The sequence below is a fragment of the Bos grunniens genome, chromosome 5, assembly GCF_055505025.1.
Source record: "Bos grunniens cultivar Pamir isolate PY7600 chromosome 5, Bosgru_T2T1.0, whole genome shotgun sequence".
In the NCBI taxonomy this organism is placed as follows: domain Eukaryota; kingdom Metazoa; phylum Chordata; class Mammalia; order Artiodactyla; family Bovidae; genus Bos; species Bos grunniens.
The window spans coordinates 105,287,271-106,440,703 of record NC_141169.1 but is presented as its reverse complement, the minus strand read 5'-3'; the positions used below and the strand labels follow the sequence as shown (position 1 = coordinate 106,440,703).

General features: G+C 48.0%; 8 protein-coding genes, 8 long non-coding RNA genes, 1 other non-coding gene and 1 pseudogene across 55 annotated transcripts; 8 read left to right on the top strand and 10 right to left on the bottom strand.

Moving 5' to 3' along the window:
* Positions 1-36,215: 36,215 nt before the first annotated feature.
* Positions 36,216-36,289, top strand: TRNAK-UUU (transfer RNA lysine (anticodon UUU)). The gene has a single exon. It is a non-coding gene; the product is annotated as a tRNA-Lys (tRNA).
* A 213,226-nt stretch (positions 36,290-249,515) lies between these two features.
* On the bottom strand, positions 249,516-263,250 carry LOC147372924 (uncharacterized). Its single transcript, XR_015164918.1, has 3 exons — positions 262,681-263,250; positions 262,098-262,264; positions 249,516-249,727 (listed from the first exon to the last, which is right to left on the bottom strand). It is a non-coding gene; the product is annotated as an uncharacterized LOC147372924 (long non-coding RNA).
* Positions 263,251-290,940: 27,690 nt separating this feature from the next.
* NTF3 (neurotrophin 3) lies at positions 290,941-367,810 on the top strand. Of its 3 annotated transcripts, none has more exons than XM_086404257.1 (3): positions 290,941-291,338; positions 360,667-360,806; positions 366,713-367,810. In XM_086404257.1, exon 3 carries the CDS (start codon positions 366,734-366,736, stop codon positions 367,493-367,495), a length of 762 nt encoding a protein of 253 aa, XP_086260383.1. In that variant the 5' UTR covers positions 290,941-291,338; positions 360,667-360,806; positions 366,713-366,733; the 3' UTR covers positions 367,496-367,810. The 3 variants fall into 3 exon arrangements, with proteins under 3 accessions (XP_086260383.1, XP_086260382.1, XP_086260381.1); XM_086404256.1 differs by lacking the exon at positions 360,667-360,806 and adding an exon at positions 294,782-294,858; XM_086404255.1 differs by lacking the exon at positions 360,667-360,806 and having other exon boundaries at positions 290,981-291,338.
* Positions 321,814-326,310, bottom strand: LOC147372923 (uncharacterized). The gene is made up of 3 exons (XR_015164917.1): positions 326,182-326,310; positions 322,311-322,421; positions 321,814-321,949 (listed from the first exon to the last, which is right to left on the bottom strand). It is a non-coding gene; the product is annotated as an uncharacterized LOC147372923 (long non-coding RNA).
* A 51,008-nt stretch (positions 367,811-418,818) lies between the features above and the next one.
* Positions 418,819-754,603, bottom strand: ANO2 (anoctamin 2). The gene is made up of 25 exons (XM_086404358.1): positions 754,599-754,603; positions 753,996-754,209; positions 752,569-752,895; positions 684,969-685,067; positions 664,869-665,020; positions 663,711-663,765; positions 659,939-659,990; positions 648,027-648,082; positions 646,322-646,363; positions 639,520-639,584; positions 598,583-598,717; positions 589,346-589,506; positions 579,858-579,940; positions 572,413-572,523; positions 499,259-499,333; positions 488,357-488,552; positions 477,483-477,594; positions 474,323-474,380; positions 474,069-474,169; positions 461,532-461,677; positions 436,822-436,974; positions 436,374-436,426; positions 433,314-433,495; positions 421,739-421,844; positions 418,819-419,708 (listed from the first exon to the last, which is right to left on the bottom strand). The coding sequence occupies exons 1-25, from the start codon at positions 754,601-754,603 to the stop codon at positions 419,436-419,438; spliced, it is 3,012 nt and encodes a 1,003-aa protein (XP_086260484.1). The 3' UTR covers positions 418,819-419,435.
* LOC147372920 (mitochondrial import inner membrane translocase subunit TIM14 pseudogene) lies at positions 754,578-755,116 on the bottom strand (annotated as a pseudogene). The gene has a single exon (XR_015164391.1). The product of XR_015164391.1 is annotated as a mitochondrial import inner membrane translocase subunit TIM14 pseudogene (transcript).
* A 13,269-nt stretch (positions 755,117-768,385) lies between these two features.
* VWF (von Willebrand factor) lies at positions 768,386-893,849 on the bottom strand. Of its 2 annotated transcripts, XM_086402347.1 has the most exons (53): positions 893,657-893,849; positions 892,597-892,660; positions 891,763-891,817; positions 890,106-890,270; positions 883,170-883,272; positions 882,690-882,898; positions 881,447-881,568; positions 863,080-863,296; positions 861,273-861,395; positions 860,310-860,421; positions 859,315-859,361; positions 854,895-855,031; positions 854,438-854,576; positions 853,385-853,485; positions 848,495-848,690; positions 847,663-847,878; positions 841,410-841,650; positions 839,786-839,880; positions 836,918-837,078; positions 832,638-832,741; positions 831,457-831,595; positions 828,128-828,262; positions 826,649-826,795; positions 823,272-823,412; positions 823,024-823,137; positions 821,289-821,445; positions 820,387-820,545; positions 819,591-819,726; positions 816,262-817,640; positions 814,631-814,747; positions 814,408-814,548; positions 813,978-814,121; positions 813,535-813,699; positions 811,958-812,001; positions 811,137-811,314; positions 807,594-807,814; positions 805,479-805,671; positions 804,951-805,292; positions 800,050-800,249; positions 792,324-792,426; positions 791,893-791,967; positions 789,690-789,794; positions 788,106-788,311; positions 786,561-786,710; positions 783,211-783,321; positions 781,021-781,201; positions 779,619-779,659; positions 779,025-779,141; positions 773,738-773,836; positions 772,941-773,069; positions 772,396-772,435; positions 769,180-769,277; positions 768,386-768,704 (listed from the first exon to the last, which is right to left on the bottom strand). In XM_086402347.1, the coding sequence occupies exons 3-53, from the start codon at positions 891,815-891,817 to the stop codon at positions 768,516-768,518; spliced, it is 8,439 nt and encodes a 2,812-aa protein (XP_086258473.1). In that variant the 5' UTR covers positions 892,597-892,660; positions 893,657-893,849; the 3' UTR covers positions 768,386-768,515. The 2 variants fall into 2 exon arrangements, with proteins under 2 accessions (XP_086258473.1, XP_086258472.1); XM_086402346.1 differs by lacking the exon at positions 892,597-892,660 and having other exon boundaries at positions 893,657-893,835.
* On the top strand, positions 850,145-857,937 carry LOC147372919 (uncharacterized). The gene is made up of 2 exons (XR_015164392.1): positions 850,145-850,280; positions 857,502-857,937. It is a non-coding gene; the product is annotated as an uncharacterized LOC147372919 (long non-coding RNA).
* A 54,765-nt stretch (positions 893,850-948,614) lies between the features above and the next one.
* On the bottom strand, positions 948,615-951,322 carry LOC147372917 (uncharacterized). Of its 2 annotated transcripts, none has more exons than XR_015164390.1 (2): positions 951,036-951,158; positions 948,615-948,823 (listed from the first exon to the last, which is right to left on the bottom strand). It is a non-coding gene; the product is annotated as an uncharacterized LOC147372917 (long non-coding RNA). The 2 variants fall into 2 exon arrangements; XR_015164389.1 differs by lacking the exon at positions 948,615-948,823 and adding an exon at positions 950,357-950,788 and having other exon boundaries at positions 951,036-951,322.
* Positions 951,323-955,114: 3,792 nt separating this feature from the next.
* Positions 955,115-991,628, top strand: CD9 (CD9 molecule). The gene is made up of 8 exons (XM_086402345.1): positions 955,115-955,311; positions 978,558-978,660; positions 986,492-986,589; positions 987,353-987,427; positions 988,713-988,811; positions 988,920-989,009; positions 989,843-989,926; positions 991,104-991,628. The coding sequence occupies exons 1-8, from the start codon at positions 955,246-955,248 to the stop codon at positions 991,167-991,169; spliced, it is 681 nt and encodes a 226-aa protein (XP_086258471.1). The 5' UTR covers positions 955,115-955,245; the 3' UTR covers positions 991,170-991,628.
* Positions 980,764-981,825, bottom strand: LOC147372916 (uncharacterized). Its single transcript, XR_015164388.1, has 2 exons — positions 981,682-981,825; positions 980,764-981,356 (listed from the first exon to the last, which is right to left on the bottom strand). It is a non-coding gene; the product is annotated as an uncharacterized LOC147372916 (long non-coding RNA).
* A 47,784-nt stretch (positions 991,629-1,039,412) lies between the features above and the next one.
* PLEKHG6 (pleckstrin homology and RhoGEF domain containing G6) lies at positions 1,039,413-1,074,576 on the top strand. 17 transcript variants are annotated; one of them, XR_015164357.1, is made up of 17 exons: positions 1,057,270-1,057,424; positions 1,058,719-1,058,924; positions 1,060,084-1,060,239; positions 1,061,477-1,061,641; positions 1,062,921-1,063,016; positions 1,063,259-1,063,309; positions 1,063,571-1,063,720; positions 1,064,566-1,064,676; positions 1,064,776-1,064,925; positions 1,065,102-1,065,261; positions 1,065,552-1,065,671; positions 1,067,008-1,067,140; positions 1,067,250-1,067,365; positions 1,070,339-1,070,432; positions 1,072,415-1,072,560; positions 1,073,218-1,073,913; positions 1,074,361-1,074,576. XR_015164357.1 is itself a non-coding variant. In XM_086402300.1 (16 exons), exons 2-16 carry the CDS (start codon positions 1,058,787-1,058,789, stop codon positions 1,074,368-1,074,370), a joined length of 2,376 nt encoding a protein of 791 aa, XP_086258426.1. In that variant the 5' UTR covers positions 1,057,129-1,057,424; positions 1,058,719-1,058,786; the 3' UTR covers positions 1,074,371-1,074,576. The 17 variants fall into 17 exon arrangements, 7 of the variants coding, with proteins under 7 accessions (XP_086258423.1, XP_086258424.1, XP_086258426.1 ...); XM_086402300.1 differs by lacking the exon at positions 1,070,339-1,070,432 and having other exon boundaries at positions 1,057,129-1,057,424; positions 1,065,124-1,065,261; XR_015164354.1 differs by lacking the exon at positions 1,070,339-1,070,432 and having other exon boundaries at positions 1,065,124-1,065,261; positions 1,067,285-1,067,365.
* A 169-nt stretch (positions 1,074,577-1,074,745) lies between these two features.
* On the bottom strand, positions 1,074,746-1,087,372 carry TNFRSF1A (TNF receptor superfamily member 1A). 4 transcript variants are annotated; one of them, XM_086402325.1, is made up of 11 exons: positions 1,087,243-1,087,372; positions 1,080,169-1,080,322; positions 1,079,816-1,079,944; positions 1,079,442-1,079,591; positions 1,079,212-1,079,290; positions 1,076,970-1,077,040; positions 1,076,740-1,076,853; positions 1,076,439-1,076,467; positions 1,076,025-1,076,237; positions 1,075,895-1,075,991; positions 1,074,746-1,075,755 (listed from the first exon to the last, which is right to left on the bottom strand). In XM_086402325.1, exons 1-11 carry the CDS (start codon positions 1,087,279-1,087,281, stop codon positions 1,075,448-1,075,450), a joined length of 1,383 nt encoding a protein of 460 aa, XP_086258451.1. In that variant the 5' UTR covers positions 1,087,282-1,087,372; the 3' UTR covers positions 1,074,746-1,075,447. The 4 variants fall into 4 exon arrangements, with proteins under 4 accessions (XP_086258451.1, XP_086258450.1, XP_086258454.1 ...); XM_086402324.1 differs by having other exon boundaries at positions 1,075,895-1,076,237; XM_086402328.1 differs by lacking the exon at positions 1,087,243-1,087,372 and adding an exon at positions 1,087,022-1,087,210 and having other exon boundaries at positions 1,075,895-1,076,237.
* LOC147372913 (uncharacterized) lies at positions 1,077,035-1,079,125 on the top strand. The gene is made up of 2 exons (XR_015164384.1): positions 1,077,035-1,078,070; positions 1,078,284-1,079,125. It is a non-coding gene; the product is annotated as an uncharacterized LOC147372913 (long non-coding RNA).
* LOC147372911 (uncharacterized) lies at positions 1,086,026-1,091,470 on the top strand. 7 transcript variants are annotated; one of them, XR_015164378.1, is made up of 4 exons: positions 1,086,026-1,086,098; positions 1,087,840-1,087,904; positions 1,088,079-1,088,237; positions 1,088,971-1,089,900. It is a non-coding gene; the product is annotated as an uncharacterized LOC147372911 (long non-coding RNA). The 7 variants fall into 7 exon arrangements; XR_015164377.1 differs by having other exon boundaries at positions 1,086,029-1,086,098; positions 1,088,104-1,088,237; positions 1,088,971-1,091,470; XR_015164379.1 differs by lacking the exon at positions 1,086,026-1,086,098 and adding an exon at positions 1,087,379-1,087,515 and having other exon boundaries at positions 1,088,104-1,088,237; positions 1,089,034-1,091,470.
* A 1,181-nt stretch (positions 1,091,471-1,092,651) lies between these two features.
* Positions 1,092,652-1,117,319, bottom strand: SCNN1A (sodium channel epithelial 1 subunit alpha). 8 transcript variants are annotated; one of them, XR_015164365.1, is made up of 14 exons: positions 1,117,111-1,117,319; positions 1,116,212-1,116,572; positions 1,107,914-1,108,181; positions 1,106,179-1,106,372; positions 1,100,931-1,101,034; positions 1,100,155-1,100,318; positions 1,099,638-1,099,736; positions 1,099,321-1,099,438; positions 1,095,689-1,095,756; positions 1,095,285-1,095,363; positions 1,095,103-1,095,160; positions 1,094,919-1,094,974; positions 1,094,473-1,094,548; positions 1,092,652-1,094,060 (listed from the first exon to the last, which is right to left on the bottom strand). XR_015164365.1 is itself a non-coding variant. In XM_086402312.1 (13 exons), the coding sequence occupies exons 2-13, from the start codon at positions 1,116,565-1,116,567 to the stop codon at positions 1,093,680-1,093,682; spliced, it is 1,953 nt and encodes a 650-aa protein (XP_086258438.1). In that variant the 5' UTR covers positions 1,116,568-1,116,572; positions 1,117,111-1,117,319; the 3' UTR covers positions 1,092,652-1,093,679. The 8 variants fall into 8 exon arrangements, 5 of the variants coding, with proteins under 5 accessions (XP_086258438.1, XP_086258437.1, XP_086258440.1 ...); XR_015164364.1 differs by having other exon boundaries at positions 1,117,264-1,117,319; XR_015164363.1 differs by lacking the exon at positions 1,117,111-1,117,319 and having other exon boundaries at positions 1,116,212-1,116,809.
* A 1,398-nt stretch (positions 1,117,320-1,118,717) lies between these two features.
* Positions 1,118,718-1,129,740, bottom strand: LOC147372909 (uncharacterized). 2 transcript variants are annotated; one of them, XR_015164386.1, is made up of 2 exons: positions 1,129,607-1,129,740; positions 1,118,718-1,118,932 (listed from the first exon to the last, which is right to left on the bottom strand). It is a non-coding gene; the product is annotated as an uncharacterized LOC147372909 (long non-coding RNA). The 2 variants fall into 2 exon arrangements; XR_015164385.1 differs by lacking the exon at positions 1,129,607-1,129,740 and adding an exon at positions 1,119,198-1,119,335.
* A 1,674-nt stretch (positions 1,129,741-1,131,414) lies between these two features.
* On the top strand, positions 1,131,415-1,139,208 carry LTBR (lymphotoxin beta receptor). The gene is made up of 10 exons (XM_086402333.1): positions 1,131,415-1,131,709; positions 1,131,829-1,131,925; positions 1,132,179-1,132,304; positions 1,132,394-1,132,546; positions 1,132,916-1,133,012; positions 1,133,145-1,133,236; positions 1,136,393-1,136,500; positions 1,136,812-1,136,837; positions 1,137,795-1,138,023; positions 1,138,317-1,139,208. Exons 1-10 carry the CDS (start codon positions 1,131,593-1,131,595, stop codon positions 1,138,556-1,138,558), a joined length of 1,287 nt encoding a protein of 428 aa, XP_086258459.1. The 5' UTR covers positions 1,131,415-1,131,592; the 3' UTR covers positions 1,138,559-1,139,208.
* The last annotated feature ends 14,225 nt before the right edge of the window (positions 1,139,209-1,153,433 follow it).

Genomic DNA, 1,153,433 nt, shown 5'->3' with positions numbered 1-1,153,433 from the left:
TGAAGCATATCTCTGTCTCACGATCGAAGGATCTGTACAGTTTTTAGATCCTCGTCTCCTTTCTTGAGGGCGTGACACAATGATCTGTATATTGCACGCCCCCCAGAAATATTGGTTGACAAAGGGATGGAGGCCTGAATGAAGAGCTCCGAAAGCGCTCTGTGCCACCTGAGAGCCAGGGGCAGTTAAAAGTAGAAAACCAGGGCTGGAGCTGGGAACACAACCCAGGCACTGGTTCCCGGTGCCCTGGCCACTCAACGTGCTGTCCGGGCTCCCAGACGGCCTGGGCCTGAGCCAGGAGCTGGCTTGGAGCAAGGCCCGGAGGGAAAGCCATCCATCACAGGAGGTAATGGTGCGTGGAAGCATTTATCTCCCCTCCCCCCATCATAATCGCCCTCAGACGGCCGGTTGTGGGGAAAGAATCTGACTTTCCCAAGAGAAGAAAGGCCAATTTTAGAAACTACTTTCTTTCCTTTTTTTCCGAAGCAAGCTGATGGTAGGACAGGACATTCTACCCCAGTCGCAGGCTAGGTACTCCTGAGCCTTCTTGAGCCTGGATCACAGTCTCTGCCCTTGGCCATTTCTCCCATCCCAGTTGTGATTTCCAAATCACACTGTCTGTTCCTTCTCCCAGCATCACCAGGCCTGGGGTCCTTAATGCCCACAGGACTATTCACAGGAACTCTTAGCCCCCAGGGCTGGTGGGTTGGGCTCCTTACAGACATGCTCAGCATCCTTGTGAGCGACCCAGGCTGCCTAGACAGCTTCTCTGCAGGAAAACAGACACAAAGATGAACTCTAGTAGTTCCTTTCTCTCTTTCTCTCTCTCTACCATCTGTCTATGATAGGTGTAGGTGACAGGTAGCAGGTTACAGAAATATAACTTCTCAAGGCTTGGTGCTGAATGTGAGGTCCCAGGACCAGCAGTGTTGGCATCCCCTGGGTACCTGCTGGACAGGTAAACCTCAAGCACCATTTCAGAGCTACTGAGTCAGAATCAGAAGTGAAATAAGATACTCCGGTGACTTTACACCCATGAAAGTTTGACAAGTACTGCTGCAGCTCAGTTCAGTTCAGTCACTCAGTCGTGTCCAACTCCTTGCGACCCCATGAACCGCAGCATGCCAGGCCTCCCTATCTGTCACCAACTCCCGGAGTTTACCCAAACTCACGTCCATTGAGTCGGTGATGCCATCCAACCATCTCATCCTCTGTCATCCACTTCTCCTCCCTCCTTCAATCTTTCCCAGCATCAGGGTCTTTTCAAATGAGTCAGCTCTTTGCATCAGGTGGCCAAAGTATTGGAGTTTCAGCTTCAACATCAGTCCTTCCAATGAACACCCAGGACTGATCTCCTTTAGGATGGACTGGTTGGATCTCTTTGCAGTCCAAGGGACTCTCAAGAGTCTTCTCCAACACCACAGTTCAAAAGCATCAATTCTTTGGTGCTCAGCTTTCTTTATAGTCCAACTCTCACATCCATACATGACTACTGGAAAAACCACAGCCTTGACTAGACGGATATTTGTTGACAAAGTAATGGCTCTGCTTTTTAATATACTGTCTGCTGCTGCTGCTGCTAAGTCGCTTCATTCGTGTCCGACTCTGTGCGACCCCATAGACGTGAAAGTGAGGTCACTTAGTCGTGTCCGACTCTTAGCGACCCCATGGACTGCAGCCTAGCAGGCTCCTCCATCCATGGGATTTTCCAGGCAAGAGTACTGGGGTGGGGTGCCATATACTGTCTAGGTTGGTTATAATTTTCCTTCCAAGGAGTAAGTGTCTTTTAATTTCATGGCTGCAGTCACCATCTGCAGTGATTATGGAGCCCAGAAAAATAAAGTCAGCCACTATTTCTCCATCTATTTGCCATGAAGTGATGGGACCGGATGCCATGATCTTTGTTTTCTGAATGTTGAGCTTTAAGTCAACGTTTTCACTCTCCTCTTTCACTTTCATCAAGAGGCTCTTTAGTTCTTCTTCACTTTCTGCCATAAAGATTTCTGCTGCAGCTCAGTGGTTCTCAAAGTGTGGTCCCTGGACTAGCAGTGAGCATCAATATCACTTGGGAACTTGTTATAAGTGCAAATTCTTGGGCTCAGACCTCCTGACTTGGAAACTCCAGGGCGAGGATTCAGCCCTCGGGGTGTCAGTAAGTCTTCCATAAGATTCAAAACCACAAGAGAGCTTGGGAACCCCCTGATGTAGAGCAAGCTTCCACTTTAAGATCCCTTAATGAGCGACTTCACTTTCACTTTTCACTTTCATGCATTGGAGAAGGAAATGGCAACCCATTCCAGTGTTCTTGCCTGGAGAATCCCAGGGATGGGGGAGCCTGGTGGGCTGCCATCTATGGGGTCACACAGAGTCGGACACGACTGAAGTGACTTAGCAGCAGCAGCAGCAGCAGCAATGAGTAAGGAGGAAGGCGCTGACTCGCCAGGGCCTGTGCAGCCAGAATAATACCCGTGGTCCTCCTCGTGTGTGTGTGTGTGTGTGTGTGTGTGTGTGCATGTGTGTGTGTGACATGTGCACATGCTCAGTCATGTCCGACTCTTTGTGACCCCATGGACTGTAGCCCATCAGGCTCTTCTGTCCATGGGATTCTCCAGGGAAGACTACTGGAGTGGGTTGCCATGCCCTCCTCCAGGGGATCTTCCCCACCCAGGGATCGAACCTGAGTTTCTTTTATCACCTGCATTGGCAGCCATAGGTGATGTTTATCTTAGTGTTCTATGATATTAGCAGATAGATTCAGAAGTTTTAGTTGTTATCAGTTAATCGAGGGGAGAGATAGAGATGCTAAAGGAAAGAAAGGAGGGAAGCAGCCTGTTTGGGGGATTTTTCTTTGTAAAATTGTTATTAATGTGATCCACCCTTATTTATACTGAAGATGAGAAACTGATCTTGTGAGTACAGCAGTGAGCAGTGGCTTGAAGCAAGTGCGATCTTAGTACCCCTGCCCAGGAATTGAACCTGGGGAGCCTGGGTGAAGGAAAGCCACGAATCCTAACCACTAGACACGCCAGCAAGGGCTAGAGGCTAGAAGCAAACTTCCCGTAGCCTTTGCCCGGTTTGAAATTGCATTTCTCAAGAGGCAAAAACCATAAAACCAGGTACAAAGTTTATTATTATAGGCAGCCTAAGGGGAAGAGTTCACAGAGAAACAGTTTGTTTAGTTAAGACAGAAGCAAGGCAGAGATGCACACACAGAGAGAAAGGGTGTGGGCATCCCTACAGTGAGGAGGAGCGGTAAAGAAGCAGTTACGTCATTTATATAGGACAGTTCTTCCTCGTCTTTGTTTACCCTTGACCAATTATCTGGTTTCTTTTTCCACACCTGACCTGCCCTAGAACCCTCCCCAATATGCGTGCACAACTTTTTTCTAACATGGATTCCAGTCCAGAGGACTATGGAGGGGGGTCTTGGCATCACATATTATGGGGTGGCACCTCCTCCTTTTTGACCCCCAAGGAGCCTTTCTGCAGAAGTGCAGGGTCCCCTTTGCCCCAAGGATGGGAAATATGTGACCTCTTGATCTTTTACTCAAGGGGCTTGGCCTGTTTCTCTCTCTCCACCATGACTCTTATCTTAAAGTGTCCTCAGGAGACCAAGTCCAGATATTGACCTTGTTCCTGTGGTTATTTCCATCTCTAAGTGCAAACAGGAGGTCAGGTGTAAATGCCTCGCCTGAAGACCACCTATCTCTGGGCTTAAAACCAGGGTTTTACTCATAGTCAGATCTCAGATAGATGGCATGGACTACAAGTGCCATTCTCTGAATGTGGAAAGAACAATAATACAAGAAATTAAGATTTCAAAGGATGGAGGAAAGGTGGAAAGAACCTAAATGCATTGTACTCCTCATGTTTCCTAAAGAGACCTAAACAGATACTGTCTAAATAATAAAATTCTAATTATAGGCATACTTGCAGTAAAGGTTTATCTTAAAATAATGCTTCTAAGTATACTTGAAAGTATCTTAAATGTGAAATTATTTTAAGCATGGGGTTTAACGTCACAAAGATAACTACCAGGAAAAAATTTTAAATAGCATAACTAATAAAAACTGAGAGATGGCTGGGGAGGGGAAGCATTGTGGTTTAGAATTCACCCAGTTCCTCATCTGTGACAGTGGGGACAAAGCTTTTGGTCAAATTTTGATAAATCGAGAAATAGAGGCATAAATGTTTTATTTTATGCTGCGATGTCATCCACAAGAGGGTGAAACCCAGAAACCAGAGTTAGTGGTGGTTTCCAGGAGGCAGGGGAGGCAAAATGCCCTCATTTTGAGTCTTTCTGTAATCTATTAATAGCTATTCTTAAGATCCTGGGCATGCAATTATTTCTACAGTAATAACAATCATTTTTAACATGGCTGGTGGGTCAGTGATAATTGGGTTCTGGTCAGCAAGATCCAGCCAGAGAGATGTTTTGATTTCTAGCACTGCCATATCTATCTTTTCAAGCAAGATAAAGCTGATGGGGCCCTGAAGGATCAGCTCCCCCTGAAATTACAGCTGGAGAAGAGGCGGCTGATAAGACTCCTCCTTCTGATGCGGGGAGTCAGGGGTGGGGAGGTGAAGGAAGAAGGTCAAGGGGTCAGGCTGCTGGGGACACCACTTGCTCGTTTCAGGGTCATTCATATCACGTCCAAGACAACTATTTAAGGAATAAGAATTTTCCACCTGAAGAACAGGGACAGGAGATGAGATGCATTTTCCTTAAGGCTCACTGGTCCCCACATCCAGGATGTGGCTCTTCTGTCCACTTTCTGCCCAGCTCCTAGGTTGGAGTGTTTTGTTTTGAGGATCAGTAGACTTCAATTTGATTTCTTTGATGATATAAAAAATGGTATTTTTTATGTTCATAGAAGAGGAAGACACAAACAAAATTATGATAGAAAAGGGGTCTTTACTAACATATATTTGGGGTTTTACTAATGAGAGGAATAGCTCTTCCCTGGTGGCTCAGAGGTTAAAGCGTCCGCCTGCAATGCAGGAGACCAGAATTCGATCCCTGGGTAGGGAAGATTGCCCTGGAGAAGGAAATGGCAACCCACTCCAGTATTCTTGCCTGGAGAATCCCATGGACAGAGGAGCCTGGAGGGCTACAGACCATAGGATCACAGTCAAACTTCAAAATAACTTAGCAAACAAAACCAGACAGCCCAAGCTAAGGAATTTGGTGCTTTTCTTTGTATGGAAAGACGCAAGAGATGCCTCAAAGAAATCATTCCTTTCATACACACCTCAGCGATCTGGGGCCAGGATCCAGTTTTCACATCCTCAGCTTCCTCAGAGCTCAGCGGCGGGCAGCGGCTGCAGTCTGACGGCTGCCTGATGGCAGGTATTCTTTGTTTTCTCCCTGAGCTCCCTCGGGCCTCGCCAGCTTACGCTGGAGGGCTGCAGCTGCTAATGACTGTGCCATCCTTCGTTTACTGTTATTGCAGAAAATACTTTCTCATTCCAGTCTCGTTTCCATCCATCACAAGGATGCCATTTGGACCCCGGTCCCTAGTCCTATCTAGGGTGATGTCCCACTGCTCACCAAGGCCTGCAGTGTCTTCCCTGGACAGAGCTCTGAGCGAGAAGTTTCCAGCAAACGCGAGAAGCTGGTGTAGTCTTAGACAAGGGCCTTGGTTGCCACCTGGTGGTCATATGCTATATTGCATATAACATATAACATTGCATATGACATATTCTCCTTTCTGTCTAACATTTATATTTAACATTTAAAGTCACTCAGTCATGTCCGACACTTTGCGACCCCATGGACTATACAGTCCATGGAATTCTCCAGGCCAGAATACTGGAGTGGGTAGCCTTTTCCTTCTCCAGGGGATCTTCCCAACCCAGGGATCGAACCCAGGTCTCCTGCACTGGGGGCGGATTCTTTACCAGCTGAGCCACAAGGGAAGCCCAAGAAAACTCAAGTGGGTAGCCTATCCCTTCTCCAGGGGATCTTCCCAACCCAGAAATCGAACCAGGGTCTCCTGCATTGGAGGGGGATTCTTTAACAACTGAGCTGTCAGGGAAGCCAAAAATCTGACGCTTGTAATTTGTTTCCGCCTGCCACTTTAAGAGAGAGATAAAAAAAATGTCTGACACTTGCAGCCTATTTCCTCCATTTGGAGACTCCTAGCCTTCCCACCTGTTACCCTCTCATTTGCCCCTTTTCTTTTAGGAAAATTATGTTGCCTAGGGAAAGGGGCGTCATTCCTAAATTGGTGAGGCAACATATTCTTCTAACCCTCACATTGAGGGTCTCTGATCCAGGGGTCCCAAATGGTAATTTGAAGAAGCTGCCTCTGTGGCAGGAGTTTGAGCAAACATTTGTAAACTTAAAAGCCTTCATGGGGCTAGAAACAAATCTAGTCACACAGTTACAGATGCAGGGAGCAAACAGCAAAAGCAGAACAATCGGTAAAGTTAAAAGTCACATTATGTCCACAGTTAAGGTACAGGGTATTGTCTCAGTCCATTTTAGGATTGTTCAGTTCAGTTCAGTTCAGTCGCTCAGTTGTGTCCGACTCTTTGTGACCCCATGAATCGCAGCACGTCAGGCCTCCCTGTCCATCACCAACTCCGGGAGTTCACTCAGACTCACGCCCATCGAGTCAGTGATGCCATCCAACCATCTCATCCTCTGTCATCCCCTCCTCCTCCTGCCCCCAATATTTCCCAGCATCAGGGTTTTTTCCAATGAGTCAACTCTTCGCATCAGGTGGCCAAAGTATTGGAGTTTCAGCTTCAATATAAGTCCTTCCAATGAACCCCCAGGACTGATGTCCTTTAGGATGGACTGGTTGGATCTCCTTGCAGTCCAAGGGACTCTCAAGAGTCTTCAACACCACAGTTCAAAAGCATCAATTCTTTGGCGCTCAGCTTTCTTCATAGTCCAACTCTCACATCCGTTACTGTTGATGTAATCTTGATCATTGCCTGAAGGTGATGTTTACAGAGTTTCTTCTCTCTAATGTGAATATTTTCCCTTTGTAATTGGTGATTTTTACTTTGACATCATCCAAGTGACATTTTTTCTACATTTATTTTAGCATGCCTCATAAATCAACTCTTTAAAGCAGAATTAAATGAACTCTTGAAGAAAAATGCACAAATGCAGAGGGCTGACTTTTCTTTTTCTCTTTAGATCTGCTTTATTCCTCTCTCTCTGCATGACTGTCTCTGCTCTCCAGGTTTTGAGGTGAAGAACATGGCTGCCATTGGCACCTCTTGTCAGTTTAAGAAGGCAGTCTAAGGGCGATGGACCTTCTAAATGCCAAGCTCAAGTTTCTGAGGAAAGTACTCTGACTGGTCCAGTCTTGGTCAGGCATCAGACCCTGATCCATCTATTTGAACCCAGGTATGCAAAATTGAGTTCTTACATATGTCTGCATGGTGGTGGTGGTTTAGTCTCTAAGTCCTGTTTGACTCTTGCAACCCCATGGGCTGTAGCCTGCCAGGCTCCTCTGTCCTGCAATTTCCCAGGCAAGGGTACTGGAGTGGGTTGCTATTTCCTCTTGCGGAGGATCTTTCTGACACAGGAACTGAACCCAGGTTTCCTGCATTGCAGGTGGATTCTTTACTGACTGAGTCACCAGGGAAGCCCTGTGGAACCCACCTGGTATTGGCATGGGATGAAAAATCTTTGTGAGATGAGCAACCAGTGGCTCCCAGCTCACTTAGCAAGTCTAGACACACAGGACTAGAACACAGGACTCAGGATTCCCAAGCAGTGTGAATTTCTCTTCAACACTCCACCTATGTTAATCTGAGACAAATTCACTTCCTGTCCTGATCAGTCTCAAGCTAGAGTGGCATCTTATCCCAATGCTTGGAAAAAAAATATGAAATTACGCTTGGGTGGGAGAGGAAGTGGGCTTTCCAGGTGGCACTAGAGGTAAAGAACTCATCTACCAATGCAGGAGACATAAAGAGACACAGATTCAATCCCTGGGTCTGAAAGATCCCCTGGAAGAGAGCATGGAAACCTACTCCAGTATTCTTGTCTGGAGAATCCCTTGGACAGAGGAGCCTGGCGGGCTACAGTCCATAGGCTCACAGAGTCGGACATGACTGTAGTGACTTAGCACACACACAAGCAGCACAGAAGAGGAACTGAGTGACTGAAGGTCCCTCATAATTCCCAGGACCTAAGGTTCTCCTTAGTAGATCTGCGGAGCTAAGTCATCCATCCAGCTGTGTTACTCTAATTCTCTAGTGACATGGAACTTAAACCCCAAAAGCTGATCTCTTAATGGGATTGACCCAAAAATGCAGCAGATTTTCAGAAATGGCTGGAAAATCTTTTCTGAAAGGAGAGATGCCTGGATCACATTCTCCAGGGAAAGCAAACAAAGTCTGCCTCCCTGGTTCCATGGGAGGGGAGGGAGTGGGGAGGGGGTGGTGGTGGTGCACGTTTGGGGAGAAAACACAATTGCTTCACAGCATTTCCTGGATTCCCGATTCATATTTTCCCCCTGATGTCAGGAATGGAGCATCCTTTTCTCCTCCGGCAGCTTGGATACGGCACTAAGAAATCCAAGATAAATGGGATGCTCTGTGAAGAGAGCCTGGAACAGCTGGACCTTGCTGGACATAATGGCAATGGCTGGTCCAGTGGGGACATCTGGTTCCCTTCCCCAGAGGCTTAACAATGGCGGGGAGGCCAATAAAGATAATCCCATCGGCCACTGCCAGGCCGAGGCTCCCAGGACCCCAAACACTGGGCGGGGGAGATTGGATTTCTCTTCCATGGGAGTGGTGGAGGGAGGGTGGCAGGAACACCAGCTGTGCTCCTGGGCTTTTCAGTCCTGAAATCTTGGGTCCTGGTGACCATGGGGGACAGATTCTCAGGCGAGTTGGGGGTGGGGGTTGCCTGAAAGAGTTTGGAAGACTTTGTAATTGAGGGGCATACCAATGGCTCCCCACCAGAAACTCTAGCTACTCATCCTCCTGAGAATTTCCTCGCCCACAGGTGCCTGTTCCACGGTGACTGGGTGGAAGGACTTTCACCCGAGCTTAGCAGACCTGGGATTAAGGCTGCTCCGTGTCATGTAAAAACCCGGTGGAAAAAAGTGTTAGTCACTCAGCTGTGTCTGTCTCTTTGTGACCCCATGGACTGTGGCCCGCTAGGCTCCTCTGTCCAAGGGATATGCCAGGCAAGAATACTGGACTGGATTGCCATTCATTTCTCCAGGGGATCTTCCCAACCCGAGGACTGAGCCTGGGTCTCCTGCATTGCAGGCAGAGTCCTTACGCAATAAGTCATCGGGAAAGCCCAAGAGCCCAGTGGTCTTGGTCAAAAGATTCAGCCTCTTCTGAAACTCAGTTTGCTCATCTGTAAAATGAGCACAGTAACACCTGCTCCCAGGATTGGTATGAACGTTGTATGAACTCACTGACATGTATGAGTTTGCTAGAAAAACAGGAGCCATTTTGGTGGCAAATGCGATCATTTCAAATAGAGCTTGGGGTGCTTACTACGAATGTGTTCTCCACAGTGACAGAGGATGTGGAGGACAGAAACCCACAGAAGGTTCAGGTGTCTAGTATCAAACTTTAAAAAATCACCTAGTCCCTTTTCTAGAACATGAATAGTGGGTAACCAGACATGGTGACGGGCTTCCGAGGTCGCACTAGTGTTAAAGAATCTACTGCCGATTCGAGAGACATGCGGGATGTGAGTTTGATCCCTTTTTTGGGAAGATCCCCTGGAGGAAGGCATGGCAACCCACTCCAGTGTCTCATGGACAGAGGAGCCTGGTGGGTTGCAGTTCATGGGGTCACAAAGAGTTAGACATGACTGAAGAGGCTTAGCACACACACACACAGACATGATGGCTCTCCATGCCTTCATGTCCACTCGCTACAGAGGGACCAGTGAGTCACATACAAACAAGAAAACTCACAGAGGACAGGTGTGGGGATAGCGGACCTAAGGATTGGATTGGATCTAAGGATTGGATTTGGCCGAGGTCCAGGAGAGGGACCAGAGATAGCCAGAATCTTGGTTTAGAGCAGGGCGTGCCCTCTGGGTCTCATGAACAAGTGAGGTTTGGTTCCAGCACAGTTTGTAAACTCCCTGGGCTATGACAATATTAAGAGACTAGTGACGAAATCAGTAATTTTCCAGCAACTCACCTTGGCTTCCTGTCCTCTTTATAGTCCTAATCTCCATCCATGGGGTACTCTAAGTCAAAGGAGCAGAACAGCCAGCAACATCATCTAAGAAATGAATGGATATGCTGAAGCGGGTGTTGAGGGTGAGCAGGGTGGGGCTGGGGTGGGGGGCAGTGGGAGGGTAACTCTTAACTCAAGTTCCTGTGCCCAATGCATAGTGAAGTCCAACCAACTGAAACGTGGAAGACTGGAGAAGAGACAGGTTTACTGCAGGGCCATGGAAGGAGACGGGTGGCTCTTGACCTGAAAATCCACAAAGGGTTTCAGGAAAGCCTTTAGTACAGCCTGGTGAGGGAGGGGGTGTCACAGGGTCTGGGATGAGCTTGCACAATTCTCTGATGGGCCGATGGTGAGGCAGCAGATGGTGTCCCAGGGGTGAACTTGACCAGTCTTTAAGCTCCAGGAGGCCTGGGGCTATGTGCTCATGACCATCAAGTAGCCAGCATCTTCCATTTGGTGGTGATTTTTACTGTCATCAACAACAACTGTTATCTGGGTATTTCAGAGAGGAGCTAAAGTAGAGGATTTGGGGGAAGGCCTGTCCCAGGAAGGTCCCATGGGGTCCTGCTTGGTCACATAAAGAGGATTATGTGGGCTTGCTGCCCTGGTCTGCAGAACTGCCTGTAGGGCAAAGGCAGGGCGGGGAAGGATGCAGCCACAAGGGCCTCTTTGATAAGAGAAATGGCACGAGGAATGACCCTTGCATTTAGCTTCTCCATTCAGAGTGTTTTTGTCAGCAGGCCCGTGAGTCAGAAGGAAAAGGGTCTTTTCTTACCTAAAAATAACTCCGAGGGTACTGAGCAGTGGGTCAGGATTTGCGGCTTGACCTTTTCCATTTCTGAATGTGTGTGACATGCGAGCGTGTCGTGGGGACAGGAAGCGGGATGAATGTAAAGGAGGAGCTCTGAGTCTCCGGACTGATTCTAAGAAGCTGCGCTGGTGACATGGACACTTGGCCACGTGGGTTAGTGGTGATGCTGCAGCTGAAAGCCACAATTCCAGTCCGAGCCAGCGCTGGGTGGCTAAGGACTCAGCATCCTTTAACCCAAACCAGTCAGTCCTAAAGGAAAGCAGCCCTGAATATTCATCGAAAGGACTGATGCTGAAGCTGAAGCTCCAATACTTTGGCCACCTGATGCGAAGAGCTGACTCATTTGAAAAGACCCTGATGCTGGTAAAGATTGAGGGCAGGAGGAAAAGGGGACAACAGAGGATGAGATGGTTGGATGGCACCACCGACTCGATGGACATGAGTTTGGGTAAACTCTGGGAGATATTGAAGGTTAGAGGAGCCTGGTGTGCTACAGTCCTGGGGTCACAAATGTTGGGGCCTGTGTGAGGAAAGCAGGAGAGACTCCATCTTGAAGCCTGTCATCCTTCTTCTTTAAGAACTGGGCCTGAACCCTGCCCAAGAGTGAGGAAACTGTTGCTAGTGAAAACCAGGTTCTCCTGGAGACTTCCCTCCCTGCAGACAAACGGAGACTGTAGTTGAGGTCAGGCTGCCCCTGTGAGATTAACCGTGGAGACATCCCCCCTTGATGTATCATCATTGTTCCCCGCCTTTAACCTAAATTGCTTCTTTTCCTAGCACCTACTTGTTGTGAAACTCAATCATATACAGCAAAGAGGTTGCTAACATGTAACCAGGCACATAGTGGGGGGTATAAAACTGGGCCTTTCAGAAACATCAGGGTCCCTGTTGGAAACTGATTCCCCTGGGACCCACTGGCGTAATAAACTGTACTCCACTGTCTTGAGTGTCCTCCGAGGCGTGTTTTGCAACTCCGGATTCCACAACATTTCTGGTGCATTGGCCAGGAAGCCTTTGGAGAGACAGGCCCATCGAGCCTCCGCCTGCGGCTAGGGTCTCCAGGGGGGGAAGGCGCCTCCCCTTCTGGATCAGCTGTTGTTTCAGTAACTCACCCTTCCAGGAGGACTTCATAAGACTGTGGACGACCGAAGGGGAGCACGCAGGTCGGTCCCGCTGTAACAGTGGAAGAAGGGGCCCGATCAAGCCCTGGGGCTGGATGAGTCTACGGGCCCGATCAAGCCCTGGGGCTGGATGAGTCTACGGGCCCAATCAAGCCCTGGGGCTGGATGAGTCTACGGGCCCGATCAAGCCCTGGGGCTGGATGAGTCTACGTGGCCCGATCAACCCCTGGGGCTGGATGAGTCTACGTGGCCCGATCAACCCCTGGGGCTGGATGAGTCTACGGGCCCGATCAAGCCCTGGGGCTGGATGAGTCTACGTGGCCCGATCAACCCCTGGGGCTGGATGAGTCTACGGGCCCGATCAACCCCTGGGGCTGGATGAGTCTACGTGGCTAAGTCCTCATCGGCTCGGTGGGGAATCCTTTACTGAAATTAGTGGTACGCTGCTAACTAGGCCTGTACTGATTGTTTGTCAACGTATCTTTTGGTTTCCAAGGGACTGTCCCCTTTGCCGTGACACCCTCCCGTTCTCCTTGGGGACTCAGGGATCTCCGAGCATTGCTTGGGGTCGGATTGGGAACTGTGGCTTTGGACGCACATTTGCCTGCACCAGCCAGTGATGAGACGGTCTTGGATTCTGCAAGGATCTGACATGTGCAGAGAAGAGTACATGGAAGCCTTAATCGACTGGATCTGGCAGGCTGCCGAGAGCAAGAGAGCATGAGGGGTATTATGAAAGGGAAGTGAAAGCGGGATGGGCGGATGAGGGTCCAGGCCGGCCATTCTCGGATGCGTGGTTAAAAACGTCACGAAGGGCTTTGGAGGAGACTCTGGCGTAAAGTTAGCCCCAAGCAAGCTGGGAAACCTTTTGTGAGATAGACTGGCCATCCTTTGGGGGTAGGATGGCCCTCAGAGGGAACCCTAAAACTGGACCAAGTTCGGGCTGTGTACTCTGTGGTAACCGGGCAGCCAGGCCACCCAGATCAGTTTCCATACATTGACTCGGGGCTACTAATTGTGCAAAACCCACATCCTTGGGGCCCAGGGTTGTTACCTTAAAAAAGAGGAAAGCAAGATTTTGCTGGCTTAGGCAGAACCCAGGAAAGAAAAACTGAAAAAGAAAAGGAAAAAAAAAAAAAAATATATATATATATATATATAATGATCCAGAGGAAAAGGAGCTCCCATCTCCTCTCCTACACTGGAGAACACAACAGCAACTCCCAGAGCAGAAGGAGGAAGTAAGAAAAGAGGGAGATTTTCCTCCCCCACCTCCTCTGGTGGAGGAGGCTCCTTGAGTTGATGGGAGGGACTGCGCCAGCATTATATCCCTCCCTCCCCAGTTCAGAGGAAGGAAAAAAGAGAGAGCGGAGTGTTCAGAGGCAGCTGAGGTCTACAAAAAAACCTTGAGAGAGAGGTTTTGCAGATGCCTCTTAGGGAAGTCCAGGTGGAACCGCAGGTAGGGTCAGACGGGCACATTCATCCTGGTCCCACTGCTCTTTATGACCAGCCGTTCTCCGAATATAAGGAAAGGGGGCTCTTAACTGCAACTGACAAAGAGATTAAAAAAAATAAATAAAGAGAAAATTCTGCTGCTGTTGGAAACAGTGTGGGAACCCGCTGCAGTGGCCGGAATGCACTGTAGGGGCCACCAGTGATCGGACACACCTCAGGCGAAAGGGAACTGTCTGGCCAACCCAGTGGCCAAAGCAAGCAGCCGTGCAGGACACTGTAGCAACCAAACTTATGGTGACGCCTGTGGTGTCTAGCCTATTAACCGCCCAAGCGGCCCCAGTCTATGACAAGGAAAAAAAAAACACCACCTGGGCACGAACTGAGCAAGGTTTTAGCTCGCCATTTTGTCATGCTGTGTCTAATAGCCTTGTGTGCAGATGCAAGCCACTGTGCCAAGAATAACCCGTCTCCCAAGGAGACCGTGCCTCCCGGAATACAATTAAAGGGGCCACTCCGTTTAAACTTCTAGAAGTGGACTTCACTGAGGTAAAGCCATGCCGAGGATACAAATATTTGCTGGTGATGGGATGCACTTTTACGGGATGGGTAGACACTGACCCCACCAAGACTGAAAAAGCGAAGGAAGTGGCCCGGTTCTTGCTGAGAGACATTATTCCCAAGTTTGGGTTCCTTCTGAGTATAGACTCAGATAATAGGCCCGCATCTGTGGCTGAATTACTCCAACTAGTCTGCAAAGCAGTAAATATTAAATGGAAACTACTTACAGCATACAGGCCACGAAGCTCAAGACTGGTTGAGAGAACGAACCAGACCATCGAGGTGACTTTGGCAAAATGAGTGCAAGAAACTGGTGACCCCCTGGATGGACCCCCTGGATGGATGTGCTGCCATTAGCGTTAATGAGGATCAGAATGACCACCGCAAGGTTACTCCCCTATGAAATAATGTCCGGGAGGCCTCCCCCACTTATTCAGGAAGTAAAGGGAAATTTATTACAAAGAGGACGGATGGAGGTGTTGGCGGCAACTGGAACAGTTGGGAAAGGTGATCCATGACATCACCCCTTATGTTCAAAAAAACTGCATTTTCTTTAGATACTACAGTACACCCATACTCACTGGGTAGGTAGTATGGGTAAAGGATTGGAAGCAACAGATGCTGTCCATGCACCACCCCCCACCTCACCCCTGGAAAGGGCCATACACAATTGTACTGACCACTCCCACTGCAGTTAAAGTTGCAAGTTGCAGGTATTACTCCCTAGATTCACCACATCCAGCTCAAGACAGCACCAGAGGAAAAGGGACTTTGGACCACCCATCCTAACCCAGGGGAAACTTTGAAGACCCAACTCATCTTCCATTGGCGACCACAGATTCAGAATGGAGCCACTGTGAACAATTCTGCTATTCCCGATTGGTACAATGACCCTACTGGGACTGCAAACTCAGGATAATGTGTTTCTGTCCTGGGCCCACTTCTATACAAACTTTCATAATACTTCTAACTGTTAGGTTTGTGGGGCCATGACTTTCTCAGTGATGGATGGACTTCCTTGGTGGGTGTCTCCCCTATGCAGAGGGGACTTCAGCTCCTTCTGCTCGTTTTTGAGACAGCAATCAGAGGCATTTGCTTCCTTGGTAACTCACAACCTGTCACTTCTTACTTGGTGTAACCTGGACTTTAACCAAATTGATGAAGGCCATGGGGTAACATTTGAGGTAAACGTAAGCCTTACAAAAGTGGCCAAAGCCTATACCTTTTACTTTAAAAAAATAAAAAGAATGAGAACTCAGTGGCTGGTAAGAAGGGCCAATCCATCAGGTAATTTGAACAATTTTAGCAGACACGGGATGAATATTTTTGAATGACCCCAGAAAAAGGTCAACCTGTTGTCCCTGCCCCTATCTGTTGGGGAACAAAAGGAACAAGAAGTTGAATTTGGTGACTGTCCCATAGATCCAAAAGAATTAAAATATATGAGATACTTGTCCTCTGAGCAATGTGAACAAGTAGTAGAGGTCACTTATTGCCCAGATTTACCAGCTCGCTGGCCTGGCTCAGACTGAAAGTGCAACCCTGGAATCCAATGGGTGGCCCCTAATGGCACCCAATGGCTGTGTGGATCGCATTTATGGCCTTGGCTTCCAGTCAGTTGGGTCAGCTGCTGCACTTTAGGATTTGCCTTTGCTCATGGAAACATTAAGCCATCCTTGCAACAAGCCCCAGTAAATTTGCCTTATTTACATGTGCAGTGGGCAAGGCCTGTGATGATTAAAATACAAGCTCTAAGTAACTTCATGAAATAGGCCCTCCTGGACAACACAAAGGCATTCCAAGCTTTAAACGAAGAACAAATACAAAGGAAAAAGGCAGTGATTCAAAATCGGATGGCTTTAGATACTTACAGCCACGCAAGGAGGGACCTGTGCCAATTAAAACTGAGTGTTGTGTTTATATCCCTGATTTATCTGGCAATATATCAGCCACTCTAGAGGACATGAAAAGCCAGGTAAAAGCTATGTCTCCTCCCTTTTAGATGTCAGTATTTTCTTGGATCAAAGGTGATTGGTGGAAAATATTTTTGTAATTATTTTGTTAATCATATTATTAATTTGGGGGCCTTGTATTCTCCAGTGTATAACTCGATGTGTGACCTCTAGACTGACAGCCCTGCTGCAGTTACATAGTCCCAGTGTACAACACCTACCCATGACTGATGCCCATCGTTAAGGATGAGATGAACATCAAGAAGGGGGAATGCTGGGGCCAGTGTGAGGAAAGCAGGAGAGACTCCATCCTGAAGCCTGTCATCCGTCTTAAAGACAGGATGTGAACTGGGCCTGAACCCTGCCCAAGAGTGACGAAACTGTTGCTAGTAGAAACCAGGTCTCCTGGAGACTTCCCTCCCTGCAGGTGACAAACGGAGATTGTAGTTGAGGTCAGGCTGCCCCTGTTAGGTTAACCATGGAGCCATCCCCCCTTGATGTATCATCATTGTTCCCCCCCTTTAGCCTAAATTGCTTGTTCTCCTAGCACCTACTTGTTGTAAAACTCAGTCATATACAGCGCAGTGGTTGTTAACATGTAACCAGTCACACAGTGGTAAGTGAAGTCGCTCAGTCGTGTGCAATTCTTTGCGACCCCATGGACTGTAGCCTACCAGGCTCCTCTGTCCATGGGGTTATCTAGGCAATAATACTGGAGTGGGTTGCCATTTCCTTCTCCAGGGAATCTTCCTGACCCAGGGATTGAACTCGGGTCTTCCACATTGCAGGCAGACGCTTAACCCTCTGAGCCACCAGGGAAGCCTGGTCGGGGGGGGGGGGTGCAGGGTGGGTGGTGGTATGAAACTGGGCCTCTCAGAAACATCAGGATCCTTGTTGAGAACTGATTCCCCTTGGACCCGCTGGCATAATAAACTGTACTCCACTGTCTTGAGTATCCCCGGAGGTGTGTTTTGCGACTCCGGATTCCACAACATAAAGCATCAAACACGACTGAGCAACTGAACAACAACCAATCTACTCACTCTGGTCCTCACCGGTGGGACTCTGGTTTCTCAGACACGCTGGAGGCACGGCTCTCATCCTCAGCCATAGTGCCCAGGTGCACCCCAGCCTTTACCCGGGTGTGCTGCCCGAAGTTTGAACAGCATATGCCACTAGCATTGTGCTCCTTGAGGATGCATCCTGTCCAGGTGGTGCCCAGGTGACCTGAGACACGACATAGACGGGAGGCACAGCGAGAGGACGAGCCCGCGTGAGAACACATGGGAATTCCGCTGTGTGTGTCTGGGAGCAAACCAGGGCTGCAAAGTCACCGGGAGACAAGTGCAGTCTCTGGGGGTGCCGCTTAGTCCCTTCACATCTACAAATCCCCCAAATCCAGGGTCTGAAAAGATGGTTGAAAACCACAGTAGAACGACCTGGCAGGTAAGTACAGAGCATCCTCGGGTCCTATCGCCTTTACCTTCCTGTCTCCCACTGGCGTCAGGAGGCAGGCTTTTGCCTATGACCCCTTCAGAGGGTAGCATCTCCCAGGGATTCAGAAGCATCTGGAAGTCAAGCCATGCAGACACTGTGTAGAAGGAGTGAGAATGAAACGTCCCCCACCTTCTCTTCAGGTGCTCCTATGCCACGCCCCCTCACACTCTTGTTCTTCCTGTTCATACCCGCCTCCCGGCTTCATCTGGATAAATCTCACTGTCTTGGAGGCACAGCCCACACCGCAACCCTCCCCAGGGGACCTTCATGAAAGATCCATCCTACACCGCTCTCTCCTTCCTCCCAACCCCACACACGTGCTGTGAGATTAATTCCAGCACTTACTGATAAGTCTTTCTGTGGTCTGCCCTGGTTTTGTGCACCACAGGGTGACTTATTACCTCATTAAAGCTGGGGTTCAGTGGACCAGAGGGAGGCCTCAGACCCGGTCCAAATCCGGGCAAGCAGCTTACTCACTTTAAGGCACAGCTTTCTCGTCTGTGGGGCTTCCCTGGTGGCTCAGATGGTAAAGAATCTGCCTGCAATGTGGGAGACCTGGGTTCGATCCCTGAGTCTGGAAGTTCCCTTGGAGGAGGAAATGGCAACCCACTCCAGTAGTCTTGCCTGGAAAACTCCATGGACAAAGGAGCCTGGTGGGCTAGAGTCCACGGGGTTGCAAAGAGTCAGACATGACTGAGCAACTAACACTTTGTCTGAAAAATGGGGTCCATCCTACCCACTCAGGGGATGACTGTAGGGAGCAAAGGGGTATGTAAAGCACACAGAATAAAAGCTGGTGTAGAATAACTGCTTAAACCAGTGTCTGTTGGTATAAAGAAGGTGTCATTTCTGTGAATTCAAGGCTCTCTTCCTCCCCACACTCAGAGTGGAACTGGTGGTCTCCTGATGGAGGTGACATACAAATATCATCTACGTGTCATGCAGGGGTCGGTTCCACCAGTGATGCGAAGCTGCTGAGCGGCTGGTTAAACAGCCTGCCCCTCGGCATTGAAAGAGAGATGAGAACTTGACACTGACCTGCTTGGCCAGTGTGTCTTGGGAAGCGGCCCACGGTCAGAACAGAGCTCCCAGAGGCCTGTGGACCATGTGTCCCCCGACCTCCCAGGGGCCTCTTCCAGCCTCACACTTCATAAATCTGCATTTGATGAGGACGGGCAGTGACTTGGAGAAGCTCCCCAGCGGGGCGGTGCCAGGAGCCCTGCCCAGGAGGCTCTGTCAGCGCCTGGGATGAAATGAGCGTAAGGGGGACAATTGCCTCTGTCTTGGACATGGATGCACTCAGTCCACACCCTTGGCCGGCGAGGGAGGGGAGCTGCTCATGAGGCTGCCTTGCTCTCGGGCCAGTACGTGACGCAGGAGAAAAACCAGCTCCTCGCAGCCCATGTGGGACCCCGAAGCCTGAACCTCTGGTCTCAGACCTGGAATGGTTGTCTCTGGATCTCCTTCCACTGCTAGGGTGAGATCGCTCGGGACAGCAGAGACCCCGGGTTGGGAGGAGCCCCAGCCATCTTGGCAAAGTTCCTCAAAGCTCCCTGCTGCCCTGAAAAGGGGGCTGGATGCGGGTGACACGGTGGGTGCGTCTGCTATTTGGACTGGTCCATTTGTATCTTGCTTGAGGTTGCTGGCTCTTTCTGAGTCTTTCTTGTTCCTCTGATGAGTGCAGGGAATAGTTTGGCCCCATTGGAGCCGAGAGTGTTGTTGTTGTTGTTGTTTTTAATCACTGAATTCCTTAGTTTCTAGTAGGAATCCTTCCATTTCTAATGAATATATATGCTTGCATGCTCAGTCGTGTCCAACTCTTTGCAACCCCATGGACTGCAGCCCACCGGACTCCTCTGTCCATGGAATTCTCGAGGCAAGAATACTGGAGGGGACTGCCATTTCCTCCTCCAGGGGATCTTTTTGACTCAGGGATTGAACCCGCATCTCTTAAGTCTCCTGCATTGGCAGGTGGGTTCTTTACCACTAGCACCACCTGGGAAGCCCTGGCTGTTCTTTCAGAGGGAACCACGTAAGCTGATCCTTGCAGTGGACTGCCTTTCCCCAGGTCATTCAGAAGGGTTCAGGGCTTCTGGGAGACAGCCCCAGCCCCTCCCCCCAGCTACCACAGGGCCAGGCAGTGCCCAGCTGTCTGATGTCTGCTCCACCCGTAGGGTCTGCTCTGCAGAACTCCTGGCTGCATCTGGTGGTGCTGGTCCCCACCAGGGGGAGGTGCTGGAGTGCTCCATCCGTGGCAAGGAAGTGCCATGCTGCCTGCCTGGCCCTCTCTGCTCTGACTGCCTTTTCTCCTGGAGGTCCCGCATATCAGTTTGGAAGACACTGATGGGGACAGACTGCTGGGAGCTGGATGCTTCTTCCTCCAGCCCTTCCTCCCTCACCTCCTCCCGCTCTTTCTCCCCACCCCTTCCTCCGTTCCCCACTAACGTGAACATTTTAATCAATATGGTGCCTCTCCAGGGTCTCCATGCTGTGACTGCAATTTGCCGTGGTTCCGCTGGTGAATTTTCTTTTCCCTTCTAATGGGAAACAGAATCGTTTCCATGATAGAAGCCGACTGGTCCAGAGAGGCGTCCGCATGGAGAGCGCTCTGAAGAAAGGAGACAGCTGGCTGAAAAGAGAGAAGGGATTTGGGGAACTGAAATTCCTTCTGATATTGGACTTCAATGTGGAAAATTCACTACCCTGCATTGCTCAAATGCCTTTGAGTCAGAACAGAAGGGATATCAGTTCGTTTGTTAGCTCTGGGTAGGGATTTGCGGCTCTGGGTTTTACAGGATTTTCTTCTCTGGATGGAGAGATGCCTGTTATGCTGGAGCTGGGTCTATACTCCTCTCTTACCTTACAGTTGGGCTGATCTCAGTGATTCCTCAGTGATCCGTCCCTCTGTCTTCTAGCAGGAAGGCATTCAAACTGTCCCAGAGAGAACTCTGCCTTTAGTCACGCTCACCCATCTTCAGATGTAAGAGCGGGATGTCCTTGTGAGGTGTATTGGCAGGAGCATAGGACCAAGGCTGGAAGACCCAATTCTGGTCCCACCCTTCTCATTCACCTGCCATTGGCCCAGGAGCAACCAGGCTTGTGAAAATCAATAAACGAACCTCACGAAAGTGGAGTCAGTGTGGAGGCAGTCCAAGCGTGAGTTGGAAAAAATTTCCAGACACAGAGTATTTTAGAAGTGAGAGAATTTGTTAAGAACAAAGGGCAGAGGTAGTGAGGGGTGCTTCAAAGACAGAGGGCTGACTCCCTGACTTCCTATACAGTCCATGGAATTCTCCAGGTCAGAATACTAGAGTGTGTAGCCATTCCCTTCTCCAGGGGATTGTCCCAACCCAGGGATTGAACCCAGGTCTCCTGCATTGCAGATGAGCCACAAAGGAAGCCCCAGAATACTGGAGTGGGTAGCCTATCCCTTTTTCAATGGATCTTCCCAAACCAGGAATCAAACCAGGGTCTCTTGCATTGTAGGCAGATTCTTTACCAACTGAGCTATCAGGGAAGCCCAACAGACTGGGGAGATCCGACTCCTATAGTGGGCTTGTGGCCAAACTTTATAGTATCAGGACAAATAAAATTCCTATGGGAAGGGGTAGCATTAAGTCATTGGTCTTTTGGTGCCCACCTTGCCCAATATGGAGATGGGAGCTGTCCGCTTAGGGGCAGGATGGCTCATGACAAACAGGATGGCTCACGCAATACTTGCCATGGAGCATCTGTAATTCTGGAAATTTTGCCCTATGACCTCAGCATGGGGCTCCACAGTTGGGAAGCCAGGAGACTGGCCTCAACTACTGATGTCAATTACAGAAGACCCCTTGACAGAAGAACCATCCATTGGAAAGAATCATCGCTTACAGAAAAAGATGGTTGTTGTAGCTCCTGTAAGAAATTGACTTCCCAGCAACTCAGTGAAGGAGAAACAGCCCCACCCTGAACTCTGACTTTTCTCCAGCAGACTTTCATTTCAGACAATACCTCATAATGTCTTCCTTTTCTCTATAAAATTATGTTCTTCTCTTTTGTTTGTTAGACTTGCCTGTGGTTTTTGCCATGGCTTGCTGACCCTGTATTGCAATTCTCTGCTGCTCTTGATTTTTGCTGGTAAAATATTCAACCTTAAAAACGAAGGAAATCCTTACACAGGCTGCAACAAGGATAAACCCCGAGAACACTATGCTAAGTGAAATAAGCCAGTCTCAAAGAGAAAAATACTGCATGATGCCACTTATATGAGTCTCATAGAATATTCAAATTCACAGAGACAGAAAGTAGAGTGGCGATTGCCAAGGGCTGGGGACTGGGGGGAAAGAGCGTTGTTGTTTAATGGGTACAGACTTTCCATTTTGCAAGATGGAAAGAGTTCTGAAAACTGATTGCACAATATGGATTGAATGTATGTAACAGTACTGCCAGGCAAGATGGTTAACAGGTTAAGAATAAAAGCAGTGGTAGCTGTGATGGAGATAAGAACTATAGACTTATTCCGTAGGGGACATCAGTTTAGGATGCGTTCCTGGGAATAGAAGGTAGAAAAGACAGGAAGTTCCTGGGCTCCGAGGGCAGTCAGATGAGGCGCCACTGGGCAGGAGAGCAGATGCTCCTTGTCAGTCTCATTGGCTTCACTATCCAGCCTGCAGCATTCACATCCTTAGAGGGAGCTGAAGATAACTGAATTTCCATGTGAGTGATGGAAGTGTGGTCCTGGAGACAAGGGTATGAGCGAGATGAAGCTTGGACAGAGTAGCCCTTAATCTCTCTTAATCTTACTTAGCATTTCAAGAAAGTGAAAGTGAAGTCACTCAGTCATGTCCGACTCTTTGCGACCCCATGGACTGTAGCCCACCAGGCTCCTCTGTCCATAGGATTTTCCAGGCAAGAGTACTGGAGTGGGTTGCCATTTCCTTCCCCAAGCATTTCAAGAGCGTGGATCTTATTTTTCTAGCTTGAGCCAGTAGAGGACAAGCATTGAGCTTGATGTCTCCTTATACCTCTTTTAGCCCTTTTATTCTGACTAGGGCATTTTGATAGGCTGCCTAACACTGAGTTCAAGCATACAGTGGGCTTTGGGCTTTACAGTCCAGAAGCTCTTGCATGTGTGTTAAGTCACGAGTCATGTCTGACTCTTTTGCCATGGATTATAGCCTGACAGTCTCCTTTGTCCATGGGATTCTCCAGGCAAGAATACTGGAGTGAATTGCCATGTCCTCCTCCAGTGGATCTTCCAGACTCAGGGATCGAACCCACATCTCTCAGGTCTCCTGCATTGGTAGGTGGGTTCTTTACCACTAACACCACCTTCTAAGCCCAGAAGCCCCTTAGACAACATCTTAACCCTGATTTCCTAGAGAGAAGAGCCTGAATCAAAAAGAAATCAAGCTAATCTAGTTGGGAGGCATGAATGATAGAAAGGGTTGTAAGATAGTGATGGAGGTCCGAGAAAATATGAGGGTGTGGTATCATGCTGGCCATGACTGGGAACCCAGAACAGTTCATCCAGAAGAAGGAAAGAGGGAAAGGCATTCACCAGCTCCTAGGTCCCCCTGGTCAAAGGTTCATCCAATGTGCATTGGCTCCCTTGAGCTTTCAGGTTGACTCTGGGTGGTTTCCTGTCAGATTCTTCCTGTTTCAGTGGGAAACCCTAAGGTGGGAGCAGAGAAGACAGAACAGGGGCGTGAGGTCAGGGCTGTTGTGTTGTTTGCAGGGAATCAGCTGCATTTTCAGCAGAAGAAGCAGATGAGGGATAGAGACACAGGTGATACTGGGAGGATCTGGATGGCTCAACAAATAAAAGTGGCTGATTCTATAGAGGAAAACTGAGACATTTCATTGTGACATCTCTTTCTTGTTTGTTTGTTTGTTTGTTTGTTTTTAATGTAACCCTATCGGCTTCCCTGATGGCTCAGCAGGTAAAGAATCTGCCTGCAATGCAGCAGACACAGGAGACATGGGTTTGATTCCTGGGTCAGGAAGATCTCCTGGGGGAAGTACAGCAACCTACTCCAGTATTCTTGCCTGGAGAATCCCATGGACTGAGGAGCCTGGTGGGCTGGGTCACAAAGAGTAGGACACATCTGAGCGCATGCATATGCAACCCTATTTATCAGAATATATAAACTGCATTCTGCAACTCAGCTGCCCCAACATTTTAATAATTAAAATTTTTTTCATTTATTTCTGGTCATGCTGGGTCTTCATCATTGCATGCAGGCTTTTTCTGGTTGTGGTAAGTGGGGCCTGCTCTGTAGTTGTGGTGCTCAGGTTTCTCACTGCAGTGGCTTCTCTTGTTGCAGAGCATGGGCTCTAATGCACAGGCTCGGTACTTGTAGCAAATGGGCTTAGTTCTTCTGTGGCATGTGGGATCTTCTTGGACTAGGGATTGAACCTGTGTCTCCCGCATTGGCAGGCAGATTTTTAATCACTGAGCCACTAGGGAAGCCCTTAGTTCAGTTCAGTTCAGTCACTCAGTCATGTCCAACTCTTTGTGATCCCATGAAAAGCAGCATGCCAGGCCTCCCTGTCCATCACCAACTCCCAGAGTTCACCCAAACCCATGTCCATCGAGTCAGTGATGCCATCCAACCATCTCGTCCTCTGTCGTCCCCTTCTCCTCCTGCCCTCAATCTTTCCCTGCATCAGGGTCTTTTCAAATGAGTCAGCTCTTTGCATCAGGTGGCCAAAGTATTGGAGTTTCAGCTTTAACATCAGTTCTTCCAATGAACACCCAGGACTGATCTCCTTTAGGATGTACTGGTTGGATCTCCTTGCAGTCCAAGGAACTCTCCAGATTCTTCTCCAACACCACAGTTCAAAAGCATCAATTCTTCTGAGCTCAGCTTTCTTTATAGTCCAACTCTTACATCCATACATGACCACAGGAAAAACCATAGCCTTGACTAGACGGACCTTTGTTGGTAAAGTAACGTCTCTGCTTTTGAATATGCTGTTTAGGTTGGTCATAACTTTCCTTCCAAGGAGTAAGTGTCTTTTAATTTCATGGCTGCAGTCACCATCTGCAATGATTTTGGAGCCCAGAAAAATAAAGTCTGACACTCTTTCCACTGTTTCTCCATCTATTTCCCATGAAGTGATAGGACCAGATGCCATGATCTTCATTTTCTAAATGTTGAGCTTTAAGCCAACTTTTTCACTCTCCACTTTCACTTTCATCAAGAGGCTTTTTAATTCCTCTTCACTTTCTGCCATAAGGGTGGTGTCATCTGCATATCAGAGGTTATTGATATTTCTCCTGGCAATCTTGATTCCAGCTTGTGCTTCTTCCAGCCCAGCGTTTCTCATGAGGTCCTCTGCATATAAGTTAAATAGGCAGGGTGACAATATACAGCCTTGACGTACTCCTTTTCCTATTTGGAACCAGTCTGTTGTTCCATGTCCAGTTCTAACTGTTGCTTCCTGACCTGCATATAGGTTTCTCAAGAGGCAGGTCAGGTGGTCTGGTATTCCCATCTCTTTCAGAATTTCCACAGTTTATTGTGATCCACATAGTCAAAGGTTTTGGCATAGTCAATAAAGCAGAAATAGATGTTTTTCTGGAACTCTCTTGCTTTTTCCATGATCCAGTGGATGTTGGCAATTTGATCTCTGGTTCCTCTGCATTTTCTAAAACCAGTGCGAACATCTGGAAGTTCATGGTTCACATATTGCTGAAGCCTGGCTTGGAGAATTTTAAGTGTTACTTTACTAGCATGTGGGATGATGCTGTGAAAGTGCTGCGCTCAATATGCCAGCAAATTTGGAAAACTCAGCAGTGGCCACAAGACTGGAAAAGGTCAGTTTTCATTCCAATCCCAAAGAAAGGCAATGCCAAAGAATGCTCGAACTACCACACAATTGCACTCATCTCACATGCTAATAAAGTAATTATTACTTTATTACTCAAAATTCTCCAAGCCAGGCTTCAGCAATATGTGAACCATGAACTTCCTGATGGTCAAGCTGGTTTTAGAAAAAGTAGAGGCACCAAAGATCAAATTGCCAACATCCACTGGATCATGGAAAAAGCAAGAGAGTTCCAGAAAAACATCTATTTCTGCTTTATCGACTATGCCAAAGCCTTTGACTGTGTGGATCACAATAAACTGTGGAAAATTCTGGAAGAGATGGGAATACCAGACCACCTGACCTGCCTCTTGAGAAATCTCTATGCAGGTCAGGAAGAACAGTTAGAACTGGACATGGAACAACAGACTGGTTCCAAATAGGAAAAGGAGTACGTCAAGGTTGTATATTGTCACCCTGCCTATTTAACTTATATGCAGAGGACCTCATGAGAAACGCTGGGCTGGAAGAAGCACAAGCTAGAATCAAGATTGCCAGGAGAAATATCAATAACCTCAGATATGCAGATGATACCACCCTTATGGCAGAAAGTGAAGAGGAACTAAAAAGCCTCTTGATGAAAGTGAAAGTGGAGAGTGAAAAAGTTGGCTTAAAGCTCAACATTCAGAAAACTAAGATCATGGCATCCGGTCCCATCACTTCATGGGAAATAGATAGGGAAACAGTGGAAACAGTGGCTGACTTTATTTTTCTGGGCTCCAAAATCACTGCAGATGGTGACTGCAGCCATGAAATTAAAAGATGCTTACTCCTTGGAAGGAAAGTTATGACCAACCTAGATAGCATATTCAAAAGCAGAGACATTACTTTGCCATCAAAGGTTCATCTAGTCAAGGCTATAGTTTTTCCTGTGGTCATGTATGGACGTGAGAGTTAGACTATGAAGAAGGCTGAGCTCAGAAGAATTGATGCTTTTGAACTGTGGTGTTGGAGAAGACTCTTGAGAGTCCCTTGGAGTACAAGGAGACCCAACCAGTCCATTCTGAAGGAGATCAGCCCTGAGATTTCTTTGGAAGGAATGATGCTGAAGCTGAAACTCTAGTACTTTGGCCACCTCATGCGAAGAGTGACTCATTGGAAAAGACTGATGCTGGGAGGGATTGGGGGCAGGAGGAAAAGGGGACGACAGAGGATGAGATGGCTGGATGGCATCACTGACTCAATGGATGTGAGACTGAGCGAACTCTGGGAGTTGGTTATGGACGTGGAGGCCTGGTGTGCTGCGATTCATGAGGTCGCAAAGAGTCGGACATGACTGAGCGACTGAACTGAACTGAACTGAGATGAGTGCAATTGTGCAGTAGTTTGAGCATTCTTTGGCATTGCCTTTTCTTGTGATTAGAATGAAAACTGACCTTTTCCAGTCCTGTGGCCACTCTGAGTTTTCCATATTTGCTGGCATATTGAGTGCAGCACTTTTACAGCGTCATCTTTCAGGATTTGGAATAGCTCAACTGGAATTCCATCACCTCCGATAGCTTTGTCCATAGTGATGCTTCCTAAGGCCCACTTGATTTCACCTTCCAGGATGTCTGGCTCTAGGTGAGTGATCACACCATTGTGATTATCTGGGTCGTGAAGATCTTTTTTGTACAGATCTTCTGTGTATTCTTGCCGCCTCTTCTTAATATCTTCTGCTTCTGTTAGGTCCCTACCATTTCTGCCCTTTATTGTGCCCATCTTTGCATGAAATATTCCCTTGGTATCTCTAATTTTCTTGAAGAGATCTCTAGTCTTTCCCATTCTATTGTTTTCCTCTATTTGTTTGCATTCATCACTGAGGAAGTCTTTCTTATCTCTCCTTGCTATTCTTTGGAACTCTGCATTCAAATGGATATATCTTTCCTTTTCTCCTTTGCTTTTCACTTCCCTTCTTTTCACAGCTATTTGTAAAGCCTCCTCAGACAGCCATTTTGCTTTTTTGCATTTCTTTTTCTTGGAGATGATCTTGATTCCTGTCTCCTCTACAATGTCACGAACCTCCATCCATAGTTCATCAGGCACTCTGTCTATGAGATCTAGTCCCTTAAATCTATTTCTCACTTTCACTGTATAGTCATAAGGGATTTGATTTAGGTCATACCTGAATGGTCTAGTGGTTTTCTCCACTTTCTTCAATTTAAGTCTGAAGTTGGCAATAAGGAGTTCATGATCCAAGCCACAGTCAGCTCCTGGTCTTGTTTTTGCTGACTGTATAGAGCTTCTCCACCTTCTGCTGCAAAGAATATAATCAATCTGATTTCAGTTTTGACCATCTGGTGATGTCCGTGTGTAGAGTCTTCTCTTGTGTTATTGGAAGAGGGTGTTTGTTATGACCAGTGCATTCTCTCAGCAGAACTCTATTAGCCTTTGCCCTGCTTCATTCTGTACTCCAAGGCCAAATTTGCCTGTTACTCCAGGTGTTTCTTGACTTCCTACTTTTGCATTCCACTCCCCTATAATGAAAAGGACATCTTTTTGGGGTGTTAGTTCTAGAACCCTGCCCTTACTTAAAAAAACAAAAAACAAAAAACTTCTTAATTATCTTTTGTTGTTTTTGTTGAGTTGCCCAGTCTGTCCACCTCTTTGTGACCCCATGGACTGTAGCACGCCAGGCGTCTCTGTCCCTCCCATCTTCCAAGCTTTGTCCAAGTTCATGTTCATTGCATTGGTGATGCCATCCATCTATCTCAACCTCTGATGCCCTCTTCTCCTTTTGCCCTCGATCTTTCCCAGCATCAGAGTTTTTTCCAATGAGTTACCTGTTTGCATCAGAGGAGCAAAATACTGAAACTACAGCTTCAGCATCAGTCATTCCAGTGAATACTCAGGGTTGATCTCCCTTAAGATTGACTGCTTGGATCTCCTTGCTGTCCAAGGGACTTTCAGGAGTCCTCTCCAGCACCACAGTTCGAAGGCATCAATTCTTTGGCTTTCTGCCTTCTTTATGGTCCAGCTCTCACAACCATGTGTGACCTCTGGGAAGACCATAGCCTTGACTATACAGACCTAATTATCTTTATTTAGGAGCTTTCCCTCTGTCTCTTAGAGCTGTCAAGTGTTTATGATATCCCTACATTATCTACCTTCTAACTCTAATTTTGTTGTGAACCCTCCATCCAGTTGAGTAGAGTCTGGATTGGAAACGCTCTGAATCTTTGTTTCTAAGGTAAACCTATGTTCTCACAACCTTTTTCTGATACTTGCTCCACTGTGAGCCTCCTGTCACTGAATTTGGGCTCCAGAATTCCTCGTGTCTGTTACGGATGAACCCAATACAAGACCACCTCTGCTATTTTTATTCCCTGTTCTGCTTGAATTTGAGCTGTTTTCAGAGTTTCCACTCTCTAATAGATTGGTTTTAGGAAATTTTGTTTTCCAATTCTTAAGATGTTTGGAGAGATTGCTCTTCAAACACCCCCGGCAACCTACCTTTTCCCCTGATGGTTCAAGCATGTCAGCCCTACTTTCTCACACACTTAACCATCCTTCCAACGGTTGTCCTTGATAACTGTTTTTCTTTTATCATGTTCCCTTCCTAGCACGTGGGTGCCCCAAAGATGGTAGGAGCTGTTGGCATTGCTCACTCACTATTTCTTATTTGCAGTATTCAGAGGACCTATACCCAGTTGCTCATGTGTTTTGAGCATTTTCCAGAGGACTGAACTGGGAATCATGCCCAGGTCAATCAAAAGTGTTCAAGAACGTGTACGTGTAAGTGTGCATGTACATGTGTAGTGGGTAGTGCATTCTGTATATGTCTGTGTGTTGTAGTGCATGCCTGGATGCCAAAACTATGTGCGAATGGCTCTGGGATTATCAATTTAGCCTGAAAATGAAGACTGTCTAACCCTGGGTTCCATTTGTTTAGTACAGTCATCTCTCAGTACCTGCAGGGGGCTACTTGCAGGTACTGCAACAGGGACCCCCACGGATCCCCAAGTCCGTGGATGCTCAAGTCCGAATGTAAAATGGCTTCAGTTCAGTTCAGTTCAGTAGCTCAGTCATGTCTGACTCTTTGCGACCCCATGAATCGCAGCACTCCAGGCCTCCCTGTCCATCACCAACTCCCAGAGTTCACTCAAACTCACGTCCATCGAGTCGGTGATGCCATCCAGTCATCTCATCCTCTGTCGTCCCCTTTTCCTCCTGCCCCCAATCCCTCCCAGCATCAGAGTCTTTTCCAATGAGTCAACTCTTCGCATGAGGTGGCCAAAGTACTGGAGTTTCAGCGTCAGCATCATTCCTTCCAAAGAACACCCAGGACTGATCTCCTTTAGAATGGACTGGTTGGATCTCCTTGCAGTCCAAGGGACTCTCAAGAGTCTTCTCCAATACCATAGTTCAAAAGCATCAATTCTTCGGCACTCAGCTTTCTTCACAGTCCAACTCTCACATCCACACATGACCACTGGAAAAACCATAGCCTTGGCTTAGTATTTGTATATAACAGACGCACATCCTCCTGTGCACCTTAAATCATCTCCAGATTTCTTATAGTAACTAACGCAATGCTAATACAGTGTAAATGTTATGTGGATAGTTGCCAGTGCATGACACATTCAAATTTTTGCTTTTTGGAACTTTCTGGAGTTTTTTAAAAAGATTTTTTTATCTGCAGCTGGCTGAATTCATGAATGTGGAGGCTTTGGACATGGAAACCTAACTATAATTGCAATACTGTTGTTTAGTGGCTCAGTTCTGTCTGACTCTTTGCAACCCTGTGGACTGTATCCCACCAGGCTCCTCTGTCTATGGGGATTCTCCAGGCAAGAATACTGGAGTGAGTTTCCATGCCTTCCTCCAGGGGATCTTCCTGACACAGGGATCAAACCTGCATCCATGTGGAAGCTGGAGCTGAAGTACCAGTCCCATCCCCCAGCCAAAGTGAAATGAATTAAGCCATTTTTATCTGCTGGTCTGTGCCCAGCACTGGCTCCACCTCACATCTGGACAGTGTCCATCTCCCTGCTGGCCAGAGCAGGAGAGTTCTTCCAGCTTATAAGGATCAAGACAGCCTAGGGTAGGACATTAAATTTCCAGACTGAGGCCTCTGAAATCTCCCCTGCAGACCATTCTCTGAATAGAACCATTTCATTGGCAGGAAACAAGAGAGCAGCCAGGGGTTACTTGTTGGAAGCCTCTTGGTGATGCCAAAGGTCCCAACCTTCAGATGAATTTCTGACAGTGTCCTAAGAGTCCACTCCCGCCATCTCTGAAATTTGGGACTTGGAAGGGGTCCCCAGGGTCATCTGCCCCCTCATTCCTTCTCCAACCTGCCTCAGAGGGACACTAGTTGTTTAGTATTAGCCGCTCAGTAGTGTCCCAGTCTTAGCGACCTCATGGACTGTAGCTGGCCAGGTTCCTTGTCCATGGAATTCTCCAGGCAAGAATACTGGAGTGGGTAGCCATTTCCTCCCCCAGGGGGTCTTCCTGACCCAGGGATAGAACCCGAGTCTCCTGCATTGCAGGCAGATTCTTTACCGTCTGAGCCACCAGGCATATCAGAGGGCTGAGTATCTCTTATTCCCCTTGATATTCTGAGAAGATGTTCTAAACTTCTCTCCTAATCCATTTTTGGCCTTTTCCATTAGGCAATTCTTTTTCACGTCAAACTGGTTTTTAGCAGTCATGTGATTTTAAAGCATGTGGTTACATTCATGCAACCTATCAGAGACAAGATCAGGGAAGCTTCCAGGAAGATACATTTCCTCCTGCCCCATTTAGCAGGGCTATTCTGGTCTGGGAGTTGGGGGAGGTGAGGATTCTATCATTGAACCACCAATGTCTTGAAGGCTATTCTAGTCTGAGCTGGTAATTGCAAAGCAATGAACTCTGAAAGTAAATAGCCAAAGTCCTCATTGGATGAAGATGTTTTTCCTTTAAGTTACTCCAAAAACCACTACAATACTGTAAAGTAATTAGCCTCCAATTAAAATAAATAAATTGATTAAAAACAGTTACTCCTTAAGGGCTTCCCCAGTGGCTCAGATGGTAAAGAATTTGCCTACAATGCAGGAAACCTGGGTTTGATCCCTGGATTAGGAAGATCCCTGGAAGAAGGCATGGTAACCCATTTCTGTATTCTTGCCTAGAGAATTCTATGGACGGAGGAGCCTGGTGGGCTCTAGTCCATGGAGTCGCAAAGACTTGGACATGACTGAAGTGACTGACTTAGCACACACACATGCATGACCAAGCAGGGTCTTCCCCAATGGCTCACAGGTAAAAACCCACCTGCAATGCAGGAGACAGAGGAGACGTGTGTTCGATTCCTGGGTGGGGAAGATCCCCTGGAGAAGGAAATGACAACCCACCCCAGTATTCTTGCCCGGAGAATCCCATTGACAGAGGAGCCTGGTGGGCTATAAACCAAAGGTCTCAAAGAATCGAACACGACTGAGCGACTGAGCACACACATACATGACCAAGCTTGCCTCCCAAGCATAAAGACCAGTCAAGTGAGACTTGGCTCCAAACCCTGTGGGTCTGAGCCTTTTTCCCATCACAATAGGATTAGAACATGCTTAACTCCTCACCACTATTGGAACCAGATTTGCTTTCTCACCACTGAAATCCCTTTTAAGAATGTCCAAGGGGCTGTGGGATTTATCATTTATCACTTCTTTCAAGGGTTTTGACTCTGATCTGGGGATAATTCAGTGTGTTTGAAAGAGGAATAAGCCTTTTGTCTAATCCAGGGAACAAAGTACAGAATCCAGCAGCCGGAAGTCCAGGGTTTATTTTTCTTAGGCAAACCCGTGAATTTATCATCACTTCAAGGGAGAAACAAAGACGGGGATTCAGGAAGCTGGTCCCAGCTGTCAGCCACTCATTTTTAAGAATTGAAAAAGACGAACAAACGACCACCAGGCTGATGAAGTCCTAGTGAGCCAGATCCTGTCCCAGGAGACAAGGGGAGACAGGCATCCTTCATCATGGGCTTGGGTTGTGAGAACCTTCCTGCCCGGGTCCCAGCTCCCAGACCCATGGCCTGGACTGGACCTCCTACCTTAATAAGCTCTTGATGTTCTGCAAGGACTTAATGTAGCACCAGAAAGGGAGGACAGGCTGTCAGACATCTGATTGCCCTTCTGAGGAGGTTTGAGGAGCTTAAGACGAATCATTGAAAAATATGTGCATTTCAGCTCCACTCAGAAGGTGTGTGGATTTACCCCCAGACAAAAAACTATGGACTTTTCTTGAACTTTAACGGGTAGACACCACTCTTATGGCAGAAAGTGAAGAGGAACTAAAAAGCCTCTTGATGAAAATGAAAGTGGAGAGTGAAAAAGTTGGCTTAAAGCTCAGCATTCTGAAAACAAAGATCATGGCGTCCAGTCCCATCACTTCATGGGAAATATATGGGGAAACAGTGGAAACAGTGTCAGACTTTATTTTTTGGGGCTCCAAAATCACTGCAGATGGTGATTGCAGCCATGAAATTAAAAGATGCTTACTCCTTGGAAGGAAAGTTATGACCAACCTAAACAGCATATTCAAAAGCAGAGACATTACTTTGCCAACAAAGGTCCATCTAGTCAAGGCTATGGTTTTTCCTGTGGTCATGTATGGATGTGAGAGTTGGACTGTGAAGAAGGCTGAGCGCCGAAGAATTGATGCTTTTGAACTGTGGTGTTGGAGAAGACTCTTGAGAGTCCCTTGGACTGCAAGGAGATCCAACCAGTCCATTCTGGAGATCAGCCCTGGGATTTCTTTGGAGGGAATGATGCTGAAGCTGAAACTCCAGTACTTTGGCCACCTCACGCAAAGAGTTGACTCATTGGAAAAGACTCTGATGCTGGGAGGGATTGGGGGCAGGAGGAGAAGGGGACAACAGAGGATGAGATGGCTGGATGGCATCACTGACTCAATGGACGTGAGTCTGAGTGAACTCCGGGAGTTGGTGATGGACAGGGAGGCCTGGCGTGCTGCAATTCATGGGGTCGCAAAGAGTCAGACACGACTGAGCGACTGAACTGAACTGAACTGAACGGATAGATGGCAGTATCTGAAGTTGAGCTCTAGCCAGGATGATATTTTATCATTTCTATGATTATAGATTTTCATAAATGTAATTCCCCTTATGTGTTTCTGGCTTATGCTAATGACATAATGTGCCAAAGTGCTATGCATTTTAACCCATTGTTTCAAATGCTGCTGCTACTGCTAAGTGACTTCAGTCGTGTCCAACTCTGTGCGACCCCAATAGACGGCAGCCCACCAGGCTCCTCCGTCCCTGGGATTCTCCAGGCAAGAACACTGGAGTGGGTTGCCATTGCCTTCTCTGATTGTTTCAAATATTATTGGTTTAAAATACCTATTCTAGGGCTTCCCAGGTGGTACAGTGTTAACGAATCCACCTGTCAATGCAGGAGACACAAGAAACATGGGTTCAATCCCTGGGAGGATCCCCTGGAGGGAGGAAATGACAACCCACTCCAGTATTCTTGCCTGCAGAATCCCATGGACAGAGGAACCTGGTAGGCTACAGTTCATGGGGTCTCAAAAGAGTCAGATATGACTGAAGCGACTAAACACACATGCATATATAGAGCAACCCCTGAAGAAGTTATTAACTTGGCAGCTTCCAGGTTGGACAGGCAGGGAAAATCCTTAAGACTCTTTGAGTCTATCAAGAAAGCTTCTTGGAGTACCATTGCATTGCACACCTCAGGGACACCATGCAGATAGAATGAAGTTGTGCAACATGGTAGCCTTGGCCTCCCAGTATGTGCGGGACTTCAAAAGCCACTTGAGCATTGGAAGAGAGAGAGGAAAAAAAAGATGGAAAGAAAGTGAGATTGTCTGGGGTATGTATACTTGTGCAGGTAACTCACAAATGAATGAGGGAAGGTTGTCTATTGATAAAGGAAAAAGTACCTTCTCTCAACTCACTTTGGTCAGAACTTTTGCAGAGTTCCAGGACCAGATTTCTGTGAAACTATTTCAGTCTGCAACTGGGACCAAAGAGGAGAAGGTAAAGAAACGGGAACTGCTTTCCTCGGAGTAACAGAGGCCAAAAGTATGACTCAACAACGTGATCAAACCCAGGAAAGGTCATTTTCCAGACTCTGGTGACCAGCTGTCCTTTAACTCCCATGACTACCAAACAAGTTTTTAACTCATGGCAATTTGTGACTCATTTTAGAAAGCTGTTCTGCCTGGTTGACCCCATACCAGTGTATTTATACCCAAGTTAGCTCCTTAAAAGGATTGGAGGAGGCAGCATTTGAACTTTTTCAACAAGCAAGCAGCTAAAGAACACTGAATCCAGACCACTGGATTGCTGACCGTAGATTTGTTGAAGAGGAAGGAGCTTTGGGTAGCAGGTATGTCCTATCTATTCACTGTATAGATGCAAACTCAGAGCTTAAGAGGTGAAATAACCACACTGAAATCACATAACTAAGTGGCTTTACTTTGTTTTCTTCCCAGAAAGAAAGCCCAAATCATTCCAGGATTCTTTATTTGATATCCATGAACCCCTAAGAGGTCCCCAAATCCCCTTGAATATGTGTGTAAAATTTCATGTGTCTCTGCAAGTCTGCTACTAAGTGGTTTACACCAGGGCATCTGTACTGGGTATTAACATATCCCAACGCCTCCATGCTGGTTCCAAATCCTACTAATGCCCCACAATCCCAGCTGTTCTGGCCTCTCTCTAGGAACCCTCCAGATGTCTGCGTAATGTGGCAAAAAGCAAGTGTCTGGCTCCACCGGGGTCCTTTAGGACACTTTCCTCTGCACAAGTGGGACCTTACTCCATGTTTAGCATTTAAAAAATGACCATGGTGTGTGTGCTCATGTGTGTGTGCCCACGTTTGCACTTTTCTGCAATGGGGCCATATAGAAGCTTCAATTAGTTTTCTCAAGAGGTCTTTGAACCCCCAAAGACGGGGACCCATGGTGCTAAGACTATAATTTCATTATGATTCTGGCTCTGTTCCCAATGCCTAATAGCAGACTCAGGTCTCTGAATTCGCATGTAGCATGCCTTGCTAAAGTTTCCAGAAAGGGTCTGGCAAGTCAAGAGTTCAAAAACAGTTGTATGTACACAAGTTGCTATTCCTGTGGTCTTCTCCCACTGGGACTGATGGGGAAGTGTAAGGAGTCCCGGGTTATCAGCGAAACGTATTTGATCATATGTTTTTCCAGTAAACATTTATTTGCAGCTGAGAGACCTTTTAGGCTATAGAAAGACCATGTGCCTGTCAGGGAAATGGTCACAGACAGGGTATCATGGCAAATATTCTGCATCAGAGGCCTGTCTCCTATTTGGAAAAACATCAGGGCAATCAGGAGCCCAGTTGAACACAACTAAATATATATTTAGCACATTGTTTGAGTGTCAGAATGGAGAAGTTTGAAGAATCAATAGTCATAGACATGTATCATTCTCCTGTGGTGTCAAGTCTTTGGTTAGACTTTAAGAATGAGCTCTGGAATCAGAACTGAACAGATTTAAAATGCATCTGGGCTGAACTCCTTATTTAAGAACAGGGAAACTGAGTAGGCTTCCTTGGTGACTCAGACAGTAAAGAATCTGCCTGCAATGCAGGAGATGCAGGTTTGATCCCTGGGTCAGAAAGATCCTCTAGAGAAGGAAATGGCAACCCACTCTAGTATTCTTGCCTGGAGAATTCCATGGACAGAGGAGCCTGGCGGACTTCAGTCCATGGGGTTGCAAAAAGTAGGACATGACTGAGTGACAAACACATGCAGACTGTCTAGTGTTCTTTGTCTGGAATTTTGGGACATTAAAGAGACTTAGAGGTGAGTTCCCTGGAAGTCCAGTGGTTAGGACTTGGTGTTTTTGCTGCCAAGGGCCCAGGGTTCAATCCCTGGTCAGGGAACTAAGATCCTGCAAGCTGAGTGGCATGGTCAAAAAAAAAAAAAAAAGAGAGAGAGAGAGGGAGAGAGACTTAGAGATTATCTGGTCCCAACTTCTCCTTATATAGATGAGAAAACACATTTGCCAAGGCAAGTATGGCATATCAGGTGAAAAATCAAAGGAAGAATTGGAGCTTAGTTCTTCTGATTCTCTGAGTAGTTCTCTTTGTCACACCCTCATGGGATCTTTTCCTGCTTTGCAGGTAATGGAGCCAGAAAGGGAAGAGTCATGGATACCCAGAGATAAGGACAGAGAAAGGACTGAAAACAGTACATTTCCTTGATCTGTCTCAAAGTTTTGCCCAAGACTGGACCCATCTGAGTCCCAACCCAACGGATAACAAACTTGGGTAGACACCTGAGTTTCAATGAATCCCAGGGCTCTTCTTGATCCTAGACTAATACTTACCTCTCAAGTTGTCATAATAGGAAATGGAATTCTTTGTAAAGCATCTCCCCTTATGCCTGGTATGGAGTACGGGCTCAGCTAACCTTTGTCCCCATGATCTTGCATGCTCCCTTTCCTCTTTTTATTTTTCGAATATTAGTTTGTAGACCAGGGGTGGAGCCCATGCCCCTTGCATTGGGAATGCAGAGTCTTAACCACTGGACCACCAGAAAAGCCCCTCCCTTCCTTCTTAATGTGTCAAAGTTAAGTCTATTTCTTCAACAAATAGAAGCTGAGGAGTACACTTTAGCGAGGACATCTCTAGAAAATTGAAATTGTTGGCTTTGAACTCAGCAAAGGTTTGCAAAAAACGTTGTCAGAGTAGTTAAACTTCCCAAAATAAAATCCTAGGAAGAGAAGCATTTTGAAGTCACTTTATCATTCCCCAACAAAATGTATTTCCCTTTCATTTACAAATTTCATTTCTAGGAAAGTATCCTGAGGAAAGGGCTTCCCCAGTGGCTCAGCAGGCAAAGAATGGGCCTATAACGCAGGAGACCCAGGAGATACGCGTTCGATCCCTGGAAGATCCCCTGGAAGAGGAAATGGCAACCCCTCCAGTATTCTAGTGTGGGAAATCCCGTGGATGGAAGAGCCCGGCAGGCTACACACAGTGCATGGGGTCCCAAGAGTCAGACACAACTGCGCACGAGCACGGGTGGATCCTGAGCAAATAACCATTATCCTTTATGAAAGAAAACCAAAACTATCCAGCAATTGGACTGGCACCAATTTCACAACAGATTGGTGACATGGTGAAATAATAGGATGGGAAAGACTAGAGATTTCTTCAGGAAAATTAGAGATATCAAGGGAACATTTCAAGCAAAGATGGGCTCAATAAAGGATAGAAATGGTAGGGATCTAACAGAAGCAGAAGATATTAAGAAGAGGTGGCAAGAATTCACAGAAGAACTGTACAAAAAAGATCTTCACGACTCAGATAATTACGACGGTGTAATCACTCACCTAGAGCCAGACATCATGGAGGGTGATGTCAAGTGGGCCTTAGGAAGCATCACTACAAACAAAGCTAGTGGAGGTGATGGAACTCCAGATGACCTATTTCAAATCCTAAAAGATGATGCTGTGAAAGTGCTGCACTCAATATGCCAGTAAATTTGGAAAACTCAGCAGTGGCCACAGGACTGGAAAAGGTCTGTTTTCATTCCAATCCTAAAGAAGGGCAATGCCAAAGAATGCTCAAACTACTGCACAATTACACTCATCTCACACGCTAGTAAAATAATGCTTAAAATTCTCCAAGCCAGGCTTCAGCAATATGTGAACCATGAACTTCCAGATGTTCAAGCTGGTTTTAGAAAAGGCAGAGGAACCAGAGATCAAATTGCCAACAGCTGCTGGATCATGGAAAAAGCAAGAGAGTTCCAGAAAAACATCTATTTCTGCTTTATTGACTATGCCAAAGCCTTTGATTGTGTGGATCACAATAAACTGTGGAAAATTCTGAAAGAGATGGGATACCAGACCACCTGACCTGCCTCTTGAGAAACCTATATGCAGGTCAGGAAGCAACAGTTAGAACTGGACATGGAACAACAGACTAGTTTCAAATAGGAAAAGGAGTACATCAAGGCTGTATATTGTCACCCTGCTTATTTAACTTATATGCAGAGTACATCATGAGAAATGCTGGGCTGGAGGAAGCACAAGCTGGAATCAAGATTGCCAGGAGAAATATCAATAACCTCAGATATGCAGATGACACCATCCTTATGGCAGAAAGTGAAGAAGAACTAAAGAGCCTCTTGATGAAAGTGAAAGTGGAGAGTGAAAAAGTTGGCTTAAAGCTCAACATTCAGAAAACGAAGATCATGGCATCTGGTCCCATCACTTCATGGTGAATAGATGGGGAGACATTGGAAACAGTGTCAGACTTTATTTTGGGGGGCTCCAAAATCACTGCAGATGGTGACTGCAGCCATGAAATTAAAAGACACTCCTTGGAAGGAAAGTTATGACCAACCTAGATAGCATATTCAAAAGCAGAGACATTACTTTGTCAACAAAGGTCCATCTAGTCAAGGCTATGGTTCTTCTAGTAGTCATGTATGGATGTGAGAACTGGGCTGTAAAGAAAGCTGAGTGCAAAAGAATTGATGCTTTTGAACTGTGGTGTTGGAGAAGACTCTTGAGAGTCCCTTGAACTGCAAGGAGATCCAACCAGTCCATCCTAAAGGAAATCAGTCCTGGGTGTTCATTGGAAGGACTGACATTGAAGCTGAAACTCCAATACTTTGGCCACCTGATGCGAAAAACTGACTCATTTGAAAAGACCCCGATTCTGGGAATGATTGAGGGCAGGAGGAGAAGGGGATGACAGAGGACGAGATGGTTGGATTGCATCACTGACTTGATGGACATGAGTCTGGGTGGACTCTGGGAGTTGGTGATGGACAGGGAGGCCTAGAGTGCTGCAGTCCATGGGGTTGCAAAGAGTGACTGAGCGACTGAACTGAATTGAACTGAAATATGGTAACTTATATGCAGAGTACATCATGAGAAACACTGAACTGGAAGAAACACAAGCTGGAACCAAGATTGCCGGGAGAAATATCAATAACCTCAGATATGCAGATGACACCACCCTTATGGCAGAAAGTGAAGAGGAACTAAAAAGCCTCTTGATGAAAGTGAAAGTGGAGAGTGAAAAAGCTGGCTTAAAGCTCAACATTCAGAAAATGAAGATCATGGCATCCGGTCCCATCACGTCATGGGAAATAGACGGGGAAACAGTGGAAACGGTGTCAGACTTTATTTTGGGGGGCTCCAAAATCACTGCAGATGGTGATTGCAGCCATGAAATTAAAAGACGCTTACTCCTTGGAAGGAAAGTTATGACCAACCTAGGTAGCATATTCAAAAGCAGAGACATTACTTTGCCAACAAAGGTCCGTCTAGTCAAGGCTATGGTTTTTCCTGTGGTCATGTATGGATGTGAGAGTTGGACTGTGAAAAAGGCTGAGCGCCGAAGAATTGATGCTTTTGAACTGTGGTGTTGGAGAAGACTCTTGAGAGTCCCTTGGACTGCAAGGAGATCCAACCAGTCCATTCTGAAGGAGATCAGTCCTGGGATTTCTTTGGAAGGAATGATGCTAAAGCTGAAACTCCAGTACTTTGGCCACCTCATGCGAAGAGTTGACTCATTGGAAAAGACTCTGATGCTGGGAGGGATTGGGGGCAGGAGGAGAAGGGGAGGACAGAGGATTAGATGGCTGGATGGCATCACTGACTCAATGGACATGAGTCTGAGTGAACTCTGGGAGTTGGTGATGGACACGGAGGCCTGGCATGCTACGATTCATGGGGTCGCAAAGAGTCGGACATGACTGAGTGACTGAACTGAACTGAACTGAACTGAATCCATATACAGAAATACTGTACAGCCTCTTCAAACTGAGTTACTGAGAAATGCTTATAGTTAAGTTGCAATAATTAAAAGAATGTTTGCTATAAAACAGTATATGTTGTATGATGCCATAAAATATTTTATATATACTTGCAAAATGGCATCAATGCATAGATTGAAGTCACATGCAATACAAGTCATATCGTCAACAGCAAACTATCTTGGGTTCTGTGGATTGTAGGTCATCAGATGTCCCCTGTGTGCTGTTAGGTGTGTGGCAGAGGCTAAGCTCTGGTTAGTCACACTATGTCATTTTATTCATAAGTATATTAAAAAGCAGAGACATCACTTTGCCAACAAAAGTCTGCATAGTCAAAGTTATGATTTTTCCAGCAGTCATATACAGATGTGATCATAAAGAAGACCATATAGATGTTGGACCATAAAGAAGGCTGAGTGTCAAAAATTGCTGCTTTCGAACTGTGGTGCTGGAGAAAACTCTTGAGAGTCCCTTGGACTGCAAGGAAATCAAACCAGTCAGTTCTAAAGGAAATCAACCCTGAATATTCATCAGAAGGACTTATGCCAAACCTGAAGCTCCAATACTTTGGCCACCTGATGTGAGGAGCTGATTCATTGGAAAAGACCCTGATGCTGGGAAAGATTGAAGGGCAAGAGGAGAAGGAGGCGACAGAGGATGAGATGGTTAGATAGCATCACCGACTCAATGGATATGAGCTTGAGCAAACTCTGGGAGATAGTGAAGGACAGGGAAGCCTGGCGTGCTGGAGTCCATGGGGTCACAAACAGTCGGACATGACTTAGCGATTGAACAGCAGCAGCAACACAGGAAAATGATATTTCCCAGCCTCCTTGCTTATAGGTTAGCCATGAGATTAACTCTGGCCAATGGAATGTAGGAAAAATGATGTACTTGTAGACCTGGCTTTAGAAAACCCCTCCCCATCCAACCCAGCTTGTTGACTGGTCAATGATGCAAAAGATCCAGCTAAACACTTGGGGGCCCTGGGAACAGCATCACAGTAAGATGGGAGCATCCTGGGTCCCTGAGTCACTGCTTGAAGGGAAGTCACCAAAGAAAGCCATCCAGCTAGTCTTTGTTCAACTTGGTGTGGATGAGAAATACAGTTTTACTCTGTTAATCCACTGTGATTTTGAGGTTGTTACAGGGGCTAATGACTTAACACATGTTTTTTTTTTTTTACTTTTCTATATTAAATATGTATGTCTTTTGAAATTAGCCAAAGAAGCTATTAAAAGAATATAACTGCCCATCCCTCTCTTTGTGCATGGCACCTACTGCTTTAAAGCATTCAGGAAAATCTGCATCTTTTTTTTTTTTTAATATTGGCTGTGCTGGGTCTTTGTTGTGGCATGCAGGCTTTTCATTGTGGTGCCTGGGGGGCTTCTTCTCTAGTTACAGCACACAGGCTTCTCCAGTTGTGGAGCACAGGCTCCAGAGCACGCAGGCTGCAGAGCACGCAGGCTCGGTAGCTGTGGTGCAGTTGGGCTTAGTTGCCCTTTGACATGTGGAATTTTACTTCCTTGACCAGGGCTCGAACCTGTGTCCCCTTCATTGGAAAGCCAATTCTTAACCACAGGATCACCAGCAAAGTCCCAAGATCTGCCTCTTTAGAAGGGATAACCAACTTCTCACCCCCTCATGCCCCACTCAAACACACTGCCCTGGGAATATTTTGGCAAACTGGTCATTCCTTTGCATTTTACAGTCATGCCTTATTTGAAGACTTAAACAGTTTTTACCAGAAACTTGGGTGAAGGACATGACCGCAAAGCCCCTGACAGCCTATTCAAGGAAATCAGACACAGGCTTGGGTCCTGTGTTTGCCCGGGGGCCTGGCATATGGTTTTGGAAAAGAGGTATTTGCTGTGGTTGGTTCTCAACCTGCAATTCAGTCAAGCTTCATGAGTTGCTTGATGTGAACATGAAAGTGGTCACTGTGGAACAACTGGGCCAGTAAGAGGTGATGATGGGGTGGGGGGCAGGTGGACCTCACCTGTGCCTGACCTGCCTGTCCTCTGGGAAGAGTCACAGTCTCCAGGCTTTCCCTTTGCCATTTGCAATGCACACACCTGAGAACCGGACTTGGGTTCATTGAGATCAAAGTCTTGTTTCAGAGTCAGGGCAAGGTGCTGGCTGCCCCATTCATGCCCTGGAGTCAGTACAGACCCCACCTCTCAAATGGACATTGTTGCTTGAGGACCCCAATCTCCTCGACTCCCCACTGCTTTGCTTCACCCTTCTGCCTTCAAGGGTCCCAGAGGCCATGCCAAATCTGGTTGATCCTGCTTTTCTCTCTCTCTTCTTTCTATGCACACACACACACACACACACACACACACAGAGTTTAAGCCTCCACTTAAAATCACCAGTCCATCAGAAGAAGTTCTTATTTTAAGTGTACACTTGTTACTCCCTCTGTCTCTTGTAACTGTACCTGTGGTTGCTTTTTCATAAATTCTGCCTGTGTTCATGACCGAGTGACTTCAAAGATGCTGGGGAGTTTGGCGACAAGTCCTTTTGTGTGGCTTCCACCAGGTAAGACTTTATCTGAAGAGACTTTTCACCAAAGACTCCCATTCAAAGGGGCAGAAGACAGCCAGTGTGGTGTAGACACTATCCGAGTTTGGGTGGATGAGAGATGGAAAAGTGGTCGTGTGTCCGAGCAGTGAGTTCCTTGGTGAGCCATGCTGGCTACTAGTTTCTACTCTTGGGAACAGGGAGATCCCTTCTCTTCCATGGACCCACCTTAGGAGGTTAAGGGGAAAGGCGTCCCTTTTGGGGTCCACACCACTTCAGCAGCCTCTTTCTTGGTGGTGCTAGTCACTCAAGGGTTTCTGTTGGTGGGCTGTCATCAGAGCTGAGTCTCTCCAGGTCTTGAATTGGCTTCCTTTCTTCTTCATCCTCTTCATTCTCAGCAGGCAGCCACCATCCAGTGGCAAAGACAACTCCAAGCCTCTCCAGGAACTCTGGTCCTCAGATTTCATGACCCCAGAGAAGACTGTTTGCTGCTCTTTCCCCAAAGTCTATCCACCCAAACACAGAGAAGTTTCTGATTGTCCCTCCTTGAGTCATGTGCCCATTTCTGAGTAGTTCACTCTGGCCCGTGGGCTGAAGTATTGCAACAGGCAGGTCTGGGTCACCAAGCACCCCTTTGGCAGAGGGCAGGATGGGCTTCCCAGGTGGCTCGGTAGTAAAGAAACCTCCTGCCAGTGTAGGAGACATGGGTTCAATCCCTGGGTTGGGAGATCCCCTGGAGAAGGGAATGGCTACCCAGTCCAGTATTCTTGCCTGGAAAATCCCAGGACAAAGCAGCCTGGTGGGCTATAGTCCATGGGGTCGCAAAGAGTCGGACCTGTCTTAACGACTTAATAACAACAATGGATGGGTGGATGGGTGTTGGGCCACCCTACCTGAACCACTTATAATAGATTCTCACAGAAAAGAAGGTTTCTGTCACAGGAGAGCAATGAAAGAGGTCTGGGAAGGCAACCACAAGACTCACATTTTGTAAGTGTTAAGCACAAGTAAACAGTGTGGTTCCTCGAGGACGTGGACATTTCAGAAAATTCTGTGACATGTGGGATTGCCATTTGAGTTACAGATCTATGGAAAATACTTATTATTTTTATGAAACTACTCTTTCAAATGCTGTAGGTCTTAATCTCACTTTCTTCTTTGTTCCTCCCCTTAGCAAAAATTCCACAGATGTTTGCATTCAGGCTTAAATTTCATCATTCTGATGTGCTCCGTCATGCCGCCTGGGAACGAGACTCTCCTTCTTATGTGTTTTCTGTGATTTGGCAAAATCCAGGAATGTGTCTTGCTTTTCTCTTTCTTGCTATGGGAGAGTTGAAAGCGGTAGCCTTTGTCCAAAACGTTATTTTTTCTCTTTTATTTTTATAAAGGACATAAAAGAACGTCAACTTGGGCCAAGAATCCAGTCATCTCTGCTCCCTTTTCTTATTGCTTCCTTTCTCTCCCTCGTATTTCCAAATCTAATTGTTTTCTGGTGCCATTTTCCACTATTTCCTCCTGTTCCTGTTCTTCCTGGCTTCAGAGAAGACCAAAGCCTAGGTCAAGAGCAAGGAAAATCAGAGCTCTCCACTCACATCCTCATCCTCCCAACACCAAGACCCTTCTTATTCTCTGTACAGTTAACTCAGGACCCCAGTAGGACTGTTCTCAGGTGGAATTGCCACCTATGGAATGCCCAACATCACGGGCATCATAAGAAGGCATGTGTAAGCTAGAATATAGTGTATGTATATGTGTGTGGTGGGGGGAATCACTTCTGTTGGAAAAAGAGAATAAAACTAGAAAATGCCAGGACACTCCATCTGTGCAAGGCACTAGCGACCCCAAGGAAATGCCACAAACTACCAGCAAAGAGTTTATCCCCAAGGCTCCTGGTTTTGTGCTCGACTAGCCCTTGGGAACACCTAGTTTTGGCAAACTTTTCCCTTCTTTATGATCAGAGATTCTAGACCAATGCTTGCTTAATTACTATCCATTTAGAGTGCTAAATATCCCACAAATGGCCTCACTGAAGCCTTTTAAGCATCTAATGGATTACATGTTACCTTCATTTTATCAGAATGTAGAATGAGGCTTAAAAGAAGTTGTGTTACTTAAGCCCATACATCTAGTACATTGCAAAGCTAGGTTTATTCCCCTAGAGAGACAGGCAGAGACAGAAATACAGAGAGACTGGAAGAAATTGGCTCACACAGTTGTGGGATCAGCAAGTTTGAAATTTCACTCTTCATTTTTATGGCCTTCATATGATTTAAAATACTCATCACATCGGTAAGATACCTTCATGGCAACATCTACTGTTTGACCAAACAGCTGAGCAATACAGCCCAGCCAAGTTGACCCATAAAATCACACCCTTCTTCCCAACACACTCTTCTCCCTTAGAGGGGATATGTCCTAGGTAGCACAACTACAAAATGCATGCATATTATTTAGCCTGTTTTGAATTTAAAAGATGAAAAATAAACTTTAAGGTGTGTTAAGCCTCTGAAATGTTGACTTTTTGTTACTATGGCATAGCTTCTTCTATACTGAACAACTCTTGGTTACAAGTAACAGAATATTCTTATTGTTTAAAAAAACTTGAAAGTCCACATGAGGCATCAGTGATAATTTCAGGGACCTGGGTTTTCTCTTACTTCCGGCAGAGCAGTGTAGTAACTGCTGAGAAACCATTCATACTCTCAGCTTTGTGTGCTTCTCTTTGTGGGTATGAGGTGGCTGACAGCGGCAATCAGCACTGTGGGCAGAAAAATATTCCCTGCAGACTGACTTAATCATTCTCAAGCCTGAATACATATTACAATCACCCAGAGGTATTTGGAAACATGACCAATGTCCGAGATGTAGCCTGGAGTGATTAAATCAGAATCTCTGGGGGATGCAATGGCACCCCACTCCAGTACTCTTGCCTGGAAGATCCCATGGACGGAGGAGCCTGGTAGGCTGTAGTCCGTGGGGTCTCGAAGAGTCGGACACGACTGAGCGACTTCACTTTCACTTTTCACTTTCATGCATTGGAGAAGGAAATGGCAACCCACTCCAGTGTTCTTGCCTGGAGAATCCCAGGGACAGGGGAGCCAGGTGGGCTGCCGTCTATGGGGTCGCACAGAGTCGGACACGACTGAAGTGACTTAGCAGTAGCTGGGGGATGGGAACAAGCATCGTCAAGCTTCCCAGGTGAGTCTGATGAATGGCCAGTAGGAAGAACCACAGGCGTAAGCAGACCAATCAGAACCTCCCTCTGGAATCTTGCTGAGAAGGAAAAGGGGAAACGAAAAAGAATCATTATATAGGATACAGAGTATCTCTTTCTACTGTAAATTTGAGGTTCAAATTGCAATGCTCCTGGCGCAGAACACTTGGTGATTTAAATATTTGTGCTGGACCAAGAAGGGTCGGATCGGGTGGGAGTGGGGGTTAGGTTTAAGAGAGAGGGGATATATATGTACTTACAGTTAATTCACTTTGTTGCACAGCAGAAACTAGCACAACATTGTAAAGAACGATGGGTCTGTCTGGCTACAGGTTTTATCTTCTTGAAAGCAATGATGATACCATTCAACTATATATCCCCAACTCCTGTTAAGTGTCTGGAACATAATTAATGCTTAAAAAATATTTTCTTGAATGAATGAATAGCAACGAGTTAATCAGCCATTCAACTATGTGTATACAAACTCTGTGTTGGCAAAATAACCTGATGAATGTTGTATAATCTTGAAAAAATCATTTTCTTAACTTCAAACATCACTTGTTTCCCAATCTAAGAATCTCATACTGCAGGGATGCTCCACTTTTTACTCAGGGGATCCTGGGAAACCTTGTAACAAATGTATTAATATAAAGCATACCCGGCTTTTCCCTTCTGAAAAATGTTGCAATTTAGGAGATTACATTCCCAACTAAATACTGGGCTTTAGATCAGAGCTAATGATTGACCACATGTCTTATAAGACGTCATACAGTGAGAGCAAATGAACAGAATGATTGGAAACAGCAAAGGTATGTTTTCAATTGTATTGAATGGGTTTAAACTATGCTACAGAGAGTCATGTTTTTATAAAGGGTATGGTCATGTTATTTATTTTATTAGAACACAGGGAACTTGTTTGAAGATGGTTGACAATGGTCCAGCTCGATTCATCTAGAATGTTTTGGCCAATGTCTTTCACTCCCCGTATAATTTTGTCTGAAGTCAGCAGATGCATTCAAAACTCTTCCACTGACTTTATAGCTGCTTCAAGCTTTGCAAAGGTTTTCAATGTGTAAACTTGCTACTGCTGAAGTTGCTGGTGATGATGATGGTGGTGATGGGAAAGATTTCTTTTCTCACTGAAAATAACTTTCAAAATTAGAGGGGTGGGCTAGGGGAGGGGAGGGAGGCTCAAGAGGGAGGGAATATATGTATAATTATGACTGACTCAAGTTGCATATGGCAGAAATCCAACACAACATTGTAAAGTAATTTTCCTCCAATTAAAAAAAAAAAAAGACACAAAAAACTAAGGGTTAACTAACTCCCTCCCTGCCACTCTCTCTGACCTCCCCTGTTATAAAATCTCTGCTTTGGAGCAGCTAGAGGGGGTGGCAAGCCCCTGACTGCTGTTGTCATTGAAATCCCTTTGGGATAGGGAATTTCAACTGAAATCCCTTTGGGAACAATTACAGGTCATTTGCAGAGATTTTCAAAGAGGAACTTCAAAAAACACTCCATGAGAATTGTCAGGACCCATGCAGGCTGCTAGCCAGGTCTGATCCCCCATGACAACCTTCCTTTAGGTACGGACAGTAGGCAACTCTTTTTTTCCTCAAGGAAAGGCATTTCATTTTATTTTATTTTTTTGTGTGTGACTCCTTTTATTTATTTATTTATTTTTAACTTTACAATATTGTATTGGTTTTGCCATACATCAACATGAATCCACCATTGATGTACTTGTGTTCCCCATCCTGAACCCCCTCCCACCTCCCTCCCTGTACCATCCGTCTGAGTCATCCCACTGCACCAGCCCCAAGCATCCTGTATCCTGCATCGAACCTGGACTGACAATTTATTTCATGTATGATATTATACATGTTTCAACACCATTCTCCCAAATCATCCCACCTTCTCCCTCTCTCACAGAGTCCAGAAGACTGTTCTATACATCTGTGTCTCTTTTACTGTCTCACATACAGGGTTATCGTTACCATCTTTCTAAATTCCATATATATGTGTTAGTATACTGTATTGGTGTTTTTCTTTCTGGCTTACTTCACTCTGTATAATAGGCTCCAGTTTCATCCACCTCATTAGAACTGATTCAAATGTATTCTTTTTAATGGCTGAGTAATACTCCATTGTGTATATGTACCACAGTTTTCTTACCCATTCATCTGCTGATGGACATCTAGGTTGCTTCCATGTCCTGGCTATTATAAACAGTGCTGCGATGAACACTGGGGTACACGTGTCTCTTTCAATTCTGGTTTCCTCGGTGTGTATGCCCAGCAGTGGGATTGCTGGGTCATAAGGCAGTTCTATTTCCAGTTTTTTAAGGAATCTCCACACTGTTCTCCATAGTGGCTGTACTAGTTTGTATTCCCATGGCATTTTATTTTAAATATAGCAGTGTGTGCATGTCAATCACAACTCCCAAGGATATTGAGTAGTTTTGAATGGGTGGACCAGAGCATTCTTAGGGTGTATGGAAAGATTACTGAGGGTAGAAGAATGAGAAAGTGGGGTTGTCCATTACCCACCCCCTTTTTATAGCTCCATAATCAAAATTTACATGCCTCAGTATTCAGACAGGTCAATGATACACTCCCCTTTCCCATCTCTCTGTCCCTAGACACAGAAAGTATAGGAAGTACTCAGCGTCCATCCATCGATCTAACAGCTAATGAGTTATTGGCTTAGCCTATTCCTTATACTTCTGTTAAAAAATTCAATTGAGTACATTTTAAAGATCTCATTGGCTTTATTCAACAATTCATTAATCAGATAGCATCCAATCAAGCTAAAAGGAGCTTGATAAAAGGATAAAAAGGAGCTCCAAGAAAATGAAAGATGTTTGTAAGCAGAAATAAGTAGGAACAAGGGTATTCGAGGCAAAACAGTAGGTTGGTCATTGCCAGGTTTCTTTCCTTGAGTGGATGGGAGGAGGAGTCAGTCCAACAGATTATCTAACTAGTAATGCTGATCAGGGCTTCGCTGGCGGCTCAGTGGTAAAGAATCCACCTGCCAAAGCAGGAATCACAGTTTCAATACCTGAGTGGGGAAGATCCCCTGGAGGAGGAAATGGCAACCCACTCCAGTATTCTTGCCTGGAGCATCCCATGGACAGAGGATCCTAGCAGGCTACAGTCCATGAGGTCACAAAAGAGTTGGACACAACTGAATGACTAAACAACAACCAGCCTATACAATAATTGGACAAGAATTATTATAACTCACTTTTCAGATGAGGGACTGCAGAGGTTATATGCCCTGTCTGGCATAATATGAATAAAAAATAGACCTTCTGAGGAAAATTCCTTCTTTTTCTACCACCCCACCACACCCTTCACACAACACTATATCCCTACTATACTTCAAAGTACCTCTTGAAAAATCAAAGTTAATTCAATTAAGTTCAAGACAATTTTAGACTGAAGGACATTTTGTTTGAATATGCCAATAATTTGCAAATGGATATTTAGTTGTGGTTTGTAGGTTAACTCTTCTTTTAATTATATTACTCAATTGATTTTTAAAATTATTGCCAGGGTAAAATATAGTAGTATCCATTTTCTGAAGAAAGAAAAGAAGCTAGCATTTATTAAATACCTGCAATGTGGCAGGTCTTTTTAGCCTATCTATTTCACTTAACCTTCAAAGGGCTAAGAGGAGCTACTCCACGTTCAGAGTCAGGAGGAGTGACCTCCTTCAAGGTAAGGAGCAGCAGCTGTGCTTTGCTGGAGCACCCATGAAGAGATACCCCACATCCAAGGTAAGAGAAACCCAAGTAAGATGGTAGGTGTTGCGAGAGGGCATCAGAGGGCAGACACACTGAAACCATAATCACAGAAAACTAGCCAGTCTGAGCACACGGACCACAGCCTTGTCTAACTCAATGAAACTAATCCATGCCGTGTGGGGCCACCCAAGTTGGATGAGTCGTGGTGGAGAGGTCTGACAGAATGTGGTCCACTGGAGAAGGGAATGGCAAACCACTTCAGTATTCTTGCCTTGAGAACCCCATGAACAGTATGAAAAGACAAAATGATAAGATACTGAAAGAGGAACTCCTCAGGTCCGTAGGTGCCCAATATGCTACTGGAGATCAGTGGAGAAATAGCTCCAGAAAGAATGAAGGGATGGAGCCAAAGCAAAAACAATACCCAGCTGTGGATGTGACTGGTGATAGAAGCAAGGTCCAATGCTGTAAATAGCAATATTGCATAAGAACCTGGAGTGTTAGGTCCATGAATCAAGGCAAATTGGAAGTGGTCAAACAGGAGATGGCAAAAGTGAATGTCGACATTCTAGAAATCAGCAAACTAAAATGGACTGGAATGGGTGAATTTAACTCAGATGAACATTATATCTACTACTGTGGGCAGGAAGAAATGGAGTAGCCATCATGGTCAACAAAAGAGTCTGAAATGCAGTACTTGGATGCAATCTCAAAAACGACAGAATGATCTCTGTTCGTTTCCAAGGCAAACCATTCAGTATCACAGTGATCCAAGCCTATGCCCCAACCAGCAATGCTGAAGAAGCTGAATGGTTCTATGAAGACCTACAAGACCTTTTAGAACTAACACCCAAAAAAGATGTCCTTTTCATAATAGGGGACTGGAATGCAAAAGTAGGAAGTCAAGAAACACCTGGGGTAACAGGCAAATTTGGCCTTGGAATACAGAATGAACCAGGACAAAGGCTAATAGAGTTTTGCCAAGAGAACTCACTGGTCATAGCAAACACCCTCTTTCAACAACACAAGAGAAGACTCTACACATGGGCATCACCAGATGGTCAACACTGAAATCAGCTTAATTATATTCTTTGCAGCCAAAGGTGGAGAAGCTCTATACAGTCAGCAAAAACAAGACCAGGAGCTGACTGTGGCTCAGATCATGAACTCCTTATTGCCAAATTCAGACTTAAATTGAAGAAAGTGGGAAAATACTAGACCATTCAGGTATGACCTAAATCAAATCCCTTATGATTGTACAGTGGAAGTGAGAAATAGATTTAAGGGACTAGATCTGATAGAGTACCTGATGAACTATGGATAGAGGTTCGTGCCATTGTACAGGAGACAGGAATAAAGACCATCCCCATGGAAAATAAATGCAAAAAAGCAAAATGGCTGTCTGAGGAGGATTTGGCAAAACTAATACAATTATGTAAAGTTTAAAAATAAAATAAAATTTAAAAAAAATCAAAGGAGAAAAGGAAAGATATTCCCATTTGAATGCAAAGTTCCAAAGAATAGCAAGGAGAGATAAGAAAGCCTTCCTCAGCAATCAATGCAAAGAAATAGAGGAAAACAACAGAATGGGAAAGACTAGAGATCTCTTCAAGAAAATTAGAGATACCAAGGGAATATTTCATGCAAAGATGGGCTTGATAAAGGACAGAAATAGTAGGAACCTAACAGAACCAGAAGATATTAAGAAGAGTTGACAAGAATACACAGAAGAACTGTACAAAAAAGATCTTCATGACCCAGATAATCACGACGGTGTGATTACTCACCTAGAGCCAGACATCCTGGAATGTGAAGTCAAGTGGGCCTTAGGAAGCATCACTATGAACAAAGCTAGTGGAGGTGATGGAATTCCAGTTGAGCTATTTCAAATCCTTAAAGATGATGCTGTGAAAGTGCTGCACTCAATATGTCAGTAAATTTGGAAAACTCAGCAGTGGTCACAGGACTGGAAAAGGTCAGTTTTCATTCCAATCCCAAAGAAAGGCAATGCCAAAGAATGCTCAAACTACTGCACATTTGCACTCATCTCACACGCTAGTAAAGTAATGCTCAAAATTCTCCAAGCCAGGCTTCAGCAATATGTGAACTGTGAACTTCCAGATGTTCAAGCTGGTTTAGGAAAGGCAGAGGAACCAGAGATCAAATTGCCAACAGCTGCTGGATCATGGAAAAAGCAAGAGAGTTCCAGAAAACATCTATTTCTGCTTTATTGACTATGCCAAAACCTTTGACTGTGTGGATCACAATAAACTGTGGAAAATTCTGAAAGAGATGGGAATACCAGATCACCTGACCTGCCTCTTGAGAAACCTATATGCAGGTCAGGAAGCAACAGTTAGAATTGGACATGGAACAACAGACTGGTTCCAGATAGGAAAAGGAGTACAACAAGGCTGTATATTGTCACCCTGCTTATTTAATTTATATGCAGAGTACATCATGAGAAATGCTGGGCTGGAGGAAGCACAAGCTGGAATTAAGATTGCTGGGAGGCAGGGGGCGGGGGCGAAAAGATTGCCAGGGGAGATATCAATAACCTCAGATATGCAGATGACACCACCCTTATGGTAGAAAGTGAAGAAGAACTAAAGAGCCTCTTGATGAAAGTGAAAGAGGAGACTGAAAAAGTTGGCTTAAAGCTCAACATTCAGAAAACTAAGGTCATGGCATCTGGTCCCATCACTTCGTGGCAAATAGATGGGGAGACATTGGAAACAGTGGCTGACTTTATTTTGGGGGGCTCCAAAATGACTGCAGATGGTGATTGCAGCCATGAAATTAAAAGACGCTTACTCCTTGGAAGGAAAGTTGTGACCAACCTAGATAGCATATTGAAAAGCAGAGATATTACTTTGCCAACAAAGGTCCATCTAGTTAAGGCTATGGTTTTTCCTGTGGTCATGTATGGATGTGAGAGTTGGACTGTGAACAAAGCTGTGTGCCAAAGAATTGATGCTTTTGAACTGTGGTGTTTGACAAGACCCTTGCAAGTCCCTTGGACTACAAGGAGATCCAACCAGTCCATCCTAAAGGAGACCAGTCCTGAGTGTTCATTGGAAGGAATGATGCTGAGGCTGAAATTCCAGTACTTTGGCCACCTCATTCGAATCGTTGACTCCTTGGAAAAGACTCTGATGCTGGGAGGGATTGAGGGCAGGAGGAGAAGGGGATGACAGAGGATGAGATGGCTGGATGGTATCACCGACTCGATGCACATGAGTTTGGGTGAATTCTGGGAGTTGGTGATGCACAGAGGGGCCTGGTGTGCTGAGATTCACGGGGTCGCAAAGAGTCGGACACGACTGAGCGACTGAACTGAACTGAACTGAACTGAAATAATATAAATTATCAGTATCATTTATTGACCATTCATATATCACCTGATGTATTCATTATAACAATCCTATCAGGTTGGTTGCATAAGTAAAAATTAAACCATAGGAGCATTAAAAAACATTCCCAAGGTCATAGCATTAGGATTTGAACTTATTTTCAAAGGTCATATTCTTAACAACTTCTTGTGGTTCAGAGTGGCCAAGACGATTGTTTATTGGTCAAAATGATGGTGTCCATTGTGTGTGGGACTTTGTACTCAGGATGGGGAAGAATGAAAAATCTCTGATCTTGGGTGTCTTACTGTCTAATAGTGACAAAGGGTCCAGGGGACAGGTGCCAGTTGAGTCTGGAGAACAAGGACAAGGAGATCTTGGCAATGGTTGGCAATGTAAGAAGAAACTCTTTCGTATGGACCTAGTGGAGCGAGGATAAGAAGTTGTGAAGGTGAGATTCCTGTTCACCCACAACCCCCTAATTTATCTCCACTCTTCCAATCAGGGTAAACTTGCCATTTTGAAGAAAAGAAGAAGAAAAAAAAAAGAGTTTCCTCTAGCATCTGTATAAGTTGTTCCAAAATGAACTCTTGTCAAGGCTTTGAGAAGTTAAGGATGATGACATGTATAACAACCCAAAGGGCTTTTCAGCTACACTTGGAGCTGAGTCAGGAAATCAACCCCTAATATTCATTGGAACGTCTGATGCTGAAACTGAAGATCCAATACTTTGGCCACCTGACGCGAAGAAGAGCCAACTCATTGGGAAAGACCCTGATGCTGGGAAAGATTGAAGGCAAAAGGAGAAGGAAGCGGGTGCAGAGAATGAGATGGTTGGATGGCATCACGGTCTCAACGGACATGACTCTGAACAAGCTAGATAGTGAAGGACAGGGAAGCCTGGCGTGCTGCAGTCCATGGGGTTGCAAAGAGTCAGACACAACTTAGTGACTGAACAACCAGAACAAGGCTCATTAGATCAAGAGGAAATAGAAACATGTGATGCTCCTTCACTCCTCTCCTGCGTCCTTGACCACGAGAATGACCTTCCTATCGGAATGGGCAGGATGGGAGGACGTGGAAGCTTCAGTAGATGTGAGGATCCAAAGAGGACAGGAGGTGGGGTGGACCTCAACCTCCAAGTCAATATTGATTGACTTGGTTGTCAAAAGTGAAAGAAGGTGGAGGCCTGGGAGTCAGGGAAGATTCCAGAAGGGATTTTTGGAAGACAGTCTGTGAATTTCAAAAAGGGAGTGACCTGATCACTTAGGAACTCTCTGAGTACACAAAGGATGGACTGTGGAGTGTGTCCAATGAGAAGCATTTCTTGCTGGCAAGTCAGGCAAATGAGATACAAACAGAATGCTTGGATTTCAGACATTCATGTGTCAAATGTGCAGATGCTGCAAGAAGAAATTAGAGTTTCTCCTGGAAGATTACACTTTGCAGTCTGATAAGGTCTGAAAGTCTAAAATTCTAGTGTGTATGGTTAGATGACAATCCCAATATTCGTGGTTTGTAGAAAACACTGATGTACAAAATGACTAGTGTAGATGCTATTGTTTTTTCAGGCCGTGACGAAGTATGGTACTGGGTTTCCCCGGTAGCTCAGCTGGTAAAGAATCCACCTGCAGTGCAGGTAGATTGATTCCTGGGTTGGGAAGTTCTCCTGGAGAAGAGATAGCTTACCCACTCCAGTTTTCTCGAGCTTCCCTAGTGGCTCAGACGATAAAGAATCTGCCTGCAGTGTGGGAGATCTGGGCTTGACCCCTGAGCTGGGAAGATCCCCTGAAGGAGGGCATGGCAACCTGCTCCAGTATTCTTGCCTGGGAAATCCCATGGACAGAGGAGCCTGGTGGGCTACAGTCCATGGGGTCACAAACAGTTGGACACGACTGAACAACTAAGTACAGCACAGCATAAAGTATGGTAATATGCCGGAACACAGAAAGTGTCACAAATGAAATACTTTTTGAGCACTGACATCTTCTATCCATGTATCTTAACCATATCCTTTACAAGAATCAAAATATAAACCCTCACAACCCATCTTCACCCTGTGCTTCCTTCCTCTGCTAAACCATGATAAGCCTTTCTTTTTCTTTTGTAACGCATGAGCACACACACTCCCCAACCTGGAGTTGCATTATGTATTCCGTTTGTGTGTGTGTGTGTGTGCGTGTGCTTCTCTTGTATGACTTAAAAAAATTTGTTTTAATTAATTTATTTTTATTTGGAGTATGATTGCTTTACAATATTGTGTTGGTTTCTGCTATGCATCAATGAGTTTTCCAATTATTGATAAAGGAAGCAAAGTCTCCCCTTTTCATCACTCCTCAAGGCTTCTCTTTCCAGGAAGGCATGGGTAGGGTTTGACCAGAGGGACCCTTAAACTGTTGACCACTGTTCCCCTTTTGGCAGTGGGATGCTTTCTGTTGCCCAAACTTTCTTCGCTGGCCACACATGACATAGTCTTGCATCAGGCTGAGAAGATATTTTTTCTCCAGTGGTAGACGATACCAGTCTTGTTTATAAATGCGGGTTTTCAAGTTTTATGGGGGAAATAATTTTTAACTTTTGTTTTTCTCTGGAATTGAGCAAATCTCCACCTCTCTTATGAAAGTTTACATAAACAAGTGGGACTGGAGGATGGTTTTTCTTCTTCAAACACAAGGGAAAATGGACCATTTGCCTCTTCCAAGAATGGCTGTAAGTTTTCTCATGAAAAACCTCAAATAAACTGTTTCCCACTCGAGCATGTACCTATGACCGGGAATGGATCGAGAACAACTTCTTACTGGATCAGTTATTTTGAAACTGTAAACAACAGTTTAATCAATCATCCTCAAGCTTACAGTTCACCAGAGGTAGGGGATTTTTAAATTGGTATGTGCTCAGTTGCTAAGTCATATCCAACTGTTTGCAACCCCATGGACTGTAATCTCCTCTGTCCATGGGATTTCCCAGGCAAGAATACTGGAGTGGGTTGCCATTTCCTCCTCCATTAGATTGGTACAGACTATCCTATTTACAAAGAAGAAATAGAGACACAGACATGGAGAACAAATGAATGAACACCAAGGGAGGAAAGGGGAGTGGGATGAATTGGGAGATTGGGATTGATATATATACACTGTTGATACTGTGTATAAAATAGATTGCTAGTGAGAACCTACTGTGTAGCTCAGGGAACCCTACTCAGTGCTCTGTGGTGACCTAAATGGGAAGGAAATCCAAACAAGAGGGGATATATGGTACACATACAGCTGATTCACTTTGCTGTTCAGAAGAAGCTAACAAGACATTATAAAACAACTATACTCCTCAATAAACATTTTTAAAAATAAATAAGCCACAAAACAAACACAAAACCCCCAAACCATAGCCACTGATTCCCAAGGGAGAGGGGGATAATTAAGGGCACATAGGCCACAGCAAAACTAAGAAAAAGGTCTTTTCATCTCCTTTGGAAATTATTATTTTTACTATTTAGCAAAGAAATTGAATTGCAACTGTCTTATATAGTATGCCTGGTTAGGAAACAAGGATATAGAAGAGGAAAGGGGAAGAGAGAAATAGGAAAGGAGATGTGAGGGATGTTGCAGAATAAAAACAGAAAACTGGATCTGTGATCCAGTTATAAACAAAGAGATAGAGAAATAGATCCAGATAAGCCGGACAGAAACATAGAAACTCCTTCATGTAGAGACACACACACATGTACACACAAACCATCCAAGAGAAATAGAGAAATAAACACACACATGCACACACACACAAGGCTTACAAACAAGAAACCCAGTGAACAGAAGCCCACACACTTTAGAGACTCACACATTGAGAGGAAGGGAGAGAAACTAACGCATGAGGACGCTTGTTGACCGAGCACGTGACTCCCTTCTGAGGACTCCCACAGAAATTGATCTGTTCGTTGACCATGACTTTTATCTTTTCCTTCCATGTTTATACTCATGCCATGCCTCAAGAGTCGGTCCTGTGCTTACTCATCTCTCTCCCTGCTTCCTGCCTGAGATGCTGTCCTGAAGGCCAGAGGTGGGCAGTAGGTATTTTTTGTTTCCTGTGTTTAATAGGCAATAGATGTTCTCCTACGCTTTCTTCTTAACTTGACCAGAATTGTGAGAAAAAAGCTCTTCAAAAATTGCTTTTTATCTTCCCTTAGAAACATTGACTTCCCTTCTGGAAAGGGGCTCAAGGCAGTTTCTCCTTCTCTGGCCTTGTTCCCAGTAAATGATGATCCAGGACCATCCAATCATGCCACCTGAAGGCTGAGCATGGTCCAATTGTCACTGAGAGCTGAGCCAGAAGCGAATAAAGACTTCAGACGTCCTTTTCCACTGCTATGTCAAAACTGTCAATTTTACTCCCAACCTAAAATCTGCCTCCTTGCCCCATTTCTCTCCCTGGTCTGTCTCTGCTGGTTGAATTGCTCTGGATCATGTGTTTCCTGATGAGCGTCTCTGGGCTGAGTCGCCTGTGTGCGTCCTGTCCCCGAGGGGCAGGTCCATGGCCCCTTCTATCACATGGAAGAGCCACATACAAGGGTCAGGTGTTGCTGTGTGTTAGTGTCTCCACGTGTGGGCTTTGCTTGCTCACTCGAGGCATGGCTGTTTGGCATTGGTCTGACATCCTTCCTCTGTGAAGGGAGAACAAGGAGGAGAGGGTGGTCTTTCCCTGGGAACTGATAAAAGAAATGTTCACATCCCGACATGTAGGAGAGTCATTCTGGCTTATCCGTGAGTTACCTTGAACCTGATGCTAACTAAGACAGCCCATTTATGGCCTATCATACCTACAGGGTATGTCTGCTTTAAATATTAGAGAAAAGAACACATTGACCAAAAGTAAACAAAGTCCACGTTGAAAACCAAGGTTAAATGCCTCCCTTCCTAGGATGCTGGTCCTCCTTTGATAAGACACCCTTCCCAGGTGTCAAGGCCATACTGACTCACTGTATGTGTTGGCCTGTTTTTTTTTAACCTTAAAGAAATGTAACCCTGACTTGTTTAATGTCCTTTGTTAAGATATAAAAAAGATATAAAACTGTCTTGGAAACCCTGCTTCTCCAGAGCACTTTCTCAGAGTCATCAAGGAAGCAGGCTTCCAGGCTAGTCCTCCGTTTGGCTCAAACAAAACTGTTTTATATTCTTATTATTGGTGATTTGTTGATGATTTTTCAACAACAGAAGAGTGTCCCACGGGCAGATGCCAGGCCCTTCTCCCACTTGCTCAGGTTGGCAGAGTGAGGATGTACTGGCTCTAGGTGGACCATGCTTTGAGAAATGGAGTATTTCCTGCCATAATAGTACACAAGGATGTCATGGTCATCGGCAACTCCAGCCTTCCAAATGTTAATTCCTGAACCCTAAGGGCACTCAGAAAGGAGAATACCTGCGGAATCTGGTAGCCATCAGACTGCAGGTGCTCCCTACGGTGAGCAATGAGGAACTTTCAGTTCAGTTCAGTTGCTCAGCTGTGTCCGACTCTTTGTGACCCCATGGACTGCAGCATCCAGGCCTCCCTGTCCATCACCAACTCCCGGAGTTTATTCAAACTCATGTCCATTGAGTCAGTGATGCCATCCAACCATCTCATCCTTTGTCCTCCTCTTCTCCTCCCACCGTCAATCATTCCCCAACATCAGAATGTGAAAATACAGGACTCTGGCCCCAGATGGCGGAGATGAGTGATTTCAGGATGCCTAGGCTCTTGCATCTTCCCATACACAGAAAAGCACTAAATTCCTTAACTTTCGGTGTCTGGTTTTGTTTAATTCACAAAAATACTTTTGATGGTCAGACTACCTGTCTTTTGCTGCAAACCTCTGCACAACCCGGCTCCTTCCCTTGCCTCCTCGGAGTGCTTCTCTCAGGGATGCTTGAGATGCTGCCTCCTGGGCTTAAGTCCTAAAAATTTCTGCCAAACAGAACATAGCTCCCAACTTTCAGGTTGTGACTATTTTTAAGCTAGCACCCTTTGACTTGCATCCCCACCGGGTAAAACAAATATCCAGAGGGGAGCTTAAAGGCCCCTCCTGGAAGCAAGATGTGGAGGGGCAGGCTCCGGGTTCAATAGCAGGAGAGTCATACATGCGGCCTCGTGAACTTCATCACAGCCGACTCCATCAGCAGAGAGAGGTGGGGCGGAGAGGATTCAGAGGAAGTGAGAGAAGAGAGGTCAGGGAAAGAGGTATAAATAAACCGGCCATAGAGAGTGGTGAGGGAGTGGGCATCTTGCCTGGGGAGGCTTCATGGGGATGGGATGGAAGTCCAGGGTCGCTGGCTCGAAATCATAATTGCTTTCAAGACTTTCCAGTTGTTTTATGGTCCCTCTGAAATATCACCTTCCATTTGATCCGAGCCCAGCTGATACATCAGAACGTGTCTGTGATGGACAGAGGCATAAATACATACCCGCTACCCAAATTCCCTGAATTTTTGCTGGATTATTAAGAGGCATATTCGGTGGGTGGTGCAGTCACGTGCCATGTGTGCAAGTGGCCATTTCTCTGCCAGGTGTGTGTAAAGATACACACAGGGAAGTGCATGGAAATACCATTTTTTGGCACATGAACCTCAAGTGCGTGGATCTCTATACATGAGGACATGGGCCCAGAGAGGTGACGTGAACTTGAACATATGTCCCTCTGTTCCTCTTTCACAGAAAAGCTGTCTGCAGCAATCCTGAGCCAGCCTGTGGATCAAGGTGTGCACAAAAACACACACAGACATTCTCCTTTTTATTCTTACAAACAGTCTTTTAGTAAAACTTATTTTAGAGCACAGCATGATAATAATCAAAAGGAAGACCCATCCTACCAAGGTCATTTTTATATCCTAGACCAGTGTGTATATCCACTGACTGGCATACTTAAATAGACAGGAATGATGCTAACAACAGTAGTACGAGTACAAACCCTCCTTCTTCAAGGCCTGCTACCTTACGGCACAGCCGTCTCATTGTCCTATGGAACAGTCTTGTGAAAGACATTTTTATCCCATGTTGTACGTGAGGAAAGTGAAGCTTAGGGTGGCTAAGCAACAGGGGTAGGGTTCCCCAGCTGGGCAGTGTGGACTCCTGATTCAAACATGGGTTTTCCTGACCCCAAAACCCAGATCTGCACCCCAGTTCCTGACTCATCGCTTTTTCTCGCGTTTCATCGGAACACAGTTCTGTCTACTTTCCTGTGCGTATTTCCCTCCCAGGTCCCTAAATAGCAGAGCCTGGATGCCCTCTTAGGGGCTTCAGCCTTCTGCCATTCTCCTTCCAGGCTCATGTCTAATAATTTTTCCTTCGTACTTTGCCTGGAGGTACTGGGCCGGCTACTCGTTGCCCTTCTCTGAGGGCTGCCTACGGTAGCATCCTTCTTCTCCTAAATCTGGCCTCTTTAGGGAAATTTTTATACTTTTTTCTTTCCCTTGTGGTTTCTTTGTTTGGTTGCTTGGTTTACTGATCTTTCCTCTTCTGATTTTAAGAAGACATTTGAACCACACTGAGACTCCCTAGGGATGGAGCGTTCTGCTATCAGTCACTCTCACCTCCGGTAGGTTCTCGAGTGGCTATATTTGTTATGTCCTTCTTTCGCTGGACTGGTTTATATTTTTAGCTTACTTCTTTTTCCTCTCCTTTCTACCTTTTAAACAAATTTTATTAGGCCTCTAAAATCTTTATAGAACCACCATTCCCAAAGCTTCGGCCAAGCTTCCTTTTTAAAGTCAGACAAACACTTCGAGTGGTTTTTAAAGTTTACAAAAATCGGGGTTTTGTTACTGTTCAATTAAACATTTCAACATAAAATATCTCAGACTTTAGTAAGGTTTAGAGAATAGCATAAACATTCGGATACTTGGCACCTAGCTTTATAAAATCTTAACATTTAGCCTTTTCAGATTTTTTTTTTTCAAGAGAGAAAAGCAACTTCTAATTCTGAAAGCTGGTTGTTAAAAGGAAATAATTAAGTGGGATTTCTGTGTTAACTGTATTTCAGGATAACTAAACAGCCCCTGAAAATGAAAGGTGTTTTGTTTTGGTTTGGTTTACAAAGTAACTCAGTCTAATAAAGTTAAAGAAATGATGGAACTGGAAAATTGTCATTTTGTAAAGTCTAATGAAATCAGCAATCCAGGCAATGGTCATCAAAGGAAGATGAAAGGCTGATGAGGAGCTCTGCAGTGGAGGGATTGCTCTCCACCATCTTTGTCACCATTATCAACTTCACCATCACTGAATCAGGACTCGTTTCCTGTGATAGTGCAATGAAGTTATTCAACGTAACCTAAGACATTTTCTTGCCAAAAATTCAGTTGAACTTGAATTTAACCAAAACTTTAGAGAAAACTTCCATGTATGGATGATATAGGGGAGAAAGACTCAGGTTTTAAATGGCACCAGAAGATAGCAAAGATTAATCTAGAATGTGGGATAGTCTAAAAGGCTGATTCCAACACTTTAACAACAAGTATGAAAAAGGTGGGTTTTGGAAGGGGAGGGGAAAAGAGACTGCTCTTGATTTAAAGCAATTTTTCCTTGGGGGCTTGGAAGGTAAAGAGTCTGCCTGCAATGCAGGAGATCTGGGTTCAGTCCCTGGGTTGGGAAGATGCCCTGGAGAAGGAAATGGCAACCCATTCCAGTATTCTTGCCTGGAGAATTCCATAGACAGAGGAACCTGTGGGCTACAGTCCATGGGGTTGCAAAGAGTTCAATACAACTAAGCAGCTAACACACAACACACAAAACAAAAGCAGTGTGTGATCCTTGTTGGGGTCCTGACTTGTACAAGACTACTGTAAAAATCAATAACAAACCTAGACAGTGTGTTGAAAAGCAGAGACATTACTCTACCAACAAAGGTCTGTATAGTCAGGGCTGTGGTCTTCCCAGTGGTCACATACGATTGTGAGAGCTGGACTATAAAGAAGGCAGAACACCAAAGAATTGATGCCTTTGAACTGTGGTGCTGGAGAAGACTCCTGAAAGTCTCCTGGACAGCAAGGAGATGGAATCAGTCAATTTTAAGGGAGATCAACCCTGAATATTCACTCGAAGGACTGGCACTGAAGCTGAAGCTCCAGTATTTTGGTCATCTGATATGAACAGATGACTCATTGGAAAAATCCCTGATGCTGGGAAAGATCGAGGGCAAAAGGAGAAGAGGGCGTCAGAGGATGAGATGGCTGGACAGCATCACTGATGCAATGAACATGAACTTGGACTAACTCTGAGAGATGGTGACAGACAGGGAGGCCTGGCATGCTGCAGTGTGTGGGGGTTGCCGAGTTGGACATGACTGGGTGACTGAACAACAACAAAGTGTAGAAAAGGGGCTTTCCCGATGGCTCAGCAGGTAAAAATCCACCTGCAGTGCAGAAGACACAGGAGATGCGGGTTAGAGCCCTGCGAAGGGAAGATTCCCTGGAGGAGGAAATGGCAACCCACTCTAGTATTCTAAACTGAAAAATCCCACGGACAGAGGAGCCTGGCAGGCTATAGTTCATGGGATCACAAAGGAATTGGACATAACTTAGTGACTAAGAAAGCAAATCATGGAAATTTAATATAAATGACACAGTTTAGATGATAACAGTTTTGATTATTTTGTTAGATTTGATAACAGCATTAGGGTTTTAAAAGGAAGTATTCAGTTTTAGCGGAGAAGGCAATGGCACCCCACTCCAGTACTCTTGCCTGGAAAATCCCATGGATGGAGGAGCCTGGAAGGCTGCAGTTCATGGGGTCGCTGAGCGTTGAACATGACTGAGCGACTTCACTTTCACTTTTCACTTTCATCCATTGGAGAAGGAAATGGCAACCCACTCCAGTGTTCTTGCCTGGAGAATCCCAGGGACGGGGAAGCCTGGTGGGCTGCTGTCTATGGGGTCGCACAGAGTCGGACACGACTGAAGCGACTTAGTAGTAGTAGTAGGAGTAGGAGTAGTATTCAGTTTTAGAGATGATTACTGAATTAAGGCATTTGCTTTAAAACAGTAGCAGCAACACATCACAGATTCATTTGAGGTCCCTGAGCAAACCCTCCTATGATCTCACGTTTTTCTTTCCCTCATCATCTGAATTCAATCTTTACTATTTCCACTCATTCTCATTTCTATTACTTTATGAAGATGTATCCATCAGTGATCCACAGTATTCATTTTCATTTCTTTGAAACTTTCCCAAACTGCATTCTTCCTCATGTATCATTCCATAATTTATTTTTATATAACATTACCATTATGAGATACTTATTCCAAATATGTAGATGTGGCCATTCATTTCATTGCCTTATTATTTTCCATTATAAAAATATTCCACAATTTATTTATGGATTCAACTGTTGACTGATACTGGGCTGTTTTCAATTTGCCATGATAACTAGCAATGCAGCAGTCAGCATTCTTGTATATGCTCCATTGTTCACATTAGCTAGAATCTTCCTGGAAATAGATTTGATGAGTTGAAAGGCATCTGTGTTTTCACCTTTACCAGAAATCAATAGGTTATTCTGGAAAGATATTATAACAATTTATATGCCCAACACAGCTTGTAAAAATCTGTGCAACTTTACACGTTTGCCAGCACTTGGGATGATCAGGTGTTGATAGAAAAACTTCGAACTTTGAATCACAATTGTTTGGAGATTTTCTCACATAGAGTGCATGTGTGTGTGTGTGTGTGTGTGTGTGCTTTCTCACTTAGTTGTGTCCAACTCTTTGTGACCCCGTGGACTGTAGACCCCCAGGCTCCTCTACCCATGGGCTTCTCTAGGAAAGAATACTGGAGTGGCTTGCCATGTCTTGTCCAATCCATGGCTTTCAAATGCAATTCTCCAAAGGGAAGCATGTTGAAGACTGGAAGAAAGATACAAATTTATAAAACAAAATAAACCAACCAAGCTGACATATCCTAACTCCCGTGCATCATGGCATCATTGGACCATAGAGTCATTTTAATCCCAGCGCCTTTTCAACTGCTCAGCCTACACTGAAATCAGGCTGCAGTCAGGACCTAAAGAGCCCTTAGAGGCAGAGCACCGGTGACCCAGGAGGGAAGCACAGGGGTCATGGAGAGGCAGGTGGACCCAGGGCCACATGTCAAGAAGAAGGGCACAGCTTCCCAGATTACAAACCCTCTGCTGGTCTCTCTCCACAGCCATGGAGCCTGGATGAGAGAAAGCCTGGGGCAGATGCAGGTGTGATTGCTGCCTTCCCGGGCATGAATAACTATTAACCTAAGCTGCTTCGTGTTTGACAAGACGGGCCTAGACTCATCTTATGGAGCAACAAAGGAAGCAATGAAAAGCAAACAGCTTAGAGCCCTCATTTTGAAAAAACAAACCATGAAACAGTGTTGATGTACAAAAAGTACAAAGAATAATACAAGTATCCACGATAGAAATGAATAAATGAAATGTTATCAACATGGTTGAAATGCCTTTATCTTGAATATGGTGTTGATAATTCCCACGCATGTCATTTTATCCCTCCTTACAGGCATATGCTTCTCAGACACATAAAACAGATGCTTACACACTAAATAAACCACCGTTTACTCTGCAAATTATGCTCCAACATATTTTTCTCTGAACATTGTTTGTGAAAATCATCCATACCTCTAACTCTAGCTCATTCGTTTTTGCTGCTGTGTAGAATTGTACTGCATGGTAATATCACAATTCAGGTGGTGCAGTGGTAAAGAATCCACCTGCCAATACAGGAGACACAAGATATGTGGCTTCAATCTCTGGCTTGGGAAGAGCCCCTGGAGTAGGAAATGGCACCCCCACTCCAGTATTCTTGTCTGGAAAATTCCGTGGACAGAGGAGCCTGATGGGTTATAGTCCATGGGGTCACAAAGAGCTGTACACGGCTGAGCAACTGTGCACACATATCAGAATTTATAATTTACTTGCACGTTCACTAGTTAAAGGGCGTTAAGATTGTTCTGTTTTTTGCTGTGATGATGCTGTACACATCTTCTCATGCACGTGTACCAGTGTCTACCCTGGGGTATAAACCTAGGAGTGGGCTTTCTGTGTGTTAGTGTATGAGACTCTTCAGCTTTCCCAAACTGCTCTTTAAATTGGTTTTCCCAGTTTGCGTCCAGCAAAGTATATGACTTCTAGTGTTCTATGTCTTAGCCAACACTTGGTGCTGTCCAATTTAAATTTTTCTCCCCAGTTTACTGAGCGTGAGGTGGTCTTAAGTATGTATTTCCAGTTTACATGTCCCAATTATTAGCAGAAATTCATGCTACTGGTTACTTGGAGTACTTGTTAAGTATCTTGCCCACTGTCTTTCTCTTGGATTCTCTCTTTGGAGTACATGGGTGTGAGTATGTGTGTAATTTGCAGGAATTCCTTACAACTGTGGGAAAACAAGCTCTATTCAGCCCGGAAATTGTCTGGGTCTCTGTTAAGGCTGAGGAAGCTATAAATAATCTCACTTTTGTTTCTCTCCCAGCCCACCATGAGGGGAAAAAAAGAAAGGCAGAAGGCATTTCAAAGCAGACTGTGAGGCAGTAAGAAACAGTGAGGGTGGGACGTCCCTCGTGGTCCAGGGTAAAGAAACTGCCTCCAATGCAGGAGACACAGGTTCGACCCTGGATCAGGAAGATCCCCTGAAGAAGGGAATGGCAACCCGCTCCAGTATTCTTGCCCGGAGAATCTCATGGACAGGGGAGCCTGGCGGGCTATAGCCCACAGGGGTCACAAAGACTCAGACATGACTGAGCAACTAACATAACATATGTACTCTGTGCCAGGAATTTAGCTAGCGCTTTGGGGAGAAAGATGAATATAAGACATACTTTCGATTCTCGAGATATTTCTAATCTAATATATTCTGTACCTTTAGTTCCTAAGGCCTCTTAAAAAGTCTAAGGATCAATATCACCCAGGTTTTAGAAACTAGATGTGCATTTTCTCTCCAGATAAGATGACTGCCATCCCGAAGAGGAATCAGAGACACTTTCTGAATCATTTCTAATTTGAGAATCATGGGATTTAGTTGGCAAAGACAAGCTCTGAGAAGGGATAAAGCATCTAGACAGGACCAGATGTCCAAATATAAAGGAGTCGCCTAGGGTCAGAGAATGTGTCTCAGGAGGGAGGAAGGGGAGTGAAGGGGTGGAAAATCATCTTCTCCTTTTTACTGGGAAGTGTGCGTACAGGGAAGAATAGGTGAAATGGAATGTGAGCCCCAGGGATCAAAGTTCTGCCGGTGTCACCTTCCCTGCAGCAAGGGGTCACCGAGGCTGGGACAGTCCAGACACGTCCCTGAGAAGGGAAATGAATCAACGTGAGAAGTGCCAGGATGCTGTCCTCTGTGATGGATGCAGGCTTTGCACGCATCATGAACAAGCGTGCCTCGAAGGGCACAGAGGCCAGGTGTCTGCAACTGAAGCAGATCTCGAAAAGCTATTGTGCAGCCAAGGTGCATCTCAGGAGTGAGAACGGGGAGCAAAAGGGGCAGCAAGCAGCCTCTGGTCTTAGCCAGGGAAGTCGAAGGCGTCCCATGCCTTTCTTCAGGACAGTTCAAGTGCTCCCCACTTGGGGATACAGAGGAGTCAGGGGTTGGCATTGGGCTTCCATGAATACTGAGCTCTGGAAATTTAGCTGCAGCTGAAGAAGGTGTCCAAGGCACAGACTAAGCAGGGTTGAGTGTGGTGGGAGTCCAAGACTTAAATTTTCTTCCCAGAGGGAAGCGAGTGATGCAGGGCCACCAAGAGGGTAGAGTAAGTAGCCCTGACTGAACATATGGACTCAGTCAACTACAGTTAATGTGATGAGATTCCAAGAACCCAAGGAAGTCTTCCTGCCTGAAATAATATCTCCCTTCCCTCAACGAGAACCTGGCATTCCTTTAAAGTGAGGCATAGATTTTAATCCATAATTCAAGCCAAGCCTTATAATTAAAGTATCCCTGGGAGAGTTAAATTCACATAGGGGTAAACTAGAATTTTTTTTTTTTTTTTTTGACCATGCCATGCAGCTTGCAGGATCTGAGTTTCCAGATGAGGAATGGAACAGTGAAAACGCTGGCAGTGAAAGCAGGGAGTCCTAACCACTGGTGAATTTCCATTTTTTTTTAAAGAGTAGAGTTGGAAGAAGGCACAATTACAAGAGTCTGGTGAAAGGGGAGAAGTTCACGTAAAAATGGAGATGGGGTTCTGGAAGGCAGTTTCTGCTGTTCTTGGTGGGGAGCCTGATGTTGTGGCCCAAGGGCTGCCAAATTTGGCAAAAATCAGGACAGAGGTGCCAAGAAGCTCAGCTAGGTTGATCTGAAATTCACGTTTAAGAGAGGGTCATGTGTTTCATCCGCAACCCTGGCCAGTGGGGTGAGGGTGGTGGTTCTCTCTTATGGCCCCCCTCACACGTTGCCACTGAACATGCCTTATAGATCTTGGAGCCTTCCTTTGCCTGGATGAGGACAGCAGGGGAGGGAGTGTGGTGTGGAGAAACCAGAACCATCACACGCAGTGAGGAAGGTATGTTGTTGAGGAGTAGAAACTTAAATCCCCGGAGGACTCAGACTACATCCCTTCTTTCTGCATCCTTGGTGACAGCAGAATGAATAGGGGTAGGTGGGAGGGAGAGAAGACCACAGGCAAACGCCCAGCTGCAGGTGAACTGGGAGATTCGGCTCTGAGTCGAGTCCTTCCACCTTCTGTCTTCAAAAGCATCGCACAGATGAACATATCAGGTCTTGTCCGAGGAGCAGCCCAGACCCACAGCAGAGCTTCTCAGGATCTGAGCTGCTCAGATCCAGACACCCTGCTCAACTTACTTCAAAGACTAGTAGAAAAATCTATCCAAGGTCAAATCACTTGCTTTTCCAGAACAGCCTCTGATGCTAACAGGGAACAGAGCCCAGCTTCTCCCTTCCCAGGTCTGGCGGGAAGGCTTCCCCTTGCTTCCCTGCCCTGTCCCTAGATCCAGCCAGGCTCCTGGAAAGCGGATGGACTGCTCATCCCTCAACTTCTCATTTCACCTGTCACAATGGGGAGATGAACGGGGCTGACAGGGGTCCCCCAAGGAGCTCCTGCTCTTGGGGCCAGGCCCAGGTCTTGCACAAACAGGTTGCAACCTAGGCTTTGGATTTCAGGATGGGGAGATTACTGAGGGTCCGGGACCAGGCAGCCCCCAGACTCTCCCTTCCCCTCTCTGGTTGCTCATCTTCAGAATCAAGTGGCTGCATCTCCTGGGATGCTTGGGGCTGCTCTTGACCTACCTCATGGAACCAGTGGGCAGTGAGAGAGGGGCCACTGCAGACAGAATTGCTACTGAATTGGCATTGCACTGGGGCTCAATCCACAGAGCAATCAGAGAGCGCTCCCCTCTGCTAATTCCAGAGATGACACGCAGAAGAACGCCACCTCCTTTCACTGTTCTGTTTCTCCTCTGCTCTCTTCTTTTCATCCCACATAAATAATAGTGCATCACAGAATTTCAGGACTGGCCTATGCTGCAGAAGCCTTTAGACAACTGACTGCCTTCGTGTTACACAGGAGAAAACAGTCATGGCCAGGGTCACCATGGCTCGTCCAAGGCCATACACTGGGAAGTTTCTGGATGAGGCTGGTAACCGGGCACTTCTCACCTTTTTTCTCCTTTTCTGAATTTCAGGGGTTCCCAACTTCCATCATTTTTGTTGTGGCTGCAAACACCTGTGCTATCACTTAATGCTTTCTCTCTAGCCAGATCCATTTTGTTCTGAAGGGTAGTAAGTTTAAAAGGAAGATTTATCACTGATGCCAATGGAAAAGCAGCATCATTTGCTTTAAATATCGGAGACCAAAGGGCAAATGCTGGGAAACTACCCAGATACTGTGGTCTGCGAGACTCTCACTCCAAGACCTAGTTATTTGGGGTTAAAATGGGAGCTAAGGGTTTGAGAGGAGTTCAGGTGAGCCTAGCACCTGGCTGAGACATTCTCCTTGAAGCAAAGACGGAAGCTGGATGGGGGCAACCTTCCTGAGGACCACCCATGCCTCTCCACACACCAGCGGTGTGTTCCTCCAACTCCTGCACTGTGCGCGCCCCACTTAAAGCCACTGTGCTGGATGGAACCAATTTCAGAAGTGGGAGGGCCCTTGCCTGACTGTCTTCCCCCCTGGCTGGGGCTCCAAGATGCAGAAATTGTTGTTTAGTCACTAAGCTGTGTCTGACTCTCTCTGACCCCATGGAGTATAGCCCACCAGGCTCCTCTGTCCATGGGATTCTCCAGGCAAGAATACTGCAGTGGGGCGCCATTTCCTTCTCCAGGGGATCTTCCCGACCCAGGGATTGAACCCACATCTCCTGCATTGGTAGGCAGATTCTGCACTGCTGAGTCACCAGAGAAGCCCATGATGCAGAAGACAGATACAATATTCCTCGCACTTTTCAGAAAGTATGGACAGTGATCCCTGTAGAGGAAGAGATTTTTTATTACTATTAATTTCCCTGGAGTATAGTTACCTTACAACGTGGTGTTCGTGTCTGCTGTACAACAAAGTGAATCAGTTATACATGAATGTGTATCTCCTCTTTTCTGGATTTCCTTCCCATTTAGGTCACCACAGAGCCTTGAGTAGAGTTTCCTGTGCTACACATTAGGTCCTTGGGGCTTATCTATTTTATACATAGGGATGAGTATGTGTTAATCCCAAACTCCTAGTTTATCTCCCCACCAATCCATCCCCTTCGGTAACCCTAAGTTTGTTCTCTGTGTCTGGCAAATGATTTTTAATCCCCTGCTGCCACTGAGCCAGGTGTGGGGTCACAGAAATAAATAATGCATCACAAGACACCTTGTCAGCACTTAGGGCAGCTTTGTGCAGCGGAGACAAATGTCATTCGTAGAAAAAGCTAATAGGGACATACATGCTGTGTACACACTGATGGCTAGTCTGCTGAATGTTCTGGAAGTCTGGCGGAGAGACTGAGGCCGAGGGTGCAAGGGGCACCAGGGGAAGCTGAGTGGAGGAGGTGCGACTTTTTTACTGGACTTCCTTCTCCCTATTGTCTTCTGGTCTTCTCCCTCCCCCTTTCTGGTCCTCTTCCAAGAAGGACACAAAGTCTGCACTGGCGGAGGCTGGGGGTTGGCTCTCACCCCTTCGCGTGGGCTGCACAGGCATCCCGGAAGCCTGTGGAGGTGGGAGGCTGACCAGGTGGACAGCGCCCCCGCGGCTGCCCCTGAGATCCTCGAAGACAGATTTACCAGTTGCCAAATTCTCCTTCTAGCCCACTCTTCTCCGCAGGGCCCTGCCCCGCAGTCCTGAGGACTGGTGGTGGGAGGAGAGGACTCAGAAGGGACTGTAGGGTGCCCGGGGTACATCCCCACCTCCCAGTCTCTGAGCCCAGATTCTACATCTGCCTCCACAGAGCTGCCAGCTCTGGGGTGGTTTTCACTCCCGGAAGAGTGCTCTGCTGGTCTCCTGCCTGCGGCCCCTGCCAGGCTGGCTGAGAATCAGCCGTGGGTACCAGCTCCACCACTGAACCCCGACTTCCTCCTCAGCATCCTTCTCTACCTTTTTATGAAGATCTCCATACTAGAGATGGAAGGAAAATGAGAGCAGGATGCAAGAGGAAGGAGGGAGAGATATAGAGACAGAGATGGACAGAAGCAGAAGGGTAGAAAATAGTGGTAAAGTGCTGGTGTGATTGTGGAGATGGGAAAGTGGAAAGTCAGAGGAAGGGCAGGCAGGTTTGTGTGCTGAATGTTAAGGAAGTCTCAAGACGGTCACTTTCGCCTCCAAGTCTTTCAGTGGGCCTGCAGCCGCCCTATTCAAGCTTGATGCCATCCATTCTGATCAATAAAAATTAACCAAGGAAATGTCTCTGTGCCCAGCACTGTGTCTGGGAAACACAGGAGGTAGAGGAGTGTATCTGGACTGAGACAGGCATTGTTGGGGCTGTTCAGTCTCTCAGTCGTGCCCAACTCTGTGCAACCCCATGGACTGCAGCACATCAGACATCCCTGTCCTTTGCTATCTCCCAGAGTTCACTCAGATTTGTGTCCATTGAGTCGGTGATGCTATCTAACCATCTCATCCTCTGCCGCCCTCTTCTCCTTTTGCCTTCAATCTTTCCCAGCATCATAGGGTCTTTTCCTATGAATCAGCTTTGCACATCAGGTGGCCAAAGTACTGGAACTTTAGCTTCAGCATCAATCCTTCCAATGAATATTCAGGATTGATCTCCTTTAGGATTGACTTGTTTGATCTCCCTGCTGTCCAAGGGACTCTCAAGAGTCTTCCCCAGCACCACAATTTGAAAGCATCAGTTCCTCAGTGCTCAGCCTTCTTTATGGTCCAGCTCTCACATCCATACATGACTACGGGAAAAATCAAAGCTTTAATTATATGGGCCTTTGTGGGCAAACTCATTTCTTTGCTTTTTAATATGTTGTCTAGATTTGTCATAGCTTGCATAAACTCACACAATTTTAGGAAAAGAATGTAAAAATCAGACATACAGAACAAAGCAGAAGTATTTGTTTAGAGTGAGGAAATAAATCACAACAAATTAAGTGTATTAAAAAAAACTGGCATCTATAATAAACCTTCTGCAATCCAGAAATTAACAGTATTTATATGAGCATTTTCCCCTATGTTCACTTCTGACATGTCTTCATATGGCTACAACTTTGTGAAATCATTTTCTGTGGAGAGAAAGGAAAGAGAATTCAGTCTTCTTCTAGTATGGCTGATTGAAAATTAAAAAAAAAAAAAAACTTTAATGTGCATTCAATCTCAGACTTCGCTTAGCTTCGCCTCTCACGTTACTGAAGCCCCAATGTCAAGCCCTCACGTTACTGAAACCCCAATGTCAAGCCCTCAGTTTCCACTCTGTCTCTGTCCTTCTGCCCACTTTACAAGCCACAGAGGCGGGTGAGACAGGACACACTCAGCATCTGACAGGGGCATCGCTCTTACATGAATAAGACTTTTTTCCTTGCCCACCTTGAGTGGCTCTGAAGATAGGAGAAAGGGTGGGCTCACCCTTGCGCTCCTGAGTGAGCCCCAGTGCAAGGAGGCGTAACTGGAGTTTGAGGTCCCAAGTGAAGGTAGGGTGGGTGCTAATGAACGCCTGATTTTTCTACCATCTTCAGCCTTTCAGCACATGTTCATTAATTACAAAATAGTCCCAGAGCCCCTGTCCTATGTCAGGCACTGTGCTTGGCTCTGGGAAACCGCAGACAACACAGGAAAGACCCTCCATCCTGGGGGTCCCCATTTTGCTCTTTATGGGTCAGATGATGGGTGCGTGATGGTTTTGTCCCCCGAGCACCCCAATAGCAAGGTCCTCACAGTCACTACCATCCTGGCAAGTGGACATGGTAGGGGGGACCTTCCTTCTGTCCTCATTAAGCTCCCCACCTTCCCCCACCCACACCCCATAGCTCCAGTGCCCTGCAGAGCAAATGAAAAAAATTCCAGGATATTTAGCCAAGTTTTCTGTCCCAGAATGGGCAGTCACCCACTGCTAACAATCATTCATTTTGGAGATCTCACATAGGTGGATCTTTTCTATTAATATTGGGGAAACGGCACAAATTTGAATGGACCAAAGCCTAGACACATGAAGCGATAGATTGAACAGTAAGCTAAATGAATCCTAGCCTGTATGATAGAGGATGGGAAATTAGGGTTCCACAAGTCCTCACTTTATCGTGTGAGACTTAAATTGGTGCCACAATGTAAGCTTCAGCAGAAGTTTGCGTAATTCATCATCTGTGAGTGCTGGTCGCTGGGTTGTGTCAGACCCTCTGCAGCCCCGTGGATTTTTACCATTAGCACCACCTGAAAGTGAAAGTAAGAGCGTTAGCCACTCATAACTGAGTGATGGAGCACACCTATGTACTGATTCACGAGTGTTTTCCCACTTCTACCTCCCCAACATTAACATTTTGCGTGACTATGTGCTGTGCTAAGTCGCTTCAGTTGGGTCTGACTCTTTGCGACCCTGTGGACTGTAGGCCACCAAGCTCCTTTGTCCCTGGGATTTCCCAGGCAAGGATACTGGAGTGGATTGCCATTCCCTTCTCCACGGGAACTTCAGGGCCCAGAGATCGAACCTTCATCTCCTGCATTGCAGGCAGACTCTTTACCATCTGAGCCGCCAGGAAAGCCCTTATACAACTATAGTACAATGTCAAAACTAGGTGACTGACATTGGTACAATCCACAGAACTTATTTGAATTTTATCAGCCAAAGATATACATTTGGGTATATGTGTATCATTGTATGCTATTTTATCATCTTAAGCTCAGATAACTGTCATCACAGTCCAGGTATAAAACTGTACCATTGCCACAACACTCTCTTGACCTCTCCCTTTGCACTCACCCCCCTCCATCCCTAACCCTCTGAAACCATTCATCTGTTGCTCATCTGTATAATTTTATTTCAGAAATAAATTGTTGTAGAAATGGAATCATGCAATATTTACATGCCCGAGACTGCCTTTTTCCACTCACCAACATTTTCTTAACATCTACCCAAGTTGCTCCATGTATCAATTGTTGTTGTTGTTTTGCTGAGTAGTATTCCACAGCATGGTTCTTCCACAATTTGTTTACTCATTCACTCATTTATCCACTGGAGGATATCAGGGTAGTCTTTGGGGCCACTACAAATAAAGCTGCTATGAAGCATTTGTGTGGACTTCCCCTGTGGCGCGAGTAGTAAAGATCCCACCTGCCAGTGCAGGACGCTTAAGAGACTCAGGTTTGATCCCTGGGTCTGGAGGAGGGCATGGCAATTCACTCCAGTATTCTTGCTTGGAGAATCCCATGGAGAGAGGAGCCTGGGGGGTTATAGTCCATAGGGTCACAAAGAGGCAGACATGACTGAAGCGACTGAAAACACACACACACACACACACATCCACAATCATTTGTGTATGAGTTTTTGCATGAACATAAGTGTTCATTTCTCTGGGATAAATCCCTGAGAGTACAATATCTGGATGTCATGGTAAGTCCATTTCTAGTTTTCAGGTGAACTGGGGAGGCCCTATTTGAGAGGGACAGTGATACCAGGACAGCTCTGGACATCCGAGGCGGAGGCTGGGGGCAGAGCAGCACTGGTGATGACAGGCATTTCCTACCAGGTGGCCAGTGCCAAAGAGGGCCCCGAGCTTACTGGGAAGGTGGGGCAGAGAAGAAGCTCAGCAGAGTTCGCCAGTCAACCCCTCAAGTATGGGAGGTGGGTGGGTAATAACACGAGCCTTAGAGCTCAGACATTCTGAGAACTGGGAGCTTCCCGGCTCTGAGCTTGAAGCACCAGCATAAGTGAGCAGGACCTTGGAAAATATGGCCTGAAGGTGTCCTCACACACATCGCCACTGCCAATCCTATTGTTCAGAGCTTCAGAGAGACTCTCCCCTGGTCCCTAGAGGCCAGAGGATCTCAGTCTTCTCCCAGAGCTCTGTCTTCTCTCTTGTGCCCCCGCTCCCTGTGTGTACTCCAGGGATCAACGCTCTCAGCTTTCAAGCTGTTCTTGTATCTCCTTGATTCACGGATCCAACAAGTGTCAGACAGGCTCTACAGTGTGCCAGGCACTGTGCAAGGTCCGAAGGTTGGCAAGATGAATAAGACACACCCGTGCCCACTCTTTTGAGAGATATCGGCAGGTTCACTGATTTGCAGATCATGAAAATATTTTTGGCAATTTCTGCTTCTTTCACTCACATATTCTCAGAGTAACGTGTGGCAAAATGCTGGGACTTGAAAATATTTGATGAATGAATGCGTGCATGCTAAGCTGCTCAGTCGTGTCTAGCTCTTTGTGACCCCACGGACTGTAGCCCGCCAGACACTTCTGCCCATGGGGATTCTCCAGGCAAGAATACTGGAGTGGGTTGCCATGGGACTCTTCAGGGAATCTTCCCAACCCAGGGACTGAACCCGGGTTCTTTACCACTAGCACCACTGGGAAGCCCTGATGAATGAATACTTAAATGAATAGCATTTAAAAGGTAGAAATATATGCTCTAAGTACAGATCACTGAGGTGTACTCTTTTTTTAAGTTTTCTTTTGAGGGACTTCCGTGGTGATCCAGTGGCTAGGTCTCTGAGCTCCCATTGCTGGGGACCTGGGTTTGATCCCTGGTCGGGGAACTAGATGCTACAGCTAAGAGTTCACATGCTGTAACTAAGACCCGGCTCAGCCAAATAAACAAATATTAATTAAGCTTTATTTTGAAATATTTATATGTTGTAAGAATGTACTGGTGCTTAGTGTACAATTCAATACTTTTTAGTGTATTCACAAAGCTGTGTAGCCATCACCACCACCTAATTTTAGCACGTTTCCATCACTCCCAAAAGAGACCTTTTGCTCATTTGCAGGCAACCCCAGTTTCCCAATCTTCCCAGCCCCCAGTCCTAGGTAACTGCTAATTGACTTTCTATGTCTATAGAGTTGCTCATCCTGGATATTTCATCCGAATGGAACAGGCAATGTGTAGAGTTTGTGTCTGACATTTTTCACTGAGCTTAATGCTTTGGAAGTTCATCTATGTTGTCGCATGGATCAATACTTTATTCCCTTTAATTGCAGAGTAATGTCCCACTGTGTGTATAGACCGTGCTTTGTTCATCAGCTGATACTCACTGCAGTTGCTTCTACTCTCTGGCTATTCTGATGGGCTGCGCAGGTTAGTGTGCAGTCTCTGTGTGGAAGGTTGTTTTCATTGCTCTTGGGTAGGACTGGCATTGCTCGGTCACACAGGGTCTTTGTGAGCAAGGCTTTAAGGCAGTATCTATAGGATGGAGACGAAGCTCAGATAGATGCAGCCAGGGTCTGTCTGAGGCTTACAAGCAGATACTCAAGTGTGGCTCTCTGGCCCCTTCCTAAAGGAAGCAAAGCCTAGTGTTCTTGCCTTTTTTCCAGAATTTTCCTTAATCTCCATGTTTCACTTCAGTTAATTTCTCTTTTCAAGGCAGATCTTGGCTTTTCTTTTTTTATAGAGTCAGAGTGGTGGAGAGTTTTCCCATACTTTTCTGTACTTAAGAAAAGTATGCGGGATCATGTTTCTCTCATGAGTTCCCTGCATTGGCAGCATGGAGTCTTAGCCACTGGACCACCAGAGAAACCCCCTCCTTTTCTCTTCTTAAAATAATATTATTGTGTTTCCTTAATACTAATGGAATTTATGTTTATTGTATCTAGCTTTTAAGCAGAAAAGTAAAATGATCTAAAGTATCACCACCCAGATATAATAACAATTAATATTTTGGTGCATATATCCTTTTATAGATAGATCTATATAGATCACTCCCTACACAGACAGATATACGTATAAATTAGGTAATACTATCAAATGTATAGATTTACGTTCCATATGCTATTTTGACACCTAGTTTTTAACCTCATACATCCCAGTTTTTTCTTTATATATTTTATATATAACAATTGTATTCTTTTCCTCAGTCACAGTCAGAATTAATTTAACTAAATCCTTATCATTGAATGTGTAATTTGTTCCAAAAATTCTTTGCAGTTAAAGAATATTGCAGTGAATTCAACACAATTAATTCTATACATATTAATCAGTTTTTTACAGGACGTATGAAAATGTTACCGGAAAGAGTGCTTTGAGGCATTTGGTTGGTATTGACAGTTGCTCCCAGAATGTTTAATCCACCAGTCATGTATGAGAGAGTGTAGCCCCTCCATTTCCACTAAAAACTGTCACCATGAAAAACAAACCCAACATTCACCAATAGGCAGAAAATGGCATCTTTGGAGTGTTCAATAACTAATGAGGCTGATAACTTTTCACATATTCACAGGCTATTTAAATTTCCTCTCTGGAGCCCCCGCCCCTTCTACAGAAGCATCACAGGTCTTCCTTCCCACAGCCCTGCCTGCCGCTTGCCCAGCAGATACTCTCAGAATTCCTTCCCCTCCCTTGCACCTTGGGCAGCAAGGGAAGTGGTGCCAGGTGGGCCCTGCTCCACCTGCCACCACAGTAAGACCCCCAAAGCCCACTCCCATAGTGTAGGAAGTATCTCCCGTTGCCCACTGGCTGGCTGGTACCCAGAAATGCTGACTCCACTGACATCTAACCCACAAAGCTGTAGGATTGAGTTTTACGACAGGATGAAAGGGCAGGCTTCTGGAACCCCGTATTTTGGCATCAGTATCCTTTATCGGAAGGGCCGGGCCGTGGGCGGTGAGGCCCAGCTGTTCTTCTTTCCCCTTGGAGTCAGAGCAAAGGAAGTGAGATCAAATGATAACAGAAGGGGTGCCAGTTAGACAAAAGGAGAGACTGATTGCCAAGGAAGCCTGCTGTGGAGCGATGCACCTAAGGAAATCTTTGATGAGGGTGAGTTATCTGTGGGTTAATTGGATTCCTGCCTGGTGGTAGAGGATGGGCCTGAGCCTGAGCCTAAGGTGATAAGCTCTGGCTTAGCTCATGACCACCCCGGCTTCCTGCATGCTGGCTGCCACCTGCCAGCTTGTGCATCTTTCTTGGGACATTGACTGTAGAGTTGTAGCCCCGTTGGGTCTCTCCAGCCCATCTTAGAATAAACAATATATTTGGAGGTTTAGGTTTCTAGAATCTAAGAAACCAAACCAAAGGGAAGATATAGCTTTAAAGGCAAACGCTTCATGAGATTCTAGGCTTAGGTGCTTTAAAAGCGATCTAAAAACCTTTAACGGATGTTCCGGGTGGCTCAGTGGTAAAGAATCCACCTGTGAATGCAGGAGACACAGAGGATGTGAGTTCCATCCCTGGGTCGGGAAGGTCCCCTGGAGGAGGGAATGACAACCCACTCCAGTATTTTTGCCTGAAAAATCTTATAGACAAAGGATAGGCCACAGTCCATGGGGTCTCAAAGACTGAGGGATTGAACACGCACATAAATCCTTAATAGCAGATATGGAGACTGAGGCAGAGAGACAACCAACCAGGGTTGCATGTTAACTGGCAGAGCTGGACCCACACCCAGACATGTTTTGGCCTCAACATTCCTTTCTGTTGAGCTGTATCACTGAGGAAGTAAACTTACTGCTAGAAGTGAGGGTATTTGAGTATGCATGCACGCATGCTAAGTCGCTTCAGTTGTGTCTGACTCTATGCAACCCCATGGACTGTAGCCCACCAGGCTCCTCTGTCCATGGGATTATCCCGGCAAGAATACTGGAGTGAGTAGCCTATCCTTCTCCAGTGGATCTTCCCGACTCAGGGGTGGAACCCGTATCTCTGAGTCTCCTGCCTAGCAGGCAAGTTCTTTACAACTACTGCCACCTAGGAAACCCATTTAAAAGCATAAACTCCATTTACACTGGACAGCTCGCAGACCCCCACCTTGACCATCTCAGTCTTCCTAGTGTTTAAGTATATTTCTGACCCAGGTGGGGCAGGCCTGGCATGGGTCTCCTGAGGTTGGACATCTCCCTGGTCTCCTGGACCTTTGGTTTCTTAGTCCTAACTACCTTCTACGTCTATTCTTTTATTCACATTAACATGATAGTAGGTACTACGCTAGGATGGGAAACACAGATGGGGAATAAAAGGCCGGAAGCCAACCCCCAAGTCTACCGCTCACTAGCTGTGTGACTTGGGGCTGGTTAGTAAATATCTCTGTGCCTCTATTTCTTCATCTGTAAAATAGGGGCAAAAGCTGTATCTCTCTTCTGTATGGGAAAAGGGGTGTGAACCTAGATAGTCTCAACCTAGTGCTAGGAAGAAAAAAAATAGCATCGTTCCTACACCATGGGTATAAATATCAAATAATTAATAGATTTAGGTATTTGGAATAAGACTAGGAATAATAAGTATAAAGTAATACTAGCTTTCATTATTCAGGTGGAAATCAAGACTTGTATGTATGGGTTTCCCAGGTGGTGCTAGTGGTAAAGAACCCACCTCCCAGTGCTGGGGATGCTGGAGACAAGAGTTCAATCCCCGCTTCAGGAAGATCCCCTGAAGGAGGGCATGGCAACCCACTCCAGTGTTCTTGCCTGGAGAACCCCATGGACAGAGGAGCCTGGCAAGGTACCATTCATAGGACTGCAAAGAGTCAGACACAACCTAAGTGACTTAGCATGCACATATGCAAGACCTGCATAAATGGGAAAAAACAAGATGTCCCCCTTCCCTCCCTGTCCTCCTTCTTCCCTTCATCCGTCCCTCCCTCCCCACTTCCTTCCTTCCCTCTTTTCTTCTTTTTTCCCCTCAAAAAACATTTATCAAAAGCTCAGTACATGCCAGATTTTATGGTGGGCATTGCAATACACTCACCGACTTCATTATATTCTAACCTTGGTGACATCTGTTCTTTCCTGCTGGAGACAGACAGGACTAGTGGACTGGCGTGAATCCCTAGCAGCTCTTTGCTAAAATCTGAAGGCATTAAGAGAGAGGAATTAACTGGAATGCCATAAAATATAAGGGATCTGGGGCATTATCTAATCTGAGCATCTTACATCCTCACAGGTCAGGAAACTCAGCGGTGAGATGATACCTGACTTCAGGGTGCCACGTAGCCAGTTAACCTGAGACTCAGGACTCAACCTGCAGTTTCAAGTACTTCATCATCTCTTTCAATAGATGCTCCTGCTTTTTCTGATCGATACCTGGACTGATGCCACAGGGAGCGAGGTTTCGACGGACTACCAGTCTGTGTTTGCTCCATCACATGCCAGCCTTGTTTCTGCTCAGCCTTTCTTCCCTTCTCACAAAACTGTGCTCACTAATCATGTCGCCCTGGTGGGAGAGGGGGGTCTCGTACCTGGTACGCACAAAACCCAGCCCCCAGCCACCACACCTGGCTTTCAGGTGTCCCCGTGGGCTTGGAGGGCCTGCCTTGCCTGGGAGTGGACACCTCTGTCGAGCGGCCCATGTGTCCTCTGAGATGCCGGGCATCTAGGACTAACGAGAAAGGCTGGTCTCCAACCTCTGTCCACCCCACCTGCCACGTGCTTTCCCCATGCTGCTCACTCTCTGGGGTCTGCTGACTCACAGACACACCCAGAGCCATTCTCCTGGAAACCTTCCCAGCTCTGATGTTTGTTAGTTGAGCAACTTCAGCAGTCTGGGCCTCTCTGGAACTTTGTGCTCATTTGTCGTAACTGCTAGATGTGTCCCCATCACGCCCAGCTTTGGGATAATGAATGGACTATTTGGGAATATAATCTTAAAAAAAAAAAGACTGGATAACTGATTCACTTTGTTGTACCGCAGAAACTAATACAACCGTGCAAATCATCTATGTTGCAATAATTTTTTTTTTAAGGAAATAACACACAGGGAAAAGCTAATGCTAAGGTAAACAGGCAGCTATGAAAGACCATGGAAACACCAGGTCCCCAGGACACATCCTTAGTCGTTCTGCGGGAGTAGCACATGTCCACGTGGGGCTGAGAGAAGCAGGGACTGTGAGGCGAGGGAGGGGGAGGTTGAGCACACGCAGCCCCTTCACATCTCTATTCCATAAACAAAACCAGATTCCCTGGGGACTGCTTCTTTGCTTGAGTGGCTTCGGCCCAGCAGGGAATCCTGTGGTTTTCTTGATGATGTCCTGCTCCGGCCACTGGCTCTGCTGAGGGTCCAGGGTTTCAATCCCCACCCACACTCCAGAAACCTGATCGCTGACCCTGACCTCAAGGGAGACTGTGTTGGGCAGCACTTAGAGGCCTGGTGTTCTCAGGTGGTTCAGGGGAACCAGCAGGTAGATGAAAGAGGAGCTTTTTGTTATTATTGTTCAGTCACTCAGTCGTGTCTGACTCTGAGACCCCAGGACTGCAGCATGCCAGGCTTCCCTGTCCTTCACTATCCCCTGGAGTTTGCTCAGACTCATCCTTGGAGTCAGTGATGTCATCCAACCATCTTATCCTCTGACATCCCCTTCTCCTCCTGCCCTCAAATCTTTCCCAGCATCAGGGTCTTTTCCCATGAGTCAGCCCTTCACACCAGGTGGCCAAAGTATTAGAGCTTCAGCTTCAGCCATCAGTCCTTCCAGTGAATATTCAGGACTGATTTCCTTTAGGATGGACTGGTTGGATCTCCTAGAAGTCCAAGGGATTCTCAAGAGTCTTCTCCAGCACCACAGTTCAATAGCATCAATTCTTTGGCGCTCAGCCTTCTTTATGGTCTTCAAGAGCTTTTTACTTGAGTACAGTTTAGAACTTTATTCTCCTATGAGTTTTTGCTTCTGTTCCTTTCTTCTTTGGCTTCAGGCTGCAATAAAACACAAGATTAGCTGGGATGAGTACCAGACTGGCTGTAAGTTCAGTGGGAACCGGAGATGGTAATTTAAAGCCAAGACTGAGAGGCGGAGCATGAGAAAGAGGCGTCTGCTGGCCTCACAGGCTAGCTCCTCCCTCACTCATCTGAACTGGCCTTACATCCATCTCCCCCTGCTCCTCCTGCATCAGTGATGAAGGATGCACCACCCCTAAGGATGCTGTGGTCCACAGGACAGGACAGGACAGGACTCGGTTCATTGCTCTTTCCAAACCACCCATCAAAGTCATCATGACTGTGCCCCAACTGAACCTTTTCCAGGGACCCAGGGAAGGACTCCAAGGATGATCTGTATTGAGAAGGGCTTGACTTCGCTTGGCTTCCTGAGAACCTACAGAAGCTATGGGAAGATCTAATTGAAATGGGGCTGGGAAAAGTGGCAGAAGGACAGTGGGTTTCCCGAAGGATGAGAGGAGAGGGGAATATTGGAGGTTTAGTAGCTGTTAGATGTTCTCCCTTCCAGCTCTTGAAAGGTTGTTGTTGAATCACGCAAATACACCGGGATTCTTGGTCCCCGGAGGAGAAGAATTCAATCCGGGGCCAGAGACGAGGCTTGATCGATCAGAGCTTTTGTGTAATAAAGTTTTATTAAAGTATAAAGGAGATAGAGAAAGCTTCTGACATAGGCATCAGAAGGGGCAGAAAGAGTACCCACTTGCTAGTGTTAACAATGAAGTAATATACTCTCCAATGAATCCAAAGAATGTCTGGAGGTTATAAAGACCTCATCAGACCTACTCCCATAATTTACATTTTAAGATAACAGAAGGTTTAATCCAGAGACTGTCCTTAGACAAGATACATTATTGTTATATAATCCTAAGAAATGTGGATAAAGAAAAAAAGTTTGTCCTTTCTTCCTCCTTGAGAATTCCAGACCCCTCTCTCCTTGGGGACCCCTAGACTCCCTATCAACCTGCCTAGGAACTGACTCTCTCACTCTCATCCTTCCTCACAACTGTGAGGAATCAGTATCATTATCCCCATTTTACAGATGAAGAAACCAAGGCTCAGAGAAGTCAGTGGACCTACCCAGGACTTCACAGCTGTCAGTGGCAGAGTTTTGCCTCCAGGACTGTCTGCGGCCAAAGCATCTCTTCTTTCTGCTGTCCTGGGAGAAGGGCAGGCAGGGGTCCAGGGCTCACAGCTATCCTGGTGCCATATATAGTACCCCGAGGTGACACCCCAACATATGGGGTGGGGCTCGGGTTATCACCCCATGTACTCAAGGAATGGTCTTCAGCCAAAGCCAGAGTCACACTAAGATTCTGAACCCTTCGCCCTCAAGGAAAGCACAGAATCCTAATGACTTTTCCAAGGAGAATTCTCATAATAATGGTGAAAAGATCAGTACAAATGAAAACTGAAAGCCCAAAGGAAATAATGTGGAAATGATGGTTGAGAAAATGGACTTGATGCCGATACACAGCCTGTGAGCTTTCAAAGGACCCTTGGAGCAGAGCAAACAGTTCATGGTGTCTATCAGAAGCGAGCCAAGGGTGTGAAATGCCAATTCAGGGTGGTGGTGGGGCGGAGGGGGGAAAGGGGGGATTTCTCCTGTCCTGAGAAGTCTGAGAAGTTTAATAGTTCAGTTTCAGGGAATCCAGCAAATAGTTAGGGAATCTAGCTGGAGGCAGTGAATGTATTTAAGAAAGGACTTCTTTTCAAGCCTGGAGTTGTGGAATTCTGAGAAGCACATTCGAGAGCAGATGGGGGCCGGGGGAAGATGGAATTAGCTGCCGGTTCGTATGGAATGAGGTTGCTGTGTGTTCGTCTAATGACATCAGGTGCCCAGACATGACAGCAATAAACGGAGAGGGGTATTTATGTAAACAAAAGGCTTATAAATAGAAGGGAGAGAGTAACCTAAATATAAACTGTCAGTTCAAAGTCACAGGGAGAGCAGCCAGTGCTATTTTCAGCGGAGGGGTGTGTAAGTGCACGCGGGCGCTATTTATAGACCGAAGGTGGTATGTAAACTCTGGTGGTGGCCAGCTGCTTTCGATGGTGGGCTGACCAACTCAAGCTCAAGCAGCCTATTGTTTGCACATCCCCACAGGGAAGAGAGCAAGAGAGAAAGAAAGAAACAAGGCCATTTTCCTCTCCTGCACACACGCCTGTCTGTAGCTTCCCATCCTCGCGTCTCTGCCTCTCGCCTTCCGCCCCATCACCCCCTGCATCCCGTGCATTCTTTAAGGCTCAGCTGGGCTGTCTTCTGCACCAGGACATCTTCAGGACCTGATGACCACCTTGGTTTCCTCTGCTCTTTAAGACAATGGACACATACACACTCTACATATTTCTCTTTGGCCACTTTCTTGTCTTTCTGACTTCGCTGTGGGTGTGCTGAGAGCAAGGTTGGACGTATGTTAGTAAGCTAAGTACATGGTAGGTGCTCCAATTTGACTTGTCCAGTCAATCACTGACCCAAAGGACGTGCGAACTCGAATTCACACGCAGGAAAGGGATTTGGCGGATGCAGGGCAATGGGGCTGAGTCTGAGGTCTTGTTCAGAGGCAGGGGGATGACGGCAATCACCTGAAATCCCAACCCATCCTCTCAGGACACTGCCCCTTTTTCAGGGAAGGTTTCAGTAATGATCGGAGCGTGAAATAGGCCCAGGGTTCTCTGCTTCTGGGGCATTCCACCCAGGGCATCGTTTTCTAGTTATCCTCAGAATGCTGAGCTGTGCATTTTCTCCTGCAAGAATTACAGACAAGGAGGAAATTGCGGCTGTTTGGGGTCTTTGTGGTGTGTGTTTCCCAGAAGAGGGCAGCATCTCCCTAAGGTTTCTCTCCTCAGGTGGTCCAGCCCTTTCCAGCAATCTTAGAAGAAAGAGTGGATGCAGAGAATTGTCTGGGTCCTTCCATTCAGATTCACGGAGGCAGGGGGATAGACATGGTCTTTAAAGAGCCGGGTGTGTGTGTGTGTGGTGGGGGGTGGTGTTTGGGGGGAAGCTGGCTTTCTCACTAGAGATCAAGCTTTTCAGAACGTCACTTGTCCCCAGTGCCCTGAGAACACGGTCTGATCAGAAGTCGTCGGAGGGCGTTTGGAAACCTGGCAGAGCCTGGGGGTGCTGGGTGAGAGTTCAAGGTTTCGGGGAAATGGCAGTGTGGCTGAAACATTCTGCCAAGCCTGCCCTCACTTGTTTGTGCACCAGTAGAGCACACACTTGCTTCTGAGGCAGAGCCTTGAAGGGCAGGAGGGTGACTCAGTCTCTAAGTCTGAGAAAGCTAGTCAGAGCTAGGATGAGCCCGGGGTTCTGCCGATATCTGGCCACTGCCCTTCCCCCATCGTCGGATGTTCAGAGTTAGTGTCGGAATGTCATTCCCACCAACACCCCGTTCTCACCAGTTAGAGAGCGTGTAGGGTCTCAGGCCATGGGCTTGTCTTCATTTTTCAGTGAAACAACCTGGAGGGCAGATGGGCGAGACCTCGTCGGTGGAAATCGATGCTTGCGGACAGCTGCCTGACGCTCTGGGCAGGGGTCATCGAGGCAGAGGGGTCAGCAGCCCAGGAAGGGACCCCAGGGCAGGTTCCTGGGACTGTCTTCCTCTGCTTTATTTTTTCTAAAGTGAAAGTAAAAGTGAAAGTGTTCGTTGCTCAGTCGTGTCCAACTCTATGCGACCCCATGGACTTAGCCCACCAGGCTCCTCTGTCCGTGGGATTCCCCAGGCAAGAATACTCGAGTGGGTAGCCATTCCCTTCTTCAAGGGATCTTCCTGACCCAGGGATCAAACCCCTATCTCTTGTATTGGGAGGCAGATTCTTTACCACCAAGCCACCAGGGAAGTCCTATTCTTTCTCTAACTCTCTCCTGAATGTCATTGGCTGCAGGTGGCATGTTTGCTGGAAACAAAAGATCAGGCAGATTAAAAAGGCCTTTCAAGCTTGGGCTCTGTTTTTACTTTTTTTTTTTTTTTTGATGTGGACCGTTTTTAGTGTTAGTCACTCAGTCTTGTCTAACTCTTTGGCACCCAATGAATGGACTGTAGCCCACCAGGTTCCTCTGTCCATAGGATTTTCCAGGAAATAATACTGAAGTGGGTTGCCATTGCCTTCTCCAGGGGTTCTTCCTGACCCAGGGATTGAAACCAGGCCTCCTGCAATGCAGGTAGATCCTTTATTGTTGTTACAATATTGTTTCTGTTTTATGAGGCACGTGGGATCTTAGTTCCCCTACCAGGTATCAAATTCGCATCCTCTGCATGGAGGGTAAAATCTTAACCAGTGGACCACCGGGGAAGTCCCCAGGCTCTGTTGTTCTTACCCAAAGACTCTGAAGTTAGTGAAGGGAAAGGCGTCAGGCAGGTGTGAGGGTGAAGGAGGGCTGGGTGACATGGTCCCTTGCGACTAATGACTCCAGCCAGTGACATCCTCTAAATGAACCCAGATTCCTTAACTCTGCTCCTCCTCCCAGGGAGTTGGGGGCTGGTTTAAGACAGCCTTCAGTGTGGGAAGCATCATTCTCCCTTGGTGAAGCCCTGCCTTTGCTTCAGCATGAGGCCAGCCTTACTGGACGCGACACCTGGGTAGCACTTCTGCCCGGTGTGCTGGGCAAGTGGACGATGGCAGACCTCTGCTGCCCTTCCTCCCTTGGCACCTTCGGGCGGCCTCCGTGAGTGCTGGGTGATCAACACAGTCGCGTTCGAACCTCACAAGGCTAGCCTGTGCTCCCAGACTGTGGCCTGATGTGCATTCGCCTTCTCTTTTTCTGATCGGCATTCACTCTGCTCTTCCTGGTCTCTGTGGTTTGTCAGCCCTTTAACATTGCTTTAGCCCCGCTGGCGTGTGTGTGCGTGAGGATGAATTATGACAGTGCAAAGCCTCTCAGCTTCTGGCACGCTGGAACCATTCCCCGAATGTGGCTCCATTTCGAGCCGCTGTCATCACAACTCATACCAAAAGCATCTCTTGCCCCGGGGACATAGCTGTGTTTTGGAAGCACTTCTGTCCTATATAGCTTGTTCAGATATTTGGGAGAGAGCTTCTTCCATTTCTGGTCAGCTTTTGAAGAGGGTTTTTAGCAATGCCTCTGTCCGTACGGTCTTCAGGAGCCCCCCACCCCCAGCCTGTGTGACTATGAGAGAAGCTCTTAATGGCTAGACCCTGGTCCCAAGTTCTGCTGCCAATCTGTCAGGCAACCTTGGCCAAGCCACTGCTGATTTTTTTTTAACACCTCCTCTCACCAGCTTCGTATTTTATCTCTGGAAGCGGAGGGAAAATGAATGTTTTCTGCCAGTAGGCTGAGAAAAGTCGTTCTAAGTACCAACTGAATAGGATGGGAGAATCAAGGAAGCCAGCTCTCGTGGAGGTTAGTGAGTCAACAGAAAAATATTGCCATTTCGGACGTCCATCTGCCTGTGTTTAACTCTTCGTCTGAGAAAGGGGTGAAGCATGGGGAAGCGTCTAATATTGGCTAAGATGGGAAAGGAGATAAAAGCCTGGGACACTGAGGACAGGACATGCCTCTGTTTGCCCTTGTGAAGACAGACAGCTGCTGTCACAGCTGTGCCCTCCAGAGTATGCTGTGGGCATCGGCCTGGCAGCAGGGTCCCTGGCCGTGCCTGATATCCAATAGGGATGCTGTAAATATTTGGAAGTGACTGACCCTGGTTTGGGCGGGTGCCACTTAGAGGGCATCTAGAGTGTAGTGGAAGGAGGGGCTTGGGTGAGAGGGACATGCCTGTGTCTGGGTCATGGTGACGGTGGCACTTCTCGAGAGCCCAATCCTTTGGAAAGCCCCATGCTTAAGTCCTGCGGTGACATCCCAACTCATGATGGAGTGCCAGCTCCAATGGCTTGGAGAGATGTGTGGACTCAGAGGCAACCAGAGAAATGGAAGGGGCATAGCCTCACAGGCTGGAGCTGAACAAGCTGCAAGACTCACGTTCAAGTCAGCCCATAAGCCAAGTGCCAAAGAAAATTCTGCTTCTTTCTCTTTCTCTCCCATTGGACCTGCCTGGGGGCTTCCCAGGTGGTACAGTCATTAAAGAATCTGCCTGGCAGTGCAGGAGACTCAAATTTGATCCCTGGGTGGGAAAGATCCCCTGGAGGAGGAAATGACAACCCACTCCAGTATTCTTGCTTTGAAAATCTCATGGACAGAGAAGCCTGGCGGGATACAGTCCATGGGGTGGCAAAGAGTTGAACATGGCTAAGTGACTGAGCCCTCGCAGTAAATTTCATGTAAATGAAATCACACAGGGTACAACTTTCTGAAATGAGCTTCTTTCACTCACTCATCTTCAAGATCCACCCCGTTTGTTGTCTGTATCCACACTTCGTTGTTATTTTTATAACTGAGTAGCATTCCGTTACATGAATGGGCCACTGTTTATCCATTCACCTGTTGAAGGGCTTTGGGGTTGCTTTCTGTTTTGAGTGATTGCAATTGGGAGTGGGATTGCTAAATTATAAGATAAGTATAAGTTTAACTCTATAGGAAACTGCTGACCTGTTTTCAAGGAAGGCTGTGCTTCTTTGTATTACCACCAGCAGAGTATGAAAGCTCCAGTTCCTCTGGATTCTTGTCAGCACTTAATATTGTCAGCATATTTTATTGAGCCATTCTAATAGGTGAGCAGGGATAGCACATGTTTTAAAAATTTCCCTTAATGGATATGATATTGAACATCTTTTCATGCACCTAGCTTCCGTTCATATTTCCCTGCGGTGAAGTATTTGTTCAAACCTTCCCCCCTTTTTAAGTTGTTTTTTTTTTTTTCCTTTTTACTGAACGTTGAGAGTTCTTTCCATATTCTGAATATAAGTCCTTTATCAGATCTATGATTTGAAAGTTGTTTCTCTTAACATTTCATTCTTTTAACAGTGTCTTTCAAAGAGAAGAAGTACTTAATTTGGATCAAATCCAGTTCCACAATGTTTTATTTTAGGGCTTGCTTTGTTGTTATATCTCAGAAATTCACGTGCAGTTGAGGGGTTGAGCTCATGCTGGCTACATGTGATATTATAACTTCAACTTCCAGCTGAATTGATGATAAATGAAGGAAGAAAATGGCTCCATGATGACACAAGAAAGACCTATTTGTATGTTTTCTCTCCTCTTACAGAATGTCTTCATTTGAGAGGATGCTCTAGAAATAAGAAAACCAGGCATGTTGACAAACTGCAAGAAATGTTGAGGGGAGAAGTGGGGGAGAAGTAAAGGAAGTTTTCAGGCTAACTGGACTTTTTCTCCCCCTTGCTCATACTAGAACTTCAAGCTGCCAAATGAAGGCAAAAAGTGGGAGAACAGTGAGGCAGAACATTGAGTGAAATGTAAATTGGGAAAGGAGGATTGCTGATGTATACCTGGCATTCAACACAAAACTGAGACTCAGCTAAGTTACCAAAGTCTTTAGGTAGAAGGGTCTGTAAGCATCCACGGAGGCAGTAGACATCTTAGTTCTTGGGACTGGAAGCATTCCTAGAGATCTACTGGTTCAACCCCCTGATTTAAAAAAAAAAAAAATTAGGAAATTGAAACTCAAAGAGGAAAGTAGCTTTACCTTAGAGTTGTCTAGCAGGATAGTAGCTGAAGTGGCTCTGAGACTCAGGACTGGGACTCCCAGAATGATCTTTCATCTCTACCTCCTATTGATGGAGCTGCTGCTGCTGCTAAGTCGATTCAGTCGTGTCCGACTCTTTGTGACCTCATAGACTGCAGCCCACCAGGCTCCCTGGTCCCTGGGATTCTCCAGGAAAGAACACTGGAGTGGGTTGCCATTTCCTTCTCTAATGCATGAAAGTGAAAAGTGAAAGTGAAGTCGCTCAGTCATGTCCGACTCTAAGCGACCCCATGGACTGCAGCCTACCAGGCTCCTCGTCCATGGGATTTTCCAGGCAAGAGTACTGGAGTGGGGTGCCATTGATGGAGACTGAGACCCAAATCAGGGACAGGAACACAGAATCACAGCAGCACCATGATCTCTGGACCCAGATGGAGAAAGGAGAAAGCTGGTAAACATAGCCATTCCTAATCTAAAGCTGGAAAGTTCAAATTACTTATTGATAATATAATGATTATAACCAGCATTAACTGAGTACTAACGTGCCTGGCTCTGTTCTCCACGCTCGACTGCTTTAATCCCTTCACCAATGCTATGAAGTAGGTGCCAGTGTTATTTCTAGTTTATAGATGTGAAAACCAAGGCAAAAGCAGTTGAAGTAAGCTGCCTAAGGTTGCACAATCAATAAACCTAGGTGATCTAAGTTCAGAGCCAGCCACATACCCCTGCACTAGAATGTTCCGATACAAACTGAATATCAATTAGGCGCCCCCGTCCTAACTTCTCATGCAAAGAATTCCAGAATTGCTAGAACCAGAGTGATTGCCACCTCCAGCCACCCGGTACCCCCGCATCAGAAAACCTGAGCATCCTGTCTTTGACGTGGGCTTCAGAACACAAAGCCTGTGTGCTGTCTTTGAAAGGAAAAATTCTAGCGGGTCTAGAAACCACTCGTGCTGAAAAGAAAGCTGACCGCTGACCCCAATCACCAGTGCTCCTTTCTCCCACTTACTCTACTGCTGCTGGCAGTGTGCCCGGGGCTCTAAAGCACGCTCGCTCTCCATTCCTTTATACTTCTGTTCTGCTGCCGTTAGTCTTCTGGGTATTACCCGGTGCCCATAAAGCATGTGAAATTAATTTCTGCTGCCTCACTTGACGTTTATATTTGAGAAGCAGCTCTAGGATGGGGCAGGGAGGTTGACTGCATAAATGTTAAGTTAATATCCAGTGAGGAGACGGGTACCAGCGTCTTTTGATTACATAGGATTTGTGCTTCTTCAATTATCTGATCATAAGTGCCTGCCGTCAGTTGGGACCGAGGCTAACTGCCCTCTCTAGGAATCAGATGGTCTGATCAGAATCAAAGGCTTTCTTCAATGGGGTTAGACTTGGTGGGTTTTACTCCTGCTTTCTATGCCCACATCCCTGTTGAATTCTGATCAAAACGGTGAGGGAGACTCCTTCACATTCCCTCCAGCAAGACTGATGGTAAGTAAGAAGGATGGTGGTCCGAGAGAGCCATGAATTATGTCAGTTTGCTGTGTATTACGTTGTGTTTCTCAAGCCACTGGCTTGATTTCATTTTGCAGAGATCAGTTTTGCTAGTGTGTCCTTTTGAGCTCATCCTGACTGCTTGGAATGGCCACGAGATGGTGTGGGGGCAGACACACTGAAACAGTCTCCCCAGAGAATCACTCATAGCCATGAGACGTCAGTTCCCATCGTTTCCTTACATTTGAAAGTATTTTTCCATGTGCTATTTACGTAAAGAAGGCTGAGTGCCAAAGACTTGATGCTTTTGAACTGTGGTGCTGGAGAAGACTCTTAAGAGTCCCTTGCACTGCAAGGAGATCAAACCAGTCAATCCTAAAGGAAATCAACCCTGAATATTCACTGAAAGGACTGATGCTGAAGCTGAAGCTCCAATACTTTGGTCCCCTGATATGAAGAGCTGACTCATTGGAAGAGACTGATGCTAAGACAGATTGAATGCAAAAGGAGAAGGGGGCAACAGAGGATGAGATGACTAGATAGCATTACTGACTCAATGGACATGAATTTGAGCAAACTCCAGGAGATAGTGGAGGACAGAGAATCTGGCATGCTGCAATCCATGAGGTCACAAAGAGTTTGGCCCCACTTAGGGACTGAACAACAGCAAATTTACATATATATTCACCAAACATTCATTGAGTGTCTTCTGAGTACCATGTCCATAGCCCAAGGCAGACAGTGGGATACAGAAGTAACAAAAACAAACAAGAGAAGTTTTCCTTCATGAACTTACATAGATCGGGAGTTATCTTTAATGTGTCTCATGGTGCTCTGTCAAGGAGTTAGACCAATGAGTTCCACTTATAATTAAGATAAGGAAACCAAAGCTCAGAGAAGTTCAGTGCCCTACCTGGGCACACAGCAGCCTGTTTGCAGACTTCTCTCCTATCTTCCACCTCCAGCGTGCCAGAATGGGTTGCCTGTGTTTCGTCCTTTTTCCTCCCTCATGTGGCAATGACACCTGGCCCATCTCTCACGCAGGAAGGCATTAAGGCTCTAGCAGGTATCTCCATGACACTGTTTTGTCTCCCCTGTGTCCTCAGTACTGGCAAGTCTCTTTCTTATAGCAGGCTCCCAATAATATGTACGGAAAGGATGAATATGTCAGAACTGGCCTCAAGACCTATGAGAGAAAGAGATCAGGAAGCAAATGCAACCATTGAGCCTTTGAATGAGGGAGAACTTTGATGCTCCTGAATATCAAATGTTTGATACAAAGGAATATCAAATTAGACTGTTGATACAAATGTTACAGGAGACAAGGAAGGCTTTGCCCAGGCAGGTGGATATATGGTTTTTGCTCAAAGGCACAAAACCTGGGCTGTTTACAAATCTCAGTGTCCCTCTCTGTACCAGGATTGTCCTGCAAACTGAACATCCATGGTCTTACAGATTCTAGCATGCAGAGCTCTTGTCCTGCAACCTGATGTTTTGCCCAGAGTTTTCCCTTTTGTCTCAGGTTCAAAGGTTTTGTTAACAAAATAAGCCACTCATTACATACAAAGAATAAAACAAATATTTATCAGGGGATCATCTAGCTTACTCTCAATATACTAACATTAGAAGAAAAGAGAAATAGAAAGAGCAGAGGATACATCACCAAATCGGGTTTTGACCAACATCCAGACTCAAACAGCTCTGGGAAGTCCGGAGTCCTAGTCGGGAAAAGGTTCGGTCCACTCCACGGGTGAGACTTCAAAGACAGCAGTTGGGGGTTCCTGTTTATAATCCCAGGATGCAAACTGATATGATCATCAATCTGTGACCAGATTACAGCTCTAGTCTCATGTTAATGCTGTTCGTTTTGTTGTGTAAAACTTGCAATGTAGTTAAACCTGGGGCTTGGTTGGCCAGACTCCCTCCAGGGGCTCAACAATCTCAGATTTCTCCCCCATTTTATCTATGGTGCTGCAAGTCTTGCACTCACAGCAGACAGTCACTCAGAGTCACTCCTGGCTAGGGCAGTGTCCAGGCAGGTTAGAAGCAAGGTCAGAGGCCTGCTTTGCATTGTCACTGAAGCCTAAACTAGACTACTTAATTTCCCTAACACCTGACTTACTTTGGTTTGTATGATCAGAGAGCTGAGGTCAAGAGTGTCACCCAGAAGCAGAGCAGAAACTGGAACCAAGACCTCTAGATTTTTAGTGAAAGGCCCCTTTTCCTTCCAGAGAAAACATTCTAGCATTTAAAAATTAATGCTGATTGTTTGCTTGCTATTTTGTCTTAACTTTGCCTTGTTCAAGTGCACAGAGAAAAACAGATTTCTTTCAAAACGTAGTGGTGGTCTTGATTATAAAGGAATGCTCTATAGTTTAAAGAGTTTTCCCCAGAAATTACTGAGTTTCCTAATGATTTGTTGTTGTTTAGCCACTCAGTGGTGTCTGACTCTTTTGTGACCCCACTAACGGTAGCCCGCCAGGATCCTCTGTCCATGGGATTTCCCAGACAAACATACTGGAGTAGGTTGCCATTTTCTTTGCCAAGGGATCTTCCCAAACCCATGTCTCCTGCATTGGCAGGTGGATTCTTCACCACTGAGCCACCAGGGGAGCCCTTCCTAACCATACCTAGGGAAAAAAAATACTACCGGGACCATCTCTTCATCCAGCTCGTGTGTGTTTTTCCTTCCCTCTTGAAATTGTCAAACTGACATAATTAACTAAGCTGTTAGCTAAATAAATCATTGGATCCCAGTGGGAATTTTTACTGAGACATCATTGCCCCCGCACCACACTGCATGAGGGACTGTCAACGCCGCATGATAGATGCATGGCAAACGATCCTGCTTAAGAGATATCTCTCTCCTTCTTCCTGAGTATCGAACACGGCTGGCAGCCTACAGAGCAGATGTCATGGAGCGTATGTGAGAAACCCACCAATTCCTCAGCGTATTTTGATCCCATGAGGTTCAAGGAGCCTGAAGGTACACAAAATGCAGGTGAGAGGATGGACTCAGGCCATGGTGGTCTTGAGCAGAAGTTGCTGCTATTCTCTAGCTCTTAAAAATTTTTTTTAAAAAACTATTTGGTTGTGTGGGGTTTTAGTTGCAGCCTATGGGATCTAACTTCCTGACCAGGGATTGAGCTTGGGTCCCCTGCATTATAAGCACAGGGTCTTAACCTCTGGACCCCCAGGGAAGTCCCTGTAATTCTTTTTTGTAAAGAACTGTCCTCTGAGTTGGGGGATACACTTACTAACCTCCAGAAGCCTCTGGCATCCTTTCGTAGTCTGAGGTAGATGAATACATGGGCTTCCCAGATGGCTCAGTGGCAAAGAATCAACCTGCCAATGCAAAAGAGGTGAGTTCAATCCCTGCGTTGGGAAGATCCCCTAGAATAGGAAATGGCAGCTCACTTCAGTATTCTTGCCTGGGAAATCCCATGGACAGAGGAGCCTGGTGGGCTAGAGTCCATGGGGTCACGAAGAGTCAGACTTGACTTAGTGACTAAACAACAGCAACAAGGGTGAATACACTGTTATTGCTTTATTTTTATTTTCAGGGATATTCATTTGTTAGCTGTACTTGCTCCATCTTCTGATCTGTGTGGCTTGTGGCAGAGTCATCTGGTAAATATATGTCGTGTTCATCTTCTCTTTCCATCCCAGCTTCTCTGTTTTCCTGCAGAGTGAGGGATGACCAAATGACTGAGGGTGTTTTGAAGAGTCTTGTTGACAAATGAAACTTTATTTGAATTTTGACAGATAAAAAAATACAAGCTGAAACATCATGGCTGGAGTGGTCTGTCTGTCGAGGAATTCAGAACACAAGTGCACCAGCTCCTCGGGTGATGAAAGGTTCGTCCCACACTCTGTTTAATTAGAAGCATGGCTAACAGCCAGAGACTTGGAAGAGAGATTATAGACTCATTAATTAGGGTCATGTTTACACCTCGATTGTCAACTGTAATCATTTGTTTAACCCGAGGTCTCCTTGGTTTACTATGATCATTATTGCTTGGCTGGAGTTTACAGTTAGGAAAGAGGAATGCCTATGTTAGCCTATATATTCCAGCAGGAACTCAGCCTGACAGTGTATTTAACAATTGTAAAGGAAGTTGCCTTTAAATCTTTGTGTTACTCCTTACTCATCTTTTATTTCAGAACTATAAACCAGGCCAAGTGAACGGATGCATTAGTATTCAGTTGCCCCAGAAGACTGATATCATCCACTTTGACTTTTTTTTATGAGTTTGTCATTGTGTTTGTTCATTTTTTAAAAACTTCTTATTTCATATTGGAGTACAATTGATTAACAGTGTTGTGGTAGTTTCAGGTGAACAGCCATGCATATACATGTGTCCATTCTCCCCCAAACTCCCCTCCCATCCAGGCTGCCACATAACATTGAGCAGACTTCCCTGTGCTATATAATAGATCCTTGTTGGTTATCCATTTTAAATGTAACAGAGTACGTGTGTTGATCCCAAACTCTCTAACCATCCCTTCCCCTCAGCCTTCCCCCACGGCAACCTTACATCCGTTCTCTAAGTCTGTGAGTTGTTTCTGTAAATAAGTTCTTTTATATTATTTCTTCTTAGATTCTGCAGATAGGCGATGTCGTATGATAGCTGTCCTTCTCTGTCTGACTTACTTCACTCCACCTTGAGAATATCAGCAACTATCTCATACTCATAAAAATTTTTCCAATTTTCCAAGGGTTTCGGGGATCATCAATATATATGAGAGGATGCTATGAAATCTCATTTGGCCATCTACAGGAAGTCATTTGGCAGCCCTTAGCGATGCAGTGATGAGATCTGAGCAGGGGTGGTGGGCAGCATGTCTGTCTTGCTCTGCTTCCTCTAGTTATCCTCCAGGCTTCTCTGCAGACGTGGTGGGTGAGAGAGAAAGAGAGAAGGTCAACCCTTGTCTGGCTTAGGGAGATCTTGTTCCCTGGTCTTGTGATGGGTGTTGTCATGTCACAGGGGACATTACTGAGGGGGGATTAGAGTAAAGCTGTGTGAAGGCCACAGTAGAGGTTGAGCTTAGGGCACTAAGGAACTCCATGCATACGTGCTCAGTTGCTTCAGTTGTGTCCTACTCTTTGCGATCCCATGATCTGCAGCCCTCCAAGCTCTTCAGTCCATGGGGATTCTCCAGGCAAGAATACTGGAGTGGGTTGTCATGCCTTCCTCCAGGGGATCTTCCTTACCCAGGGGTCGAACCCCTGTGTCTTGTCTCCTGCCTTAGCAGGCAGGTTTTTCACCAGTGGTGCGATCTGGGAATCAAGGAATTCCACAGACCACTTCTAAGGTCTAAGAAGCTTTGGTGCCAGGATCCAGGGGTTTACCTCTTTGTCTTCCCTGCTCTAAAGAAGTAAAATTTGATAGTTTTCTTCCTGGGAGAATTTTCTTTTCCCACCAGCAACGTGGATGGACCTAGAAATTGTCATACTAAGCGAAGTCAGAAAGAGAAAGACAAATATGACATCACTTATATGTGAACCTAAAATACAGCGCAAATGGACTGATCGACAAAACGGAAGCAGACTCTCAGACACAGAGAAGAGACTTGTTGTTGCCAGAGACAAGAGGGCAGTGGATAGAGAGTTTGTGATCAGCAGATTTATACGTAGGATGGATAGAAGACAAGACCCTACTGTATAGCACAGGGAATCACACTCAGTATCCTGTGATTGAGCATCATAGAAAAGAATGTGAAAAAGAATATATATATATATATATACACTCTTGCTTCTGCTTAGTCACCCAGCTGTGTCTGACTATTTTTGAAGCCATGGACTGCAGCCCTCCAGGCTCCTCTGGCCATGGAATTTTTCAGGCAAGAATATAGGAGTGGGTTGTCAATTCTCCCTCCATGGAGAAAATATTAATATATTAATAAGTTTTGTGGTTGCTGCTGTGATCAGTCACTAAGTCATGTCTGGCTCTGTGACCCAACAAACTACAGCACGCCAAGCTTCCCTGTTCTTTACTATCTCCCAGAGTTTGCTCAAATTCAGTGATGCTATCTAACCTTCTCATCCTCTGCCACCCTCTTCTCCTTTTGCCTTCAATCTTTCCCAGTATCAGGGTCTTTTCATATACATATATATAGAATATGTATATTATATATATATAGATATATTTAACTGAGTGATTTTGCTGTACAACAGAAATTAAAACAACATTATAAATCAACTACACTTCAATAAAATTAAGAAAAAAGAATTTGTTATTGAACATGTTAACTATGAGTCATATGTGCAAAGCCAAGAGGAGATGTCAAGAATACAGTTGGAAATACAGCTCTGGAAGTGAAGGAGTGAGCTGGGCAGGACCTGGGAAGGGGTCCCCAGCATACCAACGATATTTAAAGCCAGACATGGATGATATGGCCCAGGAGTAAGCATGCAGAGTTAGCAGAGAAGAAGATCCAAGCCTAACTTGTAACAACTCCAATCTTTAAGTCAAGAGAGGAAAATACACAGTACAGGACTTTCATTTCCTCTCCCTCAACTAGACAAACATTTATCATCAATCATGGCCTTCTTTCCTACTGAGCCAACATTCAGAATTTGATTTGTTCTCCACACAACACTATAGAAATCTCTGCCAAGAGATTAGTGCTGGCAAAAGACAGAAAACCTGATTGACTTTCTGGCTTTTGTTCAACGGTTACTAAATTTTTGGAGTGAGAATTTCTTTTTGACATCAAAATATTTAAACAAGCCCACATAATGGTAGTTTTGCTCTTGTTTATTCAGTCAATAGACTATACTAACTGCTCATAAAGTGTCATGGTAAGCCTGGGGGCTGTAGGTCCACTGGTTGGGAATCGTTCCTCTGGAGCAGCCGTTCTCAAAGTGTGGGCCCTGACCCAGCAGCGTTAGCATCACCTGGGAACTTCTTAAAAATGAAAATTCAGGGACTTCCTTGGCAGCCCAGTGGTTAAGACTCTACAGGTCCACTGCAGGATACATAGATTCGATCCCTGGTCGGGGAGCTAAGATTCTGCATGCCACACAGTGTGGCCAAAAAAAAAAAATGGCGGGGGGTGCTTCTCTGGTGGCTAAGTGGAGAAGAATCCCCCTGCCAATTCAGGAGACACAGGTTCAGTCCTTGATCTGGAAAGATCCCACGTGCCACGGAGGAACAAAACCTGTGAGCCACAACTACTGAGCCAGTGCTCTGGAGCTCAGGAGCCGCAACCACATGCCTTGAGCCTGTGGCGACAAGAGAAGCCCGAGCATCACACCTAGAGAGTAGTGCTCTCTAGCTGCAATTAGAGAAAATCCCTCACAGCAATGAAGACCCAGCATAGCAAAAAATAACTAAATAGAGTTATTTTTCAACAAGGGAAAAAAAGAGAAAATTCTCAGACCCCAGGCCACAATTGAATAAGAAACTCTGTATCATAATAAGTCCTCTGGGTGATTCTGATGCAAGCTGAAGTTTGGGAATCACAGTTCCAAAGTTTTCTAGAATTAAATGATTGGTACTGCTAACAGAGAAAGTGGGCTGACGGCTTCAATCTGATCTTCTTAATTTCCACCAGGAACTAGGTTTAAGCTTTCAAAAATTCAACAGTAGTCTTAGCTACTATTACAGCTCTTAAAAAAATCAAAGTGAAGTGAAAGTTGCTCAGTCGTGTCTGACTCTTTGGGACCCCATGGACTATACAGTCCATGGATTTCTCCAGGCCAGAATCCTGGAGTGGGTAGCCATTCCCTTCTGCAGGGCATATTCCTAACTCAGGGATTGAACCCAGGTCTCCCACATTGCAAGTAAATTCTTTACCAGCTGAGCCACCAGGGAAGCCCAGAAAACTCAAAGGGACTTAATAAATATGTGGTGAAAGAATGAGTGAATGAATGAATGAAGGAATTCTCACTGTGATAGTGCTAGAGACTGAAAATAGGGACCTAACAAGGTAAACCCCACCCTACAGAAGACTGGCCACTTCTACAAAGACCTTCTTGATAACCGCAAGGTCAAAAACCACTTTTCTTTATGCAAACCGTATTGTACTTTCATTTGAGCGTTAGCTGTTCCTTGATACCAGAATTGTAAAGATGAAAGAGACACTGAGTTAGCCATCCATTTCTTTTAGTTATCTACATTTTAAGTTTTCTAATTTCTTTTCTCCTTTTCAAAAAAGTTTATTCTTAATTAAAGTATAGTTGATTTACAATGTTTCAGGTGTACAGCAAAGTGATTTAGTTATGTATATGTATAAAAGGATTTCCCAGGTGGCTCAAAGGTAAAGATTCTGCCTCCCAGTGTAGGAGACCCAGGAGATGCAAGCTCAATCCCTGGGTTGGAAAGATCCCCTGGAGAAGGAAATGGCAACCCATTCCAGTATTCTTGCCTGGAGAATCCCATGGACAGAAGAGCCTGGCAGGGTATAGTCCATGGGATAGCAAAGAGTTAGACATGACTTAGCAACTAAACAATAACAACAGCATAAATAAGAGTACTCAACTGACAGATAGTTTTAGAATTAAAATGAGTTACTGTATGCCATGCAAAATTGATTTTAGTTTTCTCCCCTACTGTGGTAGGCTGGAAATGGCTTCCCAGAAGATATTCATGGCAAATTCCCAGAATCTGTGAATGTTACCTTATTTAGAATGAGTTAAGAGTCTTTAAAAAGGGAATGTATTAACATATTGGATTGTCCAAGTGGGCCCTGAATACAATCATACGTGTACTTTAAAAGGGGGCTTCCAGTGTAGTGCTAGTGGTGAAGAGCCCACCCGCCAATGAAGGAGATAAGAGAGACGCAGGTTTGATCCCTGGATGGAGAAGATGCCCTGGAGGAAGCCAGGGCAACCCACTCCAGTATTCTTGCCTGGAGAATCCCATGGACAGAGGAGCTTGGCGACCATGGGGTCGCAAAGAGTCAGATGCGACTGAAGCGATTTGAGCATTCACTCATACTTTAAAAGACACACAGGGAAGACAGACACATGAGGAGAACGGGACATGAAGATGGAATCAGAGTTTGAAGTGATGTCGTGACTCATCAGGAAAGCGGAGGGAGCCGCTGGTACTAGAAGAGGCAGGACGCCTTCTCCCCTGGAGCACCTGATGGGAACACAGCTCTGAGACATTTTGGACTTCCAGCCTCTAGAACTGTGAGTGACTGCGTTTCTGTTATTATTATTTTAAGCCGCTGAGTGTGCAGCGATTTGCTCCTGCATCTTCAGGAAATGAACGCAGCACACTTAGTGCTCAGAGCTCTCTCGGCCCGCCTGTCTCTTACCCCAGCATGTAGGGGCTGCTGTGGTCTCAGGGACCACAGAAATCCACCTCGAGGACAAACAGAGCCAAGGGTAGTTTGTAGACCACATACTTGCCATCCTAACTTTGACGCTTTTTCAACTAAATTATCTGGAAGCCCCCATAACCTATCTCTTGGGTCTTCCCATGCTAAGAGAAAGCAGGTACTCAATAAATACCTACTTATTGATCGTCTAGTTTACATTTTTATGTCTGTGACCATCATCAGTTAATGTCTTCAAGAAAATATGGCCCGCGCTGAGTGACAGTGGGGTGCTCTGCCAAACTTTCATATCTCCATGGAGAAGGGGGGAGGCGGCCGATGGCAAATCCATCTCACCCTCTGCTGGAAGCGCATTTGAACCACTCACGGGCTCCATCGTTCCCTTCCCAGATTTCTTGCATTTGTTTGCTACATTTTTATTCCTTGGCCTAATTTCAGAGCCAAGTTGTTGTAAAAGCGCAAGCTATCCAAATAACATTTCATAAGGCTGTGTATCAAATGCTTAAGTTGTCGTCAACATAAACACGGCATCGTTAGAAATTCTCCCTGAACCATCGCTCTCCATCAAGAGTTTGCTTAAATTCTCCTCGCTTTCTCCTTTCCTCTTTCTGTGACTCTAAGAAACTTCCACTTACTCTTTTCCCTCACTGAGCAACTCATCGTGACCTCCTTCCTCTCAACATTATCATCAATCCAGGACAAGGATTCATCAATACAATCCTATTTCCAAACCTCTCTTTAGCATTTTCACAGACTGAAGTAACAGCTGAGGGTTAGGCAGGACAGCGCAGTTAGCAAGATGGCAGGAGCTAAGAGTTCATTGTTGGTCAAATTCCCTAAGTGAGTAAATGAGTCAACACTATTTGGTGTCCAATTCTGTGTTGAAGGAAATGGAAATTAAAAAAGAAAAGAAAAGCTGACTTCTACCCTTCAGAAAAATATCAATCTAATCAGAATCATAGGAGAGGCAGAGATAGTTACCTTCAGAGTTACCGTTAAAATTTCTTTCTTTTTTTTTTGGCCATGTGGCATATGGGATCTTAGTTCCCTGAGCAGGGATCAAACCTGTACCCCCTGCATTGGAAGTGTGGCGTCTTAATCACTGGACCAGGGAAGACCCTATTGTTACAGTTTCTAACTGGCAAATGTGAGAGTAACTTTAAGTTTAGGAAGCAAACACTGGCCTGGAATCACATTGCCTGGGTTTAAACCGAACTATGTTAGAGCTTGGTAAATTACTTAACCCCTTGAAGCCCCAGTTAGGAAATGAAAGTATTAGGACCTACCTTATAGAGATACTGTGAGAATAAAATGAGATGATGCAAGCAGAATATATTGTCTTATAATGGTATATATAAATACTCAGTGTGCATGCACACTTAGTCACTCAGTCGTGTCTGACTCTGCAACCCTATGGACCGTAGCATGCCAGGCTTCTCTGTCCATGGGATTTTTCAGGCAAGAACACTGGTGTGGGTGCCATTTCCTTTTCCAATAAACACTCAATAAACACTACTAGTGGTTAACCAATCTCCTTGTCAACCCAAATGAGTTGCAAATCTACGGAGTCAAATATCATTGATAGTAGCAATGAAGGTTGATATTAACCAACCAAATACAGATGGGATGTGAGAGTTGGACTATGGAGAAAGCTGAGCACTGAAGAGTTGATGCTTTTGAACTGTGGTGTCAAAAGAGAAGACTCTTGAGAGCCCCTTGGACTTCAAGGAGATCAAACCAGTCAATCCTAAAGGAAATCAGTCCTGATTCTTCATTGGAAGGACTGATGCTAAAGCTGAAGCTCCAATACTTTGGCCACCTGATGTGAAGAACTGACTCACTGGAAAAGACCCTGATGCTGGGAAAGATTGAAGGCAGGAGGAGAAGGGGATGACAGAGGAGGAGATGGTTGGATGGCATCACCGACTCGATGGACATGAGTTTAAGTAAGCTCCAGGAGTTCGTGATGGACAGGGAAGCTTGGTGGCTGCAGTCCATGGGGTTGCAAAGAGTCGGACACGACTGAGTGACTGAACTGAACTGAACTGAATCTATCCCATATGGGGATCTAACTAAATAAGAATCCTGTCAACTACAGCTTATCATCAGTCATAGGTTTAGTTCGGAATTTACCCAGAACCTGTTCTTCCAAAAGAGACCTCAACACACTTAAGAGTAGAGCTCAGGGACTTCCCCAGGGGTCCAGCGGTTAAGACTCTACACTCGCAAAGCAGGGGGCCTCAGTCTGGTCCCTGGTCAGGGAGCTAGGTCCCACATGCTGCAACTAAGATCCGGCACAGCCAAATAAATATGCACCACAACTTCCTTATCCATTCATGTGCTGATGGACATCTATACACATGGAATATTATTCAACTACATAAAGGAACACATTTGAGTGAGTTCTAATGAGGTGGATGAACCTACAGCCTGTTATACTGAGCTAAGTCAGAAAGAGAAAGACAAATATCATATATTAATGCATATACATGGAATCTAGAAAGATGGTACTGATGATCTTCCACTCAGGGCAGCAAAGGAAACACAGGCATAAAGAACAGACTTCTAGACTCAGTGGGAGGAGAGGGTGGGATGATTTGAGAGAATAGCATTGAGACATATCTATTATCATATGTAAAATAGACAGCCAGGGGGAGTCTGATATACGACAGGAACGAAGCAGGTGCTCTGTGACAGCCTGGAGGGATGAGGTGGGGAGGGAGGCGGGAGGGGCCACTCATATATCTGTGGCCGAGTCACATTCATGTGTGGCAAAAACCACCACAATATTATAAAAAAATTGCCCTCCAATTTAAATAAATGAATGAATTAAAAGCAAAATAGAAGTAGAGTTCAGCCTGGGGCTTCCCTGGTGGCTCAGCTGGTAAAGAATCTGCCTGCAATGCAGGAGACCTGGGTTTGATCCCTGAGTTGGGCAGATCCCCGGAGGAGGGCATGGCAACCCACTCCAGTATTCTTGCCTGGAAAATCCCTCTGGACAGAGGAGCCTGGTGGACTATGGTGCATAGGTTCGCAAAGGGCCAGGCATGGCTGAGCAACTAAGCACAGCAGAGTTCAGCCTGCGGTACCCATCTTCACCTTTCCACAGACACTCCCCCCCAGCCCCGCCTCTCTGTTTCCACTCTAATGCACCCTCTCATGGGTCCTTTAAATCAAGCATCAGGGTGCCCAGGGAGAGGCTTTGCTCCTGAATCTGACTTGGAGAACTGGCGCTGCCATGGAAGTTCTTGGATGAGATGTGTGGGTTTGGATGACTGTACTTCCCCGGAGCGACAGAATTTGTAACTCTCATTTTTTTTTTTTCCTGAATCGACGTGGTGTCTCCACATTTTTAAGCCAATGGAAGTTGTGACACTGCCAAGTAACTCTCAAACTTCTCTCCCCTTGAAAGGATGCACTGCCCCAAAGGGAAGGAAGGAATTAGTCAGAAGAAACCACAGAGCAATTAATGGCCGAATCAAACCAAATGAAATATTGCTTTGTGGACAATCCCCCATCCTGGCTCAGCTGGATATGCCCAAAGATGGGGCACATTGCAGCTTTCTCTTTTGGCCAGAATGAACCAAAATCCAATACTTGAGTGTGTGTGTGTGTGTGTGTGTGTAAAAGAGAGAGAGAGAATATGAGCTTTTCATTTGCATATGCATTGATTTTTTTCTCCGGTGGGGAAAGCACTATGCAAAACCCTCAAGTAACTAACAAAGACTATCTTCATACCAAAAAAGAAAAGGCTAGATAAATATTCGCCAACTGTAACTGGTCTAAATCTCTACCTGCCTGAAGACAAAGGGTCAGAGAACAATGCCCCCTTCAGCTGGGGGTCGTTGACCCCCTCACACATACCATGCTTGTTTACACTACCCAAAAGGAATCTGCTCACGGGATCCCTTGGAATCCTTGGAGTCCCCTCCTGTGAAGTCTTTTCCCTCCCTCTAGGCAGAAGAGACTGTTTGAGGAAAGATGCAGGAAAGCACACGCCGCAAGAATGTGTCTTCCTCCAGGCAAATAGCTCGGGCAAACCCCAAACAACAGGCTCTGGAGTTTGTATTCTGCTTCTGGGGGTCACGCCTCTCCACCCCCGTCTCCAGACCCCACTCCTCCTGTCTCAGTTCCCGGGATGACCCTCAGGGTAGCGTCTGCTCTGATTTGGATTTGCTGGGCTCCACCAAGCAGGAGACACTCCTGTAACTATGACAACAAAGGCTTTGACTCATTCCAGCCCTACGTGTGTCTATGGGCATGCTCACCTGTGTGTGAGTCAAGGAGGTATATTTACATCTCACTGAAGGAACTTTCAAGATGCTGTCACCAAGCCACAGTCTTCAACTCCAAAATCTCTGTTACTAGGGAAACGCCGTGTGATAAGGCCACCCACCTCCTTTGCCTTTTACTTATTCCTCAATGGGCCAGAACAAGGAGGCTTGGCTTCTACTTTCTCAACCACAAACCCTGCAGGTTGAAAATATTTGCCAGGCTCTGTCACAAGTCAAAATCATGAGGTTTCTTCCAGGGAAGGAGATCAGTTTCCTTCCATCAGTACCTAAACCTCTCCTATAGCATCCCAAAGCTGTCGTTAAGAAACCGATGGTAAGATCCTTAAACAGAAAGTCTTTTCCCTACTGTGGGAGGGACTCAATGAAAGTCAAGCCCACCACTCAGCCTGGTGTTTTTTTCAACCACGAAGTAGCTTTTTGGTGAATCTACTGAGTAACTTAATGTGGCTGCTTTATTCTTGATTTAAAACAATTAAAAAAAAATTTATTTGACCATGCTGAGTCTTAGCTGAAGCATGCCGGATCTAGTTCCCTAAAGAGGGATCCAACCCTGGCCTCCCTGCTTTGGGAGCATGGAATCATAATCACTAGACCACCAGAGAGGTCCCAACATGGACACTTTCCACTGTGTGTGCCCCTGGCTTGTTAGGGGCTTCCTTCATAGCTCAGTTGGTAAAAAAATCCACCTGCAATGCAGGAGACCCCAGTTTGATTTCTGGGTTGGGAAGATCTGCTGAAGAAGGGATAGGCTACCCACTCCAGTATTCTTGGGCTTCCCTTGTGGCTCAGCTGGTAAAGAATCCACCTGCAATGCAAGAAAGCAGGGTTCGATCCCTGGCTTGGGAAGATCCCCTGGAGAAGGAAAAGGCTCCAGTATTCTGGCTTGGAGAATTACACGGGCTCTATGGTCCATGGGGTTGCAACGAGTAAGACATGATTGAGTGACTTTCACTTTCACTGGCTTATTAGATTCCATAAAAAGGAGAATTAAATGCTATTCACTGGGGTTCACTCAGCTGGCTGGAGTGCTGGCCAGGAAGGACCAGCTTGATTAAAGCCATTTCCTGGTGGCCACGATGTAATGCTAAGTTCAGCCTCTGCCTTTCTTGTTGTTGTTGCTCAGTCGTGCCTGATTCTTTGGGACCTCATGGACTGTAGCACGCCAGGCTCCTCTGTCCTCCACTTTCTCCCAGATTTTGCTCAAGTTCATGTTCATTGAGTTGGTGATGTATCTAACCAGCTCATCCTCTGTCGCCTCTTCTCCTTCTGCCTTCAATCATTCCCAGCATCAGGGTCTTTTCCAATGAGTTGATTCTTCGCATCAAGTGGCCAAAGGATGGGAGCTTCAGTGTCAGTCCTTTCCAGCAAATATTCAGGGGTGATTTCCTTTAGGATTGATCTGTTTGCTGTCCAAGGGACTTTCAAGAGTCTTCTCCAGCACCACAGTTCAAAAGTCCTTGCCTTAATAATTAAAAAATAGAGTAACTGGGACTCAGAAAGTCAGTACAGATCATTCCTAGAAATGTGTCATTCCAGTTCATTAATCACACATCACACATGTTTTTCCCTCTGTGTTCATCTGGAAGGGAAGTTCCCACCCTTCCCTCTTCTGTTCTCACAGAAGAGCAGGGCCTGAGGTGTATCCTGATCTCTCATATTTATTGATCAATTACATTCTCCAGATAAACCTTTGCCCAAATGCCAAGAGAAAAGAGCTTCTGAGAACAGAATATTCTTAGGTAAAAATCTCCAAAAAAAAAAAAAAGTCTGAGGACTTCACTGGTGGCTCAGTGGTAAAGAATCCACCTGCCAATGCAGGAGATCCCTGGGTCAGGAATCTCCCCTGGAGAAGGAAATAGCAACCCACTCCAGTATTCTTGCCTGGAGAATCCCATGGACAGGAGCCTGGTGGGCTACAGTCCATGGGGTCGCAAAGAGTCGGACACGACTGAGTGACTAATAGGTTCTACTGGAGTACAACCTATTAACAATGCTGTGATAGCTTCAGGTGAACAGTGAAGGGACTCAGCCGTACATATACATGCATCCATCTTCCCACAAACTCCCTCCCATCCCTTAGGAAACTTCTCGCAGTCCTGTGCAAGCCAGGAAGAGAAGACAGTGGAGCTGGACAAGGCGAGAGGGCTGGCTCTTCCCACAGGTGCGGGGCTAGGGGTGGGGCCACACTGAAGCTTCACTCTAGAGGGGGTGGGAAAGCCTGAAAAGGAAATCCCCCCAAATCTGGGCCTGCTTATGACCCCCCACACCCAGCAGGAATTCAGGTTACTTTTTACCCACCTGGTTAGAACCTAGGAGCAGGGGCGGGAGAGGTTGTGGTGGGGTGTAATTTTACCATTCAGCATACAGAAAACTTCCTTAAATGTCCTCAAGATTCTCCATCTCCCAGCCCACTGGGTCTGATGGGGAACAGGTCAAGAAAGTGGTCAAGAAAGGAGTGAACACTTGAGACCTCAGAATTTTGCCCCTATGGCAGAAGAGCTTTCAGCAGAGGGTGAGATTTCTGTTCTGTAGATGACAGGGTTGTCTCCATGGAGACGGGACTGGAAACCATCAAGGAGAAATTAGAGCGACAGCACCTACAGGGCAGCCACCCCAGGTAATGGCTCAAGAAGGACTATTTTTCCCGTAGGGACAGTGGGGATAGAGGCCCAGAGAAAGGGTTAATCAGCCATGTCTCTGCCTTCTGGTGTTGACCCAATGCTAGGGATGGGGGGCGGTGGAAGGAGAGCAGGGGGCAGGGAAGCTTCTTTGCTGGAGTGACCCCAGGACATTCTTTGCATTGGGTAGAGAAAGTTTTGTGTTTTAAAAGCCCAAAGGAAGTGCTCTTTTTCCTTTAGATTCTGGGCCTGGGTTAATGTCAAAGCAATTTGGAGTGCCCCCATGGCACCCCACTCCAGTACTCTTGCCTGGAAAATCCCATGGACGGAGGAGCCTGGTAGGCTGTAGTCCATGGGGTTGCTAAGAGTCGGACACGACTGAGCGACTTCACTTTCACTTTTCACTTTTCTGCATTGGAGAAGGAAATGGCAACCCACTCCAGTGTTCTTGCCTGGAGAATCCCAGGGACAGGGGAGCCTGGTGGGCTGCTGTCTATGGGATCGCACAGAGTCAGACATGACTGAAGTGACTTAGCAGCATCCGCCCCCAACAGCCCCTGATGGCCAGCAGGGACCTGGAGGTACCGGCCACTAGAGGGCGAGCTGCCCCCGCGGAGGTGGGTGGCGGGGTGGGATGCTGGTGGGGATGAGGAGGTGGGTGGGACGTCTGTCGGGAAACACGCGGGAGACAGAGGAGGTGGTTGCATCCAAGGTTTTCTGAACGAGGCATTAAGTCTCACAGGATGGATTTATGGCCCAGGAGGGGAGTGGGCGTGCAGGCATTGGGTAAGGGGAGAGAGAGAGCACAGAATTCAGGCACCCCTGGAGAACTCGCAAGGGAAGGCCTGGTATACCAGTCAGAAAGTCCCCTGAAGCCCCAGAATGTATGTCTTCAGCAGGATGACCTGCAGAGGCCCTTGGGGCTGCTCTTTTAATGGACCCTTCTAGAACAAGTGCGAGTCAGATCACATCTGCTGCTGGCAGCCGCCTGTGTCCCACAAGGAAATCTGGTCCCTTCACCCACCTGGCTAGGACCTTGGAGCTGGGCAGGGGGGCGGGAAGGTTGTGAGTGTCCCACCTATGCACCGAGTCTGAGATGGAGAGCATGGGTTTGGAGAGCCGGCTGGTGGCTACAAGGAGAGAAGAAAGCAGAGAAGGGTCTAAGCTGGGGCTGCCTGGCCGGCTTGTGGGGTTTGTGGGGGGGAGCGGGGGTGGGAGGTGGCTGAGCTGGTGCTTCTCCCAGGCTGACAGCAGCCTGCTGGCCCCAGACCACCAGGAAAAGCAATATCCCTCCAATTTCTGAGACCCCTTCTAAGTTACATCTCAGCTAGAACACAACAAGATGACTGAAGTGGGTGGAAGGGGTGGAGGAGAGAGAAATTAGGAGTTTGGGGTTAACATTATATATAAAATAGGTAAGCAACAAGACAAAGAACTGACTCATTGGAAAAGACCCTGATGATGGGGAAGATTAAGGGCAGGAGGAGAAGGAGACAGAGGATGAGATGGTTGGATGGCATCACCAACTCAATGGACATGAGTCTGAGCAAACTCTGGGAGATGAAGGACAGGGTAGCCTGGTGTGCTGCAGTCCATGAGGTCTCAAAGAGTCAGCCACGACTTAGCAACTGAGCAGCAATAAGCAACAAGGATCAAATGTATAGCACAGGGAACTCTACTCAGTATATTATAGTAAGCTATAATGGAAATGAAACTTAAGAAGAATATGTGTGTGTTTTTTATATATATATATATATATATATATATATATGTATGTATGCATGGTCAGTCACTCAGTTGTGTCCGACTCTTTGTGACCCTATGGACTGTAACCTACCAGGCTCCTCTGTCCATGGAAATTTTCAGGCAAGAATACTGGAGTGGGTTGCCATATCCTACTCCAGGGGATCTTCCCAACCTGGGGATCGAACCTGAGTCTCTTGCATCTCCTGCATTGGAGGCAGATTCATTACCACTGAACCTCAAATTAATGATACATCAATTTTTTAAAAAAAAAGAGACAAATTTGGGGCTCACTCCCACCCCACACTACCTTCACTTCAAACTATCTTTGCTGTTCATTGGAGAAGATGGAGCGGGGGCCTAGACACTGGTTCCCCACCGTGCCTCTGCTCTGCACCCCTGAGTTCACATGCACTTCTAGGAAACGGCTAAGGGCTAAGGGCTGGTCTTCAGTGAGACCCTCTGCGGTTGCGTGGTCTCTCTGCTGCGACAGAGGCAATGAGATTGAGTGTGTGTCGCTCGCAGGAGAAGAGCCGTCTTGTTGACAGAACCGTCGAGCTCAGGATGAATTGCCTCTCCTCGAGGGTGCCACACATGTGGTTTCCACTTCGGCCCCTAGGTTCATCCCTGGGTCTCCTGGCACTTTAGGAAATGAACTGCTATAATTCCCCGCTGATCAGGCAGCCTTCCACAGCCAGTCCCTGCGGCTGCTGGCTTGTCACTCAGAGGCCAACCACGGGCCACCGCGGGGGGCGCCTCCCCTCAGAGGCAAGGGAAGGGCTTCCGGTTGGCTGTGTCTTCAAGAAGGAAGGCCGGGAGCCTGATGCCCTGGGGACTTAGGGGCTGGAAAGCCACAGGGCCCAGTGACTGTGGCTGAAGATGCAGCTGCCTGCAGCCACAGAGGGCTCGCGGAGCAGCCCTGGGGCTGTTCTTGGGTTTGTATTTCTTGTTGGATGCCTAAGTGCAGTGCTCAGTCACTAAGTCATGTCCGACTCTTTGTGACCCCATAGACTGTAGTCTGCTAGGCTCCTCTGTCCATGGAATTCTCCAGGCAAGTATACTGGACTGGGTTGTTTTTTCCTACTCCAGGAGATCTTCCCTACCCAGGGATCGAACCCGCTTCTCCTGTGTCTCCTGCGTTGGCAGGAGGTTTCTTTACCCACTGAGCCACTGGGGAAGCCCTTGTCTTGGTTAATTATAGAAACTTATTTCAGTTTTATGGGCTTCCCAGGTGGTTCAGTGGTAAGGAACTCGCCTGCCAGTGCAGAATGCAGGAGATGAAGATCCCGGGGAAGGAGGAAATGGCAACCCACTGCAGTTTTCTTGCCTGGGAAATCCCATGGACAGAGGAGCCTGGAGGGCTAGAGTCCATGGGGTCAGAAAAGTCAGACACAGCTGAACACAGCACAATATTTCAGTTTTACGGCTGCTGCTGCTGCTGCTGCTAAGTCGCTTCAGTCATGTCCAACTCTGTGTGATCCCATAGACGGCAGCCCACCAGGCTCCGCCGCCCTGTTTTATGGCTATCAAGTCATAGATTGGATTTGGTAATGATAAATGTTATTGCCTTCATATACTTAGGATGTAGAATCGTTATGTGGACTATTCTGTGAAGCTTGCACCAATCCAGAGACTATTCTGGAAACTGGATTCTCTGCCATTCCTTCCACTCACTCAGCAGATGCTGACACGCTGGGGGATGGTGATCATTATGGTTGTGAAATTTTGCAGGCTTACCCTAATATCTCTCAGGGCTTCCACCACAGGGTGACTGTAGGTGGGCCGAGAAAACCAGTACGGGGAGGGAATGTGTGTACAGTGCCCTGGGCCTGGGACCCTACAAGCTGTTTGGTAAAAATGTGAATCTTGGCATCTAAACCACCTTGCCCATGGTAGGAAGAGGTTCTGGCTCATAATTCAAGCCCCAGAAAGTACTCTAGATTCTAGACCAGGTGCACCGGGAGTAAGTTTCTGACAAGTGTACCTGACTGGCCACTGGAACATAGAGACCCTTCTCTAACACGCAGGCTTCCCAGGTGGCTCAGTTGGTAAAGAATCTGCCTCCAATGTGGGAGACCGCTTCAATCCCTGGGTCAGAAAGATCCCCTAGAGAAGGGATAGGGTACCCACTCTGGTATTCTTGGGCTTCCCTAGTGGCTCAGCTGGTAAAGAATCCGCCTGCAATGCGGGAGACCTGGGTTCGATTTCTGGCTTGGGAAGATCCCCTGGAGAAGGGAACGGCTACACACTCCAGTATTCTTGCCTGGAGAATCACATGGACAGAGGAGCCTGGTGGGCTATAGTCCACGGTATCACCAAGAGTCGGACACGACTGAACAACTGACTCTCTACACACAGGGGACTGTCTCCAGCACGTGGGCTGGTTTCAAGCTGTCGGGTGACCCGGGCCATGGGTCCCCGTGGCAGTTTCACGCGAAGTAATTCCAAAGTTCTCTGACAAGGCTGCAAACTCCCCATCCCACCCAAGATCCTTGTACATTATTTAAATAGGATGCAAATGCGTGGTCTGCTCTGAGCCCTGGCAGCTTTCAGTTCTCATATTTTAGGAATGGTGAGGCCTGCCATCAGTTCATTTGAAGTTCAGTCCAAGATGCGCCTGTCCCTGACATTTGTTCATTTTTTATGCAGGTAACATTTCGGAGAATTTAAAAAGAAGGCATGGTTGTATTCCATTCCCTACCACCCTCCAAAACAATTGGAAAAAAAAATTCAGACATTTGTTGCATGCAGAAGAGCTGGGACATAACCAACTTCTTCCTACCCGCCTGAATCTCCAAGTTGGATTCTTTAAGCCCTCTCATTGGCAATCCATCATCTATTTCCTTTCTGATATTTCGGGGGGTGGGAACTGCCTCTTTGAGGAGTTAGGCTCCTAAGAACACAAGCACATCCCACCAGAGGGTGGGGCCCTGAAGTTATTGGGGTGAAGAGCAGGGAGGTGGAGCCTGGCTGCTGACAAAGGGAAGGGGGTACCATTCATTTATTTCCCCCTTTTGCAGTGAAGGCTGAGCCCATCCACTCCCAAGCTGAGCACGTAGCGGACAGAAGCCCCACCTTTGCACTGGGATCTTGGCAGGCGGGGTGGGGTTGGGAGCTACTTGAAAGACAAAACCACAGGAGAGGACACAGAAAAAATGAAGCCAAGGTGGTGTGTGCTGTGTGGGTGGAACGGTGGCTACACAGACTCATCACACCCCCCACCTCAGATTCAGCCCAGCCTGCATGTGTGTGTACATGTACACGCACACATGTACACACAGACACAATTACACACTTCCCGTCACTTTATGCCTAGTTCAGAATGAAAGAAAGGACAAGGATAAAGGGGCTAAGGGAAGAAGAGAGGAAAGGAAAAGACAGAGGGTGTGGCCCATGTGGAAAGCTGGTCATTGTCCCTCTAGAGCCCCAAGTCCCCTTATTCTCCCTTCCTGGGCACATGTCACTAGAAAGTTACAGTCCCCAGCCTCACGCTTCCCAGCTCCCTGGCCCCAGTGCAGGGACTGGTGACTCAATTCTTGCCACTGGAATGTGGGTGGAATTAGCACTTGCTTCCTTGTGCTCATTCTCAAACTCCCTGTGTCCCAGGAGGCTGAGCAAGTGGCTACTAGGCTTCAGCCTCTCAGAGCTGCAGGAGAGAAGGGCCAGAGCCCCGAGTGAGCTTGTGGTGCAAGGGAGCTGTGTTACCCACGAGGTGGTGGGTGTGAGAAACAAATGATCCCATTTCAGTTCCACGTGGTTCAGTTTCTCTGTTGTAGGGTGCAGAGCTACATACAGTCTGTAAAGAAGGGCAGGTGAGAGAACAACTGAGCAACTGGGGAAGAAAGAAAGACACCGAAAACATGTGATCGGTGGGAGGAATCAGCTTCTGGAAGGGTACAGAAAAGTTGTCCTATTTCCACAAAACTCTCGGTCCCCCAGACCATCAGGCCATCTACAGAGATGCAAAATGATTATGAAAGCTGTCCCATTTACCTTGAAAGGTGAGGGTGTCTCAAAACAGTAAGGGTGACCACATTAGAGGTCTGGGTACTGGCCCCTAGCAAGGGTTTAATTAATCAATCATCACTGGAGATGATTCTCCAGTGGAGTGAAGACCCATTTCTGGGTGTGGCCAAGAAAGGTGAAAGGACCTCCTTCTCATGACCTTGGAAAGGGGACTCCCATGCCTGCTGATCGAGCATTTGACCAGGTAACTTCTGAGGTCTCATCGAACATCAGTATTCTCCAGAAAAGGTTTAAGTAAGAAAAGGTGAGTTGCTTTTTCCGTGCTTTGTGAATTATTTGCATTTCACCTCACTCTTCACTTGTGCAGTGAATTCTGAATACTTATCAGCTCTTAAACCTGCTCTTTGCAAATCCCTAAGGTCTGGTTTCCACTTTCTCACCTGGTAAGTCAGGAGCTCCCCGTGAATTGTCTGTTTCCTATGAACTGTAACAAAACACTTTTCATGGCTTTGTCTTCCATGGAAACCTCAGGTATGCCACTTGACAGGTCAAGGCTAGCTGCCTCGCCTAGGCAATCTGCTTTCAGACTTGTTGGGAGGTCCTCAGTCAGGAAAATATATTCCTTCCTGAAATAATCACAGAAGCCTGAAATTCAGCTACTTGTGTTCATTCCTTTGTATACTCTTTAGTCCTTTCTGTGCAGTTCTTTCTAAAAATGCAACCATCCATTGACAGGTAACAAATTAAACACGTGTCTAAGAAGCACAGGGTAAGGGGAAATGTTGACTGAGGAAGTTGCCTCTGGAAAAAAAAAAAACTGCTTTATTCACGGCTGTCCGTCACACAACTTCTTTGCGTCTGCTGCTAAAACGATAGAGAAATGCGAGGTAAATGCGAGGTGGCCCCTTGAGGTCTTTATTCTCCTCACTCTTGTGCCCTCCAAGTATGTTTGTACTCCAGACCCATGCATGATAGAGGGCTGACAGTGACTTACAGCCAAGAGAGCCAGCTGGCTACTTGGCTGGGCCAGACCTCCCTCTCCCGACCGAAACCAGCCCTGGCCTCTAGGATCCCACAAGTAATCTTGTGCCTCTCGGTGTTTGGCCAGTTGGCCTGGTCACCGCTTTTGGTTGCTTTTGAGCAGGTCATCTGAGGAGAAAGGGGACGCAGGGCAGGTCATGTTTATTGGATGGAAGGGGAGGGTTGGGTGTGAAATAAGAGCCCGCCTGGACGGTGCAGACATAGATGGAGAGCCTGAGTAACTCGCAGTGACAGAAGGTCACCAGACCATTGGCAGAGAGTGAGAAAGGGAGGCCAAGTGAAGAATAAAAGAGAAGGATGGGGGAAAAAAGCTTCTGTACTTAGCCGTTATGCCAGGTGCATCAGTGCAGAGAACAGGATTCAAAGTGAGAATGTGGTTATTTATACACTTTTTCTGTGGAGCATTTGACCTACTGCCTGGTATATTTCTGAGTCTCCAAAGCTCAAGTTTCCCTGATAGGAGAGGGGAATTTGGTTTTATTCTCAGCTTCATGAGATCATATGAAACTTTGGCTTCACATTAGGCTGCCAGCTTCCTTGAGCAGAGAAGGAGGCAGGATGTCAACTCCCAAGAAAACGAAGCACAGCTTGCCTGGTGAAGAACGGAATGCAGGAGGGGGCATGGAAATCAGAACAGAGACCTTATCCAAAAGGAGGAAAAGAGGCTGAGGACCTCTCTGCATCTAGGCTGGCCGTAAGGAAAGAGCAACCCCTGGTGAAAGTGAGCCTGAAGGATGATGACCCAGATGTGGGTGGTGATTAATCCCATGGACTCACGAGCTTGGCTCCCTGTTCAGGGCTCATTCCTGAGAGGGTCAGTGTAGTTGAGAAACCCGGCAGCACATTCTTCCTTCTCATTTTTTATGCTCATATCTACTGTCTTATCATCTGTCTGATGGTGTACTCCTCGGGGGATGTTTATATGGTCCTCAGCACTTAGTTCAATGTCTTGGATGTGGTTCATGCTCATGGCAGCACGAATGTCACCTACCAGGCATTGGCTTTAGCTCTCACATCTCCCAGCCTTTGTGCTGTGGGGAGTGCCCTGTGGCTAACCTGCTTAGTGATCTGGGGAGCAGGAGGGACAGAGCTAGTGTGTGACTCGCCGCTAGCTCTTCCCTTGCACCCAAGAACCATGTCTCCCCAACAGTGAAGCTGTAAGGTGGAGTCTTACTCAGAAGGTGTGGAATTTCATTCATCCACTGACCCACACTGGCGATGTCACCCTAGTGACAAATAAACTTTTGTTGTTTATAATGACTGGGATTTGGGAGTTCTTTGTTTCTGCAGTGTGACCTAACTGATCCTGACTGATGCAAATTGAATAAATCGCAACGTGAAAGTGAAAGTCAATGTGTAAGTGTCGTGCCTAACTCTTTGCAGCCCCATGGACTATACAGTCCATGGAATTCTCCAGGCCAGAATACTGCAGTGGGCAGCCTTTCCCTTCTCCAGGGGATCTTCCCAACCCAGGGATCAAACCCACGTCTCCCACATTGCAGGTGGATTCTTTACCAGCTGAGCCACCAGGGAAGCCTCATAAATCGTAGTAAAAGTCAATAAATTTTGTTCATGAATGAATGAATGAATGAAATGGCTAAGCTGAATGACAATATGGGGATTGAGGATTGCTAATGGGGTTCCCTGCTTGGATTAACCTCTTCACAGCCCACATCTTTTTTTTTTTTTTGCTGTCAAAGTCTTTTTTAAAATTAATTTTTTTTTTGAGTATAGTTAGTTTCTGTGGTATGGCAAAGTGAATCAACTATATATATCCCCTCTTTTTGGGATTTCCTTCCCATTTAGGTTGCCACAGAGCACTGAGTAGGGTTCCCTGAGCTTTATAGTAGGTTCTCATTAGTTATCTATTTTATGCACAGTATCAACAGTATATATAAGCCAATCCCAATCTACCAATTCATCCCACTCTCCTTCCCTCCTTGGTATCCATACATTTGTTCTCCATGTCTGTGTCTGTCTTTCAGCTTTGCAAATAAGATCATCTATACCATTTTTTCTGGATTCTGTATATATGCTTCATATACGATATTTTTCTCTTTCTGACTTGTTGTTCAGTTGCCACGTTACGTCTGACTCTCAGCGACCCCATGGGCTGCTGCATGCCAGGCTTCCCTGTCCTTCACTATCTCCCAGAGTTTGCTCAGACTCACATCCATTGAGTCAGTGATGCCATAAAACCATCTCATCCTCTGTCACCCCCCTCCTCTTGCCCTCAATCTTTCCCAGCATCAGGGTCTTTTCCAATGAGTCGGCTCTGTGCTTCACTCTTTCTTCACTTACTTCAGTATTCTGTCTTCCTTAACTATACAGTACAGACCATAAGGTCTTCCAGGGAAAGGGCTAAATATTGGACACAATAAACTAGGGTAAAGTATATTGCACAACTGCTGTGCTTCAGACACTGCACTAGAACTAGGAATATAAAATGGGCTAAACATGCTCTCCACCCTTGGCAGGTTCCCTTCTTAACAGGGGAAGTAAAGACAGCCAACATTGCAATACCTGTAGCGTAGTTGCTAAGACCAGACTGCTACTGCTACAAAAGCAGAGGGATGGAGCACCTCATTCAGGCTGGGAATTCCAGCCGGAGGAAGTGGGTAAGACAAAGACAGAGAGTGGACATATTCAAGAAACTAAAAGTGAGTTGGCACAATTGGAGACTAGGATACAGGAGAGTAGTGGTCAAAGATGATTCTGGAAGCACGAGAAGGGGCATATGGTGTTTTACTGCGCTTGACCTGAATCAGGTAGTTAAGGGTCATAAAGTGTGTAAGGACAGGCCCCACTAATCAGAGTGCTCTATAATCTTCTGTCACCCTTGTGTGGGTGATAGCCATCAAAACATTTGATCCAATATGACTTCCCTATCAGAAAGTTCACACCAATGGTGATGTGGAGGATGGGGTGAGAGGGAGGTGGTGGGAGCCACCACTGGTGGGCAGACTTTCATGAGGCCCAGGTCAGTGTTGGTGGCCTGCCCCCTAACCAGCCTCCTGAGGTTCCACACCAACAGAGGGTTCGCTTCCAAATGGCCACACTGACGTCACAGGAGCAGAATCAGCACCATATACATATACCATATACAGAATCTGGATTCTGTATATATGCAATTGTTGCTGTTCAGTCGCTCAGGTATGTCCGACTCTTTGCGACCCCATGGACTACAGCACATCAGGCTTCCTTGTCCCTCACCATCTTCTGGAGTTTGCTCAAACTCATGTCCATTGAGTCGGTGATGCCATCCAACCATCTCATCCTCTGTCATCCCCTTCTCCTTCTGCCCTCAATTTTTCCCAGCATCAGGGTCTTTTCTAATGAGTCAACTCTTTGCATCACGTGGCCAAAGTATTGGAGCTTCAGCTTCAGCATCAGTTCTTCCAATGAATATTCAGAGTTGATTTCCTTTAGGATTAACAGGTTTGATGTCCTACTGGTTTGATGCATATTGTATATATGCATTAATATGCAGTGTGTGTTCCTCTAGTTCTCCAGTTCTCCGATTCTCACACTCCCAGAGCTCCTTGGTATTTCTGTCTGGGGCTAACAGAGGTCTTTTAGTGGGGCCTTGGAGGGTTCCAAGACCTTTAGGCTGCCTGCTTCATACCAGACCCTCAAAGAATTTCAGTACGTTCTGGTATTTTCCAAACTGCTTCTTCTTTCCTCTGTGCACAAGATAAAACTCACCATTGTCTTCATAGAAGGCAGAATCATGTTACTGATAGAGTATTGAATTTTTCTTGCAAATATTTTACCAAGATTTTAAAACTTATGCCTCTTGGGAACATAAAATAGTGTTTTTCTTTTTGTTTTATATCAGGGTAAAAGTTATTCCTTATAGAAAATTGGGTATTTTTCCATATTTTCTCTATTTTTACTGCAGAGTGAAAATAAAAATAAACCCCAGATGGATTAAATAATTAAATTACTGCATTTTTCAGATAAATCTGCTGAACTGGATTCTTCTTTTAATCTGTTTCATGCCCAAATTAGATTTCTGAGTGAGTAAGGAGATTCTCTCATGGAACCGGTGAAGTTTAGGGTATGTAAGTGTGTGTGTGTGTGTGTGTGTGTGTGTGTGTAGGTGGAGTGTAGAGAGGAGGGTATCAGGGTCATGAGATAAAGGTCTGGATTTGTGCAGAGCTTCAGTGGGCATTTCAGGGACAGGAAATAAAATTAGAGCCAATCAGACCAGATCAGACCTCTCTCCAAACAGGCACACACTCAGACCTGTCTCCTGATGCTTGGGGGAGGCTGAGGGTGGCTTTCCTCTGCTTCACAAACTTGTCTGTAGGAGAAAATTCCAGGGGAGAAAAGCTTGCATCCAGTCCCTCTGGTCAACCCCATGGCTGGGCATTGAACAGGCCTGAACACCCTCTCCTTCCCCAAAATAGACCAATGTGACTGCCTTCAGAGTTCAGTTTGGCAAATCCCCTCCTTTTCGCAGCATCACGCCCTGGCAGCCTGGCTCTGTTCTCCAGCCCTTGCCAGGGGGAGACATGGATCAAGCCCTTTGGAGAGGGAAGGCATGGGGCCAAGGCATTTACGCCCCCCAGGGCTCCCTTCTGTCACCCCTCCTGTTTTGCACAGCAACCTGGGCTCAGTGCCCGCTGCCCATGGGCACGGCCTCAGAATGTGATAAGGAGGGGAGATGTCACTCCTTGTTGGTTTACACAAAGGCTGGAGGCTGGCGGCCCATGGTGTCTGGGGGAGGGTACTTGATGCTGCCGGGCTGGAGGGTTGCAAGGGGTGGCGTGTGGTTTGCAGTCTCTTCCAGAAGCCCAGCCAGCAGGTCTGTGGTTCAGCCAGCAGCTACGTGCGGGCAAGAACCAGCAGAGAGGCAGGCGGAAGGGGGATGGGGGGGTGCGAGGGAGAGGCTTACAAGTCACAACCGCTGACACTGGTGAGCCCTGCACATTTTTCCAAGCATGCCCGCATTTGTCATCTAATCATGTCCCCATAGCAACCTGGGAGGCAGGCCAACGAGGTAGACATAATTCATCTCCTTTATGGATGCTCAAAGAAACCTCAGCTGAATAAGAGGCAGAGCTGGGAGTTGAACCCTAATCTCCTGGCTCAAATTTTCATGCTCCATTATGCTAAGCTTCTGCCATCATTGCTCTGCCTCGTCCTCCCATTCTCTCCCCTGCAGCCTCCATCTTCCCTGAAATATACACTCCCCCAAGCCCCAGGATCCAGGGCTCTCGCGCCTTCACTGTCCCCTGTAAATACCTAATTGCGGGACCCACTAGAAAATCAGTCAGACTAAGCTGAGGATGGTTTGGTTCTGTTCCCCTGCTCAGAAAGATTTCCATTTTTTAACTAGCGGAGCGAAAACTACATGAGAAGGATGAAATGGGAATGAGAAGCTTTCACTTTGAAACACTATGCTTTTGAGGGAATGGAGACTTCTGGGTCCTCCCAGACCATACCTAGGTCAATTGCTTCCCTGCCAGGCCTCAGGCTGACCCAGAGGCTGGTTACAGGACAGAAGGACGTTGGGGAACAGTTCTTCTCCTGCCCCGTCAGGGTTGGAGCCAAAACGCTTGGACAGGAAAGAAACGTTCCCATTGACACGCAAATTGGCTGGGACCTGGAAAGGATTGTAGCATTCCCCCATGGCTGCTGAGACATTTCTGGAAGCTTCAGTGGGTGCCTGAATCCGGAATTCCTGGCCAGGGGTACATCATGCATCCTTCGCCCTGCCCTTGGCCCTGTCTCCTTGCATCAAAGCCAGGTCCCAGAGAGCGCATTCCCAGAACCCACGGCAGACAGCAGGCATGCTTCATCCCTAGGGTTGAGCTCAGCTCTGCTCAGCAGTGGGGGGGTGGGGTGTTGACCCTACCCTGCAGTCCAGTCACTACCCATTCCCTAGCCCTTCATTCCCTGCCCATGGCTTCCCGCCCCCACCCCACCACCCCAGAGATTGGAGAGGCTGTGCTACAGGCAGCCCAGGGCCCTTGCCCACCCCGGGGGATGACTGTGGGCTGGCTTTGTGCAAGTTGCCCCCTCTGGTGTTACGTTGGTGTTGGGTCCGACTCTTTGTAACCCCATGGACTGTAGCCTGCCAGACTCCTCTATCCACCACTATCTCCCAGAGTTTGCTCAAACTCATGTCCATTGAGTCAGTGATGCCATCCAACTACCTCATCCTTTGCTATTCCTTTTTACTCCTGTCCTCAATCTTTCCCAGCATCAGGGTCTTTTCCAATGAGTTGGCTCTTCCCATCAGGTGGCCAAAGTACTAGAGTTTCAGCTTCAGCATCAGACCTTCCAATGAATATTCAGGGTTGATTTCCTTTAGGATTGACTGGTTTGATCTCCTTGCTGTCCAAGGGTCTCTTAAAGGCCTTCTCCAGTGACACAGTTCGAAAGCATCAATTCTTCTTCTGGTTTTATGCCACATTTTAAAATGCATGGACTTCAGCTTCTCATCAAAAGGTGCCGAACGTGAGATGAAGGAAAAACACCAATGCGGAGCTGTCAGCCTGTGAGTGAGGGGCTGGTCCTGCCAGGCTGTAGATTGTCCTGCTGAAGCAGGGGAGGAGCAGTAAGACACCAAATATATTCTGGGCAGCAGCTTGCAAATGCCTCAGCATTTCCAAATGTAAGCTCTGTGGAGGGCTTGTGTTTTATGACATGAGGCTATTTATTATAGGCTTGTGTGATGGGTCAGTAATTTCCTGCTCCAAAATAACAGAGGAGGCTTGATCCAGAACCCAGGACTGAAGCCAGAAAAAGAGTAAACAAGACTTCGGCGGGGCTACCAGCAGAGGGCTCGGTGGATATGCAGCGGTCTTCTAGGGCCACCCCAACTCTTCAGTGTTTATTCTTCTCAAACCTTCACCTGCCTCATCTCTCAATCTTTGGCTCCTTTTAAAAAAGGAAATTGTTAACCAGCTTGAACAACAGCAATTTCCTTCTTTTATTCCAAGTCCAAATCTACAGTTGAGTGAGCTAGACAGAAAGGTATCACCTGGCAGGTCCTGGCTTAGATGTCGCCACAGCAGCTGTTTTTGGTTCTTATCAGGGATTCCACCAGTTGGGGGGAAGTAGCCTTAAGAAAAAGGTTGTTGTCCAGTCATTCAGTCATGTCCAACTCTTTGCAACCTCATGGACTGCAGCTCGCCACGCTTCCCAGTCCTTCACTATCTCCTGGAGTTTGCTCAGATTCATGTCCATTGAGTCCATGATACCATCCAACCATCTCATCCTCTGTTGCCCCCTTCTCCTCCTGCCTCCAATCTTTCCCAGCATCAGGGTCTTTTCCAATGAGTTGGCTCTTCACATCAGGTGGTCAAAGTATTGGAACTTCAGCTTTAGCATCCGTCCTTCCAATGAATATTCAAGGTTGATTTCCTTTAGGACTGATTGGTTTGATCTCCTTGCTGTCCAAGGGATTCTCAAAAGTCTTTTCCAGCACCACAGTTCAAAAGCACCAGTTCTTTGGCAGTCAGCCTTCTTTATGGTCCAACTCTCACATTTGTACATGACTACTGGAAAACCATAGCTTTGACGAAGGTTAAGGATAAAGGTAACTGGCATTCAGTGACACTTTGCAGTGTGTGAAGCCCTGCCGTATATCTTATCCTGGAGGAATGGTCAGGACAATGTTTTAGGTCAACTTATCGACAAGAAAATGAAAGTCCAGAGAGGCTAAGTGAACTGTCCTTAATCACACAGCCTGGAGGAGTCTAGCTTCCCTCCTTACACATTGTGAGCAGGTGGGAGACTCCAAAACTGGTCTGGAGACCAGCACCAAGTGCGCAGTGAGGATGAGAAGATGGGTAGAGGTGAGTGGTCCAGGCACTTGTGTCTCTGATGTTTTCTCCTGAGGCAGGTTTAGGTCATTTGACATCAGCACTGGGTCTGGGTGAGAGGCCTGTTTTGTTGTTTACACATGAATAAAAATGATGTGTGTGGCTGAGCTGGAAGATCCTGGGACACAAGTCAAGTCAGAAAGTCTGGATTGGGGCGGGCCCTGGGGATGAGTTACCCAAGGACCCCTCTGTTACCTCTATTGGAGTATCTGGAGATCCCTAAGCTTTTTGAAGAAGAACATTTTGGGAGTGGTCACTGGCTCATCAGTCAAACCAGTCAATCCTAAGGGAAACCAATCCTGAATATTCATTGGAAGGATTGATAATGAAGCTGAAGCTCCAATACTCTGGTCACCTGATGTGAAGAGCTGACTCATTAGAAAAGACCCTGATGCTGGGAAAGATTGAGGGCAGGAGGAGAAACGGGTAGCAGAGGATGAGATGGTTGGATGGCATCACCAACTCGATGGATATGAGTGTGAGTAAACTCTGGAAGATAGTGGATAGGGAAGCCTGGCGAGTTGTAGTCCATGGGGTTCCAAAGAGTTGGACATGACTGAGTGACTGAACAACAACAGCACTGGCTCATTACCTCTAAAGGGGACAGAGAAAGGCAGCCACCAGGGCTCCTCCGTTGCTTTGATACACGAGTCCTGGCGGGAGGAGGAACCGGAGAGCTGGAAATAGCCCCGTGGGTCTCGAGGGATCAGGGGCTCCCCCGCAGGATCTCTAAATTGAGCAGCTGTGGGAGGCACAGCCTTAGGTCCGGCTGGCAGGATGAGGGCCTGGGGCTGAAGGTCGGGGAGGCCCTGTTTCATTGACCGGGAGGGTCATGCTCGCTTGCATTTTTCTACAGCCCTCTGATCACCTTCTTCCCTCTAATCTTCATATCACCGGCCCTGGAGGAGAGGAGGCTGGTGACTTTCTCTAGTCTATGATAAAGTGACTGCAGGGACAAGAGATGGTGATGGTGACCCACTAACCTGGCCAGGATGCCTCTCTCACTCCCCGACACACCTGCACGCATACACATTGGGTAAGACTGAGAAAAAGGCAAGAGAGAGCCCCCTCTTTTTCCCCTGGGGTCTCAGTGGGTTCTCAGCCTGATGTGAACATCAGGCTGGCAGATACCTTCATCTCTCACAACTCAGCTAAGAAAGACACGTTGGCACATCTAAGGACTTGGTAACAGTCCAGGTGGAGATGTACACACACTTCCGTTTGTTGGCTCTGGACCATAGAGGAAACCACCCCATGTGCAATTTAGTTGTGTGTAGGACTCCAGAAGAGTTTGCTGAGGGACTGTGGAACAAACTGTCCCCAGCCTGTCTTCTGATTTATTCCTCCTCCTCTTGGCTGGACTGTCCATCTCTGGAACTATTTCCCCAGAGAAACGTGTCAACCCAAGAACTTGGGACTGAAGAAATGTGAATGTCAGGCTCCTGGAACAGAGTGAGGAGTTTCTGTGATTTAATCCCTAGGGTTTCCCTGGTGGCTTAGTGGTAAAGAATCCACCTGCCAATGCAGGAGATTCAGGAAAGGTGAGTTTGATCCCTGGGTCGGGAAGATCCCCTGGAGAGGAAAATGGTAACCTACTCTGGTATTCTTGCCTGGAAAATTCCATGGACAGAGGAGCCTGATGGGCTACAGTCCATGGGATCGCAAAGAGTCAGACACGACTAGAGCAACTTAGCACACATGCACAGGGTAAAGTGTCAACCCAGGAAGGCTTCTCAGAAGACTGGGCCTTCAGACCTCATTTAAAGGATGAGCAGGACTACACATCTGTCATAGGGATGGGTATGGGAAGTTGGGTTAGGATCTAGGGAGTTGGATGTGAAGTGGGAAGTCAAAGCTGTGAGGACAGAGGGGAGGTGCAGGGAGAGTTAGGTTAGAGTCAGGCTTAGTGGACCACATGGGGAGAGTTGCATGTTCTCAGGGGCAGATCCTGAGAGCAGGGAGGTTGAGGATGCATTCTGTCCAAAAGAATGTGCAACAGAGAGCTTCGCTTTGAAAATGGGGCTCCTGAAAGGCTGAGGCTTTTGCTCCGTGTGGCTGAAGGTGAGCCCACGGCGCCTGCTATGACATCCACAGTCCTCTCAACCAGCCCTGTGTCCTTTACCGGACCATGCAGTTGGTTTCCTTTTGTTCCCACCTCACCAACGTGAAGGCAGCATTTCCTGTGGGCTTCCCTAGTGGCTCAGATGGTAAAGAGTTTGCCTGCAATGCAGGAGACTCAGGTTCCATCCTTGGGTTGGGAAGGTCCCCTAGAGGAGGAAATGGCAACCCACTCCAGTATTCTGGCCTGGAAAATTCCACGGACAGAGGAGTCAGGCAGGCTATAGTCCATGGAGTCGAAAAGAGTCAGACATGACTGAATGACTAACAGGTCCAGTCTAGACCTGAAGGTGAGTTTTGGTTCAGTCCAAGTCTTCTCCTTCCGATGAATCTAAACAGAATCTAACAGTGTCCTTGTCAGAATCAGGTCCCTCCAGCCCTCATCAACACCCTCTGGTTCTGCCCACTTGGGTGGGGTTGACCAGCTGGCTTCATGTCAGCAGTTGATGCCACTCACTGAGAAGGGAGGGCCCTCCTGCTGGTACCCCACCCCTGACAGCTGGGCAGACCTCAGTGGCCCAACCAGTCCCTCCCCCAGCACATGCCTCCTGGAGAGACCCATCTTGCCATTCTGGGCCCCCAACCAGCTCACCACCCCCTGTGAGCCTCCAGGCCCCTGTTAGGACATTTGGCTCTTTACCTTGGAATCAGCTCAAGAGTCCACTGTGATTTTGACTACTAGGGCAGTGCTCTCTTTGTATTTCGGTGGTCTTCCCCCAGATCTCTAAGCACTTTACCGACTCTCCTAACACATTTTCTGAAAGTGCACCTCTACAATGGAGGAGGGCAGCTCTTCCTGAAGTGGACAGAAGTAGGGCCTGGAGTTTGAGTATCTTGATGACCTTGTTGATACCATAAAATATGTCAGCTTGGAGTCAGACTCATGAACCCCATCTCTTCCCTGAACTCCATCTATGGAATTCAGATCTCCACTGAGAAAGAAGCAGGACCAGGTTGAGAATGGTCTCCAACTCTGGGATTTGCAGAGCTGCAAATCAACAGGTCATATGCTGGTGGTTGAGTTCAGACTGTAGATTCTTCAGCATAGAACCCACAGTTCCCCTGTCTGCATGAGAGCAGACAAATCCTTCAGTGCTTTGGTGTAAGTGAGAGAATGAAGTCAGACGAGAGAGATGGAGAGCTTCCTTCCCACCATATGTTTTATCCTTTCTCAGCCTCCTTGCTTATTCTCCCTCCCCCTGTCAATAACTAGCCTAGACATAAAACCAGATCTCAGCACAAACTGTACCTTTGCTCATCAAGGGTGTCTTGCCAGACACCAGCCTAATGATTTTTGGACAGTTAGTGACTACTGACGCCGACAGTGACTTGCCACAGACTCTGGTCCTGTCTTGCCCACTGTCTCTATGGATCAAGGAGCATCATCCCAGCCTCAGGAAGTGTCTTTGCCAACCACCCAGTGTGAACAATCTGAGCTCCGCCCTCCCCTTGCTCCTTGTACCTCTCGACAACCACTGGCCTTGTCAGGCATGCTGAGCGGAGCCTCAGGAGCTGCCAAATGGCCTTGGCCCTGGGCCACTGATGCTCCCTGATGCAGAGGAGACGGGATTCGCAAATGTACTGAACTCAGGAGAGGGAAAAGGCTGGTCTTCTTTCAGAGCTATAGCTGACCCGGAAGTGGATCCATAAATTGTATAGTTATTATTCAGTTACTAAGTCATGTCCAACTCTTTGTGACCCCATGGACTGTATGTAGCAGGCCAGGCTCCCCTGTCCTTCACTATCTTCTGGAGTTTGCTCAAATTCATGTCCATTGAGTCAGTGATGCTATCTAACCATCTCATCCTTTGTCATCCCCTTCTCTTCCTGCCCTCAATCTGTCCCAACATCAGGGTCTTTTCCAATGAGTTGGCTCTTTGCATCAAATGGTCAAAGTATCAAAAATCTAAAAATATAGAGTTACCATATGACCCTGCAGTCCCACTCCTGGGCATATATCTAGAGAAAATCAAAATTCAAAAAGATACATGCACCCCAGAGTTCGTTTCAACACTATTTACAATAACCAAGACATGGAAGAAAGCTAAGTGTCCATCAACAGTGAAATGGATAAAGAAGATGTGGTATAATTGTACAATGGAATACTACTCAGCCTTATCAAAGAAAGAGAATGTCACTTGAAACAACGTGGATGGACCTAAAGCGTATCATACGAAGTGAACTAAGCCAAAGAAAGACAAATATCAAATGACATCACTTATATGTGTCATCCAAAAAAAACCGATATAAATGAACTTATTTACAAAACAGAAATAGACTCACAGACATAGAAAACTAGCTTATGGTTATCAAAGGGGAAGAGGAGAAGGGATATTAGGTGTTTGCGATTAAAATATACACACAACTATACATGAAGTAGATAACAAACAAGGACCTACTGTGTAACACAGGCAATTATACTCAACTATACTCTTGTAATAACATATGCTGCTTTTTAAATTTTATTTTTAATTGAAGGGTGATTGCTTTATAATATTATGTTGGTTTCTGCCATACACCAACATGAATCAGCCATAGGTGTACATATGTCCCCTCCCTCTAGAACCTCCCTCCCACCTCCCACCTCCCACCCCATACCACCCCTCTAGGTTGTCACAGAGCTCAGTCATATAGCAAATTCCCACTGTCTATTTTACATATGGTAGTGTGTCTTGTTTCCATGAAACTCTCTCCATTCGATGTATGTTGTTTCGCTGTTCAGTTGCTAAGTTGTGTCCAACTCTTTGCAACCCTATGGACTGGCCTGTCAGGCTCCTCTGTCTGTAGGATTTCCCAGGCAAGAATACTGGAGTGGGTTGCCATTTCCTTCTCCAATAATAGCATAAGATGGATGAGAACATAAAAAAGAACATAAAAAAGAATATATTTTTTTTAATGTTTTGTCCCCAAATATACATAAAACTGGATCACTTCACGGTACACCTAAAACTAACACAATATTGTAAATCAACTGTATTTCTATAAAAATTAAAAAAAAAAAAAGAAATTTGCAAAGTAGAGCCCAGGCACTCCATCCGTAAATGGGTCCATTGGTCATATACTCAGACATGACCTTGTTGGGTTCCTCCGACAGGATGTGTACATGTTGATGAGGAAGAACCACCCTTGGCATCATTGGTTGGTGCTGGAGGAGGGCTGGTGACTTGTGAGCGAGCTGCAGCGGACGGCTTGGGCCCAAGGCAGCTTCCTCAAACTGTTGTTCTTCCATGTCCACGTGGCTGGGATGGAGAAAAAGAGAGGTGTAGCTGAACACCCTTGTGGATTCTCAACCACTCAGACAACGCTTGTACTGTAGATTCTGTGTCACTGCCCAAGTTGCGGGAGGAGATAACCCCTGCGCCTTTGCGTGCTGCACCCTTGCTGGGGCATCTAGTGAAGGCTACGGAGCTTGAGTAAGGGCTGAAAGGACCCTGGAGAAAGGGGGTCCTCGTCCTGCCGCCCTCTGTCTCCTTCTCAACTTCAGCAATCGCTGGTGAGCTCAGCTGAGACGATAGGAATCAAAACTATCTCAGCAACAAAGAGAGGGAGAGAAGAAAGTACTGGTCTGTGTAACCGCACAGACTAATCTCGAAAACATGTTAAAGGCAAGGAGCCAGACACAAAAGGTTCAGCAGCTTTCCTTTATGTTAAGTTCAAGAACAGACTAAACTAATCCATGGTGACAGAAATCAGAACGGTGGGTGTCTCTGGGGGAACAGCGATTGTCCGGAAGGAGGAGAGAGGGCACTCTGTGGAGTGATGGAAACGTTCCTTCTGTTGGCCTGGGTGGTAGTCACGGGTGGGCCTTAAGCTGTACCCTTAGCATTTGACCATTTTAAAGTTTGTTAATTGTCCCCAAATAAAGTACTGTTTGTTAGCATTACTATAGAAAGAGAGGACGAGATAAGGAAATGCAGAATACAAGAGAAGCTCTCTTAGCCAATCTTACCCTCAGGAGTCCCTGGCTGCCCAGAGGTATTCTCCTCCATGCTCGGTGATCCAGGGCCGCGGGCTACTTTCCCACACACCTGCACACCTCTGCTGCCTCCAGGTAAACAGCTGGCCCACTAAGTGTCAGTCATGTTTGCTATCACACTGGCTCAGGAGGTTGTACTTGTTTTTACATTGAAGTAATCTAATTGTGTGTGAGTGCTCAGTCATATCTGACTCTTTGTGACCCCATGAACTGCGGCCTGCCAGCCTCCCCTGGGAACCACCTGGGAAACCCCAAATAATTTGAATTCTCTTTACATAATAGTATGAAAAGAACCAGCAGGTCTGTGAAAATGAAGTTGGATGCTCTGAAATGTCTCAATACAGGTGCGTTACTAAAAGAGTTGATGCCAATCAGATGTGAATAAGCCAAGTATAAAAGTGAAACCAAAGTTATAAAAACCTAGGTTTCTGGAATCAGACTCTTCATGCATGTAAACTCTTCTTCTATTAATACTTTGAGCAAATTGAAACTGGAAATTGTTGAGAAGGCACTAAGAGTTTGGTTTTTGCAAATAACAAAAAAGAAAGGTTGGTGTGGTCATCTTCAGATCTCTATCCCCAGGCCTATGACCTGGGTCCTTCATGTAAAAGTTGTACAATAAACACACATGTATATTTTGAATTAAAATAGAAGGTTTATCACTTGGGTGTTTTATGTTTAATGAGTGCCCTTTTGAAGGAACAGTTTTGATCATGTGACCCAACGGCCTGGTCATGGATCGAGAACAAGGAGGCGTCCATCCTGGGAGGTGGGGACTCGAGAGAGCAAATGCAGAGTTTTATTGAATGCTGGACACCCTTAATGTTCTTTGTGCATTCAGAGGATAAGCTGATGTAGATCAGGGGAATTCATCCGTGTGAATGAGTTCGCTCTGTACCACTTTGTACAACCTTATTTCTGCTTAGTGTCTTTTAAAATTTATTTTATTTTTGGGGGGCACAGCTTATGGGATGTTAGTTTCCTGGCCAGAGATTGAACCCAGGCCCTCAGCAGTGAAAACTCGGAGTCCTAACCACTGGACCACCAGGGAATTCCCCTGTGCTCGATGTTTGACTGTGATGTGCAGACATCACTCTGTGTGCCTATGCTGCATTTGTGTTCTGTTACACCCGATGCCCTATTTTGCCTCCTTCCCTGTGAGTCCCATGTTCAGGGCACACAAGGACCAAGGGGACTCATCTGTCACCCGTTCAGCTCTTACCCGTGAGCAGCCTGCTTGTATTCTGGAGGGGAGATGCGTCAGTGACCTAGATCTGCTAATTTTTTCAAAAGACACTTTTTCCCATTACACTGTTGATACCAAAACTTGCCCCCAAGGTCTCTCACTATTATATTTAAAAGCCAGATTGAGCTAACAGAGAACCGCCATTCACACAGTCAACACTCACAGTCCAGGTTAGAATTTCCTGACAACTAAAATTCTTTGTTTGGACCGTGGAGATGAATCAGTAGTAAGTTTTACTGAGAAGGATGGTGCTTTCATTTTACAAGTCAGTGTGAATTGCAAAGGCTTTCATTGGACTTATCGTCATAGTATTTGTTTTCCCCAGAGAGCTGCTGTTGTTGTTCAGCTGCTCAGTCATGTCTGCCTCTTTGCCACCCCAAGGACTGCAGCATACCAGGCTTCCCTGTCCTTCACTGTCTCCTGGAGCTTGCTCAACCTCATGTCCATCGAGTCGGTGATGCCACCCAACCATCTCATCCTCTGTCATCCCCTTCTCCTCCTGCCCCCAATCCTTCTCAGCATCAGGGTCTTTTCCTGTGAGTTAGCTCTTCGTGTCATGTGGCCAAAGTATTGGAACTTCAACCTCAGCATCAATACTTCCAATGAATTCGTGGACCTTACCATATGAATTTTCTGTTTGTCCACTACAGTTAGAGCATATACCCTTTGCCATCGTTCTTCCCCTGGCTCTTCACCCCTCTTTGATGGATTCACTAACAATTCTAACCTCTTCAGTATTCATTCATTCAGACTCAGATGTGTGCTCCAGGGCCCATTCTGTTTCACTCAGGCTCATTCATCAAGGGGCTGGAGACTGGACCAAGGATCTAAGTCTAAAGCTCAAGAAAAACAACCACAACAACTTATTGCTGGTCAGATTTTGGCTCAGGACCAGAACTTTCTGATGGATCCTGTTGGGGCTGTTGTAGGTGACTAAGAGCATGTAGCCTGGGTGGAAAGGGTGGGGGATGGGGCAGGAAGTGTGCACACAGCTTGGCCGAGGGATCCTGGGTGGACGGCCATGCAGTCCAGGTGGTGGAGAACAGGATGCAGGTAGGGAATGGTGGGGAGGAGGAAGGAAGGGCTGGATCTCACATGGCCGGCAGGTGGAAAAACTGGTGCTGGAACACAGACCCTTGGAGCATGCATCCTGTATTCTTTCCACTCTATCACGTGGCCAAGGAGCGAGATGAAACAGAAGAGACACTCCGAGAAGAGGAGCAGTAGGAGCTGGTGATTGGCCTTGGGACATGAGGAGGGAGAGACAGCAAAGCTGACTCTGAGAGGATGCGTTTCAGGAAAGAGATCGGGAGGGTAGAGGATAAAGCACCAGGTGGACCCACTGTAACTTCGGCAGAACTGAGATTGGGCACAAGTGTCTTTGTTCAGGGCGTTTCCTGGTCTTGGTCCTGGAGGAAGGAGGCGCTTGATGTAGACTAATGATGCCAGGACGGGCGCCCACGGCAGCTGTCGAGCTGCCAGGCCCCTGCTGGGAGCTAAAGCTGTCAGGTAGAGGGGGCAGATTGGCCCTCATTCAGAGGGCTTGTAATCCGCCCCCCACCGCCCCAGGATTCCTCCCTTCTCCTCTCTCTGGGTCACAGACCCTCCCTACCAGCCTTTGTTCAGGTCTAACTTCTGCCCATCCTCTCCCTGTTCACGGGAGCCACCTGCCTGCCCCTGTTCCCAGCTCCTTGTCTCTTAGGAGCAGAGAGTATGTGGGGTTGGCTAAGGATATAGACCTCTCCTTACCTCCTCTGCAAGGCTGGCACCCTGTTCCTGACCCTTCCTTGTCCCCATGAGAACAGTGAGATCTCTGGACCAGTGAGAAAAACAGTCTGCTCCCCCTTGGAATGAAGGATGGGCTGTTGCTCAGGCTGGGATTCCGTTAGGACATGTCATCTATGGATTTCTGAAGGCACTTTAGGCCTCCAAAGAGTCAGTTAGTGACTGAGTCATCAAATCGTGATTTCTACTATTAAAAAAAATTGGCTCCCTTTACCCCTTCCAAGTCAATGGAACATCCCTGTGCCAAGCTCCTCCTCCTTCATCCTTCTGTAGTGGACTCTGGATATTGATGACAGGAGCCTCACCCACACCCAGACTCACAAATAAGGTACAGCACGCGGTACTGGGCCTCTCCTGTGCCCACCACATAGCCCCTGACCAATACTGTGTGCCAGCCTTGGCAATGGCGGCTGGCTTCCTGCAGGTATAGACGGATGTCCCGCATTGAGCTGCACTGGGACTCAGTGTCCAGCCCCACGGCTGACTCCTTCACTACAGAGCTCCACGCAAGACTTTCAAACCAGGCTCTGAAGTTCACTGAGCATGACTGTAGCCACCACTTCTTGTCTGTGGACCATCCCCCGGTTTGAGTGCTTTGCTGCAAATGGCCTGCAGCTGTGCCCTCTTCAGAGGAGTGTCCTTGGGCCATTGGTGAGGCTGCTACTAAGGCACGCGTTGGAAAGTCCCAGACGTTTGCCACCTGTCCCAGGCCCTCCTTCCAGGGTGGCTAGTAGCTCCCTGGCCTCCAGGAGGGACGCGTTCTGAATTGCAACTTACACACCAGAGATGGCTGCAGGTTTGGACTGAAATCAAAGCTCTACCTGCAATCTACCTGCAAGAAAAACCCACTTGGCTTTTTCTCCTCTGTCCTGCTTGTTCCACTCCCTTCTCGGTACCTCCTGGGAGCCCTTCCTTAAAGCATTTGCACACAGATTCTCCATGCAGGGTCTGCTTCAGCAGAACCTGGTGTAGGGAGCAATCTTGTTGAGCACTGAGGATACAGTCATTGCAGGAGGCACAGTGTGTGGCCAGGAATACACCATTCTAGAAAAGTCCATGGGATGCTGGAATGGAGCTTCAAGCTTCGAGCCTGTCTCAGTGTAGTCCCAAATACTGCATCAAGAGGCTTTGGGATCAGAAACTCCTGTATTGGTTTTTTGCTTTGTTTGGTTTTGAATTCTACCTTTGCCTCTTAAAAAGTTGGCTGTCCTTAGGCAAACTTGGCATCTCTGATCCTCAGTTTCTTCACCTGTAAAATGGATATAATACCTGGCTCACAGTTATGAGGATGATCTCATTTCTGGGACAATAAATGTTAAGTTCTTGGGCTGATAGCAAGCCCATGTGCATGCATGCATGCTTGCTAAGTAGCTTCAGTCATGTCCAACTCCATGCGACCCCATGGACCACAGCCTGCCAGGCTCCTCTGTCCATGGGATTCTCCAGGCAAGAATACTGGAGTGGGCTGCCATTTCCTCCTCTAGGGGATCTTCCCGACCTGCATCTCTTATACCTCCTGCATTGACAGGTGTGTTCTTTACCATTAGTGCCACTGGGAGGCCCACACCTAGCCCACAATGAGTGTTTAATAAAGGAAACTGTTTTCAGTGGGTATAGTGAGCCTGCACTGTGACTGGGCTGCATCAGTGTCACCTAGGTGATTGTAATGTCACATGGGTCATTTGTGTGTTCCTGCAGGTCCCCTCACATACAAGCCTGGTGCCACTCCATTGGTTCTCATGCTATGAAATGATCAGACTGACCCCAGGAAAGGGTCTTTCTTTTCTTCTGTTTATCCTTTACTTCAAAATATTGGAGTCCACATCCATTAACCCCAGGTTACCCTGGAAATGATTTTCCATTTGCTATTCTTAACTGAGTTTTCTTCTCTAGTTGAATTTTTTCCCTGTGAAAGAAAAACATTCCAGAGCCCCCCACCCCCACTCCCCATATCTTCATTGCCTCAGGCTCATGAAAACCCAAATCCAGCCTTGGCTCTCTGAAAGAGTATCAATCCCAACCAGCTCCCCCAAAGAAGTGACCGTCATACTTGCATTCTCTTTGGAAGTAATTTGACTTAATCACATTAGAGCTAGATTGCACAATTCCCTTGGCCAAAGTTGATTCCAAATTGGCTTTGCTATTTCCCTCTTGTCCATAGATTCCTCTCTTTCTCTTCTTTTTTTTTTTTTGATGGTGGTATTTGCATGGAAAATATCTGGACATTGGTCCAACTGAATGCCACAGGGTGACACTGACACCTTCTGCCAGAAAAGCAGGTGGCTGAGTAAGAGCTCACCTGTCAGTCCCAAGGGGGTCATGTTGGCCTTGAGAGTGCGCGGGGGTCAAGGCATTTGAGGCGTGGGAAGGAGAGATGCCCTCTTGTCAAATCTTCCAGGGAGAGAGATGAGCGTTGAAGTTAGACAGTTGTGATGCAGTTAGATTACAAAGGGCTTTGAAAGCCGAGGGAAGGACTCATTGTGAGTTGCAAGTCAATTTTGGAAAAAAATCCAGGGCTTTATTAAGCAAGAAGAGTTTTGTTCATGGGTTTCCCTGATTCTCACACCCCATTACTAGAGGAATGGAAAAGCTCAGGAAGCCTGGAGCCTGGGTAGTGAGATAGCAACTCGAATTGGGGACGGGGTAGGACCTCCCTTCATAACTGACGGGAATTCTTGAGCAGGGAGGAACCAGACGGAGTGTTGAAACTGGCAAGAACATGTAGAATGGGGGAGATTTCAGTATTTCTGGCTGACATGCTCTGAAATGTCCCAACAGGTCTCGCCATGCCTGGAATCCTCTGCGGGTACGCAGAGCAAGTCCCCCGGACCTTCGACTACAGGCTGACAGAGGCATCCTCCCCACTAAGCACCAGCAGGGCAGGCTTTCTACCACCTTCCTCCTTTCCTCCTCCTGCTTCTTCTGCTAAGGGTCTGATCTGGAGAGCTGACACCATCCTTTTCAGCAACAGACAATTTCCACCCTAGAGAAGCCCTTCTTCATGCCTTCCTTTAATTCATTGACTCATTAAGAGAGATTTATTGAAAGTCCACCACACGTAGGGCAGTCTCCCCATGGCCTGTGCCTTTCAGACCACAGAAAGCAACTTGATTCTCAGGTGGGAAAATATCTCCATCATGGCCCACAGGCAGAGTCTAGCCCTGCCCTGTGAGGAGGGCACAGGAGGGAACGGGGCCAGGTGGGGCCTGGAAGGGTTTGGAAGTGGTTATTACTGGAGGACAGAGCAGTGCTCATGCGCAAGGCGAGCGGAATGTGCTGAGGCTGCCAAAATGGAAAGTGCCTGTTAATAGCACGAGTGACGCGCCACAGCTCACGCACTGACACGCGGAACCCTGGCTTCCTGCAGAACACAGCCTGAACGCTAACGCTGCCAGAAGCCTCTTGCCCAGCCCTGTGCGTCCACCTCTCCTGGCTGCTTGCTCGTGTGATCCTGCAAAGATCTCGACCCCAGATCTTCCACCCATCCCCAAGCACTGGCATGGAATGTGAGATGTCGAGAAAAAGTCACCTGTCTAAGCATCCTTCTTTAGTTTTTTTTTTTTTTTTAATTGGAGGATAATTGCTTTACAATATTGTGTTGGTCTCTACCATACACCAGCATGAATCAGCCATAGATATATATGTGCCAGGCTTCCCAGGTGGTGCTAGCGGTGAAGAAACTGCCCACCAGTGCAGGAGATGTAAGAGACAAGGGTTTGACCCCTGGTTTGGGAAGATCCCCTGGAGAAGGGCATGGCAACTCACTCCAGGATTCTTGCCTGGAGAATCCCATGCACAGAGGAGCCTGGTGGGCTATACAGTCCATGGGGTCGCAAAGAGGCGGACTTGACTGAATCAGCTTAGTACACACACACACTAGTTCTAAAGACTGCTTGTCCATTTACTTGGCAGGGACTGTCCTGGGACACTGTCATCTTAAGAGGGTTGAGGAGTGTCCAAGTATGTGCTCCCAGCAAAGTCAACATCTGAACCTGAAGATCAAATCTTAAGGAGGAATTGCAGCCTGGAGTTTAAGGAAATACTGAGCAAGTGTGGTAGCCTGGCTGGTCCCCCTGAGGAAAACTTGTAGGAAATTTCCTGCAACCTGCTAAGGATGATACAGCAACCACCATGATAACAGCCACAGATCCCCGCCATCCCTGTCTCTGATCTCAGAGATTTGTCTCAGAACTCTTTTACTCATGTCTCCTGTGCTTGTCATCCCAGGTCCTAACAATGGACCATAGAGAGAAGGATACAGGGGTGGGATGGAGTGGGAGGCAGGAAGAGGTTCAAGAGGGAGGGGACACATGTCTACCTATGGCTGGTTCATGTTGATGGATGGCAGAAACCGACACAAGATTATGAAGCAAGCATCCTCCAATTAAAAATAAATAAATTTATCACTCAGAGTTTAAAATGAAGAAAACAGAGGGGATCAAATTTTTTTTTCTCTACCCATGCAGAGCTGAGCAAGCAGCCAAGCTGAGGTTCAAATTTTATCCCTTTGCCTCCACTGACCCTGCTTCTGCTGAAGCCCTCGAAGGGCTTCGTCACCAGCCCCCACCATGCCCTCGGGGCCTGCTGCCCTGCCCACTGGGGCTCACTCTCTCCCCAAGCTGCACTGAGAGCAGGGCCAATGTCAAGGCTCAGGGGACATTTAGCAGGAAGCGTGTTTGGAAGAAGCTACGAACAGCCTCTTGGCTGCCCAGAGACGAGACCTAAATGAGAAGTTGGCGCAGACTCCCCTTTCAGCCATTCCTCAGGAAACTCTATCTCAGATAGATGAGATGGGCTTGCTAGCTCCCTAAAGACACGGGTGCCAAGGACCGGCTCTAGACAGGAAGCTTCGTGGATGTGAAGGGCAGGGACTCGGAAACCAGGTGGATAAGAAGAGGCGCCAGGAAGGGATTTTGTGAGCAACTGAGTCAAGGAATAAGGAAGGGATGAGCAGACATCCATTATGTACTTAGGATTTGTCAGACGTGGCGGTGGTGCTGCAGGTGTACATATTATCTTCATCCTGACAACCGCGTACTGGGAAGTCAGTACCATCATGCCCATTTCTCAAAGGAGGAAGTGGGGGTCCGCAGACTTAAGGTCGGTCAGCAAGTCAGCAGCAGCCCTCCCAGGACCTCGCTCTCTATTCCTCCCACCCTGTCGTACTCTTGGAAGGATCCTGGCCCCTGGTTCCCCAGAGGTACCGCCCAGCTCTGGCGCACCTAAGTGGAGGTCAGCCCCTCCCATGTTATTTCCTGGCACTGTGTACAAGGCTTAGTGTGAGTGGCTTGGTCATACTCACTCCAGCGGGCAGTTTGGGCAGGAGAGGGAGAGGGCGTGGAGCCTCCCTGGACTCTTAAGGCAGAAGGCATTGAGAAAAGAGAAGCTGGGTATTGTGGGCCAATTCTGGGGTTCTCTAGTCCAGGCTTCTGTGCCCTGCCTTCCTCCTTGGTTGGAGCGGAGTTGCTTGCCCTCGCTCAGGTTTTTGCATCTATTTATTCAGAGGGTGTTGTTTCTGTGGGCTGTGGCCAGGGCGGTTCTTCCAGGGGTCACAGGGTCCTTAGAGACAGGGCAGCGTGGTGACGAGAACTCCCCAAACCGGTGGCCCTGGATGTCTCCCTAATCCCTGGTCCTCACGGTGTTCCCAGGCCCTGCCCAGTTGTCGCGTGTGGATAGATGTGGGCTACTTGATGGCAAGCTGCTTCTGCGTGTCTCCGGGGGACTGGCTGGTGAGGTGCTCTGGGCAACTCAACTGCTCAGGGGTTTAGACCTTGCTCCATAGGGACGAGGCCTGCTGGACCACACAGAAAGCCTCATGTGCAGAGCTGCCCTGCCCTGCCCTTTCAAGATGCAGCTAAGCCCAAGAGGCGGGAGTCAGCTCGTCAGGTCAGGGGTGATGCTGATGCCCTAGGGCAGACTAAGAATGTGCTGCCTGCACCCAGGTGATAGGGGCAAGTGGCAACATGCCTCTAGAGAGAGTGGCCCTTCCCGGGCTGGGCAGATGCTTTGCTGAAATTCTTAATCATATCTTTAAAAAAAAAAAAAAGAAAAACAAAACACTTTGCAGCCAGGAGAAGGTCAAGTTCAGCATCCTCTTTTAAGGGTTTGGTTAGGGCTGGGCACTTCCCAGGTGTCTCAGATGGTGAAGTGTCTGCCTGCAATGTGGGGGACCAGGGTTCAATCCCTGGGTCAGGAAGATCCCCTGGAGAAGGAAATGGCAACCCACTCTAGTACTGTAGCCTGGACAATTCCATGGACAGAGGAGCCTGGTAGGCTACAGTCCATGGGGCCGCAAAGAGTTGGACACGACTGAGTGACTTCACTTTCTTTCTTTCTTTCTTTCTTTAGGGCTGGGCATTGTTCCTTTTTAATGGCGTGGGCTCTTATCCAGGCAAGAATCAAGTGAAAGGAAAGCATTAGTCACTCAGTTATGTCCAACTCTTTGCGACCCTATCGACTGCAGCCCTCCAGGCTCCTCTGTCCATGGGATTCTCCAGGCAAGAATACTGGAGTGGGTTGCCATTTCCTTCTCCAGGGGAATCCTCCCAACCCAGGGATCTAACCCGGGTCTCTTGCATTGCAGGCAGATTCTTTACTGTCTGAGCTACCAGGGAAGGCCAAGTGAAAGGAAGGGAGTGTCATTTCAGTGAAACAGCTTTCCCAAATGTTTGGGGAGATGCAGACACTGGGTGGGATGGCCCTGGTGCCATCCCAGGTGTTCAGACAAGGCAGGCATGTCGGTCCCATCACAGCAATGGGGATTGTCCGTGCTGGGCCATAACTCCTACTACCTTCTAGAAAGCAGAGAGCTGTGGACTAGAGCACAAATTCATTCCCTGACTCCACCTCTAACATCCAGGTGGCCTGTGGAGGCCCTCTCTCTAAGCCTCAGTTTCCTCCTCTGCATGGTGGAAGCAGGGAGCCATCCTGGTTGGGGACATCACTGGGAGCCAGGAATGTGTCCATGGCAGAAGGCTACAGACCCAGGCTGGCTGCCCGGGGCTGGGCTGGCTGTCTGTGATGCCTGTTTTACTGAAATGACGCTCCTTCCTTTCACTTGGGCTTCCCTGGTAGTTCAGACAGTAAAGAATCTGCCTTCCAATAACACTCTCCCTTGGGCACCTGCCCTGCAAGCCTCTGTCCTTTCTGGTTTCCATGTTCCCTGAACAATGAAGAAGATGCTGCCTGTCTCCTCCGTGGAAGTCCACTGCTTCCTTCTCCAGTCACTTCGCCGTCACAGGGCTTCATTCCTGCCGAGCTAGTCTGCTAACCCCTCCCTGATCCTGAGCCTCAGGGTCCCATCATGGGGCCACACTGTCTGCAGACCTGAGTGCAGACGCCGGGTGTGGCCGCACTCGGGCCATAGACCTGGCCGTCCTGTTCTCCCTGTCGCTGCTCAGGTCAAGACGCGCTGCTCCCCACCCCTCCCCTCCCCATCTCCAGGCTTTTGTGTCTGTCACCTCTGCCTGCAGTGACCTGTCCTCGTGGCCCCCAGACTTCACCTCCCCCTCCATCCGTGCCCTCCCTCAAGTCCCATCTCAGATGCTGTCTCCACCCTGGAACTTTCTCCCTGAGCTTCCGGCAAGATAGAACCCCGCTTCTCTGAGCCCCTGTTTCTCCCTGGGTCCATGGATGTTCTTACGATCTGGAGTGAATCAGGGCCAGTTTCTTTGTGGGCTCTGAGCACAGTGAGGATGCGTCTGCTGGGGGTCTTTTCTCTCCAGTGTTTGGCGCAGAGCTGGCCAAGAGTGCAGGCAAGTGTTTGTGGAAGTAATGAGTAGCTGGGTGATGGGAGCAGATAGAAGTCCTGTGCGTCTAAGGCTACAAAGGTTTGGCACCGTCTCCAAGGAAGAGAGGGCTTCCCTTGTAGCTCAGCTGGTAGCAAATCCACCTGCAATGCGGGAGACCTGGGTTCGATTCCTGGGTTGGGAAGATCCCCTTGAGAAGGGAAAGGCTACCCACTCCAGTATTCTGGACTGGAGAATTTCATGGACTGTATAGTCCGTGGGGGTCACAAAGAGTCGGATATGACTGAGCGACTTTCACTTTCCAAGAAAGAGAACAGGACATTTTGAGTTCAGAGTTAGTGACATGGCCCGAGAAAGGTCTGGGAGGCCGAGGGGCCTGAAGAGGAAGCCTCCCCAGCTCCAGGGTCACGTCCCCTCTGAGTGTGGGTGGGGGTCACAAGGGCCAGACCCCCTGCCCTTCAGACAACACAGAGGCAGTACCGAGGGAGGTCCTTGGAGACTGGCAAGTAGGGATGGAGTAGGGGTGGAGTGGGGACACCCAGGTGGAAATGGGACAGAACCCAGAGGCTGGATCCTCAAGGGAGAACCCCTTTCCTCTCTAATCCTTCCTTCATCCGTCTACCCCCAGAGTGTCTGCCTAAGTGTCTTCATCAAAGCTTGTAAATTCCACCCTCTGTTTGGCAAGTCCTCTCCCCACCCCCTGCTCCGTAGCCCCTTCCCCTGCCCCCCCCCTCCTTCCCTTGCCGCCTCCAAAATCAATTTTCAGCGCGAGCAGCAGGTACCGCGCCATCTGGGGCCGCTGGCAGCCTCCGTAGGCTGTAAGCAGCTCAGTCTGCTTCCTTTAAACCCGCCCCTGAATTTCTCTGCCATCCCCAGCCTGGTCTTCCCTCCTCTTTCCTCCCTCAAGAAGGAGGGGAGGGTGAGATCCAGACCCTCACGCTCTTCTTCTGAGGGGTCCCCCTCCCCCGCTCCATCCATCCCCGCAGTGAGCCCCTACATGGGGTTTCAGGGTCCCAGCCGCTCTGGCCCGGCCGTCAGATAGAAGCCACGGCCACTTCCCTACCTGCGGGGAAGGAAGGATGCGTTAATTGGCAGGAAGAGCAAGGAATGGGGGCCGGTGGAGCCGCGCCAGGTTCGCGGAGGGGCACGGGCCTCACCTCGGCCACGGGGGAAGCTGCGAGACGTCAGCCTGGTGACCGCGCCTGAGAGGCTCGGTGCGGTGACCTCTCTGTTTGGGGGTGAGGAGGGGAAAGTAGAAACCTCCTTCTCTTCCTCCCGCTTTATGGAAGGCCCTGGCCGGCCAAAGGCCCCGGGCAGGACTACTCTGCGGAGCCAGGAGTAGGGCTGGAGTATTTTCCATGTGTTTGCTTTGGAGATGGGGACGAAGCCAGGACAGGACCTGAAGCAACCACCCTCATCCACATCTCAGCTCTACCACCAGGGTACGTTTTAACCCTTCACCTGCTTTCCTGAAGCATTTCTTCACCTTCTGGTTAGAAAAGAGCCTTTTTGCTTGCAGACACCACACACATACACACACACACACCCCCATCCCTTTACAGAGCCTCTCCTATTGTTCTTTATCTCCGGTATCCTTAGCCTGCCAGGCACCACCTGTTTCCCTACGGCCACCAGTTGACTCCAAAAACACCCAGGAGAAAGAGGATCTCGAGAAAGCAGAGGTAAAAGAATCTTAAGTACACAGTATTAGCTTCTGGAACATTCCCCAAGTGACTGAAAGAGTCAAGACCTGAGCTCAGATCTCCTGATGGATGGATTGACACCTTCCCGCATCCTGGGGTGGCCAGGAGCCTGCTCCAGGAGAGCCTGGACGGAGCAACAGGGCCGTGAATGAGCCCCTGGCCCCCTGGCCTCCTCCCTCGTCTCTATGACCTTGGGTGATGACACGCCCTGGATGCTCTGGCAGCCTCCCCCTATGCAGGACGGTTTGGCCTTGACAGTTAAGTTGTCTTCGTGTCCTCAGCCTGGAGCAGAGTGCCAGCCCCAACACAGGAGCCCCCAAATATCTGATAAAGGAGGCACTTTTGGTTGGAGGCTCTGGGAAGGTAGATACACCTCCCCCAGCACCTGCCAAGTAGTAGGGGGTCAGTACAGATGAATTTGCACAAGTTACTTAAGTTACTTCTCATGTGGTTACAGAAAACCAGTGGGATGCATTTGGAGCAGTGACGTATTTCACAAATCACCACCAGGTACTATGGGGGCATGCAGGGGGCGACTGAATCCCGGGCAGCCTCAGAGTATCTGTGCTGAGGCTGCAGGGGTGGGGACCATCGGGCTGGTTCCCTCCTACCCCCCTCTGCTCCCCACCCTCGTGTATGTCTCTGCAGGAGACACTGAGCAGAGGGTTCTGAGCTCTTCCCCACGTGGCCCTGAGCACCAGGACTTGGAGCATCTAGCCTGGGGTGGGAATTCCTTTTTAGGGGAACAGTCCTCCATCTCTGGGCAGCACTGCAAAGGGATGGTGGAGTGAGTGACCTCCGGATGTCCCTTAGCTTGTCAGGACGATCCTGACATTCCTGCAGGGCAAGGTGGGCTGGATTAGGAATCGACACCAGTGACAGCCAAAAATTCCTAGGACGACTGAAAGAACGGTCACAGAGGTCAGTCCAGGGAAGCCCAGGGGTCTTTTGAGCAGGTTTTTGTGGGGGCAGCACCTCCCCCCTGGGAGAGGGAGGGAGGCAGGGATGGGTTCACAGGGTCCAGGCTCCAGGCAATGAGAGTACCCAGAACTTTTCACGGGTCCTGTGGTTTCTCCTGTGTTAGCGTCTGTTCTCTTCTTATTGAATCAGTTGAGCTACTTTCTACTCAGCACAACGCTTCTCCTAAAGGGGAATTGGACACTTTACCTAATGGTTGCTGAAGAACCTGCCCCAGGAAGATGCATTCATCATGTCCTGGGGCCTTGGAGGCCCCCCCGCAGAGAGTCCTGCAGTCCTGGGGGTATGACTGCCTCAGGCCAAGCAGCCATGGATCCCAGCGCCAATGCCCTTTTAACATCCCACCCTGAGTGTCAGAGGCATCTCGAAAGAATTTCTAGGCTGGCAGATGGCCCTTGGACATACAGCGGCCACGTGCTGGTCCCAGAGAAGTCAGTGGTGACTGTAAGCCCTCATCCACCCTAGTACCCTGCCTGCTAAGGCTAATAGTTGAGCTGATGTGACTTCATGTCCTCTGGATGCCTTGACCAAAGCCACCTGGAACTCAAGAAGGGCAAGAGGGAGTCAGAGCGAAAGAGGGCTCCAAGCCCACAGTCCAATGCAGGGATGGGATGTGATGGTGAAGATTCAGCAGCCTCAAGAGGCTGAGCCTGGCAAGCCCCTAGGGGATGACAGGTGCAATGGGAGCACTGGGTCAGACAAGTTCCAGAGGCCATGCACGTGGCATCTGGAGTCAGAGAAAGCTGGCCATGGATTCCTGCTCTTCCGCATATGCATTGTATGATCCTGGGCGGGCTGTTTTAGCTTCCCAGAGCATCCATGGGGCCTGCCTTGTGGGAAGACAGTGGGTATTACCTATCATGTTTGTAAGCACTCAGAAAAGCTAGCTAGCTATTATCATTTTTATCCTATTCCATGTGTAGAGATAAATATGGTCCAAATAGAGCAGGAATTGCAAAGGCAGTTTTTGGCCTAGCAGGATTTTCTGAAGAAAATCTTGTGTGTATGCATGTATTTGCCTATGTGTGTGTGTGCGTGTGTGTATGCTTCCCTAGTGGCTCAGTGGTAAAGAAGCTGCCTGCTAAAGCAGGAGACGGAGACGCGGGAGATGTGGGTTCCATCCCTGGGTCGGGAAGATCCCCTGGAGGAGGAAATGGCAACCCACTCCAATATTCTTGCCTGGGAAATCCCATGGACAGAAGAGCCTGGCAGGCTACAGTCCATGGGGTTGCAGAGTCCATGGGGTTGCAGAGTCCATGGCGTCGCAAAGAGTCAGACATAACAACTAAATGAAAACAACTTGGTGTATATATATATATATAAATATATATATATATACACATACACACATACATACATACATATAGAGACAAAATAAATACATATATTTTGTGTATATAGTGTTTGTAAGTGTCTGTATAGAGAGAGCAGTAGTATAGGGGGAAATATTACATGGCAAAAATCAAGAAGGTAAGGAATTCCCAGGTGCTCCAGTGGTTAAGGCTCTATCCTTCCACTGCAAGGGGGTATGGGTTTGATCCCTGGTCTGAGAACTAAGATTCCACATGCTGCACAACACAGCCAAAATTTAACAAAAGATTTACAAAAATCAAGAAGATAAAAAGGCTGGAAGAAAAGTCTCCTGCCTGTGCTTCCACACCGCCTCTCTGGAGAACCACTAGCTAACCACTTTGTCTTTCTCAGTTCCCCATTCTATTCAATAAAGATAATAGTATACCCCCCCCCCCCCGTCTATTGTGCAGAGAAATTTTTGTGAAGGGTGAACACCATCCTGTAAGTCAAAGTGCTCTAAAAAACAAAGTGCTATACAAATATTAATACAAGGGAATGTGATTTGTTTGCACCTAAATAAAGCTCTGGAAACAGAGATTCCCTGCAAGGTGGGGACCAGAGGAATGCTGTAGTTTGGTTTCTGTTCCTCTCTCTCCACTCTCGGTAGCCCATCATTCCGACCCCCTCTGCCTTCGCTCCTGCTGGAGTCCCCACAGTTGTATGGGTGTCTCAGTAGTGTGACTACACAAGCCACAAGCTTTGGGGGAAATTAGAAGGCAACAAACATTGGGAAAGCATCTTGAAAACCTGTGTTAAACATGGGGCTTCCCTGGTAGCTCAGAGGATAAGGAATCCGCCTGTAATGCAGGAGATCTGAGTCTGATCCCTGGGTGGGGAAGATCCCCTGCAGATGGGAATGGCAACCCATTCCAGTACTCTTGCCTGGAGAATCCCATGGACGAGGGGATGGTGGGCTACAGTCCATAGGGTCACAGAGTCAGACACGACTCAGCGACTGAACAACAGCAACAACAGAAGACACAAATGTAGTAATCATTTGGGGGAAAAAGTGGAATGGCGATTTGGTATGTTTCCCCTGGAAGTTACAGGGCAGAGAGGCACTCTGGCCTTGAACTCAACCCACAGGGAAGTAGCCGTTGAGAGTGGGATGAGACAGTTGAATGAATTCTGTACACAGAGGATCCCGCAAAGTTAAAGAATCTCACCGAACAAACGAAAAGGTGGCGGGTTCAGATGGTATGGCGTGGGAACAGCAAGAGAAGAGCAAGAAACATCTTCCCCGTAAACAATGCAAGCTTTTGACGTCTTGGCTGTTAATTACACGAAGAGACCAAGAGACTTGTAAGCCCATCTGCTGCCTGGGGAGGATTCCATACGGCTGAAATCTGATTCTCGATCTTGGAGAGTGGGTTAAGTAGATGCAGCCAGGCAGGAGCGCGGGGAACAAGACAATAGGAAGGTGCATTTGTATCGTTAGTAACCATTTGCAGAGCACTTATTGCATACATTACCCTGCATCATCCTTATACCCGTGTGAAGCAGATATCGGGTTCTTATTTTTCAAATGACGAAACTGAAACTTGGGGAGGTTGAGTAATTCATGCAAACTCACACAGTTCATAAACAACTGCTCCCCGCCCCCACCCCCTTAAGGTTTTCTGACCGCAAATTCTTTGTTCCTTCCAAATTTGGAGAAAATCTCATGTTATAAAACTTATTGGATTTATTGGGGGGAAATCAAGCCCTCTTAGCTTCTTGGGAAAGAGGGATTGCTATTGTACCGCCAATCAGCTTTATTGTCTACAAGTGTGAAAAACCTCTGACAATATTTTTAAATGGGAATGCTCATGATCTAAGAAGATTGTAATACAAATTACAAAGATGCATAGAATTAGCCAGGGCTTCCCTGGTGGCTCAACAGTAAAGAATCCGCCTGCAATGCAGAAGATGCAGGTTATATCCCTGGGTCAGGAAGAGCTCCCTGAAGAAGGAACTGGCAGCCTTCTCCAGTATTCTTGCCTGGGAAATCCCATGGACAGAGGACCCTGGAGGGCTACAGTCCATGGGGTTGCAAAAGAGTTGAACGTGACTTAGTGATTAAACAACAAACAAACAGCAATAGAATTAGCCCATGAATTTAAAGTCGCAGGAGCATTCTTGTCTTTGATCCTCAGGGTGTACCACCAGGGCCGTCTAGATAAGTGGATGTGCTTATTTCTCTGTGCACTCTGGCCATGCGCATAGTTTGACCAGAATCTTGGAGTTTTAGAGGAAACCTGAAACTCATGTGCAAATGCAGTGTCTGTCTCAGGGTAGGGACATTGGCCCAGAGCAAGTCCCCAATCACTGTCCAAGATGTCTAAACAGGATATTGTCTGCTGACGCGACTTCACAGCTCCTCACCACTGATGTGTGTTTGAAGGAAGGCAGGCATGGCCTCTGCTGGAGGGAGACCCTCTGTGTCCTGGGAAATCTGGAGGAGGAGAGGTTTAGCTGAATGTCAAGTGCAAGTCGGGAGGACAAGGCCAACCCCAGCCTTCTTCTCTCCTGTTCCTCCTCCATACAGCTTCATGGACCAATCTTGGGAAGAGTTGATTATGGTTTGTCCCTTTAAGCAAAACAAATGGCCTAAAATACTCCAGTGTTATGGGATTTTCTTATACCTGTTTCTCCCTAGACATAGGGGACACCATTGTGAAATGAATTCAGGCAATGAGGATGTTTCCTTCTAGAAACCTCTAGCATATTGACTGTATTCAGTGGACTTACTCTGTCCCTGTGACTCTTTTCTTCCCTAACTGAGGGGTTTTATCTTTGACTTCTTGGGAGACATCTGAAAAATCACTCAAACCCTTTGGGCTTGATTCCAAAAGGTCTAGTGAATGACAGGGGCTTCCCAGGGGGCGCTAGTGGTAAGAATCTGCCTGCTAATGCAGGAGACACAAGAGACACGGGTTTGATCCCTGGGTCAGGAAGATCCCCTAGAGTAGGGAATGGCAACCCACTCCAGTATTCTTGCTTGGGAAATTCCATGGACAGAGGAGCCTGGTTGTCTACAGTCCATAGGGCTGCAAAAGAGTCAGACACAGCTGAGTGACTGAGCACTGAGAGAATGAGAGTCATCGCTACTTCTTCACTCAGCTTCCATGAGGACTAACAAAACATTGAGCAACTAGTTTAAACTGGGTCTTCTAATTAATGGAAAAGATCGGTGAGGTGTATCATCCAAAAAATGTCTCCTCTAGGAGCAATTAAAGAGACAGCAAGTCAACAAGGCATGTGCACTTTTTGGAGCTGGAAATAGTGTGGGACCCAAAAGATATAGAGACATAGTTTTTGTCCCAAAAGTTTACAATCAAGCTGTGAAGATAATCACTCAAGTGCCATCTACAAAGACCAGAACTCATTGTATTCCATGTTTTCTTTTTTAAAAAAGAAAATAAACATAAATTTATTTTCTCATGGTGTGGAAAATGGAGTGTTGATTTCTATTGAGGTCTCTCTTCTTATAGGTGGCAGTCATCTCCTTGTGTCTTCACATGGCCTTTTTTCTGTGCATGTGTGTCTTAAACTCTTTTTTAAAAATTTTATTTTTTATTTTTATTTTTTTATATTTAGATCATATTTTTTTTAGATTCTTTTCTCAATTTTTTAAGTGAATGAAAATTATTTATTTTTAATTAATTTTACTTTTACAATATTGTATTGGTTTTGCCATACATTGACTTGAATCTGCCACGAATGTACATGTGTTCCCTATCCTGAACCCCCCTCCCACCTTCCTCCCCATCCCATCCCTCTGGGTCATCCCAGTGCACCAGCCGTGAGCACCCTGTATCATGCATCAAACCTGGACTGGCGATTCATTTCACATATGATATTTTACATGTTTCAATGCCATTCTCCCACATCATCCCACCCTCACCCTCTCCCACAGAGTCCAGAAGACTGTTCAATACATCTGTGTCTCTTTTGCTGTCTCGCATACAGGGTTATTGTTGCCTTCTTTCTAAATTCCATATATATGCATTAGTATACTGTATTGGTGTTTTTCTTTCTGGCTTACTTCACTCTGTAATAGGCTCCAGTGTCATCCACCTCATTAGAACTGATTCAAATGTAAAAAAAAAATTTTTTTTTAATTTCTTTGCTTTTAATTGGAGGATATAGTTGCTTTATAATATTATGTTAGTTTCTGCCATGCATCAACATGAATCAGCCATAGGTGTACATATGTTCCCTCCCTCTTGAACCTCCCTCCTGCCTCCCACCCCATCCCATCCCTCTAGATTGTCACAGAGCACCTGATTTGAGCTCCCTGCATCATGCAGCAAATTCCTACAGGCTATCTGTTTTACACATGGTAATGTACATGTTTCCATGCTGCTCTCTCAGTTTGTCCCCTCCGTCACTGTCCCCCACTGAGTCTGCAAGTCTGTTCTCTGTGTCAGCATGGCCATTGCTGCCCTGCTATAGGTCCATGAGTCTGAGCGAGCTCCCGGAGTTGGTGATGGACAGGGAAGCCTGCCGTGCTGCAGTCCATGGGGTCACAAAGAGTCAGACACGACTGGGCGACTAAACCGAACTGAATTAAATTCATCAGTACCATCTTTCTAGATTCCGCATATATTTGTTAATGTATGATATTTGCTTTTCTCTGACTTACTTCATTCTGATTTCTTTTTAACCGAACATTTACACATCAAGTAAAATGTTATCTTGAAATAAATGTCTCATATAGTTATTTACTCAAACCAGTGGTGCTTCTGTGGCTCTAAACATTTCTGGTGTTCCCTTTATTTAGCTCATGAATGAGTTTGAAAGGGAGAGTGGGCATCCAGCTCTCTGTGAAAAGACTCTTTGCCCCAAGTCTTCCACTGCATGGAACATGGACTGGGGGTGGGGGTGAGATCCTTGAGCCCAGGTTATCAACTTCTGGCTTCTGAAAGAAACACCTGGTTGCTTGGAGGTATCAGGTGATCTGGGGAGAGGAAATACAAAATGGGAAGGATTGGTTACAGGAGACAATGCGAGCAGAGGATCAAAGGGTCTGGGAGGCACCAGCAAGCCTGGGAGCAGGTGACACTCAGTGACACACACCGGGTGTCGCTTTCTAGCGCAGATTCCCGATTAGCGGAAGGAGGCAGAAAACATTTGGTAAAAGGTGAGGCTCGCTTTCTGTGAGACCTCTGAACCCATCAGCTCTGCGATTTGTGCTTTCAAAAGGTGTGGTGCCAGAGCTTTGTACAGATGGACAAATCCCCAGCTAAGATCTAAAAAAACGGGGGCCACTGTTTATTTTTCTGGTGATTTGCCCTCCCTTCCCCTTTATTTTTCCAAGAAAGGCTGATCTTGAAAAATTTATCTGGTCACATTTCAAGAAGGTCCAGGCAACTCTTAATTCTCACTTTGGATAAAATCCTGGTTGAATATTAAGGCTAGGCTGATTCACTTGCCTTTTATTCCATTCAATGCTATGTGTATTTATTGAACAACCACCCTGCCAAGGGGCAGGTATGCACCATGTAGGAAGCCATCAGGAATCACGTGAGACCCCCTGCTCACAAAGATCTCACTCTCTAACGGTGGAGACAAAACCAACAGCCCTGCGATAATCATTTCCTAAGGTAGAATGGGTTGAACGTAGGTGGGAGGTTCACAGATCTGTGGTGTCTGAGACTGGGAAGGACCATATACACATGGGGGCCACCAGGAGCATCGAAGTTGCCAAGTGGGTAGAGTTTGAAAGGTGGGCAGAATTTTCCTGGTCACGGAGGGCCATGGTGGCATCTCAGGAGGTGGTGGGTAGGCTTTGAGTGAAGCTGACATGGGCAATCTGAAAGTCTGGGAAGAACAGTAGGAAAGAATGGGCTTGGAAGGGTAGAGTGGGTATGGATTTTGGAGCCTTTAAATGCCAGTTTTCGGTCTTATTAACAGGCAGTAGGAGATCATGGGAAGCTTCTGAGCAGAAGAGTGATATGACCATTGATATGTTTGGGGAGGGTGTTCTGCAAGCAGCAAGTAGGATGAGCTGGAGGATAAGTAGAAGCAAACAAAGAAGGTCATTGCCATACCCTGGAGAGGGGAGGGGTGAATGAGATGGCTGCATGCTTAGAGGGGAGGTGATATGATGAGGGGGTGTGGCAGAGAAGTGATGCCTCCTCTGTGCATCGCCTTCAGTGCAGTCCCTGGGCTTCAGCAGCTCCTGATGCTGCGCTTTGCAGAGCCACTTAGAATGGACTCTGCAGTTGCCTTCTGTTTCTGATTTTCTGCCTCAGTGACTGAGCTGATAAAAAGACACACAATGCCTGAGTCTAGGAGACCCTTAAGCTTCCCCAGCTGGGCTCCTCTCAGATCAGACCTGTCTGATTACTTAAAGTGAGTGTCATGCCAGTCTGAAAGCTGGGAGTCCTGTTTTCTAAAATATCAAAGGTACCCTTTCCTTGAGAGCACATGACTATATGCCAGGAAAGATGTCAGAGATCTGAGCTCAGAGGCTAGAGCCAGAGGTTTAGATGGAAGGAAGGGAGGGGGAGGTAAGGAAAAATAGAAGAATTTCTAGAAGAAACACCTGTCATGGCTTAAAAAGATGGTCACATCCTTCAAAAACTAGGTTCTGGACCACTGAGAAATATGGAAACAATCTAGGACCCATTGCAACCGAGATTACTGCACATACCAACCAATTTCCTCTGTCAGATAACTCCCATGGACACACATGGTGAGACTATTCCACGTGGGAAACGGTGTGTGTCTGTGTGTGTGTCTGTGTGTGTGTGTGCTTTTAATTGTCTCTCCAGAGTGCACGGGCTCAATAATTTCAGGGCATGGGCTTAGTTGCCCCATACCATGAGAAATCTTAGTTCCCCAACCAGGGATCAGCTCAGCATCCCCTGCATTGGCAAGCAGATTCTTAGCCACTGGACCACCAAGGAAGTCCCGAATGTGCCATGACTAAGATCCGATGGAGCCAAATAAATAAAATAAATTGTCTCCCCAGTTTGTTGTGACTTCATTCCCCAGTCCTGATTACACAGGGTCAAGGAAGCCTGTTGGAGTCTGTCCCAGGAAAGGCTCCTTCCAGCTATTCCTGGGAGAGTAAAACTGCTCCAGCTCCAAGTCGGTGACACAGGGTCTGCCCATCTCCAGGGACTTATTCACTATAACTGGGGCTCCCCTGGTGTCTTATGCCCCCAGGTTTGATCCCTGGGTCAGGAAGATCCCCTGGAGAAAGGAATGGCTATCCACTCCAGTGTTCTTGTCTGGAGAATCCCATGGTCAGAGGAGCCTGATGGGCTAAAGTCCATGGGGTCGTAAAGAGTCAGCGACTAACACTTTTCTCCTCCAACCCGCAGATCAAGGATTATTCTAAAGTGTGAAACATACGATCATGGAAAAGATAGATTTATTTAATGCACTGGATTTTTTTCTCTTTGTGAGAAATGAACATCTCTGTGCCTAATGCCTGGGCTTTAAGAGTTTAGAAAAAATGGTGCTAACTGCTACATCAGCCAAGCCTGTCATCTGAGGCTTATCACTCTTAAGAACATTTATTTCTCACTTATGTCACAGTCTGATAACTGGTGGGTCAAGAGGCTTCTCCATCTTGTAGCTACTCCATCTGGAACGTGTGACATCTAAAGCACACACACACAAAAGAAAAAGTAAGAAAAGCAAAAAAAAAAAAAGATATCTTCTATGGAAGTGGGAGCGAGAGGATTTGTTGGACGTTTCTAAGGGTCATTCTCAAGTGGCTTGTATCACTGCCCACATTTCATCAGCCAGAAGCCGGTTGTCCAAGGCATCAACCCAACACCACGGAGCCTGGGAGATATGGAGGAATACACGGACCTCTGTTGCTACAGAGCTTTTGCTCAAGGCCTTCTCAGTGGGGAGATGATACCCAGGTGAGGAAAAGCTTGTCGGGACTGCCTTTGGAGTCCTCACGTTCATTCTCATCGTCCTGAGTTAAGAGAATGAATGTGAGCGCCTTATTCATTGAATGGAGCAAATTCCCTGGTGGTCCAGTGGTTAGGACTCTGCTTTCACTGCCAAGGGCAAGAGAAAAAAAACCTGAATGTGACTTCTCCGGCGGTCCAGTGGTTAAGGATCCACCTGTCAATGCAGGTCCAGGAAGGTTCCACATGCCTCGGGGCAACTAAGCCCACGAGCCACGATGACTGAGCCAGCACCCCAGAGCCCATCTCTGCAACAAGAGAAGCCATCGCAGCGAGAAGCCCTCATTCGCCGCAACTAGAAAAAAGCCCGTGCTAACAGCGAAGACCCAGCGCAGCCAAAAATTAATTAATTAATTTAAAAAAGGCTGAATGGAAGAAAGATATTTGCTAGCCCTGGATGTGGAATGAAGCTTAGAATTCTCACCAGGGATCTGTGCTCTTGACTTTGGCCAGGGGGCTGGGGAAGCCGAGAGAGAGCCTGGAACAATGGGAGGTGAGGAATGTTGGGGCAGCTGAAACATTGCCTCATGGGCTCCCCAGATACCAGGGCTACATCACTGGCTTCCAGAACACCCTGTGACCTCACTGGATTCCAGGCTCTATATTTGGTCACCACCAGTGCCTATGACTGTGAATAATTGAAAGCAATATAATAGGGTGAGAATTAGCGTTGCCTCCCTTTTCGCCTTTCATAAAATCTTTTTATATCGAAGGGGTCTGGCCCCAGCCACTCCTTGCTCTATAATTAGTCCTGGGAGTTGTGAGGGCTGTGATTCTGTTAATGACATTTCATGGTTCAGTCTTGGGGTCCCTCAGGCATTTTCATCTTTGCTGGAGCAGGTGAACCAGAGTAATTTGCATTAATGACATGTAGGTCTGTCAGTGAGTCCCTAAATGTTACAGATGAGCAAGGGAGAACCCCCCAAGCCCGGTGTGCCAATTAGAGGGTCCCACCTAGCCTCCAAGCTCCCCAAACAGATGAGAATGGTCTGGGTATCATTGGTCATGACTGGTAGGTTTCCAGTGCCCTGTCATTTCACCCTTCCACCCCTGCAGACTTGGCCAGCATTCTGCTCCAGGTCTCTGGACACAAAGTATTCTCTGCTTGAGAATCCACCACAATTCCTTTTATTTATTTATTAATTTATCCCAGGCGGCACGTGGGATCTTAGTTCTCTGACCAAGTATTGAACCTGAACCTCCTGCATTGGAAGCACAGAGTCTTAACCACTGCACTATCAGGGATAAGCAGCATAGCATGCGGGAAATGTTCAGAGGTACATATGAAGGCTTTGAAGCTCGTGGCATGAGCTATGGGTACACAGTTAGATGTGCAGTAGGCAACATCACTAGTGAAAATGAGTTGGAGTGGTTTTCCAGAACCCCTTTGGAAACTAAGGTCCAAAGACATTATGCTGTTGCTGTTGTTTGGTGGCTAAGCTGTGTCTGACTCTTTTGCAGTCCCATGGACTGTAGCCCACCAGACTCCTCTGTCCATGGGATTTCCCAGGCAAGAATACTGGAGTGGGTTGCCATTTCCTACTCTGGGGGATCTTCTCAACCCAGGGATCTAACCGTGTCTCCTGCCTTGGTGAATGGCAGATTCTTTATTGCTGAGCCACCCAGGCAGTACATTAAGTGATTTTCAAAACTGCTCTTTCCTGTTCATCTTCGTACCCGACCACGCTTGCCCCTCCCTCCCTGGGATTTAGATCCTTTATCTTGAGTGCCACACTGGTGCTTAGCTCCCTGGCTTTCCACTTTCTCTTCCCTTTGATGGAACATCCTTCCAAGACTTGTCCCACAGAATGCCTACTCACCCCTAAGACCCCGTGCAATTATTTCTCGTCTTTGAAGTCTCCTTGACCACTGTCTCTTCTAGCCTGAGTCGACTAATGCTTCCTTTATGCTAGTATTGCTTCTTCTGCTTAGCCCTGCTACAGCAACCATTACAGCAAGATCTAACAATGATTAAACTCTCTTTCTCCCCCAAGCCATGAGCTTGAGCGAATGAAAGCTGCCTTCTTCATCTCTGTATCAGCAGAGCACAGATGCTTTAGGCTCATGGTAAAGACTTAACACATGTTTTCTGAGTGAATAAATGCATTAAAAATGTTTATCCTTTCCCTGGGCACAAAGATAACTATAAGACTGAGAAAGACAACAAATGCAGAATGCCTGGGATGCTTTAAAATCCCACAGGGGCACTAATCAAATAGTATTTTGAGACTTCAAGCCTCCATTTGTCTTGATCTCCCAGGAAAGATGATGAGGACAGGCACTTGCAGCTCTGTGCAAGGCCTTCTCCGTTGTCTTCTGCTGTCTGCCCTGGATCAGAAGACGGGGCAAGAGTCGTATTGCCAGGGTATTAGCAGGCATGCTGTAAAGTAATACCATCTCCACGGCTGAGAAGTCCTGCGGCCAGAGTGAGCCACACTCCACCTCGTCATTCAGTTATTGTGCTTGGATATTAATAGCCCTGGGCAGTGTAGTCTGTGTGGGCAAGTGCTGCTTTTTCTGAGCTGTGTAAGCCCCCATCTCCCAGAGACAAAGTGCTCCACAAATAACCACAGCGTGTTCTGAATTCCTCTGGGCAGGGAGCCCCGGGGATCACTACCCAGGGCAAGAGGAGCTGGGCTCGCAGCAGAGCCCCCAACCCCAACAGCTCCTGGCAGCCCAGAGCCCAGGGTTGGGGGTTGGAGTAGAAAGAACCTGGGTAGGCAGAGAAGGTCAGCACTCCTGGATTTAAGTTCTGGTTCTCAAGGGAATCAGAAGACCTTCAACAAATCGCTGAGATTTCGTGAGGTTCCATTTCTTCATCTGTTCTACAGTTCTGCCTGTTTCATGACATCCTGATGAACACAAGGAGGGATACTTGTGAAGGGTATTTACTGCTTATGAAATAATGCAACAACATGAGGGAAAGGAATGGTGATGAGGAAGAGGAGGATGGCGGTGACAGCAACCACCTATTAAGAGAGCACATCCTAGGGAAAGTCAGTGGGGTCATCTCCATGGTGATGACCTCTGGACATGACGAATAAGGGCCAAGGAGCCAGGTCTGCACCCTTGGCTCTCTCCCACCCGCTAAGCAACCAAACATCAGGCTTCCCTGAGCTCTCTGGACCCGCATACCTTTGGCATATTTACCTTTTCTGGCAAATCCTTCTCAGCCTCTGTGCACAGCAATTTTAACTAGAAAATTCCTTCTTTTTTTCCAACAACTAATTCAAAAGAAATTTAGGAAAAATATTTTGATTAAATAGGCTTCCCAAGTGGCTCTGTGGTAAAGAATCCATCTACCAATGCAGGAAACATGGGTTCAATCCCTGAATCAGGGAGATCACCTAGTGAAGGAAATGACAACCCACTCCAATATTCTCACCTGGGAAATCCCATGGACAGAGGATCCTTGCCGGGGTCCAGCCCTGGTGGATCCAGGGAATTCGAAGAGGGGACGGCGTCAGCGAGGATCAGGAAACAACTGCTTAATTAAACTTTAATTAAGGATATAAAGAGTAATAGAATAAGGATAGCTCAGTGAGGAAATTCAGTGGAGAAAAGAGGCTGAATAATTCAGCCAGTAGGTGAGAGAAAGAACGACATGGGGAGACCAAGCATCGGTGAACAAGGCCCGCACTTTATTTTCCAAAGTAGTTTTTATACCTTAAGTTATGCATAGAGGATAATGGGGGGAAGGGGTAGAGTCATGCAGTAAGCCAGGCTTTCTTCCTGCAAACTTATCATATGCAAAAGTTTAGGTGATTTGCATCATCTTCTGGCCCGGAGGCCTGTTAACATTTTAAGACCCTTTCTTCAGAAAACTTATTTTTCTCTAAAGGTGATTAGTCAAACGCCACCCTCCAAAAGCATTAAAGTTGCATTCCTATAGGGCAAAGGTGTGGTGGGCTATAACAAGAAAAAGAATTAACTCAAGGGTCCCAGGTTACAAACATTAAAGCTACTACTTACACCAATTATATTAATCAATACACTGCCAGGGACACAGCAGGTAAGGGATATGGAGACTTAGCAGCAAACATTGGCCCAACAAGTGAAAAACCCTTCACCAATACAATTTCTAATCAATCTTTTAACTGCTCAAAGGAATCTGTATTTAGACAGTTTAGAACATCTCATGCCTCTCACAGTTGGGAGGCTCTGAGCAATCACATGTGGCCGGAAAAACCTATTCAGGCAGGCTAGAGGACTTCCAAAGGAGTTTGTAGGTTGAAACACTATCACACCCAGGAACTTTATTAACTGGAGCTGTAAGTTAACTCTTTTTTCAGAGAGAGGTAGTGGGGGACAGCCCCCTGTGAAGTCAGAGGTGTAGGTGAGAGCACAAAGCGGAAAGTAGGCAGACTCTGGTTTTGGGGGTAGATGCTTGAGAATTTCCAGGGGGACTCCTGAGGCTCGATCCCGCCTTTGGGTATGCCGAGCCTCCTTCCTCACAACCTTTGCCACGGGCAGAGTTCCTCACGCTGGCTCCTGGCAGTGATAGACTTCCAGTTGAGCTATTCCACATCCTGAAAGATGATGCTGTGGAAAGTGCTGCACTCAATATGCAATATGCACTCAATGTGCAATATGCCAGGAGATGGCTCCCGGCAGATCCTGGTGGGCTACAGTCCATGGGATAGCAAAAAGTCAGACAAGACTTAGCAATTAATCAATAACAACAACAGTTTTGATTAAATGGATCACTCATGCTCCCTGTTACTCTCTCTGTGCCTAATGGACCAGCTGACATTTGTCCTACTTTGCGGGTGCATGACCTTGGGCAAGAGGCTTCATCTCCAAGCTCCTCAGTCTCCTCATCTGTGAAAGAAGTGAGTGTTAGTTGTTCAGTCATGTCTGACTCTTTGTGACCACATGGACTATAGCCCACCAGGTTCCTCTGTCCACGGGATTCTCCAGGCAAGAATACTGGAGTGAGTTGCCATTTCCTCCTCCAGAGATCTTCCCAACCCCGGGATCAAACTCCCATCTCCTGCATCAGCAGGTAGGTTCTTTACCACTGAGCCACCAGGGAAGCCCCACCCTTCATGTTACTACAAGCCAAATGGGAATGAAAATGAGGAAGAATCAATCCAAGTGAATCGTCCTGTGAAACACAGCTAAAGGTACTCACTCCTGCTCGGATGTCTGTGTCAGCAAAGTAAGTAGTGAGGATAACTATTTGAGTCTAGACAAAACAAAACAAGGGCTAGCTTATCCTGATTCTCCAGGATATTCAACTCTAAAGCAAGAAAGCATCTTTGGGGGACCACCCCCTCCGCAGGCTTTTATGGCGAGGCTTTCCTATTTCAGGATCAAAGCAAGAGTCCAGTGCAGGAGAGAATGAGCCGATGCATTTAACAATGCAGTAGTTCTCTTCAGTCATTGTAGACGCTCCCAATTCCCATAGAGGGGTGAGCTCCACTCCACTGAGAAAACAATCTGATAAGTGTGCAGGGCAAATAGCAGGACATTCCCTCTGCTGATAGAATCAGGTGGACTCTTCAGAACTTCCTTTTCAAAAGTTGCTTCTTGATGTGGGTAATGTGAGACAAAGGATAAACCAAAGACAAATTGTATCAGCTTTGGGAAGCTGTATTCTTTTTGCTTTTTTTGTGTGTATCTGCTTGCTCCTTTTATTTTGGGAGGAATGATTTAAAATTTCTTTTTTTTTTCCTTGTATGTTTATCTGTGGTTTTTCAATGCAGAATTAGGAGCAGGTAACACAGGTGGGGCTCAAAGCTTCTTTGGAGGAGCGACAGATGGATTACCTGTGCATGAGTGGTGAGGGGGAGCTGACAGCCTCTGTGCCAGGCTGGGCTGCAGTGGGTACAGAGCCATGCCAGCATCTCTAGAGGAATGGCTTCCCCATATCATCTCTGGATTCAACTGTTTGACGATACCAGACCCTTGCCATGTTTTTCGTGGTTAAAGGAACAGAGGGTGACATAGTAATAACCATGGCTGCATGGGGTCATTTTTGTTTACATTGGAAGCGGCTATTCGTGTCCTAACGCCCAGAATCATAAGCGATTTTTTGACAAATACCAGAAGAAATCCCAGAATGATCTCTGATTTTTGTACGCAGAGCAGTGTTCTCAAAAACACACCATGGATTTACCATACAATTTCCACCTTAACAAAACAAAAGCAAAGGGCATAAGTAGTCTTATCTCTATTTTGAAGGCAGGCAAATCAAAGTCCCTAAGAACTAGAACTGTATTCTCTACCATCTGTGTCCACCCTTTCAGGTCCTAGGTTCCAGTTAAAGGATAAACTGTAACAAGGAGGTAAGCCCCATCACCCAGAAGACTAAAGAAAGGTTATTTTTTTGTTGTTGCTATTGTTACTTTAAGGTAAAGAATCTGTCTGCAATGCAGGAGGCCCCAGTTTGATCCCTGGGTGGGGAAGATTCTCTGCAGATAGGAATGGCTACCCACTCCAGTATTCTTGTCTGGAGAATTCCATGGACAGAGGAGCCTGGCGGGTTACAGTCCATGGGGTTGCAAAGAGTCAGACATGACTGAGAGACTGACACTTTTTCACTTTCTGTTGTTACTTTAAATAATGTGACTGTCAGGAGAGAGAATGCCCATCTCTCCAAGTTAGGTAAGGTTGTGTCCAGTGGTGGGCAACGATGCAGTTGGATGACCTCTGCAAACCCTGGGATTCTGTTATGCCACTATTCAGAATACAGAGTCATACAAACCTCATGATCACAGCCCCTCAGAACACTGACCATTATTGTGATGAATCTGTGGTCATGCCTGTAGTCTTGTTAGAAGGGGGCCAAGCAAAGTGATGGATTGTTATCATTATCAGTAGCACTATTTGCAATTAGTAGTAATTGCATACTCATCTTTGGAGATCCTTTGGAGGTAATTCAATCACACCACTTAAGAATTCATCCCTTCTGTTCTCCTCTCTCTTTTCCCCCTCCATCCTCACCTCATGCTTGGAAAGGAAAGAGAAGGCAATTAATATTCATCAGGTCATTATGTTTCATTGAGATTTATGAAATGAATTGTTCAATGATACAGTTACATGTTATCCCTTCAGCATTTTTGAGATTCAGTGGTAGGCAGATGTTTAACTCTTAGGGTTCCAGAGTAATTCTCGGGCATCAGTATCCTATTTCTTGGACTATATACACTAGGTCTTTAATCAGGAACCATTAGCTGGGAGGACATGCAGATCCTTTATTCCAGAAGGGTGAAATGAAACTCACCTAGGCTCATAGGATGCATAGGATGGACCAGATCTCAAATCCTGAACTCTGAGTCCCTAAACCAATGTTTTTCCTGGAAAATCTGACTGCTTTTGCAAGACAATTTTCAAAGTCATCCTCAGCACATCAGCAGAATCCTTCAAATTGTCCCCTTCTGTCATCAGCATTCCAGAAGTTGCAGCAGAATGTATATATATAACGACAGAGGATGAGCTGGTTGGATGACATCATCAACTCGATGGACATGAGCTTGAGCAAACTCCAGGAGATAGTGAAGGACAAGGAAGCCTGGCGTGCTGCAGTCCACGGGGTTGCAGAGTCAACATGACTTAGCAACTGAACAACAACAACAAATACATTATTCAGTTCACTTCAGTCGCCCAGTCGTGTCCAACTCTTTGCAACCCCATGGACTGCAGCACGCCAGGCCTCCTTGTCCAACACCAACTCCTGGAGTTTACTCAAGCTCATGTCCATTGAGTCAGTGATGCCATCCAACCATCTCATCCTCTGTCGTCTCCTTCTCCTCCTGCCTTCAATCTTTCCCAGCATCAGGGTCTTTTCCAATGAGTCAGCTCAGGTGGCCAAAGTATTGGAGTTTCAATTTCAGCATCAGTCCTTCCAATGAATATTCAGGACTGATTTCCTTTAGGATGGACTTGTTGGATCTCTTTGCTGTCCAAGGGACTCTCCAGATTCTTCTCCAACACCACAGTTTAAAAGCATCAATTATTCTAAGCTCAGCTTTCTTTATAGTCCAACTCTCACATCCATACATGACTACTGGAAAAACCATAGGTTTGAAATGTTCCTATTAGTCAATATTCCCATTAGAGATGTTCTACTTTGAGGAGCAAGTTCTCCCTTACTTACTCATTAATGAGTACCTATTGAGCACTTTCTGTTTGCATCATTCTGGAAACACCTCTGGCATGCACCTGAAGCATTAGTCATTATGCTGGATCCTAGGACTCTGAAGGCAATAAGTCCCTACTAATGTCAAAAATCCAAGAAGAAGTCCAAGACAATCACACAGGTATGAACAAAGTCAAGTGCAGTAAGTGTGGATGTTCCTGAAGATATTTTTTGTTGTTTAGTCACTAAGTCCTGTCCAACTCTTTTGCAACCCCGTGAACTGCAGCCCACCAGGCTCATCTACAGGATTTCCCAGGCAAGAATCCTGGAGTGGGTTGCCATTTCCTCCTCCATGCTATCTTCCCAACACAGAGCTCAAACCCACGTCTCCTGCAGGTCCCACTTTTGCAGACAGATTCTTTACCACTCTGCTTCTAAAAAGGTGACATGGGGGACAGCTGAATGTTCCTAAGAAGACGGTTCACATCATTCAAGTCACAAACATTCATGAACACCAGCTATGTTCTAGGAACAGTGCTTACAGGCATGATGATAAAGACAGTCTTTGTTCTTACCCACACATCTGTACCTGCTTGGAAAGCAGACAGATCAAGTGGGAGGGTGATATAAGATTCATTTGTACATCCAACTACAAATGAAAGTCATGGTCCCTATTCGCAGGCAGTCTATAACCTGGTCAGAGAGGTGTATAAACAAACAAACAAAAAAGATGTAAGAAAAGGATAAAATCATCATTGTGTGTGTACATGCTAAGCCGCTTCAGTTGTGTCCAACTCTTTGCAACCTCAAGGACTATAGCCCACCAGGCTCATCTGTCCATGGGATTCTCCAGGCAAGAATACTGGAGTGGTTTCCGTGGCCTCCTCCAAGGGATCTTTCCCATCCAGGGATCAAACCCATGTCTCCTATGTCTCCTGCATTGGCAGCTGGGTTCTCTACCACTAGCTCCACCTGGGAAGCCCCTAAATCAAGTTGATAATGCAGGGACCTAATGAGTAAATTTCTCTTCTGCCAAATTGACTCCTAATCTGACACTTTTTGTGACAAAGGTTGTAGACTTTGTGAAGGGAGGGCAAGGACGCACTGGTGCTGCCAGCTTGTGCTGGTCCGTGAGAGCCAATGGTTTGCATCTGTCCCAAAGTCTGCATTCAGTGACTTGAAACTCTTCCTCCAGACGCTGCATTCAGTGGTGGTTCAAGATCGCCCATGGTAGGAGCATTGACACTACAGAAATTGGCAAATGCTATACATCAGAGTTACCCCCAAACTGCCCCCCCAACCCCCACAATGAGTCAGTTGTTAAAATTTATTGGCACATCCATTCAGTAAAGTGTAACTGGGAATTGGGGTTCTTCCCAGTGGTTCCAAACTGATCTATGTCTAGTGTGATATATTTGTGAAAAAACTGTTTGTTAAGAAATTCAAAACACCCCAGGACGTTCCTGGTGGTTCAGTGGCTAAGATTCTACCCTCCCAATACAGGGGGCCCAGGTTCCATCCCTGATGAGGGAACTAGATCGCACATACCCCAACTGAAGATCCCACGTGCCACAACGAAGACCTGGCACAGCAAAATAAATATTTTTTAAAAAGAAACTCAAACACCTGGATTTAATGTGCCCATTAACCAGCCCTCAAAACACTCACACTCATTTGTTGGTAATTACATTAGAAGACAAGGGTGTGATGATTGCCATTAATATTGTGCCATAAAGACAAGCTCTTCACTAGCTGAAGATGCTCTCCAGATGTTCTGCAGGCAGTTAGGGTAATTGCCTAACTTGTTATGGGCTGCAGAAGCTAGCCCTTTATAACTGCTGGAAAATGAACACCTACCTAATGACTCAATTACTTAAGCAGCAGCTATAAAAATAAAAACATAACAATAAACCTGTTTAATCCTCACTGTTCACTAGGCATTCAAGTGATTGTAAATCAAAGTAAAATGATCTAACATTTAAATAGATGTGAACATCAAGGTGCAAGCTGTATTTTTCCCGACTTAATATTATCTATGAATAACTAATAACTATGAATAACTAATCCTATTTACTAATATTACTGAATATTTATTGGGTCAAGCAATCTTGTGAGTATTTTAGGTGTATGAACTAATCTAGTCTTGAAAAACAACCTTAGGAAGAAATTACTATTATTTTTATTCCAATTGTGCCAAGAAAAGAACTGAGGTCCCAAGAGATCAAGTAATTGACCCAGGACCTCCAGATAGTAGGTCTGGGGTCTTCCCTGGTGGTTCAGATGGTAAAGAATCTGCCTGCAAAGTGGGAGGTATGGGTTCAGTCCCTGCATTGGGAAGATTGCCTGAAGAAGGGAATGGCTATCCACTCCAGGATTCTCATCTGGAGAATTCCATGAATAGAGAAGCCTGGCAGGCTATATAGTCCATGGGATCACAAAGAGTTGGACACGACTGAATGACTAACACTTTTACTTTCTCCAGATAGTCAATGTCAGAACCAGGACAGAAGCCAGGGTGTCTGGTCCCAAAATGTGTACCAGACAACTCCACTTCTCAGATGCTTTTCCCCAAAGCAGACAAGAGACCAAATATCATCTCTATTATCGTGACACAGTGGATACTGAAGAAATTACATCTGCAGGCGAGAGTACTTCTTAACAGTAGAAGAGAGGATAAGCCCTGTTACCCAGACACAGGCAGGGCTGGAACCACTCAAGGGACATTTGCCCGTGGGGTCATGCCAGCCCAGAGCTGGCCCTGAGAATGGACCCTTCCTCATATCTTGTACCCTGATCCTGGCTCCAACTCTAAGCCACCATTGGGCTGTAGCCCTCTTTGTTTTCATACCAGAAGTGCTGAAAAAGAAGTTTTCAGAAGTGAAAGGGAACCATAAGTTTGTTTTCTATGCCTGTGAGTCTGCTTCCGTTTTGTAAATAAGTTCATTTGTATCAGATTCCACATATATGTGATATCATATATTTGTCTTTCTCTGTCCAACTTACTTCACTTAGTATGATCATCTCTAGGTTGGTTACTTCCAGGTCTTGACTATTGTGAATAGTGTTGTGATGCATGGTTTTGTGAACAGAACTGGGAAGCATGTATTTTACCTGGAGAAAAATTAGAGTTTTCTCCAGGTAAATGCCAGGAGTGGGATTGCTGGATCCTATGGTTACCAAAAGGGAAGGGGATAGGGAGGGAAAAATTTGGAGCTGGGATTAGCAGATTAACATTATATAAAATAGATAAGCAACAAGGTCCTACTGTGTAGCACAGGGAACTATATTCAATATCTTGTAATAATCCATAATGGAAAGGAATATAAAAAATAATATATATATATACATATATAAAATGTTTGTATATATAATTGAATCAATTTGCTGTACATCTGAAGCCAACAAGACGTTATAAACCAGCTACACTTCAGTTTTAATAGAAGCCAGAGGGAGAAAGAAGCAGTAACCAATGGTCTGGAAAATCCACAGGCCACACCTTTGTGGGCCAGCTTTATCCACAGATCCTAGGGACAGACAGTAGGTTGGTAAGGATTCTATTGCTCCTGCTACCAAGCTCTTCAGCAACTCAGGCTATTTTTTTTTCTCTAATTTTTCCAAATTTATTGAGATGTAATTTACATATAACATGGCATTAATTTAAAGCATACAACACAGTGATTTGATATATGTGTATATTACAAAACACCTACTCCCATAAATTTAGTTAACATTCATCACCACACAGAGTTACGATTTTTTTCTTGTGATGAGAACTTTTAAGATTTAATTTCTTGGGACTTGCCTGGCTGTTCAGTGGTTAAGACTTTGCCTTCCAAAGCAGGGAGTGCAGGTTTGATCACTGGTTGGGGAGCTAAGATCTCATGTGCTTTGAGGGCAAAACAAAAAGAAAACATAAAACAGAAGCAATATTGTAATAAATTCAATAAAGACTTCAAAAATGGTCCACATTGAAAAAAATCTTAAAAAAAATTACCAAGAAAAGGATTTAGTTTCTTACAGCTTTCAAACACACAATATTAACCATAGTCCCCATGCTGTCAAAAAAAAAAAAAAAAAAATTCCAACAAAGGTCCATCTAGTCAAAGTTGTGGTTTTTCCAGCAGTAATGTACAGATTTGAGGGTTGGACCATAAAGAAGGCTGGGCACTGAAGAATTGATGCTTTCAAATTGTGTTGCTGGACAAGACTCTTGAGAGTCCCTTGGACAGCAGGAGATCCAATAAGTCAATCCTAAAGGAAATCAAGCCTGAATATTCATTGGAAGGACTGATGCTGAAGCTGAAGTTCCAATACATTGGCCACCTGATATGAAGAAACTGGCTCATTAGAAAAGACCCTGATGCTGGGAAATATTGAAGGCAGGAGAAGAAGGGGACAAGAGAGGATGAGATGGTTGAATGGCATCACCAACTCAATGGACATGAAATTGAATGAACTCTGGGAGATAGTGGAGGACAGAGGAGCCTGGTGTGCTACAGTCTATGGGGTTGCAAAGAGTCGGACATGACTGAGTAACTGAACAACATCAACCATACTGTACATCACATCTCCAGGACTTACTCATCTTCTAACTGGAAGTTTGCACCTTTTGGCCCCCTGCACCCGTTTCCCCCCATCCCTCACTCTCCACCTCTTGTAACTGTCAATCTGTCCTGTTATTCTATGAGTTTGTTTGGTTTTTAGATTCCATGTATAAATGTGATCAGATAGTGTTTGTCTTTTCCTTTCTAGTTCATTTCACTTAGCGTAATGCCCTCAAGTCCCACCCCTACTAATGTCTCCTGTTGCCAACCCAAGAGCTTCTTTCCCTCATTTCAACTCCAACAACACCTTGACCAGTCTTGTTCCCATGGACCTAAAGTGGAGCTACTTCTTGGCCTCCTCCCACTTCAGTTCAGTTCAGTCGCTCAGTCGTGTCCGACTCCTTGTGACCCCATGAACTGCAGCACGCCAGGCCTCCCTGTCCATCACCAATGCCCAGAGTCCACCCAAACCCATGTCCATCGAGTCGGTGATGCCATCCAACCATCTTGTCCTCTGTCATCCCTTTTCCTCCTGCCCTCAGTCTTTCCCAGAATCAGGGTCTTTTCAAATGAGTGAGCTCTTCACATCAGGTGGCCAAAGTATTGGAGTTTCAGCTTCAACATCAGTCCTTCCAATGAACACCAGGACTGATCTCCTTTAGAATGGACCAGTTGGATCTCCTTGCAGTTCAAGGAACTCTCAAGAGTCTTCTCCAACACCGCAGTTCAAAAGCATCAATTCTTTGGCACTCAGCTTTCTTTATAGTCCAATTCTCACATCCATACATGACCACTGGAAAAACCATAGCCTTGACTAGACAGACCTTTGTTAACAAAGTAATGTCCTCCCACTCAGGTCTTTACAAAGAGTTTCTATGACTTTTCTCAATATTCCTCATTTCCCATCCCTACAAAGAAATCCTCTGTATGCTGCTCTGACGATAAGTGAAATGAAGACACCTACTAACCCAGATGGCTTTAGGATCAGGAGCCATTTGAGATGCACAGCATCCATCATAGGGCTTCAAACCCCAACTCATATCCTGCCCTTCAGAGAGACTGACTATCTGAATTCAAAAATCTCCTCGGGCCATTTTCAGTGGGTCAGAGAAGAATTTGAAATCAAGCTCTGTGAGGACTGGGCCCCTTTTGAACACTCTGAGTCTGTCCCTCATCTCTCTCCTGGCTTCTGGTTCTTGATGGTCATCCTTGGTGTTCCTGGGCCCAGGGGAGACCAGCTGATGGCAATGGGTGCTGATGATGGGATCCGGACAAACCAAAGACATAGAGAGATACAGGGATGAACAAGACGAGAGAAGCTTGTCTAATGATCTCACAGAGAAAGAATAAAAAAGAACACAGTCATTCTTAAAATTTTTATTTATTTTTTAATCGAAGGATAATTGCTTTACAGAATTTTGTTGTTCTCTGTCAAACCTAAACATGAATCACCCATAGATATACATAAATCCTCTCCCTTTTGAGCCTACCTCCCCTCTCCCTTCCCATCCCACCCCTCTAGGTTGATACAGAGCCCCTGTTTGAGTTTCCTGAGACATACAGCAAATTCCCGTTGGCTATCTATTTTACACATGGTAATATAAGTTTCCATGTTACTCTGTCCATACATCCCACCCTGTCCTCCCCTCTCCCCATGTCCATAAGTCTATTCTGTGTCTGTTTCTCCATTGCTGCCCTGCAAACAAATTCTTCAGTACCATGTTTTCTAGATTCTGTATATATGCGTTAGTATACAATTTTAATTTTTCTCTTTCTAACTTACTTCACCATGTATACTAGGTTCTAGGTTCTCTATCTCATTAGAACTGACTGAAATGTGTTCCTTTTTATGGCTGAGTAATATTCCATTGAAACACAGGCATTTTGAAGACTCAGTTTCACTCTATATACCTCTCAGAGAAGCCTTGCATTTGTAAGGATGATGGGGGAGTTCTCAGCTTTAGAAAGCATCTGAATCCCAACCCCCGTGCTCTTCCTTCAGTCTTAATGGTCAGGCTGGATGCCTGCTGTCCCACATCACAGGTCTCCATTTCCATTTTTCTTTAAGGATGCTGTGAAGTGCTGCTTCACCTTGGTAGGGCTACATTTCAGAGCGTCCCTCTCTCCACCACACACCAAGCTACCTCCCTCCACTCCATCGCTGCTCCTCAAACCCTGACCAGTGGGCCGCAGCCTCCATGTGACTCATGAAGGAGATTACTCCTTCATGTCTGGTCTTTGTCCTACCCCAAGCCAAGCAGGCAGAGTGACTAAATCCAGCAGATTTTCCCGAGACAGTAATGCTTTAAGGTGACTTCTTCATGCCCTTGCCTTTGCATTTTAATCGGCACTCTAATGTTGAATTAAAATGGAATTCCTATGGAAATGTACAATGTCTAAATCAATACTTGCTGATTAGTGTCAGTGGGATGAATCTCAAAAGATGTAATAGCAATGGTGGGGCCCCAACCAGAGTGGAGGAAGCAGCCTGTGTCCATTAACTCAAGCCTGACTCATGCTAAACGACAATAAAATATCTAGGAAATTCTGGCCAGAGCCACTTTAAAGCCCACAAAATGTGGCTTAATTAGCACTATGATGACAAATGCAGGAAGAATTCATTATGCCTGAAGACGCCCCACAGAGTCCAATTGTACAAACTCTTCCTTTGTCATCCATTCAGTGCCTCGAAGGCCACGGGTAGATGCCTCGGCCCTTCTGCTTATCACATGCTGAGCTCAGGCAGATGTCACGTGGGCATGCGGGCATCAGAGGATGAGTTGCACCCTTCCTCCTGTCTCTGTTCCTCCACGCAGTGTTCATTTCCCTCTTCTCCCTTCTGCATGCCTCTCCATCAGTGTATCATCAGTGTATCTCTCTATCCCGTTGTTTTGTCTGTGTATCCTAAGTATCATGGTTGTAAGCACACGCTCTTATGTCAGGTGCTGAGTTTCATGCTATTGCAGTCTCTTTCTCCCCATGTGACTTTGGGAAGGTTACTCTGTATCTCAGTTTCCCCACATGAAAATCAGGTAATAATGCCCACTCATGGGGTAGGAATACATATCAAAAGAAATTATTAAAGAGCCTTCAAGGGTGTCTGCACCAAGGAACATGAAGTAAATGTGAGCTATTATTATTTTGTTCTTTTTATTTTTTAAAATAGACTCCAGCAACAATACAATGGAAAAAAAAAAAACAGACATGTGGACAACCCTGCCCTGTCAACACCTCCTTGCTCAGAAGCAAGCAAAGCACAGGGAGTTACAGAGGGAATGACCTTTAATAGAGAACATTTCATTCACCCCTCCTGCCCCCGCTCACTGATAGATGAAGGATTCAAGGTCCAGAGAGAGAAAGTGACTTCCCTAAGGTCAACCAGGTGGTTCTGTTCCATTCAAACATTTATTAAGTGCCTACTGTGTCCAGACTGTGTGTCAGTTACTAGACTCCAATGATGAATTAGTTCCTGTTCTTAAGGAATCTACCATATTGTACAGGAGCAAACACATCCAACAAACACGTAGATATAATTTGGCAACGGAAGTGATGAGAGAGAGAAAGCGAGAGATGCAGATTTTAAGAGGTTATGGGAACCGAGGGAGAACACTGGGTCCTCCTGCAGTTAGAGGAGGCTTCTCAGAAGAACTGATGCTTGAATTTGGTTCTGAAGGAGAATGAGTTAGCCAGGCAGTGAAGGAAAGGCAGGACATTCTGTGCATGTGCAGAAGCACAGGTGTGCAAGAACACGGAGTGGATGGGGACTGTAGCAGTGGGTCAATACGGGAACACAGAGCGCAAAAACAGGGAGTTGCCTTGGTAAAGAGACTGGAATGATTTCTGCAAGATAATAGAGAGCTTCTGAAGGATTAAGCAGGGGAATAATATGTTTACACGTAGATGGAACATTCTGTTTTCATTTGGAGAGTGGATTCTGATGGACTAATATAGAAGCAAGGATTTCAAAAGGCTGAGCAAGAGCTAATAGGATCTGAACTAGGGCAGCAGAAGTAGAGAGGGGAGGGACAGATTGGAAAAGGAATTTAAGAGGTCAGCTGAACTTGGTGACTGGTCAGATGTGGGGGATGAGACAGAAAGGCAAGTATAGAATGATGGCAGTTTTTCACTTGGCTGTCAAGATGGTTGACAGATTATGAAATGAGAAAGCGAGACTATATGAAGAAGGAGAAATAGGATGAGAAAGGATAATTGGCCCAGACTTGTAGGCAGTTGGAGGGCAAGCATGGCTCTCAAGGAAGAGAGTGGGGCTGGAGATAGGATTGTGGTGGTCCTCAAGCCACAGAGAGTGCTTAAAACAATGAGCTACAGGACCATTCAAAGAGCATTTATTGGAAGAACAGGAGTGGGTCAAGGTCTTATTCTTGAGAACAGCGGATTTAAGGGGAAGGCTGAGGTGTCTTCCCTGAGGAAGACAAGGAGAGATCATTGAGGAGGTGCAAGCTGAAACAAAAGAGGCACCAAGGGAGTTGGGAGTTCATGACCACAGTGTTAGAGGAGAAGGGACGTCTGATGACATAGAGCTAGAAAGCATTTGTGGATATGACATCAACCCTCCATGAGGCTGACCTTGGCTAGAGTGGTCAGAAGCAGAGCAGAGAGGGAGCCCAGACAGAAAGGGGCTGAGGAGTGATGGCTTTGTGAAGCGGTACAGGCAATCAGTGTAGACATCTATTTCAAGAGCACAAGATTTTTTCAGGAAAATGAAAGACAGGTTGGCTGGAGGAGGATTTAGAGTCAGGAGAGAGGTTTTATGGGGAAAAGAAAGACTTGGGCATGTCTATCAGCAGACGGCCAAGAGCCAGAAAACAAAAGAGGTTAAAGATGTAACAGAGAAGGAGGCAGTTGTTGATGCAAAGTCTTAGGAAAGCGAGAGGGGGTGATCAGGGACCACAAGGAACTGGAGACACCTTGTCCTCTGACCTGGGAGGAAAGGAGTTGACAAGGAAAGAAAAGCTGACAAGCTGACAAGTTTGCCTTCATGATGGTAGAGAAGGTCGGAAGTTGGAGTACTTCATTCTTCATGGTCTTGTTTTTTGTCGACGATGAATCAAGTTTGGGGTGCTGTGAGTATGGGGTGGGGCTCAGTGATGGGTGTGAAGAGAGAATATGCCAGGTAGAAAAGGACTTTCAAGCAGCGCAGTTCAGCTGAGATTAGCGGCTGAGCAGGGATTCAAGTTCGGGTCTATAGATTCTTGTGGGATGATAGCTCTCTTGGAACTTTATCTAGAGTCTTGGTAACATTTTCATGCTGCTGGTCTCCAGTTCCTGTTCCCAAACAAGTCATTCTGCATCTGCATAGCTTAGGACAAGTTCCCAGAATTAGTGCTGCTTGGTTCCTTGTTTGGACTTGTGTCTACGTTAAGAAAAGATATTAACAGTCCTGTTTATAATATAGATATTGAGTCTGAGAGACAGGAGTCCTCTGTAGCCTCTGTGTCCAAAGCCAAAAGAATCAGATCACTTAACATAGCTGCTGCTCTTAATCCCATAATAAATCCAAACTTCTTCACATCTTCCTCCTTTCCCTCCCTTGCCACAGAATAGACACCACCATGGAAAACCAGGGGCCTTGTTTTGGTTCTCAGTAATCTGGAAGAATAGTGCGCTTCAGGGACCAAAGCCTAACAGCTGACTTCTTAGAAGTAACCGCAAAGGGTAAGGACAAGCCAGAATTCATCTGTAAGCAGAGAGCTGTAATTGGTGACCTTTCCCAAAGCCAAGAGTCAGCTGGTGGTCTGCTTTCTTTCTGTGTGTTGTGACCCTGGGACACTGATAATTCCCGTCCCATCCAGGCTACACACAGCACTGACAGTTTCAGGTGATAAAAGCTATCATTGCTGCCATGTCCTACTATTAACAAGAAACGTTTTGCTCATTATTGATCATTTGTGAGTATTTCTTAAATTTAAATGATTTCTGTGTCACTTTTACTTTTCAACTAACTATACTTGTATATTTTATACACTACTATACAATAACAAATTGCTTGCCCTAAATTTATATTTAAATGTTTTTCTTAGTAAAATCAAAGAATTTTGCATCATGTCTTTGTAATTCCTAAACACAGGGCATGTTTTTGCCTAACTGTGGAGATGATATTTACCATACTGACTTCAAACACAGCAGTGTTTTTGAACATCAAATCGTGGGTCCTTTAAAAACAAAAAAAATATAATAACTTCCCTGGTGGTCCAACGGTTAAGAATGTGCTTTCCAATGCAGGGAACTTGGGTTCGATTCCTGGCCGGGAACTAAGATCACACATATCATGGGGCAACTAAGCCCATGAGCCACAACTAGAGAAAGCCCACACGACAAAGACCCAGTGCAGCACTCTCCCCCTACCCGAAAAAAAAACCCAACCTAGCCATCTCCTTCAATGTGGAATGACCCAGCAACTAGGGAATTGTCAGGCTTTATGGAGGACATTGCTGCATGGAGATAGTCTGGAGGTGGTTGTTTTATTAGCGGCCTTGGGAAGATGCTGACAGGAGTGTTCTGTATCTTTGGGAGGTGTCCTAGGAAGCCCAAGCTCTCAGATTCCCTGATGGGAGAGGGCGTGAGGAGTGACTAAGCATGGCTAAGAGGCGATGCCATAGAAATTCTAAAGGACTCAAGGGCCCTTTAGATCAGATGAGAACCCGAAATCCCATCTTACCTCCCCTTCTATATCTAGGCAAGATCTAACAAAGGCATCCTACAGATGTTATACCAACTTTCCAAAACGCAGGACAACACTGCTTGGCAACCCCTCTAGGCAATCAAAATTTCACTTGCTTTTCCTTCTCATCTCTTCCAAAACAATAAACAGGCATTTTGTATCAGCTCCCATTTATCTGTGCTATAGCAAAGACTGGTACATATAATCCCAAAGAGCTAAGACCCAAGAATTATTTCTGTCTGGCTCAGGAATGCATCCATGCTACAGTGAATGGGGCCTTGTAGAGCCAGATGACTTAGGGCTGTCATGGTTAGTCGCTGAGTGGGGCTATAGTGTTAGTCACTCAGTCATGTCTGACTCTTTGTGATCCATGAACTGTAGCCCACCAGGCTTCCCTGTTCATGGAGTTCTCCAGGCAAGAATACTGGAGTGGGTAGCTGTTCTCTTCTCCAGGGGATCTTCCAACTCAGGGATAGAACCCAGGTCTCCTGCATTTCAGGCAGATTCTTTAACTTCTGAGCCACCAGGGAAGCCTTGAGTAAGCCCATAACCACTGGAAAATCATTTCCACTTTTCTGAATTTAGTTCCTTTGTCTTTAACATAAGAATAATAATGTCTTGTCTCTGGGGGTTCCACAGTTCCAATCAGATAATACAAAAAAAGGCTTTATAAGCTATGAAATACTCATCAAACATACAAGTTTGCATTTGAAAGCTGGACATCAGGTGGGTGTAGAATCGAACACTGAGTGGAAGAGCCCAGGAAAGTCTTCCCTCAGCTCTTCAGTCAGAACCCACCAGTGAGCCCCTAGACCAGCCCCACTGGACAAGAAGCAGGACTTACCCCACCCCACCCCCTCCCTTGTCATTAACACACTGTCTGGTGGGCTCTGACATCAAAACCACACTTCAGAGGAGCTTGGGGTGTTCCTAACTAAGGGGAAAAAGAAGGCCCTAAGACTTCTCTTGTCTCCACTCTGGGCCACAAGCTGCAGCTTCTAAGAGGAGTAAACAAGCAAACCAGGGTTCCTCCCACCCCTCAGGCTGGAAGTAAGATTTCCAGGAGATAAGCTGTAAAGTGAGTAATGAAAGGCCCACTGTTTCCCTGGGAACTGGGGGATCTCTTTGTTTCCTGCACTCAGTGGAGACAGAGACCTGATTTTAGCCCCCTGGAGCCACATAATGTAAATAAAGTATTACAATGTTTGGGATTATAGGGCCCTGCATGATATTTTTTATTGGAGTAGAACAGCTTTACAATGTTGTGTTGGTGTCCGCTGTCTGACAACACCAATCAGCTAAAAGTATACACATATCCCCTCCTTCTTGAGCCCCCGCTCCCCAACCCACCCTCCAGGTCATCACAGAGCACCCAGCTGAGCTCCCAATATTACACAGCAGCTTCCTACTACCTACCTATTTTATGGCTGTGTTTCCCGATGGCTCAGCAGGTAAAGAATCTGCCTGCAATGCAGGATACACAGGAGATGGGGGTTCGATCCCTGGGTCGGGAAGATCCCCTGGAGGAGGACTGGCAACCCACTGCAGTATTCTTGCTTGGAGAATCCCATGGACAGAGGAGCCTGGTGGGCTACAGTCTAAAGGGGTCACAAAGAGTCGGACATGACTGAATGCCTAAGCACAGAACAGCGATCTCTCAGTTTGTCCCACTCTATCCTTCCCCTGCTGTGTCCACATTACCATTTCCTTAGCAGCCAAATCAGCTCACACAATTTGGTTTTTCATGACTCAGAATCAGCTGGTGATCCTAGGTTGATCATCTGGCGATCATCTTCCATGATGCCCCCAAGTAGAGCGCAGCAAGCCGGACCTCCCCACCCCATCCAACCCCCACCCCATCCCCACCCGACCCAAGTCAGTCTCAGAACAAACATCCTAGATGGCCATACTTAAGTGACCAGAGATGACATGGGAAGAGAAGTGTCCTCACACCTCAGACTTAGGTGGACCCTCTGCACTCCAGCAGAACACCAGGGTGGAGCTGTGGACCCACAGGAGGCCTGGGTCTACCGTGACTGCTTCCGCGACTCTGGGTCTGTATATATTTGCCATCCATCAACCATGCAAGGGCCATCATGAGATTCTCCGACACAGAGGTACAAAAGGCATGGCTCTGTGTCTTTCATTATTGCATAATTTCCATGCCAACAAGGAGGGATAACAAGCATATCTTTTCAAAAGTGTGATGAAGTGTGATCCACCAAGTCACACCCTCTCCCATGGGCACCATGTACACACTCAAGCATCTTAAATGCGTGTGTGCATATGCATGTGTGTATGTGTGCATGTGAGCATCCAGGCACATGAGCAAATGTGTGTTTGGGCTACAGCTTTCTCAGCCAATAGAAAGAGAGTGCACATTTTGGGAAAGTCGAATCAAATAATCAAATAAAACTATTAAGCTGATCCTGACCAGACTTTCAGAATTAAATAAGAGTAGACACATGCCAGTTGGCTTCAGTTTCATGATGGAAAGAAGCCAATTAGGGAAACAGATTTGCTAATGACAACAAGATGGTGTGTGCTATCAGACAACTGTACTGAATGCTTCTCAGATCTCTGCTTCTCCTTCATTTATTTGGCTGCCCCAGATCTTAACTATGGCACGTGGGACCTTTGATCTTTATTTCAGCATGCAGGATCTTTTTTTAGGTGTGGTGTATAGAATCTAGTTGCAGCATGTGTATCTAGTTCCTTGACCAGGGATCGAACCCAGGCCCCCTGCATTGGGAGTGTGAAATCTTAGCCACAGGGCCACCAGGGAAGTTCTTCTGCTTCTAAAGGGAAAAAGGGTCACCTTCTCTTGGGCAGTAGCTGAAGGAAGTTGAGTTCAGTTCAGTTGCTCAATTGTGTCCAACTCTTTGTGATCCCATGAATCGCAGCACGCCAGGCCTCCCTGTCCATCACCAACTCCCAGAGTTCACCCAAACCCATGTCCATCGAGTCAGTGATGCCATCCAACCATCTCATCCTCTGTTGTCCCCTTCTCCTCCTGCCCTCAATCTTTCCCAGCATCAGGGTCTTTTCCAATGAGTCAGCTCAGGTGGCCAAAGTATTGGAGTTTCAGCTTCAACATCAGTCCTTCCAATGAACACCTGGGACTGATCTCCTTTAGGATGGACCGGTTGGATCTCCTTGCAAGGGATTCTCAAGTGTCTTCTCCAACACCACAGTTCAAAAGCATCAATTCTTCAGTGCTCAGCTTTCTTTATAGTCCAACTCTCACATCCATACATGACCACTGTAAAAACCATAGCCTTGAGACAAGTAGAAAGAGGCAATTCTGGTTTCCAGAGAAACACTCTCCGCTACCAAGTATCTGTGTTAATTTAGGCAAGTCACCTTCCCTTCTCTGGGCTTAAATAAAGCTGGGGCATAGAACTGAACGACAGCAAAAGTCTTCCTCCTCTCCTCTTACATTCTATCCTCCTCTATGTGGACCTCTTGCTTCTAATTGAGGAGTCCATCCAAGACAGCATGTGTTTTGATGTAGCTCCTCCTTCAAATGCTTAGTCCCTGACTTTGTAACTCTCTCAGCTTTCCCAAGCCCTCCTCACTAAGAGAAGTCCTTGCTTCTTGGTTCTTGAAGAAGGGTGCTGGGGATCCACAAGGCACAGAGGTGAACTGGTCCGGGCGACTTTTCCTATAGCCAATGGGAGAATCTACTTTCCACCTACCCACCTTTTTAAGAGGTTATCAGAAATGGGTGCGGAGTGTAGACCTGGGAAACTAAATGATACCCAGGACTTTTTCATTTTCATTAATAATAATGCACCTTAGTACTTGGGTCAATTGGCTAGATATTATGTTTTTTGGTCAGCAGACAGAAACAAACAGTTCAACAACAGGGCATTTCAGCATCAGAGACCTTACAGACCTCTTATTACAACCCCTTTTACAGAGGAGGAAATTTCAGCTCAAGACAAGGGAAATGATTTTCTGAAGGCTACATGTATCTGTGGAGTGAACTCAATTAGAACCCAGGGATGAATGGCAATAGGAGCCTGTAAGTGTGCCTGGGTGGAGGGTAGGTGTTTGCTTCTCTTTCTAAATGCCTCTGGTGGCCTGGGTTATACCAACAGCCAGAGTGTTGAAAAAAGTTTTGATAAAAGAAGCAAATACTTGGGCTTGGTCTCTTGGAGCTTGTTAATCTTCTTTACGCTCGAGATGACAGAAAGCTATTCATCACTCTATCCCGACCAGGAACTTAAATGCACAAAGACAGAAGGGCATATGCCAGGTCAGGACAATGGCACCTTGCAGTGATTTGTTGCTGTTGTTCAGTCACTAAGTCAGGTCCAACTCTCTGAGACCCCATGGACTGTAGCACACCAGGCTTCCCTGTCCTTCACTATCTCCCAGAATTTGCTCAAACTCATGTCCATGGAGTCAGTGATGCCATCCAACCATCTCATCCTCTGTCACCCAGTCCTTCCAATGAATATTCAGGGTTGATTTCCTTTACAATTGACTGGTTTGACCTCTTTGAAGTCCAAGGGACTCTTTGAGAGTCTTCTTCAGCACCACAATTCAAAACCATCAATTCTTCAGCCTTCTTTACAATCCAACTTTCACATCCATACATGACTACTGGAAAAAAATCATAGCTTTGACTATATGGATCTTTGTTGGCAAAGTAATGTCTCTGCTTTTTAATATGCTGTCTAGGTTTGTTATAGCTTTTCTTCCAAGGAGCAAGTGTCTTTTAATTTCATGGCTGCAGTCATGCAGTGATTGTTACCTGACTCTACAAAACCCATCCATGATCCACCACCTTGAGGAATGGGTAATGTGATCTGACTTTGCCCACAGGGAAACTAAGGCTTAAAGGGCTTTGGTGATCTGAACAGTAGGTCTCACATCACCCAGCTGGTCAGTAGCAGACATGGAAAGAGACCAGCTCATCTACCTGAGGGAGAAGGAATCTGCCAATGGAAACACACCTCTAGGGTAAGCCCAGCAATCAGTTCAGTTCAGTCGGTCAGTCGTGTCCAACTGTTTATGACCCCATGGGCCGCACCATGCCAGGCTTCCCTGTCCATCACCAACTCCTGGAGCTTGCTCAAACCCATGTCCATCAAATCGGTGATGCCATCCAACCATCTCATCCTCTGTCATCCCCTTCTCCTGCCTTCAATGTTTCCCAGTGTCAGAGTCTCTTTCAATGAGTCAGTTCTTTGCATTGGGTGGCCAAAGTATTGGAGTTTCAGCTTCAACATCAGTCCTTCCAATGAATATTCAGGACTGATCTCCTTTAGGATTGACTGGTTGGATCTCCTTGCAGTCCAATGGACTCTCAAGAGTCTTCTCCAACACTACAGTTCAAAAGCATCAATTCTTTGGTGCTCAGCTTTCTTTATAGTCCAACTCTCACATCCATACATGACTACTGGAAAAATCATAGCTTAGACTAGACGGACCTTTATCAGATAGCAAAGTAATGTCTCTGCTTTTTAACATGCTGTCGAGGTTGGTCATAGCTTTTCTTCCTAGGAGCAACTGTCTTTTAATTTCATGGCTGCGGTCACCATCTGTGGTGATTCTAGAGCCCAGAACAATAAAGTCAGTCACTGTTTCCATTGTTTCCCCATCTATTTGCCATGAAGTGATGGGACTGGATGCTATGATCTTATTTTTCTGAATGTTGAGTTTTAAGCCAGTTTTTCCCTCTCCTCTTTCACTTTCATTAAGAGGTTCTTTAGTTTTTCTTCACTTTCTGCCATAAGGGTGGTGTCATCTGCATATCTGAAGTTATTGATATTTCTTCTGGCAGTCTTGATTCCAGCTTGCACTTCATCTAGCCTGGCATTTAGCAAGATGTACTCTGCCTATAAGTTAACTAAGCAGGGTGACAATATACAGCTTTGATGTACTCCTTTTCCGATTTGGAACCAGTCTGTTATTCCATGTTCAGTTCTGACTGTTGCTTCTTGACCTTGCTCTAGGGTGGGTTTGGCCCACCACTGGGAGGGCTTGTTTAAGGGAGGCTGAGGGTAGCTGAGGATACATTTTTGAGTGGAACAGAGGGGCAGCGGCATCCCGGAGCCTTGCCTTCGAGCCGGGCCATGAATGTCTGTCTGGATTAGGGATTAATCTGGCCTTTGGACACATAGTTGGCAACCACTGAGGACTGTCTTAGCAAACAGCTTGACCTGATGTTTCAGTGTTCTCATTAGTATAAATCTCAGGTCACTCAGATATTTCTCCCGTCTTTTTAAAATGCATGCTGACACAGGCCCATGTATCTTCTGTGCTCAGTCTGCAGATACCATCTGCAGATCTCAGCTCACAACACACCCAGACCTCCCAGGAGACCCGAAGCCTGACTTCAGGTCAATCACAGCCCCTGGACACAGGGAAGAGATGATGGACTTTGAACTAAGAAAACTCAAGGATGAAAACAACAACTCAAATCACCTGGAGGCATTTTTTTTTCTTTCTGTTGAAGAATTATTGGCAAAATTTTTCTGAATATCGAGATGAGTTAATATATGTCAGGCAGTGAAGTGAAGTGAAAATTGTTCAGTTGTGTCTGATTCTTTGCAACCCCATGGACTGCAACCTTCCAGGCTCCTCTGTCCATGGAATTCTACAGGCGAGAATACTGGAGTGGGTTGACATTTCCTTCTCCAATATGTCAGGCAAGTTTTCATTAAAAAAAAAAAAAGTTTAATGTTTTTAATCAATCTCAGCACTTATGTGTAACAGTGTAGAAAGAGGATGGGCTTAGGAACATCATAAATTCAAGACAAGTGTAAAAACATGAAGCCATATGTTTAAAGAGCATTTTGAAGCACTTATCAGTATTCTTCACACAGTTATAACAGCTCACGTTTTCGAGAACCTACCACGTGTGAGACTCTTAATTTAAACATTTCTACTCACACTGCTTCTTACAGCAGCCCTATGAGGTAGGTGTGTGTTATAACTTCTGCTGTAAAATGTGGACACTGAGGACTTCCCTGGCAGTCCTGGTTAAGACTCTGTGTTTCCACTGCAGGGTGTGTGGGTTCAATCCGTGATGGGGAAACTAAGATCCTACATGCTATGGTCAGTAAATTAAAAAACAAAGTTGAAAACAATAAAACATGGACACCAAGGCACCGAAATTTTAAGGAACGTATGCAAGAATTCACAAGTGAAAGTCACTCAGTTTCACTTGTGACTGTATGCAACCCCATGGACTGTAGCCCACCAGGATCCTCTGTCCATGGGATTCCCCTGGCAAGAATACTGGAGGGGGTTGCCATTTCCATCTCCAAGGGATCTTCCTGGCCCAGGAGTGAAACCTGGGTTTCCCGCATTGCAGGTGGCTCTTTACCATCTGAGGCACCAGGAAAGTCCAACACGATACATTGGCCAGTAATCAAACCCAGGACAACTGCTTGGAAGGCAGCAATGCTCACCACTATACCACCAACACGACTCTGCAAGAATTCACGAGAAAGTCCAAATTCAAACCCATAGCCAAGGGCGTGGATGCCAGAACAACAACTCTGGGAAAAGCGTGATATAATTTCCATTCTACGGAGAAGAAAAATGAGCCCAAGAAGGCACAGCAGCTTTACCAGCAGCTGCCTATCCAGTTAGTGGGGTTGAAGCAATATTCTTTTCCAAGAGTTGGGTTTTGGGGGAAGGATTGCAGAAGGGTGGCAGGAGCCAGCCCTCGTTCTGCGCAGAGGGTTGTGAAATCAGCCAGCAGCAAGGCGTCTCGGGTGCGATTGTCCTTCGCCCCCGCCATGGGGAGCTGACCTCAGGCGGTTGGGTTGAGGTAGACAAGCAAGAAACAAAGAGCATCAAGGGGGAAAATCAGGCTGCTTTTGTCTCCAGCTGGCAGCTGGCAGAGCCCTGACCTTTAAGACTTCAAAGGAAGCGCCTGCCCCCGTCATCACCCACAGACTGCGTTTTGGAGGCTGGAAAATGTTGATCGCCACTCTTGGGCTCTGCCCTGGTCCTGTAGGAATAACAACCTCGACCATTGTTTACTGAGTCCAGGTATGTGCCAGATGCTGCGCTCACCCTTATGGGACTCTGAGTCCTGTATTGCTTCTCTGAAGTGGGCAGCACTGGTGCTATCTCCCTTTAGCTGATCAAGAGATGGAGAATCAGAGAGGTGAGGTGACTTGCCCAGGGTCATCCAGCTAGTAAGCTCGGAGCCAGAATATTCTCACTGTGCCATCTTGCCTCTCAGAAATCAAGTCTGATATGGAGTTTCCATTCTGCCTCCCTAGCTGGTCTACTCATGGTCTTCCTGATTCCAGGGTGGCAATTCCTTTCTTCCAGTACTCAGGATAAAAACCATGGGATGACCTTGACCTCTCTCTCTGTCTCTCACACTCTCTGCATCCAATCCCATTGGCTCCACCTTCCAAACAGACTCAGATCATGACATGCCTCACCTCTCCCACTGCCACCAACCTGATCAAAGCCAGCCTCATCCTGGAAGTCCTGAAAAAGTTTCTATCCAGTCTCCACGCATCTACCATTGCTCCCAAGAGCCCATTCCCAATGCTGCCCTCAGCACAACACTGTTAACACAGATGCCTGGTCAGAAGGCCACCTCCCATGATGTCAGGTTTCTCTGGAAGGAAAATCAAGGTCCTTGCAATGGTCCACACAGCCCATGAAGAGTCTGCATTCCCTAAGACCCCAGTTGTCATCTACTTCATTGGTTACTACACTTCCCTCTTGGGACCTGTCTCCAGCTGTCCCCTCTGCCCCTAGTTCTTCTTGCCTAGATGGCTATAAACATCACTCCCCAATCCGCTCAGTAAATTGTGTTTGAGGTTATTATTCCTACAGGATCAGGACACAGCCAAAGAGTAGCAATTAACATTTTCCAGTCTCCAATGTTTTTACTCAAAGGCCACCCTCTTGGTAAGGACTTCTGATTCCTTCCACTTGGAATTAAGCATCCGCTCTGAAAGTCCCAGTATCCCCAAGCGGCTGTGGTCTCCCACTGTTCAGCACTTATCATCAGGTAACGTATTGTATATTTCATTATCTGTCTTACTTGGTCTGTAGACAGGAAATACTCCACAAAAGCCTCTCCCGGTTGAATGTCAGTGTCACAAGGGAAGTTTTTGTCTGTTTTGATTTACTATTGTATTCCCAGCATGGAGAACAATTCCTGGTACTTTGTAGGCACTCAAAAAATAGGAGGTATGAATGAATGAATGAATGAAAAAAAAAAAAAGACCTTTTTCTACCTTAAGAGGAGAAGAGACTGAAGGGAGAAAAAAAAAAAAAAAAAGCCTATATATGAAGGGCTGTCCTAAGATGGCTTCTCAGGTGGCACAGTGGTTAAAAACCTGCCTGACAATTCAGGAGCTGCTGCTGCTGCTAAGTCACTTCAGTCGTGTCTGACTCTGTGCGATCCCATAGACGGCAGCCCACCAGGCTCCCCCGTCCCTGGGATTCTCCAGGCAAGAACATTGGAGTGGGTTGCCATTTCCTTCTCCAATGCATGAAAGTGAAAAGTGAAAGTGAAGTCGCTCAGTCGTGTCCGACTCTTAGCTACCCCATGGAGTGCAGCCTACCAGGCTCCTCCATCCATGGGATTTTCCAGACAAGAGTACTGGAGTGGGGTGCCATTGCCTTCTCTGGCCAATGCAGGAGACACTGGTTCAATCTTTGGGTCAAGAAGGTCCCCTGGAGAAGGACATAGCAACCCACTCCAGTATTCTTGCCTGGGAAATCCCATGGACAGAGGAGCCTGGTGGGCTACATTCCATAGGGTCACAAAGAGTCAGACATGACTGAGTGACTAAACACACACATCCTTAGACAGGGCCTCCCAAGCCTGATTACACAGATTCCCCTCTGACTTCTTGACTAGCTTCTGAGACTTCTTGACTAGGCCTGAGACAGAGGGCAAGCTGGAGGTTCTGAGACTTACATATAGATTCCATACATGGGCAAGAGGGAGGATGCCTTCACACAGGTGTCAGCAGAGGCCAGGCCTGTTGATCTGAAAACCCTTCCCCTGTTCCCTGGTGGCAGATCGGAAGGAACAAGGTACAAGAAAGCACAGCAACAAGATTGTTTCTTCCTGGGACTAGCCAGTTGCAGGTCCTGAAACTGTAGCCAGGAGACCTGCATTTGTGTCTGGGTACTTCAACCCCTTGGACTGCAAGTGTTGCAGGAAGCAGGACCCCTTCCAGGGCCCGAAACTGGGCTTTTGTCTAACACTCGGAAATTAATTGTCCAAGGAGACACATGTGCCAACAAAGCAAGAGATTTTATTGGGAAATCTCTGGCACCTGGCTGGAGAGCAGTAGGGTAAGGGAACCCAGGAGAACAGTTCTGCCACATGGCTTGCAGTCTCAGGTTTTATGGTGATGGGATTAGTTTCCGGGTTGTCTTTAGCCAATCATTCTGACTCAGAGTCCTTCCTGGTGGTGCATGCCTTGTTCAGCCAAGATGGATGCCAGAGAGAAGGATTCTGGGAGGTGGTCAGACATGTGGTGTCTCCTTGGACCTTCCTGATCTCTTCCGGTTGGTGGTGGCCTATTAGTTCCCTGTTCCTTAGCAGGACCTCCTATTGTAAAACAACTCATGCAAATGGTTACTATGGTGCCTGGCCAGGGTTGGCGGTTTCAGTCAGTGTGCTTCCCCCAACAACTGGCCATCCAACCAGTCCATCCTAAAGGAAAGCAGTCCTGAATATTCATTGGAAGAACTAATGCTGAAGCTGAAACTCCAATACCTTGGCCACCTGATGGGAAGAACTGTCTCATTGGAAAAGACCCTCATGCTGGGAAAGACTGAAGGCAGGAGGAAAAGGGGGTGACAGAGGATGAGATAGTTGGATGCCATTACCTACTCAATGGACATGAGTTTGAGCAAGCTCCAGGAGTTGGTGATGGACAGGGAAGCCTGGCATGTGCAGCCCACGGGGTCACAAAGAGTTGGACACGACTGAGTGACTGAACTGAACTGAACTTGCTGGGTGTCTTTAGGGAGAGCATCACTCCTCTCTGAGTCTTGATTAACTGCTTGAGACAGGAGGCTCACTATACATGCCCTCATCAGCTGGCTCACAAATTCTTTGTAAACTATCAAGTTATATTTAAACACAAGGGACTTTTAGATTCTTTTTTTTTTTTTGATGTGCCCGGCAGTTCTTGGGACCTTAGTTCCCCAACCAGGGACCGAACTCGTGCCCCAGAAGTGGAAGCATGGTCTCCTAATTGCTGGATCGCCAGGGAATTCCCTAGGTTTCTAACAAAAGATCTTGCTGCCTAGATTGTTGCAAGGATGATACTGTGACGTTTCAGAGGGGAAGGAATGAGCAGTGACCTGGCGCCAGGTGTGGGGGCGGGGCGGGGCGGAAGGATGAATACAGGATGAGTACAGCTACAGGAAAATAGCTGGGTTTGGGGCCCGCTTTCCCTCCCACCCTGGCACGGAGTCACTGAATACACAGTGGAGACGGTAATGATCTCCGGTTCATCATAAAGGTCGTAAAATAGATTCACAGCCCTTAACAATTCAGCTGGAATCACCAGGCGCAGCCCTAGGCAGGGCTGCTTTTGTGTGAATGACATCTCTCATTTATTCATCAGCTCCCCTAGGGAAGGCGCGCTGACTGGATGTTTGGCCCTGATGGGGGACAATGAAGCAAGTATTTATAGCTCTGCCTTCACACCTGCAGGGCTGGAGCCTGGAGCCGGGTTCTGCGCATGTGCAGAACGTGGACCGGCTTCAAGCCGTCTTCCCTCCTCCCCTCAGTTAAGGGGAAGGATGCGTATTGAGCTTTGGACAGAGGTTGCTGTGAGGATGGGTGGAAGGGCTGGCTCCAGAAGGTTAAGCCCTGTCCAGCCCTCAAAGAGTGAAAAAGGGGACAGGGGCTTGGCTTATGCTGGTCGGAATTCTTAGTCACATGACCTTCAGCAAGCCTATGAAACTCAATTTCTCCCCCAGAAAAGCTGAGATGATAATAATAATACCTACTACGCAGGGCTTTTGTGAGTCTTAAATATGAAAACTATGTGAAAGCGGCTGGCACACGTTAAGTCGATATACAGTCACTGTTGTTGTTGAGTCTTGTTGCAGTGAAAACACACCCCCACGGGGAACAGCAAGACCGTCTGTGATACGGCACTGAATTAAACATCACCAGGTGCCAACCTGAGCGCATGACAGGCGCCCGTCACCCCCAGCGGCTCGAGGGGCGCGGGGCGGGGGGCGGTGCAGGACAATAGGATGTCTGTCTGATTTCACAGGAGCCCCACCCCAACCCCGCCACCCACTGCGGAGCCGCTCTGTCTGAGCAACGGAAAGCTCCATCTCTGCATGTGCCTGCCCATTTCTGCATCCTCTCAGCCTATTTAGGGATTGGAGATTTCCCCTACAATTTAATTCACATTTATTATGTCCTTAGGAGGTAGGCCTGTATAGTAGGCTTATGAAGATACGAAATAGGTAAAACCTAGGTCTGCCCTAAAAAAGCAATAGGATGACTATGTGTGTGTGTGTAGATATAAATTCATATATATATATATATATATATATATATATATATATATATATATGTTTAGGGCTTCCCTGGTGGCTCAGACCAGAAAGAATCTGCCTGCAGTGCAGAAGACTCAGGTTCGATCCCTGGGTTGGGAAGATCCCCTGGAAAAGGAATGGCTACCCACTCCAGTATTCTTGCCTGGAGAATTCCATGGACAGAGGAGCCTGATGGGCCACAGTCCAGGGGGTTGCAAAGAGTTGGACACAACTGAACAACTAACACACATACGTGTGTAAACTCAGTGTTTTAAAGCAGCATGAAATTTAGGAAATCAGGTCTCCCTGGAGGAGAGGGCATTTGCAGATGGCCTTGGGGCGGGCAGCTCTGACTTGCACACGGGATGAACACAGACTCCCTCTGGCTAACAGAGGCAGGACCCTCAGCTTTTCCCACAACATGTGTGTTGTGTTCAGGCCCTCAGTTGTGCCTGACTCTTGTGACTCCATGGACTATAACATGCCAGGCTCCTCTATCCATTGGGTTTTCCAGGCAAGAATGCTGGAATGGGTTGCCATGCTGTCTTCCAGGGAATCTTCTCAATGCAGGGATCGAACCCGCATTTCTTGCTATGTCTCCTGTATTAGCAGGTAGATTCTTTACCACTAGTGCCACCTGGGAAACCCCTCCTCCCCTGGCAAAACAGAAATGCCTCCTCTGAAAAAGAAATAAAGATGATGTCTCTTGAAGGAAGACAATTCTGGAAGATTAGTTTCCAGCCCAAGAGATAAAGGAAATGTGTGAATAAAAGAAATAAGACAGTGACTTTGGAGATGGTTGGATGGAGGTGATGGAGGCAGGGAGCTGGAAGGTCTTACTGGGTTCAGGGGGTGGGAAGCCTGTGCATTGGGGGTGCCCACAGGGGCTGGGGTATAGGCTGGGGCTCTGGGGACTGCAAGGGAGGGGATTCTATAAAGAGGTCAAGGTCCAAGCTTGGAGAATCTGATGCAGCTGGATGAAGTACCAGGCTTCATTTCATCTTTGATCCTAAGAGAAACAGGACCAGAAAAATGCTTGGAGAAGACTTAGCCCCCAGCGTGGAGGAAGCCATGGAGTGAAGAGAAATGGGAAGAGCAAAACCTGCAGGTTGTTCTCAAAACCAGGCCAGAGGGGATGGCTGCAGGAATGGAGAAGATGAGGGGACAGTCGGACACAGTTTGGAGCTAGACCCGATGCAAACAACACATCCCCGCCCTTCCCAGCCTCTCCCTCCCCGCTGCCAAATCTCCTGGAGACCCGGCAGCACCTGCCCCCTCCGCTTCCTCCCTCCCACCTTGTCCCTCACATCCGGCAGCGTCCCCGCCCCCTCCTCTGCTCAGGAAAGGGCTCTTGTGAAGGTCACCAAGGTCCTCCCATGGCCTCTTCTTCAGCCCCATCTTCTGTGTAGAACTTGATATCGTTGACTTTTCACTGTCAGGAATTCTTCCCTCTTAGCTTCTGCCCCCAGACAACCTCCTGGTCCATGCCCACTTTCTGGCCCTTTCTCTTTCCTCCTCTTCCTCCTCGGTGTCCTGATTTTCTTCCTTTTGTGTCTCCAGCAGAGCATTTTCCCAGAGTATGTTTTTCTCCGCTCCCTGTCCTCACACCCATAGTGATACCTCCAGTCTCTCAACACACAGTCAGCAGTTACGTCTCCCTGGTCTGTGTTACATCTCCGTTCCCAACACTGGACTCACACTGGAAGGACCTTGCAACTGTACAGTCCTAGAGGACATCAAAGCCAAGGTGGCTTTTCCTCAAGGTCACCTCCTCCTTCCTTCCCTGTTTCTGTTAATAGACCACCATCCCCCTAAGCACCTACCCTCAGAATACCAGAGCCTTGTAGATGCTCCTCCCTTACCGTACCCATCCTGAAAGGTGAATGGCAAACCCTATCACAGAGTAAGTGACCCCAGCCTCAAAGTGAAGTAGGATGGCAGGGACTTTCTGTAGACTCCTGTCTTGGAGTCCAGGAGAGGAGGGAAGTTGAGGAGGCTTGTCCTAGGGTCAAGGTCAGGGGCATTGGGCATTCTGCACAGAGATAACTGAATGAATCTGAATATTCTTTAGCAGTCCACACGTCATAGTGACTGCCAATGTATATCACCTCTTGTCACTTCTTTGCTCAAAATGCTCTAAAAATACCCATTTTCTTAGAAAGGTTACCAAAATGTGAAGATTTTAGCACTTAAAACCAAATTAACATTAATTTTCATAGCCAGCAACTTTATTGATTCATTTCTTTTGATGCTTCTGATAAAATCAAGGAGACACTATTCAATTCTAATCTGTATGCCATCTTTTAACGCTTGATAAATCTCATTCTAACAACAGTAGACAAGCCACATTTCCCCATTAAGCCTCTAAAATATCTTTTAAGCATTTCAGACTTGATCTTTTTATTTGTCAGAGAACTTGGGAAAGTAAGAAAGGTATTTGCTGCTGTTCCCACTCTTCATTCAATAGACAGTCCTGGCCAATGAATAAGTGATAAAAAAAAGAAAGAAGAGGCATAAGAGGTAGAAAAAGAAGATCATAATATATAAAATATGGATAGAGGTTCGTGACATTGTACAGGAGACAGGGATCAAGACCATCCTCATGGAAAAGAAATGCAAAAAGCAAAATGGCTGTCTCAGGAGGCCTTACAAATAGCTGTGAAAAGAAGAGAAGTGAAAAGCAAAGGAGAAAAGGAAAGATATAAACATCTGAATGCGTAGTTCCAAAGAATAGCAAGGAGAGATAAGAAAGCCTTCTTCAGCGATCAATGCAAAGAAATAGAGGAAAACAACAGAATGGGAAAGACTAGAGATCTCTTCAAGAAAATCAAAGATACCAAGGGAACATTTCATGCAAAGATGGGCTTGATAAAGGACAGAAATGGTATGGACCTAACAGAAGCAGAAGATATTAAGAAGAGGTGGCAAGAATACACAGAAGAACTGTACAAAAAAGATCTTCATGACCAAGATAATCAGGATGGTATGATCACTCACCTAGAGCCAGACATCCTGGAATGTGAAGTGAAGTGGGCCTTAGAAAGCATCACTATGAACAAAGCTAGTGGAGGTGATGGAATTCCAGTTGAGCTATTTCAAATCCTGAAAGATGATGCTGTGAAAGTGCTGCACTCAATATGCCAGCAAATTTGGAAAACTCAGCAGTGGCCACAGGACTGGAAAAGATCAGTTTTCATTCCAATCCCAGAGAAAGGCAATACCAAAAAATGCTCAAACTACCACACAATTGTACTCATCTCACACACTGGTAAAGTAATGCTCAAAATTCTCCAAGCCAGGCTTCAGCAATATGTGAACCGTGAACTTCCAGATGTTCAAGCTGGTTTTAGAAAAGGCAGAGGAACCAGAGATCAAATTGCCAACATCTGCTGGATCATCAAAAAAGCAAGAGAGTTCCAGAAAAACATCTATTTCTGCTTTATTGACTCAGCCAAAGCCTTTGACTGTGTAGATCACAATAAACTGTGGAAAATTCTTCAGGAGATGGGAATACCAGACCACCTGACCTGCCTGTTGAGAAATCTGTATGCAGGTCAGGAAGCAACAGTTAGAACTGGACATGGAACAACAGACTGGTTCCAAATAGGAAAAGGAGTACATCAAGGCTATATATTGTCACCCTGCTTATTTAACTTATATGCAGAGTACATCATGAGAAATGCTGGGCTGGAAGAAGCACAAGCTGGAATCAAGATTGCCAGGAGAAATATCAATAACCTCAGATATGCAGACGACACAACCCTTATGGCAGAAAGTGAAGAGGAACTAAAAAACCTCTTGATGAAAGTGAAAGAGGAGAGTGAAAAAGTTGGCTTAAAGCTCAACATTCAGAAAACGAAGATCATGGCATCCGGTCCCATCACTTCATGGACAATAGATGGGGAAACAGTGGAAACAGTGTCAGACTTTATTTTTCTGGGCTCCAAAATCACTGCAGATGGTGACTGCAGCCATGAAATTAAAAGACGCTTACTCCTTGGAAGGAAAGTCATGACCAACCTAGATAGCATATTCAAAAGCAGAGACATTACTTTGCCAACAAAGGTCTGTCTAGTCAAGGGTATGGTTTTTCCAGTGGTCATGTATGGATGTGAGAGTTGGACTGTGAAGAAAGCTGAGCACCGAAGAATTGATGCTTTTGAACTGTGGTGTTGGAGAAGACTCTTGAGAGTCTCTTGGACTGCAAGGAAATCCAACCAGTCCATTCTGAAGGAGATCAGCCCTGGGATTTCTTTGGAAGGAATGATGCTAAAGCTGAAACTGCAGTACTTTGGCCATCTCATGCGAAGAGCTGACTCATTGGAAAAGACTCTGATGCTGGGAGGGATTGGGGGCAGAAGGAGAAGGGGACGACAGAGGATGAGATGGCTAGATGGCATCACCTACTAGATGGACATGAGTTTGAGTGAACTCCAGGAGTTGGTGATGGACAGGGAGGCCTGGTGCGCTGCGAGTCATGGCATTGCAAAGAGTCAGACACGACTGAGCAACTGAACTGAACTGAACTGAGTATATGAAATAATGATTTACGTAGCCCAAGAAAATGAACAAACTACTGTAACAGCAATAAGTGGCCATAAATGTCTTTGAAAGTAAGTAACATTTATAATAAGATAATAAACTCACGAAGACTCCACAAATAAAAATGCCATTTAAAATAGGAACTAAAAACTTTAAAGAAACTGCAAATGAATGAAAATGCACAAACGCTATTGATAAAATAGCCAGTAGGTCATTAAAACAATTAGCTAAATGGATATCTATACCACTGCCATGTGAAGAAACACATAAAAATTCCAATTCTCCCTCATATCACATATAAATTTACATAATTTCAATCTATCCTGAAGAAGATAACACTAAAATGTGTAGGAATAGTAAGTCTATGGAGAATTCAGAAACAGAACCCACATATAAAAAGGAACTTGGTTTATCATAGAAGAGGCTTCACAAATCAATAATAAAAGGATCGATTATTTAATAGATGGTGATAGCGAATTTGAAAAACATAGAGACAAGTCAAATTAGAACTCAAATTCAAGCTGCTTTGCAAAAATAACTTCCAGGTAGATTCAAAGTCTACAGGTGAGAGACACAACTGTGAAACTATTAGAAGAAAGCTCGGGGGCTAGCTCTGTGTTCTTTAATTGAATGAAGCTTTGTTAGGCAAGATGCATATGCATATAGCATAAGGGGAAACACTTTGGATTTGACCACGTAAAAGAGGAAATATTTTGTTCTGAGAAAGTCTCTCTACACAAATCTGACAGTTGCCAGACAGGGAAAGTATGTTGTAAAACGCATGACTGATTGTAATGCAGAATGTATAAGAAACTTATGTAAATCTGCAAGAAGCAGCCAGGAAATCCACGAGAAAATGGGTCAAGAAAACATAGAGACAATTTCTAGAAAGTAAAAGCTGACAAGATAATGCACCTGTGAACAAGTGTTCAACTCGATCACTGATCAGGAAACTATGAAATCAAATAATAATTTGAGATACCACGTATACTTATGATATTGGCAAAAACAGGAAGGCACGTCAAGTATTGGGATAATATCAAATACTGGGAAAATGGAATCTCACACACTTGGGAGATAGGCATGTGAGCTGGTGTAGCCATTTTAATGTAAAATGTACAGGATTTGGTCAAGTGTGCAGGTACCCAGAAATTTTACTCTTTACAGCTTCATTCAGACATACAGAGAAACATGTGCACAAACATTTTTATAGCAAAGTGTTAGAAACAACTTTTGGAATCCAAACCAGAGAGTTAATCTCAAAATTCAACCTGGTGCAAATTAGGGGGAAAATAAAAATACATTCTAAAGATGAACACAAATGGTTTCTTGAATCCTCTGAGCTTCGGATTTCTAAAATGAAGGATGGTGAATTGAGCCTAGGTGGCTTTGAAACTAAGCCTTTCATTGCCATGTATATTTTATTCCAAAAACTGGATTTGAAGACTATTATGGACTGAATTGTGTTTCCCAAAAATTCATAGGTGGAAGCTCTAACCAACTGTGTGACATTATTTGGAGATAGGGCCCTTACGGAGGTAATTAAGGTTAAATCAGGGCTTCCCTGGTGGCTCAGACAGTAAAGAATCTATCTGCCTGCAATGCAGGAGACCCAGGTTCGATCCCTGGGTCGGGAAGAGCCCCTGGAGAAGGGAATGACAACCCACTCCAGTATTTTCATCTGGAGAATTCCATAGACAGAGGACCCTGGTGGGCTGCAGTCCATGGTGTCACAAAGAGTCTGACATGACTGAGCGACGTTCACTACTACTACTAAGGTTACACTGGGTCATAAGGATGAAACCCTAATCCAGTAAGACTGGTGTCCTCATGAGAAAAAGGAAGCAACACCAGGAGTAAGAACACGCAGAAGAAGGCCACGTGAGGACATGGAGAACGTGGCTGTCTGTAAGCTAAGGGAAGAGGTCTCACCAGGAATCAACACTGTGGCCTACTTGATCTTGATTTTCAGCCTCCTTAACTGTAAGAAAATAAATTTCTGTCAAGCCACTATGATATTCTGCATGACAACCCAAGCAGAGTAATAAAGAGTATCTATAACTGATAGAAAATGACCAAGTATGGGTCTAAAAATTTTTAAATGTAATTTTCAATTCATTTTAGTAAAGACCACCCTACCAAAATATGAGGCTCCAGTGCAAATTTTAATCTGAAAAAAACTGCTTCACTGCATCCTGCTCTACACAAATCTGCACCCATCTTTCTATTTAACATGTATTGTTGTTATTTATAATTAATCATTCAGCACTTCTTATGTGTTTTTATGGGCCACTGATTCTTTTTATATGATGTCAAGCAAAGCATTTTGTTTCTTCCAATACAAAGCCTTTTGATAGAGCAGGAAAGGTAATTTGGAGACAGGATATAAAGTGGGATTCCAAAGTAAGAGATGATAATATTTTCCACAAAGAACATTCCACAGATTAGTTAGTGGCAGAAAGAAGCAAACATATATGCAAACTAGATCCTGACAAAGACCTTTATGGACATGTGCAGGCTTACCTGTCCCTCCACCCACGGCCTCTCACCTCCTAATAAAATCCAAAGAAGATAAGATGTGAGTTGGATTGTCTAAAACCCATCTAGAAGGGTTGGGCAGAAAGCTGAACTCAAAAGGCCACGAGGGGACTTCCTTGGTGGTCAAGTGGTTAAGAATCCACTTTGCAATCCAGGAGACATGAGTTCAAACCCTGGTTGGAGAGCTAAGATCCCACATGCCCTGAGGCAACTAAGCCTGTGGCCCACAACTACTGAGCTGCAAGCTGCAGGTAGAGAAGCCTGAGTGCCACAAATGAACGGCTAGTGTAGTCAAAATTTTTTTAAGAAAGGAAAAAAAAAAAAAAAACACAAAACCACCACTGAGTGTTATGAATAGTGTATTTTGCTTCAGCATCTGAAAAGATGGACATTTTGCACTAAGGCCAAATAGATCTTGTGTGGATAATTACCTCACATCTGGTTTCAGGCTTCCAGGAGAAACTAACTTGGCCACCACCATGCTGGGTGGGGTAAATGCCAATAATTCGAATTCATTCAGTTGAGAATCTAGAAAATCATGAAGAGTCACTGGAAAGAATACGTGATGGGGCAGGAGGGGATAGCAACACTTTATTGATGAGGAACCTGAAGTCCACAGAAAATAAGGGCTGGAGGAAGCTTGTGATCACCTGCAGGGGCGGGGCTCTGTGATCACATGTGGGGGCGGGGCTCTGTGATCACCTGCAGGGGCGGGGCTCTGTGATCATATGTGGGGGCGGGGCTCTGCGATCACATGTGGGGGTGGGGCTCTGTAATCACATGTCCGGGCGGGGCTCCACCATCACCTAAAGGGAGCAGAGACTGTACTCTGGCAACCACATCCTCTGTCACACCTCAGTGCTCACCATCAGACCCCTGACAATTCCACTTGGTGAGGACATTGAATGCTCAGTGGTGCTTCCCGATGGCTCAGCAGTAAAGAATTCGCCTGCAATGCAAGAGATGGGGGTTCAATCCCTGGGTCAGGAAGATCACCTGGAGAAGGGCACGGCAACCAACTCTACTATTCTTGCCTGGAGACTCCCATGGACAGAGGAGCCTGATGGGCTGTGGTCTATAGGGTGGCAAAAAGTTAGACTACAATGATTAGCTGAAATGATTGAGCATGCACACGCATGCTAGTTAGGGAGAAATTTTTCTTGAGAGTTATGTGTTCAGTCACTTCAGTCATGGCCGTCTCTGTGACCTATGGACTATAGCCTGCCAGCCTCCTCTGTCCATGGGATTCTCCAGGCAAGAATACTGAAGTGGGTTGCCATGCCCTTCTTCAGGAGATCTTCCCAACCCAGGAATAGAAACCATGTCTGGGGTCTCCTGCATTGTAGGCAGTTTCTTTACCCACTGAGCCACCTGGGAAGCCCATTAGCACACTAAGACCCCCTAAACCTTGTTCCCTTGAGAATGATAAACTCTAGTTAAACTCTATAAAATTAGAGTTTAATTATAAACTCTGTAAACTCTAACTCTAGTGCCTACTAGTGCAGTAAGTATTGTGTAAGTTGTATTTAGTGAGTACCAAATATGTGCATATCAGAAGTGGTAGGTGGGAAGGAGCAAAGATTGGATACTAAGATGATTAATGCGGCTCCTGCCCTCCAAGGGACACCCAGGCTGACTGTGAAGTCAGATTCACACATAGTATAAGGAGTGTCCAAAAGAAAGAACTACAGGCCAATTATGAGAAAAGCCTTAAATACAGTAGAATGAAACTTTCAAGGTGGAGAATTGGAGGTAAGATGGATGGACAGCTTTAAAAATCTCATGCCATTTATTTGTTACATGACAATTTAGAGTCCTTCTAAGGCATATCCAAATTATACACATAACAGCTGATCACCCATAATTAATTCTGATGTTATAGATTCAGGTAGGGAGAGGGGTTGAAGGAGAGGAGAGAATATGGTAACGGTGATTTACTGAGTCAGAAACTTTGTGAATGGTTTACAAAATGGGTAGAGTTGAGACAGGAAGGCTTCCCGGAGAAAGGCTGTCATTTGCCGAAATTCCAAGAGAGATGAAGCGATGCAGTTGGCAGTGTAAAGAGTCCACCTTAATTGTGTGGCTTCCAGGAATCTGGTCCAGCCAGCATAAGCATGATAGACAGCTTCTGTATTTTTCCTGTCCTCAGGAAAGGCCATGAACCTGGTATGAGAGGAGCAGCCTGCTGTGAATGGCCTGGCAGGAGGGACCCAAGTCAAGGTGCCCTTCCTTCCGTCCTGTCTCCAAGCTCTCAATTCAGCTCCGCTTAGAACTTGTGGAAGACAAATAGAAAGGGATAGCCTGGCTCAGGGAGACAGGCTGGATTCCAAGATGTTAGGTACAGCAGTAAGAAGTACTCATATAACCCAGTCTGACCTTTTGCCAAGAGTCAGAGTTGGTGAGACTGAATCTTACAAACAAGTTTTCCAGGAGGGAGGGAAAACAGTTTTCCGGTTTTCTCACCAGAGGTAAGACCTGGTTGACTGAGGTCAGAAATCCCCAACAATCGTTAGGATGTGTCAGTGACTCTTAAGATGGGCTGAGCGACGAGCAGAGTATTGGTGGAGAGAAGGAAGGGGTGGGAAAAGGGAAGGCGACTGGAGGTAAAGGTGCCCTGTGGAACTAAAGGACTCATGGATCACGTGGTTCCTCTGGTGGTCCAGTGACGAAGGCTCTGGGCTCCCAATTCAGGGGGCCCGGGTTTGGTGTTCGGTCAGGAAACTAGACCCTACATGCCACAACTGAAGATCCCACACGCAGCAACACAGATCCAGGATCCCCTATGCCGCAGTTAAGGCCCAGCAGAGACAACTAAACAAATTAATTAATAAAAAGTACTCATGAATCAGAGAGCCCCCTTCAATGACACTGCTTACCCAAAGAAGGTTAGTTACTGCATTCTTCACCTCATACAGTTATCATTCTGTTGTGATGGTAGTGGTGAAAGCATAAAAGTTCTACACTCATAGCTGCCTTCAAGTATGATACAATTATTAACAGTATTGTTAACAGTAGTCAGCATGCAATGTGTTCGGTCCCCAGAACTTATTCATCCATGGATGCAGTTTTAACATACTGCCAGAGGGCTGGGATCGGGGTGGAGGTTCACAAAAAAATAATGTAAACTAGGAATCAACCAGTTTGGTTGTAGGAAATAAACGCCATTGTGGAGAGAGACTTTCAGGATTTGCTCAGACTTCAGTTAAAGTAGAGGAAGTTCATCCAACTTTTCTACCAGGTCAGCAGGGGGCGGGGGCGGGTGGAGAGAGGTGAAAAGGGAAGCATTCCCAGTTGGCAAAAGGAGACATATTTCTTTAGTTGAAGGGGATTTTTTCAAGTTTTTATATGAATTTGTGTGTTAGCACTTAGGAACAGAAGTAGCCCAAAGTATCAACATATGGTCGTTGAAGACTGTAGACAAAAGACTAATACTAGGATATGCAGAACAAGAGAGGTGCTGAGAGCTCTCTGTATTTAGGAAGGTAGCTCTGAGCAAGAAGACAACCACACTGACCAGCCTCAATATGCACTAATGTGAGATGGAGAAACAGATTAAAGGAGGCGCAGAACTAAGCACTCATACAAGAAGTCATGACTGGAGCCAGGACCTCACTTGTCTTAACTAGACCTAAAGAGCAAATTTGATATGTATTATCATAGCTTGCTGCATTTAAAATTAGACATTATTGTATATAAGCATGTACCCTCTATTAAAAGTGCTTTGATTTATGTCTGTATCTAGGACCTATGGACATAGTGGGGGGAAGGAGAGGGTGGGACAAGTTGAGAGAGGAACATTAACATATACACAGTATCATGTGTAACATAGATAGCTAGTGGAAACCCTGTTATATAACACAGGGATCTCAGCTCGGTGCTCTGTGATGACCTAGACGGGTGGGATGAGGGGGTGGGAGGTGGGCTCAAGAGGGAGGGGATATATGTATACGTATAACAGATTCACATTGTTGTACAGCAGAGACTAACAACACTGGAAAGCAATTATCCTCCAATTTAAAAAATTAAAAATTTTTTTTACTTTTTAAAAAGGTACCTTGCAAAGAGGCAAACATAATAGAAATTACATAACACCGTCTCTCCTCTTCCTTATGCCCTTCCTGGCTTTGAAATTGGAAAATGTCGAAAGAAAATTCCTGCGAGTTGGAGGAGACCCAGTGCTGAAGTGGGTTCTGATCCAGTGATTGGCTCAAAATCAGAGATGAGTTAGTCAACATGCCAGTTTTTTTCTCTGTACAAATAATGTAGCTGGAAATATGTGTTTGAAGCCTCTGCATGCCTTCAAAAACCAGGGTCTGGAAATGAGTGAGCTTGAAGAGTAGCCTTTATACAGAATGACTGTGCTTTGTTCTCCTTCCATGTTTTTCATCTAATTCATCTATCAGAACAAGCTATGCAAATGAAGGCTGATGGGAATGCTAATTTGCTTGCCATCGCCAAGGCACAGAATGTGATTTTCCATTTAGGTGCTCTGGCAGTGGCTCTGAGAAGATGCTGCCTGACCTGTTATCTCCTGGAGTAGAGATCCCAGGCCATCAACACTGCTATGGGGGCACAAAGAGGCCCTATACACCGTAGGCATGCGTGTGAACTGGGAAACTTACTTTGACAACCACAGGTTTACAAACATCAATTTAATTTGTTGCAAATTATTCCACAATTAATTTGCTGTAAAATATATCAAAGCCACTTCCCTGGTGATTTAGACAGTGAAGAATCTGCCTGTAATACAGATTCGATCCCTGGGTGGGGAAGATCCGCCAGAGAAGGGAATGGCAACCCACTCCAGTATTCTTGCCTGGGAAATCCCCTGGACAGAGGAGCCTGGTGGGCGATAGTCCATGGAGTCGCAAATAATCAGAGACAACTGAGCGACTAACAGGAACAGGACATCAAAGCCATTCCTTAAGTTGTGGGAGAGCTGTTTGTCAACATGAACAGAGACTCTGTGGTAGTCTATCAATTGTCTTTTCCATTCCAATTCTACGAAGTCTACAGTAACCACCACCACAACAATGACAATGATGATGGTAATATCAGACGCAGAAAGACACAGTCAGCTTGGGGCTGATCAAAGCCAAAAACCAAGTTCCACACTTTCAGATAAAGAGAAGGCAATGATGAAGAGATGTCTGTAATGAACCAGGAGCTTTTCACATGTATTGTTTTCATAAATATCCCTAAAGCCCAGTGAGGTGTCTAATGTTATTCTCATGTTACAGTGGAGGAAAAAGAAGGAAAGGGTTAGATAAATTAACACAGACGTCAGTTAGTGAGCAGCATAGGAAGAACTCGGATACAGTCCGTCAATATTCATCTTCTTCACCTATACACCACTTTTGCCATCTTGTCCATCTGCCTCCTGATGTAACTGTTGTGTAGACTGCAGCTATGCCTTGTGTTTGACTTTTCCTTCCCAGGAAGCAGAGCCAGTTATGAGTCACAAACTGGGGGCTGGGACTTATTTGGTTATTGTCAGGATCCCTTTAACGCCACTTCCAGAAGTGACTGACCTGGACATCTGAGTATCACCCACCCGAGTCTCTCTGATTGCCAGAGACTACATCTCATGATTCACTGAATACATACTGCCTAGATTGCAGATGGACTTCCCTGGTGGCTCAGGGGTAAAAGAATCCGCCTTCCAGTGCAGGAGACGGGGGTTCAATCCCTGGGACAAGAAGATCCCCTGAAGAAGGAAATGGCAACCCACTCTGGTATTCTTGCCTGGAGAATCCTGTGAACAGAGGTACAGTCCATGGGGTCGCAAAAGAGTAAAACATGACTTAGCAACTAAATAAAGATTTCAGACATTTGATATATAATATATATATATGTATGTATATTATATATATATATATACTGTCAATATCACAAATGAAAAATAATCAACACTGAATATACTAGAGACAGTTAAAGGACAATAAGGCACATTTACAAATAATTTTATGCTGATAAAATTGACAACTTAAATGAAATGGGCAAAATCATTTAAAAGCACAATTTGCCAAAACTACCTTGGGAGGAAATTGAAAACTCTGAATAGCCCTGTATCTATTTTTTTTAATTAAATCTATAATCAAAAACCTTCCCGCAAGATGAACTCCAGGCCAAAATGGTGAACCTAATGAAATGTCTACAGATTACATAATACCAGTTATACAAAGTCTTTCAGAAAGCAGTCTGAGAAATATCCCTTTCCAATTCATGTATATGAGACCAGAATAACCCAGAAGCTAAAACCTGAAAAATACTTTTCTATAAATACAAGTGAAAATTCCTTAAAAAAATAATAGCCATCAGGGTTGATATTTTAAACTAAATCAATGTAATTCAGGGTGTTAACAGAATACAGGAGAAAATTATATAACAACTTCACACATGCCAGAAACACATCTGATAAAATTCAACTCTGATGTGTGACTAAAAATCCTCGGTGATGGTCTAGGATTAGAAACAAAATTGTGGTTCCATTTGTTTGAAGTCTCTGCTGCGCTATGCTAAGTCAGTTCAGTCATGTCCGAGTCTTTGTGACCCAATGAACCGTAGCCCACCAGACTCCTCTGTCGATGGGATTCTCCAGGCAAGAATACTGGAGTGGGTTGCCGTGCTCTCCTCCAGGGGATCTTCTCAACCCAGGAATCAAACCCATGTCTCTTATGTCTCCTGCTTTGGCAGGCAGGTTCTTTACCACTAGCGCCACCTGGGAAGCTCTGTATGAAGTCTGCTGCTGCTGCTAAATTGCTTCAGTAGTGTCCAACTCTGTGCAACCCCATAGACGGCAGCCCACCAGGCTCCCCCATCCCTGGGATTCTCTAGGCAAGAACACTGGAGTGGGTTGCCATTTCCTTCTCCAATGCAGGAAAGTGAAAAGTGAAAGTGAAGTCACTCAGTCATGTCCAACTCTTCTCGACCCCATGGACTGCAGCCTACCAGGCTCCTCCATCCATGGGATTTTCCAGTCAAGAGTACTGGAGTGGGGTGCCATTGCCTTCTCCGTATGAAGTCTGCTGCTGCTGCTGCTAAGTCACTTCAGTCGTGTCCGACTCTGTGCGACCCCATAGACTAAGAACAGGTAAAAATTCACCTGGTTTATAAAATTGGAAAGCGGTTGCCTCTGGTGGAAGGAGGGGTTAGGCAGTGTGACCAGCTAAAAAGGGATGTGAAGAGACTTATCCACTGTTCTATGTGGATGGAACTTTGGGTAGTGGTCATAGGAGTGCGTATAATTCTCAAACTCATCAAACTGGAGATGTAAAGCCTGTACATGATATTTTACCTACATTAAATGTATATTTTATATAAATTACTTTTAATTAAACAAGTCCACATGCAGTGCACACACAGAAATGCATATGCACTGACTTTTCTTGCAATAAGAGATAAACTGTTGAAAGAAGGAAGTGGCAAGAGCAGCATATTGTGGGGAGGTTTTAAAAACTATATATTAAAAAGAGGTAAAATCGGGACTTCCCTCGTGGTCCAGTGGCTAAGACTCCATACTCACTATGCAGGGGCTCCGGATTCAGTCCTTGGCCAGGGAACTAGATGCCGCAACTAAGCGGTCACATGCCAGAACTAAAAGGCCCTGCACACTGAGACAAAGATTGAAGATCCTGTGTGCCTCAACTAAGACCCAGCACAGCCAAATAAATAACAGATAAATGTTTTTCTTAAATTAAAAGAATTAAAAAAAATTAAAACGGGTAAAGTAAGCAGACGACAAGACCAAAGCCCAAGGACAGCATCAATAGCAAAGCTAGTTGGTGATGTACAAGTGGATGAGGGGCAAACCACCAACAGCCTAGAGATTTGCAAGTGATCAGCACCAGCAAAACCATATGCCTGCCAGGCCGGAAACCAGGAGAATCCCAGTCACCAGTGTGTGGTCACTGCGGAGGGTGGTAAGCACAGCTGAGAACTGCAGTGCAGAGCGGCAGCCCTCTTACTCGCTTCAATGGCAGGTGCAGGCACGTGTCTTGCTGTCAGGTCCGAGACAAATAAAAGTCCGGCTCCAGGATTTTCTTACAGAACAGGGTTCTATCCTGAGGATAAGTTCATAGGGGAGAAATTAAAACGAAACAAATAACAAAAAAATAGAGAAAAAGAAGACATAAGGTACAAATAAAAAAGACAGAGAGGGGGACTTCCCTGGTGGCCCAGTGGGTAAGACTCAGCACTTTCATTGCTGGGGCCTGGTTCCAATTCTTAGCTTGGAACCAAGATCTTGCAAGATTAATGGCCAAAAAAAGAAAAGGAAACAAACAAAAATCAACCAAAAAAACACAAACAAAACCCCACAAATGTGTGTGTCTGTGTCTTGTGTCTATATACTTGTGTATTCATATATGTGTGTGTGTCTGTCTGTATGTGTGTGTATCTATTCTTTCTATCCAGTGGGCTTTCTATTGACCTATCTGTCATCTATCCATCTATAATTTTTAAAAAAATTTTATTGGAGTATAGTTGCTTTACAATGTCGTGTTAGTTTCTCCTATACATCAAAGTGAATCAGCTATATATATATATATATATATTCCCTTTTTTTTGGATTTCCTTCCCATTTAGGTCACCACAGAACACTGAGTAGGGTTCCCTGAGCTACACAGTAGGTTCTCATTAGTTATCTATGTTATACATAGTACTGATAGTGTATATATATCAATCCTAATTTCCCAATTCAACCCAGCCTCTCTTTCCTCCCTTGGTGTCCATATGTGTGTTTTCTACGTCTGTGTCTCTCTTGCTGCTTTGCAAAGAGGTTCACCTCTACCATTTTTAAACTATTTCAAATGAGACGTCTTTCAAGAAAAATATCTCCGCCATCAGGAAAGACTTACAAATGATCAGAATCAAGTTTTGCATGCTAGGGTAAAATAGTAGCACTCAGTCTCAACAACAATAAAATGAGAATTAAAAGCAAGTCAATCTGGAAGCTTAGGCCAGCCTCTTACTAGCAATGTATAAACAATTGAAGCTACCCCTTGCTTCGGGGACTCCTCCCTGGAACACGCTCCACTGGGGCCTGGCTCTCCCTTTGTCCCCAGCAATTAGCACAGTTTACACTTGAGTGATCATCGTTTTGACCTGCCCTAAGTCTCGGCATCCGGACTCCATCACCCACCATCTGTGCTCGGGCCAGGAGGACCTCTCAGCATCTCTCCAGCAAGCCCCGGAAGTGGGTCTTGGCCACAGGCCTGCACTGCGACATGCAGCCAATGGACAGGGACTCCTGTCATTCATGGTCTTGAGGAACAGAGCCCATCAAAACCAGCTCCATGCAGATTCAGCTGCCCAGAAAGCACTCTGCTTTGCAGTGAGAGAAGAAGCAACAGGGAAAAGAGGTGCCAAGGGAATGCACAGGAGAAAGAACATGTAGAGAAAAGAACCAAGAGAAAAAGAAGAGAAACTAGACAAATCGGAGAAGAGAGAGAAAAGAAGTTAGGATATCACACAGTCAAAGAGAAGCAACTTGCCTTCTGAAAAGAGCTGGTGACTGCCAGCAAAGCTTCCCTTTGCACTGGCCTCAAATTCTTTCAGCATTAAATAAAAATACATACTCTTTAAGGGGGTTTGTTCCTCATCCTTATCCAAATATTTATTTGTGGAAGGGGTTTCCATAGTAACTTGGGCACAATAATGATCCTCACCAGTTCTACAAGAGGCCAGAACAACTCCATGTTATCATATTGAGATTCTGGGGAGCTGGCAGTCAGACTGGAGCAGTGATGATGGCAAGATGCTGAGGCTGCAGCCCCAAACTTGGACAGAGGAGCCCTTGGTCAGTGCTGGGCAGATGCACTAGCCTTGGCCTCTCAGCACAGGCACTGGCCACAGGGGACAGAAGCTGTGGAATCGCTAGTGATACCTGACCATGTCACAGAGAAGGGATAACTCCATCCTCCACGAGACTTCATGGTCCTTAACTGTTCTCAAGGCTAAGTGCACACTTTTCCCCACCTGGCTTTAGCCTGATGGGGTTTATAATCTTTCAGAATCTGCCAAGAGTAGCAAGAAGCTACAACAGAGGACTCTGTGTCCAAACACAGCTCTGGTAGGAAAAGATCAGTGATCAAGTGTGAGCATAAAGATGATGTGGCATATATGTATGTGTGTGTGTGCACTCAAGTTACTCAGTTGGGTCCAACTCTTTATGGCCCCATGGACTATGGCCCACCAGGCTCCTCGGCCCATGGAATTTTCCAAGCAAAAATACTGGAGTAGATTGCCATTTCCTTCTCCAGGGGATTTTCCCAACCCAGGGTTGATCCCATGTTTCTTGTGTCTCCTGCATTGGCAGGTGGATTCTTTACTGCTGGGTTACCTGGGAATCCACCTGATGTGAGGAGCTGACTCATTGGAAAAAACCCTGATCCTGGGAAAGACTGAGGTCAGGAGGAGAAGGGGATGACAGATGATGAGATAGTGGATGGCATCATCACCAATTCAGTGGACATGAACTTGGGCAAATTCAGGGAGATGGTGAAGGACAGGGAAGCCTAGTGTGGTGCAGTCCATAGGGTTGCAAGAGTCGGACTGAGCAACTGAACAACAACAGAGTATTACTCAGCCATAAAAAAGAATGAAACAATGCTGTCTGCAGTGACACGGATGGACCTAGAGATGTCATACGGAGTGAAGTAAGTCAGAGAAACGCCGTGTGATACAGAGTCGGGCACGACTGAGCGACTTCACTTCCACTTTTCACTTTCATGCATTGGAGAAGGAAATGGCAACCCACTCCAGTGTTCTTGCCTGGAGAATCCCAGCGACGGGGCAGCCTGGTGGGCTGCCGTCTATGGGGTCGCACAGAGTCAGACACGACTGAAGCGACTTAGCAGCAGCAGCAGTGTATGTGAAATCTTAAAAATGAATTTATTTACAAAACAGAAATAGAGCTACAGATGTAGTAAGCAAACTTATGGTTACCAAGAGGGAAGGGGGGATAAGTTGGGAGATAGGGGTTGACATGTACAGACTACTATACATAAAAATAGGTAACTAAGAAGGACCTACTTTATAGCCCAGGGAACTCTATTTGTTATTCTGTAATGACCTATATAGGGAATAGAATCTATTAATAAAAAAGTGGATATATGTGTATGTATAAGTGATTCACTTTGCTGTACACCTGAATTTAACACAACATTGTAAACCAACTATACTTCAATAAAAATTAAAAGAAAAAAGGAACCAACTTTTGCAAGCAAATTGTTTATTTTAGCTATAAATTGGAGAAGACCCACGGTGGCCTCTACAATGATGTGCTGTTCCAGTATTTAATCTTCAGTTGGATGAAAAGGAACAGAATACTCAGGATGGAGTGTAGTGGTTGGCAGTAACATAAATGCACAACTACTGCCTTTTTCCTGGCATACAGCTCTTAATCGGGTGAATCATTTTATGAGCTTTTTGTTTTCTCATCCATAAAACAAGTCATTTACACTGAATAGTCTCCCAGATCCCATGACACTTAAAACTAAAATGATACCTTTTTAAATCTGTGTCACGACCCAGCCAGCCTATTATTCTGCTATAAATATGTCACGATGGAGTACGCTAGAGTGGTTACCAATTCATGACATGGACCCTAAAAAGAAAGTACCATGACATGGAATCTTGCCCTGTTTGTCTAGAGGGGTTTGGCCACTGACCAGCATCTGACAGACGCGAGCAGACAGATTCAGTAGGGTGTTCCTGTTGCCTGTTCAGTCCTGGATTAGTAGATGGTTTCTTTAGCCCCTGACTGCTTCCGTTTTCATGTGTCTTAGCACATCCAGTTGTTAATCCTGACCTACTAGCTGACGTTTCCTTATTGCCAAGGTTGAAACATGTAGGGTTGTGGTGACAGAAGAGAGAGATGATGATTCCCTAGGATTTCCTATATGTAGTAAACTCTGGAAGGAGGGAGGTGGTTTCTTATAGTGAAGTTCTGACATTGGTCAGTATTTCCAATTGAAATCTATCATGTGAGTTTCTGCTGAGTGACGGGTCGATGGGCAACGTCCAATGGGGACTCACTGACATTCCAGGTAAAATAACTCCAGCCTCAGCCAAAGAGGAGGAGTTAGGAAAAGTGACCCTCTTGTATCTAGATCTGGCTTCCCAAGTGGCACTAGTGGTAAAGAATCTGCCTGCCAATGCAGGAGACACAGGTTTAATCCCTGGGATGGAGGACAGGGTGGCACCTCACTCCAGTATTCTTGCTGGGAAAATCCCATGGACAGAGGAGCCTGGCAGGCTATAGTCTATAGGGTGGCAAAGAGTCAGATACAACTGAGCCACTGAGCAGTCTCCAGACCTGGTACGAGTTTGACCCAAGTCCCTGCCATTTAATCCTCCTGGCTCCTTGCAGCGTTCTGAGTCCATGACTGGTGGCTTTCTCCATAGTGGTGGTTGGTGATTTAGTCACTAAGTCATGTCCAACTCTTACAACCCCTTGATTTGTAGCTTGCCAGGCTCCTCTGTCCATGGGATTCTCCAGGCCATTTTTGCCATTTTCTTCTCCAGGACATCTACCCAACCCAGGGATCAAAAGCATGTCTCCTGTAATACAGATGGTCTTCTGCATTGCAGGCAGATTCTCTAACGACTGAGCCACCAGGGAAGACAAGCCATCTCCATGCAAGGTGCCAAAAGCATCCTTCAAAGTCATGGATTAAGAAAGAGAGCACCTTCGGCCTCCTGCTCAGGCCTCATGGGCCTTTGCCATGGCCATGTCTCTGCACTGCAAACAAATATCAGGCAGTTGAGCAGGAGAGAGTGGTGCTGAGCCTGCCAGCACTCGGGGCGGTGCATCTTTGGCCTGGTGTTTGCCATAGTATAATGGATGAATTATTAATTATGATGTTTCACCAGGATAAAGGAAACTCGTAGGCGGATCCCTCCAAAGACAAGAGTACAAAAGACGGTGCCTGGGGCCCAGGCTTTTATTACTGGCAGATGAACATTTGGAAGAGAAGAATATAGATGACTGATATTTTTCATCTTACCTTTCAGACAAGCTCTTAATAAACACTAATTCATTAAGTTTCAAAATAGCCTTGTGAAAAAGGAAATACCATTTCTACATTTTTCTCCACAGATTTTTAAAGGTTGAAAAATTAAGTCATCTATTCTTGCTTCTAAAAAGCAGTTCTAAATAAAATGTGTGTTCTTTCAAAGCACTATATAAGTGCAGCTTCACAACTCAAACTATTTCTTCTTCTAAATAAAGGGAAATGTTCATCATACCAGGAAATGTTTAAAACATTTGTTGGAGGCATTTGTTTTGATTCTGACTGTCAGACCAAGAATGTTTGGGGACACTGAGGAGCTCCATGGCTTCCCTGATAGCTCAGTTGGTAAAGAATTTGCCTGCAATGCAGGAGACCCCAATTCGATTCCTGGGTTTGGAAGATCTGCTGGAGAAGGAATAGGCTACCTACTCCAGTATTCTGGCCTGGAGAGATCCATGGACTATCACAAAGAGTCGGACATGAACAAGCAACTTTCACTTTCAGGAGCTCAATAAATATCCCTGCAGCTTTCCATTCAGTTCAGTCGCTCAGTCATGTCCAACTCTGCAACCTCATGGACTGCAGCACGCCATGCCTCCCTGTCCATCACCAACTCCCAGAGTTTACTCAAACTCATGTCCATTGAGTCAGGGATGCCATCCAACCATCTCATCGTCTGTTGTCCCCTTCTCCTCCCACCTTCAATCTTTCCTAGCATCAGGGTCTTTTCAAATGAGTCAGCTCTTTGCACCAGGTGGCCAAAGTATTGGAGTTTCAGCTTCAACATCAGTCCTTCCAATGAATATTCGGGACATTTCCTTTAGGACTGACTGGTTTGCTCTCCTTGTAGTCCAAGGGACTCTCAAGAGTCTTCTCCAACACCACAGTTCAAAAGCATCAATTCTTCGGTGCTCAGCTTTCTTTATACTCCAGCTCTCACATCCATACATGACTATTGGAAAAACCATAGCCTTTGACTAGATGGACCTTTGTTGACAAAGTAATGTCTCTGCTTTTGAATATGGTCTCTAAGTTAGTCATAACTTTCCTCCAAGGAGTAAGCGTCTTTTAATTTCATGGCTGCAGTCACAATCTTCAGTGATTTTGGAGCCCCAAAAAATAAAGTCTGAGACTGTTTCCACTGTTTCTACATCTATTTGCCGTAAAGTGATGGGACCGGATGCCATGATGTTCGTTTTCTGAATGTTGAGCTTTAAGCCAACTTTTTCACTCTCCCCTTTTACTTTCATCAAGAGACTCTTTAGCTCTTCTTCACTTTCTGCCATAGAGGTGCTGTCATCTGCATATCTGAGGTTATTGATATTTCTCCTGGCAATCTTGATTCCAGCCTGTGCTTCATCCAGTCCAGCGTTTCTCATGATGTAATCTGCATATAAGTTAAATAAGCAGGGTGACAATATACAGCTTTGATGTACTCCTTTTCCTATTTGGAACCAGACTGTTGTTCCATGTCCAGTTCTAACTGTTGCTTCCTGACCTGCATACAGATTTCTCAGGAAGCAGATCAGGTGGTCTGGTATTCCCATCTCTTTTAGAATTTTCCACAGTTTATTGTGATCTACACAGTCAAAAGCTTTGGCATAGTCAATAAAGCAGAAATAGATGTTTTTCTGGAACTCTCTTGCTTTTTCAATGATCCAGTAGATGTTGGCAATTTGATCTCTGGTTCCTCTGCCTTTTCTAAAACCAACTTGAACATCTGGAAGTTCACGGTTCACATATTGCTGAAGCCTGGCTTGGAGAATTTTGAGCATGACTTTACTAGCATGTGAGATGAGTGCAATTGTGTGGTAGTTTGAGCATTCTTTGGCATTGCCTTTCTTTGGGATTGGAATGAGAACTGACCTTTTCCAGTCCTGTGGCCACTGCTGAGTTTTCCAAATTTGCTGGCATATTGAGTGCAGCACTTTCACAGCATCATCTTTCAGGATTTGAAATAGCTCAACTGGAATTCTATCACCTCCACTAGCTTTGTTTGTCGGAGAAGGCAATGGCACCCCACTCCAGCACTCTTGCCTGGAAAATCCCATGGATGGAGGAGCCTGGTGGGCTGCAGTCCATGGGGTTGCTAAGAGTCGGACACGACTGAGCGACTTCACTTTCACTTTTCACTTTCCTGCATTGGAGAAGGAAATGGCAACCCACTCCAGTGCTCTTGCCTGGAGAATCCCAGGGACAGGGGAGCCTGGTGGGCTGCTGTCTATGTGGTCGCACAGAATCGGACTGGATTGAAGCAACTTAGCAGCAGCAGCTTTGTTTGTAGTGCTGCTTCCTAAGGCCCACTTGACTTCACATTCCAGGATGTCTGGCTCTAGGTGAGTGATCACACCATCATGATTATCTGAGTCATGAAGATCTTTCTTATACAGTTCTTCTGTGTATTCTTGCCACCTCTTCTTAATATCTTCTGCTTCTTTTAGGTCCATACCATTCTGTCCTTTATTGAGCCCATCTTTGCATGAAATGTTCCCTTGCTATCTCTAATTTTCTTGAAGAGATCTCTAGTCTTTCCTATTCTGTTGTTTTCCTCTATTTCTTTGCACTGATCACTGAGGAAGGCTTTCTTATCTCTCCTTGCTATTCTGTGGAACTCTGTATTCAAATGGGTATATCTTTCCTTTTCTCCTTTGCTTTTCGCTTCCCTTCTTTTCACAGCTATTTGTAAGGCCTCTTCAGACAGCCATTTTGTTTTTTTGCATTTCTTTTTCTTTGATCCCTGTCTCCTGTACAATGTCACGAACCTCATTCCATAGTTCATCAGGCACTCTATCAGATCTAGTCCCTTAAATCTATTTCTCACTTCCACCATATAATCATAAGGGATTTGATTTAGGTCATACCTGAATGGTCTAGTGGTTTTCCCTACTTTCATCAGTTTAAGTCTGAATTTGGCAATAAGGAGTTCATAATCTGAGCCACAGTCAGCTTCTGGTCTTGTTTTTGCTGACTGTATAGAGCTTCTCCATCTTTGGCTGCAATGAATGGAATCAATCTGATTTCGGTGTTGACCATCTGGTGATATCCATGTGTAGAGTCTTCCCTTGTGTTGTTGGAAGAGGGTGTTTGCTATGACCAATGTGTTCTCTTGGAAAACTCTGTTAGCCTTTGCCCTGCTTCATTCTGTACTCCAAGGCCAAATTTGCCTGTTACTCTAGGTGTTTCTTGACTTTCTACTTTGAATTCCGTTCAGTACTTGCCTAAAAATCTGATGTTAGAAAAAATGTTATCACCTTCACTGCCCCAAATGCTGTAAGTAAATGCTACCAAATTGTTTCCTTTGTAAGTACATTTCCTAGAATTGAATCCCTGTGCTCATGCTCAGTCACCCAGTCATGTCCAACTCTTTGCAACCCCATGGACTGTAGCCTGCCAGGCTCCTCTGTCCATGGGATTCTCCAGGCAAGAAAACTGGAGTGGGTTGCCATTTCCTCCTCCATAATGAAAAACGATCCCACTCAAAAGGGGAGCAGTGCCCCTGCTAGGTGGGGCTCTCCAGGTGGTGCCAGTGGTAAAGAATTTGCCTGCCAATGTAGAGGATACAGGAGATGCAGGTTCGATCCCTGGGTCAGGAAGATCCCCTGGAGAAGGAAATGGCAAGGCATTCCAGTATTCTTGCCTGGAAAACCCCATGGCCAGAGGAGCTTGGTGGACTCCAGTCCATGGGGTCACAAAGAATTGGACATGACTTAGGGACTAAGCTACCACCACATACCAACTTATATCTTTCCCTCCCACCAAATTTCCCTTGGGGGAGAAATCTCCAAACCTACAGTAACTCCTGGTCTTACTGGTAAGAGTCAAGGCTGCACACCTTCAAGAGGCATTGCATTTTAAAAGACTTTAATGGACCACCTGACCTGCCTTCTGAGAAATCTGCATGCAGGTCAAGAAGCAACAGTTAGAACCAAACATGAAACAACAGACTGGTTCCAAATTGGGAAAGGAATACATCAAGGTTGTATATTGTCACCCTGCTTATTTAACTTATATGCAGAGTACATCATGTGAAATGCCAGGCTGGATGAAGCACAAACTGAAATCAAGATTGCTGGGAGAAATATCAATAACATTTGCATTATTGTTGATGACACCACCCTTAAGGCAGAAAGTGAAGAGGAACTGAAGAGCCTCTTGATGACAATGAAAGAGGAGAGTGAAAAAGTTGGCTTAAAGCTCAACATTCAAAAAACTGAGATTGTGGCATCCAGTCCCATCATTTCATGGCAAATAGATGGGCAAACAATGGAAACAGTGACAGACTTTATTTTCTTGGGCTCCAAAATCACTGCAGATGGTGACTGCAGCCACGAAATTAAAAGACGCTTGCTCCTTGGAAGAAAAAGCTACAACCAACCTCGACAGCATATTAAAAAGCAGAGACATTGCCGACAAAGGTCCATCTAGTCAGAGCTATGGTTTTTTCAGTAGTCATGTATGAATGTGAGAGTTGGACTGTAAAGAAAGCTGAGCACTGAAGAATTGATGCTTTTGAACTGTAGTGTTGGAGAAGACTCTTGAGAGTCCCTTGGACTGCACAGAGATCCAGCCACTCAATCCTAAAGGAAATCCTAAAGGACTGATGCTGAAGCTGAAGCTCCAGTATTTTGGCCACCTGATGCAAAGAACTGACTCATTTGAAAAGACCCTGATGCTGGGAAAGACTGAAGGTGGGAGAAGGGGATGACAGAGGATGAGATGGTTGGATGTCATCACTAACTTGATGGACATGAGTTTGAGCAAGCTCCGGGAGTTGGTGATGGACAGGGAAGCCTGGCATGCTGCAGTCCATAGGGTCGCAAAGAGTCGGACACAACTGAGCGACTGAACTGAATGCAACACAAAGCAAACTCTGTTGATGGAGCTCTCTTGCCTGTGCAGAGTCCTGAACAAAGAACTGCCCCTCTTGCTTTTAAGGGATTCAAAGATGGATAAGGCTGGAATTTTGCCCTGCAGAAGCATAAAACCGACTGGCTTCAGTCCAAAAAAATGAGTCTGCAACTGTGAGAAGGGAGGTTTGGAGAAAGGAAGTGGCCTTGAAGGAAGGGCTGACTCGTCAAACCACACTGGATGACTGGTCATCTCACCTGCCAGGTCCTCTTGGCTTTTCCCCGATGCAGAAGAAGAGGTTATCCATGATCACAACAAGCTCAAAAGATGACCTTACAGTTAGAGACATGGGTAAAACAAGCACATATAGTTAGACCCTGGAAAACAAAGGAATACGAGCCAATGAAATAAATCTTTTAGCCAGGACCTCTTGGGAAATGTTCCCTTTGGGGCCATCTGAGTCCACGTCATGGAACATTCCATGGTAAAGGACTTGTCTCCATGGGGTGCCTGCCAGGATATGTTTCAGGCATTTGCATCCTCTAGGAAGGCACAGGAAAGTGGGGGAGTAAGTCTTCATTCTCATTAGATCTATGACAGCGCTACAGTAGAGGCAGGAGCCAGTTGGCTGTCACTAATCAGCTTTGCCTTTCACTGTATCCCGATCTCTGCCCTCTCTCTCTCTTTTCTCCTGATAATGTTCACCCCGTAAGATTCTTCAGGTCATCTGTAGAAGCATCCTTTCTGGGCTTGTTCAGCTAAGATAGGACCATAATTTGGACACTTTGATGCTTTCTCATTTCCCTCCATAAAAATGCATTGGTTCAGCTTGAGTGGTCTACCTCCAAGAAAGTGACCTACTCAGAAATGTCCAGTACTGACACTCACAGCTCTTTTGGGTTTTACAGTGTTTCCTACTTGGACAAATGCCCAAACACAACTTTACATGTGGTCACCACAACAGAGAGGGAGGGAGATACTGGGGGCAAAGGGTAGGGGCTTTTCATGGTGTGTTTCAGAACATATATGGGCAACTGCTACTTTGCTTCTATGAAGAGACATTGCTGCCTACTATCTTGGTGACTAGGGAAGTCTTGAGAGGGTCTGTGGCCTTGCAGGAATTGAAAAGAGTAAGAGAATCAATCACGTTTTGTTCAGGCTTAAAAGTCAATAAGTTCATCTCCACACTTTTGAAGATTTGAAGCAAATATATTTCAGGATTCTCCCATCCACACTCTAATACATTTATAATTAATTAAAAATTCTTAAAAGCTACTTTACAATTTAATTTCATTGTGATTAAAATCATGTTGTGTACTATTTTAACCTTCCTAAGTATGTTGAGACTTGTCATATGGGCCAGAATATGATTTATTTTGGTGAATGTTTATGTGTACTGAATGTGTATTCTGCTATTATTGGGCAAAGTGTTTTAGAAATTTTAATTAGGTCAAATTGGTTAATAGTGTTATTTCATCAATGTTTTATTTTTTTTTCCTACTCATTATATCAATTGCTGAGAGAAGAGCATTGACATATCTAGTTACAGTTGTGGGTTGTTCTGTCTCTCTTTTAAGATCTATTAGTTTTTGCTTCCTACATTTTGAAACCCTGTTATTGGGTACATACATTTTCAGGGTTACTACGACTTCTTAAGGAATTTATTCATTTATTATTATTAAATGTCCCTTGTCTTGGTTGTGATCCTTTTAATGAAGTCTAATTTCTGTTCTTTGGAAGGAATGATGCTAAAGCTGAAACTCCAGTACTTTGGCCACCTCATGTGAAGAGTTGACTCATTGGAAAAGACTCTGATGCTGGGAGGGATTGGGGGCAGGAGGAGAAGGAGACGACAGAGGATGAGATGGCTGGATGGCATCACTGACGTGATGGACATGAGTCTGAGTGAACTCTGCGAGTTGGTGATGGACAGAGAGGCCTGGCATGCTGCAATTCATGGGGTCGCAAAGAGTTGGACATGACTGAGCGACTGAACTGAACATAGCTACTCTATCTTTCTGATGATTAGTAAGAAAAAATATATTGGCATATATTTTCTGTCCTTTTAATTTATCTTTATCATTATATTTGAATTTCTTAAATAGTATATTTATCTGAGTCTTGTGTTCTTTTCTATGTCTGTTTTATAATTGGAATATTAACTGTGGAAAATTCTGAAAGAGATGGGAATACCAGACCACCTGACCTGCCTCTTGAGAAACCTGTATGCAGGTCAGGAAGCAACAGTTAGAACTGGACATGGAACAACGGACTGGTTCCAAATAGGAAAAGGAGTACAAGCCTGTACATTGTCACCCTGCTTATTTAACTTATATGCAGAGTACATCATGAGAAACGCTGGACTGATGAAGCACAAGCTGGAATCAAGATTGCCAGGAGAAATATCAATAACCTCAGATATGCAGATGACACCACCCTTATGGCAGAAAGTGAAGAAGAACTAAAGAGCCTCTTGATGAAAGTGAAAGGGGAAAGTGAAAAAGTTGGCTTAAAGCTCAACATTCAGAAAACGAAGATCATGTCATCTGGTCCCATCACTTCATGGGAAATAGATGGGGAAACAGTGGAAACAGAGGCAGACTTTATTTTTTTGGGCTCCAAAATCACTGCAGATGGTGACTGCAGCCATGAAATTAAAAGACGCTTACTCCTTGGAAGGAAAGTTATGACCAACCTAGATAGCATATTCAAAAGCAGAGACATTACTTTGCCAAAGGTCCGTCTAGTCAAGGCTATGGTTTTTCCAGTGGTCATGTATGGATGTGAGAGTTGGATTATAAAGAAAGCTGAGTGCCGAAGAATTGATGCTTTTGGAACTGTGGTGTTGGAGAAGACTCTTGAGAGTCCCTTGGACTGCAAGGAGATCCAACCAGTCCATCCTAAAGGAGATCAGTCCTGGGTCTTCATTGGAAGGATTGATGTTGAAGCTGAAACTCCAATACTTTGGCCACCTGATTCAAAGAGCTAACTCACTGGAAAAGACCCTGATGCTGGGAAAGATTGAGGGCAGGAGGAGAAGGGGACGACAGAGGATGAGATGGTTGGATGGCATCACCGACTCAATGGACATGGGTTTGGGTGAACTCCAGGAGTTGGTGGTGGATAGGGAGGCCTGGCGTGCTGCAGTTCACAGGGTTGCAAGAGAGTCGGACATGACTGAGCGACTGAACTGAATTGAACTGATACCTTCTATGTTTAATGTATTTAATATTTGGATATAAATTGATTATCTTGCTATTGTTTTTAATTTATGCCATCTATCCTTTGTCCCTTTTCTCTTCTGTCTTTGGTCTTCTTTAGGGTTCATTGGGTATCTTTCTTATTCCTATAATAAATTATTAAAATTTATTATTTCAATTACAATGTTGGCTTATTAGCTACCCCTTTTTGCTTTAATTTTTTAAGAGATGAACTTTAAGGAGTTCACAATAATGATCTTTAAATTGTCAGAGCCTATCTTCAAATAACATTATACCATTTAATGTGTACTCTCAGAATATTTTAACATTATGTTTCCATTTTGCCCCCTCAACCTTTTGTGCAATTGTTGTTACATATTTTATTTCTATGCATGTTTTATACACAGTAAATTATCAGCTTAGATTTAAAAGCCATTTTGTTTTTTGGCCCCACATGTCTTATAGCATCTTAGTTCCCAGAACAGGGATTGAACCTTTGCCCCCTGCACTGGAAGCTTGGAGTCCTAACCGCTAGCCCACCAGGGAATTCTCAAAAGCCAATTTTCGTTTAAAGAATAAATCTGTATTTTAATGTAAAACTTCTCAATTTAGAATATGAGTCACCAATTCAGAAAGATCAAAGGCAAAGTGCAAGGCCCATTATATACAGGTCAAGCAACATAGTTGAATATTATGTTGAATATTATGAATATTAAAATAATTGAATATTATATTGGATATATTATCTGCAACTTATTTTGTTTTCACTCACTAGAATGAGTCATACAATTCTTCATTCATCAGTCCCCTCTCTTTAGCTGCTCAACAGTGTTCCTTAGGGCTTCCCTGGTGGCCGAGTGCTAAAGAACCCACCTGCCAATGCAGGAGATGCAGGTTCGATCCCTGGTCTGGGAAGATCCCCTGGAGGAGGAAATGGAATCCACTCCAGTGTTCTTGCTGAGAGAATCCCACGGACAGAGGAGCATGGTGGGCAATAGCCCATGGGGTCACAAGGAATCAAACATGACTTAGTGATCAAACACAAGCACAGTCTTCCTTGGATGAATGCCCAATGTCTTGGTTAGCCTTTCCTGTGTTCAGGAGCAATCAGATGTCCTCAGGCTTTTGCTGTTATGAATAGATGTACAATGACCACCCATACACAGCCCTCTTTGCACATGTGAGTATATTTCTGTAGGGTTGAACTAAGAAAAGGAATCACTGGTCAGGGAGTAAGACAGTTGTAAACTTTAATAGAAACATTTAATCATTCTTTGAAGTGGTTGTGGGTAGGTAGGTCTCTACCAGCTGGGACCAAAGGCATCTCTATAGTGCTTATGAGGCTTGGTGTCAAGAGTTTTATAGCCTTTTAGTGTTGCAATGCTATAGAAAAGCACTGAATAGTTCCTATGGGCATAAGAGAATTTCATTTTTGGAAAAAAGCCCTGTAGCCACCATCACTAAAAAATACCCATTTGCAGAAATTTATGGACTACCTTCTTAGACATCCTCTGACAGAGGGTGGGAAAAGGGGAATTAAAGGTGAACTGATTTCTTTAAGCAGATCTTGAAATATTCATTTTGCAAGATAAGTTTTCCAAGAGTCTGTTCTACCTAGTTAGTGATCACTTCTCTAACTCAGTAATCTTTGCCATTTAAAAAATATAATGAAACTCAACTCAAAAAACTAAGATCATGGCATCTAGTCCCATCACTTCACAGCAAATAGATGGAGAAAAAGTGGAAGCAGTGACAGATTTTCTTTTACTTGGACTCCAAAATCACTGCGGATGGTGACTGCAGCCATGAAATTAAAAGATGTTTGCTCCTTGAAAGAAAAGCTATGACAAACCCAGACAGCATCTTAAATAGCAAGGACATCATTTTGCAAACTAAGGTCCATATAATCAAAGCTCTGGTTTTTCCAGTAGTCATGTACAAATGTGAGAGTTGGACCATGAAGAAGGCAAGTGCCAAAGAACTGATGCTTTCACCATGTGGAATTGGCAAAGACTGCTGTGAGTCCTTTGGACTGCAAGATCAAATCAGTCACTCCTAAAGGAAATCAACCCTGACTATTCATTGGAAGGACTGATACTGAAGCTGAAACTCCAATACTTTGACAAAGAGATGACTCATTGGAAAATATCCTTATGCTGGGAAAGGCTGAAGGCAAAAGGAGAAGAGGGTGGCAGAGGATGAGATGCTTAGATAGCATCACTGACTCAATGGACATGAACTAGAGCTAACTCCGGGAGATAATGGAGGACAGGGGAGCCTGGCATGCTGTAGTACATGGGGTCACAAAGAGTCAGACACGACTTAGTAACTGAACAACAGCAAAAAAATCTTTATAATTTAAAAAATGTAATAAATTGAATATTTTTCCCAAGAGTGACCTTAGAAATCATGTAATTTATTCCTCCTACTTTTCAAATTAAAAAAAAAAAAATGAAACCTAGAGAGAAGTTACTTGCCCAGCTGGGTCTTATCAAAATTGTATTTGAAAACCAAATCTCAAGGTTCCCAATCCAGGGTGCTGATGTGGTGAAAAAACTAGGCCAAATACAGAATCTTTGAGTTGAAAATAGTCTTAGAAAGGACCTAGAATCATATTCACACTAAAGAGACATCCTTCCAACAAAATATCAGATGTATCAGGACTTCCCTGGTGATCAAGTGACTAAGACTCCACATTCCCAATGCAAAGGGGTGGGGGCCCAATGCAAAGGGGCGGGGGGGGGGGGGGGAGGGGCGGGGGGGGGAGGGGCGGGGGGGGAGGGGCGGGGGGGGTGGTCCGAGGTTTGGCTCCTGGTCAGGGAACTAGACTCTCCGTTCTACAACTAAGACCTGGCACTGCCAGATATATATCTATATCTATATAAATGTATATATATCTATATCTATATATTTATATAGATACATATATATGTAAAAGAATATAAGATGTATCTTACAAGATGAGTTGAAGCATTCTGTATGAAAAGCAGTTCATTAATTTGGGAGAAAAAGACCATTACTGAGTAGCTTTGATTATTAGAAAATCTTCCTTTCAGAAGTCGTGCCGAAATCTGCCTTTTTATAACTTCCGGAGCCTCTTGAACTTGCCCATGTCTTGGCGCATCGGTGAATCAGGTCGCAGGCGGTGCGCAGTCCTGCTTCTGGCCCTCCGCATAGCCTCCTATCCGTCAGTGGCCCTCCAGAGTGTACATAAGAGGATGAGGCAGGAGTCCAGCTGCGCTCTGTCCCGTGCAGGGCGAGGTGGGGCCATCGTCTCCTTTGATCTGCTGCATATGCTTCTATTAATAAAACCCCGAAGTGTCTGGCTTTCTTGGCAGCTGCGTGTCAGAGCTTAAGTTGAATGGGACCACTAAGTCGTTGTTTGTTTTTTTGCTTGCTTTAACCAATGACAATTATGCCTGTGTGGTTGTCCTCATTTTCTTTTTATGTAATTAATTTCAGGATATGGGATTAAGAATTCTACTTTTTTGGCTTTTAGTTATACACTCTTATCTTTTGAGAATGTTTGAATCCTCATCTTGTTATCCAAAGCATCCATCTTTCTCTGTGATATACCTTACATAAATTTGATAAACAGCCCTTCTCCGCTTTTGTAGAAATTACTGAAGACAAGCCAAGGCATGTGGGGGTGGGCAGAGGTCAGGGCACAAAGGACCTTCATCCAAATTGAATGATGACCACTGTGAATTCGTATGCAGTACTTGGATATAATCTTTATTTTTGTTTTTTATTTATTTGTTTTAACATGGCTACCATGAAAGACCATTAAATACCCTTCTGAAATGAAGATACTCTACGTAAGGATAGCATTCTTCTGCCTTGCTGCCTGGTAACCATTTTAAAAAAAGAGGAAATGGGGTTAGTTCCACATGGCCAGTTCTCAGTGAACCCTTACTGGCTTTTAGTGATCATTTCTTTGCAGATATTAACTTACAGATCTCCTGAAGGCAAAGAACTAGGGTACCCAATGCCAAAAACTTAATGCCAAAGCTAGGGGGAAAAAAAAGAAATTTTTGGAAGGAGAAGGAACCAGTGTTCTTCCAACAATTTACTGTTTCAACCTCTTTTGATAGAGGAATGCACAGCACTGTGTTTAGGGGAGAGGAGATGGGCAGATTGTATAAGTCAAGGCTTTTGAAGGTCTTGGGAAGAGAGTGAGTGGAGGCTTCGTGAGCGATGCAGGAAAGCCTGAGACAAGCTGGGATTTGCACCAGCCCTGTCCTTCCCAAAGCACCCAACTCCCCCCAGATCCCCCATGCCCCCCTACCCCTGCCTTCACTTGTCACCATTCTGCCTACAGCACTTGGAGTCAACTCTACCCTTTTTAATAAGATGGTTTGGAAGAGAGACAAGGCTTCTCAGTCTGAGAGATAAAAATAAAAATGTCAGTGATCAGAATTTCCACATATGGTCTCAAATGATAGATGAAATTTAAAGCTGGCAATGGTCCTGAGTTGGAAGGACATAGGCAGCAGAGGCTGGAAAGGAGGTTTAGGGTTTTGTTTTGTTTTGTTTTGCCCAAGTGATAATGGACCAGCCCCAAACACAGCCAGTTCTTTCCTTTTTAAGGGCAGTGAAGGTTGCCAGGCCTTGTGCATTCGCAGCCGACCTGTTGGGAAATATTTTGCAGCCCCTCCCCCACCCCTGTGAATAGGTTTTCCCAAAATTCCAGGAGGGAGTCCTCTATAGGCTACCCATCTGTTCTCAGGCACGCAGGGAATCTGGGTGACAATTTCATTGGGGAATCACCTGTCGGAGCTCCGGAAGGCAGGCCACACTTCTGCACCAAGACTTTGGAGGTTTTTTTTTTTTTCTCGTGCAGGACGGTTCTGCTTTGGGGTGTGGTTAGAGATTGCGTGCATGCTTGCGTGCTCAGTCGCTTCAGTCCTGTCCGACTCTTTACAATCCTATGTACTGTAGCCCGCCAAGCTCCTCTATCCATGGGATTCTCCAGGCAAGAATACTGGGGTGAGTTGCCATGCCCTCCTCCAGGAGATCTTCCTGACCCAGGGATCAAACCCATCTATTATGTCTCCTGCATTGGCAGGTAGGTTCTTTACCACTAGCACCACCTGGAAGCCCTTTAGAAATTAGGAGGAAAGAGTAAAAGAGGGAGGGAGGGGTTTGTATCTCAGCCCAGAAGGTCAAAGCCCAAGAAATGTCAATTTCTGCCCTGACAGGAGAGAAATGAACACATTTCCAAGACCAAACCTTCCGGGAACACTCTGATCTGTGCTCTTTGAATTCAGAATATGAACCCAGGAGACCCAGGGTCTGTGAGGAGCTTACCACGTCTTTGGACAAATTGTTCCAGCCTCAACTGACCCACCTGAAAAATGAGGTGGGTGGACAATATTTATTTTAGAAGACTTCCTGTTTTATAATTCCATTCCAAGTTCTAATCTGGAGAATATTGAGGCTAAAATATGGTCTAAAATACTGACCAGTGGTTCTCAACTTGAGATCAGCTGGAATGTGAATTAACTGGAGAGTTTGTTAAAACTTAAATTTGGGGGCCCCAATACATTGATCTATGGACTTCCCAGGTGAGAATCTGCCTCCAGTGCAAGAGATGCAGGTTTGATCTCTGGGTCAGGAAGATCCCTAGGAGGAGGAAATGGCAACCCACTCCAGTATCCTAGCCTGGGAAATCCCATGGACAGAGGAGCCTGGCAGACTATGAGGTCACAAAGACTTGGACATGACTGAGCGACTGAGCTCGCATGCACATTGATCTGTGGTGGACCCTCAGAATTTACATTTCTTAAACCACTAGACCATTCAGGTATGACCTAAATCAAATCCCTTATGATTATACAGTGGAAGTGAGAAATAGATTTAAGGGCCTAGATCTGATAGATAGAGTGCCTGATGAACTATGGAATGAGGTTCGTGACATTGTACAGGAGACAGGGATCAAGACCATTCCCATAGAAAAGAAATGCAAAAAAGCAAAATGGCTGTCTTGGGAGGCCTTACAAATAGCTGTGAAAAGAAGAGAAGTGAAAAGCACAGGAGAAAAGGAAAGATATAAGCATCTGAATGCAGAGTTCCAAAGAATAGCAAGAAGAAATAAGAAAGCCTTCTTCAGTGATCAGTGCAAATAGAGGAAAACAACAGAATGGGAAAGACTAGGGATCTCTTCAAGAAAATCAGAGATACCAAAGGAACATTTCATGCAAAGATGGGCTTGATAAAGGACAGAAATGGTATGGACCTAAGAGAAGCAGAAGATATTAAGAAGAGATGGCAAGAATACACAGAAGAACTGTACAAAAAAGAGCTTCACGACCCAGATAATCACAATGGTGTGATCACTGACCTAGAGCCAGACATCCTGGAATGTGAAGTGAAGTGGGCCTTAGAAAGCATCACTACGAACAAAGCTAGTGGAGGTGATGGAATTCCAGTTGAGCTATTCCAAATCCTGAAAGATGATGCTGTGAAAGTGCTGCACTCAATATGCCAGCAAATTTGGAACACTCAGCAGTGGCCACAGGACTGGAAAAGGTCAGTTCTCATTCCAATCCCAAAGAAAGGCAATGCCAAAGAATGCTCAAACTACCACACAATTGCACTCATCTCACACGCTAGTAAAGTCATGCTCAAAATTCTCCAAGCCAGGCTTCAGCAATATGTGAACCATGAACTTCCAGATGTTCAAGTTGGTTTTAGAAAAGGCAGAGGAACCAGAGATCAAATTGCCAACATCTACTGGATCATTGAAAAAGCAAGAGAGTTCCAGAAAAACATCTATTTCTGCTTTATTGACTATGCCAAAGCCTTTGACTGTGTGGATCACAATAAACTGTGGAAAATTCTGAAAGAGATGGGAATACCAGACCACCTGATCTGCCTCTTGAGAAATTTGTATGCAGGTCAGGAAGCAACAGTTAGAACTGGACATGGAACAACAGACTGGTTCCAAATAGGAAAAGGAGTTTGTCAAGGCTGTATGTTGTCACCCTGTTTATTTAACTTATATGCAGAGTACATCATGAGAAACGCTGGACTGGAAGAAACACAAGCTGGAATCAAGATTGCCGGGAGAAATATCAATAACCTCAGATATGAAGATGACACCACCCTTATGGCAGAAAGTGAAGAGGAACTCAAAAGCCTCTTGATGAAAGTGAAAGCAGAGAGTGAAAAAGTTGGCTTAAAGCTCAACATTCAGAAAACGAAGATCATGGCATCTGGTCCCACCACTTCATGGGAAATAGATGGGGAAACAGTGGAAACAGTGTCAGACTTTATTTTTCTGGGCTCCAAAATCACTGCAGATGGTGATTGCAGCCATGAAATTAAAAGATGCTTACTCCTTGGAAGGAAAGTTATGACCAACCTAGATAGCATATTCAAAAGCAGAGACATTCCTTTGCCAACAAAGGTTCGTCTAGTCAAGGCTATGGTTTTTCCTGTGGTCATGTATGGATGTGAGAGTTGGCCTGTGAAGAAGGCTGAGTGCCAAAGAATTGATGCTTTTGAACTGTGGTGCACTGACTTGATGGACGTGAGTCTTAGTGAACTCCGGGAGTTGGTGATGGACAGGGAGGCCTGGCGTGCTGCGATTCATGGGGTTGCAAAGAGTTGGACACGACTGAGCGACTGATCTGATCTGATCTGAACACATTCCTGGGTGATACTGCTGCTATTGCTGATTTATAGACCATAATTTGAGAACCTCTGTCCAAACCAGATGAACCCCAGCAGGTTAATGCTCATGCTTAGGAAATAGTTATCTACAGGTCTGACTTAAGGACTGATTAACAAGGGAATTCCCTAGTGGTCTGGTGGCTAAGACTCAGTGTTTCCCCTACCGGGGGTCCAAGTTCAGTCTCTGTTTGGAGAACTAAGATCTCAAGATCCTGCAAGCCATGTGGTGTGGCCAAAAAAAAAAAAAAAAGTCGGGGTGTTAGTGAGCAAGAGAAAACCTGGGGACTGCACCCAGATTTAGATGTGCCCCATGCAGGAGTTGGGGATTGGGAAGAGGAGCAGTCAGAGGTCTATAACTGCACCTTGAAAAATGTCATCAGAATTTAAGAAAATGCCACAGCATAGCAGCAGTATAGAATGTCTATAACCCCATCCCGGCCATTCAGATCCACTGTGCTCAAGAAAACCTGGTTATAGAGAGGGACTTAGCTGGAGAAGCCCAGTTCTGCTATTGAGAAAACACCTTTCAGCCCCTGCCCTGTTGAAAGTAGATCAGTATAACGCAAACTACTATAGCAGATACACACTAGTATGTAAAATAGATAACCAACAAGTTAATGGTCATGCCTACTGTATGTAGAACACAGGGAACTCTCCTCAACACTCTGTAATAACCTACATGGAAAAGAATCTAAAAAACAGTAGTTATCTGTATATGTATATTTACACCTCTATCAGATTGTTGTATCAATTTAAAAAAATAAAGTAGATCAGTATCATCATCTCTCTACATAAAGACAGCTAGCCATGGTGCCTTTTCCTGTTAAAGGACTTCCATAGCCTTTATCTCAACACCTTGAGACAGTCCTGGAGCAGATGACACTTACCCTGCCTTAGAGAGGGATGGGGAATCACTTGCCTTTGTTGACCTATCAAAGATAAGAGGTATTTTCAGCAAGGTGGATAGATATGTGTACAGCCACATGTACAGTCTCTTCCCAGAAGCCTTGAATAACCCAGAAATTGATGAAGTTCAAGTTCAAGTGTTAGTCCCTCAGTTGTGTCCGACTCTTTGCAACCCCATGGACTGTAGCTCTCCAGGCTTCTCTGGCCATGGGATTCTCCAGGCAAGAATACGGGAGTGGGTTGCCATTTCCTTCTTCAGGGGATCTTCCTAACCCAAGGATTGAACCCAGGTTTCCTGCACTGCAGGCAGATTCTTTACCCGCTGAGCCACCAAGGAAGCCCAGGGTTCAAGACATAGTTCTATTCCCCTATTCAGCTTCATTCTAACCACAGCCTCCTTAATAACCTGGTCTAAGCAGCTAAGCTAATTAGGTCACAAAAAGTGTTAACAACTTGATTAAAGGTCATGGTGGGGTCTTACTTTCTTGAATTGGGCTTAGCAACTGGATTCTCCAATGGAATTACTTTAGAACCAAGAAGAAGACGCTGTCAAAGGATTTGTGCTTTTAGACCCCTCTGCTTCCTGATTAAATAGCACTCCAATGCCATTAAGTTCAGGTTACTATACTATAGGAAGAAAAACAAGTGAAAATTCAAAATAGGGGAAGAAGTTCTAGTTTGTTGAGAAAGATCTTAAGGTCATTTCATAAGTATTTACTTAGCAACCATGATTTGCCAGGGCTTCCCAGGTGACTTAGTGGTTAAGAACCACTTGCCAATGCAGGAGACACAAGAGACATGGGTTTGATCCTGGGTCGGGAAGATCCCCTGGAGTAGGAAATGGCAACCCACTCCAGTATTCTTGCCTGGTAAATCCCATGAATAGAGGAGCTCGGTGAGCTACAGTCCATGGAGTTGCACAGAGTTGGACACAACTTAGCAACTAAACAGCAACAACAATGTAGTGTCAACTGGCTCCCAAAATTCCTAGAAATGAACAATTTACTGGCATTTGCTGCTGGGTGAGTGTGGGCTTGCTGTGGGTCCCCATGGGTAGGTGGAGAGGCACCGAACAGGGAGACAGGAGGTCCCCAAAAGTAGACCCGGCCCATGGCGCTGGTCTGAAGCGCTCCCAGACTATGTGGGGCTTCTCCTCCAGCGCTGAGAGCAGGAGGTGTCGTGGGGCCTGGGTGGCCCAGGCAAACATGGGTGGGACTGAAACTGCAGGCAGGTGAAACGTCTGATGGGCCCCTAATGAGACCAAATCTCCCCAACTGCCTTTTGTAAGCATCACGTAGACAGACAATCCCAGAACAATAGCATTCAAGAAATTATCAAATGATTGCTGCTAATACCCTTCATGCATGCTTCTCAGAGTGGGGACACCCATTTGAAGACAATGTCCTGGAATCACAGAGGACAAGTGACAATGAAAAGAAGGGAGGGTGAGGCCAGCTGTTCCCCTTTGTGGGGGAGGCCGGCAAGGCAGGGTTATTAAAAGCTCCATGACATACTTTGGCTTTGGGGGTGAGGTTATGTCTCAGCCCGAGGATCCCTCCCTTCAAACAGATCAGGAAGATATCGGGGCCAGCCTGCTGGAGTTATTCGTGTCCCCGGGCCCTAATCCCACTACATGTGTTCACTCTTTGATAAGGGTCTGCCTCCTGTCTCCACACTTGACTTCTCCATTCCAGACGGGGCAGAAAGAATGATGTGGCAAAATCTTGGCAGAACTGTGAAGTGGGTGAAAGCTCGGTCCCTGCTCCCCCGCCTCCCTCCCAATAGATGAAGTCAACCTCTTCTCATTGCCCAGGGCTCCACACGCCAGAGTGAAGTCATTGGCTGCCTCTCAACCATTTGTCTTTCTACTCAATGCTTCTATTTCTTGTAGTCTCATAATATTTTCTTGCCACGATGAGTGAAATCACTGTGAACAACTTACATCAAGAAGATAATGACTGGGCTTCCCTGGTGGCTCAGTGGTAGAGAATCCACCTGCCGCTGCAGGAGATTCGGGTTCGATCCCTGGTCCAGAAAGATGCCACATGCCACGGAGCAACTAAGCCAGTGCACCACATCTACTGAGACTCTGCTCTAGGGCCTGAAAGCCACGACTACTGAAGCCTGCATGCCCTAGAGCCAGTACTCCGCAACAAGAGAAGCCGGCACATGGCAGCTAGAGAGTAGACCTCGCTCACCCCAGGTAGAGAAAAACCACACAGCAACGAAGGTGCAGCACAGCCAAAAATAAATAAATAAAATTATATTTAAAAAGAAGATAATGATTGTGTTTGACCTAAGGAATCACCCCACTCCCAGAGAGGTATTTTTAGCCTTACAAAGCAATCATGCCAAATGAGGATTCTAGTAGGGTGGAACTTCTGCCTCTAGAGTAGGTGAGTGACATGATGTTTTGGATAAGGCTTGTGGTGCTCTTGGGCTTCCCTGGTGGCTCAGACAGTAAAGAATCCACCTGCAGTGCAGGAGACCCAGGTTTGATCCCTGTGTTGAGAAGATCCCTTGGAAAAGGGAATGGCTTCGCACTCCAGTATTCTTGCCTGGGAAATCCCATGGACAGAGGAACCTGGCAGACTACAGTCCATGGGGTCACAAAAAGTCGGACACAACTGAGGGACTCTTTGTGGTGCTCTCACAGGTCAGACCCGATGGATGGGTGAACACAGAACATTCTATGCTCGTCCAACCCTGATCCACCTGACAAGGAATGGCATCTGGTCATTTACCAGGAGGTCCAAGTAAGTATGTCAAGCATAGGTTATGTTCATCTCTTTTAAGTGATAAAGCAAGGTCCCTGAAGTGGCCCCAGCTCTTCCATTGAGCCTATAGATTGAGAAGAGACTAAGAGAAAGAGAGATGTAGGAAATTAAGGGTGTGTGGCTGCTAAATCCTTTCCCGTGGGAACAGTCCAGTAGGAAGAATTGGGAAACAGGCTTTGCCCAGGACCTGAGCATCTCACGTGGCTCAGACTTGTGATGTGTCTTTGTCAGAGATTCTCCAACCTGAATTGGTCTGAGACACACCCATGATATTGTCATGATCTTGGGGCACACCTAGTCTTCTTGACCAACACACAAACCAGCCACACTCAGACCCATTGCTTCTCGTCTGCTCTATCCAATCCCAAGCAGGACTGAGCAGGGGAGGATGTCTTGAGTGATGCACTGAGGAATAATAACTATAATAGCTATCACTTAGCAAGTCCTTGGGCTTCCCAGGTGACTCTGTGGTAAAGAATCTGTCTGTCAGTGAAAGAGATGTGGGTTGATCCCTGGGTCAGGAAGATCTCCTGGAGAAGGCAATGGTAACCCACTCCAGTATTCTTGCCTGGAAAATCCCATGGACAGAGGAACCTGGTGAGCTACAGTTCATGGGATCTTAAAGAACTGGACACAACTTAGTGACTAAACAACAAGCAACCAAGTCCTGACTCTGCCCAGCTGTCGTGCACAAGGCTTCGTGTACATGTGGTCTCATCTCATCCTTGCAACCACCCATTCAGCTTGGCTTTTGTTATTATTTGCATTTTACAGATGAGGAAACTGAGACTCAGACTAACTAATTTGCCCAAGGGCACACACCTAACAAATGGCACAGTGAGGGTGGAACCCAACAAGCTGTACATCCAAAGCAGTTTGGTTTCCCTTAAACTCCTCTCCCTGGGAGCTCATTCTTCTCCATCTTGGCTGAGCTGGGCCACCACCAGTGCTTCCAGGTGCTCCCACTAGTGCTCCTAGGTGCTCCCACCAGTGCTCCCAGGTGCTTCCACCAGTGCTCCCAGGTGCTCCCACCAGTGCTCCTAGGTACTCCCACCAGTGCTCCCAGGTGCTCCCACCAGTGCTCCTAGGTGCTCCCACCAGTGCTCCTAGGTGCTCCCAGCAGTGCTCCCAGGGTCTACTTGGCCACAGGGATCTGCAACCAGGCTCACAGTAGGGCCAAAGAGTTCTCAAATCCAGAAGAGCAATAAGGACCAGCAGATAATGTTGATCGGCTTTATTATAGGATTCCAGATGTTTTCACTTCTAGAGGCAAATGCATTTAATTTCTGGGTGCCTTCTCACCAAGTCTGGGCTTCCCTGGTGGCTCAGAGGTTAAAGCGTCTGCCCGCAATGCGGGAGACCTGGCTTCCATCCCTGGGTTGGGAAGATGCCCTGGAGAAGGAAATGCCCTGGAGAAGGCAACCCACTCCAGTATTCTTGCCTGGAGAATCCCATGGATGGGGGAGCCTGGTAGGCTACAGTCCATGGGGTCACAAAGAGTTGGAGACGACTGAGTGACTTCACTTCTTCTCACCAAGACGTTTGATTTGCAAAGGAGAGAAGACCATCAGGGTAGATGTGATGGGGGCAATCTCAGTACTTCCTACATGGCTCCAAAGGGGAGGTCCTTTTGGATACTAATGTTCTATACTAATTCTCTTGAGTTCCTTGGACTGCAAGATCAAACCAGTCAATCCTAAAATAAATCAACCCTGAATATTCATTGGAAGGACTGGTGGAGCTGAAGCTCTGATACTTTGGCCACCTGATGCGAAGAGCCGACTCACTGGAGAAGACCCTAATGCTGGGAAAGATTGAAGGCGAAAGGAGAAGAGGGCAGCAGAGGATGAGATGTTTACATGGCATCACCAACTCAATGGACATGAAGTTGAGCAAATTCCAGGAGGTAGTGGAGGACAGGAGCCTGGCATGCTGCAGTCCATGGGGTGTCAAAGAGTCGGACACGACTTAGTGACTGAACAACAACAATTCTGTACCACTTGCCCTATTCATTCAAGACTTGTCATCTTCATGAAGCAATGTTAGTAGACAGTGGGAGAAATAGGGGTCCTTCCTTCCAATTTTCATGTAAATGTTCTCTTGCTTCCTGACTTCTTGTTGAGTGCACCTAATTTATACTCAAGGTCTGGATTCTAGAACTGGGATTAGTCACTACCTAAGTGGAGCTGAGATGGGTGTCACCACCACAGAAAGAGAAGCACAGTTCAGGGGCCTGTGTCTCCAACTCCTCTTTTACCCTCCTACCACCTGATGTCAACACTCAGCAAAGCCTTGGGATGAAGAATTAAGAATGCAAGAGACAGCAGCTCTCAGAAGGCTAGAGCCAGAAATGATACCCAGATTCCACCTCATCCATTTATTTATTCTAAGAACTTAAAATTCAACTTTCTGCATTGAGTCCTGGGTGAATGCCAAAACATTCTGGACGTAAGCCTTATTCTCAAGGCACTACTCTCCTATTGCAAAGATAAAAATGTTAAATGACCTAGACATTGTTAAGACCAGGCTATTAAAACATACAAGAGGGATGAGAGTATTGCAGGAATTCAGAGAGTTCTAGTGTTAGGAGGGGTTTAGTGGAAGAGCTGAGATAGAGCACGATCAAAGAGGAGGGAGATGAGAAAGGTGGTCTTCAACCAAGCTCACTTCCTCATGCCAAGGGGGTTAATCATTGTTTTGGGCTTATACTGAAGCCTCTCCCAATGCACTTTCTCCCTCCTGCCTTCCTTCCCTCTTTTCTATCTCTTCTTATCTTCCTATCATGAGAGGTATTGAAATCCTTTTCATACTTCCATACGTCAGCTCAAGTTCAAACTTGTTCTTGAAGCCTTTCCCAGCAATTCCAGACCGTGCTGACTTTTCCTTTACTGAGTTCTTGTAATGGGTAGATCCGTACCACGCCTTGGGAAAATTAATCATTTGCTGCCTTATATTGTTTGCTTCTTATGGGCAGGGTTGTTTAAGGTGTTCAGAAGAGGTGTTGAGTGTCTCACCATCCAGGGTCACGGGTTTCTAGTCTCATTTGAAGTTCCCAGGGGGAGTTGCTGCAGACGGTTCAGACATTCGATGACCTGAGCAGTAACATTCATGTCCTCCTTCCAGAATTCCTTCTGTTTCAGTTAAAGCAACTGCTCCATATATGCTTCATAAAATCATTCACATCTTCACAAATACCACTAGCCCTCACATCTCTCTGCTTAACCAATTTGGATTCCCTTGCCCATTCTTTATGGCCCTGGGGCAAGTTAAAAGCTCATTGTTGTTGTATGTCAGAAACCAAAACAGCATTGCAAAAAAATTTATAAAAAAATAGGAAAAAAGAGAAAAGGATAAAGTTTTACAAAAGGAAAATAAATGAAAAACACTTAAAAAAACTCATTGTTTACTCAGTGACTGTAGTATAGCTTCAAATAAATGATTGAACCTCTGCTGGCCTCAGTATCCACTTTTATTCAGCTCATTAGCATTATTTTGGCTCTGTTCTTAGATTATCTAGGATTGGAAGGACTGTTTCAAGGAAAAAAAAAACACACTGATCTAGCATAAGCAAAAAATAAATTTAAAAAAAGAACAAAGAAACAAAATAGAACTATAGTCAGCGCTCCATATTCACTGATTCCCCAGCCACAGATTCAACCATCTGAGAATCAAAAATACCAAAAAAAAAAAAAAAATCCAAAAAGCGAAATTGAATTTGTTGCATGTTGCCAACTAGGGAGACTCATGTTTGATCCCTGGGTCGGGAAGATCTCCTAGAGAAGGGAATGGATACCCACTCTGGTATTCTTGCCTGGAGACTTCCATAGACAGAGGAGCCTAGCAGGTTACATGGAGTTGCAAAGAATCAGTCATGACTGAGAGACTAATACTTTCACTTTACATTGTATTTACAACTATTTACATAACATTTATGTATTAGGAGTTCTTAGTAATCTAGAGATGATTTAAAGTACAAGGAAGGATATGCAGCTTTTCTGAGCTATAACTCACACACCATAAAATGCACATGGAAGTGTAGCGTTCAGTGACTTAGCACATCCAGAGTCCTGCAGGCATCACCTCTGCTAATTCCAGAATATCTTTATAACCTCAAAAGGAAACCCCTATCCATGAGTAGTCTTCCCTTTGCCCCATTCCTCCCAGCCATGGGCAACCACTAATCTGCTATGGTCTCTGGATTTGCCTATTCTGGACATTTCACGCAAATGGAATTATTTGTACAAGATATGGGGCTTTCCAGGGGGCGCTAGTGGTAAAGAATCTGCCAGTAATGCAGAAGACACAAGAGATTCAGATTCAGCTGGTGGGTCAGGAACATCTCCTGGAGTAGGAAATGGCAACCCCCTCCAGTATTCTTGCCTGGAAAATCCCTTGGACAGAGGAGCCTGGAGAGTTGTAGTCTATGAGGTCACAAAGAGTTGGACATGACTGAGTGCATGCCTGTGCGTGCACACACACACACACACATTCAAGATATAGTCTTTTGTGACAAGCTCACCTAGATGAATGCTTTCAAGTTTCACCTATGTTATAGCATGTGTTAGCACTGAATTCCTTTTTATGACCAAATAATATTCCATTGTATGCTTATATGACGCTATGTTTGATTTATCCATTCATCAATTGATGGACGTTCGAGTTGTGCCCACTTTTTGTTTATTATGTTTATTATGTTAAATGGCATACACCATTTAAAATACTCTCAGTCATGTGTGAAAGTACGCATCTTCACCAAGACTGTTACTTTCTTTTTGACTATGAACAGATGAACATCTTAGTGGGTGTGAAGTGGTTCTCTTTGTGGTTTTGATTACATTTCCTTGCAGACTAAGGATGTTGAGCCTCTTCTCATGTGCTATTGACCATTTGTATATCTTCTTTGGAGAGCCGTTTAATCAAATCCTTTGCTCACTTCTTAACTGGGTTGTCTTTTTATTCAGTGTTTTTAAAATCAAACTCCATTGACCAAAAGCCTTTATGGGAACGGATCCATTAGGACAACACCAGTCTCAGATCCAGGCACATCTGAATTGTGAAAAGGATGATGGCTGGGGACACTGTAGCCTTGCCTGGAGATAGGAGAATAGACTGTAGGTAAGATCGTTACTGTCTTTTCAGTCTAAGGGGACAATAATATTTATTTGCCTTTGGAGACAAGAAAGTGTTTATTGTGACTCAGATGGTAAATAATCTTCCTGCAATGCAGGAGACCCAGGTTCGATCCCTGGGTGGGGAAGATCCCCTGGAGAAGGGAATGGCTACCCACTTCAGTATTCTTGCCTGAAGAATTCCATGGACAGAGGAGACTGGTGGGCTACAAGTCCATGGGGCCACAAAAAGTTGGACATGTTTGAGTGATTAATACACATGGTGAAAGCATTAGAACACCTGAGAACACTGTCTGGATGGTGGGACACTGAGGTGGGCGTGGCTTACATTAGGCTCTAAGATGCTGTAATCCTACAGCAGTCTCCCGGACAGCCATGGGACAGTAATGCCCTCATGCTCAGTCACTAAGTCCTATCCAACTCTTTGTGACCCCATGGACTATACCCTGCCAGTCTCCTCTGTCCATGGGATTTTCCAGGCAAGAATACTGGAACGGGTTGCCATTTCCTCCTGCAGGGGATCTTCCCGACCCAGGGATTGAACCCACATCTCCTGTGTCTTCTGCATTGGCAGGTGGATTCTTTACCACTGAGCCACCCAGGGACCAGCAGTCCATTAGCAGAAGAAGGAATGAGACCTTGTAGCCACAGGTGCCAATACTCAGCTCTTGTTTACTCATTCATTCATTCCTTTAGCAAATATTTAGCAAGCACTAACATACTTCCAGGCATTAGAGAGCTTTTCTTACTAACTTCACTCTCTCCTAGGATTAAATATCAATTGCTTTCTCTTCTTAGGGTCAGAATACGGAGAGTGTGCTAGGAAAATACAACAAAAAGCAGAGTGGAACGGGCCCTTTATGCGTGCCTTAAGGAGTTCATCTGTCACTTGTCCTCAGCTTTCAATTTGGAGAATGTTTGGGGAACAGATGCTGTACCAGTTTCTAGCTTTGGTTTCATCACTGATAACCTTTGCTAGAATGCACTGTGCCATTTTATAAAAGGCAGACTTCACTGTCAACTTCACAGCGTCCAATGATAAGGACACTGAGGTGGTTGAAAATGAGGAAAAAGTGCAACCAGCAATAAATGAATCAACACATGGATTCTATGAGAGGATAGGGTCCTTTCCTTAGGTAGGAGGACATGCAGAGAGAGTGCATCGGTTAATTAAAACATCGTGAAGGGGCTGCAAAAACATGAGGAAGGAATTGAGAAATAGGAAATCACTGTGGTCAGAGGTGATTAGAAAAATATTCATAAAACCTGGGCTTGAGGGTGAGCAAGATTTTTCCAAAGTGAGTGGAGAAGATGAAAGGATGGGAACAACACGTGTGGATGAGAAAGCCCACAGCAAGTGCAAGGGACTAGAGAGGGAATACGGAGTCGCAGAACAAGAGAGGGTTGGAGAAGAGCACTGGGGCTAAAGTTCCAATTTTAGACGTTTGAGTGTTAGCATTAGACCCAGGAAAATGCTATGTATCATATCTGAGGTTTCCCTTAGGCAAAGCTGGGCCTTCTGCTCTTTCATTGTCAACCCCATCAGGCTCCACTCAAGGGCTTTTCTGCCAGCATCTCCTATGCTAACAATAGCAACCATAAGTCCTTGTAATTGTAGGTTAGTGCTTTTAGGTCGGAGAAGGCAATGGCACCCCACTCCAATACTCTTGTCTGGAAAATCCCATGGACGGAGGAGCCTGGTAGGCTGCAGTCCATGGGGTCGCTAAGAGTCGGACACGACTGAGCAACTTCACTTTCACTTTTCACTTTCATGCATTGGAGAAGGAAATGGCAACCCACTCCAGTGCTCTTGCCTGGAGAATCCCAGGGACGGGGGAGCCTGGTGGGCTGCAGTCTATGGGGTTGCACAGAGTCGGACACGACTGAAGCGACTTAGCAGCAGCAGCAGCAGCAGCTTTTAGGTCACTATGTCATGCCAAACTCTTTGGAACCCCATGGACTGTAGCCCACCAGGCTCCTCTGTCCATGGAACTCTCCAAATAAGAATACTGGAGAGTGTTGCCATGTCCTTCACCAGGGGATCTTTCGACCCAGGGATCAAACCTTGGTCTCTTGCATTGGCATGTGGACTATTTACTACTGGGTCATGGGGGAAGCCCCTGTAATTGTACAGACCTTGGCAAAATGCTATAGTTGAAAATTCACAAAGGTAGGGGCCTTCGCTGTCTCCGTTCATCTCCTTGAACCTGACACAGTGCTCACCACATAAGAGACACTCAGTAAACTTTAGCCAATTGATGAAAAAAGAAGAGACGCAACTATACTATCTAATTTGAGCCTCTTAATAACCTTCTGGGGCAGGGAAACCAAATAGTCTCACCCTGATTTCACAGTGGAGAGAAGTGAAGCCCAGAGTACCATATGATTTGCCCCAGTTCCCTTAAATGCTATGTTACAGACTTTGTATTCAACATTGCAGCGAGCTGATAAGACCAGGAGCCAATGAACTAGAAGCCTAGCTTTGCCATTTAATTTCTCTGGACCCTAGTTTTTCTTGCCTGTTAAATAGGTGTGGAACTAAATTTCAGTGATTCCGATAGCACATGGAACTCTGGCCAATGTTATGTGGCAGCCTGGATGGGAGGGGAGTTTGGGGGAGAACGGGTCCATGTATATGTACAACTGAGTCCCTTTGCTGTTCACCTGAGACTATCACAACATTGTTAATTGGCTATACCCCAATACAAAATGGTTTTGGTGCTAAAAAATAAAAATTAAATTAAAAATAATAAATTTCAATGATTCTGGGACAGCGGTCCCCAACCCTTTTGGCACCAGGGACCAGTTTTGTGGAAGACAATTTTTTATTGGGCCAGAGGGTGTCGGGGGATGGTTTTGGAATGATTCAAGGGCATTGCATTTATTGTGCACTTTATTCTTCTTATTATTACATCAGCTCCACCTCAGATAGTCAGGCATTAGATCCCAGAGGTTGGAGACTCCTGTTCTAAGATATACATGTACACACATAAACACACACATATTTATTTAATCACATTTTAATGTCTCTGAGGTTGGAATATATCTTATCACCCACAATGTGCCGTAGCATTTTTCTTCCTTGGTTTCTAGGAAACTTGGTAACCTCTGACCTGTCCTCCTGCTGAAATGTGAATATAAAAGAGCTTGCAAACTGGGAGTGTGTACAAAAGCAGTCACTAGTAAAACAGAGGTTGCTGCTGGCCTCCCTCAGTCCCTGGTCCCAGGGCATCTGAACTGCTCTGGAGAAGCCAGCCCCCTGGTGGGTTCTACTTGGGTGGGGGTGGGGTGGGGTGGGGTGGTGGTTCTACTTGGGGTCCCCGAGCAGGCTCTGCAAGACAGGGGATTAAGTGGAATTAACCCAACAAGTGAATGCCGGCATCTCTGAGGCACCTGGTCCAAATCTTCGCTATTGATTAAAGGAATTAGTGGTCTGAGAGTCTATGAATAGACAAAAGGAAAGGAAATGCAATCGTTTTCCACAAGCCCAAACACAGACCAGGCATTCATTGATTTCTTTTTTCCCTGTTTGTGCATACCTGTGGTTCCATAGTGCTGAATTCCCAGAAGGAGCCCCTTTGACACAGGGACTCTGCTCCAACAGAACCCCCTCCCAGCATAACCTCCTCCCCCTGCCACTCCACACCCTCCTTTGTTTGCAGCAGCCACTGGCCCAGGCTGGTGGGCAGGCAGTGCACTAGGGATGGTTAGAGGGCGGGCGATGTCTCCTAGGAACCCACAGCAGGCACGTGGCATTGAGAGCCACTGAACTGCTTCAGTCATTTACATTTGGCCACTATCACCCACACTCGTGAAAAACAAAGAAAATAAAAAAGTGTTGGCATTCAAGGAGGGGGTTGGGGAGGATGAACTCTGGTTCGATCCCTAGGTTGGGAATATCCCCTGGAGGAGGACATGGCAACCTACTCCAGCATGCTTCTCTGGAGAATCCCATGGACAGAGGAGCCTGATGTGCTATGATCTGTGGATTGCAAAGAATCGGACATGACTGAATGACTTAGAACACCCGCACGTACAGGGGAGGATGAAATGAGCAGCAAAGTTGAGATTAGGGTGAGTTAAGTGAGATGTTTTGGGAGCAAGATCTCAGGAGGAATTCACTCTCATTGTTGAGCTTGTGAGTAGCCATCTATAAAGACATTTTTAAAATATTATTTATAGCTTTTCTTCTCTTATCTGATTTAAAAGCCAATTGCAAAAACAACTATTTTTAATCAGTGCTGATGGACACCCACTGCATAAAGATGTCATGCCATCAAGTCAACATATAAGGAGAGGATGGACGAAAGAAGCCAAGTCTTTGTGAACTATTAAAATTAGGTTGGGACTTCCCTCATGGTCCAGCGGTTAGGAATCTGCCTTCCGATGCAGAGGATACGAGTTTGATCCCTGGTTGGGAAATTAAGAGCCCACATACCTCGGACCATCCAGTTGCGGTGCCCCTCAAGCTCAGGAATTGTGGAAATTAGCCCTCATGCCACTACTACACAGGGCACCGCACCTAGAGAAGCCTATGCCTCAGCTAAGACCCAGGGCAGCCAAAAATATTTTTTTTAATTAAAAGAAATAAAATTAGGTTGACTGAAAAATGCAAAAATATTGCTGAAAGAAACTAAAGAAAACTGAGATAAATAGGAAGACATCCAATGTCCACAGATGAGAAAACTTAATATTGTTAAGGTGGCAATATTCCCCCAAGGTGATCTACAGATCCAGCACGATCCCAATCAAAATACCACTGCTTTTTTTTTTTTTTGCAGAAATTAACAGGCAGATCCTAAAATTCCTATGAAAATTCAAGGGAGCTTGAGTAACCAAAACAATCTTAAAACAGAAAAAATCAAAAAGACTCAGGGTGCTCAATTTAAACACTTACTTCAAAGCGATGGTACTGGTACCAACATAAGAACAGACATATATGTCAATGGAATAGAATTGAAATCCTGAAAATAAACTCACGTATCTATGGTCAACTGATATTCAACAAAAGTGCCAAGAGGACTCAATAGGGAAATAAGAGTCTTTTCGACACATGGTGCCGGGATATCTAGCACATGCAAAATAATGTATTTGGATCCCTTCCTTGCATCATATACAAAAATTAACTTGAAGTGGATCATTGGTATAAATGTAAGAACTACAACATTAAAACTCTAGAAAGAAAACAATGCAATTTATCTTTATGACCTTGAATTAGTCCTTGAATGATATCTTAGTTGTTACGCCAAAAGTACAAGCAACAAAAGGAAAAATAGATATATTAGTTTTCTTCAAAATGAAAAAATTGTCCTTTAAAGGACACTATCAAAAAGTGAAAAGATAACAACAGACTGAGAGAAAATATTTTTGAATCATATGTATCCTGGCGACAGACAGATAGATATATAGGTCTTACAAATCAATAATAAAAGGGCAAATAACCTACGCTTTAAACAGACAAAGGATTTGAATATTTCTACACAAAAGAAATGCACATGACCAAAAAGAACATGCAAAAATCAACATCTTTAACCATTACAGAAATGCAAATGACAAGCACAATGAGATGGCATTTCACACTCTCTAGAATGGCTATAACAAAAAGATGTACAACAGCAAGTGCTGATGAGGATGTAGAACGGAAACCTCATACATTTTTGGCACAATGGTAATATGGGGCAGCCAGCTTTAAAAATTGTTTGTCAGTTCCTCAAAAAGATAAACACAAATTTACCATATGATCCAAAAATTCCACTCCTGGAGAAATGAAAACATATGCCCACACAAAAACTTGTATACAAATGTTTATAGCAGTATTACTCATAATTGACAAAAAATGGAAATGGAGACACTCAAATGTCAATCAATCAAAGAATGGATAAACAAAATGTAATATATCCATACAGTGGAATATTTTTCAGTTAGGAACAGGAATGCAGTACTGATACACGATACATAGAGGAACTTTGAAAGTGTGATTCTGAGTCAAAGAACTAGACACACAATACCACATATTGTATGATTCCATTTGTCCACAGCGTCTAGAATAGGCAGCTTTATAGAGACAGAAAGCAGATAATTGATCACCAGGGTCTAGGAGAAGAGGTGAGTGAGGAGTAACTGATAGCGAGCACAGGATTTTGCTTTGGGGTGATGAAAACAAACTAGAATCAGATAGTGGTGATGGTTGCACAACTGTGTACACTAAAAACCCCTTTATTGTACAAATTCACTCTTCAAATATCCTATGTATTTAAAATACCTTCTTTCTATTTCAAAAGAATGTTATATCAATGAAGTAGGACTCTTGATTACAAGTAACAGAAAATCCATTAATTTACTTAACCAACACAAGGTCCATAATTTGTCAGCTCATAGGACAAAGGGCTAGGGCTTCAAGAGTGACTTATCTCGATGATTCTGGCAGGCCTTCTGCTCCCATTCTGTTGGTTTCATTCTTAAACCTTGATAGCAACAGCCTTGGGTTCCAGTCTCTAGGGGAAATTTCCCTGCCTCTCTCACAAATCCTAGAAAAGGAACTTCCCTGGCTGTCCAGTGGCCAGGAATTTGCTTTCCAATGCAGAGGACGGATCCCTGGTGGGGTAAGCAAGATCCCACATGCCTCGGGGCAACTATGCCTGTGTGTCACATTGCAAGATCCCTCACGCCACAACTAAAAACTGACACAGGCAAAAATAAATAAATAGATTTTTAAAGTCCTAGCAAAAATCTCACATGACTGATTGAGTCATATGTTCATTTCTAGTCCAATCACTTTAGCCAGTGAAACACGTGGTTGGCCAGCCTATGTCATAAGAGTCACCCATGTACCAAGGAGGGGGCCCCACTAGGAGTTCCCCAACTGAGAGAGGAGATTCCGCATACCATTACAAAATGGAAGAGAAGAGATGAAATGGATACTGAGGAACCATACAATAAGGATCTACTATGAACAGTAGTTGGCAATGGGCAGGGAGGCCTGGCGTGCTGCGATTCATGGGGTCGCAAAGAGTCGGACACGACTGAACTGAACTGATGAACAGTTAGAAAAAAAAAAATTTGCCAAAATAGGAAATCAGTCTGAGGGCAGCTCATAATCTCAGTGGGAGAGATCCCCTGGAGGAAATGGGAACCCACTCCAGTATTCTTGCCTGGGAAATCTCATGGACCAAGGAGCCTGGTGGGCTATAGTCCATGGGGTCACAAAGAGTATGACACAATTCAGTGGTTGAACAGCAACAACTATAATCTTCATAGAGCAAATATTCCAAAACACATACCCTTTCTGTTTCAGCTCTTTATCCTTAGAATCCAAATCCTGTTTAAGTTACCATCTACATTCAATGCTTATATTCACTATTCAAAACATGAAGATTAATCCTTTACTATAACATTCTATTAGCTCACCCTCAGTGCCGTGGATATTAAATTAAATAAAAACAATAGTCCTGTAAATTCTTATTTAAAAATTTTTAAGGCAGAGCACCTGAGTTAAATTTCCTTTGGGTGACTTTAGTTTCTGACAATCCCATTCCCAAACATGTATAGAGTAGATCATAAAGTATAGGGTTTTAGCTTTGGAATAAGAATCCTATGTGTTAAGGCTTCAAGTATTTTCTCTTAAAAAAAAAAAAAACTCTTTTTTGAAAAAAAAAAAAAAAGTCTGACAGTAATTCCAAGTGACAATGAGATTCAGGATGAGGTCTGGATGTACAAGGCTGAAGCAGAGTGGACCCAGTGGGTCACGGTTTCTCAGCCCACCTTTAAAAGTCACTGAAGGGCCAAAGAAGTGTGTAGTTGCTGCAGATTGAGATTCCCGGAGTACCAGGTCAGGGGCTCTGGGGTCCCACAGGGGTAGGCAGGCCAAAGCTGAGGGTTATTCCAGGAGAGGTGTGGGAGACCATGTCCCGGGATCCTCTCACCTGGGACTCACCTATGGCACCTCCCTGCTCGGCAGTCAAGCTGTGAATTCCATCAGAGGAAATCCTCCCATCTGAGCACAAGGCAACAGAACCATTTTATCTCAACCCATCCCTGTTGAGGGAAAAACATGTTCATTTCCTGAATATGCTCCCCAGACCCATCTCAAGGACTTCTGTGTCCCGTTCCAGTCACTGACAGAGCCAGGATTTCAACTCAGATCCCTTTGACTCAAAGAGATGACTTCCAAGCAGCTGAAAAGATGGGCAACAAGGAAGCATACAACTTAGATAGCTTAGGATCCTTCCGGGGATAGGTTCAAGAGCTGGGAGGAGGCTTGTAAGAAAGAACAAACACTTCTTCCAGGAAAATCTCAGAGTTGAAGGCTTGTCAAACAGGCTAAGTGGCCAAGTAATCACCACTTTCTTAGAACTTTCCTTAGGAATCCCAGTAGGGGAAGGGGCCACAATTTCCAAGATTATAAAATGCAGTTCTTACCGAGTCCAAGCTTGCTCTGCTTGCCACTTGTCGCATAACAGGCAAATGAATCTGATAGACCAGGTGTTGAGGCAAGGAACACAACTTTATTCAGAAAGTTGAATAAATAACCATTTTGTTGGGGTCTGGATGCCAGGAGCTCTTTTGGATCAGAGATGGAGGTAGGGAAGTGAGGAAATAAAATAAAAAGGCTATTTACTCTTGCAAGTATCTCTTAGAATGGCAAGCCTCAGGCAGAGGGATGTGTTAATTTCTTCTTTCCTGCTATCCTCAGGTGGACAGGGTTCTTAACAAAGGCACTTTAACAGTCAGGCAGAGGGGCAAGATTCTCTGAGGCAGGCCATCAAGTGTGATGCCCTGATGGCTCAGCAGTGAAGAATCCACGTGCAACGCTGGAGACGCAGGGGATGCAAGTTCAATCCCTGGCTCAGGAAGATCCCTTAGAGTAGGAAACGGCAACCCACTCCAGTATGCTTGCCTGGGAAATGCCATGGACAGAGGAGCCTGGCATGCTACAGTCCATGGGGCTGCAAAGAGTTGGACATGACTGAGCACAAACAGGCAATAATAACAAAAGCAACGTCAAAGCAACAGTTTAACATGGAGTCAGCATTGACTTCTCCTTGCAACAGTTTCAGTAAAAGAAACAGAAAACTCCTTCTAAGGTAACTATAGTTGCTCAGTTCTGCCTGACAGGAAGGTAACTGGCTAAACCTGGATAGTTTTACCGGTGATCAAGAAAATCGGGAAAACCCAGAACCTAGATGGCTCTATCCCACCCGATAGATGCTCCCAGAGCCCTCCTCTCCCTCATCTGCACACAAAGGCACCTGCAAGAGATCCTCTACAGGGCCAGGAGTCCACAGAGACCCAGGCAGAGTTCTTGCCAATGACTTGCAAACCTGTTCTCTGAAGCAGGATCATTTTCAGGAGCCAGAATAAATCCTTCCCATGACAATGAGTAATTTTTATGGTCTTTCTACAGCCATCTAACTAATTGCGTATCTCACATTTCATCATTTTGCCTTCCCCGTTGGTACAAGAGTAGTAGTTAATGATGACCTTGGCCTCTTCTTCCTCAAAACCTATTCAAAATTGTTAGAAGGGGGGAAATGTAGCTGGAGGTTACAGAGTGCTTTCTCCTGCTTTTTCCCCCCTGTTCTCTGTGGTTTAATCAGCCAGTGTGGGTTAAGACTATACACATTCTCTGAAATGGAGAAGGGAATGGCTACCACCCACTTCAGTATTCTTGCCTGGTGAATCCCAATGGACCAAAGAGCCTGGCAGGCGACAGTCCATAAGGTCACAAACAGCTGGACATGACGGAGATCCCTGGGCTCTATCAGAGGCACAGTTAGCCTTTCCCCACCCTCAACTCTGAGGTTGCCCTTTTCAAAATTCATTTCAGCAAATTTCCATAAGCAGACCAGATTTTTTTAACTTTTTATTTTATAGTGGAGTGTAACTGATTGACAATGTTGTGATAGTTTCAGGTGGACAATGAAGGGTCTCAGCCACACGTATACATGCATCCATTCTCCCCCAAACTCTATTGCTCTCCACACTGGCACATAAAATTGAGCAGAGTTCCCTGTGCTATACAGTAGGTCCTTGTTGGTTATCCATTTAAATATAAGAGTGTGTAAATGTCCATCCCAAGCTCCCTAATTATCCCTTCCACCTTGGTGACCATAAGTTCCTTCTCTAAATCTGTTTCTGTTCTGTAAATACGTTCTTTTGTATTCTTTCTTTTTAGATTCTGCATATAAGGGATGTCACACTAAGTGGGCCAGGTTTGAAGGATGTAGAAATTCACAGCCTTGGAGTGAGAGGGGAAGACACACTCATAAACAAATAAACGCCTATTGGTGAGGTGAATATAACTCAGAGACCATAGGGGTCAGCGGGGACCAAAAAGAGAAGGACCTCTTTACCCTCCCAGTGGTCAAGGGGGATGATTTTGAGTTGAGTCATGAAATTGAGTAGAAATTCTCCAGGGGGAAAAAGCCATGGAACAGAGTATGCAGTGGTTTTCAACAGTTCTGAGAGTTTAGGGGACCACGAACACTGAAAATGGTACTGCCAGTTGACAGGGAGCTGGGGTGGGCAGTTAGCAGAGCACAGTTCCTGAAGACCTTATAGTCCATCCAGGGCAGTTGGGAGTTTGACCTGAAGTCAATGGGAGAATTTCAAGTTTTGATTTTTTTTTTTTTTTTGTAATGAGGAAGCAACATGGTATTTTGGAAGACAACTGCCTGCAGTGTGAAGGAGAGGCAAACCAGAAGGAGCTTGTTTCATAGATAAAGGCTGAAAGGATAGAGAAGAGGAACAAATCTCAGAGAGCTGCCAAGTGTGAGAGTCAACTGAACTTAGCAGCTAATTCATTTGCGTGAAAGAGCGAAGACGACACGCATGAGTACCCGGGTGAAGAGTGGGGCCATTCACCAAGAAAAGGAGGTCGGAAGAAGGTGATATGAAAAATAAGTTCAGAAGGGGGAAGTGTTGCTAAGACAACTTGCTTATTAAAAAAGGAATTGATTAAATGAGTTCACCTCCATTCATTGCTGGTAGGAATGGAAAACAGTAGAACTGCTTGGAAGATTGTTTGGCGGTTTCTTACAAAGCTTAACATGCTCTTAAGAATGTGCTTCAGCTCATTTGGTGTTTACCCAAATGAGATGAGAACTTAGGTCCACACCAAAAACCAGTACTGCTACTGAAACCATGTACCATTTCCCATGTCCTCACCTTTCAAAGTAAAACGCTGATCCAAGACGTAATGATCGGGAAAGATGAAGAGGTAGAAACACGAATAGATGCTGGGCTGTGAAACTGTTAACAGTTTAGCCTGTAACTCTGCCACACAGCAGAATCACTGATCTCCCAGTTCCCTGAAAGATACAGATACAAGCCTGATACACCCCTCCAGATGAAAACTGCTGACTGCAAGAAGGTAGACCCTAGGCTGGCTAAAACCAGAAGGCTGATGATGCTTGCAACTTCACCTTGATGCCAACCAATCCGAGTATTGTCCATGAGCAGATCACACCTTGTTCCTTGAATGCTGTAAAACTCCTCACTGCCCCCTCCAGGGTGGGTCACAAAGTCTTGAGGGCATTAGCCCACTGTGGCCCCCTTTACCTGGAAGTGTAATAAAAGCCACTCTTCACCCAAAACCCTGTCTTCACATTTCTATTCAGCACTGGTGAACAAAGACCGTGTTTTGGCAACAGTACTAATCAGGGCTTGGTTTATCATATTATTGACTATCTAGACTTAACAAAGTGATGGAGAAAATGTTATTAATGAAAGCTAAATTAGGAGTGTATGGTGTGTGTAACTGTTACCTTGTGACTCACACACACAGAGATACAAACCCTGAGTATTTGAAAATTGTTTTCCAACTCAGCAAAGAAGCCTCTCGTGTCATGGATGAACACGTGAGACTGTGGCATGTCTTTGTTGTTTCACTTTCATTTTATTCATTTAAAGATCGACCAGAATTCCTATCAGAACAACACGTTTGTCAGCTGCAATCGTAGTTTGTCTACAGATTCAAGAGTCTGGCGAACGTCAATGAAAGCATTTCATGATCATCAGCTACGTAAAACTCACAGTTCAGTTCAGTTCAGTCCCTCAGTCCAACTCTTTGTGACTTCATGAACCACAGCATGCCAGGCCTCCCTGTCTGTCACCAACTCCTGGAGTTCACCCAAACCCATGTCCATTGAATCGGTGATGCCATCCAACCATCTCATCCTCTGCCGTCCCCTTCTCCTCCTGCCCTCAATCTTTCCAAGCATCAGGGTCTTTTCAAATGAGTCAGCTCTTCACATCAGGTGGCCAAAGTATTGGAGTTTCAGCTTCAACATCAGTCCTTCCAATGAATATTCAGGACTGATCTCCTTTAGGATGGACTGGTTGGATCTCCTTGCAGTCCAAGGACTCTCAAGAGTCTTCTCCAACACCACAGTTCAAAAGCATCAATTCTTTGGCACTCAGCCTTCTTTATAGTCCAACTCTCACATCCATACATCACCACTGGAAAAACCATAGCCTTGACTAGACAGATCTTTGTTGACAAAGTAATGTCTCTGCTTTTCAATATGCTGTCTAGGTTGGTCATAAAAAGAGTATTATATATTTTATTATTACATGTAAATTGTGGACTACCCATTCTTCATATCAGTAAAAAGTATAATAAGCTCATGTATGTGGTGAGAGTCCTCAGTTCCCACCCCTGGAGAACTTGTTCCTAAATGTCTACCGTCCTATCACTGGATTCAGAGAAGGGAGACTTTAGAAGAACTGGAATAGGGACTTCCCTGGAGGTCCCATGATTAAGAATCTGCCTTGCAGTGCAGGGAATGCAGGGTCGATCCCTGGTCAGGGAACTAAGAACTCACATGCCGTGGGGCAGCTAAGCACACACACCATGTACCACAACTAGAGAGTCTGTACACCCCAGTGAAAGATCCCACATATGGCAACTAAGACCCAACACAGCCAAATAAACAAATAATTTTATAAAAAGGAAAGAAAGGACCAGAGTGGTCAGGAAGGGCACATTTATGGCGGAGGTGGGACTTTGATGGGAGGGGAGATAGCATTATATTGCTGTTTTCAGTCAAGGCTCTACCCCTGAGCTGCACCTCGTCACCCTATGATATAACAGCAGGAGTAAAGGCACAGAAGTAGGGAAGACTGGGTCTGTGCAGGAAGCAGTGAGGAGGCTGGGCTGCTGGAAGGAACGAGATGATGCTGGAGCGGATGAGAAGGACTGAGTTCTGAGAGTCGATGCAAGTGAGGCAGAGAAGCCGGCTTTGATTTAGCAGGCAATAGGGTGTCCCCTCTGACTCCTTAGAAGGGGAGTGATGAGAAGTGAGCCGTGATTTAGGAGGACGGATGGGACCATGGTGCTCAGGACGGATGGGAAGAGGGAAAACCTGGCCCCATCCCTCTGGAAAGCAGAACAGAGACTGTAAAGGAATTCAGGACCACAGGGATGAGGTAATGTAGCCCTCAGCCTCCTTCTCCACCTACTTTCTCTCCTCCTTTCTCCCTGCCAAGCTTAGCCACATCTCCCTCCCCCAGGCTTCCCTTCCAGACTCCCGTTTTCTCTGGGGTCTATGATTAATTCTCTCTTAAAAGTATCTGGTGATAGATCCAAGGGGGGCATTTCATAAATTCTGCTTCATTATGTGAAGCCTAGTTTAAAAACTTCCTTTTGTCTGGATCAATTATGAGATCATAAAATCTGACCCGAACCTAAGCTTGCATCTTTTCTTTCTCAGAGAAAAGGGTTCAGCAATGATCAAAAAATCCAAAGAAGGAGAAAATTTGATCCTGTAATTATGAGAGCCCAAGAAGTTAAGTAGCTTGATCAGCATTATTGAACGTTCTTCAAAATCAATTGTAGGGATTTCTTCTCTATTCAGTGTCCATGTTTGTATGTTCCACTGTCACACATACACAAGATGACACATGCTTACAGACTCCTGGTGTTTTAGACAACTGGCTGTCTAGAGTGTTACCATTTCTATAAGCTTGGACCACTGAAAAGAAGAATGCTCTAAAAGGGTGATAAAACAGAAAAATCAAATATCTACCATATATAATCTTCTGAAGGATGCTATTGTAATTGTTCATTCACTAAGTCGTGTTTGACTCTTTGTGAACCATGGACTGCAGCATGCCAGGCTCCCCTGTCCTTCACTGTCTCCTGAAATTTGCTCAAATTCACATCCACTGAGTTGGTGATATTATCCAATCATCTTATCCTCTGCCACTCCTTCTCCTTTTGCCATCAATCTTTCCCAACATCAGGGTCTTTTCCAATGAGTCAGCTCTTCACATCAGGTGGCCAAAGTATTGGAGCTTCAGCTTCAACATCAGTCTTTCCTATAAAAGATGCTAGTTGGTTTTAAGAACATGGTGTGGTGTCTACTGTGTGATCTTGTTCAGGAATTTTATTTGCTCTGCTTGCTTAGATGGTCCAATACCAACCATCATGCCATTTGAGGTGAGAGAAACATTTGGCTAGTAATTCCATGGTGCCATGTTGGACCAAGCTTTAACTGAATGGTCTTTGGATCTTGAGGTTGGAGTGCTGGTGGTGGTGTCAGTGAAGTACCCAAGTCTACTTGGTGGTCTCCTCTCTGAATATTGACATGCCTGTTGCCTAAGAACATGGTTGCTGCTAAGCTGCTAAGTCGCTTCAGTCGTGTCCTACTCTGTGCGACTCCATAGACAGCAGCCCACCAGGCTCCCTGGAATTCCATCCTTGGAATTCTCTAGGCAAGAATACTGGAGTGGGTTGCCAGTTAGGCAGGGGCAAAAAAGATGCTCTGACTACTGAAAAAGAAAAACTGTCCAAAGCGAGTAGAATTCTCATATCTTTTTCCTTTAAAAATATGACATTGCAAAAAAGTTATATGCTCCAAGGTTTTATTTTCTTTCCACATTTTTTTTAAATCTGGAAGTCACCAGCATAGGCCCCTAAACACATTTTTTGTTGTTGTTGTTGATGCCTACAGGTACACACAATATTTCTATCCTTTCTTCAAAATACCAACCCTACAAAGATGTCTACCCAAATTCCTCCAACACTTATAACTTCTGCTTTCATGTCGCATTCCCCCGAGCTCCTGTTGACAACCCAATGGGCTTGCCTCCATAGAATTTCTCCTTACCAAGGACAAAAATAAAAAGTCATAAATGCCAGAAATTTCTAGGAGCTAAGTCAACTCCTTCTCATAAGTGATATTTATGCTGAGTCCTGCCTGCATCTAATAATTGCATAGTACCACATCTAGTGAGTGAAAAATTTGTCAATCCATGGGAATTGGTAAGCCCTTCTCTTTTTCTCTGAGCTAGGCATTTGAGAGATTCAAAAGAATGAGGTGTGCTTCCTGCTTTCGAAGGGAAAGGAACCAGTGTGCAAAAGCATTCAAGCATCACCCAGTGCTAAGCTGGGTGGCCCTGACTGCAGCAGACAGTGCAGACTGTCAACAAGTGCTAAATTCAGAGTCAGAAACTGGGCTCTTTCCACCATCTCCCTTGTCCCTTCAACACACAGACCCCCAGACACTCCTTCAGAACTCCAGTGCAGTTCACTCCTTGGACCACACTAGAATTTCCTGAATTGGGAATTCAGTAAGATTCAACATTTGGGTGGGAATAAAGGAACGAGGGGCTGATGGCTCGATGGTGGGCATCCTGTTCGCATCCCGAGTTCCATCGGGGCTCACCATCAGGTCAGCTGAAATGTGATGGCTTAATGGGTGCAACACCCTTTGTTTACTGACATGGCAGCAGCATCCCTCACTCACGGAGCTCATGTGAGAATGGTCATTCCTAGAATCTTAGTATTTTGGTTTATTCTCTCTATATATTCATATTGCACTTACTGAGTGCTAGGTGGCACTTTACAACCAGGGGACATAGTCGCCACCCCTAGGGAGCCACAGGTCAATTTCTCCAAAACTACACATTACAAAGGAGGAAACTAAAGGCCAGAGAGGATAAGTATTATAACATAACCAAGGCCATGACGCTAATCGCTGGCAGCGTTAGAACCAGAATGACTATCACATCTATACTCCGGGGCTCTGAATAGACCGTGAACTTGGGTTCATTAGATTTGGGCTCCCCTCCTGGGTGCCCACACACGTCCACCTTCTCAAAGCCTGTGCTTTGTGTCTGCCTCCAGGAGTGAACCAGGTGAGCCCGCTGCCCCTGTGGACATCTGCTTTGTGAGTGCAAGAATATTTCATGGAGATGTTTCCCCTGACAGGTTTATGGTGGGTGTTGGCTCAGTGCCTTGAAAACACTCATCATGTGATGAAACAAGAATGTCATCCTGCCGACTATGGATAAACCCCACCATGCTTCCCCTCCCCCCACCCCACTCTCCCTGCCACATCCCCTCACATCCCCAGATCATCTTGTTAGGAAGTGACGCCCAGCACGATTCATTGCTCCTGATCAGAAACATGGCCAGAGCTTGTCTTACAGATGCTGAGGCTTTGTGTTAAAAGCTAGAATTTGGAAATGGTAGGATACACATCTAAAGGGAAACCCAAGAGCATGTTTGAGTTCAGGCTAGAAAACCCACAGAACGGCCATTAGAGAATCGTAACAGGCCCTAGAACAACAGATCTCATGTCTTGCCTGAAAATGTAGATCATTAACTTGAAAGAGGCCTGGTCTCTGTATTCCAACCCAGGTGACTCATCCTGCGACTTCCCTACATGGCAGCAGAGTGGGTTTCCCTGAAGAAACTGCATGTGGGCTTGAGGTCCTGGGATGCTGAGTGAAGTGACTGCCCCGGGGCTGAATTCTAACTGTAATCCCAAGAGATACTGGACAGGAGCTAAAGATTCCACAGAGGCATCCAGGAGTGTATGTGAATACTGTTCCAGCCCCTCCATAAATGTCATGTCCACCCCTTCCCACCCACTCACCTATTCCCCTTGTCCAGGACAGTGGCCCTTCTAGAGAGGGAGAGAAGTGTAATTCTTGAGGAAGCAGGAAAAGGATAAAGCAGGAAGGTATTAAAAGGATAAAATACAAAGTGGGAGAAGGGAGTTGAAACAAATTTCCAGTTTAGTTTAAGTAAGCGATGGGGATGTATGCACAGCATGGCGACTGTATTATACATTTGTACCTCGTTAAGCAGGGCAAAGACTAACAGAGTTTTGCCAAGAAAATGCACTGATCATAACGAACATCCGCTTCCAACAACACAAGAGAAGACTCTACACATGGACATCACCAGATGGTCAACACTGAAATCAGATTGATTATATCCTTTGCAGCCAAAGATGGAGAAGCTCTATACGGTCAGCAAAAACAAGACAGGGAGCTGACTGTGGCTCAGATCATGAACTCCTTATTGCCAAATTCAGACTTAAATTGAAGAAAGTAGGGAAAACCACTAGACCATTCAGGTATGACCTAAATCAAATCCCTTATGACTATACAGTGGAAGTGAGAAATAGATTGAAGGGTCTATATCTGATAGATAGAGTGCCTGATGAACTATGGACTGAGGTTCGTGACATTGTACAGGAGACAGGGATCAAGACCATCCCTATGGAAAAGAAATGCAAAAAAGCAAAATGGCTGTCTTGGGAGGCCTTACAAATAGCTGTGAAAAGAAGAGAAGTGAAAAGCACAGGAGAAAAGGAAAGATATAAGCATCTGAATGCAGAGTTCCAAAGAATAGCAAGAAGAGATAAGAAAGCCTTCTTCAGCGATCAATGCAAAGAAATAGAGGAAAACAACAGAATGGGAAAGACTAGAGATCTCTTCAAGAAAACTAGAGATACAAAGGGAACATTTCATGCAAAGATGGGCTCGATAAAGGACAGAAATGGTATGGACCTAACAGAAGCAGAAGATATTAAGAAGAGGTGGCAAGAATACACAGAAGAACTGTACAAAAAAGATCTTCACGACCCAGATAATCACGATGGTGTGATCACTGACCTAGAGCCAGACATCCTGGAATGCGAAGTCAAGTGGGCCTTAGAAAGCATCACTACAAACAAAGCTAGTGGAGGTGATGGTAGTGGAGGTGATGGAATTCCAGTTGAGCTATTCCAAATCCTGAAAGATGATGCTGTGAAAGTGCTGCACTCAATATGCCAGCAAATTTGGAAAACTCAGCAGTGGCCACAGGACTGGAAAAGGTCAATTTTCATTCCAATCCCAAAGAAAGGCAATGCCAAAGAATGCTCAATCTACCACACAATTGCACTCATCTCACACGCTAGTAAAGTCATGCTCAAAATTCTCCAAGCCAGGCTTCAGCAATATGTGAACCATGAACTTCCTGATGTTCAAGCTGGTTTTAGAAAAGGCAGAAGAACCAGAGATCAAATTGCCAACATCCACTGGATCATGGAAAAAGCAAGAGAGTTCCAGAAAAACATTTATTTCTGCTTTATTGACTATGCCAAAGCCTTTGACTGTGTAGATCACAATAAACTGTGGAAAATTCTGAAAGAGATGGGAATACCAGACCACCTGATCTGCCTTTTGAAAAATCTATATGCAGGTCAGGAAGCAACAGTTAGAACTGGACATGGAACAACAGACTGGTTCCAAATTGGGAAAGGAATACGTCAAGGCTGTATATTGTCACCCTGCTTCTTTAACTTCTATGCAGAGTACATCATGAGAAACACTGGACTGGAAGAAACACAAGCTGGAATCAAGATTGCTGGGAGAAATATCAATAACCTCAGATATGCAGATGACACCACCCTTATGGCAGAAAGTGAAGAGGAACTCAAAAGCCTCTTGATGAAAGTGAAAGTGGAGAGTGAAAAAGTTGGCTTTAAGCTCAACATTCAGAAAACGAAGATCATGGCATCTGGTCCCATCATTTCTTGGGAAATAGATGGGGAAACAGTGGAAACAGTGTCAGACTTTATTTTTTTAGGCTCCAAAATCACTGCAGATGGTGACTACAGCCATGAAATTAAAAGACGCTTACTCCTTGGAAGGAAAGTTATGACCAACCTAGATAGCATATTCAAAAGCAGAGACGTTACTTTGCCAACAAAGGTTCATCTAGTCAAGGGTATGGTTTTTCCTGTGGTCATGTATGGATGTGAGAGTTGGATTGTGAAGAAGGCTGAGCGCCGAAGAATTGATGCTTTTGAACTGTGGTGTTGGAGAAGACTCTTGAGAGTCCCTTGGACTGCAAGGAGATCCAACCAGTCCATTCTGAAGGAGATCAGCCCTGGGATTTCTTTGGAAGGAATAATGCTAAAGCTGAAACTCCAGTACTTTGGCCACCTCATACAAAGAGTTGACTCATTGGAAAAGACTCTGATGCTGGGAGGGATTGGGGGCAGGAGGAGAAGGGGATGACAGAGGATGAGATGGCTGGATGGCATCACTGACTCAATGGACGTGAGTCTGGGTGAACTCCGGGAGTTGGTGATGGACAGGGAGGCCTGGCATGCTGTGATTCATGGGGTCGCAAAGAGTCAGACACGACTGAGCGACTGAACTGAACTGAACTGAACTGAACTGAAGAGTGTAGATTCTAAAAGTCCCCGACACAGGAAAAAAAAGGGGGAACTACATATGGTGATGGATGTTAACTAGACCTGTTGTGGTAATCACTTTGTAAATAAAAGCAGATATTGAATCATTATTGTACACCTGAAACTAATACAATGTTATGTTACATGTCAGTGAAAGTGTTACTTGCTCAGTCGTGTTCGACTCTTTGTCACCCCATAGACTATAGCCCGCCAGGCTCCTCTGTCCATTGGATTCTCCAGGCAAGACTACTGGAGTGGGTAGCCATTACCTCCACCAGGGGATCTTCCCAATCCAGGGATCTAATCCCAGGCTCCTGCAGTGCAAGTGGTCTCCTGCACTGCAAGCAGATTCTTTACCATCTGAGCCACCAGGGAAGCCCCATTATGTCAATCATATCTCAGCAGGGACTTCCCCGGTGGTCCAATGGCTGACTCCATCCTCCCAATGAGGGGGACCCAGGTTCCATCCCTGGTCAGAGAACTAGATCCCACATGCCACGACAAAGTGTTCCCATGTCACGACTAAGACCTGGCAAAACAAATAAATAAATTAAAATATTTAAAAAATCATACCTCAATAAAAAATGAGACAAAAATTTTAAAAGTTAAAAAAATATAAGCATGAAGACCTCTTGGAAAATCATTGTATACAAATATTGTTGTTAAACCACATGCTGTTACATGTGATAATCACTGTGCTTTTTATTTTCTAATTATTGGGTAGCTGTAATAAGAAAGGATACTACTGTATATCTACATTTGTCTATTACCTGTCTGCATTAGAGTTACTAAGTAATCAAATGTATTCCCACCTTTACCTTTTTATTAGTAGAGATATTCTATGATACCAAAGCAATAAAACTATATGGATATATAGCACAGGGAACTATATTCTATATCTTGCAATAACCTATAATGGAAAAGAATCAATATATATAATATATGCTATATATTATACAAACAATATAATATATTATTATATTGGGGCTTCCACAATGACTCAGTGAGTAAAGAATCCACCTTCAATGCAGAAGACACAGGAGATGTGAGTTTGATCCCTAGGTTGGGAAGATACCCTGGAAAAGGAAATGACAACCCCCCCCACCCCCCGAGTATTCTTGCTTGGGAAATCCGATGGATAGAGAAGCCTGGTGGGCTATAGTCCAAAAAGTCACAAAGAATTGGACATGACTAAGCAACTAAGCATATTATTATATTAATAACATATCATTTATTATTATAAATGATATATTATTTATAATATAAATATATAACATGTCATATACTATATAAATATAATAAAATCATAGTAATATGTATAGTATATACTATATATAATATATATAACTGAACCACTTTGCTGTACATCTGAAACATTGTAAATCAACTCTACTTCAATAAAATAAAAAGACAACAAAGCACATTCACACCCAGGAAAGAAAAAAGACAACGGTATCTTTCAGACAGGGAGCAGTGAAATGTCAACTGGTTGACAGAGGCTTGAAGAACAGCAAAGCCAGGAGACAGCAAGATCATGAAATTGCCAATACTGTTCTGAGCTACAACTCAAGCCACACTCCGTCCTCACGGAGCAAATGAGAAGGTTTCCCATTTTATGGGAAATGAGGTTTCCCGTTCTAAAAATCCCAACCTAATGGTCAAAACAGCAATGGCAGAATGGTATGAAAAAGACTCTGAACTGGGAAGTAAAGGAGAAGGTCTGGATGCCCAGCTCCCCACTCTGTTTCCTTGGGCAACTTGCTTCACCTCTCAGGGTGTTGATCCGACACCTGGGGATAACAACACAACTCCCGTGATGAGTTTGAAGCAAATAAAATGATAGATTTGGGAGGAGCATCATTCCCCGTAGAACACTCCAAGTTGCCGTCACTGGTTATTTCCTGCCCTTTTCCATCTATTTGATCTCATTGCTGTAACTGTGGTTGTTCAGATTCCACGCTGTTTGCAGGAGCCAGGGGGGCTTGCACTTCCCTTTGTCTACTGGGTGCTCACTGGAAGTTTCTGAATGAAGGAGTAGCAAATGAGCGATGGGCAGTCACTGATTCCTGTCCCCTGCCTGCCATCACCAGGACCCGGGAGCCTGTGTCAGCTCAGATCTGGCTGACCGATCGGATGGGGTCATGCCGGGCTAGAGTCCAGCAGAATGTCTTTGCTCTGACTGTCCATCTGTTCTGTCACTGGAGCCAGCACTAAACTTAGCCGAAGTGACTCATGAACACAGAGCTGTCCCAGGCCCCACAAGTCATCTCAACAAGGCACATGACTGCAGTCAGTATCTCTCTCTATCCCCTCATCCCTTCAGCAAGCTCGCTGGGCCAGTCCCTGGGATGCAGCTGAGAGACAGAGAGCCCACAAGGGTGGCCTTCCATGTGGACACTCCCCTCTCCCAATCCATGGTGCCCCAAGCAGAGGCTATTTTAAAACTCATTGAGCAAATGTTCAGTGGCTCCCTTGGAGAGCCATTCCTTAGGCGAATGGCATCCTTAGGGGGATCGCGGTGCTGATTCAGCCACAATGAGATGGGCAGGGGGTGGGAATCTGGAATACAGTGGAAACCGCTTAACACACTCGCCCATTTGTCCATTCAGTGGTTCAGTCCTGTGATCAGCACGTCTTCTCAATGCTCCTCAGTGCCTGCAGGGCTTCAGGGCAAAATCTCAAATAAAGCGAGGCTGTGACTTAAGTGGGCAACCAGAGATGTCCAGGCACATTCGTTCTGACTTGATTCATTGTGCAGTAAATCAGAGCTTCAGCACTTCGTAGGTTTGCATGAAGCATGAAGAAAGGGCTGGAGGTAGTGGTCTGTCCTGGTTGCGGGCAGTAAGGGGACACACTGCAGGCAGAGGATTTAAAATTAATCATAAAATGGATCAAAAGTCAATCTGCTTTTTATTATTGCCATGAACTAAGCAATCAAAAAAGCTCAGTGATACCCTCTGCTATGTTTAAAATGGATAACCAGCAAGGACCTACTCTATAGCACAGGGTACTCTGCTCAATATTATGTAATAACCTAAATGGGAAAAGAATTTGAAACAGAATAGATACAAGTATATGCATAACTGAATCACTTTGCTGTACACCTGAAACCAACACATTGTTAGTCAATTATACTCCAGGATAAAATTAAAAGATTAAAAAGAAAAAAGGGGAATTTCCCTGGCAGTCCAGTGGTTAAGACTCCAGGTTTCCATTGCAAGAGGCAAGGGTTCAATTCCTAGTCTGGGAACTAAGATCCCACATGCTTTGAAGCCTGGCCAAAAGAACAAAATAAATGAATGAAAGGAGATTAAAAAAAAAAAAAAGGTTCAGTGATAAGACAATCCTTCTTGCTGGAGTGGGTGTCTTCCTCCACTCCCCACCTCACCTCAAGACGTCTCTGAACCACATTCTTTAAGAATTCATCCTTTTATCAGAGCGCTCAGCCAGTCAGTGACTAATACAAACACTTTAGGAGCATCTACAGGAGAAAGACATGGTGCTTGATGCTGCGGACACAGAAATGGCTGGGACACAGCACTGGTTCTTGGTGGGCTCACAGGATGGGGGAGATGGTCAAGGCTATCAACGGCTATGACAGAAAACACCCAGGTCCCTGGACCCACCAGCCTTGGAGGGGAGAGTCACTCTTCAGTTCAATATTGAAGTACCGTATTTCATCAACTCTGAGTGACACATTTATTCACACGTTTAAGATGTCTGCAATCAGAATCCACCATGCAGTTGATGTCTCACCACTGTAATCGGCAGCACTTTTCTTTCCTAGTGGTGCACAGAGCTGTGGTCCTCTTGCAATCATTCGGCTTTTTATAGTTAAGGTAGGATGGTAACAGGCTTCCCAGGTGGCACAGAGGTACACAATCTACCTGTCAATCCAAGAGAAGCAGGTTCAATTAAACTATCCTCCTGTCAATGCAAGAGATGCAGGTTCGATCCTTGGGTTGGGAAGATCCCCTGGAGAAGGAAATGACAACCCACTCCAGTATTCTTGCCTGGAGAATCCCATGGCCAGAGAAGCCTGGAGAGTTACAGTCCATGGGCTCACAGGACTGAGCATGCGTTCACTAGGATGGTAACACAGCCCAGCCCCAGGCTACGTGTCTGTGGGAATCCAGGCTTTGTCAGGTCTCTTCCTGAGGGTTTTTGGAAGGCCCCAGGGATCAGGCAACCAGCTTGCCACCTGTCTGGGCTCTCTCTGCCCACTGGGGGCTCAGTGCTGCTTCTCAGCTTGCTACTCCTTCCTCCCCACTTTGCTCTTCATGTCCCAAGTGAGATCTGACTTGGGGGGTTACCAGACATGTCCAGAGGGCGGAGCACAAATGGACAGCATGACGTCGATAGCGGTGAGCACACCCGCTCAAGTGTATCCACCGTCCCCTCCAGTCCTAGGCTGTGACTTCCCACCTTGGTCACCCCTTTTCTGCCCTCACTCCCCAGCCCGGGACCCTAAATCCCCAGAGAAGCAACACTTCAATGGTATGATCATGTCTGTGCCTCAGGACAATCCATGCTAAACAGTTCAGCTCACGGACATCGTTTTTCCATTCCCGAATAGGATCTGACCTATAACCAGAGATGTGTTAAGGAGTTTTTCTTAACAGAATTGCAGTCTTCCAGGACTTCCCTGGACCCCGTCCCAGGAGTTCTGTTATAGCCTAGGGAGTTGTCGCTGTCTAGTCGAAAAGTCGTGTCCGACTCTCAGGTTCCTTTGTCCATGGGGATTCTCCAGGCAAGAATACTGGAGTGGATTGCCACGCCCTCCCCCAGGGGATCTTCCTGACTCTGGGACTTAACCTGTGCCTCCTGTTGGCAGGCAGGTTCTTTACCACTAGTGCCACCTGTGAAGCCTCTTACAACTTCATTTAACCTTAATTACCTCCTAGATGCCATGTCTCCAAACACAGCCCCATTGATGATTAAGACTGGAGATTCCTAAAACTTATTTGTGACATAGACCCCTCTGGGAGTTTGATGAACCTCTGAACTCAGAAAAAAACTTTAAATGCATATATTACATGGGATTTAACATTTCTAAGTGCATACAACACATGGGTTTTATTGAGATACAGTTGTCAAAATAATTTTAAAAAACCAAATGTGTGATACAATAATAGATGTGCTTTTTTTTTTTTAAATAACACATTAAATAACATGATCTACAGCCAGGTCTAAAAATTACTACAATTTTGAAGTAGTGAAGAATGTAAAGCATCTTTCCAGATATCTGCAAAATGTGTAATATACATAAAAATATCTTATGGATGGCAATGTCAGTTACTGCTAATTCTACCTTGGCTTTTTGCCTATTTCATAATTGAAGGAAATGCTAAATTTCAATTAGAGTTTAGTGAAAGCAAAGAAAGTCATTTTTTACCAACTCAAGTTCACTGATCCCCTGAATTCCATCAGGGAAGATTATTAACTTCTAGCCTAGAGGAGCAGACACTAAATACTGGTAGGTGGACTTCCCTGGTGACGCAGTGGATAAGAATCCGCCTGCCAGTGCAGGGTACACAGGTTCGATCCCTGGTCTGGGAAGATTTCACATGCAATTAAGCCCATCTGCCACAACTACTGAGCCTGCACTCTAGAGCCTGTGCTCCGCAACAAGAGAAGCCCCTGCTCACCACAACTAGAGAAAGCCTGCACACAGCAACGAAGACGCAGCACAGCCAAAAGTTGATTAATTAATTAAAAAAAAAACCCTGGCAGCTTGAGGATGCCATTTCTCAGTGCAAACTGCTACCTGTATATGTGCAATGATGGAAGTAAACATGAGTTGCCTGGTGTGCTATGGAGCCTCTCTTTGTCCCTCCAGATCCACTCTCTGCCCCTCATTGTCGCATCACCTCTATAGCTTCTCAGGTGGCGCTAGTGGTAACGAATCTGCCTGCCAATGCGGGCGCCACGGAAGATGTGGGTTCCCCCTGGCTCAGTAAGATTCCCTGGAGAAGGAAATGGCAACCCATTCCAACATCCGTGCCAGGAGAATTCCAAGGACAAAGGAGCCTGGCGGGTGACAGTCCATGAGGTCACAAAGAGTTGGACACGACTGAGTGACTAAACCACCACCATCAGTGGATAGAGGTGGCAAACTCAGGGGAGGCTGCAGGCCCTCGTGCAGGAGAGGAGCCAAGAGGCCCAGAGAGGGCAGAACTGTCCCCTCTCCCCTCCTTATCTCTTGAAGCTGCCTGTGTGCTTGAGAAATGAGTCTAGGGGTGAACTATGGCCCATTCTTCTTGCTGATGGCAGTGACCTGCTTCTGCCCAGTGCTCTAACTGGCTGTTGCTGAACAAGAGGGGAAGATAGCAGACTGACTCTACTACCTCTGAGAGCCTGTCCTGCAGCTGTCCAGGTGAAGTTATGCTAAAACTGTTGGGGGGGGGGGGGACCAAGGGAAAACTCCACCGGTGAGCCAGCCTTACCGTTGACTTGAAATTCCTAGTAGCGGAGGGAGGGGACAGAGAGAGAAGGATGGAGAGACAACATCTCTTGCTACAGGCCCAGGGATCGGTACCAAACGGAAGCACCCTGGCATCCTGAAATAACTTCTCGGGGATTCCCTGCATCTCACACTTCCTCTGGGCCATCTTTTCTACCAGTTCAGACAAATCTTCCCTAAAAACCCTTCCAACACCCCACTGAATGGTTTAGATGCCTCCTCTCTGTCTTTATGAGACGAGGCTTCTAATCTAACCTCTCCTTTTACAGAGGAAACTGAGGTTGAGAGATGGACAACATTGGTTCAAGGTCGTGTGGGTGGTTAGGACAGAGGAAGTCCAGACTCTTTGGCCTAAGATACCAAATCTTTGAACTATTTCTGGCTTTCCATCCACCTCTCACTGTGTTCCAGCACACTGGGCTCTTTACTGTCCTGCTCACAACACGACACTGTCATTCTATAGGTCTTCTCTTTTTCATCCCCTCATAGGCTGGTTAGCTAGACTGAAGTACAACTCCCTGGATAGATATTTCTACAATGGGAATAGAAGAAGCAGTGGAAATTGCCACCCCTGGGAATGGTCTGCACAGGCCCTCAGTGACATGGGACCATCTCACCACATTTTGAACGTGTATGAACAGTGTCTTGGAGGCGTTCAGGATGGCCTCAGGGAAGAAAATGTCAAAATATAGGGGCAGAAAATGCATTTGACCAAAGACCATAGGGAGTTGCTTGATAACAGCCAGCAACAGGCATAGGAACAAATATTTCCTTTCTAAGTCAAAGAAAAATTTTATGGGGTAACTGGGTTTAATAACAATGGTGTGTTTCAGCCTCTTGATGGGATTGGGGTTTTAGACTTTTTTAATGATCTCCAGTTGTTTTACACACAGAGAGAGGACCAAAACAATAGTTATGATTCAGGGTTAACGCTTGGTGCAAATCTAGAGTAAGCACGAAATGGAATATACTGAATATTGAGCAAATATTCAATATTCTGAATACTCAAGACACTGCTATCTGTGCATTCATTGGCTGCAGCAGGACGGTCAGCAACTGAGGCACAGGCTTCTGCGCATGCTCAGTCGCTCCAGTCGTGTCTGACTCTTTGCCACCCCATGGACTGTAGCCCACCAGGCTCCTATGTCTATGGGATTCTCCAGGCAAGAATACTGGAGTGGGTTGCCATGCCCTCCTCCAGGGGATCTTCCCATCCAGGGATCAAACCCACGTCTCCTTCATTGGCAGGCGGATTCTTCATGGACTGAGCCACTTGGGAGGCCTTTACAGGGATTATTGATTGACAATAGAAAAGAGGAAGATTTTCTGTAATACAGAGATAAATTCATGCCTACCCTTGAAAGACTTCATACCTAGGACAGAAGTCAATTGACAGAGTGAATCCTGGATCCTATCTCGCCAGGAAGAATTGGCCTTTGTGCCCCCAAGGAAGCTTGCATCCACGTCACCCTTGCAGCTCTCGATGGTGTGTGTTTCTCTGACCCGTCTTCCCCCTCTACAGAGCACACGTGCGCTCTTGGAGAGTGGATACTGGTCTCCTTGGCCTTGACCCCATCCTCGGTGCCATGCTTGATGTAGTAGAAACTTAGAAACTCCTTAAATAAATGAATGAATGAATGAGAATAAACTTCAGTAACTCTTCTGGTTATTTGATAGGAAGATTATCTGGAACTGTGGTCTTTCTTACCTGAGTTTCTAACCATCTTTGAGATCATTTGCTTATTTATTTTTCTCTCTGTAATGGAATGGGAACTGAGAAAACCTGTAACCAGTCTGTGTCCATCTGTTCACAGCTCACTGAAGCTACAGGGAGAGGTAAGTGCCCATGGTCATATCATCTTACGCTGATGAGACTACTGGGGAGTTTTGGGTTTGCAATATGCCTTTTCCCTTCCTCCATTTATTTACTTATTATTATCATTGGCCTTGCTGTAGAGCATGTGGGATCTTAGTTCCTTGACCAGGGACTGTACCCACGTCCCTGCAGTAGAAGCACAGAGTCTTAACCATTATTAGACCAACAAGGAGCTCCCCTCTTCCTTAATTTAGTAGCAAATAATTATGTTTTCTGTTGGGAACCATCTGACACTGTACACATGACCAGATATTCAAGTAGGTTCATTTTGTCAATATTCTATCTAAAATTTCAGATACACAGAATGGTCACAGCCAGGTTTTTGCTTAGTCCTGTGAAATAAGAAGCAATATTCAGAAGAATATCTTTAGGGTTATAGTAAGGCCTTTTTCACTCATCAAATAAACTTTTAATTATTTTAGTGTAATTTTAAGTTTTATTATTTTCTCTCATGGTCTGTTAAATAATATAATCTAACTAAAGGACAACTTCCAGATGTTCAAGCTGGTTTTAGAAAAGGCAGAGGAACCAGAGATCAAATCGCCAACATCTGCTGGATCATCGAAAAAAACAAGAGAGTTCCAGAAAAACATCTATTTCTGCTTTACCGACTATGCCAAAGCCTTTGACTGTGTAGATCACAATAAACTGTGGAAAATTCTGAAAGAGATGGGAATACCAGACCACCTGACCTGCCTCTTGAGAAACCTATATGCAGGTCAGGAAGCAACAGTTAGAACTGGACATGGAACAACAGACTGGTTCCAAATTGGGAAAGGAATACATCAAGGCTGTATATTGTCACCCTGCTTCTTTAACTTCTATGCAGAGTACATCATGAGAAACGCTGGACTGGAAGAAGCACAAGCTGGAATCAAGATTGCCAGGAGAAATATCAATAACCTCAGATATGCAGATGACACCACCCTTATGGCAGAAAGTGAAGAGGAACTCAAAAGCCTCTTGATGAAAGTGAAAGTGGAGAGTGAAAAATTTGGCTTAAAGCTCAACATTCAGAAAACGATCATGGCATCTGGTCCCATCACTTCATGGGAAATAGATGGGGAAACAGTGGAAACAGTGTCAGACTTTATTTTCTGAGGCTCCAAAATCACTGTAGATGGTGATTGCAGCCATGAAATTAAAAGACGCTTACTCCTTGGAAGGAAAGTTATGACCAACCTAGATAGCATATTCAAAAGCAGAGACGTTACTTTGCCAACAAAGGTCCGTCTAGTCAAGGGTATGGTTTTTCCAGTGTTCATGTATGGATGTGAGAGTTGGACTGTGAAGAAAGCTGAGCTCCGAAGAATTGATGCTTTTGAACTGTGGTGTTGGAGAAGACTCTTGAGAGTCCCTTGGACTGCAAGGAGATCCAACCAGTCCATTCTAAGAGGAGATCAGTCCTGGGTATTCTTTGGAAGGACTGATGCTAAAGCTGAAACTCCAATACTTTGGCCACCTGATGCGAAGAGTTGACTCACTGGAAAAGACTCTGATGCTGGGAGGGATTGGGGGCAGGAGAAGAAGGGGACAACAGAGGATGAGATGGCTGGATGGCATCACCGACTCGATGGACATGAGTTTGAGTGAACTCCGGGAGTTGGTGATGGGCAGGGAGGCCTGGCGTGCTGCGATTCATGGGGTTGCAAAGAGTCGGACACGACTGAGCAACTGAACTGAACTGAACTGAACTGAAAGGAACCCAACACTGTGCCTGACACATGATAATTGCTCAAACAATGATTATTGAAGCAAACAATGTGGCATAAATGGCAGCATTTAAACCTATAGATTAATGGATTTCAAATTAAGGAGCATCAGAATCACCTGGAGGGATTATTAAGAAGCCAGGCCAACTGCTTGTTGATTAATTATGAAGCACTGATGCTGAAGCTAAAGCTCCAATACTTTGGCCACCTGATGGGAAGAGCCAACTCATTGAAAAAGACCTTGATAATGGGAAAGATTGAAGGCAAAAGAAGAGGGTGGCAGAGGATGAGATATTTAGATAGCATCACCTATTCAGTGGACATGAATGTGGGCAAACTCTGGGAAATAGTGAAGGATAGTGAAGGGGAGTCTGGCGTGCTGCAGTCCATGGGTCACAAAGAGCCGGACACAATTGAGTGACTGAACAACAACAAAACTATCCCCAGAGTTTCTGATTTGGGAGGTTGAAGGCAGAGCCCAAGAGCTTGCATTTCCAACAAGTTCACAAGTGATGTTGAAGCTACTGGTTTGGTGATCACACTTTTAAATCCAATGCTATTGACTCTTCTGGACTATATGAAAGACTGTCTACATTTGGCTTCTATGGTAGACACTCCGGATTGCTTATTCAGTATCCATTTCCTCTTTTACTTACAAACAGACTCTGATTTTATTCCAGGCAGCAATGCAAATGCTATCTTTCCCAGGTTCACTGCTGCTAAATGCAGCTAATAATATGGAAGCAGAAGTTGTCTGAATGGACTTGTAGGAGTATATTTAAAAGCACTCCAATGTCTAAAAGCAGTGTCATCTAAAAGATGACACAAGCATTCTTGCCCTTCCCTCTTTCTTTCTTTAATGCAATGTGGACGTGACAGCTGGTGCTCCAGCAGTCATCTTGGACCATGAGGCGAACTTTAACAGGGAAGCCATGTAGTACAAACATCTATGGAACAGATAATATAAACATTATGGAACAGGGCTTCCCTGATAGCTCAGCTGGTAAAAAAAATCTGCCTGCAATGCGGGAGACCTGGATTCAATCCCTAGGTTGGGAAGATCCCCTGGAGAAGGGAAAGGCTACCCACTCCAGTATTGTGGCCTGGAGAATTCCATGAACTCTATAGTCCACGGGGGTGCAAAAGAGTTGGACATGACTGAGCGACTTTCACTTTCACTTATGGAACAGAAGCACAGAGTGAGCCAGAGTCTTGATGAAAACACGGAGCAGCCACATCAGTGGATTGTTTATCTCAGATTTCTTCTCTATGAAAGGAAAACATCTCTAAAATGTTAAACCATTGTTATTCTGGCTTTCCATTTTAGCCAGCAAACCTAATCATATCATGTCTGATTCAACTTCCAATGAACTGTAGTGCTCTTTGTCCTCAAGCTTCTCAAATTACCCCCTTTTGATCCCTCCTCCTCCTTCTCCTCACTCTTATCTTCTCCAATTTCTCTTCTCTTTAACTTCCTTTTTTTTTTTTGCCTTTAAACCATAGCTTATCTAAAGATCTGACCTCCCCATTCCTTTCTTTTCTATTCCATTCTTCTCCTCTTCTTTCCCTAGACTTGTTTTTGACAAACTAGCCAGGTTGATTGCTCTAATTAGAATCTCTTCTGAAGACTCTTGGTTCTGAAACTTCAACCTTGCAATTACAGAAAAAAGAGCTGCTATACATCCCCGCTTCCATGGGCTTCCCTGGTGGCTCATAGGTTAAAGGGTCTGCCTGCAATGAGGGAGAGCTGTGTTAAATCCCTGGGTCGGAAAGATCCCCTGGAAAAGGAAATGGCAACCCACTCCAGTATTCTTGCCTGGAGAATCCTACGGATGGAGGAGCCTGATGGGCTACAGTCCACGGGGTCGCAAAGGGTCTGACACGACTGAGCGACTTCAAAAAAAAAAAAAATACATCCCCGCTTCCATAGCCCAGTGGGCTGACGAAGTCACTATTTCCAAGACTGAACATCTGATCTTGCCTCCAAAATCACTGCTCCATTGCAACCCAACTGTCCTTCAGGGAGGCACTTGTCTGCTCTGAAATGATCGATGTCTTTGAAAGACTTCCGGATGCTTACTGGAGAGCAAACCTCCTCTTAGTTTCACTGAAACAGGGAAGGGAGAAGTTAAGAGCAATGAATCACAAGCTAGGATGCAGGAACTGTATCGTACAGAGTGGGAGGTCACATCCTCTTCTTTGGCTTCATGGACCAGCGGGCTTCCTAGGTGGCACAGTGGTAAAGAATCCGCCTGCCAATGCAGGAGATGCAAGAGACGTGGGTACAATCCCTGGGTCAGAAGATCCTGGAGTAGGAAATGGCATCCCACTCCAGTATTCTTGCTTGAGAATCCCATGGATGAAGCCTGGTGGGCTAGAGCCCATGGAGTCACAAAGAGTCGGCCAGAATTGAGAGACTGAGTACACACACCCCTTGCTTGGCACCCACTGCCAACCCCCAGAGACCATACAGGTGGATCTCCTCTCTCCTCCCAGGAGCACAGAGACAGTCCTGTATAGGGAGGAGCACACACTTACTGTTCTGGATCCAAAATTCTATTTTACCATGATGCTATTAGTAGAACTTTTGGGTCTTAGTTTTCTTATCTGAATATAATCTGCACGGAAGACCCTAGTTTATTTTCTCACAGAGAGTGATGCCACTTAAGGACTATTTTATTTATGTTTTTTCCAGTTGGTTCAACAGTCTGCGGGCAAATACTTCTTGCCACCCAATAATCCATGAAGAGGGTGCAGTTTATACCTGTTAGATGATCAGAGGATGGGGGTGGGGAGGGGAGGAAGTTCTGGACAACGCTTGAGGGCAGAGGGAGAAAAATGAGGGCAAAAGGCAGTTCTCTGCACTCTGACGATTCTTCCCTAGAAAGGATCTGAAAGTAGTGTGTCATCCCATGAAGATTAATGTTGTTTGCAAGACTCTCATCGGCTCTTCGTGAGAAATCTGTGTTCGTTTCATGTTGCTAGCAAGATACCAGTCTTCACCTTCTTTGGAGGAGCCCCTTCCCGAACCTGTGTTTTACTATGTGACTTCATCATATTCAGTGACAAGGAAGAGTGTCTTGCCCAGATCACTTCTCTTGAATGCTCCAGCTCCATTTGTGATCGTGGTAGGTGGAGGGGAGACCCTCTTCATCCATCCACATAGATACACAGCTCTGGGCTTTAGATGGTGGATTACAAGCCTGTGAAGTAGCCTCCTGCATTGTTAATGAGCTTCCAGGTGACATGGAAGAGGCCCACCTCTGGTCAGTGCTCAGAGAGCATGGATAGAATGGGTTCCTCCACCATCTGATGGGGACCAGAGGCTGGAAGTTCTGCGTGGGCCATTCCAAGTTTCAATGGGTGTGTATTTTCCCATGGTCCCTATTACAGATCAGACTCTGTTCATACTCAGGGTAGTCTACAGAAAGCTGTTAAGCTGATCGGGCTTCCCTGTGGCTCAGATGGTAAAGAATCTGCCTGCAAAACAGGAAACCCAGGTTCGATCTCTGGGTCGGAAAGATCCCCTGGAGAAAGGAATGGCAACCCACTCCAGTATTCTTGCCTGTAGAAGCTCACAGACAGAGGAACCTGGGGCCTGGTGGGCTACAGCCCATGGGGTCACAAAGAGTCAGACACGACTGAGTGACTAACACACACACACATTAAACTGATCATCATTCAGACATTTTCCAAGCATCTCCTAAGGGCCTACCATGTGCCAGAATATTTAAACTGACTTCTCGAGCAGTGTAGGCAGTGAGGGTCATTCATGATGAGACAGGCAGTGTGGACTAGAGTGTTTAGGGAAGTCTTCCTAACACAGTGGGAACTGAGAGTCTGTCCAGAGAGGGGTAAACTTCATTTCCGCAAAGTCCTCAAAAGCCTGAGCACTGAAGGCCCAGGCATATTTATCTTTTGTCAGTTTCAGTCCTGAAAACACCCTGTTGGATGTTTTTCTGGCTTCAGACTATGAAGGAGAGACAGCTGGACTATGATGATGACAGTCTGTCCTAGCTGTGGACCCGGCTCTGCACTGGCCAGGCACGTCACTACCAGGCAGATGCTTACACTCCTCCAGCACACGTTGAGCGTCAAACCCAGGGCTTCCCTGGTGGCTCAGTGGTAAAGAATCCGCCTGCCACTGCAGGAGACACAGGTTCCATCCCTGATACGGGAAGAACCCACACGCTGCGGGGCAACAGCCTGTGGGCCAGGACTACTGAGCCTGTGCTCTAGGCCCTGGGAACCACAACTACTGAAGCCCAAGTGCCTAGAGAGAAGCCACCGCAATGAGAAGCCCGCATACAGCAACTGGAGATTAGTCCCTGTTCACCTCAACTAGAGAAAGACTGAGCAGAGCAATGACAACCCACATAGCCAAAAATGAAAAAAATAAATTTTTTTTTTTTTAAAGCCAAACCCAAGGACATGTTGATTCCATCCCAAGATTTTATCCTAAGGCATGTTTTTCCAGTCACATCACTATTGACATTTTGGACCAGAAAGCATTAGCTGTGGAAAGATACCCCGTAAGTAGGACGTTTAGCAGTATCCCTAGCCTCTAGCTGATAGTAACACACCTCCCAACAACTGATTGTTAAAGTCTTCAGACCTTGCCGAATGTCTCACCCCAGGTTGAGAATTACTGTTACCGCAGTGAAAAGGAAAAAAGAGGAATGAGGGATTTTATTTTTCTTTCCTGAGAACAAAGAAGATGACAGTAAGAAAGGCTGATCACTCCTAGCTTTTATGGAAACCTGGCATGCTGCAGTCCATAGGAAGGCAAAGAGTCGGACATGACTGAACAACTGAACAACAATCGATGAAAGTGTTAGTTGGTCAGTCATGTTCGACTGTTTGCAACCCCACGGACCATAGCCTGCCGGGCTCCTCTGTCCATGGGATTCTCTGGGCAAGAGTACTGGAGTAGGTTACCATTCCCTCCTCCAGGGGATCTTTCCAACTCAGGGATCCATGGAACCCAGATCTCCCGCACTTCTGGCAGATTCTTTACTATCTGAGCCACCAGGTAAAACATCTTGTAGCCTGTAACTAAGTTTGTGTTTCTGCCCCTAACACTGCAGGAGCTACATTCTGCACCTATAATCCTTTGACTCTATGTTCATCACATCCTGTGTCTGGTGTTCACCTTTACTGCACTCTCTTTGCACACCAGCCCTTGTAACTTTTTTCTTTTTTTTGCATTATAGAAAGAAGGCCACAATACAATACATGGAAGAAACGGACCCAACTATGGGCTACCAGACTTCCAGAGCCAGTTTACCCGGCTACCTGATGCCAGCCTAGACTGTTTTTGAAACAATGTAAGAGGAAGAGGAATACAAGATCCCGAAACCTTTGTTCCTCATCGCCGACCCCTGATTGAGCCTTCATCTTGCAGAAGCCCTTAGACTCCGCATGGGAGGGGTCACAGTTCTGGAGGCATTAGCCTACTGTGTTTCTCCCCTCCGGTAGCTGAGGATTAAAGCCACCTTTCTGTTTCCTCCAAACTCTGTCTCTGTGTTTTTTTATTCAGCTTCAGTGGGCAGAGAAAGCCAAGGTTTTGGCCGCAACACTGTCAAAGGACATCAAGTGAAAAATAGTTGCCTGACTAGGGAGGTCTGCAGTGGCATTATTTATAATAGTAAAAAATATTTAAATCATTTTTAATATTTAAATATATTTTAAAATATTTAAATCATCATCCATATGAAATGTTAGGAAATGGTGATACTTTCTTTTGATGGCATATTAAGTAGTCATTACAGACAAATAAGTGAAACTGTATATGTAGCCTATAAAATTATATTAAATATAAAAGCAGAACATTAAATTATAAGCACATATTGCAGTTGAGTAAAAACCCTCTGAGTTATAAAACCCGAGGATTAGAAAGAACCCTGAACACAGCCAAATGACCCGCTTATGTATTTTTATTTTTTTTTGCCCATGTGACATGTGGGATATTAGTTTCCAAATTAGGGATCGAACCCTTGCCCCCTGCATTGGAAACCTGGAGTCTTAACCACTGGACTGCCAGAGAAGTCCATGACCTCCTTTTCTGATTCTCAGATTCCTTTGGAGACACCCTTACTAGTGGGGCACAATGCCCTGCTTGAACACCCTGTGTTAGTTTCCTATAGCTGCTGCAAGAAGTCACCACAATCTCAGAAATTTTAAACAACAGAAATGTGTACACTCACAGCCTGGACCCAGAAGTCTGAAATCGAGGTCTTGGCCAGCAGATCCTCTCTCCCTCAGAGGTTACATCCTTGTGAAGATGGAGGCAGAGATCCCAGGGATGCTGCATGAGCCATGGAATTTCTGGAGCTACAGGAAGCCAGGAGATGCAAGGAAGATTCTCCACTTCCTGCAGAGAGAAAGTGTACTTCTAACCTCCAGAGCCATAAGAGAATCTATTGACTCTGTGGTCATACATATGATGGCCCTTAGGTTCCCTGGTGGCTCAGATTGTAAAGAATCTGCCTTCAATGTGGGAAACCCGGGTTTGATTCATGGGTCAGGAAGATCCCCTGGAGAAGAAAACGGCAACCTACTGCAGTATTTTTGCTTGGAGAATTCCATGGACAGAGGAGCCTGGAGGGATACAGTCCCTGGAGTTGCAGAGTTGACACCACTGAGACTGACACTTTCACTTTTACTTTCAAGATGCTCACTTAGAAAACCTAGCATGTTGGAGAATTTAAGTCTCACGAAAACTCATCAATGTGTTGTCATAGAAAGGCACAGATTTGGGTTTCAGACAGACCCGAATTCGAATCTCACCCCTCCTGCTTTGCAGCTTGTCTTGGGCAGGTATACAGCCTCTGAAGTCACAAGGTACTTAGCAGCAGAAAGCAGATGGTAAGACCTCCCCTCGGGGGTGTATGTGCACGCATGCTCAGTCGCTTCCGTCGTGTCCGACTCTTTGCAACCCTCTGGACTGTAGCCCTCCAGGCTCCTCTGTCCATGGGATTCTCCAGGCGCGAATACTGGAGTGGGTTGCGATGCCCTCCTCCAAGGAATCTTCCAGGAGCAGCAAGTGAGCTCAGGCCCCTGGGCTAGTTTTCTTCACCCTCCCCTTCAGCCACTTCTCCTTCCCCTGCTCAGAAAGCACTGGTGGTTGTTTCCAGTGGTCTGTAGAATCAAGCCCAAACTCCGTGGTATATGTTGAAAATCTTTCCTCTTTTGACTACTTCTCACCCATCTGCTAAATCAACTTCTCCCTAAAAACCTCCACTCTTGGCATTAACTTGTCCCTAAACGAGTCTCCTTGTAACCAGGCAAGACCCTATGAAGGCTTCTTGGGAGAGAACTTTCCCCACAACCTCTGTTTTAACTCCTCTCTGAAGTGTTTGATGCAAATTTCCTGAGTTGTTTCGCAGATGTGAAAACCCCCCACCAAATGGATCATATTAACTACTTGATGACCTAGAGCACACAGCTCCAGGCCTTCTGGAGCCTAAGGACTGATAATGTTAGCCCCTGTGACACCATCCTGCTCCCTCACCATCAGCCCATCAGAGAGATCTGTGCAGGAGCTGATCACAGACCCTGCGGACCCCAACTGTCTCACCTGGCTTTTAAAAAATGCTTTGCCAAAGACTTTCGGGAACTTTGATGCTTTTCAGGGCGTGAAACACCTGTCTCTTTGCGCGATGTTCTTGTTTGGTCACTCAGTCGTGTCCAACTCTTTTGAGACTCCATGGACTGTAATTCACCAAGTTCCTCTGTCCACGGGATTTCCCAGGTTGACATTTTCTTCTCCAGGGGATCTTCGCAATCCAGAGATCGAACCCTCATCTCCTGTACTGCAGGTGGGTTCTTTACCATTGAGTCACTGGGTAAGGACAGGGAAGTCTGGCTTGCAGAAGTTCATGGGGTCGCAAAGAGCTGGACATGACTTAGTGACTGAACAACACTGGGTAAACCTCTCTCTGCTCCAAACTGTCAAGTTTTGTGTGTTTGGCCTCACTGTGAGTCAGGCACACAAACTTGCGTTACCGTTTACCTAGCTCCCCAAATCCTCCCATGCTCTCCACCATGTCCCCCACCTCCACCCACGCTCTGCCTTCCTCAAGCATCCTTCCTGCACCCCTTCCTGTGTTTCTGGGGCAGGACCCTGAACCCCCCAGATTCAGCCACAGAGCACTAAGCTAGGAGTGATAGAGAAGACCAGAGTGATCTTTTTCTGGGTCCTCAACCCTATTTCACTCCTTCTCAGCCTCCTCTCATAGCCCCTACCTTGCTTTCTCCAGGTGTGAATTCCCCCCCTCCCCACCTCACCATCTCACTGAGGTGTCAAACAGTGACCACAGCTTAAATTATTGCCTCCCATGGAGGGACTCAAAATCCTAAACCTAAGTAACGAATTTCATGCATCATCAAACATGGGGATGCAAGATCCAAGGGGAGAGAGGAAGGCGTTTCTTAAATCACACTGCCTGCCTCCGCCCTGGGCTGGACCTGGTGCTGGGGTGTGCGGGCTGCCGGGATGCCCCCCAACCCCACCCCACCTCCATCTCTGCTGCTCCGTGTATCTGCCTTATTCTGAGACCTGAACATCATCAGCGCTTTCTCTCCATGATTCCCTTTCTTCATCCCCACCCAGGCTTTTCCTTCCTCTTTCTTCCTGCTACTTCAAGTTCTAATTGCTCCCTGGGTGGAGGCGGCGGTGGGGGCGGGGAGTGGACCATCCATCTTGTTCACAAGGTATTCAATTAGAGCAGACCTCAGCCGCCCATCTCCCTCCCCCATTCCCCACCCACTCCCTCCCACCCTGCCCGCCCCCAGTGTCACCCTGCAGGAAGCAATATATAACACTCTCCATCCACTACTGGCTCTCCGCCATCTCAGCCTGCGTCCCCATTAACTCCGCCAAGGCAAATGAATAAATAAATCTCTAAAGGGAAAGGGAGAGGAGGAAGAGCTTGGTTCAGAGCTAATGAAGGTCATTCCCAGCCAAGTCTCTCACTCCCACTTCTGTGAAGGGAGCCCTGGACTGGGGATGGACGGGAGCTGCCTGCCCAGACAGAAGCCGGCGTGGTGTACGTGCCCTGGCTCAATTCCAGGAGCTCAGGGTACCATCGGAGCTCTGCTGTCCCTGTGCACCTGACTCTTGGTCTTCAGACACCTCAAGAGCTTGGGGACAGAAAGGTACAGTGCCTCCCGTCCAGCTCAGCTGATGAGTGAAACGACTCCTGTGTACTTGACACAAGGTTGGCCTCTACACAGTGGGCGGATAGACAGTATTACCATCGTTTGAGGGATGGGAACCATCTCGCCCAAGACCGGAGATCCACTGGCTCCTATTCTGATTTTTATTCATGGACAGTCATATTTCTCAGAACGGGAGACACATACCTCTGAAACTGCCTGGCTGTATGCCAGGCGGTCCATGAAACCAACATATAAATGAGACACTTTTTCCTGGATGGTCAATTTCACTTGATTGTGGGTTATTCGAGGCATCATTTAATATTAATAATATTAATCTCATTACATATACACATACATGTATATTATACATAAATACAAGTACATATTAATATTACTGAATAAAAAAATATTCACATTTGCTTTCCTGAGACAACAAAAGACAATGTAATTTCAAGACTGTTTTCCCCATTGCATGGGCCCCCTGGGATACCCTATCAATCTCCCGGGACTTAGGGTGGTCCTGACCAGCATAGCCTGAGCATCTCTGGATTGATCTGGTGAAATGACTTTCGTCCCAAAGAACCCCTCATTGAGGAATTCGCAAGGTGCATGTGTAACCTGCAAGCAGAAAGCCCACTCAGAGTGGGTCTGACCTCATTTTGTTGCCTTGCAGCCGCTACCCTTGTTTCAAAATCTTTGCAAAGCCCACTCTGCTAATCACCTTAATTCATCGTCTTCAGTTGGTCCTTCTTTCCGTCCCAGCAGCATGTACCATCATCCGCCAAGTCCTTCAGCCAGAAACCAGGGAGAGCCACTCCTTCTTAAATCAGGACCCCATCCACCCTGCCATCTGCAATCCAATCCGTCACTCAACCCCAAATGGGCCCCAGTCCACACCTTCCACCCTCAATCCCCACTCCCTCACCCAAACCACCATCCTTTCCCACTGGAACCACTGCAAACAGTTTCTTTAAAGTTGATTTTTGGTTGTGCTGAGTCTTCCATGATGCTTTTTTTCTCTGGTTGCTGCGAGTGAAAGCTATTCTTTGCTGCTGTGCATGAGCTTCTCATTGTGGTGGCTTTCCTGACCGAGGAGCATGGGCTATAGATGCATGGGCTTCGGTAGTTGTGGCTCCTGGACTCTAGAGCACAGGCTCAATAGTTGTCGAGCATGGGTTTGGTGGTTTTGCAGCATGTGGGATCTTCCCAGGTCAGCAACCAAACCTGTGTCTCCTGCATTGGCAGGCGGATTCTTTACCACTGAGCCACCAAGGAAGGCATGCAATAGCTTCGAAACCGTCCTTCTTTTTTTTCTCTTATCATCCCCTCTCTGTTTTCCAGACATCAGCAACAGGGTCTTGGTAATAAATAAGTAGATCATTTCTCTCCTGCCAGTGTTCTGGGTAAGCAAGACAAAGCTCAAATCTCCTTAACACAGCCTCCAAAGCTCTCCCTGGCCTGCCCTGGGCCACCTAGAACATCCTCATCTCCTGTGGGTTTTCCCTACTTGTCAAGCTCCAACTACGCCTTGATCATGCCAAGTTTCCTCCTGCCTCAAGCCTTTGCCCAGGCTGGTCCCTCTCCCTGGAGACTTCACATTCTCATCATGCTCCTGCTCATGTTTCATAGCGCAGCTGAGATGATGCTTCTTCAGAGAAGTCTTCCCAGGGCACTCAGTCTAAAGTAAGTGCCTTTTCCCAATGTTTTCTCCTGTGGCATTTTCTAGGTAGTATATACATGTGTGTGTGCCTGCTAAGGCGCTTCAATCATGTCCAACTCTTTGCAACGCCTGCCAGGCTCCTTTGTCCATGGGATTCTCCAGGCAAGAATACTGGAGTGGGTCGCCATGCCCTCCTCCAGGGGATCCTCCCAACCCAGGGACTGAACTTGCATCTTTTATGTCTCTTGCATGGGCAGGCAGGTTCTTTACCATGAGTGCCACCTGGGAAGCCTGGCGCTGACAGTACATGGGAGCATCTCTGTGGCTCTAGCATTCAGGGTTTCTTTGATTTTCTAAGTTCTCTGTTGACTGCTGAGTCTTGAAGTTACACATTCAAGCAAGTCAGTTCCCTTTAGCCGCAGGCAACAGCCAATCAACCAACACGATCTGTGTGTGTGTGTGTGTACGTGTGTGTATAGGCATAAGATGGAAGTAGGAAAAACTATGTCATCTCATTCATTAATCCATACAAGCATTTGCGGGGCATTTGCAAGCATCAGATGCTAAGTCAGGCAGTTCCACCTTGAAACAAAACCTTTGTGAACTTGGTCAGAATGTATATATACTAACAAATATAAGTTGAAGGCCCTCACAAGACTATACAAGTGAATGTGTTGTGAGGATACAGATAGAAGAATGTCACCAGAGGTGGGAAAGACTGAAGGCAAAAAGAGAAAGGGGCCGCAGAGGATGAGATAGATAGCATCATCAACTCTACGGACATGAAGTTGAGCAAACTCCAGGAGATAGTGGAGGACGGAGGAGCCTGGCATGCTGCAGTCCATGGGGTCACAAAGAGTCGGACACCACTTAGTGAGTGAATAACGAAAACAACAAGAGGATGAAACAGGAACGTTAACCCCAGAAGACAGTCTGGAAATGTTGTCATTTGAGGAGGAAGAAAAGGAAAAGGTCAGGCTGGGTATAACTTGGCTCCAACATCAGTTTTCCCTCAAGTAGAAAAGCAGTTGGCTCAGTAAGAAGCAGAGTCCGCACTCTTCCCCTATAAATGGGCTACGATCTTTCGCCAAAGCGCAATTATGCATCGGACATTCTCTTACTATATTTATATGGGAAAGAAAGAAAGCAGTTCATAGCCTCCCGGGTTCTCTTTCTTGCTGCTCTCCATTTGTCTTTGTTGCTGGCATGTTATTTCACTGAGGAGGAATGTCCTATTTTTAAGAGGTGGAAGGCAGTATGTGGGGTGGAGGTTATACTAATAAATTTTGACATGGAAGAAAGAAAGGAGACCTCTTGTTATCTTATAATAAAGGGAAAACCAAGACAACAATCTGGCAACTCACCGTCATCCCCAAGGGATAGGAAGGTCTTCAGGAGGGAAGCAATGTATTCAGAGGGTCCCTGAGCATGCGCCTGGCTGGTGAGGTGAAGTGATCAGCAATGCCCTGAACCCTTCTCATGTTCCTTACGGCCCTGCGCTCCTGGGAACGCCCCATTCTCTCTGCCGCTGAATATGCCCACTCCCCCAGAATGTGGGGCTTCCATCCAAGCCCTGCAGGACGATGCCACTCGCAGACGCTTTTTGCCCTTTGATATACCTTAATTGATTACCTGCTGTGTTCCAAGAAGCTCTAAGTACTCAGAATTTAAAGCATTCCTAGATGACTAAGAACAATTTGCTTGTTATAAGTGTATATTTTTGCTAGGACTCACACCACAAAATGCCACGAGCTGGGGGTTTCAAACAACAGACATTTGTTTTCTCACTGTTTTGGAGGCTAGAAGTCCAAGATCAGGGTGTCAGCAAAGTTGTTTTATGTTTTCTTGTCTTTTTTTCACTGAGTCAAGTCCCCTCGGCTTGCAGACTGCCGTCTTCTCGTCGTGTCCTCGCATGGCCTCTCCTCTGTGTGCATGCACTCCCGGTATCTGTCTGTGTGCCCAAATTTCCTCTTCTTATAAGGACACTTGCCTTGTTTTTAATTTAACCGTCACTTTAAAGGTCCTATCTTTAAATACAGTCACATTCTGAAGTCTTGGGAGTTGGGGCTTCAATGTATGAATCTGGTTCATAATAGCAATTGTTGCTGTTGTTTAGTTGCTAACTCATGTCCAGCTCTTTGCAATCCCATGGACTTCAGCACGCCAGGCTTTCCTGTCCTACACTATCTCCCAGTGTGTGCAACCTCATGTCCACTGAGTCAGTGATGCTATCCAACCATCTCATCCTCTGCCGCCTGCTTCTCCTTTAGTTCCTTCAGTCTTTCCCAGCATCAGGGTCTTTTCCAGTGAGTCAGCTCTTCAGATCAAGTGACCAAAGTATTGGAGCTTCAGCTTCAGCATCAGTCTTTCCAATGAATAGTCACGGTTGACCTCCCTTAGGGCTGACTGGTTGGATCTCCTTGTAGTCCAAAGGACTCTCAAGAGTCTTCTCCAGCACCATAGTTCAAATATATATAATGTATACCTTATCTGAACTGTGAGCTAAGAGGATCACAGAAGAAGAGCCACACCCAAGAGATGGCCACCCTCAGGTGAAGCATCCCAAGTTGTTCACGGTGTGATGATTTACTAGGATGCTGGGGCCAGGTATATGGTTCATTGGCCTATATGGGTACCAGGAATTCCCACATTAATTAATTAATTATTTGGATTAAGGCCTATTTACATCTTAGAATGTTTTTGCTCTAATGATATCCTAATATTTCAGCTCAATCACTTAAAATAACTGTTTATGCAAATGAGATGGAAAGACCTATGACTGAGAGTCCATTAGTCGTTCAGACATTTACCACCACCGCTTACCTAACATGTACTAGATCTGGGTACCACAGGGGGATGCAGAAGCACAGAAAGGGGAGAGAGGGAAGCGAGTGGGGGAGTTCACCTCTGTTGACTGCCAGGCCTTACCCTGGTAATTCGGTGTGTACTCCATTATTTATTTTTGAAACAAAGATGTCATTATTATCTCTATTGTACAGGTCAAAGTATGGGTGACGTGAATTGCTCAAGTTGACACAGACTGCCATGAACATTGTCATTGTCAGTGTCATTCTGAAACAGGAGGGAATCGGGCAGGACACAATCTTAAAAAAAAAAAAAATGACATAGCCTAAGGACACAGCATAGACTGACTAGAACCAACAAGGCCCAAGATGGTGCAGTGTCTGACTTCCAGTGGGCCTTGAGCCTCATCGTATGCTCTCATCATAAGCTCCGTGACACATTCACAAGCACCATCACAATTCCAAATGTGTGTGTGCTTAGTCGTTCGGTCGTGGCCAACTTTTTGTGACTCCGTGGACTGTAGCCCACCAGGCTCCTCTGATCATGGGGGTTCTCCAGGCAAGAACACTGGAGTATGTTGCCATTACCTCCTCCAGGGGATCTTCCCAACCCACAGATTGAACCCAGGTCTCCTGCATTGCAGGCAGGTTCTTTACCATCTGAGCCACCAGGGAAGCCCAATTTCAAAGCCAACCATCAAAGGCCAAAAAGAAGGCAGTGGCCCAATTCTTGGAAATCTTGGCCTTTTACCCCAAAATAGTTGGAATAGTCTTCCCACTCATTAGCCTATGAAATTACCCAGCCCATAAAAATTAACTTTGCCATATTCTGAGGCCACTCTAACCTTCTGAGATGACACCTGCTCTGTCTGTGGAGTGTGTTTCTCTCTAAATAAATCCACTTTTTATCTATCACTTTCTTTTTCACTGCCTTCTTTCTGTGATGAGACATCAAGAATCTGAGGTTCGTTAAGTCCTGAGACCAGGTGTGATCTCAGTTAAAAGACCATGGATTTAGAGTTAGAATCTGGCTTTTGGTTTTTTCCTTGAGTCCCAACTGCATGGATTCAAGTCTCGATCAGAGGTACAGTTTCAGTTCTAAAGCCCATGTCCAATGCATCACTCCTAGGTATTCTAGCAACAGTGCCAGGGGTATATTTCATAAGAAGAGGAAAGGGGAGAGGGAAAAATCCTGGCGTGAAATGAAGCAGCAGCCCGGGTATCCGAGTGGGAGGGGACACTCATTGCAAATCTCATCATGGCCTGATTTTTCCAGTGCAGAGCTCAAAGCACACACAGAAATATGCTGAACCCTGCTGCCTCTGTGGTCTTCCTAGGTCAGTATTACCAGCTGCTGCACACACATATATTTTGCACATGTCTGCCACTATTTTTCAGAGGGATGTGCATGTTAAGATTATCAAAAATAAACATCCCTTTGAAAGAATGGTTGAATTTATGTCTTTCTGTCATCATGAATATTCTCAGTTAATGGATCCTAGACGAGCAGGCACTGTTCTGTGTAGGGTATGATGACATTTGTGTTTCTTGGCATCAGACCAGGGTCCTCATTTTAGAACAGGTTATATGTCAAAGAACTAGAGAAACTGTACGTTTCCCTCTGGTGAAGATCTATCAAGGTCAGAGATCCTACAAGCTGCCAGACACTATGATAAGAACTCTGTACTTCGTCTTACTTGAGCTTCACGGCAGCTCTGTCAGTTGCTCAGTCATGTCCGACTCTTTGTGACCCCATGGACTGCACCCCGGCAGGTTCCTCTGTCTGTGGGATTCTCTGGGCAAGAATATTGGAGTAGGTTGCCATTGCCTGCCTCCAGGGGATCTTTCTGACCCAAAGATCAAAACTGCATCTCCTGCGGCTCCTGCATTGCAGGCAGATTCTTTACCCAGTGACCCACCTGGGAAGCCCAGTATTGTCATCCCTATTTAACATATGAGAATGTCAAAGCTCAGAGATTTCAAGGTCACAAATCTGTTAAGTTCTTTTTTTAAGCTTTTTAAAAAAATACCTACTTATTTTTGGCTGCACTGAATGTTTGCTGCTGCATGCAGGTGGGCTCTAGAGCACAGGCGGAGTTGTGCATGGACTTAGGTGCCCCACGGCATGTAGAATCTTCTCAAATCATGGATCAAACCTGTGTCCCCTGCATTGGCAGGTGGATTGTTAACCACTGGACCACCAGGGAAGTCCACAGCTGTTAAGTTCTTGAACTGTGGTTTGGCCGTTACTGAACTTGACCAGCAGAGCCCAGCCCTTAACCACTGGCCTCTCGCCCCTGTTTGATAATCCAGGATTCTTCCTTCCTTCTTGCTGTGATCTCAGACTCCAGACCAAGACTGCCTGCCGGAATTCAGCGTCATCTCCTGGGTGTGAAATAGACCCTCGAGCACATTCTCCGAGTGATAAAGCACTTTGCCTCTAAAAGCTCTTTTGAGCTGCTGCTAGAATGCTTTTAAACGGAACTATTCAATAAATTGGGAAATTTCAGGGGAGTTTATTTGTCATCCTAATGGGCTGGTGCTCTGGACATAATCATGTACAAGATAAACTATCCAGTGGAGAGAAAAGGAAATTCCTTGCACTCAGAGCCAGAAGGCACCAAGATGAAATGCTGCACAGAGACTCACGGGATGCTTTGCTATCAGCTGCGAGGGACTTTGGACCCTGAGCATGTCTGCCAATTCCATCTCCTCTCTACCTCCAACTTGTCTGACCAGTTTCCCTGGGATTGTTGTTTAGTCACTAAGTCATGTCCAATTCTTTTGCCCCATGAACTATAACCAGGCTTCTATGTCCATGGGATTTCCTGGGCAAGAATACTGGAGTGGATTTTCATTTTCTTCTCTAGGGAATCTGCCTGACCCAGGGATGGAACCTGTGTCTCCTGCATTGCCAGGTGGATTCTTTACACACGTAGCCACCAGAGAAGCCCTTTCGCTGGGCTCAGCTCCCTTGAAACGGAGCTAAATTCATTTGATGCAACCCGTGGTTGCATCACCATCTTGGTCCTGCGTTCTTCTGGCCCTCTCACTCTCGTCATCATGAACCACTCACTGTCAAGCCCATCACTGAACTCCTATGTCCTTGCATCGAAATGCAGGACTTGATATTTTGTCCTTTCCCTTCCTTTTACATTTGATATTGCTAGTTTTCACTCAGCATTAGAGGTCTCAAACTTTTTTGAATATTATTTTTGCCATTGAAAATGTTAGCAAATATTTCCAAGACTGGAGTAACCCATAAATTTGGAAAGCTTGAAGACTTATCTTCTTCCCGGTCATTGATGGAAAGTATGGAACACGGACACAGGCCTCTGTTTCTGTCTCCTAGGACTTAACTGCAGGTTGATCTCAAGGACTTCCCTAGTGGCTCAGTGGTAAAGAATCTGCCTGCCAGGGCAGGAGACATGGGTTCGAACCCTGGATTGGGAAGATCCCCTGGAGAAGAAAATGGCAACCCACTCCAGTATTCTTGCCTGGAAAATCCCATAGGCAGAGGAGCCTGACGGTTACAGTTGATGGGATTGCAAAGAGTCAGACATGACTCTGAGACTAAACAACAGCTCAACCCATGGAGACAGCCTAATTCCTTGATGACCAGCCCAGCTTCTGTGCCACTCTTTCAGTGAATCTCTCTTAGATCCTGGAGACTGTCTCCTTCCAGTCTAAGAACTGGGAGCCATCAATTTAATAATCTTTTCTAGAATGTTCAGTTGCATCTGTAGAGTCCTGAATCCTCTTTCTCACCTATTTTGAAAATAAAGACATTTGTCCATTTCAGTATCTAGTCCCTTTTTCCATGAATCTCTAATGTTATAAACAACTGCCTGAGATCATAAATGCTAATTCACTTCATATGTTAATATGTAGTTTACCGAAGCCAGATTTGAATTCAAAGTGACTGAGTGTCCTCTTTGTCTCTTTCCCCATGAGGGTTGCAAATAGATTTGGAATCTATTTATTTCCCTTGTATACACACACACAAACACCTCTCCTGTTATCTGTTTATTAAGGAGAAGAGAAAACTCTAGTTATTCACCCTAGACCCAAGATGAGAAATGGAAAAGATGCCCCATGAGGTCGGCTGGCCACACCATCAGATCATGACATGTTCCAAACACATCCATCATCTCAGAGTTTGAAACTGATCAGTAAATTGAAAGGGACGCTCAGGTCACTCAGTGGTAAAGAACTCGCCTGCCAATGCAGGAGATGAGAGAGACGTGGGTTTAATTCCTGGGTTGGGAAGATCCCCTGGGGAAAGAAATGGAGACCCACTTCAGTATTCTTGCCTGGAGAATCCCATGCACAGAGAAACCTGGTGGGCTACAGTCCATGAGGTTGCAAAAAAGTTGGTAAAACTTTAGAACCCAGAGGAAATTTGAGCACCATCTAACACAGCCCCTCATCTTGCAGATAAAAGTGACCCTCACAGTGGGTGGGGTGGATGAGGGAATGGCCTATTGAGTATGCTCCTGGTGGAGATAAGCTTAAAATTTCTATCTTCTGACCTCTAATCGGAAGTTCTTTCCATGACACAGGATCACTTGTCTAAGTGGCTTTTCAGAGGAGACAGTTATCAATGGGGCAACTGATAGTGGCAAGCAAGTTTACAAAAGGACCCTGTGAGTAGGGTACCAGAAATAGAGGCAGACATGACTCTTGCAGAAATTCCTTATAATGGTCCTTACACCTCCTCCTGTCATCCTTTATAAGCCACCCCCCCAGACCATCTCCCTTTCATAAAACGGAGGCACGGGGAAAGTTCAATAATTTTTTTAAACCTGCAGAACAGCTAAGAGATTTGAATATAAACAGAGGGGCTCTAGAATTACTGTTCTTAACCATTAGACAAAGCTCTCTCTCCTACTCACTGATGGTTCCTAGGGGTACACCAACCATGCTGTCCCCCTAAGAGGGGTAACTGTTCCTTTCAGGCAGAAAGTACCTTCCTTACCTGACCCAGCTGATCTGATGCCCTGATAAATGCCAATTAGCCCAAATGAGCACAAATGGTCCCTCTCAATTTGTACTTTGTAATGGAGATCTCTTGGAGATGATGTCTTTGCATGAACTTACCTCAGCAAATACTTTTGGAGTATGGGCCCCAGAAGGGGATCTATGAAAGATTTTCTCAGGAGAGTTTACTTGCCCTGGTCCTCATCAGCTGGGTGTGTGATGAATAATAATGCCCTGTGCCTGAGATGCAGAACACGAGATCACTTCCTCCCGCTTCATCCCTGACTGATGCATCGGATGCTGAGTGAGGCAAAACCCCTTAATTCTGCGGTGCCTGCATCCTAGGCGCTGCGCCAGGGGCCTCACATACGTTATCCTGCTTAATCGTCATCGCAGATGAGGAAACGCTGGCTCGGAGAAGCAATTACACGTTAATGATCCTGTCCAGGTTCTCCAGCTAGAAAGTCGCTAAAAAAGCTGGGATTCAAAACAAGTTTGGTTCTAAAGCCCTCGCTTTGCTTTTCCTTTTCTTTCTTCTTTTCTTTCTTCTCCTTCCTTCCTCCTGCTCTCTCTTTACTTCCTTTATTCGTTCTTTTCTTCCTCTCTTCCTTCCTTTCTTTCTCCCTTGAATTATCCCATGGTCTCTCACATGTATTAGCCCTTTTAGGATGGAGATCATCCAGAATGGACTGATGAAGGGATGTCACAGAAGGAGGATGGAGGCACATGTCAAATTCACCAAACGTCATTGAAATTTGAGCAGAATGCAGGCTGGACTAGCAACTGGAGATGTCACATAGTTCAAAACATCCCCAGTTGCGTAATACCTCTGTTCATAAAGTTAGGGGAATCAGACAAGGCGATCACTCAAGTGTGATGTGGCCGTGAGGGCAGCAGAAGAGTGAGGGGTTGGAAATACCTAGAGTCAGGACAGTCTGTCTTTTTGTCCTCAGTCTAATCAGGCACTCAGAGAAGGCAATGGCAACCCACTCCAGTACTCTTGCCTGGAAAATCCCATTGATGGAGGAGCCTGGTAGGCTGCAGTCCATGGGGTCGCTAAGAGTCCGACACGACTGAGTGACTTCACTTTCACTTTTCACTTTCATGTATTGGAGAAGGAGATGGCAACCCACTCCAGTGTTCTTGCCTGGAGAATCCCAGGGACAGGGGAGCCTTGTGGCCTGCCGTCTATGGGGTCGCACAGAGTCAGACTCGACTGAAGCGACTTAGCAGCAGCAGCAGCAGCAATTAGGTACTAAAAAAAAAAAGATGAGAAATGCAGAATGTAAGTTGCCACAAGTTCAGTATTTCCCAAATGTCTGTCTTTTGCAAGCCACATAATGATTTTCCCATATATGTATATCACTAAAGCTATTAGAAACTTATTTTTTCTTTAATTAATTAGTGTGTTTTACTTAAAGAGAGGGATTCCTTGATAGCTCAGTTGGTAAAGAGCCCGCCTGCAATGCAGGAGACCCTGGTTTGATTCCTGGGTCAGGAATATCCAGTGGAGAAGGGATAGGCTACACACTCCAGTATTCTTGGGCTTCCTTGGTGGCTCAGCTGGTAAAGAAAGTGAAAGTGAAAGTTGCTCAGTCGTGTCTGACTCTTTGCGACCCCATGGACTTTACAGGTCATGGAATTCTCCGGGCCAGAATGCTGGAGTGGGTAGCCTTTCCCTTCTCCAGGGATCTTCCCAACCCAGGGATAGAACCCAGGTCTCCCGCATTGCGGGCGGATTCTTTACCAGCTGAGCCACAAGGGAAGCCCAAGAATACTGGAGTGGGTAGCCTATCCCTTCTCTAGAGGATCTTCCTGACCCAGGAATCAAACCGGAGTCTCCTGCATTGCAGGCGGATTCTTTACCAACTGAGCTATTAGGGAAGCCAGCTGGTAAAGAATCCGCCTGCAATGCAGGAGACCTGGGTTCGATTCCTGGGTTGGGAATATCCCCTGAAGAAGGGAAAGGCTACCCACTCCAGTATTCTTGGGCTTCCCTTGTGGTTCAGCTGGTAAAGAATCCGCCCGCAATGCGGGAGACCTGGGTTCTATCCCTAGGTTGGGAAGATCCCTGGAGAAGGGAAAGGCTACCCACTCCAGCATTCTGGCCCGGAGAATTCCATGACCTGTAAAGTCCATGGGGTCGCAAAGAGTCAGACACGACTGAGCAACTTTCACTTCACTTAAAGAGAATTTTTTTTTTCTTCAAAATAGTACTGAACTATAATAGTTAGCTCAGACGGTAAAGCGTCTGCGTACAATGCTGGAGACCAGGGTTCAATCCCTGGATCGGGAAGATCCCCTGGAGAAGGAAATGGCAACCCACTCCAGTACTCTTGCCTGGAAAATCCCATGGACAGAGGAGCCTGGCAGGTTACAGTCCATGGGGTCGCAAAGAGTTAGACACGACTGAGCGACTTCACTTCACTTCATAATAGTCATGCAGAACCGCCCCGATGATAAATACATGACTTGATAAATTTTGAAAAGGGCTTCCCTCGTAGCTCAGTTGGTAAAGAATCTGCCTGCAGTGCAGGAGACCCCAGTTCGATTCCTGGGTTGGGAAGATCCCCTGGAGGAGGAAATGGCAACCCACTCCAGTATTCTTGCCTGGAGAATCCTATGGACAGAGGAGCCTGGCAGGTTACAGTCCAAGAGATCGCAAGAGTCGGACATGACCTAGCAACTAAACCACCGAAACCACCACCAAACAGTCGTGTAATTATCATCCAAAGCAAGAGATGATCAGCAATGCTCCAGAAATCGTCATTCTGCCTCTTTCTAAGCACTACACTTTTTTTTTTTTCCTTCTTAAAGGCAATCACTATCCTAACTTCAAAATCCACAAATTAGTCTGGCTTCCTTCAAAAACTTACTGAAGATGCAATTAGATACTATGTAATCTTACATGTATTTTGCTTGTTTGTTCAACATTTTGGCAGATTTATCTGTTTGTTGCATGCAGCAGTAATTCATCAAATTTCATTTTCTATGGAGTATTTCATTGTACAAGTACACTACGGTTGGTTTATTCCTACATTTGAGGGGCATTTAGGTTGTTTCTAAAATATTGCTGCTACATTTTTACACATGTTTTGGGGGCCGTATTGCAACAAGTTTCTGAGGAGTTTATACTTTAGAGTGAAATTGCTGGGCCAAAGATAATTATGTGTTCAACTTCTATAAATATTTACATGATAGTTTTTTAAAATGATTATATCTACTTATGTTACATAGATTTTATTAGCATTATTTTTGGATATAAATGTTTTTATTCTATTGAAACGGTATTTTTTTAGATTTCATTTTCTAATCATTTGCTGCTAATAAATGAATGGATTTGTGTGTGTGTGTGTGTGTGTGTGTGTGTGGCATCCTTGTAACTACTGATCTTACTAAACTTACTTTTGAATATAAATTATCTAGAGTTTCTTCTGAAATTTATACATGCACAATAATGTTGTCCATGAATAATGACAAGTTTATTTCTTCCTTTTCAACTCTTATATTTTATTTATTTGTTTGCTTACCATCCTGAGTAGGATTTCCAACTAAGCAGACAACGTTGTCCTGTTTATGGTTTCAAAGTGAAAATCTTTCCATTTTTCACCATTAAATATGTTGTTTGCTGTAGGTTTGTAGGGGTGTGTGTGTGTATGTATGTATGTATGCCTTTTTATCTTAGTCAAGAGATTTCCTGCTATTCTTAGCTTTCTGGGCTGTAGTCAGAGAAAATACTCTGGATAATTTTAAACCTCACAAAGTTTTTGAGACTTACTTTATGAATCAGCATGTTGTTAATGCTGTTTATTACTACACGTGTGCTGTGCTTAGGAAAAATTGTAGGGTGCAGAGTTTTAATTATTTGTTGTCAATAAGTTTGAGTTTGTTTAACATGTTACACAAATATTGATTTTTTTGTCTATTTGATCTACCAACTATGGAGATAGATGTATTAAAATCTCTCACTAAGATTGTGGTTATGTCTATTTCTCCATTGTGTGTGTGCGTGTGTGTGTGTGTTATATTGTATATATAATACATACATGGTACTAAGTGCATGGAATTTTAGTGTATGGAAACTTAATGTTATAAAATGTCCCTCTTTATTTTCAATAACGAGTCTTGACTTAATCTTTTTTACCTTATATTAATACAGTTACATCAGTTCATTTTGAAACTATTTTCATGGTCTTGCTTTCCCTGGTGGCTCAGACAGTAAAGAATCTGCCTGCAATGCAGGAGACCTGAGTTCAATATCTGCCTGGGTCAGGAAGATTCCCCTACAGACAGGAATTGGCTACCCACTCCAATATTCTTATCTGGAGAACTCCATGGACAGAGGAGTCTGGCAGGCTCCAATCCACGAGGTCACAAAGAGTCGGACACAACTGAACAACTAATACTTTCATGTAATTGCAATGCAATGTTTTTTAATATAAAAATTCAGTTATTCTTTAATTGAGGTAGTTGCTTTCTTTCAATGTATTCATCCATAAATACATATATTTGGGTTTAATTCCCTATTGTTGTTTAGTTGCTAAGTCATGTCTGACTCTTTTGCGACCCCACAGACTATAGCCCACCAAGCTCCTCTGTACATGGAATTTTCCAGACAAGAATATTGGAATGGGTTACCATTTCCTTCTCCAGGGGATCTTTCCGACCCTGAGATCAAACCTATATCTCCTGCTTGGCAGGCAAATTCTTTACCACTGAGCCACCTGGGAAGCCCACTGAAAAATAGAATTGGTCTAATTAATCCTGTATGTTCGGGAAGAATTGATCTTATTGTCATCAAAATAGGAAAGTATCCATTTCACTTTTTTTAAAGACTTTTTTTTTTTTTTTTGGACCATTTTTAAAGTCTTCATTGAATTTACTACAGTATTTCTTCTGTTTTACACTTTCGTTCCTTGATCCCGGGGCATGTGGGATCTTAGTTCCCTGACCAGGAATCAAACCTGCACCCCCCTGCATAGGAAATGTGAAGACTGGATCAACAGGGAAGTTCCCTCCATTTCACTTTTGAAGCTGTCCTTTAACCTCTCCGTGATTAAAACTCTTTTCCATGTCCTTCTGAAAACTTGCCTTCTGCATGTTAAGTTAATTTTCTCTTGTCTTGCCAATAGTGCACAATGGGAACAAAATTAAGATAATGAAATATTAGAATAAGTCGAAGTAAATAAAAAAGAAAAGATTGGGAATTAAAGGGGGAAAATGGGGACATTTCCAGAAGGAAAGCAGTAATTGTGTCTATTTCTTGGGGGTTGTATAGACAGAGCAGGCAAAGAGCCATGTCCTAGGAGTCAGGAGCGTGGGGTCCACACTCCCACTGACAAGTCTCATTTTTTGTGTGCTCCTTGGCTGGTCCCCTCATTATTCTGAGTCTTAATAACCTTCTCTGTAAAACGAGTGATTTCACTAGAGGAATCTCAGACACCTTCCAACTCTGAAAGAATTTAAGTCAGTCATGCATTGATTCCACATTGCAGCCAGTCTGTTTTCCAGTTTGAGATACACAGTATGGACCAGTGATTCTAAATCTATCAGTAAACCTCTTACCAGTAATGGTTCCATTTCGATCTTGAACATGGACTCCCTGCTAAACCCTGAGAAGATATACAGGGTTTGGGATTTATCAATATCCATGTATCGGTTATTTCCAACTTTGTTGTGTATCTCTTTTATTAACCTTATTTTGAAGATGTCCGTAAAGTCAGCAGGGCGAGATGGATACAGGTGGAAAGATAATCACTGTCATCATTTGCAAAGTTATTCTTTCTCTCTGCACCACAGGGGCTTATGTCTAACTTTGGGACTCATTGTTGAAAACTGTTGGCAACAGACCTTGGAAGCAGTGGGAGAAGAACCAGTGGAATTCTCTTATCCTTGTTTGGAGGCAGAGAGGCTGGACGTGGTGGAACAGTAAAATAGAAATCTGAAGCCTCGTGGTGACTATCTTGGCAGCAGCTCCGGATTTGAAAGCTCATTCAAAGGCAGGTTTGAACTGCTGGCTGGCCCGCTGTGTCTGAGTGCTCAGTGGCATTCAAGTCTCAGTCTAAGCTAAAGGAGGAGACATGTGCATGAGTGTGCATTTGTGACTGGGTGGGATTCAAAAGAAACAGGTAACAATACGTCAGCTGTCCACAATGTTCTAAACCAGCGTTCCACGGTTTTGGGGTAAGCGTTTACAGACCAAAGACTCAGTAGGGATTCAAGGCTCAACTTTTGTCTCTGTATGTCTTGATGCTGCCAACGCTAGTAGTTTGGATTAGAGGCCTTTTCTAAATCTTTGGAGCAAAGCCAACGGCCTGCCCCCTTGGAAGAATTTCTTAGCGATCCGGCACTGCATGGTTTTGTCCTGCCTGCTTGTGGGACTTCTCTTAACCAGGACTGGTATGTTGTTATCTAGGCTGTGTCCTGGCAAAGCGACCTGCTGAGGAGCTGGGAGGGTGCTGAAATCGGTCTTTCTTCCATGTACCATGTCCTTGCTCTGGAAGGAGGGTCCTCCGTCTACAAAGGCTCTACAAAAGACTTGACCCTACTCTACCCCATCCTCCATCTCCTTTCTTCTCTCATTGCCCTAGGATGACCTTGAGGCAGGAGAATTGACGCTATGAATATTATAACCCACTACTGCTGGTCTTAGCCCTGAACCAGAGGCAAGAGACCTCATTCCCATCTGAGCTCCTCTGGGTGATCTTAAACAATCTGCTTGTCCCCTCCTAGGCCTGCTTCCTCACCTGTAAAAACAGCACCCTCTCAAGGCTGGATGGAGTAGAGCTAATATGTGGTGAGGGTCCAGACCTCTATTTTGCAACTCTTTCACTGCCTAGGTATCTTTGGGAAAGTTATTCCCTATACCTAGACACTTGAAATCAATAAAGTGGAGATGATAGCCATACCTACCTATACATTATTTAATTGTCAGAAAATCCTACAAGTTGGTGCTATTATTATCTCTACTTACCAGATTTTTTAAAAAATGAAGATCAGAAAGGGATAAATAACTTGCCTAAGTTCACACAGGAGCTCAGACATGACCCAGGCTTTCTGTGTCCAGTTCTGGGAGATATATATAGTGTGTGTGTGTGTATATATATATATATATATATAACTATATATATGAATATATAACATATATAACATATGAATATATAGTAGAACATGTGCACATACATATATATATACGTATATATGTTATATATAACATATATATACACATATATTATATATATAACTTATATATCTATGTATATATAGATTATTATATATATATAATGTATATATCTATGTATATATATAATATATACATTGTATATATATGTATGTGCACATGTTCTACCATATATTCATGTTATATATTCATATATATAGTTTTATATATATATATATATACACACACACATACATACACACACTATATATATATCTCCCAGAACTGGATGCAGAAAGCCTGGGTCATGTCTGAGCTCCTGTGTGAACTTAGGCAAGTTATTTATCCCTTTCTAATCTTCATTTAAAAAAAAAAAAGTAGAGATAAAGGCAATGGCACCCCACTCCAGTACTCTTGCCTGGAAAACCCCATGCACGGAGGAGCCTGGTAGGCTGCAGTCCATGGGGTCGCTAAGAGTCAGACACGACTGAGCGACTTCACTTTCACTTTTCACTTTCATGCATTGGAGAAGGAAATGGCAACCCACTCCAGTGTTCTTGCCTGGAGAATCCCAGGGACGGGGGAGCCTGATGGGCTGCCGTCTGTGGGGTCGCACAGAGTCAGACTCGACTGAAGCGACTTAGCAGCAGCAGCAGCATCTACGTATACAGATATATACACACATACAAATACACACCCATGGTGCTTCAAAAAGTACCTGGCATATAATGCTAATATTATTAATGATACCTGGCACCCATTAAGTGCTCAATAAATGTTATCTATTATTAATATGGACTTCCCAGGTGGCACTAGTGGTAAAAAAATCCACCTGCCAATGCAGGAGATGTAAGAGCCACAGTTTCTATCCCCGGGTGGGGAAGGTCCTCTGGAGGAGGAAGTGGCAACCCACTCCAACATTCTTGCCTGGGGAATCCCATTGACAGAGAAGCCTGGTGGACTGCAGTCCACAGGGTTGTAGAGAGTCAGACACAACTGGGTGACTAACACACACACACACACACACACACACACACTGTTAATATGATTAAGATGAAAATCTGTAAAGAAGTCTCCCACCTGCTGCATTTAGGGTTCTCCAGGACCCCAGTTGGGGTCCTTTTTGTGGCTGGAGTATTACTTGCATTCTGAATGGGGTCCTGAGGACAGCCTGCTCTCAGAGTGGGGACAGGGACAGATCTGCCCATGAATGGACTGGTAAATATAGCCAAGCTTCAGAGGGTGGCCTCATGGATGCATCTGTATATATTTGCGTGCTTGGGGAGAGAAATGGTGCCTAGTTTAACCTGAACTCAGCTTTCCTTGGCCCCCAGGAACTGCTAACATCTCTTTTGAGTGCTTTGTGGGGAGTTCAAGCACAAGATCTTTAAAGGGAAGAACTTGGTGGTTACTTCCCTATCTTTAGTGTTTTTAGACTGCTGGTAGCCTTCCCAGGTGGCTCAGTGGGTAAAGAATCTGCCTGCAATGCAGGAGACACAGGAGACGCAGATTCAATCCCTAGGTCAGGAAGATCCCCTAAAGAAGGATACAACAACCCACTCCAGTATTCTTGCCTGGAGAATCCCCATGGACAGAGGAAACTGCTGGGCTACGGTCCATAGTGTTGCAAAGAGTCAGACATGACCGAAGCAACTGAGCATGCACACATGGAGGAAAGAAAATTTTTAAGGAGAGGTGGACAATGGGAGGAACCTTCTTGGCTCCCCACCCCACACACCCTGCACAATTAAAGCAGGTCTTTTGGGTGGTGAGTAAGGATTGGTATTGGGGGCAGAAGAACAGATTAGGTGGCCTTTGTCAGTGCCCTTAGTCTGGAATTCTGAGGAGGACTGTAGCAAAGGAAAGTACTCATGAGACATTTTACTGTGTGTTTCTGTCATACTCATGGCTGGACTGGATGGGGCTCTTCATTAAGAGTAAGGAGACCTGAGATCCTGCCCTACTTTTCCTTAAGTCCCTGGGAAAGCTGCACCTTTGGATTGCTACAGATTCACCTTCTAGACTTTCCCCGCCCCTGACTACGCAGTAAGGGCAGTGAATAAAGGGAAGGGTGTAGTCAGAGACTTGTCTAATCCTGAATCCATCCCAAGTCCCTAGACAGAGGTAAATCCCCAAATGACTTCAAAAGCCCAGTGGAAAGGATTGAGCCATGGAAAGGGTTCTGGTTTTCTAGCTGACTTTTTCGCCAAGAACTTGCATTTTGGGATTTCCCTGGTGGTCCAGCAGTTAAGACTCCAAGTTCCCAGTGCAGGGGATGGGGGTTCAGTCCATGGTGGGGGAACTAAGATCCCCATGGTGCAACCAAAAGTGAAGAAAAAAAAAAAAAAAGAATGACCTTGCATCTTGTGCCCTTTTGCCAGCAAGCCACAGAAAACGCAAAGGTCAAGCTTTATCCTAAGCTGTAGTAATGGGTAGGAACTCTCCAAACCATGGGGAATGAACAACTCACTGAGTTGCACAGAGAAGTCACGTGGCTGTGGCTTGGAAAGAGCCTCAGTCTCACTGTCTCTCGAATTCCTGAAGATGGAGGAGAGCACATGATATAAAACTCCCAAGTGTACCCCAATCAGCGTGTTTCTTTATTTTCTTATTTATATTCCCCAGGATACAAGAAAATGAGGCCAAGTCCCTTTTATATGAGGTAAAACCAAGGAGCTGAAAAGTTCAGTACATTCTCTGGGCTCACAAAGCCGGTGATGAGGCTGTTTTCTCTCCAGTATTTCTGTTCTCTGAGTCTCCTTCTCACGGTTTCCTGGATTGCACTGCTTTTTAGGACGGCCCAACATTCTTCCAGTGGTCGTATATGGATGGTTTTTCCAGTAGTCAGGTATGGATGTGAGAGTTGGACCATAAAAAAGGCTGAGCGCTGAAGAACTGATACTTTCGAACTGTGGTGCTAGAGAACTCTTGAGACTCCCTTGGACTGCAAGGAGATCAAACCAATCAATCCTAAAGGAAATCAGCCCTGAATATTCACTGGAAGGACTGATGCTGAAGCTGAAGCTCCAATACTTTGGCCACCGGAGGCAAAGAGTCAACTCACTGGAAAAGACCCTGATGTTGGGAAAGATTGGAGGCAAAAGGAGAAGTGGGCAGCAGAGGATGAGATGGTTGGATAGCATCATTGACTCAATGGACATGAGTTTGAGCCAACTCTGGGAGACAGTGAGAGACAGGGAGGCCTGGCATGCTGCAGTCCGTGGAGTCACAAAGAGTCAGACATGACTGAGCGACTGAACACCAATGTTCTTAAAGCATACATAAGTGGAAACCTAAGCTCCTCCTACAACCTTCCATGTCCTCCTAAGCAGTCATGGGCTCTTTAGCATCCAGACCCTTCCCCAGATGATGGTAGCCACAGTGAAAATACCACTAGACTGGAGATTTGGAAATTGGACATGGATCCTGTCTGTTCAACCCCAACCCAGGGAATGTTCCCCTGAAGCTCACAGCCCTGCTCCAACGAGCTCAGAGTTTATACGATCGCATGCATCTGCATCTCTTGAACCATCCAGATGGACAGTTTTCACTCTCAACATTTGGTGTTGTCTAAATATCCCTTGGAGGCCTCAAGAAACAGCTGGTTGGTGAGTGGACACAGCTCAGCAGATGAACAGTTACTCTCAACATCTGTAACTCTGAGCCTGGACCAAGAGATGCTGGCACACATGATTGGTGAGGTGGAGGGGTAGGGGGAGCTTAGCAAGTCTTTTATTGTCCGAAGATGGAATTAATGGCGGTGCCACAGCTATGTCGAACCCAGCTAATAAAACTTTATGAGTCTTACCCATGAAATATTTTGTTTATGTCACATGGGTCTAATCGAATGTGTTTTTTTTCCCCTCTTTCTTCACTTCCCCACCCCCACCCTCTTCCTTACCCCCTTTGTCTCCTGAGGCCTATGCCCTCTGGAAATGCATTAGTTACCTAGGAAACCTTAATGTCATTTTTTTATGAGTGGAGTTTGGTGCAAGTAAAGCTAATTTATAGGGTGGTGAGGAATTCATGTCATGACTGGTGAAATAGGAGACTTTATTATGATTTCTATATCCACCTGTGTGGTAGGAATACATACCTTCCCTCTATTATTCTGGGTATTTTCTTGAAACTTAATTATGAATCTGTATGCTATTTCACAAAATGAGTTGATCCATCTTTGTTCAGTGTAACTCTATATTGTTCAACGTAAGCTCTAGAACATAATTAGCAACAACAACAAACGGAGAATATACTAGGCAAGTTGCTAAGAGTTAAAGGACACGATGGAATTTCCTTTAAACAATGAGGTGGTTTTGCCTTAGAGAACAAATGAAAGAATGAATAAGACGCGATTTTGAAATCCTTCAACTATGTCTTCCAGGCTCATTGAGGTCCATATTAGGAAGCTCTAAAGATTCTAAATATGTCCACTACTTCATCCTGCTGATTTCTTTCCGTCTTTGTCCAACGAAGAAAATAAACCCATGGAGTTACGTTAATGAAATGTTTAAGACTGCTTACAAAGAACAGACAGGACAGTCTTTCTAAAGGCTGATCCCCTACCAGTGGAATGGCAGGATTTCACTACAAGTGCCTTTAGATTGGGAGTCAAGGCTTCGTGGTGCCAGGCACTGTGCTGAGTGTTCTAAATAAATAAATTCATTTGATCTTCATAACAATTCTATGGACTTCTTTGGTGGCTCAGTTGGTAAGAACCCGCCTGCAATGCAGGAAATTGCCTGTAATGCAGGACACTCAGGTTTGATCCCTGGGTCGGGAAGATCCTCTAGAGAAGGGAATGGCGATCCACTCCAGCTTTCTCGCCTGGGAAAGCGCACGGACTGAGAAGCCTGGCGGGCTACAGTCCATGGGTTCTCAAAGACTCAGACATGAGTGACAGACTAAACCACCACCACCAACACTCCTATGAGGCTGGCATTGAGAAGCTCAGAGTCTGTCCAAAGGCACACAGCTTCGAAGTGATGAAGGTCGCATGAAACCTGGGTTGGGATGACTCCAGAAGTCTCTCTTTCAATGAGCCCTACCTCCCGATCTGTTACCAGGCTTTTTCTGTTTCCCTGGGGAAAGTCACTGTCCAGTTGGAACCTCAGTTTCATCAACTATTCAATGCAGAGTGAGGTCACAGAGGCTCCGAGAACTTGACTTCTGGGATCCCTGCTCGGTCAGAGACCAGTGCTGATAAAGATGACAGAAATTTTAGGAAAGACCTGGGGACACAGTCTCTGTGGACATTGCACCCATCTTGGGGAAAAAAAAAAAAAAAGAGTAATGCCTCACACAAGAGTCCCTAGGGCCTTTGGGTGGGGCTGCTAATGGGCGTGATATTCAAGTGACTGTTGGTTAATAACTCTTTTGGACCTGTGCAGTGATAGATGGGCAGTCAGTAATCTCTTGAACACCAGGAGCCACGGGAGTGCATGGTCTTCCCCTTACCCCTAAATTCCCAGTCCCTGGGCAAACACCTCTTGCCTTCACTTCATTGTGTCAGAAACATAGAGTTTCAGGCTCCATTGGCAGAGCAGCAGTCTGAATGAGTGGGGGTGGGGAGACACAGGCTAGGGCCCAAGAAAGGAACTGTGGCCACTCTGCCAAACTTCTCCACCATGCTTTCCAGCCGCGGAAGATGCAACATGCAAATATTTGAGGATCAGCTAAGATGCAGAGGAGCAACCTCTGAGCAGAAGGAAAAGCAAACAAATGAAACAAAACCAAAAAATGAGAGAAGGCAAATGTTCAAGACTAGCTAACTTTTCATGGGGGAAATCTCCTCGCTTGTCTTTGCCACGTTTGGCCACAGAGGAAAGGGTCCTCCGAGACCACTCAGCCCACCTCTCTCATTTCCTGGGTCAATATGTCACAATGAATTAACCGCAGGCAGCTAGAACACGGGACCACACGCTGAGCATCACTTTCCCCCCTACCACCACCAACCCACAGTCCACTGAATTCAAACATCAACCCCAGAAATGCTGCTTTTTACAAGGGAAAGGCAAGCTTTAGGCCAACCTTTCCATTCTGTTTCTGTTCAGTGTTTCAACCACAGAGTGGTGCTATTGCAAAAGACAAGGGTGGGCGGCAGGCTAGCTCCAGAAATTTGCTTTAGGGACGAGTTTTCAAACAAGTCTCCAAACACCAGATCCAGTCCCCCGCTCACACAAACCCACAAGCCACTTTCAGGAGGAGGGTCTTCCAGATGCAGCCAGGAGTAAAAGAAAGTTCAGCAACCTAAAAATACAGCCAACAGATGGACACCAAGGTCAAGACCGCGACAGGGGCTCCACTTGGAGAAAGCAATCCAAAAAGATCTAGTCTGAATGGACTCCAGCAGGACCCAGCGCTGCCTTGGGGCAGGAACTGCCCAGCTTACTTCCCCACTCTGTTCTTTGCTGTAGCAATCTGCAACCACTCAGATCAGTCTCTATTTCGAAACATGGATTTGCTCAGAAGTCACAATGTACCACAGTTCTGAGTCCATAAGATATGTGACAGTCTTTTAGCTTATCTTTAAAGAAATACACCTTTGTACTTCTTTTTCTGGCCACACTGTTTCCTGGTTACCTTGTCCCTCTCTTGGGAGTCAGAAGGAAGACTCCAGCACCGGTATTTGGAGGGGAAAAGAGACCAAATAGCTCTCAAGTGGAAAGAACAGCAGTCAAGGAAAAGGCAGCTTGCTGGCTCAGGGAAGATTGTCTGAAAGGGGCCTTCCGCAAAGGAAAGGGCCAGGGGTCCTCCATTTGGGAGACAGTAAGCAGTGGCTCAGTGGTAAAGAATCCCGCCTGCCAATGCAGGAGAGGTAGATTCAATGCCTGGATGGGGAAGATCCCTTGGAGAAGGAAATGACAACCCACTCCACTACTCTTGCCTGGAGAATCCCATGGACAGAGCAGCCTGGTGGGCTACATACAGTCCATGGGGTAGCAGAGAGAGTGAGACTCGACTTAGGGACTAAAGAGCAGCAGCAAAGGGCATCCTTCTTACCCAGCCTCTGCCTGGTTCCGTCCTCTTCCTCTCTCCTCCCTCAGTCCCTCCCTCCCTTCCTGCCCCCTCCTCCCCAAGGCACCACGCATATTTGGCAAGATTAAGGTGTCACCTCTCATATTACAAGGCGTGTTGATTGCACGTAAAGACAGACCCACCAGGTCAGGACAAAACCCCCCTCGAGTTGGGAAAAGGCACAGACTTTTCCCGAGGTCGCCTAGGTCCTGGCAAAACGAGGCAGTCAGCCAGCGCCGGGCATCTGCAGAACAAATCGGTTTTAAACTCACGCTGCCTCGTCTTTTTCTTTTTTTTTCTTCTGCTTTTCTTTTTTTTCTTCAAATTTAAGTTTGCCCCCTTCTCCCATCCCCTCCTCCCTCCAGACTGCGGGTGACCGAGGAGCGGCAGGCAGAACAGCCAGGACTTGTTTTTAACCCATTCCTCGCTGCAGCGGGAGCCAATCACCTCTCTTCTGGCCATCTTCGGGGTCACGGACGACCTGGAGCTCCAGCAAGAGCCCATAGAACTTGGCCAGTGGAACTGGATCTGGGACCCGAATCCCACCTTTGACTGCTCGGCAGCCGAGGTGGGGGTGGGGTGGGGGGTGCAAGTGCGGGAAGTGGGGGAGGGCAGGGGGGCGGGCCAGAGCCGAGCGAGAAAACCAGGACCCAGCAGCGCCCGCCCAGTCCAAACCTTCATGGTGCCGCGCGCCGGCTGGAGGGGACAGCTCGGCAGCCTAGTCTGGCCCGGAGGAGGACCCGATCCTATTGGCGCGAGGGAGGCACTGAAGCGAGACCCTCCCTTCCCCAGGGACCGCGCGAGGTGACGCCCCTGGGCCTCAGTGGGCGCTTCCGGCCGTTTTCGATGTGGCAGCCAGCAGCCAGCAAAATGATGAGGCAGGTACAATCTATCTAGTACGCAGACCCCAAGCTCCCCATCCCTTCCACCTCCCCTCGGACCGGCGGCTCACTCCGCGGCGGGTTCGGCCTGATCTGGTAGGTGTAGCCCTTCGTACTTCTTGGTGTCTGACCAAATGCTCCAACAAGTCAAAGGAATTTGGAGATATATATATATATATATATATATATATATATATATATATAGGAACCTGGACCCCAGCGGAAACATAGAGTGTGCTGCTTAAGGCAGGGCGCGGGGAGAAGTGACACCTACTGACTCCCCTCCCCCAATGGCGCGCGAGTCCAGAGGTCCTGGCAAGAGATGGCGTGAGGGGTCGCGGAGATGGCACGGAAGAAGAAGTTGGGGGGGGGACATGGAGATAAGGATCCCCACACCACAACCCGGGGACTGGAGGGCGAAACACTGAGACTCTGAGTTAACTCATTGACCCCTAAGTGACATTTCCCCGCCCCCCACCACTTCTCTTGATGGCAAATGGGCCAAAGCAAGATGACTTAAGTTGGTAAATTTAGAGACCGAGCTCGCCGCAAGAGGGGTCTAATGGGCAGCTAAAATTATCTCGAAATAAGAGATTTTTACCCCCTGTCCTTCCATTCCTCGAATAATCGCCTGGTGGGGAAGTGGACGTCACTGCTTTCGGAGCGCTTAGAAAAGTCGGTCTGTCGCCGGCCTTCCCGCGCGGTTCCCGCCTGCAGACGGGTGGGTGCTGGAAGGGCGCAAGGCTGCAGGGGCAGACCCTCGTTTGGATGGAAGGGGCTTAAGAGGAGCTGAAGGTTTCGTGGAGTGGGAGCCTCCAATTCATCACCCCATCCCTTCCAAGCTCAGGCTCACACAAACATACACGGGCGCACACACAACCGCGGGTCCCTGGGTGCCATGACTCCCACCCCACACCTCTCTGGCTTGATCCCCCTGCACCGCCGGCTGCGCCCTAGGAGCTGGTCCCTGAGCGGCGAGCACCCTGGGGAGCGGTACCCGGGGCACGCTCGGGTGGCGGGGAGAGGGTAGGACCCTCCTTGGGCTTGGTAGCGGGTGGGAAGAGGTCTGGAGCGGGAAGGTTCTGAGGTGTTTGCATATTAGACTCCCAGCCGCCTTGGGGAAGGGGGCAAGAAAGATCCTTCCGCTTTGTAAAGAAAAACCTTAAATAAAAAGCAAAAAGAAGATCAAAAAGAATTTTTTCAAGAAAAGGAACAAATAAGACAAGCTGAAGGCATGAACGTGTGAAGTGTAGTGAAAAGTTGAATATCTCGTTTTTGTTTTTTCCTGGATATCTAAAAGGGAGATCGAGGGGGCAAACCTAAGCATACATTCCTTGAAAGTTGGGGGTATTTTTCTTTAAGAGCGGCTATGGGAAATGACCCAGTCCTCTCACTGGCCCCGGACCCCAGCTGGAGGGGCGCTGGGGCGCAGGCGTGCGCGGCGGGCGGCGCGCGGGGGCGGGCGGCGCGGCGCCGAAGGGGTTAAGGCGCTGAGCGCGGAGCCATCTGGCCGGGTTGGCTGGTTATAACCGCGCAGATTATGTTCGCGGGACTCAGAGTTGAAGGCTCCTCTCCCTACCGAGCAGCTCCGCGCGCGGCCCCCGAGTGAGCCCGGCGCAACTACTTTCTTCCCTCGCCTTTCTTTCTCCTGGTCTTTTTGTCCCCTGCTGGGGGGTGGCGGCAGCGGAGTGGGGGAGACTTTGGATGACCGAGCTCGCGTCCACCTTTCTCTTCATGTCGACGTCCCTGGAAACAGTCACACGGATGCCATGGTTACTTCTGCCACGGTAAGGGGAGGCGGGCGCGCTGGGTGGGCAGGTTCAGGGGCCCGGGGGCCCGGTAGGGGGATGGACTGGGGGACCCGCGCGGGGCCCCGGCTCCGCACCCCGCCCCCACCCCATTGCGCTGCGCTCCCGCACTTTCCCTTGCTCTGGTCTTCCCGAAGTTTACGCCGGGATCTGCCCAGGCCATGGCGAGATCACAGCTACCCTTGCGCGCACACACACATACACACACTCAAACACACACACACACACACACACACACACATACACACTCACACACACTCACTCTTCCCCACCTCCTCTCTCCCGTCCCTCGGCTGCCGCCGGAGAAACCGCCCAATATCTGGGAAAGTGATCAGGTTTAAGGGACCAGGATTGGAAATGGGGGGCGGAGGCGAGGGGAAAGGGAGACGACGGAAGGGCAAGGAAGGGCTTCGGCAGAACCGCCAGCCCCTCATCATCACACCCGTCTGTTCGCGCAGAGGAGCTCCCCGCGCACCCCGTAACAAAGGGGGTGGCAGGCGGATCCAGGGAGGCTAGGGAGCAGCCGCCGTTCCCCGCACGTGCCCCCGGCGCCGGGTTTGCCGCGGCGCAGGGCTCTCGACTCTCCTCCCTCTCTGGGCCCCGGCGGGGCTGGGGGAGGGGATGTGGAGCTCCGGACCTGGAGAGACGCTTCTCAGTTTGGGGAGTTGAGACTCCTCGAGGCGCGGCTACCTGCAGGAGTCCCCCTACCTCCGCTCAGAGCTTCCTGGGAAACAAGCCTGCACCCCGGGGCTCGTGCAGGCCGGTGGCCACCCCACCCTGGGTCTCTGCGCCGCCGATGTCGGAGTTGCGCGCGCGGCCCGCGCCTCTGGGTCCCCGCCGGGGAGCGGAGGGCGCGGGGGGCCTGGCGATCCTTGGGGAGTCCGTCCGGTTCCTCCCGGCCAGCTCTAGGAATCGGAGGTGCTGGGAGGCTGGGGGGCCCGGGGCGCGACGCATCTAGGTCGGACTTCAGAACTCCCCCACCCCCACCCCTACCAAGGACCAAAGCGCTCCGTGGCCCCAGAGCTCCAAGTCACACTCCGAAGGAAATTTGGGAGGTTTGGGAGTTGAAGGTTCGGGAAAGGAGGGGCTGGGTGGGGGAGGGGACAGTCCTGGTGGCTTTCGGGCGCGAGTGGGTGCGCGGAGGAGACCCTGCTTCTTTGGGGGAGTTGGGCGGCTGCGTTCCTCAAAGGCACGGAGACCCGTGCGCCGAACTGGGCGGGGGCTGTTGACTAGTTAGGATCCCTCTCGCTGGATCCCTGGCAGGGAGCTTCCAGGTGCAGGAAACTCCGAACTAGGCCTCCTGGTCTCGACCTCTGGCGGCAGGGTCAGAGGTCTGAGTGCAGGCAGCTGCCGGGAGGCATCCGGAGCGCAGAGCTCCGAGCTGGAGAGCTGGCGACTGCGCGCCTTGGACTTGTTTATGTGCGCGACGAGCAGGGGGCGGGGGCTCAGGGGTGGGGTGGGGTGGGGTGGGGTGGGGTGGGGGCGGGCTAAAAGGGGGTGGGTGTCACCCCAGGACTCAGCCGCTTACCGACTGTGCTGGGAGACCTGCTTTTTACTAAAAAGATACCCCCTTCCACCCTGCAGAACCTAGAGCCTATCTCAACCCACCGTTCCAAACGTCAGGATGCAGAAAGTTGTAACGCGAGGGAACTTTGCCGTTGGTTCCGTTTTCCCAGCGCTCAGAAATTCACCGATGTCCTCAGCCTGCCCACACTTAACCCCCCTCCCCCCCACCCCCTTACACAAAGAAGGTGGAGGGGTAGGATTCAGGGGAGAAAATCCAACAGCTTCTGCGTTGGCCTTTAACGCTCAGGACTGAGTATGGCTTTAGAAGAGGGGGAGATGGTAAGAAAGGGGACTCTGAATAGTGTTGGGGGACAGAAGGAAGTCTGCGGGGCTGCAGTAGGAGCGCGCACGGGTTTGTGCAGCTGTGGACTGTTTTGTAGCTGGAAGTGGAGGGTTTGGCTCTGGGCTAACAGGATCTGGGTCCTATGGAGGGCCATCGGGGAACCCTGGGCGCTGTTTGGTCAGGGAAGGAGGTTGTTTGGAAAATCAGAGTGCTGGCGCTCCCTCTACTCAGTGTGCAGGTGGAGATATTTGTTTCTGAGGGTCTCTTTCACTGGCACACGGCTGCCAAGCAGCAGGTGAGAGCATGTGAGCACATAGGTGTACTAATGAGAAATCTGTGCCCGCTAAGAGTGTCAGAGCAGAAAGAGAGGTACGGTGTGTTACAGCAGATGGCTTGTGCGTGCCTGCGCAGACACACGGAGTGGGTGTGGTATGGGAGGGCGGCCGGGGTTGGGGGGAGATGCGACGTGTGTGGAAGGTTGGGCTAGGCGCTTTCCGGTTACCAAAGGGATGGGGAGTGGGGTATTATCTGCGAAGATCAGAGTATGAACTTGGTGAATGAGTCCTGGGGAATTTGGCTGGAATGGCACTGGGGTCTGTGGGGAACAGGAAAGTGTGGGCTCAAACACTTATTCTAGAGAGATGGGGCATCTGCAGAAAAAATGCCTGGAGTGGTTTTCGCTTTCTCCTCGTCTGCATCCCTCACCCCAGACTGGAGGGGACTGGAGAAGGCTTAGGGTGAGGGATGCACATTTAAGGGGAAAAGTCTTCTGTGTGTTGGCACAAGGTGGGGACGTGCGTGCAAGATTGGAGTGAGCAGAGAAATGTGCTTTGCATGCCTAGTGGTGGGGATGCATGTTGTATGATGGTTATAATGGGTTTTTCAATTTAATAAAGGAATTCACCATCACCAATTATTATTGATCATCAATTAAAATGTATGAAATGTCCGCTGGAGGCTCAGCCCATTCCTGGGCTCTGGGGCATGGCATGGTGCCCCAGAGCCATGAAAAATTCTTCCCAGGGCTCAGCCAACTCCTGAAGTTTTGCCAGGAGGAACCAGGAGAGCTCGGTGCTAGAGGTTTCTTCAAGAACTGTAATTCAGTTTTGAGCGATGTTTATGGATCTCGGAGGTCTGAGAAGGGAAGCTGACTTGAAATATAATCTGTGGTTTTGTAGAAAGATAGGGATGATGGATAGTTTTGTGTGTTGAGAAGGCAGCTGAGGGCTGTTACCGTTTCTTGCAGGGAGTGTGGGCTGGGAATGGGAGAGGGTAGCAAGCTCTGTCAGAATGCAGGTCCTAATACACCTGAGGGTGGAGTCTCTGAGAGCACAGCAGGGATGAGGCTTCCTGTGTATGGCTGCATAAGGGTGAGGCAGTGATCAGGAGGAAGATGCAAGGAAGATGCAGCTTGGGAGTGTTAGTCTCGGCTGACTTCTGAGCTGAGTGGAAAGCTGACGGTGCACACACACTGCAGGGCTGGAGTGAAGAACCTGGGAGGAGCCTAGCCTGGAGGACCAGAAGGGTGTATGTTCTGGCTCTGCTGAGGGTGGTGGGATGTATGTTTTTGCAGGAATTCTTTGGGTCCGAGGAAGGATGCAAATCATCTCAGACGTTCAGATGTGTATCGTGTGGATCAAAGTTTGAAAGGTACAGTTAAAAGAAGGGTTGCATCCATCCGAGGAAGGATGCAAATCATCTCGGACGTTCAGATGTGTATCGTGTGGATAAAAGTTTGAAAGGTACAGTTAAAAGGAGGGTTTGGAAGCATTTGGGGAGGGCAGGGAGTGTGATGTTGGTTGGGTTCATACCAGCAGGAGCTGGGGAGGTAACTGGGATGGAGCAGGGTGAGGGGTGTGCTCTAGCTGCACACCTGCTGACCTAGAACCTCCTTTTTAAAGTCTGTTGCTGAAAGGGCATAAACAAACCTCTTGTATTAGACTCAAGACATTTTTGAATTCCTGAAATGACAGGTGTGCCATTTTGAGGTTCTACCTTATCTGTAGAGGAAATTACTCTTTGGAAGAGGATTGATACAGAGTCTGAGCCTTGGGCAAAGGCTCTCGCAGCGGTGAGAGGATGGTGTGGTGGAGATGGAAGGCTTCCCATTGGGAATGCCTCGGTTCCAATCCAGTTCTGCCACTTTGGAGCAGGGTGATTTCAGGAAAGTTCTCTAATCTCTCTGATCCTTTCTTATTTCTCTTTGTGTAAAATGATATTGTCTGCTATGACTCAATGAGAGGAAAGTTCACTCTGCTCCCACCCGCCCCGCCCCCGCCGGCCACCGCCCGCCACGTCAAACCTTGGTGTGTTTAGCGGTACAGAGCCTTACTTGGAAATGACACTGATTTGAATACAGGCGCGAGCATGGATGTGAACCATTGCAAAGACGGGTCCTGAACCTCTTTCTCTTTACAGTACATGTTATGTCCACTGAGTGTCTGCTGTTCATCCACTGTGCAAACAGAACTTTCTGTGGCCGCCTCAGTTTACTCATCCGTAAAATGGAGATAGCCAAGCCTAGAAGATTATTGATGGTGAGCTGTATTCCTAAAAGGTCTTTGGAGGATTCAGAAGAAAGGTGGTCCACAAATCAACGTTAGTAATGATCTGAGACAGACGTTTTCCTTTGCTGCGGACCATGACGCCAAAAGAAATGTGATTTTGAGAACATAGAAAGTAGTCGTTGTTTTTTAGCATGTTAGAATTAAAGAGGAGCAAAGTCCAGGCGTCCTGGGTTGCCGTGAAGGGCGGTTTTTCTCTGGGCTGTGGATCCTGGGGGGCATGGGCTGTGGATCTGCAATACGGCAGACACCCAGTTCAGCAAGTTGGCGTGGCCCACTTTCCCCAGAGACAAAAATGGAGACCAGAGAAAGAGGGGCCAGAAAACCCACTCAAGCCTCCGAGTCCTCCCAGAAGTCAGCACACGCTGTCAACTGCTGGCGCAGAGTCAGGCTCCCATCCTTGAGTTCAGTGGCCATAAATAGTCAGGAGCTAAGCTATTTCCATGAGGCACTAAACCAATTCCGTTGCTTTTCTTGGCGAGATTGGGCCAATTAAGTTGATTGGAAGAGGTCACTGCTGATGGTGCTCACATTCCCCAGGCGGGACAGGCCAGCAGAGTTTAATTACATAACATTTCCCATCTCCGCAGCTCCCCGCCCCAATGGATCAGATGTGCAGGCCTCCCCCTCGGCCCCTCCATCCAGGAGAGCTAATGGAGCAGGCGGTTTCTGCTCCAGGCTTCTCCAGACCCTTCCCAGAGCAGTTACAGCACTCCCTCCCTAACTGCGAGGAATGTAAATCCACGTGTTGGCTGGAATGAGCCCACCACCCTGCTTCCCAACCTTCCCCAGCTGCTGTTTTACTCTTTAATGAGGCAGGCAGTTTCTGGCGGTGGGGACATTGAGCTAGTGATCGTTGCTAGGGTTTTTGATTTAGCTTTCTTTAAAATTGGGTCTGTTGGAGAAGGATCAGATCAACTGGAGACCAGCCTAAGACCCAGGGGCGCTGATGATAAGGGCTCTGGATGTACTTTGTACGTGGATAGGCATGAGCAAAAAGAGAGGAGGATAGGGCTGTGCATGGGGTGGGGGCATGGGGGCATAGGAGGGGCCCTGGGTGGGCAGGAAGCATTCCTAGAGCTTGTGATGTGGGTGGCAGGCATGTGGGTGCCTGGCTCAGATTGAATGGGGATCGTATTGTGTCTTGCAGAAGAGCCAGCTTGTGGAAGAAGCTGGGAGCAGCTTTATTTTTTTTTTTCCAGATCATTTGTATCTGGGGATGGAGGATGTGTGAGCTTTTAGGAAGTATGAGGTCGGTACAGATGGAGCCTCATTCTTGCCTGAACAGATTTCTATTAAGATCGAGGCTGGACAAAGGAAATCTTCCAGAAGACTCGCTTTAGAACCTATGAAAGCATATGTAGATGGACCAAGATCTTAAAAGTCTTTTCTTGTTGTTGCTGATAGTTTTCCATACATCAGCCTTTCCTTCTACCTAAAAACACCAAGGGACTAAGTGTGCACCCACTCCTGGGTGGTGAAAACGCATGGGCTGTTTTGTGTCCACATCTGTGTCATGGTCCTTTTCAAGCAGTCTTAACTGGAAACCCCCAAAGGCTGTCTGTCTCTGGGTATCCTCCCAGGACTGACCTCTGGCTGGCTGTATGGTTTCCCTGAAGAAGGATCTTGAAGTGAAACTTGGTGTGGTCTGTTGTGATGGCTCACTTTTCAGCAGCATCTCCAGAAAAGGTGTCTGTTGAATCCCAGACCTCCTGCGGGTTTGTTTGGTCGGGGATTTTTGTAAGGATTGAGATTCTTGCTTATCCAAGACCATACTGATCTCAAAGACTCCCAGGCCAAGGTCATCTTAAGCAGCCCAGGGTAGCAGAAAGCCTGCTGACTTGGAGGTAGGGGACCAGCTTGCTGCCAGTCACTAGTCAGCTGTTGCTTTGTGACCCAGGCCTGGATGTACCCATCTGTCAATGGAGAGCTTGAACTAGAGGATCGCAAAGTCCATCCCAGCTGCACCATCGGAGGATTTTACAGTAGCTTCAAGCTCTTCCTTCATCGGCACTACTGTGCTTTGGTTGGAGTGCATCTTGGCGAATCCTCAATGAGCTCCCATTTTTTTTTTTTTTAATCTTTGGGAAATGGCTGAGTCAAAGGCAGAAAAGCTTGCGGAGAATTTGTCATAGCATCTTGTTTTGGCCAAGAACGTTCTTGAAGTTGGCTCTGCATGCACAGTGTGTACAGAGCTGGAAGGGGTGGGGTTTGGCTTTCTGGTAGACCGGATGCTACTCGTCCAGCATCCATGTGAATGCCTGTTAGAATCAGTGATTTTGCCTATGAGAAGTACCCACTTTGAGAATGATTGATGAGGGCGATAGTTAATGTTTAAGTACTTGCTGGACACCAGGCATCACTGCAAATATCGCATGGTGTTATCTCAGAGCCCAAAATAATCTCTTTTGCAGCTAGGGAGACTGAGGTTATGTGAGGTTAAGGGGTCTGCTTAAGATCTCCATGTGCTGACTTTGTAGCCTGAAACCAGTGGCCATTTCAAGTCCGTCACCTGCCACTCAGATTCTGTTTCTGCATTCCATGATGTCATCCAGGTGGGGGTTGCTTGATATCCCCTGCAAAGCCTGTCACCCCACAGGGTAGCCTGATCCACAGGAAGGTTCATTTTCACCTGCAAGACAAATGTTGAGGCTTTCTGGCCACCTGCTGGAAAGCGTGTTGGGTCTGTCTGAGCTCCTTTCGCCCTCTCCCTGCACTTTCCATCCTGCTGACAAGGGAATCTGCCCTTCCAGAATGGGGGTATTGATTTAAGCCACAATTGCCTCCTTGCAAACTCTATAAGATTGGAGTCAGACATCTGGTTTTGATCTACTCTCCCATGAGAGGTGGTGGGTCCCAGCGTCCTTGAGACCTGTGATGAGGGTTACACAAAGTCAGAGTGAAAGAGGATAAAGAACAACATGAGGGCTCTTCAGAATTTGGAGACCCCGCAGTCCCTGAAGGGCTGGGGAATTCCCTCCATGTATACTGGGACCAAACATAGATTTCTTGCTGAGAGGTTGAAGGCAGAAGTTGCTGCCAAAGACTGGGGTCCCCAGGCTCTGCTTGATGCAAAGCAGAGCAGTTGTAGGGTCCCCCATCCCTGGCACTTGCTTGCTGCATGCCCTTCTCTGGGCAGTCACAAAAGTAGGGGAGCCAAAGAGGTTCTCAGGGTACATATGGCCATCCCTGGAGGGTGTGACTTCAGGCTCTTGTCTTTTCTCCCTCCACTGACTTTCCCATCACGATTACCATACACACGTTTTCAAAGTGATGAATGAGAATGACTTTGTTCTGTTGCTGAAAGGTGTTTACAATGTGCTTGTAAATATACAGCATTCACCTAATGCCTGTGCAATTGTGGGTGCTCAAAAGATTCGTGTTCGCTTTGTTTAAAACGATGTTCCATGTGTAGGGGGATGCTTTCTTCTTTGTAATAGCCCTATTATTATCATTTTTATGACAGAGAGCTGGGTCTTGCGCCCCCTCCCCCGCTCTGTGTTCTCTCTGTTTTTAGGCCTGAACCCCTGGCATTTAAAAATATCCTCCCCCTCTGGCTCCAGATCGTCCCTTAGGGAATAAAGTTCAAGTTCTTAGTCTGGGATTATTTCCATTCTGTGTCTAGTGGACCTCCTCCTGATGGGGCTCATCCATCCCGTGCTTTCACTGGGTCCAGGAGGGAAAATACAGCTCTGGGAACCACTTGTTTCCCAACACGTGTGTCCCAGGATAGGAAGGACCCCAGCCCTCCTGATACCCACCTTGTTCCTCCTTGAACAGCTCATCTCATCTCTTATTGCATGCAGCTCCATCACATCTGACTCTCACATCTGACTCTCTCTGACTGCATGGACTGTAGCCCATCAGGCTCCTCTGTCTGTGGGATTTCCCAGGCTAGAATACTCAAGTAGAGTGCCATTTCCTCCTCCAGGGCACCTCTCCTTGAGAAGGGCTCAAACTAGCCGTGCAACCTTGAGCAAACCATCCTCCCTCCATGGGCCTCTGTTTCCTCTTGCAGAAAAAGAAGGAGTTGGATTCATTGGAAGGTCAAAAGGCCCCTGCCAATCGTGACAGTTCACACGTTCCGTGACTCTGCTGCTCCCCAAGCCTCCCCGTGGCCTCTGCCTGGGGATTTCTGGGTATCCCTGGTGCTCTTGGAGGACTTATGTGCAGAGATGCGGAGGGGGTGGAGGAGGAAATGAAGTTATGTGACGCCAGATAAGTTCTTGAACATATGGAGGAGAGCATGTTTATAAAGTGCTGAAGAGCAAGCTTGCCAGATTTGTGGCAGGTCTTGGATTGGAAGTTGGAAGCATCAGGAGAGGTTTATGTGGGATAAAATGGGCAGCTGATTTAGGTGAGCAAAATCAGAAAGATCCTGAACCATGAGCAGGGACCCCAGACTCTGCCTCTGACAGTTTGGGGAGTCTCTGCTCTACATCAGGTCCCACTTTCCTCCTGTGCTCCGTGGAGACTGAAGGGCCCGGAGGCTTCGATGATCCTCTAAACCTTTCCTGGCACGTCACTAATGATGGGAACTGAGGTTTACTAGAAAGGCCTGGATGGATGGATTAATGAGTATGGCTTCAGTGTAGAATGAAACGTCCTCAGATCACAAGAGGATATCGGTGGCAGAAATATACCTCTGTTCTTGAATTTGCGATGGCTGTGGAGGGTAATTCTGTGTGTGTGTTGGACTTAAAAGGCTCTCCCTTCCCCACCAGGGATATTGAAAGCATTCTTCAACCTTTCATTTTTCGAACAACTAACACTTTCATTCTGGGGCTTCCCTGGTGGCTCAGACCATGTAAAGAATCTGCCAGCAATGCAGGAGACCTGGGTTCAATCCCTGGGTTGGGAAGATCCCCTGGAGAAGGGAATGGTAACCCTCTCCAGTATTCTTGCTTGGAGAATACTATGGAGCCTGGTGGGCTACAGTCCATGGGGTTTCGAAGAGTCAGACATGACTGAAATACTAACACTAACACTTTTCACATCTTTGATTCACCATTCCTTTCTCCTGGCATCCTTCCTACACCCCTGTCTTCTCGCTAGAAGATGAACGCTGCAAAGTAAGGGATCTGATCTTTTCATCTCTGTGTCCCCAACCCCTTGACATGTGTTGGGTGAGTGAATGCACAACAGGTCATCGGGGAGTCCAGCGGTGAGAGGCCAGGCTCTGAGAGGTGACGTGCCTTTCCATGGGTCCAGAGTCATGTCCTGTGTCCCATTTTGGCCTGTCCCGAGGCTGAGATTGGGAAGCTTACTCCCTACTCACCAGGAAGGGCTGTTCTTGCTCTCTTTAGAGACCCCCTCTGCCCTCCCCTGTCTTAGTCTGCCAAGTCCTTCTGCAAATATGGGTTTTCATGACAGAAGAATTGGGTGTCACTGCACATGAGTTAAGGGGCTTCCCAGGTGGCTCAGCCATAAAGAACCCGCCTGCCAATGCAGGAGACTCAGGTTCAGTTCTTGCGTTGAGAAGATCCCCTGGAGAAGGAAATGGCAACCCACTCCAGTATTCTTTCCTAGAGAATGCCATGGACAGAGGAGCCTGGTGGGCTACAATCCCTGGGATCACAAAGAGTAGGAATTCGCGACTAAACAACAACAACGTCTCTAGACTTAATGAAAACACGTTCAAAGATTATGCATGGCAGAAGCCAATGCAGCCAATCCGTGTGCTCAATGCTGGAGAAGCTGCAGAGATGCAACACTGCAGCTCTGAGCTCCAGGGTCTGGGAGCTGCTGAGGGCAATGGACCACATGCCATATACTAAACATATTTTGGCTCATATCACTGGGCTCCAGGGAGGGGCGGGCTGAGCTTGGACATTCAAACGCAGGGCTCCTGGCTGGAGTGTTGTTTGTTGATGCGAGTAATGATAGGGAATCCTCTTGAGCAGCAGCAGGCTGGAGGATCCATGAGGGTCTTCTCTTCTGTTGTAGGACAGTGGTCTTCTCCTCCCTGAATTCCCTGGGCCAGGCCAAGCCTCAGGTGAGGGATGCTTAGAGCCAGTTGTGATGGGCTCTTGGTTCTTCCCGGGGAGAGCTTGCGGAAGGTGCATGTTGTACAGGCGTTGGGTCTGGGCGGATGTATAGGTGTGCATGCTCACGAGTGTGCTTTCCAGCAGTCACCCTGCTCTTGGCTCTTGTTGGCTCAGGCAGGGGAACTGCGTCCGCCTGAAGCTCTTCAGAGCCTCTTCTCAAGGCTGCACTGTGTCCTGTCTGTGACCACTGTTGACACAGGGACAGACTGCCACCTACTGTCCACTCCTGTCCTCTAGGAGTCCCTCCTGCTCAATGAGCTCCTCGGCACTTTTTTTTTTTTTCTTCACATCCTGTTTTTAATCGGTCCAGATACCAGCAGAAAGAGAACAGACATCAGGTCCTTATTAAGTGACTTCTTTTGGAATTTAGAAGGGGGGTTTTAAAAAACATAACACATCTGTTGGATATTTTTCTTGTCTGCTTAACAAAAATGTAATTTGAAGGGGGCCTCCTGCCTCTCCTTAATGACCCTGTTGGGTACCTGGGTGCCCTGTAGATTCCCAAGAGGAGGAAGGCTAGGTAGTGCCTTCAAGAGCCTTGCAGTCTAGCTGGGAGTCAGGACAGACCTGCGAAGAAACGGGCCACAGGGTGGGGCAAGCTGTGTTGGTACTTGGCACATGAGTGGCCAGGACCTCGGAGGCTTTGGGGGTTTGGGGGAATGAGGAGTCCTTGTAGGCAGGGTGATGGGGGGAAAACAAGTGTAGACAGCTTGAGCAGGTCTGCTTTTAGCAAGCCCAGGGTTTGGTGAGTGACTCCTGAGATTGCTGCCAACAGGCTCTGAGCCAGGATCCGGGATCTGGCAGCTCCCTGTGACTCGGGTTGTCAGTTTTGATGACACGCGGCATCGCATCCCACGTTTACACGCAGTGGGAGATGGCGCCTCGTCTCCACCTTGTCAAGGACCAGTAGAGCCAGAGTGCCTCTTGCATCCGCTGCAGGGAGGACCTCTCAAGGTGTGGTCCTGTCCTGACAGCCCCACACACAGCGAGAGGGGAAGAACTGCCCCAGAGTCACCATGGGTGCTGTACAGTACAAGGAGGTGGTCAGCTTTCAGGAGGCTTCTGCCTGCTGCTTCTCTCCTGGACCATCCTTCCAAAAACACATCTGCATAGTGCTTGAGTCAAGGAGTTTTTCCAAAAGAAACTACATTAGTTTTCTCGTGTAGGTCATAGCTCAGATCTAAGATTCTTTCATGTTAGAATTCATTTTACCATTGCCTTTATGGAGTTGTTTTTAAAGTATCTAAGACTTTTTTTTCCCCTTCTTTTTTCTTTCTATTTTCAATTTTATTTATTTACACATTCTATCACATAAAAGGATACAGAAATCCATTAGTTTTTAGCCAAATAAAAATTACAGTTTTTCAGATTTTAAAAGGTCACCCATTTGTATAGTGGAGAAGGCACTGGCAACCCACTCCAGTACTCTTGCCTGGAAAATCCCATGGACAGAGGAGCCTGGTAGGCTGAAGTCCATGGGGTTGCTAAGAGTCAGACACTACTGAGCGACTTCACTTTCACTTTTCACTTTCATGCATTGGAGAAGGAAATGGCAACCCACTCCGGTGTTCTTGCCTGGAGAATCCCAGGGATGGGGGAGCCTGGTGGGCTGCCGTCTATGGGGTTGCACAGAGTTGGACATGGCTGATGTGACTTAGCAGCAGCAGCAGCATTTGTATGGATTTATAGAGAAACAATAATTGTGACTTTCTTTGAATTACTCAGCTGACAATTTACATAGTCATCACATTTTAGCAAATAGAAAATATTCAGACTTGGTAGTAATTTAAAAAATTTCTAACAAGATTAACTAGTAATATGTCTAGTTGGGGACAGTCCAGTGAAAAAAACCCTGGCACAATATAAAGTATCTAAGGCTTTTGATGGCTGTAGATTAAAATGGGGGAAAAGTTGCTTTTCGTAACTCACTCTCCCATTTTTTCTTTTTCTCTTTCTTTCTTAGCATGCCAGTGATCATCCAGGAAAACTTCAGTGTATTTATTCCATGTTCTTGTCTCCCGGTGTGTGTGAGAGAGAGAACAGAGAGAAAGATATTTTAGATTGTGGTCTAATAGCAAGTCTAGGAAATCAAGTTGGATTGGGGTTGAGTTACTGGTAGGGAGACCTCAGCTTGTCACTCTAATCCTCTGGCGTTTCCCGCTAACGTTTTGGCTCTCTATGAATCGGGACTCTCTCTTCCCAGCCCCCCAGCAGTGTTTACATCTGCTTTTGGGACTGCTGTATTACGTTACCGTCTGTCTACAGAAAGTCTGAGTTCTTGGGGGACCTCTCGACAGAGGCACAGTCAAGGATGGAGCCTTAGCGTGGGTCTGAGTTTTGACTGCGAAGGGAAAAAGGGGGGCTTTAGCAGTTGGAGAAGAATTCCCATTGTTTATCATATGTTTTCTGTGGCACAGCGGTGTCTGTGACTCTTACTTGAAGAGAGAGAGTGAGCAGAGACTGAGATAGAAGTTGAAAGGGAGATTCTTCCAAGAGCAGCCAATAGGGAGGCTGAGGCTTGCTCGGGCCCAGCCATGAGCGTGGGAGGTTTTCTGATGGTCTGTGGTGTGATTTGTAGTCGTGAGTAAAAGGAGGAGGAGACGGGGGAGGGGAGAGTTTCAGGTGAGGAGGCAGGTGAAAAGAGGCCCCAGGTGAGGGAAAAAAGTGAAAGTGAGGGTGCTCAGTCATGTCCAACTCTTTGCAACCCCATGGACTGTAGCCCGCCAGGCTCCTCAGTCCATGGGATTCTCCAGGCAAGAATACTGGAATGGATTGCCATTCCCTTCTCTAGGGGATCTTCCCATCCCAGGGATCGAGCCTGGGTCTCCTGCATTGCAAGTGGATTCTTTACCATCTGAGCCACAGGTGAGGGAAACCAGGGACTAAAAAAGCTGAAAGCAGTCAAGGTCCTAGGGCACACCAGAGCAGCATGGGGTGATGTGTCAAGGGAGGGAGCGGGTAGGATGGAGTGCCAGCACTGAGCTTCCTCCTGACCCCAAGGGCGATGGAGCCAGTGGAGGTGGCCCAAGGGATGGTAGAGTTAGCCTTTTGTTTTTAAAAAAGATCGCTCTGGTGCAATATGGGAGATGGCTCTTCATAAAGGGTTGTTCAGGGGAAGAAGACTGTTGGTTGGATTGATGGAAGCATGAATGAATGAGTGAATAAATGAATGAAAGGCAGAGGGAGCATCAAGCCAGACTTGACTACTGGTCACTCTGACCACTTCTGGCTCCTGGGGAGATGAAGGGCTGGGAGGAGAGGGGACAGGTCATGGATCAGCGTGGCTCTGACTCTGGGGAAATGAGGACCAGTATGGTAACAATGCTGAGAGGTCAGTGGGCCATGGGAGGTTCTCCCGACCTTTTTGGTTTTCTTACATTTCTGTCCTAATTGATTTCATTCCAGATCAGGAAAGAAAGTGGCTTTTTGAGTGGTACCCCAGAAAATCTGAAACTGTAATAGTGACTTTCTCTGGAGGGGATTGCTGGCCCTGCAGACCTTTTCATAGGCTTGGAGGAGCAGGTGGACATATGGTGCAGTTTCTGGGATGTCTAAGGAGTCCTAGATTCTGGACATCAGATCCATCTATTGATGTTTCCTATGGATTAGTGTGTGTGTGTGTGTGTGTGTATGTGTTTGTGTATTTCAAGCTCCTAAATACCCAATTCCACAAAGCCTCTTTTGCTTACAGTGGATCCATATAGAGAATCACTTGCAATCATGTTGGTTACCACAGAGAAGGAAAGTATTTATGACAGTGGCCTAGACAGACACTCGCATGCCATCCAGTGACTTGGCCTGCAATTATTCAGGAATGCCCCTTGGTGAAGGTGAGGGAACCAAAGAGACTCTCCTGTGTTACCTTGAAGACTCTCCCTTGTGCTTACTGTCCTATTCTTACCTCACACTTTGCTGTTTTATAACTTTGGCCAACTCAAGTTGAATGTCTAGGAACAGGACAGAGGCATCTGTATTTTTAAAAGCTGATCAAGAGAACCAACTCATTGGAAAAGACCCTCATGCTGGGAAGGATTGAAGGCAGGAGGAGAAGGGGACAACACGGGGTGAGATGGTTGGATGGCATCACCAACTTGATGGACATGAGTTTGAGCAAGCTCCAGGAGTTGGTGATGGGCAGGAAAGCCTGGTGTGCTGTAGTCTATGGGGTTGCAAAGAGTTGGACATGACTGAGTGAACTGAACTGAACTGGAAGGTTTCAATGTGCAGCCAAGGTTGAGAACCACTAGCTCAGAGTAGGACTCCCTCTGCCCCTCTGAAGCTTCACTGTGGCATTTGTCCCATTCATTGAGGTCCCCATGAATCCATTATAAGTAGAAAATATAGTAGTTTGAAAATGCACTGAATAATACACCTCAACTATCAAACATGACAACTTAGCCCCGTCTACCTGAAGTGTGCTCAAAACACTTCCATCAGCTTGTATGCATGCGTGTGTGTTCATTCGCTCAGTCATGTCCAACTGTTTATGACCCCATGGACTGTAGGCGTCTCTGTCCATGGGATTTTCCAGGCAAGAATACTGGAGTGGGTTGCCATGCCCTTCTCCAGGGGATCTTCCTGACCCACGGATCGAACCTGGGTCTTCTGTCTTACAGGTGGATTCTTTACCCTGAGCCACCAGGGAAACCCCATTGAATACTGCACTGCAAGTGAAAAGTTGGATAGATAGCTGGGTAGAGAATGGCTGAAAGTATATCGTGATCGAGGGGTAGCATGAGAGAGGATCTATGCATACTGCCAACCTGGGAAAAAGAGATCAAAATTCAAAAGTACGGTTTCTACTGAATGCACATCACTTTCACGTCCTCTTAAAGTCCAAAAATTCTAAGTCGAACTGCCTTAAGTCAGCAGTTTGTTGTCTCATTGAGCGATGTTCAGCTCATTTAAGTTGAGCTCTCCTGCTCCCTGCTCATCCGACATCCGCCTCAGAAAGTGGAGCTCAGAAGGGCAGATCGCAGGGGCCCAGCCAATTCCAAAGTGACCCCAACCCTATCTTCTGAAGGAGATGTTGGGGGTGAGGCTGGGGAGCAGAGAGAGAGAGAAGAGACTGGCATTCCTAGCACCTAAGAGTTGTGCAGGTACCTTGGTGCTCACCGTCTGGTTAATCCCCCCGGCTGCCCCTCAGAGGCAGCTCTCACCCCACACTGGAGGGCGCGTGGTGTCCACAGTGCTTTCAGAGCGCAGAATGGTTTGTGGTCACTGAATGGTCAGATTTCCTGCCCTGCTTCTCCCTGGGAACTTGCACACCAGTCAGAAGCCCCACTCTTGGTATAATTACGGAGCAGGGCTGGCGATTCCGGCATCAGTGGCTCAGCGAGAAAGTTAGCACCTCTCTCCCCTCTCGGGTCTGTGGGATCCACCCACATGCCAGGCTTAGGATGCTGGTGCTCCCAAGAGGTCCACCCTTAGGACTGGCTTTAACCCACGGGCCTCCTGGTCAGAAGGCAATAGTTGTCTTGCCATTTTCCCATGAGGAAAGATGTGCGGAGGGCAAGGGAGTGGAGGGTCCGAGAAGGAAGCTAAAATTCAAGGTCTGAAATGCCAAATGAGGTTACAGTTCCAAAGACATGTTCCTGAGTTGTAAGGTGCACCCTGTGGAGTGGTAGCCATCCTGACGTTTCTAGTTTGCAAGAAGCGCTACCTGTGTCTGCTGGCAGGCAAGGTGGGGCTGGATGTCCAGTGCCCACGGCTAAGTGCATGCTTCTCTAAGCCTCTGGCTTTGGAATTCTCCAGTCCAGACTGTTAAGCTCTGGGTTGTAAAATCACTGTGGATGGTGACTGCAGCCATGAAATTTGAAAGCTATGACAAACCTAGACAGAACATTGAAAAGCAATGGCATCACTTTGCCAACAAGGGTCCGTCTAGTCAAAGCTTTGGTTTTTCCAGTAGTCATGTACAGATTTGAGAGTTGGACCATAAAGAAGGCTGAGTGCTGAAGGACTGATGCTTTTGAACTGTGCTGGAGAAGACTGTTGAGAATCTCTCGGACAGCAAGGAGGTCAAGCCAGTCAGTCCTATAGGAAATCCGTCCTAAATATTAATTGGAAGGACTGATGCTCAAGCTGAAGCTGCAATACATTGACCACCTGATGCAAAGAGCTGACTCATTGGGAAAGACCCTGATGCTGGGAAAGACTGAAGGCGGAAGAAGAGGGCGGCAGAGGGTGAGACAGTTGGATGGCATCACCGATTCAGTGGACATGAAGTTGGGCAAACTCCAGGAGATAGTGGAGGACAGAGGAGCCTGGCGTGCTGCAGTCCATGGGGTCACAAAGAGCCGGACACAACTTAGCAACCGAACAACAACAACAGATTGCTGAGTGAGCCTGAGTGTAGTCGGGACCTTTGATGGAGTGAGCTGCACCAACCAGATGTTGGGCCCGGGGAGGTGGTTCCTGGGGGGATGCTAGATGGCGGTGGTGGGGTCGAGATCTGCAGCAGAGGGTGAAGAAGGTGTAGGCAGGTGAGGGATCACGTTCTACATGAGGCACTGCTAGGGAATTGCCCATCAGAGACAGAGACGAGCCCTGCAAAAAAAAATAAACAATGGAAGCAGAAACCCACAGGGCTCTCTGTGTCTATCCTGCGGGTGGAACTGAAGTCATTCTTGGCAATGGGTAGCTTCCACTGCCACCGCCGCCCCCAACCCCAACACACACACCCCACCCCGCATCACACAACCATCACCTTCGGCAATGGTTTCTGTTTTTAAATCCAGGGACAGTAATGTTTCAAAGAGGAGGCAAGATATGAGCTGAAACATTTATATCTGGGTTCTTTTTAAGAACTTGTATTGAAATACAGTTGATTTCTAATGCTGTTAGTTTCGGGTGTACAGCAAAGGGATTCAGATGTACATATGGTACCTTGTTGTTGTAGTTGATAAGTTGTGTCCGACTCTGCGACCCTATGAACTACAGTTCGCCAGGCTCCTCTGTCCATGGAATTCTCCAGGTAAGAATACTGGAGTGAGTTGTCATTTCCTTCTTCAGGGAATCTCCCCAACCCAGGGATCGAACCCATGTCTCCTGCATTGGCAGGCAGATTCATTCTTTACCACTGAGCCACCTGGGAAGCCCCAGAGATCATGATGAAGAAATGCAGACTTCAGGACAGTGAACTATATGGAGAACTGATACTTAAGCAAGAGAATCCAGGTTCTAGTCACCAATAGTCACAATCTCTTGGAGCCTTGGTATCCTCTTTTGTAAACTAGGATTATAAACCCTAGGGATTTAGCATATTAGGGTAAAGTTTCAGATGAGATAATGCATAGGAAAGTGCTTTGCAAGCTGTAAATTCCTTTACAAATACATGTTGTGGTTGAAACTGGTGTATTCTGATGTTAATAACATATTGTTCTTTTTGGTAGGCAGCTTTCCTCCAAGTCAGCCTGGGAAAATATTTCTTAAAAGAGATGCTGAAGCACTGAAAGTTGGGGAGAGAGCCTTCAGGGGGCACCATAAGAAATGGGAAGAAACATTACCACTGTGTCTTGGAAGCATCAATGTTATTCCTTGACAATTTTCTGATGATGTCATTTGGGGTGTAAGTTCAGTGAAAGTGGACATGTTAGACACTCAGTTGTGTCTGACTCTGCGATCCCACCAGGCTCCTCTGGACATGGAATCTCCAGAATACTAGAGTGGGTTTCGATTCCATTCTCCAGGGGATCTTCCCCACCCAGGGATTGAACCCAGGTCTCCTGCCTTGCGGGCAAATCCTTTACCATCTGAGCCACCAGGGAAGCCTGTAATCTCAGCGCGCTGACATTCGGAAGGGACGGATGGAACTTCCCATTGGACGCGGACAAGCATGTGGCAGTCGAGATGTGGTCCAGGAAACTTGAGTTCGTGTCAGTGTGGGTTCTTCTTCCCTTCTGCAAGGCCATTCCCTGAGTCTGTCCCCAGCTGCTGCTTCTTGTCATCCTCTCTCTGCACTGTTACCTCTGCATTCTTGAGACAACTTCCATTCCAGCAGCATCATGGGTCTGGTCTCAAAGTTCATAGATGACTTACCCTGCCTTTTTGTTGATTATTTCATCATTATGAAAACCCCCTCGAGACATCCCTGTTCTCGCATTGTGGAGGCACTGCCTTGTATCTGTGAGATTATGAAATATTCAAGGTCCTTTTGTCTTTGCTCTTTTAGCTGCCTCCAGGGGGCTGAGTTTTTCCGGTGGTAGAGTTTGCTGTTTCTTTTCATGGTGCTGGCTTTCCTCGGAGAGTGATTGGTTACTCTTATCGCCGGGCTATCTTATATGGCAGGTTCTTCTACATTCATTGCATGTGGATTCAGTCCTTGGCATCAGCTTCTAGATTCTCTGTGGCTTTCTGAACGTGTGCCTTCTTTTAGAGATTCCTTAACAGTTCCTGGTCAATGAAAATTTCCCTTCTTGTTTCCAAGCCTAGACAGTTATAAATGTATTTTTAATGTGTTTTCTGTTATTGTATGGACTTGATACAGTAATACCTGGACCACACCTCAACTGCCCCATGCTTGTCCACTTCCAACAGGCAGTTCCATCCACCCCTCCCGAATGGCAGAATGCTGAGATTACAGGCTCAGATGGTAAAGAATCTGCCCGCAAGACAGGAGGATTGCAGTGGGTATGCAATCTGCCATCTTGAAATAGGAATCCCTTCAAAGTTCTTAAGAATCTTAAGTGGAATGTTTAAGCCAAGGTGGAGATAACAGTGATAAAACTTCGACTGCTTCACACAGAGCATATTGTAGATAGACAAAGCTGTTGTGTTAGCTGTGCATTATTATAATTAAAATAGAACATCAGCTGGAACTTTCCTGGTGGTCCAGTGGTTAAGAATCCCACCTTCCAATGCAGGGGATGTGGGTGTGATCACATGGGTTTGATCCCTGATTGGGGAACTAAGATCCCACATGCTGCAGGGCAACTGAGTCAGTGTGCCCCAATCAGAGAGAAGCACGTAAGCTGCGACTAAGACCCAATACAGCCAAAAATAAATAAATGAATAAATTTTAAAAAATAAAATAGAGCATCAGCCTGCTTTTAAAACCCATCTCCAATTCTTAGCTATGAGTTCTTGACAGTATTGCTAATGTTGCCAGTTTCCTTAAGTGTAAAAGGATATTACTTTCTTGAAAAGACTAAATAAGTTCTAGCAGGTAGACTCAGGAAGTCTGGAACATAGTCAGGGTTCAATACATGCTGCTGCTGCTGCTGCTGCTAAGTCGCTTCAGTCGTGTCCGACTCTGTGCGACCCCATAGACGGCAGCCCACCAGGCTCCCCTGTCCCTGGGATTTTCCAGGCAAGAACACTGGAGTGGGTTGCCATTTCCTTCTCCAGTGCATGAAAGTGAAAAGTGAAAGTGAAGTCACTCAGTCGTGTCCGACTCAGCGACCCCATGGACTGCAGCCTACAAGGCTCCTCTGTCCATGGGATTTTCCAGGCAAGAGTACTGGAGCAATACATGCTAGCTATTTTTATCATGATGTTATTAATTAACCCAAAGGGGGAAATAACCAAATACATTGCTATCTTAGGGAATCCATGAGCAGGAAACTACACACCTTTCTGCAAGAAACACAATTTCACTGGTGAAATTCTTCTCTTATTTTCCTTTCATCTAATTGTTAGATTCATTTTTGAGTTAACTTTACATATTTAACTCCTTTTCATGAACAACTCTGATTTTTAAGAATATTTTCTTTATTATCACACAAAATGAAAGTTGGAAATTCCAAAACAGTGTAGAAACTGGGTTGCCTCTTACTCTTGTCTTTGTCTCCTACATTATCTGGGATTTTTGTGGATGAACAATTTTGTGGCTCATAGAAATCCACACTACCCAACAGGTGTAGGATTGAATAAGGTTTGCGGGAGACTCTCTGTCCCCCATCAAGTACAGTCCATGATACACTTGACCCCATGACCCACTCTCCCTTCCCCCCATGTTAGGCTTGAGTATCCTGCCTCCATTCGTGTTATTCTCAAAGCTCAGGACTTCTCTCCTGACTCTGTCTGCCTGGTTGACCGTTACACCTGCTCACTCAGGAAACCTTCCTGAAGGCCAGAAACACACCTCTAGTACATCATTTGCTACATTATTGATGCTCTTGGGTCTGTCTCCCCCATGAGTCTGTCCACCCTTTGTAGGTTGCTGCTGCCACTGCTAAGTCGCTTCAGTCGTGTCCGACTCTGTGCGACCCCATAGACGGCAGCCCATCAGGCTCCCCGGTCCCTGGGATTCTCCAGGCAAGAACACTGGAGTGGGTTGCCATTTCCTTCTCCAATGCATGAAAGTGAAAAGTGAAAGAGAAGTCGCTTAGTCGTGTCCGACTCTTAAAGACCCCATGGACTGCAGCCTACCAGGCTCCTCCGTTCATGGGATTTGCCAGGCAAGAGTACTGGAGTGGGGTGCCCTTGCCTTCTTCGCTTTGTAGGTTAGGGCCTTATTATAATTATGTGTGTGTGCTTGCTAAATCACTTCAGTCATGTCTGACCCTTTGTGACACTATGGACTGTAGCCTGCCAAGCTCCTCTGTCCATGGGATTCTCCAGGAGTGGGTTGCCATGCCCTCCTCCAGGGAAATTTCCTGACCCAGGGAATGAACACACATCTCTTATGTCTCCTACATTGGCAGGCAGGTTCTTTACCACTGAAACCACCTGGGAAGCCCATTATAATTATATCCGCCAGCAATTAATACAGCTCATAATAAATGTTGGTTACACTGAACTGAACTACAGCATCACAAGGGGATCCCAGAAATTGGCAAGACTTCTCCAGCACTGATGAATCTGTCTTGGTTGAGTGTATGTTTGTGGTTGTCTTAAAAGCTCTCTTTTTTCCATGGGAAATTTAAACTAGATAACTTAGAAAAAGCAACTGCTTCATTCCTGGCCAGGGCTAAATAAAGTCTTGGCTCTGCTGGCAGGTGATTCCTACGTTAGTGTCCAAAAAAGAGTCTTCTATCCAGAAATATTTATTAACCTCCTGCTATGTGCTGGGACACGGTTCTAGGTGCAGGAGACAGAGCATAGAGTGAGAAAAGCCAATCTTCTGTTCTCAAAGAGCTTAGATTCCAGTGCAGACAATCTTTGAACGCAGAAATGAATAAGCAGATAGATGAAAAGGAAGGAAGGAAGGAAGGAGGAAAGAAAGAAAGGGAGAAAGAAAGAATTTCCCTATGGGGATTAGCATCAGGATGGATAATAAAGCCAAGTGACGTGATACACAGTGGGAGAGGGTATTTTATTTTATTTTACTTTCCAGGCTGTGAGCCATGCTTCTTGACCAGGAATTGAACCTATGCCCTTTGCGGTGGAAGCATGGAGTCCTAACCACTGGACCACTAGAGAATTCGCAGAATATATTTTAGATCTCTATGTTCGAGACACAGCAGCAGGCTCGAGCAGCTGGGACAGATTGTGAGAGAGGCCGGCTGGATCCTGTAGGGTTTCATGGGCCAGTACAGAGTTTATTTGTGTCACGAGCGGAGGTGTGTAGTTAGAAACCACACCCCCTCCAAATATGGTGGGAAGCCAGAGTCTTTTGCAAAAATGTTGGGAAGTCACTGGAGGCTTTGGAGCAGGAAATAACATCATCTGCTTAATATTTGTAGACAGTCGCTTGACCTGCTTTGTGGGGGACAGGCCTCAGAGGCAGTGTGACAGTGGGCGAGTGAGGATGGTGGCCTGACTTGGGTGGTCTCGAGAGGCATGTTCAGGAACCAGAAGACTTGGGATCTGATTTGGAAGTAAGACTGGAAGGACCCAATGGCCCAGTAAGAGAAGAGAATATGAGAGAAAGAAACTTGTCAGTGGAAGAAGGAACAAGTCCAAGTTTGGGCGTGGAGATGCACCACCGACTGTGGTGGTTCCTAAAATCCCCAGATAAGCAGACTTTCCAACCTGAGCGTTGTATGTGTGTTATGGCAAGGTGCATGAGAGAGAGAAAAATGGAACATTCACTATGCTTCGTTTATTTAATCTGGAAGACAAACTCTGCTGGGTGATCTGTTGGGCATAAACTCTGGTGCGGAGAAGCCCACTCATCCAGCCACTAGCTCCTGAGTGCCTGGTGTGGTGAGATGTTGTGTCCTTGCTGGTGGGAAGTAACAAAAAATGCCTGGCTCCTCACCTCCGTGAACTCACAGTGTAGCTGGGGAAGTGTGAGACATCCTTGGATAAACATACCTCATGCTAGAAACGATTAAGGTCATGGGACTGTTACCCATGGAAAGCAGTTGGAGTTCCAAAGAGACTGCTGGTGGGTGATGAGGAGACCCCTGGATCAGGCAAGAGAACTAGGGGGGTAGCTCTGGATGGGGTTTCCCAGGTGGCTCAGTGGTGAAGAATCTGCCTGCCGATGCAGGAGATGCCAGATATGCAGGTTCGATCCCTGGGTTGGGAAGATCCTCTGGAGTAGGACATGGTAACCCACTCCGGTATTCTTGCCTGGAAAATCCTATGGACAGAAGAGCCTAGAGGGCTACAGTCCATGGGGTCGCAAAGAGTTGGACATGACTGAGCACGCACACGTGCTGGATGGTGCAGATGGAGGCATAGAGGTGGGAGAGGCACGGAGTGTTTGGGGCTTGACTGATGCTTGGAAGGTAGGCTATCTATGCAGTACTGAAGCTGCATCTCAGAGCAGCATCCTCATTCCCTTCCCCCACTGCCCACGGCATCGTGGTTTGGGGAAAAGGCCCTGTTATGTCCCCACGTGACTCCTCTTCCCCTTTGACGTTTTTGGTTTGCATTATTTCCCCCTTGGAGTGTTCTTTGAACTTTCTGGAAGCCCCTCTTGGGGGTCTCCACATCTGTTCCTGGTTTAACCCTTTGCTCCATCTCCTGGGTTCTGCTCTGGAGGTTGTAGCATTTGAGATGCTGCCTTTCAGAAGTGTTTCTGTGAATTTGCATCGGGTACCTGTTTCAGTGTTTTGTTGCTTTCCCATTACTGGGGAAAAGAAGGACTCCTTTGGGTGTAGGAGCGGAGCTTAGGAGGAAAAACAAATACTCCCAACTCCTGAACTTACAGGACTCTGCCAAACCTGGCTTTACACAGACGAGGAAAAGCCTCTCAAGTGATCTTCTCTGGTGTCAAGTGCAGACAAACCCTTGAGCCCCTCTGCGGGGTGCCTTGAATAAACCACTGGTTTGTGGAACCCTGGGATAGTCTGTCTGATTAAAGCCCTGAAACCCGTTACTTAAAACATGCTTGCATATGCGTTGGTGGGTACGTGCTCATACAAACTCACAAGTCTATCTCTTCATGCCCTTTTCTAGCCTCCAATGACCTCTCCTCTCCAGGGGGCTGGAGCCCAAGGCTTATAAAGTGTGATTTCTGGAAAGCTATTCTTTTTGCCTGCCAAGATGTCATCTCTTTCCATCTTCCCTTGGGGGATCATTGGCCATTGGACTGTGGTTGGGGCATGGATCAGACATGCCCTTGACTGGTAGGGTTTTATCCCAGAAGCCTGTGTGGGAGGTTGTGCTGTAGTCTGTAACCTGGCTTTGGGAGAACCGTATTTTATTTGAGTCTTTAATTTTCCCACAGCTCCCAAATGGCTCTGGGAATTGTGGGCTTAGAGGAGCAGCCAAGCACCTTCCAAAGACAATTTGCTATGGCAGTACTTTGGCCACCTGATGCAAAGAGCTGACTCATTGGAAAAGACCCTGATGCTGGAGAAGACTGAAGGCAAAAGTAGAAGAGGGCATCAGAGGATGAAATGGTTAGATATCATCACTGACTCCATGGACATGAATTTGAGCAAACTCCTGGAGATAGTGGAGGACAGAAGAGCCTGGCCTGCTGCAGTCTGTGGGGTCACAAAGAGTCAGACATGACTTAGCTACTGAACCACAGCAACAACAATCCTTAGGAGATATGAGAGCAGGGGAAACTGCCCAGTTCTTGTGTCTTTCTTAAACTCCATCCTAAAGTAAGAGAAAATCAAAGAGCAGATGTTAACCTTATCAAAAGAAATGAGCAGGGATTCTTCTGATTTCTAAATGAGGCTGGATGCACCAGAAGATGAGGAAAATTTTTGCTCTTTGTTTTTAGCCACGAGGAAACCCAAGACCACAGTGTTGTTGGTTTGATTTTCCCTCATCACATGGAGTTGAACTCTCTTCAACTCTGCAATTTCTGAATGGTCGCAACCCCTTCTCATAATATCCTTGTGTCGTCACTCAGAGTATGAGAGTAACCCTGACTCTTTTAATCTCAAAAGAATGCTGACTGTTAATATTTACTGAAGTGGGAACCATGCTCAGTACTATACGTGTAATCTCAGGACATCTCCCAACTATTTGAGGAAATAGCTATTTTATTCCCATTTTGCAGACAAGGCAACTGAGGCTTGGATGAGTTTTTCTACATTGCTTCTAAGATCAATTGAGAAAGTGTATATTTCAGGTGTTTTTCTATTGTATGTTCTTATTCTCCTGCTTATAAGCAAATTATGTTGGCGGGGGGCTGGAAGGCTTTTTTGTATCCTGGCTGTGTTGCTATAACTCTGGCACCTGAGATGCCCTGTGGCACGTGGTACTTGCCCAAGTTAATATCTGGAGAATGACCATGTAAGTTATGTAAGGTTGAAGGGTTAAGGAAGTGTGGTGGCCAAGCTTGGAATCACTCTTTGCTGATTACAGAGTCTGTGTCCCTCACCACTGCCCCACACTGCCCTCTTGTTTATTTATAAATGATTCCCCTTCTCCCACTCTATGCCTCTTTTCAGTGCTTCTCACCCTTCTTGCTGGAATTGAAGGGCACGGTTGTCATTTACGACACACACTCTGCCTGGTATCCTCCCACGCCTCCCCCAAACATGGTGCTACCTCATCCCCTCTTAGTTCAGCAGACTTAGTTCACTTATCTGGTCATTTTGTCTAACCCGAAATGAAAAAATGTTTGCCTCCTTAATCCAAGAGTTTGGGCTTTTCCTAGGTTAAGATCAGCGCCAAAGAAGCACCATGTGACTGGCTGGGGTTACCCAAAGGCTCCCCTTTCCTGCATCTGGTCACTGGGAAATGGAAAAGATGACTGCTGAAACTTTGGGGGTCCTTCCAGAAGTAGTTATAACATACAGCATGGCTGTACAATCATGAAATAAATAGCTGTTCTAAGTGTGTCCATCGTGGAGAATTAGCAAAATACCAGAATCAATAGAAGACAGTTACCAGAAATCCCATCAGTATTTTAGAGAATAGCCCCTGATGTTCTTTCTCTCTTTGTGTGTGTTTGCACATGTACATGTGTGTGCTTCCGTTTTTATTTATTTATTTCGTCTGTGCTGGGTCTTTGTTGCGGTGCATGGACTCTCTACTTGTGTCACAGGCGCTCAATAGTTGCAGCATGTGGGCTTGGTTGCCCCGTGGCATGGCATCTTAGTTCCCCGACCAGGGATCGAACCTGCATACCCTGGATTGCAAGGCAGATTCTTATCCACTGGACCACCAGGGAAGTCTCTGTTTCCTATTTTAAAATAAGGGGACTAAGCACAGCACATCATATTGATGAATAATTTTTAACTGAAATTTTCCACATAGTATTGCTTCGTATATCTGGCTCCATGTCTTTAAATTTTCTTGCATATGATCACTTTCACTGCATAATATTCCATCATGCCGCCACTGCTGCTAAGTCGTTTCAGTCGTGTCCAACTCTGTGCGACCCCATAGATGGCCGCCCGCCAGGCTCCCCCATCCCTGGGATTCTCCAGGCAAGAACACTGGAGTGGGTTGCCATTTCCTTCTCCAATTCGTGAAAGTGAAAAGTGAAAGGGAAGTCACTCAGTCGTGTCCGACTCTTAGCGACCCCATGGACAGCAGCCCACCAGGCTCCTCTGCCCATGGGATTTTCCAGGCAAGAGTACTGGAGTGGGGTGCCATTGCCTTCTCCAACTCCATCATGTGCCACCCTTTAACTGTGTCTTGATTGTGGAGTGCTTGCATTGTGGCCACTGTCTTTGTACTACAGTTAACCATCCTTTTATATCAATGTTTATGCACAGATGTGGTTACTTTCTTAGAGGAGATTTCTAGAAGGTGGCTTTCAGCAAGTGCATGTCTAATATGTTCAGTGGGAAAGCTCTAGGGTATGGGAGCCAGGCCAGCTTGGCTTTGAATCCCAGTTCCTCAACTTACTAGTGGGATGACCTTGAGTCGATTATCTAGGATGCTCAGACCCCTGCGCTAGTGCTAGTGGTGTCGCTCAGTCGTGTCCGACTCCTTGTGACCGCCTGGATTGTGGCCCGCCAGGCTCCTCTGTCCATGGGATTCTCCAGGCAAGAATACTGGAATGGGTGGCCATTTCCTCCTCCAGGGGATCTTCCCAACCCAGGGATCGAACGAACCCGTGTCTCCTGCATCTGCAGATGGATTCTTTACCGCCAAGTCACTGGGAAGCCCAGATTCCTGTGACATGGGAATAAAAATCTAACTCATAAACTGTATGGGAATGAAATGATCAAACCGTGCAGAATGCTTTAAACAGTGCATGGCACGTGGGAAACTTTTAATAAAAGGCAGCTTTAAGGAAATACATTTTCAAGTGGATAAATCAATAACAGATTATTATGATTCTTATCTGTATTCGTATTTTTTTGACGTCTAAGGTCTGCTACATGGGTGGCTGCGCTCTGGTGTGTGTGGACTTTCTGGCCGGATGTTTCCTCCAGTCCAGGACCAGCTCTCTCCCCCTCTCCTGTCCTGCTGAACCTCCCCTCTCCCCTTCCCTGGGACATTGCTGTTTTATAGAGTGTGGCTTTTGCTCAGGCTCCTTGCTCTTCCCACGTGCGCGCGCTTTGCTCTCCTCCCTCTCAGACTTTCCCTCCTTGTCAGTTTATTAATTCCATTCAGGAGGACTTGGAGCACGGCCTCAGCTTTTCCATTTGGTTTGATCCATTTGCTGCAGCATCAGACTGTTCTCTCTTTGACTTCGAAATGTCTTTAATCCATGTCAAGCTGGTATTTGTGCTCCTAACAGATGTTTGGGGTGGTTGCAGGATTTCTATCCCATTGCCCTGGCCTCCTGCCCCTTCAAGCTGCCCTATTTGCTTGGGATCTTCACTTGGCTGACCACAGACCAGGGCCATCTATCCAGAAGGTCTCCTTTGCCGGGCAACACTGGGAGTAGCATGATGACTGAGACTCACTGGGGTGCCTGCTTAACGGGGAGGAAGTGGGGTCCTGCGGGGTATGGTTTGAGTTTCTAGACGTGGTCCAGGAGCTTGTGGATCTTTGATCCCCAAGATACCTGACACATAACAAGCTCCATGGCTTGTTAACAAAACTCATCCTTCCATCATTGCAGTAGACATTGAGTGAGACCTAGGGTGCGTGTGGCAGATAGCCTAGAGAAGACCATGAGGGTGGGGAAGCCTGTGAATTCCCTGGGGTTTCCGCCACAACCTGGATGCGTGAAAACAACAGGAATTTGTTGTCTCACCTTTCAGGACACCAGAGGTCCAAGATCGAGGTGTTGGCAGGGCTGAGCTCCATCAGAGCACTCTAGGGAAGAAGTCAGCCCATGCCTTTCTCCTGGCTGCTGGTAGCCTGAGGTGTTACTTGGCTTGTAGACGAATCTCTGTAACCTGTTATAACCTGTTATAACCTTGTAACGAATCTCTATAACCTTCACACAGCACCCTCCCCAAGTGCTTTCACATCGTCTTCCCTCTACGCCTGTCTGTCTTGGCCTACATTTCCCCTTTTCGTAAGGACACCACTCATACAGGATTGGGACTCACCCTTGTTTTAACTTGATCATCTCTGTAAAGATTCGACGTCCAAGTCAGATCACGTTCTGAGGTCCTAGAGGCATTAGAACATCAACATACCTTTTTTGGGGAGACGTGATTCAACCCAGGACAGGAAGGAAAGACATGGGGGTCTGTTACCCCTCCCCACCCAACCCAGGACAATTCAGGCTGTGTGTCGATACTCGGTCACCTCATTTCAGGGTTGAGCTGAGCAGGGCCAAGATGTCTCCGCCCCAGGAGGATGGTGTCCTGCCCGCTCGCTTCAGCTCTGCCTGCCTCTCTCTCCCAACACAGTGGGAGTTTCCAGGATCCTGGGATCCAGAGAGAAAGCAGCGCAGCCAGAGGCCAGCTGATTGGGAAGGGAGGGAAGATTGGCTGATTGGCCGTCTGGGAGGGCGGAGAGTGGAAGGGGTGGCGGGATCAGGAAGAGACATGCTGGAGCCTCAGGGTGGCAGGAGGCTGCAGAGGTCTCCTCAGCCCCCACCCTGCCCCTGGCTGTGCACCGGTGGCTGGGAACTTAGCCGCTCCAAACCTCAGCTCCTCCGTGGGTGAGGCTGCGAGGCTGATGGCTGCTCTTTAGGACCCCTTTCCCAGCAGAAGAGAATTAAGAGAGCTCCCGATGTGTGGAGCACAGAGGAGCTCAGGGGCCCAGCCCCTTGTAGGGAGCGCAGCCCCTCTTCCTGTGGAAACATCTTCCTCGGGGCCGCCCTGCCCAGGGTCACCCAGCACACATCTGGCGCCCCTCCTGCCCAGCTTTAAAGGACTCCCGCCTCCACCTCCCGACTCCCATCTCTTCCCACGTGGGAGCCGGCTACTCCTTTTCATGATCCCCATTATTCTAGCTGCACACATCTGTCTTCCGTCGTTGTCAGCCCAGGAGGCTATGCCAAACTTCTTGAACACAACCCAAGCCTGCCCAGGCTGGACCTGCGGTGGAGTCAGGCTCGGACACTTGGAGTGCTGCCCTCCCAGTGACATGACCTTTGGGTTGTGATCACTCACAATCACCTTAACACCACACACACACACACACACAGACTCACAAAACGCAGACATACACACTCCCCCATGTTTAAAGGAGCCCCAAGCCTTGTTCATGCCATCTGGTTTAGCCTGCCTGCCTGCTTGTGCCCTGGACAGTGGAGGCCCAAGTCTACATTTAAGGGGATGATGAGGAAGGGGAGGGTGGGTGTGGCTCAGAGAAGGGAAGTCTCCCTCAGAGCAAGCCCCAGCTAATTTGGGAGCACTCTGCTGACAGAGATGTGGACAGGCAAGAGGCTGGAGATCAGGGGTCAGGTGTGAAGCTGGAGATCACAGTGACCCACCCCAGGCCGGATAAGGCTCATTGTTGCGGAGGTCAGTGGAGGAAAAGAGGGTGTCGGAGGGCAGACAAGCTATTAGCTTATCAGTGATCAATGATAACTTCCTTCAAGCACCTTGCGAATTCCACAGTCACTGGGTGGGCTCAGGTCTTCAGGTAGAGCTGCCTTTTTCTTAGCAGGGCAGCTGTGATCATTTGCACAGGAAGGTTCTCAAGAGGGTGAAATGCACTGCAGGCATTGTAACTGCCAATCGCCTCTTCCGGGTCAGTCACCATGACAACCAGGAATACCTGCCCCCCTTTCACGATGGCCTTTAGAGGGGCAGTGCATGTGTGCATGCATGCTGTCGCTTCAGTTGTGTCAGACTCTTTGCCACCCCGTGGACTGTAGCCCACCAAGCTCCTCTGTTCATGGGGTTCTCCAGGCAAGAATACTGGAGTGGGTTGCCATGCCCTCCTCCAGGGGATCTTCCCAGGGATCAAACCTGCATCTCTTAAGTCTCCTGCATTGGCAGGTGGGTTCTTTACCACCACTTGGGAAGCCCTTTAGAGGGGCAGTACCAGCCCTTTTTGAGAATCCCCTAGACCCACATTGATTAAACAAGTCAAGAACGAATGAAGATATTCTCCTTTTGTGATGTTGCAACAAACTCATTCTAGAAATGTACAGGGAACCTTGACCTCTCCAGCCCCGGGTGGAGCCTGGCCAGCATTATTGAATCCACATCTCCCTGCTGCGGGGATGAAGGGCACCCAGCTGCCCCAGGCGGGGTTGTGCATACTGTTCAGAGAGCTCGAATGCTGAGCAGATGTGGTCCTTCTGCTTTGGTGTTGGTCTGGAAGCTCTGGGAGCCCATCCCCACCCCTCCCTCTTGGAGTGGTGATTCAGGGTCCGAGCCCCAGCATTGTTGTGCTAATTAAGCGTCTGGCTGTCGGAGGAGAGGACTGTGTGTGATTCCCTTTCAGCAGCTCCACACAGATGGGTTGATGGGGACCAGATTCAGTTTCTGACATTCACCAGGAGTTTTACCAGGCTTCCTGGAACAGACCGGGAAACAGAGTGAGTTCCTTTAGGTCAAGTGACTTGAGCCCAAGTTCCCCCCGAGTCCTCAGATGACTCTGTTAGTAGCTGAATGTTTCGGGCATCCCTGAGGCTGCTGATCTGAGGGATGGGTGTAGGGGGGAGGCTAGGGGGCGGGGGCAGCGGAACGGAGCTGCCTTCCAGCCCTGCCACCCACAGGTCTCCACTGCCTGGGTATGTTGCTGTTTAATCGCTAAAAGGTGTCCAATTCTTTTGCTACCCCATGGGCTGTCCATAGGATTTCCCAAGCAAGAATATTGGAGTGGGTTAGCCATTTCCTTCTCCAGGGGATCTTCCCAACCCAAGAATCGAACCCACCGTTCCTGCCACATCTCTTGCATTGCAGGCTGGTTCTTTACCGCTGAAGCCCAGAAAGTTGTTTGTTGTTTAGTCGCCGAGTGGTGTCCAGCTCTGCCTGGGTTTGCTCACCTGCAAGATGGGAAGAGTGATCATCTTGCTGCCTTAGCTCCAATGGCATGGAATGGGAGCCAGGAGGCAGTATTAATAATGAGAACGTGTTCTGAACTCCAGCGAGGACAGGTGCTGCGCACATCCGTGGCATAATAGGATGTGACGTAGGCACAGTCAGAAGATGGAAACTGACCTAATCCAGCCGTGAGTGTCATTGTCAGGAAGACCCAGGGGTGTGTGATCCAGAGGCTAAGTGGTGTCCCTCTCGCCATGCTGGGAGGCCTCCCTTTCTTGACCCTCTGTCTTCCTCATGACCAAACTTCTCTCATGAGACACCATCTCTGCAGTGTCCCTGCAAGGCTCAGGCACCTTGCAGCCCAGCCTCCCCCGCCAACATGCCCCAGAGCCTCCTCCACCCATGGCCTCGTCACTGAAGCCATTGAGGCCAGCCTCCTGCTCAGCTTCTGAGCACCCTTACCTCATTGCCATCTTCCTGAAATGCTCTCTTGCCTGGGTTTCCCACATGGTCCTGCTCTCTGCCCTGCCTCTGACAATCTGTTCCCACTATTTTTAGCTGGCTTCTCCTCTGCCTTGGACTCTGCCACCTCTACTCTCTCCTTTCCAATGTCAGGTATTCCAGTGGTGTCGTATCTGTGTGGGGCTGACTGCCGAGCATACAGGGACTGTATCATGAGCTGCAGACCCATCTGCCCTGCTGCCCAGTAGATACCCCACCCAGATGTCTTGTGGGCACCAAAAGCTCAGTGTGTCCCGACTCCACACGGGGTTCACTCTGGGCCACAAACTGCTCTCCTGCCAGGGAGTGTGCCCCGTGGTTCCCCACCTTAGTCAGTGAAACCACCCGCTGCCCTGTTTGGCCACACAGAACCTGGGTGCCATCCTCAGCTCGCCCCACTGCTGGTCCCCACAATCAGGCAGCCTCCACATCATCAGAATTCTAACCTCAGAGGTGGCTCTTGAGTTCAACTAAACCCTTTATCTCTACCGCCACTACCCTGATCAAAACCACCTTCATCTCTCACCCCCACTCAGGTCATTTTTCCTACCTGAAATATTATCACATTTTCCTTTGACATAACCTGCATCCTCTCTGTACTTCCTTCTCTCCTGCTCCGATCCTCTCCCCTCCCCGCCTCCCTTGCCACCTCTCTCTCCTCCAGCCTTCCTGGATTGTACAATGGTTTCTGAGGACATGCCACACACCATCTTGCCTCTGAGCCTCGGGACTTGAGCTTTGGTTCCTGCCACCTGGAATAGTCTCTCCACCTGCCGCCCCCATTGCTCTTGCTCTGCTGTTGGCTTCAGCATCCCATCCTCTGGGAGGTTGTCCCTAATCGCCAGTTTTTCACAAGGGCTCCCTGCTCCCAAAGCACCCTTGACTTTCCCTAACACCCCAGGTTTCTTATTCTGACTCCTGGTTCCACACTTTTCTTCCTAGACTACAGACTCCCCGAGGGCAGGAAATCTTCATAGCATCATTTCCATCCATGCCAAACCCAGGGCCTGGCTTCAAATGAACACTCAATATACAGTTGTCAAAAGATGGATGAGTGAATGAAGGGTGTTTGCCCGGCAGAAACTGGAAAGGGATCAGAGAGCAGGCCTGGGATTTAGGCACCAACTTCCTCAGGCTGGCATTAGGAATTCCCAGCACAGGGGACTAAGGCCATTCACTCTGGGAACAGTGCCTCCATGCACACAGCCAGGTGAAAAACTGAATGAGGTTTAATCCCTTCCCACAAGGAGCTTATTCCTTTTTGTGAAAGACTTAAGCTCTGAAATGATTTTGGCAGTAGACAGAGTGGTTCCTTCTTTCTCTGTGGCCAATGATGTAGCAAAAGGAACGTACACACATATACACACACAGGTACATACAGGTGTTGTGCCCGCACACGTGGACATGCCCAAACCCTTCCTCTCTTTGGTGAAACGGTGCTCATTTTTCTGATTGGGCTCTTGGCATTCTCAGAATATCCCATCAGCCTGAGAGCTGGGAAGTAGGTGTGGCCTGTAAGGCTCTTGCTTGGGTTTTCTGGTTCGATTTATGCCCCCCACTCCTCATCTGGTGAGCACTGCTCTTACAGTGTCTTTCTCCCTGAAATTAGCACTTGATTTAGTACCTCCTAGGTGGCACAGTGGTAAAGAATCCACCTGCCAATGCAGGAGACACGGGTTCAATTCCCGAGTCAGGAAGATCTCCTGGAGAAGGAAATGGCAACCCACTCCAGTATTCTTGCCTGGGAAATCCCATGGACAGAGGAGCCTGGCGGGCTCTAGGCCATGGGGTCCCAAAGAGATGGACATGACTGAGTACATAATCACATTTGCTCCCTTCTAAATTGGCTTTATCCTTTCTGTGCTTAGAATTCATCTTCGCTTCCTCTTCTGGATTCTCAATTGGGATGAAGTCAGAGGATGGAGACTGACCACGCCCTTCCTCCTTGACCCCTGTAAAATTTCTTGGAGGCTCCCCAGAGGCAGCCAGTTCCTGCTGGTGGAGGAGCATCTGACTAGAGGCCCTGGGAATCCCCCAGGCCTGTTCAGGATGCGCCTTTTCTTCACTCTCCAAGACTTTTGCCGTTATCCCCTGGCTTGAGTGACACCAGGCTCTGGTTCCTGCCTTTCACACCCCAGCAAGCGGCTATTTCCCAGAGGTCTTAGAAGTGATTCCATCCTCTTTGGGGCTGTTTCGTATTTCAGTTATCTTCAGGAAGGAGCATATGTCTGGGATCTTTGCCTGGCTGTGAAATTTCATTTCCATTTCTTTACACCTGCAGTTGCAGCGTGAGTGGAAGACAGAGCCCTGCTGATGTCCCAGACCCAGGTTATCAAGATGCTTTAGCTGTTGTTTCCCAGAAGGGGCTGGGGCCCTAGAGCAGATTTCATCAGCTAAGGCTTTGTGGGGCCATCTTTTTTTTTTCTCTCTCTCTCTCTCTTTTATGTGTGTGTATGGTAAATCGCTCAGTCATGTCCATCTCTTTGCAATCCTGTGAATTGTAGCCCGACAGGCACCTCTATCCAAGGGATTTTCCAGTCAAGAATACTGGAGTGGGTTGCCATGCCCTCTTCCAGGGGATCTTCCTGACCCAAGGATTGAACCAGAGTCTCTTTACGTCTCCTGCATTGGCCAGCAGATTCTTTACCACTAGCACCACCTGGGAAGCCCCCTCTCTTTTGTTTCTCAGCCTCTAATTCTTTCTCCTTTGCAGGCATGAGCTCTTGGTTTCCGTCTTTAAGGCTGACATTGAAAGATATTTGTTGTTCCAGATGCTCATTTCAATTTGCAGTTTGTCCTGAGGGGCCAGCTTATCCTCTGACTTTTTCCCTTTTCCTGATCCCACCTGTCAGTCCCCCCTTGGGACCTCCCAAAAGCAAGAGCTTGTCTCCATTGTGTTCTTTTGTCACCACAAAGCCAATGATCCAAGGGATTTCTCCAGCTTTCTGTGTTCCTTTCTCCCTCCCCGTGGGCCAGGGCCTGGCACAAAGCAGATGCACATTTAGTGGTCACGACCTGGGCCCCCTTCACAGGGACGACAAGAGAGGGCAAGGTGGATTCCAGTGCCCCAGTTCGGGTTTAACCTCATTCTCCCCTCTTTCTACAGTAAACTGGATCAGAACCAACAGCCCTGTAGTAGTACATTTCTTTGCCTCAAAAGCAGGCCCTGGAGACCATTTGAATCTTTGGCAGAGAGGCATAGGCTTAATTAATTTTTCTCTTTCTCCCTTTGAACCTCTTGGAATACACACACATACTCACATTCATGCACAATTGGGTGTAGAAGAATTTTAATGGCAGGTGGTGTTAGCAGTTCTTTTCCTCCTGATGCAGACCAGGGTTTTTCCATCTGGACTTTTTAGCAAGACCTAAGAATATTGACTTTCTAACCACTTGGATTTGGGTGGAGTGAGCAGAAGGGGAATGGGGGAGAAGGTTCAAGTTTATATATAAATCACATGTGAAGGCAGTTTGAAGTCATTATTGCTTCAGGATGTGTGAACCGTAATTATTTTTTAAGGTCTTGATTTGCCCAATGAGCATTTCCCAGGGTTGCCGCTCCAAGCATGACGTCTTTGCTGTCAGGGGGTCCGGCTGGGTCTGATAGGAGTTTAATCGCTTTAAAAGGGGCCCCTGGTGGGATCTGGTTTCTCCCGGTTCTCAGCTGCAGTCAGTTCTGCCCGCGGCGTGATGTCCACGTGACTTCAGCGATTAAGACAATGGCGTTAAAATGAAGAAGAGCCGTTTCCCCCTTCTCTTTTCCTCCTGATGTTTTTTAATGGTTAGCTGCACCAGGCAGTAAGTCATCCTAGGCTGTGTGGCTATTGGTTGTTAAACTTGCCCTCTGCCCTCATCAGCTCCCTGCTCAAAACAGACCCTGCTGTTTCGCCTAAACTCTGAAAGCCACTTTTCCACTGGCCACGTTCAGCCTTTTGGCCCCTGAGGCTGATCCTACCTTCTCACCACCCCCTCCCCCTTCTCCATCTGCACACCCACTTTTCAGCCTCCATCCCTCGTGTCCTGGCAGCTGCAGCCCTGCATTGGTAACAGTCGTCCTGGGGAATAGTTGTCAAGGGTCATGTAAAACATCCCCCCTCTGTGAGTTGAGAATGTTTTCCATCCCCAAAGGGCCTTTCTGGATAATGAGGAAGGTTGAACTGGGGCAGCATACAGGAAGAAGCCCGGGAAAGGGAAATCTGTGTCCATAAGCCATGCTGATCCAAGACTTATCTGGGGGGCTGGTCATGTAAAGAGAAATGTGGAGACCTGGGAAAAGAAAATTGAGAGAATGGTGGAAATGTTTGAGGGGTATGTGTGCAGAAACATTTTAAAGGCTATGGTGGAGAATTAGATTTATGACAAAACTTTGTAACAGGGTAACCTGTTCTTTCACTGAAGTGTTCTTTAGTGCGATGGTGACAAATTCAGCACATGTGCTACCATTCTCTGCTTTGCCCATAGCAGGCATCACTAATCAACCACAGCACTCCTTCCCACTGTCATTTCTTTATACATAGTAGACATCATTAATCAATCATAACACTCCTTCCCACTGTCACTTCTTTGCACATAGTAGACATCATTAATCAATCATAACACTCATTCCCACTGTCACTTCTTTGCTCACAGCAGACATCACTAATCAAGACATCACTAATCAATCACAGCACTCCTTCTCCCTGTCACTTCTTTGCACATAGTAGACATCATTATCAATCATAACACTCATTCTCACTGTCACTTCTTTGCTCACAGCAGACACCACTAATCAATCACAGCACTCCTTTCCACTGTCACATCTTGGCACATAGTAGACATCCCTAATCAATTATAACACTCATTCCCACTGAGCTTCACAAGGCCCTCTAATCCTCAGCACAGGTCTCCAGGGAGCCATATATCAATCAATTGGATTTGGAACTTAGATTGAAACCCATTTGGCATCTCTATTTTGTTGGAAAGAATAGTAGGCTTAGAGTCAGAATGCCTGAATTCTAGTCTCCAACCTACTAGTCATTGATGCCTAATTATTCGTAATGATTATCTAATTTCAATTTCTTCCTCTCTAGTAAGAGAACAATGGTTATCACAGAGGTTTGAGGTAAGGGATAAGTGAAGTGAAAGTGTTAGTCACTCAGTCGAATCTGACTCTTTGCAATACCATGGACTATAACCTGCCTGTTACAGTCCATGGAATTTTCCAGGCAGGAATACTGGAGTGGGTAGCCATTCTCTTCTCCAGGGGATCTTCCCCACCCAGGGATTGAATCTGGGTCTCCTGCATTGCAGGCAGATTCTTTACCATCTGAGCCACCAGGGAAACCACGGGTTATAAGTAAGGTAACACATGACGTAGCATTTGTGGTCATCTAGGACAGAGCCTGGTGCATTGTAGCAGCTCAGCAAGGGGTGACCAAATCCACATTTGCAGTGGCACACCCCGCCCACGTGGATAACAGTAGATAGTTCTTCTCTCACCCTTGCTGCTACTTTTAATGTCCTCAGCGAAGGCAGATGGAGACCAGCTGGGGCTGTGTCTGCCTCATTTTAACTTCACGGTGTTAAGACTCTTATTAAATCTCCCTTTCACAAACTAAAAAAATGGTCCCTTGCTACCCTGGGAAGACAGAGTCCACACCCACATGTTGGGACCTGACATACTGCATGTATAGCCATGTGTGGATACCAGGCCTGCATTAGACCTTAGCTGTGCAGGGCAACTTCACCATGACTAAGGGAAGCCCTGCGAGGGATCTTGGTTGAGATGTTTGTGCAGCTCATTGTCCTAGTGGTCCGGCTGGTGGTGGTAACAGAGAACTGGGGGCCCATGGAGGCGGGGGGACAGGCTTTTTTGGAAGAGGTTTTACTGTACTTCACCCATTCCAAGGTCAGAAGACTGAGGAGGGGTGTGTGGGGTGTCCCGCGGGCCACTTTCTCCAACGTGTCGTCACACTGGCACTGGACACTACCTTCAGACTGGGGAGGCGTTCTTTTCAGAGCAGCAGCCTCAGGGGACATTCTTTGAGCAAACCAAACCCCTGGGGTCATAAATTCACACATCTTGAGATGTCAATGACTTCCAAATGCCTTTCTCATTATATACATATTACACATAGTGCGTTTTACTTCCTGTTCTACTGATCTGCAGTGAAAATAGATCTCTTCCATGTGGCTTCAAATTCTCTTCGGACTTTTCCTTGTTTATCTTTCCACTCAAATGTGGGCAGTTCATACCAAAAATTAATCAAGGCCTTTATGTCCTTTTTTTTTTTTTTTTTTTTTGCCTGAAATGAAAGGGGCAGAACCCAGATCAATGCCTCAGGGAAAGATTCATTGTAATTCAACAAATAGGTATTGACTACCTGCCTGTGTGCAAGGCAATATGGGAGGCATTGAAAAGGGTAAAACATGGTCTTTGCCTTTATACAACTTAAAAACTCAATGACACAAAGGATATGGCAAAATAGAAAATCGTGAAAATGCCCTGGGAGTGCAAAGGAGGCAGATCCCCAAAGACTTCGTGGAGGAGGTGGCAAATGTAGCCCCTTGAGATCAGTCCTGCATCAGCTGTAGATGGATGGGCTGGGATGGGGCAAGGGTGGGGCAGTAGAAGTGAGGAGCCACCAGAGTGAGGATGTGGAGATAAGAGCCCTAAAGGGTGCAGGCTGTAGTGAGGATAGCTTTATGTAAGAAGCATGGCCTGAGAAACAAGACTCTATCTTGCGGAGGTTGGGTTTCAGAAGCAGAAATCTTGTGCGTTCCTAAGGCATTAGGACAAGTCCCATGTGGGATCTTGGCAGGTCTGTGGGTACTTGAATAATCGCAGTCCTGGCTCAGTCCACTTTCCATTATGCCACACTGCTACCAAAGCTGAAGCTCCAATACTTTGGCCACCTGATGCAAAGAGCCAACTCATTGGAAAAGACCCTGATGCTGGGAAAGACTGAAGGCAGAAGAGGGTGACAGAGGAGGAGATGGTTAGATAGTATCACCAACTCAGTGGACTTGAATTTGAGCAAACTCTACAAGACAGCAGAGGACAGAGGAGCCTGGCGTGCTATAGTCCATAGGGTTGCAAAGAGTTGGACACGATTGAATGACTGAATAACAACAGTAACAACACCTGCTATGAGGACTTGTCAGGCCACTGCCTTTCTCTGGGCTTCAGTTTCTACACTCAAAATCAGGAAGGTTTTTGCTTGTGTTATTGTTTGCCTACAGAAGCATTTTTTAATTTGATGTAAGTTTGAATAAGAAGATATGTCCAGTGGATTTCATTAAGGAAAAACAGAAGATTGCAATGAATTCCTGAGAGACATGGCACATTGATTTCTTTGGGTCATCCACTTTTCAGGGGGAAAAGGGAAATTTATACGTTAAGTGACCAGATTTTGTATCCAAAAAAAAATTATTATATTGTTTCTTCAGTACTATTTTACACATTTTTATTGGAGTATAGTTGGTTTGCAATGTTGTGTTAGTTTCTACTGTACAACATAGTGAATCAGCTGTGTGTGTGTGTTAGTTGCTCAATCATGTCTGAGTCTTTGCAACCCCATGGACTATAACCTGCCAAGCTCCTCTGTGCATGGAATATTCCAGGTAAGAATACTGGAGTGAGTTGCTATTTCCTTCTCCAGGGAATGTTCCCAACCCAGGGCTCAAACCCAAGTCTCTTCCATTGCAGGCAGATTCTTTACTGTCTGAGCTATACGTATACATATATTCCCTCTTTTTTAGATTTCCTTCCAGTTTAGGTCACCACAAAGCACTGAGTAGAGTTCCCTGTGCTTTACAGTAAGTTTTCATTAGTCATCTATTTTATGAATTAACCAATTCTAGGTCTGACATCTATGATTTTGTGATGATAATGGAAAGGCTCTGGGAGTATCTTTCCTTTCTTCGTTCCTTCCTTCGCTCCTTCATCTACCTTTCCTCTTTTAGATGGGGGTAGAAACAAAGTGCGGAGAAGGCAATGGCAAGCCACTCCAGTACTCTTGCCTGGAAAATCCCATGGATGGAGGAGCCTGGTGGGCTGCAGTCCATGGGGTCGCTAGGAGTCGGACACGACTGAAGTGACTTAGCAGCAGCAGCAGCAGAAACAAAGTGACATCCATTTCTGCAAGGAAGTCAGGAGTCCAGTTCTGGGTTTGGTCTGTTTTCTGCTCTGACGCAGGTAATCAGCATGAATGCTCCTTCCCAACATGAGATCCCAACAGGCTCCTTATTGCAGACCCATCAATCTGGAACTTCTGCTTAGTTCAGCAGACTCTGACCACTTCCCCAGCTCAGCGTTTTGTGGGGTTGAGTAGGGTAGAGCCTCCTGCTGCTCTCGAGGCAGACACATCAACCTGGAGGGAACAGCAGGCCAGACCTCGTGCTTATCAGAGCCATCGTGGAGGAGTCTTTTTTTAAGTGGAAATTCTTGGGTACATTCATTAATGATGTTGCCTCGGCAAGCCTGGAGTAGATTAACTGCTCCTAGATGACTTTGACCCTGGCCCATGTTTAGGGAGCTCCAATCAAAGGAAGGTGCTCAGCCATCACTACTCAGAGTGACTATTGTTGGCCAGTCGCCTTGTGTCCGACTCTGTGTTGCATGGACTGCAACACGCCAGGCCTCCCTGTCCCTTACCATCTCCCAGAGTTTGCCCAAATTCATGTCCTTTGAATCGGTTATGCCATCCAGCCATCTCATCCTCTGTCACCCTCTTCTCCTTCTGCCTTCAATCTTTCCCATCAGCAGGGTCTTTTCTAATGAGTTGGCTTTTCTCATCAGGTGGCCAAAGAATTGGAGCTTCAGCATCAGTCCTTCCAATGAATAGTCAGGGTTGATTTTCTTTAGGATTGACTGGTTTGATCTCCTTGCCGTCTAGTGCTGCAGTTGCTGCTGCTGCTAAGTCGCTTCAGTCGTGTCCGACTCTGTGTGACCCCATAGATGGCAGCTCACCAGGCTCCCCCGTCCCTGGGATTCTCCAGGGAAGGACACTGGAGTGGGTTGCCATTGCCTTCTCCAACACATGAAAGTGAAAAGTGAAAGTGAAGTCACTCAGTCGTTTCCGACTCTTAGCGACCCCACTGGACTGCAGCCTACCAGGCTCCTCCGTAGCTGGGATCTTCCAGGCAAGAGTACTGGAGTGGGGTGCCATTGCCTTCTCCGGTGCTACAGTTAGAAAGCATCAATTCTTCAGCACTCAGCCTTCTTTATGGTCCAACTCTCACATACATGCATGACTACTGGAAAGACCATAGCTTTGACTAGACGGACCTTTGTCGGCAAAGTGATATCTTTGCTTTTTAATACACTGTCTAGATTTGTCATAGCTTTCCTTTCGAGAAGCAGTCGTCTTCCAATTCCATGGCTGCAGTCACCATCCGCAGTGATTTTGGAGCCTAAGAAGAGGAAATCTGTCGCTACTGTAATTGTATTTATTTGGACGTATTGAGTATTTGTTGGTTTTTTTTCTCTATGTGCTTGATATAGACCTCTATATCCCAGAGGTGGGGGATCTAGGAGGACCCCCTAAGCTGTAATATTATGAGACTTCGACTTCTGAGCACGTGCACAGTGGGCGATCTCATTAGCAGGCAGGTCATCCACATGAAGTGATGTCCTCATTCATGATTCCTACCCGCACCGTTCTCTTAGGTTTTCATTTAAAATTCGCATTGTATCAGCTGAGATTGGAAAGAGCTCCCTAAGATGGACAGGTCAGGTGTTTATCTCTCTTTTCTTTTGGATATGGAGACCAAGGCTCTGAGAGAGGAATCCATATTTTCAAACTCACAGAAGTAGCAAGTGGAAGACCCAAGACGCAAAGCTCAACTCCTCTGTGAGTTCATTCCCACTCCCCCGTCCCCACCGAGAAGCATCCTCGTCCCCCGGAGCCCTGGGACCTTGGAGCTGGGGGAGGCCAACATGGGCTGGGAAGGCTGGGGAGAGCTTCATGGAGAGCTGATTCAAGGTGGCAGAGGACCGCAGCTGGAGCCCGTCCCAGGAGCAGGACGGCTGCCACCACTTTGATCTGGGATAATCCTGTCTGCTGAGAATGACAGCTCCTTACATCTGCCTTGTAAGGCAGTAACACCATGACAACCTGTGTTTATGTTATTTAATCTGCATGGAATTCACGTGAGGCAGAAAGAAGGCAAAGCTGATCACCCCGTTTACCAGTGGGGGAATTTAAGTTGAAGGTAGGAATTTTCCTCAGTGAACGGAAAGACTCTATCCCACGCCTGCCATGTGCCAGGCAGCGTGCCCTCGGCAAGTATGTCATGCAATGCCTCATTGATTCCCCTAACTGCTCTGTGGGGTAGGCGTCGTCAGCCTGATTTTACGGTTGGAAAAACTGAGGCTTACGAAAGTGTGATTTACTCACAGACAGGCGGGGGAAATGGCAGAGCTAGACTCTGAGTGTGGGTCTATCTGAACTCCCAGACCACTCTCTTGCCCCAAAGCCCACTCTGCACTGATCACCAAGTGGAACTGCTATGAGTCCCCGGTCAGTGGCCCCAGTAAGTGCTCCATCAAGCAAACCCTCAAGAGAGCAGCTTCATCAAATGCCCGCTATGTCATTCACACTGGCGTTCCTGCTTATCTATACATTAGGAACTGTGCCTCAGGTGGGGCTGCTCAAGAAGCCTTGTCCCAAGAAACTTAACTCCCTATTGAGATGACTCAAGTTGCTCAAGACCATCTAACTTATAAGTGGCAGGGCTGGGACTAAAAGGCAGGTCCCTGACTCAACCGTCTGTCCACCGAGTGTGGCTCAGTCTCCCTGAAGGATGTTGAGCATCCCAGGCTATCTTCCAGCCAGGGTAGCCAGAAGCAGGGTCTGGCAGGGATCTGTGGGTGTCATCCCAGGTCATGCCCCAGTCTCCAGACTGAGCTGCCTCTAGCCCACTCCAGGCAGGGGTCGATACTAGAGCTTTTATGTATGTTCTTCTGACTGTCTAGCCCAGCTCTGTCCTGCTGTGGCCAGAGGTGAGATGCATATGGTAAGGCCAGCTCCAGGTATTCTTCCCTGCGGCCCCTTCTGTGCCTCAGAACCCACCCTGCAAGGATGACACCCGAAGAATGCACTGCCAGCCCCAGGGGTGTCTTTGCAACAACTTCTGATTCCCTCGTAATTCTTCTGACAAATTCTCCTTTTGATCAGGACGTTCTTAGCCATCCGTTCATTCCAGAAGTGATGTGTGTGCACACATACGTGCTCAAGGGGGATCTGGGAGAGGGGATGAGAGGAGAAACAGGAGCTCTAAGTCCACTCAGATGCGGTGGAGAGACCTATCCACAGAGCGCTGACTGCTCATCGGAATGTTATTTGCCTTTTTTTTGTTTCCTTTGTAGAATCGCTTGTTCAAACTTGTCCATGGAAATTCCTCCACTTCAAAATGAACAGAGGAGAATGGCTGCAGGTTGGGATTTCCCGGGAGGACTGGCAGCCTTCTGTCTGCCCTCGGATAGAACAGGGGAACTTGAACTCTCTGTACTTGTTCAAGTCCATGGGAAGAGTGGGGACAGGGAAGGAGCAGCAGGACCAGACCACCCCTGCACTTTTCCTCTGTGTCCTTGAGCGGGGCTGCAGGAGCAGGGGGAACCAGCTCCTCTTTATGGAGCATTGGGAAGGGCTAGCCTGGATTTGGGTTCTGTGATCGGCATCAGACCTTGTCTTCTGTGCTTCCCGGTGTTGGGTATAGCAGCATCACAGCCAAAGAGAAAACTGTTGTTCTACAAATGTCAGCATCCTAATGCTTGGGAAGAAGCAGCCTTTCATGTGCTGGTGGGTCTCCTCCGCATTTAACTCGTCTATTCTTATGCTGTATTCCCTTGAGTGTCTTTTATGATTTAATCGATCTATAGAGGGTTGGATCTTCCCTGGTGGCTCAGACACTAAAGCGTCTGCCTACAATGCGGGAGACCTGGGTTCAATCCCTGGATTGGGAAGATCTCCTGGAGAAGAAATAGCAACGCACTCCAGTATTCGTGCCCAGAAAATCCCATGGACAGAGGAACCTGGTTAGGCTACAGTCCATGGGGTCTCAAAGAGTCGGACACGACTGAGCGACTTCACTCACTCACTCATAGAGGGTTGCAAAGTTGTCACAAGAGCAGCACAAAATTTGGGGAAAAAACTAAAAAAAAAAAAAAAAGCGTAGAAACATCTAAGTGGGGTCATAGACCCCAACTTATACTCCACCGTAAACTTGGGCAGCTGGCAACGCCTTGACTTTGGTTTTTTCATCTGTAAAATGGTCTTTTTTTTAATCCGTCTGTAAAATGAAGTCTGGGGGCTTAAATGATTTCCAAGTTCCTCTGAGAGCTGAAATCTTCCTCATAAGGATTTTTTCTTAAATGTCACCATCCCATTTTAAGTCATGTATTTGGGGCAGTACCCCAGGTGAGCATGGCCCTGTGTTGTATCTGAGGGAGTCTGTCCTCCGGTCTGACTGTGGTCACCTGTCATGACTGACTAGGGCCTTGCCTCCTTTGGAAGGTAGAATTTTGAATTCTCCAAGGGACTGGCCCAATGCCAGACCCTTACCTCCTCCTCACTCTTACCCCCTCCCCCAAATGTTCTGTCGAAAAAAATTCTTTTGAAGCTTCCTGCTAGACCTGTCCATTAATCTTGCTTCTTTCAAACCTCCACGTGATGAATGTCCATCCTTGAATTCCGACAGTTCGGGATGAGGTATGTTTCACTGTTCAATCACCAAATTGGAGTGAATTTATTTGCCAGCGCACGAGGCCATGGAGGGACAGACGGCTGGTCCTAATTGTCTGCATTTCCAGCCTTCCCCCTCCCACACCGCCCAGACTTCCTTTGTCCACCACCCTCTCTGCAGCCTCCATCATGCCAGGTACCCCATACCCCGTGAAAGTGGAGAAAATGCCTCTTCGCTTCCCACTCTTCCAAAATCTGCCCCCTCCTTCTACCCCTGCCCACCTCCCCCACCGCCCCCCCCACCAAGATTTTCCTCTGATGAGATTTCCTCTCAGAGGGAATATTTTGGTCCTGTTCTCTGTTCCCAAACAAATTCCCCTGGTTCTTTCAATCTGGTTTCAATCAACATAATCACAGTCTGTTCAGTGATATCAACTCTGCCTTGATTTGTTCATGTAATTCACGCTCTGGCCTCCACCCCTCGGGCTGTTTTATATACACACACTCAAATGCCTATATGTGTGTATATATTACATGTAATGTATGGATACCGTGTATTGAGAGAAGGATACGCTTTCCATCATGCCTGTAATTTCTTTTCATCTTCCTCCAAGTCAGTATCTTAACGCACGTCACCTCCACTGGGCGCATTGTGAGAACCTTGGGGCTCTCTTTATTTTTTTAAGAACAGTTATGTAAATCTGGGTCACAAAGGAGTTATAAACTGCGGGCAGACTTCTTTTATCTCCCAGTGTAAATCCCATGCACCTAATGGAGTTGTGCAGAGTGAGGTGGCGATTTGTCTGTTTGACACACGCCTTACCCACACTGCGGAGCATTTTCTCCTTGGTCTTTGTTCATTTTCTAAGTCCTTTGTTTTATCTGGAGGAAGAGAGATGAGGCAGCCCTGGGAAGCCCACAGGTAGGAGGCCAGGGTTGGCAGATCAGTGGCAGAATCTCAGTAACCCCCACACACGGAAGACTATTGTTGTTTAATTGCTCAGTCCTGTCTTGACTCTTTGCAACTCCATGGACTGTAGCCCGCCAGGCTCCTCTGTTCGTGGAATTCTCCAGGCAAGAATATTGGAGTGTGTTGCCATTTCCTATTCCAGGGGATCTTCCCGACCCAGGGATCGAACCTGCTTCTCCTGCATTGATAGGTGGATTCTTTACTTGAGCCACCGGAGAAGCCCACACTGAATTCTACTAGCCAGTAATTACACTGCCCTGTTTATGCCAGGATACAGCAAAGCAGAGGACTTGTTCAGGTCATGGTGAAGCCCTTCCCCCCACCCAAAACAAAACCTATTGAGTCATTAACACTCATCACCTTAGAGAAGAAGGTGGAGGTCCCCTAGAAAAGAGAAGTCAGCTGAACTACTAAATTGATGTTGTAAATCCGTAACAGACAGTTCCGGCAAGTCATAGATTTCCTGGCCAGAGCAGGCACTTAAGAGAGAAATATTTTCTTGAATTCTGAAAATTTCACTTTACCCTTTCAGAGCCACAGTTCGGAGGACTCGGAGCACAAGGACCTCAGAGTTGCCTTCTCAGACAGCAGGCTGGGAGGAGAGGGACCCAGTTTAGGAGGGGAAGGGCTGGAGGGGACAGAGTCCTGGGGAGAGAGGAAGGATTCACCATGGTGGGGTCAGCAATGTTCCCGAGTGCAGTGGTTCTCTTACAGTGCACAGGACAAGGAGAACCTCGTGCCTGTTCACTGGGTTATGCAAGAACCTAGAATTAGATGGAGTTTTACAACTAGTCTAGAACTAACCCTGACCAGCAAGGCAAAATGTAGAAACACTGGCCGCCCTACCTTGATGGTCACAAATCTTATTGAATGCATGCCTCTTTCACATTCCAGAATAATGTAAAAATAATTTTGGCACCTTGCATTTAATTTTTCTCTCAATTTTGAGATAATTTTAGACCCGAGTCATCCATTATGTTTTTAATTATCCCTGTCTTTGATTTAGTGAGATCCTCGGCAGTTAAAGGGCTTCCCAGATGGCGCTAGTGGTAAAGAACCTGCCTGCCAATGCAGAAGATGCAAGAGATGACCATTCAGTCCCTGAGTTGGAAAGATCCACTGGGGGAGGACATGGCAACCCACTCCAGTATTCTTGCCTGAAAAATCCCGTGGACAGAGGAGCCTGGCAGGGTGTGATCCATAGCATTGCAAAGAGTCAGACACAACTGAAGTGACTTAGCACCCATGCTTGCCAGTATTTAAAAACCAGAATTTAAAAACCTCATTTCCCTTTGGCATTGTCACTGATTCACAAGTTCGTTTTAAGGGAGACTTGAGTCATAGAGTTTTCACAGGAAGAATCATAGGGTTGGGATGGTGCCCCTCCTCTGAACTGGGGACAGGTCAGTTCAGTTCAGTTCATTCGCTTAGTCATGTCTCACTCTTTGTGAACCCATAGACTGCAGCACATCAGACCTCCCTATCCATCACCAACTCCCAGGGTTTACTTAAACTCATGTCCACTCAGTCAGTGATGCCATCCAACCATCTCATCCTCTGACGTCCCCTTCTCCTCCCGCCTTCAATCTTTCCCAGCATCAGGGTCTTTTCACATAAGTCTGCTCTTCGCATCAGGTGGCCAAAATATTGGAGTTTCAGCATCAGTCTTTCCCATGAATATTCAGGATTGATTTCCTTTAGGATGAACTGATTGGATCTCCTTACGGTCCAAGGGACTCTCAAGGGTCTTCTCCAACACCACAGTTCAAAAGCATCACTTCTTTGGCACTCAGCTTTCTTTATAGTCCAACTCTCACATCCATACATGATTCCTCATTGGGGACAGGACCTCTGTCTTATTTCTGCTGAGAGTGGGGAGCTGGATGAAGGGCCACAGGCTCCAAGCAGATGTGACAGCATGCCCAGCTTCTAAGTCTAGCGCATTCTAGTTTTGCGGCAGGAAAACACACCCTCAGCCTGAAGTTTAATTCCTAAGTCCTCTGCCACAGTCTGGATGCCGAGGTGGAAGTGAGGACATCTGTGTTTCCCAGGCATTCTTCTTGGTGCCCGAGTGACCACTTGTGCAGGTGGTAAACCTCCTTCACCCACCCACCCTCCCTTGGCTGCAGGGCAGGGGCTATGCCCTCCTCTTTCCCTCCCTCCCTTGAGAACATGCCTTGCCTTCCCCAGGGTCCCCGATACGATGGCTGGAGAAGGGGAACCCAGGACCAGAGATGCCGTTTCAACACCATCCTACCTTCTGCCTCTGCCCACCCCGCCTGGTCCAGCAGGGCTGTGCCATCAGAAGCCTTGTCTTCCCTTCCCATGCAAAGCCCCGAGCACCCTGTGGGCATGCCACCCAGCCCGGAGGCTTCTTCCCCAGCAGGCCTGGCTGTGAGATGAGCGTGTCACCCAGATGACTTCCGATAAAGACTATTATTTTGAAATGCACGGTGTCTGTCTCCCAATGCTGGTGTTCACAGAAGCTGGGCATGTTGTCAACACCTGCTCCGAGCCGCTTCCCGTCCCCACTCTTCCTTCTGGCAATGCAGACTGAAGTTCGTTTCCTCCATCACGGGCTCCTCTCCTCCCCGTGACTATGCAGTGGATATTTAAATAGTTGTTCCGTCCGTCCACCAGTGTAGTCTGTGTGAAGACTCACAGACTTGAAAGCACTAAAACTCCCTCTGGTTTTTATAGACTGTTTCACGGGCTATTAATGTGGAGCAGACGGCCTCTGCAAACAGCCATTCTCGAGGGTTCGGGACACCTGGATTCACCCACCAGGGAGTGAACTTGAATGAGTCGCCTTTCTCTTTGGGTCTCCTCATCCATCACACTGTGTGAGTTTGGGAAACTTGTGCAATAGTGTATGGAAATTAGTCGGTCATCCTGAACCACAGAGGCGTGATCTTGTGGGAGCTCTGTACCCACCAAGAACATGCCCAGGGACTTCCCTGGTGGTCCTGTGGTTAAGAATCCGCCTCTCAATGCGGGGGACAAGAGTTCCATCCCTGATCAGAGAACTAAGATCCCACATGCCAGGGGTCAACTATACCCTCTCATCTCAATTAGAGAAAGCCCGCATACTCCAACAAAGACCCAGCACAGCCCCCCCAAAACAAACAAACAAAAAAGACCCAAATAAACAAAAAGAAAGAGAAATAAAAGAGATTGAAAGTCATAGTTATGAAGATTTGGGGAAGACAGCAGGGGATGGGTATGGTGTATGGGGTGCAGACAGCTAATGAGAGCTGTCGCCCTTCCCAGACGCCTTTCAGAAAGGTCAGCTTTGGTATCAGCTGCTTATTACATGCTCTTCTTCTGTGGCTGAACTGCTCAGGAGCTCTTCTTGGGGACATGGAAGGGGGTCTGGTGGGGGCCAGTGAAAAAGAGCGGGAAGTCTGCATAAAGAGGCATTGGAGAGAAGGGGAGAACTTTGCATGAGACTTGGATTTGTTCCTCTAGAGCAGGGGTCCCCGACCTCTGGGATCTGATGCCTAATGATCTGAGGTACATGCAGGCGTGCTCAGTCGCTTACGTCGTGTCCAACTCTTTGTGACCCCATGGACTGTAGCCCGCCAGGCTCCTCTGTCCATGGGATTCTCCAGGCAAGAATACTGGAGTGGGTTGCCATTCCCTTCTCCAGTGGACCTCCCCAACCCAGGGATCCAACTCAGGTCTCCTGCACTGCAGGCAGATTCTTTACCATCTGAGCCATCAGGGAAGCCACCGATCTGAGGTGGAGCTGATGAAATAATAATAGAAATAAAGCGCACGATAAAGGCAATGTGCTTGGTTCATCCTGAAACCGTCCCTTCTCCTCCTGGTCCCTAGAAACATTGTCTTCCATGAAACCAGTGCCTGGTGCCAAAAACCTTGGGGACTGCTGCTCTATAGAATTAAAAATTGGACCTCTTGGTGGGAAAGGCTCTGCTTTCTAGGGGAAGGAAAAAGTGGGTGTTAGCATTCTGTGGGTTGTGTCTTGGTTAGTGGTAGGAAGCTCAAGAGAAATGAGGGACCTCACTCCCCAATGTGGTGCATGGATCCCGCAAATCTGGTACAGGAATGCGTTGTGTACAAGACGGAAAACCGAGTTGGGGGCCTGGACCTCTGTCTGCGTATTGTCAGTGTTCACCTGGTTTCATTTTGATAAATGTGATCTCTGAGATCTGGTCCAGAAAGCATCACCTGGCAGGAGGGATGTGATTTAGCTAAGAGTCAGGGTGCCATCTATATGGAATCAGGCACTAAAGAGGGAATAACTTGAAATTAGTTTTTAATATCATGTAATAGGTTAGAATCCCAGGACTATGTGGATGAAAAGAGGGCTCGGGATTGGTGTGGTGGGGAAGAGAGGATCAGGCGTGGAGTGTGGGTAAGTACTGCCATTGTCATTCAGTCGCTAAGTTGTGTCTGACTCTTTGCAACCCCGTGGACTATATAGCCCTCCAGGCTCCTCTGTCCATGGGGTTTTCCAGGCAAGAATACTGGAGTGAGTTGCCATTTCCTTCTCTAGGAGATCTTCCTGACCTAGGGATCAAACCCACGTCTCCTGCATTGGCAGGTGTGTTCTTTACCACTGAGCCACCAGGGAAGCCCAGGCATGAGCATTGAATTGGCCAAAAAGTTCATTCAGATGTTTTCCATAGCATCTTACAGAAAAATCCAAAGGAACTTTTTGGCCGATGGAATATTTAGGAAAAAGATTAAGCGTCAGTGGGTGGAGATGGAGGTCTGTCACTGAGTGGCTTTTTGCCACTGGACAAATCGTTTCGTCTTCCCAAGATTCTGTTTTCTTAAACATAAATATTGATCCTCATATCTCATGGAGCCACCATAACAATCAATTCAAAACTATACTGAACAGTGTATATGTTAGGAACTGTTATGGTGACACTGGGAGCCGCAACTGCCACCACCCTCACTTTTCTGCTTCATGGTTACTTATTTTCTGTCCTTTCTGATCAGTTCATCTGCCCCTGTTGTTTGAACCTGCCTGGGATGGGGGAGGGGAGGTGCTGATCTTCCATGATGCCCAGCAACTGGGCAGGTTTTCAAGGCTTCACCCTCATTGCTGGTCTGTTTTCTCATCTGCACCTGTCTTTTCCCTGCTGGTCCCCGGTTCCTGGAATGCTGAGGGGGAAAGCCACGGCAGTGGGAAGTGGCGGGATCAGAGACCAGGAGCTGGGCTCAGAAGTAGGCTTTTTGTTATATGGAGTAAAGTAAGTCAGAAAGAGAAAAACAAGTATCATATATTAATGCATATATATATAGAGAGAGAATCTAGAACAATGGTACTGATGAAGCTATTTCAGGGGAGGAATGGAGACATGGATATAGAGAACAGGCTTGTGGACACAGTGGAGGAAGGAGGGGGCAGGGTGAACTGAGAAAATGGCGTTGACACACATGCAGTAAGGTGAGTCAAACAGACAGCTAGTGGGAGGCTGCTGCATAGCACAGGGAGCCCAGCCTGGTGCTCTGTGCTGACCGCCAGGGCTGGGGTGGTGGAGGCTCGAGAGGGAGGTGACCGATGTTTAATTATGGCTGATTTGCGTTGTTGTACAGCAGAAGCCAACACGACATTGTAAAGCAATTTTCCTCCAATTAAAAAATGAAAAAATGTAAAGTGAGAGTGATTAAAAAAAAAGAAGTAGCCTTTTGCTTTCTGTTCTAGAAGATCAGGGATCAGTGACCTCAGATTTCCATGCTAACGGCTGTGTTAATTTACCCCCAGACCTGTTATACAGTGAACTTTTTAAGGGTAAAAAAAATTCTCCAGTGTTACTTGTCTTTGGGTGGGGCGAGCGCTGTGTCTGAGGTCCACTTGTCAGCTGTGTGTATTCCTGGGAGGATCCAGCAGAGATCCTGGCCCATTTGATTCAAATATAGCCTCCTCTCCCCCTCAGAGCTCTTGTGAAGACATGACCCCAAACCTTCTTTCTGTCACTGAGTTAAGGCTTCTTCCTCTTTACCTTTTACCTGCTCAGCTCTTCCCAGATGCTTGTCCGTCTCCTGCCTGGGAGTAAGTTCTTTCTGATCCACACAAGGCACCCTGCAGCCCACGTTGTTCCAGACTCTGTGTTAGGCACTGAGGCTGCAGGGCTGAGGGAGACGGGCCTTGCCCTCTGACACATGCAAGCCAGTGGTCATCTAGAGCCACTCAGGGCCCCTGGCCTGACAGGAGGGTTCCATGCCCAGCCTAGGAAGAGTCCACGTGCTGCGAGGCAACTAAGCTTGTACGCCATGACTACTGAGCCCACAAGCCTAGAGCCCGTGCTCTGCAGAAAGAGAAGCCACTACAATGAGAAGGCCGCACACCACACCTAGAGAAAGCCCGTGCATAGCAATGAAGACCCAGCACATTCAAAAATAATAAATATATTTTTTTAAAAAAACAATGTGCTGAAAGGCAGTTTAAGGAGATGGTGTACGATCAAGGTCAGAGGACCAGCTAGTTAAAGGGCAGGGGAGGGATACTGTGCCAGGGAGTCATCAGGGACCCTTGAAGAGGTGAGAGCACTTGGTGGGTTTGTAGAATCTCAGCCCCTGCTGTTGAGAGTGGTACCCAAGGCGGGACCAGGAAGGGCCTCGTGCCAGGTGGAGGAGGTTGGGCTTCACCGTGAAGGCTTTATTAATAGAAGAGAACAGAAATTTCATTTCTCCATCTTGGGAGTGACCCAGTAAGCCTCCACTTTAGAAAGATTCTTCAGTTTCAGTGTGGAAAGGAAATGAGAAGGAGTCTGGGAAAGGGTGGAAGCAGGATCTCAGAAACCAACTAAGAACCCACGGGAATAACTCCGGCAGGAGAGAGAGCGTGGACTGTAGGGAAAAGAGGTGTGGATTGTCATGAGGCAGAATCAACTGAAATGGAAGAGTAGTGTGTTACGAGTCAGGAAGCTCCCCTGGAGGAGGGCACGGCAACTCACTCCAGGATTCCTGCCTGGAGAATCCCATGGACAGAAGAGCCTGGCGGCTGCAGTCCCCGGGGTCACAAAAAGTCAGACACGGCTGAAAGGACCTTGCACGCGTGCACGTGCTATGGTGGGTGGTGTAGGGAAGACAAGGGACTCAAGCATCATCTCTGGTGAATGCTGATCCCCTTACTTACCCTAGAGCATGCAGAGGCGCTGGAAGAGGAAGAGGAGCGGTGGGGGTGGGGTGATGGTGACTTCAGCTTGGGATACATTGCCCTTCAGATGCCCCTGAAACAGTCAAGTAGGGATGTCCAAGAGGAGATTGGATCTACGGGTTTGGAGTTTAGGAGGGAGGTCTGTGCTGGGGCTGTGAACGTGCACGTGACCGCCACATGAGCAGGGGCACAGCCCGAGGTACATAGGCGAGCCAGAGACAGGATTTGAGGAAACAGCACTGAAAGAGTGCAAAGGTGAACGAACACTGGTAACGATTGGAAACCATGGGAGACTCACAGAGGCTGGAGGAGGTGGGCCGGGAGGCCAAAGAAGGAGGAGCTGCAAGACTTCTGCCTGATTGTCAAGTGAGGTGCCCAGGGCTGTTCTGGGAGGGCCCTGGAGGTGAGCATGGATGGAGGGGACCCTGCCCGAGGCCATGGCAGGTGAAGGGGGTGGAGGTAACTGGCGCAGGTGCTTCTAGATGGATCTGGGCTGGGGCCAGCTTAGGGGAGAACTGTGTTCGTTTCCTTGTTTAAGTTGGCAACACATGAGCGTTATGGGCACACCTCGTTTTATGGTGCTGTACCTTAGCACCCTTCCCAGACCTTTTTTCTTTTTAACAAATTGGAGGTTTGTGGCCTTCAGTTTGTAGGCGACCCTACTTCGAGCAAATCCATCAGTGCCATTTTTTCCAATTGCATTTGCTCACTTCATGTCGCTGTGTCACGTTTGGGTCATTCTGTCTTCTTACTATATTTGTGATGGTGATCTGTGGCCAGTGATCTTTGCTGTGACTAAAGGCTCGGATGGTAGCATTTTTTAGCAATAAGGTATTTTCTAATTCCGGAGAAGGCAATGGCACCCCACTCTGGTCCTCTTGCCTGGAAAATCCCATGGACGGAGGAGCCTGGTAGGCTGCAGTCCGTGGGGTCGCAAAGGGTTGGACACGACTGAGCGACTTCCCTTTCACTTTTCACTTTTCTAATTAAAGCATGTACAATTTTTGCTGTTTGAATTTTTTAATTGGGGTATAGTTAGTTGCTTTACAGTGTTGTACAACAAAGTGAATCAGCTACATGGAAACATATATCCCCTCCCTCTTGAGCCTCCCTGCCCATCCCCCCATCCCACCCTCCTCCGTCATTACAGAGCACCAAGCTGAGCGCCCTGTGCTATACATCGGCTTCCCACTAGCTTTCTAATTGATACATGGTGGTGTACATACGTCAATGCTGCTCTCTCAGTTCATCCCACTCTCCCCTTTCACCTCTGTGTCCACAAGTCTCTTCTCTACATCTGTGTCTTTATTCCTGCCCTGCAAATAGGTTCATCTGTACCTTTTTTTAGATTGTATGTAAGTCTGCTTCATCTAGATTTTCTAGATGAAATAGGCAGTAACATTGTGTCTAGAATGTGTTTTTTTTTTTTTCATAGACACAATACTACTGCCTACTATGTGGACTTAACAGTACAGTGTAAACATAAGTTTTATATGCACTGGGTATGCAAAAAATTAGTGTGACTTCCTTCACTGTCATATTTGCTTTGTTGCAAATGATCTGGAACTGAACAGACAGTGTCTCTGTGCTCGGCCTTTGTCTTCCGAGGAGAGGAAATCTGCAGAGAGAGGCTGGCTGATGATAAGACTGGGAAGGAGGCCCTGATGCAAGGAGGATTCTGAGGGAAACAGAGAGAGTGGGACCAATGATGTCACTGAAGATGCCGTTAGAGAGGAAATGTGACAAGGAGCACTCAGACACCCAGAGGAAATTGTAGCTGGACTCAGGGTGAGCACGGGTCCTGGTTGACCCAGGGAAGGCCTGCAGAGCCACAATTACTCCAAGAAAATGATGAATAGTGTCCCTTTTCACTGGAGAAAGTTGACTGGTCACTTCAGCTGTGTGCATTCAGGGAGATGAAAAGTGAAAGTGAAAGTCGCTCAGTCACGTCGGACTCTTTGTGACCCCGTGGACTCTACAGTCCGTGGAATTCTCCAGGCAAGAATACAGGGAGACCTGGGGGGTGCAGAGTGAGGGGTTCCTATCCGAAGCTTTCCTGTGCTCAAGACTTCAAAACATAAATTCGCTTTTTTCAGTTAATTTTTTTGGAGGTACAGTTGCTTTGCAGTGCTGTGTCAGTGTCTGCTGTGCAGCAAAGTGAATCAGTCGTATATATACACGTATCCCCTCTTTTTTGGATTTCCTTTCCATTTAGGTCACCACAGAGCACCGAGTAGGGTTCCCTGAGCTACACAGTAGGTTCTCATTAGGTATCTCTTTTATACACAGTATCAACAATGTATCTATGTCAATCCAGATCTCCGGATTCATCCTATCCCACCTTCCCCCCTTGGTATCCATATGTTTGTTCTCTACGTCTGTGTCTCTATTTCTGCTCTGCAGATAAGTTCATCTGTACATTCTTCCAGATTCCACATATAAATGGTATTATACAATATTTGTCTTTCTCTTTCCGGCTTTCTTCACTCTGTGTAATAGGCTCGAGGTTCATCTACCTCATTAGAACTGACTCAGATGTGTTCCTTTTTATGGCTGAGTAATACTCCCTTGCGTGTATGCACAGCATCTTCTTTGTCCATTCCTCTGCCGATGGACATTTAGGTTGCTTCCTAACTATTGTCAGTAGTGCTGCAATGAGCATTGGGGCTCATGCATCCTTTCAAATTCTGGTATATCTGGATAAATGCAGTTTTGAAAGAGCTGTTGTGAGGAACAGAAGAAGACCTGATGCAGGAAGAATAGCAACAAACCTGATCTATAGCAAGGGCTAAGCTAAACCTGAGAACATAAATTTGCTCAGCACCAAAGAGTGCCCAAGCCACCCTTCCCCTTTCCCCCCAGCCTAAATGACGGCTGGAGAAATAGATGCTTGATTGACCTGAGGTTGAGGATGTGCAGGGCAGATGTTACCAGAGAGGGAGTAGGAGAGGGATTGAAGCAGAGAAACATGGGAAAAGTCAGACCCAAGGTCAGCCCTATGCAGGAAGACGTATATTGAAGCATTATTTATGAGAGGGCGTGTGTGTGTGCTAAGTTGCTTCAGTTGTGTCCTGGCAACCCCACAGACCGTAGCCCTCCAGGCTTCTCTGTCCATGGGATTCTCCAGGCAAGAATACTGGGGTGGGTTGCCATGCCCTCCTCCAGGGGAATCTTCCCGACACAGAGATCGAACCCAAGTCTCTTATAACTGCCTGCGTGGCAGGCAGTTTCTTCACCACTAATGCCACCTGGGAATTCCCATTTATGAGAATGCATGCATCCTTAGTTGATTCAATCATGTCCAGCTCTTTGCGACCCTATAGACTGTAGCCCAGCAGACTCCACTGTCCATGGAATTTCCCAGGCAAGAATACTGGAGTGGGTCGCCATTTCCTTCTCCATGGATGTATGAGAATGGAGACTTGGAGATTATAAACTTCCTACAAAGAAGATATAATCCAGTGAATTGTGTCACATTCCTAGAATGGAATATTATGCAGCCATCAAAACTTTGTTTAGGTAGAATTTTAATATGATGATAGAATGCTTAGATTATAAGATTAAGAAAGCCGAAGAACAATGTACTTTCAATACTCTCAACTTTGTGATGCATAGAAAAATTTTGCATGTTTTTAGAAGAGAGTGGTTTGAATATTCTATCATGATATTTGTGGGAAGTGATAAGTTTCTGTATGTATTTTTGTATTTTTAGAATGTTCTCTAATATGCTCTTAGGACTTTTATAACATGGGAAAAGAATCTCTCTAGGGAAATTTATTCAAGGAAAAAATTCTTTAAACATAGAAAGAGTGTATGCAATCATGGATTAATTTGGTCTCTGCTTTCTCTTGGTCTCTTTGATGGGAAACATCACCCAGAAGATCATGTGGTGTTTGAGAAGTGGGTTGTGGTGTCAGACACACCTGGCTTTAAATCCCAGCTCTAGTATGTCTATGGTATGATCTCAGGCAAGTTGTTTTCTCTGGGGCCCTGTTTCTTTATTTAGGGCTTCCCAGGTGGCTCAGTGGTAGAGAATCTGCCTGCCACTGAAGGAAACGCAAGAGATAGAGGTTCGATCTTTGGGTCAGGAAGATCCCCTGAAGGAGAGCATGGCAAAAAACCTATTCCAGTATTTTTGCCTGGAAAATTCCATGGACTAGGAGCCTGCTGGGCTGCAGTCCATGGGATCACAAAGAGTCAGACATGAATGAGCCCAGCACAGTATCTTTATTTACCAAATAGGGAGAATAATGCATGCCCTCAGTCTCTTTACATTTCCCAAACCCACCAAGCTCTGAAAACCCAGAGTCCTTTCTTAAGGTTTCAGCAGATTCATTTGGCTGCAAAATATGACCTGAGTTGACATCATCTTTATTTCCTTTAAGTGAGTATTTATAATTTTGCAACAGAAATACCACCTTGTTTAATCACGGGTACTGTCACAGACCCATTGAGAGTGTTAGGTAATATGGAGTAATATACAAGGTTCCAAATAAACACTGTTGACTATGGGACCTGCCTGGGTTATCGCAGAATTAAATCAGATTGTACAGAATCCAGTCTCAGCGCAGTTTGAGGCAGGAGCCAATGCTCAGTGAGGCTAGCTATCATCCTTATTGATATAATTATTCTTGAGCCTTCAGTGTGTACATAGTGTGTGATTTCTGCTTGCTTTCTTTTCCTTGCATTCCTTTCATTATTGGGATCTTTGAGAAGAAGACAGAAGTGTCATTTATTTTGGGCAATTGTTCAGTCACTAAGTTGTGTCTAACTCTTTGTGACCCGATAGACTGAAGCACGCCAGGCTTCCCTGTCCTTCATCATCTCCCAGAGTTTGCTCAAACTCACCCCCATTAAGTCAGTGATGCCATCCAACCATCTCATCCTCTGTCACCCCCTTTTCCTCCTGCCCTCAGTCTTTCCCACCATCAGGGTCTTTTCCAATGTGTTAGCTCTTCACATCAGGTGGCCAAAGTACTGGGGCTTCAGCTTCAGCATCAGTCCTTCCAGTGAATATTCAGGGTTGATTTTCTTTAGGATTGACTGGTTTGATCTCGTTGCTATCCAAGGGATTCTCAAGAGTCTTCTCCCAACACCACAGTTCGAAAGCATCAATTCTTCAGCACTCAGCCTTCTTTATGGTCCAACTCTCACATCCATGCGTGACTACTGGAAAAACCATGGCTTTGACTAGACACACCTTTGTCAGCAAAGTGATGGCTCTGCTTTTTAACACACTGTCTAGGTTTGTCATAGTTTTTCTTAGGGGCACTTAGGTTGATATTGTTTAAAGCACAAGAGTGGAAAATATGGGAAGTTCCAGCAGAAAATTCTCCTGCCTCTTTTCTTCCCAGTTTCTAGTTTCCTAAAGAATAAGCCATAGGGAATCGTGCATGTTAACAGGGCACCCAGATAATTGAAGATCTAATCAAAGAATAAGTCTTATTCCCTTGGTGAAGAATTATATTTCAAAGCACACGTGTTCATTGTGGAATTGTAGCATATTTACAGCATATTTGCTCTACATTTAAAGATGCACTTTGCTTCAAGCTAAAAGTAGTGAAATATATGTGTGTGTATGTATACATATTTGATGAGAAAGTAGTTATTTACTGCTTTCCATAGGAATTCACAATATGATTTTTTTGTTGCAAACCCTCCTAGTATCTTTAACATATAATTCAATTCACAGAAATGTGATTTACACTCAGCCTTTTCAGAGGCGCAAGTAGGGTACAAACTGAGGTCATTCCTTCCTGTTCTTGGATGAGTCCTTGCTTCATAAATTCTGTCAGTGTGGCACTAGCCAACTGTGTTATTAACATCACCAAGGGGAATTCAAACGTATCATGTTGTAGGATCAAAAGTTCCACGTTCTGAATCAGCGCCAGTGTATTTCCAGACCCTTCAGTTTGACCAGAGTCTGCAGCCATTTCCCTCTCCCCACCATATGACTCACCGACTTCAGGGTGGAGGTCACTCTCTGCTCCCACACATCACCATGGCCCCACCAGTGTCCCCAACAGTTGTGGAGTGTTTTGCCTTCCAGAGCCTCAGGTCTGGAAAGAACTGTTTTGCAATCCTCTCTATGAAATCCAGTTAAGCTAGTCATTTCTATTGCATGCCTGGAAACTCACTAGAACATTCTTTCTAGTAAACCAAAATAGATCTCCCCAAAGTAGAAGGCCTGTAATGCTTTGCAGATTGATCCAGAGGCAGAAGAGCTGATGCCTTGGCCAGGAATGACCTCCTGTCATAAAGCCCTAACGTTCTCCCAGCTCATCAGGTCCTCGGTGGCCCTTCTACTGTATGCCCAGCACAGGGTTAGGACTCACATTCCTACACATTCTTGGGTTCCAACTTCCCCTCTCTGTTAATCCATTCATTAGCACCAAATTGCAGGGTTCCTTGCCAAGCCCATCAAGCATAATTGGAGCTTCTGAAGTCAGATCCTCCAATTACGTTCGTTCGGGTGTCTCATTAGCCTCGTGTATCATCCAAGCCCATCTTCAGACATGTTTTCCTTCTTGATTCTTGTCATTTTCTTATTGCAGGTATTGTTGAGAAAGATTGTTTTTAACAAACACTTTTGCTTAGCCAGTTGTTTAATCTCCAGAGTACAATAAATCCTCATGAAACGGAGCCGGGAATGGGGGAAGAGGGAGATTGAGGGAGGCTTAGAGAAACGTAGATGGAGAACTTGAGCCAAGGACCAGCCCAGCCCCTCTCCCCCCACACAATGATGCTCCTGCACTTAGAAATGGCCCCACTTGGGAAATAATCCACTTTGTGTGAATGGGTGCCTCAGAGGCAGCAAAGTACAGTGAGCATTTTGTAGGTATAGGGATTCTCTTCAAGTTTGCTGAGAAATGGAGGAGCTCGGACTTCCCTGATGGTCCAGTGGTTAAGAATCCTCCTGCCAGTGCAGGGGCCATGAGTTCGGTCCCTGATCCGAGAAGATTCTACATGCCGCAGAGCGGCTAAGCCCGTGAGCCACAGCCACTGAGCCTGCACTCTAGAGCCTGTGCTCCGAAACCAGAGAAGCCTGCACACAGCAACCAGAGAGTAACCCCTGCTGGCTGCAACCAGAGAAAGCCTGGTGTGCAGCGACAAAGACCCAGCACAGCCAAAAATAACGTTCATTTTTTTTTAAAGAAATGGAGGTTTTCTACTTCCTGGACAACTATAGGCATGTGCTCTGTCTTCTGGATTCTTCAAGACTTTGAGAATAGAGAGGGTTATCTTTTCGAGACTGTAGGATCAGGAGTCAGAGAGCAGGTTTCTGGTTCCGGCTCTGATAGCTTAGAACCCATTGCTTACCTCCTCTTATGCCCTCAATTTCTCAGCTTTAAAATAGCAATGTGTGCTAAGTCGCTTCAGTCCTGTCTGATTCTTTGCAATCACACGGACTGTAGCCCACCAGGCTCCTCTGTCCATGGGATTCTCCAAGAAAAGAGGTTGCCATGCCCTCTCCCAGGGGATCTTCCCCACCCAGAGATTGCATCCTCCTCTCTCATGTCTCCTGCCTTGGCAGGAGGCTTCTTTACCACTGGCACCACCTGGGAACCCCATTAAAACAGCAATACCCTCTCTTTATAATTTTCCTAACTTCACCTCTACTCAAAAAGCTACAAATGGTAGGATGTAAGTTCTGAACTGCAGTCCTTGGCGTATATAGTCCGTACTCCATGTAGCATCCTTCCTTCTTTAACAGAATGACGGCTCTGCCATGTCCCCAGTTTCTCTGCCTGCCACCTGTGTCTGTCTTGAAACACCTTCAGCTTCTTGATGGACGCTTTGCCCACTTCTCCTGTCTGTGTTGGCTGGATTAAAGGGCTGCCTCACTGCCTGCCTCACGGCAGCCTCTGTTTGCTCTCTTGAGCACCCATGGACACCTGGAGCCTTTAAGTATAATTGTGCTTTTGAGGAAGAGGCGCTCCACACAGTTCTGTCCCTGGACCTATTCATGGTCATCTTCAGTCGTTCCAACTCAACCCCTCCAGAGCAGCAAAAACCTATCTTCTTGGGTCTTTTGGGAAATCCAGCAAAACTAGTGTGAAGCTGTGCATTGCATTTTTCAAGCTCAGTCCACATAAGATGCAGAGGAGGGGGACGGGGGCGTGGGGTAGAGGTCAAGGGAGGAGAGATGGAAGGTCTGCTCTTGCATCCCTGACCAAAGCATTGGAAGTTGTGTTGGAAAAATCTTCAGCCTTCACCATGGTGGGTAGCCACAGGAGGAGGGGCGGGTGGGTGAGAGAGGAGAACAATAGGGGCTGTGTGCCTTGTGCTCAGCCAGTAACGTGGTGAGCTGGGTCAGCGCAGTTCAGTTGGCCCTGGCGCTTTAAAGAAGGGTCTCCTGCAGCTGTCGGTGGTGGTGGGCTGGGGCCAAGGCAGGCGCTCCCCGGGCACTGGGAGGCAAAGTGGCAGGAACGCCCTGATTCCACGGGCTCCAATCCGATGGAAACCCTCACTGCTTCTTGTGCTATTGAGGGAGAGACTTGAGGGGGGACCACAGAGGAGGTGACCGGGAAAGGGAGCGTGCGTCTCCTGCGGAGAGTGACCGACATATGGAACGTGTTATCCAGAAGGGTTACAGGCTGGGGGAAAGCTCCTAGGCTTTTCCAGGGTGGGATGGGGGAGGGGCCGCCTTCCGAAACTCAAGGAGGTTTCTAAACAAAAGGAATTTGAGAAGGGTTGGAGGAATAATGAGAAATGCAAACTTGACCCAGAGTTTCTCTTTTCTGTCTCCCGGGCTCCCTGGCCTGTCCTTACATGTTTCTAATTCCTGGGGACCCCAGAGAGCCCCTGGGGCCATATGCCTTCCTCCCTACGTGCAGGGGGTCAGTAGGACCCCAGAGCCATCTCCCACCCTCTGTGTCCACGGGGACCAGACAGAGAGCAGGGAGCCCAGAGCCTTGTCTCAGCCCCCAAGGGTGGGCAGAGCACAGGCCCTGCCAAGATTTATCCTGATTCCCTCACTTTATGGAAGAGCCCGCTAGCTCTGCATCGCCCCTTTGCAGTCAGAGCCTCAGCTGCCTGACCGCTCGCCTGTTTGGTGGGGATTGCCCTGTTCTTCGTGGTTCAGGTTATGATCCTAGAGCTCCGGTTTAGATCTGTCCTCCAGGAATGTTCTCAGATGCTTCTGAGCAAACAATGAAGTGTCATCAGTGACACTAAAAGGTGACACCTCTTGTCCTCTGTACTTTTCCCATCATCTTTCACTGTGTAACAACCCACCCTAAGCCTGACAGCATTAAAAAAAAAAAAAAAACTCACCATGTATCATTTCTTATGATGTCATGGGTCAGGGATTTGATTAGAGCTGGGTTGGGAGAATCTTCTGTGTCAGGTGGCCTTGACAGGTTGACTGATGGCTTGGCATGGACCACCAAGGACAGTCCACCTGCAAGATGACTGAGTGCCTCGGCGAGACTGGCTGGAAGACCATGGTAGGGGAGGGTGGGTCTCTAGCATGGGTGGGTCTCCTTGACGGTCAGTGACCCCCATGGTGGCTTGGAGCCCCAAGAGCAGACAGAAGCCACTTGGCCACTTACAGCCTAACCTTGGAAATCAGGAAACCAGAAGGATAGAAAAGGACAGAAGAGCCATCAGGTTGGAGGTGAAGTCATCCAGAGTGCTGGCAGGCTCAGAGATGGAAGGGAAGCAGCATGAAATCCCAAAGCTCTTGAGGCATGCGGATGTCACTAGACAATCGTGCTGATGCTACGTAGATCTGTGTAAGAAAGGGGGAAGGGTTCTACATTATGGGCTACCTCTTGGGCTCAGTCAGGCTGCAAGGGCTCCAGCCATCTCACAGTGTGGCATTTCATATGTTGCACTGATCCCGATTCCCCTGTGCCTCCCAGAGGAAGTCCTGCTGGTGCTCACACCTTGTTGGCAGTTTTCCCTCTGAGTATCCTTATATTTACTTTTCTGGTTTGTTCCAGACAGGCAGCACGGCTCTGGGCCTCTAGAGAGTTGGCTCTGGTTCTGACTCCTTCACTAATTTATCACTGCATATGGGGCAGGTTGTTTTCCTGCTATAACCTTCACATTATGTGAGATGCTGGTAAATGAGGATGCCAGTGCTTGGCTCGGTAGCTTTAAAAGGACACAGAGAAACAGGAAGGACCAGAAAATGAGACCAGTACTGAGGATGCTTAGTCAAAGCAGGTGAAGAAATGGCTCAGGGCTGGCAGAAGGACCAAGAAGCACAGGGTATTAGAAGCTTTGAAAAACTCTTTAGTTCAAGAATTCTTCACCTAGGATCTGTGGGTCTCTGGATTAGCTTTGCGGAGCCTGTCAACTGCCTGGAATTTTTTATGCAAACTGTCTCCTGTTTGTGCACATGTATTTTTTTAGGGGACAGTTTCTTTCATTTTTTATCACATTCTAAAAAGGTCAAAAATGGCTGAGGACCACTTTAGTCCACCAGCATTCTGTTATGTGATTCTTAACCAGGAGGGATAAGGCCTCCCCAGATGGTATTTGGGAAAGTGTGAGAGCTTTTTTTTTGGGTTGTCACCACGTCTGGGGGACATGATTGACATTTAGTAGGTGGGGGGCAGAGCTTCATGGGTGAGAGACAGAACCGAACAATGAAGAACTAACTGTCCTGCCCAAAATACCAGCATCAGCCCTATGGAAAAAGCATGTTAGGAATTGAGACCCTGGGATGAGCAGTGACTATGGGCTCCTCAGTAGCCACAAAGCTGGTCAGGGCAGAGTTGTTTTTTATTCATAAAGAGTGCCAAGCAAGGGTCCATATTTTTTTTTAGATTTTTTTTGATGCGGTCCATTTTTAAAATCTTGATTGAATTTGTTACAATATTGCTTCTGCATTATGGTTTGGTTTTCCGGCCTCAAGGCATGTGGGATCTTAGCTTCCCAGCCAGGGATCGAACTCATACCCCCTACACTGGAAGGTGACGTCTTCACCACTGGACCAGCAGGGAAGTCCTGAGTCCACAATATTTCACTTCTCCTTGTCAATACACTAAAATCTATGAAAACCAAATAATCAGAAATCTGTCTTGTCTTCCAAAATCCAGCAAATTAAAAAAAAAAATCCCTGGGTTCTTGGTTTTCTTTACCGTCCAGTAAGGATGGAGGAAAGGAATATATAATATTTGGGGAAACTAAAAGCACAAATAAGTGAGCCCACCAGCCTGGCATTGTACAGATATGCTTCTTGCAATGGCACCCCACTCCAGTACTCTTGCCTGGCAAATCCCATGGACGGAGGAGCCTAGTAGGCTGCAGTTCATGGGGTCACTAAGAATTGGACACGACTGAGCGACTTCACTTTCACTTTTCACTTTCATGCATTGGAGAAGGAAATGGCAACCCACTCCAGTGTTCTTGCCTGGGGAATCCCAGGGATGGGGGAGCCTGGTGGGCTGCTGTCTATGGGGTCACACAGAGTCAGACACAACTGAAGTGACTTAGCAGCAGCAGCAGCCTTAGACGGGGTAATGACCCCTTGCATTTCAGAGGACCTATCTTGGAGGTCTCTTTCTCTGAATAAGGAAAGAAGCATTAGGGTACCAGCATGGGGCTCCCCACCTTGCTCCCTGCAAGCAAGTGGCAGGTGCCTTAGCCTCTGTGGAACGAGTTTGGAGGTGGTCTGCAGTACTGGCTAAAAATACAGCATGAGGGTCGCCCAGGGCTCTGCATTCTGGCTCCACCTCTCGGTTGATATGTGATCTCAGAAACAACAACTTAATCTGTCTGAACCTCAGTTTCCTGACCTGACAATTGAGGTTGATCATTGTATCTGTGAAGATGAATTAAGATAATCCATGTAGTGTCTCTCAAAGTCCCCAGCATATGGTGGGGCTCAGTAAATACTAGCTGTTTATGAGCAATTATGAGGACTCTGTTCGTGTTGAAAGACAGCGTTGGGTCCAAAGTGTTGGTGCCAAAATTGCTTTCAGAGGTCAAGCTCTGGATTGGCTTCTGGTCTTGACCAGCTGCCCAGAACCTGAGTTGGTCGACAGTTTGGGACTGGATCATAACGTTCGTGAAGTGCCTGCCACACACCTGGGTTTGGGTGAAGGATTTTCTTCTGTGTGTTCATCCCAGCCTCCCTTAACAAGTGGGCACAGAGAGCCTCACGAAACCTCCATGCACGCACCTCTCCTGTCCTGGTTTCTGGACCTGGCAGGAAATTCAGGTGAATGATGGTGGCCGGGCGAGCCGTGGAAGGGACGCCCAGCAGCGTGGAAGGAGGCCTTGGCCCTCCAAGTCCCCAGACAGCGAGGTTTCCTAGAATAGGCATCCAGACCAAAGACAGACAAGGATCATGTGCAAGTCCTTCATCCTCCTGAATGGAGATTGGCTGTGGGCCGGGCGTTATATTTGACACGAGCCCCATTGCCAAGCCTGGAGGAAACAGTCTACCCTCTGACCACACTCACTGTGGCCAAGTCCTCATGGGGCCAAACCATGATGGTTTGGGTTGACCCCGGCCTTGCTGCCGCTGCTCTTGCAGTGTGGTCATAGGTCTGGGCCTTCCAAGCCAGCTGTGGTCTTGGTTTGGAAGAGGCATCCCGAGGGCGAAGGGGAGTCCTGCCTCAGGATCTCCCTTCCTTCCCAGCTCTCCGGATGAAGCCAACTTCCTTAATCCTGCCATTCTGAGACCCATCCATGGCTGGTTAGACAAAGTAGATAATTGATCATCATCATGATTATAATGATTAAAGACTGATAGTCAGAAGCCTTCCAATACAGTTAACTTACAGCTGGGTGTGTTATGCGTATGCTTGACACAGAAACCCAGCTCAGACACAAGGCGAATGTCTAGAACAGGAAGTTTCACTTGCTTGGGGTGATTACTCTCTGATGCTAAGAGTTTCACGCCAGCCGTACCCCCAACTGTCTGTGTAACGGAAGCAACCTCCCCTTGTGTATTTCCTCACTTGGAAAAATGGAGTTAACCCAGATGCAGAAAATGAAACTGAAATCAAGATGTCTCAGCATATGAAAGGATACAGGAATTTGGAAATAACTCGACTGTAACTTACCCTATCTTGGGAAGCTACAGTATGTGTGGTGTGTGTGTGTGTGTGTGTGTGCGCGTGTGCGTGTGCACACACACACAAGCCCATGCACACACATTTCTGAGCACAGTGGCAGATGAGTATTAATGCCCAGAACAAAGAGAACAAAATTTACTATAATCACCATTATGGCCAGTAGCTGGATTGATTCAGACGTTCTCTGCACATCTTTCCATGCTCACCCTCCGGCCATGACATGAGAGGTGGTAGAACGTAAAGGATAAAGTGAATCTAGGCTTCCTGGGGCTTGTGTCGGCATCCCAGGCTCCTTTCAGATTTCTCTGCCAAGACGGGGCCAAGCCAGAGGGTTCCCTGCCCGGGGAGTAACCATGCTACCTTCCTCTCAGCGCGGCAGCGTGCTTTGTTATGACATGTGCCATACCTTCCATCTCTCATGGCCTTGGGGCCCAAGGAGGGAGTGCTTTGAATGATGTATAATTCCTCTTCCAGTAGCTGTGCCAAAGCAATTCCCAGCTCTCGACTGACTTCCAGCTCAGGGTGTTTAGCTTGCTTTTGGGGGAGGTTGGTTCCTCATCCCATTCAGGGGTCTCCAGTCTTCACTTACAGGCTTCCCTGGTGGCTCAGTTGGTGAAGAATCTGCCTGCAATGCAGGAGACCCAGGTTCAGTCCCTGGGTGTGGAAGATCCCCTGGAGAAGGAAACCGAAACCCACTCCAGTATTCTTGCCTGCAAAATCCCATGGATAGAGGAGCCTGGCAGGCTACAGTCCATGGGGGTGCAAAGAGTCAGACACGACTTAGCAACTAAACCACCACAAGTCCTCACTTTCTGGCCTCCAAGAGGGACTGGTTTCAGCAATTCCTTTCTGAGGGAGGTGTCACCCTTCTCAGGTCTCTATTTCATCTTCCCTCATCCTAGAACACTCCTTTCCCTGCTGATCGCATGTCTCATTTCCACCAGGAAGCCAGTATCCCTTGCAATCTGAAGACCTTGTCTTCCTTTAAATACTGGCCAAGGGTTGTCTGTGCCAATGGGTTTCAGGACCTGGGTTCAGGATGTTTCAATAAGAGGAGCTATGCAGACTGCATGCTCAAAGTCACTCAACAACCCCACAGACTGTAGCCCACCCTGCTCCTCTGTTCATGATATTCTCCAGGCAAGAATATAGGAGCAGGTTGGCATTTCTGCCTCCAGGTATGCAGAATGAGCCGCTTTTAAAGAACTGGGTAGGAATCCATCTCCCTGCCTCTGCTGTCACACTGTATTGAGACTGTGTGATGCACACCTAGCCAGGTATCAGGGGTGTCACATGTAGTCTCACCAAATATAGCAGAGAGGTGAGTCTTTTTGGTTTGGGGGGAATTTAGACCATGCTCGCCAGCATCTTCGCTGAGAGTCGTGAACTAGTTCTCTGACCTCAGCTCCGTTTCTTACCCTCTCTAGAGCTAGATTTATGTATTTTTGCCCAATGGCTCACAGGCAAAGAATCTGCCTGCAATGCAGGAGACACAGGATATGCGGTTCGATCCCTGGGTCAGGAAAATGCCCTGGAGGAGGGTACAGCAACCCACTCCAATATTCTTGCCTGGAGAATCCCATGGACAGAGAAGCCTAGTAGGCTGCAGTCCGTAGAGTCGCAAGGAGTTGAACATGACTGAAAACGCACACACATGCTTCCTAAGACAGGGAGTGGTCAGAGTGGCCACCCTCGGAGATGTGCTAAGAGTAATCGAGGTGGGTCTGAGGGACACATGTGGAGCCATCGGGGAAATGGGGCCCCAGACACCCGCCCGGCCTGTACTCATGAGTTCATTTCTCATCCAATCCTTCCAGCCACCCTAAGTCGCTCCTTGCCTCCATCCTTCCACAAGTGTTTCCCTCTCTGTTGGTTTTGGATTCATCTCGCCCCCAGCGAGTTAACCTAAGCGTTTCCAGGCTAATCTCATCCCGCTCCTTCCAGGTCGCCAGCCCCTCGGGGAACTGGGGAGTAATGGGTTTGTCCTCACCCGTGTTTGTAGCGCCTTCCCCCTACGCGTCATCTGTGCTTTTTAATTAATCTGCCACTTTTTCCTCTCTCCTGCTTCCGGATCATTAATAAAGAGATTAAGCCAAACCAGACTGATCCCCAGCGGAGGCTCCGCTGGGACCTCTCTCTCCCAGCTCCCAGCCTTGTCAGGGGTCAGAACACCTTCATGTGGTCCCAGCCGACTCATTTTGAGGCCTTGGGACCCGTGTTCAGAACAAAGCCAATTTGAATTAATTTTGCAATTAAGATAGGGGAATGAGCCTAGCCGGTCCTTTTATAGAAAGGCCTTAGTTTAATATTTCCACCACATTCCTTTCCCTTTTGTCATTCGGCTTTAAATTTCTCGCCTTCCCACCTCTCTCCTCTTCCACTCGCTGAACAAGATATAAGGATTATCTGGCAGGATGTGGTCTTTGGAGCCCTTGGCATTCGTCAGAGACTGGGTCATCGCTGCAGCAAGTCTCCAGGGAATGAGATCCTTCTGGCCGCAGCTGGCCAGTGAGCTGGTTCACCCCAGCCAGAAAGCACTCTCATCCCAGACAGATGTGGCTACCCTGGATGTAATGAAACCTCTTGAATTCGCATATTCAATACTTGGCACATTAAAAAGCATTTCCACCTTTGATCTCATGCCTCCTGCCCAAGGAAAGCCAGAACAGAGCCTCTGGGCCTTCTGTGTAAGTCACACCCGGAGTTCCAGCAGTGGGACCAAACCCAGGGTCTGAGGTGGTACATTCACGCCCCACGATGCAAAGCATGCACAGGCACCTGCAGGAGAGATGGGAGGAGGCCGGGTTTTGTTTCGTTCCCTGGGGAACGCTTTGCTAGGGAGTCTGGCAGGAGGAAACAGGAGCGGTGGCCTCAAACCCCTGGAAACTCTGCGGAGAGCTGCCTGGAAGCTTCTTGGAGAGGTGATCAGCTGGCCAGATTGAGTTGTCCTGACTCCAGACTTGGAACCTGAGCATCCTCTGGAAGGTGTGAGAGCCAGGACAGACAGACAGACAGACAGCACAGGGCCTCTGCTGCAGAGCCAGACAGCCATCCCATCTGAGCTCTGCTGCTTGTTAGCTAATTATTAAACCTCTGCATGCCTCGTTTTTTCCCCATCATTAGTACCTACCTCCGAGGGGTTATTACCAAGATGATAGATGCAGTGTCAGTACCCGACCCGGGGCATTTTTGTGTTTGGTGCTCCCAGTGCCCAGGCTACAAATTCACTCACTATAGTTGCAACACGTGGCACTAGTGGTAAGGAACCCACCTGCCAACGCAGGAGTTCGTAAGAGACACGGGTTCAGTCCCTGGGTTGGGAAGATCCCTTGGAAGAAGGCATGGCAACCCACTCCAGTCTTCTTGCCTGGAAAGTCCCATGGACAGAGGAGTCTGGTGAGCTACGGTCTATGAGAGCACAAAGAGTCAGACATGACTGAAGTGACTGAGCACGCATACACAGGTGCAAAAAGCAAGGTCTCCAGGTTTGTGACCAGGAGGTGGCTCGCCATGCCAGGGAGCTAGTCGTGGAGTGGTGACATGGAACCCAGCAGCGACGGCCACCGTCTGCCGCGTGTGGCCCGACAGACCCGGGTTTCAGTAACCTCAGACCCTGTACCTCTGTCCTCACCAGCTTCTTTTGCATTTCAGCTGCTTCTTGCAGACCCCAAACCCTCTGTGTGTGTTGTACACTGAGCCAGAAAGGAGGAATCAGAAATTGCTCTCTTTTGAGTATTTTGAGGGATGGTGAAACCTTGTAGGAATGTTGCTCTGGGGACTGGGAAAACACCATATGTGGGAAAGCATTTCTGAGCGAGGAAAATAGCATCTGCGAGTTGGTTGGGATCTTGGAAAAGTCTGAGCGGGGGAAAGGGGCACTGGGGAGAGTGCAGGAAGGGGGCTTGCCGGGGTCTTTAACAGGTCTTTTTCCAATTATAGCCGAGAAGAGCCTGGGGACCCTGGCCTGCTGCAGAGCCAGGCCCGTATTTTCTTTGGGAGAAGAAGGCAGAGCTGATTGGCTTCCAAACCAGGCTTGGCAGAAGCCCAAACAGCATCCCAGGCCAGGAAGCTGTGTCTTGGTAGGTCTTGCCTGCTGTAGATGCTCATTCAGTAAACAGACCTGGAGACTCCATGACAGTGCAGCCCTGGGCCGGACAACAGGGACTGGGGTATGAGAAGGGTGTGGCCATGCCATCCAAGAGGTGACATACAGACGAGGATAACACAGTAGGACCATTGCTTGGAAGGGGGTCTCTGTACCCTGCAGTCACCACTCACCAAGGAGCACAGAAGTCTCTCTGAATCGAAACCTTCACTGATGTGCCTTGCCGAGCACTGTCTTTCCTTCTCCACTCCCCACGCCAGGGAGCTAGACCTCTGGTGCCCAGTGTGTGCGCGTGGAGGGCAAGGATGCAGCATCTCTGCTGCCACTGATAACTCAGGTTCATATTGATCCAGCACGTCCAGTGGATCACTCTGTGCCGGGCACGGTGCTGAGAGCTTTCCTAGCAATGTCGTGATCCACCCCGACAGTGACCTTGACCATGCTTGAGCCTTGTGATCTCTGTTGCACTTAAGAACCAAGTCTCAAGCTTCCCTAAGTGGTCCAGTGGTTAAGAATCTGCCTGCCAACGCAGGGAACACGGGTTCGATCCCTCGTCCGGGAAGATCCCACAAGCTTTGCGGCAGCTAAGCCCATGTGCCACAACAACTGAGCCTGTGCTCCACACCAAGAGAAACCACTGCAATGAGAAGCCGGAGCATCTTAACAAAGAGTAGCCTCAGCTCACTTCAACTAGGGAAAGCCTGAGCAGCAATGAAGGCCCAGCATAGCCAAAAATAAATTAAATTAAATTTTCAAATAATTTTTTTTTAAAAGAGCCAAATCTCCCCTGTCCATCTCTGCGTCATATAGCTGTGTGACCCTTACGCAACTCACTTTACACCATACCCGGTCTCAGCATCCTTAATGGTAAACATGAGATGGTTATCTACAGCCCCTTCCGGCTTCAACATCTGTGTTAGGGCGCATTTTATTAGCAACATTCTTGGGCTTGCTCTGTGCGAAAAAGCTGAAAGCAGATTATCCAAGTGAAGTCTGCAGAAAGCCTTCTGGGTTTTAATGCAGCCTTGCAAATAATCTAGAAACACTTACCAACCTGCAGCTGATTCCAAAGTATCATGACAAGGTTTTTGGACTTGATGGCAAGAGACAGTCTAGATCCAGAAACGAGTAGGACCTGTGCCTAGAGGCATTTGGGAGTTTTTATGTCATTCATTTTGTTCATCTGTCCATCCCCCCACCTTCACCAGTGCTGGCCAGATGTTTCTGCAGAATTTGTGTGCCTGGAACCCGAGGGGGTGGCAGGGTTTGCCCTGGGGCTCCCAGAGGTAGATGGAATGGTAGAAACATGCAGCCTCCATAAGTCTCTGTAGAAAATTGAAAAGCAATAAATCAGCTACAAGTCGGTCTGCTTTGTACGATCTGACCACGGGGTTGGGTGGTTGTTTGCAGTATTGGTGGTGAAATCTTCCTCCCTGATGACCCTGACCTCTCCCCCTACGCCTGTTGCCAAGGAGAGCAAAGAAGATGGTCTCACAGGCCTTTCTCATGGTCCACAACCCCAGGCCCTCCCAGCCAGGTTGCACTAAAGTCGCGGCTCCTGTCCACAGCCCTGCTCGTGTCACCCTGCCTCATGATACCCTGTGGCCTTCGAGCGTCTCTCTTGACGAACACTGACTTTCTACTCCTTTGTTGTTGTTCAGTAGTTAAGTCGTGTCTGACTCTTTGTGACCCCATTGACTGCAGCACGCCAAGCTTCCCTGTCCTTCATTGTCTCCCAGAGTCTGCTCAAATTCATGTCCATCGAGTCGGTGATGCCATCCAGCCATCTCATCCTCTGTCGTCCCCTTCTCCTCCTGTCTTCAATCTTTCCCAGCGTCAGGGTCTTTTCCAATGAGTCAGCTCTTCACATCAGGTGGCCAAAGTATTGGAGCTTCAGCATCAGTCCTTCCAATGAATATTCAGGGTTGACTTCCCTTAGGATTGACTGGTTTGATCTCCTTGCAGTCCAAGGGACTCTCAAGAGTCTTCTCCAACCCCACTGTTCGAAAGCATCAGTTCTCTGGCACTCAGCATTCTTTATGATCCACCTCTCGCATCTGTACATGACTACTGGAAAAACCATAGCTTTGACTATATGGATCTTTGGCAGCAAAGTCTCTGCTTTTTAATACACTGTCTAGTTTTGCCCTAGTTTTTCTTCCAAGGAGCAAGCATCTTTTAATTCCATGGCTGCTGTCGCCGTCCACAGTGATTTTGGAGCCTAAGAAAATAAAGTCTGTCATTGTTTCCATTTTCCCACTATCTATTACCTTCATACAATTTCATCAAGACAAACCATCTTAGTTCCTACAGCCAGGGCATCGCACAGGGGCCCACACCCAGAAAGGGGACCTTGAACTCAAGTGTAACACTCTGTGGTTACCATCTTGAAATTCTGCAGAATTTTATCTTTGTGGGTTTTGTAAGTGAAGCCACATGGGACCATGGAACATGCGCCTGGGGGTTTGGAGCATGGCTTCTAACATGGTCACACCTCCTGCCACCTCCCTGCCTCTGAGAAATGTTTGCTATTGGCCCTGCAGCCTCGGGAGCTGGTTCTGCCTTCAGCCACCCTCGGTCCATCTCTGACTCACTGCACCTACTTTGTATTCGCTGTGGTGTGGACTCAGGGGAGAGGCAGACACACACAAGAAGGAGGGGGCCCCTGGCCTTGGAGGACAGAGTCTAGTGAGTAAACTGCATCGTGCCAAGAGGGCTGTGACACGTGCCACCACGACGTGGGCATGCAGAGGGGGTTGGGCTGCTGTTATCAGGGGAGCGTGATGGAAAATTAGCTTCTGAACTGGGTGCTGAAGAGTGAGCAACATTTCAGCAGAAGAAGAGGCGATGAGAATGTGCAAGGGGAAGGGTCACACGGGTCATAAAGCTTATTTAAGTGGCTGCTGAACAGTGAGCCAGGCTGCAGATGGGGCATGGGAGCCCAGTCATGATGTGATGAAAAGAAGCACTGGTCTTGAACTGCAGAGACCCCCCTTCTCTGCTTCCTGTGTCTCTCCTCTTCTTTAAACTGCAGTTTGAGGTTTCCTCATCTATAAAATGAAGTGAAAAGTGAAAGTGTTAGTCGCTCAGTCTTGTCTGACTCTTTGCAACCCCATGGACTGTAGCCGCCAGGCTCCTCTGTCCATGGGATTCTCCAGGCCGGAATGCTAGAATAGGTTGCCATGCCCTTCTTCAGGGGATCTTCCTGATCTGGGGATTGAACCCCAGTTTCATGCTTTACAGGTGGATTCTTTACCATCTGAGCTACCAGAGAAACCCATATAAAATAAAGGAGTTGGAGTAAATGCCTTTCTGCTTCTAACACCCTTTGGTTCCATACACAGACCACTCCCCATAAAGCAGCCCAATCCATCAAGGCTCTTCCTTCCCACTCACCCTTGCAGTGACCTTCCCAATCTAGACATGGACTCTTATCCCACCTGGGACCTCCATCCACTCACCTCACTTGTTCAGTTTCCCTATGAGCAGGTAGCCTGCATATTCTTAGTTGATGGTGATGGGGCTTGGGCGGGGTGGGTAGGGGCAGTTCATAAATTGTTTTTTGATAGCCTCTCCATCCCAAATTACTTCATGGCATCTGTCTTCTTTTTTGGAAGGGAGAAGGCGGTATAATTCTAGTTGCACGGACGCCATATTTTTGTGTTGTTCAAGTTTCATTTTCTTGGGCCTGCAAGATTGAAGGGAAAAATCACTTTTATGTGGAGTTGGAGTGGGGAGATTAATTATTCCATGGGAACCATTTTCCCAGGATCATGCCATTCCTGGGGGGTATGCATCTCTAGATGGGGGCGGCAAAGCTAGAATCCTTCGCTTAGCCTTGACCTTGAAAGAATCAGCTGTCCAGAGAGTGGTTCCCATGGAAGGAAGATGCTCCCCTTATCAGAGAAACAGGCCGGGAGCCAGGAGGAGGAAGCTGGAGGAAAGTGACAGCAATGTTGCTGGCCTTTGGGGACACCAGAGCAGCTCTTCAGGCAAGATGTGGGAAGAGGCCACATCTGTGAGTCCTGGGAGCCAGTTAGCTTGGGCGGGCTCAGACACAGACAGGTTCTGAGCCATGGGTAAGCAGGACGGCTTTTCTCCTCTTTTTTTTAACTGCTATTTATTTTCATTTATTTATTTGGCTGGGCAGGGTTATAGCACACAGGGTCTTCTGGTTACGGCATGCAGAATCTTTAGTTGTGACATGTAAACTTTTAGCCGTGACATGTGGGATCTAGTTCCCTGACCAGGGATCGAACCCGGGCCCCCTGCGTCAGGAGTGCAGAACCTTAGCCACTGGACCAGCAGGGAAATCCCAGGACTGATTTTCTGTGTCTCGTGCCACCTTTGTTTATTTCCCTTCTCTTCTTCCCCTGGGTTTTGTAGTCTTTCTGGAAATACCCAAGGTGAGCCAAGGGAAGGATTTGATTTTCCACGCTTAGAGCTTTAGAGAGGAAACGACAGAGCCCCGGAGACGGTGAGGCGGCTGCAGTGGTGGTAACAGAATGAGCACCCGTGGCGGGTGGGGCGAAGTGCAGGGCACTGGGGAGGGTCTAACCAGTGGCCACCCCTCCCGCACCAGAACCCTCTCCTTCCAGGGCTGTGCTTCCAGGGCTGTGCTCTAGGGAGGGAGTGACCAACATGAAGGTATGTGGAGATCAGCCCTCTAATTCCACACGGACTCGGCAGAAACCCCAAGTGGAGGCTCTACTATGGCAACAGGACGAAAGCGTTGATGGGTTAAGATGCCACTGAACCAAGGAGATGGCAGAGTTAGAAATAGAGCCATTAAAAAAGGAGCGTTTCATAGTGGGAAACAAAACATCAGACAAGAGAAATCGACAGGGAATCTTGCGCTTCAGGGCAAGTGCAGCCCATTCATTTGAGCTGAGTCTCCACCTTCTGCAGGGAGTGCTTCGGGGGGTCTGCTGTCTTGGGAAGGGGGTGTCTGGGGATCAGGTGGGCACATTGGCAAGCATGTCCATCAGCGAGCTCAGCAGAGAACCCTGACACTCAGGCCGTCTCACAGTGGGTAGTTACAGGGGCAGGAGGACTGCTCTGCCAGACTGGCCAGTGACGACCCCTCTCTGATGCTGCAGATTGAGGGGAAGCTGGCCCACCCCCCAGCCTCAGGGTATTCACTCCTTCCAGAGACCCCAGGGGCCGCAGCGAAGTGGGCAAGAGAACTCTGATTCTTGACACAATTGCAAGGCTGCCGCTGCTGCTATGTTTTAACTAGAAACGTAGTGTATGTACCTTTAGAATTTTCAGGTTCCGTTTCTTTGTAGTTTCATGAGGTGGTGCGAGAGGTGGTCTTTTCAGGCTCAAGAGACATTTAAAGAAACAGCAGGATGTCAGGCTCACCCAGCAGAAGGCTACAGACAGTGGACTCGGGTGCTCAGGTGACAGGTGCTGTCCATCCGAGAAAGATCCAGGCTGAATGCCCAGAAGTGACCTCCCCCGCCGCTTTAGGTCCTCGGGAGAGACCTGACTCTTCCAGGCTGTGGCCCTGCAGTGATATTCTTTGTCTTTGTGAGACAGATTATTTTGCCTTCTCTCTCTTACACACAACACACACACACACACACACACACACACACACACACAGACATCTCTTTCCCTCTCACCCAGCCACACTGCTGGAAGAAGGATTGTTGGGGTGAAGGCACCTGGATGTCTAGGAGAGTAAGAGGGGAAGGCGAGAGGAATAGACAGCCTCTGTCTCTGGCCATCACAGGGGCGTTCTGATGTTCTCCTTGGATGGTGGTACTCAGCTCTCCATCCTGCCTCACAGGGATCCCCAGGCTCAGGTATCCAGTCCAGGAATGACACGGACGCAGCCGCCACCACCTGCTAGTAACACACGTGTTTCCTTTTCAGATCTTACAGGTGAACAAGGTGATGTCCATCTTGTTTTATGTGATGTTTCTCGCTTATCTCCGTGGCGTCCAAGGGAACAGCATGGATCAAAGGAGTCTGCCGGAAGACTCACTCAATTCCCTGATTATCAAGCTGATCCAGGCAGATATTTTAAAAAACAAGCTCTCCAAACAGATGGTGGACCTTAAGGAGAACTACCAGAGCACCCTGCCCAAAGCAGAGGCCCCGCCCCGAGAGCCGGCCAAGTCGGAATTCCAGCCGGTGACGGCCATGGGCCCCGAGCTGCTGCGGCAGCAGAGACGCTACAGCTCGCCGCGGGTCCTGCTGAGTGACAGCACCCCCCTGGAGCCCCCTCCCCTGTACCTCATGGAGGATTACGTGGGCAGCCCCGTGGCGGCCAACAGAACGTCGCGGAGGAAGAGGTACGCGGAGCACAAGAGCCACCGGGGCGAGTACTCCGTGTGCGACAGCGAGAGCCTGTGGGTGACCGACAAGTCGTCGGCCATTGACATCCGGGGACACCAGGTCACGGTGCTGGGGGAGATCAAGACCGGCAACTCCCCCGTCAAACAATATTTTTATGAGACGAGGTGTAAGGAGGCCAGGCCTGTCAAGAACGGTTGCAGAGGAATTGATGACAAACACTGGAACTCGCAGTGCAAAACCTCCCAAACCTACGTCCGCGCGCTGACGTCAGAAAACAACAAACTGGTCGGCTGGCGGTGGATCCGGATAGACACGTCTTGTGTGTGTGCCTTGTCCAGGAAGATCGGAAGAACATGACTTGGCGTCTCTCCCCATATATAAATTATTACTTTAAATTATATGATATGCATGTAGCATATAAATGTTTATATTGTTTTTATATATTATAAGTTGACCTTTATTTATTAAACTTCAGCAACCCTTACAGTATATAAGCTTTTTTCTCAATAAAATCCGTGTGCTTGGCTTCCCTCAGGCCTTCTCCCATCTGTTTAACCTGATTCTGTAACCCAGCTCCGTGGAGCTGCCCTGTAAAGTCTGTGTACACCACTATTTTACTTTCAGTATTGTCAAAGGCCGTGACTGTCGTTTTAGTAAACTTGTTGAAATCGGCTGATGTCAGAGTTGTGTGTAGACAGTTCCGTACCCCCTTTCAGGATGCATCATGATTGATTCATTAATCGAAAGAACTGGTACCACTTCTGCCGCAGGGATGCTCAGCGGCTCTTAATTCTGGCCGGCAAGCTCACTGTCCGAGAACCTCCTCACCTTCCTCTGCTGTCAGTTTTTGCCAATTGAATTATGATCTACTCCGATGTTATAGTCCCAGAACAATAACAACGAATCTGACAGTTTTCATTTTGGAAGTTTCTTTTCAGCTCGTTTGTTGTTTGGGGGTTTGAGATGGTTAAGGGTTGAATTTCTTTTTTTTCTTTTCTTGGCTTCGGTTTTTGTTTTGCTCTGTGTAAAAGTGGTTTTCATCTTCCGAGGCACATAGGAAAATGTTTTTTTAACTATTTGCAACAGAAATAATTGTAGAGTTACCCAGGAGCAGAAGTGGATGGTGAGTCATCTGTGCACAGAAGAGAAATGTGGTCCTGATAGATTCTCCAGGAGTTTCTTCTCCCTCCCCATCCTCTGCTGACTCTTCCTGCAGCCCCAGGGGGAACTGATGATAAAGGCCTGTGCTGCAGGAGGGAGTCAGACCTTGGTGCAAATTCCAGCTCCTCCCTGTGACTGTGGGCAGGGCTTTGAAGGCACCCTGAGCCCAGATTGCCTGGAGTCAGAGAGTCAGATATGGGGCTTGCCTACCCCACAGGCTGCCATGGTTAGGCCCCATAATCATGATAGGCATCTCAGAGTCCCAGCATGGTGTAGATATTCAAGAACAAAAGTTCCTTACCCCTCCCTCCTCTCCTTCTCCTTACTTAGGTATTGTGCTCCTCTCTATGGTTTTTGTTTTAGGGTTTCATTTTGTTCTCCCCACACCTAGCTCGATTGAGATGTAATTGACATGTAACGCTATGTAAGTTCAAAATGTGCAATGTGATGATTTGACACATGTACATATTGTGAAATGTTTACCACCGTAAGGTTACTTAGCACATCCTTCACCTCATGTAATTGCCATTGTTGTTACTGTGAAAACATTTTAAATCTACTCATTGCTACTTTCAAGTATACAGTACAGTATTGTCGTCATGGTCACCAGGCCGTGCAGGGTCCATTCAACCCCCCAAAACGTCTTCCTCTTAAAATTTGAAATTTCTGCTCTCCTCTTCTTCCCCATCCCCAAACCCTGGCAACCGAAATTCTGCTCTGTTGCTTCTATGAGTTCAACTTTATTGTTGTTTAGTTCAGTTGTGTCTAACTCATTTTCGACCCCTGGATTGTAGCCCACCAGGCTCCTCTGCTCGTGGGACTCCCCAGGCCACAGTACCAGAATGGGTTGCCTTTCCCTTCTCCAGGGGTTCTTCCTGACCTAGGGATGGAACCCAGGTCCTCTGCCTTGCAGGTGGATTCTTTACCACTGAGCTACCCACTCTTTTAGTCTGCTGTACTTGAGCTCTGTATCATTTTTGGTTGACTTGTCACTTTGCATGTGAAAACCCCAACTGGAGGGAATCTTCCAGGTGCCTGCTAATCCTAGGAGTGTCCACAATAACCCACGGGGTCATTTGGTGGTGGTCACACCTGTCCTGCCAAGACAGACACTAGTGATGCCTTTCAGGCACTTTTCCCCTGGGAAAACTGGGACACCTACCCACCCACCCCTCCCACTGCAGAGGATGAACTGGGCAGCAGTTTGTCCCCTGGGGTCTGGAGCCTAAGGACTCCAGTCTCCAATCTGGGCAGAGGCATAGGGTACCCACTAACCCACTATGGACCCTGCATTCCTGTCCTGAAACCCTGTCTGGTCACTTCCCTGGTTTGGCCTGCCTTCCACTAAGGCCTGTGTGTACCCTCTACCTGAAGCAGCCTGCACACATACCAAACAGAGTCTGTGTCCTTTATGGAACATGAACCTCTTGCAACAGGCTCAGCAAACAGCAGTGGCTTTGATGAACAGCATAGTCAGCCCACACTCAATTCTGGATGCTCAAAACTTGAGGGCAGGAAGTGAAGAACTGACTATGTGCCCGCCACAGACTGACACTGTCAGACTCTGCCACCCCCGTGAATTGTCACAAATGTGTGGAGGTGGCGATTGTCATCTTGTGTTTACAGGTGATGAAACCGAGGCCTGAGGATTTAACCTGCCCGATGATTTAATTTAACCTGAGCAGGTAAGTGGCAGAGGGAAGACGAAGTCCCTGTTTGAGAGATGACAGGACTGTTTCCTCATCACTGGTCCCCCCACCCAATGCAGCCTTGCATCTTGGAATGAACAGCACAGTCCTAGGGAACTGGAAAGCTTGTTCTCTGCATGGAAACCTGCGGAAGCTCTTGCTTCAGGAGCCTATATCAAGAACACAGTATGCTTGCCCATAGGATTATTATTATTGCTATTTAGAGGCTGTCATGTCCAACTCTTTGCAACCCCATGGACTGCAGCCCACCAGGCTCCTTTGTCCACGAGATTTCCCATGCAAGAACACTGAAGTGGGTTGCCATTTCCTTCTCTAGGAGATCTTCCTGACCCAGGGATTGATCCTGCATCTCTTGCATTTCCTGCATTGGCAGTTGGAGTCTTTACCACTGGGCCACCAGGGAAGCTCACCAATAGGATCCTGCAAGACTTGTAATTGGCCCATCTTGATTCTCAGGTTGGAGTTAAGGAGCCCTTAGGTTCCTGTTCTGTAATGTCTACTGCACATTGGTTTAGGGCCTGTCTGACTGCCTGGGAAGACAGGCTTGGGTGACAGAGCCCCAGAGTCCAGCCTGGGAAGGCACAGTCCCTAAATAACAGGGCTGAGTTCCCCTGGCCCTGCCTTGAAGGGAAGGAGTTTGCCTCAATGTCAAGAGCGTGTCTGGAGCAGCCTGCTTCCAGATTGAGTGTACTTATGGGCGAGAGTGAAGCTGGGGCTGATGAAAGCCAGCCTCGGAAAAATTCCAGCTTCAGGCCATGCCAAGCTCTGCCCTCCTCATGCTGGGGGGCACAGTTCCCTCTCAGCAACTTTCCTGGCATCAGAGGACATCCAAGTCAGCCAAGGCCAATATGTTAGGTTCACGGGCCTGGGCAGATTCCTCCAAAAGGTCTGCAGCAGACCTTGTGCGTCTGGCGCACACCTCTGCCATTGTGAAGGCTGATGGCTAAACTCGTCTCTGAGACAGGAGGGCCATGGAGGGCAGGGGTCTGGCTCCTGGAGATGCCCTTGGTGTCCATCATCCTCCCCGGCACCTGATTTCTGGCTGGAACTTTGTTAAGCAGAGAGGTGTGTTGCAGGGTGAGGAGCCTGGCTGGATGACAGGCAGGTTCTAGCCTGGCTTTGTTGTCAGTGGCTGGCTGCATGACCTTGGCTAACTCACCCATCCCAAGGGGATTTCAGCATCTTGAGCTCTTACTGCAGAGAGGGCCAGTGTCCAAGCTGTCAGTCTTCTTTTCCTTGATGGATGCTCAAAAGCTCTGTTGGCCACTGGTGGAGGCTTCTTTGTATACTTGAATAAGGTGCCTCCCCCCATGCTGTGTGAACTTGACCAAGTTACTTAACCTCTCTGAGCCTTTGTTCCCTTGTCTTAAAAATGAGGGGAGTGCCCAAATCATTAGATCATTTTGCAACGTCATGAAAACAGCCCGTTCCTGGCCTGTCAGAAGCCCCCTAAGAGTGACCCCCTGGTGAGGCTTGGGGAGACTTTTAGGAGCCCTCACTCTGGAAGTCTAGGAGGAATTGCCCAACTTCACAGTGGACAATTTGTCTTAATTAAGAGTCTAAATCACCCACCCCCTTGGAGGCACTCCCCAAGTTCGTGTTCACCCACTTCTCTTCCATGGGTCCCTTGAACTCTTTTCAGCAGAAACACAAGCAGCACAAGTGATTTTCTGAAGAGTCAGGGAGGTTGGGGCTTGGAGGGGGGGTGTTCCTTCTTGAAAATTTATGGGACAGCTTTGTTTTCGTCTTGTGTGTCTGTCTGTCTGTCTCACGTCCAGCAATGTTTTCTCCACGTTGGTGATCAGGGTTTGGCGTTTTTTAAGAACTTGGTTGTTTTTCTCTCCCCCATCCATGAGTGAATGAGCCTGTATGTCTGTTTACATCTGCTTTTTAGTTCACTGAGTCTGTGTGGAAACCTTCCACTGAGGCTCAGAAAAACCATCTGCGTGGTATGTTTATCACCTCCGAACACGTGTGTGGGAATGAGTCCGTGTCCTCAGTTCCCGGCTACCTGGAGATTTGTCTGACTTCACCAGGAAGACGGCTCCCTGGGCTTCCAGCTCGGATGGCCCCGGCCATGCAGAGCCTCCTGGGTTGCCCTACCAACAGCCTCAGCAGGCATCTTTGGAGGCCTGATGGGCAGCCGATTATCTGGAGCCCCCTGCCCACCCCCACGACATGGCTTGAGGGTCCTAAAAGTGCTCTTTGCGCAAAACCCAGATGGAACCACAACCCTGAAGACTGGTTCTCTGCCCTAGAACCTTCATCAGCCTAACCCCTGCCTCCAAGTTCCCACCCCCAGATCTAAGGAGACCCAGACCCTTTATACACATCTTCTCAAGTTACTCCTCCACAGGCTGCTCATGAGGCACCCGTGTTTTCATGACAGGCTGAAAGGCAAGTGCCTCTGGGTTGACCAGAAACCCCGGGCTTTTGTCTAGTTCCAGATGAAGGATGGCCTGGCTTGGACAAGCCAGGGAGGTCACAGGCACTCTCAAGGGCCGTGGGTTTGTTTCCTTCCACCCTTGGCCTTGTATATATGGTACAAAAGGCCAGTAGACCAAGCACAGATGGTCTGAGCTGGGGGCCAGGGGAAGGGAGGGCCCAGGAGATGGAGAGGCAAAGACACACACATATCAAGAGAATTTTCTAGAAGCTGGCTACCGCTGAGGCGTCTGGCTGAGTTGAATTAATGCAGGGCTCAGTAATGACATTGCGTGTACAGTTACAGAAACCTCAGTGGCAAGAAAACATAAAAGTTTATTAGGAAATGGTGAAGCACAGTTTACTGGGTTAGATGGCTTTTCACATGGAGATACAGGGAGGTGGGTTGACGTGCATGCGTGTGTTTGCATGTATCCATGTTTGTGTGTGTGTGTGTAGCTGCTTTGATTTCTCAACCATTGATGTATTGCATTTTTTTAAGGAAAGGTAATGCTTGAAAAGAATGTTCCGGAACATGAGTCTAACCTTTAGGAGACTGAGCTGGTAGCCAGCTGGGGAGCATATGGAACAAACATTCTTGGGACTAGAAAACAGGCGGGTTGGGATTGAGGATTTACAGGCAGAAAAGGCATCAGGCAGTTTCCAGCAGCCTAAACAGAAGGGGCTGAAGCTGTGTGCTTTCTGATTGGGCAGGGAAGTGCTGGAGACTGGTGCTGGGGTGAAGGGCTGAAAGGGAAGGTCAGCCTGAAGAATAAATAATCACAGTAGTGGTTATCACGTACTGGCTGCTTCTTCCCTGTAAGGCTCTGTGTGTACACTCCAGGAGTTTTAACTCTTTTGTGCCATTGAGGACACAGGTTAAGGAAATTTAGGTAACTTAACCAGAGATGGTACGGCTGGTAAGGGGACATGCCCAGAGGAGAGCCTGAGAGGTCTGGAAGCAGTTGCTCTGAAGACCACGATGGGGAGGATGCTGAGTGCCTTAGGAGACCTTGACCTGAATTTCGATGAGAGTGAGATGAGTGGCAGGCATGTGGCACAAGGAAAAATTAACAGATCAACACGACAGGGATTTCCAGCAATTGTTCTACCCAAGGGAGACGCCAGACTCACCAGCACTGTGGCTCACAGCAGAGGGGACTTGAACTGGATCTAGAATCTTCATGCCCAACCCCCACAAACCCCACCTGGTAACTAATCAATCACCATACTAGCTGGAAAGTGATTGTACCTTTTCCCTGAAGGATAAAAAGCAGCATGGCTGAAATATTTGGATCTTTTGCAAAAGAATAAAAGACAGGAATTTCAAATTGGGACAGAATTTTTTATCCTCCCTTACAACAAAGGTTCGTCTAGTCAAGGCTATGATTTTTCCTGTGGTCATGTATGGATGTGAGAGTTGGACTGTGAAGGAGGCTGAGTGCCGAAGAATTGATGCTTTTGAACTGTGGTGTTGGAGAAGACTCTTGAGAGTCCCTTGGACTGCAAGGAGATCCAACCAGTCCATTCTGAAGGAGATCAGCCCTGGGATTTCCTTGGAAAGAATGATGCTAAAGCTGAAACTCCAGTACTTTGGCCACCTCATGCGAAGAGTTGACTCATTGGAAAAGACTCTGATGCTGGGAGGGATTGGGGGCAGGAGGAGAAGGGGACGACAGAGGATGAGATGGCTGGATGGCATCACTGACTCAATGGACGTGAGTCTGGGTGAACTCTGGGAGTTGGTGATGGACAGGGAGGCCTGGCGTGCTGCGATTCATGGGGTCGCAAAGAGTCAGACACAACTGAGCAACTGAACTGAACTGAACTGACAATCTTTTATCCATTCAATGCATTTCTAAAATCCTTTTGAACACATATTAGGCAGCAGGAAGCTTCCCTGATAGCTCAGTTGGTAAAGAATCCATCTGCAATGCAGGAGACCCCGGTTCAGTTCCTGGGTCAGGAAAGATCCATTGGAGAAGTGATAGGCTACCCACTCCAGTATTCTTGGGCTTCCCTGAAGGCTCAGCTGGTAAAGAATCAGCCTGCAATTCAGGAGACCTGGGTTCAATCCCTGGGTTGGGAAGATCCCCTGGAGAAGGGAAAGGCTACCCACCCCAGTATTCTGGCCTGGAGAAAAGAGTCGGACACAGCTGAGTGACTTTCACTTCACTCACTAGGCGGCAGGCACCCTGTTCAACTGTATGGATTCGGCAAAAGAGATGTCATCTTTCCTGAAAGAACAGTGAATAAAAAGGATGGGACCTTCAAGTATAACCACTGCAAGTATCCTTGATAACACTCACATCTTCTCCATGAGCACCTGCCCACAAAGAGTTGGTGCTATTTGGGGGGCTTCCCTGGTGGCTCAGATGGTAAAGACTCTGCCTGCAGTGCAGAGACCCAGGGCCAATCCCTGGATCTCTGGAGATCCCCAAGATCCCCTGGAGGAGGGAATGGCAACCCACTCCAGTATTCTTTTTTTTTTTTTTTCTAATTTTATTTTATTTTTAAACTTTACATAATTGTATTAGTTTTGCCAACTATCAAAATGAATCCGCCACAGGTATACATGTGTTCCCCATCCCGAACCCTCCTCCCTCCTCCCTCCCCATACCATCCCTCTGGGCCGTCCAGTGCACCAGCCCCAAGCATCCAGCATCGTGCATCGAACCTGGACTGGCAACTCGTTTCCTACATGATATTTTACATGTTTCAATGCCATTCTCCCAAATCTTCCCACCCTCTCCCTCTCCCACAGAGTCCATAAGACTGTTCTATACATCAGTGTCTCTTTTGCTGTCTCGTATACAGAGTTATTGTTACCATCTTTCTAAATTCCATATATATGCGTTAGTATACTGTATTTATGTTTTTCCTTCTGGCTTACTTCACTCTGTATAATAGGCTCCAGTTTCATCCACTCCAGTATTCTTGCCTGGAGATGGACAGAGGAGCCATTCATGTCCTTTCCATGAGCACCTGCTCACAAGGAGTTAGTACTGTTTTAAAAAAACTAATTATCTGATAGAAATCCACTCCCTACATTGAAGTCAAATCTACGATAAAACAACTGTAACAAGATTGTCAACAAAAGGGTCTCCAGGAACCCAGAAAATGAGCAACTAAATGCTGCTGGGAACAGTGAGGGAAGGCTTCCCTGAGGAGGCAACTCTGAGCTGTCTCTTAGGGATGAGTAAGAGTTTGACAAAGAAGAATGTTTGTCACCTGAAGGGCCTGTCACCTGAGTCTCTGACTGATTAGGTCTGAGTGGGACCTGGGAATCTGCATTTCTAACAAGTTCCCAGAAGATGCTGCTGCACACTTTGAGAATCACTGGTTTATTACACAATAAGGAATCAACAAGGGTGTTTTTTTTCTCTAATTTTTAAGGATATGATTTTGGTGGTAGGATAACTGATGGGTGGACCTGAGGCAAATTGAGGGAGAGCTGGAAAATCAGCAATAAATTGCACACAGGAGAACCCAGACTAGGATGAGGCAGAGGGAGCAAGCAGGAACTTGGGATGGGAGGAGCATTTTCAGGTGGCATCGATTGGATTTGGTACCCAGTTGGATGTGGAAGATGAGAGAGGAAGGCATACAGAAATGATCACTACATTCTGGAGGCACAATGATTCTAGATCCAATTTGAAGACTGCAAGATGTGTGGGTTTGAAGACAGTGATGATTGATAAGGAGTTTGAGGTTGAGATAGCCAATAAACAACTCATTGTCAAGACAGAAGCACGCTTGAAAAGATCAAAGCACAGCTGTTATTCATCTAGAAATAATCCAGCACAGGTAAGCCTCTCAGTTTACAAGCGGGTCTAGCCAAAGCCCCATAGAAGCAAATTAGGGTGTGGAATTTGTACCCCTGTAGGGATCTGTGGTCAGACCTCCACTTCAGATGACCCAAAGTATGGTAACAGTATGCTGAGGTCCAGGGCATCTGTGTCTTCACACCAGCATGACTTCGCAGGAGTGTGGTTTAGCTGTAAGCTTGCAGTGCACCTGTATATATGTTAGGTTACATTTAAATGACAAATCAGATGTTAGGAAGCCAAGCTCTAAAGATTCTGTTACAAAAAGACATAGTGTGGTTCTGTTTTCCGGGCTAGAACCTTTCCTTGTTGTTGCCTCAGCTCCTTGAAACTTTGTCAATCAGGAAAATCAAAGATCGTTCTCTCTTAGGAAAATCCTGGAAGGAGCCAATCTATATTCTGCTCCTGGGCTTCCATGGGTGTCATTCCCTCTGCCTGGGAGCTGGTGTTCTGTCCCCTGCTCCCTTCATCTGATTGTCTCCTCCTTGGTTTACAAATTCCTCTGTTTATAAATCCATACCCCAGGTCATCCATCTTTCCTTGGGGGGACCTTTCCTGACACCTCCTCCTGAGTTCATTAGAGTCTAGCCTTCCCCATCTTTTCATGTGGTCCTGCCACCCGGCATTTATACCACATGACACAGCTGAAGTGGCAGCTGTCTGGGTGTTGGTGTGAGTCTTTGTTTGGTACATCGCCCCATTTGACTTTGATCTCCCTAGGGAGCAATCATGCTGATTTTGTCAGAATCATATCCCTAATGCTGGGCACTGAGCTCACAGTAGGCAGTCAGAGAATATTTTTACACAATTGGATAATGAATCGCTGTAATAAACTGGGACTGCAACAGGAAGGATTTGGGTCAAACCTAAGGGAGAAGGATGCTTTTGAACTGTGGTGTTGGAGAAGACTCTTGAGAACCCCTTGGACTACAAGGAGATCAAGCCAGTCAATCCTAAAGGAAATCAGTCCCGAACATTCATTGAAAGGACTGATGCTGAAGCTGAAGCTCCAATATTTTGGCCACCTGATGCAAAGGATTGACTCATTGGAAAAGACCCTGATGCTGGGAAAGATTGAAGGCGGGAAGAGAAGGGGACGACAGAAGTTGAGATGGTTGGATGGCATCACCGACTTGGACGTGAGTTTGAGCAAGCTCCAAGAGTTGGTGATGGACAGGGAAGCCTGGTGTGCTGCAGTCCTTGGGGTTGCAAAGAGCCGGACACAACTGAGTGACTGAACTGAACTGAAGAGAGAATGGATCAGGATGGAAGGCTCTGTTGCTGTTTAGTTATATAGATGGCTATGATGAGGTGGCGAATATTTCTGGGAGACGAGAAACTGAACAGTATAGAATCATAATGTCCTTTTCAGTGAAAGTTTCAGAGGCTCAGACAGTAAAAAAAATTGCTTGCAATGCAGGAAACCTGGGTTGGATCCCTGGGTCAGGAAGATCCCCTGGAAAAGGGAATGGCAACCCACTCCAGTATTCTTGCCTGGAGAATTCATCAACTCAATGGACAAGAGTTTGAGCAAATTCCAGGAGGTAGTGAAGGACAGGGAAGCCTGACCTGCTGCAGTCCACGGGGTCGCAAAGAGTTGGACACGACTGAGCGACTGAACAACAACATTGTTCTTTTCAGTGCAAAGCTTTGCAATGCCATTATTGCATTGATAAAATGTCGGTGGGAGGACTTGAGTTGGAAGAAAACAGTATTTACATATAAATAAAGAGAAAACACAAGGCCAGGAGCCAGGCTGTGTTTACACTTCTTAGGGAAAGAACACCTTGTACTGTAGCGCATCTATCCATCCATTCAAGTTCATGTTCATTCAACCAATGTTGATAGAGACCTACGATGTGCCCACTCTCCTCCTAGACATGGACCAGTGTAGTGATAAAGGGAAAGGGGAGGTTCACACCTTAATGGAGCTTCTTGTCTAGAGGATGTAACAGAAAAAACTAAGAAAGAGATAAGCAAATCTGCATGTATAATAATTTCAGGGAGCATTAACCACTCAGAAGAAATCCATAGAAGACAGTGAAAGGATAGAGAAGGAATACATAGGGTAAACAGGAGGTTGAGAGCCGGGTGGTGGGGGATGAGATACTATATATTTTCATGATTAAAATGCTTGCTGCTTATGAAATTCAAGACGTGAAATGTCAGCATTCCTAAGGAAAGTAAGACACATGTCCGTATACCCTGAGAGATGAATGGCCTAATTACCGCAGAGGATCTTAAAGCAACAATCTGATGTCAAGCTTTGGCAATAGAAGCACAAACACGGCCCAGTCCGTGCACCGTCCCCGCGCTTTGTGAAGCTTTCTCTCGGGACCTCAGGCCCCCTGCTCCCCTAAGAGGCCAGCATTTTGCAGTGTTGCTTCAGCAGCCTCCCCTCTCTCAGAGGGACCTTTCTCCTTGTCAGACCTGTTTCATTCCTGAGAAACCAGACTCCTCCCTCCTTCTGCCCCAGTCCCCCTCCAGGTGCTAGAAGGCCTTGAGGGGGCAGCAGTGGGCAGGGCCACTGCCCAGAATTCCTGGCTGGGACTTCAACTTTCAATTCAGGGGGTGTGAGTTCGATCCCTGGTTGCGGAACTAAGATCCCACATGCCCCGCGGCCCCAAATACCCCAAAACATAAAAGAGGCAATATTGTAATAAATTCAAAAAAGACTTTTAAAATGGTAGATGTAAAAAAAAAATCTTAAAAAATTCCCTATACCTAGGAGCAGACCCAGCCTATCTTACAGATATGACAGAGGGTTCAGCCTTGAGATAGTATGGAAGGAGAGGCAAGTAGGGTGGTCTCTGAGAAGCTCCAGGAGGCTATTAGAACTGCTTCCCACTCTGATGTACTAAAGTCAGCTAAACTCAGAGAGGTTAAGCAAACTAGCCAACATCACACAGCTAACATCACACATCACACATCATACACCTGAGCTAACATGTAGGACAGAATGGGAGTGAGGACCAGATCTTCTCTCATCCAGTCCAGAGCATCTTCCCTGACTCCACACCACCTTCATAATCTCGTGACCTGGCATCACGTGGGCAAGTTCCCTAAGTTCATTTGGTCCTGAGTTTCCTAAGAGCTTCCCTGGTGACTCAGACAGTAAAGAATCTATCTAAACTGCTGGAGACTTGGGTTCAGTCTCTGGATCAGGATGATTCCCCTGAAGAAGGGGATGGCAACCGACTCCATTACTTTTGCCTGGAGAATTCCATGGACAGAGGAGATTGGCGGGTTACTGTCCATGGAGTCAAAGAGACATATATGACTGAGCGACTAACACACACTTGAATTTCCTATAAAATGAAGCTGATATTAGGACCTACCTCTTGGGGTGATAGTGAAAATGTATGTAGCTGAAACAGGGAGCATGGACCAGGGGAGAGTGGTCGGCTGACACAGGGTTATGGGGGGCTCCTCTGAGCCTTAAGAGTCTGAGCATACAGACTCCTGTGGACCCCCAGAAAAGGGGATGGCAGTGGGACATCCCTCCGGGGCTTCAGACCACCGCAGTCATTAGTAACTGGCACAGCCATCGCCTGATATTTTAGCAAGAGTTCCGAGCCTGCCACCTGATCTGCCCAACTCACTGGGTGTCGTCAGGATGGAAGGCTGTCGTGAAAGGTCCCAGGCAGTGCAGCTGACATCCCAAAAGCAGTCCTAAAACTGGCTCGTCTCCCCTGGGGCCCAGTGATCTGGCCCCACCACACAGATGCACACACCTGGCTGTTCATCTTGACCCTCATTCAAGGAAAGAGTCTCTTTTTCTTGCCCAAATCCCTCATGCTGCAGCCCAAGTCAGTCTCCTAGCGCTTTTGATTTTTAAGTGCAGACCAAATCTGGAAGCTTTCTAAAAATCCTAGGCTCCAAAAGCACAGTCCAGTGGAATGGGAAAGGAGGTCGTGAAGTGGAGGAGTCCTGAGGCATCGCCCTTCCTCAGTAGATGCTCCAATAGACAGCACCTCCGCTAGGCTCACTCCTGCCCCAGCTGCTGGTGAGCCACCGCCCATCATGATCCTTTTCACTTTAGTAAAAGGCGAGAGAGATGGAGAGCAGAGAAGCAGAACCCAGGTGCCTGCCAGGACCTGCAGTAGGAACCCCGGAATCCTGGTCCCCACTGTGCAGCTCAGAAGGGCCATGTCCACTTCCCTCCTATCCTTTGCACCAGCTCCACATTAGACCCCTGCCTGCAGATACAGACTCAGCACAGTGTCCTGGAGAGATGAACCCAGACAGCTATGATGCATGTAACCAGGGTTCAAGCAGCTTCCGTGGCAGCTTATCATAGAACACAGATAGAGGGCTCTTTGGGCTTCCCCAGTAGGTCAGCCGGTAAAGAATCTGCCTGCAAAGCAAGACTCTGATTTGATTTCTGGGTCTGGAGGTTCCCCTGGAGAAGGGATAGGTTACCCACTCCAGTATTTTTGGGCTTCTCTGGTAGCTCAGACAGTAAAGAATCTGTATGCAATTCATAAGACCTGGGTTCTATCCCTGGGTTGGGAAGATCCCCTGGAGGAGGGCATGGCAACCCACTCCAGTATTCTTGACTGGAGAATCCCCATGGACAGAGGAGCCTGGCAGACTCTAGTCCATGTGGTCTCAGAGTTGGACACAACTGAGTGACTAAGCACAGCACAGCACAGGGGGCTCTTTGCCTCAGGCCAACTAATAGGTTTGTGCTGTTGGGATATAAAGATTGAGGACAGCAAGGGCAAATCATGGCAGCTCACCCCAGCATACTCAGGAGCTTGACTTAGCCTTACAGAAGAGGGGAGCCTGTGTCCTGCGGGAGTTAGTCAGGAGAATGACCTCCACACTTGGGTTACCATGGGCCCCAATGCTTCATCTGTCAAGAAGGACTCTGAGCATTGTCTCTGTCCATCCACCCTCTGGTGCCCTGCTCCCCTGGACCACTTGCACTAGCTGCCCACTGCATCTGGGCAGACCCAGGTCTGCCTGAAGTGGGAGGAATGATGTGGCCATCCCTTCCGTGGCCTCAGTGTAGACCCCAGGATGCTCTGTTACATCCTCTCTGGAGGATGGATTTAACTGTGAGTCAGGCTGACAGGAAGACCTGAGGTTCAGGACATCCAGGCAGGTTGGGAGAAAGCAGATTTGAGACTCAGAACTCGGTGGGGCCACTTAATCACTCATCTGGGCTTGACCCGTCCTTTGGCAGCACCCTGCCCACTCCCTGGTCCCCTTGGCCTGGTGAGAGGGAGGACCAACTCTGGTCACTGCCCCTCTGGTTTCCTGCAGCTTGGAAGTCCAGATGCCGGGTCTCGGGCCAGATCATGACGCTGTCTGCATGGCTTCCTCTCCTCTTCATCCTGTCATCCTTCTTCCTGAACTTTTGACGCAACCCTGCTTCATGTCAGTGTGATTGTCAGCCCGGAGGTGTAAGCCTGCTTGGGGTGGGCTCTGCAACCTTGTTCCTTCTCTGGAACCTGCATACAGGCCCTGTTGCTGACTGGAGACCCCAGCTTCCCTTCTTACCCCAGGATAGTTAGGCTGCAGAGCAGGGGGAGGAAGAAAGAGAACAGCTCCGGTGGCCTTGGGAGCATGAGGCTCCTGGCGGCCCCGTGGCATGCCCTATGCTACAGGACAGACAAGGCAGGGTCTCACCCCAGCCTGAGGAGCAGAACTGACTCTCCTCTGGGATCCAGCCTTGAAAGGAGCTGTCTGGGAGTATTCCCAGACAGGAATTGTCATCAAATGCCACTTTCCTCTGACCCCACCCAGATGATTCCAGGATTCCCCATCATCCAGAGTCCAAGCCCTTCTGTGTTTGGAAATAGGATCTTTAATCCAATCTGACCAGTATCCTTAAAAGAAGAGGAGGTTAGGAGAAAGGGGTGGGGGAGAGAAAGAGAGAGAATGGACCACATGAAGACACAGGAGAAGACAGCCATCTACAAGCCAAGGAGAAAGGCCTGCAACAGATCATTCCCTCATGGCCCTTAGAAGAAATTAACCCAGCCAAGACCTTGATCTTGGCCATCTAGACTTCAGGATTGCAAAACAATATATAAATTTACAATATACAATAATAAAACAATATTCCTTAGGTTAAATCCTCTAGTCTAGCCCTTCCTTATGGCAGCTCTAGCAAATGAATACAGATACTTTAAAAAGGAAAATGTGTGCTGCGTGCTAAGTCACTAGTCGTGTCTGACTCTTTGCGACCTCATGAACTGCAGCCCGCCAGGCTCCTCTGTCCATGGGATTCTCCAGGCAAGAATACTGGAGTGGGTTGCCATGCCCTTCTCCAGGGGATCTTTCCAACCCAGGGATTGAACCCATGTCTCTTATGGGTTCTTATGTCTGCATTGGCAAATGGGTTCTTTACCACTGGTGCCACCTGGAAATCACAGCAAATTATAAATGTTAAAAGCTTACAGTTACCGTTTAAAAAAATCAGAAAATACAGAACACCGAATACCAAGTTTCATGAAGTGCCTGGCATGCCTTTATAATACTTTCCCATAATTTTTGTCTACATATTCTTCATATCGAACAATGGTTTTATCAAATCATCTTCTATAGAGAGAATAGCAATAGAATTCAGTTTCTCCTGAAACATGACTGATCACATTTTGTTTTTTAATATTAATATTTCAGAAAAGTTCTTTGCAGGTTGTATCCTTGGTAATGACATGCACACTGTCAGAACTGTTGCCAAATTTAGGAAAACCTCTAGTAGTTTCTTTTACGAATCAGCTGAAAAATATCAGAATGTGTCCATTTTTTATAATGTTATGATTCATCTTAAATGCTTCGTTAACCAGCCTGCCATCATTGTTCTCACCGTAAGATTACGTTATCTTTATCAATGATAGCAGTTTCTGTTGATTCAGCAAAAGAAGGAAAATCCTTTTTCCAATATGAACCTGTAATTCATCTCTTTCCTTTAACTGGATTATATAACCATCTAAGAGCCTACACATCACTTCTATTGGAAATGTATCATTTCTATTGGAAATTTCTCTCTTCCTCTTAACAAATTAACACTTTAGTGTGATCTGAAAATTTTTCTTACAATTTGTTTCTAAAGATCAGAATAATTTTAATCTTACTTTTACAAGATTTTTGAAACCATGTAACACAGGAATATGTTGCTAAGTCTCCTCCCAGCCTTTGGAAGGGGCTGGAACAAACCAGAGAATTTGAAGCTTTTTAGCTTCCTGGTGGCTCAGAATTAAAAAAGATTCTGCCTGCCAATTCAGGAGACACAGGAGTCACAGGTTTGATCCCTGGGTCAGGAAGATCCCCTGCAGAAGGAAATGGCAACCACTCCAGTATTCTTGCCTGGGAAATCCCATTGTCAGAGGAGTCTGGCAGGCTACAGTCCACGAGGTCACAAAGAGTCGGACACGACTTAGTGACAACAGCAGCTTCCCGGTGAGTCAGCCCTGACCAAGGCTGAAGATGCGTCTCAGGACAACTGAACCATATACCTGTACTTCCAACCCCATTGGCCCATCTCACCTGCCCCAGCCAGCAACAATTGTCTTCAGACCTGTGGTTTCAGGCTGGAACAAATGTCTGTGAGCTTAGGATGAATTTATGCCCATTTTCAGTGTCTGTGAATAGAGAAACAAACAGTTTGCTAAACCCCAAATGAAGGTGGACTTTGTCTACTCTGGTCATCTGGTCTACACAAACAAGATTTTCTCTGGTTTTACATGTGAGGTTTTTTCCTCTCTGTCATTTTCAGCAGGCTTAAAGGGTTTGCTTTTTGTTATCCCTTCCAGGCAGAACCTCAGCATTTCCTGGGGGTGAGAGAGTTGTTAGAGGTGGGTGCGTGGCCCATGGCCTTTGTGGCCATCACAGGGGTTAGGTGTGGGCTCTGGAGCCAGGCAGCTGGCACTCTGACGTGAACTCCATCCTACAGTTGCCGTGTAACTTGGGGAAAACTAGCCCCTCCAGTCGTGCCCTTGTCATCTATAAAGTGGGGGAAACAGTACCCAGTAATACGGGGATTGGTGTTACAGTGAGAGGTGAGAGGTGTCGCAGGTCAAGCACTTAACTCGGGACTGAGCACTTTCCAGGTGCTCACTGTGGGGTAATCAGTGTTCTGATTAGAGGCGTGACCTGGAGAATCGCAGGGAAATGGCAGTGGGAATGGGACAGTCCCTGTTCCAGACAGGTTCAGCCTGCCGTGCCCAGGCCATTTGTGTTCAGCAAAGCCCTGCTACAAATCCCAGCCCAGTGCATGCTGGACATCAGCCACCAGCAGGGCAGGTCACACTGCTACTTTCGAGAGGTCTTTCCAGATTGCGTGCTCCTGCTGTGAACTCTGCCCGTAACCTGTACCTGCTCTGAGTCTGGGCTCAGCTTGTTCCAGCGCCACCCCTACGGTCACATCTAGTGTGGCTCTGAACTTGTGCACTGGAATCAAATATTCAAAAGCATAATCACAGACTTGTGTGGCATAGAGGTATACACGTATGTATACTATTTATGTTTACTGCTTAAGTCTATGCTTTGGTTTACTGCTAAGATGTAGTAAATCACTACATCTTACCTTTCAGGCAATAGGCTTCCTGTAAAGGAGGGTCTGCTGTGGCTGCTTCACCCTTCCCAGGGCTCACCTGCGGACACCAGTCTTCACCCCATTTATAGTGTTTTATGCTTTTTATCCCTGCTTCCCACTGCTTTGCTTTTATAAAGCAGTACAGACAAAATTCCTTGGAAAAGAACATGGCAATCCACTCCAGTATTCTTGCCTGGAGAGGAGCTTGGTGGGCTACAGTCCGTGGGGTCACAAAGAGTTGGACACAACTGAAGTGACTGAACACGCATGCATGCATGGACACAATTACAGTACATGGGTAAAATAACCACACAAGCTCTGTGCCCATGCCCAGGGCAGGGGAGTCAGCTGTCACTGCACTACTGCCTGTAGTCCCCACGTGGGAGCGTGTAACGTGTGGCCCCCGGCGAATGTTTCAGTCGGCACTTGAAAGGGAGTCTGGGGATATTCAGCACACCTCGTCCAACGTGCATCTTTTTAAAATACCAATCTAATTCTTTTACTTGCTCTGTTGTATTTTTTTAAGATTGTTTTTTAAGTGGGCCATTGTTTTCAAGTCCATTTTGAATTTATTACAATATGGCTTCTGTTTTATTTAATTTTTTGGCCTCGAGGCATGTGGGATCCCCAGTCAGCGATCAAACCCTCACTCCCTGCATTGGAAGGCGAAGTCTTAGCCACTGGACAGCCAGGGAAGTCCCGCATGTGCATGTCAATTCCAAGGGAAGTTGATGAAAGCCCAGGACTTGCCCAGGTTAGAGGCCGGAAGGGTGGGAGAATGTGGTTCCCTCCCCTTCTGGGAGCCAGTGAGGGCTTTCCTGTCCTCGACCCAGAGAGCAGAAAGACTCCCGGGGCAGCTGTGAGTGGTGGGGACTCTGGGTGAGGTGCAGGGCCAAAGTGGGTGCCCTGCTGGAAGCCTTCTTGTCTTCTTGGCAAAGGTCCTCCTCCCGGTCCCTGGATCTGCATATGTTTTCCCTCCGCCAGCGTGCTCTGGGTTCGGACCATCTGAGGCACCCATGCTGCAGTTCCCAGAGGCTTAAGAGCAGGCTGGGGGACATGTGGGCGTCTGGGCTGGCGAGCCTGGGAATCGGGGAGGGGGTGTCTGCACAGGGAAGCTGGCCCACCCCAGTCATAAATGCCATCCTCTTAGGGACCTGCAGGAGTATTTTATGGTTTCATTGAAAGCTGAGCCCCCCGCGCAGCTGTTCTGCCCAAGAATTCCAGGGGGCAGGGACGACGGGGCGGGAAGTGGGGAGAGGACCCCTTGTCAAGGAGCTGAGATCTTGTTACTGGGGTTGAGGGGAAATTGGATGCAGTCCCAGGGCCCAACCCTTTCTTGCCCCACACCCCAGGGCGCTGGCTCTGCTCACAGCCATCAGGACATGGGGCCCAGTGTTTAATCCCCGTCAGCCAGGGAAATGGTGTCAGGGCCAGCTCTGACAGTCTGTTTTCAAATGGGACAAAGTTTAAAAAAAATCTTCTTAAAGCTCTTTGGAAAGCAAAGCCTGTTCCGTGTTAGAGGTGACAGGTTAGGCTCTGCTGCGGAAGGGAACGTCCCCTCCCGCGTGTTAGGCATGCTCTCGCTGGCTGGCTGGTCTGCCCACCTGGGACCTCTCTCCGCGGGTTTTCACGGGGCCATCTCTCTCCTGTCATTCAGATTGCAGCTTTCAAGGTCGCCTCCCCGAGGGGGCTTCCCCAACCACGCAGGTTCACTGCCACCCCTCTGCTAGTTCCCCGATACCTTCTGCCGGTGACAAGGCAGGCACTTTGTGAACAAGGATGGTTTCTGTTCTCTTGGCTGCATTGTTAGAGCATCTTGAAGACTGCCCAGCACATCACAGGTGTTGACTTAAAAAAATATTCCCAACCTAAAAGTTGAGAGTTCTGTTCTAGGGTTTTTTAGGACTTCAAGTCCAGGACACAGCATCTGAAGTGACCCTGAGAAAACTACTCTGAGGAGGCAAGAGGAGGAGCTAGGTTATACAGAAGTTTTCCAACAAAGGGGAGCATCAAAAGATTATTGTTAATTAAAGAAAGCCAAGTATCCCAAGTTAAGGAATGTAGTGCTTTTCTATGTATGGGAAGGTACAAGAGTCTGGGCTCACTGAAATCATTCCTTTCATATATGCTTCTCAGCTATCCTGGGCACAGTATATTTTTTCACATCCTGAGCTCCCTTCGGGTTCAGCATAGGGAGTGGCTGTAGTCTGATGGCTGCTAGACAACAGGTATTCCTCTCTTCCCTGTGTATCCTTAGGGCTCATCAGCTCACGATGCAGGGTTGCAATCATTGATAACTATGACATCCTTGTCTACTGATATGGCAGGAAATGTTCAATTTCTCACAGGCATTCAATAAATACATTTTATTATGCTGAACAAATGAGTGGTGCCTAACACCTAGGCTGTTCGTTTTCTTTACTGAAGAGATGGAGAGAATATAACAAGGGCAGCAGAGTGGGGATTAAGGAGATGGACCTGAATCAGGAAAGAAAAATCATGCCATTTTTTTCTTCCAGAATAACCTGCTCATACACAAGCACTTTTTAAAAGTTAATTTCTATCGGCGTATACTTGCTTTGCAATGTTGTCAGTTTCTGCTGTACAGCAAAGTGAATCAGCTGGAAGTATACATATATTCCCACTTTTTTTGGATTTCCTTCCCATCTAGGTCACCACATAGCACTGAGTAGAGCACCCTGTGCTCTACAGTACTTCTCATCAATTATCTATTTTGTACATAGTATCAATAGTGTGTATAAAAATCACCACATAGCACTGAGTAGAGCACCCTGTGCTCTACAGTACTTCTCATCAATTATCTATTTTGTACATAGTAGCAATAGTGTGTATAAAACAGTTCCAATCCCCCAGTTCCTCCCACCCACCCCTTTCCCCCTTGGTGTCCATACATTTGTTCTCTAGGTCTGTGTTTCTGTTTGGCAAATCAGATCATCTATACCATTTTTCTAGATTCCACACATATGCATTCATATACAGTATTTGTTTTTCTCTTTCTGACTTACTTCACTTTGCATGTTAGGCTCTACATCCATCCACATCTCTGCAAATGGCACAATTTTGTTTCTTTTTATGGCAAAGTAATATTCCATCGTATATATGTAGCACATCTAAAGAATCACTTTTTGAATTGCGATACATATTATACACACCACGCAGATGAGCAGACATCCCCTCACAGTCTCAGGGGCAGGAGCTAATAGATGAAGGGGAAATCGGATACTCTTATGCTTGGGAAAAGACCCCTCCAGGGGTGCAGATTTGCCAGGGGCCCCAGTAGAGGTCTCTGTGGGGTCTCTGGAATTAAGCAGGCCAAGGAAGGAAGAGCCCTAAAGCAAGTCCTCACCCACAGTTTTGCTGAGGACCAACTCTGTTTTTTGTGCAATTATTCCATTCCCCTGGTCTTTTCAATCCACATTGGTCAGAAGCCTATTATAAATGAGGCAGAGTCCCTGCCCTCAAGGAACTTACAAGTTCATGATCCCAAAGGTGCAGAAAACCCTTAGGAGTGTATTTCACTCATCATTAGGTTCAGATTTAGTTATTCCTTCTCAAAGTTTGCTGCTGCTGCTGCTAAATCGCTTCAGTCGTGTCCGACTCTGTGCAACCCCATAAACAGCAGCCCACCAGACTCCCCCGTCCCTGGGATTCTCCAGGCAAGAACACTGAAGTGGATTGCCATTTCCTTCTCCAATGCATGAAAGTGAAAAGTGAAAGTGAAGTCACTCAGTCGTGTCCGACTCTTCGTGACCCCATGGACTGCAGCCTACCAGGCTCCTCCGTCCATGGGATTTTCCAGGCAAGAGTACTGGAGTGGGGTGCCATCGCCTTCTCCACTCAAAGTTTGCAGATAAAGCTAAAATCAATGATCATCAGTTAAAGATCTCAATCAGAAAGATATTTACATTACGGAGGCGTTTACAGTTCTCCAAATCTTACTCAAATTGCATTTCTCTTTGCAAATACCATTACTATTCAAAGGCAAGCTTTTGATTCACAGTCATGTCCTCAAACCCATCTCCCACCTCTGTAAATGATTCCTTGGTTCATGTAATGGCTCAGGTCAAAAGCACAGGCATATTGTGTAAAAATAAACTAGAGAGGGAGACACTTGGTGGCCCAGTAGCTAAGACTCCATGTTCCCAATGAAAGGGGGGCCCAGGTTGCACCCCTGATGGAAGGACTAGATCCTGTGTGCTGCAACTGAAGCTTCACGTGCTGCAGCTAAAGACTCCTCGTCTGCTAAGGAACATCAAAGGTCCTGCGTGCCACGACTAAAGCCTGGTACAGCCAAATTAATAGATAAACTAAAAGTATATTTTAAAAGAATGCCTTTAATTATTTACAAAATGAACTATATACTTATATGTAAAATGTATTATTATTCTTTTCTATACTATATCTATTACCTATGTAACTCTATCTCTACAATATATACAGAATCCAACCACTCTCCCCACCTCCATTACCGCCATCCTCACACAAGCCACCCATACCTCTCACCTGGATTTTTCACAAAAAACATCTCATGACTGGTCATCCTACTCACATCCTTCTCCCGTATAAGCTTTTCTAACCAGTGAGCAGAAAGATCCTGATGAAGCATAAGTCTGATTACGTTCATCCTCAGCTCAAAATCCTCCAATGACTTCCCAACTAACCCATAATAAACCCCAAACTTCTTATCAGAGCCCGCCCAGATGGCCTGGCCCTGACCACCTCCCTAACTGAATCTCCCATCCCTTGCCCTTGCCCCCTTGGTAACCTGCTCCGGTCATAGGCACTATTGCCTTTCCTTAATCTGCCAAACCTCCCTACCTCAGGGCCTTTGTACTTGCCACTTGCCTGGGACCCTCCTGACCCAGACCTTCTCATGGACCATTTTTCATGACTTTTCAACCTCTATTCAAATTCCACCTATTCAGAAAGACCTTTCTTGGTCATCAGAGCTAAAATGAGCACTATCACCACCATCCTTTCTCCCCCACAGCATCCTCTGCTCTCTCTGTTCTTGAACCTTGCTCATCACCACCTTCTATTTTATTAAACATTTGTTTCTTTGCTGATCTGTTGCTGAATCTGAGATGCCTAAGTGCAGAGGTCTCAGATACCCTGGCTGCCCACAGAGTCCTAGAATCTAGGTCAGTAACCTTGCTCTTCCCAATCATGAAACAGACTTTTGTGGAATGAATGCTTGCGTGTTCACAATAATTCTCCTAATCGTTCTAAATGTTTCATTTTTAGATAGCTAATAAGGACCTACTGTATAACACTCTGTGCTCTACTCAATGCTCTGTAATAACCTATGTGGGAATAGAATCTAAAAAAGAGTGAATACCTATATATGTATAACTGATTTCACTTTGCTGTATGCCAGAACCTAACACAACCTTACAAATAGAAGATGAACTTACGGTTGCTGATGGGGGTGGGGGAAGGATGGGAGGAAGGGATATTTAGGGAGTTTGGGGTGGACATGTACACACTGCTATATTTAAAATGGATAAGCAGCAAGGACCTGCTATAAAACAGATGGGACTCTGCTCAATGTTATGTGGCAGCCTGGATGGGAAGGGAGTTTGGATGAGAATAGATGCAAATATGTGTATGGCTGAGTCCCTTTTCTGTCCACCTGGAACTATCACAACATTGTTAATCGGCTATATCCCAATACCAAATAAAAAGTTTCTTTTAAAAAAGAAAGTATTGGAAAAGACCCTGATGCTGAGAAAGATTGAAGGTAAGAGGAGAAGGGGAGACAGAGAAGAAGATGTTTGGATTTTATCACTGACTCAATGGACATGGGTTTATGCAAACTCTGGGAGATGGTGAAGGACAGAAAAGTCTGGTGTGCTGCAGTCCATAGGGTCGCAAAGAGTCAGACATGACTTACCAACCGAATGATAATAACCACTGCTAGAAGCAGAGCAAGGGGCTTCCAGGTCAGAAGCAGGTAGGTGGGGTCCTGAGGCTGCATGAGACCAACATGGCAGGACTGACCCCAGGAGGAATGCCTCTAACTTCAGAGAAAGAGCAGGGGGACCAAATGACCTCTATCCCCTTAAACCCAGCCTCAATTCCCCTGTCTGCACAGAGTCTGATGGTGATAGAATGGTGCCTATCTCGTGGGATTTTGAGGGCAGAGAGAGAGATAGTGCATGTGAAAGTATTTTGTGAACTATGAAATGAGTTAATTTTCTACTTGGGGTGGGAGGGTTGGTACGCATTTCATCCTCAAAACAGAAAACCACATGAAAGCTACAGGGACATATTGTCTTCTTTACTCTGAAATTGGATGCAGAAAATATTTTTCCTTATTTTAGGATGCCATGGAAATCATTCTTGTTGGACAGAATATTACCATCCAGAAGTAAGGAATTAAGAACTCTAGTAACCAACTTTCTCCTATTTTGTAGAGATATTTGAGATCTGTGTCCCCCTTTATCTCTTTAACCTCCTTGCAGGCGTAGCAGGGAATGTAATATTCAATAAAGTGCTTTACACTGGGGGGAAAAGAGATGGTTACCTGGACAGTTCAAGATTTTGTCAGCCTGAATGACCTGTCCCAAGAAGAATATGCCCTCTATGGAAAAGTTTCCAAGTAGAGAAGGATGTAGACACATTGAAGGGCTTCCCAGGTGGCTCAGTGGTAAAGAATCCACATGCCAATGCAGGAGACACAGGTTTGATCCCTGGGTCAGGAAGATCTCCTGGAGAAGGTAATCGCAACCCACTCCAGTACTCTTGCCTGGGAAATCCCATGGAAAGAAGAGCCTGATAGGCTGCAGTCCATGGGGTTGCAAGGTATCAGACACGACTGAATGACTGAGCAAATGCTCACACGCGCGCGCACACACACACACACACACAGATACATCTAAAATGTTCAAAACATTGGAATGACACAGAGGACTATTTCCAATGGCCTATTCTCCTGGAGGCAATATTAGTTGGAAAGATCCCATCATTGGACTCTCTGGGCAGAGTCCAGTCCCAGGCCATTTGGGCAGAATCAGTGGAAAGCAGAAACTGTATGGCCACCCCCATACAGTCTTTCATTACAGATGAAAGACACTTGGAGCTGCAACGTGACCTCAGGGCCCTAGCACTGGAGGCCACAGACACCCCTGTAAGAAAGCACAGGGCAACCTGGACCCGCCTTGGGGGTCTACCCAGTCCTGCTGTGCTGGGCTCTGAACTTGAGCCAGCCACCCCCACCTCAGCCTCCCCTCTCCCCTAACCTGGTTACCACCAGGGGGCTGGACCAGGCCAATGATTTCACAGCCTGGGTGTTTCGGAGAAAAACCCAGAAGTTTTGGTTTTTTTCAAATCTAGTTTCTTGGACTTTTACCCTTAGACGTTCCAAGTCAGTGGGCTTGGAGCACAACCCTGGAATCTGTATGTTTCACAAGCACCTGCTGTGATTTTGAGGGGAAGCCATGCTTAGGAGCCAGGAGTCTAGGTTTCTCCTGATTCCTCTCCTGTGGAGAAGGAAATGGCACCCCACTCCAGTACTCTTGCCTAGAAAATTCCAAGGATAGAGGAACCTGGTGGGCTATAGTCCATGGGGTCACAAAGAGTCAGACACGACTGAGTGACTTCACTTTCACTTTCTTGGGTCCTCTCAGCCCTGGCTCCAGCTCCCTCCTACTCTGTGGGGACATGCTCTAGAGACTGCAGATTTGGAAGAGGATTTCATAGACAGGCAGAGAGGGAGGGAGCCTTTCCAGGACAGGCGTAGATGGTGTAGGAACAGCTGTGGTAGCTGCAAAGAACTGAATTTTCTGTTTTGAGCCTCTTCAGAGTCCTGGCTGGTTTTTATTTCTACCACCATCAAATTTCTGCACCATCTTGACTGTTGCCATGCCTGAGATTCCATCATTTCTCATCTAACAGTGTAAAAACCCAATTGTAATTGATCCAAAAGTTGTCATAATAACAACCAAAACATCGCGTGCGCCCTCTCCATCTGCTGAGAATCCCACGGGGGCCTGGAAGCAGCCAGGAGCCACTTGTGTGCAGCTGTGGCTTCTTGCTCAGATCGCTGTTTTGTAGAAACAAAGCAGGTGTCCCCAGGGCCTTCCCTGGTGGCTCAGATGGTAAAGAATCCACCTGCCAATGCAGGAGACACGGGTTTGATCCCTGGGTCAGGAAGATCTCCTGGAGGAGGAAATGACAACCCACTCCAGTATTCTCGCCTGGAGATTCCCATGAACAAAGGAGCCTTTTAGGTTACAGTCCATGGGGTCAGTGAGCATCAGACACGCCTGAGTGAATACACAACAACAGCAACAGCAAAGGTGCCCCCAAGGGTTGCATCTTTCCCCAAGGGGTGGTCACCTGGCTGAGGGCAGGCTGTCGGAGCTGGGATAAGAGGTACCAACAGGATCTGGGGCAAAGGGACAAGCAGAAGCCAAAGGGGTAGACGTGGATGTTGAGGGTGTGGCTTGGCCCTACCAGGCAGGGCAGGTCAAGGACCAAAGCCAGGATGGGACAGGATCCTGCAAAGGGACTAGGATGAGAAGCATGAGGCCTGAGGCACATACGGTAGTTGGCTCCATCCTAAAGAGAGGCCGGTGGACAGGGTCCAACAGCAGGCAGTGCCAGGGGGTCAGCACTCCTGAGAGTTCTACTCAGAGCCTCAGGCCAAAGCTGAACACCAGGGACAAGGCCTGACATACCCCAGGCTCTAGGTTTGGGTGAGAGGATGGGAGAGGCAGTAAGAGAAGCACCGTTAATCAGTCCTTTCTCGTGAGCTGTGATGCTGGGCCCCTTCACTCCTTATGATGCCCTGAAGCCCAGTGATGCCCACTTAGAGGAGAAGAAGTCGAGGCATAGAGGGGCACCAGCACGGGACTGCTGGGCAGCAGAGCTGGTGTTCAAACCCCCAGTCTCTGTGAGCTCCTGTGTTTTGTCAAGGGTGGGAGGCTGGGCAGAAATCATTCTACATGATGTGCCCCAAGACTGGAGTTGGTGTGGGAGGCGAGATTCCCCCAGCCTTCTAGACCCCCAGACCCCGGGTCATGCTGGTAGCAGTGAGGCCCACGAGGCTAGGGGGGAGGGCAGAGGAGGTCCCCAGCTCTCCCATTCTCTCTCCAGCAGGCTTGGTGGGTGGGGCTGGCGGTGGGGGCTGGAGGTGGTCAGGGCAGTGGTGGGGACCACAGGATGACAGATTTGTCCAGCTCCCACAGGTCAGAAAGCCAAGGCCGAGACTCGGCCGGGATCCCACCGGCATCGGTCACCATTCATCCAGTGTCCACAGGGACTTTACACTGAGGACAGGTGAAGCTGGAAAGAAGCTAAAAAGAGCCAGGAGGCTATTGAAAAGCATGGTCAGGATGATGCTGATGAGAGATCATTCAGGCTTGAAAGGTGGAGAAGGAAATGTCTGGCAAAGGGGGTTGGGTAGGACCACTCGGGGACCAGCTCAGAGGTGGAGGCAGGGGGAAAGGCCCAGCCTGGAGTCAGGCCAAGTGATGTTCACATCCCAGGCTGGTGACCACAGGCCTATCCACAACTTATTCGAGCCTCTCTTTAAAAAAAGAAAAATGAAGGTGTTAGTTGCCCAGACGTGTCCAACTCTTTGCAACCCCATGGGCTGTAGCCTACCAGACTCCTCTGTCCATGGGATTTCCCAGGCAAGAATATTTAGCCATTCCCTTCTCCAGGGATCAAACTCAGGTCTCCTGCATTGCAGGTGGATTCTTTACCACTGAGCCACTGGGAAAGCCCAAGCCTCTGTTCTTCACGTGTATAGAAGGCAGGAGTAATGCAAACCTATTGGGTTTTGTTTGAGGAATAATTGGAAAGCACGTGTACTCCAGACACAGAGCTGTGATTGAATAATGGCTGATGGTGCTAAGGGTCCCAGTGGCCAAGGTAGGGGGCAGAGAAGAGACCCAGAGACGCGGGTGGGAGTTGATACAAGGTCACGGTGCAGGAGACCCTACGTGATGTCACTGGAGCAGCGAGGGAGCAGAGCCCGGGGCCTGCAGCCAGCTCTAAAATCCCGGAGTGAGGGGCTGACAGTACTGCCTGGGGTGGTGGCTGCTCCGCGCCGAGGCTTTGGGGTACCACCAGCCTGGGCTCCTTGGACAGTCTCCAGGATGCCAGCCAGCCAGACGTGAGGTCATGCATTTATGAGAGGAAGCCGTGCAGCTGGGGTGTCGGGGAGGGGGCGGCTGAGGAGGGGCTGAGCCACATCTCGCGGCTCCAAGGGGCTCCCAGGCAGCCCAGGGGGACTTGACCAAGGGCCCCAAGCTGCCTTGGGTTTGGGTGAGAGGAAAGGTCCTACACACCTGCCTTCCTGTCTCTGCCCTTGTCTCCTCCTCACTGTCCTGGACTGGGCACTCCCCCCGCCCCCACTCCACTGCCAACAACCTTCCCGGAGAAAAGCTCCTGAGCTGGGGGGCAGGTGTCTGAGCGGGGGGCTGACAGGTCTGACAGGCACCAGGTGAGAGCATGGGCCTCTCAGGGTTTCAGTCCCCACACGACACCTCGGGCCATTGAGGCACAGCCGCGGGAGGGGGAGGTGCCCCACCTGCAGACACGGCCTCCGGGACCCAGGGGAGAGGCAGGGGGACAAGGGAAAGGCCACCCAGGGGACGCGGTTACGGAGGGAGGTGAACGAAGTGCTCCAGAGGCTGCATTTCACAAACGAGGAAACTGAGACCAGAGACCGGAAGTACGCTTCTCGGCCGACAGGCGAGGAGTTAGTGGATGTAGAGGCTGAAAATGCCCGTCCCCTGGCGTGGGTAGCATTTCCATCGTTATCTCTAATGCTTATTTTTCTTGTCTATTGTATCCTCAGTATGTCAGTGCTGCGTTGAAGAGAAGTAGACACCAGGATTGTTTCTTGTACTGAACCCCAGCTTAAATAGAATGAGTCTAAAATTTCTTTGTTGGGAATAATGTTCACTGTAGGAATCTGGTATCTATTCTTAATCAAATAGACTTCTATTCTTGGTTTTGTGAGAATTATTACTATTTTTACTATTCTTCTAAAAAGGTGTTGAGATTTATTTAATGCCCTTTTCATATCTATCAAGATAATCAGGTTATTTAATTCTCCTTTAGCCCTTTATTTTAGTGAATTATTTTGAAAGAATTTTTATATTGTGACTCCCTGAAAATATTCACTTTGATCATGATGTATTATTTTAAGTACACAGTTGGATCCAATTAGCAAATACTCCTTTTTCTTTGTTTGAAGAGTCATGTATATGTCCAGAAATAAAAATGAGTCTTTTGAATTGACATTTGCTGGCTTTGTAATCAAGGTTACAGCAGCCTCGTAAAAAGTTGGACAGTTTTTTTTTTCCTCTCTCTGTCTCTCTGAAATAGTATGCATCAGACAGATTTTATATATATATATATATATATAATACATATATATATATGTGTATATATATATATATATATATATAGCTTCAGAGCTTAATAGCACTCTCCTATAAAACTATTTGAGTTTAGGGCTTTGTTGGCACACATATGAATGGGGGGTGGGGGAGAACATTTGATATTTAAACATTTAAAACAGCAATCAGTTTGTTCAAATTTCTTCTGCTGCTGCTGCTGCTGCTGCTACTGCTAAGTTGCTTCAGTCGTGCCCGACTCTGTGTGACCCCATAGATGACAGCCCACCAGGCTTCCCCGTCCCTGGGATTCTCCAGGCAAGAACACTGGAGTGGGTTGCCATTTCCTTCTCCAGTGCATGAAAGTGAAAAGTGAAAGGGAAGTCGCTCAGTTGTGTCCGACTCTTAGTGACCCCATGGACTGCTGCTGGTGTTGGCTTTTTCAGAATTTCATTCATTATCCTACTTCATGGTAGTTCTTTTATGTTTTAGAATCTCAGTTGTGTCTATTTTTTCACTCATTCTATATTCTAAATTTTGTATCTTATCTCCACTCTTTTTTTTTTTTGGCTGCACCACGTGGCTTGCAGGATCCCTGACCAGAGATTGAACCTGGACTGGGCAGTGGAAGCACTGAGGGGACGGGCCTTGGACAGCCAGGGAATTCCCTTGCCTCCTTTCGTAGAATTTTGATGTCTTTTCAGAAACATAAGAAGTAAAAACTTTTTCACAAAACCAGCCTTTAGTTTGGTTAATTTTTCTGCTTTTTTTCCGGTTCACCATTTTGCTGATTTCTGCCTTCATTTTAATTTTCTGTGTCCTATGTAGTTCTTTGGGCTTACACAATTGCTCATTTTCTAACTTCTTGAGTTGGAAGCTTAGCTCATTTGTTTTTGTTCTTTCTGGCTTTGTGATAGATGTATTTAAAGCTGTAAATTTCCCTCAAAGAAGTTGTGCCCCACATATTCTGACATGTGGTGCTTTCGTTTTGTGCGGTCGAGGTACTTCATAATTTTCCCCACGATTTCCTCTCTAACCAGAGTGTTATTGGTAGTAAGCTTTTCAGTTTCCAGGCATATGGGGTTTTTAAAAACTATTCTTTTGTTATTGAGTCCCAAATTTACTGCATGATGGTCAGGCTGTAGTTTGTGCGATGTGGGTTTCTTGGAATTTATTGAGGCTTCCTTTGTCACTCAAGTTTAATATTGGCTTTTGTGAATGTTCCAAGTGTTCTTGAAAAGATATGCATTCTATATTTATTAGGTGTGAAATACATATGTATTAGCTCAGGCTTATTAATTGCATAGTTGTATAATTCAAATCTACCGTATCTTTCCCTTTTTCTAAAATTTTGGTCAGCTTGATTGGTTAGTTTCATGGAGGAATGTGTTAAAATTACCAACTACAATAAGTGATTTATCTGTTCAACAGTTATGTCTTAGTTTTTTAACTTATATACTTCAAAGTCTTATATTTTTTATATATTTATAAGAAATATATTTATATATTTCAAACCAGTCAATCCTAAAGGAAATCAACCCTGAATATTCATTGGAAGGACTGATGCTGAAGCTGAAACTCCAATACTTTGGCCACCTGATGTGAAGAGCTGACTCACTGCAAAAGACCCTGATGCTGGGAATGATTGAGAGAAAAAGGAGAAGAGGGCAGCAGAGGATCTGGTTGGATGGCATCTCTGACTCAATGGACATGAATTTGAGCAGACTCCAGGGGATGGTGAAGGACAGCGAAGCCTGGTGTGCTGCAGTCCGTGGGGTCACAAAGAGTTGAACATGACTGAGGGGCTGAACAACACTAAAGGTGCTTCACATGACTAAGTCTGTCTTTTCATTTGAATCTGGAATTAAATATCACCTTTTTTGAAAGCTCAAGCCCAAGTTGCCCACCAAGCCTTTGTATTTCATCAAACTGCTTCATTTTCTTTGCGATTCTTAACATGATCTGATTCTTTTGCTTATTGTTTTTAATATTTATTTTATTTGGCTGTGCCGGGTCTTAGTTGCAGGACACAGCATCCTCGGTTTTCATTGCAGCATGCAGAATCTTTACCTGCCTGACCAGGGATGGAACCCGGGTCACCTGCATTGGAAGCCCAGAGTCTTGGCCACTGGACTGCTGGGGAGTCCCTGCTTGTTGTTCATTGGCCTCTTTTACATCATCTCACAAAGCCTGCCATCAGGAAGAATTCAGTAACTTTGTGAAAGCAGGGAACTTATTTGTATTTTTCACTGCCGTTTCCCCGGTGCCTAGAACTGTGCCTTCCACAAAACAGATGCTTAATACCTGTTCATCATGAGAGAAGATAGTATTCTTTAAAATGTGTGTTGCCCTTCAGGGTTGGGCCCTTTCTGACTGGTCTTCATGAGGCTCCTTCTTGTAGGAAGAGGATAGGTCTCCCCACCACGGACACCAGCTTGGACTGTCTGACTCTTTTGACCGCTGAGGGTATTTGACCTATGCAAGCTGAAGCCATCCATGCTGCTATGGGTCAGAAGCTTGAAGAATGAATGTCTGATTTCACTGTTGCTTTGTTCCTCTTCCGCAAGACCCAGAAAAACCACTCTCTCAGTCTCATCCAGTAAGAAAAGTCTGGGTCCTTCTCACTCTATTGAAGGACATATAACCTGGTTGAGCAATAAACCTTTGCAAACGGAAGAGGCTGAGATTTGGGGAGTGATTGTTACTGCAGCAAAATCTACGGAAAGCTAACACATTTCCCTAAATTCATTGATAAGCCAAGAAATAATGTTTTTGAACCAGTTTGAATTAGGTTTCTGTCTTTTGCAACCTAAAAGGTTATCATTAACATGCCCCTTTATGTTGTTCTCTCCTCATTGGTTACATTTCATCTTCCCCTCCAGAGGAGGAGAGTCATTCTCTTATTTATCATTGTATCCTCAGGGCCAAGGAGAGTATCTGATCATTGTTGTTCTTGTTTAATCACTAAGTGGTGGTCCAATTCTTTTGTGACTCCATGGACTGTAGCCCGCCAGGCTCCTCTGTCCATGGGATTTTCCAGGCAAGAATACTGGATTGTTTTGCCATTTCCTTCTCCAAAGAATCTTCTTGATCCAGGGATCGAACCCATGTCCCCTACATTGATTGGCAGGTGGATTCTTCACCCCTGAGCCATCTGCTCATTATACCTCTGAATTTTTATTTCTCCGTCCCTCTGTCTAGAGCCAAGACAGAAAAGGAGGGAAGGGAAATTCTTGGCCTTCAGTAGCTCCAAATTTGGAGTATTCTTGATCAATTATGAACATCCCACGCTGCCATCTTTGTCTCCTATCTTCACTGACCTTTTACCTGTCTCATTAAAATGAACAAACAGCAGAGACATCCTTGGTGGTCCGGTGGTTAAGACACTGAACTTCCAATTCAGAGGGCATGGGTTCAATTCCTGCTTGGGGAACTAAGATTCAGCACACCATAGGATGCAGCCAAAAATATATGTATATTAACAAACAGCAAAGATAGCTTCTCAGATCAAAGAGACTTGCCAGCGTCACTAGAGAAGTGTTGGTGGAGACAGAGGACCTGGACGCTGACATCAGCAGTTTCCTGAGCCCTTCTGAAGCCCCCATCTCTTTACATGAGGACCTGGCAACTCACTAGTTCTCAGTCGAGGGCACCAGGTCCTGTTTTTCTTAGTAGAATGAAGTTTTGGGATCTAAAAAGAAGTTCAGACCTCCTGGGAATAACAGATGGGGAAAGAGGAAACAATTCAGGATGACTGTCAGTGCCGGTGGGGTCCTGGATGGATGGATGACGGCAGGGAAATGGGGCTCAGGAATAAGCTGTCCATTGACCCAGACAGTCACCTTCAAGAGAAGGTGGCTCCATGGTGACGGTAGAAGACTAGGTAGCTGTTCTCCAGGAGGGCTGACTCCCGGCAACCCGGTTTTGGAACAGGAGGAAAGGATCCAAGTTTGACCTGAAGGAGGGAGTTCCTGAAATTACATTGATGGTTTATTCTGAGTTAGGAATGCTAACACATCCTTGTGTGAACATGTTCCATGGACACACACACACACACGAGACAGGGCACAATGCTCATCTGTCTCTTCCAGATGGTTTAGAGAGGGGTTCTGAGCCATAGATCACTCTGGCAGTCTATTGAAATCCATAGACACTAATCAGAGTGATGCTTTTAAAAAGCAAAGAATATAATGAAACACGTAGGATTACAAATGAAACCAAAGATATTGAAACACAGTTATCAAGAGAGGATGAAAAATAAGATAAACAAGGTCTTTAGTAAAGCATTCAATAGCAGTTCTAAAAACTACCATTGTTTCAAAGTCATGATGAGTATGTTGATATTTTGTGACATTTGCAACAACTAGAGTGTGACATGAAACTGTGAACTCTGTTGGAGACAAAGTCACCGGTACAGACTCACCACCAACAGTAATGTGGATTGTTGCCTGGACCTAAAATAGAAGAATGTGCTCCAATTCAGTTAGCAGTTAGGAAAAGAAAGATGCAGTTTCCCCTTCCAAGCTCTTGGGTGAATTCTAGCCAAACATACCTTGGGAGTCAGAGAATCTTGGATGAACCCTTCATTTAGAGACAGTCCACCTGAATTCCAAGAAAAGATGTAGTGTTTGGGATCCCACCCTGCTCCCTCGGTTCAGACCTGAACGACCCAGTTACTCCGTGCTTGACTCAAGAAGGCAAGCTGTTACCTGCTGGGTTGTTCTGCCCATTGTGCCAGAGAACCAGACTGGGCTTTGAATATGCATGATCTGGGTTCGTGCTTGTCACTTCTCCCAGATCATCACAGAAGGCCTGGCGGCACAGATGGGGCCTGCTCTGTGCCCTCAACTCTGCAAGCCTGGTTCCCACCCCTGCTCCCACCCCCATCTCCAGCCCCAGCCTGATTCCACACCCAACCCACCTACCCTTGCATCCTTGAATCTATTTGTCCGACCAAGGACCGCCACGGGACTTCCCCAATAGCTCAGCTGGTAAAGAATCTACCTGCAATGCAGGAGACTCAGGAGATGTGGGTTCAATCCCTAGGTCAGGAAGATCCCCGGGAGGAGGGCATGGCAACCCACTCCAGTATTCTTTGCCTGAAAAATTCCATGGACAGGGCCTTCCCTGGTGGCTCAGTGATAAAGAATCCATCTTCCAATGCAGGAGACACAGGTTTGATCTCTGGTCCAGGAAGATCCCATATGCTGTGGAGCACCTAAGCTTGTGTGCCACAACTATTGAGCCTGGAGCTCTTGAGCAAGAGCCCTGGAGCCGCAACTACTGAAGTCTGCGCACCCTAGAGCCTGTGCTCCACGACAGGAGAAGCCGCAGCAATGAGAAATCTGTGCACTGCAACTAGAGAAAAGCCCCCACAGCAGCAAAGACCCAACACAGCCAAAAATAAATAAAATCACTAAAAACATTCCATGGACAGAGGAGCCTGGTAGGCTACAGTCTATGGGGTCACAAAGAATCAGACATGACTGAGAGACTAAGCACGCACGAGGACCACTGCACTCTTGGAAGGATGAGAAGGAAGACAAGGGAACCAGCCCTATACACCTAACATATGTGGGATGTTATGATACGGACTTAGCACACTCTGTCACCACAACCCTTTGTCATGGGTTATCACCCCATCTTGCGGATGGGAACACAGAGGCCCTAAGAGGTTAAGCTGCATCACTTGAACCCCAGCTGGATGGAGCCCAGATTTCCCAGCATAATGTACACATTCCCCAAACGGGAAGCACTCCATAGCTTTGAAACTGCTCTCTCCTCCGGTGGGTAGCTCCAACTCTCAAAAAGCTCTTTCTTATCCCGAGTTTAGCCTGGCATGAGGGATGGTTGGTACTGATGATTAGGTTTATTTAGTGACAGAGTGATCCTTTATTCGTTCATTCAACAATTTCACTGAACACCTCCTCTGGAGCAGGCACTGGACCTGCAGCAGAGGGAAAGACAAAGCGCCTTCCCCCAGAAACCAGATTCCAGTATAGAAGAGAGAAAATTAAAATTAAGCAAGCAGACAGAAAAGGCAGAGAAGGTTATTGAGACAGCTCTGGAAAGTGATACTGACCAGAGACATGGAGGGGATGGGAATGCTCTGGTGGATATGACAGGCTTCTCTGAGAAGTTGACATTTTAAAAAAAGTGTATTCGTGTCTTTATTTATTTGGCTGTGCTGGGACTTCACTGTTGCATGGTCTTCTCTCTAGCTGCACTGAGTGAGGCTATTCTCTAGTTGCGATGCACGGATTTCTCATTGAGGTGGCTTCTCTTGTTGCGGAGCACAGGCTCTAGAGCATTCAGGCTTTAGTAGCTGTGGCGTGTGGGCTCAGTAACTGTGGCTCCCAGGCTCTAGAGCACAGCCTCAGTGGTTGTGGTGTACGGGCTTAATTTCCCCTCAGCAGGTGTGATCGACCAGGGATTGAACCCATGTCCCCTGAATTGGCAGGTGGATTCTTTACCACTGAGCCACCAGGGAAGCCCAGAAGTTGACATCTGAGCAGAGGTCTGCAAGACTCGGGAGAGAACCCAGTGGAGAGGAGCATCCCACACGTGGATGCTGGGCATGTGGCAAAAAGGAGGCCAGTGAAAGAAAAAATGGGAACAGCAACGCTAATATTCAGCCCAACACAGGCTATATATGGGAGTACTGATCATTAAAACACTAAAACCTCCCAAACTGGTTGGTAAAGGGCCACTTTTCCAAGCTCTCCAATGCCACCCACCACGACCTCGTTACAAAGCCCTCCCCCACTTGGAATGTCCATATCCAGCTGCTACTGAGGAATTCCTGGCAGAGTAGGACACCTTCAGTTCTGAAGCCTGGTAGGCTGTTGTCATAATCCTGCAAGGGTGGCAGTGGTTTAAAAGTTTCAGAGCTGGCCAGCAGGTTCTGGAAAGCAGAGCTGACAGTATTTGCTGATGGTGCAAATATGGGTCTTGAGAGAAAGAACGAAGGTAAGAACGAGGCCAGAGTCTTTGATCTGAGCGACTGGCAAGGTGGAGTTTCCATCAACAGGGATGAAGAAGGCTGTGGGTGGCCGTTGAGTCTTCGCCTGGCATTTGGATGAAAGACAGACTCTTTGGACTGAAAAAGGCACTAGAGGGTTGAGACGAGGAAAGGCTTTTTTACCCAAGCGATTGGAGAGCAAGGTCACTGTATGCTGTGATCAGAAGCCAGCAAGAGGAATCTGCTTTAGGAGATATGAAATTTGAGATAAAATTAGGTATTCATACCATGCCCAGTGGGCAGTTAAGATATAAATGTTTGGAGTTTGTATTTAAAAACCCTGACACTGGTTGAGAAATAATGCAGTAAGGGGAGGGAGAGAAAAGAAAAAATTCAGGACTTCTCTGGTGGTCCAGGGTTAAGACTCTGCCTTCCTATGCTGGGGAGGTGACTTTTATTCCTGGTCGGGGAACTAAGATCTCACATGCTGCGGGGTAACTAAGCCGTGTGCACCGCAGCTGGAGGGGCCAGGCGCTGCAACCAAGACTCAGCACAGCCAAGAAATATTAATACGGAAAAGAAAAGATCCAAGGAATAACCTGTGGCGAATGTAAACAAAACACCCCAAACAAAAATGGAGGAAAGGAGATGAAGCAAGAGTCATCAGTGAAGAAGGGGGAAATTAAGAGAGAAGAATGCTCTGCACCCAGATAAAGAACACACAATAAGGAGGAGGAAGGGACGAGCCACTGATGTGGCTGTTTATGAACTAAGGGGAAGACTGAGAACCGTCCTTGGATGCAGTGACCATGTCAGGAAGTGAGGATAAGGGCCAGAGGCTGAGGGCTCAAGAGAGAATGGGGGGGAACTCTTCCCAGTGGACACAAGTAAGATTTACAAATCCTTGGAGGGCTTTTACTCTAAAGGTGTTAGGCACTCACTCCTGCTCGACTGTTTGAGACCTCGTGGGCTGTAGCCCCCCAGGCTCCTCTGTCCATGGGATTTCCCAGGCAAGAATACTGGAGTGGGTTACCATTCCCTTCTCCAGGAGATCTTCCCGACCCAGGGATGGAAACTAAATGAACAACAGTTGGAGGGAGGAGTTTTTATTTTAAGATGGGAGAGGTTACACCTTGCTTGTGTGCTGATAGGAATGACTCAAGAGAGGAAAACTGGTGATACAGGAGGGGCCGGCTGCCCACTTGAGCAGAGGAGAGGCTGGCGTCTGGAGGGAAGGGTATGGCCACCTGGGAGAGCGCTGGAGGCTGGGGGGTGTGGGGTGGGTGCAGGGTAGAGGCTGACTTCCTATGGCTCCTGCCTTCTCAGTAAAGGAGAGTGAGGATGAGGCAGCAGCCATTGAAGATTTGAGAGGAGAAAAGAGATAAGGAAACATTTACTTGGCAAAGTGGGAGAGTGGATGGACCAGAGGAGTACGCCAGGCAGATAGCACTGCTTCTCTGCCCAGAATGGGGTGGTCCGAGCTTTAATACCTCTGGTTCCTTTGGAGATGCAGTCAGTTCTCATACAGAAGGAATAGGAGGTGAAGAGCAGGGCTTCCCGTGCGGTGTCCAAAGCTTCCTGAAGTCTACTATGATGGAGCCTCCAGCCTCTCCACAGGGCTCAGTGCAAGCCAGTGTCTGCTGTTCCGCTGATGACTGCTAGGCCTAAAGTTCCTCAGTCGCCCCCTGCCATTGAGTCTACAATCCTACCATCAAAGCTCCCTTTTATCTTTTTAAAAACATTTATTTATTTGATGGCACTGGGTCTTGGTTTCGGCATTTGGGATCTAGACCCCTGACCAAGGATTGAACCTAGGCCCCTGCATTGGGAGCATGGAGTCTTGGCCACCAGACCACTAGGGAAGCCCCAAAGCTTCCTTTCACCTTATTGAAAAAGTATAGTACATTCAGTGTTTATACAATAATCCACCAAGGAAGCCCGATACATACAATAAGATACATAAACCTAAAGCACATGAAACCATCCCCAAGTCAGGGGCACAGAACATTCTGGACCCCAAGGAGATGCCTTCGTGCTCTCAGAAGCATTCCTCCTGCTCTCCCAGCCAGTGATTTCCAAAAGCAGCCAGTACTCTTTGTTTTTCATAAAATACTTTTTTTTAAACCATCTTTAAGATCTTTATAAATGAAATTATACTGTAAATATCTTGCATCTCTGGCTAGTTTTGTTCAGTGTCACACCCAAGAGATTCGTCCTCGTTGTTGGATGCAGCAAAGTTTGTATTTTTCTTGGCCATATAGTATTCCATCAATGAATTGACCACAGTTTATTTATACACGTACTGACGATAGACATGAACTTGTTTCCAGCTCAGGGTTATTATGAATCATGCTTGTACAAGCATTTTTTATCTGTCTTTTGTTGCACAAATATATGCATATCTGTTTAGTGTATTCTGAAGAGTGGACTCTTAGGAGTGACCCCCAGGGAATGTGTACTTTAGCTTTTGGACAAACAGCACACAATTCTCTAAAGTGATTACACCATTTTATGTCGTATTACCTTACATTGTTGAATTATACAGTAGTTCCTTCTTTGGAGCCTTAATTATTTTTTCAGAATTCAGAAGACCCTTTATACATAAAGCTTTTCATCTTGAGAAGTAATTTAAGCCTGGAACAGTTGGCATCATCACCTGGGACCTGGAAGAGGATATTCTGGGCTCCAGGCAGCAGTGGTGAGGAACCGGATCAGGGTGTGGGGACCCAGGAGAGGGTGTCTGGGTTGCAGAAAGGAAGGGTGTCGAAGCCGTGCTGCCCGCTCCACCAAGGCTGTCCACAGAGGGAGGCCCACAGACCTTCTGCCTCTGGGGTCTGGAGGGTCCTTCAAACCTGAGCACACCCACTCCCTACTTACTCACCCGCTGGAACCCTTTATTTCCCCTCTCCTCGTGGTCCACTTCTGATTCATTAATTATGAATAATTAGTAATAATTAATAATCATCTCCCATTCATTATGCCCTTCTGGGGAAATGACGCAAATGGTTTTTGGAAAGCTGTGTGGTACAAGTAGCATCTTAAATTATAAAATTCAATGTATTGATGACGCAGTGGCAAATGTATATACATAATCTAGGATCTTCTAAATAGTCAACAGGCAGCAAAGAAAAGATCAGAGACCGTTCTGTAATCGATCAGATTCTCCCATGACAGGGTCTATGGGAAACAGAATGGGGAATGTGTCATCTGTCTGGGTTATTCTGAGCTTTGAGGGAAAAGAAGTGGGCAGGTATAGGGACTGGTGCCCTCCTGGGCACACAAGAGGGAGCAGCAAAGAGTCAGAAAACCCTGAGCAACAGATACAGTCATTTCAACCTAAGCTCTGACTCTTCACGAACTCCTCATGTAAGCCCACGTGTGTGTTCTCAGTCCTAGATCAGGGTCCCAGAAAATGCTGCTGAAAGATTACCTGATCTCATTGTGGGGGGTGCCAAATGCAAAGAGCTAAGAAAGTACTCCCTGCTCTAATAAACCAACTCTTAACACTTTGTAACTGGACACAATAGAAGTGTACCTCTGACTCCCGTCCAGTGAAGGTACTCCTGGTCAGCAAGACTCCAACTCAGGGTCCAGTCTCCTTCTACTGGTCACTCTGCATCCAAGTAGCAGGTGGGCACAGCAGTGGAGAAGTCACACCCTCCTTGTAACACCTTGACCTAGGAGCACTCACATTAACCCACTAAGGAGAATCAGTTATTGATCCACCCCTGACTGCAAGGGGGAGCATGGTCTACCAGAGACATCTCCAGGCCAAGACTCATGGCTTCCCGTTTGATTTATGCAGATTTACTTCATTATGCCAAATGTCTTCTCCAATGATTCTGTTTTTCATGTCAGTGCTCAGCCTGTGGCATATACAGTTCTGCTGTGCTGTGCTCAGTCATGTCTGACTCTTTGCAACTCTATGCACTGTAGCCCTCCAGATTCTCTGTCCATGGGATTCTCCAGGCAAGAATACTGGAGTGGGTTGCCAGTTCCTCCTCCAAAGGATCTTCCCGACCCAGGGATTGAACCCAGGTCTCCTGCATTGGCATACAGGTTCTTTACCACTGCACTTCCTGGGAAGCCCATACATTCTGAACCACCAGTTACTAGACCATGGTGGGAACTCTATAAATGCTTATTGATTTGTTGATTGATTCATAGCCCTTTCTGAGAGGTTTCTAGAATTTTATAAAGCACCATGCCCTAATCCATATTTTATTGATTGTCTATTTACACCACCTTCTCTGCCTCTGCAGTCACCACACCATCTAGCCCAGCAAGCTATTGCCTGGGCAACTGGAAACTTCCCACCACTTGTCCATTGGTAGAAAACCCCGTCACCCGCCTTGGCTCAGTTCAAATGGCAACAGTTACCCCTTCTTTGCCCACTAAGATTTCATTTGTTCACAAAGTTAGCACTGGGTGTTGCTTCCTGAGAATGTTTTCTCAAATACATCAGTCTAATTTCCCATCTGATTACCAGGACCTTCATGCTCTGTATCCCGCTAACACTTTGTTCCAAACCATGCAGAGGGCAGATGCTCAGTGCAGACTTGTCAACTAATAGATTAGAGTCTAACACTCACAAAAAATATCCCCTGGACCAACAATCTCTTACATGACTGCATCAGTAGGTAACTCAACACAAGTGGAATTCTTCTGACACATTCAGACAGCACAGACAATGAGATTAGAAGGTACTTTCCCCTCTATCTCACTCCCTTATCTCGCCCTTGTCATCACATGTATAACTCAGGAAAGAACATCTGAGCAAAGAGAAAATTTGGAAGAAGGCATTTATGGATCCCCATGGCATGAGCTCATGTGCGTGTGTGTGCGTGTGTGTGTGTGAAAATGGGAGAGGTCTGAAGGAATAGCACTCATGCTACACCCAATCTTAAGGGTCACAGAAGGTGGGCTGGCCCCAGGATGAGCGGTGTCTAAGGTTAACAAGAGGGCAAAGAGCACACACCAGGACTGACCCCCCTTCTCCAGGGATCTCCTTAGCCAGTCAGCAAGAGCCCTTTGTTGAATGCTGTAGTGAAAAATCAAAGTGTTAGTCACTTGGTCATGTCTCTTTGCAACCCCATGGACTGTAGCCCACCAGGATTTTCTGTCCATAGGATTCTCCAAGCAAGAATACTGAAGTGGGTTGCCATTCCCTTCTCCAGGGCATCTTCCTGATCCAGGGATCAAACCCAGCTCTCCTGCCTGGTAGGCAGATTCTTTACCATGTAAGCCACCAGGGAAGCCCTGATGCTGTAGCCACCTGGCTAAGAGCATGAGCTGATGTGCCAGAGGGAGGGAACACTGGATGTGGTGGTCTAGGGGGCTAATTTCCCACTTACTAGATGAGGTAAGTCTCTGCACCTCATCTATAAGATAGAGATGATAACTGTCTGCCACCATGGTGTCTGGAGAAGCAGAGAGGACAGCTTCCCGGATGCAATGCTCAGACTTGCCAGCAAGGGGCTTTATACCAATCCTAAGCATGTTCCAAACCAGTACCTGGGATTAGTGTAACCTACTCTCCCCAAGCATCTTCAGCAGCTTGGATGCACAGATTGCGGATGTCAGAGGCAAATGAAAAGTCCATCTGGAACCACCTTCTCATTTTCTAAATGAGACTCGTCTTATTTCGGAGCACATGGGGGAAGAGGGCCATTCTGTGTCACTGCCTGGGAACCTCGGGGCTGTCAGGAAAGACTTCCAGGAACCAAGATAACGTGAGGACCCTCGGGTCACCTGGAAGAGATGGCAAAGCTTGGGGCCCACAAGCTCCTTTCCTGTGTCTGTCCTCCCAACAGGAGGCCACATCACCAGGGTGTGCTCCCGCAACTTCAGAATCACCCCAGGAAGATGATGAGGGAAGGCCATTCTGAGGAAGTAATATTGGAGCTGAGACTCAAATAGAATCAGGGAACTAGTGGTAGGAGAGCTTCAGGCAAAGGAACCTCAAGAACAAAGGCCTCAAGAGAGAAAAGATTGAAGCTGTGGGGCTGTCCCTCACCCCCCAGGAACATGATCCTCAGAATTCCCACAAAGCCACCCCCGTTACTGGACATCCTTCCTAGTAACTGTGCAATTTCACTGCCTACAAGCAACTTGAATCAGATAAATGCTGCATTAATTTCTCTGTAATTAGTCCACTGTTCTCTCACCCATGGTTCCTACACCAATCAACCATGACCAGGGATGTGGGCTGCAGCTGGCCACCTCTGATCACAGGCTATGTGGCGTCAGGAGGCTGGCCTGCATGATCCAGGCCAATGGCCATTCTCTTTTTCCTGGAACATGGTTTCCTCTCATCTCAGACTGATGGATCCCAGGTCCCTGGCTCCTTTGCCCGTTTGGTCGTGGGCATATAGTCTGGGATGAGCTTGATATGGTTCCTGGCCTGGAGGCGGTGGGATGAGTGAGCTGACCTCCAGAGGGACCTGCAAGCCAAGGGGACTATCAGTGTGTCTCTGAGTCACATCACCACCGCCTGGGCCAGAGTTTGGTACATTTTTGCATCTCAAAGTCCTTTTTGAGCAGGAGGGAGAGAGGAGATGGACTTGAATACACATAGGTGGGGAAAATAGTGAGCACTGTCCTCTCTCTCCTGCAAAGGATGTGTCACATGGAAAAGATAGCTTAAGCTATCTTTGGTGCTTAAGCCCATCATATGTTGTTGAGAAAACATAAGGTCCCCAAACACCCCAAACATCAAAGCGATGAACATAACCAAGCCGGTGCAAATGATTTCAACGCTTGATTTGGATGTGTTGAGTACATCGGCTATCTCCGGAGCGGTATAATGTTGATTGTTCTCAGTTAATGTCTCGATTGGATCACTGTCAACTTCAGCGGGTCTATCCAACCGTACAGAGGGCTCTTAGCAAGTGGGTCTTAGCCACCATACTCTGAGTCAATGGGAAAGCCCCAAACTGGCTCAGAGTATATTCACTAAAACATGATAAAGGCAGAGGGTCTCCAGGGCTTTGGGGATGTGGAAAAGGGTCGGCTGTGATTAATACATACCCCCAGGATTAGATTAGGAATGATAATCACCTCTTCCTTCAGGAAGACACTAGGATTGAGGGGGTTGGGGTGGGGGAGGAAGAGGGGAACGCGCACACAGGGAACTGGAGACACGCCCATCTTTGCCTTTCTACAGACTCGCCAGGAAATCTGGAAGGTCCAAACGTTTTTGATAAGATTTCCACAGAGAAGCCAACTTGACAGACGCCAAAGCTTTTCCCATCTTGGATCTGGCTTGTGTTCTGGAATCAAGGCGAAGGTAGGCAGCCACCCAGCTTGTTTCCTTTGGCGTGGAGTCAGCCAATTGCGCTCGGGTTTGTTTACATTGGCCGCCTGCAGTGGCTTAAGAGCCTTGAGACAAGAGGGGGCAACCCCACTCACAGGCCCTGAGCAAATCCAAGGATTCTAAGCTGCCCGAAGGGGAGTCTCTGGGCGGGTAGGGTGGTGGGCAAGCAGGAACTGATGGGACTTCCAGGGTTAGGCATCTGGGAAATGGTGCTTTTATGCAGACTTGGTTAAACACTTTGCACTTGGTACAGCCAGGATGCCTACGGATTCCAGGGTCCCCAGGTCCCCTGCTGTGACAAGCATCCTTCTTTTATTTACTTCCAGGATCATGGTGAAGACCAGGGGGCCTAGAGGAAGTATTGGGGTGGCCTCAGAATACTTTTGGTTGGGAGACTTGGGGGGAACAGTGGTTATTTGTTATCGAGGACAAAATTATTTTAATATTACAGCACAGAGAACTATACTTAGTATTTTGTAATAACCTATAAGGGAAAAGCATCTGAAAAGAATATATATATGTATACATATATATATCATTGAATTACTTTGCTGTACATCTGAAACTAACGTGATATAGTAAATCAACTATAATTCAATTTTTTAGAAAGTATTCAAAAAATAAAGCTGATTGTATCACAGAATAAAAAAGGTTTATGCAACAGTTTTAGCCACATTTTAAAACATTTTGCCCATCTGTACAGCTCCCATGCCCCAAGTTTGTTACGATTACCAGCAAGGGTGAGTTTGTTCCTTTCTATGAATTGCCAGTTTATATCTTTGTCCTCGATAGTTCTCCAGAAGAGAGAAATGCTGCTGTCACTTGAGTTTCTTTTTCATTAAACGAACAAACAATAAAAAGTAATTTTCACTATTTTCGTCCCTGGTCTGGCTTTTTTTTTTTTTTTTTGCCGTACAGCATTGGGGACGATCTTAGTTCCCCAACCAGGGATGGAGCCTGTGCTTCCTGCAATGGGAGCACAGAATCTAACCACTGGACCACCAGAGAAGTCCCAGCTCTGGTTCTCTGTGCTAAAGCTGAGGCACTTGAGGCAATGGGGCCTGGAGAGGGGAGGCCCGTGGCTGGTCACTGCCACTTTCTGATGAAAGCCTCCTTACTGACCCATCTTCTCACTGACCAGTGGGTGCATCAGCCTTCCCTCCCCCAACCCTCATCCCTGGCAGTGATGAGTCTGAGGCAGGGACTGTGTCGGGCTTTGGGTCCTGAGGCTTGGGGACGCATGTCCATTTCCCCTGAAGTCAAGCCCATGAGTGAGTGTGCGTACCTTTCCACGGGCTGAGTGCTGGAACGTTGAGCCTGCTGGTCACAGGCAGAGCTGCAGGGGCTCAGCGATGGAAGAATGAAGACCGGGGTTGGAGAGAGGACTGGATCCGTGAAATACAGTAGAAGGAAAGGCTGGCTAGTCAAGGTGTGCAGCCGTGGGTGGGAACCAGAGGTCAGGTGTAAGACCAAGGGGTTCCTGGCAGCAAATCAGAAATGAGCAACCAGATGTACCAAAAGCCCCAGAAAGGAACACAGAAATACAGAAGAGATGACGATGAATAAGTCTGGCAAAACAGAGAGTTTATATAATTAAATAATTGGTGGGAAGACTTGCAAAAACAATCGATGGCAGCCTGACATAGAAGAAATAGCATGACCTTCTGGTCAGACCAGATTTCACCTTTGGTTCATGAATGTATTCTTTCTGTGTCCTTGAGCACTTGCTGAATGTCTTAGAGCACGAAGTGTCCTGCTGGAACATATCCCCTGGGCATCACATGAAAGACTCCGTCCCCACACGGCTGGCCCCCAAACAGACAGCTGGGGGCTGAACCTTCTCTTTATCCAGTGAGAGGTGGGGGCCTAGGCTCGGGGGCTAGGAGGTGCAGCCTCCACCTCACTGAGCAGAGACAGGGCTTCTCCTAGCCCCACACTCTGTGTGATGGTGTTAGCCCCGCAGCCCCATCCTTCCCACCAGCACTGCCCTCTGTGGATAGAGGCTCTGAGTTCAGGGAAGGCTGCACAGAGCTTTCCTTCTGGGTACCCCAGAGGCTGCCCAGAGCAGAGGGAGTGTGGGAGCTTCTGCAGCTTGAGAGGTGAACGCTTTGGTTCGGTCTGGTTTGGAGGAAGGAAGTGCACTGATTCTCCTTGACACTTAGAGATCTGTCCCCCAACTCATAATCCCAAATCGGTATCATGGACTGTAGCTCGCCAGGCTCCTCTGTCCATGGGATTCTCCAGGCAAAAATACTGGAGTGGGTTGCCATACCCTCCTCCAGGGGATCTTCCCGACCCAGGGATCAAACCCTGGTCTCTTGCATCTCCTATATTGGCAGGCAGATCCTTTACCACTCATGCCCGAAGGAACTGGCTTCATACAAAGACCTGGGAATTCCGAGAAGGGCCTGAGTTTGGTACTTGGGGGTGAGGCAGAGAGCCCTAGGGGATAACTGTGAGATACAACTTTATTAGAGTCAGAAATAGTTCAGGGACTTCCCTAGTGGTCCAGTGGTTGAGAACCTCTCTGCCAATGCAAGGGACACAGGTTCAGTCCCTAGTCTGGGAAGATGCCGTGGAGCAACTGAGCCCATAGACCACAACTGCTGAGTCCTTGAGCTGCAAGTACTGAAGCCCTCGAGCCCTACAGCCCTGCTCCCCAACAAGAGAAGCCGCCGCAATGAGAAGCCTGTGCACTACAATTAGAGTAGTCCTCACTCACCGCAATTAGAGAAAGCCTACTAGAAGACCCAGTGTGTCAAAAATAAATAGGAAGGCACTTCAGCAAGGGCGCTGATGTGCAGCAGCACATAAGACTCTCGTAGCACAGTGTGACACCAGCCAAAGAAGACTGCAAACCCCTGTTTTCTTCTCAGGGGGTCTCCAGAAAGCCCCTTGGGATGAGTAGGCCCTGGGGAACCTGGAGGAATCCAAGGCAGGAGGAGGGGACACCGATGGCCTCTTGGTTTAGCTTTATTAACGGTCATGTGGATGTTCAAGTGACTCACAGGAAAAGGAGGGCTTGCAATCCGAGCTGGTGGTGTGGCTCCCGTGGCTTCTGTGTGAGGTAGTAATAAAGACACTTCCCGGGAGGTTGTGAGGATTAAAGATGGTGAAGGGTGTGCAGTTCTTAGTGGAGGAACTGGCCCCCACTAATTGCTCCGTGAGTGGCAACTATCCTCATGTCATTACATACGAACTTTAAAGTTGTGAACACTTAAAGATGCGAACGTGCGTTCCGTCAGCATCAGAAGTGAGTGAAATGGCAGCTTTCCCTCCGTCACCATCACTGACGATCCTTCAGCTCTACCGTCTCCCGCCTCCTCTCCCTCCTCCAGTCAGTAACTCTTGTTGCCTGGTCACTCGATGCCAGCCCCTGTGTGCCAGCTGTCGTACAGTACAATCATACTTTTCAAGGTACAGTACTGTAAGATTAAAAATGTTTTCTTTATTTTTTGTGTTTTTTTATGTGATAAGTATTGTAACTCTATTACAGTGCAGTGCTATATGGCCAACTGTGTTAGTTGGGTACGTAGGCTAAATTTTTTGGACTTATGAAAAAACTGGACTTATGAACACACTCTTGTTCATAGTAGGGGACTTTCTGTATTATCCGCATCACTGATCTAACTCTATAGGCCTCCAGGAGAGTGCCCAGGGGCAGTAGACCTCTGAGGGAGGTGTCATATCCAAGAAACAGAAGCCTGCACCCCGGCGCTGGAGTCCTAACAGTTGGTGTGAACTCCATGTTTCAGTTGCAATGGATCTCAAAACAGGGCTGATGCTGAGAGGTACATGATGGTGAAGTCAGGGAAGTTTTAGCTCCAAGGCCCCTCCCAAGGGAGCCCAGCACTATAAGGATAGACAGAGCACAGAGGTGGATCTGCTTTCAAAACTTCTGAAACAATTTTTTTCAATCTTCAGTTCAGTTCAGTCTCTCAGTTGTGTCCGACTCTTTGCGACCCCATGGACTGCAGCACGCCAGGCCTCCCTGTCCATCACCAACTCCCAGAGCTTACTCAAACTCATGTCCAATGAGTCAGTGATGCCATCCAACCATCTCATCCTCTGTCGTTCCCTTCTTCTCCCCGATTCAATCTTTGCCAGCATCAAGGTCTTTTCCGAGGAGTCAGTTCTTTGCATCAGGTGGCCAAAGTATTGGAGTTTCAGCTTCAACATCAGCCCTTCCAATGAACACTCAGGACTGATCTCCTTTAGGATGGACCAGTTAGATCTCCTTGCAGTCCAAGGGACTCTCCAGATTCTTCTCCAACACCACAGTTCAAAAGCATCACTTCTTTGGCGCTCAGCTTTCTTTGTAGTCCAACTCTCACATCCATACATGAATATTGGAAAAACCATAGCCTTGACTAGATGGACCTTTGTTGGCAAAGTAATGTCTGTGCTTTTTAATGTGCTGTCTAGTTTGGTCATAACTTTCCTTCCAATCTTAGAGCTTATCTATGTAAAGAACTTAATAGATGCTTTCCCAAATTTGACCATCATCTTAAAATTCACATGAAATGACCAAAAATAAGTTGTGGAACTAAAACAAAATGTTTTAAGTGTCTATCGAAAATAAAATGCAAATGTAGATCAGACTTGCTAGAGGAAAAGGCTGGATTCCTTTCTCTTCTCCTTATTGGAAATATTGGTTGTTGTTCAGTTGCTCAGTCGTGTCTGACTCTTTTTAACCCTATGGACTGCAGCACACCAGGCCTCCCTCTCCTTCACTGTCTCCTGGAGTTTGCTCAAGTTCATGTCCATTGAGTTGGTGATGCTATCCAACCACCTCAACATCTGCCGCCGCCTTCTCCTTTTGCCTTCAACCTATCCCAGCATCAGTCATTCATCAGCCGACTCACTGGAAAAGACCCTGGTGCTGGGAACTATTGATATGAAAAGACACTTAAAGACCCTGAAAGCAACAGTGTGGAGGGGCCAGGACTGTAATAAGGATGAGTGAGTCAATTAATTAATTAAAAAATGAAATTATTTGCTATGGCTTTTGTGGTGTTTCTGGAGTTAGCCTAAAAATGTATATTTTGCTGCGATGTGCCTTTTCATACTGGATAAATATTCACCTTGGTAACTAATTTTATTTCTTAATTTGGAGTATTTTTTTCTTAAAGAGGGTTCCTAAAATCATAGAAGCTTTGGGACCCATGAAGCTAGGATCAGCCAATGTTAATAACACCATCTACTTTTTTAAAAGCTTATTTACTATCATTTCTATTGTTTTATTTTATTTATATTTATTTTTAGCTGCGCTGGGTCTTCTTTGTTGCAAGCAGGCATTCTCTAGTTGTGACTAGCGGGGGCTGTTCTTCTAGTTACAGTGGGCAGGCTTCTCATTGCAGTGGCTTCTCTTGGTACAAAACATGGACTCTAGGGCGTTTGGCTCAGTAGATGCGGTACTCATTTAGTTGCCCTGGGACATGTGGGATCCTCCCAGACCAGGAGTCGAACTCGTGTCCCCTACATTGGCAGGTGGATATTTAACCACTGGACCCACTGCCAGGGAAATCCATCACCATCTACTTTCAACATAATGATCTGGAAAAGTACTCTGCCTATGTTGCCCAGCTATGTGGAGAGGAGCTTCCAGAGGGGTTCTGGAAGGAGACAGGGGCCACTGAGAAGACAGATAAAGCGGGAAAAGTCTCGTGAAAAGACAGTGGGCAAGAGACTGCAGCAAGAAGCAAAGATTGGAAGGATGTAAGCGGAGTCAAGTCTGGGGTTGACAGCTAAGACAACCAAGTTTAAAGCTGAGAGATACACTGAGAAAAATTTCCAAGAGCACTGCAGGAAGGTGGGCCAGGGAAGAGGGTTGATGAGGCCTATGTAGGGGCCTCATCTGTTTCCCAGCGAGCAGTCCCACTCAGACCAGGCAGATGTGGTTCCTGATAGAAGCTGACACACACTTCCTTGAGGAATTTGAGGCAGGCCAACCAGAGCTGGGGGAAACTCAGAGCAGCTTATGATATGGGATCCAAGTCAAAAGCCTGCCTGTTCCCCTTACGGTCTGCGGCTTCACCCCCCTAATTGAGGAAGACATCCGGGCTGGGAAGCCCCTGGCCTCTGTTAGAAAGGGAGATAAAGAAGCTTCATGAAACACGAAGGTCCCTGAACTCATATGTAGAGCTGTCTTTTGGCATCCCCATCTGGCTTTCGCCTTGCACTTCCTTTCTGCAGAGAGAGCTGCAAGAACCGCTGAGGCGGGAAGGGTCGGTGTGATCCACTGGTTCTGGGTGAGAGTCTGTCTTCCTGCCTAGTCCTGAAGGGAGGTGACTCCGGGGGCACTGCCACCCACTGCTGCGCAGTGGACAGGGCAGAGGAGGAAGGGGAGGTGGAGGGGGTGGGTGGGGAGCCAGGAGTGCAGACAGGGCTGCCTGGTGAAGAAACATCTGCTCTGCTTTGCAGAACCTGTGGCTCAACCTTGAAGGGCAGGTTCTGCTCTCTGGCGCCCTCTGCTGTGGTTGAGCAGAGGAGATACCCCCGTGGGAGGGGGCAGGAGTGGAAATTTAGACATCGCTTACCTAGGATGAGGGCTTCCCCAGTGGCTCAGTGGTAAAGAATCTGCCTGCAATGCAGGAGTTGCAGGATTTGCAGGTTCGATCCCAGGGTCGGGAAGATCCCCTGGAGGGGAGTAAGGCAACCCACTCCAATATTCTTGCCTGGGAAATCCCATGGACAGAGCAGCCTGGTGGGCTATGGTCCACAGAGTCGCAACAAGTCGGACATGATGGAAGCAACTTAGCACACACACACGCATGTACCTGGGCTGAGGACTTCCCAGGTGGCTCAGTGCTAAAGAATCTGCCCACAATGCAGATGTGTGTTCGATCCCTGGGTTGGGGAGATCCCCAGCAGCAGAAATTGACAACCCTCTCCAGTAATCTTGCGGGAGATATCCCATGGACAGAGGAGCCTGGAGGGTTGCAATCCTTGGGCTCGCCAAGAGTAGGACACAACTGAACATGCATATACTGTACCTGGGTTTGAGAGAGCTGGGAGACCTGAGATGCGTCTGGCCAGGGCCAGGATGCAAAAGGAGAGTAGACTGGTTTCATGGAAGGTAAGCTGAGTTACCCACACTGGTCCACACTCTTTATGAGTGCCATGGTGTGGGGAGTCCACAGAACTGTACTTGTTAGGGTGGGAACGGACATAAGCAGTACCCAGTTCAACCTCATTAACCGGCAAGACTGTATCGCAGAAAACACACACTTCAGCTCATAGACTTAGGAAACAAACTTATGGTTGCCAGGTGGGGAGGATCGGGGGAAGGCATAGCTAGGGAGTTTAGACAGGACATGTACACACTGCTATATTAAAAATGGATCGTCAGCAAGGACCTACTATACAACACATGGAACTCTGCTCAATGTCATGTGGCAGCCTGGATGGGAGGGGAGTCTGGGGGAGAATGAATACATGCATACAGTCCCTTTGCTGTCCACCTGAAACTATCACAGCATTGTTAATCGGCTATACTCCACTATAAAATTAAAAGTTCAAGAAAAAACACACTGCAGGAAAAGGTCCAGCCTTCAGCGGCACAGGAAATGCGAGAGAGGAAGGTTACAGAGGGCTGGGGAGTTCATCTTCCTTCCAGATTACCCATGATAGATTCAGGTAAGAGTTTAGACGTGGCTAGATTCCTATGTTGTAGTCTATACACAGATGGAAGGGTGTGTGTCAGGGAGAGTAACATTATTCTGGGAAGAACATGTTCCTAAAGTACAGAGGACTCCAACAAGGAGATAAAATGTTGAAAAAAGATGGTGGGCGTGCAAATCAAAGACTGGAAAACCAATCTAAAACTTCAGCCTGTCAAAGTAACCAACACCTGCCAGGAGGGTGCGACCTTCCTGACAGCTCCCACTGTGACTGTCACACTGACCTGCAGGGAACTGGGGCCAGGTCCCCAAGGAGGGACAGCACAACTGGCTGTGGGCAGCTGGTGGGCGGAGGTATGTGAGAGGCCATGGTAAGTGACGTTGGCCTTTGCCTCCAACTGCACTTGAAAATCTCCCGGTAGCGTTAGCTGTGCAAGATGTCATCTCTGGACCCTTGTGGGTTCGTCGTTAATTCATACATAAAATGGCCAACCCCTCCTTCTGTGCCCTCCCTCCCTATTTCCTGTCTCCCTTGTTCTATTTCATGTTTCTTATTAAGTCTGAAATGCTGCACATACATCAGCTCACTGTCTGTCTCTCCCAGAATGTAGCTCCATGCATTCTGTCTCTTCTCCTCTTCTGGATCACTAGTCTGAAAACCATGCTTGCACACAGTAGGGGCTCCATAAATACCAGTGCAGAGTAAGCGAGAGAGAAACGAAGACAAGGCAATGCATCTTTATAAAGAATGTCTCAGTTTATTATTTTAAACCTGAACCTGCCGAAAAGGATGGTTAGTTGCACTGAGCTCAAAGCATCCCCGGGACATGGAGTGGAGACAAGCCCAGGGCTGGACCTTGGCTCCTCAGTTGGGTCCAGAGGTCACAGCCATCAGCCTGGGAGCTTCAGCTGCATCCACTGAGGCTGTGATGGTGACACAGAGGGTTTTCTCGGGGTGATGCCGGGAAGGGAGGTGAGATCACTTATGATGGGGTGGAAACAGGGCCTGGACTGTGCTGCTCATGGCCTGTGGCCACCAAAATGCGGGGAGGGGACCTGGGGAGGGGGCAGAGCAGGGGCAGGCTCAAGGTGCCTGGGACCCTGGGCTGGAGGGACCCAGTGCTTTCACCGATGGATGCAAAAGGGGGTACCAACCCCCCAAGGGATACAGCTCAAGAGGACCTAAAAGAAACCCAAGCGGAAGCTTCTGAGAAGCAGAATCATTCCCTTTCCTCCTGCACACATCCTCCGCCTCCTTTCTCGAATCTCTGTCTTCACGACCCTGTGGAAGGACGGATATCCCGCCGTGTGGGCGCACAGCCCCGTGCTGGTCTCTGCTGCCCCCACGCCCTGGCTCACACGCTGGTGTGCTGGGACCCCGAGGATGCACTGCTGCCCAGCTGGCTCCGGCCCGAGGGCGCCGGGCTGGCTGCTGGGCCCCTCTTGCTGCGGTGGCCGCTGCTCTGGCTCCTCCGGGCCGGCTCCTCCGCCAGCTTGAGTTTCTCGTGCTCCTCTTTCAGGAAGAAGTCCACAAACAGGCTCTTCTCCCTCTTGATCTGCTCGCTGATGTCCGTGGGGATGTCAGGGATCATCCAGTCCACGAGGACACTCAGGAACATCACCAGGTTCTGGGAGGGTGAGGGGAAGGATGAGAAGAGAGGCCCCGGCTGGAGGGTTCCCACCCGGGGTGGGTGAGCGGGGGTGATGACACAGACCCAGAACTGAGGGTAAGGGGCTCTGGGTTCCTCTGGCTCCTCGGCTGATCTCAGCCATCGAACGAGCATCACAGTCCCTCAGGGTCCCCAGGAGAAATTGGAGCAGTGACAGGGTCTGCCTCCCATGCATGGCCTGACAGCATCGTGTGTGCAAAAGTCGCTCAGTCATGTCCGACTCTTTGCAACCCCATGGACTATACCATCCATGGAATTCTCCAGGCCAGCATACTAGAGTGGGTAGCCTTTCCCTTCTTAGCCATGCCTTCTTTGCCTCCTCCACTCCTCCTCTGCCTGCCTCCCACCCCCCATGTCTTGCTTTGCCTCCAGGCCTCCGGTTCCAGAGCTTTAAAAAATTTTTTATTTATTCATTTTAATTGGAGGATAATTACAATATTGTGAAGGCCTCTGCCATACATCAACATGAATCGGCCATAGGCATACACATGACCCCTCCCTCCTGAACTTCTCAGGAAGTGGCCATAAGGCCTGAAGGCCCCTCCGGGTCTCTCCCTGGACCAGCGGCCCCTGTCTGCCTCCCAGCTGGCCCTCTGCCCCCCATATCGCAGGTGGGCCCTGTTCAACCATCACAGCATCTCCAGTCACAGCGCTGCCTGGACCCTGCCTCCCGCCCGCCTTCATGGGTTCTGAGGTTGTGTACACACCTCTAACTTGCTCCTTTCTCCCCCCGGGGGGCTATGTCCCCTCCCCTGAGGTAGGATGAGACCCCCTCCCTCTTCCCGGGAGCATTTTCTACTTAAGAGGGTGACTATTTCCTGCAGGCAGCTGTGGCGTACAGCCCAGTTCAGGGCCACTCCCCGGGTACTCTGGTTCCCAGTCCCCCACCGACCCCCCCAACCTCCAGCTGTGGTCTCCTTCTCCACCTGCCCATCTTCTGCTCACGTGCCCCCTCTCCTTAGAACCAAGGTCGGTGACAGTGCAGGAGACACCAGAGCCCTGCCCTCTGTCTTTCAGGCTCTAAATGTGCCGCCCCCAGCTCGACCTTGAACCCACAGGCCCAGGGGAGACTTGGGAACCAAGGTTGTTCCCAGGGGCCCCTGGGCACCTCAGGGCATCTGGAGCTGCTGAGTCAAGTCCCACACTCGCCTCTTAAACCAAGTCCTCCCAGTGGAGTGGAAGCGACACCTGACACGCGGTGGTAAAGCGAGGTGGCTCCTGAGGGCGGGGGGCAGCAGGGGACAGGTGAGGAATCTCAGCACACGCCGCCCCCCTGCCCCGCCATCCCCCAGAACAAGAATGATGCTTCTCCAGGTGAAGGACTAGCTGGGGATCTTCCCCACTTCCTGTGATGGGGGCCAGGTCAGGATACTTTAGAGCCCTCCAGGGACCCGCCTTTGGGGAATACAAAAGCCTGGGGTGGGGGCAATGGGTAAGCGGTCTGGACTGGTACCCCAGCTCTGCTCCAAGGCCGGCAGTGGGAGTGGGGGCCTCATCTTGGCGACACAACTGTAGGTCCAGCTAGTCTGGGAGATAGGAATAGCCAGCTCGGGTTTGCTATTCAGCAGGGGTGCCTGATGGGGCTCTGGGGGCCTTTCCCACCAGGGGTCTCAAACAACACCACAAAGAGGGGGCTGGTGGGAGCTGGAAGGAAGGGTTAGAACTGGAGCCTTTTCTTGAGCGTGGAGACCGGCCGGGGGCGGTGGGGTGGCCACCTGTCTGCCTTCGGGTTGAGACTCTGCTCCCTCTGCTGTTCCCCACTTTTCAGTCTGAGGTTTACGTGGGAATCCTTCTCCACCCTGCATGTCACTCCATGTCTGCCTCGCAACCTGATTCTGTGCCCTTTTCTGCTTCTGTGCATCCATGCGTTCATGAAAGCCCTCACCCAGCAGAGAGTCACAGAGCACCCTGAAAACCAGAGGCAGGGCTGTCTGGATCCCTGAGCCTGGATCCTAACCAGCTGTTCCTAACTTAGCTGAACAACTCACCTGGAAGATTATGACAAAAGCCAGACGTGCAGACAGAACGGCCCAGTACTGCTTGGAAAACTCGTACGGGTTTGGGGCCCACGGCGGCTCCCGGTAATCCTTAAACCTGTCCAGAAAGGAAGGCAATGTGAAGACTGGGAGGAGATAGAGGGAAGGAGGTACCTCTCTGGCTATCACCTCAAAAGTCAGAGCAGCAGGCAGGGCCTTGGCTCTTAGACCTAGGGAGTAGCAGGCAGAGGTAAGGAACCCAGGGCCCAACCAACAACGTCCAAAAAAGTCCAAACTCCAAAAGAGCCAATGTCAGCCTAGAAGTGTCTTTCTCACTCTCTCCAACATCTCCAGACGTTTCCTTTGGATTCTCCCTCGTGTGTGTGTGTATGTGTGCGCGCGCGTGCATGCACGTGTCTCTGTGTGTGCTCAGTCGTGTCTGACTCTTTTGTGACCCCATGGACTGCAGCTCATTGGGCTCCTCTGTCCACGGAATTTTCCAGGCAAGAATACTGGAATGGGTTGCCATGAGGGGTCCAGGAATCATGAGAGGAACTCAGGACAGGGGATCCACCTGGGGTCCACTAGCCTGTGGGCTCTGAGAGCGGCAGGGGACGCCAGACACCCGGCAGAGTGCTCCGAGGCCCAGGACTCAGTGAAGACACAGATCTCTTGAGAGCTGATTCAGACCAAGCTGAAGGCTGAGTGGATTTGGGGGAGCAGTGGTAACGATCACAGTTGGGCAGTAGCCCCCTCTTTTAACTGCCCGTCTTGATCATCTGCCCATGTTGTTTAAGGCTTCGCCAGTGACTCAGCGGTAAAGAATCTTCCTGCGATGCTGGAGATGCAAGAGACACAGGTTCCATGGCTGAGCTGGGAAGCTCCCCTGGAGGAGGAAATGGTAACCCACTCCAGTACTCTTGCCTGGAAAATTCCATGGACAGAGGAGCCTGGTGGGCTATAGTCCATGGGGTTGCAAAGAGTCAAACACAGCTGAGGAACTGCACGCACACACACACACACACCACAGTTTGAAAAAACAAAATGTGAGTGCCTGCCTCGCGCTCAGACCATGGAGAGGTCTAGGGCTTGTCTGAGCTGTTGCCTTCCCCCCTCCCCCCGCTTCCCATCCTGAGATGACTCATGTTAAAAATGGCTTATTTTCTCAGAATCACTTTTTTTCTAAGCCTGGAAAAATGGCAAGAGCTGGTACAGAAGATTTATGCTCCTTCATGGAACTGTTTTCTCCATGGAATTCAACAAATCTTCGATGTTCAGTGAAAGCAAAACAAGCCCTGGGCTGAAGCATGAGATGGGGTAGCATCAGGCCACCAGAGGGGTGCAGGGACGCCGAGGAAGGCGGGGAGGGTTGGGGGCACCCAGAAGGAAAAAAGCATATACTGAACGTGTCCACCCCCGACAAGGAACTTTTCTGAAGCTGCTTCACTTGAGAACAAGATCCGTGGGCAGGCATGGGTATCCCCGTGTAACCCAGGAGGGAACTGAGTCTCAGAGAAGTTCAATACTCAGCCAGCCAGGGGTGGATTCAAGGTGAGAATCCCAGTCTGCCTGAATCCAGCCTTTCCTCCATTGTCGGGAAGCTTCTGGCCTCCAGCTGCGGTTTGGGGTGGGGGACTCTGCTGTGGGTGCTCTCTGAACCCTTCCCTGTCCTGAATGAACCCACGGCTCTAAAAGATCCACACAGAAGCACGGGGGCTTTCAGTAGTCCAAGAAGATATGGCCCAAGAAGATCCCCTCCCAAGAGGGGAGAAGAGGAAAAAAGGAAGATGAAAAGAGATGCAGGCAAAAAGGCAGAAAAAGTCATAGCGGGAGATTCAGCCCCAGAAAGAGGCAAACGGAGAGGTGGAGGCTGAACGTTTGACTGGGGCTGGGCAAGAGGCCAGGAGCTGCCCCCTCCCACCCGGCTCCCCTCTTCCGACAGCTGATCACAGCTGTTGCAGGCTTGGTTTGACATCCGGATGAGAAGCAAAGCTAACTGCAGCCCAGCAAAGCACCACAGGGTTCATCCTCACCATCCGTGGCTGAGGACAGAAACAAGACCAGCTCCAGACCACGCCCACTTGTGGGAGAGGGCGAGGGTGTGGCCAAGGGAATACGGTCATCTTGAGTGGGGAAAAAATCTCAGGCTTGCCTACCCTCCTGCTCTGCCCCTCAAATCCCAGGCAGACAGGAATCTGTCTTGCTTTTCTCAAGACCCCTGGAAGAGGGGTGCTGTACACCCCTGCCCCCCCGACTTTTGACCATGGGGAAGATACCCCCAGGTCCAGTCTGATCCTGCCACTGCAATCGAAGTCACTCCGCTTGTTTTCTAGCTCCATCGATGAAGGAACAGCTGCTCACTGACCTCAGTAAGACAGCCATCGCTCACCCCTCTCTTTTTCCAGTCTGCAAAGAATCCATAAATAATCTAATTCTGGTCCCACTTCTGCTACTAACTCACCACAGCGTTTGGAAATGTCACTTTACCCTCCCTGAGTGTCCAAAACATGTTTTGAATCTGGCAGGCACATCCATCTCATCAAGGGTCTGGGGAAAGATTAACACAGAGATCCGTCCAGAAAGCTCGACTCGCAGTCCCGCTGTGCCAGTGGACTAAGGGTGCTTTGTCAGGAACTACAGGGCCAGCACTGCCCAGAAAAGAGCAGTGTGCAATTTAATGATTTGTGCATCTGTTCACATTTCTCTTTCCAAAGCTAACTTTAAATAAAAACTGTGACCTGGAGTAAGCAATGCATTTTACATTCATGCACACATGCATATGTATCACAGAAATAAAAATCACACAGAACACATGCATCCTTGCTGTATCCCATGCTCTGATACTCTTTTATTCTCTGCTGTCCTCTCCTTTCCTAGTCTTTAAAATGCTGCTCATGATACACTAAGCCATTTCCCAACTGATGAACCATGATTCACAGTTTGAAGAACACTGATTCCAGTAAGCCTCTGCCACCAGGTAAATGATTGCTCATTTACATTCCAATATAAGTTCAGATTTCATAATTTAAAAATAATTCACCCTAAGAAGTCAAGTGGGTGCTGGAGAAGACTCTTGAGAGTCCCTTGGACTGCAAGGAGATCAAATCAGTCAATCTTAAAGGAAATCAATCCTGAATATTCATTAGAAGGACTGATGCTGAAGCTGAAACCAATACTTTGGCCACATGATGTGAAGAGCCGATTCACTGGAAAAGACCCTGATGCTGGGAAAGATTGAGGGCAAGAGGAGAAGAGGGTAGTAGAGGATGAGATGGTTGGATGGCATCACCGACTCAATGGACATGAGTATGAGCAAACTCTGGGAGATGGTGAAGAACAGGGAAGCCTGGAGTGCTGCAGTCCATGGGGTCACAAAGAGTCAGACACGATTTAGTGACTGAACAACAACAACAAAAGCTCAGATTTCAGAATTAAAAAAAAATTCACCCTAAGAATTCAAGTGTATCAAATGTTTTCACTGAGTAATCAGAAGACACTAATTAAAGACAGAGATCATTAGTTTTAAGACTAGACGTGTCCAGAAAAGACAGAGTGGCTATTGAACTTAATTGTGGCCAAGCCAGTGACAGTGGTCTGTTTCACTTCCAAGCCCAGTGCAGAGAACGGCATTGGCAAAAGCTGGGGAGTCAGCAGACGAAGGCTTGATCCCACCCCCACTGTTTCACTTCTCTGTCCTCTAGCAAGTAACCTAATGACCTGATGGCTGGGGTCCTCGTCCATGAAACATGGGCGTTCCATCTCACAAAGCTGTAACGAGGACCACTCAGCACACTGCCAGACATGTCAGAGGACCCAATACATCGGAGCTGTTCTTTCTCCTTCAACTGAAGGTGACTTAAGAAGTACACCTCTTCTGTTAAAAGAGGACGGAGCAGGTACACCCCTGCCCCCAGTTCCTCCTGGCCTTCCAGGAGCATGGCTTTCTGAGCATGGCTCAGATGCCCTGAGTGTCCCATGATCCTGAGATGAACCAAATAGAGCTGATGCCCAGCTGCAGGCAGCTTCTCTCAGGTTCTCAGTCCAGGTGAAGGCACGAAGCAGGCCAGCGTCAGGCTGATGGGCAGGAGAGCTTCTGTTCCATTCCCATCAGCTCAAATGCTTCCCAAAGCCATCCCCTTTCCCCTGGTTTTGAGAGCTCTGGGTCTCCCAAAGTCCCACTGGGTGGCCCAGCACTGGGAGAACCCCACATGTGCTCACTTCCTGCATCTGCTGGCCGGGGCTGAAGCTCGGGGTTATAATTTTAGGAACAGTTCCCAGATCTCACCCTTGTCCGTTCAGTCTTCCTTTATTTTCTTTGAGCCTTACCATCGACTTTGAGAGTTCCCTGGAGTCTTGTAATAAGGAGAGTCTTCCAATAATGAAACAACTAGAGTGTCTAAAACTGGACTGGAGCGGCTGGGCCCCTTACTATTTGTAAGAACCCGAGAAAGTTATTCCATGTTTCCGAACCTCATCATTCTAACTTCACAGAGCCAACAAAATGTGCATCACTGGGCTGGGTACGTAGAAGGTGTGCACGGGACAGCCTTCTCGACCCGCCACGAACAAAGGAACGTGAGTACACGTGTGTGTGTGTGTGTGTGTGTGTGTATTTACACTGAATGTCGAAGGAAAACACAGTGAGCAGTAAATGAGACGGCTCGTGTAAGCGTGACTTCTGGAGGCAGAAGTGGGCACAACAGTTTCTTCTGGGAGAGAATGACTGGGGTGGGGGCTGAGAAAAGAGTCTTTCCCTTTACATGTACATATACATATACATATATACGCACATACATCTGTAAAGAATGACTTTTAGAACAAAAAAGTTCTTAATTGCAAAAGAAGGATGCATGACTTCCTGGGGAGTCCAGTGGTTAAGAATCCGCCTGCCAATGCAGGGGACACAGCTTCGATCCCTGGACCAGGAAGATTCCACATGCTGTGGGGCAACTGAGCCCATGCACCACAATACTGAGCCTGTGCTCTAGAGCCAGGAGCTGCAATCACTGAGCCCATGTGCCACAACCACTGAAGCCCACATACCCCAGGGCCTGTGCTCCACAACTAGAGAAGCCTCTGCAGCGAGAAGCCTGCACACCACAACCAGAGAGAAGCCCACGCTCACGGCAACTAGAGAGCCTGCACAAACCAGTGAAGACCCAGCACAGCCAAAAATAAGGAAAATATTCTCTAAAAAGATCCAATTAATGGCAATATTCAGTGACCCAAATATATTTTCACATTGAGCTCCCAGGAGCCAAATCACAGGGTTAAGTGAAGCAAACTCACATCCATTAAGTAAAAGAGGTACAAAAATCAACACTAACTCTTAACTTTAAAAATGCATTCGAAAAAATAAATAAATAAAAATAAAAATGAATTCATATTTTATCTAGATTGTTTGAACACTGTGAAATAATCACATTGAATGTATACATGACCTAAAGAAATAAGGTTCCTATTAACTCAAAATATAGTTCATTATTAGAAAGAGAACCTGTGAAGTGTCTTTAAAAGTTCTATAAATTCATTTTTATGTTACTACATGGGAAAATGACTGAGAAAGGGTCGCGCAAACATGCCACCAGGGCTACTACAGTTGGAAAGATGCCCAGAGCTGGGCAGGGCTGTGTGGACGCAGGACCGAGTTGGAGAGGTTGCCTGTAATGTTTAAAACTTCCACAGGAACAAATTCATATATTACACGTGTCACTCACTATTGATGTTTTTGCACGAAGTAGAAAAGAAGGTTTGGAGGTGATTTATTCCAAGTCCCCACTCTTACAGATGGGGAAACTGAGGTGCAGGCAGGGAGGAGAGGCTCCTGGCTCAGATGCCCCCTCCCATGCTCACTTGCAGGATGACCTTGACAGTGACACCTGCCACAGGTCATCATAATACAGAATCACTGCAGCTGCTGACGTAATAAACCAAGGGGTTGGTCCTCGACATTCAGAAATGGCTTTTTTCTCGGGGGCGGGCACTCCCTGTAACATGCAGGCTCTTAGCTTCCTGACCAGGGATGGACACCATTCCCCCTGCAGCACAAGTGCTGAGTCTTAACCATTGGACCACCAGGGACGTCCTGGAAATGGCTTTTTTTTTTTAAACTATTTATTTTTAATGGAAGGCTAATTGCTTTACAATATTGGCTTGATATCTGCCATACATCTACGTGAATCAGCCATAGGTATACCTATGTCCCCTCCCTCTTGGACCTCCCTCCCACCTCCCACCCTATCCCACCTCTCTAGGTTGTTACAGAGCCCTGGTTTGAGTTCTCTGAGTCACACAGTCAATTCCCATTGGCTATCAATTTCCATACCATAGTGTATATGTTTCACACTGCTCTCTCCATTCGTCTCACCCTCTCCTTCCTCCCACTGCCCTCACCCGTAAGTCTGTCCTCCATGTCTGCATCTCCATTGCTGCCCTGCAAAATAGTTTCATCAGTACCATCTTTCTAGATTCCATATATATGTGAAACAGCTTTCTAAAATGATCTTTTACTCATTATAATCAGTAGTAAATGCATTTCTCAACCCCAAACAGTGGTATGTAAAAATAAAATTTAATAGTCCCAGTCCAGTGGAAAGTAATGTCTTAATGCTGAACAAGATGGCACATAATATTTTCATACCACCCAAGCTGCTTACAAATGTCTTTCCAAATTTTCCCTTCAATAAGGGAAAAAAGCCCAGCCCACTAGGAACTAACCAGGCCCGAGTTGATCTAGTGGCTGATACAGATAAGCAGAGGTACCCAGAAAGCTGGCTTTCCCTCTGGTCTCGGCCAGGAGCAGAGGAGATGCAGGCAGGCCCCAGAAGGAACTCGCAGGACCTTGGGACAGGAGAGAACTTGAATCCTACAGACAAGCCCACAGGCACCACCCAAGGATCCTGTTTCGGGATACTTAGCATCTCCAAACAGACCCAGTGGCTTGGCCAAGCCCAGGTGGGTTCCTTGAGCTCTGAAACCCCAGTCCCTGCCCTGCTGACCTCTCTGTTCTCCTCCCACTGAGCCAGAAGCCTGAGCCACCATCCAGCCTATAGGACACAGGGGCACCTCGACCCTGTTAAATGGCCACTAAGTGTGCAACAGGCTGACGTCATGGGGCTGTTTATTGAGCAGCCCTGCGTGGTCAGTTAAATGGCCGAGGCAGACATAGCTCCAAAAATGCTGGGAACGCATCTTGAACAGGCAGTCAGAGACTTGTCTTAACTTTTACTGCTATTTTTAAGATACCTCTATCCTTGGCAAGGCTGGGCTGGAGCCTGAGACCTCAGTTTTATTTGACCACATTTATCTCTGGAGGTCATGAAAAACTAAGAATAAGAAGGGTCATTGAGTTCCCAACACTATTTGCCAGAAAATCAGGGCAAATTTCATTTCCCACCATGGAAGCAGTTCTACACGCTGGCTCTGGGGCTAGCCCTGCTGTTGTCTGTGTGTCTGTGTTTCTCACAATCTCGCCCTCTCTCCATCCGCTTATTTTTTCATTTCTCTTTCTGACAGCCACTGACGAATCCTGGCTTACAAGGACATCAGTAATTTATGTCTTTACTTCCTAAATTTCCAGAGACCTTGGCAAGCCAGCCAGGTCCCCATGGCATGCGGTGAGCAGGACCCACCTGGGGTGGGTACAGATCTCCATCAGTACTGCTCATTCTTCTAGAAAAGGCAACCCACATGGTATACCTGTTTGGGACGGTGTATGTCTAGATGATACGCTGACCCCGCTCTCCAGGCATCTGTTTTACACTTCAGAGCAGGGTGGCCCCTCACTTCCAATGTAACCTGCTGCTCTTCACAGCGCAGTCAGAGATGACACTGGTGAGAAGTCCCTTTGATCCCCGCCGCGGCTCCCAGTGCGGTAAGAGGAGTCCACACACCTCCTGTGCCTGCCTGGTTTCTCTCTCCTAGTTCAACCCCCTTATTCCATCTCCGACCACTGAGCACAATCCAGCCCCTCTGCATGGGACACCCTGTCCTCCCTGGACCCCCCACACCACCTGATAATCCCTTCCTGCCCATCACTGCTCCTCCCACCCTGCTCACCACCCAGGCCGCCTTGGTCCCTCCTGGGAGGGAGCAGATTCAACAGGATTCTCCCTCTGGCCACTCCTGCATTGGACACTGAGGTCCAGGTTAGGGGCATGGCCTCTTCCTTCAGGGATAGGAGAGTGTCCTGCAGTCTCCCAATTGCAATCACAGAAGCTTGATTCTCATTGCTTACTCATCTCATTCATCTAGACTTCTTGAGGGAGGCACCGTCTTGTTCCCTATCATATGACCAATGCCAAGCCTATCATAAAGCCTCAAAAACAGGTGCACGATGAGGGCTTCCCTGGTGGTCTGGTAGTTAAGAATCCACCTGCCAATGCAGGGGACACAGATTTGAGCCCTGGTCCTGGAAGATCCCACATGCTATTCGGCAACTAAGCCCATGTGCCACCATCATTGAGCCCACGTGCCACAGTGACTGAAGTCCGTGTACCTACAGCCTATGCCCCACAATGAAGAGTAGGTAGCACCCACTCCCCACAACTAGAGAAAGCCCATGCACAGCAATGAAGACCCAGCACAGCCAAAAACAAATAAAGTATAAAAAAATAGGTGCACAATGATCCTATGATCCCGGTTGGTATGGAGTAAGATCAAACCAAACTCTTTGAGTTTGATCTATTTTCTGCAGGTACATTTTCTTGACAGAAATATAGAATGCACTTCCTACACACACAGCTAGTTTTAATTCCACCACTCTATGGACCACACACGAGCCATGGTCCCCTCTACTTTCATTGGAGAGAAGAGTTATCAGGGCTTATGGCTGCCTGGAAAGTCCAGTGATCTGACTGGACACAGCAAAGCTCAGTGCCATTCAGGTGTGCTAATAACACCTGGTCTCCTGAGCACCTACTGTTCTGGCTGAGCTGCATCTGTTCATCGTGACTTCAGATCTCAGAGGAGGAGGGAACGACCCCCTACTCTGAGACCATGTGCTTTAGATGGAGATCATTTCACCTCCCACTCCCAAGCCCCACAGTGCCAAAGACCATGGAAAGCATCACATTCTTCTGGCTGCAGTGATTGGTTCTGGGTAGGAAGCACGGCTGATCCCAACCAATGAGCTGCAGCAAGACTTTTGCTGATATGGTTGGGAAAGAGGTGGAAGGCTTGTTTCCCACTGGATTTGGACCCAGTATAATACTGGTCTGTAGTTTCCTTGAAACTACAGTCACCATTGACTACAGTAGAGTGGGAAGATGGAGCAAGATTTGGTTTGGGCAGATTGAATCAAGTCTACTCAACTAGAACTACCCTCAACTTTTAATACAGATGCATTTAAATTCCTTTGTGTTTAAGCGAGTTCAATCCATTGGAAAATATATTCAGAGGGTCACTGGAAGATCTGATCATCAAGAGCAAGGTCCCTATGGATAGACCTTCCAGACCAACTTCTAGAAGGTCTATATGTGCTTCTAGACCAACCAAAGGAACAGTGTTAGCCTTGGCTTCCCCAGGCAACAAGTCACACTTGTGCTGTTCGTGGCTGCGAGCAGGGGTTGAGGCTTGCATTCTTGAACAAATGTCAGTCTTGCTTCAGGATCTGTCACTGGAAACCTCTTAGAAAGCTGAAGACTTTTCCAGGATCACAGAGAAGATCACAGATCTTGGCTCCTCTGGTTGCCAAGCACGCTCTAGGGAGTGTGGGCTCAGTAGCTGTGGTTGTGGCTCACGCGCTCTAGAGCACAGGCTCAGCAGTTGTGGCTTAGATGCCCTGTGGCATGTGGGATCTTAGTTCCTGAACCAGAGATCCAACCTGTGTCCCCCACACTGGCAGGTGGATTCTTAACCACTGGACTACCAGGGAAGTCCCCGTGTTCTATTTGTTTAAACACAAGAGGTATGATCTTGGATCGAATCCTCCAGGGGCCATCACTTAACCAAGGTACAAAAGGGTTAGAGAATTTATTCCCCCTCTGCTTCCTTTTTCTCTTTCTTTGCCCTTCTCAGGTAAATAGTGGACAGTTCTCTGTTTCTCAGCTTCAGTGATCCCTGTGCTGACAGACTACAATCATGACTCTAACCTGGTCCTCTTGGGAATTCCAGCTACTCTCTCCAGGAGTTAGATGGAAATCCCCCCCTTAGATTTCTTACCATTGTTTTACATGCAACATGACTGGGACCAAATTCATCACATGGATGGTAAAATCAGATTCTCTTAGCATCTTCCCCATCCCTGTCAACAGACCCACAATTTCCCAGTCTTCTGACGTCAGCCCAAACTTCAGGATCATCCTAACTCAGGCTCTCTCTCAGGCCTCTGGTCCCCAGCTTTGTAAGGTATGGCATTAAGTAGCTCATCTTCTCCCCAACTCCGAATTTCTTCCACATTTCTGTCCCAGGCCTTCCACGGCTCATGTCTGAATGGTGCAGCACCTCAGCCACTCTCCTTGAGTTCCTTCAATTCTAACCCATCTTCCACTCTGAGACCAAATTAATTTTCCTAAACCTACACTTTATCCTCTAACTACCTGGCCCTATAAAAGTCCATAACTTCCTACTGCGTCACATTAAAATTCCTATAAGATTTCAAGGTTTCTCAGTATCTACTTCATCCTACCTATTCAAGTCCAACGACACTTTGGCTTATACTACCCATGGAGTTGCTCTATACATTCTATTTTCTTTATTATTCCCTATGTTTATCTCCCAAACACTCTCCTCGCAGACTCTACCAGCTAGCCCCTAAGCGTTTATCAAATACCCCAGGTTCATCCCAACCCCCATGACCTGGCTCGTGCTGACTCCATACTATGATATGTTTTTTGCCCGACAACTCTTCACGGCTCCTCCAAGAAGCCTACCCTTTCCATTCCAGCCTCCACCATTCTCCCCCTGCTCCAAACACCCATAAAGCTCATGATCTGTACTAGATATAATCACTGAACAATGTGCAATGTCCCAGAGAGTTCTGTTTTCTTCCCAACCAGACCTTCCCTTGATGGTGAGAATGAACCTATATACCTTTTTGTCTGCTCCAAAATGTCTAGCAAAAGGCACTCAATAAATGTTGGTTGATTCATTTAGAGAACAAGCTTATGGTTCCCAGGGGGAAGGATAGAGGGAAGGAATAGTCAGGGAGTTTGGGATGGACATGGACACACTGTTATATTTAAAACGGATCACCAGCAAGGACCTACAGTATAGCACAAAGAACTCTGCTCAATGTTATATGGCAGCCTGGATGGGAAAAGAGTTTGGGGAGAATGGATATGTGTATATGTATGGCTGAGTCTCTCTGCCGTCCATCTGAAACTATCAAGGCACTGTTAATCATCTATACCCCAAAACAAAATTAAAAGTTAAAAAAAATAAAGTGTTGAAACCTTCCAGTTAAAAAAATATTGGTTGATTCATTGAAATTGATATTGAAATTGAAATTGATTTTGGGATCTGGGCCTGGGGGGTAGGAGACCGAGGCTAAGGAGAAGGATAATGATACAATTCTAGGTCATCTGGAGAGTTACTTGGACTTGCTGCTTCCAGTCCTCCACCGCCCTCCTGCTCCCGATCACCTTACCTGCAGAACTGAACCTCCTGCTCAAACTGGGAGTTCTCGGGCTGCGTTCCCTCCTTCAGCTGGCTGACGTTGAAAAAGGAGAGGGTGTGGTTGACAAAGCCGTGCAGAGTCCCATTGTGACTGTAGGAGTACTGATACACCAGGCGGGGGATGAAGTCGGAGGTGACAGCGATGACAAAAGCCTGGGGGTAGAACCACAAGCACCTGAGGAATGGTCAGGTCGGACGCCATCCAGGTGGCACAGGTCCATCTGGCTAAGAGACGGCCCCCCTCCTGGGCTCCCCATCCAGAGGTGCTGCTCTAATAGAATCCTCATCCTGAGCTCATGTTGCTGACCTGCCTGGCTTTTCCATCTTTGACACATGGAAGGAAACCACGGCTGTCAAGAGAGTGAATTAGGGCCACTGAAGAAAAGAATGCGCAGCCAGTTGGGACCATTTGGAGAGGGAGGGCATAAACATCTCGAGATATTTGACCTGATGCTGGCATTGGCCACACCAAAGAGGAGTGGATGGGGTTTTCCTGGTGGTTCAGTGGAATCTGCCTGCCAATGCAGGAGACATGGGTTCAATTCCTGGTCCAGGAAGATCCCACATGTAGCGGAGCAACTAGGCCCGTGCGCCGCAGCTACTGAGCCCGGGCTATAGAGCCCGGGAGCTGAAACTACGAGCCCACACTGAGAGCTACTGAAGCCTGAGTGCCCTGGAGCCCGTGCTCTGCGACAAGAGAAGTCACTGCAATGAGAAGCCCGTGCACCAAAACTAGAGAGTAGCCAGCACTTGCTGCAACTACAGAAAAGCCCACGCAGAACCAAAGACCCAGCACATTTGGAAATAAATAAATCAATAAAACTATTTTTTAAAAAAAGGAGCAGAAGACTTTCTGAGAAAATTGTCAATAGTAATGCGTGTGTGCACACTAAGTCGCTTCAGTCGTATCTCTTTGCGACCCTATGGACTGTAGCCCACCAGGCTCCTCTGTCCATGGGATTCTCCAGGCAAGAATACTGGAGTGGGTTGCCATGCCCTCCTCCTCCTTCCCAAGCCAGGAATCAAAAGTGCGTCTCTTATATCTCCCCTGCATTGGCAGGTGGGTTCTTTACCACTAGCACCGCCTGGGAAGTCCAGAGGGCCACTTAAATGTGATGGGCAAGGACATCCAGTGGTACACTTGCCCCTGAGTGACACCAGAAAACCAGGCACACTGCGGCTATGGTTCCACAGGGAGCCTACTTCACCACTGTCTCTCAGCGGCTTTTATCCTGTCACATGATGGAAGCCACTCTCACCCATTTTGCTTAGAAAAAGTAAGACACCGAGGGAGAGGAGTAGGTCTTGCTGGATGAAACGCACACACCCGACCTCGCCCCGGGTGTATCCAAGTCCTCTATAAATGTCTGCGGAGCAAGCCAAACGACAGATGAATGATTGCCTGTTTACATGCAGGAGGACTTTCTGCAAAGAAAATCTTAAATCTTTTTGGCGGGTGTTTATACTGTCCCCGGCACCAACAATTAAAGCTCTTTCAAAAAAGGCAGTTTAGGCATTGTTTTCTAAATGTATATGTGAGTGTGCGGGGCCACAGCCATATGTAACAGTGAGAAACGTACTTCTAATAATCACAGCCGCATTTACAGAGCGTGGACCAGGCATACCCTCATCATCTCTTTTAATTTCTAGAATGACATGATTTGGTGAGACTCTCACCCGCCCCCATTTTTTAACAAATAAGAAGTAAGGGCAGGGAAGTAAAGCTTCTACAATTTTGTTGTCTAGCTGAAAAGTGCTTGGTACTCGAGGCTCTTCCCAGAAGCATGTGTGCTCAGTCGCGTCCGACTCTTTGCGACCCCGTGGACTGTAGCCCACAAGGCTCCTCTGTCCATGGAATTCTCCAGGCAAGAATACTGGAGTGGGTTGCCATGCCCTTGTCCAGGGGATCTTTCCAACCCAGGGGTCGAACCTGCATCTCCTGCATCTCCTGCCTTAGCAAGCAGGTTCTTTACCACTGAGCCACCTGGGAAGCCATTAGCACTCGCAATTACTTCTTTTCTAGAAGCTTCAACTCCAAAGCAGCTATTGATCTATTTTCCAAATGGCACCTGATTTCTCAGCCTTGAGACCTGCACTTCCTACATCAAACATCCCACGTGTGACGGGCTGATCCTCTCTGCCTCTCTGCACACCTCATGTCAATTTATGTGTTCTTAGTGGGGAGCCCGGGCAGAGTCAGTGCTTCTCTCCCCAGGGAACAGGGGCCATGACTTTCTTGCTGTGTGCTGAGCTGACTGATCTGGTCTCAGGAGATGGAAGTGGTGACCCTGCCTGGCCACCGTCTGTAAGGAATGCAGACGCCAAAGGAGCTGTTTGTTGGCTTGGGTCCAGCAGGATTTCCTCTGAAACCTGGACACGTCTGGCAAGGCAGTTAAGGAGGTCGGAACAGGCAGGACCCCTCTTCTTCCATGTCCTATCTTAAGCAAGCAGCGCCGGAGTCCACAGGGATAATTAAGACTTCATACTGACAACTCAGAGGAACGGTAATTAGGAACTGCAGCCTGGGCGATGCTCCAGGTATTGTTCAGCTCCGGAGTAGAAAAAGAAAGGGGAGAGATGGATAGATATGGGGAATTCTTTCCTTATGATTCTTGGCTCTGAAGAAAGATCTGATCTGGATTCTTAAGGCCAAGGTACGCATTCTGGTGGGTAATTACCTTTCTTTCTCTTAGCGAAATGAACGACAAAGCTGCAGAGCTCTGGCCACAGCCTGATGTGTAAGAAGGCGTGTACTCGCTATTAACTGGAGAGGCTAAATGGCAGCCCACTTAAGTATTCTTGCCTGGGAAATACCGTGAACAGAGGAGCCTAGCGGGCTACAGTCCACGGAGTCACAAAGAGTCAGACACGACTTAGCGACTAAACAATAAGAACAACAACAACTGTATTAATTAGAGCTCCAAATGGAAGAAGCTGGGAGGCAACAGAACTGGTTTCCTGCCCTGAAGACCTCAGCTCCCCTGGAAAGCCCTTCCCACAGAGAAAAGGTGTCAGGAACGCAAGCACTTACGTTGATGATAACAGAGAATTTGCCGATGCCAGAGAGGATATCAAACCAGATCCCTGTTAAGACAGAAAGAGAAGGGCGTCTGGCTCCCTCCCGCCCCCAGCCCAGTGATGACAAGGCTGCAGCCAGAGTGACGCTTTGCAGGCAAGTTACCAGTGGAGCTCTGCCGGGGCCCCCAGAGATGGGCTTGTCTGGAAAGGCTTAGGGGCAGCCGTGTCTGCAAACCCGGGGGACAGTGTGTGTGTGTGTGTGTGTGTGTGTGTGTGAATCATCTGACCTCCCAGCACCTGAGAAGAAGAGGGTGAGGGGGCTCAGAGGGGCTGATGGAGCAAGAGCTGCCCCAGGATCCTGGATGCCTGACACAGTGGGAGGGAGGCGGCCTGGGAGACAGGGGGAGGGTGGGAGGGAGGGGATGGGGAGGAGCGGCCCGGCCTCCGGGCAGGAGACATACCGATGTCCTTGGTCCTCACAGCGTCCGGCCGTCTCAGCTCCGTAACGAACTTCTTCGCGTCCAGGCGCACCTCAATGACGTTGTTGAGGAGGGCAAACACAGGTGCCAGAGGAAAGGAGGCCACGAAGAGGGTGACAAAGCCAAACTGGATGACTGCGAGAGCAGGGCACGACAGGCAGCGGCTTAGGTGGGCTGTGCCCGGCAGCCCTGGCCCTGTCTCTTCTGACCCGGCTCTCTTGTCCTCCTCGGGCTCAGACTCCCTGTTTGACCTGCCCCACAGCGGGGGTGTCTCTCTCAGCACCTGCAGGCCTAGGGGTCAGTGCTATCACTGGGGTGCAAAGCTCTGTTTAGGTGAGAAGACATGAGAAAAGGAAAAGTCTCAACCCCTTCCTTTCCATCACCTTGTATGTCCAGTCACTAGTTCTGCTCATTGAACTCAGAGGTTAACAAACTTCTTCAGCAAAGGTCTACATAGTCAATTTTTTTTTTAATGGAACTTTAGTTGATTTACAATATTGTGTCAGGTATATAGCACAAGCATTCAGATACACATATATGGTGGTGGCAGTTTAGTAGCTCAGTCGTGTCCGACTCTTGCAACCCCGTGGACTGTAGCCGCCAGGCTCCTCTGTCCATGGGATTCTCCAGGCAAGAATATTGGAGTAGATTGCCATTTCCTTCTCCAGAGGATCTTCCTGACCCAGGAATCAAACCCATGTCTCCTGCACTGCAGGCAGATCCTTTACCAACTGAGCTACAAGGGAAGCCCATACATATGTATGTACATGTGTTTGTGTATATATGCTGCTGCTGCTAAGTCACTTCAGTCGTGTCTGACTCTGTGTGACCCCATAGACGGCAGCCCACCAGGCTCCGCCATCCCTGGGATTCTCCAGGCAAGAACACTGGAGTGGGTTGCCATTTCCTTCTCCAATGCATGAAAGTGAAAAGTGGAAGTGAAGTCGCTCAGTCGTGTCCAGCTCTTTGCGACCCCATGGACTGCAGCCCACCAGGCTCCTCCATCCATGGGATTTTCCAGGCAAGAGTACTGGAGTGGGGTGCCACTGTCTTCTCCGTGTGTGTGTGTGTGTGTGTGTGTGTGTGTGTATAAATTTTTAAGACTCTTTTCCATTATAGGTTACCACAAGGTCTTGAATAGAGTTCCCTGTGCTCTACAGAAGATCTTGTTAGTTATCTATTTTATATATAGCAGTTTGTACCTGCTAATCCCAAACTCCTAATTTACCCCTCCCCTGACAATCTCCCCTTTGATAAGTTTCAATGTCTTAGAGTCTGTTTCTGTTTAGTAAACAAGTTCATATGTATCATTTATTTAAGTGTTTTTTGATGTGGACCATTTAAAAAAAATCTTTGCTGAATTTGTTACAATATTGCTTCTGTTTTATGTTTTGGTTTTTTGGCTGCAAGGCATGTGAGTTTAGCTTCCCCACCAGGGATCAAACCTCCCCCCGACCTGCATTGGAAGGTGAAGTTTTAACCACACTGGACTGCCAGGGGAATCCCTGTATTATTTTTCAGATTTGACATATGAGATACAATATTTGCTTTCTCTGGCTGATTCACTTCACTTAGTATGATCATCTCGAAGTCCGTCTATGGTGCTGCCAATGGCAATATTTCATGGTTTTTTATGGCTGAGCAGATAGTAACTATTTCTGTATGGTCTGGTCATATAACTTAACTCTGCCTTTGCAGAGTGAAAACAGCTGGATCCAAACATGGACCAACAGGCTTGGTTATGTTCCAATAAAACTTTATTTACAAAAGCGGTAAATAAAGTGGGCTGGATTCATTTGCTGACCGTTGATGTAACTTGAAAACAATGTCCTACTGTAGCAGAGGAAACTATATTCAATTTACTGTCATAAGCTATGATGGGAAAATATGAAAAATAATATATATATATATATTATATTTTATTTATATATAAAACTGAATCACTGTGCTGTACAGCCGAAATTAACAAACTTATATGTCAACTACACTTCAATAAAGTAAACTTTTAAAAAATCTCCCAGAGTTGGCCACTTCTTGCCCTATCTGTAGTCACTGCCTTATTTAGAAAGTAGATTCATTCATCACACGTGTACCGAGAGCTCATTAAATGTTAGTCATGGTGCCAAGTATTTAAGGAGGCAAAGGTCTGGACTGCCTTCAAGGAGCTGGGTGTGAAGCAGAAGACAGAAATGTACGAAGATGTGCAAGGAAACCCGATGTGCACCAAGAGAGAAAGAAGAATGTACTAGACACAGTAGAGACCGGAAGGAGAGAGCTCGAGCCTGCTCAGGGTAGGGACCATGGGGAGTCTCCATATGGACACGGAAGCTTAGATTTGACAGATATCCTGTCCCTGCAGGCAGAATGCATTAAAGACAGCATCCCCCCTCCCCTCCCCTCCCCTCCAGAATCAGTGAGGGCAGAGGAGTGGAGGCAGCCTGTGCCAGTCAAATGGCTGTAAGGAGTCCAGGCCCCCATTGCTTCTCCCTGGACAATTGCTTCTCCCTGGACCTCCTCCTACCGGCTTTCCTTGTCACAGGAGACCCCGGTTCAATTCCTGGGTTGGAAAGGTCCCTTGGAGAAGGGAATAGGCTACCCACTCCAGTATTCCTGGGTTTCCCTGGTGGCTCACACAGTAAAGGATCCGCCTGCAATGTGAGAGACCTGGATTCAATCCCTGAGTTGGGAAGATCCCACCGAGGAGGGCATGGCAACCCACTACAGTCTTCTTGCCTGGAGAATCCCCATGGGCAGAGGAGCCTGGTGGCTACAGTCCACCAAGTCTCAAAGACTTGGACACGACTAAGCAACCAAGCGCACACACAACGCATCCATCCAGCCCCAAGTCTCCAGGAATCCAAGACCATTGCCTAACCTACCCACAAACCTTTCTGTTGGCTCCTCTCTGTTACTGGATAGAATCCAGATTCCCTATCTCGGGATATAGGTACTGGATTATCTTACCTCTCTAGCCAGCCTCCCAGCACCTCCCACAGCCGTGATGCTTCTGCCAGAATTCCAGGACCCCGAGCTCCTCACCTCCAGATTTCTCCCTGAACCCCTTAGCATTTCCCTTCACTGGCACACAAGCACTCATTCTCCAGCTAGCAAAAGTCTATGCATCCCCAAGAGCAGTCAAATGCTATCTCCTTGGAGAAGTCCGCCTCCCGCCCCCCAACAAAGTGGTTACTTCATTATAGCTGCCACTGTGCGCTACTGTGATTGATCTACTTGTGATTGATCTCCTGAAGGCAGGGCTCCATCCCTTGGAGTGGTTCAGTATAGATTTGCTGATGCAAAGTTAGACCTGAGTCTCAAGAAAGTCAGTCTAATAAGACTTCCCTAGGGCTTCCCTGGTGGCTCAGTGGTATAGAATCTGCCTGCCAATGCTGAAGACATGGGTTCAAACCCTGGTCTGGGAAGATCCCACATGCCGTGGAGCAACTGAGCTCATGCACAACAGCTACTGAGCCTGTGCTCTAGAGCCCAAGAGCTGCAACTACTGAAGCCTGTGTGCCTAGAGCCTGTGCTCCCCAACCAGAGAAGCCCCAATGAGAAGCCCATATACCGCAACTAGAGAGTAGCCCTTGCTCGCTGCAGCAGAGAAAAACCACACAGCAATGAAGACCCAGCACAGACAAAAATATATAAAATTATTAAAAAAGACCTCCCTACTTAAAAAAATATTTTATTAATTTATTCAGCTTCATCAGGTCTTCATCGCAACATGCAGGATCTTTAATTGAGGCATACAAGCTCTTAGTTGCGGCTTCTGGAATCTCGTTCTCTAACTAGGAGTTGGACCTGGGCATCCTGCATTGGGAATGTGGAGTCTAGTCTTAGCCATTGGACCACCAAGAGTTCCCTAATTATTAAGGCAAGTTATTAAGCAATTACAAATTGAGAATAGTAAAAATACCACCCAGTAGGTTGAAAAAGGGGTAAATAATATTGCATATACAAAGTGCTCACAACAATGTCACTTAATAACTGTTCAGTGATACCTGTCCTGTGTATTTTCATTCTTACTGGAGTACAGATGGCTGCAATGTATCCTGCATGTGTGTACCTTAAACAGACACATATTAAGGTATAAACACTGAATGAGAGGCAGAGGCCTCACTTCCAGCCCTGGATGTGTTTTTCACTAGCCTCAGGTCCTTAGGCAATTCTGTTTCACTGGACTTCTGCATCTTCATGTTCAAATTGAAGAAACCACTTTAAATCCCCTTCACGTCTGATTTGCCGTGGTGCTGTGATTCCCATTCTCTTGGAGAACCTTCAAGATTCTAGGATAGCCATGTAAAGAAAGAAAAACCAGGGGCTTCCCTGGTGACTCAACGGTAAAGAATCCTCCTGCCAGCGCAGGATATGGGTTCGATCCCTGATCCAGGAAGATCTCGCATGCCTCAGAGCAACTAAGCCCATGTGCCACAATTACTGAGCCTGTGCTCCAGAGCCCAGGAGCCGCAGCTACTGAGCCTACCTGCCCAAGAGCCTGCATTCTGCACCTAGAAGCTACCGCAATGAGAAGCCTGAGCACCTCAATGAAGATTTAGCCCTCATTTACTGCACCTAGAGAAAAGCCCACGAAGCAACGAAGACCTGGCACAGCCCAAAATAAATTAATTAATTTTAAAAAAAGGAGAAAAACCAGGATCCAAAGTTAAATTAACAAAATGAAATAAAACTAAAGCAGAAGTTTCGAGACAGAGAGAATGCACAGAACTTCACCAGCACACCTGTTTTGGTCTGGCAGTTTGCTTGGGCCACGGTCAAGAGCTGTGGCTCTCCCTGAACTGGTGTGCTATCCTAGCCATGGTCCATGATGCCCAGGGGATTCCCCAAAGGCCCTAAGAGACCAGCAGCTGCCAGTTGGTGACAAGACATACCAGAAGGCACAGATTTGTCTAGGTCAGGTCCTTGAGATGAACAACTGCCTGGCTAGCTAGCTGGCTGAAAGTGAAAGTAAAGTAGCTCAGTTGTGCCTGACTCTTTGTGACCCCATGGATTGTAGCCTGGCAGGCTCCTCCCTCCATGGGATTTTCCAGGCAAGAGTACTGGAGTGACATGCCATTTCCTTCTCCAGGAGGAGAAATCTTCCAAAGCAAGCTTTGGGAGCCAGCTGCAAATGCAGGGTCTATCACATCCTTTAACTCAGGCTTTGCTGAGGAATTCACTTTAGAGTCTGGGGTGGGGTGAGGGCAAGTAGAGAGTGGAGCGGGGTGGAATTAACAAGGAAAGCAAAACAGATGTCAGACTCGTTTTCCAAAGCCTGTAAAATACATGTTTGTATTTAAGTATATAGATGACTCTGTCCTTATTCCTGGGGCTCTAAGTTGGTCTCTTTGGTTCTAATGAGCTCAGGTCTATAGAGGTGATGTTTGTATGAGTGACTTCCTCCAACAGAACTGTTTAAACTCTACAAAGCCCCGTGGAGGACTTAGGGTGGGGGCTGATGGGGGAGAGACGGGGTGGGTTATGTCTGAGAGACTATAAACTGATACAGCCTGTCCTCTCCACACTCATGCGAACGGCACTCAGAAATCCAATGTCCTTCCTTCCAGGATCTTAGGGAAAGTTAGGGCTCTCCACTTCCTCAGCTTCCTCCCAAGGTAGACTTGAGCTCTCTCCTCTGAGGGGGCTGCCCTGATCTTTGCATCTTCCCTTTCTCCAACTCTCCGTCACCAGGTATCTCAGGCTTCGGTCTTGGGTCTACTCAGTGCTAATATTGCCCAGAAATGGTCCCAGCCCCACACTGGGTCTCTCCTCTTGCCTCTTCCAGGCATGTCTGTGTGTTTTACACCGTACAACCTTAAGAGGGTGAGCTCAGCAAAGGCCAGTGACGCCACCACCCTGTCCCTCCTCTGATACTTCTCCAGGGTGTCCTGGGGCCAAGAGAAACCACCCTCTGAAGACGTTCCACGGCCACAGGTGTTACCGGCTTGGACCGGGTACACAGCACATTTCCAGGAATCCACTTAGAGAGGCAGGAACAAAGAGGAAGCTTTGTTTCATCTTGGGGAAAGAAAAAAAAAGTATAAAACCATAACCCTCTGGCATGCAAATGGCAATTCCAAGACTTGCTCTTTGTTGCCAGAGGTCTACACGCTGTATCAGATGGGCAGCCTTCTGGGGTTGATTCAGAGGACACAGTGATACCAGCCTTCACCAACACCAAGACTGGCTTCTAAAAATAGCCAGCCTCCACGAGGCTCGGAGCAGGGCCGGAAATCCTCAGCACTCAGCATAATAGAAGCCAGGCTGGCTCCACCAATAACAGATTAGACCTGGGCCAAGCCAATTAGGGAGGAATTCATAAGTTGATTTTCAACAAAATCTTTACAAAGCCTGCTGGCAAGTGCTCCAGAGACACCTAGCTGAAAGCACAGAGGCTGGACAGCCTCGTAAGCACAAACCCCGTTGGTTTTCTCTTCTCAATCCCCAGCAACCAGTCTCCTTTGAAAATATGCAGCTACAGCCCTGTGCTGCCTGATGCAATTAAAATCTTGGCCTTGATTACCTGGGCTTAGGTTAAAATAACAAGGAGTGGATTACACTCGACATTGTCCAGGAAGGACATTTCAGGACGATCGGCTTAAGGAAGAAATAGTGTATTGAGTGGGATAGAGTGGACCAGCCAGGACAGGTGGAAAAGCTCTTGATGGAACACAAGTTGTTTTTCATTTACTCAAAATTCTTCAGTGAACATATCTACACTTCCGTCACACACGCACACACATCCTCACACACGATACCGCCCAGATCTTTGGTATGGCATTCAAGACCTTTGAGATATGACCCTGAGTTAGTTTTGCAGACACACATGCTCCCCACCCACACTCTGAGCTGACACTGAGCCATGGCACTTGGAGACCGAATCTGCCAGCTTTCCAAGCCTTTGAAAACCATTCGGACTTCCCTACGTTCACCACATTTCCCATATTCCTGAGCCTTGGTACATGTCACAGCAATCTATCATTTTCCTCCTCTTCTTGTCTGTTGGGTGGATTACTGTTTCTATTCAGGTTCCACTGAACCTCCTCTGTGAAGGGTCTCCCCCACTCTACTCCCCATCCCTCCTCCAGGCAGAACTGGGAGCCCGGGCACCTCTCCTCCCCACTCCCATAATGCCCTGCACACGTTCCTCTCCTTGTTTATCTGACTTGCGCCCTGAACCACAAGCTCCTTTGAGATCATGGACGTTTTTGACTCTTCCGAGGCCCCACCATTTTGTGTGGTGTCCTTCCTGTAGCAGATGTTGAGAGGTTATCTTGTTTCGTGAATATGAACTTAATGTCACCAGCTGTAAATACTAAACAAACACGAAAAGAGGCAGACGACTGAAATGTGTGAATGGAAATCATTGTGCTTAGTGATGGGGAGGGAGGGGAGGCCATGAGGTTCTAACATGCCTCTGACACGTCCACACGGACAGCCTCAGCTCTGTCACGCACACAGAAGGCTTTGGAGAAAGTCGGTTTTAAAAGCCATCAGTTAGGAGAGTCTAACTCTAAAGAAAGTAACTAGCTTTCTAAAATACTTTCCATAATTTAGTAATTGTATAATATAGTCAGTTTAAAGGGATTAAAAGCTGGAGGTTTAAGAATCTTCCCTGTTGAGATTTCCCTGGAGGTCCAATGGTTAAGACTCTGTGCTTCCAATGCAGTGTCTGGTTCCAACCCTGGTGGAGGAACTAAGATCCCACATATGGTGAGGCTGGAAAAAAAAAAAAAATTCTCCCCATCATGAGCCTCTAATAAGCAATGGAAGGGAAGGACTCAGGAATATATTGGCATGAGTCTGTCTCCTCACTCAGGAGGTGGTCACTGAAAAGATTCAGCTAGAAACAGCTCATGAATATAAACACTTAAGTAAAAATAAAGCATGGGAAGGTCCTCACTGTTTCTTTCATCAGCCTGCATTTCCAGACAGTGTCCAGTGATCCCCTTCTCCTAAGGACAAGGAAGACAACTGTGCTCGGCACTCACTGTCTGGTGTGAAAAAGATTTGTAAGTGTTGATGGACCACACAAGCAGGAAGAGTTAGCAGAAGGCACATGAGCAGCTTTCTTGGAATGGACCTCTATCACTTAGGAAAATAGTAAAAGTCTTGACAGTAGAAGCATAAGAAGGCTCTCAATGTCCATCATCCATTACTTATTCATTCATTCACTTGTTCATCAAACAAGCATCTACTGGGCACAGTCTAGATACTGAGCACCATACTCACTGCTAAGGAAGCAAAGATGAACAGATTACTGTGTCATGTCTGATTCTTTGCAACCCCAGGGACTGCAGCACGCCAGGCTACTCTGTCCTTCCAAGAGTTCACAGGATATAGTGGGGAAGACGGACATGTAAGCAAATCCTGGCTATGTCTTGGAGTCAGACTTTCAATGGCAGCATTAACAGAGCACAGTACGAGGGGAGGAGTAACTCAGCCCCCGCCCCCAGCAGGAACGTGGAGAGACTCACAACCATTGGGTTTGACTTGAAGAACAAGCCAAAGAGGCCTCTGAAGGTTTTCTGCATGTTTGGTTGATTAGTTAGTGTTCCTTGCTCAGTCATGTCTGATTCTATGCAACCCCATGGACTGTAGCCTACCAGGTTCTTCTGTCCATGGGATTTTCCAAGCAAGAATACTGGAGTAGATTGTCATTCCCTTCTCCAGGGGACCTTCCAAACTCGGGGGTCAAACCTGGGTATCCTGCATTGCAGGCAGATTCTTTACCATCTGAGCCACCAGGGAAGCCCCTAGTGTGTTTGGTAATTGAGGTCTCTTTTGCCAATCCATTCATCAAATTTACAGACTACTGAGGAAATAAAGACAATAGGTGGAATTCCCTTTCAATCTCCAAAGGATCACCTGGGGTTTATATAAGGCTGTTGCTAAGCAAGTTCAGTTGCTAAGTCATGTCTGACTCTTCAACCCCATGGACTGCAGCATGCCAGGCTACTCTGTCCTTCACAATCTCCTGGAGTTTGCACAAACTCATGTCCATTGAGTCAGTGATGCCATCCAACAGTCTCATCCTCTGCTGCCCCCTTCTACTTTTGCCTTCAGTCTTTCCCAACATCAGTCTTTACCAGTGAATCAGGTCCTCACATCAGGTGACCAAAGTATTGGAGCTTCAGTTTCAGCAACTGTCCTTCCGATGAATATTCAAGGTTGATTTCCTTTAGTACTGACTGGTTTGATCTCTTTGCTGTCCAAGGGACTCTCAAGAGTCTTCTTCACCACAATTCAAAAGCATCAGTTCTTTGGCACTCAGCCTTCTTTATGGTCCACCTCTCATTATATATATATATATATAATTTATATATATATATATATATATATATATATATAATGGATTGGACTCAATTCAGAAACCCTGGAAGTTGTAACAGGAAAGACCAGCCTTGAAGTCGTAGCTTAAGTATTAAGAATTTAAGGCCTACAAATCAACACAGCACCAGGACAGATCAGCAAGGGTGCTTTTTTTCATTTCTTTGTGGTTAAGAGAGACTCAGTTCCCACTGTTCCTCATCCCTTGTGAATTGTGAAATAGTAATTCCTCTGGACGAAGGTGATAGGACCAATGCCTCTCTGAGAGTTCTGCTCCTCATGAACTTAGAGTCTGGCTATTCCAGTCAATCTCAGGTTGACGGTAGACACAGGCCAGTCCATAAGCATCCCTCTTGGCTACCCTGGAAATAGAACTTAGGGTCGTGGGAGTCTTCAGATGTGAACTCCACTGATGGCCACAGAAAAAGGCAGGAAATTTTGGTTCTCAGCCACAGAGGGCTTAAAGGCCTGGAGACTATGGTCTTCTGGAAAAATCTTCCCATTTCTCTTATCTTCTATGAGAAAAATTCCAGACCCTCAGAGGTCATGGAGCTTCAACCAACAATTCCTAAACACCCACCATGTGCAGGCAGCTTGCTTTCCTGTTCATAAAATAATCTCTGGTATTAAGTATTATTATCTCCACTATACAAGTGAGAAAACAGACTCAGACAGGTGAAATAATTTTCCCAAGGCCACACACCTAGAAACTGATGAAGCTGGGAAACAAAGATAGTTTCTGACGCCAAAGGAGTTCCAGGTCCTTTCGCTGCACAGAAATGTAAATATTCAACCCTAAAGTTTCAGCATTCCTCCCCCTGCACCCCCACCTCGGTTACCCTCAAGCATCTAGGTTTCCTTTGGGGGAGCTTCTCCAATCTGATTTCTAATCTTTTTGTCAGAGAATGAACCTTTATGAACACCAGCATCCTCATCAGTCTGTACAGATGTGTTCCCTTCCCAGGTGTCTTCACCACATATGCGCGTCTTCTGTGGGGTTGGGGGCGGGGCACGCTGCAGCTGAACTTGACATTTTCTGTGCCACTGCTCCATCTGCCATGCATTCGTGGCACCTAAAAAATCTTACATCAGCTTCTTAAAATTAGAGAGCATTGAGTTTCCGAGCTCTGTCAATTCACTTCTGATTTTCAGAGAACTACTTGGTGAATTTTCAGCCAATGTTTATTGAGTAAACATATGAAAGGCTTGGCTGACTCGCTCTTGTTTACTTTTTCCACCTCCAAAGTGGTATGTGAAGGCCAGTTACCCATGCACATTCCCTTCCTCCACTCCCCCATCCATTTACCCATCATCTATCTTCACATCTACCCATCCGGGCAGGGGTGATGCAGTCAGTGAGGTGGAAAAGCAATGAAAATAGTCAAGCTTAAGAGAAATTCCCAAGCAACAAATCCCCGAGGACCTTTATTTGCTTTATCCCTTTGTCCTTACATCTTCTTAGAGCGTGAGGACAAAGTCAATGAAAAGAACACATATGTAGGTGTACGGAGTTTTGGGAAAAAGGAAATAAGGAACAGACAAAGGAGGGAGACACAAATACACAACCTCTAAGGACCCACAACTGGGCTGCGAGTACACTCTTAGCTTGGCTGACAGCAAGAAGAGAAATGGGAACACAAGCGAGTTCTCAGTATCTTAACCTAAAATATTGCCTCCATTCACTCTGTCCCTCCATCATTCATTTCCCAAGCATAACTGGGCATCTCCTCTATACCAGGAGCCTTCCAGGCATGGTATCCAAATACACCCTTGCCTTTTCTCTTAAGTCTTTGTGGGGAAAGGGGCTCCGAGCACAGACAATGACGAGCAACGTGGGCTTCAAAAGAAAAGGAGAGACATGACCTGTGATTCACCCTCCTTCCCAGAAATACCACAATGAGACCCTGGATGCTGCCCGAACTGTATTTAAATGGCATTTGAAGAAGATGGTAGGTACCTGATTATCCAGTGGGATGACTCAGTTGTATAAACAGGATGGCTCCAGGAAAGGAATTTCCTGGTTCTCGGAGCCACTGCTTTGCAGTGCACACACTTGGGGCTGTGTGACAAAACATGCAGGCTTCAGCACTGATGTTGGACAGATATTCTGGAAATTCTCATCACTTACAGCTAAGGCAGCCTTGGGACTTGTTTTCTACATCAGTCTTTCTTGGAAACATAGAAATTACCCAGTGTGGTCCCTACTGTCCATGACCAAACAATATGACTGTTGGAAAGAATCTTGGATGCCACCTAAGTCATTGCTCTCTCTGAAGCCTCATTCCCTTCCATGCTTTGTAAGTGGCCACGTTTACTTGATCATTTCCACAGTGGACTACTCTGTGATGCTTGGAGCCAGCTCTTCCCATTGTTCTTTATTCTCTGGCTCATTTGCAAGTCACTGAGACTCTGGGATATTTGTTATGAAGCATAATCATATCAGGAGTTGACTATTACATGGGGTATTTTGCCTGGCCTATCCAGATAATTTTACAAGTTCATCCACTTGTATTGCTGGATAAGACCTGCCCTTAAGGGGATAGAATTCCCCTAATTAAAGACTTCCCTGGTAGCTCCCTGGCAGAAGGAAATGGCAACCCATTCCAGTAATCTTGCCTGGAGAATTCCATAGACAGAGGAGCCTGGCATAGGGTTGCAAAGAGTCAGGCATGACTGAGCAACGATCACTCACTGGTAGCTCAGCAGGTAAAGAATCTGCCTGCTATGTAGAAGACTCAGATTTGATCCCTGTGTAAGGAAGATCCTCTGTAGGATAAAATGGCAACCTCCTCCAGTATTCTTGCCTGGAAAATCCCATGGATGGACGAGCCTAGTAGGCTTCAGACTATGGGGGCACAAAGAGTCAGACATGCCTGAAGTGACTTAGCATGCACAATGATAAGAATAGGCTTCCAGGATTGGAAGAATCAACATAGTGAAAATGAGTATACTACCCAAAGCAATTTATAGCTTCAATGCAATCCCTATCAAGCTACCAAAAGTATTCTTCACAGAGCTAGAACAAGTAATTTCACAATTTGTATGGAAATACAAAAAACCTCAAATAGCCAAAGTGATCTTGAGAAAGAAGAATGGAACTGGAGGAATCAACCTACCTGACTTCAGGCTCTACTACAAAGCCACAGTTATCAAGACAGTATGGTACTGGCACAAAGACAGAAATATAGATCAATGGAACAAAATAGAAAGCCCAGAGATAAATCCACGCACATATGGACACCTTATCTTTGACAAAGGAGGCAAGAATATACAATGGATTAAAGACAATCTCTTTAACAAGTGGTGCTGGGAAATCTGGTCAACCACTTGTAAAAGAATGAAACCAGAACACTTTCTAACACCATACACAAAAATAAACTCAAAATGGATTAAAGATCTCAATGTAAGACCAGAAACTATAAAATTCCTAGAGGAGAACATAGGCAAAACACTCTCTGACATACATCACAGCAGGATCCTCTATGACCCACCTCCAAGAATATTGGAAATAAAAGCAAAAATAAACAAATGGGACCTAATTAACCTTAAAAGCTTCTGCACATCAAAGGAAACTATTAGCAAGGTGAAAAGACAGACTTCAGAATGGGAGAAAATAATAGCAAATGAAGCAACTGACAAACAACTAATCTCAAAAATATACAAGCAACTCCTACAGCTCAACTCCAGAAAAATAAATGACCTAATCAAAAAATGGGCCAAAGAACTAAATAGACATTTCTCCAAAGAAGACATACAGAGGGCTAACCAACACATGAAAAGATGGTCAACATCACTCATTATCAGAGAAATGCAAATCAAAACCACTATGAGGTACCATTTCACACCAGTCAGAATGGCTGCGATCCAAAAGTCTACAAGTAATAAATGCTGGAGAGGGTGTGGAGAAAAGGGAACCCTCTTACACTGTTGGTGGGAATGCAAACTAGTACAGCCACTATGGAGAACAGTGTGGAGATTCCTTAAAAAACTGGAAATAGAACTGCCTTATGATCCAGCAATCCCACTGCTGGGCATACACACTGAGGAAACCAGAAGGGAAAGAGACATGTGTACCCCAATGTTCATCGCAGCACTGTTTATAATAGCCAGGACATGGAAGCAACCTAGATGTCCATCAGCAGATGAATGGATAAGAAAGCTGTGGTACATATACACAATGGAGTATTACTCGGCCATTAAAAAGAATACATTTGAATCAGTCCTAATGAGGTGGATGAAACTGGAGCCTATTATACAGAGTGAAGTAAGCCAGAAGGAAAAACACCAATACAGTATACTAACGCATATATATGGAATTTAGAAAGATGGTAACAATAACCCTGTGTACGAGACAGCAAAAGAGACACTGATGTATAGAACAGTCTTATGGACTCTGTGGGAGAGGGAGAGGATGAGAAGATTTGGGAGAACGGCATTGAAACATGTAAAATATCATGTATGAAATGTATGAGATAAAATATCATGTATGAGATGCCAGTCCAGGTTCAATGCACAATACTGGATTCTTGGGGCTGGTGCACTGGGACAACCCAGAGGGATGGTATGGGGAGGGAGGAGGGAGGAGGGTTCAGGATGGGGAACACATGTATACCTGTGGCGGATTCATTTTGATATTTGGCAAAACTAATACAATTATGTAAAGTTTAAAAATAAAAAAAAAAAAAGAATAGGCTTCCTTGGTGGCTCAGCAGGTAAAGAATCTGCCCGCAGTGCAGGAGATGAAAGAGACCTAAGTTCGATCCCTGGGTCAGGAAGATCCCCTGGAGGAGGAAACGGCAATCCAGTCCAGTATTCCTACTTGAAAAATCTCACGGACAGAGGAGTCTGGGAGCCTACAGTCCAAAGGGTGGCAAAGAGCAGATACGACTGAGCGACTAAGAATGCATGTACGCATCTCCTAATTAAAAGCACCTCAAAATAAGTGAGCTTGGCCCCTGGGGGGAGGGGAAGAGGCAGACTGTTCCAGCTAAATCCATATAGCCAGGGTGTCTGGACAGCTTTGAAAAACGGTGATGTCTGGGAACTTCCCTAGTGGTCCAGTGGTTAAGACTCCACCTTCCAATGCAGGGGGTGCAGCTAAGATCCCACATGCCTCACAGGCCCAAAAGTCAGGACATAAACATCAGGAGCTATATTGTAACAAATTCAATAAAGACTTTAAAAAAAGAAAAATGGTGACGTCTGTAGAATCCAACTGTCACCTTGTCTTCAAGTTCTATTGAAATAGAGGATCATGTTTTTCATTCTTTATTCTTCTTCCTTCATCTTCAGACATTTATTGAGTACCTACTGTATGCCAGGTCCTGGTGACTAAGACACAAGTCTCTCCCTCAAGAAGCTCACATCACAATTTAGTGAATAACATGAAGCTAAGCCATTACCCTTCAGCTGTGTCACTTACAATCCCATGGACAGAGGAGCCTGGCTGGCTACAGTCCACAGGGTCGGAAAGAATCAGACATGACTTAGCGGCGAAACAACAGCAACAATTTGTTTGATAAAACGGTGGTAAGACTTTATCAAGAGGTTCTTTTGGAACGTGTCCCCAAACTCCCCTTAGAGGATTAAATTCCAGTCTAAGTTTTTATGCTAAATGTCCATGCTGTCGAAGTCGAAGGCTGCAAGTGTCCAGAGACTTTCGCTCGCCGCTTTGAAAGCAAAGAAAGGATTTCCTCTCTCGTCAGGGCCCTGAGGAAAGCCCCACAACTGGGCTGGGAGGGGTGTGCGGCCAAGGAGCTTCGAAGCCCACGCCTGGGGTTGGGGACGGGTTGGGGACGCTGATGATTAATGTCACGGCTGCTCCTGGCCCCAGCATTCTAACCTCAGCTCTGAGCCGGGGAGGGGGGATTTACCTTGAAGTCCTTTCTAGTAAGCTCTTCAGGAAAAGGGTTTGATATTGGAGATTCCCTGGAAAGCCCGCTGCTCCCCTCGCAGGTTTCTGCAGCCTAATCCCCCACTCTCGGGTTTCTCTTTGTCTGGAGCCAGCCCATCCCCACCACCAATCCCGTGCCGCCGCCCCCAGACTCCCGGCTTCCCCTTCACCTCGAGGCCCCTCCCCCAGGCCTGCTGGGCCACAGTTCCAGCTCCATTTAGAAAAAAATACAAATATAATACATCTCTGGCAGCAACCTCCCTGGATGATGACCTGCCTCGCCATTACAACCGGCAGGCCCCGAGTGGGCTCAGCGCGCTTCCTGTCGGCATGGGTGGTCCCAGGGATCACTGGGGGAGGAAGCTGACAGCTGAGAGCGGGGCCAGGGATCACCGTGTCGGGCTGCGCCAGAAGCAGCGGGCAGCTTTGGTTTCACGGCTCTCGTTTCTGTTCAAAGCCCAAGTCAAGGGTCTTTCTGGGATTGGGGAGGTCTAGCCCATCAGGAAGGAAAGGGGAAACTCACTCTGCCCGCCACCCCCACTGCACCAGATGCCACGGGTCCTAATGGGACTCTCCTGTGGGATGGTCTGGAGACAGGCTCTAGCCTCAGTGTCACTAATGGGTCTTCAAGGTGACCTGAAGCCACCTGGAGCACTCTCTGGGCCTCTTGGTTTTGAGATGTAGTGTCCAACTGGTCTGAATGGACTAGGATGTCAGCACTAGAAGGGACCTTGGGATGACTGGTCCAGATAAGGGGTCCTGGGGTGACCTGGACCAGGGAAGGGACCCTGGGGATGATCTAGTCCAGGTAAGGGACCCTGGAGGTGACCTGGCCCAAGTAAGGAACCCTGGTAGGGTTACCTGGTACAGATAAAGGACCATGGAGTGACCTCACGCAGGTAAGGTACCCTGGCGGTGACCTGGCTTCAAAGTCTTAATTAACTCATCATGACATTCAATGAAAGACTATTCTGCACATCACCCAGCTCCACTGGGGTAATGAGGTTTTGTGCAGAAACCTCCCTCCTCTCTCACTCAGACCTAATCTAGAAGCATGAGAAGCCGAGGGTGACACTGGTCCTGTTTACCTTATGTTTTAAAAAAACATATTAGTAGTAGGGTGCTGCTGCTGCTGCTAAGTCACTTCAGTCGTGTCCGACTCTGTGCAACCCCAGAGACGGCAGCCCACCAGGCTCCCGCGTCCCTGGGATTCTCCAGGCAAGAACACTGGAGTGGGTTGCCATTGCCTTCTCCAATGCATGAAAGTGAAAAGTGAAAGTGAAGTCATTCAGTCGTGTCCGACTCTTAGCGACCCCATGGACTGCAGCCTACCAGGCTCCTCCGCCCATGGAATTTTCCAGGCAAGAGTACTGGAGTGGGGTGCCACTGCCTTCTCCAGTAGGGTGCTACTGATGACAAATTACACAACTGATTAGGACCACAGGCCAGTGGGTTGCACCTCTGCAAGGGAAAACTCATCTGGTCTAATCCCTCTGATGTCGAGGAGAAAACAAGGCCCACAAAGATGCTGTGACATGTCCAAGGTCACCCTGCTGAAAGCAGGCAGCCAGATTTTCCCTCAAAACCCCTGGGAAGGTGGGAAGGAGAGCTGCTGCTCCCTTACCCTACAGTGACCATCTGAAGAGCAAAGGGCTTTGGGACAGAGTGCAGAGAAAGCGGACATCATGGTGTGAGTCCTGTCATAGAGTCGCTGTTAGTCGCTCAGTCGTGCCTGACTCTTAGCAACCCCATGGACTGTAGCCCGCCAGGTTTCTCCATCCATGGAATTCTCCAGGCAAGAATACTGGAGCAAGTTGCCATTCCCTTCTCCAGGGGATCTTCCTGACCCAGGGACTAAGTCCCTGTCTCCCGCATTGAAGCCAGATTCTTTACCACCTGAGCCACCAGGGAAGCCCAAGGCAGAAACCAGTGCCTCCAACAAGGTTATGACGTGTAGACTTGCATCTTCTCTCCCACCAAGCTCTTTTGCAGTGCTGCTACCTGTGAGCAGCGTAGATGGGCTCGCATTATGCCTTCTCCTCTTTCCTGACTTGCTCCCTGGAAAGGAGCCCATGGGGGAGAGGAGAAGGCAGCCATGAAGGGGAAGGGGAGGGGGAACTATAGGAGGAGGAGGCAAAGAAAGAGAAAGAAGGATAACCACCACTCTTGATAACCCACTCGCTGGATTACCAGCCTGATTATAAATGAAAGTTGATGCCAGCACTACTAGAAGTGAGATTGTTACAGCCTGGATCAGGCAAAGCGAGATAGATGATACCCTCAATGTATTCAGCACCCCTCTGCAGATTTATCTAGTAGGTTCTCAGAGTCCATGCAAGGCCCTGAAATTAATTATCAACAGCCACGGCTGTCTTAGGAGGCAGCTTGTCTGAAACTGTGGGGAAGGGGAGTTAAAATACTGTGTTGGGTGGTGGGGGGCGGGTGGGAGGGCAGGGACCTTTCTAGGAGGAGGTGACATGGAACTCGTGTTGGCTGGCCATGGCAGAAAGAAGGCACAGGGAATTCCAGGGCAAGGACAGCACATACAGTCAGGCATAAAAAAAGTGATGTGTGGGCTGAGGGTGGGGAGACGTCAGTGTTCATCGTGGTCACGCCAAGAGTGTGGACAAGAATCTAAGGGTAAATACAGTGAAAAGATGTCTCCTTGAGGCCTTGCTCAGGATGTGGGAGACCTGGAGGTGTTTGAACAATGGATGATAAGACTGACCCGACCTTAGAAAGAATCCAGAGGGCGGCAGGGAGATGCTGGCCTTTTTGAGAGACGGTGCTGAGGGTGTAGCTGGGGAAGCACCATGTTTGGGGGCCAGGAGGCTGAATCGAATGGAGGGAGCAGCCTCCAGAGATGCTACAGACAATGACCAGCTCCACCAGAGGGGAGGTGCAGAGACAGAGCAGGTACGACTGCACAGAGATGCCTGGAGAGTGGTGAGAGAACCCAGAACAGTCTCAGGACCAAGTCTCCCAGCAGAAGGGCTCAGAAGTGATTCCCCTGGATACAGTCTCTTCCTGGCCTCAAGTGCGTGCATGCTAAGTCGCTTCAGTCCTATCTGACTTTTTACACCCCCATGCACTGTAGCCGGTCAGGCTCTTCTCCCCTCAGAATTTTCCAGGCAGGAATACTGGAGTGGGTTGCCATGCCCTCCGCCAGGGGATCTTCCCAATCCAGGAATCAAACCTGTGTCTCCTGTGACTCCTGCATCGGCGGGTGAATTCTTTACCACTAAGTCACCAGGGAAGCCCGTGTGTGTGTGTGTGTGTGTGTGTGTGTGTATCTGTGTGTATCCCCACTGTGAAAAGGGAGGCCAGTCTAAATACCACAGGATAAAGAGCAGGGAGGCCTCTGTCTCTCTGCTGTGGAAGGAAAGAGTCAGAGGGTCATTCATTCCAGAAGGAGTTTATAGAATCCTTCCTGTGTTCCAGGAACTGGGCTGAGGTTGCCACAAGAGAGGACAAGGACTCACTGTCCATCCCTTAGAGTGCTCCCATTTCCTCCTATGCCAAAGCAGGCATAGGAGAAGGGAGGAAATGAGGATTGGAGAGCTGAGCAATGCCTCTAGGAGATGCATTTGAGCCTGAACAGCTCAGCAAGTACCTGCTGTGGCAGAGAGGCTAGCACGTGCCGCTTTAGACCCACCAGATGAACACATGTGGATACCCTTGGATGCTGCACCAGGGCATCTGAACTTTATCTGAAAGGGAGTTAGTCACTAATGTTGAAGGATTCTAGGTAGAAAAGATAATACAATCTGGATCACTTTTTTTTTCATTTTTATTTTAGAATTAATTTATTTTTAATTGAAGGATGATTGCTCTACAATATTATGTTGATTTCTGCCAAACATCAGCATGAATCAGCCATAGGTTTACCTATGTCCCCTCCCTCCTGAACCTCCCTCCCACCTCCCACCCTTTCCCATCCCTCTAAGTTGTTACAGAGCCCCAGTTTGAGTTCCCTGAATCACACAGCAAATTGCCACTGGCTATTTATGTTACACATGGTAGGGTATATGTATCTATGCCATTCTCTCCATACACTGTGTTTTTAAAAAGCTATTTTAAAAGCTGAGAAGGGGGAGACATGTAAGCCTATGGCTGATTCATGTTGATGTATGGCAAAAACCATCACAATATTGTAAAGTAATTATCTTCCAATTAAAATCAATAACTTTTTTAAAAGCTGAGAAGGGAAAGGGGAAGAATTAGTAGAAAATAAAGCAATTAGCATGTACCTGCTATTGTTCAAAGAGGAAAGGTTGAGGACTTACAAGGCAATCCAAAATTCTTAGTAGAGACTGTGAACCAAGAAATTCACCTGCCAGTCAGCCAACAAAAGATGTTAGGGCCATCAAGCCATCTGCCACTGCAGCCACCCTGACTATGCAGCCTGAAGGATTCAGGATGGTAGCTAAAGTGTTATCAAAGAGATGATTTCAATGACCCCAGACTCTTGCATCTTCCCAGACATTTTGTTTTTATTGTTCAGTCACTAAGTTGTGTCCAACTCTTTGCCACCTCATGGACTACAGCATGCCAGGCTCCTTTGTCTTCCACTATCTCCCAGAGTTGGCTCAAATTCATGTCCACTGTGTTGGTGATGCTATCTAACCATCTCCTCTGTTGCCCTCTTCACTTTCTGCCTTCAGTCTTTTCCAGCATCAGAGTCTTTTCCAATGAATTGGCTCTTCAAATCAGGTAGCCAAAGTATTGGAGTTTTAGCTTCAGCATCAGTCCTTCCAATGAATATTCAGGGTTGATTTCCTTTAGGATTGACTGGCTTGATATCCTTGCAGTCCAAGGGACTCTCAAGAGTCTTCCCCAGTCTTTCCCAGCACATCAATTCTTCGGCACTCAGCCTTCTTTATGGTCCAACTCTCACATCCATACATGACTACCGGAAAAACCATAGCATGGACTATACAGACCTTTGTTGGCAAAGTGATGTCTCTACTTTTTAATATACTGCCTAGGTTTGTCATAGATTTCTTTCCCAGACATAGAAAAGTGCTAAATTAATTAATCTGAGATGTCTGGTTGTTCTTTAATTAACAGTAATCTTTTGATGTTATAACTACCTTTTTGTTTTTTTACGAAAACATGTATTCTGGCTCCTCCCTTACCTCTTTGGAATAGTCTTTCTCATCTATCTGAGAGGCTGTCTCCTAGGCTTAAGTCCTTAGCATGTCTGCCAAATAAAACATAATTCTCAACTTTTGCATGTGCTTGCACAGTCACTTAAGTCGTGTCCAACTCTTTGCAACCCCATGGACCGTAGCCCGCCAGGCTCCTCTGTCCATGGGATTCTCCAGGCAAGAATACTGGAGTGGGTTGCCGTGCCCTCCTCCAGGGAATCTTTCCAACCCAGGGATTGAACTCGTATCTCTTATGTCTCCTGCATTGGCAGGTGGGTTCTTTACCACTAGCACCACCTGGGTGGTGCAATTTTATTTTTCAGTCAACAGGCAAAGTCAGTGAGATACGGAGCCATGGATTAAAAAAAAAAAAAAAGTTCTGGATCATCCTAAGCAGCCCTCTTGCCAGCTAGAGATGAGGCAAAGTCAGAAAGGAATCATGGAGAAGTCATGGCCTACATCAATCCACGTGCCTCCTGCACCCTGAAGTTCCCATCTGCCATTTCATGAGATAACTTGGATGCAGCTTCAAGGCGTGGATGCCCGAGTCTCTTGGTGGTGGAGGGAGGGAAGGTGTCCAGTTTGTTTCCATCAGCTGGGTAATTCTTACATGACTCTGTGTGCGTATCTAGAGAGCAAGGGAGACTGACAGCTCTTGGTCTTTCAAAATAAGGATCTGGCACTTCCTCCAAAATATGCAATCACTCGTGCACCTCCTTTTTGATTTGACAGCATCATAAGCTCGCAAATAAGAAAAATGAGATCTCCGGTAATGGCAATGTCAATGACAAGAAGAAATGCAGCTCGTCACCCACATGAATAGCCTGAGGGCTTCAAAGCCTGGGCTGCACTTAAGAAACTAGAGGAGGCTGCACCGGAGGATAATTGAATTCCTAAGTCAGGAGGACAATAGTGATTATTTTTTGGATGACTAGAGGAACAAAAGTTTGTGTGTTTGAGATCAATAGACACCAAAAAGGAGCCCATGTGAGATGCCAGACTTGACAAGCAAAGCCCTAAGGCCTCCATGTTCTTTGGAAGGACAAGTATCTTAGAATGCTTATATATCAGGTTTCCAGTGTGATTCTTAGATTTGCCTTGGAATCTTGTACCGTCAGTCTTTAAATCAACACCTGATCCTGCGCTGATGGGATGGGGAAAACCTCCAGGGCTCACTGCATTCAGGGCCTCCAGATGGTTTTTAGTCAATTTCTAGATTCAAGAGAAAGAAACTGGACTCTTGACTAACAATGGTGGCTGATATTCATTGAAAGCATAGCGAGATGGTGGACTGTTTCGTTTTATATTTGCTTGGCCATGCCACATGGCATGCAGGGATCTTAATTCCCCAACTAGGAGTCGAACCCACACCCCATGCATTGGCAGTGCAAAGTCTTAGCCACTGGGCCACCAGGGGAGTTTAGCAAGTACTGATTTTTAACTACTCCAGATTCATCTCCTAGTTTTCAGAAGCATCCTACAAAGTAGGTGATATTTTCATCAAAGCTACTTCTCAAATGAGGAAATAGGGCTTGGCTGACTTGAAAGCATTAAGCCATGTAACCAGCCACAGCACGCTTAGGACTGAGCCCCAGAACATCCTCCAACCACATGTAGCCTACACGGCTAGATGAAGTCATCAATGGGTAAAGTTTATCCTGTACCTCATCTGTGATCATACTGGGGGCAAACAGTCACGTAAAGGGTGAAGTGTATAACCCAGAGATACTAGGAATGAAGGACGTCTAAGTCAGAAACACTGTCCTTTCACTTATAATAAAATAATCATGTCTCTAAAACAGCTAATAGCTTAGAAAAATGGCCTCAAGAGTTCTGTGAGTTTCTGTGGAACTCAGCATAGAAAGCCCCTGTGTGGTCCAGGCTTCCTCCCCCACTCAAGGCTGAATCAGTATCAACCTGGATTGTTGGAGAGACTGTCCTGGTCTCCAGACTTGTCTCTCACTCTGCTGTTGTTCAGTCACTCAGTCATGTCTGATTTTCTGCAACCCCATGGACTGCAGCAGGTCAGGCTTCCCTGTCCTTCATCATCTCCTGGAGTTTGCTCAAACTCAGGTCCATAGAGTCGACAATGCCATCCAACCATCTCATCCCCTCTTGCCCCCTTCTCCTTTTGCCTTCAATCTTTTCTAGTATCAGGGTCTTTTCCAGTGAGTCAGCTCTTCACATCAGATGGCCAAAGTATTAGAGCTTCAGCTTCAGCATTAGTCTTTCCAATGAGTATTCAGGGTTGATTTCCTTTAGGATTGACTGGTTTGATCTTTTTGCTGTCCAAGGGACCTTCAGGAGTCTTCTCCAGCACCACAGTTCCTCCCCTTGTGTGCCTTATAAGTGTTTCACGACAACTATCCAGTGAAGTTGGGGTCAGGGTCAGAATTAGAGTGAGGGTCAGGGTCGGGGTCAGGCTCAAGGTTAGGGTTAGCCATTTGCCCAAAGCTGTCCAGCTAACTGGTGACAGAGCCAGGATTTGAACCCAGGGAGTATGGCTCAAGGCTCTCTGCTCTTAATCACTCAAGAGAGGGAGCTTTGAAATAGTCAGCTCTGGAGAGATAGGCAGACAGTTATGTAAACACCTACACAAATAATTGGGTGGTAGGGGAGGGACTTGAGTTGGAAAGTGGAGTTTGAAAGACAGAGCTACAGAGGTTCTGGAGTAAGGAACAAGCCTCTCCCCCAATCTGGCAACAATTTCTTCCTGATAGGATGGCAGACACAGAAGGACATCTGAAATCCAAATGGTTGTGTCTGTGTTAATGCCTGATTCAATGTTGGAGAGGGATGAGAGGTAGAACTTGGTGAGACGTGAAAAGCAGCAGGGGGCCACGTGTTTACACAAACTGGGTCTTGATGTTTTCTGTGTCTATTGCTCCTGAGGCAGGCCTAATGACTGTTTCTTCTTTGGCAAGTTTATTTAGATCTTCTTTGGCAAGTTTATTTAGATGACAAAGCTCAGGATTTGCCTGGAATTTTAAGAGACCCTGGGCTTCCCTGGTGGCTCAGATGGTAAAGAATGCAATACAGGAGACCCACGTTCAATCCCTGGGTGGGGAAGATCCCCAGGAGAAGGAAATGGCAACCCACTCCAGTATTCTAGCCTGAAGAATCCCATGAACAGAGGAGCCTGGTGGGCTGCAGTCCATGGGGTCACAAAGAATTGGACACGACTGAGCAGCTAACATATCTTTTTAGACACCCCAGGGCTAGAACAGAATGTTGTTAGCCATCTGATCTAGACCTTGTCCACTGCTGTACCCTTAACACACATGCATGTGCGCATGCACACACACACACAAACACACACACATACACACTATGAAGAGACAGGATAAATATCAATTAGAAATAACAAGTGAGGTACCTGATACACAGAGGCATGATTGGCCCCCTGTGAGAAGGGATTAACCAAAGGAGGCTGGAACCATTATGCAAACACAATGAGGGTCTATTGATAGAAAGTACTGAGTGATTCTGTCGTGGGATCTCGTTGAAGCTTCTCCACACACTCTAGATTGAGTCAATATTTAGATGGTACATCTGCCCTCTTGGTCCTCTGTTTTTAATTCATTCGTTCCAAGTCTTGGAAACAGGCTTCTCAAATATCCACCCCAGTGAGAGATCAGGATTATTCACAAGTGGCCAAGCATCTGAAGGCAGCTGGTCCAAGCTGGGACACTGCTCAAGATGGAGAACGCATGGCTCCCCAACCACATCTGAGATGACCGTGTCTACCAGCCTGTGCTACACACACTCCCGCTCTCAAGGCTCATCCAAGGGCAATCAAAGATTCTAATTAGAAATACTCCTCTGACCGCCTACCCAAAACATCCTCACCACTTTTAGAGAAAATCTCACATGTTTCGAGCCCTGCCTGATCAGAGGGAGGGACTCTCCTCTGTTCTCCTTGTCAAGATGGATATTCCTTGTCCCAAATGTCAGGGGACTACTTTATTCTTCCTTAATGGAAAGTCCATTCTTAAATTTCAGACTTCTCAATTGCCTCTCATGATGGAAACCATGGAAAGAAACCTAGAGACAAAGCTTCTCATTTGATAGATGAGGAGAGGAGATGCAAAGAGAAGAGGGCTCCATGTGAGTATCAAATGGGTGATAAGGTGCTTCAACTCAAGCCTCCTTATGCCTCTTCCTCCTTAGCTTCCACGTGGCCCTGAAGGCGACATCAGGTAGCCATGAAGCCTTCAAAGGAGTAGACGCTGCCCCAGGGATTTTCCTAATCCTCCCCTCCACCCTAGACCCCTTATCTGAACCCACCTCCAGCAGAAGGAAAGTCCATAGGATCTTACTCATTTCCATATACTCTGGCGTCAGTCCAGTGTACGGTTCCAAGCTGTAGTCTAGGTCCCACTGCTCTGGATGCTTTGAATGGGCAGAGTCAGCTTCTTCAGGCTCTGTCTCATCTTTCAGCTTCCGAAATAGCTTCTTTAGCTTCCTGGAAAAGAAAGGGACCAGTCACCAGAAGCCTCTAGAGGAGAGGGTGCGTTCTGCAGACAGAAAAGAGAAAAATGACTGTCTTGATATAGAAGCCACTCTGATCTAAGGACAAGAGAGAGGAATAACAAGGAGACAATCTGAGGTGGTCCTCTGTTAGGATAATAAAAGGATCCCCCACAAAGGATCACGTTTCTTCAAATCCAAAAAGGAATTCTTTCTGCTGTTGGATAAGCAACAGAGAAGTGGCCCTACCTGTCAGATGCTCAGACAGTCCTATTGTCTAATGGGTGGACTACCCACTCTCTTCATGGGGAACAGGGAGTGTTTAGAGAATACTAGAAATGATGCTCTCTTACCAGCTCAAACATTTTCAGGTCTTAATAATATAAATAGCATATGTCCATTCTGTCAGTTCACTCAGTCACATCTGATGTTTTGTGACCCCATGGATGGCAGCACGCCAGGCTTCCCTGTCCATCACCAACTCCTGGAGCTTGCTCAAACTCATGTCCATCGAGTCAGTGATGCATCCAACCATCTCATCCTCTGTCATCCCCTTCTCCTGCTTTCAATTATGTCCATTAAAGCCAAGCTAAACATTGTCTAACCATGACCACGGGGTAAGCTGCACCCATTCCCCATCCCCCAATTCATATGTGTGAATCTCTAAGTCCCAGTGTGATTGTACATCAAGACAGGGCTTTTAGGAAGTCATTAAAGTTCAATGGGGTCATAAAGGTGGGTCCTCACCTACAGGGTTGTTTGCCTTGTAAGAAAAGGAAGAGAGGGACTTCCCTGGCAGTCCAGTGGCTAAGACTCAGTGCTCCCAATGCAGGTTCAATCCCTGGTCAGGGAACTAGATCTCACGACCCCAACTAAGAGCTCGTATGCTACATCTAAAGATCCCATGTGCTGCAACTAATAAAAGACCCAGCACAGCCAAATAAATAAATACAACTAAAATTCTAATCTCTCTCCACTATATGAGGTTACAGTGAGGACACAGTGATCTGAAAGCCAGGAAGAAGCCCTCACTAGAAACCAAACATGGCCAGTCTTTATCTTGAACTATCAAGCCCCCAGAAGTGTGAGAAAATACACTCCTGTTGTTTAAGCCACCCAGTAGCAGCCCAAGTAGATAAGTCAACTTCATTCAGGATGTTTTTGGTCTAAAATAATAACAAGATAATAATGTCCCAGCCTCTTGGGGTTGGTATGAAGTTGAAGACTCCATAAGCTTTAGTTTTCTTACCTATAAGATGAGAAATAAATATTAACTAGCCCATTGGGTCAAAGTAGAAAATCTATGTAATATGCTTAATTTAAGGCTTGTTATATGCCAAGAGCTCCATAAATATATCTATCACTGTCCTCCTCCTCCTCTTCATCACAGGAGGATGTAAAGAATGGTTGAGATCCATAGATGCAATAATTAGATAAAATATTTCATAATAAGATAGCAAGCAACAATTCTGTGACCACAAAAAATTAAGAGAAGCCAAAAGGAAGCCTAAAGATCCTGAAGTCAAACAGTATGAATTTAGGAACTAGCTGAGACCCTGACTGTGATTCAGGACAGAGGGAAAGGATGAAGGAAAAAAAAAAAAACATAAAGAAGAGAGAGATGAAAAAAGGAAAGAGAAGGAGAGAGGGAAGGAGGAAGGGAAGGTCCAGGACCAGAACTCAAACTGAGACTTTCCCTCCAAGTACCAGTAACCAGAGACTTTACCCAAACTTTAGTAAAGAATAATAAATGGTTAGAATTAATCATGGGAAATTAAACACATGCATATATCCCTATTCAGTTCTGAACTGCTACTATACTACTACACACAGCTGAATCACTTTGCTGTATACCTGAATCTAACATAATATTGTAAATCACTTATATTTTGGTTTAAAAAATGATAGAACAAAACCAAAACTACATAAGAAATGAAAGATATTTGATGGGGAGTTCCCTGAGGTGGTCCAGTGCAATGCAGGGGATGTGGGTTTGATCCCTATCCAGGGATCTAAGACCTTACATGCTGCAGGACAGCTAAGTTCTCTTGCTGCAACTGCTGACCCCACACACCACAATTAGAGAGTCCGTGAGCTGCAATGAAAGATCCCACATGCTGCAACTAAGACTTGATCAGTCAAATAAATAAATATTTTCTTTAAGACACCACCCTTATGGCAGAAAGTGAAGAACTAAAGAACCTCTTGATGAAAGTGAAAGAGGAGAGTGAAAAAGTTGGCTTAAAGCTCAACATTCAAAAAACTAAGACCATGGCATCCAGTCCCATCACTTTATGGCAAATAGATGGGGAAACAGTGGAAACAGTGGCTGACTTTATTTTTCTGGGCTCCAAAATCACTGCAGATGGTGATTGCAGCCATGAAATTAAAAGATGCTCGCTCCTTGGAAGGAAAGTTATGACCAACCTAGATAGCATATTAAAAAGCAGAGACATTATTTTGCCAACAAAGGTCCATCTAGTCAAGGCTATGGTTTTTCCAGTGGTCATGTATGGATGTGAGAGTTGGACTGTGAAGAAGGCTGAGCACCAAAGAATTGATGCTTTTGAACTGTGGTGTTGAGAAGACTCTTGAGAGTCCCTTGGACTGCAAGGAGATCCAACCAGTCCTTCCTAAAGGAGATCAGTCCAGGGTGTTCATTGGAAGGACTGATGCTGAATCTGAAACTCCAATACTTTGGCCACCTGATGCGGAGAGCTGACTCATTTGAAAAGACCCTGATGCTGGGAAAGATTGAGGGCAGGAGGGGAAGGGGATGACAGAGGATGAGACTTTTGGATGACATCACCGACACAATGGACATGGGTTTGGGTGGACTCCAAGAGTTGGTGACGGACAGGGAGGCCTGGCGTGCTGCAGTTCATGAGGTCGCAAAGAATCAGACACGACTGAGCAACTGAACTGAACTGAACTGAAAGGCATTTGATGTGTTTAATGAGGTAATTCAGCTGGGACAGTGGACACTTAAACAAACATCACTCGTCCTGTGTAATGAGTATTAGAAAGGGTAAGATTTAGGAGACGATGGTCAACCCAATCTGCAAGTTTTTCCTGGGGAAGAAATATATAAACGAATCAAATGACAAAAGATGAGCAAAGCAGCAGGAGAGAGAGAGTGCTGTGATGGGGAAAGGTGTGTGTTCTAGACACAGAGAATTATCTGTGCAACAGCCACAGACAGTGTGAGCATGGCTCATTGCAGGACTAAAAGGAATTCAAGATGTTTTGAATGTAGAGTAAGAGACAGAAAGTGATGGAAGATGTCTTGAGAAGTAGCCCAAGCTCATGAAGATGGCCTTTTAAGCCACCTGGATGCTGGCGTGCCAGTGACAGATCAGGGTCACAGAGGCTAGGACGGTTGCCATGGACACAAAGGGAAGCAGAGAGATGGCAACATGCTTCAGAGGTGGGGTTAAGCAAGTGGGGAACTGCAGTTGGGAAGGAAAGAGGGACCAAGGGTGACCTCTGGAGTCCTCAACCAGGTGTGTGGCTTGTTGCAGAGCTGGCTAAGCTGGGGGACACAAGAGAAGAGGGGGAGGACGTGTTGAGACGGAGGGTCTCATGAGACAGTGAAGTAGGGATGCCTGGTAAGCCTTGCTATATGTGGTCTTGTTCTTGTTTAGTTGCTCAGTCGTGTCTAACTCTTTGCAGCCCCATGGGCAATAGCCCGCCAGGCTCCTCTGTCCATGGGATTTCCCAGGCAAAAATACTGGAGTGGGTTGCCATGTCCTTCTCCAATATGTGGCCTGGAGCTCTGCAAACAGATAGAAGTTAGAGCTAGAGACCCAAGAACCATCACAGACAGAACAATAGAAACCCTCACAATAAACATGTCTGTGGGTGGAGTGGAGGGGAAGGAACCTTCCAAGGAGAAAAAACAGAAGGAAAGAGGAGTCACGGGAACAGATGCTCAACCATGAGACCCCACGGCCAACGTGGAGGGCAGATGGAAGAAAGACAGGGTGGTCAGCCGTGCGCTGCGCTGTGGGCAGGTCCCAAAGCCCATAAAGTTCTTACGAACCCTCTCCTTCCCAGGAGCCTCCCTCCAGGAGATCCCAGTCCCCATTAAAAATATGAATAAAGGAAGTCCCTCCAGTGCAGGATTTACCAGGAATCCTGCACATTGTATCATACACAGATGGGCTGTGTGGAAAGCCTCAGATGGTGATTCCGACCGTACGATGCACTCCCTTGTTAAAATAACTCCTTTGATGTTACCCTCGTCTCCTTTTCATCTGCTCTTTCTCTGTCCCTTGTTAATGACAAGTTTCAGAAACTGTGTCCAGAACCCTGAGCCTTCCTCCTGTGTGTGCCCTACAGGCTCACCCTGAGACCACAGTGACCTTCGGTCACACTTTGCCTTCTTCCCTCACCCCCAACCAGAGGAATCCGGGCCCCGGGCAGGCTTCCAATGCCCCTGGCTCCACAGACCTCAAGCCTCGTGAAAGAAGGCAGAACTGAGCCTGGGATGGGGCACAAGAAGAGAAACACATCAACCTCTGAGTTGTGTATTCCTCTTCTTGACATGGGACAGGATTCAAATTTGTTCCTTAAACCTCTGATTCACGGCCAGATTCCACTGTACTGAGGGGAACACACACCTCCCTCTCCTGTGATCGCTTTAAAGAGAGACTGTTTTATGTCCCGAAATATAAGACATCACATTTATCAAAAAAAGAAGAAAGTTTACAAAATCTTCCTGGCTGTGTCCAGGGGTATGTTGCAGCTGTTTGGGGATGTGACCTGGTGCTTCTAGAAAGAATAGGGACCAGGAGACATTTTGACAGTGGACCTATTAATCCATCTGCTCTGTCCATCCCAGACGTTACTTGGGAAAGAATCTGACACCTGAGAAAAACAGCGTTTACCCCTTTTTTCTCTCTCCCTCTCTTTCATACACACACACACACACACACACACACACATTCATCTCCATGAATGATAAAAGCCATTTTCTATTTGCTTCATGGGATACTGGAGATGAGTTCAAGATAAAATTATAGTGAAGCTGGGATGTACTGTGGTGTGTTTCGGGATCTAAAGTCCATTTTGCACAAACACAGGTGGGTGGCATGTGTGGGTGTGTGTGGGGGTGTGTGAGTGTGGTGAGGGAGATGAGGACAGCCCCCATCAAGGGACTCAGGAAATAAGTAGCACAGGATTGGATCCTGCCCTGCCGCCAGCCATATCTGAAGTCATGCCAGAAGGAGCTGCCAATGAGCATTATTCTGAGTCCCGTTGTGTTGAAAACCACCTGCCTCCCCTCTGGAAAGCACGTCACAACGTCAGGCCCAGGCAGCCTGGGGCTGACTGGCCAGACCACACAGCTTCGGCTTCATTCCTCATCATGTCCTCACTGGTTACAGAGTTGCCCCCAGTTTGGCTGCCTTCACTGAAAGCACTTCATTTTTACACCTCCAGGGACACACTTCTGTTTGGATGGTGCCTAGACAGAGCTGGCCTTCCATGGGGGCCCTGACTGGGGGCCCTAGAAAATTTAGGGGTAACAAGGGAGAAATCTGGAAGCTAAAGATCCTTATCTGAGATCCCAAAGGGCAGGTGTACAGTATTCATGGACACACCTGGTATCTGTGCCAGCCTTGGGGAGATCCATGGGGTGAAGAGGCGAGAACATTACTCTAAGCCAATGTCTCCCAAGCAAAGGACAAGCTCCACTTGCAGTTCATGGCATGTTTTTGGAAGGTCTCTAGACTCGGTCTTGGGCTTCACTGGTGGCTCAGATGGTAAAGCGTCTGCCTGCAATGCAGGAGACCCGGGTTTGATCCCTGGGTTGGGAAGATCCCCTGGAAAAGGAAATGGCAACCCACTCCAGTACTCTTGCCTGGAAAATTCCATGGACTGAAGAGCCTGGTAGGCTACAGTCCATGGGGTCACGAAAAGTCGGACACGACTGAGCGACTTCACTTTCACTTTCACTAGACTTGGTCTTACATCTCCTTAGAGGACCTGGGAGAATTATTCCCTTTACTGCTCTCAACCCATCCCTCTGATTGCATGCCTGGAGAAAACCCCAGTCCACCCCTGGTATGCCGTTAATAGCTCCACGGCACTTGCATGACTTCCTTTTCAATAAAGAGAATGCAGATCTTACACTAAGATCAATGATTAATAATGGATCATTTTTATTGTATTTCTTTCTACTGCTATTTGCTATTCAGGGTGACTGATAGGGTTAGTTTTCCATTTTCAGAAATGAGATGGACTTAAAAAGTGAATTGGTTTAGAGAAAATTAATATGCAAATAGCTGTTTAGGTAAATGTGAGTGAAAGTCACTCAGTCATGTTCCACTCTTTGTGTCTAGGTAAATAATGGAAAACAATTTAGAAGTTGCTGACAGTGACTAAAGATTGGGAAACAATCTAATAAAGAAGCCTGCTGGGCTGGTCGACTTGAGAAGCCACCAGAATTGTAGTGGTAGTGCTTTTTACAATACACAAGCATGCACGCATGCACACACAGGGAATCTAAGGAGAACACTGCATTCTCAGAGAGATAGATAAGTTAGAGCCAAGTACCTGGCTTACTAACAAAGGTCAGTTCAATAGTCTTTAACATTTTAAAATTTTCTTTGGACAAATCTAGAAAATTGCTTTCAGAAGTAGACAATGAATGTAAAAGATGATCAATCTTACATGTATAATCATATTTTTTACCAAATATTCTTATTCAGTATGATCACCTACTTAACTCCTCAGACTTGCTTTTGTTTTTTAAAAATCAAGTCTGGCCTCTAAGATTAATATTAATCTCCGTGAAGGAAAAACAAAAATTGGATGCAGGTATCTGAAGGTACCTAAAGAGCCACCATGAGCCACAAGTCTTTGGTCCCAGAACAGAAGAGAAAAAAGTCATCCTGAGTCCTGACAAGGTCTCTTCCCTGGACTTGAAACACTCAGACAGCATGACTTGTAAACACAAAAGCCAATGACACTCGGGAACACCTTGGCTGCCTGTAACGCCCAAGAATGGCTCTTCCTTTCTCAGTTGCCCATGTTTTCTCTTTTCTAGAAAGCCGAGTGTATAAGCAAGATGTATTTTTACATAACCATGTATCTTTCTAGAATAACTTCCCCAAGGTTTTACAGTGAGTATTTTGTAATGCCTAGATTTAAAACCAGATCTGTTGACAAAAATCTCTATCCTACAGAGATGCACTGCCTCCATCAAAGAATTAAAAGCCATTAGATCCAGTTTTTATAATTTATAATATTCCTTCCTCACCATCAGGCTCAGCTGTCATTTCTCTTTTGCCTATTACAGACCCCCATTTTTTTCTTGCTTTACCTTATGTTTCTCAACTTTGTCATATATAAGGATACTGCCAGGTGCATGAACTTTGGGTTGGATGAGTCTAATCCACTGAGAGTGGGCTCTGGGTGGAGCGTGGAAGACCTATTAACCAAAATCACGGTGATTGCAGGTGAACAAATTCAAATCACAATCTGTAGAATTACTGAGAACTTTGCTTCCCTTGTGGCTCAGCTGGTAAAGAATCCGCCTACGATGCAGGGGACCTGCATTCAATCCCTGGGTTGGGAAGATCCCCTGGAGAAGGGAAAGGCTACCCACTCCAGTATTCTGGCCTGGAGAATTCCATGGACTACAGTCCTTGGGGTTGCAGAGTCGGACGCAACTGAGCTACTTTTACTTTCACTTTGAAGATAATAGACTGTAAGGCTTGGTGGAAGAAATTTTGCTCTACATCCCTGAATTCAGCTACCTGATTAGGCTATGCTGCTGCTGCTGCTGCTGCTAAGTCACCTCAGTCGTGTCCGACTCTGTGTGACCCCATAGACGGCAGTCTTCCAGGCTCCTCCACCCCTGGGATTCTCCAGGCAAGAACATTGGAGTGGGTTGCCATTTCCTTCTCCAACTCATAAAAGTGAAAAGTGACTAGGCTATACGTGTCCATTAACATACTAGAGATGATTAGATAGCATCACCGACTCAATAGACATGAATCTGAGCAACTCTGGGAGATAGTGAAGGATGAGGAGCCTGGCGTGCTGCAGTCCATGGGGTCACAAACAGTCAGACACAACTTAGGGACTGAACAGCAACAGACTAAGAACCAAAATGAGGAAAAAAGTCCTTCTGAAATAGAAGTGACTTGTCTTGGAGTCAGCAGTGACCAGTTTCATTGACTAGAGGAGAGGTTCATAGAATGCTAGAGCTGAAATGACAATACCTTAGAGATTATTACATTATTACATACTAAATATATATTACATTATGAATTGTTAAATCCTTTTCATCAAGAGATGAGGACAGTGAGACATAGGAAGTGACTAGCTCACAGCTCTATGAATTACTATGCAAATACCACCAATTAAAGGGTGGCATATTAAACACACATCAAGCATAAGGAAGAAAATTTAGTCTGCAAGGAAAACAGCCGTGTGTAGGTTTCATCTGTCATGGAGCTGATGGAATTGATGGTTGGGGAACATCCAACACATGGCTGATTTCTTTCCTCTCTTACACTCTAAAAGGACTTCCGGATGCAGCGTGGATGGGCTAAGTGGTAGAACAGATGCCCGGGAAAGAAAAAACGGGCATCTCACACCCGCAAGCTGTATCTAATGCCATCCCATGTACTGGAAAGACAGGTGTTTCCCCCAGATGTTTGGAGGGTAGCCGTGGTGGACGGGCTGGTCTCACAGCTTCAAAGGGGCACATCTTTTTCGTCTGCCTATGTCCTGGATGTTGGTCCATAACAAATGTGTTCTCTCTGAGATGCTAAGCTCCTAGAGCACAGGCACCACGTGTCCCACCGGCGTTACTTGATGACTATCACGGAATGACTGTCAGTCAGAAAGCTGAGACCCAGGCATCATTTCAGAGGGCTGAGCTTCTCAAGACTGATGATTTCCTGACTGAGGACCGGAGGCTGGCTGAAGCAGACAGAGATGCCGGTCAATGTTCTCCTCCATCTCCTCCAAGAAAGATCACCTGCCCAAGTGCTCCCTGAGGCTGTCCCAGTGTGGGGACAGAAAAACAGCCGGACTGATGGTGGGTGATGGTGAGACCCATTCTGAGCACTGGGATGGCACAGTGTTCTGAGCGAATATGCAGGATTCTGATTAAAAAGGGTTTTCTTTCCAGATAACTTTGGTTTTCTCCGTTATAATTTTAGCTCTCTGTGTTTCTGAGAAAGACCAAAGAATAGCTTCCTCTGGGAACCTTTCAGGCAGTCACTGCTCCTATAGGAGCAGTGACCAGGGTTGCTTTTCATGGAGAAAGGAGTTGGAACATATATATTTGCTAATTGCCCCAATCAGCTCAAGGAACCTAGGGCTCAGCGACCCTTAAGCAGACTGAGAGAGGTTCTGGGCTCCTGCCATGACCCTGGCATGCCCCAGGTCCCATCATGGGACCACCACAACTTCTCCTTTAAGCCACACGCGAGTTAGGAAGTGTCTGATAAATCTGTATGTTGTTTGTTTAGAGAAGATATCCACACCCAGGGGAAACTGTTTCTTTAAATGGCAGACCAACTGGTTACATGTGACAGTGACAGCCTTCTTTCAAGACACAGACACAGTTGCCTGCTTATGAAGCCTTCCTTGACGGCTCTGAAATGCCTGGCCTTCACTTGTCTGAATTCTGACAGAGTCAAACCACACAGAGAACATGCAGTCACACACAGTCTATTCTGCCTCCCAAACTAAAAACACTCATCTCTGAGAAGGCAAGGACCATTGCATATATATTGCATACAAATCTTTTTTTTTTTAAGACCGTAGATCTTCTTTTTAAAACATTTATTTGGCTGTGCTGGGCTTTAGTTGCAGCAGGCAGGATCTAGTTCCCTGACCAGGGATCAAACCCAGACCCCCTGCATTGGGAGCATGGAGTCCTAGCCACTGGACCACCAGGGAAGTCTCAAGCATTTTGTGTATAGGTTAAACCAAGAGGCCTGTGTTACAGACTGACTGTGTCCCCTCCAAAATCCATATCATGAAGTCCTAACTGGCAACGTGATGGTATTAGGAGGTGGGGCCTCTGAGAGTTCATTCCGTTTAGATGGAGCTTCCCTGGTGGCTCAGAGGTTAAAGCATCTACCTGCAATGCAGGAGACCTGGGTTCGATCCCTGGGTCAGGAAGATCCCCTGGAGAATGGAATGGTTACTCCAGTATTCTTGTCTGGAGAATCCCATGGACAGAGGAGCCTGGTGGACTGCAGTCCATGGGATCACAGAGACAGATAGGACTAACTAACAGCAACTAACACTTTCACTTACTCAGTTTAGATTAGGCCATGAGGGTGGGGTCCCGTTTTGGGATTAGTGCCCTTATATTATAAGAAGAAGGTGCCAGAGCTCTCTTTCTCTCCATATATATACAGAGAATGGGTCACATGAGCTTACATGGGATGGCAGTCCTCATCAGAACCAAACTTGCAGCACCTTAATCTTGAACTTCGTGGCCTCCAGGGCTCTGAGAAATAAATGTCTGCACTAAGCCACCCAGTCAGTGTGATTTTGTTACAGCAACTCAAGCTGATGAAGACAGCTGGGAAGGCTCAGACTGCAGTTTTTGTGGGTTTAGCTCTGTGATATCCAATTCTCATTTTTCACTCTGAGCCATCTGAGCTGAGAGATGGAGGCAGTAGCATTCCCTGCAAGCCCTCCTGCAGTGTGGACAGTGTTGCTCCTGATCCTGTAGCACAGAGCCTGGCTCTCTATCCCTCAAATCTTATTCTGTTCATATTGTTCTCAAATTCCTTTGCTGCTTACACTAGTCAGAGTGGACTCCAAGGTCTGCCACTGAGACCCCAGCTCAATGACATGAACAAATATAGCTGGAAAGAAAGGGATTAAACCAGTTTCTTTACTGCAGGACTTCTCAGAACCATTCAAATAACACGCAGAGTAAATCTCCGAGACGGAGACAGAGCAAGTGGCAGCATCTTCACTTAACCTTAAGGGGACTGTCTGGCAAACACATCCCAGAATGGATGGAACCTTGCAAAGAACTCCAAGTCTGGTACAAACTGTCTGTCCAGTCCTTCCAAACAGGATTGGCTAAGCCTATAAGAGTTACCCTAATTTTCTCTGTCATTCCCTGGCTCTCTGATGCCAGGCTAGCTGAAAATATCCCCTGAAACAGATTTGTTTACACCAAAAAAAAATAAAAATAAAATAAAAAGCCATAAAAACAAAAGGCAGAGAGAGCCACATTTTCTCTGCCTGAAGGTAGATCTTCACCTGTTGCATCCACTTTGGGTCCAGTGGCTGTGTGTCTGTGTTTATTTTCATGACTATCTCAATGCAAAACCTAACGAAAGAAGGACTTGTATGACATCTGTATAAAACCATGTGGGAGGGGAAGGGAGAGAATCCACAGGAAAATCCAGCCTGTGTTTCACCAGCTATGCATCCTTCCCCTCTGAAGACCATGTGTGCTACAGTTCCTTAGAGATTTTTCTAAATGCTTACATTGGGGTTCAATCTTTCATATTCACCCATCTACTATAGTTCTTTTTAATTTGGGGGAACTCAGTTCCCCAACCAGGGATTGAACCTGAGCCTCCTGCAGTGGAAGCGTGGAGTCTTAATCACTGGACCACCGGGGAAGAGGCTCTCTTACTTGCTCACTGGGAGGACACAGCACTGAAAGCATGATGCACTTTGAAGTCAGAGATATCTGACTCTCAGCTCTGTCCTTTACTGTTATGAGTACTAATTGTTGTTGTTTAGTTGCTCAGTCACGTTCAACTCTTTACAATCCCATGGACCGTAGCCAGTTAGGCTCCTCTGATCATGGGATTCTCCAGGCAAGAATACAGGAATGGGTTTCCTTCTCCAGGGCATCTTCCCAACCCAGGGATTGAATCCACGTCTCCTGCATTGCAGGCAGATTCTTTACCACTGAGTCATCAGGGAAGCAAGTGCTTAATCCTGCTGAGGCTCTAACATCCCAAATCAGATTGGCAAACAAAAAATGCAGGAGGGGTACTATGTCATGGGGAAGCTATTGGAGATCGGACAGAGGAGTGCTTCCTAGGTGACTCAGTGGTAAAGAATCTACCCGCCAACGCAGGAGACGCAAGAGACATGGGTTCTAACCTTGGGTCATGAAATGACCTGGAGTGAAAAATGGCAACCAACTCCAGTATTCTTGCCTGGGAAATCCCATGGACAGAGGAGACTGGCGGGACTACAGTCTATGGGGTTGTAAAGAAGTTGGACACAACAGAGTGACCGAGCATGCACAGACAGAGGAGTGAACAGCCACCCTATCTTAGAAGAGCAGAGGCCCTGAGATCTTTCTGGAAGTCTGACTCTGCCAGGCTCAGCCCTAGCAGCCAGGAGAGGGGTGAGCAGAGCTCTTTACTCACGGGACTCCGATCTCAAAGATGTTGTTCTGGATCAACTGCTTCCCCAACATGATGATGCTGAGTTGGATGCACAGCTCCATGAGGCAGCCCCCGGGGGCGCACTGCAGGATGAGAAGATGCCAGAAGGGACATCAGTCAGGCAAGGGCATGAGCTAAGCCAAGCTGCAGTGCAGATATAAGCATGGGTGGGGCCGGGGCAGGAGGGACACCTACGAGCCACCAGCCAGGCAGGAAAAACCAGCAGCTATACTTGCCTCTTCCATGCGGTAACCATCAAACACATAAACGTAGCTTCCGGGTCTACCGACAAACCTGGAAGGGAGAAGTGTGGGAAGAGTTAGGGAAAGAAAGGAAGTCCGGGCTGCCCGAGGGTGTGTCTCCCCAGTGGACCAGTCACTGCCCAATGTCCTCCTAGATAGAACTGGCCAGGGCGATGCTACTCCTCTGGGAAGGAGTTCACACCGGTTATCAGCTATCAATCACCCACCTTTGACTTGGTCACATCCCAGGGCAGAGGAGTTGAGGCCAGGTGTGGTGTGGAGTTGAGGCAGTCATGTGTGTGTGTGTGTGTGAGATCATTTCAGAGCCTAAACACAACAAAGTTCGGCTTGTCTTAGCAGGTACATGTGTGCTAAGTTGCTTCAGTCGTGTCCAACTCTCTGTGACCCTGTGGACCACGGTCCACCAGGTTCCTCTGTTCCTGGGATTTCCCAGCCAAGTGGGCTGCCATGCCCTCTTTGTCTTTCAGTGTACTGTCCTGCAACTTCCTCCGTCAACTGATTTCTATAACTATCCATTGGGATGGACATGTACAGACTGCTATAGTTTAAATGGATAATCAACAGGAACATACTGTATAGCACAGGGAACTCTGCTCAATGCTATGTGGCAGTCTGGAGGGGAGGGGAGTTTGGGGGAGAATGGATACATGCATACATATGGCTGAGTCCCTTCGCTGTTCACCTAAAACTGTCACAACATTGCTCATTAATCAGCTATACTCCAATACAAAATAAAATGTATTTTTTAAAAAAAGAATTGAGTTCTGACTGCAATTCCTCCACAAGGGCTTCTGATTTCCCAGGAAATAAAGGCCAAGATGGACTAAAACTGCAAGTGGAGATTCTTGGGACCAGAAACGAAAAATTCAGACTTCTTACTGAAAATACTAAAAGGAATGGAAGAAGCCTGTCTCATTCCTCTTCTAAGATCTAAGGGTTTAATATTAGGGAATAAGAAGATTGAGCAGGGAGGTGGAGAGGTACCAGCCAACCATGGAACCAGACAGGCCAATAGAAGAATCCTACTTTCTTGAAATGTTATCCGCTCACCCATCTCCCGAAATCTTGCTCATCTATTGGAGGCTCAGCTTGACTTCCCCTCTTGGTGCAGTCTTTCTGTCTCTGTTCATAATTAAGTGTTCCCCTAACACTTTCTTTCCACCTCTTCTTACAGCACTTACTGCAGACTGCAGTGTGCTGTTGCCAAGACTCTCTCTCTCAGTACACTACAAGTTTATCTAAGGGTCAGAGCCCTACGATTTTTTTTCCTGGAATATCATATGTATGCATGTTTCTATTTATATTAAATCTAGACATAAATCACCAAAGAAGTATATAATCATTAACATGGAGAACCTCTCTGCTACTATAATTTCATGAGCCTCAAGTGCAGAGGTCCTGAGAAGGAGTAGTGGTTTGGGTCACAAACACATTTATAGGAAATTATTAAGTGTGCATGATGACAGTCTTGCTATCACTGCCTGCTTGATGAGCTCTCAGTTCTAAGGAAGCTTCCTGACTTAGCTGATGCCTAAGGGGAAATCTTGGAGGTTCCTAGCTGATCTGACCACAAATGATACTTATCAGAAGTGATTTATGCCCAGGATTATTATATAATAAAGAATATGACTGGTCGTTGTCCTTGGTCCCTGGGAAGACTCTCTAAATTCTTGGAATTTCCTGATAAGAGTGTCTTTATTATTCTTGGTGGGCCCCTGGGAATAGACCTAAGTTTACGCTAATGAGGTAATTCTTTTTCTTTTTAAGATTTTTAAAATTGGAGTATAACTGCTTTATAATGTTGTGTTAGTTTCTGCTGTACAACAGCATGAACCAGCTGTATGTATACATATATCCCCTCCCTTTTGAGCCTTCCTCCTACCCCCAACCCCCCCATCCCACCCCTCATCACAGAGCACTGAGCTAAGCTCCCTGTATTACACAGCATCTTCCCACTAACTATTAAAATATATTTACACATGATATTGTATATATGTCAAAGCTACTCTCTCAATTCATGCCCCAGCCTCTTCTTCCCCATCGTGTCAAGTCCTTTGTCTATATCTGCATCTCTATTCCTGACCTGCAAATAAGATCTGTACCATGTTTCTAGATTCCATACATATGCATGAATATATGATATTTGTTTTTCTATTTCTGACTTAACTTCACTCTGTATGACAGACTCTAGGCTCATCCACATCACTACAACTGATCTAATTTTGTTCCTTTTTACGACTATTATTCCACTGTATATATGTACCACAATTCTTCATCCATTCATTCAGGATCATGGAGGCCAATGCCAGAAAGACCAACCACATGATTAATGAGTTGGGGCTTTGAGCCAAGTAAAGGCAGCCTGACCTCAGGTGAGAGAGAGGGACTGAAGACTAAGTTCAATTACATGAGCCATGATTCATTCAATGATGCCTGGATAATGGGATCCCAATAAAAACTCCGGACACTGAAGCCTGGATGAGCGGGTGGTGGTGCACGTCGATGTGCCAGGAAGCGGACATCCTGAGGACATGTAAGCTTCTTTCCAGGATGCTCCTAGGCCTTGCCTTATGTGTCTCCCATTTGCCAGTTCAGACTTGTAACCCTTTGCTGTAATAACACTGTAACTTTAGGGACAGCACATCCCAAGCTCTATTTAGCTGTTCCAGTGAATTATCAAACCCTAGGGGTCAGTGGTTGTAGCCAGTTGGGCAGAACCATCAGTGACCTGAGAGTCCCAGAGCTTGCAGTAGTGTCTGAAGCGAGGGCAGTCTTGTGGGAGACTGTATCCTAATCTATGAAGTCCACATTGGCCTGGGTAGATAGCATCAGACCTGCATTGCAAGACCCAAGAATCACTGGCTGGACATGAAATTTTCTCCTGCCATGTCCTCAACTTGAGAGACACACATTCCTCTAGGATTAACCCTTCAGGGCCAGAGCCAAATAACTGCAGATTTCCCCATGTTATCAGAGTCTGAAGATGCTAATCCAACATGATTAGTGTAGTCAGGTGGCAATGCGAGTGGGACACGGAGCTGAAGATGTAACTGACAACGGGGACAGGCTGGCCCTAGTGGAGGACTGTCTTGGTGACCAATTGCCCTTCTGCATATGACACCAAGGTACTCACCTTCCCTTGAAAAAAGCCACATAGAAGATGGGTGAGTAGGCATTGACAAACTTCAGTAAGAAAGCCTTGAGGATCAGGCGCTCTTCAAATGTCTGCTCTGTTTTTGGAACCTCTGAAAGGGAAGATCAAAGCTGATCAGACAGATTTCTCACCTCCTTAGAGTGGTGACCCTGTGACACGAGCCATTATCTGTCTGTTTACTCCTCCGGAGTAGAAACCCAGAGATCCATTGCTCTGTGACATTAGAACTGACTTCCTCTGTGAGGTCCCAAGTGGTTTACCAGGTACAGAAGGTCAAGAGTATATAGGATCAATACGTGTCTCTTTTCACTTCCCTCCTCTGATCCATGAAAGTGACAATATCGCACAGTGCTCCTCAAAGAGAGTCTAAGCAAGAAGAATATCCGCCCACCACCCCTGCTTCATCAAGAGGAATTCAGCTTTTACCGGCACAATCGTCACTTTCAGAAGATTTTACTAGAACAAACATCCCTGACAAAATGGTTTGTTAACCAGTGAACAGAAGTCAAGAAGCACTGAAGGCTTGGCTTGGGCACCAGGGCATTGCTCCTCTTTCTCTCTTCCTTTGTCTTTAGCAGGAAAGCCCTCCCTGTATGTCCTTGGCACAGGTTGAGACATCTTGAGTCCATTCATTCAAATGATGGAAGCTCATCAGATAAGCAAATAAAACAAACACAACTTGAGTCTAAGGTCTCAGGCTTGGGGGTCATGGCATTCATGGGTTCTATCAGGTCCAAGCAGGGAGTCAACCAATGTTCCCAGGAGACCCTGAGAAACACTGAGCAGAAACCTCATTGGTGCCTTCAGAAGACTCGAGACCCATGGAGCTCCATGGACAGCTGATCAGAGAGCTCAGAGGGGTCTACACAGACTGACAAAGAGCTTCACAAAGAGAAGAGGTTACTGGGCCACGCTCCTCAAGGACAAAGAAAGCACTAACCCTACATCATGTGCGTCAGTGATGACTAGAGCCACCCCGGACTGTGCACCCTGAGAGGACTCAGGATGAAGAACACAGGGTCCTGGCCCCAAGTAGCTGAGGTGCATGTCAAAGGGATGATTTCAATGAGCCCAGACATACGTAGAAAAGCACTAGCTTCATTAACTCGAGGTATCTGTTTTTCTTTAACTGCTGCTGCTGCTGCTGCTGCTGCTGCTAAGTCGCTTCAGTCGTGTCCGACTCTGTGCGACCCCGTAGACAGCCTCCTACCAGGCTCCTCTGTCCCTGGGATTCTCCAGGCAAGAACACTAGAGTGGGTTGCCATTTCCTTCTCCAATGCATGAAAGTGAAAAGTGAAAGTGAAGTCGCTCAGTCGTGTCTGACTCTTAGCGACCCCATGGACTGCAGCCTACCAGGCTCCTCCATCCATGGGAGTTTCTAGGCAAGAGTACGGGAGTGGGGTGCCATTGCCTTCTCAGTTTCTTTAACTAACAGTCATCTTTTGCTGTTCTACTACCTGGTTTTTGTTGCAGAATTTCCTATTTATCCTGGCTCCTCCCTCACCTCTTCAGAGCAATCTCTCAGAGCCATCTGAGAGGCTGCCTCTCGGGCTTAAGTCCTCAGAAAGTCCACCAAATAAAACATAATTCTCAAATTTTACATTTTTTTTCAGTCAACAAAAGGAAGCAAGGAAATAAGGAAGGAGGGAAGGAAGGAGGAAGGGAGGGAGGGGGCATTTTCAACAGGAATTTGAACCTTTGCCCCATGAGCCTGAAGCAATCAATTCAGTAATAACTTAACCACATCTTGTCTCTCACTTTTAAGTATTTTGGGGGTAAGAAAATGAAAACCAATGTCACCTGAAAAGTAATCAGGTGATATTACTTAATCAGGTCTGAGGATCTGAAAATCTGGAAAAGTCACCTTGTAAATGTGGCTAGAAGGGGATTAGGAATGAGGTCCAGAGAGGCACGTGTCTTTGATTTTCTTTTATAATCGCCTTTGAACTCTTGGTACTCAGATCTCCCAATTCACACAGGAATTTCCTCCAAGCTCTCTGGAAGGAGAATCTGCTCCCTTCAGAGCATTTTGCTCCAACTAAAAATGAGTGGCTCCCTTCTTCCATCCTAATAAATCATGGGCCTGGTTATTATTCATTAGGATTATTTCTATAAACAGCCCGTGCCTATGCTTTTAGGGCCATGAGCCATCATAAAAAATGGGCAAGTCCAATAAACCAAATCTACTTGATAGCCCACTAAATCAGCTGGGGGCCCACGGCAGAGAAGCTATGAGGCCTGCTGGGTGCTCTGCTGAGGCTTCTGGGGAAAGGAGGCCCTCGAGGGAACACGTCCCCAGGGGAGGGAGGAAGTTGGGGCCCTGGAGCGCCAACTTTGGGTCTCGCTTTTAAAATTGAAGTACAGTGAGTTGATTTACAACGTCATGCCTATCTTAGAACGGGTCTCTTTCAACAGCCAACATGAGGAGCCTCACCTGCCTGGGGCAGCAAGATGCAACAGGTTTTGCAGGGTCCCCTCAGGGTGGAATGATGTCTACAGGACAACTAGGGCACTTTAGAACACTGGGCACCATCCTGATACAGAATCTGGAGTGGTCCACATCTGAGTCCATGAGAAAACAGCCCAGCCTTGTGTTTCATAAAACTTCAACTAAAGTGCCTTTAGACATCAACTGCTTCCCGGGTGGCTCCATGGTAAAGAACCCATCTGCCAAGCAGGAGATGCGGGCTCCATTCCTGGGTCGGGCAGATCCCCTGGAGGAGGGAATGGCAACCCACTCCAGTATTCCTGCCTGTAGAATCCCATGGACAGAGGAGCCTGGCAGGCTATAGGCCATGGGGTCACAAAGGTTCGGATATGACTGAGCAACTAAACAACAAGACAGATGGAGAGGAGGAGTCAACATGGAGAGAGTGTGAGAAGGCAGAACTCAACCCCTCTCCACCTTCACAGGCTCCTGAAACCTCACCTCCCCCAGGAAGCCACCCCAGGTTGACTGGAGGCCATCTGAATCTCAGCAGCTGGAGTGGATTTTGGACAAAGGGCAGACTTTAGGACCAGGAGGGACCATGAATGAGATAGAATTCCTGTGCAGCACCCTTACCCTTCTCCCTTTCTTTTAAGTGTTAAACCTCTGGTGCATTGTGTCATGAAAAAATACGAGTATAAATGACCCAGCTGTAAACTGCCTTGGAAAATAATTAGTATGAAAGCCCAAGGGAGTCCCAGGGGGCCAGCTCAGAATTCAAAGTCCCTGGAGCGCCATCCTCGTCATATGGAAACAGCATGACGAGCAAGGGGGTGTCGGCTGTGGAATCCGAAGTTTGGAAGAGCAACTCATCCGAACGGGGTGTCCCCAGCGATCCAGCAGATACAGATCCATGGCAGCAACCAGACAAACTGAGGCGACTTCCAGGTGTGAATTTCAGCCACTTCCAGCCCTCACACCACTCTGGGGTGGAATGGAGGCTGAGTCAGAAAGCAAAGGTGCCACACGCTTCCCACTTCTCCCCCAGGGCAGATCCAGCTTTGCAAATAGCAGTGTTTCCTGACAGCCCAGCCATCTGGCCTTCCCTCCATTTGTGTGTGTGCACAGGTTCATGTTTATGTGGGGGGTGTGGGGGTGGGAAAGGGGGCGGCCCCAGCCTCCTGTGTGATGTTGCTGCCTTGTTTATGCCACAGGGAGGGAATCACCCTGGCAGAAGCCAGCGAGCTGGGTAACCAGGCAGCCAGTGCACTGCTCGAGGGCAAGACTATGGATGGGTGTTCCTGAGACACTCCTGGAGCCCTGGAGAGATTCCTGCACACGGGGCCCCACGCTTAGAGTCAGGAAGACGACAGAGACCCCCCAAACAAAGGGACTGGAGACCTACTGTGCACTAGCAGTCCAGCCCAAGTGTCAGCTCCCTAGGACATGTCTTCTCTCTTTTTCTGTTGGAGAATCACTGCTTTACAATGTTGTGTTAGTTTCTTCTGCACAAGGAAGAAAATCAGATATATGTATACATATACATATATGGGTTCAAACCCTGGGTCAGGAAGATCCCTTGGAGGAGGAAATGGCAACCCACTCCAATATTCTTGCCTGGAGAATCCCATGGAGCCTACAGTCCATAGGGTCGCAAAGAGTCGAACACGACTGAGCACACACAGCATATATATATATATATATATCCCCTCCCTCTGGAGCCTCCTCCCACTGTCCCCCATCCCACCCCTCTAGATCAACACAGAGCACCGGGCTGAACTCCCTGTGCTACACAGGTGCAGTCTGAAGCCACAAACACCTGCTGTCAGGCATTCTATTAGACCTTTCACATGTACACGTGTTTCTCTTCTTTGGTGAAACAGGCTCCACCAAGTTACCTCAACATCTCTGATGAGCCCTCTTTCTTAGAAGGCTGGGGTGGCATCACTTAGGGTGATGAGTACCCCTATCTTATAGTCACCGAGGGTCACCTCCCTCAAAGAGAGCTGGGATGAGGGATCATCCAACCTACTGTGTTTTGAAAGTTTATGAGGACAGGCTGTACACAGCTAGGGTGGGATCCAGGGAGCAGGGAGTCCGGGTCTGTGTGACAGATGACAGCATGGGGGTGGGGATACAGGTGTTATATGTCTGAAAGCAGGGCACCCTCATAGCCGTAGACCCTCGATGGGGAGGACCGAGCTTCCTTGAAGGGCCCAGTGGCCAGTCCGGGACCTGCAGTGAGAAAGGACCAGCTCAGCAGTGGTCCCGCCTTCCCTGTCTGATGGGACAGGCCAGCATCCAGCAGCAACATGCTGTAGCAAGGAGACATGGGAGTGAAGGGCTGGTCACACTCCAGGGAATGTCCCTGTTTAAGCATGGATGTTGGCCTGACCTGGTATAAATGATCAGCATCCCAGTGGGAAACAGAATTCACCCCAGAAGGTTCAGAGGAAGGGATGTTAATGAAGGCACAGTTTTGCTAGAGGTGGGGTGAATCAGGGAGAAATGGCCCCAATTCCATCTCCTCTACCCGCTAAGCTCCTTCCACTGCTTCCCATCGGCTGAACCCAGCCCACTGTCAGGCTTGGGGTGCCCATGATACAATCTGCTGGGCCTCAGGTCACAGACCTCAGCAGAGAGGTGGGGAGAAGGGGCCTGGAGGGAAAACCTGGCCAACAGAGCATGATCACTCTCTTTCTTCTCATGGATTAAGGCGTGGGTTCTTAGAAAACTCAAAAAAAGGGAGAGGAACGTATGAGCTTCTTGCTAAAAGGAGAGATAAGTGCTCAGGGATTAACTGAAAAAATGAGAGATAATGTTCGTAGCTACAGCTCAAGTTTGGAAGGAATTCTTGCCAGTTATTTAAAAAAAAAAACTATTATAAGTAGCAGTGTTACTAATAATAGTTCCATGTAACTGGAATGAATTGTTCTACAAACTGGGCTACAGGCATGCTCACGTCGTTTGCATTATGAGCAGCAGCCCCCCACCATCTTTCGGCTTCCCAGACAAAATGTACAGTTCCTGCTCGCCTCACAGAGGGGGCCTCAGACAATGGCAGAATCAACTCTGGCCACACCCTTCCCCTGGCCCCCGACACACGATGGGCCAGAGGCCACCCAGGGAGTCAGGCGATGGTGGCAGAGCAGGAAGACAACCCAGCAGACCTGACTCTCCGGCCAGATTTCAAATTACCAGCACTGTAGTCTCCCCGCCAGGAAGGCCTAGGGCCCAGCCCAGCCCACATGCGGCCACACGCATCCACACACATGCACATGCCTCCACATGTATCCACATGTACCCACCCACATCCTCACATATCCACATGTATCCATGTGTCCACACGCATCCACATGCATACACACCCCCACATACATCTACACATATCCACATGCATCCATACATATCCAGACACACCACCACATCTACATGTAACCACATGTATCCACACACATCCACCTGCCACCCATGTGCATCCACACGCATCCACATGTATTCCCACGTACCCACATGCATATATACACAGCCACACGCACCCACACATGTCCTTGCTCCGAAAGCCCACTCCTGTGCAGACTCCAGCTGCGGGGAAGCTGGCTCCCCTTGCACTGGTGCCTGGAACCCATACAGCAGCCCTCCACCCTGCGCTCTGAAAACACACGTTGTCCACATCTGATGGGAAATTAGATCCATTCCTGTAAACCCAAAACATTCCTCTTTAAAGAATCTGTGCGGTCTGGGCAGCCCCTGGTACTGAGGTTCCCCCCGCCTCTTCCTTTCCTCCCCATCGCCTCTCCTTAACGGTCAGATACAGCCTGTGCAGAGGATGGCTTAGAGCCGATGCACAATTCTAGACTCAGGACTTCCTGGTGGTACTTCAATTCTTCAAAGAAAAAAAAATTTTCATTTAAAAAGCAAGTGGGACCCCAAAGTTGGTGAACCTGCAGAGGTCTGCTCCTGCCTGCGGGCCTGCATGGACCGAGGGGCTTGCTCCCACTGTCTCCTCCCTAATCCCCAGAGACCACCCCCCTCTTGCCCCCCGAACCGTGCCTCGCAACCAGCCATCCTCAAGGGTGGGTGCGTCGATTTTAAAATCTTCTGGAACCTCTGGTGTGTTTTATTCTCCTTTCCCTGCACTTTTAGAATTCCCCAAGGCAAAAGGACAGCTACGTATTACTGGACAGTGGACTGCTATGGTCTCAGCAAGGACACAGAAGCTTCACCGCTCAGTCAGAGGCCCCTGGGCCTGTGGGAGGGTCGAGACCACCGCACCCTCAGGGCTGTTCTGAGGATTCAATATACTAACATACACAGTGTGCTTAAAGCAGAGCTTGGAACAGGGTGTGTGTGTGTGTGTGTGTGTGCGTGCGTGTGTCTATACACACATGCCACTACCAACCATGGGCCTTGGTGGAGTTTCTAAACCTCTTCAGACTCCTCATAAATAAAATGAAAGAAACGACCAGGGGCTATTGTGAAAATCGGATGAAACGCTGTATGTACAATGCCCGCCAGGAACACAACGGGTATCAGAAAATCAAGTCCTTTCTTCTCCTCTCCCTCCTTCCGGCGTGTCCCTGCCCCCAGGATAGCGATGCTCAGGAGCAGGGTACTAGTGCTATTTAAACAAGTCACAAACGCAGCCTCTTCCTAAGAAGCGGAGGCTTTGATCAGACACAATAATTGTGTGTCAGGGACTCACAGTGAACCCGACCCTGTAACTAGGAGAGGCTTGGTGAAGGAGGAATCTGTAGCCCCACACACAATCCAGAACTAGGCAGAGTTTTGGAAGGGAGAAGAGGAGGAGGGATGGGGGAGGAGGAGGAGAAAGAAGAGAAGGAGCTGGAGGAGCTGGACTTAGGGAACCATGTTGATGAAGACAAGCTGATGGCAGCTGGATCATTCAGCCATGAAGCTTGGTGTCAACCCTGCCTGCCTCACTCAGCCTCGAGCTAGAGGTCATCCCCGCAACTAGAGGATGAGCAGGGGCCCCTTCCAGGCCGAGCCAGATCCAGGCCCATGTGGGTCACGACAAGACCCTGGGCATCCTGCTCCACAACAGTCAGACTCAGAAGCTTGCCATCAAGGGCACAGTGCACCCCATGCCCTGACCCACGGAGGAAGCTGCCATGGTCTGAATGTCTGCATTCCCCTAAATTCACAAGTTGAAATCCTAAGCCCCCAGAGGGGATGGTATGAGGGGGTGGGGACTCTGGGAGGTGCTTAGGTCATAAGGGTGGAGCCCTCAGGAATGGGATTGTGAAACTGGAAGCGTTAATTGCTCAGTCATGTCCAACTCTTTGCGACCGCATAGACTGTGGCCCACCAGGCTCCTCTGTCCATGGGATTCTCCAGGAAAGGATACTGGGGTGGGTTGCCATACCCTCCTCCAGGGGATCTTCCTGACCCAGGGATCGAACCCACGTCTCCTGCATTGCAGGCAGATTCTTTACTGCTGAGCCACCAAGCAATGGGATGAGCGCTCTTATAAAAGACCCCGTGGTGCTCCCAGCCCCTTCCACCACTTGAGGACACAGCAAGGAGGTAGCCATCAGCAGCCCGGAAGAGGCCCTTCACCAGGAGCCGTCTACACTGGTGCCCTCGTCCTGGATTCCAGAGCCCTGAGGCATGAGTTTCTGTTTGTCAACCATCCAGTCCATGGTATTTTGTTATAGCGGCCAGAACAGACTGAGACAGAAGCTGTCCTTGAGCTGATCTTCCTGGTGACCCTAGGGTCTTGCCTCAGACCGTGACCTCCCAAGATGCCAAGCCCCCTCCTGGTCCTGCCCCGTTCTTGCTTCCTCCCTCCTCCAGGAACTGGATCCTGTCCCCGTGACACCCTGTGACCCCTCCAGGAAAGAACACATCACCGGGGACTAAGACAGTCCTTGCCCTGCCTATTCATTGAGACTCACAAACGTCAGGGACTGAAGCTTGTGAACCGGGCCACACACTTAGCACAGTGTGCCTTGGCCAACAAGGTCTCAAAGCATCTCTGTTTCCCTAGCAACCCCGTCCCCCAGTCACGGGCTTCTGCTCAGTCCTTGAACCACCAGGACCTCGTCACCTCCAGATGGTGTGTCTTGTGCCCAAGCCCACGACTGCTGTTATCCTGGTCACCAGGAAGACAATCTCCATCTTTATCTATCACTGTGGAGCCCATCCATCACACTCAAGGCAGTCAACAAATTCTGTCTTTTGTCATAAATATTTGTGGCAAGATGGACCTCAGCTAGGCCTAGACCAGGGCCAGTCCAGGGACCTCCCAGGGAATGAGTCTTCCATCGCCCAGCTTTGCAAGAAACACTCAAGAACTCTTGGGGTTGTTTACCCCAGCTGTTTGCACCTGGTGAGCAAAGCACATGGTCACCACCTCCTCATGCACCAGGAGACCAGGGGCAGGATGCCAGACGGGCATTAAAGCCAGCGTGAGAAGGCAGAGGGAGCCCCTGAGCTTGGCAGGACCCTCATTCCACCAGGTACCTTATCCTCAGTTTCATGTTCCTTACAGGCCTGGGGGCTCTGAAACCACACCTCTGCCGGCAGGTCGGCCGGTCACCCTGCTGTGTGTGAGCGTCTCATTAGCGTGTGAACTCTGCCAGTAAGAACAACTCTTGTCTTTGGATCTCTTTGTCACATCTTCCAGTCACTCCTGCATCATGGCAACTCTGCGTTTTCCTGGTTCATCCCCCTCTCTCTCTCCTTTTAAGTTGGCTGCACCCGGCCTTAGGTGGGACACATGGGACCTTCAGCTGCGGCATACAGGATCTTAGGTGCAGCATTCGGGGATCTAGTTCCCTAACCAGGGATCCAACCCAGGCCCCCTGCATTGGGAGTGTGGAGTCTTAGCCACTGGACCACCAGGGAAGTCCTTCCCTGGTTCATTTTCACATTTCCTCAAATCCTTTGGTCAGCAGGCAGGGTTGAAACCACGAATGCATAAAAGCTTGCTTTAGCCTCTCCTGTGGCCTACAGAATACCTTGCCTGATGGTACTCCTTGAAAAAAAAAATCTGAATGCGTGAGTGAAAAGAGAGATACATTTCACCCATAAATGCACCAACCACCGTGGGCTAAGATCTACTAGGGAGCAGGCTGGGGAGGAGAGAACTGAGATGTCAGGCGGAAGGGCAGTTCTCCAGGGCTGTGTGGCCTGGCTGGAGTGAGTGGCAGAGACCTTTCTTGGTCATGGAGCGTCCACAAGCTTCCACACGTTTCCAGCCTCTTCCTGATCAGGCTGCTTTTAGCCAGCGTGCTATGGGCAGAGGTGATGAACCGTCCACCACTGTGACAGCCTCCACATGACCTTTCAGCACTCTCTGTCCCTAACAGGTGCCCACTGCCATTAGTGAAACCTTTCTGAAATTCTCTGCACCCCCAGGAAAGGCTCCCTTGAAGAGGGGGGTTATCTGGTCAAGTGTCCTCTTCCAACTTGATAGCACATTAAAAACATCCCTTCACGAATTCCGCTCCCCTGAGGTTACTGAGAGGCTGAGACCATTGGTCGCTAGACTCAGTGAGGGAAAGAGATGCCTCCAGGCCACCCAGGATAAAGACAGTGAGGAGAGGGTCTCAGCTCCCTGCAGCCCCCTCCCCGCCGCGTCCCATCTAAGAAGCACAAGTGCCGGAAAGTGGTGCTCAATCAACAGCAGCTTGTGGCTCGAATGACACGTCTGAACGCTGAGGCCACTGCATTTTTCTCACTGGCTGGGAGCTTGGGAAGCCCGATACACTCCTTTGAAGTCTGCTCAGAGCCTGGGGAATGCATGGATTTGTGGGGGCCTCTGACAATATGGGGCAGATAAGACCCTCTTGGGCTCAAGTATCAAGAGACTTTCCCAACTTTGTAAATGTTGCTGGGAAAATAAGGAGAAAGAGAACGTGGCCTTTTTTTTTTTTTTTTTTAAGCAGGAAGTGTTGAAGCCCTTTTGCTTCTAGGTTAGGCTAAAAAGAATAGCATGCTTAGTGGCTAAGTTGTGTCCAACTCTTTGTGACCACATGGACTGTAACCTGCCAGGCTCCTCTGTGCATGGGATTATCCCAGGCAAGAATACTGGAGTGGGGTGCCATTCATTTCCTTCTCCAGGGGATCTTCCCGACACAGGGATGGAACCCACATCTCCTGCACTGGCAGGTGGCTTCTTTACCACTAAGCCACCAGGGAAGCAGAAAGAACAGACCCCATGACTCTCTTGGGGGATACAGAGGCCATCAACTTGGGCCGGGGGACTACTGATTGAGAATATTCCAGGAAGGATTCCTGCCTGGTCAGGACACACCCTGCACCTTCTCGTTTCTCCGCTTCAAGTGCTCTGGACTTCCTTTGCTTTATGTTGGGTCACTGCCGCCAGAAACCCTGCACACACTGAACTGACCTCACCCTAGGGGGTCCCAGGGGAGCATGGGAGGTGGCGACTCCGTACCGATTTTGGTGAGCCACTTGGCCACGGCACCGTAGATCTCGTCCAGAATGAGAATGACCACCAGGTTGATGATGACTGCCGTGGCCGTCACTGTCACCCGGACGTTGGAGCGTGTGGCCTTGTTGAGAGAGAGAGCAGCTGCAGTAGTGATGCGATAGACGATGACCCCAAAGACGATGGAGAACGTCAAGGCGATCTGTTAGGGAAAACAGGGAGAGTCACAGGTCAGTGGACAGCCGCTGCCCACCTACGGCTAGATTCTGTGCCACATCAGGTAGTGTTAACCTGGGGGACAGCAAGGCACTGCCAACCCCGGAAACTCACGCAAATTCCTACACGGGGCATTTTCCAGGAGAGACTGTCTCTCCCTTTTACTAGATTCCAAATGGCCTATAACACACAAGCACACACACACAGAGTAAGGTTACCAGTGGGGGGCAGGGCAATACAGGGGTGGGGAAAAGAGTTATTATGGAATTATATTAAATCATGTGTGTGAAACTTCTGGAAATTGTAAAGCATCATAGAATTTAAAAATTTCTCATTCAATTACAAGAAATTGTAAAATTTGTTGTTTAGTCTCTAAGTCACGTCCAACTCCTTGTGACCCCATGGACTGCAGCACGCCAGGCTCCTCTGTCCATACCAGAATAGAGATTCCCTGATAGTTCAGTTGGTAAAGAACCCGCCTGCAATGCAGGAGACTCTGGTTCGATTCCTGGCTTGGGAAGATCCACTGGAGAAGGAATAGGCTACCCACTCCAGTATTCTTGGGCTTCCCTTGCAGCTTAGATGGTAAAGAATCCACCTACAATATGGGAGACCTGGGTTAGATCCCTGGGTTGGGAAGATCCCCTGGAGAAGGGAAAGGCTACCCACTCCAGTATTCTGGCCTGGAGAATTCCATGGACTGTATATCCATGGGGTCACAAAGAGTTAGACACGACTGAGAGACTTTCACTTCACTTCTTCAATACTAGAGTGGGTTGTTATTTCCTTTTCCAGGGGATCTTCCTGACCCAGGGGTCAAACCCACGTCTCCTGTTTGGCAGGAAGGTTCTTTATCACTGAGAAGTCTTATAAATAAAACTAATCTATAAAAATGTAAAAAAAGAAAAGAAGACAGACACTGAATGCATGGTGTAGGACACAGGTGCTGTGATTCCTTTCATTGGGGAGCTTGCACTCTACTATGGGGCTAAGTTCAACCATAGTAAATACTAAATAATAATTAGTGATGGAGTTGTATCAAGTGAACAGTGTTGTTGTGAACACGACTGACAGTACAAAGGAGCTAGGGAAGAGTTTGTGAAGAAGGGGATTTAAAATGCATATTTTAGGGACTTCCCTGGTGATTCAGTGGTTAAGAATCCGCCTTGCAATGCAGGGGACTCCAGCTTGATCCCAGCAAACTAAGATGCCACATGGCAAGGGGCAACCAAGCCTGCGTGCTGCGACTACTAAGACACGCATCTGTTTATTTTAGTCGCTCAGTTGTGTCCGACTCTTTTCTGCCTCCATGGACTATAGCCCACCAGGCTCCTCTGTCTATGAAATTTCACAGGCAAGAATACTGGAGCAGGTTGCCATTTCCTTCTCCAGGGGATCTTCCCGACCCAGGGACTGAACCCATGTCTTCTGTACTGGCAGGCGGATTCTTTACCACTGAGCCACCAGGGAGCCACTGGAGCTATGAAGACCAGGAGCCACAACTAGACAGCCCACGCACAACAACGAAGGATCCATGTGATGCTACGAAGAGCCTGTGTGCCTCAAGTAAACCCAACACAGCCAAATAATATGTAAAAAATGGATAAATAATATTTTAAGAATTCACAAATTAGTTTAAAAATCAAAAATAAAATACATCTTTATTGAAAGGCAACAAGGAGCCATTGAAGGTATCTGAGCTGACAAGGGTTAGAGGCAGAGCTTTAGGGGGTGGGTACGAAAGGTGGCTTGAAGGAGAAAAAAGGGAAAGAAATCCAGGGTGAGAATTTTATTTTATTATTTTTTTTTTCAGGATGAGAATTTTAGACTCTTGGTCCTCAGGGTGAGCAAAGCATCACTTTACCAGGCCATTTAAATGGGGGCTGTTGGGAGTCCCTTGGACTGCAAGGAGGCCAAAGCAGTCAATCCTAAAGGAAATCAACCCTGAATATTCATTGGAAGGACTGATGCTGAAGCTCCAATACTTTGACCACCTTATGGGAAGAGCTGACTCATTGGAAAAGATTCTGATGCTGGGAAAGACTGAGGGCAGCAGGAGAAGGGGGCAACAGAGGATGAGATGGTTGGACGGCATCATTGGCTCCATGGATATGAATTTGAGCAAACTCTGGGAGCTGGTGAAGGACAGGGAAGCCTGGAGACCTGCGGTCCATGGGGTTGCAAAGAGTTCAGACTTAGCGACTGAACAACAGACGACAACTGGCACAGAGGTCTCTGGGCACTATGTTTAGAAGGAGAGTTTTTTGTTTGTTTGTTTGTTTTATTTTTAAACTTTACATAATTGTATTAGTTTTGCCAAATATCAAAATGAATCCGCCACAGGTATACATGTGTTCCCCATCCTGAACCCTCCTCCCTCCTCCCTCCCCATACCATCCCTCTGGGTCGTCCCAGTGCACTAGCCCCAAGCATCCAGTATCGTGCATCGAACCTGGACTGGCATCTCGTTTCATACATGATATTTTACATGTTTCAATGCCATTCTCCCAAATCCTCCCACCCTCTCCCTCTCCCATAGAGTCCATAAGACTGTTCTATACATCAGTGTCTTTTTTGCTGTCTCGTACACAGGGTTATTGTTACCATCTTTCTAAATTCCATATATATGCATTAGTATACTGTATTGGTGTTTTTCTTTCTGGCTTACTTCACTCTGTATAATAGGCTCCACTTTTATCCACCTCATTAGAACTGATTCAAATGTATTCTTTTTAATGGCTGAGTAATACTCCATTGTGTATATGTACCACAGCTTTCTTATCCATTCATCTGCTGATGGACATCTAGGTTGCTTCCATGTCCTGGCTATTATAAACAGTGCTGCGATGAACATTGGGGTACACGTGTCTCTTTCCCTTCTGGTTTCCTCAGTGTGTATGCTCAGCAGTGGGATTGCTGGATCATAAGGCAGTTCTATTTCCAGTTTTTTAAGGAATCTCCACACTGTTCTCCATAGTGGCTGTACTAGTTTGCATTCCCACCAACAGTGTAAGAGGGTTCCCTTTTCTCCACACCCTCTCCAGCATTTATTATTTGTAGACTTTTGGATCACAGCCATTCTGACTGGTGTGAAATGGTACCTCATAGTGGTTTTGATTTGCATTTCTCTGATAATGAGTGATGTTGAGCATCTTTTCATGTGTTGGTTAGCCCTCTGTATGTCTTCTTTGGAGAAATGTCTATTTAGTTCTTTGGCCCATTTTTTGATTGGGTCATTTATTTTTCTGGAGTTGAGCTGTAGGAGTTGCTTGTATATTTTTGAGATTAGTTGTTTGTCAGTTGCTTCATTTGCTGTTATTTTCTCCCATTCTGAAGGCTGTCTTTTCACCTTGCTAATAGTTTCCTTTGATGTGCAGAAGCTTTTAAGGTTAATTAGGTCCCATTTGTTTATTTTTGCTTTTATTTCCAATATTCTTGGAGGTGGGTCATAGAGGATCCTGCTGTGATGTATGTCAGAGAGTGTTTTGCCTATGTTCTCCTCTAGGAATTTTATAGTTTCTGGTCTTACATTGAGATCTTTAATCCATTTTGAGTTTATTTTTGTGTATGGTGTTAGAAAGTGTTCTAGTTTCATTCTTTTACAAGTGGTTGACCAGATTTCCCAGCACCACTTGTTAAAGAGATTGTCTCTAATCCATTGTATATTCTTGCCTCCTTTGTCAAAGATAAGGTGTCCATATGTGCGTGGATTTATCTCTGGGCTTTCTATTTTGTTCCATTGATCTATATTTCTGTCTTTGTGCCAGTACCATACTGTCTTGATAACTGTGGCTTTGTAGTAGAGCCTGAAGTCAGGTAGGTTGATTCCTCCAGTTCCATTCTTCTTTCTCAAGATCGCTTTGGCTATTCAAGGTTTTTTGTATTTCCATACAAATTGTGAAATTACTTGTTCTAGCTCTGTGAAGAATACTGTTGGTAGCTTGATAAGGATTGCATTGAATCTATAAATTGCTTTGGGTAGTATACTCATTTTCACTATATTGATTCTTCCAATCCGTGAACATGGTATATTTCTCCATCTATTAGTGTTCTCTTTGATTTCTTTCACCAGTGTTTTATAGTTTTCTATATATAGGTCTTTAGTTTCTTTAGGTAGATATATTCCTAAGTATTTTATTCTTTCCATTGCAATGGTGAATGGAATTGTTTCCTTAATTTCTCTTTCTGTTTTCTCATTATTAGTGTATAGGAATGCAAGGGATTTCTGTGTGTTGATTTTATATCCTGCAACTAACACCTATCCTGCTCAAACTCTTCCAGAAAATTGCAGAGGAAGGTAAACTTCCAAACTCATTCTATGAGGCCACCATCACTCTAATACCAAAACCTGACAAAGATCCCACAAAAAAAGAAAACTACAGGCCAATATCACTGATGAACATAGATGCAAAAATCCTTAACAAAATTCTAGCAATCAGAATCCAACAACACATTAAAAAGATCATACACCATGACCAAGTGGGCTTTATCCCAGGGATGCAAGGATTCTTCAATATCCGCAAATCAATCAATGTAATACACCACATTAACAAATTGAAAAATAAAAACCATATGATTATCTCAATAGATGCAGAGAAAGCCTTTGACAAAATTCAACATCCATTTATGATAAAAACTCTCCAGAAAGCAGGAATAGAAGGAACATACCTCAACATAATAAAAGCTATATATGACAAACCCACAGCAAACATTATCCTCAATGGTGAAAAATTGAAAGCATTTCCTCTAAAGTCAGGAACAAGACAAGGGTGCCCACTTTCACCATTACTATTCAACATAGTTTTGGAAGTTTTGGCCACAGCAATCAGAGCAGAAAAAGAAATAAAAGGAATCCAAATTGGAAAAGAAGAAGTAAAACTCTCACTATTTGCAGATGACATGATCCTCTACATAGAAAACCCTAAAGACTCCACCAGAAAATTAGAAGGAGAGTTTACCAGCCACTTGACCTGGAGGGCCAGCCCTACTTCCTTTTTCCAGAACCTAAGAACGACGAGACTCCCTCTCCCCTCCCATCACAGTCAAGGAGGGGCCGTTTCCACGAAGCACAAGGATGTGAGGGGCAGAAGGTGGAGGGGATCGGCTAGGTGTGTGACCTGCTCAGGTCAAGGCTCTAATTCCTTTCCATCGGTAGAGTCTTCTTTCTTGAATTCTTTCTGCAAAAGGAGGCGGTTCAAGTCACATCCCCTCTGGGTGGGGAAGGAGGGGTGGATGCTGGCTGGGGAGGATGAAATGAAAAACATGGGGAGAGAAAGAGCCAGGTGAAAGGTTCCTGTGAGAAAACACACTGCCCTGGACTGTGGTGTCCCCTCCCTAGAAAGGAGGGGAGGAAGAGGGTAGGGGATGGGGGTGGTGAGGGGAGAGGAGGAGGGTGGAGCCTCTGGCCCCTGCAGCCCGTGAATGACACCTGGGTGGGCTGCGCTGGAGAATGGGTTGCAGATGTGGCCACGTGCAGAAGTCCCGGGCCACCGGGGGTGCCGGTGACAGCCTCAGCCGTGTACTGTGCATCCTCGTGTGCTTTACAAACATGTGTCTGTGGACGATGGTGAGAAAAAGGGGCCCCTCTGTAAGGAAGGCAGGATGGCAGCGGCCCTCGGGAGAGGGAAGCTGTGTGTGTGCAGGGGGTGGGGGGGGTGGGTGGAGGAGAGGTTAGATGAGAAAAACACTTGGTGGGAGGCCCCTCCCCTGATGGGGTGTGGGCGGGGTGGTAGAATCTCAGCCCCCAGGACCGGGGAGGGATGAGGACCCTGGACATAGGGAAACCTGGACATGACATCACTGCCCACCAACAACAGAGACATCCCACCTCCCTCTCCTCTGGGATCATCACAGCCAGACAGCAAGGGCCTGGAAAACATGCTGTGAGATTCTTTCCCCTCAAAATCGCCTTTGCAGTGAAGGCCAGTGATGGAAGCATTGATGCAGCAAAGTGGAGAGACCAGGGCATCGAAGAGTGTGTGTGTTTGTGTGTGCGCGCACACACCTAGGGCTAGGTGTACAGAGAGGATGGGGGAAACAGCCATGGCAAAAACATCCCCTCTTTTGGGGTCCTAGGGGTGGGGAGGAGACCAGCTTCCACCTCCTTCTTTAAGACGCCCCCCTGCCGCCAAGCTGAGGACAGAGCATGCTTCCTGGTCACCCAAAGTGTGGTTTGGACCCCGCCGTCTCGCCTGTGAGCTTGAGAAACAGGCGAATAGTCTAGACCTACCGGCTCAGAATCCTCACTTCTTGAGATTCTTCCTCTTCTAGAGGCCCTGCTCCACTCACTCAGGGAACCCCTTTTCCCCACCCTCTCTCCTTCTTGGCTCCACCTTCATGCCCCTCTTCAGCACCCAGATGCTGTGCTCTGCCACCCCAACTTCCCTGGTCTTGATTTTCCATCCCACTCTTCTGAACCTCTCCTTTGGTGTCTCCCACAAACACCTCAAGATTCGCAATTTTCAAGTGGGAAGAGCTTGGAGAGCACCGACCCCATGCCAGGATCAATTTGCAGGTGAGGAAACAGGTGTAGGAGGTGATTTGCTCAAGCTCACAAGGCACATATTACAAACCCAGCTCCCAGATCATGGTAGAAACTAAGGAATTTCAGCCTTTAGGGATCATCCACATCCAGCCTTTGATCTCACAGACAAGGAAAACGAGGACCAAGAAGCAGCAATGGGACTGGTCCGAGGTCCGCGAGATACATGGCAAAGCCATCATCATCAACAACAACAGTTGATCCACAGAGGGAGAATGGACACACGCCCACGTATGGCTGAGTTGCTTTGCTGTCAACCCGAAACTAGCATGACATTGTTCATCAGCTGTACGCATAGTCAACAAAAAGAGTACAGAATGCAGCGCTTGGAAACAGCAGAAGGATCTCTGTTAATTTCCAAGGCAAACTATTGAACATCACAGTAACCCAAGTCTATGCCTCAACCACTTCAAAGAAGCTGAACGATTCTATGAAGACCTACAAGATCTTCTAGAACTAATACCAAAAAAAAGATGTGATTTTCACCATAGAGGATTGAAATGCAAAAGGAAGTCAAGAGATACCCGGAATAACAAGCAAGGTTGGCCTTGGAGTACAAAGTGAAGCAAGGCAAAGGCTAACAGAGTTTTGTCAAGAGAACATCCTGATCATAACAAACACCCTTTTCCAACAAACCAAGAGACGACCCTACATATAGACATCACCAGATGATCAATACCAAAATCACATTGATTATGTTCTTTGCAACCAAAGATGGAGGAGCTCTATACAGTCAGTAAACACAAGACCTGGAGCTGACTGTGGCTCAGATTACGAGCTCCTATTGCAAAATTAAATTGAAGAAAGTAGGGAAAACCACTAGACCATTCACACATGCGCTAAATCAAATCCCTCATTATCATACAGTGGAGGTGACAAATAGATTCAAGAGATTAGATCTGATAGACAAAGGTCCTGAGGAACTATGGATGGAGGTTCATAACACTGCACGGGACACAGTGACCAAAACCATCCCAAAGAAGAGGAAATACAACAATACTCCAATATAAAATAAAAAGCTAAAAAAAACTCTAGTGTAATACAAAATATGTTCTAATCACTACATCCAATTATCAAGAAAACAAAATAGCTCTCACATTAATTGCTTTAAGCATAGCATAATGAATAATTAAAAATTACAGACTAATGTTTCAGCAACAGGCCAACAAACAGTGACTTTATCTACTCACAGATTCTACCCACATTTCCCATGGTCATTTTGAAGAACATGCCTCTCACTAAATATCACTTGATTAAGGCGAGATATTACTGAACTTTAAGCTAATGCTTATAATAACTCAATTAATCGGATGAATGGTATTACATATTCATAAAATATCAGTATTAAAAAACCAGCTAATCCATGTGTGCCCTCCTGATTTCATTATTGCAGCCACACCTACTTTAGCATGATTTCTTATAGTAACCACACGTGCCACACCTTTGGTAGATACAATTTAGTTCCATCCAGGATCTGAATTCTTCTCTATGGTTCCAAGTTCAACCCAGGACTTTGGCACCAAATCCAGCACTCTTCTCATCACTCTGGCTGTGTTATTGATTTTGTTTATTAAATTCAACAAGTGTTTTCTGACCACTTACTGCACCATGTGAGCTGTATTTCATGTTTGTGATCAGGTCCCCCAGCTGGACCAAAAGGGGAAATTGATCATGTACTTCTCTCTGTGCCTTTTGCAACTACAGAGAGGTGCCTCCTGCATGGAACATGTTTGGTAAAGATTTGCTGACCCTCAGCTCTGGCAGTTTCCCCCTCCTGCACGTGGTCACCTATCATGGCCTCTGGGTCTCTTGGTGGGTCTTTTTTAATACATTTTTTTTTGGCCAATTCCCTGACCAGGGATCAAACCTGTACTCCCTGCAGTGGACACTCAGAGTCCTAATCACTGGACCACCAGGGGAGCCTCTTTAATACAATGTTTAAACTTTACTTTCCATTTACAGTTATTACAAAATATTGGCTGTGTTCCCCAATTGCACAGTACATTCTTGTGGCTCTTAGTGTTTGAATTCCACAATCTTACATCTGGATACAGCCAAATTGCAGTGGAAGCCATGTTATGGAACCCAGAGTCCTAATTTCACACGATGAGAGACACAGGAGGGACAGCTAATCTGGTCCCTACCCTCCGGGACTTGCATTCTGAATGGAAGTTGAGAAGACCATGGCACCCATACAATAAGGGTGCTCCCTTGGAAAAGGGACTGGCTACCCACTCTAGTATTCTTGCCTGGGAAATCCCATGGACAGAGGAGCCTGGAGGGCTACAGTCCATGGAGTCATAAAGAGTAGACATGACTGAAACGACTGAGCAGGCACACTGAGACCCTGCACACTCCCTAAATTGTCAGCATCACCACCCTTGGATCCAAACAGACCCAGTGTTGTGGCTGTTTTGAAACTTTGCAGAAGAAAGAAGAATGCAAAACTGTCACGACCTTGATCTTTACCACATACCCCTGACCATAGTCCTGGCTATAAGACCTCTTCCTACTCCCCAGGGAAGGGGGCACAGTTCTTGAGGCGCAAGACTACTGTGCTCCCTCTCTGCCTGGCAAAGAAATAAAGCCACTTTCTTCCTTCTTGGAAGGACAGATGCTGAAGCTGAAGTTCCAATACTTCGGCCACCCGATGAGAAGAACTGACTCATTAGAAAAGACCCTGATGCTGGGAAAGATTGAAGGCAGAAGGAAAAGGGGATGACAGAGGATGAGAAGGTTGGATAGCATCACCAACTCGATGGACACGAGTTTGAGCAAGCTCCAGGAGATAGTGAAGAACAGGGAAGCCTGGCGTGCTGCAGTCCCTGGGGTCGCAAGCAGTCGGACACAACTGAGTGACTGAATTGAAAGGTCTCCATATTTCTGTTCAGCATCCGTGAACACAGAACAAAGATTTTGGCCTCAAGATGTGATGCCTTTAAAGAGTTTTGAGCAGAGGAGTAATGTGATGTGACCTAGATTTGGAAAAGATCAGCAGGCTGGGGCCAGAGTAACAGCAGGGAGCTGAGTTAGGAGGCCACTTGATAATCCAAGTGATGGAGGAGGGTTTCTGATGACTGGTCTCTGATATACAAACATGAGCCAATGGTTATCTTGGGCGTGGGAGGAAAGTTTAGGCACCCTGCTCTAAAGGGAGGGAATTGCCTCTGATAATCCTCCCATAGAAAAAGAACACAAAAAGAGGATTCAGTCAAAAAGGAAAGGAGCATTAGCTCCATACTCTGGGTTGGAGAAGAAAGAGAAGCTTCATCTTTGTCCAGCCAGGCCTCTTCCATGGATGAGGAAGATGAACGCTGCACTGCACTTTTCTTGGCTCTCATCACTCCATGAAAAATACCCCCAACAGATGACAGACTGGCATCGCTAAAAGCCTCCTCGTGGTCATGGTCGTGGCATCTTCTGCCAAGGGTTAGTCACTACGGGTAGAAGAGGAAATGATACTGGATACTCAACTTCATTGCCAAAGGTGCCCTGGGCTAATTCTGTAACAATAAAAGCCACTCTTTTACAAACATCATCCTGACCCCTTTATTTCAAATTCCACACCTTGTTCTAGGGTAATGCCAAGCCCCTTCTGGAGACTGGATTTTTTTAAAAATGAAAAAAAAATGGGGGGAAAAGTTAGCATAATATAAGGATTAAAAAAAAAACAAATTGGTAGGGGGCTATATAATTTATTATCCAACTTGGAATGCATTTTAATAATTTTATTCATCTGTTTATTTTTGCCTGTGCTGGGTCTTCATTGCTGTGCAAGCTTTTCTCCAGTTGGGGTGAGCAGGGGCTACTCTTCGTTGCATTGTGTGGCCTTCTCCTGGCAGTGGCTTCTCTTGCTGCGGAGCAGGACTCGAGGCACAAGGGCTTTGGCAGTGGCAGCGCGTAGGCTCAGGGTCACACTTCCTGGGCTCTGTGCACCACAGGCTCAATAGTTGTGGTGCACAGGCTTCCCAGCATGTGGGATCTTCCTGGACCAGCAGTCGAACCCGTCTCCTGTCCCTCTGAGAGGACCATGGCTTCATCTTCACTAGCCCCTCATCATCCCCACAACATCACAGACTAACACCCCCAGCATTCACACAGCAGGATCCCCATGCACATGGCAGAACCAGGTATTCCCACCAGGAAATTACCATGAACAAGATGGAGGCGAAGTTCATCAGGTAACCTGGGAAACGATCTTTCCAGGTCAGCTTATCTTCATCGTCCTGGGGAGAAACAGGAGAACAGTGACCATCACATGCTGTAAGTAACAGATATAAAATGTCCCTCAGTTTTCCATAAATGTGTATATCATTCATCACTCTACTTAGAGACGTTTTTGGTCTCTGATGCCTTACCTTCCACATCAACAACAGCTCTCCTAATTCTGTGACTTCTAGATCTGATTTCAGCCTCACACTGGGCTAAAGTTTCAGTTCAACCGCTCTATCTGCTGTGCGATCTTTGCTGTGCCTCTTAACATTTCTTTCTATTTCTTCATCTGCTAAATGGGCACAGTCATGACCCTCATCCTGACTCATGCACAAGATGGTTTTATTTGCTTTATTTTAATGAGAAACACACGAACGTGGTAAAGTGGGGGACAAATGATAGATACAAATGACCACAGAGCAGCATCCTAGAATAGATCATCATTTATATCAGACATCACCACTGACCTCAGATCCCGAGTGTGCAAATTACCCACAATTTTTGTTCTTCAAAGAACCTGTACGTGTTGTTATTTGTTCCCTCCAAAACAACTGTTCTCCCCTGGTCACAAAGGCAGACAACTCAAGGTGCAGGCTCAGCTGAGGCCTTGCTATCAGTCTGGCTGAGAACCAGACTCCATCCAGTTCACCCCCTGCTCTCTTGGGACCTCCATATCCCTGACCACATCTGCCTTCCCTGCCCGCTTAGATCCCTCACCTGGTAGGGTGAAGCCCACCAGGTACGAGGGGTAAAGACCTCTGCCAATTAACTGCCACATAATTTTAGCCTGGGCACTGGATTTGATGCTTTTGAACTGTGGTGTTGGAGAAGACTCTTCAGGGCCCCTTGGACTGCAAGGAGATCAGAGAAGTCAATCCTAAAGGAAGTCAACCCTGAATATTCATTGGAAGGACTGATGCTGAAGCTCCAATACTTTGACCACCTTATGGGAAGAGCTGACTCATTGGAAAAGATCCTGATGCTGGGAAAGACTGAAGGCGGGAGGAGAAGGGGACGACAGAGGATGAGACGGTTGGATGGCATCGTCGACTTGATGGACGTGAGTTTGAGCAAACCCTGGGAGATGATGATGGACAGGGAAGCCTGGCGTGCTGCAGTCCATGAAGTCATGAAGAGTCAGACATGACTGAACGACTGAACAACTGGATTTCTTTGAGCTGCCATTCTTTACAATTAGAATGGATATAGTGCCCTGCCAACTACAAGGTTGCCTCGAAGGCCAGCTAAACCCATGCTGGGGAGGATGCAGTGGAAACGGCAAAGCCCTCCACGCTGGCGAGGTAGGGCTCCTGCATTTCTGCAGCCTGTCTAACTCAGCAAGCCAGCATTCCAGGCCCCTTTCTGCTTCTCTCTCCCTCCTCACCAGATTTCAGAACACACCTGATCTGACTCTAGCAACAGTGCCATCTAGGCTTTGAAAGCTTGTACTGTAGGCTTCCCCAGTGGCTCAGCAGTAAAGAATCTGCCTGCAATGCAGGAGACTCAGATTCGATCCCTGTGTCAGAAGATCCCCTAGAGGAGGAAATGACAACCCACTCCAGTATTCTTGCCTGGAGAATCCCACAGAGGAGCCTGGCGGGCTATAGTCCATAGGGTCGCAAAGAGTCAGACATGACTGAGCGACGAAACCACCATCACCACTGTAAGTGAAGGGCCTTCTTGGCCTGAAAATCTTCCTAAAAGCCTCTGTGAGCCAACTGTGTGCAGACTTTGTGGCCATGCACAGTGGGGAGACAGAGGACAGTGGATATAGTCACTGTCCCCAGGGGGCTCCCTGTTTAATGGGATGGGAGTGATATGGGAGGAATCCCGTGCCAGTTCAGGAATGTGGGTTATCCTGGGAGTGAGCCTGGGTGGGATTTGAGGAAAGGAATGGTATATCTTTCTCAAGACATGTCTGGAGCTAAGCATAGGGCTGAGGTGACTACAACGGGCTGGAAATAAGCATTAACAGCTCGGTGGTCTGTAATGACCTAGAGGGGTGGGAGGGAGGTCCGAGAGGGAGGGGATAAATGTATAAAGTGAAATGTTAGTCATTCAGTTGTGCCCAACTCTTCAAGACCCCATGGACTATAGCCCACCAGGCTCCTCTGTCCATGGAATTCTCAAGGCAAGAAACACTGGAATGGGTAGCCATGCCCTTCTCTAGGGGATCTTATAGCTGATTCACTTCAGTCTACAGCAGAAAATAACACAACAGTGTAAAGCAATTATATCCCAATTTTTTTAAAAAGAGCTTTAAGGCTGGAGTCATTCAGTGACCAACGCTCTCATGTACCCATGACGTCAACAAGGGATGCTCGGTTTCTCATAGGCTCCGATAGGATCAGGTCTCCAGACTCTGAGCCCAGCAGACTTTCCATCACACAGTGAGAACAAGGTCACTGCAGGTCATGACCATCCTGCACAGGTGGGACTATAAAAACCTATTTCTGTTAGGACTGAAGCAAGTCCTCTAAATGAGGCCAGACATCAAAAGGGACTAGTATTTCTTTCTCTCTGCCTTCAGTACTCATTCTTTTTTTATTTGTTTTCTTTTTAATATTTATTTATTTATTTGGCTGTGTCGGGTCTTAGTTGCAGCCCACAGGATCTTTGCTATGTCAGGTAGGATTTTTCATTGCAGCACATGGATTCTCTAGTTGCAGTACACAGTCTCAGTACTTGCGGGCACACACGCTTAGCTGTTTTGCAGGTGGGATCTTAGTTCCCTGACCAGGGATAAAACCTGCATCCCTTGCATTGCAAGGTGAATTCTTAACCACTGGACCACCAGGGAAGTCCCCAGTACTCATTCTTAATTTCAATCACACTAGTGGTATCTTGGCTTCCCAGGTGGCTCTAATGGTAAAGAATCTGCCTGCCAATGCAGGAGAAGCAAGAGACTCAGGTTCAGCCCCTGGTTCAGGAAGATATCCTACAGAAAAAAATGGCAATGCACTCCAGTATTCTTGCCTGGAGAATCCCATGGACAGAGGAGCCTGGTGGGCTAAAGTCCATGGGATCAAGAAGAGTAGGACACGATTGAGCACAGTGGTATCTTACTTTAAGATTCTGATTAGAAAACTGACGAGGGGTGGGTAGATGATAACTCTGTGGGGATTATGAAAAGAAGTCTAGGGTTATGTGGGGCTCATCTGGAGGCCTCTCTCATTATGATTACAGTCTGGATGATTCTCTGACTCTTTTCCTGCCTTCTTGCCTGGGGATGAGAGGTTCTGCCTTGAGAATCAGCAAGCCAGGTGTGCTCAGAAATGCCAGCAATGAGCAGGGAAGGGGAAGCTCCAGTTACAGGTTCTGTGTCTCCAGTTCCTCCCCAGTGGGGCTCCCTGAGTAGGGAGCAGGGCAAGGAGAGATAGAAAGACCTGTGCGTGGTCCAAGAAATCAGGGGAAGGGGCAAGGAAGCAGTCAGTGAGGATGAGACTGGGCTCAGAATGGTCCTCAGGGACAAGATGGACAGTTTTAGAATAAATGGGAGAAAAGGAAGTGCAAGCAGAGAAGTAGGAAACACAGCCCCAGATGAAAAAGGCTCTAAAAATAAGTATAATCGTAGAGGATGACTAGCAAACCCAAGGGCGGGGCCAGGGGGCAGAGAGGGTTTTGGCCAAGGTTCCTGCCAAGTGTTATCCACCTTCTTAAGGCCAGGGATGAGGTGCATTCAGACCAGCCTCTATGCATGCTAAGTCACTAAAGTCATGTCCGACTCTTTGGGACCCCATGGACAATAGCCTGCTAGGCTCCTCTGTCCATGGGATTCTCCAGGCACCAATACTGGAGTGGGTTTCCATGCTCTCTTCCAGGGGATCTTCTTATCCAGGGATTGAACCCCCATCTCTTGCATCTCCTGAGTAGACAGGTGGATTCTTCACCACTAGCACCACCTGGGTGGATGCTAATTACAATCTCCATTCACTGACACAGAAAAGATGTGAATATTCACGGCAAAACACCATCCAGTTAACTACACTCCATGTAAAAGTCACACAACCAGCTCATGGGATCATAGAAGGACTTGGAACTTGAACTTCTGAGTTCAACTCTTGGCTCTGATACGAGTCAAGTGGCCTTGGGAAATTCCCAGAACTTCTGTTTCCTCATTTGTAAAGTAATTATATTCCTTATCTGTAAAATGCATAAACGGTAACATCTATTGTGCCAGATTATTATACCATGTATTTTATATTAAGTAGCCAACCCATGGAGGGGCCAAGCCAATGCACATGCACACACAGGTAAGCACGAGCTCTCAGAGTCTCCCTCTTTTTAACACGGAGATGACACACATCCCACTGAAGTGGCAGAGGTCATGCACAGATCACACAGCTGAACGCCTGGGAAAGCGCTCTGTCAGCTCTAAGTGTTACTCTCTGAGTTGTGTCTGACTCTTTGCAGCCCATGGACTGTAGCCTGCCAGGCTCCTCTGTCTATGGATTTTCCAGGCAAGAATATTGGGAGTGGGTAGCCATTCCCTTTTCCAGGGGATCTTCCCCACCCAGGGATTGAACTCAGGTCTCCCGCATTGCAGGTGGATTCTTTACCATCTGAGCCACCAGGGAAGCCCCAACAAAAAGCCACACAAAGCCTCACACCAAAAGTAAGGTCAAGTCTGTGTCATGACTGTATCAGAAGCGGGTGGACAAGAAGGACTCAGCTAATTCACCACTGTTAAGCCAGGAGCCTAGCCATTGTCTATGCTTGTGTCCTTGTCCCTAAACTATGGCTTTCGCTTCCAAGTCTCCAAACAGGAAGTAGCATGGTGACATCCACAGCAAACCACAGCAGTGTCCTTTTGGCAGACTGAACAGCAGGAAATGCAGGCACTGCAAACGCAGTAGGTGAGACTCCTATTCAAATCTTGGGATGGCAACCTTGAAAAGTGGTCAATCATCCCTGAGTTTGTATTTATTTAAATTAATGCATGATTATCATGTAATAAAATGCACCTTATTAGCATGCAATTTTGTGAATTTTGATAAATACGTATGTATCACATGTAACCATGACCACAATCAAAAACAGAACCATCATCCCCTCAATACTGCCCCATCCATTGTGGTCCATCACCTCCCCCAGTCTCCAGCTCCTGGTAAGACCTATTCTCTGTCCCTTCAGGGTTGCCTTTTCCAAAATGTCATAAAAGTAAATTCCCATAGCATGGCTCCTTTCCAGTCTGACTTGTCTCACTCAATGCACTGCATTTGGGATTCACTTCCGCTACATTCCCAGAACTCCGTTTTCTTATTGCTGAGTAATATTTCACTGTATGGACCTGCCACATCTCACGGAACCATCACTGGCTGAGAGATGTCTGGACTGCTTCCAGTTGTTGGTAATTAACGAATAAAGCTGTTGGAAGTATTTGCACACTGGCTTTGGTGTCCGCATAGGCTTTAGGTTAATACCAAGTAGTGGAATTGCTGAGTCATGGGTTGCGTGTATCTTTGGTTTATAAGCAACTGCCAGACTGTTTTACAAAATGGCTGTGCTATTTTTGCATTTTCACCAGGAACATATGAGAATTCCTTCCTCTACTTTCTTTTCTTTAAATAAACTTTTTTAAAAATTTAGAATAGCTTTAGATTTATGAAAAGCTTCAAAGATAGTACAATGTGTGAGTGTGCATGTGTGTGTGTATATATATGTATATATATATATATACACACACAATTCTGCACCCAATTTCTTTATTATGTTAGTATGGGTACATTTTTTGCAAGCAATGAACCAATATTGTACCTTATTATGTTATTTTTTTTTTTTTTTTGGCCACGTTGAGCGGCATGCAGGATCATAGTTGCCAGACCAGGGAATAAACCCATGACCCCTGCTGTGGAAGCTTAAAGCCTTAGCCTCTGGACTACCAGGGAAGTCCCTGTACCTTATTATTAACTAAAGCTCACATTGTATGTGGATTTTCTTAGTTTTCACCTAATATTCCTTTTCTGCTCCAGAGTCCCATGTAAGATGCCACGTTATTTTTAGCCACCATGTCTTCTTAGGCTCCTCTAAACTATGATGATGTGTCAGACTTTTCTTGTTGCTGATGACCTGGTCAGTTTTGAGGAGTAAGTAGTCAAGGATTTTGTACAACATTGCTCAGTACAGGCTTCTCTGAAGTTTTTTCAGAATTAGGTTGAAGCTATGGGTTTGGAGGAGGAAGACCACAGAGGTAAAGCCAAAAGTGCAAAGTCACGGTGACTGTGTGGTGGTCTGCTGCCAGTCTGATCCACTACAGCTTTCTGAGTCCCAGCGAAACCATTACATCTGAGAAGTATGCTCAGCAAATTGATGAGATGCATGAAAACTACAATGCCTGCAGCTGGCCTTGGTCGACAGAAAGGGCCCAATTCTTCTCCATGACAACGCTCGAATGCACATCGCACAACAACAAATGCTTTGCTTCAAAAGTTGAATGAATTGGGCTTCAAAGTTTTGCCTCTTCCGTCACATTCACCTGACCTCTTGCCAACCAACTACCACTTCTTCAAGTATCTCGACAACTTTTTGCAGGGAAAATGCTTCTACAACCAGCAGGAGGCAGAAAATGCTTTCCGAGAATCCATCTAATCCCGAAGCATGGATTTTTACACTACAGGAATAAATAAACTTCTTTCTCGTTGGCAAAAATGTGTTGATTGAAATGGTTCCTACTTTGATTAATAAAGATGTGCTTGAGCCTAGTTATAATGTCTTAAAATTCATAGTCTGAAACTGCAATTAGTTTTGCACCAATCTGACATCATGTTCATTTCATCACAGCAAAGGGACAAGCGATAATATGACCTGTCACTCATGATGCTTGTCGGGTTTCCCAGCTGTCCAGTAACTCTTTCCCCTCCTTTACTCTTTGGAAGGAAGTCACTACATGCAGCCCACATTTGAGGGGTAAACAGTTATAGTCTGCCTCCTTGAGGGGATAGTATCTGTAGATTCCTTGAAGTTTCTAATTCAGGTGTTTATAATGTTTTAGATTTACTTCAAGTATGGATTGAGAAAAGACACACTCAGTTATGCCAATGTTAAACCAATACAGACTGCTTTGAATTCAGTAAAGGAGAATAAAGATGATATTTGCCTACTGCTCAGGAAGCATCATGCCTGGAACAGAACTGGATTTTGGCTTCAAAGGAAGCCAGCTGTGGTCCTCTTTCTTTGAAGACTTCTAAAGGGGCAGGAAATCAACCCTGAATATTCACTGGAAGGACTGATGCTGAAGCTGAAGCTCCAATACTTTGGCCTCCTGATGCAAAGAGCCAACTCATTGGAAAAGATGCTGATGCTGGGAAAGATTGAAGGCAGGAGAAGAAGGGGGCAACAGAGTATGAGATGGTTGAATGGCATCACTGACTCAATGGACATGCGTTTGAGCAAACTCTGGGAGATGGTGGAAGACAGGGGAGCCTGGCGTGCTGCAGTCCATGGGGTCGCAAAGTCAGACACAACTGAGTAACTGATCAATAACAACAAAAGGGCAGGAAGTCAAGCACCATCATCATCACCTGCCTCACCTGCTCCAGCTAACCACCGGAGGTCTGTGAATAGATTGGCTTTGGTTTCCATCAGAATGTTCACATACTGAGCCTCTGTTGCTGAAAATACTTGAGTCAAGGGGACAGTGTTAAGGAGAGGGAATAGTGAAGCATTTGGAAATGCAAGACCTAGGCTTCATCCCTGTCTCTACCTCTTTATTAGCTGAGCAACCTTAAGAATATTGTCTAACATCTCTCTGACCTCATAGCCTCATCTTCAATCGGACAACTGGTAGACCTGCCCTACTGCACCTCAATGAGTACATCATGCATGTGACAATATTGGGAAAATTCTAAGTTCTGTATAACTGTGAGTTGTTACTAATCCTATTTCTATGCAGGAAGCTTTCACTGAACATCAAATGTGTATCCAGCATTGTTCTGGCACTGGGCACTGCAGATATGGAGAAGGCACATTCTTTGCTCTTAGGGTGAGATGGTTGGACAGCATCACCCACTCAATAGACATGAGTTTGAGCAAACTCTGGGAGACAGTGAAGGACAGGGGAGCCTGGCATGCTGCAGTCCATGGGGTCTTAGGGGATGCTCCAACCACTAAAAGAAACTGAGAAAGACAACACATATTATGAGATGATATGACACATGTCATGGGAACACAGAGGAGAGAGCAACTGCCTGCCTTGGGGGAGAAGGAAGGCATCAAAGATGAAGAGACATTTCACTTGTGACTAAAGAATGACAAGTGTTTTCCAGGATGAAAAGAGAGAAGACCATAGGACCTCAGGCATAGAACCACCTTCTCTGCACCTCAACTTCCTCATCTCTAAAAAAGAGATTAAGGTGAGTGCCCTTCACACAAGATTGCTGCCGTGAAGATGAAATGAGGTCACATATGGGAACGTGCATATGGAACTCTGCCTCACACAGAGCTGGAACCCAACACTTGTAGCCTAACATCACTATCATCATTATTGTTTCAACCACCAGACCCTGGCCCTTATCAGGACACATTAGGTGAGGTTTCCTTATCAAATGACAAGGAAATCCCAAATTCAGTGCGGGCGCTGCTTCCTACAGTAGAGATCTGGGGGCCAGTCTTCCAGTTCTGAGGTCACACAGATGTTCTACGTGACCTGGCCCCACTCTGCCCTGACACAGCTGTTCAATGCTCTCTCTGCTGCTGAGTCTTCAAGACCCCTCACAAACAGCATCTACTCCAGAAGCAGTGATCCCACCAACTTCACCATCTCTCGCTCCCTGGTTTTCTCTCCCAAGATAGCTCCTCCTCCAGGAAGTCTTCACGGCCTGACCATAAAAGTAAGGCCAGCATTTGACTGCACACCCCTCCCTTCACTGACATTGGTCACCCCGCAGCTCCTATCACCATGACATTGGGCCCGGGCATGGTATTGGTCCCCCCAGCCCAAGCACACACAGCCTCCTGGACTGAACCTCCAGGTCCTAGCCCTCAGCCCTGTGGGCTTGCCTGTAACTGACCCCCAGAGCCCTCTAGAGATAGAGACAGACTTTGGGGAAGGGTGTCAGTCTAGGACAGCAATCCTGACAAAGGGCTGGAAGCAGTGGCATGGCACGGCACCCAAGGAAACAGGTATGGGCAAAGTCCAGGGCAGAACATAGTGTGATTTGTGGCTCAGATGGAAAGCATTCTCTGTTCCTCCCGCTGCTTGGTGACTTCAGCAGACTCAGAAATACAGACTCTGGCTCCCTTCCTCCCCTCCTGAGGTCCAGCCTGCTAACTCTGCACCTCTGCCCCCAGACGGCTGCTGTTTCACTACCTCTATTCCCCAGCGGCCTTGGCCTCCCTGGGTTCCAGGTCTGGGCTGAGCATCTCTCCCTCCCTGACCCCAATTCCAATTACCCTACCCTGTGTCCTGCCTGGAGTCGGCCCACAGACAGCCCCTCCCCACTCGCTCTCTAAAGGGGCCCCCCTTCTAGATTGTGGAGGTGGAAAACGGGGCTCAGGTGGGTTGCCCCTATCAACGTATGAGAGCCCAGGGCAGCCATGTCATCATCCCTGTCCAGACCTCCTTGCCTGTAAAAGGAGGAAGCTGGGCTGAAGCCACCACGGCCCCCCATGATTACTATACACATGAATCCTTAATCTATAACCTTATCTACAACATCACACAATGACCACAGACTCGGCGGTCAGAATACATCTAAATCCAATGTTGAGTGGGGCCTCCAAGGATTGATGTGATCTGGACTCTGGCCCCTCTTGAGCTTTATTGCTAAGCGTTCAATCCCTTTGTACTCCATTCCAGCCACACTGGCTTCCTTCTTGTTCACTGAACATCACCAGCTCAAGACCTGAATGAGATTTCTCCTCTTCTGTCTCTTTACCCACGCGGGTCCTCTGCTCACCCTTCTGTTCTCAGTTCTAGCATCATCCCTCCAATGAGGCCTTTCCTAAGGCTCCAGCCCATCCTCTGACCCTTATTATTCTCTATCAAAACTATGACTATCTGAAGTTATCTCATGTGTTTATTTATCTCCTCTCTGCCTCCTTTAGGAAAATAGAAGCTTTGTGAGGGCGGGTACCCTCTGTGTCTGGCTCCCCGCTGGACTCCAGCACTAAGATCGGCCTGGCTCTGGGAGCGCACTTGCAGGTGGGGCTTGGTGGGTAAGGATCAGTTTGGAAACAACAGCCTAGCTCATCTTTGAAATGCCCAGTGCACAGAAGATTGGGATTGAGCATTTAGCCTCTGGTGGGTCGAATCTAACGTCACACAGGAGGAGCCCACAGTACAATTTTGTCTCCCTGCGTCAGGCTATGATGCCAAAACCTAAGGGGAAAATAAAGAGACTTCTTGGTAACTTTTCAACAGTTTAAGAATAATAGTCAAGTGTATGTCCTATTCACAATAGCCAAGACATGGAGACAACCTAAACGTCCATCCACAGATGAATGGATTAAAACAGATGTGGTACATATACTTGATGGAATATTACTCAGCCATTAAAAAAGTGAACTAACGCCATTTGCAACAATATGAATGCACCTAGAGATGATGATACTAAGTAAGTCAGGCAGAGAAAGACAAATATCACACGATACTGCTTCTATGTGTAATCTAAACTACGACACAAATGAACCTACCTATGAAACATAAGCAGAATAAGGGACACAGAAAATAGACCGGCGGTTGCCAAGGAGGAGGAAGATGGGAGCGGGATGGATTGGGAGTTTGGTATTAGCAGATGCAAACTGGTATATATAGGAAGGATAAACAAGGTCTTACTGTATAGCACAGAAAAATGTATGCAATGCACTGTGATAAACCATAATGGAAAGAATAAGAAAAAGAATATGTACATATGCATAACTGAGTCACTCTGCTGTGCAGCAGCAATTAACACAACAGTGTAATTCAACTATACTCCAATAAAAAAAACAGTCAAGTGCATATCCCATGAGCATGTGCTGATAAGGACAGTTTTTTTTGTAAGGAAAACAACCCAGGGAGAAGACCCAGCCTAAGTGACACCTAGCTGTGTTCCCACCTACCCCCTGCTCTAGGCAAGGACGCGATCACTATCCTGGACTCGCTGTGAAGACCTTGTGATGGAGACCCTGCGCTCACTTAGCTCCTTCTAGCGTGTCTTGTCCTTTCAGGTCACACATTACTTCTCAATTTAACCAAAAAGCCTCCAGCTTCAGCTTGGGGCCTTTTCCTTACATCCTAGCCCACAGAATGGAAAACATATCTGTAGAATATTTGTTTACAATCTTAAAGTTGTTCGTGAAATCCCCCCTTATTCCTGCTCGCTTCAGGCACAATAAGGTTTTGTAACCCCTATTTTTTTCCCCAGATATTTTCAAATTGTGGTGCTAGAGAAGACTCTTGAGAGTCCCTTGGACTGCAAGGAGATCAAAACAGTCAATCCTAAAGGAAATAAATACTGAATATGCATTGGAAGGACTGATCCTGAAGCTGAATATCAAATACTTTGGTCACCTGAGGCAGAGTTGACTCATTGGCAAAGACCCTGATGTTGGGAAAGACTGAAGGCAAAAGGAGAAGGGGGTGACAGAGGATGAGATGGTTAGATAGTATCAGTGACCCAATGGATATGAATCTGATCCAACTCTGGGAGATAGTGAAGGACACAGAAGCCTGGGGTCGCAAAGAGTGGGGACTGACTTAGTGACTGAACAACAACAAATAGATATGGAAAAATATCCTCGCCCTGCATCCCTGTCTGCATCCATTCCCTCTGGACCATGATGATGCTCTAAGGAGGCAGCTATACCTCACTGTGCTGGATGAAGGGATGGATGGGTGAGAGGATGGCTGGTTGAATGAGGGTACCATCCTTACAGAGTACCTATTAAGACAGGCTCACTGTCCTCCACTCAAAAGCAGAGATGTGCAAAAAATGATATCGGGAGATGTGCCAGTAATTTCTATTTAAAGATTAGGCAGGGGTCTTGGGGAAGAAGCATGACCTGAGTCCTGGAGGACGGGTAGAAGAGAGCTGATGGCCCAGCTCCCAGCAGAGGCTCAGACTGCAGAGAAGACAGGCTGCCACAGTGCAAGGGGAGGTTTTAGAACGGGATGCCCTGGGAAATGTCACCAACTCTCAGTTGGCTAATCATCAGCATCATTTAGGGGACTTCTCAAAATAAGTTTCTCAACATACCTTGGCCCAACCCCAGATCTACTAAGTCAGAACCTTGGGGGTGACAGAATCTGTTTTTCAAAATGCTTCATGGGCAACACTGCAGTTAAGCCCAATTAGGGAAGTCCTGTTCGTGGAGACTGGCTCCCTGCCTTGCTGCATTTGCTCCAGGGCCCATATTCCTGTGGTTTGTCCCTCTGTGAACAGATTCTCTGAAAGGCGCTCACAGAGTGGAAACAAGCTTGGAGACAATTCCCTCATGCAGAGTGTTGACATGGAATTTGTATTGTCAGCGGCATTGCTGGTTCCCACCCATGCCCACCCCCAACCCCCACCAATCTGCAAGCTGGCTGTAGGGCCAGAGCCACACCAGTCACACCCGAGACCACGGAGAACCTTCGGCTCAAGGAGTCAGGAGGCAAGAACTAAGGGTGGGAGGACTGCCTGCTCACTGGCCATGCTTGGGACCAGCGGCCAAGACACTCCAATTATCAAGCCAATTGTTTGACACGCCACAGAAGCCTAGACAGCATCTCAGTATCTTACTTAATTTACGCAGCTATATCTCATATTGTGAATTTATTGGACTTTAAAAGTCCCCACATAAAGAATCCTAAAAAGTGCTTGTAATTTAGTAAGCACAGGGAAAAGATGGCTGGATGGCTGGTTGGATGAATTGTGGATGGATAAGGGTGAGAAGTAGTGAAAGTGAAAGTGTTAGTTGCTCAATCATGTCTGATTCTTTGCAACCCCATGAACTGTTGGCCTCAGTCGTGTTCGACTCAATGCAACCCTATGCACTGTAGCCTGCCAGGCATCTCTGTCCATGGCATTCTCCAGGCAAGAATACTGAAGTGGGTATCCATTCCCTTCTCCAAGGGATCTTCCTGACTCAGGGACTGAACCTGGGTTTCCTGCATTGCAGACAGATTCTTTACCATCTGAGCCACCAGGGCAGCCCATGAATGAGAATACCATCCTTTAAAGGGTATCTATTAGGAGATGCTCACTGCCCTCCACTCAAAAGCAGAGATGTGCAAAAATAGACTTGGGAAATGTATTGGTAAGTTCCATTTAGAAATCAGTATGCCCTTTGCAAGATTCCACTTGCAGATGAATAAATAATGAATCTCAACAACATCCATGTGTTTTGGTCAGAAGAGTAAGGATGCTTTGTCCGTGGTTCTGTAACACCATCAGTCAGTTCTGGTGTAGCCCATGGTCACTGTTATACCATGGGTAGGCGGTTAGATGATACACATCTGAAACTGTTTATTTTTCACTGGGACTGCACGAGAAACGTATTTGCAGGGACTTGTAACAACAGTAAACTGGCAAGAAGACGCTGTCATTAACTCCCCTCGGGGTGTCTGGCGATACTGCACGCAGCCAGCAGGCAATGTTTGTTTTTTGGTTTGGTTTCAGGTTTTGTTAACTAATAGAGAAGAGGGGTTTGTGGTTCTTCCTCTTCATTAACAAGAAGGGCCAGGACCAATGGAAAGGGAGCCCAGCAAGGAAAACTGGGTCAGACATGCAGAAGCAGTTCCTGGTTCTTCCTCAAGCCTGGGGTCCCCAGATCAAGGGAGGTGGCCTCTACTATCCTTCAAAAGAGCCATCTTCAAAGCCGGCCCTGGCTCTTCCTAGAGACACAGCCAGGGTCATGATAACACATGAAGTGAAAGTGATAGCCACTCAGTGGTGTCCAACTCTTCGCAACCCCTATGGACTGTAACCCTCCAGGCTCCTCTGTCCATGGGATTCTCCAGGCAAGAATACTGGAGTGAGTGGCCATTCTGAGTCACCACGAAAGCCCATGATAACACACATGATTCACTAACGTGTTCTAAAATTATTAAGTGAAATAATCCATGAAACGTGTCACACTGCCCACACATGCGGTAGGTGAAGGGAGATCAGCTCCAGCCACGCAGGCCTTTTCTTTAGGTCCAGGGCTCTCTGTGGCTGGGAATTGGCTCTGTCCTTCCAGGCTAAGGACATCCTGGCCAGAGACACAGGACAGTGACAGCGGCCATCCTGGGCATGCCCACACTCAGCTTCAGCTGGGTTCACCAGGCTGCGGCAGAGAAAGGGATGTAGGGCCAAAGAGAGGAAGAAAAATCCAAAAAGGGAAGGACTTGGAGGAGGACGACTGCTCTGTGGTTGGAAGTGCAGGTAGTCTCTGCTGGCTTCCTCCAGGGTCGCCATCACCCTCTTGGGGCTTGGGATGAGGCTGGGCCCAGGGAGCGCTACTGAGCATGCTCAGTGCATGCAGGCACCAGCCTGGGAGGGCGGGTCTGGGCCTCATGAACCTAGCTCAGGCCCCTAGGAGCTGCCGCGTGTAACCACCCCCCATGCCACCTGGCGAGGAAGGGAGGGACCCAGGGCCCAAGGCCCAGAGCAGAACCCCTGCCCTGCCGCACCTCTCAGAGCTCATCCTTCCCCCTCTCCACACACAGAACTGCCCTCAGCCCCTCCAGCTTCCTCATCAGCGCAGAGTTCTAAGGGTTGAGTTTTGACCCTCAAGAAGGGTTAGGATAGCGTTTCAGATGCCACTGATGCAGTGGCCCCGCCTACCAGAAAACTGAGAAGGGGCCCTGCGGCAGTGACTTTATAAACATCACCTCTGTTCCAGGGACTGTGCTGTGACATTCATGCTCCAGGACCCTCAGTGCCCAGGCAGAGATGAAAGGGTAAGCAGTCATGGTGCAGTGGAGCAGCTGCTGGGATGGGACCATGCGGAAGATCCTGTGGGAGCCTGGTGGAGAAGCTCCCAACTGTGATGTCTTCAGAAAAGACTCAGGAAAATACACACATGAGCGCTTGTGTACAAGTGTGTGCATGCATGTACACACACACACACACACACAATCATGCTTGGTGGTCTGGATGTGCCCCAGATCAATGACTCTACCTAGCTGAGGTAGTGGTTCAAAACTTGTTGCTCTATCTGCCTCCTCACGCATCCACAATCCATCCATCTATTCACCCATCTATATATCTATTACCTTATCCATTCACTCCCTCATCCATCCATCCCCTTATCCATCCACTCCTTCATCCATTCATCCATCCATCTATCTTTTACTGTGTGCTTACTAAGCTACAGGCACTTTTCAGGATTCTTTATGCATCTGATCTCACTTATTGCTTCCAATAACTTTATCAGATAAGAATTATTAGGGATATTTTAAGCCCAAGGAAATCAAGACCCAAGAAGCTTAGTTTCTTGGCCAGAGTGCCCTAATAAATGGCTGAATTGGTATTTTAATCTAAATCCAAATAATTCCAATCGAAAGTTCTTTTCAGCTTTCCCAAATACCCTATACTGTGTCTTCAGAAAATTGGATTTTCCAGGTACTCATAGATGTTCCACACAGACAGCTCTCTCTTTTAAGAAATGTGTTAATAACTGCCAACACACAGATCCCCTGGAGAAAGGAACGGCAACCCACTCCAGTATTCTTGCCTGGAGAACAAAATGACTGAGGAGCCTGGTGGGCTACAGTCTACAGGAAGTTGGACATAACTGAATGACTAACACCTTCACACACACATACACCAGAGGCTCTGGTAAATAATGCAGGACCTCTATCTAGTCCAGCATTCACAAACTCAATGGTCACTGAGCTTCTTTGGTAGCTAACAACGCAGTTCCAGGGCAGTTTGAGAAAAGTTGCTTGACCCCCTTACCTGAGCTAGGATCCCAACCCAGGACTCCTGCCCACAGAAAGGCATTTTTTCCTTCTGCCAGCAAGCGATGACCTGACTTTAAGCTACTCAACAATCTATCCCCTTGCATCTCAGTGATTCTCTTCTTCCACAAACCTTCGCCTCCGTTCTCTCCCTGCACATCTGCACATCTCCACCAAACACAGAGGGTAAAGGGACCAGGAGACATCCCAGAAGTGACAGGTTTGGTCTGCAAGCCACTGGATTTGCAGCATACACTGGACTCCCATCCCAGCTCCGGGCTCAGAGCCTTAAATGCCTACTGGTTTAGTATGAGAGCCCGTCTTCCTGGTTCCTCTTGCCTCATCCCCCCTCCACACTCTTCTGCAGGGCTCTCCACACAACAGCCTTCCTTGCTTTCTATACTCCATCCGGCTTTGGGAGGATTTACTTGTAAAATTTCTCTTTCTATCCTTCTCATAGTTCTCTCTCTGGAAAAAAAAGAGACAGACAGGCAGGACCAACCCAATTATGAGCATCCCCAGGCTCAGAAAGGATTCTATTCACTGCCCCCAAAAGAGAGACTGGGCCCTGCCTCTCCCCACCTGGAGCAGGGAGCTAAAAGCCAAGGGTAACACAGCACTTAGGGCCTAGGATGACATGGCGGAATGTCCACCCAGGGGAACCCCTTCCCACTCTGCGGCTGCCCCACATCCCTGCCTGCCATCCCCCAGGGAGTCAACACACATCATGCCCGTGGACTCCAAGCCCTGACTCACTGAAGTGCTGGGAAGTCACTGCCTGAGAATCTGCAGCCTCAGCGGCTCCAACCAGGCCCTCTGCTTTGCACCCCGGGGGCCAACCATCTCCTGCTGCCAGCTAGGGGATGGTTTTTTCCAATGAGCTCAAGTCATCCCGAATGCATGATCCCCAGGAGGGGCTTGAGTTGGCTTCCAGAACATGCACGGGGAACCCTTCTGCCTAGTGAAGAAAACGCACAGCTGAGCACAAGAATCTGTGCTCCCCTGGGTCTCACTAGCATTCATGGGTCCCCAGATCCCCTGGCAGAGAGCAGCCTGGGCACCATGGGACCCCACACGAACCAGATCAGAATTTAAGGATGAGGAATTACGTGTTGATTGCTTCTGACAGTGAGACAGAACAGTGAGGACTGAGGCTCCCAAGGGGAAGGGAAATCTACTTCCCTGAAAACAGGCAACCCGAAAAAAAGGTGCCAGGGCACCAAATGCCCAACGGACACCAAGAGACCATTCTCCCCTCCTCTGTCGTCATGGCCCCTCCATCTTTATCTGTTGCTGCTGCTGCTGCTAAGTCTCTTCAGTTGTGTCTGACTCTGTGGGACCCCATGGATGGCAGCCCACCAGGCTCCTCTGTCCACAGGATTCTCTAGGCAAGAATACTGGAGTGGGTTGCCATTTCCTTCTCCCTCCATCCTTATCTACTATGTAGTTAATCAATTCTTATGGGAGAAAAGGCATGTGTGTGCACGTGTGTACTAAGTCACTTCAGTAGTGTCTGACTCTTTATGAACCCATGGACCATAGCCCATCAGGCTCCTCTGTCCATGGGATTCTCCAGGCAAGAATGCTGGAGTGGGTTGCCATTTCCTTCTCCAGGGGATCTTCCCAACCCAGGGACTGAACCCACATCACTTATTTCTCCTACAGTGACAGTCTGGTTCTTTATTACTAGCATCACCTGGGAAGACCCGGGAGAAAAGGAGGAAAGACAAAAGAGAAGAGAGCTTCAAATTCTCCTGTCTGCTTTCAAACTGTGGTGTTGGAGAAGACTCTTGAGAGTCCCTTTGACTGCAAGGAGATCAAATGATCCATCCTAAAGGAAATCAGTCCTGAATATTCACTGGAAGGATTGATGTTGAAGCTGAAACTCCAATACTTTGGCCACCTGCTGTGAAGAACTGACTCATTTGAAAAGACCCTGATGCTGGGAAAGATTGAAGGTGGGAAGAGAAGGAGATGACAGAGGATGAGATGGTTGGATGGCATCAACGACTCAATGGATGCGAATTTGAGCAAGCTCCAGGAGTTGATGATGGACAGGGGAGCCTGGCATGCTGCAGTCCACGGGGTCACAAAGAGACATGACTGAGCAACTGAACTGAATTGACCTTCTTTTTTACCCTCCACAAAGTTTCCAGTCCCCTCCCCAAACATAAAATGGAAGCAATATGGTAACAAATTCATTAAAGACAAAAAATGGTCCACATTAAAACTATATATATTTTAAAAAGAAAGAAACAGGGTAAGAAAGGATAAAGGTTCATTCTACTATTTCCTCTATTTTGGGACATGGTTGATCTGTTCATCTCCCTGCTGTGCCCTTTTCTTCCTCCTTCTTGAGTCTGGGGAAGAACACATCAGGCAGTTACCCCAGGGTTGCCCCAGAGTCACAGGCTCGTGGTCATCACTGGCTTGTGTTAAGGATGCACCTTGGAAGTAGCTCCAGCCCTACTGTGTGAACATCCATGAGCCAGAAGGAAAAAAAAATTAAGTTCCTCACTATCAAGTCTTACTTTGGAAAGTAAGACGATTTTCATTTGTACATCTATCTCCTTGTTACCCCACCCCCCCGACAGAGTTTCCAGTTCCCCAACAAAGCTGGCCACTGGTACATTTTCAAATGAAGACTCTTTGGTGGTGGTGAATTAACCTTGGGACTGCCCTGGTGTTCCAGTGGTTAAGAGTCCCTTTGCCAGTGCAGGGAACATGGGATCAATCCCTGATCCAGGAAGATCCCCTGGAGAAGGGAATGGCTACCCACTCCAGTATTCTTGCCTGGAGAACCCCATGAACAGAGGAGCCTGGCATGCTACAGTCCATGAGGTCTCAAAGAGTTGGACACGACTGAGCAACTGAACAACAAGTGGTACCTCCTCCGGTGGAGCCTTTCTTCACCTAGTGCGGTCTATTAAACAGACGTAATCAGAACTCCTCATTCCTGAAGAGATGACACAGATATCCTTAAATCTAGCAGTCAACTTTCAGAATTGTGTAAAGGCAAGCAGCAATTGCCATGGTGCCAGGGTTGCAATTTTTGGAAGCACTGATTATGTTTTATTGAAGGCAGCAACTAGGAGTCAGACAGAGTTCCTTCACACGCTCTCAGCGCTTGGTTTGTGCTGTGGGCATGTCCTCATTGCTTTATACTTTTGATTATCTATGTGTCTTGTTGTACACGAGAAAAGCGGAACTCCCTGAGGGCAGGGGTTGTATCTAACTAATCTTCTACTTCCTGGAGGAAGTACAGAGTAATGCACGAAGTGTCTCATGTGAACTGGACTTGCTGATTTTTCAAAGACAGTAAGCTGTTGTGTCCGTGGATATGTAGTTATTACAGCCCCATAAACAGATTCTCTTTAAACTGTGAGGTCACATAAAATTTTACAAGTCTCCTGTTCCTTCCTAAGAAGATATCCAAATAGGAAAATCAGAAGAGGTGGGGGAGCATGGAGCCACAAGATCACATGTGGTGTTTGGGAGGTCTGGATTCCACCACATCCTCAGAGTCCATTGTAGCCAAAAGACCTTAGACAAGTCCCTTGACCTAAGACTATGTCTTCTCACCTGTGGGACAGTGAGAAATACTGTGCCCTCTGGCCACCCACAGATGTCAGGAGGTAATAACAAGTATAAAGCTCATGCTATGACAAGTTCAGGGGCTTCCCTGGTGGTTCAGCAGTAAAGAATCTGCCTGCCAATGCAGGAGAGGCTGGTTCAGTCTCTGGGTTGGGAAGATCCCCTGGAGAAGGAAATGGCAGCCCACTTCAGTATTCTTGCCTGGAGAATCCCATGAACAGAGGACCGTGGTGGGTTACAGTCCATGGGGTCACAGAGAGTCAGACATGACTGACCAACTAACGTTTTCTTCTCCCACACCCTCATTGAACTTGCCATCTCTGGGGAGATGACTGGCCTGCATGGCTGACACCTGCCCTCTCAGAACCACACCTGTCCTCAGAAAGGGGATCTTGGAAGGCCTGGGTTCACTTCCAGGGAAGGTGGATCACTGCAAAAAAGTCAAGAGATGAGAGAAAACAATTTTCCACCTTTCTTTCCTGCACAAAGGATCACTTTCCACACTTCACTGGAGAAATTCGAGGAATGTGGGGACTTCTCGAAGTCATTGTCATCCGTGAGCATCTGCCAGTCCCAGGCAGGTGTCCCTGGAGATTCCAAAGGTGTGTGCCACACAGGCCTGCCTCTCAGAGATGTCCTCAAGTCTGCTTGTGATATATTTTATTAGCTGACTTTACAGACAAAACATCATCACAATAGTCTTCACCCTCAAAAGGATTCGCTCTAGAAAGAGAAGGCCTGTGGATCACTTCTGCATAGGAAGTGTGTGTGTGCATGTATGTATGTATGTGTGTGCATATGTGTGTGCATGAATGTATGTATGTATATGTGTGTATGTGTGTATGTGTGTATGTGCGTGCGTGTGTGTATGTGTGCATGTGTGTGTTTATGTGTGTATATATGGGTGTGTGTGTATTGTGTGTGTGTGAGTATATGCATGTATGTGTGTATATATATGTACATATGTTTTTGTGTGTATGCGTGTGGGGGGTGTATGTGTGCATATGTGTGTGTTATGCGTATGTGTATATGTATGCATGCATGCATGTGTGTATTTGTGCGTGTATATGTGCACATGTGTGTGTGTGTGAAGGCAGAGGGGTAGATGGAGCTGAGCACAAGGGAACACATTTTTCAAAGGCCACCCTCGGGACGTGCCCATCGGCAGCTCTGGGGCGGCTGCAGCTTGCATTTGTTTGGAAATTCAACCCCGGGATGTATACAATTTTCCCCAAATAACCCCTTGAAGGGAAAAATGACAGAGTGTAAGTGACACCAAGAATACTCGAAAGCAGGGAGACACAGACAGCCATCTCCTTTACTCTGGTCATGTTGTGCCAAAGCCCACGTCCTGGAAACCTCTGTGCTCAAGGAGAATCACCAGTTGGGTTGTGCCTTTCTCAAGCTCTCGTGGCCACATGTTGGACAGCCCAACCAGAACACACCAGTGAGCCTGGAAAACATTACCCATCACCCTCTCCAACCTCAGAAACTCCCGCGTCTCTGGTGCCTGCTGTGTGACAAGCTGCTTCTACACACATCACACTGGCTGTCTCTTCCAGCTGGGGGCTGGGAGGGATGGTCCCTACAGGTTCTCTCCACTCTCTCACCCTAAGTTCTACCTCGCCCTCTAAGTTCATGAACTCTTCGAGCCATGCCCAGATTCCTCCTGTGTCAAGTTCTCCATGGCTTTGCCAAGGTGGTCAAGAACCGAAGGCCATTAGCAGAGCAAGAGCTTAACCTGTGACCAGGCTCACCATCCTCCAGTCCAAGGATGTGTACAAATACGTCAACTTTAAGATGCTGGCGCCGAAGCCAAAGCCAAGCCCTTTAACTGTGTTTCCCTGACAAGGCAGGAGATGCTGTCAGTTCCCTGTGTGGAGGGGGCTGTTCATGCCCCGAGTGGATGATAACCGAGGCCTGGAACATTCTGTATTCTGCCCTCTGATCACTCCAGATGTATGGCAGAAGCCAACACAACATTTTACAGTGATTATCCTCCAATTTAATTAATTAAAAATAAAACATTTTGCTAACAAAAGAAAAAAAAATGAAAAGCAGAGGCCTTGGGTTGAAGAATTAACTCTTCTGAATCCATATTTCCTTATTAAAAATAAAACATTTTGCTAACAAAAGAAAAAAAAATGAAAAGCAGAGGCCTTGGGTTAAAGAATTAACTCTTCTGAATCCATATTTCCTTAAGTTGAATGCTTTCTTTCAGGTCAGGTTTGTGCTTGGTGTGGAGAACCCCTGATGTCAGCTACCTGGAGTAAGGGAGTCTGCTTTTTAAATTGTTTATTGAAGTGTGGTTGATTTATAATATTGTGCCAATCTCTGCTGTACAGCAAAAGGACTCGGGTGTACATATATATACATTCTTTTAAAATATTCTTTCCCTTATGATTTATTCCAAGGATTGCATATATGTCCCCTGTGCTATTCAGGAGGACCATTTATGCATTCATCCGTGTAGCAGTTTACATCTGTTAGCCCCAAACTCCCAGCCATCCCTCCCCCACTCCGTCCACCTTCACAATCACAAGTCTGTCCTCTACGTCTGTGAGTCTATTTCTGTCTCATAGGTAGGCTCATTTGTGCCATATGTTAGATTCCACATGTAAGTGATATCATACAGTATTTGTCTTTTTCTTTCCAACTTACTTCACTTAGTAAGATAATCTAAGTTGCATCAATGTTGCTGCAAATGGCATTATTTTGTTCTTTTTTATGGCTGTGTAGTATTCCGTGTGTGTGTGTGTGTGTGTGTGCACGCGCGCGTGCACTTGCACACGTCTGCAGCCCACACTTGCACGCATGTTTGCAGGAATAAGGAAGCAGAGAAAGCAGCAGAGACCCAGAACATGGAAAATCTCTGTCAAGAGACCTGACACTAAGGAAGAATGTCCACCTTGGGCAGGAGCTGAGAAATGAATGAGTTAAAAGACAGTGTGGGGAGGGCAGGCAGAGAGATGATGATCAGAAAGAGCCAACACTGGTGTCTTAGAACAGGTCATGCCAAGATTACTTCCCTACAGTTTTGAAGTTCTACATAGTATCATATTTGGATTTCAGGAAAGTTGTTATGAATTTAATTTTTAAATAGGTAATGTATCAAAGGGCTTTCTTGGTGGTTCAGTGATAAAGAACCCAACTGCCAATGCAGGCGACACAGGAGGTGCAGGTTCGATCCCTGGGTCGGGAAGATTCCTGGAGGAAGAAATGGCAACCCATTCCAGTATTCTTGTCTGGAGAATCCCCATGGACAGAGGAGCCTGGCGGGCTACAGTCCAAGGGTCACAAAGAGTTGGACACAACTGAGCGACTAAACAACAACATATCAGAATCCGAGTGCAGCCCTGGGAGGCGGCTTCCTCCTGCCTGTGTCCCCACCCCTGGGAGGCGGCTTCCTCCTTCCTGTGTCCCCGCCTGCCTCTCTGCTCCTCAAACCACAACCGTTATTATTCATTTCTCGACTAAGCTTACAGGATGGCTTCTGAGCACAGAAGCAGGTACGAGTGTGTATGTGCATTTATTCATGTTTCCTCCCTTTCCTGCACAACAGGAAGTGCACGGCACGCTTTGTCTAGTCCCTCTGCTGAGGCTTTGAAAGGGCCAGTCTGTCTTCGTGGTCCAGCTGGAGAAGCAGGGAACTGGATGGCCCCGTGCCGCGACAGGGACATGGCGCAGAACCAGAATCGAGTTCTGTTGACTCTCTGGCCCAGGTCCCTCCCACTGCATCGCCCGTCTCTGAATCTGCTGTCCACCCACGCCAGGAAGCACTTCTGAAGTCCTGGCAGGCTGCTCAGAAGCAGTTTGTTCTCTTAAGTTGTTTAAGGTCCCCCTTGGCAACCTTGCACTCACCGCTCATTTATTCGGCAAAACGTTTCCTCATCCATCATGCAAAGGTAAACCTTAAGACTTCTGGTCTTTAAATGACTAAAGGACCTAAGCATGTGAAAGCCCCAGTCCAGGACTTGGCAAATAGTAGCCACTTCAAAAAAATAAATATTAGTTAAATCTGAATGACCACTAAATTCCAGTGAAATAGAACCCAGATTAGAGGATGAATCATAAAGAGGAAGGGACCTGGCTTCCTTTGGAGCCAGCCCAGGATGAAGTCTTTCCCAGGCAAGGGGTCCTTTCCACCTCTCCTGCCAGAGAAACAGAAATCACACTTCGTATTCAGTATTCATTTGGGGAGCGCGTGACTCTCATGGTGACCTGCTGGCAATGATCAGGCCCACTGATGGAGCTGACCGGAAGGAGTGAGTGAGTCAAATGTGGATCACGTGGCATAGCACGGGCTGGGGAAGGGGTGGGGGACCCTCTCCCAGGGCCACCGTCACTACCCCTTCCCATTCTCCAGGGACAGCCATGGTCACTGACGTGCTCTCACCAACCAGAGCATCTCTGGTCTGTGATCACACTGCTCTGGGAAATCATGTTTCTTCAGCACCAGCTTTAGTCAGATGCAAAAGAGAGAGATTCCCCCCCCCACCACTGGAGAAAAACAAATGACAGAGATTCCAAAAGTGAAGCACTCTCTGGGAATGAGTTGGAGGGAGGCCCCTGCCGCTGACCATTCACCAGCAGAGATCTTTGTAAATCTGGTAGAGCTAGTGGGCAAAAGAAAGAAAGGAAGACTGCCCTGGGCTGGTAACTTTCTGAATTCGTCTGCAAAGTACACATATGTCTTTTCCAGCCCCCTAGAGAATCTCAGTTCATGTCCCCAAAGAGTGACCTGCCACTGCATATACACAAACACTACGCATCCTTAGAAGACCAGCTCCTTCCAGTATTCTTCCATTTACAGCTCATCACTACCCCTCTTTCTCTATTGTGCTTCCCCACCAAGCAAAGTCTCCACCACACTGCAGAACGCCTGATTAGACTCCCCGAGTACAGGACTACTTCTTAATGGCTGGGCTTCTTAGTCTTGTCTCAGCTTAAATCAGGCACACTTCCTGATTGACTGGCTTCTTTCAGGGGAACAGATGCCAGCATCACCTCCACTAGGCCCTCAGATCCTCAAACCCTGGCCTTTCTCATAGGAAAGAGGAAGCACCCCAACCCTTCTCCTGAAGTCCTTCAAGAGGGCGCCACACTGGCCCTTGTCCACCTGACCCAATGCCTCTCCACCCGCCAGGTCAGCTCTCGCACCTGCTCTCAGGCTGGGTTGCAGCAGTAACTCTGTCCTGGGAGCCAGGAGTCCTGGTCCCAGTGCCAGCTTCACTATCATTGCTATAGGATCTTCTCCATTCTGGACCTGAGTTTCCTGTCTGTAAAATAAAGGGTCTGTGGGACTTCTCTGTTGGCCTAGTGGCTAAGATTCTCATGCTCCCATTGCAGGGGGCCTGGGTTCAATCCCTGGCCAGAAAATTAGATCCCACATATTGCAACAAAGATCAAAGATCCTGCTTGTTGCAACTAAGACCCAGCACAGTCAAATAAATAAAATATATATATATATTTTTTTTTTTTAAAAGTTCCATGACCTTTACATTCTCCTCTGCCATGGCCATCTGCACAGCTCAGGTGTGCCCTCCCTCCTCAGAGCCATGGAGAACAGGACATGCCCACTGGCAGCTGAATGGCCTTGCTAAGGCAGGGAGTCTGTCTTTTCCCACCCTCTCCCCACTTTCCTGGAGTCTGCACAGTGATTTCTCCCAGACCTCCCCTGGACAGAGAGATCTGGAGCTACATCACTTTTTCCAGGAGGCCCTCCTGGGTACCATTCCACTCCCCTTCCTCATCAGGCCCCCTCTCCCTTCCAGGGACCAGACACTCTGCTTCTCCCTGTCACTGGGGAAAGGGGGCCACAGGACAGCAGGCTTCTTTGCAAGAGCCACCAACGACCCCTCTGGAAGGGGAAGAGGCTCCCTGAGCATTCAGACACAATGGTAAGGAAGGTTCAGAAGGGTGTCTGCCACAGAAAGAAGCTCTCACAGATGAACGGGGAGAAATGGATAGAATTCTCCATCTTGGCTTGGCCAAGCGCCAAACATGCTGGGCCATCGCCTGGAGTAGCCAGGGGAGGGACAAAAAGATAGCACTCTGTTTGGATTGAAGAGCATCACGTCGAACAGCAAGAGGAAGCCTGGCTCCCTGTTCACAGTAATTACTGGGTGAGAAAGTCAGGTCACAAAGCACAGCCCATCTGATTTATACAGCAGACCCACAAACACACACAGAGATTGGAAGGCCATACGCCAGAAAGTTAACAGTGATCACATGAGGCATGATTCATTTTTGCTTTAAAAAAAAAAGAAATTATCAGTAGTTTCTCATTTTTTGGCAGTTAAATAAGGACTGTTTCACAAAGAGGAAAAGTAGATAGTAAGTTATTTTTAAGTGCCCCTTGACCTAAGATTTGAAAAATAAAAATGCTAGAAATAAGACGTTCATCCCTATTCAAATGCATCACAAAGCCAACACCAAACTGAAAATAAAGACACATCTGAGCTGCAGGCACTGAAGGATGGAGGAATGCAAGGTGCAGGAACAGGGTGAGGTCCCAGGAGACAGGCGGGGAAAGTGGGTGGTGCTCGGAGGCCCCTGGAACCCACTGGAGAGGAGAACAGGGCATGACGTGGAGAGGGGCAAATTTCTGTCTATGCAAAAGTCAGACCTGTAGGAGACACATGGGCAATGCAACCAAAATGCCCCAGAAAGCAATAGGGCTAAGCCACTCAATACTCAGAATATAAGCAAAGGGAACGTTATTCTACCCCTGGGAGTCTGGAGATTCAAGCCTTTTATTATTTACTCCTTGTTAACTCTGTTATCTACATGGACCTGGCATCCTGCTCTGAGGAAGAAGAATGCTCACAGCATCCAGCATCCATCGACATCCATCCCCCTTGGTAACAGGTGACTCTGCAGAAAGAAAAAGGATGGACCTTCTGGTTCTGTCGAGCCCCTGGTCAGGTGCGCCGGGTGCACCAGGGAACTTCTGTATGCTGCCCCCGCCTCTGAAGTACCAAGGTCATGAAGGTCCCAACCAACTGCTTCCTTTGGCACGCCATCATGTCCCCACATGATCCTCCCTGGGGTCCTCTCCCACCACTGGGAGCAGGGGAAGGCTCATGTATACTGCCCAAAAGCACAGGCCACCAGTGAGGATCCTTACCTTTCCAAAGACCCCTCATTCCTAGGAAAGAGAGAAGGAACGCTTATCCCACCTTCTCTCCCACGGGAAACAATCAGGTCCTCATCCCTGGAGCTCCCCTTTCCAGGGTGGCAGCAATGTACCCGGACAGCCTCTCCTTCTCCCGTGGCTCACACCCTCTTGGACTGTGGTGGGAGGGTGTGGGCAGTGAAGAGCAGACAGACATTTCAGAATAAACGAAAGGTTGTGAAAAGAAGTCAGCAGGGTTTGTTTAAGATGAGCAGGAGGGCCAATCAGATAGAGGAAGGGGAGAAATCCCACTTTAGGTAAGAGCAAGAAGATGGACACACTGCCTTCTTCCCCAGAGCCAGCAAACCCCAGGAGCTCTGATGGAATGGGGCTCCTTGCCAAGAAGCCCCACTTTCCAGTCTCAGTTCAGAGACAGTAGTAGTAATTGTTGTTGTTTAGTTGTTCAGTCATATTCAACTCTTTGTGATCCCATGGACTGTAGCCCGCCAAGCTCCTTTGTCCATGGAATCTTCCAGGCAAGGATACTGGAGTGCATTGCCATTTCCTTCTCCAGGGAATCTTTCCAACCCAGGGACCAAACCCAGGTCTCCTACAATGGCAGGCAGATTCTTTACCGTCTGAGCCACTCGGGAAGCCCTCAGAGGTAGTGGTCCCTGGATTATAGAAGCTGGAGCATTTGCCATGTGTTTCCAGTGGGTGGCTTTGAGGATGCTCTGATGCTAAAGTAGAGAGACTCTCAGGCTGGAACGCTCGCTGCACTGTTTGGTCCCTATCCCCGCCTCTCCATCAGATGTGACAGGATCATTGATGTGACGAGTTCTGAAGGGCTGGCCAATCAGAGCCCTGGACTGGTGCCTGCAAGTTGGCTCCAATCCTGCCCATTCTTGAGCCAAGATCTTCAGGGCACCAACTGGGTTGGGAGGGTATCTCTGGCCGCTGGGTTCGGAAGCCAAATCATCAGCCCCCTCTCTGCCAAAGGAAAAGCCAACATGTCTGGGACCACAGTCTCTGAGGAAGGAGACAAAGCCAGGTAAACACTGGGGTGGGGACTTAATGGAACACATCGCCGGGGTGTGCTGAACACCATCATCTACGTTGGGATCTTCTGTACTACATGGAATTAGATGGGTTTCTAACTGGTTGAGTAAAAACACCCAAGGAGTATTGATCAATGAACTAGAGAAGGAAGGCTCTTGACAGTGTGCTCTGGTCCTTTATCTTTTCCTGGTCAATGTATTTTTTCAATGATTTGGATAAAGACAGAGGCAGCAAGCTTAAAATGTGCCAATAACAGAGCTGGAAAGAGCAGATAACACAGTAGTTGGCGAGAGAAGTGTCCATGAAGGTCTCAGTCACCTGGCACGAGCAGTTGAAATTAACAAGCTCTGGGTTTGACTCCAACAAGTTTAAGGAACTCTGTGTAGGTTCTGAAAAACTTGTGGGTGAGGACAGCTCATGCCAATGACTGCTCACATCAACAAGACTTGGCAGGGTTGGTGGGGGGCGGTGGTCTGCTGAATCTGAGCTAGCTTGAGCCAACAGTGTAACGTGAGCTCTCAGACTTAGATTATGTTGACAGATGCATAATATCTGAAACACTTCAGAGTCCAACTGTACTCACGTTAGGAGTCCTTCTCAGGCATTTTCTTCTCAAAAGGGACACAGACAAATAGGATAGGGTGACCAGAATAGGAAAAAGCTCTGTAAACACTGTCATTCCTTAATGAATAACGTAAATGAAAATGCTTTGCTCAGAATGGAAAACACTCAATGAGGCAGGCCAGCTGCCTCCCCACTTCCGATGGAAAATCCTGTAAGGACAGCTCTGCCTCTGCACGGACTCAGAGAGCAATGCCAGGACCCAATAGTGGAAATCGTGGAATTCCTGATCAAAAAGGAGGAGTAGCTGTATTATTATAAAGTAGTAAATTCTTTCTCCCTCAATGCAGGAGACGCAAGAGATCCCTGGGTTGGGAAAATCCCCTGGAGAGGAAAATGGCAACCCACTCCAGTATTCTTGCCTGGAGAATCCCATGGACAGAGGAGCCCGGTGGGCTCCAGTCCATGGTGCCCCACAGACTGAGTGACTAAGCATGCACCCACAAGCATTCAAGCAGAGGCTACAAGAGCACTGTCAGAGATATAGTAGAAACACTGCTGGAATCCCTAAGTGGTCCCTTCAATCCGGGCTCTGTCAGGTTGGGGCCCTGCAGTGATGACAGGGAAGACCCCAGGGAATGGTAAGCAGACGGGGGGTACTGGTAACTAGCCACCAACCGAAACTCTCCTCTGTGGACTGATAGGAGGGACTTACAGGCGGTCTGGGGTGAAGGAGCGGAACAAGTTTACCTCCTATAAGGACCAGGCTCTGGATGCCAGACGTGCTCTGCAGGGAAAGTGGAAAAGCTTTTTAACCCAAGTTCAAGCTGAGACACACCCAGAATGGAGGAGGCATGCGACCCTGACGTCACTGGCAGCAGCCACAGAACCTGTGCAAAGGGCTTTACACCTGGGCATAGCCTGTGTTCCACATGGGAAGGTGCTTCCCAAGCAGGGAAGAGACCTCAGATAAACCCAGCATGACAGGCAGCACTGCCATCAATAGACCTGGGAGGCCAGGTAACTTCTAGGAAGTCACTCTTCCCATCTGCCCTCTTCTGTCAAGGAGGGTGGAGGTGGGGGGCTGGTGATGTGGAAGGCTGGCCCCTTCCACTTCTCACATCTGCTATGCATTTTATGGATTTCATGACTTTCACTCCAGTGACACCAAGGTCATGGCACAGAAGCATCAGGGCAGAGTGCCGAGGTGCCATCAGTTTCCTGCAGTGATGAGGCCAGAGCACGATGTCTCTGGAGAAAAGTCTCTTAAGGACAGCTTTTGGGATTGGGACCAGGCACAGAGGAGAGTCAGCAGCTGAGAAGTCCTGACCTCATCTGCTTTCCCACTCACAGCCCTGGGAATGATGCCGAAAGGGCAAGTCCCACCGAAGGTTAATAAACAGTCCCCTGCTGCCCTTGGGGTCACTTCCACCCTAGAGGAAACTCACTCTCCTCTAACCTTTCCCTTCCTTATTCAGCCTCAGATCCTCTTCTTACTCCTTGACACGCATTACTACTCAGAGGTCACTGCGGTTATTTTCTTGAGGCTATTTACTCAGCTCTTACATCTCTTCCTTGACAGCCCTTCTTTCTCATTTCCCTGTGCAACTTACAAACCTGTACGGACTTTGTCAGACCCCCAGGAAAGCAGAGGGTCAGTGCTGGGAAGTTTCTTTTTCATCAATCCAGAGGGTAAGAGTAAACTGCGTTGCACTCCTATATTTGAAATGGATGATCAAGAAGGACCTACTGTGTAGCACAGGGAACTCTGCTCAATGCTATGAGGCAGCCTGGATGGGAGGGGAGCTTGGGGGAGAATGGATACATGTCTGTGTATATGGCTGAGTCCCTCTGCTGTTCACCTGGAATTACCACAACATTGTTAATCAGCTACACTCCAATATAAAATTTAAAAAAAATTTTTTTTAAAGAATAAATTGTGCTGGAAATCATAGGGGTAGGAGGCATAATTAGAGAAAATTTTTAGAAGAGGCCAGTTGCTTTATTTAGTAAATTAACTTTTTAAAGGATATCCATTCCTTCTCTTAAAGGAGTTTCCTTTTTTTCCAAGGAAAAAGGGTAGAAACAAATATAGAGAGATACGTTTAGATCGTGTGTGTGTGTGTGTGTGTGTGTGTGTGTGTGTGCTTAGTTGTATCCGACTCTATTGGGATCCCACGGACTGTAGCCCGCCAGTCCCTTCTATCCATGGAATTTTTCAGGCAAGATTACTGGAATGGGTTGCCACTTCCTCCTCCAAGGGATCTTCCCGACCCAGGGATCGAACCCACATTTCTTTAGATCAATGGCCTTTGACTTCTTTCGTCTCTCTTTCTAGGTTTCCCATCACACAGTTCTGAATTCTTAAAATTTTTCCAAATTCTAAACCAAACGGTGGGCTGTGAAATGCTGATCTCTTGAGATTTTAAGTGATAAATGAATATACATATCAATTTTGTGGTGGTTGTTCAGTTGCTAAGTCGTGTCTAACTCTCCCACCCCCATGGACTGCAGCACGCCATGCGTATCAATACTAGAGAAATATTTATGCTGTTGATTGAATTATGAGCTGTGTTTTCACTCTCTATCTGGAACCAGGCAATGGAGAGAAATGTGGAAGGTCGGTGATGAGGATGAGGTCCTGGTGGGTTTGGGGTGAAGAGAACCAAGCTCCCAGCAGCCACGGACACACGCAGAGTCAAGGGGCTAAGCATCCTTGCAGTGTCTGCTGTCGGTTCCAAAGTCCTGGGGCCCTGCTGCCCGCAGCTCAGGTCACATCCTGCAGGCCAGGAAAGATGGTTAGGCACTGGAGGGCCCTGCAATTGTAAAGGCAGTGATGTCGTGCAGCAGGCAACACAGGAGGACTGGTGGTCTCGTCCCCTGTGTGTTGACGGTTCACTGAATTCCTTGGTGTATCTGCTGCCAAACAGGGGTGCTGGGAGATGCCGTGATGAACCGCGGCCCTCCACCTTTGAGGAGCAGACTGTCTGCTTGGTGTCCTCTGTGAATACCCAAGAAAGACCCCCATGAGAGTGGAATGAGTGAAGTTTGGTCTAATGTGGGGGCAGAAGGAAGGACAAGAAAACACCTAGTTTTTCTTTTCCACACAGAGGTGTCTAAACGCACCAGCAGAGGACAGAGGAATGGGACCCAGTGAGCACGGGATGCGGGGGCCATCAGGTCATCAGCAGGGCCCCCTCTCGGTGCCTCCTCGTCTATCCTGTCTATCCTGTGGATTCTAAAGCACATCCCACTGCTGGACTCTGGGAGATGCTCTGTCTGCTCTCTGCCCTATTTTCATCCTACAAGCCTTCTCATACGCTTCTCTCTACCGAGCCCCACAATTAAAGAAGGAAAATACCATTCAGGTGAGATCCTAAATTATCTTCAGTTCAGTCACTCAGTCACGTCTGACTCTTTGCAACCCTATGGACTGCAGCACGTCAGGCTTCCCTGTTCATCACCAATTCCCGGAGCTTGCCCAAACTCACATCCATTGAGGCAGCAATGCCATCCAACCATCTCATCCTCTGTCGTCCCCTTCTCCTCCTGCCTTCAATCTTTCCCAGCATCAGGGTTTTTTCCAATGAGTCAGTTTTTCGCATCAGGTGGTCAAAGTATTGGAGTTTCAGCTTTAGCATCAGTCTTTCCAATGAATATTCAGGACTGATTTCTTTTAGGATTGACTGGTTGGATCTCCTTGCAGTCCAAGGGACTCTCAGGAGTCTTCTCCAACACCACAGTTCAAAAGCATCAATTCTTCAGTGCTCAGCTTTCTTTATAATCCAACTCTCACATTCATACATGACCACTGGAAAAACCATAGCTTTGACTAGATGGGACTTTTGTCGGCAAAGTAATGTCTCTGCTTTTTAATATGCTGTCTAGATTGATCATAGCTTTTCTTCCAAGGAGCAAGCATCTCCTAATTTCATGGCTGCAGTCACCTCCTGCAGTGATTTTGGAGCCCAAGAAAATAAAGTATGTCACTGTTTCCATTGTTTCCCCATCCATTTACCATGAAGTGATGGGACAGGATGCCATATCTTAGTTTTTTGAATGTTGAGTTTTAAGCCAACTTTTTCACTCTCCTCTTGCACTTTCATCAAGAGGCTCTTTGGTTCTTCTTTGCTTTCTGCCATAAGGGCGGTATCATCTGCCTATCTGAGGTTATTGATATTTCTCCCGGCAGTCTTGATTCCAAATTATCTTATTTGGCGGGAAAAATCAAGAAACAAAGGAAAGATTCCAATGTCTCTCAACAGCAGATGAACTGTCAGAGACCTACAAGAGATCCCAAAAGACCAAGGAGAGGCCACATACACCCTCTCCCCTTGAGGGGCTGGAAGCTAGTGGAGGAGACAAGGCCCAGACAAGTGAGGACTCTAAAACAAACAAATCACAACAGATGCAAACTGGCAAATCAGACACTGCGGGTGGGGGAGCCACAGCATCACCTCAGTGCTGGCCACACAGAGCAGATTTCTCTGGACGACTCTAATCAGAACCATCAGTCTCATCATTCGATCCCATGCCCTGATTTTCCGTTCAGAAAATAGTCACAAAAACTGTACACCCCAGGGACTTCCCTGGTGGTCCAGTGGCTAAGACTCTGCATTCTCAGTTCAGGGGCCTCAGGTTCCATCCCTGGTCAGGGAACCAGAGATTCCACATGCTGCAACTAAAGATTCGGCGTGCTGCAGCAAAGATCAAAGACCCCAAGGGCCTCATCTAAGACCTGGCTCAGCCAAATAAATAAACAGATCTTTTTAAAAAATGGCATGCCCCAGAGTCAAACAGATCACCCATGTAAGAGAACTTCAGCGAGTGGAGGGAGCAAGGAGAGCTCAATGCCGACAGGCAGGAGAAGGCAGGGAGAGCTTTGTGGAGGAGGCCACGCCAGGGCACCATCCTCCAAGCGGGTACGCCAACCCATCTGGCTGTTTCGACACTCAGCCTCCCACTGTCTGACCTCCACCCCTAGCTTCACCTCTCTTGAACTTGCTCCACTCAGGTCCTTCTTCTGCCCCCACGTGGCACAGTGTCCCAACATCTATAATTCACCGTGGCAGGTGTAAGGAGGGAGAGAGGAGACTGTAAACCACCCTCCCCCTCCATCACCCTATCACACTCAAGCCCAGCCTTTGCCCAGGGCCTCCACGCAGGTGTCCCACCCTTATCCCCACCAGGTCTTGGCATTCCTGGGCTCTTGGCACCCCTGGGCTCTTGGCACCAGAGGCGGCAGCAGGTGGCCTGACCAGAAATGCCAGCTTCTCTCAGGTTTGGAGCATCAGGGTCACAGCCAAGAGTGGTGCCACCATCCCTCCGAGGGATAAGAGCACCAACTTGCAAATATGCATCGAGCGCCTGCCTGCCTTGGGCGGGACACACAACACGATAAAGAATCAGGAGTTGACAACTCACCAGGAACATGTCTGAGTCCCACGAACTGGTGCATGGAGCCTGGGTACCTGCAGAGAGCTGCCTCGCGGGCTGGAAGGGAGCCAGCCTCCCACCTGGGAACACTGCCCCCCTCTACAGAGGACAGTGTCTTCCCAACAGCCACCCTTCAGCTTGGCTCCAAAACCTCACTTCTAGGAAACTCACCTTCGCTACCCACAGTCCCTTCTAAACCCCCCTGTCCCTCTAAGCACATGGGAGGCAGCACGTCACACCCACCAGCAGAGACTGTGGGCGCCTCCTTCCCATGTGATTAGAGGGGTCTCCATCCTAACCGCACCTCACTTGAGAATAAAGCCCATGGAATTTGTTCATGTTCACTTCCCTCTGGAGACCCTGGAGCAGCTGGCACTAAACAGGTGGGTCAAAGCACAGGCTTTGGTGTCCTGGGCCCTCATGGGTAATTCTAGCCCCACCGACTTATGAGCCTAGGAGACTCAGCACATGACCTGCTTGGTGAGCACCTTCCCCCTCCATACAATTTAGGTGATGAATCTACTCCAGATAAGATGTGGTGGATTAAATAAAATAATATAGGGGAAAGGTCTGTCAGGCACACAGGCAGTCCTCAAGGGTTCTCTGGGTGGCAACCCTGCACAGAGTGGACACTCGGGGTGACCTAGAGACCATCTGTGCCCACCTGGGCGTGATCCTGAGCGATAAGCCCTCTCCCCTCGGGGGTCAGGCACGTGGCTCTGTCTCTGAACCTGGCCCCTTAGAGAGGACTGGCGAGAGCAGTAGGAATGCTGGGGGCTCACAGGGTACCAAGGAGACTCTGGCATGTTCCCCGGAAGCTCTGCAAAGGTGAAAAAGGATGGGAGGAGTCAGGTATGGGAACAGCCATCCCCTTCCCCACCTGATCAGGCTCTTTCTGTCACCACCACTCCCTCCCTCGTCATCCTGCTTCCACCAGCCAGGTCGGAGGGCATAGCCTCAGGGAAGAGCCAAGGCCCACCCAGGACGGCTGCTCGGCCTTCTCAGGCCAGTCTGGCTTCAGAAACTGCTGCTCTGCCCGTGAGGGAGGGAGTGTTCCCTGAGCCTTCAGCTGGAGCAGCACCCCCTCAAGTGGCGGGAGAGATCACGGACCACACCACCGAGCCTGGCTTCTCCCAGCCAGAAAAGGCACAATTTGGGGACTGGCTAGAGAGACAGGCTGTCCCCCCAAAGTGGGCTGACCTCTACAGAGTGAGCAGGTGGGCAGATGCCTGCAGGGTCAGGCCCGGGGACAGCTCCCTTCCCGCTCCCCCCACCTCCCACCCCCAAAAAAGGGACAGCACATGTGTGCTTCCATGGGCCCTCAGCCAGCTCCTCTGACCCTACAGAGCTACTACCCACACCGTCTGCACAAAAAAGCATCTTTACTAAAACACTCATCTCCTTATGCATCTAGCTGGGTACCACGGACAGGAAATTCCAAAGCTGTCCTACTGATGTCAATCTGGAAATTTTTCATCTTCCTTCTTTCCTTTCCAAACATGTATTAAGCACTTACTGTGTGCTGGATTAATGGAGAGATAAGGACAGATTAGACATACGTGCCCCTCAACTCCACCCTGCCCAAGGAGCATATGGTCTGGAAAGGGAAATAGACTTCCACCATTAGCAACGGCACAAGTACAGCCGGCTGTTGCTGGTAATGAAATTGCAGTGTGTTTATCTGCAAGCACAAAGGAGGACCCGTTTATTCAGTTGAATGTCTAGGGACATTTAAGGGAAGGCTGGGGGCTTTTACGACAGAGGGCCACCCATCCCTCCCAGGGGCCCTCTGGGATGCTAAAGTCAGGCAGCAAGTAGCCCCATCAAGGACACCAGCTGCTCTGACACCCAGGAGACTGGGTCACTGTCACTGGTGGGGACTCGGTCTTCCTGGGGATTTATAACCCCTATTCAAGAAATGTCCTTGAGTTCCCTCCTGTGCAGACCACAGAACCCCAAAGATCCCACTCTGTTACCTCCACCTCCTGGGCATCAACCACATCCCACCTAGTGTTTCTGGAAATCTGGAGGTTTTGCAAAGGTATTCTTGGCAGCAAGGATGAAGGATCCAAGTTCAAGAAGAGGAGGCTCAAAGAGCGTGTGGGTGAGCATGCACTCACCCTGGGATGGACAGAGGGAACAGGTGATGGAGTCACCACTTCAGGGAGGAGAAAGTGAAGGAAGAGAGAGAGGCTGCTGAGAAAGAGCTGAAAAACACTGTATCCAAGTGAGTTCAGCACTTGGCGTGTCTTAGACTAAGAAAGTTGGGGAACAATGTTGTAACCACCTGAGTTAAGCTGGGTTATAATAGCTCCACCTGTTAGAATTCTGTACCATTCATGTTACAAGCTAATTACATGACTTTTGCAACAGATCTTCAGCCCAGAGCATCTGTCCTGCTCACCACCGAATCTGTGCCTGGCAGAGAAGAGATGCTATATAAGGAAGGACCTTCAGTAATCTTGCCCCATCAAATGTAGAACAAAAGAGAGTGAGCCTCTGTGCAGCTCCATGCAGGGAAGACTGCCTCCAAGCGAGGACATGCTTCTACTGAAGCACGTGCAGTGTCCCTGCTGAAGACACTCCCTGGATGGAGCTGGTGTCCAGCAGTCAGGGCTGGGCCGGCAGGGACCCACACAGAGGCTGGGGACACCCACTTCCCCTCACAGGTTATGGTTGCCGTGGCTCGTTGCCAAGTGCAAACAGCATCAAGGTGTCCCCTACAAGAGGCCGTGTTCTCCAAGAACTCGGAGTTCTGCCCGGACACCCGACATCTGTGAATTTCCGCAGTGCCTTTCTCCAAGGAATTCCACGCACTGCAGACATGACTTCATTCATCCTCTCATTCCCTTCGAGGCAGGGAGGGGACCGGCAGGATGACCTCTGCAAAACACGTTGGGGACCAGGCACAGAGAAGGAGAGAAACTTTCCCGAGGCTACACAGCTAACGCAGGCCTGCTGAGGATCCCAAGGTTGGGGAGAGGGGGTCTGGCCCCATGCCCTACACTGGTTCCCCCTCCTGCCTCGGCTTTAAATTTCCACTGAGTTAGAAGCTTTAAGAAAATTCATGCAGAAGCTTGCCTGGTGGCTCAGTGGTAAAGAATCCGCCTGCCACTGCAGAAGACATGGGTTCGATCCCTGATCCGGGAAGATCCCTCATGCCATGGAGCAACTAAGCCTGAGTGCCACAACTACTGAGCCTGTGCTCTGGAGCCCGGGAGCCTCAACCACCGAACCCAGGCGCCCTAGAGCCTGTGCTCCACAGTAAGAGTGGCCACTGCAGTGAGAAGCCCAAGCACTGCAACTGGAGAGTAGCCCCTACTCTCTGCAACTAGAGAATAGACCACGCAGCAACGAAGACCCAGCAGAGTCAAAAACAATAAATAAAAAAGAGAAAGTGCATGCACTATGAGGGCTATTGTAATATAATGGTCGTGGGTGTCCAGGAAACTCCGACAAGACCACTACAAATTGTAGGCATTGTCACACCAGGCTTACTGCTTCCATGTTCCTACTTCAATGACTAGGACCTTGTAGGGGAACAGGAAATGAAGAATAAAACAGAGGAACAACTGTGGTGGGGAAGATGCCAAAACTCGACCCGTGAGTTGTGGGCTGAGTTGTCAGTCCCCTCGGGGGGTGAGGAAGGCTGTGGAACTTGCCATGCTTGGAAATCAGCTGCAATGCTTGGAAATCAGCGAAGGAAAGGCAGGCTGGTCTGAAGGGAAGACCAAGAGGCAAAGGCCAGCTGAGTGCTCCAAGGGCCTTCCTTGGGCCAGCAAGGACCTTCCTTCAGGACAAGATTGGTCACTCTCTCTGCTTAATCGGGGGCTCACTTAATGAGCCCAAAGTCCCGGTTGCCACCATCAACAAGGATTTACTTCCAGGCAATCCTTAGAGCCCCATCTCCAAACAAAAGCTTGACTCCCCTCTCCCTGGTTGAGGGAGGCATGAAGTCTTGACTGTTTTAATCCCATTGGCACCTACTCAAGTCCTTGGGAAACCGGACATAAGGGGCTGAGACTCAAGAGGTGAAAACCTCAGCTGCTTCATCTAAACCTGGACACAGTGGCATCCCACTTACTGAGATTTTCCTGCTGCTCTGCAGAAGGGTTAGCGCATCACAGGGCCTGGTTCCTCCACTGCTAGGACTCTACTCAGCCCTTCTGGTTCCACTGCTCATCACAAAGCTGGGAGCTCCCTCCTTCGTCATGCTTTTCAAGTGCCCAGGAGACCCCATGTCTCCTGACTGACATGTTTTGGAAGATCAGCCACCAGCCTTCGAAGCCCTCACCAGGGATCCGACACAAAATGTGCAAGTCTCAAGGGGCTGAGGCTCCTAACCGTGATGTGAAGTGAAGATGCGGAGGGAGGGCGGAAGGAGGTGGTGAAAGCCTCGGGTGTGCCGATGGGGAAAGTCAGGATGATCTCTTGAATGACCAGTTTTGGAAGATTTGGAGAGGGAAGCTGCTAGTGGTAAAGAATCCGCCTGCCAATGCAGGAGATGTAGGAGTCACAGGTTTGATCCCTGGGTTTGGAAGATCCCCTGGAGAAGGGAATGGCTACCCACTCTAGTATTCTTGCCTGGAGAATCCCATGGACAGAGGAGCCTGGTGGGCTACAGTCCATGGGGTCACAAGAGTCAGACACAACTGAAGCGACTGAGCACACGTGCAAATGACAAGGTTGTTCATCATTTTTGGCCGTGCTACGCAGCATGTGGGATCTTAGTTCCCTAACCAGCAACTGAACCCACGCCCCCTTGATTGGAATCATGGAGTCTTAACCACTGGACCACGAGGGACACCTACAAACGGCAAGGTTAATAAGGGGCAAATGGGCTGTCAGGAAATCAAGGCAGGAATCTCAAGCAGAGTGGTAAGCAAGGGGTGCTGCTGGCTTCCAGGACAAGGTGGCTGGGGGTGCTCCGTATCGGAGGGGAAATGAGGAGGAGAAGAGAATCACTGGCCTGGTTTTGGAGAGAGGATGGAAGATGTTGAGGCGTTAGCAGTTACAAATGTGAAAGAGAAGGAGTCAATTCTGAATAAAAGGACAGGGAGGTGAGAATTGACTTCATTTTGGTACTTTCTGGGTGGGGCTTGGAATCTGCCCAAAATGACCATCTGGCCTCCCGGCTCCTCACTAGGTGTGTGGCCCCCAGGGCCAGGCTCCCCAGCTCATCCACAGTGACCAAGGTTCTGCTCCTGAATTCACCAGCTCCGGGTCACTCCTATCCTGGCTCCTACCTGTCCTCCAAACCACCCTGCTCCCCCCACCTCTGAGACCTGCTCCCCTCCAATGCCAGTGTAATTGACACGCAGCAGGTGAAGTCCAGCCTGAAAGCCCAGTGTCTGGCACATAGGAAATGCTTCAGAAATCGTTGCTGAACATAAGCTGCATTCTTCCTCTCCGAGTCCTCCACTGGGAAGTTATTTTTCCCAAGCAAAGCAGCTAAATGCTGCTTGTATGAGATGCTGACATAAGACAGACTCCCCACGTGGGCAGTGTGTGAGCTTAGCTGTGACAGGTTTACATCTCAGACTTACAGAAGCCAGCTCTCTGTGGGCCCTGCAGAACGGAACACAGTGGGGCAAAGTCAAGCTGAAAATCACTCAAGTGGATTTTCGCTCTGCGAATCACTGGACTGGCTAGACTTAAGGATGAAGTTAAGGATGCCTCCTATCACAGCCACCCCCAATAGAACTAACTGGTGGGGCTGATGGAGACACCGAGGGGAAGGTGACAGGGCCCTCAAAATTCTCTGGATGTAGACTGCCTGATCCAGGATCAGAAGCCATGGCTTCGGAACCTCCCATCTCTGAGCCTCACTATACACTAAGGAGTCCCCTGAAACAACAAACTCCTTTCTTTTTTATTTTTGGATCATTCAAACAGTTTGTAATTCAGCATCATACGCAAAGTTATTGATCAGAATTCTGAGGCCACTAACAATGATCAAAAAAGGAAAACAAAAACTATTCATTTTATCTTAGGTAACTGAATTAATAGAGACCTTTCTTCTTACAATGTAAAACAAGAAGCAACTTCCTACAATTTGAGTAATTTCTATCCCCATCTGAATTTAGGCACAAATTACAATACTATTAGATATTAACCTAAGTTAACCTGGCAATGAGAGTTCTCAAGTGTTTACTTTCCATAACCCTAGATTCATTTAAAAACTTAACTATTTCCTATTTTAAGTGACAAAGAATTTTTTTATTGCAAGTTGTTTAGTGACTATGGCTCAGCCATGTGTGGAATACACACACATAGGGAAGACTGTGTGTGCTCAGTCGCTTCAGTCGGGTCCACCTCTTTGCAATATCATGGACTGTAGCCCTCCAGTCTCCTTTATCCATGGGCTTTCCCCGGCAAAAATACTGGAGTGGATTGCCACGCCCTCCTCCAGGGGATCTTCCCAACCCAGGGATCGAACCTGCAACTCCTGCATTGCAGGCGGATTCTTTATGACTGAGCCACTGGGGAAGCCCTAGGGAAGACCATGTAACTCATTTGTTACACACACTTGTCTATAAATACGTATACATACATATACATATCAATACAACTTGCTGAGACAACAAACTCTTAAAAAAAGAAGCCCAATAAGAGTGAGTGCTTGAAATTAGGGAAACCACAGTTACTACTGACTCTGGATCACAGGAGGAGAACAGGGCAGCCAAAGCTCTTGGCCCGCTTTGTATTAACGTAACTTGGCCAGCTCTGCGGATTCCTGAAAGTCTGCATTCTCCGGGGGTTGAAACCCCTCCTTTTGCTCTGTGCCTGGACTCATCCAGCTCCAGCTGGGGCATCAGCCAAGTCACTCGGGGATGAGCATTCCAAAGCCTGGCTGCCAAGGTCATCTCCTGTCCCAGGGAGACTCAGAGCATCCCAAGGACCACCTGGTCTCATGGCCCTGGTTGATAGGACACACAGGAGGGGAGGTGACTGTACCATCCCACGGCTCCAACCTGGGCAAGGAGGGTCCCTCGCCCTAGACTTCAACTGGCTCAGAGGTTCAGGCAGAATCGCTGATTTTATTATATTTGGAACAAGTCACTTCATCCTGGGTATAAAAAGAAAGCTGGAAACCTAATGAAAATCAGAAATCTGACCCAAAATTAATTTTGGCAGTCGAGACCGCCAATCGGTCGGCTGGCATTTATTGAACACCTGTGATGCTGTGTGCTGCTCCAGACACGGGGCACACAGCCTGGCCAGATCAGACAGACGCCCCGTCCTCAGGGAGCTAAAGTACAGAGGGGACCGGCCATCAGCAACGAAGTAAGAAATCAACAAGCCATTTCCGGTCCTGATGGCTGCTGTGAGGAAAGTCACATGGGCTAAGGCAGGGCTGGGAAAGATCTCTCTGGGAGAGCAATGAGCTGAGAGAAGGATGGGGAGAGTGAGCAGCCAAAGGGGACACTGAAGAAGAACCTTCCAGAAAAAGGAACAGGAAGTCAAAGTCCTAGGATGGATATGAATGACTGTATTTGCGGGATGGAAGCAAAGAGTGAATGCAGCCCAATAGTGAGGAATGAGGTGAGATGGCAAGGGGGAGAGGGAGCTGGGGCCAGGTCTTGTGGGTCTTACAGGCCTTGATGGGGAAGCCTCTGGTGGCCCTTACATGGGCAACAGACACAATCCAACCCATCCTTTAGAGACGAGGGAATGAGACCCCAGGTAGGTGGTTCCTGCGGGTGGTTCAGAAAAGAAGCAATTAGGGGTTGGACCAGGTTTGCAGCGATGGGGAGGGTGAAGGTGTTCACATAAGTCAGGGAGAGGCTAGAAGATCAGAATCCAGTGTCCATGGAGTCTCCTGGGAAGGGATGAGCTGTCAGCCCCATGAGCACGTGGTGGACCAGGCTTCCCAAGGCAACGTAGGGACCGTCAACTCCCCAGAGACCTCATACGGAGCTCACAGAGGGACAAGTCTCAGGGATCAGCCTGAATCAGCATATGCCATAAACTAGTGAGCAAATCCCTCTCCCCTTCCAGCCTGTTTATCCTTCTGTAAAATGAAAGAAATGGCCTGACAGTGGCTCTAAAACCTGGCTACCTTGAGAGTCCCTTGGACAGCAAGGAGATCAAACCAGTCTACCCTAAAGGGAATCAGCCATGAATATTCATTGGAAGGACTGATGCTGAAGCTGAAGGTCCAATACTTGGGCCACCTCACGTGAAAAGCTGATTCAGTGGAAAAGACCCTGATGCTGGGAAAGATCGAAGGCAAAAGGAAAACAGGGCCACAGAGGCTGAGATGGTTGTACAGCATCACCAATTCAATGGACATGAGTTTGAGCAAACTCCAAGAGACAATGAAGGACAGGGAAGCCTGGCAGCTGCAGTCCACAGGGTCGCAAAGAGTAGGACACGACTTAGCGACTGAACAACAACAACCTCTGGGAATCAGCCTGGAAAGACATGAGGGGTGTGGCTTTTACACTTTGCCCCTGGAGGGATTTGGATATGTCTGTGGAGTGTCAGGGGGCCAGTATGTTGAAGATGAGTCTATCATCAAGTCTATATGGGAAGCAGTGTCTTGGCTCCTAGAGCAGAGACTGCAGAACTCAATCCTGACTCTGCCGCAGAATGTGAGATCTCAGGATTTAACTCTCTCTGCCACCTAGTTTCCTTGCCAGAGGAATGGGGAGAATACTGAACTCCATAAGGCCTGATAGGAAGATTGTGTTGATATTTGCATAGCACTGGGAACAGCGCCTGAGTGCTAGCTGGTGGCTACACACTTGAGTGCTACCTAAGTGTCTGCAAAACATTGCCCAGCATCCAGGCTACTGCTGTGAACACCCTCTAAAGGGTTCCTCTGGTTTTAATACACTGATTTTCTGCTCATCACTCCCTAGAAGAGAAAGGAATCAGTCTTCATTCCACTCATGTCTTAGAGCAGAAAGAGCATGCTAATCCCAGCTCTTGGCTCCATATTGAGTCAGACTCAACGGAAATTAGGCTCTTGTAACCACAGCTCTGATCAGCATTTCAGATCCGACCAGTTATTGACCCTAACGTGGAACCACCAAATTGCCAAGTTGAAAAGACTCTCAAGGTTGTCAGTCAGCATTTTTTTTCAAGCATACATGGAACTTCCAAAAAAAAACCCACAAAAACCCAAGGCTCTGTAACAACCTAGAGAGGTGGAATGGGATGGGAGGGAGGTTCAAGAGAGAGGGGATATATGTATACCCATGGCTAATTCAGGTCCATATAGTCAAAGCTATGGTTTTTCCAGTAGTCATGTATGGATGTGAGAGCTGGACAATAAAGAAAGCTAAGTGCTGAAGAATTGATGCCTTTGAACTGTGATGTTGGAGAAGAATCTGGAGAGTCCCTTGGACTGCAAGGAGATCCAACCAGTCAATCCTAAAGGAAATCAGTCCTGAATATTCATTGGAAGGACTGATGCTGAAGCTGAAGCTCCAATACTTTGGCCACCTGATGTGAAGAACTGACTCCTTGGAAAAGACCCTGATGCTGGGAAAGACTGAAGGCATGAGGAGAAGGGGATGGCAGAAGATGAGACGGTTGGATGGCATCACCAACTCTATGGACATGAGTTTGAGCAAGCTGTGGGAGTTGGTGATGGACAGGGAAGCCTGGCGTGTTGTAATCCATGGGGTTGCAAAGAGTCAGACACAACTGAGCGACTGAACTGAACTGATGGCTAATTCATGTTGATGTATGGCAGAAACCAAAGCAATATTGTAAAGCAATTATCCTTCATTTCAAAATAAATAAATTTTAAAAGAAAAAAAAAGAAACCACATTCTAGGTCACAAAGCAAATCTCAAAAGTACCCCCTAAAATCATATCATCCATGTCGCAGTCTCTAAACAAAATGCAAGGAACTGAGAAATAGACAAGACACAACCTCCCCACCCTTACATCAATGGAAATGTAAAACACACTCCTAATGTACAATAACTCCTATGAGTTATTACTCATAGAATAAAGGGTTCAAAATAGAGCTTTTAAAATATGAGGGCAGGACTTTGGGGTGGTTTTATCCCCACTGAAGAATCCACAGCACCTAGGACAGTGCCTGGCACTCTGGCACAAAATACTTGTTGAATGAAGGAAAGAATAAATAAGTGGAACATTAAATGATATGAAGTATACACACTCTTGTTAGAAAAGAAGTAAAACTGTGAATTAGTGAATTAAGTATCCAACAACAAAGAACAGCAGAGTAAGCCCAAAGAAAGAAACAAGTAATAAATAATAAACAGGAAAAAAATATACAATAGAAAACAAACAGCAGAACCTCATTCCATTTAAAACAGAAAGGGTAAATAAAACCAAAATCCTTTTTTAAGCCTAATAAAATAAACAACTGACATACTGATCAGATTTTTTAAAAGGCAGATAACAAAAACAATGTTTTAAATCACAAAGGCAATATAATCACAGATGCCACAAAGGTTAGTAATTTCAAAAGACAATCCTATGAAGAATTTCATGCCAATAAATTTGAAAACACATACAAAATGGACAATTTCCTAGGAAAATATAATTTAACAACATGGACTAAAGAAGAAAATAAAAACCTGAATATGACAAAACCAGTAAAAAAAAAATCCAAAATTAAAAATCTACCCACAAAAACCCAACAGCTGGCCCAGACATTTTTAAAATGAGTTTTACCAGACTTTGGAGAAACAAATGACCCTGTCCTTCTAAAATATATCGTGGAGGATAAAAAGAAGGAATACTCCAAACTTATGACATCCAGCTTTTACAACATCGGCCCCAAAAGCAGACACACGGTACAAAAAAGGAAAACTCTAATCCAACACCACTAATAGGTGCAAAAATCCAAAATAAAATACAAGCAAAACAAATATAGCAATACACTAAAACAAGTACATAATGAGTTGTCCATTTTTACCGGGAGTGCGTGTATAGTTTGAGAGCTCTACTAATGAAGTTCAGTACATTTCAAAGATTAAAGAACAAAAGCCAATTAATATTTGAATTGGTAAAGAAAAAGCATTTGATAACTTAAATTATCCCAGCAAAATGGAAACTTCTTTTAATCTGCTAAATGGTTATCAAAAAAAACCACAGTGAATATACCATTTACAGATAAAATATTAAAAGCATGCCGTTGAAAATCAAAAATAAAATAAGGACACCCACTACCTACACTTGTATTTAACATTATATTAAAGGCACTGGCCACAGAGCAGGGTAAGAAAAAAAATATTAATGTAAGAATTGGAAAGAGGGAAGAAACCCAAATTGTCATTATTTGCAGAAGATGTGACTGTTTACAAAGGAAATGTAAGGGGCACTCCACTTCTGGCACGAGTAGTGAAGACCCCTTTCAAGTACAGAAGAAAACATGCTGTTGCTGTTCAGTCGCTAAGTCGTGTCCAGCGTTTTGCAACGCCATGGACTGTATTAGCCCACCAGGCTCCTCTGTCCATGGAATTCTCCAGGCAAGACTACCGGTATGGGTAGCCTTTCGCTTCTCCAGGGGATCTTCCTGACCCAGCGATCGAACCCCAGTCTCCCCATCTCTTGCATTGTAGACAGATTCTTTACCATCTGAGCCACCAGGGAAGCCAAAACATTATGGTAAAACAAGCTGCAGACTGGGAGAAGATATTTGCAAAGCATATGACTAACAAGGCTAGTATCCATGACATATAAAGAATTCCTATAAGTCAACAGACAAATATTCAACAGGAAAATGGGCAAACTAAAAGAACAAATAGTTCCCATGACCAATGAACAAAGGAAAAGATGCCCATTCTCACCAGTAACTCAGAAAGTGTAAAATAAAAACATCATGTAGAAAACCATGAAAACTGGTCCCTACTGCCTGCTACACACAAAAAATAAATTCTACTTAGTCCAAAGATTCATGTGGAAAGCAGTATCTTAAAATTTTTAGGAGAAAAAATTAGAATATCTCTATGAGTTCATGGAGTAGAGAAGGATTTCTTAAACAAAATATAAAGTATGTTTTACACAAAAAATACAAAACTAAATTTAAAACTATAAAGAAATACCATGTTGTAACTATCAACTGGCAAAAATTAAAATCTGCTTTCAGCAAGATCTGGTAGGGATGTATAAATTAGTGGGAGTATAAATTAGTTGTCATTTTAGAGAACAATTTGATTTTATCCTGTGAAAATGTGTGTCCTTTCAGAGTAAGTAATTCCATTCCTAGATAATTCTCACATGAATGCTCCCAAATGCAAGTGTAAGAAGATCCATAATTGCATAGTTGGTAGCAGAAAACAAAGAATCAACCTCAATGTGTCAAACAGGAAAATGGATAAGTGATGATGGTGTGCTGATCTAAGAAATACAGTAACTCAGGTAAAAACGAATGCACTAGAGCTACATATATTCATTTCAATATTTGGCTAAACTAATACAATATTGTAAAGTTTAAAAATTAAATTAAATTAAAAAAAAAAGTGAATCTATCTAAAAACAACGCTGAGCAAAATAACATCAACCAAATAACATGCACAGTGTGATACCATTCAGATAGAGTTTAAAAACATGCAAATAATACTATATAGTCTTGATGTGTATGTATATATACTTTTACTAGGGTTTCCCTAGTGGTTCAGATGGTAAAGAATCCACCTACAATGCAGGAGACCTGGGTTCAATCCCTGAGTTGGGAAGATTCCCCTGGAGAGGGAACGGCTACCCGCTCCAGTATTCTGGCCCGGAGAATCCCATGGACTGTCTAGTCCATGGGGTCGCAAAGAGTCAGACACGACTGAGCGTGACTTTTACTTTCAGGAAGAGAAGCAGTAGAAGTGTAGAAAGAAGGACCATACAAACGCTTCACTTGTATCTGTCATAACATTTAAAAACAAAAAGATCTAAGGCAAATATGACAAAATGTCCTTTATGGCAAAACTGTGCCATAATGATATGGGTATTCATTCATTTATTCTTTAGACTTTTCTGTGTGCTCAAAATATTTCACAACTTTAAAAGCATATTATCAATTTCCTCTAACCCCTTAGAGCAGACAGCCCTCATTTAATGTTTCTGGAAATAGCCATTCACCTTCTGTTTGATTACTTCCAGAAGTGGGGAGCTCACTATCATGGGGGATTATTTATTCAGAAAGTCCAGGATCTCACCCGACAAGGATGCATGCCATTTTTGCAGTTTTTCAGTCTTACAGTCAAAAGAGCCAAAAGGTTGAAAGGAAAAACATAAATGAGGGATTCATGACATATAATGCATTTGCAAAACTGCAATTAAGTGTTTCAAAGCACTATCTATTTGCCGGAATACATAGATGTCTGAGATCCCTCGTGACTCCTACATTAGCAAGATTGCCATCGCAGCCATGGCAGTAGGCACCCGCCCCCAGCCATGTGGCTTCTGTGACATCCCCAACCAGTCACTCCCTGCTTGGCAAGGCACACCCACCACGTACCATGACAGCAGCTCCGTCTCCTCTTTATAATAGCAGGGTTTTTTAATGCACAGGCATAAAATCATGTTCTTTCTATAACAATCCTGCCATTGGAAGCTTCTGGTATCTACAAAGTCCTCAGGGGAAGTGGGGAACAGCCTTGTACTGAACAGTGTGATGCAGTCAATCCTGCTGGCGGGCAGATTTGACTGCTTAGAAAGTTCTTCCCCAAGGAATCTGAAATCTGTCTTCTCTGAAACTTTTACTGCTTGGACCTGATTCTGCCTTTGGAAATCCCCAAAGTGAGCTTCTTCAGCAAGAAGTGCAGGAATGTGTATGTTGTGTGTGTGCGCATGCTTTATATATCCATCCTATACATATTTCCTATGTGCATGCATGCATGGTAAGTTGCTTCAGTCCTGTCTGACTCTTTGCAATCCTATGGACTTTAGCCCACCAAACTCCTCTGTCCATGGGATTCTCCAGGCAAGAATGTTGGAGCGGGTTGCCATTCTCTTCTCCAGGGGATCTTCTTGACCCAGGGATCAAACCTGCATCTCTTGTGTCTCTTGCTTTGGCAGGTGGTTTCTTTACCGCTGAGCCACCTGGGAAGCCCATTTATTTCCTATACATATTTTTAATTGTACCCCCATGTTTTCTGTGCTTTTAGAGGAAATCTTTCCATTTCTGAACCTGAGATTATAACAAGCATTATTTGAAAAACACTGAGACATGAAGGTGCTTATGTTTTCAAAACTTACCTACTTAAAGTAATTGAAATTGGAATATCAATGGCCTGTCACTTCTGGGAACATTGTGCCTTTGGTTAAGAAATGTCATTTCACAAACAGATTGCTCATCATTCTGGCTTTTATACAGTTGGAATCCAACAAAGTCTCATCGAAAAAAATCATGACCCTTTATTTTCTTGAGAGCTGGTGATTTGTGAGGGCCACTCAGTAGGCACAGAGGGCATATTTTATCAGGAGTGGAGGTGCTAAGGTGATATATTCTTTTAGGGGGTGAACTCTGGGTATGTGATATGTAAATAGTTATTAATACAAACAAGTATAACTTTAATAAAGGGGAGGGCAACCCTTGGTTAATGTCCTTTGCTCATGGCAAGAGAGGAGAAGGGATAGGGGAAAAAAAAAAAGGAAGACAGAGAGAAAAGAGAGTAAGCTCAATCCATCAAACAGCAAAGATTCGAGGCCACCAGAACTCCAACCCTCAGCTCCTAGGCCAAGAACCACTATGCAACCTTCCCTCTTCACCCTCCGGGGTCACGAATCTGTCCGCATAAGGGAGGAGAGGCCAGACAGAGCCCTCAGCCAGATCTGAGCTGGTTCTCGGAGAGGCGTGTAACACAAGGTCACTACTGAAGATCCCAATTTACCCCGCTTAATCCACGTCTAAGACTGTGTAAACAACGATGCATTCCTACAAATTCGGACTCTGTTGTTTTTGGCCACTCTGTGGCTTCCTAAATAGATATTAAAGCAGTTCTCTAAAACCTGTCATAACTGTTGGTTTTTCCTCTTAAGTCCTGATGGTTTAGCGTCTCAAGTCCAGCCCTGAGCAGAGGTCTGTGTTTAATTTAAGATGGTCTCTGCTATCCAGGCCCCAACTGCCTTGGACGGTTTCAGCTCTGTTCTTTGTACCCATTTAAGGTGGCAAAAACCCCATGGAGTTCCTTCCAAAGTCAAGTGCAGCCAGGTCTATGAGGCTGGGGAGAAGAGTCTTTGACTTTGCCCAAGGGTTCAACCTGGTCCCCAGGCTTTCCGAGATAGAGTCAGGATCACAGAAAGAGGGGATACCCGGGGGGTCAGGGATTCGAGCCTGGAAATATTCCTGAACCTAACTTCCTAGTTCATAAAGCAATTTCATACGCATTACCCTGTTTGTACCTCACAAAAACTCTACCAATGGGACAAACATTGTCACTTAAGTCTCTGTTTTTGTGGCTGCACCATGCAACAAATAGGACCTTGGTTCCCCAACCAGGGACCGAACCCATGTCCCCTGCACTGGAAGCTCAGAGTCTTAACCACAGAACCACCAGGGAAGTCCCAAGTCTCTGTTTTAAAGCCCTGCCCACCTCACTCAGAAAGAAATCTGAGTCCTTGCTGTAGCCAGCAAAGCCCCACGTGATCCTGTCTCCAGCCGCCTCTCAGAACACAGCCCCCACGCTCCCTTTTGCCCTCTATGTTCCTGCCATACTGGCCTCCTGAGCTCTCCTTAGACAAACCAAAGAGATTCCCGCCCCAGGACCTTTGTACTTACTGCTTCCTCTGCCTTAGGCTCCTTCCCCAGGTATCTGTGTCATTTGCTCTCTTACTTCACGAGGATGTCTGCTCAGATGTTACATTACCTGTCTACCTTCCTGAGAAATAACACCTCCCCCTCCACCGTCTTGCTCTGTCCCCCAACTATGCTTCATAGCACTCCCCACCCTCAGATACATAATACAGGTGTTTGTTCATCTTTGTCAATGTCTGCCCTTCTGCCTCCAGAATGGAGTCTCCTTAAGAACAGACACTTTATTTTGCTCACTGGTGTGATCCCATGATATAAAACAGTGCCCAGCACACAGTAAACAGTCAAAAACTTTTACGTTGATATTTAAGTTGTCAGTGTTGTCACCTACGTCACATGTGCAGAAAATGAGAGTCAGAGAGGTTAGATCAATCACTCAAGGACATGGAGCTGGGAGGGCTTCCCAGGTGGCACAGTGGTAAAGAATTTGCCTGCCAATGCAAGAGATGCAGGTTCGATCCCTTAGTCGGGAAGATCTCCTGGAGTAGGAAATGGCAAGCCACTCCAGTATTCTTGCCTAGAAAATTCTATGGACAGAGGAGCCTGGTGGGCTGAAGTCCATGGGGTCACAAACAGTCACACATGACTAAGCATGCACACGCATGCAGACACACACACACACACACATACACATGGAGCTGGGAAGCACGGAACACTGGGTCACCTCTGAAAGCTGAAAGACCAGAGCTCTACTCCAAATGCCTGCTCTTGCCAGCCAGGGGACATTGGGAAAATGACTAGCCCTCTCAGGGTCTTGAATTTTATTTAACAATCCAGCTTTCCAAATTTGCCTAGCTTTAGGATTTACAAAATTCATCTGGGTCTGTATCTTGTTGACACTCACACCACTCCGTGAGTGAGAAGACGGGTGTCAGTCCTGGTAGTTCAGAGAAGCCAAGTGCCGTCCCGAGGCAACCCAGTTAGGACGTGGCAGAAGCAGATCTCCGAAGTCTTCTCCAGACATAACAAGTTCCCAAAAGATGCTCGATCACCTTTCTAGCACATTGGTCTGATGATCCGAAATCCGTGAGTCATCAGGGCTTATCTTTGAAACATCTTCCAACACTCCCATCCTTTCCAGCTTTCCACTGGTCTCTCCTTCCTCCCAGTGATGGCATATACAAAATATATACTGTTTGATGCTGGTAAACTGGCTTGTGTTCATTGTATTCTAAATAATATTTATAGATGGACAAGACATCCCAATATCATCCTCTTCCATGTGTCCAATGCCATCTGAATGTCAAATTTATATCTCTGAGCCAAACTTGGCTTCTGAGCTAATCATAGATCCAGCTACCTAAATGACTTCACCTGGATGTTATAGAAATACCTTGATTCAATACATCCAAAATTGAACTAGGATCTCTCCACCAACTATTTCTCCTCCAGTTCTCCCCATCTTAGTAAATAAAATCCTCACCTCCCAGCTGTTCACACAAGACACCTATGAATGGTTCTCATTCTTCTCCACAACCAAATCTGACATACTCAACCTGTTAAGTATCTTGAGTCGTATCTACGCCTACTTCCTTGTCCTAGAGGATACTGTCATCACCGAATAAAGTTACAATATGAAGTCATTCCTTGTTGAAAGTCTCTTTCCCATAGACTATAAGTTTCATGAAGGCAGTGATCGTAGCTCTTGTCTACCTTTACATCCCCAGCTACTAGCACAATATCTGGTGCACAGCAGGTGCTCAATAGATACTGAATGAATGACTTCACAAAATGTCACTTGAGACCATTTGCAAATCCCCTCTAGTTTGGCTCTTCCAAGAGCCTCCGCAATTAACTAATTGTATGGTCACCCACGAAGGTTGCAGGTTGCAAATCATTCCCCAAATCCGTTCTCCCATCTCATGGTATCAGAGGTCCTGGGCTCAGCTGGGCCCATGGATATCCAGAAGAAAAGATATACTCCCCAGCCTCTCTTCTCATTTGGAGGGGCCTTTGTTTAAGTTCCAGCTAATAAAAGATGAGTGGAACTTAAACATGCAGCTTCTAGATTGTACCTTTAAGAGGGAGGGGGTGCCTTTCCTGTCAAATGGTACTCCTCTTCCTGAGTGTATCCTTTGTCACGTTATTTTACATTTCTACTCCTTCCAAGTATTTATACCTCCTCACTATGACAACCAGAAAGAGATAAGAAATCGTAAGGCTCAGGTTCCATACAACCCAGGGTTTGGCAACCAACCAGAAGCCTCCAGGGGGCCTGGAACACTCCCCGCCCCCTCCCAGTATCCTTGCCCATGAGCTTACCCCAACTTCTTTATTCACTTACACGGCTCTGCATTCATATACAACCTGGTCAGTCCCTTTGAGCATCTCTTGGTATGTTCTGAAGCAATACTTTAGAGCAAACAGACTGAGTCCATTACCGTCCCCACTATCCTCCTTCCCTGTCTGCTCCATGCTATCAGTGTGATCTGACTGTGAAGAATTCTAGAGGTGCCCAAACCTTGATCAAGAGGTGAGGCAGCTCCAGTGCCCTTGGTGGTACCCAGAGTGCATGCCCCAGCCCGAGGTCAGGAAGCATCTTAGGCTGGAAGTTACATGGGTCATGGATGAAACTGCAGAAAAGAAGGGGTGGGGTGGGCCTAAGGGGACCCAAAACAGTTTAAGTTCCAGCTAATAAAAGACGAATGGTGGGAATCAGAAAAACTGCAAAATAAAAGTGGGGATGGAGCTCGAGAGCAGGAACATCTCTCATGTTGAGTGTGCTGAGCTGGGCATCTGGGCTGGCAGATTCCATGGAGGAGGAATAATATCCAGGAGGTTGGTGGTAAGGCAGTGAGAGAAGGGAGGTGTTAAGAAATGGGGAGAAGTTGGAAGTGATACTTGTGTAATTAAAAGTTTTCTTAACAATGGGAAAGGGGCTTCCCTGGTGGCTCAGTGGTAAAGAATTCACCTGCCAGTGAAAGAGACTCAGGTTCAATCCCTGGGTCAGGGAGATCCCCTGGAGAAGGAACAGCAACCCACTCCAGTATTCTTGCCTGGGAAATCCCACAGACAGAGGAACCTGGCAGGCTACAGTCCATGAGATTACAAAAGAGTCGGACACTACTAAACAACAGCAAAAATGGGAGGACCTCCACAAAAGCCCGAGAAAACAGAGGCTTTGATTCCAAGATGCCGGGCCAGTGGGTAACGGGCGATTGCAGGGGAGGACAAGCCTGGGTCCTGTTGGCTACAGGGGCTCCTCCGAGACGCTAATGGTGTCCTTTCTGCAAACAGAAGGCAGCCTGGCACTCAGGACTCTTCTCCGTCAATGACCAAGAGCAGCGATGACCTGGAACGCTTAAGCCTTTTGTAAATAGTTTACCCAGCATTACGAATTCATTGCATTCTCCCTTTTCCAAATGAACAGCTTGATTTTATATGTTCTCTCATATAAACAGTCTCGTTAATGTGGGTCAGGAAAGGAGGCCTCAGAGGGAGACGACAGTGGTGAAACAGGAGCTAGAAGTCTCTTGCCAAATTCTTTTCACATCCACCTCACATAACCAAAAATGAAACCCTCTAAACCACAGAAGCTTCGTGTTTCCAAAGGATGTGAGATAGTCAAAGACAACTGTATCTCTCCAGGCCTACAGAGAATATATGGCATATAAATATTGTTACTCACTAAGTCATGTCCAACTCTTGCAACCCTATGGGCTGTTGCCTACCAGGCTCTTCTGTCCATAAGATTTCCCAGACAAGAATACTAGATTGAGTTGCTATTCCCTTCTCCAGGGGATCTTCCCAACCCAGAGACTGAGCCCAAGTCTCCTGCATTGGCAGGCAGACTGTTTACCACTGAGCCACCAGAGAAGCCCATGGTGCATAGTAGGACCACTTTAATCATTTGTAGACTGATTAGCGAGTGGGATTTTGGGACTCAAAGGGCAAATTCTAACCATAAGCTGATAGAGAAAATCGGGAAGTCAAGAATTATGTTCTTATCCATCCTTTTTAAAGAAGAAAAAAAAATTAACTGAGGCTTAGAGTATAAAAGTTGCAGGTCTCATAAATGCAGGGCACTTCATTTACTGACCAAGTTTGGCAAACGAGCTCCTCCCAGGAAAGCCAAGCTCTCATCTGAAATCCAGGGAATGCAGGCAGTGCCCAGACATGCTCAGAAACGTTCAACTGCTCCCTCTCAGCCATTCGGTAACTTTTTAAAAATGTGCACATAATTATCACACTCGAGACCATATACATTAGAAGGCAGGTGAACAAGTCTGGGCTTCTCCCCGTGATCTGTCATACTCCAAGGCCTTCCTTTGGGTATTCCTTGAACTCAATTAGCCTAAAATTGTACTTCTAACCCAAACCAAACTGCAGAAACAGGTTCCTTGAGCTGGATGGGCTTCCCAGAGATTGTCCAAGTCTCTGCCTCTAAACCTGCCTGTATCAGCTCAAGCCAAAGAAAACAACCTTCCAACAGCTGTAGGTATTTCTTAATGCTTTTTAAAAATATTTTTGATATGGACCATTTTTAAAGTCTTTATTGAATTTTTTTTTAAACAATTTTGCTTCTGCTTTATGTTTTGGCTTTTTGGCCTCTAGGCATGTGGGATCTCAGCTCCCAACCAAGGATCAAACCCACTTCCTCTACACTGGAAGGCAAAGCCTTAACCACTGAAGCACCAGGGAAATCCCAGTTATTCCTTTTTTTTTAATTTTTACAATCTTGTGTTGGCTCCTGTCATACAACACGAATCAACCATAATTATACATTTATCCTCTCCCTCCTGAGCCTTCCTCCCCTCCCCCTCTCCCATCCCTCCAGGTCATCACATGGCACCAGACTGGGCCCCCTGTGCTATATACCAACTTCTTGCCAGCTATGCATCTTACACCTGATAGTATATTTATGTTGATGCCACAGGGTCATGCTGAGATGCAGCCAGGCTAGGAGCCAAAGACACAAGGTCCAAGAGAAGAGAAATCTCTCTGAGATTTCATCTTGAAAGGCAGGAATATCAGTTAATGCTTATCAATGTCTCTGGGAAACTCCCTTCTAGGAGAGCATGTAGCAGATGTGACAGGGCTGCAGTGGATGGAACTGGGCTCCCAAACCATACATCCAGGTCCTGACCCCCAGAACCTGTGAATGGGACTTGGCTTAGAAAAGGGTCTTCACAGATGAAACTAAGTTAAGGCTCTTGTGATGAGCTCATCCTTGAACTAGTGTGGGAACCTAAGTCCAATGACTAGTGTCCTTCTAAGAGACACGTGCAGGGGAGAAGGCCAAGTGAAGACACAGGTGGGGGCTGGAGTGATGTGGCCACAAGCCCAGAACCACCTGGCGCCACCAGAGGCTGGAAGAGGCAGGAAGATTCTCCCTGAGAGCCTCTGGGGGGAGTGTGGCCCTGCCAATACCTTCATTGGACTTACCAACCTCTTGAACCAAGAAAAAATACACTTCTGCTATTTTAAGCCCCCAGGTTGTCCTCTTGTTACAGCAGCCCTAGGATATGAACGGGGCTTCCCCAGTGTCTCAGCGGTAAAGGACCCACCTGACAATGCAGGAGACCCAGATTCAATACCTGAGTCAGGAAGATCCTCTGGAGGAGGAAATGGCAACCCACTCCAGTATTCTTACCTGGAGAATCCCATGGACAGAGGAGCCTGGAGGGCTACAGTCCATGGGGTGCAAAGAGTCAGACACGACTGAGCGACTAAAACAACTACCAACCACCAAGCTTTCTGGTTGAGACAGCTGAGTCTTTCAAAACTGGTGTCAATGACCAAGAGTAAAATACATGCATTTATTTAAATGCATAATAAAAAACATATTATTTATTATATGTTTTACTTTTTTACTTATTTTTGTAACTCAAAGATATAGATACTAAATAAACATTGGTGTTTAAAGGTCTCTTTGGGTCTCAAAGCACTTTAACATTCCTTGCAGAAAGCCAGGCACCGTTCCCATTTGGGGCATCTCTGGCAGGCGGTTAAGGGAATGTTCGATCCTCTGGGCCCCGAGTGCCAACATTAAAACCAACGCGGTGACAACACACGAAACTAACAGCCGGAGGGGTCAGTGCAAAAAGGGAGGGTTTATGGAGTTTCCTGGAAAAAAGATGGAAGATGACCCACAGGGGCTCTGGGGGGACGGGATCCTGGCTTGTTTACGGAACTGTTGTTTCCACCTTCCCTCTGGGTGACTCACGCTAAAGCAGTCCAACCACCTTCCAGATTTCAAACTGCCAGACTCCTCTGCTGAATCCAAAACAAGGGCGATCAGACTGAACCGTTCTTCCACCATCCGCTATACAGGCTGAAAAACCCTGGAGGCCGGGGTCCCGCCACAACAACCCTTCTTATCAGGGCTCAGCAGACTCAGAGACACGGGTCTCATTTTCCCAGGGATCCATCTCAGGCCCTCTGTATGTCTGCCAGCTCCCCGCTTCTGCCAGAGACAGGAGACTGGGGCAGAGATGCTAAAGCCAGAAGAAACGAGATCTCATATTGAGATGTGGCCCGGAGCCTGCTGACTTTGAGGGACCTCCCTGCTTCTCGCAGGCTCGCCAAAGTTCTGGTCCTTTCTCTTCACTTCCCCACGCAGTGCCTTATCCGGCACTCTACTGGATCACGGCAGAGTGACCCTGGATGGGCGAAGGCTTAAAAAAACACAGCATCATTTTAGCCAAGTTCCCACCAATCCCCAATCTCTGCTCATGTGTCCAAGGCTCTGAGTCCAAAGGAAAGTCAAAAAGGAACCTCAGACAAGGGCTTGCTTCACATCCTGCCACTCAAACCTGTCCTTGGGAAAGGACAGAAAAGGCAAGGGGGCTGACTCTAGGCCCTCCCAGCAAAGCTGAGGCCATGGCAGGTGGGGCCCCAGGCCCGAGAAACACCTGCCAACCTCCAGGGCTGACCAGCTTGGTGCTACTGCCAGATTTGTTTCCACCTGGGCCTCCAGAGACCTAGAAATATCCCCCCAAATCCATTTATAGGATAAAGATGAAAATATATGGAGAATGGGGTTATTTTTTTTCTTTCTTTCTGTTTTCCATGTCTTTTTTTTTTTTTTGGTGGCCACACCACTCAGCTTGTGGGATCTTAGTTCCTCATCCAGGGATTGAACCCAGGCCCTCTACAGTGGAAGTGCAGAGTCCTAATCACTGCGCTGCCAGGGGATTCCCAAGAATGGAGTTATAATATAGTGCTCCCTGGTATTCATGTATGGATGGATGGATACATGGTCCATGTATACATGACATACAGAGCCATGTCTGACTCTTTGCAACTCTATGGACTGCAGTCCATCAGGCTCTTCTGTTCATGGAATTTTCCAGGCAAGAATAACTGGAGTGCGGTGCCATATTCTACTCCATATCCAACCCAGGGATCAAACCCACGTCTCTTATGTCTCCTGCACTGGCAGGGGGAGTCTTTACCACTAGCACCACTTGGGGAGCCCTCTCTCATCCTTGAGTGGCACCTATGGTTCTTCCTCCTTCTTATCCTTCCCCTCCTTTCCCTTCTTCTAGTCTAATGAGATTGATTTATTTTAATTCTGAGCAAGAATTTACGCTTTTCAATTTTCAAAGGAGCCCAGTTGAGGAGGATGACAGCATGAAGTACTAAGAAGCCACTATCCTACACTACATATGGCTGGAAAAACAAAGACGGGGGGCAACAGAGGCCGTCCACACCCAAAGAGCCTGTCAGATCCGTGCGGGGCGGACACTGCATCTGTGTGAGTCACTGCAGGGGTGTGAACGTCCACCCTCAATATCACAGGGAGACAAATGGATGGAAATGAACATGGCACAAGAGTGAAGAACACTGTACTCAAGTATTTATCAGGCGCTCTTCTGCGGATTAATAATATTTTCCATAGGCCAATGCTGTTTGTATGTACATGTTAGAAAGTTGGAAGAAAAAAAAAATCGTCATCTCACAAGAAGAAAACCTTTCCCTTTCTCGGAAGTCAGAGTGACCCTACTTGCCCTCTAAATTGCTTCCAGAAGTTCAAGTTATCAAAAGGAGTTTCATGGGTTTTTTTTTTTTTTTTTTTGGTGGATCATTTACCAACCGGGACACATTTCCTCTTGGAGTTAAAACCGTAGCTTACAATTTATCTCACTGATTCTCCTGCCAAAACCTGGCCTTAGTTCAATTGATGAAATATCTTCATTGCATAAGCCACTCACGATCCATCCATTGCTCCAGAATCATTTTTCCACCCCAGCGTCAGGGTCGGAAGATCTGACCAGCTCCAGTGTTTGATAGAAGTGACCCATCCATTCCTGGCATGTACGGAATGGCTCCCTGACCAGAACCGGACCCCAGAGCCTATGCTCCAGAACATTTGCTGTCCCCACCACACATGCAAGAAGAACAGAGGCTTCCTGCTCTCCCAGGGGGGGTACCTGATTGACGGGCGAGTTCTAGGATGTGGATTAGGTGACCTTCTCCAGCCTCACGCACAGTGAACGACTGAGCAGTTTTACGGTAAAACTGCTTCTATGGTCATGTGCCAAGGGCAGCATCTATATCACTCCCTCAACCAGCACTAAAGCATGTGAAATTAGGAACCCAGGAGCAAAGATCCTGAACTTCCAGTAACATCTCTTACTGATAGAGCCTGCCTGAAATAGCCCCAACCCTCCTCCTCCTGAAAGAATAAGCACGAGTATGCCCACCACAGGGTAAAGACTTAAGAAGTCTTTAATATATTCAAATGATGTATTAATTCTAATAACTCAGATTTCAGGGGAAAATTATAAGTGTGTTTATCCTATGTTAACTACAGTGTAAGGAAGGGCTAGGGCTTCCCAGGTCTCACAGCAGTAAAGAATCTACCTGCCAGTGAAGGAGACTCTGGAGACATGGGTTCAATCCCTGGGTCGGGAAGATCCCCTAGAGTACAAAATGGCAACCTGCTCCAGTATTCTTGCCTGGAAATCCTACGGACAGAGGAGCTTGGCAGGCTACAGTCCATGGGGTCGCAGAGAGTCGGACATGACAGCACAGCACAGTGGCAAGGAAGGGCTGAGAAAATGATAATGCATCCATATAATGAAATATATGCTCAGAACAGTATTTAATAAGGTTGAGACTTGTTCGCAGACCAAGGGACAAGAATAATAATATAAAATTAAATATATAGTCAGTATTTTTTTTCAACCATGTGACAATATACATTAAAAGGAGGTTATAATAATTTTTCTGGGAGATGAAAAATTGGATGAATTGTTTTTATTCTTTATACCCTCCTTCTTCAACTGTCTACATTTAGCATATACTACTAGTATATACTGAGAAAATAGAAGTTACTTGATTTGACCAAGACATGGTTTGAGGGGGCTGGTGATGGAAGCACTGGAGGAGGAGGTGCTGAGGTGGAAGGTGACCAGGCATCCCTAGAGTTACTATGCTCACTGCTGACACCCTGCCCCCAGTCATGACACTTCAAGCACTGGGGGTGGGAAGGGTCCAGAGTGGTCTCCGACTCCACCCAGGACCCCACAGTCCAAACCCTCTGAGTGAGATCTTTCATGACTCACTATAGGCCTCTGGGCTGGTCACTTCCCTTAAAATAATCCAGCTGGCAGAGCACACAGCGTGGTCGGGAGGATTAATTCATTCATGTTTATAGACAAGCTCTCTGAGATTCCTGGATGGGAGTTGCCCCACGCTAAGTAGTGTGAATATTCGGCTGAGTAGATTTCCAGGGCAAGCATCCCACCGCAAATTCTCTAAACTCGATGCAGGTGCCCAAATTCGGAGTGAAATTTATGGAAGTTGGCCGATAGACAGCACACCATAATAATAAAAATGAATCGGAGGTCAACTGTCTATAATGAACTGAACATCACCATGTCTGGCCTTCCTGGGGGACCAGGAGGCTGGATCCAATGGGTCAGTGTTAGGCAAACTCTGGGCCACTGATGAGCAGGATGTCTTGGCCCTGGGTGAGTATTAATCCTTCCAGGGTTATGTATTACGACTATACCATAGGGATGCAAATGGTCAAAATGTGCTGTGGAAATCCTTAGTACACACCCACTGGCCCCAGACCCAGCAAAAGTAAAATCATGATGCAGAAAAACCTAGATGTGGCATTGCTGGGAAAGCATGAGTATTTCTGAAGAAAATTCGCAGCAGCGGCTCCCAGATAAGGAACTGACTTTGGACAACCTGTGGGTGAGGAATGACTCGTAGGATGAGCTGGCCCTTCGCAAAGGCCAGCACTTAATCCAAGCTGCTGCTATGGCCAGCTTCCGACACTGGGAAAGATGCCGATCACTGTGAGGACCAGGAGGTAGCTGCATGGAGGCCTAGAGGTGTGGGATACTCTTATTCCTTCTCCCACCTCCGACCAGTTGGAGGACAGACACTGCTCATTTGTCAGAGAAAACGGAAAGCTGGAGTTAGCCCAGAAGATACAGAATTGCATTTCAGAGGCTCTCTTCTGACCACACCTTGGGAATTTCAGCTGAAAGCCCAGAAATGAAAAAGGCCCAAAGGGAGGTGGTTCAGGTCTCCTCCCTTCAAAGAAGTTTGTTTTGCAGAGATCACAGGGATGGAAGGATAATGAAGTCGTGGGTCACCTCCCTCCCCACGTCACTCTGTGCCAGGCCCCTCAAAGACAGCATAAGCCCTCCAAGTAAAATTAGCACCGTTTGCTTATCACACCCATGAAAGGACCTATTTCCTTTGGCCTCTGAGTTGGCACCTTCACTGACTCCGTTCCAGCGTACATTTCACCTTGAACTCCAGATTTGGCCTGCTGGGGATTTGTTTTTGTTACATCGCTAAGTCGTGTCTGACTCTTTCTGTGACCCCATGGGCAGGAGCACAAGAGGCTTCCCTGTCCTCCACTATTTCCCCGAGTTTGCTCAAATTCATGAGTCAATGATGCTATCTAACCATCTCATCCTCCGTCACCCCTTCTCCTTTTGCCTTCAATCTTTTCCAGCATTAGAGTCTTTTCCAATGAGTCGGTTCTCTGCATCAGGTGGCCAAAGTAGCGGGATGTCATTCTCATAGAAAGTAGTATATATGAATACTAAATATACCTATCGATCTGACCTTAGATTTTTTTTTTTAAAAAAAATAGAAATACAGGGCACATTATGAAATAGAAATAGAAATTCTTGGGCACATTATGGATTAAGTCAGATAACAAGTGACCCCAACTCAAAACCGGTAACCAAGGGAAGTGAGAATTAGCATCGGCTTTGCTCTGAACTTTCTGCACAATCAGTCCTGAAAATCTCAGTTGGACTGCCCCATCTGAAATCACGTGGACATGTTTCTTTCCAGGAAGTTAGGAGAACGAACGACGTATTGAACTGAAAGCATGAGGAGTTCTCAGGGTGGGGGAAGAAGGGGGCAAGGTTAGCATCTATTCAGATTGCTCTTTCTAATAATTGTTGACATTTTGTTTTATCAAACAGATAAAAGGCCAACATATCCAAATGGCAATAACTTGGGAGAGAAAAAAAAAATGCAGCATGTTCCACGTTCTGAAACACGTCCTTCAACATGTAAGGAGACCTACTTCACTGACACAGAGCGAAAACCTAAGGGAGAAGGAAACAGACAAAAGGATTTGAAGCTTCCTGCACAGATCAAAAACACAGTGAGATGCCATTCACACTGACCTCCGTGGGGCTTCATTACCTGTTCAGCTTGTCGGCAATCGTGACACCTTTTGAATTAACTTTCCCTGGATGATACGCCCTCTACTGAATTCCTGGCCTTCTGATTTTCTGACTAGATCTTATCTGAGGCACTTTAGGACCTAGAACCCTGATACTGCGGCGTCTGCTCCAAGTCTCTATGAGCCTTACTATGGACTGGAGAGGTCCAACTTCAACTGCCAGCCTCTAGAGTGCTTCGTCTGAAGGTTTTTTTTGGTGGCCCGAGCCTTTTCTGCTCACGTGCATGTTCAAAGCAGGCCAGAAGTGCAGGGGAATTTACATGTGTATGTTGCATGCACACACACAGAGCATCCCTCAGTGGTGACTGATGGAACAAGCAGATCCCCAGCTTCTCATCCCTCAGCCAGTAGAACTATAAAGCGCATGTTACGGACCAGCTCCCAAAATTTCCCAGCCGAATGATGCACCAGCTGCCCAGAGTGGTAAGTAACTTGGCTGATGCTGTGCCCTTTGTTGGGGGCCTTTTCTTCTCTGTCAATGTCCCACTCTGCTACCTGGGTCTCCCCACTCCCAAATAAATTTTGCATGTGAATCACTGTCTCAGGATCTGTATCTGAAGAAACCTAAAGAAAGGGCCATTTTTCTTCTAAGTTCCTTTATCTTCGTGAGAGTTAAAAAAGTAATATCTAGAAGGCCACTGCATCCACTGGGCGATTGGGCAGGTGCTGTGTGGAGGCCCCTGCTCGCCAGCTGGAGCCTGGCTGCCAGGCCTGGGTGGTGAACAGAGAGGCAGACCCCTTCGACCTCACCACCTCAAGAGATTGTTGCTGCAAGAGCATAATCTGGAAGCCGCTCCACCCACCAAAGAGCCCTCCCACCCGTTTTCTTTGAAAGCTTCTTTCTGGAACGCCTTGTCAAAGATTTGCAAAGGAGTCAAGACACTCTTGACCCTGGAAGAATTTATTAAACCAACACTTTGATTTTTTTGGCACACGAAGGGCGAGAGAGCAAAGGAACCTGACGGGCTTGTGTGCGCTTCCAGTGAATTCTAGGGACGTGAAATAATGACCTTGGCCCAGGCAGCAGAAGACAAATTTAATTTACGTGCTTCAGGCCGTATATGGAAAAATCATTTAGATGAAAAAAGAAAACCCCAAACTGCAAGTCACTCGTGGCAAACATCACACATCCCAGTGGTATGCGCTGGCCCCCGTGAGTGACTCTGCTGTTCCAGCGCTCCCCAGCCTTGCACATATTTGGGCCTTGTGTTTTCCATGAAGGTCTGGTCTGAAATACCATCGTGACTGTGCCCAGCCTTAGCTCTGAGGCAGACCCGCTACTCCTCTCCACCCCCTGACCCGGCCCCCACTGTGCCCTCATTTCCCAGGCGGCCTGTCTCTCTGCAGCTTCTACTCCATAACCTAGGCCTCGAGACTTATTTGTAACATCTTAATATAGATGCAGGCCAGCAGAAATGTATACAAGGAGCAGAGACAAAGTCTTACTGCAGCCAGGGACTTCTGCTGACAGTTGAAGGGGGCCAGAGCCCCCCGCATCTTATGGCCCAGGCCACCCGAAGAGTCTCTCGCTGGGATGGATAATTCACAGGCTCCATGAAGCGAGATGTTTATGAGCACATTCTATGCTCCTCTGGCACACTGATCCATGAAGCCCGAGCCACCCAGAGACTGCTAAGTAGAGCAAAGTCTTCCGGATAAGGAGTTGCTGGGCTTACCTTTAAATCTCATGGATTTTAAAGGCTGTCCAGTCAGAAACCATCAGGCCCCTCCAAACCCAACCCACCACCCATACAGAAATACACACACAAGCACCTACACACACACATATACACAGAGACAGATAGGAACAGAGACAGATAGAGAGAAATAGAGACACAGGGGGAAGATGCTGGGGTGCAGCCCCTCCGTGGCCCAAGAGAGGAGTAGGTGGGGAGCCCAGGAACAAGCCTGGAAGAAGCCAGCCTGCCTGGCATGTCCTTTGCACACACTTTGTCACTGACTGCTGCCCCCCAGATAAATCCTTGAAATTAATCATTTATCTTTTTATGGGCATCCCTGGTGGCTCAGTGGTAAAGAATTCGCCTGCCAATGCAGGAGGACATGGGTTTGAGCCCTGATCCGGGAAGACTCCTGGAGAAGGAAACAGCAACCCACTCCAGTATTCTTGCCTAGGAAATCCCACGGACAGAAGAGCCTGGTGGGCTACAGCCCGTGGGATTGCAGAGAGCCGGACATGACCGTGCAGGCACACACTTAGTTATCTGTTTAAAACCCTCCGCCCTTGCTCACATCCTCTACTCTCAAGCCTCTGTGGAGAGGAAGCCCCTACCCACAAGGGTCCCCAAAAGTTCTCAGTTCCTGAGCCTTTCACAGCTCAGTCATGTTTATGGGATGCTCCTCAACTGAAAAAAAAAAAAGATTAAAGGTTACATTTAATGAGGATTTAAGTCCCTTTAACTTAATTAGTCTTTATGTCCTAACAGCCTAGTAGCCATTTAGGAAAAAATACACAATAATTGAAAGAAAAACATTTTTATTTCATTCTTCACCCTAATTACTTGCTAAAAGGATACATCCACCTACAGGACACCAGGCTCCTCCCTGCCAGGAGTCCCGCTGGGCCTGATACTTGCAGCTTCTGTTTCACAATAAATCTGTGCTGGAGCTCTGCTGCCCTCACGGCAGACCCAGCTTCTCAAAGACCTGGTGACACTGACGGGCATGTCTTGTGGTTTAGCACTGATCCTGCTGGGGTAGCGGCCCCACCAGCGTCTGGCAGATCCCAGGTATTGTTGGGCCGCCCTCAAAGATGTTTAAAAACACCATGACTTCTGTGCGTTCCCTGAGGCACCCTGGGGTGCCCTGGGGAGCACAGTTTGGGAAACACAGTCTTCCTGTCAAGAAACTTTCTTGACAAAGTGTGAAAACTTGTTCATGGCTCTCTCCTGAGACAGAGACAGAGAGAGTGTGTGTGCATGTGTGTGTGTGTGTGTGTGTGTGTGTGAGTGCGTGTGTGCAATTAAATCGATATTTCCAGAAACAACCTGGGTTCCAGCCTCACCTCAGCTCCTCACTATGTGACACTTTAGCCAACTGAGCCCCTTTCTGTTCCCAGGGTTTCCCTTTGCCAACCAGGAACCTCCATTTTTTCCTTTTTTTAGGTGACAATACAAAATATTTATTTTCAGCAAAAAAATAATATATATATATAATGGTAAATATTGTTGACAAGGAAATGTATCTCATGCAGATTAACAATACTTAGTATTTTAATATTAATACCACATAAACTAGCTCAGTTTTAAAAGTTCTAATCCCATGTACCCAATGAGGAATCTTCTTAATCCCCAAGACAAGTCTGGGAAAACTATGGGAGAGGTATTCTTATGATTTTTTTGACCCTCCAACAGTCATTCGATATCTAGTGCCTCCAAAAGAGAGCCCGAGGGAAGTCTATTCCACAGGACTTTCTGGTAGACGCCTCTGGCCCTGAGTGAGAGCGCAGACGGGACCCCGCACCCCATCTCTGACAACTCCCCGCTTCTTCCTGCCGTCATCCCAGCCTCCCAGCCCAGGCCTTCAACGATGCATAATTTATTCCACATGTTTGTTTGTTGCGCCTGCCAGAGGCATCTGCCGTAAATGTTTCAATACTTCAACTTTAGATGAGTTTTCTTTTGAAATAATTGTCCCCAGGGTGGTGTGCTGAGCAGTAAGTTAACACCCGTCCATCCATAGGCCTCCTCTTGGTGACTATTCCCCATAAAACATTCATTAAATGTCAGCATTGCAGGCAGTGCCAGGCCGCGGTGGGCCAGGTACCCACACCCACCTTGGATAAACATTTGGGTGATGACAAGTCCCGAGAGGTAAACTCCTGGGATGCGTTCAATGGGGTTTTAAAGGTTCTCCTAGGGACAGGTTTCTAGCAGACTTTCACTACCTACTGCACCATTTCCCCAGCTTGCCACATGCTCCCTGCTCCTTGACACAGAAATATTACATGTTTTTCCTTCCTCACGGAAGCCTTCAGGTCTGACCCCACCTGAGTCACTCTCATGGCACTGTCTCACATACACACAGGCACACACTCACAGGTGCTCACACCACAGCCCACCCTCCCCGCTCACATGAATGTTCTCAACAGCCCAGGAATTGTCAGAGTCCCCGATGACTCATGTATTCTTGCCTTAATGTCAGTGGTCAGAATTCTCATGCTTTCTGCCAAATTTTTATTTCTAGTCCCAACAGCCTCTCAACTCCCCAATACAAGGACTTGGCTTAAGTGACCTATCAGTGGCTAGTAGGTCCCAAAGTGGTGCTGACTTTTGACTGGACCTCTGGCCTGTCCTGCTCCACTTGGCCCTCAGACCTACCCTCCAATGTCCCCTTCCTCTGCTCGGTGTTGCCGGGTGCTGAGCCCTAAAACCGTATCTCCCGGAATAATCCATCACCTGACCTGTGGTTGTATTTGGCCAACAGGGGGCATTGGCGGTGGACTCAGAGGCAGGAGGGGGACACTGGCTGCCTCTACCTGCGTCTCCAGAAAGGGCTGCACCTCCTGCCAGGTGCCAGCACCCGCAGGGTTTGCTGAGACCACCCCCCTCTTGGTCCTTCCAGCCCTAAGAGTGGGAGCAGTCCCCTCCTGTTGTTAATCTCTGCTCTGCCTCACCAGCCCCTGCTTGCCTCAATTTCCCCTATTCTAAAAGATCCATAGAATCAGAGCTACAGTTTTTCCAATAGTCATGTACGGATGTGAGAGTTAGACCGTAAAGAAGGTTGAGCACGGAAGAACTGATGCTTTTGAACTGTGGTGCTGGAGAAAACTCTTGGGAGTCCCTTGGACAGTAGGAAATTAAACCAGTCAATCCTAAGGACTGGTGCTGAAGCTGAAGCTCCAATACTTTGGACCCTTGATGCAGAGCCAACTCATTGGAAAAGACCCTGATGCGGGGAAAGACTGAGGGCAGGAGGAGAAGGGAGCGACCGAGCATGAGATGGTTAGATGGCATTACTGACTCAATGGACATGCGTTTGAGCAGACTCAAGGAGATAGTGAGGACAGGGAAGCCTGGCATGCTGCAGTTCATGGGGTTACAAAAAGTTGGACATGACTTAGGGACTGAACAACAACAGCTACGCCTTTATAATTAGTTCCTGGGATTATTTTCCCTCTTTGGAACTATGCAGCAAGCCTTCCGCTTTCTGATGGTATTCTCACTAGTAGGAAGTTTATTGCAGGAAAGGAGGCGGGACTGGGATGAGAAGGGTCAGGGGTGGGAGGCAGAGACCAGGACCGCCCCCCAATCCCAGCAGCCATAGTATCTCGCCAGCTTTCTCAAGTTAGAGCTTTATCATCTCGTGTGAACAGAGAAAAATCTTGCCCTGGAGGGAAACTTGAGGAAAACTGCAAATCTGTCCAGAATAGACTATTTCAGAAAAAGTCCAATAATCCAAGAGAAAAAAAAAAAATGGAGCAAGCTTATTCTTTTATGAGAAGTTCCAGCCTCATATTCTTTCCGGGAAACACAATATATCTCTGAGTTTATAGTCATGAATCCTCTCCAGTGTTGGTTGAACTTCTGGCTGGAAATGGAGCTAATTCTACTCACTGTTGCTCTCAGTGGAAATATGGCATCAGTCCAGCAAGGCTGCCACAAAACCATAAAGGAAAAGCAGGGTCTCTGGTTGTCTTGTACCCGTATTTCCAACGACACCTCATTCCTTCCTGCCTTTAGAATAAGCAAGAACCTCAAGCATGATTCTTCAGGAGGGTCTGAGGCTCTGTTGAGAGCAAACATTCTAAAAGCAGAACAGCACAAGAATCAAAAGCATTGTTCTTTTATTCTCATTACTCCAGGCGCTGGGTCGACAAAGATCCTGTACAGTGAGGTATCAGGTCACACCAGTCAGAACACCCATCATCAAAAAAAAATCTACAAACAAACAATAAATGCTGAGAGGGTGTGGAGAGAAGGGAACCCTCCTACACGGTTGGTGAGAATGTTAATTGATACAGCCACTACGTAGAACAGTATTACGGTGGTTCTTTAAAAAAACTAAAAATAGAACTACTATAAGTTGAAGTCACTCAGTCGTGTCCGACTCTTTTGCGACCCAATGGACTATAGCCTACCAGGCTCCTCCGTCTGGCCATGGGATTTCCCAGGCAAGAGTACTGGAGTGGGTTGCCACTTCCTTCTCCAGGGGATCTTCCTGACCCAGAGATAGATCCCGGGTCTCCTGCATTGTAGGCAGATGCTTTTACTGTTGAGCCACCAGAGAACTACTATATGATTCAGCAATTTCACTCCTGGGTATATACTCTGAGAAAAGCATAATTCAAAAAGACACATGCACCCCAATGTTCGTTTTAGCACTATTTGCAATAGCTAGGATGTGGAAGCAACTTAAATGTCCATCGACAGATGAATGGATAACGAAGATGTAGTATGTATACACAACAGAATATTACTCAACCATTAGAAGGGATGAAATTGGGTCATTTGTAGAGATATGGATGGACCTAGACATGGTCACAGAGTGAAGTAAGTCAAAAAAAGAAAAATAAATATCATATATTAATGCACATATGTGAAATCAAGAAAAATGGTACAGATGAATCTATTTGTAGGACAGGAGTAGAGAACAGATGGGGGAGGAAGAGACGGGGTTGGGAATGGGATGATTTAGGAGCCTGGGATTGGCATGTATACACTGCCATGTGTGAACAGCTGTAAAATAGACAGCTAGTGGGAAGCCACTGTATTACACAGGGAAGTCAGCTGGGTGCTCTGCAGTGACCTAGGTGGGTGGGATGGAGGGTGGGTGGGATGCAGGATGGGAGGGAGGTCCAAGAGGGAGGGGATATATGTATACATATAGTTGATTCACTTCATTGTACAGCAGAAACTAACACAACATTGTAAAGCAACTACACTCCAGTTTTTTTTTTTAAAAAAAGCATTGTTCTTAAGTTAAACCATCTGGCCATATACAAGCTTTGAGCAATTTCCTTCTTTCTAGATAAATAAGCCTCAGTTTCCTCACATATAAAATTGGAAATAATAATGGCTTTGAGACTTAAAATGAAATAAAACCCATAAAGACTCGCACAGAGCAAGCACTCCATAAATATTACTTCTAAGCTCATCTCTTTACCATCTTCACTATGCCCACACTCTTGAACATCATAACAGCAGATATTAAAATAGCCAAATTACCACCATCTAAAATGAGACAGTCTGTCCCCCACAGTTATGGGCTAATGACTGACATGATCTGCCATCAGCAGAAAAAAGCAGAGGCTACAATCCAATCTCCCCACGTGACAACTGAGGCAGAAGAGACTGCAGATGGGCTTGGCCACCTGGTGATACATTGTGAATTCTCCTCAGGGAAGCCTATAGACAGAGTTAAAGAGCAACGGGTCACAGTTAACAGCACACTTAATGGTGACAGGCTAAGTTCCAGAACAAGACAGAGAAGTCGACTCTCATCACTACTACTCAACACTGTACAAGATATTCTTGTCAGGGCAATTATGGAGAAAAGAGGGGAGGGACAGAGGATGGAGAGAGAGACAAAATGTACCCAGGTTGGGAAAGAAAGAAGTAAAACTCTCTTCAAGATGACATGATCTTATAAACTGAAAATCCTAAGGAATCCACTAAACACTAACAGAATTAATAAATGAGTTCCACAAAGTTGTGGGATATAAAATCAATATACAAAAATCAACTGCAGTCCTATATACTAGCAATGAACAATCCAAAATTGAAATTATGAAAACAGTTACATTTGCAACTGCATGGAAAACAATAATACTATTGTAAACAAGTTTAACTAAAGATGTGTAAGAACTGTACCCTGAAAATATAAAACGTTTTTGAAAGCTCTAAATAAATGAAAAGATATACCATGTTCATAGATTAGAAGATTTAGCATCATTAAGATGGTACTACTGCCTGAATTAATCTACAAACTCAACTCAATCCCTATCAAAAATTCAATCTTTCTTTTTCAGCAGAAATTGACAAGCTGGTAATAACACTAACATGGAAATTCAAGACACCCATAATTGTCCAAAATTCTGAAAAAGAAGCATAGAGTTACATTCCCAATTTCAAAACTTATTACACAGGTGTAATAATTAATTGAGATAATGTGGTAATGGCCTAAGGACAGACAAATAGGTTAATGAAATAGAACTGAGTGTCCAGAAAGAAATGAACTCTTACATTTACGATCAATTGATTTTTGATGAGGGTATAAAGATAGTTCAATGGAGAAAATAGTCTTTTCAACAAATAGTGCCAGAAAAACTGAATATTCATGCAAAAAAAATGAGTGTGAACTCCTTACTTACATCATATACAAAAATTAATTCAAAGTGCATCATAAACCTAAATTTAAGAGCTAACACTGTAAAGTTCTTAGAAGAGTTGACAGTATATCTCTGTAACACTGGATTAGGCAATGGTTTCTCAGATACGACACCAAAGCACAAGCGACAAAGACAAAACCAGAAAATTTGAAGCAAACTGCATCACTAATTAAATTTTTAAAAATCCACAGAAAGGGAGAAAATATTAATCATAGTATTTGCAAAGGAACTGGTGTTCAGATTATGTCAATAACTCTTAACACAATAATAAAAAGAAATTAACCCAAATTTAAAAATGAACAATGAATTTGAATAGAAATTTTTCCAAAGAATACATAAAAATTGCACATAAGCACATGAAAAGATGTTCAACATCATTAGTCATTAGGGAAATGCTAATTCAAACCACAACGAAATACCACTTCACACAAGTAGGATGGATAAAATAAAAAAGATGATAACAAGTGTTGGTGAGGATGTGGAGAAATTAAGAGTCTTCCTGTATTGCTGGTTGGCATGTGAAATGGTGCAACCACTTTGAAAAATATCACAGCAGTTCTTCAAAATGTTAAACCAGAGTTACCTTATGATCCAATAATCCTACAAAAAAATGTGAAAATATATATCCATACAAAACCTGGTACACAAATGTCCATAGCAGCATTGTTCATAACAGCCAAAAAGTGAAAAGCCATCCATAGGTCCATCAACTGATGGCTGTATAAATAAAATTGGGTATATCCAAAATATGGAATACTGTTTAGCAATAAAAAATGAAAGAAGTACTAATACAGCTACAAGACGGGTAAATAACGAAAATATTCTGCTAAATAAAAGAACAGAAATAGCTCATTTTGCATGATTTCATTTACACGCAAATCCAGAATGGGCAAATCTGTTGAAACAAGAAGTAAAAAACTTGCTTCCCAGGGTATAGGGTTTCTTTTTAAAAAGATAAAAATACTTTAAACTTAGATTGTGGGAATGACTGCACAAAACTGTGAACATTCTGAAAACCGCTGGACTGTTTAATTTAAATGGGTGAAGGTTATGGTCTGAGAATTAAATTGCTATAAAGATGTTTTTAAAAAGGAACTTGACATCTTTAAGAAAAAAAAAAAAACTTTCTAAGAAACAATAGGCCTTGGGGATAAGGTGGAGCTGAGTTTGACTACTAGCTCCTCCACAACTAGCTATGTGGTCTTCCATAATTTCCTCTACCATTTGAGCTTGGACAAATGGAAGGTTTTTTTCTTTTTAAAAAAGTTTTTATTTTATGTTAGAGTATAGCCGATTAACAATGTTGTGATATTTTCAGGTGGACAGTTAAAGGACTCAGCCATATATATCCTTATATCCATTCTCCCCCAGACTCCCCTCCCATTGAGGCTGGCACATAACATTGAGCAGAATTCCCTGTGCTTATACAGTAAGTCTTTGGTTATCCGTTTTAAATACAGCAGTGTGTACATGTCCATCCCAAGCTCCCTAACTATGCCTTCCCTTCCTATCCGCCCCCAACCTCCAGCAATCATAAGTTCATTCTCAAAGTCTGTGAATCTGTTTCTGTTTTGTAAATAAGTTCAGATAAATGGTAGTTTTAAGCATTCAAGAGGAAGGAATATAAGGAGAGACGGAATACGCAGCCTCAGGGTTAAGTAGGCAGAGCCAAGGTGAGCCTCTGGGATGAAAGAAGCACATCCAAAACCATCATCTAGACTCTGACTCTTGGTCCCTGTCCATTTCCCAGAAGCACGTGCCTTTCCTAAGCATCCCGCCCATGATGGTGCCCCGAGAGTCCCATTTTGCCGTGGGTATTGACCTCCACTCTTCCCGGAGGCTAGAGAAACATCACTCCCACCAGGCAGTAACACGTGCTTCTCTCTTCATCTCCCGCCTCCGGCTAGACTTACAGCATGAACAGAAGCACACTTCCGATAGTAACAGAATGGAGGGAACGCAAGTAAGATGCTGACCATCAAATTCCCAGCCATTTTTAGCTTACACTGCTCATTTGGGAAGGTCATTTCCCTTCCAGTACCTATAAGGCATTAGAGGCTTTGAGCTCTGCATTCTCAACAGTGTAATGAAAATAAATGTTAAATGCTGAAACATAAACGTATGTATCATTCATAATGCATTCAGATGTATTTCAATAATTCATGGTTCCTGAAAGTTATTTCACCCATCATGTATATATATCCAAGTACTGCTTAAGTCAGAACCACAGTCTCAACATACGCAGATTCAGCTCCTCGGCATTCCCGTCTATGGAATTAAAATTAAATGAGTCAGTGGTCAATAAAAGTTACGCGTGATTTCCATAGAATTACCCAATGTGTATTACCCTGGGGTGGAGAAAGGGGGCTGCATGAGATTGCCAGAGTCGACAGGATACAATATGCTCGCTTTCTGATGAAGCTGGTGGCGACGATTACTCTTCCTTAAGAATGAACTCATTTTTCTCCCCAAATAATTGGTGGTCTTTGACTCACTGTTTTCTAGGGACAAATAATTCAGACAGGCCACCCCCTTTCTCTTCTAAGTCCTGTTTCTTTTATTAAAAAAATAAAAAGGAAGAAAGCAAGCTAGCATTCTGGGCTCAAAAACACCACATTCTTCTGTATTGGTGCTTGAATAAATTTGCATGTTAACATGAATGGTTCCAACTTAAAGAATGTAAAATTAAATAAAATTTGAATTCGAATCCAAAATGGAGAAAAGACACATGTAAAAACAACAGATTGTCGATCTCGTTGATTTTTTTCAGGAACCAGATTAGGAAAGACATAAACACACATACACACACACACACACACACACTCACACACACACACATACTTGGTTTCAAAAAGGGTGGCATGCAGAGGAGACCGGCACTGCCAAAGAGGAGTCTCCCCCGAACCCCCACCTCACAGGCACTGAGAGTATTTACGGATCACAGTGCAGTTTCTGAAGCTCTGTTGTGATGTCTGAATGCCACCCAAAAACTCAGAAAACGACTCATGAGCCATGTTCACCATCGCCTCTCTACTTTGGAGGCCCATCCAGAGAAAATGAAATGTGAGGAACGGCGTATGAGCAGCTCAGGCAAACACAGGCTCGAGTGCGCCTCTGCCAGCCCTAAGAGCCATTTCTCAATTCATCCTTGAATTGTAGTTAGATGCCCAGACTGTCAGAGACAGGCCTGGGTTGGAATCCCTGATCCACACCCTCCATTCACTGGCTGGGTGACCTCCGGCCAATGGCTTAATTTGTGCACATAACTTTTTTTATTAGCTTTCATTTACAGAAAAATTGTGCCAGCTTCATAAATTTATTGCAAGAATAAAATGCGCTGAGAACAGCGTCTGGCCCGTATCAGGAACTCGGGGAGGGCTAGCTGTCACTGAGATGGTTGGTCTGGCAGTGGTTGCTATTGTTATGCACCGTGTAGGTGATGAAGTCCAGAAGAACCAGGCCTGAAATGGCTTCTTGCTTTTCCGACCGGGTCTCCCATTTCGTCCAGGCACTACCACCCAGGAAAGAGATAAATCGAGTTGTGGCAGAAGCCTGCTCCCCACGAGCTCTGCCCTCTGGACAATGAGGGATATTATCAAGCTTTCTTTCCATCCTGTCCCACCACTGTCAGCCCTTCTAGTCCACAAAGGCATTCCCAGTGCAATGACAACAGGATCTTAAGAAATAAACAGGATGGTGAGCACCAAGCGCCGGCATCTTACCTCATCCTCAGCCTCAGTCCCACTGGTTCCCAGTTTCTGGACCACAGACTTGTTGCTCTCCTTCAGCATTTTCTCGCGAACTTTCGTTTCATACTCAGGCCGGGAATGCTCCTAAAACCCAGAGTCAAAGAGTGGTTAGTACACAGGTAGGGCAGCCTTGGCCTGCAGGGCAGAACCAGACACCACATGGACAGTGAGTCAGGACACGGGACCGGACGCTATGGGACGAAAGCTGCCACACCACTAACAACCACCACACCACTCACAACCACCACACCACACACGACTGCCACACTACACACAACTGCCACAGTATACCCCACTGCCACACCACATGACCACCATACCACACACAACCACCACACCACACATGACTGCCACACCACACACGACCACTCCACCACACACGACCACAACACCTCACCACACACGACCACCACACTACACGCGACCACCACACTACACACAACTGCCACAGTATACCCCACTGCCACACCACAGGACCGCCATACTACACACACAACCACCACACCACACATGACTGCCACACCACACACAACCATTCCACCACACGCGACCACCACATCACACACAACCACCACACTACACACAACTGCCACAGTATACACCACTGCCACACCATATGACCGCCATACTACACACAACCACCACAACACATATGACAGCCACACTACACACGACTACCACACCACATGACTGCCAAACCTCACACAACCGCCGCACCACACACAACCGCCACACCACACACGACCGCCACACCGCAGGCATCCACCCCACCACAACAACTGCCATACCACACCCATACACGAGGCATCTAGACCAGGAAAATCAGGAACACAACGTGGCAGGAAAGGAGGACACACGACAGTTGTTATCACACTGAAAACCAAACCTGAGCACGTTCCTGGGGGCAGTGCCAGTGTTGAGAAAAGAGAGAGGAAGCGTTAACAAGCAGCTGATACAGACAGGAGCCCTGAGCTGCACACAGCAGTGAGCAAAGGCTGCCTCCAGCCACCCCACCATCTATCCTCAGCCTCCACTGTAGTTTCAATAAGCCCAGTCCCAGCTGGAGAAACAGATGTGCCCCACAGCTGGATGTTAGGGCAAGGACCGAGTGTCTTCCTCAAGTCATTCTTCCGCAAGCTAAAAATGGCGGCCAATAAACATCAAAGCTAAAGGCGGCCACAGGGAATCTTAAAACTTGCTTGCCTGGACCTGTTTCCTGTTCAGTCTAGGTGAGTAACTCACTGGCAAGTGCACCGGTGCTCAGGAGACATCCCCGGGGCCACTCAGCAACACAAACCTGAACAGTGAGTCACCAGGCATGAGAAAGAGAGCCTGGCTCGTTGGAAAGACCACAGTCCCAGCAACTCAGAGGCTGGGACAGGAAGATGCACGGCTGACTTCAAAGAGAACTTAACGGTGTAAGTTAAGTGTCTTCCCTGCAGCTTTCAAGGACCAATATCCAGGATGTGAGGACTTCACATTCCTGCAACATTTACCGAGAACTCCCAGGCAGGGATCCCAGAGCTGGGTCTCAGCAGACTCAGAGAACACACATTCCCTTATCACTGCTCATGCCTCAGAGATTCCGAAAGCCAACAAGCTAGGCTCCTTATCTATCTCTGACTTTCCTGGGAAATGCCATGATGCTGGAGAGGAGAAACTACACGCGTGACTCATAAGAATAACTGATATAAGAGAGAAGGAGCTATTCCAGAATTCTGAAGGCTTCCCATCATCAACCAGTCTCCAGGATGCAGTCCACCCTGAGAGGTGGGACCTTCTCTGCCTGCTGAACCATAGGCGGCGGTGCCTCCTCTCAAAACCTTCGAGTTTTATAGCTTGTACGACATGTTCTTGATCACATTTTTTTTTAAAATTATTTCCTAGTTGTTCTGCGTGTGAGAGTCTTTACATCCTAATATAAGAATCTGCTATCTGGTCTGCACTATTTTGTGCTTCTCACAGTAATTAGCACCATAGGGAGCACACAGAAATCCCTAAATGCTTGTGCAGTTCACTTCGTTTGGTCTCTCCTCTTCATCCATCCTCCAACATAGCACTTCCTAATGTGTGTGCCAGGAGGGTGTGGGGTTAAAAAAGGATTCCAGGCTCGAACTGATTGGAAAACTCCATACAACATGTCACCTGAGAGTCACAAAGAGCCTAATAAAAGCTCTGAAAAGGTTCTCCTGTAAAGACACCTGCTGAATATTCTTCAGCCCAGCAGGTCCCACAAAACTTCTTTTACTTCCAGCAAATAACATCCTGCAGAAATACTCTGAGAAGCACAGTGTGACCTTTTCCTCCATGGCCTCTGAAATCCAGTTGCTTTTCTTCTATATGATCGCTATGGAAGATTTTAACTATAAAATAATGGCTGAGTGTTTTTGTTGAGTACCAGAATCTGGATTCCAAAGACCTTCAGGCAAGACTTGCTTTCACCCTGTCACCCACTGCAGAGGAGCTTCAGGGCCTTCTCTTCTGATGAGAGGAGGCTCCTGACCAGTCCCTGATTTTCCAAAGATGGGACATCACATAGAGGCACCCCCCAGTTGTGACTGTGGCCCCCGCACCATACTCTGGGCCCCAGTTCAGATCCCCCTCATTTGTTTAGAAGAAGCCAAGAGCTCTTGGCACATAGGAGTCCAAGGCTCTGAAAGCGGAGTCTTAGGCTTCTCTGCTTTGCAACTGAAGCAAGGTCAGACAAGGATCTCCCTGCTTACAGTCAAGAAGATCAGGTTAGGTCACAAGATTCCTCAAAGGCATGGAGCTGGATCAATGATCTCCCAGCCAGAGTAGCATCTAGACCCCCATGAGCGTGGCTCCAACATATCCAGCTGTGGGCAGGTCGTCATTAAACATAGCCTCCCTGGATGGGTGGTCTGATGCCAAGTCATCACAAATACATAACCCTCCCACAAAGCTTTGGGAAATATTTCACAAAGCTGCTTCCATCTGTTTGATCCCTCAGGAGCTGTCCTGAAGAGAGGGCCTAGGCCAGCTCAGAACCAGTCTTTGCTGATCTACAGAGGTAAATCTGCAGATGCAATCAACAAAGGTCTCCATCCAAGAGCCATCAAGCATCTCCTGTTCTCTGAGCCTGTGGGAGCTCTTTTCCAGGTTCTGAGGCTACATACAAGGTGCTTCCTCTCCAGGAGCTTATCCCGAAGTCAAGGAAGGTGACAGTAACCAAACAAACCCACCAATAAGAAGCTAGCAGGTGGGGACTCAGAGCAGCAAGAGAAATGTCAGGCTGGCCGCTTCAGAAAGGGGATTTAGGGAAGGTATGGATGTGAGAGTTGGACCATAAAAAGGTTGAGCACTGAAGAACTGATGCCTTCAAATTGTGGTGCTGGAGAAGACTCTTGAGAGCCCCTTGGACTGAAAGGAGATCAAACCAGTCTATCCTAAAGGAAGTCAATTCTGAATATTCATTGGAAGGACTGATGCTGAAGTTGAACCTCCAACACTATGGCCACCTGATGCAAAGAGCTGACTCATTGGAAAAGACCCTGATGCTGTGAAAGATTGAGGGCAGGAGGAGAAGGGGACGACAGAGGATGAGATGGCTGGACGGCATCACCAACTGAACAGACATGAGTCTGAGCAAACTCTGGGAGATAATGGAGGACACGGAAGCCTGGCGTGCTGCAGTCCATGGGGTCGCAAAGCGTCAGACGTGACTTAGAGACTGAACGATGACAGCAGCCGGAGGAGGGTAACGCTGGGACAGGAAAGCCAAGAAAGAATCAGGTCAGGTGGAGACTGGCACCTTCGAGGCAGCAGGAAGAGCCAGTGCAAAGCCTAGAAGGAGCCGTGGAGAGAAGGCAGATCCAGGAGGCTGGAATTTCCAGAGGAGGAGAAGGCCACCATGAGCTGGGCTCAGAGAGGAGGCAGGAGGCTGTGTCTTATGTGATGGGAAGCCGTTAGGGACAGCTAAGCCTGACATGGTAGATGTGGATGGGAGAAATGGAGGGGAGGACTCTATGCCCAAATAAGGCCACTCTTTGAGGGGTCCCAAGGACACCTGGGGCCTGAAGGCAGAAGGTAATTGGGCAAGAGAGGTGGCCAAAATGAAGACCACCCCGCTTCACAGCAAAGACTCATGAGGTCTGGCAGAAGGCTCCTTCAACAGGCTCCAAAGGAGTCTCTTGGGACGTCTCTGCTGGTTCCACAAGGAGGCCCCTCGGCCTGGGGCTGCTGACCCAGGACGTGGGTTCTCCGGCCTCCTTCCCCATTCCCCTGCTCATTTCCATGGTGTCCCATGTGGAGGGGGCACCCCAAGGGGGAGGGACAGAGGGTGGATGTCTCTGGTCTCTGTGTGAGTTAGCACCCTCCTCTCCCACACATTTCCTAATAAAGACCACAGGAAAGAAGGCTGTCTGGGGGCTCTGTCTGTACAGCTGCCTACGGGAGGATTCCTGAGACTTGGAGATCAGAGAAACAGCTCTAATCATAACCTTCAAGGACTCCTGCATCTCTCTCCCCAAAGCCCAGGTAGTATTTGCCATTCTCTTGCTCCTCATTTGAACATAGGTTAGGGCTTCCCTGGTGGCTCAGACGGTAAAGAATCTGCCCACGTGACGGAGATCAGAGCTTGACCTCTGGGTGAGGAAAATCCCCTGGAAAAGGAAATGGGAACCCATTTCAGTATTCTTGTCTGGGAAATCCCATGGACAGAAGAGCCTGGAGGGCTACAGCTCATGAGGTCGCAAAGAGTTAGACACAACTGAGCAACTAACACTAAATCTGCCCCCGACACTTCATATAAGTCCCAGGGTGGGTCACAAATACCTGCCAATCTTGCCTTCAGTGCCTTCTCATGACCTAAGGAGACACAGCAGCAATCAGGACGCTCCCTGGCCTGACCACCAGCCTGCATTTGCTGTTCTGCCCCCCACTACAGCCCAATCCCTTTTCCCTGCAGCCAACGACACTTCCCAGGCATCTCACTACCTTTGAGCCACACATGAGCTTCCCCAGATCAACGGTCCTGTTGGCTGTTTCCTCATATGGGTACCCGTTCTTCCCTTTGCTCCTCATTAAAATTCAACCAGTCTCCAAAACCTTGATTTTTTGTTGTTGTTTAGTTGTGATCTTATAGACTGCAGCACACCAGGCTTCCCTGTCTTTCACTATCTCCTAGAGTTTGCTCAAATTCATGTCCATTTAGTCAGTGATACCATCTAATCATCTCATCCTCTGCCGCCCCCTTCTCCTTCTGCCTTGTCTATTGTTTTTAAGCATTCTTTTAGGCCAGAAGTAATTTCTCTCAAACTCACTGTTGTATTCTAAATATTCAGAGACCAGAGAGCCCCTTAGCTGAATTCAGTCCTTTGAAGATGCTCAAAGACCATGTCTGTGGGATTGCCACACCCCAAATCAGAACCTGGTCCATAGTAGTTGTTTGATGTGCATGTTCAGATTTAACTCAATTTAAAGTGTGTTTAATATCCAAGTTCAAAAATCTAAATACCTGGAAGCAAAGACACAGGTGTCCTCCCTTCTCCCGATCACGCCTGCCCCGAGTCTGGTGCACAGGGGCACATAAACAATGCTTGCAGAACTGATCCACCCCCAGGAACCTCACACAGAGAGCCTGTCAGGACCAGCGCCTTGTGCCAGGGTGAACCCAGGCTTGGTCAGGCCCCTCTCAGCCTGCACAGGAGTTCCTGAAGTCAGGCCCCTCCCAAGACTTGACCATGGCTCATCGGTTAAACAGGAAACAGGAAACCTGGTTACAAGAAACAAAAATGGATTAACATCTCACTCCTGCCAGGGGCCCAGGACTGAGATTTCCAGGGCACCGAGTCCTGATAGATGCCTTTCTCCATGTGAGTGTGTTCACACATCCTCTCTACAGAGAGACTTGCTGGCTTCCTCAATGCTACTCGGAAGACACACTTGGCCTGTTTCTGGCCTCACACAGGCTTAGATGCCAAGAAGCTTCTTCTTCTTTTCCTTGGAGACCTCAGAGTCCTGGCCTTAAGAGAAGGGAGCTGTGCCCCCACCCTCTTCCCACATCCAGCTACAGCCCTCTCCTCTCTCTTCTCTCCTCTCTCCTTCTCTGTCTCTGGAATGAAATGGAACAGGACAAAATCACCCACACAGTCCAACTCTGACAGCTCTTTCCGTTGGAAGCACTGCCTTGGCCACTTTTCCCCAAGAAATGCAATTGCCTTCATTATTCTGCATTGCTTATCTTCTTAACTAATTTGTATCCACTCTGAAGGCAGAATCCATATGTACATTCTCTCATTTGCCACAGAATCTGCAATGTTATGAGTCCCCAGGTATACACTTAACGCAGAAGACTGGGGATAGAGTGAGCATGTGAACTCAATCCATGGTCATCGAATGCCCACCTGCTCAAAGGCAAGCTGAATACCTGGAGCTTTAAGGAGAGGGGAGGATGCTGTATCACAGACCAGGGAGCCACACAGACTTGGGAGCAAGACTAAACTGGGGGTGTCACTAGCTTGGATCAAAGCATCAGGGTCACAGAGCCAAGGGTCCCTAGTCTCCAAGGCAACAGACATCAATAAGTGATGGAGAATACAGAAAAGGTCAGCTCTACACGAGGCCACCATATGCTCGCGGCCAGCCAGTCCATGGTACTCAAAATACTGGGGGTGCCTCCTGGACCTCTGGACACTGTCCCACCACCTCATTGACAATGCCCACAGCATTGCGAGTGCCTAGCTAATATTCACTTCTGCTGTTCAGGCAATGGCAGCAAGTGGGAATAGATAACATGAGCAACCGTGCCCGTGCTGGTCATTGTCAACTCCAATATCATCAGGGGCCCTAGTTCTCAAATGAGCCCCAAGGGTAGGTCAGTTACTTTCATCCTTTAAACAACATCTGTCCATAAAACTTGACTCTGAAAGAACCTACGCTTTCTCTTAGCTCATGTTCCCATGTCACATCGGCTGACAAGGTACTGGGTGAGTGGTTCTTTCCTTTTCCATGAACATCAAAGGCACCTGGCACCCATGCCTCCACCCGACCCCCAGCACGCTACCAGGGGCATCCAGACATGTCCATATAACACGTCTGGGTCACAGCCTCTTGCTTCATGCTCTCAAGAACCAATGAGACAGGAGGTGGAAGAATGTTGAATTGAACCTCAAGGCTACGGCAAGGCTTCTCGTGCCATTTTTTCTCACCAAGGGTCACCAGCACATCTGGCTACCCATCAAGTCTGAGGTCTTACAGGTCAAGAGAAGATAGATGATTTCAACTCTTGGCCTCAGTGCCTATCAACCCTGGCTTAGCCCATGGAGCCAAGCTAGGAAAGGGGTCACAGCAAGACTTGGCAGGTGACCAGCTCCTGTGAGAGCAAAGAAAGTAGCTATTTCACTCAAGATGATTTATTTCCAGAGGCAAAGCAAAGCAGAAATCCAAAGAGAACTCACTTCTTCCTCTTCAATGCCAGTCAGGTCCCAGAAGTAGCCCAGTCGCATCTGTAATCGCTTCCAGTTTTCAAGAAACATGGTAGCTTGAAAAGAAAGAAAAAATTCTATTAATTTTGAAGAGTGGATTGAGAGCACCCTTAGGGTTCACCCCATGGAGGATACACACTGAATATTAGTCGCTCAGTCATGTCCGACTCTTTGTGACCCCCCGGGCAATAGCCTGCCAAGCATCTCTGTCCATGGTATTTTCCAGGCAAGAATACTGGAGTGGGTGCCATTCCCTTCTCCAGGGGATCTTCCCGACTCAAGGATCGAACTCAGGTTTTCTGCATTGCAAGCCACCAGGGAAGCCCCATTTCTAGGTTATAAGAGAAGCTTAAACACTGATCTCAAGACATAAAGGAGCCTATTATACAGAGTGAAGTAAGCCAGAAAGAAAAACACCAATACAGTATACTAATGCATATATATGGAATTTAGAAAGATGGTAACGATAACCCTGATGCGAGACAGCAAAAGAGACACAGATGTATAGAACAGTCTTTTGAACTCTGTGGGAGAGGGAGAGGGTGGGATGATTTGGGAGAATGGCACTGAAACATGTATAATATCATATATGAAATGAATCACCAGTCCAGGTTCGATGCATGATACAGGATGCTTGGAGCTGGTGCACTGGGATGACCCAGAGGGGTGGTACAGGGAGGGAGGTGGAAGGGGGTTCAGGATGGGGAACACATGTACACCTGTGGCGGATTCATGTTGATGTATGGCAAAACCAATACAATATTGTAAAGCAATTATCCTCCAATTAAAATAAATAAATTTATATTAAAAATTAAAAATAATAAAAAAATTTTTAATAAAGAATACAAGCATTAAAAAAAGTAAGAAATTGGAATGATGGCTTGTAGCCTTTTTAGACAAACCTCATCTTCCCTACATGCTCTCTCTTCCTGCACCTTCCTCTCACTTTTTTCTCCATCTTTCTGTCCCCCGCACAACTTCCCTTTCCTGAGCCTGAATCATCTCATTCTGAGATTACGTCACATCTCCTAATAATTCTACCTGAGTCCAGGGTCTCAGACTTCCACTCCATCCCGCAGGCAGCTGGGAGATGCAGCTCCCAGAAGTGACATTCATTCATTCTCCAAGCAAATATCTGTTGAATGCCTATCATCCAGACACACCGGTCAGTTTGCCCACTCCAACCACCACAGCCCTTGAAGGGCAGCCCAACACGCTCCAGAAAGAACCAATTCCCTCAGCCCTGAAGCCATGGCTTCTTTAGATCGGGATTGGACACCTGATCCTGCTGATGGGGCCAATCAGACTCTCTTTTGAAAACTGAAACTAAGAGACACAAAAAGAAATGGGACAAACCACGTAGCGTGTGAAGAAAGGAGAAAGGTTCCTTATAGTTCCTCCTGCTCCAGTTCCCTAGGCGCCTGGCTGTACTTCATCTCCTGCATCCACAAGCTTGCTTCTTACTTTCTTATAGTCCCTTGTCATTTGAGCAAGCTTGAATGGATTTCCTAACTTGAAAAACCTGACCTCAGGTACCTGCGACATACGAAACACTGCTCAAGACATCCTGAGGAGCTTAGGTGAAAATGATGTGGATTTTGCTCTCAAGTGATTTAGTCTATCAGGAGAGATTTTAAATAACGACTGTACAAAGCATAAAGTGATCAGGGACTTACACACAGCACAGATAAAGGGCTGTGGGCATACAGAAGAGGGGGTGCCCGCTGCCGGAGTATCTGAGCTGAGCCTTGAAGAGTAATGGCATTCAGGCAGTGCTAAGGGGCAGGGAGAAGGAGGCCAACAATGCCTCAAACTTGCAGCAGGTCCCTATTGTCAAGATTCTTCCCTCTAGATACACAGAATGAGTGAATCTGGTCCATCCCGTCTGTCCCCATCCATTCCCACCGTCTGTCAGCACACACCTCTCATCTGCACTCTCAGGCATCACCTCATTGCCCTCTTCATCCCCAGCTTGTACAAACTGTCCCTGTCCCATGCCACACTCCAGTGCTGCCTTCACCGTTTCCTGACCAGCTCAAGCACCATAAGGTAAGACTCCCAGGCGCCCACTCCTCTGCACTCCTACAGCCCTTAGGTCTGGTGTGCTGGAAATGGAAGGGATGTGACAGTCCCTGAGGACACCCCTACCCCACTACATCACCCCCAGTAACAGCCTGGGTGCCCTGCCTTGCCTGCCATGCCAGACCATCGATTGCAACTCAGGTCTGCAGCATACAAATAGGACTGCAAACTCTTCTTCAACTGCTACGTGTCTCTGCTCACCTGGGGCACTGCACAGGGCTGAGCCCAGCAAACACTGAGAGCCTGATCAAGCACGTGGTTCCTTGAAGCTGCATGTTTCACTTGGTGCTACACTGCGGTGCATGGGTCTGTACATCGCTGGTGGTCCAGGGGTTAAGACTCTGCACTTCCAGTGCAGGGGTCACAGGTTCCCTGGTCAGGGAATTAAGATCCCACATGCCTCAGTGTAGGGTGAAAAATCTGTATCTTTGGTTCCTGGGATCTGAGACCTTTTCCTTTTGTGTGTGTGCACCCCGACCTCTGGACCCCAGCCATGGCTTGGGGATGCTCTCCAAACTGGGGTAATGCCTCTCCTTTCCCTGTGCTGCTCCCAGTGCCCGAGGAGGGCTCTGCACACCAACTGTGGTCTCCATGAAGGAGAGAAGTCAGAACGGGAGCAGACGATGGGGTAATAGAGTCCCTGAGACTTAGAGAACGAACATGGTTGCCGGGGGCAAGAATGAGGGAAAAGAATATTTAGGGAGTTTGGGGTGGACATATACACACTGCTGTATTTTAAATCGGTAACCAACAAAGACCCGCTGCACGACACAGGGAGCTCTGTTTAAGGTCGTATGGCAGCCTGGAGGGGAGGGGAGCTCGGGGGAGAATGGATCCATGTATACGTACGGCTGAGTCTCTCCACTGTTCACCTGAAACTACCACAACATTGTTAATCGTCTATACCCCAATACAAAAATTTAAAAAGTCACTGAGGAGGACGCAGGGGGATACGAAGGACCCTCGTGACGATGGAGAGCAGCTCCCAGCGGATATCGCGTGCCAGGTACCACACCAGCTGCCCTGCACACACATCCAGTTCACACCTGTGAGAACACGACAGGTAGGCATGATTTCACCCACTTAAGAGATGAGGACGGGGTGCTCCAAGGTTGAGGACCAGCCTCCGTCCAGGTTACTCAGCACCTCAGCTGAGAGGACTGACTTCAGTGACACCAGGCAAGGCTCACGGTGATGGGTACAGAGCGGGACTGAGACCCACGTTTAGGACTGCCTGACCCTGAAGTTGCTGTCCTTAACCGCCTCCCTTCACCTCTCCCTTCCCTACTTTCAATATGGCTTCACTGTCTTTCCAAAGTTTCCTGGAGTTTGAAGGCAGAACCCCAGAGGGGCTGGGCCTGATGCCTCCACCGGCCGTGGGTCTGGCTGACTCCTGCCCTCTGCACACTCGACCTCCCGACTCCAGTTCAGTGACCCCCCGCTCCTGCCCTCTGTACACCCCACCCCCAACCCCAGCTCAGTGACCCCCCACTCCTGCCATCCGTACACCCCACCCCAACCCCAGCTCAGTGACCCCCGACTCCTGCCCCACTCTCTCTCTCTGCAGATAACCACTTCTCCCAGCCTCCTTCCCGGCAGCCTTGGGCCCTGGCCCAGGCCCACCCAGCACAGCACCACTGATCATAATAATCATGTAATGAGAGGCATAACTATTATTTTTAATTGTAATTTGTAGGCAGTCATGCCCTCAGGCTCTTGGCTGCTGTAACCAAATACACAATCACATAAAACACAGCAAAGCTGTTAAAATAACAAAACCAAACCCTAAGCCCAGAAGCGCTGACACAAGCCCACTCCATTTGTTTTCCCTGCACTGCTGCTACCACGCGAGGGGAAGAGAGAGGAGACCCAGGCGAGGGGGTGGGGGCGGGGGGGCGGGGCACGGGGGCATCGTCACAGAACTCAGGAGGGATGGAGGTATCTGTTCATCCACCAACGAGAGAAAGGGGACAGCTGTTGGGGATTAAAAATTGGAAGGGACAGCCCTGCCCCCATTTTAGGACCACGCAGAAAGCTTGTGTCCTAAGATCTGGTTCAAAAACATTCTCCTTATTTGCAGCAAAATGAAGTAATTGGCATAGTAAGGAATTCAGAGACTGCCTTGTTTGAGAGTTTGGTGACAGAGCGGCCTGGGTGGGTTGGTGAGGAGGTCATTGAGAGGTGGGTGATTCAGACAATGTCCTCCTTGCCTCTGCTTCCTTTTTTTTTATTATTATTATTTTATTTTTCTTTATTTTGGCTGTGTTGGGTCTTCATTGCAACATACAGGTTCTCTAGCTGCAGTATGCAGGCTTAGCTGCCCCGAGGCTATGGAATCTTAGTTCCCCAACCAGGAATCGAACCAGCATCTCCTGTACTGCAAGGCGGATTCTTAACCCCTGGACCACCAAGAAAGTTCCCAGCCTCCACTTCTGAGAGGGTGCAGGAAGCCCAGATCTGCAAGGCCAGAGATTCTCCATCTCTAATAGTCACAAAGCACAGCTTGGACCCCTGAATCTTTTTTTTTTTTTTCCAGCTCTGCCCACAATCTCATTTTCTTTACAGAGAAGTTCTCTTTTTTTATTTCTTGGTGGTTTTATTTGTTTACAAATAAAAACATCCACCTGAAAGGGAAAAAAAAGAAAATAGGAAGTGGGAAAATACAGCTGAAAACCAAGTCTCCCTGTGACAGGGAATCACACATCCCAGGAAAGGCCTTAAGGGGGAGCAGACCAGAGTGATAAAGCTTTAGCTACTCAGTCGCGGTCATATCTGTAAGACAGACTCATGGGTTAGGGCTGCAGCGTAGCCAAAGGTGAAAGGGCATTTCAGGCTCCAGTCAGTTCCAGCATATTTGAGGTGATTCCAAGAGGCCGCTTTTTATTAATTTGTTATTCAGTAACTCAGCCATGTCCAACTCTGCCACTCCATGGACTGCAGCACAGCAGGCTTCCCTGGCCTTCACCATCTCCCAGAGCTTGCTCAAACTCAAGTCCATTGAGTCAGTGATGCCATTCATCCATCTCATCCTCTGTCATCCCCTTCTCTTCCTGCCTTCAGTCTTTCCCAGGATCAGGGTATTTTCTAATGAGTTAGCTCTTTGCATCATAGGAATAAAAATTCCTAGTATTTTTTATTAATACTAGGAATAAATCTGGGACTTTCCTGATAGCTTAGCTGGTAAAGAATCTGCCTGCAATGCAGGAGACCGCAGTTCGATTCCTGGTTCAGGAAGTTCCCCTGGAGAAGGGATAGGCTACCCACTCCAATATTCTTGCTTGGAAAATCCCCATGGACAGAGAAGCCTGGCAGGCTACAGTCCACAGGGTTGCAAAGAGTCAGACACGACTGAGTGACTAAGCACAGCATGGCACATAAGAGTAAATCTACCATATGACCCAGCAATCCCACTACTGGGCACGTACTCTGAGGAAACCACAATTCTAAAAGACACATGTGCCCCAATGTTCATTGCAGCACTGTATACAAAAGCCAGGACATGGAAGGAACCCAGATATTCATGGAGAGATAAATAGATAAAGAAGTTGTGGTACATTTATGCAATGGAATATTACTCAGCCATAAAAAGGAACACATTTGAGTCAGCTGTCGTGGGGTGGATAAACCTAGAGCCTTCTATGCAGAGTAAAGTAAGTCAGAAAGAAAAAACAAGTATCATATATTAACACATACACATGGAATCTAGAAAAATGGTACAGATGAACCACAAAGCTAGTGGAGGTGATGGAATTCCAGTTGAGCTATTCCAAATCCTAAAAGATGATGCTGTGAAAGTGCTGCACTCAATATGCCAGCAAATTTGGAAAACTCAGCAGTGGCCACAGGACTGGAAAAGGTCAGTTTTCATTCCAATCCCAAACAAAGGCAATGCCGAAGAATGCTCAAACTACCGCACAATTGCACTCATCTCACATGCTAGTAAAGTAATGCTCAAAATTCTCCAAGCCAGGCTTCAGCAATATGTGAACTGTGAACTTCCTGATGTTCAAGCTGGTTTTAGAAAAGGCAGAGGAACCAGAGATCAAATTGCCAACATCCGCTGGATCATGGAAAAAGCAAGAGAGTTCCAGAAAGGCATATATTTCTGCTTTATTGACTATGCCAAAGCCTTTGACTGTGTGGATCACAATAAACTGTGGAAAATTCTTCAAGAGATGGGAATACCAGACCACCTGATCTGCCTCTTGAGAAATCTGTATGCAGGTCAGGAAGCAACAGTTAGAACTGGATATGGAACAACAGACTGGTTCCAAATAGGAAAAGGAGTACGTCAAGGCTGTTTATTGTCACCCTGTTTATTTAACTTATATGCAGAGTACATCATGAGAAACGCTGGACTGGAAGAAACACAAGCTGGAATCAAGATTGCCAGGAGAAATATCAATAACCTCAGATATGCAGATGACACCACCCTTATGGCAGAAAGTGAAGAGGAACTCAAAAGCCTCTTGATGAAAGTGAAAGTGGAGAGTGAAAAAGTTGGCTTAAAGCTCAACATTCAGAAAACGAAGATCATGGCATCCGGTCCCATCACTTCATGGGAAATAGATGGGGAAATAGTGGAAACAGTGTCAGATTTTATTTTTCTGGGCTCCAAAATCACTGCAGATGGTGACTGCAGCCATGAAATTAAAAGACGCTTACTCCTTGGAAGGAAAGTTATGACCAACCTAGATAGCATATTGAAAAGCAGAGACATTACTTTGCCAACAAAGGTTCGTCTAGTCAAGGCTATGGTTTTTCCAGTGGTCATGTATGGATGTGAGAGTTGGACTGTGAAGAAGGCTGAGCGCCAAAGAATTGATGCTTTGAACTGTGGTGTTGGAGAAGACTCTTGAGAGTCCCTTGGACTGCAAGGAGATCCAACCAGTCCATTCTGAAGGAGATCAGCCCTGGGTGTTCTTTGGAAGGAATGATGCTAAAGCTGCAACTCCAGTACTTTGGCCACCTCATGTGAAGAGTTGACTCATTGGAAAAGACTCTGATGCTGGGAGGGATTGGGGGCAGGAGGAGAAGGGGACGACAGAGGATAAGATGGCTGGATGGCATCACTGACTCGATGGACGTGAGTCTGAGTGAACTCCAGGAGTTGGTGATGGACAGGGAGGCCTGGCGTGCTGTGATTCATGGGATCGCAAAGAGTCGGACACGACTGAGCGACTGATCTGATCTGATCTGAACCTAGTAGAGCACGGACGTGCGGACACAGTGGGGGAGGTGAGGGTGGGACAGCCTGGGAGAGTGCACTGACACATACACAGTACCGTGTGTGAACCAGACAGCGAGAGGGGAGCTGCTGTGCGGCAGGGGGCTCAGCTCGGGGCTCCCTGATGACCCAGAGGGCTGGGATCGGGCTGGGGGTGGAAGGAGTCTCGGGAGGGAAGGGATACACATATATAAAATTATGACTGATTTGCATTGCTGTACAGCAGAAACCAACACAAAATTGTATAGCAATTTTCCATCAATTAAAAAATAAAGAAAATTGAAAAAAAAAGGAACCCCCCCAAAAAAAGAAAAAAAACAAGATGCTGTTTATGGACAAGAGGCACAGAGCCGCCTGAGACTGTTCAGGCCACAAGCTACAACTTCCCTCTGTCCCCCCCGACCCTTCCTGTGAACAATTCCAGAGCTACATGGCCATGGATACCGTGTCCTCTGACTCCCTGCCACTGTTCTGCAGGCTGACACTGCCACGTGGTCCTGGGCAGTGGCTTTTCTTCCTGGGAGAACAGAGGCTCCCCTGGATACCTCTGGAGGCTCTGGATACTAGGACTTCCCGGGTCACATGGGAATCTTTCCAGCCTGGTTCCATCTCCACCCATGTAGACAGGCGGAGGTCGCCGGGTCTGGGTCTAACAGCAGTTCTAGAAGAGACCTCCCTCTCCTGCACACAGTCCCAGGATGTGCGACTCACCGCCCCATCCTAGCAGGTCCTCCAAGCCCCCTGGAGTCAGCAGTAAACCTAACCGCTTCAGCTGCTGGTCTGTGACCCGAAAGATGAGGGCCCAGTCTGTGAGGATGAGACGACGGCAGATGGCTGCTCCCAACGGGCTGACACAGGGGCCCCTGCTCCCTTCTGTGATACCCGTGGGTATGTCTTCTTGGAAATGCTCAGTGACCACAGGGGTGGATATTCCAGTTTTTAAGACCAGAAGGGTGCATGTGTGTGTCTGTGTTTATGATCAGATGGCTGTGTCCCAGAGAAAGTTTATTACCCCAAGACTCTGGGCGGGGGTCGGGGCGGGGGCGAGGGGGGCGGGGAAGGGAGGAGGAGGAAATCGAAGGAACTATTTGTTCCTTCCTTCACAAATCCCTTTGGTGGGAAGATGGAAAACATCTCTCTGGCATTAAGTGAAATCTCTGCACTCTACACTTGTGGTGTCCTGGAAATTGCAACTGAACACAGAGATAGGAGACGAGTCTAGGCCCGCCTTTGCCCCCAGCTAACCCTGTGATCGTGGCAGTCACCCCCTGACTCCAAGTGTGACACCAAATGACATCTGGGACTTGCACATCTTAGGAGATGTACCTGGAGGTGCCTATGAGTGTATCGCTGCTAAGTCGCTTCAGTCGTGTCTGACTCTGTGCGACCCCATAGATGGAAGCCCACCAGGGTCCCCCATCCCTGGGATTCTCCAGGCTAGAGTACTGGAGTGGGTTGCCATTTCCTTCTCCAATGTGTAAAAGTGAAAAGTGAAAGGGAAGTCGTTCAGTCGTGTCCGACTCTTAGCGACCCCATGGACTGCAGCCTACCAGGCTCCGCTGTCCACAGGATTTTCCATTTCAAAGCATGCATGGGTTCAATTTCCAAACAAATCCTATATGAAATTAATGTAAGATTACTCCATCTCTTATATACATATATATATATATATGCATGTGTGTGTGTAAAATAAAGCCTCGGAGGATATTCTTAGTTCTAGTCCCATGTATGAGTAAAGGAGAGAAATCTATTGTCCCTAAAATGCTTCTTAAAATATAAGGACTAGGGGCTTCTGTAGTGGCTCGGTAATAAAAAAATCTGCCTGCCAATGCAGGGGACACGGGTTCAATCCCGGGTATGAGAAGATCCCACATGCCACAGAGCAACTAGGTCCGTGCACAGCCACTAAGCCTGTGCTCCAGAGCCCAGCAGGTGCAAGCCCATGAGCCCAAGAGCTTGTGCTTCACACCAGGAGAGTAGCCCCCACCCACCACAGTGAGAGAAAAGCCCAGGCAGCCATGAAGACCCGGAGCAACCAAATTAGTAAATAAAAGTTTTACTAAAGATATAAGGATTAAAGAATATTGGCTTTGGTCCCTGCACCCGTCTGAAGGTGCCCTGCACAGAAGCCAGCCTCATGGTGATGACTTACCCCACAGAGCCATGAAGATGGAGAAGAAGACGGTGGCAGGGTTGTCAAACAGGTGGCTGGCCCGCGCTGTCCCACAGGCCGAGCTGAGGTTCCAGTAGTCACAGGACGTGTCGCAAAGGGGACACATGGTGAAGGCGTTCTGCTGGTCACACATCTCCTTGCTGCAGGAGACAGAGGCTGTGGGGTCACAGGGCTCCAAGCAGGACCCTCCCTAAGTCCATCACCCCCAAAACCCCTCCCACTTGGAACTCCCTGGCTGCTTCAGTAACTCCGTCAACAAGGCATATGAGATCAGAGCTGGGCTTGGATTCTTCCCCTTGGGAGTACTGTTTTTAGTATCTTGTCTTTAAAACTGGGTGAGCAGATGAACAGATAAAGAAGATGTGGTACATATGTACAATGGAATATTACTCGGCCATGAAAAGGAATAAAATTGGGTCATTTGTAGTGATGTGGCTGGACCTAGAGTCCATCAAACAGAGCGAAGCAAGTCAGAAAACAACAAATGCCATATATTAACGCATAGATATAGAATCTAGAAAAATGATACAGATGAACCTATTTGTGGGGAAAGAATGGAGACACAGACTTAGAGAACGGACTTATGGACCCAGGAGGGGAAGGAGAGGGTGGGACAAATTGACAGAGCAGCACTGACTTATAGACCCTACCATGTATGAAGAGACCCAGCGGGAAGCTGCCACACAGCACAGGGAGCTCAGCTCAGCACTCTGTGATGACCTACAGGGGTGGGATGGGAGCGGGGGGTGGAAGGGAGAAGCTCAAGAGGGAGGGGATATATGTCTACATATAGCTGATCCCAGAGAAGGCAATGGCACCCCACTCCAGTACTCTTGCCTGGAAAATCCCATGGACGGTAGGCTGCAGTCCATGGGGTCGCTACGAGTCGGACACGACTGAGCGACTTCAATTCCACTTTTCACTTTCATGCATTGGAGAAGGAAATGGCAACCCACTCCAGTGTTCTTGCCTGGAGAATCCCAGGGAGGGGGGAGCCTGGTGGGCTGCCGTCTATGGGGTCGCACAGAGTCAGACACGACTGAAGTGACTTAGTAGTAGCAGCAGCAGCTGATCCACATTGTTGTACAGCAGAAACTAACACAACATTGTAAAGCAATTATACTCTAGTGGAAAAAAATAAAAAAAAAATAGATGGGCTACCTTCGGAGGTATGGAAGCCATCACTATACGTGAACCAACAAAAAGTGAGTGACCACATATCAGTTATGCTGTGCATTGGATGGTACCATATAAAAGAGTGAAAGTGTTAATTGCTCAGTCGTGTCCGGCTCTTTGCGACCCCATGGACTGTAGCCCATCAGGCTCCTCTGTCCATGGGGTTCTCCAGACAAGAATACTAGAGTGGGTAGCTGTTCCCTTTTCCAGGGAATCTTCCCAATCCAGAAATTGAACCCAGGTATCCCACATTGTAGGTGGATTTTTTACCAGCTGAGCCACCAGGGAAGCCCGGTGCTGTATAAAGTCCCATCCAAAGGTGCTGAGTCTATGGGGCTGATGGTTTGTGAATAAGTCACTCATCAGAGGTCAGAGTCTATCGTCCTCATTCAAGCACGAGCTACCTCATTAGTGTATTAGGATGGTCACACGGAGGAATCAACATGAGTATACCATTCGACCAGCACAAGGTCTTCCTCCTGGAAGAAGTCATGCAAAGACGAGTGGAGTCAGGAGGGAGGAAGCCCAACTTCTAAGTGAATCAACCATGTGACTGTTTGGAGAAGACAGATTAGTAACCTCAACTTAATAAGAATTATCCTAACCACAAAATGGGATGCGAGAGGCTGCAAGAATAAGGTGTGTATTAGTTGCTCAGTTGTGTCCAACTCTTTGTGATCTCACTGCAGCCCTCCAGGTTCCTCTGGAATGGAACCTGGGCAAGAATTCTCCATGGAATTCTCCAGGCAAGAATACTGGAGTAGACTGACATTCCCTTCTCCAGGAGATCTTCCCAACCTAGGGATCGAATCCAGGTCTCCTGTGTTGCAAGCAGATTCTTTACCTTCTGAGCCACCAGGGAAGTCCAGGGAAGCCACCAGGGAAGAATAGGGTAAATTCTCCCAAAGTCTAGATTCCAAGAATCCAAGAGAACAAAGCATGAGTCAAATAAACATCACCTCTATTCTCACCTCTTTTCAGTATATTTCTCTTTACTGGACTTATGCATATATTTGAAATTCCATTCACTTGGGTGGATCAGCTGGACCCAATAACTTCAGGCTCATCAGGTGCTTGCAAATAAGAACCGAGGATTTCTCAGCCCCAACTGGTTTCCCCAATAACCCTCCACATTGCAGTCTGGTAGGAAAATGAATGAACTCATCACTCCGGTGTGTGATATTTGCCCTCGGGGATGAGTAGATGGCTAAGCTCATCACTTTGGGGAAAAGGGTGGAGAACTAGAGATTTCACGAAAAGAAAGCACTGGCTGTTCTCACAGAGCAGCTGGAGGAGACCCCATGATGGGGAGGCAGGGATCACAGGCTGAAACCACAGCTGGGTTTTCTCCACAAAGAGGCAGCAGAGGGCACTACCGAGCACAGTACAGCTGGTTGAGGGAGCTGGTACCCCGGTGCCTGAGCCAAGGGCTTAGATAAAACCCAGAAGCCGGCTGGATGCCTGTGTTTAGCTTCCATCGCTAAGCAGTCAAAGGTTTCACCGAGGGCTGTCGTTGACTGTCAAGTCCCAGCTCTCAGGCTTGTTTTTAATGAGCCTCGGCAGGGAAAGTCCTTTTGTGTGAGAGAATGGAAACTCCGGGTCTCAGGATAAATCCCAGCTCCTCCACAGACTTGGTGCTGAGCACTCCACTGGCAAGTGTCAAGATCGGTGACTCACTCACATCGACAATATTAAATAGTAATTTCTTAATAGTAAGTTCAGCCACACTGACTTCACCTGGGCATGTGTTTATTGGTAACTGGAGAGCAGGACTGAAGTCTTCTGGGCCAGACATGTGATGGCTGCCTGGTAGAGGAGCTGGTGCTTTTAGGAGGAGAGTACCAATTAGAAAACAGATTCACACAGAAAACTTGTCAGTTTGCACAAAGTCTAGCAAACAGCTTTGCTTCTAAGCCGTGTCTGTTCAGTCATTAAGTCAATCCAACTCTTTGTAACTCCATGGACTGCAGCATGCCAGGCTTCCCTATACTTCAATACCTTCCAGAATTTGTTCAGATTCATCACCAATCAACCATCTCACCCTCTGCTGCCCCCTTCTCCCCCTGCCTTCACTCTTTCCCAGCATCAAGGTCTTTTCCAATGAGTTGGCTCTTCGAATTAGGTGGTCAAAGTAGTGGAGCTTCAGCTTCAGCATCAGTCCTTCCAATGAATATTCAGGGTTGGTTTCCTTTAGGATTGACTGGTTTGATCTTGCTGTCTAAGGGACTCTCAAGAGTCTTCTCCATCACCACAGTCCAAAAACATCAATTCTTGGGTGCCCAGCCGCCTTTATGGCCAACTCACATCCATATACGACTACCAGAAAAACCAGGACAGTAGCGGTTTTGTCCCTAAATCATGTCTGACTCTTGTGACCCTGTGGACTGTAGCCTGCTAGGCCTCTCTGTCCATGGGATTCTCCAGGCAGGAATAATGTAGAGAATTGCCATTTCCTTCTCCAGGGGATCTTCCTGACCCAGGAATTGAACCCGAGTCTCCTGCATTGCAGGCAGATTCTTTATGGACTGAGCTATGAGGGAAGCCCTCCGGAAAAACCATAGCTGCTACTTTACAGACCTTTGTCGGCAAAGTGATATCTCTGCTTTTTAATACACTGTCCAGGTTTGTCACGGTTTTTCTTCCAAGGAGCGTGTCTTTTATTTTCATGACTACAGTCACTATTCGCAGTGATTTTGGAGCCCAAGAAAATAAAATCTGCCACTGCTTTGTCATGGAGATTCTTTACATATATACAGGGAGACACATAATCCTAGAAAATCTAATCTCAATCAAAACTAGTCCATGCTAAAAGGTCAGGGGAAAAAAAAATATTAGCACCACCTTAGTACAGAGTACTTTGAAATGTGAATGCTGTGTACATAAATGGTTTTAAAATTAGAATACAGTCAACTGACAATCATTTGTACGAAATGGCAGCCATGGTAGCATGGATAGTCCCACATCATTTAGGTTTGAAGTCAGAATGCTCTGTATGCATTGGGTTGGGTATTTTTTGTTGCATCTTTGGAGTTTTTTGATGCAAGCAATTGGAAGAGGATTCTGGAGAAATTCTGCCTTGGGATGACATTAAAGGACTTTGTAGTCTCTGAGACAAGCTGGAAAAGGGGGAGACGCCCCGAGAACTGAAGTCAGGGCTGGGTCATTCACTAAAGTCAGGGCTGGGTCATTCACTAGCTGCGTCATCCACAGATTCTTAGTTAGAAGCCACAGTGGCTATAAATCCAATGACATGTTTCTTCAACCGATCATGTTCTCTCGGACACAGAAGAAGGTTGATGAATGGCTTGACCATCAGGTGAACCAAGACCCTGGAGTGGGTGGTGTTCTCAATGAGTGACCCACTGCTCACAATTCAAGTGACATACAGGGCTCTACTAGCCACAAAGGGAGGCAATTATTCAAGAAATTCAGACAGAACATCTGCTATTAAGATCTCAGCTCTAAAGTAACCAGTTTTTCTTTAAAATATGGTTTAGATTAATCACCTTTAAAAAAAAATGCTCCAGTCTTTCCTATGCATGTAAGCAAATGGGGAACAAATGGAACCAACCCCTTGCTAAGCAGACGAAGGTTCTATAGACATATCTTGCACATATGGAAATACTATTAAGTGAAGCATGTGACTCACATATCAAAGTTATCGGTGATAAAAGGTACCATTTAAAGTTCCACACAATGTAACTTTCCTGGTTTTGATGCTGGACTGTGGCTTTTAAAACATAATCATTGGGGGAAACTGGATGAAGGGCACATTGGGCCCCTCTACACTCTCTTTACTGTTTCCAGTGAATCTATACGGTTCTCAGAATAAAACATTTTTTTTAAAGTGACACACAGATACTAAATGCCAGGCCTAATGCCCAAAGTGGAGACCTTTAAAATAATCCCAGGAAGGGTGAAAGCTTATAATCGCTTAGGAGTGGCTGGGAGGACAGGGAAGCCTGGCGTCCTGCAGTTCATGGGTCCGCGAAGAGTCGGACATGACTTGGCACCTAAACAACAGCCAGACAACAAGGAGCGGCTGATAGACACAAACCCTCGAAGGGTGTGAATTTGTCTGGATTCTGTATTGGGATTTAGAGGCTGTGCTTTTATTGACAAGGAGTGTACGGATTGTTTGTGAGTGTTCATCAGGCATAGAGCTTGGACTTCTGATAGATATACAATTATGACTGAGGAGCAGCTCTCAAAAACTACTTCATAATATGCTTGACTTTTTCTATTTACACCTTCCTGATTGGCCACACCTTATTCTGAGTCTGAAAAACTGAGAATCAAAATTTCAAATTTTACAGCAGCCAATTTTACACATTTTCATTTCGGAAAGTTGAAAAAGTTCAAAAGACTCCACTATGCAAATAAAGACATATACTGTATCCATAAACACACTTATATCACTAAATTAAATGTCATGAAACAATTCTGATACTTCCTTCTTGTGATGAATACTAAAATTATATTTCATTCTACTCTATATTATCTTAATCTTTGTTGTTCACTCACTCAGTCATATCCGCCGACTCTTTGTGACTCCATGGACTATATCATGCCAGGCTTCCCTGTCCCTCACTAACTCCTGGAGGTTGCTCAAAGTCATGTCCATTGAGTCAGTGATGCCATCCAACCATCTCATCCTCTGTCACCCCCTTATCCTTCTGCCTTTGATCTTTCCCAGCATCAGGGTCTTTCCCAGTGAGTCAGCTCTTCACATCAGGTGGCCAAAGTACTGGAGCTTCCGCTTCAGCATCAGTCCTTCCAATGAATCTTCAGGGTTGATTTCCTTTAGTCTTATTCTACTGCATTTTCAGAAATACGTATTTATTTGCTTGGCTACACCGGGTCATAGTTGTAGCACGCAGGACCTTTTAGTCGCCGTATGTGAACTCTTATCTGCAACATGTAGGATCTAGTTCCCAAACCAGGGATCAAATCCAGTCCCCCTGTACTGGGAGATTGGAGTCTTAGCCACTGGATCACCAGGGAAGACCCTTATTCTAGTTCATTTAAAAGATAACCATTAAATTGATTCTATAATCCACTAACGGACTGCTATCCATAGTTGATAAAACATCACACACCCGACAGGCATTGTGATGTATCTGCAACGATGATGATCTCATTGTACAAGCACGCACACCTGCACACATACGAGAGCCCCACCGTGTGTGTAGGCACACGCCTTTGTAGCGTGTGTAGACCATGGTCCCTTCCAGCTGCCCTGGCCACTGTCACATGGGTTCCCATGTGGGGAACCAGGGCACGAGTCTCAAGTCCTGATATCAACCAGCACGTGGACTCTCTGCCTGCCGAGCTGTTGGTCCTCAGGGCATGGGATGAGTCCTCCAGTTTGGACCAACCTGAGACCCCAATCCCCAGCCATCATAATGGGGCAACGGAGCTGTGTTCTCTGAGAAGGCACCAGGAGGGGCCAGCTAGAGCTCCTGGGCTGCCAAGGAGGGTCAGAGCCCTGGGGAAGACGCCACAGATGACTGGGGAAAGCAAAGGCTTGGAGTAGGAGGCATGTGCCTGTGAACTCAGTTGCTTAATTATGCCTGACTCTTTCCAACCCCATGAACTATAGCCCACCAGGCTCCTCTGCCCATGGGGTTTCTCAGGCAAGAATACTGGAGTGTTGTAACCATTTCCTACTCCAGGGGATCTTCCCAATCCAGAGACTGAAATTGCATTTCGTGAGTCTCCTGCATCGGCAGGTGGGTTCTTTACCACTGAGTCACCTGGAAAGCCAGGAAGCAACAGAGGTCAAATCTCAACTATGGTGGACTTCCCTGGCAGTTCAGTGGTTGAGACTCCAGGCTTCCACTACAGGGGCTGTGGGTTCGATCCCTGGTCAAGGAACTAAGATTCCATATGCCGAGGGGCATGGGTAAAAAATAAATGAATAAAACATCAATGTGATTTCACTGATCTGGGTTAGAACCAGGGGCTAATTTAAAAAAAATCCCAACCCTGTCAACCATTACTTGCTGAAGTTGGACAAGTTAGGTGACGCTGCCTCTCCATGGAGACCATGTCTCCATTTCTCTGAGGTGAGAATAAGAACACCAATTGCTGACAACATCAATCGCTTCAGTATCGAAGACACAGCACATAAAAACCATCCAGCACTGGTACAACTCACACTAGGAATGCAATGTGTGTTCCTTCTTCCTTTGGACTTCCCAAGTGGCTCCGTGGTAAAGAATCTGCCTGCCAGTGCAGGAGATATGGGTTTCATCCCCAGGTCGGAAAGATTCCCTGGAGTAGGAAATGGCAACCCACTCCAGTATTCTTGCCTGGAGAATTCCATGGACAGAGGAGTCTGGTGGGCTACAGTCCATGGGGTTGGAAAGAGTCAGATATGACTGAGCACGTGCGTACACACACACACCTTCTTCCTTTATGCTGTGGACGGCAGAGCCCTGAAAACATAGCTCAAAGGTCCCAGAATTCCAGTCAAGAATCCTGGATGGATGATGACAGGGTTCTATACACAAAAATATTCAAATCCTTGTGCTTATACTAAGGTATTTAGCTTTATTCTAACTACACACATGTCATCGCCAGTTTTGCTAATTCGCAAGAGCTTTTCTACAGAGTGACACAGAGGCCAGAGCCACCTGGTTCTTACCACTTATCACGCTATCTTCAAACAGCCCAGCTCTCCCTGTTTCTTCAGGAGGTCCTGACTTCCCCATCACCACCCCTCACTGCAGTGGACACCTCCAGGCTGCCCAGTGCCCCCATCCCCCGGGCTATTGAAGGAGAATCCCCATGGCACGGTGTCAGCCTGCCCCCCCCAGCCCAGACATGATCGGCTGGTCGACAGCCTTCACTTAGGCCAAAAAGAGTCAACAGGACTTTTTCACTTAGGATCAATCACATATAAAGCTCTTAAAATGTGACACCCCGTGAGCTACTAGCAGCAACATTCACATCCTATGGAGAAACTCTGTAGTGAAACAAGAAATACCTGAAAGAATCAGAGACAGCCAGTAAATAGAAGGAATCCTTATTTCCACAGTCTTTGGGTGAGCCACATGCCAGCCACGGGCTCCACCGAGGCCTCCCCACCGAACCTTGAGGATAAATTCCCTTTTTTGCTTATGCTAGTTCCCATGCATTTCTATCACTTGCAACTGCAAGAGTATTAAAACACACAAATGATGCTTCAGTTTGCCAGGACAGTTCTGGAGGTGCCAAGAGCTTTAAATTCTAAACATTGGCTAAGTGTCTCTTCCGTCCCCTGTACTCTATTTCTGCTTATGTTGGTTCATTCAAGAATTGTTTATGAATATTTTGCTGGGTGCCAGACACTATCTCCTTTAATCCTCAGGATACCACCATGAGGCAGGTGTTAGTATTGCCATTTCACAGCCGAAGAAATGGAAAGTCAGGGAGCAAGGTACCCCATTTCAAGGCTAATATGTAAAACAGTCCACCTTAAAGGATGTTCTTCTGTTGAGTGTCTATTTTTTTTGTAGGATCTCTCTTCCTCATCAGGACCAGCCTTTGTTCCATCTCTTGGATCTCCAAGAGCCCCCTGTCACCTCCTGCAGTCTCTGACTCCCAGAGCCAGGGCTGAGGTGTTCTCCGCTCATAGCATTTTATTCCAGCAGTATCTGGCCACATAGATGCCATCTTTACCCAACACCATTCAACACTTGCTGCCTTGGTCTGTGTGGGAAATGAGAGAAAAATGCCACAAAAGTGAGGGGAAAAAAGCTTTTCGCGGGCATGGTTTCTTTTCTCACCAGTTATCTTCCACCTGCCCAATCAGACCCTGGTCCCGGAGAAGAGTTTGACCAGGAAAGGAAGTGGCCACAATCAGCGTGGCTCTGAGCCCTTCACAGAATCCGATGCTCCCCACTCTCTCAGGAGAGAAGGAAGGGAAGTGGGAAGGAGGACACAGGGTGGGCTCTGGAGGGATACGTGTGAAATGTACGATGTCCCCGAAACTGGGATGACACTCTGAACGACTGACACGTGGGAACTGAGCCTTCGCCTTTAACGTCAGCTCACCTGGGAATATCTTCTTCGATGGTTGCACATCCGTAAAGAAACACGATGATCCCGATGACAGACGACGGGATGAGGAAGGATGTATATAATCCCAGCCAGGCAAAATATAGTCCGATCTTTTCTCCAAAATACTTTCTGGAAAAAGAAGGAAATGAAACATACATTAAGAATATCATGGACTTTCCTTCTTTCTGTTTGCTTTAAACCTGACAAAGGGTCAGCACAAATGGAAAGGGACGGAAGTTATCTGGGGAAGCTGGGGGGGTGGGGGGTGGACCTCAGCACAAGGAGTCAACAATTGGTCTTTTCTGAAATGAATCGCATTCCATTAGAATCGCATATGCACACCTGTTCATGGAAAGAAGTTGCACAAAGGAATCCAGCCCTAACAGCAAACTGAGAATATGTCATATATTTTGACATCTTTACCAGACACGCATGAATAACATCAGAATTTCATGAGTGCCATAGCACTCAACCCACAGAAAAACACACCTTTTTGAAACTGCTTATTTGGATAAAATACACAAATTCGGGGGCATACATCCTGATGTATGGGCTTCCCTGGTGGTTCAGACAGTAAAGAATCTGCCTGCAATGCAGGAGACCTGGGTTCAATCCCTAGGTTGGGAAGATCCTCTGGAGAAGGGCATGGCAACCCACTCCAGTATTCTTGCCTGGAGAATTCCAAGGACAGGGGAGCCTAGTGGCCTTCAGTCCATGGGGTCACAAAGAGTCAAATATGACTGAGCAACTAACACACACAGACACACAAACACACACACACACACTGATGTATACAAACCAATATAAATACAGTCATAGAAAAATAACTGGAAGAAATTAGGTAAAATATGGATCATGGTGTCTTTGGCTGATGGGACTATGGGTGGTTTTTTATTGCTTTATTTTTTTATCTTTCTGCATTTTTTAACTCTCTATTTTTTCATGAATTCCTTTTTATAAAAAGTGGTTTCTTTTTGAAAGAAAAGGTACTTTCCATATCTTTTTGTTTCCCAGATCACACGGTTAATAAATGACCACATTCAGTCTCTAAAAGGGGGTTTTCCCTTAGATGAGTATTGATTATGGATGCTTGATGAGAAAAACACAATCCACAGAGGAGAAGTATATTTCATTTCGTAGGAGCCTCTGACATAAAACACAGGAGGGAAATAGGAGCTCAGCTCACCTTTTGATCTAAAGACTAGAGAGTAAAGAGAACAAATAAAACTTATTTATCGACCACCAGAGCACTGCTTCCACTTAGGATGTAGACAACTGCCAGGAAATGTAGGTTTCATCCTAACGATAAAAGAAAGCGAGATAACCTGTGAATCAAAATTTTTCGTGAGCCCATCAGAAAGTAGAGGTTGCAAGATAACCAGATGAGCCACACTTCTTTAAAATGACAAGCTCCTTCAAGGAAAAATGGACTCACAACAGTTCTGTTGAGCATGAGACAGAAAGGCAGTCCCATAAAGTGAGTAGGAAGAAACAGCTAAAAAAATTTAAGCTGGAAGCTGAGCGGAGGTCAGCGTGACATATTGAATAACTGGGCACTCCAGACACAAGAGGAGATTATACTCATTCACAAGATCCTATGGGAAGACCACCAGGTTTCTCATGAGAAGGACTGTAGACAATGTAGGAGCCAGAGAGAGCCCCCTCAGATGCATACAGGCAAGAAAGCCCACCCATCTCCCTGAACCATCTTTCTTTTAAACCAAAAGCCTCAAGCACAAGGTAACAAAAATCAGCAGTCTAACGCCGGTGAGGGGCAAGAGAGAGACCCCATGGGGCAAAGTGCTGAAAGGGAACCATGAGGACCAATTTCCAGTGGCCTACAACGGATGTGAGAGTTGGACCATAAAGAAGGCTGAGCACCGAAGAACTGATGCTTTCAAACTGGGATGCCGGAGAAGACTTGTGAGAGTCCCTTGGACAGCAAGGAGATCCAACCAGTCAATCCTAAGGAAAAATCAACCCTAAATATTTCATTGGAAGGGCTGATGCTGAAGTTGAAGCTCCAATACTCTGGCCACCTGATGTGAAGAGCCAACTCATTGGAAAAGAGCTGACTTGTGCTGCGTAAGATTGAGGACAAGAGGAGAAGTGGGCGACAGAGGATAAGATGGTTAGATAGCATCACTGACTCAATGGACATGAGTTGGAGCAAACTCAAGGAGATAGTGAAGGAGTTGATGGGGGTGCTGCTGTTCATGGGGTCGCAGAGAGTCGGACACAGCTTGGTGACGGAACACTGACAACAACCCCCAGGAAGCAGTCACAGGATCCCACCACTGAAGCGATCTGAAGTCTGTAGTGTGCTGGGTGACTCCAGCAGCAATGACATCCAAAGCCACCTCCACCTCTGACTGGCCTGACCCCACTCCCCTACTAAAGGCCTGACAGAGAGGCACAAGCCCATTCCTGGGCATAAATACCACGTACTTCAGTCTCTACTGTCCTTTAAAACACAGTGTCCAGAATTGAGAAAAAAAAAAATCTTGAGAGGGACTTCCTTGGTGGTCCAGCCATTAAAAATCCACATTCCTAATGCAGAGGGCTTGGGTTCGATCCCTGGTCAGGGAACTAGAGCATACATGTTGCAACTAAGACCTGGAGCAGCCAAATAAATAAAAATAGATGAATGTTGTTTTGTTTTTTTTTAAGCTTGAGAAACATGAAAAATGTACTGTCAAGAAATGAGGAAATCAATAAAACCAAAGTTGATCTAGATGCCATAAATATACAGGGATTTTCTCCCTTTCTCTTTTTCTTTTTTTTTTTTGATGTGACCAATTTTCAAAGTTTTATTAAATTTGTGATAATATTGCTTCTGTTGTATGTTTTGATTTTTGCCCATGAGGCCTATGGGATCTTAAGTCCCCAACCAGGGATTGAACCCACACCCCCTTCAATGGAAGGTGAGATCTTAACCTCTGGACCACCAGGGATGTCCCATACAGGGACTTTAAAATAATTATAATAATACGCTAAGGAAGACTCTAATACAAAAGAGAAAATTGGGAATTTCCACAGAGAGACAGAAACACAAGAGTGTAACATGGAAATACTAGAGCAAAAATACTTTATCAGATATGAAAAAGGTCTTCATTAGAGTGTCTTAGAAGGTGACTGAATGCAGCTGAGGAAAGACTCAATAAACTTGCACATAAGTCAATGAATACTATCCAAACTAAGATACAAAGAATAAAGAAGAAAATAGAATCTATCGATCAAGGGCTACGGGCAGTATCAAAGAAGGTATCATATATGTAACTGATGTCCCAGAGGAGTAAGAGACACAGGATAGAAGGAATATCTGCATGGATTATGATTAATAATCCATGAGGTCATGTCTGACTCCTTGCGACCCCATGGACTGTAGCCTATCAGGCTCTTCCATCCATGGGATTTTTCCAGGCAAGAGTGCTGGAGTGGATAGCCATTTCCTTCTCCAGGGGATCCTCCTGACCCAGGAATCGAACCCAGGTCTCCCACATTGCAGGCAGACGCTTTACCGTCTGAGCCACCAGGGAAGCCCAATCATTTTCCAAAATTGATCAAAATTAACAAAACAGATCTAAGAACTCCAAGGAACCCCAAGCAAACAGGTCAAAAAATAAAAATAAAACCTCACACACTTAGACACATCATAATCAAACTTCTGAAAAGCAAAGATAGGAAAAAAGAAACCTCTAAGTTGGAGTGGTACTGCGTGCATGCTAAGTTGCTTCAGTCGTGTCCAACTCTTTGTGACCCTATGGACTGTAGCCCGCCAGGCTTCTCTGTCCGTGGAGATTCTCCAGGCAAGAATACTGGAGTGGGTTGCCATGCCCTTCTCCAGGGGATCTTCCTGACCCAGGGATTGAACCCATGTATCCTATGGCTCCTGCACTGCAGGCAGATTCTTTACTGCTGAGCCACCAGGGAAGAATACTGGAGGGGCAGAGGTGGGAGGAATGAGGAAAGGAGGGTATTAGGTACAAAGGAACAAAGGTGAGATTTATAGACAATTTCTTGGCAGAAACTATGCAAGCCATAGGATAAGAGAGTGGCAACGTTAAAGTAAGGAATGAAAAAAAAAAAAACAGTCAATCCAGAATACTATACAGAAAGAAAGTGGCTTTCAAAAGTGAGACAAAATAAAAACGATTTCAGCAAGCAAAAGCTGAGGGAATTCACTGCCAATAGATCTGCACAACCAGAAATGTGAAAGGAAGTTCTTTAGTTAAAAATCTAGATATACTGACCTTTCATGTGAGAGTGCCAGAAATACTAAAAAATAATGGTAAATATAAAGACATTTTTCTTATTTTTTATCTTTTTAAAAGGTAATTCACTGTCTAAAGTATCGTTCTCAATGGGGGCAAAATTGTCTCCAAGGGGACAAAATTGGTCCTTTGGAAGCTGAAAACTAACTTAGTTATTACAGTTATTCGTAAGGCCTCCAGAAGGCCAAAGATCATAAACTGATGTATAGTACATCTGTAGTATTTTAACCGTGAAGAGGAAATTCAGGAAAAAAAATAGTGTCTACAAAGTGCCTTAGGGAAAAAACAATGCGGAAAAAAAGTTTGAGAAACATTGGCATAGAACAAAACCAGTTACAACTTTTTGTGGTGTTCACAATAGACATTAAAGTGAAATGTATGTAGTAGTAGCACAAAATATAGGAAGGAGGAAATTGAGGGAGGAAACTGAAGTATGCTGCTGTAAGGTTCTTATGCTCTACGTGAAGTAGTATATATTATTTGAAATAAAAATATGATACATTAATGATGTATTTTGTAAACCCTGGAGCAACCACTAAGTTTTTTAAATGACTGATACTGGAGATGAAATGAAATTATAAGATTTCAAAAGAGGGCATGAAAAGAGGAAAAACAGAAAAAAAGAACATATAGAACAAGTAGAATCAAATAGTGATATGGTAGATTTAAAATACAAATACATAAATGATTACGTTAAATATAAATGTATAAGAAGCCCACATGAAATATAAGGGCGTTTACAGAATGAAAGCGAAGGAATGGAAAAAGACATACCATGCCAATACTAATGAAAAAAAGGCTGAAGTATAAAAGGGATGATCAAATAATGATAAAGTGATCAATTCATTAAGAAGACCAAATAAACCTAAATATTGATACATACAATAAAATACCTATGTCCAACGCGTACATCAAAATACATGCAATAAAAACTGAGAACTACGGATTTCCCTAACGGTTCAGTGGTTAAGACTTCACCTTTCAATGCAGGGGCTGCAGATTCAATCTTTGGTCAGGGAGCTAAGATTCCTTGTGCCCCTCAGCCAAAAAGCCAAAACAAAAAACAGGAGCAATATTGTAACAAATTCCAGAATGACTTAAAAATTGGTCCATAACAACAAAAACTGAAGAAAAAAAAAAAAGCTGATAGAATTGAACTAGAAGGATGAATACATATATCTTCCTGTATAAATAAGGGACTTCAACACTTCTCTTTAGTAGTTGACAGAGCAAGTACCAAAAAAAGCAATAAGGATACAACAGGCACTTCCAACCAACTTGACCAAACTGATATCTATATAACACACCATCAGACAACAACAGAAAACACACTCTTCGTAATACATTGTCACCAAGAACCATATTTTGAATCGTGAAGCAAATCTAACCAATTTTTAAAAAATGAAATAGTAAAAATGTCTTACTATGAACACAACTAAATTAAACAGCAGAAAGATGTCTGGAAAAATCCCCAAATATTTGGAAATTAAACAATATCTTTCTATGTAACCCAGGGGTCAAAGAAGAAATCACAAAAGAAATGAGAAAATACCTTTGACTGAGTGAAAATAAAAACACACATATCAAAATTTGTGGGATGCCATTACACTTAGAATGCCAGTAATACTTAGAAATTTAGAGCATTGAATATTTGGTGCTATAATAAAATAAGAAAGTTGTTTTTAAGTTCATCCAGAATTGTCTTATTGAAGAATAGTTGATTTACAATGTTGTTTTAGTTTCAGGTGTACAGCAAAGTGATTCACACACGTGTGTGTGTGTGTGTGTGTGTGTGTGCGTGCTAAGTCGCTTCAGTTGTGTCTGACTCTCTGTGACCCTGTGGGTTGTAGCCAGCCAGGCCCCTCTGTCCATGAGATTCTCAGGCAACAATACTGGAGTGGGTTGCCATTTCCTTCTCCAGGGGATCTTCCAGACCCAGGGATCGAACGAGCGTCTCTTATGTCTCTGCATTGGCAGGTGGGTTCTTTACCACTAGCGCCACCTGGGAAGCTCAGCACTGTTTATAACACCCCCAAAACCGGGAACCACACAGATGGCCCTAAGCAAGAGAATGGATAAATATGTTCTGACACATTTGCCCCAAAGAATATTATACAACAAGGAGAATGGACAAAACATAAGAGCACACAACAACATGGACAACACACCCTCTGAACAAAAGAAGACAGGTCCACAAAAATTATTATCAGTATAATTCCATTTCTTTAAAGTTCAAAAGCAAAATAACTGTGTTAAATGCAGACGGTTATTAGCCAAGGAAGGCAGCGACTACAAGGGGAATGGGTGAGGGAGGGGGCACTTCAGGTGTTAATACAGTAAGTTCCCTACATACCAACGAGTTCTGTTCCGAGAGCACTTTTCCTAAGTCCAAAAATTTAGCCTAGGTATCCAACTAACACAGTCAGCTGTAGAGTGCTGTACTGTAATAGGTTTATAATACTTTTCACACAAATAGCACATAAAAATCAGACACAAAAAGTAAACATTTTTAATCTCAAGGTACAATATCTTGAAAAGTACAATAGTCCAGTACAACAGGTGGCACACAGGGGCTGGCATCGAGTGACCAGGCAAGAAGAATTACTGACCAGAGGAGGGAGAGGAGCTGAGAGATGATGGAGCTGAAGGATGGTCAACAACAGGAAATGGAGGGCAAGCTGCCAGTTCACTCACACCTGATGTCGATGGACATGTGGAAGCGCGTTCGCATGATTGAGAGTTTGCATCTTGAAGGTTCATATGTTGGGGACTAATTTATAATGTTCTTCCTTGATCTGGGTAATGGGTGTAAGGGTGTGTTCAGTTTTCAAAAATTCAGACTTGTATACTTTTTTGTGCATACACCTTTCTGTCCGTATATTATACTTTGGTTTTGAAATGGCTCAAGACACCACATGCCCTACAACCCACAGGCCAACAGACTTCCTGAAGGGCATCTTACCCATTCTCTTGCCTTCAAGCCAGAAAGCAAGTAACCCACGTCGGGCATGCATCATCATTCAGGCTCAGACTGTCCAGCAGCCCTGAAAGGGGAGCTGTCATCTAGGGCAGCTCAGAAGGCCAAAGACAAGGCTTCCAGACCAAGGTAACCAGCCGAGACCAAGGTCAGCATTCGGCAGGGTCCCTGAGGCGGTGACCTAGGCCATGTGATTACTGCACCATCCTCAGGAGATCAGACTGGGGCAGGAGATGGCTATTGGGGGGATGGTGGAAGGGGGTAGCCATGCTAGCCAGAGGGGTAACTTACTGCTCTCAGCTCCTGCCAAGCCCACATCATCTGAGACAGCGGCAGGAAGGGCACCCTCCTTCCTGGTCTGACAAAAAGTGGTCAGGCTTTCCCTGCCCCTTGAGGTGGATTAAAGGCACACAGGTTCAGGTACCCCGAGCAGGACCGTGGGCAGGTGCAGGGACTCCAGAAAGAATGTTCTGAGCCTTTAATTAAAGTTCACCACCGCTGACTCTCTGGAAGTCAGCCTAGAATGTCCTACTACAGAAGCAGTCAGGCAGCCAGCGGAAGTCTCTCCCAGCTGAAACCCAGAGATGCGGCCAGCATAGTTTTCCCTCCTGAATTGCCAGCCTCCTCCCCTGTACCTTGGCCTGGAGATAATGTGGTTGATAAGGGGTCAGGAGAGCAAGGGGAGGGATGTTCACGTGGTGGGGACCACGGGTCAAGCCCTAAATTAAGTGCTTGACAGCATCTCATTTCATGCTCACAAAACCTTATAAGTTTTGTAAGGTTTTGTGAGTTAAAAATCAGTGTTAAGCTTGGATTCGGAGGTGCAAAACGGTTGAAGGTGTTGGGGTCCTTCCAGTCACCTTCTGTTTGGTTTAAATGGTGGCTCAATGCAGGACACCCAAGTACAATCCCTGGGTTGGGACGATCCCCCAGAGAAGGGAATGGCAACCCACTCCAGTATTCTTGCCTGGAGAATCCCATGGACAGAGGAGCTTGGTGGGCTACCGTCCAGGGGGTTGCAAAGAGTCAGACACGACCAAGTGACTAACACTTGCACTTTTCAGACATAGTTGATATTTAAAACTGGTGTGGATGGGTTTCTTTCCTCAGGACTCCAAGCACATGGCCCTTCTCTCCTGTGAGTACAGACATGTCCGTGAGAAAGGACCCTCCCTACCAGTCATAGGATGACAGGTTCCCCAGGACTCTCTCTCAACCTGCCTTCTCATCGTCGGCCTGAACCCAGCCCTGTGTGCAGGGTTCCCCAGGTTGGGAAGAACAGCCGGATCATCACCCTTATGCCAAAGCCAACAGCAGGAGCCAGGCCGCCGACCCCTTTGCCAGGCACAGGCCAGCAGACACCATGGCTGGCTCCTATGATCAACAACTCGAGGCCGGAAAACTCTGAGTTCTTAGCCCTCCAGGGAAGGTCAAAGAAAGGGCCCCTTCTGGAAAGAAAATTTTGCTTATATGAGGGAAATCCAGAAAGTCCAGTGAAAAGGAGCTGGGCTCACGGTGGCTGAGAAAATGGGGCTTGGCTCCAGTCCTGACATTAGGAGACAACACAGATGCTGGCCAACGGGATGGGAGCTGCCCAGAAGTTCCAGCAGGAAAAAAGGACTCTTTGGAATCAGAGCGCCCGGGGTCTTTAATGCTCTCCTGAGCCACTTCTGTCAAGCGCCTCCCTCTCCTGTGCTAAGTCCTCTCATTTAAAAGGTTTCCAAATAAAGAGCAGTCTACGGAGGGAGGGAAGCTGTGGGGCCAGGATGGCAGGATGCAGGACTAGAGACGGAGTGGGCAGAGCTGACGCTGTCCATCATAGGCACGTAGCAGACATATTCAGAGGGGCAAATGGGACCAGAGACCCAAGAGGACCCGGGACCAGATGTGCAGGGCGTCCATTCCAGGGGCAGCCAGAGAGGGGAGGTGCAAGTGGCAGGTGGAAAAGCCAGGAAGGGGATTTCCCTGGTGGTCCAGTGGTTAAGGCCCCACCTTCCAATGCAGGGGACTCAGGTTCCATCCCCGCTCAGGGAACTAAGAGCCCACAAGCCACACAGCAACTCAGCCCACGCACCATAACTAGAGGGTCTAAGCGCTGCAACAAAGTGTCACGCATGACGCAAGGATGATCCCACGTCACGCATGACGCAAGGACGACGCCACGTGCTGCAACTAAGACCTAACGCAGCTAACTAAGCCTGCGTGCTGCAGGGAAGCCGGTGCGGCGCAACCAAGAGCTGAAGTGCGGCAGGGAAGACCCAGTGCAGCCAAACTAAAGCAAAATACTTTTACAAAAGCAAAGTCAGGAAGACAAGAAGTCAAAGCTGAGAAAGTTAAGTTGAAGCAAGAAAAACAAGGCAGGAAGAAACCGAGCTTCCAGAAACCAAAGCCTCGACAGGATCATCTTCAGAGGAGAAATACTAACGGCATGTTCAGACCCTCGTCTTCCTACTGCTTTGTGTATTTCCTTGGGGGGTGGGGGAGGGGTGGACTTCGATTAGCAGCCATGCCTCCCCATGCACGCGTGATGAGACCACAATTTGTTTACATGACCTACTAGGTCCTATGTGATCTGGTCAAAGCCCCTGACCCCCTTGGAACAAATCCAATTTTGTTTTCTCCTGCTCTTCCCCTTTTTCTTGGCTCGTGAGTCCTTACTGTCCCTAAAACACACCCCACCAGCGCGTACCTCAGGACCTTTGCTGTGGCTGGAACCCCATCCTCACACTTTAACATTCATGTCATCACTTCTTCTGTTTCTCCTCCAGTGTCACCTCCGTACAAAGGCCTCCTGGGTTCACCCCACCCCAAAGGATACCTGACCTGTGTCCTTGCTACACTTCTCTTCATAACACTTGACATGACTTAACACCGTTTTCTAAACTGATTCGTGTTTTTGTCCATCTCCACCGATAGACTGTGCTTCCCAGGTGGCTCACTGGTAAAGAATCCGCCTGCCAATGCAGGAGATGCAGGAGACGTGGGTTCGATCCCTCGGTTAGGAGAATCCCCCAGAGGAGGAAATGGTAACCCACTCCAGTATTCTTGCCTAGAGAATCCCATGGACAGAGGAGGCTGGCGAGCTATAATCCATGGGGTCGCAGAGTTGGAAATGACGAGCATGCACACGCACACCGCTAGAATGTAAGCTTCACAAGGGCAGACTTTTTCGGTCCTATTCACCATTGTTCCCTTAGTGCCTAGAATGAGTCTGGCATGTGGTTTAACAAGAGTTTGTTTAACAGATGCTAAGTCCTGACAGTAACCCCATGAGGTGGTTACTTGGCCCGTCCCTCTTCTTTGCATGAGCTGAGCTCAGCTCAGAGAAATTGAATAACTTGTGTAAGGTCACCCAGCTAACGAGAAAAGGATCCAGCACCAACTCAGAGCAGCCCGATTTCAAGCCTGCACTTTAACCCTGACATGTATTTCTTGGGTAATGCGGTGGAGGATAATGCAGACTTGAGCCTCCCAGTTTACAAAGTATTATGATTTATTTTCTAATATCTTACTAAAATTGTGAAAGGGACTCTAAGGATCAGCTAAAGCGGAATTCTCCACTGAATGGTTTATAAAACTCATTCACATCAAAAAAGGCAGTAACGGCCTCTGTTCCAATTTTCATTTGTAAAGAAGCAATCCATAAAATAATTATTTAGACGTTTTCTGTTTATTAATGAGCAGCCTGAGAGCTTCCAAGAACATGTCCCATAGTGACTAGAGACACATGCTCAGGCTTTGGCCCCCAGCCATTTATCACCTAGCAGTTCTGGCCATTTTACACTGTTTTCATTTTCATATGTTGTTTTTTTTAAACCACAACCAATCTTGAAAGAAAGATGGAAACCTAAGGAACACTGAAATATAGTGAAATATACCATGTTAATGCAGAGCATAAAAACGACAAGAAAGAATTCAATACGTTTGATATTCACACAGATTCATAAATTGCATACAACTGATCAAGATTATGTGATACAGGCAATGGCACCCCACTCCAGTACTCTTGCCTGGAAAGGTCTATGGACAGAGGAGCCTGGTGGGCTGCTGTCTGTGGGGTCGCAGAGTCGGACACAACTGAAGCGACTTAGCAGCACATAAAGATATGGGCTTCCCTGGTGGCTCAGTGGTAAAGAATCTGCCTGTTAATGCAGGAGACATGAATTCAATCCCTGAGTCAGGAAGATCCCCTGGAGAATGAAATGGTAACCCACTCTAATATTCTTGCCTGATAAATCCCAAGGAAAGAGGAGCCTGGTAGGCTACAGTCCATGGGATCACAAATAGTCAGACATGACTGAGAGACTAATAACAACACATAAAGATATGCTCATTACCAAAAGGAATGGAGCTAAAGGAAGGAGAGCTATTTAAAGGAAGGAGAGGTATTTTATCCCATTTTACCCCATTGGCTTTTCATTTACTGAGTTAGATGGTCAGATGGCGTGGCCAAGATGACAGAGTAGGAAGATTCTGCGTTCACCTGCTCCCATGAGCACAACAAAATTACAACAATTCACAGAGCAGCTACTTATGAGAAAGACCAGAACCCAGCAGGAAAGATCATCAACAACTAAAGAGAGAAAGAAGGAACCAAACCGACATGGCTAGGAGGGGCAGAGACACTGAAGAGTCCAGTCCCGCCCCCTGGGTAGGCAACCTACAAACGGGATACAGCATAACATAACACCGACTCGTTCAGTCATGTCTGACTCTTTGCAGCTCCATGGACTGCAGCCCGCCGGGCTCCTCTGTCCGTGAAATTCTCCAGGCGAGAATACTGGAGTGGGTTGCCATTTCCTCCTCCAGGGGACATTTCCAACCCAGGGCTCTAACTCATGTCTTCCACGTGGCAGGCAGATTCTTTACCATCTGAGCAACCAAGGAAGCCAAACAGGAGGATAATTACAACTGCAGAGGTTCTTCCTAAGGAATGAGGGACCTGAGACCTACATCAGGTTCTCCAGCCTGGGGGTCCTGCATTGGGAAGACAAGCCCCCAGAATGTTTGGCTTTGAAGGCCAGCAGGGCTGGGCTACAGTTCATGGGGTGGCAAAGAGTCGGACACGGCTAGAGCAACTAATACTTACACACTCAGGGCTGACTTCCAGGAGAGCCAGAGGGCTGTGGGAAATAGAGGCTCCACTCTTACAGGATACACACAAAATCCCACCTGCTCAGGGACCGAGGGCAGAAGCGGTCATTTGAAAGAAGCCTGGGTCAGAGCCCCCAGTGATCTTGGAGAGCCTCCTGGAAAGGCGAGAGGTGATGGAGCTCATCCTGGGGACCCAGACACTGGTGGCAGCCAATTTGGGGAGTTCCTTATATCAAGAACACCCTGGAGCTGGCAAGGGTATTCTGGAATCCCCCTCTGGTTCATTAGCGCCAGTACCTGGCCTCCGAACCAGTCTGCTGGCAACAGTACTGCGAGCCTCAGGCCAAGCCAAGCAACAAGCTGAGTGGGGATGCCGCCCACCCACCAGCAACCTGGCTGCCTTAAGACCCCCTGAGATTACAGCCACCCCAGAACCTAGCCCTGCCTTACGGGTGTCCCAGGAGCTAGTCCCACACACTATCACACTGGTTCAGGCCCTAGGATCCCCAGGGTTATGCAGTCCCCAGGACCTGATTCTGCCCACCAGTGAGCTGGCACTGGCCTCGGGACCACCTGGGCTTCAGTCCCACACACCAGTTACTTTACACCAGCTCCAGCATCCCTGGGCTCTGAGCCACCCACCAGCGGGCCAGAACCAGCCACAGGGACTAGCCTCACACATTAGCTGTCCCACAGCAGTTCTGGGACCTCCAAGCCCCACACCAGAGACTCCAGGACCTAGGTCCACCCACCAGTGGGCCAGCACTAGCCCCAGCATCTGGCCTCTCCAACCAGCCCCAGGACCACCACAGGCTGAAGCCCACCCTATCAGGACCCAGGCCACCCATCAGCAGACTGGCACCAGCCCCAAGACCTCCTGCATGCCAGCATGCCAACAGCAGCTCAGCAACACCTTGGGCCCCTCAGTCAGCCTGAGATCCAGCCCCTGATCAGAGGACCAAGACAAGTTTTGGAACATCCTGGACTCCACAGCCTGGTGTGTCAGGAACCAGCCCCATCACTAATCCCGCCCACCAATAGACCAACACCAGCCCTGGGATTGCCAAGGCTCTGCAGCCAGAGAGCCCAAGATCTGACTCTGTTCTCAGAGGACCAGTTCTAGTTCTGGGACACCTTGGGCCCCAGTCCCACCCACCAGCAGGCTGACATCAGCTCCAAGACACCTTGAACCGCTCCGCCAACAATCTCAAGACCCAGCATCACTCACCAGCAGACCAACACCAGCTTTGGGACACCCCAGAACCTGCAGTCAGCCAGTTCTTCTGGGGTATAGAGCCAGCCTGATTAAAGGTAAAGATGCTTAGGCATGCCAGGCTCCATGGAAGACCATTAACAAATTCCTTCCCCAAGTCCAGCCCATCCCTACAACCAAATCATTCCTTCCTTGGACTCCACACCAGCCATGAGCCCTGCGGGCAGACATATGTCTTCATCCCTCATCTGTTGCATCCTGTAACTGAGTTCTTCGATACCAGACTGAAGCTTTGTAGTTATAATCAACAGTACTGCATATCTGGGACTTCCCTGGTGGTCCAGTGGTTAAGAATCTGCTATCCAATGCAAGGGGCCACAGGATCCATACCTAATCAGGGAACTAAGACTTTCACATACTTCGGAGCACTAAGCCCACGTGCCACATCTAGAGTCCATGCACAGCAATGAAAGATCTCACGGGCCACAGCGAAGACTCGATGCAGCCAAATACATACATATTTTTTTAAAAGATACTGAAAACCTGCACTAGGCTTTATAGTATATAAAGTCCCTTCACATATCCTATCACATGCAATCCTCCCAACCACTCTTTGGACAAGACAGTGAAGGTCACAGATGGAAACAACTGGCCCGAAGCCAAACAGCTAGGACGGATGACGCCGTCTGCCTCTACTGCTCTCTTGTGGTTTAAGGCTGGTATATTTCGTCCCCCTAGTCCAACTGTAAGCACATCCAGTGCTTATATAGATGTATTTTTTCCTCTCCACCCAGCCCCGCCCTTTCCCAGCACATGGTAAGTCCCTGTTGAATGCATGAATGGTGAGCATGGGGCGTGAGCACCTCTGTGTGTCAACGGCAGGCTTCAGGTGACTCACACAGAAGAGCTTTAGGAGTCGAGGTGTGCAGGGGCAGCTCCAGGCTCTCTGAGCAGATGGCTGGTTCCTTGAAGAACCTACATGTGGGTAGACCTTGCCCTACCTCGACTCCATCAGCATCTTTTAATTTCAGGACTAGAGAATGAGGAGCTCCTTTGAGCTTGGATGCAATCTTGGTCCCAGTGCCTTCTTTTCATTGGCGTAAAAATGCAGAACCCCAGAAGGACTTGAGGCCTGAGTCAAAGGTTGCATCAAGGGTCCCCAACCCCCCAGCCTTGAACCAGCACCAATCCATGGCCTGTTAGGAACCTGACCACATGGCAGGAGGTGAGCAGCAAGCAAAGTTTCATCTGCTGCTCGCTGTCACTCTCCATCGCTCCCATTACCCCCTGAATCATTGAACACATTACTGCCTGAACCATCCCCTTCCTATCCACCATCCATGGAAAAACTATCTTCCCTGAAACTGGTCCCTGGTGCCAAAACCATAGGGTACCACTGGTTTCCATCTTCTGATCACTGGCAAAGCTCCTGAGCTATCTAAGCAGAGAACAATACCTGGAGGACCACTTCAAAGTTCAAGATGACTACTGACCATGGCAAGTGCCAAAGAACCCAGCTTCTGGAGTTAGGGAAAGTTCATGCCTCTCTCATCCAAACCTCACTCAACGCATAAAGAGCTCTTTAAAACATATACCAAGAAAGTACTGAGGTGAAAGTGAGCTTAAAAATAATCAGAAATGTGGAAACTGACACCAGCCTGGAGAAAATAAAAAAGGCAGTGGAGTCAGGGCATTCATGAGGGCCAAGGAGCTGCAGCTTGAGGCATCAGCATGAACCCAGGATCCTGAGTGCTGTGGATGATAAACAGAACTGTCTCTAGATGAGACAGAAGGTCACGGGCAGCAATAATCAGCTACAGCCTCACGCAGGCTGCAGAGAAGGGATGATTTGATCATCTGTCCTCGCCTCCTGTTAAGGATACAGAGATGGAGACAAGGTCTGAGGGATGAAGACAGAAAGACAGGGGAGAGGAGGAGAGCACAGTGTCCCCAAGTGAACTTGATCCTCTCAAACCCTGGCAGGTGGCAGAGACGAAGAGACAGACACGGGACTTGTAAAAGTGGCCCCCACGTCATCCAGAGGCTCTCTCCCATCAATGCTTTCTTATTCTTTCAGGGCAAATGCATCACAAACATATGGATTTGATTGCATTTCCACACCCATCTTCCTCTCCTCTTGCCTGGAAAATGAAAAGAGGGAAAAAACAGCCAGGGAGGGACCAAAATTTGTAGCATGGCTTTAAGCAAGCTTGGAGCATGCCAGGGAAATAGCTGGAGCTGGTCAACACATTCGAATGGCAGTGGCAGCTGGTCCCATCAGTAACACTGACGGCCAGGGACGTACCCGCCATCAGGCAAGAGCAGATACGCAGGTCTGCCAGAGGGCACTGGGAGAAATGGCCCTCAAGTGCCGAGGCCCTCAGATAGCCAAGGTGCCGTGTCATTTCCCTGCAGTTTCAAAAGCAGCGTGTAGGGCTGAGTCCACTTCTGTCCTCAGACTTTATCAAAGGGGTGGTATCCAGCTGTGCTCTGTCTCCACTGGAAACAAAACAGAAGGACTTCCATTAGAGCAAAGGGAAGGCAATTAAGACATCAAAAGGAGTGACCAGTTGCAACGCTGTCCTATGACCAGGCATAGTAAGCACATGCCTATAAATCATCTATTTACACATATTTATTGGGTGCAACTCTCATAAGAGTTGCATGATGTGTCAGAGACTAAACTGGATGATATTCACATATTATTACCAGGCCTCACACTTGCACTACAGGATGGGTATTATCAACCCAACTGTATAGATGAGGAGTGAATCAAGCAGGCCTTAGGAAGTATCACTACGAACAAAGCTAATGGAGGTGATGGAATTCCAGTTGAGCTATTTCAAATCCTGAAAGGTGATGCTGTGAAAGTGCTTCACTCAATATGCCAGCAAATTTGGAAGACTGAGCAGTGGCCACAGGACTGGAAAAGGTCAGTTTTCATTCCAGTCCCAAAGAAAGGCAATGCCAAAGAATGCTCAAACTACCGCACAATTGTACTCATCTCACACGCTTAGGAAAGTAATGCTCAAAATTCTCCAAGCCAGGCTTCAGCAATATGTGAACCATGAACTTCCAGATGCTCAACCTGGTTTTAGAAAAGGTAGAGGAACCAGAGATCAAATTGCCAACATCCGATGGATCATCAAAAAAGCAAGAGAGTTCCAGAAAAACATCTATTTCTGCTTTATTGACTATGCCAAAGCCTTTGACTGTGTGGATCACAATAAACTGTGGAAAATTCTGAGAGATGGGAATACCCAGACCACCTGACCTGCCTCTTGAGAAATTTGTATGCAGGTCAGGAAGCAACAGTTAGAACTGGACATGGAACAACAGACTGGTTCCAAAGAGGAAAAGGAGTTCGTCAAGGCTGTATATTGTCACCCTGTTTATTTAACTTCTATGCAGAGTACATCATGAGAAACGCTGGACTGGAAGAAACACAAGCTGGAATCAAGATTGCCGGGAGAAATATCAATAACCTCAGATATGCAAATGACACCACCCTTATGGCAGAAAGTGAAGAAGAACTAAAGAGCCTCTTGATGAAAGTGAAAGAGGAGACTGAAAAAGTTGGCTTAAAGCTCAACATTCAGAAAACGAAGATCATGGCATCTGGTCCCATCACTTCATGGCAAACAGGGAAACAGTGGAAACAGTGGCTGACTTTATTTTTGGGGGCTCCAAAATCACTGCAGATGGTGATTGCAGCCATGAAATTAAAAGACGCTTACTCCTTGGAAGGAAAGTTATGACCAACCTAGACAGCATATTAAAAAGCAGAGACGTTACTTTGCCAACAAAGGTCCATCTAGTCAAGGCTATGGTTTCTCCAGTAGTCATGTATGGATGTGAGAGTTGGACTATAAAGAAAGCTGAGCACAGAAGTATGGATGCTTCTGAACTGTGGTGTTGGAGAAGATGCTTGAGAGTCCCTTGGACTGCAAGGAGATCCAACCAGTCCATCCTAAAGAAGATCAGTCCTGGGTGTTCATTGGAAGGACTGATGTTGAAGCTGAAACTCCAATACTTTGGCCACCTGATGTGAAGAGCTGACTCATTTGAAAAGACCCTGATGCTGGGAAAGATTGAGGGTAGGAGAAGGGGATGACAGAGGATGAGATGGTTAGATGGCATCACTGACTCAATGGACATGAATTTGGGTAAACTCTGGGAGTTGGTGATGGACAGGGAGGCCTGGCATGCTGCGGTTCATGGGGTCACAAAGAGTCAGACACAACTGAGTGACTGAACTGAACTTCAGAACTGAGACCACAGAGGAGTTAAAGGACTTTCCCTAGATCCTAAAGCTAGGAAATGGTGAAAAAAGGATCCAACTCCTTTCTCCAATTCCATTTTTTTTTTCTTTATCTTCTTGAATTTCAACTCAGGGCTGAAATGATTCTCTGAACTTCCCCACCAAAAATAGCATCCAACATCATTTATGTTGAGTAAATGTTGAATGAATGAATGAACCAGCACAAATTGTGGATTCTACCACCAGTGTTTCTAAAACCTATTTCATCAATTTAGATATTCACCTTTTTATAGTATTCCATGAAATTTAAATGTGTATCTTGCAATCAGCAGACTCTTAGAGTTGGCAACATATGATCACCTTGAAGCAGGACCAGTCGTAGATGAAAGTGTAATGAACAGTATGAGAAAGTGAATGTTTAAGCCAAATAAGGTAAGATGGACAGAGCTGTCTAAAAACAGTAAGATCGGTTTTAGATTCAAGGCCAAAAAAAATTTGAGGAAGGTGGAGAATGGGCATTTGAGGCATCTCTCTTGGAAGAGCATATAGGTTCCTTAAAGGAAGGGACCTCATCTGACTTTATTTTCTGCTCCCCAAGTTCACAGTCCTGCATTGTGCAATAAAGAACAGGGGTGACTCCCCTCTGCAAGTATCAAAAAAGAAAGAAAAGCCCGATTCATCTGACATTTCCAGTGATTCCTTCCCAGAGGCAGAGGTTTGAATCAGATGGTCTCTGGAGAACCCTCCAAGATCCAGGATTTTAAGACAGGAACCTGATGGTTTGCCGCTCTGATTAATTACACAAAGTTACCATGCACTGGGGCTTCCCGGGTGGCAGTGGTGATAAAGAACTTGCCTGCCAAAGCAGGAGACACAGGTTCAATCCCTGGGTCGGGAAGATCCCCGGGAGGTGGGCATGGCAACCCATTCCAGTATCCTTGCCTGAAGAATCCCATGGACAGAGGAGCCTGGCAGGCTAAGGTCCATAGGGTCACAAAGAGTCAGACACGACTGAAGTGACTTAGCGAGCACTGGGCATTAACAGGATCAAATCAAGAGCTCAGTCAACAAGGAGATTTTATTTGCTTCCTTCTCTCTAATCCAGCTTCCTTCTCCAATTTCCACATTTTTGCTCACTGCCCCTCTTTCCAAACACACACACACACACACACACACACACATACATGAGTCATTTAAAATTAATCTCCCTTCTCTGATCTCAATTTAGATAATCTAAAAAGTTCACTTTTTTTTCACAGTATACACCATGGGAACAGGAAAAGAACACAATCACTCACTAAGCAGAGCCTTTACTAAGAAGTCTGACCAATTCATTTCCCTCAAAATGCTGCCCAATGGGTACAATACACCAAAAGAAATTTCTGCATGCTAAATGTAATGGGAGAAAACTTTGAAGAGGAACAGGATATTCACAGCATCTGAAAGACTCTCCACATAAGCTTCTTAGTAATAATATATTCATAAACAAAGAGAAAGAGAAAATGAGAGAGCAAATGTGGCAAAATACGACCGGAGGAATCTGAGCTCCGACAGTAGGGAGTTCTTTGTATTCTTTTTGAAACTTTTCTCTAAGTGTGAAATTATCTAAAAAAAAAAAAGTAAAGGGGCTTCCTGGTGGCTCAGTGGTAAAGAATCTGCCTGCCAATACAGGAGACACAGTTTCAACCCCTGATCTTGGAAGATCCCACATGTCACAGAGCAACTAAGCCCGTGCACCACAACTGTTGAGCCTGTGCTCTAGAGTCTACACACTGCAGCTGCTGAAGCCCTTATGCCCTAGAGCCAGTGCTCCACAATTAGAGACTCCACTCCAATGAGAAGCCTGCACACCACAGCTAGAGAAAAGCCCCCAGTCTTCAAAACTAGAGAAAAGCCCATATATCAACAAAGAGCCAGCACAGCTAAAAATAAACAAAGTTTAAAAAAATTTTAAGTAGTAAGAAACAAAACTAACTGCTTCCCCATTTTACAGGAGTCACTCAGCCCATGTCCTGCCCTCTAAGAAGCAACGTCTAATTTCTTAGGCTCCAAAAGCCTTCAGAGAGGAAGACGGAGAAAAGTCCGTTAGCTCATCCCACCTCCCAGCACGTCCCATCCATCCTTCGACTTTAGGAGAGATGACAAGTGAACGAAAGGATCATAGATAATAATTATCTGAGCATAAAACAATTAGTGCGGCAACCACAGAGAGAAAGTTAATAGCCACATACATGGTGGCGGGGGGATTCTTCGCTTGTAAACACAACTGAGAGGGAAACGCAGCCAAAACCGCTCTCTGCCCTCAGGAATCGTGAGTCTTAAATCAAAGTCACAAGGCAGGGCCGGCAGCAGGGGCCCTGCACATTGCGAAGGAGGCTCTGAAAACAGGAATAAAGACATTCCTGGCAGCAGTTTGGGGGAGGGGAAAAGGAAACCCTGAAGAGTTTGAGATGTGTTGGAATAGGTCGCTGGGGGAGCCGGTGGGCACCCTTTCCTGGACATCTTTAAAAGAAGGGGACATTGTCTAGTAACGTGTTAGAATGTGTAGGGACTTCCCTGCCGGTCCGGTGGTTAAGAATCCACTGTCCAATGCAGGGGACAGGGGTTCGATACTTGGTTTAGGAACTAAGATCCCTTAGGCAACCAAGTCCATGTGCCTAAACTAGAAAGAAGCCCAAGCATCACAATGAAGGGCCAGCGTGTCACGACCAAGCCAAAAATAAATAAGTATTTTTAAAATGTTACAATGTGTAGAACTTACTTTCAAATACCTCATCACACAAAGTGTGAGAGAATGTGAGTTACTAGACTGAAGCTAGGACGCAGGTGCTGGCCAAGACAGCCCAGGTGTTCAGCAGGTGCTCTGTTCAGCCAGCCGGAGCTCACAGGCGGCGTCTCCACCTCCTTACCTCTCTCTATGAGCAGAGCTTGGTTAATTAGCATACCAAGTGTTAGAAATGGATTTTCATGGGTAAAAATAAAGGCCTGTTGACTAGCATAACAAATGTTAGAAAAGGACTCTCCTTGGGTGAAGTCAGAGGTATTCAAATAATGCAGATTAAACAGACATGTTTCAGACATACATCCATCCTTATAAATATCCATGGAGGCCTGAACCCCTAGTCCTAGCAATGCTGCTTTAGGTTAGACTCCTAAATGGCCCAGGGTAGCTGAGTTTCTGGATTCTGTTTCCCTGACATTAACTATAATTGCAACAAAGTTCTGTCTCCAGAATTAAGGTTTTTTTGCCTTCAGTAAACCTTTCATGCAAGGAGATGGCCAGTGAATATAAAAGAATGCTATGCTAAGTGCTAAGTCACTTCAGTCGTGTCCGACTCTGTGTGACCCCATAGACGGCAGCCCACCAGGCTTCCCCATCCCTGGGGTTCTCCAGGCAAGAACACTGGAGTGGGTTGCCATTTCCTTCTCCAATGCATGAAAGTGAAAAGAGAAAGTGAAGTCACTCAGTCATGTCCGACTCTTAGTGACCCCATGGACTGCAGCCTACCAGGCTCCTCCGTCCGTGGGATTTTCAGGCAAGAGTACTGGAGTGGGGTGCCATTGCTTTCTCCGATAAAAAAGAATAGTTTTATATATATTATTAAATAAATATAAATATATAAAAACTTGGGACTTCCTGAACAGGTTGCATGAACTTTATCTTTTTTCACACTTGTCAATAAATGTTAGGCTTCCCTGGTGGCTCAGACAGTAAAGAATTCGCCTGCAATGGAGAAGACCTGGGTTCTATCCCTGGGTTGGGAAGATCCCCTAGAGAAGGGCATGGCAACCCTCTCCAGTATTCTTGCCTGGAGAATCTCCATGGACAGAGGAGCCTGGCGGGCTACAGTCCATAGGGTCGAAAAGAGTCAGATACGACTCAGTGACTAAGCACAGTGAATGTCACCTACTTCAAAACTCCTTCCGAGGCCCCGATGTCTATCAAACAAGAACTGTTCTGTCGGTGCTGGCTTCGGCCAGCCTGCAGGAATTGAGGGAGGTGTGATCCTGCGCACACAACAGACAGGAGACAGGAGGGGCTGCAGGGAAGCCTCTGTGTTAAGAATTCTAGCTTAGGGGCGTCCCTCGTGGTCCAGTGGCTAAGAATCTGCCTTGCAAAGAAAGAGACACAGGTTTAATCCCTGATCCAGGAAGAACCCACAGGCCTCTGAGCAACTAAGCCCGTGCGCCACAACTACTGAGCCTGATTTCTAGAGCCCTCAAGCTGCGACTACTGAACCCACAAACAGCAGCTACTGAACCCACATGCCTAGAGCCTGTGCTCTGCAACAAGAGAAGCCACCGCAATGAGAATCCCGCACGCAACAGAGAAAGCCGCGCACAGCAATAAAGACCCAGAGCAGACAAAAATAACTAAATACACTATTGCTGTTCAGTCGATGTCATGTCAGACTCTTTATGACCTCATGCCCTGCAATACTCCAGGCTTCCCTGACCTTCACTATCTCCCAGCATTTGTTCAAACTCATGTCCATTAAATAAAAATTAAAAATAAGAAGGTAATCTGGATAACTATACTTTAATAAAGAAAAATTCTAACTTAAACCCACCATGGTTTGAGCATGTGTACCATATGACCTCAATTCTTAAAAAACCACTGGGACTTGTCTTACGGGCTAGGATATGGTTTAGTTCAGTACATGGTCCATGCACACTTATAATGCATTTGCTGCAGTTTGGGTACATTGCTCTATAAATATCCACTAAGAGACCTGTACTCAGCACATTTTTCCAAGTCTATATCCTCAGTGATACTTGTTCTGTTAATTACTGAAAGAGCTGAAATACCACTGTGGGTCTGTGTCTTTCTTCTTTCTGTTTTGTCCATTTTTGTACCATGTATTTTGAAGCTGTTATCAGGAACACACAATCCTAAAAATAGCTGTTACATCTTCTTAATGAGTTGCCCTCTTATCAAATGAATATTATCCATATCTCTGAGAATATTCCTTATCCTAAAGCCTGCTTTGTCTATATCAATACAGCCACTTCAGCTTTCTTTTGATCACTGTTAACAGAGTATATTTCTTTTCACCCTTTTAATTTTAACCCACCTGTTTCTTTATACAACACTTAAAGCATGTTTCCAGTAGTCAGCATATACTTTGGTATTGCTTTTTTATCCAATCTAATAATTCCTACCTCTTACTGTGGATATTGAAGCCATTTGTACTAATGTAATCACAAATGGGTTGGATCTAAGTCAACAGTCTTGCTGTCTTATTTTGTCCTTGTTCAGAGCAACTGTTGCGCTAACCTCATTCTTTCAGGGATTACCTGCCTGTGGTCTAATATTTGAAAACACTTTTTACATATCTACTTAACAGCTTTCTACTTGCTGATGGCAGAAAAGCTAGGCCTGTAGCAGATACTCCACCCTTGGTCCACTGGAGATCCAGCCAAGCCCCATGAAATCTTGCCTCATCCTGACTGCAACACAGTGATGGGAAAAATACATAGTTACAGGGGTTTTATCCATCAAACAATGCTCTTCAATTCTGACCTCACCAGCACTTAAAGTTCTTCCACATCACTGGAGCTAAGTGGTTAAGGCTAATGATCAGATACCTGCCTCTCCTTCCCATCTGACATCTCCTCCACCTTCATAAAAGCTCTTCATTTCTTGTAAACTGGTACAGCCACTATGGGGAACAGTATAGGAGTTCCTTAAAAGACTAAAAACAGAGCTACCACATGACCCTGCAATCCCACTCCTGGGCATATATTCAGAGAGAAACATGATCTGAAAGGATTCATGCAGCCCAGTGTTCATTGCAGCACTGTTTACAATAGCCAAGACATGGAAGCAATGCCATGTCTAAATGCCATCACCTAAATGCCATTGACAGAGGAAAGGATAAAGAAGCGGGGGTACATGTTTACAATGGAATATTACTCACCCATTAAAAAGAATGAAATAATGCCATTTGCAGCAACAAGAATGGATCTAGAGAGGGTCATACTGAGTAAAGTAAGTCAGAGAAGGAGAAATATCGTATGATATCCCTCAGATGAGGAATCTAAAAAGAAATGATATAAATGAACTTACAAACCAGAAAGAGACTCACAGACTCAAGAGAATGAACTTATGGTGCCTAGGGGAAGGATAGAGGGAAGAGAGAGTTAGAGAGTTTTGGAGGGACACATACACACTGCTGTATTTTAAATGGATAGTGAACAAGGACCTAATGTGTAGCACAGGGAACTCTGCTCAATGTTATGTGGCAGCCTGGACGGGAGCAGAGTTTGGGGGGAAATGGATACATGTGTATGTCTGGCTGAATCCCTTCGCTGTTCACCTGAAACTATCCCAACATTGTTAATGGCTATACCCCCAACAAAAATTAAAAGTTTAAAAAATAAATAACTGAATAACTAGTCTTCATTCCAGCCATGCTCAGCTTCTCGGAAGCCCCTGTAGGACAAAGCTTTTCCCCACTTCCTGCCTCGATTCCTCCCAGCGTCCCCACCCCAGGTGTCCATCCCCTCCCCTACACTCATTTCACATCAAGTCATTATTCAAACCTCAGCTCTGTCCTTGCATCTTCCAGGAGGCCTCCTCTGACTGACTCGGGAGCCCCTCTTCTGTTCCTTGCAGAGCCTCCTGCACACGTTCACCAAGCATCTGGAACCATCCATGGGGTTGTGTTTTCTTCAGGTTAACTACAAGTTTCTTGCAGGCCAGGATGCTTCAGCACCTCTACCTGGACGGTTCCTGCCTCGGGTCTGGAGTTTGCTAAAGCAGTGAGTCCTCTGAACATCAAAGGAATGGATGAGTGAGCAGGTCACAGCCCCCACAGGAGGGGCTGACCTACTGGTCAAGCTCGGGTGTAGGCTCCTGGACTCTGTATCCCAGCATCAGCCACCCAGGGTGACACCCCAGGCCACACCCTCAGCTATCCACCTTCTTCCCAAAGCCTCTCTCTGAGCAGGACCCCTTAAATAGAAAAAAGACTAGGACAACCCCTCTCCTCTATCCCCCTATGACCAAGGAGGAGCCTGACTCCCAGACACACTGCCCAACAGGGATGCTCTGAAGCCTGGAATCCAGCCACTCGGGGAGCCTGGCCTCCACCCTGCTTCAAGTTTACAGCCCACTAGCTGTTTACGTTCCCAACTCAGGCCAGGGGTGTTGGCACTTTCATTCGAGCCATGGACAGACAGGGCTGTGCTTTGCTAGACTTGCAGGCGCATAAACAAGCTGCCAGGCTGAACTCCGAGGGGTGGGCCCCAGCACCACCCTCCTGGGCCTCTAAACTCCTTCTATCCCTTTCCAAGAATACCTCCAGCAGACCCAGATGGAGGTGCCTTGTCACCGGGTCTGGAAGATGTCACTAGGAGTGAACAGAGCTGGCAGAGCCAGGCAAGGAAAGGAGGTGGAAGGAGAAGGGCTAAAGAAAATCCAAGGGTTATTGGGGGAGAAACAAAGATAGTTCATGCGGACCACAGAGGCAAAGGGGACTCTACACAGCTGTGAAGCTTGGAGATAAAAAACTTAGGGGGCTTTTGGATTCTGTGGGAGAAGGCTAGGGTGGGATGATTTGAGAGAATAGCATTGAAACATGTATATTATCATATGTGAACTAGATCACCAGACCAGGTTCAAAGCATGAGACGGGGGCTCAGGGCTGGTGCACTGGGATGACCCTGAGGGATGGATTGGGGAGGGAGGTGGGGGGGGTTCAGGATGGGGGACACATGTACACCCATGGTTGATTCACGTCAATGTATGGCAAAAACCACCACAATATTGTAAAGTAATTAGCCTCCAATTAAAATTAATTAATTAATTAATTAAAAAAAAAACTTAGGGGGGATAGGGGAGGACAGAGGAGACCACCTCGGGGGAACCGGATGTCAGATTTCAAACAGAAGGTAAACAGAGTTGGTTGGGCATACCTGCCACCCAGAAAAGGGAGAAAGAGAAGAAAGAAGAGCAAGAGGGACCTCAATGTTGAGAATCACCCTTGTATAGTCTGTCTCCTTCCTCCCCCATCACACTTCCTGCCGAGAACATCTGTACCCACCTAGAATCACACCCATTTCCTCTTGCCCATCCCTGGGATGCCGGGGATTAAAGGCCAACACCAAGGAGGGGGTAAAGAGACTTCTGATTTCTGGGACTTGGGGCAGGCACACTCCCAGACCCTTCCCTCTGGGAAGCCCGCTTGGCATCTCATCCATCCTTGTGCATGCTGGTCCAGCCAGGTGGCTCCTTGGAAACTATCATCACCTTTCACAGACGGTATCTCCCTGCCTCTCTGCCCCATGGGGCATCCATCACGCACTGTTGACCTGGAGGGGACCACACTTGGTTTATGTTCCTGGATGTGCAGATAAGAGCCCTGGTTACCATGGAGAGCACAGCACTGAAGGCAGCATCCCATGGCAACAGGGCAGAGGGGCCCTTCCGGGCCTTTATACACACACACACACACAGGCACCAACCCACCAGGACAACTGAACCATTTGGGGCAGCAGGCCCCCAGCTGGGCCTCCAGGGCCTTCCCTAGAGTCCCCTGGCCCTCATGCCAGGTCCCCTGCCATGCAGCTGCCACCCGCCCTCCAGCCCAGCAGCCCTTGAGATGCCAGGCAAACTTTTCCACTCAGGCGGGCTTCTTAAGTGCCCCTGATAGACACCATGTGTCCCAACAGGAAAACACACACTCATCAACTCTACAAAATGCTCCAGATGTGATCAAAGCCAGAGAGGCAAAAGAAACCAGAGATGGGTTGTTTGGAAGAGGGAGAGGTTGAGGGAGAGAAGCGAGGAATCCAGGGACATGGGCGAGGGGGTGCCCCTGGGTGGGGGCGAGTCTGATGGGTGGAGACTAGAATTGGGGTCCAGACTCCTGGGTTCCAACCCCAAAGTTGACTTGGCCCCTGGGGAGACCCCTGCCCCAGACCAGCTTCAGGCTTGAGATGCTACCCGTCTGGCCTAGAAAGCTGGCCCCAGAAGGGACATTACAGATCACCTGACACAGGTCCCTTGTTAGGTGAGGAAGGCAGCCGGTAATCAGCCTGCCTGGGGCATCCTCACCACCCTTCAAGCACACATTCTTTTCTTTGGGATAAAGCCCCAAATCTTCAAACGGCCATGACTAGACAGAGCTCTGGGTCATCTTCAGCCACGTGGTACCAGCAAAAACACATCCTTTCTGGAATCAGATAGGCCTGGGTTTGAATCTCAGATGGGCTAACTTTTGGCTCTGGGACCTTCCCGCACCTGGTCCCTGCTGCACCCCAGCCTGGCCCCCCCAAAACTCTCCCCACAGCAGACATAACGCCAGGCACCCCAGGCCCCCTCTGCCTGCCATGGGCAGTGTATCCTGTGAGGAAGAGAACCGACTCCAGCGCCAGACGAAGTTCAAACCTCACCTCTTCCTTACTCACTAGTTCCGTGACAGCGGATGGCTTAACAACCTCTGCATCGCAACTTCTCATCTATAAACGGAAGCTAACAGTACATCGCACGGGGGTGATGTGAGTTGGCAAGCGCACAGGGCTTAAACGGTGCCAGCAGGCAGGAAGCACCATGCACCGTGAGCTGCCAACACTACTCTGCTCATCTCTGCCCGGCTCACTCATGAAGGCATCACACCTTGTGTAAATGTCACCTCCTCAGCAAGGCTGGACTGCCCTGTAGCTGTGCCCCCGTTACACTCTACACGCTCCTAGTGCAACCCAGGTCACACTCACAATTAACACTACATTATTGGAATAAATTGGGACAGTATGACATATACACACTACTCTATAAAATTAGATCAATAACAAGGACCTACTGTATAGCACAAGGAACTCTACTCAATATCTTGTTATAAGCTATAGTATTAATAGAAAACATATATATATATATGTCTGTATGTATAACTGAATCATCCTGCTGTACACCTGAAAGTAACAACACTGTTAATCAACTATACTTCAATAAATTTTTTTTTAAAAATAAACTATACATGATCTGTCTTTTCCTGTTAGATCATATTCCATGAGACCAGACAAGGGTGAACCACAGGCCCATGTATTCCTGGGATGGTCCTGGTTTATACCTGTTGTCTCAGTGGAGCAGGTTACACTGGCATTCAGAAAATATTGACTCCTTTCCCCTTAAGAAAGGGTATAGTTATCAGAAATACGGGGACTTGTGCTCAGCCACGTGACTGCTTTGGCCAGTGAAGCACTATCAAATGTGATGTCAGCAATGCTTTGAGAGAGACATCGTTCTTTCCCTTCCTTTCCTTGTGCCCTTGTGACTCAGCATGAGAGGAACATGCTCAGGCACCTTCTGATCCACTGAGAGCACGCAGACCTATGGAGACTGATCACGGTCTGAAGCCTGGAGCCCAGCCCAGCCAACCCTCAGCCTGAAGCAGACATTTTCCATTCAACCTACACACACTTAAGCAAGAAACATAAATGACTGTTGTTGTAAGCTGTTGATTTGGGGATGGTTTGTTATGCAGCACTATTGTGAGAGTAGCTGACTAGTACACTCAGTATAACTATTAATAATGCTCCCTTTCACTCTCAAGAGTGTCCTAGGTTAGATGGCAAATTATCTAGTCACCCACAGCCAGTTCACATCTATCTTTTTCATCCCATTAGCAACTAAAACAATAATCACAAATAAACACAGCAATGATGCCCAGTAAATTTGTTCAGTTTCTCAGTTGTGTCTGACTCTTTGTGACTCCACAAACCACAGCACACCAGGCTGCCCTGTCCCTCGCCATCTCCCAGAGTTTGTTCAAACTCGTGTCATTGAGTCGCTGATGCCATCTAACCATCTCACCTTCTGTGCCCACTTATCGTCCTGACCTCAGTCCTTCCCAGCATCAGGGTCTTTTCCAGGGAGTCAGCTCTTCACATCATGTGGCCAAAGTATTGGAGCTTCAGCTTCAGCATCAGTCTTTCCAATGAATATTCAGGGTTTATTTCCTTTAGGATTGACTGGCTTGATCTTGCAGTCCAAGAGACTCTCAAGTTTTCTCCAGCACCACAGAATGGAACTGAATTATATATTCTCTTAAATCTCTTTCTCAAAACACGGAGTCTTCTTTCCAACTGGATGGTGAGAGGTCTGAGCTAGGGGACTCCACTATATCTTTCATGATATGCTGGCTGCTGGACCACCAGAGGGTTTAACCTCACCCCCAGAGTTAAACGTTCAGAGAGGGACTAGGATGGCCATAGGGGGTGTGATCCCCCAGGATTAGACAGAAAGGGGAAACAGACCAGACCAGGAGGTGAGCATGGAGAATGAGCAGCTTGCCTGCCTACCCAAAGTCTGAGGATTAGGCCACATGTCAGCCTAAGGAAATAGCCATTTTGCTAGAACTAAGAACAACTGGAAACTAAGCCACTGCCCCTACCCTCCTCCAGACTACAATTCCAAATAAAAAGTTCAAGATCCCAGTCCTCCAATCTCCTCTCTGTCTCTCCTGCTCGTGTTCAGTCAACATGGATTTTATGAAAGAAACCAATGGGGCCAAGGCAACAACCCTGAATCCTGAGCCCTCAAGCAGGGATTCCTAAGGCCCTGAGATGGGTTGGGTGATGCAGGCTGAGGGTCACAACCTCCCCACACTGGAGTCAGCCACTTGGCCAGGGCACACAGCCACCCCGGCAGTCACCCAGTGACTGTATCTTTGGCTTTCTTGTTGTTTAGTCACTAAGCTGTGTCTGACTCTTTGCGTAGCCCGCCAGGCTCCTGTGTCCATGGGATTTCCCAGGCAGGAATACTGGAGTAGGTTGCTGTTTCCTTCTCCAGGGGATCTTCCCAGCCCAGGGCTCAAACTCACATCTCCTGCAACACCTTTGGCTACCTTGTGATAACCCCAAGGAGGTACTGGAGGACAGCAGTCTGCCAGGCAGGGATCTCGAAGCTTTTTGTTCTGTTTCATGCTTATGTCTATGACTTCCAGACCCACAAAATGCTGCAGCTTTCCATTCCGAAAACAGAGGCTTGTGCCTGTGCGAAGCATCTGGGCATGCCCAGCTGATTAAATGGAGCGATCTTGCGGTTGCAGCTGTAATGTGTGTTCCAAGGGTGTTGTTCAGTGTGTCAAGCTGCTTTCTGTTTAAGTTGGTTACAAACACATGTGGTGTGCGTGGAGAGCATCACTCAGGGGAGTGTCGTTAGCAGGCATGGGGAGCTCAGGGTTTCCACAGACGTGTGCTGAAACGGCAGCTCCAGGGATCAAACAGTTGGGTGGTGTCCATGGTGACGCATCACCCGGCTGGTCCCCTCCTTCCTTCCAGGGCAAGATCAGCCCCCTCCGACCCACCTGAGGTCCTTGCCTCCCACAAACAGGTGGTACCTTTCATCACAGCCTAGAGGGTTTGTGAAGAAGATGCAAAGATTCCTCTCTCCATCTCAGCAAGAGGAAGTGCATCAGGTCCAAAGGGCTGAATGATTTGCCCTAAAGTTTCCCAAGAGAGAGTGATTGAAAAACTGGTTCCCAACAGGTCCATTCCCACCTCGTGGCAAGAAGTGCTCAAGTTTTGAACCCTCGCAAGCCCTGTTGTGCCACTGGCTTAAATCCTAGACAAACCGCTCGGCAGCATCTTCTTTTGTTGTCTTTCATCACGACCCCTCTCTAGGCTTTCTTCCCCCTACACCACCCCAGGTATCTCCCCCAACCATCTCCCATGGCTCCAGGGCTCTCTTCTCAGCTGTCATCAGCCTCAGCCCATTCTTGAGCCTCTCCTTCAGTCAGTATCTCTGGACCAAGACTGCATCAGTCTAAATCCGGTCAATCCCCAACCTTATTTCCTCTTTCCTTCAAATCTCTCCTTTCTGCTTAAAACTCACATGTCCCCTAAGTCTCATTTTTTTCTCTTCTTGGCCACACTAAAGCTAGTTATGAGCCCCTTCAGCAGCTTTGGCCCACCCCTTGGCCACCACCTGGCCCCCGGCCCCTCTGCGACAGCTCTATGCATGGGTTCCCAGTTGGGTACCACTTTACCTCGACGGTTTCCATCAGATTTACTGTGAATACATGGGGTTCCATCACTATACTGCAAGCCTGCTTTGACACCACACCCAGGTCAAAGCTCAGCATCAAGTAGGCCCTTGATGCAGGGATCCACTCCTGTGTCAATAGACGCTGAGTTCTAAGAAAAGTCTCTGATGGTCTGGGTTTCTTGCGACCTCCCAAAGCAAGCAAGAAGAACAAAATACAACTCTTCACAGCAGAGGCACCTGCCTTATCACACTGACTCAGGTCCCATCCTGGAAACACCATTTCACTCACTGGGAAACACCAAGAAGACATTTCCATGACAACAGCAGAGCCTCCCTAAATCCCACAGCAACCAGGAGGCAGACTCCTGGGCAGGTTGCCTAAGAGGCTTACCTGGTGCTTAAGGCTGCCTGCTCGGGGGTCAGGTTACCACACCTGCAACGGAGACAGAGCAGCAAACAGGAGTCGGGAAGGAACCTACTCCACTGACAAAAGCAAGAAGTGACAATTGACAACCTGATGACATGGAAGAAGTTACGGAAAAAAAAGACTGTGAAAAGTAGAAGTGAGAAAGCAAAACCATAGCACGCTGGGATCTCCTAACAAACTGCTCTGGCAAGTGACACATCACTCCTGCTGAAACAGGGATGTTGATGAGGTTGGCCCATCACAGACCAGGGGGTGACCAGGTCAGTGAGCCTCTCTCCCCTCCCCAGACCGCACCAGGTATCCCTCAGAGGCTGCTGACTGGAAGGATTAATTTGAAGAATCTGGAAGCCCAGATCGCCTGACATCTGGCTGGACAGAGCTCTGGGTCACCTTCATCTGTGTGGTACGAGGGCAAGCGTATAGTTTCTGGAGTCAGACAGGTCTGGGGCTGAACCAAAGGTGGGCTGGCTTGTGGCTTCAGGAAGCTCCTATCTCCTGAGTTCAGGGTCTCCCTCTGGAACATGAAGTAAGAACAGCCGTTTGGGAGGGTTCCTGGAGGCACAGAGCGCACCATGCAAACTGCACGATCCCAGTGCACTGATTTACAATTTTTTAAAAAGCGTCTTATGATTATATAATGTTTGTCAAGACTCTTGAGCTTGAACTGTATCAAATTCTGCTGGTCTAGGAAATAGTATAATTTTTCCCGAGGGAGCAGATAACTAATAGATGTACTTAACCACACCTATGCCCCTCACCATGCTATTTGCACAACTATATCGTAAGCCTCACCATACTGCTGTCAGGCATTTACGACAGGTCTTCTGATCCTCATAGCTGAGGACATGGAGGCTCAAGAGAGAGTGGCTTGCCCAAATATCATATCACCTGCTGTGAAGGCTGGAGCCAAGCTGAGTTCTTCTTATGGTTAACTCACTGCTCTTGGTCCAGAGGAACATCCCTAGACAGGTGCCTCGGGGTCTGATGAACATGTGGACGGTCACCATCCATCTCATAATTTAGCAAAGACTCCGCTCCCTCTCCACTTCTTCCTAGAGTAGGAACTCTTTGTGTAAGTCTTTCTTCATACCTGCTGCCCCGCCCCATCTCTGATCACATTACCCTTCCTTCTCTGAAACAGCTCTAGCCTGGCTGGGTTTTCTTTAAGCAGGATTACCTGACTTGCACACGTGAGGTTTTGCCATGACTTGGTAAATCCCTAAGTGATGTGATCACCTGAGGTTTTTTCATGGGTCTGTGGGTGCTGTCATGCATCAAAGGATGTTTCTAGAAAGTCACAGTCACCACTGAAAATCTTTGCCCGAGGCACAGATGGGATGTGAGCACCCCATCACAGATGACTTGCTTGGGGGCCAGCTTCCCCCAAGGATCTTTTCTACATAATGTTTTTCTACAGTCTCACAGTTACTTTTTGAAAATGTTCTCTATCCGTCTGTCCCTAGATTTCCCAGAAAAGCCAATTGAACATCTACAAGCTTTGAGATGTGACTTTGAGCTTAAGCTCCTTGAAAATGGGGTCATGCTTAATTCATCTCCATTCTGCCAGCATTGATTTCTGACACACCGTCAGCGCAAATGCGTGTTGGCTTAGCTACACCAGGTGAAGTGTGGGGCAGGAGGGCCCTGCTTTGACTGCCAGGATAGTGGTCTTAGAGAGGACCGCAGTGATGATAAAACTGTTTGAAGAGCCCGTGACACAGGAGGACATGGAGCAGGGCCAGGTGTGTTTTGTTTGCAGGAAAGAAGGTGTGAGAATTATTAGGGACACAAGAACTATTTTCAGATATTTAAAGGCTGGCCTTCTCAACAGAAGGGCTTCCCTAGTGGCTCAGTGGTAAAGAATCCACCTGCAATGCAGGAGACTCAGGTTCGATCCGCGGGTGGGGAAGATCTCCTGGAGAAGGAAATGGCAAACCACTCCAATATTCTTGCCATGGAAATCCCACAGACAGAGGAGTGCAGGGAGCGAGCTCCGTCCCTGGCAAAGGTCAGGAGGAAGGAGGCTTGGCATACGCAAAGGCGGGATCAAGCCTCAGGAGTCTCCCTGGAAATTCTCGAGCAATCTACCCCCAAAACCAGAGTCTGCCTACTTTCTGCTTTGTACTTTCACCTACACCTCTGACTTTACGGGGGGCTGTCCCCCACTACCTCTCTCTGAAGAAAGAGTTAGCTTACAGCTCCAGTTAATAATTCCTGGGTGTGACAGTGTTTCAACCTACAAACTCCTTTGGAAGTCCTCTAGCCTGCCTGAATAGGTTTTTCCGGCCACATGTGATTGTTCAGAGCCTCCCAACTGTGAGAGGCAGGAGATGTTCTAAACTGTCTAAACACAGATTCTTTTGAGTAGTTAAAAGATTGATTAGAAATTGTACTGGTGAAGGGTTTTTCACTTGTTGGGCCAATGTTTGCTGCTAAGTCTCCATACCCCTTACCTACTGTGTCCTTGGCAGTGTATTGATTGATATAATGGGTGTATAGAAATGTAAGTAGTAGCCTCAATGTTTGTAACCTTGGACGCTTGAGTTAATTCTTTGATTGAGCCCACCTCACCTTTGCCCTATAGGAATGCAACTCTATCCAATGCTTTTTGGAGGCTGGCGCCTGACTTTAGAATAATCGCCTGACTTTGGAATAATCACCTTTAGAGAAAAATAAGTTTCTTAAAATGTTAACAGGCCTCCTGGCCAGAAGATGATGTAAATCACCTGAACTTTTGCATATGATAAGTTTGAAAGCCTGGCTTCGATTAGAACCAGGAACTGCTGTCCTTGCATGACTCCACCCCTTCCCCCATTATCCTCTATGCACAACTTAAGGTATAAACTACTTTGAAAAAATAAAGTACACCTCTTTTTGTTCACTGAAATTTGGTCTCCCCATGTCATTCTTTCTTTCACCTTCTGGCTGAATTTTTCCTCTGAGGCGGGGAAGCTCGTCAAGCCTACTAATTTTGCCTGGGCTTCTAAGATCCGACCGGGGAGGCCTTAGTGTCTCCTCTCCTTTGGGAGAACGGGAGGACGCCTGCGGCCTTCGTAGGTGACGTTAATTCCCTGCTTTGGAATTTTATTCAGCCTCTTTTCTTCACTGAATTTTCCTACTGAGCTATCCTTATTTCAGCCGCTTTTCTCCACTAAATTTCCTCACTGAGCTATCCTCATTCTATTACTCTTTATATCCTTAATTAACATTTAATTAAGCAATTGTTTCCTGATCTTCGCCTACACCGTCTCTCCTTCGAATACCCTGGATCAGCCGGGGCTGGTCCCCGGCAGAGGAGCCTGGCAGGCTACAGTCCACAGGGTCACAAAGAGTCAGATACGACTGAGCAACTGAACAATAACAACCACCAGAACCCGACATTTCGAGCCACTGGAAATAGTCATGGAGCCAGAGCAAGAACTTTGCCAATTTCCCCTGTTTAAGTTCTGCCCCCTGGAGCTCCATGGAAAAAGGGCTTCTTCCAACAGGAAATGTCTAGCAGACAAATACTCTGCCCCCAAGGCCAGGCACTTCCTACTATAAGAAAAATAATGCAGGGTGTTTGCTCGATCAGTATGCTGGGAGTGGAAATCTTCCATCCCCTATCCCATGTCCAGGCATGGAGGTCAGCCAACCTCTAAGCTCCACCCACCTCTGTGACGTCATGGTTTAGTCCTGGGGTTCCAGATAAATGAGAGTTGACTGCACACAAGGGCCAACGAAACAGGAATCCTATAGCTTGTCATATATTTTCAGGCAAATACCAGCTTCTCTCCTCCTCGGTAAATAGGACCTGAAAAGAGGGGGTCGGGGAGGCAGGGAGCTAGTGAACTGGACTCTCACCCCCACCCACCTCTGGCCATGCAACCCTAGGAGGCCATGGGGAGTTCATGCAGCCTCCTGGCGCAGTGGAAGCCACCAAGTACTGGTACTCCAGGAAGAAAGATTCAGTTTGATCCAAAACAGGAGCCACCAGCTAGGGAAGGCCGGGAGGCCACCCTCGCAGGACCAGAACGGCCTCAGGGTGCAGTTGGGGGCACCTCATTCAACTCCTGACCCACTGGCAGCCCCAGGCTGGCCCCTCCCCTCTGGAGGGTTCATGACATCTGGGGAGGAGGAGGAGGGAGAGAAAGGAGAAGGGGGATAGGCCTCTTTCCCAGCTGCATCTCATAAGCAGCCTGACTTATCTCCCTGTCTATAAAATGGACCAGAATACAACAGCACAGAACATCATTACCCATGTTTCTGCTGCAACCGGCTACTGCCTGCTCTTCTCTGTCACCTACACCCTCAGAGGAAAAAGAAAAGTCTTCTTCAGGCCCATGAAATATGACCCCTTTTCAGCCTGCAAAGTGCTTCCTGGCTCAGTCCAATACTTCAAAAGCTGAGACTCACAGAAAACAAGCAGCTGGCCTCACACATCACCTCTCCTTGGTTTCCTCTGTTGGGTCCAGCCTCATCTCCTTCTAACCCTGGATGCTCTGCTCACTTACGAGGGCAGAGCCAAGGACATGGGCCAGGTTTGGCATAGAGTCCAGGCAGGTGAGTGAGGTCTGCAAGTCAAGTTCTTGACCTGATCACAGTCAGGAAGGACCTGGCTCTGGGCAGCACTGTGATTTCTGGCCAACAATACCAGGCTCAACAAGTCCATATTTGGGGCAGCCAAGGCTGACAGTGAAGACACATTCCAGACCTTTAACCTTTTAACTTCAAGCCTTCAGAAGCAATGTTTCTAATTCAAGTGCCACCTCTTACAGAAACTCTTCTCTTACTCTGCTAGTAGCAACTACTCTCCAACCTTTGTCCCGTCCAATCACGTTCATACTTATATTACAGTCCTTAAAAGTCTTCACTCCATCCTGCCTCGCACATGTCTGGCTCCCTATGTGACTGCTAGATCTTTAAGGACACAAACTGCACCCTATTCCTCGCCATGCCTCCATGCGTTGAGGGCACACAGACTTGTTCACTGTGAGCATCAGTAAATGTTGATCGCATTGAGCTGAACTGCCTGTATGAATCCCAGCAAAGATCAAGAAGAAGGCAGCAGGCTCAGGAAATAATTCATCATGGGTTGATCAACGTTCTTTTCTCCTCTCCAGTCCCTCCCCCAAACCAGTTGTGGCCAGTTCTCCCTGAGTCTGACCTGCTGAGAAGCCTCCTAAGGAAGAACGTGGCTTCCTCTGTCTCTCTCCTCTGGGCAGGGTTGGGGAGTGGTTGTGGGTGCGTTTTAGGAAGATGGAAAAAGGGCTCAGAGACAGAGGCGGGTGGATCAACCTCCTAGTGGCTGTTCTGAGGAATTCTGGCAAGGATCAGGGCCTCTGCCTTGTAACAGGAGGTGTGTGCATGCTCAGTCACCTCAGTCGTGTCCAACTCTTTGCAACCCCATGGACTGTAGCCAACCAGGCTCCTCTGTCCATGGGATTCTCCAGGCAAGAATCCTGGAGTGGGTTGCCGTGCCTTCCTCTGGGGGATCTTCCTGACCCAGGGACTGAACTTGCATCTCTTACATCTCCTGCAATGGCAGGTGGGTTCTCTATCACTAGCGCCACTTGGGAAGCCCTTGTAATAGGACGAGGGACAGCCAATTCCTGAGACGCCGGTTCTAGATGGGCTCTCCATGAGGGGCTGGAGCGGGCTGAGAGTCTGCGATGGAAGGGATGGGTACACAGGTGGGGCACAGCGCCACTCTTGCTGTCCACAGATGCCACCCAAGGCCTCCTGATATCACTGAGGTCTTAGGAAGAGGGACTGAGGAAGCAGGACATTACTAAGAGGGCGCCAGACCCGCCACAGGGATAGGTGCTACTCCCCCCCATGAAACGTCATCCCCAGAAGAGGAGGGAACGAGGAAGAGCCATTCACCCCTCTCCAGACGGTACAGTGGACACTGCCTATATACGATGCCCTTGGTGCATCCCCCAAGGTCACCAGCTACTCACCCTGAGGTGAGTGGACTTCTGGTCTCCTCTCCTCCACATGCCATTGTAGTTAACTGGCAGCAGATGCTTTCAAATACAGTTTTGTATATCAGCTTCAGTTAGTAGCTAAATCTAACTCAGATGTTTGAAGCCTATTGTTTTGTCTCATCCACAGCAAAACCTCCCAGCTAAGAAAAGCAGCCTGTGAGTGGATATTCATTTTCATGAAAAGACAAGGCAGGGTGCTGGCTAATATGGGATCAGCACTATACACACCCCCAAGGCCCAGGGTACCCCAAGGAATAAAAGCCATTCCCCTCCTGGGACATCAGGGCATGAACCTTGGGTGCTAAAGGCAGAAATCTACTCCTCTACCTGTGGGGATGCTCATATGGCCCCAAGAGACTAGAAGAGCCACCTCCCTCCAGCCAGGACAGCATTTCCCCCACTGGCTCCATCACAAACCTTGTTTCTGCCTGGACACCAGTGCCGTGGGCTGGGAGTTCCCGAAGAATCTACTGGAGGGGAGTGGGGGTCCCCGCTGGATACCTCCCTGGGGAACTTCCCATGCAGCACTTACACACACACATACATGCACATACACATACACAAATACATGCACACACATACATGCAGAGTCGGGCTGGGACCCCCATTAGCACCCTCACCACGCAGCCTGCTGGACCCAGATGCCCACAGCAGGAGGGAGGGGCTCACGGTGCGGGAAAGGGCATCTTGTCTCCCCTCTGCCCAATGTCCACCCCTGGGAAAGGAGCTTCGAACCCCACATCTCCAGCTTAGGCTTGAAGGGCTGCGGACAGGTAAGGATAGCTGGTCCCAGGGCTTTACATGCAAACAGACCTCCCAGACCCTCTGGGCCCTCAGCTGCTCTCTGCTTTTGAATGTCCCAAACCACAGGCACGGGGGGAGGAATGGAGCTCAGTGTTGACGACGAGAAGCCAGGGGCCCAAGGGAACAGGCGGGAAAGACCCTGCCGGCCTTTGGAAGAGTCCCCTCCAACTTGGACAGGACACCCCTGCTTCAGCACAGAACACATGGGTGCAGTTACCATGTGAGCCTGCAGGGGGCACAGTTCCAGGTGTGCACTGCAATGGAAGCACAGGGTCTGGGCAGCCTCAGACTGGATCCCGTGGACCACTAGGTCTCCAGAGGTCGAGGCAAGAAGGATGAAGAACAAGTAGCAAAAGAGAGAGATGGTGCTGAAGACACACTCCCAAGAGCTGGTGTCTGACCGAGGACTAGGACGCGGGAGAGGGAAGACGATGGGGAGAAGGAAGCAGGCGACGTGGACACAGGAGTTTGCGTGGAGCCGGCAGAGTGCAGGAGCTGTTCCCACGCCCTCCACCCCAGTTTCCTCTCCATGAGCCCCACAAGGGGCATGCTCATGGCATGCCTCTTTCCACGACCCACCTGTACCCCCAAGGCCTCTGTCCTTCCCTGTCTCCCCTTCACCTCTTCTCTCTCTCTCCCCTCTTCTCTCTCTCCCCTCTTCTCTTTCCATGGTTATCTCTTCTCTCTCCAGCAGAGCAAATTCCTTACCCCATTGGGCAGACAACAGTCCCTCTACTCCCGCCCCCCCCCACACACATTACCATTCCCTTCCCTCCAGCCAGTATCTGAGAGATGCTCCAGGCTCCAGGCATATCCAAGCTGCTGGCATCCTGCAGGGGTTGCAAGAGCCCCCGGTTCCCAGATCTGAGCAGCAAGTGGACACTGTGACATGTGGTAGAAACTCTGATTGAAGTGGACACTGGGATCCACATTGGACACTGGGACCCGCAGTGGACACTGGGACCCATAGCTTCGGGCTCTGCGTCCTTGGAAACCGCCAGGCCCCAGCGCAGGGCTTTGCAACAAAGGCAACTCTTCCCCTGCAGGTGAGGCCTCTTTGGTGGCCGAAACGGGGTGCACCCTGGAGCTGCCATCGCCCACTTAGCTGGCAGCCGGTCACCTGAAGTTTCCAGGGAAAAGACGAGGCTCTCCAGTAGGGAGAATTTTTATTTTCTGGAATCATATTTTTAAGAAACGAGTTGGAGAAAACAGGCGACAGTGTGGGTGGCCACTGGCGAGGCCGAGAGGAAGATCAAAGGCTGCCAGGCATGGAGGAAGCGGCCCGGAGAACAATCTAGGTGGCCGCGCCTCACAAAAGCAGCCAGGGGACAGGAGGCGCTGGGTGAGGGGCCGCGGTCACCCGCATCCGTGGCCCAGCTCCCCAGCCCCAATGCCTCGGCTAACAGCCTTCAGCTGGAACAAACACCTGCCGTCAAGAGATGTCCAGCTGAGCTCCCAGTTCCCCGGGAGGGCCGTCCCCTCTCCGCGTGGGAGGTGGGCCTGCCCAAACTCTGACTCCCAGCCTGCTGTCTTCTTCCAAGAAGGAGCTGGAATCGCTCCCACTGGACCTGGTCCTTCTGGCGGCCGCCCCTCTCAAGGTCCCAGCCCGAGGCAAGCGGCCAGGAACACTCTCCGAATTTGCCGGCTGATGAATTAGCTCATGAGAATGAGCCACGAGTGACCGAGTGGCAGTGAGTCCTCTATGTCAGGCGCAGGGCTGAGGGTCCCCATCATTTCCAAATGAGTGTGCTGGACCAAATTTCCCCACAGAGCCCTAGACTCAGCCTCCCAGTTTAGGGCCACCAGGATGCCCTGACTATTCACTGGAAGGACTGAGGCTGAAGCTGAAGCTCTTAATACTTTGGCCACCTGATGCAAAGAGCCGACTCATTGGAAAAGACCCTGATGCTGGGAAAGAGTGAAGGCAGGAAGAGAAGGGGACGACAGAGGATGGGATGGTTGGATGGCATCACTGACTCAATGGACATGAGTTTGAGCAATGTCTCAAACTCATTGTTCCAATGTCTCATTATCTCAGTGTCTCTCGCTCTGGGAGACGGTGAAGGACAGGGAAGCCCGGCATGTTGCAGTCCACGGGGTCGCAAAGAGTCAGGCACGACTGGTAGACTGAACAACAGGATGCTGAAGACCAAAGAAGGGTTATGACTTGCCCAGAGAAACAAGCGCCCCCTAGTGGCTGGGCCTGGACAAGACCCCCATCTCCAGAGTCTCAGCTCAGTGCTCTACCATTGCACCGAGTGGCCCAATATCACTCCACCTGAGAAAGACTCGAGGTTCTAACAGCCCTCAACCATTTGAGACTCGTCAGACCTATCGAATTCTAGAAAGTTCTTTCAGAAAGCTTATAACCTCTGTTCTGTACAAGCTGCACAAATTCCCGAGGCAACTTTGGGGGCAGCATTAAAAGGGTGGGATTTAGAACCCAGTCTCTCCTCCCTTCCAATCATTCTGGATAAGCCGTAAAAAGTCCACATATCCTCTCAGACCAGTCAGTTTATTCTTTATATGATTTGTCAGGTCTCTCCTCCTCTTGTTCGGCACTGTGGCTTCTGGGCCATGACCCAAGGATCTGCTGCACCCAGATCCTTCTTGAGGCAAATCGGAGGGATGATAATAAAAGAAGAACTCTACACACCCTTCTCCCCCAAGAGCAGAAAGGGGGAGACCACAGTGCTGATGACCCCAAGATGCAAGTCATGGGACATCTGTCTGTATTATCTGCTGCCCCATGGCCAACACTGCCCTCCCTCACCCAGGAGCTGGTTCGCCACCGGTAAGACACAGAGCAGTGGAGGGAGGTAGTCTACAATAGTCCTCTGCTTGGCCAACAGACCTCCAGGGGCCAAGAAGGTCAGCAGGGATCTTTCAGGTCCTCCTGAGGGTCCCCTCCCACATCTTACCTGATGAGGTCAATGGGTTGAAACTTATAAAACACCCCGTAGCGTGCCCATTCTTGATACAGCAGCTAAACAAGAAAAACAGGGAACCAGATTAGAGGTGAAGTGTGCAACTAGTCACCTTTTATATCCAGCTTAGCAAGTCAAAATTAGACACTTGCCAAGGCATGGTGGCCCTAGTGGTAAAGAACCTGCCTGCCAATGCAGGAGACATAAGTGATGCAGGTTCAATCCCTGGGTCGGGAAGATCCCCTGGAGAGGGCATGGCAACCTACTCCAGTATTCTTGCCTAGAGAATCCCATGGATAGAGGAACCTGGCAGGCTACAGTCCATGAGGTCACAAAGAGTCGGACATGATAGAAGCAACTTAGCAGCATACACGTACAGTACAGGAACTCTACTCAATACTCTAATGACCCAGATGGGAAAAGAATCTAAAAGAGTGGACATATGTTTATGTATAACTGATTCACTTTGCTCTACACCTGAAACTAACACAACATTGCAAATCAACTATTCTCAGATCAAAATTAATTTTAAAACAAAGTAATTATTGATAAAGTGAAGTCACTCAGTCGTGTCTGACTCTTTGCAACCCCATGGACTGTAGCCTACCAGGCTTCTCCCTCCACGGCATTTTCCAGGCAAGAATACTGGAGTGGGTTGCCATTTCCTTCTCCGGGGAGTCTTCCCGACCCAGGGATTGAACCCAGGTCTCCCGCATTGCAGGCAGATACTCTACGCTCTGAGCCACCAGGGAATGTAAAAAAGGACAGCAAGAGAAGGGCTCTCTGAGGAGGTGAAATTTGGGTTGAGACCTAGAAGGTGGGGGTGTGTTTCAACTAGGAGAACATGCCTTCTGTGCCAAGGCCTTGAGAAAAGTGCATGTGACATGTCCTCACAGGAAGGCCAGGCTGAGCAAGGGGAGAATCTTGGGAGATAATGCTATTTCACACTTCCTAGTCTTCTGCATCGCATCTTCTCACACATCACACAGAACTCATGCAATTCTAGCAAGGAGAAGTGACTCTAACCAGGTATTCTGGATAGATGGCTGAACATGAGCCCCACAGGAAGTCTTCAAAGACACCATATTAAAACTGAAATAAGAATTGGCACTCCTACTCGGCAGCTATAGACTTTTTATTGTCACAGTGTCCTCCAACAACTTCAAAAAAGAACCAGAAATTGCATGGACCCTGATGGTGCAAACTGCACCCACAGTCCCACCTTCTACAGAGCAGGACACCCCAACACAGAGGGGGCGACACGGTGCCCGGTGGGCAGGTGCAGATCTGAATCCGTGAAGCCTGATGCTCTGTTCCAGTCAAGAGGCTCCAAACCTGATCATACCGTTATTACTATCTCTCTTCCTCCCTGTCATCCTGGTGCTTCTACTGCCCTGGGTTTTTATTCCCTCCCCAGTGCCAACGCTGGGCTCACCAGCACCTGGCTGTCACAGTGACATCACTGGGGGCCCACAGGGAGGCCAGCTTGCGTCAAGAGATACAGGCAAGGCCTCCCGGGAGAGCAGTGGGACGTCAGTGCTCCCTCCGAGGTCCTGACCTCCAGGGCACATTCCTCTCCAAGTCACAAAGTCCAACCCTTAAACCTGAGAACACCCGTCTGCACTGCCCTGAAGGGGAAAACTGAAAATGCTCCAGGAAGCCAGTGTAGCCCGCTTGGCTCAGGTCCAAAATGAGAGCCAGGCTCCCAGGCCTTGCCCCTGGCTGGCTCCCAGACCTGCTGGACAAAATCCCCAGGAGTCCTTTCTCAAGGCTGCATCCATCGCTGGTTGATACAGAGGAGATTGAGCCAAGAGAGCTGCCCACGCCCCATGGAGATGGGCCGGACAGACACAGCAGAGGACATCAGCATGCAGACCCTGCCGGAGCAGGAGCTCCAAGCTTCAAACCTGGGAGGTGATGTGACAGTGATGCCTGGATGCCCACATAGCTCTGCCCGGCAGGCTCACACGGCCACGGGGCAGGTGACGCAGGAGCTAGGTGGCGGGTGCTATAGACTGTTGGCTATCTTTACAAATGTCTAACCACACAGTTTCAAACCGAGTAGGTCATGCCGTGGTTACAGGGTCCCAGTACAGACCAGTGGTCAGGGTGCAGGGAGGCAGGCCAGAGTCTCTGCCCCACAGGGATAAGCATGTGTCAGTCAAGTTCAGGAGGACAATCATGGTAACTTGCAACAGAACCTCCTAATAAGCTCCTGGCTTATTCAGTTCAGTTCAGTCGCTCAGTCGTGTCCAACTCTGTGCGACCCCATGAATTGCAGCATGCCAGGCTAGCTTATTAGATCTTATTAAATCTGCTCTTTCCCTTAGTTACGTCATGTCCTCTTCACCAACTGGTCAAGCCTGCAAATAAAGCCAGAGGGTATACAGCTCCTTCTCGGTGGACAGAGCCTTATTTTGGAGGCCCCAGATGTCATTCCAAGCACATGGGTCTGATCCCAAAACTTTACTGCAGGAAGAAACAAGCCACGGGGACCAGCCCGCTGATGGATCAGAGCACACAGAGGCCAGGTCGATCCCCGAGGGCCACAGCTGAGAGTAGGTCAGTATAAGTGTTTCATGAGACTATAAAGGACCGAGCTGGTAAAGCCATCTTCAAGGCCAGAGGATGGCAGGATGCATGAGACCCATGACCCTCACCGAGGTCCCAAGCTCCTCAGTTGGACCTGTGGCAGACACAGAAATGCCAGCTGCAGCCAGCTGAGAGATACTGATGAGACGGGAGGACCAGAATGGGAGAGTATGGAATTCTACCCCCTGGATCCTGCAATGACCTATTTGAGTTTTTAGTAGGTCACTGCTCCATTAATTCAATGCGACTTGTGCAAGATGGGAAAACTAGACCTTAAGAGAAACTGAGAAGAAGTCTTCCCATTGGAAATCCAGACAGACTCTCATTATGAACCTTCTGGTGGGTCACTTTTTAACCATCCACCAGAGAAGACAATCCTCTAAAAAAGCTGGAAGATCTAGGACCGAGGGTATAAAAGCTGCTAAAGGAAGTTATCTTCTAAGGTTGTACCCAGGACTCTCTGTAAGTGGGCAGGGAAGCCATGGGATATGAGTGGGGCTCGAGCCTCCCTCAAAAGACAGTAACAGTCCCTTCTCTGGGATGCTGAGAAAAGCAGGCGAGTCTGGCAGATATGGACTGAGGTGGCTGCAGACCCCGCAGCCCTGCTTTCTCAAAACGTGAGAAACCCCTGGTCTCCAGAGGGAGGGAACCTCTCACGAATCACCCTCCAGGAGGAGCTGAGTCATAGAGACTGCAGGCTGCACTAGGCAGAAGGGGGCAGGGGGTGGGAGAGAGAGCTCTCCACCTAAGAGGCAGATCACTGGAACAGCCACAAATCTCAGGGAAGAGGGGAGGCGAACCCCGGGTACCAGCAGGATGGCCGGATCACCACTAAAGTCCCCCAGAGGAGTGATCTCCCATCAGTTCTCAACCATTCTGCACCTCCTCTAACACCAAATACAAAGGTTCTCCTTTGTACCTAACCAAAATCCTTCCCACAGCCCTCTTGAAGAACGCTAGACTATTACAATGTGACAAATACAAATAAACGTGCTACACATATTCAGAGGTTTCAGCTCTTTCTTTCAAGATACCTCTGAGGCTCCAGGAGCGAAGCCAGCCCTGCAGTGAGAGGTCCCCCTGCCACACACAAGAGGTCACGTCCACCTGGCTGCAGAACCGGCTGGGATTTGGACGCCAGGGTCAGTCCTAACAGAACAACCATTTAATGCAGAGGTCCCCAGCCTTCAGGACCTAATGCCTGAGGATCTGAGGTGGAGCTGACTTAATAGTAATACTTTGACCCCCTGATAGAAAGAGCCGACTCATTGGAAAAGACCCTGATACTGGGGAAGATTGAAGGCAAAAGGAGAAGAGGGCAGTAGAGGATGAGATGGTTAGAGAGCATCACCGACTCAGTGAACACGAACTTGAGCAAACTCCGGGAGACAGTGGAGGACAGGGAGGCCTGCGTGCTGCAGTGCATGGGGTGGCAAAGAGTCAGACACGACTTAGCGACTGAACAACAACAATGTGCACAAAAAATGTGAAGCGCTTAATCCTGAAACCGCATCCTTGCCTGATCCGTGGAAAAACTTTCTTCCACCAAAACTGGTCCCTGGTGCCAAAAAAGGTCAGGGATCACTGAATTAATGGACATGGGAACCAGTCTCCTGGCCTTGCTGACTATCCATTTTCCAATCCAAATGGACAGAAAAAAAAGTTTTCAATCTCATTCATGATCCTCTTACCTCCCATCACAGCAAATTTTATTTCCCTAAACATGACCCAGGCAGAGGAAAAGAAGGAGGCCAGGACTGGCTGGTGAACCTGAGGAAAAGTTCCAAGAAATGAGGTCCTTGGGGCCTCTCTGGTGGCTCAGCGGTAAAGAATCCACCTGCCAATGCAGGGGACACTGATCCAGGAAGATCCCACATGTCACAGAGCAACTGAGCCTGCGAGCTGCAACTACCGAAGCCCAAACGCTCTAGAGCCCCACAAGAGAAGCCACAGCAACGAGAAGCCCGCACACCACACCAGAGAGTAGCTCCCGCTCGCTGCCACTAGAGAAAAGCCCACGCTGCGACGAAGACCCAGCACAGACAGATAAATAAATTATTTTGAAAAAAAGAAAAGAAATGGGCTTTTTGCCTTCCAGAGACACTTGTCCATCCTCACTGAGCATCGCTCGACATCAGGTTTGGGAATTATCCACTGAGATGCAGCTCTGCCCTGGAGGTCTGTCCCTGCCTGCCAGGTTCCATCCACCTCCCCAGCTGGGATGTGCACTGCCCTAAGTAAAACAATTCCTGGGGGACAACTTTCTGCTATGGGGTTTTACTGTTAACAATAATATAATATTATTCCAGACAAAGGCACATAGATTTTGGATAGCCTACACGTCGCTTCTCTCTGCCTCTGTGAGGATAACAGGGGACTGGCTGATTTCTCCCAGGAGTTCTGTGTGTTCCTGGTCTCTGGAATGTTCTTGTAAAATGCCTTACCTTGACGGGCTGGGGGTCACCACCCACCCAGCAAGAGGTCTCTTAGGTGGGCCGTGGGGTGGTGATCACCCTTTAAAGGGGAGGAACATGAGATGAAAAAATAGGAGGACAGAAAATGGCCGAGACCAGCGGGGTGAGATATGGGGAGAAAGGCTTCTCTTTGCCTTTAAATCTGATCCGGGACTTTTCAGGAAATTAAACCCCGAGACTATGAGCATCAGATAGAAAACAGATGAGGTTAAAACATCGAAAAACTGCAGCAGATTCCCTGGGCAGGCAGAAAGGGGGACATGTGTAAGCAATCACGGCCGTATTTCTGGAAAAGACCTTTTTATGTTTTTAATACTTAACACTTCATAACAGGGACTAATAGGCAGGATAAAAAGAAGGCTGCTCAAAAGCAACTTGGGGGATGAATGGTTTTCCAGACAACAGAGCGGGGGCAGGGAGGGTGTAGTCCTCATCACGCCCACCCTCGCCCACCCTCCTCTACTCACCAGAGTCACTTAAGCCTGGGAACCTGGCTGGAGAATGGCATGAGGGGGGCGGTCAGATGGACAGCTCCACTGAACAGGCTGGGTGATGCTTAGAGCATCATCCCTGGAGAAGAGAGTGGTACCCAGGCTCCCAGGGTATCAGCACACAGAGGAAACGGGATCTACGTGGACAGCTGGGGACAGAGCTGTCCAGGCAGGAGTTGTGCTTGACATAGGAGAGATTCTCCAATGGGACCCTTTTCCCTCCCCTAAATATAACCTTTCATTCCCAGCTGCCTGGAATACACAGTTTCTCACCTATAATTTGGGGGTCGCTGAACCTGTCTACCTAGAGAATAAGAGTAATAACTTAAAAGATGACCTTCCCCAAACAAGACACAATGGCAATGGCTATATGCTTAGTAGGAACATGGGATTTGAGGTCACAGGGGTTTTAGCTCCTTCCTGGTTGATTGTGGCAGTGTTATCATGGACAAGGTATACCATCATCCTGTGCCTCGGTTTGCCCTTCTATAAATTAAGGCAGCAATCCCCAACCTTTCTGGCACCAAGGACTGGTCTCGTGGAAGACAATTTTCCCATGGACCAGGGTTGGGGGGGTGGTTTCGGGATGATTCAAGCACGCGACATTCGTTGTACACTTTATTTCTACTGGTGGCTCAGACAGCAAAGAATCAGCCTCCAATGCAGGAGATGCAGGTTCACTCCCTGGGTTGGGGAGATCCCCTAGAAAAGCGAATGGCTACCCACTCCAGTTATTCTTGCCTGGAGAATTCCATGGACAGAGAAGCCTGGTGGGTGACAGTCCACAGGGTTGCCAAGAGTCAGAGGCGACTGAGTGACTAACACTTTCACTTTTGTTTCTATTATTATTACATCAGCTCCACCTCAGATCACCAGGAATTAGATCCCAGAGGTTGAAGACTCCCTAAATTAAGAGCTCTGAATGCTCAGTGTTTCTCATCTAAAGCTCTCTTGTCATCAGCGGTGGGCACGCTGCCTTTGTGCACCACTGTTGGGGATATTTCAGGATGTGGCATCGCTGGTGCACCAAGCAAGGAATGCCAGCCGCACCCCGATACACAGTCATGTCAATGACCACAAATGGCCCTCGAATTTCCAAATGCCTGGGGACAGGGGCTGTGGAAAACCGGCTGATACAGATAAGCAGTAAGTAGAACACCCAGGATGTGTCTACGCAGCCCCACACCCACGTGCGGTCCCCGAGCCCAGAGCCCTGGGCACAGCATCAGGTCGGCTCACCTTTCTGTCATTCATATCATCCCCTGGACTGTCATATTCACCCTGTGGGAGGAGAAAACAGAGAGCATGATCAAAAACAGAGAGACGGTTCCCTTTTAAATTTTCCGACGCCATCCTTTTCTTTCATTCCCATTTAAGAAAGGTCAAGGGCATGACCCAGAAGGAAACACTGGTCCACTTCCGTGGCCACCAGCACCTGCTGTGTGTCCTATGAGCTTACAGCAGGTGGCTCCCCTCACAAGCCTCGGAGCCTCCTGTACTTGCTCACAGCAAACGGAGCGGGAGAGCCCACCCTGGAAGCAGACTAGCATGTCCTGGAAACCTGCCTTTCGCCCTGTCCATACCCAGCAGAGCCTCATCTCACGTGTGCCCACGGCAAAGATGTCACCTGGGAAATCTCATCAGGCGCTCAGGGTACCCGCCCCAGGGGTCTCATTGGGTCCCACCATGTGGCAGATGCTAAAGTGACTGACCGGGTGGACAGGGCAGCCAGGGGACCCTGAGTTCATGGGCCGGTTAAGGTCCTCATGAGTCATCTTGAAGAATATCACTGTATCTTGTTATGGGATGTTTATAACCCTGCCCCCAGCCTTAATTAGTTTCTCTATTTTCTTAACCACACAACAGTAGAAGGAATTTTAGAGACCTCCTTCAAAAATGTCAAGATAGAGATGTGGTACATATACACAATGGAATATTACTCAGCCATTAAAAAGAATGAAATAATGCCATTTGCAGCAACATGGATGGGCTTAGAGATTGTCATCCTAAGTGAAGTAAGTCAGACAGAGAAGGGAAAATATCATATGACATCCCTTATATATGGAATCTAAAAAGAAATGATATGAATGAACTCACTTACAAAACAGAAAGAGACTTACAGACTTAGAGAATGAACTTACGGTTGCCAGAGGGAAGGGACAGTCAGGGACTTTGGGAAGGCCATGTACACATTGCTATATTTAAAATGGATAACCAACAAGCACCTACTGATTGCACATGGAACTCTGCTCTATTATGTGGCAGCCTGGATGGGAGAGCTGTTTGGGGGAGAATGGATCCATGTATATGTATGGCTGAGTCCCTTCGCTGTTTGCCTAAAACTACCACAACACTGTTAATTGGCCATACCCCAATACAAAATGCTTTCAGTATTAAAAAAAATAAAAATTTAAATTAAAAAAAAGTCAAGATAGAAGAAAGGACCTGACACTGACACTTAATATATGTTCCCATAGAAGGATGAGAAGTTTCACATCTAAATAAAAATCACAGAAAAAATATCGCATATAAAATATATATATAGTACCATATAACGCTATCCTATAACTATCACATATAATATTACATACATAATATCACGTATCACTCTCTGTCATCTGAGAGCCTAACGGTCCAGGCTGTGTATCATCACAGTCTGGGACCTGCCTCTCCAAATCCACCTTCCCCATCTCTCTTGTAACCAGCTTCTCACACTTTCCCCAAAATCAAGGCAGGGAGTGCAGAGGAGGCTCAGACAAAAACATTCACTTTTTTTTTAGACAGTTTGAGACAACTGGCAAATATCAAGCTGGGGATTACTGTCTTTCACACGTGGTCGGGAACCAGCCAAGGTGGTTCGATGCCATGGTTCCCTCCTGCCTGTATATTCATTGCTGCATTGCCTGCAGGGCTCCACCTTTTGAGTGGTGGAGGTGGTACTCACATCGTGCAATGGGTAGGCAGCCTCATAGATATTGTTTGCTATCAAAGAGTTAATACCTGCAGGAGAAGAAAGATGAAAATGGTCACTGTAGGGCAGGACTTCTCACCTTGACCTTGGTCTTCTGATAAATATTAATGCCCCCAACCCCACCTCTCAGCTGAGAACCGGCCCCCGCTTCCAGATTCTCCCAGGCAAGAAGTTTCTTCCACACTTTACTTCTTAGTATTAGAACAATTTTTCATTTGCCAAATGCAAGGTTTTTAATTCCAAATGATTAAATATCAGGCATTGTGCTGTCATTCAGCCACTAAGTTGCATCCAACTCTTTGTGACCCCATGGACTGCAGCACGCCAGGCTTCCCTGTCCTTCACTGTCTCCCAGAGTTTGCTCAAGTTCATGTCTATTACATCAGTGATGCCATCCAACCATGTCATCCTGTCCCCCCTTTCTCCTTTTGCCTTCAATCTTTTCCAGCATCAGGGTCTTTTCCAATGAGTCAGCTCTTTCCATCAGGTGGCCAAAGTATGGGAGTTTTGGCATCAGTCCTTCCAATGAATATTCAGGGTTGACTTCCTTTAGGATCAACTCTTTGATCTCCCTGCAGTGCAAGGGACTCTCAAGAGTCTTATCAGGTAGGCTCTCTCAAATGTCATGTCCGTCCTGTCCTCACACACTCGGATCCCTGCAGCCCCCAAACCACCTCCACCACCTCCTCCTTCTCCTGCTCAGCAGCCACAGCAGTGCAGGAGAATATCTGTGTTCAGTGTCAGCATAGGAGTGACCGTGTGGATGGATCACGGTCATTATAACCAACAAAAGTATGCATCAGAGCATCCCACCACGTTTTGCCTGAACTCATTTCTGCTCCCTCCCTGTTCCTTCACAGCACCTATTACTGCCCGTGACTGACCTGTCTGTACCATTAGATCTCACAGTGTGATCTGAGGAATCCCATCTGTCCCCATGACCCTTTCAGGGGGGATCTATAAGGTGAGAACTATTATTTTTAAATATTTATTTATTTGGCTGAGCTGAGCCTCAGTTGCTGCAAGCAGACTCTCTTGTTGAGGCACAAGAGCTCAGTAGTTGCTGCGGCATGCAAGCTTAGGAGCCCCTCAGCACATGGGATCTTAGTTCCCCGATCCGGGATTGGACAGGAGTCCCCTGCATTGTAAGGCTGAATCTTAACCACTGGACCACCAGGGAAGTCCCCTGAATGATTTTCATAATAGCACTAAGATGTTATTTGCTTTTCCACTCCTAGTCTCTCAAGAGTCTACAGCGGAGTTTTATGATCTGTGATGATGTCAACCCTGACTGCTCACGGAATGGGGTTTGTGTATCCTTAAACTCTTCTCGGTTTTAACTTCTAATACAATAGATACTGATCAATACAACCCACTTAGATGAAAATGCTCTGGGTTCTCTCAATAAGCTTTTCCAGTACAAAGTGAAGTTGCTCAGTTGTGTCCGAATCTTTGCAACCCCATGGACTGTAACCCACCAGGCTCCTCCATCCATGGGATTTTCCAGGCAAGAATATTGGAGTGGGTTGCCATTTCCTTCTCCAGGGGACCTTCCCAACCCAGGGATCGAACCCAGATCTCCTGCATTGCAGACAGACGCTTTACCGTCTGAGCCACCAGGGAAGACTTTTCTAGTGCAAAGAGGGCCACAAAGTTGGGAAACCACATAACAAGGGATCCATTTCTTTAAAATCCTGACTGTGTTCTACAGTACTGGGCACACAGCAGACCCTACTAAACAGCTGTACATCTGTACAAGATGCTCTTCTACCATCCCCTTGCCTTCATTCATGGTGTGATTCAGAGACTATAAAGAGCCTGTAAGCTCTGTGACTCGGGACAGGCTGCCCCGGGTCGCTGGCTCCCAGATGGGAGGGATTATATCTCAACAGCTCAAGGACTCTGCCATGTGGGATGTACATTTGGTGAGGGGGTGGGGGGGTGGGGAGGAGCTGGAGGGAAGGCTCTCTGGCACATGATGGTTTCCCTGGTCTCAAACAAGCTTTCTGCCCTGAACCATTCTTTACAGAGAGGCTGTAGACAGCAGAGTGATGAGGGGGAACAACGTATGATGTCCAAATGCAAAGTCATCTGCATTTGCACCACTCTGGAGAGAGGACAAGGTTGGGTGGCGAAGTTCCACAACAGTGACTCATTAAAATTCATGGTTTTCCACCTCCTGTGCCCACTCAGTGCCCTACCACATGCTCAGAGCCTCAGAGGCTCTCGAACAATCCTCCCTCCACCAGCCTCCTCTTCCTCCAACCATGCCGCTCAGATTCCAGAGTCCAGCCAGGGCCCACATGGGAGCAGAGGGTGCAGGGGTGCCCAGCAGAAGTGGCCACTCTTTCAGTGCATTGAGAGCTGAGATCTCAGTGCTGAAACATCACCCAAGGACCAGTACTTTCCTGATTTTACATTTCCTCCGTGGCATGAACAGAAAACATCAGAAATACCAGTTCGGGGTGGTGGGCCCCTGGAGGGTCGGTAAAGAGATTATGGGTTGGGGAGGGGTGTCCAGGGTCTGAATGAGCTACAGATCTGTCTTCCTCTCGAGACTACAATTTCCCCCAGAGCATCATTAATCAGTTCAAGAGCCGTAACCACAGCCATAGGAAGCCACCACACTGTCATCAAGGGAAGGGCTCCTAAGTCGGGAGGGGGCAGGGAGTGGTTCAAAGCGACAGAGGAGCTGTCAACATGGATAGAGGCTGAAGTATAACAGGCAGGGCTCCAGCCAGACTGCAAACCTACTCACTGGCCACTCAATCCTTGCAGTCACGCCCACCCTTTGGCTGCCACGGCAGCAGCATATACCCTGCAGACAATACCAGAAAAGCATGGAAACTTTCAGCAGGTGTGGAACTCTCCTGCTAATTCAAGGCTTTGCTCAGCACAATAGCCCAGGGTCTGAGAGCACTGGGCTGAAGACTTGAACTCTAGAGTCCTGTGGCCTGAGCCTCAGAAAAGACCTCGAATCGTCGGAGGTCTAAAACTATGCACCCTACCTCCCAAGGGAAATAAAGTTCCTTGGCACTCAATGCCAGATTCACTTCTAGAATGCTGTTCACTGCTTGTTTGTTTGTTATTCAGTCACTCAGTCGTATCCAACTCTTTGCAACCCCATGGACTGTAGCCCGCCAGGTTCCTCTGTCCCTGGGATTTCCCAGGCAAGAATAAGAGAGTGGGTTGTCATTCTCCTTCTTTGGTAGCCCCTAAAAGTCTGCAAGGTACCTGAGGCCAGGGAGCACGCCCCTCTCACTGGAGTCTCCTGCAGCTTCCACCTCACCATGGGGAGCACAGAAGGGGTCACGGTTGTTATCCAGAAGAGGAAGCAGTCCCGTGGCGGGAGTGATCTCAGGATCTCTTCTCATTTATCACAGGCATCCACCTTCCCACTACTCCAACGTTCTTTAGCAACCTGTCCCTGGTGGCTCCATGGTAAAGAATCTGCCTGCCAAGCAGGAGACTTGGGTACCATCCCTGGGTCAGGAAGATTCCCTAGAAGAATGAAATGGCAACCCACTCCAATATTCTTACCTGGAGAATCCCATGGACAGAGGAGCTTGGCGGGCTGCATTCCACGGGGTCACACAGAGTCGGACACAACTAAGCAACTAAACAGCAGCTGATGAAGGAATCTTAAACCCTGGTTAACTAGTCTGCTTCCTAAGAGAGGAAGCCCAGACCCAGTATATTTTGCCTTGGAGCCAAGACGATTCAGGTCATCAAACCAGAGCTCCACAACGCTGTAACAGTCGATGTCTCTGCCTCACTGCTGTGGGTCTCCCATTTCTCAGGTGATAACATATGGGCTCTCCCATCAGTGGCTGCCAGGTGGAGGGAGGGGATGGCACACGAAAGGAGGAGGAGTTGGGGCGGGGGGAAGAGGCACGATGAAAAGTAACCACGTATCCACAATTTCACCCAAAAATGAGCACCACTTTGGCCTCTCAACCACAGACTTCAGACACCAAGAATCTACTCCCAAACAAGCATGGAAATCAGTTTGAAAGAAGAAAATAATCAAACGTTTTCTTTAAAAAAAAAAAAAGAGTGTCTGCTTTGAAAATTGAAATTCTGAATTTTCCCCTTTCTTTTCAGCTAATTGGTTCCATCGTACACCACCCATCTGGCCAGAAACAGCAAAGCTTTCTTCTTCAGGATAATATCCAAAGGCTTTCCTTCCTGCTCGAGACTCGGGGGAGAGAGACCCCCTTTCCTGCCCTCTTACTCCCAGAAGTGGGGGGGGCCCAGGAAGAAGGACGGATGTTTTCCATTCCCTCTCTCTCCAAAGAGAAGTGGTGCCTCAGCTCATACAAAGCATGGCTCACCAAGGACCTCTTTACTGATCCCCAAAGTCCCTTCAAGTCGCCAGCCTCTTCACACCTGTTACTTAGAACCATAATCCCCCGGGAAAAGGCTCATGTTTTCTCTCTGCCCAGGACTGGCTGCAGCTCTGCTGACCCAGCCAAGCCCAGCAACACCACCTCTCTGCAAACACAAGGTCAGGGTCAAGGACGAGAGTAGGGTGGACTCAGACCCTGGGGCTGATACCCAAAAACACCCTCATAATATAAAACCTGAGCTCTCTCATTTAGCTTCCAAGACATCTCTGGTTTCTTGGGCAGGAATCACAGTCTATGGTCTGCCTCCCAGAGTGAGAATCTCCTGAAATCTACCAGTGCCACCAGGTGACAGGGTATCCTCTGTCCCCCAGCTCTGTCCTCTCCAGGCCAAGCATCGGGGCAGGTACTTGGAGGGACGGCGCTCAATTCCTGAAAACTCATTTGGTTTTGATTCCTTGCCTCCCAGAACCGGGCCCGTTCCCCCGGCGTTCCGCTTTCATCCCTGTACTCTAGCCGGACATAAATCCAAACCAGAGCCCCCCAGACGGTGCATTTAACAGAGACTATATTTACCCATCACCAAATTGTCTTGACGTGTGCTTAATTACTTAAATGCCTTTAATCCCAAGCCTTTTCTTCTAACAAAATATAAACCAGCTCAGCTGGATGAATGATAAACCAGATGTTTACAGCACACAACACAGCCTGGCTTCAGTCAAAATAATTGAGACATCGTCTCCCGAGCAGGGAGGGGAGATGCCCAAAGCATACATTTGTTTAAATGCTCTGACACCAATATGTCTATGAATACATAGCTCCATCAAGCTGCTATTTTCTGTCTGTGAAAAGGCAACAGTTTTCATATGAAGGAACAGAAAAGGTGTTGGTCAAGGAGGTGTGGGCTTCTTTCCATGGTAATGTGCACTTGAAAGGCATTCCAGGATGGCGTGAACTTGTATGGCCTTGACCCTGACCACTGATCTTATGTTAGGTGGATTAGGTGGCACCGTGTCAAGCTGAGCTAAGTTTGTGATGGCTCACAGCCAACAACAACAACATCACAATCAGCCACCATCCTGAGGACCCCAGACTCACAAGCACACCCAGGCTCTGGATGTGGTGGGTGCATCAGCCCCCATCCCTCACTTCCCAAGTGACAAAGACACAAAGAGTGAGTAGTCTTGGGGAGGTTACAGGAGCTGTTGTTCAGTCGCTAAGTCGTATCTGAGTCTTTGTGACCCCATGGACTGTAGCACAGCAGGCAAAGTGTTAGACCATCACCAAATGCCCATCCCTTTTTCAAGGCCAGCTCCCCTCTCTTGTGCTAATGTTTACCCTCTGCCCCTCCTTTCACTGAAAAATAAAAAAAAAAAAGAAGAGAGAAAATCTAAGAGATGGTACTGCTGGCTAGGACCCTGAAAGGGACTGGACACTGAATGCCCATATAGCAACTGTGAGAAAAAAATCACAAGAAAGATTAAGCCATTCACAGAGAAGACTGGGCTTTGTTTGAAGCTAGGGTCTTCATTCACAGAAGCTAGAGTCAGATCCCCAGAAGGCAAGCACGTGGGCCACTCTCCCCACTCCTGGACAGGGTAGGAAGCCTGTGGTAGCTCACGGTGCGCTCATCCTGTCTACCTGTAGAGTCCCTAAGAGGCACCTGGGGAGCAGGTTAAAAACACAGTTCGTGCACCTGGAGGAAAGTCGGTCCCTCTCTGGACCTGATTGGCTCCCACAGAAAGAAGACCATGTTGCTCCTTCCAATCAAAACCTAGGGAATATCAGCGCTTGAAAGAAACTTCAAGAACATGGAGGGGTCCCTCCTTGGGTTCAAAAGGGGAGAAACAGGCAAAGTGAGGAAACGTGACTTGACCACATGTTGTTGGTCCCACAGCTGGAACTGGTGCTTCCTCAGCCTCTCCCCCCAGCTCTGTCTCCTTTAGAAAGGCACCCTCTCCCCTTCTCTCTCTGATATCAGTGGGCTCCCAAGGTCCACTGGTTTCTCCTGGGTCTGGCGGGTCAGAGGGAGGCAGGAGCCTCCTCTCCATACAGTCACCTGCTCCCGTCCTCGGCCCAGTTCTGTCCTTCTCATCACCAGGAACCCCTCTCCTGTCTCACGGGCCCAGAGATGGTAACAGCTCCCCTGTTGCTGATTCTAGGTCACCACACTGCCCTGACATCCCCAACCCCCTACCTGTGCCTCTGTAAATGGTCTCTCTGTTGATACTCCTGCCTTGAATGATGCTCATTTGAGTGAGTCGTCTGTTCCTGGTGGGACCCTAACCTGATTCTCTGCAGTGGCTGGCTCCCTTTATGTCTTCTGTATTACTTGCTTTCCCTGTAGGCATCTCTCTTGTCAGACAGTCACATGGCTTATTCACTCCTCTCAAATGTAAGTTCTGTAGGGGCAGCGATCTATCTCTGACCTATGCCCTACTCTAGTCCCCAGGTCTCAAACATGAATGACACACAGCATATGAATAAATATTTGCTGAATGAATGGACATCCCAGAGGGAAAACCTAAGCTTCCACTTTCACTGGAAAATCTTACCCAATAACTTCATCCATTTATTAACTGATTAATTACAAGATCAGTGAGGAAGAGCCAAGAGACTTGGGGTTCAGCTGGGCTCCAGATTTCTCACTTTGGGCTGGATGTTCATCTCTCTGTTGTGAAAGTAGTTAATATCCATTGAACCTATTCTGCGTGGGAGTTTAAAGGATCAAATGAGATAAAGAGTAAAGAGTGTGAAAGTGCTTTGCAAAGCATACAATGACAAACGTGCGAGGAATCCTTACCTTGGTTATAGGGAGAAACTCTTATGTGCAGAGACCTCTTATCTGGTTATCTCAGCTCTCACAACAGAGAACCCAGGAGAAAACATTATCTAGGTCTCTCATGCAGCCCATCCCTCAAGGTCCTGCCCCCAATCACAGCAGAATCTTCCAGACCCTCCTTCAATGCCTTTTCCCTCTCTCTTTATTGCCAGTCCTAATAAGCTGCTTTTTCTGTGTCCCAAATAGCAACGCAAACCTTGAAAAAGCAAAACTCAAGGAGGGAGGTTACCTGAGTCCAGAATTCAAAAAAATCAGACAGTGGGGGCAAAACAACTCCAATAACACTTTTATAATCCTCAAAGAAACATAAATAAATTTATGTTCTCAGGGACTATCCTGAATCGTACATATATTTACATATCCCATTATAGAGACTCTGTGTTTATATTATCTGTATTAGAAAGCAGGGAATTATATGAGAGACTTTAGAACAATTTCTATATAAAAAGATGTTGCTGAGGACCTTAAGTGCTACCTCACTGAATGTATTCCCCTCTCACTTAGGTTTAAGGTCAAATTTGCAACCCAACTGCAGAAACTAGAGGGCCGTATGGTTTGAATATGTCTTTCTATTTTTTCCTCCTAGTTTCAACATTCTATTTTAATTTGTGCTTTTCCTGGTTCTTATTTTTTAATTTATTATTTATATTATGCTGTTTTATTGTTTTTCTTGTAAGCTACCTCTGAAATTTTGTGGAACAAGACAGGAATATAAATAAATCAATACATACACCCTGTATATATAATGCTCTGCAAAAGTAGGCATTCAGAAAAACATACTTTCTACAAAGAAGATGATAATACCAGATGAATGGAAGTATGTCTGAATTATTATTATCTTTAGTCTTATTTTTCCATCTTCTATGAATATTTCTGATCTTTATCATCCTTTCCATCTCCTAATCTCTACTGTAATTGAGGACAATGGGGAAGGGAATAAAGCTTTGTAAACTGGTCACAAAGGTAATGGTAAATACCACATAAAGGGTAAATCTGAGGCTGAAAGATCAATGAAAATACCTTGGAAAACAATTCCACGCACGATCCCATTCTTCCTTTTTCTTTTACTTTTATGAGGCAAACCTCCTCTGGAGGAAATCTAAGCCAGTTCTAGCCCATTTGCGTTTCTCTATAAAACCAGAGAGAAGGGCAATAAAATCAAAATTGACCCACAGCTCAAAGGCCCGCATTATCCTGAGGACTCACAATGTTATCACATTCCTCTTTCTTTCTGAACTTCTAAGTAAGATGGTAAGTCAGCCAAAAAGCTGAAAGGGTGCTGGATTTTCCCAGGCAGAAATCAAACAACCGGAAAATTGGCCTTCAGCATCCTCCTCTGCTGGGAAACACAGTTCAGTCACACGTCTCTTGTTAGGAGCTAATAAATCATCCGCGACTACCGTGGAAGCAGCAGCGCGTGAAGACTCAGCCTGACTCCATGCCTAGGTCTCTGCATCCGGATTGCAGCGGAGACAGGATCAGAGTGAGGGAACCCAAGTTCTCGTCCCAGTTCTGACAGTGTCTCAGTATGTGACCTTGAATGAGCCATCCATCCTGTGCCTTTGGTAACTAGAGATAATTCCTGACCCACCAGCTTTCCCAGGCAGCCATGAAACTAACACTAGACAATATTTTGGGGCCATGCCCCGCAGCATGTGGGATCTTAGTTCCCCAACCAGGGACTGAACCCACCCTCCCTGTATTGAAAACTCAGAGTCTTAACCACTGGACCGCCAGGGAAGTCCTAACACCAGATAATTTACGATGATACTTAGATGCATCCATGGGAGTGGGCTGCTCTGAATCTGTGTTCCCTTTCGCCCTCTCTGAACAGTTCTAATATCATACCTACCCGATCATCTCATAATTATCTGTTTACATGTTTGTCCACATGGCTAAACCAAGAGCCCCATGAGGATAGAAATTAGGTCAAATTTATCTTGCCATCTCTCAGTTTCTAAAACATTATTTGACACTGAGCATGCACTTAATAAATGGTTTCTAAATGTCAAAAAAGAAAGAAATTGTTGAAAACTACTCAACAACAAAATCCTTAAGATGTCTGACTTTGTGGCATCACACACACACCCCCCCAGATGCTCAAAGGTGGGAAATAAAAACTGGCTGTCGTAAAGTAGATGGTCTCTAATGACCTTTCACCAATCTAGAGGCAGCCCACAAAATAAACTTCAGTTTTTAAGGACTTTCCAGGTTACAAAACAAACAGTTTTCTATCCAGTCTTTACAAAAACTTTGCAAGACAGATCATTCTCACCCCGATTTACCTAAAAGGGAAAACTGAGTTAGAGAGAATTGAAGTCATTTGTCCACAAACACCCATCATTGGGAACTCAGCAGTTACTGCTGTGAAACCAGCTGGCTGGGCACATTTAATTAGTTCAATAAAGCAAGTCAACTGAGTGGAACACACAAGGCACCCAGCCAGGTGCACTGGGGGATAAAAGACGACCCAGACACATCTCAAGGACTGTCTTGGGAGTCTAAGCCACAGAACACAGGCATCGAGAAAGACACGGAACTTATGGGAATTCCAAGGAGAGAGCATACAGGAAGAACCAGGGGACAGAGCTGTTCGGTCTGGAGGGTGGGCCCAGGTGAGACGTGGGCTAGGACATTACAGCAAAGGGAACAGAAAGAGTAAAACCAGAGGGTAGTCATGTTAACAGGCAGAAAAGCGGGAGAGACAGAGAGGGCAAATGAGGAAAGAGATGGAAATGGACATAGCGAGACACTGATTTCAAAGTTCTGGGAATATCTCAGTGGAGGTATCTAGCCAGTCGCTATAAAGATGGGTGTGGAACGGGAGCCGGGAGAAATAGGAATTCAATGCTGTAAGAATTCGGTTCAGAGTGAGAATGAGGAGTCCAAGGAATGTGGAGAAGACAATCTTGGAAATGGGGGAGGAGGAAGAGGAAGCAGAGTGTGATCCAGGAGGAAGAAACAGAAGGACAGCGATCAGTGGGTCAGTGGCCCCTCCCTGGGTCTCAGCTCAGAAGACGGAGGCTCAATGAGCAGGTCTTCATGCAGTAAGATGCAAGAAGATGGAGGAGGAGGAAAAGGCCATGAAATGCGGGCAGTAAAAGATCACTTGTGACACCCGAGGAAGCAGTTTTGGTCCAGCCAAGGAGGATGTAAGGCAAGTTAATACAACTGAAGAGTGAACTGGATTAGCAGTGATGGCAAATTCCAGGACTTTGACAATGAAAGTGAGAGTTACTCCGTCGTGTCTGACTCTTTGCGACCCCATGGGCTATACAGTCCATGGAATTCTCCAGGCCAGAATACTGGAGTGGGTAGCCTTTCCCTTCTCCAGAGGATCTTCCCAACCCAAGAATCAAACCCAGGTCTCCCACATTGCAGGCGGATTCTTTACCAGCTGAGCCACAAGGGAAGCCCAAGAAAACTGGAGTGGGTAGCCTATCCCTTCTCCAGGGGATCTTCCTGACCCAGGAATCGAACTGGGGTCTCCTGCATTGCAGGCGGATTCTTTACCAACTGAGCTGAGTGATGGCAAATTCCAGGACTTTGACAGAGGCCACAAGAAAACACTAGATACATCTTCCGATCTCTTGCCGCCTCGGGTGGTCCTCAGCTATTGTCGTTCAGTCGCTAAATCATGCTAAGTCACAAAGTCCCTGCAGCACCGTGGTCACAGCATGCCAGACTTCCCTGTCTTCCACTGTCTCCCGGAGTTTGCTCAAACTCATGCCATCCAACCATCTCATCCTCTGTTGTCCCCTTCTCCTCCTGCCCTCAGTCTTTCCCAGCATCAGGGTCTTTTCCAATGAGTTGGCTCTTTGCATCAGGTGGCCAAAGTGTTGGAGCTTCAGCTTCAGTATCAGTCCTTCCAGTGAATATTCAAGGTTGATTTCCTTTAGGATTGACTGGTTTGATCTGGCTGCCTACTTTATTATTCCCTAGACTTTTCTCTAAATGACTCTTTTCAACTCAAAGCTGCCTCAAAAGTGAAAGGTCTACCACCTCAGAGTGACAAGTGTTCTGAGGGATGAGTAACAACAGCCCCTTTGGAAAGAGCCTTCCACCTGCAGGGGGACCGTATGGACAAGACACCTGAGCATGGATGTAAATTCATGGTGTCACCCCCCCATCACCTGTGTCCCTTCCATCATCCATCAGTGTCCCAACTGCCTACCTGGTACCCAAATGCTGGGGGTCCTGTTTCAAACACAAACACCCCCGGATTCAAAAATCAAACCACAAGGCAAACAGGTTCAGTCAGACATGGTGACAAGGATGCTGAACTCAGAAGAGGCATCTTCAGACTCATCCGCCCTCCCTGCTTGTTAGCTTCTTTAAACATCAAGGCAGAGGCTTGGACTAAAAGGCCACTAAGATGTCTTTCTTCTCAAAAATGAACAAAAACCAGCCACGATTTGGGCAGTTATTGAAACATTTTGGAGATGGTGAAAAGAAAGCAGCTGAACTTGGGATCAAGTGGAAGGTGTCAGCGTAGGTTCAGGGAAAGGAGAGGAAGGACAGAGACCCGGGGTGAAGGCTGGGGGGCAGCCCCAGCCCCACAAGAAATGGGACCCCCCTCTACACCCAGGGGCAGGTGGGGCGCCCCCTCTGTGTGGGCATCTGTTTGTCTTGCTCTCGTCTGTTGCAAGGCTGCCCTGGCCCCCCATTAGCACGGCCCGTGGTGGGAGGGTCCTTACCCATCGTGTTGTTGGCTCGAGAGCAGGTTGTGCGCTTCAGGATCTCGTGCACCTAAAACAGACAACAGCGAGGCTGTGAGCACCTGGGCACGTACTGCAGCCCGGCCCGGTGTGTGTGTGTGCAGGGCGGGGGGGTGGTACCTAGGCAGGTGCCAGCTCACAGACTCCTGGTCAAGCCCATGCAAACAGAGCATCTAACCTCCTCACATACACGCCACACCTTACCCCCCCTCCCAAAAAATGAAGAAAAGGCTGTATGTTGACTGAAGTTACAGGAAGGAAGGGGACCCCAGACCCACACCCCTCTGCGAGGGCTTGGGAAGACACTTGGAGGGTGGGGAGAGGCAAGAAGGAGGGGTGCCCTCCTTACCAGCCCCAACAGTGCCTTGCTGCTGAGGGGTCCTGGGCAAGCTCCGGGCAGCTTCTGAGGGCCCATGGTCCCCTCTGTAATAGAGCTGTCTCTCGGAGATGTTTGGGGGAACCATGAAAGTGCTTTGGGAATTGGGAAAGGGCCCCCTATATCTTGGTCACTGGGAGTATTACTTCTCTGCTTTTTGCCTGAGCATCTTGCCTCCCCAGGCAGAGTAGGTCTCCCAGGTCCTCAAGACTCCACATCTGAGAGAGTACCTTGGGTGCATAGCGATGGCTGACCAAGGACCACTGCTCATTAACAGATCAACAGTCCCTGAGTGGGGAGCTTGCATGGACCCTGTCACTCACTGTGAGGGCAGAGTGCTGAGAGCATCCGAGCCAAGGAAGCCCAGGGGGCAGCATAAACCTGCTGGCCAACAAGTGCCCTCCAACAGGTCCCAAGCCTGTGCCCAGCTCTAAGGAGATGCCAGGGACAGAACTCTGTGCTGGGACATGTGACTGGTCTGCCCAGATGGCCACAGGGAAGAGGGCACAGGAGACGGGCCTAAGGAGATGCGGGCAAGATCCTCAGACCAAAGTCTGGGTCAGAGCAGACCCCAAGACAAACCTCAAGCCTCTCTCCCTCTGTCACAGAGTTGGGTAGACTAGGGAATGAGCAGGAGGGGAAGGAAGATGCCTCCAGGATGAGAAAAGATGTGTTACTCCATCACCATTTACACTCCCACATTCCAGCCACAGACCAGAAGGAGTGGAAAATAAATGACTTCCAGCAGAATGGGGCCCAAGAATGTTTAATTCACTTATAACACGGTGCCGTATTCAACAGCAATAATAATTAGCAACAGCATTTATATGGCAGTCCATTACTTTACAAGCACTTTGCAATTATCGGGTAATTTCCACGACTCCTTATAACTTCCCCCCCAAGACGTGGGACCTGAGCCGTGGTGAGAGTTAAACTTCTTGTAACAGCACCAGTCAGGACAATGGGAGGTTCATGCTTTTTTCCATAGGCAGATAAAAGAAATCATATGGCCGTTTTAAATCTTCCTAGAACACCAGGCCAAGGGAACTGGAGTGTTTTCCTGCCCATTCTGCAGGCAGAGTCAAGGCTATGTTTTCAGCATGACTTAGAAATGTTCTGTAGCTTCCTGCAATCCTCGGTCCCTTCTCACCCACCCTGCTGACATGGAAGTCCCTCTAAGCTGTTGCTGTCGTTCAGTCCCTAAGTTGTGTCCGACTCCCTGCGACTACAGCATGCCGGGCTTCCCTGTCCATGGACTGCAGCATGCCAGGCTTCCCTGTCCTTCACTATCTCCCTGAGTTTGCTCAAATTCATGTCCATTGAATTGGTGATACTATCCAACCATCTCATCTTCTGCCGCCCTCTTCTCCTCTTGCCCTCAATCTTTCCCAGCCTCAGGGTCTTTTCCAATGAGCTGGCTCTCTGCATCAGGTGACCAGAGTACTGGAGCTTCAGCTTCAGCATTAGTCCTTCCAGTGAATATTCAGGGTTGATTTTGTTTAGGATTGACTGGTTTGATCTCCTTGCTGTCCAAGGGACTCTCAAGAGTCTTCTCTAGCACCACAATTCAAAAGTATCGATTCTTTGGCGCTCAGCCTTCTTTATGGTCCAACTCACACATCTGTACATGACTACTGGAAAAACCATAGCTTTGACTAGATGGACCTTTGTTGGCAAAATGATGTCTCTGCTTTGTAATACGCTATATAGGTCTGTTATAGCTTGTCTTCCAAGGAGCAGAAGTCTTTTAATTTTGTGGCCACAGTCACCATCTGCAGTGATTTTGGAACCCAAAAAATTAAAATCTGTTTCTTTTTCCAGTTTTTCCTTATCTATGCCATGAAGTGATAGGACTGGATGCCATGATCTTTGTTTTTTGAATGTTGACTTTTAAGCCAGATTTTTCACTCTCCTCTCTCGCCTTCATCAAGAGACTCTTTAGTTCCTCTTTGCTTTCTGCCATTACAGTGGTATCACCTGCATATGTGAGGTTGCTGATATTTCTCCTGGCAGTCTTGATTCCAGCTTGTGATTCAATCAGCCTAGCATTATTTTGCATGATGTACTTTGCACATAAGTTAAATAAGCAGGGTGACAATATATAGCCTTGATATACTCCTTTCCCAGTTTTGAACAGTCAGTTGTTCGATACAAGGCTCACCCTCATTCCTCCTCCTTATCTGAACCTAAGTCCTTCCCGAGGGAAACACAATGCCATGTTTCCACTGTGATCAGCATTCCTGGGGCCCATCTTTCTCTCTCCTCTTCTGTCCGTAGGCTCTCCAGGTGGGTAGAGGACAAACATATAGTGAACAGAGATGCCCTACAGCTCAGACTGGGGCCGCAGGGTCCAGGCCCTAGGCAGATTTTCATTAGAATCAACTATCCTTCAAAATCCAGAACCCTGGCTTTGAAAGGGAAAAAGACAGTAGGAGAACACTGGAAAATGCATGGCATGCCTGTATCCCATCTTTCCTCTAGACCCTGTGCAAACACCCCAGCAATTACCACAGCATCCAGCCTCAGCGCCCTCAACACAGCTCAACAATTAGCCCCCATGATCATCCGTGCTATACTTACTTATGGTTTGGATTTATTATATTCCAATGGATAGACTAGGAAATTTCAGGAAAGCATCATTTTGCATACATAGAGGAAATAAATTAACTTCTATTGTTTATTAACATTTCCTGGGGGTTTTGTTGGTTGGTTGGTTGGTTGTAGTTGTTGCTGTGCCGTCTTGCCTGTCCTGTAGCTTCTGAGACTTTTAAAATATGTATTTCAAATAGTTAAATAGTCTAATAAAACAACAAAAAAGACAGTAGAAGAACGGCTATCATCATGAATGTTGGCTTCTATTGAACAGGCTGGTAATTGTGTCCTTGGACAAACAGGCCAGCTTTAACATTCTCTGACACATCAATGCCCAGGACCCTTTGAGGATGAAAGAAAGAGTCACAGAGGCTCAGCAGTGAGCACTTCTTCGGACACCAACAATATGCCTGATTTTTTTTTTAATTCATTACATCGTAGAGCCTCAGTTTCCTCAACTGTCAAGCAAAGGAGTCACCTGACTAGCTGAAAGTCCCTCCACCCTTGGCCCCAAGTTCTGATAGTCCCTGCTTTTATGATTCCAAGAAGGGCCCAGGTGGGACAACCATAAAGAGGAGATATCCTTCACAACCTGAGACTATTTCACCACTGAGATTGGGAAGCTCCTGAATTCTCCTCCCTGTTGCTAGGCAACTCCAAGCAAAGGATGATGGGAGGCAGCAGGGATGGAGAGAGATGCCCCGTCAAAGGGGATTCAGGTTTCCCCACCCCCTCCCGAGCCCACCACAACTGGTTAAGCACCTGGTTAGCTGGTTTACTTACAATGCGACTGCGGGTGGCATTATCAAAGAAAGTGTCCTTGTCCTGGATGTTGTACCTGCAGACACCAAGAAAGCCTGTCAGTGCATTTCATTGCTGTATCCTTATCCTGGGACTGCTTGTCACCCCGGCCCCCAGGCAAGCCTCTAGAAAACAACATAGCTAGGTGGGTAAGACACACATACACACTTATGATGTTTATGCTCTTTCTGACCCAGTAATTCTGAAAACTTCTCATAGAAATGTATCATTAGGAGAACAATCTCAACAGAAGGAAAGAAGTTCCCTACATTAAAACATTCCTTTCAAAGCTACTTATAACAAAGATTATGGAGGGAATATGCAATTTCAAAACCTAAAGGATAGATTATCATGCAGCTGTTTGAAAATTATAATTATGAAAACTTTAGAAATACTGTAGAAACGTTTAGACTATGATACGAAAATGTTACACAATGATAAGTTTTAAAAACAAAAGTAAAAAGGATTCCCGTGTATGGACAAAGTTTAAGAAAAAAAAAACAGCAAAGAAGAGTACAGTTTCTGGATGTTGGGGTTATAACTGTTTTTCAAATTTTCATTTAATGTTGTCCCTGTTGTCACAAAAATCATAATAGATACCAAACTCCTAATTATGCAAGACCTATGTCTGTTCTAAACTTCAAATGCTGACCTTGCACTCAAAAAAAAAAAAACCAAAAGCCCACCCCTTTAGTGCATTGTGCTGGAGGGAACACAGACACCTGAACCATGCCCCCGCCCCAGGAGCCCAGGCACTGTGGCGTGTTTCCAAGTCACTAATGCAGAGTAGAATGTGATCGCTTGTAGACCATTGCTATGAAAACTCAAGAGATGGACAGCGTGTTTTCATTGGGTGTTAAGAACTGGTCTTGAAGGAACCCAGAAGATGAGTGATGGAGATGCGCGGGAGGCGGCAGGTCAGATGTCCAGGCAGATGTGGACAAAGGGCCCAGGGAGGGGAGGACGCAGAGTGCAAAAGAACAGCCGGCCAGGAAGTCAACATGCCAGTCTCAGTTTAGCCATTTAAGGCAGCGTGACCTTGGACGGACCCGGAACCTTGGCTTCCTCTCTATTATAGAAGGATGGTTATATCTGGATGGCTGCTTCACAGCCTGACCCCCCACAGCCCCCGCTACTCACAGGTACATTTTCTCCCTGGAGAACGGATACGAGAGGTTCTTCATCCTGCTGTTACTGTGCTCGGGCACTCGAGGCTTCAGGGGTGCACTCAGCTTGTGCAGAATCTTGCTGAACGTCTTTGCAATGCTGCCTTGGGACTTGATCTCGTACATCTGCAAAGGCAAAGCTACCAGTGAGAGGAGGAGAAGGCCACATCCGACACTCAGAGGAGCAGGACTCGCAGCCAGAGCTGCACGGGGCTCAAATCCCCCATAAGGGACACTCGGGGGGAAGGACGAGCTAGGGAAACCAGGCAGAGGGTCCTGCCCTTCCTCCACTGCTCTCACACAGTGGCGAACACCCTCAACTATTTGCATGGAAGAAGGTGACCTTTGCAGGAAAGGAGGAGCGCAGTAAGGGGTCCAAACTTCCTATACGGCTTCGTTACATCGTCACAGGAGGCCTACTGTGTGATGTCATCGTGTGTGTGTACAGATGGTGTTCAGTCGCTCAGTCATGTCTGACTCTCTGTGACCCTATGGACTGAAGCCCACCAGACTCCTCTGTCCATGGGATTTCCCTGGCAAAAATACTGGACTGGGTTGCTATGCCCTCCTCCAGGGGATCTTCCTGACCCAAGCATAGAACCCAAGTCTCCTGTATCTCCTGCATTGGCAGGTGGATTCTTTAGCACTGCTGCTGCTAAGTCACTTCAGTCATGTCCGACTCTGTGCGATCCCATAGACAGCAGCCCACCAGACTCCCCCGTTCCTGGGATTCTCCAGGCAAGAACACTGGAGTGGGTTGCCATTTCTAGTACCACCTAGAAAGCCCATGATGTCACCATACTAAGCACTTTACCCAAGTGAGCTCCAACATGCAGTGCACCCAGCTGGGTAGATAATCTTACTCTCCTGTTGTGATGAGGAAATTAAGGCTCAGAAGGGTGAGAAGAGTAAAGAAAGGTCACACAGATGGTAACTGGGTGACTGTTTAGGTTTAACGCTTGTCAACCCAATCTCAAGTCTGTACCCGACTAGACCATGCCCCTATGTGATCATCCAGCATCACTTCCCTTATGTTCCTCTTAGTAATGAGTCTGCTTTCAAAGTACTGAACACCTAGTGAGTGCTTTACTCAAGCACCTTCTTGAGTAAAGAAGTACTTTTCTTGAGTAAAGCACAGCATTATTACCAAGATAATCACTATAGAACCTATAGTATTAGCTGCTCAGTCGTGTCTGACCCTTTGCAACCCCATGGACTGTAGTCCGCCAGGTTCCTCTGTCCATGGAATTCTCTGGGCGAGAACACTGGAGTGGGTTGCCATTCCCTTCTCCAGGGAATCTTCCGGACCCACGGATCGAACCTGGGTCTTCTGCTTGCAGGCAGATTCTTTACCATCTGAGCCACCAGCGAAGTCCATAGAACCTACAGTTTCTTATAATGCATAGAGTATGCTTGCCTACAGTATAGCATCCGGTCTTTCTAATTCACAGATGCTGTCACTGAGACACAGAGGTTGTACTCTTCATAGCAAAGCTTTGATGGATTAACATGAACCACAAGTTTTTTACACAAGCCCTCCTTCCAAGGGGGCTTCCCAGGTGGTGTTCGTGGTAAAGAACCCAGATGCGGGTTCGATCTCTGGGTTGATCTCTGGACTAAGCTGGATTGAATTTGTCCTATTGCAGTGCATGACCAGAACAAGAGCCACACTCAGATCCTACGACCTGAAAGGAAGCCAACTGTCTTCTCTTTCATGATGTCCTCAAGTTGCTTAAATCTCAAGCGGCAGTAAAACATGTATGAAGCACTTGTAAGATCAGTGGAGACACATGCCACGAAGGGGCACAAAGCGCTTCAAAGGGTCAAAGAGGGGAGGCGGCAAGTCCAGCTGAGGGATCAGGAACGTGCTTCATAGAAGGAGCAGTGTTTCTGCTGGACTTGAGCAGAAAGGGCACCTTCCTTTTTCTTTTTGTTCTTTAATGAAATTATGATAATTTGGGGGCAAGGAGAGAACCTCCCCAATCTAACAACTAAACATAAGCCCGGTTTATTTCTCTCTTCTAATACTATTTTCTATGTGTTTTAATTTCAATTACAAAATTAACACAGTTCAAGTAAACAAGAAAACCAAGATCAGGGACTTCCTTGGTGGTCCAGGGGTTAAGAGTCTGCCCTTCTACTATAGGGGCATGGGCTCAGTCCCAGGCCAAGGAACTAAGATTCCTCATACATTGAGGTGCAGTCAAGGAAAAAAAAACGCAAAAGAAAAAATGAGAGAAAAAGAAACAAAAATCGTGAAGTGTATTAACTAATGTTAACAGCTTCCTTTCACTTTCAACCTCACTCCAGAGGAAACTTTTATCAACAATTTGGAGTATGTTTGATATACTCCATATATATATATACACACACACATATATATACATATATACACATATATACTCCCTATATATATATATATATATATATATCTTTCTAACACACCTGTGATGGCATTTAACGTATTATCCTACAATTTGCTTTTCATGTGCAGCAATGTATCTGAGACACATATCTTTCCAGGTCAGTCCATGTACACCCAGCTTCATGAAGGCACCATATTACACAGCAGACACACGTTCTAATTTGTTGAGTTCCTTCCCTAGAGATGGGCATTTATTGTAGCCTCTACACATGCTTTGACCATACTTCTACTAACCTTACCTTACAAACACTTTTAATGAATAAGGCTTGAACAAATATTGGCAAAGACATTCCAAGCAAACACAAAAGCAGGGAAGTTCAAACTGGATTTAAGAAGGGTTAGAAACAGCCGAGGTCTTAGAAAAGACCCTGATGCTGGGGAAGCCTGAAGGCAAAAGGAGAAGGGGGTGGCAGAGGATGAGGTAGTGGGTGGCACCACCAACTCAGTGAGTTTGAGCAAACTCCAGGAGATACTGAAGGACGGGGAAGCCTGGCGTGCTTCAGTCCATGGGGTCACAAAGGGTTGCACACCACTTAGCGACTAAACAACAGTGAAACCAGCCTGGTTCTTGGGCCCTTGGGGTTCTGATGGAGGAGCCGTGACTGTCACAGCAGAAAGGCACATGGAGGCCAGTGTGTGGAGCGGAGGGTGGGGTGGGGCTGGAAGTGCCAAGCAGCTGTTAACCTTGGTTAATATAGTAACACTTATGGTTTTGATTTCTTTGTTTACTAGAACTGTGTTCATTTTGCTGCTGTTGCTCAGTTGCTCAGTCGTGTCTGACTCTGCGACCCCATGGACTGCAGCACGCCAGGTTTCCCTGTCCTCCACCACCTCCCGGAGTTTGCTCAAATGCACGTCCAACTACGTCAATGATGCTATCTAACCATCTCATCCTCTGCTGCCCTCTTCTCCTTTTTGCTTTGCTCTTATAATAAAAACCAAAATTCTCACCACAGCCCATGGGGCCCTGTAGAAGTCGTCACTTTTTTTTTTTTTGGCCCCATGGTTCAACGCTCACTGCACCCAGCCACTTGTATTTTTAGCAATCTGCACCCTTTGTCTCCTCCCTCCCCATCACCAACTTCTGTTCACACTTGAGTTCTCACTCAATTGTCACTTCCTCGGGGAGGTCTTTCCTGGCTTCCAGACAAGGTCAAGTCCCATCTTCATAGCATTTTGTGAGCCCAAATGCCTCTCCGTCACAGCGCTTATCACTGTTGTGATTTTAAACTTATTTGAATGATTATTTGACTCATGCCCAGTTGCCCCGCCAAACAATCGTGATGAAGGCAGGACACTGTTCAAACCATCCCCCTGGTTAAATGAATGAACAAATGAATGGTAACTCTCCAGGGACCCAGCGTTGATGACAGGAGTGGCTGCCACTCAAGCAGCCCATGCTGGGGACAGGAGAGTCATAAGGTAGGAGGTCTTGGTAGGAAGAAACCAGGCTGGAGAATAAAGCCACAGCCCAAAGTCCCTGGCCAGCTGAAAGGTTACCCACCAGCTGCAAAGGCTCATGGGAGCCAAGCCTCAGCAGAGGCTAGGACAGCCTGTACTCGGTAATAACCCAACACCTGCCCTAGGATCGTGTCCTGGCAGACGGTTAGCTGAGCACCTCCAAGATGGTCTTGACCTCCTCTTGGCAGTTGATCCAGAAGAGCTCCCTAGAGAATGGGGCTAAAGGGAATGTGGCCTGTGGCATGTCTTTGGAGGAACCAGGAATGGGTCCAGGATAAATTCTGCCTGTTCTTGGATTGGGAGATGGGTGCTTCGTGCATGCGTGCTAAGTCATTCCAGTCGTGTCCAACTCTGCATGACCACATGGACTATAGCCAGCTGGGCTCCTCTGTCCATGGGATTCTCCAGGCAAGAATACTAGAGTGGGCTGCCATGCCCTCCTCCAGGGGATCTTCCTGACCCAGGGATCAAACCCATATCTCCTGCAGTTCACGCACTGGCAGGCAGGTTCTTTACCACTAGCACCATCTGGGAAGCCCCAGTGGGTGCTCCAAATCCCTGCAAATAGCATCATCCACTTCCAAGAGAAATGTAAATGGTTTTTAAGGCCAGAGTCAAGAAGACCTCCACCCCACAGCCCTGCTGCAGGCCCTACACACACACCCAGGCAGGTACCTTGGCCCACTTCCCAGACCGCTGAGATGCTTGGGGATGCAGCATGGCACAGGTCCACAGTCAGACAGAGTGGGCAGCCCCATGCACAATTCCATGGGTGCTAAGCTTGGAGGACAAAGCACCTGCTTCTTCCCCTCGTCACTTTGCACATGTTGTCCCTGTTCCTGGAGTTCCTCCCCTCCTGCTCCACCTGGCCACCCTCCTTCTCCTTCTCCACCCGGCTCAAGTACCAGCTTTCTCAGGAAACCTTTCCTAGCATCCTATGAATAAATACTGCATTCTAATGTTGGCCACACTTTTTTCTAACTCGTGGTTCACTCGTCTGTCTCTCCAACAGACTGTGGGTGTCTGGGGAGCATGCCCTGCATGCCTGGCATACATGAGGAGCACAATAATGTCTACAGAGTGAATAACCTGGGTCCTAGCCATTGCTGACACTAACAAGCTGTGTGACTTTGGACAAGGTGCTTTCCCTCTCAGAGTCCTCATCTCTAAAGAGAGAATTGGGGAACTTCCACTTCCCACTATGACGGACGAACAGGGTGCAGATTTACCCCAGCTGAGCCAATATACTCAGACTAAAAAACACAAAATAGTGGTTGCTATGGTTGGAATGTTTCTCTTCCCACAAAATTCCTGTCCTGAGTCTTAATGCCCAGTGATGGTTATTGGAGGGTGGGGCCTTTGGGAGGTGATTAGGTCATGAGGGTGGAGTCCTCATGAACTGGATTAGTGCCCTTCTAAAACAGACCCCACAGAGCTCCCAGCCCCCTCCTCCATGTGAAGACACAGCAAGGAGGTGTGAGCTATGAACCAGGAAGGGTTCACACCCTTCGTACCACCATGCTGGTACCCTGGTCTCAGAATTTCAGTCTGCAGAACTGGGTGAAGGAAAGTCTTATTGTTCATAAGCCCCCCAGTCTGTGATATTTTGGTGGTTGTTGATCAGTTGCTCAGCCATGTCACTCTTTGTGATCCCATGGATGGCAGCACACCAGGCTTCCCTGTCCTTCACTATCTCCTGGAGTTTGCTCCAACTCATGTCCATTGAGTCAGTGATGCCACCCAACCATCTTATCATCTGTGTTGCCCCCTGTTTCTCCTGCCCTCCATCTCTCCCAGTCTCAGGGTTTTTTCCAATGAGTTGGCTCTTCCCATCAGGTGGCCAAAGTACTGGCACATCAGCTTCAGCATCAGTCCTTTAAGTGAATATTCAGGGTTGATTTCCTTTAGTATCGACTGGTTTGATCCCCCTGGTATTTTGTTGAAGCAGCCCAAGATGACTAAGAGAGCAGTTTTGAAGATACCAGACCTCGGGCAGCAATGACTTCCTGAGAGAAGGAAACAGATGAGTCCTGGCCTTGCTTCAGCTCACTGTCCAGAGAAAGGTCCAGGGTTGCAGGGCAGGAAGGGCAAACAGGTGGAGCCCAGCACATTCCCTGGGCTGAGGAGGCTAGGCAGTAGGTCAGGGGAGACCAGAGCAACCAGAGCTCCCAGGACAGAGCAGCCAAGGGAGAGAGCTCCATGCAGAATCCTGCAGACAGTCCTCCTGAGAAGCTGCCGGACACTAGAGAAAACCCATCTGCAAGGCTGGGAACAGCCCCTCTTCCCACCAGCCTGGATGGAAATCTCACCATTCGAGGGGCATTGTGGCAGAGTCCTGGGGTCCGCTCAGCAGTGGGGATAATTAGCCCAAGGCTGAGCACCTCTCCGAATCCACTTCACGGATTATAAAAGACAGAACTTGACTAAATGGCTTTTAAAGTACTGTCCAAGTCTAACCTTCTATGGCTCTAGACAGCTCATGAAAAGGAAACATTTGTTCATAGCATACACACATCTGGGCATCTCCTGGGTACCAGGTGCTGAGTTTAGAGGTTGATTGCTCCAAGGGCTGAAGAAGCCCAGCAGTGAGGAGGACCCCTCCTCACTTCATACACAGAATGCTCAGCCATGCAACCAGCAATGGAATCCCACAGGCTCCATGTCAGCAGGATCCACAAAGACTCTGCAAGCCAGTCCCACCAGCTGCATTTGCACACTGAGTCGCAGATGAGGAAACTGAGCCTCGGAGAAGTGGGGAACTGCCAGCATGGGGGGTGAACCCAGCCCTCAGGACCCAGGCTTCCTGACTTCCCCATCCAGGCTCTCTTCTCAAACCTCTGATCCTTGGAAAGGCTCCGTGGTCCCCGAGAAGGAAGCGAGCCAGAGCTCCCTCTCAGCCCCCCACCAAGCCCAGCAGCCCAGCTCTTCCCCAGTGTTCCACAGGGTCCAGGAAAGGCGCCCTGATCCACTTTAGTATTATTAATATGATCAGCGGCCGCATCATTATTACTGTTATTCTTGGACATAGGAGAATGAAGAACATCTTCAGAAATGGCAGGACACATGTTCACCAGCTGGTCCCCATTATGCCCTCCCCGGGTACATGATACGCCTTTCATGTGCTTAAAATCATAAATAATTTTTAAAGTATGTTGCTCTTATTTTTCATCCCAGGGCTCAAATGTGGTTCTCATAAAAGCTCACTTTGGCTCTACTGTCACAGGCTAAGAGGTTTACCAAGATGCCTTCTTCTGTTACTTCTTTCCCCCCAACCCCGCTCATCTCCCCCAGCCTCTCCCCTCCAGAGGGGCACAGTAGTGTGGTCTGAGGGCTAATTTGTTTCCTTCCTGCCTTGGAATCATGTTCCTTCACGGGATGCAAGGAATCGAGGCTGTAGTGATAGTCTATCATGGACAGTACAGGCTGCTAGCCCCATTTTATGGGTAGAGAAACTGAGGCACAGTGGGATGCAAGGAATCGAGGCTGTAGTGATAGTCTATCATGGACAGTACAGGCTGCTAGCCCCATTTTATGGGTAGAGAAACTGAGGCACAGTAAGTTTTACTAACATGCCCAATGGCACACAAACATTAGGAGATCCAACAGCACCCAAAGATCAAGGGAAGGCTATAATCATATGCTGCCATTGCTTAGTCACTCAGTTGTGTCTGACTCTCTGAGGCCCCATGGACCTCTGCCAAGCTCCTCTGACCACAGAATTCTCCAAGCCTCTTGCATGTCTTGCGTGTCCTGCGTTGGCGGGTGTCTCCTGCAACCCACATCTCTTGGGTCTCCTGCATTTGCAGGCGGATTCTTTACCACTAGTACCACCTGGGCGGGCTTCCCCAGTGGCTCAGTGGTAAGGAATCCACCTGCAACGCTGGAGACTCAGGTTCGATCCCTGGGTCAGGAAGATCCCCCCAGAGGAGGGCATGGCAACCCACTCCAGTATTCTTGCCTGGAGAATCCCAAGGACAGAGGAGCCTGGTGGGCTACAGTTCATAGGGCTGCAAAGAGTTGGACACAACTGAAGCGACTGAGCACGCATGAACTTAGTGCCCCCTGGGAAGCCCATAACCATATGAAACATAAACAGAATAATCTTGATTATCCATGAGTCCCTCATCTACACTGATCTAAGAGGGCCTCTCTCTGCAACTCGTAGGAAAAGCAGAAACTAGACAAAACGATGGAGAGTGAGCCCAGCTACGAGCACATGTCTGCTTACACCTGTGGCGCCAGACACTAGCCCAGGCTGTCTCCCCTTCCAGGTATCTGTGTTTTCCTCTGTGCCTCTGGTCACTGGGTAACTGAGGGTCAACTAGGCTGAAAATGATCACCTGTTCAACTTTCATTTCAAAAGGCTCAGACACACAGGGAAGCCAGGCAGTGTGGAAGGTCGCCCTGCAAACGGGACTGGGGTGGACGCCGCTGGACTAAAGAAGTTATGAAAAAGAGGGGCTCACACATCCATGGTTCTCCTGCTCCACTGGTACCCAAGGGCACGAGAGAGAGGGATGCAGGCAGACACAGGGGCACTGAACCCAGATCGGAGGGTGCACAGATCTGGTTACCTACTCCATGCACCAGCCTAGTTACCTACTCAAGCAGACGTTAAACCCCCCACCAATCCAGATGCAAAGAGCACGGGGAGCCACTCTGTTCAGCTGCATCCTAGAGCCCAAAGGAGCCCCAGCGCCCACCAAGAGCAGGAGCTCCCCAGTCCCTCCACCCCATCCTGTGCCCATAGGTCAATGTCTGTCCACAGCCTCGCCAAATGCACACAGCAATGTATTTACAAAACGCACATTCTCTGAGGTCTAACTCTGGATTCACTTATGGTTTTTAATTACATTTTCAATGTCCTCTACACATGAATGAATGTTTGCTGACTTTAAAAATGTGGGAGAAAGTCCAAACTACTTACATGGCTGATGAGTCCCTTCCAGCCCCACCTCTGCCTCCCCTGCAGCCTCAGTCCCCACCCACCCCACCCCCTCACGCCCTGTCCCCAGTCTCTGTGCTTCACGCACACTGGCCTCCTCCCAGCTCCCTGCAGAGGCCAGGGTTTTCTTGTGTGGGGTGGGAAGACATGTCCTTCCCTCTCCCAGGAAGGTTCTCACCTGCCCTCCCTACCTGGCAAACTCCTACCCAGCCCTTGGGTCTCAGCTCAAAGGCACCCTTCCAGTACCCTGCACCTCCCCGCCATCTGAATTGGTCTTCTTCCGTTAGCTCTCTGTCTACCCTGATCTTTGCTCCCTGAGCCTCCCAGCTCATCACCAGCTATTTAACTTCTGAATCCTCCCCACACCGAAGCCATATGGGGCCAAGACCAGCTGTAGTCACCACTGCATCACCAGCCATCAGCAGAATATCTCAGACATAATGATAATAACTATTCACTGGGCGGATGGATGGATGGGTGAATGAATAAAAAACATGATCCTTCCAAGGTCTAGGGCTCCTTACACACAACCCAGCCCCATTCCAGGTACAATTAGACTATTTCTAAATGATTTTTTGGTAACTGAAGGGGTTACTGAGGACCCAGATCAGGGATGGCTGCTATGGTCCGTGTATCACAATGCTGCCTCCCCCCACCCCCTTGCAGACCACCCTGAGGGACCACAGCATTCTTCCAATGCCCTTGAATGAAGACTCAGAACCCATCTCAGCAACACTGCAGTAAGCCAGGACCAATGAACCAGGCTAGTAATGAGATCCATCCTTTCATTCATTATCAAATGTTGATTTACTGCTTGCTCTGTACCCAGGCCTTTCTAGGTGCTGCTGCCAATAGGAAGAGACAAAACCGGTGCCCTCCTGGAGATTCCAGTGTAGTGAGGATACAGACAATAAAGCAAAGATACAAACACATTACTCAGTATCCAGCAGTGCTGAGTGTTAAACACACACACACACACAAGAGAAGGGGGTGGAGGGAAGAAGAGAGACAGGGGCCCACTTCACACAGGGGAGTCAGGTATATCAGTCTGTGCAGAGACCCAGGTGGAGTGGGTAACTGCATCCTGGTATCTGGAGGTCCTCAGGCAGAGGGAAGGTCAAGCAAAAGGCCCAGAGAGGGAAACAGGCTTGTATTTTGGAGGATCTGTGTAGCTGGGCTGCAGTGAGCAAGTGGGCAGGAGTGAGAAGTTCCTTTCTGACCAGAGGTGACTGATATGGCATTAATTCAGAGTCCCTGAAGAGACACGGTCACTCCCAGCTCCCTTCTGACCAACAGCACTTTAATGTCCACAGAAGAAATCACATAACACCCTCAGGTTCCAGCCTGCTCGCCCCCACCACTGGAGAGCGCTAGTCCACCGTGGCACTCTGACTGCACACTCCGCCTTCATTCTCAGGGCTCTGATTCACCGTGCACTGGTAAACGCTTACCAACCACCTCCGTGTGTGGGGCTGGATGGCTGATATGTAGCTGTCACTGATTTCTATGGTGTAAATATGCCCACTATGGCCAATTTCTTAGTTAAATTATATGCGGACTACATCATGAGAAATGCTGGGATGGAAGAAGCACAAGCTGGAATCAAGATTACCGGGAGAAATATCAATAACCTCAGATATGCAAATGACACCACCCTTACGGCAGAGAGTGAAGAGGAGCTAAAGAGCCTCTTGATGAAAGTGAAAGAGGAGAGTGAAAAGGTTGGCTTAAAGCTCAGCATTCAGAAAACTAAGATCATGGCATCCGGTCCCATCATTTCATGGGAAATAGATGGGGAAACAGTGGAAACAGTGTCAGACTTTATTTTCTGGGGCTCCAAAATCACTGCAGATGGTGATTGCAGCCACGAAATCAAAAGACGCTTACTCCTTGGAAGGAAAGTTATGACCAACCTAGACAGCATATTGAAAAGCAGAAATATTACGTTGCCAACAAAGGTCCATCTAGTCAAGGCTATGGTTTTTCCAGTGGCCATGTATGGATGTGAGAGTTGGACTATGAAGAAAGCTAAGCGCTGAAGAATTGATGCTTTTGAACTGTGGTGTTGGAGAAGACTCTTGAGAGTCCCTTGTACTGCAAGGAGATCCAACCAGTCCATCCTAAAGGAGACCAGTCCTGGGTGTTCATTGGAAGGACTGATGCTGAAGCTGAAACTCCAATACTTTGGCCACCTCATGCAAAGAGTTGACTCATTGGAAAAGACTCAGATGCTGGGAGGGATTGGGGGCAGGAGGAGAAGCGGACAGACAGAGGATGAGATGGCTGGATGGCATCACCAACTCGATGGACATGAGTTTGAGTAAACTCCAGGAGTTGGGGATGGACAGGGAGGCCTGGCATGCTGCGATTCATGGGGTTGCGAAGAGTTGGACATGACTGAGCGACTGAACTGAACTGATGGCCAATTTCAATCAGTGGTACTATGACCAGCTTGCAAATTTTCTGAAAATGTATCAGATCTCAAGAGCCATTATAAACCAGTATATCACTGATTCCAGTTCTTACTGAGTAAGAAGAGCTCTGCCCATGAGACCAAGGTGCCTGAAGCTGACCGCCCCCTCCTCCTTCCCTGCTTCGCTCCTCCCCCGCCCACAGTGGCAGCCACGGCCCATGCTCCCATGTCTCCCATTGAGAAAGCGACCACATATCCCAGCTACTCAGTCTTGTTTTACTATAGTTGACAAATTCTATGCACTGCCCTCTGCTCTCAGCCCAAGAGCACGGGGTCCAGGGTCCAGGTCCCTGCCCACCCATCTGGCACATGCTGCCCCAGTTCAGTCAGATGTGAGGCTTTCAAAAGGAAAACCACCACTTCTCTTTCCATTTTTTTCAATCACAAGCCTAAAAACAACTTAATTTTCAAAAATGCAAATTCACTTCCCATTACATTTTCATGTTTTTGGCATCACTGTTTGTGATCCCTGAGTCAGGTCTGTGGTCTTGCCAGGCCTGCATGCACATCCAGAAGGTGGCCCCAAGCCATCGCAGGTTCCACACGGAAACAATGGCACGGAGATGGCATCAATTTGGTTTTTTCTGATTTTTAAAGATGAGAAGAATCACAGAAAACAAAACTGAATAAGTACAAGTGTTCCGTACTCTTTCCAGCCTATTTAAATAGCAATCAAAGAGCGTGCACCAAAGAGCCCATAAAGATATCAAATATAAACCCAACCCCACATCACTATTAAAAACAAATGCCTGGGAACAGGCAGAGACAACAAGAAGAGGACCCCCCACAGCCCATCAGTGTGAACAGCTCCCCCTCTGGTTCATTCAAAAATCATCAATGATATTTATAATAATCGAAAGAATCTGTCCTGAAAGGTATCATGAAGGCTGAGTAGTCAGTGACCCTCCTCTAAGGATTAAGGATCTAGACAATCTCAATCTTCAATAAAGTTCATGGAGTTTCTCCTGCTTTTTACTGTCTGGTCACCGAGGAGGAATCACTAAACTATCAAAATAATCCCACAGAGGAATTCAGTCACTACTTGATGAAGGAAGAAGAGGGTCAAGGTGAGTAGGGGAAAGATGTGATTCTGTTTCTGAATTTTGCATGGACAAATGACCACTGAGCCACCAGGAAAGCCCCTGATCTACTCCATAATAATGAAAAAATAATAATTTGAATGCTCTGTCTCTCCATTTTAGGATTAATTTAATTAATTTAGGATTAATTTAATTTACTTAACCAGGATGTAATTTCCCAGAGTACATTCTGCAGATGATTGGTTCCTCCAAGATATTAACAGGCATTCAGTAGGAAAGCAATTGAACAAAACTGAACCATTTCCTTTACATCAGGGCAGGAGGGGCTTTCCCGGTGGCTCAGACAGTAAAGAATCTGCCTGCAATGTAGGAGACCCGGGTTTGATCCCTGGGTCAGGAAGATTCCCTGGAAAAGAGAATGGCAACCCACTTCAGTGTTCTTGCCTGGAGAACTCCATAGAAGAGGATGATATATATATCAAATGTATATACATAATATATGTACACATATGGTTGGATGGTATCACCGATGCAACGGACATGACCTTGGGCAAACTTCGGGAGCTGGTGAGGGACAGGGAGGCCTGGCCTGCTGCAGTCCATGGGGTTGCAAAGAGTCAGACACAACTGGGCGACTGAACAACAACAACAATCCTGTTAGTTCTGTTTCTCTAGAGAAACCTTACTAATCCAAGCCTCAGACCTGAATAACTGAGAAGGCAGAGGTTCTGGCCTGGCTGAGTGGGCATCAGGAACCTGGGGAGGGTCTTCCTGTGGAACTTTTGCAGAAGTCACAAATCAGAATTTCTAAGAGCCAGCAATAAGTAATGGAGCACAACTTCCAATAATTTATGAAGCTTAATAGAATTAATATTTTCCTCCTAAGGGGCCACCCAGGTTAACTAAAATGCCACATTTCTTTGCTTTTTAACTGGAATTTTATTTAGTCCAACATGGTAACACTAATTTTCTCACTCTCATCAGAAGATTCTTAATGGCAATTCTATATCATTTCAGTTCATGAAAATGAGAAGAGGGGCTTCCCTGGTGGTCCAGTGATTAAGATCTGCGCTACTATGCAAGGGACATGGGTTTGCTGCTGGATGAACCTGCTGCATTAACACAAGAATGGACTCCATCATCTCATCCTCACCAGTTCCTGGGATGTAGCTCGTGGGGGAGAAGTGGACGTCAGGGGTGAGCATGGCGGGGACGGGTGGCAGGGTACTCGTTCATATGTATAAAAAAGTGATGTACCCATGGCTGGTTCACTTTGCTGCACAGCAGAAGCTAATACCACATTGTAAAGCCACTATCCTCCAATAAAAAATTTTTTAAATAAGAAAAGTGCAAAATAAACATAGATATTGACCACAATCTAGACGGGCCACCTCGGTAAAGAGCAGAGGTGAGAAAGCACGCACTTCAAACCTTCCCAGGCTGCTCGGGGCCAAAGGCCAGGCCTCCTGCCTCTATCCTGTGCAGGGACACTGCGTGTCCCTCACAAAATACTGGCTCCTCTGTTGTTGTTTTTGGAAAACAAACACTTCCTTCCAAGATCCCCCTCCCGGTTAATATCTGTGCTCAGGACTCCGTGTCCCTGGACTCATTACTGTGGATTTGTCCAGGTTCGAGAGCTCAATTTAGGGATTTCCTGCCCATCTTCCCGGTCTCTCCGGACCGTGCTGAGTTATGATCCGGCCTCCACCAGCCACGAAGATGCTAAGTGACCCCACACTATGCCTCAGTCTTCCTCCTTGCTCCCCCCGCCGCCAGGACACGAATCCTTGCAAACGTGGTTACTCTTTTTGTAGTCACTTCCCAAGCCCATTAAAAAGAGGGGAGGGACTTCCCTGGTGGTACAGTGGCTAAGACTCTGCACTCCCAGTGCAGGGGGCCCAGGTTCAATCCCTGGTCAGGAAACTAGATCCCAAATGCCATGACTAAAAATAAAATAAAATTTAATTTAATTTAAAAAAAGATCCCACATGCCACAGCTAAGACCCAACACAGTCAAATAAATATTTTTTTTTTTAAAGGGAGGAGAAAACACCACTGGACCCAACACTAGGCCTATGGAGGTCAGCTTTACCCCCATGCTCCTTTCTCACCCCAGGAACTGGGTTTAACCCCCACCCCTACTCCTAGACTTGGTTCTCAGATTCACTTTTGCAAGCAAACGCATGCCACCCAGAATACCACGCTGTGTCCCCCTCTCGTGGTTATGACATCCTCCTGGGAGGTCAACTACTTGCCACTGCATTCTGTGAATAGGAAAATGGTCTGGAGCCCTGCAGCAGAAGGATGCCAGGATGGCCCACCTGTGTGGAGTCTGGGGACTTGACACCATGGGGACAAGTTCCTTCTGCTACACCTGCAGCCTCATCAGGGCCACCCCCTGGCTTTGCTCTCCCAGACTCCCAGGACCAGCATTCCCCCAGACGGAAGCTGTGCCATGCTGATGGGCTACTTGGCACAGTATTTAATCAGATGGGCTTCCCAGGTGTCGCTAGTGGTAAAGAAACTGCCTGCCAACGCAGGAGACATGACAGACGCGAGTTCGATCTCTGGGTGGGGAAGATCCCCTGGAGGAGGGCATGGCATCCCATTCCAGTATTCTTTCCTGGAGAATCCCCATGGACAGTGGAGCCTGATAGGCTACAGACCACAGGGTCACAAAGAGTCAGACACAGTTGAGCAATCTAGCACAGGGTGTCTGAGTGTGGGCACTCCGCCTGTTGTGCCCTTGGCTGTGAACTCTGAGGGCTCATACTGCCTCTGAGTCCATCAGTGTCTCTCCACAGACCCCCTTCCGCCAGGAGTTCCATCAGTGTTGGCTGCCTACTGCATCAGGAGGGAAGGTGACTGGGGAACCAGGAACTGAGAACACACCTAAAAATATTTGAGAACACAGACACAATAGTAAACTTCTGCATTCCCATAGCAGCGGCTAAGACCTGGATTCTTACAACAACCTTCTAGGAAAAACAGGGCAGGTGTTACTATGCCCACTTCACAGATGAGGACATTGAGGCTCTGCAAGAAAAAGTGACATCCCCAAGTCACACAGCAGGTGGGTCCAGGACCAGAGCTGGAAGGCTGGCCTCTCAAGGACTCGTCTGATGCAGAGTCTACCTGGCTATGGCTCCAAAACAGGAAGGAAGGAGGGGAGGAAGCAACCTGAGAGTCCATCAGTGGGTGATGGATAAAGAAGACATATGTGTGTGTGTGTGTGTGTGTGTGTGTGTGTCAAGACATACATATATTTTAAAATTTATACATATGTATTTACAACATATAAATATTATATAAGTATATAATATAATATATAATTATATAAATTACAATTAATATATAATATAAATTATAATAACATTCTTTACATATGCAAATACATAAAATCTTCTTTGGAGAAGGCGATGGCACCCCACTCCAGGACTCTTGCCTGGAAAATCCCATGGACGGCGGAGCCTGGTAGGCTGCAGTCCATGGGGTCGCTAGGAGTCTGACACCACTGAGCAACTTCACTTTCACTTTTCACTTTCATGCATTGGAGAAGGAAATGGCAACCCACTCCAGTGTTCTTGCCTGGAGAATCCCAGGGACGGGGGAGCCTGGTGGACTGCCGTCTATGGGGGTCGCACAGAGTCGGACACGACTGAAGTGACTTAGCAGTAGCAGCAAAATCTTCTTTATCCACTCAATATCAATTATATTGGCACTTCCCAGGTGGCGCTAGTGCTAAAGAATGGAGTGGATGTGAGAGATATGGGTTCGATCCCTAGGTTGGAAAGATTCCCTGGAGGAGGAACTAGCAACCCACTCTAGTATTCTTGCCTGGAAAATTCCATGGACAGAGAAGCCTGGTTGGCTACAGTCCACAGGGGTTGCAAAGAGTCAGGTGCAACTAGGTACACACAAACACACATACACATCAATTATATGTCTTTATCCATTATTGTATATATAAGATTTTATATATCCACACACAGATCCAATGGAATATGATTCAGTCATAAGAAAGAAGGAAATCCCACCATTTGCAATACCATGGATGGACCTGGAGCACATTATGCCCAGTGAGAGAAGTCAGAGAAAGAAAAATACCGTATGATATCACTTACATGTGAAATCTAAAAAGCCAAACTTGTTGAAACAAGACGGTCCTTCCACAGACCCGCTCCTTTCAGATTAGTCGAACTCTGACTCTGCCCAAATGAGTTCATTTCCATTTTCAAATTTTGAGCAATCATGTTTTCAATGTATACATTGTATTTCTTAATAATATTATGACCAAGAAGTTTATCACATTAATTTTCAGTGTAGTCTGTTGTTCAAAATAATATAATCATCCAAATATTATTACACTACTATTAACTAGGTTCAATATATCAGTGTTGATTTCATTGTGTTAAGTGTACACTCGTAATAAAATAGCTGCAAACCTTTAAAAAAAAATGGTGGTTACCAGGGGATGGGGCTGGAGGGATAAGACATGCTGTTTAAGGGTACAAGCTTGCAACATGTAGTAAATAGACCCTAGAGATCTAATGCACAGCACAGGGAATATGCCCAACAATATTGTATCATAACCATCAAACTTGCTAAAAGATTGGAACTTAAAGATTCCAGCCACTGAAAACAAAGGATGATTTTGTAACATGACAGAGATGCTAATTATTGCTACAATGGCAATCATATTACAATCTATACACTGACCAAATTAAGATGTTGTACAACTTAAATTTACACAAGATTATATGTCAAATGGGGCTTCCCTAGGGGCTCAGATGGTAAAGAATCTGTCTGCAATGCAAGAGACCTGGGTTCAATCCCTGGGTCTGGAAGACCCCCTGGAGAAGGGAATTGCAACCCACTCCAGTATTCTTTCCTGGACAATCCCATGGACAGAGGAGCCTGGTGGGCTATAGTCCATTGGGGTCTCAGAGTCAGACACGACTAAGCGACTAACACTTTGACTTTCAGTTCATACATCAAATATATTTAAATTATATTTTAAAAAAAGAAACAGAAGGGAACTCCAAGATGGCTTCATCATAATACATCCTTGTCCTAATCATCTTACCTACAAACACAAGTGCAGGCACATCCTACATGATGGATGGTACATTCCAACAGGCTGAGAATACGGGGACTCATAGGCTCTGAGGGCAGGTGTGCCCTGCAACCAGAACTATGCTCCTGTAGCTACGAGCTTGTGGAAGGACACGCAGAGACCAGAGGGGCCAGAGGCCAGCACTACTTAGGGACTGAGACCAGGAATGAGGAGGAGGAAGTGATAGGTATGGACGGATGTTCAAGAACAGGGAGGGAGGCTAGGAAGGGGCACCAGTAAAGAAGTGGGAGGGGGAAGAAGAAGGGACACAAGAGCGGGCGGGGGAAGGAAGGATGGAAGACACTAGCAACGGAGAAGAGCCGAAGAGGGGAGAGAAGGAGGACCCACACTTCTCCTGGGTCTCTACGTTTCCTACTAAAAGGATTGTCCTGTGGAACAGAAGCACTAGCAAGGGCAGCAAAGTTCACTCACCTTCTGTCCAGGGATCAGCCAGCAGAGATAGAAAACATAGGCAGCAAGATACAAATCGAAGAAATTAAGAGAACGTTAGCTATTCAGATAAGCCAGAGAAAGGAGAAGAAATATATATGTATTGAAGACAGAAGGAAGAGAAGCAGAAGGTGAGTTAAGTGAGGACACCTCCAGAGGGAAGCGGACGCCTCCATCCGAGGCTGACTTGGGTCGTGTGGCCAGCAGACCGGGAAAGCATCAGAGGAGCCGAGGTCCAGATTCAAGACGGTGCCTGCACCTGAGGACAGCGGTTTGGGAGTGAGGGGTCAGGAGACAGAGGGCAGAGCAGTGCATATGAAGAGGAGAAGGTCACAGCATGGTTCTTGTGAAACCAAGACTCTCAGGCATGCGACCCCTAAACATGTACCTTTTATTGGCAAGATGTCTGTAGCTGTATTTATGCCTGTATCTGTTCACTGTTCAGTAGTCATTTGTCCACCTGCCATGGATGTGCTATCCATCTTAATAAGTCTATCAGAACAGAACCCACAGGCTTCATCCTTCTTGAGTCAGGGGTGCGTGACACGGCATCACACAGCATGGTATGTGATGGATGACTTCTGATGGAGCCGCAGATCTCTTGGTAGTGAGGACGGTGTAAACACAGCCCACGATGCTAATCCAAATGTTTTGCTGACTCTAACCATGTCACTGACAGTGAAGAGGGTGACAAGAATTCAGGTGATGACAATGGTTGTGCAGAACGCAGCCAATAGGAATTTCTGTTAATGACGGGGAGGGTGGACATGATGATGATGAAGTCGCGATCTCGGCAAAGCTAGGTCAACACTTGTGAGACAAGGGGTGTGTGTGTGTGTGTGTGTGTGTGTGTGTGGAAGAGGGGGAGAGGGACTGAGAGACAGAATCGCCCACAGATCACTTCTGGTTAAACCATAGCGTCACCTGCCCTGGGGCCCTTCCTAGAAACACCTCAAAAGTTCAAAGTCAATAACCATCCTTTTTCCCTAAAATACCTAATAAAAAAAGAATACCGAATCTGTGGAAATCTGTGGACACGCTTCCTTTCTCTTTGGAGATATTTGCTGGATTTTCTTACGCAAGGAAGCTGTCACCCAGGAATTCTCCAGGAAATTTTTTTAATTATATATAGACTCTAATGGCTGAACAGGACCTTGAAAATCATCTCAACTGTGGGGCTTTCCTGGGGATTTTTTTGCTTTGCTTGCTCCACGCCAGCCAACAAGATCACGGTCCCAGCTGGGCTGGGGCATGAACACTGTGAACACGTTTCCCAGATGACTATCAACTCACATGAGAAGAACCTCCTATTTTACAAAAGCCACCATCACACCACACTTAGGGGCAGCGTCACAAGCAGAAAAGCTGTCTTCACAGCAAGTCTGGTGAACCCACACCTCCCTGTGTGCTGCCCACCCCATCGGCAAGGCTTGCCATCCACTCTCATTGCCATGTGTGTGCATGCTTGGTCGTGCCTGACTCTGCAACCCCATGGACTGCAGCCCTCCAGGTTCCTCTGCCCACGGTATTTTCCAGACAAGAATACTGGAGTGGGTTGCCATTTCCTTCTCCAGGGATCTTCCAGACCCAGGGGTTGAAAGCACATCTTCTTCATCTCCTGCACTGGCAGGCAGATTCCTTACCACTGCACACTCTGAAGAAAAGCCTGGCACCTTTTCCAGTGGCCCAGTGGTTAGGGTTTCACCTTCCAGTGCAGGGGATGGAGTTAGATCACTGGTCCGAGAGCTAAGATCTCACATGCCTCATGGCCAAAAAGCCAAAACATAAAACAGAAGCAATATTGTAACAAATTCAATAAAGACTTTTTAAAAAAGATTATATATAGACCAGTGATCTGGGGTGGGCGGGGGGCGGTGAAAAAAAAAAGAAATGCCTGGCTGGGCTGGAAGGGAGGGAGAAGGGGGTTTAAGGAGAAGTTGAAAAGCTGGACCACGGCAATGACCAGCTTCTTGCAGAGCCCATGTCAGTGATGCTCTGAGGTGACACTGTCTCCCAAGTCCCTTCTGCCCAACCTTGGCATCCCCAGAGAAGCAAGCATGATTCAACTCCACAACACCCACGTCCCACCCAGCCCCTTCCCAACACTGTTCATATCCATCCAGCCCTTGAGAGACCCCAGAACCCAGGAGAAACATGCTCATACTTTCTTGGTGGGGACTTTGATCTTCAAGAATTCCGCCTCTCGGGCCAGCACCTGCCACGGGGCGTGGATCCGGACGAAGACGGAGCCCTGGCTTTTGCTCTGGAAGGGACAAACAAGAAGAAACAGCAGCGCTTAGGAGGTCACAGCGTACATTCCAAGCTCCCCAATTCTTCCAAACAAGAAGCCCAGACGTGTTATTTCTTCCGTTTCTGGTTTTTGTTCTCTTTATACCTCACTGGGGGCCAGCTCCCTCCCACCCACATCCCATTCATTGCTCCTGGCTCAGAAATGCTCTCACCCAGAGTGGAGAAGCATTCCCAAAGAGCAGTCCCTGGAGGTCTGGGGACTTGAGAGAAAAAGAGGAATTAAAACAGTTGTGTTCACAGATTTAGAATGTAAGCAATTACAGTTTTCACAGAAATCCCATTAACTATTTTTGTTGAAGTACTGCTGATTTATAATACTGTATCAGTTTCAGGTGTTCAGCATTTTGATTCAGTCTTTTTGCAGATCATATTCCATTACCGGTTATTACAAGATAATGGGTATAATTCCCTGTGCTGTACAGTAAATGTTCATCATCTATTTTCTAACTGGGACTTACCTCTGCTGGCTTCAGTGAACAGTCTGGAACCTGCCTCCATACTGACATTTTCCATAAATATTAATATTTTATATTATAATTAATAGTTTAATAAAATAATATTAAATTTTTATGTTTGTTCTACGATTTTGCTGTGTCACAGCCCAAATCACAAAGTGGTTCATCTAGCCTATAAGGGGCTCCCAGGTGGCTCAGTGGTAAAGAATCTGCCTGCAACGCAAGAGATTCGGGTTTGATCCCTGGTCTAGGAAGATCCCCTGGAGAGAGAAATACCCACTCCGGTATTCTTGCCTGGAGAACTTCACGGACAAGAGGAGCCTGGCTGGCTACAGTCTATGGAGTCTCAAAGAAGCAGACATTACTTAGCAACTAAACAACAACAACAAAAGCTAATGATAAAAATAATAAATGTAAATGGTACAACTCAATATAATATCATAAAAAATAAATCATGGGCAGGATTTTGTGTGAATATGGCTGTGAATTTAGGTCCCAGGATATATCATTCTCTGAGTGCACTGATTTCACCCAAAAAATGTAAAATAAGGAAAGGAAATGCAGTGATGAATATCTGAAAACTAGGTTTTATTGACTCAGTAGCTCATTTGGCCCCAGGCAGTGTCTGCTATAAAAATCGGTCCAGTTACAACATGAAGCTATTAGTTTCTTCTCATCTACAAAGAAAACCTCAAGTTTTTTCAGAACAAGCACACAAAGGGGGAAAAATAAAACACTTTCTGACATTACTATAGTTTGTTTCATCACTAAAGAATGAAAAAAGACCAAAACAAGTAGGAAACAAAGAGCAAAAGCCTCATCATTAGTATGAAGCTTCTAAAACTACCTGCAAAATCAATTACGAACACTGTGTTCACAAAAAAAGCAGCACAAGTCAATAGGCAATTCCTCGTCCAGTGACTTCTGGGAATCCCAAAGCCCCGTGAGATGCTGGTCCATGTGCCACTTACAGTTAGGATAAAGCAGCTGAGGGCAGAGCGAGGACCAGGGCCTGGCCACCGTGCTCTGCAGAGAGATGAGCTCCCAGCTTTTTGTCCCATTCTCACCCGCCCCCACACACATGCTCCAGGGGAAAGCAAGCAAGCTTTGTTGGTTTCCTGAGAATCTCATGAAACAGGACGCACAGAGTCCAGGGCCAAAAAGGCACCAACATTGTGGGCAGCGAAAGGAATGCTCCTCACAGAAAAGCAGCAACAACCCTCTGCAAAGTCATCCTCAAAGACCAGTTGGTGTTCACCAATACAGGTCTCGGTTTAGCACTGAAGATGCCATTGGAGGCAGCCATGCACACCATCCCAAGGGCTGGGCAGAGAACCAGGTGGCTGGGAGAAGACTGCCTTTCGCACCCAACTGACAGTCAGTTCACGGTCACAGGTTCACGGGTTTCTGAGATGATGAAGAAGACAAAAAGATACTTCATGGCGCTCATAATGCAAGTGAAGACTGTCTCTCTGATTCTTAATGGCACTTGATGATCCTTTCGATAACCATGACATCCAGAAGCTATTCCCACCTTGGGGATGAAAGCTGCTGACTTCTAAGGAGGGAGACGGAAGAAGAAAGCAGGATTTCACAGGGAGACAGAACTGTGGTTTGAGAGCCTTGGACAGTCTAGAGTTGACAAGTGCCTGAAAGCAACACCCATCACCAAGATGCACCTTTATTGAGTGAATTGTGCGCCTGGCTGGAGCACGGAGGTCGTGTGCTTCAGCTCACAGAATACGCATGGGGGACCATCACCTCTCTACCCTACTGTTGGAGAGGGAAAGTTCAAACAATTTGCCCAAAGTTACAGATAGTAGGATTTTTAGAAAAAAGGATTCGAGGAACTTCACTGGCGGTTCACTGGTTGACTCTTCAAGCTTCTGTGCACGGGGCTTGGGTTTGAGCCCTGATCTGAGAACTGAGATCCTGGATGCTACACATTTTGCATGGCCAAATATAAAGTGTTTTTTTTTTTTTTTTTTTCAAAAAAAGAACTCAAACTCAGGCAGGTTATGCTCTACCTGGTGGTTTTTAGAACATCTATTGCACATAGTTAAAAACCACATCCAAGGGCTGCAAGAGAACATAAAGACATGCCTTAGACTAATATTGAATCAAAGAATGAGAAGCATCAAAGAAGCAGTCCTATGAAGAGATACAGAGTCTTTGAGACCCTAAGTGGACACAGTTCAGACAAAACCCTGGAAGTGCCTTTCAGTGAGAAATCGCCCCAATTTCTCTGTCTGTCTATGACAACAATACCGGGACTGCTAGACGGAGTCATCAATTACTTACTGCTACTTCAAATGGTAATTTAAGCTTTTCTAATTTAGTGCAAAGCAAGAGGAAGACAGAAACCATCTGTGGAGCTGACCTGAAGCCCCAGAAATGACGTTCTCAGTGAAAGATGGCAAAGGGTGCCACCATCCTTCTCTCTAAGATGAAATCATGACTATTATTGATTTTAAAATATTTGGTTTCATCTTTGTTTTCAAATTGTGGCAAACCCCTTTTTCACCTTTATCTGGAAGTGGGGCCTCAAGTGTGCACCAAATGTCCGTTAAGCAGCTGCAGACGTTTGAGCAGGGTCAGGAGGGCCAGTGTCCACCTGTGGTCTTGGTGGCAGACTGCTAGCTGTTCCCTGACAGCCATTCTTCTTTTCTCTAGTCTTCTCTATTGATTTGGCTGCATTGGGTCTTAATTGCATCATGCGGGATCTTTCCTTGCAGTGCACAGACTCTCTAGTTGTGTGTGTGGGCCTAGTTGCTCAGCAGAATGTGGGACCTTGTTCCTGAACTAGGGCTCAGACCCTCATCTTCTGCTGGATTCTTAACCACTGAACCGTCAGGAAAGTCCTTCCTTTATTTTTTAACCAAGTACATGGCCTTCCAGAATGAAGGCAGCATCCCCTTTGAAGTTAAGTATAACCATAACACTAATTCCTAGCCAATGTGGTACAGGTCGGGGGTGGAGCAGCTCCTGGAAACTCCCTGCAAAGACACAAGTGGATGACTTCTGCCCCTTCATCCTCTTCCCTATCACTGGATCTACAGCCTGAAAGACAGATACAAGTGTCTTAGACCTCAAGGTCGAAGTCAAGGCCAGAAATAGCAAAGTATCAAGAGAGAAGTTGGGTCCTAACTCTGGATTGTCCCAGCCAACCCGGGCTGCCTCTGGGATTTTGATGCGAAAGGTAAAGCTCCACCTTGTTGAATCCCTGTGGTTTTAGAGGCTCTATGAGCTGCAGCCCAGCCGTATATTAAATGATGAAAATTGTCTCCCAACATGGGAGGGGCCTTCAGCCCCTCCAGCAAAGCAAGGCGCTTCTCCATTCTGCTCAAATGGAACCAGTTTCAAAGGAAAATAAAAGCTGGAATGCAGTTGCACTGGTGCTAACATCTAGTCATCATGTTTCTTTCATGCCATGAGATATTGTTACCCTCTCATAAAAATAGCAACACCGAGCTGATGTGAAATATTAGCTGGTGTGACTGGCTATGTCTGCTGGAAAAAAAAAAAAAAAACATGAAAATCCCTCGGCAGAACCATCACCAAATGCAGAAGCTCTTTTTAACTAACCTAGGAATCGAAAGTTGAAGGTTAACATCAAATCAGATCAGATCAGATCAGTCGCTCAGTCGTGTCCGACTCTTTGGGACCCCGTGAATCGCAGCACGCCAGGCCTCCCTGTCCATCACCAACTCCCGGAGTTCACTCAGACTCACGTCCATCGAGTCAGTGATGCCATCCAGCCATTTCATCCTCTGTTGTCCCCTTCTCCTCCTGCCCCCAATCCCTCCCAGCATCAGAGTCTTTTCCAATGAGTCAACTCTTCACATGAGGTGGCCAAAGGACTGGAGTTGCAGCTTTAGCATCATTCCTTCCAAAGAAATCCCAGGGCTGATCTCCTTCAGAATGCACTGGTTGGATCTCCTTGCAGTCCAAGGGACTCTCAAGAGTCTTCTCCAACACCACAGTTCAAAAGCATCAATTCTTCGGCACTCAGCCTTCTTCACAGTCCAACTCTCACATCCATACATGACCACAGGAAAAACCATAGCCTTGACTAGACAAACCTTTGTTGGCAAAGTAATGTCTCTGCTTTTGAATATGCTATCTAGGTTGGTCATAACTTTCCTTCCAAGGAGTAAGCATCTTTTAATTTCATGGCTGCAGTCACTATCTGCAGTGATTTTGGAGCCCAGAAAAATAAAGTCTGACACTGTTTCCACTGTTTCCCCATCTATTTCCCATGAAGTGGTGGGACCGGATGCCATGATCTTCGTTTTCTGAATGTTGAGCTTTAAGCCAACTTTTTCACTCTCCACTTTCACTTTCATCAAGAGGCTTTTGAGTTCCTCTTCACTTTCTGCCATAAGGGTGGTGTCATCTGCATACCTGAGGTTATTGATATTTCTCCCGGCAATCTTGATTCCAGTTTGTGTTTCTTCCAGTCCAGCGTTTCTCATGATGTACTCTGCATGTAAGTTAAATAAACAGGGTGACAATATACAGCCTTGACGAACTCCTTTTCCTCTTTGGAACCAGTCTGTTGTTCCATGTCCAATTCTAACTGTTGCTTCCTGACCTGCATACAAATTTCTCAAGAGGCAGATCAGGTGGTCTGGTATTCCCATCTCTTGAAGAATTTTCCACAGTTTATTGTGATCCACACAGTCAAAAGCTTTGGCATAGTCAATAAAGCTGAAGTAGATGTTTTTCTGGAACTCTCTTGCTTTTTCTATGATCCAGCGGATGTTGGCAATTTGATCTCTGGTTCCTCTGCCTTTTCTAAAACCAGCTTGAACAAGGTTAACATAGATTGAGCTTAAAAAAAAAAAAAAAAAAAGTTCCCTGTTCTCCAGGTCCAGCTGACTTCCATTCTGCCCTGGATTTGGATTCCTTTAGGGCAGGAATCCCCAACCTCCTTGGTACCAGGGACCAGTTTCATGGAAGAAAAATTTTCCACAGACCAGGTTAGGGGAGCAGGGGTGGTTTCAGGATGATTCAAGTGGATCACATTTATTGTGTGCTTTATTTTTACTATTATTACATCAGCTCCACCTCAGATCATCGGGCTTTCAGCATAGGTGTGCATGCGTGCTAAGTCACTTTAGCCATGTGTGACTCTGTGACCCCATGGACTATAGCCCAACAGGCTTCTCTGTCCATGGGATTCTCCATGCAAGAATACTGGAGAGGGTTGCAATGCCCTCCTCCAGGGCATCTTCCCAACCCAGAGGTCAAACCTGTGTCTCGTAAGTCTCCTGCATTGGCAGGCAGGGTCTTAATCACTAGAGCCACCTGGGAAGCCCCCTTCAGCATGGGATGGGAATAGAAAGAGCTTGGGCTTTGGATTCAAGTAGATTAGGACCTGGATCCTGGATTTTACAGCTGTAGGGCACTGGGCAAGTCACTTAGGCAAGAGAGCCACAGTTTCTTCACTTGAACAAGGAAGATGAGAAGCTGCAGAGCCACTAAGAGGAACTGAGGTACCAAATGTGGGATTCCTGCGGTGAGGTCTGAATGTGTACCATTCACGAGGTGTCAGCCATTGAGAAGACTGAGGATTCACTCTTTCCAATCAAGATGACAGCTTTTTTACTGCAGGGACAGGCTCTGAGACTTCATTTGTGCCCCCCAAGCACCTGGCACAGGCTGGACACAGAACAGGTCCTCCCAGAGTTCTTGCAAATGATAGAATAGACTGGTGGCTCAGATGGGAAAGAATCTGCCTGCAATGCAAGTTCGATCCCTGGGTCAGGAAGATCCCCTGGAGGAGGGCATGGCAATCCACTCCAGTGTTTTACCTGGAGAATCCCATGGAGAGAGGAACCTGGCGGGCTACAGTCCACTGGGTCACAAAGAATCAGACACGACTGAAGTGACTTACCACTCCTATTGGATTAAAACCCTGGTTTGCTAACTGCCTTGAAGTTTTTGTGTGTTCAGTCACTCAGACATGTCTGACTCTGCGGTTCATGGGCTCTAGCCCACCAGGCTCTTCTGTCCGTGTAATTTTCCAGCAAAATACTGGAGTGGATTGCCATCTTCTACTCGGAGGACTCTTCCCAACCCAGGGGTTGAACCCACATCTCTTGCATCTCCTGCACTGGCAGGTGGATTCTTTACCACTAGCGCCACGTGGGAAGCCTGCTCAAAGTTTCTTTTGTCTATAGGATTTTCAAAACGTCCCATGGACCTACGGGAATCCGCTGGTTCAAAGTATTATTCATCTCCAGAATCTGAGGACATGATCAGAAAGCATTACTTTGTGAAGCCCACCTGAAACTTAACATTAAAGTGTAAGAAATTAGGCATCAGAGCATATAATCCATCCCTAGAAGAGATTTCATAAATAACTCATCACGGTGACTGGAGGGGCTCCCAAATGTCACCAGGCAACTAAAATTCAAGTTCATGTAAAATAAGCTGTAATGTATACTTTGGTTCTGGTCATCAGAAAAAGGAGAACCAACTCACAAAAGTTTCTCTAGGAAAGACAATGCATCCGTCTTGGGGATGCACCTATCCCTGGGGTAACAAATGTGAAATACAGGGCAGGGCACGAACCTCCCTCCAGCTCAGCTGAAAGGTCTCATAACACCATGCAGCTCCTTTCACTTCGACTCCATTAAAAAAAAAAAAAAAAACACTAAAAATTCTGTCTCTCCAGTTCTTGGGTTTCGACAGGAAGCACCAAAGAAAAGGCTGTCAGTGCTCTGGTCAGAGGAAATGGACAGTCCTCAGCCGTCGCCTGACTCTTAGCTCTTTCAGGCTCTCAGTGTGTATTGTCAGCTGGTTTTCTTCACCTCTAAGTAAACCAACAGAAGCCTGAGTACACAGGAGACAAAGTCAGGTCCCCGTCTTGAACCTGTGCCCTCACTCATCTGCCAGCCTCTCCCTTCCTCCCTGTTCTTTAAAGAAGATGTGATACATATGTACAATGGAATACTACTCGGCCATCAAAGAGAATGAAAGCGTGACACTTGCAGCAACGTGGATGGACCTAGAGAGGGTCACACGGAGTAAAGTCAGTCAGAGAAGCAGAAATACCACACAGCATCCCTTATATGTGCAGTCTAAAAAAAAAAGATACAAACGAACTTACAAAACACAAAGAGACTCACAGACTTAGAAAACAACTTATGGGGAGGGGGAAGGGATAGTTAGAGACTTTGGGAAGGTCATGTCCACACTGCTACATGTAAAATGGAAAACTAACAAAGACTGTGTGGATCACAATAAACTGTGGAAAATTCTTCAAGAGATGGGAATACCAGACCACCTGATCTGCCTCTTGAGAAATCTGTATGCAGGTCAGGAAGCAACAGTTAGAACTGGACATGGAACAACAGACTGGTTCCAAATAGGAAAAGGAGTTCGTTAAGGCTGTATATTGTCACCCTGTTTATTTAACTTATATGCAGAGTACATCATGAGAAACACTGGACTGGAAGAAACACAAGCTGGAATCAAGATTGCCGGGAGAAATATCAATAACCTCAGATATGCAGATGACACCACCCTTATGGCAGAAAGTGAAGAGGAACTCAAAAGCCTCTTGATGAAAGTGAAAGTGGAGAGTGAAAAAGTTGGCTTAAAGCTCAACATTCAGAAAACGAAGATCATGGCATCTGGTCCCATCACTTCATGGGAAATAGATGGGGAAACAGTGGAAACAGTGGCTGACTTTATTTTTCTGGACTACAAAATCACTGCAGATGGTGACTGCAGCCATGAAACTAAAAGACGCTTACCCCTTGGAAGGAAAGTTATGACCAACCTAGATAGCATATTCAAAAGCAGAGACATTACTTTGCCAACAAAGGTTTGTCTAGTCAAGGCTATGGTTTTTCCTGTGGTCATGTATGGATGTGAGAGTTGGACTGTGAAGAAGGCTGAGTGCCGAAGAATTGATGCTTTTGAACTGTGGTGTTGGAGAAGACTCTTGAGAGTCCCTTGGACTGCAAGGAGATCCAACCAGTTCATTCTGAAGGAGATCAGCCCTGGGATTTCTTTGGAAGGAATGATGCTAAAGCTGCAACTCCAGTCCTTTGGCCACCTCATGTGAAGAGTTGACTCATTGGAAAAGACTCTGATGCTGGGAGGGATTGGGGGCAGGAGGAGAAGGGGACAACAGAGGATGAGATGGCTGGATGGCATCACTGACTCGATGGACATGACTCTCAGTGAACTCCAGGAGCTGGTGATGGACAGGGAGGCCTGGCGTGCTGCAATTCATGGGGTTGCAAAGAGTCGGACACGACTGAGCAACTGATCTGATCTGGTTGTATAACACATGGAACTCTGCTCAGTGTTATCTGCCAGCCTGGATGGGAGATGGGTTTGGGGAGGAATGAATACATCTATGGACAGTGATTGCAGCTATGAAATTAAAAGACACTTGCTCCTTGGAAGAAAAGCTATGACAAACCTAAATAGCATATTAAAAAGCAAAGACATCACTTTCCCGACAAAAGTTCGTATAATCAAAGCTATGTTTTTTCCAGTAGTCATGTACAGATGTGACAGTTGGACCATAAAGAAGGGTAGGCACCAAAGATTTGATGCCTTCAAATTGTGATGCTAAAGAAGACTCTTGAGAGTCCCTTGAACTGCAAGGAGATCAAACCAGTCAATCCTAAAGGAAATCAGTCCTGAATATTCATAGGAAGGACTGATGCTGAAACTGAAGCTCCAATACTTTGGCCCCCTGATGTGAAGAGCCAACTCATTGGAAAACACCCTGATGCTGGGAAAGACTGAGGGTAGGAGAAGGGGGTGACAGAGGATGAGGTGGTTGGATGGCATCATTGACTCAGTGGACATGAACTTGAGCAAACTCTGGGAGGCAGTGAAGGACAGGGAAGTCTGGCATGCTGCAGTCCATGGGGTCCCAAAGAGTCGGACAGGACTGAGTGGCTGAACAACATATGTATGGCTGAGTCCCTTCACTGATCACCTGAAACTACCTCAACATTGTTAACTGGCTATACCCCAATACAAAATAAAAAGCTTAAAGTTAAAAAAAATTAAGTACATCCAACAGCAAGCAGACCTGATCACACATGCTCTGTCTGGTAGCCCTGGTATCGTTCAAGTTTCCACCTGACCAGGAGCCCTTACACAGGCCTCTCAGGAGGGCATCTCTGTTCCTCTCAGCAGCCCCAGGTCCTCACTGCATCCACAGGTCACCAATCCCACCCCTAGAGGTCTACTGCATTGGCATGAGTGTCTCCTGATGCCCACAAAACACAGTTGAACTGAACTGGAGCTGGAGGTTCCTGGAACCTCTGTGCCTTATAGGATTGTAAGGGTATTGCAACATTAAGAAAAAGAATAAAAGATGTTCTGATGAATAAAGGAAGTCTTGGGTCTCTCTACTTGCCAGCCATCAGATACATGCTATTCAAACCCCTGTACGGATGGCTCAAAGCAGGGCCAACTGACGGCCATGGTGCATTTCAGAAGAGAGAACTGACTTGGCCCAGGGACTCTGGAGTTTGGAGAGCCCTCCAGCAATGCTTTACATCTTTCTCAAGTAGTAAATGAAGACCCAGAGCCCAGGAGGCTGAGTTGCTGGGTTATGGACATACAGCTAGCTAGTAGCTGGGCCAGGAATGGAAACCGGGTCTCCCGGATCATGGTCCATCCCCTGGTGCTTGTGACAGCAGCACATACCCGCGGGCTCTGAACCCATCCGAGGCAGTCCAGGGTCCCTCTCCCTTCATGAGAGATTAGGTAGATAGGGGACAGGGGCTGGGATGGGGGAAATCGCGCCCCAAGCCACCTCTCTCTGGAGCTCCAGCCACCTCTCAAAACCCTCGTTAGGGACTGGAGGTCACGCACTCCTGGTGAGGTTATCCATATTGTTTATGTCTCGTTGTTGTTTTCCAAAGATTGCATGTGGCTGCACCAGACCATGTCTTCCCTCTGGAGAGAAGAGTGAATGGGAGGCAGTCCCAGCCAAATGCTGGAAACCGATACTCCACAAGCCTCCTTCCCCTGCAGCCTGGCCAAGCCACCTCGACGCTAACCCCAGACGCCTGTGTGTGCTCTGGGCCCAGCCCTGCCGTGAGAACACCAGCTGCAGTGCATCGAGGCCCCAGATCGAGGCTGCCAGGGTTGGCGGTGGGGAGACGATAGAGAGGGACCAAGGCGGGCAGACACCTCCCAGATGTCCCCAACCCAGGTCACCTCAGATCTATGAGGACCGAGGAGGGGTGAGACAACCGCCCTGCCAGGGTCTCCCATGTTCTCAGATCACCAAGGTTGATGTCCACGCAGCTGGAGAAGTAACACCAGGTGGCCTGAGACTGTGGCCAGTGCAGCCATCATTGCAGAATAAGGAGAAGGGTGGGGTGCATGCAGAGCTGAGAGCAGGGAATGCCTCATGCCCCCTGGAGGAACACCTGGTCTACCCATGTCATTATTAAGGACCAAAGTCTTAACTTCCTGCAGGAACTTCCAACCCATGGTCTGGGGACAGGCTCCACCTGGGTCTCCCGAAGACACAGTGGCTTGGAATTAAGCTCAGGGAAGAACTTCCTGACTGGCAGAGGAAAGGTGAAACCCTGTTTTCCTGGGAGGCCCGGGATGATTCTCCTCTCTAACCCTCTCCTCCCCGGGCCAAGGGGAGGATGCGTGCATGATCGACAAAGATGGAGGGCAGGACCAATTGCCCATGAACACTGTCCCAGGGACCACCCCCCCAAAACAGCAGCAGATGACTGCTTTCATGAGAAAGGCTGCCCTTAGTCCCCAAGCAAAGACTGGGAACAGTCCAGCCAGGGTCCTATGGAGATGGAAACCCAGCCACTCTTTTCATAATTTTGTCAAAACAAAGAGCCATCACCAAAAGTTCCCAGGAGTGGGAGGCGGCCTTGCGTGCTCAGTGGACCCCTTGCGTCGGCTACCAGAATGGACAGGCGCCCAGAAGAGATGATCTCTGGACCTGGCCACATAGGATTTAACCTGTGCACTGGGACCACTGTGCTCCAGAGAGAAGCCACCTAGGAAACCTCTGTTCAAGCCCAGGTGAAGAGGAATTGGGGAGGGGAGAACCCAGCAAAAATTAAGTAGTCAGATCCTCTTTTACACCAAGGGCCAAGAAAGCCAGTTCCCCATCTAATCCTTTAGCTGCAGGGTCCCCCAGGGCAACCCAGCACCCCGGAAGGACTGGGAGCAAATGAGGTGTCAGCAACAGAGTGGGATTAAGTGTTCCCTGGGCTTCTGTCCATCTCAAAAACCCACAGAAGCAGTGGGGGAAATCATCACCACTGTCATGGTCATGGAAAGGTCATGGGTACTAGGGTGTGAAGACTTACTGGGTCTTGGGCCCCACCTCTGTCACTTCCCAGCTGCATCATTTTGGGCTTTGTTTTTTGTTTTAAAGATTTTTTTTTTTTGATGTGGCTCATTTTTTTAAGTTTTTATTGAATTTGTTACAATAAGGCTTCTGTTTTATGCTTGGGTTTGGGGGCTGGGAGCCATCTTAGGGGAATCTTAGACCCCCAACTAGGGATCAAACCTGTATCTCCTATGTTGGAAGGAGCAGTCTTAACCATGAGACTGCCAGGGAAGTCCCTGCCACACCATTTTCAGCAAGTCACCAAAGCTCTTAAAACTCAGAGGCACTATTAAAATAATTGTGGTGGTGGTTTAGCCGCTAAGTCATGTCCAACTCTTGAGACCCCATGGACTATAGCCCACCAGGCTCCTCTGTTCATGGGATTTCCCAGGCAAGATTACTGGAGTGGGTTGTCATTTCCTTCTGCAGGGGATCTTCCCAACCTACGGATAGAACTCAGGTCTCCTGCATTTCAGGCAGATTCTTTACCAACTGAGCCACCAGGGAAGCCCATTAAAATAATTGTAATGATTAATAATAATACCACCTGGAGGGCAGAAGGAAGGACTCTACAAGGGACTCATTGAATCTTCTGCGAGTGGTGGATACACTCATTATCTTAATTATGATGGTGGCTTCATGAGTTTGTACATATGCCCAGACTCAACAGATTAGATCATTTTAAATATGTACAGTTTATTATAATCAATTATACCTCAATAAGGCTAGAAAAAAGATATTCAAAAATGTAAAATAATGCCATACTTTCTTACAATTTTTTTGCTTTGAAAAATATTATCTTTCATTAAGATATGTTATCTATAACATGTTATTTATGTTTAATAAAAATGTTATTTATTTAAAATATGTTATATATTGTTGTTGTTGTTTAGTCACTAAGTCATGTCCGACCCTTTGTGACCCCATGGACTGTAGCCCACCAGGCTCTGTCCATGGGATTTCCCAGGCAAGAATACTGGAATGAGTTGCCATTTCCATCTCCACGGGATCTTCGATCCCTTTTCGACCCAGGGATCAGACCCAAGTCTTCCTGAATTGCAGGTGGATTCTTTACCGCTGAGCCACCAGGGGAGCCCTATATCTGGTTAGTTTTTAATTAATAAATAGGCATTGGGCTTCCCAGGTGGCTCAGGGATAAAGAATCTACCTGCCAATGCAGGATATGCAAGAGATGAGGGTTTGATCCCTGGGTCCAAAAAGAAATGGCGACCCAGTCCAGTATTCTTGTCTGGGAAAGCCCACAGACAGAGGCGCCTGGCGAGCTCCAGCACATGGGGTCACAGGGTCGGGAACGACTGAGCACATACACATACAAAATATTCAAAAGCTAGCACTGATTCCGTGATCTCTCAGAATCAAGTGAGATTATACGCAGAAAAGTGTTTTGCAAACTCCAAAGTATGGATTAATATAAAAGGATTTTTAAAGAGAAAGTTCAGGGGTAGTCATTGCCAGATCTCTGCTCTGGGACTCGAAGTGCAGAGCATCTCCTGCCCCTTGACCTCCATGGGATGCTCCCACGCTTCTCGGATCCCACTTGAGAGAAATCATATCTGAGCCCACCCACCATGGCAATAGTTCCTGGCTTACCTGAACACCCCCAAGTGAAGTTAAAGGAGAGTTTTTCCCTGGGAGCTTAGAATGCGGGAATAACAGAACAGAATCCAGGAGTCAGAGACCAAATTTCTACCCAAGAAGAGGATAAAACTCCAAACGCCCGGAAGATGTTGGCAGAAAGGAGAGGGCCTCTCCCAAAACCAGGCTCCCGACACAGAGACCCAGCCCCAAACAGAGGGGAAAAGGTCATGGATAAACCAGAGGAAAATACTGCCCTTTCTGATTCGTCACAGAACAATTCTGGACAGTCGACAATCCCCAAGTGAAATCAGATGTTGCAGACGCCAGCTCTCAGCAACCCCTCACCCCGCCAGGATACTGAGAGCACGTCAAGGCCCAGAGAAATGGAAGGCAGCTGCCGGGCAGGCGGCTGGGTGGCTGATACTGATAGATACCTTGATCAAGGATGGTTGACAGGTCCTGACTGGGCTGGGACAGTTCCAGGTTATTTCTTCTGCCCCACTGTTCTATCCAGTGAGACATCTTAGTTAGTATTACCCAAGAAGTCCCAGATTGGCCAATGAATCATAGAGTCGCCCTACAGATCACCAAGTTCAACAGCCATCATACCTTTGGGCAGGAAAACCCAGTATCTCCTTCCTGAACTGCATGTGATAAATGTCCCATGCAGAGACAAGCATTTCCGGGCATTTAAAAGTCCATCATGTTACCTCTAAAAGTACCCATCTATCTCATTCTTCCTAACTCAAAACTTATGTCATTTCTTGATTTAGATGCTTGTCTTCCCTCCTCTGGACACTTCTATAAAACCTTCAGACCATCAGTCATCAACTCCCCTTGTCTCCCCTCCAAAAGATGTGGCCTTGCTGTGTCTGAGCAGTGACTCACCCCTCCCTGAAGGAATAGCTCCACTGTTTCCTACGATTCAATCATCCCAGCATATTTCAATTCAACAAGTATTTATTAGGCAACAACCGTGTGATCAGCAATGTGCTAAGAGTTAAGGGCACACAGAAGAAATATAAACTGTCATACAGCTTCCAGTCTCCTTGGAAACCAGATAAATGATATCTAACACATGAGACAAATGAATAACATCAAGACTGGGGTGATTAATGCCCAAATGGCAGCACAACTAATGAACGCTCATTTGTTGGCCGTCTCCCCTTTCACTCATCAATAATTGCCAGGTTTTAAGCCCAGAGAAATATGCCTCCTGTTTCTCAGCTTTATATTTGACTCCAACACCAATTCCAAAATCACCCCCCAATCACAGCTATCAGTTCTGGAATATGCTTGTAATGCAATGGGAACTGATTAAGATATGAGGAAATATTGGCTAGGGTTTCAGGACAAAGCGGCTTTCTCTTTCTGCCAGAACCCTGGGGAGAACAGTGGCCATCAGGGGAAGGCCTGGGTCAGCCAAGGGACCCCTGAGTAGGCAGAGGATGGAATGGACTCTGCAAAAGGTTGAGCAGAAAGGTAAAGAAATAGGGGTCCTTGGGGACATCCTGTGAGTTGCTGGATCAATCCTCAACAGACCTACTTTCTGATTACATGAGATTATAAATTTCCTTTGTCTTGTTTTTAAAGCAGTTGAGTTGGGTTTTCCGTTAACAGAACCAAGAGTTCTCAATGATGTAAGAAACCAGCAGAAGAGCTGACTCTGGGCAAAGGAGGCCCTGGAGGACAAGGAACTGACTTCAAATATCATGACGGTGTGGGTGGCATTAGTGAAGCTGTGGAGCCAAGGGCTGGGATGTGGCCACACCATCCACTATGCTGCCGTTGCCCACGAACCTCACAACAGCGACCTTGATGGGTCAGCCCGGTGCATTCCCCTGGATTCATTACATCTTCAACAAGATAAACAATAACAAGTCCTCCATCAGGGAACCCCAAGAGAATGCCTCCCTCCTTCTCCTTCTCAATGGAGCTGGGAACCGCTTCCTATTTTCCAGCGAGACCGGAAGCGCAGCAGACAGGCAGTGACTGTCCACCTGCTCTGGGGCTGGGTCTAGGCCACAGTCCACAGAATGAAGGAGAAGCCTCCCAGGTGTGGCTGTGACCTCCTCTAGGCGAGAGGAGGCAGGCTTCTTGAAGGCATACTTCTGACCCTTCTAGGAATCATTAGCCCTAAGTAACAGAGGTCTTACACAGGGAGGCAGGCTTTGCACAAGTACAAAGAAGCTGTATAATCTTCTACAACTTAGTCACAAGCTTTCTTCAGCCAAAGAATGATTTCTTCCAACCAAACATTGCATGGGGCTGCCCACATTGACCTCTGGAAGCCAGAGCTCCACCTGCTCACCCCGATTTGGCCCTGAAATGTTCTCTGCGTCTCTGCTCTACAAACCACAGGAGTTGTACCACCCCCTTCAGAAATGGGTGGGAGCTTTCCTGTCACAATGACTGAGGAGCATTGCTAGCTACCATTTAGTGAATGAAGGGAAAGGATGTCAGACATGCCTCAAGGGCCTTGGAAGTCCCACCCAAGGGGGGAAAAAAAAACGATCCTTCCTGAAACATGGTGGCTCAGAAGGTAAAGTGTCTGCCTGCAATGCAGGAGACCTGGGTTTGATTCCTGGATCGGGAAGATCCCCTGGAGAAGGAAATGGCAACCCACTCCAGTACTCTTGCCTGGAAAATTCCATGGACAAAGGAGCTGGTAGGCTACAGTTCATGGGATCACAGAGTCAGACACGACTGAGCAACTTCACTCACTCACTCCTGAAACATAAAATACTCCATTAAGAATCACTGCCCTAGGGCTCAGAGAGACTTCGAAATCAATGTGCTACCCACAAATCTTCAGACTTGACCTAAAAGCTGGAGTTAACAATGATGACACCATCCCACCTCCCCAACTCCACCCCCATCCCACCAGACTCAGACTTGAGAGATATTCAGGTAGAGTTTACAGAAGTTGGTTTATGAGTACAATGTGCTCAGTCACTCAGTTGTGTCTGACTCTTTGCAGCCCCATGGACTATAGCTGGCCAGGCTCCTCCGTCCATGAGATTCTCCAGGCAAGAAAACTGGAGTGGGTTGCTATTTCCTTCTCCAGAGGATCTTCCCAACCCAGGGATCAAACCTGCGTCTCTTGCATCTCCTGCATTGGCAGGCAGATTCTTTACCACTAGGGCCACCCGGGAGGCCCTGGTTTATGAGTAAAGGCTATTAAATTAACTAAAACCTAGATCTTGACCTGACAGAGATGCACTGATCAGGGACACTCAGAAAAAGTGAGAAAAAGGAACAGAGAAGTTGATCATTCTGTGGACTTCCAAAAATATCCAGAATTAACTCATCTGCCAAGGGGACCATGAAAATAATCCATCAGCCCAGAGTGGTTGGGAGGCCAGGGGATGAAGCAGATGGGGTACCTGAGAGCTGAGGGCATTAAAGGAAAAGCTCAGAGAGGCTCAGGTTCAGCCCTTGGCTCTGCCATTGACTTCCTGTGTGACCACAGAGACGCAAGGCGGTCTCTCCGAGACTCAGTTTCCTTTTTGGTAAAATAGAAAAATAATAACCCAGAAGCAGCAGTACCAGTGAGCCCACGGAGTACTAGTGAAGATCAGCAGGAAGAGAAAGGCCCTGCACACAGTGCCTGGCGTGGGACAAGCAGGTGCTCGAGACCAATAATAACTGGATTCTGCAGGCGGAGTCGCCCGGCCAGAGGAATTTGAATCGGGGGTTTGTGCAATCCGGCTTCCAGCTTCCTCCCTTCTTTCCCAGAAAAACCTGGCTCCCGGGGCATTTTTTTTCTCTATATGAGGCGAGAGCCCTGTTTGGAACATGTCCCATCTACGCAGCCAAAACAGGCTTTTCCACGGTGCGTCTCTGCACACACACCTCGAGGAACTGGCCCTGCCAGAGGCCCCTCCCCACGGCCCCAGGTCTGGAAGAAAAGGGTCATCAACCACACTAATTAAATCTGCAGATGATAACCAACCGGGTGGTGCTGTGAACAGCACCAGAGAGGATGAGGAAATAAACGAGGAGGGACCTGGGGAGTTTAGGAAATATGGGACAGGAAATAACAAGATGAGAGTCGATGCTGAAGAATGCAAGCGTCGCTAACTGGGGGGAAAAATCAGAAACATGGACTCTGGCGGTAGTGGAGGGAGGGGGAGGCTGGGAAAAGGCTGAGGAGATGAAGTCTTGTGGGGGATGACAGGTGGCAAGTGGGAGAGTGGGGAACAAGAGGGGAGCTGCAGCGAGCCGGGCTCCAAGCCTGGATGTGAGAGCTGACACGGTGTGTGCGACTGCAGCAGACCCAGGCCCAGGGCCCAGGTGGCAGGGCTGAGCCAAGCAGCCCTCTCCAAGGTGGGCCTCTATCCACACCTCCTCCAAGAAGCCCACCCAGACTGCCCACTTGTCACTCATCTGTGACAAGCAGTCCCATGTTTGATTGGTGGGCATCTTTCCACGTCTGACTCCCATATTGACACCAAGCTCTCAGCTCCCAGGGGCAATGCCCCAGCTCCCAAGTTCACTACTATGCCTAGGGGAGGTTTTCAACAGAAAGGAGAGTGACACCATCTTCAACAACACGAGAAAGAGCAGGATTTCTGTCTGCAGGTCCTTGTGGGTCAAGGTCACGTCTGAGGCTTTTCCGTCATCTCTACACCCTCAATGCTGGTGTGATGCTCAGGGCACGGTGCCCCTGAGCCAATGCAGATCTGTTTAACCCGTTTTCAGGCAGAACACAAACCCCAGGGTAGGTGCAAGAGGATGAAGGATGTGTCTGTGGAATACGATGTGTATGACAAGGACTCTTCTGATGTCACCATGATGCAGAGATCCAGGATGCTCCAGGGGCCTCCCTGAGGCGCCCGCCCACTCTCAGATGAAGACCTATAACCAATAACCACAGTCCGTAATAATCAGGAGAAGAAGGTCTAGCACTTTCCCTGCAGAGAAACCTCATGGCCACTAGGATCACCCCCAAGTCAGGCTTCCATGGAGAAGGGCAGGAGCCCCTTTAAACCCAACAACTCTTAAGAACATGTTCTTATCACACAAGTGTCCCTGTTAAGGAGGAAGGAAGCTAATACCAAGCATCAGCTTGAAGCTCAGTCCCGTTTGGCTTCAGGAGCAACAGGAGGGAAAGTAAATGCTAACCATTCTGGAGAAACTCCCTGGAGAGGCCAGGATAGAGGGATTTTTCAAGTGCCTTTTACACAAAGCAGGTTTTTTCTCTTGCAGTGCAGGAGACCTGGGTTCAATCCAGGGCTTGGGAAGATTCTCTGGAGGAGGGAATGGCAACCCATTCCAGTAATCTTGCCTGGAAACTCCAATGGACAGAGGAACCTGGCGGGCTACAGTCCATTGGGTCAAAGAGTCGGACACGACTGAGTGACTAACACTTTCACTTTCACTTTTTTCCAGCATCCGCACCACCCACTAGGACTGACGGGACCAACAGTGGAATGGCAGAAACCCACCGTGGGAGGGGAAAGACCCCAGGTCGCCTACAGTCCCAGCCCACCGGGAGCCCCTGGCTGGCTGGAAAGCCCAGGACAGCCCACTTAGAATCCTTCCCAGACCTTGCACACAGGACGTGTCCAGGAAGCTTCATGAATGTTTCCAAGGCCAGAGAAATCTGGAGAGGGTGCATCCTCTCAGCTCCTTTATATCCATCCTACAACCCAGAATATCAGAGAAGCAGCCCAGAAACTAGTCCCGAGATATCCTATAACCAAGTCCAGGTAAGTAAGATAACAGGAAAACGTGTTTTCAATCCTCCTCCTCCTGGTGGCCAGCCGTTTCCGAGAGCTCTCCACGGGCTCCTTCACACATCTCTGGCCTTGCTCCAGAGGGTCCGTGCCCTCTTAGACTCAGGTCCCCTCACCCGGGGACTTCCAAGTGACAAGTCTGTCTATGACGAGGCCGCCCTTCTGAGGCACTGGAGGCCGATGAAGGTCTGATTCCACCAGCTGAACTGAGATGAGGCTTTGAAGACCTAACCCCACCAGCGACTCACAAGAGACCTCGGCCCAGGGGGGCCGATGGGGGGACATGGGAGGGCCCCAGGGCGTTTCTCAAGAGGCTCAAATCGCACCACTTGGGCGGTGGCTGCACAACTCTGTACGCACAGTCCAGACCATGGGGCTCCACACTTGGGAAGGATGGGCTTGACACTGCAAGGACTCTCTCTCAGTTTTCCGAGAACCACACTACCCAAACCTCCATTTCTGCCCACGAAGAGGGCCGTCCCTGCCAGGACTCTGGACAAGCTTCCTAAATAGTCTTGATCTCAGGAAAAGGATGTGGCCCTGGTCCCAGGAGGAGGCTGCTATAATGGAAAAACACAAAAGAACAAACAAACAAACAAAAAATACCGGGCTCCAGAATCTGACAGCTCCATCAGGTTTTTATGATCTTATAAAACCTTTTATGATCTTATATGACATTGTTTGGTGGTTATTTCACCTCCCTGAGTGCTGATCCATGGAATGGAGGACAGGCTGCCCTTCAGGGGTGAGGAGGCGTGGGGACACGGTCCACGGCACCCCCATGGCAGGTGCCTGTCACGTGTTCCCTTCTGTGACAAGATACTGTTTGCACTGGAGCCTTTTTCATTTCAATGTTTGGTGACCTGGGCCGGACACTGAGGTTCCTACAAGTGACTTATTTCCATGCTGCTGCTGCTGCTGCTGCTGCTAAGTCACTTCAGTCATGTCCGACTCTGTGTGACCCCATAGACAGCAGCCCCGTCCCTGGGATTCTCCAGGCAAGAACACTGGAGTGGGTTGCCATTTCCTTCTCCAATGCATGAAAGTGAAAAGTAAAAGTGAAGTCGCTCAGTCGTGTCTGACTCTTAGAGACCCCATGGACTGCAGCCCACGAGGCTCCTCCGCCCATGGGAATTTCCATGCTACAGTAGATAAATGAGGCCAATGCCTGCGTGTGTGTGTGCTCAGTCGTGTCCAGCTCTTTGCCACCCTATGGACCGTAGCCCGCCAGGCTCCTCTGTCCATGGGATTCTTCAGGCAAGGATACTGGAGTGGGTTGCCATTTCCTCCTCCAGGGGATCTTCCTGACCCAGGGATCGAACCCACATCTCCTGTATCTCCTGCATTGGCAGGCGGACTCTTTACCAGTGATTGACCTGGGAAGCTCAAATGAGGCTAATAACTGGCTTTCCAGCCAGCCAGGGGTAAAAGGGAGGGGTGAGGACTTGGGGGAGGCCCTGAAAGGTCAGAACTGGGTAACTGTGCCCGGAAGTGCCTGACACAGCCTTCTTTCTTCCTCGCCCTCAGGATATCTATTGTCCTTGGCTCTTGACTCTGGCCTCCGGCTCTCCTGCTGGACCCACTAAGCCTCTGACTCCAGACAGCACTGGGGTCACCGTGCAGATGGCAAACACTGTCTGTCACTTGCTGGTCTCCGTGGGCCAATACCGTCCACCTCGCTCCGCACCGAATGCCCCCTGCATTCCCTCCCCATCCCCATGCTCACCATCCCACCTCTCTGGGGTATTCAGGCCAGAGCCAGCCCAGCACCTGGGGGAGCCAGGGAGCCTCTGGAAGGATGAGATGGGGGAGGAGCATGTCCCATGGACTGGGAGGGGCTGGGCTGGAGCATCCTTGCCAGCTGTTCTTCTGGCCTTTCCGTCAATACAACGGGACAAATGAGGTGTTTCTGTCCATCACCGAAGATGCATGGCATCCCAAATGACTCCTCCTCAAGCTGACAGGGGTGCGTGGGAGACAAAGAAGCTCCTTGCTCAGGGCTGGTGGAGCGTTTTGGAAGAAAGCGCTGCAGGTGGCCAGAACGTGTGTGACAAATCGCACCAGGCGCGGCGAAGCCAACCAGGGCTCATGGACAGCTTCGCAACCTTGCAACACCATCTGTTACCATAGAGCCGTGACACTGCCTGACCCCCCGCCCCAGCCAAGGAAAAGGGGTGGGGCGAGGCCTCAGTGCTCAGGGCTTTCCCACGTCCATGGGGTCCCCAGTACAAACAAGGAGGGACTCACAGAGAGGAACCAGGCATAGACTGGGAGACCTACAAGACAATAGGAAATCAAGGTGGTGCTAGTGGTAAAGAACCTGCCTGCAAATGTAGGAGACTAAGAGACCCAGATTTGATCCCTGGGTCGGAAAGATCCCCTAGAGAAGGAAATGGCAACCCACTCCAGTATTCTTGCCTGGAGAAACCTATGGACAGAGGAGACTGGCAGGCTACAGTCCATGGGGTTGCAAAGAGTCAGACACAACTGAAGCAACTTAGCACACACTCATGAGACACTAGGAAAAAAGACCGGGAGTTTAGGAGCTGCAGAAGATTTAAAAGAAGGGGGCTGTCAGAGAGAAGCCATGCTATCCAGTCCTTCCCCCTAAGAGCCAGGACACAGGGTCAGGATCCAGGGCTCAGCCCACCCCCAGGAGGAGGGCAGAGGACGCCCACCTGAGCTGCCACCACCACCTGGAGGAGCTCAGAGACCTGGCCTCCCTCCCCTCACTTCACTAATTCTCCAGGCAAGAGTACTGGAGTGGGTTGTCATTCCCTCCTCCAGGGGATCTTCCCGACCCAGGGATCGAAGCCGTGTCTCCTGCATCTCCTGCTTTGTAAACAGTAGGTGTTCAATAGATGTGTCCTTTAGTGCTCTGATCTCAGGGCACATTTCACATCTCCTGACCTAGGAAGACTGTCACTAGGACAGACCACAAGACAACAAGAGGCAGGCAGGCCCCCACGGGAGGGTGGCCCCAGGCTGAAACCCAGACACACAAGTTCACACCGAATCAGCCAGAGAACACAGGGGAGTTGAAATGACCCGCCAGCCGAGCCCTGCTCTTGGAAGGAGCTCCATTCTGCTACATCAAAGGGCACATCTCCTGATCAAAAGTTTGGACCAGACACTTCACCTCCTGGACCCATTCCTCCATCCCCTCCCACGCCAGCTATCCCCGCCTGACAGCCCTCCGGGGACTGGAATGGACCACAGAGGGCAGCCGTCCGCGGGCGCCGAGACCCTTTCATCTGAACCTGCTGCAGACGCCCCGTCTCAACCCCAGTGCATCCCCATGCTGCCAGTAAGACGGCATCCAGACACATTGGGCCACAGGGCCTGCTACTCCCCTGAGATTATGTGAGATGATCCCCATCCTAAAGGGGATCAGAGCACAGAGAGGCTCAAACTCATTGCAGTGAGAGGCACAACCAGGCCTGAGGTTTTGGCACGACTCGGCCACCATGAGAAGCCCGTGGGACCTTAGCCATGTCTAGAATGACAGAGAGGAAATTTTCTCTCTTCTCTGTTCTCATGGATGCATTTCAAGGTGACTGACAAATTAAAGCCCAATCAGAGGAGAGAAACAAGAAAAAGAAAAGACCTCGAGGCCACATGGGATGGGAAATGCAAGATGGTGTTTGACTGAAGGGAAGCCCAGGGCCGAGGATGGTGGGGGTGTGAGGCTTCATGGCATCTGGCGTGGGCAGAGTCAGGACTGACAAAGGTCTGTCTAGTCAAAGCTATGGTTCTTCTAATAGTCATGTACGGATCTAAGAGCTGGACCATAAAGAAGGCTGAATGCCGAAGAATTGGTGCTTCTGAACTGTGGTGCCAGGGAAGACTCTTGAGAGTCCCCTGGACTGCAAGAAGATCAAACCAGTCACTCCTAAAGGAAATCAACCCTGAATATTCATTACAAGGACTAGGTCTAAATCTGAAGCTCCAATACTTTGGCCACCTGATGTGAAGAACCGATTCACTGGAAAAGACCCTGATGCTGGGAAAAATTGAGGGCAGAAGGAAAGAGGGGAAACAGAGGATGAAACGGTTGGATGGCATCATCGACTTAATGGACATGAGTTTGAGCAAACTCTGGGATGTGGTGAAGGACAGGGAAGCCTGGCATGGGCAGTTCATGGGGTCACAAAGAGTCAGACACAGCTTAGTGACCGAACAACAACAACAACAACAAATATTCTTTTTTTTCCAGTCATGCATGCAGATCTTAGCTCCCAGTCCAGGGACTGAACCTGTGCCCCCTGCAGTGGAAGCACAGAGTCTTAATCCCTGGACTTCCAGGGAAGTCACTGATCTTATTGGTTGCAGAACTAATCAGTTACGATGAGATCATATTGATTACAGTGGGCCCTAAACCCAATGACTGGTGTCCTTATAACAAGAGGAAAGGATACACAGAGAAGAAGCATGTGAAGACAGAGGCAAAGGTTGGAGTGATGTGGCCAAGAGCCAAGAAGCAGCACAGCCTGGCATCATCAGAAGCCAAGAGAGAGCCTCCAGGAATTATTAATACCGCCCGGGCCGACACCTGGATTTTGGACTCTGGCCTCCAGAACTGTGAGAGAATACATCTCTGTTGTTTTCAGCCAGCAAGCTCGAGGTAATTATTTTATGGCAGCCTTAGAAAACAAATCCAATTTTCATTTTCTAATACATTTACTCTATGTTTCTAATAATGAAACCTTATGAGATGAGTAATGTGGAGAAACAGAGTAATATGTTAAGTGCATGCAATACAAAGTTCAAATGCTTTTGAACTGTGTTGTTGGAGAGGACTCTTGAGAGTCCCTTGGACTGCAAGGAGATCCAACCAGTCCATCCTAAAGGAAATCAGTCCTGGGTGTTCATTGGAAGGACTGATGCTGAAGCTGAAACTCCAATACTTTGGCCACCTGATGTGAAGAACTTACTCAATGGAAAAGACCCTGATGCTGGGAAAGATTGAAGGCAGGAGGAGAAGGGGACGGCAGAGGATGAGATGGTTGGATGGCATCACCGACTCAATGGACATGAGTTTGAGCTAGCTCTGGGAGTTGGTGAAGGACAGGGAAGCCTGGCGTGCTACAGTCCATGGGATTGCAAAGAGTCAGACACGACTGAACTGAACTGAACACAAAGTAAAACTGCCTGGGTTCAAATCCCCAGCCAACCATTCACCATGTGTATGACCATGGACTAGTTATTCAACTTTCTTCTGCCTCAGTGTTCCCTTCTACAAAATGATGAAACTGTTAACCTCAGAGTGCTATAAGGACTCAGTGCACCAACACATATGAAGCACCAACAGCAGAGTCCATACCAGCAGAGTCTGTATGCACTCTAAAATTTAACCACTACTGTCAGCTAAAGCAGACTGGAGAGCTTGGGTTTTGTCATTTATTACCATTACTACTGTAGTAGTGGACGGTGACTGTGTCTGTCTATGAAGTATAAGGGCTTCCCTGGTGGCTCAGCGGTAAAGAACCTGCCGGCCGATGCAGGAGCCGCGAGTTCAATCCCTGGATCAGGAAGATGCCCTGAAGAAGAAAATGGCTACCCACTCCAGTACTCTTGCCTGGAGAATCCCATGGACAGAGGACCCTGGAGGGCTACAGTTTGTAGGGTAGCAAAAGAGTCAGACATGACTGAGTAACGACAACAACAACGTGAAGTATAAGGCACTGTGGTAGCCAGATGATGTGTGAGGCATTTCTGCTCTAATCTTTACAATAAGGGAAGTAGAATAATCCTTTTTAGATGAATAAACTGATGCTCAGAAAGGCTGAGTGCCTCATTCAGGATCACACAATAAGCAGTGGCATGGTCTAGGCTTCCACTTGGGTCTATGATCCGCTGTGCTTTTCTGTAATGCCACGCTGCCCCCTCTAGGGCAGGGACCAGCTCTGCTCCCCACTGTCTTACCAGCCCAAGCACAAGAGCGACTCAAATATGTGATGAGCTATTAATTCCCTAGACTCCCCAGGTGGCTTAGTGGTAAAGAATCCAGCTGCAATGCAGGAGAGCCAGGTTCAATCCCTGGGTGGGGAAGATCCCCTGGAGAAGGGAATGGCAACCCACTCCAGGATTTTTGCCTGGAGAATCCCGTGGGCACTACAGTCCATGGGGTCGCAAAAGAGTTGGACACGACTGAGCAATAACTCTTTCACTTCACTCTTTCACTTCTTTCACTTAATTCCCTAACTATAAATGCCCTGGATATCAACATTACCGACTTTCTCTTATGCTCAGTCCACACAACACAGATAACAAATACCCAAGACCAACAAAGCTAGACGGTGATCCTTAAATGAGCCCACAGATTTACAGGGGCATCACATCACATTTCCTCGCTGATTTTCGCAGCATCCTATGTGGACACGTACACTTGTGGAGGGCCTGCAAGAAGACATCAGTGTTGCCTCATCCTCCCCCGTTGGAAACACGTGGTCTGTTGTCCTTCAGTCACTAAGTCATGTCTGACTCTTAGGTACCCCATGGACTGCAGCATGCCAGGCTCCTCCGTCCTTCACTATCTCCCAGAGTTTGCTCAAACTCATGTCTATTGTGTCAACGATGCTATCTAACCATCTCATCTTCTGCTGCCCCCTTCTCCTCCTGCCTTCTTCATTCTTTGCCAGCATCTTTCCCAATGAGTTGTCTCTTCGCATCAGGTGGCAAAGTACTGGAGCTCCACCTTTGACACGACCCAATATTAAATCTGTCTGCATGCCCTGCTCCCAGGGAGGAGGATGCGGGACAGAAGGGTAGAAGGAGCACCAGGTCAGAGCCAAGTATCCAAGCAAAGCCGAGTCTATTATTCATCACTGTTTCTTCAAATAATCAGAGCATCAGATGGAGCTGCAGGCAGATCAGTAAGAGATGACTGCACCCAAAGAGAGCTAATTTCAGAACTCCTCATGTTTTCTAGTGGATTTCTCATGTGATAAGATAGAAGAGAAGGTCTAAGCTAACAAGTGATGAGGATCTGTACCTCAGATACAGAGCAGAAGAGGAGAACTTATATGAGGGGCTTTGGAGGCAGGAGCAGCTCCTAAGTACTTTCCAGGTCGAGACTGTGGAGCACAAGGGTTACAGGGACAGAAGACCCCACCTCCGCCCCACTCCAGGAGCCCACTGTCTAGTGGGAACACAGACATGAAAGCAAAGTATCAGGACAGGTGCCGGGTGCAACAGAAGTGGGGAGGAGGAGCCCAGGAGGTCAAGGAAGACTTCACAGGCGAGATGCCACTGGAGCTGAGACCACCAGCATGTCGCTGGAGGGAAGGGTGTTCCCAGTGGAGGGTAGGGTGTGGGCAAAGGTCCAGAGGCAGAGGCAGTCTGGCAGGTGGTTTGGATGACTGGCAACTCAGGTGGGCGTCTGGGGCACAGCCTGAGGGTGGAGGTAAAGCAAAGACGCGGGGTTCATCATAGAAACCTGCTACAACATGCTTAAGAAGTGTGAGGTCTTCTTAGGTGCTTCAGATCAGATCAGTCACTCAGTCGTGTCCGACGCTTTGCGACCCCATGAATCGCAGCATGCCAGGCCTCCCTGTCCATCACCAATTCCTGGAGTTCACTCAGACTCACGTCCATCGAGTCAGTGATGCCATCCAGCCTTCTCATCCTCTGTCGTCCCCTTCTCCTCCTGCCCCCAATCTCTCCCAGCATCAGAGTCTTTTCCAATAAGTCAACTCTTCACATGAGGTGGCCAAAGTACTGGAGTTGCAGCTTTAGCATCATTCCTTCCAAAGAAATCCCAGGGCTGATCTCCTTCAGAATGAACTGGTTGGATCTCCTTGCAGTCCAAGGGACTCTCAAGAGTCTTCTCCAACACCACAGTTCAAAAGCATCAATTCTTCGGCACTCAGCCTTCTTCACAGTCCAACTCTCACATCCATACATGGCTACTGGAAAAACCATAGCCTTGACTAGACGAACCTTTGTTGGCTTTTGAATATTCTGCTTTTGAATATGCTATCTAGGTTGGTCATAACTTTCCTTCCAAGGAGTAAGTGTCTTTTAATTTCATGGCTGCAGTCACCATCTGCAGTGATTTTGGAGCCCAGAAAAATAAAGTCTGACACTGTTTCCACTTTTCCCCCATCTATTTCCCATGAAGTAGTGGGACCAGATGCCATGATCTTCGTTTTCTGAATGTTGAGCTTTAAGCCAACTTTTTCACTCTCCACTTTCACTTTCATCAAGAGGCTTTTGAGTTCCTCTTCACTTTCTGCCATAAGGGTGGTGTCATCTGCATATCTGAGGTTATTGATATTTCTCCTGGCAGTCTTGATTCCAGTTTGTGTTTCTTCCAGTCCAGCGTTTCTCATGATGTACTCTGCATATAAGTTAAATAAACAGGGTGACAATACACAGCCTTGATGAACTCCTTTTCCTATTTGGAACCAGTCTGTTGTTCCATGTCCAGTTCTAACTGTTGCTTCCTGACCTGCATACAAATTTCTCAAGAGGCAGATCAGGTGGTCTGGTATTCCCATCTCTTTCAGAATTTTCCACAGTTTATTGTGATCCACAGTCAAAGGCTTTGGCATAGTCAATAAAGCAGAAATAGATGTTTTTCTGGAACTCTCTTGCTTTTTCTATGATCCAGTGGATGTTGGCAATTTGATCTCTGGTTCCTCTGCCTTTTCTAAAACCAGCTTGAACATCTGGAAGTTCACGGTTCACACATTGCTGAAGCCTGGCTTGGAGAATTTTGAGCATTCCTTTACTAGCGTGTGAGATGAGTGCAATTGTGCAGTAGCTTGAGCATTCTTTGGCATTGCCTTTCTTTGGGATTGGAAGGAAAACTGACCTTTTCCAGTCCTGTGGCCACTGCTGAGTTTTCCAAATTTGCTGGCATATTGAGTGCAGCACTTTCACAGCATCATCTTTCAGGATTTGGAATAGCTCAACTGGAATTCCATCACCTCCACTAGCTTTGTTCGTAGTGATGCTTTCTAAGGCCCACTTGACTTCACATTCCAGGATGTCTGGCTCTAGGTCAGTGATCACACCATCGTGATTATCTGGGTCGTGAAGATCTTTTTTGTACAGTTCTTCTGTGTATTCTTGCCGTCTCTTCTTAATATCTTCTGCTTCTGTTAGGTCCATACCATTTCTGTCCTTTATCGAGCTCATCTTTGTATGAAATGTTCCTTTGGTATCTCTGATTTTCTTGAAGAGATCCCTAGTCTTTCCCATTCTGTTGTTTTCCTCTATTTCTTTGCATTGATCGCTGAAGAAGGTTTTCTTATCTCTTCTTGCTATTCTTTGGAACTCTGCATTCAGATGTTTATATCTTTCCTTTTCTCCTTTGCTTTTCGCTTCTCTTCTTTTCACAGCTATTTGTAAGGCCTCCCCAGACAGCCATTTTGCTTTTTTGCATTTCTTTTCCATAGGGATGGTCTTGATCCCTGTCTCCTGTACAGTGTCACGAACCTCATTCCATAGTTCATCAGGCACTCTATCAGATCTAGGCCCTTAAATCTATTTCTCACTTCTACTGTATAATCATAAGGGATTTGATTTAGGTCATACCTGAATGGTCTAGTGGTTTTCCCTACTTTCTTCAATTTAAGTCTGAATTTGCAAATAAGGAGTTCATGGTCTGAGCCACAGTCAGCTCCTGGTCTTGTTTTTGCTGACTGTATAGAGCTTCTCCATCTTTGGCTGCAAAGAATATAATCAATCTGATTTCGGTGTTGACCATCTCGTGATGTCCATGTATAGAGTCTTCTCTTGTGTTGTTGAAAGAGGGTGTTTGTTATGACCAGTGCATTTTCTTGGCAAAACTCTATTAGTCTTTGCCCTGCTTCATTCTGTATTCAAAGGCCAAATTTGCCTGTTACTCCAGGTGTTTCTTGACTTCCTACTTTTGCATTCCAGTCCCCTATAATGAAAAGGACATCTTTTTTGGTTGTTGGTTCTAAAAGGTCTTGTAGGTCTTCATAGAGCCGTTCAACTTCAGCTTCTTCAGTATTACTGGTTGGGGCATAGACTTGGATTACTGTGATACTGAATGGTTTGCCTTGGAAACGAACAGAGATCATTCTGTCATTTTTGAGATTGCATCCAAGTACTGCATTTTGGACTCTTTTGTTGACCATGATGGCCACTCCATTTCTTCTGAGGGATTCCTGCCCACAGTAGTAGATATAATGGTCATCTGAGTTAAATTCACCCATTCCAGTCCATTTCAGTTCGCTGATTCCTAGAATGTTGACATTCACTCTTGCCATCTCTTGTTTGACCACTTCCAATTTGCCTTGATTCATGGACCTGACATTCCAGGTTCCTATGCAATATTGCTCTTTACAGCATCGGACCTTGCTTCTATCACCAGTCACATCCACAGCTGGGTTTTGTTTTTGCTTTGGCTCCATCCCTTCATTCTTTCCGGAGTTATTTCTCCACTGATCTCCAGTAGCATATTCGGCACCTACTGACCTGGGGAGTTCCTCTTTCAGTATCCTATCATTTTGCCTTTTCATACCATTCATGGGGTTCTCAAGGCAAGAATACTGAAGTGGTTTGCCATTCCCTTCTCCAGTGGACCACATTCTGTCAAATCTCTCCACCATGACCCGCCCGTCTTGGGTTGCCCCACCACTAACGTTTGTTTTGTTTTTTTTACTGGAGTGCAATTGCTTTACAATGTTGTGTTAGTTCCTGCTGTACAACAACGTCAATCAGCTATGCATGCTAAGTTGCTTCAGTTGTGTCTGACTCTTTGCGATCCCATGGACTGTACCCCGCCAGGCTCCTCTGTCCATAGGATTCTCCAGGCAAGAATTCTGGAGTGGGTTGCCATGTCCTCCTTCAGGGGATCTTCCTGACCCAGGGATCAAACCCGCATCTCTTATGTCTCCTGCATTGGCAGGCAGGTTCTTTACCACTAGCGCCACCTGGGAAGCCCTGAATCAGCTATATGTAGACATATATCCCCTCCCTCTTGAGCCTCCCTCCCACCCCTTATCCCACCCCTCTGGGTCATCACAGAGCCCCAAGCTGAGCTCCCTGTGGTCTATAGCAGCTTCCCACTAGCTCTCTACTTACACAAGGTATTGTCCATATGTCAGTGCCAGTCTCTCAATTTTCTCCACCCTCTCCTTCCTGGCTGTGTCCACGTGTCTGTTCTGAATGTCTGCGTCTCTATTCCTGTCTTTCAAATAAGGAACTGACTTGTTCAGATTCGCACCGACCTGACACAGCACACAGATGGCTGGAGGGGGCAGATGTTGGGTTCAGTTAAGAGACGCTGCAGTGATGCAAGGGGGGGACGGTGGATGCTGGAGTTACGATGGCAGTGATGGGGAAGGTGCAGTGGAAACAGGTGTGAGAACTGGGACTGACATGATGAAGCACCCATGAGTGCGAGGGGAGGGGGAACATCTGCAGAGGCTTCCCAATCCTGGTATGGTTGAGAAGGAAAACGGTTAGGACAACTCCCAAGGCTGGGAATCCTGAAAGTACAGGTGTGACAGAGAAGATGCCAAGTTCATTTATGAGCACGCTGAGTTTGCGATGTTTCTGGACAATCAGGCATTTGTGGTAACAGGCTTCCCAAGTGGCTCAGTGGCAAAGAGCCTACCTGCCAATGAAGGAGACTCAGGTTCGATCCCTGGGTCAGGAAGAACCTGTAGAGTAGGAAATGGCAACCCACTCCAGTATTCTTGCTGGGAAACTCCATGGACAGACGAGCCTGATAGGCTACAGTCCATGGGGTCACAAGGAGTCGAACATGACTTAGTGACTAAACAACAACAGGTATTGGCGGTCAGGAGACAATGTACAAGCAGGGAGCACATGACAGGAGTGCAGGTTAAATCAGAATATTTGAAGGTCATCACACACAGGTAGATCATAACTTAGACACAATGACAGGGTCAACATTGCCCAGAAAGAGTGTTTAGAGTAGAAGAAGGGGAAAAGAAAACTGAAGACAGAACTCTGAGAACACTGAGACTCCAATAGTATGCAGGAAGGAACACATGGACGAGAACAAGGAGGAGCAGACACGCAAAGACAGTTCATGTCACAGCTCTGGAACACTCAGCAAGAAAAATGTCACGGAGGAAGAAGGGCTCAGCTGTGTCAAACGCAAAAAGAAAGATCAAGTTAAAGAAAACAATGGAGGGACTTCCCTCGTGGTCCAGTGGTTAAGAATCCACCGTCCAATGCAAGGGACACGGGTTCAAACCCTAGTCAGGGAACGAAGATCCCACGTGCCTCGGGGCAACTAAGCCTGCCCCGAGTTACTGAATCCATGCCCCTCAACTAGACAGAAGCTGCACGCCACAAGTAAGACTCAATACAACTAAGACCAAAAATAAAAACGTACTAAAAACACAGAAAAAAAACAAGGTTGGAATGGTCTTCTCTTTTCACTGAACAGAAAACCAAAAGAAATTAAATAATAAGAAGCAGGTTACCATAGTTCCTCGATTTTAACAGTTATTTGATAAATGACAGATGGATGGATGGATGGATGGATGGATATTGACTACCCCCAACTGAACCCACTGTCTGTATCAAAGATTGTATTTGCAAAGTTTCTGTCCAGACACAGGTGACCTCAGGTCATCCTTTGAGATTAAGTTTATCCTTTGAGATTAAGTTATACAGCATTCGATCTATATCTCCAGAAAGAAGAAAGACCTGTTTGGTCCACTGAATAACAAACAAACAAACAAACAAAAAACTCATAGCTCTTTTAACAAGAAGGGTCTTCCAAAGGTCATCACATCTATCCCCCAGCCTCTGTCAAGAGCAATTTTTAAAACACACCATCTGTCACACAAAGCAACCCACCTACGCATACATCCAAATCAGCCTTTCCAGGAGGAAGGGAGGAGTGAGTTTGGTCTACCCTACCAGCTCTCGCATCTGGCCGCGGGAATGGAAAAACCCGTCATCAGCGTGGCTGCTGCCCCTGCAGCCAACAGCATGACCGCCGAGCCAAGTCTCTGGGAAATGCATCAGATCAAACTCAATGATCAATAATAAAATCAACAGCCTTCTCCAAGCCAAAGGGGTTGAAATTCAGAGGGGCAATCTTGTCATTTCTCCTGAGGCCATAAGCACACTCATTATTGTGAGACTTACAGCTTTAATGGACTTTTCGATGGAGGATAATGGGACCGAAGTCAAAGCTTTTGACTAGAGAAGAGGTCTGAGTCAGAAGAGTAATAATAAAATCACTAGAGGGGCTTGTGGACCCTTAGACAACACCTCCCAATCCCACCAGTTCTAATGAGAGAGAACAAACCACTTCCAAGGGTTAACCAATCAAACCAGAAAATCCAACCGCCATACAGTTCAGCTGGAAGAATGTTCCTTTATTAAACAATGTGTCTGGAACACTTTCGGTCTCATTGTTCCATTCCAGGCTGGAGACTGAAGCTATGAAATAAATTAGCAATTTCAATAAGGTTCATCCTAGACTAACTCCACTGGCAATTAGAGACATCCTGGAGGCGGGGCTGAGGATGAAATTAACTCTTTCAGGCTATGGTTGAGGGTGAGGCAAAGAAAGATATCCAAATGGAAACTGCTATTGAGAGAGGAAGACTGAACACATGGAAAGTCTCTTTCTTCAAGGGTCTTTAAGAAAGGGAAGGAAAGCCACAGGTAAAACCATCTGGAGGTTCATATGGGATTTCATGACGGCCGTCCCAGTCAACCCTGACCCTTAGCAGGGGCTGTCACTGCAGCCCGTCACCTCTCCGACTATCCAAAAGAAACATCTCCCCCTCTCCAACCTGAGCTTTGATCGGGGTCTCAGATGTACCAGGAGGAGGCAGAGGTAAGCTTGCAGTCCACACTTTACAAAAAGGAAACTCAAGTTTTGGGTGACTCCCCAGGACCACTTGACGTCAGAACCTTCTACACTGTTCTATCTTCTCCACTTCTTGGGGAAGGAAATTTGGAAAGCCGTGGCCTTTAATGACACCTTCAAACAGAAAGGCCAGGTTCTGCATGCCTCCTCACAGGCAGGGAGTCAGGACTGCGCCAGTTTCAGGTCCTGGCCTGCCGGCTGGACCGAAGACATTCGCAGCTTGGTCAGACATCAGAGGGACTAGTGGCCAAAGGACCAGAGCCATGTGACGGGTCTTCTTTCCAAGGTTCAGAGGAAACCGACATCAAAGATGGGTCAGCCGTGAGCTGGGTGGTCTGAGTGAGCCATCTGGGAGGAGCAGACAAACGGAGGAGCAGAGAGCGCCTGGTCGCCCACATCCCCACACAGAGCCGCCTTTGTTTTCCTGATTCAAAGCCCAGCAGCCGATGAAAGCCCCAAGAGACACGGGCTGGGTCAAGCCTTGCTCAGACCAGGGTCAAGGGCATTGCTGAGTGCTCTCCAGGGAGGGGTGTCTGCTGCAGAGGCTCTGGGCAGGAGGAAAGGAGAGGCGACAAGAGACATCCCCAAGCAGAGGATGCGGCTGAGAACTGGATGGGGAGCCAGGAACGCCAACAGGTGCACTGGACAGAGCCCCATCACTAGGGAGGATAAGCCCCCATCACAGACCCTGCTGGAAAACCCTAAGGCCACTGACCCACACAGTTTTTCTAGTTTGAAGTCCCAAAGAGGCTCAGCCTGCCTTCCCTGGCTTCCTGTCCCTTCCCACTTAGGGGGAAACAGAGGTCAATTAGACACCTGAGGCTCAAGTACAGAGCCTACATGAACACAGTAGAGTGAGGGTCACCCAAGGAGGAAGACGCCCATCCCCAAGGGCAGGTCCAGCCACTCTGCTGCCCCAGACCTGAGACACCATCTGCCCCAGGGCTGACTCGCAGATCCACAGCCACTCTGTACAAACACTCACGGACATGGCACTTAGCTGTCTGTCTAATACCCATCCTGAGGATTTTCTCTTGCTCAATCACTCGACCCATCGACAGGAAACACAGCATACACCCTTGAGCGGGTTTGTGCACACGTGTGTGTTTGACGTCTGCTCGGCTGTTGGGTCCCCTTCTGTCCTGCCGGGCTCTCTCTCAGCTCCTAGGAGAGGCCCGGGGGGGCACATCCGGAATGGGAAGTCAGACCTTCAGGCCCCTGCTCACCTACTGCCTGGAATCCGAGTCTTGACCAGACGTGCCTTTCTAGGCCTTCCTTCTCTGTGAAATCTGGAGTCTGGATGAGTTAACTGATGTTATAGGTCATTTCTAGCTCTGACATTTTCTGGGGTAACTAATGTACTTTAAACAGCGCCAGGCATGTATAATTACTAATTTGAATAGCTAATAGTTGATGGACTGTGGCCTTTCCCCTTAGCCAAAAGGTCTGAGTTCCGTAACTTTGTGCCCCCATCCAGGGAGCTGGTTAAAGCAGTAAATCTCACAAAGATTGTTGCCCTGTGAAGGCCCTGGGAGAAACAACAGGATGACACTTTCTGAATTTCAACCCCCAGGTGGCAGGCTCGTCGCTAACCCCTTCCCATGCAACTTCTGACGTAATCCCCAACACCAGCCCCGGTAAGAAACTGAGAAAGAAACTGAGACACAGAAAAGCTTAAAATGTGGCCCAAGATCAGGCAGGTAGTAAAAAAAAAAAATGGAGATGCGAAACCTGGTCACCCACCCCCCAGACCCTGACCTCTTAACTCTGACATCACATGGCCAGGCTGGCAATAAATCAAGACAAGGGCACTTGGAATGCCTGTTACCCATTGAGGTGCCAGGCAACACCAGATAAAGCCAGCATGGGCAGTGATTCCTGCTGCTGCCACAGGACCTTGTAAAATTCATGAGAGAAGAGGATGAAATGACTCCCATCTGCTAGAAGCGTATGGGCTTCAGACGTGTCACCCTTGCCCACCCGACCAGCCTCCTGTGCAGATTGCCTCCTCTCACCCCTGTCCAGCTGCTGGGGCTTCGAGCATCTCCCAAACAAAAGCACTTGCTGCAGTGGGAGGCGGGGTGGGGGTTGCAGGTTGCCAGGAGGGAGCAGGATGGGTGGCACAAGGTGGCCTGAGAGCCAGGTCAGATCACCAGGGCCCAGGGCCATCTCTTTCCTGGCCCAGGGACAGCCAGAACTTTCTGCACCATTCCAGAGGCAGAGAGCAGACAAGAGCAACTCTAACACCAGGAAACTGCTCCAGGGGCCCGGATGAAGGTGTCCAGTCCCTACTTCCGGAAGGTGCCTTGGAAAGAAAGGGCAATTATTTAGGACCTTGTCAACAGCCCATGCCGAGGACGACACGCCGCCGGGCCCGCAGATTGCTCTCGATCATCTGGACAGAAAACAGACCAAACAGAAATGGCAGGAAGCCAGCGGGGAGGTCCACGAGCACACTCTCTCTCTCCCAGCTTGGGGAAAAAAAGAAGCACCCAGGGCAGGGCTGCCAGAGAGCAACGGAGGGCACCCCAAGGCATGACCACCACCTCCCTATCCGCCACCGTCGGAGCCATGTTCAAAAATCTGGTTCCGATTTGCTGCAGCCAGCCGTTGCCTGATTCCACCAAGAAAGCACTGCATTCTTGCTCCACTATTTCATCTCCCTCCGGTCCAGCCTGCTCTGGCCTCATGTCAGATTAATATTCTTATTCCGTGGAAGCCGGACAAAATTTCCTTTGGTGGGGTCAACCTCTCCCGTTGGCCCTGGCTGCCTGGAAGCTTACAAAGGCAGTGGCAGTCACCACCCATTCCCCACTCCTGGGGTCCGGAAGCGTAAACACTCAGGGTGGCCCCTGACTCATATAGAAAGTTATTAGGAAGGAGTGAGGCTTTACAAGGTGTCAGAGCTTTCACCAAGCATCCACGCTAGGCGAGCCGATCTCACGGTTTTTCAGAATGAGAGTAACAGGATAGAAAATGCATGAAAGAAACAGAGGAGGCTCTGTCTGAGGTTCGTACACAGAGTCTTGACAAAGGCTAGACAAAGAGAAGTGGCTGTAGGAATGAAACTGGAGATGACAACAGCAGTAATTAACATTTAAGGAGGTGGCTCAGACAGTAAAGAATCTGCCTGCAATGCAGGAGACTCAGGTTCAATACCTGGGTCTGGAAGATCCCCTGGAGAAGGAAACGGCAACCCACTCCAGTGTTCTTGCCTGGAGAATCCCATGGACAGAGGAGCCTTGCAGGCTATAGTCCATGGGGTCGCAAAGAGTCAGACAGGACTGAGTGACTAACATTTTCACTTTCTAACTATATCAGGCACTGTACTGAAGGATTTGAATATATTATCTCATTTAACTCTGTCAATGAACCCATACAGTAGATGTTATTCTCATTCCCATTTTAAGAGATGAAAAAAAAAAAAAAAAAAAAAAGCAAGGCTAAGAAAAATCTGGTAGCATGCCCAGGGCATAAATAAGTGATGGAGATGAGACTTGGACCTAGGCAGTTGAAATCCAGAGTCCAAGTCCTTAACCACTGGAAACACCACCAGCACCATCTGAGCTTGTTGGAACATCCTTTGGAGCCATGCAGTCATTAGCGAGTGCTAACAAGGATGACTGTGAGGACTGTTCACAGCTAGTTAAGATCCCTGACTAGTTCAGTCCTGCCTCCAACTGGTTGACAGCCCCTGCCTTACACAAATCGATACATACTCAGGAAATGGAACACTCTTCCACCAAGGCTAATTCCATTCAAAGCCAAACCGAACTTCTTGCCTCTTTCTAGCAATCTGCGCCACTGCCCCTCTCCAGCAGGAAAAATCAGAAGTAACTACAGGCACTTCCCTGGTGGTCCAGTGGTTAAGACTCCATGCTTCCAATGCCAGGGACACAGGTTCGATTCCATGTCAGGGAACTAGGGTCGCACATACCATGTGGCGCAACCAAACACAATGTGTTTTTTTAGTGAAGTAACTGCAGATCATGTCACCAGTGGCTCTCAGGAGAAGCCTGAGGTGGGTCAAGAGGATTGAGAAGGGTCTGATCTGCGATTTGGGGCGTGCATTTTAGGAAAGGGGGCCCTAAACAGACAAGTCTTCTCAGGTCTTTCCCAGCCGACACATCTAAGTTGCCTTGACTCTCCAGTACATATCAGCACTCCCATGCTCACAGCTGCATCACTCACGTGAATTCAAGTTGGCAGCAACCCAACTGTCCACCGTCCATCATCAATGACAGGTGAATGGATAAAGCATGATACATGTACACAACACTATATTTAGCCCTAGACACGGAAGGGAATTTTGACACATGCTACAACATGGATGAACCCTCACGGCATCATGCTAAGTGAAATAAGAGGACACAAAAGGACAGTCATGAAAGAATATATATTGTACGATTCTACTTCTCTGAGGTGCCCGGAGTAGTCAGGTTTACAGAGACAGAAAGCAGAATGAAGGTGGGGGAAGAGGAGTGGCTGAGGAGTCAGTGTTTCACAGGGACAGAATTTTAGTTGGAGATGGATGTTGGTGAGGGGTGCACAAGAGTGTGAATGCACTTGATTCCATCCAACTGTACACTTAAAAATGGTTAGAATGGTGCATTTTAATGTGATTTAAAACTGCACGTATAGGGTTTACCTGGTGGCCCAGTGGTAAAGAATCCGCCTGCCAGTGCAGGAGACACAGGTTCCATCCCTGATCAAGGAAGAATCCCACACGCCATGGAGCAACTAAGCCCCTGGGCATCACAACTACCAAGCCTGTGCCCTCGAGCCCACGCTCGCCATCAAGAGAAGCCTCCACAATGAGAAGTCCACACACACCAACTGGAGAGCAGCCCCTGCTCACCACAGCTAGAAAAAAGCTTGCATAGCAACGAAGACCCAGCACAGCCAAACATAAGTAAATGAATTGTTTTTAAAAAACTGCACATGTAATATGTATGTCTATGTCATTCAAAAATGTATTTTATTTATTTAACCATGATAAAATCCACAGCAAATGTATCTCTTAAATCTACTAATATTTAAGAATTAGGCTTGACTCCTGAAAAAATAAAGCAGAGAGAAGTAAGAAATTAATAAAATTCACAGATGGAAAAGAGCTGCAGTCACGAGCCTCAAACCCTGATGAAACATAATGACGGATTCACTGAAATATGGGAAAGTGAAAGCTAAATCTTCCAATATTAAATTATTTAAGTGAGAAACTCTACCTGACAGAGAAGCACCCTCAGTAAAAATGTATAATTCAAGGCAGATCAGTCGGGGGTGCCTGAGAAATCACTGCTTCCTTGACAGGGCTTGTGCCCCTGGGCGCCAGGCCCACTCCTCTGCAGACGTTGCCCCCCATGTCCAGGGGGATGGGGGGTGACTATCCTGGGACATCAATGAGCCATATCACTGAGCCTCAACGGGGTTTTTCTTCAGTCTTCTGTCTTAGTCATTCAACTGATACTTTACATGCACTTTCTCTGTGCCAAGGAGAAGGTGTCTCTTGTGGCTCAGCTGATAAAGAATCCTCCTGCAATGTGGGAGACCTAGGTTCGATCCCTAGGTAGGGAAGATCCCTTGGAGAAGGGAATGGCTACCCACTCCAGTATTCTGGCCTGGAGAATTCCATGGACTGTCCATGGGGTCGCAAAGAGTCTGAGCGACTTTCACTTTCACTGTCTCTGTGCCAAGCGCTGTGTGAAGCTCTAGAGGGAAGGAAGGGGAAGTAGAAGAAGCAGAAGAACTAGTTTTTTGAGCCCCCGCAGTCAGCCAGGCACAGTCGAAGCCCTTCTCAAGCATCACCTCCTGGAACCTCACAGAAGCTCTGTGGCACGGGCACTGCTGTTATATCCACTTTTTTATCTTTATCATTCATGAAAACGATTAAGAGAAAGAAAATGCGCAGCAGGTATTGAATCCGGGAAAGTGAACCCAGGTCTGTCTGGTCCCAAAGCACAAGCGCTTCCCCACGATTCTATGATGCTCAAGCCTGGAGCTGCAGAGATAGGCTCCTCGAGTGTGATCTCCACCCTGGAAGAGTTTACACGTGGCTGGGGCAGTAAGAGAAATGAGCAGTCACATTCTAAGAAGAGACTTACGAAGATATGGGCTCAGGGGGAAGCACCTGTAAGCCCAGGCAAGAGGACTCAGGACAGCTCCACAAGACGCAGAAACTGTAAGATAAGTGTCTCTCTTTTATTTTTGGTTTTTTGAACTTTTTATTTTATATTAGGGTATAGCCAATTAACAATGTCGTGACAGTTTCAGGTGAACAGCAAAGGGACTCAGCCATACATATACATGTATCCATTCTCTGCTAATCTCCCCTCCCACCCAGGCTGCCACATAACATCAAGCAGAGTTCCCTGTGCTGTACAGTAGGTCCTTTGTTGGTTATCCACTTTATTTTTTTTTTAAACTTTACATAATTGTATTAGTTTTGCCAAATATCAAAATGAATCCATCACAGGTATACATGTGCTCCCCATCCTGAACCCTCCTCCCTCCTCTCTCCCCATACCATCCATCTGGGTCGTCCCAGTGCACTAGCCCCAAGCATCCAGTATCGTGCATTGAACCTGGACTGGCATCTCGTTTCATACATGATATTTTACATGTTTCAATGCCATTCTCCCAAATCTTCCCACCCTCTCCCTCTCCCACAGGTTATCCACTTTAAATGTAATAGTGTGTACACATCCATCCCAAACTCCCTAACTGTCCCTTCCCCCATCCGTGTCTTTATCACCTTCCCCAGTCTCTGGCTCTCCTGGGTGCCAGGACAACGTGCCCTCTTCTCTACACAGCCCTCTGTGCCACATTGAGAGGGCTGCACATGGCTGGGTATGCTGGCCATCAGATGGACAATCAACCCAGGAATGACAGAGTGGAGCTCCCAAGTAGAGGCAACTGAAGGAGATGTAAATTCCCCTTTAAAGAGGGTGGTCTCTCTTTATAGCTTATAGAATTTCACTTGGCAGAGTGCCCCCTCCAAGGTTCTTTATTGCCTCCTGGTGGCCAGGAGGATTCATGGCATGTGTGCAAATAATGCAGGCTCCTAGGGAGAAGAGTTCAGAAATGAAAGACAATCAGAGGCAATGTGTCTGTGGACAAGCAGATGCTCAGATGGAAAATAAGGCTCATCAGGTATATGCCTCCTCTGTTCTGCATGGCCCCTGGGGCTTAAAATTCCACTCTTTCTTTTTTTTTTTCTGCCCAAACCTGTGGCTTGGGGAAACTAGTTCTGCCCAGAGGTGACAATTCCCACCAGCACTGAGTCCTTGGCAGCGTGGAAAATTCCCCCCAGGGCTCTAGGTAAGTGGCAAGGCCTCTTGTGGCTACAGAGCTCATTCCTCAAGTCTGGCAACTGCTCTGAGATGCTGACAGCCTCATGCCAGTCCACAAGTCAAAGCAAAATGCTCTCCAAGCTGGTCGCTCTGGAAGCCTCGGGTAGTGGAAGAAGACCCTATGAGAAGCCTTTGGGACCCCACCAAAAGAGGACCTTCCCCCACAGCCCAAGGCAGAGGTGCTCATGTCAGAACAGTTTACTAGACCGCTCTGTCGTTATAAATACTCTAATCTGAAGTTATTCTTGAGCAGCCCTGTTCTGAGACAAGCAGTATCAGCCTCACCTGGGGATGTGTTAGGAATACAGATTCCAGGCCCCACCTGAGACTCACTGAATCAGCAACGCTCAGGGTAGGAACCAGAATTCTGTGTTTTCAACAAGCCCTCCAGGAATTCTAGTTCCAGGCAAGATGAAGCAAGCACACACCCTGTGTCTTTCCTTCTGAATGCAGCTACAAAACCTGAACAGATGGCACAGAGAGGTTATTCGAGAATTCTAGAGAGTAAACAGTAGCAGGCACTTGGAGGAAGGAGAATGGAATTTCAACTAATACCAAACTGATATGTCTTTCTTTTTCCTCCAGCATGCCCCCATTTAGACCCAAGGCAGTTCAAAGTCAGAAGTAAGGGTCATTAGAGTGGACAGAAACAGCTCCAGTAGAGGCTTCAAATTCTGGCTGGAGAAATAACGAGAGTCTCTTAACACTCAGAGAGAACGGAAGCAAGCCTCTATTTTTTCGTTTCCTCCATTCTTTGGCACCCTATCCCCCAAGTCCCTAAAATTCTAAGGGAAAAGAAATTTCTCCTCTGAGCAGAAGAGCTGGCCCCTAATGAAGGTGGAGCAAACTCCTATTTCTTTTTCTCCCTTTCCATCCTCCCACCACTCAGCCCCATGTACACCAGAGCAATTGTAAGGAGTATGCCACAGAGGATAGTAAATGAGTCCAAGGTTGGTTGGAGGATGACAAAGGGGTTCCTGGCAAACTAGAAGGTACTAGGAAGACCGTGGAGAGCGAGGGTGACTCCATAAGTGACTCCATAAAGGTCTTCACAAATCCTTGGCTACCCCCAAGCTGCACGTGCACCAATCTGGCCCTCAGGAGCACACTACATTCTTTAAAACTCAACTCCGGTGGATCACTGCCCACGTCCCACACTGGCCACTCAGTAGCTTCTGCAGGACAAAGTCAAATAGCACAACGCTTTGAAAATGACTCTGATATTGAAACCACGACCCACAGAAGGCTGGTCAGAACTTGTAGCCTGAACCCAAGCAGACCAATTGCCTGCTAAAACACAAATAGGATTCAAACAGGACCCAGAGTCTTAACACATTGACAATATCCAGGATACAGTCTAAAATTGCTGAGCATTCAAAGACCCAGGAAATCTCTTTATGGGAAAAGACAACTCACATATGCCCAGATACTTGAAATAGCCGACAAACATTTTAAAATAGCTAGTATAAAAATGCCTCAAGAAATACAGGGCAAACACTCTTGAAATAAATAAAAGAGATAGAAATTCTCAGTCAAGAAACAGAATACATCAAATGAATCAAATAGGAACTTTAAAACTGAAAATTGAATACAATAACTGAAATTACAAGCCCACTGATAGACTCAATAGAGAATGCAGGTGACTAAAGAGTCAGTGAACTTGAAGAAATCAATAGAAACTATCCAGTCTGAACAACACAAATAAAAAAAGATTGGAGAATGACAAACTGAACCTCAAAAAATTTGTGCAAAAAGATCTAACAGTGATGCATTGCACCTCCAGAAAGACAGAAGACTTGGTATAGTGCAGGAAAAAAAATTGAGAATATAATAACTGAAAACTTCCTCCCAAATTCTGTGAAACATATAAACCTACAGATTCAATAAGCTGAGCAAATCCCAAATGAAGTAAACCCAAAGAAATCCACACCCCGATACATCATAATCAAACTGTTGAAAACTAAAAACAGAAACAAAAACATCTTGAAAGCAGCCAAAAATAAACAGAAAATCATGATTCGAATAAGTAAAGATTTCTTATCAGGAACCGCAGAGGCCAGAAGGTAGCAGAACAACATTTGAAAATGCTAAACGAAAGGAATTGTCAACCCAGAATTCCGCATCTTGTGAAAATATCATTCAGGAATGAAGGTAAAACAAAGGCTTTTCAGATGAAGGAAAACTAAGATAATTTATCGCCAACAGACTTTCTCTAAAAGAATTGCTAAAGGAAATTCTTCAGAGAGAGGGAAATGACACCAAAAGCAAAGTTAGAACATCAGAAATGAAGAGCGAACCACAAAAATGGTAAATATCTGGGTAAGAGTCCTTTGAAACATACTTGACAGTTAAAAGTAAAAACTCTAACACTTCTGGGACCTTCCTGGTGGTCCACTGGTTAAGAATCCACCTTCCGACACGGGACAGGAGTTCCGTTCCTGGTCAGAGAACTAAGATCCCATGTGTGTATGGGGCGGGGGGTGGGGGGTGTGGGTGTGGGTGGGCAGGTGTGCACGCATGCGCTCAGTCACATTCATCTCTTTGTGACCCCATGGACTGTACCCTGCCAGGCTCCTCTGTCCATGGGGTTTTGCAGGCAACAGTATCGGAGCTAGTTGCCATTTTCTCCTCCAGGGCATCGTGCTGACCCAGTGATCGAATCCGAGTCTCCTGCATTGGCAGGCAGATTCTTTACCATTAGCACCACTGGGAAGCCCTAGACCCCACAAGCTGCAGGGCAACTAAACCCACAGGCAGCAGCTAGAGAAAGCGAGCGTGCCGTAGTGAAGACCCACCACAGCCAAAAAATACATAAATAAGCTGAAAGCCTAAAACATTTCTGACGTTTTTCAATTATGTAGCCATAACATATAAGAAAACTAGGAGGCAAAGTAGTAAAAGTAAAGGAATTCATACGGTGGGAAGACTTGTATAACCCATTTGAAGTGGTAAAATTCCGATTCTACGTTGACTGTGGGGACTTCCCTGGCAGTCCAGTGGTTAAGACTTTGCCTTCCAACGCAAGGGGTGCAGGTTCAATCGCTGGTTGGGGAGCTAAGATCCCACATGCCTCTCAGCCAAAAAAACAAAAGTGAAACAGAAACAATATTACAACAAATTCAATAAAGACTTTAAAAATTACCCATGTCAAAAAAAAAATCTTAAAAAATAAAATAAGTCAACTGTGAAAAAATAAGTACATCTACTGTAATTCCCAGAGTAGCCACTACTAAAACCATACAAGAAATACATCCATAAACAAATTTTGTAGGTCACTCTGAGACCCACTGGACTACAAAAAAGAAGAACTTTACATTTAATTGAAATCCTGATTAGTATTCCGGAGAAGGCAATGGCACCCCACTCCAGTACTCTTGCCTGGAAAATCCCATGGACGGAGAAGCCTGGTAGGCTGCAGTCCATGGGGTCGCTGAGAGTCGGACACGACTGAGCGACTTCACTTTCACTTTTCACTTTCATGCATTGGAGAAGGAAATGGCAACCCACTCCAGTGTTCTTGCCTGGAGAATCCCAGGGATGGGGGAGTCTGGTGGGCTGCCATCTATGGGGTCGCACAGAGTCGGACAGGACTGAAGTGACTTAGTAGCAGCAGATTAGTATTCACTTACGATACTGAAACTCCAACTTAAAGAGATATAGGGAACTAATCTGGCCTCGAAAAGATCTCAAGTGAGCATGAGAAGCTTCGGGGGAAAGCAGAGGGCCTAAGAAATGAGCAAATAATTAGAATTGTTCCTCAATCCCACAGTAGAGTAAAAGTAAAGCTCAGTCCCTTGCCCAGACTCGCCATCAAGGCTAGAGACTGGAACTTGAACCTCTAGGGCTTTGACGGTTTCACCAGGGTTCTTTGAGAAGGGACTCTGATGGAAAAAATTGAGGGGCCTACTGTTCACCAATTGTGGTAGGAAAAATTCACCTGTGCCTTCATTTTCCCCTTCTTTCAAGCCCCATCATTCTAGAAGGTGAGAATGAAGATGAACACAGGGAAACCAAAGATGAGAGGTGAGTTCACAGAAACCTATGTGGGTTGATAACTAACATTTCGTAGGGATGTTGGTGGTGGTATTGGTGTTGGTGTTTAGTTGCTCATTTGTGTCTCTTTTGCAACCCCATGGACTATAGTCCACCAGGCTCCTCTGTCCATGAGATTCTCCAGGCAAGAATACCGGAGTAGGTAGTCATGCCCTTCTCCAGGGGATCTTCCTGACCCAGAGATCGAACCGGGGTCTCTTGCATTGCAAACAGATTCTTCACTGAGCCACCAGGGAAGCCCTTGTAAGATATTACCTGTCTCTAAAGAGAAAAACAAAGAAATTTTCAGAAATAATTCAAGGAATTCTCTCAACTGCCTTATGAAGGGCAACAGTTTCCCCCAAGTTAGTGACTGCTGGCAACTGAATCTCAAAGAAATTATATCCCTCATCTGAAGCCCCAACTGATGTGGGTGCAGAGAGAAGAGGTAGCAGGGTTTAAAAAAATCTGTATTAAAATAATTCAGGAAGAGATCCCTTAAGGAAAAATTCTGATTGAGATAATCTATGATCTTGAAATCCAAAGAAAATTCTGGTTGGAGATGTAAAGTTGGGAGATCTCTTACCATAGAGATGACAACCGAAATGCTGGAAATAAAGTAAATCATCTTGATAACAACTGTAAAATGAGATGACTTTCCTGGTGGTTCAGTGGTTAAAAATCTGCCTTGCCACGCAAAGGATACTGGTTCGCTCCCAATGTCCGGGGATCTGGTCTGGAACCGGACTTCCACTGGTCAGGGAAGCAAGATCCCACACGCTTCGGAGCAACTAGGCCCATGCTGTAACTATGAAGCCCGCACGTCACAACTAGAGAGCCTGTGTGCTGGAACAAAAAACCCCACGGGACATAATGAAGATCCTGCATGCCGCAGCTAAGACCCGACGCTGCCAAAGTTAATTTTTAAAAAGCTGTAAAAAGAGAAAAGAAGGGCGTAGAAGTGAACTCTGAAGAAGCTCAACATTTAAAACTCAGATGGAGCAGAACAGCCCAGCCAAGAAGACCTGGTAGTGGCCAGGGAAGCAGGGGGAAAACCGAGCAAGTTTGGCATCAGGAAGATGATGTGCCAAAGAGGAAGGAATGGTCAGCTGTGCTGAATGTGGCTAAAAGGTTGAGGAAGCTGAGACCTGAAACATTTCTGTTAGGTTAAGAACCAACTGGAGGATGGAGGTCATCTATCCATGAGCATTTGGAGCAAAGAGATGGGAACAAAGGCAGATTGAAGGAATTTGACTAAGAGACTAAAATATGGAAGTAGTAAATAAAAATAACCTTGTAAGTGTGAGATAATTATTATAAAATGCAGCGGTTAAGATGATGAGGTATTACAGACATCCCAAGGTTCATTTTTGTTGTTAAGTCACTAATTCATGTCTGACCCTTTGCACCTCATGGACTGCAGCATACCCGGCTTCCCTGTCCAAGGTTCACAGAAGCACTATGTACCATAGCCAAGACATGGAAGCAACCTAAAGTCCATCAACAGAGGAATGGATAAAGAAGCTATGGTGCATACATACAACGGAATATTACTCAGCCATAAAAAGAACAAAATATTACCATTTGCAGCAACATGGACACAATTAGAGATGATCACCCTAAGTTAAATAAGTCAGAAAGGGAATAACAAATACCGTATGATATCACTTATATGTGGATCTAAAATAATGACACAGAATGAACTCATTTACAAAACAGACTCATGGATAGACAGCAGGCTTGTGGTTGCCAAAGGGGAGGGGTTTGGGGAGGGAAGAACTGCGAGTTTGGGATGAGCAGATGCAAACTGTTATACAGGATGGATAAAGGACAAGGCCCTACCGTATGGCACAGGAAACTGTATTCCATATCCTGTAATAAACATAGTGGAAAATATGAAAAAGAATGTTTATATGCATGTCACTGAAACTGTGCTATACAGCAGGGATTGGTACAATACTGTGAATCAGCTATACATCAATAAAAAATTAAAAGGTGACAAAGTATTATCACAAGAGTGGTCAAGCTGACTAATGGAATAGATGGCAGTTAACACTGCAGAGCCGTGAAGGAGTGTAGCTCTCTCAGTAAATGATGGTGGATCACTTGGGAGAAAATACTATTGACTCACACATCATGCCACATACACACAGAAGTATCAGTCTTATGTGGACTGCAGATGGAAGTGTGCAGAGGTTAACCAAGAAAGATAACACTGAACAGTGTGCCTGGGATAGGTGATGGTTTCATCCACAGCACACAAAAACCACTAATCACAAAGAAAAAAGATCAATTAATGGAACTAAAATAAAACTAAGATACCACCAAAATACATAATTAAAGAATGAAAAGGAAAACTACAGAATGGAAAGAAGATATCTGCAAGACATATACTCAACACGAGACTGATGCCAAGAACATATGAAGAACTCCTTCAAACCAAGGAGGAAAAGGCAGACCACCCATCTTTCTAAAAAGTCAAAAGATGTATAAAATAGATAACTAATGAGAACCTGCAGTACAGCACCGGGAACTCTACTCAGTGCTCTGTGGTGACCAAAATGGGAAGGAAATTCAAACACGAGGGGATATGTGCACACATATAGCCGGTTCACTTTGCTGTACAGCAGAAACTAGCACGACATTGTAAAGCAAATGTTCACTGTTGTTCAGTTGCTCAGTCATGTCCGACTCTGTGACCTTGCGGACTGTAGCCCACCAGGCACCTCTGTCCAGTGGGATTTCCCAGGTAAGAATATTGGAGTGGGTTGCCATTTCCTTCTCCAGGGGATCTTCCCAACCCAGGGATCAAACCCAGGTCTACTATATCAGCAGGTGGACTCTTTACCACCGAGCCACAGGGAAGCCCAAAGTAACTATACTTCAATTAAAAAAAAAAAAGCAATCAAAAGACTTGAACAAGCACTTCAGAAAAGAGGACATCCAAATGACTGGGAAAAAAAAAAATATGAAAAGGTTTTCGTCTCATTCAGCATCAAGGAATACAAATTAAAACCACACTAACACACAATACTGTAAATCAACTATACTCCAATAAAAAATTATCTTTTTTGAAAGGTGATTTGCCATTTAAAAAGAAAGCACTGAGAAAAACCATTATACATGTACCAGAAAGGCTGAAATTTCAATGACTGACTCTACCAGGTGTGGACAAGCATGTGAAGAAACTAGAACTCTCACACACTAATGGGGATTATACATTAGTACAAACTCTCTACTAAAGCTAAATATATGCGCACTAAATGACCAGCAGTTCTGCTCCTAAGTGTTTGCCCATCAGAAATGCATTCACCAAAAGATTTGTAAAAAAAGTTCACAGCAACACTGTTCATAATAACCTAAAACAGGAAACAATCCTAATATCCATCCACCACAGAAAGGATAAGTAAACTGATGCACTCGAGAAAACAAAATAGACACCATAGAGTAATAAATAAACCACCAGTGGGTAAAGAATCCGCCTGCAATGCAGGAGACACAGGAGACATAGGTTCAATCCCTGAGTCGTAAAGATCCTCTGGAGAAGGAAAGGTCAGCCCACTCCAGTATTCGTGCCTGGAGAATCCCCTGGACAGAGGAGCCTGGGGGGCTACAGTCCACAGGGGCGCAAAAAGTCAGACACGACTAAGTACGCAGGCTGGCACAAAAACAGACAAACTTCATACACTTAACGTTGAGCAAAAAAGCAAACACGAACTATATTCTGGTGAGTCCATTTACATAAAGTTCAAACTCCTGTGTGACGCTACAAGTCAGCACGGTCATGACCTCTGGATGAGGACCCATGACTGGGCAGAGGCCCAGTGGGTGTTTCTTGGGGTGGGGAGAGCTGGAAAGGTTCAAAGTCTTCATCTGGATTGGCAGTACATGAGTGTATCCACTTAGCGATACATCATCAAGTTGTACACTGACAATGTGTGCATGTTTCTGATACACATTACACTTCGTAAAGAGCTCCAAAAACAGGGAATGCAAAGATCCCTAGGATTCCAGACACGCATTCCTAAGACCCAGCAGACCCCCAGAGCAACCTGTCTGCAGAACAGTGAGTCCCTTCCCCCTGCACAGTGGTCCTTGCGGTCATTCATGTGGGTTCCTGTGTTTCTATGTGGCTTGGGTATGCATGTCTTCCCTACAGGTGGCAGGGGGAATGCCTAGCAGCACAAGGGTATGTGTGTTTCAAGCTACAGCTGTTTATTTCCACAGATACACTTTAAAGCCATCAGCCTCTTCTGAGGAAGCCTCCTCACAAACGCATGTTTGGGAAACTCCACGGCCTTGGCGGGGTGGGGAAGAAGAGACTTGGGCAAGCGGCAGGTTGCTGCAACTCCATCTTTAGCGGTCCTCTCTGCCACTCAAGTTCTAAAGAGCTCTTGGGAGCAGCACCCAGCTCACTCCCCATTCACACCTCTGTGTTTCAAATGACTGATGGGAACCCAGAGCCCTGGGAGGCCAGAGAGGTATCAGACCCCCAATCTTGCCTTGGAGCTCTGGTTCCAGGTAGAGAGTGAGGGAAGATGCAGGCAGAGAGGGTTGTGTGATACGCATCCATTCCTGAGCCCCTCCTGGTCACAGGAGACTTCACTTTCCATGCCCAGTATTTAGCACCCCTCTACAGGGCAGAGGGTGCGAGCATGCTAAGTCATTTCAGTCGTGTCTGACTCTGTGAGTCTACGGACCATAACCTGCCAGGCTCCTCTGTCCGTGGGATTCTCCAGGCACGAATACTGGAGTGGATAGCCATTTCTTTCTCCAGGGGATCTTCCCCACCGAGGGATCGAATTCAAGTCTCTTATTTCTCCTGCATTTGTAGGCAGGTTCTTTACCACTAGTGCCACCAGGGAAGCCCCTACAGGGCAGACAGTGACTGGTAATGCTTTTGTGGACTTGAGAAAGTTCCTGAATATCCAAAGGTCTCCTTCTGTAAAGTGAGATGAACAGCAGAGGTAAAGAATCCACCTGCCAATGCGGGAGAAATAGGTTCGATGCCTGATCTGGGAAGATCCCACAAACCACGGAGCAATTAAGCCCATGAACCACAACTACTGAGCCTGTGCTCTGGAGCCCATGCTTCGTGCCAAGAGAGGGCACCTAAATGAGAAGCCCGCACACCGAAACTGGAGAATATCCTCCACTCGCCACAAGAGAAAAGCTTGCACAGCAACGAAGACCCAGCACAGCCAAAAATAAATAAAAACAAGATTAAAAAAAAAAGAAAGTGAGACAAGCAGGAAAGACGCTCGAAGGTCCCTTCCAACTCTTGACTTTCTGAGTCATCAGGGCTGACAATAAAATCAGATAGAAAAAAAAAATAATAATTCTCCCTTTTCCAAAAGACGTGGGGGAGCATCCACATTCACTCTGCATTTAACTTGTGGCCCCTGCCATCCTGGGTTGGCCCCCTCCCCGGACAGGAAATGGCCCCGATCCCCTCTTCTGGGGCTCCTTGCTTTCTCTGCTGAGTATTTAATTAGAACTGGCAATGGTTGTTTGGAAAGAGCTGAGGCCAAGAGGGCAGGAAGGCGTCTCCTTGTTCCTGGCCCAGGAGATGTGAGCCGGAGAACAGCTGGGACAGGCTTGGTCTCCGTCGCCCCCCTGCTGGCAGCGCCTGATGGCTTTCCGTGCTCATCAATTCAGACTTTCTCCTGGGGAGTCCCTGACTTCGAATTGGATGGGGCCCCTCTCAGCAGGAGAGCCGGCTCTCCCCACCCCACTCCCTTCAGAGTCTGCCTTCCTAAGGCTAGAAACCCGTGTCTCCAGGTCCAGCGAGCCTGCAGCAGCGGCTGCAAAAGGGACCTGGAGATGTTAGCAAAGCCGGGCAGGAAGTAACAACGAGCAGATTCAACCTGGAAAAATGCAGTCGTTGCATCTGGGGATAAATAACCAGAAACACAAATGCTCAGGTGGGAGGGAGAAGCCTGGAACAGGAAGAGGCCAGACGGCACTTGGACAGGAGCTTGCAATGTGATCTAGTGACAAAGAAATTGCTGGGGGATTCATGGACTGGATGCACGGAGGTGCTACCCCAACAAGAACAAGGAAGGAACAGGGGCGGGACCAGGCAGCTGTTCTCTGCCTCCCTGGAGGCCAGAACTGAGTGGACCACAGGGTGGAGCTGGCAGCAAGAGAGAGTCAAGTCAGACTCTAGAAAGAACCTTGTGGCTACAAGGTAAGGAGAGATTATCCGAGGAAATGAAGAAATCCCTGGGAAGACGTTTGAAGCACTGGGACACAGGAAACCTGTCCCAGAGGCAGGGACATGGCCTGGATGACTTTCAGATACCCCAGACAGCTCATCAAAGAACACATGATTCTGCAGAAAACAGAGAGCAGGCCTGCCCGTAGATACTACAGGAGACAGGAGATGGAGGAACCCTAAACAACTGAAAATAATGAAATTTAAGAGCTGGGGATAGTCACATGACCTGTCCTGAGTGTGAGACCAAGCTGGGAGAAGAGCTGCAGGCGGACCAAAGTCTGCAGACGGCCAGACAACCTGCTCCTTGGGCTCATAGAAGGGTGCTTTCCAATCCTCCGTTGGCTCCACTGCCTAGGACGGGCCAGGCTCACAACGAGGCCCCCGAGACAAGTCCCCACGCACTTCAGACCCCACGGGGCCAATCAAATGCACGCCATCTGACCTGTTCCTTCACCAACCGACGGTTGCTCTGGAGGGAGCCAGGTTAGACCTGAAGAAGAACTTGCCTCCTGAGTTTTGAGATAAGCGCACAAGCAAGTGAAAAGCGGTTTCTGGTCTCTCCTCCTCTGGCTGGATCACGGGCTGGATGATGCTTCAGGTTATACAGTGCATCGCACTTCTCACTGAAGCGCAGTGAGAAAGGCAGACGTCTGTCACACTTCCATCAAACCAGAGACACGGAAGTGCAGGTGTAGAGAGCAGGTAAATTAGGCTAATTATCACTTTAGAAAAGGGCTCTCTGCAACAAGCTACATTAACACACTTACAATGTAATGAGAATTGTTAAAACAGAGGTTCAATGTAGCAGGCAAGACTTCTAGCTCGGACCAGGGCACACAGACGGATGACCTATCCACGAAAAAGTTTTTGTGATTCCAGGTTCTTCCTGGGGACGGTCAGCCTCCTGGTGAGGTATTTGATATCAGGTGTTAGCCTTTGGGGCTTCCCTGGTGACTCAGCAGTAAAGAATTCGCCTTCAATGCAGGAGATGGAGGAGGTTCAATCCCTAGGTCAGGAAGATTCCCTGGAGGAGGGCAAGGCCAATGACTCCAGTATTCTTGTCTGGAGTATCCCATGGACAGGGAAGCCTGGCAGGCTACAGTCTGTGGGGTCACAAAGAGCCAGATGTGACTGAAGTGACTTAGCACGCGTGCACATACACGTCAGCCCTTCGGTGAGATTTCTGGAGACCCCAGAAAGAAGAAAAGAAGAAAAGAAAAAGCTTGTTGGAGGAGGCTTCTCCAGGGCATCTGAACCACTGGCGTGTGTTAGAGCCTAACGAGGGGTCCATGAAGCCAGGCCACGAGAGGACTGAGAATAATTAGGATGGGAGAGTCTAGCTCATTTACAGACATGTCAGCCTGGAGGAAAAGATAGGAGTCTTGTAGGGATCTGGGGACCTGAGAGGCAGGAACTAGAACAGTAGCTATGCTGAGCTTCTAACATGTCCCAGGCACCGCTCTAGACACTTGAAGGAATGTCCCCTCATTTAATTATTCATTTCCTTAACAACTATCACATACCCCTCAATGGACCACTCGTCTTCAAAACAACTTGAGCAGGTCAGACGAGAAAACCCAAGTCACAGGTGACATCACACGATCTGCCCAAGCTTGTGCATCGCTTAGTGGCCGAGCTGGGATTCCAAGCTCACTTGACACCAGAACCTTCTCCTTCAAGAAACCCTCCAGCCCTGCCCCTCCTGGCTCCGGTCACTGTAGCAATTCAGCTTGGCTGCGTGCATTCACATATATGCAGACAAGTGTCTGTGCAGAACATGTGCACCCAAGCCAGTGGAGGCGGGCGGGGCACCAGGGAACCACAGCCCTTCGGTCCTGAAGGGAAGGATACTGTGTTTGGGGAGGAAGACCCCAGCATCTCTGTCCGGTTCCACTTAGCTCCAGTCAAGATGAATGGCTGAATTCTCTTCCATTTCCTCAGCATCCTAACAACAGGAGGGAGTGACCCAGAATGCAAGAGGCGGTGAAGAGGTTATCCACCCACTCATCACACGTGCCCACACAAGGAATACCCGCACGACCCTGAGGAACCGTCTGCCTTCTGTGTCTTTCGCTGAACACCGACCCCTTCCTGAGTGTGCTGACCGTGCAGACACTCTCCTCTTCATCTCACACCACCACGTGCCCCAGAATACAAGGGACGCTCCATCCCAAATGCTGCCTGGCTGTGCAGGCATTAGGCGTCAACATAACCAGCTTACGAAAGCAGGGGTAAAGGAAAAAGGGGGGCCGTGGTCCTTGAAAAAGGAAAGGGTCACTGTGGCATGATTTCCAGAGTCCTCCATCTCCCAGGGCCCAGTCTGCCACATCACCTACTTCTTTGATCCTCATTAAAGACGCAGCTGCTGCAAAGCCTGGCTGTCCTGAGGGGTTTGAATGAAAGACCTGAGTGGACGTGAAGACGGAGAGTGATGCTCGAACCAGGTGGGAGAAGCCACAGAAGGCAGAGGCTGGGCACCCAAGGCAAACAGTTCCCGCCCTTATTCCTCCTGATGCCCATAGTCTGGACAGGGCAGAACACACCCGTAGAGGTCCTCCCAGCCCTGCTCCTGGGGGGCTGACATGCCACGCAGGCTACCTGTCCAAAGTGACTCCCACTTGGACAGTCATGCTGTCCCGCTCTCTCTGGGGTTCCTGCAGAGTCAGCCCTCAGCCTCACTAAGTGATGCACAACCTTGGTCCATGAAGCCAGGTCACAAGAGGTCCCACTCTCCTGGGAACCCCTGCCGCCGCTCACCGCGTGTGCTGGTCCAGATCCACCCCATTGTCTCAGGGGTAAGCCCCAAGCAGGTTGATTCCTGCTGCAAACACAGTAATTAAAAGGTCCCTGCAGGGATCCAGCCGTCCCCCCGCTCACGATCACCCGCCTCAGCCGCTAAGAGGGAAGACAGAAGGGGCAAAACAGGGACAGAGGAAAGGAGAGAACACTCCCAAGTTCACAGGCCCCCAGCTCTTCTCCTGAACCTGCTTTGGTGGCCGACAATCTCCACGGTGACAACAAGGACTCCCCCTCCTCCACACCAAGCTCAGAGGGCAGAAGCATCAGCCCCACCAGAAGTGGGACAGTGCAGTGATGGGGACATAGACAAAGGGTCTGAATCCTTCCCTAGTACTAAGCTCTTTGACCTTGACCAAGTAACCTCGGTTTTCTTATCTGAGAAATAAAGGCAGTGATACTCCATCTTTTACAGGATCATTACAAGGATTCAGTGAGTGGTTCTGTGTGCCCTAGCACACTAGAAGTATTTGTTATGACTCAGATCTTCAAAAGCAGCTTTAAGACACTCAAGGAGGGGGCTTCTCTAAATGGTTCAGACAGTAAAGAATCTGTTCTCAATGCAGGAGACCCAGGTTCAGTCCCTGGGTCAGGAAGATCCCTTGGAGAAGCAAATGGCAACTCACTCCAGTATTCTTGCCTGGGAAATCCCATGGACAGAGGAGCCTGGCAGGCTACAAAGAGTCACAGCAGCGTGACTAAGCACGCATGCATATATTTGGTCAAATAGTTTCTGACAAGGGTGCCAAAACCACTCAATGGGGAACAGACAGTCTTTTCAACAAATGGTGCTGGAAAAACTGAATACCCACATGCCAAAAATGAAGTTGAACCCTTACCTAACTATATGTCATGAAAGATACTCAGGGAGGGACTTCCCTGAGGGTCCAGTGGTTAAGACTCCACGCTCCCAGTGCAGGGGGCCCAGGTTCCATCCTTGGTCGGGGAACTAGATCCCACATGCTACACAAAGCAGCCTAAAATAACAAAACACAAAACGACAACAAAAGACACTCAGGGAAGGAAGGGTCCAGATTCCTGCGGCCCCCGTGGCAGGCAGGAGAGAACAGACAGTCCTGGCAACTCCAAGAAGGAAATTTCTAGTGACTGGACGAAAGCGAGGTCCCAGAGCCAGAGCGGCCTTGGGGACACAGCCCTGGTCACACAGACAGTTCCCGACGCACGGTCCATAGGAAACTGTGTCTGCGTGTGTTTCTGAAGGATTTCACAATCGCATCGTGGAGACGAGCCTGGCCTAAACACAAACATCAACAAGTCCACAGCAACGGCAATCATCCTGGGCTGTGGGATTTGCCCGAGTGCAGAGCTGGAGGGCGTTGAGAGGAAGAAAGAGGGAGGAACAGGGTGGGTGGGGGAAGATGGGGAGACCCGTAACAACCCCCGGGGCTCAACCTCTTCCCCAGGCAGGGAGTCAAAACTTTCTAAACTGGGGACCCGAAAGGCAGCCTGGAAGGGCTCAGGTTTACTGTGTGTCTGTCTGTCTGTCGGGGCCTCTCTCCCCGGCCCCTGCTTCCTCTCACTCCCTCCTCCAGTGCCCTCCACCCTCCTCTCTGGGTTGGGGGCTGAGAGGGAGATGCAGGCGGCTATGGCATTTTCTTCCCCAGGGGAAGCTACTGCAAAGAAGCAAGAAGGGGCTGGAGCTCAGGTGGGGAGTGGGGAGAGGAAATGGGGGCAGGGTTCCAGGCTGCTGAGAGCAAGGGCAAGGTTAGGGGAAAGGGGGGTGGTCCCTCTTCTTGGGAAAGGCCCCCCTGACAACTGCAGCTCCTGGGGACTGCCCCCTTCCCTGGACAACTCTGCCATATGCTGTCCTTGCCACACACTATGCTTTGAATAAGTTCAGCACACTTAAGTCTCTCCTGTGTGTCAGACACTGTGCAAATAAACACACACACACAAAGAAATAAAACACGGTCCTGGCTCTCGAAGTCCTCAGTCTATCCGGGAACAAGTGAAGCTCCAGAGGGTGTGCTAAGTGTTTCGGTCACTCTGCCCAAGTGCAAGGAGCATTAGATTAAGGAAGATACAACAGAGCATCAAATAACAGTTTGAAATGGTGAGAAACTGAGTCCCTTTTCAATTATGCTGCAAAGTCTCCAATTGATGCCAATATATCTTTAACTTCTCTGATACTATATAAGCTTCCTTCTTCCTTTTTTAACCTGATATCTCCCTTGGAGCTGAAGAAGACTCTTGAGAGTCCCTTGGACTGCAAGGAGATCAAACCAGTCAATCCTAAAGGAAATCAACCCTGAATATTCACTGAAAGGACTGATGCTGAAGCTGAAGCTCCAATATTTTGGCCACCTGAGGTGAAGGGCCGATTCTTTGGAAAAGACCCTGATGCTGGGAAAGATCGAGGGGAGACAGAGGATGAGATGGTTGGATGGCATCACTGACTCAATAGACGTGAGTTTGAGCAAACTCAGCGAGATAGTGAAGGACAGGTGAGCCTGGTGTGCCGCAGTTCATGGGGTTGGAGAGTCAGAAGTGACTGAGCAACTGAACAACACCAACCTCCCCTGGAGAAAAGCCATCAGCCTTCCCAACTCGCCATCCACTCACCCGTCCCCTGGAGAGGGGCCATCAGCCTACCCAACTCGCCACCCACTCACCCATCCCCTGGAGAGGGGCCATCAGCCTACCCAACTCGCCACCCACTCACCCATCCCCTGGAGAGGGGCCATCAGCCTTCCCAACTCACCACCCACTCACCCGTCCCCTGGAGAGGGGCCATCAGCCTACCCAACTCGCCATCCACTCACCCGTCCCTCGTGCAGACCAAAGACAGGCTTCTCAGCAGGATGCACCGTGAGGAGCTGTTTCTGATGCCCAAGCAGGCAGCCCTGGGGGACCCTTAGGAGCTGGGACAACACACCAGCTCAGAAGGCTCCTTGCAGAGCCCTCCACAAAAGTCCTTAAAATACTGACTCGCTTAATTCCAACCCTCAAACCAAGAACAATTTTCATGGAAGAACTCACAGGATAGGCAACAGAAGATCACCACCAAAACCAACTGCATTTCTTTTTATGGCAGCCAAAAAAAAAGAAATGAAACTGGGTCATTTGTAGAGATGCAGATGGATCCTAGAATCTGTCATACAGTGTGAAGTATTTCAGAACATTGAGGTTTGATGAAAAGAACAAAATTCTATAAAGCAATTATCCTTCAATTAAAAAATAATTTTAAAAAGAAAGAAAAAACAAATATATCTTAATACATACATGTGGAATCTAGCAACACAATACAGATGAATCTATTTGAGGACATAGGGAACAGACATATGGACACAGCGTGGGAACGAGAAGGTGGGTCCAACTGAGAGAGTAGCACTGACTTACATAAACCACTCTGTAAGCAGACAGCCAACGAGTATGGACACAGCATGGGGACGAGAAGGTGGGTCCAATTGAGAGAGTAGCACTGACTTATATAAACCACTCTGTGTAAGCAGACAGCCAACGAGAAGCTGCCATGCAGCACAGGAAGCTCAGCTCGCTGCCCTGTGATGACCCAGAGGGGTGGGACAGGGGAGTCCAAGAGGGATGGGATATGTGCATACATATTCCCTGGTGGCTCAGTCGGTAAAGAATCCGCCTGCAATTCGGGAGACCTGGATTCAGTCCCTGGGTTGGGAAGATGCCCTGGAGGAGGGCATGGCAACCCACTCCAGTATTCTTGCCTGGAGAATCCCCAAGGACAGAGGAGCCTGGCAGACTGCAGTTCGTGGAAGCACAAAGAGTCAGACATGACTGAGCGGCTAAGCACAGCAAATAGCTGATACACTTCACTGTACAGCAGAAACTAACACAAGATTGCAAAGCAGTTACACTCCAATAAAAATAGCAAAACAAAAAACAACCGCAATATTAAACAGGACTGGCCAATTCTAAGTTTTCCCACTAACATTCTTCTACTTCTCACCCATTCACTCTGCCCTCACTGAGTACACACAAACAGCCAAGTGCCAACAGCTGCTAAAGGTTGGAGGAAAAGATACGTAAGAACGATTATAAATTGAGAAAATTGTCTTTATAGGTGCAATTTTTGAGTACATGGAGAAAACAGTCTCCATTTTACTGCAGCCCAGACTCTCAGTCTAAGTCCGAGAGAGCCAGTCCCTTCAGGCCCAGCATTGGAGGATCCCTGATTATGCTCAGTCTCCAGGTCCAGAAAGAAGCCAGCTGGTGGCAGTACAGGACCTAGAACCCGGGCTCGAGCCACTCAACCCGCTTTCCACTCCCCTTCCCTCTTGGGTTCAATCACGTTGTGGATCAAACCACACGCTTCCAAATACAACTAGCATGGAAGGGTCAGCTGAAGTCACAGGTATGCTTGGCCCCACCCAGGCCCTGATATCATGCCCCTGCCTCCAGACTCCTTGGGAACCTTCTCTGAGCCAGTCAGTCTCCAGGGAGCAGCCTGTAAGCCTTCCCATCTGATTTCCCTTCATACAGCAGCCAAGCAGGACAGTCACTGTCTGTCTCAGCTTCTTCTAGGTTTGCGGAGTGATGTTCAGGGGTTAATAATCATTTTCTGGGTCTGGAGCCCTAGGACAGTCAGATGGAATCTATGAACCCCTTCTCAGAACGTTTCAGTGTGTACAACAATCATACAGAATAAAGAGAAGACTCATCACACAGGAATCAAAATACTTAAATGTAAATGTCATACACTTACTGCTTTACATGAAAAAGTAAAAGTGTTAGTCACTCAGTTGTGTCTGACAATTGTGACTCCATGGACTGTAGACTGCCAGGCTCCTTTGTCCATGGAATTCTCCAGGCAAGAATACTGGAGTGGGTTGCCATGCCCTTCTCCAGGGGATGTTCCTGACCCAGGGATTGAACCTGGGTCTCCCACATTGTAGGCAGATTCTTTATTGCCTGAGCCTCTAGGGAAATGTATGAGACAGTCATACGCATACTGCTTTAACAAGGCATCCGATAGCAAGCCTAACAGCACATCTAAACCTTGTCATCATTTCAAACTAATGACGAGCATCAGTGTGACTGAGACTTGTGCCGCCATTATAAGGGGATATGAAGCTGTATGTGACTTCCATTGGTGACAAACTCCCAGCTACTCACAGCAATGTCACTTTGTACCTATATCCTTAACTCAAGTAAATGCTATGTTTTGGGTAAATGTTGGGGCTTCCCAGGTGGTGCTAGTGGTAAAGAACTCGCCTGCCAATGCAGAAGACGCCTGAGACAAGGGTTCAATCCCTGGGTCAGGAAGACCCCTGGAGGAGGGCATGGCCACCCATTACAGTGTTCTTGCCTGGAGAATCCCCACGGACAGAGAAGCCTGGCGGGCAACCGTCCATGGGGTTGCAGAGTTGGATGCAACTGAAGTGACTTAGCATGCACGCACCTAAATGTTGGTGAAAGTAAGTGCCATTTTATACCATCTGAGTTGATGAATCCTATTCACAAAACCTGCAAGGTTTAAGAACGCTCGATGCTGCCATGTAGCCCCAGGGGTCATCAGAGAGAAGGTATAGGGGCAGCATAAGGAGCTGACCAGGAGTAGCAGGGAGACCCCGTCCACAGTGAGGACAAGGGGACACTAGGCTGGTGGCCCAGAACCATTCTCCCCATCCCTCAAGCCCCAGATACAACCACTGGGCTTCTCCAGGCCTCAAAGGCTCAAAGAAGACTCCCACCACATACAACACCCACGTCTAAACTTGCAGTGTCCTCCCAACACTGCAGCTTGCAGGGGGGCAAATGCCCGCCAGAGATCTGATAAGAGCACCAAACATAGCCCACTCAGGTGTGCTGGGCCCCGAGCATCTGGGAGTGAGGAGAAGGGAGGCGATTCCGTCTAGAGCTTCCAGGTGGGTTTCTCCCATCACCAGACCACTGTTCTCCCAGCACTCTCTCCCTACTCTGTAACTGCACATTCCGGCCTGATCCTGTGATTCTCTGTGGTCAGGGCTGCTTTCCCTACTAGACCAGAGGCCCTTGTGGCATCAGCTCCAGCTCAGGACATGACACCGAAATGGTAATGTCTGATGAAGGAGATGCAGGAGAGAGGCAGCCAGAGATTGAACCAGAGATGGAGCCTGGTGGGTCTCCTCTGGTCTCTGCTTCCCTTTGGGGCATCTTGACAGCTGGAGTGACTTACCCAAGCAGTCTCTGTTCATGAATATTAGTTTTTAATTACAAACTCTGAAAAAGGAAATTGATGTTCACCCAGGTTTGGGGGACTTGACTTGCTCTCTTTGCTTCTCTCTGAATCCCCGCCCCCACGCTGCTTGGGGTACTTCCCCCGGGAGATCCAGTCCACCCAGGCCTGCCCTGCTCAGCTGTGTGGTCCCAGAGAGCAGGGTCTGCTCAGGCTGTTGTGTTTCCTGAAGCTCCCTTGGGGCAAGAAAGAGGCAGGTGAGATGTCCTGGGCTCTGGTGTGCTGCTTCAGGGTGGGGCGAGTGGAACAGGAACACATCCCAAAGCCAGGGGGAAATCAGTGCATTTTCCCCAGTCATTAGAGCAAGTCAACAGCCACGGGACCACTACCCACACCCATGAGAATGCAACAGCATCACCAAGAAACGGAATGGACTGGAGTGTCGTTAAATGCCATGTTCGTATCTTCCCTTCTCTCCCTTGTAGGCCTTCTTAAGAATGCAAATCCCTATTCTATTCCTGAGAAGGAAACAGACTAATCTCACAATGGTGTCAAGGATGCGGCGACCCCCACCCCATATAAATACACCACTCACTCAGGCCAGTGTCCAACAACCTGCCTGGGGCCTGGAGGCAGAGCGGTGGACAGGAAGACCTCCAGGTCACCCTGGAAAAGCAAGCAGCAAGGTTTTCCTGAGAATCAGGGAATCTCCTACACCCTATTTCTCCCAGCAAAGCAAAATGATACAGGTAAGAGAGAAGAAAACGCAGGTCTGAGGGTCTCATCTGCAGGGCTGTGGACAGATACCATGTAAGGAGAAAGACAGCAATTTCACAATGTTGCCCCACCACCATCCAAAAGCCTAGGAGGACAGGGCTTCCCATTAGTTATTTAATCAGATGTATAAAAACTCTTCCCGAAAAAGGTGGTGGTTTAGTCACTAAGTCGTGTCCAACTCTTGCAACCCAATGAACTGTAGCCCGCCCAGGCTTCTCCAACCATGGGAATTCCCAGCCAAGAATACTGGAATGGGTTGCCATTTCCTTCTCCAGGGGATCTTCCTGACCCAGGGATCGAACCCAGGCTCGAGCATTGAAGGCAGTCTCCTGCATTGCAAGCAGATTCTTCGTGCAAGAAAGGGGTAATGACAGAAGTCAGGTCAAGAAACAGTAGCCTCTGGTTTGAAGAGAGTGAGGCAGCATTTGATTGTCCCAGGCTGCCAGCTTCTCCCCTAAACGAGCCTCACTGGGAGGTCCCCATGTTCCGTTCCCCAGAGGTCCCCTAGACGACTCCTTTTGACTCAGCACAATAATCTGGGTTGAACTGTCAGATGTCAAGGCCACAGGGCGAGGAGTCGGGTGTCAGAGACATCCTGTCTTGAGGGGAGGTGATCTCCTCTCCGTAGAGATAGAGGAGCTTGGTTATTCCTGGGTTCCCACCCGACACCAGGTCAGAGAGAAGGGCTCTGCCTCCTGAGTGAACCTGCAGGCCTCCAGGCTGGCACTCTGCCCCCCATGCCTGACACTGCCAAAAGCAGCCTGTAGACCTGCTAGAGAAGCCAGAGCGTGCTTGCAAAGGCAGCTTCTGCTAGGGGTCCTAGGGATGCCCTAATCCCAGGAAAGCCAGCACCGAGCAAGGGGGCACCTGGTCTCCCTGTCCATGCCCCCTCTCCATTCCCAGTTGGGAAGATCAGCTGCCCACAGGGCTGAAGTTTGGGACTACGCCTGCTGGATTCCAGGGCCTGCAGGTTGGGAGAAAGTCTCTGCACCGTTGTGTAAACATGCCCTCCGGGCCCATCAAGGGCATCACATGCTGTCCTGGCTCTGGGCTTGCCCACCACCTAGATGCCCCTTGGTGCCACCCAAGCATTTGAGTCTCTGCCTTTGTCCCTCTGGCTCTCTGGGTCGGGCAGGAGGTCTGGGGGAACACAGGAGGCCTTGTTCAGCCCATCCACTCTACAGCCTGTCTGGAGGCTCAAGGCTGGGTAAGTCCCCTAACTGTTTACATTCATTCGCCTCCCACTTGAATACAGTGATTTTGATGCTCAATTCCAAAGGGGAGCCCACATTTATCGGAACTGGCAATGAGGTTGCAGGGGTCTCTGTCACCCAGAGGAATCTCCAACAAGGAGATTTCATTTAGATGAAATTCTAATCACATGGCCAAACATAAGAAAATATAGAGTGAACCATGGCTTAGTCATCCAATAAATACTAAATAGTCAGTTTCATGCATTGGAGAAGGAAATGGCAACCCACTCCAGTGTTCTTGCCTGGAGAATCCCAGGGACAGGGGAGCCTGGTGGGCTGCCGTCTATGGGGTCACACAGAGTCAGACACGACTAAAGCGACTTAGCAGCAGCAGTAGCAGCAGCAGTCTTTAAAATACAAATGTGGACCTTATCAATACATGACAATATGTACACAAAATGAAAGGGGAAACGCCAAACAAGGGACACACTAGGTTCTCCTCTGTCTGAAGCATGCCCAGATATCAACTGGAGTTGAAATGAAGTCCAGGATACTCAATCCATTAGAGTTTGGTGACCGCAAAGTTCTTCTGATCTGTAAGGCTAAGTGCATATTTTTCATAGGTGTCCAAGAGGAAACCCACTTCCTCTCCATTTGCCTTAAAATCAAAGCAAAGCTAGAGCCTTAGAGGCCATCCAGGCCAGGAGAAGGGGGACAGTCTAAAAGGTGGGACTTCCCTGGTGGCTCAGATGGTAAAGCGTCTGCCTACAACGTGGGAGACCGGGGTTCAATCCCTCGGTCAGGAAGATCCCCTGGAGAAGGAAATGGCAACCCACTCCAGTATTCTTGCCTGGAAAATCCCATGGACGGAAGAGCCTGGTAGGTAGGCTACAGTCCATGGGGTCGCAAAGAGTCGGACACGACTGAGTGACTTTCTTTCTTTCTTTCTAGAAGGTGGGGCCGCTGCACCTGCTCTCCAAACAGCCAGCAGGTGCAGCCAGGCAGTGTCCCTGCCCAGTGAGGGACCAGTTCCAAACTGCTGCTCACAGCCAGAGGCTGGGCATCCCGACCCAGAGAGCAGTTCAGACCCCAACAGGCCCCCAGAAAGTTGTTCAGACCCTCACAGTCTCCACCTGTAACCAGGGTTTAGCACCAACTTGACCTAGGGGTGAGGAGAAGGGATAGAGAAAAGCATGGGACACGAGCCCTGAAGGAGGTGCCAATTCACTCACAACCTTGTTGGGTGACAACCTGGGTGCCCGTTATCATTAGGGGAGTGACTAGGTAAACAAGAGCTCATCTGTCAGAAAAAAGGAATTAGACACACGTACACCGGGGAATACTTTGGCCACCTGATGCAAAGAGCCAGCGCCTTGGAAAAGACCCTGATGCTGGGAAGGTCTGCAGGCAGGAGGAGAAGGGGTCAACAGAGGATGAGATGGTTGGATGGCGTCACCGCCTCGATGGACATGAGTTTGAGCAAGCTCCAGGAGATGGTGGAAGACAAAGGAGCCTGGTGTGCTACCGTCTGTGGGGTCACAAAGAGTTGACACGACCTGGCAACTGAACAACAGCAACAACACTAATGGTCTGAAGAATACAGTGCTGAGAGCAAAAGGAAGGGAACAGAATGGGTTTAAGACAGAGCCACTAAGTAAATGAAACATGCATACAGTTCAGAGAAACCGTCACCACCAAGAGGGTAGTGAGCCTAAGGGGCCGTGACAGTAAATACGATGTGGGCTCCGGGCTGGGATCCTGGAGGACAAACAGGGAGAAGGTAAAAACCAGGGGACTCTGAACTGAGAAGGGATTTGAGTTAATGACAGGGTATCAACAGAGGCTCATTAACTGTGATAAATGTACTGTATCGATAATAGAGGAAACTAGTGTGTGGGATGGAGACCTCTCTGTCCAATTTTTCAGAAAATGTAAGACTCTTTTATACGCTATTGATACTAGCTATAAAATAGATGACTGATGAGAACCTAAAGTATAGCACAGGGAACTCTACTCAATGCTCTGCTGCTGCTGCTAAGTCACTTCAGTCATGTCCGACTCTGTGTGACCCCATAGACGGCAGCCTACCAGGCGGTGACCTAAATGGGAAGAAAATTCAAAAAAGAGGGGACGTATGTATTTCCATAGCTGATTCACTTTGCTGTACAGCAGAAACTAACACAAAATCCACCAATACAAATAAATGTTTAAAAAGCTGTTCTAAACAATAATGTCTTTTTTTAAAGGAAAAAAAGGCACAAAGCAAAAGCAACACTATACGTTTCCCAGGAACACCAAGCATCGGAATGCGGGCAGCAGGCAGTGAGCTGGGAAGGGTGAGTAGACTAAAAGAAATGATGAGGAGCACAGTCACCAAGGCGGCTGCAGGCCTTGGGTTCCAGGGCCAAGCCCCCAGGCCTGATGTAGGACTGCAATCAGGGAGAAGGTGGACATGAAAGCCCCTACCCCGTCCCCAAGGGAGCAAGATCAAACCAGTCCATCCTAAAGGAAACCAACCCTGAATATTCATTGGAAAGACTGATGCTGAAGCTGAAACTCCAGTACTTTGGCCACCTGATGCCAAGAGCTGACTCATTGGAAAAGACCCTGATACTGGGAAAGATTGAGGGCAGGAGGAGAAGGGGACGACAGAGGATGAGATGGTTAGATGGCATCACCAACTCCATGAACATGAGTTTGAGCAAACTCCATGAGATGGTGAAGGACAGGGAAGCCTGGCGTGCTGCAGTCCATGGGGTCACAAGGAGTAGGACACAAATTAGCAACTCAACAACAACAACAGCCTCTGTTCCCAGCAAGGGCGAAAAGGCAGTGGTGGTACTCCCACCCCATACACACACCTGTGGTCTCAGGAATATTCCTCCCTCTTCTCAGGGTCTAGAATCAGGCTACTCAGAGGATCGGGGGCTCAAGACCAGGGTACCCCCTCCTCCATTGGCAGCTGTGGCAGGAACCCCTGTCTCTTATGAATCTGAGTGTCGGTGTTAGGACCATTGGCTCCGGGTTTTATCTTTATATAAATAAATAAGTCACAAGAAGGACCTCTGCACACCAATAACAATAATGCGCCATGACTGAGAACTGTGATGAACTCAACTCTGCATCAGTGGTACCCAAATGCATAACTTTGGAAAAGAGAAGGAGGGGAAAAAATAATAAAGCAAAACACTGCAAGAGAGTAGGTCAGGATGACTACATGAGTGGTAGAGGCTTTGATGACAGAAGGGACATGGGGGATGCTGAGTAGCTTGGAAAGGCCCCGGGAAAGGAGAGTTAACTAGACCTGAAGCCAGGGTGAGGGGCCAGGAGGGAAGCGCTCTTGGCGAGTACACAGCAGGGACAACAGTCCAGGACGCACTCCACCTGACTCTAGTCAGAGGCACCAAGCGAGCCCTGGGTTTCCAAAGGGGAAAGTCAGCACGCCCACAGCAGGGGAGCCCCTGAACACTCGTCAGTCCTAAGAGCTCGCTCTGGGCCCTCCTAATTCCCAGCCGAAGCCAGCAAAATCCAATAGCAATCAAAATAAAACATGCTGGGGGGCAGCCCACTAGGAGCAGTGCAGTTACATTTAAATTTCAGATTAGCCACAAATAATATTTGAGTAAAAGTATGTCCTTAATGGGGCTTCCCCAGTGGCTCAGTGGCAAAGAACCTGCCTGCCAATGCAGGAGACACAGGCTCGATCCCTGGGTCAGGCAGATCCCCTGAAGAAAGAAATGGCAATCCACTCCGGTATTCCTGCCTGGGAAATCCCATGGACAGAGAAGCCTGGCGGGCCTCAGTCCATGGGGTCACAAAAGAGTCAGACACACCTTAGTAATCAGACACAACAAATATCCTCAATATTGCATGGGACATACTTTTGCTAAAAAAAAAAATTATTTGTTGTTAATCTGAATTCAAATTTAACTAGGTATCCTGAATCTTTATTTGCTAGATCTGGCAACTCTCCATAATAACAATAGCAGTTAACACTGACTTGTTACACCTTCAGATACTTCTAGTTGTCAGGTTTCCCCTTCACCACGACCCAGTGAAGAGTGTAGTATTATTCCCTTTTTACATACAAATAAACTGCGATTCCGAAGGATCAAGCCACTTGCCCAAGGTCATGAGGCTGACAGATGCCAGGTCTGAGATGTGGACATCTGTGTTCAGACTCCAGAGTCCAACTCAGGGCAGGTTGCTGTCTCCCAACTCAGCAGGGGCGCAAGGCCCAGGCCTCGGCTGCCTGAGCCTCCCTGCCTCCCTGACACACAGCGAAGGTGCAGCCTCCCACAGTGGTGATGCCAAGAGCTACTTGCACAGCTCTCAAAACACGCCTCGAGAAACCTTACGACCAGACCCCAGTCAAAGGCACTAAGCAAGCTCTGGGTTTCCAAAGGTGAAAGTCAGCACATCCCACAGCAGGGGAGCCCCAAGCGGCCTTAAAAGAGCACACTGGCCCTATATTGGTGCAAAGAAAAACACAAGAAGGAGCTCCTGATTTAAGAGTGTGGATAAGCAGCGCAGGTCAGCACAGCCAGGGTCAGAGCCGGGTCACACACCATCCTGCCTGGGGACAGCAAAATGGATGAATGGCCTCTGGGGATGTCCCTTCCCCTTTGGGGATGGCGTTAATGTGAAACTTACAAAACAGGTATCTGATGAGAATGTCACCCCATCCTTCAGCATGACACCCTTTTCTATAATCATGAGTATTTACTGAGCACCTACTGTGTACCAGACACTGTGCTAGATGTTTTCATTGGCCTGTCTAACAATGGGGCACGTAAAACTACAGTCCTGCAGAGTGTCTATTTGCAAATGAGGAACCTGAGACTTGGGGAAGTCATTTATTCAACTAACGCTAGTTAAGCTCTATATATGCCAGACTCTGTCCAAGGTGCTCGAGATACAGCAGTGAACCAAACAAGACCCCTGCCTTCACGGAGCTGGGAGGGGCAGAGATAAAAAACAAATCTACCATGCTATTTCAGGTGCTAAGTATAACGAAGAAAAGTGAAGCAGGGTCAAGGTACAGAATGATAGGGGTGCGGGGTACTTTATCTAAGACAGTCAGGGAAGATGTCTGGAAGGAGGTAATATTCAAGCAGAGGTCTGAAGTGAGGGGCTGAGCATGCGCAGGTCTAGAGGAAGGGAGACCGAAGCAGAGATGACAGACAATCCATGCAGAGGCCCTGAGGTAAGAGTGACAAAGACACGACCGAGATAAGGCCAGTGGGCTGGAGCCAGCACCGGAGAGTGGGAGGGGTAGGAGGTGAGTTTGGAGGGGATGGCAAGGGCCAGTCATCTTTAAAGGATCGTGTGGTATGAAGAAATGGATGGAGAAGAGAGTGAAGAAATGGATGGAAGGATGGATGGATGAAAGGATGTATGGATGGAAGGATGAATGGGTGAATGGAAGAACAGAGAGACAAATGTGTAGATAAATGGATTTATCTGATCAGAGGTCAAAATACAGACAGCTTACAAGTTGATAAAATGTGTCTGATGTTCCATTCCCAAATAACCAATTCCCTGGGAGTCCCAGGCAAGGACTTTTCTTAATAATGTAAGTCTCCTAGACAGAAAATTCAATCCAAAGCACAACAGGCAAATCAGGTCTTCATTCCAAGGAAAGCATTACAAAGGCCACAGGATGGCAAGCCAGGAAGAAATGCCTTGCCTTCTATCTCTAACGTCTGTCTTTATCTCTAAGCCAGCTTCCAGATGGGCACCCACTCCCAGCAGCTGGGAGCTGGGATCCCAGAACTCTTCCTAAGTCCTTGAGCAAGAAAATCCCCACCAGAAGGAAAAAAACAGCATGCCAGAGGCCAGAGCAGAGCCAAAGGCTTCCTGCACGTGGCCCGACGGCCAGGAACCCAGCCCAGCACAGCCATCGCACCCCAGACCCTCGGCCACCTGCCCAACCTCACCTCCAAGTCCTTCTCCAGCTCCAGCCCAGCCTCCATCAGGTTGTGCTCAAACTCCTCTCGCTGCTCCTTCCTCTCCTCCTCCAGGGCATCGAGCGGCCCCAGCTCGATGTCACCGGGAGCCCCCGCCTGGGGGTCCTTGCCCGTCTCGCCATTGGAGACGATAGCCAGATTGTGGCCCGGGGAGCTGTGGCCGGGGTGCGCCCCGCGTTTCCGGTAGTGGTAGGCGAGCACGTAGTCCACCTTCCTCTGGCTGTCATAGAAGTGCATGCGGCTCACGCAGGCCTCCGAGGACACCGGCTCGCTGGCCTCCAAGTAATTGTTGATGACCTGGCCGAAGAAGAGGGGACACGGAGCGGCGACATCCAGTGAGGGAGGGGCGAGAGGCGCGGGAGGCTGACCTGGCGCTCTGGGACCTGGGACGGGGACAAGGAGGCCAGGCCCTCACAGCGAAAGGACAGAGAGGCCCGAGTTCATCGGCCAGGCCGCCACTCCTCCGCCCTAGCCCCGGGTCTAGCCCCGGCCCATAGACGCAGCACACATGCACGCTCACGCACACAGATGCATATGCAGCGTCAACCCTGCGCATCCCACCACCGGCCTCCCTCCGCGCACCAAGCCCCATTCCAGCACACGCGCACAAGTCGAGCACTCAGCCTCACACCGGCGCACACTGTGCCTACCTGCGTCACCCACGCGCTCTGACACGAAGGGCCCCCCACATGCACCACGACACCCCTTCCTCTTTGCAGAGGTGCAGGCCTGCCTGCAAACACGCCGTACTCACCGGCAGGTTCTCTGGATCCATTGGAACAAAGGCCGATTTCTAGCCGCCTGGCCCACCCGACTCCTACCCCACGGGGGATTCACTGTCCACTCTGCGCCTCACAGCGCCATATCCTCCTCTACCCGCTCTCCGTCCTCCCCAGCCACTGGCGAGGACCCTGCCAGAGAGGCTGCGGTCCACTCCCGTCTGCTCCTGGAGGCGATGGGAGGTTGAGAAGAGGAGGAGAAAGAACTAGGTGGAGCCGGGGGAGGGACCTGCCTCCCGCTTTGGGTGTTTCCCTGTTTATTACCAGTTTGATACCCAGCTGCCTCCGCAGCCACCTGAGAGGTCACCTGGGCAACCAGATGAAGCGCCAGGCACAGGGGAGAGCCTCAGAGGCGCCCCAGCTGAGGTCCGGGGAGGGCCGGGGAGCCTGCAGGCCAGGGGTGGGGCCACCCGGCCTCTTACACCTGTCTTCCCCATCCTCCTCTGACCAGGGGACCCAGTGCTGCTGGGACAGTGTGCCATCCCGTCTTGGAGAGACAGGAGATGAAGAGAGCCTAACAGAAACCCCGCCCCCACACACAAACCCACAATACACACCCCGTGCCCCCAAGTGGAAGGCATCCCACAGGCCCGCCCATCCACACGCCCCAGTACTCACAGAGCTGTTGGGGGCGCTCCCTCCGCCGGACGCCTGGCCGGAACCTTGGGGGACACTGCCCTGCAGACTGGCTGGGGGACCCGGCGCCTGGAGGCACTGCTGTCCGTGTTTGGGGCCCTGACCCCCTCTGACCACTGCCCGCGGGCTCAGCCGGCGTGGGGAGCCAGGGAGCAGGGGGATGTCTGTGAAAGACAAGGACACAGAGGGACAGCAGCTTCAGGGGATGGGAAAGCATGGACACAGGACCCAGAGCAGCTGAGGCGCTGAGCCTGGGACCCCAGGGCAGCCCTGAGAACACACCACACTCCCCACAGCTGCCCACCGCCCCCACCAGCCAGTCCTCATAGGCTTAGTTAGCCAGGCTCACATTGGCCATAGGGGAGGGGGTAGGGTGTTCCCATCTCACACACACACACACACACACGCACACACACACACACACGCACGCACGCGCGCGCGCATGCGCGCGCACACACACACGGAGCCTAGAGCCACCAGCAGTAGCTCCTTCTTTTTTTTTTTTTTTTTTTTAGGTTTGAGGCATTTTATTATAAAAAGCTGGGACGCATAAGAGAATAAGAACTTAAGTCATCATACATTTACTTCATTTTGTAGCTTGACAGCTACAAATCTAGCAAATCTTTAGCTTCATTGATTTTGGCTGCTATATAAGGAGATCCTCCCTTGTCTGGGTGATTTAAAAGTATAATTCGTCGATGAGCATCTCTTATTTTGGCTTTATTGGCAGTAGGGCTTACACCTAGTATTAATGCTGCTTCCCGTTTTGTCATTTTGGGTTCAAACCCACCTCTGTAATAGCCACCACTGAAGGCAGTTTTTGGTAGACTTTGAAAAACTTGTTTTACTTGAGGCTCCATATGCTTCATGGCTTGCAAAGCATAACGACCTGCAAATCCTGCAGCAGCAATGGTCAGTCCAACTGCTACCACTGTACTGGCCATGGCACCTGCTCGGTTCCCCTGCTTCCACCAGGAGCGCGGTTCATCCCAGCCTACCAAGTTTATGCCTTAATCACAAAGTGATTCAGCCACTACCAGCACTTACAAACCACCTAGGCAAGCGCCCCAGGAAATACGGCAGTGGCGGCCGTAAACTAGGTCAGAAAATTGTCGTAAAAGTGGGCCCGCGGACGGGCGCAGTAGCTCCTTCTGATGATGACTGTCATAATCTCTTACGGTTCCCAGACATGAGGAGGGCAGTTGCCTGGAGGCAGGGTGGGTGGGGCACTGCTGGAGAGACACCCTTTATTAATGCCAAAGGTTTAGTCTTTAGGGTCCCTCCCAGGGCAGCAAGAGAAGGGGGCACCCTGGCAGCCCTCACACCCCTGAAGAAGACAGACCAAGAGTGGACTCAGGGCAAGGGTGACCTCTGACCCAAGGGCCACCTCTGGGGCCCTTAAGGGGTCTCCACACCCCTGCTGCCCGCCATGGCCTCAGAGCAGCCCAGTCTCTCCCTCCCCCAACACCCCAGAGCAGCCTTTCAGGGCACCCAGGATGACACCTTGGCCCTGCCCCGAACTGACTCTGAGGTCTCTGAGCCTGCTTCTTCAACTGTAAAAGGAGGAGACTCCCCCAAACTTGCAGGTTTGTAGTGAAAATGAGAATGAGAGATACACATACAAAGCACCTGGACAGTCATTAGCCTGCAGGTATGCAATAAAAAGTGGTTATGATCATTGTTCTTATTCTTTTCATTTTAAACTTCTTGTGAGCAGAAATCACATCTTATACATCTACCTGGTAGCTCAGTCAGTAAAGAATCTGCCTGCAGTGCAGGATACCTGGACTCATTCCCTGGGTCAGGAAAATCCCCTGGAGACGGGCAAGACAACCTACTCCAGTATTCTTGCCTGGAAATCCTATGGCCAGAGGAGCCTGGCAGGCTACAGCCCATGGGGTCGCAAGAGTCGGACTTAAAGACTAAACGGATGGACAGAGTTAAACATTAAATGATAAACTTAACAGACGAGTTAACGACTAAACCACAACCTAGCCCTTAGCACCTGCTGAATGAAGGAACGAATGAACGGACCAAAGGCAGCTTTTCCCAGTCTCTTAGAGCTTCTGGTCAGTTACAGGGTTGAGGAGTAGCCCCATACCTGTGCCCAGCTCTCTGCTGGGCAGTTTCGGGAGGACTGGAACTTGGGTCCCTGCGCTTGAGAGATGTATCAATATCATCACTTTGTGAAGATACCGATGATGTGCAGGAAACACAGTTACAGCCAGCAAGTAAAGATTCCACAACTGGTTTCTAGACTGTGGGCTCTGGCCTATATTGAGGGAACCAGAACGGTGGAAAAGTCAAAGTAGCTTCAGGAATCTGCATCTTGAAGCATCTGGAAGGCAGGGGACAGAACACTGAGGGCCAGGAGTGGGCATGCATGCTGGTGGGGCGATGGGGGCCTCCAGTTTAGGATATCAGGGGAGGGGCTTCTGTCCTCAGTTCCCAGTCTTGCTCATCCCTCTCCCCTTGTGCATTTCTGCCCAGATCAGAACTGAGAGCAAGACTGTGCACCCCAGGGTGTGTGTCTAAACACGCCCTGAAAACCTCCATGTATGTCTAAACAACCGGAGACCATCCTGATGAGTACCTGGGCAGGTGATACAGCGGATGCTCATTCAAGGCCCATACTTCCTTGACAGCATTCAAGGAATGAATTCACACCAGTGACCCTGGTAGCTCAGATTAAGAGGCAGCCCAAAGCTTTAGTCACACCACTGTCTGGGAGCCACCATCCCCTAAAGGAGCCACTGGGGCTTTGAGGCTGGCCTCCAGGGCCCCACCAGCCACCCTGGCCACTCCCTCTGCTGGCCCTCTGATATACGGATCACTGCTGCCTGGGGTCCTGCTTTCATGCCCGCCTCCTCCCATAACCAGCGATTAGAGAACAGCGCGGAGTTCAGCCGTTCCAGCTCCAGAAAGACATTCCAGGAAATAATGGCATTTTAGAGAGCTCTGTTGGGCTTCCCTGTTGGCTGAGACAATAAGGAATCTGCCTGAAATGCAGGTTCAGTCTCTGGGTGGGGAAGATTCCCTGGAGGAGAAAATGGCAACCCACTACAGTATTCTTGCCTGGAGAATTCCATGGACAGAAGAGCCTTGCGGGCTACAGTCCATGGGGTCGCAAAGAGTTGGACACAGCTGAGCAACTCACACACGCACACAGAGCTCTCTTTGCAATACCGACTCCATTTTTATTTCCCTTCTTACACCATTCACTTGGCTCCTAGCACAGATGGCCTTGAACAGGAGATCCCTGGGTGTTTGTGGCTTAGCCACCCTCCTGGGTTCTGGGGGTGTGATACTGTGATTTATTGTAAAAACAGATAATTTGGCCTTTGTTCTGTACCTGCTACAGAGCTCCTAAAACCCTCAGAATTTCCTAAGTGTGGAGAGCAATCAAGGTGTCTTTTGTTATGTTAATGAGGTGACTTTTGGGAAGCTCCCCGATAACCTAAGAATGGGGCCTGGTTGCTAGGGGAACTGACCTTGTGATGAGACGGTGGACCTTGCAGTCTCCCCTCCCCTCCCTCCGCCTGCCCTCCTAGGAGGCTGTAGGACTGGAGATTGAGCTTAGTCACCATGGGTGGCCGGAAACTTAATCAATTGTGCCTGTGTAATGAAGTGCCCCAAAAGGATGTATTACAATCAGTCATGCCCCTATAATGAAGCCCCCAAAAGGACGGAGTTCACTGAGCTTCCAGGTTGATGAACAAGTGGAGATGTGGGAAGAACAGCACATCCAGAGGGCATGGGATTCCAGGTCCTTCCCACGTATCTTGTCCTCTGCATCTCATTCATCTGGCTCTTCCTGAGTTGTACCCTATCCTTTCACAATAAACAGTTATCTAGTGAGTAATGCTTCCCAGCTGGATCAGTGGTAAAGAACCCACCTGCCCATTCAGGAGACGCATGAGACTCGGGTTCAATCCCTGGGTTGGGAGGATCACCTAGAGGAGGGCATGGCAACCCACTCCAGTATTCTTGCCTGGAGAATCCCATGGACAGAGGAGCTTGGAGAGCCACAGTCCAAATGGTCGCAAAGAGCCAGACATGACTGAAGCAACTGAGCATACATGCATGTACATATGTTTATGTGCGACAGAATATTACCCAGTCATAAGAAAGAATGAAACAATGTCATTAGCAGCATCATGGATGGACCTAGAGATTACCATACTAAGTGAAGTAAATCAGACAAAGAAAGACAAGTATCATATGATATCACTTATATGTAGAATCTTTAGAAATGAGACAAATGAGCTTATCTACAAAATATGCTTCCAAGGTGGCTCAGTAGGTAAAGACTCTCCCTGCAATCCAAAAGACAAAGACATGGGTTTGATCCCTGGGTCAGGAGGATGGAAACAGACTCACAGACATAGAAAACAAACTTAGGGCTACCAAAAGGGAAATGGGGTGGGGGAACAATAAATTAGCAGTTCGGGATTAGCAGATGCATACTACTATATATAAAATAGATAACATGGTCCTATGGTTGAGCACAGGGAGCTGTGTTCAATATTCTGTGATAAACCACAACGGAAAAGAAACAAAAAAGAACAGGAATGTATACATATAAATGAATCACTTTGCTGTGCATCTGAAACTAACACAACACTCACTGTAAATCAGCTATACTTCAAAAATAAAAAGAAGACAATAAGAAGCATTTGAATCTGTTGGCTAGCTAATGTCACCCCAGCTCACCATTCATTCATTCACACATTCAAAACCATTTCATAATCATTTACCACACACCTTGTCCTGTCCTGGATGCTGAAACTTGAAGATCTCAGAGTCTCCTTGGGGAGACAAACGGTCTAAATCTGTAACTTTAATATATAATAAGGGTACTAAATCACAGAAAACTTACCATTTTTGATAGGCCCCTATGACAGAGACTTGGGCTTCCCTGGTGGCTCAGACAGTAAAGAATCCGCCTGCAATGAAGGAGACCCGGGTTCGATCCCTGGGTCAGGAAGATCCCCTGGTGAAGGAAATGGCAACCCACTCCAGTATTCTTGCCTGGAGAATTCCATGGATAGAAGAGCCTGGCGGGCTACAGTCCACGGGGTCGCAAAGAGTCGGACACAACTGAGCAACTAACACTTCACTTCATGAAACAGACTACAAGCTGCTTACCAAAATCCATGTTCTCCGCTTCTCCCTGAACACACAGCTAGACCATATTTCCGAGCCTCCCTGATGTGGCCACGAGACTGAATTCCAGCCAGAGGAATGCAAGCAGAGTGTTATGTGCTATTTCTAGGTCTGACCCATCAAAACCTTCCATGACTGCTCCTGCGCGCTGTTTCCCTGCTCCCTGATAACTGGAGTGGCAACCCTCGGGGCCACCTCGGAAGTCACAAATGAAGTTGGCTGAGCCCCCATCATCCCGGGTCCCTGAAAAGCTTTTGGGGAAAGAGCCACCCTACCAACTTGATCACCCACCTAGCCCTATCTCTTTAGCAAGCAGTGCACTCTTGTTATGCTTTACTCCTTATTTTTAAGTCTGTTCATTAGAGCAACTAGCTGAGCATAAGGTGCCCTCCACTATCAATGTGCATAATAATAAATAACTTCACTTACTAGGGCTTCCCTGGTGGTTCAGACATTAAAGAATCTGTCTGCAATTCAGGAGACCCGGGTTCAATCCCTGAATAGGGAATATCCCCTGGAGGAGGAAATGGCAACCCACTCCAGTATTCTTGCCTGGAGAATTGCATGGACAGAGGAGTTTGGTGAACTATAATCCACAGGGTCACAAAGAGTTGGACACGACTGAAGAACTAACACTTGCTTACACGGGCAGTAATTCAGCCCACAGAGATACCATCCATACTCGTACTACAGAGCCTTGTTCAACTTCCCCCAGGTTGACAGACAGCATAACTCCCTCGTGCCTGCACACTCCAGGTGGGGAGAGATGCTCAGAGGTAGGGACTGGACGTCATCTCTGGCCTTCACTGCAGCCTGGCACACAGCCGGTGCTCAAGGAAAGAGTGGATACAAAATTGAGATGCAGAAAAGAAGAGCAGAGAGGGATTTCTGGTCAGTCGTCTCTCCTGTGCTTTGTGGCGTGGAATTTTGGAGCTTTGGAGGGTAAAAAAATTGAGAGGCTTTGTCACCAGCAGAACCACATTTTAAGGAATGGAAAGAATGGATGTATGTGCACGTATAACCGAATCACTTTGCCTGAAAATAATGCAGCATCATAAATAACGCCACTCCAATATAAAGTAAAAATTTCATTAAAAAAAATAAATGCTAAAGGATGTTCTTCACGATGAAGGGAAGTAAAACAGATAGGCACTGGATAAGAACTGCTCCTGAGGGGAGAGTCTTGTATTCCTTTCTTACGAAGGCGAGGAGAAGAGATTGTAAGTCACTGGTCAAAATGGACTATTAGCCACTAAATTTTCTACATGCTACAAGCCATCGTGCGTCGGTGCTCAGTCACTCAGTCATGTCCAACCCGTTGCGACCATATGGACTGTAGCCACCAGGCTCCTCTGTCCATGGGATTTTCCAGGCAAGAATACTGGAGTTGGTTGTCATTTCCTATTCTGGGGGATCTTCCCAACCCTGGGACAGAACCTGCATCTCCGACACTGGCCGGTGGATTCTTTACCACTGAGCTACCTGGGAAGCCCACAGGCCACTATTTCTCAAGTTAGAGGTTCGTTATCTAATGATTTGAAAGATAGTCGGTTATCTAATGGTTTGAAAACAGCATGTTTTTTTCAGTATAATAGAGTAGAACGGACCAGAAAAGTATAAAACAGAAACACCTGTTTTAAAATAAAGACAGACACAATAAAATAAATGCCCACGTGCAAAATAATACCTTTCTAAAAAGCTACTAATGAAACTACAGCTCTTTATGCTGGGCAGTGTCTTATACATCATACAAATGCCACCGTGACATTCTTCTTAAAGTTTAATGTTGATGAACTAGTCTCATTTTCCTAGGCAATGGGACCCATGTAACTTATTATCTCTTTTCTGATCTGCCTGTCAGGAGGTTATAAGTAAGTTTTTCTCAATTACAGTACCTATTCTTATCTAGGTTTGGCTGATATAATAATATGTGCCCAATCTTTCATTCTTTGGCATTTGCTCATTTTCCCTTAAGTTTTATGGTATCTAGGTTTCCTTTCTTGCAATTTGTTTGAAGGTTAATAAATAAGAAATAGAAGTAGTTACTGATATAGGAAAAAAATAAAAATGAATTAGAAAGGAGTTAGGGTCAAGAATCATTACCAAAATATTAAAAACCGGTATTTTTTTCTATTTAATTATTTTCAACGGGCACGTATCATTACTTTTAAATTCTTAAAGCTATTTTTAATTAGTTTATGATGAATAACAGGCATCAGTGATTGCTAGAAAAGTGTGAGTTTTCCCATTTTTCTAGAAATCAGTGAACCAGTCTGAAGATGTGAGGGTGGGACTGCCCTGGGGGTCCAGTGGTTAAGACTCTGAATTCCCACTGCACAGGGCACAGGTTCAGTGCCTGGTCGGGAGCATAGAATAAATAAAAGTACTCTACAAAACAAAAGGAAATATTTTTTTAAAAAAGGAGAAGATGCAAGGGTGGCATGCTTTATATTTGTGTTTGCTACACAATGGGGGGAGGATCTCACCCGGCTCCTTGAAAGAATTGTCATCTTTTTGTAGTTTCAGCGCAAGTTAACATAGATGGAGAACTGTCAGCCAGATGGACTTATAAATTATTTGCTTAGAGTTTCTGGAGAGAGGGCAGGGTTGTCTGTAGGAGCCAAAGAAAGACTTTAGTACATCTTGAAATGTATTAATACTACGAAGTGTGAAAGTATTATTTGCTTCAGTCATGTCCGACTCTGTGCAACCCCATGGACTGTAGCTCGCCAGGCTCCTCTGTCCATGGGATTTCCCAGGCAAGAATACTGGAGTGGGTTGCCATTCCCTTAGCCAGGGGATCTTCCTAACCCAGGGATCGATCCCAGGTCTTCTGCACTGCAGGCGGAATCTTTACAGTCTGGGCCACCAGGGAGACTGTGAAGTATGGATGTGGTTAATTTCATTGGTGTGGTCTGAACAAGCCTATTCTTGACCCTGCCTCCTCCTTTCTTGTCCAACAATGAGCGCAGCGGTGACCTTAGGGCACCAAGAGCGGAGAATGTAAGGTCCTGTCGGTCCAGTGTGTGCGTGCCCTGTTGATCCTTGCAGCTCCAGCGCTGAGCACTGACTGGCTCCACAAGTGTGCATGAACGGGTGTGTGCTGCCCCCACCGGTGCGTGGTGTGCGGATCCATAGACGTGACCGTGAGCTGGGATTACCAGAATCCATCAGACACTGGGCAAGTTCTCTGCAGGCAGTGGGTCAGTCTCCCACGTGTCTGTAAACCATCAACGTGGAATTCAGGCAATCAGTGCTCACTAAAGCACGTCCCCAGTGTGAACCACAGTGGCACGCAGGAGTTCAGTGATGACAACTGGCCTTCTTAGGTTTGATCCCACTAGATAAACTAACCCTGATGACTCTAGACTGGAAGTCGTGTCAAGGCAAGCCATGCCTGGAATATGACCACAGCATCAACTATCAGCCTTGCAAAATGAATATCTCCCTAAAGGCCCCACTTCCACCCACACTTCCACCCACCCCTTCCTTGCCAACATCTACACTTCCTTCTAATGGCTTCTGAAGAACAGAATGAGAGCAACAAGGTGAGGTGGTAGGGAAGTGAGTTAGAATTCCAACTTTATCCTTTACTGATGATTCACTGGTGAACCCAATGTAATGGGTATTTCCTAACCTCTCTGAACCTCAGGTTCCTCTTCAATGACATGGATTTCATATTGACCCCAAGGCTGTTGGGAAGTGAAGTGCAGTATCTGTATGCACAGTGTCTAAGTATGTCTCCCCTTTCTCTTTGAAAGTCAAAAACATACAGCCTGAGCCCCAAGACTCCATGTGATCTGGCTCACCCTCTCCCTCACCCTCCAGGCACCGGGTTTCCCCCCTGACTTTTCGGACAGCCCAAGCACATTGCTGCCCCAGGGTCTTTCGTCTCTACTGCTGTTGCATGCGGAGAAGGCAATGGCAAGCCACTCCAGTACTCTTGCCTAGAAAATCTCATGGACGGAGGAGCCTGGTAGGCTGCAGTCCATGGGGTCGCTACGAGTTGGAGGCGACTGAGCGACTTCACTTTCACTTTTCACTTTCACGCAATGGAGAAGGAAATGGCAACCCACTCCAGTGTTCTTGCCTGGAGAATCCCAGGGACGGCAGAGCCGGGTGGGCTGCCGTCTATGGGGTCGCAGAGTCGGACACGACTGAAGTGACTTAGCAGCAGCAGCTGTTGCTTGAGGGCTTCCCTGGTGGCTCAGCAATAAAGAATCTGACTGCAATGCAGGAGCCATAGGAGACACGGGTTCAATCCTGGGTCAGGCAGATCTCCTGGAGGAAGGCATGGCAACTCACTCCAGTATTCTTGCCCAAAGAATCCCATGGACAACAGAGCCTGGCAGGTTATGATCCATAAGGTCTCAAAGAGTCAGACACGACTGAAGCAACTTAGCATACATGCATGCCGTTCTTGATCATTCTCCAGGTGTCCACGTGGCTGGTTCCTTCTTTGAAGGCAATCTTTTTACAAACTCCTCCTCCCCAGCAACCTGATCACAAATATAGATGGATTCTACTTTGTAGCTAGAGGCCAGATTCTCATCTCTAGTGGCCAAGTTTCTGTTCTTTGTGTGCTCTAGGAATGCCAGGCTGCTCTCAGCCAGTTGAAGGGTCCACGAGATGGGTGGATTAACAGGAAATTAGATCCTCATTAGAGAAAATGAAACACAAGCTCCTTGTAGCCCTCAGTGTCTCTGGCCCCCCACCCCAGTCCTGCCCCACAGTGGAAGTGGGCAGAGAAGGGACAGAGAAGCTGGACCAGACAGAGCCTGAGGCTAGTGTTTGGAACCCATCTCCCTGATCACACAGCCTCCTCCATCAGCCAGCAAAGAGGCCCAGGGCCCACCTAGAAGTAACTCAGAGAGCAGTGCAGGTGCCCAGAAAGGACCTGCTTAGGTTCCTGGCTCCCAAAATGATGGCGCCTGGCAGGCCACAGTGAAGGGGCGATTGGGCCCTGGATGCCTGGCAGCTGGGGCAGGTTTCTGATGTCCAATCCCAAGAGCAAAGCCCAGACAAGTTGTCTTATCACCTTCTGGAGGAGCCCCCTCTTGTCCAAGATCCTCCCTCACCTGCCACCTGCCTTTGGGGCTGAGATTTAACCTTGCTCTGCAGAAACTTCTGCCCTAGACCAGCATTCACACGGTCCCGGAGCGTCTCTCCACATGTGCTCACATAGTCCCAGACTCACACCTGCCTTCCAGTCCCCTGTACCCACTGTTCATGCCAGTGAAGTGAGCACCTTCCCCGGCCCCTGCCACTCCACGCCTCTCTCATGAATCACTGGAAACAAGACTCCAGACAGAATCGCCTTCTAGGCAGGGTCAAACCCACCAAACGCACATGTGTATTCAGGATCACCTGAAGATGCAGAAGGGTCATGCCCTGCTCCCCTAAACGCTGCCTCAATTTGCTTTTCCTCTTAAATAAGCTCCCGGAGAAAGACACGCCTGTGCTTCCCACGTAAATGTGTAAATGCCCTTCCTGGGGTGGATAAGGGCTGGGGGAGACTTTCTGAAATTGTGAGGATGCTCCAAGAGGCTAAACCCAAGTTGCAGGGGGTGAGTCTGAACCTCTGTCCTCAGCAGACTGTTTCTGAATTAAACCTCAGCTATTTGCTCATCCATTCAGATGTGCTAAACACCCCCTGACTTGTAACAAGGAGAAGATAAAGAGATTGGAATTGGTAATTCATCAACAAAAAGCTGCTGCACCAATCCCCTAACTCTTGTCCTGCCTCTTTTCTCCTTGATAGGACATGAGTGTCCAGGAAACCGCTCAGGTGTCCCTCACCTTCCGAGGGTGAGAGCCACCCCAGTGTGAGAAGTTGCTGGTCTGGGTGCCCCAGCATCCAGGGGCACCCGTTGCTCCACAGACAAGCGTGGGACCCCTGAGCTTGGAGTCCCAGGACAGGGCAGTCTTGGGCTGAACAAAGGGCTTTCATGTCAGGGATCATAGACTGAAATCATGTCTGCCTGTCTAGCCAGCAGACAGGGATCTGCTCTGCGAAGCCCCCTCCAGGTTCACCCGGGGTCACCAATCTCAAGGGTAGGAATAGGGATGCCCTCTCCTTCACTCCCAGCTCCCTCTCCGTCCTACAGGATTCTAGATGCTCAAGACCAGGTCCATGCAAGGGAGACTCACCATGCAGCCCCGAGGTGGTGGCCATGGAGCGGGCGCACTGGACCCGAAACCCCGACTGTCCCGCGGCTGCGCTGGCGTCTGCACTGGCTTATTCAGCCGCCGAGCTAATTCCATCTCGGCTCAGCTCCGTCTGGACGTGCCCGCCCCTGCCTGCTGCTGCTGTCTCCTCCCCCATCCCTCGCTGGGCCACCCGGCCTCCTCCGGCTGCTGCGCCCTGGGCGCACCGGCCGCTAGTCGCGCCACGTGAAGGAATAAGCGCGTTCCCGCCAGCGGGTTGAGTCTGGGTCACGCTCGGGTTAATGAAGCTGAGGGGCCAGACCGTAAGACTGCGGCTCTCCCTGCCCTGGGCGCTGCCTCCTAACCTGGTTTGGGTGTGAGCATTCAGCAGGATTATCTCTTGAACCGTCTGCCTGATTAGTTTCCAATCCCGCCCAGAAACCCCGCTTCCCACCGCCCTGTCGCTGATCGCCTGGGTGGGGGTGGGTGCTTCCCCGCACACCTGCCTGCACTCTACCCGCCACCAACTGTCCCCCACCTTTCTGGAGACTAAAAGGAGCAAAAGTGGAGGAATCTCGCCCCAGGGACAGGAAGAGGAGCTGCAAGTGGTAAGGGGAGGGGCAGGTTTTAGAAAAGCTTCCCAGGGAGACTGTGGGACCAGTTGAGAAAACAGATGTTGAAAGCTCGATCCTAGGAAAAAAGAGGAGCTCAATCTCTCTGGAATGGCTTTGGTACCTAGCCATGGGCAAGGGGATGGAAAAGAAGACCTCCAAAGGGCCATCCTGCATGATGAAATCTACAATTCCAAGATGCCCCTAAGGTAAGCGAGTGCATTAATATCAGGGACCCAGACAATGAAAAGGTATTATGTTAACACATATGTCAAGTTGGCTCTGTATGACCACAGACTTTCCCATCTCCCATGCTGATAAGGTGGGCTGGTGGGACTGCTCGCCACTTTATGCACGCATGTTCAGTCACGACGTCATATCTTACTCTTTTGGAATCCCATGGACTATAGTCCATCAGGCTCCTTGGTCCATGGGATTTTTCAGGCAAGAATACTGGAGTGGGTTTCCATTTCCTCCTCCAGGGGATCTTCCTGACCCAGGGATCAAACCTACGTCTCCTTCACTGAAGGCGGATTCTTTATTGCTGAGCTACTGGGGAAGCCCCTCCCTACTTTGTACATTATATCAATTGATGATGAACCTGAGACAGTAAAGGGAGCCGGGAGCTGAGCAGAAGGAAAACCAGAAACAGCATGTGCCCACCCCAGCCCATCCCTGGCGGGCTATGTCCTGGCTGCCAGGAGTAATCAAGGCTGATATGGATACAGACATCCACTCCCTCAGCACCCTTCTCAGAGCCTTCCCCAAAAGAATGAGTTCTAACAACCATTCTATGTTTTACCTCCTGTGTACCCATTTCACAGATGAGGAGACTGCAGTGTAAAGGTCAGGCCCCATATCTCTGAGGGCTGAGCTCACTTCAGAGTCTGTGCTCTAACACTTGGATCCTGACTCCTTTCTCTCCCAGACACGCCCTTCACTCACTTCCAGGAACCCTTCCATATGTGTTTCCAATGCCAAGAGGCCTGGAAACATTTCCACCTTGGTTCATCTCTTCTGTCTCTCCACATACTCCCTGAGACTCTTCCTCAGATTCTCACTTTGGGGTACTGTCCCATCTGGTCTGAGGGTGACAAGACAGAGAGTCCTGGGAGAAGACTCTTGAGAGTCCCTTGGACCGCAAGAAGATCAAACCAGTCAATCCTAAAGGAAACCAACCCTGAATATTCTTTGGAAGGACTGATACTGAAGCTGAAACTTCAATACTTTGGCCACCTGATGTGGAGCCAACTCATTAGAAAAGACCCTGATGCTGGGAAGGATTGAGGGCAGGAGGAGAAGGAGGTAACAGAGGGTGAGATGGTTGGATGGCATCACCAACTCAATGGACATGAGTCTGAGCAAACTCCAGGCAATGGTGAAGGACAGGGAAGCCTGGCGTGCTGCAGTCCACGGGGTCACAAAGAGTCAGACACAACTGAGCAACTGAACAGCAAGAGCTGGGACCAGAGGCAGATCCACCTTGGAACGCGTGTAGAGTGGGAGAGCTCCTGGTTCACATCCCACTACGTTTCTCCTTCAGCATCGTATTTACCCTGCTCCCTGACGTTTTTTTAAAATCAAAACATGCAATTTTTCAAGTTTAGCTTTTTCCTTGGTAGTGAATCGTCCTGTCAGTAAATACGAGGAGAACTCGGGCTATGGGAGCACTGGGAAATTGGCACCCCCTGTTGAAGAAGTAGCCTCCCACTGAGTTTCTTGGAGCCCCATGCCACCAACAGCACCTCGGTCCTGGGGTGGAGCATCAGGCGATCAGTCAGGAGAGAGACAGCTATTAATAATTCTCTGGCCCCGGATCTGCTTTCCCACAGAGACCTTAGAGACTACTCAAAGTTGGAGGTGGGGTGATGATGGATAGAGGGCGACAGCCTTTGAATTATTGAGCAGTTATATAAAACTTCTCTCCATTCCTCCTTCCCTCTACCTGGCTAAAACTCCCCACCAACGCGACTCAACGCAACTCATGCCATTTGCCTCCAACGTTATCTTCCCTGGAGGTTCTTATCCAGCGGAAGCAGAAAGGCCTAAAAATGCAGCCCTCCCCGGTTCCGGTGAGATCAAGGCTGAATCTGTCAGGACTAGATTCATGTGGCTCCGGTGGACCAGCCCGAGGGTTCTTGCCCAGGTGTCCAGGTCCTTGGGTTCTGAACCTGGCCTTGCCACCCAGCGGCTGTGTGACCTTGGGCAAGTCACTCACGCTCTCTGAGCTACCTTCATCCTCGGTGAAGGGGCCGGAGAGGGCAGTGGATGAGATGATGTCTAAATCCTTTCCAGCTTCATTGTCCAGTGGATGCACTGAGTACAGTCTCTCTCGGGGGTGAAAAGGATCTGGTGTGAAAGCCTGGGCTCCCTCTCCACTCCCCAGCCCCCACCTCAGCACCCGGCTCAGAGCAGCCCAGCCATCTCAACCTGGATGAACCACCAGCCTTTGACGAGAGGATAGATTGGCCTTTATTGTGAGCCCGGGGAAGGTCCGGGAGTAGAGTGCGCATGCGCGGAGCAGGGATCGCCGAGCCTAGCGGGAGGCAGCGGGTGTCCGTGGCGGGCGGGCAGCGCGTCACGGGCTGCATTTCCTGGAGGAGCACTGGCACTGCAGGGCGTTGAGGACCACATGGTGGATGATGGAGCCGTTGGTGCAGCGCAGGGGCACTGGCATGGGCTCCGTGCGCGTCGGCGAGCAGCAGGAACACTGGTCCTGCACGTCCTCCGTGTCGATGGAGTACAGGGCTTTGCTGGTGCATCTTCCCTACAGCGGGAAAGAGAGAGGCAGCGACGCGGGTGATAGAGAGTCCCAGGGTGGGGAGGGCTCTGGGGCAGCCGGCTTCTTGCACCTGCCCTCCTCCAGGCCTGGCCTCGGCCAGAGGAACCCAGGACAGCCAGGCAGTGTGTCTGAAAGGCCTCCCCTAATTGGAACTCTCACACCCAGCCCTGTAGCTGCAATTTCTATGCATGTTTGATGGAAGAGGAAGGCAGCTCCCGTGTTCCATAAGTAACCCTCCATTCTCCTCAAAGGAAGCTTTGAATCATTGCTGATTTTTTTTAATCTTCTGGGGTCAAAATTTCTCAGTTAACTTCAATAAAACATTTGCTTTCAAAAGGAAAAAAATGTTCCTAGTTTCTTTCACATCTCCTCCCTGTGAACTTCCCAGATCTTTTCACAATGTATCTCAAGAGAGGTGTTCGAATGAAGAGACCCGTCCTCTGAGCAGAGGACCCCTTACCTGGCAGTAGTGAATGTCCACTTCGTCTTCAGATTTGCAGTCTCCCACCTTGATGGACTTCACCCTGGCTGTGATGTCCTTGCACTCAGGCTCCTCACCTACAGGGCAAGTGAGAGATGGGACCTGTTCTCCCGTTCGACACTGTCCACTCCAGTTCCCTTATTCACTAGACATAGGTCAGTTTCACAGTAACCAGGTCACCACAGCCAGCTATAGAGAGGGCAAGTCAGTGATCCTGGTTCCCCTCAGCCTCTCCTGCTAAGTCGCTTCAGTCGTGTCCTACTCTTTACAACCCCACAGACTGCGGCTCACCAGGCTCTTTGTCCATGTGATTTCCCAGGCAAGAATACTAGAGTGGGTTGTCATTCCCTTCTCCAGGGTGTTTTCCTGACCCAGAGATCGAACTTGCATCTCCTGCATTGGCAGGCAGGTTCTTAACCACTAGCACCACCTGAAGCCCAGCTTCTCCTGACCCTTCACAATCAGAGATAAAGATATCACTGGGTTGAACTCACTTAATGGCACAATTCTAACTGCAAGAAGAACCTAGATTCACCATGCTTTGGTGATGTCGATGGATAAGACTTACTTTTATACAATTGTAGACTCTAAAAGCCATAATGATCAGAGCAAGCCTCTTGTGCTTATAATTCTGCATGTGTGCTGAGTTGCTCAGTTGTGTCCAACTCTGTGACCCCATGGACTACGGCCTGCCAGCCTCCTCTGTTCATGGAGTTTTCCAGGCAAGAATAGTGGAGAGGGTTGTCAGTTTCTTCTCCAGAGGATTTTCCCCACCCAGGGATCAAAACTGAATCTCCTCCGTCTCCAGCATTGCAGGCGGATTCCCACCTGGGAAGCCTGCTTATACTATACCCAGAAGTGAACGGGCAATGAGTATCCAATAAATACAATTAATATCTATCCATCCCTGCAAATGTCATTGTCTCCCTAGGGACTGAGAAGATCCTTGCGGCCCCTAAGGAATCTTTTGCTTTTGAGTATAGCCATCTCCTGGTCACAGGCATGGGTTTCCTTACCACACAGGGGTTAAAAGCATTCAGCTTTGAATCTCTCCTTGCACCACTGATAATTCTAGGATTCAATGTCAGCTCACTGTTGCCTGTCCAAACACTGGGAGTTTTCCATTCCTGGATGGCTCCAAATCTAATTCAACTTTAAATACATATTAGCCAGACTCCCAATTTCCAAATAATTTCATTTGAAAGCAAAAGCCTGCCAACCACATTAAGAGGGTGAATGAGGAAAACATATTGAAGCCAACACACAGTTGATTTAAATCCCCGAACCTGGCTTATTTTCCTTATGGAGGGTTCCCGTCTCCTGAAAGCACTGAAGCCTCCGTTTGGCCTCATTGCTGCTGCTACTGCTAAGTCGCTTCAGTCGTGTCCAGCTCTGTGCGACCCCATAGACGGCAGCCCACCAGGCTCCCCCGTCCCTGGGATTCTCCAGGCAAGAACACTGGAGTGGGTTGCCATTTCCTTCTCCAATGCATGAAAGTGAAAAGTGAGAGTGAAGTTGCTCAGTCGTGTCCAACTCTTAGGGACCCCATGGACTGCAGCCTACCAGGCTCCTCCGTCCGTGGGATTTTCCAGGCAAGAGTACTAGAGTGGGGTGCCAGTGCCTTCTCCGGCCTCATTGCTAGTTTTGCAGATAACAGCCTTGGCCAGATTGCCCCTGCAGCACACCTAGAGAAAAATGCGTCTCTTCCTGGATGGTTTCCTGATCTCAGCCATGCAGACAGGAATCACAGAGAGAGATGCTCTCAGAGTGTGTCCCCTTAGTCTGCAGCTTGGTTACAGCAACTCCAGGGACTGTCAGAGGGAGCCATCAGGAGAAGAACAAATGACTGACCACTGAAGGTATTCATGCTTTCACTCTTTCTTTCTTTTCCCCAGGGGCTTCCCTGGTGGCTCAGATGGTAAAGAATCCGCCTGCAATGCAGGAGACCAGGTTCGATCCCTGGGTCAGAAAGATCCCCTAGAGAAGGGAATGGCTACCCACTCCAGTATTCTTGCCTAGAGAATTACATGGACAGCGGAGCCTGGTGAGCTATAGTCCATGGGGTTGCAAAGAGTCGGACACAACTGAGCAACTCTTTGCTTTCTCTACCTCCAAATAAACATGGGAACATGGACCCAGGAATCCAAAAACAAACAAACAAAAAAAGCTAACTAAACTAAAAAACAAAGAATATTAGTCCAGACAAATAATTCTATACCCAGAGTATACAGCACTAACTTTGGGATTCTGAGAAGTACATGTGCTCATGGAAACAAGAACATGCGGTGAGATGCTTTCTGATGAGCTGACTGGAGCTCCGTCTCCAAAGCTGCTGCGGTAACTACTGGGGGACCAACCCGTGCAACACAGTGCAAGGTCAGGAAAAGCCAAGGACTTCCCTGGTGGCCCAGTGGCAAAGAATCTGCCTGCCAACACAGGGGATACAGGCTCGATCCCTAGTCCAGGAAGATCCCACATGCCTCGGGGCGTCTAAGCCCATTCACCATGACTACGGAGCAAGTGCGCTCGAGAGCCCATGCTCAGCAACAAGAGAAGCCACCACAACCAGGAGCTTGTCCACCACAAGTAAAGGTAGCCCCGGCCTCCACAACTAGAGAAAGCCTGGCCACCGCAACGAAGACACAGTGCAGCCGAAAGTAAAATTAATTAATTTTAAAAAAGAACAGGCAAGAGTGAAGGAGAGGAGATTAATAAAACTGGTTAATGAGACCAGCCTTATCAATCCTTAAGAAGACTGTGTTTCTCTGCAGCCCCACAGCCAGCTTCTTGCTTCCCCTTCTCTCTGGGATACCCAAAGAATAGAGGTGTATTGAGTGTCTCATCTGTTGAGATCATAAATCAAGGTGCCTCGTCCTCAAGGAGCTTCACTGGCAGAGAGAAGACATTCTCTTGTGATAGGACTGTGACCAACCCAGGACCCGGTGAGGAGAAAGGCAAGTAAGAGGCTAGTGATTGCCAGGAGTCTGGAAGAAGGAAGAAGAGACTGGTTTACAGGCATCTGAAAGGGGGCTTGAGTAGGGGGCAGTCCAAGGACATGCGAGGCAGGGTGGCAGTCCCCTGCAGAATGGAATGCAATGACTGCGCTATCTTTCTAGAATAAAGTCCACTTCGAGGAACATCCCCTGGACTTAATCTGATGGGTTTCAAGGGACAGTCTATTGGTAACGTACTTACATGTGTCACAGCATGTGCCAGGAATTTTCATGATTTTCCCCTAAGAAAACAGCAAAGTCCCAAGTTAGGCACAAACAGTACATAGCGGACACTTTCTGTCATTCCTGCCTCTGGACTCACAGCCCTGAGCCCAAGTCCCCAGAAGTGAATGGACTGTCCCATCACAAAGGTGAGCAGACTGACCACCCCGCCCGGTCAGGCTGAAACAGTCCTGATTATTCTGAATTCTCTTCCAGTTGAGAGTCTCTGGGACTGTCATTCCCAGGGGGGACCATCAACTAGTTTGGCCTCTCACCTCCCCATTCAAGGATCACAGATCCAATCTCCCCCAAGGGGAGGTATTTTCTTAGAGCATCATAGAGAGAGTTTCATCTCTCTATCAGGCTTTGATTTTGTAATTTTGTTGATTTTTAAACTAGGCTGGGGTTCTCCTTGAACACTGGGAATCATGGCAGAGCTGAACTGCCATTCAAAAGAACCTTCTTTTTTCAGTCACAGATGGAGCCAGTCGAGAGGAAAGCAGGGCCCGGGCTCCGACGGCTCACCCCCTCAGCCAGGCATTTGTGTTCGTTGAAGGGCGGGCAGCTCATGACCCTCTTCTCCCAAATGAACTCTCCTCTCTTGTTGACTTTGCAGAAGTGACTGTCACAGCCATCCTGGAGTGTCTCATCACGCTGAAAGGAAAGAGAGGACGTGCGTTGAGCACATCTGAAGGCAGCTTGGGTTTCACAGCCACTTCAAATAGTGGCCTTGACTCCCTGGAGTTGTTAAGACAACGTGGGGGACCATAGAACAAGAATGAGGCAGGTGCAGTCCGGTTTTGCAACCTGTTTACTGGGAACAGGGCTGTATGAAGGCAGGGAATCCCTAAACTCTTCTGACCACATAACAGCGTAAAGAATTAAGACACAGTGGAGGTAAACTGGTCAATCAATAGCTGAACTAGAGCTGAGTGCCTCTGATGGAGAGATGAGTGGACTAGGTGCCTGTCTCACCAGCCCATCCTAACTTTCACAGATCAGCATCTCTGGCACCTGACTGCCTACCCAGTCTCAGAGATAATCGAGGCTGGAGCAAATCTTAGAGGTCAACCAACTCTCAATCATGGGGGCCCACACCAACTATCCCCTTGTCAAGGAAAGTGACAAAATAACTAAATCAAAGAGAAAATCCTGTACCTTCTAAAGGTTATCCATCTTTTCTTTATAAAAAATCAGAAATAGGTATGAAAAGAAGTCAATATTGACCCAAACTTGGCCCCCTCTTTCTTGAAGAAAAGATCCCCAAGAAGGGAAGCAGACGGTGATCTGAGGGGACAGTCTTGACGTCCACTTGCCCCCACCTTCAGCATCAGGATCTGTCCCCCTCGTAGCTGAATGGTGCACGCCGTAGGCAAGCATCTCCCACAGCATTCGCCCTGGAGCTTCTCTTCCATGTAACCCTGGAACCAGGAGAAAATGCAGCCTCTGTGAACCTCCCCTGAAGACCCCGCTCATAAGTAAGCCAAACTGTAAATGGTTTCATCATACCCAGCCGCTCCAACCAGAAATCTGGGGGTCATCCTCGTCCCTGCTCTCTTTTGCTCATCCCCTGCCTCGCCCCTCACCCACACATCACCAGATCTTGCCAAAAAATGCATCTTGAACTCATCCACTGCTCTTCATTCCAAGGTCCTCTGTCATCACCTAGTCCACGCAATCATCATCCGCCACTGGACTTTGTCACAGCGGAAACTGTCTTCCTGCCTCCATCCCTTACCTTTACGGTAGGGGAAAAGGCTGTAGCTTCCAGACTACAGGATTTCACGGTTTTACAAAAATGCCCCAAAATCTGGGAGACCACACAGGGTAACCAACTTTTTATTTTTGCAAAGAATTTTCAAACATGTTAACCAAATAAGAAGCAAAAAGCGATCATCAGTTGTCTCATCATTGCATTAAAATTAAAGCTCTTTCATCTTTCCCCACCATGCCAAAAGGGGCTCCCCTGGTGGCTCAGACAGCAAAGAATCTGCCTGCCATGCGGGAGAACCACATCCCTGAGTCGGGAAGATCCCTTGGAGAAGGGAATGGCAACCCACTCCAATATTCTTGCCTGGCGCATTCCATGGACAGAGGAGCCTGGCGGGCTACACTCCATGGGGTCGCAAAGAGTCGGACATGACTGAACAACTAACACTTTCACATCATGCCAAAAGAAAAAAAAAAACAGGAAGAACAAAACTCAGCAAAATTTTAAAAGAATACATTTAGCTATATGAAAGCCAATGATGGTGTCATTTTTTTCATTTTGCTACATTTAGTAATGACCACTTAGAGATTCATTCCTTGGGGTCCTGAGGTTTTTCTGCTGTGAATCTCTAGCAGGTCAGTCTGGAGTCCCGGGCAGAAGACCTGGCTGTCTCACAGGGCTCCCATGTTGATTGCACAGAGACTGAAGGCTCCTAACCAGCAGGGAGGTGAGGAGTCTGTGAGTGTGCACTGAACCCATCAGGGAGGCTGTAGAGAAAGCCAGTGAGGACTGAGCTTCCAGCAGAACAGGGCGAATGGATGGGCCCCGGCTACACACATATGCTTGGAAGGACACTGTTGACGTTTGAGGCCATGGGGTGAGCTTTAGCTGTGTTTTCAAAATCACACGATTCCTGAAGGTGTGGACCGTGATGAATGGGAGAGGAAGAGAGATGGGAAAAGCAGCATGAATGCATGCAACTGGTTATTATCAGAACGAGGAAATAAAATGGGGTTGATGTCAGACAGGATTTCATAGGAGCCTGGATTGGGGCATTTTTACTGAGTGCTAGAAGGGACTAGGAAATACCCTCTACTCAGCCCAAAATCTTTACAGGAGACATGAGGGATGGGGGACAAATGGAGGAGGGGGTTGCAAAGTGAAGAGATGAGGCTGTAGAGGCTCCATCCACACCCCAGAGGGGCCAAGCACATGGTGAAGCCAAGGACAAGGAAAGATGGGGGGCGTCGTGGGAGGGAAAGGGACAGGAGGAGGTGGAGGATGGGGTGGGAGGTGAGAGGAGAGGGCAGTGATTTCAGAGGAGCAGTGGACAGGGGAAGGAGGGAGGGGAGGGGAGGAAGCAGGCTGACCTCACCCACAGGAGAGAGAAGAGACCCTGAGAGGCGAGAACACCAGTGCACAGGTGACAGGTGTGTCTGAGCGCTGCTGGGCTTCTGGCCAGTGCTGACCGGACACCCACTGCACAGCCAGCAGGTGGACCAGGAGGAGGGCAGAGCTAACTGGGCTTTCACTGCAGCATCCAATCAGGAAGGGCCAGGCGTCCCACCAACCACAGAACTCACAGGTCAGAGCAGCCAATGAGCCCTGCTCCCCTGTCCAGGGATGCCCCCCAGGCTCTTCTCACAGGTGTCTCCCTGCCCTTTTCACAAACTGTGTCGGCCACTCGAGGACCCCAGTCCTATCTCCCCACTGCCCTTACTCTATCTTCCTTTTCTCACCCTCTTTTTAAACTTTTTTCTCTTGTGAATACATTTATTAACATTGGTCCTATGCACGGTTTACAACTGATAATGAATAGTGAATATGGGCTTTCCAGGTGGCGCTAGTTGTAAAGAAAACCCGCCTGCCAATGCGGGAGACATAAGACACACAGGTTCGACCCCTGGGTCGGGAAGATCCCCTGGAGGAGGGCATGGCAACCCACTCCAGTATTCTTGCCTGGAGAATCCCATGGACAGAGGAGCCTGGAGAGTCACAGTCCACGGGGTCGCAAAGAGTCAAACACAACTGAAGTGACAGCACATTCACAGTGATAATAAAATATTTTAAACCTTGCACTTGAAACTATGTGGGTTATTTTCAAGTCTCCTTTGATATTGATTTCTAACATAATTCCACAGTGTTAAGAGAATAGAGTCTGTATGATTTCAATACCTTTAGACCATGAAATTTTTGCACCTTGTTTTATGTCCCTGGATATGTTCCAGTGTCTCCTGGTTTACGGTCTATGGGAACTTGAACAGAATTTTGTGTCCTGCTGTTGTGTGAAAACTGTATAAAACTTAATTATGTTGAATTGGTTCATAGCGCTTTTCAGATCTACTGTATCCTTCTACTTCTCTGTCTATTCATTCTAGTAATTTTTGAGAGTTTGATGTTGAAACTCCAACTAAAAGCCTTAATTTATCTACTTTTAAAAATAATTGCAATATCTAGTAGAACTATTTTTAAAAGCCTTTAAAAAAGAGAAACTACTTTTATTTTTTGAAAAGCCACTGGCCTTACTCTTGCTGATCTGCCAGTCTGTCCCCATTCCCACTCCTGGGTGGGCACTGCTGAAGGTCAGTCGAAGGTCATGCTCCTCCGGGAGGCCTTCTCAATGTTCCCGGTCAGGGTCATGTCTTTTCCCCTTGCCTTCCTTTGTCTCTACCAGCAAAACCACCAGCACAGACCATCGGCTGCTGGGCCCCTTGAGGCATAAGCATCGTCTCCCCTGGAGGAGACAGAGGGCCCACGTTTCTGGTGATGCTAACAGTCCCATCTGACATTTGCAGTTCAACCAGGCTGACCTAAACTTGACCCAGCACAGCTCCCCACGTGCAGGAGGCCTCCCGGAGGTCCAGGGAAGGATGCTGAGCGAGAAGGGGCATATGAGGCAGAGCTCAGCAAAGACTGAAAGACACACTGCAGAGCTACTGTCCAGGATCTCAAGGGGGAGGAAGTGAGTTTACTGCCCTCTGTGTGTGTGTGTGTGTGTGTGATTTGCTTGGTCGCTCAGTTGTGTCTGACTCTTTGCGACCCTGTGGACTGTGGCCTTCCAGGCTCCTCTGTTCATGGGATTCTCCAGGCAAGAACACGGGTTGCCATTGCCTTCTCCAGGGGATCTTCCCCATCCAAGGATTAAAACCGCTATCTCCTGCCCTGGGAGGTGGATTCTTTACCATCTGAGCCACCAGGGAAGCCCGCACTGCCCTGGGGAGATGCAATTTTGGAGAAGAGGAGGAGTACACAGACCAAAGTGAGCTGTGGATTTAAAAATATTTAGAAACCTATGTCTAGACTGGATTCTAAAACAAGGTATCTAAAAACAAAAACTGGGTATCTATGGATGCAGAGGAGGTGACTGTGCCATCCTCTGACCACCAGAGGGCGCCAGTAAAGAGTGTGCTCATCCCCCTGACCGCTTCCTGCAGGACAGTGGGTGCGAACCTCTCTCTCCTGGCATTGATTGTAATTCCATGGACATCCAGGTGAAGGGGTGACACAGACTTCAGACAGCATCATTCCTTCCTATATTCAAGACCAAATGTATCAGGGGAGTTGTCTCACACACACACACTCACACACACACACACACTTGCACTGGAAACCCTAAAACAACTGGGATTTTAAATTTTTAAAAAGTAAAAACACGTATTTCGGTCCCTTCTTCCTAACTGAGGCAAGGATGTTCTATTTGAGCCGTTCTATCAGAAACAATGTGTATCCTATTCCCTTCACTCCCTTGGAGCCTCACACAGCGCCCAGGTGCAGAACACACCCTGTCCTCAAGAGTGCTGACCACACGGGCTCCAGCGTTCCTCATCCCTCGCCCCATCGCACCTCCCCTCTGGCCAGTGCATTGCTCCTCTGATGAGAGACTCCTCTCCAGGAACCGTCCAGCCCCTACCCACTGCTCCACCACCTAAAAGAGTGGTTACATTATGTATTCTGTGCATCCAGCTCACAACAAACTCATCTGACCAACTGTATTCTCTAGGACAGCAGGAGCCCCAGATGCAGGGGGCAGCCTGCAGAAGAAGCCAGGGCATCCTCCTCAGCACTGGTGCAGCTCTGTGCGGGGGAGGAGGGGTTTGCTAAGAGTCGTGATTAGACCAGTGAAGTGCATGCTCTCCTCTACTCCACTAGAAATGAGGATTCCACGTCCCTGATCCCACCTGCAGAGGTATTCAAAGCAAACACCATCATCGTGACCTGGCAGAAACGGGGGTGAACTATTTTAGACCACCCCAGTGTCCAACAGAGCTTCCCTGGCGGCTCCGTGGTACACACTCTGCCTGAAATGCTAGAGACCTGGGTTCGATCCCTGGGTCAGGAAGATCCCCTGGAGAAGGAAATGGCAGCCCACTCCAGTATTCTTGCCTGGGAAATCCCATGGACAGAGGAGCCTGGCAGGGTGCAGTCCATGGGGTCACAAAGAGTCGGACAACAATGTGCAATAATAAAAGTATACTTTGAGGCAGGTCCGCTCCAGAGAACGTTGTGTAGAAATCTGCACGTAGCAAGTGTCTGATAAATAATTGTGGGCTAACTGGTAACTGTCGGATAAATATTTGACTGATTTTTAATGCTTTCAAAGATCAGTAATGATGTTACTTAAAATGTTGCCTAAAAAAGAATACAGAATTGTGAATATGGTCTCAGCCTTGCAAATACACTAAAAGAATGTTTAAAATGTACAAAACTAAATTATAATTATTTCTGAGAAATGCAATCTGGGTAGGTGACTTTTAGTCCCTTCCTGACAGCTGTCAGATACTGGACAGAATCAGAAAATCATGAAAGTTTTTATTTAAAGACCCTAGTGAGGTCCCATTGCCTGGGTCCTAAAAGTGCCCAGCTGACCCCCCGGTCCCCCCAGCCGCAGCCTCTCTTACCGCAGGGCAGGCCTGGCAGGTGGTCTTCCTGCACTCCAGCTTGAATCCAGAGATGACCCCTGCCTGGACGTGGCAGCGGCAGGTCATGCATGCGTCAACCATCACAGTCTTCCCGGGCTGGAACCAGGGGGGACCAGGGTCAGGCCTCCTGGCACCCTGGTCCCCCAACCCCTGACCGCCCTCAGCCCCATGAGCCATCTGCCTTAGGTGTGGGGCCCGGCTGCTCAAAGCTGCTAGGAGCCATCATCACCCCAATTCTCCTCCGGTCCCCAGAGGCCACTCCTTCCCCCACCCTCCCCCCTCAAGGATGGCAGTGGTGAGAGTGAGGGCTTTCCCTGGGGCAGAAGAAGAGGGGACAGACACATCTCCTGTGCCTGGGGGCTGGGGGACCGGGAGATGAGCGCTAGAAGGCGAAGGCGGGACCCAGGCCCTGGAGAGTTGGGGCTTCCCCTCCAGGATGCCTGGGAAGCCCTAGGAGCAAGGGAAGTGTGGGTGGAGCAGGTCGCCCCGGGCCCTGTATTTGCACTTTCAGATGCTGCCCACCCTCCACACAGCCCCTGTCCCTGCCCCCCTGGGGAGAACGCATCAGCTCACCCCGATGATGGTGCCGTTGAGCACGCAAGCCTGCACGGGCTCTGGGGAGAGACAGGCGCAGGGCATGAGTGATCAGAACACACCTGCTGGAGACCTGCAACCTGGCCGCTCCGCTGGGCTGGGCCTCTCCGCTCCACCTTCCAGTCCTTCCCTCCACCCCGCAAAGCACTGTGGGTCCTCCTGCCTACGTGGCCACACTGACCCCAGGCCCCTCAAGGATGGGCAGCTGCCTACTCCCCACCCTCCAGCCCCCTGGAGCCTTGGAGGGGAGGGTGCTTGTTTAAGTGATTCACATCGACGGGGCAAGAGAGAGGGTGCTGTGCTTGTGAAGGAATGAAAATCTGCTTTGGAAACTAAGTCCCATGATAAAATCACACAAAGAATTCAGGGTAGCAGGTGGTGAGAGTTGTTTGCTATTGCTGCTGCTATTGGTTGTTTGGCTGATTGTTTGGTTGAGTGCTTGGTTTGTTGTTTGCTTGGTTGATGGTTGGTTGGTTGATTGGTTGATTGGTTGATTGGTTGCTTGGTTGATGGTTGGTTGGTTGATTGGTTGTTTGGTTGATTGGTTGCTTGGTTGCTTGGTTGATGGTTGGTTTTGTTCTTCCTGTTTTTTTTTTTTCTTTTGGCATGATGTGAAAGTGTTAGTTGTTCAGTCGTGTCCGACTCTTTGCAACCCCATGGAGTGTAGCCCGCGAGGCTCCTCTGTCCATGGAATGCGCCAGGCAAGAATATTGGAGTGGGTTGCCATTCCCTTCTCCAAGGGATCTTCCCGACTCAGGGATGTGGTTCTCCCACATGGCAGGCAGATTCTTTGCTGTCTGAGCCACCAGGGGAGCCCCTTTTGGCATGGTGGGGAAAGATGAAAGAGCTTTAATTTTAATGCAATGATGAGACAACTGATGATCGCTTTTTGCTTCTTATTTGGTTAACATGTTTGAAATTCTTTGCAAAAGAATTTCTCAGGCCCTCCCCTCCATCAGGTTGTTTGGTTGATTGGTTGCTTGGTTGCTTGGTTGCTTGGTTGGTGGGGTTAGGAGATGGACAGCTGGAATACCTTCTTCAGAAGAATGATGGAGAAGGTATTTGTAGAATCAGAGAAGCCTGGATCCAATCCCAGTTCTACCACTCAGGTGAGCAAATGGCGGTATCACAGTACTCACTGTGATCGTCATGGGATGACATGAGACACGGTACAAAGCCAGCACTGAGCTCAGTGATGACCTTCAGGAACTGTCCTGCTTCTCTCCTCTCATTTGCTTTCTCCCCAAAACATTAGGAATGGACAGGAAGATTTGATCCTGCCCATTTCCCTAAGCTACTCCAAAGGCAGGGATTCGGGAGCCCTCCTGAGCCTTTTTGGAGGGTTGGGAGGCCTGGAGGCTGGCCTGGTGGCATGTCTTACCGCAGCGACAGGTGGGGCAACAGCCCAAGGTCTGACAGCGCAGCTGGAAGCCCAACGGGCAGACAGGGACATTCAGCTGCGGGCAGGAGACGTTCCTCTGCTGCACGAAGACCTCCTCCTCGACTCGGACGCACTCGTGGATGAGGCAGGGGTTCTCGGGGGAGGCCCAGTGAGAGCCAACCTGTGGGCAGAGCACCCAAGTGGGTCATGGGGCCCGAGGTCCTGCTGGGAGTGGGTGGTCCCCTCAGGAGCTTGGGTGGGCCCTGGAGGTGAGCCTGGCTCCACAGCTAAGCCCTGCCCATGGGGGAGGCCCCTGGAGGGAATGACAGCTCGTCCAGGTCCTTCGGTGAGTCTGGGTCAGAGTCCCCCCAACCAAGAGCCCAGCTCAGAGCCACGTGTGCTCCCAAGACAGTCTTGAGCCACCAGAGGAAGCACCTGAGGACAGAGGGTGCTCCCTCTGCCCTCAGCCTGCCTGGGAGCTGAGCAACCAGGAACAGCGGCGTGGGGAGACAGCGGAGGGGCAACATGGGGGTCGGGGGAACCAGCCCATCGCCCAGCCTCACACGGCCTCCCTCTAAAGATGGGATGCTGGCATCTGGCCCTTGGCCCTGCAATCTGTCCCCAGGCCTCCAGGCTGCAATGGGTGGCCTGTCCCCTCGGGCTGGCTCCACCATCCAGGAGCACTGAGTGTCCAGAACATGGTTCAGAAAGTTCCCCGGAGTTTCTGACCGGTCTGTGTGTCTCCCGGACGCACAAGCAGGGGTGCCCAGTCAGCATGCTCCAGGCCCGGCAGCTTCTTTCGGGCCCGGTTCCCTTTCTTCTCTTTTCAGAGGAGGAGCAGAGTGCCCCGACTGCAGCCTCTGTCTTGACCCCTTTCTGACTCACCCTGAACACACCTTCCCGCTGCAGGCCACACTCGACTCTGATCAATAACCCACTGAGCCCTGGACATCATACGCGTTAAGAAGACCCGTCCCCATCCGCTCCCGCTGGCCCCTCATGTTCCAGAGCCACTTCTGACCCCCAAGTCTTACAGTCAGAGGGAGGGAGGGCGAGGGAGACTCTTCCGTATACACTGATGTCAGAGCTGAGTGAGCCCTGGAGGCAGATGAGTGACTGGGAGGGAGGGGTACTGAGCCTCAAAGGTACCAGTTGTCAGCTCCCCCCGCCGCCAGGACACAGCAGCCTCTGACCCTGGGGAGGGTTCGCAAAACCAGCCTGATTCTGGGGTGATGGGGAGCAGGCAGCCTGACAGGGCAGGAGGAGGGATGGAGCAAGGACATCCCCAGGGACCAGGACTAGAATAGGGAGGTGGGACCCCTCATGGGGAATTCAGCAAGTCCCTCGGTCACCACCGAGGAGGAAGAGGCCAGTGGGCCAGGGCACGAGATGCGCATGGCCAGGGCAGGACAGTTAACCCTTTGCGCTCCTTCTAAACAGAGTGTGTTTTGGTCTCCCTGGAGGACTGAGAAGGGACCTCACACCCACCCCAGCACCTGCCTCCTGAGGATCCCAGGGCTCAGCACCCCCACTTTATCCGTATCAGCCAGAGTGGAAAGGTCTGTTAACATCGTTGCGTCTGAGCTAAGACTCCCAGGGAGGGATCTTCTGTGTTTCAGAAAATGGCTCCAGAGCCAAAGTGAGGGCCTCTGGCCACAAAGGAGAAGCTAGGCTGCTCTGGTTCAGGGAGGGGGATCTGGGGGTGAGAGGCCAGACAGGAGACGATAGGGAGGGAGGTGGGGGGCCACTGGCATGGTCAAGGGCCACAGCCAGAGCTGCAGAAGTAGCTTGCGGGGTCTGGGGACAGAAACACTGTTTGCTTCTCTGGATTGTAAATTTCTCCAACGGAAATCAGTGACAAGGTCAGAGGACCCTGCCTGGGCCATCATACAGACCTGCATCAACCATCAGAGTCCTCAGGTTCACAGGTGAACAGGAGAACATAACCCCCACCCCCAGGAGCTCACAGAACTCATAGAGAGGGCACTGGGCTCTCCCCAGATCTGGGCAGCCTTAACTAGTTCCCCAGCTGACATCTGGATAAACCAACAGCTACATTAAACTCGCCACAGGGAGAGCGAACGGTAGGGAGTGAGCATCTGCTTTATCGAAACCAAGGCCAGCCCTGGAGCCCAGATGAGGCTGGCCCGGCCCCCAGCCCCCTGCCCACACACCCTGGCCCAGACCTACACTCTTCCACTGGGTCTGGGAGTCCCCCCGCGGGGAGCCGGTCACCACCTCGCAGGCCGACGGCAGGCACCTTCCACAGCACTCTCCCTCGCGGAGGACGTAGGTGAAGCCCTGAAAACACACAAGGACGGAGTGTCGGGACAGCTGGCAGCAAAGACGCAAGTGCTCTGGTCCCCGCACAGGTGTTTGGAGCTCCGGGGCTTGCAGAGGGCAGCCGGACCGGACGTCCTCATCTCTGCGCTCCTCCAGCCCCACGATCACGCTAAGTGGTCAGGAAGCACCACCCACTGAATCACTACGGCTCTCACATCACCTGTCCAGATACAACCCTGCCCTCCGCAAGCATCCACTCTGGACCAGGAGCCAGTCCTTTTTGTTCAGTTGCTCAGTCGTGTCTGACTATTTGAGAGGCCATGGAGGTAGCCCACCAGGCTCCTCGGTCCATGGAATTCTCTAGGCAAGAATACTGGAGTGGGTAGCCATTTCCTTCTCCAGGGGATCTTCCTGGACCAGAGATCAAACCTGCATCTCCTGCACTGGCAGGGGGATTCTTTACTATGGCGCTACTAGGGAAGCCCCAAGAGGCAGTCCACGGGGGTTTTAAAGACGTTCAGAGTTCATGCAGCAGCTGCCAGCTGACCCAACGTTTATCACGGCCCAAGTCTAGACCAGGGGAGAACATTCAGGATGCCTGGAGTCTGGGCTCTGCACTAACAGAGCAAGTTACCTGCACGAGATGAGCGCCTTGACCCCAGGACCTCTCAGTAACCTACAGAGCTGGGCTTCCCCAGGTCACCACTTGACACTGACCTAGTAGTTTATGGGGCACCATGAGATGAGACCAACCATCCCCAGAAAGCTGGCCAGGAAGACCAGCATCCTGCAAGGTGGAAGTCTGCCAACCCATCCTCCTCTTGGAGGTCCTCCAATCTGGCCAAAGCATGGGGGTCTTGGATTGAAACCCTCCACCGAGAACACGGAAACAGTGTACAAAGAACAGACAAAACAGTGATGTGCGAGGCTGTCCCAGGGGAGGAGGGGCCGGAACCCAGGACTAAGCAGCATCTCGGAGAGAAGGGTATTCGGGACGGGCATGGGTACCACACCGGCTCTGCTCCCCCTGCACACTCACAAGTGGCACCGAGTCACAGGACGTGCTTGACACTCAGCCACACCCCAGTTACAGCCTCTCCCGGGGACCTGGGAGCCTGAGGACCATCTCCATGGGACCTGCCGACACCCAACCCGTGTCACAGTGGTGCTTGGCAAGCTGTTCTCAGTCTTAACAGCTGAGATCTCATTAGTTATCCTGCAGCTGGAGGTCAAACCAGTCAGTCCTGAAGGAAATCAACCCTGTTGCCAGCTATACCAGAGTGCCAGCACAGCCCCAGGCTAGGAGTCAGGACTCGCCCCATCTGCTGGCTTCAGATGACCCCTAGCACAACATCCCTCTGCTTTCAGCCAACTTCATCCCCTCTGCTTTCTAACAAGTGGGAAGAACAGCCCTGCCTCTTCTTCCTTCTGGAGGAGAATCATGAGGATGAATAAGACCTAATGGCTTAGATTTCCCTGGTGGTCCAGTGGTTGGGAGTCCACCCGCCAATGCAGGGGACCCGGGTTTGATCCCTGGTCTACGAAGATTCTACATGCCGAGGGACAACGAAACCCATGAGCCACAACTACTGAGCCCGCCCACTGCAACTACTGAAGCCCGTATGCCCTAGCGCGTGTGCTCCACAAGAGAAGCCACCGCCATGAGAAGCCCGAGCCCCGCAACTGCAGAGCAGCCCCCACTTGCTGAAACTAGAGAAATCCCACGCACTGCAACAAAGACCCATCACAGTTAAAACAAACAAACAAACCTCCCTACCAAAACACAAAACATACTGGGGACCAACTGTATAAAAACGACCTCTAGCAGCATTCTCTTCACCCGATAGCACGTTACTCCCGCTGCCTCCCGTGGCCTGTGGGAGGAGACGGAGACGGATGGGCGCTCCCCAGAGGCACCCCTGGATCCCACAGCATCATCCTCTCCCAGGGGCCTGGCAGGCCTGCTCCTCCACAGCATCAGCGAAGCAGGGAGAGCCGTGGGGGCACTGAATGGACGTCCCCACTTCTGGATTCACTCTCAGGCCCTCCCCTCCATCAGCAAACCACACACACACTTCTGAAAAAGCATCAAGAGCCTTCTCTTCACTGCTGTTGGTACAGATCTGTCCTAGCTCCACTTCTTTGATCAACATTCTCTACTGAGAATAAAGCAGTAATAATAATGTAACTGAGCAGGACCCTATGGGGCCTCCTACAGACAGGCCTCCCCCACATCCTCTGCTGTAGCTCCTCTCTGAAGTACCTAGGTAACAATATTTGATGCACATTTTCTGAGTTGTTTTGCAAATGTGAAAACTCCCCACCAAACAGAAGAAGTTCACCACTTACTGACCATGAGCACACAGCCCCAGGCCTCCTGGGGCCTAAGGACTGGTCATGTTCACCCTTATGACACCACCTGCTCCTTCGCTCAGCCCATTGGAGAACTGTGCAAGCTGATCACATCCCTTGTGACCCCCTCCCTCACCTGGCTTTTAGAAATACTTGGCCGAAACCCTTAGGAGATCTTGGGGATTTTTAGGGCAAGAGCGGCCTATCTCCTTACACAGCCCTGCAATAAACCTTTCTCTTCCTCAAACTCCAATGTTTCGGTTTGTTTGGCCTCCCTGTGCATTGGGCATGTGAACTTGTGCTAACAATAAAAGCTTTAAACCAGCAAGAATTCAACCCACAATTCCCCCGGCAGACTGTGGTTCCCCTTTCTCTAGAGTCTGATCAGTCTTCACTGGCAAGAATAGAGCATCCCCAAGTAGTTAGTGGGCAGGCCACCACAAAAAGAATTAAAAACTGAATTGGGGGGAGGGTTCCAACTCCCAGTTATACCTCAAATTATAAACATAGCTCGACTTCTTTACCTCAAATTATAAACACAGCTCGACTTCTGTACTTCAAATTATAAACCTGGTCTGAAAAATCACCAAACTACGTAGAAACATGATGTTACACTGACAGGAAAAAAAAACCAAGCCCTGTTTTCTAGGCTATTAATTCACCTCTCTGCTTAAACCGACTTCCCAGCCCTCTGGCCTCAAGACCACATGGCTGAGATGACCGTCAGCTGAGAAGTGTTCACGGAAGGATGACAGAGCCATGCTCGCCTCATGCCTCTTTCCGTTACCCGGCCCCACTCCCCTCCTGGCCCCTCCCCTCTGGCCTTGAACCAGAGGGTCCTAAAGGGACTTCCTTGCCCTTTCCTGGGATCCCCGTCCCAACTGCCCCACACTGCTCCCCCTTACCGGCCGGCAGATGTCCGCGCAGGGTTTCTGGGAGCACTGGGCCACGCGCAGGCCCATCACAGCATCCTCCAGATCCGTGCAGGTGCAGGTATCACAGCCCTCCTCCCAGAACTGGCCCACGGGGTAGATGGTGCCTCGGTGGACGCACACCTGTAGACGCAAGGTTTCCTGAGTGAATTCACTCGGTTCATCTAAATGAGAGGTGAGTGGGCATCTGCTGGGATCTTCCCTGGTGGCTCAGACGGTAAAGCGTCTGCCTATAATGCCGGTAGACTCGGGTTCAATCCCTGGGTCGGGAAGATCCCCTGGAGAAGGAAATGGCAACCCACTCCAGTACTCTTGCCTGGAAAATCCCATGGACGGAGGATCTACGTGTTGGAAGCTACCCTAGGTGCTAAGACTACAGCAGTAAGTGAAACAGCATGGTCTCTGCCCACACTAGAGTCTGGCCTCTTCCCACCCCTGCCCACCTAACTTAGGAAAGCCCACCCGTGGACTGGCCCCCTGTGAGTCTTTCATGGCCCTTGGGTGGGGATATAATACACTGGCTGACCTGACTCACTATCACCGCTCCCTTCGCTGCATTAAACTCCTTCCTGTGTCCCTCGGAAAGCTGTACCCTAATTCTCAGACTTAGTGATGTCCTTGGACTCGGAACCCACCCATGAATAGCCCTCTGTCCCGTGAAGAGTGGCTGAAAGTGAGGGACGGCTGGGCAGGGGCTATGAACAAGTGCTCCCTTGAGGCCCACAAAGGACAAGGAATGGATCAAACAAAGGCTCGGGCACAGACTGCGAGCTGTGTTTGAGGCACAGGATCCTGTTTGGAAGAACTGTAGACTATGGAAGGAGCGTGGGACATGCGATCCCAGCGGCTGGCTAGGATTAGAACAGTTAAGCCTGGAGTGCATGTGATACACACGCTCAGACTTTATTTTCTCGGCATGAGATGCTCAAGGAAACTCTGATCATAAAGCTTAAAGACACGTTTTAAATAATCCCAAGTGTGTCCTCCAAAGCTCCAAACAGCTGTCTATGTTCACTCACATCATAACAGTACAAATAGGTTAAAACCATTTTCCTAAACTTGCTCTAAAGAATCTGCCTACAATGCAGGAGACCTGGGTTTGATCCCTGGGTCGGGAAAGATCCCCTGGAGAAGGGAATGGCTACCCACTCCAGTATCCGTGCCTGGAGAATCCCATGGACAGAGGAGGCTGGCAGGCTACAGTAGTTCATGGGGTCACAAAGAGTCAGACGTGACTGAGCAACTAACACTTTCACTATACCCACTCAGTCTTCCAGCTTCTGTACAGGAGCTCTTTAAAGGCAGGACTGTATCTTACACCACGTCTGTAACCTCAGCACGCAGCCATGCTGAGACACGGTAGTCTCCGAGTACCCCCTGAGCTAACAAGAATCAGGCTAAGAGAGAATGCTGATGCCCCCCCACCAGGCCACACAGCACTCATCCGGGCAGGAAGGCACGTCTTCCACGAGAAGCACGTGTCTGGCCATCATCCCAGCCAGAGCCGGGCAGCCTTACCTTGTCGGGGAGGCAGGTGGTGGTGGTGCAGCCGCAGTCGTTGGTGATGGTGGAGGCCAGGTACCCCAGCGGGCAGCTCACCGTGGAGTTGGTGCAGTTGCAAGCGCACTCGTACTCGTCACAGCACCGGGTCTTCCGAAGGGCGGGCATCCGGTGCGGGGGGCAGGAGGGTGGGGACCCCTTCGGGCATTCCTCCTTCCTGCAGACTGAGGGGCAGCACAAAGTGGTGCCCTGGTCCTGCCACGCTGAGCCCTGCACTCAGCATTCAGCTAGGATGCAAGGTCCCTGGGAACTCTAGCCCCACTGAAGTCAGAAACACACGTGAGCCCCACTCAGGAGCCCTGGGACAGTCAATCACACCGTAAAGCAGTTAGTTAGTCTGTAGGACAGTAAAGACACTAATCCAAAGGGGAAATGTGATGTTATTTTAACAGAGAGGAAGAGAAGGCTGCTGGGTGTCCAGTCCATCATCCTCCCAGGCACCTCTGGAAGGGGTGGGGTTTTTTCACCTGCAGATGCTCAGAGAGGACAGATGCAGAATCTCTAAGACCCAGGTACCCCAGGCACACAGGCGCTGGTTAGCATTTTTACAGGCTGGTAGCTTATGAGATCTTATTCCCATCTCAGTACCTGGAATAATAAATACCCTACAGTTTTAGGTCCTTCAACAATGATGAATGAAAAATGACAGCAAATCCACAGTGTCATTTCATCAAGGCCAAATCCTCCCCCATGTCTTTGCCTGTCCCAGCTTCTTCCGGATATAAAGTGTTCTCTCACCCTCAAGGGTTTCCATCTATGAACTGAAGTGAGATTCCAAATCAACAGGACTGTAAGTAGGTATTGACTTTAGGTGGGTATACTCAGTAGCTTAACACAGAATGTGGTTTCTTAACATGTCCAGGACTTTCTTTAGTCCAATCCTAGGCTTAAATTGGCAGTACTTAGAATTTAAATAGATAAACATACAGGAAGTGAAAAATCTATAAATTTGTTTGGGAATAAGCTCCAATACTTTGGCCACTTGATGTGAAGAGCCATTGGAAAAGACCCTGATACTGGGAAAGATTGAAGGTAGGAGGAGAGGGGGACAACAGAGGATGAGATGGTTTGATAGGATCACCAACTCAATGGACGTGAATTTGAGCAAACTCTGGGAGACAGAGAAGGACAGAGGAGCCTGGCATGCTGCAGTCCACGGAGTCACAAAGAACCAGGCACGACAGCAACTAAACAACAAAGACCCAGTGACGAGGACAAGCCAAGGGTATGTTCCTTCCCCTCCATGGTCTATGGGAGGATGCGAGTAAATAAAAATGAGATACGGAGGCTTCTTCACCTCAGGTCCAACTGCCTCCTAATAAACCCAAGAGGGGGATGCCTGCAGCTGTGCCCACGCCTGCTCCCCCGTCACAGCCTGTGACTGGGAGGAGTCTTAGAGGATTCAGTCCAGGTGTGACCTTGACCCTTCTGTTCCAGACACACCCCAAGCCCAGACTCAGCTCACTAGAATACAGGACACCGTCCCAGGCCAGGGGAGAGTGACTGCATGGCCCCCTCCTCACCCTCAGAGGAAGGACTCACCACAGGTGAAGCTGGGTCTGCACTCGCCAGGATTGGCCAGCACCGGCTGGAGGCCATCTTCGCAGTTAGGCACCGGGGGCACGTCACAGCTCACCAAGTCACACACTGAGGGCCAGAGGAGGGATGGGCCCTCAGAGTCCAGCGAGGCCACTCCTGTGCTACTGAGTGGTTCCCTACATTTCTACCCATGAGACCTCCACTGTTTACACACATGATGGCAATGAGATAAAGGTAGAGCTAGAGATGGAGACAGAGGGGGAGCTGGAGATGAAGAGAGAGATGAAGATGCAGGTGGAGATGGAGATGCAGGTTCAGATGGAGATACAGGTAGAGATGGAGATGCAGGCAGAGATGGAGATGCAGGTAGAGATGGAGATTCAGCCAGAGATGGAGATGCAGGTAGAGATGGAGATGCAGGTGGAGAAGGAGATGCAGGTTCAGATGGAGATACAGGTAGAGATGGAGATTCAGGCAGAGATGGAGATGCAGGTAGAGATGGAGGTGTAGGTAGAGATGGAGATTCAGGCAGAGATGGAGATGCAGGTGGAGATGGAGATGAAGTTAAAGACGGAGATACAGAGACAAGGAGGGGGTAGGGGGAGGTGATGATAAATAAATATATACATAATAGACAGATGATCAATAGACAGATAACAGATAGATCCAAGATATAGGACAAACTCATGTTAATTACTCCCATCATCTGCAGGGACTCCAGATCTAGGCCAAGTATCTTGAACCCTCTAGACCTCAGGATCACCTTCGTAAGGTGGGAAGTCCACCACACAGGGCCGGTCTAAGGCTGTCTTGAAATAATGGCAGCAAAGTGCCCAGCACATTGAAGAAGCTTTGTACTGTCCATAAATGAAAGCCTTGAACTAAATGACCACCTGTTCCCTCTACTGCTAACAACCCAAGACGACTGGCATAGGGTCCCAACAGTTTAATAAACTGTTCTCCAGTCAGATCTCCTGACGGGGCTTCTGTTTGTCCTTGATACATTTCATCAGCATAAAGCAAAGTCTCGTGATTTCTTTTCAAGGTCCTCCCGCTGCCTTGATCTACCTGCTCTCCCTCAAAGATTTTATTGCTGCAAACTTCACAAGCCTGTGTTTTATGTCTTTGCCTGTAAGCTAAAAAAACACTCCGGAGAGGATGAGGACAGTGCACTAGAGATTTCCCGTCATATTAACCAGAATTCCATCCGCTCTGGATTCATTTAATTACACTGTCATTCCACCCATTATTCACAATGTAGTTTGCAATCCTATAACAAAACCCTCTGACACATAACGTGCTGAAATCAAGGTGCCCGTCCATGTGTGGCCTTCTCTACAGTTACTCTGGCATAACTATGCCAGTTACCCTGGCATACTCACAATTTTTAAAGGTTATACTCCACTTATAGTTATCATAATGTACTGGCTATAACCCCTGTGCTGTATAACACGTCCTTGTAGCTCATCTACTGTGCACACAGTAGCTTGTATATCTTAATCGCCCCGTTTTACCCCTCCCTCTCCCCTCTCCCCACTGGTAACCACTAGCTTGCTCGCTATATCTGTGAGTCTGTGTCTTTTTTGCTATATTCACTAGCTGGCTGCAGTTTTTAGACTCCACGTATATGTGGTATCACACAGTGTTTGTCTTTCTCTGCCTGACCCACTTCACTTGGCATCATGCCCTCCAGGTCTATCTGTGTTGCTGCAAGTGTCAAATTTTATTCTTTCTGTGGCTGAGTAGTATTCCACTGCATGTATATACCACATCTTTATGCATTCATCCGTTTCTTTTTTTTTTTTTTCTGTTTTTTTTGGCCGCATGGCACATGGGATTTCAGTTCCCCAACCAAGGACTGAACCCGTGGCCCCTGCAGTGGAAGGATGGAGTCTTAACCACTGGACCGCCAAGGAGGTCCCTATCCACTCATCTACTGATGGGCACTTAGGCGGCTTCCATATCTTGGCTGCTGCAAACAAGGCCTCTGCGAACACTGAACCCTATTCTTTCTTAATGCTCTCAAACCTTACATTTGGTAAGTCACTGCAGAATTTTTCTAGGAAGCAAATCCCCTTTTCCAGAGGCTACTCTTTCCAGGTTTTAGAAAATCCACCCCCGGCCCCTCCCACCGTCCCCTTCAGCACCACCACCTCGCCCTCTGGGGCTGGGCTGGGGTCGGACCTGGAGAAAGGGTGACACGTACCACACTCGTACTCGGGACAGCACTGCTGCGTGCTCTGCCGGAGCCGGGCCACCTCACATGGGCCGCACGTGGGCACTGGGGAACAAGAGGCCACAGAGGTCAGAGGAAGAGATAATGGTACCCCCCACCACCCCTCACTCCCTGCAGACTCTGCACCATGGCAACCAGCCAGCCGATCGACAAATGAGTCTCCCCAGCACGTCCTGTCACCCTGCTCAGATGCGCCCTCAGGACACCAGGGCTGAGAGTCAAGGTGGGGAAAGCAGGAGAGGCCTCCCCGGCCCGCCAACCCGAGAGTTCTACCCACGTGCAGAGAGGGGACTCCAGCCCCAAGAGGCAAGGAGCGGGGCTGGCACAGGTAATCCATGTATGGATCTGGCCCCCCGGCTCTAGAGACGGTGGCGGCGGGGCGGGTGTGGAGGGAGCCTCACCTCCGGCCGAGGGGCAGGGCTGTGTCGTGCAGTTGACCTTCCGCCCGCTGAGGCACGTGCAGATCTGGCAGGGCTGATGGTCTGGGACCCACGTTTCCAGGAGCTGAGGGACAACGAGGTTCAGAGAGAGTCCAGGAGTTCGTGGAAGTCAGGCGTCCCACCCCTGGCTCTCTCTCCCCAGGTGGGGCCCCAGGGTCAGAGCCATGCAGATGAGCCGGGGGGACAGACAGATGCCAGGGGGTCCTGAGAAGGAGGAGCCCACGGGGCCGCCCACGTCACTTTGCACGCTCGGGGGAGGGGCAAACCACAGGTGTCCGAAAACATGGAGCTTTCACTGCAGCCCTACTGATGGTGGTGCTAAAATGAAGCAAGGCAAGAAAACGGGGACTCTGGTGTAACTGCCTGGCCGCGTCCCAAGCCAGAGAAGAAGCTAGACTGCAGCCGAAGAAGGGTTCCCTTTGTTTCCGGACCAGACTTCAGACTATGCGGCAAGAAGAATGGAAACGGGGACAGCAAAACTCAGAACCACCACGTGGTTGGGTCTGGGAGTGACTTTGGAGACCACGCTGCAGTTTCTAGATGAAGGGTCACCTGGGGGTACCCCCACTGCACAAGGGCTTTGAATCAGGGGATCCCCCACTTCTACGTAGGCTTCACCCCTGGGTGCCGATTCCTGGCTTCCTCCCCTGCAAGGTGAGGACGCCCCCCCAGCCTGCCTCCCAGGACTATGCTAGGAGTTGAGGGCTGTGAACAGCACAGACTGCAGAGCCAAGAATGGCTCCCTTCAGACTCAGCCATGCAGGAAAATTCCAGTGAAATCGCTCCTGAATAAAATGCATTCTTATCCAGCAGCTAAAAGGTCACTAAGAAGTTTCCAGGTCAGGAAGGTCTTACTTATCCCATCTGCTTCCATGGTCCACAATCAGTATCAGCCACTGAGAGGAAGGACATGGGAGAGCTCCAGGTAACCCCTCCCCCAGCTGCCTTCCTCCTGTGGGATTAAACCTCGGAGGCCTCCCTGGGCACCGTCTGCTCACTGCATACATGTAAGAGCGCACATCTGAGGGGCCAGTGCCACGTGGCACAGTTTAGGGCTTTATGTAAACGACTAGTTTAATCCACATTTAATCCTCACCGAAGCCCCACAGCCAGGACATCCTTATTGTCATCCCCACTCGTCCAAGGAGACAGCAGAGGCACCTGCCCGGGTCACATCGTCACAGCACGGAGCTAGGATCTGGACCCAGAATCCACTTGGCAACACTGTGCTTAGCTGCCTCCCAGTAATGAGCATGCATGCTCAGTCGCTCAGTTGTGTCCAATTCTTTGAGACCCTTTGGACTATAGCATGCCAGGCTCCTCTCTCTATGGGATTTTTCAGACAAAAATACTGGAGTGGGTTGCCATTTCCTTTTCCAGGGGATCTTCCCGACCCAGGGATCGAACCTGTATCTCTTACATCTCCCACACTGCAGGTGGATTCTTTACTGCTGAGACATTGGGGAAGCCCCCTTCCTAGGAACAAGTAGCATGAAGTGTGTTCAGGATAATTCCCCAAAGGTTCCACACTGACTCACTGAATGTGCCTTCTAATCTTATCCAGTGAGGATGACCATCGTCTGCACAGACCAGTGGTGAGGATCACCATCGTCTACGCTGACCAGTGGTGACACCAAGGCACAGAGCAGGAGCTTGACCAGGTGGACTCAGCATCCTAGCCCTGGACATCTGCTCTGTCTCCAGACCACAACTGCCAAGCTCAGCCAGCCCGCTGCAGGGCTCGGGGAGTGATGAGCACTAGACACTCTGTCCCAGCCCTCGAATGGCTGATGGTCAAGCGGAGGAAATAGGACTCGCCCATGAAAAGCTGAATGAGATCTCTCAATTGTGATGCATTCACATCACAGAATCCTACTCAGCCGTAAAAACAAACAATGAAACACACAGCATGGATGGATCTCAAGAATATTATGCTGAGTGAAAGAAGCCAGGCAAAAGGGGAGTAATATTGCATGAGTCCGTTTATATAAAATTCCAGAAAATATAAACGAATCTACAATGACAGAAATGAGACCAGTCCAGTGGTTGCCTGGGGATGAGAGGTGGGGGTACGGGTGTATTAAAAAGGAGGCTCAGGAAACTTTTGGAGGTGATGGGAATTCATTATTTTGATTATGATGACGGCTTTACAGGTGCAGGCACTTGTCAAAACTCATCACACTGTGCGTTTACCTTTGGTGCTGTTTACTGTCTGGGAACTCTCAATAGAGCTGATTTTTAAAATAAAAAATCCAAGAGCCCCAGGAGTGCAGAAAAAAGAGTTCACTAGGATCGGGGGCTCCAGAGAGGTCTCACCTCCTGGAAGTCTGTCCACTGTGGGAGACTGTGCTGAACTTGGAGGACAAGGAGCAGCCCTGAGGCTTTGTGAGCAGGTCCCGCCTCAAAGCTCAGCAGGCACCAGCCTGGTGCCGCAAGCAGGCGCAGAAGGCAGGACGAGGACCAGGAGGCAGAAAAGAAGGTGCAGCAGCCACAGTTCCAGCTCCTCCCAGGGGCTGTGAAGACCCGGGAGGGGCAGAGGGCGCTGACCTCAGAGGCCCAGGACACAGGACACGGGAGGCTAGGCAGAGTGGAGAAGAGAGGGGGCGACTCACGTCTCCCAGGGCATCTCTCTGTCCCGGCGCTTCCTGTTCTTTTACACTGATAGTGATGCCAAGAAAACCATAAACTGAGGGATATTTAGACATTTACGTAACAAGTGATGAGATAAGAAAGGAGATTATATAGAGAGATGATCTTATTCGCAAAACAGAGATGCAGACACAGACGCAGAGAAGAAATGTATGGACACCAAAGGGGTAAGGGGGTGGGATGAATTGGGAGACTGGGATTGACCTATATACACTACTATGTATAAAATAGATATCCAGTGAGAACCTACTATATAGCACAGGGAACTCTACTCAGTGCTCTGTGGTGACCTAAATGGGAAGGAAATCCAAAAAAGAGGGGATTTTATATGTATATGTATAGCTGATTCACTTTGCTGTATAGTAGAAACTGTGCTGTGCTGCGCTTAGCAGCTCAGTCGTGTCCGACTCTTTGCGACCCCATGGACTATAGTCTGCCAGGCTCCTCTGTCCATGGGAATTCTCCAGGCAAGAATACTGGAGAGGCTTGCCATGTCCTCCTCCAAGAGATCTTCCCATCCCAGGGATTGAACCCAGGTCTCCCACCATCCAGGTGGATTCTCTACCGTTTGAGCCACCAGGGAAGCCCACAAAAGAAGCAACTATACTCCAATAAAAATTAATTAAAAATAAAAGAAGGGAGATATATATTTATTTATTAGTTTTTTCTCTCTTTTTAAAAATGAACTCCAGACATCTTAAATTCAAGAATGAGTAATACAACTTTCCAACTCTCCTGGGAAAGATCACAATAGATGACCAAAATCAGGTGTTAACCTCCTTTTCCAGGGATTTCTATTGTCCTGGGAAGCTCTTCAGGCCGGAGAATCTATGGCTCCTGAAAAAGCCCGTTTAGGCCTCCAAGGCTGAGCTTCGAAAGGCCCTGAGGCCACACACCTGGAGGGTTATGCAGCCAACTGACCGGCAGAGGGCACTCCTGCATCAGGACTAGCCGACTCCTGATGGCTCCTAACACGGCAGCCCTGTCTCAGTCCCCAGGTTCCAGAGCTGGTACAGTACTGTTACCTGGACAGAACAGGCAAGCCAGATGGCTGGAGTTAAAGATTAAATAAAGATTACAGAAGGACAGCCTGCAGAGAGTACAGCAAGGGGAAATGGAAGTCTTCAGAACCCAGGGACTCAGCAAGTCACAAGCACCGTCCACCCCAGCCAGGATTTGAGGAAGATGCGAATACACTGACACCAGAGATCAGGGAGGGAACCCGGCTCAGGGTGGACCGACAAGGTGATGGAGGCAGTCCTAGAGGGGCCACAGCAGTGCCTGCCCAGCACAGTGGGGTGGGGGGAACCGCAAAACTGACGGGAGGACAACCCATGCACGGGGGCTCTGGATTCCTCCAGTGTGTGTGTGTGTGTGTGTGTGTCTGTGCTTAGTCATGTCCGACTCTTTGCGACTCCATGGACGATAGCTCTCCAGGCTCCTCTGTCCACGGGATTCCTCCGGAGCCCGCTATAAAGGCAGAGTGCATTTGTAACATAAACAAGAGCTATGGAAACTGGTAAATATTTTGCCCTTCCGACATTAGCACGAGGGATTTCTACCCTGAATTATTTCCCCAAAGAAAAGTTTTCGAGGCTTTAGTTTTCAGTTTAAAGAAAATTCATTTAATGGGAATGTTCTTCATATTAGATTTTTATTCTTTCTCTGCTATGAGAGTAATGACATTGCAGGTGGCTGGATAATTTTTTTTATCCGTTTAAACTATATTTTCCGAAATAACTAACACTGGCTGTGTTCCCTTCATAGTGTTTTATTAACTGATTTTATGTTGCTTGGTTTTAAAATATATTTTTAAGACCGTTTCTACATCAAAGTACCACACTGTTTGAACGCCAGCTTCAAATGACTTGGACACATATTCCAGTGTGTTGGACTGAAAGGTCGGGAGCAGTGAAAAGGGGAAATGGGGTCAGAGAGAAGGAGTTGGGAAGGAGCTGAGGACCCCAAGATAAAATTCAAAAGCCTCCTGCTTTCAGGATCCTACAGACATCTGACTCATGGAACCAGAAAAACAAACTTGACATTCCTTCCAATCCCAGGATGCCAAGGAAGGAAGTAGAGACCATTTCTGCCTCCCTCTGAGAATACCTGCCACCAACAGCAAAGTGAAGTTGCTCAGTCGTGTCCGACTCTTTGAAACCCCATGGACTGTAGCCCACCAGGCTCTTCCATCCATGGGATTTTCCAGGCAAGAGTACTGGAGTGGGTTGCCATTTCCTTCTCCAGGGGATCTTCCTGACCCAGGGATTGAACCCAGGTCTCCCACATTGAGGGTAGATGCTTTACCATCTGAGCCACCAGGGCAGTGGTACATGTCATCTGTGCCCAGTAGGAGCCTAGGACCGTGCAAGTCAGGTTTTGTCAACTCTTTGGGGGAATATCCGGGAGGATCCCCTGGAGAAGAGAATGACAACCCACTCCAGTATTGCCTGGAGAACTCCATGGACAGAGGAGCCTGGTGGCTACCATCCATGGGATCACAAAGAGTCAGACATGACTGAGCAAGGAACACTTTCACTTATGGTACAGACAGTCACTTAATTTAGCAAGTTGGAATATGGCAGTAGAGAGTAGCTGGGCTTCCCTCTTGGTTTATCGACTATACTGTGAAAACAAAACGGGTTCGACTAGGATAAAACCCAACAACAAAACAGAGCCACTGGAACCATCCTAGTACTAGCCTAATGGACACACGCTTACATGGACACCCGGTCAGCTCAGAGTGTAGCTCACAGTTCCAGTGAGATCTGTGGCAAACGTAGGACACTAAGGGTTGACCTGGTGTACTGAACAGGGTCTTTTTAAATCACCGCTTGCCATCTGAGCCACAGTTCCGTCATCCATTCAATGAGATGTGTAATAATTACCCTATGGAGTCTGGGGGGAGAACCAAGTGAAACAGTCCATATCCTGGCTTACAATGTCAGGGACAGAAGCATGTAGTCATGGATATACTATTCTCGTCATTCTCCAGTTGGTTAGCTAGCTTCACATACATTCTCCTGCTGCTGCTGCTGCTGCTGCTGTGACTAAATACAGTTAAATCATCTACCAGGTTCCCTTAGTGATGAAGGTCTTCCCCGGTGATGATAGAGATGTTAGGCCTTGAGTGTGGCCCACGGTGATAGAACACATCCTCCTTCTCTAGAAGCCAAACAAGCTCCCCTCTAGCACTCTCTGTGGTATCACTGCCAGAATGAAGGGCAGGACCATACCCATGCCCACAGACACACACTGCCCCAGGGACTACAATATACACGTGGGCAACTCTGGAGAGAAGTGACTGCCATCCGAGGCCAGTTCAGTTCAGTTCAGTTGCTCAGTCGTGTCCGACTCTTTGCCACCCCATGAAGTGCAGCACACCAGGCCTCCCTGTCCATCACCAACTCCCGGAGTTCACCCAAACTCTTGTCCATTGAGTCAGTGATGCCATCCAGCCATCTCATCCTCTGTCGTCCCCTTCTCCTCCTGCCCCCAATCCAAGGCCAAGGTGTTGGTAAATAAATAGAGTTTGGTAAATAAATCACCTTTCAAAATAATGACTCCTAAAGGGCTAAAGGAATTGATGACTTGATGACTCAATGACTTCTAAGCAACTCAGCTTAAAGGAGACCTAGCCGAAGGGTAACTTCATATATCAGAAAGAGCAAGCTCTAGGGAGTCAGGCAGAGCTTCAGATATTGACTCCAGCTCCCAACCCATCACCTACAAACTGCATCCGTGGGCAGGGGACCAAGTTCACTCAAGTTCTTTCATTTTCTCAAAGAGGTTTCGTGAGTATTTATAAGATGATGTAAGATAGCGAAGTGTCTTCTGTGGGACCCTAGTCCAAGGGGATGCTGTACACAAACACACACACACACACACACACTCTCTCTCTAGTCCAAGGAGATACTATACACACACACACATACCCTAGTCCAAGGGGATGCTACATACACACACATACACTCCACCACACACATTGGATTAGTCAGAAAGTTCATTAGGGTTTTTTCATAACACCTTATGGAAGAACAGGAACGAACTTTTTGGCTAACCCAGTACAATTCCATGGTCTAATAAGTCTGAGAAGCAAAACCTGGCAATGGACATCAGCACATCAAAAGCTCTAAAGAATCCAGCAATAAAGAAACCGTCTAACTTGCTTAGCTAGTGTATTTTCATCCCCTCTTACTGACAATGACTGTCAATACCCTGCCTGCAAAACACATCTTGGAATGTTCAAACATAAATACAGAGTGCTTAGTACAATGCAAGGCACCTAATATATCTTAAAAATGGTGAAAAGTGAAAAAGTGTTAAGTCACTCAGTCGTGTCCAACTCTTTGTGACCCCATGGACTGTAGCCCACCAGGCTCCTCTGACCATGGAATTCTCCAGGCAAGAATACTGGAGTGGAGAGCCATTCCCTTCTCCGGGGGATCTTACCAACCCAGGGATTGAACCTGGGTGTCCTGCAGTGGAGGCAGATTCTTTACTGTCTGAGCCATCAGGGAACCCCCTAATAATGGTAGACATCACTATATAAAGTATTCTTTTCCCATGCCATTCTTTTCCCTGCATTCTACTTATGTGAATATAATCATAAAAATACTGCTAATGGGAACTTCCCTGGTGGTCCAATGGTAAGAACTTTGCCTTCCAACGCAAGGAGTGCAGGTTTGACTCCTGTCAAGAAACTAAGACCCCCACACGTCTTGTGACCAAAAAACAGAAACAGTAATGCAACAAATTGAATAAAGACATCAAAAAATGTTTTTTAAAAAATAGTACTAGTAGTAATAATGGGTTGTTACACTCTGGTGTTTAACCACACAGCTAACCCACAATAGACTGGAATTTGAACCAAGGTGCGTCCGACTCCAAGTCTTTATGCCATGCTGCTTCCCTGTCCCTCAGGGATGCCTGGAATAGCCGAGCCCTGCTGCCAAGGTTGGAAGGGGCCAATCACGGGTCAATGCTTCCACCACTGAGCCAGTGAGAAGCAGCCCCCTTGGGGAGGGGGGGCTCCTACCTGGTGCCGGATGCCATCGTCACCGACGCACTGGGTACAGGCCTCCTCAGGGACACAGCTGCCTTCCAGCATCACTTGGTGTGGAGGGCAGAAGCAGCCTTCCAAGGGATGGTCCCCGCAGGAGCTCGAGTTGCCCTCACACTGCCGGGGGCAGCCACTCTCACAGTGGTTGTAGACCAGGGAGGGCGGGCAGGACACAGCTGCAGAGAGAGAAGGAGATGATTCTCAGGGGCCACAGCAACCAGAGGGAAGCAGATACCACTGATTCAAGGCGGCTGGATAATCCAACAAGTTTGCTGGGATGGAAACTAGTCAGTTTCCACCAATTTTCACTCTCTCCATCTTCCACAGAAATAAGACTTTCAAGCTGGGCACATGACCACCCAGAAAAAAGACTACATTTCCCAGCATCCCTTGCAACTAAGTGTAGTCACATGACTACATTCTGACCAATGAACTATTAGAGCAAGTGTAGACTCTTAGGCAGCTTCTAGGAATCTTTTTTTGAAAGACAGCTGTGCCTCTGGCCCTTCTCCTTCCTTCCCTTCATCCTGCTGCTTGGAACCTGGGTGTGATGGCCAAAGCTCCATCTTACAGCACAAGAAAAGAAGCGAACCCACGCGAGGACAGAGCAGAGAACTAGAACCCACTTTGAGATCTGGAAAGAGCTGAAGCCGCCCGCCTCTGGTCTGCTGTATGACAGAGAATTTTACTTCTTCCTCGCTTGCAGCCAAATTTAACCCCACCTGATGATGTGAACCTGGGATCCTTAGGAAATTCTGTTGTTCTTTTTTGAATATGGGTATATATAACACTTTAAAAATTCTCTTCAACTTAAAAAAAAAAGGAACCCACAGCTACAGAGGGATGTCCTGGGAGAGAAGCTACAAAGTGACCCACTTCTCCCACTCTGGTCCTAGCCAACCCCTTCCTCACATTTTCACGGTGCCAAGGCATGTGGTAGAGAAGATTCCAAGGATTTAGACCAACAAAGCCTTTCCTCAAGCATGCGTGCTAAGTTGTTTCCGTTGTGTCCGATTCTTTGCGACCCCGTGGACTGTAGCCCGCCAGGCTCCTCTGTCTATAGGATTCTCCAGGTAAGAATCCTGGAGTGGGTTGCCATGCTCTCCTCCAGGGGATCTTCCCCACCCAGGGATCCAACCCGCATCTCTTGCATCTCCTGCATTGGCAGGCAGTCTCTTTACCACTAGAACCACTGGGAAGCCCAAATGCACAACAAATTGCCAGGAGGTACAACAATTTTTTTTTTTTTTTTAGTTGATCTATCCATAAGTGTGAGTGGGGTATTAAAGTCTCCCACTATTATTGTGTTATTGTTAATTTCTCCTTTCATAGTTGTTAGGATTTGTCTTACATACTGTGGTGCTCCCATGTTGGGTGGATATATATTTATAATTGTTATATCTTCTTCTTGGATTGATCCTTTGATCATTATGTGGTGACCTTCTTTGTCTCTTTTCACAGCCTTTGTTTTAAAGTCTAATTTATCTGATATGAGTATTGTGACTCCTGCTTCTTTTGGTCCCAATTTGCATGGAAAATCTTTTTCCAGCCCTTCACTTTCAGTCTGTATGTGTCCCCTGTTTTGAGGTGGGTCTCTTGTAGACAACATATGTAGGGGTCTTGTTTTTGTATCCATTCAGCCAGTCTTTGTCTTTTGGTTGGGGCATTGGTACAACAATTAATAAATAGAGAAGGTGCAATCAGTAACTCAGAAAGTAACATTTTTCCCTTGATCGGCAGGCAGGTTGAAAGGAGGCAGTAACAGCCAGAGGGACTCATAAAACCAGAGCCCCAACACACCAAGGGGTTTGAAAGGGACAGTGTAAAGGAACAAAGTAGGTGATGAAACAGTTAATCCCACTAGAGGACTGTAAGTGGGGAAAATATCAGAGACCCCTGTAAGTTAATGGTGACTCAGAAAGCAGGTTTGCTTAACCACAAAACCAAGCAGGCTTGCTTAGCAACAAAACCATGAGACAGAAACATGAGACATGTCCCCAAATAATAAAACAGTGGTGGCATGAGCCCCACATCCTGCCCAGTGAGCTCAGTAAGTTTATGATCCCTAGGACATGCTCTCTGCACACATAAAAAACAATCTGTGGACCCAGCTTGACCAGGTAGGGACAAGTAAACCCTGCTCAACCTGGAGGGGGAGCTGATGATAGAAGCATGACATCTACTCAAGAAGACAGGGAAGGTCTTCCCCCCACCCACCACCTCCCCTCTTCTCCTTTGATTATAAAACTGGAGCCCAGTAAGTTCTTGGGGGTGGGGCACCCCCTTGCCCACTTGCTTGTAAAACCTCATATGTGTCCTGTTCTAATAAATCACTTCTTATCTATCACTGTGCCTCTCGGTGAATTCCTTCTGTGCTAAGACACAGAGGACTTGGTGTAGGAGCTCTTTGGCGCCAGCCTCCGCCCCAACACACAAATGACACCAAACCATGTCAAGTTATCTAGTCATCTAGTCCAACTATCATTTCAAGATGCAGAAGCTGAGGTCCAGAAAGACTAAGGAAATAGCTGATCACCCAGATGAGCTGGGGCTAGGATGCCCAAGTCCTCCAGCCCCAGTTAAAGCTGAGACAGCATAATAATCATAAACTCGGAGACTCCGAGATGCTTGCACACATTCATTTCCCTCAAAAAAAAAATAATAAACATGTGCCAAGTCCAGGTAAGGAAGCTGACCGTGGGGAGGTGCCGGGAGCCGGGGAGGCATTACACTCGTGACGAAGGTCATGAGGAAGGAGGCTCAGCATACGCAAAGGCGGGACCGAGCCTCAGGAGTCCCCCCGGATATTCTCGAGCATCTACCCCCCAAAAAACCAGAGTCTGCCTACTTTATTGCTTTGTGCTCTCACCTCTGACTTTACTGGGGGCTGTCCCTTACCACCATCTCACTCTCTCTGTCAAAAGAGTTAACCTACAGCTCCAATTAATAAAGTTCCTGGGCAATTAGGAGTGTTTAAATCCAAACCCCTCAGATGGCTCTCTAACTCGCCTGACAAGTTTACCCGGACTCCTACAGCTATTGTTTACAGTCTCCCAGCCTCGAGAGGCACGGGAAGCTTAATATATTCAAATAGCTTAGAACCTCTCAGAGAGTTAAAAACTACCAGAATAAACTAGTAAAGGATTTCATTGATGAGCCAATGCTTGTTGCCAAGTTTTCACATCCCCTGAATTGTATCCTTGAATATGTATTAATTAATAGTTGGTATGTAGAAAAAATAAGTAGTGGCCTTGGTGTTAGTAACTTTAGACCCTTAAGGTAATAAATTCTTTCCTTTGTTGTAAACCCATTACACATCCACCCTATAGGAATGCAATTTTATCTTCAGAAGATGGTGCCAAACCTTAAAATAATTACTCTTAGAGAAAATAAGTCTTTGTTGATAAGTCCTTGTCAAGAGTCATAAAATGTTAATAGGCCTTCTGGCCAGAAGATGATGTAAATTACCTAAACCATTTGTATACGATAAATTTGCAGGAAAGAAACCCTGGTTTTTGATAAGGGTCAAAGACTGCTGACTTTGCATCCCCTATTATCCTCTATGTGTAACTTGGAGTATATAAACCCCTGTTAAAAATAGAGCTACAGGCCTTGCTCACCAACGCTTGGTCTCCCCATGTCATTCTTCCCTTTAACTTCCAGCTGAGTCTCCATCTGGAGCGCGGAACCCACCATGCTTACTAATTATGCCTGGGCTTCTAAGATCCGACCGGGGAGGCCTCAGTGTCTCCTCTCCTTCGGGAGAACGGAAGGACACCTGCGGCCTACGTAAGTGGTGCAAACTTCTTGTCTTGAAGTTTTATTGGTCTCCCGTGTAAACCAAGCTACTCAGCTTCTTTTCTCCACTGAATTTTCCTACTGAGCTATCCTCATTCTATTACTCTTTATATCTTTGATAAATATGTAAATAGTCGCCGACTCCGTCTCCCCTTCGAATACCCTGGATCAGCCGGGGCAGGTCCTCGGCAGGGAGGTGTCTACACTAGCAAGCCTATGGTATCTCTAATGAAGAAGCTTCTTGGTATTCGAATGGTACAATTCCACTCACACTTCTAAATCCTGCTCAGGCGTGGCTTGCTCTGGGAGCCTTTGCTACACCCTGGTGCCAGTCCAAGTTCAAGGTGACTGCTTATTCTGTACTTTGCTGGGGCCTTGATGTGTCTTATTGTTGTTCAGTCGCTAAGTTGTGTCCGACTCTTTGTGATCCCATGGACTGCAACATGCCAGGCTTCCCTGTCCTTCACTCTCTCCCGGAGTTTGCTGAAACTCATGTCCATTGAGTTGGTGATACCATCCAATGTGTCTGATAAAGTCACATGTGCAGGAACTGCAGAAATACTGATAGAAAGGACCATGCTTTCATTTACCTAGAAACTCGTTACATAGAAATCCTGTGTTCAAATTACCTGTATGTCTACCATCTTACTTGACCCTGAATGGAATCCTAGGGAACAGGAAAGGCGGAGATTTTGATCTCCATGGCCCAGATTTTAAAAATATGAGGTTTCAGGGAGGTTGAGCAGGCTTCTCATTCGTCATTCTTCACAGCATTTGGGGGAGCCTGTGGAGACTCACCCGGAGAAGGCAATGGCACCCTACTCCGGTACTCTTGCCTGGAAAATCCCATGGATGGAGGAGCCTGGTAGACTGCAGTCCATGGGGTCACTAAGAGTCGGACACGACTGAGCGACTTCACTTTCACTTTTCACTTTCATGCATTGGAGAAGCAAATGGCAACCCACTCCAGTGTTCTTGCCTGGAGAATTCCAGGGACAGAGGAGCCTGGTAGGAGGCCGTCTATGGGGTCGCCCAGAGTCGGACATGACTGAAGCAACTTAGCAGCAATGAAGACTCACCACAGAAATCAGGAGTCCTCCAGTCGACACACACCCCCTTGGTCCGGCAGAGGTGGGCATAAGAGGCAATGGCTTCACACACTTGCTCCTGCTGGCAACTGTCCTGCTGGCACATGGCATGAAATGTGGCTGGAGCAAGGACCTTGTGGCACTCAGCAAATAGCTCAGAGAGGAGGACCTGGCAGCGGGAGCCCTGGGAGATGGGGCATGGCTCCTCGGGGCCCAGCGGGCATGTCTGCCCCGGCTGCTGCACCGTCCACTCCCGGACCAGTGTCTTCCAGTCCTCAGTGACCGTGCCATCCCTCAGCATGAAGTCATTGGCCCCGTTCTCATCACAGAACCCTAGAGAAACCAGGAGAGACATGGTTGAGAGCCCAAAGCCAGCTCCCGATGCTGGAGGCTTGGTCATTCTCCACCCCTGCCAGCATCTGAGCCCACTACCGGACCCAGAAATGGCAGTAGCCAGGGGCCCTGAGATTAGACCAAGGAGGGCGTACATCTCAGGGAAGAAGCAGACAACAGTCTTACCACAGAGACCATACGTCTTTGAGGCAAAGATCTTGGGCCTCAGCTGCAGCTGGAACTCGTTGTTTTGTGGGGTGAAGGAGAGGATGTGGCCCAGAAGGTTGAATCTGACCTCGAACATGATGGTACCATAGACTCTGACCTCCATGTCCCCACCCAGGTAAGGGACAGAGACCAGTCTCCCATTCACCATCACCTGCCCAAAGGAGAAAAGCCCCATCAGTAGTCATGGCAACGAAGGATCCTAGGATTTCACTTGTAGTCTCTTTCCACAGTTCATGACAGTCCCTACACATTCATCCCACTCAACTCCACTGTTATTCACAAACTTGGGCACTGGCCGGCAGCTCTTCTAAGATAAAGGGGCTCTACAGAGCTTGGCAGGAGAGTGGACTCTTACAAAGCTGAACAGCCAGCCAGGCATCTGGAACCCAAAAGCTCAGGGGTTAAAGGAAACCTTGAGTCCATCTGCACTCGACAGGGAAGACTGACTCCTCAAGACAGGCTGGGGAAGTTGCCATTTGCCAACTCATTGATACCCTATCTCCAGGAGCATCTAATAGGAACACTTTAATCTTTATTTTATTTTGGTCACCAGATCTACAGAGGCTCCACAACATATCACACCAAACCTGTTAAAATACACTCACCTCCCATGATGACTATAATTTTTGCTGTAAAAAATTTGGAAAGCTTTTTATCCTTTTGAATTTTAAACATTTGGCTATGAGCTACTCATTTAATATATGACGAGCTGTGATTATTTTTTTCAGCAATCACTGTGCGTGTTCAAGAAGTCTTGCAAGAGAAGGTCTAACCCTTAAGTTGCTTTCACGTAATGAAATATTTATGATTTCCAAAAGAACTGAAGGATACAACCTCTTGTAAACAGGTAATCAAACATTTATTTTGATGAGTTTTGCAGTTTCCCTTTTGAGTTTTGGAGCCACACATTTTTCTTAGGCCCTAAATATTTTCAAAGGCTTTCATCTAGGCCCTAAATATTTTCCTTCAGAAGGTTGGCAGGCCCTAGCCTAGGAACAGGGCGCAAAATGCCTGCTGGACAAACAGCCTGGTGTCAACCCCAATCTTCTACTAGTGCAAAAAACTGGCACCCCGTTGACGATGTAATGCTACTGACATCAGACCCTTTCTGGGACTTCCCTGGGGGTCCAGTGGCTAAGACTCCATGCTCCCAATGCAGGGGCCTAGGTTTCATCCCCAGTCAGGGAACTAAAATCCCACATGCCACAACTAAAGATTCCACACGCCACAACTAAGAGTTTGCCGAACTCAGATAAGGAAATATTTCCATCAGCAGATGAATGGATAAGAAAGCTGTGGTACATATACACAATGGAGTATTACTCAGCCATTAAAAAGAATACATTTGAATCAGTTCTAATGAGGTGGATGAAACTGGAGCCTATTATACAGAGTGAAGCAAGCCAGAAAGAAAAACACCAATACAGTATACTAACGCATATATATGGAATTTAGAAAGATGGTAACAATAAACCCTGTATACGAGACAGCAAAAGAGACACTGATGTATAGAACGGTCTTTTGGACTCTGTGGGAGAGGGAGAGGGTGGGATGATTTGGGAGAATGACATTGAAATATGTATAATATCATATATGAAACGAGCCGCCAGTCCAGGTTCGATGCACGATACCGGATGCTTGGGGCTGGTGCAATGGGACGACCCAGAGGGATGGTATGGGGAGGGAGGAGGGAGCAGGGTTCGGGGTGGGGAACGCATGTATGCCTGTGGCGGATTCATTTTGATATATGGCAAAACCAATACAATATTGTAAAGTTAAAAAATAAAATTAAAAAAAAAAAAGAAATATTTCTTTAAAAAAAAAAAAGAAATATTTCTTTAAAAAAAAAAAAAGAAAGGAAAAAAATGGACCCTTCCTTCCGAATCTGAGCCCTGAACAACAAGAAATCACACCAAAAGGAGATGCAATAAGCCCCTTCTACAGAGATAGCACCTTGCTAATCAGGCAGAAGGTCAAGTCTCCGCACAGGAATACCAGCTAAAACCAGCTGCCACCGGGTCCACCTGGCTTCCCCAAGGGCCCTGCCACGGGACCACGGAAAGCACCTCTTACCTCCATGTTGCTGCGGAGCTCAACCGAGAGGCCGTTCTGCTTCACCTCCACAGATTTCATGCAGGCCTGCCTCGCCCCAGCGCTGCAGAATCCATTATGGAGAATCACCTCCAAGTCCTGCTCCTTGTTGTGAAACAGAACATATGAGCAGTTGCCGGTCAGCTTGAAATTCCGTCCATCAAAGGTCACGATGTGCCGAGTGGAGCTGCCTGTGCACACACCTGGGCGAGAAAGCAAAGGATGGGTATGACTTGAGCGGACTCGCACCCATGCAAAGAAGCAGCCGCATGCAGATATCCAGAGCTGAGAGTTGGGTGGGTTTTTTGAAGCCACAGAGGAAAATTTCTTCCTTTTTACAGAATAGGAAACTGATTCTGAGAGGTAGAGCACCTTAGGTAACACTTGGCCATTAAATATGTTCCTAGGAAAGATTTAGAAGGATGAGGATTCCATTAAAATGTGGCAAATTATAGAGCCATACTTCCAAAAAATGTAAACGTGCAAAGTTAATGCTCTCCCCCACAAGCATGTCTTGGCCCAGGAAACAAACTGAGGTTCCAGGGGTGTTAGGACACGTTTAAACCACAACAAGCTAAGCAAACCATGAGCTCATGACCTCACTGGAAAGGAAGTTCCCCTAAAGGCGCACGTGTCTTTTCAGCTACCAAGTGACTAATGGTACACATGGCCATGTTGACATGACCCCTTAAGAGACCCTGAAAGAGAAATATTCCTGAAGCCAAAACAAACGGTGGGGTCTTGACACGATCTCGTCTGCCACTTGTCCATCCACACCATCAGCAAACTCTCAGGGTTTCTATTAAAACACCACTTGGGAAGACTAATCATCTTGCCACTATGTCAGATGATTCCATAAAAATCCCCCCAATGGACCACAGTCCATGAATAAAGGAAATCAGTCCTGAATATTCATTGAAAGGACTGATGCTGAAGCTGAAGCTCCAACACTTTGGCCACCTGATTCGAAGAACTGACTCACTGGAAAAGACCCTGATCCTGGGAAAGATTTAAGGCAGGAGGAGAAGGGGGCGACAGATGACGAGCTGGTTGGATGGCCTCACCAACTTGATGGATGTGAGTTTGAGCAAGTTCTGGGAGTTGGTGATGGACAGGGAAGCCTGGCATGCTACAGTCCATGGGTTGCAAAGAGTCGGACATGACTGAGTGACTTAACTGAACTGATGGTCCAGAGTCATACATGATCTGAAAACTAATCTCGGACTTCAGTAAAGTTGGAAACAAGCCTTCCAGACAAACCATGACCACGTCTATGGTGGTGAAGAAATGGAAACCAAGAACTGAGAGGCAGATCCAGGGGGTTAGCAAGGACTCACTAACACCACCCTTGCTCTCCGCCAGGCCCAGGAGACCTCCATAGCAAGAATGACCCATATACCAAGGCAGCACAGACCCTGGCAAATGATACACCATTGGTCAGGGCTGATCGGCTCCCAGATGCTCTTCTACTCAAAGTTCCCCACGTTCTGGGCAGCCAGTCACGTCCAAGCAACAGTCCTGAATGCTACCACCCCACTGACATCCACGCTGTAAGTGTTCCCAGACACCTCAGCGGGGGTACCGTGAAGTCTTTTTTTTTTTAAAGAAAATATCTATCTGGTCTTAGTTGCCACATGTAGAATCTTTCAGTTGCAGCATGTGGGATCTAGTTCTCCAATCAGGAATCGAACCCAGGGCCCTGCATTGGGAATATGGAGCCTAAGCCACTGGACCACCAGGGCAGTCCCTGTGGCCAAGTCTTAAGCAGTCCAGCCCCAGCTGCCACAAGAACGTAGTAAGTCCCAAGATAAAGAAATGGCATTAAGCTGGCAGGTTAGTGGGAGTGGCTTTGCCCACCTGGAACAAGCTGGTTCAGTGAAATGGTGTTAAGCTGGCAGGTTAGTGGGAGTGGCTTTGCCACCTAAATGACTTAACTTCTGTGATCCTCTCCTATCTGCTCTGCTCTCTTTGAACCAACAGGGCAACTTCTGGGCATATCTTTCTATAGACTTCTGACACTGAGAACCCCGTGAATGCCTCACACACAGAAGGCAAACAGATGGAATCAGCTAGGATGGCGGAGAGGAAAATTCAAGACGGAACACAAACAGGTACAAAATCAAATGAATGGTAATGAATAATGTGAGTACACAGCAGGGAAGGGGGAAACTAACCTAAATAACTTTGGTGAAAAATTTACTCTGTACCCAAAGTGAAAGTCGCTCAGTCATGTCTGACTCTTTGCGACCTCATGGACTATGGAATTCTCCAGGCCTGAATACTGGATTGGGTATCCTCTCCCTTCTCCAGGGGATTTTCCCAACCCAGGGATCGAACCAAGGTCTCCTACATTGCAGGCGGATTCTTTACCAGCTGAGCCACCAAGGAAGCCCAAGCATACTGGAGGGTGTAGCCTATCCCTTCTCCAGGGGATCTTTCCAACCCAGGAATCGAACTGGGGTCTCCTGCATTGCAGGCAGATCCTTTACCAGCTGAGCTACCCGGAAAGCCCTGCACGAATGTATACTCTAGTTAGTATATTTGGTTTTCATAAAGATATTGGTTAGCAGTTCTGTTTTTGTGGGGGTTTTTTTTGGCTGCGTGGCATGTGGGATTTTGATCCCCAACCAGGGATCAAACCCACATCCCCTGCATTAGAAGCATGGCATCTTAACCACTGAACCGCTAGGGAACTTCCTTGGTAGCAAATCTGAAACTACTTTGTGTGTATTTTGTATACGGTCTACAAAGGAATGAAGGCCCAGGGTTGCTTTAAAAGTGCTCAAACTTCTATATGGTAAGGAGGACACCTAAAGAGAGACAAAGAGAGAGCCTGTGTGAGGGGTTGAATGCAAAAACAAGTAAATGAAAATAACAAAACAAAGCAAACCAGAAGGATGGCAGGATGAAGCAGTGGGCAGGCAAAGAATATAGAATACACAACTGATATCAAAGGAAAACTCGGGAGAGCTGGCAAGAAAGAGCAGCTGCCTTAAACACCTGTCAGGCCAGAACACAGGGCCCTCCCATGGAAGCATCAATCGTGTAAGAACTTGAGAATCCACTTCCAGCCCCACCATCCCCAAAGGCAGGCGGTCCATGCTGGGATCAGGGAGGCTTTTCAGCTCTAACTCAAGTTCAAAGTCTTATTTATTACCCAGGAGCAGGCATCTAACCAGTATTCTTGCCTGGAGAATCCCATGGACAGAGGAGCCTGGAGGGCTACGGTCCACGGGATCACAAAGAGTCAGACACGACTGAGCGACTGAGCAAGAGGCTGAGTACTGACCTCAGAAAATCAATTCCTCCCTCTGGTTATGCATTATCTGGGGATGTGCCCTCCAAAAGGCACCGGAAGGAGATGGGGAGCCCTGGAATGGGATGGAAACATGTCCCAAGGACAGGAGAGTGAGGGAACATGGGTGGTAGGGGCAGGAGATGGCCTTCTGGTCTACCTCTTGGCACAGACAAGCAAAAGGCACCAGACCCTGAACACTGCCCAGGCTGAGGAAGCAAAGGACTCACAGGGACAGGCCCAGCGGCAGCCACAGGCTTCCTCCATCCTGAGCGGGGTCTGGCCGTCGGGGCATGATGGCTGTGGCCCCTGATCGCAGTTGACCCGGTGACTCTTCAGCAAGGTCTGGCCATCTGGCAGGCAAGTCACCGTGTGGCACTGATCCAGCAAGGTCCAGACGTCCCCAGGCTGCAGAGACAGAACCACATTCGGGCAGGGACTGGAGTGAGGCACTTCAACATCCACTAGGCAACTAACCCTCCCGCCCTCAAGAGACACAGAAACTACAACTTGGGCCTGATTGGCAAGGAGATAGGAGACAGAACGTAAGATTTACGGGTGGATCCACTCCCATCCCCAGCCAAAATTTTTCAATTTTTTATTTACTTATTTAGGCTTTTATTATTATTTATTCCATGCTAGGTCTTGCTGCTGCGTGAGCTTTCTCTAGTCGTGGCGAGCGGGGGCCACTGTCTAGTTGCCGTGCGTGGGTCTCATTGCGGTGACGTCTCCCGTGGTGGAGCACAGGCTCTGGGGTATGCGGGCTTCAGTAGCTGCGGCTCCCGGGCTCTAGAGCACAGGCTCAATAGTTTATGGCCCACAGCCTTGGTTGCTGCGCGGCATATGGGATCTGCCCAGATCAGGATCGAACCTGTGTCTCCTGCCTTGGCAGACAGATTTTTTACCACTGAGCCCCCAAAGAAGCCTCCAATTAAAAAAAAAAAAAAAAGCTATTGGACCCAGACCAAAGGAGGAAACGTTAACCAGGGGGTTGAGGACTCCAAATATACATTCCTGATCTTTCCTTCAAAGCCAACAGAAAGGAACTTACCCTCCTCTCATTCCCGTCCTCATCCACGCAAACACTGACGAACCCTGAAACAGACACAAGTCAGACCTCTGTCCCCACCCACCACCCAGAAATTGTGAGCCATTTGCTCAGCTACCTGGCTGGTCCTTGAAGCTGGATTGACTGAAAAGAACGTGAGTGAAATGAGCAGTGAGGGTTCGGGTATGGAAGATTAGAAGGCAGTCATCCTGTGGTTCTTCAGGCAAACATTGTGGGGTGCTTTATTTTTTTGGCTTTGCCTTATGGCTTGCAGGATCTTAGTTCCCTGACCAGGGGAGCGAGTCCATGCTCCCAGCAGTGCGAGCGTACAGTCCTAACCACTGGATCACCAGAGAATTCCATAAGCTTTGTGGTTGTTAGTCATTATAGTGATACAACAGTAATAACATGGCAACAACTACAATCGATATCTTCTTGTCCTCTTTTCTATGTATTGATATTAATATATCAGTGCCTAGTAAGAAGAGGGAAATGAGACAAGATCCTGAAACCTTGAAAGAGATCTTCAAAATTCCTACCAAGAGAGCTATCATCTAGCAAGACAGGGCAATAACTCCTAGTAGGTTTGGACTCACACCTAATTATATTAGGAAAATACAAAAAAACAAGTTTAAAAAATATCATGCATGTGGAAAAAAAGGAGATCAACCCAGTCAATCCTAAAGGAAATCAACCTGAATATTCATTGGAAGGACTGATGTTGAAGCTGAAGCTCCAATACTTTGACCACCTGATGCAAAGAGCTGACTCATTGGAAAAGACCTTGATGCTGGGAAAGACTGAAGTAGGAGGAAAAGGAGACGACAGAGGGTGAGACAATTGGATGGCATCACGATTCAATGGACATGAACTTGAGCAAACTCCGGGAGATAGTGAAGGACAGGGAAGTCTGATGTGCTGCAGTTCATGGGGTCGCAGAGAGTCAGACACGACTTGGTGACTGAACAGCAATGGTAAAAACAAAAAGCTTCTAACCCTAAATCAATTTAAACTATGGTACTTTGATGTTAAATTCTATGTTACTGTATTTCTTTTTTTAATCTTTTTATTTTCTTTTTTATTGAAGTATAGTTGATAGACAATACTGTGCCAGTTTCAAGTATACCACAGAGGGACTGCTATATTTTTTAGATTACATTCCATCATAGATTATTTCAAGATCTTGAATGTAAATCTCCATGCTATATGGTAAATCTGTGTTGCTTTTCTAAAGTCTTTTACACCCATGCTGAGCATGAGTGCAGGGCCTGGAGAAGAGGTCCATGACCTGCGGATGTTAGGGTTCCCTGCCTCTGCCTTCCGTTTCTTTGTCCAGAAGCCCCATCTATAGTGAGCAAGGACAGTAAGGAGGGAAGGAAGTATATACACAGAGAACTTTCTGGCAGCCCCTTGGAGGTTTGTCTTACAATCTCCCACAAGCAGAAATTTATAGATCATGGCCTATAAAGCAGTCTTAATTCAAGGCCAAATCTCACGTATGGGAACCTTCTAGTGTCGAGATGGGTTTCACTGCTTTTGCTTCTATTTTGAGGGGATAAGAGAGACATCACAAGACTCACCAGAGCATAGCCTCTGGAAGAAAGAGTTGCCAAGGGCAACCATGCTGGGGAGGTCTTCGATCCGCTGGAGCTCTGCCACGTTGGAGCTGGCCCCCGGACCTGCCAAGACCCTCAGCTGGGCTGCATCATACTGGTCCCCAATCCCGATGGGGAACACGGCCACTCCTGCGGTTACAGAGGAACGAGAAAGGGTCTGTGCCCACCTCTGGTCGAGTGGGTTCAGAGTGGTCTGGCCTGAAGCTTCACCCAGCCACTTGTACAGCCTCAATATTTTTAAGCAATTATCCTCCAATTAGAAATAAATTTTTTTAAAACTACAAAAAAAAAAAAAAAAGATGAGCTGTTCTCCAGGGAGATACTAAGATGCTACATCATTCCACTCAGCCAGCACTCCACGCCCACCCACCGCCCCTGGCCCACAGGACTGAACCCTGGACACTCACGGTTGGATCTGGCAGCAGCGGCGGCCGCCTCCACTGAGTCCATGGAGGAGCCTGTGACCAGGATCACCACCACCTTGGAGGCACTGGGCCTGGCACCGTGGACTTGGGACGTGATGTAGCGTGCCGCGAAGGACAGCGCCTGCCCTGGGAACAGACAGTGGACCGCACAATCAGTCCTGACTCAGGAATGGGGGTCCTGAGGCCAGCTGAGCACGCCATCTCCCGATGGAGCCTCGGATCCCTGAGACGGAATGACTCGGAGACTCGGAGAGGCTCACATACAGGTGAGGGGAGGAAGAATGTCTCGGCCCTTAGTTTACAGGAAGGGAAACTAAGGCCAAGGAGCGACGGCCAGCCGGGGTCACTCGGTCACTTGTGCCAGGAGCGGGGACTGCACGCAGCCCCTACCCCCATCCCGCACCCACGTTACCGACTTGGCTGGGGCCTCCCTCGCGCTGCATGGGGTCCACAAGGCTCAGCAGGTGGGCTTTGTCCACGTGTATGTTCCAGGGCACGTCAACGTTGGTGTTGCTTCCGTACTGCAGGACCGACACCTGGGTGAGCTGAGGGCCTGGCGGGAGACGGGGCGCAGGAGTCACGCTCTGGATCAGCGGGAAGCCCCCAAAACACCCTGCTTCGGGCGCCTCACTCACCTAGGTTGGCTTTTGAGATGAACGCCTTGGCGAAACTCTTCATTTCGTCAAAATAAGAGGCTGGAGAGGTGGAGGAGCCATCCAGGAGGAGAACTACATCCAGGGGCTGGCTGCAGTCTGCAGAGACAGGAGGGAGTGGCCAAGGGCAGCGGGGGACAGGCCCCAGGCTCCTGAAGCAGACACTCACTGCACAGTGTGTGCAGGGCGCTGGACTGGGAGGAGCCACATAAGGGAGGCATGTCCTCCAGTCCTGCATGGGTGTGGCAGCTGGTGCCGGGCGGCAGGCAAGGGGGCTGCGAGACCCCAGGTGTGGAGATGTTAGGGGGATGCCAACACGCCCAAAGGCAGTTTAAACACCACAGGCAGCAGCAAGAGGCAGAGGCATCCTGTCCCTCCATTTCGGGGGCTGCAGCTCTTCTAGAATCCAACAATAGACTGGAGCAGAAAACATGCGGATGGCAAAGGAAGCAGAGCAAAGCACCCCTGGAAGGTGGACTTGTGTGTCCGTGGGTTTCAGGCGGCACATGAGGAGCTAGAAGGTGATTCTATTGCAAAGGCCTAAAGCTCATGTTGATGGTTGGGACCAGGGTCATGATCACCGTGAGGAAACAAACTCTGCCCCAAATGCCATTCTGAGATTGGATGAAGCCATTACTGAGAGATCACAAGAGTTTAGATAAATCGGTAGCCCAGATAAAAACCAAGAAACAAAAGCATAGACAATGAAAGAAGGCTAGTGATTCTGGAATGGTTCCAAACACTCCAAATAAAGATACTCTAGAACTAGGGATTGGGCTTCCCCAGGGACTCCGTGGTAAAGAGTCCACCCGCCAAAGCAGGAGACACGGGTTCCATCTCTCGTCCGGGAAGATCCCACATGCATGGAGCAACTAAGCCCGTGCATCGCAGCTGTTCAGCCTGCAGTCTAGAGCTGGGGAACCACAACTACTGAAGCCCAAGCGCCCTAGAGCCCATGATCCGCAACAAGAGAACCCGCCACAATGAGAAGCCCTTGCACTACAACACAGAGTAGCCCCTGCTCACCACAACTAGAGAAAAGCCTGAGTGCAGCAACAAAGACCAGCACAGCCAGAAATAAGTAAGTAAATAAAGAAGAACTAGAAACTGATCGGTCGTTAGTATCAGTTAAGAAAGTAGTAATAATAGCAGGGGAGATAAACCATTTTTGAGTGCTTGCTATGTGCTAGGTACCGTTCTAAGCATTTTACAAGTAAGCACTATTATTATCCACATCTTACAGATGCATGCATGCTGGGTCGCTCAGTTCTGTCTGACTCTTTGCAACCCTATGACTGTAGCCTGCCAGGCATCTCTGCTCAAGGGATTCTCCAGGCAAGAATACTGGAGTGGGTGGCCATGCCCCTCCTCTAGGGGATCTCCCCAACCCAGTGATGGAATCTGGGTCTGCAGAATCTTTACCATTTGAGCCACCGCAGAAGCCCATAAGAAAAGATCCTTCCCCCTCAAAAGACCACAGACGCCTCTCCCTGAAGGCAGGACATGACAGAAAACACAGAGCAGAGAGACAGATTGGAGCCTGAGAACGGCATCTCCACCAAGGCAGCCCCTAGCCCCCCACGTTCTCGCTCCAACGCCAAGCCCCCACACACCTGGGGCAGGGGCGAGGGTGGGGAGGTGCGGGCCGTCTTCAGAGCAGCACCGCTGCAGCACCAGATCTGGAGCTTCTCGGGGGAGCCTCTCGAAGTCCTGGATGAAGATGGGGGTCTGGGGCCAGCTGACCCTCTCCAGCTCCTGCACATCCACGCGGGGGCCCACGCCGATGGGCACCAGCTGGATGTCTCCAGGCATCCGCTGGATCTTGTCCGAGGCCGGGCTTCCTGTCACCATGTAGACCAGGTTGGGCGCCTGCTCCCGGTCCCCCTGGCTGGCGGAGAAGCTGTGCTCCGACAGGTACTGCAGGGCCAGCCCCGTGTTTGTCTGGTTGCCACCTCGGTAGCGGACTTCACGGAGTCGCTGCAGGACCACGTCCTTGGACTGTGGCTCCCTGAAGGAGTGCTCCACAGTCACCACATATGAGTACTGCAGCACTGTGACGTGGATGCCGTCCTGGCCCACGTCCATGCGTCGGATCACCTCCTCCACAAACTCTGCGCTCCTGTTGAAGTTGGCCTCGCCCACCTCGTCCGAGCCTTCCAGGAGGAATGCCACATCCAGGACCACAGAGCTCCTCTTGGGTCCCGGCAGCGAAGGACCCAGGAGCTGCGGCGCCACAGTGACCTGTGCGGCGAGGGGATGTTGCGTCAGGGTCGGGGCAGGCACCTCGAGGGCGAGGTCGCAGAGGTAGCCGACAATATCGTCCATCCGCTGCTCCAGCTCGTGCACGCCACTTAGCACAAAGGCTTTGTTCTCAGATGCCTGCTTCTCAATGAGGCGGATCTGCTTGAGGCTGGCGTGGGGCCCGATGCCCACGGGGACCACGGAGACCTTCTTCTTCTTCAGGCCCTGGACGTAGCGGACCAAGTTCCGGGCCAGCCTGGGGGGTTCCTGGCTGGCCGTAAGCAGCAGGGCCACGCGAGAGGCCTCAGGCCGGTCAATCCTGCCGAAGATCTGGAAGAGCGTGTACTTCAAGACCTCGCTGGTGGAAGCCATCTCACTGCCCGCATACTTCACCTGCCCGGCAATGCGCCGCAGCTCAGATGGCCGTTTCCGGTCTTGCAGCGCGAGGTAGGCATGGGAGCCATCATGGTACTCCACCACGGCCACACGGATGCGTTTCTGGGAAATGTGCAGACGCTCCATCATGCCCACCACGAATGCCTTCAGCGTCTCGAAGTCAGCCTCGGACAGCTTGGAGGAGCCATCCAGCAGGAAGACCAGGTCCAGGAGTTTGCTGCAGAAGAAGTCGTGCAGGGGCGGCTCCGGGATGTCCTCCACGTATGGGGTTGTGGGGGTGACCGGGCCTTCGGTGGGGGGCGGGCCTCCTGGCTCCCTGCAGGCTTCACAAGTAAGGCTGACACCATCACAGTGACTGCAGGAGGGGAGAGACCAAAATGGTTCAGAAAAAAGCACACACATACACACATATATATACACATGCACACATATACACGCATAAATATACACATACACATATACACATACATACATACATACACACATGCACACACATATACACATACACACTTCCCTTGGGTTGTGAGTCCCTTAAAAACCAAAGCTCCTACCCAACCTAGGACCTAAAAATGAATCTTTCTTCTTTCTCGGCAGTCCACACAGCCATTCAAATTTGACTGATTTTCAACCTATGCCTCTAGCAACATAAATATTTAATTATAATTCAAGCCTTCTCCCAAATATCTCCAAATACAAACACTGCTGTGTAATGTTGATGCTGACCAGGACTTGTAAATGCTCTGCTGAAGATATATGTTTTTCAGTATTTATTAAACAGAGTCTAAGCTGCATAATTCCATAGCATGTTTAACATGTTGGGCTTTAAGGAAGAAAGGAAAACTGGAGTAAAATCATTTTGGAGAGATGAATAAAGATTTGAAATCCCAGCTTTATCTGGCAGAACAAAGTACTGGGGGTGGTGTTCTCGGGTCTCCAAGATGCTAGATGGGGAACAACATTAACTCATTCATTCTTTCCCACAATGGACAGATGGTTTATGCCCATCACATGCCAGGATCTGGCTATGCCCCACACCCAGCCCCAAGCCCCCACACAACTTATCACCCCACCGTGCCAAGTTTCCAGTCCCCTGGTCACTTCTCTCCCTTTCACCAGGGTCCTGGAAAGTGGCAGGGTCTGCCAGACCACAGGAGAAGCTGCCTGCGGTGGAGACCCATTCAGGCTAGAACCTTGTTCTGCAGGCACTCTCAGCCATTGTGGCCACTTGCTCTCAGCATCGCAATAGAGTGGGGAGACAGCAGTGCCCTGAGCCCCGGAGTATCCCTGTGGAGCGCCTCCCAGCAGTGTCCCCAGCCTGCTCCAGAACCGCTCTCCACACGGGCTTGCAGCTGCAGCGTGTGCCCAGGTGACTGCCCTCCCCATGCGCCTGCGGCTCAGAACCCCTATTCCTCGGCACAGCCGGGGGCAGGCAAGGTCTTAATGGAAAGTCGACTCCTACTTCCTCATACTGCACGTGGTTTAGGGCCTCCATCCTTGGCTGATAAAGCAGGAGTGACAGATTCTCGACTTTTCTGTGTTTGCTAGAAAATCCACCCGGGCAGAAAGCAGTCGGGGTCTGGGCCTCGCATGAGTGACAGACTCCCGACTTTTCTGTGTTTGCTAGAAAATCCACCCGGGCAGAGAGCAGTTGGGGTCTGGCCCTCGCAGCCGTGGCAATGGTCCCTTTCTTCCTCAGCGAGTTTAAGTTCTCGAGTTTAGGATCCCATAAGGAGTGGTGCTGAGCATACAACGTTGGAACATAAATTCTCGACTTAGGAGCAGGGCTTCAAGAAGCTCAGAGCTCAACCCCCTCCTCACCTCCCCAGGGCCAGCTGCCAGAGGCAATCAGGCAGTGCGGCAGTAGGGGGCCCCTACAATCGGTAGGGGGAGTGACCCATGCCTCCCTCCAGTTATGAGAGCCTCATCCTGGCCACCTTGGCGGTGGCCCGCGGTATATGAGCCCTGCTACAGGGTCAGGGACTCCACCTCACTTTCCCCCAACCTGCATCCCAATGTCCAGTAAACAAGAAATCTGCTATCCATAGATGCCTGTCCCCAGACCAGATGCCACCTCCAGGGACAAGAAGAGGCCAGACTCTTCCTTCAGCAACAAGAGATAAAAACCTAAATCTCCTAAGAGGTATTTCCTGGGGAAGATATCTAGTCTGTCCTCAAAGACAGAGAGGCAAACCGAACAAGAACAAGACGTCCTTCCCCAAACGGACGCTTCCGAGCAGGCCCCCAGGTTTGACAGTAAGGCTGATCATTCAGACAACCAGGGGCAGGGTAGGGGGTGCTGTGTTACCAGATCTGGCAATGCTCAGGGTCCCCAGGGTTCAGGGTCACTTTCTTCCCGGAGGCTAAGCGCCGGCCCTCCACCTGGCACACAGGGCAGTCCTCGGGGTTGACGCAGGTCTGCAAAAGCTCGTCCAGGATTTTCCCTGCGTGACAAGCCTCTCGTTAGGAGCCAAAGTGCCCACCTTGCCTGCAAGGAAGACTTTCCTGGCACCAAAGGGCCTGTCCCAGCTCTGCGTGCCTCCCCCGAGGGCCACCAAATCACTTAGGGAGCATCCTTTCACCTACAAAATTGGGAGAGGGGGTTCCTTCTCCTACCTTGCCTCCTCCAAATGCCAGGACAAAGCAGGTCTTATCACCAGGGGTCTTTTTGTTCCTCCACCAAAGAAGATACCTGATAACTCTCAACCTGTGCTACCCACTGCTGTAGCTACTAACAACCAGTGGCTGGTTACATTTGAATGTAGATTAAGTAACATCAACAAAACTGAACATTCAATTCCTTAGACACAATGAGCCACATCTGAGTTGAACTCTCCTGGCATTGCAAAAAGTTCTATCAGAAAGTGCTGCTCCAGATGATAAACCCATCAATTGACCCCCAGAAGCATCACACGGGAACTCAGCTTGGCAAAAATCTCAGCTGGCCTGGTTCTGGTGGAAGGACGTAGAAACAGGACATAGGGTGATGGGGCTGAGGACAGAAGGGCCCTTGGGCGAGGCTGAGACGAAGCAGGACGGGGCGGCACTTTCCTGAGGACCAGCCCCACCCTCCACTCCATCCCCACAGGGGGCCAGGGCCTCACCGGGTGGGCAGTGTGCGTGGCAGCCCTCCACGCACTGCACGGGGCAGGCCAGGGGCTCCGGGTGCTGGCACGTGACTGGACAGGCCGGAGCACAGCTGTTGTAGCGCCACTCGCATTGGTACCCACTCTCCTTCAGGTTCCGCTCCTCACAATTCTGGGCTGTGCAGACCCCCAAACAGGCAGGATGGTTATTAAGGCCCCAGACAACCCCATGCAGCCCCGGACAGATGGCGGGAGGCCCGTGGGGATGACGGCCCGGCCACGTCCGATGCATCTGGGCTTTGAGAGCCCCCCAACCAGGAACCCAGTGGTTCTGAATCTGTTTTCCTTATAAAAATGTTCAGTCGCTCAACACAGGGAGGAAGAGGTGACATAAGTATCTGAGCTGCTCGATCACAGTGGTGTGAAGCGTGCTTAGTGGCTGTCGTGTCGGACTCTTTGCAACCCCATGGACTGTAGCCTGCCAGGCTTCTTTGTCCATGGGATTCTCCAGGCAGGAAGACTGGAGTGGGTTGTCATTCCCTTCTCCAGGGGAGCATCCCGACCCAGGGATTAAATCCCGGTATCCTGCACTGCAGGAGGAGTCTTTACCGTCAGAGCCACCAAGGAAGCACTTGTGATGGTAAATGTGATCGAGTCTAATTACAGGCACACTGACCTCTTTCTTCTCTTCATCACCACTCCCTCTTCTTCTCCCAGAATTTCTCCAGAAGAGGCTCTCCCTGTTGCTGTATTCAATCCTGACCCTCCTCACACACACCTGTGTCCTGACCCCTCCACCTCGGCTTTCACCCCCAAGTGGGTCTTTCTCCCCCACCAAGGCATCCACCCCCAGGGTCTCACGGTCCAGCTGTGTGAGAGGAGGGGGCATGGCCAGGATCGTGAGGGACCACGGGACTCACGGCACAGTGTGGCTGTCCTCCAGGTCACCACCTGGCCGTGCTGGGCACACTCGTGGGCATAGGCAGCAATGGTGTCACAGAAGCAGGCACAGTCCCCGATGGACTCGCAGGAGCAGCTGTCATAGATGCAAACATCCAGGTACGGCTCGGGGTTCACCTGCAAGGGAGGCGCGGGTGGCCATGACCCAGGGCTGCGCTTGGGGACTCTGGCCCTCGGCCAGGCGGGAATGTGCCGTTGATCAGAGTAGGGACAGCGGCTCCAGAGCAGAAAGAGAGATGGGAGGCCATAGTCTCCAGGAGGGGGTGGGTAAAAAGGCAGAAATCCTATGTTCTCATCTGGATTCCAGAAAAGGGGGGAAAAGGCAGGCTTGCCAGCCTCTCATAGATGAGATGTGCCTGAGAATTTTTCAGAAGAACATTCCTTTCAACCCATCTGTTCCAGGCACCTGATGAGCCATCATCCATCCCTATAACCCATTTCCACCCTCATGGGAGTCTGGGTGCTTTACATAAACACAACACACACACACACACACACACACACTCTTTCCTGGCCTCCACTCAGCAGAGAGACCAAGAAAACCAAAAACCCATCGGGACCACCCATACTGTCCCGCTAAGATGCTATAGGCTGACGTGCTGGACCTCGGCTGGCCCAGTGCTCCTGGACTCCGACCCCAAACCTACCCTAGGGGAAGCCCACCTGCCGTCTACATTCAAGCCCTAACCACCTCCCACTTTCCACCTGCCGCACACCTGACCCCCACATACCAGCCTTGCTCGGAGGAGTTGCGGTTGGAATGAACCGGACATTAAGCAGCTCACTGTGCCCCACAGCCTTGGTTTCTTTGACCCTCTCACTGCTTCCCCACTTCCTGCTCAGGCGCCCGGGGTCTCCACCAAACCAGGGGATCCTACCTATCCTTCTGGGTGCTGAGGGACTAAAATTCACTGGCTGGACAGGAAGAGATGAAACACAGGTGTTCAGCCACTCCCACGAGGGCGACATGACGAAGCAGCAGGCCTGGGCACCTGTCTGTGACTGCCCCTACATGTGTACATACATATACAAATACACACGTACCCACAGATACACATGTGGGCATATATACATTCAGACAGAGACAGAAACCTACACTGAACCTTTTGCGGAGAAATTCCTCATCACCACGTGAGTTAAAGACATCCAAAGAAGCCATAAAATACAGGCTCAAAATCTGGCTTTAAGGGGATTTCCTTGGTAGTCCAGTAGTTGGGATTCTGCACTCCCAATGCAGGGGGCACCGGTTCAATCTCTGGTCAGGGAACTAAGATCCCACATGCCACGCAGAGCAGCCAAAAAAAAATTTTTTTTTAATCTGGCTGTAAGACCAGAAGAGTTTCTGTAAGACAAGACCTGGGAGCCCAGGGCACAGGTGGGATGTCTGGGGCCAGAGACACAGCAGGGGCAGGAGAAGGGAACCCACCATTCTGAGGTTAGAGATAAGGTAACCTGTGGGGGACAAGCCCCAAGACTGAGGCCAGAAGGGCAGCTCAGGCAGGATGCACAGAGAGCCAACCATTGCACAGAAGAAAAAGGCTTTGCCAAGCATTGCTTTCCTGATAAGACATCGATTATTCCTTTTCTTTCACAGACTGAAGCCACAAGAGGTGAGCAACTACAGATCATTTCTAAAGCTCCTGGAAGCATCCACGGTTAGAAGTGCCTGTCTCCCAGGCCCCCTGCTGCCCTCACCAGCCTGTTGCACTCTCGGAAAACATCACTGGTGAGGACCCTGCAGGAGGAATCCACCATGGTCTGCTTCATGACGTTGTCATGGCAGATGGCAGGGGCCGAGTCCAGCCGCACCTGGGGAACCAAGAGGGAGAACACAGATGGACCCAGAACAGTCAACCCGGAAGCAAACAAGAGTCCCTCTCCCCAAGCCCCGCCCCCTGCAGGCCACACAACCCACAGCGCACAGCAGAGGGGACCCAACCTACTTTCTGGGTGTCAGCGCACTGTGGGCTCACTTTCCAGGAATTCCCAAAGTCCACGGGGTTTTCCTCCACTTGGAGGCTGCTGCTGGTGAGGTCATTGTTCTGGACGCCATCGAAATTCCCACACAGGCCGCATACCCGCTCCTGGGGGACAAGTAGGGGGAGCGTGAGCTTTGCAAACCTCGGAGAAAACTGGCTGAGTCAGGAGGAGGAGAGTTCCAGGCAGCACGGGAGGCAGACTCGCCTGAGGAAGAGGAGGAGGGAAGGGGATGGGAGGGCAGCCCAGAGGGAGACCAGGGTGGTCAGCAAAGCCCCAACCCTGCCAAGGCCCTTTCCCTGCTTCTGCACTGACCCCCATGCTGTAATTGTTCAGTCACTCAGTTGTGTCCGACTCTCTGTGACCCCATGGACTGGCCTCCCTGTCCTTCACCATCTCCCTGAATTTGCTCAAACTCATGTCCATTGAGCCAGTGATGCCATCCAGCCATCTCATCCTCTGTCTCCCCCTTCTCAGAATGAACATAAATGACCCCATGTTAAGGTTAAGGAAGCCAAGATCATTCACAGAGAGAAGCAGCACACCCAGGTCCCTCGGAGGGCCAGTTAAGCAGCCAGGGCCCTGATCCCTGCAGGATAAACCGTCAGCCGCCCCAGTAAGGGTCTGAGCAGAAGAGAAGCTGGTTCAGCATTACATCAACGAGAGTGTGAGAGGTCTGAGGAAGGAGCCCTCTAGTCCCACTTGACTGTGGACAGTTGCTTGCCTTCCCTGGACAACTGCAGCCTGTCCAGAGCAAGCTGGCCAGGATCCTCTGTGTGTTAGTCACTCAGTCATGTCCAAGTCTTTGTGACCCCGTGGGCTATAGCCCACCAGGTTCCTCTGTCCATGGAATTCTCCAGGCAAGAATACTGGAGTGAGTTGCCATTTCCTTCTCCAGTGGATCTTCCCGACCCAGGGATCTAACTCAGTTCTCCTGCATTACAGGCAGATTCTTTACCATCTGAGCCACCAGGGAAGGCCAGGATTCTGCTGTATACTAAATGCTACCAGCACTGACATAATATCTTACTTCTCTCCATGTTCACCTATCAGGGGGTGCAGTATACAACAAATCCTGACCAACTAATGAATGAATAGATGAAAACCATCACATAAGAACCACTGGACAAAGACTTCTTCAGCAGTCCTGTGGTTAAGACTCTGCCTTTCAATGCAGGGGGTGCAGGTTCAATCCCTGGTCAGGGAACTAAGATTTCATAAGCCGCGATGTATGGCCAAAAAAAACTTTTTTTAAGTGGACAAAATCAGCCTGGAAAAGAAAAGGTGATGCTTTTAGAACCTTTTTGAAGTCCTGCCTTGAGACAAAGAGAGGTGATTTATTCTGTTTTGCTAGGAAACATGTAAGAAAAATGTTCTCATAGGTGGGCAAAAGGACAAAGATTTTTACGTGGCCTGACAGCCCCTGCGTATGGCCCTGCCTGGTCCCTGTCCTTACTGACCACCAATCACCTCAAGCCCCTCCTCTCTAGCCACCCTAGTCTGCTTGTTCAACACAAACACCATCTACCTCAGGGACTTGGCACCTGCTGTGCCATCTGCCTAAAGTCAGGATATTTACACGACTCCCTTCCCTCTTCCCCAAAGACTCTTCTCACACTTTCTGAGACGAGTCTCATCAGACCAACCCATCTAAAATACTTAGTGGCCCAGTGGTCTAGAATCAGCCTTGCAATGCAGAGGATGTGGGTTTGATCCCTGGTCGGGGAGCTAACATCCCACATGCCGTGGAGCAACTGAACTGAACCCGAGCACCACTAGAGAGTCCCTGCCCTGCAATGGAACATCTCCCATGACACAACTAAGATGCAACACAGCCAAATAAATAAATAATAATAAAAAAAAACATAATAGGGACTTCCCTGGTGGTCCAGTGGCTAAGACTCCACGCTCCCAATGCAGGGGGCGTGGGTTTGATCCTTGGTCAGGGAACTAGATCCCACATGCTGCAACTAAAGAGTGTTTACAGGCTGCAATTAAGACTTGGAGCAGCCAAAAAATAAATAAAAATATATTTTAAAAAAATATATATAATCTTTAAAATATAAAACACATAATATCCCCACTAGAATATGACCTCCATCAGACTTCCCCGATGGCTCAGAGAGTAAGGAATCTGCCCGCAGTGCAGGAGACACAGGAGATGCGGGTTCGATCCCTGGGTCAGGAAGATCCCCTGGAGGCGGGCATGGCAACCCACTTTAGTATTCTTGCCTGGAGAATCCCATGGACAGAGGAGCCTGGTGGGCTGCAGTCCATGAGGTTGCAAAGAGTCAAACACAACTGAGCAATTAAGCAAGCAGGCAGGGTTGTGGTAGGCAAAACAACAGCCAGCCCCAGAGATGTCCACGTCCTAATCCCCAGAACCAGGAATATGTCACTGTACACGGCTAAGGGAACTTTGCAGGTGTGTTAGGTCAAGGATCTTGAGACAGGAAGACTGTCCTGGGTCACCTGGGTGAGCTCAGAGTGATCACAGGGTGCAGGAGAAGTCAGAATGAGAAAGGCGATGAGACCGAGGGAAACGGAGAGCAGAAGATGCTGTGCTACTGGCTTTGAAGGTGGAGGATGGGACCACAGCCAAGGGATGCAGGCAGTCTCCTGAAGCTAGAAAAGGCAAGGACAGATTCTCCCCTCGCTGTATCAATAGTAAGTTATTTTCCCCATACCCAGAGTACCTAGAACAGTGCTTGACACATAACAGGAGTTTAGTAAGCATTTGTTGAATAATGGAATGAGTGCATTGCTGATGCTCTCCAGAAACAGCATGGGGTCGCAAGGAGCAGCCTCACTCAGATACGAGCTGAGAATGAGCCATCAGAATGCTGGGAACGTGGGTCCTGCCACCAGGCAGACAGAGCATTCATCACATACATGCGTGGAGGAAACGAAGTCCCAGCAAACCGTCAAGACCTGGCCAGACATCACGAGCTTCCCCCCAAGCAGCTGATGAGCCATCTCACCACAGCCCTTGGCAGGTGCTGGCCTGGGCTCCATGGGAGGTGCACCCAGAATGTTCTGAGGTGTTATAGTCACATTGTGCATGATGGGTTTTGCTCCTTAGGTTAGGAAACCTTAAAAATACCTACTGCCAGTCAAGGGACTGTTTGCAGGGTCCAGGACCCTCCATCCTGCCCACGGGCAACTGTCTCGGGAAACAGCCAAGGTGAACTCTAATCCTTGAGTCTTATCTGTGTTGGGAGGAGGCTGAACCAGGTGACCACCCACCTTCCCCCTGAGACTGGGGGTGGGGATCCCAGATGCTGCTCAGGGAGCTGAAGATGCAAGCAGACAAAGAGGGAGGAAGTGGAGAAAGGCCACCCACCTGGTACGTCCGCTTCAGGAACACGGAGACGGCCAGGTGCCCGTCCCAGACCACAGAGAGGGCCTTGCCCAGCAGCACAGTGATGTACCGGCCAGACTCCACCACCTCAAAGTGCGTCTCATCCTTCATGGGCGTCTTCACGTTCACCTGAGCGAGAGACCAGGACAGTAAGGGATAGCATATATGTGTGTATACATGTGTATATATATAATGTATGCTTGTATATGTGTATGCTTCTGCTGCTGCTAAGTCGCTTCAGCCATGTCTGACTCTGTGCAACCCCACAGACGGCAGCCCACCAGGCTCCTCTGTCCTTGGGATTCTCCAGGCACGAACACTGGAGTGGGCTGCCATTGCCTTCTCCAATATATGTGCATATACCTGTATATGTATGTGTATATATATATAACGTATTCTTGTATATGTGTGTATATATATTTGTGTGAATAATGCATGTATGTATGTGTGTGTTCATTTATTATATAATACATATAAATGTGAGACTTAATATATATGTATGTATAAAATATTTGCATGTATAATGTATGTGTATATATGCGTGCAGACATTTGTATATATTATATATATAAATGTGAGTACATACATATACATGTGTATGTATGTGTGTATACTTTTGTACACATTATATATGTGCGTGGGATATAATATTTATGTGTATGTACATATGTGTATACATTTGTATGTATATGTGTGTATACATTTGAATATATAATATATATGTATATGTGTGTATAATATATTTATATGTGTTGCATCCATTTGTGTGTATAATACATATAACTGTGGGTATGTAATATATATGTATACATGCATGTAAATGTGTGTATACGTTTGTATATATAATACAAACAGCTATGGGTATATAATATGTATGTATTTGTGTGTATGTGTGCTTATAATATATATTTGTATAATACATGTGTTTATGTGTGTATATATGTATATAATACATATAGCCATGGGTACATAATACATATGTATGTGTGTGTAGAATATGTGTGTGTGTGTACATGCGTATATATATAATTCATATAACTATGGTATATAATATATATGTATGTGTGTGTACACAAGTGTGTATATTTGTGTGTGTATAATGCATGTTTATATATGCATATGTCTATGTGTGTATTGTAATAACATGACTGTGGACATATAACATATGTGTGTGTACACACGTATTCCCATATGAAAGTCCTCCCACCCTCCACTACCCCCCAAGTCCGCCCTGGCTCTTCCTACACTGGTGCAAATACAGTTACACACCCTCCTCCACACGTGTCTGCACTTCCTTTTACTAAATCCATCACCATCTGCACCCGCCCCCCTCGCGGGACGTGGTGAGGTCTCTCCACCAGCAGCATCGTGCTCCACCCGCACGTGTCCTGAACTAATGCTGGGCACTGCTCCCCATCAGCTAATGGGGGCACTGAGGGTGGGGCACCAGCCCATACTCACCTCCCCGTCAAACAGCTCTATTTCTCCTCCTTCCACCAGGATGGTGATGCGCTTCCTGCACTTCAGGGAGGGGACTCTGCACCCCTCATTCCCCACCAGGACCCGGAAGGTGCCGGGGTTACTACCACAGTGGTCCTGGGGAAAGGGGTGGATGTCAGGAGAGAAACACAATCCTTCCACCCCTGCCCAGACCAGCAGACCGTGGTCGGTGCTCCCAGGCTTTTGAAGGGAGTGTTACAGGAGGCTGCCATGACCACATGCACGTGTGTGTGCGCTTGTGTGTTCATGAGCCAGACGACACTCACAAGACTGCCATCCTCAGCCATCAGCCATGAGCAAGCGCCTACAGTCAGGCAGAGAAAAGGGCTGAGGGGCAGGAGGGAGGAAGAAGGGAGACAGCGGAAGGTGGACACATCAGCCTGCTGATCCCCCACCCCGCCCCAGAGCCTGTTGGGCCAGCCTCAGCAGGGACCCACACCATCAGGCATGCGACACTTGGCAGATCCAAGCTCCAGCGGAGTCCCCTGGGTGGCTGGCCAGGACTGTAACCAAAGACCGCCAGACCCAGCAACACCAGCTGAGCTGCCACCTCTAGAAGGCACTGGTCCTCGCTGGGGTCTACACAGAAAAGCAGCAGAAAGGGACACGCTTCTGGCAAACACCTCCCGTCGTGGCTGTCGCTGTGGTGTGATGGGGAAAACCACTCACTTAGAAAAGCTAGGTGCGGGCTTGTTTCTGCCACATCTGGGATGATGTTGAGTAGGTCACTTACCTCTCTGACCCACACACTCATACACACACACACACACACAGCACACACATACAATACACACTTGCACACATACACACACATACACATATACATAAACAGACACACATTCATATACACACAAAGACACACACATAACATATATACAATACACACTTTTGCACATACATACATGCACACATGTACACACATATAGGCATGCATTCATATACACACAAAGACACATATACACACATGCATAACACAGAGTACACATTCATACACAGTCACACGCATGCATATACACATAAGTGCACACATACACACACAAACACACATATACAGACACATTCATATACACACAACCACGTGTACACACATAGATAACACATGCAATACACACTCTGCACATACATAGACACACATACACACATACATACATACCACACGTAGGATGTGCCCCTCTGTAAGATGGAATTAGCCAACCTAATGGGACTCTTAGGTTAAACGGGTTTGTCTCAGGCTAATGGGGTCGTCAGGTTAATGCGTTTGTGTTGGGTTAGTGGGATTGCCGGGTTAAACGGGTTAGGGTTGGGTTAATGGGATTGTGAAAGTTGTAAGAGGGAACATAGGTAGAAGCGCTGTGTCACCAGCTGAGATTTTTCTGAAGGGGAGGGTTTAGTCCTGAGAACACCTCCCAAAGGAGGAAGGGGAGTCAGGGAGGGGACCCAGGAAGAGCATCGAGGGGACATCAGCACTGGCTGTGGGGCAGGACTAGTAGCCCCCCGAGGGGCACAGCTCTGTGGGGGCACGACTGCCCACCTGGGCAGCTTCACTGGGCAGGCAGAGCCAGGGCAGGGGGTCTGACCAGTTCCTCTCACTGCACTGAACTGTCGTGCTTTCTGGGTGCCCAGATCTGAACCTGACTGAGGGTGGAGCCCCAGAGCTGGGTCACCCCTTCTTTTGCTACCAAGGCTGGAGGGCACACAGGTAACAAAGGTGGGCTTCCACATACGATCTGTGGGGAAGCCCCAGAGGGCACCTGGGGGTGCGTAAAACCATTTCATGGGGCGCATGCCCGTCTGCCAGCATGCCACCCACCTCTCTGGGGCCAATCTGGGGCAGGGGACAGAGGCAGGGGGCTCCTTCTCCCCACGCCAGGCAGGTGTCACGCTCCATCTCACTCGACGCCCGACTCCCTGCAGCCCTGACTCCGGGGCTGAGGCTCCTGTGGGTCTGTGGTCTTCCCTCCAGACCACACCGAGCCCCTCCTCCCCGGCTCGGGAGAGGGGAGATGAACAGACCGCAATCTGTTTAAGCTGCAGAGTCCAGCCTCCTCACTGTCGTGAATAGAGAGCCCAGCCCTCCTTGCTCACCCACATCGCTGTCAACCAGCAAGAGACACGCCCAGGAGTCCACCCACCGGGAGAGGGGGCAGAGCGGCCCTGAGTCCACAGCTAGGATCCCCTGGGGCTGCTTCCCACCCTGCGGGCAGTAGGACCTGCTCTACCCCACACCCCCTCCCCACTCTGAGCTGCACTGGGTTGGAAATGAAAACGGTGAATAGGATAGAATAGGACAGGATACGACAGGATAGAATAGGATAGGAGCGCCCTACATATGAACTTTCAGGTGGCAAACTTTCAAAGCTGCAAATGTGCAACTTGTGTTCTAGCGAGGAACCATCACGTCAGGTGCGAGTGAACGGGCAGCTTGCCCTCCGTCTCCCATCGCTGCTGGCCCTTCAGCTCCACCATCTCCCCCGCTCCTCTCCCTCCTCCAGTCAGTAACTCTTCTTGCCTGGTCACTCGATGCCAGCCCCTGTATGCCAGCTGTTGGGCTGTTGTACTTTTGTACTATTTTACTTTTTTGTAAAGTACTATTGTACTTTCCAAGGTACTGCACTGTGAGATTAAAAATGTTTTCTTTATTTTTGTATTTGTTTTTTGTGTGTGTATTATTTGTGTGAAAAGTATTATAAACCTGTTACAGTATAGTACAAAATATAGCCAACTGTGTTAGTTGGGTACCTAAGCTTACTTAGGTGGACTTGTGAACAAACTGGACATACGAACAGAACTCTCAGAATAGAGTGCTCTCAGAATAGCACTCATTCGTAAGTAGGAGACATGCTGTAGAAGACAACAGAACAGAATAGATGGAATGGAACAGAATCACAGAAAGGGAAGGAAACTCCAGGGGTCATTTCCGCCATCCCCAGCGGGCTGTCCACTGCACAAGGATGCTGGCAGAGAGGGTGCCGGGGCCAAAATCCAGCCCTGACGCCACTCGCCATGGTTGGTCCCCTGACCAAGCTGTGTCTGCCAGGAGGAAAGAAGCCCTTCTCTCATTCCCTTGTGCTGGAATTGGGGTGACGGGAGCCTGCTCCACACCAAGGCCAGTCGACCAATGAGTTTCCATCCATCCCTGGAGGCGTCCAGGGAGTTGAGGCAAGTCGGCAGTCACCGGGGGCTTGAGGCCCTGCCTCTCCAGGGACTGGGAAGTCACTCCATTAGAAACCAGCCCCCAGAGCTGTTTCCCCAAGCAGCTCTAGCCTGGGACCCCCCTCCCCAGGTCTCACCTGCACCAGGACATACTGGCACTCCCCCGGGAACAGGTACTTGAGCCCATCAAAGGTGAAGTAGTGAGCCAGGCCCAGGGCAGAGCAGCTAGCATCACACACGTGGTCCGTACAGTTCCACTTCCGGTCCTGACAGATGCTGGGGACAGGAGATAGGGGGTAAGTGTGAGGCCACCGGATATAGGGGCAGGTCCGACATCAGGGCAGCCAGGATGCCACCCACCCCCAGGAGGCCTTGGGAACTGGTAGGTGGCTTCAGGGCCTGCAGATTGGACCTCGCGGGGCTCTGCAGTCATGAACCCTTATGTTTTTAGGGAACAGGGCCAAGGAGGACAGGGAAGCCACGCTACCCACTCATCACAAGGGGGAAACGACCAAAGAAGAGCCCCAGTTGTCCGAGGTGACACTATCACCACCTGCTCCAAACGTGCTGAAGCCCAGTCTCCCAAGACATTACCTGGGAAGAGCCACTGGGTCTCTATACAATGGACCCCAAGGCCAAAAGCCCCTCTGAGGCTAAGGGAACACACAGGACAGAAGAGCAGGCAAGTTCTGAGTCAGAGAAATGGTGACCAGCCATGAACTTCTGCTGGGAGAGGGTCTATGTGGGCAGCAATGTCTATAAACCCACAGGGACTTGCCAGCTGCCCACACCCCCATCTCCCCACTCCATACCAGAACCAACATCAGGAAGTCCACTCTGGGCATTAGCAGTGGGATGCTCAGGCCTCCAGCCCCTTCCTGCCTGGCCCCTTGGCCCATCCCTAAAGCTCTGCAGGCCCCAAAGAAAGGCGGGGTGATGAGCAGAGTCAGGGACTGGGTGAAGGACGGTCCCTTTCCAGGCAGGCACCCTCACAATATGCCTGGAGGAGGGGGACCAGGATAAAGCCACAGAAGGACCCCGGCCTGGTGCCCTGGGGCAGTTTGGTTGCACATGCAGTGATGGACACAGCCCTTATATTTCCCCTGCCCCCTCCCTGCAGGGAAACACTGCTTTCCAGAGAGCATCCATCCCGGGCGAGCCCAGGGGATGAAAAAGATTCTCCCATTTGACAGATGGAAAAACAGAGGCAGAGGGGAAAGGACAGGTGCAGTCACATTCCCAGGAGTGGGGAACAGGCAAGTGACCAAACCCCTCCCCGACCTGCCCCCAGGACCCCCAGAACCACTCCCAGCCTCACCAGCTGTTGCAATCGACCTTCACCCTGTCTCCGGGGGCATACTCTCTGCCCTGGTGGAAGCAAGGGCACCTTTCCAGGGCCACACACCTGTTCTCATGCCGGACCTGAGGGAAAGTGAAGGGAAAGTCTTGGGGCCACAGTGAGTGAACAGCCACGGCCAGAGGCAACCCGGGGAGCCCACGCTCAGACTGGGGCTGGAGACCCTGCTTGGCTCTCATCCACACTGGTCCTCCTGGCTCAGCTGGAGACGCTCTGACCCCCTCTGCCCTCACACACTGCTGCAGGCAGGAGCCCTGGGACCCAGTGGAGACTCCAGTAACACATGTCAAAAGCCCCTGACACATGCATCTCCTTAGACCAAGTAATTCTTCCAGGGGATTTCTCTAAAGGTAACAGAGTTATGGGCTAAGATTAATGTGCAATTATTTACCACTCAAAAAAAAGTGGGAGCAATTAAGTGTTCAACAATAGGAAAATGATTAAGCCCATTGAGGAATCTCCAGGTGATATTGGCCAATGGAAATATCAAAATCTTAAAAGTTTTGAGAACTACTTATTCTGTTAATTTTTAAAACAAGAGATAAAAAACTGTATATACATATAGTCTCAATTATGAAAAAAAATATATATATATACTTCAAAAACTGTCTGGAAGGGAATTTAGAAGTTGCCTCTGAGGGGTTGGGATAAGGGAGTTTGATTTTCTTTCTGTGGTTTTTAAATTTTCTTCTGATTGCTCTTCACTGAGCATTTATTATGTTCTATAATTGAAGAAACTGGACAATAGATTTAATGAAATGAAGTAATCGGTTAACAATGTACTTAATGTCCTGGAGGTAAAAGCGGAATACTGGCCACAGGTAGGGATGGACCAGAACCAGAAGCTGGGGGTTTTCAAGTCCCACGAGTCCCCTCCTGAGGGTCTAACGCACCTGCCCTCCTCCCCACCAGCCCTCCACCAGCCAAGGAGTTACCACATGACAAGTTATACTCCTCATGGGATGCTGCCGAGGGGGCAGGGGAGAACTGAGAAGAGCCACTGGCCCCGGTGGGCTCAGGAAGAGCTGGCCAAGCCCCTCTGACTCCACATAGGGATCTGCTTCCATCCCGGCAGTCCAGGAGGCAGCCCTGGACTCCCGCTCTGCATGACCTTGAGAGAAGGACCCACAGCACTCTGGTTCCAAAGCCACCCAAGGGTGAGAAGCTTCTGGTATGGGTGCCCCAGCATCCACATGACCCCACTGCTCCACAGACAAGCCTGGGACCCCTAGGCTTTGAGCCCGGGGACAGGGCGGTCTTGGGCTGAACATAAGGCTTTCATGTCAGGGATCACAGACTGAAATTATGTGTGTGAATATGTATATATGTGCATTCATGTACATGTGTTTGTATGCATGTGCTAGTGTATATGCATGCATTTGTGTGCATGTGTATATGTGTGTCTTCCTTGTGTATGCACGTGTGCATTTGTGTGTGTGAGTGCCCGTGTGTATGTGTGGGCACATGTATGTGGCTGTGTGCCTGTGTGTGTGTGGGTATATGTGGGCATATGTGTGGGTGTATATGTGTGTTGATATAAGTGAGTGCCCATGTGTCTATATTTGTGTTGTGGCTGTGTGTATATGTGTGTGCCTATGTGTATGTGTGGGTAGGCACATGTGTGTGTATGGCTGTGTGCCTGTGTGTGCCTATATATATGTGTGTATGCCTGTGTGTTTCTGTGTGTGCATGCATGTGTGTATATGTGTGCATGCCTGTGTGTATATGTGGGTGCATGTGTGTATATGTGTGAGTGCATGTGTGTGTTAATATACATGAGTGTACATATGTGTCTATGTGTGTGTGCCTGTGTGTGTGTGTGTATATGTGTGCATATCTATGTGTATGTGTGGGTAGGTGCATGTGTGTGTATGGGTGTGTGCCTGTGTGTATCTGTGCATATGTGTATATGTGTGTGTGTATATGTGAGTGCATGTGTGTGTATTAATATACACGAGTGTACATGTGTGTCTATGTGTGTGTGTGCCTGTGTGTGTGTCTATATTTGTGTGTGCCTGTGTGTGTATGTGTGTGTATATGTGTGTATACCTATGTGTATGTGTGGGTAGGTGCATGTTTGTGTATGGCTGTATGCCTGTATTATATGTGTGTGCCTGTGTGTATCTGTGCATATGTGTATATGTGTGTGTGTATGTGTGCTTGCCTCTGTGTGCGTATGTGTGTGTGTCTTGTATATGTGTGGGTGCCTGTGTGTGTGTTTATACATGTGAGTATAAGTGTGTCTATATGCGTGTGCACCTCTGTGTGCATGTGTGTATATATGTGTGTGTGTCTATGTATATGTGAGGCAAGGTTTCCCATTAAGAGGCTCTCAACTTTAACGCCACCAGCCCAGCTGAATCACCCAGAGTCCTAAAGCATTTTTAAAAAAAAATCCACAGAGATAGAAAGATAAAGACACAATGCAGAAGATGGGCGGGAAGTAGATGAGACCTGGTCCACATGGAGGGTGGGCCGGCACTGCAGCCCCAGGTGAATGGTCCACATGGAGGGTGGAGGGTGGACCGGCACTGCAGCCCCAGGTGAATGGCCCACGTGGAGGGTGGGCCGGCACTGCAGCCCCAGGTGAATGGTCCACATGGAGGGTGGAGGGTGGGCTGGCACTGCAGCCCCAGGTGAATGGCCCACATGGAGGGTGGAGGGTGGGCCGGCACTGCAGCCCCAGGTGAATGGCCCACATGGAGGGTGGGCTGGCACTGCAGCCCCAGGTGAATGGCCCACATGGAGGGTGCGCCGGCACTGCAGCCCCAAGTGAATTTTGTGCAAGTCAGTCTCTTGGACACTGGGACACGAGAAGGATGATACAATAAAAGTAACGATTGTCCTTTTAGGACTTCAGAAGAGAACAGGCAGAAATAGTAGTCACGTTTGTTCATCAACTCATGACATCTTGAGCAAGAAAGGTTTGCGCTGAGAACTTGGTCCTGGGTTTCAATTGGCCCGAAGAAAAATTATGAAGTAGAAAAAATTTGGTTTTGTCACTTTTCTCTGAAAAAAACCCACCTCACCCCTCCACACTGACCCATTCTCCAAAACCTTTTTTTTTTTTTTTGCCTTCCAACTGCGCTATGTCCTCCCTGCTAATATTTCCAGCTCAATGCATGTTTGCTACCAGGAAAGAATCTGATGAACTAACTCTCACTAAAGTGTGAATGACTTCCTATGAGGATTTATAAGAGAAGCTTTTTTAAAGTTCTTTTTTGTTAACCAAACTAACTTCATACCTATCATATTTTAGTAAATCTGATAAGGTGACAAACCATAGGAAGTATAGGAGATATCTCTGAGACAGGAGGGCTTTCTGGAACCTTTTAAGATTACATTTCATAGGATTTGCAATGCCCTCCTGTGAGGCTCTCTGTGGATGTGCCCCTGAGCCCAAGCTCTAGCTTTCAAGAAGCAGCCCCAACCAAGAAGGAAAGGGAGAGAAGAAATAAATCAGGAGGTTGCGACTGACATATACTCACAACTAAACATAAAATTGATAATGAATAAGAACCTACTATACAGCACAGAGAATTCTACTCAATACTCTGTAATGAGCTATATGGGAAAAAGAATCTTAAAAAGAGTGGATACATGTATAACTGATTCAGTTTGCTGCACAGCAGAAACTAATACCACATTGTAAATCCAAATACACCAATAAAAATTAATTTAAAACAAAACCAAATAAAAACAGCGCCAAAGTCTTTTCAGGCTTCCCAGTGGGCCAGCGAGAAAATCAGGCCTCAAAGGACCAGGGAAATAAACACACTTCCCCTCTGCCAAGAGGTTCCCTGGTGCCAGCAGAGCTGGGTACCAGTTTGGAGGATGTGGCCACTAGACTTCAGAGGTAAGTGAGCATCTCGCAGACAGTGGTACACCTGGGGCTGGGAGACAGGAGACCAGGATTTCCACTACACAATTGTGTATCCTTGAATGGTTCTGTGTCTTTTCTGTCCTTGGTCTCCTCCAGTGTGGCAGGAAGTGTTGAAAGCTTGAGTCTAGGGCTCTGCCTGGAGACTGTGTCCAGCCCTGGCTGGAGGGCGAGAGACGGGCCCTGGACTGTGGTTTGCTGCCACCTCGTGGTGGATGCAGGTAATGGTATAATTTAAACGCAGGTGGTCCATTCAAGAATTTTTGCACAAAAAGGCTTGGGAACTTTTCTAGAGCAATCCTCTCATTTTTGTTGATCTTTCATGGGAAAAAAACAACAACAACAAAATCTGGGTTCTCACCATGCCCGGGGGGCAGAGGCAGCCGGACACACAGCCAGTGCTCATGCATTCCAGGTCATAGTTCTGGCAGGTCCTGGTGCATTCAAGCCCTTCGGCCCTCGGGTTGTCAGCAGGGCACACCACCGTGACCATGGGGGGCCGGCAGGACAGGCTCCTTTTGCCTTGGAGTCAGGAAAACCACAGATCAGCGGAGGGGTGAACAGGTCTGCCATCTACCCTGTACTTCATCCCCTGCCTGCAGTCACTCCACCCTAGAGGCTCAGGCTGTACGCCCTGGGACACGGCACTGCCTGACCTCCAGCCGGGCCCTGGGCAGCAGCTTCATCTATCATCTGACCTCTGACCTTTGCCCACACTGAAGGCACTTCTGCTGAGCTCAGCACCCCTCTGATGGCCCATGTTCCTCATCCCCTGACCCTGCCGCTGCCCACTACACTGAATTAGGACACACCGCAGAAACGTCCAGAGCCAGGATTTAGCCAGGTGCTAAAAAGGAACCTTTGCCCCAACACAATCATTCCTAAAATTAGCTTAATCACAGGAACTTTAAAGGGGGCTTTGCTCACATGTCCTCCTCTGCCCGGCCCCCAACCGTCCCAGCCCCTCCATTTAAACCTGGAACATTCCATCCCTGGACCCTCCTACCTGTCCCCAACCCCCGCTTTGTCACTCTCCACCTGATCGCCTGACATCGTATTCTGATGCACCATTTATTTTACTTCTTTGTTGACTGTTCACACCCATCCCACCCACAGGCTAAAATATCTGCTCCATGTAAGTGGGGGGGGGGTGGTGGCGTGATATCTGCTTTGTTCACTGATACATTTCCTGACAATTAGTATCACTGCCTAATTGAATAAATGATGGCAGCAGATGACTGATACAGCGCCTGTCTTTCAAAAACCGTGATGCGCTGGATTGCATTTTTATCTTACATATAGAGTATTTACTACCTCGTATGGGTAAGAAAGTCAGAATTTCCAGCCTCATTTTTATATGGAAACGTCTGTTAGGAAACTAAAACCCTAAGAGGTTAAATGATTTTTCCAAATCACATGAAATTCTAGGAGTTCCCTGACTTTGAAAAAAGATACCCTCCAGTGACTAGACAAGCAGACAACTCTAGGCAAGAAAGGCATGAAAGACCTAAGAGGTAGAATGTAGTCGAGAGGGGTGACGTCGTGGGGGAAAGGCTTCAGTGAGAGAGAGCGGAAGGAAGAAAGAGGCAGAGGGATGCAGTGACCTTGCGGTCCGCTATGGACTGAATGGTTGTGTCCCCCAAAATTCACGTGCTGCAATCCTAACCCCCAAAGGTTAAGAGGTTAGAAGGCAAGGGCTGGGGGAGGAGATTGGTTATGAGGGTGGGTGACCAATCATCCCTCATGAATGGGGTTAGCACCCTAAGGAAACACGCCATGGGGCTCCCTCGCCCCTTCCACCACGTGAGGACACAGTGAGGATCCAGAATCAGGTTCTCACCTGACCATGTGGGCACCCTGCTCTCGAATCTCCACCCTCCAAGACTGTGAGAAGTAAGGATCTGCTGTTTACAAGCCCACAGTCTGCAGTATTTTGTTACGCGGCCTGAACAGACTAAGAAAAAGTCCTAAGTTCTGACAGCTGGTGAGCCACCCGTGTGTTTCAGATCCTGCCCCAGCTATAGGCTGAGATGCTCGACAACCAGCCAGCCATGCAGAGGGAGGGGGCAAACTCCCAGGGCCCTCGAAAAACAAACACGGTCACAGAGCTGGGTCAGAGGGAGGGTCTTGGGTAAAGTGAGAGGCAGGAAGAAGAGGTTGAAAAATAGCCCATATAAGACAGCGTATTAAAAAGCAGAGACATCACTTCACCAACAAAGGTTCATCTAGTCAAAGCTATGGTTTTTCCAGCAGTCATGTATGGATGTGAGAGCTGGACCATAAAGAAGGCTGAGCACCGAAGAACTGGTGCTTTTGAATCATGGTGCTGCAGAAGACTCTTGAGAGTCCCTCGGACAGCAGAGAGATCAAACTAGTCAATCCTAAAGGAAATCAGTCTTGAATATTCATTGGAAGGACTGATGCTAAAGCTGACGCTCCAAAACTTTGGCAACCTGATGCAAAGAGCCAACTCATTGGAAAAGACCCTGATGCTTGATTGAGGGGAGGAGGAGGAGGGGGTGACAGAGGACGAGATGGTTAGATAGCATGACTGATTCAGTGGACAAGAATTTGAGCAAACTTCAGGAGATGGGGGAGGACAGAGGAGCCTGGTATGGTGTGTGGGGTAGCAAAGAGCCAAAACGACTCAGCAACTGAAGAACAATTTGCCTAAAGGCATCCCACTTCCTCCTCCTAGGGGGATCCTTTCTACACAAGGTGACAATCCATCTGGAATCCCATGAGGTCCCTGCTCCATAAATGTGAATATGGTCCCACCAGCCCCAGGTCAGCCTCTTCTCTCTCCTGTGTCTCAACGCTAAACAGCACAGCATCAATTACGACCTTCACACTAAAGGCACCAGGTTCAAACTGCTCTCTCCAATCCATCTGAGAAGCTTTCTAAAGAGGTGTCCTGGTCAGCATGTCCCTTGACAGAGAGGCCATCGGAGGAGGGCGGTGTTAACCACAGTCAAAGTGGCCAACACACCCACAGCTGCTCCCTGGGTTAAGGTCCCCGTGGGCCGAAGCGAGATCTCGCTGGTCCATCCTACAGGCAATTCAGTCTTTCCTCATCACAAAATTAAACTCCTCCTGCCTCAATACTTGAGATGTCCACATGCAAAGACCTGGAGGTCACCCACCCAAACACATGCCTGAATGCAGCCAGCCCCCTCGCCCACGCCGTCTGAGCAGAGGGAGTGGGGAGCTCATGGTGAGCAGTACTCACTGCGGTGGGACAGGGGGCTGCTGAGGACTGCTTCAGGCAGCAGGCTCCCTGGGGCTCCACTCGTGGAGCAGTGCATGAAGCCATCTTCGCAGTAGCTGCAGAAACAAAGGTCACAGCCTCACTTAGAGGGACTCCCCGCCTCCCACAAGGTGCTCTGCCCACTCCAGCCGGGCTCCCATCCCATCATCCATGTGAAAGGCAGCTGCTCACCACACTACAAAACAAGAGGGCCACCAGGACCTTCTGATCGCCAAACTCAATGGCCTCTTCTCCACTTAACGAAGAGTTCAGGAGTCCCTGGGTTCCAGCCAGTTGCTGGGTGGCTTGGGAAAGCGATCATATCCCTAAGCCTCAAATTCCTACTGAAAAAGCCAGGTCTGCCTGCCTAACAGTGTTGTTGCAAGGTCTTGGAGAGAAACACCTTGAATATTACAGCCCAGTCGCTCAGTCATGTCTGACCCTTTGTTACCCCATGGACTGTAGCCCCCCCAAGCTCCTCTGTCCATGGAATTCTCCAGACAAGAATACTGGAGTGGGTTGCCATTTCCTCCTCCAGGGGATCTTCCCAACCCAGGGATCGAACCCTGGTCTCCTACACTTTAGGCAGATTCTTTACCATCAGAGCCACCAGGGAAGCCCAGAGGGTGAGTAAAGGATTGAGTAAAATAGGGCATGGAAGAATTTTGGGGGTGATGAAAACATTCTGTATCTTGAGTGTGACAGTAGTTACCTGATGTACACACTTGTAAACACCTATAGCTCTGTATACCGAAGAGGAGAAATTTTATTGTGTGTGAGTTATATCTCAAACAAAACTTTTTCTAAAATTGTTTAAAAATCAGAACAGCAAAGAGGTCATAATCAGGGAAGCCGAGGCTGGATGCATTAGGGCTCCTGATACTATTCTCCCCACTCCAATGTCTGAAATTTTCCATCAACAGGACATTTCAGCTGGTTTTCCTTGTAGACAGTCAGCTTTGAGGCCCACTCTGTGTCCAGTTCATCTTTAGGTCACCGTCTCTAGCCTAGCACCCAGGACAGAACCGGTGCCAAGGAGGTGTTTATAAATGTTCTGTTACAAATTTTTTCTGCGACTGTGACTGCCCTGCTGACACTGACCATGCCCAAGGGCCTGGGTGAAGGACAGCAGGAAGTAGGTGTGATCTGGATTTTTTTTTTTCCCCAAGAAAAGCATGAGGCAAGTGGGGACAGTGATGTGCTCTGGAGGCGATGCTACTATGGTCAATGTTCTTCTGGCTCAAATGCTTTGTTCTGAGAATGCTGACGGGAGGCCGAAGGGGAGGCTGGCAGGGAGCACTCTCATCTCCTGTTCTAGAAAAGGCAAACTGACACCTCATGCAGGGAGTGGGGCTCCAGGAGTGACAGCTGGCTTACTGCTCACCTCTTAGTCCCACCGCCAGCCTGAAGCTCCAGTGCCGGGCACAGGAAGGCAGACAGAAGGCCTGGGTATCCCAGCTTAGCTCCCAACTCACTGTGCAACACTGGGCGGGCACTTCCTGCCTGCCCATGGGCCTCAGTGTACCCATCCATGAAATGGAGGACTCAGAGGACCATTTCCCGGCCCTGCCATTCCCGGGGTCCCCAGTCCCGCTGCTCGACTCACCACATGGTGTGATGGTCCGAGAAGATGTCTTCGGGTTGGAAGATCTCACCGTCGTAGTAACAGGGGCACTGGGCCTTGGGCACACAGGACCCTGTCTCGTCCAGGAAGAGCCCCGGCGGGCAGAAGCAGCCCTCCAGACAGACCTCGGTGCATTCCTCGTCCGGATGGGAGAGTGAGCGGCAGGTGAGGTTGCAGGGGGTCCCACACTGCTGGTACACCTGGCCGTGTGGGCAGCTCAGCACTGGGGGAGAGGGCGGGGCCAGGACAGACACAGCGGAAACGTTACGACGAGCAGGACTGTGGTTCTAGGACCAGCAGTCCCACCCGCTGCCTCTGAGACCCCCAATTACACCTGCATGGTCATCGCCTTATCTTCCCACCGGGAGCAAAAGTGTGTTTTTATGCTCACAACTGTCTGTTCTTTTTATTTTTTATTTTTTTCTATTTTTTGGCCGCATAGGAGATCTTCATTCCCCAACCAGCGTTGAAACCCTCTTCAGTGAAAGTGCGCAGTCTTAACCACTGGACCGCCAAGGTTCCCCACAAATGACTGTTCTAATTACGGAAGTACACGCTTTCTCCTCTGTTTAACTAGGGGGACCATGCTTTGGTCATCTTTGAACTCTCAGAGCCTGGGACAGAGTAGAAATCCTGGTAGATTTTAGGGCTGTAAATATCAACCCTGAATACTCATTGGAAGGATTGATGCTGAAGCTCCAATACTTTGGCCACCTGATGCAAAGAGCTGCCTCATTGGAAAAGACCCTGATGCTGGGAAAGATTGAGGGCAGGAGGAGAAGGGGATGACAGAGGATGAGATGGTTGGATGGCATCACTGACTTGATGGACATGAGTCTGAGCAAACCCCAGGAGATGGTGAAGGACAGGGCAGCCTGGCTTGCTGCAATCCACGGGATCGCAAAGAGTTGGACACAGCTAAGTGACTGAACGACAACAATTAAAAAAAGACTTGGCAGGGATGGGCGAGGGCATTTCTCCCTTGATGATAAAAACAATGACAGCTCCCTTAACTAAGCACCTACTGGATACCCTGCTCTTCACGGGGGTTTTACACCTTTGGTGCCTCTCAATGAGTGAGACCTCACAATCCCACCACCAGAGGTAAGAAACCTGAAACTTAAGCTTAGTGACCCATCAGGGACCTGCCTTCCAGGAAGAGGCTGAGGCAGGATTTTTTTTTTTTTTTTTTTTTGCTACATTGGGTATTAGTTACAACATATGGGATCTAGTTCCCAGATCAGGGATCGAATCCAGGCTCCCTGCATTGGGAGCGCTGAGTCTTAGCCACTGGACAACCAGAGAAGTCCTTGAGGCAGGATTTGAACCCAGCTCTCTGTGACAGCCCCAAAGCTCATGCTCTTAACCATTATGCTCTAAAAGAAAACAGTCCCCTAGGAGCCAGGCTTTGGGGACGTGCCAGTCACGAAGAGCTGGGGCACTCAGAGCAGGCAGCACCCACCTCCCCATAGCCCTTGCCCTTCCTGGCCTTCTCCCACATAGAAATATAAAACAGCTAAGAGAGTGGGCGCTGAACACCAAGTTCCCGGGTTCAAGTCCCAGCCGTGCCTCTAGTCAGCAGTGTCCTTGCTGGAATATAAAAATACCATCCAGCTGGGTGGCTGTGAAGGCTAAGGGAGTTTCGAGTCACGCCTGGCAGGTGGTGATTGTCTGCCACTTTCCTGCCTTCGTGAGAAAGGGGAAACGCAGCCCGAGCTCTGCAGGCCCCAAACCTAAGCGGCCCCGGCACTGACGGGCCCCAGCCAGGATTCAGCCCACTGAGCTCACGGTCCTCTCACAATCTCCCCGATGATGGAATTCTTGACTGGTGGCGGGGGAGGGAGATTGGTGTTGAGGGAGGCACTTGGCTCCTTCAAGATGCTTTCCCATTGCGGATCAGCTGTCATCCAAGAAATAAGAAGCTCACCCTGAGGACACTCCTCTCAGGATCATAGAACTTGTTGCTCCCTGTTAGAAGCCATTTCTCCAGCAGAAACCTGCTGGCTGTGTCCCAGGGAAGCTGTAGAGGGAAAGCCTGATCGTGAACCTCAGAAATGTCCACGCCGGGGTGCCTCCCCACCTACAACTGCCCCGGGTGGGCGTGGTGTTTGAGGGAAGCTGGGAGGGGAGGGGCTCTAACCATGTTAGACACAGACTTTTTTCCAAACCAGCAGAGACATTGGGTCATCGGATGAATATTTAGAGCAAAGGTGGATTAAGATGGAACGTGCATACGTGATTCACTCAGTTGTGCCCAACTCTTTGCAACCCCATGGACCACAGCCCACCAGGTTCCTCTGTCCATGGGATTTCTCAGTCAAGAATACTGGAGTGGGTTGCCATTTCCTTCTGCAAGGGGATCTTCCCAATCCAGGAATCAAACCTGCATCTCTTGTGTCTCCTGCATTGGCAGGTGGATTCTTTACTGCTGTACCACCTGGGAAGCCCTAAGATGGGACAGGTTGGGTTCTAAAGATGGGCGTCCCAATCCACTGAACCTATGACTGTAAGGGCACATTTCATCCAATCAGAAGGAGCTAGAGCTGAGAAGGCTTTTTCCTCTGAGAAGCCGGCTCAGCCGTGTTAAATGTCTCCTTCTTCCCCAGAGAATCCCATGGAGGGAGGAGCCTGGTAGGCTACAGTCCATGGGGTCGCAAAGAGTCGGACATGTCTGAGCGACTTCACTTTCACTTTCACTTTCACTTTTTCTTCCCCAGAAGTAATATCATCTGTTTAACATGCGTTGACTGTGTGCCCACCGCATGGGGCGTGGAAGGGGCTGTGCTAGTCTGGGGGATGCAGAGATGGTAAGACTTGGTCCCTGCCTGCCAGGAGCCTGGGGTCTTGCCTTTCCAAAGGAAACACAACCAATTTCCAAGGGGAAAAAAAAATCTTGTGCTTCTCAGGACTCTCCTGATAGCACCTTGTAAAGCAGCTACACAATCGGGTCTTGCTCCATGAGAGTCCCCAGTGGGTATGGCCTATTCCTGGGGACAGAGTTAGTTGTTTAGGGATTCTGCTCATTTCTCAGGAAGGGAAAATGAGGTGCAGGATGGAGGAGGAACCCAGGCATCCTGCCCCTCCTTCCTCAGGCCTCAGAGCCAGGGCCACCTGGCTGGTTTTCTCTGGTTCAGCTCATAGAGACAGATCCCTCTTGTCCTTAAAAGTCTTCAGGGACAGGTTCTGCCCTGGTGGTCCAGTGGTTACAAATCTCAATGGTCCACTGAGCCCGTGTGCCCCAACTGGAAAATCCATGCACTATGGTGAAAGATCCAGCCTGAGACAAAGAAGATCCCAAAGCAACCAAATAAATATTTTTTAAAAGACTGACATAGCCTAGATAAATAAATTTTTCTTTTAAAGTCTCCAGGGATGGGGAGACACTTTCTGCACTTTCTGCCATATCACGAAGCCTTGAGAGCCAGGAAACTCTAACCAAAGGTCAGCGCCTGTTGCTGCGGAGTCGGCCCATCCCCTTTTTGTTCTGTTCTGGGTGGGGGTTAAGAACAGTCACTCCTAAGAGTTTAAAGACTATTTGGGTAAGCCCTCGGCATTCTGGGGGACTGTCCTAAAGGAGGAAATCCTTCAGGCGGTTCAGCACAGGGATAATGCGTAGTGTCTAACATCAGCAGACGATCAAGGAGACAGGGACAGAGTGAAGGGACAAAGGAGGTGATACAGCAGTTAATGCCACTGGGGGACTGTGGGTCGAAAAAACATGGGAGACCCTGTAAGTTCACGGTGACTCAGAAAGCAGGTTTGCTTAACCATAGAACCAAGCAGGCTTGCTTAGCAACAAAACCAGGAGACAAGTCTCCAAACAATAAAACAATGATGGCATGAAACCCACATCCTGCCCAGTGAGCTCAGTAAGTTAATGATCCCTAGGACATGCTCTCTGCACCCACGGAAACATAATCTGTGGACCCAGCTTGACCATGTAGGAAAAAGAAAACTCACCTGCTCAACCTGGACGAGGAGCTGATGATGGAAGCAGGACGTCTACTCAAGAAGGACAGAGTCTTCTCCCCCTCCCCACTTTTCCTCTGATTATAAAACTGTAGCCCAGTAAGTTCTCAGGATGTGGCATTTCTCACCCACCCACGTGTACAACCTCACAAGTGTCCTATTCTAATAAATCACTTCTTGGCCTCTCGCTGAATTCTTTTCCGCCCTGAGACATAAACAACTGTGGTACTGGAGCTCTTTGGAGCTCACGAAAGAACACCGAACTGTTTTAAAAACATATTCACAAACAGACACCACTTACTCCAGATCATGTCTCCCAATTTCTAAACAGCAAACGCTGATAAGGGTTTTGGAGGGTGAAGTGAAGGGCTCGAAGCAAGTTGCCAGTGAGGTCTCAGCCTCAGTCCCCCTGGCTGCTGGCCTTTGACCCTGTGACACCCCAGGGAAGGCGGGATGGGGGCACAACTGCACACACCTAAACACTTCATCCTCTTCATCCTCACTTTGTGTCTGTTTCTCTTTTTTGTAAGGTCGCTTAAAATCAGATCGCACTTAAACTCATTTTTATAAGGTCGCTTAAACTTGGCTCATTTAATCCCAAATAATGACACTTCTAGAGCCCCCAAACCTAAACTCCTCTTCAAATATGTGTTGTTAAGTCCTTTTACTGTCTTCTGTAGTTCCTATTTTCCTGCTTCTATCAGAACCACCAACATTTATGTCTCCAAATACATCTACTTCACCCTATAAATCAGTGTTCACTAGACCATATCCTCCTTCAATGCCTTCACTTCTACATCCCTATTATTATTCCACCATCAGAAACAACTTTTCTCCATCAAGAAAGTGCCTTTTTTAAAGCCTGGTCAAGGGCGTGCGTGTACATGCTAAGTCACTTCAGTTGTGTCCAACTCTTTGCAACCCCATGGACTGTAGCCCACCAGGCTCTTCTGTCCATGGGATTCTCCAGGCACAAATACTGGAGTGGGTTTCCATGCCCTCCTTCGGGGGATATTCCCCACCCAGGGACTTCCCCACCTCCAGGAAGCCTTCCTTGGTTGCCCCTGCCTTAATCTAACTATGCTCTTGCTCAGTGTGACAGGAACCTAGTCAGGGAGGCAGTTTCCATCTCTGCCTCAAACAAGAAGGTCCAGGCCCTACAGCACTGTGACTGCCTGGCCACGCAGGGCACCGGGCAAATGTTCCCAGAGCAACAGTAACAACCAACCAGGGACCAGAGTGCGGGGCACACATGAGTTCAGATGCCAGGCCTTTAACAGTGCCGGAGAGGCTCTCAGATCGTCTGGGGACAATGACTTTACTCTACTTTACACGACTTCACACAGTGCTGGAGCTGTGGGCAGGGACTGCTCCGAGGTTTACCTGAAGTTATAAGCAGAGGACGGGCTTCCTAGGTGGAGCTAGTGGTAGACTCCTCCTGCCAATGCAGGAAACGTAAGAGATGCAGGTTCGATCCCTGGGTCAAGAAGATCCCCTGCAGGAGGAATTGGCAACCCACTCCAGCATCCTTGCCTGGAAAATTCCATGGACAGAGGAGCCTGGCGAGCTATATAGTCCGTAGGATCGCAAAGAGTTGGACATGACTGAGCACACATGAGGAGGAGGATCAAAGAAGAATATATCCACAGTTATCTCAGAAAGTTATTAAAATACTCCTTTTCCCAGTTACACATCTCTGAGGCCAGATATTCATGCAAAGCGCTGCAAAGAGTCAGAAACAACAGAAGCGACTTAAAGAAGTGAAAGTGAAAGTCACTCAGTCATGTCTGAGCGACCCCATGGACTATACAGGCCATGGAATTCTCCAGACCAGGATACTGGAGTGGGTAGCCTTTCTCTTCTCCAGGGGATCTTCCCAACCCAGGGATTGAACCCAAAAGTGACTTAGCACACACACATTCAAGCAGAGGACTGGCACCTGCCTCTCTCCCATTGCTTCATCAGACCCTCCAGGTATGCAGGAACCCATGGGCATCTGGGACCCACTCGCTCCTCACCCCCACCCTACGTGTATCCCACACCAGGTAGCAGCAGCCTCAGAAATCTCTGCCAGGCAGGGACCCCAGTCCCCACTGCCCTGTCCTTCCAGGAAATGGGAGGGGTGAGGGATGGGAGAAGATGCCCTGGGCTCCTTCCCCAGTGGCAATAAAGCAAAGACAGTGCTCTGACCTGTCCCAGAGCAGAGGGCATCCCAGCGGATCCTGCTGGTTGGCCTGGAGGGGCAGCAGACGGGGAGGACACTTACCACAGAAGCTGGGCTCCCGCCATCCGACGTGCACGCCCCTCCGGGCGCAGGCCGCTGCGTAGTTGGCCACCGCGTCGCACAGGCAGTCTCTGCCGTCGGAGCAGGCGCACACGTCGTAGCGGCAGTTGCGCAGGTAGGGCAGCGGGCTCACGGCGCTGTGGCAGGCCTCGAACTTGGCGGACGTCAGGATGGCGCAGGCCTGGTCTGCGAACTTGGCTGTGGGGAAAGGAGGGGCGTGTCCCGACCGCGCACGGGCACGCGCACTCGGACCCCAAGACCAAAATCCCTAAACTCGCCCCCTCTAGGCTGAGCCAACAGCAAAAACAGCTTCTCTCTGGTCTGGGAACCATGGCGATTTTTCTTCCGCAGCCAATATTCTTTTTTGATTGGCTTCAATACACAATCAACTGCATTTCCCAGGGAGAAACTGTTCCCTGATGAGTTGGGAAAGAGGGCGCGGTTGATGTAGGCCCCAGATGCTGGGGCAGACCAATCTGCGGATGGCCACCCCCTACATCTATCTTCCGGTAATGTAATTGCTGCTCAGACAGACTGAGAAGGTCCAGGGGAAGAAGTGTGGACTATTCTTTTCTTCCCCAGGGTGTGGCCCACAGAGGGTGCTCAGTAAAGAGACTTTGAAGAATAAATGATCCAGATAATCAAATGCTGAGGATGAAAAGAAAGACCCACCGGCTCCAACCCCCTCACCATGGGCACAGTGTTCAGGAAACTGGAACAAGGGGGATCTCAGGGGTTTGGGGGCCCCCTCCCCCGCGGTGGGCGCTCCATCCCTGGAATGCACTGGAACTCGGGGATCTCGGGGCTCACGTACTCAGGCGTGGGTTGAGGCTGCAGGGGTCACTGGGTTGCTCCTGCAAGTCCTCACAGTCTGCGCGCAGCTTCCAGGAGTTTCCGAAGTGCTCCACCAGGGGCTCGACCAGGCCCGAGGGCGTCAGGAAGTCGTCCCTCTGGTTGCCGTTGTAATTCCCGCACAGCCCGCACATCCTCCCCGCGTAGACAGGGGACAGCTGTGGGGGACAGACCACGTGGAGCAGCCGCCCCAGCAGCCACAGCTTCCCTGCCCTCATGAGATGGTTTTCATCAAAAAAGGTCCCCCGGAAGAGAGGAATAAATATGAATTTAATACACCACAGCTAAGCCCTGGGCTGCAAAAGAAACTAAAAACCCGAAGTGCAGTATCTGTTAACCAGTTACCAGTAGTTCATCCTGCTCTTGAATCTTTAGAATCAAAGACCTGTCCTCTAGGAAGCAATTCAGGGATGATCCCCTCACTTAAAGACCAGACACTGAGACCCAGAGAGGGATAGCAACTCACTTGAGGTCACAGAGTTGGGCCCAGCAATGGGCGAAGCTCTGCCACCCTGGCCATCAGAGGACATGGCCGGGGAAACACAGTGCAAAGCTAGCCCCCCCTTTCTTGCACACTTATCTCTGTCACACACGTGGGAGAAGCAGGCTGAGCGTTTATGGCCCAAGTTTTCTCAGAACATACACTGAGTGACAAAAAAAAAAAAAATACTCCTTCCTAGCGTCTAGATTTTGACTCAGTCACTGGGCATCTTTGAGGAAAAAAGGCCATGAGTCCAAGAGGACCCCAGGGGTTGTGGTCATGATCCAAAGAGGTGGGCTGTGGGGGTCAGCGAGGACCCAGGGGCGCCTGCGAGGGGACCAGGAGGGGTGCAGGCCACTGGCATGTGCTCATTCTCGATGCTTCTGAGCCTGGGGTGTGCATTCAGGGATGACGTGGGGATCCATGGTACAGCTGGAGTCATCTGCCCATCTCTTTTGGGGGGGATCTTAGTTCAAACTGGAGCAGAGGCCTAGACCCACTGGTGGCCCTGACCCCTGCTCTGCAATTTGCATGAGTGCTAAGTCACTTCAGTCGTGTCTGATTCTTTGTGACCCCATGGACTGTAGCCCGCCGGACTCCTCTGTCCATGGGATTCTTCAGGCAAGAATACTGGAGTGAGCTGCCATGCCCTCCTCCAGGGGATCTTCCCGCCCCAGGGATTGAACCCAAGTCTCCTATGTCTCCTGCAATGGCAGGAGGGTTCTTTACCACTAGAGCCATCTGGGAAGCCCCAGACTTCAATTGTGGCTTCAGGACCTCCTGTGTTCTGACACCCGGACGGGCTGGCCCTACAGGGTCATCTCTTGGAGCCCCTTCCAGCTTCCAGCTCCAACTCGACAAGACTCAGGATGAACAAGCTAGTGGGGGTTTCGGACTCATACATATGTATAATGGACCCAAGTTAATATCATTCAGAAAAAGGAAGCTGGAGTAACGTTTCCTTGTTTGCTTGGCAAACAGCAAGCGTTGGCACACCAGGCACCCGCCCTTCCTTGACCTCCCACTGAACATATCGGTCCTCCCCACCTGGCACTCCCTGGCGTTCCTCTGCAGTATCTCTCCTCCCCCTGGATGTATCGCCTCCTAACAGGAGACACAGTTTCCTTGTCGGTTCTGCTTATTGTCAGTTCCCCTCCACTAGAATTTAAACTAAACGAAACCAGGATTCGGGCCTGTTTTGTGTCACTGCTGCAACCTCGGCCGTGTGCTCAGAGAGTGAACGGCTGGACAGCGTCCGGACGGATTGGTGAGTGAGCCAGGCGCTGCTCTGGACGCCAGCCCCAGCAAAGCTGGGGAGGTGCCTGTCCCCTCGCCCACATCCCAGCACCCTCTCTCTTCCCTCCTGGTTCTCAGGCCCCCAGGCCCTCAGGCTCCCCCTGTTCACCCACCAGGCTTGCCTTCTCTACCATCCCCCACTCTCTACGACTGTCTCCTTCCGTCCCTGGGGCTGGTCTCGGAGGCTGGCTCAGCAAAGGGTTAGGAGGGTAGACGTGTCCGTGGAAGCCAGGCCTACACTGTCCAGGATCGGGAACTTGGGGAGAATGCGCGGGCTATTTGCTGTTTGGAATAAACCTCAGGGGCACTTCTGACCAAGTGAAAACTGTCAGAACCCTTTCTCCTCCGCTCTAAGGCCAAGCTGGGCCTGCCTCACAGCCGGCCCGGCCCCGCTGCCTGCACGGCAGGATTCATAGCGCACCCAGGGAGCCACCGGCAGCTTCTCTCTCACCCCACCTCATCCCACTGCCTTGGTGGGGACCAGGGGTCCCCAGCCGCCGCTCCCAGGCGTCCTGACACCAGCCGCTGTCCTCCACTCCGCGGTCCCCACAAACTCGGGGTCAGCATGGGAATGCGCTCCCTCACACACACCAAAACACTAGGACATTCCCCAGGACCCAGGGTCAGCTGCCCTGTAGTCTTGACCAGTGAAGGCCTCTTCTCTTTCGTCAAACCCACCAAGCCCAGCCCCAGAGATAACCCTGCACCCCCTCCCCACAGAAGCAAGTCGGCCTTCTCTCCTCAGAGGAGACAGAAGACAGAGGAGCTTGCAGGGAAGAGGTCAGCCGCCCAAGACAAGGCGCCATTGGCCTGCTGAAGCAGGGTGGCAGGGCGCCTCCCGGATCAAGAGCACCCTCCCTGTGTGGAGGGAAGGGCCTGAGAAAGTGGGGGAGTTAACGGGGCTGCCTGCCTTGATGACCAGGGTGTGGGAGACCTGAGTTCTGCTCACTCTGTAACCAAATGACTGTGAGTCACTGTCCTGCTCCAGAAATGAGGGTATCTTTATTTCCAACTGTACCTGAGGGTTTGATAAGATCTCTAAGATTTTCATGTTCTTCTTTTTTAAGTTGTTGGATGAAGGCAACTTTTATTTTTTATTTATTTCTCTATGTGCGTGCCATCACTCAATCATACCTGACTCTTGGTGACCCCATGGACTGTAGCCCGCCAGGCTCCTCTGTCCATGGGATTCTCCAGGCAAGAATACTGGAGTGGGTTGCCATTTCCTACTCGAGGGGATCTTCCCAACCCAGGGATTGAACCAATGTCCCTTGCGTCTCCCGCATTGACAGGCAGATTCTTTACTACTTACTTTTTACTACTGAAGCACCATGGAAGCCCTTTACTGATTTATTATTTATTTATTTGGCTGCTCCAGGTCTCATCTGTAGTATGTAGGATCTAGTTCCCTGACCAGGGATTGAACCTGGGCCTCCTGTATTGGGACCACGGGGTTTTAGCCACAGGACCACCAGGGAAGTCTCAAGATTTTCATGCTCTATAGTCTTAGTGGTCACAGCTTTATTTTTTTATAAAAGAAAAAAAAAAGGTGTTGATTTGGAACTCTCAGGGACTTGAAGAGAAAGAATATGACATCACAAGGATGGAGGGCACCAGGAGGTCCTCAGGGACACCCCAGATGCCCACCATGGGATCATACCACGGCCTGGGGAACACTGGCCCCCCAGAAGCCAAAGGGGACCCTCCAGGGATTTTAATATATCCAGGGCAAGGGTTCTCAAAGTGCGGTCTTGGGACCTGTGGGACGGGGTGGTCCCGGAGGCCCTTTCAAGAGGTCCGTGCGGCCAAAACTATTTTCCCATGACTTTTTCCCTCTCGTTCTCTGTGAGTGTGCACTGGGGTTTTTCAGGGCTACATGACACTGCAGAAGTCAACAGGATTCCAACTGTCTTCTGTCAAGACAGTCATTAAAGAAATTTGCAGACACATAAAACATTGGTATTCTCACTCCTTAACTTTGTTTCGGAAAACAGATTTTTTAATCTTTACATTAATATGTAATGACTTCACTATTGGTATTTTTTAACGAATTAACGAGGGTCTCTGATTTAATTTCTAATCTGGTAAATGTCACTAGATAAGTGAAAGTGTTAATTGTTCAGTCGTGTCTGACTCTGCGACCCCATGGACTGCAGTTCACCAGGCTCCTCTATCCATGGGATTTCCCAGGCGAGAATACTGGAGTGGGTTGTCATTTCCTTCTCCAGGGGATCTTCCCAAACCAGGGATCGAACCCAGGTCTCTCTCATTGCAGGCCGGTTCTTTACTTTGTGAGCCACCAGGGAAGCGATAGAATACATCAATAGATATAACCCCCAAAGAAGATCTTGGCACCTTCAGTAAAATTTCAGGGTGCAAAGGCATCTAAAGACGTCAAAGTGAGAAGCACCGGCCTAGTGGTGACCCTGCCCGGGGAGCTGATCGCGGTTGCAGTCCTGGGCACGTCTCCTGGCTCCCATGAGTCCTGCTTGCTTTGTTTATGAAAAAGCAGTGACAGTACTTTTCAAAGGAAAACACAGATCTGGAAGCCAGCCCTGTGAAATATACAGATCCCTATCCAAGAGTGACTCTAAGAACACAGAGAGCAGTTGGAAGTGACCCCCAGGCTGCCAAGCCCCTGGATGGGGGTGAGGGGGGTTGGATCTGGCAGCTCCCAGAACAGTCCTTCACAGGTAATGGGCACATGACCCAGGTCTTCGCTGTGAGTCCCACAGCAGGCGCCCCAGGGAACACCCTCTGACCACAAGCTTTGTTGCAGTTAGAAGCCTTAGCAGTAAACCAGCTGCCCACCACTGCCCCCAACCCAGCCCTGCAGGGAGCCCACCCAGGCTGGAAACCCTCGGAGGACCAGAGCCCAGCACCCAGGAACTCCCAGGGTGAACAAGGGGCATCCAGACAGCAATCACCAGCCTCTCATACACAAGAGAGGCCTGTTCCTCACTCTGGGAGCTCAGGGCGGGTGGGGGGAGAAAGGAATTCCCCTCCCACCCCCGAGCTCTCCCATCAGAGCACAACAGGGGCTTTGTGCGGCCCGGCTGCCAGGAGGGCGCCTACCTTCAGCAGCAGCCTCCCACGGCCATCCCAGTCTATCTGCAGGTCCTCCCCGAAGCTGAGCTGCAGGGAGGCCGTCACAGTGTGCTGGATGCGGAGGTCACCTGGAACCAAGCAGGGTTGGGATTCAGGCTTGGGATGCGGCCAGGGCAGAGGGCGGCAGGCAGATGGGTTGTAGAGAGAGGTGGGCTTTGTCACAAAGGACTGTGGCAATGAAAGCAGTGAATTAGCGGGCAGCTGGGGGGTGGCCATGAGGCTTACAGAGGGTCTCAGAGGAAAGGTGGATCAGGGTGGGGCAGTGCAAACTGGGCTCCATGTAGAAGGTGCCTCTGCATCCCTCTGGTAGCCTGCCATTTCCCATAATGCCACGAGGGGGCATTAGAGGTTACTGCATCCTTAGCTTATGCACGTGTCCTGAGCAGGGATGGGTTTTCCACTGAACCTCTAACCCCTGGGCTGTGGCACACGCTTCCAGGCTGAGTGACCCAGTCCTCACTGCTGAGCAATGCTGTAAGCAAAGCTAAAACTGCAGTTTTCTCTGCAGACGACGTAGGAGGCATACCTCTTATCCTAGGGAACACAGTATCTCATGGGAGACACACAGCATTAAGCACACAAGGACAAGCTGTGGACCCACTGGCCCAAGTTCACCCACTCTGTGCAATATGGGGATGCTGAGCCATGGGGTGGCCAGTGGTCATAAAGAAGAGGGGAGGGGTACAGAAGCCCCTTTTAAGAGTAAAGGTTGGAATCATGCTGTGTGTAATGGTACATTTCCGCCTGGCAAAGTCACTGAGCAGGGAGCTTTTCTCAGAGATCACAGGGTCATCTGGCTTTGCCCCATGATGTCTTGGGGTCTGACCCATCACCAGCCACTCCGTCATTCAGCTTATTCTCCTCCTCCAGGAAGCCTTCCTTTCTTGCAGCATAAATTCAGGACACCAGCCTGTCCTCCAACAATAGCACTCCTTCACATCCTCACAAAAGAGGCAGCAGTGAGGGTGGGGGCGCTGAGGGAGAGCTGGGTGGGGGGCTCCAGGGGAGGGGGGCGCCCACCTTGCAGGAGGGGAATCTGGACATCCTGGCCATCCAGGGCGACTCCACCCCCGTGCTTCAGCTTCAGGAGGCCGTGGTGCGGGCTGGGCAGGCGGACGGTGACGGAGCGGGTGCAGACCGCATCAGGGTCGTCAGCACACTGCCAGGAGGGGCACGCAGAGGGGCGTCACCACCACCCCCAGCCCAGCCCCCAGCCCACGCACTCAGGAAAAGACCCCAACCAGGCAGCCTCAGTTTTGCTCACTCAGAACCACTCCCTCCTCAAAACTCTAGGCCCTGCTTGTCCTTGTTCCTTGGGCCTGTTGTCCCAAAGGGAATCAGGGACCTGGATCCTCAAGGAGCCCTGGGCGCCCTATCTGTCCTCCCCTTTGCTGGGTGGTCCAGAAGAAAGAAGTACACGTGGGGTCACCTTGGCCCTCATCCCCGTGGGCACCACCGGGCTGCCTGGCGGGCTCACCTGGACAGTCTCTATGACGACGGAGAAGGAGTGGTCCTGGCAGTCCTGGGCCAGCAGGTACTGGCAGACCCCGCTGAAGGTGAAGTGCCTGTCGTCAAAGCTCTTGAAGTGGGATTGTCCTGTGATGAGACACTCTCCTGGAAAGACAGGGAGAGGGGAGAGGGGGTGTCCCAGTGGGTCCCCTGGGGGGTGTCCCAGTAGTGGGCACTTTCTGGGTTTCTCCCCACCACGGTCTAGAAAGGGGCCCCACAGGAGGACTCTACTCAGGCCCCACTCCTCTGGCCCTGGGAGGTCAAGGCCCAGTGGGTCAGTCCTGAGCCTCAGGGAGTGAAGTCACACCCAGGGAGTGAAGTCACACCCAGGGATTCACACCCAGGGGGCTGGGCTGTGGGGGGTGGTGACGCTGGGGGTGGGGCTGGGTCAGAAGCCAGGGTTAGTTCCAGCTGTGGGTTCTGGGTTCACTGCGGCTCCTAGCCCTCCCCACTGCCTCCCTGGGTTCTGCTCTGCTGGGGTCAGAAGCTTTTCTCTGCACTGTTATCATGGGGGCTCCCCCTAACCAGGAGAGTCCCTGAGGGCAAGAGAGCAGAAAGCCAGCCCAGAGCAATGATGGGGCCAGCAGTCCAGGGGCCAGCATGCTGTCCTCACCCCCTGCCCAGCCGAGGGGCAGCTCTCAGGCCTCCTCATGGGCAAACCCCTGCTGGGACTTCAGGGCAAATGGGGCCCCAGGACGCCATCTGACCACTATCTCACCACCGTCCGAGCCAGCTCCCCAGCCAGGCTGACACAGCTGGGAGTGGCAGCGAGGACTCCCCAGCATCACCCTGCAGCCCCAGCCCTCGACTTGCCCTGGATCCAACCACTACTCTGTCCTCCCCAGGCCCTGGAGCAGCCCGTGGTGCAGACCCAACACACCCTGGAGCACAGCCCATCTGTGGAGGGGAGGGGGGCTCTGCCATCATCTCCAGTGATGCCTGCTGGCCCCACCCCACTCAGGGCATCTCCATCCTGAGGCCCACAATGGCCCCACTGAAGCCCAGGCGGTATCTGGAGTCCTTCCCAGCTCCCTTCTCCGCGTCCCCTTTCTACCTTCTCCTCTACAGAGAAATAACCAGAGACACTTGCCATGGCTGTTCCACAAAGTGGGAGCCCTCCTTCCCGGCCCTGTCACCCCCAGCCTGCAAACAGCAAAGACTCGTCCTCCATGGCACGGATCTGCTCTGCACCCCGAGTTCCCCCTAAGTGGGCCCTACAGCCAGTTCCCTCTCCAGGGGCTGATGCTGGGCCTGTCACACAGTCAGGAGCCCCCAAAGGCCTAAGGCGGTGGGGGGTGGGGGAGGGTGCCAGCTGCCCACCTGTCAAAGACCAGGCTTATCAGCCCCTGACTACCACCTCATGCCTATATCTGCACTGAAAGGCACAGCGGGTATGGGGCGGGACCCCAACTTGGGGTCCAGGTGTGGCCCTGCCCTTGGAAGTCAGGGGGAGGGCAAGTAGCCCCCAAACCTCCATTAAAACCCTTAATCAGGACTTGCCTGGCCATCCAGTGGCTAAAACTCCAATCTCCTGGTGCAGGGGGCCCAGGTTCCATTCCTGGTCGGGGATGGATCCCGCATGCCACAACCAAGAGCCAGCACAGCCAAATAAATCAATTTTTTTTAATAAAATAAACAACAGAGTTGGGAGGGCTTCCAGACTGGTGAGCTTATCTACACTCAGGAGGTGGTGACCCCTGTTCCACGGGGAAAGAAGCTCCTGGGCTCAGGACCCTTCCAGAGCTTGCCCTGTGTACCTCTTCATCTAGCGTTTGTATCCTTCATATTTTTTTGTAATAAACTGGTAATAGTAAGTGTAGTGTTTGCCCAAGTTCTGTGAGCCATTCTAGCAGTTACCATGGCTGGCATCAGAAGTGGGGGCGCTTGGTTGCAGACCTTCACCTCCGGGTTCTGCACTAACCCCGGGTAGTCAGGCTCAGAAATGCAGTGAAGTGTAGGGCACCGAGGTGGCGTCCAGTAAGTCAGAGAATGGGCTGTTGTGGGGAAAACACGGACGCATGGTGTCAGAGCGGCGAGCAAAAACAAGTCATGACTTCCCAATGCACTGCCCCTCAAGAAGGGCACGAACAAGGGGTCAGTCTTTGTGGAAATCAGAGCATAACGGGCAATGATTAGGGGCAAGGGTGGGCAAGGGTCACCCCGGCTGATTGCAGCCAAGCTGGAATTCCAAATCCACAGGTGTCACGAGAAAGCCTTTTTAAAAAAGATACTTGTTTATTTGCTTCATCGAGTCTTAGCTGCGATGCGTGGCCTCAGTTGCTCCGCAGCATGTGGGATCTTACTTCCTCGACCAGAGATCAAACACACATCCCCTACGTTGCAAGGCAGATTCCTAACCACTGGACCATCAGGGAAGTCCTGAAAAAGCCTTTTTGAAAGGGATTTTTCAGATGCTGTCATCTTTCTACAAAGTGACACAGCCCTGTGTATCACAGGTCTTGACCCCGTCACAGGGAAATGGGTGGGAATGCTTCCCCCAGCCTCTCTGTGTTTTCTCAAGAGCACTCTAATCTGAGTAAGAAGTTGCACTTGCCTTTTCTCTGACAATGCCCAGGAAAAGAAGGGTCAATGAGAGAATCCGCAAGCATTCAAAAGCAAAACCTTGGGGCCTGAATCTACTCCGATCTGATTTCCTGCTCTGACCTCCCCTGATGGACATCCTTAAGTTTCCCGGGAATCAGAAGTCTGAATATTGTATTTAGCTTATCTCCTTGGTACAACTGAGGGATGGGGCTGCCTCACAGGAAACCCAGGAACACAGCCGTGCTGGATAGCCATGAGCCCGGGGGGCTGGAGGAGGAGCCAAAAGGATGGGCTACACAGTGACGCTTACCCAAGCCCTGCCCACAGGTTCCAGAGAAGACCAAGTTCTGCCAAGAGCACGCCCAAAACATTCCCAGCCACTTGGTCAGCAAAAGGCAGCTGGACATGCCTCTGGCCACCACTTGACGCAGCCGGTGGGCAATAAAGGTTTGGGTCGTCTCCTGCAACTTCCAATTAGCTTGATTTCATGGGGATCCTGGACACGTGTGTGTGTGTGTGTGTGTGTGTGTGTGTGTGCGCGCGTGTGTTAGTCACTCAGTCATGTCTGACTCTTTGCAACCCCGTGGACTGTAGCCCACCAGGCTCTTCTGTCCATGGAATTCTCCAGGCAAGAATACTGGAGTAGGTTGCCATTCCCTTCTCCAGGAGATCTTCCCAATCCAGGGACTGAACACAGGTCTCCTGAACTGCAGGCAAATTCATACTGTCTGAGCCACTGGGGAAGTCAACCCACACAGCAAGTATGAAACAGAGGTCAGGCAGTTGTGAGTCTGAGTCTGTGAGTTGTGAGTTTGTCTCTATATTATAGAAGCTGTGTGACTCTGAGTGAGTTACTTGACCTCTCTGAACCTGTTTCCTCTTTTGTAAAATGAGAATAAATTGCACCTGCCTCATAACGAATAGAAAATGTCATGTAACTGACCGAAAGGGGAGACGCATCAGGAGAAGAGCCAGGGTCATGGAGGGGGACAGCTGGAGGGGAGGAGGCAGAGGGAGATCTGAGCAGACAAAATTTGCCGTAGATGGAGTTGGGGCTAAACAGAGGAGAAAGTAAAAGGCAGAGATTATATTCAAACTTTTCCTAAATGGATTTTCCAGGGTGGAGACAGTGTAGGAGAAATCATTGGGTGGCCTGATTTCTCTAGCTCTTGCGGTGCTGTGCTCAGTTGCTCAAACATGTCCGACTCTTTGCAACCCCATGGACTGTAGCCCACCAGGCTCCTCTGTCCACAGGATTCTCCAGCCAAGAATACTGGAGTGGGTTGCCATTTCCTCCCCCAAGGGATCTTGCCAACCCAGAGGTCAAACCCAAGTCTCCTGTGGCTCCTGCATTGCAGGCAGATTCTTTACCTGCCTCAGATTCTTTTACTGAGACACCTGTGAAGCCCTTGGATCCTGCCAAGGTCTTTGGCTCAGGCATTCTGGAAAATTCCAGAAATTTCTCACGTCAACTTTAAAGAACCATCAAGCCCTTCTTCCTCTTAATTTTCCAAGGAATCTGCGTCATCTTTGTTTAGTCATCCATGACCTTGCAAGTTTCACAGCTCAAGAAACTGTAATCCTCTGAGCAAACAGGTGACAGGAAATAGGGTGAAAGCTTTGCCCAGCTGCAGTCTCTCGCTTCACTGCCAGGGGCCTCCCTTGGCTGGCCGGAAAGGAACAGTTTAGCACAGCTGGTGCTGCAGCTGTGAACAGGGGTTGCATCCAGCCTGCATGGGCAGGTGAGGAGAGGCTGCCTGGCTATGTGGTCCTCCCCGTCTGGTAAGGGAGGCTGCACCTCTCCACCAGGAGGAGGGCAGTGGGTGTGAGGGGAAGCTCCCTACCTGGACAGTCCTCATTGCTGCAGACCCACTGGCTGTTTCGGCAGATGCTGGTGGAGAGAGAAGCACAGGTTATGGGTGGGTCTGCAGAGGCAGGCATCCATGAACGGATTTGGAGAGGGCACCGCCACCCCACAGCCCCCAAGGAGGGGTATGGGACCAGAAAGTCACCCAAATCAGAGGGGGCTTCAGGAGGTGAAGGTGCACCCAGGGGGCTTCAGCCGCAGAGGAATCATGGAGACAATGCCGAGGCAAGGGAGCAAACCCTGACAGACAGACAGAAGAGGGAGAGCAAGCGAGTCCACCCAGGCACGAAGCAGTTGAATTGCTACCCTCTCAACACACACACACACACACGCACACGCACATACACAAACACACACATACATACACACATGCACACACATACATGCACACACACAAACACATGTGCACACACATGCACACCCATATACACACAACACACACACATATACATATAAACACACATATACAAAATGCACACACATACACACACATATTGCTGGTGGAAGACAGAAACGGTGGATTCTGACGGGGTAACGCCCTGACCCATGCTGGGCAGCCCTGGAGACTCCTGGAAGACAGCCCAGGAGGGAAAGGCAGCCAGGGACAAGGTCTTGAGGTGTTCCCCTCCCCTGTGTGTGGGGGCGGGGACACCCAGAGGGGCTTCTGGAAGAAATGGCTTGAGAAAAGCAAAGGCAACAGGGAGAAAGAGTCGCTTATTAAAGCATGGCTGGCAGTGCAGCTAGAGACGCTGTTTGCCCGTGAAGCGGCCTTCGCTCCAACCCCCCTCCTCCAGGCAGATCTGTATATAACCCTTGCTTCTCATCGTCAACCTCCACGGCCTTTCCCAAAACACCCCCAACCCAGGCCTGGTCCTGTTCCACCTGCCGGTGCCCCGAATGCCTCTGCTGGCCCAGCGGCCCCTCCCCAGCCCCTGGCAGCTCCCCAAACCTGCACTGGTCAGCCCCAGTTACCAGGTATTGCAGTCTCGTGAGAGGGAGGCTCCTGGAGGGTATGGCTTTCCAGCATGCACACAGGGACACTCAGTACTTTCCACACAGTGGCCTTCATCCAGGAGCTGTCCCTCTGCGTCAAGGGCATCAAGACAAAGACTCAGCCTTGTCACCATCATGACTCATCTCCCAACCACAGAAGCCCCGGGGTGGTCATCTGCTCAGGGCTTCTTGCAGAAAGCTCAAAGGACTCATTCTATGATGCTGATCTTTCAGTTTGTAAAGTGAGGGGGGGGGGCTATTTATCTCCATTCTAGTGATGAAGCAATGGGGGAAAGAGTTTTGTTCAAGGCCTTCCAGAAAGGAAGCCATGAGTCTAGGCTGAAGGCTTCTCCCAGAAAGCTCAAAGAATTTCTTTTCTATCTTGCACAGAGGTGGGGGAAGATTGTTTGTCTCCATGTTCATCTCAAAGACATGGAGGCAAATGTTTCATTCAAAGTCTTCCAGTAGGCAAGTCCCGAGTGGAAACACATAGGACTCACTCTCAGTAATTAACCAGGACTTTTCACCAAAGCTCACAAGGTCTCTCCTGGAAGAGACTCTTTTTCAGCTGAGCTCACATGGCCAACCCAGGAGAGAGTTTAGACTGTCCTTCTCCCAGACCACTCCCTGACTCTTAACTGAGAAAACACTGCAGCTCAGATAGAGCCATGAGCCACCCTCTCCCCCAAACAAAGTCACTGCTGGAGCCCAGATCACCCTACTTCCCAGGCACACATGCGCTTTCGTGGATATGGAAAACATAAATTAAAAATAAATGCCAACTTAATTCTGGCCACTCTGTACAAAGACTTTTAAAAAAGTAAATAAAGGGCCTCTGAATTCAGCGATGGGGAATAAACACAAGCAGCCTTCATCTGGCTTCTCCGAGCCAAGGGCATTGGCGAGGTCTCAGGTTTGTAAATAAAGTGGGACATCTGTTACCAGGGCAGCTGCAGCCATCCACACACTGCTCCCGACACACTTCGGTGATACTCAGGCTCCGGCAGGTCCTGTGGCATGGGGACACACACTCCTTGTACTCCATGCCCGCGGGGCAGTCTGGTCCTGAAACGGAAAACCCGGGAGTCTCCCTGGAGCCAGTCCCCTCCAGGAAGCATCTCACAGGCCAAGAGATGCTCAGAGCCCTTGAGGCCCCCTTGTCTGGCCCCTCTGTCTTCAGTGCCCCATGGGCCATCTCCACTTTAGTGGCACCCCAGTGGTCAGTGTCACCTCCCAGGCGATCCGCTGACCACTCCTGCCCTGAAGGGGCATCTTCCACCTTGTGGGGCCTGGTTAAGACTCAGCAGGGTCACCTGGCACCCCCTCAGACACCTGATTGCCACAAACAACTGGCCACTCGTTTGCTTCTCTGCTTTGTCCTTTTCTCCTAAACCGCTCTCCGGGGGCTGCCAAATGCCTCCAGGCTGAAAATGCAAGGCCCCCAAGGCCACACAAGCCAGAAATGGTGTCTTCCATCTATCCCTCTTCTGAGGGCTCCTCTTCCTCAAGAACTTGGGCTCGGGATTTCCCTGGTGTCCAGTGATGAGGGCTTCGCCTTCCAATGCAGGGGGTGTAGGTTTGATCCCTGGTCAGGGAGCTAAGATCTCACATGGCCAAAATAAAATAAAATAAAACAGAAGGAATATTGTAACAAATTCAATAAAGATTTTAAAAATGGTCCACATCAAAAAATTTTTTTGAAAAAAGAAAGAGATTGGGTTCAATCAGACACCCCACCCAGAAATGGGCGCACAGCATCTTCCAGGCTAGGGGATGGTCATTCCTATCTATGTCCACTGAGTGGCAGGACAGCCCTCCGAGCTCATCACCTAAGCCGCTGTTCCCACTGGACCCAGCCCTTCATGGATAAGGACGGCTCTCCTTTGTCTCTCTATTGGCCGCTGACTGATGCTCAGGCGGAAGAACCAGAAGGACCTAGCATCCCAAACCGCCTCTCCTCCAAGATACCTCGGTCATCTGCCCCCTCCTACCTCAAAGACCTGTCTTTTAGACAGCCACTCCCCCTTCCAGAGGCCAACTCAGCTGTCAATAACCACCCTTCTCACACCCCCACAGCAAAGATGAAAAGCTCTAACTTAGAAGCTGGAAACACACACGGAAAGGCGTGTGTGTGTGTGTGTGTGTGTGTGTGTGTGTGTGTAAACATTCGGGCTGCCTGCCCTGCACCATCAGCCAGTGTGATCTACGGGAAGCCTGAGGGGGCAGGGCGGGGGAAGGAGGAGGAGGTTGCCTGTAAGTGACCGCAGCAGCTCCTAGTTCTTCACGATAATTTGGGAGTGGGAACTATCACGATAACTAGGGACCCGGTGAGATTAGACGACTGGGTGCGGGGGAGGGATGGAGAGTACCAGCCAGAGGAGAGAAGGGAGGCAATGACAGTCAGGGGCTTGAGAAAAGCCTGCCAGGATGCCGAGATCACCGCCCTGCTCCAGGTCAGTTTCAGACTTGAACGGATGAGACCCCGGCAGAGCTGGGGAACAGCTTTTGAGTCCACGAGGAAGCGGGGAGGCCGGGCGTGACAACAGAGGCAGGAAATATGGGGACTTTGCCAGGGGGACCTTTCAAACCTCCTTTCGCCCTTAAGGAGAGGACTCGCTCTGTGAGCCGGGAACAGGGGGCAGGAGCCGAGCGGGAACCGGGGCCTCGGTCAGCACCCGCTACTTGGGGTGGGACACCCAGGACGGGCCCCGCCCACCCCGGCTGGAGGTGGGGTCCCGCGCAGACTCACGGCAGGAGCTGTGGTCCGCCCAGCCGTACAGCAGCATCCCCTGCTTGGCGCAGGCGCGGGCGTACTCCAGGAGCACAGGGCAGGGGCACCGCAGCCCCTGGGCGCATGCGCACAGCATCCGCTCACACAGGGCCACGAAAGGCTCGGGGTCCACCAGGGCGTGGCAGCGGGCGAACACGGAGGCCGTCTTCAGAAGCTGGCACTTCTCCCACAGTCCCTGCGAGAAGGAGAGGCCACCTAGGAAGGCTGCCACCCACACGGCCGGGTGTCCCCTGACCTCGGGGCTTGGAGACCCGCCACGCCCGGAAATCCAAGACTGCTCTCTCACACCCAGGAGGTGCTTGTCCACGCCTATCAGACGAAACAGTCCAGCAGTTGGTGGAACTCGGTCGGACCCCTGTTTGGTGGGGTGCCCCCAGGCCAGGGCAGCCTTGTGAACTGAGCCCTGGAAATGCAGATGCCAGGGGCCTGGCCTGCAGGGGCAGACAGTGTCCTCTGAAGGGCAAGGGTAAAGAGATTCTGTGAGTGAAAGGAGCAGAACTTGAAGTTCTTGTGGAAATCCACCGGAGGCTGTGAGGATCCCAGTGAGGAAGGACAGGCATCTGACCCACACCCACCTGGTCACCTCCCCTCCCTGAGCTTGGTTCCTCCATCAGAGATGAGGTTTACAAAACAGACCCTCCAGGCTTCATCCCCAGAGACTTAAACTCCACGTGTCAGGGACGAAACTGAGCAAACATTTCCAAGATGGTTCCTGGGATGGACCAGACTGGACCAGTTCCCATCAGCAAAAACATGCCAGGACTCTACAGAGTGTCCCAGGGGTGCTGCCAGTTTAGGGATTTTCCTAAGTTTTATCACTTTGTTGACAACCTAAACCCCATAACACAAGCAGGTTTGGAACTGTTCTCACTAATGACTCCTGGACACGTTAGTATAAACACCCCTCCCTGTAAGTTGTATTTGTGAGCATCTTCACATTCTGCATTTTGGTAATTTTTCTCAATAACATGCGTGCCAGTCTCTTCAGTCATGTCTGACTCTGTGTGACCCTATGGACTACAGCCTGCCAGGCTCCACTGTCCATGGGATTCTCCAGGGAAGAATACTAGAGTGGGTTGCCATTTCCTCCTCCAGGGGATTTTCCCGACCCAGGGATCAAACCCACGTCTCTTAGGTCTACCTGCATTGGCAAGCAGATTCTTCACCACTAGTGCCATATCAGAGATGTTAAATCGTGAGAAAAAAAAATGCGTTGGTAATTTTTAAACTCATGTTTTTGTTTTTCACAATTTAACGTTTCTGAAATCAGAGCACATCTTAAAATCAATATCGCACTTTGTCTTCAATTTGACATGAGGCAGTATTGTTGCTATAACTGATGCCCACAGGGTACACGATTTCCTTCCTGTACAGGCATGTTCTCAGACTGAAGGGAAGCCAGCTGTTGATGGAAGGACTTCAGCTAAAATGAAGGAAGTACAAGAAGAGCGAGCTGAGTCCTGGAGGGTCAGTCAGAGCAAATCGGCATTCATAAAGGGGATGGTGAAAAAGAGCAAACAAGTGACCAGTTTTCAGGAGAGAGAACTCCAGTCTGCTCTAAGTGTACAAGGTCAATCAGGACAAGGCTGGTTCTGATCAAGGAGGTAGCCCCGTGGTCTCTGCTCCGTACCACCGGGGAGAGCCTCCTGGGGGAAGCCCCACGGTCATGTGGTGGTCCCGGGGAAATGTGTATCCTGTCCACAGTGCCCTGCCCTTGCCTGGCTTGCACGGTTTGCCATCAGAAACAGGGCCCTGATCGCCACAGGCCCCTGGGAGGACCCAGGGAGCTCCAAGGCCAGCTGGCAAAAGCAGTTGGGCGTAACTGGTTCCCTCTGCGTCTGAGAAAAGCAGCAGTCACATGGACTGCTAAATGGCAAAGCTGCAGCAAGCAGGCTTGTGCAAGGACGATTAGCAGCTCTGCAAACTGAGAGCTGTGGCTGAGAACAGCCTCCCTCCCTCCGTGACCCTGCCCTCCTGAGCTCTCCGCCGCACCCTCACACGGCAGAGAAAAAGCAGCGGCTTAAGTCCAGCTTTGCCGCAGTCTGGGGTGGGGATGGGGACAAAGCTCATTCTTCCATGGAAAATGGCATCCTGGAGTAAAACGAGACTCCAGCTGCAGACACCGCCTCACAGGTGGACACATGGAGCAAGTGACTGATGAACAAAGATGGCCACCTTGGGCTGTGTTGCTGAGGTGATGACACGCGCCTTTCCTTTACCCCCTGAGCGCTTCAGATGGGGGAAACTGAGGTTTCTGAAGACAACACCAGCAAGAGCCCTGCCCTGGATCTGGTATGACATCACAGCCCCGGGCCCAGCTCTGCCTCTTCCCTGTGCTGGCTGTGTGACCCTAGCTGCTTACCTAACCCCACCTCCTCTGTGGAGGCAATAATAACAGGGCCTATTTGAAAAGATTATGTCAAACTATGACTGCACCAAACTATGACTTGGACCGTGAAAAGACATGTCAGAGCTATGTTTTTTCCAGTAGTCATGTACGGATGTGAGAGTTGGACCATACAGAAGGCTGAGCGCTGAGGAACTGATGCTTTTGAATTGTGGTGTCGAAGAAGACTCTTGAGAGTCCCTTGGACAGCAAGGAGATCAAACTAGTCAATCCTAAAGGAAATCAATCCTGAATATTCATTGGAAGGACTGATGCTAAAGCTGGAGCTCCAATACTTTGGCCACCTGATAACTCATAAGAGCTGACTCATTAGAAAAGACCCTGATGCTGGGAAAGATTGAGGGCATGAGGAGAAGGGGGCGACAGAGGATGAGATGGTTGGATGGCATCATGGACTCAATGGACAAACTCCAGGAGATAGTGGAGGACAGGGGAGTCTGACGTGCTGCAGTCCATGGGGTCACAAAGAGTCGGATGTGACTTAGCGACTGAACAACAATCCGAAAGGACGAAAGTGAAGACTGGATGGAATAACACACGCCAGAGGTAAGAAATGGTGACCCCATTTCACCATCATCATTGTCACTGACATTGATATCCTGGCCACCAGAGAGAGCCCTTCCACTGTCTGTACTGCCATCAGGCATCTCTTCAGACTAGTGAACAGGTCGCCAGCAGGACAGAAGGGTATCTTTGTCCCTTTTCCCATCTCCATCTACCTGGGCTGTACAGGGGTGAATGGTTGCCAAGGCAACACTCAATTCACTAGTATCTTGGGGGTTCCCTGGTCAACAGAGGGCTGCTGTTATTGATCTTTTCTTTGGGACAGTCACAGTCCTCCAGAACAAGGTGGGTGTCTTTCCAGTTGGGGTGGCTGGGGGAGGACCCCACTTTTCTTTCTAGTAGACAGGTCTAAGAATCTCCATCATCACTGGCACCTGAGACTCCAGGAAGGAGGCTGAGGCTTGTGCCTGATTCTTTCCATCCTGTCCACTGCCTGGCCCATCAGAAATGCCACTCAGGATCTTCCCTAGTGGTCCAGGGGTTAAGACTTCACCTTCCAAGGCAGGGGGTGCAGATTCCATCCCTGGTTGCGGAACTAAGTTCCTCTAAGCCTCACAGCCAAAACACCAAAACATAAAACAAGCAGTCAGTTCAGTTCAGTCACTCAGTCATGTCCGACTCTTTGCCACCCCATGAACTGCAGTACACCAGGCCTCCCTGTCCATCACCAACTCCCGGAGTCCACCCAAACCCGTGTCCACTGAGTCAGTGATGCCATCCAACCATCTCATCCTCTGCCATCACCTTCTCCTCCTGCCCTCAATCTTTCCCAGCATCAGGGTCTTTTCAAATGAGTCAGCTCTTCGCATCAGGTGGCCAAAGTATTGGAGTTTCAGCTTCAGCATCAGTCCTTCCAATGAACACCCAGGACTGATCTCCTTTAGGATGGACTGGTTGGATCTCCTTGCAGTCCAAGGAACTCTCAAGAGTCTTCTCCAACACCACAGTTCAAAAGCACCAATTCTTCGGCGCTCAGCTTTCTTTATAGTCCAACTCTCTCACATCCATACGTGACCACTGGAAAAACCATAGCCTTGACTAGACTGACCTTTGTTGACAAAGTAATGTCTCTGCTTTTGAATATGCTGTCTAGGTTGGTCATAACTTTCCTTCCAAGGAGTAAGCATCTTTTAATGTCAATATTGTGACAAATTCAATAAAGACATTTTTTTTTAACGTGCTATGCTTTAGTCGCTCAGTCGTGTCTGACTCTTTGCGACCCCATGGACTGCAGCCTGCCAGGCTCCTCTGTCCACAGGGATGCGCCAGGCAAGAACACTGGAGTGGGTTGCCATGCCCTCCTCCAGGCGATCTTCCCCAACCAGGGATCAAACCCAGGTCTCCTGCATTGCAAGCGGATCCTTTACTGTATGAGCCACCAGAGAAGCTCTTTAAAAAAAGGTTCACATAAAATTTTTTTAAAATATGGAGGAGGTTACTGGTCTCTTACAGGGCAGTTGAGGGCACCCTTGGGGTAGGGGCAGGAGCTTAGGCACTTGCCTACCTCTTGCTACACACACAATTTGGAACCAGAGGAAAAAAAAAAAACCAAAGGCAACTCCATGGGGTTTTCTAGTGCTGGCTTCCATTGCCTGGGCTGTAGGACAGTGGCTTCGAGCAGTCCCTGCACCACATGACCAGCTCCCAGGCACAGGGACCAGGCCCCTCGACGGACACAGAACCAGTCAGAGGAAGGGAGAAACCCAGGAGTCCAGGCCTCCCCTCCCCCTTTCAGAGCCCAGGGTGGGGGAGCAGGGTCCAGTGTGGCTCATCTCCAGCTGGCCCACCTTCATCCCTGCTGGAAGGAAAAGTGGGAACCGTACTCCAGCACATTTCCTGGGAGGTCCCTGGAGGTAGTAAATGGTTTTCAGAAAGCCTTAGCAAGAAGGGTGGCTTCTGATCATTTGCCTGCAGGAGGGAGTGGATTTCTGCAGACGCGGCCACCTCCCTTAGAACAGTTCCTGAGGCCTCGACCATCTGCATCCAAAACCTGCCTAGGCTTTCCTTCTCAGAGAAAAGGAACAAGCTGTCCTCTGGTCAGCCCTGGCCTGAGCTTGGTCACGAGAGTGGCCACAGTGTGAAGGTCAGGGAGGATTTCCAGATGCCTGCCAGCCTTTAAAGCCCAGCTGGCCTTACCCCACAACGGTAGCACAGTGGCACACCTGGCCTGCCATCTGCTCCTTCCAGGATCCCCTGATCCATCACCTACATCCTGATTCGTCCCAGGGCACACAGCCTGATTCGTCCCAGTGCACTCGATCCACTGTAGGGTTTGGTGAGCAGGCCTGGGTTTTCATGCCTATTACCACATGCCTTCATGGAACCCAAGTTATCTGTGATATAGGTATGCTTTGCCTGTCTTCTTGTCCATGGGAGCTGGACATAGTCATGAGCGGCAGTGTTGGGTGGGTCAGGAGGACACAAGTTCCTGAGTAGCTGAGCACCCCTGCCAGGCCAGGCCAGGCCCCAGGCAGGATACTTCCATGGATACAAGTCCAAGATGGAACTATTGTGTCCTCTGAGAGCCATGGAGAGACAGGGACCAGTAGGAGGTGACCATATTGTCACTCAGCAAGCATTTAGCTGTGTGGTCAATAGAAAAGGCAAGTCTAGGTCCCATCCCCACTTGGAGGGCCAAGTCCCAGCATATGAGGGAGGCAGGGAGGCCTGGCCTTCCATGGCCTGAGCCCAGCCTCCTTCTCTCTCACCCTTCCCCCTCCCCATGTCCTGCATTACTGATAGTTTCCTGAACACATCCCAATGTCTCCTTCAATTTTTTGCACATCTACTATGTCCAGGCGCTGTGCCAGGCAAGACCCACAATAGAAAGCTAGTTCGATGTTCCCATAGGCTCCTGGGTGCATCTAAACTCTGGTCTCCATTTCCGGGGCCATCTCCCCATTTCCCTGCAGGCTTTTCAAAGACAGGAGCTGTATTCCCAAGTCATGAAAGTGTTCCCAAGGCATGAAAGTGAAAGTGTTAGTCAATCAGTCGTGTCTGACTCTTGTCGACCCCATAGACTGTAGCACGCCAGGCTCCACCGTCCATGGGATTCTCCAGGCAAGAATACTGGAGTGGGTAGCCATTCCTTTCTCCAGGGGATCTTCCTGACCCAGGGATCGAACCCAGGTCTCCCACATTGCAGACCAATTCTTTATCACCTGAGCCACCAGGAAAGCCCAAGACATGCATACCAGGCTGTACAAAAGAGCTAAATCAACAGTCACGACAAGGGCAATGAGAGAGTCATATCCTCCAGTTCTCAGGGAGTTTTCAATCTACCTGCACCAGGTATTTCCTTGGGGAAGGTTTATATAATGGCCTGAAGACCTGGTCTCAGTGTAAGTGTGTCTTCCCAAGGGTGTGGCCAGTCACAGCAAGAAGGAAGCTGCCGCTGAGACGCCAGGGAAGGAGGTACAGTCTGAACCAGGCTCTGGACGCTACACAGGACTTAGGTTTCAAGCCACACCAGACAAGGCCAACGGCCAAATTCAGGCAGCAGGAGACAGAGTAATTACGGTCAAGCCAAACCCTGCGTTGCTAACAAACACCCCAGGAAAGGCACAGCTGCCCCTGGGACGCTACTCTGATAGGTCAGTGCCTGGGCTTCTCCTAGCAGCTAATTCTGATCCTTGTCATGGTCCCAACCTTGTGGACTCTCCTTGAATCAGTTTCTGTTTCCTCCCAAGCTGGTCCTCCAGACCCTCTCTTTGTTACTCCCTGAGTAAAGCACTAGGAGGTGTCTTTCTCTGATTCATTCCAGGGCACTCCATCCACCGTAGGATTTGGTGAGCAGGCCTGGGTTCCCAAGCCTGTTGCCACGTGTTCTTATGGAACCCAAGCCATCTGTGACATAGGTGTGTCTCCATATGTCTCCTTGTCCTAGGGAGTGGATACAGTTATGCCCAGCAGTGTTGGGTGGGCCAGGGTGACGCAAGGAGTGGGCAGCTTCCTCTGACTGCTCATCACTCACCCAAGGCCGCTGACCTATAGAGCCCCGAGCTGATGGACCTGCAGAGTCTCCACCCTTCTACTGCTTTAAAGACAGACAGACCACACCCCTCTCCCCTCCATGATGATCTGTGCTGTCTGTAACCCAACAAATAAAGTTGTTTCAGAGACCCGCAGGTCACCCACTCCCACACAGAGGCCTGAAGACCCCTTCAAAGAACACAAACCTCGAGACTTCCCTGGTGGGCCAGAGACTAAGACTCCATGCTCCCAATGCAGGGGCCCAAGTTTGATCCCTGGTCAGGGAACTAGATCCCCCATGCTGCAACTGAGATCCAGGACAGCCAAGTAAAAAACAAGTAAATAATTTTTAAATAAAGTTAAAAAAAATTTTTTTAAAGAACCCAAACCTCAGAGGCTAAATACAGCCTTTCTGATTTAGAAACTGAGGCAGGAGAAAATGAAGAATTCAATAGGTCAGCAGTTCTCAAAGTGTGGTCCAGGGACCCCCAACAAATTCCCAAGAACCTTGCAGGAATCCTCAAGATCAAAACTAGTTTCGTAATAACACTAAGATGTCATCTGACCTTTATGCTCTCATTCTTTTGTAAAGCACAGTGGAATTTTCCAGAGACTACATGATGTGTGGGCTCACAACAGGCCGGCTACAGACGCAAATGTAAGAACCAGCTGCTTTCTCTCAAGCCAGACAGTGAGGAAGTTTGTAGAACTGTGAGACAACACCATCCTCCTCCCAACGTTTTTTTTTTGGTTTGGAATTTATAGTCCTTTTTATTAAAAGATAGTATTCGTGTTAAATTGGAGAAGGAAATGGCAAGCCACTCCAGTATCCTTGCCTGGGAAATCCCATGGACAGAGGAGCCTGGAAGGCTGCAGTCCATGGGGTCACAAAGAGTCAGACATGACTTAGCAACTAAGCAAACACACATTCATGCTAAATATCATGTCTTAGTTTTAAATAAATGTATATGTTTACAATTTTTCTTTTCGATATCTAATAGGGTAAATATTCGGAGACGGTAATGGCAACCCACTCCAGTACTCTTGCCTGGAAAATCCCATGGACAGAGGAGCCTGGAAGGCTGCAGTCCATGGGGTCATGAAGAGTCAGACACAACTGAGCAACTTCACTTTCACTTTTCACTTTCATGCATTGGAGAAGGAAATGGCAACCCACTCCAGTGTTCTTGCTTGGAGAATCCCAGGGCCGGGGGAGCCTGGTGGGCTGCCGCCTATGGGGTCGCACAGAGTCAGACACGACTGAAGCAACTTAGCAGCAGCAGCAGCAGCAGGGTAAATATTGACAGGCATAAGCCATATAAACATGCACTCTGGGACTTCCCTAGTGGTCCAGCGGCTAAGACTCTGTGCTCCCAATGCAGGGGGCCTGGGTTCAATCCCTGGTTATGGAACTAGATACTGTGTGCCACAACCAAGAGTTTAAATTCTGCAACTAAAGGCCCCACACGCTGAAATGAAGATCGAAGATCCCACATTCCGCAACTAAAACCCAGCGCACCCAAATAAAAAAACATATATCATTTTTTAAAAAGCAGACTCTTTGGGGGCCTCAATTATTTTTAAGAGTGTAAAGCAGTCCTCAGTCAATTTAGTTTGCCAACAGCTATACTGGTGAAGGAGTCACTGAGCTGAACTCAAACCCTGATTTCACGCCATAGGCCAGGCACCTGCCACTTAGCCACAGTTCACCTGGTTTTCCACGACCCCAATGCCCCCCACTCCCCGCCTTGTTTCCTATCAGTCAGATCAGAAAACAATGTAGCCCAGTGGATATAGCACAGATTTTAGAAAGACCAACCCCATCGCTCACAAAATGTGTGACTTCAGGAAGATCATCTCCGCTCTTGGTACCTTTATTTCCTCACCCTTAAAAGAGGGAGATTGTGGAAGAGATGGAAAGTTGTCCGGATCTATTTCTCCCGTCTTTCTTAGTCAGAAAACTGCTGGGCACATAGCCACTGAGAACAAAGATTTGATTTTTCAGCCTCCCTTGCAGCTGGGAGTGGTCATAAGACTAAGCTTTGCTCCCCTCGCTAACCCCAACATAAGCAGGAAAGTTGTGTGTGACTCCCAAGAAGCAGCCTCCAAAGGAAGGGGTGCTTCTTTCAACCCTTCTCTTTCTATGACTGGAATGTGGTCTTGATGTCTGATGCTTAAGCTGCCATTTTGGGCCATGAGGCTGAGGACAACAGGGAAACGAGACCGAAGGACCCTTCACCCAACACCATGGCATCAGTACTGGACATCCCACTCCGAACTCCTTCTCAGTGAGAGAGAAATACACTGCTCTACCATGGAAGCTGTTTCTACTTTAGCTATCCTGGCACAGCAGGACCTAGTCCTAAATGAGATAGCAATGCCTGCCTTCAACTTTCCTGCAAAATAAACCTAAATGACATAACACAGGGAATGCAATCGACTGCTTGTAACTGTTGTCATTGCCTGCTGTCAGTATTAGCCCAAACAGCTCGAAGATGGCTTCTCCTCAGCTCTCTGCTAAACCATTCTGTCAGGGAGACCAAAGAGGGTCAGATAATTCACTTCCAGCATCTCCCTGGCTCCGATGCCCAGCATTAGCTACTTCTGTCTTCCTGCATCTCTCGTCTGTGGTGCCAGAGGCTGGCGAGAGCGCGCCAGCCCCAGTCCATCAAGCCATGACCTCACCCTGCCTGGGTGGGTGTGCAGACCCAATTGGAGTCCAACTTAATCACATTTTCAGTTCGTTAAAAAGCACCAGGCCTACTCCCTGGAGATGCCAAGCCAGTTGGAGGGAGAGGGAGAGAAAAGTTCATCTCCCCAAGGGCAGACGCGGGGGGCAGGGGGGGGTGCGGATCGAGGAGATAAAAAACAGGAGTGAGAGATCTGGAGCTTAGCTCGTGTGTTGGTTCTGGAATAGTTGACAAAGGAGCAGGGGTGGGGGCATTCCTAGGTCTGGCATGAACAAAGAGGAGACTAACAGATAAAGTGCAAGATTGTTCAGCCGAGCCCTGAAGTGGGTGTTCAGCGGCTGCCCCCTGGGGAGGTCTGGAGGCGCCTAGACCTGAAGTGGTCCAAAGCCGTGGGTTCAGGAATTCACCCCCAGGGAAGGGCCCAGTTTCTTATTGCTCAGCCTGCAAGGATGAGTGGGGGAGGGTTGCTGATTCTATTTATAACTTCTGCCTGGCTTGGGATTCCCTCCCACATTCCAAGATCTGGCTCAAAAGACCCCATGAAACTGGCTGATAGATTTCCACTAAACGGATGCTTTCTGTGAAGCTGGAGATTCCTCTCTCTGAGATAGTCAGAATACAGCCTTCATGAGAAGGAGGATAAGTGGATATGTCCCTGGAGTCCCCAGTGCCAAGGGAGATGGCTACAGAACCCTCCAAAGGACCCATCCCACCCACTGTGCTCCTGGGCAGCATCTGAGAAGGGGTCAGGGCAGGACCAGCTGGCCGAGAGGACAAAAGCCTGGCATCAGCCCCGGGTTCCCAGTTTGGGATCTGTCCAAGCTCTGGGTCTGGAACAGCTCCACCCACCCTGCTTCCAGTCAGAAAGGGTCATCAGCTCTGTGATAAGAACTGTTGCACCACATGCCCCTTAACTAACTCCGGATGGCATTCACATGGTCCTCTTTCATGGTTGTTCACTGTCTCTTATGTGTCTTGTCCCTGAGTGAGATTGCAAATACAACCTCAATAAAAAACATCTCAGTAAATACGTGCCATCAGGCATCTGCAGCTTCCTATCCTTGCCAGGAGGGAGGAAGGGAAAGAAAGCCACTTGGGGAAAGTCTTAGGAATGTGTGTGTGTGTGTCTATGTGTATATACATGTGTGTGTGCATGTGTGTGTGTTCGTGTGTGTGTGTGTGTGCATATGTGTATGTATAGGTGTGTATTGTGTGTATGTATGTGCCTGTGTGTAAACTAAACTTTAGTTTTCCACTAAACTAAAGCATCCGTTTAGTGGAAATGTATCAGCCAGTTTCATGGGATCATTTGAGCCAGATCTTGGAATGTGGGAGGAAATGTGCTGGGTTAGGGATGCATTTGCATCTGCTTAATTTAAGGGAAGCTTCCTTGGTGTGGCTCAGCAGTAAAGAATCCATCTGCAATGCAGAAGACCCAGGAGACTCAGGTTCAATCCCTGGGTGGGGAAGATCCCCTGGAGAGGGAAATGACAACCCACTCCAGTATTCTTGCCTGGGAAATTCCATGGACAGAAGAGCCTGGCGGGCACAGTTCATGGGGTTGCAGAGAGTCAGACACGACTGAGCAAGTGAACACACACACACAATTTAAGGGAAAACTTGAAACCCAGTGGCAGCCCCTGAACTCTGCCATGAAGCTAGACCTCCAAAGGCAGAATGGCCAGGGTCACTCACTGTCCCACCACCACCACCAGCCCACGGGCTCCCTGCCCCTCCTGCCTCCCTGTACTCAGATGGGTAAGGGGATTTGCTGGAAAGGGAAAGGGTGCTTATTTCCTCAGTGGTCAGTATCGGGCAGAGCTTTGCTGGTCTTCACAGGGGAGACCGAGCTGAAGAACAGGGGTGCAACTACGTGAGGACACAGCAAAGCTCTAGAAACCACGGGTTCTTGGATTTTGACAAAGTCTCCAAAATAAATCCTCACTCCTTAACCTCTGGATGACTTGAGAGAGCAGTTCTCATACCACAGAAAGGGGAATGTGTGTGTGTGTGTGTGTGCATATGTGTATGTATGTATGTATGTATGTGTGTGTGTATGCATATGTGTACATATGTGTGTGTATGTGTATTTATAGGCGTGTATTGTGTATGTGTGTGTGCCTATGTGTATATGTGTGTCTTTGTGTATATTGCGTATGTGCATGTATATATGTATTCGTGTGTATGTGTATATGTGTGTGTACTGTATGTGTGTATGCTGCTGCTGCTGCTAAGTCACTTCAGTCATGTCCGACTCTGTGTGACCCCCATAGACGGCAGCCCACCAGGCTCCCCCATCCCTGGGATTCTCCAGGCAAGAACACTAGAGTGGGTTGCCATTTCCTTCTCCAATGCATGAAAGTGAAAAGTGAAATTGAAGTCGCTCAGTCGTGTCTGACTCTTAGCGACCCCATGGACTGCGGCCCACCAGGGTCCTCCGTCCATGGGATTTTCCAGGCAAGAGTACTGGAGTGGGGTGCCATTGCCTTCTCTATGCATGTGTATATATAGGTGTGTATGCGTATTGTGTGTGTATATGAGTGCATGTGTGTATATGTGTGTATAAATAGGCGTGTATATGTGTGCATACTTGTGTTCAAAACCCAACTGAGATCTACTCATCACTGGGACTCAGTGGGTGGGCCCCCTCTGCAGAGCCAGGTCAGGTCCCTGATAACTAACTCCTCCAGGGTTCCTGGATTACAAGGATCCCTTCTTGAGATATACTGACCTTCCCTGAACCAGACTGTCCGGGCACAGTTCCTCTCTCTAAGAATCACAACTATTCTACCAAACAAACAAACATAACAAAATTCATTCCAATCTCCAAGAAAAGTCTATTCTAGGCCATGAATGCAGGAGGCCAGGAGAGGCAGCAAAGATGCCAGGAGTGGACGTGGCCAGTAAGCCCTCAGCTCTGCCAGGGCACTGAGTCCCTCCCAGACCAGGTCACCTCCCTCCAGGCCTGTGAGCTTCCTCCCAGGGCAGCTGTGGGCAGAAATAAGAGAAAGACCTGGGTACGCACTTTGCAAATAAAAGGCGTGGGCAATATTTCATGAGGATGTGAAGAGTGAATTGCATTGTTCCCAACAGAATGGGTATTTTGTGTGCCTCTTTGTGCCATGCAGGAAACTTTTATGGTCATTCAAATTAAACATGTGTGTTTACAAATGTTAGCTCCAGCGCAGACAGGTGACTTCTTAGGGGAAGAGGCTTTACAGGTGAACGGTGGGCTCTTCAGAGGAGGAGGCAAGGGGGAGAAGATGTGCAGACACGAACAGCAACAGAACAAAAGAAATAAGGATTGTGTTCAGTCACACACACACAAAATGCTAAAATCGGAACCAGTGGAAAACAGGCAATCTGGGACTGTTAGGTGACTGGTAGGAGCACCACTGAACGTGAAGTCCTGAGTAAGATTTGGAGAAAGCAGACTGCAGGGATCTTGCTTCCCCAGTATTCAGCGCCACTGAGGGGGCTTCCCTCGTGGCTCAAGACAGTAAAGAATCTGCCTGCAATGCAGGAGACCCAAATTTGATCCCTGGGTCAGGAAGATCCCCTGGAGAAAAGAATGTCAACCCATTCCGGTATTCTTGCCTGGGGAATTCCACGGACAGATGAGTCTGGCAGGCTACAGCTCATGGGGTCACAACCAGTCGGACATGACTAAGCGACTAATGCTCCTTAAATTTCTTAAAACAGCACTTTCCCAGCAGGTGATGGTAAAGTGTCTCAAGAAAAGGGTGTCTTTTTCTAATTAGAAAGAACATCGCATAGACCAGCTGCATCCCCTACCCAGCCTCCCGGAGCCCTGGGCTTCACACTGCAGACAGGACTCCAGGATAAAAACTAAGATCCCTGTATAAGGTTCAACCCACGCTGACATTTCCTAGGCTGTCAGAATTTTTTTTTTTAAGTGACCTAAGGATCTTTCTAAAACGTTCACTGTGCAATGGAGTTACCTGCAAATGAATACCAATTATTTGAGTATCTATAGTTTGGCACTTTTTATTACTAGGTCTGCACCCTAAGCCCCAGACACCAGCAGCCCTGCCCTCAGAGAAGCTAAATAGTACTGCAAATCTTTGTGCAATCAAACAAGCCATTATGCGTCCCAGTAGAGAGGCTCCGGTTTTGTTGGCATAACAAGGAAACATTCATTCCCCCGGGTATAAGTAATATGACCTGGCTCTCAACGAGCTGACTCCTTGCTGCCACCTCGGAAAGACAGAGAGCCCCTGGCGGCTGGGTCAGCACCGTCTCTCCCACCGAACACTTGGCCACTGAATATGGCTCTTGGAGCCACAGTGGCAGACTCTGGTAAAGGGATTTACCAGCCCCGACTTCTGACTGAACCCAAGGACCCAGCGAGACCCAACAGGCTGTGGACAATTCGAGATTGCAGTTATCACCTGCTGGGATGTGTTTTCCAGCCAATGAGGGCGCCCCGCTCGTGGACAATCACAGCCTGATTGGATGATGAAGCCCCGCCCCCTCTTCTCAGGTAAACAGCCTGAAACTGGAGTTCAGGAGGATCTTGTGCCTTGGGAGGTGTGTGTTCAGGGGCCTTGGCCCAGCTCTGAGAACTTAGTAACCAGTTTCTTAAACTGGTCCCAGGACACTGGTTAGTAAGAACCTTAATGCACCCAGGAGACAAAGTGAGTAGCGAATGTACAGTTGGAGCCCCCAAAGGCCCAGGGGAGACAAACAGGGCCTCTGTGGATTCTCTGCCCCCACCTCCCCACCTCTGTCTCCAGGAGACAGAGTGCCAGGCTCCCTCCTCCACTCGGGCCTCTGTATCAGGTTTCCCCATTTGGAAATCCCCTCTCCACCTCCCACTTCTTAGGTGTAAACGAGAGTATTCCTTTGTACCCCGAGGGTGGGAGCATTTATCTTGAGCTTACTCTATGATGCCTGTGTTTTGCAAACTAAAGTGAGACAAAGCCCATGCCCTGGGTGTCAGAGGTGCCCATGAACTGCCCACCTAACTCACTAATTAACCCCCCCCCCACTCCCCACCCCCTTATCCCCTGTCACATACCTCAATCCTACCCCTGCCTAGACAACACTGGAAAGGGCGGAAGACAGCTAACCACAACCATCGGTGGAAGTGTAAGTTTGGAAACAAAAGGAAGAGATGGTAAAACCCCTTCTCCTCTGCTCCTCGCTGCTCAGGGCTTCTGGAGTCCCCTCAGCCCCAAATTCCCCTGGGTTACAAGCAGCCCCAGAAGAAAAGCTGGCTTCTGCCTGTTCCCCACCCTCCGTGTCCGGGTGCCTCTGCGCCTCACTCTCCTTCTAACCCCACGCTGTGCTCAACTCCCCCAGAAAGAATGGGGTTATAGCTGGGGGGAGAGGAGGAGAGAAAAAAGGAAGTTTGGGCTTAACACTTCAAGTGTTGTGTGTGTTTGGCCTGCTTCCTCCACTCCTGCTCTCAAAGTGTGGCCACCCCAGGGGCAAATGCAGACTCAAAAATAATAATAACAATAACAGCTCAGCCAATTGAGCCCCACTGCGCTAAGCACTCCACACGTATCCTTTTATAAGGATATGTGGAGCAGGCACTGGTCCGTTGTTTCTTTTACATATGTGGAAACTGAGGCTTGGAGAAGGCAAGTGTCCTGCCCAGAGTTACCAATCTGGTAAACGGTCCGGGGATAGGAAAGCTGGAAGGGCTACAAGGGCAAGTGTCTGCTTTTTCAAAGTTTTCCTGAAAAGAAGAGGGAACTACCCTCTTTCCCAAGACAATACCCTCTCCTCCCGGGGTTTGGAACTCAGTCCGTCTCTGTAAGCTGCCAGTGTTGTGCTGTGTGCTAGGTGACAGAGATGTTGAGGGACTAGCTGGGAAAACCTCGCACCACTGAAACATTGGAAACCCAAGGAAAAGAGGCGTTAGGAATGGACTTGTTGATACATCAGAGATTGTGGTTATAGTGTAGGCAGCTGAAATGAACATGACCCAGAGCATTTTCCTGTGCCTGACATACTCCTTGGTTCGGAAGATAAACTGTTGCTTGAAAGTGGAAAGACTGAGTAATAATGAAGCTTTCTCATGCTAAGGAAAGGGTGTGTGTGTGTGCGTGGTGTGGTGTGTTTTATTTAACTTCTGGAATAAGAGTAGGCTAGAATTTCTCCACTTATGTGCAGATTTGTTCTACAAATGAAGAATCCTCAGTTATGATTGTGGGGTGGCCCATTCCCTGGATAAATGACCCCACCTAATTTGCATCCATCCATCCACTGAATATTTACTGAGTGAAAGTGTTAGTCACTTCAGTTGTGTCCAACTCTTTGTGACCTCATGGACTGTAGCCCTCCAAGTTCCTCTGTCCATAGGGATTTCCCAGACAAGAACACTGGAGTGGGTTGCCATGCCCTCCTCCAGGGGATCTTCCCGACCCAGGGATCAAACCCAGGTCTCCTGCATTGGAGGCATCTGAGTCACCAGGGAAGCTCTATTATCAACTCTCTCTTTAGCTCAACCCAGAGAAACACACAGTCAAAGAGTTTTAGAGCTGAAGGCAGCAAGATTCATGGAGCCAGACTCCTGAAGGAAAACAAGTCTGGAGTCATCACTTGGGTGGCCTGAGGTGGTACAGCCAGAACAGCAGAGGAGGGGGCAGGGCAGGGTGTGGACTCTGACTCTGCAGTGCTCCCTGATGACTCAAGGCAGCTCCTTAATCTCACCCCCCTCCACCCAGCTCTGGTTTCCTCATCGCTCTGCACAACCACACAGTCCCAGAGGAGGGGCTTACTTGGCCTGTCAAGTCCCATCATGGCAGTGGTTCTGGGGATAAGCAGAGGTCACCCTCTCCCTGCATGATGGTAGGTTGGAACATCGTGCGTGCTCCCTGGATGGGAGGCAGGGAGGTGACGCTGTCAGGTAGCCAAGCTCTACAGGGGATGTTGGGTGCAATGCAGACGCCCTTCGGAGCAGGACTCACCCACCAGAAGCTGAGCATGTTGGCTGCTGGGGGCTCATAGCCGAGTCACTCTGCAGGCACCGCCCTCAGTCTAGGGGAGCCGTCCTGCCTCCTTGTCCAGAGGCAGCCTCCATCCAGTGACCGACTGGTCAGTGTGGGCCCCTCACCCCATGGGGCCACCCAGCTTTCAGAACTCCTTGAAGGGCCGGCTGAGGCCTTGATTGGAACTACACAGCGTTCAGCTTCTCCCCCTGCACAGCCCTGCCTCTCTCACACCCCGAGAGCCACTCCCTGCTCACAAACCTCCACTTTCCGGGAACCTGACTTACAAGGATCTCATTCCCCAGACAGCGGCGGAGTCTCTGAGCGCAGCCTGTTCAGGGCACTGCATGTTGACAAGAGACCAGCCGCACCCCGGACCCATGCTGCTCCCTCCTCCCTCAGCCCTGGCAGCCTGACCCCTGAGAAGAGGAGGTCCTCCACTGAGGGAGGTCTTTCCTACCTAAAGCATCCCAACACCCACCACACAGAAGCACAGAGACCATCTTGTCTCCACCTACAGAAGGCGGAGGCAAGGTGCGTCCTGCAGATCACTCCCACCTGGACCCCTTCTCCCCAAATGGGATCATAAAGGGTAGCCCTGAAGGGGAAGGAGCTGCTAAGAACTGGGGGAGGAATGGGCGGAGTCACCAACGGAGCTGAGACTTGGACGGAAGCATGTGGACAAGGAAGCCACGTGACCACAGAGGGAGCAAGTGAAGGGATGGGGCCACAAGCCAAGGAGCCCCACACCCAAAGAGCTGGAAGAGACAAGGGGGGCTCTCCCCTAGACCTCCGGAGGGACCCAGCTCTGCAGACACCTTGAAACCAAATTCAGCCTTCTGCCTTCTGGTACTGTAAGAATATATATCCGTAGCTGTAAGTCAGTGAGTTTGAGACAGTCTGCCACTCCAGCCTCAGGAAACTCTGACAACATCCAAGCTGGTGGCTGGTAGCAGGCCCTGCCCCTCCCCTCCCGGCAGTGTCTCCCCTCCCCCCAGTTTCTCCCCTCCCCCACCCAAATATAAAGTAACCCCCTCCCTGCTGATTGCTAGTGAGACTTCAGGTCCTTGCCCTCTATTTGTGCTTTATAACAACCACTTATCGGGCCCTTAAAAAGGTATGGTTTTCTAGACTTCCTTGGTGGCACAATGAATAAGAATCCACCTGCCAATGCAGGGGATGCGGGTTCGATTCCTGGTCGGAGCAACTCAGCCTGTGAGCTGCAGCTACTGACGCCTGCACACCCTAGAGCCCATGTTCTGCAACAAGAGGAGCTACCACATTGAATAGGTCATGTAACACAACCAGAAAAAGCCCATGCAGAGCAACAAAGACCCAGAGCACCCAAAAATAAATATTTTTTAAAAATGGTTTTCCACAGCAGAATTTCAGACAGGTAGCAGGTGACAATGGGGATATTTGGGGCTGAGGGGGCATTGGAATGTAAAACAGGAAAGTATAGTAACTCGCTGTACTGACTCATTGGACCAGGCCCATCTCTAGAGTTCCAGGCCCAGGACAGTATTATTAACAAGATTAGGGTCAGCCCAACTCGAACCACAGTTGGTTTTCCAGAGGAAAGGGGCTCATGGGACACAGAGCAGCCAGAGGGACCCTCCAAGGTGGACCCCGTTCTCCTCAGGATGGAGGGCCTGGGAAGGGACCTCATTCTGTCTCTTGACTCCTAAAGCCCCGCACCACCCAGATCACGCCCAGCCTAGGTGACCCACCTTCTGCAGCTCGGAGGAGACGTTGCAGGAGCTGCTGGGAGGGGACACCCGTGGGCACCGCTGCTCCTCACTGCTCAGGGCCCAGGAGTTTGCAAAGTCGTACGGGTCTGAGGTCAGGGTTCCTGTAGAGAAAGGTTCAGGAGGATGGAGCCATGGTCATGAGACCTGGGACTGCTGGGTGAAAACTCCAGATCTGTAGGCACCTGAATCAACTTTGTTTAGATTTGAACACAGCCCTGTGCAGCAGGGGTTTTGATGTTATTTAGTCACTCAGTCTGGAGAAGGCAATGGCACCCCACTCCAGTATTCTTGCCTGGAAAATCCCATGGATGGAGGAGCCTGGTAGGCTGCAGTCCATGGGGTCGCTAAGAGTCGGACACGACTGAGTGACTTCACTTTCATTTTTCACTTTCATGCATTGGAGAAGGAAATGGCAACACACTCCAGTGTTCTTGCCTGGAGAATCCCAGGGACGGGGGAGCCTGGTGGGCTGCCGTCTATGGGGTCGCACAGAGTCGGACACGACTGAAGCGACTTAGCAGCAGCAGCAGCAGCAGTTACTCAGTCATGTCCCACTCTTTGTGACCCCACGGACTGTAGCCCACTAGGCTCCTCTGTGCTTGGGAATTTTCCAGGCAAGAATACTGGAGTGGGTTGCCATTTCCTCCTCCAGGGGATCTTCCCGAGCCAGGGATCAAACCCATGTCTCTTGCATTGGCTGGCAGGTTCTTTGCCACCAGGATTCTTTTCTGAGCCACCAGGGAAACCCACATAAATGTTTATGTAATTGAAATTTTCAGAAGAAAAATGAGGATTAGCAGTGGTTTTCACATAGTCCATATCATTATACTTCCTATTTCTCATGAACATACACACACACACACACACATACATGCACACATACACACATGCACACGTACACATAAACCGGCAGAGGACCACCTTTTATAGATTTCATGTGCGAAGTTCCCATCAGAGTGGCACAGGAGGACCTGTTCAGATCATCCGGCATTTATCAAATGTCTACCACGTGGGGAATTCAAAGTTGAACCAAGTCAGGTCTGAGTATTGACTTGAGGACAGATCTAGGCCTTGAGGTGGAATGCTAAGAGATAAAATTCATGAGATAAACTGAGGTGAGGACTCAGGGAAGGTGGAGCACCAGGGGAGGAGTCCCAGTGTAGGTTGGTGAGCAGGGTAACACAACCACAGCCTCAGGGAACGCTGTCCCAGAAAATCTTACCTTCTTGAGTCCTGAAGTCATCTTCGGCGAAGATGTTGAAGTCACCGCACAGCCCACAGGTCTTGTTGAAGTGTCTGTCCGACAGCAGGATTTGGAAGTTCCCGTTGCCGTCGATCCTGGCCACAAAGCCATACGACTCGCTGGACAGCTTGTGGTGCCCGGCCTCGGTCTCCAGGTACAGCCCTCTGGTGGCATAGGGCATGGAGACGCTGGGGAGACAGGAGGAGCTCAGGAAGGAGCCGTTTTCTGGGAGTCCCTCAACCCATCAACCTGACCGTGTTCTGCAGGGTTCAGACTGCCATGCAGAGGCTGGGAGCCTGGTCTCGGAGTCAGGATTCCCCACTCTCACCCACCCTTCTCACCTCCTCTGGGCACAGGTACTGTCTCTCTCTGGGCCCCACTCCTTTGAAAAAACGAGGGAGAGCACAAGGGGGATTCTCAGGGCCTCTTCTAATTTGAACTTTCTGGGCTCCGACTTACTGCTGGTCCCCCTGCAGCACGGTACCGTTGACAAACACATGGATGTCGAAAAATTCCCCTAGGTACACCGAGAGACCCACTCTTCTACCACCTTGGAAGTCCCCTGAAAAAGAAAAGAATCATTTAAACTGAGTAGCAATTATTACCCCAAAAAAGTGAATGCATTTATTTATAACCATCATCTCTGTAATCTTATCTCAGTGGGAAACTCCCCCCAAAGAATTAACAAATGGGCAACAGAAATCTCCCTCAAAATCTCATATGCTCACTCATCTTTCCATACATCTAGGAATATTTATTGAGTGCCTTCTGTATACAAGGCCTTCTAATAGTCTATTCCTTTAAAGGAAACTGTAAAATCCTGACTCCTTCCTTCCAGGAGTTTACAATCAAAGTATAAAGACAAAATTAAGCATGAGTCAAATACATTGTAAAGCAGTGAATCAAAGCCACCATGTGAGTTATTGGTGACATGAATCCTGGGATGTGTTATTTAAAATGGTCTCTTAAAAAGGGAACCCTCCTACACTGTTGGTGGGATTGTAAATTGGTGCAACTGCTATGGAAAATAGTATGGCAATTACTCAAAAAACTCAAAATAGAGTTTCCATACGATCCAGCGATGCCACCCGTAGGCGTATATCCAGATAAAACTGTAGTTCAAAAAGATACATGCGCCCCTATGTTCTCAACAGCACTGTTCACAATAACCAAGACATGGAAGCAACCAAATGCCCACCAACAGAGGAATGGACAAGGAAGAGGATACACACACACAACAGAACACTACTCAGCCATGAAAACGAATACAATGCCATCTGCCTCAACATGGCTGGACCTAGAGAGTATCATACTAAGGGAAATAAGTCAGGAAGAGAAAGACAAATACCATATGATCTCACATATATGGGGAATCTAAACTATGATGCAAATGAACACACCTACGAAACAGAATCAAGGACACAGAGAACAGACAGGTGATTGGCAAGGGGAAGGGGAGGGGGAGGTTGGATCGGAAGTTTGGGATTCCCAGGATGAATAAGCAACAAGGTCCTAATATCCTATGATTAACATAATGGAAAAGAATATGAAAAAGAATGTGTGTGTGTGTGTGTGTGTGTGTATGCATGTATAACTGAGTCACTTTGTTGTACAGCAGTAATAAACACAACATGGTAATTCAAAAAACATGAAAGTATTAGTCCCTCAATCTTGTCCAACTCATTTGCGACCGCATGGACTGTAGCCCGCCAGGCTCCTCTGTCCATGGCATTCTCCAGGCAAGAATACTGGAGTGGGTTGCCATTCCCTTCTCCAGGGGGTCTTCTTACCCCAGGGATCGAACCTGGGTCTCCTGCTTTGCAGGCAGATTCTTTACTGTCTGAGAAAATAAATTTTTAAAAAGTTTTTGCCCAGAAAGTGGAGTAAAAATACCAATGACTTCATGATCCAGTGTGCGTGCACACACATTTCCCACGACACCCCTACCCTTACCAGAGCCGTGAACTCTGGTAATTTCTGATGTCTTCTATTCTTTTCTGTTTAAATTTTTTTAATGCTGGCGACAACGATAATATTCATTTTACGACCCATAGTTTTTGACTCAGTTTGCAAAACGTTGACCTAGACTGACTCCATTTTACAGATGGAGAGACTGAGGCCCAAGTGTACAACAGGTTTTCTCCACCTCGGCGCTGTTGACACTGGGGGCCAGATACTTCTTTGCTGTGGGGGCCACTCTGCATGTAGGTCATTAGCAGCATCCTTGGCTTCTGCCCGTCAGATGCCACTAGCATCCACCCCCAGTTGTGACAACACCAAATGCCTCCAGACTCCATGTCCTCTGGGGGGGAAATCACCCAAGTTGAGATGTACTAGTTTACACCACTAACCACCCGGGCTTTCTGACTCCAAGTCCAAACCTCCCTTTGTCACACAAACTTCTTAATGGAGCATCAGGGCTGTGAACTGCTAATGCAGAGGAGAACTCTCCATCAGCCCTCTTCTTTATTTGCTTCCTACTCTCCCGGCAGAACTCGGGAAGGACTCTGATGATGGGCAGCCATTAGAAAGACGAGCCATTAGAAACCGCCAGCGAGCCCAGTGCCGGGGAACACTCCCACGCCCTGCAGACCAGCAGGTCTGCACTTCCTGTGCTTGCCAGAGGGAGGGCAAGGTGTCCATCTCAGGGGCGAGCCAGAGAAGCTCCCACTATACCCCATCTCCTTTCTGGCCTCTTGAACTCAGGGACTGAGGATCTAAGTGAGGGAGCAAGACCTCCCCTGGGTGAGTGAGGAGCACCCCGGAAGCCGAGTTCAACCCGAGTGCTGTCTCTGCCTTCCTAGTGTGGGACTCACTGATCTGCATCTCTAACAAACACTCCATCCTCCACCCTGCGACTCTGATGCAGGTGGACATCAGCCTAAAGCTGCACAGCAGTGATTGATCTGACCTGGCCACGACGCCCTGAGGTAGACACAAGAGTCTCAGGCTGGAAGCTCACTCAGAACCCTGCAGATTGTCCATGGCTCTTGGGGCTGCTATGGGAGCCAGATCCCAGTGTGGGGGCCACCAGGACTCCCGAGATCTCTCCCAGGTCCCCGTGCTGGCCAGCTAGGAGCCTTGACGTAAGTCCCTGGATGGAGCCTGCTGGCCAGGAGCCAGCACCAGGTCAAAGAGCCTCCCCTTTGCACCAGGTGGCCCTGCATGCTCAGACACAAACACTTTACCCAGGATGTGGACAAGGTCCGCAGGAGAGGAACGGGAATTCGTGATTTGGAAGTGAGGAAACAGGATGTCATCGGAGAACAATGGAGCACAGGCGTGGGGGAGGGCCCAGCGGTGCCTGCAGGACTGAAGGGCAGCATCCAGGGCTGCCAGGTCCCTTCCCCTGACCTGGCGCCCCCTCTTCCCCAGAGCAATCATGCCAGCCCACCCTACCTGGCCCAGTTCCTCAGGTTACCCGTGTCCTGCCAGCACCCCACCCTCACCATCCAAAACAGACAAAGTAGCCGCCCATTTTCTCCAATGTTATATAATAGCAGCACAATTTGGGGTGAAAATTAAACCAATCGTCATTGAAATGTGATTGATTCATAGCCTGACTTAGGCCAATTACCTGCCAGAAAACTGACACTCGACAAGAGCAAGTTGATATAAGAAAAGAAGAACACAGAGAGGGTATCCCACGGCGATGCTCTGAATTAGAGAGGCCTAACTCAGCCCGTCCATTCCTCCTGGCCCCTGAAACCCAAAGAAGGATGGCCAGAGAGGCCAGACTTCTGACACCACCTGCATAGATGTATGGAGGGGAGGTCAGTGTTACCTTGACCTTGAGAGACAAGCCCCCAAGTGCTCACAGTGCACTTACGACAACATGGATGGAACTGAAGGGCGCTGTACTAAGTGAAATACGGCAGATAGAGAAAGACAAATGCTGTACCACCTCACACATGGACACTTTAAAATAAAACAAGTGCACCATGACTTTCAAGGTGGAGAAATCCACTGAGATAAACACTGGGACCACTTGAGAAGGAAGGACCTGGGCCTTCAGCTTCCCAGGGAAGGCGACAGGGTGTTTTTTCTCCACTGCTGCCTCTGAAGCAAGGTAGGTGCCCAGAGTTCAGCGTCCAGGATGACCTCCTCAATTCATCATGCCCTAGGGACGCCTCCAGTCCTTCTCACCAGCTGCCTGGTGACCATGGCCAAGGTCACCGTGCCTCCTGCCTCTCTCCCTTCCAGGACCATCTTGGCTAAGAACTGATTTCCTCCTGGCCCTCCCTGCGGAGATTCTGTGCTAGCCCCTCATTGCCTGCTGAATTGAGAAACAAACTCCGCCATCAGACAGCAAGTTCCAGCCCCATCAGCTCCCCTCACCACCCCGTCTTGCACCCCCCTCTTCCCCAGGCCTGTGCTTCTCAAAGTTGGGTCCCAAACCCCCAGGAGCATCTGGGAACTTGCTAGGGTTGATTGAATATCTCAAGCCACACTCTGGATCCAGTGGCATAGACACCCTGGGCCAAGGCTGGGGAACCCCGATAACGTGTTTTAACCAGCCTCCAGGTGAGCCTGATGGGGACCACAACTCCCACCACATTGATCCCCCCACTGGGCTGCATGGCACCAAACTTACCCCTTTAAGACTCTCCCCTGTGCTCCTGCTGTCCCCACTACACGGGACACCTTCCCTGTCCTGTCTGCCCGAGCAAATCCCCTCCCCAAGGCCTTGCATGCCTTGCTGTTCGTGAAAACTGCTCATGTATACAATAAAGAACCATGCTTTGTGCACCACCCCACCTTTGGTGTTGACAGAGACCCCAGGGAGCTAAAGAAACAAAGATGAGTGTGATGCAGTCCTTGTGCTTGAGGGATTCATGGAGCAGTAGGGAAAACGGCATTCCAGTGAAGTTCAGACCACTGAAGCCATACTGGGATAGGTTTTCGAGCAGAGGCAGGGTCCAAGGGGGCAGCCAGAGAAGCAGGAGAACCCAAGGGACATCTCTGCCCTTCCACTGCAGGGGGCAAGGGTTTGATCCCTGGCTGGGGAACTAGAATCCGTGTTGTTGTTTTTCAGTCGCTAAGTCGTGTCCGATTCTTTGTGAGCCCATGGACTACAGCACGCCAGGCTTCCCTGTCCTTCACTGTCTCCTGAGCTTGCTTAAACTCACATCCATTGAGTCGGTGATGCCATCCAACCATCTCATCCTCTATCAGCCTTTTCGTCTCCTTCCCTCAATCTTTCTCAGGATCAGGGTCTTTTCGAAAGAGTTGGCTCTTGGCATCTAGTGGTCAACGTATTGGTGCTTCAGCTTCAGCATCAGTCCTTCCAATGAATATTCAGGGTTGATTTCCTTTAGGATTGACTTGTTTGATCTCCTTGCAGTCCAAGGGACTCTCAAGAGTCTTCTCCAGCACCAAAGTTCAAAAACGTCAGTTCTTTGGTGCTCAGCCATCTTTAGGTCCAACTCTCACATCCATACATGACTACTGGAAAAGTCATAGCTTTCACTAAATGGACCTTGGTCGGCAAAGTGATGTCTCTGCTTTGTAATATACTGTCTAGGTTTGCCATAGCTTTCCTTTCAAGGAGCATCTTTTAATTTCATGGGTGCAGTCATCCTTCCCCAGAGGATCTTCCCAACCCAAGGATCAAACCTAGTCTCCTGAATGGCAGGCAGATTCTTTACTATCTGAGCTGCCAGGGAAGCTGACATGCAGTGTAGTACAGCCAAAAATTAATTAATTAATTAATTATATTTTAAATGAAGCAGGAGAGCCCAGAGCTAGGTCCAGCTGTCAGTTCACTCAGCAGCCAAGCCAAGCCTCGCCCAACGCTGGAACACAGAGGTGTTGCAGCCATCGTCCCAACTGATGGAGTTAACACCACAAGAGCCCTGAGCCTGCATCTCATGTGAGGTCTGGGTGTTGACCAAGATGCTCTCCTTGATCAAGTCTCCTTGACCACACCTGAGTCAGGGTTTTCTGAGCCCTCTGCTTGGTTAGGTCTCCTCTTAGACTCTATCCTTGGCCTACTTGGTCAAGTTTTAGTGAGAATCCTGTAGGTTAGTTTAGCAAGAATCCAATTATATTCCTCATAACCCACTCGGCACATTGCATCACCCTGTCCCGCCATCAGCAAGAACCCTGTCAAGTTGGTTTAGCCAGACTCCCCGAGACCCCTGACGTTTCCTCTTGGTAATTTCCTGTCCTGGGACTTCCCTGTTGGTCCAGTGGTTAAGAATCCACTTTCCAGTGGAGGGAACATGGGTTCAACCCCTGATCAGGGAACTAAGATCCCACGTGCCATGGAGCAACTAAGCCTGAGTGCCATAACTAGAGAGAAATCTGCACACCACAACAAAGACCCCGCGTGCCATAACTAATACCCAACGCAGCTGAATAAATAAGTAATGTAAATAAATATTTTAAAAAATTTCTATCTAGCCACCCACACCTGGCTCCTTGTCTATAAATCCCCACTCATCCTTGTTATATTCTTTCCTCTACTGCAAAACCCCCATTGCAGTGCCCGCCCCCCTCCCTGTGTAAAGTCTTCCTCACTGTGTTTATAACAATTGCCACAAAAATTTTTCTGTGACAGTGTGGGTAAGTCTATTGCCATCTCCCTCTCCACCTGCCCCGCCCCACCACAGCTAAGTACTCTGCCTTTGCTGGGTTTCGCATGATCCCTCTTACATACCACACACATCTCGTGAACTGTTAGAGTGTGAAGCTCACCAAACTGCAATATTCCATCGCTGCCTCCAGCCCCACTCCCAGCCCCGGACAGTGCCCTCTCTCCTTAATACAGGAGCAAGGTCCTTCTTCCTGACAAGCCCAGGATCAAAATCCTGCTCTCGCTATCTTACCTGTCAGCCCTTGGGAGGATCATTGACCTCCTTGGGCTTCAACTCTTCATGCGGGAAACCGGGGTGACTGCCTGCCCCCCACATCTCAGAGCTGCCTCGGGGGAGCAGAGATAACACGGGCATGGTACCAGCCCTTTGCCAGGAACACAGGAGATGTTCCACATCAGCTGATACTCTGACCTCCAGCAGAAACAGGTAACCTTCCTTCCCTTTTCTACATGCTTGGGCTGTTACAAACCACTTTCTGGGTCATCATTTCTTTTGATGCTTCAGGGCTTCCTGAGCATTGCCTGGACCCAGAGCAATGGACTCAAACACTGGAGAAGCACGAAGACTCTCTCCATCCACGAGGCTTCCACAGGAAGAGACCCAGGAAGAAGTCAAGGGAATCCCTAAGTCGTGGAGAGGCCGTTCCCCACCATGATCTTGGCTCGGCACAGTCGTAAGAATGAGAAACCTCAACAACGCCCAACCCGACACCTTCACCTGCTAAGGCTGAGCTAGGCTGCCCCCACTCCTGCCCACCCCCTCGCTCTGAAGCCCTCCCATTAGGGCAAGGACTCACCTACGATTGAGAAGGAGTGTGTCTTGCAATCCCCTGCCAGGAGGTAACTGCAGTCTCCCGCGAAGCTGTACATGCTCTCATCAAAGGTGTTGATGAAGTCAGCTCCGAAGAGGCTGCACCGGGCCATCGATGACTTGCCAAGAGCCCCTTGTCCACAAAGGGCCCCTGGAGGGAAAGGCCACACGTGAGTACAGCAGGTACCACCAGCTCAAACCACGGCAGCCCAGGAGAAATAAGGCTGCAGCCGTCAGAAATCAGGCTACGGGGAAGGACTTCCATGTCAAACAACACTAGGACTGTCGCTTTCGGCCCCCAGGAGTGACCCGGGACTCCCGAGTAGGGGAAGAACTGCTCTCCAGGAAAGAGATTCGTTTTAATGACAGATGATTTGAATGCATAGTGCGTGCTCCTTAGAGAAAATACGGAAAATATTACTGAAGAATAATAAAGGAAGTTAAAATCATCTGCAACCAGCATTCAGCAGTGACTAGAGGTGACATCTTAGTGTTTGCCGTTTATTTCTATCTTACTGTGTATAAACAATTACAGTTTTTTTGCAAATATGTCAGCAAACTGACTGAGCAGAGGACTTATAACCTGTTTATTTCCCAATATATTATGAAGAATTTACCATGCCATACTTCCAAAACATGATTTTTGGTGGGCTGTATTGTACCTTGCATTGAAATGAATTGGGTATAGGTTCTAACATTTTGCAGTTTTCTGATGTGTAAATAGATTGCAATGAGTGTCCTTTAATCTACTGGTGTATCTTGAATATATTAAATTCTAAATAGATCAATAGAGCAGTGTGCCTGACCCATAGAACCTATGAAATGTTAGCCCCTGCGAGATCATACGCTGACACTTGCCAACTTCACCTCACAGTGTACATGCGTATGTGTATGTGTTGGCAGGTACGAAATCACAGCAGTCAGTCTCCAAGTTTCCTGCATCCTCTGGCCCAGGACCCTCCTGCTAGGGTTAGGGTTACAGTTAACAGGAAGATGCAGAGGGATGACAAACGTACATCTGCCCCTGAGGGCAGCGGGTTGAGTGCTGCTGACCTAGTTATCTAAGTGGAGACGAGGGTGAGACCAGGATCAGAAAAGGGTCCCTTTTGCCATTCATAGACTCAGCATCTCAGTGAGGGAGGAAAGGCAGTGTCTACAGTGGAGGAGAGCTGGCCTGAGACCCAGGAGAACTGACCTCTGATCTTGGTTCTATGTGACTTTAGAGCAGTTGTTTTTCCTCTCTGACCCTCGGCTTCTTCATCGCTACTATGGGATGTACAGCTACACAAATAAATGAGCCCCACCATCCACTCAAAAACTAATAATCTACCCAAGTCTTAGGTTCCTTTTCCCCATCCTCCATCCCCGTCCTAAAGGACTGTTCTGTGTAGCCCTGGTGCTTCTTAATTCCCCAATCAGAGAAGACACTTGCAGGCACCAACTCCTTGAGAAACACACATCAGGAGCGGTGGGCTCTGCAGAAGAGAAATTAACCAGGGACCCTGTGACTCCACAGCCCCAGCAGGAGCCGAACGTAGGGCTGGGCACACAGGTGTGCTCTAGACACACCTGCTGGCCCCTGGCAGGGGGTGGTTCCCAATGGCCCGAGGCAGAATTGAAGAGTGGCAGCACGTGGGACCTACCTGGCAAAGTGAGGGCCACAGCAAGCAGCAGCCTCGCGAGCCTGGTGGGAAACATCTGTGGAGAAGTGGGAGAGGTGAGCAGCTGCTGGTCTGTGCTACTGGCCACACGTGATGTGGGGAGAATTTTTTAAGCAAGAGAAAAGAATGACCCTCATTTCCCCCTTAAACATAGACTGTGCTCAGTCACTCAGTCGTGTCCAACTCTTTGGGACCCCGTGGACTGTAGCCTGCCAGCTTCCTCTGTCCATGGAATTCTCCAGGCAAGAATATTGGAGTGGATAGCCATTTCCTCCTCCAGGGGATCTTCCCCACCCAGGGATCGAACTGGCATCTCCTGCACTGAAGGTGGATTCTTTACAGCTGAGCCACTGGGAAAGACCTAAACATGGACTGCTGGTCCCCAAAAAAAGCAGGTCAGGCTCAAGAGTAATAATCACTGGGTCAGAACGCCAGGCACCCTTCCCCAAACAGGGATCCCTGTGGCACACTGAGAGGAAAGCTCTGCCTTGCCCTCCCTTGCCCCCCGCCAGCCTGACCCCCAGCATTCCCTGATCCTTCAGCAGCTCAGAGCAGGAAGCAGCTCATTCCCTCCTTCTCCTCATCCTTCCACACTTGACAGCAAACTGGAGAAGAGGAACTGTCTCACACTTCCATTCCTACCACAGGCACCAGGCTTCGAGAACCTTCAGGAACCAGACTTGCTAGGCAGTCACTCACAAAGTGAGCCTCCCAGGTGATGCTAGTAGTAATGAACCCAACAATGCAGGAGACATAAGAGACACGGTTCGATCCCTGGGTTGGAAAGATCCCCTAGAGGAGGGCATGGCAACTTACTCCAGTATTCTTGCCTGGAGAATCCTCACGGACAGAGGAGCCTGGCAGGCTATAGTCCAAGGGGCTGCAAAGAGTTGGATATGACTGAAGCGACTTAGCACACACATAGGCACCCACAAGGTACATGAACTCCCTCTCTCATCCCTACCCCAGCACCTAGCACAATGCCCAGCACCCAGGAGGCGTTTAGGAAAAATCTGCTGAGTTGATCTGGTAAGTGGACAGGAGTCCAGCAGCCCTGGGTGGCTGGTAAGGTTCCCAGAGGTGTGACTCCCCCTCTTCAAGAAAGGGACCACTGACCTTGGCTGGCTGAGCATACCCTGAGTCCCTCAGGGCTACAGCCATAGCTGTCTCCTCTGGAAAAGCAGCTAAATTAAGTTCAGGGTCTCTCATTTGGCCTTCCCTAATGGCTCAGATGGTAAAGAGTCCACCTGCAATGTGGGAGACCCCCATTGGATCCCTGGATTCTCCCCTGGAGAAGGAAATGGCAACATACTCTGGTATTCTTGCCTGGACAATCCTGTGGACAGAGGAGCCTGGTGGGCTACAGTCCATGTGGTCACAAAGAGTTGAACACAACTGAGCAACTTAACACTTTTCTGTCATCTGGCATTCACTGGGCAGGGGGAGGCGGTTGAGGGGAGGGGGGGTCCTTTCCCACCCACTGTCCCATCTGACCGAACAAGGGAGAGGTAAACTCCATTCATATATAATTCTTCTGGGGAAGGAACACTCTGATGTCCAATATGTCCAAGCCTTGGTCTCAGCCATACACACAGGTACATCAGGCTGCTTCCGGAAGGTACCCAGAGGTGAGAGTAGGGCTTGTCTCTTCCTGTCTGGTCAAGCACTACAAGCAGTAAAGCCCTGGCAGGAACAGAAGCAGTCACAGAACCCCCAGAGGCAGGTGGAGAAGACGGCATTAGGAGGGTCCTTGGCTGTGAATCACCCCGGCACACTAGTCCCCGGAAGGAGAACCCCAGGTCCCCAGGGCGGGCGGTGGGGGGTCTGTCCTGCATCTCATTCCACAGTGAGCCAACCCCCCTCCCAAAGCCCGTACCTTCCCTGTGGAAGAGGGTGCAGGTGTCTCCAAGGAAACTCTGCCTCCACAGTGCTGCCGCCAGCCCTAGGCCATGCTCTCCAGGAACTTCTGCGGCTTTGGACAGTCTTGCTGGTGAGTGATCCCCAGGCCGCGGACACCCTGTGGCCGAAGGGTGATAAAGCCCAAATCGTGACGTCTGCGGTCAGCCCGCCTGCCCCCCTCTTTTCCCACCACAGTAGCTGTGAGCAGCCACAACAGGAGACAGGCCTCCTCCTAATGACCCAGAGGAAACAATGGACGGAAATGGTACTAGAAACACCTCCGAGGCGATAAGGCTTTGAACAGTTTGGTGGGAGGCCTCTTAGCCTCTGCCCCAATGAGCCTCCTGGCCCTCCAGGGCCCCCGCATAGGCCCTGATCCTTCCATAGGCAGCGCCCCACAAACCGGTGGACCAGGGAGGCTGGCTGTCCCAGACAGGCCGGCCGAGGCTGGGGAGGAACCCAGGCCAGAGCAACAGAGCTTCTGGATCCGATTTCCAGGGCCAGACTCCAGGGTAGGTTGGAGAAACACCTCCACCTGAGCCAGCTGAGCAACTGTGTTTAGAGGAAGGAGAGAGCTGAAGCTTCCTGCCCCGCAAGGTGTGAGAGATCGGGTCCCAGCCCCCACGAGGGCCACCAGGCTGGGTCCCGGACAGAGAATGGTTGCTTTACAGGTAAGGGGCCTGGTCACTGGTCCTGGCCTTTCTGAGATGATGGCTGGATGGTTGGAGGCTGTCTTCTTCCCAAAGATGCTTCCAAACCCACCTGGTGCCCTGACTCCTCCCTGACCTTACACACACACATCACATACACAACATATGCACCACACACACATAGCACATGTCTACATACACATTACATATATACATACACATATGGAGTCCCTTGGACTGCAAGGAGATCCAACCAGTCCATCCTAAAGGAGATCAGTCCTGGGTGTTCATTGGAAGGACTGATGTTGAAGCTGAAACTCCAATACTTTGGCCACCTGATGCAAAGGGCTAACTCATTTGAAAAAACCCTGATGCTGAGAAAGACTGAGGGCAGGAGGAGAAAGGGACTACAGAAGATGAGATGGTTGGATGGCATCACCGACTGAATGAGTTTGGGTAAACTCCAGGAGTGGGTGATGGACAGGGAGGCCTGGCATGCTGCAGTCCATGGGGTCGCAAAGAGTTGCACACAGCTGAGTGACTGATCTGAACTGAACAGTACATATATATACCCACACATATACATACAACACATTCACACATACACACCACACACATACACATAACACACACATACTACATATATCACACACACACATGCACCACACATACTCCACATACATACACACACACACACCACATACATACCACATACAGACACACACCAATTCTTCTTCCCAAACTCCAATTCCCCCGAGCCTAGTTTTCAATCACCTGCTAAATTAATTCTTGCTTGAAGAGGTAGCCAATAAAACAGAGGACCATGGGGCCTCTCATGCTGGGACCCCAGGCTCTGCAACAGGTAGCCTAAGAGGCATCTCAGTAAGGAAGCCCATCCACTGCTTCTCAGGCCACGGTACCTACTCTAAGAGTCTGGGAAGCCATCTGTCTGCAACCTCCTCCTCCCCACCTGCACACCTCACACTCCACCACCCCCTTTACTGCCCAGGAGAGGAAGATGAAGGCTCCCAAGGAAGAAATGGTAGAAGAGGCAGAATTAGCACAATCCAGCAGAAAAGGCACTCAAGGACTTCCATTTCCAACTTGTTTTTAGCTAGATGACCTGAAAATCCATTCCCTACAAAACATCTTGAAATGTTGTGTCAAATACCATAAATGTTCTTTAAATGCACAGCCAAACTGGAAGGAAGATGATGACTACCTCCAAGGATCAAAGAGGAAGAGGGACTCAAGTCCACAGGAAGCAGCTCAAGTCCACAAGGCTGGTGAGCCCGGGCACCTCAAGGCCGAGCCTCATGAGAACAGGAAATGAGGCTTCGGGTCCGGCTTAGGCAGAAAGTTGGAACAAGACCCATGCACTTGGCTGAAACCCTGGAAGGGAACTACCTTTCTAAGGGTACATAGGAAAAAAGAAATCCAGCCACCAACATAAAGATAAGGAATTCGTCTGTCTCCATCTGTGTTGGTTGGTGGTGGGAAAATTAAGTCTCTAGAATTTGTAGCCATGGGCCCACAGTCCTGCAGATTTCAAGACTGACATGATGACATGGTCCAGGAACTCCAGAACTGAGAAACTGACACATGTGAGTCTTGGTGGAAACAAACACAAATGTATCTGAAAAGATAAACCTTCTTCTCAGGTCATACATAATACTCACAGATAAAGCTCTCTAGAGGATGAATTCAAAATCACAAATTTTACAACACTTGGGAACATAGTCCATCATGGACAAGAAGAAGCCCTAACAATCAAAAGCAGGATTAGATCCCCAAGAACTTCAGATAATTAAATGATCAGAGAGAGAGGGAAAAATAAGAGTGTTTCAAAGCATCATAAAGAGCAGGAACTGAAAACAGATAAATAGACACCATGAGAAAAAAGCAGGAAGATTTGATAAAGGACTTTTAGAAATGCAAATAGTCAATTAATTAAAAAAATTCAAATACAAACACCAGACATTTTGGAAGACAAAATGACTGAAAGATAAAGTTGAAGAAATTGTTCAAAGAGATAAAGAGGCAAAAAATGATAGGAGAAGATCCAAAGAGAAGTGCTGAGGGACTTCTCTGGTGGTTCAGTGGCTAAGACTCCCTGCTCCTATTGCAGGGAGCAAAGGTTCAATCCCTGGTCAGGGAACTAGATTCCACATGCTGCAACTTAAGATCCCACATACTGCAACTAAGATTGGCACAGCCAAATAAATGAATAAAGTTTTAAGTGCTGAGAAAATATCCTTCAGTGTAGATTCCCAAGGGCAGTGCCTTAACTTGAATGCCACCCCACCCCACCCCATCCCAAAGCAGGCCCTGAGAATTTTAGTGCAGGTAATATATTTGGGAGAACAGAAAACACTGGCAGGCAAGTGGGAACAGGAGGAGTGGAGGGAAGCCAATAATAGATGTTCACTGAGCCAGTTACCACGTGGGCAACTGAGCTTAATCCCTTGAGGAAAGTCTAGGACAAAGGGTAAGACACATACTTCAGAACTATCCTTTTCTTGGGTCAAGAAAATGGGGATATTTCTAAAATACCCCACACTGGTCCTTAATTGTCGAGGGTTGCTCCTGGGCACATTACCTCCCCAATATTCCGTCTCCAGGGCATAGAGGTACAGACCCTGGAGTCTAGAAGAAGCACATGAAGGTTAAGTTCGGGGGGATATGGGAGAAGTTTAACTAGGCTGTTAAATTATCATTTGGAAGTTGGCAGAAAGTAAAGACTTCTTTTTCCAGAAAAATGGTAGCATGTTTGTTATTAACAGTCCTTTCTGAAAGAACTACTAAAAAAGGTACCTCAGGAAGAAGAAAATTAAACCCACAAAGAAAATACCAGACGAAAAGATAAATTGAAAAATATAGGATTTCCCTGGTGGCTCAATGAGTAAGAATCCACCTGCCAATGCAGGGAACATGGGTTTGATCCCTGGTCCAGGATGATCCCACAAGCCGCAGAGCAGCTAAGCCTGTGCCACAACTAAGCCACACCTACTGAAGCCCCTGCGCCTAGAGACCCTGCTCTGAAACAAGAGAAGCTACCGCAACAAGAGGTCCAAACGCCGCAACTAGAGAATAGCTCCCACTTGCCACAACTAGAGAAAGCCTGCATGCAGCAACTAAGACCCATTACAGCCAAAAACAAATAAATAAGTAAAATTTCATAAAACAAAATTGGTAAATATGGGAGTAATAGGAGCAGGCAGCGATTGCGTAAAACAATAAAAATAATAACAATAAACTGGAGAGTTCAAAAGTAAGACAGAATCAAAACATCAGATGGTAATAGCACCTAAGTTGGAGAGTGGGTAATGGGAGTGAAAGTGTAGAAAAGTCCTTGTATTGCTCAGAAGCAAGAGGTGATAACTGTGGACTTTGTGGAGGCTAAAATGCAGCCAAATTTTAAGAGAGGATGCTAAATGAATAGAATTAAATGTACATTTTCCAAACCAACATGGGAGAGGGGAACTAGAAATAAAGACAACTAGACTGACCCAGGAGAAAAAATAGAAACAGCAGGACAGATACCATAAAATAAGACAGAAAAAATCCAGACATTGCTCATCAACAGTTAAATGAAACAGATGATCAGACTGGATGACACGTATCTAGCAATGTTCAAGAGCTAAGCCTGAAACATAAAGACACAAAGACTGCAAGAAAAAAGGAAAATTCAAATAGTAACCAAGAGAAAGCTGATGATACTACTATCAGACAAAACAGACCTTAAGAAAAAAGCCTGGAGAAGGAAATGGCAACCCACTCCAGTACTCTTGCCTGGAAAATCCCATGGATGGACGAGCATGGTAGGCTACAGTCCATGGGGTCGCAAAGAGTCGGACGTGACTGAGCGAAAAAAAAAAGATAAAAGGCATTATTAGAAACAAAGAGGATACAAAAATGACACAAAGATGGATGTACCAAGAAGCTATAATTATGTGCACTTCATAATATTTGCTCAAAATGTACAAAAAAAATTATTGAATTATAAGGCAAAGCAGAAAAAGCTTTGGGTGAAAATCAACAACATCCTCTTAGGAAAACAAACATACAAAACATCTTTGTAACCCACAGAAAAAATGTAATATCCTTATCCTAAGTAATAGAGCAAACCTCACGATTACGATAAAATATGAGCCACTTTATCTTTAAAAATCAGAACAAGCCAAAAATGCCCAATAACATCTCTGCTAGCCAACATTGGATCAGGTGTCCAGGTTGGTGCAGAAAAAGAGAAAGAAAAGGAAATATAAGGCATATGGCTTCAAAAAGAAAAAACAAAATAGTTATTATTTAAAGATATGACTTTGTACATAGAAAAAATTCCACAGAATTCTACATAAGAGAATTTTATCAGAGTTCAAAAGTTTACTAAAACAAAGTACGAATGTGAAAGTTGAACCATAAAGAAGGTTGAGCACCAAAGAACTGATGTTTTGAACTGTGGTGCTGGGGAAGACTTTGAGAGTCCCTTGAACTGCAAGGACATCAAACCAGTCAATTGTCAAGGAAATCAGTCCTAAATATTCATTGGAAGGACTGATGCTGAAGCTGAAGCTCCAATACTTTGGGCACCTGATGCAAAGAGCTGACTCATTGGGAAAGACCTTGATGCTGAGAAAGATTGAAGGCAGGAGGAAAGGGGGACAACTGAGGATGAGATGGTTGGATGGCATCACCAACTCAATGGATATGAGTTTGAGTACAGCCTGGGAGATGGTGAAGGACAGGGAAGCCTGGCATGCTGCAGTCCATGGGGTTACAAAGAGTCAGACGTGACTCAGTGACTGAACAACAACAAAAAATCTTTAAAACCTATAATGTTTCTATATAACTATAAAATGTAATCTTTAAAGTGCCCCTATTAGTAAAACAACAAATACTGTAAGGCTTTTAAGAATAAATATGGTAAAATCTGCACAAACTATTATGTAGAAAATTATAAATTTTGTTGCAAGACATAGCAGAAAATCCAACAGGAGGATGCACTGTGTTCATACTTACTTAAATCACAGTATTGTAAAGATACCAATTATCTTCAAGTTAGTATATAAATTAAACACAATTCCAGTCAAAATGTAACAGAGTTTTTCAAGAAATTAGACAAGCTGACACAAAATCCTTATGGAGAGCATAAGATTAAGAACAGTTGAGACAATTTGGAATTTTAGATTGTCAATAAGAAATTAATAATGGCTATTATCAAAAAGATAGAAAATAGTAAGTACTGATGAGGCAGTGGAGAAAAGAGATCTTGTGCACTATTAGTAGGACTATAAACTGGTACAGCCACATGGGAAACAGTATGGAAATTCCTTAAAAAAATTAAAATAGAACTACCCTATGAGCCAGTCATCCCAATTCCCTATATATATCTGAAAGAAATGAAATAACTATTTCAGAGAAATACCCGCAGACTCAGGTTCATTACAGCATCATTGACAATATCCACAATATGGAAACAACCAATGTATCCATGGATAGATGAATGAATATACAAAATGTGGTATTTATACAATGGAATATTATTCAGCCATAAAAAGAAGGCAATCTTGCCATTTGCAACAACATGAATGAAACTTGTGGGCATTATTGCTAACAAATCAGAGAAAGACAGATACCAAATGATCTCACTTATATGTGAAATCACGATGGTGTGATTACTCACCTAGAGCCAGACATCCTGGAATGTGAAGTCAAGTGGGCCTTAGAAAGTATCACTACGAACAAAGCTAGTGGAGGGAATGGAATTCCAGTTGAGCTATTTCAAATCCTAAAAGATGATGTTCTGAAAGTGCTGCACTCAATATGTCAGCAAATTTGGAAAACTCAGTACTGGCCACAGGACTGGAAAAGGTCAGTTTTTATTACAATCCCAAAGAAAGGCAATGCCAAAGAATGCTCAAACTCCTGCACAATAGCACTCATCTCACATGCTAGTAAAGTAATGCTCAAAATTCTCCAAGCCAGGCTTCAGCAATACATGAACCATGAACTTCCAGATGTTCAAGCTGGTCTTAGAAAAGGCAGAGGAACCAGAGATCAAATTGCCAACATTCGCTGGATCATCGAAAAAGAGTTCCAGAAAAGAGAGTTCCAGAAAAACATCTGTTTCTGCTTTATTGACTATGCCAAAGCCTTTGACTGTATGGATCACAATAAACTGTGGAAAATTCTGAAAGAGATGGGAGTATCAGACCACCTGACCTGCCTCTTGAGAAACCTATATGCAGGTCAGGAAGCAACAGTTAGAACTGGACATGGAACAACAGACTGGTTACAAATAGGAAAAGGAGTATGTCAAAGCTGTATATCGTCACCCTGCTTATTTAACTTATATGCAGAGTACATCACGAGAAATGCTAGGCTGGAGGAAACACATCTGGAATCAAGATTGCCAGGAAAAATATCAATAACCTCAGATATGCAGATGACACCACCCTTATGGCAGAAAGTGAAGAGGAACTAAAGAGCCTCTTGATGAAAGTGAAAGAGGAGAGTGAAAAAGTTGGCTTAAAGCTCAACATTCAGAAAACTAAGTTCATGGCATCATGTCCCATCTCTTCATGGCAAATAGATGGGGAAACAGTGGCTGACTTTATTTTGGGGAGCTCCAAAATTACTGCAGATGATGACTGCAGCCATGAAATTAAAAGACACTCCTTGGAAGGAAAGTTATGACCAACCTAAACAGTATATAAAAAAGTAGAGACATTACTTTGTCAATAAAGGTCTGTCTAGTCAAGGCTATGGTTTTTCCAGTGGTCAAGTATGGATGTGAGAGTTGGACTGTGAAGAAAGCTGAGCGCCGAAGAATTGATGCTTTTGAACTGTGGTGTTGGAGAAGACCCTTGAGAGTCCCTTGGACTGCAAGGAGATCCAACCAGTCCATCCTAAAGGAGGTCAGTCCTGGGTGTTCATTGGAAGGACTGATGTTGAAGCTGAAACTCCAATATTTTGGCTACCTAAAGCGAAGAGCTGACTCATTTGAAAAGACCCTGATGTTGGGAAAGATTCAAAGTAGGAGGAGAAGGGGATGACAGAGGATGAGATGGTTAGATGGCATCACCGACTCAATGGACATGAGTTTGGGTGGACTCCGGGAGTTGGTGATGGACAGGGAAGCCTGGCGTGCTGCGGTTCACGGAGTCACAAAGAGTCAGACACGACTGAGGGACTGAACTGACTGATGTGTGAAATCTAAAACACAAACAACAAAACAAGAAACTAAGCTCATAGAAACTGAGAAGAGATTGGAGGTTGTCAGAGGCAGAGGGTAGGACATAGGCAAAATGGGTGAAGGGAGTCAAAAAGCACAAACTTCCAGCTATAAAATACGTAAATCATGAGATGTATTATACAACACGGTGGCTATAGTTCAGCTCTGTTCAGTCACTCAGTCAAGTCTAACTTCTCTAACTCAATGCAACTATGAGCCATGCCGTGTAGGGCCACCCAAGACGGGCGGATCATAGTGGAGAATTCTGACAAAATGTGGTCCACTGGAGGAGAGAATGGCAAGCCACTTCAGTATTCTTGCCTTGAGAACCCCATGAACAGTATGAAAAGGCAAAAAGATAGGACACTGAAAGACTTTAGTTAATAATACCGTATTGCATATTTGAAAGTTGTTAAGAGACTGGATCTTAAAAGTTCTCATCACAAGACAAAAAGTTGTGGTGATAGATGTTAACATGTTAACAAGACAGAGGTGATCATTTCACGATATTTGCAAATGTCAAATCATATATTGTACACCTGAAACCAATATAATGTTATGTGGCAATTATATCTTTTGGGGCAGGGCACACACTGTGAAGCTTGGTGGGCTCTTAGTTTGCTTTTCAAGGACTGAACCCAGGCTTCGGCAGTGAGAGCACTGAGCCCTAACTTTACTGTATTGCCAGGGAATTCCCTTTCTTTCTACTTTTTAAATTTTGTTAATATCTTAATTTTTAAAAAATGTGAGGTACAGACAAACTATCCAGTAGCATCAGATAAGAGATAGAAAAGCAATTCACAAAAAAGGAAAACGCCCCTTTGGCCAGTACACACATGAAAAATCACTCAACCCCACTGGTCACCAGGGAAATCCAAAATAAAGCCACACAGTTATCTTCCCATCAGCTTGGCCAGGATGAGGGGCTATTGGAACTATTTGCTCTTGCTCGAACAAGTGGTATATCACTTTGGAGGAAAATATGGAAACAGCTATTAAAGATGTTCCTCCCATGGCCCAGCACATGCACCCTTAGGCATATCCGCTGGAGAAACTTTCACCTACATCCACAAAGCAACGTGCACAGCGTGTTCATGGCCACAGTGAATGTAGTTCACAAGTGTGTAAACACCTAAATACACTTCAACAGCATGAATAAATAAATGGTAGTACATTTGTACAAAACAACAGTCAAAAATAATCAAGGCTACATCTACCAACAAGAATAAATCCCCAAAATAACGCTGAGCAGAAAATAAAAGCAAGTGTTGGAGCATTTCTGCAGCTCAGTAGCATTTCTGTGAAGCGAAATAAAGACCATGGAAAATAAAACAGGAAAGTGTTAGTCAGTCGGTCATATCTGACTCTTTGCAATCTCATGGACTGTAGCCCACCAGGCTCCTCTGTCCATGGAATTCTCCAGGCATGAATGCTGGAGTGTGTCATCATTCCCTTCTCCAGGGGATCATTCCCATCCAGGGATCAAACCCAGGTCTCTTGCACTGCAGGCAGATTCTTTACCATCTGAGCCACCAGGGAAGCCCCAAAGCAATATATTGTTGCCTATAAATATATTTAATATATTTAACCTCTGAGCCACCAGGGAAGCCCCAAAGCAATATATTATTGCCTATAAATATATTTAATTGCAGGAAAAGTCAACATGCATGGTGGAACACCACTAAATTCATGGTAGTGACCACCTTTAGGGAGGAAGACAGAAGATGGGATCCAGAGAGTAGTACATGATGGGCTATACCTCTCTGTGTATGTTTTATTTGCTTAATGATTTTGAAAATATGAGACAAGTATGAAAACACATTAAGATGGCTGGAACATCTTGAGATATGGATACAACCTAAATTTCCATCAACGTATGAATGGATAAGGAATGTGGTACATATATATAATGGAATACTACTCAGCCATCAGATCAGATCAGTCGCTTAGTCGTGTTCAACTCTTTGCGACCCCATGAATCGCAGCACACCAGGCCTCCCTGCCCATCACCAACTCCCGGAGTTCACTGAGACTCACGTCCATCGAGTCAGTGATGCCATCCAGCCATCTCATCCTCTGTCGTCCCCTTCTCCTCTTGCCCCCAATCCCTCCCAGCAACAGAGTCTTTTCCAATGAGTCAACTCTTCGTATGAGGTAGCCAAAGTACTGGAGTTTCAGCTTTAACATCATTCCTTCCAAAGAAATCCCAGGGCTGATCTCCTTCAGAATGGACTGGTTGGATCTCCTTGCAGTCCAAGGGACTTTTAAGAGTCTTCACCAACACCACAGTTCAAAAGCATCAATTCTTCAGCACTCAGCCTTCTTCACAGTCCAACTCTCACAGCCATACATGACCACAGGAAAAACCATAGCCTTGACTAGAGGAACCTTTGTTGACAAAGTAATGTCTCTGCTTTTCAATATGTTATCTAGGTTGGTCATAACTTTCCTTTCAAGGAGTAAGCGTCTTTTAATTTCATGGCTGCAATCATCATCTGCAGTGATTTTGGAGCCCAGAAAAATAAAGTCTGACACTGTTTCCACTGTTTCCCCATCTATTTCCCATGAAGTGATGGGACCAGATGTCATGATCTTCATTTTCTGAATGTTGAGCTTTAAGCCAACTTTTTCACTCTCCACTTTCACTTTCATCAAGAGGCTTTTTAGTTCCTCTTCACTTTCTGCCATAAGGGTGGTGTCATCTGCATATCCGAGGTTATTGATATTTCTCCCGGCAATCTTGATTCCAGCTTGTGTTTCTTCCAGTCCAGTATTTCTCATGATGTACTCTGCATATAAGTTAAATAAGCAGGGTGACAATATACAGCCTTGACGTACTCCTTTTCCTATTTGGAACCAGTCTGTTGTTCCATGTCCAGTTCTAACTGTTGCTTCCTGACTTGCATACAAATTTCTCAAGAGGCAGATCAGGTGGTCTGATACTCCCATCTCTTCCAGAATTTTCCACAGTTTGTTGTGATCCACACAGTCAAAGGCTTTGGCATAGTCAATAAAGCAGAAATAGATGCTTTTCTGGAACTCTCTTGCTTTTTCCATGATCCAGCAGATGTTGGCAATTTGATCTCTGGTTCCTCTGCCTTTTCTAAAACCAGCTTGAACATCTGGAAGTTCACAGTTCACACATTGCTGAAGCCTGGCTTGGAGAATTTTGAGCATTACTTTACTAGCGTGTGAGATGAGTGCAATTGTGTGGTAGTTTGAGCATTCTTTGGCATTGCCTTTCTTTGGGATTGGAAGGAAAACTGACCTTTTCCAGTCTTGTGGCCACTGCTGAGTTTTCCAAATTTGCTGGCATATTGAGTGCAGCACTTTCACAGCATTGTCTTTCAGGATTTGGAATAGCTCAACTGGAATTCTATCACCTCCACTAGCTTTGTTCGTAGTGATGCTTTCTAAGGCCCACTTGACTTCACATTCCAGGATGTCTGGCTCTAGGTCAGTGATCACACCATCATGATTATCTGGGTCATGAAGACCTTTTTTGTACAGTTCTTCTGTGTATTCTTGCTATCTCTTTTTAATATCTTCTGCTTCTGTTAGGTCCATACCATTTCTGTCCTTTATCGACCCATCTTTGCATGAAATATTCCTTTGGTATCTCTGACTTTCTTGAAGAGATCCCTAGTCTTTCCCATTCTGTTGTTTTCCCCTATTGGCATTGACCACTGAAGAAGGCTTTCTTATCTCTTCTTGCTATTCTTTGGAACTCTGCATTCAGATGTTTATATCTTTCCTTTTCTCCTTTGCTTTTCACTTCTCTTCTTTTCACAGCTATTTGTAAGGCCTCTCCAGACAGCCATTTTGCTTTTTTGCATTTCTTTTCCATGGGGATGGTCTTGATCCCTGTCTCCTGAACAATGTCACGAACCTCATTCCTCAGCCATAGAAAAGAACAAAATAATGGCATTTACAGCAACATGGATGCAACTAGAGATTATCATACTGAGTGAAATAAGTCAGAAAGAGACAAATGCCATATGATAACATTTATATGTGGTGTCTAAACTATGACATAAATGAACACATATATGAAACAAACAGAATCAGGGATATAGAGAATAGAGTTGTGGTTGCCAAAAGGGTGGAAGGCGGGAGAATGGATTGGGAATTTGGGATTAGCAGATGCAAACTGATAAATAGAATAAACAACAAGATCCTATTGTATAGCACAAGGAACTATATTCCATATCCTATGATAAACCATAATGGAAAAGAATACATCACTTTGCTGTAAGGCAGTAATTAACATAGCATTGTAATTCAACTGTACTTCAATAAAACATAAACTTTAAAAACAGATGACTATAACATGGATATCTTTACATTAGCCTCTCTAGTTTTGGGGACAGTTGAAATTTTCCCTTACAAGGCAAAGCCCTGAAGCCAGTGACCTTGGCATCTTGGCTTTGCTGTCACAAACAGCAGAGGGACCAGCATCCTTATGACCCATTTTCACATACAAGTTCTATTGCCTTAAGACAAATACCTAGATGTGAAAGAAATCACTGGGTTAAAAGTCAAAAAAACTTTTAAGACTTACATACATCCTGTCAAGAATTGTATCGATTCACCCTTCCATGGAATTTTATTAGTTACGGACTGAATGCTTGTATCTTCCCAAAATTCTTTGTTGAAGCCCTAACTCCCACTGCAATGGTACAAGAAGATGAGACCTTTCAAGGTTAATTAGGGTTAGATGAGGTGTAGGGATGGGCCCCCATGATGGAATTAGTGCCCTTATAAAAAGGGTAAGAGTCATCAGAGTTTTCTCTATCCGTCAAGTGAGGACGCAGGGAGAAGGGAGCCATTCACAAGCCAGCAACCAGGCTCTCACCAAGAACTGAATCTGCCAGCGCCTTGATCTTGGACTTCCAGCCTCCAGACCACCAAAATAAATGTCTGTTGCTTAAGCCATCCAGCCTACGATATTTTGTTACAACAGCCTGAGCTAAGACAATTATTCTTTTTTTATTATTACTTGGTAATGTAACTGGCAGAAACTGGTAAAAGATTATTTTTGAATATTCATCCCGTTGATTATTGGGGGACATTTTCTAACATTGCCCACTTGTGTTTCTTCTTTTGTGAATTTCTGGCTAGTGTCTTTAGCTCATTTTCAACAGAGATGTTTATCTTTTCCTATTGATTTGTAAAAGCGCTTCAGAAATTAGAATAATTTTTTCCTTACACTAATATGTGAACTTTTTTCTCAGTTCTTCATCTGCCTTTGTTTGTTACGGTGACTTTTTATGTTACAAGAGTTTTGGGGGGTTGTTTGATGTTCTGGGGACAGGGGGGTGTTAGCTATCACAGGTGCAGAGTAAAGGTACAAGCACAGAGTGAGGCCTTCCCTGGGGGTCCGGTGGTTAAGATTCCATGCTTCCACCACAGGGGCATTAGTTCAGCTCTTGGCGGGGGAAGTTCCACATGCCTCCCAGTGCAGCAAAAAACAGTGTTTGAAAGGAAACACAGTGAAAAGTCAGATCTCCCTTCCTTCTGAGTGAGTGACCAACTGTCCTAGTTTGCCCTGAACAGAGGGACTCTGGGGACATGGAGTTTCATTACTAAAACTGGGACAGCTCTCAGCAAACTGGGACAGCTGGTCACCCTACCAGCTTCCTAGTTCTCTTCTCGGAGGCAACACTGTCTCCAGTATCTTGGGTAGCCTCCAAAAATCATTCAGTTCATTTCAGTCGTTCAGTCATGTCTGACTCTCTGCGAGCCCATGAATCGCAGCACGCCAGACCTCCCTGTCCATCACCAACTCCCGGAGTTTACCCAAACTCATGTCCATCAAGTCGGTGATGCCATCCAGCCATCTCATCCTCTGTCATCCCCTTCTTCTCCTGTCCCCAGTCCCTCACAGCATCAGGGTCTTTTCCAATGAGTCAACTCTTCGCATGAGGTGGCCAAAGTATTGGAGTTTCAGCCTCAGCATCAGTCCTTCCAATGAACACCCAGGACTGATCTCCTTTAGGATGAACTGATTGGATCTCCTTGCAGTCCAAGAGACTCTAAAGAGTCTTCTCCAACACCACAATTTGAAAGCATCATTTCTTCAGTGCTCAGCATTCTTTATGGTCCAACTCTCACATCTGTATATGACTACTGGAAAAACCATAGCCTTGACTAGACGACCTTTGTTGACAAAGTAATGTCTCTGCTTTTGAATATGCTGTCTAGGTTGGTCATAACTTTCCTTCCAAGGAGTAAGCCTCTTTTAATTTCATGGCTGCAGTCACCATCTGCAGTGATTTTGAAGCCCCCCAAAAATAAAGTCGGCCACTGTTTCCACATCTATTTCCCATGAAGTGATGGGACCAGATGCCATGATCTTCGTTTTCTGAATGTTGAGCTTTAAGCCAACTTTTTCACTCTCCACTTTCACTTTCATCAAGAGGCTTTTTAGTTCCTCTTCACTTTCTGCCATAAGGGTGATGTCATCTGCATATCTGAGGTTATTGATATTTCTCCTGGCAATCTTGATTCCAGCTTGTCCTTCCAGCCCAGCGTTTCTCATGATGTATTCTGCATATAAGTTAAATAAGCAGGGTGACAATATATAGCCTTGACGTACTCCTTTTCCTATTTGTAACCAGTCTGTTGTTACATGTCCAGTTCTAACTGCTGCTTCCTGACCTGCATATAGGTTTCTCAAGAGGCAGGTCAGGTTCTCTGGTATTTCCATCTCTTTAAGAATTTTCCACAGTTTATTGTGATCCATACAGTCAAAAAACATTACAAATGTTTTAAACATTCATCTTCAAATCTGTCCTGTAGAATGTGAATCTTATCCACAACTTGCATTGGCAAGATGCATCACATCCCTTTAATTTATTTAAGTCAGATAAAATCTAACCTTCTTCACAATCAAGGTGACCCGAGACTCCAGGAGTATTATGGAGGGCTCAGAAAACACTGACCTCAAATCTCAAGTCCCCTCCTCTTGCTGCTCCTTCCTTCCCAAGCTCACATGACTCCTTTAAAGACCAGTAGTCTAAGAACTTTCCCAGCAGTCCAGTGGTTAAGGCTCTGTGCTTCCAACACAGGGAATGTGGGTTCTATCCTTGGTCAAGGAACTAAGATCCCATATTTCTCGCCAACTGGCCAAAAATCAATGAATAAAGGCAAGCAGTCCAGCAACTTCCAGGGCCTCTTGGCAGGACCTCTGGGTCTGGCAGCCACTGTTTTAACTCTAATAAGAACACGAAAATACTGTTAGCCAGGTGGAGCAAGGCAGCAGGGTGGGCCCGGGGACTCCTCCACTTCTTTTTCTATGGATCTTCCTCCTTCTGGGCCTCACGACCAACACACTTAACTGCCTCCTGGGCCCCCATGCATATCACCACCCAATCTCACTGTGCACCCCACTCATGGCCCATTTGTCTCCCTCCTCGGACACCTCCTATGCTCACTCACAGGACTCCACCAACCAGAGGGCCCTCTCTCTCCCCCTCTCCTCCCTTCTGTTAATTACCCTTCCCACAAAGAGCTGAGTCATTGGAAAAGATGTTGATGCTGGGAAAGATTGAGGGCAAGAGAAGAGGGCGGCAGAGGATGAGCTGTTTAGTATAGCATCACAGACTCAATGGATACAAGTTTGAGCAAATTCCAGGAGACAGTGAAGGACAGGGAAGTCTGGCAGGCTGCAGCCCATGGGGTGAGTTGGACATGACTTAGCAACTGAACAAAAATAGCATGCTTTCCCTGCATTCTTTCACTCAGTCCCCCTATATAGTTTCCTGGGGCTCCCGTAACGAACTGTCACAGATGGAGTGGCTTCAAACCCCAGAAATGTACTCACTCAAAGTTCTGTAAGAGTCTGAAATCAAGATGACAACGGGGGACTTCCCTGACAGTCCAGTGGTTAGGACACAGTGCTTCCAATACAGGGAGTGAGGGTTTGAACCCTGGTTGGGGAACTAAGATCCCACATGCTGCAAAGTGGCGGGGGAAAAAAAAAAAAGATGGCAACAAGGCCAAGCTCCTCCAATGGCTCTAAGACAGAGAAGGAGTTTCCTGTCTCTTCCAGCCTCCAGGGGCTCCAGACCTTTCTCGACTTGTGGCCACATCGCTCCAGTCTCTGCCTCTGTCTTCACATGGTCTCTCCTTCTCGCTCTCTGTCTCCCCTCTGTGTTTCTTAAAAGGACACATGTCACAAGAACCTACATAGGTAATCTAAGGCACTCTCATCTTGATTTCCTTAAGTATATCTGCAAAGACCCTTTTTCCAAATAAGGTCACACCCACAGGTCCTGGGGGTGAGAATGTGGACATATGTTTGGAGGAGGGGGCACCATTCAACCCACTACACCTCCTAACAACCAATCATCCCAGAGACGAGGATGCTGAGGCTCAAGTGGGCCAAGTAACTTCCACAGGACCCCCCCCCCCCTTATAGCCAGTTCTGAACCCATATCTCTCTTATGCAAAGTTCGTGTTTTTCTCTCCTACAAGTGTAACTATTCTGGAAGTCATTCCTCCTTCCTTCGCTCCCTCATGCCCCACTGACCTGTCTAGAAACCACTTGCCTGTCTTTCAACCACTCTGATATCTCTAAGGGAACCCATCTTGCCACGTATTTTCCTCTTTATTTTTTTTTTTGCAATTTTAATTTTATTTTATTTTTAAACTTTACAATATTGTATTGGTTTTGCCAAATATCGAAATGAATCCGCCACAGGTATACATGTGTTCCCCATCCTGAACCCTCCTCCCTCCTCCCTCCCCATACCATCCCTCTGCATATTTTCCTCTTTAAATTGCCTCTCCTCTTTGCTCTCCTACAAGAAGGACCACACCTTACCCATCCCTGTATCTTTGAAAGTGTGTGGCTCTGAGCATGGATCATAATAAGTGTTCTTAAATGCTAGTTGAACTCCCTGCAATGTTTAATTAGCATAAAATATTAAAAAGGATCTCCAAGACTGATATCACAAGGAAACAATTGCTCAAAATCTGAGAGAGTTGTCAGCTGCTCTCCAATTTGTCAACACTGAGGTTAAAAAAAAGCACTCACCCCTAGGTCAGGGGAAGTTGCAAAGGGAAAGTCATGGGGTTGCTCTGCCAGGGAACAGTGACATCAGACCCAGTCACACACCCATTTGTCATTCAGCAGCCGTAACTGGTATGACTCTCCAGGACTATTTCTAAATGACACTGTAATTTCTATTTTTTCAGGGTGTAACACTCCTGACTGGAATAGTAACACTTTTTGTTGTTGTTTAGTTGCTAAGTCGTGTCTGACTCTTTGCAACCCCATGAATAGTAGCCAGGCTTCTCTGTTCATGGGCTCTCCCAGGCAAGAATACTAGAGTGGGTTGCCATATTTTCCTCCAGGGGATCTTCCTGACCCAGGAATCAAATCCAAGCCTCCCGAATTGGCAGGTGGAGTCTTTACCACTGAGACACTAATATTTCCCCTAAAAACAGGGGAACGTAGATAAATACAGCTGGGACTCCCCATCTGATAAGAGGTCTCCTCCGGTGCCATGTGATCAGTCATGTCTGACTCTTTCCGACCCCAAGGACCGAAGCCCAACAGGCTCCTCTGTCCATGTGATTCCCAGGCAAGAATACTGGAGTGGGTTTCTATTTCCTTCGCCAGGGGATATTCCCAACCCAGGGATCGAACTCACGTCTCTTGTGTCTCTTGCATTGCAGGCAAATTCTTTACCTGCTGAGCCATCATCAGTAAGAAGGGAGCTGTGTCAACCCCTAGCCACAGCGGAGGTGCTATGGGCAGAGGGCTCAGGGCTGCAAGGTCATCAACCTTGACTCCTACTGTCACCACAGGGCCCTTTTCTTCAGGAAACTCCCAAGTCAGAGACCAAGTCATCAAGTTTCACATTTGACAGCTTAAACCCTGCGGTTTCAATAAATATTTTACATATTAAATGCAATGTGCAGTTAACACTTCCACTGCAGGGGAGCATAGGTTCGATTCCCCGTCAGGGAATAAGATATCCTGCATGCCCCAAGATGGCCTACAAAATAAAATCGGATAAAATGAATAAAAGAATGCTATTTGACATGAAAGCTGTAGACTGTCACCCATAGCAGCCCTGAGCTACCTGAGTGCTTAGGTCACATTGACAAACAATCTGGGGCCTAACTGCATTGACATGATGGAGGCTCCGCCAGCTCAAAGTGCATCTCTTCTGCCCCCACCCATGGCAACCTCTCCTTCCTCTGCCCTCTCACCACTCACTTGACAAGGACCCACAAGGTTCAGTTCAGTTCAGTCGCTCAGTCATGTCCGACTCTTTGCAACCCCATGAACCACAGCACGCCAGGCCTCCTTGTCCATCACCGACTCCCGGAGTCCACCCAAACCCATGTCCATCAAGTCAGTGATGCCATCTAATCATCTCATCCTCTGTCATCCCCTTCTCCTCCTGCCCTCAATCTTTCCCAGCATCAGGGTCTTTTCAAATGAGTCAGCTCTTCGCATCAGGTGGCCAAAGCATTGGAGTTTCAGCTTCAACATCAATCCTACCAATGAACACCCAGGACTGATCTCCTTTAGGATGGACTGGTTGGATCTCCTTGCAGTCCAAGGAACTCTCAAGAGTCTTCTCCAACACCACAGTTCAAAAGCATCAATTCTTCAGCGCTCAGCTTTCTTCACAGTCCAACTCTCACATCCATACATGACCACTGGAAAAACCATAGCCTTGACTAGATGGACCTTTGTTGACAAAGTAATGTCTCTGCTTTTGAATATGCTGTCTAGGTTGGTCATAACTTTCCTTCCAAGGAGTAAGCGTCTTTTAATTTCATGGCTGCAGTCACCATCTGCAGTGATTTTGGAGCCCAGAAAAATAAAGTCAGCCACTGTTTCCACTGTTTCCCCATCTATTACCCATGAAGTGATAGGACCAGATGCCATGGTCTTCGTTTTCTGAATGTTGAGCTTTAAGCCAACTTTTTCACTCTCCTCTTTCACTTTCATCAAGGCACTCTTTAGTTCTTTTTCACTTTCTACCATAAGGGTGATGTCATCTGTATATCTGAGGTTATTGATATTTCTCCCGGCAATCTTGATTCCAGCTTGTGCTTCCTCCAGCCCAGCGTTTCTCATGATGGGAACTGCATATCAGTTAAATAAGCAGGGTGACAATATACAGCCTTGACTGTATAGTCCTGTATACTTGACAATATATCCTTTCCCAATTTGGAACCAGTCTGTTGTTCCATGTTCAGTTCTAACTGTTGCTTCCTGACCTGCATACAGGTTTCTCAAGAGGCAGGTCAGGTGGTCTGGTATTCCCATATCATGAAGAATTTTCCACAGTTCATTGTGATCCACACAGTCAAAGGCTTTGGCATAGTCAATAAAGCAGAAATAGATGTTTTTCTAGAACTCTCTTGCTTTTTTGATGATCCAGCAGATGTTGGTTGGCAATTTGATCTCTGGTTCCTCCGCCTTTTCTAAAACCAGCTTGAACATCTGAAAGTTCATGGTTCACATATTGCTGAAGCCTGGCTTGGAGAATTTTAAGCATTACTTTACTAGCGTGTGAGATGAGTGCAATTGTGTGGTAGTTTGAGCATTCTTTGGCATTGCCTTTCTTTGGGATTGGAACGAAAACTGACCTTTTCCAGTCCTGTGGCCACTGCTGAGTTTTCCAAATTTGCTGGCATATTGAGTGCAGCACTTTCACAGCATCATCTTTCAGGATTTGAAATAGCTCAACTGGAATTCCATCACCTCCACTAGCTAGCTTTGTTCATAGTGAGACCCACAAGGTATCAGTCAGCAATTTGTGTGTTTTCCTATAAACATAGCAGAGACATTTCTTTGCGAACAAAGGTCCGTATAGTCAAAGCTATGGTTTTTCCAGTAATTCCACATGCATGTGAGAGCTGGGCCATACAGAAGGCTGAATGCCAAAGAACTGATGCTTTTGAACTGTGGTATTGGAGAAGACTCTTGAGAGTCCCTTGGACTGTAGAGAGATCTACTCAGTCAATCCTAAAGGAAATCAATCCTAAATATTCATTGTAGACTACTGATGAAACTGAAGCTCCAATACTTTGGCCATCTCATGCGAAGAGCTGACTTATTAAGAAAAGACCTTGATGCTGGGAAAGATTGAAGGCAGGAGAAGAAGTGGACGACAGAGTACAAGATGGTTGGATGGTATCACCGACTCCATGGACATGAGTTAGAGCAAGCTCCAGGAGACGAAGGACAGGAAAGCCTGACATGCTGCAGTCCATGGGGTTGCAAAGAGTCAGACACAACAGAGTGACTGAACAACAATAAACATATGGTGTTCTGTTGCCTTATCTCCCTAATCAGACCACCAGTTCCATGAAAATAGGAATGGAATTTTGGAAACAGCCTGGCTTCCCAGATGAATCCAGCTTCTGGGCATGAAGGGAGGACCCTTGGCAAAAGTGCCACTTGAAATCCCTGAGCCTCACCCCCCTGCCCAGTGGTGTGCTGAGCACGCCCCTCGCCCAGGGCAGCCTCACACTGAGGAGATGGAACCCCACTCCTAGACGCTACTCTGTAACATCTTCTTAAATACTGATGATGGGGGCTGAGAGGGTCAAGGGACAGAGCCTTCACCTTCCTCCAAGAAGGTGGCCACGAAAGGCCTCAGGAAGAGGCAGGGTTGACTTGACCTGGGCAGGGTGGGTAGAATTATTTTTTTTAATACTTCTGATTATTTTTTATTAAATATTTATCTATTTATTTGGCTACATCAGGTTTTAGTTGTGGCATGTGGAATATAGTTCCCTACCAGAGATTGAATCCACCCCCACCCCCAACCTCCACCCTCCCATCCCCGCCCACGTCCCTGCATTAAGAGCTGGGAATCTTAGCTGCTGGACCACCAGGGGAGTCCCTACCTCTTTAACATTATAAAAGTAACATGTGTTCACAGTAGGAAAGGAAAGTATGAACAAATCAAAATAAGAAAATAAAAGTCACCCATAATCCTACTACCCAGAAACAACCACCATCAACAGTTTACAATGCTGCTTTCTTATCTTTTTAATATATATGCAATATAATTTTTAAATAAAATTTTCTTATACAGGGGATTTTGTAGTCTGCCATTTTGACTTTTGAATATATCAAAAGTGTTTTTCAATGCATTAATATTTTGGGGTTTTTGGCTTTTGTTCACTACATATCTCACTTTATGATATTCCACAAATTCAACCAGCTCTATTTACATATCATTGCATGTATATTTAGGTTGGTTCTACTTTTTTCTTTTTATTCACAATGCTGCTGCATTCAAGATCTTGTAATAACCAGTAATGGAAAATAATCTTAAAAAGAATATATATATACACACATATATTCTTTTATATATATATACATACACTCACACATGTATACAACTGAATCACTTTGCTATACACCTGAAACTAGCACATCAGTGTAAGTCAACTATACTCCATTAAAAAAAAAAACTTTTTTAAGCAGTGCTGCAATGTTTATCTTTGAAGCTGTGTCTATGCACAGCCCTTGGGGTTATTTCCATAGTATGAAATTCCTGCCCCTGGAATTTCTGGGTCAACAGTCATCCACATTTTAAAGCTTTTGATGATGAGGCTAAATAGGATTGTGAAAGATAAAAATGAGGGCAGAGGGCCTTTCAGATGCAAAGAAAGAAGTAAAAGCATAGAAGCAGGAAAGTTGTGGGTGTGTTAGAATAAACAAAATGCCAAACAGGCTGATAGTTAATGCATGTAAAGGAAACTAACAGGAGAGAAGATCAGAAAAGGCAGTAAGACAGTTTGTCAAGGACCTTGAGTCGGGGTTAAGGGCCTGTGTGCATCCTTTAGGCTCTGGGCCAGACACTCTGGATGTGGTAGATGGGGATTGTAGAGAGGCTGGATGGCTAAGGGAGACTGGTCAGGAGGCTGACAGACTCTTCCAGAATAGGTACAGTGAGGATCTGAAGAGGGCCATGAGCTTGAGAAAGGACAGGTACAGCCACCCATATAAACACCCAAAGATGTCCTCATTCTAGTCCCCAAAACCTGTGAAAGTCACACTACAAGGCAAAAGGGGGACTCTGCAAATGTGATTCATTAAAGATATTGAGGGACTTCCCTGGTGGTCCAGTGGCCAAGACTCCAGGATCCTAATGCAGGGATCCTGGGTTCGAGCCCTGGCCAGGCAAGTAGATCCCACATACAGCAACTAAAGATCCTGCATGCCCCCATTAAGACTCGACACAACCAAATAAATAAATTCAAAATAAAATAAAGATATTGAGATGGGGGGTTATTCTGGATTGTCCAGGGAACCCAATCGAATCACAAGGGTCCTTACATGAAAGGTAGGAGAATTAGAGTCAGGAAAGGTGTTCGCAGAAGCAGAGGTTCAAGGGATGAGCAGCCAAGGAATGAGGGAGCCTGGAGAAGCCAGAAAAGGCATGTGACACTTGCTCCCCTGGAACCTGCAGAAGCAACACAATTCTGCCCACCCTGACTTGGACTCATTTCAGCCTTCTTTTTGTAAATATTTATTTATTTATTTGGTTACACTGGATCTTGGTTGAAGCATGAGGGATTTTTAGTTGAAGATTCGAACTCCTAGTTGCAGCATATAAGATCTAGTTCCCTGACTAGGAATCGAACCCAGGCTCCCTGCATGGGAGTACAGAATCTTAGCCACTAGTCCATCAGGGAAATTTCAGACTTTCAGACTTCTAACCAGGACTGTAAGATAAACTTCTATTGTGTTAAACCACTAAGTTGGTGGCAATTTGTGTGAGCAATGATAGGAAACTCACATGGACAGAGCACTCTGCTCTCGTGGGAGGCAATTCCAGGCAGCATTGCTGAATTGGGGTCCAGAAAAGAGGATGTGCTATGAGCTCAAGGAAGAGGGATCCCTGAGGGCCTAGGCATAAGAGCCTGAAGAACTAAGCTGGGAAGATGAACAACCAGAGAAGAAGCACACATGGGAAGTGTGACTGTTGGAGGTACTTGGGGCAGTACTACCCTGAGACAGGGGGACGGATGAGTTGACCTCTGCCTGCCTGGGGAGTGTAAGTTCTCCAGGGTGGAGCTAGCACAAATGCAAGAGAACTTCAAGATTTCCCAGCAGGGCTCATCTTTGTCTTTTCCTTACATCATTGTAGCATCTCTTCTCCTATGTCAACTCCACAGGAAAGAGAGCTTTCTTGTAAGTTTACAGCAAATAAACAAACAAGCCAAATTTCTCAAGCCAGGCTACCAGCTCCCAAGCACACAGCTAACGCCTCTACTAGAGGGAAGCCATCCTCCTCCACTTCGTCTCCTCCAGGGACTTCTGTGGGCGAAGCGGTATGCTCACTTCCTGCCTTCATGACTGCTATCAGAGTAACGGAATGCCCACTATCAAAAGAACGCACAACTTCAGGCTAATCTTCTCGTGTTCTCAGTAACTATGACACCACATTATTATAGCCACAGTATTAGAGAGGGCTCAGTCCACTCTATCTCGTGGCGTTTCTGGTCCTAGTAGCTCCATAGGATGTTTGACCCACTATCCTAGGGGCAGGGGTTCTAATTTCACAGACAGAAAATTACAGATTCTAAATCTGTATGCATGCATCTGGTAAAAGAGCTTCAAAACACACAAACTGACTTTAAAGTCTTTCTCCAGACTCCCCTGGTGTCCAGCGGTTAAGAATCCATCTGCCAATGCAGGCGACACAAGTTCGACCCCTGGTCCTGGAAGATTCCACGTCGTGGGCAACTAAGCCCGTGTGCCACAACTGCTGGAGCTCGTGTACCCTGGAGCCCGTGCTCCGCAAGAGAAACCGCCACAGTGAGAAGCCAGTGTACCACAACGAGAGCAGCCCTCGCTTGGCACGACTAGAGAAAGCCCATGCACAGCAACAAAGACCCAGGGCAGCCAAATAATAAGTTAAAAAAATAGCGCCTTTCAATACTATAAAGATAGCAGATTGACAATATGTGAGGTACCTGACTTCTTTAAACTGTTCATATCCTTGGTCCAGTAAACTCCACTTCTAGCTAGCTTAAGGAAATCGTCTACAATGCGGACAGAGATTTGCCTCCTAGATAATCACTGCAGCATTGTTTCTGATCATCAAATGAAAGCTCAAGCACCCACAACGTCCCAGTTTCGGAGATGAGTCAAAGAACTTTTGGCAAACACACGGGATGGATTATCACGTAGCCTGGAGAAACAGGGGTGAAGAACAGTTACACATGACACAGGGAAATACTTGTGGTATAATCTTAAGTGAAAGGAGACTATCTCAACTACGTGAAATTGATGTAGAAGAAAACATTGGAGAGAAAACCACTAACATCTTTTGCACTGTTATCTCTAGATGGCAGGAGGTTGTCACTTACTTACGCTTCCACTTTTTGTGGCAATGTGTTTACAATAGGATGTAATGTCTTTAAAAGGGGTGTTTACATTCTTAGGGGCTTCCCTGGTGGCTCAGATGGTAAAGAATCCTCCTGAAATGCAGGAGACTAGGGTTCGATCCCTGGGTTGGGAAAAAACCCCTGGAAGAGGAAATGGTAACCCACTTCAGTAGTCTTGCCTGGAGAATTCCATGGACAGAGGAGCCATGGGGTCACAGAGAGTCGGACACAACTGAGCGACTTTCATGTCACTTCACTTCACATTTTTAATGCTAGGAAAAACGGGGAGAGGGGAGAATAAGCACAGAAGCTTATTGAGGATTTAACTTACAGGTGAAGTTGCAGATCTGAGAAGGAGGAAGAAGAATGAACTGGGAACTCCAAGGAAAAGGAGAGGCGCTTTCTTATTCCAGTCAGATTCTTGTTTTCCGAGGAGGAGATAGGGTGGGAAGTGGGAGGAATGGAAAGAAAAATCGTAAAAGAGAAGAGTTTTACCAAAAAAGTTGGATTTACTTTGTACACTCCTTTACAGTGAACCCAACTTAGCAATGCTTCTGTTTGTAATAGTCCCAAGCTGGAAACCACCTAAATGTACACCCACAGCTGAATGGATAAATACCCTGTGGTGTGCTCGCATGATGGTTATCGCTCAGCACTGAGAACGATCTATAACCGCACATACCAGTAGAGATGAGCCTCACAAATACAGCGCTGAGTGAAAGAAGTTTGACTCAGGAAAGTACTTGCTGGAAACCCCATTTGCACAGAATACAAAAAATGGTAGATCTGTGCTGTGAGACGTCAGAAGACTGTTCCCTTGGTGGGGGCGGTGAGGGGAATGGCTAGAAAGGTGCATGAGAGGAGCTTTTGGAGTTCTGGTGATGTTCTATTTCTTAACCTGGGTCCTGGTGATAAGAGGGGGCGCTTCATCTGTGAATAAATATTGAACTGGGTGCTCGTAATCTGAGTACTTTCTCTATGAATATTATATCAATATAAAGTTTTCAAAATGAAAAGCAATAATGGTGCCTGGAAGCATGCTTGGAATTTATCTTCCCTTAATTGGATAAAGGTCCTGAAAAGATACTGGGCTTCCTAGAATTTTTATTAATAATTCAAGTCTCTGAAGCAGTGTTCCAGACAAGGCAGCATCTAATTAATTTCGAACTCCTTGTTCTGAAACCCACTTCCTGCTCCAACTGGCTGCTTTGGACCAGATCTGCTTGCCTTTCACACAAGGGCGCCCCTATGGGATCTTCCCAACCCAAGGATCGAACCCACACCTTTTGCATCTCCTGCATTGGCCAGCGGGTTCTTTACCTCTAGTATCACCTGGGAAGCCCGTACGCCCACCTACCACTATTAACTAGATGACATAATTTGATGTACGCAATATATACAGATGTCAGTGTGACATCACATGATGGGGTATAGTGTGACGTAATGGGAGGGAAAGAAAAGATGTGAACATAGAGCTTATTTGGAGGTGACACTGTCTGATCCTCACTCTGAGAATCCTATCCCAGGGACCAGCTCCGTTGACGACGCTAAAGCTTTTGACTGTGTGGATCACAACAAACTGCGGAAAATTCTTAAACAGATGGGAATACTAGACCATCTTACCTGTCTCCTGAGAGACCCATATGCAGGTCAAGGAGCAACAGTTAGAACCAGACATGAAACAACAGACTGGTTCAAAATTGGGAAAGGAGTTCATCAGGGCTATATATTGTCACCCTGCTTATTTAATTTCTATGCAGAGTACATCCTGCAACAAGCTGGGCTAGATGAATTACAAGCTGGAATGAAGATTGCGGGGAGAAATATTAACAACTTCAGATGTGCAGATGATACCACTTTTATGGCAGAAAGTAAAGAGGAACTAAAGAGCCTCTTGATGAGGGTGAAAGAGGAGAGTGAAAAAACCAGCTTAAAACTCAACATTCAAAAAATTAAGATCATGGCATCCAGTCCATCAGTTCATGGAACAAATGACAGATTTTATATTCTTGGGCTCCAAAATCATTGCGGATGGTGACTGCAGCCATGAGGTTAAAAGTTGTTTGCTCCTTGGAAGGAAAGCTGTGACAAACCTACACAGTATATTAAAAAGCAGAGATATTACTTTGCCAACAAAGGCCCGTATAGTCAAAGCTATGATTTTTCCAGTAGTCATATACAGATGTGAGAGTTGGACCATAAAGAATGCTGAGCACTGAAGAAATGATGCTTTCAAATTGTGGTGCTGGAGAAGAATCTTGAGAGTCCCTTGGACAGTAAGGAAATCAAACCAGTGAATCCTAAAGGGAATCAACCTTGAATGTTCTTTGGAAGGACTGAAGCTGAAGCTGAAACTCCAATACTTAGGCCATCTGATGTAAAAAGCCAACTCACTGGAAAAGACCCTGATGCTGGGAGAGATTGAGGGCAGGAGGATAAAGGGGCAACAGAGGATGAGATGGCTGGATGGCATCACCAACTCAATGGACATGAGTTTGAGCAAACTCCAGGAGATGGTGAAGGACAGGGAAGCCTGGCGCGCTGCAGTCCATGGGGTAGCAAAATGTCAGACATGACTGAGCGACTGAGCAACAACAACAAACCCAGGTACCTAAATCCAGAACTCCCACTGTCTACACTCCTGGAACCACTCTGCAGTCCTAATATGTCCCAGATATCTGGGCTGGGGCTGGGAATGCAAAGATGAGCAAAACTCTGTCATCCTCTGCTCTCAAGTAGCTTACAGTCTAGTGACAAGAATGACATAGATTTCAACAAATCATATAGCTACAAATGGTGAGAAGATAGTGGTACTATGGATATATACCTGCAACAGAGGATTCTAACCTAAATTGATGGGGGAAGGGGTGCCAACTGAGCTGAGTTCTAGAATAAATAGATTAAAATCAAGAAAAAGATGGGAGAAGCACTTCGGGTCTTGGAATCAACATGTGCAAAGGCCCAGTGGCTGGAGGAAGCTACCTATGAAGAACCCAAAAGATGGTTTGCGTGGCTGGAACACAGAACACAGGGATGCATGCGGCACAGGCTGCAGTGGTAAGAAGGTACCAGATGTGACGTGAATCCTTTCTGTTTTCAGGGCACTTTCACCACCACCAAGAGCCGGCAGAGTCCCAGCCTGCAGGGGAAGAAGTGAGTGCTCTGGAAAGTGACTTGAGAAGCTACACAGGGAGGATGTGGAAAAGCCCGTGCTCACCCCTTGCTGTTGTGTCGTGGTCCCGTGTTCTCTGCCCTGCGTCACCACTGCACCCCTGTATTCAGTCCAAGCTGAGCCTTCCTAGGGCCCTGCCCTCAAATCCAAGGCGGAGACTCCAGGTCACGAAGCTGGAAGACCTTCCTTCTCTAACACTCTCCCAGGGGGTATCCTGAAAGTGCCGATGCATCCCTGAATCTCGGCTGTATTCTCCCTGCTTTATACCATGAAACACAGGCTGGACTCCTTTGAGCTCAGACTTCCTTGGTGGGAAAAGCCTTTGGGATGACATGGTTTGGCTGGACCGAGCAACCCGGCCTTTAATTCAGTTACTCCCCTCTTCCAGATGTCAGCTTTGAAACACAGAAAATGCCCCTGGGCCAGTGACATCCTCTCATGGGAAGGTTTTGCTCATTCATTTGGGAACCACGGGAACTTTCCCCTTATCTTTATGGCTTCCTGAAACACAACCATTCTCTATCTGAAATGGCCTCGCCCACATTATAAAGTGTTTGTTGATTTAGGAAAAAGCACATCTCTCTTTCTTTTTCCAAAAATGCTCAAGGACAAATTCTTTTCTCCTAAATTTCTAGCCTCCCTCTTTCTAAAAAAATGTGACCGAATTTACCCGCTATAATTTGCATGAAAAACGTAAACATGTCCTAAATCATGGGCCTTGAGCAAGCTGCCACCACCCTCCCTGAAGCCACTCACCAAAGATGGAGCTTCTTGCTGGAAGAGAAAGCCTTGGGACACTTGGGACACTGCCCTTTGCAGCCTGCAAGCAGTAGGATATAATTGTGCCTTTGACTGGAATTAATAGCTGCATCTACTTCCTCACAGAGTCTCAGAAATGGAAGAAGTTTCAGACTCTGGGAGGTCAGAGTCTGCACCTACTTAATCCTCCACCTTGAGAAAGTTTCAGAATTTCTCTGGCCCTCTCTTTTCCATAAATAGTCAGATATGTGTGTGTTTGTGTGTGTGTATAACTGTGTATGTGTGTGTGTTTGTCTGTTTTTAAATTTTGAGCCAATAGTGACATCTCAGGATTTCTTACATTAAAATGTGAACTTCTGGTTCACTTAGAAGATCAGCAGGAAGACTGGACCATGTTCTCATGGACAATCAACAGGGGACGAGGCACTTCCCTTTCTGGATGGGCATGTCCTCTAGAAGTTGCCAGTCCCTTCCACCTGCTTTATTGTCTCCAACAATGAGGTCTGTTGTCAGTTGCCATTTATCATTCCACTTACTTTATCGGGTTTTTTTAAGAGTACAGAAACATTTCTTTATAGCTACTTCTCTATCAAAAGTGGAGAAAATCAGACACACCAAGAGAGCTGAGTTTCAGGAAAAACAAGAGGTCATAATTCTTTGTAGAAGCTGAAAAGGATTCCTCTGCATTTGGTTAGCTTCTCTCCATGGTCCTGGTTATAATGCATGTAAATTTTGGAATATTTTCAGTTTACTATGAAAATTGTGTTGGTTTATACGTTTAGGAGCCAGCTTTCTTAAAACTGAAGAAAAAATTTTTAAAGATCTTTTTAAAAACTGAAAATGGTTCATAAGTGACATTCTTTCATGCAAATAGTGGCTGGTTTAATGACTTCAACGATTAATTTTCTTTCTACTTAAGATGTCTAGAGAAGCTGCAAGTATAGATCAAGGAGCAATGAATATATTTTTCTAATTCTACACGGATGTATAAATATAAATATATATGAAGTCTGTATACTAGATCATGTTTTTAGTTTTAATGAAACGAGTCACTATTAGAAATAAAAACCCTCGGGGACCTATTTCTCAAAGTAGGAATCATAAATTTCAGGATTTGGGTCCATAAAGAGTCGACTTACTGTGGTGCTGATGAGCGGATACTCACCAAAATTTAATCACATGGAGGAGTGTGAGATAGGCGGGAAAATATCATCTTTAACTGTGTGTCCAGCTAAAACCTTGAGTTCTGTTGTTAAAGAAAGAAGTCCAGAGTAAGTATTAGAGACTCAGCAGCAGACTCTTGCACAAAGAACATTATCCCTAATTGAGACTATGAATCTAATATAGCCTTGATCCCAAAACCAGACATGAACAATATAAGAAAAAATCCCTGCCAGACTTAATCATGAACACAGCTGTACATGTGTGTGCGCTCGGTCGTGTCCAACTCTGCAACCCCATGGACTGTAGCTCACCAGGCTCCTCTGTCCATGGGATTTCCCAGGCAAGAATACTGGAGTGGGTTGCCATTTCCTACTCCAGAGGATCTTCCAGACCCAGGGATCAAACCCACGTCTCCTGCATCGGCAGGCAGGTTCGTTACCACTGCACCAGCTGGGAAGCCCCAAAATTCTCCTTACTGTGTTAATTATATATGTATAACAATTTTATATGTGTTAAATATATCAGTATAACCATTTCGTAAACTGGTAAAAACCCAAACACTATTAAACAAAGTAAGCAGCTCACAGTTTTGTTTCTTTTCTACTGGACATTTTAAATGAGCCATTTCTTTAAATTTTCAGCTGTATTATAGGCCATTAACATCCCATTTCACAATCGTATTAGTCATATCTTAATGTAGCTGTAATGAGGCAATATTTTCCAATTTAAAGGCCTCTGATTGAAGCCTAAATTCTTATAGAGTAACAAGTAAAAGTAAAAAGTTCTAAACAAAATATTAGCAACTGAATACAACCATATGTTAAAAAAGATAATATATCATGACCAAGTTTTATTTATCCCAGAAATTTGAATGGTTTAACATTAGAAAATCTACCATCATCACATGCCACATTAACAAATTAAAAGATAAAATTCTGAGCATCTCACCTGACAAATTTACTGATTCATAAAAACTCTTAGCAAACCAGAAATAGAAGAAAATACCCTAATGTAACTAAGATTAAGTAATAAAAACCTATGGGTTACCATGTGCCACAATGTGGATGGACCTAAAGGGTGTTCCACTTAGTGAGGTAAGTCAGAGAGAGACAAATACTGCCTGTTTTCACTTATACTCTGAATCTAAAAAATGAAACAAATTAACTATAACAAAACAGAAAGAGACTCACAGACACAAGAAGCTAGGGATAACAAGTGGGGAGAAGAGTGGGGGAAAGGGTGAGATGGAGAGGGATATTAAGAGGCACGAACTACTAGACATAAAATAAACAAGACAGGAGGGTCTAATATAGAGCGCAGGAAATATGATCAATATTCTATGATAACTTTAAGCGGAATATAATCTTTAAAAAGTCGAATCACTATGCTGTACACCTGAAACTAATATAGCATTGTAGATCAACTATATTTCAATTTTTTTAAACCCTATTGTAAAGGAAATGTAAGGATGTAACATCAGTCCTCTTCAGATGAAAGACAAGACAATGATGCCCAATCCTACCACTTCTGTTTAAATCACACTGGAAATCCTAGAAAATGCAACAAGACATTAAAAATAGGGACTTGCCCAGTGGTCCAGTGGGTAAGACTCCACATTCCCAATGCAGGGGACTGGGCTCAATCCCTGACTAGGGAGCTAGATCCTGCATGCGTGCTGGAACCAAGATCAGTGCAGCCAAATAAATAAATAATTTTTAAAAGAAAGAAAAACAAAGTCAAAAAGATCAGAAATAAGCTGTCATTAATAACATATGATATAATCATCCCAAAAGTATCTACAAAAATATTAAAAATAATAGAAATGTTGGCAAGGTAACTGAATATAAGATCAATATTTTGAAAATCTAGGGACGTCCCTGGCAGGCCTGCGGTTAAGACTCCACACTTTTGGCACCCACAGAATGTACAACACCAAGTGAACCCTAATGTAAATTGTGGACTCTGGGTGAGACTGATGTGTCAATGTATATTCATTAGTTGTAACAAAAGTACCTTCTGCTGGGGATGCTGATATTAGGGGAGGTTGTACATGTGTGGGGACAGGAGGTGTACAGAAAAACTCCATACCTTCTGCTTGATTTTGCTGTGGACCTAAAACTGCTCTTATAAATAGAATCTTTTTTAAATTGTTCAAAGAGAAAGCCAGAAAAACATCATTTAAAAAATATATATGCATCCAGGACTTCCTGTTGGTCCAGTGTTAAGACCCCAAGCTTCCAATGCAGGGGGCGTGAGTTCAATCCCTGGTCAGGGAACTAAGATCTCACGTGACTCTTGGCACAGCCAAAAAATAAAAATAAATAACATAGCAATAAGAATAATAAGATACTTTGAAATATATGCATCTGTGTTGTGAAAAAGATCTAAAAGATATAAACAAAATCAGAAAACAGTGGTTACCTCTAAGGTCACCTTTCTCAAACACTAACATGTATACAAATTACCTAAGGACATTGTTAAAAGTGTTAGAAATCATATTCTGATTTAGTAGGTCTGGAGTGGGGCCTAAGATTTTGTGTCTTGCACAAACTCCCAAGCAGTGATAACTGGAACCAGCTCATCCTGGCTCTCAAGAGCTGATTGCTATACTTTTAAGAATTTTGTGAATCTGTTAGTAAGTAGTCATAATTAAATAAATTTTATTTAAAGCAGAGATAACAAATACTGGAAACATCATTTCCTAATTATTCTGCATTTTGCCATTATCTATACTCTTTTTTGGGCTTCCCTGGTGGCTCAACTGGTAAAGAATCTGCCTGCAATGTAGGAGACCCTGGTTTGATTTCTGGGTTGGGAAGATCCCCTGGAAGAGAAACAGGCTACCCACTCTACTATTCTTGGGCTTCCCTGGTAGCTCAGACAGTAAAGAATTCGCCTGCAATGTGGGAGACCTGAGTTCAATCCCTGGATTGGGAAAATCCCCTGGAGGAGGGCATGACAACCCACTCCAGTATTCTTGCCTGAGGAAACCCCATGGACAGAGGAACCTGGCAGGCTACAGTCCATTGAGTCATAAACAGTTGGACATGACTAAGTGACTCAGCACAGCACAGACTCTTTTTTTAAGTACTAGCAACATTTTATTTTATTTTTTACTGGAGTATAATTGTCTTTACAATGTTGTGTTAGTTGGAGCTGTATATTGCTGTTCAGTTGCTAAGTCTTGTCTGACTGTTTTCCAATTTTGCACTCAGTGACACTGAGACCACAGGTTAACAGAAACTGGTGACCAGCAGAAATTCTTGAGCTTGTCTTACAGAACAGCAGGTAAGGAAACAGCTTGTTAAAATCCTTCTGTTTGTAACCTGACTTTACTGATTAAGCTCGATTTAGTTGTGTTTTCTTTCTTTAATTGCCTACCCTCCAAGTTTCACACAGCCTAGATAAATATATCGCTAGACTCCTTAACCACCTATTAGACAGTACCTCTGACGTATGGGTTGTTATAGTAACGGAAGCTTAGGTTGTTTTTCAGAAACTTGGAGTCAGTTCTTGTCCGGTTCAAGACGGCTAAGACTGGTTGGGACCACTGACCCCACTGACCCTAAAACTGGACTAGCACAAATGTCCAGTGAATGACATATTGACGTCAGAAGGCTGAAAACGCCACCCTCAGATCACGCTAAAGCACCTCCACTTTCCAACATGCATCCCATGGAGAAGCACATAACCCAGATACACCTACGTTTTTTTGTTGTTCGGTCACTAAGCCACATCCAACTCATTGCAACCCCATGAACTGTGTCGCCCACCAGGCTCCTCTGTTCATGGGATTCTCCAGGCAAGAACACTAAAGTAGGTTGCCATTTCCTCCTCTACGGGATCTTCCCAATCCAGAGATCAAACCCTTGTCTCCTGTGTCTCCTGCATGGGCAAGTGTCTTCTTTACCACTGAGCCAACAGGGAAGCCCATATTTGCCTATACAGAATACCAAATAGCCTACCTTTTCCCTAACTTCAATCCCCTTTCCCCAACACCTAAGATCATGCTGCTTCTTTATCGCATAAATATCCCAAGCCGCTCACCTTTGGGGAGGCAAATCTGAGACTTATTCTCCTGGCTTGGCTGCCTTGAGAATAAACTCTTTCTCTGCTATCAACCCCCATGTCTCGGTGCTTGGTTTGCAGAGTCGGGTAAACAAACCTGGTTTCAGTAACATCACATCAGTAGCATGAAAATGCAACCTTGGTGGAGGCTGTGAAAGCCAGCTGTTAATCTTTTAACAGCTCACCATGCTCAGAGAGCAGAATCACAGAACAGGGCTGCTATGAACATTAGATCCTTAGCCTGTTAGTGGCTGCTGCTGCTGCTGCTAAGTCACTTCAGTCGTGTCCGACTCTGTGCGACCCCATAGATGGCAGCCCACCAGGCTCCCCCGTCCCTGGGATTCTCCAGGCAAGAACACTGGAGTGAGTTGCCATTTCCTTCTCCAATGCATGAAAGTGAAAAGTGAAAGTGAAGTTGTTCAGTCATGTCCGACTCTTAGTGACCCCGTGGACTGCAGCCTACCAGGCTCCTCCACCCATGGGATTTTCCAGGCAAGAGTACTGGAGTGGGGTGCCATTGCCTTCTCTGCTGTTAGTGGCAGGTAGTGCCTAACAGGGCTTCCCTGGAGGCTCAGATGGTAAAGAATCTGCCTGCAATGCAGGAGACCAGGGTTCGATCTCTGGGTTGGGAAGATCCCCTGGAGAACAGAATGGCTTCCCACTCTAGTATTCTTGCCTGGAAAATTCCATGGACAGAGGAGCCTCTGGGGTTGCAAAGAGTTGGACGTGACTGAGCAATTTTCACTTCACTTCTTTCAGGTCTATGAATGAACTAACGAGTGCTATAAAGAAAAACCAAGAAGCTTCCACTGGGAAACACAGGATGCCCCACTTCATTTCCCACGGGAGCTGGGAATAAACACGCCAGGCAGGCTTGAATGCACTCCTGGGGGCCCCTAGCAGGGGAAGCCCAGGACTGGTCCTCGCCCTCTCCCCCACTTCATTTCCTGCATGATTTTGGTTCCCGTATCTGGAAACCAGTATTTATTTAACTCTTGCCCTGGAGTTCAGCAAGAAAAGCCCAAGGCAACCCAAAGTACTGGCCAAGTAAACAAATGACCGGGCCTGGAAGCAGACAGCGGGCGCCCAGCAGATTCCGGGACTCAGCGCCAGTCACATGGAAAAGGCAGTGCCCACGGCCCCCACCCCCCAGCCCAGCCCACCGCCCCCCTGCCTCCTGCCCTCCCCCGCTGCCTGCACCCTCTCTCCCTCCCTCCCTTGCCTTACTTCTCTGACCACCCAGGCAAAGTTCCATGATTAATAGAATCGGCTCTCCCTCCAGCCCCTGCCTGCCTTCTCCCTCCCTCCCACCTGCTCCCTCCATCCCCCCCTCCAGGGCTCAGATCCACCTTACCTTCCCTGAAGCCCAGGCAGAGGCTACTCTGTTCTGCTATTATTGCCACCCACCCATCAGTACTCTCTACTCCCCATCCAGGGAACCTCAGCTGAGTCCTACTGTGTGCTGGCATTATTGCAGGTGATGGAGACCCTAAGAGTCAGACAGACCATTCCAAGAGCTTATACTTGGTGAGGGAGGAAGCTGATGAACAAGTGTTTATATCCCCCTAACATTCATATGTGTGCGTGCTCAGTCACTCAGTCATGTCCAACTCTTTTCTATCCCATAGACTGTAACCCTCCAGCACCTCTGTCCATGGAATTCTCCAGGCAAGAACACCTGGAGTGGGTTGCCATTTCCTTCTCCGGAGGATCTTCCTAACCCAGGGATCAAACCCAAGCCTCCTGCATTGTCAGGCATGTTCTTTATCACTGTGCCACCTGGGGAACCCCAACATTCATATGGGAAACCCTAACTTTTACCTGGTAAAACCCCAGGTAATGGTGTTTGAAGGTGGAGCCTTTGAGAGGTAATTAGAACTAGAATGGGTCACAGGGTGGGGCCCTCATGAGGGGATTGGTGCACTGATAAAAAGTGGATGAGCCGGGAGATTTCTCAGTCCGCCTGCTCCCAGGAAGGCCCTGTGAGGGTCCAATGAGAAGAGAGGAAGACAGCTGAATCTCCCAGCACCTTGACCCTGGACTCCCAGCCTCCAATACTATGAGAAATAAATGTCTGTTGTTTAAGCTACCCAGTCTGTGGGCATTTGTTAGAGGAGCCCAAGCTGATGAAGACACAGGGGAACAAGCATAACTCAAATGGTGACAGCACTAGGAAGAGGACACAGGATAAGGGAAGCAAGTGATGGGGCGAGTGGTATTTATGGGCAGGAGTCAGGAGGGCCTCTCTGCCGGGGCGACATGAGAGCAGAGGCCTGTACAAGGGCCGAGTCAGAGAATATCTGCCTGTGTGCTGAGTCGCTTCAGTCGCTGTCCGACTCTGCGATGCTACAGACTGCAGCCCGCCAGGTTCCTCTGTCCATGAGGACTCTCCAGACAGGAATATACTAGAGTGGGTTGCCATTTCCTCCTCCAGGGACTCTTCCCAGCGCAGGGATTGAACCTGCATTCCTTACACCCCTGCATTGGCAGGCAGATTCCTTATCACTGTTGCCACCTGGGAAGCCCTTAGGTACCCTTTAGGGAGTTTCTTTTATTCTTTTTTTTTTTTTTTTTTAAAGTAAGGATCATTTTAAACAGCGAAATCACCAACAGAAAGCACAAACGTGAGAAAGATGTGGCACGAAACAGACCACAAAGAGGGGAAACAAGGAGACAGCGTCTCATTCAGCTGCGAATGTGACTTTCTGACAGCTCACACTAGTCACCGCTCGGCACACATGCTCCAAAGACCTCAAAGTACTTTGAGTATGGATTCAAGGGATTACAAGTAGGCAAGTGTGAAAATCAGGAATCTGCCAATAGTGAAGATCAACCATTGGGTTGGAAGCGTTGGATGAATAGAGTTACCTTGTAAGCCTGCTGAAATGGATGTTGCTGTTTCCACTTTATAGATGAGGAAAGGGAGTGCCTGAGAGGCTGAAGATCTGGATGGGTCACAGAGTGGGTCAGCACTGGTGTCAGGAACTGAACCCACGTGTGCACCTGGGTTAAACCTTTCTTTGCCGCTCAGATCCAGGACCGCAGCTCTTCCCATACTGCATCTGCAGGGGCTCGTGCAGGCCAGCCCCACGCACACAAACAGCATCTCCTGTTTCTACACCATAGCTTCCTTTCCCAAACCTCTTTGACTGGGCCAGCCAGAGACCCCTGAGGAACAAAGAGGTTTCCCAGCTTCCTGCCAGGCTGGGGCACTCCTCACTCTGGCGGCAGCATCCCACCGTGCCCCCACACTAGGCCTTCTCTCCCCTCTGCTCCAGCACCTCCCACCCAGCACCAGACACCAAGGCGACCTGGCAGAAGGGGGCAAGTAGCTGATTGTGGGTCCTGGTGCCCACACCCCACTGCATCTCCAGTAAACCTGGTGTCCACCAGGAACAGACAGGTCACCCTGCCTCCCTCCCAGGCCGGAAGTCTCTGAGTGGGTCTGAGATTGGCTCTGTAAACTGAAAAGGTACCATTCTGCAGCCATTTGCATCTCTGTTCACCTGTTAGCAGGGGTCAGTAAACTAGGGCCTGAAGGCCCAGTCCAGCCAGTGGCCTGTCTGTGTACAGCTCACCAGCTGAGAAAGGTTTGTACATCTGTAAGGGTGGAAGGAAGAGAAAAGGAGGAGGACAGAAGACTCTATGTCACCCACAAAGCCTAAAATATTTACTTTTTCCAGAAAAAGGTGCCCACCTCTGACCAGGATTGACCCCACTGTGGGAGCCAATCCCCCAGACACAAAAGGTCACACAGGGGTCCCTGGTGTGTGACCTTGGGTGTGTTATTTAACCTCTGGAAAGCTCTGTCTTTCCATCTGTAAAATCAAAGGAGGAACAGAATCCATGCCCCAGGGTTGTAAGAATGAAAACAGTTGTTCACTTCAGCTCAGTCGCTCAGTCATGTCGGACTCTTTGTGACCCATGAATCGCAGCATGCCAGGCCTCCCTGTCCATCACCAACTCCCAGAGTTTACTCAAACTCATGTCCATTGAGTTGGTGATGCCATCCAACCATCTCATCCTCTGTCATCCACTTCTCCTCCTGCACTCTATCTTTCCCAGCATCAGGGTCTTTTCAAATGAGTCAGCTCTCAGCATCAGGTGGCCAAAGTATTGGAGTTTCAGCTTCAACATCAGTCCTTCCAATGAATGCTCAGGACTGATCTCTTTTAGGATGGACTGGTTGGGTCTCCTTGCAGTCCAAGGGACTCTCAAGAGTCTTCTCCAATACCACAGTTCAAAAGCATCAATTCTTCAGTGCTCAGCTTTCTTTATAGTCCAACTCTCACATCCATACATGACTACTTGAAAAACCATAGCCTGGACTAGATGGACCTTTGTTGGCAAAGTAATGTCTCTGTTTTTTAATAACAGTTGTAACTGGGACCAAGTCCTGAGCCCAGAGTCCCTGGGCTCCTGCACAGGATGCATTCTGTTGCCAATGGCAACAGTGGTGGTTGTGCTGAGTGTGTAATGGGAGGACAAGGAAAGGGCTCCTATCCTGACCATGTGACACTTCCCCCCAGGGAAGTGATTTTGGAGCCCAGAAAAATGAAGTCGGCCACTGTTTCCACTGTTTCCCCATCTATTGCCCATGAAGTGATGGGACCATGATCTTAGTTTTCTGAATGTTGAGCTTTAAGCCAACTTTTTTACTCTCCCCTTTCACTTTCATCAAGAGGCCCTTTAGTTCTTCAATTTCTGCCATAAGGGTGGTGTCATCTGCATATCTGAGGTTATTGATATTTCTCTTGGCAATCTTGATTCCAGCTTGTGCTTCCTCCAGCCCAGCGTTTCTCATGATGTACTCTGCATATAAGTTAAATAAGCAGGGTGACAATATACAGCCTTGACGTATTCCTTTTCCTACTGGGGGGCTTCAAAATCACTGCAGATGGTGACTGCAGCCATGAAATTAAAAGACACTAACTCCTTGGAAGGAAAGTTATGACCAACCTAGACAGCATATTCAAAAGCAGAGACATTACTTTGCCAACATAAGTCTGTCTAGTCAAAGACCATAAAGGAAGCTGAGGGCCAAGGAATTGATGCTGTTGGACTGTGGTGTTGGGGAAGACTCTTGAGAGTCCCTTGGACTGCAAGGAGATCCAATCAGTCAATCCTAAAGGAAATCAGTCTTGAATATTCATTGGAAGGACTGATGCTGAAGTTGAAACTCCAATACTTTGGCCACCTGATGGGAAGAACTGACTCATCTGAAAAGACCCTGATGCTGGTAAGATTGAAGTCAAGAGAAGGGGACAACAGAGGATGAGATGGTTGGATGGCATCACCGACTCAATGGATATGAACTTGAGCAAGCTCTGGGAGTTGGTGATATACAGGGAAGCCTGATGTGCTGCTGTTCATGGGGTCGCAAATAGTCAGACAAGACTGAACGACTGAACTGACTGAACAAGCTGTGAACAATGCCGGGATTCATGGCCTCTGGAGGAGAGGAATTCAATCCAGAGCCAGTGATGAAGCTTGATCTCTCAGAGTTTTTGGGGTAATAAAGTTTTATTAAAGTATAAAAGAATAGAGGAAGTGTCTGACACAGACATCAGAAGGGGACAGAAAGAGTGCCCCCTTGCTAGGTTATCCCTACCTTCCAGGTGGCTCAGACGGTAAAGCGTCTGTCTACAATGCGGGAGACCTGGGTTCAATCCCTGGGTTGGGAAGATCCCCTGGGGAAGGAAATGGCAATCCACTCCAGTACTATGCCTGGAAAATCCCATGGACAGAGGAGCCTGGTAGGCTACAGTCCATGGGGTCGCAAAGAGTCGGACAAAACTGAGTGACTTCACTTACATACCTACTGGTGGTTGAGTTGGTAAGTTGTGTCCAACTCTTGCAACCCCATAGACAGAGGGGCCTGACAGGTTACAGTTCATGGGACTCTCCAGGCAAGAATACTGCAGTGGGTTGCCTTTTAGCAAGCTGCTAATTAGAGAAAGGAAATGTCTCAAAACTGAGAGGTGCACCAGGCCCCTCACCCACAACACGCATAATGAGATAGCATCGACACTAGGTGAGTCATCGGGCCATAAAACAATTGACTTGAATCTTGAAGAAAGGCAGATTTCCTAGCAAATACATAGTTCATTAACATAGCTTAAGAAAACATATGCATAAGAAAAGCACAGTGGTTAGCTCAAGATGTGAGATAAAGTTAAATTCAGGTGGAACCAGGTGTTCCATTACAACACAGGATTAGAAGAGGGAAAAAAAGAAGTCTGCCACTCCTGCCACTTGGGGACCTCTGGCCTCCCTACCAAGGACATTAACATTCTCAAAGCCAAAGGAGACAGGATGACTAAATGTAATGTGGGGTCCAAGATGAGATCCTGTAACAGAAAAGGAACATTAGATTAAAAAAAAAAAAAGAACTCTTAGGACTTCCCTGCAGTCCAGTGATTAAGATTCCGAGCTTTCAGTTCAGGGGATGCAGGTTTGATCACTGGTCAAGGAACTAAGATGCCAAGTGCCACAGGTGAGGCCAAAAATAAATAAGTAAACACACCAAGGGAAGGACAGTTAGGTGTCCCTACAGTCTCCTCCAGGACACCACTTGAGCCCTCGCACCTGCCCCTCCAGCATCTTCCCTTCCATACTAAGATCCCACATCCTGTATGGCCAAAAATAAAATAAAAAATTAAATTAAATTGAAAAAGTAAAATGCAGATTATTTGGTAGAAAAAAAGTGATCACATGAAAAAAGTAAAGTTTAAAAATAACAATAAAAATAAAGACCTCTGAATAAATAAACTATCCAAGAAGGAAACAGCAACCCACTTCAATATCCTTGCCTGGGATAGACCTGACAATGTACTTATATGGCTTCATCAATAGCAATGTGTATGTCATATCAACATAAGGTGTCAATAATCAGGGAAACTGGGTGTTGATTATGTCGGAATTCTCTGTACTATCTCTGTAGTATTCGCAGTAATTCTGCAAATCCAAAATTAAAAGTTTATTATAAAAAATGACTCATGAACTCTATTTCATCTTTACTCACTTCTGAAGCACAAAGTACCAGACTTAACTAGAGGACAGGACAACGGGCAGCTGAGAACATAGGCTCTTGCCTCAGACGCATGAACTCTGAGAACTGGCTCTGCCACTCACCACTGCTGTGTCCTGGGGTTGGGGGTGGGGGGCTGGTTACTGGACCCCTCTAAGCTTCTGTTTCCTTCATATTTATGAGAAGGGCTGATAAAGAAAGCTGAGCACCGAAGAAGAATTGATGCTTTTGAACTGTGGTGTTGGAGAAGACTCTTAAGAATCCTTTGGACAGCAAGGAGATCCAAACAATCCATCCGAAAGGACATCAGTCCGGAATATTCACTGGAAGGACTGATGCTGAAGCTGAAAGTCCAATACTTTGGCCACCTGATGCAAAGAACTGACTCATTTGGAAAGACCCGGATGCTGGGAAAGATTGAAGGCAGGAGGAGAAAGGGGGTCGCAAAGAGTCGGACACGACTGAGCGACTGAACTGAACTGATAACTAGGGCATCTATTTCATGAAACTGTTGGTTAGTGTGTAAAGCTCTTAAGCAGTATCTAAGTCAGAAAACATTCCCTGTGCTGTTGATCTGCTGTGTGGTCAAGATCTAAGGACTTCTGGAGCATGGCTGCTGGTCATGGGGAGAGCTGGGTGGCCAGAAGCCTCTTCCACTGAAGGAAGAAACAGACAGAACAGGCTCCATCTTGAAAGCAGGACTCCATCTTGGGCCGGACTGTGGACTCTGAGCTATATGTCCAGTATCTATGGAAATGACATACCAACTGGAAAACCAGACCCGCCAGATGGAAGAACCAGACCCCCCAGATGGAAGAACCCCAGGGCTCATATCTAGACTCTCCATTGCCTAAAAGAATACCTTAATTATCTGTGTAACTAAATAAAATCATAAATTCTATTATGATTATTGGGGTGTGACCTATTGATAATTGTCCACTGTTAACTACCTAGGCTTAAGGCATATGAATCACAGGTTAACTTTGATTGTATCTTTCTCTTCCTTTGTTCAGACTAGTTTCAGGGAACTTGGGGAGGTGGGTTTGGGCACATACACTTAGGGTATATAAGGTTTTCACAAATGCTGGTCGGGGTCCTGGGCTAAGAGGAGACTCTGCCTTGGGCCCGCAGTGTAATAAACTGCACTTCACTATCTGCATCGTCCTTCTGAGTGAGTTTGTTTCCCGGAACGTGTGGCTACAACACCATGAAGAGGATGGAGTTCAGAGGAGGGGGAGGAAGGAGGGTCTGGGAGACCTCCCATAAGTGACCACATCTGTGGGCCTCCTTGGAATGCGGGGAAGTACATACAGGCTGTCGCTGCGTCTACAGAAAGGCTACGAAAGCTTCCTGAGCACAATGGCCGGAAGAGCCACTCGGACGCAGGTCCAGCAAAACACACAGCGACTGCGCCTCCCCTCCAGGTCCCCCCTCCCCAGGACCCATCACGGCACTGCCGCCAAAGAAACGGCAGGGAACCCAGGCCTCCAGCGCCCCCACCAGCCAGTCTACGGCAGCAAGGCCACCTCAGAGTGGCCAGGCCAGCAGGGCCCTGAGCGCACCCCTTGGTGTTTCTGGGCCATGTCTGTCCATGAGCAACCCTGGGGGGGCACTTGCTGTCGAGACCGGAGTGGAGTGGCGGGTGGGGACAGAGGCCTGCCCTGGGCCAGTTAGGGTGTGTCTGCAACACTTTGCACACTGGGAATCAAAGGTCCCAGGTGGATGGAGGGGCTGGGGGAGCCCTCCTGCCCCCCAGCTTTCTCACTCCCTAAGAAGCAGCAAGGCGCTGGGATACTCTGTGTGCTCTTGAGAAAACTTGTACACAGAACATGCTGGTTCCTGCAGGTGAGGGTTGTGGCCCCATTTGAATGATGTGGAAACTGAGACCCAAGGGCTGAAGTGACCTCAAGTCACCCAGCAGGTCAGTGACAGAGCTGGTCCCAGGCCAGTACTTATTCCTCATTTTAGAGCCAAGAGGCTTCACCGCTGGCCTCAGCTGAGCCCAGACACTAGACTCTTGCATCCACGCCTGCCTGGGCAGGACGCTTCATCTCTGAGCCTCTGTCCTCCTTCACCATATGGAGAGAATAAACACAAAGAATAGTCAGTCTCTTTGAGGGACTTTGGCAAGTCTCTGTGGTTCTACAAAGCAAACAAAACCATCTCAGTTTTTGCCCTCAAGGAGAGTAAAATATAAGAATAACTAAAGTTTGTTTTACAAACAGGGGTCCGACACAGAAGTGTTAACTCACAATGCTCTGATTGAATACCATCATGCTTTCTATCTGAGGCGCCATCCCCCAGGAGAGCTAGAAGATGAGACGGCATTTGACGGTGACCATCGCTTCATGTAGGACTCTCTCAGCTACGAGTGACCAAAAACTAAATAAATAAAGGAGAAACAGAGACCAAATGGGAGCTCACTTAAGTGAAATCCAGGAGTCTGGCTGGGATGCCTTCCGGTGTAGGCTGCCCGGGGGCTTATACTCCTCAAAGGCCTGGTTTCTCTCCATTTCTCAGCTGCCGTCCCCTCAGGCCACCTGTGATGATAACAAGGAGAGACAGTGGTCCCAGTGTTTAATGTGTGCAGGTTCAAGCCCATCAGGGATGAAACCCTGCGTCTCACCCCTGGAAACCTCAGCTGAAGTCTCTCTGCTCTACTTGAAGCCCAACCCCACTGCCCCAGACTCATTGCTGTGGTTTTGGTGAGCCAACAGAGTTTTGGTCAGTGGGGATGAGTTATAGAGATGGGTCAATCTCACCCAAAACAAAAGGGCAGAGGGTGGGGAGGGAGAATCTTGAAGGAAATTCAAGATACCATTTTATCCAAAGGAGGCTAGGTGGGCTGACTGTTGTTGTTCAGTCACTAAGTTGTGTCCGACTCTTTGTCACTCCGTGGACTGCAGCACACCAGGCTTCCCTGTCCTTCACTATCTCCCAGAGCGTGCTCAAATTCATGTCCATTGAGTCAGTGATGTTATCCAACCATCTCATCCTCTGTCGCCCCTTCTCGTCCTGCTTTCAATCTCTCCCAGCATCAGGATCTTTCCCAATGAGTTGGCTCTTCACATCAGATGGCCAAAGCATTGGAGCTGCTGTGCATGTGTGTAAAAACGAATTAAACAGTCACTGAACTCATCTGAGTCCAGCGGTTTTGTCTCTGATTTCTCTGAACCTCCTCCACCAGATAACAATTTCTCCTTATTAGTGTCTAAACCACAATCTTGGAATTTCCCTGGCAGTCCAGTGGCTAGGACTCTGCACTTCCACTGCAGGGGTCATGGGTTGGATCCCTGGTCAGCAAACTAAGATCCCACAAGCCTCTCAGTGCAACTGAAAATCAAAACAAACAAACAAAAAACCATAATCTCCAAGGATACTTAAGTATTTTCAAGACAGGGGAAGCTGAGTAAAACCTTCACAATCGTAAACTAACATAACATCATAAAGCAACTATCCTTCAATAAAAAAAAAATTTTAAATAAAATAAAAAATAAAAACTTTTTTTTTTTTAAACTTTACAGTCCTGAACTTGAATTGGAAGTATAGAGATTTTACAGCTTGCTATACAGCAGTCATGGAGGCCTTTTTCTGGTGGCCCCTCCTCCATGCAGACTGGACCAAGTCCCTCACTCAGAGTATCTCCTCTCTTCGCACAGCACTACACAGAGCCCGTCAGAGCCGCCGTGACCTTGTTCCAGGACCGTTTACTTGTCCATCTCCCTGTCCAGCTGTGAGCTGCCTGGGGACTGAGTTTACTCATCTCTCCATCCTGGACCCAATCTCACTATCCGGCACATAGTCGGCCCCTCAATAGTCACTGCATCTGTGAGTGATGAGGAGGAGACTTGTTTCCTTCTCATTCCCTACCCTGTTTTGGGTCCACAACAGAGAAGCAGGATGAGCAGAGGTAAGAGAAAGAGGAACACATACTCCAATATCCCCCCACGTTTTACTCTCCCAATCCAGTTCCAGGCTCAGACTCCTAGACTAAGAGAAGACTTTCTTCTTGGCCTTTCTGTTGCCGGACTAGTGCTAGGTGTGAGTTGTGTGGACCTGTCATCCATCGGGCTCCCTGCCCTGCCCCCAGGGCTCCAGGGCTATTTGGGCAGCCTCTGCAGGGCTTTCTCCAGAATATCCCACATGACTCTCTACTGGGGGGTCTTGAGGGGGACTCTGCTGCCCCTGCTTATTATTATTTGCTGTTGTTCAGTCGTTAAATCCTGTCTGATTCTTTGTGACCCCATGGACTGCAGCACACCAGGCTTCCCTGTCCTTCACTGTCTCCCGAATTTGCTCAGATTCATGTCCATTCAATTGGTGATGCTATCTAACCATCTCATCCTCTGCCACCCACTTCTCCTTTTGCCTTTAGTCTTTCCCAGCATCAGAGTCTTTCCCAATGAGTCAGTTCTTCACATCAGGTGGCCAAGGTATCGGAGCTTCAGCTTCAGCTTCATCATCAGTCCTTCCAATGAATATTCAGGACTGATTTCTTTTAGGATTGACTGGTTTGATCTCCTTGTAGTCTGAAGGACTCTCAAGAGTCTTCTTGAGCACCACAATTTGAAATTATAAGCACAGACCTTTGTCAGAGCCTCTTAATCAGCCCAAGGGGATGAAATTCACTCCTTCCTTCATATAGTCCTTCATTTACCCAAGTGTGCTGAGCACCTCCAGGTGCCAGGCACTGAGGACACAGTATTAAGTGAGCACGAAGGACCTACAGTCTGGTGCAGGTGACAAATACTGCAACAGGAAGCAATCCCTGTGAGATGGGGAGAAGGGGACGGAGAGGGGAGACAGGACAATAGATGAAGAAAGCCTGAAGCGTGAGAGTTCTCATAGGCAGCCTGAGCTCCAGAAATCAAGGGACCAGGAGATGAGCATCAGCGGTCAGGAGGTCCCGCCTTTGTTTCCTGGGTTCCTCACAGAGGCCCACAGGTTGGGGGCTTAAACACCAGGCATGCATTCTCCCACTTTCTGGGGCCAGCAGTCTGAGATGGAGGTGAGGGTGGGCCGGCTCCTTCTGACCGGCAGAGGGCGAGGTGGGTGAGCGGGTTCTTATTTTGTTGACCCCTGGCCCCATTGTATTTCTGACAGGGCCACTTCCCTAGTGTGTTTCCCGGCAGGCTGACTCACTGGCCAGGAAGGGAAGGGCAGCAATGGCTGGCTGCTGACCAGAGACCCCTCACATCTGGACACACCCAGCACGACCTCCAGGGGAGTGCCCACCTCCACACACCAGCCCTCCCTACTTTATGTGTCCTGCCTGGCTAGCAGGCAGCCACCCACCCTCCAGGGGCCAGGGGAGACCATGTGCTCCCCCCACTCTCCCTTCCTTGACAGTCTTTCATCCAAGGGCCCAGCTGTCCTGAGAGGCTTCTGATGTAGGTCACTCATTCATCCATATGTACTGAGCCTTCATTTCCATTTCAACAAATAAGTATTAACACCCACATGGGCATGATCTAGGCCCTGGAAATGTAGTGGGAAACAGAAGGACCAGCCATGGTCCCCGTGAAGTTCACATTCAGGTGGATGGAGACAGAGACCAGAAAAATCAACATACCCCACGTCAGCTGCTGAGAAACGCAATGAGGGGAGAACACAGGACAGGTGACAAGGATGCATGGGCTGGGCTGGACCACACGTCGAGGGGAGAAGCTGATAAGGATCCTTTAGAGCGAGGCTCAGAGAAGGAAGTATCTTCAGGGAGGAGATCGAGGCTGAGGGAACAGCAAGACCAAGGCAGGAGGTGCAGTGTGCCGGACAGTTTCAGGAAGCATCCTAGAGTCTGGGGCGTATGTTTTGGGGAAGGGAGAGAGGGGACCAGACATGCCATGTGGTATGCGCATCATATATCACAGGCCCTGAGGAATTGGGGTTTTACCCTGAGGGACTGGAAATGTTAAAGGTTGAGAACAAAATGTGCCGTGTCTTCAAGGAGTTCCCTGTCTAGAATCAGAAGTGGGGCCAGGGCTCTGTTGACAGTGCTTAGAGGAATGCTAATAATTCCATTAGACATGCTAATGATGCTTAGAGCAACTTCCCTGGTGGTCTAGTGGCTAAGACTCTGTGCTCCCAATGCAGGGGACCTGGGTTCCATCACGGTCAGAGAACTAGAGCCTGCCTGCCGCAACTAAGACCTGGCACAGCCAAATAAATAAATACCAATTTAGAAGAGAAAAAAAGCTTGAAACTCAGCCTCAAGATGGAAAAGTGTCCTCTGGCAGGCTCAGGGAGACACCCACCACCCGCCTTGGTTCAGAAGCCTGCTGTTCTGCATCAGTGTCAGCTCTCCACTCTTTGTCTCCAAAGGGAGTGCTTGTTTGCTCCTCTTGAATTTAAATCGAGGGGGGAAGTGTTGCAGACTCTTGGTTAACCACCTCAGAAAACCGAGCTGATCCAGCCACAGCCAACCTCACGCCATGGAAAGCAGAACATAGTATGTGTGTGTGTGTGTGTGTGTGTGTGTGTGTGTGTGTGTGGTGTATGTGTGTGTGTGGTGCATGTGTGTGTGTGTGGTGTATGTGGTGTGTGTGGTGTATGTGTGTGTGTGGTGTGTGTATGTGTGTGTGTGGTGTGTGTATATGTGGTGTGTGTGTGATGTGTATGGTGTGTGTATATGTGGTGTGTATATGTGGTGTGTGTGTGATGTGTGTGTGGTGTGTGTATATGTGGTATGTGTGTGGTGTGTGTATGATGTGCGTGTGTGGTTGTGTATATATGGTGTGTGTGTGTGGTGTATGCGTGTGTGTGGTATGTGTGTGGTGTGTGTGTGTGGTGTGTGTATGTGTGTGTGTGGTATGTGTATATGTGGTGTGTGTGTGATGTGTATGGTGTGTGTATATGTGGTGTGTGTGTGATGTGTGTGGTGTGTGTATATGAGGTGTGTGTGTGGTGTGTGTGTGTGTGGTGTGTGTGTGGTGTATGTATATGTGGTATGTGTGTGGTGTGTGTATGATGTGCGTGTGTGGTGTGTGTATATATGGTGTGTGTGTGTGGTGTGTGTGTGGTGTGTGTGTGTGGTGTGTGTGTGTGTGGTGTGTGTATATGTGGTATGTATGTGGTGTGTGTGTGTGTGTGGTGTGTGTGTGGTGTGTGTGTGGTGTGTGTATATGTGGTATGTGTGTGGTGTGTGTATGATGTGCGTGTGTGGTGTGTGTATATATGGTGTGTGTGTGTGGTGTGTGTGTGGTGTGTGTGTGTGGTGTGTGTGTGTGTGGTATGTATGTGGTGTGTGTGTGTGTGTGGTGTGTGTGTGGTGTGTGTATATGTGGTGTGTCTGTATGTGGTGTGTGTGTGTGGTGTGTGTGTCTGTGTGTGGTGTGTGTGTGTGTGTAGGCTGCATAAACTCATTGCCATCTTCCCTTGTCCCTTCCAGCTGTGAGGGTTTCCTAGGGCTGTTCCTCTCTTCTCGAGGGAGCGGCAGGGGCGGGGAACAGGAGAGGAGGCAGCGTTGGGAGACACTTTGGAGAGTGTCTGTGGCAGAAATAGACTGTGTGCAAGCAAATAGGGCAGAGAGAGAGAAGTTCGAGCAGGGCCCATGTAAGTGTAGTGCCGGGAACATTCCTGCGGTTCTCAGGACTGGGGAAAACGACTTGCAGATCTGGACAAGCCCAGGCAGGGAGGGGTGCAGTGGGATGGACGAGGGCCAGAGCTAAAAATAAGACGGTATTTCTAGCCGAGCAGAAGAGTTAGCATCTGTGGGACCGTGTGAGCAGAGGAGAGTGTTGGCGCCACCAAGCACAGTGAGGCCAGAAAAGTGGGGAGGGGTCGCCGGGTGTCAGTCTCAGCCTTGAGAGAGGATGAGGCTGCCCCCAAAAAGGAGACTGCTCTCTTCTTCCCAGCCCAGAGAAGCCCAGAGTCTGGGCAGGGGAGGACTGAGCCTGTCCCGCAGCCGGACAAAGGCTCAGGGCAGTTGCTGCAAGCCCAACCCCCAGGCTGGCCTGACCGTCCCCTCCCCCAGAGTAGCAGAGCCGGGAGGGCCGCCTCCAAACCTCCTCCCCAACGAGCCATTAAGGAGCCCAAGAGTGGCCCGCAGTCCGCAGTCCCGGAAGGGAGACAGTATTTAGTGGTTGTGCACTGTGCAGAGATGTTTCCCATAGGGTCCCACAGTGATCCTGGAAGTGAGTATTTTGTTCCTTTTGTACAGATTATGAAAACATGGTTAAGAACTTCCCTGGTGGTTCAGTGGTTAAGACTGGGCTTCCATTGCAGGGGGTCCGGGTTCAACCCCTGGTCGGGGAAGTAAAATCCCCACATGCCATGCAGGACAGGAGAGAAAGAAAGGAAGGAAGGAGAGGAAGGAGGGTGAAAGGAAGACAGAAAAGCAAGGGACTGGGGGGCACAGAGGATGATGGGAGGGGGGAGGGGGGAGGGGGGTAGAGTTAGGGAGCCCAAGGTTCTGGCATTCTGGGGGGGTTCCCGGACTGCTTGGCAGAGGTGGGTGGAAGGGTTGGCAGGGCACCAGGGACAACGTAAGCTGGAACAGCCTGAAGAAAGTCCCTGAGGCCAAGGATAATGCAGTTTTATCTAAATGTGCAGCCGCTGCGAAACCACAGGAAACCCTCCACCCACCAAACCAAGTATTACACCAAAGCACCCCCAGACCGGACAGCACAGGAACGTGGGGGTGGATCATCACCCACGACAGAGGAGCCGATGAAACTCCCAGAGGTCAGAGACCTGGGCTCTGTTCCAGCTCTGCTTCCAGCCACCTGCGTGATCCTGAAAAGCTCACCTGTAGATGCAGGCTCTTGAGTAGGGGGGAGCAGGGAGTGAGCAATAATACACAGTAGCTTGGATTTGCATAAAGGTTACATCAAAACCAGGGCTTCCCTGGTAGCTCAGAGGGTAAAGCGTCTGTCTGCAATGCAGGAGACCTGGGTTCGATCCCTGGGTCGGGAAGATCCCCTGGAGAAGGAAATGGCAACCCACTCCAGTATTCTTGCCTGGAAAATCCCATGGATGGAGAAGCCTGGTGGGCTACAGTCCACGGGGTCACAAAGAGTCGGATATGACTGAGCAACTTCACTTTCTTTCTTACATCAAAACCAAACGATAACGGCTGGGGTGGCAGGGGAGAAGGAGAGGGTAGCAGGTATGGAGAAAGGAACAGGGGCGCTTACATCACCATATGTAAAATAGATAGCCAATGGGAGTTTGCTGTATGACTCAGGGAACTCAAACCGGGGCTGGATAACAGCCTAGAGGGAGGTGGGAGGGATGTTCAAGTGGAAGGGGACACGAGTAAACCTATGGCTGATTCATGTTGATGTTTGGTGAAACCAATGCAATGCTATAAAGCAATTATCCTTCAATTAAAAATAAATAAATAAAAAACCAAATGAGAGTCAGATGAGATCCTGAGTATGGAAGGGGCAGTGGAAATTCTCCCCATTTAATATTACAGCCAGATCCCCTAACCCTCTCCTACCATCCTCCCCACAGTATCCCTGCCTGCAAGAGGGGTTGTAGCAGGATGAATAGGACTTCAGTGGGAACTGGGAACAAAGTAAATGACAGGGTCAAAGGTAGAAAGGCAGGAGGGAGCCCAGTTCCTTCACAGAATTAAAAGGAATGCAAAATGTTAAATCCCTGTGGAGTCTTGGATTGGACTCTAGGAAAGAAAAAGAATGTTAGTGGAAAAATGGGTGAAATCTGAATAAAATATGCAGTTTAGTTACTAGTACTGTATCAATATTAACGTCTTAGTTTTGACAAATCATGATTTTTTTTAAAATGCGAACATTATGGCTTTCCTGGTGGTCCAGTACTTGGGAATCCACCTGCCAATGTAGAGGACACGGGTCTGATCCCTCGCCCAGGAAGATCCCACATGCTGCAGAGCAACTAAGCCCAAGTGCTGTAAGTACTGAGCCTGTGCTCTCGAGCTTACAAGCTACACCTACTGAAGCCGACACACCCCAGAGCCCGTGCTCCCCAACAAGAGGAGCCGCCGCAGTGAGAAGCCTGTGCACCTCAACTAGAGTGACCCCCGCTCGCCGCAACAAGAGAAAGCCCAAGGGCAGCAACAAAGGCCCAGGGCAGCCACAAATACATAAATCAATAAATTTTTAAAAGGATGTGAACATTAGGGGGAAGTTGGACTATCTTTGCAACTTTTCTGTATAAACCTAAAATTATTCCAAAATAGAAGAGTTATTAAGAGAGACCTGGAAAAGGAAATGGCTACCCACTCCACGACTCTTGCCTGGGAAATCACATGGACAGAGGAGCCTGGCGGGCTACGGAATATGGAGTCACAGAGAGCCAGACACAACTAGGCAGCTAACACTTTTGCCTTCACTTTTTCCTTCAATTCTAACTCATCAACATCAAGACGCTGTTATCTGTCCAGGTCAGGTGACAGCTTCCCAACTGAGGACATAGCTGTTGATGGCTGATGTGTGTTGTACAAGATCACTTGTGCAAATATGTATTTTGTCTGAAATTTTGTTTAAAAAATTTATTTACAATGCTACTTGAATGATTTCTTATAAATGCTGTGAATCTATATTTGTTGCTTTTGTATCTGTATATTAAAGTTAATTTGCCAAAAAAAAGAGAGAGAGAGAGAGAAGGAAAAAAGACAAAAAGAAAAGTATAATTGTACAAAAAGGCTAAAGCAGATAAGATGCCAGAAGAGGGAATGGGTGCTGGACATCGACACAGACCAGGTTACAGTGACCTCTTGGGGGACACCATGAGGTCCAGATTCCATCTTTCTGCAAGCGACACTCCAAGGTGATATCCCCTCTCATCTCCCTCCCCACAGGCCCCAGGGGGCCACAGCTTCTTATGTTCAGGTTCATCTTAACTATATTTCATCTGCCCACATGTGTCTGAACCCACACACAAAGAACCCAGGAACGGCATCAGTGAGCAGATGTAGTCAGAGCACAGGAGTCTTGGGTTGGGGGGCAAGGATTGGAGCTGACTAGGAGGAGAACAGGGGTCAGGGGAGAGGGACAAGGAGAAAGGAAGTCATCCTCTTATACAGGGAGACCCTCAGAGATTACAAAGTCTGATCTTGATGTTTATTTTGAGACAAGTCTTTTAGCTTTCCATTGCTTCTGTGACAAAGTACTGCAGATACAGTGGCTTAAAATAGCACATACTGGGACTTCCCTGATGGCCCACTGGTTAAGACTCCATGCTGTCAACACAGCGGGGCTCGGTTTCTAACTCTGGTCAGGGAACTAGATCCTACAAGCCACAGCTAAGAGTTTGCATGACTCAAGTGAAAAAGACCCTGCACACCCCAAAGAAGATCTTGTGTACACAGCTAAGACACAGCACATCCAAATAAACACACACTTGTTTTTTTAGCACATATCACTTTAGAACTCTGCAGGTCAGAAGCCTAAAAAGGGACAGTGAGGCTCTACTTGTTGCCTCTGGCAGCTCTAGGGGAGAATCTTCTTCGTTGCTGTTTCCAATTTCCATCGTTGCCTGCATTCCTTGGCTTGTGGCCCCATGTCCCTCCCATCTCTGCTTGCCTCCTTCTCTGGTTCTGACCCTCCTGCCTCTTCCTCTAAGGACTCTTAGGAGTACACTGGGCCCACAAGCACACTCCAGGATAACCTCCTCACCTCAAGATCCTAACATAATCATGTGTGCAAAATCCCTTTTGATGTGTGAGGTGATATCTTCACAGATTTGGGGGGTTAGGAGGTGGGGCTATCTCAGTTCAGTTCAGTCCCCCAGTCATGTCCAACTCTTTGTGACCCCATGGACTGCAGCACACCAGGCCTCCCTGTCCATCACCAACTCCCAGAGTTTACTCAAACTCATGCCCATAGAGTCAGTGATGCCATCCAACCATCCATCTCATCCTCTGTTGTCCCCTTCTCCTCCCGCCTTCAATCTTTCCAGGCATTAGGGTCTTTTCAAATGAGTCAGCTCTTTGCATCAGGTGGCCAAAGTATTGGAGTTTCAGCTTCAGCATCAGTCCTACCAATGAACACTCAGGACTGAGCTCCTTTAGGATGGACTGGTTGGATCTCCTTGCAGTCCAAGGGACTCTCAAGAGTCTTCTCCAACACCACAGTTCAAAAGAATCAATTCTTCAGCGCTCAGCCTTCTTTATAGTCCAACTCTCACATCCATACATGACTGTTGGAAAAACCATAGCCTTGACTAGTTGCACCTTTGTTAGCAAAGTAACGTGTCTGCTTTTTAATATGCTGTCTAGGTTGATCATAACTTTCCTTCCAAGGAGTAAGCCTCTTTTAATTTCATGGCTGCAATCACCATCTGCAGTGATTTTGGAGCCCCAATAGAATAAAGTTGGCCACTGTTTCCACTGTTTCCCCATCTATTACCCATGAAGTGATGGGACCAGATGCCATGATCTTCGTTTTCTGAATGTTGAGCTTTAAGCCAAGTTTTTCACTCTCCTCTTTCACTTTCATCAAGAGGCTCTTTAGTTCTTCTTCACTTTCTGCCATAAGGGTGGTGTCATCTGCATATGTGAGGTTATTGGTATTTCTCCCGGCAATCTTGATTCCAGCTTGTGCTTCTTCCAGTCCAGCGTTTCTCATGATGTACTCTGCATGTAAGTTAAATAAGCAGGGTGACAATATGCAGCCTTGACATACTCTTTTTCCTCTTTGGAATCAGTCTGTTGTTCCATGTCCAGTTCCAACTGTTGCTTCCTGACCTGCATACAAATTTCTCAAGAGGCAGGTCAGGTGGTCTGGTATTCCCATCTCTTCCAGAATTTCCCACAGTTTATTGTGATCCACACAGTCAAAGGCTATGGCATAGTCAATAAAGCAGAAATAGATGTTTTTCTGGAACTCTCTTGCTTTTTCGATGATCCAGCGGATGTTGGCAATTTGATCTCTGGTTCCTCTGCCTTTTCTAAAACCAGCTTGAACATCTGGAGATTCACAGTTCACATATTGTTGAAGCCTGGCTTGGAGAATTTTGAGCATTATTTTACTAGTGTGTGAGATGAGGGCAATTGTGTGGTAGTTTGAGCATTCTTTGGCATTACCTTTCTTTTCTACTGGAATGAATACTGACCTTTTCCAGTCCTGTGGCCACTGCTGAGTTTTCCAAATTTGCTGGCATACTGAGTGCAGCACTTTCACAGCACCATCTTTTAGGATTTGAAATAGGGGGTATCTAGAGGGACATTAGAGTAGAAATGGCCAACAGGCCCAGTTTATCATGATGAACGTAGGGAGAGGTCAACTCAAAAGAAAAATGGAGGGAGAAAAAGGGGGCTATGCAAGTCCAGGAAGAGAGGGGAGTAGAGAACACAGGCCAGGAGGAAGACTCACTCCCTTGCAGCTTTTCCACATGTTTGCAGAGGGTTCCTCCAGGCCACCAAGGAACTGGATGCTTGGAGAACACAGAAATCAACCAAATGCAAGTGTGTTCAAAGGAGTTCACCACCAAAGCATGGACACACACACGTGTGTGTGTGTGGCAATCAGCCGTGTTCAACTCTTTTGTGTCCCATGGACTGTAACCTGACAGGCTCCTCTATCCATGGGATTTTCCAGGCAAGAACACTGGAGTGGGTTGCCATTTCCTACTCCAGGGCATCTTCCCAACCCAGGGATCCAACTCAGGTCTCCAGTGTCTCCTGCATTGCAGGTGGATTCTTTACCACGGAGCCACCAGGGAAGCCCAAGGAACAGCAAAGACGTTTCTAGAAGGGAAAAGAGTGAACCAAGATGGTGCAGCACCTGGGACAGTGAAGGGGAGTTGTCTAGAAGGAAGGGCTGGTCAGCGGGCTCAGCAAGGAGAAATGGCCACTGGAGTGGCGGCTGGGAGGCCTTAATGGCCCTTGAGAGTGGGTCCTCCTGCCGCCTTCTGCTTCGGGAGGTGAAAACACCCCACGCAGATGGGCGTGGCCCGTCTTCGTCGCCCCAGCCCTGTGTTCATGTCTTACCAGTAGGTGGGGCACAAGAGCCAAAGTGGACCCTCAGCCCCAAGAGCAGGGTTTTCCAGAAACAGGATTCTCTGAGGGAGGGGAGGAAGTCTTCCCACTCCTTCACCCTTCACCGCAGCGCCTGGAAGACCTCGCTGCCTCCATGTGATCTCTGACTCAGGGGCTTACCCAGATTTTCCCCTTCCAGTTAAAGCAAACCATGTTTTTTCCATCGCTCCATTTCCTGGTTGCCTGTGGGACAAAACACCCGTCACAAACACACTCTGAAACAGGGACTCGTGCCACGGGGAATGGAGCTAAAGGCGCGTGCTCAGTAATGTCGGACTCTGTTCCACGCCGTGGACTGTAGCCCACCAGGCTCCTCTGTCCATGGGAGTCTCCAGGCAAAAATACTGGAGTGAGTAGCCATGCTCTCCTCCAGGGGATCTTTCCCATCCAGGAATCGAACCCGGGAATGGAGGAGACCTGCCATCTCCTAATTCAGAAAGTCACGGTACAGCTACTATGTATGAAGTGGATGGCTGGTGAGAACCTACATATAGCACAGGGAGGAGAAAAAAGAAGATATAATCTGTTTATAGGACATATATTAATCCTAAAAATGCATTTCAATATACTTTGTTGTTGTTCTTCTTCAGTCACTAAGTTGTTCCATCTCTTTTCAATCCCATGGGCTGTAGTCCGTCAGGCTCCTCTGTCCATGGGACTTTTTCAGGCAAGAATATTGGAGTGAATCCACCACGAGGATCCTAGGATCCTTATGAGGTACCTAGAACAGTCAAATGCATAGAGTCAGAAAGTACATTGGTAGTTGCCAGGGGCTGGGGATGGTGGGGATGGGGACTCAGCATTTCATGCGGACAGAGTTTCAGGTTTAGGAAGCTGAAAGAGTTGGGAGACGGATGATAGTGAGAGCTGCACAACTGTGTGAATGTACTTAGTGCCACTGAACTGTACAGTGAAATATGATTAAAATGGTGTGTTTTATATTATGTGACCTCTGGAAGAGGAAATGGCAACCTACTCCAGTATTCTCACCCGGAAAGTCCCATAGACAGAGGAGCCTGGCGGGTTATTGTCCATGGGGTTGCAAAAGAATTGAATGTAACTGAGTGACTGGGCACATGTTACGTGACTTTCACCACAATTAAAAAAAAAAAAGACATTAAAAAATTTTATTGTGCAGGTGAGGAGCCTGAGGTGGTTCATTGGATACCACCCAGAACAGAACTCGGATCGCCTCATTCACATTCTAAGGACCCCCTTGATTTTAAGTAATTTGATGTTTCACCATGGCCCCTCCCACGGTTTCTTGAGGGCAAATGATAACAGTAATAGTACAAATAATAACAGTAATAGTAACCTTTGCCAACATTTCCTGGGCACTCCTGTGGCAGGTGAATAAAACAGTCAGGGTTCAGAATCACCCAAAGAAGGTTAGAAACTAAATGTTTCCTGAGCTCCTCCTATCTGGGCTTGTGAGCAATGGAGGGAGAATGGTTCAGGGAGCTGTCCTTTGGTGGTTAAGTCGTGTCCAACTCTTTTGTAACCTCACGGACTGTAGCTTACCAGGCTCCTCTGCCCATGGGATTCTCCAGGCAAGAATACTGGAGTAGGTTGCCATTTCCTTCTCCAGGGGATCTTCCCAATGCAGGGATCAGACTCGAGTTTCCTGCATTGCAAGCAGATTCTTGACCGCTGAGCCACCAGGGAAGTCCAGGCCAGGGTGAAGGGTATATTAAAAAGATAAAATCTTTCCTCTCCTTAGACCTGTTCTCAAAAGACAGGTGGGCTCTGGCTGAGCACATGAGCTCTTGTCTGGTTTCCTGTCTTCCTTCAAGCCTGCCCTACATGTGGCTGGACCAAACTGTCCTCAGCCCCAGTGGGTGAGTGGCAGCGACAGAGGGGAAACTCCTATGCATGGCTGCTCCTGGCAACATTAAGGAAATTCTGTTTTCTCTGCCTCTCCTTCCCTTCCTCCTTCCTTCCCTGTCTCACCCACTGTGGCGATTCCCCAGCAGCGACCTGTGGTTTCCTGCCCTGTGCCTTTGCATGTGGTTCCCTCTACCTGGAATTCCTCCCTGCCCCCCGCCCCACACCCCGCCACCCCCCACCTTGTCTACTGGCCCGCCTTCCAAAGTTGGCTGCCATGTCCCCCACAGAGGTTGGAAGCCTCTTCGTTCCCAGGCAGACCTGGGGACACACCCTGGCCCCTGTGAGTCCCTAGGCCAAATCTCCCCTCTACTAGCACAAGTTCGTGTGCCTGGCACACAGGGAGGTCAAATAAACTGAAACGTCAAAGTTTGGAGCAAAGAAAGATTTATTGTAGGGCCATGCAAGGAGACGGGTGCCGTGTGCCCTGAAAAACCTCAGGCTCTCCAAAGGGTTTAGGTAAAGCATTTTTACAAGCCAAGTGAGGGAGGTGGGAGGGGTCACAGGTATGTGATCAGCTTGTACACAGTTCTCTGATGGGCTGATGGTGAGGCAGCAGGCAGTGTCACAGAGGTGAACGTTATCAGTCCTTAGGCTTCAGGAGGCCTGGGGCTGTATGCTCTTGGTCATCAGGTAGTTAACATCTTCCTTTCGATGAGGAGTTTTCACATCTCTGAAACAACTCGGAAAATGTGCTTCAGATACTTCAGATACTTTAGAGGGCTTCCCAATTGGCTCAGTGGTAAAGTATCTGCTGGCCAAGCAGAAGATGCAGGTTCGATCCCTGGGTCAGGAAGATCCCCTGGAGAAGGAAATGGCAACCTACTCCAGGATTCTTGCCTGGAGAATTCCATGGACAGAGGAGCTTGGCGGGCTACACTCCATGAGGTCACAAAGAGTCAGATGTGATTTAGTAACTAAACAGCAACAACAGGGTACTTCAGAGAGGAGTTAAAGCAGAGGATATGGGGGAGGCCTGTCCTGGGGAAGACCCCATAGGGTCCTGCTCAGTTTCACCCCGAACAAAGACTTCTGGGGCTTAGTCTGACCTGCACTGCGATTCTTCCAGGTGAGACAGAGGGCGTCGTCCTCTCAGCATCCCCTGTGTCCAGGACACACAGCAGGCTCCTCAGAAACACCAGAAGAAGAAGTGAATGAGCTGCCCTGACTCTGACCTCCTCTGGCCGCCCTCTCACACACTCATCCCCTCTCCCTGTTTGCCGCCTTCTCTCCAGCCTCCACTCTGCTGTCCCACCTCAGTTCACCCCTGGGTCTCTGACCTGAACCCACATCCTCCTGATGTACCTCCATGGGTCCCCAGATCACCTCCGTCTCTAGCTGCCTCACTCCCCAACCGCAAATGTTCTCGCCTTTCAGTCTTAGTCGCTCAGTGATGTCTGACTCTTTGTGACCCCTTGGATGGCAGCCCGTCAGGCTCCTCTGTCCATGCAATGCTCCAGGCAAGAATACTGGAGTGGGTTGCCTTTCCCTTCTTCAGGGGATCTTTCTGACCCAGGGATCAAACCCGGGTCTCCTGCTTTGCAAGCAGATTCTTTACCATCTGAGTCACAGTCTAAGCCCCCAGCACTCTGAGCCAAGGTCTGGAGACACAGACAATGGTCCTTAGAGTCAAGCAGCCTTCTGCCTGCCCCTCCTGCTCCCCCACCACCCAACTACCCAAAACACAGGTTCCCCTCGATTAAGTCCACCAGTGATCCCTCACCCCCGAGGGCAGAGTCCAGTGCCAGGAGGCACCTCTAGCTAGATGCCCGCCTCACTTCCCCACACACCTCCCCGCTACTGTGAGCTCCAGCCCAGACTCCAGACAGCCCCTGCCCTAACTTTGCCCAATTCTCCCTTGATTACAACCACTTTTCAAGGCACTCTGCAGCCTGCTTCCCTGTTTGGGTCAAAAGTCTGCTTTGAGCTCCCCTGGCCTTCAAGCCTCACTCCTTGCGGTCATGTAACAGGCTCAGTCCCCTACTGCTCTAAGAATATACCCTCATGCGCCTGGATACTGAAACCACATTTTGGCCTGAATGAACAAATTGATGAGACAAATGTAACAGTGATAATAAACAGAGCAAAATATAATTTCAAAGTGGTAATACACGCTGTTTCGGGTGGGTGTTATTTTGAGTTATGTTTGAGTTAGGCAAAAACTATTGGTATTTTCTGATGTTTTGGTAATCAAGGAGGTTTTGCTTTTGTCATTAAAAAAAAAAAAGGAAACTTAATTTTGAAAAAAAAATGTGAAAGGGTTTGGGGTTTTTTAAAGTAGGGGGAATCTCCTTAGCCTTTGGTGAGAACCAGGAAAGGAATGTTTAAGGAGGCATGGAATTTTTACAAGTGAAGAGGGGACGGTTAGCCAGCCAGAGGGAACACACCACGTGCCCCATGCAGGGCTGGGGTGCTGTGGAGGGCAAAATAAGGAATTTTGACGTAAGTCATTGTATGTAGGAGCGCTGCGGAAAGTATTTTTTCTTCCAGTTTCTTTGAGATGTCAACTACAAACTGGCACTTGCCAAGAGCATTGCCAACGACTGAACAGCAAGGGCATTTGCCATCTGCCTCTGCAGAGATTGAACCCTGCACTGCTGCAGCTGCTGGCCTTAAACACCCCGAGGGGGTTCAGGGTGGAGAGTGAGGCACTCTGTGCTCCAGGGAACCTGGTGGAACTCGTTTTTATATAGTTGGATATTTTCAGTAACAAATTTTATGATTCCAATCCTTGCCATCTTCTCATATCTAGAAAAGCACTAAATCCCTTCATGATGACATCAAATCCTCGTGACTAGCAGAAAACCTTTTGTAAAATGAGTGCTTGATGGTATTGAACTCCCCCTTCACCAAAATCTTATATGTTGACCGTCCTCCCACTGCCCCTTTGGAGCAGTCTCTCAGAGCTATCTGCGGTGCTGCCTCCTGGGCTGCAGTCCTCATTTTGCCCCAAATAAAACTTAACTCGCAACTCTCACATTGTGCATCTTTTTTAGTTAACAGAGATATAATTGACGTACAGCACTGTATACGTTTAAGGTGTACACTGTATACGTTTAAGGTGTATGACATAATGATTTGACTCATGTACATCATGAAATGATTACCACAATGGGTTTAGCGAATATCCATGCCTCATATACATACATGAAAGAAACAGAAAAATATTTACATGTTTTTCGTTGTCCTGAGAACTCTTAGGATTTGTTTTCTTAACAGTTTTCCTTATAACTTACAGCACTGTTGATTATATTTATCATATTGTACATTAAATCCCTAGTACTTATTTATCTTACAACTGGAAGTTTGTTCCTTTTGATCACTTTCATCCAATTCCCCTTCTCCTACCTCCCCACCTCCACCTCTGGTAACCACAAATCTAATCTCTATCTCTGAGCTTGTTTGCTTGTTTTTGAAGTATAATTGACCTAAAACATTGTGTCAGTTCCTGATACATACATAACATAATGATTCGATATTTCTATACATTTTGAAATGATCACCACAGTAAGTCTAGTTATTATCTGTCACTGTCCAAAGATATCACATAATTATTGACTATATTTCCTACACTGCACATTTCATACCCATGACTCATTTATTTTGTAACTGAGAGTTTGTACCTCCTAATCTCCCTCACCTATTTCTCTCCTCCCCCTACCCACCTCCACTTGGCAACCAACTGTTGGTATCTCTGTATGTATATCTCTGTTTCTGTTTAGTTACACTTTTTTTTTTTTAGGCTCCATTTGTCTTTCTCTCTCTGATTTATTTCACTTAGCAAAATACCCTCTAGGTTCATCTATGTGGTTGCAAGTTTTCCTTCTTTTTATGGGTAATATTTCATCATATATATATATTTTTTCTTTATCCATTCATCTATTGATGGACCACTTCTGTTGTTTCCATATCTTGGCTGCTAGAAATAATGTTACAATGAACATAGGGGTGCAAATGTATTTCCAAGTAGTGTTTTCATTTTCTTTGGACAAATACCCAGGAGTGGAATTGCTGCGTAGTTATATTTTTAATTTTTTAAAGAACCTCCATACTGCTTTCCATAGTGGTTGTATCAATTTGTATTCCCCCTCAACAGTTTTGGGGGCTTCCCCGGTGGCTCAGATGGTAAAGAATCTGCCTGCAATGCGGGACACCTGGGTTCAATCCCTGGGTTGGGAAGATCCCCTGGAGGAGAGCATGGCAACCCATGCCAGTATTCTTGCCCGGATAATCCCATGGACAGAGGCGCCTAGTGGGCTGCAGTCCATGGGGTCGAAAAGAGTTGGATACAACTGAGCGACTAAGCACAGCACAACAATCTAGGAGGGTTCCCTTTTCTCCACATCCTAGCCAACATTTGTCATTTGCTGGACATGTTGGAGCAGAGGAGAAACACCCTAAGAACTCTGGCACAGGAGCTCAAAGATGTGGCAGTGGGCAGTGTCAAGGGCAAGAAGGAGGGTGATGAAGAGAAGAGGCAAGAACAGAAGCCAGGCTACAGCCCTTCTCTTCTCTGGGGCATCTGAACCACAAATCCAGGAAGCAATCCCACAGTGTCCAGCTCTCAGACCTATTACTATTCATTGATGGTGTTTCAGGATTACTTCCATAAGCCCCTACTGATCCTCCCATCCGGAAGGCAAGCCTCCGTGTGCCAAGGGAAGAGTGTGCTTCAGAGTGAAAGTGTGCAAGGAGCCGCCCCAGGGAGACAGAAACAGTTTCTCTTCAAATCGGGCCCCAAGCAAGAAGAGCCCTCATTCTGCTGGCCATCTTAGGTAAGGGGCCTCTGCCCTCACCACCCACCGGGGAAGTTCTCCCTAGGGTAGAGGGCTCGGGAGGGGCAGAATCCAGGAGAGAACCGAAAGGCGTGAGGCCTTCACATAATTCCAGGATGAAATCGTCCAGGGATGACGGCCTGGAAAGACCCCAGGACGGTTGGGAGGAAAGGGAAGCCAAGGCGTGAAGTCAGGTCCGGCCGACTAGGTGGGGAGCACCGAGCCAGAGGCGGGAGGAGCCGCGGGCCCCGGGACCTGGGCGTGGCGTGGCAGGTGGGCCGGGGGCGGGGCCTGCGGGGCGTGGGCGGGGCCCCGCACATGCGCACCGCGGCGGCGCGCGGCCGAGGAGTGGCACTTTTTAAAAGTGCAGCCCCGAGGCCAGCGGCAGCCGCGCGTACCTCAGTCCACAGCCTGGTCCCACCCGTCCCGGCCTCACGCGGCCCCGTTTCACATCAGTCCAACCCAGACCACTCTAGCTCGCATCATGCCGGTCAAAGGAGGCACCAAGTGCATCAAATACCTGCTCTTCGGATTTAACTTCATCTTCTGGGTGAGTGCGACTGCCGCGCGCGCCTCTCGGGGGCCACCTGTCCGCCCGGCGCACTAGGTCCGCGATCGGGGTTGCAGGGCACCCGCCCAGCCTGTGCGGGGAAGACTCCTGGCGGGGAGGAGACGGCGCTGCGGCCTCCAACTAACTCCTCGGCCCGAGCCGAGACGGGCGGGGCGGACGGGTTGGTCCGGGGCGCGTCCGAAGCGAGGCGGGCGGCTGACGCGCGGCCCTGATGACCTGCGGGTGGAGTTGTGTCTGCTCCCACCCCGAGCCCCTCCGAGTGCAAGAGGAAGAATCAGAGCACCCCTCTGCTGGGGACTTAAGGCCCTAATCGTGGGGGGCTGTGGCGGACTGTGCGATCCGGAGCCGCGAGGAGGGGAAGGATGCGGACGCGAAAAGGGACTAATGTCTCTCCGGGGGCGCTCAGCCAAGAGCTGTTGGCACGTTTGCACGGGAGGGGAAGGGACGCCCCGACCGCGGGTGTCGGCGTCCCGGGACCCCATTCGTGAATGAAAGTCGGGGTCCCTCCTGCACCCCCGAGCTCTCAGACTGATTCTGACCCGGCGTGAGAAAGTCCGAGCTCCCTCAAAACTACCTGAAAGACTAGCTTGTCTTGATTTTCTTTTTCCCCAAAGGGCGATAAGTATCTGGACTGGAGAGAACTCCGGGACTGTTGGGGAGAGTTGGGGCCGATGCTTATCGGCGCCCGTGTGGGATGAGTCCCGTGTTTCTCCATTTCCGGGAGGGATCAGGTGGCCGCCCTACCTCCTCCCTCGCCAGCCCACCCAGAAGCCGGGTGGGGCCACCGGGAGCGGACTGTCACCTGGGGAGGACGCAGGCCTGGGAGTTCCAAGACTCCCGCTGCCGGCCACTGGCAGCCTCTCAGCCTACGGCAGCCTGAGGCGGGCAGCGGGGAAGGGGAGAGTCCCCTCGGAGCCCTCCCTAGGGGGATTAAGGGGCCACCCAGACACCGAGGCAAGGGGTAGGGGACTTGGTGTCCTAATTTCAGGGCCACTTCCCCCGCTCACAGGTGGACGATGTTTGCCCCTTTGCCATCAGGAAGGCATTTGGAAAGGCAGATCCTGTGCCACTCTCCAGAGAGAGATGGCTATAGAAGCAGGGGCATGCCACAGGAGGCTTGTAACAAAACTGTACTTATTCACTCGGATCTGTTTCCCCATGAGCCCCAGGGAAAAGTCTCCCAAGATTTACTCCTCTCCCTGGAGCTGACGGGATATGAGACGGACCTGCCCTTGCTCAAGTCATCACACCAAACACCTGCCCTAGTGAAGGTGGAGCATAGATGTGCCCTGCCCAGCCCAGGGCCTGCTCTAGGGAGACCCTCCTGCTGTTCCCACTAGTCCCAGCAGCCAGCCAGCTGGCTGCCAGCCTGGCTTCCTCCTCACCCCAACAGAGGCACCAGAAAAGAATGTGGAAGGCGGGCTAGCCCCGCCTTGCCCCACCCTAGTCATTTAAGGAGTTTTCCTCTAGCACCTTCTCTCCCCTGCTAGTCCCCTGGTGACTCCTTGGCTTCCCAGGTGGCGCTAGTGGTAAAGAAACCCCCCTGCCAGTCCAGGAGATGCAAGAGACATGGGTTCGATCCCTGGGTCGGGAAAATCCCCTGGAGGAGGAGGGCATGGCAAGCCACTCCAGTATTCTTGCCTAGAGAATGCCATGGACAGAGGAGCCCGGCAGAGCCTGGTGGGAGACTCCAAGACCTCTCCGGCAGCCTCCAGTCTGCCACCCCACCCATGTCCAGAGCTGCCCCCACCTGGGCTCAGTGCTGCTGATGGGCAGTGTCATCTGAAACAGAGATGACTCATTCTGGGACCGGTTGGGTGTAGAATTGGAAATGACTTTCGAGGTCATCCTGTCCAACTTCTTCACAGTAAAGAAGTGGGAACCGGAACTGGGCTGATCCGATCAGCGTCACAGGAACCAAGCCAATACCTCGGCCCCTAGATCCTTTGGGTCCTGTCCTCTTCCGTCTCCATCACAAAACCAACAAGGGGACCTGGTAACAGGTGGTGTGGGGGGTAAGCAGTAGCTGCAAGAATCTGAATCAACTATTGTTAAGTTGTCGTTGTTGTTTCGTTGCTAAGTTGTGTCCAGCTCTTTTGTTACCCCATGGACTGTAGCCTACCAGGCTCCTCTGTCCGTGGGATTTCCCCAACAAGAATACTAGAGTGGATTGCCATTTCCTTCTCTAGGGGATCTTCCCGACCCAGTGATCAAACCCACATCTCCTGCATTGGCAGGAGGATTCTTTACCACTGAGTCACCAGGGAAGCCCATTTGTTCAGTACTCCTGTATTAAGGTCCCTATAGAGATGTAGCCCTCATCTCCTAGGAGGTGATAGAGTAAAGGAACACTGTGATCTCTTGTGCAGCACGGTACAGCCTGCAAAGTCCTTTTCCAAGTCCCACAATATGGTCAGAGCAGAAAGCATTATCCCCATTTTTATCAATGACCAGGAAACCAGTCCCCAGAGAGGTTCCGTAACTTGGCCAGGGTCAGGTGGCTGGAGAGCATCAGAGGTAAGTTTGAAAACAGGTCTGTGGGCTGTAGTGTGCCCAGTGCACTTTATGTCACCGCTAGCCACCATACCCAGCTGGATAAGAATGATAGGAGGGTGGCAACAAGCCCTCAAAAAATGATTTTTAAGGGAAACCGTGACCTGAGGGAACTGCTTGCTTGGATCGTTATGATGTCGTCACTTCCCTTTCTCTCTTGAGACTCAGAATTTATAAATTCAGTGTTTGGGACCTGATATGGGCCTTGAAGAGCAGGAGTTGGGAGGGTAGGAGTCACCCATACCTCATGGCCAGGGGATGCTGAGAGGGGTGGTCCAGCAGGGATCCAGAGAGGAGAGGCCCACCTCAGTGGCAGGGGCAATCAAGGAGGAAGGGTGTACCTCTTCCCTGGCCCCCATTCTCATTCCTGAGGGCCCCTCGGTGACAGCACAGCCTGCACCACCTGCCCTCCACCCCCAGAAGTAAGGCCCCTGGTGCCTGCAGCCAAGTCAGCGGTCATTCTGTCCTTCCAGTGGCCCCAGGACTCTTACTTCCCAGTTCCGTTTCAGTTGTTTCTGGGTTTCCTTTGACCTGCTTGCCCACCCGCCCTCCAGAGAAGATTGAGAGGGGAAACCTGTTGTGATGCCAGAGTGGCAGCCTCAGCTGTTTAGTGGGGAACCAGAGCTGGGCCAGGCCAGGCTTTCCCATTCTACCTTCACCTCCCTCTGCCCTTTGCTCACTATGTCCCCCCACCTCATCCCTGACCCCTCCCTCACTGATGGGAAGAGCAGGGAATTTCTCTTTCTCCAGAAACAGTATCTTCTGGGCCTAAGACAGGCTCCGTGGAAACCAGAGTTCAGGGACCTGGGTCAGCTCTGCCCTCAGCCCACTTTGAGCATGTCACGTGTGTGTGTGTGTGTGTGTGTGTGTGTGTGTGTGTTTTATTTAGCTGCGGCATGTGGAATCTAGTTCCTTGACAAGGGCCCAAACCCATGCCCCCTGCATTGGGAGCACAGTCTTAAATTAACCACTGGACCACTAGCGAAGTCCCGAGCAGGTTACTTTTTTTCTTCTTAATATATACATTGTATTGAAATATAGTTGACTTACAATGCTTCAGGCACGCAGCAAGATGATTCAGTTATACACATACACATTTATTACTTTTGAAGTAATTTTCCATTATAGGTTATTAGAAGATAGTGACTATAGTTACCTGCGCTATACAGTAACCAAGCAGGTCACTTTTGAACTCCATAGCTCAGCTTCCTCATCTGTAAGACCAGTGAGTGGGAGCAAATGGTCCCAAAAGGTCAGCCTAAGAAACCAACCCCACCCCCATGACCTACAGCGAAGGACATTCCCACACAACCCAAAATAGGAGTCCGGAAATGGAAGTGTATAGTGGGTACCCAGGCTTGGCTCAGAGAGTGGCTTCATTTGACCTTTATTTCTGGGACCTGAGTCTTGCCTCTCTTTCCTGTTAACCCTGGAGTTGCCTCCACTCCTCCTGGGTGAGGTCTCCCCCTGGGTGAGCGTTTCATGGCAGTGCTGCCCAGTGGTCAGAGCACCAGCAGCTCTGGGTTCGATTTCCCCATCATCACGTGGAGCTGGCGCCTGCCCCCACCCCCCAGGGTGGCTATGGGTTACAGGAGCACGTGCTTGTGATGCACTTGGCCCAGGAGCTTAGTCCTGGGTGCAGAGTAAGCTTCCAGCTGTGGCTCTTATCATTCCTGAGGGGAAAGGAGGTAGGGAGGGTGGGAGCCACTGCCTGAGAAGTATGGAAGTTGAAACCAGAGAGGTAGCCAGGTGGACACCCCTCGTCCACACACTCCGGGCTTCTCCTCCTCCTCCTCCTCCTCCTCCTCCTCCTCCTCCTCCTCCTCCTCCTCCTGCGTCACCGCCAGCCTCGTTCCTCCACCCACCTCTGCGATCCCCACTTCAGGACACTGACTCCATGTCACGGGTGGCCCCACTGGAAATCAAAGTGCAGAGGCGCCGGGATCGGGGTCTGGGTGGGGGGCGGACCAGCAGGGGTAGCGCTGGCTGCTGCCCCTCCCACCTAACCTGCGGCTCCCCCCAGAGGCCGTTTGCTCAGCGCTGGGCTCGGCAGGCCGCTGGGCTCCTGCATGAAATGGCTTCCACCCTTTGGCACCCGGACAGCCGGAGCCCGGCAAGAGCCGGCTGCGTTTGCACAGAGCCTGGCAGGTTAGGGGAGAGGGGAGGGGAGGCCAGGTGTCTGCCTCTGCTCAGGAAAATAGGACTTCTCCCTGCCTGGCTCCTGATGGCTTTTACCCCCTCCACTTTGCCCTCCAGTGGTTATCAACAACAGGTCTGACTCCTGATGGGGGCCCTGGGGGCGAGAGGCGGGATTCCTACACAGGCACACACACTATTCTTTTTTTTCAAAATGGCCCACAGCACCATTCCAGACCTTCCTCTTTGTGCTCAAACGAAACCACTGCTGGTGCAGAACCATTTTGATAAACAGCCCTTCCGAGGGCTGTCCTCACCGGAATGCTTACTCTGCTAAATGAAGCCTTCTGCGGTTTTAGACCTCACCCATCAGTGTTCTCACGCTTTTCCTTTTTGTGTCCAAGGCGAATCTTCCCTCTTACACACAGAACTGTGTGTCAGTGTTTGATGTGTCTTGTTTTCCTGTTCAATTCCATTTTGCAAGGAGGCCCGCCTTTTGGGATCTGTTGCACAGTCTCGGGCTTAATACCCCTGGGACTTAACACAAGCACCTTTTCTACTGAAGAACCCAAGCCTTGATTGGCTTTCTTGGGTACCTCTGGCTGTGAGATGAGGGACCTGAAGTCACAGGTCACCATGGCTTCTGTGGTCCTGTAGCCTCCTTGGTGGATAGTCTGGACAGAGGAGCGTGGAAAAGTTTCTCAAAGCTGCATGTTTATATTCTGTGTTCCCACCTCCCCCAGAGTAGGATCAGGGGAACTTTATTGGGAGCCATCACAGGTCTTTTCAACCAGTCTTGCAGAAACCATCATTCCCTCTAACCTACAGAAGAGCACTGATTTCATCATTTGGGGACTTGAAAATCTGGGGAAGAGACTGTCGGACCCAGGTTCACCCAGAGATCATCCTTTGCAACCAAGGGAATTCAGGAGATCAAAAGTGCTAAACAATACTTTTTTTTTTTTTTAATTTATGTTTTCCAAGTCTAACTGCAGATACTTGCCTGCTTCGTTCCGTGGAAAAAGTAACACTGGTCCAGGGACATGTTCGTTTTCCGTCAGACGATGGCAGGCAGCTGTGGAAAGCAACATCCTGTGTCCAGATGAGATAATTTTATTTTAATTACATCCATCCAGTAATTCTTCCCCGCCACCAAAAAAACACTGACTTCTGGATAGTTTTTAAATACTGCATGCTGTCATCCTTGACTGGCAAGTCTGAATTTTTGGGGGCGGGAAATCCCATGAAATCAGTAGGACCTTCCTCCAAAATCATAATGATTTGACATTTGTATACCCTGAAAAAAGCACCAGAGTAAGTCTAGGTACCATCTGTCACCAAAGTCACAGCCTTCTTTTTTCTTGAATATATACTACATCATTTTATCCATTTACAATTAGGATGTTTCCATACCTCAGCTATTGTAAATAGTGCCGCAGTGAACATCAGGGTTCATGTATCTTTTTCTTGAAATGAGAGCAACTTTCGAATTTGCAAAACAGTATCACTGACTAGAGTTGCCATGCTGTACATCACAAATAACAAATGACTTATTTATTTTATAACTGAAGATTTTGTACCTCTGGATCTCCTGCGCCTGTTTCACGTCCCATCCCCCAGCCTTCTTCCCCTCTGGCAGCCACCCATCTGTTCTGTGTCTGTGGGTCTGGTTTGTTCATTTGTGTTGTTTTTCAGATTGCACCTAACATAATACCTTCCACTTCCATCCGTGTTGTCACAAATGGCACAATTTCTGTCTTCTTTATGGCTGAATAATATTCTGGTGTGTGTGTGTGTGTGTGTGTGTGTGTGTGTACACACCACTTCTTTATCCATTTACATTTACATTGTTACCACATCTTGGCACTAGCTGTTTACAATAGTAAATAGTGCTGCAGTGAACATCAGGGTGCATGTAACTTTTCAAATTAGTGTTTTCGTATTCCTCGGATCTGTAACTGCAAGTGAAATTGCTGGACCACTTCCATTTTTAATCTTCTGAGGAACCTCAATACTGGCTGCACCAGTTTACATGCCCACCAAGACTGCACAAGGATCCCTTTCTCCACATCCTCGTCAACACCTGTTACTTGTTGACCTTTGGATAATAGCCTTTCTGACAGGTGTAATATATCTCACTGTGGTTTTAATTTGCATTTCCCTAACAATTAGTGTGGAGAAGGCGATGGCACCCCACTCCAGTACTCTTGCCTGGAAAATCCCATGGACGGAGGAGCCTGGTAGGCTGCAGTCCATGGGGTCGCTAAGACTCGGGCAGGACTGAGCGACCTCACTTTCATGCATTGGAGAAGGAAATGGCAACCCACTCCAGTGTTCTTGCCTGGCGAATCCCAGGGACGGGGAATCCTGGTGGGCTGCTGTCTATGGGGTCGCACAGAGTCTGCCACGACTGAAGTGACTTAGCAGCAGCAGCAGCAACAATTAGTGACTGTGAGCATCTTCTCATGTGCCTGTTGGCCATCAGGATGTCTTCTTTGGGAGGTTTGGTGTTTTTAAGAGATAATTTGCCATAGAGACTTCTCCGGCTGTCCAGTGGTTAAGACTCCTCACTTCCACTGCGGGGGGTATGGGTTTGATCCCAGGTTGGGGAACAAAGATTCCACATGCCATGGAGGCACAGCCAAAGCATTTGTTTAAAAAGATAGTTTGCTATAGACTATGTCTCTTCATATTCCTATGTTAAATCCTAAAGTCTAATGCAGTGGTATTTGGAGGCATGGCCTTTGGGGTGATGAGCTCATGAGGACGGTGCCTTGATCTTGGACTTTTCCACAGGTCCACAGTACTTTGTTATAAAAGCCTGAAAAGACTAAGATGTAGTTATTTACAGGTCCCAGTCGAGAACAACTCTTCCCTTCTAGATGAACAATCGCAATGTGCCTGTTTGCTTGCACTCCTCACATCCATGTCTCCCGCTGATGGGTGGGAAGCCACCCCAGCAGAATGTGCCCTCCACGGACAGCAAACTCCCCCTAAGTCTCTTCCTCCTGCTCACCCTGATACACTATAAGTGCCTTCTTTCTTCTGATGTGGGGCTGTGGATTTCATCCTGTTTTACTATTGGTGCTCAAACTTTTTAAAGCCTCCTTTCTACCAGCCTGCTTTCCCCCACTTCAGTCACATTATAGCCCTGATTCCCCGAGACAGGTAACCCTTAAGAGACAGAAAACTCATTTCAACAAGGCATTTAGGTGCTCTTCCAGTGCTGGAGAGGAACCCTTAGGATAGGGAGCTGTGACATGACCCTCATGTCACAGGTGCTTCTGGGGTCCCATGCCCAGGGCTGTAACACAGGCATCGGCTGGCAGGATGGGCTGTGGGGGAAGGGCAGAGGCTCTGGGTCCCACCGTGGGGCCACGCCTGTAAGGGTGTAAGGACGGTGGGCAGCTACAGCAGTGTCTGCCTGCCAGGCTTGCAACGGTGGACAACAAAGCTAGGACAAGAAGGAAATGTACTAGGTCACTCTGGAGAATCTGTTTCCCAGAGCAGGGCTGGGTCCACACTCGGTTTCTGGCCAGTTCAGCAAGAGCGTGGACAGAGTTTTCCTGCCAGAGGTCAGGAAGAGGAATCAAGCCTCCATCCATCAGGCAGCTGCCCTGGAGAGAGGCCAGGCTCCCATGGCACCTACAGGCCAGGTGGGGTGGCAGATCCCTTCCTGTCTTGAGAAGGTAGACACTCTGTTCATACACGGGATCTCTCTTGGGGCCTTTACGGTGAGACGATGCCACTTTTGAAATAGAATCAGACGTGACTAGGAAGGAGAAAAGACAAAACTCAAAATTTCTGGCCCTGAAATTAACCAAACAGATCAACAAGACTTAGCAACATGAGAATTTAGGCTGTGTAGTCAGACTGTACAGGGTCCACATTGTAACTCTGATACCTATGCGATCCCAAAACAAGCTACAAAATTTCTGTGCCTGAAGTTTCTCATCTGAAAACTGGAAGTTTATATTACCTACCTGGGGAGTTCATTGAGAAAGTGTAATGATTCAGGTGAAGTGCTTCGGGTGGGACTAGGAACATGGCAGACAGCAGACAGCTTGTTGTCTGATTGTTGGGACTAAAATGAAGGGGACATCATTTTAGGGAATAGGACAGGCACGTCTCCCACCACTCAGGGTTGTGCAAGCAAGTGGTAACTGGTTCTACAGATGAAATGAGAACCTAGTCCGCGTGGCTAAAGTATGTCAGCAAGAATGTGTGTGTGTGTGTGTGATCACCAGGCATCTTAGTGAGGCATATGCAATGGAAAACACAATGGTATTTTGGAATTTAAAGCCAAACAGCCCCAAAACAATCTCCCACATCAGATGATTTTGGTTAAGATCAGAATGCCTGCTTTCAGCAGAAAATGGATTTATGTGCTGGCTGACATCTGCTACAAGTCTGGCGAACAGGCAGTGGAAACTTGAAATGAGATTTCTTGCTTAGAAAGGGAAGTTACCTTGGGCAGAGGCCTCCCTCCCATTCCCTCAGCCCTAAACCACTTAACACCAACACCTCGTAGGAACTGAAACTTTTCTCCTCTTAGACAGAATAAGGGCTCTGATTTTCTGTTGTTGCTGTCCTTTTCATTTATATGGCTGCACCAGGTTTTAACTGTGGCACATGAGATCTTTTACTTTGACCTGTGAACTCTTACTTGCAGCATGTGGGAGCTAGTTCCCTGACCAGGGATCGAACCTGGGCCCCCTGCAGTGGGAGCATGGAGTCTTAGCCACTGGACCACCAGGAAAATCCCAGGGCTCTGGTTTTTTAAAAGTGCTGGCTCAGTCCTCAGAAGGGAGGATTTCTCAAGTCTCGAACTTGTTCAGACATAGTCACTGCCGAATTCCCATAAATATGTGCTAAGAAAAAACTTTTATAGGTCCTTCATTCTCCACCACACCCCAGAGAGGGGACCAAGCTCCCGCCGTTCCACCAAGGATGAGACAGGCAGTCAAGTAGCTGACCTGTGCCTGGCACATGCTGTGCATACGACAGGGAGAGAGCTGTCCGCCAAGGCACTGCATGTCTGCTCTGTGATGGTGGGCAAGTTACTGTACCACTCTGAGCCTGTTTCCTCATCTCAGGCTGGGATGATGGGAACTACCTCGAAGGGTATAAGGCCGTCTCACCCACACCCTCAGGTTCAGAAGGGTGTGCATGCGTGCTCAGTCGCTCAGTCCGATTCTTTGCGACTCCATGGACTGTAGCCCGCCAGGCTCCTCTGTCCATGGGCTTCTCCAGGCAAGAACACTGGAGTAGATATTCATTTCCTTCTCCAGGATCTCCAGGGGATCTTCCTGACCCAGAACAGCAGGACCCAACTGTAGGACTCTAGTCTCCCATTGTTCCCCTTCTTCCCTAGAAATCCACTCACTGTGCGCCTCCAGGGACTGTTCTCCTGTTAGCAATCTAAACACAGTTGGCCCAGAAGAGACCGGCAGAGCAGGACAGTGGCAGCCACGGGCTGAAGGTATTAAGCCACCTCCCCTCCTCCACGCAGGAGGCCCTCAGGTGTTTTAACATCCCAGGAAAGGGAGGCCAAGGGTCCACAGGCAGGCTGAGCCTGTGCTCAGGAACCCTGGGGAAGGTTACTTTAGACTTACATTTTAATTTCGATTTTTTGTTTTTAAAGTTGAATTATCTAGGTGGTGGGGTAGGTGCCATGATCTTCTCAGTGTGTGTGTTAGTTATTAAGTCGTATCTGACTCTTTGTGACCCCATGGACTGTGGCCCGCCAGGTTCCTCTGTTCATGGGATTCTCCAGGCAAGAATACTGGAATGGGTTGCCATTCCATTCTCCAGGGGATCTTCCTGACCCAGGGATCAAACCTGAGTCTCCTGCATTGCTAGCGAATTCTTTACCATCTCAGCCGTCAGGGAAGCATGTTAAGGGCACGAAATGGCCATAAGAAGGGCTTCCCAGTTTCAATCCCTGGGTCAGGAAGATCATCTGGAGGAGGAAATGCACCCCACTCCAGTATGCTTGCCTGGTAAATCCCATGGACAGAGGAGCCTGATGCTCTGCAGTCCATGGGGTCACAAAGAGCCAGACACGGCTGAGCACGCGCACACACACACACACACACACACACACACACACTTGGCCACAGGAAGCAGAAGTCTGTCTCCCCAGGTCCTGGCTTGGGGGAAGCAGAGCAGGGGATACTTGGATTTTGGTTTTGTTGCTGTTGACAGCACCTCAAGGTGCCACATTGTGTAAAAGAGCAACACAGAGCTGAGCCGCAGGGGGCTTTTGTGACCCAGGAGATTATTGGGGGAAGGGAGGAAATAACTTGTTAGAAATGCAGATTCCTGAGGGGAGGGACAGTCAGTGAGTGACTCTGCTTAGGTCTCACTTCCCTTAGGTGGGGAATGAAGGTAATGTGGCAACCTTCCTACAATAATTCAAGGTCACTGAGAGCAGTAACAGGATATTTAATGTAAAACTCCTATTGTGACATCTTAGCCAGAGCTCAGCTTCTGCAGCCCTCTGTAGTTGCTGTTACCTAAGCTGCCTCTCCTTAGAAGTTTTCAGAGGTTGAGGCTGCCCTGAGCTTTCACGTTCAACAGCGTCTTATTCCTTCAGTTCTGCCAACCTGCATCCCAGGGCATTGCTCAGAGCTGAAATGTTACCATAGGCTTCATCCCTTTCAGAAGGTGAAATAGAGAAATTATCTTTCCATCTGACTACAAAATGCGCATTTCAGAGATTTCCCCAGTTTGGGAAAGGTGAGGGAGGGAGGTACCAATTGGGGGCACATCAGGAGGCCTGGTTGTCAGGGGCCCCTCTTGTGAAATCTGTCCTGGAGAAAAATCTGAGGAAGAGTTCACTTCCATATAGGCTTCCCTGGTGGCCCAGTGGTGAAGAATCCGCCGTGGGTTCAATCCCTGGGTCGGGAAGATCCCCTGGAGAAAGGAATGTCAACCCAGTCCAGTATTCTTGGAGAATTCTATGGACAGAGGAGCCTGGCGGGCTACAGTCCATGGGGTCGCCAGCTAAACAACAAACAACAACCCCTTCCATACACAGCACAGCCTGTCCTAGGGAGATCGCAGGCTGCAGACATTAGGGATGTTTCTGCCAAGGCTACCCAGGTTGTTTTGGCCTCTCAGGGAGGAGGGTTCACTGGGTGAGTCTGTGCGTGGAGGCATGTGGGGAAGCCAAATGCAGGTTCGGACTTGAGCATTTACTATGGCTTCTTCCCTGCTCAGTGGGTTCAAGAGAGTGTTGTCCAGCCAGTATCTATCTTTCTTACCTCTTCCTTCCTGCCTACCTGTCCTACATCCTCCCCCTTACCTGTCACCGTGTGGCCGCCAAGGTGATCCTCGGGCTCGGGACCCCTGGCTTTCCAGTGCCAGCTGTGTACCTGTGCACCCAGGGGAGGCTCAGGCCCCGATTCTGTGACTTTGTGCCTTTTGGCACTGGCATTTCAAAAGCTGGTCTCTGGGTTCAGAAGCCCCCCACCCCAGCGAGCTTTACCATGTCCTCCAGTTGTTCAGTGTTTAAATGAAAGTCTCAGAGCAGTGGTTCTCAAACTCGAGTGCGCAGCAGAATCATCTGGGGGTGCTTGTTAACACTTAGCTTGCTGGAACTTCCTAGTGGTCCAGTGGTTAAGACTGTGCTTCCACTGCTGGGAACTAAGGTCCCACATGCCACATGGTGTGGCCAAAAAACAGCGCAGCTTTCTGGGTTTCACCTTAGTTGTGCGCAGTCGCTCAGTCGTGTTGACTTTGCAACTCCATGGACTGTGGACTGTAGCCCGCCAGGCTCCTCTGTCCATGGAATTCTCCAGGCAAGAATACTGGGGTAGGTTGCCGTTCCCTTCTCCAGGGGATCTTTCCAACTCGGGGACTGAAGCTGCATCTCCTGCATTGCAGGTGGACTGTCTACCACTTGAGCCATCGGGGAAGCCCAGCTTACTTGGGTTTCTAATCAAGTAAGTCCAGGGTGGGTACAGCAAGTTTGCATATCCAACGAGTTCCCAGGTGATGCTGTTGTCCCTATAGCTGATTGGGGGCCACACATTGAGAACTGCTGGCCTGGAAAGAAGTCTCCCAATGGCCTTTGAGGGTACTGGTTTCTGTAGATCCGCAGCTCAGCAGAAGCCCCAAGTGAACAAAATGGCCCCTGGGATGATCATACGCACGAGGAAGGAGAAAGTAGGGATCGGTCATTCCCCAGGACTGTGGTCTCTGGGGCTTTTCCATCATCTCTAATAAAACTAAAGTTGGTAATGGGCCCTGGTTGGCCTCTTTCCATTCTGCCATAACTAACAGTTTACTTTTGAATGTTGCAGAAAGCAAGTTAATAGCAGTTTGTGTTTTTTTGTTGTTTTTTTTTAATCAGGGTGGAACTTGGTTTCTGTTCTTGTTATCTTGTCTGGCAGCCCTGGAGAATGCAGGACCCCAAGATCTCTGCTGTTGCCAAAGGGCTTCGTCCTTCCAGAGATAGCAGCTCGGGGGAAATGGGCACCGGGAGAGGGTGAGAGAGGAGGTGGGGATCCAGCTGCTGTTTGCTCCTGCCAGCAGCGCCCAGCCCAGGCTTCTGACCGTGAATCAGCCCATCGAGGCTTGGCAAGCCGCCCTGAGCCCGGGTTGCCATGGAGATGGGTGAGGCCGGCACCCACAGGCCTAGGTGGCCCGACTGGTTTTTAAAGGCTTCATGAACACCGAGCCGCTTATCTGCACTCCCAAGGCTTCCATCAGGCATGGGCGGTGGGGCCACTTGCATCCTCTTGTTAGCCTCTGTGGCTCCCTGGGCGCCTCAGGCAGCTATGCCAAGGTCTCCCAAGCACAGTAAGTTAACAGAAAAATTCCAGGGCTGATACAGATCTTACCCAAGGAGGAAAGTCAGGAGGTCAAACCCCTTTTCTCTCTGTGATCTGCCCCTTTAATAACTGCCTTCTGCAGAGTGACTTCGCTCTCGCACGGAAGCAGCCTGGATCCCAGGAAGGACAAAGGCCTCCACTCTCAGCCAACCGTCTCCCTAACCCTCCCCATCCCACCTCTCTCCGCGATTCCAGCTGGTCCCTGTGGAGCTCTGGGAGGCATGTCCCCACCCACCACACTCAGACTCACAGGAGACAGACCCCCTCTGTCCCCAGTTGCCCTATGCCCACCCGCCACCCTCTCAGATCAGGGAAGGACACATCGCTGAGGTCGTACATTTCCCCACTGTTGGCTTCATGTCACTTTCAAGGTTTATTTAAAAAAAGAAAAACTCCTTATTTTGTATTGGGGTATAGCCAATTAGCAGCGTTGGGATAGTTTCAGGTGAATAGCCAAAGAACTCAGCCATACATATACATGCATCCATTCTCTCCCAAACTCCCATCCCATCCAGGCTGCCACATAACTTTGGGCAGAGTTCCCTGTGCTATTCAGTAGGTCCTTGCTGGTGATCCATTTTAAATAAGCAGTGTGTACATGTCCATCCCAAACTCCCTAACTGTCCCTTCTCCCCATCCTTCCCCCAACTCCGGCAACCATAAGTTTATTATCTAAGTCTGTGAGTCTGTTTTGTAATAATTTGTATGATTTCTTTTGAAACTCCATACAGAAGGGATGTCGCATGGTACTTCTCCTTCTCTGTCTGACTTACTCCACTCAGTATGACAGTCTCTAGGTCCGTCCATGTTGCGGCATGTTGCAAATGGCATTTCGTCCTTTTAATGACTGAGTAATATTCCATTGTGTATAGGCACTACATCTTTATCCATTCTTCTGTCGATGGACATTTATTATTGCTGTTGTCATTGTTCTCCCCACAGACTCTGGCTAGCTAGAACTCAGTTTTCAGAGTGTTTTACATGCATCACTGCATTTAATCTTCACCTTCAACCTGGGTCAAAGGCAAGAAGGTATCAAACTCCTTTTTTACACATGGGAGCTCTGAGGTTCAGAGACGCTAAGGAAAGTGCTGAATGTCACACAGCTCCTTGGAGGCAGCGCCAGGATCAGACCCCGAGGCCACGCCGTCACGCAGGCACCCTTCTCAGCAGAGGTGTGCCTTCTCCTGGCAGCACCCAGACGCCCCCGGTGGAGCTGCGCCAGGGGCTTGCTTAGAGTTCCACCAGGTGACTCTAACATTGCCCCGTGGCTGGCAGTGGGCTGCAAGTGACAGGGACAGAGCCAGGGCCCCTGCTCTTGCCCTTTTCTGTCCCACTACCTGTCCCCTCACTGAAAGGTGTGCCGCATCCCTTAGGGACCACAGGCTCACCGAAGTCACCGGATGGCCAGGGCTTCATAGGACGGTGGGATGAAGGAAAGAAAGCCCTGCCTTCTCCCCCACCTGCTCCTGTCACCACTGTCGCCTCCAGCCGTTCCCAGGGTGGCAGGTGGGACCCCTGCCGTCTGTGGTCGGCCCAGAGATCTGGCTCATGAAGAATGATCTGCCCTGCAGCCCCCGGGCTCAGACTGCTGGGTGGAGAAAGTCATGAGTATTTGCCCTTTAAAAAAGAAACATGTGACCAGGGGCTTCCCTGGTGGTCCAGTGGCTAAGATCTTGCACTCCCAAGGCAGTGGAGGACCAGGTACCATCCCTGGTCAGGGAACTAGATTCCTCGGGCCACAACTAAAGATCCTGCATGCCGCAAAGAAAAGATCGAAGGGCCCTCGTGCCGCAGCTTAAGACCCGGTGCAGCCAAAGTAATTTTTTTAAAAAATGTGGACTGGCCAGCTCATATTACAGAAAACAGAGGGGACCATGTGGAGAGAGGGTGGAGCTGACCCCACCCAGTATGTTGGCCGGAGTGCGGGGTTGTCCCAGGGGGACACATGGTTCCTTCTACCTGAGGGCTGGGGCGCGAGGCCGCGTACACGCTTGTACGCACGTGCACGCACATACGCACATAAGAAACCTCCTCTTCAGGACGGTGGCCATGGAAGTCGGAATCTGCTAAGGAGTGTGTAACAACTCACCTGCCGAATCAACTAGCCCTGAAAATGGATGGCGCTGGAGCGTCGGGCCCATACCCGGCCGTCGCCGGCAGTCGGAAGAACTGCCTTATGATCCAGCAATCCCACTGCTGGGCATACACACTGAGGAAACCAGAAGGGAAAGAGACACGTGTACCCCAATGTTCATCGCAGCACTGTTTATAATAGCCAGGACATGGAAGCAACCTAGATGTCCATCAGCAGATGAATGGATAAGAAAGCTGTGGTACATATACACAATGGAGTATTACTCAGCCATTAAAAAGAATACATTTGAATCAGTTCTAATGAGGTGGATGAAACTGGAGCCTATTATACAGAGTGAAGTAAGCCAGAAGGAAAAACATAAATACAGTATACTAACGCATATATATGGAATTTAGAAAGATGGTAACGATAACCCTGTATACGAGACAGCAAAAGAGACACTGATGTATAGAACAGTCTTATGGACTCTGTGGGAGAGGGTGGGAAGATTTGGGAGAATGGCATTGAAACATGTGAAATGTCATGTATGAAACGAGATGCCAGTCCAGGTTCAGTGCACGATGCTGGATGCTTGGGGCTGGTGCGCTGGGACGGCCCAGGGGGATGGTATGGGGAGGGGGGAGGGAGGAGGGTTCAGGATGGGGAGCATGTGTATATCTGAAATTAAAAAAAGAAAAAAAGAAAAATACTGAAAAAAAAAAAAAAAAAAAGATTGACTGATTTGGTCTCCTTGAAGGTGTAGTAGTCACCAAAAAAAAAAAAGAAACCTCCTCTTCAGTCAGCCAGCTCCTCTTCTCCTCCTCCTCACATCCCATCTCTCAGACTTCAGGTGTTCCTTTTGGTGGGTTGGGCCCCTGATCGCCCACCCCTCCTCAGGCTCTGGCTGGAAGCAAGCAGTCTTGCAGACTTGGCAGCGGGTCCAGGGCAGCCACGAGCCTCTGAGCAACACCGCGTTGGGATTTGTTTTCAGTTCCCCGCGTGGAACTGGAGATTTGGGGGCCCAGCACTGTCCCTTTGGGGTGACTCGCTGAGATCCCCATTGCCGCGTGGCATCTTGGATGCCTGGTGCTTTCAACGATCGCCGAGGGCCTGGGCCTGGGCCTGGGGTGGGGTGCAGCTTTCATGTCTCTGGGGGGAGAGCTGGCACACACCCCAGAGACTGGGGCACCTGTGTGCTCTGCAAGGATCGGAGTGTCTAGCTGGACCTCCCTGGATGCTGAGGACAGCAGGGCATGGCCTTTTCATAAACACTCTCATTTTCCAAAAGACCTGATGTGGATATGCTCCTAAATCTCATTGTATACCCTTATGACTCTTTCTCGGTGTTTATTCTGGGCAAGTAGTTGTTTGTAGTTTCTGACTCTTGTGAGATGTTGGGAAATGAATCCAGATGACAAGCCAGTGGGAAAGGAGGCTTGTCCAAGGGAAGAGAACCCAGGAGAGGAAGTTCTGGCGGGCCTCAGAGATTCTCTCTCTTTTTAATATTTATTTGTTCATTTCTTCTTCTGTTTATTTATTTAGCCAGGCCAGGTCTTATTTGCAGCACACAAGATCTCTGATCTTAGTTGTGGTATGTGGGGTCTAGTCCCCTGACCAGGGATTGAACCCCGGGCCCCGGCATTGTGAACACGGAGTCCTAGCCACTGGACCACCAAGGAAGTCCCAGAGATTCTCTTCTCTTTTATTGAAGTCGTCCTTCACCTGTTGTTCAGTCACTAAGTCATGTCCACCTCTTTGGGTCCCCATGAACTGCAGCACACCAGGCTTCCCTGTCCTTCACTGTCTCCTGAAGTTTGCTCAAACTCATGTCCATTGAGTCAGTGATGCCATCCAACCATCTCATCCTCTGTCACCCCCTTCTCCTCCTTCCTTCAAGCTTTTCCAGCATCAGGGTCTTTTCCAGTGAGTTGGCTCTTGGCATCAAGCGGCCAAAGTATTGGAGCTTCAGCTTCCGCATCAGTCCTTCCAATGAGTATTCAAGGTTGATTTCCTTTAGGACTGACTGGTTTGATCTCTTTGCTGTCCAAGGGACTCTCAAGAGGCTTCTCTATCACCACAGTTTGAAAGCATCAATTCTTTGGTGCTCAGCCCTCACTCACTAAATAATGATTTACCAAGGACTGCTTTGGTCCCAAGTGTGGATGGGGCAGGGGAGCTACTCAAATGACTTAAGTCACCCCGCCCTCCAGGAAAGTGTGGACAGAAAGGGAGGGGGCGAGGATGCTGGGGAGACCAGTGTGGAGTAGGGGTCACATTTCCTGGGGTGGACATCCTGGTGGGGAAGGAGCCGGCCTGGATGGCCAGGGCAGCTGTCCAGGAGGAAGGGCTTGCTGGAGCGATTCCATCTAAGGAACAGAAGAGGAGGCAGTGGCAGGGTTCCACAATGTCACTGCTCAGAGATCAAAAAGTGTGAGGACGGAGTAGAAGCCTTCACACTTGGTGGTGACCCAAGCCGTCTGATCCTTTCAACAGCCACCATCCTGCGTGAAGGACAGGGGTCAGAGGAGGGCAGGGGACCTTACAGGGACTCCTAATTGAGTGAGGACTCGGAGATGGTTTAGCTACAAACTCTGGAGTTAAAGCACAGAGCAGCCGGGAGGAGCAATGCAGTTGGAGGAAGAGAGGGCTTGTTTTCTGATGGGTTTTTTTGGGACAGACAAACCTTCCTCTGTGTGTTGGCAGAAAGTAAAACAGCGGCTGAGACAGGCAGCAGAGGCAGGAAAGGGGTGGATTAATGGAGCAGGTTCTTGAAGGAGACAGGAAGTTTTGAAAGAGAGGCCCTACCATACACACACACACACACACATACACACACGATTTTACAACAGCTTTAGATCTACAGAAAAGTTGCAAAGATATTACAGAAAGTTCCCTGTACTCCCCACCACGCCCATCTTCTTTCTCGTTCACAGTGCATATTCCAAGGTACAGTTGTCACAGCACTGAAGCCAGCATTGCTATACTACCCTTAATTAAGCGAGACTTCCTCAGATTCCACCTGTTTTTCCAGTCCTGTCACCTCTCTGTTCCAGGATCCCACCCGAGATACCAGGTGGCGGGTGTACAGTCTCCCCTGTCTCCTCTGGTCAGGATCCCACCCGAGATACCAGGTGGCGGGTGTACAGTCTCCCCTGTCTCCTCTGGTCTGTGACAGTGTCTGTCTGCTCTCATTGTCCTCCTTCTTCATGACCCTGACAGTTTTGAGACGTTCTGGTCAAGTATTTTGTTAGGTTTGTCCAGTGTTTCTCTCCTGGCCCATCCTCTAAGAAGAAAGTGAACATTCTTGAAGAAATAAAGAAATCTCCAGTAAAATGATGGGAAAAATTGTACTCTTGCCCCAGTCTATCAAATGTGTATGACTGTTTCTGGCCTAAAGGGAGAATCTGTCCCATGGGCTTTTGTTAGAGGTGACTGGAGCCTGGGGCTGGGAGTGGAAGGCCTGTACTTTCTACTTCCGTCCCCACCAGACAGGTTGGTGATGGCAGGCAGGCTGCTGCTCTCTTTCCAAGACGCTGTGAGCAGGGAATTGTCAGCATCCAGCATCCATGCGCTCGAGTCCTTCCATGACGGGGAGAGGCAAGACTGCAGCCGTAGCGTCGGTGTGGTCGACATTCCTGCCATGTGCTGTGCGTTAACCCAGGAGGAAACCGTCGATTTCTTGCCCCACCCCCACCTCAGACCCCTGTGTCCTAATTTTATGGAGTCCTTCCATAACTGGCTGACACCCTTTTAACTGAAGTGTTGTTGATTTGCAATGCTGTGTCAGTTTCTGGTGTATAGCAAAGGGACTCGGTGATACGGATATATACCTATTCTTTTTCATATTCTTTTCCATTATGGTTTATTACAGGATATTGAATATAGTTCCCTGTGCTATTCAGTAAGGTCTGTTGTTTATATATTTTATATATAGTACTGTGTAAATGTTAATCCCAAACTCCCAATTTGTATCATTTTTTTAGATTGTACATATACGTGACATCATGTGGTGTTTCTTTCTCTTTCTGACTTACTTACCTAGCTTAATAATTTCTAGATCCATCCATGTTGCTGCAAATAGCATTGTTTCATTCTTTTTTGTGCCTGAATAATATTCCATTGTATATGTGTACCACATCTTCTTTATCCATTCATCTGTTGCTGGACACGTAGGTTATCTTGGCTATTGTAAATAGTGCTGCTATGAACCGTGGGGTGACACTTTTTTAAACGGTAAACCTCTTTTTGGTTCTTGCTGGTCATTCCCGTTTGGTTTCTCCCAGGACTCAGATAGCTAGGGGTGAAAGCCAGGTAGGGGGCTAGGGAACCCTCTGTGCACAGCAGAAAGTGGGCCCTCTTGAGACGTGCTCTGAGCTCTCCAGATAGCACTATCTGTACACCCAGGGAGGCTACTATTAAGTGGGATCATGGCCCTGTGCCGTCCTTAGTCCCTCAGTCATGTCCGACTCTTTGTGACCCCATGGACTGTAGCCTGCCAGGCTCCTCTATGGAGATTCTCCAGGCAAGAATAGTGGAGTGGATTGCCAGGAAATCTTCCCAACCCAGGGGTCAAACCCAGATCTCTAACATTGCAGCCGGATTCTTTACCATCTGAGCCACCAGGGAAGCCCATCATGGATGGCCCTGTGACCTCTAGCCAGTTCAAGCTGTTTCTCCAACAGGACTACAGAAAACAAAGCGGTCGTTGGCAGCATCCCCTCAAACCAGTTAGCTCAGCCATTCAGTCAAAGCAGACAGCAGGGCTCATTTCTCTGTGATTTGGGTGAACATATATACAATGGAATATTACTCAGCCATAAAAAAGAGAGTGGGAACTGAGCCTCTCAGTCCTGCCCCTGACCTCCTTGCCTCCTGGGAGACTGAGCCTTCTTCCTTGCTAATGGTTAGTTTTTAGGCATCAGAAACGGAGATCTATTACTGCTTTTTCCACTTCTGTAGAACCAGTCTCTTTTCCTCCCTCCTGATGTTAGGTTTGGGGTAGGGTCCAGATACGGCAGGACCCCGGACTGTCTCCTGTGTCTGGCCTTGTCCTTGGCCAGGTTGGACCTTCTGGGTCCAGTTCTCATCTTGCCACCTGTGCATGTGTCCTTGAAATTACAGAATGGGAGTTTCATTTGTGTGTCATTACCCATGCGTGGAATCATTCCCCAAGAGACCCAGCTCCTGCCCTGTGAAGCTTCTGGGCAGAGTGTAGTCATCACCGTCTTTTGTAGCTTAGTTCTTTCAAATGGGATTGTTTTTATTTTGTGTGTGTGTGTGCTGACTCATTTAAGAATTTCCCCGGCAGAATAAGGGATGGATGAGTAAATTTATCCACAGGAAGAATGACTGTTGGATAATTCTTGGATAAGAGCAGGCAGCCTAGAGCAGAAAGGATAGGAAAGGACAGGCCTCTCAGGCCCAGGTGTTCTCAGCAACATCCCTGCCAGGATAAGGGCAAGAGGAGATACGGAAGCCAGGGTTTGTTCTCAGCGCTAACCACTGTCTAGGACTACCTGCAAGTGTGCTCAGAGCTCCAGTCTCCAGGCTTTTCAGGTTAATGCTTTCACATCCCAAAAGAAACCAGTGGCCTTCCATTTTCCAGGGGCCTGATTGGACCTCCTTGTGTTGGGAGTGGAGAAGGGGAAGTCTTACCTTCTTTCTTGTAACTCCAAGATCCCTAAATAGGTAGGCCAGGGACTTGGGCCTTAGTCCCTGGTACGTGGACATTTTCTATTTTGGCCCCTGTTCTGGGCAATCCTGAGAGTTGGGAGAACCCAGACTGAGTCACAGGATCTGGACTCACTACTCCTGTTTGCCAGATGGGAGAACCAAAGAGATAGAATTTTAAGGAATTCCAGACCCTCACTGTGGACACCGCTGTGGGTATAGACAAGGTTTTGTTTCTACTGCAGTCTGAAGTCTTGGGTCACCCCTCCCACTGTAGCCATCTCCATGCTCCGCTGAGCATACTCAAATGCTGCCAAGTCATGTTGAAAAGGAGAGAAGCAGAGAGAGAGAGAGAAGAAGCCTGTCTACACCACAGGCTGTCCTGGCCCCTGGAGCAGAGAACCCAGCTCCCTGAGTAGGGCTCTGACACAGGGTGCCTGTCTCTGTTGAAGAGGGTGGGCCAGTAAAACCTGGGGCTGGGTGTTGGCCCCAAGCCCACACGCCCTCATCCAGCCGGCCACCACCCACAGCCTGTGAGTCACCCAGGCAAGCCCTGGTACAGGCCAGCAGTGGGGAGGGGAGCTCAGTCGGCTGGGGGGCTGGGCAGGGAGCCTCCTCCTGGCACCGAGTTCAGCAGTGCCTGAGGCCAGGATTGATGCCTCAGGCTTTCCTTATGGAGAAATCTGCCCTTTCAAGTCTAGTATCTCAACTTGCCCCCCTCTGAAATGGGCATGCGCATGCTTAGTCATGTCCAACTCTTTGTGACCGCATGGACTGTAGCCCACCGGGCTCCTCTGCCCATGGAATTTTCCAGGCAAGAATACCTGAGTGGGTTGCCATTTCCTACTGCAGGGAGCTTTTCACTAAATTGTAGGATCGAACGATCCCTTGAAGGCTTCTTGTCTAATGTTTATAAGGATCACTCATAATGATGTGTCCAGCGAAACCTAGAGTTGGGTGGGTCAGGTTGTGAGGCTTCCCTGTGTGAACAGGGAGGGACCAGATATGGGGGAGGCTTCACTGGGCGACATGGCTCAGGAGTCATAGCGGCCTGAAGAGCCAGGGATGTGCCTGCTCTTTGGGTGATTTTTTTTTTCTTTCTTTTTTTTATTGTATGGTATATGTACAGAAGAGTGCAGAAAACAGAGTAAAGAGTAATTGTGAGGTGAATATCTGGACCACCACCACTCAAGTCAAAGCTAGAACACCGCCAGAGCTGTAGACCATCCATCCCACCCCCCCACCCCCGACTGCTGTTCCCTCATCAGAAACCCCCCTCCCTGTTGACCACCACTCACTTGACTTTATGATCGTCACTTTCTTCTTTTTCTTACGAGTTATGAGTTACAAGCACCCCTAAATAGTCATTTTTAACTGTATGGAATCCTATTGTGTGTGTTTGGTGCTTTTTGCTTCTTCTGTGTTTTTGTTTTATAATATTTATTTATTTATTGTTGGCTGTGTCAGGTCTTAGGTGCGGGATGTGGGATCTTTGATGTCACACTTGGGGTCCAGAGCTCATAGGCTCTGTCATTGGTCGGCTCTGTAGTTGTGGTGCGTGGGCTTAGTTGCCCAGAGGCACATGGGATCTTAGTTCCCCGACAAGACCTCAAACCCGTGTCCCCTGCACTGGAACCACTGGACTGCCAGGGAAGTCCCTGCTTCTGTTTAACACGGTCAGACGCACCCGTAGTATCAGAGCTGGTTCATGTTCACTGCTGTATAATAGTCTCTCCACACAATAACCATCCCTGTACTGCTGGGAGATAACTGTTTATTCCCCACTGGTTGTTATTTTTAGCAAATGACGTGATTCCCTGTGCCCACCCCAGCGTGGCTGCTGCTGCCGCCAGGTGCCTGGCGAGGGGCAGAGGCCAAGGGCGGCTCCCCTGGGATACCACCATGTCCCTGGCAGCCAGGCTCATACCGACGTCCTGTGTGTCTTGCAGCTTGCCGGGATCGCGGTCCTTTCTGTTGGACTATGGCTCCGATTCGACTCGCAGACCAAGAGCATCTTCGAGCAAGAAAATAATGATTCCAGCTTCTACACAGGTGAGTGGGGGACCTTGCTGTCCCTTCCATCCAGCTTCAGAGAGAGAGTCCGTGTTGATCTAGGGACTTGGGCAGGGGAGGACTTTGCTCCGGCCTGCATTGCCAGTCGGGTCCATTTCCAGCCCTGCTTTTGTGTAGTTGTGCCCATGAATTTGCATTTGACTGATGTGGTTTCTTTTTCCAAGCTGACCAAGCCTGGCACTTGGACCATTCTTTGATGTGAAATTGGCTCTGCCAAAGCTGCTGCCACTCCCAGAGGGCTGCAGAGCTTCTGTTCTTGCCCCTGGATTTCTCTCTGAATTTCATGTCTGAGAAGGTTCATTCATCTGCTTAATTTAGAAAACTTGGTCCTGGGGACCCACGATGCCAGGAGAAGCAGAGGGAACATCTCCCCACGGCTCAGACAGGGACTCAAGAGGCCCGAGGTCCTGCCTCCTGGATAACTGTCAGATAGTGAGAGACTAGAAGAGGCACCAGCTTTTCCGACCCCTGCACTGGCGCACAGGCTATGCATGTTAAGTCTTACTTGTTTTCTAAAGTGCTTTTGCTTCAGGGCAAAGGCATCCAGTTGGAACATGAATCGATTTAGCAGGTTTCTTTCTGCACATAGGTCCTTTGGCATCTTTTTCTGGCACCATTCTGTCACTGTCACCCGCAGTGATACCAGCATAAGCACCTCTCACAGGAGCAGGAGAGCCCTGGCCTGTCCCCGGCAGTTCCCCGGTTTCTGAGTTGCCTCATAGAACCCGAAGCTTTCCCCTCACCTGGCTGGGGGATAGGAAACAAACACTTCATTTGCGAGAAACAAAAGCAGCCCCTATTTTAGAAGGATACTGTCATGTCATCAGTCTCAAAGTGTAAGTTTGGTCACTTCCTTTCCACCCACCAAAGAAGTTATTTTAAAAAAAAAAAAAGAGCAAGCAGTCTAAAGAGCGTTATCACCCGGACCTTCAGGAAGAACTCTGTGGCCGGAGGCCCATGACCCCCACCCGCCTCCCAGCGCCAGCCTTGAGCTGATGGCCCAGCAGGCGCCCGGTTTCCCTCCTTTCTTGGCTTTTTGGTGCTGGTGCTAGTTGGGTTTTTTAGGGCGTGCCTCCCTATTGTCAGAAAGAAAATGAGAGAAGAAAAAGCACAACATGTGTTTTTTTAAAAAACTACACACACACAGTTTTTGAAAGCAGATTTCCATAGCACCCTGACTTGTTTTAGCAACAGCGGGGTTTTTTTGGTAAGTTTTTTGGTGGCTCTGGCAGGCCTGGAATGTCACCCCTTGAGCTGGGGCAGTGGGGCTGCAGGGTGGGGGCGGGGGGTGAGGGCAGGTCTTGAGCTCTCCACGTCATGTCACAACAGGGAGCTGGGGACCCTCTGGGGGGGAGAGCGGGTCTTGGGACAGACATTTGCAAGCAGTTGGCAATGACCCAGAGAGCCCCCTGCCCCCCAACCCCACCCCCGTGCTCTGCAGGTGCCTGGCTCACACCATCATGCCCAACAATTGTGTCTGTCTTGTTATCTAGGACTCTGGCTTGTTTTATGTATTTTGGTGGGGGGGGTTGTATAGTTGATTTACAATGTTGCATTAGTTTCATTTCAGTTGCTCAGTCGTATCCCACTCTTTGTGACCCCATGAATTGCAGCACACCAGGCCTCCCTGTCCATCACCAACTCCCGGAGTTCACTCAAACTCAGATCCAACGAGTCGGTGATGCCATCCAGCCATCTCATCCTCTGTCGTCCCCTTCTCCTCCTGCCCCAATCCCTCCCAGCATCAGGGTCTTTTCCAATGAGTCAGCTCTTCGCATCAGGTGGCCAAAGTATTGGAGTTTCAGCTTCAACATCAGTCCTTCCAATGAACACCCAGGATTGATCTCCTTTAGGATGGACTGGTTGGATCTCCTTGCAGTCGAAGTGACTCTCAAGAGTCTTCTCCAACACCACAGTTCAAAAGCATCAATCCTTCAGCACATAAAAAGCAGAAGCATTACTTTCCCAACAAAGGTCCATCTAGTCAAGGCTATGGTTTTTCTAGTGGTCATGTGTGGATGTGAGAGTTGGACTATAAAGAAAGCTGAGCGCTGAAGAATTGATTAGTTTCAGGGGTATAGCAAAGTGATATCTGTATATTAATTACATATATATATATATATATATCTGCTCTTTTTTTTTTTTAACTTTTTAATTGTTTTTTCTTTTTAAGTTGATATTTTTTTCCTGCCTGCGAGGCTTGCAGGATCATTGTTCCCCAACCCAGAATTGAACTGGGGCTTTCCTCAGTGAAAGTGCAGAGTCCTAACCACTGGACCACCAGAGAAGTCCCCCTCTGGGCCTTTTGAGTTCACCCCAAACTGTGCTCGGGAGACAGGCCCCCAGCACTAGCAGCCCAGCAGATGCCAGGTGGAAAAGTCAGGCAGGTGGTAGGACAGTGCCAAGCATACAGCTGGAGGGGCCAGGCCTGTGTCTGGGGACCTCCTGGGACTTAGGTCCCCCAGGTTACTGCAGGGCCCTTCTGATGGCCTGTGGTCCCAGCTGAAATGACCAGGAGCTGGTCTGAAGGTGCATCCCAGAAAGACACAGTTGTCCTCACTCAGGGGCCAGCGCCACTGTCCCCTGAGCTCTGAGAGACAAATACAAATCTTCTGCACTGGATTCTCTGCTGGGCAAGGGCTCAGCTCTGAAGACTTCGTTCTGCTGGCAGAAGCCTGGAGGGGGTACAAGTGACATCACATAGAACACAGTCAGCGACTGACCACCCAGGTCTGCCCAGGGCCCCTTACTTCACTGAGCGCTGTGGGCAACTGAACGATTGTCATCTCCGGGCAAATGGCCAAGGAGGCTCCATTCTCTGTGTCCCCTTCCCCCTCAGGCTGTGACGTCAGCCTTTGCCTTGACCCACAGCCCCTCTTCCAGCCTAGAGCACCAGCCCCACCCAGCCACTCTTCCCGACATCATGGGGTGACTATCCTTGCACTGGGGCACAGACTGTCTGCAGGGCAACCCTCAGGCTGGCCTGGCCATGTAACTCACCCTTCAGGAAACCTGAGGGACCCAGGGATGTCTTTTCTCCAGCAGAGTCACAGTGTTCAAAGTTGAGAAAGAATGCAGAAGGAGGCTGAGAAGCGAGAGAAGAGACTTCGCCACATTCAGAGCAGTCTCTAGTGGATCCAGAATAACTGACGGCCTTATATGGGTCTGATCTCCAGTTCAGGCCCTGGAGATCAGCCTGTCAGCAGGACCTGTAATCCCCGCTGCAGACAAATTTGGGAATGGCTTTTTCTTGGTCCCAGGCCAGCTGCCCTTCTTAACTCCTTGGTGTCCCTTGCAGAACCAGAATCTCCGAATGAGGGCATCTGGGACGCTCTAACCATGTCCTCCCGGCAAGGACTGTCCCCAAGATGGGCTGAGCTGGCTTCCCCAGTCCAGTTTGTGGTCTGGGGTGGTTTGTTTTGCCACTCTGCACCTGGTTTCCCCATCCTGACACTGGCAGGGCCTATACACACACCTCTCCAGGCAGAGAGCTACCTGCTTGACAACCGGAGTTCACTGTGGCCTCATGAATGGGGCCCATTGGTGGGATGGAGAGGGATGAAGGGAGAGCCACTGGGGAGCCGACTTAGGGTTCCTCGGAACCCCCGCTTGAATTAATAGAGATGATAAAGTGTCCTCGGGCTTCCCTGGTAGCTCAGTTGGTAAAGAATCCACCTGCAATGCAGGAGACCTAGGTTTGATCCCTGGATGGGGACAATCCCCTGGAGAAGGGAATGGCGACGCACTCCCGCGAACAGAGGAGCCTGGTGGACTATAGTCCGTGGGGTCACAAAGAGCCGCATACGACTGAACAAACACATGCACACTCGCGCATGCGCACGCACACACACACACAAAGTGTTCTCAGCAGGTGGAGGCCAGAGGCTCTGCCCAGTGTTGTCCTGCACACAAACAGGTGTGCTGAGCGCTGTTTTCATGATGGGGTTGGGGTGATGTCAGGAGGCTGATTGTCCCCTCCCTTCCCTAGGCCTAGAGCCCCAGTAAACAGGTGAAAAAAGAAGGTTCTTGTCTAAAGGACACCCTGGCAGATGCTACTGCTTCATGAGAAGCTTTATTTTTATTTTTAATTTTTTTTTGGACTAGGTCTGTATCAGCCTGAAACAAGCAGAATAAACAGCTCTTAAGCAAATGAATACAGTAATCCTAGAGAAGGCTCCGTGACGAATAACTTTTTCCATGAGTCAGACCGAAGGCTAACATCCACTTGCTTTATAAAGGGGAATGCTTTGTCATTTATCACCGGCAGCCTCTGCTAACAAGCTCCGGATGCAGACTAGAAGGAGCCTGTCCAAAGGGGAAGCCCCAGATGGCCTTTTGGAGCAGCAGCCTCGCCCTGCAGTGGATCAAGGGCTTGCTGCTCACAGCTGAGCCGCCCTGTGGCTTGATGTATGTGCTCGGTTGCATCCTTTGCAACCCCATGGACTGTAGCCCGCCAGGCTCCTCTCTTCATGGGATTTTCCACGTCCTCCGTGGGTTGCCACGTCCTCCTCCAGGGGATCTTCCTGACCCAGGGATCAAACCTGTGTCCTGCATTGGCAGGTGGGTTTTTTAACCACTGAGCCTCTGTGGCCTGATGGCCGTTGCCAAAACTCCCATAGATAGCTACCAGGGAATTGCTCCTCTTCATCCCCACCCAGAGAGGGTGAAGCCGAGACACCTGAGATCTGCAAACTGTCTGAGCGAGATTGAAAACCAAGACCCTTGGTACTAAAATCTTTGCTGAGCCCAGGAATGAATATTTAATATTAACTGTCAGGCCCATTAGGGAAATGTTCTCTCTGCATGGGAAATGATTTTGCCTTTAGTGGCTCTCTGAGGCTACCGATCCAGCACCCCATCTTCTGCCAGGGTCACCCGGGCTTGTGGACTGGGAGCTGGACAGAAAGAAAATTGTCTGATCATCCCCACTCGACTCTATTTTATGGGCTTGTAAATCCTTTTGATCTCTTAATTTTTGTTATTCAGTCGCTAAGTCACTTTTTGCAACTCAATGAACTACAGCATGCCAGGCTCCTCTGTATACTGTCTCCAAGAGTTTGCTCAAATTCATGTCCATTGAGTCCATGATGCCATCCAACCATCTCATCCTTCTCCTCCTGCCTTCAATCTTTCCCAGGATCAGAATCTTTTCCATTGAATCGGCTCTTTTCATCAGGTGGCCAAAGTACTGGAGCTTCAACTTCAGCATCAGTCCTTCCAATGAATATTCAGGGTTGATTTCCTTTAGGATTGACTAGTTTGAACTCTTAATATGCCCTATTTATTCAGCCCCTGCAGTGGGACTCAAAGGGGTGACCTCATCCTTTGTTGTCATTCCCTGATGGGGAGAGAGGAGGCGATAGGGAGAGACGGGCCAGTTTACTGCCCCTGCTTCCTGGGGTACTCCACCTTGGAGTCCAGACCCCAAAGCACTGCCATTTCTCCCGAGGCCCCTGTGTGTGGGCGGGGCAGTCCGGCCTGTGGGCCCACGGAGTGGAGGACTAGAAGGGTGGACTTGACTCGAGGACAAGCTGCATTTGTCCCCTTGCCCAGTCTGGCTGGACGTGCACGGGAACAATACCCATATTCATCGGGGCTTGCCAGCCAGCTCACGTGACCTGACATCACAACAGATGTGCGGGGACGAGCCGAGGACAAACGCTCCCTTGTGTGCACTCTGCGCTGTGCTGCCGGCGAGCCTCAGCTGCGGGCCTGCTGCGTGGTTTGCTGCCTGTGCGGTTCCGGCTGAGCGGAGGGCACAGATGGGGGCAGTGAAATCACTGTGACACCTGCCGGCAGGAGAGGGTTCTCATCGCAGCATCCTGTTGTGTATTGTGGGGAGCATCCCTGCTTCGGGGCAGTCTCCCTGGTCCCAGGGAGAGGACAGCAGGGACGCCTGTGAAAATCATCCTCACAATCGTGATTATTCACAATTGTCGTCCATCCTTCCTATTGTTAACATTGACAGTTGTTGATTGTACATCTTTTGTTGCTGTTGTTTAGTCGCTCAGTGTGTCCGACTCTTTTGCAACCACATGGACTGTAGCCCGCCAGGCTCCTCTGTCCATGGGGATTCTCCAGGCAAGAATACTGGAGTGGGTTGCCATTCCCTTCTCCAGGGGATCTTCCCGACCCAGGGATTGAACCCAGGTCTCCTGCATTGCAGGCAGATTCTTTACTGTCTGAGCCACCAGGGAAGCCCTGATTGTACATTATCTATACCTTAATAAAAAGATACTGATTTTTAAAATATAAGTTAGAAAAATCAACAGTAGCTAGCACTCGTGTGCACTTGGAGCACATCCCCTGATCCTCAAGGCAGTCCTGGAGGCAGGCATTTTTCTCACCCCTGGATTGCAGATGGAAAGCTGTTGGACAGACAGTGAAGTGGATTTCCCTGGGTCATAGAGCCAGTTTTCAAACCCAGGCATTTGGTCTTCAGAGCTGGTATTCTCACATGTGACAGTCACCCCTCTCAGGAGTGGACAGAACATGTCTGCAAGCTGGGGAGGCCTGGGACATTTTTGCCAGTTTTCCCGCGGGGCCAGGGGGGATGGAAGGGGAAGCTGGGTTAAAAGGATGGTCACTGCAAGACAGCTGTGCTTCTCAAGAAGATAACCGCATGCTGGGCCATTCTGGGCGTTCCCTGGGGGGAGTGTGGAATGACCAGGGCCAAGCCTGTGTTCCCTGTCCCAGGCCAGAGTTGTAGAACTCACAGCCTCTCACCACCCTTCTCCATCAGACACCCGAGTGTTTACAAACCATGTCACTTAACCTCCCTTTACCAAGGAGGATTCTTTGCATGCTTAAACTGGGGTGACTGAATTGTAGCTGTAAGATCCCATTGGTGTGCTATAAGGCATCTTTTGAAATTTCATAGCAACCAACTGGAGAAGGTGATGGCACCCCACTCTAATACTCTTGCCTGGAAAATCCCGTGGATGGAGGAGCCTGGTGGGCTGCAGTCCGTAGGGTCGCTAAGAGTCGGACACGACTGAGCTACTTTAACTTTTCACTTTCCTGCACTGGAGAAGGAAATGGCACCCCACTCCAGTACTCTTGCCTGGAGAATCCCAGGGACGGGGGAGCCTGGTGGGCTGCTGTCTATGGGGTCGCAGAGTCGGACACAACTGAAGCAACTTAGCAGCAGCAGCAGCAACCAACTTCTCATTTTACTTGTAAGGAAATTGAGACCCAGGGAGGGAAAGTGTCTTACCCAAGATCACACAGCAGTTAGAAGCAGAGTTGGGACTGAAGCAGGGTTCTCTTGCCCTTGGATGTTGTTAACTGCACGTGCCTGGCTCCCACCTGCCCTCAGGCATCCCCTTTGGGAACCTGGTCCAGCTGCCCGCCCAGAGCGTGGTTGTCTGCGTGTGCACAGCCCCTTCGTGATGCAGGCTTGCTCTGACAGCCTCTTCCATCAGGTAGAGAGGTCAGCAAGATGCTTGTCAGAGTCCCGGGGAAGTTAGTCCCTAGTTCGGAGGGTCTAATTTAGCAGGAGTGGATCCATCCCAAGTGGAAACCGCTGATCAACTGGACCAGTCTGTCCTGAGTAGAACATGGGGGTCCCGTGGATATTCTCTGTCCTGGGTTGGGGGCGCAGTGGGCACCTTGCTGGAGGGCTGAGGGTCAAGTGGGAGTGGAGGCTTGATGGGCAGGTCACAGAGGCAGGAGAAGACTTGCCCACAGAGGCGGAGGAGGCTGAGTGGGAGATGGGGCTTGGATGCAAGGCCAGTGAGGATGTGGGAGGGGAAGGGGGGTGGATCGAGAAGCAATTGGGCCTCCCGCTAACCCTGCCCCATCCCCCCAGGCGTCTATATTCTGATCGGAGCCGGTGCGCTCATGATGCTGGTGGGCTTCCTGGGCTGCTGCGGAGCCGTGCAGGAGTCCCAGTGCATGCTGGGATTGGTGAGTGTCCCCTGGGTGCCCACCGCCCCAGGCCTCCCAGGTCCCCCTCCCAGGATCCTGTAGACCAGGGGGTGGGGTGGGCCCCAGAGCCCTAGCCCCAAGTGTCTCCTCCCCTCTGGTGACACATTAGCTCCTCTTCCTTCCTGGAGCCACTGTCTTGTCACTTCCCTTAGGCAACCAAATGCCAGGACTTTGTTTATCCCTTTTTCGAGGCCCACGTTTGCCTCTTTTCCCTGAATCCACAGGTACCTTCACCTCCTCTTCTTGTTTCAAAGTTTGTGTTACAGTTCTCCTCAAACCCCAGAGTGTATTCACTTCCTTCTTTCCTCAAATCTCTGTGGGTTTTGTAAGCGAGTGAGGTTTGTTTTTTTTAATCACCACCTCTTCATTAACACCTTTAAAAATACCAGTTCTGACCCGGAAACTAATCCTGTCACCTTAAAAGCAAAGACTTCCAGCCACATGGCAGAGCAGTCCTCCTCCGTGCCCTTACCCTCCTGCTCTCCTCCACGGCGCCCCTTCCCAATCAAGTCTCTTGCTTTGTGAGGAAAAAAAAAAGAAGTACTAGTCTGGGGTCTCTGATGCTTTTCCCCACTCCTGGCCTTGGCCAAGCGCTGGCAGCTCTGAACCTCCTCCTGCCCCTTCCAGGCATCCCTTCCAGCCCCCAGTGCCAGGTCCCCAGAAGCCTGGTCTCCGAAATGCCCTCTGCTTGTTTCAGCCAGCTGGCTGGGCCTGCCCCTAACCCCAGCCCTTTCTCTTCCAGTTCTTCAGCTTCCTCTTGGTGATATTTGCCATTGAAGTAGCTGCAGCCATCTGGGGATATTCCCACAAGGAGGAGGTAGGTTTTCCCGTAAGACCTGTTAGGAGTCAGGGGTGTAAGGGTTATGGCTGGTCACTTGGGTCACCCTTCAGCCATCAAAGTGCCCCTAACAGGAGCTCCCCAGGGCAGGGGATGGGAGTGAGCACCAGCCTCCCGGGCTCTGTCATAGAGAAGGGTTCAGGCAGTATGGTAGGGTTGGTGTCTGCCTCTCACACCTCTACAGCACTCCCCCAACTTCTCTGGTACACAGGGTAGGAAAAGAATGCTTTGTGTGGCCTAGCCCCCTCCCCTAGTTTATAAACGCATGCCACATTCTCTGCGGGGTCCAGAGATGGATGAGCTGTGCTCATCCATTTCAAGGAACTTTGCCACTCATGTGGGATAAGGACTGACTGGTGTTACAGAAGTCATTTATATCCAGAAACCCCATGGGATTTGAAAAGCTGGCGTGGGTAGGCGAGGGGTGTCTCTTGTGGCTTCATGGAGAGGGAGACATTGACCAAAACCTTGATGGAGAGAGGGGATGTCGGGAGGGAAGGTGGAGGCAGGGGCTTCCTGGCAAAGAAAGGGTCTGAGCACAGCTGGGTGGGGGCTGGGTGGGGGGCCAGGTGGGGCTCCATCAGAGCAGTGTTTTAGGGAGGGATGTTGTGTCATATTTATCAGGAGGGTCGAAAGAAGAGAGACAGTGGAGGTGGGGATGGGAGGTGGGGAAGGGGGGGAGAAAAAGATTTAATTATGCAGATGATAAAGGCCGCAGCCACGGAAGTAGAAAAGGCTAATTATGAAAACTGCTGCGGGAAATGCTGGATGTTGATCAGTTCTGGTTTTGGGGGTGGGGAGCAGGGGCCAAGCATTGGTTAAATGGAGATGTGCCCGGGTGCAGGAGGATAAGAGTATCTCCTTCGTATTATAATGTAATAGCCAGTTCTTATCCCGTATGTACTCTGCACCAGACACTGTGCTACAAGGAAGAAGAACTAGCTGGATCGGGAGTAGGATTTTTGCTTTTAATTCCTTACATTGAGGCAATTGAATTTTCTTTTTTCGGTAGAAGGGAAAGAGCCAGGTGGGGCTACAGGGCTAACCAAAGGTGCACGCAGAAGGGGAGATGGCCGGAAGGGTTCCTAGAGGAGGTGGGAGGAGGTGGGGGACCCCAGAGACCCTGAGGGGGCTTGCCCAGTGGTGCGTCTGCCCTGTGACATTTCAAAGCAGGGGAATTTGTGGCTGCATGTGAGCAAATGGAACGGGTGACATTTGCTCATAAAGAATCCATCCCTGCTCATCTCTGGTCTGCGCTTCCCAGGTGATCAAGGAAGTCCAGAAGTTTTACGAGGACACCTACAACAAGCTGAAGAACAAGGACGAGCCCCAGCGGGAGACGCTGAAGGCCATCCACATCGCGGTACACCAGCTTCCCGTCCCCCCGACTTTCTTCTGAACTCGTGTGCATCTCTGCTTCGGTCCTCGTTACCTGTCTCTCTAACCCCGAGTCGTGTCCTTCTCTCTGCAGCTGGACTGCTGTGGTTTGACCGGGGTGCCAGAACAATTTTTCACCGACACCTGCCCCCCAAAGAATTTAGTTGACACCTTGAAAACGAGGGTAAGCTTAGCACAAGACCCTGTGCCTTGCCCAGCTGCTCTGGGTAAATCCCACCAAAGCGGACATGCCTTCAGCCCCCTTGATCTGTGAGGACAGCACTGTGGTGCTTCTTAAACACCTCTTCCCCGTGGGAAGCACCCAGGGTGGCTGTCTCCTTTCTCCCCTACCCTGGGTCTCTAATTCCTCCAGGGCAGCAAATCAGAGACTGGAGAAGTAGCAAAGCATTCTAGCTGCCTACAGCTGCTGGGCCTCCATCCAGCCATCTTGCACAGCGGGTGCTCCCAGGCCTGGACTCTTGCCTTCTAGACTTGTGAGCAGCTCGTGCATGTGAGCTGGAGCAAATGTACAAACATCCATAATAGTAATAGGAAGTAACTCTATGGCCAGGCTTCCCTGGTGGCTCAATAGTAAAGAATCTGCCTGCCAATGCAGAAGACACGAGTTTAATCCCTCGGTCGGGAACATCCCCTAGAGAAGAAAATGGCAACCCATTCCAGTATTCTTGTCTGGAAAATTTCATGGACAGAGGAACCTGGGGGGCTACAGTCCATGGGGTCAGAAAAGAGTCGGACACAACTTAGTGACCAACAATAATAAAAACCCTATGGCCAGATTAGACACGGATCCCAAAGCAGGGGCCCACGCCTCTTCCTTCCATGGCTTCTTGCCCAAACTTGGGGGACCCTTCCTGGTTCTCCTTTCTGTCCATCCGCCAGTCCCCAGCCCTCGCTTTGCAACCACAGCACCCCAGGGGTCAGATGAGTGCCATGGAGGGGAGGGGTGAGCCTGGAGTAGGGCTATGTGTTCATCTGGGTCTTGGTTTTCCCACCAAGCCCTGCCCTGAAGCCATCGACGAGATCTTCCGAAGCAAATTCCACATCATCGGCGCCGTGGGTATTGGGATTGCCGTGGTGATGGTGAGTGTCAGGGGCTTTGGGAAAAAACCTTAGTAATTACAATTTATGAAGCTCTTACTCTGACCAGCCACTGTTTTCACTAATCTATGAATTTATCAACTTATTTAACCCTTGCCATACCCATGAGGTGGAAACTATTCATATTCCCGTTTTACAGATTCCAGAGAGAAAGAGAGAGGTTAAGTACATTGATCAGAGTCTCTGAGGTCAGGAGTGAAGCATCTGAGACTTGAACTCAGTGTTTCTCCAGAATCCATTCCCACTACCTTAAAGGTTTCAGGAATAAATGCAAGGTGATTCCACTGTGTCTGGTCCACGGGCCACACTTGGAGGAGCAAGGATGTAGGTCACCCAGACACCCTGTTAGTGATCCCCAGATAATCCTCAGGCCATGTTTTCACAAAAAGCAGCTGCTTTTCATTGTCCTGTGAAAGCAGTTTCAGTAAAAGCAACATGGATGTGAACTGTCTCACCTCCTGCTATGGTCAGAAAGACACCCACAGGTGAACAACTAGAAAGGGGACCGAAAGTTTCCAACCATCTCTCTCTTGCCAGTCCATCCCCAGAAGCCATCAGGGGCCAATCAGGTTCCCCAGGGGAGCCCCCACGAGGGAGTGCTGAGATTCAGTAGGGAACACAGCCCTCTGCCCGTTGCAAAGACTCCAGGAGAGAGAACCACTTCCTCTCTTAGTGGTAATTGGCACCCCTCCTCTGAATCTAGGAAAGCCTTGAAGCCACTTTCAGTAAAAAGCACAAAAATATAAGGACTTCCTGGGTTAAGACTCCTCCACACTTCCACTGCAGGGGTCACAGATTCATTCCCTGATTGGGGAACTAAGATCCCGCAGGTCACGTGGTGTAGCCAAAAAACTTTTTAAAGAATTTTTAAAAAAAATAAAAACTAGAATATGAAACATAGACAGGCACAGAGGAAAGTGAAAGTCTCGTGAGGGATATTGGAATAGTTGGGATTTGAGTGTTAAATTTAGCTCTGGGCGTGTCTCACTCTGAGCGTTCACAGGAGCCGGCTTGTGCAGTGGAAGTGTGGAGTCTTAACTGGCCCACCAGAACCCCTCCACTGTCGTTTGTCGTGGCCTCATTGGCTCCCGTCTCCCCGTCTCCCTCCACCTTCCAGCAGAAAGTCAGGCAGTCCCTCACACCTCTTCCTGTCTTCCAGATATTCGGCATGGTTTTCAGCATGATCCTGTGTTGTGCCATCCGCAGAAACCGAGACATGGTCTAGAGTCAAGCTTTGTGCCCTGAGCAGGAACGTTCACCCGTGAAGACCGCTGGTTATTTTCGCGGGGTTCTGTTTTTACGTTTTTTTTGTTTTTTTTTTTTTCCTTTGCCACTAACTTTGGTATTCATTCTGCATTTCTAAACAAAGTTATTCTATGTTTGTGTTTTTAATGCTTTATTCAACATTGATGTTTGTAGTTAAGGGACTTGGGGATTTGGGTTTGCTTTGGCTTTATATAAATATATATATTTTTTGGTCATTTGTTTTTGCTTATTATATTAAGCAGAAATCCTGCAATGAAAGGTACTATGTTTGCTAAACTCTAGACAAAAGATATTGTACATAGCGAGATTTTTTTGTGTGTCTTTAAATAGATAAAAATGTCTATCAAGTTTAATCAGGTTGTAACTTAATGTTAAAGACAATTTGATACATAATAAAAGATGATGACAACATTCCAAACTGGTTTTGGAGTTTTGCCTCTTTTAATTTTTTAGAGCTGCTTATTTTTTCAGGCGTCTTTCACCTGCTCTTTGCTCGTGTTTTGTTTGAATATTTTTTTATTTATTTGGCTATGCCAGGTCTTAGTTGCGGCATGTGGGAGCTAGTTGCTTGACCAGGGATTGAACCTGAGCCCTCTGCATTTCGAGCACAGAATCTAAGCCACTGGTCCACCAGGGAAGTCCCTTGTTTGTTGCAATATTTGTTTATTTACTTGACTGCACTGGGTCTTAATTTCAGCATGCCAGATCTTTCACTACAGGCTTAGTTCCCCCGAGGTATGTGGGATCTTAGTTCCCCGGCTACGTATGAAACCCACGTCTCCTGCATTGGAAGGCAGATTGTTAACCACTGGACCACCAGGGAAGGCCCGGCTCTGCTTGGATGAGAAGTAGGTAGGAAGGTTGGTCTCCGTGTTTACTAGTGAAGACATCAGGACATGGAGAGATGAAGAAATTTTGGTCCAGATCTCACCATTGTTCACACATCAACCCTGGAACCCAGCCCAGGGCTTTTCTTGCAGCAACACAATGTGTCTGGAGGATACAGCTATAAACATGAGCTCCCTGATGGCAGAGTCTTTTACTCCCTGCCGCAATGGCACCCCACTCCAGTACTCTTGCCTGGAAAATCCCATGGGCGGAGGAGCCTGGTGGGCTGCAGTCCATGGGGTCGCTAAGAGTCGGACACGACTGAGTGACTTCGCTTTCACTTTCATGCATTGGAGAAGGAAATGGCAACCCACTCCAGTGTTCTTGTCTGGAGAATCCCAGGGACGGTGGAGCCTGGTGGGCTGCCGTCTATGGGGTTGCAGAGTCGGACGACTGAAGCGACTTGGTGGTGGCAGCGGTACCCTCAGGACCCATTGTCTAGTCCATAGTAGGTACTCAAAGTTTGTTGGTTGGATACACGAGGATATGCCCATCAGGGTTTAAACAGAGACACAGAATATTAAATACTTTTCTAAGGGATTTGACCCACCCAGCCTCAAGAGCGGGTTAAGCAGTCTCTGTAAGACTATTGTCTTTGCCCCAACGTTGGAACTCGGTGCCCACGGGCAGAGAGTCAGAAAACACAAATGGATGTAACATGGGCAAAAGGGACACGTGAAGCCCATGAGGACAACAAATCCGAATCTCCTCTTGTTCTTTTCTTTATTTTTCTGCGCCAGGTCTTAGTCATGGCAGGTGAACTCTTAGTTGCAGCATGTGGGACTAATTTCCTGACTAGGAATTGAACCCGGGCCCCCTGCATGGGGAGCACAGAGTCTTAGCCACTGGGCCACCACAGAAGCCCCCCCACCCCGTTCTGGTGCTTGATATGGGTGGTGTGGGTCCTGCAGAGGCCAGGATCTGATGTGATGGAGCCAAACACACACAGGCTGGGACATGGAGAAGCTGAGTGAGCCAGGAAAGCAGTAGCGATTTGTGTGAGATACCAACAACCCCTGCTCCTCCACCCCCACCCCTAGTGGTGCTCCATGCTAACCAGAAAGGAGGGGTAAGGGGATGCTGGGGGTGTCACTCAGTCTCACCAGGCCACCATGTGGAGACAGTCTGCACTCAGAAAGTCTGCAGTCTAGCGAGCTGTTCAGAGCATCAAGCCAGCAATTATGACAGAGTGAGATAAACAACATGAGGTTGGGGGCAGGGGAGTACAGAAGCGTAGGAATCCTGTCTTTATTTTCCACTTCTTGATTCTGTTTGGGCTCTATCTTAACATTTAAAAAAAAAAGAAGAGAATCAAAATGGCCCTGAAAGCCATTACAATAAGAATTCAGAACACCAATGTTCAGAGCAGCATTGTTCACAATAACCAAAAGGTGGGAACAACCCAAATGTCAGTCAACAGATGAAGGGATACACAAAAATGTAGTAGATCTTTAAAATGCAATATTGTTTTGCCTTCAAAAGAAATGAAGTTCGAACACAGGGTGCAGTAAGGATGAGAGTTGAAGACGTGTTGCCAAGCGAAATAAGCCAGATAGGAAAGAACAAATACTGTCAACCTTTGCCCCAGTTCTATGCTGAAGTCTCCTCTGCTCAAGCCTCTTCGTCAATATGCATGGAAGCTTAAATCTTCCCTGGTTTTGCTATTTGGGGAATGTGCTAAATCGCTTCAGCCATGTCCGACTCTTTGCGACCCTACGAGCTATACTCTGTCAGTGGGATTTCCCAGGCAAGAATACTGGAGTGGGTTGTCATTCCCTTCTCCAGGGCATCTTCCTTGCTCAGGGATCAAACCCAGCTCTCCTGCATTGCAAACAGATTCTTTACCATCTGAGCTACCGACCCCACTTTGAAAAAGACACCCAGTGTTCTCCTTAGTTTCAGAAAGTAATAAATCCTTTGATATGATTTTGGGTGACCTTGGTCTGCAATGCCTTGAAGCAGGGCTTGGGTTCCCAGCCCGAGACTGAGGACAGGTCTCGGCAGTAAACACACCAGATCCTAATCACTAGACCAGTGGTCAGTAAAAGCCCTGGCCCTTTGGCTTTGCAGAAAAGAAAGTTGTGAAGTAAGTAGAATTTTATTAAGAGGACAAAGTATACAATATGTGTGGATAGGCACACAATCAGACTCAGACGGAAGAGCGAGTCACTGAGTCGCATCCTCCTGGCAGTTTGAATTACTTTTTTGGTGTATTTCTTCCAGGTTTCCTTTGGCTAATCATTTTTATTTGCCTGGTTCACAGTCCGTATTTCGTATATCTCAGGATCCTCCCATATGTATGCACACATCTCAGTCAAGCTGGATTCTACCACAAAGGCCTCTGGGTAGACCAGCATTAGTTAGCATCACTCCCCTTTGACCTCCAAGGATGGTTTCTGTGTGCACATGTGGTCAGGGAGGTCTCCAGACTTTGAGAATAAGAAATATATACTCTGGGCAGGGCCAGCTGCCCCCTCACCCCTTGTGTTGTTGAGTGGCTCAGTCATGTCCAACTCTTTGCGACCCCATGGACTGCAACACACTAGGCCTCCCTGTCCATCACGAACTCCCGGAGTATACTCAAACTCATGTCCATTGAGCCGGTGAAGCCATCCAACCATCTCATCCTCTGTCGTCCCCTTCTCCTCCCACCTTCAATCTTTGCCAGCATCAGGATCTTTTCAAATGAGTCAGTTCTTTGAATTAGGTGGCCATAGTATTGGAGTTTCAGTTTCAGCATCAGTCCCTCCAATGAATATTCAGGACTGATTTCCTTTAGGATGGACTGCTTGGATCTCCTTACAGTCCAAGAGACTCTCAAGAGTCTTCTCCAACACCACAGTTCAAAAGCATCAATTCTTTGGCACTCAGCTTTCTTTATAGTCCAAATCTCACATCCATACATGACCACTGGAAAAACCATGCTGCTGCTACTGCTGCTGCTAAGTCGCTTCAGTTGTGTCTGACTGCGCGACACCATAGATGGCAGCCGCCTTAGCTTTGACTAGTTGGACCTTTGTTGGCAAAGTAATCTCCCTGCTTTTTAAAATGCTGTCTAGGATGGTCATAACTTTTCTGCCCAGGAGTAAGTGTCTTAATTTCATGGCTGCAGTCACCATCTGCAGTGATATTGGAGCCCAAAAAAACAAAGTCTCTCACTGTTTCCATTGCTTCCCCATCTATTTGCTGTGAAGTGATGGGACCAGGCAAATTTGGCCTTGGAATATGGAATGAAGCAGGGCAAAGGCTAATAGAGTTTTGCCAAGAGAACACACTGGTCATACCAAAAACCCTTTTCCAACAACACAAAAGAAGACTCTACACATGGACATCACCAGATGGTCAACACTGAAATCAGATTGATTATATTCTTTGCAGCCAAAGATGGAGAAGCTCTATACAGTCAGCAAAAACAAGACTGGGAGCTGACTGTGGCTCAGATCATGAGCTCCTTATTGCCAAGTTCAGACTTAAATTGAAGAAAGTAGGGAAAACCACTAGACTATTCAGTTATGACCTAAATCAAATCCCTTATGATTATACAGTGGATGTGAGAAATAGATTTAAGGGACTAGATCTGATAGAGTGCCTGATGAACTATGGACAGAGGTTCGTGACATTGTACAGGAGATAGGGATCAAGACCATCTCCATGGAAAAGAAATGCAAAAAAGCAAAATGGCTGTCTGGGGAGGCCTTACAAATAGCTGTGAAAATAAGAGAAGTGAAAAGCAAAGGAGAAAAGGAAAGATAATACCCATCTGAATGCAGAGTTCCAAAGAATAGCAAGGAGAGATAAGAAACCCTTCCTTATCTTAGCGATCAATGCAAAGAATTAGAGGAAAATAACAGAATGGGAAAAACTAGAGATCTCTTCCAGAAAAGAGATACCAAGGGATCATGGCATGCAAAGATGGGCTCGATAAAGGACAGAAATGCTATGGACCTAACAGAAGCAGAAGATATTAAGAAGAGGTGGCAAGAATACACAGAAAAACTGTACAAAAAAGATCTTCATGACCCAGAGAATCACGATGGTGTGATCACTCACCCAGAGCCAGAAATCCTGGAAGGTGAAGTCAAGCGGGTCTTAAAAAGCATCACTACAAACAAAGCTAATGGAGGTGATGGAATTCCAGTTGAGCTATTTCAAATCCTGAAGGTGATGCTGTAAAAGTACTGCACTCAATATGCTAGCAAATTTGGAAAACTCAGCAGTGGCCACAGGACTGGAAAAGGGCAGTTTTAATTCCAATCCCAAAGAAAGGCAATGCCAAAGAATGCTCAAACTACCACACAATTGCACTCATCTCACACGCTAGTAAAGTAATGCTCAAAATTCTCCAAGCCAGGCTTCAGCAATATGTTAACCATGAACTTCCAGATGTTCAAGCTGGTTTAGAAAAGGCAGAGGAACCAGAGATCAAATTGCCAACATCCGCTGGATCATCAAAAAAGCAAGACAGTTCCAGAAAAACATCTATTTCTCCTTTATTGACTATGCCAAAGGCTTTGACTGTGTGGATCACAATAAACTGTGGAAAATTCTGTCTGAAAGAGATGGGAATACCAGACCACCTGACCTGCCTCTTGAGAAATCTTGCAGGTCAGGAAGCAACAGTTAGAACTGGACATGGAATAACAGACTGGTTCCAAATAGGAAAAGGAGTAGGTCAAGGCTGTATATTGTCACTCTGCATAACTTATATGCAGAGTACATCATGAGAAACGCTGGGCTGGATGAACACAAGCTGGAATCAAGATTGCGGGGAGAAATATCAATAACCTCAGATATGCAGATGACACCACTCTTATGGCAGGAAGCGAAGAAGAACTTAAGAGTCTCTTGATGAAAGTGGAAGAGGAAAGTGAAAAGGTTGGCTTAAAGCTCAACATTCAGAAAACGAAGATCATGGCATCTGGTCCCATCACTTCATGGGAAATAGATGGGGAAACAGTGGAAACAGTGTCAGGCTTTATTTTGGGGGGCTCCAAAATCACTGCAGATGGTGATTGCACCCATGAAATTAAAAGACGCTTACTCCTTGGAAGGAAAGTTATGACCAACCTAGATAGCATATTCAAAAGCAGAGACATTACTTTGCCAACAAAGGTCCATCTAGTCAAGGCTGTTTTTCCAGTAGTCATGTATGGATGTGAAAGTTGGACTGTGAAGAAAGTTGAGTGCCAAAGAATTGATGCTTTTGAACTGTGGTGTTGGAGAACACTCTTGAGAGTCCCTTGGACTGCAAGGAGATCCAACCAGTCCATCCTAAAGGAGATCAGTCCTGGGTATTCATTGAAAAGACTGATGCTGCACTGAAACTCCAATACTTTGGCCACTTCATGCAAAGAGTTGACTCATTAGAAAAGACTCTGATACTGGGAGGTATTGGGGGCAGGAGGAGAAGGGGACGACAGAGGATGAGATGGCTGGATGGCATCACTGACTCGATGGACGTGAGTCTCAGTGAACTCCAGGAGTTGGTGATGGACAGGAAGGCCTGGTGTGCTGCAATTCATGGGATCACAAAGAGTCGGACACGACTGAGTGACTGAACTGAACCGAACTGAACTGATGGGACCAGAGGCCATGACCTTAGTTTTCTGAATGTTGAGCTTTAAGCCAACTTTTTCACTTTCCTCTTTCAGTTTCATCAAGAGACTCTTTAGTTCCTCTTCGCTTTCTGCCATAAGGGTGGTGTCATCTGCATATCTGAGGTTATTGATATTTCTCCTGGCAATCTTGATTTCAGCTTGTGCTTCTTCCAGCCCAGTGTTTCTCATGATGTACTCTGCATGTAAGTTAAATAAGCAGGGTGACAATATACAGCCTTGAGGTACTCCTTTTCCTATTTGAAACCAGTCTGTTGTTCCATGTCCAGTTCTAACTGTTGCTTCCTGACCTGCATACAGGTTTCTCAAGAGGCAGGTCAGGTGGTCTGGTATTCCCATTTCTTGAGGAATTTTCCACAGTTTATTGTCATCCACACAGTCAAAGGCTTTGGCATAGTCAGTAAAGCAGAAGTAGATGTTTTTCTGGCGCTCTCTTGCTTTTTCGATGATCCAACAGATGTTGACAATTTGATCTCTGGTTCCTCTGCCTTTTCTAAATCCAGCTTGAACATCTGGAAGTTCATGGTTCATGTACTCTTGAAGCCTGGCTTGGGGAATTTTGAGCATTACTTTGCTAGTGTGTGAGAAGAATTCAATTACGTGGTAGTTTGAGCATTCTTTGGCATTGCCTTTCTTTGAGATTGGAATGAAAGCTGACCTTTTCCAGTCCTGTGGCCACTACTGAGTTTTCCAAATTTGCTGGCACATTTAGTGTAGCATTTTCACAGCATCATCTTTTAGGATTTGAAATAGCTCAACTGGAATTCCATCACCTCCACTAGCTTTGTTTGTAGTGATGCTTCCCAAGGCCCACTTGACTTCACCTTCCAGGATGTCTGGCTGTAGGTGAGTGATCACACCATTATGATTCTCTGGGTCTTGAAGATCTTTTTTGTATAGCTCTTCTGTGTATTCTTGCCACCTCTTCTTAATATCCCTGCTTCTGTTCAGTTCAGTTCAGTTCAGTCTCTCAGTCGTGTCCAACTCTGTGACCCCATGAACCACAGCCTGCCAGGCCTCCCTGTCCATCACCAACTCTCGAAGTTTACTCAAACTCATGTCCATTGAGTTGGTGATGCCATTTAACCATTTTATCCTCTGTCATCCCCTTCTCCTCCTGCCTTCAGTCTTTCCCAACATTAGGGTCTTTTCAAATGAGTCTGCTCTTTCTTTGCATCAGGTGGCCAAAATATAGGAGTTTCAGCTTCAACATCAGTCCTTCCAATGAACACTCAGGATTGATCTCCTTTAGGATGGACTGTTTGGATCTCCTTGTAGTCCAAGGGACTGCTTCTGTTAGGTCCATACTATTTCTGTCCTTTATTGTGCCCATCTTTGCATGAAATATTCCCTTGGTATCTCTAATTTGCTTGAAGAGATCTCTAGTCTTTCCCATTCTATTGTTTTCCTGTATTTCTTTGCATTGATCACTGAGAAAGGCCTTCTTATCTCTCCTTGCTATTCTTGGAACTCTGCATTCAAATAGATATATCTTTCCTTTTCTCCTTTGCCTTTCACTTCTCTTCTTTTCACAGCTATTTGTAAGGCCTCCTCAGACAACTATTTTGCCTTTTTGCATTTCTTTTTCTTGGAGATGGTCTTGATCACTGCCTCCTGAATGTCACAAAGCTCTATCCATAGTTCTTCAGGCATTCTATCAGATCTAATCCCTTGAATCTATTTCTCACTTCCACTGTATAATCATAAGGGATTTGACTTAGGTCATAACTGAATAGTCTAGTGGTTTTCCCTACTTTCTTCAATTTAAGTCTGAATTTGGCAATAAGGAGTTCCTGATCTGAGCCACAGTCAGCTCCCAGTCTTGTTTTTGCTGACTGTATAGAGCTTCTCCATCTTTGGCTGCAAAGAATAATCAATTGGATATCAGTATTGACCATCTGGTGATGTTTATATGTAGAGTCTTCTCTTGTGTTGTTGGAAGAGGATGTTTGCTATGACCAGTGCGTTCTCTTGGCAAAGCTCTATTAGCCTTTGCCCTGCTTCATTCTGTATTCCAAGGCCAAATTTGCCTGTTACTCCAGGTGTTTCTTGACTTCCTACCTTTGCATTCCAGTCCCCTATAATGAAAAGGCCATCATTTTTGGGTGTTAGTTCTAGAAGGTCTTGTAGGTCTTCATAGAACCGTTCAACCTCAGCTTCTTCAGCATTACTGGTCAAGGCATAGACTTGAATTACTGTGTTATTGAATGGTTTGCCCTGGAAACAAACAGAGATCATTCTGTCGTTTTTAAGATTGCATCTAAGTACTGCATCTCGGACTCTTTTGTTGACTATGATGGCTATTCCATTTCTTCTAAGGGATTCTTGCCCATAGTAGTAGATATAATGGTCATCTGATTAAATTCACCCATTCCAGTCCATTGTGATGACCTAGACAGGTGGGATGAGGGGTGGAGATGGGAGGGAGTTCTAAGAGGGAGGGCATATTTGTATGCAAATAGCTGGTTCACTTCATCTTACAACAGGAACTAACATGACATTGTAAAGCAATTACACAAAAACTAAACAAATAAAATCATAAATGTACTGACTTCCCTGATCTTGGGTGGCCTCAGCCTGCAGTGACTTGAAGCAAGATTTTGATTCCCAACCAGAGATTGAGGTCAGGCCTAGACAGTGAGAGCACCAAATCCTGGCCACTAGACCACCAGGAACCAGTGGTCAAAGACAAGGCCCTGGCCCACTAGCTGTGTACAAATGAATTTCCACACAGAGGCGGAAAGTAGTAAACCAGTAAAGTGTTTATTAGGAAGAAAAGAGTATGTGTAGATACATTCACGGGCTGGCTAAGAGAGCCATGCCCTCGTGGTGGTTTGAATCACTTTTATGGGCCATTTCTTCCACGTTTCCTTTGGCCAGTCCTCTTGTCTTGCCTGGTTCTGAGTCTGCATTTGCTTTATCTCTGGGTCTTACCATGTGTGCACTCGCATCTCTTAGCCAAGATGGATTTTAGCAAAGAGCCTTATGGGTAGGTTGACATCATTTCCCTTTTTGATCTCCAAGGAGCCTTTCTGCGCATGTGTAGTCCGGAAGGTCTCCTTGACTTCAAGAATGAGGAATTTGTGGTCCTTTATCCTAGATAACATCTTTTATCTTGGAGTTTCTGTCCACAGGGGAGAAAACAGCTGTTTAGCCTGGGGCCATCTTATCTCCTGCCTCATGCCCCCTGCCTCTTCAGAGCAGTTTTGCTGAGCTGTGAGGCTGTCTCCCAGTTATAGTTCTCATCTGGGGCTGTAGATGAAAAATGCTGCCTGCTGTATCAGTAGACAAAGAAAATTGAGGCTAACAAGCCATCAGCCACTGCAGATGCCCCGAACTGTGTACCCTGAGGGAATTCAGGATGGAGAAAGCAGGATCTTGGCCCCAGATAACTGAGGTGCACGTCAAAACAATGATTTCAATAAGCCCAGACTCTTGCATCTTCCCAGACATAGAAAACTCCTAAATTCATTAGCTCGAGATGACTGTTTTTTCTTTAATTAACAATGATCCTTTGATATTCCAACTTTGTTGTTTTTTGGTAGCTAAGTCGTGTCCGACTCTTTGTGACCACATGGACTGTAGCCCTCTAGGCTCTTCTGTCTGTGGGATTTCCCACGCAAGAATACTGGAGTGGGTTGCCATTTCCTTCCCCAGGGGATCTTCTCAGGCCAGAGCTCAAATCCGCATCTCCTTCATTGGCAAGTGGATTATTTACTACAAGGGAAGCCTGAAGTTCTGACTACCTGGGTTTTTGGTTTTTGTTTTTGCAAAAGCTTATCTATCCTGGCTTCTCACTTACCTCTTCAGAGCAGTTGCTCAGAGATATCTGAGAGGCTGCCTTCTGAGTGTAAGTCCTCAGAAAATCCACCGAATAAAACGTGATTCTCAACTCTTTGGTTGTGCTTTTTTTCCCCTTTATTTATTTTTAACTGAAGGATAATTACAATATTGTGTTGGTTTCTGCCATACATGGATCAGTCATAAGTATACATACATCCCTTCACTCTTGAGCCCGTTGTGGGTTTTTTTTTCTTTTCAGTCTACAAGGAGACACATGATTATTCTACATTCTCAACATGGGGAACTCAACTGGCAAAGAAGAGACGTGGACTTGCCCAGGACCACAAAGCCCACGCAGGCCTAGAGAAGCCCCACAACCATGGGGAGGGGATGTCAGGGAGGAAAACCTTGTCTCTACCCTCCAGGCTCATCTGGATGATACAAGAATTAAATTGGCATGAGACAGGTTAGCAGGAGAAAATCAAACAAAAGTTTCTAACTTGTCTATGCAGGAGAGACACAGAAAACATAACTAATCTTCGCCTCAAAAACCATCCTTACAGAATGTAAAACAGAGTGCTGAGGGTGAGGAGAGCCAGTTATGGAAGGGGACCAGGGCGAAAAAGCTCAGCAAACAAGGTTAAATGTTGTGATGCAGATTAAAGTCTTTGCTTCTCCAAAGAGTTTCTAGAGATCTGGACATTCTCTTCTTGGTACAATGAGAAAGACACCCTTACAAATGGAGATTTCTCTTACAAATGTCAAGGTTTCTTACAAAAGAATGACCCTTCCTTTCATTTGCAGCATTTCTTTCAGGTCTCCAGTTTCTTAGAAAATAACAAGGTTGAAATAATTAACATGCCAATGAAACACTTTTGAAGGTGGCAAATTCTGGTCCCCCACTGGCCAGAGACATTGAAACAGATCTACATTAAAAAGACCTGACCCTGGCATTTGATTAACATGGCCCTGGGCCTTAGTTTTTTCCCATGTAAGTTGGAGAAGACAAAATGTATTTCAGAGAGTAGTTTTGAAAATTAAAAAGAAATGAGAGGCTTCCCTGGTATTCCAGTGGTTAAGACTCTGCCCTCCCAATGCAGTGCCCTGGGTTCAGTCCCAGGTCAGGGAACTAGATCCTACATAACCTCAACTAAAGATCCCACATACTGCAGCTAAACAGCCCAAATGCTGCAATTAAGACAAGGCACAGCCAAATAGAAAGAAAGAAAGGAAGCCTATCAAGCTGCAGAAAGACCTGGAGGGAACTTAAACGCATATTACCAAGTGAAAGAAGCCAATCCAAAAAGGGTTATCAAATATGTGATTCCAACTACATGATGTTCTGGAAAAGAAAACTGCCCCACAAGGGTCAACAGAAACTGGTAACTAAGAGAAATTCTTGAGCTTATCTTACAGAACACCAGTTAAGGGAACAGATAGTTAAAAAAAAAAAAAAAGCTCTCAGGCTGTAATTTGCCTTCAGTTACCGTTTTTTGTTTTTTGTTTTGATATTTTATTTGGCCACATTAGGGAACCTGGGCTCTTCGTTGTAGCACACAAACTCCCTAGTTTGGGGTTCTCTAAGATCCCCGTGGCATATAAGAGCTTATTTCCTTGATCAGGGATGGAACCTGTGTCCCCTGCATTGCAAGGTGGATTCTTAACCTCTGGACCACCAGGGAAGTCCCCCGTTCAATTATCTTTTGACTCTTTAACCATCCCTACGGATGACACTTCTGACCTGTGGGTTGCTTTAGTAACGGGGTGAGAGTGGGGGTGCCTTAGGATGTTTTGATACTTGGAGTCAGCTCTTGTCCAGTAGTAGTTTGGCCCATGAATGACATTCTGGACACATTTTGGTTTAAGCAAAAGCAGAAAAGGAGGGTCACAGCACTTCAGTTAAGTACAAATCTCTCTCCCAGGGAGAGTAGTAGTTTATCCAACCCTGGCTGACATAAGCAAATATTTCATCATTTCCTTCATAAATCGCTGGCTGTTATATTTAGTATATTTTATATCTGCTTTCTTTTACTTATTGCAGCTCTCGGGCTCTAGAGCTCAGGCCTCAGTAGTTGTGGCACATGGGTTTTGTTACCCCACAGCATGTGGAATCTTCCCAGACCAGCGATCGAACCCACGTTCCCTGCATTGGCAGGCAGATTCCTTACCACTGAGTCACCAGTACTCTACACCTACAGCCACTACATCTGCTCTCAATTGCGGTGGATTGGGAAGTGTTAAATAACCAATATGCAACCACGGTCTGGTCAAGAAGACAGAATCCAAAATAGGTAATTCACCAGAGAGAATTTAATATAGGGAATTGGTTAAACAAGTTTTGGAGGACTGAAAAATCAAAAGAACGAGGAAATGCAGAAATAATAACCACAGGAAACAGCTACCAGTCCTAAGGCTGGGGACAGAGGGCAGAGGTAGGGTTCCCAGGCCCTCGAAGCTCAGAGGAGGGCCCAAGTCCCTACTGCCGCTGGCACCTCTGCCACCTGCCAAGAGGCTGGTTCTGTGAGTACCTTATCCTATGCATCTGACTGTCGGCGTGGCGTCTCTGAACCTTCACTAACTGGGAGCTCAGAACCAGAACTTGAGAGAGCAGAGGTGAGCTGGCCACACACCTTCCCGGGAGCAGACCCCTCGAGGACCAAGGAAAATGGTCGTAACTTCACAGTTGGAAGCCTTGGCTAATATCTGAGACTGAACGTATCCTTCTGGAATGAAGGTCCTTCTGTACCTCGAAGTCACTGTAGACTTTCCCCTGAAAGTCACCAGGGAAGTGTAGGGGCTGCCACACAGCACCACAGGGCCAGGGAGAACTGCCCCATGGAGCACAGGTCAGGAATAGAGCCAACAACAGAGGGTCACTTTGTTAGGGGAAGCACACTGCCTGAAACCATCCACCTTGGCCAGGAACCATGGTCACCATTTGCATGAGTTATTTTACAACAGGAGGTCCTGATAAGGAACATGGAACTAACAAGCCACCACGAACCGGAAGAATTCAGGAAAGATCAAAAAGAGACACCTCCCAGAATCCTTCTTGCTTTAGTCCATCTTAGCTGAACAATGCTTGCACCACCAGGAAGTACCCCGAGTCAGAATAATTGGCCAGAGACAACCCAGAAACTAACCCCATCATCATAAGACTTGAGGCTGACCCACATGGCAGAGCAGTCCTCCTGGGTTCCCTTATCCTACTGCTTGTGTCATGCTTGGGCAGCATGTGTGTCTCCTGGGACAATTCATTTCTGAGTGTTAAGACAAGAGTCGGCTTTCAGGCCCTGGAAGGGGTCTCCCTTCCTGGAACAGCTTTGACACTGCCACCCACAGGCCAGGTTCACCTACTAGGTGGAAACCTAAGGCGCCCGCCCCACAGTAGACACACACTAGGTAGAACTGCTATTTTGAACCTGGGCCCCCTGCACTGGAAGCATGGAGTCCTAGCCACTGGACCACCAGGGAAGACTAGTCAGTCAAGAATTTTAAAGTTTATGCTTCAGCGCTGTGGGAGAACTGGTGATACTGTGAATTTTAGCAAGAGATGTACTTGATTTTCATCCTGTTTCTGTCAGAGAGCTCCGAAAACCCTTGGAATTTCCTCAGTGATAAGAACAATAAAGGTATCACTATCTTAGCCTATTTCTTTCAGCCACACCTGAGGTTAAAATGAGGTGATTTTTGGAAAGTACCTAAAGATGGGGCTGGTTGCCAGGGCAACCAACCTGATGATTGGAAGTTTGAACAGTTCAGCCCCACCCTCTGGGAAGAGGAAATGGGTTAGAGGTTGAATCTACCAATGGCCGATGTTTTAATCAACTATGTTTACATAATGAAAGAAGGAAAGAAAGAAAGTGAAGTCGCTCAGTCGTGTCCGACTCTTTGCGACCCCGTGGACTGTAGCCCACCAGGCTCCTCCATCCATGGGATTCTCCAGGCAAGAATACTGGCGTGGGTTGCCATTTCCTTCTCCAGGGGATCTTCCCGACCCAGGGATCGAAGCCAGGTCTCCCGCATTGCAGGCAGACGCTTTAACCTCTGAGCCATCAGGGAAGCCTCCATAAAAACCCGAAAGGGCGGGGTTTGGAGGGCTTCCAGCCTGGTGAACCATAATAACACATCCATGGGTACTATGCTGGCCTCAAGACTCCCCAGGAACAAAAGCTTCTGCCTTGGAGGCCTCACTTCATGCATCTCTTCATCTGGCTGTTGACTCATATCCTTTCATGCCCTTTGTAATAAACCCATAATCTAGTAAGTAAACTGGTTCCCTGAGTTCTCTGAGCCACTCTAGCAAGTTAATGGCCTACGATGGGATTGTGGGAACCTCTCATGTATAGTTGGCCAGAGCACAGGGAACAACCTGGACATGCATGGACATCTGAAGTGGGGTGGACAGTCTTGTGGGATTGAGCCACCAACCTGTGAAATATGGTGCCATCTCTAGGCAGGTGGTGTCAGAACAGAGTTAAACTGTAGGACACCCAGCTGCTGCTGGAGAATTGGTGTCAGAGCTATAGAACACAACATCCCTGAAATGAGTGCTTTGTAGTTGTGCTGAAGCATGAAATCTGAACCTCATGCTGTGGAGATGGTCCACGGGAGTGGATCGGTCAGCTGGTAGGGGAGGTTGGAAAGTGCTTGGCAACGGCTACACCTGGGAGTGAGATGGGCCTGAGTACAAACCCTGCCTCTGATGCTAAGTGACCTTGGACAAGCCTCTCAACCTCTGGACTCCTACCCCTCCTCTATAAAACAAGAGGTAATGTGTGCCATGCAGGGTTGCAAGAGGGGCACACAGAAGGGCTCCAAGGATGGTGACTGACCTTGACACTGTGACCAAAAGTGGGGCCTGCTCACCACTCAAACGCGAAAGGCAAGTTTGCTTTGTTTTGGATGCCAGCAACCAGAGGCAGTTGGGGGAGAGCAGACTCCTGTCTAAAGGTGACTCCCAGCTCTGACAATCAAGGGGCTAGAGCTTTTATAGATAGAGGGAGGGGGCTCCGTGCAGAAACAGCATAGTCAGCTCGACCGTCCTCTTGAAATTGGTCATCAGTGGTCTGACGAGCATCATCCAGATTGTTTTAAGTACAGTTAATCTTTGGTTCCATAGTCAGTTTGTTTTCATTTCCTTGAGGCCAATTCTCAGAATTGTGGCAGCTTATGTCATGGCAACAGCCTGGTCATTGTGTAGTTAAATTATTTCCACCCCGTGGGGATTTCAGTATCTACAAGACAGCTCACAGGATATGGCTCAGAATATTATCTATAAACCTGGAGGAGGAACTAAGATCCTTTGACTATGCTTAATGACTAATTATTGTTATTTGGTCTCCTTTGATTGTTTTCCTGTGTTTGCATTTTCTCACTTCTCTGATTAAACTTATTGTTTGGCTAAAGTTTTTCCATAGACAAAAGGCAGGCAGAGGATATGGGGTGGCGGGTGGTAAGAGCCATAGGGTCCTACTCCATTTCAACATTGTGCTACTGTTTTCTTGATGAGCATACTTGGAAAGAGTGAGAAGTATGAGTAAGGAAACCCAGCCCAGGACCATGATCCAGCATCAGAGGCAGGTTGCTCGGATACTGAGGCAGGTTGGAATCACTGGTGGGCAAGAAGCCACCAGCCACTCTGGGCTGGAGGACCACTGGAAAGATTTAGAATAAGAAATCTTGGACAAGGAGGAAAGACCACTTTCAGACCCATGGGCATTTCTTGAAGAGTTTTGACCTTGGTAAACTATCCTCTCCAGCACTACCCTCTAGGAAGCATTGATGATTTCAAGATTCACAACAAAATCCTTTTAATCGCCTGGCCCCTGAGCTCTTCCACTTCCTCACCCACACTCAGAACCAGTGGCTTTAAATTTGTTTGTCTCTGTGTGACTCAGGACACACATACACCATGTACACAACCTCAGTGAAACAAAGCTTTATCATGACACTTACCCTTCCTACACACATTGAGCTCTGCTATTTCCTGTTCTGTTCTATTTTATTTTAATAGATGTACTAACTTAGTTTGGGACCTTCACCAGAGGTTCAGATGGTAAAGAATCTGCCTGCAGTGCAGGAGGCCCAGGTCCAACCCCTGGTTGGGAAGATCCCCTGGAGAAGGGAATGGCTATCCACTCCAGTACTCTTGCCTGGAGAATCCCAAGGACAGAGGAGCCTGGCAGACTGCAGTCTGTGTGGTCGCAAAGAGTCAAACAAGACTGAGAAACTAACACTTTCACTAACTTAATTTTACAAGTTTTCATGACTTCACTCCAGGTCTAGAGAGGAGGAACCAGCAAAGTTTCCTGAGAAGAAGCAGCCAATGAGGCAGGAGAACAGAAAGCGTCTTCATCACTCGACCCAGGTATGCACCCTCTCATCCCCTCCTGTCTCTCCTTCCTCTAGAACCCCAAAGCCAACCATCTTCCCACTCTACCCAGGGCCTTCTGTCCCTTGACCCTGCCATCTGCTCCCTGCTTCTCGCCCCTCCTGACGTCACGTCTTCTTTGTCTGGCTTAGGTTACATAGCTCAGAACGTTCATCCGCTCATTGATTCATCCAATAAACAGCCACCCAGGACCCACACTGTGCCAAGCACCATTCTAGGTGCTGGAGATACAAATGCCCTGCCTGTGAAGCGCTTTTTATTAAGGGAAACAGACAATAAACACTGAATAAAGCAGAACACTGAAGCTATTTTAGTATAACAACCAGTGCAAAGTCCTGAGGCAGCAGGGTGTCGGCAGGTCCCAGGGACAGAGCAGAGGCCAGCGAGAGCAAGAGAGTCACAGAGAGCGGATCAGACAGGAAACAAGAGACAGATGGTCTCATTGGCCATTCCAAGAACGTTCCAAAGGTTTTCCTCTGAAGGAGGTGCTGCCATCCCAGGGTGTGGAGAGAGGAAGGGTCCTGACCTGACTTGGGTCTTCAAAAGCTCCCTCTGTAGGGAAACCAAGGAAGAGGATGCAGTTTAAGTCTTCGCTGGTGGTCCTGTGGTGGGAGTCCTACCTGCCCATGCAAGGAACACGGGTTCAACCCCTGCTCTGGGAAGATTCCACAAGCTTTGGGGCAACGAAGCCTGCGTGCCACAGCTCTGAAACCTGTGCTCCAAAACAAGAGAAACCACTGCAACAAGAAGACCAAGCACAGCAACCGGAGAGTAGCCCCTGCTCGCCGCAACTAGAGAAAGGCCACGCACAGCAAAGACCCAGGGCGGCCAAAAATAAATAAAAAAATTTTTAAAGAGTTGTATTTAAAAAGATACTATTGGATTAATCCTGGTGAGAGATGATGGTGCTTTAGACTAGGGTAGGAGGCAAGGAGGATCTAACTAGAAAGGGTAAGGTCAGTCTAATAGGATTCGGTGACAGTTTAGAGTCAGGAGGACACGAAGGTGTTGACCTGAGCAGCAGAAAGTATGGAGTTGCCTTTTACTGATATGTGGAGACTTTAGGACTAGACTTGCTAGTGAGGAAATCAGAAGTCAGATTTTACATCCATCAGTCAGAAATCCAAGTGGAGGTGGAAATCCAATACGTGGTCAGAAGTTCAAGATGATGTTCATCCCAGTGATTCATCTCGTAAGTACCCCCACCCAATGGAAATGCTCACCCAGGAACACTAGGAGATGTGAAAACTGTGTTCGTAACAGCTGTTAGTAACAGCTTATTATTGCAAAGAGCAGGCCAGGAGCTTATGGAAGGAGAGTGGACAAATAGTTGTTTATTTCCCACACACACACACATACACACGATGAAGTACTATATAGCACTGAACACGAATAGGTCTGACTTATGCTTTTAAAAGGGCTTCCCTGGTGGCTCAGATGGTAAAGAATCTGCTTGCAATGCAGGAGACCCAGATTAGATCCCTGGGTTGGGAAAATCCCCTGGGGAAGGGAATGGCAACCCACTCAGTGTTCCTGCCTGGAGAATCCCATGGACAGAGGAGCCTGGTGGGCTATACAGTCCATGGGGCTGTAAAGAGTCAGACACGACTGAGTGACTAACACCTTCACTTTCATCCTTGGAAAAAGGTAAGTCAGATCATGTACTCCTCTGCTCAACCCCCTCAAGGGCTTTGTACCTTCCTTGAATGGAAAACCAGTCTTTTTTTTTAATGTTACTTTAAAATTTTTTATTTATTTATGACTGTGCTGGATCTTCACTGCTACATGCGGGCTTCAGTTGCGGCGAGGCGGGGCTGCTCTCTAGTTGCGGTGCACAGGTTCTAGAGCACGCAGGCTTCAGTAGCTGTGCCACAGAGGCTTAGTTGCTCTGAGGCATGTGGAATCTTCCTGGACCAGGGATCGAACCCATGTCTCCTGCACTGCCAAGCAGATTCTTAACCACGGGACCACCAGAGAAGTCCCTGAAAGCCAATCTTTACAAGGGCTTGCAAGCTCTCTGCCCGATCTGGTCTCCACGAGCTCTCTGTCCTCATGGTTTTCCTTGTGGCTGAGTCCAAGGCAGGCAGCCACCTTCCTGTTCTCCTGTCTGAGAAACTCTCCCCCATATACACCCAGATGTGTTTCTCACTGCTCTTGAGGTGCCATCCTATCAGTGAGGACTCCCCAGCTGGCCTCCTCATGGTTGTCTACCCCTTTCAGCTGCTTGCCTTCTTTCTCCAGCCAGAGCACCCCAACTTGTCTCCCCCAAAGAGAACACAGGCTCCTGGAGGGCAGTTGTTGTTCAGTTACTCAGTCACGTCTGACTCTTTGCAACCCCATGGACTGCAGCTCGCCAGCTTTCCCTGTCCATTACCAACTCCCGGAACTTGCTCAAACTCACGTCCATTGAATCGATGATACCATCCAACCATTTCATCTTCTGTCATCCCCTTCTCCTCCTGTCTTCAATCTTTCCCAGCATCAGGGTCTTTCCTACTGAGTTGGCCCTTCACATTAGGTGGCCGAACATTGTCCGGTTGTCCTGCCACCAAGGCCACCACCAGGATGGCCAAGCCCCTGCCCAGATATTCTTTTTCTGATCTCCTGTCTAGATAGACAATTACAGTTACATTAAATCAGCATGTCAGTGTCATTCCCACAGCTCAATCTCCCGTGATCCCACATCAGCCAGCAGCACAAGCTGACTCCTGGAACTGAGGCCAGGCCACAGGACCCAGAGCTCCTGAGGTCAAGTTCAGGCAGAGGGCACAGGATCAGAGATCCCACTGAGCGGGGAGTGGGGAAATGGGGACCCAGCCCCGTTCTAAAGGTAGCACTGCCTCATACACAGAAGTTATCAAGAAAAATTATTGTGAAAATACACTGAGCTTGACCTTTTTTTTTTTTCCTTTTTCAGTCCTCTCCTGTCCAAGCTCTGGCTAAGAGACCACAAGAATTCACTTAAACCAAGGCTGTCCACCTCAGCATGCAATTTACCAGGTCACACAGAAAGGAAGGCTCTGAGAACAGTAGCGGTGTCCCTGAGTGCCCAAGGTTGGGTCATCTGGAGGCATTATTCAGGGAAACAGAGCATCTTGACTTGCATGAATGAGGACCCCCAGGGTTCAGCTGAGCAACAGGGAACTGCTTCAGCATCATAGAACATCTCAGGATTGCAGAGGACTCCAGAGCCTGGGCATCAGAACTCCCTGGGGCTGGATGTCCAGCCTTCGATACCCACCGTAGAGAACGGGGTATGTAGATTCCTGTGAGACAGAGGAGGGTCCCTGAATACAAGAGCCTGGAGTATTCCCAGTGAGTTGGGGAGAGGCCAGAGCTGGGGGACATGAATCCTGTGAACACTGTCCTGGGTGTCCACCTGAGCACAGAGTTGTCCAGACACCAGGAAGTCAAGGGCAATTTCCAGACCAGACCCTTCTGCCATCAGCCCAGGGTGCCCACTCACTGTGGACAAGCCACAGGGGTGGACGAATCACAAAGCCATGTGGGTCAGACCCGGGGGGCCTCCAGTTGGGATTGATGGGGACCTGTGCTGGTCTCAACTGGCCGGCCCTGGGAGGGGCAGCACAGGCTCCCGTGGCGGGAGGAGTCAGACCGGGAAGGGAAGAGGCCCGCCTCTCTCATGAAGACTTCTCAGAAGGCCTCTGCCCACTCCCAGGACAGCCAGGGCAAGGCCCGGAGCCAAGACAACCACTCTGGATGACAAAAGATGGAATTTCCCCATCAAGGAAACCTGGAGGAATTTAATGTTCTTTTCTGAGAGAAAGAGGATAGTGATGAGAAGGCAGAGGAAGGAAGGTGAGGAAATAGGGAGGGACAAGCAACTGGGAGCCGGAACTGGGCTGCAGAAAGGCCTCAAGAAGTTCGTTTGGAAAGAACAGGTGGGCTCCTGTCCAGCTTGGAGCCCCACTCTGTGCGTTCCCTCCATCACCCCCGCCAGGCACCTGAAAGCCGGCCACAAGCACGGATGCCTCTCGGCGGGGGCAGAAGAGTGGATTTTGAAATAACGGAAAAGCTTGCTAGGTTGGCAAACAGGAACGTCGCGGGGAGTGGTGATAAGATTGCTGTTGGCCTGAAGTGGGAAGTCAGGGCCAATTGACCAAGAGAAGCACGGGGAGGAAGATGCTAGACTTTCCACAGTAAGGTATGAAGAAATGAGGCAATCTTATCTAGATGGTGAGAGGTGTGCACTCCCAGCTGCCCAGTGTCTCCCTTCTGTTCGTCTTTTTTTTTTCTCTTTAGTAACTAACATAACTGTGACTGTCTCTAATATCCACAAGCCAATGAAACCTGGGAAAACTTGTTACGTAAATAAGAAGGATTCATCCTTATTTCCACTAGGACTATTTCCAGCAGTGTAAGTGGTCTTGATGTGCTTAGCTTTTTGACACGCAGAGTCCTCCCGATGAAGGATAACATGAAGCCTGTGTGCTCAGTCGTGTTCTACTCTTTGCGACCCCACAGACTATAGCCTGCCAGGCTCCTCCGTCCATGGGATTCTCCAGGCAGGAATACCAGAGTGGGTTGCCATCTCCTTCCCAGGGGAATCTTCCCGACCCAGGGATCGAACCCACATCTCCCACATTGGCAGGCGGATTCTTTACCACTCAGCCAGCAGGGAAGCCTGTAACACAATGAGCTCTTTTCCCCTCTTCACTGTGGATGCTCAGCTTTAATGCATTATGAAGCTGTAACACTATAAGGCATCAAAGCAAAATAAAATGGAGATGTTATTATTATAAATGGGTTGTTTAGTTGATTCATGATTCCCAAGCCCAGACCCTTGTCAATCCTAGAAGGAACAGAGTTATGAAGAAAAACTGAAATGGCTATCCATTTCCATTGGGTCCTGATCATGACCTCATAGGTCCCTGCTTTGGGCCCCTGGGTGCTGGTTTTCGAGTAACACCCAGGGAGCACTCTCTGTGTAGTCGTGGGAGATGCCCCTTGGTGATGGCATGCACTACAGCCCTGAGTCAACCTCATCACTGCTCTGAGCCTCCCTTTCCTAATCATCAGTGGAGACCCCAAGACCTATCTCCCAGGTTGTAGGGATTAAACAAAAAGCCCTTGTGATGGTTAATGTGATATGTCACTGTGTCTAGACCCTGGTGCCCAGACATGCAGACAAACATTATTCTGGGTGTTTCTATAGGGTTGTGTTTGGATGAGATCTTAAATCTATGGACTTGAGTGAAGAGACTGCCCTCCATAATGTGGTGGGGACACGGCCCTCATTCAATCGGTTGAAGACCTGAGTGGAAGGCAAGATTGCCCTTCTCTGAGCAAGAAGACATTCTGCAGCAGGCAACCTCTGAACTTGATCCACATCAGCTCTTCCTGGGGCTCCAGGTTGGCAGCCCACTCTCTACTCAAGACTATCCCCCTCCCTACCCAGGGCTGTTGTGAAGCTGAAAGAGATAAGCTTTGCACAAAAACTGTGCGAGTTTTTTTTTTTTTTTTTTATCAGCTGTGGGTCTTAGCTCTTCGTGTTTAGGCACCCAGAGTCAGTGTAATTCCCAAGCAGCCCTGTGGTGCAGGCTGTTCCATCTGCATAAACAGCTTCTATAATTGCTCCTCCAAGTGGGCAGGGCTGTGCCATCTTGTGGGTGTAGGACAGCCAGGTAAAATGTCGTCACCTCCTTCCTCTGGGAGAAATGTTCGTTGCTGGGTTGAACTTTCAGAGGTAAAATCTAAGTATACACGGAGGTAAGGGGGTTTGAACACGAAAATGCATTTGGAAAGAGTCTGGCCCAGGCTCTCAACTCTAAGTTGGACAACAGAGGCATGGAGATGGGGGCCATTTGCACAAGGACACCTGGGGACAGAGAAAGAGCAGAACCCTGGCCCACTGCCCTGCGGTTGCAGGTGGCTTCTGTCAATAAGAAACAAACAAACCGGTTGAGGAACTCTCTCTAGATCACACTGCAGCAGGTGGTGGGGCAGGACGTGAACACAGATCCTCCCCATTTGAACCTAGGCTCTTCCCGCCACCCTGGGAGGGGAAGATGAGAGAAGTGGGGCCCAGACAAGCCTGCCGGGCTATGTGCATTTCCACGCTTCTGTGCTTCTCTTTTTGATTCTTCTCTTTCTTTTTTCAATCTTGCCAAATTGGCACACATATTTTTAGTCATACTTTATTTTCCTACAGTTCAATGAATTTCTATGGACAGCATCTATTTAGATATTTATCTTTTTTTTGCATTCATTTTATTTTATTCTAATTGAAGGATAGTGGATTTACAATGTGTTAGTTTCAGGTGTTGGAGAAGGCAATGGCACCCCACTCCAGTGCTCTTGCCTGGAAAATCCCATGGGCAGAGGAGCCTGGTAGGCTGCAGTCCATGGGGTCGCTAAGAGTCGGTCACGACTGAGCGATTTCACTTTCACTTTTCACTTTCACGCATTGGAGAAGGAAATGGCAACCCACTCCGGTGTTCTTGCCTGGAGAATTCCAGGGACGGGGGAGCCTGGTGGGCTGCCGTCTATGGGGTCACACAGAGTCGGACACAACCGAAGCGACTTAGCAGCAGCAGCAGCAGTTTTAGGTGTGTACCACGGAGATTCAGTTATATATATATATATATATATACACACACACATATATATATTCACATATATACACACACACATATATATATACATACGTATATATATATACACACACATATATATATATACACATATATATATTCTTTTTCAAATTCTTTCCCCATTCAGGTTATTCTAGAATACTGAGTAGAGTTTCCTGTGCTATTCAGCAGGTCCTTTGGGTTTTCTCTTTTATGTATAGTATGTGTATACGTTCATTCCAAACTCCTACTTTATTCCTCCTCTCTTTAAATCATCTTTTTTTAACATTTAAATTTATTTATTTTTAATTGAAGGATAGTTGCTCTACAGTATTTTGCAACTTTCTATTTTCTATCGGGGTACAGCCGACTAGCAGTGTTGGGATAGTTTCAGGTGAACAGAGAAGGGACTCAGCCATCCATATACATGGATCCATTCTCCCCCAAACCCCCTCCCATTCAGGCTGGCACTTGACATTGAGCAGAGTTCTTTGTGCTTAACAATAGGTCTTTGTTGGTTATCCATTTTAAACATAGCTGTGTGGGCATGACTTTCCCAAAGTCCCTAACTTCCTATTAACAATTCTGCGTTGGTTTCTGCCATACATCAACATGAATCAGCCATAGGTATACATATGTCCCCTCCCTCTTGAACCTCCCTCTCTTTGATTTCTCTTGAACCAAACCACCACTTTGCAATTCCTTTCCCTCCCACAGCTCCAGCCAGATCCGCATCATTGAAATGTCACTCAGCACACATTTATGGAGTGCTCTCAACAGGCAAGGCATGGACCCATCAGATCTAAAAGGAAACACACTCCCCAGTCATGTTGGGGGACAGGAAACCCTCACCCTCAAACCAGGAAATAGACAATTGCAGTCCAGTATAAGAAGCGATCTGACAGTGCCAGATGTGGATGTGAAGAGCATACAGAGAGATGGTCTTTGGAAGCCTCCTGAGAAAGTGACCTGTAGCTGAGATCCCAGGTGGTTAACTGACTGCAGCAAACAGCGCAGGACTGGAGTCTTTGTAAACCCCTAATGGAATCGAGGGGCTTCCCAGGGGGCTAAGTGGTAAAGAATCTGCCTGCTAATGCAGGAGACACGAGTTCGATCTCCGGGTTGGGAAGATCCCCTGGAGGAAGAAATGGCAACACACTCTAGTATTCTTGCCTGGGAAATCCCATGGACAGAGGAGCCTGGCAGATTATAGCTTAGGAGATCAGTGAGCACCCAGCAACCCCTGGAATGGGTGGATTCACCCAAGGAAAGGGAGAAGAAAGGGGAAGAGAAAGAGGAACACCAAGACTGAAGAAATCAAAGTGTTCCAAGCCAAGCCAAGTGTTCCAGTCACTGACAGGTGCCATTGTTTGGACAAAGAGCTGGTTGCTGACCTGGCATGAATCTGCTTCCTGGATCCATGCACATGAGAGCTAGACAGAAAGCCTGATTTTGCAACCACTCACTCCCTGGGTGTGGACTGTACTCAGCGTGACCACACTCAATCTCTCCCCCTTGGTTTCCTCATCTGTCAAATGGACTAGCAACAGTACCTACCTCTTTGACTTGTTGTTTCAGGTATTCAGTGGGTCACTACATACAGTGCTTAGAAGAGCACCTGACAGGTAGAGCTCCATAAACATTCTATTAAAAAATATGACAGGGAATTCCCTGGTGGTTCAGTGCTTAGGAGTCCACTCTTCCTCTACACAGGTCATGGGTTCTATCCGTAGTCAGGGAACTAAGATCCCACATGTTATGCAGCATGGCCAAAAAAAATTTTTTTAATTGTGAGACTGGCTAAGAAGTGAAGGAAAGAGTAGGGTTCATGGTTTGAGGCTAAGCTCATCTTTCAAGGAATTTGACTTTGCAGTGGGGGAGAAAAACAGCAGTTTAGGGTGATGTGGGGTCAGGGGAGGGTTTGCTATGAGTGAGTGAATGTTAGTCGCTCAGTTGTATCCAGCTCTTTGTAACCCCATGGACTGTAGCCTGCCAGGCTCCTCTGTCCATGGCATTTTCCAAGCAAGAATACTGGAGTGGGTAGCCATTCCCTTCTCCAGGGGATCTTCCCCACCCAGGGATCGAACGCAGGTCTCCTGCATTGCAGGCAGATTCTTAACCATCTGAGCCCCAAGGGAGCCCAAGTTTACTATACCAGACGGAAAAATCTGAGCATGTTGGAATAGGGGCTGAAGCGAACCAGGAATGAGTGGAAGGTGGGAGACGTGGGGGTAGAGGGCGGAGGTAGAAAGTTTCAGGTTCCAAGAGAGGGCGGGAGAGGTGAGGTGGGGCTAAAGCCAGTCTGTGGGCAGGAAGGTGGGGGTGGGAGGCTGGGGCAAAGGCTTCTGTTGACTCCCCAGGGTGAGATGATGTCGGTTCCGGAGAAGGAGGCAGTGGGCGGGAGGCAGCAGAGAAGGGTCAAGATGCCCTTGCGGGGAAATGGAGAGCCTCTTCCAGTCTGACCAGCTGAGAATAACCCCGCACCTGGCAGGACAGTTTCCCAGCACATCCTGGTCCCACCCTCCCAACAGCCCCAAGGGACATTCTGTCACTCCCCCTTGTCCGAAGGAAACCCAGTCTGAGGGTTAAGACAGCAGACCTAGAACCAAGCGCAGTGTGGAGCTCTGCACTAGGGCTTTCCCAAGGGCTTCCTGGAGACACGCGCACACACACACCCTCACACACATACACACTCACACACCCTCACACACATACACACTCTCACACACACACCCTCACACACACACACACTCTCACACACATACACACACTCACCCTCATACACACATACACACTCTCGCACACATACACACACACTCACACACATACACTCTCACACATATACACCCTCACACATACATACATACTCACACACACACACACACATTCACACACCCTCACACACACACACACATACACCCTCACACATACATAAATACACACACACACACATTCACACACCCTCACACACACACACACACACTCACACACATACACACTCTCACACACATACACACACTCTCACACACATACACACACTCACCCTCATACACACATACACACTCTCACACACATACACACACACTCACACACATACACTCTCACACACATACACCCTCACACATACATACATACTCACACACACACACACACACAATCACACACCCTCACACACTCACACACACACACACTCACACACATACACACTCTCACACACATACACACTCTCACACACACACCCTCACACACAAATACACACACACACCCTCACACACACACACACTCTCACACACATACACACACTCACACACACTCTCACACACATACACACACTCACCCTCATACACACATACACACTCTCACACACATACACACACACTCACACACATACACTCTCACACACATACACCCTCACACATACATACATACTCACACACACACACACACATTCACACACCCTCACACACTCACACACACACACACTCACACACATACACACTCTCACACACATACACACTCTCACACACACACCCTCACACACAAACACACTCACACACCTTCACACACATACACACTCACACACATACATGCACACTCATATACACACTCACACAACCTCACACACACACACACACTCACACACATACACCCTCACACACATACACATTCACACATACATACATACTCTCACACACATACACACACACATACACACTCAGACACCCTCACACATACATACATAGTCACACACATACACACTCACACATTCTCACACACATACACAATCACACATCCTCACACACATACACACTCACACACCCTCACACACATACACACTCACACACCCTCACACACACACACACTCACACACCCTCACACACACACACTCTCACACATACAAAAACATACTCACACACCCTCACACACTCACACACACATACACCCTCACACACACCCTCACACACATACACACTCTCACACACATACACAGTCACTCACACACAACCTCCCTGAGGGCTTGCCCAGAACAGGCTGCCGCCCACTGTGTCCACTTTCCAGGCGGACTGCAGCTCTGTTACCTGTTCCAGGATGGCCTCTAATCTCCCCTCACTCAGGAGAACATTAGTCACTTATTCACAATGAAGAAAACCAGGCGCAGGACGATGGGAATCGTGGGCTAACATCTGTGTCATCAGGGCGCCGTGTGAGTGAGTTTGCTTCTGTGTGCGTGGAACTTTCCGGAAGGGTGAGAAAACTCTCCAGTGATTGTCAGGGGAGGGAAGCTGCCGGCTGGGAAGGAGGGAGACTTTCAGTGCACTCCCTTCTGTGTCTTCTGAATTTTGAAACAGTTAAATGAGTCAGTACACACGTTAAAATACAAACCCGTGCCTTGACCCCATGAGGAACACACTATTTACAACACACCCCGTGGCCAAGCTCCGTGATGATGTTGTGAGTGGAAGCCATGGTGCGCCCCTGGTCCCTCTGGCCCTTTCTCTCTCTCCTGCTGGGCTTCTAGTCCACATCTTACCCTCTTGTCAGGCTCTGGTCCTGAGGCATTCCTGTGACTCTGAACTGCAGGAACCAGGAACCCGAGTGTGGGCGACGACAGCTTCCCAAGGACGGCCAACAAGGATGTGGTGGGCAGACCACATCAGGGTCTGTGATCCGGGTCTTTCCTCATTGATCTCATTGGGTCACCACAATCTCTCTCACTCCGTTAGGTCTAAAAATGTAACTGTAAGGAATTCACAGCAAGAAGGCTTGAAGGATTCTAGGCCCTGGGAATGACCACCCTACAGGACGCCATGTAACAGGAAGGGGACAGTGCCCAGGACCCAGGGTGCGATCACCTCTCAGGTGGGCCGCCTTTTTTTCTGCTCTTTCTGGGCCTCTTCCTGCTTCTGCCCCTCAATCATAAGGCCCAGCCCATCCCCAGTGCTCTGATGTAGCCATAGCCCTGACACCAAAGCCCATCATGGGCCCTGGCCAGCCTGTGCTGCTCAGGCTGAACTGACCATTCGTGGCTGAAGGAGGCAAGGCCACGTGGTTTGGGACAAAATCCTGCAGACGAGGTTTCAGGCCTTTGGGCCCATGTTGTTGTTCAGTCGTTCAATTGCGTCCAACTCTTTGCGATCCCATGAACTGCAGCATGCCAGGCTTCCTTGTCCTTCACCATCTTCCAGAGTTTACACAAACTCATGTCCATTGAGTCAGTGATGCCATCCAAGCATCTCATCCTCTGTTGCCCCCTTCTCCTCCTGCCTTCAGTCTTTCCCAGCATCAGGGTCTTCTCCAATGAATTGGCTCCACATCAGGTGGCCAAAGGATTGGAGCTTTAGCGTCAACATCGGTTCTTCTGATGAATATTCCTGGTTGATTTCCTTTAAGATTGATTGGTTTGATCTCCTTACTGTCCAAGGGACTCTATGGCACCCCAAGTCCCCAGGGTACCTATAATCTGGGAGCCATAGTTCACCCCCAGCTGTCCTGGCCTCACCTGACCTCTGGGTACTGCCTCTCCTGGAAGTGTTCTTATGAACAGAGGGGAGGAGACCTTGCCTGAATCTGAGAGCCAGAAGAAATACCTCTGATGTTTGTTGTGAGGGAGAAGATCCAGGTTTATAAATACCTGACACAAAGGACCCACACAGGCATACCCCGCCTCCCAGTCTCCTCTGCTGCCACAGCCCCTGGCAGCCACCCCACTGGCTGATGCTGCCAGGACTCCAGCAGTGGTGAAAATATTTGGAGTTTTGGGGCAATCCACGCACATAAAAAGAGAAAAATAAACTCCAGAAGCAGCATGGAATTTTAAATCGAAACGTTCTAGATTTTATTTCTGTATCTGCCGCTTACCAGCTATACAATCTTAGGCAAGTCCCTTAAAGTCACTGAGCCTCAGCTTCTTCATCTGTGAAGTGGGAGTAACAATACCTAATTCACAAGGTTGACAGGAGGATTAAAAGAAAGAATGTGAATGACTAAGCACATAGTAGATGCCTCGCAAAAGACTGCCTCCCCCCCCCCACTTTCCTCCTACCTTTCCTGCAGTAAATTCCCTCCACTTAAGTCAACCAGAGTCAGTTTCTGTTGGCTAAAACCAAGAACACGCACTGACAGAACCCGGTAGAAGCCAGAAAAGTTGCTTTCCCAGCCTCATTTTAAGCCAGGGAGCAGGCATGTGACCTAAGCTCCACCCACCCAAGGCAACCAACTGAGGTTTAAAACTGTGAGTGAAGAAAGAGTGTGAGGAGGCAGGTACGGCTACCCAAGTAGGGCTACATCTCCTGGCAACAGAGGAGACGGAGGCATGGACGTCTGGGGCTTGAGGACATGAGGTTCCTGTGTCTAGGGGACCCATGTTGGCCATATGAGATGCACTGCCCATGACTAGGGATGGGGGTGCGCCTTCGCTGGCCTAGTAATAGGTCCATGTGGCTTGCAAGCTGTTCTCTTTGCTATTCCTGGAAGTTTCCTGGAGATCAAATATCTTAAAATAAATTACTTTTCTGACCAAGAGTTTTATATTTTGCAGCTACAAACACTGATACACACACTCACAGAAGCTACCCGATTTATTGTATTTCAGAGTTAAGGAGGTATAATTGACATACAAAATTGTAAGATATTTAAGGTGTACATTGTGGTTATTTGATGGACATATGCATTATGAAAAGATTACCCCACCCAGTTTATTAACATATCCATCACCTCATATATTTATCTTTTGTTTTAGGGGCTTTTTTTGCAAGAACATTTAAGTTCTATTGTCTTGACAATTACAATTATACAGTACATTGAAGTGAAGTGAAGTGTTAGTTGCTTAGTCGTGTCTGATTCTCTGCGACCCCAAGGACTATAGCCCGCCAGGCTCCACTGTTCATGGAATTCTCCAGGCAAGAATACTGGAGTGGGTTGCCATTCCTTTCTCCAGGAGATCTTCCTGACCCAGGGATCCAACCCAGGTCTCCCACATTGCAGGTGGATTCTTTACCATCTGAGCCACCAAGAAAGCCTTACAATGCATTGTTATCATCTAAAGTCACCATTAAGTCATAGCTTATTAAAAAGCAGAGACATTACTTTGCCAACAAAGGTCCATCTAGTCAAAGCTATGGTTTTTCCAGTAGTCGTGTATGGATGTGAGATTTGGACTATAAAGAAAGCTGAGCACCAAAGAAATTGATGCTTTTGAACTGTGGTGTTGGAGAAGACTCTTGAGAGTCCCTTGGACTGCAAGGAGATCCAACCAGTCCATCCTAAAGGAAATCAGTCCTGAATATTCATTGGAAGGACTGATGCTGAAGCTGAAACTCCAATACTTTGGCCACCTGATGCGAAGAACTGACTCATTTGAAAAGACCCTGATGCTGGGAAAGATTGAAGGCGGGAGGAGAAGTGGATGACAGAGGATGAGATGGTTGGATGGCATCACCAACTCAATGGACATGAGTTTGAATAAACTCTGGGTGTTGGTGATGGACAGGGAGGCCTGGCGTGCTGCAGTCCGTGGGGTCGCAAAGAGTCAGACACGACTGAGCGACTGAACTGAACTGAAAGGCACCATGTTTACAGTAGATCCTCAGATCTTATTCATCTGAAAGTTTGCAAGCTTTTACCAACCTCTCCTTATTTCCCCCACCCCACCACACACACCCAGGCCCTGACAACTAATTTTCTACATTCTGTCCCTATGAGTTTAACTTTCTAAAATTCTACCTATAAGAAATAACATGGAATATTTGTCTTTGTCTGTCTTATTTCACTTAGCATAAAGCCCTCAAGTTTTGTCCATGTCATCACAAACCGTAGGATTTCCATCTTTTTCATGGCTGAAGAGTATTTCATTGTGTATATATCTTCTTTATCTATTCATCTGTTGAGGGACATTTAGGCTGTATCTGTATCATGCTGTTGTGAGTATGCTACAGTGAACATGGGCTGCATATATTACTATTTCTCTGAGATGTTGTTTTCCTTTCCTTTGGATAAACACCCAGAAGTGGGGCTGTTGGATTATATGGTAGTTCTATTTTTAATTTTCTGAGTAAACTTCATACTAATTCTCATAATGACATATTGGGGTTTTTTGGTGGAGGAGGCCGGGTGCATAGTACACAGAACCTCTCCAGCTAGAGATTGAATCCATGACCCCTGCATTGAAAACTCAGAGTCTTCTTTTAAAAAATTTTCTTATTTATTTGGCTCTGTTGGGTCTTAGGTGTGGCACATGGGCTCACCAGAAAGCACAGGCTCAGCTGTTCAGCACATGGACTTAGTCACTCTGAGACATGTGGGATCTTAGTTCCCTTACCAGGGTTCGAATCCATGTCCTCTGCACTGGCAGATGGATTCTTAACCACTGAACCACGAGGGAAGTCCCAGCCATTACTTTTTTGAATAAACTTTCTGTCCTTTTCTCCCTCTATTCTCCTCATGGAACTCCTATAATGTGAATATGGATCCACTTAATGGCATCTCCCAAGCTATCTTTAGGGTTTCCCTGGTAGCTCAGCTGGTAAAGAATCCACCTGCAATGCAGAAGACCCCAGTCTGATTCCTGGATCTGGAAGATCCACTGGAGGGATAGTCTACCCACTCCAGTATTCTTGTGCTTCCCTGGTGGCTCAACAGGTAAAGAATCCACCTGCAACGTGGGAGGCCTGGATTCTCTCTCTGGATTGGGAAGATCCCCTGGAGAAGAGAATGGCTACCCACTCCAGTATTCTGGCCTGGAGAATTCCATAGACTATAGCCCATGGGGTCCCATGCGATCACAAAGAGTCAGACACAACTGAGCAACTTTCACTTTCACAAGCTATCTTTACCCTTTTTTTTTTTCTCTTTGCTCCTCTAATTGGATGAATTCCACTATGGTGTCTTCAAGTTCACTAATCCTTTCTCCCACTTGATCTAGTTTGCTATGGATCCCCGTTATTGAATTTTTCAGTTCAGTAACTGAATTCTTCAGCTCTGTGATTTCTGTTTGGTACCTCCTTATATTTTTCTAACTCTGTTGAAACCCTCACTTTGTTCATGCATTGTTCTCCTGACCTCAGTGAGCATCTTTATGACCATTATCTTGAACTCTTTATCTAGTAAGTAATTTATGTCCATTTCTTTATCTTGTTTTCTTTCTTTTTTGAAGCATATGCTTCTGTTTCTTCTTTTTCCTTTACTTTCCATGTTGTTTTCTGTGCAATAGACAAAAAAGCCACCTGTCCCAATCTTGACAGGCTGGTCTCAAGTAGCAGATGCACTTTATCATTCAGCTCAGCTCAGCTCTTGACAGGCTGGTTCTTGATTATCTTTCAAGCCTCTGTGATTGTCCACGCTGCATTCTTTGTTCTCCATGGCTCCCAGTAGTTGAGGATATGCAGAGACCTGTCAGTGTCCCAAAGTCGAAGATATCTGTCTGATCTCAATCTAGATGCAGACAGATTGGAAGCCAGACTCTGAAGCAACAGTTTTTAAGTTATGCACATAGGACTCCTTCAGGAAAAGACTGAGAAAAGAACATTTCTGTCTGCTCCCTCTCCACTAAGCTTGGATGTAGGTAGCTCATTAAGAACTATTTCGTCATTTGCTATAGTCTTGTGGATCCTATGGATGCAAGCCCCATTGACTTTCAGAGCTAGGTGTTTTGGGGGGCTGATCTCAGGTGGCCTCAGCCTGCAGTGGCTTGAAATAGGGTTTCAGTTCCCAGCCAGATATGGACGCCAGGTCACAGTGGTGGCCATGTGTCTATCCACGCATACTGTACTCTTCTCCTCCTAATAAGTGCTTCACTTGTTTCACTACTCTCTGTCTTTGTGGTAATTCTTTTCTGCAAAGCTGAGGAGCCAGGGCCTTGTCAGTGACCACTTGTCCAGCCTCAGAGAGGCAGTCGCTGAGTCGCACCCTCATGGAAGTTTGAATCATGTATATAGGACATTTCTTCCCAGTTTCTTCTGGCCAGACATTTTGATTGGCCTGGTTCTGAGTCCATATTTGGTACATCTCAGGGTCCTCCCATGTGTCCATGCTCATCTCTTAGCCAAGATGGAGTCTAGTGAAGAGGCCTATGGGTAGTTGATATCACATGGCACTCCCCCCCTTTTAAACCTCCAAGGAGCCTTTCTGGGCATATGCCGCTGAAGAGGTCTCCTTAACTTCAAGAATGAGGAATATGTGGCCTTTTATCTCTTATCTGGGCAGGGCCCAGCCTCCTCCATCATCCTGCACTTATAGAGTATCTGCTATCATGGAGTTTCTGTCCAGAGGGGAGAAACTGTTCAGCCTAGGGCCCATCTATCTCCTGTCTCAGGCCCATCCCCAAAAGTGGAAGTCCTAAAAGCTAGAGCACAAGATATTAGGTCCAAAGCCTTGGCTCCCCAGGGAGACACTGGGAGTTGAGTCCCCTCCTGACTGCATAGCACTGTGTAGGATGGGGTTTGTGTCTCAGCCTTTCTCCTCATTTTGATGTGGATTCAACAAATTCTATACATTCATCCAATGTATAGAATAGAATTCACTCAACTGATTTCTGGATTTTTTGATGGAATTTCTCCACATGTTGCTATAGATTTGCTGTGCTCATAGGAGAAGGTGAGTTCAGGAACCTCCTACGTCACCTTCTTGGATCAAGTAGTACTTGATTGCTTTTAATACAGTCATTTACACAGCATTAAGTTTCACCAGGGTGGGGTTTATTATACAACATATAACCGTAAAAACTCCCTAGTAGCCACAAGTATCTCCTTTGTTAGGAGCCTCTGCTTTCCTTGTCAACTGTCTCTGAAATAAGATACACCAAGGAAACTTGAAGAGACTGGTCTGCTTAGCCCAGGTGGTGCTAGTGGTAAAGAACCCACCCACCAAAGCAGGAGACATAAGAGACTCGGGTTCAATCCCTGGGCCAGGAAGATCGCCTGGAGAAAGGAATGGCAACTCACTCCAGTATTCTTGTCTGGAGAATGCCATGGACAGAGGAGCCTGGCAGCTATAGTCCATGGGGTCACAAAGAGCAACTTGGCACAGTCTGCTTATAGCAAAGGGGACAGAGGAAGTCTGGATGGGACTGTGGGGTTCAGTGACATTCTTCAGAGGAGGTAGCGGGCTTTGGACACACACACACATATACATGTATGTGTGCTAAGTCACTTAAGTCGTGTCCAACTCTGTAACACTATGGACTGTAGCCCACCAGGCTCCTCTGTCTGTGGGATTCTCCAGGCAAGAATACTGGAGTGGGTTGCCATGACCTCCTCCAGTGGATCTTCCTGACCCAAAAATCAAACGTGCATCTCCCACGGCTCCTGCACTGCAGGCAGATTCTTTACCTTTGAGCCACCAAGGAAGCGCCACACGTATATATATGTATATAAAATATACTGTTCATCTCTCTGCCTGAAGGGGTTCTTTATCTGTTTATTCATTAATGTATCCCAAGCATCTAGAACACCTGGAACACAGTAGGCTCTCAAGAAACATTTATTGAATGGTGAATGAATCTATTCAGCAGATTGCTTTTAAGCCTACTTTTCACCAGACCCCATGCCACCCATGTCTACACAAAGAAGATAGTCTTCGTATCTTGAAGCTTATGGTCAAGCTTCTTATCTGCTGAAACTATTACAAAATACATTGAGAAATGAATGAAAGTAATGTACTCACCTTCCCAGGGAATGTGGGATCTTTACAGAAAAACTTTTTTTGAAAAAAATTAATTTATTTTAGTTGGAAGCTAATTACTTTACAATATTGCAGTGGTTTTTGCCATACACTGATATGAATCAGCCATGGGTTTACATGTGGTCCCCATCCTGAACCCCACTTCCCACCTCCCTCCCCATCCCATCCCTCTGGGTCATCCCAGTGCACCAGCCCTGAGTACCTGTCTCATGCATCTAACCTGGACTGGCCATCTGTTTCACATATGATAATATACATCTTTCAATGCTATTCTCTCAGATCATCCCACCCTCACCTTTTCCCACAGAGTCCAAAAGACTATTCTATACATCTGTTGGTGGGAATGCAAACTAGTACAGCCACTATGGAGAACAGTGTGGAGATTCCTTAAAAAACTGGAAATAGAACTGCCATATGACCCAGCAATCCCACTGCTGGGCATACACACTGAGGAAACCAGAATTGAAAGAGACACATGTACCCAATGTTCATCGCAGCGCTGTTTATAATAGCCAGGACATGGAAGCAACCTAGATGTCCATCAGCAGAAGAATGGATAAGAAAGCTGTGGTACATATACACAATGGAGTATTACTCAGCCATTAAAAAGAATACATTTGAATCAGTTCTAATGAAGTGGATGAAACTGGAGCCTATTATACAGAGTGAAGTAAGCCAGAAGGAAAAACACCAATACAGTACACTAACACACATATATGGAATTTAGAAAGACGGTAACGATAACCCTGTATGCAATAGAGAAATACAGAGAAACTCTTTAATCCAGAGAATGACCCTTGGACTTCAGGATTTCAGCCGAGCTATTTCTGGGCAGGGCAGGCTTCTGGGTACAGCTCAGATTACACCTTCAAGGCTACCCCGCCCACTCGGCCAGCCTGCCAGAGCCTGATCAGAGAAAGGAGTCCTGAAGTGCCTGGCCTCTTTCACCCCTCCCTCCTTGTTAACAGGATCCCTCCAGCAGCCAGGATCCCAGCAACAGATGGAGAGAAAGGGGTGCCCAGGGAGGGGCTAATCACAGAGGGGTAGGTGGGGGTTGAGGGAGACCAGCTAGGGACCCAAAGCCAGAGAGCAAGAGAGCCCAGGAGGAGGGGCCCACAGAAGTGAGCCAGCTGGGGCACAGAGTGCGTGGAGAAGGCTGGAAGGTCTGCAGGGGCAGATGGAATACTCAGCACATGCTCTTTACCTTCCTTTGGCCAGGCTGGGAACCTGAGGCACAAGAGTTAAATCTGGGGGTCTGGACCCTGTCCCAGGAGGCAGCCTAAAGCTATCAGAGGAGGACAGGAAAGACACACAAGTAGCCTTCAATGCCAAGGACAGGGAACCAGTGGTGGCCTGCTTTTCTGATCATCACCAGGGCAACCGCCCTGCCCTGCCTTCCAGGCTCGCGTCCAGGCAATGGCTGGCAGTCACTTTTTCCATCACACGCCCCTTCCAGTCCCGTCCCTCCTTCCTTCTTCCTTGGCCCCAAACAGTGATTTCCCGTGATGCACCCACTCCCAAGGAGAACAATGGATGGCAGCTCTGGGTGGAGGGTGGAGCACTCAGGCAGGGACAGAGATCGGGGAGGGGGTGATCTGACTGAGATGGCACAGGGGTGCCAGAGGACCAGGAGTGATGGGGAGAGGATTACAGGCGGTGGTAATATGCCCTGGGGGCACACAGTCCAGAACACAGGTCCCTAGACTCCTAGCCTCACACCTAACATGAGCACCAAGAAACCAGAAGAACTCACAGTAGCCAGATTCACAGGTTGGCTATCAAGCTGGGGGATGATAGATGTAACTTTACTCCAGGGCAGAAGTTGTTATTTTATTGTTGTTGTTTAGTTGCTAAGTCATGTCAGACTCTTTATGACCCCATGGACTATAGCCCACCAGGCTCCTCTGCCCATGGAATTTCCCAGACAAGAATAATGGAGTGGGTTGCCATTTCCTTTTTCAGGGGATCTTCCAGACCCAGGGATCCAACTCGAGTCTCCCCGGCATTGGCAAGCGGATACTTTACCACTGAGCCACCTGGGAAGCCCTCAGGGCAGAAGACAACACTGAAAAAAGAGGGCTAAAAACACGTCCCAGAGGAAGAGGGGAGCAGTCCCTAGAGCCAGCTCACTTGTCATGACAACACTGTCTACTGAGACCTGGGGAAAGAAGATGGGCGTGAGGGTCCCTGAGGTCCTTGGGCTGTCAACACGGCTGAGCCCTCGGGGTGCAAGAGTTCCGCCTCCAGGTGACCACCAGCTCAGAGGAGCTCACCACCCTGCCCAGAACTTTTGAGCAATGAAGCTGATAGGATGGGTGAGAATGCTGGTCTGTGGTAAGGAGAGAACTCCTATAAACTAAGGTAGGGGCTTAGGAGAAGCTAAGCAGGGACCCTGCTCCCTTTCTTGCATGGGAGAATTGATGCAAAGTTTCTGAGACAACCAGTGAGGCAGTTCACATGCATAAGGCAGATAGTTCAGTTGTAAGAATCTGGGGCAGTCTTCAAAGACAATTAGAAGAAAATGTGTTCTACACCAGAGGTTGGCAAACCAGGGAGCAACCTGAAAATCACAGGAGCAGCTTCTTAAACATAGAGATTCCTAAGGCCACCTCCACCCTCCGGACTTTACCACTGGAGCAGCCATGCTCAATCTCAGCTGCACTCAAGGATCACCCCAAGACTCAGGGGGATCCCCAGATCTATCTAATTAGAATCTCCAGGTGGGAGGACCTAGGCATAAAGTCCACTGAGCACCAACGTAAAATCAAGGCTGAGAATCACCCCTCTGCCTCTGCCAGGGCCTGGGATCTATGTGTCTAACATCCTCAAGTCGGTCTCTCTCTGTTGGCAGGTATTTGGGAAACTCTGCTAAAGGCAATGTTCCCCCAAGCAGTGAGTGGGGGCCACCAAAGGAGCCAGAAGTGGGGGCCGGAGACCAGGGAGCAGAGGGCTAGCCAGTGACCAGATGAGATGACGCCCAGTGCTTCTCTTCTGTCCTGTGGCACCTGGGAACCTGCAGAACTTGGGCCCTGGTTGGAGGGACAGAGCTCACCAGACCCCCACCCTTAGCATCTAGCTAACTCTCAGCTTAACACTATTGCTCTTCAGACACCCTGAGAAGCAAACCACCTGCAGCATAGTCCTGCGATGAAATAAAATTCAAATTCTAAGGTAAGTCATAATTCAAACATTAATTTTTTCTTTGTCCTTTTCGGTTCCTTCCTCCCCTCTTTGCATATGTGTGTGTGTGTACATGTGTGATGTCTCTGCATTAACCCAACCTCCTCTTCGATCATGATCTTTCTTAATCTCATAAAGGGTCGCAATTCCATAAGAGATAAACTTCTTTCTTAATCTTGTAAGATGATAATCCATGACTGTGCTTTGCGCCTGTGGATCTGGATCATGTAAACTGTCAATAACCTGTCATTTAATGTGCAGCCGCCTCTCTCAAACCTTGTTACACAACCACGTGTTGACCTCTAACAGGCCAAGTGAAGTGAAGTCGCTCAGTTGTGTCCAACTCTTTGCAGCCCACGGACTAGAGCCTACCAGGTCTCCTGTCCATGGGATTTTCCAGGCAAGAGTACTGGAGAGGGTTGCCATTTGCTTCTCCAGGGGATCTTCTCCACCCAGGAATTGAACCCAGGTCTCCCACATTACATGCAGACTCTTTACCATCTGAGCCACCAGGGAAGCCCGTAACAGGGCAAACAGTTCTCAAAGCTTTCTGAGAGGCTGTTCTCAGGTTATAACCCTGCAGTTTGGCGCCAATAAAAATCTCCCATTTCTTTCTTAGATCGACTAGTTAATTTTTGTGTTAACACCTGCACCTCACCAATATTTGAAGTCAGTCTCATGCACACAGCCTCTGAATTCAAGAGGTCTGGATTTAACTCCCACACACTACTTCCTAGCTGTGTGATCTTGGGCAAGTTACCTAACTTCTCTGAGCATGTTTCCCAAGCCCCCATATAAGGATAAGAATAGTGTTCATGTCTTAGTGCAGTTGTGAGAATCAAGCAATCCATGAAGAACACGTAGGGGCACACAGCAAGTACCCCACAAAGATGAGCTATTAGGCATATATATTATTTATTATACATAATGGCTGACTAGGTGCCAGGAACTGTTTTAAGCACTTTCCACGGGCTGGTGAGTAGGAGGTCCTGATTCAGGAGCTCGGTCTCCCCTCTGGGGCCTTTGGACAAATCACCTCCCTGCCTGGGCTGGATCGCCCACGCGAGGCCGCGGCCCAGGCTCCGCGAGGTCTTGGGTAGCTCTGACTCCCAAGGTCTGAGTCAGACCCTCTCCGGGCACCGGGCATCGGGCACCAGGTTAAAGAGGTGAAAACAGCCTGTGCGCCAAGGAACAGGGCAGGTTTACTGCGTGCGGCTTTGGCGGCAGGGCGGGGTGACCCGGTTCTCTGCGCCGCCGCCTGCAGCCCACCGCACCTGGAGCATCCTAGCGGACCCCACCGGCCTGGCGGGAGCGGCTCCCCAGGGAAGCCCCCTCCTCCGGCCCCGCAGGCAATACCACCGCCCACCCCGAGCCCGGGGGCAGCGCCTCTGCGGCTCCCAAGCTGGCGCCCGCCGCTCTGGATCATCAGCCCCGGTCGCGAGCGGAGTCTCCTCCCGAAGCCCCGGCCCCGAAGGAGAAGACGACGAGAGCTAGGCCCAGAGCGCCCCTGCTTCTGGGAGGCGCGGGCCCTGCCGCTTGCAGGGCGGCGCCCCCGGGGCCCCTCCCTAGGGTCAGTTCCGGGCGGCTGCAGGGGCGCGGCGGGAGAGGGAAGCCGGAGGGCGGCAGACTCATCTTCCCTCCCTCCCTCCCGCGGCCGTGAGTCACCCGCCCGCCCGGAGACCCGCTCCCTCCGCCCCCGCGGCGCCCCCTCGTGGCCACCGGGAAGCCCTGCTGCCCCTGCGCCCTACTCCGCGCTCTGCGCCCCGCCCACTCCCAGCCCCTGCCCCGCCCCTCCTCACCCTAGGCGTCTCCACCAGAAGCCCTCTGTGCCAGTTCAGTTCAGTTCAACCGCTCAGTCGTGTCCACTCTTTGCGACCCCATGGACTGCAGCACGCCAGGCCTCCCTGTCCATCACCAACTCTCGGAATTTACTCAAACTTATATGCATGGGAATACCAGACCACCTGACCTGCCTCTTGAGAAACCTATATGCAGGTCAGGAAGCAACAGTTAGAACTGGACATGGAACAACAGACTGGTTCCAAGTAGGAAAAGGAGTCCGTCAAGGCTGTATATTGTCACCCTGCTTATTTAACTTATATGCAGAGTACATCATGAGAAACGCTGGGCTGGAAGAAGCACAAGCTGGAATCAAGATTGCTGGGAGAAATATCAATAACTCCAGATATGCAGATGACACCACCCTTATGGCAGAAAGTGAAGAGGAACTAAAAAGCCTCTTGGTGAAAGTGAAAAAGGAGAGTGGAAAAGTTAGCTTAAAGCTCAACATTCGGAAAACGAAGATCATGGCATCTGGTCCCATCACTTCATGGGAAATAGATGGGGAAACAGTGGAAACAGTGTCAGACTTTATTTTGGGGGGCTCCAAAATCACTGCAGATGGTGACTGAAGCCATGAAATTAAAAGATGCTTACTCCTTGGAAGGAAAGTTATGACCAACCTAGACAGCATATTCAAAAGCAGAGACATTTCTTTGCCAACAAAGGTCCATCTAGTCAAGGCTATGGTTTTTCCAGTAGTCAGGTATGGATGTGAGAGTTGGACTGTGAAGAAAGCTGAGTGCCGAAGAATTGATGCTTTTGAACTGTGGTGTTGGAGAAGACTCTTGAGAGTCCCTTGGACTGCAAGGAGATCCAATCAGTCCATTCTGAAGGAGATCAGTCCTGGGTATTCTTTGGAAGGACTGATGCTAAAGCTGAAACTCCAATACTTTGGCCACCTCATGCAAAGAGTTGACTCATTGGAAAATGCTCTGATGCTGGGAGGAATTGGGGGCAGAAGGAGAAGGGGACGACAGAGGATGAGATGACTGGATGGCATCACTGACTCGATGGACGTGAGTTTGAGTGAACTCCAGGAGTTGGTGATGGACAGGGAGGCCTGGAGTGCTGCGATTCATGGGGTCGCAAAGAGTCGGACACGACTGAGCGGCTGAACTGAACTGATATCCACTGAGTCGGTGATGCCATCCAGCCATCTCATCTTCTGTCGCCCCTTCTCCTCCTGCCCTCAATCTTTCCCAGCATCAGGGTCTTTTCAAATGAGTCAGTTCTTTACATCAGTAGCCAAAGTATTGGAGTTTCAGCTTCAGCGTCAGTCCTTCCAATGAATATTCAGAACTGATCTCCTTTAGGATGGACTGGTTGGATCTTCTTGCAGTCCAATGGACCCTCAAGAGTCTTCTTCAACACCACAGTTCACATCAGTTCTTCTGCGCTCAGCTTTCTTTATGGTCCAACTCTCACATCCATACATGACCACTGGAAAAACCATAGCTTTGACTAGTCAGACCTTTGTTGGCAAAGTAATGTCTCTGCTTTTGAATATGCTATCTAGGTTGGTCATAACTTTCCTTCCAAGGAGTAAATGTCTTTAAATTTCATGGCTGCAGTCACCATCTACAGTGATTTTGGAGCCCCCCCAAAATAAAGTCTACCACTGTTTCCATTGTTTCCCCATCTATTTGCCATGAAGTGATGAGACCAGATGCCATGATCTTAGTTTTCTGGTGGCTCCGCTGGTAAAGAATTTGCCTGCAATGTGGGAGACCTGGGTTCTATCCCTGGGTTGGGAAGATCCCCTGGAGAAAGGAAAGGCTACCCATTCCAGTATTCTGGCCTGGAGAATAGTCCATGGGGTCATAAAGAGCCAGACACGACTGAGCAACTCTGTGCTTAGATTATGCGTTTATTTCACACTCACAGCCACCCTGGGGGAGGCAGGTGCCATTATGCACCCAAACTCAGAGAAGGAAAGGAAGACTTAGGTCATTGTATAATGACAATTTGTAGACCACTTATTTAAGCAACACGTTAATTCCACAACAATTGGGGAATGAGAGATAATCTCCCCCCACCCCTTTACAGGTCAGCTAACAGGAAAAGTATCAGGAAAGATAAATGCTTACTGTCATCCTCTGGCCTCTTGGCCACTCCCCCTCCTTCCCTGAAGACCGGGCTCCTGGCTCCAGGCTTGCTCTTCCCAGAAACTATTCACTCTACCGGGCAGCATCCATGGGAAAGACCCACCCATCACCGTGGCCTCTGATCCGGGTCCTCTTCTTCCCCGATGATAAAAATTCTGATTCAGGCTACAACACAGATGAACCTTGAGGACATAATGTTACCAGAAATAAGACAGTCACACACATGTACTGTATGATTCCACCTACATGAGGTCCCTACAGTGGTCAAATCCACAGAGACAGAAGGAGATGGAAGGCTGGTTGCCAAGGGCTGCAGGAGGTGCGGGCAGGATGACATGGGAAGTTGTTGTTCCATGGGTACAGAATTTTCGTTTTACAAAATGAAGAGTTTTGGAAATTGATTGCACAGCTATATGAAGGTACTTAACACTATTGAACTGTAAGCCTAAAAAGATGGTTCAGGTGATAAATTAGGCATTGTGTGGGAGTTTTCTACACTTAAAAACATCTCTCATTATTAGAGAAATGCAGATGAAAATTACAATGGGGTATCATCTCACACCTGTCAGAATGTCCATCATCGAAGTCTACAAACAATAAATGCTGGAGAGGGTGTGGAGAAAAGGGAACCCTCTTACACTGTCTGTGGGAATGCAAATTGATACAGCCACTGTGGAGAATGGCATGGGGATTCCTTAAAAGACTAGAAATAAAGCTACCATATGACCCAGCAATCCCACTACTGGGCATATACTCTGAGGAAACCAAAATTGAAAAAGACACGTGTACCCCAATGTTCACTGCAGCACTATTTACAATAGCTAGAACATGATGTCCATCGACAGATGAATGGATAATATCATATTATCCACAATGGGATATTACTCAGTTATGAAAAGGAACACATTCGAGTCAGTTTTACTGAGTTGAATGAAACTGGAACCTATTATACAGAGTGAAGTTAGTCAGAAAGACAAATATCATATATTAATGCATATATATGAAATCTAGAAAGATGGTACTGACGATCCAACTTGCAAGGCAGTAAAAGAGATACAGACATTTTGGACACTGCGGGAAGGAGAGGGTGAGATGATTTGCGAAAATAGCACTGAAACAAATATATCACTGTATGTAAAATAGATGGCCAGTGGGGGTTCGATCTATGATGCAGGGAGCCCAAAGTCTGTGCTCTGTCACAGCCTCGAGGGGTGGGATGAGGAGGGAGGTGGGAGAGGGGTTCAAGAGGAAGGAGACATATGTATACCTAATGCTGATTCAGGGCTTCCCTGCTGGCTCATACCCTAAAGCGTCTGCCTGCAATTCGGGAGACCCGGGTTCGATCCCTGGGTTGGGAAGATCCTCTGGAGAAGGAAACAGCAACCCACTCCAGTACTCTAGCCTGGAAAATCCCACAGACAGAGGAGCCTGGTAGGCTACAGTCCATGGTCGCAAAGAGTCGGACATGACTGAGCGACTTCACTTTCACTTTTCTAATGCTGATTCATGTTGATGTATGGCAAAAACCACCACAATATTATAAAGTAATTATCCTCTAATTAACATATATGTGTATATAAAATAAAAGTAAAATAAGAAAAAACAAATTAGCTGGTATTTCTTCCCTAGAATGGCTTCCTAGTTCTCTAAGAATAGGATCTGAATTCCTTATCTGGTCTAGAAAACCCGGATGACTTCTGCTTCTCTGTCACCCTCACCTCTGCTCTGGGTCCCCTGCTCAGCCATGTCGGCCGCTTCTCATATGTGTACCCAGACCAGGCTTGTCCCTCCCTGAGAGACTCTGTCTCTACCTCTTCTCACAGCAACCTCCACCCTTTACTCTGAGCTAGCATGCTCAGGTTTCCCCTGGCCCAATTATCTGTTGCTGTTGTTCACTTGCTGAGTCGTGTCCGACCCTTTGCAACCCCGTGGACTGCAGCACACCGGGCTTCCCTATCCTTCAGCATCTCCCAGGGTTTGCTCAAGCTCCTGTCCATTGAGTCAGTGATGCCATCCAACTATCTCATCCTCTGTCACCCCCTTCTCCTCCTGCCTTCAATCTTTCCCAGCATCAGGGGCTTTTCCAGTGATTCTGTTCTTTACATCAGATGGCTAAAGTATTGCAGCTTCAGCTCCAACTATCTATAAATTTCCCCATTTTTCTATGTCTCTGTTCCTGTTGTTTCCTTCAGAATGCCTTTCTCGATTTGCAATTTACAGGCTTATTGTTTACTGCCTGTTTCCTGTTGACATGACCACCATCGCCACCATCACCTCCAGGCACTAAGCTCCAAGAAGGTTGGAAGCAGGGCTGTCCGGTTCCCCCTCTACCCCAGCACCCAGCTCAGGGTGCTGGACACACACTCAGTCTTCGCTGTGAATGAGGTGAATCTCTGGCTTCTTTTATTTCTCAGTGTAGCAACAGTGCAGTTCAAGCCAACCATTCCTGGAATTAAATTCAGCCTTGCCATTTATTAACTGTGTGATATGAGGCAAAGTACTTTCATCTCTTTGAACTTCAGGGCGTTTTGTAAGTCCTTTTTTTGGTTTTCTGAAAAATGGGGATATTTTGCAAGGAAATTTTAGAGATTGTTTTATGTTGGGTTTCCCCAGTGGCTCAGGGGTAAAGAATCCACCTGCATTGTAGAAGATGTGGATTCAATCCCCGGGTTGGGAAGATCCCCTGAAGGAGGATATGGCAACCTGCTCTAGTATTCTTGTCTGGAATACCCCATGGACAGAGAAGCCTGTTGGGCTACAGTTCATGGGACCACACGGAGCCAGACACGACTGAACATGTACTTAGCCTCTGTTACATTACATATAACAAGTGCTTACTACTGATAGATGTCAACAGTACCTAACATCATTGCATTCCGCACTCTCAAGGAGATGCTGTTGCTTTGGGGGGATGTGAAGCTCACAAATCCCTTTGAGAGTTTGATTTAAAACTATAAAACCAAAAAAAAAAAAAAACTATAAGAAGACCTACCTGTAGGTACCTCCCTGATGGTCCAGTGAGTAATAAGACTCTCTGCGCCAATACAGCGGGGCCTGGGTTCCATCTAGTCAGGGCACTAGATCCCAAGAGTGGAAACTAATACCCAGAACAACTTTAAAAAAAAAAACGTCCCTCTAGATACAATAATGAAGCTAAACACAGGCACACATATTTTACACATAAATATTGGATGGTCACTGATGACTAGAAGACTGACCAGAGTCACCAGGTTAAGAGCCCTGAGTATAAGGGAGAAAAACAAAGCTAGAAGTTAGCTGTCAAGAATGCCTGGGGCAGGGGCTTCCCTGGTGGCTCAGTGCTAGAGAATCCACCTGCCAAAGCAAGGGACATGGGTTTGATCCCTGATCCCAGAGGATCCCACATGCCTCAGAGCAACTAAGCCGTGCACCACAACTACGGAACCTGTGCTCTAGAGCCAGCGCTCTGCAACAGGAGAAGCCACTCCAGTGAGAAGCCTGCGCACTGCAACTACAGAGTAGCCCCAGCTTGCTGCAACTAGAGAATTGCCCTTGCAGCAATCAAGACCCAGTACAGCCATAACTCATCTTTGGATATTCAGGGGATTTAAGCTGGCTGTGGGATGACCTGTGAAAGAAAAGAACAAAATGAAAGAACATCTACACCATTTCATGGAAGATTTTGTCTTAAAAAAGAAAGAAAGAAAGTTTAAAAAGATCAATAATGCCTGGGGAATAACTAAAGCGACTCAGCAGGTTCAAGGCTACCATCTCTAGTTTTACAGCGCCCTCTGGTGGTGACAGAACTGTTGCATAGGATTCCCAGGCCATAGGGGAGAATTGCAAGATTCCGAGTCCCAGCTACCAGCCTCTCTCAGCACCTCGGATGGCCTTTGTCTACTTTCTTCTATCAGCTTCCCCACAGCCTATCTCTGAGGAATTTAAAATATCTTGTCCCTTTGAAATGTTTCCAAGGCAAGTTGTATCACTGAGCCCACAGGTAGACTGGGGGTAGTTTTAGGGGAAGAGGTAATCAGCACCCCTGTGTGTGCTAAGTCACTTCAGTCGTCTCCGACTCTTTGCGACCCATGGACTGTCGCCCGCCAGGCTCCTCTGTCCATGGGATTCTCCAGGCAAGAATACCGGAGTGGGTTGCTGTGCCCTCCTCCAGGGGATCTCCCCAACTGAACCTGTGTCTCAGGTCTGAACCTGTGTCTCAGGTCTCCTGAATTGGCAGGTGGATTCTTTACAGCCAGCGCCACCTGGGAAGCCCAGTAAGCACCCTAGTTCACCACTTTTCACAAATTTGAAATGTGGCATTGATTACAGCTATCACTGCGTCTCATTATGTTAATAGTTATTACGATCTTAAATATTTCATGTTCTTAAATATTTCATCAATGGGAGTAGTTGACACTGGCAAATCATTTTTCTTTTGTATGCACATTTTTGTTTACCTTGTAGAATGTGCCTTATATGTCCCTATTGCCCTGCTGTTATAGCCCCAAATTAGAAAAAAATCACCAATGCCTCAAAAGTGCTTCCTTGACTCATAAAAGCGGCGATGAAGGTAGTAATAGGGATCTGACAGCTCAGAACAATACCATCCATAAAGTGCAAACAGCATTCAGTGGGGTATAATATGTCCAAAGGGGCTGGGATGAAGGAAAATATGAGCAATTATTTCACACAATAAGAAAAAAAGAAACTGCAAATAGGAACTACCATAAACATTATCTGGAAACTGGAGGGTTTGGGAGTCTTTTTTTTTTTTTTGGCCATACTATGTGGCATGTGGGATCTTGGTTCTCTGACCAGGAACCAAACCAGTGGAAGGGAATGGAAGCATGGAGTCTTAACCACTGGATCACCAAGGAAGTCCCAGAAACTGGGTTTTGTTGATGATTCACCCCGTCACCAGTGCATTATCAACTCTAAAATGTCAAATCAAGGCTCAAAGTCATCAAAACCTGTGTACTGATCACAGGTAAAGCCTACTGATTTTTTTTCCAGAATAAGCCCAATATAGCGTTTCCCAGAATAAAAATTTAATTTCATGATAGAGATAGAAAAAGGCCCCCAAATAGAGCACATCACTTCTAGTTGCCCTCACTCTTCAGAGCAACAGAACAGAAAGACACAACAGAAAAGACAGACAAACCCGTTGTGGAGTTAGTGATATAAATACTTGGCAAGAAAGCAGTTTGATGAAATGCCACTGCGGGATGTCATAGAACAATGGCATGCCGAGTTCATGAGCAATCGCCATTAGGTACAGATGTCAACATTCAAGTCTCCTGGTGAAAATTTTCATATCCAGACTAGGCAATAGCTTTTAGAAAGGGGAAAACATAGACGATGGCCAAGTAGTCACTGAATTTTTGTTCCACTTATCTCTAAAATTTTCTACTGCCAGAGGAAAATATTTTGTTTTATTAGAGGTTATTTGGTAAATGAAAAAGATACCTTGGAGTTCTAACAAAGGGGATTTTCCGACTCTGTGTTTCAGTTTCTCCCTCTGAAAAGTGGGAATGATGCTGTTAACAGTAATAACAATGCCTGTTTCCTACAGAGGTGCTTAAGATTAGTGAGGAACTACACATAAAGCAATGTCTGCCATATCGAAAACACTCGGTGGGGACTTCCCTGGCGGTGCAGTGGCTAAGACTCGGGCTCCCAGTGCAGGGGGCCTGGGTTCAATCCCTGTTTAAGGAACTAGATCCCACACGCTGCAACTAAAAGTTTGCATGTCACAACTAAAGATCCCGAGTGCTGCCACGAAGATCAAACATCCAGCAATTAAAAAATTAAGGAAGTACTCAATAAAGGTGAGTTATTATTCTCATTACATGAATGCTGGTTTGAACACTGCTTAATTCAGAGAACCACTGGCAGTCTTCAGTACGTGTCCTGAACCTAATTCAGTGTTGGAGGAAATAGAAAACATTTTCATCATGAGTCAAGCTGCAGTCACGAAGGATACATTCTTTTCAACATGGTCATAGAAATAGAAGTACAGGAACCTGCTTCCTTCTGCCAAGCCCTGGGAAGTACATAGATGCTGGAGGGCAGAGGAGTTCACATCAATTCTGTTTTGTTTTAGCATTTTTACTGAGATTCAATTCACATAGCATAAAACTCACTTTTTTTTTTTTTTTAATTTAGTGGGGTTTTTTTTGGCCACATCGCATGGCATACAGGGTCTTAGTTCCCTGACCAGGGATCAAACTCATGCCCCTACAATAGAAGTGCGGAGTCCTAACCACTGGACCACCAGGTAAGTCCCAAAATTCACCATTTTAAAGTGTATATTTTTAGTATATTCACTCTGTTGTACAACCATCAATGCTATCTAATTTCCAGAACATTCCTATCACCCTAAAAAGAAACCCCATACCTATTAGCTGTTAGTCTAAATTCTCTTCTTCCCCCAATCACTGGCAACTGCTAATCTACTTTCTGTCTTCTATGGCTTTGCCTGTTCTGGATATTTCCATATAAATGGCTTCTTACACTATGTGGTCTTTTCTGTCTGATTTCCTTCACTTAGCACCATATTCTCAAAGTTCATGCGTGCTGTGGCATATAATAGTACTTGACTCCTCTTTACAGCTGAATAATATTCTGCTGTACAGATAGATCCCATTTGTTTATTTATTCATCGGTAGATGGACATTGGCTTGTTTCTGGTTTGGGGCTATTTTGAGTAACGCTGCTATGAACATTCATGCACGAGCATGTGTGTGAATGAATGTTTTCAATTTTCTCAGGTATACGTGAATGAAATTGCTGAGTCAGATGGTAATTCTGTATTTTACCTCTTGAGGAACTGCCAAACTGCTTCCCACAGCAGCTGAAATATTTTACAGTCCCAGGAGCGATGTATGAGGATTCTACTTTCTCTACATTCTCACCAACACTTGTCGATGCTGTTATATTATAATTATATATTATGAATTATAATTATAATTATTCTAACTATCCTAGTGGATGTGAAGTAGCATCTCATTATCGTTTTGATTTACATTTCCCCAGTAACTAATAATGTTAAAAACATCTTTCCATGTGATTTTTGGCCATTTGTTTACCTTCTTTGCAGAAATATCTATTCAAACCCTATGCCCAATTTTTTAACTAGGTGATCTTTTTTAATATTGAGTTGTTAAGAGTTCTTTTCATAGTCTGGACACTAGCTCCCTATCTTATATATGATTTGCAAATATTTTCTCCCATCCTGTGAGCTGTATTTACATGTTCTTGTTAGTGTTCTTTGACCGCAAAAGTTTTATTTTTGATGAGGTCCAATTGATTTGTATTTTTTCCTCCTTGATTGCTTGTGTTTTTGTTCTCATTTCTAAGAATCCATTGCCTAATCAAAGGCCACACAAACTTCCATATGTTTTCTTCTAAAGTTTTATAGTTTTAGCTCTTACACTTAGGTCTTTGATCTCTTTTGAGTTCAGTTCTTTTTTTAAAGATTTTTTTTTAATGTAGACCATTTTAAAGTCTTTATTGAATTTATTATATACAACACTTTCTGTTTTCTGTTTTGGTTTTTTGGCCTCAAGATATGTGGGTTCTTAGCTCCCAAACAAGGGACGGAACCTGCACCCCTGCATTGGAAGAGGAAGTCTTAATCACTGGACCGCCAGGGAAGTCCCTGGAGTTAAGTTTTGTTTCTGGTATGAAGGAAGGGTTCAAATTCATTCTTTGTATGTGGATATCTACTTTTACCAGCATCTTTTGTTGAAAAAGCTAATCTTTCCCCCATTTAATCGTCTTGGCACCTTTATTGATCATAAATGTATGAGTTTGTCTCCGGACTCTCAATTCTATCCCATTCATCTATGTCTGGAAAATCCCATGGACGGAGGAGCCTCGTAGGCTACAGTCCACGGGGTTGCTAAGAGTCAGACACGACTGAGCGACTTCACTTTCACTTCTCACTTTCATGCATTGGAGAAGGAAATGGCAACCCGCTCCATTGTTCTTGCCTGGAGAATCCCAGGGACGGGGGAGCCTGGTGGGCTGCCGTCTATGGGGTCGCACAGAGTCGGACACGACTGAGGCGACTTAGCAGCAGCAGCAGCAGCAGCAGCATCTATGTCTGTCCTTATGCTAATTTCACACTGTCTTAATTACTGTAGCTTTGTCACAAGTTTTAAAATTGGCAAGTGTGAGTCCTTCAACCTTGTCCTTCCTTCTGTTTTCAAGACTGTACTGGTTATTCCTGGTTCCTTGCAATTTTGTATGCAATTTAGGATTAGCCTGTCCATTTCTGAAAAAAAAAAAAAAAACGAAAAGCAGTATTAACAGAGATTTCATTGAATCTGTAGATGGATTTGGTGAGCATTGCCATCTTAACAATATTAAGTATTCTAAACAATCAATAAGGATGTTCTTAGATTTGTCTAAATGTCCTTAATTTCTTTCAATGTTTCAGAGTGTACAAGACTTGCACTTTTTTGGTTAAATTATTCCTAAGTATTTTATTCTTTTTGATGCTATTATAAGTGGAATTGCTTTCTTCATTTCAGATTGCTCATTGCTGGCAAATAGAAATGAAACTGATGTTTATATTGATCTTACGTCCCTCAGGTTTGCTGAACTTACTTATTATCTCTAATCAGGATTGGGTTTTTGTTTTTTGTTTGGGTTTCTTTCTTCATCAGTTCTTCAGGGGATTTTTTTTTTAAATAAATAAGACCATATCATCTGAAAATAAAAACAGTTTTACTTCTTCCTTTTCACTATATGAATTTTTGAAATGTGGGGACTTCCCTCGCAGTCCAGTGATTAAGACTTTGCTTTACAATGTAAGGGGGCATGGGTTTGATCCCTGGTCACAGAGCTAAGATCCCACATGCCTCACAACCAAAAAAAAAAACATGAAATGTGGGATGACAATAAATAAGAATACCAATAAAAAGAATTTCTCCAATTGCATATAAAGAAAGCTGAGTGCTGAAGAATTGATGCTTTTGAACTGTGGTGTTGGAGAAGACTCTTGAGAGTCTCTTGGACTGCAAGGAGATCCAACCAGTCCATCCTAAAGTAAATCAGTCCTGAATGTTCATTGGAAGGACTGATGCTAAAGCTGAAACTCCAATACTTTGGCCACCTCATGAGAAGAGTTGACTCAGTGTAAAAGACCCTGATGCTGGGAGGGATTGGGGGCAGGAGGAGAAGAGGACGACACAGGATGAGATGGCTGGATGGCATCACCGATTCAATGGACATGAGTTTGAGCGAACTCCGGGAGTTGGTGACAGGGAGACCTGGTGTGCTGTGATTCATGGGGTTGCAAAGAGTCGGACACAACTGAGTGACTGAACTGAACTGAAAATTGGCATAAAATATCAGGATTTCTTAAAGCTAAAACTCTGCCACAGTTGCCTCATCAAAGTTTTACTATGTCCCAATATTTGATTTCTTTGAAAAAGAAATTAAAAACATATAATTAGGAGAATTTTAAAACTACTTTGGTAAAATGGTAAACAAACACACACACACACTTGTAATTCTACATCGGAATGAGAAAGTGAAATGAAAGTTGCTCAGTTGTGCCCGACTCTTTGCGATCCCATGGCCTGTACAGTCCGTGCAATTCTCCAGGCCAGAATACTGAAGTGGGTAGCCTTTCTCTTCTCCAGGGGATCTTGCCAAACCAGGAATCAAACCAGGGTCTCCTGCATTGCAGATGGATTCTTTACCAACTGAGCTATCAGGGAAGCCCTTCAGAATAAGAAGTACTTTCCAAAGCTGAGCCAAGTCAAGGATTGGATAAGGAATCCCCAATTGCCCCCACCTTCCCTGATGGCTCAGAAGGTAAAGAATCTACCTGCAATGCAGGAGACCTGGGTTCAATTCCTGGATAGGAAAGATCCCCTGGAAAAGGAAATGGCAACCCATTCCAGTATTCTTGCCTGGAAAATCCCCGTGGACAGAAGAGACTGGTGGGCTGCAGTCTACGAGGTCATAAGAGTTGAACACAACTAAGTGACTAAACCACCATCCAGTTAAAATAGTCTTTCAACTTGTAGACTTCGGTCCTAATTGTTCAGCAAACCGTCTTCCCTGAGAATGCTCTGCACGGTTCTGAATGTAAGTTTCATCTGTTATCAGGCCTGTCTCACGAAGCACTCAAGCTCATTCCTTAACTTGTCCTAATTGAGTGGAAACAGAACAACAAAAAAAACTGGCTGGATATGACTCAAACATGAGACATGACTCAAACTGTCTGACGTCGACCTCAATATAAATTCTTTGGTGAAGGCTTCGTATATATCTTTCTCATTGATTTGTTACCTTTTTAAGTGTTCTTTTATTCTATTTTAGAGTTTGCGATCATTGACACCCACTAAAGTGGTCTATAGATGCTGAAGCTGGAAAAGCACTGGTTTTCAAGGGCACTGGACTGGGAGCCAGGACGTCTACATCTTAGTCTTGGTTTTGACCTTGACTAAGTTAGTCAACTTCGATAAGCCTTAGTCTCCCCGTTCTGGGATAGACTGTATTTCCTGCTCTGGCTTCCTCACATGGCTCTATGGAAAGCAAATGAGAAAATGGACACGCAGGTGCTTTGTAACCTCTAGGACTGTGCAAATGTGTGCAATGAGATGGTGGGTTTTTTTGTTTTGTTTTTTAATTTTTACTGGAGTGTAGTTGATTGACAATGTTGTGTTCGTTTCAGGTGTATAGCAAAGTGAGTCAGTATGACGTGGTCTTGTAAAAAGACCCTCTGTCCCTTTGGCTGCCTTTCTTTTGGCTCCTTTGCGTGTGTCCTTACCAGCTGTCATCAGCCTGTTCCCACACCCCGCCCCCAGCTTTGTGTTTATAAACCCAGTCTATCATCCCCACCACCATCCTGAGGACCAGAGCCTGTTTGTCTCTGGTGAAGAAAGTACCCAGGTCTCCTGAATCTTGCTCTAACGCTTTTTTTTTTTTTTTGACCACACTGCAGCATGTGGGATCTTAGTTCCCTGCCCAGGGATTGAACCCAAGCCCCCTGCATTGGTGGTAGGCTTAACCACTGAACCGTCAGGGAAGTCTCATTGCTCTAACTCTTCTATACCTGAAGACTCTCTCTCCATAATGATTTAGACATAGAGGGCTTCTGATAAGCTTGGGGCCACACTGTTCTTTCTGCATGAACCCCAGGCCCCAGTGCAGAGACCTGTGCCTCTATCCTGCTCGGCTCCTGCCCCCCGCCTCTCTGAATCCCCTCCCAAGGACACCCACACCTGAAATTCCATAGACAAAGACTCTCCCCCAACCCCCATCATCTCTGCTATATAGTCTGGGAAATTCTGCCAGGTTCTGAGCCAGAAAAAGGAAGAGGGCAGCCCCACCCTGCGGACCCCACCCTCCAGGAATGGATTTATGCTTCATTGTTGGTGGCAGTCATAGAAACCACAGGTAAGCATGAGTCAGAAGGTAGTAAACAGGACTCTTTACCAACAGAGGTTGCCCAGGCAACCCTGGGAGGGCAGGGCCCTGGATTTCTGGATTGGTCTCTGAGAACCTCCTGGAACAGCAGACCGTGACATTTGGCAAGGCCAGCAAACACAGATAAACCATGGTCCATTCTGGAGTTCCTGCTCACAACCGCCAGCATCCACTTGACCCTGAGCCCCCCATCCTGAGTTTATTTCTGTTCCCTATGCTGGAATTCCCTAGGCTGGAAAGTCTGGGCACTTGACTTTCCTACCTGAAGTCCTTACTCTATGAAATGTTCTTCCCTCATCTTCCTACTAACATATTATGGAGTTTTTGACACTTAGGGAGGACACTTCCAGGGGTCAGAGAAGGCCCCAACATTTAAGGGTCCTGAGATCTAAAAGATGAATAGGTGTTTTCTGATTTTAAACAGAGAAAAAGAGGGCAAATCACAGGTTCAATGTTTCTCATTGAGTCAGGACAAATATGAAATGTCATCATTTCTTTCATGATTATTGCTGAAAATAATTTTGTCTAATAGGGAGAGGAGGGAGCAGGTAAAAAATAATACACACCACGTGAGACACTTCAGGTGTGCCTCAGACTCTCACCCCTCCTGGATTTTTGTTACTAATTATTATTAAGTATTAATAGCTTTCCAGGTGGCTCAGAGGTTAAAGCATTTGCCTACAATGCTCATGACCCAGATAATCATGATGGTGTGATCACTCACCTAGAGCCAGACATCCTGGAGTGTGAAGTCAAGTGGGCCTTAGGAAGCATCACTACGAACAAAGCTAGTGGAGGTGATGGAATTCCAGTTGAGGTCCTTCAAATCCTAAAAGATGCTGTGAAAGTGCTGCACGCAATATGTCAGCAAATTTGGAAAACTCAGCAGTGGCCACAGGACTGGAAAAGGGCAGTTTTCATTCCAATCCCTAAGAAAGGCAATGCCAAAGAATGCTCAAACTGCCACATAATTGCACTCATCTCACACGCTAGGAAAGTAATGCTCAAAATTCTCCAAGCCAGGCTTCAACAATACATGAACCGTGAACTTCCAGATGTTCAAGCTGGTTTTAGAAAAGGCAGAGGAACCAGAGATCAAATTGCCAACATCCGCTGGATCATCGAAAAAGCAAGAGAGTTCCAGATTTCTGCTTTATTGACTATGCCAAAGCCTTTAACTGTGTGGATCACAATAAACTGTGGAAAATTCTGAAAGAGATGGGAATGCCAGACCACCTGACCTGCCTCTTGACCTGTATGCAGGTCAGGAAGCAACAGTTAGAACTGGACATGGAACAACAGACTGGTTCCAAATAGGAAAAGGAGTACGTCAAGGCTATATATTGTCACCTTGCTTATTTAACTTATATGCAGAGTACATCATGAGAAACGCTGGGCTGGATGAACACAAGCTGGAATCAAGATTGCCGGGAGAAATATCAATAACCTCAGATATGCAGATGACACCACCCTTATGGCAGAAAGTGAAGAGGAACTAACAAGCCTCTTGATGAAAGTGAAAGTGGAGAGTGAAAAAGTTGGCTTAAAGCTCGACATTCAGAAAACTAAGATCATGGCATCTGATCCCATCACTTCATGGGAAATAGATGGGGAAACAGTGGAAACAGTGTCAGACTTTATTTTGAGGGGCTCCAAAATCTCTGCAGATGGTGATTGCAGCCATGAAATTAAAAGACGCTTACTCCTTGGAAGGAAAGTTATGACCAATCTAGGTAGCATATTAAAAAGCAGAGACATTATTTTGCCAACAAAGGTCCATCTAGTATGGTCATGTATGGATGTGAGAGTTGGACTATGAATAAAGCTGAGCACCAAATAAATAATTGAAGCTTTTGAACTGTGGTGTTGGAGAAGATTCTTGAGAGTCCCTTGGACTGCAAGGAGATCCAACCAGTCCATCCTAAAGGAGATCAGTCCTGGGTGTTCACCGGAAGGACTGATGCTAAAGCTGAAACTCCAATTGAGAAGAGTCGACTCATTGGAAAAGACCCTGATGCTGCGAGGGATTGGGGGCAAGAGGAGAAGGGGACGACAGAGGATGCAATGGCTGGATGGCATCACTGACTCGATGGACATGAGCTTGAGTGAACTCCGATAGTTGGTGATGGACAGGGAGGCCTGGCGTACTGGGATTCATGGGGTCGCAAAGAGTCGGACACGACTGAGCGACTGAACTGAACTGATTATATTAATGCTTGGAATGCAAAAGTTTTGTCCGAAACAAAATGACACCAAAATATCAGTTCTGATGAGTCCTCTTTTAATCGAATCACCACAAGCCTGTGACCCAGCTTCATGTCTTCTCTGTCACAAATATCTTTTTGTTTTGGGCACAAGTGTTAGTCTCTCAGTCATGTCTGACTCTTTGCGACCCCATGGATTTGTGGCTCACCAGGCTCCTCTGTCCGTGGAATTCTCCAGGCAAGAATACTGGAGTGGGTCCCCATGCCCTTCTCCAATGTGACATTAAGAAGAAGATAAGTTGTGGATGGACCTAGAGATTGTCACACAGAATGAAGTAAGTCACTTCACTTAGATAAATATAGCATGATAAATATTTATCTTAGAGAAGGATAAACATAGCATGATAGTGCTCACATGTGGAATCTAAAAAGGTGCAAATGAACTTATTTACCAAACAGAAATAGAGTCACAGATGCAGAAAACAAGCCTATGGTTACCAGGCAGTAAGGGGCAGTGGGGTGGAGAGACTGGAATTGATATGCACACACTACCGTATATAAAATAGATAATAAGAACCTGCCGTATAGCACAGGGAAGCCTACTCAATACTCCGTTAATGATCTATATGGGGAAAAAAATCTAAAAAAGAGGGGATATATGTATAACTGATTTAATTTGCTCTACACCAGCAACTGGGGCTTCCTGGGTGCCATTAGTGGTAAAGAATCCACCTGCCAATGCAGGAGACATAAGAGATGCAGGTTCGATCCCTGGGTCAGGAAGATCCCCTGGAAGAGGGCATGGCAACCCACTCTAGTATTCTTGCTTGGAGAATCCCATGGACTGAGGAGCCTGGTGGGCTACAGTCCATGGGGTCATAAAGAGAAAGACATGACTGAGTGACTAAGTACAGCACATACTGCAATAAAAACTTTTTTGAGGATTTAATAGAAAATGAGTCCATAAAGCAGTGATAAATAATAAATAAAAACATACTTGGGCCCCGTTGGGGTGTTCTAGACTTGGATATATCACAGAGGGGCCACACCTTGAGGCAGGCAGAACTCCCTGGACCGATCAAACCCAAATCCCCTGCCAAGGAAGCACAGGATCTTAACCACTGGACCACTGGGAAGTCCCCATGATGCTATTCATTTCCGTTTGCCCCCCATTGTCCAAGAATGCCTGATTCCTGAGGGTGAATCCCTGAGCACAAAACAGGTGAAATTCCAAGGCTGATGGTACTTTACATGATGCGGGTGATGAACTGGTGGCGCAACACCATGCCTTATCCGTCTATCTTAAAACTATTCATGATTCTTAAAGAGCATCTGGGCAATGGAGGCTTTCTGCTCTGAGGCGCACCTGCGCCCTGGCTGTTCTCAGCCTTCAAGAGCTTGGCAGGTACCCTCAGCCGTGTTGCCTGGGTCTGTTCTCCTCTGCATATTTACACGACTTCCAGGAGGAGGAAGTGAGAAGTTTCACATTTACTTTCAACAGCTGAATCCAAAAGAAAGTAAAACTGAAAATCACTCAGTCGTGTCCGACTCTTTGTGACCCCATGGACTATAGAGTCCATGGAATTCTCCAGGCCAGAATACTGGCGTGGATAGCCTTTCCCTTCTCCAGCGGCTCTTCCCGAGCCAGGAATCGAACCGAGGTCTCCTGCATTGCACGTGGATTCTTTACCAACTGAGCTATTACTTGAGGTCTTTAAATTAAAGGGACATGTATCAGAGGCATTTCAGTGTTTTATATTTTTACAAACATTTAATGACTTATAGAAAATTTTTTCACTAACTTTGGCCCCTAAATTATTGGATAATGGAAAATCATTCTTTTTCTTTTTTTTAACTTGGATACATGTCTCCTCCTTGCTGGACCATCTTCTGCCGGTCAATCATCAGTCATTTCTCAGCTCATTTGTTTATTCCTACTGTGTCCTTGTTAGATTAACTTTTAACAGCACTGTGATGTAAATATTCTCCTATAAAGAATGCATTTAACAACAATCATTAAATACATATTTTGCAAGCCTGCCACTTACTAGTATTGTAGGTATCTTCTCGTTGTTAATTTGCTCTGAAGCCTAATTATTCCAACAGTAATTAATTATTTGTCCATTGCTGCATTTTATTTATATTATAAATTTGTATTGAGCATACAACGTCAGGTCACATTCTAAGTGCTTTTTAATATTAACTCACTTGGTCCCTGGTGACTCAGATGGTAAAGAATCTGCCTGCAATGCAGGAGGTCTGGGTTTGATCCCTGGGTTGGGAAGACCCTCTGGGGGAGGGTATGGCAACCCACTCCAGTATTCTTGCCTGGAGAATCCCCATGGACAGAGGAGCCTGGTGGGCTACAGTGCATGGGGTTGCAAAGAGTCAGACATGACTGAGCGACTTACACTTTCGCTTTTTCAACACTTTCGGTTGGTTCTCATACAATCATATGAGATAGATGCTTCCGTTGTCAAGATTCAGAGACACAGAGATTAAATAACTTGCCCAGGCCACATAGCCAAAGTGTCAGAATTAGGATTCAAACCAAGACTGCCTGACTCCACACCTGAGCTAGACAGCTGTGCTGTTGCTGCCTCTCTGAAGGAGTACACAGCCTAGTTAAGGAGATGCACACCCACCGTGGAAAGTTTGGTAACAGTGAATGCAGGGCGAGAGGCAGGGGTGGCGAAAGCAACAGGACCCAAAGCTGGGAGAGGGCGCAGGGACTAGAGGGGTCTGATGGTTGGGCAGGAATCAATCTGAGTTGTGCAGAATATGCAGAACTGGATGAGTCAGTAAGGCCGAATGACTCCCCATTGATCCCTCCCCCAGGGACTGGAGGAGGGGAAGGAAAAGGGGGATGGGACAGAGGCCCATGAGGAAGGTAGTTCTCTAAATCCCCTCTTGGTTGGCCCCTCAGCCCGTTAGGGTTTCCCATCAGCCTCGGACGCGCCCAGAGTCCGGATACCAAGACAAGCATCTTCCGTCCTCATGGGAGTTGACTACCTGCTTTTGAGCACAGTGGCTTCCCAGAAAAATCTGCCAGAGGACCAGGGCAAGTGGCTTTATAACAGCAAGAGGATGCAGCTTCGGGACGGATGATCAGGAAGAGGGCTTTCGAGGAGACAGAGCGGAGAGGCTGAACAGATGTGAGGAGTGATATTTGGGGGATGGGGTGATATATGAAGATGATTTTTGGCTGCACCTCTCAGCATGCGGGATCTTAGTTCCCCAGCCAGGGATTGAACCCATTTCCCCAGCAGTGGAAGCGTGGAGTCTTAACCCCTAGACTGACAGCAAAATCCCGTGAAGATGCTTTTTTTTTTTTTTTAAGGAAGCAGTGCTGGTGGTGAGCTGCAGGGCCCTGTGCCACAGGACAGCCCTGAGCAAAGGCCAGCATCACTTCTCAAGGCTTCAGGAAGGAGACTTCTGTCTCTTTGAATGCTGAGACAACCTTTCAGATGGAAACTAGGCAGGCAGTTTCCTCTGGTTTCCTAGCCCCACAGCAGGCTTTCTGTTAAGTTCAGTTCAGTCACTAAGTCACGCCCGACTCTTTGCAACCCCATGGACTGCAGCATGCCAGGCTTCCCTGTCCTTCACCATCTCACGACAGGCTTACCCACAGTAACCCATTTGCTTTCTACAGGCGAGAGGTGAGAGGTGCAGGCTTGGGGGCCAGACAACTTGAGTTCAAATCCTGGCTTCTCCTCTTGCTAACTTTGTCCTCATGAGCATGTTATGTAACCTCTCTGAGTCTGTTTCCTCATCTGTTATAATGAGGTTAATATCTAACTCGAAGGGTTTTGGTGAGGATTAAATGAAATGACACATGTCAAGTGCTAAATTATGCCTTCACCTAGTAATTGCTTTAATAAAAAGTTAGCTGTTATTATCATAATGATCCAAAAATTAGTATTATTATCCTCATTTTATGTACAAGGATGGAGACTTGGAGAAGTCAAATTCACCTGCCCCAGAAGCCCTTGTGAAGGGCCTGCCTTTGAACAAAGATGGTAAGGAATGCATGGGGCCATGACTGAAGGTCATCTAGGCAGATGCAAAGGATCAATGCAGAATCAGGGTAGAGATGAACATAACGCTTGTGTGCCCGGTCGTGTCCAATTCTCTGCAACCCCATGGACTGCAGCCCACAAGTCTCTGTCCATGGGATTGTCCAGGCAAGAACACTGGAGTGGGTTGCCATTTCCTCCTCCACGGGGTCCTCCTGACCCAGGATCAAGTCCGTGTCTCTTAAGTCTCCTGCATTGGCAGACGGGTTCTTTACCACAAGTGCCATATGGGACAAGCATAAAATGGGGATGAAATGAGGGCGAGGTCAGAGAAGACATCTCTCCAGAATGCTCACAGAGATCTCCTGTGAGGCTAGTGCTTGGACCAATGCCCGCCCTGAAGCCTTGTTGGATGTTCCGTGTGCTGCTCCACATAGTGGCCTCATGTCCTTGGCCAAGGGGCTTTACTTGAGAGTTGTTTTTGTATCCATCAAGTGGGCTAATACAGGCAGCCCCATTCCACTGGGTTATGCAGGGAAGAGAGCTAACTGGTCTCCACTGAACACAGTGCCAGGCACACAGGGTGGTTCTTGAGACCTAGGGGCTGCCCACATGACCCCAAACTGAGAATCTAAGTCTCTGAAGGATGGGGAGTGGATCCAAGGCTTCAGGATGCTGCTACAATGACCCGAGTATGCCTGCTAAGTCACTTCAGTTATGTCCAACTCTTTGTGACTCTATGGATTGTAGCCTGCCAGGATCTTCTGTCCATGGAATTCTCCAGGCAAGAATACTGGAGTGGGTTGCCATTTCCTTCTCCAGGAGATCTTCCCAACCCAGGGATCAAACCAGTGTCTTTTAAGTCTCCTGCATTAGCAGGTGGATTCTTTAACACTAGCGACACTTAGGAAGCCACGAACTGTGACCCAAATTGTGGCTCAATTATCCAAAAAGGGGCCCATGATACAGAGACAGGTATTCCCCTGAACATGAGGAAATTACTTTAAGCTTGAGCAGGAGGTATTTGGGTCAGAGATGAGAAAGAACTTCCTGAAATTCAGGGTTGTCAAATCAAATTATAAATAATGATTTAGGACTGTTGTGCTAGCATCTGCTTTAGGAGTGAAAGAGCTGCCCACCTTCCCAGGCTGGGCAAGATGCGTCATAATGAGATGGGCCGACAGTCAATCTCTCTGGGCAAATGAACCTCAAAATACACATATATTTTGTGTATTTCACAAGGAAGAGCTGGCTGTAAGCCTGGACTTGTGACAAGGGCCATAGTGCTCATAGAAGCTGACCGAGGTTGGGGGTCGTGAGCTACTCTCACTTTGAAAACTTTTGCAAAGACTGACCCAGAACCTTAAAACTCTTCATTCTGTGTGCTTCTGAGTCACTGGGGCTGAGCAGGTGGACACCCACTGTCAGTGCAGACCTGAGGAAGGAAATCAAACGACTACTTGGAGGAAGGGGTTGTCACTGATCAGAGCTGCAGGAAAAAAGGGACAACCTGGGCAGCAGCCTTGCTGGCGGTCATCGGGCAGCAGCGAGGACCATCTGCCAAGGACGTTAGGCAGCCTTCCTGCATGGAGTTGTGAGACCACACAGCTGCCATCTCACTGAGAAAGGCCAGGGCTTGGGGGCCTGGCCACTCCGGGCCCCGCAGACCAAGTAAAATCTAACTGCACTTCCAAGGATTGCCACTAGGGGAGACCAGGGCCCTCTGGGGAGAGGTGCGTGCGGGATGCTCAGATGTGATCAGATCATCTGCGTGATCAGATGTGTCCAGCTCTGCGACCCCATGGACTGTAGCCCATCAGCCTCCTCTGGCCATGGAATCTTCCAGGCAAGAATACTGGAGTCGTTTGCCATTTCCTTCTCCAGGAGATCCTCCCAACTCAGGGATCAAACCCATGTCTCCTGCATTAGCATGCAGATTCTTTACCACTGAGCCACCAGGGAAGCCCTGGACAAAATATTCTAGAAGACTCCACTATTAATCCATCAGAATTGGTGTGCGAGGTAAAACCTACGTGAAATGGTTGTCTTAAGGAGCCAGGAACCTTTAGATGAGCGCCACTGAGGAAACACTGAAGCTTCACTAATGAACCAGGAATACCCCAGTGAAATTAGGCAAGCATTCCAAGTATTTAAAAAACAAAGGTGGTTACTTCGGCAGGAGCAGAGATATGATATTCTACCTGCAAGTTCATTCTATCTTGGTCCTTTAGTAAGTCAAGGCCATTCAACTCCACAGACAGCGATGCTAGGCCTGCACCAGCCCCTGTGCTAGGGTGTCCCAGCCCCCAAGGAGCCAGGAGTCCAGTGAGGGCCATGGGCACCTATGCTCACAGCAGCAAGATTAGGTGGTGCCTTTCCAAGGAGCTTGGTGGCCAAGGCATTGAAAGCAGGAAAGAAAGTGATTGCTCTGGCTGAGGAACTGTCAGGAAAATGTACGGAAGGACGCAGGATATTGAAAGAAGTGGAAGTGGAGATGCGGGGACAAGGGGTCAGAAGTGATAACTATGCCGGCCCGGGGATGTGCTTGAGCAAGTTCATGGAGCCAGGGAAGCTGATGTAGATTCAGAGGATGGGGACGGTCCAGGGACAAAGTAGAGGAGCAGCAGGTGAAAGGCAGGAAGCATAACCGGGACCATACATTTGCGGTCTTTGAACTCCAGGAAGAAGTTAGTCCTCTCAAGCCACCACCCAGAAATCGGCAGTTGGGAGGGGGCGATGTCCCCAGGAGGCCATCAGGGCAGACTCTCAGGAGGCCTTTGGGAGTTCTGCCCTTCCCCACTTTCTCTCTTTCTTTTTTTTTTTCTGTCTGTGCTGGGTCTTCATCGCAGCTCAAGGGCGCTCTGGTTGTGGTGCAAGGGCTGAGTTGCCCAGAGACATGTGGGACCTTAGTCCCCTAATCTGAATCAGCTTCCCCTTGGAAGGAGGATTCTTAACCACTGGACCCCCAGGGAAGTCCCTTCCCCTTCCTTTCTAAACACTTTGTCTTCGTTCATGCCATTCCCTCCTCCAGAAATGCCCGTCCCTCCTACTCTACCTAGCAAACTCCTAGTTATCTTCAAAGCCCCAGCACAACGTTCGCCTCCTCTACAAAGCCTTCCCTGGCTGCCCTGTGTAGTTATTAGTCCCTCCCACAGCTCTTGGTTCATTGCTTACATGTAACTTACATACCAATGTTCCCCACTAGTCTGTGTCCCCATTCTTCTGTAATCTCCTGAAAGTCAGGGACTATCTTTGTAATAGGAATGCTGCTGTGCTGTTCTTAGTTGCTCAGTCGTGTCCAACTCTTTGTGACCCCATGGACTGTAGCCTGACAGGCTCCTCTGTCCGTGGGGATTCTTCAGGCCAGAATACTGGAGTGGGTTGCCATGCCCTCCTCCAGGGGATCTTCCCAACCCAGGGATTGGACCCAGGTCCCCCACATGCACGCAGATTCTTACTGCTTGAGCCACCAGGGAAAGCCCAAGAACACTGGAGTGGGTGGTGGTGGTTTAGTCGCTAAGTCGTGTCGGACTCTTTGCAATTCCATGAACTGTAGCCCTCCAGGCTCCTCTGTCCATGAGATTCTCCAGGCAAGAATACTGGAGTGGGTTGCCATTCCCTTCTCCAGGGGATCTTCCCAACACAGGAATCAAACCTGGATCTCCTGCATTGCAGGCAGATTCTTTACCAGCTGAACTACAGGGTAGTACAGGGAAGCCTGTACTATTCAGTATGGATACTCATACTAGGAATGCATATTCTATTTACCCCTCGCACCTTGGCACAGAGAACACTGCCAGTAAGCGGCATAGGGAGGGAGGGCATCAGTTCCCATCTAAGGCGCCGTCAGCTGTGCCCCTTGGCCTGGCCTCCTGGTTTTATCTGTCTCACGTGACTTGGTGCCTCCCAGCTGGAACCCTCAGCTCCCCCGCCCAACCTCACCCTTCCCAGCTCTGCCTAGAGAAGGACACACCTCTGATCAGCTGCCTGGCTGCCAGTGCCTGCCAGCACCTCATTAACCCAGATGGCCCCCACCCCGCCCTGAGAAGTGTGGGCTGGGCAGAGTTCAGGAATCAGGGCAATCTCCCTGACCTTCCCACCTGTGAGGAAAGGCAGGAGGGACTTGGGGTTCCCTACACCAGCCCCAGAAGTTACCCTCATGCTGTACTGGACGGACATTTTGTTCCTCAGAGCTCCGCTCCTGGACAGATGACACCTTGTTAGCTGCGGGGTCCAGCTGGGGACTTGATGGGGTCATCTGCACTGGGGCAGAAACCGAGGGTCAGAGGAGAAATGGGACTCAAGCCGGGGGACTTCTCTGGTGGTCCAGTAGTTAGGACTCTGTGCTTTCACTGCTGAGGACGCAGGTTCAATCCCTGGTCAGGGAACTGAGATGCCTAAAGCTGTGTGGTGCAGCCAAAAAAAAGAGGGAGGGGTATGAGAGAAGGCGGGGGTCTGCCAGGAAGAAAGACACTATCCAGGTGTCCCCACCCCCACCCCAGCTCCACTCAGTAGAGGCCAATCCACCAATCTCTCAAGTCTTTAGGCTGCATTCAGCTCCCTGAGTTGTGTTCCCCTCTCAACCTATCACAGGCAGGGGTCTTTTCTCCACAGCACCGAAGGACAAGGGAGACTGTGAGAGGAACCATCTAAGGAGGCCAGAGTAGAACAAATAGAACATAGGAGTCCGACCTCCCAGCCCACACACTCCTGCCGGCCACTCCCCCAGCTTCTAGACTCCAGCTTTCCCTGGGAACCTTGCCTCCCAGAGGGGCTGAAGACAGGCCCTGGGGCAGTGGCTGGTGGAGATTGGATCTCAGCCTAGAGGGAAGTGAAAGGGTTAACGCCCTCATGTCCACTGGGCCAGTCCAGCCAGCTCTCCCCAGAGCCTGTAAGTCCGGGCTTGCCTCTGGTCTCTCAATTTCAATTCCATTCTTACTCCCTCCACTTCCTTCCTGGAGAACTGGGAGGGCATCCTTGCCACCAGCAGTGTCTGGGGTGTCATTTAATACTGCCAGTAATCACCACCTCCTGTTTACTGGCTGTCTTTCCCTCATGGCTAGTCTTGTTATCTCTGGGTCTCTCTCTCCATCTTTCACATGCACACACACACGAATGGGAAAAAGGCTTCTCTCCATCCCAGTTCCTGCCCCATCCTACTGCTCTCCCTAAAACTGATCCGAATCAACTGGAAAGCAGGAAACAAGAAGTAAGGATGTATAGAGCTGGAGATACCAACATCTCTTCTGAACTACAAGAGCAATCACATCACAGCAAGCTCAGAACAAGAGAATACTTGGAGGGCAAATAGGAGGGAGGTGGACGAAATTAGAAAGTATCAAAGGATAAAGATCCCTCTTCCACATCAAACAGAGCCGTCACAGTCAGCGAGGACTGGAACACCTGAGATTACTGGTGGGTTCAATATGCCAGCGATACAATAAGAGAGGGAGCTTTTGAAAGCAAAGAAAGTGTCCATGTATCACCACATAGCCGACTCACAGGAGAAGACCACAGGACTCGGTGGAGGGCTGGAGCCATTGCATTCAGACCTGCTCCCACCTCCCTCCCACCCTCCACTGGGTCTTTGGCTCCCCGAGTGTGAGATGACAGTGACCGCACATCTATGGACACTCCTGATTCTTGATATCCCATGTTTCTGTCCGACTATGTGTCCTGACTTGGGAATGTGAAGTGTGCCCTTCCTTGAACAGTGTCTGTTTTATTAGTGGCCGCAGGTGCTCAGACGCCCTCCTGAAGGCGGGAGTGTGGCTGTTTGCCAGTTAAGAGTGGGGTCCGCCCACCCCCAGACTTGGTTAGTGGGAGAAGTGTTGGGCCAGCCTCAGCCTGGCATCAGGCGCCATCCCCGGAGCAAAGGTGAAGTCCAACCTTCCATCAGATGGCTGGAGCCGACAAGCAGAGATAAGGGTCACACTTTGGACTCCGCTGCCAGAAGGGGGCAGTGCCCCCGGGTTCCCTGATCCCCGAGGCCCTTTCTGCGGCCGGTACTGCTCTCCTGCCTGGTTAAAGGAGGAAGACGAGGCCGAGGCCGGGGCACGGGGCTAGCCGGCCACTCACCGACGCGGAAAGCGAGGTGGGCACCTGCAGCGGGTCACTCGGTCGTTACCACCGCCGACCCGGAGGGCAGCGCGCGAGGGTGACAGGCCGGACTGGGTGGGTGGCGACTTCAGGGACGAGGGGAAGGGAGGAGGGAGCCCTGCGGAGCGAGGCAGAGCCGCCCGGTGCCCAGGGACCGAAGGCGCCCGCTGCGCGGCGGGTCGGATGCTGGCGGGAGAGGGAGGAGCCAGCCCGCTGCCCCGCCCCCGCCCCGCCCCCGCCCTCCCGGCCCGGCTCCACGCAGCCCCGGTCCTGCGGGCCGCTCGGTCCCAGACCCGGCCGGGCCGCGGGGCGGGCATCGCCGGGGGAGTCGTCGTCGGAGACCGCGGGGCTGGCGGCGCGGACAGAGGGCGCCGGGACACCTGCGGGCACAGGTGAACGGCAGGAGGGCGGGGCGGGACGGGAGGCGGGGGTCGCGGAGCCCAGAGGAAGGGAAGCGGGTCAAAGCTCAGAAAGGACCCGGGGCTGCGGGGAGAGGGACTCGGAGCCCAAGGAGGGAGGGTTATTGGGAGGCAAGGAGCGCTGCTCTCCCCTGCTCACAAATCTGAGGAAAGGTAAGGGGAGGCGGAGCGGGGTTCCGGGGCCCACCTGGAGGGACACCAGCACTTGCTTAGGCGGTCTCTCCTCTCCAAGCCCGGCCCACCCAGAGAGCGGGGAGGCCTCTACCGAGGTTGAGGGGGAGGGGATGGAGCCCCCCGCGTGTCTCCCAGCCTCACCGAGGGGCTCCCAGAGGCTGGCCAAACCAGACAGAGCCTGCTCCCTCTCTGCTCATCTCTAAGGCCAGCAGTCTAAGACCTGCCCATGGCCTGAGGGTCCAGGTTAGGGGTGGGGCGTTCCTTTAGGTGTGTGTGTGTGTTAGTCAGTCGTGTCCCACTCTTTGCGACCCCATGGACTGTATGTAGCCTGCCAGGATCCTCTGTCCATGGAGTTCTCCAGGCAAGGATATTGGAATAGGTTGCCAGAGAGTAAATATTTCAGACTTTGAAGGCGCTGCGGTCTCTGTCATAGCTAGCAGGGAGGAAGTCACAACTGGCCAAGCAGGGAACGTGTCTGTGATCCCATAGTGCTTTCTTTAGGGACATGGATATTTGAATTGAATATGATCTTCCTGTGTTGTTAACTATTCTTCTTTTTCATGATTTTATTTACTTTTTAAGTTTATTCTTCTTTTGACTTTTCCAAATATTTAAACATGTAAAACAGCCATTCTTAGCTTGTGGGCTGTGCAAAAACAGGTGGCAGATCGGGCTGTCTTCACCACCCCTGCCCACCACCCCCCCACCCCGGCAGCTTCCCCCCCGCACCTCCACTCCTGTGTATTGGGGAGGGAAGGGTGTTGCTAGGTGCAAGGGGCATCCCCCTCACCTGGGGGCACCCAGGAAGCAGGGAACCTGTCTGTAACTCTTGATCCCAGCTACTCTTTAGGATGTCAGCATCCTTTGAAGCCAGTGCAGGAACTGGTATCCCAAGTGTGCACATGTGAATGAGGGGGTATGTTCCAAGGGGCTTTCTGCCCAGCATGTGGGAGTGTACCCAACCCACTCCCAACAAGCAAACTGGGCTCTCCCCTTCCCTTCTTCTTCTTCCCCTCCCCCTCCACCTCTGTCTCCAGCCCTGCACCCTCCACTAACCAAGGCTGGCCCTTTGATCCTTATATTCTCTCTGCAGCCTCAGGGGGCCCCTTTCCCCTGCACAGTGGAGTGATGAGCCTTTGCAGGTGACCCAGGAGAGAAGGGATGCAGGCCTTGGGTCCTCCTGATAAGAGTCCCCTCCAAGGGCTGGTGGCCTCCCGCATTGAGACCTATGGAGGCAGGTATCGGGCCTCGGTCTCGAGTCCTCCAGGCAATGTCTGTCCACAAGGAGGTCTTTTGCTGGTGAGTCCGGGCTGTGCCCCAGAGGTGATCTGGGCGGGGCAGGCGGGAGGACACCCTGGCTTTCAAGTCTCTGTCCCCTTGCCAGGCCTTGGGTGGCACTCTTCCCAGCCCACATCCCCGCCTTCTCTCCTGGATTGTGAGGGAGAGGACGGTTGTGTGGGGCCAGGGTCCCAGGACTCCACACTCACCCCAGACAGAAGGAGCAGGTGAGGCAGAGAGCCAGGAGGGGCCAGGCCCTCGGTGCTGTCGGAGGCACAGAGCTGGGGGTGGGAGGTCACCAAACCCAGGGTTCAGTGCCTCCCAGACTCCTACCTTTACTAGGGAAGAGCTTGTGAGCAGCGTCCTGAGACCTGCCTTCCTCTGAGTCAGGCCTGGAGGAAGAGCAAAGGTTCAAGGTGCCCCTACTCTACAGGTGGGGAGGGGTGTGGGGGCCTGCCTGGCTCCAGCCCGGCTCCACCCACCGGCCAGCCTCCAGCGCTGACCAAGGAAAGGGGCGTGGAGGCCCAGCGGCCTTTCCCTTGGCCTCCCTCCACCTTGAGGTCAATTCTGTTTCCAGCTGGGGATATCCCTCGTCTGACTGGAGGAGGGTTTGGCCATGGGACACCACCGAGGGTGGGAAGGGAGACTAGGAAGTCTATGGGGTAAGTGAGGCCACAGGCAGGTCAAGGAATGTGACCAGGCCTGCCCAGGAGGGACTGCTAGCCCAAGCCTCAACTTCTCCCACAGAAGGGCAGCCACTCCCAACGGGATGGGAGGGCACACATGTGTGCGTGGGTCGCAGAGTGCATGTGCACCGGGCCCTGTGCACACACACAGCCAGAGTGTAGGGAGCACACGGGAGCTGGGGACACTCGGGCACACGCAGAGCCCAGTCGCGTACATGCCTCTGTGCCTGCTCTGCACGAGGCCGCGTCTACCCCCGGCCCCTCTGCCCTGCCCGACTGGCTCCTGCCCATCTAGGCAGCCTTCCTGGCAGCGACCACTGTGACTCAGGGCCGGAGCGGCTCACACTAAACTGGTTTTAGGGGAGCGGTGAGCCAGCCCAACTTGCAGGCAGGTGTAGGGGACGCTGTCCAGAGCTAAGCCGGGCACCACTCTGCCTCTCTGGGACCTCTGCGGGAAGAGGGCACGCCCAGAGCTCCCCCTGCTCTTCCTCCAGGATCCCAGCCGCCGACGCTTCATGGGCTATGTCCCCTTCACCACGGGTTCTGGCCCGGCCCGACGCCTTTCTCCCCTGAGGCTTCGAGAACCAGAGCCCGAGAAGACGCATGGAAGTCCCTTTGGGGTCGGGACACCTCACTCCCCCAAACTCAAGGTGAGGGGTCCCTCTTCTCCCATCACCGAGCTCCCAGCCTGAGCTGCGATCAGAGCTGAGAACACCAGAGTCCCTCCAAGAAGCCAAGTGTAGCTCTAGAGACCCTCTCAAGGGAGCATCTCCCAGCCAGGCTGTCTCATAAGAATGTCCACTTTACGGGCAAGTGTCCAAATATTCCCGGGACTGCTGGTTCCCTAAGCCCCCTTCGGGCCCTCACCTGAAGGTCCCTCTGAAGGGGTCTGACTCAGGAGAGACCTGGAAGCTGTCTTTCTGATTAGGGAGCCGGGAGTCAGGGACCTTCCTGCAGACAAGGCTCCTCTCCATACGGGTTCCAGCCTTATGCCAACCCCTGTAATCCCAGCCAGGGTTGATCTTCCCCGCCCCTGCCAGGCCTCCGTGTCCCCACTCATGCTCAGGGCTGCTTGCCACCTCCCATTCACATACACACGCACACACACATATGATAACTTACAGTGAACAATGTCAGATTCAGGACCAGGGACCAGGCTTGATCACTCAAGAGCTTTTGTGTAGCAGAGTTTTATTAAAGTGAAAGGGGACAGAGAAAGCTTCTGACACAGACATCAGAACGGGGACGGAGAGTGTCCCCCTCCCTAGTCTTATCAGGGCCCTATAGAGTTTTACCAGGCCCACTCCCACAACATACAGCTTAAATTAATAAGATTAGAGCTAATGGACTTCCCTGGTGCCTCAGACGGTAAAGCGTCTGCCTACAATGGGGGAGACCTGAGTTCAATCCCTGGGTTGGGAAGATCTCCTGGAGAAGGAAATGGCAACCCACTCCAGTATTCTTGCCCAGAAAATACCATGGACAGGAGGAACCTGGTAGGCTATAGTCCATGGGGTCACAAAGAGTCGGACATGACTGAGCAACTTCACTTTCACTTTCACCAGACTCACTCCCACAATATATGTCTTAAGATAACAAGATTAGTCAGAAGGTTCTTGTTAAGGGGAAACATTCCCTCAAGCAAGATACATTGTTATATTGACTAAGTCGAAACAGTGTAAAAAGTTTGTCCTTTTCTCCTTGAGACCCCCAGACCCCTTTCTCCTTCTCAAGGGCTCTAGACTCCTTTCTCCTCAAGGGCCCCAGACTCCTTATCAACCCACCTAAAGATGAGCTCTCTCACATACACACACGTATGCACACATGCAGCCCTTCATCGGCCGGGTGGTCCAGGTGCCAGAACTAATCCCCTCTTGGCGCCCCCAGGAAGTCACCAAGGCCCACGAGCTGCAGGTGAGGCTGCATACCTTCAGCATGTTTGGGATGCCCCGCCTGCCCCGGGAGGACCGGCAGCACTGGGAGATCGGGGAGGGCAACGACAACAGCGTGGCCATTGAGAAGTCCTGGAAGGAGCTGGTGCCTGGGCACAAGGTGAGCCTGACCACGTGGGGTCCGAGACACACACACACACCCCCCTCACCTCTGACCCAGAGGAGGGAAAGGCCATGGGAAGTGGGGTCCACAGGGACAGCACTTAGAGGCATGTCACTGAAGCTTCAGATCTGGGCCCGACCACGTATTAGTGAGACCCCACAAGGTACTAGTGAGACCTCACAAGGTACTAGTGAGGCCCTGCCAGGTACTAGTGAGGCCCCACCAGGTACTAGTGAGGCCCCGCCAGGTACTAGTGAGACCCCACCAGGTACTAGTGAGACCCCTCCCAGGTACTAGTGAGGCCCCCCCAGGTACTAGTGAGACCATGCCATGAGTGAGGCCCCACCAGGTGCTAGTGAGACTCCTCCAGGTGCTAGTGCGACTCCGCCAGGTACTAGTGAGGCCCCCCCAGGTACTAGTGAGACCACGCCATGTACTAGTGAGGCCCCCACCAGGTACTAGTGAGAACCTGCCAGGTACTAGTGAGGCCCCGCCAGGTACTAGTGAGGCCCCGCCAGTACTAGTGAGGCCCCGCCAGGTACTAGTGAGACCCCGCCAGGTACTAGTGAGGCCCCGCCAGGTACTAGTGAGGCCCCGCCATGTACTAGTGAGACCACGCCATGTACTAGTGAGGCCCCGCCATGTACTAGTGAGGCCCCGCCAGGTACTAGTGAGATCCCGCCAGGTACTAGTGAGAACCCGCCAGGTACTAGTGAGGCCCCCCCAGGTACTAGTGAGACCACGCCATGTACTAGTGAGGCCCCGCCAGGTACTAGTGAGGCCCCGCCAGGTACTAGTGAGACCCCGCCATGTACTAGTGAGACCCCGCCATGTACTAGTGAGGCCCAGCCAGGTACTAGTGAGACCCCCCCAGGTACTAGTGAGAACCCGCCAGGTACTAGTGAGACCCAGCCTTGTACTAGTGAGGCCCCACTAGGTACTAGTGAGGCCCCGCCAGGTACTAGTGAAACCCTCACATACTAGTGAGACCCCGCCAGGTACTAGTGAGACCCAGCCCTGTACTAGTGAGGCCCCACCAGGTACTAGGTGAGGCCCCGCCAGGTACTAGTGAGGCCCCGCCAGGTACTAGTGAGACCTTGGACAAGACAACAAGCCTCTCTGTGCCTCCATCGCCTCATGACATGAGGATGACAAACACCCCCTCCACACTGGAAGATGGAGAAGGTTAAAGGCTGTCTAGGACGCATGTCCGGTAGCATTTAGCAGACGGCAGCAGCTGGTCTTGTCATCGTTCACCAGCCCCATCCCCACCCAGGAGATGAGCCGGGACCTCTGCCACCAGCAGGAGGCCCTGTGGGAGCTACTGACCACGGAGCTCATCTACGTGCGGAAGCTCAAGATCATGACGGATGTGAGCCACCCCCCGCCCACCCAGCGGCCCGGCCCTGGCCCTCGAATCATCCCCCATCATCCAGACCAGGACAGGGCAGGGTTGTTGGAGAGGGAGGGGCAGGATACCTAGAGCCCCCTGCCCAGGGTCTTGGGAGAGAGGTTTGTGGTACTGAAGATGGGGGTGGGGATGCTGTGAAGGGTGAGGCTGGGGTCCGAGAGGAGGAGACCAGGCACTAAGACCCTCTCTCTCCCTGCATCCAGCTCCTAGCTGCGGGTTTGCTGAACTTGCAGCGCGTGGGTCTGCTGACGGAAGTGAGTGGGCACTTGGTGTGGGGCGGGGGGACAGATTAGTGTGGGTGGACTGAGCCCAGGGCCTGGGGGGGCAAGGTCACAGAGAACTGAAATGCCACTGCCCCATCTACTAGGACCCCAACCTCCCGCCGTCCCCACTCCACTTCTTGCTCTAGACCCCAGTTCCCCGCACCCAGGCTCAGTTGGCCTGCCTGTCCGTGGCCAGTGCAGCCCGTGGGTCACCTGCCCAGACACATGGCTGAGTGCCACCCCCTCCCCCAGGTGTCAGCTGAGACCCTATTTGGAAACGTCCCCAACCTGATTCGAGCCCACCGGAGCTTCTGGGAAGAGGTGCTGGGGCCCACCCTAGAGGAGACACGAGCCTCAGGCCAGCCTCTGGACCCGGTCAGCCTGCAGGATGGCTTCCTGACGGTGAGGAGGGCACAAAGGCCGCTTCCAGATGGGGTGGAACTGGGAAGGCCCTGAGGGGTCCTGTCCGCAGGGCAAGCGCTTGCCGCCGGAATCCTGCTGTAATTCAAGCAAGTCCAAAGACACGGCCCTTACCCTCAAATACCAGTTCATCTCCTGCCTTCATTTCACCAGTATGACCTCTGTCCCCAGGGCTCTTTGGGCTTCTGAACATCCCAGAGGGCAACTGTCTCAGGGAAGGGCTACACACATCATGAAATCTGATGTCCGGGACAGAGATTCAGGGACAAGCATCAGAAAACAAGACTGGGGCCTTAATGACTTGTCCCTTGGGAGCCTGGGGGGAGGGGATGTGAAAGACCACAGGCCACTGGCAAGCAAGAGGCTGGGGATCCAACCTCTGCCCAGTTCCCCAGCCAGGGAAGCATGGCCTTGCAGGGTTGGGCTGGGGTAGAGAGGTGGGGGCACAGTCTCCTGGGGGCCTTCTGTGACCCCCTTCTCCAGGGCAGGGCTCTGGGCAAGCCTCAGGTCGCCACTCCACAGCTGGGCTGAAATGGGATCTGCAGCACCCTAACAACAGTCTGCTGAATTATTGATGGTGGGTGAAATCCAGAGCAGCAGGGCACAGCAGGGGCTGAGGATGGAGTTCAGAGGTGGAATCGGGTCAACCCCTCAGGACCTCAACTCCTCCTTGGAGTCCAGGGAGCGGGGCTGGAAGTTGAGGAGGGTCTGGATTGGCAGGCACTGGAGGAAGGGTCTAGGCCAGGCTGCTCTGCGTGTTGTGTGTGGCTGGAGCAGGTATCCCGCCTTCCCCTGCCCGCTCCCCGTCCCCACACCTGTCCCTCCAGTGCAGCCAGCGCTTCCAGCCCTACGTCCTATACTGCCTGCGAGTGAGGCAGACCATGGCCTACGCCCGGGAGCAGCAGGACCACAACCCTCTCTTCCACATCTTCGTGCAGGTGGGAGAGGACTCACTGGGGAAGGGGGACGTGGCGGACCTTGGTCCAAGGCAGGAAGGTAGCCTACAGTCCCTCACCCCTGCGCCCCTTCCCTGGCAGTGGTGTGAGAAGCACAAGCTCTCGGGAAGGCAGATGCTGGGAGACCTGCTCATCAAGCCCCACCAGCGCATCACCAAGTACCCTCTGCTGCTTCAGGCTGTGCTCAAGAGGACCCCCAAGCCCCAGGCCCGGGAGGCCCTGACCGCCATGGTAGGACCGGCAGGGCTGACCCCTGCGGGAGGCGGGGGCTGTCGGCGGCTGGTGTGTGGGGGTGCAGCTCCGGGAACCCTTGAGGTCTCCTTTCTCATGCGTATGTGCCCGTGTGGCGCTGATGTCGTCAGTGGGTGGGATGAACAGGCGAGGAGCCGCGCCATCTTCCTCCGCAGCCTTCCCCTCCCGCTCCCCCAGATCGCAGCGATGGAGTCATTCCTGCAACACATCAACAAGCAGGTGCGCCAGGGCGAAGAGCAGGAGAGCTTGGTGGCTGCAGCCCGGCGCATCGGGCCCTACGAGGTGCTGGAGCCGTCCAGCGAGGAGGTGGAGAAGGTGAGAGAGACAGAGGGAAGGGGGCTTCGGGAAAGTAAGGTCCCCAGGCCTGGAGGGAGAGGGGCAGAGGTGCCAAGGGCTCTGCGTGTGGCCATCGTTCCTCGTGGCTGGGCTGGGGACGCGGGGGGGGGGGGGGGGGGCGGGGCGGGGGGAGCGGGGGGGGGGCGGGGCGGGGGGAGCGGGGGGGGGGCGCAGGGGGCGGGCCCCGGGGCGGGCTTAGGGGGGTGAACCGGAGGCACTCCTCCAAGGGGCGGGGTTTCCGGTGCCCACTCTGCTCTCTGCACCCTCAGAACCTGCGACCCTTCTCCACCCTGGACCTGATGGCCCCCATGCTGGGGGTCGCTCCAGAGCACACCAGGCAGCTGCTGTTCGAGGGGCCCGCGCGTGTGAAGGAGGGACGTGAAGGGAAGGTGAGAAACAGGGACGATGGGAGGGAAGGGAAGAGGCTGGATCAGAGGCTGCAAATGGGAGGAGGAGGCTGTGTGTGTGTGTGTGTGTGCCTATGTGTGTGTCTGTGTGTGTATCTCTGCCAGTGTCCATGTGTCTGTGTGTGTCCATGTGTCTCTCTGTGTGTCTGTGTATATCTTTGTGTGTGTCTATGTCTGTATTCTGTGTATGTGTGTCTGTGTCTGTATGTGTGTCCATACACACAAAGATACTCTGTGTGTATCTTTGTGTGTCTGTGTGTGTCCATATGTCTCTGTGTGTGTCTATGTCTGTGTGTGTCTATGGGTTTCTGTGTTTTTGTGTGTCTTTGTGTGTGTGTCTGCATGTGCATATGTCTCTGTGTGTGTCTGTGTGTCTATGTGTGTGTCTATGTTTGTTTTCTATGTGTGTGTGTCTGTGCGTGTGTCCGCGTGTCTCTGTGTGTATCTTTGTTTGTGTCTATGTCTGTGTGTGTCCGTATGTCTCTCTCTGTGTCTCTGTGTCTATGTCTTTATTCTATGTGTGTGTGTCTGTGTGTCTATGTGTGTGTCTATGTCTTTATTCTATGTGTGTGTGTCTGTGTGTGTGTCCGCGTGTCTCTCTGTGTGTATCTCTGTGTGTGTCTATGTCTTTATTCTGTGTGTGTGTGTCTGTGTGTGTGTCCGCGTGTCTTTGTGTGTGTCTATGTCTGTGTGTGTCCGTATGTCTCTCTCTGTGTCTCTGTGTCTATGTCTTTATTCTATGTGTGTGTGTCTGTGTGTCTATGTGTGTGTCTATGTTTGTTTTCTATGTGTGTGTGTCTGTGTGTGTGTCCGCGTGTCTTTGTGTGTGTCTATGTCTGTGTGTGTCCGTATGTCTCTCTCTGTGTCTCTGTGTCTATGTCTTTATTCTATGTGTGTGTGTCTGTGTGTGTGTCCGCGTGTCTCTCTGTGTGTATCTTTGTGTGTGTCTATGTCTATGTCTGTGTGTATCCATATGTCTCTCTGTGTCTCTGTGTCTATGTCTGTATTCTATGTGTGTGTGTGTGTCTTTGTGTGTGTGTCCATATGTTTCTCTGTGTGTGTCTGTGTCTGTGTCTGTGTCCATGTGTCTCTCTGTGTGTGTCTGTGTGTGTTGGGAGGAGGAGATGGTTCTGGCCTTGCTCTGCTGGTTGCTGTGACTCAAGTCAGCCACTTTCTTTCCTGTAAAGAGACGTGCCCACACTGAGGGGCTCCCAGCTCTCAGTCCCGCTGCTCTGTGTTGCCCGCACACCCATGCCTGACCCCTGTCTCTCCACCCCTGCTCCAGCTGACCCTTGTCTCTCTCCTTGCACGCCCTTAGCTGGATGTGTACCTGTTCCTGTTCTCTGATGTGCTCCTGGTGACCAAGCCCCCTCGCAAGGCGGACAAAGCCAAGGTTATCCGCCCGCCCCTCATGCTGGAGAAGCTTGTGTGCCGGCCGCTCCGTGATCCCAGTAAGTCTCTCCTCTTTTCTGTCTCCCTTCCCATCGGCCACAGAAGCAGAGGTGGGGTTGGGGATCAGATAAGGTCCAGCCCTGGAAGCAGACCTTTTCCTGCCCCCAGGCAGCTTCCTGCTGATCCACCTCACTGAATTCCAGTGTGTCTCCAGCGCCCTCACCGTGCACTGTCCCAGCACTGCCAACCGGGCCCGGTGGCTGGAGAAGACCCAGCAGGCCCAGGTGTGTGATGCTGGGCGTGGGGCTGGGGAGGGCCCTGCAGCTCAGACACAAAAGGGGAGGATCAAGGAGAGGAGAGAGAAGCTAGGGGAGAAGCACTCAGCTTCAGACCAGAACTTCTGCCCCTCTGGTGTGCTCTCAGAGGAAGACACAGCCCTGACCATCAAGAAGGAATTTCCTGGTGGTCCAGTGGATAGGACTCTGTGCTTTCACTGCCAAGAGCATGGGTTCAGTCCCTGGTCTGGGAACTAAAATCCCACAAGCCATGGGACACGGCTGAAAAAAAAAAAGTATAAAAGAAAAAAGAGCCTAGAAGAAGCTTTTGGCCAGCTTGGATGCCCATTTCTGGGCCAGCCAAGACACACTTCCCTGAAGGTTTCGAGGCTGTGAAACAATTAACTGCTGAACTTGGGCTTCCAGTCAGCAGACAGGGCACCTGCTGCGTACGAAAGGCAAGGGGCTGGGGAATCAAGAAAGTATAAAATGCCATTTCTGCCCTCACGTAATACACGCTACAGCCTATCTAGACAAATGAGTGTACACGCGACAGAAGCGTGTGGAAGGGACGGAGTAGAGCATGGCTCACTCTGTCTGGGTGTTGGTTGGGGCAGGGACTGTGCAGAGGGTAGGGATGATGAGAAGGCTTCAAAAGGAGCTACTGTCTGAGCCCAGTTGGTGCATCTCTTGGGGCACGTTGGGGGAACGAGGTGGGTGGGAAAGACATTCCAGATGGAGAGCAGAGTGTGTGAAGGTTGGAAATTGGAGGCAGTCGTGTGTGTTAAGACCATCACCAGCCTAGTGGGTGGCGTTACCAGGGCATCCAGCACAAGGGCAGCACTGCCCTGCCAGATCATGTGGTTTCCAGATGCCATGCTTGGGGCACTTGAACTTTGTCCTGTAAATGACACAGAGCTCGTGAAAATGTTAACCCGGCGAGTGACGCTGGGCAGATTCCTGCAACAAAAACTAGAGTTCAGAAGCAGCGAGACCCAAATGGAGCTATAGTTTTTAAAATATTTATTTATTTAGTTGGTTGGTTGGTTGGTTGTGCCAGTTCTTAGTTGTGGCATGGGGAATCTTTAGTTAGTTGCAGCATGTGAGTTCTAGTTCCCTGACCAGGGATTGAACCCAGATGCCCCCTGCATTGGGAGCATGGAGTCTTAGCCACTCGACCACCAACAAAGTTCCCCAAATGCAGCTGTGTTGGTTACCACTTGGTGTCTTAAAATGACAGAAATGTATTTCATCACAGCTCTGGAGGCTGGAAGTTGAAAATCGAGGTGTCCTCTCCAGGGCTCTAGGGGGCATCCTTCAATGCCTCCTCTAGCTCATAGGGGCTCCAAGTGTTCCTTAACCTATGGCAGCATCACTCCACTCTCTGCCTCTGTCTTCACGTGGTCCAGCTCTCTGTGTGTCTTTGTGTCCCAGTATCCCTCTTTTGTCTCTTAGACACTGCTCATTAGCCTCAGATCCAGGATGACCTCATCTTGAGATCCTTCACTTAGAATCTGTGCCCATCTGCAGAGACCCTTCTTCCAAACAAGGTCACCCACATTCACAGGTTCTGGGAGTCAGGACCTAGACCTGTCTGTCTGGGCCCACTATTCAACCCACTATGGGAGCATAATGGCCGAAGAAGAGGGAAGCAGGCTTCCCTGGTGGTCCAGTGGTTGAGGATTCACCTTGCAATGCTAGGGTTGTGGGTTCAATCCCTGATCCAGGAATTAAGATCTCACATGCTGCAGGGTAACTGAGCCCGAGTGCCACAGTGAAAGATCTCGAATGACACAATAAAAATCCTTCATGCTGCAACTAAGACCTGACCCAGAAATAAATAAACTTTTTTTTTTTTTAAAGAAGAGGGAAGATTTGAGTTGGACTTTAAGGATGGGAAAACCCCAGGCAGAAAACTCAAGGGAGAAATTGGGCTGGATTTATTTGAGGGGGACAGTAAGCATGCCTTCTGAGTCTGTAGAGAAGGGTTTTGTGTGGAGCCAGTGATGACGGGCCGAGTTCTACAGGGACCCCAGGGCCTGCAGAAGAGTGTGGACTGGACGAGTCTGAATTTAGTTAGCAGGCTGACACGAGAGTTGCCATAGATTCTTGAGCAAGGGAGGGCCATGGTGAAATCTGTGTGTCTGGTCTTGAATTGTTAGGTGGCCATGTGACGGTGGGCTGAGAGAGGGAGAGACTGGTGGCAGGAGATTTACCGTAGTAGTTTGGGTATGAAACATGGAGGTTGAGTGCCATGGCCTTAGGGACATGGTGTGAAAAAGAAGAAAGGAGCTAAAGAAGAAAGAAGAGACAAGTGAGCCTTAGGGAGACTAAGAGAAGCCTCTATTGAATGCATGGTTCAGACCCCAGCTCTGCCTCTTACTGAATGGGTGACCTTGGGGGAGTTATGAGGCTGATCTTCCATTTCTTCACCTGCCAAATGGATTTAAATAATAACAGTCCTTGTCTCACAGGTAAGATTCAAAGAAACCATTCAGATTAAGCAGGCAGTGTGGTGGCAGCTCGTGGTAACTCAGATCCACAAGGACAAAGGATGACTTGCTTGCAAGGTTCCTGTGTGAAAAGCTGCCTTGGCAAAGACAACTGAAATCATCAGAAAGGGAAACCTTTGGCAAAGACAACTGAAATCATCAGAAAGGGAAACCTGTTTGTTTAGTTGCTGCTTCCTGGGTGGGGTAGGGCTGGGGTAGTGAGGTTTCGTTTTAAACAGAAACCTTTGGAAATGAAGTCGTAGGAGACAGCCAAGTAGAGATCTCTTAGCAGTGCAAGTGTGCTCAGTCATGTCCAACTCTTTTTGTGACCCCATGGACTGTAGCCTGCCAGGCTCCTCTGTCCATGGGATTTTCCAGGCAAGAATACTGGGATGGGTTGCCATTTCCTTCTCTAGGGGATCTTCCCCCCCCCCCCCCCCCCCCCGCCAAGAGATGGAACCCACATCTCTTGCATCTTCTGCATTGGCAGGTGGATTCTTTACCACTAAGCCACCTGTGAAGACCAGAGATCTCTTAAGGGCTTTTTGGGGTTTGTGGAAATATGGAAACAGACTGGAGTTCAGGTGAGAGATAAGGATGAACTATGAAAGTTGCTAAGAGAGCAGATCCTAAAAAGTCCTTTTCTCAAGGGAAAAAAAATGTTTGTAACAACATATGGTGATGGTTATTAACTAGACTCTTTGGGGATCATTTCGTAATGTTAGGTTAGGGCTAGGGTGGGCTTCCCAGGTGAATCAGTGGTAGAGAATCCACCTGCCAGTGCAGGAGATGCAAGAGATATGGGTTGGATCCCTGGGTCCCGAACATCAAGCAGGCTGCCCCAGAGCTGCCCTGACCCCAAGACCAGCTCCTCCCACCTCGTTTCCCTCACCACACTCAGGTCACAGGACCTGGCCTGGCATGGTGGTCTCCTGCCCCCAGGAGCCATCACCCTGGCTCTGGCCAACATACCAAGTCTTAAGAGACTGCTGAGAATCCTCGCAGGAGACAGTGACTGGGAAGCCAGGGTGGGAAAATTGGAAATAGGAACCCGAGGTTATTTTCCTGACTCTGTTCATCCATTTTTCCAACATGTCTCTCTTACAGACCCAGCTCCCCTTTACCTCGCTGTGTTTCTAGAGAGGCTTTGGGAAGGTCCTGGTGCCTAAGAGTTGCCGGATCATGTACTTCAACTCTGGGTGGGGTGGGGCCAGAGCATATTCAAATTTCTTAATGGGAATCAACCAATCAGAGTAGAGCTTGGGGGTGTGGTCTTAGCGGCCCCCTGATGTGCCAGATGTTCTCTCTCAGCTGCTGGCCCTTGGGGAAGGAAGGCGTGAGGCTCGGGCAGGAACCGTTTGCTCACCAGCATGGAAGTCCTTCGATATTTCCACAGTGATAAGGCCATTTCAGCCTGTGCCGGTACCAGCGCTGCCTGCAGCAGCTGCCACCACAGCCTTTTTGCCAAACCTCCGCCTTTAGCCTCTCCAAGGGTTCCGCTGCCGCCTTTCCCTGCCGCCAAGAGAAAAGTTTTCCTTGGATCGTTCTTGACCCTTTAAGGCTGCCCTTTAAAAATAGTGCAGTTATTGAACTAGGACTCACAAAGGCTTCTTCACAAAGGCCTGGTTCAAGTCCACTCATCTTTCTAAGTCTTGTTTTCTCATCTGTAAAATGGGCTAATATCCATGCTTCCACTCTGCCAGGTGGTGATGTGTATCCAATATCCATATGCACGTAGAAGGGCTTTATGAACAACTTCTCAGACATCACTCTTTTATTCTGATGGTGCCCGTAGGAAAATGCTAAGGAGGACAAAATGTGGTATATCCTCTTTCCATTCCTCTTGGAACGATGTTGCTCTCATCTCTGAGGGACAGCAGAGTCCTCGGCCCAGGACAAAGCATACCCCTGCCCATTCTGCAGGTAGGAGGAAGAGTAACCTGAGGATCCAGCATCATTCAGAGCAATTATGCCACTGTCACCACCAATCAGGAATGGCTTCTTGAAGGAAAAAACAAACCAGAGAGAGGGCTTGCCAAGGGAGCATGACAGGCAGGAAGAATGGTACAGCTTGGGAAAGGGCACTTCTGTTCCCCCACCTACCCCCAGGACCAGCTCAAGAGCTCAAATCTTGGCTCCATCCCACTTTCCCAAGGCATGACCTTGGTAATTACTTAACCTCAGAGTCTCTGTTTCTCAGGAATAAAGTTGTGGTTTAGTCCTAAGTCATGTCCAACTCTTTTGCAACCCCATGGACTGTAGCCCGCCAGGCCTCTCTGTCCATGGGATTCTCCAGGCAAGAATACTGGGATGGGCTGCCATTTCCTTCTCAAGGTATCTTCCCAGCCCAGGGATCGAACCCAAGTCTCCTGCTTTGGCAGGTGGGTTCTTTACCACTGAGCCACCAGGGAAGTTCTGGGAGTAATGTAGGAGCAAAAAAAATCTGCTTCATAGGGTGGTGGAGAAGATGAAGTAAGATAATATTTGTAAAGCACTTAGCATGGTACCTGGCATACAACAGGTGCTCAGTAAAGGAGAGCTCTTAATGAAAGTTTCCACACTCCAGGCCACCCTGCAAAAGCTGAAGGCAGAGGAGTATATCCAACAGAAGAGGGAGCTCTTGGCCCTCTATCGGGACCGAGATGGGGAGTCCCCATGCACCAGGCCCTCCACGCCTTCCCAGGAGGGCTCTCAGAACAGCACGGAGGGCAGGTAAGAACCACAGGGAGCACAAGTTCTCCCAAGGTAGGGGGGCTGCCTGCTGGGAGGCAAGGAAGGGGAATCTATGAGGCTAGAAATGACAAGTTTGGCTGCGGGGGTGGGGTGGGACCTGATTGAGGAACCCAGGCTATAGTTTGGCACCAGCCCTGTAAAGGACCGCCTTTGGGTTAGCTAGCCTTGGGTGGGCACAGGGTAAAGGAAACAGACAGGAGATGAGAAAACTCACCGAGAGGAATAGGCTCCCCAGGCCAGGGGTTTTGCAGAATGTCAGGGCTGTAGGAACCCAGCTAGTTCAAATCTGAACAGATAATGTGAGAGCTTCACCCAAAATAACACAGTTGCTGAACATCTTGGTTTGTTAAAGAGGAAAAAAAGACTCCATCCATGGTGGGTGAGAACTCAGCAGAGCTCAGGAAAGAGCAAATACTTGATAACAAGTTTCTGGACCCGAACGTAGGGGCTAAAATGCCTTAAAGAAGCTTGTGGTCTAGCCAGTGAGATGAGAAAAACAATCAATAAAGTGCAAACAGTGAGACCAAAATAAGTTTGAAGGAGGGGCCATTTCTGGATGGAGAGATCAAGGGAGATTCCCTGGACTTGAACTTGACCCCTCAGCATCTGACTCTGACCATTTGCTATTAACTGTAGGACTTGCGAGTCCTCGACTGTCATCCCCCACCTGGTGGTGACAGAAGACACAGATGATGATGCCCCCTCGGTACCAGATGACACCTCGGACTCTGGCTACGGCACTCTCATCCCAGGCTCTCCCAAAGAGTCCCACTCCTCACTGAGCCGTCTACGTTTGAGGGCCCTTCGGCGGGACCCTCGCCTCACCTTCTCCACCCTAGAACTCCGAGATGTCCCTCTGCGTCCCCAGCCTTCTGACCCCCAGGCTCCCCAACGCCGAAGCGCCCCTGTACTGCCAGAGGAAGGTGTCCGGAAAGCAGGCAGTCTTCCCAGGGTAGATCCATCAACTTGGTCTGAGGAAGAAGACCGGACCTCAATGGGCGAGAATGTGGTGGTGGAAACATTGCAGAGGGCTCAGCTCCGGGGGCAACTGTGCCCCTCCCCAACCCACGCTGACTCTTCTGAGGAAAGCCCCTGGGAGTCCTCAGGGGATGAAGAAGAGGGGTATCTCTTCCAGGGACCTGACTACACCCCCTCCCCTCACCCACTCCGGCCCGAGGACATGCTCCGAGAGATCCGTGAGGAACTGGCCAGTCAAAGGATTGAGGGCGTCCCCGAGCCTGGAGACAGCAGGCCTCGAAAGCTGACTCGGGTCCAACTGCAGAGGATGCGAGGGTCTCATGTAGTACACCTGGACACACCCCTGTCCACATCGTAAGTGCAGAACGGAAGCCAGCTTGGGACAGAGTGGAGGGAAAGGCCAGTGTGGAACCATCGGGGATGCAAGAGGTGGTGGTCGGGTGGTGGGGGGGGTGGTTGTGAGATGGGTCAACATAGGAGAGCTTCCCAGGTGGATCAGCAGTAAAGAATCCACCTGCCAATGCAGGAGACACGAATTTGATCCCTGGGTTGGGAAGGTCCCTTGCAGAAGGAAATGGCATCCCACTCCAGTATTCTTGCCTGGAAAATCCCATGGATAGAGGAGCCTGGTGGGCTACAGTCTATGAGGTCACAAAGAGTCAGACATGACTTAGCCACTGCGCAAAGGCAAAAAGTAAAGGAGGGCAGGAATGGGGATAGTGGTGTCGTGGCAGGGAGAGCTCTGCCTTTAGCTTCACTCTTCACCCACGTCTACCTGATACCTGCTTCTTTCCCTTTCAGAGAGGTGTGAGGAACACGAAAGACCCTTAGCATTTCTCCAGGAGGAAATCTCTTCTGATGAATGCTGGTCACCACCTCCACCCTGGGACTCTACCTCAAGGACATTTCCCCAGGCATCCTGCCCCTCCTGCTCAGAGGACATTGGGGATCAAGAACTGTACATTTATGTATCACAGATACCCCGAAACCCCACATAAAGTTGTATGTGAAAACCACCGTCCAAGCAGCACTAGATGAGGGCGGAGCAAAGAGAACCTGGGGTGGGGGTCAGGGTGGTTGTACCAGACTGAGCACAGGTTGACTCCATCTGTGCCCCACCAGGATCAGGGCTCTGGCCTCCTCCTCCCCAGCCTCCCACAACAGCATCATCACTCAGAAAAACCAGTCCCTCCAGGGCAGAGCTTTAATTGGAAGATTTTAGTGTATTTACAGAAGTCCCTGCGATTCACAGGGTCGCAAAGAGTCGGACACGACTGAGCGACTGAACTGAACTGAACAGCTCCCTTGGGAGGCCCCATTGTTCTGTGCTCCCCCGCTGCCTGGGGACAGTTCAGCTGGTCCAGGCAGGGCAACAAAGTTTCTATTAGTGTACAGAGTGGATGAGTGGATGTGCAGAGTGGATACAAAGATGGCTTATCTACTGCGAAACCGGCTCAGGGACCGACGTAGGTTCCCCAAGTCGCCTTGCTGAGTTCTCCAAGCCCAAAAAACAGGCAATAAGGCAGGGCGCCCCTCATCTTCGCAACCACTGCCTTGGGCTCCGGGCACACTCGGCCTCTCTCACGAGTACACACACTCCACATCACACAGACGCACATACAGAGACACAAACACACGCACTGCACGCAGACACACACTACACACAGACACACACTCAGGCAGCTGAGAAAAGCTATGTACACTGAGTGAGTAGCACCAGGTCAGTGGCTGCCAGATCGTGCCTGCTCCTCCAAGACTTCCTCTCCAGAAAAAAAAAAACAAAACAGGAGGTCCACAGGGCATCTCGCAGATCCTTCCGGGCTGCCTGGCACAGGAAGGAAGCAGCCGTCTGCAGGGCGGGGAGGCCCGCAGTCGGAGGGGCGGGGCTTCACCGGAGAAGGCGGGGCTCGGACGCGAGGCGGGCGGCGCCACCCAGCGCCTCCTCTATGTTTTCCAGGCAACCCAGCAGGTCCATGTCCCTGAGCACGCGGCCCAGCAGCTCCAGCGTGGCCTCGCGGCGCGGCGTGCGCCGCCGCCAGGCCGCCAGCATGCTGTACTGCGCCTCGCGCAGGTGGCGCCCGTTCTCCAGCTCCAGCCGCTCGATCTCGTGCTCGCTCAGTCCCAGCCGCCGCACCAACTCCTTCCAGCGCGACGGGGGCACGCCGTCCACCACCGCGTACAGGGTCGCGGGGTCGGCTGCGGGGAGGCAGCGCGGTGAGCCTGGAGCGGCGGCCCTCCGGCCTGGCCCCGCACCGCGCTCGCAACTCAGGGCGCCCCGCCCACCCGCCTCCCCGGAGGGGCCGGTGTTCCCAGAGAGGATGAATGAGGAACTCACCATCCGCGAGCTGATCGGGGGCGCTGGGGGCGCTGGCTTCCCACTTCTGAACTGGGGTGCAGAGGTGGGTGGAGGCCGGAGGCCCCGGGGTACAGAGGTGGGTGGAGGCCGGAGGCCCCGGGGTACAGAGGTGGGTGGAGGCCGGAGGCCCCGGGAGGATGGGGCCAGCTTTTAGATGGGGCGGGGCCGTCTCGCTGGAGGGAGATGCGACGGCTCCGAAGTTGGACCGGTCACAGGAGATGTAAGGGGGAATGGAGACAGGACTGGAACTTGGGGTGGAGTTGAAGCAGATGGTGGTGGTGGGGTTGAAGCCTGGGGCCGGGACCAGGAGTTCTGGCTCCCCCTGAGGAAGGGACGGCACAGCATTAGCGCAAGAGGATAAACAGCCCCATAGCCCCGGTTCTTCTGGATTATGGATGGGAGCCGGGCTAGAGGGAATCAGGGGAGACCTAGGGTGAAAGGTTGATTCTGGGTGCTTTGGGTGTTACCAGGCAGTAGTGGACAATTAGGGAAGCCTGGGGGTCATTCCCCGGTATCAACTTACCTCTTTTACCAGAGTCGACTGCCCGCAAACTGAGAAAAAAAGAAACAGAGCGTCACAAATTTCACTTCCTCTCTCAGCCCTAGTGCCCATCGCAGGACTGGTGGTGGGCCCTTGTGGTGACACGCTTCAGGGCCTATGTGACCCCAGGGACAAAAGAATCACTGATGCAGTACGAGCTCTCACCAGCCATCCCGTATCAGCTCGGGCCTGGCAGGGAACTAAGAGGATACCCTTAATCTCCCTCCGTGCCTGTGCACCCCACCCTCCCTTATCCCCTTGTCCTCCCAAAGTCCCCACTCACTGATGGAGTAGAGCTTGGGCTTCCACCGCTGGTAGCGACATGCTAAGACGACAGAGGCGAAGGATGCCAGGCAAAGCCCGAAGACAATCACCAGGGGTAATAGTACTGTAGTGCCTGGAGACAGAGCAGAAGGTGGTCAGAGGCGAGGGCAGGACCGGATGGATGGGGGCGGGGGCAAGACCAGGAAAGGGCCCCTGGGCTTGGTTGGGCATTAGGATAGTTCTCCTCACCTGGGTCCTGAGAGTCTTTACCAGTTGAAGGTCGGGTTGGACATAACTTCTCGCACTCCTTGTTCTTACAACTAAAAGAAGAGATAGTGCTGGTGAGTAGGGGTCCCCCATGAAGAGGAATATAGGAGGGAAAAAATAGAAAGACCCATACAGATTGTTGGAAATTCTGCCCTTTACAAATATTTAGCTATCTTGCGATAGAATGGAAATTAATCCTATCTTGGCAACAGATGCAGTGGAAGGAAGAAAAAATTAGCTGATCCCAGAATCATTTCATTTTAGAGTTGGATTTGATCTTGAAGAGGCTGTGTAGAGAAAGAGTTAAAAGTGTGTGCGTGCTCATCACATCTGACTCTTTGTGACCTCGTGGACTGTAGCCCCCCAGGCTCCTCTGTCCATGGGATTTCCCAGGCAAGAATACTAGAGTGGGTTGCCATTTCCTTCTCCAGGGGATCTTCCTGACCCAGGATTGAATGAGTGTCTCCTGTGTCTTCTGCATTGGCAGGTGAATTCTTTACCACCGAGCCACCTGTCAGAGTCAGAGTCACCAGACTGGTTGTGTGACTACAGGCACATCACTTCACCTGTAAGCCTCGGTTTTCTCATCAGTAAAACAGGGATCCTACTTGGACTAAGGATTAAGTAAAATAATTATGCCTGACATATAGTAAACGCTTATACATGCTGACTGTCATTGAACTGTTTTTGTTGTTGTTGTTTGTTTTTAAATATTTGGCTGCAATGAGTCTTAGTTGTGGCATGTGGGATCTAGTTCCATGATCAAGGAACCCAGATTCCCTGCATTGGGAGAGAAGAATCTTAGCCACTGGACCACCAGGGAAGTCCTTTGAATTATTTTATCATTGTTTTACTGATGAGAATCCAGTGGCAGAGAGATTCAAGAACTTTTTCTCTAGATGACACTGCTGATGACAGCACCTGACTTTGAGAGGGGGTCTAGCACACGTGTGAACCATTAAAAAACACATCTTGCTGGGGGAAGCCAGAGAACACTAGAACAATTTCCCATGTTGGGAGCTGGCATCAGGCAGCACGGAAGGATGAGAACTACATCAAGGGTTTTGGAAGGAACTTGAGGAGGTGAGTTCTCCGCAGGAATCTGCAAACAAGGAGAGCTGATTTTGCCCACTTCACAAGCTCACACAGAGAACCACATGGAAAGGGTGTAAAAGTGATTTTAAGAAAAAGAGACTAGTGGGAAAAAGAAACTAATTTCTCATCAGACTCTTTGTAGTTATGTTTTGTGGTTCTTAACAACTTTGCCAACCTGATGTCATTATCTTTACTTTAAAGGTAAAGAAGAACTAAGGCTCAGAGATGTTAAGTCACTGGCTCAAGCTCACACAGCCAATACAGTGGCTAGCCTGAGGTTTAAACCCAGGGCAATTCAACTTTAGAGCCCTCGGAGTTTCCTCTTTGGAAGCAAGTGTGCAAAGCAAGAAGGAGTGAGGAGGTGTGGTCAAAAGGACTGGGAAAGAAAGACCATGCTGTATCAAACCTAAGATCAACAATCAAAGGCATCATTTACAATTTATACACAGCTGTCACCTGTGCCATCAACTGTTGTAAGATGCAGTCTGATTTCAAAGATGTAAGCGTGTATTCCTAGAATCAATAGCAGAGTCTGTTTCCCAAGAATCTGAATGTCTTCAGAAAAAGATCTGAATGTCTAAAAGGAACTGCAAGTCCTTGAGGGTATGAGCCTCTATTCCTCAAAGACTTCATAAGATTTCTGAACATGTTGGGGGCAGGGAAGACTGGCTGGTATCTCGACATGAAGTGTCTCCCATACCAAACAGCCAGTAGCGGGCTTCCCTTGTGGTCCAGTGGTTAAGAATCTGCCTGCCAATGCAGGAGACATGGATTTGATCCCTGGGTCGGGAAGATCCCACATGCCTCAAGGCAGCTATGGCTGTGCGCCACAACGACTGAGCCCCGGCTCTCAGAGCCGCAACTCTAGCCCACGTGCCACAACTACAGAAGCTCAAGTGCCCTAGAGCCTGTGCTCTGCGACAAGAGAAGCCACCACAATGAGAAGGCCGTGCACCAAAACTAGAGGGTAGCCCCTGCTTTCCTCAATGAGAGAAAGCCCTCTCGCAGCCAATAAATAAATAAAAATTTACAAAAACAAAAAAGCATCCCGTGGGAGCAAAAGCACCCCCTAGAACCTCTCCATCCTCCCACCCCAATCCAGTGCCCAGCAGCTGGCAGAAGGACTCACTCATGACAGGAGATGCACTTGGCGCCTTTAAGAAAGAAGCCCATATGGCAGTGGCAGATGGTGTCCTGTCTCTCCTGGCCTGTGGGGAGACAAGCAGCACAGCTGAGAGAGGACGCCCCTCACCCTGAGTGCAAGAGGGAGGGCTAGGAGGGGCAGGGTACAGCAAGGTGAGGACCCTCCTCTGGAGACGGAGATGGGGCGAGGAGCCGGGTTGGGAGAGCCATGCTTACAGGGGATATTCACTGTGCCATTGGGACAGAGGCTGCAGTTCAGACACCGGAAGCCAGTTTCACCCCAGTATTCCCGGTACTGGTTCTTCCTGCAGCCGCACACAGTGTCCCGGTCCACTACACAAGGCGAAATCTCCACCTGGAACATTTCTGGTGAGGGGAGGAGATGGGGTATGAGCCCCCATGGTCCTCATCTGGTGTGTCTCTCTGTGTAACGCGCACTCACAGCCATGCACTCAGTCACTTGTGCATGAACATCCCTACTCACCCCCAGCAGCACACACCCGTCCCCTCCCCTAGAAACAGACTGCACACCCCTCCGAACACCCACCTGACCCAGTCTGTTCAGAGCCCTGCGCCCTCCTGAGACTCACCGTCCCGGCACCTGGAGCAGCTCAGGCATCGTCTGAGATGGTTCTCCAAGGCAGTGTAGGTGCCAGGGGCACACACCCTGCAGTCCGTGTCTCGCCCTGGACCCGGACAGTCATTGTACAGATAGGTACCTGTGATTCAGGGGCTGGAATTAGGCTGCAGCCAGGAGCTCAGGGGAGGAGCTCCAGGCCTGGGAAGATAGCCTGGGCACCTCCCAAAGTCCCTAGGAGAGGAAAGGAGGGAGAAAGCCCCAGACCAGGAGAGGCAACCAAGCCAGGTTCTAGAACATCTGGAAAATGCAAAGGAAGAAGCAGGGCCTCCTGACTGAGGAGTTCCACGGGGATCTTTCTCCTACCTTTGTGGCACTTGGTGCAGCAAATGGTGCTATTTTGCGGGTGGTTATATTTTCCTTGGGGACAGGGACTCTCTCTCTTCTCCAGGTCCCCGGGGTGAGGGACCAGCCCCTGAACCCCTGCGGGGTACACATCTGCCAACAGAGCTGGAAGCACCTGGGGAGGAGTCAGATGGAGGAGGACCCTCAGGAAAGGAAGGATGGGGATCACAGAGGTAGCAAGTCTAAAGCCTTCTCGAACCTTCTCCCTGGGACGCCCCCACCTACACTCCGCCTGGGCTACCGGCACTGTGCTGTCGCCATTGTTCTCTCGTTCTCCCATCCTCTTCCCTCCAACCCAAGGCTGCAAGATCCCAGGTGCGGCTTGTACTTTATCCTTGTTTCCCCAAACCAGCTCTCAGGACTGGACCAGGGCAGGTGTTCAGTTGAGGGGTTGAGAACAGGCCTTTCCTTCCAATGAGCAGCCCTAAAGGTTAAGGTGGCATTTCTCCATCTGGGTGCTGTGCTCACGGTGTATTCACTTCGTGAACATTCACAGAGGCGAACCTATAGGGTTGTGCCCTTTCCTGTATTACATTGTAATATCCGACTCTTGGCGACCCCATGGACTGTAGCCCACCAGGCTCCTCTGTCCATGGGATTCTCCAGGCAAGAATACTGGAGTGGGTTGCCATTTCCTCCTCCAGGGGATCTTCCCAACCCAGGGATCGAACCCAAGTCTTCTATGTCTACTGCACTGGCAGGCGGATTCTTTACTGCTGAGCCACCAGGGAAGCCCTGTTAAACTTTGAGAGCAACAGGCTAATCAGAGCCCAGAGACCCCAGCCAGGACAGGAGGGCTTGGCAGCCCAGAGCAGGTAGGCTATAGGCAGGTCACCACCCAGCTCCCCGCTGGGTGTCGCTGCAGCAGTTAGAAGCCCCAGCCCCAGCCCCAGCGCCAGCCAAAGGAAGCTATACTCAGAAACCCAGCAGCAATCCTGTAGGGCGCCTCCCCTACCCAGGGCCAGCACCCTTCCCTAGCCACCCCAGCCCCGTGCCACAGCCCCTGACAACAGGCCTGGGGCTTCCAGGGCAACAGGAAGAGTTTGGGGATGTTTATGGGAAGGGCTTCCCAATCCTGTATGTGCAGTTCCTTTCCCGAAGAAAGCCTCATAGCATCTAAGGTCACGGGACCTTGGAACTACATTCCAGGCGGCTGGAAGCAGAGCCAACTTGCAGAGACAGCATCAGGAAAAAGAATGGGGGCGGGGGTCCAGGTCTGGGCCAGGGTTTGAGGGGGTGGGGGTGCAGCTTTCCAGGGACTGTGGGTTGATGAGGAAATCAGCTTCCCAAGAAGGAGGGAAAGAGGCTTTCTCAGGCCACATGCCTCGTGCTGCAATCCCCAGCAATTTGGGGGTTAACTCAGATCCGGGAAAGGGAAATCTTTTCCCAGCAGCTCCGCCCAGTGACTCAGGCCAGAGGGAGGGAGGGAATCCAGGGGAGGGAGAGGGGACCCGTCGCTTCCCCCGGCTCCTCAAGGGTCATGAGTCAGCTGAAAGGCTGATGGGACCAGGACCCCGCACGCAATCTGGACCCCATCTGATTCCCTCCTCCTGGGGGCCAGGCTCTATCCCCACGCAGCGCCCCCCTTCCTCCCCTCCTCCTTCAAACAGCCAGGCCATGGGTCTCAGTCCCTCTTGGCCCACTTTTTCGGGAAATGGCTCCCTATCCCATTCCATCCCAAAGGGAAGTCTCCGGTGACCTCGGGCTTCCCCCTCTCAGGTCACTACCCGCCCCTCCCCCTCCCGGAGGGCCACTCAGCTCCTTCCCACCCCTCAGCATCCTTCCTTTAGACTCAGCCTCACCCAGACCCCTCCTCCTCCCAGCTCTGCCTGTCCCCCGACAACGAGGGCCCCCTGACCTGCCCTAGCTCCAGAAGGGAGCGCCCTATGTCCAGAAGGGAGCGAACCAAGGCTGCCCTCCCAGCTGAGTTCACTGCCTTCCCACAGCTCAGCTGGTTCTGGCCAACTGGGTTGGGCTTGGGGACCTCCCTGGGGTCCTTGAACAATCCTTAGGAAACAAGGCCAGTTCTGAGGCTCTTCAGCTCCTCCCGCAAGCCCACAGGCTGCACAAGAAAAACTCCAGAGCCCTGAACGCCCAGTTCCATGAGGGAGGGAGCAAGTAAGCAGGGATGGAAGACAACCAGCATCATGTCCCCAGGGGGGCCCCCCTAGTCCCCACCTGCACCCCCAGCCAGCCCACTTGGAACCTAGGAGCCAGGGCCTCAGGTCCCCCCACTAGTGGGCACCATCCCTCGGCACCGAGCACATCTTTAGCCACTGCATCTTGCAGTGTGTGTTGTGCTAAGTTGCTTCAGTCTTGTCTGACTCTTTGAGACCCTATGAACAGTAGCCTGCCAGGCTCCTCTGTCCATGGGACTCTCCAGCAAGAACACTGGAGTGGGTTGCCATGCCCTCCTGCAGAGGATCGTCCGGGCTCAGGGATTGAACCCGTATTTCTTATGTCTCCTACATTGGAAGGCTTGCAGTAAAACAGTAGAAACAGAGGGTGAGCTTTGAGCGCCCAGACCCCAGTCAACCTGAGTGTCTGTGGCCTGGAGCAGGGCAAAGGCAGGAAGCTGGGGTGCCTGTGGAGAGACAGTTGAGGAGGTGGCCCAGCACCCCTCCAACTCCCCCACAACTTCCGCCTGGGGAGGCTTTTAAGTGCGACTTCCTGCGCTGGGCCTGCAGCGTGGGGGTGGAAGAGCTGACAGCAGAGCGAGACCCTGTGGTCTCGCTCTGACCAGCCGCCTCACTCTCCATCCCCCTTCACTTGTTCATTAAAGTCTGTTTTGTTCATTTGATGTCAAAATCTTTGGGGAGCTTAAGACAGCTTCTCCTCCAAGGCTCTGCTGAGGCCCGGCCTCCCTCCCCTGAAGCCCCCCATCAGCGAGGCTTCCCCCCTTCCAGCATATCCCATGCAAACCCCACCCTGTGAACTTTAAAACCATGAATTTATTATATCTATTTTGGGCTCTTACCATAACATAACAGCTTTGGGTGACTAGATAATAATCTCCCCAAGTAGACCATAAACTATGCGATGAGAGATCTGAAAGTGTTTTGGTCAGAGATACTGTCTAATCCCCCGCACACAGAACTATAGGGGCAAAATAAATGTGGTTTGATTGATTGATTTCATGACTATCTCTCTTCCACTCCAGTAAAAGCCAGTGATAACCAAAGTGGGAAGATGGGAGTCAGTGCTGGGCTGTAGGAATATATTTATCTCCAGGGGAAAACTCCTCCCCCCTTCCCACACACTCGCACAGCCACTTGCACGGTCTCACAGGAGACGCTGGCAAGCCTTCCACTCCTTTTGAGCATCCCTGGTGAGTGAAGGCAGCGCTTACAGATAAGAGTCTGAACATTTCTGCCTGAACACGAGGCTGATAAGGGTGTGAGAACCTCTGCTTGAGCCTGTCAGATACGCACTTCACTTGGCGAATTCCCAGACCTTCTACATGCCCCCAAACAAAACCCATCGACCAGACAGATATCACAGCATCAACTTGTCTTGGCCACCCTTCTCTCCTCAGGGTCCCCATCCCTTCCATGCCACAATCCGGGTCCGTAGTCCATCTTGCCAGACCTCCTCCGTCATCTCTCAGCCCTCTCCATGGGATGCCTCACTCCCAGATTGTTGCCACTGTCTTCTCGCCTATTCCCTGCTCCAGTCCAGCCTACACCCTTGCTTATCTGCATTCAAGCTTCAACTTGCACCCACAGGTGTAGGAATCTTTCTCGCCTGACCCTGAACATCATTTCCGTAGGTCACTCCTTCCTTCCCTGAATGAGAACTTGAAGAGGTACCTGCTACTATTCTGGACACATTCCTGGACACAGCGGACCTGAGAGAATCATTTATGAAGAAATGAATGAATGAACGGAATTCCTCTACCAGGGATCACAGTCAAGATTCTCTCTCTGTCCCTTCCCCTACTTCCTTCAATTTTCTCTTTCTCACTTTTTCTTTTTCTTTTTACTATTTATTTTTATTTATTTATTTTGCTGTGCAGGGTCTTAGTTGTGGCATGTGGGATCTAGTTCCCCAACCAGGGATCAAACCCAGGGCCCCAGCATTGACAGCTCAAGAGTCTTAGCCTCTGGAACACCAGGGGAGCCCCTCTCACTTTTTTTGTACCTCAACAGAGTCTTACCCCTAACAGTCAAGACACTGAGCTTCTTGCCACCACCAGCCTCCAACACACAACCCCATTGTTCTGTTCCTCCAGGCCGTGTGTGCTAAGTCGCTTCAGTCGTGTCTGACTCTTTGCGACCCCATGAACTGTGGCCCACCAGGCTCCTCTGTCCATGGGATTTTCCAGGCAAGAATACTGGAGCGGGTTGCCATTTCCTCTTCCTCCAGGAGATCTTCCCAACCCAGGGAGCGAGCCTGTGTCTCTTGTGTCTCTTGCACTGGCAGGCAGGTTCTTTACCACTAGCGTCACCAAGGAAGCCCAAAGTCTCCCTCGGACCAGTGTCCCTTTTTTCAGCCTCCTGCTTGTCTGTGACTTCAAATCTCAGCTCCAAAACCCAATTTCCAGGAGGCGTTCCCTCCCTCATTCCATCCTTTATTCATTCAACAAACCGGGGAGGAGCACCTTTGAGGTGCAGGTCCCAGAGGAATGCCAGGGAAGATGAGATGAAGACACAAAAGACTTCTTAGTTAGGTCAGAGATGGGTGACTGGGGAGGGAGCTGGGCACTGATCCGCAGACAGGACAGCACTCACCCCGCTCCTGGTTCTGCCTCCCATTGGTGTTCCAGGGCACCACATCACACTTTTGTGGGCGTTTTCCCCGAGATCGTTAAAATAATTTGTTTTTCTGTAAGCTGTCGTGGCTACAAGATTGTAAGCTCTTTGGGTGCAGTAAGATCTCGTGTGCTCCTTCACAGTGTCTCCTGCATTCTTCCCACTCTCTCCCCTCACACACACAGTATTCCTTGCACTGCTCATTGACTGGCCCAGGGAAGCCTTACCCAGCACCGCACGCCTCCTTTGTCCCCTTCAGTTCCAGGCTAAGCTTGTTCCCTTAGCTGTCACACCCCAACCTGGGCTGGATCAGCCGCAACCCCAGGCACCTGACACCTTTCTTTATCTTTCCAGGCCCCCTGTATCTCTATTTTCCAAATGCAGAAGCCACTGAGCAATAACCACCACTACTGGCTTCCCTGGTGACTCAGACAGTAAAGAATCTGCATGCAATGCAGGAGACCCGGGTTCCATCCCTGGATCCCAAAGATCCCCTGGATCCCAAAGATCCCCTGGAGAAGGCAGTGGCTACCCACTCCAGAATTCCTGCCTGGGAAATTCCATGGACAGAGAAGCCTGGCGGGCTACAGTCCATGGGGTCACAAAGAGCTGGACATGACTAAGCAACACACACACACACACACACTATTACTACTAACAATAGAAAAGCTCTCATTAATATTGAGTGCTTTCCGTTTGCCATACTCTGTTCCTCCACTAGATCAGAAATCCCGTGAAGGCAAAGACTATGTTCACTACCAGCACCTAAAACAGTATCCAGCACCAAGCAGGCATAAAGGAATGAAATACCTGATCTATATCCATCTATGTCATCTTTGAAACGACACTATGCGGCAGAAACTAAGACAAACTGTAAAGCAATTATACCCCAATAATAAAATAAAATTAAATACAAAACAAACCAAAACAACGACATTATGAGGTGGTGACTATTCTGTCTATCTTAGAGATAAAGAAGCAAGACGTGGAGGGTTACGTAACCCATTCAAGTCCAGACAGCTAGTACCTGAGGGAGACAGGACTGGATCGGGTGGTTTGCCCCAGGAGAGAAGAGGAGTCAGGAAGGCTGCAGAGGGAAATGGGGGGAGCCTGTGAGAACAGCCAGGAAAGAAGGGAAAGGTGGGCTTGGGGGTGTGGAAGAATGGACGAAGGAGATGGGGGGGCGGGGGGGGTGCTTCGTGAGGAACTAGTGTCGGGAAAGGTGGACCAGAGCAGAGAAGAGGGAGGAACCGGAGAGAAAGGTTCAAAAAGGAGGCTCCGAGGAGTCTGACTGGTGGGGAGACTGGACAGAAAAGAAGGAATGATTAGGGCGCACAGCAGGAGATGCTGGCGGGAGGAGGGTGGGGGGAGAAGAGGTTGGGGGAGTCAAAGTGGGGAGGGGCGACTGGGCAGAGGAAGAGTGAACCAGGAGAAAGCGGCCAACGCAGCCCCCCAACTAGGCAGAGGCGAGGGGCTGGGTCTCTGCCCCCAACCACTGCGGGGGGCGGGGAGGGGGGGTGTCAAGGATCCACTGAAAGAAGGCTGAGGCAAGAGAAAGGGACATTTTCCAGTGACGAAAACAAGTGTCTACCAACTTCCCCAAACTGAGCTGTGGAAGAAGAAAGCAAGTGATCTGTTGCTGGGGTCGGGGGAGGGGGCCAGGGGACAGGCCCTGGGGTTCTGCGGCCTTGGAGAGGGGTCAGTCCGACAGCCAGAGGCCACAGACCAAGGGTGAAGGGTGCCCCCCAGGGGGCCGGGAGGCCTGGGCCTGGGGAGGCCACGGGATCTCCAGCCCCTATGTAGTTACCCACTCCCTTCCCAAATGCCCCCAACATAGCATCCCAAGCCCACCGCCCCCAGCCCAGGGCCTCTCCTGGACTCAGTTTCCCCACTTCACGAGCGGCGTCCAGCCCCTGCTTTCCATTCTCAGCCCGGCGCCCAGGTAGCCTAGCCTCTCTGCGGCCCAACACAACGACGTGCCGGGCAGAACCATCCGGACTCTGAGAGGACCCACCTTCTTTTTCCCATTGCTTTCGATTTCCTATCAAACTGCCTCTCCTTACCCTGTGGGCACCTGCCGCCACATTCCCAGCCTGCCCAGGCCTGGGTCCATTTCCCTCCTGGCATTCCAAGCTTGTCCCCAGCTCTGGGCCGCGGGTGAATGGGGCAGTGTGTGAGGGCAGGCCCGCACAGGCCTGAGGCTCGGCCTGGCCCTCCACCCTTTCCAGCCCCAGGCGCCCCTCGCCCGCCTGCCCACTCCTCCCTGGGCCCCTCCCCGTCTCACCAGTGGCAGCAGCAGGCCAGGCACGGTGGGGAGGCCCATGTCCGGCCAGCTGTGGCCTCTCAATCCCCCATCAGGGCTGGGGCAGTGGCGGCCCGCGACAGTGGCAGCAACACGGTCCTCGCGTATGCCCAGTGGAGCCCGGGCCTCGGGTCGGGGAGTGGAGGGTTGAGACTGGGGCGGGGACACAGCCCAATCCGGAGGACCTCAAACCCGGAAGGCCAGCCCTGCGGCCCAGAGCCGGGAGAACTCCGAGAAAACTTGAGCTGAGAGGAGGTGGGAGGGGAAGGGAGAGAGGCAGATGGGGTATTGCAACTTAGGACAGGAAGAGCCTGGGGTGGAGGCGGGAGGAGGCGGGAGGAAGGGGGGGCCAAGGTCCATTAACCCTTTGTAGTCAGACAGAGGCAGGGCTCCGGGATCCAGCGGCCACGTGCCAGGGCCTAACCACGCCCCCCCCAAAGAAAAACACCCAGGTGCGCCCCTCCCGGCCCTCTGCCTCCTCTCCCACAACGCCGGGCCTGTCCCAAGTGAACAGAAGGAGAAAGACAGGGCTTTGGAGTCAGATTCGCTGGGTTCCAGCTCAGAACTCTGCTTTTTTAGCTGGGTGGTCTTCTGTGTTCCGGTCTGCGTAATGAAGAGACCCTCTCTCATGCTATCGCAGTCAGGTAAGTGATGCCAGACTTGATCCCAGTCCTCAGGGCTCTTCCCCTTTTCCCAGGGTTCTCCAATGACATCCTAATGTCTCACTTTCTTGGGAATGTACACCTGCAATTCAAACCTCAGAGTAAAGCTTAACCCTCATTGGGGATCCTGACCTGCCCCACTCCCCACCCCACCAGGTCTCATTCAATCTGTGCTGGGCAGGTCCCCCAACTGCTCTTTCTGGCTGAACTTCCCAGAAGACCTCGGTCACGAAATGAGAGCCACAGTGCCTGGCCCAGCTTCCATGGGAAAGGTGACATCATGAGGCTTAATGGAATTACAGCTCACTCCATCAGGTATTGCTAGAATGTTCCTAGTGCCCTTTTCCCAAGTATTCCGATACATTGATCCAAACTGCCCTCAAAGATAATCTACTACAGCCCCCCTTGTTGTTGTTGTTTTTTTAATGATTTTTAATTGAAGGACAATTGCTTTACAATATTGTGTTGGTTTCTGCCATACATCAATGTGCATCAGCCATAAATATGCATATGTCCCCTCCCTCTTGAACCTCCCTCCCACCTCCCACCCCTTTAGGTTGTTACAGAGCCCTGGTTTGAGTTCCCTGAGTCATACAGCAAATTCCCACTGGCGGTCTATTTTACTTATGGCAGTGTGTATGTGTCCATGCTTTGCGGCCCAGAGACGTGCAGGTCATGTGCCCTTCTGGGCCAGCCCAGCCCGCAGACTCCTGACTTCGGACCAAGGGCCCTGTTATGTTGCAATAGATAATCGCCACTTCTCTATCAGTCCTTTTGAGTCAGTCAGACTCCACCCTCAACTCTTAGGATGTTTTATCCCATGCCCATCTGTGCAGGACGTCTCCCAGATGAATCCCACAGCAGAGTACAACATTCACCCAAATGGTCTCTGGATGCGATGAGCATCCCCAAGACCCAATCCAGGCCCCAAGTTCTCCAGCTGCTGAGACTGCTAGAAATACAGGGAGAACAGACAGGAGTGAGGAGGGCCTAGGGTTTTGTGACTTGGCATCGGAGCTCCTCACCCACTGATGTCTTGATCCACCAGCTAATCCTCAACCCTGGAATCCACCCTCTCTGGCCCTTCCTGGCCTCCCCTCTGTGATCCCAGGTAGGTGTGAATGGAGCCTCGATGCCCCTACTTCCGGCTGACTTCACTCCACCCCATCCTCCAGCTTCTGAGATACTAGAGGATTAAAGCTGGACCCACAGAGGATGAGGATCACCTCTACCATCACCCAGGGAGGCTCCAAGTGCGGCATGAGTGGACCCAAAGCAGAGCTCTTAAAGAAGCCGAGTCATTGAAACACAGTGCAAGAGTCAAATAGCCCATTTCCAGTGTGAAGACACTAAGAGACACCTCATGTTAAAAATGGGAAGCTTGCTGGTACCCCTCACACCGCATTCGTGGATGATAAATGACGTCAAGTGTTTAGCAAGGGTTTGACATATTCTAAGCATTCAATCAGTGGTTGTTGCGGTTGTTCAGTTGCTAAGTCATGTCTTACTCTGTGACCCCGTGAACTGCAGCATGCCAGGCTTCCTTGTCCTTCACCATCTCCTGGAGTTTGAGCAAACTCATGTCCATTGAGTTGGTGATGCCATCCAACCATCTCACTCTCTGTCACCCCCTTCTCTCCTGCGCTCAGTCTCTCCCAGCATCCAAAGTACTGGAGCTTCAGCTTCAGCATCAGTCCTTCCAACGAATATTCAGGGTTGGTTCCCTTTAGGATCAGTCAGTGGTAGCAATGTGGTTTATTCATTTATTTGGCTATGGCTTTCAGCATGTAGGATCCTAGTTCCCGGACCAGGGGTTGAACCCACACTCTTGCTTTGAAAGCACAGAGTCTTAACCACTGGACAGCTTGGGAATTCCCCAGTGACAATAATGTTAATATTTTGTATTAACACTAACAACTTTAATGTTCTGGTTTTTTTCTTCTTTTAAATTTTTTATTGAAATACGGTTGATTTACAACGTTGTGTTAGTTTCCAGTGTCAGTGTCCTATTTTTAACGTTCCAAGAAATTTTTAATAGTCTGTTCCAACTGCCAATGCCATTGCACATAGGCCGGCACAAAAGGAGAATTTCTTTCATTGTTTAGGATGAATGCCTATTTACGCAGCAAGCTTAAAGCCTTGAGAAACATGGTATTCAACTGTTCAATAAAATTCTGTTTAAAAAAGATGGTGAGAGGTGGGTAGATCTAGGAATATGAACAGCTAATTAGTCTTGTGGAAGAGGTGAGAACACAAGCATAAGCCCTCCCGGGAAGGAGTCATGGTGAGGGAGAGACGGAGAAACAGAGGAGGGGCAGGGGACTTCTCTGGGGCCCAGTGATTAAGAATCTGCCTTCCAATGCATGGGTTTGGTCCCTGGTCAGGGAACTAAGATCCCATAGGCCACGGGACAACTAAGCCCTTGTACTCCAGTTACTGAGCCTCCACAGCTCACCTAGAGAGCCTGTGTGCCGCAACTAAGACCCCACGCAACCAAAACTAAATAAACAAATATTTTAAAAAAAAAAAAAGAAGAGGGGGCAAACTAAGATTGGCCATTAGGGCTTGTGGAGCAAAGGATGAAGGGAAAGGAGCTTCAGATAACAGAGTCCCCTCTCTCCATAACATGTCACACACCCCACAGTAGCACAGAGTCATCGAAAGGACACTGGACTCCCAGTCGGGGTGACGTGGATCCCAGCCCCAGCCCAGTCATGCCAACCCTATGTGTCACAGGGAGACCTGGTTCTGTATTAATCATGAACTTGAACAAGTCACTTCACCTGAGAAGCTCCATAAGGAAAGTGAGACAGCGTGAACTCTGTCTCCTCTACCTGTCTGATCAACCTGAGACCTAGAAAGGAGGAAACAGACAGCACCCCTCTCCTGCATGTGCTCATTCTGGATAACTGCTCATATGATGCATATGTGTTGATCACTACCCATTTCAATGAACACTAGAGAGACTTCCCTGCTGGTCCAGTGGTTAAGACTCTGTGCTCCCAATGCAAGAGGCATGGGGTTTGATCCCTGGTTGGAGAACCAAGATCCCATATGTCGCACAGTGCGGCCAAAACATAAAAAATAAACACTCTAGAAAAATGTATGCCCCGTGTTACTGGTACCTGCCCTAGTCCCCTCCCACATTTGCATGTTAAATCACTTCAGTCTTATCAGATTCTTTTCGACCTTGTGGACTGTAGCTCACCGAGCTTCTCTGTCCATGGGATTCTCCAGGCAAGAATACTGGAGCGGGTTGCCATTTCCTCCTCCTGAAGACCTTCCCAACCCAGGGATTAAACCTGAGTCTCCTGTGTCTCCTGCATTGGCAAGTGGGTTCTTTACCACTAGTGCCACCTGGGAAGCCCCCATAATTGGCATCTGTTTGCTTTTAAAATCAACTTTATCTTGAATCACGTCAGATGAATACATTAACATCAGTTTTTATTGAATTTGTGATGCTTTGAAGAATGGTCAGGATGTTCACGTGTGTGGGGGGAGGGGATGTTGGTGAAGAAGGAAATAAACTATTTTTAAAGTTAAAAAAAGACCCAAAAGTTAGTGTGCAGGAGTAACACACCGATGGAAGGGAGAATGAAAGACCCTTAGGTGGACCTGCTTTTTTGGCAGGAGAAACTCAGGAGGACCCGGGGCGGCAGGGGAAGGATGGGGAGGAGGGGCTGCCTTCTGTCATCCTTAAAAGCTCCAGCTTAGTCTGACAGGCCCCGCCCACTGAGTCAGGGGAGAGGGAGGCAGGGCGGGCTGGGGCCAAAGAGCACAGGAGCAGGCTGAACCTGAGGGTTCAGAGAAGAAACTGTTGTGACACCAGCACTTTCCCCTCATCACTGTGAGTCTAGGAAAGGGAAGTCCAGAGTCATCGCATCATTTCCTCCTCACCAGCTTTACCTTCCCCCTCCCTCTGCCATCTCCCCCTTTCCCAAGATTCTCGTGGCTCCTCAGGTCAAGCAGATCACAAGGGTTGGTGGGTAGCGGGGTAAGGAGAGCCAGCAAGGCATCAGGATTCGGCCCTAAGGAGGGTGAGGAAGGTGACGCCTGGGTCCCAGGGCTGATGCTGGTGTTGGGGGAGGAGTTGGGGTCTGGAAACCACTCCGACATCTCTCAGCGTCTCCTTTAAAAGCTGGGAAGATGCCCGCTGCTGCTCTGTCTGTGATGATGTGAGAATGAGAATACACAGGCTTCGAGGCTCCTCAGGAAGCTGGGCTGAGCCTCATCCTCTTCCACTGGCACTGGGCAGCTGATGGAGAGGCAGGCGGGTGAGGGTGGTGCAGCTGGGTGGTGAGTGGTACTCAGCAGGAGAGGATTACAGATGGTGGTGACCAAAGTCGGGAAGGAAAGGGGTCTAGGCTGTGGACAGGGACACTTACCCCAAGCATTGCACAGCAGGACTCCTGATGGAGGGCACCTGTCTTCACCTCCCACCTGAACATGGTGATGGGCACAGAGCAGATGCTCAGCAATGCCCGTGGAAGAACTAGCAAGACGGTTTGTCTCTCCCAAGGCCCCTGAAGGATGGTTATTCCCATCGTGCAGCCAGAGGAATGGGAGACTGTCCTGTGCCCCACTCCCCAACCCAGAACTGTGGGACTTGCACGCACTCCCTGGCCCCCTCATGGTGCCATCCAGCTCTCCAGACATTTTCTTTTAGGCCACACCCTATGGCATGGGGGAATCTTAGTTCCCTGACCCATGGAAGTCCCTCCAGACATTCTTTATGCAACAACATTTATTAAGTACCTGCCTACTTGCTCCAAGCGGGACACTGGGCTAGACAGTGAGGATACATGAATGAATAAGACTCAATCCCTAACCACAGTGAGCTCGGTCATGCTGGGAACACAGACACAAATGAACAGAAAATTAAATGCAGCGTCAGCACTCCCATGGATGTGATGGTGTGTGATGGGAGTCCACGGGAGAGGGAAGTGGTAAGATCTGGGGAAGACAGGGTGGGGAAGAAGCCTTCACAGAAGTAATGGTATCCGAGCAGGGTTCTCAGGGATGCATAGGAGTTCTCCAGCAGATGGGGGCGGGGGAGGCGTCCAGGCTAAGGAAATAGCTTGAGCAAATACGCAGTTACAAAGGACAAGGACACAGGGCAGAGGCGCCGGGCGAGGCTCCGTCAGGGGGATGGGGTAGTGAGGCTGACTGGGAATCCAGGTCTTTAATACATCGGGCTGCCCCAGTTCCTGCCCTGGGAGTCAGGCAAACAGAGTCGCCTAGCAACTAACCGAGGGGGCTTTTGGGGTGGGGTTCCCCACCCCAGTTCAAGAAGAGGCGCAAACGCCTGTGTCACTGGAAGGCAGTGTGGAGGGCCATTCTGGGGCCGAATCCAGCCATCTTTAGGAAGGAAACCACACACGCCTTTGTGTGCCCTTGTCTGTGTTTTGTTCTGGTCGTCAGTTGTTTCCTAGGAAAGTTGTTTGTCAGAGATCCAAGTTTGGCTCAGCCGATCCAAGGAAAAAGAGGACTTGGCTGCACTGGGGTGGGGGAGAGCAAAGTGTTCTCGAGGCAAGACCAGCGGGTACGGGGAGGAACTGGGGTGATGCTGGTCGGGGGTCTCCAGGCAATTTCCACAGCCCCCATCCATGCTGCTTCATCTCCCCGCCACCCACGCACACACCAGGGGCAGCTGGGCAGCTCTGACAGGAAGCCGCCAAACATTCTTGAATCCTGCCAAGGCTGCGTCCCTCCCACCAAGGGAAGTGCCTGCCTTGGGGAGGGGATACCGTCCTTCCCTCAGGGCTCCCCCGGAGCGTGGGCAGAGGTGCTGGCCTCTGCCAAGCCTGATGGAGCTGGGTGGGGACCCAGGGTGGCATAGGCAGGTGGAGGGGCTGACAAGGCCGGGGAGATGGCAGGGTCTGGCGGGTATGAGGAGGAGAAAGCTGGGTGGGGGCAGAAACTGGAGGGGAGGGAGGTGGCTGGAGTGGAGGCCACCTCCTGGGTGCCCTTGCCCCCGCGGCCTGGGGACCAGTATCGGCTTCGGAACCTCCGGAGCAGCATGAGGAAGGTGATAACCAGGAGGTCAATGATGAGCTCAGCCATCTCCACCACGGACAGCACGGAGGAGCCGAACCACAGGCTCCACTGGCTGCCCAGGTTGGACAGGAGCGTGACCATCTGTGAGGGAGAGAGGCACGCTGAGCACTTGGCAGGGAGCCCATCTCCACTCCCCTTGGCCTCTCCTGACCCCAGGGCCCCTGGCCTCTGCTCCCCTCCTCTGGAAGCACAGGACTGCTGGCTGGTTTCTTCCAGGGAAAACCAAGAATGAGGCCACTGTGGGGATGGCTAACACCCAGGCTTGTCTCGAGAGGTTTCTCCCCATCATCCAGCACTCCCCCTACCCCAGACTTCACCCCAACAGGCATCCTTCCACCCTTCTAATGCTCACCCTCTCCCCTTCCCTTGGTCCCCCACCTTCGAGGCCAAAACCCTCAGGCCCCACAGAGGTAATCCCCTGTGTTTACAGACAGCCCCCTGACTAAGACCCCCCGCCCCCAGAGAATCCCAGGCTCAGTGGGGCAGGACGCACCGTGACTGAGGGAGACTCAGAATTAGATTTGTAGTTCAGCTCCTTGAAGAAGATGTTGAGTTTGGCAACTCCATCCCTTTGGAGTAGGGGAGAGGGTGGGAAGAGACAGCCCAGGGTTAATTTCTCTGCTGCTCAAAAACACTCTCCTCCAATCAGCTGTACCCATCCCTCTTCCTCGGTCCGCTTTCCCTCCCACAGATTCCTTTCCCAGGGCTGGGACCCAGGGAAAGGAATTATTATTACTGTTTAGTCACTCAGCCGTGTCCGACTCTTTTGGGACCCCATGGACTAGAGCCCGCTGGGCTCCTCTTTCCATGGAATTCTCCAGGCAAGAATATTGGAGGGGGTTGCCATTTCCTTCTCCAGGGGATCTTCCCATCCCAGGTATCAAACCCGAGACTCCTGCATTAGCGGGCAGGGAAGCCCAGGATCAGGGTAGGACTGACCTTTTGTTCTTGATGGTGTAGTTGTTCTGTCGGGACAGCATCTGGAAGACCCAGTCCTGGGAGGGGATGAGGTGTCAGTGGGGTCACCCCGTACTCTTCAGGCTTACAGAGCTGGGGGTGGGGTCAAACACACTCATACACATATGCCCAGAGACGACCGCAGTGCTACACACACATACTCTACCTGGGATGTCGCGGACGGCCATTGTGAGTAACTGGCAGAGAGCTTGTAGATGGTCACACTACAAGGGGATGGAGAAGGTGCTCAGTGAGGGGGGAGGGGTGGGGCTCTCCCATTCAAAGTTGGACCAAGGATCCTCTGTGGTACCCAGACGACCAACCTGGGCTCCAGGAGGGGATGCTCACCTGCATGGCTTCCGGCACTTGGTGAAACAGCCCAGGCGGTCTGAGGAGAAGGCATCCTGGAGCTTATAGTAGCAGTAGCCTGAGGGTGCAGAGAGGTGCTCATTTTCCTAGGCCCCCTCCACTTCTCCACCCACACCCTCCAGGTCTCCCAAGACCCCTGGCACCCACTGCAGAAGAGTATTATGGAGCAAAACAGGAAGGGCTCCTGAGTGACAGCACCAGAACATGTTTAAGAAATAAAGCCACGTCCAGCAAAAAATAAAAACAACAGGTTACACCTTTGTTAAAGTGAAAGTGTTAGTTGCTCAGTCATGGGTCCAGCTCTTTGCCACCTCCATGCACTATAGCCACCCAGGGTTCCCTGTCCATGGGATTCTCCAGGCAAGAATACTGGAATAGGTTACCATTCCTTCTCCAGGGGATCTTCCCAACCCAGGGATTGAACATGGGTCTCCCACACTGCAGGCAATTTCTGGATACAGACAAATGTTGAAAAGTGAAAAAGAAAAGTGGGAACAATTTTTGTATAAGAATAATGAAATTAAACCACAATGAGATACCACTTCACACCCACTAAGATGGCTATTGGAGATGAAATGGCAACCCACTGCAGCGTTCTTGCCTGGGAAATCCCATGGACAGAGGGGCCTGGTGGGCTATAGTCCATGGGATCGTGAAAAGTTGGACACGACTTAGTGACTAAACCACCACCACCAAGATGTCTACAGTGAAAAAGGACAATGACAAGTGTCGATGAGAACATGAAGAAATTGGAACTCATCGCTGCTGGGAATATAAATTGGTGCCACTGTTGTGGAAAACAGTCTGGCAGTTCCTCAGAAGGTTAAACATAAAATGCTATACTGCATGCACGTGTGCCCAGTTGCTCAGTCGGGTCTGACTCTAGCCTACCAGGCTCCTCTGTCCATTGGATTTCCCAGGCAAGAATACTGGAGGGGGTTGTCATGCCCTTCTCCAGAAGATCTCCCCAAGCCGGGGATCAAACCCGTGTCCCCTTCGTCTCCTGCATTGCCCACAGATTCTTTATGCACTGACCCATTGGGGAAACCCTAAATCTACTAAATGACCCAGCAATTCCACACCCCAGAGAACTGAAAATTGACCACACAAAAACTTGTACACAAATGTTCATAGCAGCATTGTTCCCAACAGCTAAAAAGGGGAAACAACCCAAACGTCCATTTATTGATAAATGGATAAACAAGATACAGTCTATCCATATAATGAATATTATTCAGCCATAAAAAGGAATGAAGGACTGATATATGCTACCAGGTGGAAAGTGAAAGTGAAAGTCACTCAGTCAGTTCTTTGCAACCCCATGGACTACAGTCCATGGAATTCCCCAGGACAGAATACTGCAGTGGGTAGCCTTTCCCTTCTCCAGGGCATCTTCCCAACCCAGGTCTCCCACATTGCAGGCGGCTTCTTTACCAGCTGAGCCACCAGGGAAGCCCTGATACCAGGTGGATGAACACCTGATACCAGGTGGATGAACCTTGAAAATATTAAGGGTAAGTACAAGAAGCCAATCACAAAGGATCATATATTGTGATCTATGAAATGTCCAGGAGAGGCAAATCTATAGTAGATAGAAAGTAGTTGAGTGTTTCTGAGGGGCTGGGGCAGGGGGGTAGGGGGAGGCCCAGTGGATACAGGGAATGGCAAGCTTGGAGACCACTACGGGTACAAATTTTTTTTTTTTTTTTGGAGCGGTGAGAAGGCTGTAAACTGATTACAACAATTGTCACACAGTTCCACGACTGTGCAAAAAAACTAAAACTGTATTGCCTGGAGAATCTCCACGGACAGAGGAACTGAAGGGCTACAGGTCATGGGATCACAGAGATCGGACACAACTGAGTGACTAGGCACACATAATACTAAAATTGCACTGTAAACTGTCAGTGAGTGAGTTATCCAGGAAATGAATTATCTCAATACACCTGTTACCAAAAAAAGAATAATGGGACCATGGGCTTCCCTTGTTGCACAGCTGGTAAAGAATCCACCTGCAATGCGGGAGACCTGGGTTTGATCCCTGGGTTGGAAAGATGCCCTGGAGTGGGAAAAAGCTACCCACTCCAGTATTCTGGCCTGGAGAATTCCATAGACTGTATAGTCCATGGGGTCACAAAGAGTCAGACATGACTGGGAGGCTTTCACTTTTAAGGGCTTTCCTGATAGCTCAGTTGGTAAAGAATCCACCTGCAAAGCAGGAGACCTGGGTTCGATCCGTGGGTTGGGAAGATCCCCTGGAGAAGGGAACAGCTAGGGTACCCACTCCAGTATTCTGGCCTGGAGAATTCCACAGACTATACAGTCCATGGAGTCACAGAGAGTAGGACGTGAATGAGCGAGTTTCACTTTCACTTTCAATGGGACCATAGCTTCCCCCTTCACCCGTTTCCCAGGTTCTAAGTAAGGTTTTTTTGTTATTCTTGATACTTTCAGTCACCTGGGTCCTTCTTCATTTCTGACCCAAATCCCTCTGAATACCAGGGTATATAATTAATCACAGAATTAATCTTTAATTAGAAAGACTGGGAAGCAATTAGGCTGGGGAGCAAGCAGTCCTTAGGAAACTCAGCAGACTGTATCTTCAGCCAAGTTTCTCTCCTTTATCCTCAGAGCTTCTAGCAAATAGCAAGGTCATTTTTCTCTCAAGGATCTTTTTCAAACTCACAACCACTTAGCAATCAGCGTTTGGGGGCCCGGGGAACAGTGGGCAGAGTGCCCGCTCTGCATGTCCTGGGACATCCCGTCCTCCCTCTGGGCCTCAGCTTGCTCATCTGAGAAAGGGGCCCATCAAGCAAGACGGCCTCTGAACTTCCCTCCAGTTCAGATGCGCTGTGATTCTCCAAAGCCAGAAAGCCAGAAATCAGAGGCTGAGACTGCAGGGCACGGGTCGGGGAAGGACTGAGAGAGCAGCACCAGGAAAGAAAGCAGGCAGAGATGCACAGACAGAGGCTGCTCTCCACCCTGGGGTCCATCGTGTCCCTGCCCTGTGCCCTCGGAGGGGTCGGCTAGGCCAGATAAGGGGGTGTGGACCAAGGACGCCCACCCTCTATGTTCTATGTCTGCCTGCTATGTTCTGTGTTCTCTTGCTGGGGACTTTCTTTCTCTCTCAGCTTCCCTGCTGAATAACTCAGCTGTAAAGAAAAGAAAAGAGATCGATCTGCTCCTAGACCAGGGCCAGGAGGAGAGTCTAGTGTCTTCCAGATTCTTTTGACTGCGCTCTCCTCTAGTTGTAATGTTTTAATTCTTCCACAAGTCATTTCTAAATGATACACCTGCTCCTATTGAACTGATATATTATGTGCATGATGAAACATACATAAACTGGAAGGTGTTAGGGAAAGAGGCAGATTCACACAATTTCTAGTCTTTTCTTCCTGAACCCAGCACTGTCTCACTAGCGCCCAGCAACAGCCCTGCTGGTACCCTGGGGAGTGAGCAGGATGCTACCTGCAGAGCAAGGAACCCAGGGAGATCTTCCTCACATGCTCTTCTTTCCTTTTGCTGCAAGTTATTTTTATTTTAAAAAAAATATTTGCTTATTTATTTATTTGGCTGGGTCAGGTCTTAATTGTGTCCTGAGGATCTTTCCTTTTGGCACAGATTCTCTATTTACGGTTCATGGGCGCAGTAGCTTTGCAGCATTGGGATCTTAGTTCCCCGACCAGGGATCAAACCTGCGTCCCCTTCTTTGCAAGGTGAATTCTTAACCACTGGACCACCAGGGAAGTCCCATAAGTTATTTTTAAATGGGGACATCCAATTATAAACACACAGAAGTCAAAAGAGAGAGAAAAACGGTGAGGGAGGGACAGAGAGGAGAGAGTGAGAGGAAAATGGACAGGGTGGCATCTAAGAACTGGGAAACAGGAGTCAGTGGGAGAACCGGCTGGAGAACGTGGGAGCCGGAAGCCACAGAGGGGGCACTGAGAGTGCAGGGCTCCTGGGATAGTCCTGGGCTCAGGTGGGAATGGGGGCCGGCCTCCCGCAGTCTCACCCCAGGAATTATGCTTCCTGTAGTCACAGAACTCTACGCCGTCGGGCCGCGGGTAGAAGATGTAGGCACAGCCACACTCCTTGATCATGCTCTCCTGGAAGCACGAATGGATGCACACCTGGGGGAGGGAAGCACGAAGGGGGACGGGGTCAGGCCTGCCCACCCCCACACAGCCCCAGATGGCAGGGGAGGGGAGGACAAACCAGCCCCACCAGTGCACCTCCACCCCTCTCTCCACAGTCCCCATCGCCCATCACGCACTCCTGGTGGCTACGGCTGACCCACGCTGGTTGCCATGGAAACAGGCTGGGCCTTACCTGCTGCGTGTACTTGGTATTGTAAAGGTTCTCCACTGGGACCTCGCTGCCATTCTTGGTGCAGTCGCCATAGTCACCCCCAAGTCTGTCCACAGCTTCCTAAGAACCCAGAGACACCAAGCGGTCAGAGCAAGTGGTCCAGGCCTCTTCTTGACCTCAGTCTTCCCTCAGTCCCTGGCTGTATGTCCTTCCCGCCATCTTTCCTACCTGCCTGGTCATTTAACAACATGCCCCCACAGCTACCAAGGACACTGGGCCTGGAGCATCCCCTGGAACCCTCAGCATGTTCTGAACCCCTTCCCGGTGTTCTCATCCCACGTGTAGTCCTCAGAAACCTACTTCCTAATGCACACTCGGCCTGGCCGGCCCCTCGCCCCAGATTTCTGCTCCTGAAGACGGCTACATGCTCGAAGCTCACCCATCACAACTTCTTCTGGCCCTCTAGCTGTCACCCTCTAAGCCCTCTCTCTGCCCCTCATCTGGGGTCCTCCCCAGGTCTCCCGGTCAGCATCCTTGCCTTACTCATGCTGATGGAGGTCTCCACGCCAGGCCGCAGATTAAAGCCAGCATCATCCATAAAGGCAGGCTCATCCCGTTCATGCACCATCACCCGGGCCCCGGTCACCGTGGACAGCAGTGGGATGAAGTCATTTTGCTCTGTGCGCAGTGTCAGGGACAGACCTGGGGAGAACGGGGGGAACAGAGCCAGGGGGCAGGGCACATTGGTTGAGAGAAGCATCAGGGTGTGGAAACCCATCCTCCCACCCTGCCTAGTCTCTAAGCCTCCCAGGGCAGCAAGTTAAGGAAGACCTGCAAATGGATTTGGCAACCCCTGAGCTGAATTCGGGGGCTTTCCCTGGTGGTTCAGTGGTAAAGAAGCCACCTGACAATGCAGGAGACATGCGTTCGATCCCTGGGTCAGGAAGATCCCCTGGAGAAGGAAATGGCAACCCAATCCAGCATTCTGGCCTAGGAATTCCATGGACAGAGGAGCCTGACGGGCTACAGCCCATGATGTCGCAAAGAGTCAGACACGACTTAGTGACCAAGCATGTACACGCACGAGCTGGATTTGGGGTGCAGGGCCAGCCAGAGCCAGGACAGGATTCCTGTCACACCTGGGATGGAATACGTGATACCCACAGGGGAGAAAAAGCAAAGAGGATTTTCCAGGATACAGAAGGGCTGTAGTGAGGCCTGGAGCATTTCTAGGACAGGAGCTCAAGGCAGGTAGATGTGGGCACACAGGGCAGCGGAGGGGATGGGGCTGGGGCTGGGGTCGGGACAGCGCACCGTTGTTGACCCCGGGCATGGAGGACATCCAGAGGTTGGAGCTGTTCTTGTCGTTGAAAGTGTAGCAGTTTCCATACATCGGGTGGTGGAAATGAGAGTAATTCCTATTCAGGAGAGAGAAAGAGGGGTCAGAGGGGAAGGTGCAAGGGTCAGGGAGAGCACTTTCAGAGCCCTTTGTTTCCTGATCACCTACTATGTGTGGACGAGGTGCTGAAGCCTCACCCAGGCCCTCTCACTAGGCATCATCCCCACTTCACAAGAGAGGAGGCACGGCCTCGGAGAGGTCAAGTAGCTGCCCAAGGTGACACAAGCAGCAAGCATGAGACAGGACTCAAACCCGGGTCAGCTACCTTCTCGCCCAGGCTTGCCCCCCAGGCCACCCCACCTCATTGGCCTTGTGGCCTCTCCCATCTTGGTGCTACACTACATTATGAATTCTTGCAGCATCCCTGGCTTCTCACACGTCTATATCTTACTTCCCCACTCGGATTATAATTTCCTTGAAGACAGGAAACACATCACCTTCATGGCTGAATCATCTCTGGGTTAATGGCATGGTTCTTGGCATGTAGGAGACGCAGGAGATCAGGAACAAATAGTTGATGAATGAACAAAAGAGAAAGGAAGTGGTGGGGGAGTGGGGTGGGGCAAGACAGTGAGACCAGGAAGGTCAGATCCAAGGGCAGGAACAGGTCTTGCAATGGCATGCCTCCCACTGGGAGGTACAAAGCAGGGCTGGGACAGGCTTGGGAACAGAGAGAAAGGAGTCCCAGATTTGTGTTGCTACAATAGGAACATGATTCGACAGCAAATCACACGTCCCCCAACGGGGAGGCTGTGCAGACGCAGCCAGAGCCCACAAGGGAACAGGGGGTATCTAACTCAAAGCTATGGTTTTTCCAGTAGTCATGTATGGATGTGAGAGTTGGACTATAAAAAATGCTGAGCACCGAAGAATTTATGTTTTTGAACTGTGGTGCTGGAGAAGACTCTTCAGAGTCCCTTGGTCTTCGAGGAGATCCAAGCAGTCCATCCTAAAGGAAATCAGTCTTGAATATTCATTGGAAGGACTGATGCTGAAGCTGAAACTCCAATACTTTGGCCACCTGAATCGAAGAACTGACTCATTAGAAAAGACCCTGAAGCTGGGAAAGATTGAAGGCAGGAGGAGAAGGGGACGACAGAGGATAAGATGGTTGGATGGCATCACCAACTCAATGGACATGAGTTTGAGCAAGCTCCGGGAGTTGGTGATGGAGAGGGAAGCCTGGCGTGCTGCAGTCCATGGGGTCGCAAAGAGTCAGACACGACTAAGCAACTGAACTGAACTCCTCAGCCAACAGGGGTTATCTGTTCTAACTCCCCAGCCATGGGGGCGGGAGGGAGAAGAGGGGAACAGGTCTTTGGGCTGGGGGTGGTAGAGGAGGAAGGAAGAGAAGTAGGGGAGGGAAGCAGGCTGGACGGAGATGGGAGCGGGAGCGATGCCTATACAGCCTTAAGCAAACCATTTTCCTTAAGCTCACTGTCCTCATCTATAAAATGAGGAGATGGAGCTCAACGATCTGGAATAGTTCATTGCCCTCAAAAAGCAGGCTCAAATGTGAAATACTAGCGCACATTCTGGGAAGAGCTAGGATGGCAGCGTTTCCAGAACACAGGCTGTGCTCAAGGAGGGACGAAAGAGGAAGAGGCCAGTCCTACAAGGCCTGGGAGCCCTGCTCAGAGGGGAAGGGACAGGGACACCACAGGCTGTCCGCAGCAGGTGGAATCCATAGAGCAGACCACAGACTGAATCTTAAACTCACAGAGCTTAGTTTAAAAAGTGAAGGGCAACATGATGTACATAATACAACACCATTTATGTCCACATTACACACACACTTGGTAAAAACACATGTAAACGGAAACACATCAAGTGCATTACGAGAGTGTATGAGAAGCAGTGTGACATGATGGTGAAGAGTACGGACTCCAGGGCAAAGCTACTTGGACTTGAACCCCAGCTCTAACGACTGTCAGCTAGGGGACCAGCCCAAGCACTTGATCTCTTTGTGTCGCAGCTTCCTCACCTGTAAAATGGGGATGATACTAGTACTGACTTCATAGGGATTCTGGGAGGATTAAATGAAACCTAGAACAGTGTTTCGGAAAAGCCAACGGCACCCCACTCCAGTACTCCTGCCTGGAAAATCCCATGGACAGAGGAGCCTGGTAGGCTGCAGTCCATGGGGTCGCTAAGAGTCAGACATCACTGAGCAACTTCATTTTCACTTCTCACTTTCATGCACTGGAGAAGGAAATGGCAACCCACTCCAGTGTTCTTGCCTGGAGAATCCCAGGGACGGGGGAGCCTGGTGGGCCTCTGTTTCTGGGGTTGCACAGAGTCAGACACAACTGAAGCGACTTAGCAGCAGTAGCAGCAGAACAGTGCTTAGCACTGGGTAAGGGCTATATAAATTTTCTATTAAGAGTATAGGAAATCAGGGATTTCCCTGGTGGTCCAGCGGCCCTCAGCACTTACACGGCTATAGGCCCATGTTCAATCCCTAGTCGGGGCTAGATACTACAAGCCTCATGGTGCAGCCAAAAAAAAAAAAAAAAGGGGGTATAGGGAATCATTAAGACAGCTAAAGCCAAAATGACAGATATAACAAGGCAAGGATGTTGAGAATTTGCAACCCTCACACACTGCTGGTAGGAATGTAAAATGGCCCAGATACCTGGAAAACAGTCTAACATTCCTCTAAATATTAAATATAGAATTACTATGTGACCCAGCAGCCCCACTCCTAGGTATCTACCTGAGAGAAATGAAAACATACATCCATACACACACGTGTACAGGAATGCTCATAGCAGCATCCAGCATTATTCGTAAGAGCCAGAAAGTGAAAGACACCCAAACGTTCATCCACCAAAGCATAGATAAACTAAATGCGGCATAAGCATACAATTGAAGACTATTTAGTGAAAAAGAGAGGTGAACTGGGGGACTTCCCTGGCAGTCCAGTGGTTAGGGCTACACACTTCCACTGCAGGGGGAACCAGGGTTGGATCCTTGGTCAGAGAACTAGGATTTGCCTTGTGACGAAGTCAAAAAAAAAGAAAAGCAGGAATTACTGATACATGCTGCAACATGGATAAACCTTACTAAGTGAAAGAAGCCAGTCACAAAAGACCCCATATTATGTGATTCCATTTATATGAAATGTCCCCAGTAGGCAATCCATAGAGACAGTGGTTAGTAGATTAGTGGTTCCCAAGGCTTGGAGGAGGAGACAACATAGGGAGACAGGAAAACATTCTAAAATTAGACAGTGTTAATAGTTGCACAATTCTGTAAATACAGTAAAAACTACTGAATTATATCCATTCAAAGGATGAATTTTGTGGTATGCGATGTACAACTCAATAAAGCTGTTATTAAAGAAAAGATCATAGAGAGAGAGGCAAGAGAATTGAACACAGAGTAGGAGAGGGCTGAGAAAGCCATGATAAAGAACTTCAACTCGATCCTGAAGGCCAGAGAGACACTGACAGATTTCACACAGGACTGTCTGGAACAGTTAAGTGCAGTGAAGTGCAGGCAGAACGCTGAAGAGTAAAGCTTCCTGCAGTCGCAGAATAAAGGAGGCTCGAGAGGTGGAGAGACAGATTTGGGGGTTATGATAACCCTGGTGAGAATCGACGAGGCTCTGCAGTGAGGAAGTGACCTAAGTGTCAAGACTGAGATGAACTATGGACTTTCCATTGATGAGAAGGCGGGAGCCTGGGGCGGGCAAAGCGAGAGGGTGACAGAGCCACTCGGTGGCAGCTGTGGGCTGCCACAGGCTCAGGTGCTGCTACTGTCTTACTTGTCCTCAAACAAACACACAAACCGGAGACAGGAACAAAGGTGTGTGTGGGCAGAGTGTGTGCTCCAGGTGAGGGGAGGGGGCGGGCAGAAGCAGGTGACACCTGGCCCTGCCAACAGTCTTCAGTGACAAGGAAGGGACAGGGTCCCTGTGGGGTGGAGATGCTGCCTTGGGCCCTTCCTCAGCTGGGTAGAGGCAGGGACACAGTGCCTGAACTTCGAGGAATACGGAAGGCAGGGTGGGGGCGGGCAGCAGCTACAGAAGGGGACCTCCCTTACTCTTAGCCTCCCCCCCAGCCCTCAGAGAGCTGGCTGCAACCATGACCTCTTTGCAAAGACATCATGGAAGGAGATGTGACTGAAAGAATGCCAGGCGGGCAGTGCAGTAGTGTGAGGGGGGCCCTAGGCTCTGGCTGTCCTAGGGCAAGCCTAGGACAAGGACAAGCCTAGGACAGGACAAGCCTGTCCTAGGGCAAGTCACTTCACCTGCATGACTGTGACTTCCCACTAACAACGAGACCCACGACTCACTGCAGTGTATAAAGTGCCCTCAAACTCCTTATCTCATGTACTCAAAGACAGATGTTATCAACTTCATCGCTTAAGAAAAAGTGTCAAGGGAATTCCCTGGTGGTCCAGTGGTTAAGACTCTGAGATGCCAGTGCAGGGAGCACGGCTCAGGGAACTAAGATCCTCCTGCATGCCACCAAGTGTGGTCAAAGAAAGAAAAAGTGTCCGAAGGGCAAGGATATTTTTCTTCTTCTTTGATGTATCCCAAATGCCCAAAACAGTGACTGGCACATAGTCCAGAAAGTAAAAAATATTGGTTCAATGAACACTGAAAGAATCTCCTTTCCCTCCATTTCACAAACAAAGAAATAGGCTCTGAAGACTGGAGTGAATGCCCAGAGTCACCTGGTCCAGAAGAAACAGAGCCAGAGCAGGAACTCAGGGTTAGTCCCTGATTCAGTCCATGCTGTGTCCGCCACCCACTGCTGCCTGCGTTATCTGAGGCAGCGGAGCAGGGGCCCACACGACCTTTCAGGCATTCTCGAGTTTGATGCCAGTGAGAAAGAGGCCTCAGAAAAACAGGGAGCCATGCTTCAGTCCTTGGTTTCTCAAAGCCAGACTTCAAGCCCAGCCTTCCCAAGGCTCCCATCTGACACTGCTGCAGACCCAGGGAGCCACACGTGTCCTGCAAGGCCATTCCCCAGGCACAGGTTTGGACCTGAGGTCAATACTTTCCCTTCCTCCCCACCTGCAGGCATTCAGTTATTCAACCAGCACTCCAGGGTGCCTTCCACGCTGGGTCTCAGGATGGTCCAGCCAAGGAGACCAGGGGGGGAGGTGGGGGGAGGGGCAGAGCAGGAAGCCTGGCAGCGGGGAAAGACTCACGCCTCACTGCAGGAGTCCTGGTTGAAGCGGCAGGTGAAGATGAATTTGCCCAGCACGTCGTCCTCCAGCGAGGGAGAGGTGTCCTGTCTCCGTCTGGACAGAATGTTGATGTAGTGGAAGCGGTACCACTCTCTCACAGCATCCACCCCTGACGAGTACGTCTGGTAGAAGCAGTCCGATTTGTTCTGGTTGCACTGGACACAGAGACCAGAGCATCAGAGAACCAGCAGCAAGGGTAAGCAGGGCGGGGCAAGGTTAAGCAATGAATGGTCTGGGGTCCTAAAGACTGATAGATAGGGGCGGGGAACCAGGCTGGGAGAAGCCGAAGCCTGGAAGACAGCAGACCTAGAGAGCACGGGATTGATGGAGGAGACTGGAAGCTGCACACACGTTGGGGTCATTTATGCAGCCTCTGAGGGGGGTGAAGTAAGGATTCTTCTCCCCATTTCACAGATGGGAATACTAAGGGATCAAGCAGTTTGTCCCAGTATCAAAGAGGGGACTGGAACCCTGGTCACTGGGTACCGTCTCTCTGCTTCGCTCCCTTTTTAAAAAATCTTTATTATTTTTTTTATTTTAAATGGAGGATAGTTTCTTTACAATATTATGTTGGTTTCTGCCATACAACATGAATCAGCCATAAATATATATATGTGTGTATATGTATATATGTGTGTGTGTGTGCTTAGTCACTCAGTCGTGTAAGACTCTTTGCGACCCCATGGACTAGCCTGCTATGCTCCTCTGTCCATGGGGATTCTCCAGGCTAGAATACTAGAGTGGGTTGCCATGCCCTCCTCCAGGGGATCTTCCTGACCCAGGGATCGAACCTAGGTCTCCCGCATTGCAGACAGATTCTTTATTGTCTGAGCCACCAGGGAGCCACCGGGGAAGCCCAAGACAGAGAATAAGGAGAGGATAGCAAGAAAACTAAAAAAATAAATGGAGATGGGAGGGAGGCTTAAGAGAGAGGATATATATATAACTCGATGGACGTGAGTCTCAGTGAACTCTGGGAGTTGGTGACGGACAGGGAGGCCTGGCGTGCTGCGATTCATGGGGTCGCAAGGAGTCGGACACGACTGAGCGACTGATCTGATCTGATAGATATATGGGCTTCCCCGGTGGCTCAGTGGTAAAAAATCTGCCTGTCAATGTAGGAGACCTGGGTTTGATCCCTGGTTCGGGAAGATCCCCTGGAGAAGGAAATGGCAACCCACTCCAATCTTCTTGCCTGGGAAATCCCATAGACAGAGGAGCCTGGTGAACTACAGTCTAAGAGGTCGCCAAGAGTCAGATACAACTGAGCGACTAAACAGCAACAACAATCCTGTCTTGGGCCTGCAGGAACCCCAATGCCCCATCACCCTGGAAGGTCCCAAGTGAGTCCCACACTGGGGATCAGTATTCAGAAACAGCATTTCCACAGTAGATCTGGCTTCCCATCCCCATAAACGCTCCCACAGAGGCCCCCAGCGAGGAGTCTCCACAAGCTGGCGCCCAGAGAGACGTTATTTAATTTTAATTTTCAAATTTATTCGTGTATGTAACCTATTTATCTTGCCAGCGCGCGGACTGCCGCCTCGTATCATTGGCAGCGAAGGCGGGTCGTGGAGGGCGGGGAGCTAAGCTGACTCCGGCGCGCAGGCGGAACCAGCGGGTTGGGGCGGGGAGGAGGCGGGGCCTCCGGACGGTGGCGGGGCGGGGCGGTAGCGGAGGGGTGGCGGGGCCTTACCAGCTGGAAGCCGATCTTCCAGTCCTTCCTGTTCACCTGGGGGTTGTTGTCCCGCATGCTGGAGCCGGCGCGGCGGACTCCGCGGGCCGCGTGGGGGGGAGCCGGGACGGGCAGGCGCTGAAGGGGGTGCGGCAGCGGCTCCCGCAGGTCGCGGCGGGAGCGGGCGTGGGCCACGAGGGTCTTGGAGGAGTTGTACTTGTACAGGTCGAAAAGAGTCTGCTCCGTGATGCGGTCCAGCTCCTCCAGCTCCTCTTGAATTTCCTTGTACCTGGAAGGGGCGATGGCGAAAGGTCGGACTAGGAGGTGGCGGCCTGGTAACAATCCTCGCCCCCCCGCCTCCCACGCCACCATCTCCCGTGCCTCAGTTTCCCCGTCTGTAACGGGTGAGATCAGTTCAGCCCAGAGAAGTCTGCGAGGAATAGCTCTGGGGTCTGCAGGGCTATCTCGGGGGCGAGGGGAGGCGCAGACAGGTGTGTCCGCCTGGTGATTGGAGGCGACAGTGAGCCCCGGCGGGGACGGCATTTATTGCCGCATGTTTCTCGTAAGGGAGAGACGGGAGGTGCTCTCTTCCCACTCGCCCTGGCCTGGAAGGGAACCCGGAACTTGTCTGCCGTTTCCCAAAGCAGGAGAGGGGGTGGGCCGGCAAGGCCCAGACACTCCCACGGACCCGAGATGCATGGGCCATCCGCCCCGATCTCGGCGACCGTCTGCCACATGACAGTTTCTAAATCAGGGAGTCTCAACTGCACTTCTAGAACCTCCGAGGAACTTTAAAAATACCGGTACCACACAGTCTCCTTTCCCCGCCCTCCTACCAAAGACTCAGTTTTAAGGAGTTTCAGGTGGGGCTCACAAACCGTGAGTTAAACACTGTCCAGTGTAAATCCTCACGTTCCTTCTCAATACAGGGCCCATGCCATCTCCATCATGAAAGTCCAGGCAAAGTAGCAGGGCCTTAGGGATAGAATCTACCAAAACAAGACAGACACCTAGGACCGATAAATAAACAGGGTTGCGGGATACAAAAAAAATATGCAAAAAATGTTTCTGCATGCTAGCGATCAAAAAAATGGAAAATGAAATCAGAGCACCATATTAAATAGCATAAACAACATCAAATACTGGGAGTAAATCTGATGAAAGGTGTACAAGACCTGTACACTGAAAATCCTGCTGAAATAAAGACCAAAATAAAAGGAGGTGCAGACATAAGTAGATCAGGAACTCCTATGCCACCTTCCAGATTGCTCTCTGATTCAAGCTGTGCATGCGTGCTCAGTGGAGAAGTTGTGTGGGACTCTTTGACCCCAGGAATGTAGCCCACCAGGCTCCTCTGTCATGGAATTTTCCCAGCAAGAATACTGGAGTGGGTTGCCATCTTCTTCTCCAGGAGATCTTTGGACTCAGGGATTGAACCTACATCTCCTGCATTGCAGGCAGGTTCATTACCACTGAACCACCCGGAAAGCCCAGATTCAAGCCAAGCCCTATCAAAATTCCAGCAGACATTTTTGAAGAAATTGACGGGTCAGTTCTAAGATTGCTTTGGAAATGCAAAAATCTAGAATGGCCAAAACAAGTTTGGAAAAGAACAGCGAAGTTGGAGTGCTTACTCTACCTAACTTTAAGACTGTAAAGCCATGGTAATCAAAACAGTGTAGTGAAGGAAATGGCAACCCACTCCAGTGTTCTTGCCTGAAGAATCCCAGGGACGGGGGAGCCTGGTGGGCTGACGTCTATGGAGCTGCAAAGAGTCGGACATGACTGAAGCGACTTAGCAGCAGCAGCAGCAGCAGCAGTGCTTATGTAAGGATAAACAGATCAATAGGACAGAATAGAATCCAGAAATAAACTCAAATATATATATGGTCAACCTGATTTTTGACCAAAGCACCTGTTCAGCTCAATGAGGAAAATAATTTTTTTTAAAAAGATGATGCTGGATATTGTATGAAAAAAGGGGGGAAAGAAAGAACCTCAACCTCTACCTTAGTCTGTATACAAAAATTAAGTCAAGCAACCCAAACAAAAAATTCAGAACCATAAAGATTATAGAAGGAAACATCAAAGATACCTTCACGACCTAGGGGTAGGCAAAATTTACTAGAATAAAAAATAGAAGAAATGCTGAAATATAAAAACTTCTTACAAATTAAAAAGAAAATGACATAGTTTTAAAAAGGAACCCCCCAAATATTCAAATGGTCACTAAACACATGAAAAGGCACTCAGCATCATTAGTACTTAAATGTAAATTAAAACCATAATGAGGTACCATTTAACATCCATTAGGCTCAAACCACGGAGAAGGAAGTGGCACCCCACTCCAGTACTCTTGCCTGGAAAATCCCATAGACGGAGGATCCTGGTAGGCTGCAGTCCAGGGGGTCGCTAAGAGTTGGACATGACTGAGCGACTTCACTTTCACTTTTCACTTTCATGCATTGGAGAAGGAAATGGCAACCCACTCCAGTGTTCTTGCCTGGAGAATCCCAGGGACGGGGGAGCCTGGTGGGCTGCCGTCTATGGGGTCGCACAGAGTCGGACACGACTGAAGCGACTTAGCAGCAGCAGCAGGCTCAAACAAAGAGACTGATGACATCAAGTATTGGTGAGAATGTGGAGCATCTGAAATTGCTGCTGGCGGGAGTCTAAAATGGTACCACCAATATGGAGGACAATCCCTGGTGGCTCAAATGGTAAAGAATCTGCCTGTAATGCAGGAGACCTGGGTTCGATCCTTGGGTTGGGAAGATCCCCTGGAGAAGGGAATGGCTACCCAGTCAAGTATTCTCGCCTGGAGAATTTCATGGACAGAGGAGCCTTTGCGTCCATGGGGTCACAAAGAGTCAGACAAAACTGAGCAACTAACACACACACAGGGCGGTCCTCATGTGCCTAGTCCAAACCTCACAGTCCTCAGCCACCATCTCCCTCATAAAAGTCTAGCAGGCTGCCCCTCATCCTCTCATAGGAGAAAAATGTAGCTCAGGTTGAAGGTGTGTGTTTGACATTCTGAGATTTGTTTGTTATTGGTCATTATAAGAACAGCTGCTGCTGCTGCTGCTAAGTCTCTTCAGTCGTGTCCGACTCTGTGCGACCCCAGAGACGGCAGCCCAGCAGGCTCCCGAGAACAGCAGTTATATTTAAATGGATAACCAACGAGAACCCACTATATAACACAGGGAACTCTGCCCAGTGTTATGGGGCAGACAGGATTGGAAAGGAGTTTGGGGGAGAATGGATACATGTGTATGTATGGCTGAATTGCTCTGCTGTGCAACTGAAACTATCACAACATTGTTAATCAGCTATACTCCAATATTGGAGAAGGCAATGGCACCCCACTCCAGTACTCTTGCCTGGAAAATCCCATGGATGGTGGAGCCTGGTAGGCTGCAGTCCATGGGGTCGCTGAAAGTTGGACACGACTGAGTGACTTCACTTTCACTTTTCCCTTTCACGAATTGGAGAAGGAAATGGTGGCCCACTCCAGTGTTCTTGCCTGGAGAATCCCAGGGACGGGGGAGCCTGGTGAGCTTCCGTCTATGGGGTCGCACAGAGTCGGACACGACTGAAGCGACTTAGCAGCAGCATACTCCAATATAACATTAAAAGTTTAAAAAAAAAAAAAAAAAACAGTAAAAGTTACAGGAACTGAGTTCTAATCAGCTTCCCAGGTTCATTTCCTAGCCTCACCACTTACCTTCAAGGTGATAAGGATTAAGTGAATTAACATATGAGAAACAGTGATAAAAAGAGCTGGCAGAGTGAGTACTGTCTAACTGCAGCTACTGTTTTTATGGTCACAACTGTTCTTTAATAAGAAAGAACAGTTTAATAATAGTAATAATGATAGTAAAATAATAGTAACCTATTGTTGGAGAAGAGAAGGCTGAGGAGACAGGAGAGCACTGCCTGCCACTCAACTGCCCTGTGACTTAGTGATCTTAAGAGAAGTACAGGGACTTCCCTGATGGTCCAGCGGTTGAGAATCCACCTGCCAATGCAGGGGATACGGGCTGGATCTCTGGTAGGGGAAAATCCCACATGGGGCTGAGCAACTTAGCCTGTGCGCCACAACTACTGAAGCTCACGCGCCTAGAGCTGGCGCTGCACAAGAGAAGCCACGGCGATGCGAAGCCTGCGCCCCTATTCGCCACAACTAGGAAAGTCCGCACATGGCAGCGATGACCAAGCATGGCCAAAGATAAATAATTCGTTAAAAAATAAAAGTGGAGCCGAAGACCAGATTCCAATTCTGATTCGTCCACCTAAACAGTTGGGTGACCTTTGCAAAACCTGTACGTTTCTCAGAGCCTCCAACTCTGGCTGGTAGTTTTCTCCATATCCAGTAAGCCTGTGACAAAGATCAGATCATGATAATGGATGCTGAAAAGACAGCCTGGTGACTGCTGTCCTTGGAGTCCCTGAACAGATGACCACTGGGTAAAGAAGGAGGAGATGTCTTTAGAGCTGCTTCAAAGACAGAACCAGGGCCGGAAGGCAGAAGTTACAGTGAGGTAAGCTGCAGCTTTACCTAAGGAAGAACTTTCCATCAGCAGTTGCTGCAGAGATAAGTGACATTCCTGACACGAAGGAGTCCATCACTTCGGGGGGGGCGGGGGGTGGGGACAGTGGCTTTTTGTCCCTGCCAGGCCTGCCAATGCAGAGCCTGCTTTCCAGATCCTGTGGGGGGAGTGGGGGGCAGTGCAGGGTCCCCCGCAGGGTCAAGGTTGGATGGCCTGGCTCAGAGCCTTCCCCTCCCTCAGTGCAGCTCTCTAAGGGGAAGGAAGATTCCATGACCTTCTTTGCTGTCCAAGAATGCCACACTCTTCCTTAAAACCAGCCTCAGTCCCCCCAAGGATTGAATGAAAAAAATACGCTCTTGGGCTCTGTTTGCCATGGATGTGGCTTTGTCTGGCCCCCTCTCTTGGGTGAAAAAAAGACCTTTGTTAACCAGAAAGTGGATGGGGATTGCTGTGGCTGACCTTTCACATTGGACTCTCAACACCTCCTTGCTTAATATGAAGGTCTTCAGCCTTATCCCCTTTCCTGGAAGTTACAGAACAGCCCAGAATACCCCTCCCCCTCTGCTGGCCACACTCCTGCCACCTGCAGTTGGGCACCTGGGCTGACTTTGCCTCCAGTTATCTCACAAGCTCCTCTATCTCTTCCAAGACTTCCACCCCTTCCCTGCTCCCCAGTCCGAGTCACCTATCTTGCCTCTGCCAGCACCCACACCAGCTAGCAGCATGAGTCACACGCAGGTCCCCACCCACCAGGCTGCATCAACCTGTCCACCCACCCCTGCCTCTCTCCTGGAACAGGAACCAATAACCCGGATGCTTCCCTTCTCCCCCTCCCTCCCTCTGGACTCCTGCTGCTCCCCACAGGCTCCCACCAGCCCCCATCCCTGGATGGCTTTGCCTGGCCCCTCCTTAAACTGCAATGGGAGAAAGAACTTTGAAAGCAAACATACTTGGTCTTCGACTCAGCTACTGACCCTAGATTCACTGGCTTCTATGTGATGGGGAGGTGACGGATTTTTGAATCTGTTTCACCACCAGTTCCCTGTGTGAACTTAGGCAATTACTTAACTTCTCTGGGCCTCAGTTTCGTCATCTATAAAATGGGAGCAATACTGGTATCTACATAAGAGATCTGTTGTGAAAATTAAATAATTTGATTAATATAAATTTTTGTTTGGCACATATTAAGTACTATATGTGTTAGCCATTGTCATTGGTGTTTTTTCTTTCTTTTTTTTTATTTTGGCCACACTCTATGGCATGTGAGGTCCTAGTTCCCTGACCAGGAATTGAACTGGCATCCTCTGCACTGGAAGTGCAGAGTCTTAACCATTGGACCACCAGAGACGTTCTCGTTGTTATTTTTTATTATTACTTGCAGTTTGACCCTGCTCAGTTACTCCACCTCCACTTCCTCATCTGCAAAATAGAAATAATAATGCCCGTCTCCATGGACCGGTCAAGATTAAATGAGGTAGTGCTTAGAGAACTCCCAGCTCAGGATCGAACACACAGTAGGGGCTCCATATCCTGCCCCGGCTTTGAGGTGCCTTCTCTGACTCCCCTCCTATCCAGGGTGCTGGGTGTCTCCCCACTAACACCTGCAGGAGGGACTGTTTTATTCGGTGAGAATACCTGCCTCCCAGCCTGCAAGCCCCAGAGGCCAGGGCCCTGGTTTTCATTCCCTGGGGCGTTTTCCTCTACTGCCCACAGCCTTGCACCCTGCGGAACCTTGGAAAATATGCAGGCCTCAACAGATTAACCTTACACTGTCCGTCTCTCACCCGCATCTTTCAACCACAGTCTTTATTGAGAGCCTACTATTGGCTAGTTCCTCCCGCTTGCCTGCCCTCCCCTCCCCACTGCCCCAGGGGATGAGGGTGGGGGAAGTAGGGGAAGGAAGAGGGCTGGGAGCACTGAGGTTGGGAAGAAGAGAAGCAAAGCCGCAGGCACCAGGGGAAGAGAAAGAAGGCTGAGAGAGGGAATAAGACAAGCTCAGAAATGAGACGTAGGGACTTCCCTGGTGGTCCAGTGGTTAAGACTCTGTGCTTCCAATGCAGGGGGTGCAGGTTTGATCTCTGATCAGGGAACTAAGATCCTACATGCTGCACAAAACAAACAAAAAAAACCCCAAACAAACGAAAAAGAAATGAGATGTAGCATCTGAGCAGAAACTCCATTATTCCACATTCACATTTTGGGTATTAAGAAGAGACAGGGGTTTGCAATCAGGCAAACAGGGTGGAAAAGACCCTGATACTGGGAAAGATTGAAGGCAGGAGAAGTGGACAACAGAGGATGAGATGGTTGGATGACATCACTGACTTGATGGACATGAGTTTGAGCAAACTCAGGGAGATAGTGAAGGACAGGCAAGCCTGGGGTGCTGCAGTTCGTGGGGTTGCAAAAGAGTCAGATACGACTTGGTGGCTGAACAACAACCACCACAAACAGGGAAAGTCACAGTGGAGTCTGTGACCGTGTGCCTTAGTGCTCTCTGCCTCAGTTTCCTCAAGCGTAACCCAGGAATAATAACAGTATCTGCCTCAGAGGATTGTTGGAAGAATTAAAGGAGCTGCCCGAGGAGTTCCTAACTGCATCCGGTGGTCTGGTGCATGACGCAGCTTCTCAGTAACTGGCCTCTTAACCTGGGCCTCATACAGGAGTTTGTCAGTGAAGTGGAAGAGCAGTGTTTTCTCTGTAGGACAGGATGTCCCAACCCTGATCAGCTCATGACACTACACCGCCCCTGATATGTGACCAATCCCAGTCACTCGCAATTGCACGCACACCTCATTTGTTTCCACACACACATCCATGCGTTCACATACACACTCACTCATAAACCTTACACTCTGACTCTAGCTCACAATTTTTATGGTACCTGTCCCAGTGCGCTGAGGTTATTTGTTTATATGCCTATCTCTTCCATCTTATCTTTCAATACGTAGCAGAGTACTTGGCCTTCAGCAACGATTGTTGTAGGAATTATTGATGAACCCATTCGCTGGGTGCCTAGAGCCATATCTGGCCTGCTGGAGGTGTCCCAAGGTGTGAGGTGTGGCAGGACCGAGTGAACACACAGGTGTGTGTAAACACCCAACTCTGCCCTCCTGTCTTCTCCATGGTTACCACCATCCCCTCTGGCTTCCAAACCGAAAATTGGCAAAGAACGCTGGGTGAAACCCAAAACTTTAGGACATACCCAAACACCACACCTGGACAGGTGGACTGCACAGCGCAACAGGGCCACCTGGGCCTCTGGAGGAACAGCCTGGCCAGGGCAGCTTCCATCCTGTCCTGCTGTCCTGGCTCTGGGACTACACCCCCACTCACCCCCCAACCCCGCCTCGAGGCTCATGGAAGGCTCCATCACCACCGCTCCCCCACTTTGCTCTCTCCAACACAAACTGCCCTTCTCAAACCAGACCACCCTGCCAGGGCCCAGTACCAGCCAGCTCCCACCACCACCACCACCACCAACGCCCCCCCTCCCCACCTGCAGTCATCTCCTTGATGACTTGCAGGATCTTCATCAGATTTATCTCCTGATAAGGAGGGGCTGATTCCTACCTTGCCCTTCTGAACTCATTGGCACTCCCTCCCACTTTCAGGAGGATGAAGGGGTGGAGGAGGAGACTGTAGGTACAACAAGCCCACTCTGGAGAAGGCCCAGGCACTAGGAAGTCTTCCCTGGGCAGAGCGGCCGGCCCATCACGTCGAGGGCTCCCCTCTCCTGACCAGAGGGACGTCTGACTCGGGTTACCTGTAGGGGTTTAGGGTGCAGATGGAGACCGCAGGGAAGACGAGCTTGTCCGAGTTGAGGTTGATGTTGAGGCTGACGGGGTAGCTGAAGTACTCTCCGAAGAGCTGGCCGAACTGCCAGTACATCATGCCGAAGGTGCAGAGCCAGAGCACGGCCCAGAAGACTGTCTTCATGCGATTGTGCTGCGAGCACACCAGGCGGATGGCGCCGTGGATGGTGGTGTTATTGCAGAAGAACTCGAAGAGCTCCCGGTAGGAGCGGTGGAACTCGAGCAGGGCCTCCTCCTCCTCCGTGGGCGGTGGGGGGCCCGAAGGCTCGGGACCCGGCCCCGGCTCCTCAGGCTTGTCTCCCTTCATGAGCCCTTTGGGGGGTCGGGGAGGGCGAGGGGCCAGGCTGAGTTCTGGGCTCTGGGTGCCTCCTCCATCCTCATCACCTGGGGCCCGTGCCCTCATCCCACTCTCCTCCCACCTCTTGCCCACTTTCTCCCCTTCCTCCTCGAGCCCGTCCCCGGGAGCCTGCTGACCTGCCAGCGTCTGGGCAGAAAAGCTGGAGCCAAGCCTCCCCTGAGTGGCCTCTCTGCCTCCCTGATAAAACTCCCTTTGATTTCTGTCCTAGACTCTCCTTTTCTGTCTCCTCTGTCTCCTCTGTTCAGTCAATCTCTGTCTTTGGTCTTCTTCCTCCAATATCTGTGTCTTAGCTTCTCTCTGTCTCCGTCTCTCTCTCTCTCTCTCTCTGTCCCTCTCTCTGCCTTTCGCTTCTCTTTGGGTCTCTCGGCTCTCTTCCTTGCCTGTTTCCTCTCCAGGTGTCAGGCTCTGTGATCTTGCCCTCTTCCTCTCCCTCCCCGCCCGGCCCACTCTTCCCTGCAGTCTGGACTCTCCCCTCTGGTCCCCGGGCCTGACCTCGGGCTGTGACCTGACTCCCTCTCGGCCCCAGGGACAGCTGGGCTCCAAGAGGTCTGGGCTGCCTCCTGCTTCCCACTCCCAGGTTGTGGCTGGACTGGGACTGGTTCCTTTCCAGTTGAATCTGGCAGCCCGGCCTCTCCTCCCCCTCACCTGACAGGTGCAGCAGCCAGACCTGGGAGCCAGCCCGCCGGCCCAGGAGGGAAGCCGCAGAAGCCTCATTAGCATCTCAATTAAAGGTGAGCTGGGCAGGAGGAGGGGCCAAGGAGGAGTCAGAGCTGAGAGCTCTCCCGAGGGAGGAGGGCTCCTGAGGGCAGGTGACCTGCAGCGTCCGGACTGGAAAAGCAAGACGGTGGGGCAGAAGAAAAGTCAGGGCTGGGAGTCCTGGGGAGCCAGCAGGCAGGGAGACCAGGAGATAAGAAGGCAGGCGAGGGATGGAGGTCTGGAACCAGGAGGTGATGCTGAACGCAAAGACAGGAGGGCAAAGCAAGGAAAAAGGACAAGTCAGGATGAGTGAGACTAAGGTGTGGAGACCAGGAGAACAGGGAAGCCCAGATAGTGGAGGTGGGTGGACAGAGGAGAGGGGGAAGGACTGGGAGGGAGGGAGGGATGGAGGACAGGCAGAGAAGGGGGGATGGTGAGGAGGAGGGAGCCAACCCCCAAAGGAGTCCCCCTCCCCCACCGCTGAAGGAGAGGCGGGGGAGGGACTGCCCCCAGTGGGCTTCCAAAAACCAGGGCCCCTCCCCGGGGAATCCTTCCAAGGGCACCCCTGGGTCAGCCTCACCCCCAGGCCTTGGAGAAGAAGGAAACAAGGCCTGCAGGCTTCCTCCCTGCTCACTAAGGTGTGAACACCTCCCGACCCGCCCAGGAGCACCCCTCTGCCCTCTTGACCCCTCACCCCCACCCCGAGCCTGTCCAGCCCAGGGAGGGGCCCAGGTGGAGCTGGGGGCTGGGCGGGGCCCTGGGACATTCTGTTCCTTTTTACACCATTGGCTGCCGGGCCAGGAATGTCCCCAGTTGTGGTCACGGGGTTGCTGGAATGTGTGCTCAGAGAAGAGGGGCCACCAGGGCACTTGGGCAGAGCCTTGGAGCCCAGGGATAGCGGGCACCGAGGAGGCAGGAGGGATTTGGCCGTGAAGAGAGAGGGGAGGAAGAAGCTGAGCCTGGCCCAAGGCTGCACCAACCCTGGAAGGAAGGCAAAACTCAACGTGGGGGCCATTGTTTTCCTCCAAAATCTCTGCCCCAGACAACCCAGCAAGAGAGTGAGGGACTGAGCAGGAAAGGGGGAAGGGATCAGAGAAGGGCTCAGGAGGCACAGAGACCCAAGCGTACAGCCCAGGCCAGAGGTCTGCCACTGTGACCCCTGTAGGAGGTAGCCACTGGCTCCTCTCGCCTCGCCTCCGGGAGGAGGGGGCTGGGACATGCAGACAGGCCCAGCCTGAGCCTGGATGCAGCTGGATAGAAGACAGGCCCTCGAGGTCATGAAGTCAGAAGACAAGGATCCTGGTAACAGAGAGGGGAGCCAAGTGCTGAGGGAGCCTGGGGGTGAGGAGGAAGGGAGAGGCAGTAACCCAGGAGATTCAGGAAGACTTCTCGGAGAAGGCAGCATCTCATCTGGGTCTTGCGAAACTAATGAAGGCTCCCATTTGTGGCTGGTCTCCCGTGGCCTCTTACAGTGAGAGTTGCTGTCAATCAGGATTCCAAACCCACCACACGGCTTTCCCCAGCGCCTTAGGGGACCCTTCTGTGGAGAAGGGAAAGGCTGGCTTTTTCTTCATTTTCCAGTTGAAGAAAGTACCCTCCGCAAAGACAGGCCAGTTTTCTGTGAACACAAAACCAAACAGCAGTAGCGTGAAGAACAGAAGCAGAATTCTTCGGGAAGTGGGGGTTTATCTGCTTAGGGCTTTTGCCACACACCCCAAGACAGACCAGCCACAGTATCATGGGGAACTGGGGCTCCCCTGCACCTGGTTTTGAAAGTCAGGCAGGTTCGCATATTCCCACCAGCCATCTGGGTCCTGGACTGTCTCCCAGGCTCCATGAGAAGCTCCTGTCTACCATCCCCACCTTCCCAAAGGACATCCTACCAACAGGAGGAGTAGCCAGCACCCTGCCTGTCCCATCTCAGAGGTTCAGAGAGGCACATCCCTGCCACGTCTGTTTGCCGGTTGATGCCTGAAATCTAGTCACTGGCCCAAGGCCGCAAGGCAAATAGTTTTTCCTTCAAAGCCTCAGTGAGCAGGATCCCGAGGCCCGGTCTGGGCTGAGCCGGGGAGCGAGCCCAGTGTCCCTGAAGCACCTGCTGAGGTGTGGCAGCTTAGAGAGAACAGCGTTCCAGATCTGGAATGGGCCAGAACAAGCTTGTTCTGGTGGAAAAAAAAAATAGAAACCTGAGGCCTGCGCCTGTGTCATAGCTCCGTTTTAAATATTCTCTTTTAAGGTGCAGGGGAAAAAAAACCTGAACACATTTTCCTCACAACACAGTTTTCCAATAACACAGAAGTTTGCAGATCAAGCAAAGCCTCACTCAGGCCCATTCCGTTTCCACTCCTCGCCTCTGGGTGCCACTGTCATTGTGTCCATCTGTATCTTTTTTGGGTGCTTTTGTAGACTTCCATATATTTTTTTAAAACAAAATATATAGCTTTTCCATAAATGGGACCATGTTATAGGCATTATTCTATGATTTCCATTTTTACCTGTAAACTATGTGACTTCAGAATGACACTCAGGATTTCCCTGCCTCTGAGCTGACAAAGCAGAGGGTCCAAGTTCGACCCCACACACCAAAACTAAGAGTTTGCATGCCGCAACTAAAGATCTCACATGCTGCAACTGAAAAAAGAATCCGAATACCACAATGATGGCTCAGAGATCCCAAGTACAGAACACCCAGTGCAGCCAAATTCATAAATTAATTACTTTTTATTTTTTATTTTTTTTTTAAATTTAGAAATTTATTCTGTTTAATCCACAAGCTTTATATAGCTTTAGTTAAAAAAAAAAAAAAAACAGAAACAAAAACAAAACAATAACAGTGAAAACAAGACACTATTTCAAAGTCTGGGCCCTTCCAGCTTTCCAAATACAAGAGCTCTGAAAGTTGTATATACTGACTGGAACAAGACAAAATTATGAATGGAGCCATGACATTTCATAAAACAAAATTTTACGTAACTGAAGGATCCTTCCTGGGGCTAATTAATTGCCTTTACAAAAAAAGAGAAAAGAATGAAATTCCAGTGTTCCAAATCAACTTGTTACACATCTATATAAACCCACAGTGTCCTGGCAAACAACATGCTTTCATTTTCTGTCTCATCTTAGAGCTCGAATCCTGATTCATTTCAGCAGAGACTCCACAGGCAACAGGAAAGATTGTGGCATTAAAATATTCATTTATACTTTTGTGGTAGTTCAACAGTGGTCTTATTTCTGGGCAAGCTTGCAAACCATCAAGGTTGAAAGCATCATAACTTAAATGGGTGCTAAGACTCAAATGAGAAAAAGGAAAGAAAAAGAAAGAAAAACCTCTGGGAATAGCCAGGGGTATTTAAAGGAACCATAAGAATGCCAACAGTATTTAAACCCCCTTTTTTAAAAAGGGGATTTTTCTTTTTTGGCTTAAAATACTTCACTCTAAACGAAGTTATGTCAGCTGTCAATGAAAGAATGTCACTAACACACTGGGGACACCTTTGCAATGTAAATCCATGCCCTTGTTTACATGGTGAACTTCAACCTAGCAATTATTACAACAAATGTTATAGTCTAAAGCTCAAACACATTTTAGCAATTTTGAAATTGAATTGCGTACAAACCAAATAAAATTTACATCGTAACAAACATTTCCACCTAGGACTGTGGGGACACTTGAGCCTTCCGCATTGATCTCAGGGCCTTTTCACGCAGGTGCTTTTCTAAGTCATCAAGGTTATCTTCATCCTCACTTTCAGTCTCCTTCTTAGGCTCTGGCTCTGCCTCCGGTTCTTCCTGTGCTGATGTGGTTGTGGGAGCAGCTACAGCTGCAGGGGTCACAGCGGCTGCAGCAGCGGCAGCTACAGCCTTCTCCTTCTTGTGTTTTTTGTGCTTCTTGTGCTTCTTATCCTTTTTGTGTTTCTTGTCCTTCTTTTTCTTCTTTTTCTTTCCACCTCCTTCTGGGTCTGAATTCCTTGCCGGTGATGGGCTTGGTGTTGGGCTTTTAGCCTTTTTAACCGGTACCGCTGGTGACCAGTTGGTGGAGGGTGACTGAGACTGGACAGGTGACGGAGGTGCTGGGGGCTTTTTCGCTGCTGGCTCAGGAGATCCCGAGACAGATCGGGAAGATGAGACCCTCCTTACCGACTGAGGGCTTGGTGAGGCAGCTTTTTTTATCTTTTTGGGTTCCGGAGTCCTGGAGACTCTCCTAATGGGCCTAGAACTTGGAGATGGGGACTGCCTTCTTTGGGGTGACGATGATGCTCCTCTTCGAGCAGGTGGAGGACTTGAGGTCTGAGGAGCGCGAGGCCGTGGTGAGGGCGAATGCCGTTTGTTTGGCTGTGGTGACCGGGCCTCCCGGGCAGATCGGCTCGGGGAAGACCCTTTCCTATGCTTTGATGACAATGAAGGCGAACGTCTCTTGGTGACTGGGGAGCTTCTTTGTTTGGGAGGTGGTGAATGGGAGACCCGACGCTTTGGTGGTGGAGATGGTGATGCCCTTCGTTTAGGAGGGGGAGGGGGCGAAGCCGTTCTTCTCTTTGGAGGTGGAGAAGGAGAGTATCTCCTCTGTATTGGAGGAGAGTATCTTCTTGGGGAAGGTGAGCGACGACGTGGAGGAGGAGACGGAGTCCTTCGTCGTGGTGGTGGTGTGGGAGACCTGCGTCGACGAGGTGGAGGAGCAGGAGAAGGAGAACGTCGCCTTCTGGCGGGAGGTGGGGAGGGACTTCTCCTCCGTCTACCACTTTTAGTCATTGGCGATTGCCATCGCTTTCCCATCTGCATCCGAGGGGAAGCCTCTTTCTGGCGCTTTCGAGGTGATGGAGAGGCACTCCGGGAAGGGGAATGTCTCCGTCGCCTGCCTACCTCACCATTCTTCACATGGGACCTTTTGGGTCGTTCATCTTCTGAGGAAGAGGAGGAGCCAGAATCAGATGAAGACTGCTGGTTCTGTCGTCTATACTGGCGTCTCTGCTGCACAGAATCTGCTGCAGCCATTTTGCCACCTTTATCTTCCGATTCAGACAACTCTACTTTCCGAGGCTTCGGTGCTGGTGAAGGGGATTCTCTTTTCTCAGTACCTTTATGTTTTGTCACTTTACCTGAAGTTCTCCCTGGAGAGACAGAAACACGACTTTTCCTTGTACGGTTTGACTGCTGGGGTGTTGGGGAATGACGAGTTTTTGGCGGCGGAGTAGCTGGAGGTGATGGCCTATGCCTTCGCCTCGGAGGACTTGCTGAAGGAGATAACCTACGAGTTTTTCGAGGAGGGCTGGATGTCCTCTTCGGAGGCTTCTTTGGCGGTGACCGGGAACGAGATGAAGATGATGATGAACTACTCCCAGACAAGGATGCCGATGAACGCCTTCTTCGTCTCACTGGAGATCTACTCCTCCTGTGCCTTGGTGGAGGAGGCATTCGTCTCGGCGGGGTTCTTCTTCGAGGAGATGGCCGTCTTCTTGGGCTTGGCCGCCTTCTAGGTGAGTATGATCTTGATCGAGATCTATGGCGCCTTCTTGGTCTAGTATGAGAAGGAGAGCGAGAACGTGTCCGGGATCTTGACTTGGAACGTGACCGAGATCTTGGTCGGGCCTTTTCCTTTTCCTTTTTGGAGTTTTTCTCTGGAGAAGGTTCTTTAGGCTCTAGTACTGGTTCAGTCTTGGGAACTTTCAGGATGTCACTCGTAGAAGTGGCCTCTTGTACTGAAGGTTCTTTTACTTTCACTGATGGCTCGGGGAGCTCTGGAGTTTTTTCCTTCTTCTCTGGAGCAGGGGAAGGACTCCGGCTTTTGGTTCTGTGACGGGGAGATCGAGAATGACTGCGCTTTCTCTCTCTCCTGACAGGGGAAGATCGTCTTCTAGGGGAAGGAGATCTGGATTTGCGTCTTCTTGGGCTTCGAGACCGCTCCCTTTTTTCTCTGCTGCTTTCTTTTTCTTCTTTATCCCTCTTATCCTTGTCTTCATCTTGCTTTTTCATAGATGCCAACTTTTCTTGTTCAATCTGTCTCTGTTTTATTTCTTCCTTCTTCAGTTCTAGGAAAGCAGAAGGGATCCCAGCGATGTTTTCTTGTGCACTTAAGAGTAGGGGCCACAGTTCTCCCATAAATTCTCTAGCATTTTTTCCATTCAAAAACCCGGTCAGGTTGATTTGCATCATTTTCGAATCTGGATTCTTCACTTCCAGCTGGTTGAATATAAACTCAATCACAACATCATCTTCAAACCCAAGGATTTCCGTTACTCGTTTTGTTATCCAAGGCTTTATAACCTCCAAATTTACTTTGCTCATGTCCACCTTTTTTTCTAGGCATTCTGCGAATTTCAGCTGCTTCAGTAGCTTCTTCTGTTTGTTGCTGAACCGATTATCCTGTTCTGCACTTGTTCCGCGGAAGAATCCCGCGTCCATCTTGCTGCCTCGCTCGGAGATCGCTCCCTATCCCCAATTAATTACTTTTTAAATGACACTTTACCACTGTGGGGCCCAGGCTTCTCAAGGAGAGAGCAGGAGGGTGGAATGTGTAAGGCAGCCCAGGAGGTTGCAAAAGTCCTTTCCACCTGGCTCCTGCATATAGCCAGTATGGAGGTTCCTTAAAAACCTAAAAATAGAGATACCATATGATCCAGCAATCCCACTCCTAAGCATGTATCCAGTAAAGACAAAAACTAATTTGAAAACATACATGCACCCCAAGGTTCATAGCAGCACTGTTTACAATAAGCAAGACACAGAAACAACTCAAGTGCCCATCAACAGACAACTGGTTTAATAAGATGTGGTACGTGTGTGTGTTGTGTGTGTATACATATAAATATATATGTGAATATTACTCAGCCATAAAAAAGAATGAAATACTGCCATTTGCAGTAACTTGGGTGGACATAGAGGATATCAGTTCAGTTCAGTTCAGTCGCTCAGTCGTGTCCGACTCTTTGCGACCCCATGAATCGCAGCACGCCAGGCCTCCCTGTCCATCGCCAACTCCCGGAGTTCACTCAGACTCACTTCCATCGAGTCAGTGATGCCATCCAGCCATCTCATCCTCTGTCGTCCCCTTCTCCTCCTGCCCCCAATCCCTCCCAGCATCAGAGTCTTTTCCAATGAGTCAATTCTTCGCATGAGGTGGCCAAAGTACTAGAGTTTCAGCTTCAGCATCATTCCCTCCAAAGAAATCCCAGGGCTGATCTCCTTCAGAATGGACTGGTTTGATCTCCTTGCAGTCCAACGGACTCTCAAGAGTCTTCTCCAACACCACAGTTCAAAAGCATCAATTCTTTGGCGCTCAGCCTTCTTCACAGTCCAACTCTCACATGCATACATGACCACAGGAAAAACCATAGCCTTGACTAGACGGACCTTTGTTGGCAAAGTAATGTCTCTGCTTTTGAATATGCTGTCTAGGTTGGACATAACTTTCCTTCCAAGGAGTAAGCGTTTTAATTTCATGGCTGCAGTTACCATCTGCAGTGATTTTGGAGCCCAGAAAAATAAAGTCTGACACTGTTTCCACTGTTTCCCCATCTATTTCCCATGAAGTGATAGGACCTGATGCCATGATCTTCGTTTTCTGAATGTTGAGCTTTAAGCCAACTTTTTCACTCTCCTCTTTCACTTTCATCAAGAGGCTTTTTAGTTCCTCTTCACTTTCTGCCATAAGGGTGGTGTCATCTGCATATGTGAGGTTATTGGTATTTCTCCCAGCAATCTTGATTCCAGCTTGTGCTTCTTCCAGTCCAGCGTTTCTCATGATGTACTCTGCATATAAGTTAAACAAGCAGGGTGACGGTATACAGCCTTGACGTACTCCTTTTCCTATTTGGAGCCAGTCTGTTTTTCCATGTCCAGTTCTAACTGTTGCTTCCTGACCTGCATACAGATTTCTCAAGAGGCAGGTCAGATGGTCTGGTATTCCCATCTCTTTCAGATTTTCCACAGTTTATTGTGATCCACACAGTCAAAGGCCTTGGCATAGTCAATAAAGCAGAAGTAGATGTTTTCCTGGAACTCTCTTACTTTTTCCATGATCCAGCGGGTGTTGGCAATTTGATCTCTGGTTCCTCTGACTTTTCTAAAACCAGCTTGAACATCAGGAAGTTCACGGTTCACGTACTGCTGAAGCCTGGCTTGGAGAATTTTGAGTATTACTTTACTAGCATGTGAGATGAGTGCAATTGTGCGGTAGTTTGAGCATTCTTTGGCATTGCCTTTCTTAGGGATTGGAATGAAAACTGCCCTTTTCCAGTCCTGTGGCCACTGAGTTCCCCAAATTTGCTGGCGTATTGAGTGCAGCACTTTCACAGCATCATCTTTTAGGATTTGAAATAGCTCAACTGGAATTCCATCACCTCCACTAGCTTTGTTCGTAGTGATGCTTTCTAAGGCCCACTTGACTTCACATTCCAGGATGTCTGGCTCTAGGTCAGTGATCACATCATCGTGATTATCTTGGTCGTGAAGATCTTTTTTGTACAGTTCTTCTGTGTATTCTTGCCATCTCTTCTTAATATCTTCTGCTTCTGTTAAGTCCATACCATTTCTGTCCTTTATTGAGCCCACCTTTGCATGAAATGTTCCCTTGGTATCTCTAATTTTCTTGAAGAGATCTCTAGTCTTTCCCATTCTGTTGTTTCCCTCTATTTCTTTGCATTGATCGCTAAGGAAGGCTTTCTTATCTCTTCTTGCTATTCTTTGGAACTCTGCATTCAGATGCTTATATTTTTCCTTTTCTCCTTTGCTTTTTGCTTCTCTTCTTTTCACAGCTATTTGTAAGGCCTCCCCAGACAGCCATTTTGCCTTTTTGCATTTCTTTTCCATGGGGATGGTCTTGATCCCTGTCTCCTGTACAATGTCATGAACGTCATTCCATAGCTCATCAGGCACTCTATCTATCAGATCTAGGCCCTTAAATCTATTTCTCACTTCCACTGTATAATCATAAGGAATTTGATTTAGGTCATACCTGAATGGTCTAGTGGTTTTCCCTACTTTCTTCAATTTAAGTCTGAATTTGGTAATAAGGTGAGGATATCATACTAAGTGAAATAAGACAGAGGAAAGCAAATAATATCAGTTCAGTCCAGTTCAATCGCTCGGTCATGTCTGATTCTTTGCAACCCCATGGATTGCAGCACTCCAGGCCTCCCTGTCCATCACCAACTCCTGGAGTTTACTCAAACTCATGTCCATTGGATCGGTGATGCCATCCAGCCATCTCATCCTCTGTCATTCCCTTCTCCTCCCGCCTTCAATCTTTCCCAGCATCAGGGTCTTTTCAAATGAGTCAGCTCTTCACATCAGGTGGCCAAAGTATTGGAATTTCAGCTTCAGCATCAGTGCTTCCAATGAATATTCAGGACTGATTTCTTTTAAGATGGACTGGTTGGATCTCCTTGCAGTCCAAGGGACTCTCAAGAGTCTTCTCCAACACCACAGTTCAAAAGCATCAATTCTTTGTTGCTCAGCTTTCCTTATAGTCCAACTTTGACATCCATACATGACTACTGGAAAAACCATAGGTTTAACTAGATGGACCTTTGTTGGCAAAGTAATGTCCCTGCTTTTCAATATGCTGTCTAGGTTGGTCATAACTTTTCTTCCACGGAGCAAGCATCTTTTCATTTCATGGCTGCAATCACCATCTGCAGTGGTTTTGGAGACCAAAAAAATGAAGTATGTCACTGTTTCCACTGTCTCCACATCTATTTGCCATGAAGTGATACTTTGGCCACCTGATGCGAAGAGCTGACTCATTTGAAAAGACCCTGATGCTGGGAAAGATTGAGAGCAGGAGGAGAAGGGGATGACAGAGGATGAGATGGTTGGATGGCATCACCAACTTGATGGACATGGGTTTGGGTGAACTCTGGAAGTTGGTGATGGACAGGGAGGCCTGGTGTGCTGTGGTTCATGGTGTCACAAAGAGTCGGACACGACTGAGTGACTGAACTGAACTGAACTGATGGAACCGGATGCCATGATCTTAGTTTTCTGAATGTTGATTTAGGCCAACTTTTTCACTCTCCTCTTTCACTTTCATCAAGAGGCTTTTTAGTTCTTCTTCACTTTCTGCCATAAGGGTGGTGTCATCTGCATATCTGAGGTTACTGATATTTCTCTCGGCAATCTTGATTCCAGCTTGTGCTTCATCCAGCCCAGCGTTTCTCATGATGTACTCTGCATATAAGTTAAATAAGAACTGTGACAATATACAGCCTTGATGTACTCCTTTCCTAATTTGGAACCAGTCTGTTTTTCCTTGTCCAGTTCTAACTGTTGCTTCCTGACCTGCATACAGGTTTCTCAAGAGGCAGGTCAAGTGGTCTGGTATTCCTATTTCTTTAAGAATTTTTCACGGTTTATTGTGATCCACACAGTCAAAGGCTTTAGCATAGTCAATAAAACAGAAGTAGATATTTTTCTGGAACTCTCTGCTTTTTCGATGATCCAACAGATGTTGGCAATTTGATCTCTGGTTCCTTTGCCTTTTCTAAATCCAGCTTGAACATCTGGAAGTTCATAGTTCATGTACTGTTGAAGCCTGGCTTGGAGAATTTTGAGCATTACTTTACTAGCATATGAGATGAGTGCAACTGTGCGGTAGTCTGAACATTCTTTGGCATTGCCTTTCTTAGGGATTGGAATGAAAACTGCCCTTTTCCAGTCCTGTGGCCACTGCTGAGTTCCCCAAATTTGCTGGCATATTGAGTGCAGCACTTTCACAGCATCATCTTTTAGGATTTGAAATAGCTCAACTGGAATTCCATCACCTCCACTAGCTTTGTTCGTAGTGATGCTTTCTAAGGCCCACTTGACTTCACACTCCAGGATGTCTGGCTCTAGGTGAGTGATCACACCATTGTGATTATCTGGGTTGAAAAGACTTTTTTTGTATAGTTCTTCTGTGTATTTTTACCACCTCTTCTTAATATCTTCAGCTTCTTTTAGGTCCATACCATTTCTGTCCTTTATCGAGCTTGTCTTTGCATGAAATGTTCCCTTGGTATCTCTAATTTTCTTGAAGAGATCTCTAGTCTTTCCCATTCTGTTGTTTTCCTCTATTTCTTTGCATTGATCACTGAAGAAGGCTTTCTTATCTTTCCATGCTATTCTTTGGAACTCTGCATTCAAATGGGTATATCTTTCCTTTTCTCCTTTGCCTTTCACTTCTTTTCACAGCTATTTGTAAGGCCTCCTCAGACAACCATTTTGCCTTTCTTTTTCTTGGGGATGGTCTTGATCCCTGTCTCCTGTACAATGTCACGAACCTCTGTCCATAGTTCTTTAGGCAGTCTGTCTATCAGATCTAATCCCTTGAATCTATTTCTCACTTCCACTGTATAATCATAAGGGATTTGATTTAGGTCATACCTGAATGGTCTTGTGGTTTTCGTACTTTGTTCAATTTAAGTCTGAACTTGGCAATAAGGAGTTCATGATCTGAGCCACAGTCAGCTCCCAGTCTTGTTTTTGCTGACTATATAGAGCTTCTCCATCTTTGGCTGCAAAGAATATAATCAATCTGATTTCAGTGTTGACCATCTGGTGATGCCCATATGTAGAATCTTCTCTTGTGTTGTTGAAAGAGGGTGTTTGCTATGACCAGTGCGCTCTCTTGGCAAAACTCTATTAGCCTTTGCCCTGCTTCATTCTGTACTCTAAGGCCAGATTTGTCTGTCACTCCAGGTATTTCTTGACTTCCTACTTTTGCAAATAATATATAATATCACAAATGTGTAATCTAAAAAATAATACAAATGATTCTATATACAAAATAGGAGTAAACTCATAGGCATAGAAAACAAACTTATGGTTACCAAGAGGGAGAGAGAGCAGGGAGTGATAAGTTAGGGGTATGGGATTAACAGATACATACTACTACATATAAAATAAACAGCAAGGGCCTACTATATAACACAGGGAATTATAATTAAATCTTATAGTAACCTATAATGGGAAAGAAGCTGAGAAAATAACTTTGCTGTACACCTGAAACCGGGCTTCCCTGGTGGCTCAGCAGTAAAGAATCTGCCTGCCAATGCAGGAGGCTTAGGTTCAATCCCTGGGTTTGGATGATCTCCTGGAGAAGAATATGGCAACCCACTCCAGTGTTCCTACCTGGGAAATCCTACTGACAGAGGAAGCTGGCAGGCTACAGTCTGTGGAGTCGCAAAAGAGTTGGAAATAACTTAGCAACTAAACAACAACACCTGAAACTAATATAATATTGTAAATAAACTAAACTTCAATTTTTATAAATATCTTTAAAAAACAGAAAAATGGATCTAAAGTCAAAATGCATACAGACCTCTCTGCATTTAATTGCTCCAGTCCCAGTCTCCATTTCCTTGACCTGAGCAGTGCACGCCCATTCTGACACTTCTTCTCCCCCCACAACCGGGGCAGCCCAGGACATTCACCGGAAGAATACAAGTCCTGGGCCTGTACCAGGAGAGAAAAGAGGTGTCTAAATCTCAGGCAGGCCAGTTCACTCTTTTGTGATTCCCCTGACCCCAGCGGTGCACCCCTGCCCAGGGCTCCCCTGCTTCTCCACCAGGAGCCTGTCCAGCCAGTCAGACCAACCAGGGAAAGGATGTACGCCCAGCGAGTCAACCCCTCATGCCTAGAGGGGCTCCCCTGAGTCATGAGGAGGCAGTTGCTGGACTGAGCTAGGACCCAGACATCTGGAGCCCAGACTCTAGGCTTGCTTTGCCATGGACTGGCTATGTGACATGGGCAAGGCATCATCAACATTGACATTGACATTGAAGTCACTCAGTCATGTCCAACTCTTTGCGACCCCGTGGACTATAGCCTACCAGGCTCCTCCATCCATGGAATTTTCCAGGCAAGAGTACTGGAGTGGGTTGCCATTTCCTTCTCCAGGAGTTCTTCCTGACCCAGGGATTGAACCCGGGTCTCCCTCATTGTAGACAGATGCATCATCAAATTAGTCCATAAATATGTACTGGACATGTGGTCCATACCGGACTCTGTGCGAAGCTCCCAGAACCCAGATTTGCAGTTTCAGGGCAGGCTGTTGCCAAGCACAAAAGGCCAGTGGTTGGCGGATGATAAGCAGCGGGTCACAGGGAGGGATCTGGGTGGAGTGGCTGTGCATCCCAGGGTGGGGTGCCTCCCCAAGCCCAGGTGACCCTCAGTGACAGGTGGGAGTTAGCCAGGAGCACAGAAACGTGGAAACCAGACTCCCTGGTGTGGGCCGGGGAGGGGGAGGATGCCTTAATGAATTGTAAGGAAATGGTAGGAAGAAACAGGGCAGGGGCCAGACCAAGCCCTCCTGAAATCCTGCTCTCTTTTACATGGTATCGTGGCCTCAGCGTCCTCATCCTTAAGGTGAGAGGCCTGGACAGGCAGGCTGTCAGCTCAGGGATCCGAAAGCTCTAAGGCAAGGTCTTAGGCCTGAGGGTAGTGGTTGCCCAGCCTGGCCCCCCTGACCATGGGAACTCGGTCTTCACGTCCCCGCATTCTCTGATGACACGGAGGTTGGGGGGGAGGGCAGGGGCTGCTGTACCCTCTGGAGTGTCTCCTAGGTGACCTGTGCCCACTGCTCTGTGGGTTGGGTTGACTCAGGGGAGGGGCGGGGGGGCGACTCTTTTACAGTTTATGTTAAAAATTCACACAACAGGGCGGGAACCCAGGAGTCCAGCAAGTCTGCCAAGAGGGACTTCTGGTTCCCAGATGCTGGTCTGGCTGGCTGTCCGTGGCTCCCTGTGGGTCTCCACACCCTCCAAGTCTGACACTCCCAAGCCCATCCATTTTTTTCAGATCTGGCCGGACACAGCTCTGTCTGGAACTCTATCTGTTCCCGGGTCCCCTCTGCCCCAGCCGGGCTCCCGAGTGCCCATCTGAGGACCATCCGCTGGCTCCACCACCCCTTTCCCACCAGCCGGCCCAGCCTGGCCTGCGTCCTCCTCTCCAATCAGGCCTGCGGAGAAGGGAGGAGGCCCCGGTTCCGGCCCCGCTGCCCTCACGTGCTTTCCCGGCCGCCCCTCCCGCCCTGCCAAGCCTGTTCCTCTTCCCGATTGCGACAGAGGCCGCCTGGGCTCCAGCGCTCCCTGTCCCCGCCCCGCGCCGGCCGCTCCACTCCCACTTCCTGAGCCCCGGCGCTGGAGCCCCGGAGGCCAGGCCAGGCCCGGCCGTTCCGGCCCCCGGGCGCGTCCATCAAGTCCTGTCCCAGCCTCTGGGCTCTGCCACCACTGGCCAGGACGTCCAGGCTTCCACCTCCCTCCCAGGCCTCCATCCCTCTGCTCGGCTGGCAGGCTGACTGGCCGCCATGCGCCTGCTATGGGCCACCTCCCACCGCGGCCTGGCCTGGGGGCTACTCATCCTGGGCGTCTGGGGTCTCCTGGCCGCATCCCAACCCCAGCTGGAGAGGGAGGAGCCTATGCAGGTAGGTGGGGGCAGGCTTAGCTAGGGGAGAGGGGTCTGGGCCATCCTCTCTGATGTCCCTCTGCTCCTCCCAGCTGACCCCTGAATAATTCTCCGCCCTGATTCCATCTCTTCTTGAAGGGGCTCCCATACCACACAGAGAACCAAAGCTGCGGAGACCAGGAAAAGGAGTACTATGAGTCCAAGCTTCGCCTCTGCTGCTCCCGCTGCCCCCCAGGTAAGAGGCCAGGGCCAGAGGAAGTCTGGGATGGGGAGGCAGGGTACAGGGGGCTCCAGCCCGCCTTGCTTCCTTGGATAGACACCGGACACCAGCTCCCAGGGAAATCAGCTGGCAGAAACAGAGGGCGAGAGACACTGGCCGGCCATCCTATGTAGGCACCGGGACAGGCCCAGGGTCACGCAGCGAGCGGCAGAGGGCACCGTGGGAACCCCAGTCCCCTGACCCTTCTCTTGCCCCACTCACAACCTAGGCACGCACATCTCCACCAAATGTAGCCGCCGCCAGAACACCGTCTGTGCCACATGCCCCGAGAAGTCGTACAACGAGCACTGGAACCATCTCTCCTTCTGCCAGCTGTGCCGCCCCTGTGACAAGAGTGAGTGGGGTGTTCCGGGGTGGGGGTGGGGGGCTGGGATGTCCTGGAGCACAGCCCCTGTGCTGAGCAGCCCCTCATCGCCCCTGCAGTGCTGGGCTTCGTGGAGCTCACGCCTTGCACTAGCAACCGCAAGGCCCAGTGCCACTGCCAGCCGGGGATGTACTGCGTCTTTTGGAACTCCGAGTGTGAGCACTGCGAGCCACTCTCCGACTGCCCGCCTGGCACCGAGGCCGAGCTCAAAGGTCAGAGGTCACTGGCAGCAGAGGGTGGGAAGGAGGCTGGGCGGGCGCTCTTGAATGGGTGCAGGGTGCTGTGTCCATGGTGACGCCCCGGGTGGCTAGTTCTCTGTGTAATAAAATGCTTCTCCCTCCCTGAGAAAGGCTCACAGATGGAACCTGCAGAGAAATGGAGTTGGGACGGTGCAGGGTTCGAGGTCCTCCCAGCACTGAGAGGAAGCTGGGCAATGGGGAGAGAAGGAAAGATACTGTGAAGTACAGACTGGAGAGGATGGGTGGGTAGGGGGCCGTCCAGCAGGTGTCACAGAAGCCCACAGCTGGACAGAACCCCCTGTGCCCACTCACCCTGGCTGCCCCATGCTTCTCTCCTGCCAGATGAAGTCATAGAGGCTAACAGCAACTGTGTCCCCTGTAAAGCTGGACACTTCCAGAACACCTCCTCTCCCACCGCCCGCTGCCGGCCCCATACCAGGTGAGGGTGCCCAGTCTGCATTCCTCTGGCCCTCCCAGCCCCAGCTGGTGACAGCCCACCTCACGCTCAGCTCCACAGACCAGCTCCACTTCCAGCCAGGAGCCCCCCTGAGCTGGGCTCTTTCCTCCACAGGTGTGAGGACCAGGGCCTTGTGGAGGAAGCTCCGGGCACCCCCCAGTCTGACACCAGCTGCAGAAATCCACAAGAGCCCCCTGACATGCCAGGTGAGGAAGGGCCAGGGGCATGGGGAGGGGACATCTGGGAAGATGCCTTAATTCCATCCATCTAAAAAAAACAGGGAATTGATGAACCCTTTCCTCTCAGAGTTGAGGCAAGAAGTTCCTCAAAGAAAAACTGGAGTATCCCTGGGCCAGGTTACTTACACACATGTATGTGTATACACATATATGTGTATACATGCACTTTTAAAGTTATATGTTCTACATGTAACTTAAAAGTTACATACAATAGTATGTCTACACAGAGACATAGATATAGATATAACTATAGATATATAGATACAGATATAACTGTACCTGATATCACTGTCGTCATTTTGGACATGCCACCGTCACATAATCCATTTACTGAGTATAGTAGGTTACACCTTCCATCACTAGAGAGAAGATTCTACATTTGATGCTTTCTTGTTTTTTTCTGTGAAATTATTGCTTTCCTTGCCTGGAAGAGGAATATGCATGCTCGTGCTTAGTCGCTACAGTCATGTTCCAGTGGACCATAGCCCTCAGGCTTCTCTGTCCAGGGGATTCTTCAGGAGTACCAGAGTGGGTTGCCATGCCCTCCTCCAGGGGATCTTCCCCACCAAGGGATCGAACCCACGTCTCCTGCATTGCAGGTGGATTCTTTACTGCTGAGCTACTGGGGAAGCCCTATAGAGAATTATAGGATGTTTCTAATGACTGTCATTGTTATCAATCAAAGGAAAGTTTATTTCCTTAATTTTAAAAAATGGCTGAGCATTTATAATCATAGCTTCCATTTAATAAGAGTTTGTGCGTCAGACACTCTGTGAACTTGACTTTCACTAACTCATTTAAACCTTGTAATGATCCTATGAAATAGTCCTATTATTATCCTTACTGACAGATGAGGAAACCAATGCCCAGAGAGGTTAGGTGACTTGCCCAAGATCACCCATGTGGTAGCTGGTATTATGAAGACCTGTTCTAGGTCTTTCTTACTTCAAAACCCATGCCATAATACATGCAGACTGTAGAAGATTAGAAAATTCAGATAAACAAAACTAAACCTCACCTACAGAACCATCAGCTGGCATATCCACTCAACATTTTTGAATATATCTTCCCAGGCATTTTTCCACACAATAGAAAAAAATTACATTTTTTCTAAAAATGGAGTCATTTGAATGTTTGTAACTTAATTTTTCATCCAACTATATCATAATCTTTTCTACATTCTATTCTTAATTTTTAACTGTGTATCAAAAATGATTAGCTTTTTTTTTTTCTTTTTTCTTTTGTATTGGTGTATAGCTGATGAGGGCTTCCCTTGTAGCTCAGTTGGCAAAGAATCTGCCTGCAATGCAGGAGACTTGGGTTCAATCTCTGGGCCGGGAAGATCCCCTGGAGGAGGAAATGGCAACCCATGCCAATGTTCTTGCCTGGAGAATCCCATGGACAGAGGAGCCTGGCAGGCTATAGTCCATGGGGTCGCAAAAGTCGGCCATGACTTAGCAACTAAACCACCACCATAGCTGATTAACAGTGCTTTCCTGGTGGCTCGATTAGTAAAGAATCTGCCTGCAATGCAGGAGACCTGGGTTCAATCCCTGGGTTGGGAAGATTCCCTGGAGAATGAAATAGCAATCCATTCCAGTATTCTTGCCTAGGAAATCCCATGGACAGAGGAGCCTGGCAGGCTATAGTCCATGGGGTCTTAAAGAGTCGGACACGACTGAGCAACTAAACCACCACCACCAGAGCTAACTGACAATGTTGTGATAGTTTCAGGTGTACAGCAGAGGGACTCAGCCATATATATATACATATATCCATTCTCCCCAGACTCCCCTCCCATCCAGGCTGCCACATAACATTGAGCAGAGTTCCCTGTGCTATACAGTAGGTCCTTGTTGGTTATCCATTCTAAATATAGCCGTGCATACGTGTCCATTCCAAAGTCCCGAACTATCCCTTCCCCCCATCCTTCCCCCGCTGGAAGCACACATCTTTTGATGCTAATAGGTCTTCATGTCCTTGGCTCTGTAATTCTCAGATTGGTATTTAGTGCTGGACTTTCAGAGAGTACATAAACTAATCTCCTCATTTTGTATATGAAAAACACACAACTGGGCAGGAACCCAGGCCTAATTCTTCCCCACACCTCCCATTCTGGACTAACTTAGGCCACAGAGTTAGATGGGCCACCAAGGGTGAACTCCCAGTGTCTAAATGTCTAAGTCCTCCTGAGTTTCCTCAGGAGCAGGTGACAGAACAAGCCACAGGCATAGTGGACTCCATGCTGTCAATGGCAGCACAAGGCCCACAGGAAGACAACGGTTGCCATGGCTATACACAGACACCTGAGAAGCCCAGCCTCCCCTTCCCTCACACTCCTGGGAGCTGCCCCAGGCAAGCCAGTGGAGATCCAGCAGCCCCCCTCATCCAGGAAGCCACAGGCAGAGTTCAGCAGCCGGGACACCGATTCTGTCACCCCTGTAAACACTTCCATGGCTAGAGAAGGACAGGTTCAGCTCCTACTGCTGTATATCTTGCCGTCAGATAGCCAAATCTGCAGAAACATGGCTTTACCCCGCAGCCTGAGTCTGCTCACAACCCCAAGCCCACCCTCCCTTACTGCCTCCCACTCCCATTTCCAGCCCAAGTGCCTGTCCTCACCCTCACAGGGCTGCCCCTGTGCCGGTGGCCAACCACACTCACCCCAAACATCTCCATCTGAGGCAGAGTCTCTCCTGGTTCTCAGCCCACCCACATCAGGCTCCATGCCCCTTCTCTGTAACCCAAGAGAAGTTTCTTCAATTCCTCCTTTAGGAACTGCAGTGGGTCTACAAGGGGAAAGAACTTCCCAGGTGGCACAAGTGGTAAAGAATCTGCCTGCCAATGAAGGAGATGTAAGAGACTCCATCCCTGGGTCAGAAGATCCCCTGGAGGAGGGAATGGCAACCCACTCCAATATTCTTGCCTGGAAAATTCCATGGACAGAGGAGCCTGGGTTGGAAAGAGTCAGACAGGACTGAGCAGTAGCAGTAGCAGGAGGGGAAGCCTGCTCCCTGTTTCCCATCTGGGTGGCCTGAGAACTGGAGAGCTGCTCCCTAATTGCCCCATCCACCCGCTGCTCTCCTCGGGTCCTCACGCCTCGTCCTGTTTGCTGTCCTCCAGGAACGATGCTAGTTCTGGCCATCCTGCTGCCTCTGGTCTCGTTTCTGCTCCTCACCACTGTCTTCGTCTACACCTGGAAGAGCCACCCCTCTCTCTGCAGAAAGCTGGGTAGGAAAGACTCAGAGGCTGGCAGGGATGTCTGCCTGGGTCTGTGCCCATCCAGGTTGGGTAGGGGGCTGGAGGGAATATTCAGCTCTCTCAGGGCCAATACTTCTGCCCCTTCACACCTCAAGACACCCAGCACTTGTCCCCAACACAGACATCACATCTATCCAGCCCCTTCATTCTGAGGCTGGAGATAAGGGTAATGACAGACTGATCATTCTGGGAGCCCAGGGTGGGCAGTGCCATACTGTGGGGTGGGGTGTGGAGGGGAAAGCCTGGGAGTCTGAGGCCTGCTGTTTCATTTTCTATTCCAGGATCCCTGCTCAAGAGGCACCCAGAGGTAATGCAGAGGCTAGGGAGGCAGCAAGGAGGGGCAGGGGACAGGTGAACAGGGGTGGGGGGCAGGCAGGAAAAGAATCTGCAGCTTCAACATCCATTTAATCATTCAACTAATAATTTATTGAGCACACTATGTGCCAGGCACTATGGAAATTCAGTTCAGTTCAGTCACTCAGTTGTGTCCGACTCTTTGCGACCCCATGAATTGCAGCACACCTGTCCTGTCCATCACTAACTCCCGGAGTTCACTCAAACTCATGTCCATTGAGTCGGTGATGCCATCCAGCCATCTCATCCTCTGTCATCCCCTTCTCCTCCTGTCCCCAATCCCTCCCAGCATCAGGATCTTTTCCAACGAGTCAACTCTTCGCATCAGGTGGCCAAAGTACAGGAGTTTCAGCTTTAGCATCAATAGCAGTGAGCAAAGCAAAGTCTCTATCCTCCCAGAGTTTCATATATGTGGAGCAAGGATAAAGTTAGTCGACTATGTATTAGGTAGTGACAACTGTTAAATATGGAGAAGGAAATGGCAACCCACTCCAGTATTCTTGCTTGGAGAATTCCGTGGACAGAGGAGCCTGGTGGGCTACAAGTCCATGGGGTCGCAAAGAGTCAGACGTGACTGAAGCAACTGAGCCCAACTGCTAAATAAAGCATGGTGGGGGCGGGGGAGGGGGGCAGTGGCAACCAATGAGGGTATACTATCTTAGAGTAGACAGAGACAGCCTCTGTGGTCAGCTGATATTTGAGCTGAGGGCTGAAGAAAACAGAGGGCCAGACATCAGGAGGTAGCAGGGAAAGTGCTCCAGGAAGAGGGATCGTCAGTGCAAAGGCCCTGTGGCAGGAAGCTCGATGAGGAGGGCTTGGAGCTGCCTAGGCACAGGGTGGGGGTGGGAATTAAAGAAAGATGGAGTCTGAGGCCCCCGTCCTGGGCTGGTTCTCGGCCTCTGTCCTGCAGGGAGAGGAATCAAATCCTGCTGATGGAAACTGGGAGCCCCCAAGGTTCAACACACATGTTCCTGACCTGGTAAAGCCACTTCTGCCCGCCCCTGGAGACTTGGCTCTGGCCTCCGGCGGCGTCCCAGCGAACCCGGGTTTGGAGGAAGAGGTGCTCCAACAGCAGAGTCCCCTGAGCCAGGCCAGGGACCTGGATGCTGAGCCCCCAGAACAAGGCCAGGTGGCCCCTGGTGAGAAGAGGGGACGGGGAGGGAGGGAGGGCAGGGGGAGAGCGTGTGAGCCGGGCAGAAAAGAAGAGACTGCAACAGCCAGCGTCCTGACTACAGAGAAGGGACGAGACTGAAAACCAAGAAAACAGGGAATGAACACAGAGCTCAGGAAACCAAAGCGCATGGAGAGGGACAGGGCAGAAAGGGGTGATGGCAGATGGGGCCCTGGGGAAGCCAGAGTCCCATGCTGGCAGCACGCTGGGCCCCCCTCAACCTTGACCCCTCGCCCCCTCACTCTGCCTTCCTTCCCACAGGCACCAACGGCATTCATGTCACCGGCGGGTCTGTGACGGTCACCGGCAACATCTACATCTACAACGGGCCGGTCCTGGGGGGAGCCCGGGGCCCCGGAGACCCCCCCGCCCCGCCAGAGCCTCCGTACCCCATCCCCGAAGAGGGTGCCCCCCGCCCTCCCGGGCTTTCCATGCCCTACCAGGAGGATGGCAAGGCTTGGCACCTGGCTGAGACAGAGACACTGGGGTGCTACGCCCTCTGACAGGGCCAAGGACCCAAAGCGTCAGCCATGCCGGACGATGTCTGGAGGAGCCAGGAGAAGGGAGGCTGCCCTCCCCGCACAGGCCTGACTGAGGGCCTGGGAAGGGCCCGGAGAGCTGGACCCCGAGGGGCCAGGCCTCAGACATTGCCTCTCTGCGAGCAGGGCCGGCGCTGGCTGGGAACGGCGCCCCGGCGGGACTCTCCAGGCCGCCTGAGCAGGCCCAGGACTCCACTGCAGACTCCCTGCCCACTGGGGCTGCACCGGCTCAGCCTCAGGCACAGACAGGGCATGTGACCCTAACCACTGCCCCGTGGCATCTGAATCCCAAGCCTGGCACGGAACGGAGCCAGCCACGCAATCACTCAAGGACTGGGGCCCCCCTGGCAGAGTCATGGTGCTCAACATCCCCAAGCTTCAGAGGCCCTTTGAGGGCCCACACTTCAATGGACGGAGGGAGACCCAACAAGAAGCCGGAGTGACAAGGAAGACCACCCACCACTCCCCTCCTCGACAGGAAAGCGAGTCTCTCTAACCAAGGGCTTGGGTGGGGTTCAAGGTATAAGGGCGAGTTTTGGATGGGGAGGAAAAAAATTGGTGAGTGTATTTATGAACTGTACCCACATACAAATAAAGAGGAGAGTGAGACCTAGGCCATTGATTTCCTTGGGATTTATAGAGAAACACGATTCCATTGGGGCCATGTCAAAGGCACAGGTCAAAACTATGGAATATAAAATGTTATCAACTATAATCCCACGAGGTATTTGTGTGAGAGGCTGGTATATGGAATTCAGGAGATGACAGTATTGGCCAGCAGTCTCTGGCAATGTGGCAGGCAGTGTTCTCAATGCCATGCAACCTTACCTTATGCAGCCCTCACAAAACCCTCAGGAGGCAGGTATGAGGACTATTCCCATTTAACATATGAGGAGACTGAGGCCCAGAGGGGGTGAGTCAGCTGCTCAGTTTACTGCACATGGTTGGGATAGGCCCTGTTAGACTGGCTCTAGAGTCCTGATGGATAAAAAAGAGAATTTCTCTGAATAGATAAAATGGACTGGTTTTCTCAAATCACCAGACTTCCTCCATACCCCGCAGGCATGAAGTTCTCAGCCAACTCTCAAACCCCCAAGTTTAAAACAAAGTACAAAAGTGTTTGGCAAGGTTTTCCGTTTTGTCTGTTTTGCCACACCGTGTGACATGCAGCAAACCTCCCGGACCAGGGATCAAACCTATACCCTGCATCGGAAGCATGGAGTCATAGTCCCTGGAACACCAGAGAAGGCCGTATCTGGCAAGATTGGGTGGAGGGAAAGATCCATACTTTAGACATAAATTGAGAGGCCAAGTTCACATCCTGCTGATAGAGAGATGGAGGCCAGCCTCCTTCAACCAGAAGAAGCACCTTGACTTTTACTTTATTTCTTCTTGTCTTGCAGGCTTACCTCGCTTTATTGTGGTTTTTTTTTAAACAAATCGTGGCAACCCTGAGTTATTGATGATGGTTAGCATTTTTTAGCAATAAAGTATTTTTAAATGAAGGCATGTATGTTGGTTTTGAGACCTAATGCTGCTGCACACTTAATAGGCTGCAGTACAGTGTGCATATAACGTTTAGATGTAGTGAGAAACCCCCTAAAATTCGTGTGACTCGCTTTATTCCAGTGGTCTGGTATCAAACCACAGCATCTCCGAATCTGCTTGTATTTTCTTTTCTTCCCCCAAAGAACTCCAGATCTTCTCAGGCTCTCTTGTTGTTTGTAAATGTTTGGGGCCCCAGAATTTATCTACCGTGCTGCCCAGTAGAAACAGTCTTAGCTGGAAAGATTGCGAGGGAAGCTGCTGCAGCTGACGGCTCCTTCCATAAAAGGCCACCCTCTGGGTCTAATGTTATGACTGTTGCTGGGGCCCTTCAAGGTGGGGAAGCTCCAAGGCCCACACTCCAGGAGTCTTCTGATCCAACCCAGCGGATGGGTTATTTAAGGTTGACCTTGAAAGTATTAAATCCAACTTCCTTTTTTGAGCAGTAAATAATGTGAGCTGTATTTTTAGACAGAGAATGAAAGCCTCCTGCTCTTGCCATAGGCTAGAGCCAGACATCATGATTCCTTAATCGTTGTTTCAGGGTATTTAGATTTTTAAAAAACTATACTTTTTTTTTCCATAAAATAAAAGGAGGAAACTTTTTTTTAAAGAAATGGTGCCAGAAGTGAGGAGGGAAGTTTCAAGAGGGAGGGGATATATATATATATATATATATATATATATATATATATACTTGTGGCTGATTGATATTGTTGTACGACAGAAGCCAACACAACATTGTAAAGCAGTTACCCAGTTAAAAAAAAAAAAAACTTAATGAATAAATCTGGTCCCTTCTCTTCATGGCAAATATATGGGGAAACAATGGAAACAGTGAGAGACTTCATTGTTTTTGGTCTCCAAAATCACTGCAGATGGTGACTGCAGCCATGAAATGAAAAGATGCTTGCTCCTTGGAAGAAAAGCTATGACCAACCTAGACAGCATATTAAAAAGCAGAGACATTATTTTGCCAACAAAGGTCCATCTAGTCAAACCTATAGTTTTTCCAATAGTCATGCATGAATGTGAGACTTGAATTATAAAGAAAGCTGAGCACTGAAGAATTGATGCTTTTGAATAGTGGTGTTGGAGAAGACTCTTGAGAGTCCCTTGGACTGCAAGGAGATCCAACCAGTCAATCCTAGAGGAAATCAGTCCTGAATAGTCATTGGAAGGACTGATGCTGAAGCTGAAATTCCAATACTTTGGCCACCTGATGCGAAGAACTGACTCATTGGAAAAGACCTGATTCTGGGAAAGATTGAAGGCAGGAGGAGAAGGGGTTGACAGAGGATAAGATGGTTGGATGGCATCACCGCCTCAATGGACATGAGTTTGAGCAAGCTCTGGGAGTTGGTGATGGACAGAGAAGCCTGGTGTGCTGCAGTCCATGGGGTCGCAAAGAGTCGGACATGACTGATCAACTGAACTGAACTGAATAAATAAATAAAAGGGAAACATTTTTTCTAGATGTTTTACAGTTTCACTTTTTAAATTTATGCTTATGAGCCTTTTGTGTGTGTGTAAGTATGAGGTTTGTGTTGAAGTATTTGGTCTTTGCCTATAAATGTCTAATTATTCCAGCACCATTTGTTAAAAAGACTGTTCTTTCTCTGTGAATTATCTTTGTTTCTTTGTCAGGTCAGTTGATAATATTTGTGCCGCTTTATTTCTGGACTCCGCTGGCTCCATCGGCTTGTGTCTATCCTTTTGCTAACATCACAGTCTTGATTTCTGTAGCTTCCTAAGTCTTGAAATTGGGTGATGTAATTTCTCCAATTATTGTTCTTTTTTCAGTCCCTTTCAGTTTCTTTTCCGCATACATTTTAGAATCCACTTGCCAATTTCTTTAAAAAAAGAAAAACCTGCTGTGATTTTTGAGTGAAGATGATTGACTCCATGATTCAAATTGGGGAGAACTGACATCTTTACAATATTGAGTTTTCCAACCCATAAACATATCTTTCCATTTATTTACATCTTTTTTTAAATTTCTTTTAACAGTGGTTTGTAGTTTTCAGCATACAGATCCTACACATAAGTTTTGTATGCAAGATCTGTACTTTATGGAGAGAGGAAGCTACTATAAATTGTATTTTTAAAATTTCAAATGTTAATTGTATGTCGCTGAATATGGAAATATGATTGACTTTTGTATATTGGCCTTGTATCTTACGAGCCTGTTAAACTCACTTCTTAGTTCTAGGAAGCTTTTTGTAGATTAATAAACAGTCATGTTGTCTTCAAAAAAACACAGTTTTCTTTCTTTCTAATCTGTATGCCTTTTATTTGTTTTCTTCACTTATTACACTGGCAGGGCTTCCCTTGTGGCTCAGCTGGTAAAGAATCTGCCTGCAATGTGCGAGACCTGGGTTCAGTCCCTGGGTTTGAAAGATCCCCTGGAGAAGGAAAGGCTACCCACTTCAGTATTCTTGCCTGGAGAATTTCCATGGGATCGCAAAGAGTCGGACATGACTGAGTGACTTTCACGGTTACACTGGCTATCTTGTATGATATCTTGTATGATATTGAATAGGAGTTCCAGCCATGGACTCCTTACAACAAATTGATGAGATCTGTCAGAGCATTTACACTGAGTGTAGCATTTATAGGACAGATTTTTTTAGGTTTATGGAATAGCTATACTAACTATACTACGCATGCTTAGTCGCTCAGTTGTGTCTGACTCTGCAACCCCATGAACTATAGACTCCTCTTGTCCATGGGATTCTCCAGGCAAGAATACTAGAATGGGTTGCCATTCTCTTCTCCAGGGGATCTTCCCAATCCAGGGGTCTCTACCTGGGTAGACTCTTTACTATCTCAGCCACCATAGGATACGTTTTATTTTGGTTTAATCTGGGTTGAGACAACCCCCTAAAGAACTTCCATAAGTTTGTGGGGCCATAAGATTCCCCGACGTGAGCCCTTTAGGCTTCAACAGCTAAGACAGAGGGCCACTGCCCCATGGCCACTTCAACCTCCGTCTAATAAAATGGTCAAGACAGTCTGTTGGGCCAGGGTACAGGCCCTTCCCAGCTGGGTCCAGCATTATCCAGCAGTATTGGTTGAGTTTGCCTGACCCACTTTGCTATAGCCTCATTGTTTTTGCAAGCTGACTCATCATTTGCTTTGTTCCTGAAAACTCCCTTAACTCTGCCTAGCCTAATTAATAAATCTTTTCTTCTGAATGTCATTCTTCATTGAAGCAAACTCCAATTTGTCCCAGGATACCTAGACCAGCACCTATGTCCCCTAAGGCCTTTGCCTGTCCTGTGGGCCAGTCTGCTGTACGTGTTGTTGCCTTTGGGTACTAATGACCCCTGTGCAGTTAGGATACATGTTTTGCATCCAAAAACGTTGGGTCCCCCCCACCGGGGTTAGGTGACTGTGGCTCAGTGGTAAAGAACCTGCCTGCCAATGCAGGAGATGCAAGGGATGATGGGTTTGATCCCTGGGTTGAGAAGACCCTCTGGAGGAGGAAATGGCAACCCACTCCAGTATTCTTGCCTGGTGGGCTACACTCCATGGGGTTGCAAAGAATGGGACATGACTGAGCACACACACCTAGATGTAGTTTAGCCTGAGTGTGCCCTGGGGGCCTCTCACAGTGTCCCATGTCTCAAGGCGGGGCTAGTCTCCGGGAACTCAAGTCCACCACGTGATGTCCCCCTCTTTTAATTCCATCCAGGACTCATTGTTTTTCCTTATTGTGCTTAATAGCTTTCCATCCACAAAACAAGGGTGATGTGTATTAGTGCATAGCACCCAATGGGAATGGCACATTGGGCATGCATGCTGCCATTGTATCTTGTCAATTATAATCGGGGGTCTTGTTATGAATTTTATCATTAAGATTTATAGTTGCACAGCCATAATTCTGTTGGGAGCCATACACCACCCGGTCTGAAGGCCCAGCAGGAAGCAGTTGTCAGAAACTGCTTCCCAAGTGATACCCTTTGTAATAGATGTAGCCTGAAAAATAGGAGTTCAAAGATACTGGCCAATCACTGCAGCTCCCTTTGGTCATTGACCATTGGTCTAGTTCACCATCATATCATATGAACAGAATGTCTTCCAGGGCACTGCCCACTCAGTTTTGCAGGCTGCCATTTGACCTTGTCAGTGTTGATCTGAACAAAGGAGGTAAACTGAGGCAAGCTCCAATGACCAGAAATTGAGTTTATTCTGAAACAGTAAAAGAATCGCAATTTGGGAAAAGTAATCTCCAGTAAGCTACAAATTGAGGGTTTGGAGTGGGCTGGATTTATTGGCAAGGTCCCAGAAGTAGGTTCATTGGCCTCAGAATGGGGAGAAAACCTTGGTTGGGCGTTCATTGGTCAGGAGATAAGTCTGTCTCCGCAAGTCAGGCATTTGATGGAAATCAGTCTCTCGTTTTTTAAGTTCCCTTCTCCTGAGTACACATGTGTGTCTCCATTTTCTATTCCCCAGGTTCCACTTCAGATGGAAATCCTATTGTGTATTGGTTTGATATGATTTCAGATCTGCTTATTTATGATGTCAGTGAAGCTGTTTTAAATCCACTTGTTCATGGTAAAGATTTTTTTAAAAAGGTTGTTTTAGAAATAAAGTTGCTTGGGAGGGCAATGAATTGGGAGATTGGGATTTAACATGTATACACTATTTATACTGTTTGTTGCTGTTGATTAGTCGCTAAGTCGTGTCCAACTCTTTCGCGACCCCACAGACTGTAACCCTCCAGGCTCCTCTGTCCATGGGATTCTCCAGGCAAGAATACTGGAGAGGATAGCCATTTCCTTCTCCAGAAGATCTTCCCAACCCTGGAATCAAACCTGTGTCTCCTGCATTAGCAGGGAAATTTCTTTACCACTGAGCCACCAGGGAAGTCTGTAAAACAGACAACTAACGAGAACCTCCTGCACAGGGAGCTCTACCCAATGCTCTGCGGTAACTTAAATGGGACGGAAATTCAAAAAGAGGAGATAAATGTATACGTATAGCTGATTCACTTTGCTCTCCAGTAGAAATTAAACATTGTGAAGCCACTAGACTCCAATAAAAATGCTTTAAAAATAAAGTCTTACTTTTACTTATTACTTAAAAAAAATAGAAAGTTGTTTCGATGTAAGAATGTAGTGCCTTGGGTCAGGATGTCCCTACCTCATCTATTGGCTTTGATAAGCACAAAGAGCTCAACTTCTGAGAAGACCCTCGGGTCTTATATGGATAAGAACACATGGAGAAGCAACTTTGATAAGGAGACGTCTAGGCTGTGAGTGCTGAGAGTTTGTGAGAAATATCCAGAGTTCCGTCTGGGCAAAAGCTACCGTTTGCTGATCCAGCTCCATGACAGTTTTGAGACACTGGCTCTTGCCCTGGCCAGGCCCCTCTTGGTGGTGGTGGTGTTAAAACTGCAGCAGTCTCAGGGAGAGAAAGGGCAGCACCTCTCCTGCCTCTGAGAGGCACTCCTCTTAGGCAGCACCGCAGGTAGTGCCTGGAGTCATAACCCAGAGTTCCTGGAGTGATAACCCTCGGAGCAGCTCTGCCTGCCCCCAGCACTCACACCTTCATTCCCTAGCAACGCACATCAGCAATGAGGACTTTCATTTTTTGCCCTGGCAGCTGCAGGTCAGCTTCTTGGTTCGTCAGATTCACTCTCTGCTGAGTACCAACCTATATAAAGACAAACGTTGAACTAAATTTGGAGTTTATTTCTTTCATCTCCCCCTACCCTGGCAAAAATAGTGTAATCAGTTATTTGTTTGTATTATGTAAGTGTATTGGTTTATTAAAAGACATTATCCTGCAGGTGGGGAAGGAGAGTGTGCAACGAATGGAGAGAGTAGCCTACTAACATATACACTACCATATGTAAATAGAGAGCCAGTGGAAATTTGTTGTATGCCTCAGGGAACTCAAACTGGAGCTCTGTGACAACCCAGAGCGGTGGGATGGGGTGAGAGGTGGGAGGGAGATTCAAGAGGGAGGAGATATATGTACATCTATGACTCAATTTTGCTGATGTACAGCAGAAACCAGCACAATACTGTAAAGCAATTATCCTTCAATTAAAAATAAATTTAAATAAACTTTACACATATTTTTTAAAAGACATTATCCTAGATTCCATATATATGTGTTAATATACTATATTTGTTTTCCACTTTCTGATTTACTTCACTCTATATAACAGACTCTAGGTTCATCCACCTCACTAGAACTGTCTCAAATTCATTCTTTTTTATGGCTGAGTAATACTCCATTGTATACATGTACCACTTCTTCTTGAGCCATTCATCTGTCAATGGAAATCACAGTGTATTGAGCTGTCCTGTCAAGGAGCCCCAGAAACACCTCCCCAAGACACCCCAGCTGTTTATCCACTCACATGCATTCGGCCTTGAGTCCCCAGCTGGGAAATGGGACCAAGAAGACACTGGCCTATCCATCAGTCTTTACCTGGATTAAGCTAAACACTGCCCTGCACAATTCTCATCATAATTTTTGCCTTCCGATTTGCAAAACTCCTACAAAATGGAGTAAATGGAATAAATTAATTTGGGGCCTTTTAATGTTGATGGACCAGCAGAGGATCCAATTGGCTCATTGGATAAACTTCAGTAGAGTTTATCAACAACTATGTTTCAACACGATCAAAAGTCCACCATCATTCCCCTCATTTCTCAATAGCCATCTAAAGACTTCTACTCTGCTGGCACAGCCCAGGGTGCTCCCCTCCGTCTCACCCCTTTTTCTTGTTAATTACTTTAATGTTCTCAGTATCAGTAAGAATCACACAAGGGGACTTCCCTGGTGGTCCCGTGGTTGGGAACCCCCCTGCCAAGGCAGGGAACACTGGTTTTATCCCTGGTTTAGGAGGACCCCACATGCCACATGGCAAGTAAGCCCGTGCACCGCAACTACTGAGCCCATGAGCCTGAGCCCATGCTCTGCAACATGAGAAGCCACCGCAATGAGAAGCCAGCACCCCACAGCTAGAGAGTAGCCTCGGCTCACTACAGTTAGAGAAAGCCCCTGCTTAGCAAGGAAGACCCGGTGCAGCCAAAAATAAGTAAATAAATAAGTAAATTTAATTAAGAAAAAAAAAAGGATCACAAGGAAGCTGAAACAGCAAGTTTGATAGGGCTTCTGCTATTGTGGTCCAATTTTACAGCAGGAAAATTATATGAGGTATGCATACTAAAGTGAAACGTGAAAGTGCTAACCGCTCAGTTGTGTCCAGTTCTTTGCAACATTATGGACTGTAGCCCACCAGGCTCCTCTATCCATGGGATTCTCCAGGCAAGAATACTGGAGTGGGTAGCTATTCCCTTCTCCAGGGGAACTTCCCAACCCAGGAATCGAACACTGGTCTCCTGCATTGCAGGTGGATTCTTTACCACCTGAGGCACCAGGGTGTGTCCTAAAGACACCCCATAGTCATAGCATTTCCTACAACCGGATAATGAGCACGTTCATCAGGTGAGTATCCAGGTCATCCTAAAGCCAGTCCTTGGGGCTTGTACATGGAGCATATAAGCCACTTCATCTGGAATGTTCCACCTGGCTTTGATGGGGGGGTGGAGTGTTCCCTCCTCTCAGGATAAATTCACTGTGCAGTGGGTTTCACCCAGCCATATGTGATTCTTCAACAGTGGCCCGGCATCAACACAAACATGCTCTTCCGCCTCTGCAATGTCAAAACCAAAGACACAGCCCCCAGATTAAACACGCTCACAATCCATCTCCCTAAACGTTCTTCAGGGAGCCGACGATTCCAGTCTACAAAGTGAGGCAATTCCTTCTCCCTGTACTCCCTGGCTTCCGTCGCTTCCTGATTTCGTCCTCCCTCCATGTTGACCACTTTAGAGATAAGCAGAGGCTTTGTCCTGCTTTCTGTTTTCCTGGCACAACTTTTCCCTTTGGGAGCAGCTTTGAAGCTGGTGGCCAACGCTCAGACTGACCTCAGTGTGAGCTTGGTCCAGTATTAAGTCCGTATCACTCTCTTTTATTTTCACTTTCGCTATGTCAGCTAACAATAACTGTGGGACTGTGTACTTAGCACACTTCTGATTATTTTGCATTTCCTTATGTACTCAATAAGCCGACTTCTCAGAAATCCGGTCCACCACCACTTCTAAATCCCACTGGTAACCTTCACCGCAAAGCTGCAGTTTCAGACTACGCGTGACTAGATAGCCATCAGGGATCAGAGGTTCCTCATCCCCCACCCTTCATACTTTCTCTTTCCCAAACCACAAGTTTCCGGGAACCAGGACTGTTTTAGCAAATCCCACTGCTCTGACTGCAATTAATGAGATCTGTTTCTATTCAGGACACTTCTGACACCAAATGTGTGGGTTTTCCACAGCAAGATATCCTTCAGTTCTCTGCAGACACCTATTGGGTGTGTTATTAATACAACTTAGTTCGGTTTTAACACTAAATACTCAGTGTTAGGAGGTTACCCACCCTTCTGTCCAAGGGGCTCAGATCAGGGATTCCCAAGATCCTCTCCTCAGGTTCGATAATTCGCTATAGCAGCTTACAGAGCTCAGGGAAAGCATTTTGTTTACTATTATAGGTTTGTTATAAAGGAGAAAAATGATCAGCCAGAAAAATGTACATAGAACAAGGTCTGGAAGTGTCCAGAATACAGAAGCTACTGCTCCTATGGAAGCTGGGGAGCACCACCCTTCCAGCTCGTGGATGTGTTCACCATCCAGAACTCTCTGAACCCCGTGGTTTAGGAATTTTTATGGAGTTCTCATCATGTTGTTGCTGTTATTCAGCCACTCAGTTGTGTCCCACTCTTTGCGACCCCATGGACGAAAGCACTCCAGGCTTCCTTGTCCTTCACTATCTCCTAAAACTTGCTCAAATTCGTCTCCATTGAGTTGGTGATGCCATACAACGATCTCATCCTCTGTCACCCCCTTCTCCTCCTATCCACAATCTTTCCCAGCATCAGGGTCTTTTCCAATGAGTCAGTTCTTTGCATCAGGTGGCCAAAGTATCAGAGCTTCAGCTTCAGAATCAGTCCTTCCAATGGATACTCAGGATTGATTTCCTTTAGGACTAACTACTGCTTTGATCTCCTTGTAGTCCAAAGGCCTCTCAAGAGTCTTCTCCAGGACCACAATTCCTAGTTGTTCCTCTAGCGAGACCCTTGTTTGTGTCTCCCCACTTGGCTTTGCACCCTCCTTTTGTGCTGCTCCCCAGAGAGAGTCTGTCTCTCACAAGCTCTCCCAGGTGTGTCTCTGCTGTCTTGGCTGGAGCCTGTTCACGTGCTGATGGGATGTGGAGGAGGTTTCGTGCTGTCTGGTGTTATCGCTAAGCCGGGATCTTAGGCAGGCACTGTGAACCTGGGCCTTGGCCCAGTGTTCCCCCTCCTCTCCAGATGCACTGCTGGGCCCAGCATGTGTTCCTGCCCTCCCTCAAGGGAAGAGTTTCTTTCCCTGCTCTCCCAACTCTCCCCCGCCCCCATTTCAATGGGCTTCCCTCAGTGCCTTCAGCCTATGGGTTTTGACAACCTTTCTCTTGCAGATCAAGTCTTGTCTAAGAGGAGCAGAATTTTAACAGTGACAGCACCAAAGAGGGTGGGTGGGGAGACTTGCTCAGAACCCTTCCCCACTCCCACTGTCTTCTTTTGGGTGACTGGTGGGGCTCCTGAAGGAAAAGTCTGAAAGAGAATACAAGCCCTCCTGTGTCTCAGCTCCCAGGGGCTCCATGCTTTCTCAATAGCCAATACTAGGCTTTTATTTGTCAAAAAATTCTAGTCTAATCCTCTTTCTCAAGTAAGCACATCACAAGTATTATTTCTCCGTGTCAGTGTCTGTCACCTTCTAAATTCCAGGTTAATGGTTGGTCCTATGATCTCAATTCTCTGATGAGATCAAAAAAAGTCACATTTCTCTCTCTTTTTAAATGAATTTATTTATTTCAGTTGGAGGCTAATTACTTTACCATTTGGTGGTGGGTTTTGCCATACATTGACATGAATCAGTCACGGGTGTTCACGTGTCCCCCATCCCGAACCCCCCGCGCACGTCCCTCCACATCCCATCGCTCCGGGTTGTCCCAGTGCACCGGCTTTGAGTGCCCAGCTTCATGCATTGGACTGGTCATCTAGGCATTTTCTTATGCAGATGGGAGCAATAACCTTGCCAGACTTTCAGTTTGGATCAGCAGTCCACTAAACCAGGGGTCTTCAACCTCTGGGATCTAACAATGTCTGATGACCTGAGGTGGAGCTGATGTAATAATAATAGAAATAAAACACGCAGTAAATGTAATTCGCTTGAATCATTCCAAAAACATCTCCCCCGCATACATGGAAAAATTGTCCTCCATGAAACTGGTCCCTAGTGCCAGAAAGGTTGAGGACCACAACACTAGAGTGTCAAGCAGAAGAATGAAATGATCACATGTGTAACTTTATTTCTTCCTTGTTTTATTGAGATATAATTGGCATGCAGCACTGTATACATTTAAGGTGTACAACACAGTGAAGTGACCTACATGCATCACGAAATGATCACCCCAATAATTTTAATGAACAGCTGTCATCTCAGATACAAAATAAGAAATGTAGGAAAAAATGTTTTCCTTGTGATGAGAACTTTGAGGATTTACTTTCTTAACGATTTTCATCTATAACTTAAGCACTGTTAATTATATAAATCACATTGTACACCACATCTTTGTGCGCTAAGTCACTTCAGTCATGCCCGACTCTGTGTGACCCCATGGACTGTAGCCCACCAGGCTCCTCTGTCCATGGGATTCTCCAGGCAAGAATACTGGAGTGGGTTGCCATGCCCTCCTCCAGGGGATCTTCCCGACCCAGGGATCAAACCTGTGTCACTCCTGCACTGGCAGGCAGGTTCTTTACCACTAGCACCACCTGGGAAGGCCCACACTACATCCTTAGTACTTACTTATTTTCTAACTGGAAGTTCGAAACTTTTGGTCACCTTTGTCCAATTTCTCCATCTTCTGGTAATCACAAATCTGATCTCTTTTTTTCTATGAGTTTGTCTGTTTCTCAAGCACAGTTGACCTCCAACACCATGTTAGTTCCTGGTGCGCACCATAGTGATTCGATATTTCTATACATTTCCAAATGATCACCACCAGAAATGTAACCCTAAGTGCTTCTGACTGCAGCACTTAAGTGGGGAGAATGTGGTTAGTGGTGGCAAGAGAGGAAGGGTTAGGAGGAGCCCATAGCTGTCATACCTGAAGGAGGGGATGCTCACCTGGGCAAGGCTCATGGCAGTGGGAAGGAAAAGAAGATGGATTCTGAGACTTCCCTGGTGATCCAAAGGTTAAGACTCTGCGCTTCCACTGCAGGGGGCACAGGTTTGATCACTGGTCTGGAAACTAAGATACCACGTGCTGTGTGATGTAGCCAAAAAATACTTTTTTAAAATTTTTAATTAACAACAAGAAAAGATAGCTTCTAGAGATACTTGGGAAGTAGAGTAAATAGAACTGGCTAACAGGCTGGATGTGGGAAGTAAGGGAGAATTGAGCAGACAGGATGACTCCCATAATTGTGGCCTGAACACTGAATGAGTAATGATGTCATTTACTGAACTAGAACACTGTGACGGGTTAGTACACTTGATTATATTAAAACGTAAAACTTGGACTTCCCTGGTGATACAGTGGATGAGAATCCACCTGCCAACGCAGGGGTCACAGGTTTGACCCCTGGTCCAGGAAGATTCCACAGGCTTCGGAGCAACTCAGCCCCTGAGCCCCAACAACTGAAGCCTTAGAGCCACAACTACCAAGCCCACATGCTGCAACCACTGAAACCGTGTGCCCAGAGCCTGTGCTCCGCTTCAAAAGGAGCCACCAAAATGAGAAGCCCGAGCACTGATGCTACAGAAAGCCCACACAGCAATGAAGACCCTGCTGCTGCTGCTGCTAAGTCACTTCAGTCGTGTCCAACTCTGTGCGACCCCATAGACGGCAGCCCACCAGGCTCCACCGTCCCTGGGATTCTCCAGGCAGAAGACCCAGGGCAACAACAACAAAAAAAGTAAACCTCTGTGCTTTAAAAGACACCATAAACAAAGGACAGACTAGCAGAAGATATTAACAACTCATACAACTGACAAAGAATTACTCTCCGGCATGTTAAAAAAAAAAAAAAATCAGTGAGAACCAGACCATCAGACAGAAAAGCAGACAAAGTATAAACCAGCAAATCACTCATCAGATCAGATCAGATTAGTCGCTCAGTCGTGTCCGACTCTTTGCGACCCCATGAATCACAGCACACCAGGCCTCCCTGTCCACCACCAACTCCCGGAGTTCACCCAGACCCACATCCATCGAGTCAGTGATGCCACCCAGCCATCTCATCCTCTGTCGTCCCCTTCTCCTCTTGCCCCCAATCCCTCCCAGCATTAGAGTCTTTTCCAATGAGTCAACTCTTCCCATCAGGTGGCCAAAGTACTGGAGTTTCAGCTTTAGCATCATTCCTTCCAAAGAAATCCCAGGGCTGATCTCCTTCAGAATGGACTGTTTGGATCTCCTTGCAGTCCAAGGGACTCTCAAGAGTCTTCTCCAACACCACAGTTCAAAAGCATCAATTCTTCGGCGCTCAGCCTTCTTCACAGTCCAACTCTCACATCCATACGTGACCATAGGAAAAACCATAGCCTTGACTAGACGGACCTTTGTTGGCAAAGTAATGTCTCTGCTTTTGAATATGCTATCTAGGTTGGTCATAACTTTCCTAAATCACTCATAAAGAATGCCAAAAAATATTTCGAAAAAACATTCAGCTTCATCAGTAGTCATGAAAATCCATATTAAAATAACAAATACTATTTCACACATCAGAACTAGCAAAAATTAAGAAATCTGATGAGACCAAGAACTGGTAAGGATTTGGTTCCCTGGTGGCTCAGACGATAAGGAATCTGCCTGCAATGTGGGAGACCCAGGTTCAATCCCTGAGTCGAAGATCCCCTGGAGAAAGGAATGGCAACCCACTCCAATATTCTTGCCTAGAGAATCCCATGGACAGAGGAGCCTAGGAGGCTACAGTCCATTGGGTCGCAAAGAGTCAAACACAGCTAAGTGACTAATACTCATTTTGGAGCATATAGAGCTCTCATGCATTGTTAACGGGACTTTAAATGAATAAGATCATCTTGGAGAGCAAACTGGCTGTAGTTTGCAAAACAGAAGACACATTTTCTTACATGTGATGCGCATTTTATTTCTAGGCGTAGAGAAATTCTTGTTCACATAAGGAGGCATTCAGGAGGATGCTGATATGGGC

What these genes read in the sequence shown, in the direction of transcription:
- LTBR (XM_086402333.1), top strand. Translation starts at nt 1,131,593, where the DNA reads ATGCGCCTGCTATGGGCCACCTCCCACCGCGGCCTGGCCTGGGGGCTA. An exon ending in CTGCTCCCGCTGCCCCCCAG is followed by an intron (nt 1,131,926 to 1,132,178) that starts GTAAGAGGCCAG and finishes CTCACAACCTAG; the next exon opens with GCACGCACATCTCCACCAAA. An exon ending in CTCTCTCTGCAGAAAGCTGG is followed by an intron (nt 1,136,501 to 1,136,811) that starts GTAGGAAAGACT and finishes TTTCTATTCCAG; the next exon opens with GATCCCTGCTCAAGAGGCAC.
- VWF (XM_086402347.1), bottom strand. Translation starts at nt 891,817, where the DNA reads ATGTTTCCCACCAGGCTCGCGAGGCTGCTGCTTGCTGTGGCCCTCACT. An exon ending in GTGGGAGGCTGCTGCTGAAG is followed by an intron (nt 848,691 to 853,384) that starts GTAGGCGCCCTC and finishes TGTCCCCCACAG; the next exon opens with CTGTCCCCTGTCTACGCGGG. An exon ending in AAAGACGTATGGTCTCTGTG is followed by an intron (nt 805,293 to 805,478) that starts GTAAGACTGTTG and finishes TGGTTTCTCTAG; the next exon opens with GGTTCTGTGATGAGAACGGG.
- CD9 (XM_086402345.1), top strand. Translation starts at nt 955,246, where the DNA reads ATGCCGGTCAAAGGAGGCACCAAGTGCATCAAATACCTGCTCTTCGGA. An exon ending in GATTTAACTTCATCTTCTGG is followed by an intron (nt 955,312 to 978,557) that starts GTGAGTGCGACT and finishes TGTGTCTTGCAG; the next exon opens with CTTGCCGGGATCGCGGTCCT. An exon ending in TGATTCCAGCTTCTACACAG is followed by an intron (nt 978,661 to 986,491) that starts GTGAGTGGGGGA and finishes CCATCCCCCCAG; the next exon opens with GCGTCTATATTCTGATCGGA.
- SCNN1A (XM_086402310.1), bottom strand. Translation starts at nt 1,116,663, where the DNA reads ATGAGGGCACGGGCCCCAGGTGATGAGGATGGAGGAGGCACCCAGAGC. An exon ending in CAGGAAGCATAATTCCTGGG is followed by an intron (nt 1,095,364 to 1,099,320) that starts GTGAGACTGCGG and finishes CTGCACCCTCAG; the next exon opens with GCTACTGCTACTATAAGCTC. An exon ending in CTGAGTCTCCCTCAGTCACG is followed by an intron (nt 1,094,061 to 1,094,472) that starts GTGCGTCCTGCC and finishes TCTCCCTCACAG; the next exon opens with ATGGTCACGCTCCTGTCCAA.
- PLEKHG6 (XM_086402297.1), top strand. Translation starts at nt 1,058,787, where the DNA reads ATGCAGGCCTTGGGTCCTCCTGATAAGAGTCCCCTCCAAGGGCTGGTG. An exon ending in CACAAGGAGGTCTTTTGCTG is followed by an intron (nt 1,058,925 to 1,060,083) that starts GTGAGTCCGGGC and finishes CTCTTCCTCCAG; the next exon opens with GATCCCAGCCGCCGACGCTT. An exon ending in CCGGCCGCTCCGTGATCCCA is followed by an intron (nt 1,067,141 to 1,067,249) that starts GTAAGTCTCTCC and finishes TCCTGCCCCCAG; the next exon opens with GCAGCTTCCTGCTGATCCAC.
- ANO2 (XM_086404358.1), bottom strand. An exon ending in ATGCCACCCGCAGTCGCATT is followed by an intron (nt 659,991 to 663,710) that starts GTAAGTAAACCA and finishes TGTCTGTTTTAG; the next exon opens with GTGCACGAGATCCTGAAGCG. An exon ending in AATTCTCTGTTATCATCAAC is followed by an intron (nt 433,496 to 436,373) that starts GTAAGTGCTTGC and finishes TTCTACCCCCAG; the next exon opens with GCTTTTGTCATCGCTGTCAC.
- TNFRSF1A (XM_086402324.1), bottom strand. Translation starts at nt 1,087,281, where the DNA reads ATGGGCCTCCCCACCGTGCCTGGCCTGCTGCTGCCACTG. An exon ending in AAGTGCATCTCCTGTCATGA is followed by an intron (nt 1,077,041 to 1,079,211) that starts GTGAGTCCTTCT and finishes CTCTTCTTTTAG; the next exon opens with TTGTAAGAACAAGGAGTGCG. An exon ending in TAAAGACTCTCAGGACCCAG is followed by an intron (nt 1,076,854 to 1,076,969) that starts GTGAGGAGAACT and finishes CTCTGTCTCCAG; the next exon opens with GCACTACAGTACTATTACCC.